The 934,966-nt window shown below is 41.2% G+C and overlaps 3 protein-coding genes, 2 non-coding genes and 5 pseudogenes across 11 annotated transcripts; 5 read left to right on the plus strand and 5 right to left on the minus strand.

The window, feature by feature from the left end:
- Positions 1–117,436: 117,436 nt before the first annotated feature.
- On the minus strand, positions 117,437–118,361 carry LOC101596472 (annotated as a pseudogene).
- A 14,167-nt stretch (positions 118,362–132,528) lies between these two features.
- Positions 132,529–739,212, plus strand: Elmo1 (engulfment and cell motility 1). Of its 3 annotated transcripts, XM_004668852.2 has the most exons (22): positions 132,548–132,713; positions 218,265–218,433; positions 246,504–246,544; positions 247,981–248,053; positions 281,018–281,068; positions 294,458–294,627; positions 307,621–307,656; positions 319,360–319,459; positions 328,961–329,112; positions 331,306–331,384; positions 336,468–336,518; positions 338,934–339,056; positions 340,962–341,093; positions 402,830–402,934; positions 436,004–436,112; positions 560,712–560,848; positions 687,321–687,484; positions 696,773–696,885; positions 706,491–706,598; positions 715,056–715,138; positions 731,656–731,733; positions 737,849–739,212. In XM_004668852.2, the coding sequence occupies exons 2-22, from the start codon at positions 218,356–218,358 to the stop codon at positions 738,047–738,049; spliced, it is 2,184 nt and encodes a 727-aa protein (XP_004668909.1). In that variant the 5' UTR covers positions 132,548–132,713; positions 218,265–218,355; the 3' UTR covers positions 738,050–739,212. The 3 variants fall into 3 exon arrangements, with proteins under 3 accessions (XP_044991640.1, XP_004668909.1, XP_044991641.1); XM_045135705.1 differs by lacking the exon at positions 715,056–715,138 and having other exon boundaries at positions 132,529–132,713; positions 737,849–737,985; XM_045135706.1 differs by lacking the exons at positions 132,548–132,713; positions 218,265–218,433; positions 246,504–246,544; ... (11 more) ...; positions 436,004–436,112; positions 560,712–560,848 and adding an exon at positions 587,496–588,081.
- Positions 163,952–164,055, minus strand: LOC123455407. Its single transcript, XR_006633895.1, has one exon. It is a non-coding gene; the product is annotated as a U6 spliceosomal RNA (small nuclear RNA).
- LOC123455435 lies at positions 512,822–512,891 on the plus strand. Its single transcript, XR_006633909.1, has one exon. It is a non-coding gene; the product is annotated as a small nucleolar RNA SNORD38 (small nucleolar RNA).
- Positions 538,897–545,791, minus strand: LOC105944799 (annotated as a pseudogene).
- On the plus strand, positions 729,017–730,280 carry LOC101596766 (annotated as a pseudogene).
- A 30,363-nt stretch (positions 739,213–769,575) lies between the features above and the next one.
- LOC101611823 lies at positions 769,576–770,340 on the plus strand (annotated as a pseudogene).
- A 1,488-nt stretch (positions 770,341–771,828) lies between these two features.
- Anln (anillin actin binding protein) lies at positions 771,829–836,431 on the minus strand. 3 transcript variants are annotated; one of them, XM_045135987.1, is made up of 24 exons: positions 836,230–836,431; positions 830,880–831,033; positions 828,877–829,140; positions 823,590–823,975; positions 821,109–821,325; positions 818,265–818,446; positions 815,329–815,436; positions 813,742–813,868; positions 809,470–809,708; positions 806,658–806,806; positions 806,072–806,219; positions 803,889–804,024; positions 801,747–801,929; positions 799,108–799,234; positions 796,244–796,292; positions 796,099–796,152; positions 795,057–795,095; positions 794,624–794,645; positions 791,923–792,035; positions 789,644–789,697; positions 784,501–784,587; positions 780,237–780,344; positions 775,939–776,111; positions 771,829–773,058 (listed from the first exon to the last, which is right to left on the minus strand). In XM_045135987.1, exons 1-24 carry the CDS (start codon positions 836,245–836,247, stop codon positions 772,935–772,937), a joined length of 3,261 nt encoding a protein of 1,086 aa, XP_044991922.1. In that variant the 5' UTR covers positions 836,248–836,431; the 3' UTR covers positions 771,829–772,934. The 3 variants fall into 3 exon arrangements, with proteins under 3 accessions (XP_044991922.1, XP_044991924.1, XP_044991923.1); XM_045135989.1 differs by lacking the exon at positions 815,329–815,436; XM_045135988.1 differs by lacking the exon at positions 789,644–789,697.
- A 385-nt stretch (positions 836,432–836,816) lies between these two features.
- Kiaa0895 (KIAA0895 ortholog) lies at positions 836,817–890,035 on the plus strand. Of its 3 annotated transcripts, XM_045136217.1 has the most exons (8): positions 836,817–836,889; positions 839,327–839,396; positions 869,513–870,207; positions 878,864–879,007; positions 879,770–879,902; positions 881,482–881,787; positions 885,287–885,384; positions 889,398–890,035. In XM_045136217.1, the coding sequence occupies exons 3-8, from the start codon at positions 869,788–869,790 to the stop codon at positions 889,557–889,559; spliced, it is 1,263 nt and encodes a 420-aa protein (XP_044992152.1). In that variant the 5' UTR covers positions 836,817–836,889; positions 839,327–839,396; positions 869,513–869,787; the 3' UTR covers positions 889,560–890,035. The 3 variants fall into 3 exon arrangements, with proteins under 3 accessions (XP_044992152.1, XP_004668888.1, XP_044992149.1); XM_004668831.2 differs by lacking the exons at positions 836,817–836,889; positions 839,327–839,396 and adding an exon at positions 859,854–860,048; XM_045136214.1 differs by lacking the exons at positions 836,817–836,889; positions 839,327–839,396 and adding an exon at positions 859,854–860,048 and having other exon boundaries at positions 869,912–870,207.
- Positions 846,415–849,962, minus strand: LOC123455358 (annotated as a pseudogene).
- Positions 890,036–934,966: the final 44,931 nt, after the last annotated feature.

A 934,966-nucleotide genomic window follows, 5' to 3' on the forward strand; every position in this document is an offset into this window, starting at 1 on the left:
CACAAACATGCAGGTCAGGAGAAGGGAAGCCTGCTGTGTCACACACTGTATTAACACAAACATGCAGGTCAGGAGAAGGGAAAGCCTGTTGTGTCACACACTGAACTAACACAAACATGCAGGTCAGGAGAAGGGAAGCCTGCTGTGTCACACACTGAACTAACACAAACATGCAGGTCAGGAGAAGGGAAAGCCTGGTGTGTCACACACTGAACTAACACAAACATGCAGGTCAGGAGAAGGGAAGCCTGCTGTGTCACACACTGAACTAACACAAACATGCAGGTCAGGAGAAGGGAAGCCTGGCTGTGTCACACACTGAACTAACACAAACATGCAGGTCAGGAGAAGGGAAGCCTGGTGTGTCACACACTGAACTAACACAAACATGCAGGTCAGGAGAAGGGAAGCCTGGTGTGACACACACTGAACTAACACAAACATGCAGGTCAGGAGAAGGGAAGCCTGGTGTGTCACACACTGAACTAACACAAACATGCAGGTCAGGAGAAGGGAAGCCTGGCTGTGTCACACACTGAACTAACACAAACATGCAGGTCAGGAGAAGGGAAGCCTGGTGTGTCACACACTGAACTAACACAAACATGCAGGTCAGGAGAAGGGAAGCCTGCTGTGTCACACACTGAACTAACACAAACATGCAGGTCAGGAGAAGGGAAGCCTGGTGTGTCACACACTGAACTAACACAAACATGCAGGTCAGGAGAAGGGAAGCCTGGTGTGTCACACACTGAACTAACACAAACATGCAGGTCAGGAGAAGGGAAAGCCTGCTGTGTCACACACTGAACTAACACAAACATGCAGGTCAGGAGAAGGGAAGCCTGGTGTGTCACACACTGAACTAACACAAACATGCAGGTCAGGAGAAGGGAAGCCTGCTGTGTCACACACTGAATTAACACAAACATGCAGGTCAGGAGAAGGGAAGCCTGGTGTGTCACACACTGAACTAACACAAACATGCAGGTCAGGAGAAGGGAAGCCTGGTGTGTCACACACTGAACTAACACAAACATGCAGGTCAGGAGAAGGGAAGCCTGCTGTGTCACACACTGTATTAACACAAACATGCAGGTCAGGAGAGGGAAAGCCTGTTGTGTCACACACTGAACTAACACAAACATGCAGGTCAGGAGAAGGGAAGCCTGCTGTGTCACACACTGAACTAACACAAACATGCAGGTCAGGAGAAGGGAAAGCCTGGTGTGTCACACACTGAACTAACACAAACATGCAGGTCAGGAGAAGGGAAAGCCTGGTGTGTCACACACTGAACTAACACAAACATGCAGGTCAGGAGAAGGGAAGCCTGGTGTGTCACACACTGAACTAACACAAACATGCAGGTCAGGAGAAGGGAAGCCTGGTGTGTCACACACTGAATTAACACAAACATGCAGGTCAGGAGAAGGGAAGCCTGCTGTGTCACACACTGAACTAACACAAACATGCAGGTCAGGAGAAGGGAAGCCTGGTGTGACACACACTGAACTAACACAAACATGCAGGTCAGGAGAAGGGAAGCCTGGTGTGTCACACACTGAATTAACACAAACATGCAGGCCAGGAGAAGGGAAAGCCTGGTGTGTCACACACTGAACTAACACAAACATGCAGGTCAGGAGAAGGGAAGCCTCCTGTGTCACACACTGAACTAACACAAACATGCAGGTCAGGAGAAGGGAAGCCTGGTGTGTCACACACTGAACTAACACAAACATGCAGGTCAGGAGAAGGGAAGCCTGCTGTGTCACACACTGAACTAACACAAACATGCAGGTCAGGAGAAGGGAAGCCTGGTGTGTCACACACTGAACTAACACAAACATGCAGGTCAGGAGAAGGGAAGCCTGCTGTGTCACACACTGAACTAACACAAACATGCAGGTCAGGAGAAGGGAAGCCTGGTGTGTCACACACTGAACTAACACAAACATGCAGGTCAGGAGAAGGGAAGCCTGCTGTGTCACACACTGAACTAACACAAACATGCAGGTCAGGAGAAGGGAAGCCTGCTGTGTCACACACTGTATTAACACAAACATGCAGGTCAGGAGAAGGGAAGCCTGGTGTGTCACACACTGAACTAACACAAACATGCAGGTCAGGAGAAGGGAAGCCTGGTGTGTCACACACTGAACTAACACAAACATGCAGGTCAGGAGAAGGGAAAGCCTGGTGTGTCACACACTGAACTAACACAAACATGCAGGTCAGGAGAAGGGAAGCCTGCTGTGTCACACACTGAACTAACACAAACATGCAGGTCAGGAGAAGGGAAGCCTGCTGTGTCACACACTGAACTAACACAAACATGCAGGTCAGGAGAAGGGAAGCGTGGTGTGTCACACACTGAACTAACACAAACATGCAGGTCAGGAGAAGGGAAGCCTGCTGTGTCACACACTGAACTAACACAAACATGCAGGTCAGGAGAAGGGAAAGCCTGGTGTGTCACACACTGAACTAACACAAACATGCAGGTCAGGAGAAGGGAAGCCTGCTGTGTCACACACTGAACTAACACAAACAAGCAGGTCAGGAGAAGGGAAGCCTGGTGTGTCACACACTGAATTAACACAAACATGCAGGTCAGGAGAAGGGAAGCCTGCTGTGACACACACTGAACTAACACAAACCTGCAGGTCAGGAGAAGGGAAGCCTGCTGTGTCACACACTGTACTAACACAAACATGCAGGTCAGGAGAAGGGAAGCCTGGTGTGTCACACACTGAACTAACACAAACATGCAGGTCAGGAGAAGGGAAGCCTGGTGTGTCACACACTGAACTAACACAAACCTGCAGGTCAGGAGAAGGGAAGCCTGATGTGTCACACACTGAACTAACACAAACATGCAGGTCAGGAGAAGCGAAGCCTGCTGTGTCACACACTGAACTAACACAAACATGCAGTTCAGGAGAAGGGAAGCCTGGTGTGTAACACACTGAACAAACACAAACGTGCAGGTCAGGAGAAGGGAAGCCTGCTGTGTCACACACTGAACTAACACAAACCTGCAGGTCAGGAGAAGGGAAGCCTGCTGTGTCACACACTGAACTAACACAAACATGCAGGTCAGGAGAAGGGAAGCCTGGTGTGTCACACACTGTATTAACACAAACATGCAGGTCAGGAGAAGGGAAGCCTGGTGTGTCACACACTGAACTAACACAAACCTGCAGGTCAGGAGAAGGGAAGCCTGCTGTGTCACACACTGAACTAACACAAACATGCAGGTCAGGAGAAGGGAAGCCTGGTGTGTCACAAACTGAACTAACACAAACATGCAGGTCAGGAGAAGGGAAGCCTGGTGTGTCACACACTGAAGTAACACAAACATGCAGGTCAGGAGAAGGGAAGCCTGGTGTGTCACACACTGAAGTAACACAAACATGCAGGTCAGGAGAAGGGAAAGCCTGGTGTGTCACACACTGTATTAACACAAACATGCAGGTCAGGAGAAGGGAAGCCTGCTGTGTCACACACTGTATTAACACAAACATGCAGGTCAGGAGAAGGGAAAGCCTGTTGTGTCACACACTGAACTAACACAAACATGCAGGTCAGGTGAAGAGAAGCCTGCTGTGTTACACACTGAACTAACACAAACATGCAGGTCAGGAGAAGGGAAGCCTGGTGTGTCACACACTGAACTAACACAAACATGCAGGTCAGGAGAAGGGAAGCCTGGTGTGTCACACACTGAATTAACACAAACATGCAGGTCAGGAGAAGGGAAGCCTGCTGTGTCACACACTGAACTAACACAAACATGCAGGTCAGGAGAAGGGAAAGCCTGGTGTGTCACACACTGAACTAACACAAACATGCAGGTCAGGAGAAGGGAGGCCTGGTGTGTCACACACTGTATTAACACAAACATGTAGGTCAGGAGAAGGGAAGCCTGGTGTGTCACACACTGAATTAACACAAACATGCAGTTCAGGAGAAGGGAAGCCTGCTGTGTCACACACTGAACTAACACAAACATGCAGGTCAGGAGAAGGGAAGCCTGCTGTGTCACACACTGAACTAACACAAACATGCAGGTCAGGAGAAGGGAAGCCTGGTGTGTCACACACTGAATTAACACAAACATGCAGGCCAGGAGAAGGGAAAGCCTGGTGTGTCACACACTGAACTAACACAAACATGCAGGTCAGGAGAAGGGAAGCCTGGTGTGTCACACACTGAACTAACACAAACATGCAGGTCAGGAGAAGGGAAGCCTGCTGTGTCACACACTGAACTAACACAAACATGCAGGTCAGGAGAAGGGAAGCCTGGTGTGTCACACACTGAACTAACACAAACATGCAGGTCAGGAGAAGGGAAGCCTGCTGTGTCACACACTGAACTAACACAAACATGCAGGTCAGGAGAAGGGAAGCCTGGTGTGTCACACACTGTATTAACACAAACATGCAGGTCAGGAGAAGGGAAGCCTGGTGTGTCACACACTGAACTAACAGAAACATGCAGGTCAGGAGAAGGGAAGCCTGCTGTGTCACACACTGAACTAACACAAACATGCAGGTCAGGAGAAGGGAAAGCCTGGTGTGTCACACACTGAACTAACACAAACATGCAGGTCAGGAGAAGGGAAGCCTGCTGTGTCACACACTGAACTAACACAAACATGCAGGTCAGGAGAAGGGAAGCCTGCTGTGTCACACACTGAACTAACGACAAACATGCAGGTCAGGAGAAGGGAAGCCTGGTGTGTCACACACTGAACTAACACAAACATGCAGGTCAGGAGAAGGGAAGCCTGCTGTGTCACACACTGAACTAACACAAACATGCAGGTCAGGAGAAGGGAAAGCCTGGTGTGTCACACACTGAACTAACACAAACATGCAGGTCAGGAGAAGGGAAGCCTGCTGTGTCACACACTGAACTAACACAAACATGCAGGTCAGGAGAAGGGAAGCCTGGTGTGTCACACACTGTATTAACACAAACATGCAGGTCAGGAGAAGGGAAGCCTGGTGTGTCACACACTGTATTAACACAAACATGCAGGTCAGGAGAAGGGAAGCCTGCTGTGTCACACACTGAACTAACACAAACATGCAGGTCAGGAGAAGGGAAGCCTGGTGTGTCACACACTGAACTAACACAAACAGGCAGGTCAGGAGAAGGGAAAGCCTGTTGTGTCACACACTGAACTAACACAAACATGCAGGTCAGGAGAAGGGAAGCCTGGTGTGTCACACACTGAACTAACACAAACATGCAGGTCAGGAGAAGGGAAAGCCTGGTGTGTCACACACTGAACTAACACAAACATGCAGGTCAGGAGAAGGGAAGCCTGCTGTGTCACACACTGAACTAACACAAACATGCAGGTCAGGAGAAGGGAAGCCTGCTGTGTCACACACTGAACTAACACAAACATGCAGGTCAGGAGAAGGGAAGCCTGGTGGGTCACACACTGAACTAACACAAACATGCAGGTCAGGAGAAGGGAAGCCTGCTGTGTCACACACTGAACTAACACAAACATGCAGGTCAGGAGAAGGGAAAGCCTGGTGTGTCACACACTGAACTAACACAAACATGCAGGTCAGGAGAAGGGAAGCCTGATGTGTCACACACTGAACTAACACAAACATGCAGGTCAGGAGAAGGGAAGCCTGGTGTGTCACACACTGTATTAACACAAACATGCAGGTCAGGAGAAGGGAAGCCTGGTGTGTCACACACTGTACTAACACAAACATGCAGGTCAGGAGAAGGGAAGCCTGGTGTGTCACACACTGTATTAACACAAACATGCAGGTCAGGAGAAGGGAAGCCTGCTGTGTCACACACTGAACTAACACAAACATGCAGGTCAGGAGAAGGGAAAGCCTGGTGTGTCACACACTGAACTAACACAAACATGCAGGTCAGGAGAAGGGAAGCCTGCTGTGTGCACACACTGAACTAACACAAACATGCAGGTCAGGAGAAGGGAAGCCTGGTGTGTCACACACTGAACTAACACAAACATGCAGGTCAGGAGAAGGGAAGCCTGCTGTGTCACACACTGAACTAACACAAACATGCAGGTCAGGAGAAGGGAAGCCTGGTGTGTCACACACTGAACTAACACAAACATGCAGGTCAGGAGAAGGGAAGCCTGCTGTGTCACACACTGAACTAACACAAACATGCAGGTCAGGAGAAGGGAAGCCTAGTGTGTCACACACTGAATTAACACAAACATGCAGGTCAGGAGAAGGGAAGCCTGCTGTGTCACACACTGAACTAACACAAACCTGCAGGTCAGGAGAAGGGAAGCCTGCTGTGTCACACACTGAACTAACACAAACATGCAGGTCATGAGAAGGGAAGCCTGGTGTGTCACACACTGAACTAACACAAACATGCAGGTCAGGAGAAGGGAAGCCTGCTGTGTCACACACTGAACTAACACAAACATGCAGGTCAGGAGAAGGGAAGCCTGCTGTGTCACACACTGAACTAACACAAACATGCAGGTCAGGAGAAGGGAAGCCTGGTGTGTCACACACTGTATTAACACAAACATGCAGGTCAGGAGAAGGGAAGCCTGGTGTGTCACACACTGAACTAACACAAACCTGCAGGTCAGGAGAAGGGAAGCCTGCTGCGTCACACACTGAACTAACACAAACATGCAGGTCAGGAGAAGGGAAGCCTGGTGTGTCACACACTGAACTAACACAAACATGCAGGTCAGGAGAAGGGAAAGCCTGCTGTGTCACACACTGTATTAACACAAACATGCAGGTCAGGAGAAGGGAAGCCTGGTGTGTCACACACTGAAGTAACACAAACATGCAGGTCAGGAGAAGGGAAAGCCTGGTGTGTCACACACTGTATTAACACAAACATGCAGGTCAGGAGAAGGGAAGCCTGCTGTGTCACACACTGTATTAACACAAACATGCAGGTCAGGAGAAGGGAAAGCCTGTTGTGTCACACACTGAACTAACACAAACATGCAGGTCAGGAGAAGGGAAGCCTGCTGTGTCACACACTTAACTAACACAAACATGCAGGTCAGGAGAAAGGAAAGCCTGGTGTGTCACACACTGAATTAACACAAACATGCAGTTCAGGAGAAGGGAAGCCTGGTGTGTCACACACTGAACTAACACAAACATGCAGGTCAGGAGAAGGGAAGCCTGGTGTGACACACACTGAACTAACACAAACATGCAGGTCAGGAGAAGGGAAGCCTGGTGTGTCACACACTGAATTAACACAAACATGCAGGCCAGGAGAAGGGAAAGCCTGGTGTGTCACACACTGAACTAACACAAACATGCAGGTCAGGAGAAGGGAAGCCTGCTGTGTCACACACTGAACTAACACAAACATGCAGGTCAGGAGAAGGGAAGCCTGGTGTGTCACACACTGAACTAACACAAACATGCAGGTCAGGAGAAGGGAAGCCTGGTGTGTCACACACTGAACTAACACAAACATGCAGGTCAGGAGAAGGGAAGCCTGGTGTGTCACACACTGAACTAACACAAACATGCAGGTCAGGAGAAGGGAAGCCTGCTGTGTCACACACTGAACTAACACAAACATGCAGGTCAGGAGAAGGGAAGCCTGGTGTGTCACACACTGAACTAACACAAACATGCAGGTCAGGAGAAGGGAAGCCTGCTGTGTCACACACTGAACTAACACAAACATGCAGGTCAGGAGAAGGGAAGCCTGCTGTGTCACACACTGAACTAACACAAACATGCAGGTCAGGAGAAGGGAAGCCTGGTGTGTCACACACTGAACTAACACAAACATGCAGGTCAGGAGAAGGGAAGCCTGGTGTGTCACACACTGAACTAACACAAACATGCAGGTCAGGAGAAGGGAAAGCCTGGTGTGTCACACACTGAACTAACACAAACATGCAGGTCAGGAGAAGGGAAGCCTGCTGTGTCACACACTGAACTAACACAAACATGCAGGTCAGGAGAAGGGAAGCCTGCTGTGTCACACACTGAACTAACACAAACATGCAGGTCAGGAGAAGGGAAGCCTGGTGTGTCACACACTGAACTAACACAAACATGCAGGTCAGGAGAAGGGAAGCCTGCTGTGTCACACACTGAACTAACACAAACATGCAGGTCAGGAGAAGGGAAAGCCTGGTGTGTCACACACTGAACTAACACAAACATGCAGGTCAGGAGAAGGGAAGCCTGCTGTGTCACACACTGAACTAACACAAACATGCAGGTCAGGAGAAGGGAAGCCTGGTGTGTCACACACTGTATTAACACAAACATGCAGGTCAGGAGAAGGGAAGCCTGGTGTGTCACACACTGTATTAACACAAACATGCAGGTCAGGAGAAGGGAAGCCTGGTGTGTCACACACTGTATTAACACAAACCTGCAGGTCAGGAGAAGGGAAGCCTGCTGTGTCACACACTGAACTAACACAAACATGCAGGTCAGGAGAAGGGAAAGCCTGGTGTGTCACACACTGAACTAACACAAACATGCAGGTCAGGAGAAGGGAAGCCTGCTGTGTGACACACTGAACTAACACAAACATGCAGGTCAGGAGAAGGGAAGCCTGGTGTGTCACACACTGAACTAACACAAACATGCAGGTCAGGAGAAGGGAAGCCTGCTGTGTCACACACTGAACTAACACAAACATGCAGGTCAGGAGAAGGGAAGCCTGGTGTGTCACACACTGAACTAACACAAACATGCAGGTCAGGAGAAGGGAAGCCTGCTGTGTCACACACTGAACTAACACAAACATGCAGGTCAGGAGAAGGGAAGCCTAGTGTGTCACACACTGAATTAACACAAACATGCAGGTCAGGAGAAGGGAAGCCTGCTGTGTCACACACTGAACTAACACAAACCTGCAGGTCAGGAGAAGGGAAGCCTGCTGTGTCACACACTGAACTAACACAAACATGCAGGTCAGGAGAAGGGAAGCCTGGTGTGTCACACACTGAACTAACACAAACATGCAGGTCAGGAGAAGGGAAGCCTGCTGTGTCACACACTGAACTAACACAAACATGCAGGTCAGGAGAAGGGAAAGCCTGGTGTGTCACACACTGAACTAACACAAACATGCAGGTCAGGAGAAGGGAAGCCTGGTGTGTCACACACTGAACTAACACAAACATGCAGGTCAGGAGAAGGGAAGCCTGCTGTGTCACACACTGAACTAACACAAACATGCAGGTCAGGAGAAGGGAAGCCTGGCTGTGTCACACACTGAATTAACACAAACATGCAGGTCAGGAGAAGGGAAGCCTGCTGTGTCACACACTGAACTAACACAAACATGCAGGTCAGGAGAAGGGAAGCCTGCTGTGTCACACACTGAACTAACACAAACATGCAGGTCAGGAGAAGGGAAGCCTGGTGTGTCACACACTGAACTAACACAAACATGCAGGTCAGGAGAAGGGAAGCCTGCTGTGTCACACACTGAACTAACACAAACATGCAGGTCAGGAGAAGGGAAGCCTGGTGTGTCACACACTGAACTAACACAAACATGCAGGTCAGGAGAAGGGAAGCCTGCTGTGTCACACACTGAACTAACACAAACATGCAGGTCAGGAGAAGGGAAGCCTGGTGTGTCACACACTGAACTAACACAAACATGCAGGTCAGGAGAAGGGAAGCCTGCTGTGTCACACACTGAACTAACACAAACATGCAGGTCAGGAGAAGGGAAGCCTGGTGTGTCACACACTGAACTAACACAAACATGCAGGTCAGGAGAAGGGAAGCCTGCTGTGTCACACACTGAACTAACACAAACATGCAGGTCAGGAGAAGGGAAGCCTGGTGTGTCACACACTGAACTAACACAAACATGCAGGTCAGGAGAAGGGAAAGCCTGGTGTGTCACACACTGAACTAACACAAACATGCAGGTCAGGAGAAGGGAAGCCTGGTGTGTCACACACTGAACTAACACAAACATGCAGGTCAGGAGAAGGGAAGCCTGGTGTGTCACACACTGAACTAACACAAACATGCAGGTCAGGAGAAGGGAAGCCTGCTGTGTCACACACTGAACTAACACAAACATGCAGGTCAGGAGAAGGGAAGCCTGCTGTGTCACACACTGAACTAACACAAACATGCAGGTCAGGAGAAGGGAAGCCTGGTGTGTCACACACTGAACTTAACACAAACATGCAGGTCAGGAGAAGGGAAGCCTGGTGTGTCACACACTGAACTAACACAAACATGCAGGTCAGGAGAAGGGAAGCCTGCTGTGTCACACACTGAACTAACACAAACCTGCAGGTCAGGAGAAGGGAAGCCTGGTGTGTCACACACTGAACTAACACAAACATGCAGGTCAGGAGAAGGGAAGCCTGCTGTGTCACACACTGTATTAACACAAACATGCAGGTCAGGAGAAGGGAAGCCTGGTGTGTCACACACTGAACTAACACAAACATGCAGGTCAGGAGAAGGGAAAGCCTGGTGTGTCACACACTGAACTAACACAAACATGCAGGTCAGGAGAAGGGAAGCCTGGTGTGTCACACACTGAACTAACACAAACATGCAGGTCAGGAGAAGGGAAGCCTGCTGTGTCACACACTGAACTAACACAAACATGCAGGTCAGGAGAAGGGAAGCCTGGTGTGTCACACACTGAACTAACACAAACATGCAGGTCAGGAGAAGGGAAAGCCTGCTGTGTCACACACTGAACTAACACAAACATGCAGGTCAGGAGAAGGGAAGCCTGGTGTGTCACACACTGAACTAACACAAACATGCAGGTCAGGAGAAGGGAAGCCTGGTGTGTCACACACTGAACTAACACAAACATGCAGGTCAGGAGAAGGGAAGCCTGCTGTGTCACACACTGAATTAACACAAACATGCAGGTCAGGAGAAGGGAAAGCCTGTTGTGTCACACACTGAACTAACACAAACATGCAGGTCAGGAGAAGGGAAGCCTGCTGTGTCACACACTGAACTAACACAAACATGCAGGTCAGGAGAAGGGAAGCCTGGTGTGTCACACACTGAATTAACACAAACATGCAGGTCAGGAGAAGGGAAGCCTGTGTGTCACACACTGAACTTAACACAAACATGCAGGTCAGGAGAAGGGAAGCCTGCTGTGTCACACACTGAACTAACACAAACCTGCAGGTCAGGAGAAGGGAAGCCTGCTGTGTCACACACTGAACTAACACAAACATGCAGGTCAGGAGAAGGGAAGCCTGGTGTGTCACACACTGAACTAACACAAACATGCAGGTCAGGAGAAGGGAAGCCTGCTGTGTCACACACTGAACTAACACAAACCTGCAGGTCAGGAGAAGGGAAGCCTGCTGTGTCACACACTGAACTAACACAAACATGCAGGTCAGGAGAAGGGAAGCCTGCTGTGTCACACACTGAACTAACACAAACATGCAGGTCAGGAGAAGGGAAGCCTGGTGTGTCACACACTGAACTAACACAAACGTGCAGGTCAGGAGAAGGGAAGCCTGGTGTGTCACACACTGAACTAACACAAACCTGCAGGTCAGGAGAAGGGAAGCCTGCTGTGTCACACACTGAACTAACACAAACATGCAGGTCAGGAGAAGGGAAGCCTGCTGTGTCACACACTGTATTAACACAAACATGCAGGTCAGGAGAAGGAAAGCCTGGTGTGTCACACACTGAACTAACACAAACCTGCAGGTCAGGAGAAGGGAAGCCTGCTGTGTCACACACTGAACTAACACAAACATGCAGGTCAGGAGAAGGGAAGCCTGGTGTGTCACACACTGAACTAACACAAACATGCAGGTCAGGAGAAGGGAAGCCTGCTGTGTCACACACTGTATTAACACAAACATGCAGGTCAGGAGAAGGGAAAGCCTGGTGTGTCACACACTGAACTAACACAAACATGCAGGTCAGGAGAAGGGAAGCCTGCTGTGTCACACACTGAACTAACACAAACATGCAGGTCAGGAGAAGGAAAGCCTGGTGTGTCACACACTGAATTAACACAAACATGCAGGTCAGGAGAAGGGAAGCCTGGTGTGTCACACACTGAACTAACACAAACATGCAGGTCAGGAGAAGGGAAGCCTGGTGTGTCACACACTGAACTAACACAAACATGCAGGTCAGGAGAAGGGAAGCCTGCTGTGTCACACACTGAACTAACACAAACATGCAGGTCAGGAGAAGGGAAGCCTGGTGTGTCACACACTGAACTAACACAAACATGCAGGTCAGGAGAAGGGAAGCCTGGTGTGTCACACACTGAACTAACACAAACATGCAGGTCAGGAGAAGGGAAGCCTGCTGTGTCACACACTGAACTAACACAAACATGCAGGTCAGGAGAAGGGAAGCCTGCTGTGTCACACACTGAACTAACACAAACATGCAGGTCAGGAGAAGGGAAGCCTGGTGTGTCACACACTGAACTAACACAAACCTGCAGGTCAGGAGAAGGGAAGCCTGCTGTGTCACACACTGAACTAACACAAACATGCAGGTCAGGAGAAGGGAAGCCTGGTGTGTCACACACTGAACTAACACAAACATGCAGGTCAGGAGAAGGGAAGCCTGCTGTGTCACACACTGAACTAACACAAACATGCAGGTCAGGAGAAGGGAAAGCCTGGTGTGTCACACACTGAACTAACACAAACATGCAGGTCAGGAGAAGGGAAGCCTGCTGTGTCACACACTGAACTAACACAAACATGCAGGTCAGGAGAAGGGAAAGCCTGGTGTGTCACACACTGAACTAACACAAACATGCAGGTCAGGAGAAGGGAAGCCTGGTGTGTCACACACTGAACTAACACAAACATGCAGGTCAGGAGAAGGGAAGCCTGGTGTGTCACACACTGAACTAACACAAACATGCAGGTCAGGAGAAGGGAAGCCTGCTGTGTCACACACTGAACTAACACAAACATGCAGGTCAGGAGAAGGGAAGCCTGGTGTGTCACACACTGAACTAACACAAACATGCAGGTCAGGAGAAGGGAAAGCCTGGTGTGTCACACACTGAACTAACACAAACATGCAGGTCAGGAGAAGGGAAGCCTGGTGTGTCACACACTGAATTAACACAAACATGTAGGTCAGGAGAAGGGAAGCCTGGTGTGTCACACACTGAATTAACACAAACATGCAGATCAGGAGAAGGGAAGCCTGCTGTGTCACACACTGAACTAACACAAACATGCAGGTCAGGAGAAGGGAAGCCTGGTGTGTCACACACTGAACTAACACAAACATGCAGGTCAGGAGAAGGGAAGCCTGGTGTGTCACACACTGTATTAACACAAACATGCAGGTCAGGAGAAGGGAAGCCTGGTGTGTCACACACTGAACTAACACAAACCTGCAGGTCAGGAGAAGGGAAGCCTGCTGTGTCACACACTGAACTAACACAAACATGCAGGTCAGGAGAAGGGATGCCTGGTGTGTCACACACTGAACTAACACAAACATGCAGGTCAGGAGAAGGGAAAGCCTGCTGTGTCACACACTGTATTAACACAAACATGCAGGTCAGGAGAAGGGAAGCCTGGTGTGTCACACACTGAAGTAACACAAACATGCAGTTCAGGAGAAGGGAAAGCCTGGTGTGTCACACACTGTATTAACACAAACATGCAGGTCAGGAGAAGGGAAGCCTGCTGTGTCACACACTGTATTAACACAAACATCCAGGTCAGGAGAAGGGAAAGCCTGTTGTGTCACACACTGAACTAACACAAACATGCAGGTCAGGAGAAGGGAAGCCTGCTGTGTCACACACTGAACTAACACAAACATGCAGGTCAGGAGAAAGGAAAGCCTGGTGTGTCACACACTGAATTAACACAAACATGCAGTTCAGGAGAAGGGAAGCCTGGTGTGTCACACACTGAACTAACACAAACATGCAGGTCAGGAGAAGGGAAGCCTGGTGTGTCACACACTGAATTAACACAAACATGCAGGTCAGGAGAAGGGAAGCCTGCTGTGTCACACACTGAATTAACACAAACATGTAGGTCAGGAGAAGGGAAGCCTGGTGTGTCACACACTGAATTAACACAAACATGCAGATCAGGAGAAGGGAAGCCTGCTGTGTCACACACTGAACTAACACAAACATGCAGGTCAGGAGAAGGGAAGCCTGGTGTGACACACACTGAACTAACCCAAACATGCAGGTCAGGAGAAGGGAAGCCTGGTGTGTCACACACTGAATTAACACAAACATGCAGGCCAGGAGAAGGGAAAGCCTGGTGTGTCACACACTGAACTAACACAAACATGCAGGTCAGGAGAAGGGAAGCCTGCTGTGTCACACACTGAACTAATACAAACATGCAGGTCAGGAGAAGGGAAGCCTGGTGTGTCACACACTGAACTAACACAAACATGCAGGTCAGGAGAAGGGAAGCCTGCTGTGTCACACACTGAATTAACACAAACATGCAGGTCAGGAGAAGGGAAGCCTGCTGTGTCACACACTGAACTAACACAAACATGCAGGTCAGGAGAAGGGAAGCCTGGTGTGTCACACACTGAACTAACACAAACATGCAGGTCAGGAGAAGGGAAGCCTGCTGTGTCACACACTGAACTAACACAATCATGCAGGTCAGGAGAAGGGAAGCCTGGTGTGTCACACACTGAACTAACACAAACATGCACGTCAGGAGAAGGGAAGCCTGCTGTGTCACACACTGAACTAACACAAACAGTACTTGCTATGGAAAATGGAGAGCTAGGAGTTTTTGTTTGTTTGTTTTTACTAGTTTATAAACATTATGCTTGTCAAGGGAGAGAGAAAGAAAGTACTCTCACAGTGGTGTGGCAAATGGAGGGTGAGGGGTGCTTTGAATAGGGTTTGTTCTCCACCAACTCATGCAGAAGTTAAATCTCCAAAGTCATATGTCAAGTGCACTGAGAGGATGGAAACTTAACCTGATCATAAGGGTGACTTGGAAAGTGACTTAATTAGATGGGACCATTAGTGGGGAGAACCCATGATGGAACACTGCAACTTTCTAAAGAGGAGAAAGACCACACAGAGACAAGCATTTTACCTATTTTCCCAGATGTAAGGCAGCTCGGGAGCCATTGTTGCAGTTTGTGCCATGGTGTTTGTACTTTTAGCCTTTAAAACCAGGAGCCAAAATACTTTTCTTACAAAGCAGCCTGCCTTGGAAGGCAAATGGTTTGGGGCTGAGGTCATGGTACAAAGTACAGGCTATAGATATTTTTTGTCACATGAACCAGATAGTAGGAGCCAGAAGTTAGCTCAGTGATTAAAGCCACTTGTTCCACAAGTATGCTGACTAGCGTCAGGATCCCCAGCACCCAGGGGAAGCCAAAGGCAATGTGGTGCAGAAGGCAGAGCCAGCAGAACTCTGAAGCTCAAGCACCAGCTAGTCTGGCCTTTAAAGCTGCAAAGAATACCTTGTCTCAAACGAGGTGGAAGGAGAGGACCAGCACCCCAAGGTTTTCCTTTCACCTCCATATGTACTGTGGTGAACATATGTGTACCACAGCACACACACCATGAAATTAAAAGTTTTTTTTAAAGTCAAAAGAAAAAAAAACAGAAAATTTTTATTTTGGGCTCTGTGGAGCCAGATAGTTTTTATTGCAACTAATTAACTTGGCCATTGAAGGATGAAAGTAGTCAGAGACAATGCATAAATGAATGGGTGTATCTGTGTTCCATTAAAATTTTATTTACAAAAACAAAATATGCCTCATTAATACACAATTGGAAGAGTCCTTTTTAGTATTAAAAATGGTAATTGGCAATTATATATTAGAAAGTATAAAAACTTTATAATTTGTATTTTCACAGATGACCAAACCTACTACTGACCCCAGGATTTGTTTAGTGATACCTCCTCCATCCAGGTAGCAAGAAATCCAAAAAACATTTTTTAAATGACTCTCACCATTCCAGAAATCATCTATTGCCATGACTTACTATGGAAAGTGTGGGACCTCGTGAACCCCTCCACATATATGTGAAATATTGACAAGCTCACTCATGAGCAGGAAAACATCTGCTGTGAGTTCATGAATGTAGCATATATGACATATCCAGAAGGCAGTATTTTGCAGCACCACTATCCATCCTCCTTCTCTGATGTTCTTTCCACCCCTTCTGTGAGGTTTCCAGAGCCTTGGAGTGTGTCTTATAGATGTCATGGTTAGGGCCGAACACCTTCTATTCTAATACTTGTCCTTTTTACCATCTATGCATCTCTGTCTTCACCTTCTGTGTTCAAGGCTGAAAGTACTGATCTATGGAGCAAAGACATTTAGAAGGAAGTTTGACAATCTGTCTAACTAGGATAACCATAGTTATGGTCCCCACATCAGGGCCTAAATCCCTACCCACAGGCTTTTGGCCAGCTTTACTGCACCAGGCACGATTTCCCTTCTGTGGAGCAGGCCTCAAATAGAATCAGACAGCAGTTGGTTACTCCTATAACTTTTTTAAAATTCTTATTTACTTATTTGCAAACAGAGAGATAGAAAGAGAGAAAGAGAATGGGCACACCTTGGCCTCAAGTTGCTGCAAACAAACACCAGATGCATGCACCTCTTTGTGCAACTGGCTTTATGTGGATCTTGGGGAATAGAACTTGGGTGGTTAGGCTTTGAAGGCAAGTGCCTTAACCATTGAGCAATTTTTCCAGCCCTCCTTGAAGAACTTTTATACCAATTGTAGTTCCCTTCTTACTGTTGGGACAAACACCCAACCAGAAGTATCTTATGGGATTAAAAGGATTTATTTTGGCTTACAGTCCCAAATTGCCTCCAACTGGGGAGCAAGCATTCATTGAATTTATTGGGGGAGCAAGCATTCATTGAATTAGGAGAAACCTAATTCAAACCATTATGCCACTGTTGAACCAGTGGGCACAACTTTCTTGCAGATCAAAGTACATAGGGTCCACAGCTGTGTATGACTCTTGATGCCCCAGCAGGTTGCATAGCATCTTCTGGCATGAAGAAAGCTAACTGGTAGAGATGAAGTTTCCAGCTCAGCTCCAGACTGATTTCTTTATGTTCTGCACTGAAGCATGTGTTGTCTTCAGCAATAGGGACTTGCCACCTAGTTTTGGTGGTCAACAAACAGCAGTGACATTTGCCAATATTAGTTGAAGAGATCTCTGTAGCCTTGTTAACAAACAACTGATTGTGCAATAGCTTATCCTGGTGTTTGGAATTTTCTATTAATACCCTATGTCCTCTAGGAGCAGTTTTATCCACCCATGTAGGAGAACATCATTTCAACACTTTAAAAAAAAATCATATTTGACTTTGGTCAAGTGGTCGGTTTCCATACAGCTTCTACACAGATCCTTAATTTTGGCTTATCTTCCAACCACCTCATTTCTCCTTATCTTTCCACCTATATCTTTGCTTAAACAATTCCCTCTCACTATTACTCTCCTCTACTTTTGTGTTCCATATATTCTACTATCTTCCTGCATAACTTTTCTTCTCTGCCATCCTGTAGCCCCTTTCTAGCTTCCTGGCCTCTATAGACCACTACTCTAGAAATTCAAAGTCAGGATCCACATATGAAAGAGAACATGCTGTGATTGTGTTCATGAATCTGGGTTACCTCACTGAGTATGGTCTTTTCAAGTTCCATCCATTTTCCTGAAAATTTTATTTTCTTTGCAGTTGATTAAAAACTCCATTGTCTAGATGTACCACAGTTTCAGAATCCATTTATCACTTGATGCAAGTGTAGGCTGATTCCAGTTCCTAGCTTTTATAAATGGAGTAGCAATAAACTTGCCTGAGAAAGTATGTCAGAAGTAGAGTGGAGTCCTCAGTGCATATGCTCAAGAATGGTGCAGCTCAGTCATAAGATAACTCGATTTTTAGGTTTTTGAGAAACTTCCACACTAATTTACATAATGGCTAGACCAGCTTTCTTCCTAAGAGCTTCCTCAAGAATAAATGCATGTTCCTCCTTCCACACATGCTCACTAGCACTTGTTCACATTTATTTTTATGCTAGTCATTCTGACCAGAGTGAGATGGAATCTCAGGGTGGTATCAATTTGCATTGCCTTGATAACTAGAGAAGATGAATAATTTTTGCATCTTATTTAGTCATTTGTATTTCTTCCTTTGAAAACTCTCTGATCAGTTCCATAACCCACTTTCTGGTTGGGTTGTTATTCTCTGGTTGTTTCATATTTTGGGTTCTTTGTTTATTGTACTCAAAATTTCTCTGTCAGATGTATAGCCAGTAAAGATTTTTCTCCCTTTCTATAGGCTACCTCTTCACTTGTGCTGTACAAAAGCTTTTTAATTTCATGTGGTCTCATTTGTCCATTGGTACTCTATTTCCTGAGAGACCGGAGTCCTATTTAGAGAATCCCTGCCTATCCCTATATTTTCTGGTGTGGTTCCTAATTTTTCCCTTAGCAGTTTCACAGTTTCAGGTTTTACATTGAGTTCTTTGATCCATTTGGAGTTTATTTTTATGCAGTGTAATAAATAAGGATCTAACTTCCTGCTTCTGTATATGGATATCCAGTCTTCCCAGCACCATTTGCTGAAGAAATTGTCTCTTCTCCAATATATATATATTTTTGCTTGTCAAAATTTAGGTGGTTGTAGATGCAAGGATTGAAATTTTGATTCTTAAGTCTATCAGTCTGCATGTCAGTTTTGGTGCCAGTACCACACTGTTTTTATTATTACTCTATACTATAGCTTGAAAACTGGTAATACTTCCATCAGTATATTTTTACTCAGATTTCTTCAGTTATTTGAGTTCTTTTGTGTTCTGCATAAATTTTAGAATGACTTTTGTTGCATTTTGTGAAGAATGATGCTAGAATTTTGACTGGACATGCATTGAATTTTTAGATTGCTTTTGATAGGATGACCATCTCTCTCTCCCTCCCTCCCTCTCTCTCTCTCTCTCTCTCTCTCTCTCTCTCTCTCTCTCTCTCTCTTTTTCTCTTTTCCCTCTCTCTCCAAAAAATAATAAGAAAAATAACATTCTTAATTTGAAGGACTTTGCATAGTCAAACTGCTGTCAGCACAGTTTCAGGTAGGGTGGTTATTGAAGGGTTAATGAAGCCCTGAGGTTGCTTAAGTGTTAATCAAGTAAAGTTGCTGAGACCAGCCTGCCTTAAAGGTTTGGGAATGAAGGTTAAATCCCTTGGTAATAACATTTTCCCAGACTTTAGGCCCAAAAAAGAAACAAACACCTGTTCAGTGAAAAGCTACCATTCTATACAATTGCATATTCATATCCTGAAGACAATGCAGCTAAATCTTAAATGTTTTAATTGTACAGTCAGCAAGGGAAATGCTCTTGTTCCTATCATGCTTTCTCTGACCCACATCCTTGCTTACGTTTTTCTCACCCCTCATTTGTATAAAAATCTTCTTAGCTATAAATACACAACTACAGCCTCAAGCTGAAGAGGTCTTGCAATCACTTCACTGCATGACCTCAACAAAGCAGTCTATACCCATGCAGGTCTGGCTACATTTCTCATTCACATCACCCCAGTTAGTTCTAATCCTAACTCAGACATAACAGTTATCTCTGACAGTTTCTCTGTTTATTTTTGTCTGGTTCATTTATGTAGTAGAGAGAGTGGTGGTGTGTTGAAGTCACCCACTATAACTATCTTGGGGTTGATGCATGACTTTATGAATAGTAGTACTTTTTTCTAAAGTGGAATTTCCTGTACTTAGCACATATATATTCAGAATTATAAAGTCATTTTGGTGGAATGCCCCCTGATTAATGTGAAGTATCCTTCTTTATCTTTTCTGACTGGTTTTGGTTTGAAGTCTATTTTGTCAGAACTTCAACTTCTGCTTCTTACTTGGTTCCATTTGTTTGGAAGGCCTTTTTCCATCATTTCACCATGAGCTAGTGTCTTGGAGAATAAGGTGAGTTTCTTTAAGATATTGATGATTCTTGATTCTTGAGCATATTGATAGACCCAATTTTCTGATCCAACCAGATAACCTATGCCTTTTAATGGCAGAATTCAGACCATTAACATTTAGAATTATCATTTAAAAATATGAGTTAATTCCTGTCATGTTGATAATTTTGTAGTATTTGTTGTCTTCTTTTTTCTTCATTTGTTTGGTAACTTATCTAGCATCAAATTTTCACTCTAACTTCTTGTGTGTTTTTGTCTCTTTCTTCAGTGAGAATGTTCTTTCTAGTACCTAATGTAGAAATAGCTTAGTGGTCACTAGTTCCTTTAATTTTCTTTTATTGTGATTGTTTTTCTTTCTTCATCTACTATGAGAGATAATTTTGCTAGAAATAGTACTTTGGGTTGGCACTTGTGGTTCTGTAATACTTGAAATACATCATTCATCCTTTTCTAGCTTTTGGAGTTTATACTGAAAAACGGATTGTTATTATGATGGGTCTGTCTTTGTATGGGACTTACTTTTTCTCTCTTGCAGCTTTCAATATATCTTTTCATTGTCTTGCATGTTTCATGTTTTGCTTCAATATGACATGTCTTTTGTAGTCCTGCCTGTTTGGTGATTTGTATGCCTCTTTTTTCTAGATAGGCATTCCATTTCTTATTATTGGAAATTTTCTTCTATCATTTCATTGAAAATATTTTCTATTTCTTTGGCTCAAAGCTCTCTGTCTTCTTCCTTGCCCAGTTTTCATAGATTTTGTCTTTTCATGGTATCCCAAATGTCTTCCACATTTTTCTATATTGGACTTGTCATTGGTTTTGATGCTCTGATTAATTTCTTCTACCCTTTCCTTAAGTGCTTGTTCACACAATCTATTCTAGTTGCAAGGCTTTCCTAGGAGCTTTTTATTTGACTTGTTGCATTTTTAAATTCCTTTCATTTTTCTATCTCTTTTAATATTTTTGGCATCTTTTTCAAGTTCCATTTTCATATCTTAGTTTAACTTTTTTATTTCATGTAGCTATTTGGTTTCTCATAGAGTTCAGTCAGGCACTTGTTCATGCTAGCTTTGAATTCATTTAGGTAATGAGCTTTTTCAGTTATTTTGAGCTCTATGATTTCATTCAAGTGTTTACTCATGCCCTGTCCTTAAGTTCATTGTATATTTTTAAGATAATGATTGTGCTTTTAAATTCTTTGGACTTTCCTCCAAATAACTCTTTTGCATGAATTTTATTATGCAACTTGGCATTCTTGGTGGGAGTGTACTGTGTGTGAGTATGTGTGTATTTGTGTTTATGTGTGTTCATGTGGGTGTGTTCATGTGTGTGTGTTCTCTGCGTGTTTGTGTGTGTTCATGTGTGTGTGTGTTCATATGAGTATTTGTGTGTATGTTTGTATGTGTGTGTGTGTTCCATGCTTTGCGTTGGTATTTGCCCATTTGTAGACAATCTATTTTTCAGGAATGCTGAGGCTCACACAAAGCAGCAGTGATATGAGAAGGTGAGAATGAGCTTGGATAGAGTGGTGGGCTCATACTTGCAGTGCCCCTGTAGGCAGCAGGGGAAACATGCTGGTGATGGGACATGTGGTCAAAAGATGCAAAGTAGCATGAAATGGGATGGTGTGGATTCACCCATGATGAGGTGCATAGCATGCCTGGATGAGTGGGTGGGAAAAGGAAAAGGAGGGTGCCAGGAAGAAGCAGACTCACCTGCCAAGTCATAGTGCCCCTAAGCAGAATGTAGAGAAACATGGGCATGGACAGTACTGGGGGTAAACCAAGGAATGAGGAGCTTACCCACGTAGGAGTAGTGCAATTAAAGAGGTATGTATGTTGGTGGCAGAGGGTATGGAAGAAATAGGAACTCATCAACAGCTGCATGAGATGCATAGACAAACAGGAGGGACTTGTGGTCACAGGGGCAGGAAGGCACAGAGGGAAGCGGAACTCATCCACTGTGGTGTGGCACTGCTAGATGGGAGGAACACTTGGCATGTTCATAAGCATGGAAAGGCATAGAGGAATGATGAACTTACATACAACAGTATGGCACTGTACAGCAGGTAGGAGGGACTTCCAGCATGGGTACAGGTTGAGGAGATTGTGGAAAGGGCCTCACCAGTGCAGGAGCAGGTAGAAGAATGTGAATAGGAATAGGGATTTCACCTGAAGCAGTGTAAGGTGAGTATGCTTGAGGGAGACTCATGGGTCAGGAAACAGATCAGAGAAGATATGCAGGACAGGGACCTCACCACCAGCAGCATGACACTACTGGGTCATCAGGAGAGAGACTCATTGGACCAGGAGGGGAAGACACAGAGGAATAAGAAAGTCACCTGAAGTGGCATAACATTACTAGGCAGCCAGAAATAACAAACAGGTGGGCACAGGTTTTGCAAGGTGTGGACAAATGGAGAACCAACCCACAGTGACATGGCACTACTCAGAATATTTCTAAAACAACCTATATCTTCTAGGAATGTCATTATCACACAGGGCATTTTTGTTCAAACATTTTTAAATTATATATTAATTAGCTAGCAAAGAAGTAAGTTTCATTGCTTTTTCATACTTCTTCAGTTTGGGTTAACATCCTACCACCCCATCCTCTCTTCCAAATGCTTACCCCTACCTGCACTTGAATGTTTCCACACCAAGTACATTGCCTCTCTACTTTCATACCACATGTGTTCTACTATCCCCTTTCTCTTAAGCCCTCTCTCATCCATCCCTTTTTGAACTTCATAGCAATTTATAAGAAACTAAAACTTCAAGGGTGGATCTGCATATGAGAGAGAATATGATTATTTTTTAACCTCACTTAGTGTCTTTTCCAGCTCCAACTATTTTCCTATTAATTTCAAAAGTTACTTTTTCTTTAAAGATGAACAAAACTCCATTGTGTATATGTACTACATCTTCAATATCCATTCATAAGTTGATGACCATCTAGCCTGATTCTATTCCCTAGCTATTGTGAATAGAGCAGCAACAAACATGACTAAGCAAGTGTCTCTGTGGTAGAAGGTAGAGTCCATAGAGCCTAGGAGTGGTAACTGGTGCTATCTGGCACTTCTCTTTTCTCTTTTCCTTCTATTCATCATGCTTTCTTTTTCTTAACCTCCCTTCTACCTCCTCCTCCCCTCAATCATCCCACTACTACTCCCACTTAAAGCTTTCTTTGTTTTTGTTTGTTTGTTTGTTTGTTTGTTTGTTTGTTTGTTTTTTTGAGGTAGGGTCTCACTCTGGTCCAGGCTGACCTGGAATGAACTCTGTCATCTCAGGGTGGCCTTGAACTCATGGCGATCCTCCTACCTCTGCCTCCCAAGTGCTGGGATTAAAGGCGTGTGCCACCACACCCAGTTCCACTTAAAGCTTTCCTTTCTACCACCAATCTACTATACCTTTTTCCTTTAGCCTCCATACTGGCCCATTTCTGAATTCCTGGCCTTTACAGATTATTACTCCAACTTTGATACAACTCTAACAATTCAAATTAGGCTGGCTATATGAGACACACCATGTGACTTTATCTTTCTGGGCATGAATTATCTCATTTTGTATGTTTACCAGATCCATCAATTTTCCTGCACATTTTAAATTTTTATTTTTCTTCATAGCTGAAAAAAATGACCAATGTGTATATGTACTATATATTTATAAACCATTCATCAGTTGATGGGTATCTAGCTGATTTCACTTCTTAGCTATTATAAGTAGAGCAAAAGAAAACATGGATAGAGTATAGAGTCCTAAGGGCAGGAGAAGCATAACTTGGTCATATTGTACTTCTATTTTTAGCTTATTGAGAAAACTCCACACTGATTTCCCTAATGGCTATACCAGTTTTCACTTCTACCAACAGTGACTTAAAGCTTCCTCTTTCCCCACACATCCACAGGCTGTCTTAGTGATAGTCATTCTGGTCAGAGTGAGATAGCATCTCAAGCTGTTTCAAATTACATTTTCCTGATGGCTATGGATATTGAAACGTTTTGTTTAATATGTATTTACTATTTGAATTTCTTCATTTGGGAACTTTCTGTTTGATTACATAGCCTGGTTTTTGTTTGAGCTGTTTAATTTCTAGTTGTTTATGTTTTACTTGTTTGTTTATTCTAGATATTACTCTTCTGTCAGGTGTATGGTTGGAAAAGATTATTTTAAATTTTTTTTAGCTTTTATTTATTTACTTGAGAAAGAAACACACAGAGAGAATACGCTCACCAGGGCCACCAGCTGCTTCAAATAAACTCCAGATGCATGTGCCACCTGTGCATCTGTCTTATGTGGATCCTGGGGGAATCGAACCTGGGTGCTTCAGCTTTGCAGGCAAATGCCTTAACAACTAAGCCATCCCTCCAGATTTTTTTTCCCCATTCTGTAGGCTACCTTTGTGCTCAATTATAAGTTTTCATTGCTGCACATTTTTTTCCTTTTTAAATTTCATGAAGTCCTATTTGTTGATGTTATTTCATGGGCAACTGGAGTCATGTTCAGAAAGTCCTTACCTACATCTATATCTTGAAGCATTTCCTTTGCTTTTTCCTCTAGCACTTTCAGAGTCTCATGTTTTACATTGAGGCCTTTGATTCATTTGGAGTTGATTCTTATATGTGTAATGTCTTTATTATGTTGAGATACATTCATTCTATTCCAATTTCTTCAGAGCTTTAATCATGAAGTGTACTTTTGTCAAATGCTCTTTCTGAATCCATTGAAATGATTGTGTAATTTTTTTTTTCAGACCACTCATGTAGTATATTACATTTATCAGTTTGCATCTGTTGAGCCCTCCCTGAATCTCTGCGATAAATCCAAAGTGAATGTTCTTTTGGACATGTTTCTGTGTTTGCTTTGCAAGTATGTTGTTGAGAAGTTTTATATCTGTGTTCATCAAGGAGTTTGGTCTACTTTTTTTTTTCTTTTTTTTTTTTTTTGTTGCTGATGTGTCTTTATCTGGTTTTGGTAACATCTCAGTACTGGTTTCACAAAAGGAGTTTAGCAGTGTTCCTTTTTTCCCTATTTTATGCAGCTGTTTGAGAAATATTGGTGTTAGTTCTTTTTTTGACTTTTTTAAAAGTCTTTTAACATTCCCCCAGTTAACCCATCTGGGTCTGGGCTTTTTATACTTGGATGATTTTTTTAATAGCTCCTTTGATCTCACTGCTTATGTCTGCTTAAATGGTTTATCTAATTTTTATAGATCAAATATGACTAGAAATTTATCAATTTATTTTAGATTTTCCAATTTACTTGAATATGTTTTATAAATATGTCCTTTTGATTTTTTTTGAATTTCATTGGCATTGTTGTAATGACTTCCTTTTCATCTCTAACTTTGTTTATCTGGGTGTTTTCTGTTTCTTTTAGTTAACTTCTCTAAAGATTTATCACTTTTGTTTATTTTCAGAGCCAATTTATTGCTTCATGAATTCTTTGTATTTTTTCCAATTTCATTAACTGCTTCATGGATTTTTGTCATTTCTTTTGACCTACTGATTTTGGGATTGGTTTGTTCTTCCTTTTCCAAAGCCCTAAGATATAACACTCAGTTATTTATTTGAGATCTGTCTGATTTCTTAATATAGACATTTAGAGTTATAACCTTCCCTTAAGGTTGCCTTCATTGTATCTCACAGGCTTTAGTATATTGTGTTTTCATTATCATTTGATTCTAGGATTTTTAAAAAAATCCTGCCTAGATTCTTTCAATAACCCAATCATCATTCAACAGTATATAAGTTAATTTCCATGAGCTTGTTATTTCTACATTCTCTTGCTGTTAATTTGTATTTTGTTCCATTTTGGTCAGACAGAATAAGAGAAATTATTTCAATTTTCCAATATTTATTGAAATTTGCTTTGTGTCACAATATAGGATTGGTTTTTAGAGATTTCTTGATAAGCAGCTGAGAAGAACGAATAATCTGCATGTGTGGAAGGAATGTGCTGCAGGTGTCTATTTTGTCCATTTTATCTATGATGTCATCTAACCCGTTTGCTTCTCTGTTTATTTATTTAATTTTTTGCTAAGATGATGTGTAAATTTCTGAGAATAAGATATTGAAGTCTCCCACTATTGGTGTGCTATGGCTAATCTGTTACTTTACATCTGATAGCTGGCTGAATGAAATTGAGTGCTTCCATGTTTGGTAATATATGTTTAGAAATATATCTTCTTGCTAGATTGTTGTCTTAGTACACATTAACCTTTTTACCTCTTCTCAGTAATGTTGGTCTGAAATCCATCTTGTTACATATTAGAACAGTGACATCTGCTTGTTAGCTAGCCTTGTTTGCTTAAAATACACAAAGTAGTGTTTATATTTTATAGGGAGGTGATTTTTCTTGGAGGCAAAAACAAATCAAATGATATTGCCTTTTAATCCATCTGCTAGTCTGTGATTTTGACTGATGAATTAATAACATTTGTATTCAGAGCTATTATTGAAAATGTGCATTAATTCCTGTCATTCTTGTTTATATTGGGGTGATTGATGTTTTTCTAATCCTCTCATATAAACTATTAAGCATGGTTATTCTTTTCTGTGACCTCATATATGTGTTTTTTCTTCTCTTCTGCTCAAATAAGTTGTTCAAGTATTTTCTTGTAGACCTGGCTAATTTCCTTATCTTGTTCCTTTAACTTGCTAGGTTTAGTAGTCCAGGTTGATATTGGTCTTTCAGAATTTGAAATGTATCATTCAAAGATCTTGGGCCTTTTAACACTTCTGGTGAGAAATCTGGCATTATTCTTCCACACCTGCCCTTTTAAGTGACTTAGTGCTTCTCTCTTGCTGTTTTCAATATATTTCCTTTGGTCAAAATATTTAATAATTCAACTAATTAAAATATAACAAGTATGGTTCTTTTTTTGTCTTATTTGGTGTTCTAAATGTCTCCTCTATTATTACTAACATTTCTTTCCTGAATTTTATAAAATTTGATTTATTGTGTTTTCAATTTGCAGTATTTTGGATTGGTTTTCATTTATTAGCTCTTTACTCATATCTCGTGTCTACCTCTTTATTCAGTGAGCTGATTTTCTGTGTCTTTTTTTTTTGTTTCAAATTTCTTCAGGAGTTTTTTTCTTCTTGATTCCTTTGAACATACTTACAATCATTGTTTTGAAATCTCTGGCATTTTGTATAATATATTATCACTCTGGGCCATTATTGTAGGATTAATAAGTTTTTGGAGATTTATGTTGTCTTGATATTTTATTTTTCTTATATTACTATGTTGAGACTTGTAACTTTTGGGCTATTTAATTTCTTGAGTTTTCTGTTTGTCCCCTATATTCTCATGTAGTTCAGAAATTACATCCTCAGTCTGGGAACTCAAAATGCCTGCTGTGTTCTCTACATGACTCCCAGAGTAGATTACTAACAGCAGGAATGACCCTAGCAGGGGGATATGCCTGACATGCAAATGTCATAGTAGTAAATTAACCACACTGGTCCTTTAGACATCAGTCACTGCTGGTGCATAAGCCAGCAAATATGAGTGGCATATGCTAGGATTTAGTTTCTTAAACATGTGAAGTTTGCAGGGTGGATTAGGATGAGGCGTATTATTAATTTTAAAAAGATGGAGGTGGAAAAATATGTGGGAGGGAAAAATTTGGATACTGTTAACTTTCACAGATTTTAGAAGTGATCAAGGCAATGAAAGTTTTTGTAATGGAATGCAAAGGTGCTAAGATGAGAATGTGGAAAAGAGATTTTAATAAAAGGGAAATTATATGAGTTGTACATTGGGAAGAGAGATCATAAATAGTATACTGAGTGAAGAAAAATACAAAGCAATCCAAAAATTCAACTGAGCATTATGCCTCTACAAACAAAACTGTAATGAACTATATATTCAAAAGTTAAGATTAATAAAAGTAGCTCTAAAACATAAAGTAGAAAATGACAAAAGTTAACATTGTACAAAGCATCAAAACATCTAAGTGTGTTAAATGCATGTCAATTTTCTTAAAAGAAAGTTCTTATAGTAGTAAATCATTCTGTCTTGTTTTGAATTCCTTCCTATGATATTTTGCCCTAGCCATTTGCCCTAAAACAGGAGAGCAATTTGTACTACTAGTTAAGACCTTTAGAACCATATGTGAAGTATAGATAATCCAAGTATAAAGCAAATCAGTTACATTTTGGAGTGAATTTCTAGTTCACCTGTGCTGGTTTGAGAAGTCAGTTCCCTCCATGGCTTACTCTCAGCTTGGCTTGGTTCAGCTGGCTACTTGTGATATTGGGGAGGGCCAAGTAGGAACCCTTGTCTTCCAGCCAATTCTGTACTATGAGGGGAAGGGAAGTTGTGACATGTTGCCTGGTGGTGGTCCCACAAAGTTCAGCAGGTCCCCCTTTCCTATCCTTCAGGGTTTTCTGGTCTTGAAGAGCCAAGTATCTGTGAAAGAAACATTGGTCCCACAGTTTCCATTAGTCTCACCTTAAGGCCACATATGTTTCATGAGTCCATGTTTGTGAGATGTCAAGACTAGACAAACTCAGTGTATAGAGGGATACAGTCTCTGAGACTGATTGCTAACATAAGTGGGATTTTTTTTAATATCTTTTGTTCATTATTTATTTATTTGAAAGTGACAGAGAGTGAAAGAGGCAGAGAGAGAGAGAGAGAGAGAGAGAGAGAGAGAGAGAGAGGGAGAGAATGGGCAGGCCAGGGCTTCCAGCCACTGCAAACGAACTCCAGATGTGTGCATCCCCTTGTGCATCTGGCTAACGTGGGTCTTGGAGAAACAAGCCTTGAACCAGGGTCCTTAGGCTTCATAGGCAAGCACTCAACCACTAAGTCATCTCTCCAGCCAGGATTTTTTTAAGTGGTGAAATATCCTGGAAATACCGAGTAAAGAGTGAAGCTCAATATTGTAAATGTGCCAAAACCATTTATAAACTTTTGACATAGTAAACATAATGTTATGTGAATTGAAATTGTTCTTTTCTTTCTTTCTTTCTTTCTTTTTTTTTTTTTTTTTTTTTTGGCTTTTGTTTCTCGAGGTAGGGTCTTGCTTCATGCTGACCTGGAGTTCACTGTGTACAGGTTGGTCTCAAGTCACAGCAACTCTCCTACTTCTGTCTTCTGAGTGCTGGAATTAAAGGTATGCACCACCAGGGCTGGCAATTAATTGATTTTTTAATTGTTTTTAATATATTTCATTTATTTATTTATTTGAGAGAGAGAAAGAGGTGGAGAGAGAGTGAGAGTGAGAGAGAGAGAATGGGCACACCAAGGCCTCCAGCTACTGAAAACTAACTCCAGATGCATGCACTTCCTTGTGTATCTGGCTTACATGGGTACTGGGGAATCAAACCAGGGTACTTTAGCTTTGCAGGCAAATGCCTTAACCACTAAGCCATCTCTCCAGCCCAAAATAGTTCTTAATTCTTCAAAACCTTGGGTTTATTAAATGTTTCCTACCTACAACACCATACAACATAAGTAAATTAAAATTCATCAAAAAATTATTTGAGAGATAATTAAATATTCTGATTAGATTGGTGAATGGCCATATAACTCCATAGGCATGTAAATTCACTTGAAACTATTGAATGATACAAATAGTATCCCCACAAAACTGTAAAATCCAAAAGCACCATGGAGACTGTGAGGACGAGAATAGGGGCAAGATGCAAGGGAAGAGGCAAGAACTCAGCACACAGTTCATCCCAGTCAGCTCAGGGAAGGTGGCCCTGGGTCTGGGGATGGTTCAGGTGGACAGATGTAACCAGACTTAAGAGGTTTGTAGTAGAAAAATCTACAAAGGACAAGCATGGATATGAATAACAGTAGTCTATAAATGAACATGGAATAATTTAATGAGCTCTAATTATAGTTATATTATTTATATTATATTATTTATATTATATTATATTTATATTATATTATATTTATATTATATTATAGCTCTAATTATAGCTCTAATTTAATGAGGACAGCTGCCAGATAAGTCTAACTAAGTCTTGAGAATCTGTTCCTTTGACTAAAATACAAAGCTATTCAGTGAGTGTTTGGTTTAAAAAGCTACATCTTGAGCTGGAGAAATTATTCAATAGTCAAGGGTGCTGCACAGACCTACACTAGCATGAGGGCCTGAGGGTGCCTGTGACTTCCTGAGTTCAAATCGCCAGAAGCCATATACACAGCTGTGAGTGTAGTCATGCATGCCTGTAACCCCAGTCCCATAGCAGAGCAGAGACATGGGAATCACCAAGCTCACAAAAAATAGTCAAGTTCGGGGATCCCTGAGACTGGATAAAATAAGATTGAGCAAAAAAGAGATATGGGACACTCATCTTTTCATTCAGGTCACCACAGGCAAGCACACTATCACAAGTGAGCTCACGGGGCATCACAAAGACACATACATGTGCATATGCACCTGCTCGGGAAAACCAAATGTTTAAAAGATTACATATTTCTTAATTGTTCTCAGAAATTTTTATATAACTGTACTGTGAAGCAGGAGTCTTGCTATACCTTCTAAACTCTCTTCACCAAAGCAGAGTCCTTGCCAGCGGCTTTAGAGGAAGAGCAACAGCACATGTGCTTAGGATGTCTGGCAGCCAAAAGAAAACCATTTATGTCAGAGTAAATGCTTAAGACTACTGCATTAATAATGTAAGATGTTTAACAAATGAAGGCTGGTAGCCTAAATGTTTTAGTATTGCTTTTCAGTTTGTTTTCCTTTCATTATGATAGCTAGTAAGAAAGAAAAAAAGGATGTCATGTCTTTCTGTAAGTGTAAGTTCATTTAGACTAGAGGCTGCTGAATCATGTCTAAAGAATGTCATCTAATCACTTATTCATGGTATGTTTTACCTTTAGCCTATCTTTTTTTAAAAAAGTGTGTGTGTATTTCTAGGATGTGAGTATGAGAGAGAGAGAGCAAGCACGCATGCGTGCAAATGCATGTGGAAGCCAGCTGAAAATGTCAGATATTGTTCTAGTTTTTATTTGAGCAAGAGTCTCTCATTAGCTTGGAGCTCATCTGTTAGGCTTGACAGCTAGCTAGTAAGCCCCAGGGATATGCCTGTCTCTACCTCTCCAGTGCTGGGATTACAAGAGCCTGTTGCCACACCTAAAAATTTTACATAGACTCTAGGAATCACAAAGCAGCAGTTTGCAAGGCAGGTACTTTACCAATTGAGCCAACTCCCAGCCTTTAGCCTCTTAATTCATATTTCATGTGTCAATGTTAGTTCTATCAGTAACAGTCATTTTTGTAATTTATTTTCTAATTATTGCTTTCTTACAATGTACTAATCCTGATTCCTCTACCTGAGATTATCTCATTTGAAACTCATCTAATCAAAACTTATTTAAATATTTGGTTTAGTATGCTAAAGGGAAAGTGCATTGCTAAATTGCTAAAACTAAAAATATTATTTTTTTAAATGCTATTCTGGAAAATGAACTTGATATAGGTTACTGAAACTTTTCATTTCACTATGATTGCCCCTGAATTTGATATTCATTGAGGTGACAACCCATGTTCTATTTGATTATTATAAGGAAAATGTTATTTTATTTTGTTTAGTACTCATAATTCTGCTAAATTGTGTTAAATTCAATACTAATATCAAAACAAATGTATTTTTATATTTAACATGCATCTTTAGCAACATTAGAATGTAAGGCTTTTAGTGTGGTAAGCTTTGAAAAATGTGTTTAAATTTTTCTGAATATGAAAAGCAGGTTATCTTCAAGACAGATAACTTTTGCTCCAAAACAAAATGTAATGTAACTTACAAAAATATAATGCAGTAGTGTAAATTAAATTCTGGGTAAGGAAAAACCAGTACAAGGGTTGATTAATAAAGTTAGAGAAGCAAAAAAAAATTGGTCCTTATAACATATTTTTGCGGAAATTTTTAAAAAATAAAGTATATTGTCATGATTGCTAACACATACATACATTTAAGTAGAGTGTAGATATAACAAGGCTGTTATATTGACTGGAGGGAGGCTTTACCTGTTTGGAAAACAACACTTTGAGTTAAATCCCTCTATATATCTTTTCTTAATAAGCAAAGTAAGTTAGAAGTGAAAGAAAACATCAACAATCACTTTGTGGTTTTGTGTGGTCCTTAATCCATGAATTGATTTTCAGACATTTAGACCACCAAAAGGTGCATTTTCCTTCATTTGTAGTGTCAGTAATTGTTAAAACAACAGAATTAACTCCAAATATGTCATCACAAATTACTACCACAAATAAAAATGCATAGAAAGAGTTGAAAAAGTTTAAGAAATAGAGATAGAAAATGTTTATATCACTAAATATGTTATGAGTAAGGCATATGGAGATCTGCTTTTATTAGCTAATTAAAAATATAATTCTTAAAAAAGAAAATTTGGGTGTAACTACTCTACATAAGTGGACAATGCTGTTCCAAGGAGCCATAACTTGTTACATGAAAACCTCATTGTCAGCAATGGGATACCCTCCCAGTGAGTCCTTGGTCAAGGCAGTCCATGATTCCCCAAGACAATATGGGCTATTACAAATGCTCTTTATTGCCCAAGAGAACAAGATGTTATGACTATATTACCCTATTGCTGAGGACACCATGATGTCCAATCACAGAACACTGAGAAATCAAGCTGGAATAGACCAGGAAGCCTCCTTCCTGTTCACTAGTGGTCAGAGTTCTGGAAGAGGCTGGAAAGGCTGCTAGGGGAGAAAAGTGTCACCCAGTAGTGAACCCTGCAAGCTACACAGTTGGCCTGATTGGCAAGATGTGCTCACTGGTGAAGTAGTGGCGTGTCAGTTAAGGGGGCAGCCAACTGCTCACTAATTAGATATGAGGCCCACCAGATGAGATGGAATACAGTTTATGGTTTGAGATGTCATAGGTCCTAAAGCTACCACTGTTCTTTGGCTATATGAATATGTGTGCCCATAAAAATGCCCTCTAAAATGTTATGTTTGCACAGATAAATTAGAGATGTTCTCATTTTTTTCAGTTGGTAGTCACTACCAGAGAGACCCAAGAGTTACCAAGATGAGGAGAAAAAAAAAAATGGGAGTTGAATGCTAAGTATTAGAAGAGACATTATCTAGCACATTTGTCAGGCCTCAGGGAATGTTGAAGAGAAGGTCGCATAAAGAATATTAGTGCTGCTCTCACCATTAACTGGAGCAGCTTCTCTGTGGATGCTATGGATACTAAAGAGACCCAAAACTTATCAAAGTGCTAAAAAGAGGCTGTTGAGAGCTCAGCACTGGACATTGCAGAAGAGGGAGCAGAAAGAAGGTAAGAGCCACAAGGTGGGAGACATTCCTTGAGCACTATCCTCCAGACATAAACTGAGGGTTTATTAAATTTATTATTCACTAAACTAAAAAAAAAAATTCTTATGTCCTCACAGGTATCACTACAGCACAGTCCCCTCTTTGGCGTTGCAAGCAGAAAATGAAGGGGTCTTGTTCTCATCTTAATATCCTTCTTTGAAAAGTGTTCAGCTCTGGATGCAGTTCTATAATTACAATGGATCAGTATTTCCAGTGATTAAGTTTCAGTCAAGTAGGTATTACAAAACATAATAAACTCTACTATGAGATGTAAGTACACAATGAATGAAATTGCCAGATATTTGAGTAGATTGAAGCCACAATTTGTTGAGTACACTTCATAAACATCAAACATTGTATCTGGTGCTTTAAGTAATTTATTCTGCAAAATAGAATTATTTCCCCATTAAAAAGAAGAAAAGATCCCCAGGGCTGGAGAGATGACTTAGAGGTTAAGACACTTGCCTGATAAGCCTAAGAACTCTTGTTTGAATCTCCAGACGCAAGTGACACAAACGTGCAATGTCACACATGCGCACATGGCAGCACGTGAGTCTGGTGTTTGTTATAGCAGCTGAAAGGCCCTGGTGCAACCATTTTCTCTCTCTGTCTCTCTCTCTCTCTCTCTCTCTCTCTCTCTCTCTCTCTCTCTCTCTCTCACTCTTTCTCTCTCTTTTTCTCTCTCTCTCCGTCTGTGTCTGTCTGTCTCTCTCACACACAAAAAAGTCTCCAAAGATCAAGGTTTATTATTGTACTAGTCAAGTGGGGCAAATTGCAAACATAACCAAGGCTTGCTTTTCTCTCTGTATTGTGTTTTTAAAAAAAAATATTATATCATGTTCTACCTTAGGTTAAAATCATAGAGCAAAATTGTAAAGGATTTAAGTTTGTTTGCATTTTGATTGCAAATTATGTATTTTAAATCCATGATCTCATTCAAACTAAGAATTTTAGATATGAAACATTGAAAGTTCAAACATTAGTTTCATGACAGCAAAATCCTTGGAGTTCTTGGAGACTTTCCAAGTTCAATCTTTGTGAAATGGTCTTTATACTTAAAAATTCTAATAATCAATGAACATGAAAGAAAGAGCAACTTCTGCTTTGGAAACTTCTAGACAAAGCAACTGCTTGACAAAATGTATTGATCTGCACAGTCTCCTCACACAATGCAAGGTAGAGCCAAAATTACAGCTTCCAGCTCTGAGTCATGCTTACTTCTCTGGAATGTTCCTCACCCTACGAGAATTCAATCAGCCCTTGTTATGCCACTGCCCATCCAGCTTGCATGGCTTCATCTCTGGCAGCTCTTCTCATGGTCTCCAAGGAGACGGCTGCTTGGTTGAAACAGCGTTTCTCTTCTTGCATATGATGAGACCAGGATGGGTCTGTCAACAAAATGGCTTTTTCCAGCATTGAGCTTGATTTATTTGCTTGTGTTTTTATTAAGAACAAAATTTTAATGAAAGATACCTTTGGAGGCTAATATGACACTTACTAAAGCTAGGTCAGTTTTTCAGCTTGTAACTTAAATAAGTCTCCACAGATGTGGAAGCCTGATCACAATCTAGCATAAAAGAGTCATACACAAGTTTGTCCTGAAAATGCCTGTGATGTGCCAAAGGGAAATTTGAGTGCTTTGCATAATAGGATCTGGAGAAAATCCAGCTTCTAGATCCAAACACCTGCATATACAATAAGCAGTGAGAACACAAAGCCTGGCTGCTGGACCAGCCTCAGCAGTGGAGGGCCGTGAAGGTTGTGTGTGTCTATGTGTGTGTGTGTGTGTGTGTGTGTACATGCATGAGTATGAGAAATGTGGGCTGCTATGGTAAAGAAGCCAGTACCAATTGGGGTTCTGAGCTCAAAAAGGACACTGCACTGCACATGGAACAGCCAAGTACTTTTCTAGAGCCCTTGTTCCCATGTAGTTTAGTAAAAATATCACATACTGGCCCAGGTAGACTTATTATTTGCCTTTCTTATCAATAAACTGATGATGAGGTTGAATAACAATGACTGCAATGAATTTAAAGTCTCTCTGAAATATTTAATTTTCATTTGCTTGTGTGCCTGCTGCATGTTGGTATATATGTATGTCTTCATGTGTGTGGATGCATGTATTATGTGTGCATTTAGAGGTCAGAAGTCAACATTAGGTGTCTCCCCAATCAATTTCATCTGTTTTTTTTTAAAATAGGGGCTGTCACTGAGCCTGGAGATCACTTATATGGCTATATTAGCTAGCCATAAAGCATCAGGGATCCTGTCTACCTCCCTAGTGTTGGGATTATAGGTGCATGAAATCACACCCAGCTTTTTTGTGGGTGCTAGGGAACCAAACTGTGGGTTCCTGGGTCCTCGGGCCAGCCGTAGTCCCCCTAGGAGTCTAGGCAACCGTGGAGATCAAGGTTGTATGCGCATGACAAGAGAAAGAAGCACTCTTGGGAGACAGTTTTGGAGAACAGCTTAGTTTATTGTAAGGGAAATGGGTTTATAAGCAGTTGAGGGTGGGAAGAGGGTCCTAAGGGGATTGGATGTACAAGGTTGCTTGCTGATGCCTAATTAGCATATGGAGACATACATTCCAGCATGTAGGCAATGGTATATGGTACAGGGGGGTGGACTGTGCAAAGGTTGCTGGCTGATACCATATAAAGAATTTCCTAGACATCTGGCCAAAGGCCACAGGGTTATGAGCAAAGCCCAAGTCTTATCTGAATGTCCAGGTATTCCGTGCTTGGAGAGGGAGTGGCCTTACTTCCTGTTGATCTTGGGGGTCCCAGATTTTGTCCAGAGGTCCAGGCTCACTGCAACTCCCAAGAATGGGGGGAGGGAGCTCCCCTGCTGGTCTGGTTCCTGAGATATGACCTGGGGTTCAGGCTGCTGTGACCTTTCCATAGGCTGGGGCCCTCGTGATAGACAGCTTAGATTTGTTTTAACCCAAGGCCCTGCCTATATCTGACACCAAACTAAACTCTCTGTGCTATCACAGCAAGTACTTTACCATCTGAGTCATCTCTCCAGCCCCTATAGGAAAGATTTAAAAATATATACATGTACATGTATGCACATAAAACATACGTCCAGGCAGAAATTGGCCTCAATACCATGACCTCGTGGTGCCTAGCAATTAACTTCACAAGACCCCCATAATAGAAGAAAAAGACAATGGCATCAAAATAACAGGGAGAAAGAGGAGATATGATGGAGAGTGGAGTTGTGAAGGGGAAAGTGGGAGACAAATTATCATGGTTTATTGTCTGTAAGTATAGAAGTTATCAGTAATCATATTATACATTTTTTTAAAAAGTAGAAAGAAAGGTGCTTCAAGAAAGAGAGTAAAGGATATCTGATCAAACAGGTATGGGCTTATCCAGAGCAAAAGTCATTGAGGGAAAGAATAAGACTTAGCTGAGTGTGTGTAAAAGTTTCTCAGAGAAGGGTGGCACTTTCATGTCTTTTATAATACATATATATGATATACATATGAATGATATATATCATATACATATATATTATATTTCCCTCTGTTCAAAGTATGTAATTTGTAACAAGATTAAGTGTTAAAGAATTGCCAGGTGTGGTGGTACATGCCTTTAATCCCAGCACTTGTGAGACAAAGTTAGGAGGATCATTGTGAATTTGAGGCCAGTCTGAGACTACATAATGAATTCCAGGCCAGCTTGCCTAGAGTGAAACCCTACCTTGAAAAACAACTAAAAAATTGTTAAAGAATGTCTCTTAATAAAGTTAATGGTGGGTACTGTTCCAGATCTAGGAATGAGAGGGAATCTAAGGTTGAAGGTATTATCTTGGTAGCCATTTGGTCTCTATCAATGATGTTTGGAGTCTGAAGTCCTCTGTCTTTTCTCAGTAGTGAAGCAGATCAGATCTTTCAGGGACAGAACCTGTAACCCACTTCCCATGTCATAATAATCTTCCCTATCTTTCTATCCTACTTCAGTCTAGATGCAGTTCTTATTACATTCTAGCAAATAATCTGGATATATTTTACCTAAGTCCTGAGGATTTGAGTTATAGACCATATAAAATATTCTGTATTCATGTAAAGTACAAAATGATATTGATGCATTCATTCAAGTGCCAATAAATCCTGGTCTTCTAGGATTTTTTTTTTTCTCTGCTTCTTATACTTATCTTTGTGTAGCTATGACTCCCTTTTACTTTTTTTGTATTTAAAGCACATTTTGATAGGTTAAAGAAATCAACATCTCTTGTCTGCTGTTATGGAATCAATGACTTGTCAACTCTATGCACCCTGAATCTCACAACAGTAAGCACACAGAGTGAGGGCTTCAGAAGTTTGTCTTCTCACCTTGTGACTCACAGACACAAAAGTAAGAACTAGAGCTGAGTGAACAGTACTGTCTTGCATGTGCATGGCTTTCTGAAAAGTTGGCCTTTTTCTCCTGTAATCACATTTTCTGATCACAATGGCAATGCCTCCTCCTATGTGTACTTCATAGCAGCTCTGTGTCTTCACCTTTGTGTTACTGTCAGACTGCATTTTCCAAAGATCACTTTGCTTGTTATTTGCCTCTTAAAACACCTGAGATGTAATCACTGGACCAAGGGCCCCTGTTGCATGGGCTGTCTTTTCATCTCCAATGTTCTTTTTAAATGTTTTCTCCAATTCTCTTGAATATCTGTCCATAACTCAGCCCACCCCCCCATACACTAGAAGAATAGGGTAGAAAATAAGGTCAAAATTAGCATATGAACAAACCCAGTTGACAGACAAGAAGACTGGACATGTAACAATAGATACAGCAGTTCAGAAAAAGCCATGCTGTTCAAAAGCCCTGTAACAGTCACAATCTATAGTACACAGACACCATTTGAACTTCTAGCTTTGCTCTAAGCTCCAACCACTTCCTCCCATGGCGGTACTTCCTTGCTTAACAAATTTTCTCTTATTTTACTAATACCTCTGTGTTCTTTTCCAATTTATTGTTCAAGGATACAAGAGCATGGGGAGGGAAGGATATCTGCCATCAAACTAAGTCTGCACAATTCCATCCTCTTAGGTAAGGACTGACCTGCCTCAGACTTTAGCCAGCTACTGAGGAATGCTGGCTGTTGATATACCTTCCTTCAGAATATTAAATGTTTGTTTTTTTTTTTTTCTTAAACCACATGTGTGTTTACTTGATAAACATCTGTCTTTCTGTCCTAGCACCATAAGTTATACTGCTCAAGACCAGATAGGCCAGTGTATCCACGTTACTTTGAGTACTATGCCTGGAACATATTAGATACAAGTACATTTGTTGAATAAACAAAATTTCTGTGATGACCACCCCTTCCATTAAGAGAATCATTTGCATAAGGACTTCTAAGTCTGGACTCTGCCTTTGTGCTGCTGAACATAAACCAGTGAGGGGTATTCACCAGAACCATGAGTTACACAGCCAAGGTCTTGGGAAAAGTCTAGCTTATTTAACTATGGTCAACCCTTTTCTTTGAAAACATCTTTGACATATTATGCACAGTGCTGAAACACATATATTACCCAGGAAAATATAAGTCTATCTTTGTTGCATTCAGAACAATGATCTATGACTTTTATACTTTGGATAACTCCAGGACTTGGGACTATGGCTGGCCTCTTCCTGAGCCAGCCTCTAGCCCAGACCAATCTCCTTCACTCAGGCTAGCCTGAGCCAGAAGGTAAAGCCCACTACAGTAAAGTTATAAAAACCCTTACCAAGGATGAGCTCTCCCCCTGGCTGCTTCACCATTGTGGTGGTTTGATTCAGGTGTCCCCATAAACTTAAGAGTTCTGAATACTAGGTTCCCAGCTGATAGAGATTTGGGGATGAACATCTCCTGGAGGCAGTGTATTGTTGGGGGTGGCCTTGTGGGTGTTATACCCAGTTTCTTCTTTTCAGTGTTTGGCACACTCTCCTGTTCCTGTTGTCCACCTTATGTGGGCCAGGGGGTGATGTTCACCCTCTGCTCATGTTGTCATTTTCCCTGCCATTGCTTCCCTCAAGTCTGTAAGCCAAAACAAACCCTTTTTTCCCAAAAGTTGCTCTTGGTTGGGTGATTTCTGCCAGCAGTGTAAACCTAACTGTAACAACCATCACTCCTGAACCTCCTGGTTCTGATGAGTGTCCCTCCTCTTGGTTCCCTGACCTCTAACTTCCACATGGGCCCTCTACTCCCTCCTAGTCTTGCATGGCACGAGCTCTCTGCACTTTCTTCACTTAATCTAATAAAGTCTCTAAATATTACCCTCTGGTCTATGGATTTTAATTCTTTAAATTCATAAGAATCTGGGGTACCCTACATTTGTTGGTGCATTGACATATTGGTGTATTGATAAGGAACCCAAAATTTCCCATCTCAGTAGGTTATTTTGCTATCCTCTTCTCTCTGGTCACAAGGACAGGGGCTCAGAGGACACTTGCAAGAGATCACCCAGCGTATGGCAATATGCTAATAGAACTTATGTGATGACTATGTGAGCAACAACAGGTGCACAGAAAGGAAGAGTGACAATCTCTGTAGCTGCTCTCTGATTCTTGAAGCATTTTATTGTGTCACTTTCAGCAAGGAAAAAACTGTCATATCTACTTATTCCTTATTCCCTGTCAGTCTAGGACACATAGCAAGTATTTAATTAACCGTTCATTAATACTTGTCATATTATTGTTGATATGAAAGGAGAAACATACGACATATGGAAAATCATGGGCTTAAATTGAAAAAAAAAAACTTATTGCTATACTAGAAAATGGTAAAAATGCGAAGCAATTGAAGCTTGTTTTTAACTAATTATGCAAAACTGTAATGCATAAAGACAAAGGGCCACTTGTGTTTTGGACCTTTGAAAACTTCCCCTAGGGAGTCTCTGGCTTCTGCAAGAGAAAGATGACCCTAGTTTTTTTTGTCATTGTTCACAATGGAAAATTTCACATAAGTATAAAAACTTCAAGAACAGCACAATGAACTCTGTGCTTCCGTAATTTTAAAATGAGGTATATCTTGTTTCATTTATAGCTCCTACATTTCTCTTCCTAAAATTAAATTATTTTCAAGAAACTTACATAGTTATGATGCAGGATTTGGGGGTTCAGATAAGGGTTACAAACCCCAACTTTTGTGTCATGTTTAGTAAAGAAGTGCCAAAATGTACTCTGAGAAGAGAATTATTTAATTTAGTTAGGGAGAAATCATGAATTGTGAGGATTATTGTAGGGGGATTAATATCCAGATAGGAGGCTAGCTAAACAACCCAAGCCAAAGAGGCTAACAAAGATGGCTCCTGCAAAGGCTAACAACACAGGTTAAATTCCCCACTACCCATATAAAGATAGATGCACAAAGTAGCACATGCACCTGGAGTTTGTTTGCAATGACTGGAGGCCCTAGTGTACCCATACTCACTGTCTCTCTTCTCTCTTTCTCTCTGTTTCTCTCTGTTTCTCTCTCTGTCTGTCTCTCTCTCTTTGCAATTAAGTAAACAAAACTATTAAAAAAAAAAACACCCAACCTAGAAGGGAAGTCTCCTTGCCTGGCTTGTGGAAAGAATCTCCATTACAGAGAACTTTCCAGGAAAAATAGTCTATAACACACACACACACACACACACACGCACGCACGCACGCACACACACACACACACACACACGTGCGCACGCACACGCACACACTGAAGAGCAAAGCAGAAGAGCACCAGCCCTTCTGTTTTTTTTTTGTTGTTGTTCATTTTTTATTTATTTAGTTGAGAGTGACAGAGAGAGAAAGAGGCAGATAGACAGACAGAATGGGCATGCCAGGGCTTCCAGCCGCTGCAAACGAACTCCAGAAGCATGTGCCCCCTTGTGCATCTGACTAACGTGGATCCTGGGGAATTGAGCCTCAAACTGGGGTCCTTAGGCTTCATAGGCAAGTGCTTAACCACTAAAACATCTCTCCAGCCCCAGCCCTTCTTAACACAGTAGTAAATTGAGAAATTGGTGGTGAAGGACTCAGGGCTTAAGGAAAGGTAACAGAGGGGGAAAGCACCAAAGTAGGGCCCAGGACATTCAGACTATGGAAAAATGAGCGGTCAAGAGAGTTACCACGCCATGGCACACCCAGAGTTTAGAGAAAAATCATACGGGCAACAAAGTAAAAAGGCACCTGGAAAAAAAAATAATGCATGTAAGAATCAAGCAGAAAATACCCAGGCAAGTAATAAGAGCCCTCCTGTCCCCTCCCTCAGCCAGGCTGGGAGAGAAAGGGACACTGACACACTGGTTTCAGGTGAAAATCACAGCTCAAGATGGGAGAAAGATGAACTAAGTGAGGTTATGCATGTGAGAAGCCATTTATAATTTGGATAGGTTTGTGTCTTCAGACTTGGGTATGTAAATAAGAACTGACTGGTTTGTGGTTTCAGGGCCTGATCCAGAAGCTAGCCAATCGAGACATGCTAGACTGGGGAAGCAATGCTACAGCCATCATGGATGAGACTGGATCAGCTCCAAGTTCTAGTTCTACCAAGGAAGGTTCTCCCTTTGGGCTTTTGCTCCTAAGTAGACTGTATTAAGAAAAGCTATCTTACTACAGTTTTTCCTTCAGTAGCACTTTATCCATAAATGTATCAGACATGAAAGAGAAGGACACTGTTTTGTTTATTTTTATTTATTTTTTTGAGAGTAACAGACAGAGAGAAAGAGGCAGATGGATAGAGAATAGGCACACCAGGGCCTCCAGCCACTGCAAACAAACTCCAGACACATGTGCCCCCTTGGCTTATGTGAGTCCTGGGGAATCAGGCCTCAAACCAGGATCCTTAGGCTTCAGAGGCAAGTGCTTAGCCATTAACCCATCTCTCCAGCCCCAATAAGGACTCTATTTTTGTAAAAACTTTTTATACATGCGCAAACACACATACATTTTTTTCATACATGTTTATAATGTATTTGGGTCATAATTCCAATATCTTCTTCTGTACCTCCTAGCCGACCCCTGCCCACTGAACCCCTTCTTCCAGGTAGCCCCTCTCTCCTATGTCTTCTACTGATGCCTTTTGTTTTCCTTCCTCCAACATCCATGACATACTGTTGATGGGCCCAATACTGTGCAGATCTTTTACCTGTAAGTATAGTGGACAGTTGCTTTGAAGTCATTAATACAATGACCTTTTCATGTTTATAAGACAGCATTCCAAAACACTTCTCCTCATCCTCTGGCTCCTACATTCTTTCTGCCCTCCTTTTCCTCAGTATTCTCTGAGCCTTGGAGAGGGTGACATAGATTGACACTGAGCCCTCAGTCACTTATTCTCAACATTTTAATGACTTTTGAGTGTCCCCAATAGTAACCCCTGATGGCAAAAGAAAGCTTTTCAGGCAAAAAGTGAAAGGAACACTAATCTATGAGAATAAATGTAAATACTTATGTTTATTTGATGGTTACAACATATCCATTCAGCCAAACAATAGTAGTACCTTCTGTCCTAAGGCCTATGACCTTCACAGTCATGGGCTTTTGACTAGGTTTTCAGTCACAGAAATGAATTCTCTCCCATGGAGCATGGCTCAAATCCAATCAGAGCAGCTGGTTACTGCCATAATCATCTACCAGTAGGTACATCTTCCCTATATACTCAGTTGCATTGCAGGCTTCACTGCTAGTGAAGACTATTAATGACTTTTACCCATCCAGAAGCCTGCATAGCACTCTCCAGCACTATGACAGCAGTCAGCAGAGAGAGGTTTCAAACTTCATCTAATTTGAATGCTCAGTGACCTACAGCCAAAGTCTGTGGTGTCTTCAGCAATAGCATCTTATCACCTAGGTCTGGTGGGCAACCAGGAGCATTGGCAATAAGCTGTACTCTTTAGGGAGCCAAGCGGGACTAACTCCCTCATCAACAACTCTCAGGGGAGTGTCCCCATACCTGGCACTGGGCTTTTCCTATCACAATTTATGGCTTCTGGGAACAGTATTATCCACTCATGCAAGACACTTTGCTAAAACTCTGTTTTAAATTATATTTTCTAATTAGCTAATAAGGAAATATCAAGTCAAATAATAGCCAATTTTTTAATGTTGGCAGGAACATTAAGTTGAGGAAACACTTCCAGATAGAGACACAGGTATATAATTTCTGATAAGACTCACTCAAGAACTAAGATTCATTTTTTATTTTTTTAATTTTTACAGCTGGCTTATTTGAATCAAAATTCAAATTCCACATTATATAGGAGTTGGTATATCTTTTATGTATTTTTTAGTCTATGTTCCCATATATACCCCTTGATATTTTTATTTGTAATTTATTTTGTGATGAAGGTAGGTCACTTGTTCTGCAGTCTTCAATTTACTAGATTTCCTCCTATTATTAGAAACATTCTAGTTTCAAGAAGTACCTATTTTCTGAGTGAAACCTTGCCTATATCTTGAAGTGTTTCCCCTAACTTAATCTTCCTGCCAACATTAGATAATAAGCTATTGTTTGATTTGCTCTCCTGTCCCTGGTGTTTCCTGAACAGTTATAGGATGGGATTTGAGTTTGGTATTTGACAAGAATGTTTCATATCTGGTATTTTATGCTTGCTTTTAATACATTAAGAAAAACATACTATTTGTCCTTATCTTTCTGTAGATTTACCCTGACCAGGCCATTGTCAGCCTAAGCTAACTTTTTCAGTAGTCTTTTGCCAAAGAATTTAATAGCCATTGAAATCTATTGCATAGAGTTCTTTGATAGAAAACCTTTAATAAAAAATTTAGTCCAAGCATGGTGGTGCACGCCTTTAATCTCAGCCCTCGGAAGGCAGAGGTAGGTGGATTGCTGTGGGTTTGAGACCATCCTGAGACTAAATAGTGAATTCCAGGTCAACTTGGGATAGACAGTGAGACCCTGCAAACCACCCTTCCCCTCAAAAAATATTTATTTATTTATTTGAGAGAGTAAGAAAGTGTCTAGGTACACCAGAGCCTCTTTCTGCTGCAGACACATGCACACTTTAGGCAACTGGCTTTAATTCAGTACTAGAGAATTGAACCCAGGTAGGCAGGTTTTGCAAGCAAGCACCTTTAACTACTGAGCCATTGCCCCAGCCCTAGAAAACATTTTTAATCAACTGAATATTAAGATATATGTGTGTATGTGTATACATTTGGCATCTTACAGTTTGCATATAAATTGCAGATTAAATGTTTTTCTTTTGTTAATAGTTTGTTTCTAAGAAACAATTCCCAGCAATCATTCTAACAAATGTTTCCTCAGCATCACCCAATAGTGTTTGAGTTCTGTCTATTGTTGTTATTGACACTCATAGAACTGCAAACTTGTGGATTCAAACATATTTGATAATTCCACGTCATTGGTATTAATAACCTTATAAACAGTTCAGTTATCTCACTTTCTAAGAAAAGTGGGATCCAATTCAGGTTTGTTCTTGAATCCTTCCTATGACACATGTTCAGTGAGTTTCTGGCTTTCTAGATTAAAGTTTCACTTACTTTATTTATTGCCTAACACATCCATGGAACTGGAAGTTTCTCTAAGGAGTCCCAACTCATTTTACAGGAATTGGAATTTAAGGATCATAGATTCCATACTTTTGATAATCATTTGCTTTGAACTAGTAATTTTGCTACGGTTTGTCAGAAGACAAACAGAAAAACAACTTTCAAAAATATTTTATTTATTTGAGAGAGATAGAGGCAAAGAGAGAATGAAAGAGAAAGTTCACACCAGAGTCTCTGCCACTGCAAACAAACTCTAGACACATACACCACTTCGTGCATCTGGATTTATGTGAGTACTGGGGAATTGAACCCTGGTCCTTCAGGCTTTGCAAGCAAGTACTTTTAACCACTGAGCCATCTCTTCAGCCCAGAAAAACTTTTTAAGGAGAAAATATATCTGGTATTTATAGAGTTCACATTGATATTTAAATTTAAAATTTTCATGAAACTTCTTTGACTTCATATTTGTATCTCTTCCTCTTACAGTAAAAATACTGAATTGAATCCTTGCAGAATAAACATAATTAAGATAATTTTGGTACTCTAACACATACAGGTATGTAAGTGCACACATGCAGAGGTATACACATTATTGGATCAGAATTTCAATCACAATATTTATTTTTTACCATTCTGACCACTAAAAACAGTTTTAAATTACTCTGTTGTGATTGTTGTTCAGAGTATATGTTCCATAAGTTCTATTCTATAAATACTTGTTTACAATCATTTGAAAATGTTTTCTCTCTTTGATAAAATCAACTCAATCCATTTAGGTTCATTCATGACCTCATGACATTTTGCCTCATCTTTTACATGCAATCTTGTCATATAGCTCATGTAAATCATTCAACCAGAAGTTTTCAACCAGAAGTTACTAGACAGCAATGTCTTAATCTTCTACAGTAAGAGGATGGTGGAAGTTAATGATGTTCCTCAGCAGCACCACAAGTAGGAAATCGGGTTTCCATTCAAAGTTAATATCCTTACTCTTATCAGAAGATCATGCAGAATGCTTATCTCCAAGAACACAGGTGTTGTAGGGAAGCCACAAACATCAGACACCAAGAGGATAGTGAGTGGGTTGCACCATCACAAGCCATTCTGGAAGCCAGCACGGAACAGGTAAGGACTGTGAGAGAGAAAGCAAGGCCAGAAGGAGCTTTTCCTGCATGGCATGAGGAACAGTATTGAAACAGAGAAGGACTTGTCTCTTCATGGACACTGGGCAACGGTTAAGTACTGTTGAAACACTTGAGAGTCTGTTGAGGTCCTAGTGTTAATTATACATTCTTACATGTATATTGCAAGAACTCCATCTAATGTTCAGGTTCCTATAAATAAGCAAAGATATTGGGGATGAGACCATTTAAGTCAAATTACCTAATTACCAGCTATTGGAATGTCCCTTGATGCCCTGGCTGCTGTGAACAAAAGGGCAGTCTAACAGCCCACTTGACTATCTTTACTGTTTGTGAACCCCACGGATGCCTACACAAAGATTGAAAGGATCCTGAAGGCATGCCCCAACCAGGCTGCCTGAAACAGTTTGTTGCATACTTTTTGCTATCACAGCCCTCAGTGAACTCTAGATGACTGCAACCATGACCAGAGGGGCAATACTTCCTCTAGGGTCTAACAGAGGGTTGTTGAGACTGGGAGTAAGATGTGAAAGTGCATGGATCCAAAACACATGTACTGCAACTGGTGCTAAGAAACAAGGTGTGGTGATTTGATTCAGGTGTCCGCCATAAGCTTAGTTGTTCTGAATGCTAGGTTCCCAGCTGATGGAGATTTGGGAATTAATGCCTCCTGGAGGGAGTGTATCATTGGGGGCCAGCTTATGGATGTTATAGCCAGTTTCCCCTTGCCAGTGCTTGGCACACCCTCCTGTTGCTGTGGTCCACCTTATGTTGGCCAGGGGGTGATGTCTACCCTCTGCTCATGCCATCGTTTTCCCTTGCCATGGAGGAGCTTCCCCTCAAGCCTGTAAGCCAAAATAAATCTCTTTTTTCCCAGAAGCTGATCTTGGTTGGGTGATTTCTACCAGCAATGCAAACCAGACTGCAACACAAGGCAAGGCTGTGATTGGTCCAAACAAATGACGATGATTGGTCCAAAATAAATGTTGTAATTGATATAAACAAACAATGCAGATTGGCCCAAACATCTGAATCAGGATAAACAGGCTCTTCAGGCTCAGTAAGTCAACATAGTGGCACAAAGAAAGAAGCTCCGGAGACAGCAAAGCCCCGCAGTGGGGAGGAAATAGAACAGCTGTGGCAGCGACAGCTGAACAGTCTTCAAGCCGGACTGCCAACAACAGGGGAGCTGGCGGTGTGACAAGGGGAAAGTAGCCTGTCTTACACCTGTGCCCAGCTCCACAAGAGCTCCAGCTTGGGGCGGGGCTCCCAAGCATAACACTGGCAGAGACAAGTACCCCAAACACTCCTGGTGGCAGCTGTGCTGTAGAAAGTATTGACAGCTGGCAGTTCCAAAGTGGCCATGGCAGAAAGAAGAAGGGAAGTAGAACTAAAAAGAGAGTCAACGAACGGTAGAGGTCTGAGAACATAAAAGCCTTTAAGAGATAGAGGAGAAAAAATTTTAGGTATAGCCTCCAAAAGACTTCCAGACAAACAGCCAGGTCTTCCAGCTTAAGAGACTTAGACCACAAGCTGAGAGCTATAATGCTCACTACTGCCAAGAGATGAAGGGGCCTGATCTCTGAGGCCTGCAGAGAGACTGTAACACTTAGGGTTAGGGGGTCCCAAAACTCCAGGCTTGCAAAAGAACTGAGACACTAGAGGGCACCACCTACTACTATTTCCACCCCTCACTGCTGCTGCTCTCTACTGACAATCCCCACAGAAAACTGCTAGAACCCAGAGCTTGGAAAGCCTTTCCTGCTGTGATATATATCCAGGGAAAGGAGAAGGATCCTATTCAGCTAGCTGATTGATGACAATACCAGCAGATAGAGACAAATAAAATTGGCCTGGCTGGAGAGATGGGCCAGTGGTCAAGAGCACTTCCTGTGCAAGCATGACAATGAGGAGGTCAGAAAGTCCATGAGAGCTTCACCCCCAGAACCCACTTAAGCAGCTGAGCATAGCCATGCACATCTGTAACCCTGGACCTGGGGATCAGAGACAGGAGAATCACTGAGGATCAGAGAAAAAATGGATGAGCTTCAGGATCAGAAAGAAACTCAGGCTAAGTTAGAGTAGGAAGAAGAGTGGCATGGGAGGACATTCGAAATTCCCCTCTGTCCCCCACAGCTGAATGTACCCCAACACAGGCCAGTGTATGAGGTGCCACATGGGCACATAAATGCATGCACCATACATCACACATATGGCACTGCACTACACACATATGCCACAATATACACATAAGCAAAAAGAAGAAGAGGAGGAGGAAAAAGAGGAGGAGGAAGAAGAAAAATGAAATTGGACTTCCACAACTAGGCCATTAGGCATGAGTTACCAGTGGGCAGGGTGTACACATTTTTAAAAAATAATTATTTATTTTTAACAGATTATGCCCTTTTATTCCCTCTCCCCTGTTGCCCATTTCCCTGGAGCCCTCTTCTGTAAGATTATGGGATTTACTGTGGAGTCACAAGGCTTCAGTGAGTCTCAATGGGATAGTGTGGGGAGAGTGCTTCTGGGTATTCAGACCCACCATGTGGCTCTTACAATCTTTCCACCTCCTGTTATGCAATGATTCCTGAGCCATGGCAGGCCTGTTGACAGCTGATTCAGTTTTGACTTCTTTGTGGCCTCTGGATTTCTGCTTGATAGGTTGTGCTTGATCATTGTGTCTGTCACCATCACCCTGGAGCTGGTTGTCAGGTTAGCAGTAAGAGCAGTGTTCATGGCACCACTTCCACTGCAAATTCTCCTGGGCCTTGATAGATGTAGAAGAGGTGCCAGGTCTCATGGTGGGCAGTTGGTTATCTTCTATCTTAGCAATGTATCTTGATTTGCCTCCATTTTCTCTGCTATCTCAGCAAGATATGAGCTCTCTTTCTCTACCAGAATTTAGTACACTCTCCTTGTTCTCTGTGTTTAATGTTTTGATTATTATGTGACATCGGATGTTCCTTCTCTGGTCCTGTCTATTTGGTGTCCTGTGTACCTCCTGTATGTGGATTGGTCTCTTTTATAAGGTTGAGACAATTTTCATTAATTTTTAAAAATATTTTTGTTCATTTTTTATTTATTTATTTGAGAGCGACAGACACAGGGAGAAAGACAGAAAGAGGGAGAGAGAGAATGGGCATGCCAGGGCTTCCAGCCTCTGCAAACGAACTCCAGATGCGTGCGCCCCCTTGTGCATCTGGCTAATGTGGGACCTGGGGAACCGAGCCTCAAATCGAAGTCCTTAGGCTTCACAGGCAAGCGCTTAACTGCTAGGCCATCTCTCCAGCCCAATTTTCAATAATTTTAAGACATTTTCTATGCCTTTATTTCTTCCTCTTCCTGTATACATATATCCAAATATTTGGTGTTTATAAAGTGTCACAAAGTTCCCTCATGTTCTGTTTGCACACTTCTTTGAACTTGGAAATTTTTTTGGAGTCCTAGTTTGACTCTTCTATTTTATCCTTAAGTTCTGAATTTTGTCCTACTTGTTGTCTATTCTGTTGGTGAGGCTTTCTTTTTTAAGTTATTTTTATTTTTTGGTTTATTTTTATTTATTTATTTGAGAGTAACAGACAGAGAAAGTGGCAGAGATAGAGGAGAGAGAATGGGCGCGCCAGGGCCTCCAGCCACTGCAAACGAACTCCAGTTGCATGCGCCCCCTGGTGCATCTGGCTAACCTGGGTCCTGGGGAATCGAGCCTCGAAATGGGGTCCTTAGGCTTCACAGGCAAGGCTTAACTGCTAAGCCATCTCTCCAGCCCGTGAGGCTTTCTTTTAACAGGGTTATTGCCTTTCTGTTTCCTGTTATGTTTTCCTTCAGAATTTCCATCTCTTGCTTCAATTTCATTTTCATTTATTGATTTAAGCCTTTTATTGTCGCTTGGAATTTATTCCTGCATTTGGATATGTCCTTGTTGAGCTTGTTCCATTGGCTCATGGTCTCATTTACTTGTTAGTTCTCCTCAAATTCCTTTAGCCTTCTGTTGATCACTTTGACTTTCTTCAATTTCATTAAGCCACATATGGAGTACTGTTTCCTGATTTTCTTTGGTTTCCTTTAACCATTTATTGAGATGTTCTTGTTGAGTGTCTTACATTTTCTTCATCCATCCTTTAAGTTCTTTTTGTTGCCTTTCTTCTAGTTCATTGAGCCAATCTTTGATGTGTATTTTGAACTCTTTTTTCCAATTTTTTTTTTTCCTGTTTCCTTCAGCCATTTTTGGAGTTCCTGTTTGATTACTTTTTATCTCACTTCTTTCCATTCAACAAGCCATTTGTTCATGGTTTCATTAACTTCATTTAAAATGCTTGTTGAGATTTCATTCTATGTCTTGGGTTTCCTCTAAGCTATCATTGGAGGCTTCCATTCTGACAGTAGGTAAAATTGGTGGGGACCCCATTCCTGGGTGTTGTTTATTATTTTCTTTGAGCTGGGGTCTGCCCAGCCTGAGTTCAGTTATCTCACTGAGGATGTAGCAAAAGCAGCTCTTTTATTGATCATGGTGGATGTGGTATTAAAGAATAGCCACTGGGGGCTGGAGAGATGGCTTAGGGGTTAAGCGCTTGCCTGTGAAGCCTAAGGACCCCGGTTCAAGGCTCAATTCCCCAGAACCCACTTCAGCCAGATGCACACGGGGGCGCATGCATCTGGAATTCGTCTGCAGCAGCTGGAAGCCCTGGCACACTCATTCTCTCTCTCTCTCTGCTTCTTTCTCTGTCTGTAACTCTCAAATAAATAAATAAATAAAAATAAACCAAAAAATAAAAATAAAAAAAAAGAATAGCCACTGGATTGGGATGGGTGCACTTGACCCTGAACAGGATCTACTTTGAGTGTCTTCTCTGGGCAACTCAAATGCTGCAAACCCAGGTGATTGTAATATAAGTTGCCATATGAGTGCTCGTGCCCAATGCAGAAGTCATCAACCCCACCAGGTATGTCTCTCTTTGGCTAAATTAAAGAATGAAAGGACACACAATGGGAACCCCACTGCTGCTCTTGTTTCCTAGACCTCAGCTCATCTGTGGTGACTGTGTTCCAATCAGATCAAGTATGATTCAGAAAAGCCTTGGGATTTCAGGTTATTCATGCACTTGGGTAGGCATATTGGAGAAGCTAGAAAATGTGGAAATATGAGGGGTTCTGAATTAATTGGCACACAGAGAATTCCATTCTCCTGAAAAGTCCATATGGCAATAGAATTACAGTGCGGTACTTAAAAGTGTCTCACTATTCCAATAGCACTTGCACATATTCAGAAATAAAATTATTAAGCAGTTTATGTACTTTTCATTATTCATAGTGCAAATATTTTGCTTCAAAATCACACACTTCCAGATGAGAACTTCTCCACAAAATATACTCAACCTGTCAAAAGTAAAAGCAAAGAAACAATATTAAAATCCATAATATAAAATCACCAACTAATATATAGAGGCAGAAACATCAGAATAATATCAGATCTGTCATAAGCAACCTTAAAAGCCAGGAAAACATGAGGTGATATACTTCAAACTTTCAAAGTAAATAATATTCAACTAAGACTGCCTTTAGACCCACCAAACTTATCTATTAAAGTAGATAGAGAAATAATATTTTAAGATAAGTACAAATTAAGGCAATTCTTGACAACTAAGCCAGCACTTTAGAAATTTCTTGAAGGAATGCTATATACTAGGAAGAAAAAAGACAATTTCATATATAATAATAGAGGGAAGGAGTCATTCTGGCCATCTACCCTGTGGGTGAAGATAACCACCATTGTGACTGGGAGCATCATATGAATTTTAGCATCTGGATTCCCATTATGAATCCTCTTCTCTTTACCCTGCAGGTACCAACACCCACCATTGGTTTTGGACCCTGTGCCTAAGGTCCAGCACTCAGACTTGCTATATGAATACTCTTCCATTCAGTGACTAGGCACTGATAATTAAACCTTAGGTCTATGGCTTGCAGTGAGTGCCACTATCCAGAGACTCTTTTACAAACTATTTGCACAGGCACCAAATATCTCTGATTAGGGTTGGGACCATGGCATGAGGTTCACCATTCAGAGACTCTTTAGGAATCACTTTCTCTTCACTATATGAGCATCAATAATCCACCATCAATGCTTGGATTCCCACTAGCATTCTTATCCTTTTACTACACAGGTGCCAATGATCTACCATTGGGGTTGGAACTGGCAAGTAAATTCCAGCACACAGTTTTTCTCCTTAGCCATCTTCCTCCCTTACCTTCAGGGGCCCAAAACTTGACCATTTGGGCTGGGATCTAACTGTGAGTTTGAGCATATCTGCAAATGAAGAGACCACATCACCTACCCCAGGCATCAATACCTCCAAGATTGACCACCAAACAGAGCAAAGACAAGTGAAAACAAAGAAACATATAGCACAATTCCATGTATTCACTTAACACAGGTGTGCCAGAAAACATAAACAACATGCTATTTCTAGATGAGTAAGTCGTACACAAAATGGGTAACATGAAATGTGTTAATGTGTCTTCCCCAAGAAATAACAATCCCATAGTAAAGAACCTCCATGAGAGCTGCTTAGAGAAAATTTAATACAAGAAGTTCAAAATAATCATTAAATATTTATAAAGAGCTCAAGACATGGATATTCACATGAATAAAATCCAGAATAAATTCAAAGATGACACATAACTATTTAAATTAATTCCAAGATAATACAAACAGTTGGATGTAATGAGAACATAAAACTCAGATACAAAAATGGAACTCAGTGAAACTGAGTTAATAATATATAGATATAATATCTATAGATAAATGATAGAAATACAGAAAAACTGATCAAAGCAAATAAGGCTGGAAATGTAAAACTTCACAAAATCAAACAAAAAGTTCCTTGGAAATCTATGCCAGGAGAACAGATCAAGGAGAAGACAGAATGCGGGGCCTTGATGACAAAGAAAAGAAACTGGGTCAACCAGTCAAAACCAATGACACATTTTTTTTTAAACGCATTTATAAACAGAATATGAGAAATATGTAGGAAGCCTGGAAAAGACTCAGTGATAAAATAATGGCCCAGAAGAAGAAGGACTTCAGATTAATGGCATATTTGGAATAAATATTAGAAGAAAAATGTTTAAATCTAGCAAAAGATACAATAGGCATATAGAACACCAAACAGACATGACCAGGAAAGAAACCTCCATATTACTCAAAACACTAACAGAACAAAGTAAAAGTACTAAAAGCTACAAGAAAGAATCATGTCACATCTAAAGGTAGGTCCATCAAAATAACAGCCAACATTTCAATGGAACCCATTAACAGCCAGGAAACATTGTATGATGCATTTCAAGTACTGAAAGATCACAAAAACCAACCAAAACTACTATAAAAAAGTAGGATCACCCTTCATAAAAGAAGGAAAAAGAAAAAACTTTCCATGACAAAAATAAGCTACAGGAGTTTATGACCACTAAGCCAGTTCTACAGAGGATACCAGTTACCTCTACAGAGGATACCAATTAGATTACCTTGCATTGAAGACAAGGCCAAACACATTCAAGAGGCTATAAGAGAGAAATATGATAATCAATTCTAGAACTGTTGCTCAGAAAATGAAGAAGAAGAAAATCCATTTTATTTCTTTTTCTTATTGTTAAACTTCTAGACCTATGGTATTATTTCATTCCAATGTTTCTCTACTTGGGTTTTTTTTTTTTTCCCAGATAACCTGACTATTGATAATAATAGGGTATTGAAGCTATTTATTATTATTTACAGATCATTAATTTTGATGAATAATCTCTGACTGTCAACTTGACAGGATTTAAAATAGTTATGGAAATAAATCTCTCGTCATGTCTGAAAAGTAATTGAATCAACACCACAAATTCATTAAAATGACAAGAATTGCTCATAATTTTCAATCATAATAATTCTTACATCACTTACTTTCTCATTGATGGGACAAAATACCTGACTAGAAGTAGGTTGAAGAAGGGAAGAGTTTAGTTTTGGCTTACAGGTTTGTGGGGATGTGCATTATGCAGGGAAAGCCTGGCCTGAGCAGAAAACCAGCAACCAGTAGTCGCACTAGCAAGGAAGAAGCAGAAGAAGAAGCAATGAATGCAAAGTGCTCAGCAAGCTTCCAGGTTTTACATAGAACAGGAACCCAGTCCATTGGATGATTACACCCGCACTTAAACTAATGTGGGTCCTCCTACCTCAACTAATCTAATCTAATCTAGAAAAATCTCTCACAGACATTATAAGGGATTTGTTTCCATGGTGATTTTAATCCCTGTCAAATTGACAACCAGAGATTAACCGTTACAACTCTGAATATTAATGGTCTGTAAATAATAGTAAATAACTTCAATATTCCACTATAACCTAGAGTCAGGTTATATGGAAAAGAAAACAAGCAGGGAAACATTGAAACATTGGACTTAAATAACACCATAGGGCTAGAAGTTTTAGCAATAAGATAAGAAGAGATAAAAGGAATCCAAATTGGAAAAGAAGAAATTAAACTATATTTGTAGATAGTATCATTCTGTAGATAAGAGACATTAAAGACTCCACAAGAGAACTTTTAGCAAAGTGGCAATATATTATAAAAATTAGCAGATTTCTTGTAAACCAATGACAAACATACTGACAAAGGAATCAGTGAAGCAGCCCCATTCACAATAGCCACAAGAAGTTACATATTGAAGCCGGGCGTGGTGGCGCATGCCTTTAATCCCAGCACTCGGGAGGCAGAAGTAGGAGGATCACAGTGAGTTCGAGGCCACCCTGAGACTACATAGTGAATTCCAGGTCAGCCTGAACTAGAGTGAACCCCTACCTCAGAAAATAAACAAAAAGAAGAAAGAGGAGGAAGAGGAGGAGGAGGAGGAGGAGGAGGAGAGGGAGGAGGAGAAGGAGGAGGAGCAGGAGCAGGAGCAGGAGCAGGAGCAGGAGCAGGAGCAGGAGCAGGAGCAGAAGCAGAAGCAGAAGCAGAAGCAGAAGCAGAAGCAGAAGCAGAAGCAGAAGCAGAAGCAGAAGAAGAAGAGGGAGAAGAAGGAGAAGAAGGAGAAGAAGAAGAAGAAGAAGAAGGAGAAGAAGAAGAAGAGGAAGAAGTTACATCTTTTGGAATATCCCAAACTAAGGAAGTGAAAGATCTCTACAAAGAAATCTTTAAAGCACTGAAGAAAGCCACTGAAAAAGATACCCAAAGATGGAAATTTCCCAAGCTCAGATACTATAAGAATTAGTATTGTGAAAATGACCATCCTATCAAAATCAATCTGCAGATTCAATGCAATATCAATCGAGTCCACTACCATTCTTCATAGAAATAGAAAAAAATCTAAAATTTATATGAAAGTACAAAACAATCTCAGTCAAAACTATTCTCAGCAATATGCTACAAGTATCACCACACCTGATTTCAAATTACACTATAGAGCCATTATAATTAAACAACATGGTACTGGAAAAAGAAAGATCAATGGAATAAAGTAGATGATCCAGGTATATATTCATATAAAAATAACCACCTTATTATTGACAAAGAAGCCAAAATCACACATTAGAAAAAAGATCATTTTCACTGTGGTGCTTAGAAAACTAGATATCATGTAGAAGGGATCTAGACCTTTATCATTACCATGCAAAAAAAAAAAAAGAAGAAGAAGAAGAAGAAGAAGAACTTTAAATTGATAAAGCACATTCAGAAATGAAAACCTGAGCAGGGGGTGGTGCTTTGAATCCCTGCACTTGGGAGACAGAGGCAGGAGGATCCCCATGAGTTCAAGGCTACCCTGAAACTACAGAGTGAATTTCAGGTCAGCCTGGGCTAGAGTGAGACCGTACCTCAAAAACCAAAACCGTGTTGTCAACAAATGGGATCTCATGAAATTAGAAGATTTTTAAAAAAGAAAAATTGGGCTGGAGGGATGGCTTAGCAGTTAAGGTACTTGCCTGCAAAGCCAAAGGACCCAGGTTCAATTCCTCAGAACCCAGGGAAGTCAGATGCACAAGGTGGTAGCACATATATATATCTGGAGTTCATTTGCAGTGGCTAGAGGCCCTGGTGTACCTATTCTCTCTCCCTCTCTCTCTCTCTCAAATAAATAAGTAAAAATATTTTTTAAATGAGAAAAACAGAAACTGTTCATCCAGGAAAGAAGTAGCCCACAGAATGCCCCCCCCCAAGAAAAAAAAAGCCAGCTCTACAGCTGACAGAGGATTAATATCTAGAATGAACAAGGAACTCAAAAAATTAACAATATGAAATAATACAACCAAGCCATGCAATCACAAAATGGCCCATGAAACTGAACAGAAAGCATGCAAATAAAGAAATACAAATCACCAATAAATATTTTTTAATATTTATTTTTGTTTAATTATTTATTTTACAGAGAAACAGAGAGAGAGAGAGAAAATGGGCACTCCAGGGCCTCCAGGCAATGCAAACAAACTCCAGATGTGGGTGCCCCCTTGTGCATCTGGCTAACGTGGGTCCTGGGGAATCTAACCTGGGTCCTTTGCCCTTGCAGGCAAATGCCTTAAACACTAAGTCATCCTTCCAGTCAACCAGTAAATGTTTTTAAAATGCTTAAAATCCTTTTCCATCTAGGAAATGCACATTAAAACTATTTTGAGGGCTGGAGAGATGGCTCTGCAATTAAGGTGCTTGCTTACAAAGTCTGAGTCCAAGGTATGATTCCTTAGTATCTACATAAAGCCAGATACATGTACAAACTGGCACATGTATCTAGAGGTTTTTGTTTTCTTTTTTTCTTTGCAGTGGCAGAAGTTCCTGTCATGCCCATTATCTCTCTCTTGGTCTCTCTCCATTCTTGCAAATAAATAAATATTTTTTTAAAAAATATTTTGAGGTTTCATCTTACTCCAGTTAGAAAGGTTATTGTGACAACAAATGCTGGGGAGGGAGTAGGGACAGACTATTATTCATTACTGGTAGGATTGTGTACTGTACAGTCACTCCCTGTGAAGATTTCTTAAAAAGCTGAAAATAGCTCTAACTATGACCTAGCAGTACTGTTCCTGGGTATACACCTTAAGTGCTTTAAACTTTACTATAGATAAACTTGTTCATCAATGTGTATTGCTGCTCTGTTCACAATAGTTAGGAAATGCAAACAGCCTAGATGACCATCAACTGAAGAATGGATAATGAAGATGGGGGACACATACTCAGGGGAATATTAAACAGCTGTAAGAAAAATGAAATTTATAGAAAAATAGATCCAGGCTCAGAAAGTCAAACACCTCATAATACCTCTCATATGTAGATCCTAACTTCAAATATTTAGCTTTGCATGTAAGCTTAAATAAAACACAATAGAGGTCAAGAAACAAAGAAGTTACAAGGTGATGAGGGAAGAGAGATTAATGGAAAGGGCTAATAGAAATGTGAGTAAAGGAGTTTTTAGAACACTGCAGGTAGAAAGACATAAGCAGGGTGGTCAGGGGAAGGGAATGGAGGGGGGGAGAAAGAGGGTGGAGGATTAATCAAAACTAAGGACACTATAAAAAAAAGCTGTAAGATAACCCATTTATTTGTTTGCTAATTAATATAATAAAGATTTAAATGAAAGGGAAAGAGAGTTTGGGAAAAACTTGTGGAAGTGAACAATGCCACTCTCTGAAACCACAGGTTAATGCAGGAGAGCTCCATTATCAAAGGTGAGATACTTCCCAGTGAGTAGCTGATCAAGGAGACCCCTGGGGTTCCCAAAATAATACAGGCTATTGCCAAAGCTCCAGGTTGCCCACTGGAACTAGATGGCAAGACCCTATTGCTAAAGATAGCACATGCAAGATGTTTGCCCAATGGTGGATTCTCCATACTTGTGAAACAACTGACTAGCCAGACAAGATGTATCTACTGGTTTAATAGTGGCATAACTGTTATAACGTTTACCAAGTAATCTTTCCATTGGATCTGAGGTGCACGTCATCTGTTGGAATCTATGCCTAATATTAAGAACCTAGTTAAAACCCTATGGCTGAAAAAGTCAGAGACCCTAGTGGGGAGAGCTACTACTGGTATTTTCTAAATGAATAATATGTTCATCAAATCCCCCTAAATATTTATATTATGTTTATATACATGAATCAGTGCTATTCTGTCCACTTGCAGTTGATGATGACTAATAAAGAGACTCAAAACTTCACAAAAGATGGAGAATAAGGGGCTGTTGCATGCTCTGCACTAAACGAAACATATCTATCATGCCCTCCAAGGTCAGAGAACTTTGCAGAAGAGGAAGTGGAGAGATGATAAGAGCCAAAGGTTGGGAAGGAGTACTTTAGGACACTATCCTCCACACTTGAAACAACGATCACATTCATGACCTCATGTTGGCTATCAGCTATAAACTCCACAGGATCTGCACAATATTGATCCCATTATCATTTCAACATTGATAACTGGTGAGGTCAAAAACAAGCATCAAAATAGAAGAGGGACTAGTTGAAAAGAATAAGAGGTTCCATGGAATGAGGGTGTACCAACAGGGACAAAAGAAGCTAATGGGAAGGGTTTATGACCAAATGTGTAAAATTTCCCAGTAAAGGGGAAGAAAAAACAAGTATAAGAACCAAATAGAATACATTCTATTAAAACAACATATGAACACAGGACAGTGTGGAAGGAATCACAAAGGCCAACACAGAGCAAACCAGTAAACATCTAGTACTACCAGAAAAGGGATAAGAGCTCCCATTCAACAAGCAATAGAAAAACCAACATAAAAATCATAAATAATAGCTTTCTTAATTATAACCTTGAATGCAATAACCAATTGAAAGTCAGAATAATCAGCTGTGTTAAAATAATAATCAACAGTAATAATAATAATGCCCAACTATGTACTAGCTCCAAGAAACACACATAGCTAAGAAAGAAACCTATACATTGAAATCCAAAGGTTAGAAATCAAGCTTAAAAGCAAATAGAAGGTGCAAATGAGCTGGAATACCAATTCTTGTATTTGATAAACCAAAGATAGAAGAGATAAAGAGAGGCCACTACATATTGATAAAAGGAACAATTCATCAAAAGGACATAATTATAGCAAAGATCATCATTGACAATTTTGAAACTTAAATTCCAACAAGTTAGAAAACTTATAAGAAATGAATAAATTAATAAATATATGACCTATGAAAATTAATGCCAAAAGATATATATAACCTAAAGCCTGGTAACAATCAAAGAGAATGAAACAGTAATTTAAGTTCTCCTCACAAAAATACTCCAAGGAATTGACAGATAGACATGGGAAGACCATTAACAAACTCATTCTATGAAGCCAGTATAAGCCTGACACCAAAATTGAAAAAAGCATAACAACAAAGAAGGAAAACTACAGACCAATCTTCCTGATGAAGATAGACACCAAAGTCCTTAACTAAACATTCACAAAATGAATTCAGATCACATTAAAAAGATCATATATCACAGCCAAGTTGGTTTAATCTCAGGAATGCAATGGTAGTTTAATAGATGCAAATAAATAAATGTAATATGTCATATTAATAGACCTAAAGACATAATTCACATGATCATCTTAACAGATAAAGAAGTGGTTTTGACAAATTTAAGCATGCCCTCATGATACATGTCCTGAATAAATGGAATATATGGGCCATACCTTAACACAATAAAGTCTATCTGAGACAAACCTATAATGCACATAATACTAAATAAGGAAAAATTGAGACCATTTCCTTGAAAATATGAAATGAGACAAGAGTTCCTACTCTCTCAAATCTTATCTAGTATTGTTTTTGAATTTTTATCTCAAGCAATAACACAGGATATATATATATACACACATATATAAGGATAAAAATTGGAAAGGAAGAAGCTAAACTTTTCCTCTTTTCTGATAATATAATTCTATACTAAAAAGTCCATATTGACTATTTTTTAAAGCTTTTGGATTTGATAAATATTTTTAGGTTAGTTGTAGGATATGGAATGTGGTGGTTTGATTAAGGTGTCTCCCATAAAATTAGGTGTTCTGAATGCTAGCTTACCAGCTGATGGAAACTTGGGAATTAATGCCTTCTGGAGGCAGTGTATTGTTGGGGGTAGCTTATGGGTGTTATAGCCAGTGTCCCCTTGCCAGTGTTTGGCACACCTTCTCGTTGATGTTGTCCACCTAATGTTAGCCAGGAGGTGATGTCCAACCTCTTCTCATGCTATTGTTTTCCCCTGCTATCTCTGTAAGCCAAAATAAAACTGTTTTCTTTCCCACAAGCTGGTCTTGGTCAGGTGATTTCTGCCAGTAATTGAACCTGACTACAACAGGAAAGTTGGTATCAAGTGGGGTTTCTGCTCGACACCTGCCTGTGTGGCTTTGGCCTTTTGGAGATGATTTTCAAGAGGAATGTGGAAGGATTTGAAGCTTTGGTCTAAGAAATACCTTGTAGCACTGTAAGCGGTTTGATGGACAATTCTGGTCAGAGTTGCAAGACCTTAATGCAGTAAGAACTACAGACTGTAAGATTTGGCTTGTGAGCATGAGAAAGAACTTGGCCTGTACTAGGCTAGAAGCAGTTTGTGCAAGAAGCTTGTTATGCCCATGTCCTGAGAAATTGTGCAGGGTTGCATTACATAGAAATGGACTGGTGTGAGAATAGGGTTATGGCACAGAAATGGAATCTTCAGGCTATAAATGCTGCCTGTTCAGATGCAATTGTATGAGAGATTACAACCATTGAGATTGGGCAGCTGACTTGCATTGGGGCAACAGGAAGAATGTAGACTCTTTTGAAGGGGCCTGAGTGCTCAAGGAGTGTCCTGTTCTTCAAAGTCTGCTTTATGCCCCCTAGATTAACAAATTGGCACCCCACCTGGTATTATGGAGTATAAGAAATGCAGGAAACAGGGTCATTGAATTTGCAACACAGTCTTGTGGTTTGGAAACGGCCATGGGCAATGTGTAGCAGGTTTACTGGATGGCATGCATGGAGACCAGATGGAGCTGTATAGATGAACCATGGGTTGCAGTGGAGACCCAGTGGATATGACAGGATCATGAGATGGCTACTAACGAGTGATGCTGGCCCCTGATAAAGTTCTCCAAGACCGTGAGTTGCTTAGCTGGAGGGGCGGAATTGTAACTCCAGAGTCTTGTTGCTGGTCAGAATTACCAGACTTGGAGACTTTTCACTGACTAGAGTTGTTGGACTTGGAACTACAGAGTTTGATGCTTGCCCTGGTTAAGTTTTGTATTGGTTGAATATTTCTTTGCTAGTGCCATCTTTTGCAGTATGAGTGTTTATTCTGTGCCATTATGAGTTTTGGGGGGATTTAGGGTATTATGACTCAGTTAAAGGATCTTGGATTATGGGGATGTTTGAACATTACTAGGATTGGAAAAAAATATGGGAGGACTGAATGCATTGTATTTTACATCATATATGGTTATCAGTTTATGGGGGCCAGAGGCACAATGTGATCGTTTGATTTTAGGTGTTCTGGTTCATTTTTTATTCATTTATTTGAGAGCAACAGACATAGAGAGAAAGACACATAGAGGGAAAGAGAGAGAATGGGCGCGCCAGGGCTTCCAGCCACTGCAAACGAACTCCAGACGCGTGCGCCCCCTTGTGCATCTGGCTAACGTGGGACCTGGGGAACCGAGCCTCGAACCGGGGTCCTTAGGCTTCACAGGCAAGCGCTTAACCGCTAAGCCATCTCTCCAGCCCAACTTAGGTGTTCTGAATGCTTAGGTTTCTAACTGATGGAGATTGGGGAATTAATGCCTCCTGGGGGCAGTGTATTATTGGAGGAGGCTTATAGGTATTATATGCAGTGTCCCCTTGCCAGTGTCTGGAACACTTTCTTGCTGATATTATCCACCTGATATTGGCCAGGAGGTGATGTCAAACCTCTGCTCATGTCATCATTATCCCCTGCCATCATGGAGCTTCCCCTTGAGTCTGTAAGCCAAAATAAAACTTTTTTCCCCACAAGCTGCTCTTGGTCAAGTGATTTCTGCCAGCAATGCAAACCTGACTGTAACACAGTATTAAGAAATCAGTAACTTTTTAATATACTAGTTACAAAGTTGCTGAGAAATAAATCAAGAAAAAATATTTCATTCACAATACCTCAACTAAATCTAAGAACAAAGTTAACAAAAGAGAATAAACACTTCTATAAGATAATCTTCAAAGGCTGAGGAAATGGCTTAGCGGTTAAGGTATTTACCTGCAAAGCCTAAGGACACGGTTCAATTCCCCAGGACCCACATAAGCCAGATGCACAAGGGAGCGCATGCATCTGGAGTTCATTTGCAGTACCTAGAGGTTCTGGTGCACCCATTCTCTCTCCCTCTTTCTCTCTCTCAAATAAATAAATATTATATATATATAAGTATATATATATAAAAATTTATATATTATATATTTATTTATTATAATATATTCATATATTATATAATATTTTATATATTATAATATATTTATATATTATATATAATTTATTATATATATTTATATATGTGTATATATGTTATATATATATATATATATGAAAGAAAAACTTCGCAACTAAAAAAACAAATTAATGAAGGTACTAGATACTGAAAAGGCTTTCCATGTTCCTGGATTGGCAGAATTAACATTGTGAAAATGGTTGAACTTCCAAAAGTAATCTAAATATTCATTGCAATCCCCATCTAGAGAAAATAACAATAAAATACAAATCAAAATGCAAAAGACCACAGATAAATAAAATTCTAAACAGTAAAAACACAGCTGCAGATACCACCTTACCTGACCTGAATCTATGCCGTCCCTGAGCCATAGTGATGAAATATGGTGCAGGCATGAAGCAGACATGTAGATCAATGGGACTTAATAGCAGACCCAGAGGTAATGCCATACAACTATGGATACTTACTTTTTACAGTGATGTTGAAAAGGCGTACCAGAAAAGATAGCCTTTTGGATAGCTATTGTAGGTAAAACTGGATATCTACCTATAAAAGAACAAAATTACATCCATATCTCTCACTTTATGCAAAATCAATTCATCTGAAACAAAGACAACATATTTAAAACTGGAACATGGAAGCTGCTGTTGAAAATCATTTTAAGATGTAGGCTTAGGTCAGAAAAATCTAAATAGAACCCGCAATAGTACAGTACCTAGCCCTGAAGATTGACAAATGTGATTACATGAAATTTAAAAGTTTGTGCACAGCACATGAAACTATCAATAGAATGAACAGAAAGCTTATAAAATGAGAGAAAATATTCCCAGCTATCTTTCAGACAAGGTGGTTACTATAAAGAATACACTAAGAACTGAAAAACTTCAACATTGAAAATATAAAACTACTAATTTATAAATGGGCCAGTAAACTGAACAGGCAGTTCTCAAAGAAACAAATACAAATGGTCAATAAATATATTTCAAAGTGGCCAATATCTCTAGTCATCAGAGAAATACAAATTAAAATTATTTTCAGATTAGATTCTATTGCACCCCAGTAAGAATGGCTTCTATAAAGATAATAAATGACAAAAAAAATATTAGCAAAGATATGGAGAAAGAGGAACCTGTATTCATTATTGGCTGGAATATAAAGTAGTGCAGCTACAATGAACATTGGTGCAGAGGCTTCTTAATAAAGTAAAAACAGAAGTATCATATGACCCAGATATACCTCTCCTGGTCATATACCCAAAGGGTTCTGTATCTTGCCATAGAGATAATTGCATTGCCGTTTGGGTCCAGATTACTGTTTTCCACCCTTCGATGCCCTATCTGCCCTCCCCATCCATCCTATTTCAGTGGCTAGAGGCCCCGGTGTGCCCATTGAAAACAGAGAGAGAGAGAGTACCAAAAATAACTCATGATAATTTGACTCCGAACCTGTAACATTGCACCTTTCCACAATCCCAGAAGTTATAATCAGTCAATCAGCCTTTCAGGCTGTTTAGAGTAGATGCAGCTTCTTGCAGGAAACTAGAATTCACAGAGAGAAAGCAGAGCAGCTGCTGGCTACTTGCAGATTTGACCCTCGTATGGATTGAAATGTCAACAAGGCATGGACACAGCTCTGGTCCTTAGTCTTCACATCACTCCCTCTTCTGTGCCTACTAACAAAGGGAGGAAGGAGGGAACACAATGGCTTATTGTCTATAATTATGGAAGTTGTCAATAAAAATAAATTTAAATAAATAAATAACTCCCATGAAAAAGGAATGCGACCCTTATTTTATGTTCTTTTGGCCTTCCTGCCACCAGAGCAGACTTGTTATATTTGTTATATCCTCACTTCCTAAACTAGTTCCATTTCTTTGTTATTGTCACTTGAACAACACTAACATGAATGTGCAATTTCTCAATGGTAAGGTAAAGTCCTTTGGGCATATGCCAAGGAATGATATATCTGGGTTATATGGTAGATCTATTTTTAAGTTTTTGAGAAAAGTCCATGATGATTTCCATAATGGCTGTACCAGTTAAATACAAAAAAGACAAATATTACATGTTCTCAATTATATAAAGTTCCTAGCTTTTCATATCAATATATGTTAAATTTTGGGATCAAGACAGAGGCACCAAGACAAATGGGTTCTGGAGACTATGACTTTATTGTAATAGGTGAAGTGGAAAAGAGCAAGACAATGTTGGGGAAAGAAAGACACAGAGTGAGGTGAACAGAGAGAGGAGCAAAGGGAAGATGAAGGAGAGGGAGCAGAGAGAGGACAGGTGCCTGCACCACGGAAAAAGCAAGAGAGCCCAAGAGAGCAAGAGAGGGCCAGGGAGAGCATTTTATGAGAAAAAGAGGGAAATTGCCCTGTGTAAAAGCAGCCGTGGGTGATGTGCTGAGGTAGTGGCTGGGCAAAGTGGCATTGCCTCTTCTCAGCCAGAGGTATTCACAATTACTATGAAAGGAGGTGGTACCAAAATTCCATACCTGATTTGAGAATGGCTAAGTGGGAAGGAAAAGAGAGCCATCTGGGACTCTTATAGTATGATGTAATATAAATATTATATTAGATATATTCTGTAAGATGTAAAATATAGCATATATAACTTTCATGTGTGTGAGTACAGATGTTTTGAAACTAGAAAGAGGACCATGTTGAGGAAGGGGGAAAGGGTAATAGAATACACTTGAAATGTAAGCAGAAAAGAGGTTTCTAGAGGGTGTAAGGGTGCAGGAGACAGAGCCAAAGTGTGAGAACGATCAAGAAGAACAAATAAGTTTGATAATACCATAATGAAACCTATTACCTCATAACTATATACATTACATACATACATACATACACACATACATAATTAAACCAACGTGTTGCCTTTTCAGTGGGGAGTGAGCATCTTCCTGAAAAATAGAAATGTCTTGTAGGGGGCTGGAGGGATGGTTTAGCAGCTAAGTCACTTGCCTGCAAAGCCAGGCAAGTACCCAGGTTTGATTCCCCAGTACCCACATAAGCCAGATGCACGTGATACTACATGTGTCTGGAATTGTTTGCAGTGGCTAGAGGCCCTGGTGTACCCATTCATCCCCCCTCCACTCCCATCTGCCTGTTTCTCTCTTTCTTTCTCAAATAAATAAATAAAAATAAAATGTCTTGTAGGCAAGTGTAAATGGCACTCATTTTTTTTATGGAAACACTATTCAAAATAGAAGTCAGAATGCATGGTTACTGTGTAGCCATTTGGCAATATTTTCTGTACTCAACCAAAAGGTTATTAGAATTGCAAAAGGGTGAGGTTGCTAGCCAGTTGATTTGTAGGAGAAAACAGTTAACACAAATGGAACCCTTGTGTCACTGACTGGTTTCCTACCCTGCTTGCTTTCCAAAAACAGAAAGCAGTTAGATGTTTCGAGGACTCTGATATTATCTTATTTCCCACAGTTTGTGGCCACAGAGTCATTCTTCCTGATGCCAGATGGGCACTTGGGAGCCTTCTGCAGTTTCAGTTCCCGATATTCAACCTCTCAGATGCAGTCAGGACTTCACAAGAACCTGGTCTCTTAAGTGGTGATATCTATATTTAGAAAAGATATGTAGAAATCTTTGAAAATAACCATTGTGGTGTAATTATCAAGGAAAACTGAAGTATTGAAGGGTAGTTTTGTTGTTAAGTAGGCCAACATCAGGCTGACAGATAACTGGAGGATGAACCCCACCTCCTATTTCCCTGGTAACATTAGAAAGAGAATAGTCAGTTCCTTTCTGACTAAAGAAACAAAGTCCTCAGGTACTAGGTGAAGCCTGTCAATCATACCCCAAGCCAAGAGACCACCCCTCACCCACAGATATGCTAACATGACATTCCCTTTGCTTGAAGTCAGATTCAAGCCAAGTCACATACGATTCCTTTGGTGAATTTTAAAATTAGATCGTTGTTAGAAATTCTTCAGTGCCAGGGATGGGATACCTCCAGTGAGTTGTTGGCCAGGGAGGTCCCTGATGCCCCTAAAACATTATAGGCCATTGCCCAGGCCCTTGGCTTCCCACCAGGAATCGATGGTAAGACCCTATTGCTGAAGACTCCACATACTTGGGCCGAAAAGCCACTGAAAATTCCTGCTGGAACTGAGCTGATAACCTCCTCCATGTAGACCAGCTGACAGAAAGCTGGAAGAAGCCATCCTACATGCAGTTCAATGGGAGAAAGAGATACCACCAGTGAAGATACTCAACAGTGGACACTGCAAGCCTTATAATTGGCCAGCCAGGCCAAATGAGCCAACGGGTTCAATAGTGGCACATCTGTCATGGTGGAAACCAACTGCCCTCCAGTTGGACTAGAGGCCTGCTCCATGGGGGTGAATACATCCCTGATACTGAAAACTTAAAACAGGGTAGTCATGAGCCCTAGGTGTGTAACATCTGCTGATGTCTGGATAAGTGTATATACTATGCTTATCAAACTGCCCAGTAAGCACTTCTCTTAATATTTATACCCTTAAATTAATGCTACTCTCACTTTGGGTAAATAATCTTCTCTTTTCCGATGGCAGTGACCTTGGGATGACTTAGAAGGTATCATAGTACTGGAAAGAAGTGACTAGAGTACTGAGTAACATCTCAATCATACCTTCCAAGGCTCAGGGTCTAATGAGGAAAAGGTGGCAGAAAGAATGTAAGAGCTAACGGAAGGGTAGGACTCCTTACAACATGCTCCTCCAGACACAAAATGGCCTGCAAATCCATGACTTCACCATGCCTAACACTACCTACACATGACCATCATAAGCGGAGGAAAAGATCATGAGATCAAAATAAAAGAGAGACTGATTGAGATGGGGTGGGGATATGATGGAGAATGGAATTTCAAAGGGGAAAATTGGGGGGAGGAAGGGTATTACTATGGGATTTTTTAAATTTAATTTATTAGTTTTCTTTTCAGCAAATACAGGCAGTTTGGTACCATTGTTTAGGCTCCTCTGTGATCTACCCCCTCCCATTGGACCCTCCTTGTTGATGTAAATGGGTCGTGCATTGTGGAGTTAGTCCCCAGTTATTGGTATGATAAATGTCTCTAAAAATCATGACCCAACATGTGACTGACATTCTTTCCGCCCCCTCTTCCACAAAATTTCCCTGAGCCATGTTGGGTTCCTTTTTGGTCTGCTTCAGTGCTGAGGTGTTGGGGGCCTCTGAGGCTCTGGCTCTCTGATTTGGTAGGAGTCGATTTTTCTCTGCGTTGGTCTCCTTCCCCTTATACCTCAAAAGGGGCCCAACTGAAACTAAGGACAACTGGCGAAACAAGCAAGGGTGATGTTTTCCTGTGAACCGGATGCTATGGGATATTTTTTATCATCATGGAAAATGTTAACAAAATTGAGAAAAATAACATACAATAAAATAAAATTAGAACTCTGGATCTTCCTGACCAAAAAAAAAAAAAAAAAAGAAAGAAAGAAAGAGAAAAAAAAAGGGATACATCTATTATGATCTTAATAGTAAGTAGCAATTCCTTTAATCTAAAAATTTTGTGTATTTTTATCTCCTCTTCTTTACAGAAGATAAGCATTCAACAATCTATCTGTCTGGGTTTGCTTTCATTATATTCCAAGGTCTGAAATTCAACAAGATAGCACAACCTTGAAAACTGCTCTATGCCTTCACTTCAGCCTCATGTAGCTTTGACTGAATCAATATCCACATCCTAAATGATATTAGGATCTTATTCTTGATGGGAGAATGTTGTAGGTAGGAAGATATTAGGCTTAGTAATAATTCAAGAATGGACCTCATCTCCTATTTCCCTGGAAACATTAGAAGGTAAAGAGTGGCTCCCTCCTTTCCAAAGGAACAAAGATCTCTGGTCCTAGGTGAAGCCTATCAATCACTCATATAATCAAGAGATGACCCTGCTCCTATAGACATGCTAAGGAGATGGGAGGAACATTAATTCCCTTAAAGATATAATGTGCTATACCCCTAGAAAACTCTTCAGGGCAGTTCCTCACAGACCCTCACTGAACCTATCACTTTTCTGAGTTCTAACTCAAAAAATTTAACTTCTTATTTTTTCCATTTCTTCATCTTATTTCTATGTCAGCAGAAATCTTAAGCATGTTTTCCCTGACACATTGGAGGTTTTCCAGCCTTTCTCAATAAATTTCTTTGTCTTCTGCCCCATCATCTTGTATACATATTTTTATGACTACAAGACACCTCAACACTATGAAACTGCAGCAGTTAAGATTCTATGACCTGAAAGCTTGAGTGACAAAGATGTTTATAGTTATATATGATTCTAGACATTTGAAGAACTATCTATGCATTGCTTAATTATTTAATATTTTTAAATAAAATATTTTTCTCATTCTTTTTTGACAATTTTACATATGTATATGATATATTTTGATATTATTCCCCTCCTTGTTGCCCTCTTCTTTTTTCCCCTCTCCTTTTTAAACAAAATATTTCTATTAGTTATTTTCAAGAAGAGATAGAGAGAAATGGAAGCACCAGGGCCTCCTGCTACTGCAGCTGATCTGGGTGCATGTACCACTTGTGAATTTGGCTTTATGTGGGTACTTGGGAATTGAACCCAAGCCATCAGGCCTTAAAGGCAAGTTGCCCTTGACTGCAAAGCCATCTCCCCAGCCCCTCATTGCCCTCTATTATCTCCATCTTAATCCCACTAAAACCCTTCTTCCTAACTAATCCCCTTTCTACTTTCATATCTTTTGTTGTAACCCACTGAGTTAAATTAGGGTTTCTTACATAAGAATGGGTAGAAATTTATTTGGGGGAAGTAAAGAGCATGATTTCCCATTCCTAGCAATTATTAACTGCCAGTAGCTACTTTAGAGAGAGAGGTGGTCTTATGAGCACTCTCACACACACCCCCGCCCTGCCACCAATTCCATGATGAAACATTGATGTGCCTAGACTTGTGCAGGAAACCATACCTGTTGTGAGTTCATGGGTATAATGGTGATGTCATATTCAGAGAGCAGCATTCCTCCCCATCCTCCAGCTCTTACATTCTTTCTGTCTTTGCTTGGTTTAGATGTCCCATTTATGGCTGAGCACACAATAGTCACTTATTCTCAGAAATTTTGCCAACTAATGCATATTTTCATTAACCTCTGCCAAATAAGCTTCTGTGATAGAGTCTGAGAGCACTACTAATGTATGGATGCAAGCATAAATCTTGGAAAGCAGTTTGACAACCTGCTCATTTAGCACAGCAGAAGTAGGTTCCTACCAGGGTCTATGTCCCTATCCACAAGCTTTTGAGCATGTTTAAAGTACTGGGCATGAATTCTCTTCTGTGGATCAGGGCTCAAAACAAAACAGAAAGCAGTTATATCACTACTGTTATGTTACTACTGCAGCAGAAAGTCAGTATAGAGAATACAGACTCCACCACTGGGCAGGATTACTGATGACTTTTCTCTCCTAGAAGTTTGCATAGCATCTTCTAGCATTATTAAAGCTAACAAACAGGGAAGAAGCTTCCAGCACAATTCCAGCTTGTTTTCTTTATTTTATTTTATTTTTTGAGGTAGGGTTTCACTCTAGCCCAGGCTAACCTGGAATTCACTATGTAGTCTCAAACTGGCCTCAGACTCTCAGTATCCTTTTACCTCTATCTCCCAAGTGCTGGGATTGAAGGTATGCACCACCTCCCCTTGATTTCTTTATGCCTTTCAACTGCGGCATGTATGTCATCAGCAATAGGGATTTACCATATAGTTTTGGAGGGCAAGCAAGAGCACTTACTCACAGTGGCCTATTTGCTTTAGGGGCCTCTATAGCCTCCTGGGGTGGCTTGAGAATAAAATGTCCCCCATAGTTTTATATGTTAATGATAAAGCCTGATACTTAATCCTCAGCTAGTAGAGTCTTTGGGAAGTAGCGCTTCTTCACAGTAGAGGAAGTTAGCAAACTCACTCTTCCCTACTGCTACAGAGATGTGGCGCCCAGCTGTCTGTTCCTGTCATGCTTCCCCTGCCATGGTGAAATATCCCATTGAAATTGCAAGCCAAAAATAAACTCCTGCCTTTTTTTTTTTAACCTACTTCAGGTTAGGTGTTTTGTTCCAGGAACAAGGAGGTAACATTTCCATGAGTAAAAATTCACTGGGAGGTATCTCATCCCTGGCATTGGGATTTTCACTTCATTACCTATGGTTTCTGGAAGTTATTAGTACCTTCTTTCAAAATGTTAATTTATATTTTTCCAAATATTTTATTTATTTGCTATAGAGAAAAAAGAGGCAGATATAGAGAGAGAATGGGTAAGGCTTCTAGCCACTAGAAACAAACTCCAGACACATGCACCACCTTCTGCATCTGGCTTACCCCAGTACTGGGGAATTTAACCTGGGTTGTTAGGTATTGCTTCCAGACAAGTGCTTTAACTACCAAGCCATCTCCCCAGCCCTAATTTATATTTTTAATTAGCTTACAAAGTACTAGTTTTCCATATAGCTTTTCTATATGTCCATATGTTTGATTAAGCCACCTTTTCCCCACCCCATCCCAGATGAAACAGTTTGCTTCTCTATCTCCCCTCTACTTTCAAATCACACACTATCTCCTAACCACATCAAACCTCTTTTTCTTCTTATCCCCACATGGACCCTTTCTAGTTTCTGAACTTCTACAGACACTCACTCCAATTTAAACACACAAATCTAAAAATTTGAAGCTATGTGAGGAAGAACACCTAGCATTCATTTTACTGCAACTTTAATATTATTTTTAAACCTAAAGAAAGCTCCATTGTGCGCATGTACCACGTCTTCATAATATATTCATCAATTGATGAGCATCTAAGATGATTCCATTTCTAGATATAATAGATTAAACAGCAATATACATGGCTGAACATTTATCTCAGTTGTAGAATGTGGAGTTGTTAGGGTTTATGCCCAGAAGTGGTATATAATTTAAAAATAGTTCAAAAAGGGATGGTCCCTGACATGGTTTGTATTTGATTTAAAGCAAAGGAGATATTATCTGAAATATACATGCAAAAGTCTCAGAGCTCTCTTCCCATACTCGCTCCCACCCCCTTCCATCTGGCTACTAGGTCTGGGATTCTGGGACCAATCTCTGTCATGGTAATTGAGGATACCCCCCATTCCATAGTTGTCTACTGGGTCAGTTGTTTGCTTAGTTCTACAATAGTTTTGTAGTTTTATTAGATCCCATTGGTTGAGTGTTTGTCTTATTTTTTAGGCTACTGGAGTTTTATTCAGAAAGTTTCCCTATGCATATATTTTGGAGTGTTCTCCTTACTTTTTCCTCTAGTCATTTCACAGTTTCATGTCTTATATTCAGGTCTTTGATCCATTTGGGGTTGATTGTTTTGTAGGGTGATCGAAAAGGGTTTATATTCATTAACTGTTCAATTACCCAGCATCATCTGTTGAAAATGCTGTCTTTCATCTAGTGTGTTTTTGGTCTCTTTATCAAAAATTGGGTAACTATAGTTACTTGAACTTATACCTGGACCTTCTTTTCTATTCTATTCCATGGATCAATGTGCCTTTTTTGTGCCATTACCAAGGTTTTCTTAGTACTATAGCTTTGTAGTATAACTTGAAATCAGGTTTGGTGATACCATCCACAGTGTTCTTGTTGCTGAGGACATTTTTGCCTGACACCTTTTGTGCTTCCTTATGAATTTCAAGATTATTTTTCTATTTATGTGAAGAATGGTGCTAAAATTTTGTTTGGAATTGTTCTAAATCTATATATTACTTTTGGTAGCATTGGCATTTTATGATATTAATTCTTCTAATCTGTAAGTTTGAGAAATCTTTCTATTTTCTTATATCTTTATCAACAGGCAAGAGACATTTACCAATCCTTTGCCATAAACCCAAGAATATTCCAGCTGTGTCAACAGCAACGTGTAATTTGGAGGGCTGGATACAGTCCTGTCTGTAATGACTGATCTTATCTCCCTATACACTTGGCACTAAAGAAAGCATGCTTGATCTTACTCATTCAACGCCACATGGCCCCCTTTTTACATAGAGTATAGGGCCAAATGAGGGATGGATATCCTCCAATATCTTACTAGCCCCACAGAAGGTTGCAACTGTTTCATAGTAAATGGTTGGAGATAGGGCTGGATCTTGTCCACAATGGTTTCTAGGATTGCTTTGGTCCTACCTAAACAGACAACTCCTAAGAACTTGACAGTTATCTAGGCCTCTGCAGTTTAGACACATTTTCCACCCATCCTTTTGACTTTAGGGCATCTCTCAAGGTAGTCATAGCACCTTCTAAATCTTCAAGAGAATCAAGGGTTAACACAATATCATAAAAATATTGAAACAATGCAATTTGTCTGGCATTTTCCATTTGGCTAGTTCTTGGGATAAACCCATGGCAAATTGTCAGGCTCTACAACTTCATAGGCTCTCAGGATATGTAGATTCTCCTCCTGCAAGAGGGTCTGTGTAATCTGGTGATATCCCTCAGGAGCTTGGTGTTGCTTAGATATACTACTCAGCAGGGAACAGGTAATATTGCAGGATACAAGAGGGGTCCCCTGGCACCATTAACTTCATTATTCTTACCTTTACCTAGAACTCACTGGCTCTCATTTTGAAGTGGCAAGACCATCCAGGATGCCTGCTCCAGGATATATATTAGTCTACCAGGAAGATATATACTGCATCTGGCTAGTGTCTGCTCTCCTATGTCCAGTGTGACTATAGCTGCCTTTTCTTTAGTGGCCTAGCAATGTACCTAGCCAGTCCAAGGAACCAGTCAGGATTCCCAGTGTAACAATTTGAATTTGATTCCTGTGTCTACCAGGACTAACACCTGCCACTTATTGGGCATATTTTGGGAAAACAACATATTATTATTTCACTATGAGTCCTTCAGTCACCCATTGTTCTCTTTAATTAAGTATGTCCCCCAATCCAGTCCAAGAAAGTGAGGCCAGAGTAACCTGTAGTCATGCAATCCTGTAAATGGATCCACCTGGCCCATCCGGCAGTCTGGCTGCACTATTCATCTCCCCATTTGTGACTTTTGGTATTTCTGCTTCACAGACAGCTGTTTTTATAAACCCAACATTTTGCTAATGGCCTATATTTTCTTTGTTTATGCCATCCAATATAAGGTCTATTGACATTTGAGTATTCCCTTCTGAGGCACCCTCTCAGTGTCTCACTTATTTCCTGCAACTGGCTTCACTGTGCTCCCTTTTAAGTGATCTAGAGCCTCATTCATCACTTTATGAATAAAATGCACCAAGAGGGTGTCGGGATGGTCTCCAAAGTCCCAAAAGTGGTTTCTGGGGCTCAGGCCACCATTAAATGCCTTATAGATGTGGCACATGGCTTAGTATTTGGCCCTGGGGACTTTAAGTTAAACATAGCTTTCTGCATTCCAATTACTCATACTAACAGTTTCAAGAGTTCACTAAGCAACACAACATGAAGTACTCTCCTATTACCTTCCCTCCCTGTTCATTCCCCCACCCCTCTGTCCTTTCTTAAAACCTGTAACCACTGTCTTAGAGAGGGAGTGTGGATATGGACACCAGTTCTTCCATTTCTATGGCAGTCAGAGACAAGTTATTTACCCCTTTGTCCCGCTGGCAGACTAGCCAGGCTGGAACCAGCTCTCCCAATTGCTATTTACAATGCCTTTTAACATTATAATCCCTTCCTACCACCCTCTTTTGCAAACTCACTCAACTCCACTGAACCCCTTCTTCTTTCCAAGTATTCCCTCTTCTATCCTGGTGCTTTGTTCATTTGTTTGTTTGCCTCCTCCATGATTCATGACAACATGGTGATGAGTCCAATCTTATGTGGGTCGCATGCAGGTAACAACAGCTGCTATGAGGTCATGACTGTAATGGACACTTTGTGTCTGGAAGACAGTATTCCAAAGTACTCCTCCCCATCCTTTGGCTTTTACATTCTTTCCATTATGTCTTCTGTAATGGTCCTAAGTTTTGGAGGTTAGAGATATCTCATTTAGTGCTGAGTACTCAACTATCACTTCTTCTCAGGACGTTGATGAGTGTTGAGTCTCCCTAGTGGTCACCACCTTCTGTAAAGAGAAGCTTCTCTAACCAAAAGTAACAATAACACCAAGATGTGAGTATAAACATAAATATTTTGAGGGCAATTTGATGGGCACAATATGCCCATTTAACTAAACAACAGTAACAGCTTCTCCCCGAGGGTTTATGATAATCTAAGCCATAGGCCTTTTCTTAGTTCAGGGATGAAATAAATCATAACCTTGAAAATCAGGTCCCTTCTCCAGTCAACTCTTTCCAAGAGTTTGCATTTCTATGATAGTATTTCCTTAGGCATCTTCTCCATTGTTTGAATGTAAAGCAGTTGGGCAATCTTCCCTAAGATTGCTAGTGTGTTGACAATAGCAGATTCAGTAATCTAAAACCAGTTTCAGTGCCTGTAATTTTAACTTGTTTGAAGTTTTCCAACTTAAAATCTTAAATCACAGTCTAGCATCTCTAGCCAAGCACACCAGTCCATTACAAATTTAACCTTGATCAAACTCTCTGGGCCTGGGCAGCAGGACACAGCCATCCCTTATGCCACTAGCCAAGTTCCAGCAAAGTACTCTATAGTCTCTCTTTCCCTTTAGAAAGTTCATAAGCCAAGCCTCAAAGTTCAATACTGCCTGCACTTAGCATTCTCAAACTCTGATCAAAATAGTCCATAAAACTCTGTTTACCACTCCAGAAGGCATCTTCAGTTGCAAGCACCATGTCCATGCCCATTCCTCCAAAACAAAGGTTCCAAAAGATCAACATCCACATGGTCAGGTTCTACTCACCCCACTCCTGGTACCAACTTCTGTAGCAGACAGCTTCAGGTTCACTGAGATGAACTTCCAGACCAGGCAGTTATGGAGGAAGGGATATTTATTGAAGATTAAAGATCTAGAGGAAGTTCCATAATGGCAGAAGACATTGGCCTGCTTTCATAGGTCCAAGCAGAGAGAGAAGCACATGCCTAAAAGCCAAAAGCCACACAGCACAGCACACTTCAGGAACTCCAGCTGGCCACACTTTGCATATCTTGAGATTGAAATCTGAAACCCACCACCATACCTTAAGATCTACCCAGTGATACCACCTTCAGTCAAGTGGCTGGAGACACAAACTACAAACCAATAAAACACTGAGTATATTGGGGCCATCTATTCAAACTACCACAGCTGATTAACCACTTGTTGGAATATATCTGACCCGTGGCACTGAAATTTTCTTGTAACAATATATGGTTTCTGGCCACAGCATTATCCACCTCCATGGGATACTTTTGCCTAAATTCTTGTGTGTGTGTGTGTGTGTGTGTATCTATATCTATATCTATCTATATCTATCTCTATCTCTATCTCTATCTCTATCTCTATCTCTATCTCTATCTCTATCTCTATCTATCTATCTATATATATATATATATATATATATATCCTATACAATTCACTAAATGTAAGCCCTAACTTCCATATCCAGGGAGGGCAGCTCAGGAGGCACAGGGAATTTAAATCATTTTCTGGGAGCCATGGGTAAATTTCACATGGTTTATTCAGGGCAAGGTCCTCTACAACATACTTTATTCTGAGAAAAGCCTACAACACAAGAGCTAAGTGGGTATTTATACCAGTCATGATAAAGGTGGCAAGATGTTAATGGCCTTATATAATTTGTTGATAGTATGCACTCTGCTGATTCATTTCAGACCATTTGTCCTGCTGAGGCCATCTTGGCTAATGCCCTTGTTTACACTTCTATAAACAAACACATCTGCCACAGTTTGTACCTTTATGTCTCTCCTGTGTTTCAATATTTATTCTTTTAAATAATCTGGGCAACAAAAATAATATTTATAATTTCTTTAGGTTAATCAAAATAACTGAGTAATATACATTAAAGGCTAGTCTTTTTAATTAGATTGGTTGGTACAGATTTCTTTTTCAGGTATAATATAGAAGTACCAAATGTAATATATTTGTTTTATATATGGTAAAATCTTCCTTCAATTATGTTTTTACAATAAAAAGTATTGTGGATGATGTAATATGTCTTTCCTAAGCTTTCTTTCTTTCTCTTCTTTTCTTTCTTTCTTTCTTTCTTTTTTTTTTTTTTCAAGTAAAGGTCTTGTTCTAGCCTAGGCTGATCTGGCCTTTACTATGCTGGCTTCAAACTCACAGTCCTCCTGCCTCTGCCTCCCAACTGCTGGGATTAAAGGTATGTGTCACCATGCCTGACTAAATCTTTTTTTATATTTTCTTGTTTTTCTGGCTTTGGTTTTTCAAGGCAGGGTCTTGTGCTGGTCCAAGCTGACCTGGAATCACTATGTAGTCTCAGGTTGGACTTGAACTCAGTAATCCTCCTACCTCTGCTTCCTAAGTACTGGGATTAAAGGCATGCATGATCATATCTGACTCCTAAATTTTCATTAAAATTGTTTCTAATTACAGATTTTTAGGTTTTCATTTTAAAAAGAAACATAAATGATGTAATATATTTTCTTATGAAATTGTTATATTATAGGTTATCAATTTTCTAATTAAGATATATTTGAGAGTTAAACCAAAGAATATGGCATGATTATATTATTAAAGTTTATTTAATTTCTAAGATAAATATTTCAGGTTTTATTAAATATGGTTTCAGGCTTACTCATATTTATAAAAATTTCTTACAAACAGGAATTTGTGTTTTATCTTTTACTAAATAAGATACCACTTATGATGAAATTATATCCAAATGCTAAGTTTGCATGTTTTCTTACCATACCTAAGTCAAGTCTTCTTTTTTTTTTTTAATTATTTATTTATTTATTTGAGAGCAACAGACACAGAGAGAAAGACAGGTAGAGGGAGAGAGAGAGAATGGGCACGCCAGGGCTTCCAGCCTCTGCAAACGAACTCCAGACGCGTGCGCCCCCTTGTGCATCTGGCTAACCTGGGACCTAGGGAACCGAGCCTCGAACCGGGGTCCTTAGGCTTCAGAGGCAAGCGCTTAACCGCTAAGCCATCTCTCCAGCCCAAGTCTTCTTATTCACAAAAATAAACTTCAATTAACTTTTCCTCTCCAAAAGAAGAGTGCTTTCTTCTCTTTTCCAGATGACAACACTTCTTGTTTCCTCACCTATTCCTTATGTTAGTTACTATTTTCAACATAAGTTATAATATTCCTAAATAATATTTCATATGTAAACAGCATTTCAGATACAAAAAAATGGATATATGACCAGGTTCATAATGTCTAATAGATTAAAGTGATCCACAATTTTCTTACCTAATGGCTTCCTTATTTGTCTCTCTTCTGAAGAGCTGCCTTCCTGCCTATGCGGCCTTTTGTGACAAATCCTAGGAGTAAGACTCTAGCAATATGCAACCATGACAGTTGGCTGAGTGTAAAGTATGACATATGCTTGGCCCAAAGGGAAGCAAAAGCTGAGGCTCCTAGTAGCTCCAACTGTGCTATTTGAACTTTAGTAACTAACCCAAAAATTTTAGAGAGTTAAATATTACAGGTCCAAAGCCAAAATTATTTTGGACTATATTAGCTTTCTAAAATAGCTTATTTATGTCTTTACATTATTGCTTCACATTTTTTTCTGAGACAACTATTGTTCTGGAGTATATTTCTTCTGGATATACTCCTTATTTTTATTTGTTTGGTTTTGGTTTTTCGAGGTAGGGTCTCACTCTGGCCCAGGCTGACCTGGAATTCAGTATGTAGTCTCAGAGTGGCCTCAAACTCAAGGTGGTCCTCCTACCTCTGCCTCCCAAGTGCTGGGATTAAAGGCATGTGCCACCACGCCTGGCTAATATATTCTTTTTAAGCTACAACTATACATGACATCTCTTGTTCACTTCCACTCAGGTAAAAGACACTGTTGTATGCCAGTGCTCATGCACATTTACTGAGTTCTTTTTTTATTCTGCTCTCCAATGTCATAAGTTGCAGTCATGGACACATTTCCTACAATATTAATCAGTCTTTAATTTACCTATTTAATTTACACAATTTATTTCAGCAGATACAATTCCAAATGGTTTCATACATACCTGTTGTTATTTCCTCAATAACCATTTTTTATTCTTATATTCATAAGGCCCTCTCTATCCCTCTGCTAGCTTGATTCATCCAAACCACACCCAACATGCCAAGTAGACTTCCTCATCCTCCCGATGCTGCAGCACAGATATGGGCTCCTGACACAGACAGCTTGAAATAGGGAAGTCTCTATCTCAGCACAGCTTCCCATTTCAGCATGAAGCAAGTAAAGATATGATCATACCATCCATTCATCACCACAAGTCTTCCCCTTCCCCTCTGCCCTATCAAAAAAAATAGTCTCTTTGTTCTTTTTTTTTTTTTTTTTTTTTTTTTTTTTTTGAGGTATGGTCTTGCTCTAGCCAGGATAACCTGTAATCCACTATGTATTCACTATGGCCTCAAACTCACAGTGATCCCCCTACTTCTGCCTCCCAAGTGCTGGGATTAAAGGTGTGTGCCACCACACCTAGCTTCTGTAATTTATTTTTCTCATGTAAACAAAAAGGGTGTAATGTAAAAGTCCCAGAGCTTTCTGCTCATGACCTTCTCTCTGCTCTCCTGCCTTATGTACTTTGAGAAGGTCAGGGAGTCTGGAACTACTTCCTGCCATGCTGAGATTTTAAAGTGAGTTATCATGCCCCCCGCACGCACACACACTTTCTCTGTAGGCCCAGGCTAGGCCTGGGGTCTTGGAAACCTTATGTGGTAATTTTTATGTAAAATGTCCCCCAGTCTCATATACCTGTGATTAAGCTCCATACTTCATCCCCAACTGGTGGATATCTGGGAGGTGAAGCCTTATTGGAGGAGGTGTGTTACTTAGGATGGACCTTGAGGTTTATTGGCCCATCTTTCAAGTGTTAATGAGTCTTGCTGCTTTTTCCCAGATGTTGTAGCAAGATATGGTACCCAGCTCCTGTTCTTCCGTGATAAACTTCCACTCAAGGCTGTAAGCCAAAATAAACCCTTTCTTCCCATCAGCTATTTCTGGTTGGCTGTTTTGTCCCAGCAATGAGAATGTAACTACTATGGAAAATTGGTACTTGGAGTGGGACAAGTTTGAAAGGCATAAATGTAGTGAGAAGTGAGGACTGTGGAGGTTTGCCTTATGAGGTGTCAGAGGTGCAAGAAGGGACTTTCTTGGAACTGTGCTATAAGCCATTTGTATGAGATGTTGGCTGCTCTGCTCATGTCCTAAGAACCTAAGTAAAGTTGAGTTTTAAAATAATGGACTGGTGTTTGGGGGCAGAGAGAACATAAGCATGTTGAGATTCCAAACACTGAAATTGAAATTACTTCAGATGCAGCTGTTTGAGAGATAATTTCCATTGAGGCTTGGCAAGTTGCTTTGAATTGGGACAGTAGGAGGAGTTCTGACTCTTTTGAAACAAGGAGGGGCCCTGAAAGAAGAATACCAAAGGAGTTTTCTGCTTCTAAAAGCTGGCTTTATTTCCTCCTGGATGAACAAATTTGGTAACCCACTTCATCCTGGTTTTGGAAGTGTGACAAATGCACAGAGGGGTCCAACCTCAAATGTTTTGAATCCATGGTCCCCAGATCGAGGCGATTTTGGAAGAGGGGCCTTGCTAGAGGAGGTTTGTTGCTGGGGACAGGCTTTGAGATGCTATAGCTCAGATTTCCCTTGCCAGAGCTAGCTGACCCTTGCTGCTACTTCCCAGATGATGTGACAAGGTATGATGCCCAGCCTCTGCTCTGCCATGCTATGATAAGATTTTCTCCCAAGGCTCCAAGCCAGGTCAAGGACAGAGGCTGGAGGATTGCTGGGATCATTACAGACAGCAGCTCCAGGGTGAGGGAGAGACCTCATTTCAAGAAATATGTGGATGAGTAATAAGGGAAGACAACCAATGTTCTCAGACCTCCACATGATTGCACATGGGAAGTGTGCATACACACATGTGCATACGCTACTACACATGGCACATACTATATCATATATATGCTCTGCACACACACACACACAGATACAAATACAATTTTTAAAAAGAATATAGCATAATGTCAGCATCTGATTGGCTCTTGCAAAAGATCTCTGTCTATGTCACAGAATGGCTGATGCCATTATGGACTGTAAGAGAGTGATCACATGTAGGGACAGGAGATCACAGACATGGAAGGGGCCTGCTTTGCTCTCTCCTAACAAGCCACTCTCACCAAAACTACTTGGAGTTTCACAAGAACTGTACCTCTTTCCATTAATCCTTTTCTTCATCCAAAGCAGTGACCTATGCTCCTCCAATGACCTGCCTCCCATTAGGTCCTGTCTCTTAGAGGTCCCACTTCTTATTGAGTAGCAAGCCACCAGCACATAAAACCTGGGGGGACAAACTAGAGCTGTCATAAAAAGTGTCACAGTTCTCTCCTTATTCTCTTTCCCTTCTTTGTTGAATCACTTGCTCTGAGGGAAGGGCAGAAGCCATGATGTGAAGATATGCAAATAGCCTGTAGGAGATGTAGATTTAAGACTCCAGCCATTTAGGAGACAGAGGTAGGAGGATCACTGTGAATTCAAGGCTACCCTGAGACTATGTAGTGAATTCCAGGTCAATCTGAGCTAGAGAGAGACCCTACCTCGAAAAACCAAAATAATAAAAAAATTTAAATAAGTGAATAAAAATAAAAGTAAAGCAAAAAAAAAAAAAAAGACTCTAGCCAAGAGCCAATAGCACACTAATAGCCTTGTACAAAGGACAACCTTGAAATGTATCTCCCAGCCTGAGACTAGTCTTTAAATGACATTAGCCCTGGCCAACATCATTACTGACCCAAGCCAAAAACATCCAGAACCATGGTTTGAGTGGAAAAATGCTCCCTACAGACTCATGTGTTTGTATTTGAACTCTTGGTTCCTAGCCAGTGGTGCTGTGTGGGAAGGTTGTGGAAACCTTAGGAGGTGGAAGCTTTGCTGAAGGAAGTGGGTCACTAGGGCCAGGCATTGATGTTTTATGGCCTGGCCCTGCTTCCTGTTTATCTTCTGCTTCCTGCCATGCCTTTCTTGCCATGATGGACTCTATACTCTGGAGCTGTAAGCCAAAATAAATTCTTTCCTTCCCAAAGTTGCTTCTGGTCAGACAATGAGAAAGTAGCTGATACACCCAGTTAAGCCACTTGGGTTCTAGCACTCAAAAACTGTGCGAAATTATTGTTTGTAGCCACAAATTTCCGGGTCAGTTGCTGTGCAGAAATAGAAAATTAATGTAACATAGATCAATATACAGCACAAAGTTAAGCAAGTGTCACCTGATCATTCAGTGGAGTTTTGGGCCCATAATAAATGGAGGGTAAATTACTATCTTCCTTAAATGTGTACATTATGAGATGTAGAGGTAACGCTTGCTCTCATTTCTTTCAGACCCATGCTCACTTGCTGCTAATGAAATGGCCAGGGAAGGCCAGACCAAGAAAAAGCAGGCCAAGAGAAAGCAAGCAGGAGAGGAAAGAGTCTGAATGTGACTAGGCCTCTGGAGGTAAAAAGAGGAAAAGGCAGCTTGGAGAGGAAGCAGCCCCCTTCCCCTCCCACCCATGTAGAGAAGTAATCCTATGGGACAGAAGAGTAAATCTGTACAGAGGGAATGTAAAAGGGAAAACTTTCCATTCTGACCTAGAATTAAAAACTCTTTCCTGTTTCTTAAAATTTTCTCCTTGCAATGGCTCAGCCAAATTAAATATCCTACCCTCAGAGCATTCTCATTAGAATTCCTTGGACCTGGATGGGGTGATTAACACAGAAGTGCATTGAGCTCCTGTGCTCCTCCCTGGAGGCCAAAAGCTATTATTTCATAGCCTGGCAGGGCTTCCTTTCTCTGCTTTCTGATGATAAGAACTCCCTCATGTTTTATCATTTCTAACAGTAGCCCATCTTCTCCAGTTCATTTTCACTTAATACCATGCTCCACTCTAGAATAGTTACTCAAGTTAATAATCATGGAAGTGTTTCCAAATTAAGACCTTCCTAAACATGTTTCAACGGGCAGAGTATTTAGTAACATTAATTGCATGAACTCAGTGCCTTAAGTTTCTTCAATGGTTAAATTAAAACTGTCTCTTTTTATTGAGTTCTGCAAGTTATTTCCATTTTAATAGATACCAGATATGATGTTCTGGGTAATTTATCAATAAACCCTGAATGGATGTAGCTCAAATTAAAAACAAATGTTTCACCAGCAGTAACTCTTTGGCTATTGCCCATGTCGTATCCTTGTTTAAAAGGTTAACCTTCAAGGTGGCCCCAGAGGGATGGCAAGAAGATGAAGGAAGGTAACAGAGAGAGAAAAAGTGGGGAAGGGAGAAGGAAGCAGTGAGAATGCTAGAACAATGTAGAAGACTGGGGTGAGACCACAGGGATGATAAACTACTGCTGCTTCTTGACAGGAAACCCAGCCTGGCAGAGTGAGAGACAACTCTGCAGTACTGCTAAAACTGTTCCCTGGTCTAGCAAGGAAGCAGAGATACTGAGATGTGTAGCAATACTTTAGGGTAGCTATAATAGAAATGTAACAATGTGCAACTTAAACAACAAATATTGGTGGGAAGCCTCAGATTAAAGAGCCAGCAGGTCTAGTGTCCGGTGAGGTCGTGGTTTGTGTATGACGGCTTTCTCATGGTTTTCTTGCAATAAAAATAGGCAGTACTGTCGTGCCTCTCATTGTAAGACCATGGCTCACAAGGGCTCCATGTTCATAACTCAGCTGCTTTCCAAAGGCCATATTTATAAATAGCATCATGTTTGGGATTAAGGGGTCAGCATATGAATTTGAGTTGAAAAGGACAAAGATATTCAGTAATAAATAGCGCTAAATCTGTACTGTCTAAATTAACATAGACCTTATATATAGATGATAAAGATGAATAACAGATAGACAATAAACAGATAACAGGTAGACTGGTCCAGAAGTCAATAAGAGATAGATGATAGGCAATATATAGATTATAATAGATAGATAGTAGATTGTAGAGATTGAGTAAAGGAAAGGTGGAAGGAGGGCTAATCAAAATCGAAGAGGATGCAAATAAATCATATGGAATCCTCTGGTTTTGGACAATGGAACACTCAGGAGCCATAGATCATTGTTAGAAATTCTTCAGTGCCAGGGATGGGATACCTCCAGTGAGTTGTTGACCAGGGAGGTCCCTGATGCCCCCAAAACATTATAGGCCATTGCCCAGGCCCTTGGTTTCCCACCAGGAATCGATGGTAAGACCCTATTGCTGAAGACTCCACATACTTGGGCCGAAAAGCCACTGAAAAATCCTGTTGGAATTGAGCTGATAATCTCCTCCATGTAGACCAGCTGACAGAAAGCTGGAAGAAGCCATTCTACATGTAGTTCAATGGGAGAAAGAGATACCACAAGTGAAGATACTCAACAGTGGACACTGCAAGCCTTATAATTGGCCAGCCAGGCCAAATGAACCAACGGGTGCAATAGTGGCACATCTGTCATGGTGGAAACCAACTGCCCTCCAGTTGGACTAGAGGCCTGCTCCATGGGGCGCGGGGGGGGGAATATATCCCTGATACTGAAAACTTAAAACAGGGGTAGTCATGAGCCTTAGGTGTATAACATCTGCTGATGTCTGGATAAGTGTATATACTATGCTTATCAAACTGCCCAGTAAGCACTTCTCTTAATATTTATACCCTTATATTAATGCTACTCTCACTTTGGGTAAAAAATCTTCTCTTTTCAGATGGCAGTAACCTTGGGATGACTCAGAAGGTATCATAGTGCTGGAAAGAAGTGACTGGAGTACTGAGAAACATCTTGATCACACCTTCCAAGGCTCAGGGTCTAATGCGGAAAAGGTGGCGGAAAGAATGTAAGAGCTAACAGAAGGGTAGGATTCCTTACAACATGCTTCTCCAGACACAAAATGGCCTGCAAATCCATGACTTCACCATGCCTGACACTACCTACACATGACCATCATAAGCGGAGGAAAAGATCATGACCTCAAAATAAAAGAGAGACTGATTGAGATGGGGAGGAGATATGATGGAGAATGGAATTTCAAAAGGGGAAAGGGGGGGGGGGAGGGTATTATCATGGGATATTTTTTATAATCATGGAAAATGTTAATAAAAATTGAGAAAAAATAAATAGCACTAGATCTGTACTGTCTACATTAATATAGACCTTATATATAGATGATAAAGATCAATAACAGATAGACAATAAACAGATAACAGGTAGACTGGTCCAGAGATTAATAAGAGATGGATGATAGGCAATAAATAGATTATAATAGATGGATAGTAGATTATAGATAAATTATAACTATGTGCTAGATAGGTAGATCAACAGTTAATAGCTAAATGGTGGATAGATAAGAGATATAGATAGGAGATAGATTATAGATAGATAGATAGATGATAGATAGATAGATAGATAGATAGATAGATAGATAGATAGATAGATAGATATAGATATAGATGTAGATATAGATAGACAGATAGAGGAGGAGTTGGCTCACAGAATTATAAAAACTGAAAATTCTCAGGGTCTGTCTGTTATTTGCAAGCTGGGAGACCCAAGAAAGCTAGAGGTAGCATGCAGTTGGAAAATGAAGGTGGAGAATAAGAGAATTTGATGGCCCCTGAGTTCCAGGAATGGGAGATGCTATTACAGCTCAAATGGTCATATAGAAGGGGTGAAGTATCCCTCCCCCTACCTCCCAGCAATAATTCACTGCTGGGGTCTCATATCTTCTTCCCCTATCAATGGTGATATCGATGGTGATGTGCTGACAGGATCAGTCATACACTGGAAGCCACAGCTACTGCAAGGTCATGAGTGCAATAGCCATGTAATATACGGAAAATAGCAATTAACATCATTCATCCCCATCTTCTGCCTTATGTTATTGCTACCCTCTTTTCCTCAAGGTTCCCCTGAGCCTTTGGAGGGAATGCTTTCGATGTTTGAAGCTGACTGCACAATAGTCACTTATGCTCAAAAATTTTGCCAGATATGCATATTTTTATTAGCCACTGGCCATTATGTTAAAAATCTTCTGTGATTGAGGCTTCAAGCACAATGAATATATGGGAATAAATATATGTATTTAGGAGGCAATTTGACATGCTAACCATTTTTTTTAATAACCACAGTAGGAGGTTCTCCCTAGGGCCTGTGTCCCTAGCTATAAGCTTTTGGCCAGGTTTACAGTACCAAGCATGAAATCCTACCTTTGGAGTGGGCCTCAAACCAAATCACTAAACAATTGGTTACACACAGAAGATTTATGTAACTATTGTACCAGTGGGCATATCTTGCCTGGCACATTGGTTGTGAAATACACAGTTCACAGCTGCGTAGGACACTTGATGGCTTTTATTTCCCAGCAACCTGGATAGCACTGAAAGTTCAAAGAAAGTTAGCTGGAAGGGTAGAACCTTCCAGCTCAGTTCCAGCTTAGTTTCTCTATGTCCTATATCTGAAACATGTGTCACCTTCAGAAACAGGAACTTGCCATCTAGTTTGGTGGACATCCAACAGCAATAGAGATATCTAATACTGTTTTAGATACCTCTATAGCCTCCCTGACCAACAATCCAATGAGAGTCATAACATCCATTGCACTACAGTTTCATTGTTTTCCAGATGGTAGAAGTCTTATACTTCCTGGCTTAGGTTTTTTCCAAGGAATTTTTTGAGGCTGTTGTGAATAGGATTGCTTCCTCATGTCCCCTCCATTCCATTTGTCATCAGTATATAAGAGAGCTACTCATCTTTGTCTATAAATTTTGTTAACCTGCCACTTTGATGAAAGTGTTTACCAACTCGAGGAGTTTTCTGGTGGAGTCTTTAGGACCCCTTACATATAGAATCATATGACCTGCAAATAATTATACTTCAACTTTAGCCTTTCCAATTTGTATACTATTTAATCCCTTCTTTTCTCTTATTGCTCTAGCTAAATTTCTGAGTACTGGACTGGAGAGATTGCTTAGTGGTTAAAACACTTGCCAGTGATGCCTCAGGATGCAGATTCGATAACCCAGTACCCAATTAAGCCAGATGTACATGGTGGCACATGTGTCTAGTGTTCATTTGCAGTGGCTAGAGGCCCTGGTGTGCCTTTTCTCATTCTGTCTCTCTCCTTCATTCTCTCCTAAATAAATAAAAACACTTAAAGACAACTTCCAAGTACTATATTAAATAGGAGTAGAAAGTAGACATCTTCATCAGATTAGCTAAAGGTTTGTCAATCTTGTTTATTTTTCCTATAATTGCTGTATTCTAACTATTGAACCACTGGAGCTCCTTGTTTATTTTTCGAAAAACCGACTCCTTATTTTATTGATTCTTGGCCTCATTGGAAAAGCATTTTTATTTAATTAATTTCTCCCCTATTCATAACTATTTCTTTCTGAACCCGAACAGATTATGTTCTTTGGGAGGGAAAGAGTAAGGAGATAAAAGAAGATAGAAAGCTGAACAACACAGAAAAGACAAAAAACAGAGTTCAAACACCCCCCCACACACACACACACACAACACACACACACTCACACTCACATCCATACACCAAGGAAGCTATAGAGGAAAAGAGTAGAGTAGAGGTCAGGCCAGCCTAGTCAGAAGACAGTAGGTGCTGGAAACACACAGGAATCGTGAGATTAAGAGTTGGGTGGAGATATGGGATTTGAAAACTAACTGGCCTGACATTTGGCTGCTATCTGGACTCCCTCAGTTCTGGAATAGCAAATCCTCTGCTAGAAATTCCTCTTGTGCCTGAAACAGGCAAAATAGTTAAAATGGTAAATTCCATATCATTTTAAACTAGAAAATAAAATGCGAAGTCATTCTCACCATTTACAATAAAAACATTTTCTCCATACTCTCAGGTGGACAAATACATGTTTTTATTTTTCCCTTCCTTTCTGCCTTCCTCCCTTTCCTTTCTTTTCCTTTCCTTTTCTCTTTTGACTGAAGATAGGTAAACAATGCCCAAAAGAGGACAGAAGTAGTTCAGATTAGATTTTTTCCCCATCCTGAATTTCATGATCAATTTTTAATTTTCTCTAATTTGCTATCTTAATTTAATGATGTTGATCCTTAAAAGGGAAAGTGTTTCCAAGACAGTCACTTTAGAAGACAGAGAATAACTGATGGTCCCACAGCATGTTAGTTAAATTAGCACATAAAAGTCATTGCTCAGTGGAGTGGAGTTCCAGCTGCAATCGGCTTTCAGCTTTAATGTGGCCATACATCATTTACCAGATCATCTTGCAAAGTTCTCTGCAGATAAGTTTATTGCTATTCCCACACATGGACACTAAGAACTGTGCTTAGCCTCGGTGAAAAAAACCTGTGATGACAAGACAGTCAATATAATGGTACTCAGGTTGTCAGGTGCTCTTCCTCTCACCTGGGAAACACTGTCATGAAAAATGGCCAGAGCACTGCTGCCTGTTGAGGAAAGAATTTGTTTTCCTTCTATCTTCTCTTACTTTGATTTTCTAGAATGTATTGTCAACTTAGCCTTGATGTGCTAAGATTACTTAAAGAAAATTGCTTTGTGGCTCTAGAGAATATTGCTGTTTTATGATTTTAGAACACCAAGGGAAACAGTCAAGAAAGAAAGTATTGTTTTAATGACAGAGAATTTTCCTCTCTCAAAGGAACACAAAGCCTTCGCTGTCTTATTTAAGGTCAAAAATTGTTTGTTTGGTTTTTTTTTTGAGTTCTCTTTCCAAATAGCCTGGCAGTAGCCCTTGTGGCATATGCATCTCATGGAAGGTTCTGGGTCATGGTGATGAACATGATCTCTTTTCATTTGCCCCCTTGACTACCACTCAAGCTCCAGGTTAAATGGCTGTGGTGGCAGCTGCAGCAGACTGTGGTTCTTCTTTTGATTCCTAGATGCAGATAATCTTTCTCATTCATTCAGTGAACATGTGCACATCCAAATGTCCATTAATATTTTGTCTGCTTTGAAATGGGAAGTGTAAGCATGCTGATAAGCCATGTGAAATACTGATTTATGTAAAACCCCTGTCAGCTTCTAACATGCAATTTTACTACATTGAAAACATACTAAAATCGTGGGTTCACATTCCTGAGTGAACTGATAGCAATGTGTCCCCTGTGACAATATTGCAAAAAAATACATAAAAGAAGGCAGCAGATGGTTTTTCTTTCTCTGCCAGTGGAAGAATACCGCTCTGAGAGAAAGTATGTCTGAGTAATGAGGCTTGATAGAAATGATAGAGCAGCCATGACAATGCCCAGTGCAACAAGCTTAATTCATTTCATGTCTGTCTTTAGAATGCTCCCTTTTCAATACTAAGAACCCAGGTGAAGAGAGTTGAGGGAAGAGAGTTTGGTAGGTAGATGATAAAAAATTACAATCACTACATGGCCTTGATTTCAGTGTCTGAGAGCCTCACCTGGGCACATGAGGTCTTGTGCTATGTGAGCATTTGCTACAGCATAAAAACACCTGGGTCATCTATAAACCTCATGGTCCTGTACAGGCAATGCCCTTGCAATCAGCTTCAAGAGAGTCAGCTTTTGTGTCAGAGCCACTTAGGTCTCCTGTGCCCAGAGTTTCCGTGAAGAGAATATAAACAAACTGTATAGACTAAATAAACATCCCTGAGGCTCCAACATGAAAATCATGGCAGGAGTGGCATGCCACAGCCATTAAAGATGTAAACAGCTTTCCTTGGTGGAAAATCCCATAAAGAAAATGGTATTCAGCTGCCAGAGAATAGATCACAGAGCAAGAGTCTGTCTCTGGACCTCACATCTAAGCCGAAGCAAGTGGTGGAGGAATATAAGGGTTTATCCAGTATACACAGAGGAGAGTATGTCCACTTGGAGCTCCCTCGTGGAAGGCAGGCATGTTGCTCCTTGTCTGAAGCATGCTCCACTTGGCTTGCTGGCTCAATAGTGACCAAGATTTTGTTCCTTGGGACGGTCCTTCAGTGTCTGCTGAGGAGAGTAGGAAAGGATCAAAATCTGTATTGAGTATTCTGTGTGTGCCAGGCACTGTGTCTTTAAAGAGAGAGAGAATATTATGGATCAGGCACTGTCCCCAGATAACAGATACCAACATTTTGTTATACTTGTTTTAGACCTTTTTGAGTTTGAATGAATAACACAAACTCTCCCTGCTAAAAGTTAATCCTCCTCTGCTTCCCATCACCTTGAATTTTATATCATCTCTGTCACACCACTTTCCTATGTTACCTCACTCCTTCCAACAACTCTGTGAGGTGGATTTAATCCTCATGCTACATGGAAAGTATAAGTATGCTGATAAGCCATGTGAAATACTGATTTATGTAAATACTCCTGTCTTCTGCTAACATGCAATTTACTACATTGAAAACATACTAAAACCATGGGTTCACATTCCTGAGACCCAGGAAGTAGATGTTAGATGAATTCATAAGGCCAGTGGGTTGAGCTTGCTCTTATTTGAAGATTGTGCCCTTTTTATTTAATCCTACTTCCAAGGCAGCTCATCCCACCTTCTTGAATCATGGCTCATTAGCTTAGCTTTTTGAACCAGAGGACCTCTTCTGAACCTATTTTCTCATTCATATGAAGTCCAGTAGAAAGCTGTCTGGGGAAGGACGGTGTGGGAGAAATGCACTACTTATCTCGGGCATGTGGGCATCCCTTCTATCTTGAAAGCTCAGGTACAATTGCATCTGTTCTTCAGCATGTACTGGTGCATGAAGCTGCATCCCACCCTTAACTGGCCCTGTGCCAATAGGGAGCTCTCTGTAAAGTGGTTTTTCAAGCCTCCTTATAGATTCATACACTTTGTTTTGTAGCCATAACTCTCCAAAAGGGAAAAATTCAAAAGAATGTACATGGTGCATAACTTATATTTAATAGTGGCTGCAGTAAAAATTGAAAAGTTACTCTTATAAAGCAATTTGGGAACACTTTTGAACTATAAAACTGTATAACTACTCTATATTCATTTTACAAAGAGAAACACTGCTGTAATTTAGATGCATGTCCCCCAAAGGGCTCTGAGGGGCACTACTGAGAACTGTGATCTTTTGGGAAGTACTTTGATTATTAGGGATAGGTCCCCAAAGAAGATTGTGGTACCCCTTTCCCTCTTCTCTGATCTCTTAGTAATGAGCTGAGTAGTTTGTTTCACTTGTGAAATCCCTATTATGTGAAGTCCTTGCCAAAGACCCAAACAATACATAAACTCAATTTTAGACAGACTTTTAGAACTGTGAGCCAAAGTTAATAGCTTCAGGTATTTCAATACAGAAATAAGAAGCTAACTAATAAAAGACTGCTGTTCTGAGAATATATCCTAAGGAACTAAAACCAAATAACAGGATAGGTTGCATCCAAGTCTGATATTTACTATAGGCAAAACTAATAGCAGGGCTGGAGAGAGATACCTCTGTGATTAAGGCACTTACCAGAAAAGCCAAAGAACCAGGTTTGATTCCCCAGTACTGACATAAAGCCAGATGCACAAGGTGGAATTCTTCTAGAGTTCATTTACAGCAGCTGGAGTCCCTGGCATGCCCATTCTCTTTCTCTCTATCTGCCTCTCCCTCTCTCAAATAAATAAATTAAATTAAACATATTTTTAAAAAACAACTAGCAACAAACTAGCAGTCCAACAAAAGTATAAGTGTAAGCTGGGCATGGTGGCACACGCCTTTAATTCTAGCACTTGGGAGGCAGAGGTAAGAGGATCACCATGAGTTCGAGGCCAGCCTGAGACTACATAGTGAATTTCAGATTAGCATGGACAAGAGTGAAACCCTACCTCAAAAAAAAAAAACTGTAAGTGTGCTAAAGAAGGCCTCCTTGATTGAATTGTGTTTTGTTATTAAAATGTTGATTCTGAAAGACAGAAGATCTTTAAATCTTATTTTAATAATTAGCAATATTGAATAATTAGCTATATATATTTGACAAGCTAATTAGGTCTCATAAACTTCAAATTTTTGTTCATAAAATGAAAAATACTGAGTTGAAAGAAAAATAAAGCTGATACTCAAAGCAACTTATTCCAGTTATTATCACCTGGTATTGCTCAACAAATTATACCTAATCAAATAACTATGGATGGGAAAGATATTATACTTACTACAAAATATAACTATACAAAAATTATAATAATCCAAGTTATTTCATTGTGATATTTTTATTACAAAATAATAAGACTTTGAGGCAGAAGTAGGAGGATTGCCATGAGTTCAAGGCCACTCTGAGACTACATAGTAAATTCCAGGTCAGCCTGAGCTAGAGACTCTACCTCAAAAAACAAAAAGAAAAAAAGACTTTGACTTAAGAAAATGACGTTAAAATACCCACCCTTATAGTAAGTCTGCTGTAAAATTGTTAGTCAGAGTTTATAAAGTTTTCAAATAATGTGTAACTTTCAAGCTATTGCTTAGAAACAAAGGAAGCCTTTTCAATCCCAAAATAAAAGGTTCCAACATATCCTAGATTGAGAGATTGTTGTGATTGAAAGTCTTGGACTAGGATCCCAAAGATCCCTCTGATGATATCATGGGGCCAGTGACTACCTACTATGTTCTGCCACCCAAGGATCAAGGATCTGCTGGTCCTAGTTTCCCCATCTGTAAAGTGTAGATGATCATAGATCACTCATTTCTTAAAACAAATTGGATAATGTCTATGTAAATTGAAAAAAACATTTGGCTTATGAAGCTTTACTTATTTGGATTAAATCATTTTAAAACAGTATGATCTCCTTAATAGTAACTTGACATTTTATTCATTCAAACCAAGAGAAAATAGATAGTGGTTAATCTTGGAAACAACAACAACAACAAAATCATATGTATTTACTTCCAAGGAATGCTAAGCTGATAGTCAACTTTAGTAATTCGAGTGGATCCAGCCTGTGTCAAACACTGTTGTTTTAGACAAACCTGTGTTTAAAAAATGGAGTCAAGTAAGAGCCAGAAACCTGACTGAAATAAGATAGTAGGTACTAAAGGATGTCCTTGAACATGGAGACCTTGAAAAATATCATTGTTTTTAGAGAACATTTTGTGCTTAATATTTTGGCTTTTTTGCTTTGTAGCTCAAACCAGAAATGACAATTTCATCTATCCTAGGTTTCTGACATGTTTATGAACAGAAACTGGCTAACAATGGGCTCATTTCTGGCCAGGAACTCTTTCATTAGATATGACATTTATGTGTTAATTTAACGAACACTGCTGTGACCCTGAGTGTACACTAATGCAAGCACAGTCTTTGGTAAAGTCTTGATCACAACCTGACAGGGGGAAACTGAAGCAATCTAGCAACACAGCCGCTAACTGCAAAATTGTTATAACAAGGTCCAAACAAATGTAAACACCAGAATAAACTGCTCTGTGAACAGAGATTCTTTTATAACATGCTTCTAAAAATTAATCTTTTCATGTAGAAATTGTCAAGTAGCTAGCTATGTATATTTCAAAAGAGATAAACAGCTACGGGATTATGTGTTACAAATTTTCAAGGCAATTTGTTAAAAATCCCATCTGGCTAGCAGAACCTGATGTTGCCTCTGCGATTTTTCCACTAAAATACACATAAATTTTTTAATGCCACTCATAGTGCAAATTTTTTTAAGATGCTTGAATGCATGCCAAAATCTGGGGGAAATTCCTCTAACTCTAAAGTCACCAGTTGATGCAAATAGCAGGTGAGTGACTAATAGCTGCTTTTCTCTGAAGACAACAGAGTCCTCCATTATAAAACAGAAGCAGAGGTTCTGTATCTCTCCCAACTTTAACCTTCTGAATCAGATTCTCATACTTATGTCCCCTTAAGCCTTGAGCAGAGCTTTTTAAGACATTACAATATCATTAGCCTCTTCCCAGGGTACCTCTTTTTTCTCCATCTAGCTAGAAAGTATATATAACCTCCAGAGTAGATAAAGTGCCAAATGCAGAGAGGATCCACATTAGTAACATGATGACCATGGCATAGTAATTTTGAAGCTTGCTCCAAGTGTCAGACTCTCAAGCAGCAACATCTACCGTAATGGAAAGTCCATTAAAGCCCAAATAGTCTGCCATAAAAGCATATTAAACCTAGATCAGTAAATGGGCCCCTACATACAGTGTTAAATATCATGACATTTTAAAAATCTGAGTATGAGTAAAGTAGGAGTGTGTGGAAAAAATAACACAGACAGGAGAAAGTATCCAGAATACAAATTTCTGAGGTGATTTACTGAGGAAAACAAAAAATTCATTTTCAGCAATAAACTCAAATCCAGAATTATATTAAATGGGGAAAACTCAAAGCACTTCCATTAAAATTAGGAATGAGGGCTGGAGAAATGGCTTAGCGGTTAAGCACTTGCCTGTGAAGCCTAAGGACCCTGGTTTGATTCCCTTGACCCACGTTAGCCAGGTGCACAAGAGGGACCACGCATCTGGAGTTCATTTGCAGTGGCTGGAGGCCCTGACGTGCCCATTCTCTCTCTCTCTCTCTCTCCCTCTCTCTCTCTCTTTCTCTCTCTCTCTCTCTCCCTCCCTCTCTCCCTCTCTCTCTCTCTCTTCCTCTCTCTTTCTCTCTGTCACTCTCAAATAAATAAATAAATAATTTTAAAAAATTAGGAATGAGACAAAGGTGTCTACTTTCTCTCTCTCTCTCTCTCTCTCTCTCTCTCTATGTATGTATATATATATATATATATATATATATATATATATATATATATATATTCAATATAGCACTGAAAGTTCTAGCTAGAAAAGTAAGACTAGAGAAGCAAGTAAAAGGTATAAAAATGGCCAAATCTTTCTTAGTTTTTACTTATAGCTATAATCATCAGTTTTACAGAAAAGCTTTGTGAGCCCCTCAAGTTGTATAAGTCTTAAATATTTTTTTTTCATCCACTAAAAGGAGCATCAGGTTTTACCCTTGTTAAAAAAAATGTCTGAATGTGCTTGAGAGTTTTCCCATGCAAGCAGCACATCTGTGATGGGTGTGTGGGCATAGTAGCCCCTCTTCTTTGCAGAACTGAGTTCCAAGACCTCAAAAGAAAGATTAAGACTATGGCTAGCATCAAGCCTCACCTAAATTATTATTGTTATTATTATTATTATTATTAATTATATTTTTTTGGTTTTCTGAAGTAGAGTCCCACTCTAGCTCAAGCTGACCTGGAATTCACTATGTAGTCTAAGGGTGACCTTGAGCTCACTGCAGTCTTCCTACCTCTGCCTCCTGAGTGCTGGGATTAAAGGCATGCACCACTATGCCCAGCTGTACATTATTTATTTTTCCTATACATATATATTCATGATAAAATTTAATTTATAAATTAGATACATTAAGAGAGTAACAACTTCAACTAATATAGAAAAACTATATTACTGCAAAGTTATTTAAAACTCATGAGTTCTTTCTGGAATTTTCCATTCAGTATTTTCAGGCCATACTTAACCATGGGTTACTAAAACCTTGGAAAGGGCAACCTTGAATAAGGGAGGCCTAGTATCTATGATTCACAAGTGTAAGTGAGTATCTTCCATATGGCAGAGTGAATGAGGAAAGGGCTCTTTCTTCCATTGCTGCCTGAAAAGATTTTGCTGTTTTCAAAGGTGCTCTTAAGTTATTTTTATTTCTTAGTTATCTTGTTCAAGGTCACTAAATGGTAGAGATGCTAGCAGAAGAGAAATGATGCTTGACAAAGAAACAGTTCCTGGGACTGGGACTCTTTGTCTCCTTTCTCTGGGGCGGAGTGGAGGCCTTGGTGAACAAAAGCTGCAGTTTCCAAGAGCAACAACAGGCTTCTCTGTGACCTGCAGCACAGCTGGCCACACTGGGCCAGCAACCCCCAGCCCCTGGCCAAGACCCTGCTCAGCACACTCCCCAGCCACGTCCACATCCCACATCTCTCACACACAGAAATGGCTTGTTTTTCTTTGTGAGCTTAAAAAAGCATTATTTCTAATGAATTAAAACAAATGGCATTTATATTTTTAATTTAACAGATGGCTCTAGGGGACTTACAAACAAGTAAGTTCTTGGAGCCCTGTTCATTTTGAGACTGCTGTTACTGGAGTTACTAAGGACTCACCAGCCTGAAACCTCCATGCCTCATGCCTGGAATCAAGTAAATCTACAGTTAGCATTGCTCTCTCACTGACTGACAGGCAAAGTTCATATACAAATTTGCTTCTGGGTGGGGATTAAGTTTAGCCAGTATAAGGATAAATTAGGTCAAATTTTAAATGTGGGGCTAGAGAAATGACTCTGATATTAAAGGAGCTGACAGCCTAGGCTTGATTCCCTAGTACCTATATAAAGCCAGATATACAAAGTAGTCCATGTATCTGGAGTTACTTTGCAGTGGCAGCAGGCTCTGGCATGTCTATATGCTCTCTTTCTCAAAAAAAATAAAATATTAAAAAGATTCAAATGTGTTTCTATCCATGTTCTCTGTAGCTGACTCCTTATTCTTCTAAATGTCTTTGAAAACATATTTAAAATTTATTAGGAGAAAAAAGAATTATGAGGAGGAAACAAGAATTATGAGGATCCTTCTCAAATCTTTCTGAAGTTATTTCATCTTAATTGTAGAAAAAGTAAAGCACTCAGTACTGAAAAGGGATACAGAAAATTATATTTTAAAAAATACAAAATCTTACTGTTCATAAATAACAGCCCTAAGATGTTTATCATTCCATTGTGTCTTCCTATATTTATGTCTTAAATTCCTATCTGTGTTTATGCAATTGAAATTCTACACATAAAACTTCATGTTCTGCTTTTTTAGTAATGTCACTTCAGCATCTACTATGTCATTAAAGTCTTCTTAAAACAGAGTTTTAATAAATCATTGGTTGTACTGTAGTTTTATAGTCACTGACCATCATGTTTGTACACATGATGTTGCTAACTTTTTTGGAAGAGGTTCTAACACAACAGGTTTTTGATTAGGAGTGACTATGCTGCCTCTCTCCTTACTATAGCCTATCAATGAAGGTTCTTTCAGGAGTCTATGAGACTGTCAGAAGCAGCCCACAACTATTAATTTTCCTATGGTGATTTACTGCATGCCAGACACCATTTCCAATGCTTCATGTGTTTTCCTCATTTAACTTTATCCATAGCAGTACAAAGTAGGTATTATTTTTATATCACTTTTACAGATGAAAACTTGAGGCAGAGACAATTTTCTCCCCAGACCATACACCCAGGTTGTGGACTCAGAAATTATCTCTAGGGCCCAGAGGAAATTTGCCACACCTGAAATTACTATGTATATGCAATATTTAATGTTTTGCTAACTTGGTTAGTTTAGTTTAGTTTAGTTTAGTTTAGTTTAGTTTAGTTTAGTTTAGTTTAGTTTAGTTTAGTTAGTTTAGTTTAGCTTAGCTTAGCTTAGCTTAGCTTAGCTTAGTTTAGCTTAGCTTTGTTTTGTTTTGTTTTGTTTTGTTTTTGAGTCAGGGGATCACTATAGCCCAGGCTGACTTGGAACTCACTCTGTAGTCCCAGGCTGGCCTTGAACTTATGGTAATCTTCCTACCTCAGCCTCTCACATGCTGGGAGTAAGTGCTTGGCTTTCCCATAATTATTTTTAAGCTCATTATTTTAATAGCCACTTTCTATATTTTCCTGACACAGTTATTAACCAATACTGTGTAAATCTTCTCTTTTCATCATTTGTTATAAAATCTCTTCTATTAGATAAATTTGTTAAACATTAAAAACATTCTTCCTGGGATATAGAGATGGCTTAGCAATTAAAGCATTTGCCTACAAAGTCTAAGGATCCAGCTTCAATCCCCTAGTACCCATGTAAGCCAGATGCACAAGGTGGCACATATGTCTGGAGTTCATTTGCAATGGCTAGAGGCATGCTCATTCTCTCTATCTGCCTTTCTCTGTCTCTACTAAATAAATAAATAAATAAAATATGTAAAAAACATTACTCCTTGACACCTAACAGTGGCTAATTATTGTTACTATTTGACATTTATTTATATAACTTTGAACATATGAGATTTCTTTATTCCTATAGTCAAAATATATTGAAATTTCTCTTTGAGATTGATTTCCATGGTTTTCAGGCAGCCACTCCTTATGCAGAGATCAGATCAATAATAACTTCTGAAGCTACCTCTTTTCCTGTGTCCACCAGCCAATCTTCTTTACCCAGAATGTCAGGCTGTCCTCTGTGGACATCCTCTATGTGTCTAAAACTATTACAGTGAAAGTTAAAACAAGCGTTTTATGGTATGTGTGGAACTCCCCAAAATCACATTTTTTTTCTCTCCTTTCAGCTTCCAACAAAGACTGAAAACAAAGGAAGCACAATGGCTCAAGTCACTGTACATATTTTAGAACAGCAACAACTTAAAGGAAGAAGGATTTACTTTGGCTCACAGATTCACCATGCTCATCATGTAACCAGGGTAGTTCACATTAGGATAGCCTGGGAAGAGAGAAAGGGACATGCTGGAGCTCTGTGGGCTTCCTCTGTGTCCCTTTTTTATTCCATCTAGTACATGGAATGGTGTTGTCCACATTTAAGATAGGTCTTTCCATGCTGTTAATCCTTTTTGGAAATGCCCTCATAGACACTCTTCTCCTAGGTGATTCTAAATCTAGTCAAGGCAATAAAGTTTAACTATCACACATTGTTGTGTGGAGTTGTTCTTCTGGGCATAATATGATGTCATCTTGAAGTAGAGATTGTTTGGTCCTGAAGTCATGGTAACTTTGGAGCAGAAGAATACAGTGACAGACAGGTCTATGGCAGTAGTAATGCAGCCATTAATATTCCCTAGTAGATAGAAGAAAGGAGTCATGAGACTCTCACCTGTGATTCCAACTATTATTTCTTATTGTCTCCCCACCCCCCAGAATGCTGGTGATCTTAGAAGATGTTAAAGGATATAGTATTGAAAAGGTTAAGTGAAGGAGGAACTCCAGGATGCAGCTTCTGTGAGGTTTCTATCCATGATGTGATCGATTTGTGGTGATACAATTGCTTTGAGTCACCCATACTCCTTTAGATAACCCTCCACCCATGCTCTGTAGGTAATCCCAATAAACTCATTGACTCACTAAATTGGATTTGGTCTGTGATATATATCCTCTCTGGGGCAAGTAGACATGTGTTAACATCTCCCCAGGAAAAATTCATTCAGCACACTTAGATACATCTTGACAATGACTCCTGGATCCAAAAGATTCCATTTGGGTCCCAGAGTTCAGAGTGGTTGTCACCAAAGCAAGAGGCCTTCCTTCTGGCACTGAAACCACTTGGATTGAGTCTGAATAAGAAGCAGAAAGAGTCATTCATGAGACATTATATTTAACATCTAAACTTCTAAATAAAACATTTTCAACCAAGATATTTGCCTTTTTGTGCTAGATCACAGCACAGCAGTATGTTTACAGAGCTCAGCACCATCTGATTGTATGGCAACAAAAACTACAAATGCCACACTTAGGGCTCCTTTAATTCTGCCTTGCTGCTGCTGCTAGCTCTTTACATAAAAGCTTTGAGACAACCACTTTTTGTCAATATACTAATTTGCACCATAATAATTGGGAGTATAATGTTCAGTTTAAAAACAAATATAGCTACATTTTAAGGAAACAGTAGTACAAAGCTATTTCATCCACTCTAAAACCTAAGCTTGAAATCATTTATATAAAATTTTCAAAAATTTATTTATTTCTGAAGTTGGACTGATGTTGCAAAGGGTTGTTGCTATTCCTTAGAAAACCAGTCTTTAAGAGCTAGGAAAAGGAAAACTGTAATTATGAACAAGACACAGCAGCCATGGTAGCAGATAGATTCATTTTACAACAAATATGAATTTTCCAAATCCAATTTATATATATATCAATGGCTCTTCTTTTCTCTTCGAGTAAATTAATGTCCAGATAATAACATAGGCTGTTATGCTAACTTTAGTTACATGAACCCAGGTTATATTAACTAGGCTTTAGAACATCGCAGGTGGGGACTGTAGAGATGGCTTAGTGGTTAAAACCCTTGTTTGCAAAGCCAAAGGACTAGGTTCAATTCCCCAGGACCCACATAAGCCAGACACACAGGGAGGCACATGATATTTAAAAATAATTACTACAATGGAAGTCATAGTGATTTTATAGATATAATGAAGTCTCCCTTTCAACTGTTTTTCATACTACAAAGCTAGAAAATGCTTTCTTTAAATATTTGGATCAGTATTAAAAATACATCCAAGGAACTGTGGCTGTGCCTCTGTTAGCTCAGTGCTGGCCTATCATGCAAGAAGCCCTGAGTGTATCCCTAGCACTTCATCTACCAGGCATGATAGTCCTCACCTGTTACTTCAGCACTTGAGAAGTAAAGGCAGGAGAATCAGAAATTCAAGACATTCTTGGCTACATAGTAAGTTAGAGGCCACAAATCTGAGCTACATGAGGCCTTCTCAAAAATAAAATATATCCAAAAGGTGAATGGATAACAACTATTTCCAGAATACTCTGATCAAGGATCATTATTCATAATGATAGCCAACATGTATTGAACACTAACTACATGCCCAAGTGTTCCTAATCAATTGATATTTGTTAACAAGCTGCCATTGCTGTGCTCATATTAGAAAAAGAAAATTGAGTCTTAAAGCAGTTTCATGGTTTGCTCAGTCAGCATTCTGGTCAGATTGGGACATAAATTTGACTCATCTGAGTTAAAGACTGAATATCAGCTATTAATAAGTCACATTTCTCCATTCTGTCTAAGTCTTATTCAGTCAACATAGGATTCAACATACTCAGGGCCCTAGGTCCTACAGAAATATGTTAACAATATCTGTTAGGCAAGAATGTCTATTTTGGTCAATTAAGATTTGTTGACAGTCCTCATATTTGAAAGCCCCTCTTCCTGAGTAAGCCATCATCATCATCTTTTGCACAGAATTTTGACTGTGTATAAATGGAGTTCACTGTGGCCTAGAATGGCTCTTACTGGGACTCTTGCTTTTATGAATCATAGAGGAACCATGCCTCATGGTCATTTATAACCATTTCTAAAGCAACTTGCAGATTGGTATCCTAAGTCCTAAGCAGTGCAACTGGCCTTTTCATGTTTGTCTTCCCTTGCCAGAATTATGTGGCCAGTTTCCTGATTTCATTAATGTTTTGTATTATATATGCTGTCATTAGTAAAAGCTAAGTGATGGTAACATGGGACCTTTGTACTATTTTTGCAATTTCTCGTAAGCATATAATTATTTGAAAATAAAACATTTTTATGATTTTTTTGGTTTATTTATTTATTTGAGAGTGACAGACAGAGAAAGAGGCAGAGAGAGAATGGGCACGCCAGGGCTTCCAGCCACTGCAGACGAATTCCAGATGCGTGCGCCCCCTTGTGCATCTGGCTAATGTGGGTCCTGGGGAATCAAGCCTTGAACCAGGGTCCTTAGGCTTCACAGGCAAGTGCTTAACTGCTAAGCCATCTCTCCAGCCCAAATCAAACATTTTTAAATGCTCTCAAATGTCATCTTGTCAAGGAAAATGAACTTCTGATTGTTTTAATTTGATAACTTAGAAACAACCAAGTTTCTTCTTGGAAAAATTTGATGAAGCACTCATGTGAAACATGCGCTATTTGTTGACATACAAGGAGCAATAGGCTATGTCTATAACCTTTTGTCAGAAGTCTGATAACTTGCCTTCCTCCAAGAATCTGCCTCCAAGAGGACTAGGTTGCCTCTGAAAAATTCCCACATAAAATGACAATCACCGGAGAAAGAAATGAAGAATTCTGAGTGTCATCAGTGGTATTAAGTCTCCTGAACAAGAGGCACTCGTCTGGTGACAAGGTGTGCCCTGCAGCAGGTAAGAAGAAAGAGGCTGTGCCCCTTATCTGGCCATGGCTGTGGATACTTGTTGACAGGTTCTAACTAGGACAGACCACTGGTGTCCTGGGTTCTAGGAAGGGAGCATGCCATGGAGGGAAATGTTGAACAATGCCAGACCAGAGCAGAGCCCTATGGAGATGGAAGTAGAAGAATCTTGTCCTGAAAGACAAGTTACCCCAAGAAATATGTTCTCCTTAAAATGCCTCTGGCACTATAACCTAACTTGGAAGTAGGACGCTGATCTGAAAGGTACCTGAAATTTGAGGTACAAGGAAATGTCTTAAAGATTTGCTCTGAAGGCCCCTACATGAAATTCATTCTTTGCTTGTTTCTCTTGAGGAATAGAAAGAAGCTACAGCTGCTATGCTTCAGTAATGAGACTCAATCAGAATGCTTCTGCAATTCACTCTAGTGCAAACTGACTAGAAATGCTATTCAAAAAAAAAAAGAGGAAGAAAAAAAGAAAAAAGGAAAAGCTAGTCACTGCTAAGGGAAACCTGTACTATGAAAAGGGATGAAACTCCTATCACAAGTTCAGAGTGAGAAGATCTGCTGACAGAGTTTTCTGAATAAAAATAAAGGCACAGGGAACATGAGAAACTCACCAGCTATTTAGTAGATTGTCGCAGAAGTACCCATTTGTCTTCTGCTGTTGCCTCCACTAGAAATAGCAAAATAAGCTTAAGCTTTTTTGTCACCACTCTACAAAAGGGCCAAAAGACTTACCTTGTGCTTCAGAAGATGGCTATAACATGGGTAAGTGGCCCAGGATAAAATAAGGTGAACCATGTGCAAACCTGCTCTGTTGAGACAGAATGTCTACACCAGGCACAGGAACACGCACAAGCCAGCTCAGCAGCTTTTCAGCAAGCTGAAGGCAGAAGGTGATTGTTCTTGGAAAGAGGGACTGACATCCCTCCAAAAGGAGTACAGCCCCCAGTCCTGAGAGAAGGGACTCCAGCAATGGGGTGAGTAGCCAGTGGCCCTGCCAAGCAGCCATCTGGGACTGTATTGCCAGATGGCAGCCAGCCTGGATCTATTCAATTACTGTAAGTTCCTTGCCAAGAGATTTTCACCAATTCTACTATTTATCAAGACAATTGGACCTAGTTCAAAAACCACCTTTGCAAATTGATCTGAAAGGGGCTGACAGGTAGTGATGTCTGCTGACTGTAACATCTGAACTCAATATACATTTACCTCATTCCCTCATAGTTGTGGTCTTCTGAAAAAAAAAACCACATAATTCACTTCTTTTCTTCCAATATCTGTCCGTATAAACTCTGTAAACCAAAAGTTTGACTCTGGCTACTGGTAATGATCAAATGGCATGCTTCCTAAAACAAAATGCTTGCATCTCAGTGCTTTTCATAGATAATTCATAGCAATGTTGCATCAAAAGTACTCAGATTTTAATGTAAACCAACCAAAACTAGATAAACCTGTGATTTGGGCTATCCTTCTCCATTCAGTCCTTTTTATGAGCCTTCATCCATACAGTCACATGCCAACTCAAAACTGTAACTCAAATATAAAGAACCAACTTGGTGCTACCAGACTGGAAGGAAACCTATGATAGGGACAGCTCATTACCTATACACAGTTCAGTGTGACACTCGCTATTGGTCACTGGTCTCCATCTGTTGTCTTTACTGAAGGCTGACAGTGGTGTAAGCAACTTGCCCAGACTGTGTCAAAGTAGGAGGAATTCCAACCATGAGATCAACCAAGACAAAGCCTGTTGAAGGCCCTTTCCTGAAGAATAAATGAAATCTGTTAATTTATTATGTTTTTGTCAGAAGTATGTATATCTTGGGAAGCAATGACAAATTATCTTCACTTTTGCCCAAACACTTGAAATTTTTTTTAATGTTTATTTATTTAGTTATTTCTGGTTTTCAAGGTGGGGTGTCACTCTAGCTTAAGCTGACCTGGAATTCACTATGGATTCTCAGGGTGGTCTTGAACTCACGGCTATCCTCCTACTTCTGCCTCCTGAGTGCTGGGACTAAAGGTATATGCCACCACGCCCTGCTGCTTATTTATTTATTTATGAGAGAGAGACAGAGACAGCGACAGAGAGAGAACATGGACATGTCAAGACCTCTAGCCATAACAAACTTCAGATGCATGTGTGATTTTGTGCATCTGGCTTTATGTGGGTACTGGGAAATCAAACTCAAGTTGTCAGGCTTTGCAATCAAGTGTCTTTAACAACTAAACCATCGCCCAGCCCAATTTCAAATTTAATTTATATAATGATTTTTGTTTTTTTCAAATGTAATTAATGCTGTTCTCATGCATACTAAGGATGCACTGTAAATGCCAGCAATAAAGAAGACTTATTTTATGATTTATAAAAAGCTGCTAGACTATGATGACTATGCTATGTTTTGTAGGCCATACAAATCTTTTGAATGCACAAAGTTTAGGTTATTAGTTAGCCTCTGGATCATTCTACAAAAACTGCTTCTCCTCTCTCTTGGTATTTGCTTTGGTTCTTCTTTTGCAAACTGGGAGAAAAGATGCTCCTGATGTCTGGCCAGTTGCTGCCCATCAACCTTCACAGGGACAATTAATTTAATAAAGAGTTTCTATTTAGAAAGAAGCTGGAGGAAGACGACTGGAGCTTCCACCAGGCTGGCTGGAGTCACACATCTACAGAAACAGCTGTGAATGTAAGTGACAGCTTTCAAGATGGGTGATAAGATAAAGGTCAGTGAAGTTGCAATCTTGGGTGGGAACCCAGAGCCAGTCAGAAGTGTGTATTAAAATAGCCATCTTGCACTTGTCAAAGCTGTGAGAGAACTTTCTTCTTTTCGCTTCAGCTTGTTCTTTAGAGAGTGGCTGTACACCAGGTAGCATGATGATTTACCTGTTTTGTCATCTACCCAAATCAAGTGAAATAATGATTTTTAAATTTTGCATTATATGATAAATGATGTTCCAGTCAGACTTGGTTTAGACTTAATGTGGATATTATGGCTTTGTGTGTGGTTTTTTTTTTTTAAGTGACTATTTGTTTTCAAATTACCTTTCAAACCATGTGTATATTTATGAAACTAACAAACATTGTAGCTTGGAAAGTTCCTTTGGCAGATACAGGAGTGTTCAGCCACAAATGTTCTGGACTTGAAAGATAAACCACGTACAATTTGACATCCAGGAAAAATATTGTACAAGCAAAGTGACATTTTATAATAACAGAGTCATAAATACAGAAGGGGAAAATGCACTAAGGTGGAATACTGTCTCAAGTTCCAAAGATTCTTCAAGGAGGTTAATCTCAACTAGATTTTTCTGTCTTCATTGCACTGATAATTATGTCTATGGCTGAAACTCTCTTCAGCTTTGAGGACAGCACTATTTCTAATCATATTGTCGCAAATCTCCAACAGCCTGTCTAAGATCCAGATGATGCCTTATTGTCATGCACTTTAATTTGGAATCAAATCAAGAGATATTTTATAAATCATTCTAATGAATATAGTACACCAAAATACACCTCCAAAGTGATGTTGAATTAGCTTACAAATGGAACTGACCAAGACAAAATAATTCTATTCGCCTGCCTGCCCTCATCTTCCATCCACCCCACTCATCAACTTTTGAAGATCAACAAGACTCTATCCATCACTTTCCATAGGACGCAGTTGTAAAGAGTTTTAGAAACACTGTTGTTTAACACTAGGGAAAGAAAAACAGTTAAGATTTGGCTTTCCAAAGTAGCTTGGATCAGGAAGAAGGAAGGGCATGTTTTTCCAGTAGAGGAAGGCTGGAGTGTGCATCCTGTCCCTAGTGCCAAGAGATAGGTGGCTTTTTGTGTGTGTGTGTTTTCCCTGTCAGGTTCAAGTTGCATGCTCTTTGGGTTCACAATGGCTGCGTGGCTGGGAAATCCCCACTTCTGTTGTACAGAAATGTGTTTCCACAGAACAATGGCCAAAGTGCAATACAGTAGGCACAAAGCAAGGTACTGAGGAATTTATAGCCATCAAAACAATGGAGTAAAACTGAAGCAGTTATGTCCTAATTGCCTAATTGTCATTCATTTGACAGATATGTGATTTATATTAATGCTCTATGTGATATAGGATGTGAGGTGCTGGTGGGCAATCAGAAATGGTCAAAGCCTCTCATCTCTATACAGGCAGCTCTGTGAAGGTTTTTTTTAAAAAACTTCTGAGATTATGCCCTTGATCATCAAGTTTGGATCCACTGATCTGCAAAAGCAATTTTTCAAAAAAACATTTTATTGAGCAGCGTGTGCTGGCACATTCCTTCAATCCCAGACTCAGGAGGCAGAGGTAGAAGGATCACCATGAGTTCAAGGCTACCCTGACACTACATAGTGAATTCCAGGTCTGCCTGAGCTAGAGTAAGACCCTAGCTCAAAAGAAAACTTTTGTTGGATAATTCCATAAATATATAAATCACAATCCCCTCCCACAACCTTATTACTCCCCCTTCCCAAATATCCCCTACACTTAACCCCTTCTCCTTTTCAAGTAGTATCTCTTCTATCCTGAGTTCTTCATTTCTCCCTCTTATTACGTAGGTCATGTGTAGGTAGCATCAGCCACTGTGAGGTCATGAATATCAAGGTCACTTTGTGACTGGATGACAGTATTGTAAGCACTCTTCCCGTTTCTTTGGCTATTACATTCTTTTCACTACCTCTTCTGCCATGGACCCTGAGCCTTGGTAGGTGTGATAGAGATGTCTCACTTAGTGCTGAACATACCACTGTCACTTCTCAGCACTTTGGTGAGTTTCAAGGCACCCCAGTATTCCCCCTTCTGAAAAAAAAAATCTTCTCTAACCAGAAGTGAGAGCACCATTAATATATGGGAATAAATGTACATATGTAGAGGGAAGTTTGGTGGACATAATATATCCATTTAGTCAGACAATAGTAGTTTCCCCAAAAGGGTATAAGACCTCCCCAGCCATAGATTTTGATTAGGGTTTCTGGAATTCTCTCCTGTGAAGCCAGCCTCAAGTCCAATCAGAGAGAGGTTGGTTTTCCCCATTACAGGCATGTTATAATTGTACCAGTTGGTACATTTGGCATGGCTGGCTAGCCATAAAGTTTGCAGGGTCCACTACTAGTTAAGACCATTGATGACTTTACTCCCTCAACAGGCTGTACAGCACTTTACAGTATCATAACATCTAGTCAACAGGGAGGAGGCTTCCAGCTCAGCTCCAGCTTAATTTCTCAGTAACCTTCAGCCCAAGCATGTGGAGTCTTCAACAAAAGGACCTTACCATCTAGTCTTGGTGGGCAACCAAGACCCCTGGCAATGGCCTGTAATGTTTTGGGAACACGGGGGGCCTCCCTGACCAGCACCTTGCTAGAAGGTATCCCATCCTTGGAACTAAAACATTTCTAATAATAATCTATGGATTCTGTGCACAGTATTATCCACCTCCACGGGATACTAAACTCTCATGTGTGTGTTGACTAACCAAGAAGTATTATTCATAACCTCTTAAATTTTGATTAACCTTCTTCCCATCCCCTCCTTTCCTCCATCCCCTCTCTTTATCCTACTTAGAGCATTTTCCTCTCCAGCATTCCGCCCCTCTACTTGTATATCTATTATACCTCACTTCACCTCACCACAGGCCCTCCCCTCCCCTCTCTCTTTCATAGCCCTTTCTAGATTCCTTCCTTCTGCCACTGACTACTATTCCAACCCATATACAAATCTAAATATCTGAAGCTAGGATCCACAAATGAGAGAGAACATGTGGTATTTGAGTTCCTGAGCTTGTATTACCTGAAATGGTGATTTTTATGCCACTTAGTAGGTAGAGAGGGTATTGGAGAATGCAGTCAGAGCTGGTGTATGACTCCAGTAAATGTTACCTAGTAGGTCACAAAGGATACAGCCAGATGTGGTGTAAAACAGAGCTGGTAATATTTATAGTGGTGCTGCCTGGTATGTCACAAAGGAGGTAAGAAGCAGTCAGAGCTGGTGTACAGAGAACTGTTAATAATTGTAGTCAATGTTGACTGGGAGGTCACAAAGGATAAAGTAGGATGCAGTCAGATCTGGTGTATAGAGAACTGGTAATAACTCCAGTCTCCAAGCCTATAGGGCAGTATCTTTACATTGTGTTACTGGAAAAAAACTGAGAACTTTTCATTCAAGCACTATGTTACTGCTTAGAAGGTGTAAAACCAAGAATAAGCCACAAAATTCCTCAAAGGGTGATGACACCAATCACAATCATAAAGTGTACTGAAGGGGTCATAGGAATGCCTCTGACTAATGCCTGGGTCACATAAATGCCATTTTTTCCCATCCTCCCTGTCACTTGGTATATCCCTCTCCTTTTTTTCCATTTTTGCTTTGTAAACTTGCTCTCATTCTCTGCAATCCAGGCCCAGCCCACATTGTCCATGAAGACTTCTCAGCATGCTTCCACCCCTACCACCAAGGCTCAGTGGCCTCTCTGCTTGTACTTGCTTGTATTCAGGGCTGTACAAACCAATACAATTACATCTTGGGTAATCAAAGGTACCTGTTGTCTGCTGCCATAAAAGGCATCATCTAAAGAAAGCTTCCCTTCCGCATAATGTAAGGGAGACTGGTCAACACAGCATTGCCACTGCCTGTAGGCATTAGTATTCTGAAATAAACATCAGAATGGCAGTCTTCCTCCACACCCACTCACTTATTTTACTGGAAAAATGCAAAACCTGGATTTCTAGAGTGAAACGGATCTTTCTGTGTGCACAGAGCAAATGCAGTGCCTGTGCTCAGCATCCTGATAGGATCATTATGCATTCCACTTACTCTGTAGCTAAATCTAACATTTTTATACAAAAGCACAGTAGACTGGCTCAATGGTGTTTGTCTTTCCATGGTTTTTTTTTTAATCATACAGATTATCTCTGAAATGTGTCTGCAAAAATGACTTAGAAATTTCAAGTAAGTTTCTAACTTGAAAGGGGGATGATGATGAGTCAGTTTAGCGGTAGGAACATCTGTGCCAGCAGAGAGAGAAAGAGAGAGAGATTTTGGAGTAAGAAGATTTTATTTTTAAAATGGGAAACAAAGGCTAAGTTTTATAAGCAACACTGAACTGGCTTGCATAGTAAGAAAGGAATCAAATATGAATATTCATAAGTAACATGAAAGAAGAGTTCACTTGTGAGGAGAAAATGGGATGGAATTCTGAATATTGTTTGATCACAATGTTGTCTAGGAAGTATTATGTAAATCACATTATAGGTCTTAAAATCACAAAATTGACTAAACATATTGGATAAACTTTACCATTCTTCACATCAATAGCCAGTTTTTAATATTTCCACCTTTCGTTCGATTTGTCTTAAACAAATTTGACTATTCCATCTCTCAAAACCTACAAATAGGGCCTAGAGAAATGGCTGAGCAGATAAATATGAGGGTCTGATTTCAATCTCTAGTATCCATGTAAAATGCTAAGCCTTGCCACGCATGCTGATAGCCCCAGTCATGTAGGAGGCACAGATAGGAGAATCACTAGGGCTTACCGGTCAGCCACTCACCAAGAATGGCAGTTCTAGGTTCAGTGAGAGACTTTGTCTCAAGGAAATAATGTGGCAGAGCAATGGAGGAAGTCATATGATGTCATGTTCTGGCCTCTGTACACATATGCATGAGGCAGGAATATCTGCACACATATGTGCATACACCACAAACACACCAAAAAAAGAAAAAGAAGAAAGATAAAAAGAAAAAGAAAGATATGTCAAAAATAAGAACCTTATATTTACTCTAAATAGCCAAAAGCCTAAATTACAACTTCTTATAAGAAAACATAAAGGAGAATCTTTGTGATCTTGGAGTTAGAAGATTCTGACTAAATAACAACAAAAGCATAAGCAATAAAAGAAAGTGTAGACAATGAAATTCTATATAGCAGTAAGAAAAAAATGACACAAAGAAATTTGAGGAAAAATGGTTGAACCTGGAACAGATCATTCTCAGTGAACTTACCCAATCACAGAAGAAAAAAAAAATCGACACATAGTCTCACTCATCTATAACACCTAACCTAAATCTACCCAAGATACCTTACATACCCAGCAAGCACCTCATGGACTAGACACTAGGATGGATGGGGAGGGAGGGGAGGGCATCGAAGGGGTGGGAAACACTAATCTGGACCCCAAAAAAATGGTACCATAAAATTCTACTTCCTAAAAGGCAGACCAAATGGCTGAACCTTCACTAGACCCTTACAGGAAACAACTGAACCATAAGACACTGGAGAGGGTAGGATCAAGACTAACCTAAATCTTCTACATCTTCCTTCCCTCCCTCTCCCCCTCCCCCCTCTCTCTCCTCACTAACTCTTGTATATTAATTATGTTTTTCCTCATTTTCTTAGTGGGCACTGACCTGTAACCCCCACTACCAGCAGGGGCTATCATCCACAATGAGCTTTTGATCAGAGAAACCTACAAGGTTTCCTAAAACAATGACAGACTTCTGTCAAGAGTACTTGATGACCCACCAAAGGTCAGTGGTAAGACCCTATTGCTGAAGACTCCATCGCAGCTGACACATAAAAAGGAATGGCATGGCTGGAAGCCAGGAGAGAGTCAGTCCCCAGACAGTCAGCGTGTCTAGTGCCAGAAGGTGCTACATGGGCAACTGGGGGAAATGACCAATATCTGTCCATGCAACTCATGGTCTAACCTAATTAGCAACAAATAACCTTATGTGATGCCCACACAAGTGCAATAATGGCACACAGCCATGGTGGGGAACCAACTGCTCTTGATTTGGCTAACTGATCCCTTCAGTGGTAGGAGACCCATAGCTGGAGCTGGAAAACAAGTCAGAACCATATCCAAACATAAGCCCACTCTCCAATATCAAGCTACCATCATCAATCATGGGGTACAAGAGGGCCTACACCTATTAAACTCTCTATCAAAAAAGTGTTATCTCAATTTTCCGGGTGCTAACTTACTCTCCGTTGGAGAATCTGCTTCTCTTTTACAGATAAATGCAGATTCCAAGGAGAGAGCTGCCCCAACATACCTCAAAAGGGACCCGACTGGAACTAAGGAAAATTGGCGAAACAAGCAAGGGTGCTGTTTTCCTGATGAACCGGATACCAGCACAAAGGGAAAGGAGACCAACGCAGAGAAAAATCAACTCCTACCAAATCAGAGAGCCAGAGCCTCAGAGGCCCCCAACACCTCAGCACTGAAGCAGACCAAAAATGAACCCAACATGGCTCAGGGAAATTTTGGGGAAGAGGGGCCAGAAATAATGTCAGAGTCACATGTTGAGTCATGATATGCAGAGACATTTATCATACCAATAACTGGGGCTAACTCCACAATGCATGACCCATTTACATCAACAAGGAGGGTCCATTGGGAGGGGGTAGATCATGGATGAGCCTAAACAATGGTACCAAACTGCCTGTATTTGCTGAAAAGAAAACTAATAAATTAAATTTTTAAAAAAGTGTAGAGAGTTGGACTTCATCAAAAATTTTTTTAAATGCTTATGCTTCAAAGTATATTAAGAAAGTGAAACAGTATGGGATAGAGACAGTGTAAGTGGAAAAGCTGTGGAAACAGAGACAGGAGAATGACAGGAAGCTGATAGTGAGATCTTGTTCCATGTCTTACAGATTTTCTCTGGGCCCGTGAATCCCCACTTTTAGATCTTTGTCCATTCTAACAAAGAATTATAGGAATGAATTTTGCAAAGGCTAAATTATGAGGTTTGTTTGGGGAAAATTAGGATCCAGGAAAAGGCTAGGATGGGTATACACTCATATGGAAATGTAAAGGGGCACACATGTGGGAAGCAGGCATGAGGACGAAGAGGAATACATGCAAAACCATGTGGAAAGTGGAGCAAGTTGGTGTAGAGGCTTCTTCCTTCACATTAGAAAAAGAATAAGCCAAGAGATCAACTAGTAAAGGTCCCATAGCTGGGAGGAGAGTAACAAAACAAGAAGGAAGGGCCTGTGAGACAAGACTTGGAGTTTCAGGTATGTGAGATTGAAAAGAAGCAGGGGTGCTGTTGCAGAAGGAGGAGATTGGATCATAAACTGAAGTCCAATCCTGCCAAAGCAGGTGGGGTGACATCCCTTACATCCCTCTCTTTGGGCCTTCCCCAGTTGAATGCTTATTCAAAACCTACTTTACTTCTATTTCTTCCTCATATGAACACCCTGGAAAAGAAACCCTCCCTGTCACCCGCACCGCCACCCAGGAGAGCGGCAACACCAGCACAGAAAGTGTGCTGCAGAACAGGGCAGACACACGGGTGTGGGCCTTCCGGAGCCTCTGCGGTTTCAGGCACGGGAGATTCCACATGGAAAGGGCATCTAGACATCACATCAAAGTGACATTGGAAGGCACGGTTTCAGGTTAGGGAATTCAACAGAAATTGGATCCCTACAAAGAAATTGCTCCAGCTGGAAGGGCTTGTTAGATTGCTAAGACTAGCAGTCCTTAACCCTCCCCCCCCCCCATTTAAAGTGAGCTACAAAGAGCAACAGAGGGGGAAGGGAGAGTCCACACTCTCCCAACAAGGAAGAAATATTAACTGAGATTATTATAATATTTTCCATTTAAATTTATGTCTTATTTTTTTACATTTTTGTACCTAATTTTAAAAATGCATGCTATTTTTATTTATTTGAGAGACAGAGAGAGAGGCAGACACAGAGATAAAATGGGCATGCCAGGGCCTCCAGCTGCTGCAAACAGATGCATATGCCACCTTGTATATCTGGGCTACTTAGTGAATTCTTGGTCAGTCTGGTCTAGAGTGAGAGCAACCAAAAAATAAAAAATAAAAAAGTCAATGAACACATAGATGAGTCAACTTGACAGATTAGTGAAGTGGGGAAATCAATCTGGGGCATAGATAGAAAAGTAAATGACATAGTTAGAAATTTGGAGGAGAAATTTAAAAACTTGGGGGGTATTTTATCAAGGAAACTGAGAAGGAAGAAGATTGAAACAGACATGCTAGAAATGAATCAATCAGTCAAAAAAAAAAAAAAATACAATAGAAAGCAGGGTCAACAGACAAGACCAAGCAGAAGAATGAACTTTAGGAATGGAGTAGTGTTCGTGGTAAAGAAAATATATTCAAACATACATGAGGAAAAAAAATATTGAACATGACCAAAACTTCCAAAAAAAATATAGGACATATTCAAGAGATTAAATCTAAGAACTAATGGGAAAATCAAATTAACTGAGATAAATTCTGAAGGCTTTCTGGTATAATAAAATTGCATCAGAAAATTTTTCAAACATAGGAAAAGAAATGGACATCCAAACACAAGAAATATTTAGAGCTCCAAATAAACATAATCAGACAAGAAAACCTCCATGACATGTCATAGTCAAGATGTCAAAAAAAAGGAAGCAGTATTGAGAGTCGTAAGGGAAAACACCAATTTCATACAAAAGCAAAAACATCAAAGTAGGACTAAAGAGATGGCTGAGCAGTTTAGTACACTTCCTGAACAATCATAAGCCTGAAATTGGCTGAACTCCAGATCCCACATGAACAGCTAGGCATGAAAATGCACACCTAACCCCAATCTCGCAAAGGGGAGAAGAGACAGGGAATCACTTGGCCTGGGCTACCTTCCCTCCACCCCCCCCCACAAAGCTTCACTATCAGTAAGCTACTCAGGCAGGTATAAGTGGAGGGTAGGGAGATGGTTCAGCCATAAAAGATACTTGCTTGCAAAGTCTGCTGGCCTGGGTTCAGTTCCCCAGTACCCACATGAAGCCAGATGTACAAGGTGGCACATACATGGGGAGTTTGTTTGTAGTGGCAAGGGGCCCTAGTGCACCCATTCTCCCTCTCTATCTTTGTCTCTGTCTCTCTTTCTCTGTGTGTGTCTGTGTCTCCCTCTCTTTTTTTCACTCTCCCCTTGTAAAAAAATAATCTTTTTAAAAAGAAAACAGAGCAGGCAGAAGAACAATAGAAGCAGCAGGACAATTGACATTCAGATTCAGCCACCACGGGTGAGCAACCCTGTTTCAGGCACGCACAGGGGGTTTGCAAGGACACATGAACTTGCATACACCACACATACCAAACCATCCACACAGCATAGTACATATCAGAGTAGCATCACACAGCATAGTACATATCAGAGTAGCATCAGTTCTCTTGTCAGCAACACTGAAAGACTAAAAGCATGGAATAATGTATTTCCAGCCCTGGGAGGAAGAAAATAACTGCCAGCCAATAATGCTGCATCCAGCAAAGTTATGTTTTATAATTCATGAAGAAATAAGAATATTGCCAACAAGTTGAAGCAATGCACAGCAACTAAGATAGCACTGCAAAAATTCTTAAAGGCATACTGTACATAGAAGAAAAAGAAGAGTCTCACCCATAAGAGCACTGGAAGAAAACATTTTATAGGAGAAGTAAATGGCCAAAGGAGAGCTCAGAAGAATCCATCATGCCCAACACAATAAACAAGGAAACCACTAATATTATTAGCGGGGAAAAGAACTACCAGTCTCTCATCCAAGTAAAGCAACAACCAACAAAACCACAGGACATAACAAACTTCTGTCAAGATGAACCTTAGTTGCAAACATCCTCAATTTATAAAGGATTCAGATTGGATTTAAAAACAAAGTCCAAGAAACACACCTCATTAGCAAAGACACTCACACACTGAGAGTCAAAAAATGGAAACCATCTACTAAACAAATAGAACCTTAAAACAAGGGGCATAGTTGTTTTAAAATCTGATAGCTATCAAACCAAGACTACTCAGAAGAGATTAAAAAAAAAAAAAGGCCATTGAATACTAATAAAAGGAACTGGTACTGGGGAGATGGATCAGCAGTTAGAGTGACTGCTGACCAAATATTAGAACCTGGGTTCAGTCCCCAGAACCCATGTTTAAACCAGGCATGGACACACAAGCCTGTAACCCAAGTACTGAGGAGACCAGAAACAAGAGGATCACTGGGGCTGATCAGCCAGTATAACCAAAACATGGTGAGCTCAAGGTTTAGTGATAAACTTCTTACAGAAATAATGTAGAAGAGTTCTTTGGCCTCCACACTCAGGTACAAAGGACATGTGCAGTTGTACACATGTGTGCAAACACCAGACATACATACATACATACATACATATGCACACTTCATCTCATACACACAAACACCAAAAAAGTAGCCTTGCTTTGAAATCTACTTATCATATATTAAAGTAACTATGGCCCTTGTTTTAAGATTCCATTTGTTTAGTAGATGGGTTCTATCAAGTTGGGTTTCAGCTGTACATAATCCTAGACTTCTTTAGTTAGTTAGGGCAGCTGCAGAATATAATCTGTAATAGATGGGCCAACTGTCTGAGGTGTCCTTGATCCCTGGGTCCTGGTGGACTTGATGTTTGTCTGGGAAGTGGTGAGACCAAGGAAGATTGTCAGTAAGATGCCACTTGGAACTAGCAAAGGCTTATTCTGAAAGCCAGATTTATAGAAGCCCATTTCTTCTGCAAGCAGGTTAAATGCTGTTAATTTTTGCAACTCTATAATCAAATACATAAATCTAAATTTAACTCTGTAGGGCGGGTCACAATCTTCTGTTTTTCTTTATATGGCCAGAAAATCTTATTCTTATGGGCTTGTGCTAGAATTACAACTAAGACAAGGAAGAAATGAAACATGGATAAATGGGCTTTCGATATAGTATATCTGAACACAGAAGAATTAAGAAGATAGGCAGAAATATGAGCATATAAGATATATGGGTTTATAACTCATGGGCAGTATCTGGATCAAAGATTTAATTTGATACATATTTAAATTAAACTGGTAATTAAGGTTCTGTAAGAACAGATCTCCTTAAAGAAAAACAATAAAATCCAAGCCATCTTCTAAGACATCTCAACATTTGAAGGTCAGGTGGAGAAGGGACAAACCACAATGAACTCCAAGAAGAAGGGGCCAACAGGATGAAGGAGTGTGGTTGGAGGAAAACAAAAACTGAGTATTTCAGAAGGAGCCCATACCCATGGTGTACATGGTGCTGGGAGCAAATGAGGAAGCAGGCATCCTTCCCAGCCTTCAGGTTGTTAGCAGCTATGTCAAAGCAATTTCTGTGAGGTGGTGGGAAGAAGAGTTAGGCAGGATAATTGAACAGAGGGGAAACAGAGACAAGGAAGGAGAGATGAGGGCGTTGCATCTTTACAGAAATGTTTCTGTGAAACAGCCCAGACAACACATTCTGTCAATTTCCACCATGCATGTGAGGCATGTTTCTATTTGCTAATTTTTTAAGGTACTGTTTGCTGCATAAGCCAGGCTGACCTCAAATTCAAGATCCTCCTGCCCTAGCCTCTTTAGTCCTAGGCTTACAGACACTTGCCAGCTTAACTCACCAAGCTATGGTTTTGAACCTATGGTAATACATCCTTCTCAACACACTTATAAGAAGATTCAACTGAGCAAGTAAAAACACTTATAATAAATGAAGTGAATGGGGTAGGAAATCTTCTGTTCATTACTTTTTTTTGTTAATTTCTGTACTATGCTCCACAACTGAACTAATAATAGCTGACATTTTGTGAGCAATTAAAATTTGCCAGTAAAAATGTTTAATTTAATTTAGCATTTGAAACTGCCTTGGGAGGCAATATTCTGACTACCACACACTATAGACATGGAATTTCAAATGGGAAAGTGTGGGGGTGGGGAGGGAGGGAATTACCATGGGATATATTTTATAATCATGGAAAATGTTAATAAAAATTTAAAAAATAAAAATTTAAAAAAAAAAAGAAACTCAGGTCTTGGAAAGTTTCATATATTACACCAAACTGACAAACTGCCACTTGATAGAGGCAGGATGGGACCCAAATACTGACTTCAAAGTCTAAATCTCCATTTTTTGTGAAATAGGCACTAAATACAAAAAATAAGGTATTCATGACATAGAATAAAAGCTGGACTCTTACCAGCCCCACTTGAAATTTATCAATTTGCCAATTTTATAATAAAATAAATATATATATTTATATTCACCTTGAAATTATTTCCAAAAATATCTAGATGAAAGCAGTATATTTAGAATGGCTCCATCTTTACATTAATGTGTTAATCAGCCTTCTATTGCTATGACAAAATATCTAAGACATGGTTTCAATTTCAGTGCTTTCAGTTAAGCATCAATAGGTTCTGTTACTTGGGCTCCATGGTGAGGCAGAATATCATGGCAGAGACATGAAGAGAAAGTGAAAGAGAGAAATGATATGGTTCTAATATGCTCATTCAAATCATACACCTAATAATCTGACTTCTTTTCATTTTGTCCCTACCTCCTAGGTTCTATCTATCACCTTTCAATAATGCTACAGGTTGAGAACCAAGCCCTCAGCACATGAGCCTCTGAGAAACATCCCAGAAGCAAAAATTACATCATCTTCCTTACATGATGCTGTATAACAGTCATCACAGTTGTGGTTTCGAAAGTAAACTTTACTGAAAGTAAGCCTCACTAAAAAGTATGGATCTCTTCTCTTCCCTTCCTATATGGAATGCACTCTAGTAACAGAGGCTGTCTTATTTCAGGACAGTCCTTGTTCCAACATGATACTCAATAATTTTATGTTTACTATTAAATTACTGCAGGCTCAGAATTTTGTATACTATGATATATAGTAATGTAAGGGTTCTATTGTATGTGTGACTGTAAGAACTCTTTTTTCCAAATACCAGGAACTACCTGACAGTCATTGAATTAAAGTCCTCAGTAGTCCCCATAGGTCCAGTTAAGGGTGGGTTTTTTTGATAAAAGCCATACATTTTTTATTGTTAAGTCATAAAGAGGTATCAAAAGCAAAAATTACAGGGTAAGACTTAACACAACTACCTCGAGTGTCAAAGGAAATGAAAATGGAACTTGGCATTGGGCAGTATAGTATGAATTAATGAACATGGGTAGGACAAGGAAAGGGAGAAGAACAGTGAAAATGTGCTGAAGATTCTAGGGGAGTGAATCTGGTGTAATTTTGATCTTGGACAAACGCCTAGGTAAAGAAACAATCAGTAAGGTTTCTAAAGCCTGCTGGGTGCTTAAGAGTCATCCTCGCCATTGGTGCTGTCCCTGTCTTCCTCTCCTTCCTCAGCCTTTTTCATCATCTTTGGTCAATTCCAGCTGGTCCTCTCCCCGATCTTCATCACCATCATCGTCCAGCAGATCTCCCTCCTCAGCAGCCGTCGGCACCCGCCTCGACGCCATCTTCACGTTAGTCTCATCTTTCTTCACAGAGGTGCTAGTCTGCTCCTCTTCGGTCTCTTCATTCTTTACCTCTACTGCTTGTTTGCTCTGTTCCTTTTCTATTTTTTTCCAAGCTTTTCAGTAGAGAATCCACTTTTTGTTTTATCTGGGTAAGTTCCTTCTTAATGGCTTGAAGGTCATCTCCTTTTAACTTGCCAGACTTAGAAGATGATCCTCATTGTCCACTCTTAGAATTAAAGCCACTTTTGCCCCTTCGTGAAGTGTTTCCAGATACCCGCTGGCGTTTAGAAGGTACCACAGCACGAGCAATAGGAGGATGAGGAACACGTGCTGGTACATCCTGTCATAATAATCACGCTGAAAGTCATAATCCAAGTCAAAGGAGGAGCTGAGTAGAGGGGACGGAGAAGGGTGTTCTGGTACTGACCCATACATCTCTGCTGCAGGTCGTTTCACACCTGCTTTTCCTCAGTTCACTTTTGGCTCTGCTGCCAGATTAATATCTAAAACGTGGCCAGCAATCATTCTCCCATCCTCTCCTGCTACAGCAGCTCGGGTATTTCTCTCATTAACATACTGGACAAAGGCAAAGCCCTTATGAACAGAGCAGCCAACAATTTTGCCATACTTTGAGAAGATGGCCTCCACATCAGACTTCTTGACCACAAGAGTGTTGAGATTCCCAATGAATACACGGGAATTCATAGAGCGAGGAACTGTCTTGTTGGTAACATTGCTAGCCATTTTCTTTGAAGTTAAGGTTCCTCACAAAGCTGAGAAATGTAGCTGAAGATCAAAAAAATCTCACTCAAGCAAAGTTGACTAACAAATATTTCAAGTGATTTGTAACCAGCGTGAAGGAGACGAGATTCGACCCTGCATCTCCTACTTGGGAGTCCTACGTGAAGAGACGGGGCAGGCCAGAGACGCGCACACCACCGTCCTGACTTAGGGGTGGGTTTTTGTTGTAGCAGAATAGTTTGCTCATTAACTCCAGGGAGAAAACTTTGCTTTTAGCCCTAACATGCCACTTGATACCTGTGTGACTTTGGCAAGCCAAGCAACATCATTACCTCCCTGTTTTAATCTATATGACAGGGTTAATAAAATATTGCTACTTTGGTGTCTGTGGAATTGAACTCTAATAAAAGCCTTTACTCAGTTTTTGCCTCTGTGTATTTGGAGTTTCAGGCAAGGGATGTCAGTATCTAAAGTAGATTATTTTCTTAAATCTTAATTAAAAAGTAACATATCCACAACCCACTGCCTAAATACTGAAATATTTTCCCTATATAGTTAGTATCTTTGGACTAAACCAGAAATAATCTTTCCCAAATATTACAAAACTTTCCTATTTTCATGAATACCTGTGCATATTAAAGAGGATCTCCCCTCAGTCATGAAAGCCAGCTATCAATAGCATGTGTATGTTACTCATGTAAAACCTCAGTGTCAGGTACAAATATTTCTAAAATATCTTGAGGTTCATCTAAAACATTTTCCTCATGGAAACAAAGTTTTAGTTAAGATTTTTGCCTTCAGGATAAAAAGCTGAGAATTTTGCTAACTGTTTGCTTTCCTCAGTCAAATGCTAAATATTAGAGGTTTTAGGGGAACAAATTCACCTTCCTGGAAGCAACTATCAACTGGCTTGTCACAAAAACCATTTTATTAATTTCAGGTGATGTCTGTATCACTTTCTGATTGCTGGGGCAAAATCCCTGACAAAAATCAGTTTAAGGGAGGAAAGGTTTATTTTATTATATAGTCTGACGCTACAGTCTGTCCTGGCAGAGAAGGCATGGCAACAGGAGCTAGTCGCTGTCAGTCCACAGTGAAGAAGAGGGATGAATGCTGAGTGCTCAGGTAGATGTCTCCTTTCTATACTGGCCAGGAACTCAGCCCATGGAATGGGGTTGCCCACTGCTAGGGTGGGTCCTTCCACCTCAACTAACCTAATCTAGAGAAAACAAATCCCTAATAAGTGGGACCAGAGACTTATTTCCATAGTAAGCCTAAGTGTTGTCAAGGTGAAAACCAGAGATTAACCAACACAAGGTCTAATGATATTACTCCAAATTTCATCCAAATATATAGTTATACCATTTCTTCCTTTTTGTTTTGTTTTGTTTTTAAAAAGGTTTAATGACCACCTTTGGTCAAAAACTTTAAGATAGACAAACAACTATAAAATCATTGCATTGTCTTTCATTTTCTTTCTTTTTAAAAAAATATTTCATTATTTATTTATTGAAGAGACAGAATGAGGTAGAGAGGGAGAATAGGTGTACCAGGGCATTTAGCCACTGCAAACGAACTCCAGATGCATGTGCCACCTTGTGCATTTGGCTTACGTGGGTCCTTGGAAAACAAGCCTATGTCTTTTGGCTTTGTAAGCAAGTGCCTTAACCACTAAGCCATCTCCCCAGCCCTGTTTTTCATTTACTTTCTTTTTTTGTTGTTGTTAAATTTTTATTTATTTATTTGAGAGTGACAGACACAGAGAGAAAGACAGATAGAGGGAGAGAGAGAGAATGGGCACGCCAGGGCTTCCAGCCTCTGCAAACGAACTCCAGACGCATGCCCCCCTTGTGCATCTGGCTAACGTGGGACCTGGGGAACCGAGCCTCGAACCGGGGTCCTTAGGCTTCTCAGGCAAGCATTTAACCGCTAAGCCATCTCTCCAGCCCTCATTTTCTTTACACTTTTAGTTTCTTATATCTCTGCCCTATTTTACTTTGGAAATACAGAAGAGCTAAAATCATGTTCGGGGACAAATAACACAGGTTATTTATTGGCAAGGAATGGCAGAAATTAAACATTGATTTTAAAATCGATGTCAGGGTACAGTTGAGTTGAGAAGAATCTTTCAGCAAGTTGAAACGTAAATCACAAAAGAAAACATATATCAACACATCTATGTGGGTAGAATTATATATGAGATAGGATTGCCTCAGTGCCCACGTCTTTGGATAGACTAATCTGATAGATGAGCTTGCATATGCTGACCCCTTGACTTGTATGGCAAACAAGAAGGGAACTTACAAGATGTGGTTGTGATTCCTGAAGAGTATGTAAATAAAAGAAAGGGTGGGAGATTGAAATGGCTCAGAGCAACTGACTCCTGTGCTATGTGCCTGGAAAAAACAAGGATATGTGTTACAGAAATTACAAGTGGACTCTAGAGTCAGTAAATGCTATAGAGCCTAAAAGGAGAACTTCAACAAAGCAATTAAGTGAGCCACAGTTCACCCATCAATGTCCACCTTTGGCTCTATGTTGTTTTATTTGTGTTTTGAGTTGGGGTTTTCCAGTGAACTCAGAGCTCACTGATAATAAGCCCTGGGGATTTATGTCACTTCACTTTCCCAGCCCTAAAACTTCAGGTGTGCACTGTCATACCTGAATCAAAATGCAAGATTTTGTAAAAAGTCAACACTTTAATATGTTCATGTAAGAGTGTGATAGAGAAAGATTTTGTGCAGCATTCACTTACTCAGTTTCCTCCAATGGTAACGCTATAGTACAGTAACAAAGTCAAGATCATAACTATTGCAAGTGTAATGTCATACCAGGGTACTGACAGGGATAGCCATGGAGCTTCCTCATGGTGCTTTTAAGACACATTCTTCCTCTTCCTACTCTCTGACCCCTGGAAACCACTAATCTATTCTCCATTTCTACCCTTCTTACTTCAGGAACATTACTTAAGTAAAATTATATAGAATATGCGTACTTTTAGGTTAGGATGTTTTTTATTCAGCCCAATTCCCTAGAAATTCACCCTCATGTTGCCATAGAAACAGTTCACTCATTTATTGTTGAGTAGTATCTCATGGTGTAATGTACCACATTGGCTTAAGCAGGGGCCCACTGAAAAGTGAACCTTATTTTAAGTTCATATGTTCCATGTCTTTTTGAACAAATAGATATAGCCACAGAAAGATGGCCACATCAAGTAATAGGGCATATATTTAAAAAATGAAAACATATGTTCACATACAAGCCACATGATGGTTTGTATCATTGTAATTAGCAATACTTAAGCACTGGAAACAACCCAAATGTCCAGTCATAGATGAATGTGTTAACTGTGAGAATAAATTGTGATACATCCATTTAATGCAATTCTACCCCACAGTAGAAAGCAATAGTTGGGTCTCAAAAATTCAAACAGTGGAGAAAAACAGCAAGACACAAAAGATGTATGTTCTATAATTCTAATTACATGGATCTGAGAGAAGGTCAAATTAATCTGCAATGCCAAAGCGCACACAGTGATTACTTGGGCTGGGTGAGTAGACAGAGTGAAGGCAACAGGATTGACAACAAAGGGATGTAAGGTTTTCTATACATGGCTTAAGAGAATATTTTAAGCCCTAAATATGGAAACATTATATTACTTGTAATAAAAAGGTCTTACTTTCACAGAAATTAAGAAACTGGTGAAAATAAATTGGTTTATGGAGGAAGAAAAGGAGCAAAGTGAACCACAGAGGTTGGAGAAGCCAAGGTATAGACCAAGGAACCCTGACTGTGAGCAAAGGAAACCTGGAGGAAACAGGGGGAAAGCTTCACACTTCAGAGTTGGCATGCTGCCATCCATTCCCTACACTTGGCTTGTGAGCTTTATCCAGCTGTACATGCTGACCTTATTGAGGGCCTGTAGGAAAACATGCCTTAGTAAATGCAGAAGAAGGGTTGAGATAGTGGGAACAGGCTTTTATGGGAAAGTTCTCTATCTGATTCCTCTAGTTGGTAAAAAGTGAGATGGCTGCTCTGCTATGGTTTAAGTATCTATCCCAAGGGTTCTTTGGGGAGCCTCCTTCCTGCATGGCAGCATTGGGAAGTAGTGAAAACCATAGGAGTTGCAGTCTGACTCAAGGTAATTAGGTCATTTGAAGCATCACCCTTGAAAAAGATTAAGGTGGATGTTAAGACACCTGATCAATTTTCCAGAGAGAGCTGATCCTTTTAGATTTCTGTCTAGCTATGTGCTTGGGTTCTTTCACATGAACTGCAACTACAATGACAGCCTCTGTGATCTGGGTGAAGAGGGATGGGGAGCTGATCACTAGAGCTAGCACATGGTTTTCAATCTCTAAAAGAACTATGTAAACTTAATGTCTTTAGAAAGTACCCAGAGGGCTGGAGAGATGGCTTAGTGGTTAAGCACTTGCCTGTGAAGCCTAAGGACCCCGGTTCGAGGCTCGATTCCCCAGGACCCACGTTAGCCAGATGCACAAGGGGGCGCACGCGTCTGGAGTTCGTTTGCAGTGGCTGGAGGCCCTGGCACACCCATTCTCTCTCTCTCTCTGTGTTGCTCTCAAATAAATAAATAAAAATAAAAACGAAAAAAACAATTAAAAAAAGAAATAGAATAAACTGGGAAGAAAATGCAATATCATTAACAACTTCCCAGCAATCAGAGTTGTTGTATCCATAAACAAGAGCAGTTGTTATCATAGGTCAGGTTTGCCAGGAAAAAGATAGGAGGCTGAGACTAGTTCATAGGAGGCTCACCATGGAGTGTCCTTGCAAACTAACTTCCTCTCTTTCTTTCTTACTTGATTTATTTATTTATTTTGAGGTAGAGTTTCACTTTAGTCCAGACTGACCTGGAATTCACTATGTAGTCTCAGGGTGGCCTCGAATTCATGATGATCCTCCTAACCTCTGCCTCCCAAGTGCTGGGATTAAAGGCGTTCACCACCACATCTGGTTGCAAGCAATACTATAGAAGGAGGGAAGGAAGCAGAGATGGATAGAGGAAGGAGTTGAGCTATCATATAATCACCACAGAAGCCCCACTGACCTCTAGAAGCACTGCAGCTGAACTCAGGCATGAGCTTTCAACAGCCCATATTTTCAGCAGCATAGGGTGGGAATTGGGATGGTTGGACTACAGCAGCTGGATCTTGAGGCAGATGGCATCTGGGAGTTGTGCAGAGAATCAAATAGAAGTAACTATGAAAAAAATGCCTATTAGAAAATTTAAAATTAGAGTAATCAAATCTTATTTAAAGCCACAGGCACATATAAAGACTAAATTACTGATTTGAAATAGCCAAGGATTTCCCTCAGCTGGCAGTAAGAAAAATAGAAAGAGAATTGAGGGGGGGGGGGATGAAGTCTCATAAATGATAAGAACAAAATCATAGAAATTCCAAAGTGTAAGGATGCAGTCAAAAAAATAACTGAAGAACTGGGAAAGAGTAGTCAGAAGCAAAAGTTTAAAAATATTTTTGAGATGGAAGATAAGAAAAAACATGAAATTGATGAAGCAAAAAGGCATAAATTATTTAGAACCATGGCCTTAATCACTAAAAGAATTCAAAACAGAAATTACTGTCTTCATTGCTAAGAACTAAAACTTGGGATAAGTGTAAAGGAGTTTTAGTTTTTCTATTTTATACTTTTTATTTAGTAATAGGCACATATCATCTTTAAAGAATGATAAAATAGATTTTTTTACCTACCATGCAACTTATTAACAAGTGCCTAGCAATTAACATTTAAATTGGCTCCATTTATGGAGGGTATTTTATGTGCTAGGCACTGTTTGAAAGAATTATCACTATCCTACCATCTATGTCGTATAGGTTCATAAAAAGATACAATGGTTTGTCCAGGAATATGTAACTATAAGAATTAGACCCGGAGTTTTCACCTGTAAATTCCAGTGCATAAACTTTTTTTTTAATTTTTTTAATTCAATTTTTATTTATTCATTTGAGAGAGACAGAGAGAGAAATAGGCAGAGAGAGAAAGAGAGAGATTGAGAGAGAGAGAGAGAGAGAGGGAGCGAATGGGCACCCCAAGGCCTCCAGCCACTGCAAACAAACTCCAGATGCATGCGCCCCCTTGTGCATCTGGCTAATGTGGGTCCTGGGGAATCGAGCCTCGAACCAGGGTCCTCAGGCTTCACAGGCAAGCGCTTAACCGCTAAGCCATCTCTCCAGCTCAGTGCATAAACTTAAATATTCAGCAAAGCTTTCTCTGATGAGCCTGGAAGTCTAGTCCTCTTGTCAGTATTTACTATGAAATTGGAAGGACTCTCTTAGGTAACTGATTATGATGGTTTGAATGTAAAAATGCATGTGTTGAAACACTTGATGACCAGCTGGTGGCGCTGCTTGGGAAGGTTGTGGAACCGGTAGGAGGTGGAGCCTGACTGGAGGAAATGTGTCACTGTGGGCTGGCCTTGAGGTGTTACGGCAAGGCCCGCATATTATTGGTTTTCTCTGCTTTCTAACTCTGGTGAGATGTGACATTTCAAGCTTCTTTGCCATGATGAAACTTCTCCTTGAAACTGAAAGTTGAATCAAATCATCTTATTTCCATAAATTGCTATGGTCAGGTATTTTTTTCCTAGGAAATAGAAAGTACCTAATTCCTTGACCAATGGAATTTCTTTGACTTTTTGTTGATTTTTAGAAAATGGGTGGTAGACAATGGACATAGATGTGAAGAGGCTTGATGACTCTGCCAAAGAAAGCCACAAAGCGGAGAGCAGTTTTTAGCAGGTGAGTTGGAAGTCTATAGAGTTATATTTTGTTTAAAATTACAGGAGAACAGCGAACAAGGGAGGAGATGGAGCTAGAACAGAAAACAATTTTTATGAATTGGAATAAATGTTCTCAGCTAATACATAGCAACAAAATTATATAAGGAGAGAACTGACAGTTGAACTCTGGGTAATGGTATAGCAGAAATCAGTGGGAGTCATACAAGAATAATGTCAAGAGTTTAATTTTTGTGCCTCTCCTTGACCTGAGATAAATATAGGTGCAATTATGTTGGACTCTAGGCTACTTAAAGGCCAACATAGTTGTGTTTGGTTAAGCCAATGCTTGCTTCGGAATTTCTCCAAACAGGAGAAACATCAGCTCTATGTGACCTAGAGAGTCACATAGAGGCAATACTTGAATTTCTTTTATTTTCCCAGACCACAATGGAGTTGTAGACTGAGTGGATGGGATGTTTATGTTCTTCTTCTCAGATTATGTTCTGAGTCTTTCCTTCCCTCTTTCTCTTCCTTTATTCCTCTCTCCCTCCCTCCTGAATGGCAAGGAAATGTATTTCTGTTTTTTTAAGCCAATTTCTGTTTTGGCACTGTGTGCAAAATAAGAGATCATTCCTTTCACATGCATTTTGGTCTCCCCTTTATTCCATTGTCTGTTTAGTAGGTTAGCCTTAATAACAAAACTGACCATAATTTGTTCTTTACAATATCTCAGTGAAAAGCACAGCAAACAAAACAAAGCAGAACAAATACAAAACACTGTTCAATGACTTTCTAGTTTCCTTAATATGCCTAAATTCTATGAAATTACTCTCAAGGACTTCCAAGTTGTGGCTTTTGCCACTCTTCTTATTGATATGATTTTGATATTCTCACATTTCAGACACATTAACTCTTAAGGCTCCTCTTACAATGTAATTTCTATATACTTTCATACAAAGGGACTTGTTAGCTTCGAACCCTCCCATATGATTCACCTCCTTCCTTTCCCTGCTAGACACATCATTTCACTCACTCAGGCCTCAGCTCATGTGGAGCTGTAGGGGAGGCTTTATCTCCCACCTAACATTCAGATAAGGTAAGCATCCCTGTCTTGACGTGCACATATGCACTGTGGTATTACATACCTTAGCTGTTATACTAATTTTAAATCCATCCTAGGTAGAATGGAAGTGCTCGAACCATATACACCACTTTTCTCATGCCCCTATTTAAGCTTGCTTTAAGGTATTCTGCGAACCTTCAGTGAATTACCTGGTGATGGAATGTCCCTTCATTTCAGACCTTTCTGCTTGTCCTAGGGCTGAGCATACTGGCCCTGGATTGCAGATATCTTCATGCTGTCCAGACCACATTATTCCTGGTGTGGAGGCTTCCTGGAACTTAGACCATGCATTTTGTCCCCAACTGTTGAAGGAAAAGGCAGTCAATTCTCTAAACTATGTATGAAGAAATCTGATTGCAAGTTTGGAGCAGAATTGTGAAGCAAATTACCAAAATTTTTAAAATATTTAATTAATTTGTTTATTTGGAGAGTGGGGGGAGAGGCAGATAAAGAGGGAATTGGCATGTCAGGGCCTCTAGCCACTGCAAATGAACTCCAAATACATGGGTCACCTTTTGCATTGGGCTTAACATGGGTCCTGGGGAATCAAACCTGGGTCCTTCGGCTTTGCTGGCAAGCATCTTAACTGCTAAGCCATCTCCAGCCCAAATTACTAAGTATTTTTAAATGCATAAGGCCACCTTGGAGTCCAAAAAGTATTTTTATTTAATGATTTATAAATGAGGGCTGGAGAGATTGCTTAGTGGTTAAGGTGCTTGCCTATGAAGCCTAAGGACCCATATTTGGCTCTTCAGATCCCACATAAGCCAGACACACAAGGCGGCACACTCAAGGTTGCACGTGCACACAAGGTGACATACACATCTGGAGTTGGATCACAGTGGCTGGGGCTCCTGGTGTACCAATTCTCTCTTTTCTCTCTGTCCCTCTGTCTTGCTCTAGCTCTCATTCTCTTGCATAAAAAAGGCTACTCTGTTGGGCTTGCTTCAAAAACATTTTTATAAATGATTAATAAATGAATATTGTGAGCACTTATACAGAACATGAATTCTCATTGATTAAAAATACAACAGGTGGGCTGGAGAGATGGCTCAGCGGTTAAGCACTTGCCTGTGAAGCCCAAGGACCCCGGTTCGAGGCTCGGTTCCCCAGGTCCCACGTTAGCCAGATGCACAAGGGGGTGCACGCATCTGGAGTTCGTTTGCAGTGGATGGAAGCTCTGGCGCGCCCATCCTCTCTCTCTCCCCCTCTGTCTTTTTCTCTGTGTCTGTCGCTCTCAAATAAATAAATAAATAAATACAACAGGCCACTTTTACACTTAGGAGTTTCATGGAGGCATTTTGATAAGCTCTCACTCACCCCTTCTGTCTTGGAGTTCTGAACATAAAAGGAAGGATCCAGATTTGAGTAGCAGAGGACTGAGGTTTTTGAATCTGAGGGATTCCCTTAAACATGTGTGGTGGTTTGATTCAGTTGCCCCCATAAGTTTATGTGTTTTGAATGCTACATCCCAAGTTGGTGGCAATTTTGGAAGTGGAGCCTCCTGGAGGTGTGCCAATGTTTAGCACACTCTCCTGCTGCTGTTGTCCAACTGATGTTAGCCAGTAGGTGATGTCCACTCTCTGTTCATGCCATCATTTTTCCCTACCATTGTAGAGCTTCCCCTTGAGTCTGTAAGCCAAAATAAACCTTTTCCTCCCACAAGCTGCTCTTGGTCAGGTGTTTTCTGCCAGCAATGCAAAGCTAACTGCTCCAACATCCCTCTGCCCACTGGCAATACATAGCTCTGTTGTGAAGATACCATGCTTCATTGAGCTTTCTTCTTAGCCATCTGTCCCTACTCTGCTCTGTTTTCATTTACTTATCCTGGGACCAAGGGATGGTCTTATAGAGGAACTCCTGAGTCTACCTCCATGACCATTCAAGATGCCACTGAAGCTGACCTATCTGCAGAGTGCAAATGCTCCCAGATGGGCTTCTTGAGGGTACAATTGGAAGGTGGCACCTGCAGTCTGTTCTGTATGATCCAATAGTCTTTATGTCTGTAGAAGCATGGCCAGATGATTGGAGAAGAGGTACAAGCATGGGGATACTGGTGCTTTCCTTCTACTCTGGGCAGAAGCTGACATATGGAAGAGGAACTGAGGTGTTTCCTTTGTTGGACTCGGTTGATATAACTTGTCCATTAGCTAAGTATGTAGACATCACCAGGAGCAAAGACCTCATGTGAGAGTGCTTTTAGGCACTAGGCCCTGTTCTAAGAACCTCACATGAATTAACTCATCTAATCCTTGCTCAACAGTACCAGTTAAAAGTTGTTTCATCCCAGCCGGGCATGGTGGTGCACGCCTTTAATCCCAGCACTTGGGAGGCAGAGGTAGGAGGATTGCCATGATTTCAAGGCCACCCTGAGATGACAGAGCTAATTCCAGGTCAGCCTGGATCAGAGTGAGACTCTACCTCGAAAAACAAAACAAAAAAAAAGTTGTTTTATCCCATGAGCTGAGTGGGTTTCATAAGGAAACATAGCTACTAATCAGTAATGTTGGGATTTGTAACCAACAGCCACATTCAGAGTTGGAACCCTTTGTCTATGAAGACATCACACTTTCCACTTTACTAGCCACTATGAATTCCTCTAAGGTACCTAGCAACACCTCTAAAATGTCTTCAAATATGAAATAGGAAAATGAGGTTTGGACAGTACATGAATGCAAGGGTGATTAACAATTGGATGAACCATAAAACAAAATAGTGCTGTTCCTCACCAAGGTACAGGGGTAGCTTCAAGAGCCTCTAAATAGGTGTTATACAATACCCTAGTATTTTTTTTTAACCTGTTATGCAAATACAGCACAGGATACTTGAATGGAATCTAAAGAGACTTAGACAAAGGCCAACTCCATTGGAATATAATATAACCCAACAGTAGCATAAGGGGGTTTTCCAATGTTCTCCTTGCAGTAGAACAGGGGGGATTTCCAATGCTTTCCCTGCAGTAGAACAAGAAGGATTTCCAGTGCTCCCCTTGCAGTAGAATGTAGAGGATTTTCAGTGCTGTCTTTCCCGTAGACAAGGGGGATTTCCAGTGTTCTCCTTGCAGTTGAACAGGGAGGATTTCCAGTGCTCTCCTTGCAGTAGTACAAGGGAGGATTTCCAGTGCTCTCTTTGTAGGAGTACAATGGGGGATTCCCAGTGTTCTCCTTGCAGTAGAACAGTGGGGATTCCCAGTTCTGTATTTGCAGTAGAACAGGGAGGATTTCCAGTGCTGTCTTTGCAGTAGAACAAGGAGGATTTCCAGTGCTCTCCTTGCATTTGAACAGCAGAGATTTCCAGTGCTCTCCTTGCAGTAGTACAAGGAGGGATTTCCAGTGCTGTCTTTGCAGTAGAACAAGGAGGATTTCCAGTGCTCTCCTTGCAGATCAAGCAACAGTGGGACATACTTGAAGAGAAAGAAGAGCACAGGGTGTCTGGTGTTTGCTAAAGGTTAATTAGGTCACAGACTTGCAGCTCTTTCTTTTCAATGAAGAGAAGTCAGAGTAACTGAGACACTTTTGGGACTACTTTCAAAGGCCTGCATGATGGAAGGCTGTGATTTATTCCATATGCACTGCAGAAGGGCAGAGCTGCAGCTATGGGTTACACTGCAGTGGATTTACTTAATTACTGATAACTGGAGACAGTTGTGACATCTCACATAGACCAAGCAGTCACAATACCTGAACTGAACGTAGTTAGAAGTTGTAGAGCAAATTCAACATTAACACTACAATCATCTCTCAGTGCATCCCTGGTAAAGTTTCTACATACTGACTTATTAAATGACCTCCCTCTATTAAATACCATTACTATTTCATAGATGAGGAAATTCAGAAGTTCAGTTACTTCCTGTGGAATATCCTGGCTTTAAGTTACTAGTTTATAACTTGGGCCCAGGTATCCCTGCTTCTTGCACTACCTCCAGAGTTCTTCCTGTCCTAAGAGTTTAGATCAGGGCTGTCCACTGGGTACATGTGAGCCCTTAACGAGAGCCATGTGTGTGCTAGTTTTCTAACAGCCACACTAAACTGCTGAAAAAGAAAGTGGTCAATTTTAGTCACATGTATTTATATCCTTGCCTGATAGACACCAGTAGATTTATTATAGCATTATCATTTTTTTGAGATTTTGCAATTAGTATAAAAATAATGAAGCTGTTCAGTTTTCTGTTTTTCCATACTAAACCCATGTCCCTTGTTTGCTAATGGACTGTCAACACAGGGTTAAAATTTAAATCTCCTAGTGGGGGATTTTAACTCTAAAGATGGGCTTTGTTTCCACCTGAGATTCTGATGCTATTCTTTCCAGTCATCACCTTTCCCAGCAAGGAGGGAATACTTAGCAACTGCCAGTAGAGACTGCAACTTTTCCAGTGGAGACAAAGCAGAGATTGTTGGATTCCAAGAAGAGAGGTGTCTCTCCTGAACCTGCCACCATACTTTCCCAGGTACCTTCCAGCTAGGTTGGGAGTTCACTGCTTTGGCGTTCTTCTTTGAAAATGACTGGAACAATTTGCATGGTGCAGTAATTTATCCTAAGTACCAAATTCGGGGTAGAACATGTTGCTTTATGCAAAGCTATGCAACATTAGGGAATCCCTGGCTTCAGTGAAAGAAACCTTGTTTCAATTACAGTCAGTACATAGGTGGCAGAGGAAGATAAAATCTTCAGTTATTTTTGCCACAGTGCTCAAGGGCAGAGGCACAGTGTCAAAACAAACGCACCTGCCTCTTAGCATAGCTTGAAAACAGCCCACGGAAGTTTCCCCTTAAAATCCGAATCAGTTGCCCAAACTGAAAGCAAGTGAAAAGCAAGAGTTCCAGGCCCCCCGGAGGTGGCGCTGTGAGTGAGGGTGACAGAGTTGATTAGTGCCTGCAAAGCGCTGCGTGTGACCTCCTCCAGGGCTCCGCACACATTATTTATAGCGGCTCCGAGGCATGCCGGGGGTGTGACATTTCCCTCTTTTGGAATAGGGGTACTTGGAAAGTCGTCGGGCCGGGTCCCCTGCCCTTCGCAGCCAAGCGCCAGCCGGAGGCGAGCGCCCAACGCGGGCGCGGGCGAGCGGGGCGCAGGTGCCGGGGTCCGCGGCACCCAGAGGCGGCGCCGGGCTGGCCGCGGAGCTAGCGGCGGCTCCTCGCGGGATGCTCGCGGGTGCACGCCGCGTCTCCGGCCGGCAGGAGGAAGGAAGAGGAAGTGAGGGCCGCCCCGAGCGGAGAGTGCGCGTGCCGGCGCGAGTCGGGCTGCCGAGGATGGGCGCGCTGTAGGCAGAGCAGAGCAGAGCAGAGCAGAGCCAGCCGTCCCCACGGCCGCGGCCCGACCGCCCACCCGCAGCGCCCCGGCCCCCGACCACGCCGCCGCGGCCCCACCGCAGGTTTGTGAAGTTTCCCGCGCTGGACTCGCTGGCCTGGGTGGCCCGGAGGGAGCCGGGCTGGGGCTGAGGAGGGCTCGCGCCCCCGGGTCACGTTGTTTCGTGCCCGGGCCCGCGGCTGGCACGGGGGTGGCCGCGGTGAGTGGCAGTCGGGCGGGAGGGAGGGTTAGGGGCGGTGGAGGGCGCCGGCTTGGGATGGGGACCGGGACCCCGCGGAGACGGCTGGACGGGGTGGAGGGGGCGCCGGAGCACTGCGCCGCCAGCCGAGCATGCGGGGCCGCGAGCGCTGTCGGGACCTCGGAGTCACCCTGCTGGGGCTGGAGACCCGGAGCTCGGAACCCTTGGCGCAGCCGGCGATCCGGAGCCAAGCGAGCCCCTCGCCCCGCGAGCTCCCCTGGGGAGGGACGAGGACGGGCTCACGGGCTGCGGGGCTCCGAGGAGCGCTCGGGGATGCTCCGGCCGCCGAGATGCCAGGGGGCGCGCGTTCCTGAAGACCCGCCTCCGGGGGCACGCCGGGGTTCCCGCTGGGACCGGGACCGGCGGCCGGAGCGTCTGCGGAGCTCCTGACGTGGGAGCGGGGCCAGCCCCGCGCCCCTTCCGAGGAAGGCAGCAGGTCTGGGTCCACGTCGGGAGCCGGCCGCGCTCGCCTGGCCAGCTTTGAGGAAGAGGAAACACAGAAGTCAGGTGGCCGGGCCCGGGGGCGCGCGCGACACACTCTCTCTCTCTCTCTCTCTCTCTCTCTCTCTCTGTGTGTGTGTGTGTGTGTGTGTGTGTGTGTGTGTGTGTGTGTACGCGCGCGCGCGCGTGTCTGTGGGGAGCCACGTACATAGTTGACTCCCCTCCCACTGCCCCTTCCCTGCCCGGGGTCCTTTGAAGTTGGCAGCCAGGGCCAGGGTTGTTTGCCAGCGGACCTGAACTGACGTAAAGCTGCAGGGCTTGGTCCTTTGGCCAGGCAGGGACGGTTCTGCGGGCCTCTGGACAGCTCCGGAGACGCACTGAGTGTTTTTCCTGAGGCCAGCGCGCTTGGAACAATGTGTCTTCTGCCTCCAGCCAGTGCCAAAGGGGAAATTGGGAACAGTCTCTGAGTGCTTTTCTCCCTTGTACAACATTAAGGTAATGATCTACATTTACCTACCAAATCTTTCAGCACAGCTTGGGAACTAGATGGTCCACCCTACTACCACTCACTTTTCCACTGAACAGACCAGTAGCCCCGAGGTGTCCTAGAAGGCCTCCTCTGATCTTGGTTTTCACGAGTCTTCCCTCATTCCCTCCCAAGGTTATGTCAAGGATTACTGCCCTTACTCTCCCAGTTTAAAGAACTGAGAGTCCTGTTAGCTTGGAGGCCAAGTTCCCTGCAAGAAGTGGTTCCTGACTTAATCTTTTTTTTTTAATGACTGACTTTTTGATCATCCTTACTATGGTATATTTCCAAGTTTTGGGGGCTGTGATTAAATATTTATGTCTTTCTTGCTAGTTTCAGCTTAGTTTTTTTGTTGTTAAATGTGGTAAACTGGTGAAACTGAAGAAATGACCCTAAGTGTTGGTATCCTGGTAAGGAGGAGTCAGGAGGAAGGGAACTGGGGAAGAGGAAGCTGGGAAAACACCAAAAGAAGCCCTAGACAGGAGTCTGGAAACTGAGGGCAGAACAGTCACTGGACTTCAAGGCGGGTGGTCATGATGATGGACGGTGTGTCCTCCACAACACACAGTCTGTCCTTGTTAACTGCAGCCACTCTGCCTCACCTCATGTTTTTCTTGTTTTTCCCTAGGACCTTTACACACACTAATTCTTTTGCCCGAGGAGCTTTCCTTACATGTTCAGACGACTCACTCCCTTGTCCCCTCAGGTCTCTTCTTCCCAGTTGTCAGCTTTAAGGGCCTTCCCTGAGTACTCCATATGAACTAGCAGCCAAGCCTCCATCGTCCTCTGGTATTAGCCACTTTTTCCCCTGAGTACTTATTACCCTTAGTATCTTCCGTTATTGTCTTTCTCTTTTTACAATGGAATTTCCAGGAGACTGTTGACCTTCTCTTGTTTACATCTGGAGAATCTAGATTAAGTTGTAACTGTTGTGCTGAGGGAAGGAGAATTGCCCTTAATGGGAGAGGTCACTAGAGAATTCTACCAAGAAAATGCTGCAGCATCCCGTGGCCAAGTGAGAACAAGCGTTTTCTTCCTCCCTAGTTCCTTTTCCCTCCGTACACGCATTTCATAGCCTTTGTGTCTTGAGTAGACCCTCCCTTAGAATTCCAGGCTATGGAAAGAGACAACAATGTGATGGCTTAAGATGAGGTAGAAAACCAGTCATTTCATCAGAAGTCCACTTCTACTCCTGATTCAGGTAGAGCCCCTCTCCTTGGAGAGTCTTTTCACAGCTGTGTTACTTTAAATCAAAGAAATGGTCCCTGGAGAATGAACATTGCTGCAAGCAGTATGAAGACAGAGATGTACACTGTGTCCCTTTCTTCTCTTGAAGAGATGGACCTGAAGGTAGAAAGCTGCCAGTAGGAGTTGGGGAGGGAGGCAGAGGGAAAAACAGATGCAGGGACAAGGAGGAGAGATTGCCTGGGAGGCGGCAGAAGAGAACAAGGTGTAAAACGAGGAAGGGGTTTCGTTTTGCCAAAGCTGCTGGGCCCTAAATGTTTCTGAGACTTCAGTATTGAGGTGATCCCCGAACTTGAGTGTTCTCAAGTAATGTACCCGCTTTAGGTGTTGGTGTGAGTGAGTGAGTGTAAAGAGGTGTATTTGCTAAGGGAAAGCTTTGAAAATGGGGCCCAAAGGATGGGGCTGTGGTAGTAGCGAGAAGCTGCACTTACTGCATCATCTGCCTCAGTTGGGGCTTCAGAGGGAATCATTCCTATGATGTAATACTTCCTTTTATGATCAAAGATAGTGGGGTCCTTAAGGCCTATCACTGAAGCCTGCAACTGCTTGTGAATGCATACAGCAATCTGAGTAGATAGCTAGAAGACCGAGATTATTAAACCTCTGTATGTCACAGCATCACAAAGCCCGAAGTGACTAGTGTGAGAATTGTGCATATCCAGTTCTAGTCAACTGTGCTAGTGCCCCAGGAGAAGACCCTGATTATCCATGTAGCTAGTCCAGACCATCAGTCTAAACATGTAAGAGGAGAGGCCCAGGGCTCTGGTGGCTAAAACATAGGATCATGATTTTGAGGCCAGCCTGGGATAATAGTGTGTTCAAGACCAGCTAGAGAAACATGGCAAGAACCTGTTTCCAAAATAACAGAGCCAGGTTGTAACTCAGGGATAAAGTCCTGTTCTAGAATGTTCCAGGCCATGGGTTCCATCTTCAGCATCACATGGAATTTGCTCTGACTCTAATGTTGAGGGTGTAGTTCCACATGGCTTGATATTTTGGAAACTAGAGATTCTAGAGAGCTCCTAGGACTCTTTTCAACCAACTTGCCAGGAATCCTGGTGGAAAAGGCCCTGAGGGTCATGCTTTAAGACATATTTAACTGTATCTCTGTACATAAATAATGCTGGTTTAATTTCCTGAAAGAGAGATGTTGCTTCCAAATAAACTGAGGGCAAAGTCAGACTTTGACCTTCTAAAATGTTTTAAAAGCAGCTGTTTATAGATCTCAGCGTTGTGCTAGGCTCAGGTGCCACCACCTTGGAGGGACTGAACACCAGCATGGCAAGCTTTTTATTGTGGTGATACCCAGAGTCAGTAGGCCCATCTCCAGTAGCCTTCACTGCACTCACAAGAAAATCAATTGTATATTCTGTTTTTTTTTTTTTTTTTTTTTTTTTTTTTGCCAAGTGTTAGTTTGCTTTTGAGGTTGCAAATTCACCCTCTAGATCTTTCCAATTTACCTTTGGTTTCCCCCATATGTGTGATTTTAATGACTTTAGAAATTTGCAAAGACAGTTGCCCTCTGTTCTGGTGGTAGCCATGCTGCTGTGATATGTGATTCGATTATGCATTCCAACTGACCTGTGCTTGAGATGTAGTCCCAGAACAAAGCCTAAGGCCAGAAATTTCCATACTGTCCAAAATATAAAGATCACAAAGGCCAGCCCTGCAGACAGCATGTAACTCCCATGACATGGGTGGCCTGGAAAGCCTTTCCATATGCCAGCCAGCATGGTGGTTTTAGGTCCAGCAAATCTAGCATATATGCACCATGCACACACTCATTGCTCAGCTCCCTGGACCACTTAGGTTGTCTGAGTGTTAACAACAGCGACTTATCTGAAGCAGCCAGACAGAAGCCTGTGCTTCATTCAGCACAGAGTTTTCTAACCTTTTACAGAAGAAGGGCAGGCACAGTTTGAGTAAAGCTCTGTCAGTGGCCTAAATTGAGATGAGCACTTAAGGATGAGGTGGGTGAAGGAGTGCTAGCTCATCCAACAGAATTAGCCACAGCAACAACCTGGCCTCATGCTGAGTGGAGAAATTAGTCACCTGCATAAATAGAAGGAGATGCGCCTCAGTGTTCTGGGGCCCCACAGACACTGGTTTCTAGAATGTGAGCAAGATTATTATTGAAACCTCAATTTGGGCTATTTTAGTTCAAATAATTAATGTAGGGAACCCAATTTCCTCATTAAAAAAAGTCTTGGCAATTTTACTAGATGTTCCATTCCAGAAAATGCTGTGTATTGGCTGTGTGGTGTTTTCCAATAATGGACAGTGGGTTGAGGGAAGGATGCTAAAGCTGGCCGTATGAAGCATTGCCCAAGTGGGGCTGATGTCATGGGATATCTGTGACTCTTCCTCCATGGTCAGTACCTTTCCCTTTTCTCCTGGGCTGCTATTTTGGAAGTGCTGGGGAGAGATCAGTTTAGTATTGCTATCCTAGTGTATAGATGTGGCTGGGAGCAATGCATTGTCACAGATGTATTCAGAGAGTGGATCTGAGCCTTAAATACAAGGTTTCTGGTTCTTTTTCTGCTGCTGTTTCTATATACCATGATGCTATGTTGGTTAGGTGCTTTTCTTCTTGGTTCTCCTGGACTTGTCAGCCTTTGAAGCCAGGATCTGCATGTCAAGCTCTACTGCAGCAGCAGCCAAGAAGGTCTTTACTCTTGTATGTTGTTAGAAATGCCCTTGATTTAGCAGAATGTGGTGGCTCACACGTGTAATACCAGTACTTCAGAGGCTGAGGCAGGAGGATTATGAGGTCAGCCAGGGCAATGCAGATAGACTCATCTCAAAAGGAAGCAAAGGGAAATTCTCTTTTTGACTGGGAGCGGGATGGCTTAGTGGTAGAGAATGTGCCTGGCATTCTGAGTACATCAATTTGATCTCCAGTACCATAAAAACAGCAAAAGAAATGTCCTTTGTTCACATGAACACGTCCTGAGTTGCCATGACATCCATGGATATCTCTGCTGCCTGACGTGCAGTAGATTACTCTTTGGATAACTCATTCTCAAGTTGACCTTAGCTTTGAATTTGGATACTTCTGTGGGGGCCATCAGCCAAGCTCATGATGTTGAATCATGAATGCAGTATCTCATCAAAATGAGAAAGATCTTTGCCAAGGAAAATGAACATATTCTTTAGCCAACACTATTTCTCTTCATGGATGAGTTATGGTGAAGGAGAAGCATAGAACCAAATGGAAGGGAGCCAATTGGAAGGGGAGTGAGTGTCCATCACAGCGCATTTGCCACTTGTCATAGATGTGCTGCTTCTGTGCTACTTCCCACCAAGGACAGGAGCCCAGAGCCCATTACACAGAATGGCTTCTCCCTTGAGGGATGCAGAGGCTGCCCTGCCCGTCCTTTTCTGTCTGCAGACTGTTGGTTATCCCTCTGTTGCCCCTTTGTTTGGGGTGATCATAGCCCCAGTGCTGTTGGTATGTCAGGCTGCTGTGCTGTGGAGACGGTCCCATGCATTGTACGGTATCTTCTAGCTTCCTTGCTCTGGTCACTAGATGCCACTCAGCTATAACAACCAAAAATTGTCTGCACCCTTTGCAGTTTGTTGGCTTAACCCTCCTCCCCTCCTCTTCCCTGGCTAGCTGAAATCCTCTGTGTTGTTTTCTTGAAGAACCTAAAATAACTGTGAGTTACCTCTCATCTGACTTCTGACAGCAGTTGTAGTTGCTCCAGTTTTCTATATAGTCATTCCTTGGAGTCTAAGGTGGTGTACTCAGAGAGAGGGGCTCACCCCTTATGTTCATTTATGCCCTTAGCTCCCTTCACTGAGACACTAGTTGTCTTCCTGATGCAGATGGTTTCAAGTGTGACTTTACACTACTTGCTGTTCTTGGTACCCTTGGCAGAAGAAAACTAGTGCTTTCCTGTCCCAGTTTCTTGACAAAGCTGCATATTTGACTACTGGTTATGCATACTGGATCCCTTACATAGTATTCAGAGAGTAAATGAGCAGAGGATGGTTATAGGCTCAACTTGGCTCCATAAGAAACCAAGTGCTTGGTCTCCTCCTGTGCTTGCCAAAGCACCCTGGCTGTCGGATAGTCCTGAACACTGATGTGCCAGGGTACCACTGTCACCAGACCTTGGAGCTGGTCAGGAATAAATCTTCCAGGAACTGGTTTACCTGAAGTCCTTTCCCACTTTGCTCATCAGGCTTCTGTCCTGATCTTGCTGCCTTATTTTCTGACGTATTCTGTGCCAGTGTGTTTCCTGTCTCTAGCTGTGGTCATCTGGAGAAGCATCAAGTGGCTTAAATCACATGGAACCTATTGCTGGGTTGTATATTAGCTGGGTTTCCTCCAAGACAGTAGCCTTCCGTAAGTCACAACCCTGCAGCAACCCTCCACCCTTCCTTCCGCCCTTTGTTCCTTTTATTTTCAGTTTGAGATTGTATTCGGAGTGTGTGTTGTGCTCTGGGGTTCAGTGGCTTAGTGCTGCCGAATGAGCTATACTTTCCAGGCTGCTACACACAATTACCCTTGATTTTGAAGTGTAATGCATTCCAAAATATGTTTTCTCTGTTTTTGGGCTCTTTAACCCAATGCATAACCACAGCTGGCTTTGTCCTTAGTCTTCACGAGGCGTGTGGTTTGGGAAGTAGAGCCAGTGGAGAGCTCTGGTCAGACTGCACATTTTTGGCTGAGTCAAGAGTGAATTCCAATGATCCTCAGTAAGGCTGGTCTTAGTTTGACTTTTGCCCAACTCTAACCTACCCAACCCTACCATGTCTTAGTCTTTCATAATGACCTTGCACCTCAGTTATTCCACCTGTGAACCACTCCGTGGAACTGACCATTCCTTAAAGGGTTTGGTTTGGGGAATGGGAATCTGTGCTTTTCTGTACTAAATAGTGTGTGTCGTGTGTGTGTGTGTGTGTGTGTGTGTGTGTGTGTGTGTAAAAGGCACATACATACACACACACACACACACACACACACACACACAGAGCTGTTTTAATAATTAAAGGTCTTTAGAAGCAAAGAAACAACTGCATTAGCTACTAACTCCTATCTCTGGCACTGTCACATCCATAGCAAGTCAACATAAATCACATGAAGTCAAAATTTAAAAAAATAATTAATATTTCCATCGTCTCTAGATTGAGGCCTCCAACAGCTAGTGACTTTGACTTTTTGGACCTGTCACTGTCCATTCTTTAAAAAAAATTATTTAGCTATTTGCAAGCATAAGGAGATAGACTGAGAGAGAATGGGCATGCCAGGTCCTCCAGCCACTGTAAATGAACTCCAGATGTATGTGCCACTTTGTGCATTTGATTTTACATGGGTCCTGGAGAATCTAACACAGGTCATTAGGCTTTGTAGGTAAGCACCTTCACCACTGGGCCATCTCTTCAGTCCCTCACTGTCCATTCTTAAATTCTTGATATTTAAATATTTAATTATTTGTGAGCAGAGAGAGAAGAGATAGAATGGGTGCACCAGGGCCTCCAGCTGCTGCAAATTCCAGATAAATGTGCCTCTTTAAGCATCTTGCTTTATGCGGCTATTGGGGAATTGGACCCAGACCATTAGGCTTTACAAATAAGTGCCTTAGCTGCTGAACCATCTCTCCAGATTTTTAAGGAACATTAGAGAAGAATGATAAATTTATTAAATGTGATATGCTGTTAAAAATGTAGGGGTAGCCAGAAGTGGTGGCATATGCTTTTAATCCCACCACCCAGGAGGCAGAGGTAGGAGGATCGCTGTGAATTCAAGGCCACTGTGAGACCACATAGTGAATTACAGGTCAGCATGGCTAGAGTGAGACTCTACCTAGAAAAACAAAACAACAACAACAACAACAAAAAAGTAGAGGTGCTACAGGTCAGCCTGAGCTAGAGCAAATCCCTAACTTGAAACGACTAAAACACAAATATAAGGGTGAGTGTAGCTGAATTAAGTGCATGTGTGGTCAGCATGCAAGGGGCCCTGTCTTCTGTCCCTATCCTCAGTAAAAGTAGAGGTTTTTATGCTTGACATACATATGGAGATGTTCACATTGAATTGTTGCTTACAACACTTAACATAATAGTTTGTCCACTTCCTGTATTCCTCCACCCTTTCAATCAGTAATGCAACAGCCTTGTGGCTTGTGCTGTCTTCTGTACCCTGGGAAGCCTTGATGGGAATGAATGAGTGAGAAAAACAATTACATGTACTAAAGCTGCATCTAAGAGTCTCATGTTCTGCCCACTGAGCTAGCCATGCTTAGAGTGTTTGCCAGTCACAAAGGAAATGATTTTGGGGGGAAAGGATTTAGAAAGCTGGTTTGGAAGACTCCTGGAGTCTTCTCTGCAGGGAGCTGGGTATTTGGGTGGAATGGGAAGAAAGGCCTGACACACTGATGATCCCTTTTTCATGAGACCAGGCATTCTACAGGGCAGACAATAGGTGGGAGGAGCTAAAGCAGGCTGGGAGTTGTAGGCTTCTGCAGAGAAAGTAAATCCGGCAGTATGCTTGCTCTGCTGGGCTGCCGCACCTGCTGCCCTCCCATCTGAGACCCACAACAGAGCTGGGGGGAGGGGTCGGGTAGATGAGATGGCCTGCTCTCCTACTTTTTTTTTTTTTTTTTTGCATCTACCCTCTGAAAACAAATGGAGAATTTGATGATTGGCTATATTAGGGAGAATGGAAAAGGAATGTTCTTTGGTGTTTAAAGCTAAAGAAATACATAATTGTTAACTGAGGGTTCAGGTCTCTTTGTGAGTATCCCAGCTGGTGACCTGGAAGTAAGTTCATTTTCTTGCTCAGCCTTAGCCTCAGCTTTCACATCTGTTTGATGGAGTTCCTATAAATCCCTACCTCTGTTATTGACATGGTAACTATAATGAATCTAAAGCAGAGTAGCCCAAATGCACTTGGGTCTGCCACAGTTATTGATATTATTATTAACTTACAGTTTCTACCCAAGGTTTTATTTATTCTATTTTTCTAAAATTGGAACTTTAATATATGAACCTATGACAGTTTGGTCATATTTCCATCTGGGTATATTCTTATGTTCCCAAACCCCTGTTCCACTGAGGGCTCTCCTCAGTGGGATTATCAGTAGTCACTGCGGGGTCATGAAAGCACCAGTTGGTCTCTGTGGAGGGACAATGCCCAAGAATACTCCTTTTCATCCTATGTCTCTTAGATTCTTTTTGCCCTCCTCTTCCACAGTGTTGTCTAAACCTTGGCAGGTGTTTTAGAAGTCTTCTTTAGTTGAGCTCTCAGCAACCTCTGATTTTCTGCTTTACTGAGTTTTGAGTCTTCTAAGTGTCTACTACCATCTGCCCTGAGGAGGTTCCCAGCCTAGCAGTGAGAGCAGAAGAGAAGCGGTAAATGAGTCATGTTACCAGTGTGGTGTGCCCAGATGAATGCCCTGTTAGAGAGTTAGCTAAATCACTCAGTCCTGGGACACTGAGGAACAATTGGCAGGTGTGTAGTTCAGGTGATGGAGTTTCATATGACCTGTTGTGTGTAAAGATAGCTCAGTGGTTCCAGTAATTCTTTTGAATCACTTGGAAGCTTTCAGTAAGTTAGAGACTGCTTCAATGTTCAATGGCATGTGGGTGCTGTTGTATTCATTTTTCTTCTTTAGTCTCAATTGGCTTATCAGACTACCAATACATAGAGTTTACTGTGGGAATAAAAGAGAAAATAAAAAAGAGCATGACTATGATCACTCAGTATAGCCCTGTTATCCCAGCGTAATAGATTGTACCAGCTTTTACTCAGAATGGGTCCACATTGGGCAGTGCATTTTATGGCCACTAATAAGCTGAAGTCACTCATTCTCAGTTTGATTCATTAGTTCTGGCCATTGCCAGTTTGTCTGGGTACCTTCTCTACTCTGTGCTTTCATAGCAAGGCAGGCTCCCCAGTTTCTTACTCAGTAGCTCAGATACTCATTAAATTGTGACTTAGTTATATTTTTTGTAAGAAGGCTGAAAAAAGAGAAACCTGAATTTAGACACTAAAATGTCAGGGATGGAAGCATAGGCTTGAGAAAGAAATGTATCAGATGGAAAGAACTCCTCCAGACTTTGCTTTCAAAGTGGGGTTGCTCGATTTCCACTTCCCATCCCATCATGACAGTCAACAATAGCCACTTATCCAAGTATAAACTGCAAATATTGTTTGGACCTCCTTTTATTTTTATTTTATCAAATAGGATATAGCTATGACTTACTCATCTGGTGGATGGCACTTTTGTAGCATTGCCTCTTTTCTGCATATTTGGCTTGGATACACAGCTTTAAATAGAATCCAATGTTAAATATATTTAAAGAGATACAAAAATTCATGTATTGAATATAGGTTTTTGATAAAGTACTAAATGATTATACTTACACTAAACATGTGTATACATATATATATATATATATGTATGTATGTGTGTGTGTATATATATATATGAATGAATGACAGGTTTAAAGACTGCAAGCATGCTAACTCCCTTGCACCCATTTTAGAGTAAGGAAATGTAGGTGTCAAAGAGATTGGCTGCCCAGCATCACAAACATACACAAGTGGACCCGGTTTTCTGCAGTACATCTATGACACACTTGTCAGCTGCTAACTCCCCCTCAATTAGTGACATCCCCTGCTCAGCCAAACAGGTTGCACTGGAATGTGTTGAGTCAGAGCATTTGCTGATGGCAGAGGGGCAACCATTGGCCCTATGACCTTTGCTCCTCAGGTCAGTGTGAAAGAACAGTCATGACAGTAAACCATTACCCCAGCTGTGGCCGGCTACCTGGAAGGTGGCAGCAAGAAGAGGGCAGTGATGATTCCTATGTGTGACCTGGGAGACATTCCACTGTAGCTAACATTATGTTGTGATTATTGCTGACTGAGTTTGAATCTTTTCAAACGTGCTGTTAATAATTTTAGCATATGAGAACGTGCAATGAAAAAGTCTAAGGTTTGGGACCTGGATCTGAGACTAAGACGTGTGAAGATGTATGAAATATAATAAGTTACCATGAAAGTTTTCAGATCTGTTTTTATTTCAGAGTACATATATCTTTCAGAAAATGAGTAGGTTACTCTAAGGTAATTTTTCATAGCTAGTTCAGAACAAAGTCCAGGGACATGTCACAATACCAGCTTTAAATATTGGATTTTCCCTCTTTCCAAATCCAGAAATTGATTTAGCAGGAGTGAAGACCACCAATTTGAGATGATAAATGTAAAAGAGCATTTAGGGTGGATGTAGGGAGAGGAAATCAATATGGCATTTCAATCCTTTGACTTCCAGAGGGGATACAGTATATACTTTAAACTCTTAATTGCTACTATGAGGCCAGATGTAGCTCTAATGTTTGATTTGTAAATGCTTTGAAATGCCTTTGTACACTCACAAATACTTACTAAGCACTTGCTCTGTACAATGTGGTAGTTAGCTAAAACATAACACTGGTGAACCTTCTTCCAGAGAAACAAAACCTAGAACTCTTGATAATTTCCTAGGCCAGGTGTATATTAGTGAGTGTAAGCATGTGCCTTCATCAGAGCCTCATACAATGCCATGTGTTATTTAAGGTGGGCTGAGGGCTAGGGAGGAAGGTTAACTGTTTGGAGGGTCTGAGGGGGAGAGGGGAGCAGTATTACTGTGGTCACGGTATCTGGGGGGAAGTGAAAGACTTTTACTGGGGACAGAGAAGAAGGAGCCTTGTTGATGACAATAGGAAGGATGTTTGGCTTTTACAGGAACTGAAACCCAGAGTGCCCAGCCTGGAGAACTATAGCTTGGCATTAAGTTGGGGAAGAGGCTCTGATGAGAGCCCTGAGTGTGGGCCTTTATGAAAGGCCAGTGGGAAATCACAGATACTTTTTCCTCAAGGAGTGAGTGACATGATCATGTTATGCTTTGGAAAAACCTTCCAGGCTTCAGTATGTAAATCTTAACATCATTTCAAATTGGTCACAATATGACTGCACCATTACCTCTTGTAGAATCTAACAGTTTATAAGAGATTCAAGTTAGCCACCATTATCTCCTTCAGAATTTTAAGCAGCAGTTTAAAGGAGTGAATTAGTTGTGGACATGGCAGCAACTTAGGAATGATAAAGGATCAGAGTTTTGAGATCTCAGAAGGCCTACGAATCATAGTGGCCCCAGGGAACTGTACCTAGGTGGCCCTGATGCAGGTACCTGGCACCACTTTGATGGGAATCTTCCTAGGCAGTGGTGGGGAATCAAGAACCTCAAGGCCAAACCTTAGCTACAAAAGGATGGGACCTTTATACTGCTTGGATCTCTTCTCCCATGATGGAGGGATTTGCTCCAAGTCTCTTGATGTGTTTTTTCAATCCTTTGAATTTCTTCTAATTTATTTTCTAGTCCTTTCATATGTGGCTGTTTCCTCAGTTTTGTGGCCCGCTCTTTCTGTGTAATTTTACTTACCAGTTTTTTGCTATTTAGTGAAAATCATTACCTGTTAGTCCTGGTGAGGTTGACAGGCAGGTGTGAGTAGAGAGGTGAGGCCCTTCTGTGGAGGTGGCCCGAGTTGCTCTTTGGGACAGGAGACTGAGCTCAGTGTACCTAGAGAGGCCAGTTCATACTGACTTCACTTGGGAATGCTTTGCAGAGACATAAAGGGCCAGGAACATGGAAGATTAGTTGGGGCCTCTCCTTTATACTCCCTGTCCCTGTGCTTGTCTCCAGATTGTGTTCACAAACCAGCTATGAGGAATGTGTTCCCCAGAACGTGGGTAACAGGGCCTGGGATTTCTGCTCGAGGACAATTGGGGCAAATGTCAGGCAGAAAGGCAGTAAGTAACACACAAGGCTCAGACATGTTGGAGGGCTATAGACAGATGAACTTGCTTTTTCTAAGTGAAACACCTAAACCCGTAGCTACCCTTGTCCTACACATTTCTCTTGGAGCCACTCTTCTGGGAACTTTCTGGGGTTTCCTCGTCCTGCCTCTGTGGACACAACATGCTCCCTGGGCTGGTGGTACCCCTCACTGCAGCCATCACTGTCACTGGTTTATGACTTTTTACTAGGGTAGTCTGGAGGACTTGCTAAGTGCCATGCTAAGCCCATAAGGGGTGCCCAGTGAGTGTATGTAGAAGGAAGCTCTGTTACCCACATAAACAAGCTCTGTGTCCTTTATATTTTGCCTTGGGGTCAGACTTGCAAATGGCTTTTTTCATTTTTTATGCCTGAGTCAGGGCCTCAGGAGCACTAAGTTCAGGAATACATGTCTTGTGACTCTCTAATCCTCAGTTTTGCTGAAGACCCTGCCTGGGGTCACTGTGAGAGAGTAGCTTCTGGCTGTAGGCCAGATTTGGCGTCAGATGTGGGGAGGCACATGGCACTGGTGATGGCACACTCTCACTCCATGGAGCCCTTGGTTTCTGCCTCAGTGTCATACCACTGGGCCTACGTGTACCTTAGCCATAGAAGCTTTTGAGAGGTAGAAGCCACCCTTCTGTCATTGCATTACTATTGCATTATAGGCACATCCATTAATCACCTGTCGCAGTAATGGGATGGGATATAAGCATAGAAGGCCATAGCTAGGAAGAATATGAAAGGCATTTCTTAGGTTAGACCCTAAGATTTCTGTACCCTTTACCTCTTATACATAAATGTTGAACTTGGAGAGTCTTGTTTCCTTCCTCTCCTCCTCTCCAGCACGCAGTTCTTGCGGGTGGCCAGGCATTTGTGACGCATACTTGGGGGCTGGGATCTTCACCACATGTGTGGTTGCCCATGCTTCATTTATTACATTCTGAGAGCTCTGCGGCCTTGATAATTTATGTTTCTAGACTATAATTGTGCATTATTTTTTTAGCAGCTATTAGGGGGTTCAGCTAGCAAGTGAAATGTGATAGTCTCTTGGCTCTTCATTGGTGGAATGACATCTAAAATTTAAGTGCTGAGCTGAGCTCATTTCTTTCTTTCTTTTTCTTTCTTTTTCTCCTTTTATTTTTTGAGGCAAGCCCAACAGTCTGGCATTGAAAAAAAAGAGTGCTCATGTGCAACCTTGTGTGCTTGCATCACTGTGTGTCTGGCTTACTTGAGAACTGGAGAGTTGAACATGAAGCCTTGAGGTCTTAGGCTTCACAGGCAAGAGCCTTAACTGCTAAGCCATCTCTCCATCCTTGAGCTCATTGCTTTAAAGGCAGATAGCCCATATACAGCACACTCCAAACATAAGTGTTCTGGATTTTCTCTATAAATAGAACAGATTTGGACCTTTGAAACATCATTCTCAGACTTGCTATAGCCCATTTCTCCCTCAAGCGAGACCTTGCTTTCTCTGTGTAGGCATGCTGCTGCTTGTTCCATCTGCTCCAATGATGTGCTTTGAAAATGCAGAGATAGCTGCAGGATAGTCAGGGAGCCATAGGGCTTGCAAGGAGATGGACCTGTGCTAAGACTGAAGATCACTTGACCATATAAGCCATCCCTCAGTCTAGGGCCATAGTGATATTTGGGGTATTCTGGGATTGTCATTCAAAGCCTCTATGCCAGAAAGGCCTGGTTAGTTCCTTTACTCTACTGTGAACTCACCCTAGGCAAACATGAGGCCCTGTAGAGGAAGGCTATAATTTTAGCAGTATAGATAGCAGCATTCATTTTCAAAGGAAAATGACTTCCCTCCACTCTGGGTCTGTAAACTGAGAATACGTTGAAAGGCCATAACTCTGCTCTTATGATTCAGTTTCAGTTTTTGTTCATGTGAACCGATACATCTCTGCTTATACAGATCAAGTGAGAACTGAAGGCTTTTGTGTTAGTCTGTTGTTTGGTAACTATAACAAAATGCCACAGCTGGGTACCTTTATAAAGAAGTGTATTTTGTCTCAGTTCTAGCATGCAGAGTTGAAGGTCTGCATCTGGCATGTCACATTGTAGCTCGGGACACCACATGGCAAGGAACAGAGAGTGCTTATGTGTCTCTTTTTGCTTTTCCCTTTTATAAAGCCACCTGTGTTCGATCATGGAGGCTTTATCCCATGACTCATCTAATTCTAATCACCTCCCAAGTTCTCCACTGCTAAACACCAAACTTAGTCTAAATGTCTGCTCTTTTAATATTTTGTAATAGGAGTTAAATTTTCCCACACGACTCTTTGGGAATACTCTCAAACTATGTCCAAACTGTAGAGGCTTCTTATCCATTTCCTTCATGTTCTATCATGATCTGGCCAGTTCCGGTAGGCCTGTACAAGTCAGACAGCTCTCACTGCTGGTCTGCTGCTCCTGTACCTCTGCCTGACACTGTGTCCTCAGGCCCTTGCCTGCTGTGAGGCTCCGTCAGAGCCTTCCTTGAGCAACACTTGGGGATACCAAGTGCACAGTTAAAATTACTTGACACTGGTTTGAGACTTACAACTTTAGGTTTAAAAACTATAATCTCAGCTGGGTGTGGTGGCATACACCTTTAATGCTAGCACTCAGGAGGCAGAGATAGGAGAAACGCTGTCAGTTCAAAGCCACCCTGAAACTACATAGTGAATTCCAGGTCAGCCTGGGCTAGAGTGAGACCCTACCTCAAAAAAACAAAACAAACAAATAAACAAAATTCCACCTATAATCTTCCAGGGTTAAAGGTACTTTTTGCAAAGCCTGACAGCCAAGATTCAATCCCCAGTATCTACGTAAAGCTAGAAACAGAAAGTGGAGCATGCATCTGGATTTCGTGTGTGCAGTGGTGGGAGGTACTGGTGTGCCCATACATATTCCTCCCACTCTCTCTCCTGAATAAATAATTAAAAAATATATAAGCTCTTACAACTGCTGTTTCCTCTTGTATCAATGGGAATTATGCCTCTGTGTGGTCAAGATAAATGAAAAAAATGTCATTGATGGACAGGGATATTCTTTGGTTTTGTCAGGGATACACTTGATGTAAAGACCATCATATACTTGAACTTGTCCCAACACTGTGTGACCCATACCATTATTGATATGAAGTCACCAGTAGGCTCACCAGCACACCATTCTGGATAGCTTCTGGTGCCTTCAGCTTTGCTGGCATCTGGAAACACAGGCTAGATTTTAACTTTGATAGAAAGAAAATGCCACTGTGACTTGAACTGTTTATGACTACCAAAAACATTTGCATTTTCTGTTTATGTCTAATGATTTAAATTTCAATACCGGAATGTGTTTCCTGGGTCTTATTCTTTTATGTTTAGAAAAAATGAGGCCTGCGTGGGATAGACCACTTTCATACCTCCCTAATGAGCTGAGGAGTGTTGTGTGTGAACCCCACTTTCATTCATTAGTTCCTTCTTTGAGCACTTGCTGGTGATCAGGGAAGGAGTGATTTTTGCCTTCTCAAGGCCTGAGGAGGAGTGATGGGCTCACCTGTAGTTATTGGATAATGTTCCCGGGAAGGCAGAAGCTCTGGGAGGGGGTACAGGGAGGGGCTGGCCAAAGGTGTGCTTGGTGGAAGATACTGCCTCTGATGGAGTTCTGTGGTGGTTTGGTGGTCTAGGCATGGAATTAGGGATCAGGAGGCCAGGGTCCTAGTCTCAGGGCTGCCACTGACTGTCACCTTTGTCTCCATTTCTGGCCTCAGTTTCTGTAGCTGTCAATGTTGAGGGAAGGGTTAGATACGATTGATGGAAAGCAAAGAAACCTGTAGATTGTCAGCTGCTTCAGAACTCACCTAGGAACTTGGAAAAGATTTGAAACTAGATCTCAGCACCAGAAATTCTGAATCTATGTTTATACAAAGTCTAGTCTGCCTCAGGTAATTTTGGGAAGCCCCCTTTGGAGATCTCTACATACCAGAAGCTTCCTCATCCTTTTGAATCTGCTCCCATTTTGGCCTCCTTCCTAAAGCCATTCTAGCCTCTGAGTGAACAGCCATCCATGTGTCTGCAGAATGGCAAAGCAGAGTGCATGTGCTCCAGGTCTTTACTACACTACTGGCCTAGGAGCATATGCATGTGTGCCCATTATCCTGTCTTAAAATTTTTTTATTTTTTTTAAAGTTATTTATTTAAAAGCAGAGAAAGAGGTAGAGAGAAGAGAGTCAGACAGAGAGAATGGGCACACCTGGGCCTCCTTCCACTGCAAACAAACTCTGGACCCATGCATCTTTTTGTGTATCTGGCTTTATGTGGGCACTGGGGAATCAAACCTGGGTTGTTAGGCTTTTCGGGAAAGCACCTTAACCACTGAGCAATCTCTCCAGCCTCCAGTTATCATTTTGTCTGCTTTGCATTGACTACTGCTTGGCACAGAGAATCTGCTCACTGGGGAACTTTTAAAGATGGCCGAATAGTGAAACTAACGACCAGCCCTTCCTTTGCCTCCTTGTCTGTTTTGTGTGACCCTGATGCGTTATTGTGCTAAAACACCTCATTCTGAGGGCTTCCTGAAGACTCAAAGCCATGATGTTCGTATGAGTTCTGCTCTGAAGGCCTTATGGTGCATGACATCATAAAGGTAAGAATGCATGCACAAGGAGAGACCACCTGGTATGATAGGAAACCAAAGTTGAACCATGAGGATTACATGAATCCCTTCAGATGTCAGGGAATCCAGTGATCTATGGCCTACTACAAGGTTTTAACACAACCTCTACTACTACATCTTTGTGAGATGTGTGTGTGTGTGTGTGTGCACATGTGTATGCCCCTTGCACATGTATGCAGAGGTCAGAAAAGGACATTAGGTAGGTAACCTCCTCTCCTTTATCACTCTTCTGCCTTATTTCCCTCAGGAAGATTCTCACTGAACCTAGAACTCACCATTTTTTAGTTAGACTGGATGACCAGCATGATCTTCCTATCTCTAGTTGCCTCAGCACTGGGCTTACATGCATATGGGGCCACAACCAAATTTTTAGCACAAGCACCTTAGTGGGACATATTTAAACCATAGTCCCCACCACAAACACTCTGCTAGGAAAGACTTAAATGTTTCAGACAGGCCATGTGACTCAGAGTATGTGGCAAGGTGTGGCTCAGTGATAGATTACTTATCTAGCATGTAATTCTCAGCTCTGCTAAATTAATGAACACAGTAAATGAATAAATTAAAACAAGAATATGTCTCAATACTTCAGTGTACTTAGGACTGTCCACTGAGATGCTTAATCAATGCTGACCTCTTCCTTAATATTCCTGTTACACAGATAACTGTGTTCAAGCTGTTGGCCAGAAGCCTCCAGAATGGCTGTGTGATCACTAAAGAAAGCTGGTGAGGGAAGAAGGCAGGTTAGGTACTGACATTTGAAGGTGTTTTGCAGATGCTTCCAAATTATTATTTGGCATTCCCTTCTGTATACCTCCTCATGTGCCCCATTGTATAAACCTACAATGTGTGTGCCCACACTCTTTTCTCTTGGCTATAGCCTCATTTAAGAAAGGCTGACTTCCTGTTGTCCTCTCGTGTGCAGAGTTCTGGGGTGGCACCATCCCACACTGTTTGCATGGTGGAGCTCTGCACACTGCCAAGACTACACCTTAAATTTCAACACATTCTCATGAGAGTAAGCCAGGGGAAAGGTGACACTTCCATCCCAGAGGTGTGTAAGCACTGCGTGTCTTGTGTTTGCTTCTGCTGGAGGATTCTGGATAGAATATTAATTAAATAGCAAAAAGCTCATCTTCTGAGCAGCCATTAATTTGTGTTGCTCTCCTTTTATCTGCTGAATCTTTCAATTTTTGAAATAAAGTGTGAAATGTATTATCTCTAGGTCTTTCTAATGTGCCTTTTATTTTGTTGTTTTGATATTTATGCTATATGCCAACCTGAAAAAAATAGCAGTGTTACAAAAAGGGATGCCACCATGAGGTCCTGATTATTTCAGGTGACAGACACTTATTTGCCATTTCTGCCCAGCCCCTGTAGGGAATAGAATGTTCTACTTAGTGAAGGCTGCTAAGCAGAAACATAACTGGTTTAATTAGTTTGGGTTCTGCAAGCTCCTCTTGAGCTATTATTGGATTTATGCAATTTTAATATTTGGGGACAAGCTGTACCACTTTCCAGGTGCCAAAAGTGATCACTTAAATTTTTTTCATTAGATGTTATTTCGGCTTAGAAAATATTTTGTATTTTATAGACTGCTGTGTGCCTTTGACCCAGTTCTGTTTTCATCAGTATGTATGTTCTTAGCAGATGAGGATGTTACCTTATGAATTCCTTTCCAATTAAACCACTTTCCCTCATCCATACACACATATGATGTTCATTCTTCATGTTGGTGAGTGCCTTTGGAGTACCAGTACCTATGGAGAACTCTTACTTTGTTCTTTTCTTGATCAGCAAAGACTTGGTGGTCTGTTTGAACTTGGTGGTCTTTCCATAGCTTCCAAACTGCTTAGCCTCCAGCTATAGTCTTTTATTGTTCTATGTAGCAGATTTGTGTGCCCAAGGTGTAAATGGCCACACAAGGGGCTATAAGCCTTCAAGCAATGAGGGAGTTTGCCACTCACAGAAGAAAAGCTTTGTCAGCCCTATCTTCTCTCACTATTACTTTCTGCAACTTGTAAATGAGTACATGACAACTATTAAAAGGCCGTTAGAAACAATTGCAGCTAAAAGCAAAGATAAGTGTATTATACCACTTACACATTTTTACTCAAGAAAGAGCTAAATGTTTGGAGTCCATAAAATAAATGCTTATAAAATACTATACTAGGTCCATTTAATGTATGACTAGCTTAAAATGTTCTTATAATCCTCCCCCCCCACACACACACACAATTTTGTGGCTTTGGTTTTGTAGGCATATGATGTAGGGTAACATTCTGCTGGGATAAGTGGTGGCTCATTTTCAGTGCTGGTGGCCATCCCTCAGGTTGAGGTGATTAGAGGTCATTCACCTGGCAGCCACGTCTGGACAGCACAAGTGTTTGCTGGAGGAAGTCACTGGCTTCATTCTTGGCCAGGTACCATTATGCCTGTTCCATACTTTTTGTGAAGTTTAGAACTTGACAAAGTCTTAGTCTAAAAGGCATTAAAAAATGCCCCTCTTCTCTCTGCTGGGTTAGCCCACTACAGAGATGTTGTTTAATTCTGGGCACATCATTTTCTAGGTAAGTATACATGTTAATTTGCTAGACATAAAAAGAATTGAAATAAATGAGTTTGGGAGACAGTTTGGACTGACTTTCTTTGATAAGCAGTTACTCTGTTAGACTTCTTTCTGTCCTGTGAAATAGCCAACTTAAAGGAGTAAAGGTTTACTTTGGTTCATGGTTTGTGAGGTGTTGGTCCTGGTGGCTTGGTTGCATTGCCTGTGTGCCTAGATGAAGTAGTACTTCATAGCTGGAGGATAAGGTAGAGCAAAGCTGGTGACCTCATGGCAGCCAGAATGCAAAAACAAGAGAGACAGGCAGGGCTTGGGGTCTAATATGTAGTCCACAGGCACGCCTCCAGTGACTTACCTTTCTTCCTCTAGGCCCCTCCTAATGGTCCCACCCTTCCCAGCAGTGTCATGGGCTGGTGACATGGACCCTTGAGGGACATTGAAGATCCACACTGTAGATCTGCTGTTTGCTTTCTCTGATGCAGAGATGTTAAATGACCTGAAGGTAGTTCCAGACCCTGGAGGTGGAAATGTTCTACTGCCTGAGGAGACACACATGTTCTTAAAGGCTAATTTATGCTTTAGCAGAAGAGGAGATACAGACCATTTTTATTGACAGGATCTTGGGTGGAGTTCCCAAATTAATATTTTCTCAAATGTGGAAAAAGTGAGTTAGACCCTAACGCTGTCTTTTAAGAAATATTTAAAGAATTCTTTTGTTCATTTTAATGTATATTTGCAAAAGTGTAGTTAGTGTATCAACCATGATTTTGTTGACTTTCTTCCTTCAGATAAAACTAAGCTGAAATGATTTTAAGAGAAATATCAAGTATAATGGTGCTGGAAAATTGTACTTAACTCAAGTTTGGCAATCACTGATGTCATCCAAAGCCAGGGTTTTGTTTATGGAGGAGGTAGGGAATAACTTGCTGAGGTCTTCTCCTGCAGTGACCAACATGAAAGGGCAGCTAACCTCCATTGTTTACTGTGACGGAAGTAGGGTGATTCACTTAGGTTATGCCATTTTGTTTTCACTACAATCATTAAATCAACTATTACTCCAATTTTACATATACAAAAACCTAAAGTTTCAAGATGATGGGTTATTTTCCAGTAATAGAGTCTGGAAGAAGCAGAACTGAGTGGCAAGGTGATCCACACCATCTTCACTCAGTGAGAATAGCTAACATCAAAGGAAACCTGGAAAAATAGCTCCTTTGTTGGGCGATTAGAAAGGCCTTAGGAGCAAATATTTATCAACAGCTTACAAAATGTACCAAACTGCTCAGGCACAGAAGACTCCAGACCTGTTCTGTAGACTCTTGTCAATGAAGGAGTTTTACCCTATGGGAGTGGGACACACTGCACAAGACATCTCTAGGGAAATTCTCTGCCAAAGAGTGGAACACCTGTGGTCCAAATTCTGTTTTCTCTGTAGTTCTGATGTTTTTAAACCTTGTTTAACTGTGGCTTTCCTTCTTCTCCCATTAAACTAGCACATTTACAGAATGAGTATTCTATGGAGTGCTCATTTAAGACTTGGCCTGATCCTTTGAACTCAGTGTACTCATGAAAATTCTAAGACCCATGTCAAGTCAAAGCTAGTTGTTGACAGAATTTTGTGTCATTCATTCACTCATCCAACAGATCCATATCCAGGACCACCCAATATGTTAGACATTCTAGGAGCTGCAGGGAGTATTTTAGGTAATAACCTACTGCATTGGATTGGATGTTTGTGTTCACTACTCCCCACACTTTCCAAAGTTTATATGTTGATATCCTAGCCCCTGATGATACAGTGTTAGAAGATGGGCTCTAGGAGGTACTTAGGTCCTGTGGGTATAGCCTTCTTGACACTGATGCCTTTGTAAAAGGGAACCCAGGGAGCCCTGTCATCATCTTTCTGGAGTCTGCAGTCTATAACCTGGAGGAGGTCCTACACTAGAAGTTGAACATGCTAGCATCCTGATTTCAGACTTCAGGTGTCCATAACTGAAATAAGTATCTGTTGTTTAAGCTGATCAGGCCATGGCAGTTGATGAGAGCAGCTTGAACTGACTTATGAAACGAATCCACAAAGATTGGAAATTCTCACTTCTTCCAGTATTCTCAAGATCAAGGGGAATGTCTTATTCATCTTTCATCTCTTTATTCCCAGCTTTTAGCATGAGGCGGAAACAACACAGCTTCAATAAATATTTGTTGAATAAGTGAACAAGCTGTTGATGATTTGGAATCTTTCCCATCCTGTAACTAAAGCCATTTTTAAAAATAATATTAGTTTTAGAGTGCATTATTCTTTAGGAAGTTGAAAACAAAATGTTCCATGAGGTCCCCTGAGTGAAGCTCAGTTCTAAAGAGTGCTGACCTTACCTGTTCATTAGAGGACAAGTTGTTTGTGAAACAAGTTATCTCTGTAGGCACCTCAGCATTTCTAAATGTGTCTTTGGCTAGCCTTTTTAAATCACAACTTTTTTGAATATTTAGGCTTCTGACCCTGTTACTGAAGTATTCAAGGCCCTTCCCAAGTTGCTAGTGTCTCTTTTTCAGATATAGATGAGACACAGAACCATGAGGGTAGTCAGTCTTACATGAGTTAAATTAAAGCATACTAGACAATCTGTCTAGCTGATGACTTTCTATTAGCAATTTGTGACACTCTGAATTTCTTCCTATGCCAAGGACTAATGGAAGGCTGTTAGATCCCTGTGCATTATGTGATTCAAGCATAAGAAAGATGGCTACTGATGCTACAGTGAGAGCTCTCTGAGAACCCACTGCACTAGTGGTTGTGATCTGCCAAGATGGTCAGTGCCAGCAGAAAAGGTTAATACATATGTTTCTGTCAGGAATTTGTGGCTGAAGGAAACCATTCTGTTATAAAGGAAATGATGTTCTCAGACTCTTGACAGTTTGCCCTCAGTGGGTCTTGAACTCCATCCATCAGGGGAACCCATGCTCCAGAGTATCAGCTACCCACCAACTCCATGGATCACTACTGAGAACTGTAGAGCCAAAAGTCCCTGCCCAACACTCAGGGCAAACAGATCAGAGAGAAGCACTTATCATTTAAAATAAGAGAAATGGAAATGATTCTGATGCCCACTGTCAAATTAATTTGTAGTATTCTTGTGAAAACTCAGGCTTCCCTCCAAAGGGCATGTTCCTGAGAAGAAATGATTTCGTTCTGCATAGCTTTAAAGATCATAGTGTGTTTCAGGTTTTGAGAATGAGGCAGCCTTTCTTGGCTCTGGGCAGGCATAGTGTGGTGGGTTAGAGCACCAGACACTCAGTAGTCACTACAACTCCCCAAGCCAGTGTCTCTTTGTCTTCTGGCTGCATGGAATGATGAATGAGGACAAAAGGACAGCATGCAAAGAAGTTTATTAGAAAGAGATGGGACAAAACACCCCATGGTGTAAGCAGAGCTCAAAAAGAGTCACCAGATTGCACTTGGGACTACAATGGCTTATGTAGGTTTAGAAGGAGTCCACGTGATGGAAATCAAATTGGTTCAGACATGATACATCTACTTAAACATATCTAGGACTCTCTAATTGGTGAAAAGGTAAGGTGAGATTGCACAGGCTCAAGGGGAACTCACCAAATTTCTAAGGAAGTCGATAGAAATCGGGAAGTGGGGAAAATAATGGGTAGCCCTCCAAAATTCTAAGGAAGTTGAAGGATGAGGAAGTGGGAAGAATAGTGGACAGAGGCAGGTGGTCAGCCTGTGTCCTGATGAGTCAGCAGCTACCATCTTGGAGCAATTTTCTTAGAATTTCAGGCCCTGGAGTGGAATTTCTTATTCTTACATTCAGGGCAGATTGATGTCTTCCTCTCCTTGAGGGCCTGTGACCCTGACTAAACTGCCAGATACCTGGCTGGTAAACTTGATCAGTAGCAACATCAGACATTCATATTTGAGGAAAAATGGCAAAGAAATGCCTATAGGAAATGATTGTGTGTGTATGTATGTATGCATGTATATATATATACATATATATACATATCACAACTTTATATATAGACATATATATATATATATGTATATATATATATATATATATATATGGGTATGAATGAAAGCTATGAGTTTTATTTGGCTTCAGGATGGAAGACTTTTAGAGACTTTTAGTTAAGAGATGCAGGACTAGTCAGATTTATAGTTTACTGTAGGTTGTAAGGGAAGTACCTGATGAATGTGGCATTTTATACTGAAAGAACACAGTGTAAATTTTTCCTTATCTAGTCATAGAAAATAGTAAGTAACCTGGAGGACACTGGTGTAAGGCAGGCAGCCTGAGACGTGGAGCCTGGAGAGTCAATGTCCTTTCTTCTCACTTTAGTGACAATTCAGATGACAATTTAATTGAGTTATTGAATATCATTTCCCTCTGTGAAAACTTGAGTAATAAGGCAGACCTATAGACCTTGCCATATAGTAACAGGCCTGGCATATAGGAGGATCTATCAAGTAGCTTTTTTTTTTTGGTTTTTCAAGGTAGGGTCTCACTCTGGTCCAGGCTGACTTGGAATTAACTCTGTAGTCTCAGGGTGGCCTTGAACTCACGGCGATCCTCCTACCTCTGCCTCCTGAGTGCTGGGATTAAAGGCATGTGCCACGATGCCCGGCTTCAAGTAGCTTTTACTATGAATTATAAGTGGAAAAGTATCTAAATGATCTTCCTAGCCCCTGAAAGGAGCTCCACAATGCCTTTTGGAAATGCCGTTGGACTCTGTGACCTCCTTACTATGACATAATTCCTGTGTAGTTTTTAATTCTCAAAAACAGCTTTGAAGTGCATCATTACTAAAACACATTTCAGCATCATTTTACTCATCCTAAAACCCTGTTCTAAGTGGAGAGGCACATGTTTCTAGCTTCTTCTTAAAGTTTATATGCTTGCTTCAATGTTTTAAAATCTGACAGAACATTGAATGCCATGGAAGCCTCTTGCTTCATGGACTAGACAGAATCCTATAAAGTATTGTTAATTCCTGCCAACAGCCATATACTCCCAAAGAGCCAGAAAGCCACATGAGCTTCTCTACTAATGCCACTCATATGTTGTGACTTGTTCCAGGTCCCTTAGGCCAAAGCAAAGCACAGATTTTGGAGGAGGAAAACCTAATGAATGAAGCCAATAACATCCAGCCTTTTGGCCACAGAGATGTAAGTTCTTTGTCTAAACTCAGAAACTAAACTCAGGGCTCAATAAGACTTTGATGAATAATGCAGGCTTGTTTTCTCATTGCATTTATTTTGCTGGATATTAAGCATGTAGCCAGTAATCAGTAAGTTGTGTTTTCTTGCTTTGTGACTCAAGTTGGGGTGTGGATGAGTCTGTGGTGTTGACATAGAGGAAAGCTAATTTTCTCCTGCTGGGATTGGCTGTAATCTTGTTAGCCAGATGGTCTAAGCATTAGCACTCAGCAGCCTGGTGAGGCCATAAGTGTCTTATTTGCAATTGGATTGTGAACTTCATGCTTCAAAGGTGGATATTTTTATGAAGACAGAGGTAATACATGTTTGCATTTGGGGGGTAGGAATAGGGACAAATGAGCTGCTTGGTCCCACTCAGGTTAGTTCAGACTGCCATCACTTTTTGCCTCCAGCAATCCCCACTTCATTTGGAAACTCTGGGAATAGTGTGGTGGCTTGTATGTGAAATACTCACCATAGGCTCATGTGTTTGAACACTTGATCCATAGCTGGCAGTGCTGCTCAGGAAGGTTGTGGAATCTTTAGGAGGGGGAATCTTGCTGGAGGAAGAGGGTGACTGGTGTGTGCCTTAAGGTGCCACAGACTGGTTCCATGTCCTGTTCATGCTCTCTGTATCCTGCCTGACTCTGGTGAGATGTAACACCAGCTTCCTGCACCAGCCTGCCATGTCTTCCCACCATGATGAAACTTCCCTTCAAATTAACCCCTTTTCCTTCTATAAGCTGTCTTTGGTTGCTTGTTTGTTCACAATTACAGGAAAGTAACTGATACAGATAGAAAGCAGTGTTAGCCAATGAGAAGTGGTTAACCCTTCAGAACAGCCCCCTCCTGCTGAAGATGATAATACAATAGCTATTCTCAGCTTTGCCTGTTGGGAAAACATTCAGCATAACCCAGTGCCATTCCCACTTCAGGCTTTTCATTTCCTGCCTGAGTCTTTGAAGCTCCTTCTATTTGTTTCACAGTCAAATCTCAGTGAAGCCACAGTTGAATTGAGGGACCCCCCTGCCTCAAAACAGCCTCAGTTCTGAAGTCTTAATTGTATTCGAAACTCTCCAGGCTCAATGGTTTAAGCTTTGGTAGCTGGGGGGCTATCCTCACAGGGAACAGTGTATAGTATCTGGGGTTAGAATATGAAGTGTGACCTAAATGAACTATAATGTTTTGATAAGGTTGTTGGATATCAAACAAAATAGGTTTCTTAGGTGAGTAATCAATTTTGAAACCTGATGGCTGGTCACTGCAAAACATGTGTGCCCTGGGGAGATCAGAAAATATGTGATAGGCAAGGTAGAAAAAGTCAAGCTGGATGCATTAAGAAATAGGAGAAAAGCTATTTGAGAGAGAACTTGGCATATATTTGGTATTTGTATCTGTTTTTCTCTAGAAATAGGTTGATGTGTTGGCAGCAGCTTCTGGCTGCTGTCAGAGACGAACATCTGTGCTTCTTTGCAGAAACTCAGGGTTCTTAACTGGTAGAGATTGTGTAATGTTCCTGCTCATTATGCTTCTTCAGTACAGAGCTGAGTCTGCTGTACAAAGTGGATGTCTGTAAGGAAGTCAGGGTTCTGGGGAGTCCTTCATACACATTTTCATCAATGAAATATAAGGCTATCTTCCCAGTAGATCTAGCTAGGCACACTTTTTTTGCCTGGTTGAAAATAAGAGCTAAAGATGTCCAATTATCAAGGTAATAGGGATACAGATATGCAAAGAGAGCCATCAAGATAAACAGGACAGGAGTGACAAGTTCTTGGAAACCTTTGCTTTCTTTAGTCACTTAATTAATGCTAAATTCTGTTACACATGTTAAAAGGAAAAACCTCTTAAAGTAATTAAGTTCAACAGAATTATTTCAGGGCAATTAGAAACAAAGCACAGCAGAACAATTAGTGAATCAGTTAGCCCTCAGATGCAAGTCAAATTAAGAGAACTCAGGCCAATGACCAGGCTGCATTTAGGGACAGAAAGCAGAAATTAGATGTAGAAAAGATCCAATTGGCCATAGCATAATTGGTTTAGTTATAGCTCAACATTTTACATTATTCAAATCAGCTGGTCTTATGAAGTCATCCGAAGCTCAGGTGCAGGAACTGGCCACAACAGCCATTTACACAAGGACATGGATTCCTAGGTTAGTTTAGTTGGCATGTGTGACAACATATTGGTTTGATCTGTTGGGTCCAGTCCAGGGCCCTTGTCCTAGTTAATGAGCCTCCCAAACATCTTCTTCAGTATAACAGGCCCAGACTGCAAGTGACTTCTTGTGTTAAGAGTGTTGTTCTTCATCACTTCTGGCCACTGGAATTGCCCTGGGTGGCAGCATCCAAGCAGCGTGAAGATCACCTGCTCTTTGTGTTCCTTTCTCCAGGGTACAATCCCATCCTAGTTTTGGCAGGCTGGGAAGCGAAGTTCAACTGGGTGCTTATGAACAATGCTACTGATTATTCAATATATAACATTGTCTCCACCCACCCCAGTGCTCCTCCTAAACAGTGGTGGATGCTGGTTTGTGGTGCTCACCTTAATAACACCAGCTAGGCATGGATGTGGATGCTTAGTTGTAGTGAAGATGGACAGACCTGTTTATGGCAGTGTTTTAGCTATGTGGTAGATGCATCTATGATTCTTGATGCCCAAATAGAAAATGTGTTAGTCCTGACTCACAGCCTAATAAAACTGCCCACATGGAGCACTTGGTCCAGGCAAGCATGTGCCAGGACAGCAACTCTCACACTGTTCTTCTTTCAGAATGATAATTGCTCTAGCTTTTCTGGGAAGCAATTTGAATGCATCCCAAGGACTTATGACTGTGTGCCTGGTCTCTGTGTTCTCACCTCAGATTCTGGATGCCTTTGAGAGGTGGAGGTATGGGCTTGTGACAGATCATCAAAAGATATGAACCCAGCCACAGTTTCTTCCACATTCTTTAACTTCTCGGAGCTAAAATCTCCCAGATATGAAATAGACATAAGCCAGGCATGGTGTCTCACGCCTTTAATCTCAGCACTCAGGGGGCAAAGGTAGAAGGATCACTGTGAATTCAGGGCCAGCCTGGGAGTACATGTGAATTCCAGGTCAACCTGGGCTAGAAAAGCAAGACCCTACCTTGAAAAATAAATAAATTTAAAGAAAAAATAGATAATGAACAGTGCACATGTGTCAGGAGTACTTGGGATAAAGCAGAGAAAGCAACTAGAACTTCCTAAGTGTTTAGTATGTTAGCATTCACTTTAGACAAAGAACTGTGTGAAGATATTGAGTTTGCATTAGGCATATGGAGGAAAATGAAAACAATCCAACTGCCCAGTGATAGATAGGTGGTGAATTATGTCTCTCTGAAATAGGTATTGCAACAAAAAAAATTAAAAAGAATGATAAAATGTTTTGAGAAGAGGGAAATGTACATAAGTGAAAATAGCTCAATATGAAATAAGAGGGTCTCTATTTCATAAGAAATGAGTAAGTTAGGAAACACTGAAATAAGTTATATGAAAGTGCCCCCACTTGATATCTCTGGATGTGGATAGGGATCCAAGCTGTAGTCTCATCTTAAAAGTTTTCTACATGTACCAAGTTATATGTAATTATTTCATACTTACAAATACCCAGAAAGAACAACAAAGAAAAAAGCCTTATATTTAAATTTTTAAATATTTTTATTTATTTATTTATTTGACATAGAAAGAGGGAGAGAGGGAGAGAAAGAGAGAGAATGGGTGTGCCAGGGCCTCCAGCCACTGCAAACAAACTACAGATGTGTGTGTCCCTTGTGCATCTGGCTAACATGGGCCCTAGGCAATTGAACCTGGGTTCTTTGACCTTGCAGGCAAACGCCTTAAATGCTAAGCCATCCCTCCAGCCAAAAAAGCCTTGTATATTTAATAAAAAACAGTGTTCAGGATTATGGATACACAGAGATCACTCAGTCACTTTGGGTGTTTTTCTACCCAGGTTGAATGGTGTTTAATCTTGGTCTAAATAACAGGATCCTTAGCCTCGAACTGGGCCCTTGGCTTTTCTCTGTTCTATTCCCTGTCTTACTAATAATCCTTTACTACCAAAACTGAAGTTGGCTTCCCACCCTAGCCTGCACCTCCTTATAATATACATGACGTCTTCTCTGATTCTGCCTCCCTTTACCTAGGGATGCTATATGTTTCTGGACCTGCCATCTCTACCCTTGGCCCTGGCTGCTACTTATTCCAAGTCAGCACGTGTTGGCTTGGTTATATGAGTTGACTAGCACACAGAAGAGACTAAAACTCACCAGATAAGAGCACCACTGGGGCATCATATGCTCTTGAAGCTGCTGAAGCACTTTCTCCTTATGAGAGGGCTGGCTTCAGGGGCCTGGATAGATCCAGTTACAAATTCTAGAATCTCCCTTAGACCTTATCTCATTACAGTGAACCAGGTCACCAGATATCACACTTTTAAAAGATCTGTTTTTTTAAGTTGCTCACTGCATAGAATATAAGTGGAGCTCAGGTTGCTGTTAGAGGAGCAGGTATAGTTATCATTACTTTCTGCTGAGAGTGCAAATATTCCTCAAGACAAAAATCTACTGCTACAGACAGTTCACATATGCTGATCATTCTACCAGCAATGTCAAGTACAGAAAAGGAATGGGGAATGAATGTTTTATTCTCCCTTACCAGACAGGTTAAGTTAAATGGATATTTAGATAGGGAAAAAGTATAGCTGGTGAGAAGCCAGGCACTGGACATTTATTTTCTGGAGCTGTCTTAATAAAGCATCAAACAGGGTGGCTTAGCCCAACAGAAACTGGCAATTTACTCTAGAAGGTAGGAGTCCATGGATAGGATGTCAGCGGACCACTACTCCTGAAGCCTCTGTGATAGAATCCTCCCCTATTGCCTCTAACTTCTGGGAGCCCCAGTTGTTTGCTGGCTTGTGCAGAGCCCTGCTAGTCTTCACCTTCATTCTCATAGGGCTGTCTACTCCTGTGTGGCTCTCTGTATTTGCATGGCCCTGACTCTTTGTATAAGAACACCTGTCATAGTTGGATAGACCCCACCCTACTGACCATACTTTACCTTATGTTTGCAAAAACTATGCTTACAAGTAAGGTCCTATTCACTGGTAGTGAGTATAGGACTTTTAACAGATATTTTTGGGGACCACAGCTTAACTCATGACAGCCAACTATGATCCAGTCTTCCTAGCCTGACTTCAAGCGTAGTGACATGCACCTTTAATCCCAGCAGGGAGGCTGAGGCAGGAGGGTTGTGAGTTCAAGGACAGCTGGAGCTACATGGACTCTGTTTTTGAGAGAGAAAGAGTAGGGAGAAAGGTACCATAAGTACAGGAAGTATAGACTGCAGCTGGCATAACACAGAATATTCTTACTGTAAACTGTATGGATATTTTTTAATAATAGAGGGAGTGTACCCAAAAGGATTAGAAAGCATAATAAATTCACAAGTCAGTAAGGTGACTTATCACTATAGAGTGTTATGTGCATAAGGAAATGAGTGTTTATGACCCTGCAGCCCAGGAAATGAGTCTTCAACAGCATCTCTACAAAAGTTTTAGTCATACATGTGATGCCATTTTCTCTCTGAGTGACAGGAGCTGTTGAGCTCTATTATAATCTTCCTCCTTTTTTGTTATGTGTGTATGATGTGTGTGTGTGTTCATGTGAGTGCTCACACATACCATCGTGTGTATGTGGTGGTCAGAGGACAGCTTTCAGTGCCTCACCTTCCACCTCTGTGGCAGAGTATCACATTGTCCACTACTGCTTCCAGAGGATTCTCTAGTCTCTGCCTGCCTTCTCATCCATACATTTGGGTAGGTTTACAAATGCTTGCCAGCAGGAGATTTTTACATGGGTGTGGGGCTTCTGAATTGGGTATGTAGGCTAGTATGGCAAGTACTTTATTCACAGAGCCATTTCCCCAGACCCCTCTAGAGTAATCTTAATATAGGTCTGCCATTGACTTAAATGTTACCATGTGACTCATGACTGACTCATGAAGTAATGGGTTGTATCAGAGAAAACCATGAGCCACCCTTCTTAGTATGAGCAAAGCCTGTGCCTGTGGCCTTTCACACCATCATGTGCTACTGCTGGTATGAGAAGCGTGTTTTGAGAAGGTCAGAACATACTTTCATGTAGGTGTCTTTGATAATTACAGAAGTAATACAAAGTTTTTATGAACCATATAAAAAACTGCTCATTTATTATAGGAATATCAGATATCCCAACATACGCATCTGAAGATGTCTCCCAAAAGACATTTCTCCCATCCAAGTATTACACAGGCCTACCCTGCTTAACTTAAGTGAGAGTGGGCACATTTAGGGTGGTATGGCCATAGACCCAGAAGACATTTCCAAAGACTATGGACATGCAAAGAGACCTTGAAATGCAGTAGAGAAATTGATTCAACAGACTATATTATCTCTCACATATGACACCGAAAAGAACAAAAGCTGGCAAAATTAATTTTTATTGAATGATATTTATTTCTCCATAATAATCAATGGTACCCACTAAAAATAGAGCATAGAGCTTTCTGCCGTAATTTCTTTGTTGCTCATTTATGTGGATGTAGGGATGTGTGTGTGCTTGTGTGTGTGTGAGTGTGTGTGTGCATGTATACATGCACATGCACATGTAGGGGCCAGAAATTGTGGTTATTACTCTCTACTTTCTTTCTTTATTTTTAAAATATGGAATACTTCACAAATTCGCATGTCATCGTTGGGCAAGGGCCTTGCCAATCTGTGTATCATTCCAGTTTTAGTATATGTGCTGCCAAAGTGAGCACTCCACCTTATTTTTTGAAATAGGGTCTCCCAGTGAACTTGTAGTTCACACATCAGAGTAGGCTAGCTAGCCAGCAAACCTCAGGGATTCTTCAGTCTCTTCAATCCTAGGAATAAAGGTGCACACTGCCATGACAGCTTTTCTGTATGAGTACTGGGTAGTGAACTCAGGTCCTCATGCTTACATAGCAAGCTCTGTACTGACTTAGCCATTTCCTAAGCTCCTGTTTTTAATATACCTGTGGTATTTCCATTTAAAGTCCTAGCAAAATAGAATTCATTGTTGTGTTACTCCATGATTATTTCTTAAAACAGTTTTCTCAAAGCTAGCAAAATGTCTTGCTACTTTTTCCCACCTCCTGTGGCAGCTTCTCCAGGTTTTTAAAAAAAATGTTAAGTAGGAGTAAAACTGTGCAGCTCTTCCCAACAGAGGTAGCTGGGACTAAGCACCAGGAGACCTGAAAGACCTCCTTTCTTTTCTGCCTTCAGCACCTGACCCTAGGACCCCTGCACGGAGGGCAACAGAAAGTTCCAAGGTAGCAGACTAGGCTTATAAATTCATCCTTTTTTGTACATTCACCTAAAAGCTCTTTTCACTCATATCTGCTTTGTTTTATTGATTCTCTTGACATGTGACACTCTGATTTTTATTCTACCAAAATATATCAGGGTACCTTCTCTTAGGGCTGAATGAGTAGGATCAATGTGGGTGGGGATTGTGTTTTTTTTCTTGTATTACTTTTTTACTTGTCTGAATGAAGAAAATGATTATAAACTTGAAATATTGTTGATTCACTATTCTCAGATATATATGTGCATTATATATATATACACACATTATATATGTATTATATATGTATATGTATGTATATATATGTGTGTGTATATGTATGTATGTATATATGTGTATATGTATGTATGTATATATGTGTGTGTATACACACACACACACACACACACACACACACACACATATATATATATATATATATACACACACACACACACATACACACACACACACACACACACACATTTACTTTAACATTTACTGAAGCTCCACCTGAAGGCCTGTTATATTAGGGAAACAGTGACAGTAGGGCAGAGAGGTTTCTGGAACTCAGGTCACTAGAGCACTGTCCCTCCTCTTAAGTAGCTCACAATGTGGGAGTGAGTTGGTGGAGTTGGGAAACAGGCATACAAACAAGCAGGTACATTTCCAATAGGCATTTATTAAACTTTTGTCCTGAGAACTAGGTCAGATCTTAAGGTTTTTCTGAACTTGATTCTTTGAAGAAGTTCATACTCTAATGGAGAAGAAATTACACTTCTCTAATTTAGTAACAACACAAGGGCTGTGGTGGTTTGATTTTGGTGTCCTCCATAAACTTCTAGGTTCCTAGCTGATGGAGATCTGGGAATTAAAGCCTTCCCTAGGCAGTGTATTGTTGGGGCGGGATTATGGGTATTATAGCCAGTGTCCCCTTGCCAGGGTCTGACACATTCTCTTGTTGCTATTGTCCACCTTATGTTGGCCAGGGTGTGATGTCCACCCTCTGCTCATGCCATCATTTTCCCGTGCCATCATAGAGCTTCTCCTCAAGTCTGTAAGCCAAAATAACCCCCCTTTTTTTCCCAAAAGCTGCTTGCTCTTGGTCGGGTGATTTCTGCCAACAATGTGACCCTGACTGCAACAAGAGCTCACTGCGTGTTGTCTCTGATCTGTGCGGTGGTAGGAAACTGCTTTGCTTGAAAGTAGAGTGGTGGACACATACCTCACGCATTTGCCCAAACCCTTGAACAGAACATGAGGAAGAGGAAACACTGATTCAATCTATGACTAGTTAATAATAAAGACCAGCGGGTTCATCCACTGTAAGTAATGTGCCACAGAAAAGTTCAAAAGGTTAATAGGAGGGAAAGTCATGTCAAGGGACATGGGAAATCTGTGTTTAATTTGCCTGTAAACTTAAAACTTCTCTGAAAATGAAAAGGTGTTAACTTAAAAGTATTTATTAATTTGAAAACATTGCATTCTACTGTTCCTAATGCAGCTGCTTTGGTTGGCAAGGAACATTAACAGTCCATGAATACAGCTGTGTCCTGTCTGCTCCCTCATATCCCCTGTACTGAAAAAATAGCTCCCATGCCACTGTGGTAAAGTAAGGTAATACCTGTAAAACTGTTCTGAAAATGAAAAGAAGCCACAGATACTTAGATGCAGGCTGTCTCCACCGGAGATCCAGAGTGATGATGAACCTCCAGGGAGAATCTAGGCAGCTCAGCTCCTGCTTATGCACCATTCTCCACTTGTAGTGAGCAAGAGATGCCTCTGCATCCATAAAAGACCCTGCCTCTGACCCAGCATAGTCCACAGATCCTGCTGGGTGCTCGAGAAGTAGAAGGTGGAAAAACAATAGCAAATCAGTACTTGAACAATCATATTCACTAGAGGATAATTTGTAACAGCCAAGAGGGAGACTCGACCTAAATTTTCATTAATAAATGAAAGATTAAAGAAAACCATGGGCTATGTACCCAGTAGGATATTATTTAAACTTAAAAAGAAGGAAATCTTGTCATGTGCTACATCATGAACCTGGAGGATATTTTAAATAAGCCACAAAAATAAAAAAAAAAATATTGAGAAATTAAACATACTGGAATTTGATGGTATTCCCATCCTATTACCCTCTTTTGTCCCCTCCTTTACCCTACCCCTATTCCATTGATAGCCTCCTCTTTCCCAGTAGTCTTTCTGTTTTGATGTCTCATGCCTTTTGCCTCCCCTGTCCTCTATGTCAAAATAATGATGGACACAGAACTGTGCAGGTCTTGTGGGGATAACGTCAGCCACCATGATTTCAAAATGTACCAGTCAGTTTATATCCCGAGAGAGGACAGTCCTCCTAACATTGTGGCTCTTAAGGTCTCTCCAACCTCTCTTTTGCAGTGTTCCCTCCAAGGATTTGACAGAGGTGCCTTGTTTAGTGTTCAGCTCTCAATAGTCTCTTATCTTTAGCTTTGATGAATTTTGAGCTCCTCAATGTCTGTGCCCATCTTCATAGAGAAGCTTTTCTGGCTAGCAGTGGAAAACAAAACACTCATATTCTTTCCACCTCCTGTTCAATGTTTCCTGAACCCTGGAGGGTATGTGTGGTAGAGATAACTCAGGCACGCTAAGCACTGCACTTTCTCTTCTCATCCACTTGATGAGTCTTGGGTCTACTTAGTATTCACTGCCATCTGTAAAAGGAAGCTTCTGTAGCCATAATTGAGACCAGCTTTAATCAGTGGGCATAAGCATATATATTTAGAAGGCAATTTTTTGGGCTCATGGTATCCATTTAGTCAAGGAACAATTGTTATGTCCTTCTAACCCATAATTTTACTTTGTGCATATTTTAAACACAATAAAACATTTTAAATAAAGTATCAGTAGTGAGCATTTTATTATCATTATTATTAAACTACTACTGTTACAAATCTGTCTAGGACCCTGAGAGCCTGAGTAAAAGCTTTTATCAGAAAAGGCTTCGCAGCTCAGCAAAACTGCAGCAGAAAACAGCTCCAAAAGACATTTGCCCAAGCTGGGCATGGTGGCAAATGCCTTTAATCCCAGCACTCGGAGACTGAGGTAGGAGGATTGCTGTGAGTTTGAGGACACCCTGAGACTACATAGTGAATACTAGGTCATCCTGATCTAGAGTGAGATCCTGCCTCAACAAAACAACCCCCCCTCCCAGGAAAACATCAGCCCAACATGGTTTTTGCATAAAAATAACCATTGGAGAAAATAGTTACTTCAAACCTACTAGAAGCCAGAAATTCAGAGGCGCACTTTGGGTTGTGGCCTTGCACTCATGATAAGAGAGTGTACTTAACCATCTCCTCTGAGTGCTGTCATGAGTGAGGAGTGAGTCTGTGCTGGTTACATGCCATCTTATCAGCTCCCCTTAGTGATGTCATATGGCAAGTGTCCTGGTTATTAGTGTGTGAAAGCAGTCCTAAAATAAGGGCATCAAACCATAATAGTAGATCTTCTATATGTCACCTATGTATCTATCATCTGTCTACCTTTATCATCATCATCAACATCTATCATCTATCACCTATCATTATTTAAGGACAGGGTCTCATAGTCTACACTGGCCTCAAACTTCCTATGTAGTCAGGAATGACCTTGAACTCCAGAACCTCCACCTCCCAACTGCTAGTGATGTCTGGAAGTAATGGTTTTATTTTGTTCATGCATCTATAATTTCAACAGGATTAGATTAGGTTAGGTTAGGTTAGGTTGTACTCATGTGGAGATGGCCAGTGAAACTGAGTGGGGCCTTGCTGGAGGACCCACTTTCAAGGTGGTCCTTCCATGCTGGGAGTTACTGCTAACTGACTGCTGGGAGCCCCGTCACCTTAAAAATTCCCTGCATTTTGCCTTTCCTTCCTCTGTACCCTACTGATGGTTTTACTGCCTCTATAGTTGTGCTTTTTAAAAAATGCCATATAGTTGGAATCAAACTCCCTGTAGCTCTTTTAGATTGCTTCCTTTCTTAGAAATAGTAGGATTGGTCCATGTTTTTCCCCATAGCTTGATAGCTCATGTCTTTCTATGGCATAGCATTATTGCACTGTGTGAATGTACCAGTTTATCCATTCATTTACTGAAAGACATCTTGAGTGTTTCTGAGTTTTGGCAGTGTGCTGTCAACACTTGCATACAGGTTTCTTTGTGAACATAAGTTTTGAACTCATTTAGGTAGATACTAAGGTGTGTGTTTTAAGAATATATTCAGTTTGGGGCTGGAGAGATGGAATAGCAGTTATGCGTTTGTCTGTGAAGCTTAAGGACCCCGGTTCAAGGCTCGATTCCCTAGGACCCATGTTAGCCAGATGCACAAGGAGGCACATGCGTCTGGAGTTCATTTGCAGTGGCTGGAGGCCCTGGCGCACCCATATTCTCTCTCTCTCTCTCCTTCTCTCTCTCCCTCCCTCCCTCCCTCTTTTTCTCTCTGTCTGTCACTCGCAAATAAATAAATAAGAATAAACAAAATGTATATATATAAAAGAATATGTTCAGTTTTATAAAAATATGTCACTTTTTTTTCACAAGTCACTTTTCCATTTTTTATTCTCATCAGCAATGAATGAGGGTTGCTGTTGCATTATACCCTCACCAGTATTTGTGTTGTCAGTGTTTTCAGTTTTAGCTATACTAATAGGGTAGAATATCACTATTATTGTAATTTACAGTTCCCTAATCACATATGATGTTGACCATTTTTCATAAGACACATTTAATTTTTTTTTTTACTATTTTTAAAAAATGAAGTAATTATATATGTACCATATATATATATATATATATATATATATATATATATATATGTATACATATATGTATATGGAGAAGTAGGGGAGATCCTTAACCCATATCCACAAAATGGTGACATTTTACATAAGTAGAACATGGTCACAACCAGGACATTGACATTTTCACAATACAATGAATCTGATTATGGGCTTCATCCCTTTTTAAAAAAAAAAATTTACTTACTTATTTGCAAGCAGAGAGCAATAGAGAGAAGAGACAGATAACGAGAAAATGGGCATGCCAGGGCCTCTAGCCATTGCAAATAAACTCCAGACATACATGCTCTTTGTACATATGGCTTATGTGGGTCCTGGGGAATTGAACCTGGGTCCTTTGGCTTCACAGGCAAATGTCTTAACCACTAAGCCATTTTTCTAGCCCTTTATCCATTGTTACATTCAGTCATTCTCCATTCTAGTGTGTTCATAATTTTATGAACTTTTATTGCATGTAGACAGATGTTCTTTTTGTGACTACCACAGTTAAGATTCCCAACTATTATGTCCCCACAAAGTAACTCCCTGGAGTATCCCCAGTATAGTCCATGCTCCCTGCTTGGTGTCCACCCCATCCCTGGTGTCTGTAATCACTGGCATATGTTTTGAAACAGCTATCTCCAACTGATCCTGTTTCACCAAGTATTCCTCTAAGGGCAACTAATTGATTGATTGGTCGTTCCGTGTTTTGGCTTTTGGCATTTGTGGTCCTTGTGTCACATTGGCTATAGTGAGCACTCACATCTCTAAAACAGGACCAATCTTCTTAGATATTTGTTAAAAGAAATTTTAGTATTTGTGTATTTTCTACAGAGCTGATGTATAGTCATTACTGTTAATGCAACAGATAAATGAGGCTGAGATTAGTATATAATAGAAAACTTCACACTAGGTTCATTAGCAAACTCCTTTAAGGAATGCCTGACTTTAGTTCATTTAAAACATGATTCAATTTAGCAAAACATAATGTATAAATAATTTTTCACAAAGCCTACAAATTTGGGTTCTTTAAACAGCAAATGATAATGCTACTAAAAGCCAGAAAAATGGTACTTTATAAATGAGATGAGAGCTGTTAGGGATGTGAAGTGCCATTGTGAGTTCTATAGTGGTAAACATTGTTTTAAAAATTGTGTTGTAGACAAGAGAGATGTTCAATATGTCAGGAACACTTTTATCAGTCAGACCTCAGAGGGAATAAAAGTGCACATCAGAAACCAGCATGACTTATTTTGAATGGGTTTGGGAGTTGGACCACTCAGTCACCTGTATTTTAGCTAGTGCCTCTGTATCAGGTGAGTACCTGCTCTGAAGGTTAAGTTGATACCAGGAAATTATTTGGACAAATAATTAAATTCTAAAAACAACTTTATTCTAGAGTTCTTTATACAGGGTTGCTCACTCTCAGTGCTACTTACACTTTAGATTCAGGTAATTCTTTTTCAGGGGGTATATTAGTTTTCTGTCACTGTGAAAAAAGACCTGAGAAAAATCAACTTAAGAAAAGATGAATTTTGCAGGGTGTAGTTGTGCATATCTGTAATCCCAGCACTCAAATAGCAGAGGTAGTATCGCTTGAAGCCAGCCTGAGAAACATAGTGAATTCTAGGTCAGCCTAGGCTAGAGTGAGACCCTACCTTGAAAAACCAAAAATAAATAAATAAAAGAAAACTAAATTTTCTCTCTTGGTTGGCTGGCAGTGTTGCTTTTCAGTCTGTGGCAGTGCAATGCATGAAGGCATGGAAGGCACAATCAAGCAAGGAGCCTCGCCTCCTGGTATCAGGGAAGCAGATAGTAGCCTGCACTGGCTGCCTTCCTACTCTTTCCATTTTGTTCTATCCATGGCCCCAGACTAGAGGATGTTAAGACCATAGTTTGGGATGAGTTTTCCCTTTAGGGTTGTCCTACATGCCAGTTGTCTCTGGTAACACTCTCATAGACATACTCAGAAATGTGTTTTGTTAATCTCCTAGGTGTCACATTTAAGAGAAATCATCAGGGTGAAGAGTTTGATTAGCAGTTAAGGCATTTTCCTGCAAAGCCCAAGGACCTAGGTGCAATTCCCCAGGATACATGTAACCTAGATGCTCAAGGTAGCTCATGTATCTGGAGTTTGTTTGCAGTGGTTAGAGGCCCTGGTGTGCCCATTCATTTGCTCTAGGTGCATTTTTCACTCTTTATCTCTAAAAGAAATAAATAAAATATTCAAAAAAGATTAATCATCACAGTGGAGAAATGTGTGCATTATAGGATGGCTATCAGCATCTGTGGCCCATATGTGTAGCTTCCTCTAGTGCTCTATGGATATTATCAGATGTCCCCAGGGTTAGGAAGAAGCATCTTTAGGAGTCACTCATTTTGTGCGTACATGTGTGCATGCATACACACACACACACACACACACACACACACACACGCATGCATATGCAAAGCATATAATTTTTTAAAAAATTTATTATTCATTTGAAAGAGAGAGAGAGAGAGGAAGAATCAGAGAGAGGGAGAGAGAGAATTGTTGCACCAGAGTTTATTAACAAATAAACTCCAGATGTATGCACCATCTTATACATTTGGCCTACGTGGGTCCTGGCGAATTGAACCATAGTCCTTTGGCTTTACAGGGAAATGCCTTAACCACTAAGCCATCTCTACAGCCCCTATAATTTATTTTTAATTCATAATAATGATTTGGTCCTTATTGTTCCTCATCCATTCATTATTGTTGAGAGTCAGTCATGCTTATAAATATAGTTTTTGTTTTTCCTTTTGCACATATTAGATGCTAGTTTGGATTTGTAATGTCCCCAAGGGGCCATATAGTGGAGGCTTGGTCTCCAGCCTATGTATTGTTGGGAAATGTTGGGAACTTTAGGAGGTGGAGGCAGATGGAAAGAAGTCCATCTGGCTGGAAGTGTGCTCTTGAAGAAGATATTGGGACTCTGGCTCCTTCTTTTCTTCTGTCTTTGGCTTTCCAGCTAACAGGAAGTGTGAAACTTCCTCTATCACATGCTCCTACCATGAGGTACTACCTTACTGTAATGGAGCCAACCAATTGTGGCAACACAAACCAGTCCTCTTTATAAGTTGACATGTCTCTGATATTTGTTATCATAGCTGAAACCTGACTAACACATTAACCATCTTAAGACTATATTAAATTTAATCTATCTATTACTAGATGTATATTATATTATTTTTATATTTACTATAAAAAGCATTCTTCAGTAAAACTTTATTTTTGAGAATATAATCCCAAGCATGTATGTGATTATCCTGGACACTGAAAAAATTATGCAATCTACCTGACTTTATTTACTTGACTTTATTATAAATTACAATATTGCCTTCCATAGAGACTATTAATTCATAGTTCTCTTCAGCAGTGTGTGTGATCTTGTGTACTCCATGTAATTATTGATGGTTCATCCTTTCAGACTCCTGGATTTGCCCATTTGAAGGGTGAGCATGGTATTTTACTACTGTTTGATTCATGTTTTCTCATTACTGGTGAGTCATCACATTTTCAAACTGGAAGGACTCAAGAGCTTGTATTCAGCCAAATATATACATATATACATACATATATATATACATATATATATATATATATGTATGTGTGTGTGTGTGTGTGTGTGTGTGTGTGTGTGTGTGTGTGTGTATGTATGTATGTATGTATGTATTGGTTTTTCGAGGTATGGTCTCACTCTAGCTCAGGCTGACCTGTAATTCACTCTGTACAGGGTGGCCTCAAACTCACAGTGATCCTCCTACCTCTGCCACTCAAGTGCTGGGATTAAAGACATGCGCCACCACTCCCAGCTTCAGCTGTATCAGGCCAAAAGAAACTAATTATATACATATATAATTATTTACTTATATATATATTTGTAACTTATATTCTACTTTTACTTTTTTTATCCAACAATATTAGTTTTCCTCTCACAGTTGCATGTCCCTCACTGGTTGCTCACATTGAATTCCATATGTCATCAAATGGAAACCTTTAGCATGCACAGCAAAGGTAGAAAGTCACAAGTAGGAAAGGAAGATGAAGGAGTCTGCCAACACAGATTTCTCCTATTTCACCATTGTTTATTACAGCTGACATAGACGGCGCTTACGTACTTGCATGAGTAGTAGAAAGAACCCTAATACAGTGAGTGAATGCCAGCTGGACATGCTGTGGGCCACGTGGTGTCCTCTCTCTACAACCTGTGCTTCTACTCTGGTACTTGCCTGCAGCTACAGCTGACTACTGAAAGAGAAGGGAGGACTGACATTTTTCTTTTTGAGATGCCCCTGTTGTTCCTGAGGCTAGCCCACTTTTAAAATTTTTTATGTATTTATTTGTTTGATTTTTTTGTTTTTCTTTTTGAGTTAGGGTCTCATTCTAGCCCAGGTTGATCTGAAACTCATTCTGTAGCCCAGACTGAGCTCAAAGTCACAGCAACCCTACATTAGCCCTCTTGAGGCTAGCCTTCCAGACACTAGTTATTGGGGCCTTCTTGGGTGGAGCAGAACTGTGCTGTCACCCAAGATTAGCAGGATACTTGGTTTCCTTTGAAAAGCTCCTGGAATATTGGTTGGCAGAGATCGGCAGGGTGGGATGCAGCCACTGTGCATCTAAACTGTCCAGAAACCCTGAGCCCAGCTAGTTTTCTTACTTGATTTCAGTGCCCCGGGCACACATGCATGTCTGATTGCTTTGTGGTGGTCTGAGATGTGAAAATAAGGAAGGTAGCTCTAATCATTTTGTTACTGTCTATCTGAGCAAACTAGAATGAATTTTACTTGAAAGACCTTTATTTTTAAGTTTCTGTGTGATTTGGAAGAGTAACTGAGTAAGCAAGCCTTTCCCAGAATTAAACATTGTGGACTTATTTTGTGCTAAGTTATAATCGTGATGTGTGTTAATATTTTATCAAGCTGAAAAATGTTTCTTGCCAAAAGACTTTTCTTACAGACTTACAGCTTGCCATGTGCAGGGTGGATGTAGAGTTCATTTGTGCATGTGTTTTTTCAAGACATGGGTTGTTCAAGACATCTGTGAGTGACCTGTGCTAGGCAGCATGCTATCAGAGAGAAGCCCTGATCACCAGATCTGCAACCTGATGCTGTAGTCACTACAGAGGAGAGTCGTACCCTGTGTTCTGGGACAGAGGGAAGGAACTGAGTCAGGAGGATTGGAAAATTTTCCAAAGTGAAGGACTTTGCAACCCAAATAATGTGAGTGGCAGTGATGGATAGAGATAGGGGCAGAGTGAAGATGAGGCCCATGGAGGTAGAGAGGCTGTGATGGAGGGATCCATCTGTACAAAGGTCAGGAGAAAGGCTGACTTTGGGGAGAAACTGTTACTCATTTTGTTACTCTTTTATTTCAGAGGTATAAAAACACCAGTACCCTGCTTGAGACAGTTCACTCTGAGGGACTCTCATCATCACTCAGAACCATATCACAGTGGCCAAGCTGGTCAATTTGGTGATCCCTCCATGGTGACTCCACTCCAGGGATCATTTGCTCAGCAAATGCTACTCAGTGATGTCTGGTCAATACGCCATTTGCCTCTCATTCCAAAAATCTAAGCAACAATAGGAAGAGATGACAGCAAAGCACCAGCTCATTTTCTAAGGTTTTGGTAGCCATTAGTTATAGCTGCAGACTATTTAGAGCAAAGGTTTAAGGTTGCCTCTCACACTCCAAAAAAAAACTGTATAGAAAAGGACCCAAGAATCTTTGGGAACTGGGGTGTGGTACCTACTTTTCATACTGAGGTTGAAAATTGTGCTTCGTGTTCCAGAAGCTGCCTGTGTAGTCCTGAGCCTCACAGGTTGGGGTGGGGGCAGATGGGTGTGGCAAAGAACGTATTGGTCATCAGAGTCTCAATAAAAATGCATCCAAAGGGACTGGGGATTCATTAAACACTGGACTGTTACTTCCAGAAATATGCAGGGTACCTGAAGGCACTCCCCTTGGGATACTCTCCTAGCTAAAGATGTCACTGTCAGATTCATCCCTGGGGATGTGCTTGTAAGCTGAGCTAGTAGCCAGTTGGGGTGAGGTCATGAGGAGGGAAGATATGGAAGCATGGGAGTTCTCTGCACTGGAGGCCCTTCACTAAGAAGGCCAGAGATAGGTCAGGGGGTAAGGATGAATGAATGTGGAAAGTGCTGGCCCACACCTTACTCTCTAATTTGCATTACTTTTGAGACCAATTTCAAAAGAAAACAATTGTAATTTTAGGGAAATTAACCCCATTTCCTTTTCCTTTCCTAAGCCAAGAAACAGGAAGAGATAGGTAGAGCTGATCCTCATCAACCTCCCTTCTTACTAGACCTCACTTCTTCACGTTTCCAGCACCTTTCAGGAACACTGGGCAGGAGGCTAAACCATGGCATATGGATCTTCTGGGGATATTTTAGACTGTCTAAATACATGGGATTTTCTCACCCACAACCAGGTCTCACACATGTATCCAGTGAAGTAATGCAGGAGGTTTCTGTGGCTTTTTGAAGAAGTATCTTCTCACTTTTGTCCCTAGGCCTGTATTATAGGGTCTTGTAACAAAGATAAACAAATGGTGGGTAGCAGAATCAATTTGCATGGCCCAGAGCTATCACTAGGAATGACCTGATGATATGGAAAAGGCTTTGCATCACATGCGTGGGTTTGAAGTTGGACAAGGGGACAGTCGTGGGGAACTGTGATTGGATCTGGGGTATGAGCTAACAGTAATGAACTAAGGATTTAACAAGTCTTCTTGTCATTCTGAAACTTCCTAAACTTTCCTCTGAGTATGCTGGGGGAGGGGGGTGTGCTCCTTCAGGTGACCTGTTTCACAGAATGTCAGAAAATCTTTTCTAGGGTTTATAACCTATTTCAGGAGGGAAGGCATGAAGGGAAGGTAAGAATGAACGTCTACTCTTTTGTCAAATGTTAAAATGCCAAACTTTGGGGCAGTGTGTTCTGAACTTCATCACCCCAAGTTTTTGATGTGTGGTTAGGAGTCCCTCCAGGGAACATACACAAGGGTAGGTGTGTTAGGGGTGTCACGTAAATTGATGTTCCATTCAAAGCTGAGACCCAGACTTCTAGATGCAGGGACCCAAGGTTCTTGATCCCCTTAGTTCTTGGCAAAATCCTTAGGAGTTTTCTCTTGAAAGTTTTGCCCGTTTGAAGCCCAGATTGGAAGACACTGGTTTTGTCTTCTTTCCTAAAGAAGGTCCTTCTTGGGCTTCAGTGGAGGTGATGTAGGGTGGGGAGGAAAAGAAGGGTTGTGGGAGGGGATCATGATCATGGTGTATGGTCTATACATATGGAAGGTGTCAAATAAAAGTTAAAAAAGGAAGGAGGTCTTTCTTGCTGTCTTTATTTATTTATTTTAATATTTTATTTGCTTATTTACAAAGAGAGTGGGGAATGAGAATGGGCATGCCAGGACTTAGTGCCACTGCAAACAAACTTCAGACAAATGCACCACTTCGTGTATCTGGCTCTATGTGGGTACTGGGGAATTAAACCAGGCTGTCAGGCTTTGCAAGCAAGCACCTTCAACTGCTGAGCCATGTGTCCAGCCCATCTTTCTATCTTTAAAGGGGTTTAAATTTTAGTTCTTCCCTGACAAGGAGATAGTCTGGAAGGGGAGATAGGAGATGGCCCAGAGCTCGTGTGCTAGCTCCTAAAGTTGCAGATCGGATCTTTCCTTTCTTTTCAAATGCTTTTCAATGTTCTTGAGTGACCAAAAGGAGTGAGTTATAATGCCATCTACCTTTTCCCAGCTCCCTTGTGTGTTTATGGGAGCTCTGTGGGCTTAAGATGAGCAGTTTATATTTGGTATTTAGTTTGTGCAAGAAAATGCCATTGCCTTAAAAAGCACATTTTAGTTATAAAGTGCCCTGTAATTGGTGCTATGAACTACATGACTTTATGAAATTTTATCATAGGTAAAAACATGAAAATAAAAATAAAAATAAAAATTGGATCTATGCTTCCAAAAGATGAATCTGCTGCTAGGTGAAGCTGAGGCTTTTCCTCTTTTTTTTTTTTCTTTCATTTTTCGGAACTAATTTCAATGGCTTCATGGTTTGCACAGCACATTGGGATTTATGAGCAGTGTGCTGATGCTCATTCCAACTTTCTGGTCTTATGAGGCTGTGAGCTGGCTTCCCAGGCTAGTTGGTATGCTATTTGAATAAAAGAAACTTTCTGAGTAACAGCCCAAGTACCTTACAACTGAGGCATCCCATGTTATCTGATTTTTTGTGTTCATCTTATTGACTGCATAACTCCCCCCAAACCAGTGACACACTAAACTTGTGCCATATCAAGTCACTAGGAAGTGGCAGGGCTGGAGCCCAAGTGTCCCCAGAAGACTGTGAAGTTGTCAGTAAGTCAGTAACTCTGCCTCTTAAAGTTAATTGGTATTCATCACATGAATACAAAGGAAAGGGAATTAGAAAATTTTGGAAGACATGTTTTGTGCTAAATAACTTACAGGCTTGCACCTATTTAATCCACATGAAACCCTAAGAGGAAAGGCCTTATGTTTGTATGTGTGTTTGGGGGGAGTATTTTATTATCCCCATATATATCACATAAAATTGAAGACTGAGAATTATAGAATCAATGGACCCTTTCAGGACGTGTCAAGAACTAAGCATGTTAGAGAAATGGTGATACAAGTGACTTTAAATGACAGAGCTTTTGGTCTGTGTGTAATTGTAAAAATTCTCATTCAAATCAAATCACCCTATTTGTTCCTGATAGAACTAGCAAAATGTCATGTGTTATCTTTGTCACCTCCTTTCTCACACATTTGTCCAGTGGCTCATGGGAGGTGCAGTCATCCCTTGCTACTCAGGGACCACTCAGACAGCAGAAGCCTTAGATGCTCTAGTATCTACTCTAAGATGGTGCCGAATTTGCAGATACCAATGTACATCCTCTGAGGAGCTCTGAATAATCCTGGGTGAATTATAACATCCCAAGCAATGCAAGTGTTATGTAAGTGGTTGTTATATCTGTTACTTAGGGAATGATGACAAGGGAAAATCTTAACATGTTCAGCACAGATGATATATTTTGCCCAATTATTTTATCTGTAGGTGGTTGAATCCATGGTGAAGGAGGCTCCTATGCTGTCCTACCTACCTGTCCTGGGATAGCAGTAAGCATGAGTAGAAGAGTAGCCTGTGCCTTTTCAGGGCCACTTTGTATAGTCTCTTCAATGTGAGTTGGGGCCTTGGTGGTTTTACAGGAGGAGTTCTTTGGCTGTAAGCCTAACAGAGGACTTAGAGTAACAGATGATAAAATTGCCTCCCCTCAATCCTGAGAGAGAATTCCCTAACCCCAAGAAAAGTGTTATTTCCTCTGGAGAGGGGATAACATGAAGGCTGGAGTCAGTACCTAGATTAATTTATGCTGGGCTAAGATAGTTCCTAGAAAGGGAAACATACTAAGCCAGAGATTGAAGATCTTTGTTCAGCCAAGAGGTAGGATGAGCTATCTTGACTGGAGATCCCCATGCCAGGCTTTCTGATAAGTGCTTGGCTTGTTGGGTTGGTGTACATGGTTAGAGTCCATGTCCCTGCATTTTTTGTCCCTCTAGTTTATGGTGATTATGGAGGTGGGTTTGCACTGCAGGAACAGAGAGTCTGTTCCTGTACCTTTCAGGGAAAGGGAGGACCTCATACCTAGGATGCAGACCTACTCGTCAAATCTAGAGGACCTAGCAGAAGTACAGTCATCATCCACATGGTAACATTTTGATCAATGACAGACTGGGTATAAAACTGTGACCTGCAAGGTGCTAATTTCCTATTGCCATCATAGGGTCTCAGCATGATGCATTACTCATGTGGCCACTGTGGTGCTGCTGTTAACAAACCTACCATCCTGACAGGTATAAAAGTAGCATGTACAATTATGCATAGTACAGGATACTTGGTAGTGATAAATATTGGCTAAAGTATTTACACTACGATGTTCCATTATCTTATGCTTCTACTTATAGAAAGTATTCATTATACAGAAGTATGTTGTATTGCATGGGCAGCATTATCTTCCATCTTATTTACTGAGACCATATGGAGAGGTAGGCTTATACCATCTAGGTTTGGGCATTTAATTCTATGATGCTAGTAAAGTGACCAAATCTTCAAGTGATATATTTTTCTCTGAATGCATTTGAATAGAAGTGGCGCTTGGCTCTATCAGTGTCTCAGTCCAGGCCACTTTCTGTCTACTGTCCAAGAGGGATGGGTGGGGTATTATGGTTGGGACCTTACATGTCCCATAGAAGCTCATGTGGTAAAGGCTTGCTTCCAGCTGATGGGGTTGATTGGCGGTGGTTGGAAACTTGAAGAAGTGAGGCCTAGTTGTAGGTGTGCCCTTGAAGAATATACTGGAATCCCCCCCTCTTCCCAGGTTTTCTTTCTCTTCACCTCCCAGCAGCGATGAGGCTGGGCGGGGGGCACTAAGTAGTAATCTCAGGCCTTTTGTTACAGTTACAGAAAGTTGGGTGATATAATGGATCTGCTGGCTGACACAATGTCATTGTGATGTGATATGGCAGCAGTGTGGAAGAACAAAGTGTCCCTCTGACCCCTCATGCTTCTGCAGAGGAAAAACAGCACCCCCCCCCCAGGTTTCCTCACATTAAAAGGTGCTTTTTTTTTCCTTTGAGTGTATGGGAACCATTTGTCTACACGGAAATACAATCATAGAAAGAAATAGAGCAGAAAGATCAGTGGATCAGTCCCTTTTAATTTCCTATCTCAGTTTCCTTTTCCTGTTTCTTGAGTGAAACACAGGAGAGTTTCAGAAAAAAAAGACATATAGTAACCATGATGTTTATATTGCAATGATGCATAGATTGAGTCTGCACTGGAAAGAGACTCAGTCTTGAAGACAGGACAGGAGAAATTCTGACACCCTTGCATCCTAGGAGACTGAGACAGAAACTCAAAATCCTTTTTATATACTAATGACCCTGAGGGTAGAAAAGGGCAACACATAGTGTCCCTAGTACGTTGACAGGTGCTGTGTGTGAGCTTGTACAAAACTGAAGGCATCTAAATTTTGTGACAGTCCTAATGAATAGATATTAAAGGTGAAGCCACTAGAGAGGGTCCCATACTGCCAGTCAACCTCACAGAGGAAAGTGAAAGTCATAGGTCCCTCAGCATACATCAGGTACCTAAAACATATGCTCTTCAAAGCAAGAGGTACTTTATGGGTGCTGAGGGTCCTGTGACTTTCACTTTCCCCTGTCTTTCTACTCTCTGTGTAGCTAAGAGCTAGAATAAACAAGGCAGGGTGTAATAAGATATGTGCTTCTTGGGTTACCTTCCTAAGCTCTATCTTCTCCAGTCTGGTTGTTCCTGAATAGAGCCCTGCTCTTTTGAGCTTTGCCAGGTGTTCCCCTTTCTTGGAATATGTGAGCTTGATATGAAACTGATCACTGCTTATAAGTAGCAGGAAGTTAGCAGCTGTATAAGGGAACCCTCCCTGTAAGGGGCAACTGTCTTAGCTCAGTCAAGGGGCCCACTTTGCACTCCCAGTATCATCTGAAAAGTGCTAATTTGTGGTGAGGTCACCAGTTCTGGATTCTAATTGCCTTGTGCTAGTGATGCATTGGCACAACTTGCTGCTGTGATGAACTACACATAGCTATCCCACTACTAAGAGTTTTAACCAAAATATTTGCAGAATGAGAATCAGATGAAAAGGCTTATTTAGCTTTTTGGGTGATAGGTATGTTAGGGTATATGTCCTGAGTTTCAAGAGATGGAAGTGGAAGGTGGGTGGGGGAAGGCTATGAGATTTTTGCAAGTTAGGTGACAATTGCAGGAAGGCTTACAATGATTTTTATTTTTTAAAGAAAGCATGTCTCCATAATAAAGTGAACAGGTATACACCCACAGTTTGGAGTAGAAGTGTTCAGTATTTCCTGTAGTTGAGGGAGAGCTCGATTCCCAATGGCAAAGGCTGAACGCTGGCATCTTGAAACTAGCATGTCTCTCTACCTGAGCCCACACTATCATATGTGCCTTTCTGTGATCCCCAAGGTTACAAACTGGGATGTTTCTTCTCATTTTGAAAGTTCATGGTTTTGAGACTCTTGAGTAATTGCGATGTTTATGCAGTGTTTTGTAGTGTGCACATTTCATGTGGCAATCACCCTGGTTCTGTTGGGGAAAATACACATGTGTCAATCAGCACAGTGGAGGAAAAAATGTCAATGTTTTAAAATAGACCTTTTAAAACATTACCAAGATGCTTGGTGCTTGAAAAGAAAATAATCTTCCTTTTGAACTTTGGAAGTCTTTTCTCCATGCATAAAAAGGCAGGGGTTTATGTGGTTGTTATGTGGGCTAGTTTTATTTTGGACTCTTTGGAACTCAGTGTGAAGGCTAAAATCCTGCTCTGTAGGAGCAGTAAAAGAGAATGGAATTGCTGGTTTGGGGTAGTGCTAAATTGACATTACAGAGTACAGATACCAGAGCACAGTCACACCCACAAGTTAGCCCTCTCTAATTTGCCACTATGGAAAGTAGTCCTTTGGGAAGCATTGCCATTTCTTTCCTTGAATAAAAGTGTTTTTCTTTTCTTTTTAACCTACGTTGCTAAAATAGAAAACCTGAAAATGTAAGCTGTGTGGTATTGAGGTGGCACGTGGTTCCTTGTGTGCAGGGGATTGTTTGAGGAAGCCCTACTTCAAAACTATGTAAATTGCATGCTGTTATTTTTAGAATGCATAGGATTCAAATATGTGCTGGATTATTGACTTCATGTGCTGCTCCAAGTACCCTTTCTGCAAACCTGTCAGCACTCAGAATGCTTGTGTTAGATAGGTAGAGGCAGCTGAGGGGCGGGGAGAGGTCGTGGGCCCAGTGACAGTATTCCTGGTGGGTGAGAGCAGTGATGGCCAAGATCACTTTCTCCACTTTTGTTTAGTTCTAAGTAACAGCATGCTACTGGCAAGGGTCAGGATGGCATCTGGTTTCCTCAACCACAGCATGCCCTACCCCACATTATAACACTGCATTCCTTTCTCCTGTCTCAACCATCAAAAGAACTGAAATGTGCTTTTTGTCACATGATGGCACATGGATTGCAGTTATACAAAAAAAAGTCATCTATTAAAATTATATATCAAAAGTCAGGATTTGTGCTGGGAGTATAGTTCAGTAGTAGTGTATTTAACATGCTGTAGGCCCTGGGTTCCATTCCAGCATCATAATAGCCCCCCCCCCCATGTAGATAACAACAAAATATCAAAATTGTTTATCACAGCACTAAGTTTTGCTGGGATTTGGTCATGATAAATTACCTTTGGAGTGTTGCTGTGCATGTCCAGGAGTAGCCACTGTTTCCATCTCCATTGCTTTCTGCCCCTGAGGGTGCTGGGCTTCTATGCTTGGGACACTTCAATGCATCTGTCCTCTTGATCACAACTCATTTCACACTTCTACTTTTTTAAAAAACTGTGCTGGAGATGGAACTCAGTGACCTTGTGCATGCTAGGCAATTAGTCTACCACTGAGCTATACTCCCAGGTCCACATTTTGGCTTCTAAGGTAGTTTTTCCCAGTGTATGTTGCAGTGTTGATGGATGTGATGTGTAATTAAAGGCTTCTGCAGTGACATCGATTTGGGAGGCAGTGGGCTCACCAGCTGAATCTGTTACTTGCCTGACGGGCTTTCCCAAACCCTACCATATGAAAGTACATCCTAATCTAGGACTAGGAGTAGAACAGACATCTCAGACATGTCCTTTCCCATAGGAGTGTGTCTCTAAGTATGTGCTAGGGAGCCAGACCTTACACATTGCCTCTACCTCCTGCTGTTGCCTCTATTTTTTCTTTTCTATTTTCCAGTGGGAGTGTGAGGCAGAAAGGTTTTTATTCCTGGTGACAACACAGAACAGAATACTAGGGCTCTACTGGCCCTCCCTCCCTCCTTCCTTCCTACTTTCCTTCCCTCTTCCTTCCCTTTCTCCCTCCCTCCCTTCCTTTCACTTTCCTTCTTTCACCTTTTCATTGATCCTCTCCATACATATATCCAATATGCTCTGATCATATGCCCTCCCACAACCACACTCCCCTATTTCCCCTCCATTTAACCCCTTCTTCTTTCTAGTGTCTCTTCTATTTGGATGTCTTTTTTTTTTTTTTTTGCCTTCACGTTATGCATGCCTTGTGCAACTAGTGATGGTCACTGTGAGGTCATAAGTGCAACTGCCACTTTGTGTCTGGACACAGTATCCCAAAATTTCTCCCCATCCTTTGGCCCTTACATTCTTTATGCCACCTCTTTCACAATGGTCCCTGATCCTTGGAGAGAATGATAGAGATGTCTCATTTAGTGCTCTCAACTGTCACTTCTTGATACTTCGATGAGTTTTGAGTGTCTCCAATAGTCATCACTATCTTAAAAGAGAAGCTTCTCTGTCCAAAAGGAATATATGTGGGCTTAAACATAAATATTTAGAGGACACTTTGATGGGTGTAATATATCCATTTACCTAAACAATAGTAGTAGCTTCCCACTTAGGCCTTATGACCATCTCAGCCATAGACTCTTGACTTGAGTTCTGGTAACAGGTATGAACTCTCTACCATGGAACAGGCCTCAGATCTAATAAGAGAGCAGTTGGTTACCCTTATCACAGACATGCAACTGTTGCACTAAGAGCCACATCTTGCCTAGCTGGCCAGTTGTGCTGCTTGCAAGATGCACTGCTAGTTAAGAATGCCGATGACTTTTCTCCCCCAACAGCCTACATAGCACTTTCCAGCACCATGACAACTAGCCAGTAGGGAGGGGGCTTCCAGGTCAGCTCCAGCTTGATTTCTTAGTGTCCTGCAGTCCAAGCGCATGACATCTTCAGTAGTAAGATCTTACGGTTTAATTCTAGACAGCAAATCTAAGTTCTAGTGAAAAACTAAAAGCCTTGGCATTGTACTTTATTGTTTTAGGACCTCCCTGAGCAACAACTTACTGGGAGGTACATAAGCTCTGGCACCAAGAATTTTCTGTACTTCTTCTTGTTTGAATTGTGTCCCACATATTAGAAACATAGGAGTCCTAACCCCTTGGAATCTCAGGAAGTAACTTTGATGGGAAAGACATGTTAGGAAGAAGCTGGGAAGGGGAGGAACCTGAAGGACTTGGCTCAACTGCATTTGAGACAGGCTTTACAAACTACATTTGAGAAGGGTCTGGCCAGACAAGTCAAGATCAGCTTTCCTTATCATCCAGGGGGCTCTTATATGGGCAGTGGAATCATTGGAATTGTTTGTTGCAGGGCGGTGCACCTTGACTGGAGGGCCTGGGCTACTTTAGGGAGCCCAAAACTCACACATTGTAAAATGGCAAATAGAGTTCAAAAATGGAGACATTTTAGTTCTAACAGCAGGATCATTACAGATGTATTTATTTAAGATATTGTTACACTGGAGCGGTGGCCATCAAATCCAAAATGGAACTGCTGTTTTTTTAAACATTTTATGCATTTGTTTTATTTATTGTTTTTTGGGAGGATAGAGAGAATGAGCATACCAGGGCCTCTACCCACTGCAAACAAGCTCCAGATGCATGTTCTGCCTTGTGCATCTGGCTTATATGGGTACTGGGGAATTGAACCTAGTTCCTTAGGCTTTGCAGGCAAGTGCCTTAATTGCTAAATGATCTCTCCAACCCCAATGACTAATGTTTTTAAGAGTGGAAAATAGAGGCTGGCAAGATAGCTCAGCATCTAAAGGCACTTGCTTGCAAAGCATGGTGACCCAGGTTCAGTTCTTCAGCATGCCAGGCAATCAATCAGTGCATGTGTCTCAAGTTTGAGGAGGCCCTCGTCCTCCTGTTTGTTCTCTCTCTCCCTCTCTCATAAGTAAATAATATTTTTTAAAGGAGAAATTGTGTTGGAGATTTAGTTCAGTAGTATAGCCTTAGCCTAGCAACTCCAAAGCCCTAGGTTTGGTCCGCATGTCTGAGGGAAAAGAAGGTGGGATGGGGGTAATGGAGAGACAGATGCATGCACGGGGTACACACCAGTGAAGAATGGAAATACAGAAAGGAGTCAGCACAGACCTGGGGCAGGTTCTTCTCGCCTCTTCAAAAGGAAATGGGCCCTGAAGACACTTTACCTGGACTTCAGCCCTGAGAGCTGGAAGCAGTAAACTTAGGTTGTTTAAACCCTGAATTTTAACTGTTTTATTAGAACAGCCCTTGAAAACTAATCCATTTCTGCTCTTGGCTTGAGTTCAGATTTAATTTCAGAAAGTGCCAAAAGTACATTCCTGTTTTAGAAGCTTCTTAATGATCTTTTCTGAGGATTTCTCAGGTGCCTGAATTTTCTTCCTGTGGAACTAGAACCCTGGTTTCTATCTCCAACCATGCTTCAGATGCATCCAGGGAACTTTAGAAGCACAAGCGGCCAGGCCTCCCCCCTGGGCAGTCAGTCAGTGCTAGAGTCCATGCACCTCAAGAGCAGCAGACACTAAGCTATATCTGTTTGGGGAGAAGAGTCCTAGTGGTGAGGGGACCAACCAAAGCTTAGCAAGCAGCAGAAGAGCTTCACTGAGGTTTCCCAGACAATGAGACTCAAGGGCCTGTATGCAAACCCTTCATCTGAACCTTGCTGGCTTGACTATCCCTACTGTGGCTTCTTTCACACATCAGGAGTCCAGGCCCTCAGTGATAAGCTCTGACTGGAGGGAAGAGACACTTCAGACACCAAAAGTGACCTCCCTCTGTAAGCACGAATGTCTGCCTCACACATGGTTTGCCCAGTTTCTAGCCCTGCCTTCTGATTCCTCTCCTTCTTCCTCCCTCCTTCCTTAGCATCCCTCTTCCCCAAATACCTGTTCACTACTGCAACAATAAGTAGGCTTCTGTCTCAGTCTGGTTTGTGTTGCTATAATGGAGACCTCAGACTGGGTGATTCTTAAAGAAACATATTTATGTCGCCAGACATGGTGTCTCAAATCTATAACCCCAGCACTTGGGAGGCTGAGGTAGGAGTTACCAGTTTTTCTTGAGTTCTTGTCTTGATAACCATGAATAATGAGTGCAAACATGGCAGGAGGGCAAGTTAAGTGAGGTTTTATCATAGGTAATAAAGGAAAGGAGAAAGGCTCCTAGGATGGGAAGAGTCCCATACAGGTAACCAACTGCATTGTGACTTGGATGGAGATTTCTTATACCTTTGGGTATGTAAATTAGGAATCAAGGCAGGGTGTATTGAGTTGGTAACTTTGAATGCATGTGGGGGTCCACTGATAGGCTGATAAGTTAGACAAAGGAATGCAAGTTCCCACTTGTGGGAAATTGACCCCTCAAAAGGTCCCAAGAAGGAGGAAGAACCAGGCAGTAAAGTAGAGCTGCCCCTAGTTGCCATCCTGGAGTTAGGTTTAGGTTGGGACTGGAGTTGTCTTCTATTTTCCACCAGGACCAAGTGATGTTTATGTTCGTTTAGGCCTTTGTCCCTGACCACGTACCCATGAAAGAAAGCTGCCTTATTCCTACTCTCTATCATGAGAACCACTGGAAGTTTGAGGCCAGCCTGAGCTACAGAGTGATTTCAAGTCTAGCCTGGACTAGAGTGAGATCCTCCCTCAAAAAACCAAAACAGAGCCAATCGTGGTGGTGGCTCACACCTTTAATCCCAGCACTCAAGAGGCAGAGGTAGGAGGATCACCATGAGTTCAAGGCCACCCTGAAACTACAGAGACAATTCCAGGTCAGCCTGGACCACAGTGACACCCTACCTTGAACACCCCCTCCCCCCAAAAAAACACCAAAAACAGGCTGGAAAATGGCTTAGTGGTTAAGGCACTTGCTTGCAAAGCCAAAGGACCCAAATTCAATTCCCCTGGACCCATGTGAGCCAGATACACAAGGTGGTGCCTGCATCTGGAGTTTGTTTGTAGCAACTGGAGGCTTTGGCATGCCCATTCTCTCTCTCTCTTTCTTCCCTCTCTCTCTCTCTCTCTCTCTCTCTCTCTCTCTCTCTTCTCCCTCTCTCAAATAAATAAATAAATAAATAAATAAATAATGAGCTGGACATTGCTTAGTGGTTAAGGCACCTGTCTGTGAAGCCTAAGGACCCATGTTTGACTCTCCAGATCCCACATAAGCCAGATGCACAAAGGTGAGGCAAGCACAAGGTTGCACATGCCCACTAGGTGGCACAAGTATATGGAGCTTGGTTACAATAGCTGAGGTTCTGGCACACCAATTTTCTCTCCCTCTCTCTCTCTCTCTCTCTCTCTCTCTCTCTCTCTCTCTCTCTCTTTCTAAAAATGAAAAAAAAAAAGAATAAAATTACTTTTCATAGTTCTAAAGACTGAGAAACTAAGATTAAGGGGCCAGTGTTTAGCCAAGGGTTTTCTACTGCATCAACCATAGTAAAAAGTGAAAGAGCAAGTGAACTTATAGGGGATAGAGAGATAGTTCAGTGGTGAAAAGTTTTTGCTTACTAAGCCTACTGGCTAGGGTTGAATCCCCCAGCACCTATGTAAAGCTGGATGTAAAGTGGTGTATGCATCTGTGGCACCTATGACAATGGCAGTTGGAACAGAGAGAATGCAAAACTCTCAAACTCATCTGAAGGTCCTCTGCAGTCTGGTAATTCTTTTGAAGCAGCAAGAGGCCCTGTGTCAAAGAAGGTGGAGCAGAGACACCTTGAAGTTGTCCTCTGACCATATTCATGTCATGGTATGTGCACCTATACACACACTCAAAAAAGTAAATAATATATCAAATATTTTGTTTATTTACTTATTTTGAGAGAGAGAGAGATAAAATGGGTGAGCCAGGGCCTCCAGCCACTACAAACAAAACTCCATATTCATGTGCCACTTTTTGTGCATCTGGCTTATGTAGGTACTGGGGAATAGAGCCTGGGTCTTTCCTTAGGCTTCACAGGCAAATGCTTTAACCTCTAAGCCATCTCTCCAGCTCCAAAGTAAATAAATAGATGATAGGTAGGTAGGTAGGTAGATAGATAGATAGATAGATAGATAGATAGATAGATAGATAGATGAAGATCATATGTCAGAGAGAGACAAAGACAGGAGACAGCCAGGCACACTTACAATAAGCTCACTCCTATGATTATAGCATTAGTCCATCCATGAAAGCAGAGCCCTCACATTCTAATCTTGTAAGATCCTGTCTTCCAACACTGTTGATTGGGGATTAAATTTCCAGCACATGAACTCTGAAGGGCATATTCAAACCACAACCACAATAGGTCCCAAAGCCAAGGAAACCTGACTTCTTGGCCTGCACTTTCTTTCTTTTCAGTAGGACACAGTAGCTTACAAAGGGTATGTTCCTTAAGGACCCAGTCCAGGCTGCTCCTGGAATCACCGTGGCACTCATCGCTTTGGGTTGTAAGATTTTCCTACATACATGAAGTCATTCTAAGAGGAGGGCAGGCAGCTCAAATAGAGCTTCAGAAAGACTGCCTTCAGCTGACTGTGGAGAGCTTGCAGAGGAGCCCAGATCTTTGGTTAAGAGGTTAAAAACATCTTGATGAACAATAATTACATCACAACTAGCTGCCTATTGCTTATCACTAGGGCTATGCAGGAAATGGGCATCTTTAAGACACTAGTAGTTTCCAGAGCTCTAGAGGCCCTTCTTATGCAGGACAGAATGTGCATCTCCACACTCTGTGTATGCATACATGCATGCGTTTTGCCATATGGAAAGCTGGACACTCATTCGGTTTTCCATTCAACAACTGTTAACTCAGTGTGTGGGCATGCCAGACCCTCTTCTTGGACCTTGAGCCACTCATGGGGAGCCAACTCATGCTTGCATAAGGCTTCTTTTCTAGCAGGCAATCTAGAAAAATAAAATTGGGGTGTGGCAAATTCCTGGAATCATTTCTGACAGGGAGCCCCATTCTAGACAGATACACCAATCCTCAGGGTTTAACATTTGAAGGAAATCTGAATAAAGTCTTGGATATGTTTCAGGCAGAGGGGCAGCTGTGGTTGGTCTGCTAGGGAACAGCTAGAGGAACTCAATGCACAGAGGTCCAAGGCTTGACTGTAGAGGCCAGTGGACTACATATAGGGTTAGGTGTGATGGGATGTATCTGAAGGTTTTCTGTAGAGCATCACCTCTTCTGGGCAGGAATACAGTCACATCAGCTAGAGACTCAAATATTGTCTAAGGGGTAGCTATAAAAGGTTTATGTATGTGCTGAAGGTAAAATATTAAATCAAAATTTCAAAATGTTTCCAAGGCAGTGTTTTATATGTTGAGAACAAGAAAACAATGCATGGGTGTGGCTGGCCTGGAGGTGCATGTCTTTAATCCCAGTACTGGGAAGGCAGAGGAAGGAGGGTTGCCATGAATTTCAGGCCACCCTGAGACTACAGAGTGAATTCCAGGCCAGCCTGGGCTAGAGCAAGACCCTACTTAAAAAAGAAAGAAAGAAAGAAAGAAAAAGCATAGGATGAATGCCTTCATGCCTTTGGCTGTTTGTCAGGTGTCTATTTTTAGACATGATATTTGCACCTAGTTACAAGTTCAGACACATTTTTGTGCATTTTTGCTCATATCTTTTTGCATATAGCCTCTTTGAATTTTATTACAGATTATAGAAGTTATTTGTCAAGGTCACATTTCTGAGGTACTTGCTCCAGTAGATCTAGTAGTGTTTTCTTGGGAAATAAAAAGGAAAATATCCGCTTTTCCTATAATCTAATGATTTTGCTCTTAATTATAGATTCTGTTTCCTTTTGACTTGTGCTTTCTGTTTGCATCTGTATCACCTCATTAATCTTGAATCCACGTAATTAAATGTGTATGATAACACCCTCATTATGTCATGTTTCCCCAGCCTGTGTTTCCAAATTGAGTGAGCTCTGTAATACTAAAGCAGTATTATTCAACCAGCATGCAGAGCAACTCACTCCATGCCATAGAAAAATGAAGAAGCAGCTATCTAAACCTATGCATTTTAAAATGTACTTGCATCTTTTTAGATGTTGTCCCCTGTAATCAATTATGTCTCATTTCCCATAGCACATGACATACAAAGGAAAAATGATACTCACTAGTAAAATTAGCCTCCAAATAAAATCTCTAAAATTATAATAAAAACACAGGCGGTAGTAACTAAGTAAATTTGCTTATTTGTAAGGTATCTTGAAGTTTCTTCTTAAATACTTTGTAACTTAAATGAAAAAAGCTCATGTACTCATTAGGCAGATTCATTCTACAGTAAGAGTTCCAAGTTAACATCTTTATTAATGAGACAAACCAATGACAAATACTTCCTGGCATGAGGCATGACATCACTTTTGTGATATTTCTGCCCAAAATAATAACTCAAAACTCATTGCAAGAAGAAGCTAGAGAAACTCAAATGGAGTCTCTACAAAAGAAACTTTTTGTATATTTTTTCCAATAGCCTTCAAAAATGTAAAGGCAATGGAAAGGGGAGCTTGGCATGGTGGGATATACCTATAATCCCAGCACTCAGGAAGCTAGGCCTATAATATAAGTTCCAGGCCAGCCAGGGCAACAGGGAGGGAGGCTGTCTCCAGAAACAGAAATTAAAAGACAGAAGCCACCAGAAAGGATGAATGATGATCTGTGTCAGGTTGAAAGAATAATAGAGGCTGAGTAGTACCATAAACAGTTCTTATTATTTGCTCCTGGGACAGGGAAGCAAATTATTTTTTTAAACAGGGCTCGCCAAGTAACCCAAAATGGTCTTGAATTAAAGATTCTCATGCCTCCGCCCCATGAGTGCTAGGATTCTAGGCATGCACCATCAAACTCAGTTAAACTTACTTGCTTTTATGAGAAAGGACATTATTTGGACAATTCGTAAAGTTTAAAGGGAGCCTGAAATAATACATACATATCAGTTTCAACTTCTTGACCATGACAGTTGTTGTACAGTGTTGTTACAGAATTTACATTTAGAAATACACAATGCTGAAAGTTCAAGACATCACCTAGCTGTGACTTTGGTATGAACTGCTACAGGGGAGAGAACAGCCTTCTGTGTTTTCCACCCTCTGAGGTTCTTTGTAGGGACAGTACAAATTAGACTACAAGTAGCAGACTGACAAGACTGAGTTTATTAACATCTTCTGCCTGTATATATGGAAAACCTTGGTGACTGGAATTTGGGCTCAGAGGGCATCATCCACGGAACCATAGGCCTATACAGAAGTGACAAAAGCTGAAGGTTCAGGCTTCCAAGGTTGGCTGGCTAGGGAAGGTAGAGATATGAGGGGTACTAATGGAATCCAAAGCACGATTTAGCAAGGTTTGCCGGGGCAGGCCCATGTGAACGCCATCTCATCTTGGGTGACAAGGTTGTTGACCTCTTCCTGGCACAGGAAGGCAGGGGACATTGTTATGAGGGGATTTTTATCTTCTGTCTTCAGGAAGGTAGTGGAAGTACAGAAAGCTGGTCTCATGTCTGCTTTTGAATAAATTGCCTTTAGCTCAAAATAATCTTTATGTTAGACACACATACTTTAGTATGGCATACTGTAGACCTCTTCATAATTCAGTAAAAAGTAATACAAGAAGAAAATGATACCAGAACAATGATCAAGTGTTACTGTTTTGGAAACTTGCAACTTCTGAAGTCTAAAATTATTTTGAATTATCAGCTGTAAATTGAATTTAGGAGAGAACATTTTATTTTCTTCAGTGTTTGAGAAGTGAAATTCTGAACTAGTGGTTTCTAAACATTAGGAATTGAGTTTTCTTTTTAAAAGAAAAGGCAGTGTTTCTAAAATTACTTTAAATTTATTGTATCAAATACTTAAAAATGTTTCAAACATTATCTTTTATCCATAGAGCAGCATGAGTCCTGATGTGCTTAGAGGCTCTATTGAAATAATGTGGACCATAGACAGCATGTGTTAAATGCACAGTTCACTTAATTATTAGAGAGACAGCTGTGTAAGTTAAAATATTTTATTCATAGCATTCGTAAACGTGAAGAGAGGTACCAACCATTATTATTGAACGTGTTTTAAAAGATGATACAAAAATGTAATAAGAAGAAATTCACTTCTTAGGGAACTTCCAACGATGTAAATAGACATTTCTAAAAGCTTTTGCCAAAGATGCTGTCCACATCATGGACCAGGAAGAGACATGAATAATTCAGTTCACCATGTTCTGGGTACACATTTATCTGGACATTGGTGGAACAGGCAAATATTAATGAGGTATGTGTCTCCAATGTGACTGACCATTCTACAAGCACCACCTACTGTACTTTTAACTGTTTGACTTTGTAAAACAGGAAGAGGTTGACCAAGTTCAAATGTCTGTGCTGTCTCTCTTTCATCAAAGACTTGAGGACACTGACAACAGAAGGCAGCCCTGGCTTCTCCTACCTGCCTCTCTGGCTACAGGTTAGGAATAAAACTTGTTTGCAAAAACAGCAGTAGAATGGGACAGAGTATAATTCAGAGTAAATTCAAGCCGGCTCGGGGTTCCTTAAGTCTGCAGCATGAAAGGGAGTAGAAGCCCCATGTTGTTTCAAATGCTTTTAGTTATTGGAACTGACAATTTTAATATGCAAAGAAAGTCTTAAAACTTTCAAGTCTGTGCTAGAATGTAGTGGAATTCTCAGTTAAAGCGGTTTCACAAATAAGGGGCTTCCTTATTTAAGGTTTCAGAGTTATGGTAGAATGGAACAATCCCTGGCAAATTCCACTTTGCTGACAGTGCATTCACTAGACAAGTCTTGTCAGGAACATTGGTTCTCTTTCTAAAACAGTGTATGTTGTTTGTTGATGCTGTCATTAAAAAAAAAAAAAAATCTGTTTGCCAAAGATCCAGGAGAAAGTACAGAGTTCAAGAAGCAAAACTTCGTGTGATAGACATAAGTCTGCACAAAGCCCATCAGTCAGTCTACGAACCTGGAAAACAGGGAGTACGTACTGTTTCTGCTCTGGTGGGTCTCAATGTCATCCTCAGTATTCCTGTGAGAACCTTAGTACTATGAACACCAGTTCTTGGAGGCAGGACATAATGGCAGATGTTTAGGTCTTGAGGGCTCCACCCTTATGAATACTTTAATGTGTATTATAAAAGGACTTCAGGGGCTGGAGAGATGGCTCAGAAGTTAAGGTGTTTGCTTGCAAAGCCTAACGACCTGGGTTCCCCAGTAGCCACACAAAGCCAGATACACAAAGTGGCACATGCATCTGGAGTTTGTTTGCAGCAGCTGGAAGCCCTGGCATGCCCATTCTCTGTTTCTCTTCTCTCTCGCTCGCTCTCTCCTTAAAAATAAATACAAATATTTTCTTTAAAACAGCGGGGCTTCAGTCACTTAGTGTCTCTCTCCCAAAGGTACCTTCAACCATGTTATATACAACCAACAAGATGGCCCCTCAACCAGGGAAGCTCCTCCTTCTTTGACTTCCCAGCCTCTACACCATGAGACAAATTTCCATTCATTATATGTTACTTAGTCTGGGGATGGGGTGATGGCTCAGCTGGTCAAAGGCTTGCCACAGAAGCACAAGGACCTGAGTCCAGAACCTCAGTACGTACTTTTAGATTCACAAGAGCCCAATGAATTTGTCTGTTGCAGTCTGAGCACAAAACAGACTAAAACACCCTTATGTGACAATTCTATCTAGTTGCTGTAACAAAAACCTGAAAACAAAATAATAAGGAAGGAAGGGTTCAGTTTACTTTACACCTTGAGGGTGCAGTCCATTATACAGGTGAAGGAAGGGATGGCAGCCAGAACACATAGCAGCTGGTCACAGTGTGGCTTCTGCTGTGGTGGAGAGCCGCGAATGTATGCCAATTTAACTGTGAAAAGCATAGTGTGGGGCTTTAGTGCACATGCCTGGAACGTACTCTTGTGTAGGAACACATTTTTCCACTGAGCTGTATCACTAGCCCCTTATTATTTTTACATTGAGATGGGCTCTTACCAAGTTGCCCAAGCTGGCCTTGTGATCCTTCTGCCTCAGATTCCTGAGTAGCTGGGATTACAGAGCTGTGCCACCAGGGCCAGCTGTCTTGAGCTTTTGATGCTCATATATTTAGTTTTTGGTGCCAAGGATTAGCCTTTTCCCAAACTGGAAAGTCTTTTGTTTGGAGTTCAGTAATAGCTGCAGTTCTCAGAGGTAGGTAGCCCCCTCACACACACGCTCATAGCTGTTTTGCTAGGATGTGTTTAGTTTATTATAGTCTTCATATCCCTTTGGTGAGCTGTCAGTTCTTATATACCCTGGCTTTCTATCCCTGTTAGAACCTATCAGAGGCAAAATAAGTTTAAAGGCAGCAGCAAGGAAGGGCTCCTTTTGTCTGGAAGCACAACACCCACAGTTTTTCGAGAGGTCCTACAAGAGACATTGTTAGAGGTGACTCCTATGTCACTAGGCAGGGGATATTGCCTTCCGTTCCCCTCTCCACAGCTACTTGTTTACTCCATGGGCTTAACAGTGTGGCTCAGTTTCCACAGACTCCTTCCTGTGTCAGTGTCTACTTCACATGTCTTTACTTGACAGCACCCAGATGGACACACCGCCTAGCCGCACTACTCTCTTGAACATTCTAAGACCCGCCACTTCCTGTGGATACAGGTGTGTTTAAGTCATAGATACTTAAGGGAGGCTTGAGTTCCAAGTCCACAGTTTTCTTGTAGCCCTTTGATCTTCAGTAAATACAAATTTAAAAAACAAACAAAAAGCTAAACTCTTGGGTACTAGGTCAGCCCTATGGACACCAGTATAATCTTAAACTGTATAGACTGATTTTGTTCAGCCCATCCCTTATGCTGCATAAATTGGTGATTTTGGGTTAGGAGCCATTTAATATTTGTTTTCTATTTCATAGAAATGGGAATGTTTTTCCTATTTCTTTATAGTTTCAGATTTTTAGCAGGAAAAAGGTAACCTGTTAAAATGTGAATATGGGGCTGGAGAGATGGCTTATCAATTAAGCACTTGCCTGTGAAGGAAGCCTAAGGACCCTGGTTCGAGGCTCGATTCCCTAGGACCCACGTTAGCCAGATGCATAAGGGGGTGCACACGTCTGGATTTCATTTGTAGTGGCTGGAGGCCCTGGTGTGCCCATTCTCTCTCTCTCTCCCTCCCTCTCTCTCTCTCTCTCTCTCTCTCTCTCTGCCTATTTCTCTGTCTGTTGCTCTCAAATAAATGAATAAATAAACAAAAAAATTAAAATGTGAATATGGTGCTGGAGAGATGGCTCAGTGGCTAAGGCACTTGCCTGCAAAGCCTAGGGACCCAGGCTTAATTCCCCAGTACTCACATAGAGGACCTGGTGTGCCCATTTTCTATCTGCTTCTTTCTCTCTCAAATAAATAAATAAATATTTTTTAAGTGAGCATGGCATAATTATTCTGTTCAACTGTAGATAAGGTTGATGGGTTTATACTGTATATTTCCAGAGAAAGAGGCAGATAGAGAGCATAGGTGTGCCAGGGCCTCCAGCCACTGCAAAAGAACTCCAGACACATGTGCCACCTTGTGCATCTGACTTACATGGATACTGTGGAATCAAACCTGGGTCTTCAGGCTTCACAGGCAATCACCTTTACTGCTAAGCCATCTGACCAGCCCAGGGATTATTATTATTTTTTAATGGGTAAAATTTGTTTACCTCACCAGTGGTAATGATTCAGCCATGAAGAAGTGTATTGAGCTCTTAATAAGACATGGAGAAATGAGAGCTGATACAAGAGGCCCAGATGATTACATACTGCAAGCAGAGCCTAGGCTATATCCCTTCTCTTTTCTGATCTGGAGTCCAGCCAGAACTCACTGGCATACTAGCCAGAATCTGTTCTGACTGGACACTGTGCTCTCCATGCTGATGCTCAAATATTTTCATATCTCAGGGCATAATAAACCAGAGTTCTTGAGAGAAGCAGAATGAAGCTGAATCCCATCCAGATTCTCTGTGGGAACTTTATGCATAGTGCTCACACCCCATATAGAATTCAAATGAAAAACAACCCTAAAATGAGTGGAAGGATGTCCAGCACAGTGTGTGTACCCTTCCCCATGATGATGGTTTCAGTATGTTTCTGGAAATATTGCATAAATTGTGTGTAATTTGCTTGGGCATTGGCTCCTGCTTTCTGGTGCCTGGTTCAGGAGCTGGGATTGGTAGTGTGCCTCCAGAGCAGCTGAAAAGAAGAAAACTGAGAATTATACTTTTATTCTAGTTACATTTAGAGTATCCATCAGTAGTTGTGTTAGCTTACTGCAAGAAAAGATTGTTTGCATAGCCATTAGGCAGTTTTGATAACATGCTGAGCCTCTTAAATGGAGAGCTGTGCTCAAATTAAAACAGCACCACCAACAAATAAACTTTGTACTTCTTTTAGTGGGGAACCCCCCCCCCCCAAATATTCAACAAAGTCTTTTGCCACACTTTTTTTTGTTTATTACACTGTCTCAATTACCCTTTGGATTATTAAAATGATTTGCCTTTGCTTTTGGTAAATAATTGCTTTGGGGAACACATCTCTACAGTACCACCTTGAATGAGCTCTCTGGTCTGGTATCCTGACCACTGGCAAGGCAGCCAGGAGATCGGGGGATGGGAGGACCATTTACATGGCTTCCCTGGAGGTGTCACTGCTCAGTGCATTGTTCCAGTCTTACGTGTACTCTGCCTCTCCCCTTCTAAACCTCAGGTAGAACGCTCATTCTGGTTTCATTTGCCATCATTAAAGCTTGTGTAAGTGGAGAAGATGCTGTGTCATGATATCTCTCCCATCTGCTTCATGCCAGATTGGAAAGGGATAATTATGAAAAAGCGTACCGAGGACAGGTGCCACTTGCCAGATCCCCTAATAAGTGAGGGATCTATCTGAAAGCACAGTGAAAAATTCCAATTAAATGTGTAAACCAACTGAAAGGATCAGTAGAAAGTAAAGTGAAATCATTTCCTACTGAATTATTAAGTTTTATTACTTTAAAATGTATTTCTACTATGTTTCTCTTGGCTCTGAGGAGGGGAAAATTGGTTGACACAGTTCAAAGTTATAGTAAGTGCTAATTATGAAATTGCTATATGTTTGCATGAGTTATATGGATTAAAAATAAATAAGAAGATTCATCTATGGAAAAAAATGTGGACCCATCTGACTTTATCATCTTAGAAAATAACAATGGTCATTAATGGAACATTCATTATGCTACAAGGACTCATTTGACTCTCTTAGAGTCATTTCATTCTTCAAGCAACCCTATAGTTCAGCATCATCATTGTACAGGTGAAGAAATTAGCAGTAAAGGATTCACCCAGAATCACTTGGTTAGTGATAGAATAGGATTCCACCTAAGCCTTCTAAACTGAGAGCTTAAGGCCTTCAGTCTATACTTATTTTTTAACATGTAGGGTCGGTAACAGATTATTACAGAGAGTTGTTGAGCTGTCTCATTTCTTTTTAAAAAAATTAACTGAAATGAACATAATCAGTGTTCATCGCATACTCTGGAAAAGGTCATGAGAATGACTAAATGGGATTACTAGTCATATTTGTATCAATCTAAGTCATTTCAGGATTTCATCTTTGACAGGTACTTTTTATTAGTTTTAGTTACACGGTCTTGGAAAAAATATATTTCTGGGCTTACATGTCACTATTATTCTGAATTCTCTACAAACCTTCCCCAACCATGTCACCTTTCTGTAGCTGTTCAGTGATGTTGTGGCAAACCAAGAAATAACTCCTCAAAATAGCGATAACTAAACTTAGAAGATGAGGGAGAAGAAGGAATTTTCAAGGAAAGACAGAAACATGCCAGTGATGAGGAGAACCAGATACTGCAGCTATGCTGTGCTGTGTCGTCCAGAGTTCTCTCCTCATACCTTCTTTTTTTTTTTTTGTCAGGAAAGATAAGACTTGTCATCAGAACATTACAGATTCTTCTGCTTTGCTCAGAGTTTCCTAAAGAATATTCATATTATTATAGGAGCCTTTATTCTATGTGATCATCCTAAGTGTGGTATTTTATACAAGTAAAACTTCCATGTAAGTAGAAACCAAAGCTAAGCAGTGAATATTGCCCTGTGATGGAATATGAAGGGACATTAAGTATACCCAGAGGCAAGTGGGGATTTGAACATAATGTGTATCATTTACGAATACTCATGTTCTGGCCACCCAGCCTAAGAAATAGAACATTACCAGTAACTGTGGAGCCTGGCGACCATTTTCCTTCTTTATTGTAGTGAACATTACTCTGAATACTATAATTTGTTTTTCTTTAAGGTTATACTTTGAAACTTTGTAAACTTCTAATGACTCTGAAGTGTTAGTTTGTGGAGTACTTTAGAGTGGGTTTATGTGAATAGAGAATGGTTCATTTCTTCTTGAGTTTCTTACTGTTAGTAAGGTGATGGCTACTTCTGTCATCTATTAGAGTACGTGAATGAGGATGCTTCTATGGTGTCTATTTAGGAGTGGAGATACTGTCTTTGACATTGGGAAGACTATGCAATAACCTTGTATTTTACCAACCAATGCCAACATTTTCCCAAAGTTACCGTGCATCAGGAGAACATGAGAAGTCCTTTTGTTCCACACATTTACCAACACCTTGAGTGGTCAGATTGCGTTCATTTTCTGGTCTCTTGAATGGGTTTCTTTGCACTTCCCTGATTACTAATGAGGTTAAATGTATTTTCATAGGTTTATTGTCCTTTATATTTTCTTTTTTATGTAATACCTGTATATGCCTTTTAGGCTATACTTCCATATTATTTCATGAAAGTTCTCTGATCAGCGGATTAAGGACTTTTTGTAGATATTAAGAATATTTCTTGGGCTGTAGAGATGGACTGGTGGTTAAGGCACTTGACTGAGAAGTGTAAGGACCCAGGTCCAACTCTCCAGAACCCATATAAGCCAGACACACAAGGTAACACATGCACACAAGATCACACATATGCACAAGGTGGTGCAAACATTTGGAGTTTGAATGCAATGGCTAGAGACCCTGGCATGCCAATTCTTTTTCTCTCTGTCACATAAAATAAGTAATAAAATTAAATAATAATATGTCTTGTTGCCATATATCATACTTATTTTGACTTTTCTTATGAAATTTCTTTGAAATTTTCATATAAAGATTCTTAATGTTCTTTTGACAAATTCTTAATTGTTTAATAAAATGATTGATATCTCCCTTTTTAAAAAAAATTTTGCTCTAGTTGTACTTGGATTAAGCAATATGGGGCTGGAGAGATGGTCCAACAGGTAAAGGCTCTTGTTTACAAAACTTGTCAGCTGGCATTGGTCCCCAGCACCCACCTAAAGCCAGGCGCTCAAAGTGGTGCATTCATCTACAGTTTGTTTGCAGTGGAAAGAGGTGCTATTGTGCACATTTTTTTTTCTCTTGCTCAAATAAATAAACAAAAATATTTAAAAAGATATACTTACTCTGTAGCACATACCTATAATCCCAACACTTAGAGGCCTCTGAGGGAGGAGGATTGTGAGTTCAAAGCTAGCCTAGACTACATATTGAGTTTGAAACCACCATAAGATATATAATGAGACTCTGGAAAGAGACATAAAAAATGGAACCTTACTTTAGGGTAACTATGGTAACTAGGAAATTCTTGTATATAAGACTTTTTTTCTCTAAAGTGTGTGATCTCTAACATTGTTCCATTAAATTGTGAAGTAGGGGTTGAGTTTCATTTTCCCCTACATTGTCCCAGTGCCATTTGTTAGTTAATTCATTGTCCTCCATGTAACACTGAAATGTCATCTTAGTCTGCATCAAGGATTCATGGGTAGATGTCTTTCTACAGATGCTAAATGAGTTACATGTCATTTCTGACATCCCTACCATATAAGCTCGTTTTATGTATAAACTTTGTATTTCTTATTTTGGTGATCCTTAATATTTTTTAATAACATCAATTTTACACAAAAACGACTTTACAAAATTTTGTTTCATATGCAGTCATTCTTCAATATCTATAGGGGTTGGCTTCCAGGACCTCCAAGGGCACCAGAATATGTAAGTTTTCATGTCTGCTGTGTAAAGTGGCCTGTAGTGTAAATATAATAGTATTTGCAAATTACTTGCGTACATCCTCCCAAATCTTTCAAATTATCTGTAGATTACTTGCAATACTTAATGCCATGTAAATGATACATGTATCATTGTGCTAGATTGTTTAAGGAATAGTGACAAGAAAGAGAAGTATACACATGTTTAAGACAAACACAAGCATCACTACATAGTGCATGAAAAATGTATGTCCAACTATACAATAGCAGGTGGTGGGGTGAGGATCCACAAAATAGTATGATGCTCAGCAGAATTTTCCTATACATCACTTCACTTACATAGATCTAGCATTGCGATCAGTGTGTGGTAAATTCAAGTATGCCTTTTAGAGCCTGCAGTTGGTAGAATTTGCAAATGTGGAATCCACAGATATGGCAACTGACTATAATTCTTATTTTGGTTATGCATTCTATATTTAAGATACAAAGGGCCACTATATTCCCAAGTATCTTCTTTTCAAGGCATAAATTGTATATGTAAGACAAACAATCTTTTCTCTAATGCTTTATTACTACTGTGTAGAAATATAAATTACCATGTATTTATTTTTATTCAGAAACTGTGGCAATATGGCTCATTAACACTAATATGGTTTCTGGTAGAAAAATATCACAGTGATGACAACTGTGACCCTCCCATCCTTACAATATTTCTTTTTCTTGTCTTAGTATGTAGACCAAAGCCTCCAGTCCAGTATTTAATAGGTAGTGCTGTTTGACTTCCTTGCCTTGTTCTCAATTTTAAGGAGAAAAGCTGATGTTTCACATTTTAAGATTTGTGATTTCTCTAAGCTGTTTTAGACATCCTTTAAGAAGAGAAATACCTCTTTTTTCTTTATTTTATGAAAATGCCTTAAAAAGGCATGATTGCCTTCTATATTGGATTCTGATATCCTGTTTGTCCATGACAATGAGTCCTATAACTTAAGTTTGCTGTTTTTCACTATATGCTTGAGAACTTTTTTCAGACTCCAAGAAATAAGCAGTGTTCCCTAAATCTGGTTTGTTTATTCTGATTTGAATATAAGAAGTCTTTCAGAGGCTCATAAGTTTTAATACTTGGTTCCCACCTGGTGGCATTATTGTGGAACCTTTAGAAGGTGGAGTTTTGCTGGAGGAAGTGGGTCATTGTGGGAGGGCCTTGAGGTTTAACAGCCTAACCCCATTTCTTCTTTGCCCTCTGCTTCCTGATTGTGAACACAGTATGTCCCACTGTGTCCCAGCACCTGCCACCATACCTTCCCCACCATGAAACCTCCCTTGGAAACTGGAAGACAAAAATAAACCCTTCCTTAAGTTGCTTAAGTGGTTGTTCATTCACAGCAATGAGAAAGTAACTAATACATTTATTAACTTACTAAATATTTATTGAAAACATACTATGGACTAGAAAGAAAATATTTCAGAAGACAACATCTCTGCTGTCATACAACTGATGTTGTAGAGCAGAATCAGTCCAGTAAACCAGTATAGACAGGTAGGCATGTCACAAAGAAGTGATAAGTTCTGAGTGACAGCTGACCAGTAAAATGGAGAAGCTGATGACCAGCAACGTACATGCTTTGGAGTGTGTTCTTTAAGAACATGACATCATGGATGAGTCCTGCCTACAGTGAGGAATGCAGTTATAGGAAATAGTAGAACCTGTAGATGGAAAAGCAGAAGGAGCATACTGCTGGATAGGAAAAAAAAAAAAAAAAAAAGCAGAAGCCAAGAAATGTTGAGCTTGTGGAAACCTTTCATGAGAAAGACCACTTTCCTATCTTCCCAATGTAATAGAGTTATGTGTGAAGTGTTTTAGCAGCATGTAGCTAGCATCACTTCTGTCCTGTTTCCTTATTCCACTACTGTCTCAGACTGTCAACACTTACTGACTAGTAGAAGTAGGCCCTTGTTCGTATTTGTGAAATGAATAAGAAACCTTTGCCTCCCTTGGAGGAGTTTGAAGAATTCTTTCCCTCGCCTGGGTCTTTGCATCATGTTGGGAGATGATGCCGACAGGGGAAATATGAAGGAATGGACCTTGATGACTTTTCTGCCAATCACCTCTATGACAGAGGCTCTTAGTGCTGGTGGACATTTGTCAGTGTGAATTCCTATCTTCAATTAGAAACATAAATCACAGCCACATGGAAATGATTCATATGTTATCTCATCACTTTACCTTGTTTGTGTTACTGTTCTAAACATGTGAGATTCTGAGGATGGAATGAATCATTCTTCCAGCCAGGTCATAGCCTACATCTCAGTGCCTTATGTGTAACATGAGATTATTGAATGATTATTAAAGCTACCTTCTATTTTATTGCTGGTATAAAGCACCTGACCAAACGCAGCTGATGGGTGGAGAGTTTTAACTTACTTTATTTTGGCTTACAGTTTTGAGGGGAAGTCCAGATGGCAGAGAAGAGCAGAACATGAGCAGAGGCTGGACATTATCTCTGCCACAGTAAGTGGAAAATAACAGCAGGAGAGTGATCCAAGTTCTGGCAAGGGGAAGCTAGGTCTAACACCTTTATGCTCTCCCCCAAAGACACCTCCACCAGCAGGCCTCCACCTCCTACATTACCATCAGCTGGGGACAAAGCATTCAGAACACTTGAGTTTATGGGGGCCATCTGATTCAAACCACCACAACAATATCTATGATGGACCACACAGAGAGCAGGTGTGTGATGAGACACTATAGATGTAAATGTGGTTGTTCTCTAAGTGGGTAGCAAGGGATACTACAGATCCCTCCCCATTCTAAGAGTAATAGCTGAGATTCTCATAACAAAATATGAGTCAATGAGAAAAGCAGCAAATTTATTCTCAAAGTGTTATCTGACATAAAAAAAAAAAAGCCTTTAGAAAACCCAGAGGCCTCACCACAAGTCTGTATTCTTAGATTTGATGAAGAATAGCAAGCCCCGAGGAAATATGCTGGACAAGATTGTGACTTCATGACAGTAGGTGGGGGGGAATCCAGAAAGCCATGCCTGTTCAGATTCTTCTTAGTCTGTGTAAGCCTTCCTCCGTACTCCCCCAGGTAATGGCATGCCCCCTTCTAGAATAAGCATGTTGTGACTTACTATTTGACAAGGTAGGTGAGACAGTTTCATTTTGGCCAGCCCTGGCACAAAAACATAGGGGAAATGTAGGTAATATTTCTAGATATTATGGCTGGATTTGTGGGGTTGGGATTCTGTGGTCTGCCTTGGGAGAGAAAGTGATGCAAAAGGAAAAGAGAAGGGGAAGGTGAGGAAGATATTGCCTGTGAAACCTATCCTTCAGTTTATAGTGTTCATTATGTTATCCATCAGGTCTAAGTCTGATATAATGCAGAGCTGACTAATGCTCATGTTGTATGCAACATAGTCCAGCTCTGAAGAGAAATGTTCTTGGCAGCTTGCTGCTCTGTCTTATGCTGAAGGCAGCAGTAGAGGTTCTCCTGCTCAACGTTTCGTCCGTGAGTTCTTTGGATATGACATGGTTTCTGCTGAGAATTTGGAAACAACTTCAGGGTTATTTTTCCCACTTGGGAACCTCCTTGATAGGTTACTGTAAGTAGAATCTCAGCTTGGTGATTCACCTTTCAGATAGTTTAGTATCAATGTCGTGAATGTAACATTTAGCAAGTTATGCAATGACTGTTAGCCATTTTGTACACATGCAGAGCTGAAAATCACTGCAAACACTTGGTATTACGACAGCCCTGGGGAAGGCCAGTCCCTGAGGTGATACTTCACTGTTTGTGTCTCTGCCTGAGGAAAGACAAACTGTGAGCTGATTGCTCAGTGACAGAGAAGGGAGCTACTACTGCTGAGGACAGGGCTTCTCCGCAGTCCATGTTAACTTAATGGCTAGTGCTTCACCTTCACCTCTGCTTTTCATCAGAAGCAACATTTCTCCTGGGCTTGAGCTCTGGTGATTGCACAGATCGAAATTCTAATCAGCAGCTGGGACAGCTGAGATGAGGGTATGTTTGAGAAACAGGCTCTGACACATTTAGGTTGGGAGTTAGCCTTTCTTCCTTCCTTCCAGTCTGACTAATTGGAGAGCTTCCTGGGGACCACTCTTGAGCAGGTGGCTAGCCGGCTAGCCCTGAGAGTTCTTCAGTTCCTAGGTTGGCTCTGATCTCAGCTACACTTTAGCAGCATCCCTTAGAGCAAGTTTACCATTTTTAGTGTCTCTTTAAAAGACTATTTGCTCAAGTTTCTCAGCTTTTAATTATTGTAAGAATTTAGGACCAAATTATCTAAGAATTTGAAATATGAAATGGAAATGTAGCCTACCACTAGAAGTTATTTCCGTGACAGTGGCTGTTTGGGTTGGAGCAGCAGGGATACTATGGTTGTGTTCCCATTGTGCACAGGTTGGAGCTTTTGTTGATAAAATGAACAGTCCTACCATTGCTTCCTTTCAGGGATAATGGACATTCACAATGGTATAAAAGCATTTTAACATTATGGACAGATAATCTTTATTCAGTCCCAAGTGGCTTGATACACTGAAGTTTATAAGAATATTTCAAGTCTTGCAACAACATGACTTTTGACATGAACCACCTTCAAAACGGAGTCGCCTTTTGAGTCATTTCTCCATGAATGGTGACAGAAAAGCAGCTATCCCGAATTGCTGGGCACTCCTGCAGCAGTATGTGAGAACAGAAGTGGACATCTTGTTCTCTTTCCTTCAGCTCGAGCTTGCTGCATTTGAAGATAGTGAAATGATAAGAAGAAATTGTGGGAGGTCGAGGGTGGGGAGATGGCTCAGTGGTTTAAGGTGCTTGCTTTTGCAAAGTCTTGACAACCCTGGCTTGATTCCTCAGTACTCCCATAAAGCCAGAGATGCACAATGTGATGATGCAAGCCTCTGGAGTTTGTTTGCAGTGGCAGCAGGCCCTTGCATGCCCATTTTCCATCTCTTCCCCCTCTCTTTCTCTCTCAAATAAATAAGTAAATAAATATTTTAAAACAATTGCATTGTGTACAGGTATGTCTCAACATTTTAGCTTGTTATGTGAACTGAGAAATCTTGTAATCATATATTTAATATTAGATTTGGCACAATACATATTAGGCATGTAACCATGTCACACCCAACTTGCCTATAAAACAAAAGATGACTTATCAAGAAATAAGAACACCTTTATTTAGTCAAAATTTTATATAATACAGGATATTTGAAATATGTGGCCCCAGAGACCCAAAGAGAACTATCTTTATGTTTACATTTGAGGAAGAATTGACAGCTATATAGAGGTAAACCTGGACAGATAGGACTGTTCTAATGGAAATAGACTGAGGGCAAACCCAGCAAGGCCTGTCTACTCAGATTTGGCTTAGGCTTTTGGAGGCATCCTGCCTTCCTGGGCATGTGGCAGAACCCTTCTGGAATGAGGGCACTTAACGTTAGAGAAAAGGGTGAGAGTGGCCTTTGTAAATTTTGCAGCTTCATTTGAGGCCAGATAGGTAAAGGGCGTCTGGTTTTCAGAACTTGTTTCAGGGGCAGTGACAGGACTAGAGATAGGAGAGTGGGAGAAGCAGAGAAAGACTTCTGAAGTTGCCTCCAGTCTCCTTCAGTTTATGCCAAAGCATTGTTATTTGGGTTTTTTTTCTAAACCCAGCAATCTATAACTGAATGGATGTGGTTCTGTTGTAATAAAACCTTGATTTCAGCAATAGGTAATGAACTGGATCCTGTAGACTAAAGTGTGCCACCAGCCGACTTAACTTTTATCATAAACTTAAAAACATATTTTGTTTATATTTATTTATTAATTTGAAGAAGAGAGGGAAATAATGGGCACACCAGGGCTTCCAACCACTACAAACGAACTCCAGACACTTGTGCCCCCTTGTGCATCTGGCTAACATGGTACTGGGGAATCAAACCTGGGTCCTTTGGCTTTGCAGGCAAGTACCTTAATCACAAAGCCATCCCTCCAGCCCTATCATAAACGTTTAATGTTATATGCAGCTAGAGTTCACTATTTTTAAATTGCTGGATCATTATCCATTATTGGATGGTATCCTGGACTTACTTATGCATTTGTCACTTGGTGAAGATTTGAGATGTTGCTAGGTTTGGCATTCATATAGAACTATCAGGGTCATGCATACAGAAGTCAGTGTGGATACATATTATCACTTTGCTTAGGTAAATCCTGAGGAATAGAATTCCTGTATCATATCATAAATGTAGATTTAATTTTAGGAAGTGAACAAACTTTGTTAAAGGAGTCCTACTTTTGCCAATAATATATGAGAACTATAGTCATTCTGAGCTCTTGACATTGTGGCCTGTGTATGATTCATGATTATGTATTAATATTTAAATATTAATGGTATAAATGATAAATGAAAACATGTCTGAATATTGTCTAGTGTTATTGATTTTTTAATGCTACTTTATTTATTTTTAATGCTATTTTAAAGGGCTGCTTATTCTATCTTATGGTTTTACCATACATTATTAAGCCAGTTTCCTTTCCTAAAATATATTGTCATTTATAAAATGTTCCTTGGGAAGAAGACAGTACAGTCACCATCTTTGTGTGCAGCATTGAATTTGGTGTGATGAATTGCTCTTGACTCTATGCAAGAACTTTAAAGCAGGACTGGAGGAATGGCTTAGTGGTTAAGGTGTTTGCCTGCAAAGCCAAAGGACCCAGGTTCTGTTTCCCAGGACCCACATTAGCCAGATGCACAAGGGGGCACACATATCTAGAGTTGATTTACACTGACTGGAGGCCCTGGCATGCTCTCTTTCTCTCTCTAGCTCTCTCTCTCTCTCTCTCTCTTTCCCTCTCTTTCTCTGTCAAATAAATAAAAAAAATATTTTTTTTAGTACCAAACTGCCTGTTTGCTGAAAAGAAAACTAATAAATTAAATTTAAAAAAATTAACATATGAAATGAAAAAAAAGAACTTAAAAGAACAGATGCCTACTAGCTTATGAGCAGATATTGACTGAAATCCTTTTGAATACTTGATTTTCAAAATGCAAAATTTAATTGTATTTTTTACAAAAGATATGTATGTATGTATTATGTATGTATATGTGTGTGTGAGAGAGAGGGAGAAAGAGTGAGGACACATGGGCATGCTAGGGCCTGTTAACACTGCAAATGAACTCCAAACCCATGTGCCTATTACTTTGTGCATCTGGTTTCATGTGGGTACTGGGGAATCAAAACTGCACTGTCTGGCTTTGTGAGCAAGCACTTTTAACTGGTGAACCATCTCCTCAGTCTCTTAATCCCATTTTTATAGATGTCCACCTTAAATCTTTCTAATAATGTCAGTAAATAGCCACAGGCATATCCTGAATGCTTTTCTGAAGTTATTTGGTTCTGTTCTGCCCAGTTTTGTGCTTAACTAATAATTTTTGCTTAGAAAATTTTTAAGTAGGTGTATGAAATGTCAACCATATCTGTCTGTCTTTTCTTTCAATCTCAGTCTGATTTCATCAACTTTCTCTTTAAACCTTGTAGCTTCTCAGTGCACTGTCTTGTACCTAAGTGAATTGATTTGCTATTTAGGGTCTTTGACATAATAAGCTCATTAAATGGTAATACCAAAATATGATTGTTTCAATCTTAAGGACTTGTTTTAAGACTGTGCTTTGTAGAGCTCAAAATCAGTTAAGACTATTCCTTATTAGTAGATATAAAATTATGTTACCCGCTTCTAAAAGAATCTCTGTTCTTTCTCTATAAGGTGAGAGAGTCTATTCAACATAAGCAGAAGTTCATCCATTCATAAAACAAATAGGTACAAAGACAGAGGTTGTGAAAAGATCCCTGTTCACCAAACTGGAAATCCTGATCTGAGCTTTGGGATGTTTTCCTACAGAGTTATCTCTCAGTGGTGGTATTAAGTTACAAATTCTATCATAGCATCTAGAATTGATTCTTTGTTAAACACAAGAATCCCACACAATATTGATTCCTGTTCATAAAGTCAGAAGCACCTTGAGGACATGGCAGTGGGTATTGTGTAAATTTAAGGACAGAAGAATGGCAGTGTCAGTAATGGAAGTATTTTTGGCACCCCAGCCTTTTCTTCCTTGAGAGACATGTTGGCTGTAAAAACCTGGGCTTGTTTTATCATGGTCTGGGCCAACGGTGGCTGGCTCTGTTCTAAGTGCTGGTTTATGTGGGACCTGGAGAGTCAAACATGAGTACTTAGGCTTCAGAGGCATGCGCCTTAACCTCTAGGCCATCTCTCCAACTATCCCTTGTTCTTTAAATTCTTCTTAAGAATGGTTCTATGGGACTGCTACTTTCTGGATATTTGTGTAAAAAATCCTTAGATTATGTCCATATGTCCATACCAATAGCATATGCCCTGGCAGGTTTAATCTTAAAACAAATTATGCCTCAGCATGTGGGTATTTGTGTGTGTATATAGCGGGGGGTTCAGATAAAAACTAGAAGCTATAGATTTGTGGTGTAAATATCAGGGGGTTGCCAGTTTCCTAAGGTGAGACGAGAGAAAAAATCCACAGGATCTGTTCTTCTGGTGGGTGTGGAGTTGTCAGGTGTCACTAATAACCACAGAGATAAAATACAACTGTTCCTCAGAGAATTGATCCCAAGACTCCTATAGACACCAAGCTCTGTGAATCCTGACATCCCTTGTATAAGATAGCATAGCATTTACATATGACCTGTGCATCTCCTGGATGTCATCGCTAGATTACTTACAATATACATATTATATAAGTAGTCATTATATGTTTCATTTTTTAATCTTTTCAATCTACAATTAGTTTAACCATGAATGTTGAACCCATAGAGATAGGATGGGCTATAGCTAAAACCCTCACTGTGGAAGAAGTTAATGTTTTCTGTCTGATCTTTTCTGAGAAACATTTTAAGGTTCTTCTGTTTCATACCAGGCCCAGGTGGGTCGTACCTCCCCTCTGTCTGCTTGCTGGATGGTCTGTTCCTAGACAGAAGAGAATGGGGTCACTGTGCAAAGTTGGAAGGACATAGGTGGGGGATCTCCATAGTAGTGGAGCAGGTCCCTTCTGTAGAAGCTGCTCTCCTTTAGATGCTCAACTGCCTGTACTTAAAACGAGCCCACTCCTCCTTGGGAAGGAAGGATCTAGAACAAATTAAGTCCAGGCCACTTCTCTCTTAGAGTCTCAGATGTGGTCCTGGGCTCTGAGAGTAAATGGGCCTCTAATGTTCCATGGGAGTAACCCCTTAGACAACTCTCTGCCAACTCCTTTGCAAGGCAGGTTGGTCATCCCAGGATTTTACTCTTGATGTTCACCCTCCAATTCCCTCAATACAGCTATTTCCTAGAATCTTCTCCACATCTCTTAAAACTCAGGGTTGTGTGTATACATCACTGAGGGACAAGTCTGAAGGGATGGAGAGAAAGTCATTGGCATTACAGTAGCTGCAAAGGAAAATAAATACCCACAAACCACAATTAGATAGGTAATCGGTGCATTAGTTTGCAAGATAATGCACTTTCCAGTAGAAATGCTGCTTCCCAAAGGCACAGAATGAGAAGAAAGGGCCCAGAAGCCCAGCGCTCAGGCCCCATCCTATTTTTGACTCAATTTCTCCTGGAGAAAAAGGAATCTGGAATAGGTCTGCCTTACCTCTGAACTTCTCACTCATTTTCAAACTCTGGCAAGACAACTGAATATCTACTGCTTGAAGCAATGCTGGAAGGTTTTCTGTGCAAGAAATTCTGGATTAAAAATGCATTATTGGCTTTGGTATTCCTTTACATTTAAAAAATATTTGCATTTGTTTTAAGTAAATAATAGTTCATTCATTCATTTGTACATTCATTCATTCATTGCTTCAGAAAGTATTGAGCTTCTCTCAGCCATGCCACCTGGGGCATTCTAGAACTGCAGAGATGAATAACTGGTATGATGTGATAGGGTAGAGGTGGAGACAAACTCTCGAATCTGGTGGGTTGTTATAAGCACCAAGAAGAAGTTTCTGGCAGTTGCTTCTAGCTTCAGAGGCTGTGAAGTCAGGGAAATCTGTCAGGAGCTAGTGCTCAACACTGGCTTGGAAATCTAGGTGGAATGTTGTGAAGCAGACGGAGAAAGGGATAATCAGAGAAAGATTCTGATTAAAATAGGCACAGGAGACTGCAACCTTTTGACAAGGAAACAGGCAGTAAACTTGATCTCCTATTCTCTTATCTTCTCCCACTTAGCCCAGGGCATACCTCAATAGTAAGTTCCCTGCCAGGCTAGAGGTTTGCCCATGTTAAGCTAAGATCAGCTGCTGCAGATCTTAAGGGAATCCAGTGTGGGATTCTTCTGGTGGTCACCTGGAAGCAGGCTGTGAAAGGTTTATGTCCACAGGTCTCACACATTAAAAACAAGAGGTGAGCTGCTCAGACTCAAATGAAATACAAATGAAAGGATTCTGTGTCTTCTGTCATTTTATTTGCACCAAAGAAAGCACCATTGACTGAACTTTTATTGTTACATTGTGTGTCAGACAGTTACCCAGACGCTTTGAGCTCCTTTCCTGGAGGCAGTCTCTTTATGTTGGTGATGAGAATTCAATATGGGACTAAGGAAAAGGGCTCCTCTGCCATATTCCACTGCACTTCTGGCCAAAACTATTCAGCAGTTCTTGTTTCCTGAGGAGCTGAGGAAGCAAATAGTCTCAAGTCATTATTTCCCAAAGTATAGCTTATGAGAAGCCACTACTTTGAGATATTTTGTGAAAAGTTAAAGAATCTGGAAAGATTTTTGAATTTCACACACACTGTACATGTATTATTTTCAAAGTTCCAGAGAAGTTCTGCTGAAATTAACATTTTTATTCACTGGGAATTTTAATACATGAGCATACTATAATTTGATCATATTCCTCTCTTACTACTCTCTTGTCCTTCCTTTCCCACCCCATGCCACTAAACCCCCTCATCCAGGAGCATTTCTTTTGTTCTGGTATCTCCTTCTTTTTGTTCTCCTTGATTCTCTATGTCAAAATTTTGATTGGTTCAGTGTTCTACAGGTATTATTGAGGTAATAACATCCACTGTGAGATCATGAATGTACCAGTCAGTTCACATCTGGAGTCCAGTGCCTCAAAGTATTCCTTCCCACCCTTTGATTCTTGCATTCCTTCTACCCCCTCTTCTACAGTGTTGCTTGAGTCTTGAAGTGCATAGTAGAGATGTCTCATTTAGCACTGAACTCTCATCAGCCTCTTATTTTCAGCACTTTGATAACTGTTTAGTCTTTTCAGTGTCTACCACCATCTCCATAGAGAAGCACCTCTGGCCAACAGTGGAGACAGCACTAATATTCTTCTTATCTCTTCCCGTGAAGTATTCCCTGTGCCCTGATAGGTATGATAGACACTGGACTGTCTCTTCTTCTCACCTTCATGAATCTTGGGTTTCCCTGGGGTTCACTGCTATTTGCATCCTTATTTGCAGGTAATATGATTATACATTAAAGAGACCAAAAGCCTCTACCAGAAAACTCCTGGAGCTAATAAACACTTTCAGGAAAGTGGCAGGATACAAAATTAACATGCACAAATCAGTAGCCTTTTTATATAGCAATGACAGACATACTGAAGAAAGAAAACAGGAAAACAGAACCATTCACCACATAAGTGAAATTTTAAGAATATTCCTGACCAAGGGAGTATAAAATTTCTATAGTAAAAACTTTAAAACCCTGAAGAAAGAAATTAAGGAAGACACCAGAAGATGGAAAGACTTCCCATGCTTGTGGATTAGAAGAATATAATGAAAATGGCTACCAAAGTCATATACAGATTCGGTGTAGCTCCAGTTGAAATTTTAGTATTGTTATTCACATAAATAAGAAAGCCTACATTAAAATTTATATGGAAGCACAAAAGGCTGTGGGCAGCCAAAAATATTCTCAGCAAAAAGAATACTGCTGGATATATTACCATACCTAATTTCAAATTAAACTGCAGAGCCATAGCAATAAAAACAGCATGATACATGCACAAAACCAGATGCATAGGCCAATGGAATAGAGCAGAGAACCCAGATACCAGCCACATGATTTTTGGTCAAAAGGCCCAAAACACACACTGGAGGAAAAAGCATCTTTAGCAAATGGCACTAGGAAAACTGAAGAGCTACATGTAGAAGAATAAAACCAGATCCTTAACTCTTACCAGGTATAATAATCAACTGCATATGGATCAAAGACCTCAAAGTCTGAAACCCCAAAACAAGTAGAGGAAAAAGTAAGGAGAACACTGAGATAAAGGTACAAGGAAAGACTTTCTGGAGAGAACTACAGTAGCCTAGGGAATAAGACAAGCAATCAGTAGTTGGGATCTCATGAAACTAAAAAGCTATTGCACAGCTAAACAAACTGCCAACCAAGGAGACAACCTACTTGCCAGGTCTGCATCTTTTAGAGGTTTAATCACCAGAATATATTTACAGGGCTGGAGAGATGGCTTACTGGTTAAGGTACTTGCCTGCAAAGCCTAAGGACTGTGGTTCGATTCTCCAGTACAAATGTAAACCAGATGCACAAGGGTAACACATGTGTCTGGAGTTCATTTGCAGTGGCTAGAGCCCCTGGTGCACCCATTCTTTATCTTTCTCTTTCTCTCTCAAATAAATAAATAAGTAAATACAATATTTTAAAGTAGAATATATGTATAAGAATTCAAAAAAGCCAAGCAATTAAAAATTCAAACAAAAAAATTAAAAAGGCCATAGAATTGAACTTTTTTTTTCCAAAGAATGCTACAGTAACTGCAAGCATGGGCTGTGACTCAGACTTGTATGCTTGTATGTGTATGTGAGACAGGCAAACTACAGAATGTCTATATCTCAGTTTCCTCATCTAGAGATACATACTTGGGAATACTGTTTCACTCAGCATTTCCAAGAGATTTGCCTTTTTTTTTTTTTTAATGTTTGTTGGTTTGTTTTAAAGGTAGCCTAGGCTGACCTGGAATTCACTTTGTAGTCTCAAGGTGGCCTTGAGCTTACAGAAATCCTACCTCTGCCACCCAAATGCTGGGATTAAAAGTGTGTGCCACCACACCTGGCCAAGACTTTACTTTTTATTTTTGGTTTTGCATTGCATTTGGTAAAATCTCAGGAAGTGATGTTGTCTGAGAAATGTTGAAGTGAAACTAATTCCTAAAATCCATGCATGACTTCTATTAGCAGTCTCACCATGGAAAAATAGCTCCTAAACCCTCAGGACTAGCCAATATGGTAGCCAATTAATATTGTAGCAGAGGCCAGTAAGTTAAAAAGGAGATATAAAGGGAAGAGAAAGGAAGGGAGGAGGGTACTTAATAAGTTGGTATTGTGTATATGTAAGTACAGTGATTGAGATGAGAAGGTAATATGATGAAGACTGGAATTTCAAAGGGGAAAGTGTGGGGGGGAGGTATTACCATGGGATATTTTTTTATAATTATGGAAAATGTTAATAAAAATTGTGAAAATAAAAAATAAATAAAATTTACTTTATTTTTATTTATTTATTTGAGAAAGACAGGGAGAGAGGGAGAGAATGTGCATGCCAGGGCATCCAGCTACTGCAGACAAACTCCATACACATGTCTCCTTGTGCATCTGTCTTACGTGGGTCCTGGGGAAATGAACCTAGGTCCTTTGGCTTTGTAGGCAAGTACCTTAACCACTAAGCTATCTCTCCAGCTCAATTAATTATGTTGTTGTTATTATTATTTTAGTAACTAAGTTTATCACTTCCAATTTTGTGGATTTAAAAATAAAGTTTCAATTTCACTTAAAATAGCTGTACTGTTTTTCCTCGATTGTAAGAATGTATGAACAGGGCTGGGCATGGAGCTTAGTTTGTTCAGTGCTTGCCTCACGTGCAGGAAGCCCTGGATTTCATCCCAAGCACCACTTAACAATAGGTGTGGTGGAGCTGGGCGTAGTGGCGCACACCTTTAATACCAGCACTCAGGAGGCAGAGGTAGGAGGATCATGGTGTGTTTGAGGCCACCCTGAGACTACATAGTGAATACCAGGTCAGCCTGGACTAGAGTGAAACCCTACCTCGAACAACAACAACAAAAAGGTGTGGTGGCATATCCTGTAATCCCAGAAGTTGGGAGGTGAGGCAGGAGGGTCAGAAGATCAAGTTGAACAACATGGTACATTTAAGCCAGCCTGAGGTACATGAGACCGTGTCTCAAAAAAATGGCATGAACATTATTTTATATACTTTCTCACCAGTCAGAAAACACTTTTTATTGCCACCATAATGGACAGAAAGGAATCCTATCTTATTTTTAATTTTCATTCCTCTTACTGCCCCTATTATTTACATGTTAGTCATATAATTAATCATGTTGGTATTGCCTTGGCCACTTTCTTTAGGTTGTACATGGTTCTACTAAATTTATGATAGGTTTTATTGAGGATATTTAAGCCAGACTGGGTACCACTTCTTGCATATCTTCCTGGATAACATGCTACTTGCGTTGAAGTTGTTCCACTGCTTTCTGGAATGCAAAAGTTTTAAAGTTTCCTTATATGAAATCATTAGACTTTTCCTTAAGCTTTCTATCAGAGACAACTTAGTGATCAGTCTGTAGGGCTTAAATGACAGGAATTATTTTCCTATAGTTCTTGAGAACAGAAGTCTAAAATCAAGATGTCATTCAAGTTAGTTTCTTCTGAAATCTCTCGTACAGGCATGTAGGCAGCCATTCCTCAGTGTCCTTAGTCTTTGTCCTCTATGTCTATCTGTCTATCTACATTCTCATCAGAACACCAGTTATGCTGAATTAAGACTCATCCAGAAATCTCATTTTTACTTCATCCCCTCTTTGAAAGACTTATGTCCACACACAGCTACATTCTGAAGTCCTGGGTATTTAGACCTCAGACATATAAGAGTATGTAGAGGAATCATGATTCCATAGCAGGCATCTCCCTAGATAGGCTTCTGGCTCCCTAAGAGTGTGTGAATATTTAGAGGAAATTATTTAAACTCAGTAAAACTTAGTGATTTTTCATTAATTTACTGCAAAGACTAACTCCTGTCACTGTCAAGTTGTGAAGGGTAAATGGAGACATATGACCAGCCTAGTATCACCTCTCAACTCTGCCCACTATCCTTTCTGGTAATTGCCTTGTATCTTTCATGGTGACAGTTCAGGATGCTGTAAAAGCAAAGGCTTTCCTGTGCAAGTTTCCATCACATTGCAAGCTAATGATGCCTGAGAGCATGCTTTCCCTCCTATCAAGTGAATGGCCTAAGATGTTGCTTATCACCACACATATATTTTGTCAGCAGCATTTACATAAAGTAGAAGGATGACCTTGAACATTTGACTGAGTTCTCTCCTTCCTATACTTTTTTTGAACACTCATATATTCTGCAATGAGTTCCCTCATCTTTGAAGCTTAGAACTTTCCTCTTAATCTTCTGCTTTCCTCAGAATGAACCTAACCTCCTTGACAGAGACAAGGTCCATGACACCTGCATCATGCATAAAGAAAAGACATTGCATAAGAAGAAGTTGAAAAGCACCTACATTCTGAAGAACACTGTGAGATCTTAAGTAACAGTCTGGGGAGGCAGGCCTTCATAATGGAACAAACTATTCGCCTCATGGAGTCCAGAAAGGAAATGGGAGAAGCATGGAGAAAGGGAGGGTGAAAGGGAAGGACAGAGAGGTATAATCTTCAAAGGCATGCACTCAAGTGACCTACCTCTCTCACCTAGACCCCACCTCTTACTTTCCAAGATAGTAGCTGGAGACCACATACCTAGCACATAAGCCTATGGAGGTTGAGGTGCACATCTTTGTCTTACTGAGGTATGTTTACTTCTAGTTATGGCAAGAGGTGAAGAGCCTTCCAACCCTCCCACAGTGCATAGGGCAGAGGTATAGGATAAGTGTTAATTGTGTCAAGTGTTGGAAACCAAAGCTCAGGCACTGTTACCTAAACTTTATTAGGAGTGGCAGCCATTTCTAATCCTTTCAGTTTGAACTGTGGACAGGATTTTCTTTCTGCAATTATGCCTCCAATTCCCCTGCTATTGTTGCCACAGGAAGAGCCCCTGAGGTCTAGCTGGGCCTAGTTAAGTGAAGTCCAAGTGAAGCCCTTGTATTCCTCTTCTCAATGGTTACCTTGTTTGTTCTGCCCTCCTACTCACCAGGATAGGCTCCGGAAGAGCCATGGTATTCTGTTCTCACCTGTTCAACAGGTTGTCCCTGAACAGTCTTCCAGAAATAAATGCCAGTTAAAGAGATAAGGAAACAAGGAGGCCTTTTGAGTCCTAGAAGGTGAGATGACCCTTTTCATGTAATTTTAGAGTGTTTTATGGAGAGTTGTGAGGGCTGTTCACAATGCATTTTTATTTCTGTTATCTGCTGACCCCCCAGTACTGTGTATTCATTGTTTTGAGTAGAGCTACCTGACAGTCAGCAGTCTGTGTGCACCTTTAGAGCTTCTGTTACCATTTTCATTCTAGGGTGTATAATGGTATGTGGATCCGGAATCGAAGTGGTGCAGCTTGGATAGAACGTGAAAATTCACAGGAATTCACATAGGGAATGGACTACAGTTCAATCTGGGTTCAGTTTTGTGTCCCCCCCACCTTTTCCCGTACCCCAAGCTCTACCCTCCCTGTTATCTAAGCCTCAATGTGCTATTCAGTTATGTTGGCAACTTGAGCTGATCCAGGTTAGGAACTGAAGGTGAGTAAGATCATGTGACGATTGTCTTTCTGTGATTGCATGAGTTCACTTAGAATGATCTGTTCCAAGTTCGACCATTTTTCTACAAATTTCAATGTGACATTTTTTTTCCTGCTGAGTAGAATTTCATAGTGTAGATATAACACATTTTGGTTACTCATTCATTCAATGATGGGTGTCTGGGTTGATTCCAGGTTTTAGCTATTGTGAATTGAGCAGCTATCTTTTATATAAAGGAAGGTGAAATATCATGATATATTTTTGCATTTATTTTCCATATTTGAAGCCATCTGAAGGAGTCCAGAAAGAATTAATGACTTTGAATATCTGTAGGGTTGGGAAATGGGAAATGTGATTATTGGGTGGATGTGGCATTGCAGAAGACAGCTTCTTCTGGACACATTTGATCATGTTACTGTTTCACCTAATTAAGTATTAAGTTAATAAAGAAGTGGAGAGGCAGTATAGGAAAGGCATTACTTTTGTGTGAGAATTCAAGGCTCTTCTGAATGCTTACCTAGCCACGTGTGTGCATTTTCCTTCCGTTGGAAGATGTATTGTGTGATCTAACCTTGGGGGAGGAGCTGTGAACATGTGTATGAACCCTTGGGGCATTTCTCCTTCCCCATGATATCCTGGTTGCTATAGCAAGGAGATCTATTTGTGACACACAGAAAAATGCTTTAAATAAAAGCTGCTTCCTGACTGTGACTTCCTGGGCTATGTGTCCTTCCGGAGACTGCAATGCCAGAGAGCAATCTCTGCTTATTCAGACTCTGGGCACCATCTGAGCTAGATCTTGGGTCATGGGACAGCTGTTTTGCCACTAAGAATGTGCTCAAGCCCAGCCCCTAGGGCAGCATCCCCTAGAGGCTTTGGCAAAGGTATTGGCACTGCCCTTCATCATTCTTTGGGGGCCTGTGATGCAGTTGGCCATGCTCCTGTGTGTTCAGCCCCTGGGCCCCAAGGGGAGACTTTTCTTCTACCACCGGTAAAAACAGGAAGTGATGAAGCAAAATTCTTCCTGCATCTGCACTGAGCCACTTCTCTTTCTCTTTGTCATTCCTCGTTAGGTACAGAAACGTGTGGCTACCCTCGCCCTAAGATCCCCGATTCCACTGGCTTTGGAGAATCCACTGGTTTTGGACTTTCTTGGGTCTTACAATGCCACCTCCTGCTGACATCGTCAAAGTGGCCATAGAGTGGCCGGGTGCCTACCCCAAACTCATGGAAATTGACCAGGTTAGTAAGGCTGGCAGCATTTGTGTGTTCATTTTCTTGCTTTTTGTGCTAGAATGTTTATCGACAGCAATGGCCCCGCTTGCTATCTTCTGTGTGGCAGCAGTGTCTGCAGTAACTGCTGCAGTGTACCTTACCAGACGTAGTGGCAATGATAGGACTTTACATTGCTGCAGCAGTCATGTCTGAGGCTGTGAGGTAAACAAAAGGGACAAGCGGATTGGGCTCTGAGCAGTTGACACAGAGGGGCTGTCCCAGCCTGCCTCATTGTGACTCATGCATAAGGAGCAGATTGTTTTAACAGAGCCATGCATAACTTAATTTTCAAACTCATTTTTGTCTTTGCTTTTAGCAGAAGCACCAACAAGTATTTTGTCATAGTGACAGTTTTATAACCAAATTACTGTAGAGAGGCTCATTTTTGGGATTCAAGCTAATCATAATTTAGTATTAGTTTAAAATTAACTATACGTTGAACATATTGTGTGGTATATAGTACATACTCAGTAAATGTACTCTGAATGAAAAATATCAAGGAGCTTTAAAATAATGACTTCTCCATTGAGGACATCCCTCAGCTTGGTGACGGACAGCTGGATGATATGCCTCTCACTGTTTGCTAACAGGTTGTTTTACAAAGGTTGTTTTATCCTTACCTGATGAAGTCATTCTAGAGCAAGTGGTTGGAGGAAAGAAAGTCTGAGACAGCATATACTTAGCATTTCAGAAAGCATATAGTACAGGATTGTAGGTGGCTTTCACATTTTCCAATTGGAATTCCATGGCAAATCCAATTTTTATATCCTTGATAGCGCCTTAAAATTATTATTCATTAATTTTTTCTGGTCAGATCTTATGATTAGTTGAGGACCACCAAGAGTTACATGGCATTGTGTAAATTTAAAAGATTCATCAAAACAAATTCTCTAGGTTGAATCAGCTTAAATTTGAATATAAGAAAGGTTATACTGTGGGGACTGTTAGCAAAAATGGCCATCAGACCAGCACCTCACTGTCACTTTAGCTAACCTCTGAGGTGACTACAGAAGTAACTTGGCAAATAGAGGAAAGTAGAAAAGCCTGGTATTGCATACATACGTGCTGGGCAGCTGGCACTTTGCTGTTGTCATGTGTGCCTGGCAGAGGGTGCTGCTTGCTGTGGTGGGGACCAGACATGGCCACAGTGCATGGAAGCTGCTCTCACACACTGGGCCAGAGCTCGGTGGCAGCATGGGCCCTAGTCTTTGTGCTCCGGCGCTTTGGTCTTATCAGCTAGTGGGGCTGAGGACCAAGGGCATGGGTGTTAGAAATGCACCTTCTCAGGTTCACCTAGATCATTTGATCTTCATAGCAACAAAATCTCTAGTCTTAACAAAAGTTGATTTTAGTACCTGGTGCCCTAGCCTCCCAGGTTCTACTACCACCTAAGGCACCTGTCCAAATGTTCTTGGTAGCTCATCCAAGAGTCTCTCTCTCCCTTTATGTGTATGGCACATACACATGGCACTTTATGCTCATGTTTGCTAATTGTGGCTTCTGGGCATTTTAAAATATTTTTATTGATAATTTTCATATATGTATATAATATTAGTTGATCATAAGACCCTCCCATTACCTTCTTTTGTCCTCTCTCCCCTACCCCCTCTTCTGAACCTTTTTTTCTTTCCAATCATTCTCTCTTGGATTTTGATGTCTTTTTTATTTTTTTGCCTTCTTCCATCATTCATACCAAAATGTTGATAAGCTCAGTGGTGTATAAGTCTTGAGACAACTGCTGTAGGGACATGAAATAATGACAACTTCATGTACAGAAGATAGTGAGTGACCCAAAGTACTCCTTCCTATTCTCTGACTCTTTCATTCTTTCTGCCTCTCTCTGCTATAATGTTCCATGAGCCTTAGAGGGCATTAAAGAGATGTTTCATTTAGTGCTGAGCACTCAATTGTCATTTATTCTCCACAGTATGATGAGTTTGAGTCTCCCCAATAGTTCCCACCATCTGTAAAAGAAGCTTCTCAGTGCAAAGGGGAGAATTTATATATGAGTAAAAACATAACATAATTAATTTGAGAGAAATTGCAATTGATAGGCACAACATCTTAATTTACTCACAACAGCAAGAGTTTCCTCACTAGGGTTGATGACTTTCCCAGCCATACACTTTTGACAAGATTTTCAGTACCTAGCATGAATTCCTTCCTATGGGGTATACCTCAGATCCCCTCTAAGAGTAGTTGTAAGTTGTAAGTTACCCCCATGTAAACCAAGCCACTATTGCACATCCTGCCTTACTGGTTGGTTGTGTAGCACATAGAGTGGATCCACCCCTAACTAAGACTGTTGATGACTCTTCTTCCCCAGCAGCCTGCGTAGCACTTCCCAGCACTATGACAGCTAGCCAGCAGGAAGGAGGTTTTCAGCTCAGTTATAGCTTGATTACTCAGTGTCCTGTGACCAATGCATATGGTGTTTTCAGCAATAGGATCTTCCCCATATGTTTATTTTTAAAAATATTTTATTGACAAGTTCCATAAATGTAGACAATGTACTATGATCATAATACCTTCTCACCACCCTCCCCCTTCCCTTCCCAAATCCTCCCTCCACTGAACTTTTTCTTTCCAACTAGTCTCTCTTCTATTGTGATATCATTATTTTTTCCCTTCTGTTATGCAGGTCTTGTGTAGGTAGTGTCAGCCATTGTGAAGTCATGAATATCAAGGCTACTTTGTGGCTGGAAGACACTATTTTAAGCATTCCTTTCCTTCCTTTGGCTCTTACATTCTTTCTGCCACCTATTCTACAATGGTCCCTGAGCTTTGGAAAGTGTGATAGAGATGTCAGACTTATTACTGAATAATCCACTGTCACTTCTCAGCACTTTGGTAAGTTTTGAGTCACCCCAGTACTTACCACTACCTGAAAAGAGAAGCTTTTCTAACCAAAAGTGAGAGTAGCATTAATATATGTAATTGAACAAAAGTATCTACATGGCAGTTTGATGGATATATGCATTTAGAAAAAAAAAAGTAGTATTTCCCCACTAGGTCTTATGACATCCTAGCCATAGGCTTTTGATTAAATTTTCAGTACCAGACAGGAATTTCCTTCTGTGGAACAGGCTTCAAGTCTAATTTGAGAGCATTTTTTTTTTCCCTATGACAGACATGCCACTATTGCACATTTGGCCTGGCTAGTTAGCCATAAAGCTTGTGGGGTCTCCTTCCTGGTGGTTAAGACCATTGGTGACTTTTCTCCCCCAACATGCTGCATAGCTCTTTCCAACATCCTGACAGCTAGTCAACAGGGAGAAGTCTTTAAGTTCAGCGCCAGCTTAATTTCTCAGTGACCTGCAGCCTAAAATATAAAGCTTTTAGCAGTAGGATCTTACTACCTAGTTCTGGTGGGCAATCAAGAGCCTTGACAGTAGTTTGTAATGTTTTGGGAGCATCAGAGATCTCTCTGGCCAACAACTTGCTGCAAAGTATCCTATCCCTGGCACTAAAATTTTTCTAGTAACAACCTAGGGCTTCTGAGCACAGCATTATCCACCTCCATAGTATACTTCTGCTCAAACTCTCTCTCTCTCTCTCTTTTAAAAACATATATATTACTAGTTAATGAAGTATTATTATTACTCATAACATGTTATATTATTAATATTATTCATAACATCTTAAACATTGCTTAACCCTCTTCCTACACACTCCACCCATCCTGTCCCCACTTAGACCATTTTATCCCCAATATTCTTCTTTCTACTTACATATCTACTGTACCCACTCTTATCTTCTCTATCTTCCTTATGGCCACTTTTTATCTTCCTGACCTCCATTAATGACTCTTACTTCAAGTGATGTACAAATCTAAACATTTGAAGCTAGGATCTCATATGAGAGAGAACATGTGGTGTTTGACTTTGTATTACTGACTCTTACTCTCTCCAACTTACATACAAATCAGAAATCAACTTGAGATCTGCATATATGAGAAAATATACAATATTTGCCTTGCTGACCCTGGGTTACCTCACTTAGTGTAGAATACTCTTCCAGATTCATTTTTTCCTGGCATTTGGATGGGTACTGGGGATCCAAATTCTAGTCCTCATACCTACATGGCAAGCAGTTTTATTGAACCTTACCAGTACACCTGAGTGTCCATGATTTTTAATGAAAATAATCTTAATTTATTAACATGTATTGAGTTTTATCAATTCCAATGATGTTCATACATCCCCATAGTCCAAGATCTTTTAACTGAGCCATAATACCAAAAACTAACCTCAACACCCCCCCCCCATAATGGCACAGAATTCCCACTGGAGAAGATGGCATTGGCTATAGCAATGAAACACTCAGCCAATACAAGATTTCAACCAACCAGGGCAAATATCAAACTCTGTACTTCCAAGTCCACCAACTATAGCCAGTGACAAATCTCCAAGTCTGATAATTCTAACCAGCAACATGTCTCTGGCATTCCAATTCCGCCCCTCCAGCTAGGCTACACACAGTCCTGGAAAACTTCATCCAGGAAAGCAGCTTTCCTTAGCAGCCTGGCATCTCCATTGGGTCTCTACTGCAGTCCACAGTTCATCCTCATGGCTCCGTTGGGTCTCCATGCAGTCATCCAGCAAGCCTGCTTCACACTGACCATGGCCATTTCTAAAACAAAGACCATGTTGCACATTCAACGACCCTTTTTCCTGCATTTCTTATACTGCACAATACCAGGTAGGGAGCCAATTTGTTAGTCCAGGGGGAATAAAGCAGACTTTGAAGAACAAGACACTCCTTGAGCACTCAGGCCCTTCAGAAGGGTCTACATTTTCCTGTTGCCCCAGTGCAGGTCATTTAGCCCAGTCTCAAAGGTTGTAATCTCTCAATTGCAGCTGAATGGGAAACAGTTAACCCAAAGATTTTTTTTTTTTTTTCTGTGCCATATCCCTCTGCTCACTCCAGTTCATTTTTATACAAAGCAGCAAATTCTCAGGACATGAGCATAAGAGCAAGCTTCTCACACAAACTGCTAGCCCAGTCTAAGAAAAGCTCTTTCTCATCCTCATAAGCCAAACCTCACAGTCCATAGTTTTTACTGCATTCAGGTCTTGCAGCTCAGACCAGAATAGTCAGTCAAGCTTTACTTATAGCACTGCAAGGCATCTCTTAGGCCAAGGTTTCAAATCCTTCCACATTCCTCTTGAAAATCAGCTCCACAAGGCCAAAGACACATAGTCAGATGTCTAGCAGCAAATGACACTACTCCTCACTTGGTACCACTTTACTGTTGCAGTCCGGTTCACATAGCTGGTAGAAATCACCCAATCAAGAGCAGCTTTTAGGGGAAAAGAGGTTTATTTTGGCTTACAGGCTTAAGGGTGAAGCTCCACGATGGCAGGGAAAACAATGACATGAGCAGAGGGTGGACTTCACCCTCTGGCCAACATAAGGTGGACAATAGCAACAGGAGAGTATGCCAAACACTTGCATGGGGAAACTGTCTATAATGTCCATAAGCCCACCCCCAACAGTACACTGCCTCCTAGAGGTGTTAATTCCCAAATCTCCATCAGCTGGGGATCTAGCATTCAGAACACATAAGTTTATGGGGGACACCTGAATCAAACCACCACAAGGGGTAAGAAGAACTTCATAAATGAGCTTTGTCTGAACTATTTGCGGGAGTACCCTACTCTATCCTTAAAAGCTTGGTATGTTTTTTTTTTTTTAATTTTGTTCATTTTTCATTTATTTCAGAGTGACAGAGAGAGAAAAAGGCAGATAGAGAGAGAGAGAGAGAATGGGCCTGCCAGGGCCTCCAGCCACTGCAAACGAACTCCAGATGCATGCGCCCCCTTGTGCATCTGGCTAACGTGGGTCCTGGGGAATCGAGCCTCGAACCGGGGTCCTTAGGCTTCACAGGCAAGCGCTTAACCACTAAGCCATCTCTCCAGCCATGTTTTTAAATAAAAAATTATTCTTGTAACAACCACATTGCACTTATACAAACTAGAAAGCTAAACATTGGATTAACACTATCATTAAATTTATAGTTCATTCTCTATCAGTTGTCCCTAAAAGGTTACTTATAGCTGTTTTCTCTATAGTCTAATATCCCATCCAGGATTACATACTGTTTGTTATCATGTCTCTTTGGTCTCCCTTGACTAAAATAAGTCTTCAGTCTGTCATATTTTGTGACACTGTTGTAGAGTATAGGACACTATATCATGGAAAGTATTTCAGCCTGAGGTTCCCTGATCCAACCTACCCATTAGATTTGAATAGGAGAAATTATGCCCTGTACTTCTCAGTAGTGCTGCTTCATGATCCTGCCTTGCTTCATTCTTGATGGTGATACTGGATTTGCAGATGAGAATATAGAAACTCAGAGAAGTTGCATTATTTGCCAGGGACAGACCAGGATATAGCCCCAGGCCTTCTTTCTTCTGGGCTCATGTTTTAAACAGTTGGCTAAGGTGCAGTCTTCCTCATATGTACACAAAGCATGAGGAAGCCAGACTATTGTTGCCTTGCAGTTGCTGAATTTGGAGCAAGATTTATGGCAGTACTGCTGTCTGTTGTTGTTTGAATATGAAATGAATGTCCCTCAGAGACTCATGGCATACCCATTCATTCTATTTCCAAATTAATGAGTAACTATTTTAAAAAGAATTTGAATATGAAGAAATAGTTCAATCGTTGGCTTCTTGGGTTTTCTCTCTGTGTCTCTCTCTTTTGCCTCACTCAGTAAGAATTATATCATTTTCCTCTTGCCCATTGAATGCTGGCAGACATGTTTGAAGGCTCTGTATTGCCCTTTAGCCTTGGTGACTGCTACTCCATTTACAGGTATCTTCAAAGTTTGGGTTAATCATTGCTGCTCATTTTCTGGACTGAAACAGCTTTCTTCTTGACACATTGTGTTGTCATTTCCTGAGCTTAAAACAGCGATCCTTGACCTTCAGTATCAGTAAGAGTCCCTCAGGACAGTTACACAGAATGCATAGTCCCAGCCCTAGCTATGGAGATTTCCATTCTGTCAGCCAAGGCTGGTGTTTAATAAGGAAAGCACTGGGCAGTGCTGATACAGGAGTCCTATAGTTCGAGAGGGTTACTGGATTGGGAGTGAATTTTTCTCTGATTCGCCTGCAGTGCCTAGTGCCCACCCCTGACCTGACAGACCATACTCATTAGTGAATCAATGGGGGAAGAGCTTCCTCGGTGCAGGTTACCTTATCATGAGCACATTCTGTTTAGACATCCTCTGACAGAGCTCACTGTATCTGAAGGAATATCTGCCCACAGTGGACTTGGTTGGCTTCTGTATTTCTACTCAGTGGGAAATGCCGTAGAGCTGCGTATGAATGTTTTTAGCCCCCTATGAATCCACTAGAGCTCTCTCTATCCTTGACTCTGCTCAGGCATTCTTCTGTTTTCTGGTTTTAGCTTCAGGGTCCATGTAAGGCCAAGGAGAATGGTTGGACACATTGAAGTTACCAGGTTTCTGCTTAGCTTTTAATTCCCAAGCAGTGTGTTTCTCAGAGTAGAACTTAAGCACTTTGGCCGTAGGCACTGCTAAGTAGCAGGGCACTGGGCCTGTTTCCAATGCCAGGAGCACCAGGATACTTAATCTTCAGCTTAGTTTCTTCAGCTGCTGCAGCAAAGTACTTTAGGTGGAATAATCCATAAATATTGGTCACATTTCTGGAGGTTGCAGGTCTAAGCCACCAGTGGATCCATGGTTTTGCAGGGGCCCAATGCTATTAACCAGTGGTACCTTCCATTAGCTCTTCTATGGAAGCAGGATGGGCAGGCTTACTGGACCTATTTCCAAGACCCCCCTCGACTTTACCTAGATGCCTGCCAAAGACTCTGCATTGCATCATGTGGATTTGAGAACACGGATACTCAGCAGTCCCAGAACCTTGATTTCTGGACTGCCTCAGTTAGCCTCTTGGAACTTCAGTTTTCTTGTCTCATAAAGTTAGAATAATTTTCCACTTTTATTGTTCTTATGAAGATTGAAGAAAATGTATGAAGAGTATGACATCTTACTTGGCCCAGAGTCATTCCTCAGTCAGCCAGCCATCATTGCTGACAGTTTACACAAATTTACATTATATTAGAAAAGTATATTAGAAAAGCATTCCAGCTTTCCCTCTACCAGGCTGTCCCTCCTAAACAGGTCTAGAATGGCACCCTGCTCTTGTTCTGCCTTTCTCTGTAAGTGTTCAGGAAGGAGAGAACTAAAGGACAAGTGGGAGACATCATGCGACAGTAGAGCTCTAACTATATGTATGTATGTATGTATGCATACATACATACATACTCAGACTTCAGAACAGTGACTGGGTCTTGAGTATTTTCTTCATCTTGCATACACCCACCAGCATTTCTGGACAGCTGCTCCTCTATTCCCAGTACATAACTCTCAAGGCTTCAACAACTCGGCCTATTCCCTACCCACTCACACCTTCCTTTCCCTGGACCCTGAACAAGAAAACCACTCTCTTCTGTCGCCAAATAGCTTCATGGCCTGTACATGTACATGTACATGACAACACTGACACCCTAAGTGTTGTCTCTTTATCAGCCTGTCTTCTTTTTTTAGGAGAGACAATAAAAGAAGGAAAGGATGCTCCTCCTTTCTTTCCAGGGCTTTCAGCCTATTCCACCCCTATCTCTTGTATCTTTTCATATATCCTTCTGTTATTTTTGTTTAAAGTGTTTATTTATTAGTAACGGGGGGGGGGGAGGGAGGGAGGAGAATGGGATGGGTATACCAGAGCCTCTTGCTACTGCAAACAAACTCTAAGACTCATGCATCTGGCTTTACATAGGTTCTAGGAAACTACTGGACCAAATGTTTTCAAGCCTTTAACTGCTGAGCCATCTTCCCAGCCCCCTTTCATTCTTATCTGGTGTTTTGTCCTATGTGTCTCCCCTTTATTGATTCTTTTCTCCTTCTCTTTCTCCAATAGTAAGGCCCTGTGATTCCTACCTTAAAACCCTCCCATGACCTAGAGCACTTTTCCTAGTAGCTAATTTATTTTTTTCTGATGCATGCTGATTTCAGTGTCTACTTAATCTCTGGCTGAACATTACTTTCCCTTTCTGTAGAGCTGGCTTTCCTGAAGTGGTACCTTCTGATTTGCTCAATCATGTGCTCTTCCCTCAGCCTTCTTTTCTCTTCCTGTTGGTTGTACTGTGCTGAGCCTGACCACATCTTCTTGACCTCCATCCTTAAATATCAAACCTGAGAGACTCCTCATTTGTTCAGTTGGTATAAGTTTCCTTCCTGGTCCTACTTTTTTCTCCTCTTCTCCAACCCTACCCCAATCTCATTGCCTAGACTAATGGCCTGTGTGTTCATGATAGACACTTGTGGTCTCAGTGCCCATGATCTCTTATGACATTAAAGATCACCTCCATCTGTGTGATACCTGTTCTCATAGCCAGCATACTCTACTAGCTGCCACCAGTTTCACTTCTCTGCTTGATTCCCACACATAGGCTTTACCTGCCTTTAGAAGACAGTTGAAAAGTTGATGAAATTGTCTACCTGTCATTTCAAAGAAAAAGGGTATCATCGGTTTTGGCAGCATTTTCAAGTTGTTTCATGTAGAAAAAGGATCCTATTATGTGCCATCTGCTGCACAAAGAGGTGGAGCTCAGGGCTAGGGAATAGCTAGTCAGAGAGGCTTCACAAAGTGTTCACTACCTTCACTAAGGGTGTGTCAGAGAAACACTTGGAGCTGTTACCCACTTGATTTTGGCCCAGAAAGGGGATGGTAGGAGGAACATGGAACATGATTTTCAGCATTAACTCCGTGGATAATTCTTTTTTTAAGATTTTATTTTTATTTATTAGAGACAGAAAAGAGAGAGAGAGAGAAATAGGCATACCAGGGACTCTAGCCATTGCAAACGAACTCTAGACACATGTGTCACTTTGTGCATCTGGCTTATGTGGGACCTGGAGAGTAGAACCTGAGTCCTTAGGCTTCATAAGCAAGTGCCTAAACCGCTAAGCCATCTGGGTTTGGGGACTAGGGTGCACGGGGGGGGGGGGGGTGTGAGATTTTAGGCCTTCATACATTTCTGAAAGAATAGTTTTTATTGCCCTATTTAGGATGGTTCGGATAGAGATTTTGTTTGGTGTATGATACTTTTCAAAACAGGCCATAGATGAATATGGAACTTTCTAGTGGTCCTGAGATTCAAATCACATTCCTGAACAAAACACTCCTAATTGACATCTAAGGCATCTGCACACACTGCCTGCAGTTCTGAAGTCCTTGGCTCACAAAAGCTGTTCCTTTGAACGTTTGCCCCGGTACATTTGCAGGCTTTCTCATCTGTCCTACGGCAAAATTCCTCCACAATGAAAACAGTAAAGTGGTGCCAGCTTTTATCAAAAGCACCTGGGACAATTCATGAGGGAAGGCATGGGAAGGGTCTTCAGACCACCAGCTGAGATCGCAGGTGCCTCCTGTGCCAGCTGTGTACACTAAGCCACAAGTCTTGTGGCCTTTGGGGGAGATAGAGTACATGGAGAGCAAGTGATCAAGGAGCAACCAGCAACATCAAGGTGGTTTCTTTGGTGTCTCCATGCTGTGTAAGTAAGCCCTTGCCCTGAGGCTATGGGAGGAGCATTCACAGTGATGGGGATGATCCCTCTATAGTGAACCCCTCTGAAGTTCTACTTTGAGGCCTTAGACTCTGCAAAAAAGCCATCACCTTGAGGCTGAGGGAGGGAGGAGTATCCTTGGGAGTAATCCTGACATAGTGAGCCCCACTAAAGTGCTGCTCTGGGGTCTCCATACTCCTGGACAGGGACACAGAGCTTCTGGAAGTAGCTACAGGGAAGTTGTCATTCAGGGCAGGATGAGACTTCTTGGTGTTGTAACTGTTCTGAGGTCCCCATGCTCTGTAAGTAAGCTTCACTCTGTGGTTGTGGAGGAGCATCAGGGCAGTAATCTTAACACAGGAAGCCCCATCAAAGTGGCTATCTTGGTGGCTCTGCATTCCTATAAATAACCCTTCTTCATGCTCTGTAAGTAACCCTAGCAAACTCATTGGTTCACTGTATTGGTATTGGTGCAAACTTTCTTTGGTATGCCCTCTGAGCCCTATTTGGGGTGAAGATGTGTTTTCTTGTGTCCCTAGGGGGCAAAGTTTTCCACAATATCATATTGAAGTTGTCTTCTACCAGCTTGCTGCCCTGAATCCTTCCTACCTTAGCTACCTCCTACACCCTGTCTCTGCTGCTTGCAGAGTTGCCTTACACACCATCCTTTTCCAATTGTGCTACAATGTAGTCATTTCTCCAGGCTTCTGTTTTCTTGAACCATTTTACTTGCCTGTTGTTTTGGTTTGCAGTTAATATATTCTGTATGTAATAAAATGTACATTTATCTTATGTGTACATATTCCTTGAAATAGATTATAAGTTTCTGGTTGTCAGCCTGTGGTTTGGGATACTTGAAGCCTGGGGCTTTTCACTTTGATCTCTATTTCTGTGCATATCACAGTAAAGGTAAGAATATAAGGTTGAAAGCAAGTCATGATGGCACATACCTTTAGTCCCAGCATTCAGTCATCTGAGGTAAAAGATTTTTCCTAAGTTCAAGGACAGCCTGCGGCTAGAGAGTGAGTTCCAGGTCAACCTGGGCTAGAATGAGACCATGCTTTTCAAAAACAGCCACAACAGAAAAATGATGCTGTAATCCTTCATTTGTCATTCTTCAAAGGAAAATAAAACTGTGAAAGCACCTCCTTTCCATATATTTGTTTATCTTCCCAAAAGAAACACATGTGTTTTTAGGTAAACATGTCCAAAATTGTCTGTTTTTTCTTAATTATTTCATATTTTAAGATATAATTCAATAGGCATAATTTTGATTTACAGCAGCAGTCCCTTTAACAGCAAATTGAGTAAAGTGCTTTCATGTTTTGTACTTGAGATTGTGGGGATTTGCTTATTGTGCCCATGATGAGTGACAAGAATAGTAGTCATGGCTGTCATCTGACAAGCACACACTGTGCAAGATAACGTAAGTGTCCTGCAAGTAGTATTTTGTCATCTTCCTATAGCTCTAGGAGGTCAACTTTAGATTTCCTATTTTGTAATTATTCACAGGCTGAGTTTACTATGAGTACTCATCCTGGAAGGCTAGGGTTACTTACAGAGCATGAGGAAGGGTTATTTATAGGAATGCAGAGCCACCAAGATAGCCACTTTGATGGGGCTTCCTGTGTTAAGATTACTGCCCAGATGCTCCTCCACAACCACAGAGTGAAGCTTACTTACAGAGCATGGGGACCTCAGAACATTGGATCCAGCAATGTTTGATGCCACAATGCAGGCAAATTATAGTAATTCTAGGTCATACTGTCTTTCTGTCCGTTGGTTCTGCTGTAGTCTCTCTATGTGTTACGTGTTCCCACTTAGTGGTTCCTCCTCATTTACAGGTTTTATGACCTAGCTACTAACAATGACACTTTAAGGGACATGTTATGTTAGGAAAGCAAAGTGTGCTTTTCCTTAAAAACTGGAGGCCATCTGGCCAGTGGACTGGGTGATTACAAAGGCCTTGTGAAGCCAGACAGCCCACCTTTCTAGGCTAGCATATTGAAGCTGGACTCCTGATCATGCAGGTGAGCAGAATTCTTATGATGTGGGTTTGGAGGAGGCGACTACAGTACCGTACTCCAAGTCAGACGCTGCACCTCCCCGCTGTGTGACCAGGAGCCAGTCTCCAGCGTTGTAAGGAAGAATTGGAAGTATTCAAAATTCAGTCAGTACATTGCTTAATAATAATAACCATTAATAAGCAACCTTGATTTTTCTGTTATATAAAATGAAACAAGTATTTCATGTTTAGGTGAAACAGAACTGATAGACAAACATTCCCTTGAATACACTAAAGCCAGCTCTTTAACCTAAAAAGCCATACTTCCTGAGACATGTAAATACTGACTGCTTGGGGAAAGATAGTTGATTCCCCAAATAAGAAGACTAAAAAAAAAGATGGGTCTTTTAAGATCACGCAGAATAAATAAAATCAGTAAGAATTTCTGGAAAATGTGTTTCTAACCTGGATTGCCCAAATTAGAAGGCATGGGATTTCCTTGCATTATTTTTTTGCTGTGTTGTTGAAATAGATCCTTAACTTTGACACTATTGGTGTTAGGAGCTTGATAATTCCTGCTTGTGGAGGCTATCCTGAGCCTTCTATCATTTTAACATCATGGTTTTATTCATTAGATGCTGGTAGCACCCTGTCCTCCCATGGTGACAACCAAAATGTCTAGACATTGCCAAATGTCACCTGGATGGTAGACTTTCCTTTTGTTGGAAATAAACTAGATCAAGAGTTTCCGAGTGTGGCTTTGCATCAGAACTGCTTGTGAACTATTGAAGACACAGAGAGTACAGGAACATGATTCAAGCCAGTAAGGCTTGTTTTTATCCATGCTCCTCTAGTGGGATGATGGTGCTGTTAGACCTGCAATTGGAAATCGATGTTGTGAGGTCTTAGGATATTTCTCACTTTACCTGCTAACAGCACCTTTGGCTCTCACAATAAGTATCAGTGACTCTCTTAAAGCCAGTGCCTTGATTTCTCTAGCAACCACAGGGTCCTAATAATTTCCAGATCCCCTTTAGGGAGTACAAACACAGTACCTTCAAGAGCTCACTCACGCCAGGTAAGAAAAATGTGCTTTTACTCTGAGGCTTTTCTTTTCTTCTTTCCTTACTTTCTTCTTCTTCACTATCCTGAGGTATAATGGTGGAGGACAAACTATCTCTCATTTTTTAAAACTTGGTTTTGGTAATGCAGCAGCTATTTCTTAAACTTCCTTTAAAGTTTAAAAAGACTAGGGTACTTCCTTTCCTGTTTTTAGCTATTGCTTCTTATGGAATAGTTTGTATAACCTCTTCCTATCTTAGAGTGTGGCATGCATTGGAAGAGAAAAATAGCAAGTACATTTCTGTTTTCAATTGAAAGCATAGTTTAATTGGGAAAGGATGAAGTCCAGAATCCATTCTCCTTGCATTTTTAAAGATGAACTACACCTTTAGTTTGTTTTCTAGGCGGGCAAATAAGGTGACATGACATTCAGGGAAGGTTGGCCACCTAAGGGCATAGATATGGGTCATCTATATTTCCTTGAGATTTTATGACTAACACCTTTGATTTCTAGAACCTTTTGTGTATGTTCTACCTGTTTGTTGTTTTCTTCTTAGGTCAGCTGGAAATTTGTGTCTTGGTATATAAACACATGTATATTTTAGCTTGAAAAAAGACTCAGTTTTCAGAAAAATGCAGCTTACACTAGATAAGTATAGCTTGTATATTATCCCTGGTGGGGGGTGGAGGTATAAACATAAGCTGTAATGTGCTCAGAACCTTGGGGAAGTGAGGACAACCCCAAAGAAATAAAACTCAGGCCATCTGATTTTATTTATTTATTTTTTTCTTGATATCCATTAGGACTTAGTGAGTCCTCTCAGTAGATGGCTTTACCTTCATAATGACACCCCCTCTCATCTTGCAGTACCTCAAATAAACCAGTGCTGGACAGCTCCTACATAACTGGGACCCACTCTGCTCACATTCTATGCAACTCCTGGCCTCTACCAAGAGGCTGAACTTAATTGCACAGTGAATACATAGAAGCCTCTGTTCCTTCTTCCCCTGTCACTCATCCCTAGGCTTGCATTGTTCAGTGGCTGCCCCTCTGCACTTGGGTTAAAATCCAAACTGTCTTGCTGTGGCTTCTGAGACCCTGCTATCACTAGCACTTACCTGCTTTGCCAGTTGTAGAACCACATGGTTTACTTATCTGGGTTCTCATCATGTGTGACTTGCTTCTCCCTTCACAAACGCAAATGTCTTCCTTCTTCAGAGTGTTTGCAAATATAACTTAACTGGGCATTATACTTCCTATTTCTTGCTTAACTCGCATTGAGTCTTCCACCTCAGAGGAAGTGTCACTTCCTCAGAGAGGGCTTTTTCTTACTTCTCAGACCACACAAGGAACCTTGCTACATGAACCTGTAATATTTAGAAGAACTCCACGTTCTAATCTTGTTACTCACTGTTCAATTTTCTGCACTTTTCCTGTGTTCCCTGTGCCCAGCATAGTGCCTGACACATGATAAATTCACAACTCATAAGCTATGTTATTTGAGTAATGAAGACAAGAGATATTAGCAACTCTATATCTACTGATGAAGACAATTTACTGTGATGACAAGAATAAATGGCCAACCCTTCCCTTATGCTCCTCATATGTTCTGAATATATTGGTCCTTTTTATGAGTTGAGTTTATGAGAACCTATGTGGGCCCTCCTGGAATTATTATAGGACAAGTGTGTAACAGTCTGTTTGGATTTATCAGCCTCTTTAAATATCTGGATATTATTCTTTCTTGACCTCATGATCCTATAGACAACTATGCATCTTCCGGTATGCCTTACACATGCACAGTTCCTATGCTTCAGACTCTGGTAATTGCTGCTTCTCCTGTCCCCAAGCCTGTGTAGTTTTTTGTTTTTTTTTTTTTTTTTTTGCTTGCATGTGTGTAATGTGGTGTGTGTGTGTGTGTGTGTGTGTGTGTGTGTGTGTGTGTGTGTGATGTATGCTCATGTGACACCCCATGCATTTGCCTGTAGTGGAATGCACTCACTTCCAGTGGCCAGAATTAAATGTTGAATGTCCCACTCCTTTACTTTTCTGCCTGTTGTTTGAGCTGGAATCTCTTACATATCTCGGCCTTTGCCCATTTTGGGGGAGCTCCAAAAATCTTTTGGTCTCTGTTTCCCTAGGGGACTGGAATTATAGGCACAGGGGGCCATGCCCAGCTGTTTAAGTGGGTTCTGGAAATTTGAACTTGGATGGGAAGCATACTTAATCACTGGGCAATCTCTCCAGCTCTTGTGTAGTTTTTCTTGTCTTTTGTTTGCCTTTTTGGTGAAAGAGGTCATTATCTACCTCCTTTGCTCAAGATGAGGAAGCTATGTGTCTCTAGATTCATATTTTCCTAAGAAATTTGTCCTATGATATTGCAGAAAATCTTTCCTTCACTGGGATGTCTCGCTGTCATGCCTGGCTATTGCCCTAAGTGGATAGTATGGAGAAATATAGTATAGGAGAACTTAAAAATAAATTAATCAAATATCTTCTTCAAAGAGGGAATCATGGACAGACATGAGGAACACAAAGTGGGTACATATAAACCAAAAATGACTAGACATGAGAAAGACCCAGTTTAGGAATGGAAAATTATGAATAGCACATGAAATATAAGAAAGAAGAATAGTTAGTTAAAACAATAAATCATGCAAAATAGATTTAGCTAAGGAGTGAATTGGCAAATTAGATGTTGAATATAAAGGATTCATTCAGAACATGGCCCAAAAGAAAGGAATGAAAATCTCAACAGCAAACTATGTTGACATGGGTACATTATGAAGTTCCAACCTGTGTCAGTTCTGCTAATCAACAAGAAAAGAATGAATAGAGGAGAGGTGATATTTAAAGAGACCCTGCCTCATATTTACCCTTTGAACTGAAGAAAACATGGATGGTGATAAACAACAGGACTCCCAGTTGGCAGTAGGCGCTTTCTCATGAGGAGCCCTGTGGACTTAGTGCTCCGTCCAAAAGGTGGGAAAGTGGAAAGTGTCATCTAAGCAGGAAACATGGTCTTTTCACTTTTAATCAGTCCCAGTTTCAGAATTTTTCTTAAGTAATAAACTGGAATGAGATTAGTTAAAACTGCTCTTGCAACAGCCCAGTCAGAAAATGACCATGACATGGCCTGGTGACAGAGGAAGTAGGCAGAAAGAAGAGATGTGTCTCAGAGTGACCTTAGTAGCACTGTGTTGACTGCCAGGTCTTCCCCCGCCCCCCCCCCCCGGCAGTCCATCTCCTGGGCTTGGCACTGTTCATGGGTCACCCCTTTCATATTTCCTTTGAGTTTTCATCATTTATTTTAGTGTTCTTGTGATCTATGGTGAATCACCGTTGTTTGAAAATAAACACTCAGTTATGCTACTTCCCTGTTTAAAAACCTTTGATGATCCAAACTTTAAAGTTTTTCTATGTAATGTAGGTGTTTTTGTTTCAAGTGTGGCTTTATACCTACTCTTACCCATATGATAGTATCAACTCCTCCATATAAGTCATAAGTGCATATTTAGATAGCGATATCCCTTGGTATTCATTGTACCTTCAGCCAGAAATGCCTATAGCATTCCACACAGTGCCTGCTTTTTCTTTCTTCTCTCTAACCACAGCCAGATCAGAGAAGGAAATTCAGGGTCACCTGGGATAGAATGGGCAGGACTCAGCACAACATGGACAGCTGATAGTCCTAGTAATCTGGAAATAAGACCAGTGCAAACTGAGAATTGAGAGTTTGAGGAAAGATATGAGTTTATGGATGAACATACACACAAGTTAAAGTGGCCTGAGACAAAAGAAGACACTGTAGCATGTGAGAAGTTGTCCTGAAGGTGGGAAGTTTGGATATAAACAGTGACGCTAGAGCTGAACACAGAGGGTTCTTCTTGGTAGCTGATGTGAAGCTTCAGTGTTAACATAGGATTTTTATCATTATTTTGTGAATAATACACTTGGAAGGGTCATCTACTTTACCCATGGTCATGCTAAATCATAGTTCAGTGAAAACACCATGAATACATGAATTGCAGTGTCCTTCCCTCGTATATTGGCTCTGGGCATCTTATTTGTGAAGACTAAGTTGGCATGAAGCTTCAGAACTAGTTAAAGGCATGGTCTGTGATGGCACAGGTCTGGGTTCAACTTCTGTGTCCCCTATGCATCATGGTTTTGAGCATGTTACCTGTAATTCCAGAATTCTTGTACAGTTTTCTTAATTTTAAAATAGGCTTAGTAAGTCCATAATAATAATGTGATAGTCTACAGGTATCAGCTACAATTGCTATAACTTTTTCTTACAAAGCTAGGCAGGTGGTAGTGGATACTACAAAGAAGAGGTCTCCTTGGAGCCAGGCGTGGTGGCGCACACCTTTAATCCCAGCACTCGGGAGGCAGAGGTAGAAGGATCGCCATGAGTTCAAGGCCACCCTGAGACTCCATAGTGAATTCCAGGTTAGCCTAAGCTGCAGTGAGACCCTTCCTCAGAAAAAAGTCTCTATGGATGTCATGTGGAAAGGTATGGGAGTTAGGGGTAAGTGTGACCAGTTCTTTCCTGCAGAGCCTCTTTCACTGTTCCTAAAGGCTGTGTTCTGCCTCAACGGCCATGGTCCCACTAACGGGGCATTTGTCTGAGACGTGGAAGCCTCTCTCTGTTGCCTGCTAGCAGGTGTCTCACACTCCTGCTGCCACATCCTGGGGGGCGAGTGCCTGCACTCAAGAACACTGGCAGGGACTGGCTGCGTAGAGGACAGAGTTGAGATGGGGAGGGGAAGCTGTATGAAAAAATTTAATACTTCCTTCACCACTAGCTCATTTTGGTATTCTTATTGCTATCGTACTTCAAGCTCAGTTTCTTTGCCTTTGTCAAGCCTTCCTAGTCCTGTGTCAAACTGAACCTGGACCCTACTTTGTCTCTGGAGTTTACCTGGCTTCCTCATATTTACTCACGTAGTCTGATAACTTCCTGTCTATCAGGGTACATGTTCATACTTAATCAGCCTGACATTTATTTTTATTTTTTGATTTTTTGAGGTAGGGTCTCACTCTAGCCCAGGCTGACCTAGAATTCACTATGGAGTCTCAGGGTGGCCTAGAACTCATGGCAATCCTCCTACCTCTGCCTCCCCAGTGCTGTGATTAAAGGCATGCGCCACCATGCCTGGCATCTGACTTTTTATTTTTAAACTGTGCACATAGCCTTAAATATCTGAACTTGATACAAAAAATAGATCATTGGACATGGAAGATGGTTAGCAGATCATAAGACATGAATCAATCTACAGTGTGAGCAGAAGAGAATGTTTGATGGCAAGGGCAGGATGGAATAAAATAGCCTGCCAGTGAGTTAGTGGAAAGAGTGGTCCTCAGGAAAGTTGAGAATGGAAAGGGAACAAAGAATTTTGTTGTTGCTGTTAAGAGATAGTGAAATTTAAGGGAAACGTTGTTCCTTTTATCCTTAGCAGTATTGATATGGGACATATCAGCATCAGGGCCAAGAAGAAGAATAGGGAAGTCACAGATGATACAAATAGCCCTTTACTGTGGCCTTGTTTATTCTGTACTTCTGTTTTCTCCTAAAATGACAGTTTCTCATCCACTTGAAGGAAAGACTGCTTTCACTGCAGATGTTAGACCAGCTAAGGTGGAAGGCATTTATTTGGCTTTAGCCCATGAATGCATCTGAATACTGATCACTACTGCCCTTGTTCAGCTTTGTAGCACAGTGATTATTGTAGCACAAAATTGTACTCTGTGATGGCAAAATCTCCTGCTTATTTGATCTCATGAGGCTTGAAATAAGCCTTTTTAGAGAATTATTTTTTAAAGGATGCTTTATTTTATTTAATTATTTATTAGAGAGAGACGGGGAGAGAGAAAGAGAGAGGAGATAATGGGGTGGGCAGGGCCCCTAGCCACTGCAGACTCCATATGCATGTTCTGCCATGTACATCTGGCTTACATGGGACCTGGGGCGTTGGACCCCTGGGTCCTTAGGCTTTACAGGCAAGCACTTTAACCACTAAGCCTTCTCTCTAGCCCAGTGAACTATTTTTGAAACAAATAACTTGTCAAGAAAAAGGTGGTGTGACCTGACATCTATCTTTCAGGTTTTTTTTTTAATTGATAGGATAATAAAGTTTTCCCACTTTGGGTTGGTTGCTCTGAACCCCTCTGTCATTTTTGGTAGTTGTTGAAATTTTGTGTTCGTGACTCACATTGAAATTGTTGCCAAAATAATTGCTTTTTAAGAACTAGCCAAATTTGCCTCATGAAAATGTGGTTTGTCATCATCTTTCAAGTTAGGTAAGTTTTAGGGAAAAAGAGAAGGTATAAACCTCTAAATGAACATAATCACATTCCTCCACACATTCAGTGTGTGACTGGGAAGCACAGCCCATAGAAGGGTCACTGAAGCAGAATAGAGCTAATAAAGTGAATGGTGTCAGTGACATACCATCATGGTCCCCTCTGGGAGTTTGGTGGGTTCTTGTGCATTAGTTTCTGCAGATCATATTGTTGTAGTTGTAGTCAGCATGCGTACTCTTTCCTAGTGATACCCTGACATTTGGAAGCTGGGTTTCTTTTCTTCTTGAGCCAACATTACTCATAAGTTCTACAGAATCTATTCAATGAATTTCCATCTATAAAAGCACTGTGCTATGCTGTGCTGCCGCAGAGTGCCAGGATAAAGCAGCTGTTAACTTCTTCTAAAGCACTACTGGAAGGGTCAGTTTATTTTTAAGAGTCTGGGACCAAAAACTTGCAGTCTTTGTGGAAAACAATTCTGCAGTTAAAGTACTGTGAGATGATGGCTGTAGAGTAGGGTGGACAGTGAGGGTGACCAGGGGTTGAATCGTCCTCCTGCTATATCCCAACTCAGCTGCTTGCTGGAGCCTTGGGAGAAGTCAGACCAGAAGCAAGGGAAAGAAGCTAACTCTAGAAAAGATGTTTCAGTAACTTCCCATGAGAGCCCACATCCATGCATCTGGGAGGCAGTAGAATATATCTGTGGCAACTGACTTTAAGCAAGTAAAACTTTATTGGTAAAATGCACAAAGATACATTTAAGAATAAGAACAGGGGCTGGAGAGATGGCTTAGTGGTTAAGGTGCTTGCTTACAAAGCCAGGACCCACATAAGCCAGATGCACAAGGGGGAGCATGCATTTGGAGTTTGTTTGGCACACCCATTCTCTCTCTCTCTCTCTCTGTCTCTTTCTCTCTCTCAAATAAATAAATAAAACATATTTTTTAAAAAAGAATTATGAACAAGATCCAATCCCAAGGGCTAGAATCACTTGAAAGAAGAAGGAGAAATTTGATATGCAGCCATTTAATTTCTTTAACCAGAGATTTTTAAAAATCATCTATTAAGTATTCAAACAGGAAGTGCACTTGGATCATCTTGCTGTGTGCCAGGTGCTATTCTAATCATGTATCACTGTCTCTATTTCCAAGATGCTACTATTGTGCAAAGGACTGCTTTTCCTCTAATTCTGAAAGGGAAAACAGAAGCACCGAGAAGAGAAATAATAAGCTTACCCTTCCAAAGTCAGGGACTGCAGAAGCCAGGATTCAGTGCCAGGAGGTCTCCCTATTCTAGTCTCTCAGGAGCTCACAGCTGAAAGAAGGTGGACAAAACTACCCAGTTGACAAAAGAAAGAGCCCTCATCCTGATGCTTTTCAGGTGTCTGCTCACTTCATATCATCTTATAACTATCATTTTCTGTGTCATTAGAAATATTTGAAGGGAATATTCTTCTGATGGAGTTAGGCCTTCCTTCTAGGAGATGCCTGTGATAGGGCAGCCATGGGCCTAAAGTGTGGATGTCAGTGTGGAGAGCTATTAGTCCACAGTGCATTGTCATGACAGGTGTTGGGCACATCTGTAAGCCTCAGCAGGCAGGGGTCGAGGAGGAAGCAGACTGCACAGCTCAGAGGTGGACAAGGGCCTGTGTACAATCCCCAAGCCAGGTGCCTCTGCAGATAGACCAGAACAGGTGGGGCAGCCATGCTGCTAGCTTATCACCAGCTGGACAGGGTGGAGTTCTAATGAGGGACAACAGCTGGGGGCCCTCCTGGGAACTAGCCTCGTGACTTGTTGGCCTGGCTACCTCCTAAATGAACTGCTGGAGACTTTCTGCAAAGGTCTCTCATACCTGAAAGGGCCATGTCCCTTGCGGGGACAGTGAGAAGATTTTGTAAGAGATAAAAGTGAAGCAAGGGTGAATCTCCTCAGGAGGGGGGAGGGCCACAGGACATGCTTGAAGTTGTGGATTTACAGAAGGGGTGTCCTCTCCTCAGAACTAACCCTCAGAAGGGTCAGCATGGGAAGTGTAGATTCTGGAAATAATGAAACAGAGAGAGGAGGGTGGGGGTAGGAAAGAGACTGAGGACAGGGAATGAACACTCATGGTAAGCAACAGAGAGAGATTCATGCCAGAAATGTAGATCAGAAATGAATTGCAAGGAAATGTGGCCTATTTCAGAAATCTTTGATTTTTTTAAATACATTTTTATTTATTTATTTGAGAGTGACAGACAGAGAGAAAGAGGCAGAGAGAGAGAAAGAGAGAGGGAGAGAGAATGGGCGCGCCAGGGCCTCCAGCCACTGCAAATGAACTCCAGAAGCATGCTCCCCCCTTGTGCATCTGGTTAATGTGGGTTCTGGGGAATCGAGCCTCGAACTGGGATCCTTAGGCTTCACAGGCAAGCCCTTAACCGCTAAGCCATCTCTCCAGCCCAGAAATCTTTGATTTTTATGGAAAGTAAACAAACATCTTTTTTCCCATAGAAAATTTGCTTTCTGGACCTATTGTCTGTTTTTTTTTGTTGTTGTTTTTTTTTTTGGTGGCTGTTTGTTTGTTTGGTTTTAAGATAGAATCTCACTCTAGTCCAGGCTGACCTGGAATTCACTCATTGCAGTCCCAGGCTGACCTTAAACTCACAGCTCTACCTCTGCCTCCTGAGTGCTAGGTGTGAGCCACTATGCCTAGTACCTATTGTCTTTTATAAATGAAACGAAATGATTCTCTTGGTGAGTAAGAGATAAGATTTTTTTTAAAAAAAAAAGAAGAAGAAATCTATTTAACGAAGGCAAAATCATGGGATATAGCTCAGTGGTAGAGAATTTGCCCAGTATGTACAAGGCCCTAGGTTCATCACCAGCACTCCAAAAACAGGTAAAGCCAACCCAAAACAAACACAACAAAAACATTTCCTCACCTCCCCCCAAAGACAAAGATGAAATCCTTGAGTACATCTGTTAGTACTTGGTATACTGCCCATCAGAGTCATATGGAAACATACCCTTAATTGAACAAATATCTGTGTGTTGCAAACATAAAATCTTTGTCAGATGTTGCTAGATGACTTCATTGTGGCTAAAGGGAAGGGGAAAGAATGTAAGCTTAGAGCCACTGTGTATGTAAAACTCTGGTGCTTGTCAAATCTTTCAGGTTCTCCTAAAAACCATGCCTAGTCTTCTACCTCAGGGAAGGTGCTTTTGACCTTTAAAACAAAAAGCTTAAGAATTTTAGTTACATATGGTTTTTATATGGTATGAAATCATACTCGGTTAAAATAATCTCTCAGCATTCTGAATCCAAATTATTTCCAGTAGAGTCAAAATTAATTTGTAGTTCTATTAGGGTTTGTGGCTTCAGAGGCACTTTACACCAAATGTTCTTTTCTCCTATGCCCTTTCTTCCAGTGAGTTAAAGGCAAATTATTCATTAAGTCTTAGATAGCTATCAGTGTCCAGGTTACCCTTTTCCCAGGTTTTGAAAAACTGAACAAATAGACAGGAACATCTTCTGGAACCTTCCAGGAAAGTGTTAACTAACAAGACCATAGGTAAGGTCAATGCTTGGCTTGGAACTGGCTAGTCAGTCAGTTCATGTTAGACTAAAGGGTTTCTGCAGGGAATTGTGAATGCAGTGACACTAGTCAGGTACTTTTCACCTTGGGGTCAGTCTTGCTTGTCTGAAAGCAATGGGCTTACCTGTTTGTTCCAGCTTGCTGATGGTGGTGACCGTTGGATCCATCTCTTATCATTTATAGAACTGCATTCTTCATTAGCTAGCTGGCCCAGTGCTTTGACAAGCCTGCATCCTGTATCTCCCAAGGGAATGATTCTGTGCACAGACAGCATAGTGGCACCTTCGAGTGTTTATCACCTGACGGCCAGCAGCTACTTAGAATCATGCCTCAGTGGAAACATGGTAGGATGTTGGAAGTATGCCCATTATCCTTTGCTCACCTTTAAAATACTTTGCTTCCTATATATGCCATTTTTGTTTTTTTAAATTGATTAATTAGTCATATTGCAGATTGATCCCAGGGTATTATATAAGCTAGGTAATCATTCTACAAACCTTTTTTGTTGTGTAAAGAAAAGTCAGTGGATATATGGATTTTCAGCTGAATGAAAATATAGTCTCTTTTAGATTCTATTAGCAACTACAAGGTTGTGGTGACTAGCATTGAGGTGTACAGAATAGAGAAAGTTAGATAAACTAAGATGGCTTGGTGTCAAGGGAAATGAAAAAAAAAAACCACTATGTAAAGTTCTCAGGAGTGAGTTATTTAATATGCTGTGTACCAAGTGGATAATTATGTCTCACTGGAGTGATTGGAGCCACATACTTAGACAAGCTGACATTAACATGGATAATAAATAATATGTATATACACACCAATGATATAAGTAAAAAGTATACAAACAGGACTTATTTTTAATAAAGAAAATCAAAAAGCATGGGTACTGTTGCAGTTAGGTTCACATTGTTGGCAGAAATCACCTGACCAAGACCAGCTTTTGAACAAAAAGGGTTTATTTTGGCTTAGAGACTCAAGGTGAAGCTCCATGATGGCAGGGAAAAATGATGACATGAGCAGAGGGTGGACATCACCTCCTGGCCAACATCAGGTGGACAACAGGAGAGTGTGCCAATCACTGGCAAGGGAAAACTGGCTATAACACCCATAAACCTGCTAACAACAATACACTTCCTCCAGGAGGCTTTAATTCCCAATTTCCATCAGCTGGGGAGCCTAGCACTCAGAACACCTAAGTTTATGGGGGATACCTGAATTAAACAACAGGTACATTTGTACAGAGTAGATTTTTTTGAGAAGGCCTATATGTCAAATGTTGGGATATACTTTATAGATAGTAATGGTCATTTAGAATCCATGGAGGATGATAGAAGAAAAGAGCCAAAGTTTGTCTAATTGTAATTGGAATGGGGATGGAGAGAGTAAGACTAGAGATATATAGACAATTTCAGTAATCTGGCAATGGGATCCCAAGTGGTTATGTGTGGTAGGAAGACATTGAAGGGAAAAGGAGGTTGTGATGGAAGTAATGATGAGGGCTGGAAATGCCTGTGTAGCAGCAAGGATTCAGGGTAGGGCATTATCTGTGTTCTTCTGGGCCTGTATCCCTAACTACCAGGATGGCTAACTTGATACCGATCTCTACCAATAGAGGGTAAGTTTGAGTTGATCTAATAGCTGAGCATGATTGGGGACCAGAATTAAGGGTACCAAACTAGAGTGGGGTACGAGAATAGTTGACTAATGGTGGAAGGTAGAATGAGAGAATTGAGAGAGAATGCTTGGACATCACGAGGAGTCTAACCTGACAACAAATCAGATTGAAGCAGATAAATGGAGGCTAGCAGTCCTGGCTCAGCAGTGGGACATGGGAGGAGAAGGGTGCCAAGGAGATATGGTTGGCTACATGGAGGGCTAGGCAGTTACAAAAACAATAGTTTCCCCTCATAAACTCAGTATGTTGCTTGAAGGAAAATTAACATAGTCTAAGTAATAGATTTTTAGGGGAGTCTTTGGACTCTTCTAAAACTGGAGACTTAAACTTATTGCAATCTATGAGACCCAAGAGAAATTGACTGATAAAAGCAGAGAAGACAAGAGCAGAAGTTTGGAATTAGGGATCTAGAGGTAAAAGGAGCTATGAGGTTGTTGAAGGGATTGGTTCTAAATACTGTGCTATATTACAAGAGCTTTGGAAAGGAACTTGCAAAAGGAAGGAGCAGAGACAATGTCAAATGAAGCTGACAGGAAAAGGCAGGTGTGAACTGACAAGGCAGGGTGGTCAGAGGCTGATGTTTGATTAGAGCAGATAGGAAAAGGGCAAGAAGTGGGCCATAGGCTCACCCCCATCCTTATATAACAGTTATTTTAATTGGCTGAGCTGCATTTGTGAATGCTCAGCTAACCATTCCTTTTCCTCTGTGGCTTGTTTTTCCTTTAATCATTCTCTGTTGAGTCACTATGATCTCTATTCTTTTTCATATATCCAACTTCAGAGTGATATTCCATATATTTCTGACTTTTTAAAATAGGTTCTGTATCCGTGAATCAGATGTGAATTAAAACCCAAGTCATTCTGAGACCTGGACTTATAGGTTTAATTTTGGGAGCAATGGCTTCTAAAGTCTTGTCCTGCCACAGAAGTACCTGCAAGCTGAGCTGTGTCTTCACTTTCCCCAAAGACAGAACTCAGTTCTGGATTTATGTCTCATCTGGTTCAAGAAGTATGATTAGGGTTAGGAGTGTGTCTGATAGGACCCAGTCACATCCTGATTTCCTGGACGAGTCTTCGGCCACTGCAAGTCCAAAATTATCTTATGGGAAAGGGGGGGGTTTGATTTGTTTGCTTGTTTTGGGGTTGTGAGATTGTCTGTGAATCCCAGGCTGGCTTTGAAGTTATGATTCTCTTGCCTTAACCTCCAGAAGATCAGGATTGTAGGCAAGTACCACTACCCTTGGCTCTATTAAAGTTTTGTTCCTTCTCATTTGGTTGTAAACACACAAATTTGCACAGTGAACATGTGCTGCTAGATATTGAACCCAGCATATCACTCCTCCCAAGCTCCAGATGCATGCGCCCCTTGTGCATCTGGCTAACGTGGGTTCTGGGGAATTGAGCCATGAACCCGGGTCCTCAGGCTTCACAGGCAAGTGCTTAACCGCTAAGCCACCTCTCCAGCCTGTATCCAAAATATTCAAAAAGTAAAAGTTTCAAAAGAAAAGTTTTTGATTCTCTTTCCCTACTTACAGGTGTAGGCAGAAACAGTCAGTTACTGTTTTAAACATATGGAATGTGGTGGTGGTGGTAGGTGTTTGGGGGACACTGCACAGTAGCTGAGCACTTTAAGGGACCACAGAAGCCCATCAAGTGGGCCAGTTTTGTTCAGAGTTCTCCCACAGAGTACAGAGAACAGCATCATGTCCAATGCTAAGGACAAGTTCTGTCAATGACCCCAGAGTATGGGAACAAGAAACTCAACCCTTTTAGGAATCTTTTGGTCTTTCAAATCGACTCATATTTATAGTCATTTAATTTTCATAACAGTTCTGAAGGGTGGGCGGGCCTTCCATTTGATAGATAAGCCCATTGAGGTGACAATGGGTCATACTACAGACTAGTTGACCTGAACTCACTAGTCTAAATCAGAATTTCTTCCTGGGTACCACACTGCTCTTTGGAGGGGCAAGAGTAGACGATGTTATATTTCAGTAACTTTTTATGGGTGTATTTGAAAATTTATAACCACATACTGTACATCTCTGATTTTCCTTCCTCTGATCCCCATTTATTCAGTTCTTATCTAGGATTTATTCTATTGGTTGACAGCAACTCCTACCCTCAGAGACAGACAGTACCTGCTCAAACTGAAAGTTTCAGCCTTTCTGGGTGGGCCAGCCTCTCCTCACTACACTCTTCTTTCTGTGCAGTGGGAGGGGGGATTGCAGGAGGAACACAGCTGCGTCAGCTGCCAGTTGAGACCAAGACACATGGTGTCACAGTTGTAGTTCCCTCCTGTGTGTGGCTTAAGCATCTGTAAGAGTGTCATTTATCAAGGCCTCAGTTGGGGGAAGAATCCTATGCACTCTGCAGGAATGATTTCACAACTCCTCAAATCCCATTTGCCATAGTTTCTCATTAAAAATGTCATGAATCTAGGCTTGTTTGCATAAAATTGAATGGCAGTTTGCCAGATTAAATGTGCAGCTTGAGTAGTTCTGGTTACCCCTAGACTTTTCAGACTTCTCGGGTATTTTCATCTTGATTTTAAGAAGGCAAAATGAAACATGATGCATACTTTGTTCAATTAATAATGCTAAGTATAAATAAAAAGACCATAAAGATAATACATCAGTAATAAATCTGATAGTGACACTAGTAGATTGTTTCCTTGAAAAAAGTAAGAGACATGCTGATAACTAAGATTAGTAAATGTAAGTTTTCCTTGCTAAGATTTTTTATTAGGTAGTTTCTTCTTTAATTTAAAATGATAAAATGAAACAAACACTATTTCCTTTTTTGTTATTTTGCAGAAAAAGCCACTGTCTGCAATAATAAAAGAAGTCTGTGATGGGTAAGTATCAGGAAGCAGCCAAAGTACTCTGGTTTATAAATTGACAGGCAGATAAAGTATGTTAGTTGAGTAGTAAGTATTCACAGAATTTGGCCGGAGATATGTCTTAGTGGTTAAGGTGTTTTGCCTGCAAAGCTTAAAGGCCCAAGTTCGATTCCTCATTACTCATGTAAACCAGATAAACAAGGTGCCATATGTGTCTGAAGTTTGTTTGCAGTGGCTGGAGGTCCTTCCGTGCCTATTCTGTCTCTCTCCTTCAAATAAATAAATTCATGCCAGTCGTGGTGACTTATTCCTTTAATCCTAGCACTCTGGGAGACAGAGGTAGGAGGATCACTGTGAGTTCTGAGGCCACCCTCAGACTACATAGTGAATTTCAGGTCAGCCTGAGCTAAAGTGAGGCTTTACCTCAAAAAACCAAAAATAAATAAATAAATTCATTAAAAATTTTAAAAGATTCCCAGTATTATAAATGCTAATCATAGGTCCTTTTCATAACTTACCACCCAACTGCCCAAAGTCAGTAACAGTTTCTTTGTACCCAAGCTACAGACCCTTTCCACAAAGATCTTACCATTCTTTGTCAGGGAACAGAAAGTATAAAATGACTGGTCTTGTTTATTTTGGAAACTTGAGTTCTTTTGTCTCACCAACCAGGGAGCAATCTAAAGGTTCCTGGGGTTAAGTAAACACACTACATTCAGAAAACAGTGAAAGGATCCCAGAGTTCCTGGAGATGTGGAACTTTGTCCTTTGGTGGTTTTCCACCTCTGGAAATTGCATGAGATTTTTTTTTTTTTTAAACCTGTAAAACTGAACTGTGAATTTATACTTAATTGGAGTGTTCCAATCTGTACTAAGTCCCTGATTAGGAACATAGAATTAGAGATAACTGAAGTGTGTTACTTACCAAAATTTTTAAAAAATATGTATTTATTTGCAAGAAGATACAGAATAGGCTCTCCATGGCCCCCAGCCACTGCAAATGATCTCTAGTTGCATATACCACATTGTGCATCTGGCTTAATAGGTACTTGGGAATCGGGCCCAGTTCTGCAGGCTTTGCAAGTAAGCACCTTTAACCAGTGACTCAGTTACCAAAAATTTTAATTCTGTTCATTTTCTTTTTTATCTCTTTGCTTCAATTCTTTGAAATAAAGATGAATGTTGCAATTTAAATTTACTCCCTCCCCCCCAAAAAAAGAGCTTTGAAGATATACAGTAGGCTTGGAAAAGACCTAGGCAATGCATATGTAAAATGAATGATCTCAAGGAAATGAAGGGTGGCTTAATTCTATTTTGATTTGGAAACTGCATTGTGATTCATGTTGACTTGGCCTAGTTCTAATCGTGAGGGTTTAACTCATTCAACCTATAAAATTAATAAAACAAACATGACCACTTCTGTGTTTGATTATTTATTCTTGTATTTTAAGGTGGTCTCTTGCCAACCATGAGTATTTTGCACTGCAGCATGCTGACAGTTCAAATTTCTACATCACGGAAAAGGTAGGTCAGCCCCGTTATTGAAAGTGGAGGCTCATTGTGCAGGAACATAAACTATGCCTGCTGTTTCTTGCGGCTAGAGCTGAGCATGCTGGTCTGACCAGCCATGAACATAATGTCTGTGAAGCAAATGACTACTGCTTTAGTATTAGCAAAATGATATTTACCCACAAAAGAGTGAAGACAAGCATGTCTATCTGTCCTGTAGCAAATTATGTATGCTTTTTTGACAGTGACTATGTTAATCATTTGTTTTATTGCTTGGTTAAAGACTTTATTTGATATTTACTTAATTTAGCTCTTTTTTCTCAGAATTTTTCCTCTGCAATCATTTTGTTTATGTTAACAGTACTTAAAACAATGATGAGAAACCTTTCAAATGTGGCATTCTGGAAGTACTGTGAACATTCTGTGGCTAATGGGAACCTACTTTCTTCTTGGGTGATCTTAACTATTTTTTATAACTTATCTATTAGTGTTTATTATTGTTATCATTAAAATATTTTGTTTGGATACATCATGTGTTGGTACCCTCTTTTCCCTTGTCCCTGCCCCCATTCTGTTGGGAATGCTCCTCATTGGTGTTGTGCTTTATGTTTTGTGGAAGTACTAGTCAGTTATTTTTGGGGGGTGGGGGAATGCCTCTGGGCATGATTTCCCAACCTGTGGCTCTTACAATCTTTCCACCCCCTCTTTGGCAAAATTCCCTGAACCATAGTGGGTGAGTTGTAAGTCTACTTCAGTGATGGGCTCTTAGGAGCCTCTGGCTCTTTGCTTTGGTAGAAGTTTTTAACTTTTTTTTTTGAGGGAGACTGTGAGGAGAGATTTTTGAAAATTACAAATGACCCTAAGAAAAGGAAAAATTAGTATTTAAGAGTTCTGTGGTAGGGGAAGGGAAAACGAGCATTTACCGAGTGACTGTTGTATGCCAAGTAGTGAGCTGGGAAATCATATCTGCTGGGTTTTCCTTCAAGACTAAACTCTGATATGAGAATATTGGCCTTGTAACACAGAAAAGAGAAACATCTTTGAAGTTGGGAATCTAGAATATTGTCACATACTTGACTTCTGACTTTAGATCTTGATGTTTCTAGGATTTTGTTTTGGGGAGAACACGCTGAAATGCAAAGGTGCCCATGCTGTTTTATTGGAAATGACTTGTAGGGTTCTCAGTGAAGGAGCTCAGAGCCGTGGGAACAGTGTCATTACAAGATGTCCCTGGCTGGAGCTGAGTCAGTGCAAGGTGCTCTGGGAGGAGGGAGAATCAAGTGAACTTAGGCTCCAATAATGAACTGACTTGAATGATCAGAGTAATTTAGTCTGAATCAACTGGAGGTGGGAAGTCTGAGCAATACAGTACCCTACTTGTACCTCAATTGCTGACCTCTACTGTGGAAGGACCATCCAGTTATCAAGAGGGTTGGGCCAGGGGTAGCCAGGAGCCTGGTGGTACCTCAGCAATTGTTTGTTCTCCCTAGATGGGCACAGAGACTCTCATGACTGGTCAGGTATTTCTCTTCACATTGATGGCTGCCAGGGAGAGTTAGTGAGTGTAGTAGGTTTCCTAGAAGGTCACCTTTAATTTTTATTTATTTTATGATGCATCTGTATGATCGGCATGGTATTCTTTGTGAGATAAAGATGATATAAGTTTTAAAAAAGTTAAATGTTTGGCTGGAGAGATGGCTCAGTGGTTAAGAACATTTCTTCTGCAAGCATGAGGCTCTGAGGAGGCCTGAGAGAACATTCATGTTCAATCTCCTGGACCCACATAAATAACTGTGTGGCCACATATGTCTTTAACCCCAGTCCTGTGGGGAGTGGAGACCTGATTATTGCCTGGGCTCTGGGAAAAAAAAAAAGCTCAGCAAGATCCAGGATCAAGTGAAACTGGGTGGGTGGAAGAGTGATGGAGGAAGACATCCAGTGTTCACCTCTGGCTACCCCAGGTGAATGCACCCCACTGCTGGCAAGCACATGTGGCACCACACACCCCACCATATTACAGATGCACATGCAAAAAAAATAAATATTGTGATTAAATTTATCACTGTGATTTCTTCTTTTTAAGTAACATTTATTTTTTTAGAGAGAGACAGAGAGAGGGAAAGGATGCAGAGACAGAGAGAGAGAGAAAGAGAATGGATACACCAGGGCCTTTAAGCCACTGTGAACCCCAGACGGGTGCTCCCTCTTGTGCACATGTGCGACATTGCACGCTTGTGTCACTTTTATGTGGGACCTAGAGATTTGAAGACATTCTGAGGCTTTGCAAGCAAGTGCCTTAACTGCTAAGCCATCTCTCCAGCCCCCTGTGGTTTCTTAATCATCCATAAACAATGGAATCAGTTCAGCTTGTTGCATTAAAATTGAGACTAAGGGGCTGGAGAAGTGGTTTAGTGGATTAGGCCCTTGCCTGAAAAGCCAAAGGTCCCAGGTTTGATTCTCCAGAACCCATGTAAGCCAGATGCACAAGGTGGCGCATGCATCTGGAGTTTGTTTGCAGTGGCCGGCGGCCCTTCTGTGCCCAATCTCTCTCTTTCTGCACTCATGATACAGAAATTTTGGGATGTCATTTAAGAGTAGCATAGCTTTTCTTGGCTCTTGGGCTATAACCCAGGAATGAGGGTGCCAGAAAATGATCACACAAAATTTCCATTGGGTCAGTGGTCTTCAGATTTTTGTGATAGGAATTCAAAGAATTGAAATCTACAGGCCAGCAGTTAAAGTTCAGAGAATTTTTAAATTATAGATAGAATTTAAGAGAAGGAAGAAAGGCAGGGTGCTGGCCTAAGGAAGTAAGAGAGAATTCCAGAAAATGGGGAAGCCCACCCCCAGGCCTTTGAGACTATGAACCCTCAGGATGGGCAGCTGGCATGAGACTCTGGGGAAGGGACTAATTGTTTACATACTAATTCTTTCCTCTACCAGGAAATGAAGGGGTAAGAACAGAATGGAGGCATTTATTCACCTCCTTTAGTGAGATAAGAAAAAAAAAAAAAAAAACAAAACACCAGATTGTCTCTTCTGACATTTCTGACCTGTAGCAAAGTGGAAAGATCTAGATTCTTCCCTACAGGCCCAAGGACAATTCCCATGTTTAGACAAAAAAAGCTACTTGCTTCGGGGGCACTGTCACCCCTAAACTGCTTCACTGACCAGATGTTGTAACAAAGTCTGATTAAGGAGTGTTATGTTTACACTGCCATTGTTTGGAATGATTTAAAAAATCAGAATCATAGGCTGGGGGTTTGGCTTAGCAGTTAAGGTGCTTGCTTGTGAAGCCTAAGGACCAAGGTTTGACTATCCAGAACCTAAGTAAGCCAAACACACAGGGTAATGCATGCCCACAAGGTCACACATGCACTAGGGTGGCACATGTATCTGGAGTTCGATTGCAGTAATTAGAGGCCCTGGTGTGCCAATTCTCTCTCACTCACTCTCTCTGTCTCTCTGTCTCTCACACACACACAAATAAAATTTAAAAAATAAAAATTAGAAACTTGATATAATATTGTTTCATCTTTTCCTAATGAAAATTCATATACATGGAAAATTAAGGCTATTGAGTGCAGGAGGCATGTGTCATTTTATGAGGCATTACAATCATTTCCTAAGAAATCTTGTTTTGCCTTGGAAATTCTTACTGTCAAACAGTAAGAGAAACAGACTGTCCACCTAAATCTGTCATCTGGTCATCAGTGGGCAGTCACAGAGATTAATTTTGTATTAATAGTTTAGGGAACAAGCGGACTCATCTTCCCAATCACATCCCTTTGTTTGTAAATAGAATGTCACTGCAGATGTCGGTGCACCTGTGTGTGTGTGTGTGCGCGCGCTCGCGTGCGCACGCATACACGCATGCACCCGTGTATGCATCTGAGGAACAGAGTTGTACATACGCAGGGTAAGAGATGTCAGTGAATCTTGACCCCTCAGAGTCAAACCCAGGCTGCTCTCAGTCACTATCTAAGTTTTTAAATATAATCTTAAAAATAGACCTTTCTCCATTCTTAAAACACAGAGTTAGATTCTCTTGGTTGTTTGTAGCCCAGTGAGTTGTTAGGTAATATTTGCATCACCATGGTAACCAGTGACTAATTTTTGAAGTGTGTGCATGCCATTAGTTACTGACTTCAACTTGTATATGAAATGGTCTCTCTCCTCTCTCTCTCACTTGCTTGCTCTCTCTCTTTCTGATGAAGATAAAAATTACAAAAGGATATAGCTCTGTCCCATCATGGGATCAGATGTAGTAACTGAGGGATATTGTGATTTTTCTTCCAAGATCCTCAGGAACCACCTATCCCTTACACACATACACTGCCTTTCTCATGTTACCCAAATCCGTTTTCCAAAATAATTTTCATTTGCTTTTTGGGCCATTATTTTAGGTGTGCCAGTGTAATGGGGACATGTCACAATGTCATGTTGAATAGTAGTCTATGCATGGCTTGCATAAGCCTTCAAGAAAGTTAAAATTTAGCTATTTACAAGTTCAAATTCTGCCTTAGAAATGCATTTCGGGGTGATGGGGGGTTAGTTGTGTGTTTCACAGAAATTTGTCTTTTGAATATGAACGGCAGTGAGATAGCCCCAACATTTCAGTCAGTGTCCTCATCACAGTCTGAGGGTTTAGACATTATCTTTATTTTAATAGGCAAGTGAGACCAAGAAAAGTTACAGGACTACTTACATTGGCCATACCACAGCCTGGGCCCTGGTGGCTCTGACTCCAGAATTCTCTGTCACCTGTGAGAAACACCCCCTTATTGCTGTCTGGGCCTCTTACATTTAGGATGCGCTTCCTGTGCTGATTTATGGACAGTAATCTTAATCCACATTGCCTCAGTACTTAAAGATGCGAGTCACAGGCAGAGAGCTCTTACTGGTTACCACTTCCATTGTGTGTCTCTGGGCTGAATTCCCCCCCCCCCCAGGAGATTATTGTATAGAGTTTAGTTCAGTTGTCATGCTGATGCTGATGTCATAGGTCATCAGAGAAAAACCAGTCTCCAAAAAGCACTGGGGCTCAGATAAGCAGGGAGGCCACCTGTGAGGGAGTGGGAAGTGATGAGAGAGAAGGCTTCCTGTACTGGTTTCCATCTCAGGTTTCTATTTTCTGTATTTACATCCTTGACAGAGAACCTGCTGAGGTCAATCAGTTCTACCCTTTGACTGAAATCCTCAAGTACTGAGTTTTGCGACTCTTCAGGCAGAGAACCTGTTCAAGGATATGCAGCTTGACTTGAGCAAACTCAATTGTAGGAACATTATAAACTTCCTGGCCCAACAGCATTCTCCTGTTGTAAGATTCGATTTGGGGTTGTTTTGACTCTTGTCACTGTTGCTTCATCAGCAAGCTAAACCCTTCAGCCAAGTCTGACCAGAACACACTCACACCTGAGACTGCCTTTGAACAGCAAGCATCATATCTGTGGTCTCCTCTGGAAATCATATGCCTTGCTGTTAATTTTTTTTTGGGGGGGTGGCCTGGTAATACTTCTGAGTAGTATGTCCACTCCCCTGCTTTCTTGACCATCATTATTGAGCTGTAATGTAAATACACTAAAATGTAACTGTCTAGTTTACTGTAAAGTGGTTCATTTTATAGAGTTTTTGGCAATCTTCATTTTTAAGCTAGTAAAGCTGTGATGTTTTACACAGGGTATTTCCATTTCAGCCTGACCTCTGTTATCAATGCTTTCTAAATGCCAGGATGGCTGCTTGTGTGCCTGTCCCTCTTTTGTTAAACACAGAGCTCTCCTAGACAGGGCACTTGCCTCAGACACAGCAAGCTCATGGCCAGAGCTGCAGGAAGAAATGACCATGATGAAAAGCCATGCATGAGGGCATGGATGGATTATCAGTGCATTCCACACACTATGCTAAACTCTGGGGATTGTTGGATAGTTCTTCCTTCTTGGTTTTCATAGACAAATATTCACCTTATATTACCTGATTACAATGGCAATAAGTGTAATAAACTCTGCCCTTACCAAAATCTCCAGGGTGTGACTTTTAGGCAAAGGTCTAAGGAAAACATGTATGTGGAAGTCCTTAAAATAGCCCAGGTGAGTAGCTGGGTATGGTGGACACATGTATGTAATCTCAGAATTTGGAAGGCTGAGGTAGAAGGTTTTCTGTGAATGTGAGGCCAGCATAGACTATGTGATGAGTTCCAAGCCAGTGCATGCTACAGAGTGAGACACTGCCTCATCTCAAAACAACAACAAACAATAATAAAAAGCCTAAAGTATTTATCTGCAAACAGCTGTAGGAAAAGCCAAGGGTAAGATGGGCCAGATGTGGCTAGACTATTGTACATAAGCCACAGTTCTTGAGGATTTTTTTTTTTTATTTGAGAGTGACAGACACAGAGAGAAGGACAGATAGAGGGAGAGAGAGAATGGGTGCGCCAGGGCTTCCAGCCTCTGCAAACGAACTCCAGACGCATGCGCTCCCTTTTGCATCTGGCTAACGTGGGACCTGGGGAACCGAGCCTCGAACTGGAATCCTTAGGCTTCACAGGCAAGCGCTTAACCGCTAAGCCATCTCTCCAGCCCTCTTGAGGATTTTTTAATGTCAGTGTTAAAGGTTTTGAGCTTGATTCTGAGAGCATCTAGAAGCCTTAAGATGGTTTTAGGCTGAGTCTGCCAACAAATGACTGGACTCTCACTACTCTGAATGATTGCAAGAGAAGCATAGTTAATCTATAAGAAAGCAACTTAACTGTAGAGAGGAAAGGAACTCAAGACTGACTTGAAATGCACATAGAGATTGAGAGCAAATGCTGGTGACACTTTGGAATTCAAGAGGAAAATAGGCCTAGATAACATCTTGAAGTGTCTGCCTTCAGGAAGTTTCCTGTTTGTTGTTACTTCCTTGACAGCTTGATAAGGGATAGAATAGCACTTTATACCTGAATTAATGCTTATTTTATTTACTTCTAAAATGATATCTTAATAAGTTAGTCTATTTTCATAGTCAGATAAATCTTTTGACTTACCTGGCTAACATCCAATGTTAAGTTCCTGCTTAGATCTGAAATCAGATGAAAATACTTCTAATTTCAATTATAAAATATTTCTAACTTATGGTATGAAAATAAATAGTAAAAAAAAAAAATTATACTGTATTCCTAGAGACTGGTAATATAGGGAGGAGGGATTTATTTGCCCAGTTTGGTATGTGCTGGGTGAGAAAGATAATTAGGGTACAAACCTGGACTCCAGAGAGCTTTAGTTTAGAGAGAGATTAGTTAATACCACCTGTTGGTTGAAAGGCCTCATGTTGGGAGAGATTATTAGGAATGTGATTTTCAAGTTACATGGATTTATAATCTCACCAATCTGACTCTTTTTCTTATTAAAATACTTCTGAGTACCGGGTACCAGCACAAAGGTGAAGGAGATCAACACAGAGAAAAATCAACTCCTACCAAATCAGATATCCAGAGACCCAGAGGCCCCCAACACCTCATCACTGAAGGAGACCAAAAATGAACCCAACATTTCTCAGGGAAATTTTGTGGAAGAGGGGGTGGAAAGAATGTCAGAGCCACATGTTGGGTCATGATATGCAAGACATTTATCCTGCCATAACTGTGGGCTAACTCCAGAATGCATGACCCATATATCTCAACAAGAAGGGGCCAGGGAGAGGGGGTAGGACATGGATGAGCATTGACTGTATTTGCTGAGTACAAAACTAATTAATAAAAAAATAATTAATTAATTAATTTTAAAAAATCAATACAAAATAAAATAAAATAAATAAAACAATACTTCTGAGTAGTATGTCCACTCCTTTGCTTTCTTGACCATCATTATTGAGCTGTAATGTAAATACACTAAAATGTAACTGTCTAGTTTACTGTAAAGTGGTTCATTTTATAGAGTTTTTGGCAATCTTTGTTTTTAAGCTAGTAAAGCTGTGATGTTTTACACAGGGTATTTCCATATTCATACCAGTGGGTCTTAGACTTAAAGGCAGATCGAGAGTCTTATACCCAACAGCCGAAGACTAGGACCCAAATATTATTAAGTGCAAGTGTGACCTACTCCCATGTCCTCAGGCCCCTGCTAGAACTGTTAGCAATGTCGGGGTCTTTCTCTCTTTTTTCTGGATGAGATGGAATACTATGTTGTGTATTATTCACTATGCTGGGGCTTCAGTGTGATTGCCTTTTACTTTTGCCCAGAGAAGATGGTAGTCCAACCTCCTTCCTTCTCCTGGGGATGAAGATATCTCAGTGGTATTCTTTTGTTCCCTAAGCATTAACCAGACAACCTTGGTTTCTCCAAATATAAATACTTGGTGTCCCTCAGGTCACTTAGCTCACATGGAACTCATTTCTGCCTGCTCCCCTCCTCTTCAGCCTATTGTGGTTCTGGGAGGTGGTGTCTGAGGACACAGACACCAAGACCTTCATCTTGCTTCAGTGGAGCTGGTTCTGACAAACACACACATCACAGAAGTAATGTCATTAATATACCTACACTTCAGAATATCCACCTCCCTCTCCTGTGCTATTCATTTTCTACTGCTTAACAAATAATACATACTGGGTAATCTACAATAGAGGCAAACATCTATTCCTTATAGTTATGGAGGGTACAAAGTCCAAAGGTAAGGGTCTCTCCTTGAGGGAGTCCTATGGCAGAAGAGAGAAGGGCAGGATGGCGATGCAGGAGAAGGCCGAATTGACATTTATACCAAGCCCCCTCTCCACTTCACTAACGTGACCATAACCACACATGCATTCCCCAGATTAGCCTTCCTGAACTAATCACCTTTCATTAGGTCGTACTTCCCACTGTTGCACTGCAAATTAAATTTCCAACCCATAGATTTTTAAAGATGCATCCACATCATAGCATATCCGTACCAGCCCAACATTATGAGTTACTAGGAAACTTGGCTTTTTGCTTTAATGCTGGCCCCAGAGTTTGGTATTTCTCCCTTTCTTAAACTTAGTACATAGATATTCCCTGTGTTCCACTCTCTTGTCCACCAACCCTGTCTCTCACAGTTCCTTAAACATGGAGTACAGTTGTTCCCTGTGTCTTCCTCCCCTTCTCCATGCCCTGTCTCACATGGTTCTGTAAACACAGTATTTTCATGTTCCCTCTATCCTACTCCTGTGTCCTGTCTCACATGGTTTCTTAAACATAATATGTAGGTATGCCCTGTGACTCATTCTTTTGTCCCTGTCCAGTCTCACTGTTCCATAAGCATATTATGTAGAGGTTCCCCCTATGTCTCACTCCTGTGTCCTCCCAGCCTGTCTCCCACAGTTCCTTAAACATGGTTTCTTAAACATAGTATGTAAATATTTATGGTTTTTTGCCATTTCTTTGTTAGATAAAATACAACTAGTCGAGTTTCCATGAAGGGAAGCATTGGCACTGGCTTGGAGGCTGTGCTTTCAGGCTCTTTCCATTCTACACACCCTCATTTCTTCTCAATAAATGATGAGGCACCATAGGGCAGTCACACTACTCATGTGACACATTTTCCAAAAACCAAGGCACTACTGGATGAGACTGTTGGAGTCAGAATTTTATGCATGTATGTTGGAAGTAAACCATGAGGGACATTCGTGAGGGCAGCCATTTTGGCATACAGGAAAAGTGCCCAGCGACATCTGTAATTTGTTTATAACATGTGAGTCATGAGCTAAGAATAGTCTGTCACCTCTTTCGGTTTCTCTACTCAGGAGCCCCAAAATTATCAGTAGTATTAGTTTTTATTTTAAGAGCATATTAGACTATTCCTTGTTCAGTAGTTGAAAATGAAAGCAGGGATTCAACCAAAGGGAGGATAGCCATATAGCATGTCTGGTTCTTGGTTCTGGGAGAATGGTTGTAGGGGAATGTAAGTACTTCTCTTGGGCTCCCTCTACTCTTCTTCAATTTATAAAGCATAGCTTATGAAAACTGAAATGAGGGGCTGGAGAGATTGCTTAGTGGTTAAGCACTTGCCTGTGAAGCCTAAGGACCCTGGTTTGAGGCTCAATTCCCCAGGACCCATGTAAGCCAGATGCACAAGGTGGCACATGCATCTCGAGTTTGTTTGCAGTGGCTGGAGGCCCCAGCACACCCATTTTCTCTCTCTCTCTCTCTCTCTCTCCTTCTTTCTCTATCTGTCTTTCCCAAATAAATAAAAATAAACAAAACTAAAATGAATCCCCCAACCTCCCCCCACATCTTTCATGTCATCCTAACTTAGTCCAGGTGCCATCAAGCCTGGTTCTTTTCTTCAGCCAGCCAGCCCCTTTGTTATTAATGTCACCCCACCCCTGCCCTGTTCCATGGCTCTTAGTGACTCATATTAAACTGGCAGTAGACTTTCTAAAATATCTAAAAACATTTTTGGGGTGGTTTTAGAGTTTCCTAATTAGAGTTTGAGAATTGGATGGAAACTATCATTTTAAATTTCTCAGTGATTTTCCTTTAGAGAAGACTTGGAAGTGTATATACTTATTTTGGGATGAAGAAAAATATCTAAGTTGAGTCACACAAATGAGGAGGGCAAGAGAGAATGATGATGCCACCAGCGTTCCTCAGATGGCACTGGTTTTTATGACATGTTATTTAATGTTTACCACTGACTGGTGGATATAGACTGTAACAGGGTAATTACATAGGCAAGAAACTTTCTGGTTTGTATTTGGTAAGATATGGAAGCTTCTAGAATTGCAAGCAAAGATAAATGCTAGAGGTCATGATAATTCCATGTTCTCCACTTCAGCTATTCAACAAATGAAAAGATTGACTCAGTTACTGAAACATTTAACTGTGTGATTTTCCAGGTTACAGTGAGGGACACATGAACTTCCTCCAAAGATGAAAACTCCCTTACCACAAATGATCCTAGAATATCCCTTATTTAGAATAAATGATTTATTTCTGATAACTTGGGTCAGCTTTAGGAATTTATCAACAGTTCACAGCAATACAGATGTCAAGGGTATTAAATATTAGAGATCCTCTGTACCTATAACATACCAATAAACTATCATTATGTAGATGGATAAACTATTAAACAATTTCAAAGCCAGTGTTAACAGTACACCTTTCTAACACATGTGGGCAACAAAGAAATACAAAACCTCATAAGCAGAGATCAGTTCCAAGTATGGCCCCATGACTCCAATCATAGTTCCAAAGCTAGAGTCTTAACTACACATCTTCTAAACATATTCCTCTTTCTGATTTGTTTGTTTGTGTGTATAAAGTATGGGTGTTGTGTGATGCGTGGTATATGCATATATTCATACAGATGCATGCACTGTGTGTATGCTTGTGGAGGCCAGGTGAGAACATAAGCTACCTTGCCTGTCACTCAACCACTTACTTTCTTGAGCCAAGGTGGGGTGGGGTCTCTCCCTCAACTTAAACCTGTTGTCCATTGGCAAGCCCCAGTGATTCTCTAGCCTCTGTTTCCCAACTAAGATTACAGACATGTGTGGCCATGCCCCACTTTTTATGTGGGTTCTGGGGAGCTGAATCTGGCAATCTCTGCTAGTGGGGCTGCCATACTCAATAAGCACTTAGCAGCTGAGCCATCTTCTCAGCTCCTGTTCATGTTTTTATACTTCAAAAATAAGATAGATTTTTGAATAACTATTAGGTTTTGCTTTTGAAGGTTTTCAGATGGAGATGTAGTATGTACCTTTGTTGTGTGTGCATGTGAAGTATTGGATGTGAAGTGGAAATTAAAATTTCATAAAACAATAGAAATCTTGTTGCTTAGAATAATTTTGTTTTTTGAGGTAGGGTTTCGCCATAGCCCAGGCTGACATGGAATTCTCTATGTAGTCTCAGGGTGGCCTCAAACTCATGGCGATCCTCCTACCTCTGCTTCCCACATGCTGGGATTAAAGGCATGCACCACCATGACTGGCACTTGGAATAAATTTTTAACTTTTTTTTATTTATTTAAGAGAGAGAGAGAGAGAAAGAAAGAGGCAAATAGAGAATGAGTGTACCAGGGCCCTTAGCCACTGCAAACAAACTCCAGACATGTGCACCACCTTGTGCATCTGGCTTAATCGAACCTGGGTTGTTAGGCTTCACGGGCAAACACTTTAACCACTAATCCATCTCTCTAGCCTTGGAATGAATATTTTGTTATTGGTGTTTTTAGCCTATTATTTTCTACCTTGGTTTATATTTGTAAAATACCTGCCCAAACCCATTAGAATGATTTCATGATCACTAATAGCCATCTTTCATATGTTGAAAGCAATTTCATTGCACTACACTCTTCAAGGTCAAAAGCAAAATTCAATGTCTCCACCCTTGTTAACTCCCTGTCTATAACTGTGCTTAACACTTATTTCATAGAACAGTGACTAGCCAGTAATCCAAGGTCATATGCAAGGGATTGGCATGAAGAAAGACCAAGAGGAAAAGGATGAAAGAATAGTAGAAAAGTAGGAAGGATGAGGAAAGGACAGAGGAAAGAGATCTTTTCTTCTCCATAAAAGTCAGGTTTCTGTAACTTTTATGGAGGTGACATATTTGGACACTAGGTTCTCTATCGTTTCCACCATCATCAGAGTTAAGATATAATTACTGTATTATCTCTCCCCCCCTAATTTCCATTGTTCTAGTTAGCCATTGCTACCTTTAACAAATGCTACATGGGCTGGAGAGATGGCTTAGTGGTTAAGCCACTTGCCTGCAAAGCCAAAGGATCCAGGCTTGATTCTGCAGTACTCACATAAAGCCAGATACACAAGATGGCACATGCATCTGGAGTTACTTTGCAGTGGCTAGAGGCCCTGGCATGCCCATTCTCTACCCCCCCCCCAACCTTATTCTCTCTCTCTTCCTCTGCCTCTCCCTCTCCCTCAAATAAATAAATAGTCAGTAGCCCAGTTCCACCAAAGTTCTCTGTAGTCTTTCCTTCCCCCCTGGGAAGTTCATGAGCAAAGCTTCCAAATGCAATTCTTTCTGCACTTAGCAGTTTTAAACTCTTGCCAGAGTAGTCCATAAAACTTGGCTTAGCACACTAGAAGGCATCTTCCATTGCAATTACCAAGTACATGCCATTCCTCCAAATCACAATTTCCAAAAGACCAAAATCCACATGTTCAGATTCATCACACAGAGAGAACCCAATCTCTGGTACCAATTCTGTCACAGTCAGCTTCACATTGCTGGGATGAACAGTGTGTGTGTGTGTGTGTGTGTGTGTGTGTGTGTGTGTGTGTGTGTGTATGAGGAATAGAGTTTATTAATGGAGCTTACAGATCCAGGGGAATTTCCATATTGGTGGCAGAAACTGGGCCCTTTCACAGGTCCATACAAAGAAAGATATGACCACCAGGACCAAAGCAAGCAAACTTCAGGCACCTCAGATAGATCTCAGACTGTTCTGCACACCTGATGTTGAAATACAGACTCACCTCCAGACACACCTTAGGGCAGCACCATAGGATCTGCCCCAGTGTCACCTCTTCCAACCAGGCCGCTGGAAACCCAAAAGCTCTAATAAAAACGGATCTATTGAGGGAAATATATTCCAACTACCACAATTATCTAATATAGTCAAATGTAATCTTTATTCACCTTGAACTTTCATGAAGGTTCATGATTCTATAAAAATCAACTTAATGTTCATTGTGCTCTTAACCCACAATTTCCATTTCATTGAGGAATGAATATAGAGAGAGACAGAGCATCTTCTGGTAATATTTTATCTTATTATTATTATTATTTTTCTCTTTCAATGTAAGGCTGGGGCAATAGCTCAAGTATTAAAGTGCTTGCTTCATAAACTTGAGGAACTGAATTCAATCCCTAGTACCCATGTAAAATGCTGGGCACAGTGGCACATGCCTATAAGCCCAGCACTGGGTACACAGAGACAGAAGGATCTTTAGAACTCCCCCACTTGATGGCTGGTGAGCTCCATGCCAGTGAGAGCCCCTGTCTCAATGAAGGTAGGTGGCCTTCAAGAAGATGCTGTCTGAGGTTGTTCTCTGCCTCCCCACTTGTGCATGGGTATCTGCACCCACATATACAAACAGACGCATGCATACAACTCCAGTGCATGTCTTCTTCTTCTTTTCTGCTCTTCAGTGTTTATTTTATTTTTCTTCACTCGCTTTTCCTTACACTAAATTTTCATTTCCTCTTTCCTGCTATCTGTGGCTGTCTCCTAGATTGTGTTACTAGCTGTCTTTAAAAGCTCCCCTTTAGGCTCGATTCCCCAGGACCCACGTTAGCCAGATGCACAAGGGGGCACACGCATCTGGAGTTCATTTGCAATGGCTGGAAGCCTTGATGCACCCATTCTCTCTCTCTCTCTCTCTCTCTCTCTCTCTCTCTCTCTCTCTCTCTCTGTCTGTCTGTGACTCTCAAATAAATAAATAAGAATAAGCAATTTTTTTGACAATTGCTCCCCTTTGTATCATCCCCACAGTTCTGCGCTGGAGCCCAGAGCCCCACAGTGCTGTGTGCTCTCCTGTGCTTCCAACATTCCAAGATGCTCAGGAGCCCTTACTCTCGCAACTTTAGACTTGCAAGTACTGACATGAGTTTCCTAGGTTTAGAGGCCAAAAAGCAATGATTTAATACAGCCCAAATAAAGCATTCTTTTTTCAAGATCTGTGTCTCTTAAGCAAATAGATACAAAATCTCACATATATTTTTGAAATGATACAAACAGATTAGGCATATGCCACATAAAATTTTAAAACTGCATGTTAGCAATAGTAAGAAAAAACACATTTTGGCATACATATTTCAATATTTGAGTCTAGGCATCTATTTGTATTTGTAGAGTATGTAAAATACTTTCTGCATGGTTTCAGTATTTGGATTTTAAAGTATACCAGGTATTTTTACACATCATTTAATATGTACAGCTTGTTTCATTGTATAATAAAGATTAAGTGGAGTGATGCTTGTATAATATCATACAATGTGTTTACACTGTGGTAATTCCACAGTAAGTCACATTGTCTATGTATGGCTAAACCTTTCATAATGACTGAAAAATATCCAACTCAGTTTTAAAAATAATTTGTTTGTATTTGGACATTTAAGCCATATTTTGCTTTTGCCCCCTGTCTGTTTTCTCTCTGTTGTTTGTTTTTTGGTTTTTTTTTTTTTTTTTTTTTGGTTTTGTTTTGTTTTTTACTAATAGTAGCAAAAGTGAACTTAACATATTAAGTTTTCTCTTTGGAATTCCTTAACTCTGTTCGTTGGCTGCTGGGAGACGTTGAATGATAACTCAGAGACTTTGCCATCCAGGATTATATGTAGCCTCTATGTAAGGGCAAGCTGCTAGATGCATAGTATTTTCATGAGTTATTTCATTTTAGCATTTAGGGCTTACAAAAGTCTTAGGACTGTGAAGATTTTAGGTCACACAGTGTCAAAATTAGAACTGATACCAAAACCCTAAGTATTTCAGACATGTTTCATGAGTAGCAGGAGGATTTTATTTATAGACTTATTAAGATGTTGCTTAGGACAATTTAAGCATGAGTAAAACAACCAACAAGCACTCAAGCAGATCACAGTAATATTAGTAACTTGGTGCAGCAAAGGCATCACTGTCAGTGAGTGTAGCAGAGGTTTCTTTGACCGTGAGCCTCAGCATGAAGCCCACCTCTCTTCATTACACACATATTTACACTTCTTATGCATGTGTCATTTTAAATTTTAAATCAAGCATTACTCCATCCATCCAATATATCCTGCTGTCCCCTGACCTTGGCTAGAGTGCATATATAGTAATAATTCCAGCTTGTTGACTTAGAAGCATTCCAAGAGACCAATAAAGATGCAAACCTAATTGCATGTTTTGCTGTAAGTTCTGCATACTTTTTTAAGGCTTGTAGTATTTATTACAAAGAATGAGAGTTAGGATTAGAAGTTAGTTACACATATTTGAAAGGGACTAATTCATATTTGTAAACTGAGTGTGGTGGTACACACATGTAATCTGAGCATTCAGGAGGCTGAAACAAAAGAATTAAGAGCCTTAGGCCAACTGGGACCACCCAGCAAGACTCTGTCTTCACCCCCTAACCTCCGAAATAGAAAGAGAGAGAAAAGATAAGAAAAATGTCATAGTCCATTATTTCTAAGGATCTAGAGGACTTCTGCAATTTCAAGGTCAATGCTTATGAATGGTTATCATAAACAGTTCTCAACCAAGAATGGTTTGTTGAATTCTCAACCCTGTATTACCACTCCCCAGTGTTACAGGTTCTGTGTAATGCTCTTGCTCTGAATGTGATCTGGCCTTATGAATACGAGAGGACATCACTACTCTGATTCTGTCTCAATGCATGGCAAAAGGAATTTTGCTAATATATCTCAAGTCCTTAATTGGTTGACTAAGGATTCATCAGAAGAGAGATGACAGATGCTATGTGACTTTCAAAGAGGGAGCTGCTGGAAGGAGACATTCTCTTGTTGGCCCTGAGGAGAAGTACACTTGTACACAGGGCTCAGCCTCAATTGTGAGCAGAGACTGGTCCTCATCACTACCTCCTTCATTCCCTGAATAGAGGTTCCCTCTTAGATGGGCTGGGCTTCCGACCCACAGAAACTGTGAGATAGACTTATGGTAATTTCTTCATAAGTACACTATGGGAATGAATACCAGGTTCTTCCACATTATAACATTAAAATAAACGTAAATTGAATGTGTAACACTGTGATATTATTACAATGATCATCTGTATTGCTAGTTATTGAATTTTCATATTAGTGAAAAAGTTTATTCCTGCTGATTGCCTTAATGAAATATACATTGGCATACCCTATCATAATATAGTGATACTAATATACTTCTTTTTCTATTTTAGGATCTGGGTCATTACCTGAATTTTCTTCCCCATTTAAGTAAAAAGGGGTCTATTATTTGAAAACCACCGATTAATGGGCATTTTTTAAAAAAAAGACTAAATTTTTGATGTTTTAAAAATGTGGCCATTGGGGTTGGGGATTTAGCTCAGTGGATGAGCGCTTGCCTAGCAAGCACAAGGCCCTGGGTTCGGGCCTCAGCACCAAAAAAAAGAAAAAGACAAAATCACAAAAAGACCAAATGGGCTGGAGAGATGGCTTAGCGGTTAAGCACTTGCCTGTGAAGCCTAAGGACCCCGGTTCAAGGCTCAATTCCCCAGGACCACGTTAGCCAGATGCATAAGGGGGCGCACATGTTGCGTTTGGAGTTCATTTGCAGTGGCTGGAGGCCCTGGCACGCCCATTTTCTCTCCGTCTGTGTGTCTCTCTCTCTCTCTCTCTCTCTCTCTCTCTTTCTCTCTCTCTCTCTCTCTCTCTCTCTCTCTCTCTCTCTCTCCCTCTGCTGCTTTTTCTCTCTGTTGCTCTCAAGATAAATAAATAAAAATAAACCAAGGGCTGGAGAGATGGCTTAGCGGTTAAGCGCTTGCCTGTGAAGCCTAAGGACCCCGGTTCGAGGCTTGGTTCCCCAGGTCCCACGTTATCCAGATGCACAAGGGGGCGCACGTGTCTGGAGTTCGTTTGCAGAGGCTGGAAGCCCTGGCGCGCCCATTCTCTCTCTCCCTCTATCTGTCTTTCTCTCTGTGTCTGTCGCTCTCAAATAAAAAAAAATTTAAAAAAAATAAATAAATAAACCAAAAAAATTTTTTTTAAATGTGGCTATTGACAGGGGTAAGAAGAGCAGTGTTGTGTGAGGCTAATTTATTGTGAGCACATTGTATGTACATATATATATATATATATATACACACACACACACACACACACACATGCATACACACACACACACACACACACACACACACACACACACATATATGTGTATGTGTGTGTGTATCTTTAATCATTCTGTTATTAAAAAGTAGTGCACAGAGTAAGACATCTACCCAGTAATGTAGATTCAGACAGGGTAGTTTTAAATGCATAGGGATTTCCTGAAAAGCCGAACTTATTTCAATGGTAATTTGAAACATTTTAGTAAGGTCAAGCATATTTAAAAAGTACAGAATAATATGTCTGACCTCTGTACTCCACCACCTTGATGTTAATAGATGCTAACATTCTGCCTGTTGCATCATACTGCTGTAATCATCTTTCCTGACTTCCTCTGTTCTTTCTTCCCAGAAGTAAATATTAGCCTAGAGTTGTGTTTTCTATATATGTATATGCTCACAAATTATGGAGCAAATGGTTTTGTAGTTTAAAATTTAAATCATTAGTTTTCTCCTACAGAGACCCTTCACAACTAATTTTTCACTGAATAATGTTTTAGATAGATTATGGTATTCTATTGATTTATTAACTTACAGATAATAGGTTGTTTCCTCAATTATGTAATGAGAAATAATATTGTTTTATGAATATGTTTATTTGTATTTTGTTTGGGACCATTTAAGTTTCTCTAGACTAGAATGTAGAAATGTTTGGGTCAAAAAACAGGTTTGCTGAGCTAAGCATAGTGGCACACGCCTTTAATCCCAGCACTCAGGAGGCAGAGGTAGAAGGATTGCTGAGAGTTTGAGGCCACCCTGAGACTACATGTTGAATCCAGGTCAGCCTGGGCTAGAGTGAGATCCTACCTTGAAAAATAAAATAAACAAAACAAAACAAAACAAAAAAAAAAACAGGTTTGCTGGCTTTAATATCCCACAAGGGGGTGAGAGCTCCAAGTCCCTCACTCCAACAGATGTAGGTTCTGGGACCTGCTGTTGTTAGCCAGCTGGATTGTGTGTTAGCCTCATACAATCTGTAAGACTTCTTGTGGCTTTAACGTGCATATTTCCAACTAATGAGGTTGAGAGTATCTGACTAGGTATATTTTCTTCTCAGATTTCCTTGCACAAAAGGCTCATACAATATTTTCCCAAATGTGGGGTAAGAATGCTTTGTTCTCATTGATAGGTACATATATTCTTTTTTTTTTTTTAAATTTATTTATTTGAGAGCGACAGACACAGAGAGAAAGACAGAGGGAGAGAGAGAGAATGGGCGCGCCAGGGCTTCCAGCCTCTGCAAACGAACTCCAGACGCGTGCGCCCCCTTGTGCATCTGGCTAACATGGGACCTGGGAAACCGAGCCTCGAACCGGGGTCCTTAGGCTTCACAGGCAAGCGCTTAACCGCTAAGCCATCTCTCCAGCCCACATATATTCTTTTTTTATATGTGCACACAGTCCATGGCCATTTTTTTAAATTTTCTATGGTGTATCAGACCTTTATAAAACCTATCTTAATAGGTTTGGCTTGATCACTTTTTTCCTGCTCACTTAGGCTTTCAGTACTTTGAAAGGACTCTCTCTTTCCCTATCCTTTATTTTCATGTGCTTTCTTTCAAAATCTTAAAGGTGTTAATTTTCATATATTTCATTAATGTACTGTGACTGTGTACATGCATATTAGGCTGGGGTTTACTTTCAGTCTTTTGGATGGAGACAATCATAAGTATGGCTTATTGAGAAATTTGTTGTCCATCTCCTCACCCTTGTTATTTAATTGTCGCCTAACCAGCATGTGAGGTGTTCATGAGTGACGAATCTGGATTAAAAACTGTTCCACCATGCCCAGATAGCTTTGTCTTTTTTTTCCTAAAAGCTGTTCCTTTTAGTTGGTTGGTGTGTCCCCAGTGTATGATACCTTACTTAGCAAGATCTTTTTATAGTAAAATACAAAATCTATTTTATACAGCTTTGATTGCTTTCAACTTAGTCATAAAACATCGATAGCTTGGAAATAAATAAATAAATATTAAAAGAAAGGAATGTTCATGGGGCTGGAGAGATAATTCAGTGGTTAAAGCACTTGTCTGCATAGTCTAATAATCAGGTTTAGATTCCCCAGTACAGATGCACAAAGACGCACATGCATCTGGAGTTTGTAGCAGACAGAATGGGTGCACCAGGGCCTCTAGCCACTGTAAACAAACTCTAGAAGCATGCACCACTTTGTGCAACTGGCTTTATGTGGGTACTGGAGAACTGAACTCGGGTCATTAAGCTTTGCAAGCAAGTGCCTTAATGCTAAGCCATCTCTCCAGCCCTATGAACATTCCTTAATTAAGCTATGTGGCTCGCTGCACAAAGCTGAAGTTGTGAAAACAGTTTGCTCCTTGATGCTCCCTTGGCTTGGCTTGGTGGGGGCAGTGCTGGTGGCAGGGTGGAACAAATCTCAGCTCCTGACCTCCTACAGTCTCAGTGTTCATGGTGCTGACGCATGGGGGAGGAGAGGTTGTAGTATGTTGCCTAGTGGTGTTCCCCAGGACTCAGTTGACAGTACTCTCTTGTTCAAGTTCTAATTGCACAGTTGGTATGTGTGGGCAGAAGTACTTCCCTGCAGTTTACATTGTCCTAGCCTCTAGGTCTGCTTGTGTGGGAGGAGAAGCCCTTCCAGGTGACAGGCCCTCCTGATTCTACTAAGGCAGTCTGATAAACTAATCAGTAGCAGTTTGCTTCTGCTTCTCTGCAGAGATCTCACCCAGCTTAATCATGTTTATAGATCTTGTCTACAAGGACAGGAGCATATTGTGTGCTGTTTTGCCTCTTTTCTTCTCCCCCCCCCCCAAGTTTCATTGGTGAGGCTCCTAACCTGCCATCTTACTTGGAAGCAAGTGACAGCTATTTGTTCTGTGGTGTGGGCTCTGTGCAAGTTCCCTTCTAGCTCCTGTGTCCACATCCTATTCTCTGGGACCGGCCTTTGGCCTCCTCTCATACTAAGACCCTTCTTCTTAGGGTGGGAACAGGTGTATTTCTGAGGATGGTTCTCAATAGTTACAGATACCTGGGGTTCTATGTAACTTTGCTTTGGGGTTAGGAAGCCCTACTGCTATGGTATAGGCTAACATTATAGTGGAACATGAGCAAATATATCTCATTTTTTTTCTTTTCAAAAAATGCTTATGATACCTGTGCCTGAGAGTAGATATGAAATAAATGTCCACTGGAAGACTGAAAGTTAAATAGGGAAGGGTTTGAGATTTACTTGGATTGTTGGAAGAAAAAGGGATTTTTATTTCTATCACTGAAGTTATAAGTGGCCTGTGAGGTTTACTTTATAGATATATTTTGGTCCTGCTATGATTAAAATATACATCAACTCATTCAAAAGCATATAATAAATGTATTTTAAGTACAAATGTCGAACAAACCTGGAAGGTGCCTACTCTTCTTAAGCATATGTTTGTGTAGGTGTGGAAACAGATCAGAAGTTTTTAGAAAATGAGCAAGGTATTCATTTTTATCTTGGCTTAGCATAAAATAGTCATGTGGATAGAGTGGGGTGGATGCTGCTATTTTGGTTCATTCTGAAAGCATGGCCAGAGAATGTAGAATCTAGAATGGGCAAAAAATAAGACTTAACTGTGTTCAAGCTTTACTCATCCAATGAATGAGGGTATACATGGGTGGAACAGGTTTCCAGAGCTAGAGACATAAGGCCCTTATGTCTCCAACCATGTGAGTCTTAAGGAATAAACTCACCCTAAGGCAGGAGGAGTTCTGTGGTCAGAATAAAAATTAGAAATACTTAGAGAATAAAAGGAGCTAGTCCATAGAATCACAGAGCAAACAGTGTAGTACAGAAGCCCTGGAGCATGAAAGAGCTCAGTGGAACAGGACACTGAGCTGGGTTGGAAAGAGACACCTGATATGAGTAGAGATGTCAGCCAGGGCCACATTGGACTGCATCTTTTAGACAATGGTAGGAATTGTAATTAAATAAAAAGTCACTGTGTGAGCCTCTTGCTTGTACAGGAAGAAAGTTACAACTATATAAAAATGTCAGCTTCATATTACTTCTGTCAGGAATGAAGCCATAAGCATTTTTGCTGTTGTTACCAGTAGAAACAGAATATTTACAACTATTATTACACCCATCTTAACATGTTCATGTTTATATCTGATAAGAAATTGTGGTATTCCTTAGACCTCAAGTGTATTTTGTTACCTGTGTGTTCCTATTGCCATAGACAAATTGTGGCCTACAGTACTTAGAATATTCTGGATCTTGACAGAAATGTTTGTTCACCTCTGCATTGATAAGGCAGCATATATACCACGAAGATGAAAATTTAAAAACATTTAGATAACTGTTTGGCTTTTTGCCTCTCTCTTCTAAGTCTTGTCTTCAGAACTTTGTGGTTTGCTAGAACTATAGGCTCTAACTTGCCATCACAATCTAGGTTTAAATATTTGTACATGCCCTTTGATTGGAGGTAGGTGTAAGGGAATGGTATCATCAGGGGTGGTCAATCACATCTCCATTCCAAAGGATACTAGGAGGTTGCTTGATGTGGCTCGCTCAGCTTGTGCAGGTACTGTGACCTTACCTAAATTAGGAAGGTCACTTTCTCTAAAACACTGCTTTTGCATGGGGCAGATCCCCACAGTATCAGACATTCCTCCTGCTTTCTTCATTTCCGTGTTACAAAGGATGGGATTTTCCACGAGGAACTTAGTGTTTTCACAGTGCGGCACACTACGTTCTTTGTTTTGAATTCATTCTTCAATACAATTTGCAACCTACTTTTGTCACTTCCCCACCATTTCACAGGTTTTCACACTGCAGAACACCACCATGCCACATGTTCTCATATTACTAACATCCTCTCACAGCAGCACTTTAATGTCTGGATACATGCCATTGGTCTGCTTTACCTGCCTCCTTTGACCTTTCCTTTGGACTAGAAAACATTTCCATGACTTGTTATGCCACTAATGTTCCAATCAAAAACCATGTCATTATCTAAACAGGGAAAATTCAATTTAAGTAACCGGAAGCTAGGAGAAGCTGGTTAATTGTAACAGGGGTAAAAGAGGATTTTGATGAGGCCAGGTGAAACTGTTTGAGAACAGTGGTGTAGCCCCTAGTATGAGGGTAGTCTGGTATGGTCCTTGTTTGAAGTTTATGTACAAACTATCAGGAGCACTGAGCCCCTCTGTATGGCTCTTCAAAGAAGGTATGGATACCACAATGGCACGTCTCCCTGCTTGGTGTACACAACTAATCATAGGAAAGAACCCTGACAAGGTAACTGTGCAATGTCTACTGCCAGAGGTTGGGCCAGCAGAGCTGCTTATAAGTGACTCCTCATAAGAGTTTTGCCTGTAGGGTATAGGACCTAAGGGCATCCACATGGAGTTATAATGCTGATGGATCTACAAAGGAGCCTTCTCCCTGTCCCGTGAGAAAATAGTGGTACATTTTTGATGAATGAATTTGGTAATGTCTAAAAGGGCCTTAAAGGCTGGGAGATGCTCAGTGAGCACAGGTGTAAGGACTTAACTTTAGATCCCTAGGACCACATAAAGCCTGATACAGTGAATGTCTGGAATCTCAGCATTCCTATAGCAAGATGGTAGTCAGAGACTGGAGAATCCTAGGAAACTCATGGACCAGCCAGCCTAGTACATGCCTGGAAAGAACAAGAGACACTTCCTGGGAGAGAGGGATACTTCTGTGCCCTCTACTGGTAAAACTTCACATTCTCCAAGCTGCCCACGGGGAAGGCCTGAAAACCCAGCTTCAGTGGCACAGAGCTAGCTAGTCTTGATACTTAGAGACAATAAGCCTTTAGACAGCAGAATACTCAAAGGGGCTTTAATTTTTTCCCCTGATGTAAACAGCGGTGTAGAGAACACTGTTTATCAATTATTGTACCTCTGATATTTCTGTAAGATAAAAATTTGAATGGAAGTTGAATTTGAACATTTTAAGGTCTTTTTTGGTATTGTTCTTTTTTCCCAAAATAGGGTCTCACTGTATCCAAGGCTGACCTGGAACTCATTTTGTAGGCTTAGACTGGCCTCAAACTCATGGTGACCCTCCTACCTCTACCTCCCAAGAACTAGGATTAAAGGCATGCATGACCACACTTGGCTTTTTAAGGCCCTTAAAATTATTCATTCATTTATTTATTTACTTGTAAGCAAAGAAAAACACAGAGAGAATGGGTATACCAGGCCTGTAGCCACTGCAAATAAATTTTAGATGCATGTGACACTGCGCATCTGGCTTTATGTGGGTATTGGAAAATCAAACCCACATTGTTAGGCTTTGCAGGCAAGCACCTTAACTGCAGAGCCATCTATGTAGCCCTAATGCCTTTTATTTTATTATTTTATTTATTTATTTATTTATTTATTTATTTATTTATTTATTTATTTATTTTGTGTGTGTATGCTATAGCATGTATGTGGAGGTCAGTGGACAATCTTGGATGCAGGTTCTTGCCTCCCACATTGTTTGAGGCAATCTCTTGTTGATTGCTCCATACACCAGGCTAGCTGGTTCATGAGCTTCCAGGGAGTCTCCTCCCAGCTTTTTATAGGTGTACTAGTATTCCAGTCTGCTTTATGTAAGTCCTGGGGATGTGAACACAACTCCCCAAGCTTATGCAGCAAGCACTTTGCCCACTGACCCATCTCCCTAGCCCTTTAAAGCCATGACAGCAATCACAATTCCATGTAGATGCCCTCATCTCCTACAGCCCATTTCCAAGGCTGGAACAGGCAGTCACTCAAGTCCTCTCCCGGGGCTCAGTTTCCTGCCCTCTTCTCTCTTCCTATTTGAATTCACTGCATTTGCCAGATTCATTTCTCAAAGATTCCTTCATCGTATCAGTAATCCTACTTAAGAGCCTTAAGTATTTCCTCTTTGTTTGTTGTATTGAAAATAAAATAGACCAGAACTGACCTTTGTCAATGGGCCTTTGCACCCCCTCCACTGATAAGGAAACTGAACCTTATTGACTTATCTGAGGTTACATGAGAGGGTATTTGGCCCAGGCTAGCCTGGGCTTCCTTCCTTTCAGTCCATGTACTTTCCAGCCCTGCTTGTCCAACATCCTCATCACATGATTGTTTTCCAGCAGAGCACCTGTCCTGAGAGATGTAGGATTCACACTTGACCCCCTCCCCAGATACTTGCACTGGCTCGTCCCACAGGAAGAAATGCTAACACTACACCCTTGTCGTCTGTGCTCAGATCAGAAATGGCTCACGTTTACTTCAGTGCCATGCATAATTACCTCCCCAAACTTTTGAATAAGTCAGAGTATACAACATTTCAGGGCACTGTAGGAACACAGACATAAACTGGTTTCTACCCTGAACTTAGTGGCCTGGGCACCAGGGACAAGCAGGTCTGTTCCCCTTCCTGCCATGTAAGAGCGACTAAAGAAGTAAGTCGCCGTCCTGCCTTTTTAGCAGCAGTGTACACTGAATAGTGCTTGTTCCTTTAAGACAGGCCTGTTCGTTGCCAGAAAAAAAAATTGTTCTTTTGTATCTCCTATGGGTCCTTGGTTGGAACGCCAGCAGGAACAGGGAGTCTCCTCATGCCCTTTCACTCAGGTTGACCCAATCCTTGGAGACTCCCAAACTCCTGGGAGCTTCCAGCTCCCCACCCCCATCCGCTCCTTCTGACCTAGAGCCTTCATGTGGAGCAGGCCTTTTAAGTTCTGTTTAAAGACCTTAAACAAGACCGTAGTCTATGTCTTACTGCCTATCTTGTTCTTTGTTATTTTTCCATCTTGAGACTGGGGAACAGGCTATCAGACTTCTGTACAAAGTAAAGTGATTAAAGAAAAAAGTGACAGCTAAGGTTTTAGTTCATTTAGGAGCATGACGGAACTGCAGAAAAGAATTCTAGCCACAAACCCTTACTCTAACAGGTAGAGATGAAATGCCATGGCTGAAGTGATGAGGATATCTTGTCTCATCCATGGCTGTGAGGAACGGGGACTTACAGCAGGTGGCCACTCTATCTCCTTCATCCTTGTTCCTTACCCTCACTTCTCTGTCTGTTATCCCCCGGAACACTGGGGATTCAGATTTTATTTTGAGGGTATTTTTTAACAGTTCTTCCTAAATGTCAGATCTGCAGTCCTATCTGCTGACATGGCACTGTAGCCTAGCAACCGGCATGTCACACACAGCCCTCCTTTGCTTCATTAGCCTAAAGATGGGAAGAGCAACTAAATGGACCCATGACAAACTAAAGCCATCAGAGTCCCTTCTCTGATGAGTAAACAATGACTGTGAAGAATAGTGTGCTTTTATAGCAACACATCTAAACTCAGGGGCTCCACACATCTGAGAGAAGGGCAGAAGCAAAGATGGAGAGACTGAGACTGGGTGAAAGCTCTGGTTCTCCCTGCCAGCTAAGGGCCAGGATCCTGGGATCCTTAGTGTCCCCTTTCTTAAATCTTCTATTGCCTTGGTGAAGCAACAGAAAGGGGAATATCATTTGCATTTTTGACAACATTTTTTTAATTTGTTTAAGTCAAAAGTTGACATGATAAGAAAAAATTTTCAGAGGGAAATATGACAATGACAGTTTTACACAGGATCTTATTTTACAATCCACACAGAGGCAGAGTGGATGAGCTAGTTCTAAAGAAACAAAGCCACCCTATGGAGATGCCTGTGAGAGTCAGGGACTGGTACAGTTTGCAGTGGGCAGAGTGACTAAACATGACATAGCCTTTAGCCGCCTTCACTGGGTCACTTGTCATTTCTCTCATATATTATGTGCAGGCAGGACAGTCTCTTCAGAAATGTTCCTTCTGCTTCTTTTCTCCTCATTTTTGAGATGCTAGCATTAGGTGTGTTTGCTGTAGGCTGTTACCTTGAAATTCAGAGTACCTATTCTAAATGTGCTGGGTAGTTTTATGATTATTTGTACTATTTTTTTGATTTTCAAAATACCACATTTTATTCAGAAATTATACAGATGTAGGCAAGGAAGAAAACTGGAAAGTAAGGAAGGGAAAATAAAGTGGGGAGAAGGGAGGTCATAGAGCCCAGGAGCCCAGTAACCAAACACGGATCTTAGAGAAAAAAGAAAGATAAAACAGGATTTAAAACTGTGTGCTTCCAAAAAACTTAAAAGTGAAGACAGTAGTAAAAGATTTAAAAGTGTCTCTTCACACCCCAGAATGGATGCCAGGGTAGGTAGAGAAATCTTATCCATGGGAGAACCCAATAATTTGGTTGTGTGCTAAAGAGAGGGGTTGGATGAAATAAGCAAGCACTAAATCTCGTGACTGAAGCAGCTGGCAGTGGGGCGAGCTGAGGTGGGCGCGGCTGCTGGATAGGTGTGGGCAAGGTGTTAAGTAGCACCCTTCCGAGGCCTTCAGTCCTGTCTGCCTGGTTCACGAAACCACCTACCTACCTAGTGTGGAGCCCTCCACATTCCCCTCTCATAAGAAGTAGTACTATTCCAAGGCCTTCAGTCCCATCTGCCTAGTTCAAGAAACCAAGTACCTACTGTGGAGCCCTCCACATCCCCCCCTCATGAGAAGACACTCTAACTGCTGTTAGAAGATGTACTTTTTACCTACTGTGGAGCCCTCCATATTCCCCTCTCATAAGAAGACACTCCAACTGCTGTTAGAGGTTGTATGCTTTTTGTGGGTAAAATTTAAATTAAATATGTTATTTTAACTGGTAAATAAAACCAGAAAATTATATCTGTTTATGAGGTATATAATGTTTTGATGCATGTATAAATTGTGTGTTATTTAAATCAGAGTGAAAAGTCCACTTTCTCGAGTATTTATTATTTATACATGATAAAAAAGTCCTCTTTTTTCTCTTAGTTTTGAGATACACAGTATTTAATCATTATTTGTTGTCACCCTCTGTGCAATAAGTCATAGGAACCCTACTTCACAACTGCAACTCAGGGCTCATTCCTCTTCCCCCTACTTCCCTCTTCTCCACCCTCTGGGAACCATCATTGTACTATCAGTTTCTCTGAGGCCAACTTTCCCATATTCTACATGTGAGTGAGATCATGCAGTACTTTACTTTCTATGCCTAACTTATTTTACTTAACACAGGAATTGATCTTCATTTTGTTGTCCCAAATGATAGATTTCTATTTTATATGACTGAATAGTATTACACTGTGGGTTCTTTTTTGTTTCAATTTCTGGGCTATTGTGAATAATGTTGTAATAAAAATCCAAGTAGGATGTGTCTTCCACATGTTGGATTCATTTTCTTTGCTTCTATATCAAGACATAGATTCCTGGGTCACATGGCAGTTACGCTTCAAAGTAGTTGGGGACTCTGTACTGGTTTCCATAATGTCTGTATCAATCTATATTCCCACCAACTGTATGCAAATGCTCCCCTAGTCCAATCTCACCAGAATTTTAGAATTTTTCATAGTAGCATTCTTATAGAAGTGAGCTGGTAAGTCTATGTGGTTCTGTGATAATGAGACAAACTGAACAATTTTTATATACCTCTTGGCCTTTCATGCGACTTCCTTTGTCTAATTTGGTTATTAGGATGATAGCAATTATGCTAGTGAGATTTTTAAGTTCTCTGTATATTCTGGACAGTAACTCCTTGTCATGTGTACAGTTTTCAAATAGCCTTTCTTTATTCTATTGTACTTTACTTAGGAAGGATTAGACTATGATGATTCTAAATTCATTGTGTATCAGCACTATTTGGGGCTATAGTAGAAACCCAGCATCTCAGGCCTTTTCGTAGTGTCTGTCCAGCTAAAGTCCTAGAAACTACACTGTAGTACATATCCATGGCAATTCCAAAGCAGAGGAGCTGAAGGGGTGAGACAGGTCAAGCTTTCTGGCCCTGGGTTAACAGATATACCTTTATTTATTTATTTTTCCAAATCCTTCTCTTCATTTACTGAGGAATATTCATTTATTTTTCCTTCTTTCTCCAGATACTATATGCCAGTTAATGATGTTTTTGTACAGTCTGCAAAAGATGGCCCTGCCTCAGTTGAATGCTGCTTACATTGGCCCTGTCAACATCTGTCTCCCAGTGTGTTACCCACCCGGCTTGTGCACAAGACCAAGCTGACAAGGCTGTTCTCACTTCAGGAAGGGGAACACCACCACACAAGCCTTGGCAGGGTCTCAGAGGCAGCTGTGTGCCTGTTAGGATTCAGTTAGAGATGCAGAGGCCATAGTAGCTATATGGTTAGATTCTGCTGCATGTATCTTTATTGCAAGGTGAATTTTAACTAGGCAAATCCAAAATGTGTAGGCTGGAACTTTAGGGCATTGAGTGAATCTGCTATCTCTAGGCTGAGTTAGAAGTTTGATTTAGGTACATCTTTAAATTCATGTGCAGTCATGACACTACCCTCTTAGAGTAGAAGTAACAACAGAGAATTTTGAATTGCAGTGTTCAAAATAGTTGATGTTTTCCAAATGAAAGTTTCTGGTATTTCAGAAAGTTTCTAAAAGAAGCAATAGCCTCCTGTAGAGTGACGCCATGCTGAGAGAAGAGAAGGAGCAAAGGCTGCACTGCAGAGAGGAGAGCTGAGTCTTCATGCAGGCTCCTCTCAAGTAAAGCAGCATACTACACATGTTACCAAACATGGCCATGAAAGTCTCCTTATTACTACACATAGAGATGGCCACCTTCGTGCCAAAATGGCTCCTCCAGCAAGTTAAAGCTGCAAGTCCCCCCCATTTGCTCTGGCCCTCCTCTTTTTCCCTAAGTAACTAACATAGACCTGCATGCCAGGAGCCATTTCTTTCCATTCTTTCATCCCAGGCCCTAAGCCCCCACAGGGGATTTCCCTCTGATTCCTGAGGATATCTTATCTTTTCATGCCTCACAGCTTTAGGCTGTGTGCTATTTCCTCCTCTCCCCAGGAAGTCCTGCTTGGGCTGGGAGGACATGTTTACCACCTGTCTGCACTAAAATCCTTCATCTCACATTCCATTCTCTTTCCCTTGTTCCACATCGCATCTCATACTGATACAGATATAGTTATGATATGCTATTCTCTCCTTAATGAATTTCTGGAAGCTGAGAATTAATCTGTTTAATTTTGGGTCTGTTCCAGTACATCATCTGTGACCTGGTGTGTCATAGATTTAGCTACCCCCAGGAATCTCATTGCAGCTAGGTGATCCTCGATAATGACTGAGTAGAATTTATGAAACCAAAGCAACAAAAATCTTTTCACTTTGTTAGTAAAGTCCACACTTCACAGCAGTCTGCCTTCCAGAACAAAAGGTGTCCTGGGGGCTGGAGAGATGGCTTAGTGGTTAAGCGCTTGCCTGTGAAGCCTAAGGACCCCGGTTCGAGGCTCAATTCCCCAGGACCTACGTTGGCCAGATGCACAAGTGGGCGCACGCGTCTGGAGTTCGTTTGCAGAGGCTGGAAGCCCTGGCGCGCCCATTCTCTCTCTCTCCCTCTATCTGTCTTTCTCTCTGTATCTGTCGCTCTCAAATAAATAAATAAATAAAATGAACAAAAAATATTTTTTTTAAAAAAAAAAGGTGTCCTGGGCACAGGAAGAGTGATATGGTGTGATCTTATTCATTTTCCCAGTAGAACACAATCTGGGGAGCAGTGTTGTGCAATGCTCTTCTCTCTGAGTTTGATCTACTCTCAGGACATGGCTATTTTCAGTGCATGTATCAATAGCTATTGATAGAGGAGACTGGGGCAGAGAGATGGCTGCCACTCTCTGGAAGAACAGCATACACCACTCCCATTCTTGTGCTAGCCCCAGACCAGGCTCAAGGAGCTCACTTTTTGTTCTTACTGAGCACAGTCTAGGCAAGGACTGTTCTCCCGAACACAGGGAAGAGAAAACAGGTTAGGGTGGTTGAGTAGTTTGCAGTGATCCTGCTCAGATCTATCAAGGCAGAATAGGGGTGTGAACCCATGGAAGTCCTGGGAATCTGCAGAGCGCATCCAAACACCATACTGACTTCTGTGCTCCTATGCACGTTGCTGTTGAGCTGCCCCTGTATGCAAGCAGAACCTGAGCTTTTGCTCCTCTCCAGTAGTTGTCAAGTCACCTGGATCAGGATCCCTCTGGCGGCCTCCGGTGTGATGATGAGCAAATAAATGACTTGTCCTCTCAGAAGCTTTGGCTTTTGGTCTTTCAAATGAGCATAGAGTTGTTTCAATGGCTTAATAAACATTCAAAATGAATATACAGAGCCCAGTGCTGCCATATTGCTTGATACTATTAGGAATTCTTAACTTCACCTTCCCATCAGCCATGAGATTAATTTTAAACCTTTCTGACCTCTGTGGCTGCCTGATCAGAAGATTCTGGAAGAATGCACTTTCCTCTTCTTCTTTGGAAGAAATCTCATCTTAAGTCTCCCTTCTCAAGTGTCCTTGTTCCTCCCTAAGAGGAAGTTCAGTCTCCATCTTCTGTCTCTGACGGCATACTGTGTAGTCAGCGTCCTCAGCACTCTGCTGATCGTTTGCTGTCTTCCTCTTCAGTTCTCATGAAATAAGACTTTTTTATAAAAAGACATTTTATTTATTTATTGGAGAGAGAGAATGAGGGAGAGAATGGGCACACCAGGGCCTCTAGCCACTACAAGATAACACCAGATGCATATGTCACCATGTGCATCTGGCTTACATGGCTTCTGGGGAATTGGACCTTGATCCTTAGGATGCACAGGCAAGAGCCTTAACTGCTAAGCCATCTCTCCAGCCCAAGACTTTCTGGGTTGAAAAGATATTTTAAAAATCAATTGGAAAAGCTTGCCATGTTGGTGCATGCTTTCAATCCCAGTACTTGGGAGGCAGAGGTAGGAAGATCACTGACAGTTAGAGGCCACCAGAGGCCACCCTGAGACTACATAGTGAATTCCAGGTCTAGAGCGAGACCCTAATTCAAATATATGTGTATGGATATGTGTGTGAATATATGTGTGTGTGTGTGTGAATTCACTTTCACACCTAGCTTGCTACCAGGTGATCATTTAGCCCCTATTTGCTCCATCAGTAATGAGGATCTGGCTCTGTTTGGGGTGGCCATGGATTTCCACGATAACCTAGATTGGGAGGACATGCCATCTTGAGACCTGGTTCATCAGGGATGGGCTCAGGCCTGCCTGTACTTGGGGTGAAGTATTCAGATATATTTTCCTTTGGGAAGGAGCACTGTCCTGAAGTCTGCCTATCAGATAGCTAGATCTTTAGAAAATTTATTAGGCAGTGCCTAATGAGAATTAGCTGAGTGATTGAATGTGTCTTTGACATCTTTTGGAGGAATTTCCCACCACTTCTATGTGCCTGCTGGCTTATTTCAAAGGATACAGGAGAGAGAGCATTCTGGCCTCATGACCTCCATGGGGCTGCAGCCTTGGTCAGTCCTGCTAGGCTATTACTTCCTGGAAACTAAACACAGTGATACTCCGGGCAAACAAACAAGCACTAGTGAGATCCCAGGACTAAAAGTGCTTGCCTCCCACCTAGCCCAAGTAGTTGTCTATTTATTTATGCTATTTGTTCCTAACACTGAAGGAGCCAGCCAGTGTTGAGAACCTAGGCTTCTTAAAAAACTGGTTAAAAAAAAAAAAAAAACTTCATAGACCAAAAAAGGAATCACTTAACTATGTTCAATTTGATGGTTTTAGTTTATTCCTTACATTGTACAACCATAACCATAATTAATTTTAGAACCACTTTCGACTTAGGAGTAAATGTTTCTATGAACATCAGTGCATAAGTTTTTCTGTGTTACATATGTTTTCAATTCTGTCAGGTAAAGTGTTGTTTTTTTTTGTCTTGCTGTTTGACAGCCCAATAATCCTATTATTTACTTTTTAATTTTATTTTATTTCATGCATTTATTCATACATGCCTGTGTATGTGTGTGTGTACAGGCACACCACGGTCTCTTCCCACTGCAGACGATGGATGCTGGGGAATTGAACCCAGGCCCTGAGGCTTTGCAGACAATCTCTGGGCCAACTCCCAAGCATTAATTCTTTAGTTTTGTATTCACTTTCTCTGTGTCGAATGTTGTCTTTAGCATGATATAGTTAACATAATTGGGATTCATGGTAAAATTCTTTGTAGAAATAATTATAAATTCAATTGAGAATAAAGTTAAGCATAAGAATGTTTATTATGGAGAATGGATGCTAGGTTGTATTTGCTTTCATTTTCCTCTTTATTGAACATCTACTTGACATCTTACCTAAGTTTTTCTTTGATCTTTTCCAGAATCGCAATGAAATAAAAAATGGCACTATCCTTCGATTAACTACATCTCCAGTAAGTTGATATTAAGAGACTCATTACCCTCCAGGTCTGTCGTTTGTGATTATGGGGCCCTGCTTATCTAGAATGTCATCCCTCTTGGATGCCCTCCCTGACAGATTCTGGTTCAGTAGGAACATCTTTGCCTCCTATTTCCCATGACAGAGGAAGAGGATTACTTTGTTCCAGGTTAATGTCAAATAAATGGATGGTGAAACCTTGAAATTTCAGTCTGGTAGTCAACTCAGCAACTCTCAGAAGACAGATAAGACAACAGGCTTCCTTGCTTGGTGTTGAACACCTATCTGACATCTACCTCGTATCATCTGAGCAGGTGCAGATAATAAAGCAAGCAAAATCAGAGACATCCTGGTACTCTTCTTAAAGCCTGTGTGTGTGTGTGTATGTGTGTGTTACTCCCCTTAAAACTATTGTATGCAACAGGGATGGTGGTGCACATCTTTAATCCCAGCTCTTGGAAGGCAGAAGTAGGAGGAGGATCACCATGAGTTCGAGGCCACCCTGAGACTACATAGTGAGACTACATAGTGAATTCCTGGTCAGCCTGGGCTATAGCAAGACCCTAGCTCAAAAAAATCAAAAACAAACAAACAAACAAAAATCCAACAACAACAACAAAAACTGTGGGGGGGACAGTATTCCTTATAATGTGTGTGTGTGTGTGAGTGTGTGTGTGTGTGTGTGTGTGTGTGTGTGTGTGTCTTTTACTTCCCTTAAAGCCAATAAGAGAGAGAGAGACAGAGGAAGAGAGAAAGAGACAGAAACAGAGGGAAGTTAATCATTTCTAGCCTTGGTCTGTTATTAGGATCCTTTCTAAGAGTACAAATAAAGACCATTGACTATCTGTGCTATTTCACTGACCACTGGTTCTACATAAAACAGCTGAAACTTGAATCAAAGCTGGTAAGCAAGATGCCACATTATGTTTAGATGATGACTGGAACCTTGATCTTTCTTACTTATAAGGCTCTGGCTAGGAACATTAGCATATTTAACCTATATTCCTTCCAAGTTCATTTTCTTGCTTTCCTAGAAAATAATATTTTCACAAAATACACCAAGTGTTACTATTTTCACACTGCATATGTGATGAAAAGTGTGTCTATCTATCATTTTCAGTCTCTATGGAAGCCATGTGGTAGGCTAAAAATAAATTGAAAATTAAGAAAAGCATCTGGCTAGAATTAAACTGTGGGTACTGTAACTACCACAAATTCTTCTTATTCAAAATTACATTAGGGAAGCTTAAAAACTCAAACATTTTACCCAATAACATCTTGAACCTAAACATTGGTGAGCTCAGTAGATTATCCTGCTGGAGGTGGTAGGCCACCTTCAATGCCCCTTTTCCAACTTGAGAAGCTGACATTTGGCGTATATTTTTGAATGGTTACACGATTAACTGAGAGAGTTTTGACTGGCTTTCCATTAGTGTTCCTTGATTCAGCCTGAATTCCTTCTTATTTGACTCTTAGAAGCTGTTGTTCCATATGGGTTTTTATTTACTATTTACCCAGAGCTCTCAGCTGCAAGCAGATGTGGACACCTTGTCTTTTATTTCATCTTAGTCAGGAAGGCTGGGCCTTTTATCTTGGCTTCCTCTAGATCAAAGAAGAAATTGGCTCACTTTGTTATTGACATAGGTTCACAAACAAAATTTCACCCTAGTCAACTTTTTTTAAGAGAAAGCTTGGGCATGTGAAAATGTGCCTGTTAGTGCCATGGTATAACTTGCCATTGGAGATGATACAAAGATGGATTCTCTCAACCCCAGCTATGTGAATGGAAATATGGGAAAGGTGATTTATAAGGCAGTTTAGAAGATGGGGGTGTGCCTCCACAAGACTGATTTTCAGCTCTTGCGGCAGTGGTCTCCACTCCTAGATCTCATGAGACTATAGAGATGTTGTGTCTATGCCTAGATATTGTAACTATCAGAATCAGGATGGGCCCAGGCACCTACACTTAAAGTAGTCACTTTGTGCTGTGGCTGCAACCACAGGTCTGGATTGGAACACTCTGTGGCAACATACTTGGGAACCTTTTTTCATTCATTGCTAATAGATTATTTTTGTTCTTTTGTCTTTAAATGAAAATAATTGGCTGGATATGGTGCCACACACTGACCAGAAATTGTTAAAGAGGTGAAAGCAAGAGAGTCACACATTTTAAGTCAGCCTGGAATATGCATTCAGGGGTTGGTAGGGGCTAGAGAATCTTCTCTATACAGATGTTAGAGAATCCTGGGGGACCCAAATCCCATCGAAGGAAAAGAACAGGAAATAGACTGCCTAGCATGAGATGAGTCATTTCTGTTACTTCTGCTAGGGCCAAGGGGATACTACAGAGGAAGTGACAGATTAAATAGGAGTGCTGTTCTCACTGTAGCCTGAGAACCTCCTCCAGGGAGATGGTGGTAAACACTGAGAAGACTCAAAACTCATCGAAGCAGAGAAGCAGAGGGTGCTGAGAGCTCAACACCCAAAGAGACTTATAACTCACCCTGCATGCCCAGGGAACATTATAGAAGAGAGGGCAGAAAAATTTAAATAGCCACATACTGGCTGGTACATTCATGACCCTAATGTGACTTCTGTTAACGCTACTGAGGAGGGCCCGCAGAGAAACTGAGGTTGTGGGGGAGACATAAGAGTACAAGCAGATGGAAATATGACCAATTTACAGTATGTCTATATATTAAAGTTCTTAATTTAAAAAGATTTCCCAGGCTGGAGAGATGGTTAGCAGTTAAGTGCTTGCCTGTGAAGCCTAAGGATCCCAGTTCAAGGCTCAATTTCCCAGGACCCAGGTTAGTCAGATGCCCAAGGAGGTGCACATGTCTGGAGTTTGTTTGCAGTGTTGCAGTGGCTGGAAGCCCTGGTGCGCCCATTCCCCCACCCCCTTCTCTCGCTCTCTGTCTCTCGCTCTCTCCCTCTTTCTGTCTGTCACTCTCAAATAAATAAATAAAAATAAACAAAAAATTTTGAAAAAGAATTCCCAAATAAAATAAAAAGTTGTAGAAAGAATAAAAATAAGGACAAAAATAAGTGATATACAAAAAGCTATACTAGGGTGAATTAAGTAAAAGTTGATTCTTTGAAAAATACAATCAAGCTAGGCATGGGGGCATGCACCTTTAATCCCAGTACTTGAAAGGCTGAGGTAGGAGGATTGCAGTTAGTTCAAGGCTACCCTGAGACTACATAGTGAATTCCCTGTCACCCTGGTCTAGGTAAAGTGCTATCCTACCTTGGAAAAAGTAAAAAAATAAATAGATAAAAATTAAATTAAATTATATACACTCTTGGTGACATTAATCATGAAGAACATAAATGACTAAAATGAGGGTGGGAGAGATGGCTGAGAGGGTAAAGGCGCTTTCCAACAAGGCTGGTGACCTGAGTTCAATTTCCAAGTACCCAAGTAAAGCCAGATACACAAAGTGGCACATGCACCTGTAGTTTGTTTACAGTGCAAGAAGCCCTGGCATGCCCATTTCCTCTCTCTCATTCATATTCTTTCTTTCACCTTAAAAATAAATAAATAACAATATTTTTTAATTACTAAAATAAGGCATAGTAAGTTCAGATTAAAAAGATCATATGAGAATACTATGAACAATTAATTATATTACTAATGAAATCTAGTTATTAAAAAATTAAATAAAATTAAAAACATATGGACCACACATGTGAATTCAGTTTTTACATATATAAAATATATTTACAAAAATATATGTAATATAATTTATGTACTTAAATTTATAAATACATATATGTATAATTATGTGCATATATATTTTAAATATGTTTACATGTGTATAAAATAAAAATTATCTTCATCAAGTCTGTTAGAATGTATTAGAGAGTTGTAAAGAACCCAGTTGCTTTTAAAGAAAGTTCATTCTACTACGTGCACACGTGTATGCACACTAGCACACATCCTCCAGTCTTAGACAAGGTATAGCTAGGCTGCATTTTACCAGCATTCTGCCAAAAGTGATATTTTGGGTTTTTTTTCCTCTATGATAGACAGTTCCTTCTAGATTGTTTCTAAAGAAGCAGAGCTAATAATGAAAGGTCTAAACAGCCTGCACTGCTTCTGGGAAACATCCTTGCACTTGGCTGACAGCTCTACTGCATGGTATGTCCTTAGTTAGCATCTCTAGTGACCATGGTAAGCACATGTCTCCCTTGTCTTATATCTTTACCTTTCTCTATATAATATATAGTCAGGGGGCTGGTGTACAGATAAATGATAGAGTGCTTCCTTAGTATGTGCAAGGCTCTGATCCCCTGGCAAAACACACACACATATCCATGGGAGAATGTCTGCATGTGTGGGAACTTCAGAGCAGCTAATCCTTGGAGAGTTTCTTTGGGACACCTGAGTCACACCTCTGCCTATTTGACATAATCACAACTTCAGAAATTGCATGTGAGGTCATGAGCTGCACAAAGCATGGCTTTGTGCTTTGGCTATTTTCCTAGTACAGAAGTTTGGTTTGCCAGGTCATTGTTTTCTCTTTCCTGATTTGTGTGTGTGTGTGTGTGTGTGTGTGTGTGTTTTGAAACTCAGGAAGAGTCTATCTGTGGAGCAGGAAGAGACTCTCTAAGTAGGACAGAACCCAGAAGTAACAAAGAAAGAGATTTATAAATCTGACTGTCCAAAAATAAAAAAAAATAAGTTTCCCAAACCTTTTCGTTTTCAAAAGGTTCCAGACACAATGTAAAGAATAACATATCAGAAAGAGAAATTAGCAGTTTGTATGATATAAGTCTGATTCCATAATTTTCAGGATTCTTTATGAATGGATAGAGGTTACTTCAAAACACAGGTATACAAACATGTAAACAAGAATATAGAGGACAAAAATTTATGTAGACACATACATATATATATATGAACATACATACATACATATACATATATATATATGCATATGTCACTTCATATAGTTATAAAAGAGGAAATGCAATCTCATTCTAAAAGAATTATTTCTGGGCTGGAGAGATGGCTTAGTGGTTAAGCACTTGCCTGTGAAGCCTAAGGACCCCAGTTCAAGGCTCAGTTCCCCAGGACCCACATTAGCCAGATGCACAAAGGGGCACACGCATCTGGAATTTGTTTGCAGTGGCTGGAAGCCCTGGCATGCCCATTCTCTGTCTGTCTCTATCTGCCTCTTTCTCTGGCTGAAGATCTTAAATAAATAAATAAACAAACAAAAAGAGTTATTTCTTAGCTAATCAGGTATGAAGAAAGGATGCAGTGCGCTCAGAGATATGAATTAGCACAGCAGGGGAACTTGATGGTTTCCGACCAAATATACAATATATTCACCTGTGTTCTAATTCTGCTTCTGAGAATTTATCTGATAAATACCTTCACAAAATCACTGGAGAAAACACATGCACCCATACACATATATGTGTGTGCACACTCACACATACAACCTCACCACATGTACATATAGTACGGCTGCATATATCATTGTTTTTAGTGAGCAAAAACTGGAACCCTGTTAGATGTCTATGTCAATAGTTTCAAATAGCAGCTGTACCCTAGAATACTGTCTATAAAAATTTGGTGTGAAACGTCATGGAGGCATAAGTACAAACAGATTGCAGAATCTGGTAAATATAGCAATTTCCATTATGTTTATTGAAATGTGTGTGTATGTATGTGTGCGTATCTATGTCTATGTCTATTTCTATCTATCTATCTATCTACCTATCTATCTATATCTATATCTATATCTATATCTATATCTATCTATCTATCTATATGCACACATACATATACACACATACCGAAAGAGAGATTAAGATATTTTTCCATGAATATCACAGAGAAGGTGAGCATTAGGCCAATATTACTGATTTTTATATTCTTTAATAGTATTAAATATTTCTTTGTATTACTTTTCATTAAATAAATATACAGATTTATAATATGAACTCACCATAGAATACAGGAAGAAAACCATAATATCCACTGTTAGGAATGCTTCAGTTTTCTAATCTACAAGATTGTCTTAAGAGCCCTTAAAGATCTAGGAATTGAGTTCCTATTCCCTGTGATTCCTCACTTTGGTCCCTGTAGACAGAGAAACCAAAACTGTTCACTGAGTATCCACAGTGCTTTCTATTGTGCTTTCTATTGTTTTGGGATCCATGTGAGAATTGTATAGGTCAGGAGGTCTGTCAAAATGATTTTAGGATGTAGTTTTTGTGGTAATAAGAAAAATTCTGTTATCTTGGTCAGTCTGTAGATTTGGGTTACCAGAGATTCTTAAAAATTAGAATTATTTTATTGTTAATCGATTATGATTTTTTTTTCATTTTATTCTGTACTGGTTTGAGAAACTAAAAAAGAGTCATAAAATGTCCACATTCTTTTTCTTTCAGTTCCCCTAGAGTTCTAACTTAGGAGAAGATAGCGAGACAGCCACTCAATAACAGATTGTAGTTGTCAAGGGGCAGATCAGGAGTTTCTTCAAGTCTAGGGGTATATACTAATGATTTGAGTATCATGATCTATGGGGATGCTGATGGCAATTGGGTGTTCTGAAGGGTGAGGTCCTAAGACTTAGTGTTCCTTGATGAAGGAATCCAGGGGCTCCTATGTTGATAAATAGTTTTCTAGTGTGCCTAACCCTGGCTAGAAGGTCTGTGAGGAGGTGAAGTACTATGCACACATGAGGATGTGTCTAATGGCAGTGAGGTCAATGTGTTATGCTGGGTATCCTGAAGAAAGAGAAGTACAAACCTCCACCTTGTGTATGTGATATTTGGAGCTATGGGGTACTAGGGAAGGTGGAGGGTTGTACTCAGCACAGAACCCTGGGGACCCTCTCAGGTTTGGAGGAAGTGGCAGAGAAGCCAAGCACAGATGTTTCCAGGGACAGGGTGTAGCACTACGTAGGTGGCTTGAGGGCTTGACGATGAAAGGAGCAGTGAGGGAAGCTTCCTCTGGATCTGCGTCACAAGTGCTGATGGCATTACGGGAATATTCTCCAGGTGAAGCTGGTATGGAGGCATCATTAGAGATGGAAAAGTGAAGGCCTCAACTTCAGAGCTACTTCTTCCCACGGCTATTGAGAATGGAAATAGTGAAATGAGTGTTTCTACTTCCGATTTTTATTTTAAGATGGATAGTGTCCCTTAACAGAATCTAGTGATCCAGTGGATGGAGGATTATCTTGGAAATAGAGAGGAACAGGACTCTAGAACTGGGGTGTTGGGAAGCAGGCTGATCTCTGACAGCAAGCAGAAACAACAGGGAAAACTGCCTATTCTGACTCTTTAGATGAAAATTCTCCTGGATGCCAATTTTGGTTTTCTCAATGCAAGATGAGAGAGAATCACCACAGCTGGAACAGAAGCTAGAGGAGATTTAAGGACAGAAAAAAGATGAGAAAACAAAAAGATGAGAAGGAACAGTTTTGCAGAGTTACAACAAACATTCTAGGTATGTATAGTTGAAGGACTGGGCAGTATTAAGTGTCCGTTTGAAAATATGCACTTAGTGAAAATTATTGAACTGATGGAGTGTTCAGTCACTTTTTAATTAGCATTATGGCCCCATAATCATTCTGGAAGTTTTGGGTGAATGATTTTCACTAGTACCTCCAGGAACAGAGATGGTAAATACTTGGTGCCCACATCCCAGGATCCCACTCTGCACTCCCTGCTGATTCCTCATGGGTTTCCCTGGAGTGGAGGCCCAGAATTCTTCTGAAAACATGAAGAGACAGCCATCCAACTTGTTTGGATGGCTTGAAATGAAACTTATTTTCTATTCTTGGAAATCAGAAAATAAAACTGATATAATCACTTATATAACTGCTAGCCTCATTTGTGCAGGTTGGCTGAAAAATCAAAACTATGGCCATCTTACTTTTTAATATTAGTTCTTTCCTCCAAAATATCAAAATAGAACAGAGTCATTATAGGAAAATAATACTAAGCTTGTTGTAGTCATGTTTCAATTTGTCTTCTTGGTCATTTGTGTACAAATAGATGAACATGCATTTATTGACTTACTCATTTAATGAAGTATTTTTTAACTCTTTATGAATGCTAGGCACCATTCCAGATGCTGGGAAATATATTAAGTAAGCTTAACATGTTTTCTCTCCTTCTGGGGCTGGCATATCAATGAATATCCATACCCTTGCATGTGTATATCCCTGCCTTCACAAACATGTATTTTGTATACTGACCATTACTCTCCATAGTCTATATGATGAGTCCATTTTATCTTACATTTTCTCAAAGTTTGACATATAATTCCACACAATGTTACTTCTAGTGTCACCCATAATTTCTTCACTATCTTACTGCTGAACAGTGACTTCTACTGTCTGGATATAAATGTAATTTGAGGTCCTCATCAGGTCAATACAGCAGACCTTTGCCTCAGAGAAGCACAGCACTACCTCGCAAACCTCTAGCTCAACCTGCTTCTGCACAGCCCTCTATCTTCACCTTCTTCCATCTTTGCCTTGTCCCCTCCCATTCTGTCCTTGCCTGTGTGTCTAGATTGCCAGGCTTATTTCACTGACAGACTTTTGCACTACCTGTTCCTTCTGCCTAGTGACTCTCCCTTACCCAGCATGCTGAGCATAGAGATCTGTCACATCTCTGAGTGGGTGTCACTGCTTTAGACAAGTTGTCCCTGAAAACCAGCCCCTCTAAAAAAGCCACCCATCTCTCTCCATCCTAGCCCTCCATTTTGGAGTTTGCTATAAAATTTATTAGTGGTTTGTTCAAATTTTCATTCCTAAAGCATTTGCCTCCCACTCCAAGGGGGCTGAGTCCCAGAAAGGCAAGAACCTTGGCTTTCTTGCTTACTTTTGCTGTCTCCAAGCATCCTGCATAAGCTTTCTAGAAGGATCTGTTGAATCAGCAAGGGAAGACTCTGAGGTATACCTTGCTTTCAAATCATAAACATTTATATGAGAAGAAGCTATGCTAAATTACATGAAAATTATTATTTCTGCAATAATTGATGTCCAAGATATAAATTTCCCTTCTAAAACACAAACATTTTTGGTAATAAAAGACTTTTATTTCCATTTATTTTGCATAATAAAAGTTTTGTATCCAGATTTAGAGATTAAAGAAAAAGAATATTTTTTAAAAAGGAAAGGAAAACAATATGTATTCCTGCCTATTTCAGTTGTAACAACAGATAGTGCATTAACAATGTCCTAGAGTGTTGACATAATATTATGATTGGAGGTCATATCTGGGACTCACATCTATGAAGCCCTTTACCTGGCCAGCTTTATTATGAGGATTCCTGGCCAGCTGAGAAACAATCTGCCCCACTGTGGGCTGCAGGGAACCTTGACTATGATCCCATCACAGTTCTTCAGTGGATCTTCTGATGGGGGAAATGAGGCCAAGAGAGGTGAAGAGAACTTCACAGCAGCCATGGAGCAGCCAGTGGCAGCTCTGAAAGTTTCTGCTGGTTCAGGGAGCTGTGAGGCATGACATACTAGCTAGCCTGGGTCCCCCAGTCCCCATTAGTCCTGTGTCCTTTCCATTGTCTTACCATGGCCTGACATGAAGGCCAAGACTTGCCTCCAAAAGCAAACTGGTAGGAAAGAGTGTGACACAGCCTTTAGACCTGCTAGGTGCCTTAGCTAGTGTTAGTATTAACATCACTGTTAGTTCTCATTAATAATGTCAACAGTGAGAGCATGTTTTGAGTTACTGTACTATATATGCAGAATTCATGTAGATAAAAGTATAGTTTTAAAGGGGCTCAAAATGATTCACCTGGGCTATTCATGATGGGTTAGTGTCATGTCCATGTGGAAAAAAAAAATATATATATATATATATACATAATCTCAAAACATCCAAATTTGAAATATCTATTGGAATTCTGTATATCCACTTGACAAATTTGGTAAATACTATATATTTAAACAAATTAAAAATGATTCATATTCAATTCTCTGCTGTCCTTTTTTTAAATGAGCATTTAGGATTTCAGTGACTTGCCAATTACATAGGGATCAGTGATTAAGTAAGGAGGGTTACCCTTCTCCTTTCTCTTTTCTGATTTAACTGTTAAATCTCAGACTGGAGAGAAAAGGTTAATGGTTAAGGCACTTGCCTGTGAAGCCTAAGGATCCAGGTTTGATTCCTCAGTACCCATATAAGCCATATGCACAAGGTGGTTAGTACATCTGGAGTTTGTTTGCAGTGGCTGGAGGCCCTGCCATACCTGTTATCTCTCTCCTTCTGTCTCTTTCTCTCTCTATCTCTCTCTCTCTCTTTCTCTCTTAATATATGTGTGTGTATATATATATATTTATATATATACACACACATATATATATACACATATATACATACATACAAATAGATAGATATAGATCCCTCTCTCAAATAAGTAAATAAAATAAAATTTAACTGTTAAATCTCTATTTCACATGAGTGTGTATGTGTGTGTGTGTGTGTGTGTAAGATGCACATGTATGTGGTTGTGAGCACATGTATATTGTGGTGTGCATGTGGAGGTCAGAGGACAATATCAGTTGTAGGTCTTTGTCTTCCACCCTTTTTAGAGCCAGGGTCTTTTGTTGTTTACTGCTGCATATGCCAGGTCTCCTGCCTCCATTTCCCATCTCACTGTAGGTACTTTGGGATTACAGACAGGTGCTACCATGTCTGACTTTTATGTTTTTGCTAGAGATGTGAACCCCAGTTCTCATGCTCAATCCACTGAGCAGTGTCCCAAGCCCAAGTGAATTGTGATGGAATGGGAGAAACTAGTACATCTGTGGCCATTTGATGGAACATGTACTCATTCTGGGTGGGTTCCAGAGCACTGTCTTTTTTTCTTTGTTGAACCCTCATTTCTTCACAGGATTGTCCTCTGCCTTAACTGGACAATATAGTCCTTCTATAGGCCACAAGGTCTTTAATTGCTTGTATCAATTTCTTTATAAGAGAATTACCTGGATTTTCGTGTCACATACCATATATTAGGCTGCTTTCCATTACTATAAGGACTATAATCACAAAGGATTTATTTCACTTACACTTCCAGGGATTCAAGAGCATGGCATCATTATCAGCTCAGTTCATGATAGAAGCTATGGCAGGGAGAGCCTGTAGGAGGAAGAGATGATATGATGAGATAGGAAGACAAGAAGACAGAGAATGACCAGAGTGGGGCCAGTGACAATCTCCCATTAAGCCCTAACCACTGCAGTTCTGGGTTAAATAGCTACAATAGATGAACTGTTGACAACCTCCATATGTACATGTATGTATATGTGTATGTATGTGTGTATGTGTATATGTATATGTATATGTATATGTATATGTATATGTATATGTATATAATGTACCCTGGTCTTAATCTCCTCCTAGTAACCTCCTTTGTCCCCCACTCTTGACCTCCCTCTTCTGAACACCTACTTCTTTCCAGCTAGTACCGCTTCTATTTTGATGTCATCAATGTGTTTTTTTTTTCCCCCCTCATATTATGCAGGTAGCAACAACTGCTGTGAGACCATTTTGTGTCTGGGAGACAATGTTCCAAAGCATTCCTTACCTCTCCTTTGCCTCTGTCTTTTTTTTCTGCCACCTCTGCAATGGTCCCTGAGCCTTGGAGGTGTGACAGAAATGTCCTACTTACTGCTGAACACTTATTCTTAGCACTTTAATGAGCTTTGAGTCTCTCCAGTAGTCACTTCCATCTAAAAAGAGAAAATTCTCTAGCTAAAGTTGAGAGCTACATTAGAATATGGGTATAAATATAAATATTTAGAGGTAAATTTAATGAGAATAATATACCTATTTAGCGAGACAACAAGTCTAAAGCTTCTGGCTAATTTTTCAGTATCAAGCATGGATTCCTTTCCATGGAGTGGGCTTCAGGTTCAATCAGAAAGCTGTTGCTTACCCCCATTTCAACTCATGCCACTATTGCACTAGTGGCACATCTTGTCTGGCTGGTTGTGTAGCTTGTAGGACCTACTGCTCGTTAAGAATATTGATGACTTTTCTCCCCAGCAGCCTGCGTAGAGCTTCCCAGCACTAAATGACAACTAGTCAACCACAAAGAGACTTCCAGCTGAGTTCTAGTTTGATTTTCTTAGTGTCTCACAACCAAAGCATGTGGTGTCTTCAGCAATAGGGTCTTACCATCTAGTTATGATGGACAGTCAAGAACCTTGATGGTAAACTGTATTGTTTGGGGTCCTCAGGAGAGCCTCCATAACCAACAACTCACTGGGAGGTATCCCATCCCTAACACAGGGAATTTTCTGTAACAACTCTGGCTTTTGGGCACAGCATCATTTATCCCTACAGAGTACTTCTGCCAAACTCTCTTAAAAAAATTGAATTAGCTAACACATAAGTAGATTTTGCATATGGCTTATTTATACCATCTTTAGTTTGGATTAAGCATCTTCCCACCATATCCTCTCCTTCATCTCCCCTCTTGACCCCACTTTACTTTTTCACCCCAGTATTCTGCCCCTATACTTACATACCTATTATCTCTTCCCCTTAAGCCTTCCCCTTCTCCCCCTATCCCTCATGACACCTTTCTAGCTTCTTGGCCTCTACTACTAACTCTTGCTCCAACTCACATATAAATTAAAAATTTTAGAAACTGAGAGAAAGAGAAGATTATTTTAATTTTTTCCTATTGCCTGACCAGTTGAAAATAGATCCAAAAACCTGTGACAGGAGACTAAGATATATAAATGGCTGGTGCTTCTCTTGTGGACCCCACCCCTCCTTGCCCTGTAGGCAGCAGCCAGGGGCAGAGGCTGTGTAAGGCAATCTCTCATTCCAGGTAGAGGTGTTAATTGGCTTCATAATTATTTTGTTTTAAGCTCACAACATGAACAGCCAATGAGTATGTACTACATGTTGCTGACATTGAAATGTACAAGCATCCATCCAGCTGAAAGATTTTCAGAAACCAGAACAATTTCTGAGAAGCTCTTGACTGGAGTTGTAGTCTGGGATTACTCAGGGTCTTGACTGAACATGCAATCATGATGTATAAACATGTGTGGTTGCTAAACTAAGAAAATAGCCCTTTGTCACTTGTAGATACTAATTTTAATGGAAAAGTAAATATTCTTTCTTCTTTCCTCCTCTCTGTCACACCCTCTTCAGCTGTAGGTTTAATATTCCTGTGCCCTTGCCTGTGTTTCTCTCTGAAATCTTCTTCTCAAGCCATTTCCATGTTGGATACCTCCCCTGAGACACACCTCTCTTATACCCGTGCAATCTGCTTCTAAGACCTGTGCATCCTCATCTCCCAGTGACACATAGTTTACATGCTGTCATGGTTTCCCTTTTGAACACTCTTCCCTCTGATTTTGCCCCCCATGAGGCTCAAAATGCTCAGCAGCTCCACGAGAGAATCCAGTCATCGAGCATGGATGCCAAGCTGGAAGCCCTGAAGGACTTGGCCAGCCTCTCCCGGGACGTCACCTTTGCTCAGGAGTTCATAAACCTGGATGGCATCTCTCTCCTCACCCAGATGGTGGAGAGCGGCACTGAGTAAGCATCTTCAGTCCTTATGTCCTCTGTTTTCTCCACTTCAGTGCTGTGAAACCTGCCATGTTCTTTATCTTGGCAGTTTCTAGCTTTAAAGACCACAGGCCAAGGCCGGGCGTGGTTGTGCACACCTTTAGCCCCGCACTTGGGAGGCAGAGGTAGGAGAATTGCTGTGAGTTCAAGACCACCCTGAGACTCCATAGTTAATTACAGGACAACCTGAGCTAGAGTGAAGCCCTACCTCAGGAAAAAAAGAAAAGAAAAGAAAAGAAAGAAGCCACTGGCCTGGTGAAGCTGGAGAAAGCTCATTTAAAAAAATTTTTTAAAGTGGTAGATTTAGCTGGGCGTGGTGGCGCACGCCTTTAATCCCAGCACTTGGGAGGCAGAGGTAGGAGGATGACCGAGAGTTCAAGGCCACCCTGAGAGTCCATAGTGAATTCCAGGTCAGCCTGGGCTAGAGTGAGACCCTACCTCAACCCCCGCCCCCCAAAAAAGTGGTAGATTTGTAATTTACTACCTACTTCCTCTACCCTCCAGCTTTTCTGAAATATGGTAAAGTCCATAAATATCTGAGATTATTAAGGAAAAAAATCATGACCTCTAAAGACCTAGCCAACCTAAAATTATATAGAATATTATTCTCTTCCCTTTTCTGACTCATGAAAAATTTAAAATGTCAAGGGCTGGGGAGATGGCTCAACAATTAAAGATACCTGCTTGCAAAGCCTCATAGCCCAGATTCAGTTCACTAGTACCCACATAAAGCCAGATGCACAAAGTGATGATGCATGAATCTGGATGTTGTCTTCAGTGTCAAGAGACCCTGGCATACCCCTATACACACATACTCTATGTCACCCTGTCTCTCCAATAAACAAATAAAATATATTTTAAAATATCAGAATATTAGTGTATTTTGAATTATTAATTCAAGTTAATATAACACTCCTAAAACAATTTGAAAGCAATACTTTAATGATTAAATGCATACTTTTATTTAAAGTTAAAGCAATGAAATATTTTATTTATTTATTTATTATTTGATGGAGAGAGAGGGAGAAAGAGAAAGGCAGATAGAGAGAATGGGCACATCAGGGATTCCACCCACTGCAAATAAACTTCAGACATATGCACCATCTTGTACATCTTGCTTACATGGAAACTGGGGAATCAAACCTGGGTCCTTAGGCTTCTCAGGCAAGTACCTTAATTGCTAAGTTATCTTTCCAGCCCTCAATTTTTTTTAAATGTGAGCCTTTTCTTCCAAGGACTGATAGACACAATTATATAGACAGAATTTAACTGAGTATATTTACAGCCAAAGCCTAAGGGGCAAGGTACTGGGCCCTTTAGCTAGTCACATCTCAAAGGGTCGCACAGAGGATGCTCCAGTGAACTATGCCTTGGAGACCTTGAGCTCCATCAGAGAGGATTGGCATTTCTGGAAGGGCTTTACTTTTTTGTTGAAGACTTTGGTTTGCTGGCGTGATTAGGGGCACTAAAGAGCAAGGTGGTCTTAGCGTGTGTAAAAGGGTAAGTTCCTTGACTACCAAATGCCAGATCAGAATGGACAAGGAGCTCTCTGTGCCCACAGGGTCTGATTATAGTAGTGTATTAGTCAGGGTTTTCTAGATATATTTATATATATATATATATATATTTTATATATATATAAAATCTCGTTGGCTAGCAAAGAAGTAGGTTTCCATATGGCTTATTCATAACTCCTTTAATTTTTATTCACCTTCCTCCCACCCTCTCCTCTCTTGATCCCACTTAGACCTTGTCTTTGTTTTTGAGTGATGACTAAAAATCTTCTCCCATTTTTCCTACAATACATCATCTTGAAGGGAAATGCAAACTCTGGGTGTTACCAGAACTTAAAATGCTTGCTGTAGTTGGAGGGGGAATCAACAGACAGCCATGAGGAAGATCAGTGAGAATGAGTTTAACATTTAAGGCATTACACAAGGAAAAGAAGGAAAGCTGCATCTAAGCTTCAGAGACCCAAGAGTACGGACACCTCTGTGACCTGAGAATAGTGAAGCTCCCTTCTTTCCAGCTTCTCATTACATCCATCCTATAGTATAACAAGGTTCTTGGGATCCAGGAAAGTCCATGAACCCCAAATGCTAGGTTTGTTTATAATTTTAATCAAAGAATTAAAAAGACTGAGAATGATAATTATTAAGTTATTATATTAATTGAGGGAAGTACAGAGCCAAGGAAAGGCACCCATGTGGCTAGAGGTCCTGCCATGTGGGAAGCTGGAGGGAATAAAGAATCCATGTGGACAGTAAGGACTAGGGAGTCCTGCTCGGCTCAACCTGGCTGGGCCTGGGCTGGCTTCGCCCACCGGAGGGCAAAACTCACCCACAGCTAGAAGCTCCCAAATGGTCAGAGAGTGTGCCCTCCACATGCAAAGGTATTTATAACCTTATAGTGTTGGGCTGTCATCCAGCTCAAGTGAACTAAAGGGACAGCTGGTGGGTTAGAGCTGGGCGCTGTCTCAGGAAGAGGCTAATTCTGACACCAAATTCAGGAGGCTGAACTTGACCAACTATAATGTTTAAATCCTATGAATGATCTCCCTTCCAGGACCAGTCCTGGTTGTTTGTGGGAAAAACAGGTCTAGAGAACTAGGCAAGAAATAAGAAGTCAGATCATCTCTGAATTCTAGCAAGTGCAGACTTTCCTGCCTCTTTTACTTTTAGGGGTCCAATCACTGTAACTGTACTCTCTCACATTAGAATGACTCCAGAGGCTTAAACAACAAACATTGCTTTTTCCTGTTGATCTGAAGTATGGAAGTTCAAGATGAAGGTGTCAAAGGGTCTTTCTCCTTAGCTTGCAGGTGGCTACCTTCTCCCTGGTCCTCACATGGTCTTATCTACATGCTGCCCATCCTGGTGTCTCTGTGTGCCCAAGTTTTATTGTCTTAAACAAATACCAGTTAGGTTGGGTGAGAGTCCATCCTAATAGACTCATTCTAATCTAGTAAGGCCCTGATGCCAAATACAACCCCATTCTGAAGTACTGGGTTTTACAGCTTCAGTATACAGATTTGGGGTTGTACACAGTTCATTCTATAACACTCCTCAAAGGGCCACTGCCATTTCTGTTTCATTATTTTTTTTTTACAGAGAACAGAATCATAGCATATATTTACATAGTTAATATGCCTAGTTTTCATCAGTCTCATGGCCTTTCTTTATGGCTCATCTCAACTTGCAGCTGTCCCTTTCAGCAAGTCTGATCTTACCTTCAAGTTGCCCCTGTACCATGAAAGAAGCCATCAAACAAATGTTCATTCTGTGAGCTGTGCTAGTCAAATACCCTTTATTTTTATTTGTTTTGTATGTGTGTGATCTGGGTCTGCATGCATGTGTGTGGAGGCCAGAAGGTATCATCTTCATTTACCTCTATTTAAGAAGGTGTCTTTCATTGGCCTCAGCTCATAGCTCATTAGTCTAGACTGACTAGCTAATGAACTCCAGAGGTCTACCTGCCTTTGTCTTCCTAACACTGGACTACAGATGAATACCACCTGGCATTGACATGGTACTGCTCAAATTTAGATCCTCATGCTTCTGAGGCAACTGCTTTACTGATGAGCTTCTCCCAGTACCAGCTGTTATTTGTAAAAAGAATATCTTGCACTTTAACATTTTAGCTATTCATAATCACCCATTGTAATTTTCTATCCATGTTCATTATATTTTGCCATTATGCCATATTTCTGGGAAGGGATAGTATCTCTGTAGATCTCTTTGGATGTGTCCTCACTGAAAAGTTTAAAGCCATGCTATATTTTGGAGTTAGAAGAAGAGAAGGAAAGAAGGATCTTAAGACCTATTTCTTCCCTTCTGCCACATCTTACCCTAAGAGAGAAGTTCATTTGATTGCAATCTACTTTTTAGTTCTTTTGCTGAGATTAAACAATTTTTTTTTCTTTTAAGGAAAAATGGTTCTCAAGTTTACAGCAAGATTTTAATTAATCACCAGGAAACTAGAAACTCTAGGGATAGCAAAGGCATTTAGTTATGACTCCTGAGCAGACTTCCAACTGGAGAAGGTAGAGACTTTTCAAGCCTGAAGAAAGTTTTAGGAAACACTGAAGAAACATGATTGGAACTTTCCTTCTTTCTTTTAGTAATAAAGATACTCAGAGTTCTGGCCTGCTTTCATTTCCCAAGGCTGGATTCTAAAAATCCTCTCCAGCTGGTGCCAGGAGAGGCCACCAGGCAAAACTGGCAACAAAGGAAAGAGTACAAAATACCTTTTGGGTAGAGCACAGTGTCTAAAACTTGAATTAATATTGTTATTCTTGTGGTATTTTGAAAACTCACTCCTAATTTCTGACTGAACAAGGTATAGAAGCAAAGAGAATTGTGGGTCCCAAACCAAGCAATGTGAGGGATGTGGGTATTAAGGGATGGTTGAAAAAAGAAAACACCATTGTGGTGGTTTGAATGTAAATGTATGTTCCCCATAGACTTGGGCATTTTTGTTTAAGCTTTCTACTTAGTCTTCAGCAGGTAGAATCCTGCTGGAGGAGGTGTCTCTCTTGGGTTGGACCTTGAATCCAGCCCTACTAGGTGTGTAGAGAGCCAGCTTCAGCTCTGGATGTTATTGTTTGCTGGTGTTAGCTTTTCTCTCTCTGTGCTGTGGGTGTTTACTAAAGTGAGCCAGCTTCTTCTGCCATGATGATACTTCCCCTGGACAGCGTAAGCCTGAAATAAACCCTTTCCTTCCATAAGGTACTCCTAGTCAGATGCTTGCCCCAGCAATGAGAAGGTAACTGCAACAACTATTCAGGGAATTCAGAAATAATGAATCCGATTTGATATGAGAGAAGAAGAAATATGTGCCTGCAACTGCAAGTCCACAGTAGTAAAAACTTCGCCCTCCCATGGGTGTTGACAGGAATGTGCTTTGTGCATTGTGTGCACAGACAGCAGGTGCTCTCCTCTGTTCCCCTTGTGTTTGCACAGCCAGCAGGGACTCTTCCCAGTCCCCCTCTCCATTCCAAGGTCATTTATCAGTGGGGACAGACAGTGTAGGGTTTTTCAAAGAGCAAAGGGCAGAATACTTACAGTTCCCTTCCCACTTGATACTGTAGCAGGAATATGATCCCACAGACATAGAAGTGTTCTGCAGCACTGCCCTGGACAGCAAATACAAGACTGAAGTAAAAGCCATGCGTTTCAAAGAAATCATTAACATTCATTCCTTAATGAAAAATATTTTATTATTAAAAATATGTAAATGAGCTGAAGGAAAAACCTGAAAATCTACCCTTCCATAAGAAACCACTCAATATCTTTATATGCAACCTTTTGTATATTATTTTAAATATAAACAAATGTACAATATTTATAAATGTAGCCTTAAAATCATTTTCTTTATAACCTACTTTTTAAAATACATAACCATATTCCCATGGAATTTAATATGAGTCCTTCCATTATTGTTTTTACTTTCACAGCATTTCATTTTAACAAATTCATTGAGGCACAGTTGATATATACATGATAAAATAATTTAAATGATAGACAATATAACTAATTACTCTCATATTTGTAAGACATTTCCATTATTTTCAAGTTTTTCCCCTGAACATTTTCTAATTACTTTATATTACAAACATGTTATATCAGAAACATAGATGAAAATTTATGCCTTTCACAATGTCGAAGTTTGTTGAATACAATAAATTCACAAGGTTTCCTTAGCAACAGTTTACCAGGTAGTCTTAATTCCCTTGATAGCCAAACAAAGCAAACAGAAATCATTTTATTCTCATCTTATTCAATAATATTTACTCTTAGATCACACAATAAATCTATATATGAAGGTCACAGAACAACTACAGAGTTAAAGAGGCCACAATGGAGCTCAAGGAGTTTCAAGCAGGTCCTAACTGAGAAGCAGAAAGAGGTACCCTAAGAGGAAGGCAAATAGAGTGTGGGGGGCGGGGTAGCTGGGAGGTCTAGATATCTAGCTAACTCTGATGGAGGTCTAATGGAAACATTGCTGCAGAGATGAGTTGCATGGTCAGAGTTGCCTCAAGCCTCAAGATCAAGTCATGTTGCAGAACTGAGGTACCAGACTTTGGAGGCTGTAGAGATGAAAGACAAGACTGGGTTCACCTAGATAAGTGATGGATGGATGGACAGATAGTTGGATGGATGGAAAGTGCAGTCAGACAAATGGGTAGACAGACAAGAAAGGTGGCTGGCAATTCAAGAAGGCTCTGTTAACAGTGGAGACTAAGCTGCACTAGAACCCCAAAACAGTCAGTTTTCTGCCTGCGGGTCCCTTGATACACATACACAGATGACAGATCAGTGAGGGCCATCTTCATTGCAGGGCTAGATATCTTCTTCAACATGGGGGTCCAAGTGAGAGTGTTACATCCTTTCCTCAGTCTGGTGCATTTCATAAGTTCTTGGGTTCATTTTTCCTGGTACGATTTTAATAATGCACCTGTGCTTATACAATCCCAATTTACTTTGATGAATTTATAGAACAATGCCCTTTCTACTTTTAGAAATAAATTTTTTATCAGTATGTACCTCATGGGTAATGCAAGACAGATGGTTTTCTTGACATGTCCACCAAGGTACAAAGTCATCCTATTTCTACGTTTGTGCTCAAAATGTAGTCTCTCAGGGCAAGGCACACCTTGAAAACCACTGGTGAAGGATATAGAGTAACTGAGGATGGGAAATGACCTGATTTCAACAGTTTCCTTATAGCAAATCTGTGACCCTTTGAATTACTTTGTTAGAGTAAAAATTCCTGATTCAGAGGATGTGTACATCTTAAGGAAGTCTTAAAATAAGAACGGATAGATATCTTGCTGAGATATCCTGATATATACTGTCTCACTGGTGTGGAATTATGTTCATTTTCCCTTCCCTGGTCAGTACTGGGGCAGTATGCCCTTATGCTTTCTGCATTCGTAGGGAAGACAGTAGTGAGGTATTTGAGTTCTCACTAAAACTAGGAGTTAGTAAGTACTGATGTACTTGTTTAGCTGAGCTCATTTCTCTAAAATTTGGCTTTATTATGAGCAGTAGATAGAGTTTCATAATCATTTTATGGTATGGAAAACCCATATGTAATATTGTCTTAAAACTAATTATTTATATACCTAGTCCCTCATTTCATCATACCATGTCACGCTAGTAAGGAAATATGACTGTTTTTGGGACATGTGCATTTATAGCACAGATGTCATTACAGGGCCAGATTTTCTTGCCTTATTTAAATTATTTTCTCTTGCTCAAACCAGAGCTGCATCTGTGGTCCTACTTGAATTGTCACCTGACCGGCAGTGCTGTAGTGTAAAGCTGCTTGGCATGCACTGGAGAATGTATGCGTAGATTTTACTTATTCAGCCAGGCATGCATTCATTGAGTGCTGAACAGTATTCTGACTCAAAGCTAGGTGTGTATCTGATGGAAGATAGAGGGGAGAGGAGATGAAAATATGTAGATATATATGACATTTTGTCTATTGGTGACTTCTTCTGAAATTTTGTTTTCACACAAAAGATGAAATAGTCTCAGACTGCCAGCTTCAACTTTTGAGAACTTGTTTCATATAAGCACTGGCTGTTCTGGGAGGTCCATGCTAGTTCAACTGGATCAGTCAGTCCACTGTCTAGTGGAGAAGCCCAGGTCACCAGCAGGCTTTGCCTTTCACCTCCCCCCCCCCACCCACATACACACAATGTGGCTGCCCAGGCAATCCTAGCTGTGAAGACTGGCCTTTCCCCGCTCCCTCTGTCAGGCTTCTTGCAGCATGCCCTAAGTATAGCAAAGACAGTCCTCAGTGGAACCCCACCCTAGGGCTCTGCAAGAAGTTGTATCACAAAGGCGTGAGTGGCCAATCTCTGTCTGAGGTGGCTCTGCCAGGGACTATTTAAACAGCATGTGCCCTTACTCACCTCCTCTTCCTCTATCTTTACCCATTGCACTGGGAATGGAAATAAAAAGGATCATACCACCAGCTTAAAGAAAAGCTTATCTTCTACTGGTGCAAAAAATGACCCTCCTTGGGCTGGGGCAAGCTGTCTGTGAAATCTTAGCATTAGCATGAACCAGTTCTCTTCTGTTCACATTTTTTAAAAAGGGAGGTATACTGGGCAAGCCAGAGAGAATTTCAGCTTGGACAGTGGGAGATAGCACTTTTCCCTTTGCCTTTTACATAGTCTGAAACAAAAGGGTGCCAAAGCTGAGCCACGAGAAGCAGTAGCTAGGCCTATTTGACCCATGCTGTCTGGACAGGGAGGACTCTTGAGCTAAATATTCATATATTGCTTAATATATTAATCATGGATGTGAGTGCATGCTTACACAGGCACACATTCATGTACACACACACATAAACAATTTTATTTTATACCTGAAAAGATGCAGTGATTGCACTGGGACCTTCCATTGTTCATCTAGAAACTCCACTCGAGTTTTTCATTCATCCTGGCTGCATTTAAAAAAATATTTTATTTATTTATTTATTTGAGAGTGACACAGATAGAGAGAGAAAGAGGCAGAGAGAGAGAGAGAGAGAATGGGCATATCAGGGCCTCCAGCCACTGTAAACTGAACTCCAGGTGCATATGCCACCTTGTACATCTGGCTTATGTGGATACTGGGGAATTGAGCCTCAAACCAGGGTCCTTAGATTTTCAGGCAATCACTCAGCAATCTCTCTAGCCCCTAGCTGCATTTTTTTAAAAAATTGTTTTACTGGCTATCAAACCCAGGGCCTATTTGTGCTAGGTAAGTGTTCTACCATTGAGCTATACCCAGGCATTTTTTTTCTTTGAGACAAAATCTAGGCATGTAGCCTAATTTTTTAATCTTCTTGTATCCATTTCCTAAGTGCTGAGATTACAGGTATGCATCACACTGGTCTAGTTGCATCTTTTAATATAAAGAATCTAACTTCAGGTGGCAGGCTCCTGCTAGTTTTCTTCAGTCTGGAAGAGTTCCATGGTTGTTCTCTCTTTTCTTTTTAATATTTTTTATTTATTTATTTGCCAGAGAGAAAAAGGAAGAGAGAGAGAGAATGGGTGCACCAGGGCTCCAGCCACTGCAAACGAATTCCAGACATGTGTGCCCCCTTGTGCATCTGATTTACAAGGGTCCTGGGAAATAGAACCTGGGTCCTTTGGCTTTGTAGACAAATGCCTTAACTGCTAAGCCATCCCTCCAGCCCTGTTCTTTCTTTTCTTGTTCTTGAGTGACTGACATGTTTCAGTATTGTAGGTAATCAGTTTGCTAAGTACCCTCAGATAAGGATTGTTAAAAGGCAATTTGTTAAAAGTAATTATTAGGTAATTAAAGGTCATTGCTAAAATGTAATTAAGATAAGTTTCAAGTAAAGGTAAAATGATGACTGTCATACAAATATACAAATTACTATGTGCTAAAAGAATTTATTTTATCTGTAGAACATGAGAGAATATGCTATAATATTTTCAGAGCTCAATTTATGTAGTACATAGGAATATGAGATGAATTGCAAATGGAGGCCAAGCTGGTTTTCCTCCAGCAGGGAGGAAGACAATTAAATTACCACCAGACTTAACAAGAATATATGTCCATCAGTTACCTGCAGCTTGCAAGGAAATTTAAAATAGTTCAAAGTCAGGAGGGCTAGGATTGATGATGCAGAAGAATGTGTCATCAAAGCTGTGTAGTGTCCCACTGAAACATATTTTCATCAAATGTTTTCTCATGATCAGACACACATTTTATGTCGTTAGCTGGGATATCACAGATGTCTCACTGTTTTAAGAATATGCATCTTATTGTTGTCATATTGTAATATGTCTCTTTATTATATTGGTCATGTTAAATTCAGATACTTGATTAAGAACATCTAGGTGTCATTATTGAGACAGTACTTCAAACTTTGTGATTCATTTATAAATAATTTATAGAGAGCTACTCTGAAACCCTGTAACATCTAGTTCTTCATCTCAACTTTACCCATCAGTTTTTTTTCTGAATTTCTTACAACTATGGTGATTTACAAGTGAGGATTTTTCTGATGCTATCATTTTTGTTTCATAATTCCTGATAATTATGGAAGGGCCTTATAAAGTTCTAGTCTACATGTTTATGCATTTATAAGTTGCTTTCCAGTGAGATATTGAGATAGTTCCTAGTCACTTTTGCATTATTTCCAAACTCACAGATGCCATGTTGGTATTTTAAACTGGCCAAGAGAAGTGATCAGTTACTTTCTCATTACTGGGATAAAATACCCAGCCAGAAGAAAATAATGGAAGGAAAAGAGGTTTAATGTGGCTTGCAGTTCCAGAAAGTAGAATCCATCATGGTGGGGAAAACATGGCATGAACATGAAGCTGACATCACATCATTATATCATCAAGGAGGAAGGAAAGAGAAAGAGGACAGCAAGCAAGGTCAGGCTGGAACTCAGGGCCCACCCCCCCCCCACAGACACACTTCCTCCAGGTAGGCTCAACCTTTTTAAAAGTTCCATAACCTTCAGAACAGTGTCACCAGCTGGGGTTTGACTATTTAAACACATGAGCCTATGTGGGGGCACTTTATATATCAATCACCACATTCTACCCCTGCCCTCCAGAGGGCCTGTGGCCATCACATGAGGCAAAATACATTCAGGCCAATTCGAAAAGTCTATTTATTTATTTATTTATTTATTTATTTATTTATTTATTTATTTATTTATTTATTTTTACCAGTCAAGAACTATTCAAAAGTACAGTCTCATCTGAGACTCAAGGCAGTTTCTTCAACGGTGAGGCCTGTAAAATCAAAATAAAAGTTACATACTGTCAAAATGCAATGGTACATAATAAACATCCCCATTCCAAAATGGAGGAATGGGGCACCTCAAGGAAAGCAGAACTAAAACCCAGCCAGGGAAGACATCAAGTTCTGTGCTCCAAGACCAGTATCTGTGATTCTTGATGATGTTTTACATTCAAATTACCATATGACCCTATGGAAGTTTGTAAATATGTTTCTCTGTTTGCTTGGTTGGTTGTTTATTTGTTCTCAGAGATTTCTTTCTTAAACTTCAAGGCTACATCACTCTCAATAGCCATGTGGACACTTGTTCCTCTTCTGTTGATGGGCTGTCATCTGTCACTACTATTGTTTAGAGTAATGCTCAGTTCCTCCCAGACTTGGCCTGTGGTTGTTTCTTCAAGCAAACTGTCTTGCATTAGTTTTAGAACATTTGTTCACTGTCAGGTTTGACATGGTGTTCCCTCCTATCTGGATCTGCTCTGCCCCAGCCCTGGCATTGGCCATTTTCCCTTCTGTCTGGATCTGCTCTGCCCCAGCCCTGGCATTGGCCATTTTCCCTTCTGTCTGGATCTGCTCTGCCCCAGCCCTGGCACTGGCCATTTTAAAGGAACCTTAGTTAGTTCTCTTTGATTGTACTTGGCTCTGACCATTTCCCTCGTTTCTGCCCTGGCTTGCCTTCTCTGCCTCTTGCATTCTGCCAGTGGAGTTTTGATACAGAAAGGAAAGAAAATAATAAGCGCTGTTTTAAGGGAGGCAGGCAAAGAGGGAAAGGGAAGAGGTCGAAGAAAACCTCCTTTATTTTGCCCTATCAGGTTTACCAGTGACTAAATTTCAGTCTTCATTTAGCTGTTTGAGGGATTTTTTTTTAAATATTTTTATTTGTTCGAGAGAGAGAGAGAATCAGAAATAGGCAGGTAGAGAGAGAGAAAGAGAGAGTGACAGAATGGGCAAACCAGGGCCTCTAGCCACTGCATACAAACTCCAGATGCATGTGCCCCTTGTGCATCTGGCTTATGTGGGTCCTGGGGAGTCAAACCTAGGTCCTTTGGCTCTGAAGGCAAATGCCTTAACCACTAAGCCATCTGTCCAGCCCCAAGCCATTTGAGTTTTTGAAGTGGTTTTATTTTATGTGCTTTAGAATGTCCACTATAGGTTCTTCTGAAGAATGATGTTCTTCACCAATCTCTTGAGTACCTGCTGTGTGCTTGGCATTCTGTCCTGGCCTTCAAATACCCAGAAGGGCAATGAGCTTAGAGTTGAAGCAACCCAGATCAGACATGTTGTTCCCATCATTTTACTTGAAAAGAGAAAATCAGAGGCCAACGGCCCCTACAGAATCCTTGAGTGAAAAGATTTCAGGGTAGGACATGACTAGTTGTAAGGAAAGAACCACAAAGCTGAGAAATTTGTCTGACTTAAGGGATGGATGGAAGACAGTTTGTACAGACTGATACCAGTTTTCTCTTTATCCCCTTATGTCTAAGTTTCGGGATTTTGCCTTGTTTTTAGCAAAGAGCCAGTCCTCATATCATATGTCACCTTTAATCCCAGTATTTGAGAAGCTGAGCTAGGAGGATTGCAAGTTCAAGGCCAGCATGGGTTGCATAATGTGATCTTGTCTCAAAACAAATGAGGAAGTATGAGAACTTTAAAATGGACATATATTTGAAAGCCCATTTGTCCCTTGTTGCAGCTGGGATTGCCCGTGACTGGCTCCATTCCTCATTCTCTGGCTTGATGTCCTTTAATGCCATGGATCCTTGTGGGCATTGCAGTGTCTTCTCCCAGGAGAAATACTGGTTCTCTCAAAATAAGAAGTAAAATCAGTGGTAACTTTACTGAAGACAGATAACTTATTTGTTTATAATACTTTTAGGCATGACTTTTCTCATATGTTCCCCCATTCCTATTATTGGAGTTCCCTTGCCCCATGGAACCTGTGTTCATTCTGATTCAGTGGAATTTCCTCATTGCCTTTACTCAGAAGCACATGCAATAGCTCTCATATGTGAAGTAATCCTTATCAATATCAATTTATTATTTTGAATGATGTTTTAAAATGGACAAAGTGTTTTTATTGACCTCTTTCTAATCTTATTTTCTTCAGGATGTGTTTATTGTATAAAAATCATTGATTTGAAACATGTTCCTAACATTGTTGTTTCTTAATTTGTAGACGATACCAAAAATTGCAGAAGATTATGAAGCCTTGGTAAGAATACCTAATATGTTATGGTTTATGTGATGGTTTCATTCTTCCTCTTTCCTGTGCATATCCTGTCTTCTGACTAATTTTGTAATGATACATCTAGGTATTTTGAATATTTTATTTCATGTTTTTATAAACTGTTTATCTGAATTTTTGTTTTCTACTTCTTTTTACATTGTGGTAGAAAGTGTATTTTGTGATTGTTACCACTAAATGGTCACGTCAGAATTGTTCTGTTCCTTGAGCAATGTTAAACATACTTTTATAGATTACTTTAAAAAACTTTCTTTTTGTAGCCTATGTGACATTCAGAGTTTAAAAACTTGAACCTTCTTCAGTGGCTCAGAAAGAAAAAGATAAACATTTATTTTAAATGCAGGGTTTATACATAGAGTTAATTATTTTGGGTCTGAAAAAAATGTTTGATAACTGATTACCTATATATTAAATCAGTTTCATGACAATTGTATCTTGAATTTCTTCAAGTTTTCCTCCATGAATTACTTCCTTATCCACTAACCATTAGAGTACAGATATGTGTAACCAACTCTGAAGTAGGCTAAACATTTCTGTGGTGCCCAGATGTCAAGTAGATAACTTCAGTTTGAGAAAGAAAACTGAAAAGCATCCCAAAGTGTGGGCCTTAGTTTCAAGCCTCCAGACAAATTCTTATCACCTCCATGTGGTGTGATACTGAGCTTTCATTGTTCTTCCCCCACTCCTCTCACATAGCAAGACTGTGAGTTACAGAAAGTCTTCTGTGTATTAAGTACACAGAAAGTGGAAAGTACTGCATTTCTTAGGTCAAGCCTCCTAAATGTTATTATCCCACACATTTTTAGTAGAATAGAAGTATTTGTGTAAAGACAATAGAAGCCATCTTATGCAAGTCTGTCCTATGTGTGATGTCCCCCGCATCACTTCTAACCCACACTTACTCCCCTACAGGGAGTAACACACATTAACATAATCTTTGGGGGAAAGAACTTAAAATCAGATGGCAGAGCTGAGATGAAAACTTCCCATCGACCTCATACAGTTTGCCAATGCGGAGGATCAAAGAAATAGGCACAATAATTTCTTTAAAATTTGCCAACCAGCAGTTTTAATCTTTTGCTGTGTGTGTGTGGGGGGGGTACAGAACAGTTTGATGGTTTCCATTTATCAATCATGCATACAAATCAATGATTATGAATCTGATTTTCCAAAAATGTGGTACAATCAGACTAATAGCTAAAAATTATAAAATTCTGAGCAGGGCATGGTGGCACAGGCCTTTAATCCCAGCACTTGGGAGGCAGAGGTAGGAGAATCACCATAAGTTTGAGGCCACCCTAAGACTACATAGTGAATTCCAGAGCAGCCTGAGCTAGGGTGAAATCCTACCTCAAAAAACAAAAACAAAAACAAACAAAACAAAATGTGTGTGTGTGTGTGTGTGTGTGTGTGTGTGTGTGTGTGTGTGTATAAAATTCTGGATAAAATGCGAAAACAAAACATCTAAAAGCAACTACTTGAGGGCACTAAAAACATGAAGTTTACCCTTGAGATGACAGTCGTTGAATCGGTTTTGTGTTTTCTTTTGCCCCAGATCCAGGAGGGTAGGAAGACTGCAGGAGCCCCAGCATTAATCAACTCCTAGTTTTCAGGTGGCAGCCAACTAGATAATTAAGGGAAATCCATGGAAGATGGGAAGTTGGCATTATGTAAGACCCGATATCGTCACATAACCTCTATAGGTCTCCATCCCTGATCACTGAAACGTCTAATGGGCATGTCTGGGGATACTGTAGAGGAACAAGGAAAAACAGTTATTCAAAATTTAAAGAATTGAGCATGGAGATGAGCTCTTAGTCACTGAAGGATTTACTTTGGTTAACTACCTACTAGAATAAAAATTAACATTTTGAAGGAACAAAATTGAATTATGAGCCGTGACTATGTCTCTAGTCTGTGATCAGTATACAAAAAGAAAAATACCATAAAATGCATAGATAAATATAAAATATTTAAAAAAGCAGAATAGGATGAACCATAGTTAAGAGAGGAAAAAATGTATTTTGTAGAAACTGATCATAAGATTACCCAGATAATAGCCCGGCATTGCGGCACCCACTTTTAACCCCACATTCAGGAGGCTGAGGTAGGAGGATCAGTATGAGTTACAGGTCAGCCTGATGTAGAGTGAGATACTACCTTGACAAACAAAAGATTACTCAGATAATAAACTTAGGTGGAAATTTTTAAAGAATTATTTTAAAAGTATTTATATATGTATGTGTGTGTGTGTGTGTGTGTGTGTGTGTGTGTTTCTGTGTAGAGATACATCAGTAATGTAAATTTATACTTAAGCTAGGAAAAATCTGAATTTATTTAGTAGAAAAAAAGAATAGAAAATGAACAACCAAGTAAATAGGCAGGAGGAAAATAGCAAAAATTTAAAGCCAAAAATTATTTCAAAATATTTTGGTGGAATAAAAGAAAACCACCCCAAATGTCAATACTAGGAATAAAGGAGCATATCACTGTATGTCCTACTGACTTCTTAAAATAATTTTTTTTTATTTGCAAGCAAAGAGGGGGTGAGGTGGCAGGCACACCAGGGCCTCTTGCTACTACCAACTCCAAGTGCATGTGCCAGTGTGTGTAACTGGCTCGACATGAGTACTAGGGAATTGATCCCAAGCCATCAGGCTTTACAAGCAAGTATCTTTAACCAATTCTACTGATTTTAAAAGCAAAATAAAGGAATGTTGTAAACAATTTTATACCAGTAAGTTGTAAATTTTACATAAAACGGACAAAGAAAGGTTTTTGGAAACAAAAGTTACCGAATTTTCAGTCAAGGAGATTCAAGGATCTGATATCCCTGAGAAATAACTTACTACTTAGCAAAAAAAAAAAAAAAAAAGGAAAGAAAGAAAAGAAAAGTAAAGAATATAATTAAAGAATATAATTATGTAGTACATTTTAGCTACAACAGTCAAAGACCGTGACCGCAGCTTTGAAGTGGAAGTCAAGGCTACACTCTGTGCCAGGCAGCCTGTAATCAGTGAGCCTGGGAACATTCTAGGGCCTCTGTCTGCTCACCATGGGACTTCTCCACAGACATTGTCTGTCCTGGCTTTCCTGTGAGTGGACTGTTAGGTTTACATCTGTCTCCTCTCCCCTCTCCTCCCTCAGACATCTAATCTTCCTCATGGCCTGTAAACTTGCTATGCCCAATCCTGCTTTCTGCTCTTTATCTTTCACAAACATTACCCTCTTTCCCAACACACCTCTTATTCTCCTAACACCATCTAGCTTTTAGAGGACTAAAGAAGACATATTAAAATTAACACTTGAAAAAGCAGAAAATATGAATGCCTATGGATATTAAAGTAACTGAAATCATTATCAGAAATCTTCCCATAATGTGAACTGATGCCAGTGGTGAATTCTATTATGTATTTGTAGAAGAAATACTAAATGTGCAATAAGGGAGGAAAGGTTAGTTTTAATAATTATATGTGGCCAGCATCACTGTGATACCAAAAACTGACAGGAAATAAAAATTAGTGGCCAATGTCTTATTGAACAGTGGTGCAGAAACACCCAGCAGATATTAACAAGTGTAGCCAAACACTGCACCAGTAATAAGACATGCTGACCATGTTGGTTAATCTTTATTTCAGCCTGATCTACCTAGGAGATTAGTATAGTACAGTCCTTGGTGCATCTTTGAGGAGATTTCCAGAGAGTTGTAACCAAGGGAAATAAAAAACCTCACCTTGAATGTGGGAGAATACTTCCCTAGACTGAACTCACAGATAGAATAAAAAGGGAATGAGGAGGTCAGCTAGTTCAGTCATTCATGTGCTCTTTCTTGCTTTCATGTCCTTCCTCCTGACTCTTTCCCTCCCTCCCACCCTCCCACTCTCTTTACCACCATTAGATAAACAGTCCTTGCCACACATTCCCACTGCCTCACCTCAAGCTCAAAGCAATGAATCCAGCTGACTATCAATCTTCCCTTCCATAAGTCTCTTTCCTTACATATTTGTCACAGCAGTGAAAACTCTAATAATTGACTAATAAGAATTTATTCCAGAAATGGCTCAACTTGAAAGTTAGTGTAATTGAACATTTAAGAAAATAAATACAGGAAAGACAGAAAATCATCTAATAGAGAAAAAGAACTTCATAAACTCAACATTCATTCATAATAAAAGTTCCCAACAGTCTTGGGCCAAGGGAGCCACTTAAACTGAAAAAGATCATCTACAAATAATAATAATAATCCTAAACTAATAACTGAGAGTCTGGCTTTTTCCCACCCTGATGATTAGCAAGCATGTTTTCCTTCTGTGCAGCAGAGCTATTTACTACAATGGTGAGTCAAGGAAGAAGTGTTGTAGAAATTTTTTGCAATGACTCTTACAATAACTCACAAATCAATTCAACTTTTAATTTCTTTTATAACACAGAAGTACAAGGCATAGCGTCAGAAAGGAAGACATGGAACTATTTCTAGTCACAAAAGACTGTACAAAATTCTAACAAAGCTACAAAGACACTTGTGGATAATTCAGCAAGGTCTCAAGATATAATATCATTCTATAAAAACCATCTATTTTTATATGTTGACATCAAACAAATATAAAATGATACTTTAAAGCTTCCATTTATAAAGTATCAAAAAATGATAAAATTCTTAGGAATAAGTCCAAATGGAAACATGTAGTGTGTATTCACAGAACACTTTTGCTAAAAGAAATTACAGACCTAAATAAAGGGGCAGACATTCCATTTCTTGGGTTGAGAGATAATCTTAAAGATTCCTGTGGTCTCTGAATGAATCTATAGAATCAATGCTATAGCAATCACTTAAAAATTATAAGACAAGCTGGGCGTGGTGGTGCACACCTTTAATCCCAGCACTGGGGAGGCAGAGGTAGGAGGATTGCTGTGAATTCGAGGCCACCCTGAAACTACATAGTGAATTCCAGGTCAGCCTAAGCTAGAGTGAGACCCTACATCAAAAAACCAAAAAAAAATTTTTAAAAATAAATAAAAATAAAAATTATAAGTCAAGGCTGGGCTTGGTGGCCCATGCCTTTAACCCCAGTACTTGGGAAGCAGAGGTAGGAGAATCACTGTAAGTTCAAAGCCAGCCTGGAACTACAGAGTGAGTTCTAGGTCAGCCTGGGTTACAGTGAAAACCTAGCCCCAAATAAAATTATAAGACACTCTTAACTTGAAACCTAGAATAGTCAAAGAGTCAACAACAATATTGGAAAATTTTATTAAGTGACTTCAAGATCTATTATAAGGTTAGTTATCAAGATAGTGTGATATTGATATAAAGAGGTAATATTGACAAACAAATCAATAGAATAGGGTCCAATTAAGTTTTCAAAAACAAAACAATGAGAATGCTTTCTGATATGCTGATTCTGAAAGGCAAGGGCAGTGTCTTAGCTGAATGATGGATGAATCCATACATTCCAATGTATATAGATTTTACCACTGATATAGAAAGTACATGGAAAAATCCACTGGGGATGGAAGCACTATAGCCAGTAATATTGACAGACAAGGAATTATTCAATACAATTTATCAATAGCTTTAAAATATTCCCTTTGGGCAGAGAGATGGCTTAGAAGTTAGGTGCATGCCTGCAAAGCCTAAGGACCCAGGTTCGGTTCTGTAGGTCCTATATAAGACAGATGTACATGGTGGTGCATGTGTCTGGAGGCCCTGGTGCATCCATTCTCTCTCTCAATCTGTGTGTGTGTGTGTGTGTCTGTTTGTCTGTCTCAAATAAATAAATAAATAAAAATCTTTTAAAAAAAGATAGTTGACATTTCTTTAAAAACATTGCCTTTAAGCTGGGCATGGTGGCACATGCCTTTAAACCCAGTACTCAGGAGGCTGAGGTAGGAGAATTGCCATGAGTTTAAGGCCATCCTGAGACTACAGAGTTAATTCCAGGTCAGCCCTGGCCAGAGTGAGACCCTACCTCGAAAAACCAATATATATGGAGAAAAGAAGAAAATAAAGTCAATAGCCTTTATTTTCATAAATTAAGGCTATATACTTTATTTTCATCTTTTTTCCACTTATGTATTGGGCATATCATCCCACAGAAACATTGGATAGCACTATGCTTTTTGTGAAATTAGCAATATAAGTTTACTCTCTTCTTTTTAGCTTGATTGGGTTTTTGCTGGAATGAAGTCATATGATCTCTCCTAAGTTGATGAGAAACATTTGAATTATTCCAGCACACATGGTGTTTTGGCTGTGAGAGTGTCTATCGACCAGCATGAAAAATTTGCAGAAGACTTACTTTGTGGCAGTCAATACTATAAAATTATTAACCTCACACTTTATAAAAAAAAATCAAAGGCACTCAAATGAATAAAAATGCCACAGAATGTGTTACATGATTGCTTTATTTTTGCAATTCTTTTAAGGCCTGATCCTCTGCTCAGCCTGGACTTCAGAGTATAAATGGGCTTCTGCCTTTGCTCTGTGAAGTCTGAATCTCTCCTTTGGGAGTGTAAACCAATACTGGTGTCAAGAGGCAATAAGAGCTGTCAATGTGGGCTGGAAATATCACTTAATGGATAAGGCACTCACCTGCAAAGCCTAAGGACCCAGGTTCAATTCCCCAGTACCCACATAAGCCAGATGCACAAGGTGACACATGTGTCTGGAGTTGCTTTGCAGTGGCTAGAGACCCTGGCAGTCTATTCTTTATGTCTCTTTCTCTCCCCCATTTCTCAAATACATAGATAAAATATTTTTAAAGAGTTGTTAATGCAACCTCATCTGAAAGAGGACATTTGATGTAAAGTAAATAAAAATTTAGCATGTCACCCTTTTCTTACAAGTAAAGATTTGAAGTTGAATCTCAAAAAATTCTTCTTTCAAGGAAACATTGTACCCTCCAGCACTAAGTCATAATGAAGTTCATGTTATGGTTTATAAATGCTCTATTATATAATATGTATATTAAATATATGTGTAGTATATATTTTACTATATAATATATACCCATAATATTGTTAACATTTAGTGCATTTTAGAATACTTGTCATTGTATAGTAGGTTACATTCTACAATTCTTTCTGTCATCTGTTATCTATCATCTATCACATTAGTAAATGGGCCAGAAGAACAACCTTTCCTGAAAGCACCTTACTTGGCCTGTGATGGGAGTCAGGCTTTCTCTCACCTGTCACACGTCAGTGCTGATGGATAACTCACAATATGCTACCTGCAGTCTCAGAGTTGGTGCTTTGCCTCCTCAGCTATATAGATTAAACCCTTCAGCCCAACCCAGCTAGGAGATTCAATGCCAAGAGACACTGTTTCCCCTCTCCATCCCCCCTTCCTAGGTCCCTGTAGTCTATCTGAGGAGCCTACAGACAGAGTTCTGGAGCATCTTAAGGGACATTGACTGTCTTCAGTTTGCATCCCCAAGGCCAGGGTAAGGGTTTCACTAGCAGGTAGGAGAGGAGCTGAGACATTTTGTCTTTCTGATCAATAAGGAGTGTGTATGGGTTATTTGTGGCTTTAAAAGTGCATCTTTAAGACTAATGCCAAGCCTAGGTTATGTGTGTTCCCAGCTCTGTCTGTAAGTGCTAAGGAGCTGAGCCCAGCAGTGACTGCTGCTGCATACCTGCGTCTATTTCTGAGATTACTGAAGCAGGCATTTTGGGGCTGAGGCCATCGGGGGTGGCATCCTTCCATGACAAACATGGCAGACTCATAGCATTTGCAATCTTTTCACATACCAGGTATAAGAAAATACCAATTATTAGCTTTTGTGTAATGATTCCTTCCAACTTAACAAACAAAATAGCCAATATTGCTTCCAAATAATGCATTAAGTGTAATAATGCTTTCACAGCAATACTGATACATACCCAGTCTATTAATAATATATGTAATGATGTTTTCACAATAACACTAATGTATTAATAAATCTTACTCAAAGAATTTTAATCTTACATTTGAATGCAGTTTTAACCTGTATTCCACCCTTCTTCCAATTTATTTTGCACTTTCAATAATTTTTTATTGTCTGGTTTGGAGTTCTTTTTGAAGCATGATCTTCTTGATGCCACCTAGGGGCACATATAAGGTTGGGACTCTGTGATTTTCCATTGGGCAGGAATGGTCTGGCTTGCTTCGCATTTTCCCCTGGTTTTAAAAACAGACAACCCCTTACACAATGAAAGAGAAGTATTTGAAAGTTGCTGACTCCAGTTGCGTCTGTGAATACTGCTCTTCTGGAGGGAAATCAGCTAGCCTGCACATGCTGCTGTTGTCACACAGTCCTAAGTGCTATTAGTCTGTTAGCTTCCTTCCTTTGTCCAGCAGTCCCTGTGCTAGGATCTCTGTCACCACCACCATTGTCACCCTCCTCACTGGCTTCTCATAAGTGAGGAAACTGAGGCATAGCATGGTGAAGTAACTTGCCACGTAGAGTGGGAGCTGAAATCTCTGCCCTGTGCTTCTGGAGACCATCAGTGCAACTATCTCTCTCTAGTGGGTTTCTGCTCTCTATTCTGTGAATTAAGATCCTTCCCTGAGACTCTTGTCCCTTCTTATAGTTCCTTTCATCAATCTAACTTCCCATATGAAACAAAACTTTACAGATAATGTTATAAAGCTAGACTGAAGAGTTCAGGAAGGCCAATACAGAAGCTGTTACAGTAAACTATTTCTTTGTTTTCTGTTGCATTCATTGAAAATGGGAGGCTTTGGCCTACCTTTATTGTAACTCTTTAAAAAAATATTTTATTTACTTATTTGAGAAAGTGAAAGAGGCAGAGAGAGAGAGAGAGATTGTGAGTAGGCATACCAGGGCCTCCAGCCACTGCAAACAAACTTCAGATGCATGCACCCCCTTGTGCATCTGGCTTACGTGGGTCCTGGAGAATCAACCTGGAGAAACGAACTGGGATCCTTTGGCTTTGTAGGCAAAACGCCTTAACCACTCAGCCATCTCCCCAGCCCTGTTGTAACTCTTTGTAATATAAAAACAATATGATGTGTAGCCTAGAGATGAAAAGACTGAATGACCAACTTTATTTTGTAAAAATTTAGTGTGGGTATTTATGACATATTTAATGTATTATAGAAATCCTGAATGGCATACATCTGTGTGTATTAGTAGCTTCAGTTAACATTTATGATGATAATTTAGATAATAAAGATGAATATTTAAAAGATTTGAAACAGATAGGTCTCTGTCAAAGTGCTACTTTGTAAGTACTAAACACAAGGACATTGTTTGATAAGCATCCCAGAGGAGTTGTTTTAGAAAAATCATGCTTGAACTTGTATATATTAGTCAGTTTCCCATCATGATAACAAATGCTGGAGCTAATCCACATGCAAAAAGAGAAGGTTTATTTGGGCTCACAGATTTAGAGGTTCCATCCTATGATCAGCTGACCCTGCAGTGCATCATGGAGGAATGGTCATTTGTCCCTGTTGCCTTGGGTGAGGTAGTGCGTCATGATGAGAGCATGTGGAGGTGGGGGGAATCCTCACCTTATGGCCAGAAAGAGGAAGAGACTAAGGCCTCACAATCCCTTTCAAGAGAGATCTAAGACCTCTCACTTAGCTCTCACCTCTTAAAGTTTCTACCATCTCCCAATAGCATCAAGCTGGGGACCTTTGAGTTATACTTGTCAAAACTTCCTGCTCTGTCTGCGAATTTCTAAAGCATGTATTAGACCCTGCACATAGTGGTCTGAGTCAGCAAGACCATTATTTGGAATCATTAGTTCCATAGACATTCCATAAAGCCCATTAACTAAAGATATACTCCTAGCCAGTGTAACAACAAATAAAAGAGATTTTTTACATACCCATTTGTATGAGCATATATGTACAAGCATCCATATAGAGTACTAGGATCCTTTCCTAGGCTAATATTCTTTTTTTCTTTAATTTTCTTTCTCTTATTGACAGCTTCCATATTACAAACAATAAACCATGACAATTTCCTACCCTCCCACACTTTTCCCTTCACAACTCTACACTCCATCATATCCCCTTCCTCTCTCCATTAGTCAGTCTTTTATTTTGATGTGTCATATTTTACTCCTACTATGAGGGTCTTGGAAAGATAGTACTAGGTACTGCAAAGTAGGTCATGGATATCAAGGTCAATGTGTGTCTGGTTGATTGCATTGTAACCAGTCCTACTCTACTTTGGCTCTTACATTCTTTCTGTCACCTCTTCTGCAATGGACCCTGAGCCTTGGAAGGTGTGATAGGGATTTTTCAGTGCTGAACATTCCTCCATCACATCTTCTCAGCACCATGGTGCCTGTTGGGTCATCCCAGTGGTCACCATCACCTGAAAAGAGAAGCTTATCTTTTAACCAAAAGTGAGAGTAGCATTAATATATGGGTATAAACATTAAGTACAGTGCTTACAGGGCATTTTGGTGACCATAATATATGCATTTAGCCAGATAAGAGCAGACATTACATGTTCATGACCTCCTCTGCCATAGGCTTTTGGTTAGGTTTTCAGTATCACACATGTATTCCCTCCCATAGAGCAGGTGTCCATCCGATTAGAGAGCAATTAGTTTCCCCCATAATAGACATGCCACTATTGCACCTGTTGTCATTTGGCCTGGATGGTCAAACTTGAGGCTTGCAGGGTCCACTGTTTTCATGACTGATGGCTTCTGTCTCCCATAAGGCTGTATGCAATGCAAGTTGTTCCAGTTTTCTGTCAGCTGGTCTACTGGGAGAAGGTTCTCAGCTCAGCCCCAGTTTGATTTCTCAGTGACCTTGCAGCCCAGGCATGTGGAGTCTTCAGCAATAGGGTCTTATTATCTATTCCTGCTGGGAAACCAAGAGCCTTGACAATAGCCTGTAATGTTTTGGGGGCATCAGGGACTTCCCTGTCCAATACCTCACTGGAAGGTATCCCATTCCTGGCACTGAAATTTTTCTAGTAACAGCCTATGGCCTCTGGGTGTGCCATTATTTAAAAAAGTAGGTTACCATTTGGCTTATTCACAATATCCTAAATATGTCTTACCCCTCCCTCCACACTCCTTTTACTAGTTCTCTTCCTCTGACCTTGCTTAGGCCATTCTACCCACAGTAATCTGTCCATCTACTTACATATATACAGTACCATCCCCTTAAGTTCACTCCTTCCTTCCCTCCCGTATAGCACTTTTCCAGTTTACTGGCTTCTGCTACTGATTTTACTCCAAATCACACACATTCTTAATAAAATTAATGAGCTCCTCCCTTATATGAAAGAAGTGCTTTGCCCTGTCTTAGTTACTCTAGCTGTCATTTGATGAGAAGTTACTCTTTAAGCTATCATTTACCTAATGATTATGCCCTTAACACTTTATTAAGTGTTCATTAAACAGCCTTAGGGTTAAATACCTATTACCCAGCTTGCCTGCAGATTAAACAGGCTCAGAGGGGTTAAGTGAATTGTCCAGTGTGACACACCTCCAGAGTATGGTCAGTGTGAGGCAACCTGTCTAATTCTATAAACTCTGACTTTGAGTGATTGCTCCTTCCTATAATTTATGTGTCTCTACTCAGCTGCTTGTCCCGGTGTTCTTTGAATATTCTGCTTATCTAAAGCTGTCTCACACTTGCATCTTTCCTGATGCTTGGTTTTGGGTCCATGACTCTGTACACCTTCTGTTTTTCAGCTTTGGAGATATGTTGTCCTTCACATTGACAGCTTTTGTGGAACTAATGGACCATGGCATCGTGTCGTGGGATACATTCTCTGTGGCTTTTATTAAGAAGGTAATGTGGACTGTGCTTCCATAAGGTTGACATTATTTCTTTCTTTCACAGATCCACTTTGGGGATATTTTATAATGCTAAGATGGTGTCGTCTGTACAGTATTATATATGTAGGGTAGAGGACCCTCAAATTCTATGTGAAAATGACATTTTGTCCCCACAGATATCATGAAAGAATCATATATAGGAGGCCAAAGTTACAGAGATATAAAAAAATGCCATGGTATTAATAACTACATAATCAGATAATTGATACCCTGTACATGATTGCAAATATTAAGATCTAATCAGAGCTCCTAGTGACCTTTTTCAAAGGTCTTTTCCCAGCCTGATGTCCAGGAACAGGAAAAGAAGCAAAGGATAGAGATTCCTCCATTCCTAGTTTCAACCAGGCATGAAGAGGCAGAACTGGGCCCATGCATCTTGGGCAGAGAGTCCTGTTTACTTGTCATCATGGCGCAATAAACACCTCAGGCATCAGCCAGCCCCAAGGGTTCCTCTTTAGAAAAGGAGAGGCCACTGTGGACTTGGGGTAAAGAGAGAAGGGAGAAAGGAGAAGGGTCTTACCTTTCTCTGCAATTGGCAAACCTACTGACGCAAGCTCGCAGTTCCAATTCTGTTTCCTTTTGTTTAAGAAAGAATGACTTATCCTAGCCAGGTGTGATGGTACACACCTTTAATCCCAGCACTAGGAGAGCAGTGATATGAGGATCAATGTGAGTTTAAGGCCAGCCTGGGACTACACATAGAGTTCTAGTCTGCCTGGGCTAAAGTGAGACCCTACCTCAAAAAAAGTAATAACAACAAAAAAGAATAACTTATCCTGGTCTACTAATATTATCATAACTTTACACCATAGGTGGCTGTTATTTAACAACTTTTCCTCCATTTGTATTTGTGAAAAAAGTTATTGGCATTTTATTCTCTCTACTATAGTGGTAAGAATAATGAGATGTTAAGGACTTCAAATATTTATATGTATAACATCTTGGGAGAGATTGCTAAAAAATTCAAGAATTTCAATGAATCTATGCAAAAGCTAGAGAATAAAAGTCAAGTCCAGTATGGGTCATTTGAATTTTTAACCATGTATTACCAAACAGTGGTAGATTTAAAGTAAAGTTGTGGGATGGGAAGGATTGTTCAGTGCTTAAAAGGTCTTGCTTGAAAAGCTTGCTGGCCAGGGTTCAGTTCCCCACCCACCCACATAACACCAGATGCAAAAAGTGGCACAAGTGTCTAGAATTCGTTTGCAATAGCAGGAGATCCTGGTATGCCCATATACCCCCCTCTCTCTCACCCCACAAATAAATATTTAAACATAAAAAATTTAAACATGAAGCAGAGTTGCCCAAAAAAGTATAAAATATTCTTTTATTTCATTCATTCAGCTTCCCTTGGTATGAATATTGTGCATGGTATCACAGTTGTCAGAACTACTATGTTAATATAGGTGTAATAATACCTTCATTTGATTTTTTAGCTTTTCCACTGACATCCTTCTCTGGTAGAGCACTGATCCAAGATCTCACTCTTATTTTTCTTGTGCTTTCCAACCTGAGATGGTTCTTCAGCTTTCCTTTGTCACTTGTGATTTTTCACATTTGTGTAAAGTATTGGTAATTTTGTAGAAAATTCCTGAAAATGGAAATGTCTGGTATTTCCCTCATGGTTAATTTAAGGAAGGTTATGCATTTGGGGCAAAAAGCCTACATAAGTAACGGTATGCTCTCTCAGTACACCACTTCTGAGCAAGGCACATTGGTATGTCTTCTTGATGATGATGATGTTATCACGTGTTTCTTGGTTTGGGATGGTATCTGTGTGAAGTTACTGCAACCTAATGAAATGGTTTGTACTTTGGTACATTCAAAGCCAAAATAAGCATAGGCAGGAAATAATTGTGGAGAAAGATGGATTATCTGCAGCAGGTAAGGTGATCATGGAGGTCATTTCCAAGCAATGCTCTCTCTGAACAAAGGTGTACATCCACATGCTCTGTACACATTCATATAGGAAAGCACTTTAGTGGTAGATGCATTCCTGAGATACTCAGTTTCAGCTTATAGTTCAGCTCAAGAAGGAAAGCTGACAGACATGTTTTGAATTATGCTTAGCTCAAAGTCATGGAGCACATGTTCAAAGGATTAGTATGGCACCTCGGGACCTGTCCAGTTTGCATCATAAAGATGGCAAACAAGAATGCATCTGGGCATGCTCAGTTTTCTCCAGAAATTTTAGCTGACAAAAATGGCAAGGATTTGTCAAAGGTGCATCAGTACAGAAGTTACCCATGTCAAGGCCTGTGTTTGGTTAAGGGCTGACTTTGCTGGTTTGGGAGTTGAAGTTCATCTTGATAAGGGGCAACTTTGAATTGAAAGGCAGAAGAGGGACCGAGGCTTTGGAACAAAGGTGTTGACCAGGGGCAACTTTGAATTGAAAGGCAGAAGAGGGACCGAAGCTTTGGAACCTGTATTTAGGGTGAAAGGAGCTCATTGGAAACTAAAGGCCTTCCTGACAAACATTTGAATATGTCCCTTTATAATTCCATAAAACCAAAGGAGATGGGCACAGGAACTAAAAGGAAATGTTCCAAAATGGGGCAAGGACAGGGGCTTGGAGACTGATGAGGTTGCAGTGAAGAAGAATACTGGGTCACACAGGCCACAGACCACGGCTGTCTCCTCTGGTGAAGAGGGGGCAGAGCCATCAGAAGCTCTGCCACCACAATTTCTCCTGTGTAACCCTAGGGCCTTCCCAGAAGACTTCAGTGATTTTGCTTCTCCCTTTCCCCTCCCATCTATCATGTGCCAGCCCTTTTCCCATCTCTGTGAAGTTTTGTTCCCTTGGTTATCTCTCTCAGTAGTCCCTGAGCCCAGGAAGGAGAAATGTGACTTTCTTCATGACTTCATCCTCAGGGCCTAGTAGATGGTAGAGCCCATATAATATACATGTCTATCAAATGTAGGAATGACATTTGCTTAGAAACATTTATTTTTAAAGAAAGACACTGAAGTTGAAAATGAGGGACTACAATGGTACTTTATTTAAATATATTTTAAGGGCTGGAGAGATGGCTTAGCAGTTAAGCGCTTGCCTGTGAAGCCTGAGGACCCCAGTTCGAGGCTCCATTCCCCAGGACCCATGTTAGCCAGATGCACAAGGAGGTGCACGTGTCTGGAGTTTGTTTGCAATGGCTGGAGGCCCTGGTGTGCCCATTCTCTCTGTCTCTCTCTCTCTGCCTCTTTCTCTGTCTGTTGCTCTCAAATAAATAAAAATAAACAAAAAAATTTTTTAAAAATAAATATATTTTAAGCATAATTTTGGTTGTAAGGTGTAAGGAACAACCAAACTGTGTTTCTTTAAATAATGTGAGTGGTGGCTAGAGAGAATGACATTAATTTCATTTTCTAAATGTTTGAGATGATTTTATTTTACCAAAATTAAATTTAAAAAATCACATTGAATCAAAGGAAGAAAAGGCTAACAAGTGCTAACATTGTAAATGTTTGCAAAGGTCAGCAAGTTAACATATTCTATGTCTTCATTTCCATTATACTGCTACCTGTAGTACTCCACATGAAATGGAAAACAGTCACCAGAAAAGGACTTAACTTGCGGAAGGCCGACTTGTTATTCATTACTGGGGCCAGATTCAGTACTCTGACAGGTCTGACTCAGCCACAGTCACTTAGGGTGCCTGACTCTGTGGTCTAAAGTTGGCTTCTTACTTATGCTAAATTCATACCACTTTCCAGAAATGCTTTTCTATGCCAGCCTCTGCCTCTCCTGTGACTTTATCCTTGTTACTGTGGCTGGAGATGCTAGTTCACAAACATTCCACAAACATGCTGAAACTTGACATCCCTTAACAACAGTTTGTAATGTGCTTGCTGAAAACTTTTCTACTTAAAGGGTAGGCATGTATAGAAAATAAAGGTAAGAAATAGAAATTTCTGCATTAGGAGTTGGTTTCCCCTAGCCAAGCATAACATCAGGGCTTGGTCTTAAAGGGAAGTTTCATATATGGACTCTTGTGATGTCAGCTCTGAGGACCTAGCTCACATTTCAGATAGATATTTTTTAGGGCCTAGCTAGGCATCCAGCCATTTTTCTTCAAAGATGAGCCCCCACCAGGGTCCTTACAAAGTCAACCATGCATTTTCACGTTGTCCATGGCTTTTTAAAGTCTGGATCGCACTCAAGAAATTTGAGACCTAACAAGTGTTTATGGTTTCAGTGGTTCATATTCTGTGACATCACTCAGCTTATCAAAAATTACCCAAATGTTGAGCCTGGGGAGATGGCTTTGCAGTTAAAGGACTTAGAAAGCCTACTGGTCCAGGTTCAGATTCCCCACACCCTCATAAAAACTGAATGCAAAGTGGCATGTATGTATGGCATTCATTTGTGGCAGAAGACCCTGGTACACACACATAAGTATTTGTTTAAAAAATTTATTTATTGATTAGAGAGGAGATATATTTATATGGAGAGAGAGAGAGAGAGAGACAGAGAGAATGGGAGTGCCAGGGCCTCTGGCCCCTACAAATGAAGTCCATATGCATGTGCCACCTTATGTATCTGGCTTATGTTGGGTACTGGGGAATCAAAGCTGGGTCCTTAGGCTTCACAGGCAAGTGTCTTAACCACTAAGCAACCTCTCCAGCCCCATGTAAGTATTTTTTTAAGTTGCCCAAATATTCCTCTGAATTAGTAAATAAATGACTTGAGGATTTCATAATTATCACAAACTTCTTCATTGCTTTCTTCTTTAGGATACAGCCCACCTTTCTGAGCCTGTGCCTTGCCCAGCTAAGCTGGCTCACCTGCCTTAGCTAAAAGTGCAGCCTTTCACATAGGAAGAGGCCAAGTGGCAAACTATTGAGGGGTAAAGGGCACTGAAATTTAACCGGATAGGATTATAACCTCCTATTGCTAACTCTGAAGTATAGTCTTCAAACTGGATACAGAGGATGTTCACACATTCACTAAGGAATTCGTCTCTAGTTTCCTGGAGGAAGATAGTCATTATGTTTGCTTAGATCAGTCTTCAGTGAAAGTACTGGCAATTTAAATATCTAGTTACAACCACTGACACATAAAGCGAAAGAAGTCAGTTTCACAGCATGACTGGTACCTCGGGACTGTATAAGGACCTGATGAACTAAGTATGCACTCTGTTATCAGGCTGCTTCTCACCTCACTGGTTTATAGAAAATGCTCACTAAATGGCAGGCTTGAAGGTTGCAGATTATTGGTGTCACATATCAAGGGAAAGGAGAGTTCATAGAAAAGAATTTAAAAGAATATGTTTATCAAAGTTTCATGTGAGAAGAATGGCAAATGGAAATGATGCATGGAGGTGGGTGATAACAATGATCACAGATTATTTGACCACCACAAATAGTCCAATGGTAATAGGGAAGAATTAGTGTTTTATTAAGATTTAAAAACTGATAAGAAAGTATACTTGATCTAGGAGAATATTTGATGAGTTTTCATTGAATATTTTGTAAACAAAAATATTGTCAAAGGATATTTATGTAAATTGAGGATAAATTTCATTCATTGAAAAACTTGGCATTGGAAGCCAGGTGTGGTGGCTCATGCCTGTAATCTCAGCACTCAGGAAGCCAGACCAAGAGGATCTCTGTGAGTTGTAGCAAGCCTGAGCTACATAGAGAGTTAAAGATAGCTTGGGTTACATAGAAAGAAAAAGGGGGAGAGAGAGAAAGAACATATGAGCACATAGAGGAAACTGAAGGTGGTATTTTGGGAACTCAGAAGTGAGATGGGCCAATGAGCCAGTGTTGTGTGTATACATGAATATGTGTCAAAGAGGCACATGTTAAATGTGTCCATAGGGACAAAAGATAGGGGACATGGAACATTAACTAGTGGTGATTATGGCTACTTGGAAAAACATGATGGCTGGAAAGGAGTAAGGAGACATATGATGGTTTTTCATGCCATGTAATTATTTTTGATCTAGGGTCTCACTTTAGCCCAGGCTGACCTACAGGTCACTATGTAGTCTCAGGCTAGCCTCGAACTCACAGCTTCTCAAGTGCTAGGATTAAAGACATGCACCACCATACCCAGCACATGTAATTTTAAGATGTTGGAATAGTCACAATGGAGGTAATATTTTGGATGACCAGAATAACCTAGTGTACTTCACAGTAAATATCTGTCTGTTCCTGTTAGAGTATAAGGTACATAAATTAAAAACTGTATGTCTTGCTTATTGTGTTGTTCTGGATTATGAGAATGTATAAGTCTGATGAAAACAAACCTAGTAATACAAGAGTAAATACTTAAGGAATATAAGAATTGATGCTCAGGGAGGAGGACTTTACTGAAAAGCAGCAGTCTCTCAGGTGGAATGTTGGGACAGCCAAGTTTAACCATCAGAAACAGACAGGTTCACTGGTAAGGAGCAAATTAATGGAAAGAAAGTAAGCAGTATTGCCAATTAACTTAATCTGTTTCCTAATACCAGTTTCAGGAATTATACTGGGATAATAAACTTCATGGAGGGGTGGTGAGGAAGTCATAGGATTTACACTCTGAGAGTACCCCAAATATAAAATTATGAGAAGCCAGGCATGGGGGCACATGCTTTTAACCCCAACACTCAGGAGGCAGAGGTAGGATGATCACCATGAGTTGGAGGCCACCCTGAGAGTACATAGTGAATTCCAAGCCAGCCTGGGCTAAGGTGAAACCCTACTTCAAAAAAAAAAAAAAAAACCAGAAAACAAACAAACAAAAACATGAGAGCAATTTGACTTTTGTCAAAGAACAATGTTTTCGAATAAAGAGAGGTAGTGTTCTCATAGGTCTCATAGATAAGAGTAGATGTGAGGATTAAGGCAAGCACTTGCTAGGGACAGTTAATACATTAGTGTGAAAGGAGCTGCAACAGTTCTTAGCACCTCTTAAAATTCTCATACTCTTCCCATATGGCTTGTACTATAAAGTGATAGCTCTCAGAATGTAGGTCATCATTTCATAACACTACTCTACCTTCACTGTGTGAGATCCAGGTGGACCTGGGCCAGCAGGGCATCAGTTACTCATGCCCTTCCGCCTCTCCCTCCTCTACCTGCCACACACACCACTTTCACCAGTGAGCCAGAATAGAGACCATGGCATGGTAAGTGGAAATGCCACAGGCACATTTGCATTTTATCAGGTACAGAGATTGAAGAAGCTGGGAAAAGGGCTCATTGAATAGTACAGAGGTGGAGGTGTGGAGCAGGATCCATGGGACAGGACAGAGGAAGGGGGTGGGAGACGAGTCCATGGGAACAAAGAAGAGGAGGTAGGTGGTAGAGGGGTCTGGAACAGGACTGAAGAGGGATGGGAGATGGGTCTATTGGACAGGGCAGCGGAGGGAGGTGGGAGAGGGGCCCATGGGACAGGACTGAGGAGGGAGTGTGAGAGGGGTTTATGGGACAGGAATGAAGAGGTGGATGGGAAAGGAGTCCATGGGACACAACAGAGGAGGGGAGTGGCAGAGGGAGGGATCCATAGGACAGGACAGAGGGAGAGATTGGTATTGACAGAGAAAACAGCAAGTGTTTAATCCTCTTTGAAGCCATCTAACTTTCAAGAAAGCCCTCATTATGTTGCTCTAGCAGTTGTGTTTTAGTGTGAGTTGTTGACAGCAGTAGCTTTAAGCAAGATCTCTGAGATAAAATCTTTATAGTACTCATGTGTTCACTCATATTTGAGAAATTGTATTTAGGTTTTTAGAGATTAATAATTCCTCAGAGGACTGGAGAGATGGCTTAGCAGTCAAGTGCTTGCCTGTGAAGCCTAAGGACTCTGGTTCAAGGCTCGATTCCCCAGGACCCACGTTAGCCAGATGCACAAGGGGGCACATGCGTCTGGAGTTTGTTTTCAGAGGCTGGAGGTCCTGGTGTGCCCATTATCTCTCTCTCTCTCTCTCTCTCTCTCTCTCTCTCTCTCTCTCTCTCTCTCTCTCTCTCTGCCTCTTTCATTCTCTGTTTGTTGCTTTCAAATAAATAAATAAAAATAAACCAAAAAAAAATCCTCAAGAGAATACATTTTAGAAAGTGAGCTATATAATTTTAACTTTTAGCACTGCTGTATCAGTTACCTTTTCATTGCTAAGACAAAATAGCTGACAAAAATCAGTGAAGGGAGGAGAAGTTCATTTCACTATACAGTAGCTCCAAGTTGCAGTTCATTACGGCAGGGAAGGCATGGTAGCAAGAGCTGCTCACGCTCAGCCCTACAGTGAGGAAGCAGAGTGACAAGTGCTGCTGCTCAGCCTACTTTCTTCTTCTTCTTCTTCTTTTTTTTTTTTTTTTTTTTTTTTTTAGTTTTTCCAGGTAGGGTCTTACACCAGCCCAGGCTGACCTGGAATGAATTCACTATGGAGTCTCAGGGTGGCCTCGAACTCACGGCCATCCTCCTACCTCTGCCTCCCAAGTGCTGGGATTAAAGGCGTGCGCCACCACGCCCGGCTCCTAACTTTCTTCTTTTTAAAAATAAATTTTTAAAAATTTATTTATTTGTACATGTGGGAGAGACCATTCCACGGTCTCTTGCCAATGCACACAAATGCCTGTCTTGCTTTATGTGGGTGGTTGGGGAATTGAACCCAGGCCAGAGCAAGTGCCTTTAACTGCTGAACCATCTCTCCAGCCCCTAGTTTCCCTTTTGTCTAGTGTAGGGTTCCAGACCCTGAAAAGGTGCCACCCACAGCAGAGGTGACTCTTCCCATCTCCACTCAATGAAGATAAATCCTTATAGACATGCGCAGAGATTAAGCTAACCTATTTAATCCCTCCTAGGGAATTCTAGATCCTGGCGAGTTGACAATCAAGACAAACCATCACAAATGCTAATTTAATTGAACTTTTTGTTTTTGTGCTACTTTGTGGAAAATAGGAAGAAAGTTCACTTTAACTGTAGGGAATTGGAAAAATCAAAGATAGAGCTTTTTTTTTTTTAAATTTTACAAATAGATGAGCAGGTGCTAACAATTTGCTAATGGACAAATTTGCCTTTTGAATTTTGTTGACAAGTGTTAAGCCCTGTACGAACTTAACAGGGACATAATAAGAACAAATGTTGTTGATCTTGTGATTGAATGCCCCATTAGAATGGGAGAGGAATGATCACTGGCCTATGTAACAGTTGCTCTCTCAAAGAAACCAGAATCCTTACGGGGTCTGTGCTGAATGTCTAAAAGCTGAACTCAAAAGAATTATCCTGTGAAATCCAGACAGAATAATTCTTTGAAGATGTCTCTTAAATAGATGTGATCATCAAACCATAAAATGAGAAATGTAGCTTTGAACTGCTACTGCAAACAATCTGATCACTCACTGCATCTTTTGCTGCTCTATTGTTAAGTGCCTGGTTCTCATCACTGAGCTTCCTGCTGACATTACCTGTTCCCTTACGACTTCTGTGTTCTGCTTACCATAGCAATTAATTGTGTCCCAATTGGATTTCCAGATAGCGAGTTTTGTGAATAAGTCAGCCATCGACACCTCAATCCTACAGCGCTCCTTGGCCATTTTGGAGTCAATGGTACTGAACAGCCACGACCTCTACCAGAAGGTGGCACAAGAGATCACCATTGGCCAGCTCATTCCCCATCTTCAAGGGTAAGCATGCCTGGGCACCATGGGATGGGGTGGGTCCAGGCTAATGGAAGACAGCCACTATGATAGCCTGGGAAACACTGTGTAATGGAGAATCTTGATTTGATGTCTAACTGAACCATATCCTGTCATCATGCTGAAATGGAACAATGATGCCCTACACAACACCCCTTGTGAGCCTGTCTGTTCTTGGCACTATTCTGTCCCAACTGGCTTGATTTTTAGGAAGCTCTCAATGTTGGTGAATTTTGGTAGATATTGATAGGGTTTTACTCTTCATAAAACAGTATGACACTAAATTTCTTTCTCTTAAGTCAGTTACAGAATCATTTAAAATTTTTTATTATTGACATCATAAGAATTTTTAGTGACAAATATCTTCCTTAATTAGAGTCAAGGCATTTATAATTACAGTGATCTTCCTTTGTTTTTTTTTAAACAAAACATATGCAATGTTATAGAAGCCTGAGCTATAGTGTAGAAGTTAGACAGCTGCTCTCGCAGCCTGTGATCTTTGGGGGCTTTTCCCCTCTCTGCTATAAGGTAACTAGAAAGTTGCCACTGACACAGAGGACTCTTTTCTACAGTGTGGCTTGATCTATGTAAATATTAGAGCTGGCCAGGTGTGGTGGTACACGCCTTTAATCCAAACACTTGGGAGGCAGAAGTAGAAGAATCACCGTGAGTTTGAGGCCACCCTGAGACTAGAGTGAATTGCAGGTCAGCCTGGGCTACAGTGAGACTCAACCTGGAACAAACAAACAAAAAAATATACATATATATGTACGCACTACAAGTGGAAACAAACATTGTGATTTAGCACACACAATAAGGGGAGTTTGTTGGAAGGCTATGGGGATACCTCATAGAATCCTAAAAGGATTTTTAGTGGATGTGTTTTGGAAAGCACTTTGGGGGCATTTGGTGACCAGACTACCAATGGCTCCCTCTTCTGGCCTTTCAGGTCCCATTTTCAAATTCTTAAAAGGAAATGTAACTGACCAGTTGTGCTTGTGATAGAGAAATGTGAATTTTGGGAATGCAAGGAAATATTAATCAGTTCTAAGTACTGAAAATGTTATCTGCTACATTTATCTTAAAACTAAAAACAGCTTTCATTATATGTTTACTGCATTTAGAGGTAGGAGAATAAATGATCAGAAATTAGAATTTAAGTCACAGAAGTTATTGATTGTGGCCTCAGTGAATATTAGCTCATTTTCCATAATGATGACGTGTGTGTCTGCATGTGCACGCACGTGTGCACAATTATGTACATATCTTGTCTTGAAGAGAGATCAGTTTCACAGCCCACTGAACATGAACTATATTAGTGGTACAGTCTGCATCTTTCTTCTTGATATCGAGGGCTCAGAAAGATTCATTCACAGGGCACTACACTGAAGAGTTGATCTTTGCCAAGCACTGTGCTAAGGATTTTATATGTAGCAACTTATTTTATCCTCTGCACAGCAGCCCCAGAAATATCTATATCTTTACCCTGTGCTGCAGATAAGGAAACTGCCTAGAGAAACCCAGAAACTTGTTCAAGGCCTTCAGGTAGCCTGGCATGTGGTGAACTGACCCTTGAATCCCATCCTGTGGAAGGTTGTGCTCAAAGCTCTGCTCCCTACCCAGTGTATTGAATTATCTTGAAGCATTGCTCATCCACTGCTCTTGGTCTCTGCCTTGGGACATTGTTTACTTATTCTTCTTGCTCTTACAAAGTTTCTGTTTGGAAATATATTTTTAAAATATGTAATAGTGCTATGAAAACAAAACTATTTCCTTTAAGTAATCCTGGGACTGTGGAGACATATGCACCTCCTCCCTATCTATCATGTATCAGACAAAAAAAAATCACACACACACACACACACACACACACACACACACACACACACACCACCCCATTCTCTGGGCCCATTCTTTAAAACTCATGTCAGAGAGGAGGTACACGGCCATGTCACTGCCTGCATTCTGGGTGGTTGCCATTGAGCGGCTGGCTGTAGTAACTGTACACCAACTGAGTGTTGGCCCAGTGATGGTGGAAATACCTTCTCTGTGCTGAGTGAACTTTCTAGGTTCTGCCTTTCTTTCCTATTGCAGGAGTGTTATGTTTATGTTCTGAGCCTTACTGTGGTCAGACTCAGATCTCACCTCTTCTAATTTTTTGTATTACTCTAAACCTTACAGGACAGATCAAGAAATCCAGACCTACACCATTGCTGTAATTAATGCACTTTTCCTGAAGGCTCCTGATGAGAGAAGACAGGTAAGTTGCAATTCTTTAGCTTTAGGACTACATCCAGGGCTGGAAACTTCTCCTTCAGACCTGCCCTTCCTTTTCCCTTTAGGGGTTCTGTCCACAGGGGGTGCTCCAGAGCAGCCCTACCTCAGAGGCTTGCTAGGGTGGGGTGCAGAGTTGGAGATGGATAAGCTCTGATCTGAGGAAGGATGATAAGCATGCCCGTTCATAAAATGCAGTAAATTACAGGGACACTGTAGAGGGGAACTTGGAAAAAGGGAAATTTGCAGTCTTAGGATCTGGCTCACTCTTCAAAGTCCATTCACGTGCTTTTTCTATCAACAATTTAAGAGCCTGGTGGTCTTTCCACCATTATGAACACTGATGGTGGCTCCACAACAATGCTAAGGATCTGTTTCAGAAAGGTTTAGAAAGCTGACTTGCTACTACATGTGGTACCTAGCATCCTTTTCTAGTTTTGTGTCCACGGTAGCCCTCAGTGAACTTATGTGATTCTAGTTTTTCATTTAGAACTGTGTGATCATTCTGGTCACTGCATTTGCACAGTCAGCGGTGCCATTTTATAGTCTCATGTGTGATTGGAATTTGATGGGAGTTAGTAAGAAGTGCCTGACATCCCTAACTTTACTGGGGGATCTAGTACCTGGGGTAGATTTTAAAGGATGACTTTGTTGGTCTTGTGTGGGGCTCCTTTTTAATACCTGTCCTGAGTTTGTGATGATCCCAGGCAGCCTAAGAAACTGCTTGGCAGCTTTCAGGGAGCCCCATCCTAGGCTGAGTCCAGGGCACCTCATCAAACCAAAACCCCTGAGTTAGTGTGGTTAGTCCTGGTTAGGACATTTGCATTCTAGTCTGAACTCTTTGGAGTTTCCTTTTTCTATCTAAATAAGAAAAGGTTACATCTGAGGAAATGGAAGTCCATGACTGCCCAAGGGCTGTGGTTTCGCCTGGATGTCTGGTTCTACATAAGGCAGATGCTCATACCTGCAGCCTTTGCATCTCATTTTACCGTTAGGTTGTTGAATTGGATTGTTGTGGCCATGAACAAATAGAGAATCTGTTGTCTATCTCTACTGATTTGGAAGATTGATAATGGAAAATAATATAACATTAGGTTTGAAGTCTATGAATCATTCTTTTAAATTATGCAACATAGCATGAGTAAGACAAAATTTAAAGTAAACTACCATAAAGAGTAGTCTAATAACCTCTAACCATTTCCTAGTATAATCCAACTAACAAGAATATGAATAATCCAGCAAAAATTTAAAGAGTATTGTATGACTCATTCAGTCTTTGAAACAAATTAGCCAAACGGTTTTTACTTGCTTATGGAAAAATCAAGGCTGACTATATAAATCATTAAATATAAGACTTGCTTATGAAAACAAAGTACTGTGATTTTTAAAGTAAAAATACTTGATGATATAGAGAGATGGCTCAGTGGTTAAAAGTGTTTGCTTGTGGATCCCAAAGGCCCAAGTTCAATTCCCCAGTACTCACTTAAAGCCAGATGCACAAAGTGGCACATGCATCTGGAGTCTGTGCAGTGGCAAGAGGCCCTGATATGTCTCTTCTTCATTCTCTCTTTCCCTCCCCCCTCCTTGAAAATAAATTAAAATAAAATGTTTGAGTTAGGATAAATAACACCAAAATAGATTGTAATTTTACAATGAAAAAAGTTGGTTTGCAGTCAGTGGAGGCCATAAGTGGGAAATAAAGGTAATTATAATATTACCTAGGTTGATATAGATTATATCAACAGCTGACAGTATATGCCTTTATGTGAACTCCACCTTAGATATAAAATAACATCTTAGCTGGGGTAAATTCAATGTTGACATTATTATTAGCATATGTGCTAAAATTTTAATTTCTTAATTTTACTGGAAAGGAAAATTTACCAAGCTAAAGCTCAGCCATCAATAACAGTGTTATCAAGAGCCTGCCACATTCAGGTGTGCTGACACCTTTGAGTGATGGCTACACCTTCTCCTCCTTCTAGACATAGGCATTCTCTCTTTCCTCACAGATGAAGGCAGATGTGCTTTGATTTTTTGGGGAAAGGGTTGCTGTTGTACTGGCAGAATGATTTTCCCTTATAGCTTCTTGGCATTATTGTGTTTGCTATATTATTATATATTTATTTGCCCTATAGCTTCTTGCCATTATTGGGTTTACTATGTTATTATATTTATTTGAGAGAAAAGAGAGAGAGTGAGTATGGGTATGCCAAGTAATTTGCTGCTATAAACAAGCTTCAGATACATGCCCCACACTGTGCATCTGGCTTTATGTGGGTTTTGGGGGACCCTGGCAAACATGCTTTGCAAGCAAGTGCTTTTAACCACTGAGCCATCTCTCCAGCCCCAGGTTACTATTTCAAATGGCAAGTATGTTGAAAGATGCCTTCCAAATGTCACTACAAATATTAGTTTTCATAAGCATTATGCAAATTTTTAAATATAAAACTAAGAAAAATCAGAGGAGATAGATGCTCAGGAAGGAAGCTTCACAGACTCCCTTATCACTTCCCCACAGACACCCCTGCGCTTAGTTACTCACCTCTCTGCTCCTTCATGATATAGCTTGCTTTCTTCTGCTCACATATTCCCCTTCTTGTGTCACTACTTTACCAAAGTCAGACATACCACATGATTTATTTTTATGTAAAAACTACTTTTAAAACTAGCATAAATAGACAGACCTCTTTGCGGACATCTTTCCACAACAGTATGGCTATGTATTTATCTCCATCTGGATGTGAATATAATTTTAATGCTATAAAATATTTCCTGTAGGTTCTCATGTTTATTGAAACAATTTCCTAGCATTGGACATACATTCATGATGTGGATAAGTATACTTGTTTCCCTCTGTCCAAGTTCCTGTTCATTAGGAGAATTGTATAAAATAATTTGATCTTTTTTCAAATATGTATTGTCTGCTGTGTGCTAGACACCATAACTAGGCTTGGAATATAGAAAGAGACATCCTCTGTATCTGTACCTCTGAGGAGCCCAATGAGATAAATATTGTAAGAAATTAAATAATACTCTAGTAGATGATAAAACTACCCTCTTCCTTTGCATTTTTAAATCTTTCCTTTTAAAAAGTATTTTTATTTGTTTGTGTCTGAGAGACAGAGAGGAGAGAGAGAAAAATGGGTAAACCAGGGTTTCTTGCCACTGCAAATGAATTACAGACACATGTACCACTTTGTGCACCTGGCTTTGTGTGGGTACTGGGGAATCAAACCTGGACCAATAGGCTTTGCAGGCGAGTGTCTTAAACCACTGAGCCATATTCCCAGACTGCTTTCAAATCTTGTAAACGTGGATGCTAAAATAAACACAGAGCATACGCTGTTTTCATTTTGCATGTGTGATGATTATTGAGTAGTATTTTCATTTTGTAAATAAGTTCATAAAGTTTGTTAAAAGTGATTAAAAGAACTACAGGATCCTTTGTCCCTGTCTGCTATCTGGTCCAAGAAGATGAAACCAAAACAGAGTCCGTGTGCCTTCTTGTTTCCATTAGAAAGAGAGAAAGCACTGCTTTCTCCACTGTAGAAGGTCAGGTCTTCTGAGCTTTCATCAGCTTCTGAAGGTCTTCTTGGCCCATGTTCTTGCCTTGTGTAGACAAGAGCACAGAAAAGGGCCTAGTCCCAGATTTGTACTGTAATACCCTCTAGCCCTTTCAAATCGATGGATAGTGTATAAACCCTTTTCAGTGCACAAGGTCGGCAGGAGGCATCATTAAATCTGCCAGCTTCTAACAGTGCTCTGAATTTCCATCCTTTCTTTCTACTGCTTGCCTTCCTTTCTGTGTGACGATGGCGCTGTTAGGTTGATGTAGAGAGCAATGTTGACATCCTTGATTGTCCTCTGACTGTAAGTCACCCATGTGCCCTTTGCCAGGCGAAATAAATGGGCCCTGATCTCCCATTCTGCTGTCTACCGTGCCTGTATGTCCCTTGTAGCTCCTCCCCTTTGTTCTTCCCTTGTAGCTCCTCCCCTTAGCTTTCCCAGCTCTCTGCAGATGCGCTTTAGCCTCAGTAGCATTTAGTCTATTTTCTTTTCTGCTTAATTAGAGTTGCATCACCAAAAATCCTCCCTAGGGGGAAACAAACCTAGTGTCTTCCTGAATATGAGCAGTATTTTTACTTTTTTGAAAGTATATAACAAGAGCATTTTTGACTTTAAATTTCCCTTTCACTTGCTTGTCAATATTTATAAAGTCTATTAATCACTGCACTTAATAAAATCACCCCCAGATCTTCTGTACCATTCAGAAATGCCAGAGCACACATCACAACTTACAGACAAGAGGCTGAGCAGAGTGTGAACTCCACAGGGCACCCTTGCACACATCACAACTTACAGACAAGAGGCTGAGCAGAGTGTGAACTCCACAGGGCATCCTTGCACACATCACAACTTACAGACAAGAGGCTGAGCAGAGTGTGAACTCCACAGGGCGTCCTTGCACACATCACAACTTACAGACAAGAGGCTGAGCAGAGTGTGAACTCCACAGGGCGTCCTTGCACACATCACAACTTACAGACAAGAGGCTGAGCAGAGTGTGAACTCCACAGGGCGTCCTTGCACAGCCACTTCCTAGTCATGCATGTGCTCCCTCTAGCTCCACACAGGTTAAGATGGACGGGCTTTTAGCAGACCTGGGTCTTTGCACCATTGCTGCTGACACTGGCATGCCTGTGTGGTGGCATTGGACCTATCTGCACAGTGTTTACTGGAAGAAAGATGGTCCTGAGCCTTTTTTTCATAGAAAAGCATACTTTACTTGGGATGTTTGCTTTTTATTCCTTCTTAGAAGGAAGAACTTGTCTAGGAGGGGAAATGAAGGTTACAAGTGCCTCATATCTCCTTCTTTGCCTTTGGTCCTGGCTTTTATAATCCAAATTGAATCTCCAAACAATAATTTAAATACTACTGTTTGTTGGTGTTTTCTTGGAAATACTGCTGATATACAGCTATGAAGCACACTCCAGGACAAAGTCATTCTCTGCCCTGTTGAGCCCGTCTCTCTAACGGAAACCTTTGGTGGTGTTCTTCTCTCACAGGAGATGGCAAATATTTTGGCTCAGAAGCAGCTGCGCTCCATCATTTTAACAGTGAGTACCTGAGGGCAGAAAATGCAGTGCTGGGAAGGGATCACCTGGTATTCCTGGGCTGGGCTGTGGTGATGGACAGCAAGTTTGTCTTGTGGCTGGAGGAGCAGGGACTGTGGTCTTGGAACCTGCTGTAGGAAGCCAGAGGCAGCAGCTACCCCTCCCCCACTCAGTGCAGTAGGCTTAATACATGCAACTCAGCCTTAGCATTATAAGGGGCTCAGGGGCTTTGTGGCATAAAAATAAAGTCCTCTTATATGAGCTCCTACTGTTGTTAATGAGGAAGCAAGGCAGAAACACATAAGGTCCCAAGAGAAGTCCTCAAAATATTGCCATCATTTCCTCTGCCCCTTTGAAAGAGGAAGGAAGCAGAGACATAGGAACCACTCATTCACTGCAATGCAAAAATGACCTTAAGCCTCAGTGGGAAAGAAGTGCTCAGTATCACCATTTGAATGTTCAGAAATGAACCAAACAGCAAGATTTCCTAAGGCCTTACCAGCTCCTTTACCAGTTATTGAAAGGAAGTAGGTCTGCTGTTACCAAACAACTGAAATTCTGATACTGTAATTCCAGAGAGTTTAAAAACCTTAAAGTTCACATTTATTCTCTTTCCCAAATAAATAAATTAGTAAATAAATAAAAATATTGTTTAATAAAGCTTAAAAATTTTCTGTACTAAATGCTCTACCCTGAGCTATACCTGTCCCCACTCAAAAAAAAAAAAAAAATGAAACTTTCTAAGGGCAAAGAAACTAAAAAGCACAGAACCCCAGGGTAATGGTTTGGACTGCAGTCTGTCATCAGGCTTAGTTTTTAGATTTCCTGTCTGTTGGGGAGGAAGAAAGACATGAGAATGATTTCCATTGGCTAATACAGTTATTCTACATCTTCTCATGTAAGAATGGTACCCCCTTCTGCTGTCCGGACTGAAATTGAAATGTGTCTTGATACAGCATCCTGACAGATTTTGTGTATCATGATGGTTTTAGGGAAAAAGGAGTTCACAGTAGACTGTTCTTTATATCACTTCTCAAAAGAAATAGAAGCTTCACTATAACAGTATAGTTCAATGAGGTTTGTTGGAGAGTGGGAAAAGGAAGGCTTAGAAATGATGAAGGCCTTGACTTCTGATTTTTACCTTGGTGAGACAGTTGAAGTTCACATGTCCAGGAAAATGGGTGTGAGAATTGACTGTAGCCACTCTGCCTCACAAATGACATTACAAGAACTTCTTTTATGATTCTTTGATGTTTAAAATGTTCAAAGATGATATTTGCTCACAATGTGGAGTACAGATACTTTTGGGATTATTAACAGAATAAGTGACTTAACAGAATAAAAGACTGCATGCTTTGGACAATAACCTTCTATTCCAATGAGTGAAAACTAGTCTTATCACTTCTCCTTTCCATTCTATTGCCTAGCTTCTCCCTCCCCAATAATTTTGCTTCAGAAACTTTGTGTTACATTATTTTTCTCCTCCTCTCCTTTCTTGCCCTCAATCTTCTCCCATCCCTCCTTCTCTAATTGACTATTTCTGCATGTGCTCATTGCCAGTGTGGGGAATGCAGGTGTATACCAGGTCAGGGGACACCCAGACAACACCCTCCAGTCCTGACTGCAAGATAATTTATTCCATTCTAAAGAGAGCTCTGACATTCAAGGAGCACTTAGAACTTAATTTCTAGAAATCTAACAACAAGTTAATGCAAAAGAATGTACTCATTCTGGTAGACTGGTTGGCATAGCTTGTTTGAAACCATGAACTTGAATGTTTCACCACAATGACCAGTTGTTTGGCATTTTCAAGGTATAATCAAGTTCTATCCAAAATACATATAATGAGTGTTGAATGGGCAGCTTCTGTTCCATTCCTGTCGAAACCTGGCTGTCCTGGGAGGAAAACTCATGAATCCTGCCTCCTGCACTGTGTCCAGGGTAGGGAAGAGCCATTTAACTTTTGTATGTTTAATCTACAACTTTAGCCCATTTGCAAATGGGATCATGTGGCCAAGGCTATCCTGGGTTGAGATAAGGCTGAAGTTGCTTGTAATACAGAGACACTGTTTTCCCTCTGCTACAGCAAGGACTGCTTAGGCTATACAGACAAACCCAGGGATGTCATACAGATACTGACTTCTGGTACATATTCCCTAGAATTGCTTTTCTTTTTGCTCTCCTTCCTGCACACCATAGGCCTTTTTGTGGATTGCCGAACCCTGTTTTGTCAAGGATAATATGCCCTGACTTTACTTCTGAAAAGTAGATCCATTCTTTTGTCCCCATTCTTTGTGCCTTTAAACGAAAAGTACTAATGTTCTGTTTGGCATAGTAACAAGGTTAAAACTTGTGGTTCACATTGCTTTCTTTACTAACTTTTTTTTTTCAAATGTCATTTGTGAACCATCTCCCTAGCATGTCATCCGAGCCCAGCGAGCCATTAACAATGAGATGGCACACCAGTTGTATGTCCTCCAAGTGCTCACCTTTAACCTCCTGGAAGACAGGATGATGACCAAGATGGATCCCCAGGACCAGGTGGGTGCTCCAGACAACAATGAAAGCACTGAGAAAAAGTGTCATCAAAAGTCTGTCATTGAGTGACCCTGAAACCAGAATTTTTAGATAGCAGTGTGTTCTTTCATTATCATCTCAGAACATGGGGCATGGCTTTAAAATTTAGGTGAAACCAGAATCAGAGAATAAGATAAATGGATTCTTCCATAAGGCTCCAAACACATGCATAGCCTTCTTTGTTGTATGAGAAAGCTCAATGGGCAAGGCATGGTGGCGCATGCCTTTAATCCCAGCACTTGGGAGGCAGATCACTGTTCAAGGCCAGCCTGGGACCACAGAGTGAATTCCAGGTCAGCCTGGGCTACAATGAGACCCAACCTCAAAAAACAAAATAACAACAAAGAAAGAAAGAGAGAGAGAAAGCAAGCAAGCAAGCTCGCTCATGGCTACAGACATTGGCACTTAGCCACATTATTTTCAAGTAGCCACAGTACCTTGGAGTCATGTTGCCAGATAACAGGGCCCAAGGATGGTTCTGGGTGGGAATTCTGTGGATGGAAAATAATTTCCATTCTCTAGTGACCAGGGCCAGGGTTAGGCTCTTACCCATCCCATACCCAGTAAGACCTGATTTCTTGGCTGATATTTTTGATGACTGGTCATTTGGTATAACTTCCTGCTGGGTCTCTGGCTGTTGTGCATGAAGTCTTTGGGGAAGTTTAACTGTGTGAGGGTAGAGTGAGAGGAAACATCTAGGAACCTTATTCCTGATATATACATTTTCACCTTACACAGCACTGCAGCTTTGGAAAGGAAAACCTTCATTATTGGCACATGAGGGTCTGATCTAATGCAGATGTGGGCTGCACGTGTGGGGTGGGCAGCTGCTGAAACTATTCCATCATGGTGTAAGACCATGAAAGTCAGAGTGATGGAGAGGCTTGGACAGCCAGTGACTGTGCCCACTGCTTTTGGAAGGACCGAGTATAGTCCTCATGGGAAGACAAGACTGTCCTCTTACCCCTTCTAAGGACCAAGAACCATGCATCTTAATATCAAGTATAGAGTCTTCTAGTTCAACAGAACCTGGCACTGTGATAAAATACACATAGCATAAAATTTACCATTTTTATCATTTAACCTTTACATTGTTGTGCAATGTCACCACATCCATCTCCACATCTTAAATTTTGTCAAACTGAATTCCTTTGTCCACTAGATAATAACTCTCCCTTTGCTCTCCTCCCCTCCAGCTCCTCTGACCACCATACTGCTTTCTGTCTCTGAGTTTTAGCATGGTAGGAAGTTACATGGAACAAAGATAGTATTTGTCACTTTGTGTCTGGCTTACTTTACTCAGCATATTTTTAAGGTTCTTTAATATAGTAGATAATATGTCAGAATTTTGTTCCTTTCTAAAGCTGAATAATCCACTGAATGACCATTCTTACATGTTTTTCAACTTACCCTTGGATGGACATTGGCATTGTTTCCACCATTTAGATCTTCCTTAATTTTTTTCCTGTGTTAATTGCCATGAAGTCACTCCTTTCTCGAGTACTGCCCAAGAATCTTGTGTACCTCTCTGTTTCAAACAGAACATTGTGGTCAGGTTCTGTAACAGAGCTTCCTCCAGTTGCAGCCCTTCCATCATATTTGGTGCTTTCATGAAGGACTGTCCTGGAACATTGACATTAGCACTCTCAATGACTTGGCTAAAGGATCGCTGGGGATTGATGGCAAGCCCCAGCAGTGGGGAGAGTGGCAGGAGGAATAAGGTCTGCAAAGCCCTAGCTGAGAACATTGGTTTCCTTTTATCTGTTTCTCTCTTCCTGAATAAGTGACTCATTTAGACCCTAGGGAAAGACTAGTCCATGGCACATCACACAATGAAAGCAACTTTCCCTCCCTTCCTAACTCTTTCAGGCTCAAAGAGACATCATATTTGAACTTCGAAGAATTGCTTTTGATGCAGAGTCTGAACCAAATAACAGCAGTGGCAGCATGGAGAAACGCAAGTCCATGTACACCCGGGATTATAAAAAACTTGGCTTTATTGTAAGTAAGCTGTCTCCAGTAAGCTCTCTCCTCCCAACTTCCCCGACTGACCTCAGCCACATCGAGCGTGTGGTCCTCATGTGCTTTACAGAATAGTTTCCACATTTCCAGATGTGTAGCTGGTTTAAACAGGATCATATGAAATCTCTTCTGGCTGCAGCGAAGTGGAATAATTTACACAAGTGTGACTAATACTGCGTTGTTTATTCAGTTATGATCAAGTGTAACCAAGCACAGTTAGCCTAGAATGCATCTAGCCTTCATCAGTCCTACTTCACAGGATGCTTGAAATTCTGTTTGAATTGAGTGGATAATGTCAGCTCTGAGTCGATCTTATTATTGGGTTAGTTATTAGAGTACTTATATGTATTCATTTCATGTCAAGAGAATGCTTGAAGCCTCTTGAAATTTAGTTATGATGAGATATATACAGTTGATATTTCTCTTGGTTTGTCTTGCTACAAATGCTAACAGGGTATTTCCTACATTTTTTTCCACTATGAAACTCAGAGCATAACTTGCCCTGCGTCTCATCTGTTGTTATTATGTTTGCATTACACTCTTACCCTCCTCACCACCAGTTTTGGAATGACTTTTAGTTAACCTCAAATTCTGCAGTTGTAAAATTGGGTTTCCATTTTAACTTGAATCATAAATGACATGAATAAAGTTTTAGATCCAGTGATTAGAAACTACTAGGCAGTATTTTCTAAATTCAAATACTCTTCCCTGGGGGGGAAGTATAAAGTAGACTTTTTATAGTGCCACTTTGCTTGTCTTAAATACAGTAGTTTCTAGTTCATCTACAGTGCATTAAAGTAACTAGTATTTAATCCTTTTTAATAGTATCTGTGAAATTTAAAAATCTAAGCTATTGAATTATATCGTTGGTATTTTTCCTAGTAAGAATATTTGTTGGACTGGGGAGATGGCTCAGAGGTTAAAGGTGCTTGCTTGCAAAGCCTGGCTTCCTGGGTTCAGTTTCCCAGTACCCACATAAAGCCAGATGCACCACATGGCACATGTATTTTTAGCTCATTTGTAATGGCAAGAGGTCCTGGTATGCCCATTCCCTTTCTCTCTTCCTCTCTTCCTATCTCCCTTTCTCTCAAATAACTTAATAAAAAATATTCTTTAAAACAGACCATTTGTAGGCAACATATTCTGCTTCACAGTTTGCTTTACAGAGACATTCTTGTAATATTTGTATTCTGCCATATCCCATTTTTGATCTTAACATTACACTTGATCTTTTAGTCGAATTGAATTAAGAGTTTGTACCGTGCTGTTTGTCAGTGACCAAGACCCTGGCCTCATCCACCCATGGGAGAGCCCTTTCCCAGAGATGCAGCCAGGAAAGGTGAACAGGATTCCTCTTGTGCCTCACTTCCACTTCCTTCTAAGTTTTCTTTCTGTGTGCTGAACAAGGCCTATTTATTTCAATCAGGAAGCTTTGCAGGATCAACTAGTTTCTCTTACACCCAAATTATCAAAATCACTAGAGAAAAGATCAAAGTGTATGAAGTTTTAAACTGCTCCCAAGTGATTCTGTTCCCTTGTTTTGACTCATAGCCTGGATCTAGCATACTTCTGCCTATACCTCTTTTGCATTACATATAACATGCCAATCCAGAGCTCTTTCTGCATCCTGCCTCCAGGATTCATTGTGGCTACATGAGGCCTTGGTGGATTTTAGTAGGGAAAATTGGATCCCAGAATGCACAGTATGGAGAGGCAGACAGAAGAAAACAGGAGGGAGTAGGAGGAGAACTGTGAGGAGACCTGGGATTCCTCCAGACCTTGGGTCTCTGTGAAGGTGAAAGGGTGGCAGGCCTGAAACAAGGTGGTATTCTTTTATAAAATCACAAGTGTACATTATGAGCCAGGATCTGAGAGATTCTCTTCAATGTAGCTCCATCTGTTCTCATGTTATTAATTCTGTCCCCACCTCAGTCTTAGGGAGTCTTTGTCTTCATTTTCTGAAGAACTCTGCTTCATGAGTGCTTAATAAAGAATGGTTTAGATTTTTTTCAATGAACATCAATTTGAAGTGATTCTAAGTCTTTAGTATTTATGGGGCTCCTTCCCTCAAGGACTTGCAAGTTATTTTAGAAAGAGAAAAAAGACCTTTAGTTGAGAATAATGGAATGAGAACATTGTTTCCCTTAGTTTTCCATAATTCACTTTCAGCTTTCAATTTTAAAACTTCCCCCACAGCTTCTCCCAGACCATGGTCTTGCATCAGAGAGTTGAGAAGCTGGAAAGGTTATTGAGTAATGGTCATGCTGAAAATGATCCAAACACTTTGACAAGCTGATGTTTTCACTTTTGTATACCCAGCCAGGCTGACATGAGCCTTAGTGCATGGAATCACTAGCTTATTCTGCCATCTAGTGACATTTACAGAAATACCATGAGCTGGCTGAGCACCCAAGTCCACCGAGCCACAATGGTATGAAGGAGCCTATGCCAAATTCTCTTTGTGCTTCCAACAGAAAAATCATTCAGACTCCTTACTGAACTTGAAAGAGCAATTTTAGGTTTGGATTATCTTTTGGATCTCTTGGTAGAAAAGTTCAATTTGTAAGAGGAATTGAATTTCTACTTTGCTTGTCCCAATGCTCAGAGAGCATTAAATGACTAGTCCTTGGAGTCCTGGGGGTGGGGGGTGTCTAGATTTTAACTTTAGCTTTCCTATTTCTGAGCCATGGGCCAGTGGGTCTGTCATTTAATATATGTGTGATCAATTTCCTCATCCTAGGCAACAGCACTTTTTTTTTTTTTTAATCTCAAGGTTATTGAAGATCCCTGCAATGCAGGCTGCTAGCAGCTAGCACAGAACTGTAACCAGGAGCACTGCCCTCCTTCCTTCTGGGAAGGACAGTTACGGAAATAACAGGCATGGTTTTGAGTTTTCCAGAGTAGAAGGGCCACTGCTCCCACGTAGCTTTGAGGTTTCCAATGCTCCACACCTTCTCAGCACAGCATCCCCAAAGAGGAGATCTTTCTGATAAAAACAATTCCAAAGGCTAGATCTAGGTCTGTGAGCTTAGTAATGACACAGAAAGGCACCTGCTTTTAAAATAGAGCTGCTTGATCTTGTAAGACTATTATTGCTATTCTTAGTTTCAAGGTAGACAGACCTCTTTAGGTTCCTTGTGAGAGGAGGGCACAGAGGAATCTGGAAGGCTACAATCTTGCCAGAATCTTAGTATGGAAGGTTGCCTATGTCCCTTGAGATGTGAGGCAGCCTCTGCATTTCAGAATGACTGGCTGTGTACAGACTATGCCTGGCTGATTATAATGACCAATGGCTGTGCAAAAAGGCTTTCAGATGTGAGGAAGGTTGTGTTCCTAGCCAGAGTCCTGTCTCATCTGTCTTTGACTTGAGTTTGAACTCATAATTTGTGAACTAAAAATTTGTTTTGCTCAGTTTTGTTTGGCACAAGTATTAGAAAGAAACTATAACTTATCTTCCAGCTTTCTTCTGAACCAAGGCAGATGCTAAAATTGAACAAAACTGGTTTTCTGTAGAGGTCTTCCTTCCCATTCCTTTTCTTTGAGGACAAACAGTGTTAAAAACATGCTTAAAATGTTTTCGAATCACATAATTTTCTTCAACCTAAAAATTTTCAAACATTTCCCTTAACTTATTCTGACACATCCTAAGAGAAAAAAAAATGAAAAAGTGGAAATAATAAATAAGTAGAAAAGGTAATAGGTAATGGGATATTTAACTTCTAAATTAAGATTCATGCTCAGAATTTTAAATATATTTTTATTTATTTGTATGTCCATGTGTATGGGCTTTGTGCGTGAGAGAGAGAGACTATAGGTACATCAAGGCTTCTTGAATCTGCAAACAAACTCTAGAAACATGCCACATTGTACATCTGGCTTTACGTGGGCACTGCAGAATCAAACCCAGGAAGTCAAGCTTTGCAATCAAGTACTTTTAACCTCTGAGCAATCTCCCCAGTCCTTCATATTCAAAAATTTAAGAAAATTTCTACCTTCTTAGGTAATGTAGAATAATTATGCACAGTTACACAAATATAAGTATATATAATCCCATATGCAATGCTTGGTATCATTTTAATATATTTTTTCCTGGATGCTCATGGAAGGGAAAAAGTGAACTGTATACTTATTTATTCCTTCTTCCCTCTCCATCCCAGTTCTCAGATTGCAAGAGAAAGGCCTTGATGTGCTGAATAGACTACAGACACAAATACATGTTTTAGAAAAGCTTCATGTGGGCATGAATTACAGCACAGTTGATTGTCAATTGAATGTAACAAATGAGTAATGTATATATTATTACATATAGTATTATATATGTAAAGTAGAATCACACTTAACTTAGGTAATGTAGTGTAAAGTAATTAACAAATCTGCTGTGATGTTCCTTTCTCATTGCTGGGACAAAAACCTGGCCAGAAGCAGCTTTTGCAGCAGAGGGCTTCTTTTGGCTTACAAACTCAATGGGAAGCTCCATAATGGCAGGTGAAATCATGGCATGAGCAAAGGCTGGACATCACCTTTGCCATAGCAGGTGTGAAATAACAGCAGAGAGTGAGGCAAACTCTGGCAAGGGGGCAGGCTATCATATCCCACCAACAACACACCTCCCAAGTTACCATCATCTGAAGACCAAGCATTCAGAATACATGATTTTATGGGGAGCATCTGATTCAAACCCCCACACTGCCCATAGGAGCCATGCAGTTGTGAACTTGGGGTTATGTGTGACATAAAACATCTGCTGCCACTAAGGAGCATGTGCTACATTTGGCTTCCCTGCAGAGTAATATGGCAAGAGTCTCTCACAAAAATGAGGATTGGGCTAGAAAATGGTTCAGTGGTTAAGGCATTTGCTTGCAAAGTCTCATGGGCCCAGATCTGATTCCCCAGTACTCCCATAAAGCCAAACACAAAAAGTGGCACATGCATCTAGAGTTGATTTGCAATGGCAATAGGTTCTGGTATGTCCATACTTTCTGTCTGCCTCTTTCTTTCTAACTCTCAAATAAGTAAATAAAATATTTACAAAATGAGAGTCCCAGAGGAGGCTCCCATCTGTAGTAGGTGGAGAAGAGAAAGCCTACCCTAAGTAGCACATGCGTGTGTAAAAATAAGTCAAGTTTCTGCAAATCACTCTGCTTGTAACTTAGTTACAGATGTAGCCCATAAACACATGTTTGTGGTCCACATTTTCTGAAATTGTGTAAATTTTAGCTATATAGAATTCTAGAAGCCCTTGGCTGCTCTGCAGGAAAATTCTCACCAGCACTAGGGAGCAAAGCGGCTCCAGCCAGTCCCTTCAATCCAAGGGCCTTTCAGGTAAAGGGCAAAGGGAACAAAGCCTTGTCTGGGGAAGGCTAAGAAGACAGTCTTTTGGTGAAATTCTCGCCACTGCAAACATGAGGACCTGTAATCCTCAGTACTTATATAAAGTGCCAGGCATGGTGGTATGTGCCTAAAATCCCAGTGCTGGGGTGGCAGTAACAAGAAACCCCTGGGGCTCCCTGGCCAGCTAGCTAGATTAGCCAAATTGGTGAGTGCCAGATCCAGTGAGATGCCCTGTCTCAAAGAGTAAGGTGGAGAGCAATTGGACTTCTAGTAGTGAATTAGTCCTGGATATCTTAAGTTGTCCGTCTTCTGCTTAACTTGAAGTAGCTATGTTTGGTTTCCAGGGAGACTGAATCTGATTGGTATTAACAAGTAGTTATTACTGGTTAGTTATGGATTATTATGGGATTATTATTATTACTGGATTACTGGATTAGTTATAATTCAGCCTGCAAGGTTTATTCATTCATCCTTCAAGTACTTATTGAGACCTGCTATTCTTCTAAATTAGGTGAGTGGTGATATTTGTGCATGGCTTTCTACTAAGACAGTCCTAGGGCTGGGAGACAGCTCTGCAAGCATGAGAGCATGAGACTGAGTATCACTATCCACATAATATGGCAGGTGTGGTGGCACACACCTGTAATTCCAAGAGCTGAGAAAGCAAAAGCAAGTGGATCCACAGAGCTTGCTGGTGCTGGCCAGCCCATCTAGCCTAATTAGTGAACTCCAGCCCAATGAGCAAACCTTTGCAAAGAGAGATGGATGGCAGGGGACTGGAGAGATTGCTCAGTGGTTAAGGTGCTTGCCTACAATACTTAACAACCTTGGTTTTATTCCCTGGTACCCATGTAAAGAAAGATGCACAAAGTGGTGCATGCATTTGGAGTTCATTTGCAGTGGCTAGGAGCCCTGGTATGCCCATTCTCTTTGTCTCTCTCCTATCTCCCCCCATGCTCACAAATAAATAAAAATGGTTAAAAAAAAGAGGTGGGTGGCATAACTGAGGATGACACCTAAATTGTCCTCTGGCCACCCCATATATGCACACACATACACACACACACACACACACACACCATGCAGTGTAAATGCTCAAGCAGACAATGGCCAAGTCCTTGGGGACCAGATCTTTCATTTTCTACCTATGAGGTGCTTCATTCTGAGCAGACACCTCCTTTTCCTATGGGAAATCCAGAAGACCCTGGCTCTAGTAATTTCTAGGCTCAGTCATGGAACCATTGCTTATTGGACACAGCCTTAGTGTCCTTAGTGAAGTCAGACCAGAAATCACCACTAGGTGGCACAAACCACTGCTCTGGATGGGATGCCAGGTGCTTGGCAGTCTGCTTCCCAGGGTGCAGGATTCACAGGTGTGGGGTTAAATCAGTGGCTTCAGAGTCACCCTAGAGGGCTCTGAAGCCTTCTCTGGGTCCCAGACATGTGATAGAAGCATTCTGAGGTGTCCAACTCTCCTCCTTTAGCAGAACTTGCTACTCTCAGCAGATGACCTTTTACCATTACTCTCATTTCTTGAGTCTCATTTCCAATTATTTTTTTCTTATGCTGCTATGAAAGTCTTGTAATTGTGGTAGAGTAAATCTAGTATGTTTTTTCTGTCTTAACATGAAAATGCATTGTAAATAAAAAAATCTAAATACTGCGAAGCAATAATAATGTATTTTGCAGTTTAAAAATATGCATCGTTAACAATACATACCAGTACTGCCATAGAGGAAGTAAGAGTTAGTTGGTCAAAGTGAACCAACATTGCTGGAAAGCAGAGCAAAGTGGTCTGTGAAAGCTTGGCTTGATGACTGGCAGCATTTCTTGGGTAGCTAGCACTTATTAGAATCACTTTTCAACATTGACCTTAAGTGGACACTTTTGGACTTCAGCAGTATCTTTCTTGGATGATTTCCATAGCATCACATAGAACCCAGCATAGCCTATCTTCACATATGTGCAATAGACCATAGTTACCTTAAAGTCATAGCTGCCAAGGTAAAGACAGAAGTAAGCTTGGGAACTCTCTTATGTACAACCCAAGGAGAAATGATGATCAATGTTGTTTCCAGTCAGTGAGCTGAGTTCAGTTCCTCTGTGGGCAGGGCTCCCAACCAGTATTTCACTGATGTTCAAGGTCATTGTGACATCATCTTATGCCTTAGTGATGTAGGAAGGGATGGAAATTCTTCCAACAGTGCTTGAAGTCTACTCTGCCCTGACCTACCTTTGTTGTTCATTTGCCACGGGCATAGGCACCTCAGACTGTCCCTGTCTAAGTTTTAGGTTTGGCCCCATTTCTCCGCTTGTTTCAGGCATGTTTTCTCTTTGTCATTTTTATCCATTTGGTGATTTTACATATGTGTTGTATTATTTCTTTCTTCCTGTCTCAGCAGGGGGAAAGAACAGAGCAGTGTGACTGTGGAGTATTAAAGGAAAGCTTGTAAAAAAGTGACCTGTGATTCATCACTATGACACATTTAAAAATTATATATATTATATATATATTTAAATATATATAATATAAAATAAATATAAATAATATATATGTATGTATATATGTGTATGTGTATATGTATATATATATATATATATATATATATATATATATATATATATTTGAGAGCAACAGAGAGAGTGAGACAGAGAGAATGGGCACTCCAGGACCTCCAGCCACTGCAAATGAACTTGAGACACATGCACCCCTTTCAGCATCTGCTTACATGGGTCCTGGAAAATCGAACCGGGGTCCTTTGGCTTTGCAGGCAAAGACCTTAACTGCTAAGCCATCTCTCCAGCCCCATGACACATTTGGAGTTTCACTCTTCTTGAATTTTTTTTTTTACTGCGATTAATTTTAAGTATAGACAAGGTTTCCTAGGAATGGTTTTGAAAATATGGTGAGAAGACAGGTTTACTCCATTGGTTTTCCCACCTGCTTTCTTGTGTGGACTCATTCATGGCCTAAGGACATTTCTTTCCTTTTGAATGGATCTGTTTTCTGGCCCCCTAGGGGGCACACTTCCCAGAGCCATGCAAATTGGAAACTACAGGATGATGGTGGTCTTATTAAGAGCGCCTCTGATATGATTGTAAAGGTAAAGTACATAAGCTTCAATAAATGTAATTTTAAAAGGCTCAAGAAAAAGTTTTGCAACTATAATCTTCATCTTTCCATTTTTAGCTTAAAATCCACAAGAATTTTTCCCCTTTAAAATATGGCTTCTGTAACCCCAGCACCCCAGCAAGAAAGGAGGCAGAAACTGGAGAATTTCCAGGAAGCCTTAAGATCCACTAGCCTGGCAAATAGATTAGCAATGAACCAAAGACCCCTGCCTCAAAACAATGTGACAGGCAAGGACTGACCCCAGAAAGTTTTCCTTTGACCTCCACACACTTGCTATGGAACATATACTCCTATACTCACACACAGAAGCACACATACACCAAAAAAATTAAATTTAAAAAACATGGATGTGGCAGAAAGAAACAACTTATCAGTGAGGTCCATTTTTCACCTCTTAGTGAAATGTGAAAACCTTCCCAGCAAAAGACATTCAGCAAATGCAAGGGTGATATATGAGATGAAGGCAGAAAATAGGAAGGACTAGTAGAGTACTTAGAAGAAGCCAGTTTTCCTTGAGACTGAAATGGCATAGCTCTGTGGCCTCACAGCCTCTGAAACCAGACTCCAGATTTTGCAACTCACCTCCATTCCTCTTTAGTTGGGTGACCTTGCACAGTGTGTTCAACCTTCTGGTGATTCATCAGCAGGTACAGGATAGTAGCCATTCCGACTTATGCTTGTACTGGAAGTTAATGAGTTAATAGTTATCAAAAAGTCTTAATATCAGCATTGCCATTTGGATCTGATGGTCAGAATGAATCAGGGGTCTGCATTGTTCTGTCTGGATAAGTGAAGAGTTCTACATGTGACCAAAACCAACTGAGTTAGAGTAGACGCAGAAGGCTGTAATGCTAGAGCTGATCCCTAAATCCTGAATTCTAGGGAAGTGTCCTAAGAGTGCTTAATAGGGCAGGACTTTGGGGCTGGAGAGATGGCTTAGTGGTTAAGCACTTGCCTGTGAAGCCTAAGGACCCTGGTTTGAGGCTCGATTCCCCAGGACCTACGTTAGCCAGATGCACAAGGGAGCGCACACATCTGGAGTTTGTTTGCAGTGGCTGGAGACCCTGGCTCGCCCATTCTCTCTCTCTTCCCCTTTCTCTCTGTGTCTGTTGCTCTCAAATAAGTAAAGAAATAATGAACAAAAATAAATTTAAAAAAAATAAGTCCAGACTTTTGTCATCTAACAAACACCTTTATGAAGAAAGCAGTTGTTTATTCCTCTTTATTTAATCTAGTGAGGAACCACTGTTAGAGGGTCTGGTCTTGAGAAAATGATGTCAAAGGGAAGAAAGGCTGAGAACCATAGCATACATTAAGTTGATTTTCCTGTCCACAATAGGAAGTACATAGAATTGAATAACTCTATCCATAAAATATTTTTATTTGTTTTAGAGGCAGGGTCTTGTTGTATAGCCCAGGCTAACTTCTAACTCCCAGTCCTCCTGCCTCACTTCCCAAGTGCTGGAATTCCAGGTGCACAGGCATTCAGCATGACGCTTAGCTTCCTGGTACTTTATTTTTGAGAGCACCTTGGCCTGAGGCTAGACAGCACTGGCACGAGTGTGTAGAATGAGAGTGGACTGGGCTGAGCACTCTGAGTTCTGGCTCCTGTGATGGGTCCTATGCCCTAGAAGCAGTTTGTTGTACTTGCCTGGTGGTAGTTTGAATATATGGCCCCCAATTTATTCGATGTTTTATTAGTTTGTATCTGCAGCCACCTAGCTGGGGATAGTATCACTAGGGGGAATCTTAGGGTCCAGCCCTAAAGTGTAGTGGTAGATTTGCAGTTCTGATCTGGAGATATGCAAAGTGCCTAGTTCCACCTGGAGTTCCTGAAGTGTGCTGTGGCTTTTTGTTTCTTTCTGTGCTTGCACCTGTGAAAGCAGACCAGCTGCTTCTGCCATTATAGAACTTCTCCTGGATCTGTAAGCTTCAATAAATACCCCTTCTTTCATAACTGTGCTTGGTTTGGAAGTTCATCTCAGCAAACCTGAAGCTGTCTGCTACACTGCTGGTGGTTTTTCCCTAGAGGGTCATATTAAAGCATGCCTGAGAGCAGTGTTGGGTGTTATTTGGGTACAGACAGGAGGCTGAAGGAATGGATAGATCAAAGGGTCATCCAGCCACCATAGATCCCACTGATCTTGCATTTAACCACCTTGAACCCCATAGCATGTTTTCGGGTTTTGTCCTTTTACCTGAGACTTTGCACAGTTACAATACTTGTTTTCTATTTTCCAAGCCAGAATGCCCTTCATAACTGAATTCCATGTGATGCAACTTCATGGGTTGTGGGGAGGGGCTTAACATCTAGACTTGGACATGTCTTTCATGTCTGTGAGGAAGCAATTTATACACCAGGAGCTGGCTGCATGATGTGGGATTCTAATTCTAGGGATGGCATTTTGTATGTGTAGGAAGACTGTCAAAACCTTTCCACTGAGAAGGGACAGAACCAATTTGAGAATAACATACTTATGTAAGAACTAGCCTCATGTAGGCCTCTTGGCACACTTTCTGTTCTTATTCATGCTGAAGAGGAAAGAGGTGCAGGAGGAATTTTCCATGCACTCCTGAAAACCTGCTGATGTTCAGATGTGTGCTCTGAGGCAGTGCTTGGGACAATATCTTAGAAGTGTGATATCCATGTGATTTCTTACTATTCTCACACCTTCTCTTTAAAAGTTTACCTAAGTGACTCACCAATGAGCATAGATCATGGGAGTTTCATCGAACTTATATCAGTAAGTAAAAAGCTTATAGATGACCCCCAGGAACAGGGGCATTTAGGGTACTTTTTTGCACTTCAGTCATATGGGTCCTCTGCACATCTCACTTCATGTCCATGAGACACAGGTGTGTAATCTAGTTTAGAGATGAGGAAAGCATGGTTTCACAGTTCTAGCTCACTCTGAGGCTTTCAGTTTCAGCAGGACAAGGACACAAGAAAACTGTTTTCATTCTGGAGTTGTTCAGCAAAGGGTGCATACTACCATGGAGGCAAAGTGGAGAAGTATGTGAAGGAGTTTATGTCTGTGTGCTTCCCAGGCATTCTAAAGATATACCTAGGGCATGCTCCACTTCCTGGAGTCCTTGAGAAAACCACTGGTAGCTTGTAAGACTGAGCATGACAATGCCACTGATGAGAACCAGACAGCAACACCTTGCTTCTCTTTCAGGGAACATGAACATACAGTTCTCAAACTGATGTGCACAGGAGCAAGGATACAGGTTTGTCTGGGATCAAAAGCAGGAGCGTGCTTACTGGTCACTGCAGATAATCTTCTCTCCAGCTTCCCAGGAAAGACCATCCCAAATACCCATGGCAGCAGGTGACACCACTTATGTCTGACTCCAGTATCCCTGCTGGTTGGCCTGTAAACTAGGCTGTTGCTCCGTGGGGCAGAAAAGATGTTCTGGGTGAAAGGACTTAGTCTCTGCAGGGTGCACTCCCAAAGGGAGGATGTTTCTTTCTTTGCTTGGCTTGCTTCTGCTGTTCTCAACATTTTCATTCATTCACATTTTATTCTCTCACTTTCTGAATTTTCTTTGTCCTCCTCCTCCTTCCTGTCAGTTTTGAGATGCTTTCTCTCTAGTATACTCATTCGCCATCCTGCACAGCCAGAGAGTGCAGTGAAGGAAGTTAGACATTGTGATTACTGAGGCTCAAAATGCCCATCACCCTTTATTCCATGGTAACCATGAAACTGGCCTTCCTGGGTTTTTTTTTTTTCCTACTGTTTATTTTGGCTCTTTTGACTGCTTGTTAGCCCTTTCCTATATTTATCTATGAAAGCATTTACTAAGATTGTTAGAGCCACAAGTTGGGACATTATGCACAGAGACATTGCCTCTTCCCCATAACTGATGGTTACCCCCACAATGCATGACCCACATCCCCAATGGAGAGGGTCCCTATAGCGGGGGGAGGACAGGGAGGAGGCTAACAATGGTACCAACATGACTGATTACAAACTGAATATGTACATAACTAATAAAGAAAAATAAATACATTTAAAAAGTTATGTTCTTAGCTCCAAGGAGAGGCTTTCCCATAGAGCAGAGCAGCTACTCTTTGTTACTCATGCACAGTAGAGAAAAGAAGAAGGGCTGGAGTGTGGTGGCCAATATAGTTGCTGGCCTAATGGGGTCACCACAGTCTATGAGGACAAGGAGAGCTGGGTTAGCCCTACCAGACAGGAAAGCTGGGATGTGGAGAGGACACACATCTCCATTATCTAAGAAGAACATTATAAATCCTGCATCTCACTGGAGGGTACCCGCCCCAAGCTGGCTGGGCATGGCTAAGAATTCACCCCAGTTCCCAAGGCAAGAAGAATGAGGCTTTGTATTCCAGCTGCCTGGACCATAAAAAGATGGCTTCTCCATTGGCCACCTATACAGTGTGCTGGGAGCTGCCCGGGCTTCTGGTCCTCCTCCTTCCCATCTTAGCACCTATCACCGTGCTTTGTTGCTACGTATTTACCAACCTGTGTTCCTCTGTGGCCATAGCAACTTGTCTACTTGGCATACCATTACATTCCTTGCAACAAGCATAGTTTCTAACATTGAACAAACATACGATGACTGAAAATTAAATGAATGAATGAAGGGATAAATTAATGGATCTCCATTCTAAAAAGATGTTTACATTTGAGTGTGTATATGATAACAAGTTTTCCTTCGGTTTGTGTTCCTTTGACTCTGAGTCCTGGAAGAACATGTGTTGGCCATTTGGATGATGTTTGATAATTTTGAGAGTAGGAAACAATTTAAAAATAGTATGGCTGGAGCTGAGAATTTCACTATGTTGTAAATATAAAGTTGATAGGAAGTTGGAAGACTGCAGGCAGTATTGGCCAAAATCAGAAATAGAAACAAAGTCAGTGTCAGAAAAAAGCAGAAGATGCTGGGTTTTGGTAATTGATGGAAAATAGCAGAACTAGTGTGGATAGGATGATCAGGTATCTCTTTGTGCATACAAGAAAGCTCTGGGAAGTAGATGGTTTATTCTGTTTTGGAAATAGGATTCTGTGGATTGAATTCCTCTCCCTAAACTCATTTCATGACGTCTAATCCCTAATGTGGTATTCAGAAGTACAGCTTTTATGGGATGATTAGTGCTTTTATGAAAGAGGCCATGGGGAGTGTGCTTGCCTTTCTACCACATAGGAACAGTGTTCAGAGAGCCATCTTTGAAGCTGACAGCCCTTGCCAGATACTGAATTTACTGGCACTTCTGTCTGAGACATGTCAATCTCCACACATATGAGAGAACTTTCTATTGCTTGTGTTGCTCAGTCTAGAGTGTTTTGTCATAGCAGCTCAAAAATACTAGGACATTTGAATGACCGGTGGGACTTTCACAGGAGCTATCAAGACAACCATTCAGGCCTGGGGAGATTTTTCAGTGGTTAAAGGTTCTTGCTTGCAAAATCGGACAACCTGGGTTCAGTTGCTCAGAACCCATATAAAAGCAAAAGCTCAAAGTAGCACATGTGTCTGGAGTTTGTTTGCAGTGGTCTGAGCCCTCCCATCATCATGCTCTCTCTCCTTTTCTCTCGCCTTAATGAATGAATAAAAATATTTTTAGAGCTGGAGAGATGGCTTAGTGGTTAAGCACTGTGAAGCCTAAGGACCCTGGTTCGAGGCTTGATTCCCCAGGACCTACATTAACCAGATGCACAAGGGGGCACACACATCTGGAGTTTGTATGCAGTGGCTGGAGGCCCTGACATGGCCATTCTCTCTCTCTCTCTCTGCCTCTTTCTCTCTCTGTCTGTTGCTGTAAAATAAATAAAAAATTAAAAGTATATTTTAAAATACATATTTTTAAAGACCATTCAAAGTACACATATTACATGCCATATCATGTTCTGTTAGACACACAATAATGTCACCAGTCTTATCTTATTTTAAAGAAAAATAAATGAGGAAACTGATAAAAAGAAAAAAAAGAATTGTCCACATCTTATATGTGCATGGGGCCTAGGGTTCCTTCCTATTTTTACCTCTCTGAGACCTAGCCTTGCTTTTGAGAACATCCCAGGTAATGCCAGGGCCAGAGCATACAAGTGAGACGTTCCAATGTGATGGTTTACAGAGGGAAAAATTGTTGAAAGAACCTGAATGAGACCTTTAGCCACAACTGAGAGCTTATTAGAAGGGAAGGAGTCAATGCCACCTACGTTGAGGGTTATGGGCACCCATGTGGAGTACAAAAGCCAGAGGAGGAAGTCCTCATGGAAGTGGGCCAACAGGGGAGTCCTGAAATAGAAATGAGCCAGGACTACAATGGCCAATACTGTGAGGAGAAGCAGGGATATGGGAAAGAACACAGAAGAAAGTAGAGAAGCAACTGAAAAATTTAGAGGGGAGCCAGTCAGAAGAGGCCTTGGTGGGCTTTGGGAGAGTAGATTTAGAAATATAGAAGAGACATGTATCAGTCCTACAGAGCATGTGATATGAATCAGTTGGCAATGTCAAGAGTTTTTATATGCCTAGCCATATTTCTCTTAAAGTGTATTTGTATTCTTCTTGTTATAGTTCAAGTGTACTTATATTATGAAAAGTTGAGGAAATACTGATAAGCAACAACAACAAATCACATATAAGCATTTAGCTTTTGCCTATATCACTTCTATCTCATCTTGTCTATACACACATGTCCTTCCATTCTTCTTGTATATGCATACACGTCCTTCCATCTCCTTCCTGTCTGTGCACACATGTCCTTGCATCTCCTTCCTGTCTGTGCACATATGACCTTCCTTCCATCTCCTTCCTGTCTGTTCACATATGACCTTCCATCTCCTTCCTGTCTGTGCACACACAACCTTCCATCTTCTTCCTGTCTGTGCACATATGACCTTCCTTCCATCTCCTTCCTGTCTGTTCACATATGACCTTCCATCTCCTTCCTGTCTGTACACACACGTCCTTCCATCTTCTACCTGTCTCTGTACACATATGACCTTCCTACCATCTCCTTCCTGCCTATGCACACATGTCCTTCCATCTCCTTCCTGTCTGTGCACATGTCCTTCCATCTTCTTCCTGTCTGTACACACACAACCTTCCATCTTCTTCCTGTCTGTGCACACAAGTCCTTCCATCTTCTTCCTGTCTGTACACACACAACCTTCCATCTTCTTCCTGTCTGTGCACATATGACCTTCCTTCCATCTCCTTCCTGTCTGTGCACACATGTCCTTCCATCTCCTTCCTGTCTGTGCACATGTCCTTCCATCTCCTTCCTGTCTGTGCACACATGTCCTTCCATCTTCTTCCTGTCTGTGCACATGTCCTTCCATCTCCTTCCTGTCTGTGCACATGTCCTTCCATCTCCTTCCTGTCTGTGCACACATGTCCTTCCATCTTCTTCCTGTCTGTGCACATGTCCTTCCATCTTCTTCCTGTCTGTGCACATGTCCTTCCATCTCCTTCCTGTCAGTGCACACATGTCCTTCCATCTCCTTCCTGTCTGTGCACACATGTCCTTCCATCTTCTTCCTGTCTGTGCACATGTCCTTCCATCTCCTTCCTGTCTGTGCACACATGTCCTTCCATCTTCTTCCTGCTGTGCACATATGTCCTTCCATCTCCTTCCTGTCTGTGCACACATGTCCTTCCATCTCCTTCCTGTCTGTGCACACATGTCCTTCCATCTCCTTCCTGTCTGTGCACATGTCCTTCCATCTCCTTCCTGTCTGTGCACATGTCCTTCCATCTCCTTCCTGTCTGTGCACACATGTCCTTCCATCTTCTTCCTGTCTGTGCACACATGTCCTTCCATCTCCTTCCTGTCTGTGCACACATGTCCTTCCATCTCCTTCCTGTCTGTGCACACATGTCCTTCCATCTCCTTCCTGTCTGTGCACACATATCCTTCCATCTCCTTCCTGTCTGTGCACACATGTCCTTCCATCTCCTTCCTGTCTGTGCACATGTCCTTCCATCTCCTTCCTGTCTGTGCACATGTCCTTCCATCTCCTTCCTGTCTGTGCACATGTCCTTCCATCTCCTTCCTGTCTGTGCACACATGTCCTTCCATCTTCTTCCTGTCTGTGCACATGTCCTTCCGTCTCCTTCCTGTCTGTGCACATGTGTTCTTCCATCTACTTCCTGTCTGTGCACACATGTCCTTCCATCTTCTTCCTGTCTGTGCACACATGTCCTTCCATCTCCTTCCTGTCTGTGCACATGTCCTTCCATCTCCTTCCTGTCTGTGCACATGTGTTCTTCCATCTACTTCCTGTCTGTGCACACATGTCCTTCCATCTTCTTCCTGTCTGTGCACATGTCCTTCCATCTCCTTCCTGTCTGTGCACATGTGTTCTTCCATCTACATCCTGTCTGTGCACACATGTCCTTCCATCTTCTTCCTGTCTGTGCACACATGTCCTTCCATCTCCTTCCTGTCTGTGCACATGTCCTTCCATCTCCTTCCTGTCTGTGCACATGTGTTCTTCCATCTACTTCCTGTCTGTGCACACATGTCCTTCCATCTTCTTCCTGCTGTGCACACATGTCCTTCCATCTCCATCCTGTCTATGCACATGTCCTTCCATCTCCTTCCTGTCTGTGCACATGTCCTTCCATATCCTTCCTGTCTGTGCACATATGACCTTCCTTCCATCTCATTCCTGTCTGTGCACACACAACCTTCCATCTTCTTCCTGTCTGTGCACACATGTCCTTCCGTCTTCTTCCTGTCTGTGCACATGTCCTTCCATCTCCTTCCTGTATGTGCACATGTCCTTCCATCTCCTTCCTGTCTGTGCACACATGTCCTTCCATCTTCTTCCTGCTGTGCACACATGTCCTTCCATCTTCTTCCTGTCTGTGCACATGTCCTTCCATCTCCTTCCTGTATGTGCACATGTCCTTCCATCTCCTTCCTGTCTGTGCACACATGTCCTTCCATCTTCTTCCTGCTGTGCACACATGTCCTTCCATCTTCTTCCTGTCTGTGCACATGTCCTTCCATCTCCTTCCTGTCTGTGCACATGTCCTTCCATCTCCTTCCTGTCTGTGCACATGTGTTCTTCCATCTACTTCCTGTCTGTGCACACATGTCCTTCCATCTTCTTCCTGTCTGTGCACACATGTCCTTCCATCTTCTTCCTGTCTGTGCACATGTCCTTCCGTCTCCTTCCTGTCTGTGCACATGTGTTCTTCCATCTACTTCCTGTCTGTGCACACATGTCCTTCCATCTTCTTCCTGTCTGTGCACACATGTCCTTCCATCTCCTTCCTGTCTGTGCACATGTCCTTCCATCTCCTTCCTGTCTGTGCACATGTGTTCTTCCATCTACTTCCTGTCTGTGCACACATGTCCTTCCATCTTCTTCCTGTCTGTGCACATGTCCTTCCATCTCCTTCCTGTCTGTGCACATGTGTTCTTCCATCTACTTCCTGTCTGTGCACACATGTCCTTCCATCTTCTTCCTGTCTGTGCACATGTCCTTCCATCTCCTTCCTGTCTGTGCACATGTGTTCTTCCATCTACTTCCTGTCTGTGCACACATGTCCTTCCATCTCCTTCCTGTCTGTGCACATGTCCTTCCATCTCCTTCCTGTCTGTGCTCATGTGTTCTTCCATCTACTTCCTGTCTGTGCACACATGTCCTTCCATCTTCTTCCTGCTGTGCACACATGTCCTTCCATCTCCATCCTGTCTATGCACATGTCCTTCCATCTCCTTCCTGTCTGTGCACATGTCCTTCCATCTCCTTCCTGTCTGTGCACATATGACCTTCCTTCCATCTCCTTCCTGTCTGTGCACACACAACCTTCCATCTTCTTCCTGTCTGTGCACACATGTCCTTCCATCTCCTTCCTGCCTGTTCACATATGACCTTCCATCTCCTTCCTGTCTGTGCACACATGTCCTTCCATCTCCTTCCTGCCTGTTCACATATGACCTTCCATCTCCTTCCTGTCTGTGCACACATGTCCTTCCATCTCCTTCCTGTCTGTGCACACATGTCCTTCCATCTCCTTCCTGTCTTGCACATATGTCCTTCCATCTTCTTCCTGTCTGTGCACATGTCCTTCCATCTCCTTCCTGTCTGTGCACACATGTCCTTCCATCTCCTTCCTGTCTGTGCACACATGTCCTTCCATCTCCTTCCTGTCTGTGCACATATGTCCTTCCATCTTCTTCCTGTCTGTTCACATATGACCTTCCATCTCCTTCCTGTCTGTGCACACATGTCCTTCCATCTCCTTCCTGCCTGTTCACATATGACCTTCCATCTCCTTCCTGTCTGTGCACACATGTCCTTCCATCTCCTTCCTGTCTGTGCACACATGTCCTTCCATCTCCTTCCTGTATGTGCACATATGTCCTTCCATCTTCTTCCTGTCTGTGCACATGTCCTTCCATCTCCTTCCTGTCTGTGCACATATGTCCTTCCATCTCCTTCCTGTCTGTGCACACATGTCCTTCCATCTCCTTCCTGTCTGTGCACACATGTCCTTCCATCTCCTTCCTGTCTGTGCACATGTCCTTCCATCTCCTTCCTGTCTGTGCACATGTCCTTCCATCTACTTCCTGTCTCTGCACATGTGTTCTTCCATCTTCTTCCTGTCTGTGCACATGTCTTTCCATCTCCTTCCTGTCTGTGCACATGTCCTTCCATCTCCTTCCTGTCTGTGCACATGTCCTTCCATCTCCTTCCTGTCTGTGCACATATGACCTTCCTTCCGTCTCCTTCCTGTCTGTGCACATGTCCTTCCATCTCCTTCCTGTCTGTGCACACATGAGCTTCCATCTTCTTCCTGTCTGTGCACATATGACCTTCCTTCCATCTCCTTCCTGTCTGTTCACATATGACCTTCCATCTCCTTCCTGTCTGTACACACACAACCTTCCATCTCCATCCTGTCTATGCACATGTCCTTCCATCTTCTTCCTGTCTGTGCACATGTCCTTCCATCTCCTTCCTGTCTGTGCACATATGACCTTCCTTCCATCTCCTTCCTGTCTGTGCACGTGTGTTCTTCCATCTACTTCCTGTCGTTTACATATATCCTTCCATTTCCCACCTATATACATATGTCCTTCGATTCTTTCTGTCAATGCACACATGTCCTTCCATCTCCTTCCTGCCTGTACACACATGTTCTACCATTTCCTTCCTGTCTGTGCACATATGTTCTTCCTTCTCCTTTCTGTTTGTGCACATGTCTCCTTTCATTTCCTTCCTATCTACACACATAACCTTCCATCTCCTTGTCTTTGTACATGTGTCCTTCCATCTACTTCCTGTGTATGCACACAGGTCCTTCAACCTCCTTCCTGTCTATGTACATGTGGCCCTACTTCTCCTTCCTGTCTGGACACATGTTCTACCATTTCCTTCCTGTCTGTGCACACATGTCCTTCTATCTCTTTCCTGTCTGTGTATGTCTCCATCTCTATGCACATGTGTCCTTCAATCTCCCTCCTTTTACACAAGTTCTTTTCATCTCTTTTCCTATGCACATATGTGAGAGAACTAGATTTAGCCCCAAGGTGAGTTCTGAGCAGAAGGTGAGATGCGCATTTACATGTGCTCATGTGCATGCATGTGTGCCTGCACAAGGCTGTGTGCCCATGCATGTACCTCTTGACTAGAACAAGATAACATAATAAAAAAATTTAAATTGGGTAGCCTACAACTTCGATTTGTTTGTAAGAGCTAGGAAACAAACCTGATATTCTTCCTATAAAAAGCCATTGCCGCAGTCCTACTTTTATTGTTTCCTAGTGATTCAACATGGAATATATGGTGCTGCCTTATTTTTAGTACTGAGTATGAGTAAGTGTGCTATGTAGAGCTGCTGGTACCAAGAGCTAACTCCTGGCTCTCTCTGTAGGGAGTTTCTCTAAGTTGATACTTCCGACTATATCACTCTGATATTCCTCATTAACCCATGTGGTCAACACCTCTCTATCTCCATCTTCCATTCCTGCTCTTATAATAGTCTTTTTGTGTTCACTCAGTTTATATGTTGAAAAGTTAGCTCTATCCTAAAAGAGATGTCTTTTTTTTTTTTTTTTTTTTTTAGTATTTTTATTTACTTGAGACAGAAAGAGAGAAGTAGGGGAGAACACACCATGGCCTCCTGCCACTGCAGACAAACTCCAAACACATGCACCACATTATGCATATGGCTTTACATGGGTATTGAGAAATCAAACCTTGGCTGGAAGGCTTTGCAAGCAAACATCTTTAACCACTGAACTATCTCCTCAGCCCCTAAAAGATATTTCTGTGAACACATCAACCTGGTTTAGTCACAGGTAGCCATAGCCTCTGTTGGATAAGTATCAAGGTTTAGGATTGGCAGTTCAGCCTCTGTATAATACAGGGGCTTGGAACTCCCTTAGCCCCTGAGCCTATCTTCCTCCCAAAGAAACCAGAAGAAAGGCTGTCACAGCACTCACAAATCGTAAGACAGTGCAAACGCCATATACAGGTCACTGTCAGATTGAATTCTTCAAGTCCTTCACAAAAATTCCCTCCTAGTGTCTAAGGACACATCTGCAGGGTTTTAATTTGAGTCTTTTTAGCATGTTTCTTTCCAAATTTTAACAATATTTACTTTTGTTACTCAGCCTAATTATATAGTTTGGGAGAGGAAATTATGAAAAAACCAAACAGATACATGAGAAAACAGAGCCTCTTCTTTTCCAGGCAACCAGTGATGCCCATCAACAGATCAGCAGCTAGACCTGTCCATTTTTTCTGTGACCTGTGATTTGTTGTCTTTTTTTTTTTTTTTTTTTTTTTTTGGCGGGGCGGAGTGAGCTAAGGTCTTGCTGTAGCCCAGGCTGACTTGGAATTCACTATATAGTCTCAGGGTGGCCTCTAACTTGCTGTTATCCTCCTAGCTTTGCCTCCCAAGTGCTGAGATTAAAAGCAAGTGCCACCATCCCGAAGTTGTCTTTCTTTTTTGTTTATTTTGTTTCTCTGCTTGCTTGCTTGCTTGTATTAGCAGTGTACCTCTGTGTAGCCCAGGCTAGCTTCTTGTCTCAGCCTCCTGAGTGCTGAGATAACAGCTACATACCACCATTCAGTCTCCTAAATGGAGTTCTTTATATACTTGAGCTTGACTAACCAAAATTATCATAAGTTATCAATAAACCTTGCTGTAAGTGCAATGGCTAGATCGTATTTCACTACGTTTTTGAACCATAAAGTTTTAAACATTCTCCTATATATGTAGAGGGTTTTCTTTTTTTAATTACAAGAGAGGATTCTAGGAGGCTGGGATCAGTTGATGGCTCAGTGGCTAAAGTGTTTACCTTGCAAGTATGAGGAACTGAGTTCTGTCCTCAGATTTGTTGTCAAAATTTAGGGCATGGTGGCACACACTGGGGAGGCCGAGCTATGCAGATCCCTGAGGCTCAGTGACAAGCCAGTCTAGTCTCATTGACAAGCTCTGGGCCAATGAGAGACCCTATCTCAAAAAAAAAAAAAAAGTGAATGCTGTTTCTGAGGAATGGCACCTGAGATTGTCCTCTGGTGTCCATACACACTCATACACATGTATTACCCCCAATACACACACACACACACACACACACACACACACACACACAACCTGCATTAGCAGAAAGGGATTCTGGGGATACAGAGATGGCACGGTGGTTAAAGACACTTGTTTATAAGGCTGCCTACTCAAGTTCAGTTCCCCATGAAAAGCTGGATGCAAAGTTGTGCCTGTGTCTGTAATCCCAGTATGCTTGTGGCAATGGGACGTGAAGCCAAGAGAATCTGCAGCTTGTGGGCCTGATCATCTGATGTCTGCAGTGACAGAAGACTGTGTCTCAAGGAGGGTGGGCAGAAGAGCACAGACTCATCAAGGTTGTCCTCTGACCTCTACACACATATACATATGGACACTCATGCAAATAAATCATGGAAAAGAAAATACCTTCTACATGATCAAATCATATGCTGAAAGCATACTCATTTTGTTCCACAGAAACCTTCCACCATGTATTTTATTTCAATTTTCAAGTGTAGCAGTAATTTATCAGACAATATTTTCTGAATTCTTCCCAGGAAATGTGTCTCTTCCTTCACTTGAGAGATTACCACTTAACTAGGAAACCATCTAATTTCATGTAGGAACTGAAAGTCAGCTTTGGTATACCACAGCTAATAATCACATAGCTCTCCAGGGCAGCTAGCTGGCCCTCCTCACACCTTCTAAGTCTTAGTCCTCATGGATCTCAGCATTCATTATCTCTTTCCTCAGAATCCCATGAGTTCCCACTGTGTCATTTTGAATAATGTCATGTGATATGGAGACTCGTCTGTTTTAGCTTTGGTGTCAGGTCTTCTTTGCATGAGTCTCATGAATTTCTGTAGGAATCCAAAAGCCAATATTTTTAATTTTTGAGGCAGAATCTCACTCTAGCCCAGGTTATCTGGAATTCACTCCCTATCTGTCCCATGCTGGCCTCAAACTCACAGGGATCATCTTACCTCAGCTTCCCAAATGCTGAGTTGCTGGCTTAGTAAGCAACATTTTAAAATAAATTTCTCTTCCTCTATACATGTTCATGTGAGAGTTTCTATCTCTCTTTTTATGATTGCATGTCTGGTTTTAAAAATGTATGCCACACCTCCACTATCTGCTTATGGGAATTCTTTTTTGTCCTATCACAATTTTGCATCTGTTTCATATAATGAAACATTCCAACATCTATGCATTGTCAGAATTCTTACATGACATAGAATTTTTTCCCAAATGCACATGTCATCAATTCAAAACTATTATCTATAGTAGTATTGTGAAAACATTTGTATTTTAGTTCCTATGAAGGGCATGCTCAGTTGTAATTGTTATGAACTTAATGGACATCTCAGAAACATAAGAGCTAGGCTAAACTGATGATGAACTTTGTATTTTTGTATGCTTTGGGAGACTTCAAATAGAAAGTCAATTTTATAATTGATTATTACAGCCACAGCTAAGAATTCTGTTCCCAGCTCCAGTAATATGCAGTTATACGTAAGTAATATTTGTAAGGATTTTGATGTGTGTGGTAATATTTTCCAAATGAACCATGGTAGCAATGTCATTCCCATCGTTGACCTTAGGAAGTGCTCACCAGACTAACTACTCAATAATTCTGAAGACTTAGTCTGTTTCACTAAGAGTGTCTTAATATGCCTTTCTCTATCTCTTACCATCAGACTATAGTCATCTCTTGCTCTCAAGTATTATTTATATGTTAACTTTTCCCACTAGCCTGTGAATTTGTTTTTGTAATAAAAGGAACAGTATACAAAGCACTTCTCTTCCTTGAATACATGATTCTAAGGTGTTACCTCATACCCAAGCATAGCAGAGTAATCCAGTTCCAAGAACCAGCTCCCCGGTATCATCTGGAGCCAGGTCAGAGCTCCATCATCTCCAGTCCCTCCTGAAACTTTTGATCAAAACTTTAACTAATATTTTTATAAAGTGGTGATGGTGATTTTATGTTCCTCCTTTCGTGGATGGTAGAAATCAGTGAGAGTATGCATACTTCACAACTTCTGAAGCACTCACAAATGACTATAATTACCCTTGGAAGCAAGATTTTGAGGACTATTTTGTTAAGCTCTGAGAATGAAGCTACTTGTCACAAGATGAAATAAAATATTAGACTGAGAATCACTGACTAACCAGAGTGGTTCACATCCTCCAATTTGGGTAATATAGAAACTCCCAGAAACAACATTCCAAAAATTCTCTTGACAAAACAGCCTTAAAAAAAAAAAAAAAGACTTCCTATTCCATATGGAGTCATGCTTGATATGATTTTTGCATAAAATTGGCTATTCCTTAAAGGAAATAGTCAACACATTGGAATCACAGATGCATGCACTGCTTTGCTTATGACTTTGTGAGTGATGGGGAACTGAAACTGGGCTAGCAGGTTTTGCAAGCAACCACTGAGCCATTCCCCCAGCCTCTACGCTGTCATTGTACAGAAGGATAAGTGTGTAGGATTCTTCCTACTCTACTGCTCTTTTACTACTGAAATAGTATCATACAGAATCGAGCCGGGCGTGGTGGCACACGCTTTTAATCCCAGCACTCGGGAGGCAGAGGTAGGAGGATTGCTGTGAGTTCAAGGCCACCCTGAGACTCCATAGTGAATTCCAGGTCAGCCTGGGCTAGAGTGAGACCCTACCTTGAAAAACCAAAAAAAAAAAAAAAAAACCAAACAAACAAAAAAAAAGAGCCGGGAAGTGGCGCAGAATAATTCATTTTTACCAGAATTATATTAATCACTGACATGATTTTTTTTACTGAATATGAATGGCAGGATGTTTACCATTTTTAGCAACCAGATTTAAAAACTATATTTTATTATTTATTTATTTATTAGAGAGCAACTCTAAAGTAGACTTAAAACACCCACCATGGCTCAGGGGAAAGAGGGGCAGAAAGATTGTAAGAGCCACAGAGTGGAAGGAAATGTCCAGACACTGCCCCACCCCTTACAATGACTGACTGAGGCTCTCACATCTCATAACCTGCAACTCTAGGGGAATACTATCAATGCCACTGAAGAGGGCCCTCAGTGGAATGTGGTTAGGGGCAGGGAAACAATGGTACTAACATATGATGTGTCCATACAACTTTCTACTTAGAGGCTTTCTTTCCCAATGCAGCCAAGCAGAGTGGGAAATGATCTTCCTATGCAGATCTAACTCCTTGAAATGCCACCAGGGGGCAGCATATTAGCATATTTTGTGCATGTGCTGACCTAAAAGCAGGGCTGTAGGATGCTAACCCATCTTATCTGTTCTACCATTAAACCGCAGTTTAGGCACTTGCTAGCAATGTGGCCTTGGGCAAGTAATGTTTTAAAAGCTTTTCCAATACATTTTAATACCAAAATTTACCTGAAAGTTTAACAAGACAATACAATTTATCTGAATATTATATTACACTTATCTATCTATCAATGCCAACAAGTATTAAGTGAAATGCCACCTTCAAACAAACCAAAAACATAATACATTTTTAATACTTTTATTTATTTATTTGCAAGAAGAAAGAAAGAGAGAATGAGAGAGATAGAGAACGGGCATTGCAGGCCTCATTGCCACTGCAAATGAACGCCAGATGCATGAACCACTTCATGCATCTGGCTTTATGTGGGTACTGGAGAATCAAACACAGGCCAATAGGCTTTGCAAGTAAGTGTTGGGCAAGTAATTTAACGTCTCTGAAGATTGCATATTCATCTGTTACATGAGGACTATAGCTAATTCTACTTTCTTCATTTAATAAGTATTTACAGAATTTTTCTTCTATGTGGAATGTGATCTTCTGCTCTAGATATAACAGTCTTTATGTGTAATCCTGATTCCTTTCAAACTAACTGACCTATTGTTTATGTAACTAGATGCATATCTGTCAGAAGCTGTGCTCATAGAGGATGCTTCCTAGATGCATCTGTGCATCTAGCGGCCTCTGGGAATGGTAGATTATTTAAGCTTTGTAGAGGAACACACAGAGAGGGCAGCTTGGTGAACCTCTTCTCTGACCCTGAGGAGTAAGGCAGGCATTCTTCTTCACAGCTGATCCTGGTCTGGCAAGAGAAAGCGAGGCAAGCAGCTTCTGAGCTGGGCCTCAAGGTGAAGAAATAACCTGTTTTAGGCAGGCTGTCCATGTCCCCTGGGCATGCCAGCGGCTTCCCAAGGAAGCTAATGTCTGTTCCTGGTGCCCATATGTGACTAGGCAACTGTGCTCCCTGAAACTATGGATTTTGAGACTATCATTTTTATTTTTATTGAGGTAACTTTGCATAATACAGCTATTTTAAATAATTCAGTGTGTTCACAATGTGCTGTAACAACCCTCTCATTCCAAGAATCACATTTTTAACTTTTTATTTTTGATGTAATTCTAGATTAGAGAACAGTTCAAGAATAGTACAAGGAAATCCTTTATAACCTTCAGCCAGATTTACTCTTTATATTACTCATTTATTTGTTTGTCTCTGTGTCTATCCACATAGATGTGTGTGGTGAGACATTGCACCCCTGTATGTTAAAGACCTTAGCTTATATGTGTTTCCTTATGAGATCACCGGAAAAATTCTAAGGCCCTGCAAGTTTAACATTAACACAGTTGTGGTTTTGTTTTTCTTTTTTCTCACATCTCAGCAATTGTTTCCTGTACCACAGTCATACTCACTTTTTATTGTGCCTTCCTTCCTCAGAGCAGTTCTGCTTTACTTCGTATTCCTTGACCTTGACATTCTTGCCACATGCAGGCCAATTGTTTTCTGCATTGTCTGTTTCAAGTTGAGGTTGTCAGGCTACATTCAAGTTCTTAGCATATTTCAGACTGTCCTCTCCCTATGAATACATGAGTCCTGAGTCTCAGATGCTGTAAACATTTTTCATTATGCTGCCTCAAAACAGTGAACATTTGTGTGCTACGTCTTAGTTTTACTATGTAGAGTAGCTGCTATCCTATGGGCTATGGTGATAACAGGTCGTGTTTCTGCAAGAACACACTGAAAATCTCAAGTATAACTTTGGCTTCTGGAATCCTGTAGGGGAAGTTTATGGGGCAGGCAGGATGGAAAGGCCTGGGTGTGGCACTGTGGGTAAACCATAGTTCTTGATGCTGTGTGGCCCATGGAGGCTCATTTATTTGTCGGATGCTGTGTAGATGGCAGTTTTCTATGGTTTTCTATGGCACAGTGACTCTGAGGCCATGGAATGGGCTCCTTTGCCTATCCTAAGCAGTTTGAATTTTATTTTATTTTTATTTATTTGAGAGAGAGAAAAAGAGAGGTGAAGAGAGAGAGAAAGAGAATGGAACTGCAGACACATGCACCCCCTTGTGCATCTGGCTTACATGGGTCCTGGAGAGGGTAACCAGTATTCTTTGGCTTAGCAGACAAATGCCTTAACCGCTAAGCCATCTCTCCAGCCCTATCCTAGGCAGTTTGGACCAGGGATCTTCCCAGCAGTTCGATTTCCCTCTGCCAGGCAGAGCCGTGTTACTGCCCTGAGAATAAAATGCAATCCCAGTCTTGATATGTGGCTCACTTCTTCTGATTGTTTGTTATTTTACAGCTAACAGCAGAAGCAGATCTAGTGAAGAAGCAACTTAGCTTTGTACCCTTTTCTCAAGCCTCTGCCTTCAGCTTCTCCTAAATATTTGCTTCTTTTCATACCGTCCTGATTTACCTGGTAACTCAGCCTTTACTAAAAGCATTTGAGCTGTTGTTGAAATGCAAAAGCTAAATGTAAGTGTACAGATTAAATTAAGATTATGTGGCTAAAACTGTCACCTCTCCAATCTGTTCCTAAAGAAAATTTCTGTGTTCTTTAAATTTTTAATTTGAAATTTTTAATTTGAGACTAACTGAAATGGTGCCATGATAGTATAAACAGCTACTGTACCTCCTGTTCCTTCCCTTTGCCCAGCATCTGGTCATGCTAACATCTTACATTACAAAGTCAGAGTGTACTGTAAACTTCAGGGAGTGTTGAAGAGTTTCACTGGCTTCCCACGAAGCTCCTTTACCTCTCCCAGGATTCTCTGTAGCATTCTTGTCAAACCTTGTACCCTTCAGCCCACAGGAGTGAGAGTAAAAGTGTGAGTAAAATCGAGTTAGCAATTTTGAGAATATTTTTCAATTTGAGTTTATTTTCTTATGGTTAAACTGGAGTTACTTTTTGTTGCCTGTGAGTGTTCACATGCATATGTGCGTGCGTAAGATGTGTGGTATGATGTATTATGTGTAGCACATGTGTGTAGATGCACATACTATGCACATCATGCAGCAGCGAGAGGAGAGCTTTAGGTATCCTTTGAGATGGGATCTCTCCTCAATTCTGAGCTGCCAGTTTTGGTTAGCTAGCCCCAGCAATTCTCTGGTTTGTCTGCACCACCTGCCCCCATATTGTAGTCACAGACCTACATGCCCGTTACATGGCTTCTGGGGAAAATGAACTGAAGTATCTCAGGGTATCCCAGGCCCTCATGCTTAAGTGGCAAGCACTTTTTACCTCTGAGTCCTCTCCCCAGCCCTGCAATTATTTTTTTAAAGAACACCAGAGATAGAGTGCCCTTCTCATCAGAACATAAGAAGAGAACATGATATTTTCCTTGATGTCTAAGAGTTTTCTTATTTCTCTCCTCTGCCCCATGGTGTATAGTTCAAATGTGGGTTTTTTATAAAGTGAAGTACTGTGAACTGGTTACTTAGTCATTCATGGTTCAAATTATCTGCACCAAATGGTGTGTCACCATCATGAAAGTCAAATCAGAACTTTGCTGCTTCTTCCCCAAATCATTTGGCAAACTCACTTCTAAGTGCAAAGCATGGACATATGACTTTGTGAAATATTTAGAGACTCTTAGACAAAGTCTTGAGAGTTTTTCTAGAGTTATTTTCAGAGACTCATTAACTGAGGAAATGAGGTGTCTGAGTGAGTATAAACAGAACACGTGTGAGATACAGCCAATATTAATAAGCAATATTATGAGAAGTTGGCTACACAAGGCTTTAGGGCTGAGAAGTTTCTTGATCTGCTGCCTACTGACTGGAGACACACAACAGCTACTGTGTTGGTAGAAGTCCCAAGCACTGGAGTGATCCCTGGTGCCGTGAGTCTAAAGGTCTGAAAAACAGAAGCACTGGGACCAAACACCCATGTCCACCCCAAATGTAGAGGGCTATCTGCTTCACACCAAGGATTCATGTTTAACCATTGTACCCAAGTTTAATCCTTGAGTCTAGTCAAGTTGATATCTAGGATTAACTTTTATACCTTGAATGTTTCCTCCTAACTAGGTTGAATTTTAATTGCTGTTAGACTCATAATAAGAGGAAGGCCTTGTAAAGGTTATTAGGCAATAAAGCTCCACTCATGGGTGGATCATAGCAGCTATTGAAAGGGTGGGCCAGTTGTCACACTAATGAAAAGGGTTATGAGGTCCATTTTTCTATTTCTGCCATGTGCTCTGTTGCCCTTCCACTGTGATATGATTTAGTAGGGAAGCTCTTTAGATGTGATCCCCTTAGTCTTAGACTTCCAATCCTCCAAAATAGTGAGCCAAATGAATTTTTATTACTTGTAACTTGCTGAGGCTGTGATGTAACTGAATGAGTGAGTGAACCCTCCAGCTTCTGACTTCTTACAGGAGCTACTCTGACTATGTTGGGATTTAGTTTGAGGCTTCTGTGAATCATGCAGGAAGCCAATTTCAATCCATAAGATAAGCTTCGCCTTCCAATGGAACAAACATTGATGTGGATTATGTCTTACTTCTTTCATTTATGAGCTGTCTTGGTCCTAGTATATAGACTGATAAGTGGTTAGTCCAGTAATACAGCTGGACTAGCCCACAGTTTGCTTAATCCATAACCAGCCAGCGGCTAAAACAGCCACTCATCAATGGGACATCCTAGAAGATATCACAGTAGCATCCTGTCGGCACAGTGACAGGATGAAATAAAATGCACAGTAAAGGGAGCCAAATTTACATATGGTTTGTTTTTCTAATTTTTAAAAGTTAGTTTATCTTTAGACGGTCACCTTTGTTTATTTCATAAGATTTGATTCTGCTTGTGATTCCTGGAACATATTCTAAATTATAGTGCTGTAACTTGAATATCACTAATTATCTGTGCTTCCAGTTAGAAAGGGAAAAGTTTAATTAGCTCTATAGTTTGAGAATGGTGGAAACAAGCACCATCTCCTCACTGCTTCTGCACCTCCTTGTGCTTCTGGTGTCTGTAATTCCTCATATTTTTGCTTGATATGTGATTTTGGCAACCATGGCCATAGACTGACATACCTGGAGCCACACAAGTGCAAAAGACTTCTTGAAAATAACATCTGTTTGCCTAGTCCACCGTCTTCTGCTAAACACTCTATGTTTGGAGTACTGGTTATAAAAGAATCTAATTGGCAACCTGTGACTCCTTGAGGCTCTTGATTTCAATTCCACTGAGAACGCTTTCACTTTTTACCTTGTTTGAAACACACCAGGTATGTCCATTTCTGGGCAGGTTTCCATTCCCCATGGAGTAACTTCCACGCTAGCCTAGAATTTACCACATAGGTTAGACTGATTGGCCAGTGAGGCCTAGGAATCCACCTGTCTCTGCCTCCCTAGTGATTGTATTACCAACAACCACCATGACATTGAGCATTGTTTATGTGTATTCCGGGGATGAAACTCAGGTCCTTGTTCTCACAGAGCAAGCACTTTCTTGACTGGGATATCTTTCCAGCCTCCTCTCTTCCTAAGATCCTACTTCCCTCTTGGTTTGGGGCATTCTTAGCTCCATTCCTTTTCCTCTGGAAAAACAGGTTTAAATTTGGCGTATACTAAGAAGATGTCATTTTTGAGTGAAGAAATTACAGGATTCATGGACTGAATTTGTGGCTTATAGAGTGGGGCTATGGGAGCTGCTGCATGAACATGATCTCAGCATGACAGTGAAGAGAGACGCAGGTGCATCTGATTACATTGCAGGACAACTGATGGCATTCCAGCCAGAATTTACCTCTTATTGACATGTAGCTAATTGTATGGCAGCCACTGTTTGTAAAGAATACTACCATACATTAGTGCCTGTAGTTTCTTACCCCAGGCATCCAGTCAGCATGAGGCCATCTGAATATCTAGCTTGGAGTGGCATCTAAACTCACTTGCTGCTGCTGGATTCCGAGAGCTCTGACATGCAGCCCCAGACAGCTGCTCAATAACAGATGGCTGATGGGTTCTGAAGCTTCAGTCTGATGTGCCTAGTCACCCAGGAGCAAACTGACCTCTTTAGGCACAACATCAGTGGTGGGTGTTTAGAAAATCATCAGAAAATATTTCAACTTATTTTTCAGCTAGAGCTTAAGGGGCTCCAGTTTGGATGATTACGTGACTAAATGCATTTCCCCAAGCCCTAGACACCATTAACAGAGAGTATACATGGGAACAGTTTTGCCTCCCTGGATCTGTGTCTCAGTGAAGCCAGACCTTTCCAGGTCGTCTACATTGTGCACTGGCTGCAGACAATCCCTGGGAGAGGTGTGAGGCAGGCACAGAGCTCATGAGATGGATAACGGATTTGCTGAGATGCACAGGCAGGTGGAAGTAGGCTGGGGAGGGGTAGGACAGAGGCTCACCATGCAGATTCAGGGTGCAGAGTGGAATAAAGTGCACGTTCTCCTCCAGTTCCTCGTACGGTATTATTTAGAACACAACCAGACCACTTGACTTTCACCAAAAGATGGACAGAGGTGGCTATGTGGGTTTGGTATCTCCTGCACTTGTAGATGCCACCACCACAGCAATTTTTCCTCCCAAAGTCCCATTTAGGCCTTGCTGGACAGGCTTTCAGAGAAGGGGAGGGGTTTAAGTGGAGCCTGCAGAGGAGGAGAGCCTTTAAGAAGAATACATTTCTTGTTTTGAATGTAACAAGCTGACGTCAAAGGTGGGTTCACCCTGCTCTTATGCCTTGAGCCTACCTGAAGCACTGCTGCTGGGCCTTATGGAGGGCAGAGAGGATAGGAGGCCTGGCCATCCTGAATGCCCTTCAGAACCTGCTTTGGTTCACCCAGAAACCTCGTCCAGACTCAGGAGCTAGTAGAGATTTTGAGGTATGCTTCTGTATTTAATTTGAAGTATAGCTTCTCTATTTAATTTGAGCTATGGCTTCCCCATTTAACTAGAAATAAATTCCCTGACAGTTGGTCCCATGTACAATCAAAGGCAGATTGGATAAAACACATTGAAATGCAAATCACAAGGAGTTTCCAATGATCTAATCCCTTGCTACCTCCCTTCAATGGGCACTGAGGTGTCTGGCCTATCTTTCTTCATTGGTTCTTCTTAGAATCACAGATGTTGATAGGGCCAGCAGCAGGTGTAGCATATACACGAAGAGATGGGCCACTCTCCTGGGCACCCTACAGTGAGACTGGAGAACCAGAGGGCTTATAGGTTACTGCTGTCCCTTAGTCTGACTTCATCTCTAAAGTTAAAAAAAAAGTTTGTTTTAAATACTGTGCTGCTGCAGATGACATAAGTCTTCCAGACATTTTACTAGGTAGGTTAAGTTACTATACAGGAAATAGCATCTCACATTTCACTGAAGAAGAAATAAAGTCCAATCTCCTGAAAATTATTTACTGTAACAGAAGGTTTCCACCTGTCCATTTCAACTGACTTTCCACATTGTTTTCAAGCTCCAAATTCCACACTGTCCCTTACTCCTCTCATAGTAGAAAGATAACCTGTTCCATGCCCACTGGGATGGGAAGCTGGAAAGCCAGGAGGCTCAGTGAGAACTACCAATGGAAACCTGTTGGCCGTCTCAAGCATGCAGTGCTTACATACACACCTAGAGCTTATTTGTTTAGCTCCGTCACCCAAAAGAGCCTAACACTTTCCTTTCTCAGTACACATGTACTTCCGTGCCCATGAGCTGTAATTGAGCAGCAGATTTAAGTTCCATATCATCAGTAATGTTTCCACCTAAGAAAAGTCGCTGAACCACTAGCTACAGGCTAAAGTCCTAACCAAAATTAGTAGTTCCCCCTGGGCCCAACTTAGCGCCTCTGTTTTTATAAATCTTGTGCCAAATTTTACCTTTTATTCATGTAAGTGATGAAGCTTATGAGAGGATGGAGAAAATAATATCAACTGGTTTGAGGTGTAGTGTTCTACATGAGAGTTCCTGGAGGGCATAGATGAGGAACATTAAAATGCTTCTTAGTCTTTCTCCTATTAAAATCAGTAACGGGGGCACTTCCATCATATTATAGGTACAGTACTTTCCTGAGACATCTTAAGTGGCATAGAAGAGGACTACTGTTTAAAATGAAAATTTTTGAAAATAAAAGCATGGAGGGCTGGATAGATGGCATAGTTGTTAAGCGCTTGCCTGTGAAGCCTAACGTTCAAGGCTTAATTCCCCAGAATCCACGTTAGCCAGATGCACAAGGAGGTGCACGCATCTGAAGTTCGTTTGCAGTGGCTGGAGGCCCTGGCGTGCCCATTCTCTCTCTTTTTCTCTCTGCCTCTTTCTCTCTCTCTCTCTGTCACTCTCAAATAGATAAATAAATAAATAACAAAAATTTTAAAAAAAATAAAAGCATGGACAATTTCTGTCCAACCACAACCTTTACAAAATTCAAACAAACAATGAGTTTCCAAGGAGAGGAGAAATGGAAATGAAGTTGACAAGAGAAGCCATCTAAAATTAATGTTCACCATACAGAATGACTTTTTCTTTTCTTCTGATGCTGTCCTTACTCTGGGACCTAGAACTCAGTTATGTTTGAGACTTTTCTTACAGGAGGTTTGTTGGAGACTGTGGTCTCCTCTGTCTTCTGTTACTGTCAGATGATTTATATTATCCATGTGATGGAAATGTGTTCTTCCAGGTAACATGATTTTTATGTTAACAATATGGTTATAATAGAATTGTCATACTAGTACCATAACCCATACTGAACAGATAGTGGTAACAAGTTCCAAAGGCACAACAAAGCAAATGTCCATTGTGTCTCTTTGTCCCCTTCTTCCATATTTTCTTTTCTCTTACAGAGGCAAATTGTTTCCAACTTCAATCTTGAAGTTTAGTCTTTGGTTTGGATTTAATTGTGTTTAGGAGAAGATGAGATATAACATATTCTTTAAGGGGCTGGAGAGATGGCTTAGCAGTTAAGGTGCTTGCAGGCGAAGCCTAAGCATAGATCCATGTTTGACTCTCCAGATTCCATGTAAGATGCACAAAGGTGAGACAAGCGCAAGGGGTCACATGCCCACTAGGTGGCGCAAGCATCTGAACTGTGATTTTAGTGGCTGAGGCACTGGCATGCCAACTCTCTCTCTTTCACTCTCACTCTCGGTCTCTCTAAAAAAATATTTTTAAATATTCTTTAAGCTAAATTGTTTTATAGGTCCCCACATCTGAAAATGTATTAGAAGAGAGTAAGACTTGGATTTAGGGATAGAGTAATGGATTATGTTTAGCTAATACATTGATGTTCTGGCTACTGTATCTACATTTATATCGTCATATGTCATTCTCCAAGATGGCAAATACACATTTTATGTTCAACTAGGAAAATAATAAAAAGCCTAACCCTTAAAACTATTACCCAATACCTACAATTATTTAGGTATTTAAAAATATTAGATTTACTGAACAAGCTCTACTGGACTTTTGATGGCACACTGATGTCTGTTTTAACACTCCTGTAGACACAAACAAATACAATGAAAATACAATAGATGGAACTTGTTTCTGAAACCTTTATCTCTGAAGTATTGCTCTTTGAAATAACTTGGCTCAGCCTCAGCTTGCCACAATCCTGCCTGATTCTTAGGTGATGCATTTTAGAATCTGAAAAAGGCTGGAACTTCCATCTGCCAACACCCTGTGCTTCATCTATATATGTCATTGGTTTTTCAGAGATATAGTCAGCCCACTTTTGAGAGCTGCTTAGCAAGGGATGTAGAGAAACAGGCCAGGATGATGCGGTTTTTACCATCCTAATGACCATGTGGAGCTTGGAATTAACACTGTGCTGTGTCTTGGGGTTATTATCTGGACCTCAATTTCCAATATGCTTATTTGATGTTGGGATTGTTAATATCACACATGGCCATTTGATGAAAATTACAATCTACCTTACAGCAATTGAAAGATGAAATTAATTGCAAAGTCCTTCCCAAAGTAACCATTAAAATTTGAAGAAAAGTCTATAGGATCAACAAAAGTAGTAATATTGGGCTGGAGGAATGGCTAAGCCATTAAGGCATTTGCCTGTGAAACCAAAGGACCCAGGTTCGATTCCCCAGGACCCATATTAACCAGATGTAGAAGGGGCGCATGTGTCTGGAATTTGTTTGCAGTGGCTGGATGCCTTGGTGCACCCATTCTCTCTCTCTCCTCCTCTTTATCTCTGTCAAATAAATAAATATTTTTAAGTGGTAATATTAATTCTGAGTCTTAGTAAGTAAAACAGAAATTCTAGAACTTTGGATGTTTAGATGATAATTATATCTATATTATAGACTTTTGTAATACTTCTAAACTAAACTCGTAAGTCAAAAGCTTTGAGATTTAAATTATTTTCAGTTTCTAGTGTAAGCCATCTTCTCTCAGCGCTCACAAATATCAACAATATATTTATTTTTCAAACGTTTATAGTGAGTCATTTTGAATATTTAAATGGAAGGTTAAGAATCCCTTCCCTAATGAATCAGCTGCTTGTTTTCCTAGAAAAAAATGATCTAAAGATACTCTCTAAATTAATAAAAGGAAAAGCAAAACCTATTTGCAATCCAACATGACTCAACTCAGCTAGTTTTTCCTTTCTTAGAAATATTTAGTGTTACAGCCATAACTTATGAATTTTTTTCAGAAATGTAAATAAAACAAAAATATTACTGATATATGACTGTCTTATTACATTTTCAAATAAGGTTGGGCCAGTATTATCTAATTCTCCCTAATAGTCTTGTGTTTGACTTTGTTTTTATGTGTTCACCAAATCTGACAGCCAAATGCGAAGGTCATTGTACAGACATTTGCCTGGTACAGTAGGCAAGCTAACCCTACACATTGTGACATCCCACTGACATTCTAGCTTCCTAACTAAGCTAGCAAACCTTGACAGAAACCCTTCTTGAAAATACTATAGCCGGGTGTGGTGGCGCACGCCTTTAATCCCAGCACTTGGGAGGCAGAGGTAGGAGGATTGCCGTGAGTTCGGGGCCACCCTGAGACTACATAGTTAATTCCAGGTCAGCCTGAGCCAGAGTGAGACCCTATCTCGAAAAAAACTAAAAAGCAACTAAAAAAAAAAAAAATACTATAGACACTTTCTCCTGCAAAAGCTTGCTTTTTTTAACCATCCTGCCAGGCTTTTCATTTTTGAGTTATATATCTTTACACATGCTTATTCTGTGTTTTCAAGAGTCTCATGTTTAGCTTTTAGAAAATGTTACTTTATCAAGACTTAAACACAGAGTTATGTCCATCATCATGATCCATATTTATATCGTAACAATGTGTGTCAAGACAGTGTTGACCATCTGTAGGAGTGGATGGCTGTTGGAGTGTTAGACTTTCTCCAGAGGTTCCATTATGATCAACCAGTGAGTCTCTATGTGTGGAGGAATGAGTTTTGGGAGACAGGCCTGGAACATAAAGGTATTATCTACAGAGTGCAAAACCACTTCAAGAAGGTAGCCTGTGAGTGTGAGAAGCAGCTATTTGCACTTGCTCCTTTCACTCCTGGAGCTGGTGGGCCTTCTGCTCTGTCAGAGTCATCACCTGTCCCTCAGGGAATATGAAACCATTCTTCTATTTCATAGGTTCCTGAAACCCTTGGTTGGGTTTTCAGAATGGTCTCTTAAAAGCATTCTGCTAGGAGATATTAAACTTAGTGAGAATCTATGCACACTGTGATGTTCACCTCCTTGTCCATCATCCTATTTCTATTCTTCCCTCCCAATTTCCTCTCTCCCTGCCTCCTGCCATTTACAAATGCTACCTTGCTTGAAATGGCATAGAAGATGGCATCTTGTCTAACTAAGATGGATATTTATTTGGTAACTTGGAGTTTTCTCATAGTACCTTGGTAAAATCCTTTTGCTTGGTGTAGTGGATGAAATCCTTAATAGTGAAGCACATAGAAACCAGGGAAGAGAAGTTTCCAGTGGGTTTTAATATTGTTGTAGTTCTGTTACTTTGTGTGCTTAGCCATTGCCCCAAGTTAGTCTGAGCAGGAAGTTGGGCATTGTGGTGCATGCTTTTACTCCCAACACTTGGGAGATTGAGGTAGGAGGATCACTGTATGTTCAAGGCCAGCCTAGGACTTCAGAGTGAGTTCCAGGTCAACCCGGGCTAGAGTGAGACACTGCCTACAAAACAACAACAAAAGAAAAAAAGGTGTGGGCAGGGCATCATTATGCTTGGGAACAGGGGTGGTTCAGGTTCAGAAGTGTTTCGATTTTGAATGTTTGCAAATATCTTATTGGTTGAGCACCCTTAATCTTAAATATAATATATAGTTCAAAAGCAGAAACTTTTTTGAGTGTCATTTGGGGCTCCAAAAAGTTCCTGATTTTGAAGCATTTCAGATTTTGGCTATTGAGATTATGACTGTTCACCTTGTAATTCCAGTGCTCCACACTGAGCTGATTTAGGTTGCTGATTTGATCTGAATCTACTGCACCCCAGTGCCACAGTGTCTGTGTAACTCAGTGCCTGGAAGTCAGGTAAAATGTGGCTCAGTCAAAATGAGAAATGTTATATCATCTTCTTTGCCAATAACCTTTCAAAGTAGAGCAAGTTACCATCCACATGGGACACTGGAAACTTCCATCTTTGATCACAGGGAGCAAAAGAAGGAAGAAGATCCCTCCTATCTTTGGGGATCTTTTATTTTTTAATTTGTTGCTGATTTATTTTTATTTTTTTATTTATAAGAGACAGAGAGAAGGACAGAGATAGAGTGTGTGTGTGTGAGAGAGAATGGGCATGCCAGGGCCTCTAGGCACTACAAACGAACTCCAGACCCAAGTGCCACCACGTGCATCTGGTTTAAGTGGAACCTGGAGAATCAAACCTGGGTTCTTAGGCTTCACAGGCAAGTGCCTTAACCAGTAAGCCACTTCTCCAGCCTGATCTTTGATTTTTAATCAGCTGTCTTCTTCCTTGTGGAAGAAGCGTGGGAATAGGATAATGCAAGAGTGTCAGGAAAGGGTCCCCATTAGTAAAACATTTGTGTAATCCAGAAGTGTCAAGTCAGAGCAATTCTTACAATCAGAACCTTGAGGTCAGTGAAAAAAGTTAAATAATTACATCAAAACAGAAAAGAGACAAGTTGGTAAGAAGTAGGGATTCAGTGGAGGGGAGACTTGGGAGGGAAAAAAAGAATGGTGTGAGGGGATTATGCTCATTGTATGTTGTCTATATTTATGAAAGTCATCAATAAAGAGCTGTTCTTTTTGTTTTTTATTTTTCTTTTTTAAAATATTTTTTATTAATTAGTTTTATACTCAGCGAATACAGTCAATTTGGTACCATTGTTAGGCTCATCCATGACCTACCCCCTCCCCCAGCCCCTCCTTATTGAGGTATCTGGATCCTCCTTGTTGAGGTATATGGGTCATGCATTCTGAAGTTATCCCCCAGTTATGGGTAGGATAAATGTCTCTGCATATCATGACCCAGCATCTGGCTCTGACATTCTTTCTGCCCCCTCTTCCGCAAAATTTCCCTGAGCATGTTGGGTTCATTTTTGGTCTGCTTCAGTGATGAGGTGTTGGGGGCCTCTGGATCTGTGGATCTCTGATTTGGTAGAAGTTGATTTTTTTCAGTGTTGATCTTCACCCTTGTGCTGGTACTCGGTTCACCAAGAAAACAGCACCCTTGCTTGTTTCGCCAATTGTTCTTAGTTTCAGCCGGGGCCCTTTTGAGGTATAATGGGGTGGCTCTTTCTCTAGGATCTACATCTATCTGAAAAAGAGAAGCAGATTCTCCAATGGAGAATGAGTTAGCACCAGAAAAATAAGATAACCCTTACTTTTTTATAGAGAATTTAATAGGTGTAGACCCTCTTGTAGCCCACAATTGGTGATAGCTTGATAATGGAGAGCAGGCTTATGTTTGGATATAGTTCTGACTTGTTTCCCAGCTCCAGCTATGGGTCTTGTACCACTGAGGGGATCAGTTAGCCAAATCAAGAGCAATTGGTTCCCCACCATGGCCATATGCCACTATTGCACTTGTGTGAGCATCACAACAGGTTGTTTGCTGCTAAGTAGATTAGACCATGAATTGCTTGGACAGATATTGGTCATTTTCCCCCAGTCGCCCATGTAGCACCTCCTGGCACTAGACGTGCTGTCTGGGGACTGACTCTCTTCCAGCTTCCAGCAAGCCAAACTGTGAACTAATTTCTAAAGCCTAAGAGGTCAGATGAGTTCAAATAAGGGCCAGGATTTGCACACTGGGAGCTGTGGCCGAGAGCAGTGGAGGGCAGTGAGGTTGGGAAGTACTCCCATTGACAGCTGATATATACTTCCTAGAGGCCTGTTTTTCTGTGCATTATGTTGCTTGACTGTATGCCAGGCCAGCAGAGAGGCAGGGAGGCAGTACCTCCTCAGTAGTCCAAGTAGAGAAGTGGGTGAAGGCGAAGTTTCTAGAAGTGAACTTTCCTTTCTTAGAGCAGCATTTCATGTAGGTGATTGCACTGGACAGAGTCATGTGAGCCCTGTAAGCAAGCACCAACAAGGGACTGTCATAGGCGCCCACACTCCTATGGGAGGGTCTTTGGGGGACCAGTAGTGCTTTCTTGTAAGATGTTCTTGCTAGTCCTCTCCACCTTGTCCCCCAGAGAGGGGACTCATGCTAAATTCACACATGAAGAATGAGTACTTGTGCTATTGGCTTTCTCTGGGTTTTATCTGACAGTGTGAGAAGCCCACAGAAGCTTTTTCACATCAGGTGCCAAAGAGAAAACACAATCATTGAGTATTCTGAGATAGTGCTAGGAAGGAAACTGTCCTCTAAGTGAGTGGGGGAATATAACTCTACCATAGATGGGTGAGAGTAATATAGCTCTTCCACAGATGGGTAGAAGGACTGTAACTCTTCCATGGACAGGTGTGTATGAGGGGAATAATTTTTCCCCAAATGGGTGGAGAGGTATCTTCTGTGGACAGGTTGTGGGGAGGTATTGTCCATAGAAAGGGGGGAATCTTCCACAAATGCGTGGGTGTATCTTTCATAGAAGTGGGGGTATCTTCACAGAGAAGAGCATCTTCCACAGATGGGAGTTATACATCTCTTCTGCAGAAAGGTGGGAGGGCATTTTCTGTGTATGCGGGCCAAATAACTCTTCCGTGGACAGGAAGAGTGGGTATATAAATGTGTTCAGAGAGATTTGACAAATATTTCACATGCATGCCCTGAGTCTGTTCAGACAAGTCATTTGTGGAGGATTGAAATATTCCTGTTAACGCTTCTTATCTGAAAGGAGCAGAGGCATCTAGTGGATGACAGAAAATATAACATGAAAACTGATTTCCAAAGGTCTTTTTTAGCATTTTCCTTCATCCATTGTGAAAGATGTATTTCAGCTTTCCTTTACATACTGGCCTATAGCAAAAGAAAAGCCTATAGAATCAGTATGATTCTATGCTTACAATCAAATGTAAGCATCTATTTGGATTCTTGGCAAAACCACTTTTGATTTTCTATTATTGTATTATTCATGGATATTTAAGGTACAAAGTCCTGGAGTAATTAAACGTACTTGAGTTTGCTGTAGTTATATTCTGATTTAAATAGGCTCTAAAGCAATCAGTATAGATTTTTGAAACTACAGTTTTCATTATGAATATTTTAACCATTGGAAAAAGATAATGCAAATGGTACTCACATGTGTTCCCACTACTCAAATAGAATAGCATTTTGCTATACTTTCTTCAACTGTGACTATCTTGTGATAATTAAGGAAACAATACAAGTTAGATATGGATGATGTCTAGCCTTTTCCAGTTCTCTTCTCGCACTCATGTCTACATTTTCCACAACACAGTTTCATATTTTGAAAAGTGAATGTGGTAATATTAAGAGAAATTTTCTTTCAAATTGCATTCTATAGTCATAGCATCAGTGTACAGCCTTAAGAATATTTTGATGTTATTTTTCTGTGAGGTATAATTTTTTATTATTAATTAGTTTTGTACTCAGCGAATACAGTCAATTTGGTACCATTGTTAGGCTCATCCATGTCCTACCCCCTCCCCCTGGCCCCTCCTTTTTGAGGTATATAGGTCATGCATTGTGGAGTTAGCCCTTAGTTATGGGTAGGATAAATGTCTGCATATCATGACCCAATATGTGGCTCTGACATTCTTTCCGCCCCCTCTTCCACAAAATTTCCCTGAGCCATGTTGGGTTCGTTTTTGGTCTGCTTCAGTGATAAGGTGTTGGGGGACTCTGGGACTCTAGATCTCCGATTTGATAGGAGTTGATTGTTCTCTAAGTTGATCTCCTTCACCCTTGTGCTGGTACTCGGTTCACCAAGAAAACAGCACCCTTGCTTGTTTTGCTAATTGTACTTAGTTTCAGCTGGGGCCCTTTTGAGGTATGATGGGGTGTCTCTCTCTTTGATGACCCACCAAAGTTTAGTGATAAGACCCTACTGCTAAAGACACCTTATGTGGTTGACACATAAAATTGAATGGCATGGCTGGAAGCTGGAAGAGAGTCAGTCCCCAGACAGTCAGCATGTCTAGTGCCAGAAGGTGCTACACGGGCAACTGGGGGAAAATGACCAATATCTGTCCAAGCAACTCATGGTCTAACCTACGTAGCAGCAAATAACCTGTCGTGATGCTTGCATAAGTCAATAGTGGCACACAGCCATGGTGGGGAACCAACTGCTCTTGATTTGGCTAACTGATCCCCTCAGTGGTACAAGACCCATAGCTGGATCTGGGAAACAAGTCAGAACCGTATCCAAACATAAGCCTGCTCTCCATTATCAAGCTACCACCAATCATGGGCTACAAGAGGGCCCTTACCTATTAAATTCTCTATAAAAAAAAAAAAGTAAGGGTTATCTCATTTGTCTGGTGCTAACTTACTCTCTGTTAGAGAATTTGCTTCTCTTTTTCAGATAGACATAGATCCTAAGGAGAGAGCCACCCCATCATACCTCAAGAGGTATAATTTTTGAAATGTCTCTTGAGAGAAGGTTGAATTCAGTAAAATAACAAACAAGGGCTGGGGAAATGGCTTAGCAGTTAAGGAGTTTGCCTGTGAAGCCTAAGGACCTGGGTTCAATTCCCCAGGAGCCACATAAGCCAGATGCATATGGTAGCACATGCATCTAGAATTTGTTTGCAGTGGCTGGAGGCCCTGGTGTGCCCATTCTCTCTTTCTCTCTGCTTCTTACTCCCTCCCTCTCTCTCTCTGTCTCTCTCTCATAAATAAAGATGTGAAGTGTTTTTTTTTTTTTAAAGAATGTTTATAAAAAAAACAACCAAAAGAAAGTTAGTTGAAATTGATGAAGTTAATTCTCCTTTCTCTTGCCTATTTCACCCTCCTCTGAGCCAGCAGCAGAGCCTTCCATACATGCTCCATGTGGTCCCTTATGACCAGGTCACATCACAAACTCTGCTGTCTTTACCTTCTTCAAAAAGAAAATAATCTCTCTCTTTGATGGCATGAGCTAAAACTGTCTCTTTGCTTCAGGCCCTACCTTCTTTCCGCTCATTCATTGCTATACCAACATGGAACCCAGCACGGCATCACTTGATACATTCTCTATACTAACTGCTTATTACTGTTGAGGCTTGAAAAACAGTTTTAGAACATTTTATGAAGAGTCTTTCTTAAGGTGTCATGAAAAGCTTGGCAGAGCCCAAACTGTCCTAGACCTTCTCTGCAAGCCCTCTTCCCCATGTCTCAGCTTCCATGGGAGCCCAGATTAGCCTCTGTGTATCCTTCAGACCTTCTCTAACCTACACTGCCCAGTTCCAGGCTCCTGAGGTCAGGCTCCATGCTGCTTAGGGCCCTGATCACATGAGGCTCACTAGGACAGACAAAGCTTTCAAACAGTTCTTAATTCTAATCCATTTGCTAAGGTTAGGGGCCACTTGGCATTCTCATGATATTTACCTAACATTTCTAGCATGTCTCATCTTTTTTTTTTTTTTTATTCAGGTTTATTGCTTCTCTTGTTGTTCATTGTCTAAGATCTGTATTCCCAGTCTGAGACAGGCACGTATGTGGCTCTGTTTGTAGATGCAACAGATTTTTATAGGCCAAACTGAAATTGCTGGCCTTAAGTAATAATATGGAAAAAGGCCTTTGTTATCTCCATGTTTGTTAGTTTTTTTGTTGTTGTTGTTTGGTTGTTTTAATATTCTTATTTATTTAATTACCAGCAGAGAGAAAGAGCTGGAGGGAAGGGAGATAATGGGCACACCAGGTTCGCTTGCCACTGCAAACAAACTCCAGATGCATGCACCACTTGGTGTATCTGGCTTCACATGGGTACTGGGGAATTGAACCCAGGCTGCCAGGCTTTGTAAGCAAACTTGTTTAACTGCTGAGCCATCTCCTTAGCCCCATTTTTGTTAGTTTTGTAGTACAGTGTCATAAGAACAACTTAAAAAGTTAATTTTAAAATTCATTTACTACTTATTTTTAAACAGTTTTCCTCTGTGCTCTGACCTTTCCTCCACAATTGCTTCCATTTCTCAAGAAATCCATTACCTCAGCACGTTTATATCCCAGGGGTGATTATAGGTATTTATAATTTTGTGTATGAGAAGTACATAGATGTGTGTTTGTATGTTTATGGGCACATGGTAGGTGTTTCCTCAATCACTCATCATCACCTCCTGATTCTGTGAGACAAGGTTTCTAGCTAAACATAGAGCTCACTGATGTGGTTAATCTAGCTAGCCAACAAGTCCTAAGTATTCTCCCCAAACAGTCTTCCTAGTGCTGGGAATACACCCCAGCATTTTACATGGAAACCGTGGGTCAAAACCCAGGTCCTTATGTTTGTACAGTAAATACTTTACACACTGAGCAATACCCAAGGTTGAACTATATAAAATTCTGTTTTTGAGGGTAAAAAAAATGGCTGGTTATTGGCAGTTCATTGATCATACTTGTGGAATCTTGAATATGCAGGTTAGAGGGGTTTGTAGCTGGAAAGGAAAGTTGCATTACAATCATGCTGTCCAGTTCTCAACATTGACAGGTAATCACTGAAGGCTGGGCTTGGATTACACAGTTGGAAAAGAAGTGATACCTCAAGAGGAGAGCCCTGATCCTACAATCCCCTGACAAATCATGAAGTGTAGTGGTATGAGCTGACAGGCTCCTGAAAAGGCTGGCTTAAAGGTCCAAAATAAAAGAGGCTAGTCCCTTAATGTTCCTCTGGGCTGTACTATAGCAAATCAGGCAGATTGAACAAATGCCCTTTTGTGGCCCAAGTCCATGAGGCTTCAGAAACTGATAATGAATTTGTCTTCTTGTAAGTGAGCTGTGGAACAACCCTGGTCAATTATAAGTAAAAATCAATGTACCTTCATTAGGAAAATATGGACACTACAAATCATTATTAATATTTTGGTGAATTTTCTTCCATTTTTAATGCATTTTAAAACTACATAATTATGAGAGTTCTGTCTTTATTTGTGTAATAAGAACATAAGGAATATTGTAAAAAATATACACATAGATAAAAACCTGTGCTACCATAGAAATTGTGCATGGAATGTAGTAAACATCCCTCTTCACTTGTAATAAATGTTGTATGAACATAGTTTTAAAAGGTTGTAAAATGCCCCATGGAATAGAGTTTCCATCATGTAGCTAACTATTTTTCCCCTTAAGGTGTTAGTTTGCAACATAGACTTGGGACTGTTGACATAACTCCCAGCATACTGGTTGTTTATGTGGGCAAGATACTTAACCTCTAAGTGCCAGAGTTTGTTAATATTTGCATGACCATAAGAATTATATTTGGCCTGCTATGGGAAAGGAGTCATGCTTTCTAAATTTAAAGGCCAAAGTGCTATCTTTTATGAGATTTACTGAAAGGAAAAAAGAAAACACTTACCAGGTCAACCTAGATCCCTACTACATCAAAGTTATGGGTTGCCATTTATATCTGAATACATGGAAAGCTCTGTGGTCTTTTGAATGCATAGCACTCCCCACATGCTCGTGTGTTTGAATAATTGATCCCCAGAGGAAAATGCTGTTTGGGAAGGCTATGGAACCTTTAGGAGGTGGATTCTTGCTGGAAGAGGTACACCACTGGGGATAGGCCTTGCGATGTGGCAGCCCGGTGGTGTTCTCCACCTCCCTGTCTCCTCCCTGCTGCTGTGATGCCAGCTGTTCTGTTCATGTCATACTCCCTCCACCATGATAGATTCCCCCCTGAATTGTAAGCCAAATTAACCCCCTTTCTGGTTGGGTAATTTGTCCCATCAATAAGAAAGTAAATGACACAAGGCCTTGTCTGAGGTTTACTTTCAGATAATAAAGAAAATGTGTCCAGGCACACTAAGGCTGGACACTGAATCACTGTGTTAGTGATTGGAGGGGAAAAGGGAAGGGTGAATTTCAGTGACAAGTGAAGGCTACTAAACACATTCCTTTCAACCTGACATTTGACGATTTTGTTCAGTTGAACACTCAGGAATCAGCAGTGCCATTACAACATTTCACGAACTAGGTAAAAGACTGAACATATCCAAAGATTCATGGTGTTTTGCAGGGGGAAAAATATTAGCATTTCTTGATTAACTGAAAATTTTAATTTTTGGTTAAGGAGTACTCCTTTTCTTACCAACCCATAGAGCTGCCAAGAGGACCAAATGCTTAGAATAAGGGTTGTCAGATACTATCAATAAAAGCCAAGAAGCAGTGATTTAGACTTTGTGAGTCACCTGGAAGCCTGTGTCACATCTTGCCTCTGCTGGTTCTGTCACATCATGAGAAAGCAGCCATGGCCACCATGAGTGTGATTGACTACAAAAAGCATCTGTGACAGACATTGGGATTTGAACTCATGTGATTTACAAACCACAGTTTATTCCCTTCTTGACTATAAAAAAATAATTCTGTTTGAAAATGTAAAACAAAAGTATTAGGAAGCTAAGCTATACAGAAAAAATAGTGGACCTGGTTTGGCACCTAAGCAGTAGATTTTGCCAATCCCAGGCTTGAAATAGTGCCACGCATCCGTTCAAGTTGTAAATGTGTTGTGTTGCCTCTAGGACTGAGTTCTTGGCTGTTGTCATCATCTAAGGCCTTTCTGTTCTATTAAACAAAGCCCAGAAGAACATTATGTTAGGGTGGATCTAAAAATGATGGCCTGTGCTCCCAGAAAAGACATTGATATAGGGGGAGGCTCTGATGATGGACTCCCAGGAAGGGTGTTGGTATAGGGGAGGCTCGGATGATGGACTCTCAGGAAGGACATTGGTAAAGGGGAGACTCTGATGATGGACTCCCAGGAAAGACATTGGTGTAGGGGAGGCTCTGATGATGGACTCTCAGGAATGACATTGGTAAAGGGGCGTCTCTGATGATGGACTTGCAGGAAGGATATTGATATAGGTGGACACTCTCTGATGATGGACTCCCAGGAAGGACATTGATATAGAGGAGGCTCTGATGATGGAATCCAAGGAAAGACATCGTCATAGGGGCAGGCTCTGATGACGGACTCCCAGGAAGGCCATTGATATAGGGTGAGGTTCTGACAGTGGATTCCCATGAAGGACATTGATAAAGGGGAGTCTCTGATGATGGACTCCCAGGAAGGATATTGACATAGGTGGAAGCTCTGATGATGGGCTCCCAGACAGGACATTGGTATAAGGGAGTCTCTGATGATGGATTCTCAGGAATAATATTGATAGGGGGAAGCTCTGATGATGGACTCCCAGGAAGGATATTGACATGTGGGAAGCTCTGATGATGGACTCCCAGGAAGGACATTGGTATAGGGGAGGCTCTGATGATGGACTCCCAGGAAAGACATTAATATAGGGGAGGCTCTGATGATGGACTCCCAGGAAGGACATTGGTATAGGAGAGGTTCTGATATTGGATTCCCAGGTAGGACATTTATATATGGGAGGCTCTGATGATGGATTCCCAGGAAAGACATTGGTATAGGGTAGGTTATGATGATGGACTCTCAGGAAGGACATTTATATATGGGCAGGCTCTGATGATGTGCTCTCAGTAAGGATATTGATATAGGGGGAGGCTCTGATGATGGATTCCCAGGAAGGACATTGATATAGGGGGAGGCTCTGATGATGGACTTCCAGGAATAACAATGATATAGGGGAGGCTCTGATGATGGACTTCCAGGAAGGATATTGGTATAGGGGAGGCTCTGATGATGGACTCCCAGGAAGGATATTGGTATAGGGGAGGCTCTGATGATGGACTCTCAGGAAGGACATTGGTATAGGAGAGGCTCTGATGATGGACTCCCAGGAATGGTATTGATATAGCGGAGGCTCTGATGATGGACTCCCAGGAAGAACATTGGTATAGGCGGAGGCTCTTATGATGGGCTCCCAGGAAGGACATTGGTATAGGAGAGGCTCTGATGATGGACTCCCTGGAAGGCCATTGTATAGAGGAAGCACTGATGATGGACTCCCTGGAAGGACACTGGGATACGAGGAGGCTGTGATGATAGATTCCCAAGAAGGGCATTGATATAGGGGAGACTCTGATGATGGACTCCCAGGAAGGACATTGGTATAGGAGAAGATCTGATGATAGACTCCCAGGAAGGATATTGGTATAGGGGGAGGCTCTGATGATGGACTCCCAGGAAGGACATTGATATAGGGGAGGCTCTGATGATGGACCCCTAGGAAGGATATTAGTATAGTGGGAGGTTCTGATGATGGACTCACTGGAAGGATATTGATATAGGGGAGGATCTGATGATGGATTCCAAGGAAAGACATTGGTATAGGGTAGGTTATGATGATGGACTCTCAGGAAGGACATTTATGTATGGGCAGGCTCTGATGATGTGCTCCCAGTAAGGAAATTGTTATAGGGGGAGGCTCCGATGATGGATTCCCAGGAAGGTCATTGATATAGGGGAGGCTCTGACGATGGACTCCCAGAAAGAACATTGATATAGTGGAGGCTCTGATGATGGACTCTCAGGAAGGACATTGGTATAAGGGAGTCTCTGATGATGGATTCTCAGGAAGGATATTGATATAGGGGGAGCTCTCTGATGATGGACACCCAGGAAGGACACTGATATGGGGAGGCTCTGATGATGGAATCCAAGGAAAGACATCGTTATAGGGGCAGGCTCTTATGATGGATTCCCAGGAAGGACATTGGTAAAGGGAAGGCTCTAATGACGGACTTCCAGGAAGGACATTGATAAAGGGGAAGCCCTGATGATGTACTCCCCGGAAGGATATTGATATAGGGGGAAGCTCTGATGATGGAATCTCAGGGCATTGGTATAGGGGAGTCTCTGATGATGGACTCCCCAGAAGGATATTGGTATAGGAGAGGCTCTGATGATGGATTCCCAGGAAGGACATTGGTATAGGAGAGGCTCTGATGATGGACTCCCATGAAGGACATTGGTATAGGAGGAGGCTCTGATGATGGACTCCCAGGAAGGACATTGGTATAGGAGGAGGCTCTGATGATGGATTCCCAGGAAGGACATTGGTATAGGGTGAGGCTCCAATGATGGACTCCAGGAAGGACATCAGTGTAGCAGGAGGCAGCATTTGGTCCTCTATAAAGTGTGTAGGTGTAGGGAGAGGCTTAAGATACTTGGCTCCCAGGTCCATCAGATCATCGAAGTTTTGCTTTATTTCCTCTTACCAGTTGCAGCCCTTCATCAGAGGCTGCTGGGACAGGTGGACAGTTGTCTGGCACCATGGAAGGGGGTTGCAATGAACAAATCAGGCCTACTCTGCAGCAGTGGTTGCATGTGAGGTGCATTCTTTGCTGAATGGTTTAGCCTGCACCCTTCCTAGGGATGTAGCTAGAGGACCACTATACATGATTTCCAACCACCTCTACTTCACTCCTTGTTTTCAAGTGATTTGGAAGAAAGGAGGAGTGGTACAGAAAGGAGATGGGAGGGAAGTGAAGAAGAGTCTGGCACCATATTTAGATTGTTAACTGTCCTGTTTATGCTCAGCTGAGTAGAAGAATAACAGCTGTCTTTATAAACCTTGAGCACTCCATTTCATTGTCAGAAGACTTTTTAAAAATAACCAGTGTCATTTTAAAGAAAATTTATTCCCAAGGCATTTTAATTCAGTTTTTATGGTAATTCTGTGTGTTGAGTATTGAATCAACATACAAAATAAACTTTGCCCCCATTTACCCTTTTATTCAGTGAATCTCAGCTTTGTTTCTTCATAATAATGAAGTGAGAATCAACACAGATTTTTCACAAATTGTATGTGTGATGAGTCACAGCCTTTTCTGATGTTTTACAAGTAATTTACGACATTATTTTTCACTTGGGGAAGTTTACCTTGAATGCAGAATTTGTGTCTCTGTGGGAGTTTAGAACATATGTATATGTGTGTTCATATACATGAATGTGGTTATGCACATATCATGGCACATATGTAGAGATCAGAAGGCAACCTCGGGTGTGTGTTCTCACCTTCTACCTTGTTTGAAACAGGGTTTGTCATTGTCAGCCACTACATTTTCCAGTTTAGTGGGTCTGTGAACTTCTAGAGATTCTTCTGTCTTCACTTCCCACAGCTTTAGGTGGGCTCTAAAAATCCCAAGTCAAGGACTCATACTTGCACAGCAAGTATTTTATCCACTGGGCCATCTTCCCAACCCTGAATGCAGAGTTTTGCTTTCCAGTGTACATTTGTGAAGTCTCCTGCATGTGAGTGTACTTTTGTGTGCCTGGGTGATTGCCTGGACATTTCAAAGCTACACTGAAAACACATTTCCGAAATAGAAGGTATTGTTTGGTTTTAAGTTCATCTTCAGATGAAATGCGTTATTTCTGTATGGCACAGTGATCCCTACAGGAATAAGCCTTAGAAGTCAGGCAATGAAAGACTAGGCCAGGAATCATGAAGACCTGATCAGGGTCTTCCACTCCAGCCTTCTGCTCTGTGCTCTCCTGCTTTGTCTCCAGCCTCTCCTTTAGTGTTTCAAAGGTTAGAAACTTTTCTGCTAATCTTGTGTTCTATAGTAGCACAAAATTGTCTCTGCACTTTTTCAGATGTCTAGGGACAATAGATAGTTTGAATCCCCCCACCCCTTACATACATACTTTTACTTTTACCTTGGATAAAATCTAAAGTTTTTTCATTATTTTCTGACATGCTTCTCTATTAACATTTCTGCTGCTTTTAGCATCCTTTTGGTGCATGATTTCCATTGTCAGGAGCTGAATCTGAGTGTGGCCTTTTTTAAAATGCCCTGTCCTCCTATGACCTGCCCCAGCTACTGGCATAGTGGAATCAATTCTGTCCTTCTTATTACCCTTCATGAAATCCAGTATGCCAGATCCTTCCGACTGCCTAATGATCTTGACCTCCTTGGACTTAGGGCCCACTCTGAACTTTTAGTTCTTAATAGTAGAGGTGGATATGAACTCTCTTGGGCTGCGGAACATTCCCAGGCAAGAGGTTACCTTCATGACACTAGGACTGTTGAAGATAGTCCAGGGTTCAGCTGAACTGAGGTTATCATTCAATAATTTATTTTGAAATCACCAAGCCAAAAGACACATAGCTGGGGTTGGAGGCCAGGAGGGGGCAGGAGGGTGAAAGGAAGTAGAGGGAGCATCAGAGGTCCTAGGGAGGCTAGGCAAAGAGAAAAGAAACCACAGCTCAGAGAAAGAGTCATTGTACTGTTGGCAGGCTTAGAATGTGTGGGCTGAGTCTTCAGCATCTTCCTCGAATTGTGTCTCATGAGGATCTTTGTGCTTCACAAAGAATTAATGATGAGGAATTTTATATTCACAAGCCAGATTTTCTTGTTCTGTAGAGGTGTGCTTAAATTTCTGAAAACCATTTTTATATTTCACTACCTAAATTCTCTATGCTAATGTGGCCTGTACTCCTAGTTTCTATAGACTTTCTAGTTCCTAAGTGAGGGGGGCAAAAAGCTGTGGAATAGAGGAAGTGACTGCCACTTAATAGCTCTGATCTGTGCAAGGTGTAGGTTCTGACCTTCATTCTTATCCTTATAAGAATTGCATTTACCTCTTTCCTCACCTTCATTCTTATCCTTATAAGAACTTCATCTACCTCTTTCCTCATACTTGCCTCTTTGGGGAGTTGGAGGATTGACTGAACTTCTGCCTTTATAGTAGCTGACATGATACCAACCTGTACTAATGCATTTCTCTACATTTGAACATTCTTGCCATCTCTTAAGTTAGATTTGATAGGTCACCATCTTTGTTTTCATCCTATTGTATGTTTTGTTTTTGAGGTAGAATCTTACTGTATAGTTCAGACTGGTCTCAAACTTAGCAATCTCCTGATTCAGCTTCCCACATACTAGAATTAAAGTTGTGAGTCTTTTTACCCAGAAAACCCTATTTTTATTGAATTTAATGGGGAGGGAGCAAGGCTAGACTGGGAAGATTTTCTGAGACTACTTGTCTTTCTTGAGGATGCCAGTCTATGCCAGAGATTATGAAGTCTTTTTTAAATTTTTTTTGTTCATTTTTTATTTATTTATTTGAGAGTGACCTACACAGAGAGAAAGACAGATAGAGGGAGACAGAGAGAATGGGCCAGCCAGGGCTTCCAGCCACTGCAAACGAACTCCAGACGCATGCGCACCCTTGTGCATCTGGCTAACGTGGGACCTGGGGAATCGAGCCTCGAACCAGGGTCCTTAGGCTTCACAGGCAAGCGCTTAACTGCTAAGCCATCTCTCCAGCCCATGAAGTCTTTTGTTTTCAAGAACCTCATTATACAGATGTCTTGGGCCACAAGTGGCACAATGGTGATCATACGTTAACTCAGAGAATGTCCTGCCAAACGCAGCTATTCCAATAAAATTTTCTGCCTAACACAATGCCTTATACATGGCATGGAAAACTCAGCTGCATGCACTGGACAGAGACCCCTAACCTCTTCTCCATTTAGTTTCTGTGGCTTTAGAACAATAATTCTCACAGTGTGTTCCCAACATCAGCTGAACATGGGGACTTGTTTGACTGACAGTTCTTGAGCTCTACCCAGACCTACTAGCACCCCAAACCCTCTAGAAGGCTCAGATGCTCATTCAAGTTTTGGAATCACTGATCTGGAAAATGGTTTTCAGAATCACCTGGTGAGCTTGAAGAATTCAGTCACTAATCTCCCAGTAGTACAGATTTGGAGTATCGCCTACACATTAAGACTTTTAAGGGTTCCCCAGTGAAAGTTCAGGTATATCCCAGGTGGAGAACTGAATCTATAGGGAGTTTGCTAAAATATCAGCATACTGCTACTGCGTGGGGAAGGTGGAAGAGGATAAAGTTGTGGTTTAGAGCTGTGTGGCCACTTTCATTCCCTTTGGAGAAACTGGTGTTAAACTGCCAGACTAAGCAGTGTCTTTGGATGGGGCATTTTGTGAACTAAGCGAATATTCAACAGTGTGAATTGTTTTAAATTTTGATTTTCATAGTGTATTTTTGAGCAGTTGTAGGCACTGTATAGCACAAATATTAATGTCTAAATCCTCAAAGGTTTTCCTTGTGACATGCCATCTGGCAGGCATTATAATAATTATAATCATTTCTTTATTATACTCACTAATGAAAGTCTGACATGGTATTGGTAATTGAAAAACACAAAACATTTTAAAAAATCATTCAGCTAGTACCAGCTCTGCTTCCCCACCCAGAATACACTCGAGTAGAAGATATTGATTGATATCAGCTTCTCACAAAAGTACCAATATATAATACTTTTGTTAGAAATTTGTGCAAAGAATAAGGGAGAGATTTCTAAATTACAGTTCTCTTTTCTGAATGAATGAGTTTGTTTTCTTGACAAAACACTGAACTCCAGGAAGATGAATATAAGGTTAATTTAATATTTAGCCAGTGAGCTGTACAGTGGGATATAATGTGTGCTGCATGGGATCCAGGATATTGGTCAATTCAGATTCCAGATCTTCTAATATTTCCTATGTTGTAAGAGATGAGCCATTGTATCATCCAGGGGTTCTCAAAATACAGTTCCCAACTAGCAGTAGCTGTATTGTCTGGGAAGTTGTGAGAGATACAAGTTCTTGACCCACCCCAGTGCTAACAAATGAGAGGTTTGCCTCAGCAGTTGTTGCTTCAGCCAGGCCCACATGAGATCCAGGTGCCTGCTTAGTGTGAGCAGTGCTCTTCTCCGCCAGAGGCACATCAGTATAAGGAATTGGCCTGGGTTACATTGATGGCCCAACCCTCTCCAAAAGCTTTGTATCCAGATCAGGTTAGAGATTTTCTGTCTTATAGGTCATAAACTTCCTTGCATGTGATTAAGATAATTCAGCCAAAATCTCACACATGGATAGAAGAGACTTTGACCCCAGGACCTAGATGTTGAGCTGCACATGGGATCCTCACTGTAAAATAACTTGTGATATCTCTAGCTGTTTGGTACCAAGTTCCCCAAATGCAAACTCTGGTGCTTTGGAGCAGGAAGCAGCCTTTTCCTCTCCCCTAGGATCTGAGAAATGCCCACCAGGATTCACTGAACAACACTTTAGAAGGAGTGAGTCACATTTCAGATGTATGGAGGTACACAGGATTTGCAGTAAAACAAGGGGGAATTTCAGGCTCTTATAGCTTCCATTTTAAGATAGGTGGAAAAAATAACATGAAACAAGAAAAGAAAATAAATTTTTGCTCAGAGCTCATAAATAAGGAAAGAGAAAAGTAGCCCTTGGCCTTGCTGAGATCTCAGAATGTCTTTGTCACCATGCAGAAAGCTTTCAAATATTTAGACCTGTTACTTTTCTCCTTTACATATTTTCAAAACTGCATGATTGTGAAATTATTTCACTATTGTTGCAGTCAGGTTCACATTGCTTGTAGAAATCACACAACCAAGAGCAGCTTGTGGGACAAAAAGAGGTTTATTTTGGCTTACAGTCTCAAGGGGGAAGCTCCATGATGGCAAGGGTAAACAATGGCATGAGCAGAGGGTGGATACCACCCCCTGGCCAATATAAGGAGGACAATAGCAACAGGAGAGTATGCCAAACACTGATATGGGGAAACTAGCTATCATACCCATAAGCTCACCCCCCCCTAACAATACACTGCCTCCAGAAGGTGTTAATTCTCAAATGTCTATCAGTTGAGAATCTAGCATTCAGAACACCTAAGTTTATGGGGGATACCTGAATCAAACCACCACATTCTGCCCCTGATCTTCATAAACTGAAAACTATACATGATATAAAATCCGACTTTAAAAGTCCCCATTTTTTTTATCAATCCCAATGATGTCCATGTATCCCCATAGTCCAAGATCTTTTAACTGAGCCATAATACCAAAAAATAACCTCAAAAAAACCCATAGTGGAACAGAATAAATATTCACACTGCAAAAGATGGCATTGGACATAGCAGAGAAATACTCAAGCAATACATGATTTAAATGGGGCAAACACCAAACTCTGTAGCTCTAAGTCCAACAACTCTAGTTGATGACAAGTCTCCAAGTCCGATAACTCTAACCAGCAACAAGTCTCTGGAGTTCTAATTCTGCCCCTTCAGCTAGGCTTTCACAGTACTAGAAAACGTCTCATCTGGGGCTTGCAGCTTTCCTTAGCAGCCATCTTATGGTCTCAGCATCTCCACTCAGTGCCCACTGCAATCCACAATTCATCCTCATATTCATGGCCCCATGGGGTCTCCATGCAGGCATCCAGCAAACCTGCTTCACACTGCCCATGGCCGTTTGCAAAACACAAGATCATGTTGCAAACTCAATGACCTTCTCTTTCCTGCATCTCTTATACTCCACAATACCAGGTAGGTTAATTTGTTAATCCAGGGGGGAATAAAGCAGATTTTGAAGAACAGGACACTCCTTGAGCACTCAGACCCCTTCAAAAGAGTTTGCATTCTTCCTGTTGCCCCAGTGCAGGCAGCTGGCCCAATCTCAAAGGTTGTAATCTCTCAATTGCAGCTGAACAGGCAGCAGTTAACCCAAAGATTTCATTTTTTTTTTCTGTGCCATATCCCTCTGCTCACTCCAGTTCATTTCTACACAAAGCAACCCTGCACAAGTTCTCAGGACATGGGCATAACAGCAAGCTTCTCAAACAAACTGCTAACCTAGCCCATGGAAAGATATTTCTCACCCTAATAAGTCAAACCTCACAGTCCATAGTTCTTACTGCATTCAGGTCTTTCAACTCTGATCAGAATAGTCCATCAAGCTGTACTTACCACACTCCAAGGCATCTCTTAGGACAAGGTTTCAAATCCTTCCACATTCCTCTGAAAATCAGCTCCAAAAGACCACAGCCACACAACCAGGTGCCTAGCAGCAGTGCCACTCCTCAGTACCACTTTATTGTTGCAGTCAGGTTCACATTGCTGGTAGAAATCACCCAACTAAGAGCAGCTTGTGGGAAAAAAGAGGTCTATTTTGGCTTACAGGCTCGAAGGGGAAGCTCCATGATGGCAGGCAAAAACAATGGCATAAGCACAGGTGGACTTCACCCCCTGGCCAACATAAGGTGGACAATAGCCACAGGAAAATGTGCCAAACACTGGCTTGGGGAAACTGGCTATAACATCCATAAGCCAGCGGCCAACAACACTGCCTCCAGAAGATGTTAATTCTCAAATCTCCATCAGTTGGGAACCTAGCATTCAAAACACCTAAGTTTATGGGGGACACCTGAATCAAACTACCACGACTATTAAAACAAGAAAAAGAACAAATGTGAAAACCATTATTTCAATAGAGGCTGAGAAGATGACATAAAGAATAAGAGCCAGAGAATGGGGAGGAGTGTTTTGGGACACTGTATGCTGGACATGAAGTGGCTTGACTAGTGGTACTGTCATTACCTGATGAAAATACATTATATTCATAATACATAATTCATAAATTGTTAATAGCAAAGTTTTAAAAAGAGACAAAGTAAAAGGAGGCATGGTAGTTCACATCTTTAATCCCAGCACTCAGGAGGCAGAGGTAGGAAGATTGCTGTGAAGTTAAGGCCACCTTGAGATTACATAGTGAATTCCAGGTCAGCCTGGGCTAGAGAGTAAGACCCTCCTTCGAAAGACAGAGAGAGAAAGAAAGAGAGAGAAAGTATAGTTTACTCCTATCTACGAAAATATGGATTCTTTTCATCTACAATAGAGGGCTATTTCGTTCTGTAGAGGAAATCACTAAAAACAAAAGTCAATTTCTCATTGGCTTTGTGAGGTAAGATCTGTATGTTAATGACAATGAAGACATAGGTCATCACACATGAGAGAAACTTCAGTGTACTGTAATGTCTGGAAGGGATGAAAAAATGATAACTCTTACTAAGAAGAATGGATCACAAGCCAGTCCTTGTGAAGGAATAATGCTGATTGACAGGAACAGACTGCATGCCTTTGTGAAATGTGTAGAAATGTCAGGTATTCAGCAACCTAACACCACAAAATCCAGCTTCAAAATCTGTGCTTTAGCCGGGTGTGGTGGCGCACGCCTTTAATCCCAGCACTGGGGAGGCAGAGGTAAGAGGATTGCCGAGAGTTCGAGGCCACCCTGAGAATACATAGTGACTTCCAGGTCAGCCTGAGCTAGAGTGAGACCCTACCTTAGAAAATCAAAAAACGGGCTAGAGAGATGACTTAGCGGTTAAGCGCTTGCCTGTGAAGCCTAAGGACCCCGGTTCGAGGCTCGGTTCCCCAGGTCCCACGTTAGCCAGATGCACAAGGGGGCGCACGCATCTGGAGTTTATTTGCAGAGGCTGCAAGCCCTGGCGCGCCCATTCTCTCTCTCTCCCTCTATCTGTCTTTCTCTCTGTGTCTGTCGCTCTCAAATAAATAAATTAAAAATTTTTTAAAAATGAAAAAGAAAATCAAAAAACAAAACAAAACAAAACCTGTGCTTTGAGTTGACCTTATTGCTCTAAAACTCTGGAAAAATTAATCAGGCTGTCAGTACCTCAGCTTCCTTCTCTTGAAGAGAAGACAATGATAGCATCCCTCTAGGAAGAGTTTGATGAGGATTAAGAGGTAGTACATGCAGGGCACTTCGCACAATGTTGACAGCCTGAGTAGGTATGATTAACTGTATGGTACTTTAAAAGAACTGTGACCATCAGTTACAGTCAGCATTCCATATCCATGTCATCCCCACCCATAGATTCAAGCAAACATGGATTGAAAATATTTGGGAAAAATTGCATCAGTACTGAACATGAACAGACCTTTGGCCTATCATTATTCTCTAATCAACAATAACAGTCTCCATAGCACTTATGTTGCATTAGGTACAACAGAGACAACTTAATGTGTATGGAGGCATGAGTTTGGATATGTGCAAATACTATGCTATTCTATTATATAGACTTTAATACTGAAGAATGCTAGGCAAGCATTCTGCCACTGACCTATATCCCCATCTCTCTTTATACGTACAAAACTTTTACTTAGAGTTTCTTTTAGGATGAAATATATATTGATGATTCCAAATACTTGGATTTTTTTCTTTTCCTACTAGTGGGATTTTTTATTATGAACCTACTTTGTGTGGCCACATCATGTGTTGGTACTATTTTTTTTTTCTCTTCTTGCTCCCCCATTCTGCTGGGGGATTCTTCTCAGTGGGGTTGCTGCTATTCCTCATGGGGTGGGAGCAGCAGTCAGTTATTCAGGGGAGGCTATGCCTCTGGGTATGACATCCCAACTAATGACTATAAATATCTTTCCATCCCCTCTCCTAACAAATTCCCTGAACCTTGCTGTGTATGTCTACTCCTGTGATGAGCTCTTAGGAGCCTCTGGATATCTGCTGTGTTATGTAGTATTGAGTGTCCTCAGCATCTGTCTCCTTTACCATGGTGCTGATTGTCAGGCTCACTGGTGGAAGCAAAACTCATGCTTGTCTCCCCAGTTCCTTTGTGGTTTCACTTGGGCGTTGGCTAAAATGTGAAGGGTGGTTTATCTCCTTGGGTCTTGCTACCTTCTGAAAAAGACAAACAGATTCTTCAGTGAAGAGTGAAGGCAGCATAGGTTAAATAGGATAAGCGTTATTAATTTAGGGAGATTTCGATGGATCTAGCCTCTCTTTCAACCAAAGACTAGTGGAAGATTGACATTGGAGAGAATACTCATTGTCTCCATAGAATTCCGACCTGGTTCCCAGTTCCAGATATGGGTTTTCTTCCATGGAGCAGTTCTCTTAGCCAATGAGAAAGCCATTGGTTACCAACCAATGCTGTGTGCCACTATTGCACTGGTGCATACTTCTCATCAGGGTGGTTGCTTGAGTAGCTTAGACCCCTGTTTGCTCACATCATTGTTGGCCACTTTCCCCCAGTAACTCATGAAGTGCTTTCCAGCTCTAGACAGGCTAGCTGGGGACTGGCTCTCTTCCAGATTCCACCCAGATTTCTCTATGTTCTGTGTCGGCAGCATATGGTGTCTTCAGCAATAGGGTCTTACCTTTTACTTCAGGCGGGTAATCAAGTGCTTTGACAGAAGACCATTTTGTTTTGGGGACCTCACATTTCTCTATGATAAAAAACTCAAAGTAGGTAGCACCAATTTCTGGTACTGTGAGTAGTAGGACATAGCCAAGCTTTTTCAAGGTGAGGCTTCATCCCACCCTGTCTAGAACTCTTCATAAACTCCCCCTATACTCCTTAGGGGGTTAAATCTAAAGTCTACTTTCAACAAGGAAGATTTATATGGTACCAGTTCATTTTAGGTTTAGTTTTGGATTTATTTCTACCACCTTACTCTTCCCCTAAACACTTCTGCTCCTATTGTCTGGGCCTGAAGTTTCCTATCAGGTATGCCAGCAACTCAGACTGACCCAAGTTATGAACCACAGATGAGTGAGAATATGCAGCGTTTGTCTTTCTGTGATTGCATGTGTTCTTTGAGTATGATCTGTTCCAAGAATTTCCATTTTTCTACAAATTTCATTGTATCACTTTTTCTTACTGCTGAGTAGAATTCTATTGTTTATATGTACCACAACTTCTTTATCAATTTGTCCAATGATGGGCACCTGGGTTGATACCAGTTCTTAGCTATTATGAATTGAGCAGCTATAAACATGCTTGAACAATTATCTCTGTAGTGAAGCATGGAGCATTTAGGGCAAATGCCAAGTAAGGAAATAACTGGGTCTATTGGTACTTCTATATTCATTTTTTTTCCAAAAATCTCCATATTGATTTCCATAGCATTGTATAAGTTTACATTCCCACCAACAGTGAATGAGGGTTCTTCTTTCCCCACAACCTTGCCAACATTTGTTGTTGATTTTTTAATGATTGCCATCCTGACTGGAATAAGGTGGAATCTCATAGTTGTTTTAATTTGAATTTCCTTGATGGTTAGGGATTTTGAACATTTTATTAAGTGTGTGTTAGCCATTTGTATTTCTTCCATTGAGAACTCCCTATTCAGTTCTCTACTCCATTTTTCAGAGAGGTATTTAATTTTTTTTTGTTTAGTTTTTTTGAGATTTTTGTAGATTCTAGATATTAGGCCTCTGTCAGTGGTATAGCTGGCAAAAATTTTCTCCCATTCTGTGGGTAATCTGTTGGTTCTGCTTATAGTATGTTTGTGCAAAATCTTTTAGCTTTATGTCATCTCATTATTTGAGTGATTGTTATATTTACAGATAATACTATGTGATTTTTATCATATACAACATAATGTTTCAAAGTATTTATACATTGTGAAATAAGTGATTCTAGCTAATTAAGATACCTATCATTTTTGTGCTAGAACAAGGTACCCATTTCCACAGCTCTTCTTCACCATAGTACTGGAAGTGCTAGCCAGAGCAATTATGCAAGAGAAAGGAATGCAAGCCATACAAACTAGAAAAGAAGATATCAAATCATCCCTGTTTGAAGATGACACCATCTTATGTAGAGAAAACCCAGATGACTTCACAAAAGAAAAACAACTATGAAACCTGTTAGTGAATTTATCATATTTGAAGGTTATATAGTCAGCAGGCAAAAGCCAATAGCATTTCTAGACAGCAACAATTGTCTCTGGCATTCTTTTCATGTTTTGAAAATGCAGAAAGAAAAAAGCATGACTTCTTCTAAGTCATTCACTATTTCTCTTCATGGTCAGAATTGTTTTTGGTGATTAATAAGAGAGAACGTTTGGCCCCCTGAATATGTGTCCTGGTAGTGCATAGTGGATGGTGTCAAGCATATGAAGAGGCATACCAGCCAGGCCTGAACCTCTGTTTGACATATTTATAACTATTAAGTCATCACTATATTGTATGTAGTGACTGTGAAACCAGACACCCTCCCTGAGAGAAACAGATGTCATGACCCTGTGCACATATGAATTGTGCCCAGTATCTGTGCTTTGGCCTACATAACCTTGACAGTTCACAAGCCCACCAACTAGTATGGCCATACCTAGTCTTGAAATGGAAATTTGGAAGTTCCTTACCAATATGCCAACATACCAATAAATTTAGAGTATTCTGAATTCTTGTCTTATGAATTTAAAGAATTAAAATCCATAAACCAGAGGGCAAGATTTAAAGAGACTATTAGATTAAGAGAAGAAAGCACAGAGAGCTCCTGCCATGTGGAGGGCAGGAGGAAGTAGAGAGCTCATGGGGGGGGGGGAGCATGTGGGAGTTGGTTTTCCCTTGTCTCAGCCCTGCTGGGCTGACCAGAACCTAGAACCTGGAAGTTAAGGAGCCAGCCAAGAGACTTTGTCCCCCTAGTAAGGGTCTATTTATAACTCATGGTCGTGGGCTTTACCTTTAGGCTCAGGTGAACCAGAGTGAGGGCTGACTGGTTTGGTTCAGAGGATGGCTCAAGAAGAGGCCAGGCATGATGCCAAAATCTGTGAGCTTCACCAATCACAATGTCAGGATCATAGTTAAATTTTAGAAAAGAGAAAATCCCTCCCAGGGAGAGGCTCAGGTTGTTCATAGAAAAATGGGTATAGGGAATTCCTTTAGGCAAGAGGTAAGAAGTCAGATCATTCTCTGATCTCTAGCAAAGTAGAGATTGTAAGGGCAGACTTAAGGACATTCCTGGCCTTACTTTTAGGGGCCTAGTCACCCTAAGTGCCTCAGCATCACATGCTAAAGTGAAGAAGTTAGAATATGATTGCTAATGACTTACTGGATTTAGCTTCTGAGATAAATGACAGAGCTGTGGCTTCATCCACAGTTCACCTCCAGTGTACCCTTGGTTTCATTTCTACGAAGCTACCAGAAAAATAAAACTTCTGTGCTATTTTTTTTTAAAATGCTATGTGTCTAAGAATAATTCTACATTTTGACTTTCAGCTAGCTCTCTTAACCTCAGGTATAAAAAAAGGCTAGTTCTGGAAGTCCTTCCCTCAACCTAGTAGATTCATGTTGAGACAGAAAATATCATCATTTAGAGCTCACCTTATGATGTTTCATTCTCTTGTGGTCTGTGACTTCTGCTGAAAAGTTAACCTTGCAAAACAATCTCTCCTTACAGAATCACGTTAACCCTGCCATGGACTTTACTCAAACTCCTCCTGGGATGCTGGCATTAGACAATATGCTCTACTTTGCTAAGCACCACCAGGATGCATACATCCGGGTAAGCATGCCAGTCTTTCTCGAAAGATTATTATGAGCTATGTGAATATAGAGTTTTTTGCTCTCACTAATAGGTAAACTGAAAAAAATAAATTAATTGAAATTGATCAAGAGAATCAAAATGAGGATGTTCATGTATATATTTTTCCCCACATGATGATGTTTCAAAAGATATACTTGGTTTTAGGAACATTATATATAGTTCAGTATTGAAATATGACAGAAACTCTTAAATAACAACAGAAATGAACCACTTGAAGAGAAACCTACATGACCTCAAATTTAATAGAAACACCTTTTCCTTTGTTTCTATACTTGAAAAGATGCCCTAAGTTCTTGCTGGTACATTGCTTTATTTCAATCTTGTGCTTGAGATTAATAAAATAAAAAATGGGAGAGGTTGGAGAACATATTCTTCTATTTCATAGCAGACTGAGCACATGCCAGTCACCAAGTTAGACACTTGGTGAAAGGCAGAAGGAAGTGGAGGACTGTATTGTTTTCTGTGGAATAGAAGGTGCCATCAGCTACCTGGGCAGTGCCATGTGGAGAAGACAAAGTGTGAGTGGCTAGAGCCTTGGGTGACAGTGATATAGAAAGCTTGTCCATTTGGTAGCATGTTTGCCCTGGATTCATGGTGACATCATTTACATGTCCTCAGGGCATAGCTGGGATAAGGGAGATCTAAGACTGAAGTCAGGGAGGGGAGAGATATGATTAAAAGGGTAAGAGGATTAACTAGTAGTTACAATGATGACTAGTTATACAGTTAGAAAGTATTTGATGAACAAATTGCCCAAAGCAGGAAGTGCAAGGCTAAGCTGACAGTCAACCCAGAGCAGGTCCTACATGTAGTCTGACAGTACCTGCTGGGTTCTCTGCAGCACTGGTTTCCAAGAGACCCAGCTTCCAGACCTGGTGCCCATACTACCAAGTGATGTAAACGTGGGCAGTGCCTTTTGTCTAAGCTAAAATTTCTTCAGTTCAGCAAGAGAGACATGAGGCTCTCAGCCATGCATGTGCTTTCCTAGAGGGTATTTGGGAACAAATTGCCATGTTTCCTTGGTTTTCACCATGTCTAGTAGCAACCTGCTAGCCAAAACTTAAGGTATGGGGCAATGTACAGTAAAAAAAAAAAAAAAAAAAAAAAAAACTATACTTCCCAGAAATGGACCCCTTGAATGAAGTCATGCCAAGATTCCATGTGCTCTGTCAGCCATATGCTATAAATGAATGTGATTTTCTATTAATGTGATTTAGAAACATTCATTATTCTGAATTATTATTTGTAATTTGAGTATATAAGATTTTATTGCTATGCTTCTAAAAGGTTTAAAATCAGGTGCTTGGTCAGAAATTCAATCCTCTCTAAGATAAGACTTTCTTTCCATAAAACATCTGTCTTGCCTACTATTGTATAGCCATTTCTAGATTCTAATATTTCATAGTAGACATATTAGTATTTGGGTGATACCGTGTGACATGTAGCCTTGGAGAATTAACTGTGAAAAGTAGAAGCTGGATAGAAATAAATTTACCATCCACTGATTGATGGTTATAGATAAATGTCTTTAAAATTAGAGCTTTTTGATGCCAAATATATTGTTAATTGCATAAGAAACATATGTCTTATGAAAAGTAAGTTAATGTTTTATGCTTGATCTTGTCAATACATTCTTAAAACTGTTTTAAATGAAATTAATACCATGGCAACCTGAAAGAACTTTATATCTAGTGGAGATTTAAAGAGAAACCTATGTGTAAAGAAAAGCATGGTTCTTTTTGTTCCCCTGAACTTTTCTGTCTTGGTTAAGATTTATACTCCTTAAATGTCTTTAATTTTTCTTGAGTCCCTTCTGTAATAGTTTCCAGGTTGCCTGTGACTTTGAGGCATTGACCACTAGATGGAAAGCCAAAGCTCTATTGCCATTAGTGGGTCATATGGAAAATCTAAGGCTTTCTGCATTGCAGTGTTTGGCAGCTGAGGAAGTTGGAGTAGAGGTGTTCTATAGTGCAAACAGGTCTCATACAGCTCGTTGAGTTTCATCTATGAGTTGGAGGGGACTCTTCTAAAACATAAGAAGGGATTTTGTTTTTTATTTATTTTATTTATTTTTTTACTAATTAGTTTTGTATCCAGCAAATACAGTAAGTTTGGTACCATTATTAGGCTCATCCGTGACTTACCCCCTCCCCTTGGCCCCTCCTTGTTGACATATATGGGTCATGCATTGTGGAGTTAGCTCTCAGTTATGGGTAGGATAAATGTCTCTGCACATCATGACCCAACATGTGGCTCTGACATTTTTTCCACCCCCTCTTCCACAAAATTTCCCTGAGCCATGTTGGGTTCATTTTTGGTCTGCTTCATTGATGAGGTGCTGGGGGCCTCTGGGTCTCTGGCTCTCTGATCTGGTTGGAGTTGATTTTTCTCTGTGTTGATCTCCTTCCCCCTTGTACTGGTACCTGGTTCACCAGGAAAACAGCACCCTTGCTTGTTTCGCCAATTGTTCTTAGTTTCAGTTGGGGCCCTTTTGAGGTATGATGGGGTGGCTCTCTCCTTAGGATCTGAAAAAGAGAAGCAGATTCTCCAAAGGAAAGTAAGTTAGCACCTGGACAAATGAGATAACCCTTACATTTTTTTAGAGAATTTAAGAGGTGTAGGCCCTCTTTTAGCCCACAATTGATGGTAGCTTGATAACGGAAAGTGGGCTTATGTTTGGATATGGCTCTGACTTGTTTCCCAGCTCCAGCTATGGGTCTCATACTACTGAGGGGATCAGTTAGCCAAATCAAGAGCAGTTGAATCCCCACCATGGCTGTGTGCCACTATTGCACTTGTGTGGGCATCACAACAGGTTATTTACTGCTAAGTAGGTTAGAATCTTGAACAGAAATTGGTCATTTTCCCCTAGTCGCCCATGTAGCACCTTCTGGCACAAGACTCACTCACTGTCTGGGGACTGACTCTCTTTCAGCTTCCAGCCATGCCATTCCATTTTACATGTCTACCACATACAGTGTCTTCAACAGTAGGGTCTTACCACTAACATTTGGTGGGTCATCAAGTACTCGGACAGAAATCTGCCTTTCATTTAGGAAACCTTGTAGGTTTCTCTGATCAAAAGCTCATTGTGGATGATAGCCACATGCTGGTACTGGGAGTTACAGGTCAGTGCCCAGTAAGAAAAGGAAGAAAAAGATAACTAATACAAAAGAATTAGAAGAGAGAGAGAGAGAGAGGGAGAGAGAGAGAAAGAAAGAAAGAAAGTGAGAAGGGGGAGGAGAGAGGGAGAGAGGGAAGCTGTAGAAGATTAAGGTTGGTCTTCATCATACCCTCTCCAGTGTCTTGTGGCTCAGGTGTTACCTCTAAGGGCCTGGTGAAGGTTCAGCCATTTGGTCTGCCTTTTAGGGAGTAGAATTTTATGGTACCATTGCTGTTTGGGTCTAGATTTGTGTTTCCCACCCCTCTATTGCCCTCTCCTCCCTCCCCACCTATCCTATTGTCTAGTCCATGAGATCCTTGCTGGGTATGTAAGGCATCTTGGGTAGATTCAGATTAGGTGCTGTAGATGAGTGAGACTATGTGGCATTTTTTTTTTTTTTCTGTGATTGGATAAGTTCACTGAGAATGATCTGTTCCAGGTTCAACCATTTTTCCTCAATTTTTTTTTGTGTCATTTTTTCTTACTGCTGTGTAGAATTCCATTGTGTAGATATACCACATCTTAGTTATCCATTCTTCTAGTGATGGACATCTGGGTTGATTCCAGCTCTAAGCTATTATGGGTAATCTATTGGCTTTGCTTATTGTATGCTTGTCTGTAAAGAAACTCTTCAGCTTCATGAGATCCCATTGGTTGAGTGACTGTTTAAGATTGAGGGCTACTGGGGTTTTGTTCAGGAAGTCTTTTTCCATTCCTATATCATGGAAGGTACTTCCTAAATTTTCTTCCAATAGTAGTCGAGCTTCTCTACTAGTACTGGGATTTTGTTTAAGTTTACATTTTGATAAAAGTTTATTCCTCTTTTGACAAGGTCAAGCTCTGGTATGAATGCAGCTATTCATTTATTATTTATACATCCCACTTGATGCATGTTCATTCTGTACCTGGATACACACTTGCCATTCACTTGCTTTGCCAGAAAGATTTATGACTGACTTTTTAAAGGAATATTCCCCCCCACACACACACCATATACACATTCCCTTTGCTCTAAAGCTCCACCATCCCCAGACTTCATCCTTTCTCAGTCACTGTGATGGTTTGAATAGAATAGATGTCCCCCAGTATATTCAGTTCTTTATTGTTTGTAGTTTGCATCTGCTGGCTACCTGGCTGGAGGCAATGTCACTGGGTGGATCTTAAGGTGCGGTGGTGGGTTTCTGATTTCAATCTAAAGATATGCAAAGTGTGCCTAGCAGGAGTTCCAGAAGTGTGCTGTGGCTTTTGACCTTTAGGCTTGTGCTTCTCTCTGTCTGCTTGGGCCTGTGAAGGCAGGCCAGCTTCTTCTGCTATTATGGAACTTCCCCTGGATCTGTAGGCTTCAATAAATCCCTTCTTCCATAACTGTGCCTGGTCTGAAAGTTCATCTCAGTGAACCTGAAGCTGTCTGCTACAGTCACTTTGTAGTCACATGTTGTCTTACCCTCTGTCCTTGTCTCTCCCTTGGTAGCGCTGGGGCCCCACACTTGCACCCGATGCTCTCCAAAGGTGGTTCCCTGCAGCCTGTAGTCTGTCCTGCTTCTCAGCTGAACTATTAATAAGCCTCCCTGATGGCTTCTTTGCCACCTGCCTGTCACTTATATATGATATCCAGAGCTCTGGCTGTGGATATTTGCCATTTTCATGTGTTTCATGAATAACTAAAGGTACCCAGCACTGAGCCAAGTGGTATTCCTCAGAGAGCATGTTGTTCATGGGTATTGGCACTGGGGAATACTGTCTAGGATGGACAGGAAAGGTACAGGTGGGGTGCTAGACAAATAGCAGGCAGTTTCTAAGCCACTTGGAACATACTACCTTAATAGGAATGAGGGTACTGAATCGAGGAAAAATCCCCAGCACAATATGGGGGGGGGGGTGTCAGATGGGGAAAGCTTCCTAGAGGATGTGCTGTTAGCCAGGCAGGAGAAAACATAAGCAGTGTGCCAAATGGTGGGAACAATGAGAGTGATGTGTGATGGTGTGTTCCTTATTCACACAACCAGCCAAGATAACACAGCTAAGCTAGGAGTGGTACAGAGGGTGCTGATCTAAGGCAAATGTGGGAAGGGCATCATGGGCATGTGAAGCCATAGTAAGGCACTTGATGGAATCGAGACACAGTAAAAAATTTCTGAAGCCTGTTTAGTAAAAATGATAAGAACTCATTTTAGAAAAATCTTTCATACTAAAATATCAGCATGAGAAATCTGGCTAGGGAGAAAGGGGAAGGAAAGTGGGTAGGCAGTAAGAGCCATACATGGTGTAAAAGGTGGGTTTGGAAAATTGTAGAGAAGTAATGGTAACCTGAACTAGGTAAGTAAGCACAGCAGCAGAGAGAAGCAGTTTAGTTAGAGGCAAAATCAACTAAGCTCTCCAAGAAAGAGGATGATTCCTAGCTTGATGGGATGGGTGAACAGTGGCGCTTTCTAGAGACAGAGAGTGGGACGGTGAGAATGGGTCTCTGGAGCATCCCAGGTCTTCTACACGGTGGTCTGTCTGCCTGAGTAAACCATGCAGAGGCAGAGATAGGGAACCAGAGCCAGAACTCCCCGGCTACTGCTTCCTCTGTTCATACCCCCCATGATCGAGTCATCCTCCATATGGCTGCATTTCATCACAGTGGTTTCCCTGCTAAGCCACTTTCTCCACAATCTCAATGTCTTTTGCCCTCACTGTATGCCTTATCTCTCTTCTATCCTACACTACTACCTAACCCTATTCCCCTACAAAATGTTGGCAGGCCATAAATATGCCAGACAGATCCCCAATTATAGGTCTTTGCCAGCATCCTTCCTTGTGCCTGGATATTTCTGGCCATCTGCCTGCTAAACAGCCTTTAAGGCAAAGCTCATCTCTTTGAAAAAATGTTCTGGTTTTCTCTCTGCATGATATTATAGACTGTGCACCTTGTACACACAATTTAAAGTCTGTGACCTTTTATGACTTTAAATGTATCTACTGTGTCTCCCATAATTGACCAAAATAAACTCTGTATAAGCAGGAACCATAATTCACTTATGCTTCCCGCCCCTGACCCAGTTTATAATACATGTGACTTGCAATTTTTTATTAATTGACAAGGAATGAATTTCTTTAGTTTATGTAAATGATATCTTTTCAATGATATTTTTCTCACATCTGAAAATCATGACCTTCATGCCTCATAACAGTATAAAGGTATTTTTACCACATTAATCTCTTAATGGGTGGGTTGGTTCCTTGTATAATGTTTTAACAAACCATGGGAACTGTGTGATAATGAAAGCAGTTGATATAATTGAATTATCCTACACTTGACAGACCCAGAACATGAGGAAGAATTGCAAATCTGAGCATCCCACTCTGTGTGGAGGAATATCTGGACGCATCACATGATTTCAGCCTTTGAGTCTTATTTACTCTGGGCATAATTGTTCCCCATTTCTCATGAGATATTATACTCCCCAGCTTTCCCACCAAGGGAGTGGCTAAGCACTCTCTATGAGGAGATAGGTAGAAGGCGCGTGCTCAGCCGACTGCCTCGATCCTGCTTTCAGCACGGCAGAGACAGCAGAGTAGGACAGTACTGAGTATGTTGTACATTTTTTGTTATAATCCACATTTTTAAAAAGTCACTATACTTACTCATTGTACATGTTATTAAGTTACATAAGAACATTTTCATGCACATATATCTTGTACATTGAGCATTTTTTCTCATCCCCGGAGTGGCATTTCCCAGTGTCTTGGAAGACAGAAGGCATGTGACTTCCTTATAAATGAAACTTAGAACCTATGTTCATGGTGTATTCAACTGTTGATTGAGCACTACTGAGAAACCCAAGTAAGTAGTTGGTCCTTAGCTCTGACACATCCTGGGAACCAAAACTCAGCCACAGAGTAGGAAGTAATAGCAGAAAGACCTCAGGCCTCCAAGAGCCAAGAAAAATGTGATACTTAACAGAAAGGGTAGCTATAGGTAGTCCTTCCTGATGCTAATATCTCCCTTTCCATTTGATTAGCAAAAGTGAGTGCCAAGTGTGGGTTAGGTAACATACAAGACATTCTACACAGGTTAGATCAATTTCCTAGAACATGTAGGAAATAAGCCCTGCTATCACCATCTTGTAGATTCAGGAACTGAGATATAAGACAAAGGCAGAGCTCCAGCAACAAGTGAAATCTGAGCTTGTCTCTCTGGATATTGTTATTGTTTAAATATGAGATGCTTCCTACAGATTTATGGATAGTATGTTTGGTTCTTAGTGGATGGTGCTGTTTGGGGAGACTGTAGAAATTTTGGATGTTGGGAACTGGCTGTGGGAAGTGAGTCACTGAAAATGAGACCTTGGGGAACTACTATCCCTGGCCATTTCCTGTCTCTCTGCTTCCCACATGCCATTTGGTAAACAACTCTCTTTCCTACACACTTCCACTACTACAGTTGTTCTGCCTAAGCACATGGGCCCTAGTGGCCATGGACTGAGCCCAATAAACAATCTTCCCTCCCTAGGGCCTGTCCTAGGCTTGGGGTTTGATAGATACAATTCTATCCTTGACATAGAAGGAAAGGGAGCAGCGTCAGCGTAGAGGACACAGGAAACCCACAGCAACACCACTCCAAGAAGTTCAGTTAAGATCTTCCTGAATCCAATCTGGTTGGAAAGCCATTTCTAAAAATGAGAGAAGCCACATTGTCCCTCTCTCTCTCTTTTAATAGATTTTTAATACAATACCCACAAATCTCCATTACATTTTTAAACACTGTCTTATTCCTACATATCACCATCAAATATTTGATTGATGCCACTCAATGTTATTTCAAGGAATGAATGAGCCCAGTGGAGGGATACATGCAGAGCTTTCCTCATTTCATAGGTGGTTTTCCGTTTCAGACTAGTGACATGTACTTCAAAAATGGAACCTATTCCCAGTCATTGGCCCCTTCTTGGCATTATAGCCAGATCAAAACGCACTGTGTATTAATCTCAGACCTTTAAAAAATCAGATAAGCATGTAATGTCCAACAATACAAGCCAAATTTATGGAAATAAGATGTTTATATTATTATTTGTTTCTTTGTCAGAGAATAAAAAAGCCACAGAAAACAAAAATAATCTGTTTTCTTAGTCACTAAAGAAAATCTAACCAAAGAACTAAGGAAGAAAACTCTTCTAATACAACCATTCATTAATGGATCCATTCAAGAAATATTATCAAATATTTACCAAGCAGAGACAGTATGTCCAATGGATATAGTGTTAAGAAAGAAAGCTGGGATTTGGCTCTTACATCACAGAAATATAAAAACAAGCAAGGCAAATAAGTAGCAATTTTCTTTTTGTTTGAGTTACCCCTTGTTTCCTTTGGGATTTTTAGATTGTGGCCTAGAGAGAGAGAGTAAACAACCTTGCCTGATACTTCTTTATAGTTTTTCACAATCTGAAGATATAAATATTTCATCATTTTATAATAAATTATGATAAGATTTAGCTCTACCAGACTCAATCAGGACTTCCTATTTCCCCTGTGACTTGATTTAAAAACTGGCAATAGTTTCCAGTGAAACTTGGCTCTCTTGGTCAGTATGGAATAGAGCAGACTCAATTGTTATCTCTGTTTTATTTCCTATGGTACTATATCATAAAAGGTTATCTTAATTAAACTATTACCCAACTAATTTATATGATCTTACCAACAGAGATGTTAACTAACAAAATTAATAAGATCTGGTACCTTCCAGGAACAAAATGAAAAGTTCAACCTGGAGATGGCTTGTTCTTTAGTTAACCTCTAATCTTTCCTTTATTGAGGTATAATTAATATAGATAAACATTCTGCATAATTAATATATACAACTTGAGGAAGTATCTTATAATTATTGCTTCATCATACATACTTTAGAGTTTATGATCTGGGGGCTGGAGAGATGGTTCAGCAGTTAAGGTAGTTGTCTACATTTTTATTCACTTGTAATTTCTTGAAATACTGTGTGACTGTAGTAGAACATAATTAATTTCCTGAGGAAAAAATACATAGAAATGTCTTTAGTGTAATATTAATTGTAATAGTTTCACACAATTGTGAGACAGTGCATAAATATATACATATACATATATATATTATATCAATTCAGAACAGCAACATTGATAATGTATGATTTTTTTTCCTTTTTTGCATATGTATGTGTGGTGAACATGCATGTATGCACATATGCTCGCATGCATGTGGGTGGGTGTGTGTGTATGTGCACATGGAGGCCAGAGATCATTATTGAGTGTCTTTTATGATCACTCTCTTCCTCTTTATTTCTTGAGGCCAGGTCTCTCACTGGAGCACAGAACTTACAGCCACTTGGGGAACCTGACTTTGCCTCTGGGACTCTGGTATAACAGGAGGCCACCATGCCCACCTGGCATTTGCTTATGTGTTGGCGCTCCAAACTAAGGTCCTTGTGCTGGCACAGCAAGTGCTTTATTCACTGAGCCATCTTTCTACCCCTTTGCTATAAATTCACAGCCTAAGTTCTGGGAGCTGTGACACTGTCAGACCTCCGTGCCTTCATTGTCATCCACCACCCTGCCCTGGAAGAATACAGGACCAGTGGCTCATGTGGAGGAGATGCTGAGTGTTCAAAGTAAATTAAGGAACTTTTCACTTTTCAAGGGGGAAATTGGCACTTTACCAAGTGGCATAATTACAGGACAGTGTGCAATGTATAATTAAACCTGACTATGAAGCAGATGATTGGAATAAAGCCTGGTAGAGTGTCATTTTGTTCCCATGGTGCTGACAGACCTCCCCTCCCCTTGTCCCTGAAGCTGCTTCAAGCACCAATTGCTTCTAATTTTTAAAAAAATAAAATAAAATAAAATTATATGTTGCCAGTTAAACACACAGTTTCATGTAAAGGAACCTTTTTGAGTGACATTTTGCTTCTAAGTGATGTGAAGCAAAGATTCAGCTTAGAATAACAAGAACCCTACTGCACTGCCTTATGGGGACTTTTTAAATGATTCTTTGTCTAACAATTTATTTAAATTGTTTGTTCTTTTATTTTTATTATTTCTGGTAACCAAAGTCCACAGTTTGGAGGTTTGTTTTGTGTACAGTTATTTTTCACATGTTTTAAAAATAGTGGCATTACTTTCACTGGTTGTGAATAGACAGGCTGTTATTGCCAAGCAGCGGGACCCCTTGAGGGCGTGAGTGTATGTGATCAGATTTACTAATTGAGCTGATAGGCACAAATTCTGGCTTTCAAAGCCAAAGATTTGAATAGATACTTCAGGCCTTAGGATGATATCATTGTTAAGCATGGATCTGGTTTTATTTCAAGCAACACATCCTACCAAGGAGGGAGGGCAGATTCCACACACATCAGCAACAACATCACCAGAGCACCTGCCTTCCTGTGGTCCTAGATTCTGTGTCTGAAATCTATGGCAAATCTGTCTCAGAATTGGCAGTCCTCGGACTTAGCCTTGCTTGGTACATGCCCAAGGTAGACCTCAGGTTCAGAACTTTTGACTAGGCTTGCGTCTTCTTGTAATTTAAACTTTAAAACAGGTGTTGCAGTCAGGTTCACATTGCTGGCAGAAATCACCTGACCAAGAGCAACTTGTGGGTAAAAAGGGTTTATTTTGGCTTACAGACTTGAGGGAAAGCTCCATCATGGAAGGGGAAAACAATAGCATAAGCAGAGGGTGGCCATCAACCTCTTGGCCAACATCAGGTGGACAATAGCAACAGAAGAGTGTGCCAAACACTGGCAAGGGGAAACTGGCTATAATACCCATAAGCCCACCCCCAACAATACACTGCCTCCAGGTCGCATTAATTTCTAATTGCCATCAGTTGAGAAGCATTCAAAACACCTATGTTTAAAGTCCTTAATCAAACCACTTCATTATGCCGCTGGCCCCCATAAACTGATAACCATCCATGACGTAAAATGCAATGCATTAATTCCAACTTTTAAAAAGTCCTCATAGTTTTTATCAGTCCTAATGCTGTTTAAACATTCTCATAGCCCAAGATCTTTTAACTGAGCCATAACACCAAAATATACACCCCCCCCAAAAAAAAAAAGCTGGACATAATGGCTCACACTTTTAATCCCAGAACTTGGGAGCAAAGGTAGGAGGATCCCCTTGAGTTTGAGGCTATCCTGAGTGAATTTCAGGTCAGGCCTGGGCTAGAGCAAGACCCTACCTTGCAAAACAAACAAACAAAAAAGCAGAAACAAAAAAATTATAATGGCACAGAATACACATTTACACTGCAAAAGATGGCATTGGGTATAGCAAAGAAATATTAAACCAATACAAGATTTAAAGCAACCAGGGCAAACACCAAACTCTAGTCATTGACAAATCTCCAAGTCCAATAATTCTAACCAGCAGCAAGTCTCTGGAGTTCCAATTCCACCCCTCCAGCTAGGCTACTCACAGTCCTAGAAAATTTCATCCAGGGCTGTCAGCTTTCCTCAGCAGCCATCTCATGGTCCTTGCATCTCCACTGTGTCTCCACTGCAACCCATAATCCATCCTTATGGCTGCATAAAGTCTCCATGCAGGCATCCAGCAAACCTGCTTCACATTGCCCATGGCCATTTCCAAAACACAAGACCATGTTGCAAATTCAATGACCCTCTCTTTCCTGCATTTCTTATACTCCATAATACCAGGTAAGGTGCCAGTTTGTTAATCCAGAGAGGAATAAGGCAGACTTTGAAGAACAGGACACTCCTTGAGCACTCAGACCCCTTCAAGGAGTGCATTTTTCCTGTTGCCCTAGTGCAGGTCAGCTGGCCCAATCTCAAAGGTTGTAATCTATCATATAATTGTAGCTGAATAGGCATAACAGCAAGCCTCTCATACAAACTGCTTCTATCCCAGTCCAGGCAAAGTTCTTTCTTACCCTCATAAGCCCAACCTCATAGTCCATAGTTCTTACTGCATTCAGGTCTGAGTTTGACCAGAACAATCCATCAAGCTGTACTTACAGCACTGCACAGTGTGTCTTACGCCAAAGTTTCAAATCCTTTCACGTTCCTCTTGCAAATCAGCTCCAAAAGGCCAAAGCCACACAGTCAGGTGTCCAGCAGCAAATGACACCACCCCTTGGTACCAACATTGCTGTTGTAGTCAGGTTTGCATTGCTGGCAGAAATCACCTGACCAGAAGCAACTTGTGGGAAAATAGGGTTTATTTTTGCTTACAGACTCAAGGACAAGCTTCATTATGGCAGGGGGAAGTGATGGCATGAGCAGAGGATGTACATCAACCTCCTGGCCAACATCATGTGGACAATAGCAACAGGAGAGTGTGCCAAACACTGGCAAGGGGAAACTGGCTATAATACTCATAAGATCACCCCCAATAATATACTGCCTTCAGAAGGTGTTAATTCCCAAATCTCTGCAGCTAGAAACCTAACATTCAGAACACCTAAGTTTATGGGGGACACCTGAATCAAACCACCACAACAGGGAGAAGATTGACATGTGACTTAGTGGTAGAGGGTGTGTTTAGTATGTTCAAGGCCATGGGTTGTATTGCAATAACAAAACAAACAAAGACAAATACAGTGGATCTTAAGTCAGTGAGGGATGCTTTGGTTGAGAAAATATGAAACCCCAATATATGGTGATCTGTCTGTGACTAACACATTGCAAACTGAGGTCCAATGTGATCCTTAAGGTTTCAGCCTACATAAGGCTCCCATGTGGATGCCACCTCACTGCCCTTAGTTGAAAGTAGCTGCAGTTTCTGCTCTTCAGATCAAGTTCATAATTTCTCTATCTTGGCCAAACTGGTTCACCAAAGACTAGTTCATGTTGTATATTTCTGTTTCTAACTAGGCTGGTAAAGTAACTATGTATGGGTTCCCTGCTTTGTGACAGGCCCTCCACCTTTCTACTTCTGGCTATAACTGATCAGTCTTCCTGTTCTGACTGTGTGTTTGTGGCCTTGACTGCAGAGCTCAGCAGCTGCCTCACAGATTATGCTCTCATTTCCTGTGCTGCTCCATGATGTGCTGGGGTGTTTAGAATGTCAGTTCACTTTTGCCCACTCTATCAGAGTAAAGGAATTCTTGGAATTCCTGGTCTTGCACTTGTCCAGAGGTAGAATGGGTGAGAGGCCCTTTTTCCTTTTTGTTTTCATTAATAGACGTTACATTTTGGAACAGTTTTGGGTTTATAGAAGAGTTAGCAGTGCTGGGCACAGAGATGTCAGAGGAAGGTCGGACTGACTGTGAGCTCCAGGTGCCTGTGCTATGTAGAGAGACTTTGCCCACCCACCCCTGCAATAGCAGATATAAAGTTCTCACTCCCCACCCCACTTCCCCATGCTGTTCCTTGTGGCTGCATCCTGGATTAGTTCCCTGTCTGTTTAGTCCTGAAAGGATCCTGTGGCTTTATTGCAGTCACTTGTTAGCTAGTAGGGATTTTTGGATTAAGGGATCTTGTCATCAATAAATAAAGACAGGTTTATCTCTTCCTTTCCAATCTATATACTGTTTATTTACTTCCTTAATTTGTTGCATTACCTAGAGCTATAAGGAAGATGCTTGAACAGTCTTGGTAAAGGACTATCTTGACCTTGATCCAGATCTTAGAGAGAAGGAGTTGAGAGCCTCACCTAGAAAGATGTTGTTAGCTGTTGTTTTCTTATAGAAGTTCCTACCACACAGATTTTCCTTTGTTCTTACTTTCCTTTCTTAGTTATTGTGAATGGGTGTTAGAGTTTTTTCAAATGCCTTTTCTCTGTCTGTTGATATTATTATATATCAAACCTGTTACTACAGAGGATTATATTAATTGATATTTCAATTCATTGAAGGATGCAATTTTTTATACATAGGTACACTGTTTTCAATTGTATAGTACTTTTAATACTTTTTTTTTTTTATTCAGGTAGGGTTTCACTCTAGCCCAGGCTGACCTGTAATTCACTATGTAGTCTCAGGATGGCCTCAAACTCACAGAAATCCTCCTACCTTAGCCTCCCTAATGCTGGGATTAAAAGCATGTGCCACCACGCCCTATTCAATTTAATAGTATTTTGTCCATAATTTTTGCACCTCTGTTCAAAAGAACTGTTGGTCTATAGTTCTCCTTTCTTCTGGTTTGGGTATCCTGGGATGCTTGCTACAGGAGAAGTTAGGAAGTGTTCCTTTGTCTTTTGTTCTCTGGAAGAGATTTTAGGAATCAGGACCATTTTGCTTCTTAAGTGTTTAATAAAATTCACAAAGGAAATGACCTGGACCTGATGTGTGATTATTTGGGGGAGGTTGTTAATTACTGATTCAGTTCCTTTCATGGAAATGGAAGCATCCAGATGGTCTCCTTTCTCTTGTCTGTTTGGTGCATTGTGCCATTCAAGGAATTCATCCATTTCATCCAAGTTACCAGCTTTGTGAACACAATTGTTCTAGGTCTCCATCTTTAAGCCTGCGAGTTCTACAACCTGGCTTGTTTTTCACTCTCAGTGTTGGTAGTTTGTTTTGTTTTTTCCCCCTTAGCTTTGCTAGTGTCATCATTTTTATTGATCTTTTCAAAATTCAGCTTTTGATTTCATTTCTGATATTTTTGGTTTTGATTTAATAGATTTCTACCTTGGCTCTTGTTACTTCTTTTCTCCTGCTTACTTTGGATTTAGTTTATTCTTCTTTTTCTAACTTCCTAAGATAAACTTTTAGAAGTGGCTTTCTTTGGCCTCACTAAACCTATTCGAGACTTTCTCCAGGATGCTTCCTGGTTCTGAAGATGGCTTTCCTAGGTGGAGTTTCCAATGACTCTAAAATCTCTGGTTCAAGATTACTCTTCATTCCACTAGGACTGTTAGCAACCAACCTTCCTCAGCAAGTTCTGTTGATTTTGTCTTCCAATATATGCACACCCATGCTATTACCCACCTATACCACAGCTCAGAGACTGAAAGTCCAAGACCAAGGTGCCAGTGCCACCCATATGACTTTCTCCTGAGATCTCTCTCCTTTGCTTGTAAATTCTGTCCTCTTGCTGCCTCTCACACAGTTGTCCCTTAGTGCCCACATCATATTGCATTAGTGGCCCACCTGATGACATCATTGCTTAATTGCTTCTTTAAGGCCTTGTTTTCAAATACAGTGATGTACTGAGACACTGTGGGTTAGGGCTTTGAGATATGAAGCTTGCAGGAGAGGGGCACAATTAAGTCCACAGTGTCCTTGCTGACCTTGAACATACCAGGTGCACTGCAGCCTCCAGGCAGTCCACGGCCATCTGTCCACTCATCTAATCTCCAATTAGCCACGAGCCTTGTTTTCCTCTTTCTTGCTCTCAGAGCAGATTCTGGACCAGCAAACAAAATTCCACTCCTTTGCTCTCTATCCACCTCAGCTCCCATGTTTTTCTCCAAGTTTGATGTGGTTTTGGTATTTTCATTATTTAGTGTTCCATTCATTTCCTGGCCATCCTCCCTGCATGGGAGCCCAAGAGAGTGTCACCCAGAGCCTAGAGCATTCGCAGGCATGAAAGGCATTCAGCCCATGTAGGTGAGTGGCAGGATCCTCCTTCTGGTGTGCTACCTGCCATTAAAACTAAGCCATGGAAATATGTTTTCATTTGAGCTGAACCCTCTAGGTTGTGGCTGCATTTCTGGCCTGTGTCCACCCTTAGAACAAGAACCACAGAAGCAGCATAGTGCTATGTTGCAAAATAGCTTGCCCAGATACCCTGATGCTCACACTTTGGTGACTCAATGCTGACCTTCATCTCTGAGTTGTACTCATGTGACCAAAGCCCAGCCAGCATTAGCAAACAACCCACCTACCAAATCAGAAGGCATTTTGCATTGGTATTATAAAATTTAGGTGACAGTGTTCCGAAACATCCCATTATATTAGTTAAAAATAGTTTTTCCCTAAGGAACTGTGCAGTACACCTGATGTGCCCAGGAGTGTTTGACATTGGCAGGCAATTTTATTTTTACATTGACCTTAATTTTGTCAAATTTCCCCTGCATTGGTAGAACTTGAGATCACAAAATTTAGTATAAATAATTAATAATAGACAGCATTTTCTGAGCTTTTGTAAACTGATTGAAACCATTTTAGTAACAGATATACAGCACAAGGAAGTTTGACTAGTTTATTAAATGTTGTTTGTTAGATCATAGACATGTTCCCTTTAACAGGACAGAATAGTAGCCATGCCCTCATGAAGTTCCTTCTAACCCTAGGTACTACAGCGAGAGAGACAAGCTGTCGGGCTTCGAAGGACAGCAGGACCAGATATTCTGATTTACAACTTTGTCTTTCCTGTGCCTTCTTGCAGCCTCTGGCACTAGAAACATAAGTCACATCCACCCTATAGAAAGGCTTCACCTCTAGTTAAAGACATCACCTTAAAAGTTTATAAAAATGGGCTGGAAGGATAGCTTAGCTGTTAAGGCACTTGCCTGCAAAGCCTAAGGACTTGGGTTTGACTTCCTACAGCATACATAAGCCACATGCACAAGGTGATGCATGCACAAGGTCTTGCATGTACACAAGGTGATGCTCACATCTGGAGTTTGATTGCAGTGGTTAGAAGCCCTAATACACCAATTTTCACTCTCCTTTCTCTCTCTTTTTCTCTCTTTCTCTCTCTCATTAGAAAGAAAATAAAATAAAAAGTTTGTGAAAGTAAGCAATCTCCTTTGTTCTGAGAGCTTCTGTCTTTGGCCATCTTGAGAATCTCCTGCCTGGTCTTTTAGTTCTTTGGTGCTCCTGCGTCACAGGGCCTTTGCACATGTAGTTTACCCTGACTGTCCTTTCTCCATTTGACTTCATCCCTTAAAATCCCATCTATCATTTCACAGCTTTTTTTTTAAAGTTTGCTTTCTTTCTATGCTACTCTCCTCAACACACCATAATTAGTTGAGAAATATATAATCATGTTTTATTATTTGATTATCATTTTTCTCAACCATAAAATTTTGAGCAGGGGCCATGTCTCTTTCCCTGGGCCCTCACTATCACTGGACTATTTAAATTGTTCACTAAATGAATGGTGAAAGACATGATGTGTTAAGCCTCTGACTACTTTTTCCATCTTCTGAAATCTTTTATGGCCAAAGGTAACATACACTAAAGGATCAAAGTGTTGTAGCAGAGAGATTGGGCTGGGATTAGAACCCCTGAGCCAGTGACTCTTAAGTCTCAAGTCCTTGACCACTTTTAACAAAAAATTGAGAAATAGAGATACTGATAAGGTAAATTATGAAGAATTTATTTAGTTATTATGAAGGGAGAATTGAAGCAAGAGAAAAAAATCAAGAGAACGTCCAAGCCAAGAGGCACTCCTTCCCTCCCAGCCAATTAAAAAATCTCTTCTGGAAGCTTGGATCAGGCCCTTATATAAATTAGATGTCCATTTAGAATGAACCTCATTGCCAGGTCCAAAATATATTATCAAGAATCTTGATTGATTGTTGGGACCAGGAGGAATGCTAACTAGGAAGAGTCTACCCATGGATGCTAAGCCAGCAAAAAGTTAAGGAGGAAGAATCAGCAAGCTGCTGTTTGTTATCACCTTGAGTAAGACTGCAACAGACTGGAGTTCTAGCCTCACCAGTGGCCTCCATGCTTCTTTGGGCCTGTGTATGTAGCTAACTACCTATAAGAAAGCTACCTGGCTCCTAATGCATATCAAAAGCTAAGGCTCATGTAGTAAGCATCTGCCTGTGATGAGCTAGGGAGACCATCAAGTACTAAAGTTTGTGTGGCATGGCATCAAGCATTATGTAAAGTCTTAGTTATGAAACATATGCACATGTATGCATAAATAAGGATAGATACAGGTTCCATATGAACTAATGACAAAGAAGGCCGAAAATTAGTTATTTGGCAGAAGAGTCAGTTCTGCTGATAGTTGGGCAGCCCAAGGCTCTGGGTACCAGGAACAAAAATAAACTAAAATTATGTGAAGAATTTATGCCAGACACCATGGTGAACATTTCACATAGATCTTGAATTTTCACAGCTACCCTTTAGGGTAGGTACCCTTACTGGATCTACCTTGCAGCCAAGAACAGTGAACTCACAGGGATGAAGTAATTTGGTCATTATTACAATTAAATGGAAATGTAAAATGTAATTAGAAACTTTGGACTTTGGTTCCAGACAGTGTTGGTGTTGATCTTTTAGTACTTTAACTATATGCTTGTAAATAAACAGTAAATAAATACTATTTCTAGTACCTAACATTTGCTAATTCCTGTGGTAAAAAAGTTCCAAGGCAGATTTTAAGCTGCTTGTAAAATTGCTGACAGTTAAAGCATTCGTCTATGTGGAGACTCCTCACAGTAAGCTCTTTCTGCCACGATAGTTTTCTTTTTCTATCTAGGAATTGCTTGTTCTCACGGCAGTAAGATGAATTGTAAAATGGTTTCCTGATCTTTTCAGTGTGTAGGTGGGGGAAAGGGCAGTTCACATTATTAAGCAGTTATGGAATGAGGGAGGGGCATTCCTACAGATTCTCTTTGGGCCAGATCAAGAGGATGTCAAGCTGACCTCAGAGCCCAGGAGGTCCACTGTTAGGAGGACAGAAGCCCTGACCAAAGTTTCTTGGCAGGAATAGAAGAGCCCCATGGGAAGGGAATGAATTAACTTGTCAAATTCTGAGTTCTGGATTCTCTGAAGTCATCAATTACTTACTTGGTATAGAAATTCTTACCCCAAATCCATAACTAACCTTCCATCCTCACCACCACCCCAGGCCATAGAAGGAGCCTGGTAGCAGGAGGAAGGGCCCTGGAATGCTGTAGCATTGGGGGTGACTGGCTACCTCATGGATGAGGATGTGGATACAGCAGCTGGCTGACTATGAAAAACATAGTGCCCACCAGCCACACACCCTGAGAACAATGGTAAAGGTGCTCAGATTTTCTGACCTTACCCTAAGTTCAGATGAACTGAACAGAAGAATGTGAGATGGCACATGCCGCTTAGACAGTGGCTCAGATGCTGCCATCCTTCCACTTAACCTTCCATCTCTAGAAACTAGAAATGCTCCTTACAAGTAACGTTGTGATGGACATAAAGTTACTATGAAAGAATGCTTGTCATTGAGCTCCAGGGCACTGCAAGTGAAGTGTGTTGCAGGAGCCAGGCCCAGGGGACAAAGATGTGAGAGGCAACAAACCAAACTGGGCTCAGCATACATAGCAGCCCAGCCAGACCACTGGGACATTTTGCCTTGGCAGGTTTTGACTCATTAGATTTGTGTCCTTTCACTCTCTCTCTCTCTTTAAAGGAAAGATCTGAAGTACAACAAAAAGCAAAATATTTTTGGTATATTAGTCTGTGAGATAATTACTCTTCCTAATATTTCAACACATGTGCTGTTTATTTTGTGGGCTTCTAGGGATCCAAGAGCAGCCAGCCTCTATGATGCCAGCATGTCCCTTATGGTAGAAGTAGAGAGCCAGCTTCATTTCAGGAGGAAGTTTTGATCTGGTCAGAAAAAAGTGAACATATCCATCACTTTGGCCTGGAGCACCCTCTTCCCTCCCCATCTCCAGAGGCTCTGGACCTTTGTAGAGACATTGAGAAAAATGTCCCCATTCATCCTGCTCTCTAGAAATATGTTTAGTCTGTGTATTTCTTTTTGCCTTTTTCCATCTGGAAGCTTCCTTGAGTTAACAGTGAAGCAGGCCAGTCTCCAGTCAGGAAAGGCAGGGTGGGAGTATAGGGTAGGTTTCCAATTAGAAGGGGAGCCCTAAAATACATGAAGGAGTAGGAGAGTCCACTGGGGCATCATCTCCTAAGAAATAAGTGGATTCTGCTCTGTGTGTTTCCTTATGGGGGTCAAGATATGAACAGCCCCTTTTCACTTGATGGTCCTCTAACATCACCCACCTGAGGTTCCCAGGACTTTATTTGTGGGTGACTGACCAATGGTGTTATGGAGACAGCAGGTAAGTGTGTGGCAGAGACATTTCTGTGGGAGTTGGCTTCCCATCATCCCCTGTGTTTTCCTGCAGCTTCTCACTCACAGCATTTATAGCAAATACTTGCCAAATGTTTTCCATAAACCCACAACTAGGGACATTTTTCACACATTCTTTCAGTATATAAATGTTTATTTCTTCACAACACACAAAGAAGGTTGAGTGCAGTTTCGCTAAAAGGGACTTTGATGTGTGGATTTTGGCCTGATGAAAATTCACTTCTGGCTTTGTTCTTCCACACAGCCACATTGTCTGTAGGTACACCCCAAGCATGTGAAGCTACCAGTGGTTTCCAGGTGTGATTTCCTCCAGGGTTTAGAGTCTGTGTGGATGTGTGTGTGTGTGTGTGTGTGTGTGTGTCTGTGTGTGTGTACACATGTGCCCAGACACTGGCTCTGAGCCAGACTTATGAAGAGTGAAGCTGGAGTCTAGAAGCCACAAGTAGAGGATGAGAAGATAATGGTGTCTCGTTATGATTAACATGCACGTGAACATAAATGACAAGTATGGAGTCTTCTGGAAAGGCCAGAGATGCTGCGACACAACCACCCTGGTAGTGGCTAGAGCCATGCTATATACTGTCCACTCTCTTTACAGTAACCACTTCATTAATAGGCACTGCTATAGGTACTACTGTGCTACAGGGTGAGAAATTCACAGGTGAGAAAACCATGGCAAGGTCAGCTAACATACCCATCCTTCACTCAATTTGAGGCAGAAAGTTAGAATTACTATAGGAAAAGAAATAGAAAGGATTCTAGAGACCTAGAGGCAGGAGTTATGTAAAATTTTATGGAGAAAGTGGCATTTGAGATGGAAAAAAGAACATGGGGTATAGGTTGGTACCAGAGAGATGGGGCGGGAGGGGGGGGAATCCAGGCCCACCTCTGTAGGAGAGCTACCTCACCACACAATCTCTCCTTTAGCAGGAATAACCAAGACTTAGTATTATTGTAAAGCATAAGATATAATGAGATGAATCCCATTTTAAAGGTAAATTTTCATAGAACACCGACCTACAACTCCATGGAGAATATCAGCAACACCACTGGGGAGGGGCCCTACAGAATGGAGGCAGAGGGGAGTGAAAAGATGGTACAAACACATGATGTATCCATACAAAATATATTCTTAATAAAACAAAAGGCATGATAATGAAAAAAAAAAAAAGATTTCCTTTCCACATGTCTTTAGTTTCAACTAAATGTAAATCAACACATGGCCTAACTTTTTTTAAACTGGGTATTAGACAAAAACCTTCCTATAGCAGCTAAGTTACATGTGCAAAACAGGGAATGGTTTTCATTTGTACATGTCTGAATTGTCTGTGCATCATTTATGCAGAAGAACTGATGTGAAATAGTCTTCACCTTCATGCACCCTTTGAGTCTCTGCACCCAAATCAGAGTGGACTTCTGAATATGGAAGCTAAGCTAGGAAGTGAGGTGGGTGCTGGCATAGAAAAATTAATTTCACTACTGTTGCTTCTATAGTATGTTTGTTCAGTAAAGCAAGATAAATCCAAATATGCTTCAGACAATATATACAGAAGGGAATTTTGCATTAAGCTGGCCATAGTTGTTAACACAGTGGTGACAATTTCTCAATATCGAACCAGGCTTGAGAAATGTCAAGCTTAATTTTTCATTCATCAATGACCATTAGACAAAGACAAACATTTTGGTGTCTTCGTGTTCTGGCGGAGGAGGCGAGGCATTTGTGTTCAGTCATATGCTGCTGAGCAAGTCCAAAGTATGTCCTGTGAGCTTGGGATTTGTTTTTGATAAGGTCTGCAATGTGGAGGGGCTCCTTTGTCTTCTCTTAGCACCCATTTCTCAGGTGTAATGAGCTGTCTGCATGTCCTCACTCATCCTGATTTGGAATGGTAAAAACATGCCTTAGGGGAGGCAAGTGACTCTTTCTTCTTCTTTGACACTGAACCTGGAGCCACCCTCCACTAAGCTCCCCTGCCTGCCCACTGCACCCCACATGTACACTTGCTGCAGAACTTGGTACTACCTTCTAACAGTGCAGACTTTGGAAGTGTCAGAATGAAGGCTGAGAAGTAGGTCTGTCACTTTGCCTCATCTCCTCTATCATTCATCATATCAACTGTAAACCTGTGAACATGCTGTTTTGTCCATGCATGTCTGTTTTTAATGTCATGCAAATTGTTCTGCAATAAAATACTTAAAATACTGTTGAAAGAATGATGTATCATAGGGACATGGGCAAGTATAGAGCTAGGATGCAGGTAGTAGACTAGAGAAGTAGTGCTCAGTTTTTCACAATATAGACCTTAGACTTGCAGTGTCAGCTTCATCTGGGAGTTTGTAGCAATGCCTGAGCAGAATTCTACCGTATACTTACCAAATCATAACTAGCATTTTTGTTTGTATGTTTGTTTGTTTATTTGTTTGTTTGTTTCAAGGCAGGGGTCTCGCTCTAGCCCAAGCTGATCTAGAATTCACTATGTAGTCTCAGGGTGGCCTTGAACCCAAACAGTCCTCCTATATCTGCCTCCCAAGTGCTGGGATTAAAAGCATATACCACTACATCCAGCAGAATTGGCATTTTTTAACAAGATACCCAGTGAACTATATATACTTTAAAGTTCTGTAGGTGAGGGAGAGTAAATATCTGAAATAATGAACAGTATAGCTGTCAATCTCTAAAATAGGGAAGTGGATGTGGACATGGTAAGGCTTTGCCCTTCATTCCCTTGAACATCCAGTTCCCAACCTTAGGCCCTCTGTAGGACTCATCTGACTGCCTCTGCAGTGAGTCTTCTGGTCAGTCCTAAAATGCACATAGGTGACTTGAGTTCTATGGCATGCTCTCCTAATCTGTGAAATCTCATTTCATTTCAGTGGCATATGAGGGCCAAGTGAGCTGAGCACTTAGCAATCTTTTGTTTTAAGCCTTTCTTTTAATAGAGATTGAATTCAAATAGCATAAAATTAGTCATTTTAAAATGAACGATTCAGAAACTCTTCACACATTCACAATTTTGTACAACCATTGCCTGTTGTATTACAAGACATTATCATCTCCCCCAAAGCCCCATCTTTATTAAACAGTTGTTCCTGTTTCCTTTTGCTTCCAGCCCCTGTCAACCACCAATCTACATTCTATCTCATAACTCATTAATGATATTCATTAAGAGTCACAGAAAAAACACTTATTGCTTTCCATATCTTTAAAACAGGAGATTTGCTAATGATATATAAAGTGGGAGACTCTATCTAAAACCTTTATTATTTAGTTTCTTGCTATTCATGCTAGGCAAGTGTTATACCATTGAGCCACTCCCCCAGCCCAATATAGATACCTTTAAATCAGTGATTCTCTGAGTATAGATTCAAACTAACAGTGGCCACATTACCTGAGAATTGTTAGGAATGGAAATTCTCAGGTCCACACCAGAATGACTGTAGCACAATTCTAGCAGGGGTCCCTAGCAAACTCAAGTTAAAGGACCACTATTAGTAATAAACAAACCTGAAGTGACACTTACAGGTGCCCACCACACCTGCACCAATCACTAGGCTCTGAAGCATGTGCAGTGGCCTGCAAGGAGCTATTTGAATGAGAGGATCTACTATCGGGCAGAGTTTCTGCTATCAGTGGCTTCCCAATAGTCAGCAGAGCCAATTTCGCAACCTTTCTCAGTGGTGCTGGGGTTGCTGCAGGTACAGACACAAGTTGTCTCTGTCATCAGTCATTTAATTCCCTTCCTTCACTGTACTGTCCACCTCAGTGTTCAAAGGTGGGGAGGTCTTTCAACAGAGAGCTCTGTGATTGGTCTGTGGGTTTTACACATCCAGCTTTTATGGCACTATTATCAAAGTGCAGGGTATGTTTCTTTTTGGTTGATTAATGATCAACTCAAGGTCTATTATGAACCTCCAGGCTTTAATTACTACACCATTACCCAGTCAATTCCTTGCCATTTTATATTTATGGCCTTTATTACACCTCAGTATGTGCAACTGCCTGATTTTATTCTAGACACATATTACCTCATTAACTGCATCTTATTCCATTTCTCTTGTTTGTCCAGATTGTTATTTATCTCGGTTCCCTGGGTGCATTTTCTGCTTCTGCTTTTTTTTACCAGTCTATCCATTTACCAATTTTCTTCTTCCTTTTCCTTGGATGCATTCACTGTTCTTTGACCCTTTGAAACAGACCTTAGAGTTTTTGCATACTCTGCACTCACCTACAATGAGATTACACTTGTTAGGAATTTTCATTCCTAATAAATTGCCAGTTTCTGCATACATACCCTGGTGGCCAGTTATATGTACACTCTTAATTCAATTGTATGGAATCTTCTGAAAGCCCAATTGAGCTCTTGATATTCTAGGTACTGTCACAAGCTTTCCACTCTGTACACACTGCCTTTCTCTAAATGAAGGCTGAAGGATGGTCAGGTTTTTTTTTTTTTTTAATTTATTTACTTACAAGTAGGAAGAAAGAGAATATGGGTGCACCAGGGCCTTTGCCTCTGCAAATGAGCTCCAAAAACATGTGCCATTTGGTGCATCTTGATTTACATGGGTAATAGGGAATTGAATCTGGGGCTGGCAGGCTTTGCAAGGAAGCACCTTTAATTGCCAAGTCATCTCCCCAAAAAGAAAGAGAAAGAGGGAGAGAGAGAAAGAGAATGGGCAAGCCAGGCCTCTAGTCACTGCAAATGAACTCCAGACACATGCACCACCTTGTGTCTCTGGCTTACATGGGACCTGGTAAAATGAACCTGGGTCCTTAGGCTTCTCAGGCAAGTGCCTTAACCACTAAACCATTTCACCAGCCAGAGCCCTATCTTTCTATATTTAAACTATGTAGCTAAATTTAATTTTTTATTTATTCTCTTAAATACCTTTCTAACACATCCTCAATCCCCTTCATTGTTTCAGAAAATTCAGGGTTTGGCTTTCTGACTTGCTTATTTTCTTGGGTTCTACCCTAGACCAACTATATCAAGCTGGGTACCAACCAGCAAGAAAGCAGCCTGTGTTCACCAGACCCTCCAGAACCTTCTGGTTGTAAACTACAGTTAAAGAATCACCTTTCTGCTGGGCATGGTGGCGCACGCCTTTAATCCCAGCACTTGGGAGGCAGAGGTGGGAGTATCGCCATGAGTTCAAGGCCACCCTGAGATTCCATAATGAATTCCAGGTCAGCCTGGGCTAGAGTAAGACTCTACCTCAAAAAAAAAAAAAAAAAAAAAAAAAAAAAAAGAATCACCTTTCTAAAAAGGTGCCATAAGAATTTCAAGAGACTTTCTTAAATCAGAAATAATATTTATTCCACTTGAATGTTTACCTCCTCCCTATAGAAAAATGAATAATCTGTACATCTGTTATGTTTTGTTTTCTGCTATATTTGTGCCAACTGCTTTGCCCTAGAGCTATAAGAATATTTCAGAAATGCCAGCAGTGGTCACCTAGAATACGAGTACATGTAGTTATGATATCAGTATTACCATCGCTCCCTTCCATCATATAGTCTGTGCTATTTGGGGCATGAAGGATATCTTACTCTCGTTTCTATTTTCATTTGATCTTTCCATTGCTTTGTGGTAAGCATTGTTACATGAAAAAACAGGTAGAAAAATGTGCAAAAGTCACCAAGAAGTAGGCTTTGTTAGATATCAACGTAAGAATTTTTTTCTGCCCAGAGCCATAGTGTTGTCCACTCATCTTTCCTGATTGAGGCCTTTCGTTTCCTGGTCAAAGCTTATCACTCTACTTTTTGCTTTTGCAGTAAGCATAAGTAACCAATAATGTGTGCTCTGGGGTTCCGCCACATAATTGCCTGGCTAGGCTTATTTATTTTTGTGCTGTGTGACCTTGGACAAATTGCACATCTCTTTGTCTCCCCACCTGGGAAGTGGGATGGTATAGCATTTCTGACATGTGAGTAAAATGAGGGAATCATAGAAAAGGCCAGGGAGATCAACATTTTCTGTAAAAATTGATGGCTACTGATCTTTTAGTTCTGCCATGCCTGCATCTGTAAAGATTTAATTTTTATTTATTTATTTGAGAGAGAAAGAGGCAGAGAGAGAGAGAGAATTGGTGTGCCAGGGCCTCTAGCCATTGCAAACAAACTCCAGACACATGAGCCACCTTGTGCATCTGGCTTATGTGGGTACTGGAAAATCAAACCTCGGTTCTTAGGCTTTACAGACGACTGCCTTAACCACTAAGCCATCTCTCCAGTCCCCTTTATATTTTATTTTGTGTTAGGTTAATGCACTCTTCCCTCACTTCACTCAGTCTTCAGATGTGGTGGGTCAGTAACCCATGGTTCTGATTTGCTATGGTTTGTTTCCTGGTGTGGCATACTTTCAATAGTTTTAAAGTTCTTTCTTTGCTTTTTAAAGTCAACACACTAGGACTCCCCACATAGTTTGCACTCCGTATCAGAATAAAGCAATGTTCACCGTCCCTCCTCTCTGAAGAGAACATAGTAGACCTCTCACATAATCCTCCATGGTCTGTGAGGAGAACCCTGTGTCTTCTCCCATCCTAGATGAAGTCATGGTGACATGAAGGAGGTTCAGTGGAAAAGCCTCTATAGATGACTAGGAGAGGAGACACTAACAGGCTCATTCAGGCCTGGCCACAGAACCAGAGGATAGATGGACTCATCCCCAATGAAGAAACTTCAACCAAAAATGGAAGAAAGTGGTTCAGACAGGACATTGAGTATTCAGCAACAGGGAGAAGATAAACACAGAGCACAAAAGTCAAGAAAATGGACAGGTCTTGGAAGGTGGTCATCAGGTACTGAGTGAGCACTTGGCAGTCAGGACCAAGCCACATGATTTCACAGTCTGACTACTGGAGCTGAGGTAGAAAGAACGGAGCATTCTGGGAACTCCACAGAGAGCTCAAGGTCTATGGAAGTAAGTCTTGGGAGTGGAGTGCCCCAGCCGTTTTGGTCTGAAACTTGTCATTAGAGGGTTAACAATACAAGGGGGAAGCTTAGAGTTTTGTCTCAGAAGGGCAGATTTCAAGGAGATAGAGGACATAGAAAGTTCTTTTGAGGGCTGGAGAGATAGCTAAGTGGTTAAGGTGCATGCCTGTGAAGCCTAAGGATCCAGGTTTGATTCTCCAGGTCCCACGAAGCCAGATGCACATGGTGGAACATGCATCTGGAGTTCATTTGCAGTGGCTAGAGGCCCTGGCGTGCCCATTCTCACTCTCTCTGTCTCTAATAAATAAATAAATAAAGTTCTCTTGAGTATACTCCACTAAGGTCTCTGCCTTTCCAGCAAGGTGTGTTTGAAGCCAATTAGTAAACTGCAAAGAAGCAAAAAGAGATTTTATATTAGAAAACTTGAAAAGAATTGAGATAGAGTTTTTCTGTCTGTGAAACTCAGTCTAGTCTTGAACTCACAATCCTCACAATCTCCATGCCTGTAGTTCTGGAATGCTAAGATTATAGGCATTTTGAAGCACTGTACAATAGCAGGTTAAAATTTAACAGTGAGGAGAAAATAAAGATAAAAAACATACATCAATGTTTCCAATTGAAGCTAATATTAGAATATTGAAATTGAAGGTAAGTGCTATCAGTGTGTTCCAAAAATAATCTGGGCAGATTTCTCAGTGGTTAGAGGTACTTAGTCCTCACTCCTGCAAACCAGAGCCTGGATCCCCAGCACCCATGTAAAGCTGGACCAAAGTGCCTATGGCAGTGGGAAGCAGAGTCAGGAGAACCCTAAAGCTCATAGGCAACTAATCTGACTCTCCCAGTGGCAAACGAGAGAGAACCTGTCTCAAGGTAGAAGGAGAGTACAACTCTCTAAGGTGGTCCTCTTACCTACACACATGCACACAAAGAAAGAGTACATGAGACACAAACCTTTGAGGCTGGATAGCTAGCTAAGTGGGAAAAGTGCCTGTCACATACGCATGAGGACCTGAGTTTGGACCCCCAGAACCCACTTAAAATGCTGGATGAGTGGGGGCTGGAGAGATGGCTTAGCAGTTAAGATGCTGGCCTGCAAAGCCTAAGGACTGGTCCAATTCCCCAGTACCCATGTAAGCATGATGCACAAGGTGGCACTTGTATCTGGAGTTTGTTTGCAGTGGCAGCCCTAGCATGCCCATTCTCTCTTTATCTGCCTCTTTTTCTCTCTCAAAATAAATAAATAAAATATTTTTTTAAAAAATCTTTAAGGGCTAGAAACATGACTTAGCAGTTAAGGCGCTTGCCTGCAAAGCCAAAAGACCCAGGTTCTATTCCCTAGGAATTACATAAGCCAGATGCACAAGGTGGTACCTGCTTCTGGAGTTGGTTTGCCATGGCTGAAGGCCATGGTGTGCCCATTCTCTCTCTCTCTCTTTCTCTCTCTCTCTCTCAAATAAATAAAATTAGAAAAAAAATCCTTTTAAAAAATGCTGGATGTGGTGGTGTATACCTTTAATCTCAGTCCTGGGGAGTTGGAGTCTTGGAATCCCTGGGTAGTCTAGCCAAATTGATGGGCTTTAGGTCAGCAAGAGCCTTTCTCAGAGAATAAGGTGGAAGGTGACTAAGGAGGATTCCAATGTCTACCTCCATACATATGCACATGCATGTGCACATACACCTGCATATAGAAACATATAAATGCACATACATGTGGAAGAAAAAATAAAAGCTATTACCCCACTTAAGGATTATCCCTCACTATAATATCTACTTAACAATATTCATAATCGTGGTCTTTCTGACATTATTCCTGAAAGAATGTTCACCTTAAAATTGAAAAAGGAACTTTAAATACTGTGTCTGCCTTGAGTACAGGAATCAGGAAGGAAGATTCATTTTTCTTCCGGCAAATAAATAAGAAAATATAGATGGTGCATTAAACAGTAAAGAGAAGGGCTTCTCCAAGCGATTTACATGCTGATTAGTTAAATTACTGTTTAATTTAGTGACTGCTAATAAACTGTGCCTTGGAAATGTTTCCCGAACATTTATTGGCTGCAGTAATTCTACCTACAGTGTATGCGGATCACATCTTCATTAAGTATTGATGCATTCATGAAATGTTAATCGAATGTTAATGTGAAGTACAAGGGAATGTGCTTGCTGGAGGCCGGCTGGGAACTACCTGCCTCTGTATTTGCTTTATGTCCTGTCTGCTTGCTGTTTGCTTCAGCTTGTTTCCCATCACCAGGAGGTTCACATTTGTTCCCTGACCTGCTGTCTCCAATACCAAACTATAAAAAGAGAAATGAGATTCACTGATGGACAGGAGTAAAGTTACTGCTCCTCATCCCTGCTTTGCCAAACTGGAATTCCTGCAGAGAACCATGAAGAATTCCCTTTAGAAGGAGTGATGCAGGCTGTTCATGTCGCACCCTGGCCAGACATCCAGGCTTTCAATGACTCAGGCAGTGGCCCTTCCCTGTTTAGCAAGAGGAGGGGTTTCTAGTTAGTTCTCTCAGAGCTGACTGGAACCAATCAACCCCACACATATGTTATCTAACAAGAGAGTAAGGGAGTATCTGTCCTAAATCCATGGGCAGAGGAGGCTACATTCATGTTATTGTTCAATGCATAATTATTCATGTGAGGCTATATTGTTATGGTTGAAAACTCTTACCAAATGGCATCGTTAATCTTCTTCGTGGATAATCACAGAAGATGTGAGAAGCGCCTGTGTACATCAACTGAAGAAGAGATTGAATTTCCAGTCCATCTATGTGATGAGATGATTGGCTAAGAATGTTATGCTAGAAGGAGCATTCCAAATGGAAACAGAAAGGGAGAGATAGAGGAAGAGAGAGGGAGGGGAGCCATTGTTATGGTGTTTGTGCAGAAAATTGAAACATTTTTGTCAAGGTCCTACTCTTCTGGTTTTAAACAACTTACCCTATACGAAGGGGGTCACCATCACTCCTGTTTTTCTAATGGTCCGTTCCTACAGAATGAATCAGAACTTACATTTTATTTTTCCCCTCCCTTCAAATTTCTTTTCTTAATCTCTTTCAGAACTGCCTTCCCCTCCTTGTTCTCTTTGTCCTCTATTGGTCACTCCTCTACATTGGGGCTTCCATGGCCCACTCTGCTGTGGCTTGGCCTTCTTAGGTCCTGGAACCTGAGCACTGACTGACCTGCAGGTTCCACACTGTAGATCAGGCAGTGTGGTGGGCTCCCTTAGACAGACCTACTAATTCAAAGACATTGACCTTGATCTCTCTACCTGGAGTGTTTCCATGCTCAGAAACCTAGGCTTAGAAAGCACTTGCTCATTTTATGATTTTCAATAATCAGAGAATTTTTTTTGATTACTTGGTCTCAGGACTGTCTCCTGGGACTTTCCTGACTCTTCATCATTTCAAGCAGCTACTTTCTTCATAGCATGTATGAAGAATTATAACTACATTGCATATTTATTTTTATTTTTGCTTGTGTGTTATACATACACCCCATGCTAATGCATGCAGATGCCAGAGGAGAATGTTAAATGTCTTCCTCCTTCCTCTGTTGTTCATCATGGGTTTCTTTGAGGCATTATCTCTCACTAACCCTGGGGCTGCACTTGCTGATCAGCAAGCCCCAGCAATTTCCTTATCACTGATCCCAACGAAACTAGGATTACAGGCATGTGGCCATGCCCGGCTATTTACATGAGTGCTGGAGAATAGAACTTACAGTGAATCAGACCCTCATGCTTGTGCAGCAAGCACACTAACCCACTGAGCCATCTCTCCAACCCATACATTTTATATTTTTATCTTTCTCATTTAAGTAGAATTACTGTTTGATGAACTCAGGACCTTGTTCCTTGCTTGATGAAATTCATTTATCCTCCTAGTAGATAATGGATGATCAATTAATACTGATTAAATGAATAAGACACCATACCTTCCACTGAAGAGGTCATGGGCCAGAGGGCATATTAGTTTGTTTTGTGTTATTATAATGAGATACCTGAAGTCAAGGGCTAACATATGGTGATGGCCTTCTTGTTGGCAGTATCCTGAGGTAGTGCAGGATGTCATACTACCTCACAGAGAAAAGAAGCACACACATATATATCTCCACTGCTCTATCATCTCTCATATACCTTCTATCACCTATCCTCTGCATCATCTATCATTGATCATCATCTATCAGCTAGCTCTGTCCTCTATCATCTGTCTTAAATCTTATATTAGCTGTCATCATTTAGCATCATTTATCATCTAGCTTCTATTTTCTATCACCTATCAGTCTATATATCTCATTATCTAGTTATCTCCTTCTTTCTTCCCTTTTTCTCTTTTCTTTCCCTCTCTCCTGCCCTCCTTACCTTATAAAATCACCAGTATTCAGTCATGGGGCTCTGTTCTAATGACCTGATCTAATTCCAGTGGCTTCCCGATGGCCTTACTTCTCAACACCATAGCCTTAATACCTCACAGTAGGCATTAACTTTCAACATATTTAGCCACAGGGAACTCAAACTATATCAAGTTATATTCAAGGGGAACCAGAGCATTATTTCAATGCACATCTCAGTACTGTAGATGCTCCTGGGAGGCAAGTATCTGAACTGGTGCTTCTGCTAAGGAGATGCCCAGACCACCCTTACAGGGGAGAGTTGTAGGAGTAAACTGGTTCCTTGGTGAGATAAATAGCCTCCTTAAGTATTATTGCTTTTGTTGACACATGACATTTCAATGTAGTTACTATACAGTTTTTCAACCTATGTGCAGAGTAGTTGCTTAGATTGGAGTGATGAGACCATTTTCAACTAGATGAAGGAAAGAGGAGACTGTTGTAAGTGAACAGAAGGATTTTTAGAAAAAGGATGAAGAGCACAAATGTGAGGACGAGAAGCTCTGCTATATGAGTGAGTGGGACAGGATCTCACACACTTCTTAACTCTTCAGTCTTTTCCATAGAATTGTTTTTCTGGCCAACATCTTGTAATATCTATGTAATTTCTAAGTTCATTGCACCACTAACAGGGGTAGACCCGAGTTTCCCTGTTACATCAGGTACCATTTTGTCACTGTTGTCTACTTATCACCTGATAGAAACAGCTGAAAGGGAGATGGGTTTGTTTTGGTTCATGATTGCAAAACATGGCAAGGTAAAGTAGTTCACGTCAAAGTAGACAAGAGAAGTAAAAGGTTACAGCAGACAGCCAATGTACACACCTCCAGTGGTCTGCTTCCTCCAACTAGGCCCCATCTCCCAGTAATTCCACTACCTGATGAATCCATTAAAGAACCAATTTACTGATCAGCTTGGAGCTGTCATGATATAATTATGTCCAGAAATGCCATGCCAGATATACCTAGAGTTGTGCTTTCCCAATCTTCCAAGTCCAATCCAACCAATTTGGCAATAAAAGTTAAACACACTTAGAAGCTCCAGGGAAGGACCTTTGTTGTTATCCACTTAGAAGTCCCAGGGAATGGCCATGATTGGTCCACCTCTGTTTCATGTGTTGCAAGCAGGCATGGTTTAGTGAGGTTTTGCAGACTACAGAAACCAAGACAGTAAATATAAAGTTATATGTGGAAGTTAAAATCATGGAAGGAGTTGCTGTTCCCAAGGAAGGGAAGCTGGGCCTGGAGAACAAAGAAATGGTTTTATCACTGAAATTATAAATCTTTATCAAACTGTTTTGAAAAAAAAATGCTTCACAGATGCCTCTGTGAAAATGGGAGCCAACAAAAATAAATATCTTCCTGAAGGTTGGAGTTGTGGGAGATTTGGAAAACATCAGAGTTTTAGGTACTACATAGCCAAAGTACTCTGTTTTGTTCTGGTCCCAGTTGTCTTCAGTTGAAGATCTGGAGTGAGCCTCCTTATTTCCTTATTAGAATAAAAGCAATAGGCTTGAAGTGTTTGGTCATGGAATTCCTCTTCTGACCTCTTCCTCCTTCTCTACTGCAGATTGTACTGGAGAACAGCAGCCGAGAAGATAAGCATGAATGTCCCTTTGGTCGCAGTAGCATAGAGCTGACCAAGATGCTGTGTGAGATCCTGAAAGTGGGCGAGCTGCGTAAGTACACTTGTGTCTCCTATGGGTATGAAGCTTACAGATACCCAGCTTCTGAGGTTGAGCTGCGCCTATGCAAAGAGTTGCCTCATGTTAAAACCTCACAGATATCACTGTGAGTCAGTTTTTCCCTGGCTTAGGTTTCTTGGTTACGTATTTCTGAGTATCTTCTCTAGATAGAAACAATATTCAAGCCTGCAGGAATAGAAAAACTCTGGCTGAATTTCCAATATTAAGAAGATAAGTACATATTACAACAGCCTTGCTGCTAGTTAGAAAAAGATCTATACAGTTTTTTCCTTAACTCCAGTTTATAACCTTGTAGATCATTTCCTTTTCTTTCTTCAAAGTGATTTTTCTCTATAAAGAAAAATTGAATACCTTAATGAAATTCTCTTGCTTCCAGTATTTCAGTTGTGTGGAATACTTGCTTTAAAGGAAGGAATTATTGCAGATAAAGGGTAGCTGAAAATGAAAAATTGGTCAGAGATAAAGCTTTGGTTCTTTTTCTTACTTATATTACAAAATTTATGGGAGAACATCCAGAAAAAGAGATGATAATTTTTTTTGCTTTTTTTTTTCTTATTGGCTTAATTTGTCTTTAATGTGAAGGAGGATATGATTTAACCTACTTCAATTATTATTGTCAGTGTTGAGTATCCTTAAAGTGCCTCAATTACTTCCTTCTATTGCCTATGGAGCTGATGCACATATAAATGTTTCCTCTTTTACTTAATGACATGAATACCAGAGAAGACTGCTTATATCAGGACAATGTTGACTGGGGGGGGAAGTATTTGGTTTTATTTTGAAAGGCACCTGCTTTAGAGCTTAAAATAATGGTCTAGGATGATAAGCAAAAGGAATCTCATGATCAAATTGAAAGGGGGGTTATAGTTTATTTACATGTAGAGCTATCTACAGGTGCTGCTAAGAAAAACTAGAAAATCTGGTGGTTAGTAAAGACAAAACTAAGACTTGGAGCTATGATACCACAGGAAGCTTCATCATCTTCCTGGGAAAATAAGCCAGTGTTGACATGGAATTACACAGAATGTCATTGCCAAGGAGCCCCATGGGACACATTGGTATTATGACAAAGAGCAACCTGCCCTCTTTCCTGTCCACCAAATGTTGAGATTTTTGGTTGTAGGGACCCTTGAGGTAAGTTGTTCATCCTTCCCTCATTAGACAAACTCATGTAGATTTCCGTCTCAAGGCTCCCTGCTTATTGTTTGTAAGTCCTAACTCAAACAAATCCTGTGACTCTTTCATGCTCATTTCAGTTCCATGGAGGAAATGGTTTAAAGTGACTGGCTAAAATGCATTTCAAAGACATCTGAATGTTTTCAGGACTAGAGAACATTTGTGCTCAGCTAAGCGAGAGTTTCTTTGTGTAAGCTATGGCCCTGCATTAACTCTGTCACCCCACCTTTTCCATCCTCCCAACAGCACACTTCTGGCAGTCTGATCTTGTATTGAAGGGAAGAGTAGGTACACTCAAGTCCAGTTTCCTGTTCCTGTCCTTTGCCCAGAAGAAATATTTTATTGTGCTAAAGCTAACCCAGAAAAATGACATGGTGTAGATAATGAAAAGGTACTAGGTTCTATTTCTACCACTTGGGACTCTAGTGTCCGTGGGTAGTTACTCACCACAGTCACTGGTCTCTTACAGCCCTACATGTTCCTCAGGACCAACCATCTGGAACTGGATTGGTAGTATTTGGGGTGATGATTTGAGTAGTACCTTCAGTTTGTAGCTAAAAATGAAGAAGTAGCAGTGTGAGGAACCTATGAGGAGTGGCTTGGAAACCATGCTCAAATTCTGGTGGGCAGGGCGAATACAGGTCTAATGTGGTCAGTGGAAGGGAAGGGGAACCAGGATGGCAGGACTCTGAACTCTCAGTCCTTCCCTGGTGATTGTGCTTGGGACTGGAGTCAGTGTGGAATAAGGGGCAGGGTCTGAATTTAGGCAGGGTGGAGTAGCTCTCTCAACCATATGAGCAGTTGGAACTCAGAAGGCCATACGGTATCCCATTTCTGTGGGCTCAGATAACAAGGTAGAGATGCAGGCAAATGACTCATGGACCTAGCCTACTGACACAGCTGAGCCTCTTGCACAGTAGGCTCCATAGCCCTCCTTCTTGTGAAGAAGAGTCTCCAACATTCCACAACAAATCACAGCACATGTGCTACAGCTGTCCATGTGTGGGGCAGGAATTGGGTGGCTGGAGCCTGCAATTATCTGAGTGGTGTCTATTTGTCTAAGAAGCACATTTACTTGTTTGTTCAGTAAAAAAATCTACTAAACATTTACAATGCACTGGACACCGCAAGTACAATTGAAACAGATAAGGCCCCAGCCCCTAAAAACTTGCAGAAGCTTCACAGAACTCAGAGAGGAAAAGAGCTGAGGTTGATACTTCTTCCTATGAATTGAAATGTACTATACTTTAAATGCCTGTCTATTCTGTAGTACAATTTCTCAATATTTTGATGGTTTCAAGTTTAACTTTTCCCCTTTGACCTCTTGCTTGCCATCTTCTGTAAAAAGCCATTATGGACATTTTTCAAGGCTGACAGAGAAGTTCACATTTCAGAAGTCTACATGCCCAAATGAATTGTTTTCCACTCATAAAAATTAAAAGGTTGCTATATTCTGATTGTATGTTAGACATCAAATGACGAGACACCCCATGGTAAGAGGAAAAATTACTTTTTTAATGGATTTCCTTTTGCCCACTGCCGTAGTAAATAAGTTACCAATGTGAAAAACAAATTTGATTGTCCCCATGTGCTGAAGGGGAGATCTGTCTTTCTTCTAAGGCACATCAGTGTCACAGACAAATCCATCTTCTTCAGGTTTATGTGCATCTATTTTTGTCATTCCTGGGTTCATGACTCAGTACTTCTCAGCTTTGTTTTAGTAATTGACCTTGAAAACCATGGTCAAGTTCTCTTCATAAGCAAATGCTGAAGCCAACAAAAAAGTACCAATTAAAAATCTATTGGGGGGGACAGACAACAAATATCTGAATGTCTAGAAATGGTTCCTCTCTTAAGTTGAGGCATCTTGAGAAAATCCACTTTTGAAATGCCAATTTTATTTTGGCTTCTAAAGCAAGCATGTTAAATGTTCAATTAAATTACTAATGCTAAATATTTTTGAACATCTTTAAGATTGCTTTTAAAGTTATATTATTGTTTTGCTTCTCAATTACTGACATGGCAAGAGGCAAATGTTATCTTTAATAGTATGGTCTAAAAATAATGTTGGTGTTCTCAGAGCACTTTAACAAGATTATTTAATTGAAGTCTGTAACATTCCCAGGAGTTAACCAAATCAATACTGCCTATGTTTATTAATGAAGGGAAGGCCTGCAGTGATTGCACATTGTGGAGTCATCGCATTGTTCTGAATGCCCAAAGAAGAATCAGGTAGGAAAGTAGAATAGGTCTTTGGCAATCTCACTGAACAATGTGGTACTTTGAATGTAAAAATGTCCCCTGTAGCCTCAAGTTTTTGTGATTAAGCCTCATATTCGATCTGAAACTGATGGAGCCAGCTAGAGTAATCTTGAGTAACTGGGAGCAAACCTTCAGTTTATTAGTCTAGCCTGACTTGTTGTTAGCTAGCTAACTCACTCAGACTACTCCTGATGATGTGGAGATGTGACAACGAGCTGCCTACTGTGTTTTCCCCACCATGGTGAACTTCCTCTCAAAACTGTAAGCTGAAATAAATCCTTTCCTCCCCTAAACTGCTCTGCTCAGGTGCTTGGTCCCAGAGGTAAGAAAGTAATTGTAGCAACCATCTTTGAGTCACAACTCAGCAACTGTTTGGATGCTTTATTTATGTTTCTGTATTGTGTTGAACTTCTTATTCTTCGTCTATGAAATACACATTGGGGGTTGGGGAGGTAGTTCTGCAGTTAAGGCACTTGCCTGCAAAGCCTAATGACCCAGGTTTGATTCCCTAGTACCTACATTAAGTTAAATGCACAACATAACACATGCACCTGGAGTTTGTTTGCATTGGTGGGAAACCCTGGTGCGCCCTTTCTCTGCTCCCTCCAGATCTTTCTCCCTGTCCCTGTCAAATAAATAAACAAATAAACAGAGAAAGGGGGGTTAGAGAGAGAGAATGGGCACACCAGGGCCTCCAGACACTGCAAATGAACTCTAGACACATGTGCCCCATTGTGTATCTGGCTAACGTGGATCCTGGGGACTCAAGCCTGGGTCCTTTGGCTTTGGAGACAAATGCCTTAACCACTAAGCAATCCTTCCTGCCCCAAACAAGTAAATATTTTTAACATGCAGTGTTGGTGTGGAAGCTTAAATGAGATAATGAATGTTGCTTCAGTTGGAATGTGGACAGTCTTCTAGATTTTTGTTTCTTCGCAAGTGATACAGAGTCTCACTTTCTGTGAGCAAACTGAAGGTTAAGTGGAGAGGGGATGGTGCTCCTGCTTATTGACAGCTAGCATCTGGACCTGGAACAGTGTCCTTGGTTTCTTCATTCTGCATATTGATGAAATTCAGTATAGTTAGCCATCCATATATCTGTGAGTTCTAAATCTACAGACTCAACCAACTGTGGATGGAAAATACTTGGAAAATAAATTCCATCTGTACTGAATACATACAAACTTTGTGTTATTATTAATCACTAAGTAATATAGTAAAAGCTATATATGTGTAGTATTTACTACAGTAAGTTATAAATCATCAAGAGATTAGTTAGTATATATAGGCAGCTATGCATAAGCTATATGCATTTACCACTTTATGTAAGAGGCTTGAGCTTTCTTGAATTTTGGTGCCCTCTGGGGGTTCAGGAACCTATCTCCCATGGACGCCAAGGAACAATTCTTTTGGACCTGCTTTTGCCATAAGGCTCTGCTGAGAGATTTGCTCATGTTGCGCTCAGTTTCAACTTTAAAAATCATAACAAATACTTGCACAACTGATTGTGGCCACATGCACCCATAGTCTCAGGAATATTTTAGGCAGCCCCAATTAGAATAAAATTGAAGAGGAAAGGGGAATAACTATTCAAATGATTATATGTTTGCTTGAAGTTGCTGAGGAGAAGTGAGCAAGACATGATGGCCTTACAGAGGAGAGGAGCCTGAACAGAGACAAACACACAGTTGTCTGGTACAGGATTTAAAGACATATCCAGCTCCTAACTGGTGAGAAAACTAGGGGTAGCTGTTGTTTCTGTTCATATGCCATTTGTCCTAAAAGAAGTAGTAAATTACTGAATGAAAACATGATTTCTGACGCAGAGACTACTGAATGTCGACCATGTACCACTATACCCCCTCCTACTTCATTAAGTAGCTATAGGGCTCCTCTGTGTCTCAGAATCGTACTAGTCACTATGGCATGGACTTAGAATGTATTCTCCATTCTCATGACGCCTGCATGCTAACTAAAGAACCCTTCATATGAATAAATGCTTACAAAATCCTTTGTCACCCAAAGCATTACACTGAAATAAGACTAATATATCTAGGAGGCACTGTTTGTTCTGTTCTGTTTCTGGAGTGAGCAGGACTTGAAATAGTCACTAGAGAGGCAGAGAAACTTGGACATATGGAAAACACAAAGGTGAAGAGAGAATAATGGTGGCATTCCATCAATAATACCTCCAGGTATTCATAGCTATGGGGATGGTGGAAACCATAGGAGGAAGGATCTGTGGACTCAGAGAACTCTAGTTCTATGCACTTACAAAGAGAACTTAAGGGAACAAAAAAAATTAAAGGAGATGCCAGACAAAGAAGCAAGTGTCACATCATAAACATTTGCCATCAGAGAACCTTGGACCTGACTTTTCAGCTGTGCAAACCAAGAGAAAGACTTTTAAAAATTCTTTTTAATTGACAACTTCCATAAATATAATATATGCCATGATCATAATACCCTCCCACAACCCTTACTTTGCCTCTTTCCAAATCTTCCCTCTACTGAATCCCTTCTTTCCAACTAGTCTCTCGTCTATTTTGATGTCATCATTTTTCCCTCCTATTATCTTCTGCAGGTCTTGTGTAGGTAGCAACAGCCACTGTGAGGTCATGAATATCAAGGCTTTTGTGTGTCTGAAAGACAACATTGTAAGCATTTCTCCCTTCATTGGCTCTTACATTCTTTCCACCACCCCTTCCACAATGGACCTGAACCATGGAGGGTGTGATGCAGATGTCTCATGTAGTACTGTCACTTTTTATTATTATTTTGAGTCACTGCCATCTGAAAAAGAGAAGTTCTCTAACCAGAAGTGAGAGTAGCAGTATTCTATGGGCATAAACAAGTATTTTGAGGGCATACTGGTGGGCATAACATATCAATTTAGCCAGACAGCAGTGGTAATTCCACCCCTAGGGCTTAAGACCTCACAAACCATGGAATTTTTTAAATTTTCATTTATTTATTTTTATTAATAGCATATACTTTGTATGGATACATCATGTGCTAGTACCATCATTTCCCTCCTCCCTGCCCCCAGTGCAATGATGTTGCTGGTATTCCCCATTGGGTTGTGGGTTATGTGTGGCGGGAGCAGCAGGCAGTTATTTGGGGGAGGCAATGCCACTGGGCATGACATCCCAACCTGTGGCTCTTACAATCTTTACACCACTCTTCTGAAAAATTCCCTGAGCTTTCATGGGTGTATTGTAAGTCTACTTCAGTGATGAGCTCTTAGGAGCCTCTGGATTTCTGCTTTAATATGGGTTGAGTATCCTCAGCATCTGTCTCCTTCACTGTGGTGCTGATTGTTGGGCTCACAATGGAAGCAGCACTTTTTGCTCATCTTCCCAATTCTTAAGGTGGTTTCAGCTGGGCCTTCACTAAAATGTAAGGGGTAGTTTATCTCCTTGGTTCTCCCTACCTTCAGAAAAAGTAAAACAGATTCTCCAACAGAGAGTGAAGTCAGCATAGGTTAAATAGTTTAAGTGTTACTAACTTCAGGAGATTCTGGTGGATGTAGCCCTTCTTTTAGCCAAAGACTACTAGGAGATTGACATTGGAGAGCATAATCTTTGTCTTCATAGGATTCAGATCTGGTTCCCAGTTCCAGATATGGATTCCACTGAGCAAGCTCTTAGCCAGTGAGAAAGCCATTGGTTACCCACCAAGGCTATGTGCCACCATTCCACTGGTGTATAATTCTTATCAGTCTGGTTACTTCTAAGTAACTTAGACCCCTGCTTGCTCACAACATTGCTGACCACTTTTCCCCAGTAGCTCATGTAGTGCTTTCCAAGACTAAATGGGCTAATCATCTGGGGACTTGCTCTCTTCTGGATTCCAACCAAATTTCTCTATGTTCTGAATTGGCAGCATATGGTGTCTTCAGCAATAGGATCTTACATTTTACCTCAGATTGGTAATCAAGTGCTTTGACAGAAGCCTGTCTTGTTTGGGGGACCAAATAGGTCTCTGATCAAAAACTCAATGTGGTGCTCGCTTCGGCAGCACATATACTAAAAACTCAATGTGGGTAGCACCAATTTCTAATAATAGGAGTTACAGGTCAGAGCCAAAAATTTTTAAGGTTAGGTAGGCTTTATCCCACCCTCTCCAGGACCCTTCTTTATAGACACTTCCCCCACCCTCCTGTTAAGGGTTATATCTTTTTGTCTATCCTCAAGGAGAAATGTTTCTATGGTACCAGTTCATTTTAGGTTTAGTTTTGTGTTTATTTCCCCAGCTTCCTCTTCCCCTCTCCTCAAGCCCTTCCATCCCTATTGTCTGGGCCTCAAGTTGCCTGTAAGGTATGCCAGAGACTCAAGTTGATCCAGGGTAGGAACCACAGATGAGTGAAAATACGCAGCATTTGTCTTTCAGTGATCGTGTGTGTTCCTTGAGTGTGATGTTTCAAGTGCATCCATCTTCCTACAAATTTCACTGTATCATTTTTTTTAACTGCTGAGTAGAATTCCATTGTGCATATGTACCACAACTTCATTACCCATTCATCCAATGATGAGTAGCTGGGTTGATATCAGTTCTTAGCTATTATGAATTGAACAGCTATAAACATGGTTGAGCAAAGATCTCTAAGTCAAGCATGGAGCACTTAGGGTAAATGCCAAGTAAGGGAATAACTGGACCTATTGGTAATTCTATATTCATCTTTTTTGGGAATCCATACTGATTTCCATAGTGGTTGTACAAGTTTGCATTCCCACCAACAGTGAATAAGGGTTCCTCTTTCCTCACATTCTCTCCAACATTTGTGGTTGATTTTTTAATGATTGTCATCCTGACTGGAATAAGGTAGACTCTCATAGTTGTTTTAATTTCCATTTTCCTTAAGGTTAGGGATGTAGAACATTTTCTTAAGTGTGTGTTAACCATTTATATTTCTTCCTCTGTGAACTCCCTATTTGGTTCTTTACCCCATTTTTTTCAGTGGGTTCTTTGATTTTTGTTTAGTATTTTTTTGCGTGTATTCTTTGTAAATTCTTGATATTGGGCCTCTGTCAGTGGCATAGCTGGTGAAAAATTTTCTCCCATTCTGTGGGTAATCTATTTGCTCTGCTTATGCTATGTTTGTCTGTACAAAAGCTTTTTAGCTTCATGATATACCATTGATTGATTGGTTAATTTTCTGGGCTACTGGGTTATTGTTCAGGAAGTCTTTTCCCACTCCTATGTCATGGAGAGTTCCTCCTGTATTTTCTCCCAGTAGTTGAAGAGGTTCAGGTCGTATATTGAGGTTTTTAATCCACTTGGAGTTGATTCTTGTGTATGCTGAGATGAGTGGGTCTAGCTTCATTTTTTAAAGTTTATTTTTATTTATTTATTTGAGAGATAGGGGGGAAAATGGATGTGCCAGGGCCTCCAGCCACTGCAAATGAACTCCAGATGCATGTGCATCTGGCTTACATGGGTCCTGGGGAATTGAACCAAGGTCCTTTGGCTTTGCAGGCAAACGCCTTAACTGCTCAGCCATCTCTCCAGCTCCTAGTTTCATTTTTCTACATGTGGTTATCCAATTTGTCCAGCACCATTTGTTGAATATGTTGTCTTTTCTTCAGTCTACATTATTGGCACCTTTGTCAAAGATCAAATAGCTATAGTTATTTGACCTAACGGCTGAGTTTTCAGTTCTGTTCCATTGGTCTGTATGTCTGTTTGTATGCTAGTACATGCTGCTTTTATTACTGTGGCTTTGTAGTATAGATTTAGATCTGGTATGATGATACCTACAGAGGTATTTCTTTTACTAAGGACATGTTTAGATATCCAAGGCCTGCTACCATTCCATATTAATTTTGAAATCCATTCCCCAATACCCATGTAAATCCATATACACAAAGTGATGCACGCATCTGGAGTTTGTTTCCAGTGGCAAGGGGTTCTTGTGCACCCATTTTCATTCTCTGTCTCACTTTTTCTCTCTGGTTGCAAGTAAATAAATGTAAAACTAAATTCAATGAAACAAGCAGGTTTTGCTATATTAGTATCTGATAAAATAGACTTTAAATCAAAAGTAATCATAAAGGACAAAGAAGGTCACTTTTTTGTCATCAAGGGAACAATTCAACATGAGCACATCACAATCATAAATCTATATGCACTAAGCACAAGTGTACCACAGTTTATACAACAAAACCTACTTTAAAACAAATCAAAAATTAACATCAAAAGCATCATAGTTGGGAACCTCAATACTTCACTATCATCAATCAGACTGTCCAAGCAGAAAATCAACAGCGAAATAATAGAGCTCAACAACATCATAGTCACAACATTGTAGCTGAAGAAATACTAAGAATTAGCTTTTGGCAATTAAACCTATTAAGGAAATTTTTTCTCCTAATACTAGCATTTCTTCTTACTCCTTAGAAAGCTAAAAATTCTCAGATCTTAATTCTGCCTAGACTTTTCAAATTCACCATAAACTTCCAAAGAAAAATAAAATAAATATTCTAAGGTTAAAATTTGTCTTGAGAAAGTTACATGCTTTTTTTTTTTTCGAGGTAGTGTCTCACTCTGGTCCAGGCTGACCTGGAATTAACTATGCAGTCTCAGGGTGGCCTCGAACTCATGGTGATCCTCCTACTTCTGCCTCCCAAGTGCTGGGATTAAAGGTATGCACCACCACACCCAGCTTGTTACATGCATTTTGACTCAAATAAAAATTTTCATAAATGTGTTTAGAATTTGTTTGCACTTGTCTGTATTTTCCAGAATTTCTACCATGACTGTATTTTGCAAGACACATTAAAAAATAATAAACCCTATTTCAGAATGACAAAAAATCATAGAACAGAGTATAAAATGAAATGATTTTTTATAATTGTAAATGTGATAGCAATATTTATAGTGTCATTACTACAATGTAGGAGAAAGTTATATAAGAGCCATGAAAGCTGATGTGAAGATGGTGAACCTTTGCCTTTCTCCATCTGGATACTAGGGACATCAGCCTCATGGGTTAACTGTGAAGTACTCTATTCTGCAGGGCATAGTCTTAACCTGGGCCAGCATATACTTGGAGACACTGACATGTATCCCAGCAAAGCCAGTAGTTCCTATGCATTCTGAGGCTGCCGTGTGAATTTGCACCTCTGAGGTAGTTTCTTCATGTTTGGAAAGGCAATATTGTAGAGGTTTCAGAAATTTTAGTAAACTGTTTTGAGATGAGGTGATGGCTCAGCAATTAAAGGTACTTGCATGCAAAACTGGTGGCCTGGGTTCCATTTCCCAATACCCATGTAAATCCATATACACAAAGTGATGCACGCATCTGAAGTTTGTTTCCAGTGGCAAGGGGTTCTTGTGCACCCATTTTCATTCTCTGTCTCACTTTTTCTCTCTGGTTGCAAGTAAATAAATGTAAAACTAAATTCAATGGTTCTTTTCATAGGTAATAAGTTCAGGGAGAAATTAATGTGGGCCATTTAAAAAAAGGGCTAGGGAAATGGCTAGGCAGATAACAGACCTGGAGAGGGCTTGAGACAGCCTGAGTTCAAGACAGTAACCATGTAAACAGCTGATCATGGCCACACATGCCTATAAACCCAGTCCTATGGGGAGCAGAGACGAGAGAACCACTGATGCTCACTGGCCAACCAGTCTGACTGATAAAACAGTAGCTCTGGTTTCAGTGAGAATCTCTGTGTCAGACACTTGGATGACCAAAAAGAGGACACCTGATGTTCTTCTCTTGCCTCCTCATGCATGTTTACAGGTTATATGCAGCTGTGCAGGCACATGCATAAACCACATCACACATACTATACACACACCTAAGAGACAGAAAGTATATCAAGCACATCTCAATTAAAAATGAATAAAAATAATTTATTTTTGTCCTTAAATTTTTAGGACTTACTCCATTTTATGTTAATTGTGAAAAGATACCCTAGTTGGAACCTGCCAGGATCAATTCCTGTTGCCTGTTAGAGTGACTGGGTTATACAGTAAGTGATAAGCCTGCTGAGTTTGCCCAGTTTATAGAGAAGAGGAAAGAACAAAGCCTCCCATTTTCTTCTCCTGCTGTCTCATAGAAACACTTCATCTTCAGGTTTTCTCTGACACTGGGTTTGAAGGACATCTCGATCCCTCCTGTAGCCCATGGTAGAGGGCATCGTGGTCTCAAGAAACCTAGAGCATTTTACCTTTGTCTCTCTTACCTTTTATTGTACTTTTTTTGCACATGAGTATGAGTGGTGTGATGCATGTGTGTGCATGAGCACACAGTGTATGCAAGTCTGTGTCCAAAAATGCACATGTATGTAGTATGTGTTATGTGTTGTGTGTGCACATGCATGTACTTCATGCTTGTGTACACTGCACACATGGAGGCCAGAAGACTTCATTGGGTTTCTTCCTATAACACTTGTCCATGTGTTTCCTTGAGACAAAGTTTTTCACTGGATCCAGAACTACAGCCCCAGTGATTCTACTCTCTCCACTCCACAGGACTAAGGATGCAGGTATACCCAAGTATTCTTGATTTTCTACACGGAGGCTAGAGAATCAAACCTATAGAAAATCAACCCTCTTAGACCCCAGTGCTTGTGCAGCATGTACTGAGCCATGTCCCCAGCCCTCTTTGTTTTCTGTACTTTCTAATGATTATTAATCCTTAATTTTCTATAATTCCTGGTCCCATTTCTCTTGAAAGGTTTTGTAGGAAAACCTTTAAGATAATTTAAAATATAATATGTCAAATAAATGGAAAAATAAGCAATGGTATTTCCACAGAGTATGTTGTAGAAGCCTTTGTATTTGCCTCTAGCAGACATTGAGTTTTTCTCAAGATTTCATTTATCTCAGAGAAGTAAGGGCAGACCAGTATAGCAGCTCACATGAATAAGGTCATGTAGATACCTAACACTAACTTTATCTTAATTTTTTTTTTTTAATTTGAGAGCGACAGACACAGAGAGAAAGACAGATAGAGGGAGAGAGAGAGAGTGGGTGCGCCAGGGCTTCCAGCCTCTGCAAACAAACTCCAGACGCATGCGCCCCCTTGTGCATCTGGCTAACATGGGACCTGGGGAACCGAGCCTCGAACCGGGGTCCTTAGGCTTCACAGGCAAGCGCTTAACCGCTAAGCCATCTCTCCAGCCCCCTAACACTAACTTTAGTTAATGCTCAGTTAGTGTTTGATTACATTTATTATCATGCATGAAAGATGAGGTACTAGGATCACCTTCATATCATTTTCTAAAAAGCTACTGTTGGGACAGTTTATTGCTCAGTACATAAAGTGCTTGCTGCATAAGCAGGGCTGATTTTGGATCTCCAGGGTCCACATAAAGGCCAGTGATATGGACTAGTATCCATAACCTCAACTCACCTATGGCAAGAAGGCAGGAACTCACATATGAATACACACAAACACACACACACGCAAGAAAATCAAACCAGCATTATAGTTAAAATAGTGGGACTAAAACAGCTGTTTCATTTTAAAAAAATGGAACTAAAGTAGGATACTGATATTTACATCTTTTATTTCACCTTGGTCAGAACACAACCATAGAAGCAGAGTTTGTTGACATTATCAAAGTGTTTTCATTTATAGACAATAAAGCTGTCTGTCTAAAACTCCTTGAAGATGGGCTGGAGATAGCTCAGCTATTAAGCACACTTCCTGTATAAGCATGAGTGCCTTTGGGGGCCTGAGGCTGCCTAAGTTCAAATCTTTAGATCCCACATAAAACAGCTGGGCATGGCCATGTGCACCTGTCACCCCAGTCCCACAGGTGAACAGAGATTCTTCGGAGCCCTGCAAGCTCTAGAATTAGTAAAGGAGAGTCAGGTTCAAGATAAGACCAGGGAACCAGACACTAAATGTTCCACTCTGGCCTCCACGGGAGAGTGTATGGGTGCCACAGGGCATATACACGTGCATACACACACCTGCTCCGCCCCACAGAAGCAAAAGTAAAACTTCCTGAAGCTAAAGAAAAGAGTGGATCTAACTTAGAAAATAGAGACTGGATAAACAAAACAGTAGTTTTCTATATGCCATTAATGATTAGTTCATTGCAAAGGAGAAGAAAGGTTATTTTAGCTGTGGCAATGAAAATAATCCTAGTGGAAATTGGTTTTAGGTAAAGAAAATTATAAGAGTTTACCAAAACAAAAGTTTCAAATAAACATATAAGCAAAATACTTTATTCCTGGTGGGAAAATATTAATATTGTGAACAATATAAATTATTCTAAACTAGTATGCTGGCTCATATCTCATCTTTAAGTACCAATGAGAATTAGGGTGGAAACATCAGAAAATGATTCTTGTGTTTATTTCAAAGAATAAAGAGGTCAGATTGACCATGAAAAATTGATAAATAATAGCAATGAAAACTACAAATAAAAATATATTCCCCTTTTTTAAACTCCCCCCCCCCCCGCGAAAGACCAAAGACATAAAAATATCATTCTTGTTCTGAGTTAGGCTGTCATAGCAGAATACCTGTCTAGGTAATTTACAAGGAATAGAATGAGTTTATTACAGTTCTGGTACCTAGTATCTGGAAAATTCAAGATAGAGTTACACATCTGGAGAGGTCTCCTTCCAGACATCCCTGATAGAACGTAAAAGGATTAGAGAGTTTAAAACAAAATGAGGGAGAGACAAGGAGCCAAATTCATCTTTTACCAGAAACCCATCTGTACACAGTTTATATTCTAAATGGTATTGGTCAGAAGTCACATCTTAAAGATGTGTAATTTTTGCACTGGAAATTACAGAATACATTCAAACCATATGATATAACTTTCATTCAGTTTCACACAATGTGGTTTGGTTTTGTTGGAGTTTTTGTCACGTTTTATTACCATTTGCTCGCTTGCTCGCTTGCTCGCTCTCTCTCTCTCTCTCTCTTTCTCTCTCTACACACACACACACACAAAATATGTTTCTTATGGCCAGAAAAAGAAATTTGTAAAAACACAATTAGAAAAAAAATCAAAGGAAAAGTACTTAAAGGGTCAGGGACATACCTCAATGCTAGTGCACCCGCCCTAGATTCAATCTGCATAATTGGGGAGGGGGTGTGAGAGAGAGAGAGAAAGAAAAAGAAAAGATGAAATTAAAATTGTGCTCACTCTGGCTTCTTTCTCTGAGACAAAAAAACGGAGTCCTGCCTGGAAAGGTGTCTTTGTGAAGGGCTTAGAACTTATGCTCAGCAGCCTGGGAGGCCTCACTGCTGCCAGAGGTCTCCAAAGCAGTTCAGGGGGTTGCTCAAAAGGCCCTTTCTCAGGTGAAATATTTATCACCTTCCCTTCTGGTTTGTTACACCACTCTGGTGTGACTTACCTAAAATCCCTATTTATATACCTGAGGGACTATGCATTTATGACATTTAGCTCCTTACAGAAGAGAAACCATCTTAAAATAAATAGAAAACATACTACTAATAGGATCACAGCCCATAAGAGTGGCTGTTTTCAAGAAGGGCATCATCATACCTCATCTATAAGATGGAGCTAGTATTATAGTTACTAGTCTCATCCCCCAAAGAAGAAAGTGCAATGACTTGATGTAGAGATTTACCTGGTGGGTGGGGTAGATTAGGAGATAGACACTGATCAGATTTCCCATCTTTGAGCCCTTTGATAATGATTCTAACCCAGTTCCAAAATGAAAGGATTTTTAGGTAGAATTCCTTTAACCCCTAACACTCTGGGATGGGAAGAATCTCAAGCCAGACAATAGCAGAAGCTCTTGGGACAAAGGAAATTACTTACTTCAGAAACCTTTTAGAGACAAGGCTTCCTCCAGGGTGGATGTGCCTCCACTTACTAGTGTCAGGTTGAGAGAAGGCACAGGATGTGTTGCAGTCTGGTCCTGCTGTCCCACCCAGGCTGCCAGCTTTTCTCCCTTGCAATACCTGGAGTCAAAAGGAACTGCAGAGGTCATAGCTTCTTTGTCTCCATGGAACTGACATCTCTTCTCTTAAAGTTACAGTGTATAGGGCTGGAGAGATGGCTTAGCAGTTAAGGTGCTTGCCTACAAAGCCTAAGGACTCAGATTCAATTCCCCAGTATCCATATAGCCAGATGTACAAGGAGATACATGCACCTGAAGTTCTTTTGCAGTGGCTAGAGGCCCTGGCATGCCCATTCTCTCTCTCTCTCTCTCTGCCCCCCCACACTCATAAATAAATAAATATAAAAGCTAGCAAACTTTAAAAAGAGTTACAGTGTGTAACCCTAAACCATGAGCTTCAGTTGAAAACCATTTTCTGACTTAAAGATAAATGGAAAGGATTTATTTTTTAAAAGTTTTTTGAAATGATTATAGAACATTTTTTAAATGAAGTAGTATTATGTACTAGTTTACATTACCTGACTGAATCTGATGTCTGCTTGACCTCCATCTAATTGACCTCACCACTTAACCTTTCTCCAAGACTCTGGTTCCTCATTTGTAAATACAGAAGTTTTAAGCCTCAGCAAAGGTACTATGTGCTTAGTACTGGCCACTGTTTTCCATTTTTCTTTAGTGTCTTATCTTTCTAACAAGTTAGTTTTCCACCCTAACTTCTTGTATTTCACATACAGTCTGCATTTAGTAAGTATTTGTTGTAGGAGTAGAGTTACTTTCTATTTATGTCAGGGTCAGATGCAAAAGTACTCTTCAGACATCAGTATTTTTGTGAACTTTGCATTTGACAGGAGACTCTCTTTTGCAGTCAGCCTCTTGTTGCTGGCAGAAAGCACTTGAGCAAAAGCAATTTATGGGAGGAAAGAGTTTATTTTGGCTTACAGACTCGAGGAGAAACACCATGATGGCAGGAAAAAAAATGTAGCATGAGAAGAGGCTGAACATCATCTCCTGGTCAACATCACACAGACAACAGCAACAGGAGAGTGTGCCAAACACTGGCAATAGGAAGTTGGCTATAACACCCATAAGCCCGCCCCAACAGTACACTGCCTCCAGGAAGCTCTAATTCCCAAATTGCCATCACCTGGGGACCTAGAATTCATAACACATAAGTTTATGGGGGACAACTAAACCAACCACCACATTCCACCCCTGACCCTCATAAACTGATAGTCATAATGAAGGATGCAATGAATTCAGTCCAACTTCAAAAGTCCCCATAGTTTTTACTTTATTTATTTATTTATTTATTTATTTATTTATTTATTTATGAGAGAGAAAGAGAGAGATACAGGGGGAGAGAGAGAGAGAGGGAGGGAGAGAGGGAGAGAATGGGCATGCCAAGGCCTCCAGCTTCTGCAAATGAACTCCAGGTGCATGTGCCACCTTGTACATCTAGCTTTTATGGGTCCTAGGGAATTGAATCTGGATCCTTTGGCTTTGCAGGCAAGTGCCTTAACCACTAAACCATATCTTTGGTCCAAGTTCCCATAGCTTTTATTAATCTCAGTGCTATTCAAACATCCCCATAGTCCAAGGTTTTTTTTTTTTTTAATTTTTTATTTATTTATTTCAGAGTGACAGACACAGAGAGAAAGACAGATAGAGGGGGAGAAAGAGAGAATGGGTGCGCCAGGGCTTGCAGCCTCTGCAAACAAACTCCAGACGTGTGCATCCCCTTGTGCATCTGGCTAACGTGGGACCTGGGGAACTGAGCCTCGAACCAGGGTCCTTAGGCTTCACAGGCAAGCGCTTAACCTCTAAGCCATCTCTCCAACCCAAGTCCAAGGTTTTTTAACTGAGCCATAATACCAAAATAAAATCATAATGGATTTACAGAATAAATATTTATAGTGCACAAGATGGCATTGGACATAGTAAAAGTAGATTGGAGCAATACAAGATTTAAGCAAACGGGGCAAACATCAAATTCTGTAACTCCAAGTCTGACAACTCTAACCAGTGACAAGTTTCCAAGTCCTATCATTCTAATCAGTGATGAGTCTCTGGAGTTCTAATTCTACTCATCTAGTTAGGCTACTCACAGTCTGGGAAAACTTCATTTAGTGTCAGCAGCTTTCCTTGGCATCCATCCCAGAGATGGATGGCCTCTCCTTTGGGTCTCCACTGAAATCCATGGTTCATCCTCATGGCTCCATCAGGCCTCCACACAGGTAATCCAACAAGCCTGCTTCACATCACCCATAGCCATTTCCAGAAGAATGAAACTGTGTGGCAAATTCAATGACCCTCTCTTCCCTGCATTTGTGGTACTCCACAGTACCAGGTGGGCTACCAATTTGTTAATCTAGGGGGTAATTAAGTCCAACTTTGAAGAGCAGGACACTCTTTCAGCATTCAGACCCTGTACTTAAAGAGATTGCATTCTTCTTGCTGTACCAATGAAGATCAGCTGGCCAAATTTCAATGTTTGTAATCTTTCAAATAATGGAAGCGGAGTGGGCAGCCGTTTTGGCCCAAAGATTTCGTTTCTTTCTGTTCCATATCCATCTGGTCACACTAGTCCATTTCTATGTAGTGCAGTCCTGCAAAAGCTCTCAGGACACAAGCAGGAAGAATGCAGCAAGCCTCATACAAGCTGCTTCTAGCAAGGTTCCTACAAAGTTCTTTCTAGCCTTCATAAGCTAAACCTCACAGTCCATAGGTCTTATTGCATTCAGGTCTTTCAACTCTGACAGGAATGGTCCATCAAGCCGTACTTACAGCACTGCAAGGAGTCTCTTGGTCCAAGGTTTGAAAAAGCCAAAGCCACAGAATCAGGTTTCTTTCAGTGACAACCCCACTTCTCAGTACAATTTTACTGTCATGATTAACTTCTCATTGGTGGGAGAAAGCACCCAACCAAAAGAAGCTTATGAGAGGAAAGGGTTTATTTTGGCTTACAGACTTGAGGGGAAGCTCAATGATGGCAGGAGAAAATGTGCCATGAGCAGAGGCTGGATATTATTTCCTGGGCAATAGCAGCAGGAGTGTGTGCCAAACACCAGCAAGGGAAAGTTGGCTATAACACCCATAAGCCCACCCACAGCAATACATTGCCTTCAGGATGCTCTAATTCCCAAATTGCCACCAGCTGGGAACCTAGCATTCAGAACACCTAAGTTTATGGGAGACATCTGAATCAAGCTACCACACTTTCTCAAACAACATCCCTATTCATTCTAATATAAGTGACAGTAAGTATTGCAAAAGGGCTCCCCCCTCACTCCTGCATTTCCCCCTGTTCCTCAGAGTAATTTGGGGGAGAAGGGTCACTGAGCCCAAATTTGAGTTGGAAGATACAAATATTACAATGTGTTCCCCAAAGAGAAAAAACTATGATATATTTTTAATGATGAATTTCAGAACATACAGCTCTGGGACTCCCCAGCTGTTTCCAGACAGCTCTGTGCTCTTTTCTGTCAGGGAAGCATGTCTGTTATTAGCCCAGATTAGTCTCTGATTGGGGCAGAGCTCCAGAGAGGGCTTGGGGAGGGCAGTGAACAAGGGCACTTTTCCAAAGATGCCTCAGCCTGCTGTTAACCAAGACTGGAAGAAGGGAGGATGCCCCCCTACACCACAGGGTGGCTGCAGGCTAGGAAGAATCATGGATCTAACCTTTTAGATGAGGTCAGAGAATTATTAGAATCCATTTTCTAATATTCCCAGCCATCAGTTCGTCCCCCTAGAGTGAACTTGCTCTCTGCTGCCCATGGAGGCTTACTCTTATAGGAGGAGGAGAGCACTGAATCTCAACATGCAATCAAGCCTAATGTGGCTTCCCTTGATTTGGCTTTCCAAGGGTTTTGGCTACAAGAAGAGATTATAGCTGTGGCCTGGGCATCTTTAGAAATATGAATCATATCTTTCCCACTGAAGAAGCTATTTTGAGCTTTATAATTGCATATTTCCATGTTGTTTTTCTCATAGAGTGAGTAAGAAAAAATGACTTGCATTTTTTGAAAATGGAAATCTGCTGGTTTATTTGTTCTTTTTTTAATTAATTTTTTTAAATTTTTATTTATTTATTTATTTGACAGCAACAGAGACAGAGAGAAAGACAGATAGAGGGAGAGAGAGAGAATGGGTGTGCCAGGGCTTCCAGCCTCTGCAAACGAACTCCAGACGTGTGCATCCCCTTGTGCATCTGGCTAACGTGGGACCTGGGGAACTGAACCTCGAACCGGGGTCCTTAGGCTTCACAGGCAAGCGCTTAACCGCTAAGCCATCTCTCCAGCCCATTAATTAATTTATTTTTAACAGTTTATACCCTTTTATTTCCTCTCCCATGTTCCCATTTCCCTTGGGCTCTCCTCTGTTATAAGATTTACTATGAGGTCATGAAGGCCTCAGTCAGTCCCAGTGGGATAGTGGGGAGGACCACTGTGCCTCTGGGTATTCCTACCCACTCTGTGGCTCTTACAGTCTTTCTTCCCCCTCTTCTACAATAATCCCTGAGCCATGACAGACCTGTTGGAAGTTAGATTTATTGTTGAGTTCTCTGTAGCCTCTGAATTGCTGCTTTGGTAGGTTTGCTTGATCACCATGTCTGCCACCATTATGCTGGATCTGGTTATCAGGTTAGCAGTAAGAGCAGAGTTCATGGTACCGCTTCCATGACAAATTCTCCTAGACCATGGCATACATGGAAGAGGTCACAAGTCTCATGGTGGGTAGTGGGTTATCTTCTTGTCTTATTGACAGATCCCAACTCTCTTCTGTTTCCTTTGCCATGTGTAAAATAAAGCAGACTCTCCAACCAAGAGTGAAAGCAGTGTGGGTTAAAGGGGGTATACAAAGATATTTGAGAGATTTTTGGCATATAAGCCCACTCTTTTTCTCCAGAGAGCAATGAGGGCTTCTCTCTGAAGTATGAGTTTCTTGATTATGGCAATCTGACTTTGTTTCCAGTACCAGGTATGAGTTCTCTCCCACTAAATGGATCTCATGTCCAATTAGAGAATAATTGGTTACCTGCAGAGGCTTTGTGCCACTATTGCACAAATGTGTACTTCTTGTCCAGCTGTTTTATTTTATAATATGCAGGATACCCTGCTTATTCATGATGTTGGTGACAGTTGTCTTCTAGCTGGTCCCATAGTGTTTTCCAATAATATGGGTGCTATCTAGGAGGGAGCTAGTTTCCCTTTCAATTCCAGCATGGTAATCCAATGTCCTGTGACCACAGCCTGTGGTGTCTTCAGCAACAGATCCAGCAGGTAATAAAGTGTTTTGACGATGGCTTACATTGCTTTGGGGACCACATGGGTCTCCTGGGCCAAATACTCACTGTGGAGGCAAGCAGATATCTTAATTTCTATGTCATCTCTCCATCCCTGTTTATCTCTTTTTGATTGTCTTCTAGTTCATTAAATCATCTATAGAATACTGTTTCTTGAGTGCCTCTGGTTTCCTTCAGCCATTTATTGAGATGTTCTTTTGGAGTCTTCCATTTTCTTCATCCATTCTTTGAGTTTGTCTTTTTGTTGTCTTTCTTCCAATTTCTTTGATTTGTATTTTGAAATTTGGCCAATTTTTTTTTCCATTTACTTCAGCCATCCTTGGATGTATGATTACTTTTTGTCCTGTTTCTTATCACTTAACAGGCTATATGTTTATGATTTCATTAAGTTCACTTAAAATGGTTATTGAGATTTCATTTTGCATTTCTATGTCTTGGGTTTCCACTAAGTTTTCATTGGAAGCTTCCATTGTGAGAGTAGGTAATCTCAATGGGGATCCCTTTCCTGGGTGCTGTTTGTTGTTTTGTGTTGGCTCTGCCCATCTTGAGTTCAGTTGTCTCACTGAGGATGTTGCAAAAGCAGCTCTTGTAATAGCCTGTTTTGGGTATCCTGGTCTAAATTGATCAAGGTAGGTGTGGGATTGAAGATTGTCCACTGAATTGGAGTGGGTGTACTTGAGCCTGAACAGGTGTGGTTCCTCTGGGCAATTCTGAATAAGACCTTGGAAGACCTTGCTTTCTTAGTGTCTCAACTGGGCACTTCCAGCTCAGCCTGGCTCACAGCGGCGTGTGGCTGGGCCCAGCTCCCAGCCTCTCTTGTACTAGTCATGCCATCCCAGGAAGCCACCCAGGGATTTCTTGGCTCTTTTGTCGTACATAACCTAATCTGGTAATTCCTGACCTTGGCTGCATGTCAGACTCACTTAGAGGAGCTCTGGGAAATTGCCGACCTGTAGATAAATCCAGGAACTGGCATATTTAATGCATTCTCCAGCTGATTCCTGGAGGCAGGACTGGCCCCTCCCAAGTTTAGACCTGCTTATCTATGGTAATTGTGTTATCTTTCTGAGGTAGTAATAGCTCTGGACTGGACATTAGAAAACCCAGATTCTATTCACAGCTCTCTATTATCTAGACAAGCTTCAACCTGGTCCTCATGATCTCTTGGGTTCCAACACTATGATTTGTGGAATAGAGCAGCTGTGAAATGGAAATGGAGATGCCTCTTGATGTAACGAGCAGAGTGATTGTAACCACTAAATTAATAGTACTTGAAAATAGCCATTATCGGTTCCAGTTAAGATGGTGGCTTAGGTACCAGGCCAAAGCAACTTACAGGGGAAAAAGACCAGAAAAACTCAGCAAAATACACACTTTTACTAAAAAGTGAGGTGTATAAGAAATCGAAATGGCAGTGGAGAAGTAGGAGAAATCCAGAGCATCCAGAGCCCGCACAGGCTGGCAAAAGTGGCCCTGGCAGGTCTGCCGACTACAGCGGTGGCGGCGCACCAGAAAACCACTAGGCTCGGCTCCAGCTGCAGGAAAAGCCACATGAGGGGAGCTTCCACTCACACCAGAGCTCTCCACAACTCAGGAAACGTGAAGGGAGAGCAGCAGAGAGAAACAGAGGAACAGATCACAGGGCAGAAGAACACATGGAACAGCGAGAGAACTAGAAAAGCTGCGGCTCCCTCCCCTCTCCCACCACCTGTACCCAGCTCTACCGAACAGAGCAGCGGTCCTGGGACCCAGCCACGCCAACTTGAGCCGACAGCAGGACCCAAGCAGGAGCAGAGTCCGGCAGCAACATCAGCAGCTCTGGCACCAGCAGCAGTGGCCCGAGCAGTGGCAGATCCAGTAGCAGCAGCAGCGGCAGATCCAGCAGCAGCAACTTCAGAGGCAGTAGTCGCAGATCCAGCAGCAGCAGTGGAGGAACCAGCAGTGGCAGCTGAAGCAGCAGCAGCAGTGGTGGACCCAGCAGAGGTGACAGACCCAGCAGCAGCTTTAGCAGCAGTGGTGACAGATCCAGCAGTGGCAGCTTCAGGAGTGGCAGTGGCGGTTCCAGCAGCAGGGGTGCTGATCTGCAGGACCACAGTTGCCAGGCTCAGTTTGCCCCACAGGAAAAGCCAGTGCCCAGCTCCAGAAATCAGAACAGCAGCCCAATGACCCAGCCAGCAACTTGACTGAGACCAAATCATCCAAAAAGGTAACTGGGATTGCAACAGGGAAGGTTCTTACTTGGTCACAAGCTGACTTGGCTCCCTCAAGAGACCAGAAATCTTAACCTCTTTGTTGATAGAGGATCTGGTTGTTATAACAACTACTCTTGCATAAATACTCGGTGCTGTTTTTGATTGAATGTGTACAGTGTTTAGTTAAATTTTAGAATCTACCTGTATTTTATTCCACTCAGCCTACTTGAATACTCCCATAGCAGGGAAACTCAACCCCTAGGAACACCTTTGTGGATACTCTGAGACTCTTAAGAGCCACACCTAAAACCTTAAGCTCTTACCCTGAAGATATGTAACATCAAATAAATATACAGCTACGAATACACAGCTAGCTAGAAAATCCAAGCATTAACTTAATCCAAGATGCAAAAATATATACATTATAACACAAGAAACACTAAAAAGCAAGACAATATAAATCCACATAAAAGTATTAATGCATCAGAAATTACCTCCAGTGAGAATGAGTTAGAGGAAATGCCTGAGAAAGATTTCAAAAGAATGATTGTAAATTTGTTCAAAGAAGTCAAAGAACAAACCAAAGGAATCAAAGAAGAAATCAAAGGAATCAAAGAGGAAATCAAAGAAGATGCAGGACACCAATTTAATGAAATAAAGAAGGCAATACAAGACCTACATAAGGAAATAGAAGTAATAAAAAAAAAAACAGTCAGAATTACTACCATTGAAGAACACAGTTAATGAAATAAAAAACTCTGTAGAAAATCTCACCAGTAGAATGGATGAAGGAGAGGACAGAATATTTAAGCTCAAAGACCAGGTGGCAGATCTAATACAGTCCAACAAAAAGAGAGACAAACTTATAGAAAAGTATGAATGGAAATTTCAAGATATTCGGGACACTATGAAAAGACCAAATATAAAATTTCAGGGCATAGTAGAAGGAGAAGAATTCCACACCAAAGGCATAGTAGGCGTCTTCAACAAAATCATAGAAGAAAACTTCCCCCAAATTGGAAAAGAGGTGCCAATGCAGATACAGGAAGCCTTTAGGACTGCAGCCAGACAAAACCTGGAAAGAACCTCTCCTCATCATATTATGGTCAAACTACCAAACACACAAACCAAGGAACAAATACTGAAAGCAGTTAGAGAGAAAAATCAAGTTACCTACAAAGGCAAGCACATCAGGATTACAGCAGATTATTCAACACAAACTTTAAAAGCCAGAAGGGCTTGGAGTGATGTTTTCCAAGTTCGGAAAGATAACAACTGTCAACCAAGGTTACTTTCTCCTGCAAAGCTATTCATTCAAATACATAGAGAAATAAGGAAACGCCATGACAAAAGAAGGTTAAAGGAGTATTTGAAGACAAAACCAGCTCTACAGAAAATACTTGATAGGATCCTCCATGCTGAAGAAAAGGAAAAGCACACATATAAGAAACCTGGAAAAAACAAGCAATACTCAAATACTACTTAACACAAGAAAGCAAAGGTAGAACCAGACCCACACACACAAAAAAAGGGGCAAACATAAATACACACCTTTCAATAATATCTCTGAATATCAACGGCCTCAATGTCCCAAACAAAAGACATAGGTTTGCAGACTGCGTTAAAAAGCAGGATCCTACAATTTGTTGTCTCCAAGAAACTCACCTTTCTACAAAGGATAGACATTATCTTAGGGTGAAAGGTTGGAAAATGGTGTTTTAAGCAAGTGGGCCTAGAAAACAAGCAGGAGTTGCTACCTAATATCTGACAAGGTAGACTTCAGACCAACGTTGGTCAAGAAAGATAAGGAAGATCACTTTATATTGATTAAGGGCACACTCCAACAGGAGGACATTACAATCCTAGACATATATGCACCTAACATGGGGGCTCCCAAATTCATCAAACAAACACTATTAGAACTAAGGTCACAGATAACACCAAACACAGTGGTGGTGGGTAACTTTAACACCCCAATCTCATCAACTGACAGGTCAACCTGGGGAAAAATAAACAGAGAGACATCTGGACTAAATGAGATCATAGAAGGAATGGACCTGACAGATATATACAGGACATTTCATCCAAAGGCTGCAGAATATACATTCTTTTCAGCAGCACATGGAAAATTCTCTAAAATAGACCATATATTAGAACACAAATCAAATCTTAACAAATTCAGGAAAATTGAAATAATTCCTTGCATTCTATCTGATGACAATGGAATTATCCTACAAATCAGTAGCAAGAAAGGCTATTGAACATACACAAAATGATGGAAACTAAATAATACACTACTAAATGATGAATGGGTCAATGAAGAAATCAAGAAGGAAATCAAAAAATTTATAGAGTCAAACAATAATGAGAACACAAAATACCAAAATCTCTGGGACGCATTTAAGTCAGATGTAAGAGTTAAATTTATAGTCTTAAGTGCCTATATTAAGAAATTAGAAAGGTTGCAAGTAAACGACCTAATGCTTCACCTTAAAGCCTTGGAAAAAGAAGAACAAGGTAAACCAAAAATCAGTAGATGGGAAGAAATAATAAAGATTATGGCAGAAATTAATGAAATAGAAACAAAAAAAAAATCCAAAGAATTAATGAAACAAAGAGTTGGTTCTTTGAAAGGATTAACAAGATTGATAAACCCCTAGCAAATCTGACCAAAAGAAAGAGAGAAATATTAATAAAATCAGAGACAAAAAAGGTAACACCACAACAGATTCCAGAGAAATTCAAAAAATCATAGGGACATACTATAAAAGCGTATACTCCACAAAGTATGAAAATCTGAAAGAAATGGATGATTTCCCTGATTTATATGACCTACCTAAATTAAATCAAAATGAGATTAATCATTTAAATAGACCTAGAACAAACATGGAGATCCAAACAGTTATCAATAATCTCCCAACTAAAAAAGCCCAGGCACAGATGGATTCACTGCTGAATTTTACCAGATCTTTAAGGAAGAGCTAACATCATTGCTTCTTAAGCTTTTCCATGAAATACAAAAAGGAGGAATTCTATCAAACTCCTTATATGAGGCCAGCATCACCCTGATACCAAAAACAAGCAAAGATAGAACAAAAAAAGAAAATCACACACCAATCTCCCTCATGAACATAGATGCAAAAATTCTCGACAAAATATTGGCAAACAGAATACAAGAATATATCAAAAAATCATTCAACCTGACCAAGTAGGCTTTATCCCAGAAATGCAGGGATGGTTCAATATATGCCAATCTATAAATGTAATACATTATATAAAGAACCCTAAAGACTCTACTAGCAAACTGTTAGAGCTGATCAAAACCTACAGCCATGTAGCAGGATACAAAATAAATGCACAGAAATCAGTAGCCTTCATATATGCTAACAACAAACACACAGAGGATGAAAACAGAGAATCACTCCCATTCACAATTGCATCAAAAAAAAAAAAAATTACCTTGGAATAAACCTAACCAAGGAAGTAAAGAATCTCTACAATGAGAACTTTAAAACACTCAAGTGAGAAATTGCAGAAGACACTAGAAAGTGGAGAAACATCCCTTGTTCCTGGATTGGAAGAATCAATATTGTGAAAATGGCAACCTTACCAAAAGCAATCTATACATTTAATGCAATCTCTATCAAAATTCCAAAGGAATTCTTCATGGAAATAGAAAAAACAATCTAAAAATTCATTTGGAATCACTAAAAACCTCAAATATCTAAAATAATACTGAGCAACAAAAATAAGGCTGGTGGTATCACCATACCTGATTTTAACCTATACTACAGAGCCATAGTAACAAAAACAGCATGGTACTGTCACAAAAACAGACATGTAGATCAGTGGAACAGAATAGTGGACCCAGATATAAGCCCAGGTAGCTATAGCCACCTGATATTTGATAAAAATGCCAAAAATACTCATTGGAGAAAAGACAGCTCTTCAGCAAATGGTGTTGGGAAAACTGGATATATATCTGCGGAAGGATGAAAATAGATTCTTTGCTCTCACCATGTACAAGAATTAAGTCCAAATGGATTAAAGACCGTCACATCAGACCTGAAACTCTGAAACTGCTAGAGGAAAAAGTAGGGGAAACCCTTCAACATATTGGTTTTGGCAAAGACTTTCTGGATACAACCCCAATTGCTCAGGCAATAAAACCACAGATTAATCACTGGGACCTCATGAAATTACAAAGATTTTGCACTGGAAAGGACACAGTGAAGAAAGCAAAGAGGCAACCTACAGAATGGGAAAAAAATCTTCGCCAGCTATATATCTGATAGAGGATTAATATCTAAGATATACAAAGAACTCAAAAAGTTAAATAATAAGGAATCAAACAAACCAATCAAAAATGGGCTATGGAGATAAATAGAGCATTCTCAAAGAAGAAATATGAATGGCATATAAGCATCTAAAAAATGTTCTACGTCACTAGTCATCAGGGAAATGCAGATTAAGACTACATTGAGATTCCATCTCACTCCTGTCAGATTGGCCACCATCATGAAAACAAATGATCATAAATGTTGGCGGGGATGTGGAAAACGAGGAACCCTTCTACACTGCTGGTGGGAATGCAATCTGGTCCAGCCATTGTGGAATTTAGTGTGGAGGTTCCTAAAACAGCTAAAGATTGCTCTACCATATGACCCAGCGATAGCACTCCTAGGCATATATCCTAAGGACTCATCTCATTTCGTTAGAAGTACGTGCTCAACCACGTTTATTGCTGCTCAATTTATAATAGCTGGGAAATGGAACCAGCCTAGATGTCCCTCAACTGATGAGTGGATAATGAAGATGTGGCACATTTATACAATGGAGTTCTACTCAGCGGTAAAGAAAAATGAAGTTATGAAATTTGCAGAAAAATGGATGGATCTGGAAAGGATTATACTAAGTGAGGTAACCCAGGCCCAGAAAGCCAAGCACCACATGTTTTCCCTCATATGTGGATCCTAGATACAGATGATTGGGCTTCTGCATGAGAAGTAGTAGCAGAGGCCAGTAAGTTAAAAAGGAGATATAAAGGGAAGAGAAAGGAAGGGAGGAAGGTACTTAATAGGTTGGTATTGTATATATGTAAGTACAATGATTGAGATGGGGTTGTAACATGATGAAGAATGGAATTTCAAAGGGGAAAGTGTGGGGGGAGGGAGGGTATTACTATGGGATTTTTTTTATAATCATGGAAAATGTTAATAAAAATTTTAAAAAACGAAAATAGCCATTATCTATTTTATGGAGAACTTCCTAAAAGAAGGAGGATTTATTTTTCTTTTTAATTTTTTTTTATTCACAACTTCCATGATTATAAAAAATATCCCATGGTAATATCCACCCTACCCCCCCCCAACTTTCCCCTTTGAAACTCCATTCTCCATCCTATCTCCTCCCTATCTCAGTCAGTCTCTCCTTTATTTTTGATGTCATCATCTTTTCCTCCTCTTATGATGGTCTTGTGTAGGTAGTGTCAGGCACTGTGAGGTCATGGATATCCAGGCCATTATGTATCTGGATGGAGCATATTGCCAGGAGTCCTACCCTTCCTTTGGCTCTTACATTCTTTCCACCACCTCTTCTGCAATAGACCCTGAGCCTTAGAAGGTGTGATAAAGATTTTGCACTACTGAGCACTCCTGTCACTTCTCAGCACCATGGTGCCTTCTGAGTCATCCCAAGGTCACTGCCTTCTGAAAAGAGAAGGTTCTCTACCAAGTGAGAGTAGCATTAATATAAGGGTATGAACATTAAGAGAAGTGCCTACTGGGCAGTTTGATAAGCATAATATATACATTTAGCCAGACTGCAGCAGACGTTATACTCCTTGGGCTTATGACTACCCCTGTTTTAAGTTTTCAGTATCAGGGATGTATTCCCTCCCATGGAGCAGGCCTCCAGTCCAATTAGAGGGCAGTTGGTTTTCACCATGACAGGCATGACAGTTTTGCACACGTTGGCTCATTTGGCCTGGCTGGCCAAATATAAGGTTTGCAGTGTCCAGTGTTGAGTATCTTCACTAGTGATTTCTCTTTCTGCCAATGACTGCTTGCACAATGGCTTCTTTCAGCTTTCCATCAGCTGGTCTACATGGAGGAGGTTATCAGCTCAGTTCCAGCATGATTTCTCAGTGGCCTTGCAGCCCAAGTATGTGGAGTCTTCAGCAATAGGGTTTTACCATCTATCCCTGGTGGGAAACCAAGGGCCTCAGCAATGGCCTATTATGTTTTGGGGACATCAGGGACCTCCCTGGCCAACAACTCACTGGAAGGTATCCCATTCTTGGCATTGAAAATTTTCTAGCAACAATCTATGGCTCCTGAGTGTTCCATTGTCCAAAAAAGTAGGTTTCCATATGATTTATTTATGTCCTCTTAGATTTTGATTAGCCCTCCTTCCACCTTTCCTTTACTCAGTCTCTTCACCAGACCTCGCTTTGGGCCTTTTCACCCCCATTAATCTATTCTTCTACTTACATGTATACAATACCATCCTATTAAGTCCCCCCCTTCTTAAGAAGAAGGATTTATTTAGGTTCACAATTTTAGAGGCTTCAGTCCATGGCTTCTTGGTGTCAGACTTTAAGGCAGAAGATATAATTGGTGAGAGTGTGAAGGAAAGAAGGTTCTTCATTTTGTGACCAAAGAATGGAAGAGGCTGTGACATGACACTCTTTCAAAAACCTAGTGGCCCACTGCCTCCAACAACATCTGCTCCACCTGGTTTCCGGAACCTCCTGAAACAACACCACCATCCAGAACCCAGCATTCAATGAAGAAGCCTGTGGGGGTTATTTCCTATTTAACCCACAACAGAGAGCTGTTTGGTAGTTTTCTTGGTCTTCATTTGCTTAACAACTGTTCTAGCATTGATTATTGTTCTTTTTACTGTAGCCTTTTGACTTTATCTTTCCATTCAATCTGAAGTAACCCTTCCAGTATTCTCTGTAGAGCTAATTTAATTAGTGTACATAACTTCCTTTAACCTGCTTTTAACATGAAAAGTTTCTTTCTCCTTCTATTGTAAGATATAATCTTACTGGTTATAGAAGTTTGGGTTGACAGCTGTGGTCTATCAATACCTTAAGTGTAGCTTTTTAAATCCTTCTGGTTTTTAACACTCCTGTTGAAAAATCAGATGATATTCTGATGGACTGCCTTTATATGTGACTTGATGTTTCCCATTTTACAGTTTTCATTAACCTTTCTTTGTTCTTTTTTGTTTCTTTGCTCTTTAGTGTTTTGACTACAATATGATGTGGGAGTTTCTTTGCTGGTCCTGCTGTTTGGTGTTCTGTAAGCACCTCATACCTGGATGAGCACTTCTTTCTCTAGACTTAGGAATTTTTCTTCTGTAATTTTATTGAAAATATTTTTTCTGATTTTTGCCTGAAATTCTTCTTTCTTCTATTCCTAAAAGCAAATGTCATCTTTTCATGGTGTTCCACATAGCTCTCATATGCAATTCATACATTTTTGAACTTATCATTAATTTTATCTATTTGCCCCAATTCTACTTTTTATTTGAGCTCTGATATTCTGTCATCTACATGGTTCATTTTATTGGTGAAGCTTTCCATAGAGCTTTTATTTGATTAATTTTACTTTTCATTTCCACCATCATTTAAGTTTGATTTTTCTTCAGTATTTTTGTTTATTCCATTTTTGTATCCTGGTCTGACTTCCTTGTTTCATTTAGCTGTTTGTGTTCTCTTGCATTTATTGATGTCCTCTTTGAATCTATTCAGTTGTTTGTGTTCTCTTAGATTTTGTTTAGGTGTTGATTTGTGTCCACTTTCAGTTTTTTTGTTTTTACATATTTATAATCATTCTTTTGAATTCTTTGTCTTGAATTTCTTCTAAGTAGCTCTCAAGGGTAACTATACTACAGGATAGGTAATTCTTAGAGAAAACAAACATATTGCCTTAGTTTTTCTGTATTAATTATTGTGTGTTCAGACTTGCCCATCTGGAGATAATGCATTGGTTAAGTTTTTCTTACATGCTTGTGTTAAATGAGAGCTTGCTTCTTGGTGTTCTTTTGTCTTAACTTGTCTTTGTTGTCTGCTTGATGTTGTTTGAAGTTCAGTTATTGAAACTGTTGGTGTTGATTTGTGCATGGGACAGGGGAGGTGACATCTGGTCAGTCTCTTTTCTTATAAGAAATGATATGTGCATTATGAGGGTGGTACACACAGGAGAAAGTGGCAAGCTCAATAGCAGGATGACATTGACAGAGTTGAGTAGGAGGGTAGTCTTGCCTAGACTCATGTGTAGGACTAACTGCAGCTGCCAGAAATAGAGGTGTAGTGAAGGGCATGCAGAGCTAGACGCTGTGCCTATTCACTTCTACAGCACTGGTGAGTGATGTGGGCAGCGGTGCCTAGACGTGCACATAGGACAGACGGCAGTTTCAAGTATGTGGTAGGGGAGTTTATTCAAACTTGCATATGTTAGAAAGATAGAATTATATTTTATAGATATGGCTATTTTGTGGATATGGATATAAATGTATTCTTTTTTATAAAATGGCAGATGGCCTATTGGACAGATACTTATATTTCTATGAGGAAGAGAGGGAAACAGAAAGGGAAGAAGGGATAGAAGGGAAAAAAGAAAGGAAATGAAAGGAAGCCAATAGATGAAGGCATTGGACAAGTGAACATGGCTCCATGTGGCCTAAGAATCCTTATAATGAAGAGACAATGCACAGTAAGTGCTTAGAAACTTTTATACTCATTTAACAGCACATAATCAGCATTTTAGTGATTAATTTTCATTATATGTTTTTAGGAAGTATTTTTTCTAATCAATAAATTGGAAACTTAAAAACAAACTGGTCACTCACCACAGTAACACTTTAAGAAAGTTATCTACATAGCAGAGCAGAAAATAAAATATGAAAGTAGAGGAATGTTACAGTCAAGTGGGGTTTTGTTTTCAGTGATTGGAGAAATTATAGTACATTTATATGCTCATGAGACAAACTGAGCAGTATAGGGTATAGCAGTCACCTTCTCATTTCTGGGACTAAACACCTGACCTGAAGCAGCTGATGAAAGGAAAGAGATAATTTCTGGCTTCCAGCTTTAAGGAGGCATTTTGTCATGGAGGGGAAAGCATGGCAGGAGCAGATTACCAGGTATCACATCTCTACTACAGCAAGGAGAAAGTAGGCTCCACCAACTGGGACTTAAGTGCAAGGCTTAATGATAAACAGATAGGCTATGGGGGGAATTTTATATTCAAAGCACCCCAAAGAGACATTGACAGTGGGGGGAGATCTTTGTCTCTTCAGACGCATCTTTGCATACATCTTTAGTGGTTTCTTTAGATAAATGTCTGCCAATGTAGCCTGAACCAGACTTTTAGCATTTTACCTTTCCAGAATAATATTCTCATTTGAAAACTCTTAAAGTATGAAGAAGCATAACTAATTATCATTCGTTATATTATCGCTAAGATAGACTCATATATTTCTTTCCAAATGTTTTGGCATTAAAATAGGGCTACTAGAGACTGGGGAGATAGCTTAGTTGGTTAAGTGCTTGCTGTACAATCATGAGGCCCAGAATTTGATCTCCAAGAACCCATGTCAGGGAAAAAAAGTGAATGGAAATATGGTGACCTGACATTGTAATCCCAGTCATGGAGAGGCAGAGAAAATCTATAAGGATAACTAGAGTCCGTCTACAGTTTAGCTTACTTGGTGAATTCCAGGCCAGTGAGAGACTGTGTCACATAAAAGGTGATCAGGTCCTGAGCAACAACACCTGAGGTTAGTCTCTGGCCTCTATGGCCATACTTGCAACTACAAACACATGAACATATGCATACTCAAGCAAAAATAAACAAATAAATATATAGAAAGATGGTTGTTGGTTATATTGTTCCTGAAGCTTCAGGAATGCAGATACATAACAGACTCCAAAAAATGCTTGCCTGGTTAATAATAAATTGTTGTCTAATGTCTAAAGAATATGGTCAAACTTTACTGGTTTTATGTTCTATTCTTTATACTAATATATTAGGTCTCTGTTCCCATGACAACAAAAATGTAATGGCATCATTATGTCAAGGCTGGGAGTACTATAATTAATTTTCAAGACTTTTTGCAGGATATGTAAATAGGTTTCCATTTTTAGTGAGAAATAGCAGTGTAATGGACATCTTTATAATTTAATCTGATGATTTACTAATAATTAATTTGTAGAAGAAAAAGTGTTAAATGACCTGCAATTTTAAGGCTTTTTAAAAAAAAAAAAACGCAGATGGATTCTACTCTGCTGAGAATATGTATGGAATTGGGTGTAGCTTTAACACTGTTTTTTTCAAACCTGGTAAAATTGGGGGTAGAGAAAAAGATCTAATTGAGATGGTTATCATTTTTGGTAAAATATTGAGAGACAGGTTGGTAACTAATAGATATAGACAGATTTACAGATATGGATATGATAGAGATATGTAAGTATTATGTATTTGTCTAGCCACAGTTATATCATGATGTTCATGGGCCCAGTAATGTTGCCTTTATGAGACCTTTCCACCCTAAAACAGTAGTAAATTATGTATTTTATAACTGTTGTTTTAAAGATGAATATAACCCAGGCTGGTTTCATTATTATTCTACTTATGTTGTTCTTATGATTTAAAAATTAAAATGAACATTAAAGTGTTTAAATGAATCTCTTAAAATGTTATAGCTTCCTGGGCTTAGGAGACCATGATTAGGTAGGGCCTTTTGGTATAAGAATAAACACTGCTTATAGCATGAAAAGTAAAAGCTGAAAATATCAAACTAAATCTATACATATTTGTGGTTCCTAAATGCATTCATTTCACTCTATTCCCAAAGGAAAGAGCCACATTTCTCATCTCTCCTGAGAGCAGTATGGGCTGTGATGAAGACCTAAACCCTGACATAAAGAAAGTTCTCTCCCACAACTTGCTACTGATCCCTAGTATGTCAGTCACCCAGTTGGTGGTCTCTGAAACATTCTGTCATCTTTGGTCAAAGCCTCATGTCCACAGCTTATCAGTGACCAAGTCTGTCAATGTGTTACCACAATATTTTCTCTCCTGATCTTTCTGCATTTCCACCATCATTTTTCTTGTTCTTTTCACCATTATATTGCTCCCACATGTGCTTCCTGTAACTCCAGCCCTGCCTCATCCTGCAGCTTTGTTTTCTTCTAAGATCTGGTGAAAAGCCCATATGAGCTCTTGCTTCCTCTCGGTGTGAATTCTAGCATATTTCTAGGACCATATACTTCAGAAACTTCCTCTTCACCCCAGACCCTTATCCACTCTGACTTTGTTCTACAATGTTCCTCCTTTCCTTGGCTTTCCTGAGCCGGACCCATGCCTTAGCTGCAATCATTGACAGCAGTTCTCCCCTGAGCTTGACTGGGTCCTCCCCATCTGAGACATATTTTATACTATGTGAAAATTACATGTTTGCTTATTTTTCTTTGCAGATTAGACTGCCTGGTATGTCATTTTCACCTTAATTCTAATGTAAGGTTGTCTGTTCACCTGGCATAGCTGTAAGGCTAAGAGGCTGCCTAAGGGGTAGTTAGTGGGCATCATTGAACTGTATTGAAGATACTTGTGTTACAAAGTTCAGTGTCTAGTGGGGCCACAATTTGGGCAGTTAATAGTTAATAGACCAGCACAAGCTGGTAAACCAGTCTAACCAGCAAACAGAGTTCCAAATCAATGAGTCTCTGTCTTAGGGAAATAAGAGTGATAGAGGACACTGGATATCTTCCTCTGTCCCTACACATGGGAATGAACATCTGTACAGACATGTGTAAATGCATACAACACTCACACCCCAAAAAGAAAAAAATAGTCAATAGAAATTTCCTGGCAGATGGGATGATAGGAAGCAGTGTCTGCCTGATGCATAGCCAGTGCTCATCACCCTCCCAAATGAAAAAGACTGGAAATCTGCCTGGCCACTAGCTTGGCCTCTGCTCTTTGATGAGACAAAGCAGTCTCAGAATGCTGTGTGCCAGTAGCAGTCAAACGAGGTCAGAAGCCAGAAGATAAGGCTGCAGCTAGATTCTTGCCAGCAGGAGTCCAGGTTTTTCTTTTTGTTTTATTTTTTACTTATTTGAAAGAGAGAGAAAGAGAATGGGCATGCCAGGGCCTCTAGCTACTATAAACAAACTCTAGACACATGTGCCACCTTGTGCATCTGGCTTACATGGGCCCTGGGGAATTGAACCTGGGTCTTTTGGCTTTGTAGGCAAGTGCCTTAACCTCTAAGCTATCCCTCCAGCCCCAGATTTTTCTCTTGATGAGAGACTGTGCTATCTGTGAAAAAGCTAGAATCATGGCTGGCTATGGGATGGGGTGTTCAGGCGATGAAGTAAATACAAAGATTAAAAAAATGTGGCTCTCTGGCTATTGGCCAACAATACCACACTGCTCACTGTGGCCATGAGATATGGGACCCTTTGCTAGACATTTATGTAGTTTACCATATCTTATGCCATGTGAATTTAGATTCAAGATAATAGTATATTTCCTATCACTTTTAAATATTCCCCTTGAGTCACAACCTTAAATCATGATTTCTGACTTTGAATAGCTGATGAGATGTACTTATAGGCATTTTATCTCAAGAAAGAAGAAAAAAATCTAGAAAGAGTCAGTCAAATTGCTCTCTTGAAGTAATTGCAAATAGTGACTCATGGGGGTTAACAAAATCACTTTAGTGACTTTTGAATAGTGTTTTCTAAAAATGAAATAAAATAAACTTGGAGTGCTTCACAAGTAGCAAAGGCAAGTGTTTCATTAAATGAGTCCTACATTGATCTGCATGTGTCCTGTGGAGCAGTACAGAATGTGTTTTGTACTGTAGGTCAGGGCTGGAAAGATTTAAATGTTCCCCAAAACCTACCCCATCATCAGGCAACTCACCTTGAAATTACTTACTCAGTAAAGCATTGTCTGCCACACCTTGGTGGATGTGTTAAGCTTTTCTGGATTCAGATGTGTTTGTTTTTCTCCATAGGGGTTGATCTTAGGGGATAAGTTGCCTGCCACATAGTGGTCTGAGTGAGGCTGGCTGGAGATACAACCATCTGCATGGTACCTGCTCACAGAATTTCTGGGTATCTGAGTGATAGCCCCAATTTCCCTGTCCTTTTCCTCTTGGAAGTGCTTCTTTCTAGGTAGAAAATGAGAAGTTTATGTGTCATTTCCTATGTGTATATCAGAGGCTGTCACAAGAGTTGTACTTAAATAAAGGGGGTGTAGTCCATCCTTTTAGCTGCCACAAGGGACTTTGGGCTCATCTTCCTGCAGCTAGACCTTGAAACCACTTTTGTGTTTCTCATTTATTTCAGTGTTTTATATGAAAGAGAATATTGTATTTCAAGTACTTCCAAATGAAAAGCCATCACCACCTTTTACATAAAATCCCTGTATCTTTAGCTACCCAGACAGAAATGGCCTTGGTTAAATGATAAATGTCCTTCCTCCTTTCTGAACTGCTTCACACACAGTCAAGGGAATAAGAATAAGTGGGGCATGAGAAAGCAATTTTAAGGCCCTGACTAATAAGAAAATCAGTGAATAGGCATTCATTCCCACTCCAGCCAAGTCTATGGAAATCCCCTGTTGCTGTTGGCCTTGGAAGATTCCCTGGCTGTCCTCTTACTTGCTTTTCTGACTTAATTCTCCAACTACTTAAACAAAAAAAAAAAAAAAGATCAAAACTAGGTTGCATTTTGCTTGTCTAGAGTCCCTTTGTAGCTCCCTAAGAAAGTCAGTCTTTCACATATCTGCCTCACCCTTCTTTCCTAGGGGTGCTTGATTCAATAATAATCAGCCTCTGTGGCCCAAGACCATGCTCACTCCTACCACAAAACCTTTCTAACTCTCCAGACTAATTTTATGTCAGTCCACTTCTGTTGAACAATTAACAAGGCTTAGATGTCCTAGTGAAGGAGACATCATATTTGTCCTGATCTTCTCGTGCCTGAGAACCAATGTTACAGAATTGTTGGACAAATATCTACTCACATTACCCTGCCCAATACCTTGTTTAAGGTGTGGAAGTCTACTGATTTGGAGATCATCTAAAAGTGGATCATGGAATTATTTTTATTCTCCTTTTGCCTGTATTCTAATATTATTTTAAACTGCTCACAAAACTTGAGTTCTATAGAAGCAAAAAAAAAGACTAGTAATCAAGGTAGTTTCCCATAGCAATTCTGATCATACTGCTGTTGATACAAGTTGTATGAGTTATATCTTTTTATAATAATAATAATTCATACTTTATTGTTTATTAGTTACATCATTCCATACAACTTTAATTAAACAGGCATTGAGAAAATATACTGGGAGTGTTCATCAGATGATGGCAATATTGATGAAAGTGTTCAAGTGTTTTACCTATGGTAACAAGAGATACTACCGCCACCATCACCCCAAGAAATTTATACATTTCATATAAAAGAGTAAAAATAGTTCATTGGTATTTAACTAGCGTTTTTCTTTGTAATTGAAAAACCATAAGCTTGACCAGTTTCATAATCTTCAGAGGAGAACAAACACATATTTTTCATTACAAAATGTTTCTTAAAAGAAAAAACATCAAATCAATATGCCAATAACATGCCATATACATAACCTTTGTTTTATATTATGATATATCAACTTATAAATATGTTTATATAGGAAAACAATACACATGTGTTATAGACATATATTTGCATATATTATATAATATTCCAAGTTAAAACTTGAGAATACTGTGTTTTTAATTTTTTAAATAAATGGTTGCATATTAATTGCCCTTGATTTTTCTCTCCCATTTCTCTGCCCTAAAACAGCAAAGTTACATGAAATTTAGAACATACAATATGTATAGAAATATATTTTAATGTTATAATATCAATGCATTTAGCATGAAGTTATAAAATATCAAATGCTTACCCAATGTTGAAAATTCAGAAACTGAGAAAATGAGAAAAATCTTTAAAGAAGAAGAGTATAACCATGTGAGATAACAGCACAGGAATAGTGATGGGTTTACTCTCAGCCTCTGCCTTATCTTTGAATCTTTGTATATCTGCCTGTATACACACGTCTGCATATGCATGCTTATGTGAAAATATGAAACTTTTATGTCTCTGTATTTCAGAACTATTACATAAGTAATTTCTTTTTTAAAAATGTTTTACTTGCCAGGTATGGTATGCACACATTTAATCCCAGCACTCGGGAAGCAGAGGTAGGAGGATTGCTATGAGTTCAAAGCCAGCCTGAGACTCCATAGTGAATTCCAGGACGGCCTGGGCTAGGGGAAGACCCTCCCTCAAAAATAAATGTTTTACTTATTTATTTGAAAGAGAAAGAATGAAGCAGATATATAGAGAGAATGGGCACACCAGGGTCTCTCACCCTGCAAAGGGACTCTAGACACATTTGCTACTTTGTACATTGGGCTTACAAGTGTCCTGGGGAATCGAACGTGGGTCCTTAACCGCTAAGCTATCTCTCCAGGCCTACATCAGTAATTACTATGTACATATTAAAATATATTTCAGAAGGATATGTTCCTTAATGACCAGAGAGCAGTCCAGGGCACAATTCAATCATAATTTATGTCTACCATATATGTTTTTATGTGTTGAGGTTATTTCTAAATTTTAATGATTACAAACACATTTGACATCCACCACCACAGTGAATTCTGAGAATTCATCTTTTATCCTTTACATAGACTGAATTCGTGCACATCTATTTTCTACTTAGTTGGGGGGGATCTCCTTAAGGGACTGGATACATATTACCCCAGTGCCCTTCAAAAGGCCCTTGCACGTGTCAGGAGGCATGACACAGCACCTGCTTGACCATGTTAAGTGTGGTCGTAGACATGACAACAGGAGCACAATGGAACACATGTCAGGAGGCATGACACAGCACCTGCTTCACCACGTTAAGTGTGGTCGTAGACATGACAACAGGAACACAATGGAACACGTGTCAGGAGGCATGACACAGCACCTGCTTCACCACGTTAAGTGTGGTCGTAGACATGACAACAGGAGCACAATGGAACACGTGTCAGGAGGCATGACACAGCACCTGCTTCACCACGTTAAGTGTGGTCGTAGACATGACAGCAGGAACACAATGGAACACGTGTCAGGAGGCATGACACAGCACCTGCTTCACCATGTTCAGTGTGGTCGTAGACATGACAGCAGGAACACAATGGAACACGTGTCAGGAGGCATGACGCAGCACCTGCTTCACCATGTTAAGTGTGGTCGTAGACATGACAACAGGAGCACAATGGAACACGTGTCAGGAGGCATGACGCAGCACCTGCTTCACCATGTTCAGTGTGGTCGTAGACATGACAGCAGGAACACAATGGAACACGTGTCAGGAGGCATGACGCAGCACCTGCTTCACCATGTTAAGTGTGGTCGTAGACATGACAGCAGGAACACAATGGAACACGTGTCAGGAGGCATGACGCAGCACCTGCTTCACCATGATAAGTGTGGTCGTAGACATGACAGCAGGAACACAATGGAACACGTGTCAGGAGGCATGACGCAGCACCTGCTTCACCATGTTAAGTGTGGTCATAGACATGACAGCAGGAGCTCAATGGAACACGTGTCAGGAGGCATGACGCAGCACCTGCTTCACCATGAAAGTGTGGTCGTAGACATGACAGCAGGAACACAATGGAACACGTGTCAGGAGGCATGACGCAGCACCTGCTTCACCATGTTAAGTGTGGTCATAGACATGACAACAGGAGCTCAATGGAACACGTGCCAGGAGGCATGACACAGCACCTGCTTCACCATGATAAGTGTGGTCATAGACATGACAACAGGAGCTCAATGGAACACGTGCCAGGAGGCATGACGCAGCACCTGCTTCACCATGTTAAGTGTGGTCATAGACATGACAACAGGAGCTCAATGGAACACGTGTCAGGAGGCATGACACAGCACCTGCTTCACCATGATAAGTGTGGTCATAGACATGACAGCAGGAACAAAATGGAACACGTGTCAGGAGGCATGACGCAGCACATGCTTCACCATGTTAAGTGTGGTCGTAGACATGACAACAGGAGCTCAATGGAACACGTGTCAGGAGGCATGACGCAGCACCTGCTTCACCATGATAAGTATGGTCATAGACATGACAGCAGGAACAAAATGGAACACGTGTCAGGAGGCATGACACAGCACCTGCTTCACCATATTCAGTGTGGTCGTAGACATGACAGCAGGAACACAATGGAACACGTGTCAGGAGGCATGACGCAGCACCTGCTTCACCATGTTAAGTGTGGTTGTAGACATGACAAAAGGAACAAAATGGAACACGTGTCAGGAGGCATGACACAGCACCTGCTTCACCATATTCAGTGTGGTCGTAGACATGACAGCAGGAACACAATGGAACATGTGTCAGGAGGCATGACACAGCACCTGCTTCACCATGTTAAGTGTGGTTGTAGACATGACAAAAGGAACACAATGGAACACGTGTCAGGAGACATGACGCAGCACCTGCTTCACCATGTTAAGTGTGGTAGTAGACATGACAACAGGAACACAATGGAACACGTGTCAGGAGGCATGACGCAGCACCTGCCTCACCATGTTAAGTGTGGTCGTAGACATGACAAAAGGAACACAATGGAACACGTGTCAGGAGGCATGACGCAGCACCTGCTTCACCATGTTAAGTGTGGTCGTAGACATGACAGCAGGAACACAATGGAACACATGTCAGGAGGCATGACACAGCACCTGCTTCACCATGTTAAGTGTGGTCATAGACATGACAGCAGGAGCACAATGGAACACGTGTCAGGAGGCATGACGCAGCACATGCTTCACCATGTTAAGTGTGGTCGTAGACATGACAACAGGAACACAATGGAACACGTGTCATGAGGCATGACGCAGCACCTGCTTCCTCATGTTCAGTGTGGTCGTAGACATGACAACAGGAACACAATGGAACACGTGTCAGGAGGCATGACGCAGCACCTGCTTCACCATGTTAAGGGTGGTCGTAGACATGACAGCAAGAACAAAATGGAACACGTGTCAGGAGGCATGACGCAGCACATGCTTCACCATGTTAAGTGTGGTCGTAGACATGACAACAGGAACACAATGGAACACGTGTCAGGAGGCATGACGCAGCACCTGCTTCACCATGTTAAGTGTAGTCGTAGACATGACAACAGGAGCACAATGGAACACGTGTCAGGAGGCATGACGCAGCACCTGCTTCACCATATTAAGTGTGGTCATAGACGTGACAACAGGAGCACAATGGAACACGTGTCAGGAGGCATGACACAGCACCTGCTTCACCATGTTAAGTGTGGTCGTAGACATGACAGCAGGAACACAATGGAACACGTGTCAGGAGGCATGACACAGCACCTGCCTCACCATGTTAAGTGTGGTCGTAGACATGACAACAGGAGCACAATGGAACACGTGTCAGGAGGCATGACACAGCACATGCTTCACCATGTTAAGTGTAGTCGTAGACGTGACAACAGGAGCACAATGGAACACGTGTCAGGAGGCATGACACAGCACCTGCTTCACCATGTTAAGTGTGGTCATAGACGTGACAACAGGAGCACAATGGAACACGTGTCAGGAGGCATGACACAGCACCTGCTTCACCATGTTAAGTGTGGTCGTAGACATGACAGCAGGAGCACAATGGAACACGTGTCAGGAGGCATGACGCAGCACCTGCTTCACCATGTTAAGTGTGGTTGTAGACATGACAGCAGGAACACAATGGAACACGTGTCAGGAGGAATGACACAGCACCTGCTTCACCATGTTCAGTGTGGTCGTAGACATGACAGCAGGAGCTCAATGGAACACGTGTCAGGAGGCATGACGCAGCACCTGCTTCACCATGTTAAGTGTGGTCGTAGACATGACAGCAGGAACACAATGGAACACGTGTCAGGAGGCATGACGCAGCACCTGCTTCACCATGTTAAGTGTGGTCGTAGACATGACAGCAGGAACACAATGGAACACGTGTCAGGAGGCATGACACAGCACCTGCCTCACCATGTTAAGTGTGGTCGTAGACATGACAGCAGGAACACAATGGAACACGTGTCAGGAGACATGACACAGCACCTGCTTCACCATGTTAAGTGTGGTCATAGACATGACAGCAGGAGCTCAATGGAACACGTGTCAGGAGGCATGACACAGCACCTGCTTCACCATGTTAAGTGTGGTCGTAGACATGACAGCAGGAACACAATGGAACATGGAACACGTGTCAGGAGGCATGACGCAGCACCTGCTTCACCATGTTAAGTGTGGTCGTAGACGTGACAACAGGAGCTCAATGGAACACATGTCAGGAGGCATGACGCAGCACCTGCTTCACCATGTTAAGTGTGGTCGTAGACATGACAGCAGGAACACAATGGAACACGTGTCAGGAGGCATGACGCAGCACCTGCTTCACCATGTTAAGTGTGGTCGTCGACGTGACAACAGGAACACAATGGAACACGTATCAGGAGGCATGACACAGCACCTGCTTCACCATGTTAAGTGTAGTCGTAGACATGACAGCAGGAACACAATGGAACACGTGTCAGGAGGCATGACACAGCACCTGCTTCACCATGTTAAGTGTGGTCGTAGACATGACAACAGGAACACAATGGAACACGTGTCAGGAGGCATGACACAGCACCTGCTTCCTCATGTTCAGTGTGGTCGTAGACATGACAACAGGAACACAATGGAACACGTGTCAGGAGGCATGACACAGCACCTGCCTCACCATGTTCAGTGTAGTCGTAGACATGACAGCAGGAACACAATGGAACACGTGTCAGGAGGCATGACACAGCACCTGCTTCACCATGTTAAGGGTGGTAGTAGAAATGACAACAGGAGCACAATGGAACACGTGTCAGGAGGCATGACACAGCACCTGCTTCACCATGTTAAGTGTGGTCGTAGACATGACAGCAGGAACACAATGGAACACGTGTCAGGAGGCATGACGCAGCACCTGCTTCACCATGTTAAGTGTGGTCGTAGACGTGACGGCAGGAATACAGTGGCAAAAACCCTTTTGTCCACCTCAAGTTTAAGTGTTATCTTATTCTTGGATATTTCATGAGAAACATTAACATCTTTGACATATATATTGTTCATTTATATGTTGTATAATGAAATGGTTCTGTTCCCATGACATTTCATAAATAAAAAAAAAACAGTGGCATTCCCTCACTCCAGGCTCTACTTAGTTAACAAGTAGCACACATGTTATTGGTACAGAAAATAGGAAGTGTGTGTCTTGAAAGTAACACAGTAGACAAGTGATACCTAATTTGAACATATACAGAGTGGCAATTTCACTGTCATCTTTCAGATTGTTCTGAAATGTTAAAATACGGAGGAGCTCTATTGACTGGAATGGTGAGGTAATAAGAAATTAAACTGTAGGTGATCAAATCCTCTTTTTAGACAACACTTGTACTGGATGCTATACATCCCAACGGAGAAGCTTCATCTGCTGATGGATGGCCTTCCTACTGCCCAGAGGTTGTACTTGGTGGAGAGCATTATTATTTGGCAAAGAGCAAGTGTTCCAGCTCAGATCTGTCTTCTTGTCAAACCATAAGAGCCATAATGGAATGTTCCCTGTTGACCTTGTCTAATTTTGATTACCTCACAAATACCCCATTTCAAAAGATCATCATCATATGCCTTTAGGTGTTAAGTTTCCATCACATGAACATTAGAGGAATCATTCAAACCAGAGAAGGGCCCTTTGATGCCCTATTGGAAGTAACCTATTATGCCCTTCAGCTCCCTTCCCACTATTCTTGATTGGTGAACCAAAAACTTATTATGTAGTTGGTTTGTATCTAACTTTTCAATGTCCTCATTTAAAACTTTTAGTAAAGGTATAGCTTGTGGTATTACAAAGTATTTTAAAGTACTAAGAAGATTAAAAATGGAGAATACCATCCCTCATTCTCAAGTTAGTTCTCTTGTGTTGCAATGCCTAATTGATGGGCCCTTCAGTGTCTTTTTAAGCTGCATATTCAATATTTCGTGAGCATGCACATATGCACTTGTGTGATGCTGTGAGCTCATTATTTTTAATGGCTGGATAATATTCTATATGAATGTCTGATCTAAGATGTTTGCAATGTGAGCACAAAGTTAGTTTGTTTTACCTCCAAAGAATTTTGCTTCTTATTTCCTGAGAGAGATTGAGGGATCTGGGAGATGATCTTTTGAGCCAATTCATTTTGGAATTTGCTTGCTTTTTAAGTTCCCCCAAAGAAAAGATGATGTTACCAGTCTTCTTCCTGAATTTACTTAAATTGTGGTGCCTTATTAACTCAGGGTGCTGGGGAGGGGCTACAAACTGCTGCTTCATCATGAAGTGTTCTCTCAAGAATTCTGTGTAGGAGCTGGAGGGATAGCTTAGTGGTTAAGGCGCTTGCCTGCAAAGCCAAAAGACCCAGGTTCAACTCCCCAGGACCCCTATTAGCCAGATGCACAAGGGGCTGCGCACATCTGAAGATCATTTGCAATGGCTGGAAGCCCTGGTATGCCCATTCTCTCACTCTCTCTGTCTCTCTTTCTGTCCCCTCTTTCTCTGCCAAATAAACAAATTAAAATTAAAGAATTTCCTATAGAAGATTAGAATCAAAGCATCAAATTTGACTTTGTTCTTGAATGGTTCACCCTAGACTCTGAACCACACTGAGGAATTGTCTTACTAATTATTTTTCTTGAATATATTAGACAAGTTTTATACTAAATGCATTTTTTTCTGAGATTGGTTATATGGTATAAGGTTGGTTTGTTGGGGGGACATGAGTTTTGTTTGTTCTCCTTACTATCCATGCATATGGAATTGCACAGCACACAGCCCTTCATGTCTGGCATTTTTCGTTCATTTTAGTAATATATTTGGAAGTCATTCTAGTTGTTATTACAATATTTGCCAGATGAGATTTAGTTTTCTTTTGTTCTTTCAACAATGTCTATTGACATATACTTTAGTACAATAAAATTTACCATTTTTAGGAGCACACTTTTTTACTTATGTGTTATGTGTGTATCTGAGTGTTTGCATGTGTGTGGGCATAGGTGCCTATGCAGGTATGTTCACGTGCATGTGGAATCCAGAGGTTATGCCCAGTGTCTTCCTCAGTCACTTTCCCCCTTTATTAATTGAGACAATCTCTCATTGAACCCTACCTCCCCCACCCTCTCAAAAAAATTTTAAAAAAAATTTTTTAAAAAGTAAAATAAAAAGCCCAGCTGAAAAACACAGGGAGTCTGAGAGGTGTGAGGGGCTGAATAAATTTGCTATGTTTGCTACTTGTTTTTAACTTGTAGGTGTGATCTAAGATTGACACTATAATGCAGTGGTCTGAGTATAACACAGAGAGCTTCTAGATTGTGGTAGAAATCAAGAGGAGGTGTGATTTTTTTTTTTTTTTAAGGATTGACCAAGTAGGCAGCTAAGTACTGCTTTAGATCTTGGTCCACGCTCTCTGCTATAAATGAAAAAGAACTAAGATAAAAAGAGTGTAGCTGGGGAGATAACTCATTAGTTAAAGCATTTGCTTGCAAAGACTGCCAGCCCGAGTTTGATTCCCCAGTATTCACATAAAGCCAGATGCACCAAGTGGTGCATGTGTCTGGAGTTTGCGGGGAAAAGAACAGTGAGTGCATCTTCATATGAGGTTTACTAGGCCAAGCACAGCCTCTCAAAGTTTGCTTACCACATGCCCACAAGATAGGAACACTCTTTGAAAACTGTAGGGTGATGTGATTGACAGCATGTGCTCTCTGCCTATAGATGACAGGTCAGAAGGTCCCAGGCTCCTTAGTGCACATTCCCTGATTGCTGTCTCCTCACTCATCCAGTCTGACAAGGCAAGGTAAAGAACAGAAAACTGCATTTATTTTAAGCTTGAAGTTTAGCCAGATGGGAGCCAGCTTAACTTTCACTGAAATGCATTTGATTATCCCCCCTGTCACCATGCCATGTTGTGTTTCCTCTTGACAACTGATAAAATTCACATTTTCAACCAAATCTAGGATTTAGATTATAAATATGCAGAGTGAGCATACAAATTAACTCCTCTTCTCAGTGTTAAAAGGGGCAAAATTAGAGTAACTTCACATAGGAAAAAAATCCAACTTGCACTAGTAAGAGGGAATAAAATAAAATATAATTAGATGCCAGTTTTTTTCAACTCATCTTTAACAGTCAGTAGGAGCATGCTAGCAAAGTTGATTACTTACTGAGATCCATTTCCTAATTAACTTTTAGTATAAAATTATAGACAGGCTCCATTTAAAATAATTCTTCCAATCATTCAACTAAATATGAAAGGAATTTAAAATTGGAGGAATGTTATGGAACATGAGGCCTTGGAAATTTTAGCTCCTTAGTAGTGACTCATTTGGGACACAATTTGAGAATTTCTCTTCTAAAAGGTTTCTTCATTTCATGTTTCAAAGGCTGGGTCTTTTCTTTGAGTTGCTTTGGATCTCAACTGTGAAGGAGCTTGGGTGATGACACCGAATCTGGGTGTGCACTGTGACTGGGAGCCGCAATTTTCTGATCCACTACTTCTTTTCCTACTCAGTAGATCAGTCTTACAACAGATTTGTAACATGCTGATAAAGCAAAGATAGATGTATGTATATGTATGTATATTCCTTCCCAGCATAGGTAACCCCACAGAAGAGGAGGGATGCTCAATGGTTAGACAGAGAGAGAGGGAGGCTTTTAGGCTTGGCAGTGAAGAGGAAAGCTGGCAGGGTAGACAGTGGAGAGGGAGGCTCACAGTAGATAGAGAAGCAGATTGATAGATTTTGCAGCTCTAGACGGTGCCACTGGGAGACTCCTGTGGGAGACAGCAGCAGCAGTAATGGTAGAGGAAAAAGGAATCTCTTATTAGCTAAGGTCACCTGAGAGGCGAGAGTGCAGTCCTGAGTCATGGGAGAGTGACTGGGCATTTAGGGACAACGGGCCCACCAATATTATTTTTTAATTTATTTTTATTAGATATGGACATACTTAGTATGTAAAGAACACATCACTTCTCTCATCCCTGCCTCTTTTCTGAAGAGGCACTACTCGTGGGGGATGCAGGTCAACCCCAGGGAGATTGTGGGTTCTGCATCATGGGGGCAGCAGTCAGTTATGGGGGAGAGACAATGTCTCTCTGCATAATGTCCCAACCTGTGGCTCTAGCAATCTTTCTACCCTCCTTTTTCAAACAGTTGCCTGAGCCATCTTGGGTGCATTTTAAGTCTTCTTCAGTGATGGGGTCTTAAGAGCCTCTCGATCTCTGCTTTGTAGGAGTTGAGTGTCCTCAGTGTCTGTCTCCTTCACCCTTGTGCTGATACCAGCTTCGCTGAGAAAGCAGCACTCGTGCTCATTTCCCCAGTTCCTCTGTGGTTTCAGCTGGGGCCAGGGTGGAGTGAGCTGGGCCATTTGTCTCCTCAGCTCCCACTCCTATCTGAAAAAGAGAAGCAGCATCTCCAAAGGAGAGTGAAGTCAGCCCCAGTTAAATGGGATAATCATTATTAATTTAGAGAGAATTTAAAGGGTGTAGACCCTCTTATAGCCCAAGGTTAGTGGGAGCTTGACATATAAAAGCAAAGTTGTTATCTGGATATGATTCTGACTTGATTCCCAGTTCCAGATAGGGTTTCCTTTCCACTGGGTGGATCCGTTAGCCAATCTAAGAGCAGTTGCTTACCCACCATGACTGTGTGCCACTGTTGTGCTTGTGTGAGCATCAAGTCAGGTTGTTTGCTTCTAAGTACCTTTGACTTAGAGTTGCCCAGACAGATTTTGGCTTTCTCCTGGAAGCTCATGTAACGCCTTCCAACACTAGATGGGCTAATTGTCTGGGGACTGGCTCTCCTCCGAATTCCAACCAGGTCTCTCCATGGTCCATGCCAACAGTGTATGGTGTCTTCAGCTGTAGGGTCTTACCATTAACCTCTGGTGGGTAATCAAGTGCTCTGACAGAGGTTTGTCTTGTTTGTTTTAGGAGACCTTGTAGGTCTCTCTGATCATTGTGGATGCTCATTGTGGGTGTTAACTACTTCCTAGTACAGGGAATTACAGCCAAGGAAAAGAAAAAATAAAAATAAAGAGACACAGAAAGGTTAGGCTTCCTCTAACCCTCTCTAAGGCCCTTTGATTCAGGTGCACCCCCTAAGGTCCTGTTGAGGGCTCAACCTTTTAGTCTAACTTCCAGGATATAAGACTCTATGGTACCAGTTCAATTTGGGTTCAGTTTATGTCCCACCATACCTTTCCCCTTCCCCCAAGCCCTATCCACCCTATTGTGAAAGCCTTGAGATGCCATTCAGCTATGCAATCAACTGGGCTGATCCAGGTTAGGAACCACAGATGAGTGAGACCATGTGACAATTGCCTTTCTGTGATTGTGTGACTTTACTTAATATAATCTGTTCCAAGTTCAACCTTTTTTCTACAAATTTCACTTTGTCATTTTTTTCTTATTGTTAAGTAGCATTCCATTGTGTAGATATACCATATCTTGGTTATCCATTCATCCAATGATGGGCACCTGGGTTGATTCCAATTCTTAGCTATTTTGAATTCAGGAGCTATAAACATGGTTGAGCAAATATCTCTGAACTGAGGTACAGAGCTTTTAGGGTAAATGCCCAGCAAGGGAATAACGGGATCTGTTGGTAACTCTATATTCATCTTTTTGAGGAGTCTCCATATTGATTGCCATAGTGGTTGTACCAGCTTACCTTCCCACCAACAGTGAATGAGTGTTCCTATTTCTCCACATTTTTGCCAACATTTGTTTTCATTTGATTTTTTAATGTTTGATATCCCTACTGGGATAAGATGGAATCTCATAGTTGTTTTAATTTGAATTTCTGTAATGGTTAGGGATGTAGATCTTTTTCTTAAGTGTGTGTTAGCCATTTGTGATTCATCCTCGATACCTCCCTATTCAGTTCTCTCTCCCACTTTTGGAGTGAGTTTTTGATTTTTTTTATTGTTTAGTTTTTGAGTTCTCTATAAATTCTAGATATCAGGCTTTTGTCGTGACATAGCTAGCAGATTTTCTCCCATTCAGTGGGTAATCTACTGGTTTTGCTTATGGTATATTTGTCTGTGCAAAAGCTTTTTAGCTTCATGAAATCCCATTGGCTGAGTGATTGTTTAACTTCCTGGACTACTGGAGTTTTGTTCAGGAAGTCTTTTCCCAATCCTGTATCATGGAGTGTGACTCCTATTTTTTTCTTCCAGTAGTTGAAGAATTTCAGGTCTTATGTTGAGGTCTTTAATACACTTGAACTTGATTTTAGTGTATGGGGAAATTAGTGTGTCTAATTTCATTTTCCTCCATATGGTTATCCAGTTTGTCCAACACCATTTGTTAAAGATACTGTCTTTTCTCCAGTCTACATTATTGGTACCTTTGTCAAAGATAAAGTAACTGCAGTTTCAGTTTTTATTCCAATACCATGCTATTTTTATTACTATGGCTTTATAATATAGTTTTAGATCAGGTATGGTGATATCTCCAGAGATGCTTCTTTTGCTGAGGATATGTTTAAATATCCAAGGTCTGCTGCCATCCTATATGAATTTTGAGATCATTTTTTTCAAACTCTATGAAAAACAGTGCTGGCATTTTTATTGATATTGTGTTAAATCTGTATATTGCTTTTTGGTAGAATTGTCATTTTCACAATATCAATTCTACTTATCCAGGAGCATGGGAGGTCTTTCCATCTTCTCAAGTCCTTCTCAATTTTTTTTTTTGAGTTTGTTTTTAATGTTTTCATTATATAGGTCTTTCACATCCTTGGTAAGTGTTATTCCAAGGTAATTTTTTGTTGCTATTAAGATGGGACTGCCTCACTGAGTTCTTTCTCTGTATTTACTGAAGGAACTAATCACCTTTAAAAGTTTTGAGATAGAGACTTTTGAGTAACTTATGTAGAGAATCATGTCATTTGCTAATAGGGCTAACCCGACTTCTTCTTTTCCAATTTGAATCCCTTTTATTTCTTTTTTCTGTCTTATAGCCTGCTCTAGTACTTCTAGTACTATGTTGAAGAGCAGTGGTGAAAGTGGGCATCCCTGTCTATTTCTTGATCTCAGTGTTAACTCCTTGAGTCTTTCCCCATTAAGTATTATTTGGGCTTTAGGTGCTTTATATATAGCCTTTCTTGTGGTGAGATATAAACCCTCCATGCCTATTCTTCCCAGTGTGTTTTGATCATGAGGTAGTGTTTTATTTTGTCAAAGGCCTTCTCTGCATCAATTGAGATGATCATGTGGTTCTTATGGTTAAGTTTATTTATGTCATGTATTAAGTTGACTGATTTCCGTATGTTGGACCATCCCTGCATCCCTGGGATGAAGCCTACTTGATCAAGGTAGATAATGCTTTTTATGTATTGTTGAATTCAGTTTGCAAGTATTTTGTGCAGGATCTTTGCTTTTAAGTTCATCAGGGATAGAGGCCTATAGTTTTCTTCTCTTTTTGCATCTCTGTCTGTTTTTGGTATCAGGGTAATGCTAGCTTCATGAAAGGAGTTAGGGAGGATACTCTGGTCTCCAATTATGCAAAACAGTTTGAGAAAAATTGGCTTCAGTGCTTCAGTGAAGGTTTGATAGAACTTGGCTTAGAAGCCATCTGCTCCTGGACTTTTCTTTTGGGGGAGGTTTCTTATTTCCTTTTCAATCTCCATGGTTGTGATAGGTTTGTTTAGGAGATTAATCTGCTCTGGGTTTAGTTTTGGTAGGTGGTATGTTTCTGGAATTCATCCATTTCTTCCAGATTATTCAATTTTGTGGAGTAGAAGTTTTGGAAGTATGCCCTGATGATTCTTCCAATTTCATTGATATCTTTTGTGATCTCTCCTTTTTCATTTCTGATTTTGTTAATTTGAGACTTCTCTCTTTTTTTGCTTGACCAAATTGGCCAGGGGTTTGTCAGTCCTGTTTATTTTTCAACGAACCAGCTTTTCAATTCATCAAATTTTTAAATTGTTTTCTTAGTTTCCAATTCATTAATTTCTGTTCAAATCTTGATGATTTCTTTCTGACTGGAATTCTTTGGGTTGGATTCTTCTTGTTTTTCCAGTGCTTTTAGGTGGACAGTGAAGTTATTAATTTGGGATCTCTCTGTCTTTGTAATGAAGGCAGTTAGAACTATGAATATTCTCAATAGGACTGCTTTCATTGTTGTGTCCCATAAGTTATGGTAGACTGTGTTTTCATTATCACTCTAGAAATTTTGCAATTTCTTTTTTGATTTCTTCCATGACCCATTCATCATTTAAAAGTGTGTTATTTAGTTTCCAGGAGCTAGTGGAATTCTTGATGTGTCTCTTATTAATTTCTAGCTTTAAAGCATTGTGATGTGACATGATGCAGGAAGTAACTCCAATTTTCCTGACTTTTTGGAGACATGCTTTATGGACTAATATATGGTCAATTTTGGAGAAGGTTCTGTGGGCTGCTAATAAAAATGTGTATTCTGTAGAATTGGGGTGGAATGCATGATAGATGTCTTTAAGTCTAGTTGGTCTATGATGTTGTTGAGCTCTATTATTTCCCTGTTGATTTTCTGCTTGGATTATCTGTCTATTGATGATAGTGGATTATTGAAGACTCCAATTATGTGGTGTTGGTGTTTATTTCTGTTTTCTTGTAAAGATTTTGTTTTATAAACTGTGGTATATCTGTGTTCGGTGCATATATATTTATGATTGTAATGTGCTCATGTTGGATTATTCACTTGATGAATAAGAAGTGGCCTTCTTTGTCCTTTTTGATTGCTTTTGGTTTGAAGACTATTTTATCAGATATTAATATAGCAAAACCTGCTTATTTTTTATTTCCATTTGCTTGGAATATCATTTTCCATCCTTTTACCCTAAGGAGGTATCTATCATTAGTGGTGAGGTAGGTTTCTTGAATACAGCTGATAGGAGGGTCCAGTTGTTTGATCCACCCTGATAACCTGTGTCTTTTGATGGGTGAGTTAAGACCATTAAAATTTAAGGTTATTACTGAGAGGTTTGAATTAATCCCTGCCATGATGAGGTGTTTTATGGGGTTTGGTGCTTTCTTGTGTTTTGTACTATGTTGAGCCTGGTCTATTTTTGGTTATTATGATATTTTTGTTGGCTCGTGAGATTGGTTGTTTGACTGTTCCATGTTGAGTATTGCCTCAAGTTTCTCTGTAGGTTTGGCTTTGTGTTCATATAATCATAGAGTTGACTTTTTTCATGGAAAGATTTCCTTTCACCATCTATTATGAGGAACATTTTTGCTTAAGTTGGAAGCCATAGTTTTGTAGACTTTGAAGTGTTCCATTCCAGGCCCTTCTAGCTTTCGGGGTTTCCATTGAGAAATCTCATAATTCTGATGGGGATTGCCTTTGTATGTTGTGAGTTGTTTCTCTGTTGCTGCTTTTAACACTCTGTCTTTGTTTTCATTGTTAAGAGTTTTAACTATGATATGCCTTGGAGGGTTTCGTCTTTGGTCCTATCTGTTGTTCTATGGGATTCTTGTATCTGGATTGGCCTCTCTTTTGAAAATTTAGAAAATTTTCTTCAATAATTTTGTTGAATATCTCCTCTATTCCTCTGGCCTGAATTTCTTCTCCTTCTGGTATACCCATGATCTGGATGTTTGGTTGTTTTAGGTTGTCCTACAGTTCCCTTGTATTCTGTCCACTAATTTTTTTTAATGTAGCAAAGTTTTTGGCATCCCGATCAATTTATTCTGTCTTGCCTTCCAGGTCAGAGGTTCTGTCTTCCACATGAGTAACTCTGTTGGTAAGGGGTTCTAGAGAAGTATTTATAATTTCTATTTAATTTTTGTTTTCTGTTATGTTATTTTGCATCATGTCCATCTCTTTTTTGAGAAACAGTTTCAGTTTGGGTTCTGATTTTCTTGATGTTTCCTGGAATTCATTTTTGTATTTGATCAAGTCTTCATTAAGCTTAATCAATCCATTGTTGAGATCTTCCATTTCTTGACTCACCTTTAATTCGTTCCTGTCTCTTCTGAGGGTTCTAGCCTTTCCTTCAATCAAATAAGCCCACTGTCAAAGCTGAACATGCTACAAGATGATGCTGTTAAATTTCATTGACATGATTGTTGCTTCTGTAATGGTTTGCTTCCAGTTCAGTGATTCTTTTGATCAGGTTCTCATTGGTTGTTGTGTTTTCATTTTGTGAATGAATTTCTGTTGAGTTCTCTATGATTTCATTGGAGGCTTCCATTGTAGGACTAAGCATCCTTAGTGAAAACCTCTCAGTTTTCTGACTTTCATTGGCTTTTATTTTTTTTATTCATTTTTTTAAGGATTTTATTTATGTATTGGCAACCAAGAGGGAGAGAGAGAGAATGGGTGCACCAGGGCCCGTAGCCACTGCAAACGAGATCCAGCTGCATGTACTACCATGTGCATCCAACTTACTTGGGACCTGGAGAATCGAACCCAGATCCTATGGCTTTGGACGCAACACCTTCACCTCTAAGCCATCTCTTGAGCCCCACATTGGCTTTTTTGTGTTGTTGTCTACCCATTTTAGGGAAACTAATTTGTTGAGGAGGAGCAAGTTTTTGTCCTCTGGCCTGTGCACTCTCTGACTCAGGTGAGTAGGGATTTTGGTATCCAGTGGCCAGTCAGGATACCAGAGCAAAAGGCCTGATTCTACAGCCCACACAGGGACTATTTCCCCCCACCCCCACCCAAGCAAGGCACAATGGGACCTACCAGGACCAGGGAACTGGAAGGAACCAGGGACCAGGATCTGTCCTACCCACCCCTCACTGTGCCTGCCTGCACACCCTCCTGCTCAGGGTATCTGGACCAGGGATGTAGCATGAACCAGGAAGCAGGGATCTGGCCTATTCACTTTGTACCTGCCCACACACCCTCTGGTGCAGGAAACCTGGACCAGGGAACTGGAAGGAGAAGGGTCTGGCCTACTCACTCCATGCCACTGTGCCCATCTGCACACCATCAAGTGCAGGGAACCTGGACTAGGGAGCTGAGAGGAGGAGCAGGAAAACAGGGGTCTAGCCTACTCACTCCGTACCAATGCCCTGCACACCATCCAGTGCAAGGAACCCCCACCAATCATTTTTAAATGAAGTCATTAACACTTTTATATCTTAGAGGTTGAACTGGTACTTCAGTTCAAACTACCTTAAAATCAGTTCACATCTATCTTCTAGAAGTTATAACTGAGGGACCATTTGATGATGACCCAGAGGTCAGACAGGATCATTGCTAAGTGAGGTTGGCATAGGGGTCAAGCTTCCTCAAAGAGATTTCCCTACAGACTCCTCCATATATCCACGCTGAGCAGACACCTCCCCCATCCCCTTTTTGTAAACCTGCCTGAGCACATTGGGTAATGAACCAACAGTGTGTAAGCCCACATCATCAGTTCTGCAAGTTTGAAAACTATGTATGCTATTGACTCCTGACTTACCTATATTATAAATGTTTTATCTTTTCATGAAAATGATCTTTTTTTTTTAAATTATTTATTTATCTATTTGAGAGCGACAGACACAGAGAGAAAGACAGATAGAGGGAGAGAGAGAGAATGGGCGCGCCAGGGCTTCCAGCCTCTGCAAACGAACTCCAGACACGTGCGCCCCCTTGTGCATCTGGCTAACGTGGGACCTGGGGAACCGAGCCTTGAACCGGGGTCCTTAGGCTTCACAGGCAAGCACTTAACCGCTAAGCCATCTCACCAGCCCTTTTTTTTTTTTTTTTTTTACTCGGGAATATGTTAAACTTTATCTTCCTTTTTACCTTGGACCTCATAGCTACACTGGCAACTGTAATAAGAAGGTGTGGATATGCTCTGGAAGTTAATGTTTGCAACAAATGTCTATATATTAGCTATGTTTATTTGTGTTATTAATTTATTACTAATGGTAGATAAAGTTCCAAGCTTGCAGTGATAACCTAAAGTAAGTTCAAGAATCATTCTCAAGAGATTCCTCTCAGTTGTTTTTCTCAAGATGGAGAGAATGAGATGATGTCACCTGGACTGCTTGAGGACTACTTAACTGCCTGCCCATTTCATGTCATTCAGGCTTGATTTAGAGCCTACCTGAGGTAGGAATAAAGCACGTGACTTTCCCATTAAGGCAAACTACAGTAGGGAATCTCATTCTGTTCCACTTTCGTACATCTGGCAGGAGGTGCCAAGACAATGTGTGGCCTATTTCTTTTTGGCCTTCCCTACTCTTAGCTGGGTGGGTGTTTTGTCTCTAATGTTTCAGTACAAAAGTTCTGGGAACCTCTTTAAGGCTGAATTTGGGATTCACCAAGCAGAACCTGAGCTGTTTTATTTATGAGTGAGAATAACCTGCATGGATTTCATATTTCACCTTGTCCTTCTGAGATTTGTGAATGAATCTAGTTCAAGGATGGCATAAAACAACACATTTATCAGCCATATAAGCTTCAGGTCCAAGAAACTTTAACCTTCACAGTGATGATAACAAGAAAATTTGGCCTTTGAATAAAATGTATGCATTTTCAAGCTCATTCAGACAAACAGTTTCTATTTCTAGTTAATTTTACAATTATGAAGTTAATATAGATAGCTTAAAGAAAAGCAAAAATAGTTTTGTTTTGTTTTTACAGTCTGAGCCATTACTGAAATTATTGTCCTTTTGACATTTTTTTCTTAAGCAAGACTTGTTTTTTTCTTCTGACCTTGAAACATACTATATACAAGAAGATAATTAGAAAATATTAAAAAGGAGATAAACATAATCCAATAATCATTGCTAATATACTTTACATTTCTGTCATCTTTAGTGAAAACATGCTTAGATACCTTGTCCATCATTACACCCAGCATCAATCAGATCTTCCAAAAAGAAGCAAGATGCCCATCACAGGCGGGTGGATCAGATGTGAATGTTGATTCCTTGGTACTCTCTTAGTTGGCCTGGCACCATTTGATGAGAGTGCTTCCCTCCAAAGCATCTGACTTCAGATCTGTGCTGGGCTGCTGCCTCCCTCAATAACCAGTGGCTGCAAGACCTTAAGAGAATCACCTTCAAAGGATTCCTGACTTTCCGGAAAACATACAGATCCTGATTTTTATGGAGTCTTCTTTATATCCTGGCAAAGTTTGCTCTATAAATGCAGCTTGTACAAAATTGTTTTTGTCCCTAAACTTTCCCAGAGAATTTACTTCCAAATCTTTTTGACTGGTATCTCTGTATAATGGGCCAAAAACCTTATATAAGAGCTGAGAGAAGTGACTCATGCCTATAATGCCAGTACTCAGGAGACTGAGGTAGGAGGATCACTGTGTGAGTTCAAGGCCAGCCTGCTTCAAGATAGGTCGATAAATGGTGTCATAGTGAACTTCACACTGCTGGGATGAACCTCCAAACCAGACACAGTTTATCGGAGGAATGGAATTTATTTCAGGCTTACAGATCCAGAGGAAGTTTCACAATGGTAAAGAAAAGAAAACCCACCACTAAAAGAAAGACCTAAACAAACAAACAAACAAACAAAGCTGTCAAACAGTAGGGAACCCAGACAGAATTTATTCTGCATATCTTAAGCTGGAATTCAGATCTGCCTCCAGTAATGCCTTAGGGCTGAACCACAGGATTTGCCCACAGTGACACTTCTCCAGTCAGGTGTCTGGAGATCCTATTGGGGATACCCATTCAAATTACCAGAGATGATAGATAGATAAATTATACATACATACATACATACATACATACATACATACATACATACATACCTTATAGCACTATTGCAATGTACCAGGTTTTCTTAATCAGTAATGCAATCCAGTCAAGTGCAAGTGCAGTTCCAGGTGTCAGAACAAATTACACATATGGTACCCTGTAAGTTCTATACCTTCTAAATTGAATATTCTCTGGTCTATAATCGTTATGAACTTTTGAGTCCAATTTTCTCAGGATCAGTAGCTCTTTGATGCAATAAACCCCACTAACCAGTCCCCACAATGGCTTTCTTGGATGATGAGTCCAGAGGGACTGGACACTTAGTGCTGAGAGTCACCTCAGTGATTACAGCCCAATACCTGTATTTGTTCTTGGAGAATCCCTTTGCACTGAGACTCAGTTCTATCTAGTTCTGACTATTGTCTTCAAACTGCCAGAGACTGGATTCAGGGGAGTTGTTCACACACACTTGTGTAATGGTCATACAGTGTTCCTGAGCTGTTTTTATTCTTCCATTTGGCTAGGATGCATGCTGTCACTTTCAGCATTCAGATGGGAGAACACAAAAGGAAAGCCTATGATAGAGAAAATAACTAGCCAATCCTTGCCTTGTGATTTGGGGCTGAGGTCATGAGATTGTTTGCTATTGTTTCAAGAGAATTTGGAGTGGGAAGCACAAAGGTTTAGGAAGCAGGCCCAAGGCAGAGCTTCTATAAGAGGCCTTAGAGAGAAAGGGGATGACCATGTGAGGGACTGTTGAAGGTGGAAACACAACAAGAGATCCAGAAGCATGGACAGTTAATGCAGTCAGGTTAGAGAGACACTGGAGACTTTAGCAAGAATAATCTCTGAGCTGGACATGGTGGCACACTCTTTAATCCCAGCACTCGGAAGGCAGAGGTAGGAGGATTGCCTAGAGTTTGAGTCCACCCTGAGACCACATAGGAAATTCCAGGTCAGCCTGAGCTAGAGTGAGACCCTACCTCGAAAAACCAAGAAGATAATAATAATAATAATAATGATCTCCCAAGAAAGATGAAGGTAGATACCACAAGATGGTAAAGGTACCTCTTTCCAAGATACTAGCCATGTAGAGACATGCAGAGAAGTCACCATATGGTTGGGTGAGGAAGGGAAAGTTGTTTTTTTTTTTTATTTTTATTTATAGTAGTGCTTGAGTTTTTAATTATCAAATTTTCAGTAAGTTTGGTAGCCAGTTGTGAAACATTTGTCAGCTTAACACTGAGCATAGGAGGAGGACCACAGAAACTGGCAAACACAGATCTACCCTGCTGTCACCTCCATGTGCTAGCAGTTCAACATTTGCCAGAGTACTACTGAGCACATCTGAAGATAAACAGACTGGATCCTCAAGACCTAGGAGACTCGTGGTAAAAGAGAGAAGAGATACCAATGGTCTGACCCTGAGGATAGGAAAGAAATGAATGCCAGGTACAGCTGTGGAAACTGGCTTCTGGTAGAAGGCAAAAAGAATAACAGAGGAAAGAGCCAAGATCCATGACAATGATAATTATCTAAGCTAACATTCTGGACGCTTCCCCTGGAGTATTTCTTACAGTAGCCATAACATGGAGGTAAGCACTGCTATTATATATTCATAAATGAGGAATTTTGAGTGTCATGTGAAACTTTCCTGAGGAGACATGAATGGACATCTATTCATATCAGATAGAGCTCAAATGATAGAACTAAGCACGACTGCACCAACATCCACTTTTGGTCAATCAGTTAGTTTACTGAGTTGCTTACAGGTTTAAAAAAAAAACAACACAAGTGACTCACAGGAAGCTGCATCATAGAAAATCCCACTCTATTCTGGATGGTGACCTCATGGAAGATTCATCATGGAGTCCCCCTTTTAGCTTCCTAATCTAGCTTCTCCCATGATCACTTGCATCTTGGGAGAGAGAGAAGGAGGGAACAGTAGCTAGAATCCCAGATGAGAGTCTATCTTCTGTCTACTAGGGAGTGTCAATAGCTCCATGATCTGATCCTAGTCCTGGCTATCACTGTATTATTCTGTGCCAAAGTTGCCTTGGCTACTGGGCCAAATCATTCTCTACTCCAGATGACATTATGTTATGCCTGGAGGAAAAAACAGCATACAACATTGAGGCATAGTGCAGTGAAGTGGTGTGCCCAAAACTGGCAAAATAGGCTTTGTGACCAGTGATCTAATGTTCCAGCCCTCATACCTGCATCTGTATCAAATCCCAGAGAATGCATAGATTCTGTGGCCTGAAGTTGTCCTGGGTTCCCTGCTGATATTTTCTGTTTTTTCTATGAAGAATGTAAAATCCCCTCATAGTGAGGGGGGCCAATGAGAAACAAAAAAAAAAAAAAAAGAAAAGAAAAAAAGCATATGAAATGATGTAGAGGCACTGTGGAAGCAAGCTGAGTAAAATCACATGAGAAGGTGTGCAAATCATGCCAAGCCTGCTGTGGCAGTTAGAACCCCAAAGGTATAGTGACAGCACTGAGGTCCAGGGTTGTGTTCCCACTGGCTTCTTAATGGCTATGTTGAGGTACGGGGAAAGCAACTCATAGATGAAGCAGAGAGGTAGAAAGGAGGCTGAAGAAATTTATGAATCTAAGGAATTCAGAAAGAGTATGACCAAAGTAATTGACCATAGAATCAGAAGATTTTGCATCAAAATCAGTAGAAAGGGGTTGGAAAGTAGCGGGCGAGCTGGTTGAACCTGGGCTTTTGATAAGGTTGGAGAACTACAGCACTTGGAATACTTGGCCTAGGAAAGGAGTAGGAGAGGAGGCTGTCTTTGAGGACATGGGTGCATTGCTATTATCAGCTGTAGCAACTGAATTTTCTCGTTCTCAGTTGTCATGTGTAGCTTACAAAAGGCGAGTGGAAGCAAGGGCAACTGGAGGAGAGGCCAAGGGTCATATAAATGGATTTGAAAGTAGTCCAGGGTAATGGCAGAAACTCCAAAGAAGATAAAAACTATGATAAGGTCTATAGGACATTTATTAATGACATGACATTTAACTTATTTATATATTACTGATAGTTTCAGTTCACTTGAGATACAAATTCAAACTTAGTGGATGTTCTTATACTATGTCCCTATGATTTTTTTTTAATTTCTCTGGTATCTGTTGTAATGGTGCATTTTTCATCTCTAATTTTATTAATTTGTGTCTCTTCTCTCTTTCTTTTGGTCAGATATGCTAATAGTTTATCAATCTTCTTTATCCATTCAAAGAACCAACTCTTTGTTTCATTGATTCTTTGGATTTTTTGTTTGTTTCTATTTCATTAATTTCTGCCCAAATCTTTATTATTTCTTTCTGTCTACTGATTTTTGGTTTGCCTTGTTCTTCTTTTTCCAAGGCTTTAAGGTTAAGTATTAAGTTGTATACTTCTGACCTTTCTAATTTCTTCATACAGGCAATTAAAGCTATAAATTTCCCTCTTAGGACTGCCTTCATTGTGTCCCAAAGGTTTTGGTATGTTGTATTCTCATTATCATTTGACTCTATGAATTTTTTTTGTTTGTTTGTTTGTTTTGTTTTTTTTTGTTTTTTTTTTTTTGAGGTAGGGTCTCACTCTAGCCCAGGCTGACCTGGAATTCACTACAGAGTCTCAGGGTGGCCTTGAACTCACGGCGATCCTCCTACCTCTGCCTCCCGAGTGCTGGGATTAAAGGCGTGCGCCACCACGCCCGGCTGACTCTATGAATTTTTTGATATCCTTCTTGATTTCTTCATTGACCCATTCATCATTTAGTAGTTATTGTTTAGTTTCTATGATTTTGTGTATGCTCTATAGCTTTTCTTGCTATTGATTTGTAGTTCCCATTATGATCAGATAGAGTGCAAGGAATTATTTCAATTTTCCTATATTTGTTAAGATTTGCTTTGTGCCTAATATGTGGCCTGTTTTAGAGAATGTTCCAGGTACTGCTGAAAAGAACATATATTCTGCAGCATTTGGATGAAATGTACTGTATATATCTGTTAGGTCCATTTGTTCTATGATCTAATTTAATCCAGATGCATCTCTGTGTTTTCTTTTATTTTCTGCCAGGATGACCTGTCAGTTGATGAGAGTAGGCTGTTGAAGTCACCCACTACAACTTTGTTTAGTGTTATCTGTGACCTTAGTTCTAATAGCATTTGTTTGACGAACTTGGGAGCCCCCATGTTAGGTGCATAGATGTGTAGAATTATAATGTCCTCCTGTTGGAGTGTGCCTTTAACCAATATAAAGTGACCTTCCTTATCTTTCCTAACTAATGTTGGACTGAAGTCTACTTTGTCAGATATTAGGATAGCAACCCCTGCTTGTTTTCTAGGCCTGTTTACTTGAAACACTGTTTTCTAACCTTTCACCCTAAGACAGTGTCTATCCTTTGCAGAACAATGAGTTTCTTGGAGGCAGCAAATTCAAGGATCCTGATTTTTATCTCAGTCTACAAACCTATGTCTTTTGTTTGGGGCATTGAGGCCATTGATATTAAGAGTTATTATTGAAAGGTGCGTATTTATTGTTACCATTTTTCTTCCTGTATAGTTCTTCTTGTTTTACCTTTGCTCTCTTGTATTAACTCATGTGTGAGTATGGTTTGTTTTTTCCAGGTTCCTTTTCTGTGTGCTTTTCTTTCTCTTCAGCATGGAGGATCCTGTCAAGTATTTTCATATTCCTTTAGCCTGCTTTTGTTGCAAAATGTCCTTATTTCTCCATCTAATTGAGTGGATAGCTTTGCAGGATAAAGTAGTCTTGGTTGACAGTTGCTTTCTTTCAGAACTTGGAATACATCATTCCAAGACCTGCTGGCTTTTAAAGTTTGTGTTGAGTAATCTTCTGTGATCCTGATGGACTTGCCTTTGTATGTGACTTGACTTTTCTCTCTAACTGCTTTCAATATATTTTCTTTGGTTTGTATGTTTGATAGTTCAATTATAATATGGCAAGGAGTTCTTTCCAGGTTTTGTTTGTTTGGTGTTTTAATGGCTCTGTAACTGCATTGGCATCTCTTTCCCAATTTGGGGGAAGTTTTCTTCTATGATTTTATGTTTTAAAAAAAAGCCTACTATGCCTTTGAAGTGAAATTCTTCTCCTACTATACCCTTAATTTTTTTTTTCCTGAGGTAGGGTTTCATTATAGCCTAGGCTGACCTGGAATTCACTATGTAGTCTCAGGGTGGCCTCAAATTCACAGTGATCCTCCTACCTCTGCCTCATGAGTGCTGGGATTAATGGCATGTGCCACCATGCCTGGCTACCCTGAATTCTTATGTTCGATCTTTTCATATTATCCCAAATATCTTGAAGTCCCTATTCATACTTTCCTATTAGCTTGTCTTTCTCTTTGTTGGACTGCATTAGATCTGGTCTTCTAGTTTAGATATTCTGTCCTCTCCTTCATCCATTCTACTGGTGAGATATTCTACAGAGTTTATTTCATTGACTGTGTTCTTCATTGCTAGTACTTCTGACTAGTTTTTCTTTATTATTTCTATTTTCTTATTTATGTCTTGTATTGAACTCCTTATTTCATTAAACTGGTTTCCTGTGTCTTCTTTGATTCCTTTGATTTCCTCTTTTATTTCTTTGAACATATTTATAATTATTCTTTTGAAACACTTCTCAGGCATTTCCTCTAAATAAGTCTCACTGGAAGTCATTTCTTATACATTAATACTTTTTGGTGGATTTATATTGTCTTGATTTTTTTCATGTTTCTTATATTATAATGTATTGACTATTGCATCTTGGATTGATTTAATGCTTGGATTTTCTAATTATCTGCAGTATTATTAGTTGTATCAATTAATCTGATGTTATATATCTTCAAGGTAGGAGCTTAAGGTGCTAGGTGTGGCTCTTAAGGCTCTCAGAGTAACCACAAAAGTGATCCTCAATGTTGGGTTTGCCTGCTATGAGAGTATTCAAGTAGGCTGAGTGGAAGAAAATACAGGTAGATTCTAAAATTTAACTAAACAATGTACACATTCAATGAAAAACAGCACAGAATATTTATGCAAGAGTAGGTATTATGACAACCAGATCCTGTAACAAAGTCACAGTCTCTAAGGATGTGTGTTGCCTCATACCCTTAATCCTGTCAACTGGGAGGCTAAGATTTCCAGTCTGTAGAGGGTTCCAAGACAGCTTGTGACCAAGTGAAACCCTTCCTTAACAAACGACAGAAGAGGAAGTAACGGCACTATATATCAGGAAGCAACAAATGACAAGCCCAAAATATAGCTTATTTAAGAATGGCAAATCCAACCATCCATCAGGTTTAACATATAATTTACCCTGACATGGAAGGTGCAATTAGCACTTCACATTCAAGCCTATATACCAGGCTTACTTGACAGGTGCTGACCTAGTGTAATCCCAGTTACCTTTTGGGATGGTTTTGGTCTCAATGATGCTGCTCTCCTGCTTGGGTCCTTCTTTGCTGTGCTGTGAGCTCAGATAGGCTGGCTGGGTCACTGCTCTGATTGCCTGTGCTGTGTGCTGTGTGCTGTGTAGGTGAGCTCCCTTCCCCAAGTCTCTGGCTTATTGGCTCTTGCACTGGCAGTGGGGGAGGGGAGTATGTGGATGGGGTTGAAGTTCTCCTGCTGGTCCTCCAAATTATCTCCATTGGTCCCTGACATCCTCCCTCATGATTCTTGAGTTTGCAAGGAGGCCAGTATCAGTGGAGAATGTCCTCACCTGGTTCCCCTGCAGCTCAGGCTGAACCTTATGGCTGTGGCCATGGGGACCTGGTGCCACCACTGCTGGAGCCACTTCTGCTGCTTCTGTGGCTCTAGACACTCTGGATCTCTCCTGCTTCTCTGCTGCAGGTGATAGTTTCTTATACACCTCACTTTTTACTGGAAGAATTTATTTTGCTGTGGGGGGGGTGGCTTTTTCTCCCCTAGGCTGCTTTTGCATGGTTCCTATGCTGCCATCTTAACTGGAAATACAAATTTATCACATTTATTAAAAAGGGAAAGAATCTACATATCTTAGAATGCTTTTAAGCTTTATTTAACAATAGATGTTAGTTCTTCTTTGTTTTGTTTTTGTTTTCTGAGGAAGTGTCTTACTCTAGCCCAGGCTTAGCTGGAATTCACGATGCAGTCTCAGGGTGGCCTTGAACTCATGGCAGTCCTAGTACCTCTGCCTCCCAAGTGCTGGTATAAAAGGCATGTGCCATCACGCTCAGCTCTAAATTTAGAATCTATTATCAGATTCAATTTTGAAGATTTAGATTCCTTGTTGAACCTGATGATGAGTCTGAGCATAATGCATGAATCCTGATTGGGTAATAAGCATGAAGGTTTAGTCATCTGCCAGAACTGCCTACTGAATAACATATAGTCTACAATCCTGCATGGGTGATACAGACATTGTCCAGGTTTACGCTTAATTTCAATAGCAGTTACATAAAGGAAAAAACTTTGACCTTCATATAGCTCCAAGTTTCTACCTATTCTATCTCCTCCCTTTCACTAAAATCCAAGTAAGTTGGCATGCATAGGTATTAGTAAGTTACACTATGAAAACTATAGCTCTTTGCTTTACTGGGTGGGTGAAATAAATTCATGTTCTTTGCCTTGTGTATAGAATATGTGTCTGTTTGTCCCTCTTTGATGCCTCTGGAAAGTGTGGACTACTTAATTACACAGTTTCTTGGAGGTTATGAGAGTCAAAGGAGGCATTTTTCTTCCTGAAAAATAGCCAGTGTTGTTTTGCTAATGCCAAGTGTTATTACCCCAGACCTCTCTAGGAGAGCTACTCAGTGAATGCAAAGCTTAGCCTAACTGTACTTTCTCTTGCTTAGGAGCCCTGTTGCTTTACACTCTAGGTGGGATTAATTTTCATAACTGAATTTAACAGTGCCAAGAGGCAAGCTGCAGTTGCTATGGGAACGGTAAATGAATTTTCAGGCTTTTGTACCTGGAATACATCAACAATGATGCCATTGTGACATAAGTATTTCTTCCTCTCCCCACTTTCATTTCCCTTTCCCTTTGTACATGGATTATTGTTGGGAATGGGAAACTAACTGGCATATCTCATGTGTGTGTCAGAGTACTCACCTGGGGAGTTATTTTTATGACACTTACATGTCTAACCCACACTTTCTACCTTTAGGGAAAGTTTTGATGGCTCTGAACTATCATAGAGCCCACGTGGAGAGTTAGAGAAAAATGTTCATCTTCATAATGTTTGTTGAATTTCACATGGCTTTGTGTATATGACAAGTGAACCAAGGAACCAAGCATCTAAAATGTGCTCGCTCACATTCTTTTTTGATTTTTCAAGGTAGGATCTCACTCTAGCCCAGGCTTACATGGATGTACTCTCAGGGTGGCCTCAAACTCAGGGTGATCCTCCTATCTCTGCCTTCCAAGGGCTAAGATTAAAGGCATGTGCCACCCCGCCCAGCTTCACTCACATTCTTTTTAATCAGTAGCAGCCATTTCTTCTGCAAAACTGGAAGGCTCTTAGGTTGGTTATCTAGGCACCCATAGAGTGTGGTTGTCAGGGAAGTACTTGCATTGCATCCCTAGGCCACATATTCTTCGGCTCAGCATTTGCATATTAATGGATAATTACAAAGCATGTAAATTATACATGGTGGTGAATATATTATCAAATCAAATCAAATGGCCTTTAGGGGTAATTACAGCATACTGCTAAGTCAACTAGGACTATGCAGGTTGAATTCTGAACACTTCCTATACAATGAAACATAACTCAGGCACAGCGGGTTTCCATCTAGAAACATGAGTTGCCTTTCAGTGTGACTCTCCATGTTGTTAAGTGAAGCACATTTGGGGTTATGCCAAGTCAAGATTCTTCATGAAAGATATTAAAACATATTTTAGGGTGGTAATTAATCTAAGTATCTATCTCCCAGGGGCAGTCCTTTGAGTATTGATGTATTCTACTATCTATGATTGAATAAGTTATGTTTTTCTTTTTTTTTTTTAAATAATCTGTTGCTGTAAAGTGCAGCAGCAAGTAGTACTGTCTGTTAAGGTGTATGGCCTTAGTCCACTTCTGCTATAGTAACAGAATCCCTAAGACTGAGTAATTAATTTATAAAGAACAGAAATTTATTTGGTTCATAGTTCTAGAAGTTTGGAAGTACAAGAACATAACACTGGCATCTGGCCAAGGCCTTTGTGCTTCCTGACACATGATAGATGGTAGATGGATAAGAGTAAGTCAATGAGAATCCACTTCTGCACTAAGCAACCAACTCTCACAGTAACTCAAAGATATCCTTAATCACCTACTTACCTCTCCAAATTCCCAACTTTCAACACTATTGCAGTAGGGATTAACTTTCCAACACTTGCATGGCGGGGGGGGTGTCACATTCAAACCACATTGGTAAATAATTAAATAACTCCAGTCTTTTATAGTCTGCTTGCTTACTTATGCTCTGGGAAGGCCATGGACGGACTCAACACCCTGTTCTTTACCAGCCAACTTCAATATGTATTCTTGAGAAGGAGGGAGGGAGGAAGGGAAGGAGGAAAGGAAGATGGTAGGAAAGCAGGAAATTGATACTTTTCTTCAACCCTGATCACTTTCTTCAACCCTTTGATTTTAACTTTTTTGTTTTTCTCTTTAGAATATTCACCCCTCCCCATAAAGTACATATCTAAAGTGTGGCTGTACCCAGTGCTTTGGAAAAAGGCTATCTTTATGTAAATAATTCCCTGGTATAGAATAGCAGGTGACAAACCTTTCTGGTCTTTATCACCGTGTGCACCTCTTTCTCTCTACACATTTATACAACAAACTACATTTTCTGTCCTGCTGCAGTTCCCTATAAAGTGCCCATCTTCCCCCAGTCATCTGTCTTGCTTTTCTGAATATCTGGTGTTACTTGGAAGGCAGCTAAATGTTGCAGACTTTATGGTAAAATAAATCTGATTAGGCAGGATTCCCTCTTTAAAAAACCACCATGTAAATGTTAATAAAGTTTGAGGAGTAAATAAATGATGGCATGGCCAAACACAGTCCTACACTTTAATATCCAAGTCGGGCTCAGACCTCCCTGGTCAGAATCCTGCAGGTCTGAGTCCCCCCCCCCCCTTGGCCCCCTTCTCCCTAGCTCACCACCATGTAGGGATAGTCAGGCTGTTTGAGACCTTAATCAATGTTTGAAACAATTATTTATTAATTTAATTATGTAAAAAATAAAATATGAAAATGATAGGCTATTAAGTTTTTTAAAGGTATTTTATTAGTTATGGACATACTTAGTATGTAAACAACACATGTTGGTATCATCCTTTCCCTTATCCCTGTCCCTGTTCCATTTTTAACTGAAGATTCTAAGCTTCAGTCACTTTTGCTATAATTTTTAGACACACTCAATAATCAAAGAAAAAGACAATCTTGCTGCTTTCTTGGCAGCAGACTTAGAATCAATGGCTGAACCTTTACTTTGCCACTTGCTTGCTATGACATCTGACAAGTTACTTAACTTCAGCCCTCCACTGGCCTCTAAAAATATGGATAATAATCATTAACCCACAGGAATGTTGTAAAAGTTAAAAACAATCACAAATATAAAGGTCCCTAACAGAGAATAGAATCCACAATAGATGCTGAAGGCATACCTTTCTCTGAAGGTATCTCCTTTTTTCATCTCCTCCGTGTACTGATATCAGATACCTCTAACAATGATGACTGTCATACCTGACATGCCAATAGGTGGCCAATGTAAAGGTAGTCTGAACCTGGCCTTGGACAAGTTGTTTATTTATAATTCCTTCCCTTTCTTGTTCCAAGCTCAAAGGTGCAACTTAAAGCCAGTGGGAACTAATGAGAAAATGAAACATATTGTTGGTTATATTACTCTGTGCCATGAGGTCTCTGATGGGAACACTTGAAGGAGGAAAAAGTGAGTAAAAAAGAAACTTGCCTAGATTTAAGCCATGCTGTCTGGAGTCTCCTGCACATGACTTCAAAGTCATGTTTCCTTAAGTAGGAGTTAAGGCTTCACCTCCTTGCTGTTATAAATAATTCCTCATGGGCTAGAGAGATGGCTTAGTGGTAAAGCACTTGCCTGTGAAGCCTAAGGACCCCAGTTCGTGGCTCGACTCCCCAGGACCCACGTTAGCCAGATGCACAAGGCAGCACACACATCTGGAGTACATTTGCAGTGGCTGGAAGCCCTGATGCACCCATTCTCTCCCTCTTTCTCTCTCTCTCTTTCTTGCTCTCAAATCAATAAATAAATTTTTAAAAAGTAAATAATTCCTCATGATTGGTGAATAGTGATTTTTTTTTTTTACTCTGTGAGATACTATTGATAGCAGGTCCTACTGAAAACCAGGGAAACATAGATATGGCTTCTGCCATAAAGAAAGAGGAAAATGTAACAGCCAATGAATTGGCCATAAAATAGCTTCTACTACCATACACTAGGAGTTTGACACACATATTAGTTTTTCACAAGAAGTTATCCATTTTATTATATTTATATTCCACATATAAAAGTAGATGCATTTCCCCATCTCTTAACATTCTTGCTTTGAAATCATTGAAACCCACCACTTCTGGCAGGAACTGCAGAAGACTGACTCCCTGGCACCCACCATCTAGGCTTTTCACCAGTGACCTCTTGCACACAGCAGTAATCTTAACAGTGCCTTTCATTTTCTCATTAGTTCCCACTGGCTCCAGATTACCCTCCAAGCTAGAAATGAGGAGGGGGAAGGACTGATGAATGGCTTGCCTCAGGGTATGTGTGGACCTACACTGCTAGTGTTTCAGTTATGACAGTCGTCTTTGTTGGAGGTGTCTGATACCTTACAAAAAGAGGGTCAGAACAAGGAAAGATGCATTCAGACAGTCAGGCATTGAGCACCTACTATGGATTAAGATTGGATTGTGTGACTGGATGGTGTTCAGGAACTTGTCTGTGAAAGCCCTCACTGACATGTTAGTTGTCTTAGATGAATTAGAATTGCCTCCCTTGGGTTCCTTAAGAGAATTTATCAATACAGAGAAACAAGAGGATTATTTTACCAGGTTCTCCGGAAAAGGCTGTGGCATCCAGCTCTTACCTGAGGCAATAGTCTCATAGAGAACTTACATAGCCTCCAGTAGGCCTGATGGGAGGTCCTAAGCCAGTGGAGTTCCACAGGACTGTGAAGACTGGAGTGCTGGTCTCTTCCAACAGTTCTGCTTGATCCTTTCTTAGACGTTTCCCATGAAAGTAAAAAGCCCAGAATAGCTTCCGGAAATCTCTGAGAAATCCTCTGTGGTATGGGTAAAATTAAATTGCTAAATCCAGACTCTCCCAGGTAATTCCCAGTCTGGCCACACTCTTGGTCCTGTTGTACTGCCAGGATCACGGAACTAAGATTCTCTGGAAGGAGCAGGGATCATGCTATGCTGGCAGAAGGTGAGTCCAAGTGGAACCTCTAGAAATCACTTATCCTCTTTGCATTCATGAAATTAGGTCCCGTTAGGTCCTGGGTCAGTCTGAGGAAAGCCTCTCTTTCTTCCCTGGTCCCTTCTGTCGGTATATTCCCCACTCCATGTCGCAGGACAACAGAGTTGTGCCCTATGGGAAGACAGAAAACAACTGGCACATGGCTCCTCACCACTGAGGCTTTTAAAATGAATTTTAAAGCTACAGTGAAAATGGAATAAGACAGATAAACCTCTCCCATGGGACTGCTGTTGCTTTGACTGGAGTGACATATCTCAGAGTAGACAGTTTAGCATTTATATGAACCCAGCCCCATGGACGCAAAGGAAGTGAGAAGGTGAAGATTTGACGTTTGTATTTGGGTCATTACTCAGATTCCAGACTCAAGACCTGCTTTCTTGGGACAGAATTCTCACATTTCGGCAGGCAGGAACAAATACATAGTCGTCTGTGCATTCATGTGCACATGTGGCTGTACAAACATGCATGCCCATAAATATTTCATCTGTTTTTATTTTTGTAGCACTACAGGACTTTTTTGGAATTGTCTCTTACCATCTTCCTTAGAGTTGCTCTTTCATTAATGGTGGTGGTAATGGTAGAAGAATTTCCATGTGTTGCTTCTTGATACAACAGTCAGCTGATAGAATGGTTGGTGACAAAATATAAAAGAAACTGTATTCTAGCTGCAAAACTCCCCAAGTGAAGATCATTCATTAGGGGAACCTCCCCAAAATATTCTCCTGTAAATGAAGCTTGGAACTATGAAGAGAAGTGTTCTCTCTGGTAGACTAACTAGATAGAGGCAAGCTCCTGGCAGCTCGTGTGCACATGCTGACACATGCATGCATGCACTACAGTCAAGTTCACTTCTTTCTCTTCTTCCTCATGCTGAGTTTGCTGTGCTGAGGTTGTCTTACTGAGCTGGGTAAAGACTCAACTCTTTGGGGGGCTCTGAAAAGAAGGATGATTAAGACCTTGTCAAGGCAAAGGTCATGACAGGATTTCTTTCTTTTTTTTTAAGAGAGACGAGAGAGAGAGAGAGAGAGAATTGGCATCCTAGGGCCTCAGCCACTGAAATCAAACTCCAGATGCTTGCACCATCTAGTGGACATGTGTGACCTTTCACTTGCCTCACATTTGTGTGTCTGGCTAACATGGGATCTGGAGAGTAGAACCTGAGTCCTTAGGCTTCGCAGGCAACTGTCTTAACCACTAAAGACATCTCTGCAGCACAAGATTTCTTTTGAAGAGAATTTCTTGACAACCACATCACTTGCAAGAACTTGATTGAAAGTTCCAATTGACTTTATCATCTCCTACCTGAAGTGTGGGTAGCAGGGCCTCTGACCTACACAGAACAAGTGGTTTCTTTGGGTGTCACTGAAGGACTCTTGTCTTCTAACTTTGCACTCTCTTCAGAAGTGCTATTATGTTAGCTTTGGCATGAAATACTGTTGAAACTTAATTTAAATATTTTAATTAATTTATTTATTTATTATTTGAGAGATAGGGGGAATAGGAAGACAGAGAGAGAGAATGGATGTGCAAGAGCCTTCACCCACTGCAAATGAATTCCATACCCACGCACCACTATGTGCATCTGGCTTACATGGGTCCTGGGGAATGGAATCTGGGTCATTCAGGTTTGCAGACAAGCACCTTAACCACTAAGTCATCTCTCTAGCCCAAAACTTAACTAAAAAAAAAAAATATCACTGTGTATCACAATACCTAAGAGTACAAATGTAAAGAGGTTGTGATAGCTCATGCCTTTAGTTACACAATCAGGAGACTGAGGAAGGAGAATCTCATGAGTTTGAGGCCAGTCTGGGCTATAGAATGAGTTCCAGGCAAGCCTGGAGGCTAGTGTGAGATTTTGCCTGGAAATAAATGTGTAGACCCACAGTCCATCAAAGAATGTATAAAATGCAAAAAGTCATGTAAAAACTCCACTGCTAATATGGTAATATAAATATGTAAATCCCCTCAGAATGATTATAATTGTCTTAGTACATGTTTATTTCAATCTATTTAATAGTTATTTATTAAGTATCATTTCATTTTCTCTGTATTTTATCCATAATAATGTTAAGACATATATATTTTTGAGTATTAACCATGTGCTGAACATTTTGCTAAGAATTTTTACATTTATTATCTCATTTAATACTTATTGCATCCTGTGAAATGGGTTGCTGTAGTTTGCATCTGAAATTTTGCCAAAAGTTCATCTATTAAAGGCTTGTTTCCAGCTTCTGCTGCTTCTGGGAGGGAGTAGAGCCTTCAAGAGGTAGTACTAGTAGGAAGGAATTAGGCCATTAGATGTGTGCCCTTGTGGGGAATATCGGAACCTCAGCCCCTTCCTCTCCTATTTGCCATGTCATCCCCTACCTCTTTAGAAACAGATTTAAAAAAAAACTCAGTCCACTCTTGGTTTTCTTTTTTGTTTTTATTTTTGTTTTTTGTAGTACATAGGGCCTTGTACATATTAGGCAAGCTCTCTACTACCAAGATATATCCCAAACATCCTGTTTGGTTTTCCATCAGGCACAGGCACTTCATTCTAATGGATCATGGTTTGGTTTAAGCCTGTTTAGAGGAGCTGTGTATACTGTGAGCAAAGTGGCTACAGTCAGAATTCTAAAAGATGGTATACCCAGAATTATTTATCTCATTGTGAATTAATGCATGAAAAGCTGACCCTGACTTGTTCCCCATTAAGAAAGTCACTTACAAAAAATAAAAACTGTGGCTTTTTAATAACTTCCTATCTTCCCTCCTGGGTACACTGCCCTTGGAAAGAACCAGGTAGAGATCTATAGTCAATAAAAATAGCTTGTGTTTATATATCAGTTTCTCCCCATAGTGTAAGATGCTTGCCACATATTTTACTAGAACTAAAATCTACTGAAATGTTGAGGAAACAAAGCTATGGTAAATTATAAATTTTTTTCTGGATGCTTTATATTTATCTTGCTCCTCCCAAAGCAACACTGTTTACCAAATACTTTGTGATTAATTGATTCCTAATTAAGGTTATTCTCAATTCTAATTTTAATCAATTATGCATGCCAAAGCATGGAAATGAGGGCCACTCTTTCAGAGGGCCATTCTTTCAGGTTTGAATAAGGTACCTGCTTTAGAAAGATTGCTAACTACAGAGATAGCTCAGCACTTAAGTGCACTTCCTACACAAACATGATTGCCTGAGCCTGTCTAAGTTTTTTTTTTTTTTTTTTTTTTTCGAGATAGGGTCTCACTCTAGCCCAGGCTGGCCTGGAACTCCCTATGTAGTCTCAGGGTGGCCTCGAACTCATGGCAATCCTCCTACTGCTGCCTCCTGAGTGCTGGGATTAAAGGCGTTCACCACCACACCTGGCTTGTCTAAATTTTAATCCTCTGAACCCAGATTAACAGAGGGCATGGACATGCACCTCTGTTTATAATCCTAGTCCTGTGAGGAACAGAGAATCCTAGGGAATTACAAACAGTTATCTCTGGAGTCGGTAGAAGAATTGCTCACAAGGAAAAATAAGTGTATGAGTGATAGAGGGAGATTAATGCTTCTCTCCAGCTGCTGCAGGTGAGTCCACAGGGTGCCACATCAGCACATAAAGCATTCATGCAGACACACACAGAGAAGGATTTCTGTGGCCCATTGTATGCTCATTCATCTCTAGAGTGCACATTTCACAAAAACTTGGGGATTGGTGCCACTCCCCTGTGTTCAGTGGTCTAGTTTTGGGTATTGCCATTCATTCTCATAAAGGAGACAATGCAATGTGGTCAACATGTACCTTCCCCAGGAAGCCTCTCACCCTCAGAATCTTAGAAGATAGAACCAATGAGAAATTCCATATGCAGGAGGTCTGGAATGAAACCTTGTTGACATTAACTTCCAAGCTAGTTGGGCAGATTGATTGCTGGAGACCACATTTCATTGGTTCCTGGGAGACTATCTAAGCAGTAAGCTGCAAGGGGCTAAGAATCTTAATGTTTACTTTTATTCTAATTTCATACACATATCTGAAATTTTTAAAGCTATATAACTATAGTCCCAGGAGGCCTTAGTTGTCTTCTACTATGGTATCAATTGCCAAAAGAAGAAAATTTGAGATTTGAAACTCCAAAATGGAATTCAGTTTACCCAAATTCACAATTCTACTAAATTGGAGAGATGAAATTTGTGCAAACCTTTGAAGCTTGTGTTCTTTACAGTGAATGTATTTTGCAGCTTCTTGATGGGATGTTTTTCTGTATGTATCCCAGCTTTTTGTTTGTTATAACCACCTCTGCATTCATACACTCTGGTCTCAGGAATCACTTGCTCATATTCATTTTAGTGCTCAATGTTTATGTTATGGGATGAGCTAAAACTGTATGGTGACATGCCTTACAGGGAGACATGGGTATCTTGGGTGGCTAAATGATAAGCTCCTGAGAAATCTGTTCCCTGGGTGATGGAAGATGCTCAGTTCTATGTTTATAAACAGTAGCATTCTTGTTAGGACAAGAAATGCAATACATATGCTAATTTGTGCATGAATGGCTGAAAATATGTTTGAATCAAAGAAGCTTTTCTATTTCACATTCACAGCCAATGGAAATTGAATATTCTTTTTGAGATAGGGTCTTGCTCTAGCCCAGGCTAACCTGGAATTCACTCTGTAGTCTCAGGGTGGCCTCAAACTCATGGCAATACTCCTACCTCTGCCCCCTGAGTGTTAGGATTAAAGATATGCACCACCATGCCCAGCTAGAAATTGAAATTTTTAAAGGTGAGTGAGGTGCCAGAAACTGAAGACTTCTTATACCGTGGTGCCTTCCTTTGAACCACTATAGGTATACATGCTGTTTCTAAATAGTTGAATGAAAAGATTGTCAATCTTGAAATCCTAATTCAAAATGTCACATATTATATATTGGACAAATCTCTCGTATTCATTGGTCATACTATAAATAAATACAAGTTCTTAACTTTATCCTAAATTAAGATTATGAAAAATTATATTATTTTCTTTCACACTATCTTTTAATATTTTCTTAAGGTATGAGCACATTCTATTGGTTATGACCAACCCCAAAGCAAAAATTTGATTACTGTAGTAAATGTCACTTTCCTTCTTACAGTGGAGTTCTCGGGCCCATGGCTAATCTCCCCCAACACATACACACATACACACTTATTCATTCCCTCCCTCCCTCCATCTCTCCCTCCCTCTCTCTCTCTGTCTGTCTCTCTCTCTCTCTCTCTCTCTCTCTCTCTCTCTCTCTCTCTCTCTCACACACACACACACACACACACACACACACACCCATGTACTTGCATACAACTTGTTGCAGTCAGGTTCTCATTCCTGGCAGAATTCACCTGATCAAGAGCAGCTTATGAGGAAAATTAGCTTACAGACTTGAGGGGAAGCTCCATGTTGCCAGGGTAAAACAATGGCATGAGTAGAGGGTGTATATCACTTCACTTCCTTGCCAACATCAGGTAGACAACAGCAACAGGACAGTGTGCCAAACACTGGTAAGGGGAAACTATCTATTATACCCACAAGCCTGCCCCCAACAATACACTGCCCCAGGAGGTATTAGTTCCCAAATCTCCATCAGCTGGGAAACTAGCATTCAGAACACCTAAGTTTATGATGGACACCTGAATTGAACCACCACACCACACTCCAGAGATATTTGAAAATAGAGGTTCTTTGTGGTAGGCAATTAATCACTAGAGGACTGATGGTGAAGGTTATGAATTCTGAAAATGATATCCCTGATAGAATTTTAAATGGGTTATTTTAAAAATGGCCTGGAGAGATGGCTTAACAGGTAAGGTGCTTGACTGCAAAGCCTAAGGACCCAGGTTCGATTCTCCAATACCCATGTAAACTAGAAGCACAAGGTGGAATATGCCTCTGAAGTTTGTTTGCAGTGTCTAGAGGTCTTGGTGTGTTCATGCTCTCTCTCTCTCCCTCCCTCCCTCCCTCCCCCCCCTCTCTCTCTCATAAGTAAATAAATATAAACACTGTAAAAAACTAATGTTGGGAATTTATAAGAGAAAGAAGCAATTATGTGAATTATATGGGTTCATTAAATGTAGTTTCTAAAAAAAAAATCAGTCTTTTGTCTTAGGAATATTGACATGATAAAATAAACATGATTCCTAAATATAGGGTCTCTAAGTTTGAATGGTTTAATAAGGCCAATAATAGACCAGGTAATAAAATTGGATTTTTTTCCTTATGCTTTTAGATTTTTCTCATCCTTTCAAAACAGTTATTAGTGGGTCAAAATATTAGTTTATTTGTGTGTGTTTGTAGTATGCATGATATTCTTTGGGTGGTGTGTGTGTGTGTGTGTGTGTGTGTGTGTGTGTGTGTGTTTATAGATGTATGTTCTCCATGTGTGCATGTGCAAAGGTCAGAAGAAAATGTCGGTGTCTTTCTTGTCAAACTTTCAATTTCTTTGAGACAGGCAGTCTCAAGTCTGGCTTTACTGAAACCAGAGCTTCTGTTTTGATCAGACTGGCAAACCAGTGAGCCCCAGCTATTTTCAAGACTTTTCTCCTCACACGACTGGGTTTACAGAAGTGCATGACCATACCCAGCTGTTTACATGGGTGCTACGTCATTGCAGCCAGGGTGAATAAGGTGTGCATGCTTGTGTGGCTTGTGCATGCTTGTACCTGTTGAGCCATCTCTGGAACCCCAAGATCTTAATTCATAAACATGGTTGTCATGAAACAAAATAGTTTGAAGTACAATGACTACCAGAAGGACACAGCAAAGATCTGCTCACCTTGGGTGGTGCAGAGTGGACAGTTCCAAAGAAGAGAAAAGCAATTCTGCAGGCTTTCAGTCCACAGATGGAAATCGCCTGTGAGCATTGCTGCGGATGAGCCCAGAAAATGGCCCTAAAATGAGACTGACCCTAAAATGAGTGGATCTTGGGAACCACAGAATTAAAGGGCAAAAAAGGAGTTACTGATAAGAAGAAAGTGCATGAATCATAAGGAAAGGAAGATCATAAAAATTCCACATTTAGTCACAATTACATAAAAACTTGCACAGAAGACAAACTATCTCAGATTCATAAATTATATAGCCAGATAGATTTCCATGATAAAATTTCTTGAGTAAAGGATTCATTCAAAGTACTTCTCTAGTTGTAATTTATAGAACTGTGCTATACCCAATTGTGCAGTTAGTAAATGTTTTCTATAATTATGTGAGTTTCATAGAAAATGAAAAAAAAAAAAGAAGTCCTTCAAAAATAAAGGGGGAAAACATTTATTCCTCAGGATTCATCCATTAAGATTCTGTGATGGAAAACTACTTCATATAAAGAACTTTAAGAGTGGAATAATTTATACTCATAAATTAAACAGACCAATCTTTTAACATCTGGTCAAACTCAAGATCAGATTTATTAGTTATAGAATATTTATCCAAATTGGAGGAGTCACTGAGTTATTTATTGAATAATTCTATTTAAAGTGTTTTCTGAAATATTCTCCAGAGGTAAGGTAGTCATTTGAAAAGCTCTATGATGATATTCCACCAATCACACTCAAGAGGCCAAGTAGAAAAGGTCCATTTTCTCTCAGTGATGAGAATTTTGTCCAGTTCTGCTACTGATTTGTAAGTGGTGATAAAGTATATCTGAGGAGACAGGGCTTTATGCCTGCACCCATGGTACCATACCCACATGGTGGGACCTCTGTGTGCTTTTGCTAAGGACCACATGGTCTCTTACAGCCTGCATTGCATCGAGACCTGGCCAGTGTGGCAGAGCAGATGGCTATGTGCTAGAGGGCAAGGAGCTGGAGTTCTATCTGAGGAAGATCAAAGCCCGGAAAGGCAAATAAAACCATCCTTAGTCCATGTAAAAAAAAAAAAAAGAAAAGAAAGAAAAGGTCCATTTTCCATTGATAGATCATCCTTTTAGCACTGTGGTCCTTCCAAAGCCATAGTGTGACCTGTCTCCACCTTGAAAGAAAATGGCATGTAACCTTGAATTCACAGAAGGGCTCAGATCAAGGCCTGTGAACTTTCCAAAGAAGCAAGGAAGGTGAACATAGCAAAGAAAGAATTCTAGGAAAATTCCACAGTTGAGGCAGGGTGATCTTTGGCTAAATTGTCTTCCCAGGTAGTAGAATCTCAGTAGGAAAAATAATATCAGCAACAAATGATTGGTTTTCTTTGACTGAAGCACAGATGAATTTGTGATTAAAACACTTCACCTAATCTCTGAATTTAGCTTTTATCTATTTAATAGGGACTTTTTCACTTGTATGTATTTGATGTATATAACATGGTGAATACTATAGGCAAGCCAAGTTAATATTTCAGTTTTCTTCTGTGTGTTTTGCATGTATATGTATATACCTAAAATCTAGTATCTAGTGAAGTTTCTGCTATGCAATCAAATATCATTACCTCATGCTTTTCTTTAGATTCTAGTCCTATATGAACAATTTCATCTTGAACATAGGAAGACACAGTAACTGTTAACTCTGTTTCAAGGTTATGATAAGCTCTTCTGAAAAGAATTTCTGGATCCTGGGGAGATGTCTCAGCAGTTAATGGTGCTTGCTTGCAAAGCCTGGTGCCCTGGGTTTGATTCCCCAGTACCCACATAAAGCCAGATGCACAAAGTGGCATATGCATCTGGAATTTATTTGCAGCAGCAAGAGGCCCTGGCACACTCATATGCACATTCTTTCTCTAAAAAAATCAAAATATTTTGACAATAGAAAAGAATTTCTATTCTGGAGAGCTGGCTTAGTGCTTAAGGCATTTGCCTGCAAGGCCTAAGGATCCGGGTTTGACTCTACAGGACCCACATAAGCCAGATGCACAAGAGGGTGCATGCATCTGGAGTTTATTTGCAGTGCTTGGAAGCCCTGGTGCACCCATTCTCCCCATTCTCTCCCTCTCTCTTTCTCTCTCTCTCTCTCTCCTTCTTTCCCTCTATCTCAAATAAATAAATAAAATATATTTAAAAATAAAATTAAAAATAAAGAATCTCTATTCCTGTCAGTATCAGAATACTGAAGCACCCACACATCACGTGACAGCAAAAGGCTTCCGACTTCACCCAGAGGGTGCATCCAGAGGGCAGGTGGCTTCGAGCCCTGTGATTGACTGTGACAGATCAGGCTGCGATCTAAACTCTTGTTTTATCCAGGCAAAAGGCTTCCAACTTCACCTGAAGGGTGCATCCAGAGGGCAGCTGGCTTCGAGCCCTGTGACAGATAAGGCTGTGATCTAAACTCTTGTTTTATCCAGTCATCTTAGAGAAAAGAATCAGACACACTTTATAATTTCCTTAATAAATCAGGACGCTTCTATGCTTTCAGCATGCCTATGCTTTCCCTTTGCAAGTGAAAGCTGAAGTACAAAAGAAGGGTGCTGGGCTCGTCATTTTATTTGGTTCAAAAGGACCACAAACAGAATCTTATCCAACACATATTTGATTTTTTTGAAAGGGCTTGACGAGGGCAGAAGAAAAGCCCTGCCAGGTCACTACCAAGCCTTCTAGAAAGAGAGAGTCTTGAGCATCCGAGCAAGAAACCAGCAGTACTTGGCTGCAGAAAGCAGCCCCATACCTTTTCCAGAGCCACTGTCCAAAGTGGGGCAGTAGGTGCCTAAAATTGCTTCTTAACAAAGACAAATGTGATGGCCTATCTTCCAAATTCTGGAATTCCCAGGATAAAGACAAGTTTTTAAAAAATTACACAATTACAAATTACTAAGTTATGAAACAAGAAGGGACTAGCAAACAAGAGCTTGCTTCCTCAGTGGGCGTGACACATCACTTCTACTAGGCTCAGTGAGAATATCGCTGTTCATTCCATTCTCCTCTCTATGAAAGACATGAAAAGGCTGCACATGTCAAAAATACACTCCTTTAGCAACTAACAGTCAACGGAACTTTATCCAAATTGGCTTCCATGGGATGCCCTTCATGGCCATAGAAGAATGGTTTCAAGTCCCTCTAGATATCCAATCCAAGCATGCCCACCTCTGTTCTATTGAGTGTCATGGTATTCATGTCTAGCCTTCAGACACCCTCCTATACTCTGTGTCATCTCTGGATTGCTTACAGCACCTAATACAGTGTAAATGTATGTGGATAGGTGTTACACTGTATTACTCTCTATTGCTCTATTACATAGCACAGCAACACCAGGCATCATGGCTTATACCTGTAATCCCAACACTCATAAGGTAGAGGCAGGAGAATTATAGCAAGTTATAAGTCAGTCTAGGCTACATAGTGAATTCCAGGCTAGCTTTACCTACAGATTGAAAAACTGCCCCCCTAAACAAAAGCAAAGGAAGCTTTCTTTTCATTTTTCATCTTCTCTCTTTATAAAAGAATGACTATCATTTACCCTAATGAATGGAAGTTGTTTCCTTCATCTGTATAAAGAATTTTTTGTTAGTATATCATAACAGGCTTGGGATGGATTTTAATGCATAAATCAATGGCTGGTGTATGATGATTGTTCCCCAGAGAGTACATTTGTCAATGTCTGGAGACATGTATGGTTGTTACAACTGGTAAGGAGTGACACGGGCATCCAGTGGGTAGAAGCCAGCGAGGCTGCTGAACATCTTTCATTGCACTGGGCAGTCCCCTGTCAACAAATATCCGTAATACTGAGGCTGAGTGATTCTAATCTGATGCACTAAAAAAATTGTCAGACCTCCCAGATGTGAAGATCTAGTTCTGCATAGCAAAACTAATCATATGTAATAAAGCAGAAGGTGCTTGAGATCAATGTCAAAGTAAATATTTCACATAGTGACACATTCTGATCAACGAAGGCAGAGGGTGCTTAATTTAAGATGTTTTAAGTCACAATTTTCCTTCCTAAAAAAATTATAATGCAAAATCTCTTCCTGCAGCCAATTCCCCAATATCCTTAGGTGAGTTCAGAAAAAAAGAATACTTGTTGACAACTAGATACTTTCCAGTTTATACACTGAAGTTCATGCATTGTTTTTAGGACAAAGCCCTTCAAAAAGAGTATTTATCTTTAGTTGAGGTGTAATTCTGACACACCTGTGATGGCAAGCCATGATTGTGCTCATGGCTCTTAACTAGCAGGCTAGGTGACTAAGTCAGGAAGTTTATGGCTCTTGTTCCTCCTATGAAAGATCTGATATTTTTATATATTAGTCCCACAGAGAACAAGTAACATGGCATAGCCCAAACTCTCCCTCAAATATTTGTTTGTTCTCTTGGGTATGTTCAAGTGTTCCTAAGCCCCATGGGGGCCAACTGTCATTCTTGGCCATTTTTGAACCTGAAGCCATTTCTGTAGTCAGTCTAGCTCTTATGACCATGTTTCAAAGCTCAAAGTAGTAACCCTCAGGTTACAGAGAGGAGAGGACAAAGTAGTAACCTTCAGGTGACAGAGGGGAAAGTACCAAGTAGTAGTCATCAGGTGACAGAGGAGATACGATGCAACAGGAAGAAAACACTGTTAAGCTTTTCCTGTATTTAACAAGCTATTTTTTATTTTTTTTTTATTATTTTTTTTTCCTTTTTTTTAAATTTTTATTAACATTTTCCATGATTATAAAATATATCCCATGGTAATTCCCTCCCTCCCCACCCCCACACTTTCCCACTTGAAATTCCATTCTCCATCATATTACCTCCCCATTACAATCATTGTAATTACATATATACAATATCAACCTATTAAGTATCCTCCCCTCTTCCTTTCTCTACCCTTTATGTCTCCTTTTTAACTTACTGGCCTCTGCTACTAAGTATTTTCATTCTCACGCAGAAGCCCAGTCATCTGTAGCTAGGATCCACATATGAGAGAGAACATGTGGTGCTTGGCTTTCTGGGTCTGGGTTACCTCACTTAGTATAATACTTTCCAGGTCCGTCCATTTTTCTGCAAATTTCATAACTTCATTTTCTTTACCGCTGAGTAGAACTCCATTGTATAAATTTGCCACATCTTCATTATCCACTCATCTGTTGATGGACATCTAGGCTGGTTCCATTTCCCAGCTATTATAAATTGAGCAGCAATAAACGTGGTTGAGCACGTACTTCTAAGGAAATGAGATGAGTCCTTTGGATATATGCCTAGGAGTGCTATAGCTGGGTCATATGGTAGATCAATCTCTAGCTGTTTTAGGAACCTCCACACTGATTTCCACAATGGCTGGACCAGATTGCATTCCCACCAGCAGTGCAGAAGGGTTCCTTTTTTTCCACATCCCCGCCAACATTTATGATCATTTGTTTTCATGTTATTTTTATTATTTTTATTATTTTTATTATTTTTATTTATTTAATTTATTTTTTTGTTTTACTAAATTGGCCTATAAAATAAAATGACCTGTCATTAGCTACTCTGGGAAGTCTGGGGTCTCATGCATCCTTCCCCCATCAGAGATGTATTGACAGTTTTAATCTGATATAGGATAACATAGCTGCTGTGAATACATGTAGCAGCTATGTCTTATCCAGATGTTTGCAGTCCTCCTCCCTATCCTCCTGCTCTTCTTACATTCTTTTTGCCCCCTCTTCTGTGAGGTTTCCTGAGCCTTGGAGGAAGTAGTTTATATGTCCTGTCGAGGCTGAATACTCAGTAGTCACTTAATCTTAGCAATTGTGTCAGCTATACATCTCTGCATTAACCACTGCCATTGTAGTAAAAAAAAAAAAAAAAAAAAACTCCCTGCAGCTGAGGCTTCAAGCAGTACTAATCTATGGGAACAAAAGCTGATACTTAGAAGGCAGTTTGACATGTTGTACATTTACCTCAGTCACAGTAGTCAGTTCCCCTCTAGTGCCTGTGTCCCTAACTGTAGGCTTTTGTCAGGTGTACAGTTCCAGGTATGAAATTCCTCCTATGGAATGGACCTCAAATCCAACCAGAAAATAGTTGGTTGCTTCATAATATATATATCTTTATTGCATCAGTGGGCATATCTTGCCTGGCAGGTCAGTTGTGGAGTACACAGGGTCCACTACTGTGTAGGACTGTTGATTGTTTTTCTCCCCCAGAAGCTCCTTCTGATATGAAGAAAGCTAGCCAGCAGGGAGCAAGCTTCCAGGTCATTTCCAACTTAGTTTCTCTATATCCTGCAACTGACATGTCTTCAGCCTAGGAGGGACTTACCATCTAGTTTTAGTGGGCAGCCAGGAGCAATGGCAATAGCTTTTCATGTTTTATGGGCTTCTGTTTCCTTCTTAACCAACAAGTCATTTTATCTCATCTTGGCACCAGAATTTATAATTAATAACCTCTGTTTTCTGGGAGCAGCGTTATCCACCCACATAGGGGACCTTCTTTCAAACTTTTTTAACCTTTAAATTAATTGTCAGATAACATCTTTTTTAAAAAAATATTTTTAATTTATTTATTGCAGGGTGCAGAAAGAGAATGGCCGTGCTCCAGGGCCTATAGCCACTGCAAACAAACTTCAGATGTATGTACCACCATGTACACCTCACTTACATGGGTGCTAGGGAATCGAACCTGGGTCCTTGGGTTTGTCAGGAAAGCACTTTAACCACTAAGCAATCTCTCCATCCCCAGCTAAAGTCATTTTTAAAAGTGTAATGTTTGATTGATCGTGAGTCACAAGTTTCTTTCATGAGAATTTATGGCTTGTAACCATAGAAGGAAGTTTCTCTTTCACCCACTGAACACAGTTTCTTCCAACATCTCCTGGTGTCGGCCATAAAATGGAAGAGAATCTTGAAAACCCCTTTATGCTTTGTACCACAATTGCTTGGTGTTCCCAGGTTAACTTAAAAAAAAATCAAAAGGTGAATTTATGTCTGTTGTTATTTGTTCCAGAAACTCCCTTGAGCTTTCAAAGATCTGCTTTTTGAGCTAACAAAATCTAATGTGAGGTTTGCATTGTTTGTTTTTCCTTGATCCCTCCATGAGTTTCAGAGCAGCAAGGTTTACTGCAGGCATTAGCTTTATTCTTTAATTGTCTCAAACTTTGATTTCTTTCTGTTTGTTTGTATTGTTTTCATCATTCCTCTTCCTCTGTTTGATTCATCAATGGATTGTGAAAAATCAAAAATAAAGCTTTAATTCTTGATCTCATGAGAGCAGCCACAGTGAAGTTCTTTACTTGCCCAACCCCAAACCCTGAGAATAGGTCTGCATTGGTCAGGGCTGTCTAGAGGAACAGAAGCTAGAGAATGATCTATATTATAAAGTGGATTCATCATATTGGCTTACAGGATACAGCTTGAGCAATCCAACAGTAACTCTGCAGACTGGAAAGCCTGAAAATTCAGTAGATGCTTAGTGCAGAAGGTTAGATGCCTCAGCAGTCCCAATCTGGCATTGAAGACCTGGAAGATTCCTGGAGAGCTACTCATTGATCAATCCACATTGGAAGGCAGATGAAGCTAAGTTCCAATGTCTGCAAAGGCTAGCAACAACAGGAGATTACACACACACACACACACACATATACACACACACATGAGCCAGCAAGTAACACGGGCAGCTGGGCAAAAGGCACATATAGGCTTGTCACCAAAAGGGCCACCCAGTCTGAGGAAAGTTCTTCCTCCCTCAGATGATCCTTCCTGGAAATGCACTCAAGCAAGAGGAGGGTTTCTTACTCGAGACCTGATATGATCAAGTTGACAACAGAAATTAACCATCACAAACTCCAAGGGGGACATTTCCAAACTATCATTCTCTAATAAGAAGGCCACTCAAAAAAAAAAAAAAGAATAAAATAAAATAAAAAAGGAGTACTTGATATTTATGCCCAAGTTATCTATGCCATCTCACTTCTAACAGATCTGATTTTTATACTTGTAGAAACTGTTTCTTCCATTGTGTTAAAATTAAGTATAGCTTCTGGGCAATTTTACAGTCTATGGTTTTAAAGAGATAAAGGATGATGTTACAGGTGATGGGAAAACAGTAGCTTTTGAGTGAACAAGGAAATTGGGTAGATATAAAATTGGTCACAATGACTAGAAGCTTCAGAGTGGTTTAGATGTGGAGAGGGTACACTTTGTACCAGGATCCATGTAAGACTGCTTCTTGGGAGACACCAGTAGGCTGGAGGGCCAGCAGGCTGGGGGACAGATCATGGATTTTTCAGGAAGCAGACAGCCCTGAATGGCAAGGAATGTTTACCTTCATCTCTCAGAGTCCATGAACAGGGTTGTTTCTTTTTTTAATGCCCAACTTTTATGGTTTTTTTTACTTTTTAAAAAACTATATATCCACATATATACACACACACACACACACACACACACACACATATCACAGCTTATTCTCTTATATCTCTTCATTTCTACTCCCATTATCCTGGGGGCCATCCTCAGTGACTTTGTAGTACTCACTGTGAGGTCATGAACCAACCTTGCATTTTCCTTTAAACTGTATGCTCTCTTGCCCCAAGTTTCACTTAAAAGTTTCTGGTGATACAAAGCTGCATTCTTTACTTGCCACCTCAAACTTATGATGTATTATTATTAAAAAGTAAGCTCTTTTGCTTTTCTAATCATACTAGTTCAAAATGCTTTTTCCCTGGTTCATTTTTTTTTTCTCAGCAGCAATTTCCCCTTTCTTCTCTTATACACTTTAGTATAAAAGTAAAAATAGCACTTATTTAAAATTAAGTGGGGAAAGATTTGTTTTTATATATTTGTGCAGTGCTTCATCCTACAGAAAAGAAAAAACAGTTAAATAAGTCTCTTCCCACATTCCTTCAAACCATCTAGGATTATGAAACAGTCTATATTTCCATGGTCAGGAGCATCTTGTAAGCAAGATAAGTGCAAGAACACATTTCAGTGTGGTATCTTCATAACAATTATGAAATTTAGAATTGTCCCTGCCTTTGAGCATTGTAGAAAATGGCATGTACAAAGCTGATCTCAGATGATGTGGTAGAGAGGGTCTTGGACCCAGGAGGGGTTTTTCCAGTCACATTTAAGATTACACTAAAATGCCCTGAGGACATTGGCAATACAAAATTCAGGAATGTTCCAGGGAACAACCAGGGGGAAGGTCATGTAGTGGAAATTGAATTTGTGGGAATTATGACAGAAGGTAGGACCATATGTCTGTTGAGTAGCAAGAAAAAAATGGTGGAGATGAATGGGGGAGTCAGGCGAGGGCCACCTCTCCTGGCCTTCAGAATGACATCCAAGAATCCAAGAAGATTTCATCCATATAGAAAACAAAATCATGAAAATGTGCAGCCACTTCAGTGTAATTCACTGAACAGCTATTCAATTACAGTGTGTTCCTAAATGGGATTGTATCACCACAACATTAACTTATATGTCCTTGACACTACAGTGCTTAATACTTTTATTTTTACTCTTCTTGTTTCAGCCATTATTTCACAGGATGTAAATTCATTTTAAACATATGCACTTATTTTAGACTCTTAGGTCTCTTTGGTAATGTTTTTCAAGTAGTTTCTCTACTCTACCCCTCCTCCCACTGTGGCTATGAAGTTCTGAGAGAAATGAGTCTTGAGCAAAACATTCAATTAGAGCTAATCACAAGTGAGTATAGAAAGCCAGTGGACAGTAAACAAGCATATAAAGAAGAAAATAGGGCCAGAGAGATGTCTTAGTGGTTAAAGCCCTTGCCTGCAAAGCCAAAGGACCCAGGTTAAATTCTCCAGGACCCACATAAGCCAAAGAGGGCACGTGCATATGGAGTTCATTAGTAGTAGCTAGAGACCCTGTTGCACCCATTCTCTCTGTGTCTGTCTCCTCACTATCTCTCTTTCTCTCTGCTTGAAAATACATTTTTTAAAAGTCAGAAAAATTCAAAAAGGAAGAATATAACAGGTACTGGAAAATACAATGTACAGAACTGACCCTAAGTATATAGGCAGACTCAATTCTTTTTTTATTAAATATTTTTTATTACTAACAACATATTTCATATGGATACATCATGTGTTGGTACCCTCTTTTCCCTCATCTCTGCCTCCATTCCACTGGGGACCCTCCTCATTGGGGTTGCAGGTATTCCCTATGAGGTTGTGGTTTATGTATTGTGGGAGTGGCAGTTATTTTGAGGTGGGAGAGAATGCCTCTGGGCATGATGTCTCAAGCTGTGGCTCTTACAGTCTTTCCGCCCCCTCTTTCACAAAATCCCCTGAGCCATGGTAGGTGAGTTTTAAGTCTATTTCAATGATGAGCTTGTAGAAGCCTCTGGATCTCTGCTTTAGTAGGTGTTGAGTGTACTCAGTGTCTGTCTCTTACACCTTGGAGCTGTCAGGTTTAGCAAGGAAGCAGCACCCATGCTGCAGCTTCTTCTCAGCACACACTGGGTCAGTCAGGCAGGTAAAGACCCCCGTGTCTGAAACAGACCTTGTAGATTTCAGGGTCCTGAACTCTGTCCATGATGAATAAGACCTTCATATTTCTCAGGATTATGATAAATGGTAACATTAGTTTTTTTGTTTTTTTAATATTTTTGTTTTATTTTTATTTATTTATTTGAGAGTGATAAAGAAAGAGGCAGATACAGAGAGAGGGAGAATGAGCGCACCAGGGCCTCCAACCACTGCAAATGAACTCCAGATGCGTGTGCCCTCTTGTGCATCTGGCTAACATGGGTCCTGGGGAATCAAGCCTTGAACTGGGGTCCTTAGGCTTCACAGGCAAGCGCTTAACCGCTAAGCTATCTCTCCAGCCCTAATGTCCCTGTTTTTACCTATAGGCACTCTAGGGACATCCAAGTTCAGTCCCACAGTGTGACCTGAGTATAGTTTTGTCTTTTTTTCCTTTCCTATACAGAATGATGCCATTGAATATTATATGTACTACTTTTTTCTCTCTCCAACTTCCCATTTCAATATGGATTTTGGAGTTATAATCCTAATGAGATAAGGCTATGGAGGTGTGCTTTTTCGAACTACCATGTAGGATGATGAGCTACATGTAATGCCTTTTTCACTGGTAGAGAAATTCACTAATAGTAAGTAACCTGATGTGAGACACACACACTGCTTCAAGTTTGTGATGGTTGCATTTGTCCCAGGGCCCATTGTAGACCATATCATATTTTAGAAGCAGTAGGGATTTGTTATTCATAAACTTCTGCGTAACTAACTCAGGTCCATGCCACTGGCAGTCAAGCACCCTGCTGTCTACATTTCCTTTCCTGTCTCAGTTAATGTTTTTATGACAATGATATTAAACTCCTCACACATGGATTCTGTTCTGTCCAGCATATGCTAGCAGACGTAATATGCAAAACCTGCACAGTATCACAGCTACTTATGACCCCCACAAAGTCACCTTCATAACCATTACTCCAGCAGGCAATGATGAAGAAACCAATTTTACACTATTTCTCCTTGCTTTATTGTTGCTCTTTGAGGATGATTTCATTTGTCAGTGGGTGTCTAAGCTTCTTAAAACTGTGCTGTCCTTTCCTTCAGCTACTAGTCACAGATATTTAAAGATAAATTAACTAGAAATAAGCACAATTTTAAAATTGAATCACTTAAGTCACACTTGGGACCATTGCCATGTGCTCAGTGCATATATATTTCTTTTTAAAATTTTTATTTACTTTTTGGAAAGCAGTGAGAGATAGAGATAAGAGAGACACACAGAGAGAGAATGGGCACACCAGAGCCTCTAGCTATTGCAAATGAACCCCAGACACATGTGTACCTTGTGCATTTGGCTTACGTGGGTCCTAGGGAATTTAACCTCTGTCCTTTGGCTTCACAGGCAAATACCTAAACCACTAAGCCATTTATCTCTCCAGCCCAGTTTTCATATATATTTCTATTATCATAAATTTCTTGTGCTGGAGAGATGGTTCAGAAGTTAAAGGCACTTGCTTGCAAAGCCTGACTACCCAAGTCAGATTCCCCAGTACTCACATAAAGTCAGATGCACAAAGTGACACATATATCTTGAGTTTGTTTGCAGTAGCAAGGGACCCTGGCATGTCTATTTCCTCCCTTCTCCCCGACTGCTTGCAAAAACAAACAAATATTTTTTTAAAAAATGAAGCCTCTGCAGGCAGCATTGTAATCTGTCCACATACAAAGAAAGCAAAATCTTTACATTTTTTAATTATTTTTCATTGGTGTGTACATTTTATGTTAAATCCACAGTATTGATCACGTGTGTAGAAGAGATAAATTTATGTCAATAAACAAGTAAAACCACAAAATTTATTTCCATAAATAAGCCATGTGGATTACAAGTATCAGCCATCAGTGGTTAGGAAGAATGAAGTGCAGGCTGGACTCTCAAAAGGGATTTTCCCATCAGGATAGCATGTGGGACTGATAGCATTTCAGTTTGTTCCTTCCTTGAAAGATGATGTGGAATGGCCTACATGTTCATGTAGTGACTACTGACATACAGTTAGGTTACTGAAAAAGGCCAATGTGCTTCTCAGCAGACCACTTCTCTTTTTTATTGGGTCAGTATTAAAACAAACTAGATTGGCTGTTCTCCAGTTTTGTCAGGACAGGAACAAAGACAGGGTGCTAAATTTTGCCCACCTAAATCTGTTGGATCCAGAACACATTGCTCATCATGAGCAGCCAGTTGGAGTAGCAGCAGCTCTCTGTCTCTTCCTCCTGTGACCCTGAGTCAGAACATTGAGCAAATTTCTGGAGGAAAGAGACAATATTGTTTTTTTGAGGGAAAGAATGCTAGTATCTTGAAGCACATTAAACCATTTTACCACAGCATGTCACAATCTTCCCCCTGGATGGTACAAATTCCATCCACCATGAGCCTGTTTGCATGCATGAAACTGCCACTGTGAATTAAATCCGACATGTATATGATATCAGTTATTCCTTTTACTAAATGAGTGGAAGTTTTTCCATTTTTTGAAGAAAACACATAAATCCATTTTCCCAGGTACTAAAGAATTGCCCCCCGCCCCAATACACACACATATCACCAAATGCATGCGTTGAAACCCAAACCTCCCAGGACAATGGCATTTGGAGATGGGGCTTTTGGTAGGTAATTAAATTTAGATAAAATCCTAAAGGTGGGGCCCTCACAGTGGGGTTAGTGCCTTTATAAAAAGGATGGCAGATAGTCTGTGCTCCCTGTAACTGTCCCTCTTTCCTATGTGAGGACCCAGCAAGAAGCACGGTATCTGTGAACTGGATAGACCATCAGTGGTAGAGCACTTGCCTTGCAGGAATGAGGCTCTAGGTTCAATTCTTAGCAACTCCCGCAAAAGGATGCGCTCTCTAAACCAGGAAGAGGGCTCTCACAGAACCCACACATGCTGGCACCATGAGGCTGATACAATAAGTTTGGTAACAAAATATTAAAAGGAAACATAGGAAGTTTATCATACTTTCTTCCATTTACAATCTCTACTACTAAGAATTCAAGGTGTAGATGATGCTTAGAATATTAATAAAGAAAAACATTGTATTACTTTCTCTTTGCTGTGGCCAAAGACATTTCCAGAAGCAACATAAGGAAAGAAGTGTTTATTTCACTTTACAGTTGGAGCTTATAGTCCATCATGACAAAGAGGGCATGGCAGCAGGAGCATGAAGCAGAGCTAGTCTCACCACATTTGAAATCAGGAAGCAGAGAGTAATGAATGCTAGTACTCAGCCATCTCTCTCTGATTTATCCAGTCTGGGATACCAGTCCATGGAATGGTGCCACCCACAGTTAAGGTGGGTCTTTCCACCTTAATTGACATAATCAAGATAATCCACCACAAGCATGTCCAGAGATTTGTTTCCTAGGTGATTCTAGGTCTTGTCAAGTTGACAATCAATATAAACCACAACAAGTAGCAACTCTCATGGTGAAAATTAAGGAATTAAGGGGTGTCAGAAAATTCATCCTAACCTATCATGAGCATCCTAATTACACTAGCATGGGTTTCATTCCTTACTTCCACAGGGCTTCAAAGAAAATGAAAGCAGTAACTCTGGGAAATGAGGATACCGCCTGGGTAGAGTGTCAGGAGACAGGAGCCTGCACTAGCAGAGCTGTGCCCTAATATAGTTGAAGGCAGGATGAACATGGGCTGAGTATAGAGTATAGTTTATATCCTTTGAACTGGGACCTATGTGGTCAAGAGAGAAGTCAAGAGGTTTGAGCAGGGAGGCATTAGGACCGAGGAATAGGAAGGGTAACAAGGAACAGGTAAGTTAGCTGCTCATGGGCTTTGGTTGATGCTTGTTTTGTTTGGCTCCCAATGATGCTGTACTAGTTCCCTGGAAGAGAAGCACCGGGCCATGAAAGCCAGCTGATGACTATGTCTGCTTGGACTATGTAATGGTAGCTGATGCAGGTGGGGTCACTCCAATCTGGTTTGAGCACATAATATGGGAATAGTGAACTAAGAATATGGTCCTTTCTAACCTGGTATCTGTTAAATCAGAGCCTTGCTCTCTACAGACATTTGTTGCATTCACTCAAATGGACTGCATTTTCTGTAATTTCCACAGGTACTTTACTTAATGTTAACAATTTAGATGACTCATTTTCCCACATTTGTCCTATCTTGAAGCCACATGTGTGTGTGTGTGCACACGTGTACACATGTGCATGTGCATCTCACAGTCAGTCCTTTAGACAGAATAGGGTAATGCCATGAAACAGAAAAGTCTGTTCCTGCATTTGGCACTGGTGAGGGATCTGGCTAATAAGAGATCTCTGGATTCTGCCCTAGCATTGTTCACCCCCAGCCCACTTTCCCTGACTCTTCCTGTCTGAATTCCCCACGAGAAAAGCATATGTCTTCTTTGGCCTTGTCACTAATCTTTTGCCAAGGGCAGAAATACTATATCTTCTGATTGCCCAGTTTATGGCACTGCCTGCAAAATCTTTGGCCACAGGAAAAGTGTTGCTTCTCTGTAGCAAGCAGCAATCTACCAGTCTCCTCTGCCATAGAGTTAGTGGACAGAATTGGCTCAGACCCAGTGGTAGAATGGTCAGTTGGGTGTTGGCTTCCTTGATCAAGAAGATGCAGGCATTAACATCAACATGGAATAAACAAAAGCTTTTAAGGTTAGTGAAAACATGAAGACATATGTGACACTCCCACATGATGTACAGGAACTGTGGGCATCAATTGTGTTCCTTTGAGAACTTTCCTCACTGCATTTCCTTTTAGAACATTAAAGAGCATATTCTACCCTTTCCATAGGAGAGCTGCCATTTCTTTTGTTGAGAATTTAATGTGTAGGTACAGAGATTTATACAAATTAATTTTCAGTACCTTGATTGATTATTTTATTTAAAGTCTATTAGTTATCCTAACCCATTAATGTTTACCACCACTGGCATCCTTCTTCCTTACCATTATATCCCAGCCTTCCCTTTCTGGTCCCCCATTGTAGTGGTTTGATTCAAGTGTCCTCCCATAAAGTTAGGTATTCTGAATGCTAGTCTCCCCAGCTGATGGCAATTGGAAATTAATGCCTCCTGGGGCAGTGTTTTATTGGGGCTGGGATTATGGGTAATATAGCCAATGTTTGGCAGACTCTCCTGTTGCTATTGTCTACCTTATGTTGGCTAGTGGATGATGTCCACCCTCTGCTCATGTCATCATTTTCCCCTGCCATCGTGGAGCTTCCTGTCAAGCCTGTAAGCCAAAATAAACCCTTTGCCCAAAAGCTGCTCTTGTTTGGGTGATTTATGCCAGCAATGCAAACCTGACTACAACAATAATGTTCATACTGAGAGTGGCATTGCTGCTAGACATCTGACTGCAACAGTAATGTTGGTACCAAGGAGTGGGAGTGGTGTCATTTGCTGCCAAATACCTGCCTGTGTGGCTTTGGGCTTTTGGAGCTGATTTTCAAGAGGAATGTGGAAGGATTTGAAACCTTGGCCTGAGAGACAGCTTCCAGTGTTGTAAGTACAGCTTGGTAGAATATTTTGGTCAGAATTGAAAGACCTGAATGCAGTAAAGATCTATGGGCTGTGAGGTTTGGCTTTTGAGGGTGTGAAAGAGCTTTGCTTGGACTGGACTAGAAGCAGTTTGTGTGAGAGGCTTGCTGTTATGGTTGTTTCCAGAGAATTTGTACAGGATTGCAGTGCATAGAAATGGACTGGTGTGTGCAGAGGGATATGGCACAGAAATGAAATCTTTGGGCTGAAACTGCTGCCTATTCAGCTGCAATTGTATGAGAGATTACCACCATTGAGTCTGGGCTAGCTGACCTGCATTGGGACAATAGAAAGAGTACAGTCTTTGGAAGGGGACTGAATGCTGAAGGAGTGCCCTTTTCTTCAAAGTCTACTTTATTTCCCTCTGAATTTACCAATTGGCACCCTACCTTGTATTATGGGGTATAAGAAATGCAGGAAAGAAATGGTCATTGAATTTGCAATACAGTCTTGTGTTTTGGGAATGGCCATGAGCAGTCTGAAGCAGGTTTGCTGGATGCCTGCATGGAGACCCAATGGAGCTAAGAGGATAAACTGTGGGTTGTAGTGGAGACCCGGTGGAGATGCCAGGACCATGAGATGGCTGCTAAGGAAAGCTGCTAACCCCAGTGAAGTTTTCAGGACTGTGAATAGCCTAGCTGAAGGGGCAGAATTAGAACTCCAGAAACGTGTTGCTGGTTAGGATTATCAGACTTAGAGACTTGTCACTGGGTAGAGTTGTTGGTCTTAGAGCTACAGAGTTTGATGTTTACCTTAGTTGTTTTAAATCTTGTATTGGTTGAATATTTCTTTGCTACACCTAATGACATCTTTTGCAGTGTGAATGTTTATTCTGTGCCATTAGGGAATGTGGGGAGATGTTTGGGTAGTATGGCTCAGTTAAAAGACATTGGACTATGAGAATGTTTGAACATGATTGGGATTCATAAAAATTATGGGGATTTTTAAAGTTGGATGAATGCATTGCATTTTAAATCATATATGGTTATCATTTTATGGGGGCAGGGGCAGAATGTAGTGGTTTGATTCAGGTGTCCCCCATAAACTTAGGTGTTCTTAATGCTAGTCTCCCCAGCTGATGGCAATTAGAAATTAATGCCACCTGGAGGCAGTGTATTGTTGGGGGCGGGTTTATAGGTATTATAATCAGTGTCCCTTTGCCAGTATTCATCACACTCTTCTGTTCCTGTTGTCCACCTGATGTTGGCCAGGAATTAATGTCCACCCTCTGCTCATGCCATCATTTTCCCTGCCATCCTGGAGTGTTCCCTCAACTCTGTAAGCCAAAATAAACCCTTTTTTGCCAAAAAGCTACTCTTGGTCAGGTGATTTCTGCCAGCAATACGAACCTGACTGCAACACCCATTTATATCGGACACTCCATTCTCCTCTGGTTTCTACAAACTCAGGCTACGAAGTGACCTTTGCTCTTTTGTAAACGTAAAATTCTTGGAATTCCGTTTTGCATGGCTCCTGCCATGGGAGTCCAAGCCTTGATGATGCCTCCTCTGTATCATTAGATCCATGACATCAGCTTCCTCCTCTCTTACATCTATTATTTTTGTTTATTTTTACTTATTTATTTGTTTGTTTATTTGAGAGAAACAGACAGAGAGAGAAAGAGGCAGAGAGAGAGAAAAAGAGAGAATGGGCATGCCAGGGCCTCCAGCCACTGCAAATGAACTCTAGACACATGCACCACCTTGTGCATCTGGCTTACATGGGTCCTGGGGGATCGAGCCTTAAACCAGAGTCCTTAGGCTTCACAGGCAAGCACTTATCTGCTAAGCCATCTCTCCAGCCCCTCTTACATCTATTTGTAAAACAAAATCTCACATTCAAAATGTGTGGCTCTTATTCATGGACTTTGTCCTCATTTTCCATCGTTCCCTAGAACTAAACTCAGATTATAATGATCCTGCCATTTGGACAGTATCAGACATCTTTGAAGGGACTGTTGATATGTTGTTAAGGCTACCAAAACAGAAAACACTGATTTAGTGTTACATATCATAAATTATTTTTTTCACAATCCTAGAAACTAGAAGACTATAATCAGGATGTCAGTGTGGCTGATTTCCTCCTAGAGCCTCTTCCCTGGGCTTGAAGATGCTATCTTCTCCCTGAGTTTCAGAAGACTTTCCGTGTACCTATGGTACAGCCTCCTTCTCACATTGAATAATAGCATTCTTTTTTCTTACTTACATCTTTTATAAGCCTTATCTCCAAAAACAATATTCTGAAGTACTTGGGGTTAGGACTTCAACCTATACAGGGACACACAACTCAATACATGTTATTATTACATTTTCTTTTTTGACTTGTAAAATGTACTTCTTATGATTATGCTGAAGATGGCATGTTTTTTTATAGCATTATCTTCCACATGACCATCAGAGCACATGTATGGCAGTGGTGAACTTAATGATAAAACGTATCTCTACAGAACAAAATATCTAAACATCTGTATTAAAACTTGAAACACCTTTCATTTTGCCTATATGTTAAAGAAAACATTTAAAAGTATCTCACTTTTTAAAAGCTTGGTTTTGAGTGGTTTTTATGTATCCATATTTTTCTACAATAGGTCATCTAGTGATTAGATTTGAGAAATTAATTGTTTTTTATAGAAAGCAAATTATTAATTCGAAGAGATCAGGAAGGGTTGATTTCAAAGGCCATAAAGTACTTTGGAGGAGGCAGGGGTTACATCTTGATTATAGTGGTAAGTTCATACCCTGTATTTGTCAAATCATGACAGTGTCAGTTTTATTACCTGTATACTCGTATTTCAATAAACATGACACTTAAGGCAAAAAAAAGTGACAATCCTGTATCTTTTAGGTGTTTGTCTCCCAAATTTTCATTCATGATGCTGATAGCAAAGCTTGGTTTTCATAGATCTCTTTTTTCCTAAAGCACTCAGAGTGCTATGAGCATGATCCAGCCCTATGAGTGCCTCTGAGGCACATAAATGGCAAGTATTTTTATCTTACTAGAGAAAAAGCAGAACTCACAGCCAACCAGTATGGGCTGACCCAGTACCTGCTCTGCAGTGCTTCCCTACCACCATTAGCCTACGCTGCACAGAGCCACATACCAAGGTGCATCCTTTGCAGGCAGACATCTTTGCATGCAGTTCAGAGCATGCAAGGTGACAGTGACAATGAATTCTGAGCCTGAATGTAAATGGAATTTGAGATGAACACATGCAGAACTATAGATGAATTAGATCTTAGCTATCCTTTGGTCCAATTCAAATGCCAATTCCTTTAGGAAACTAATATCCCCTCCCTGAGACTTTATGAGTCTTTTATCTGTTCTTTATAGTACCATTGTACCCATTACCCATGGGTTCACTTTCTACAGTTTTGGTCACTCATAATAAACAATGGCATAAAAGATTAAATAGAAAATTACAGAATAACCAGTTCTCAGGACAGGGGCATAAAAGCAAGTCTGTCACACAAATTGCTTCTGGCCCAGTCCAAGCAAAGCTCTTTCTCACCCTCATAAGCCAAACCTCACAGTCCATAGTTCTTACTGCATTCAGGTCTTTCAACTCTGACCAGAATAGTCCATCAAGCTATACTTACAGCACTGCAAGCTGTCTCTTAGGCCAAGGTTTCAAACTCTTTGGGCTTTATATTGCACCCTGTCCTTATTAAGGTGATGACACTTATTTAGCAGCATCCTGCTACATCATCCCTGGGATGTGATTTCCCTTTACCCAGTATCCTCATCATATATACTATCTTTCCATTAGTTATTTAGTAGTCGTTTCAGTTATCAGCCAGCTGTCATAGTATCACAATGCTTGTCTTCAGAGTAACCTTACTTACTTAATAATGGGCCCAAACTTCAAAAATAGTGATGCTGGAAATTAGGACATGCCAAAAAGAAGCCATAAAATGCTTCCTTTACCTGAAAAAGAAAAGTTATTTAAATTTTGTTTTTATGTATGTGTGTAGGTGGGGTCATATATGCCAGATCTCTTGCCAGTGCAAATGGAATGCCAGATACTTATACCATTTTGCATATAGTTTTATGTAGGTGGCTGGGGAATTGAGCCCAGACTGATAGGCTTTGCAAGCAAGTGCCTTTAACCACTGAGCAATCTCCCGGTTCCTAAGATAGCAAAGTTTTTGACTTTATCCTGAGCATGTATATACAGGAAGAGTATATGACTTATCTATAGTCTGGTGCTTTCCTTGTTGCTGGTTGGAATTATCAGACTTGGAGATTTGTCCCTGGCTAGAGTTGTTGGACTTGGAGCTACAGAGTTTGAAGTTTGCCCTATTAAAATCTTATATTGGTTGATTATTTCTTTGCTATTCCAGTGCCATCTTTTGCAGTATGAGTGTCTATTCATTGTCATTATGGTTTTGAGGGGATTTTTTACTATTATGGCTCAATTAAAAGACCTTGGATTATGGGGATGTTTGAATATCATTGGGATTGCTAAAAACTATGGAGACTTTTAAAGTTGGATGAATGCATCGCATTTTATTTCATATATAGTCATCAGTTTATGTGGGCCAGGGGCAGAATGTGGTGGTTTGATTCAGGTGCCCCCCATAAACATAGGTGTTTTCAATGCTAGGTTTATAGCTGATGGAAATTTGGGAATGAACACCTCCTAGAGGCAGTGTATTGTTGGAGGTGGACTTATGGGTATTATATAGCCAGTTTCCCTTTGCTAGTGTTTGGCACACTCTCCTATTGCTATTGTCTACTTTATGTTGCCAGAGGATAATGTCCACCCTCTGCTTATGCCATCGTGGAGCTTCCCTTTGAGTCTGTTAGCCAAAATAAACCCTTTTTCCCAAAATCTGTTCTTGGTAGGGTGATTTCTGCCAGCAGTGTGAACCTGACTACAACACTTGGATAAAAGTCGCTTTAAATAGGCTGCTTGTCAAAAAAACAAGTAATGCTAGTTCTCAAACTGCCCCCTGTGTTTCCCTTTCCCTTGCTCACTTAGATGTTTTTAACAGTGCCAATAAAGCCTGCAAAACATGGATAATGGAAGACAAGCTCTTTTTGTCACAAGCATGAACCATGAGTCATCTTTTCTGACTCACCTTGAGCATACAAAGGAAGCCAATCAGTGGGGTGCACTCTAATGGGATGTCTCTTCAGTGACTCATGTGGGCCTGGAATGAGGACCTTGAACTAAGCCAAACAAATTTATTTTTAAATAAAGGAGGGAACATTTCCTGGGACAGTATGATGGTGAGTCCTACACACTTGCTGGTTTATTTTAAGTCCAAATCCTGAAATGTGTGGGCATGGTCTCCACGGAGCCCTCTCTTGTGGTCATGTTTTGTTTTGTCACGTTTGAGAAGGTTGCTTAGTGATTAGCTGGCACATATGCCACTCCCTTTAGACTGTCATCTGTCTTGCACTTGTGCCACTCCCTCTAAACTGTCTTCTAGACTTGCACACCCAAGTATTAATTTTCCCATAGTATTGGACAAATAGATCTTGCTTTCTGAGGTCTTAGTAGCTATCAAATAATTGTGAAGGTTCTCAAGGACTCCACTCCTACTTACTTGTCCATGCCTTAGTATTCTTACCTGTACAATGGGGCAACAGCAGTTGTACCAATTCATGACAATGTCATGAAAAGAAAAGAAAATATTTTTAAGAAAACAGTTCCTTACACACAGCAATTTTGATGTCTGAAGTAAGTAGTGGTACCACTTTTCTGTCTTTGGTTGAGTTTGTTATCTACATTCTCAAAGAAGTAAGAAAGCAGACAGAAGAAGGGTAAGCAAGCAGTTTTATGGAAGAAAGAAAAGAACAGACGCTCTCTGCATTAGCAAACAGGGAATCCAAATACCTTGTCAAGATGGAAACCTTGTATATGGAGGGTTTTATATATAGGGAGGGGAACAATGAAAGTCCTTTGATTGGTCTAAAGAAGAGCCCACCAGTCTGGATAGGGCCCTCAACTAAGTCTGAAGTCTTTTTATCCTTCCCTTTCTCCTTTTGGATGTCACACAGTGTGGGTCAGCATTTTTGCCTGAAATAGTCTGTATCATTGGATTTTTCTGATGGGGGCCATTGGTGCCCCAGGGCCTTCTTATCAGGAGATTCCAATATGGGTCTTGGAAGTTTGTCATGACTGTAGGCTGACCCAACAGGATGTTTTCACAGGATGCTACCAGTGTTTGTGAAGGCATGTAGATTTTTTTTTTTCCATTTAGGCCTGTGAGTCTGACTAACTGACACAGAATGGAGGCATCCTTGCTCTTCGTTCCTACCAGTAGCTCACCTTTCTAGACATCTTTCCTACTTTGCTGAAGCAGATGTGCAAGTGTCATGTTATTCAGATTATGTCCTTTGCAGGGTGTCCAGCCAGCTGTGATTGGCTTGATATTTAATTTCTTATCTTTCTGTTTGCTTTTTTTTTTGTTTGTTTGTTTTATTTTTTGAGGTAGGGTCTTGCTTTAGCCCAGGCTGACCTGGAATTCACTATGTAGTTTCAGAGTGGCCTTGAACTCACACCTCTGCCTCCTGAGTGCTGAGAATAAAGGTGTGTGCCACCTTGCCCGGCTCAGCTTTCTTTTCTCGTTCATCCATTCCTTCCTTAAAATATTTGCATACATACATACATACATACATACTTGGGCTGGAGGAATGGCGTAGTGGTTAAGGCGCTTGCCTACAAAGCCAAAGGACCTCAGTTCAATTCCCCAGGACCCACATAAGCCAGAAGCACAAGGTGGCACATGCATCTAGAGTTCATTTGCAGTGGTTGGAGGCCCTGGCATACCCATTCTCTCTCTCTCTCTCTCTCTCTCTCTCTCTCTCTCTCTCTCTCTCAAATAAATAAATAAAAACAAATGTTTTATTTATTTATTTATTTACTTCAGAGAGAGAGGGGAGCAGAGAGAAAGAAAGAATAGGCACGTCAGGGTTTCTAGCCACTGTAATACGACTCCAGATGTATGTACCACCTTGTGCAGTTGGCTTTATGTGGGTACTGGGGAATTGAACCTGGCTCCTTTGGCTTTGCTGGCAAGTATCTTAACTGCTAATCCATCTCTCCAGCCCCATTACTTCTTTTTTTTCTTATTTTCTTTATTGGTCTAATATCAGTCAAGTGCCTGTATGAAACTTAACCTTTTCCTAAATCATTGCAGTGCCTGAGGAGGTGCCTCTCAGGTCTCAGTGCTCTGTCCACATGGCTGGTCTTTGTGTGCCCTCTTGAATACCCTCCCACATGATCTTGAGCAACAGAAAGTGAATGGTGCTTATGCTTTCTTATTTAAGGAACTGAAAGATCTGAGGCCAAGCTGTTAGAAATGTAACTCCTTTTCTGTTTGCTGATAGGAATCTCTTATCCTCACAAATCCAATATTGCTAAGAGCATGATTTCTAGTGGATTATTCCCTCATATCACCCACATCTCTCTTAACTCTGCCACCCAGGGTGAATGCACCATTACACTGTTAAGCAAGCCTTGAGGCCAGACATTCACCCTACAGGATGAGAAGGGCCTATGATGAGTCCTACATTCAGTGCTCCCATGCAGAACTTCTCCCTGGTAAATGATGCAAGAGATGGGTGCTAAGGAAAATCCCCTTGTTGGGGACAAGGTGGTAAATGATGTAAGTGATGGGTGCTCAGGAAATCCCCTTGATGGAGACCAGGAGGTAAATGATGCAGGTGATGTGTGCTAAGGAGCATCTCCTTGCTGGGGATGAGATGTTGATCTGCAAAGGAGAGTTGACTCTGAATTTTTTATATTTTAAATTTTTATGTATTTGTTTATTTGAGAGAGAGAAAGAGGAAAAATGGCACATCAGGGACTCTTCCTACTGCAGATAAACTCTGGATGCATGCATCACTTTGTGCATCTGGCTTTACATGGGTACTGGGGAATTGAACCCAGGCCACCAGACTTTGCAAGAAAATGCCTTTAACTTGAATTTGTGTAAGAAATTTGCTTCTTTCATAATGTTCTTCATTGTTCTCTTTTTATGGGGATCTATATAATGTTTTGAACAGCAAAGTAACAGCACTTGGAAGCATAGGGATGGGATAAATATATATCAGGAGTTGGCAAAGTACTGGCCAATCAAACCTACTATTTGTTTTGTTTTTCCAGTTCCCTCCCTCTCTCCCTCCCCCTTCCTTTCCCTCTCTCTCTCTCTCTCTCTCTCTCTCTCTCTCTCTGGAACTCACTATGTAGTCTCAGGGTGGCCTTGAACTCATAGCAATACACCTATCTCTGCCTCCCGAGTGCTGGGATTAAAGGCGTGCGCCACCACGCCCAGCTCCAGTTTCTCCCTTTTAGGTTCAGTTTCAGAAAGTTGGGGAGGCAGGAGATTAGGTTATTTTGAAAGGTGATCTATGTAATACTGTTAAGGTGTGTGTGATGTGAAACCTCCTTGAACAAGTGCTATCTAACCCCACTACAGGATGACTAGGATGTGGTTGCACATAAGCTGGACTATACTCTTTGTGTCCCATGTGCCAAACTGATGTAACAACAAACATATAGGGAGCAAGGTGTGGTGGCTCATGCCTTTAATCCTAGCATGCAGGAGGCTAAATTAGAGTGATGGTTATAAGTTCAAGGCTAGTCTGGATGCTAAGGAGTTTGTTCCAGGTCATCTTAGGCTAGAGTGAGACCCTGCCTTAAAAAATCAAATCAAAACAAAAAGAATCATAGAAAAGCTGTAGAGACAGCTCAGTGGTTGAGTACACCCTGCACAAGCATGAGGACCAGCAGGGGCCTGAAACTGCTGAGTTGAATTCCCAGAACCCATGGAAATCACTGAACACGTCCAAGAACATATATCACCCAAAGGTGCAGGACACGGAGCCTGGAGAACTGGAGAATCACTGGGGCTTCCAGAACCACCCAAGCTCTGGAGTCAGTGAAGAAATACCCTCTCAAGGGAACAAATGGGAGAGCAGTGGAGGACAACTGCCATTCGCCTCTGACCTCTGTATACACACAGGGTACCACATCTCCACACCCACATGCATATACCACCCACATACATACCAAGTTATACTTAATATGTACTAATGCTCATGTACCAAAAATAAACATAGAAGAAAAATGAGAAGCTGGAGACATGAGGAAGAAGGAGACCATGACAGAGGGTATGGCTGTGCATTACTGAAAAGAAAAGAAAAAAAAACAAGCCAAAAGTAACTAAGTTGTGGCCTTGTTTCCTGAGTGCTCATTTCTTATGGGGATCCTAGCAAACAGAGCAAATGAAAAGTCTGTGAAGAAAAGGAAGCAGGCAAAGCTTCAGAGGTAAAGCACCTACAAAATCAGCTGAGGAAGACAGTTCAGGCATTCCCTTGGGGGGTGGATCTAAGTATATAGACACAACCCAGGAATGTTGGCTTGAAAAAGAAGTAGAAAGTATGATTGACTTCAAGGTTTACTCATAGGACAGAGAAAACTTAGCAGTGGCGGCATGCCTGCTCTTGCTAACACATTTGCATTTTGCTTGGTCCATGCGCACCAGTGTTTTCTGTTATATCATCACTTCTCAGGGGAGGAACTTCTTAGTGATGAATACAGAAAGTACATGTGCTCTGAGCAAGCCTTGGCATGTCATCAGTCCTTGAATTCACATTCATCCTTGTCAGGAGCATTTTTTAAAATTTATTTATGAGAGACAGAGAGGGGGCCAGCAGATTGAGAGAGAGAGAATGGGAACGCCAGGGCCTCCAGCTGCTACAAATGAACCCTAGACACATGTGCCACCTTGTACATCTGGCTTTACGCAGGTACTTGGGAGTTGAACCAATGTCCTTGGGCTTTGCAGGTAAGTGACTTAACCACTAAGCCATCTCCCCAGCCCAGGAGCACTTATTTTTAACCTGTTTGATCAATTCCTTATGCTGGGCTAATGTTATGAGCTCTAAACCAATGGTTAATAATTGGAGTCATGTGACAGCCTTGACCAATGCAAACGGTTTTTGTTGGCTCTTCATTGATGTACATCCCAGTTTGTCCAGGCCAGTGAACCCTTGAATGCCCTTCTCACATGGTTGGATGGGCAGTTGGTTATAGCCATGCTAAAAGTGCTGTATGGCAGTCTCATTAATGAAATATTTCAAAACTTATTTTAAAAGCAGAAATGATTCAGATTTAATAGTTCCAAAATATATTGTTTCAAGTAGGTGTGATTACTTTGTATACCTTTACTCCATTTATTAAACAAAAAAAAAAAAAATCAAGCAATGTCAAGCTCTTAAATTTAGCTGAGCCAGATGGACAGAATGTGTTCTAAGTTAGAAGGAGGTAGCATGGCTCCACAGTGATGTCTCCTACATGACACATATGCTCAGTTTTAATGAAGGATTTCTTCCTGCAAATCTGACTGTGGCCTTCTGGATCCTCTGGTAGTGGCTGGTTTAGTCTCCTGATTCTAATGATCCACTGCTTTGTTGCCCAGGAGGTAGAATCAAGTTTGCCGTTCCCTCTCTCATAGGCCTCCTTTAGTAGGAGAGCTGCCCAAGCTGAAGATGGGGAAATCTGCTTCAAGGAGAAACCCTATTCCAGCATAAATTGTCCTTAATCCTACTGAAGAAACCCTTTTCACTTTGGTGATGGTTAGTCCTTGGATTATCATGGCCCAGAAGATATCCTAAGAAGCTTCCTTAGAGAGTTTATCCCCACCTGGCCCCTTGCCTTTTATTATGATTCTGATAGCTGTTCCATTTCCTCCAAGGCTATTTGTAACATCACTGACTTGGTCAGTGAAGGTCAGTTACATAAGGCTTACTGATCCAGGAATCCAACCTTTTCTTCTTTCAACTTCAACTTGTCCTTTAAGACCTGTAACTCCTCCATCTGCATCTTGGCAGTTTCATTAAAAGTCTTCAGCCTGGGGTGAAGAAATGGCTCAGTGGATAAAGGTGTTTGCTTGCAAAGCCTCACGGCTTGGGTTTGATTCCCCAGTACCCACATAAAGCCAGATGTACTAAGTGAGGCTTGTGTCTGGAGTTCACTTGCAGTGGCAAGAAGCCCTGGTGTGCTTCCTCTCCCTCCCCCTCCCCCTCTCTCTCTCTCTCTCTCTCTCCTTCACTCAAATAAGTATTAGATAAATAAATCTTTAGTTTACCGTGCAAAGTATCTATTGGTAGCATGGGGTCCATGTGTTCTGTAGTGGATTCTGGTTGTGATGCCAGAGTCTCACTGCCTGAGTTGAGACCTTTGCTCTCCAAAATTGCTAAACAGTCACCCTGAAACTTCCCCAGGAGCTCCACTTTCTGGGTTAGGTCTTTCAACTCTCCCTGAGTTTCAACCGGCTTCTGACACCACTGCTTACTGACAGCCTCTTACAGCCTGGATCTTCTCACTAAGCACACCCTCTGCCCTCTGCTTACTCAGTGGTTTATGGTCCTCTATGACATTCCTCCTCATAGCAGTCTGCACCTCTCACCTGCCCATTCTCTTTTTCAGTGAGGTGACTTTTGTATTTTTCTCTGAACCTCCTGGATATCTAAAAACATTGACATTTTTTTCCAGTATTTATTTATTTATTTATTTATTTATTTATTTGATGGGGGTGGGCAGATAAAGAGACAGACAGAATGGGCATGCCAGGGTCTCTAGCCACTGCAAACAAACTCCTGACACATGAGCCTATTTATGCATCTGGCTTTATGTGGGTACTGGGGAATCAAACCTGGGTCCTTAGGCTTTGTGCCCTAACCATCTCTCCAGCCCAACATCAATGTCTTTAGACTCTTAGAAGTCTAAGAGAAGCTTGAGTCTGTGTCTGTGGGCTGGCTGCCTGGTAACAGAAAGGGCCCACACTGTACACTGTCTTAACTATACCAGTCATCCTTATGGTACTGGTTTTGAGAGTGATAGAGCCTTTCTCAGCTCTGGTTGGGCTTAAGTTACTGGGTTGGAGTACCTGACACTAAATAGTCAGTAGAACTCCCCAAGCCAATAGCTCTTGAGCTTATTTGTCTGATGGCTAACGTGGGTCCTGGGGAATCAAACCTGTGACCTTTGGCTTTGCAGGCAAATGATTTAACCGCTAAGCCATTCCTCCAGCCTCATGTACCTCTTAATGTTCTCAGTATAACTTTCCTCATAAAGTCTAAGAAGAATGTGGCAAAGCTTCTTCCTGAATAAGATTGCCTTTGGCTGCATTAGACTATTTACCACATTAGCAGAACTTTTCTTTTCTTTTACTTCTTTTTTTTTTTTTTTTTTTTGGTAGGGTCTCACTGTAGCCCAGGCTGACCTGGAATTCACTATATACTGTCATGGATGCCTCAAACTCACAGTGATCCTCCTACCTCTACCTCCTGAATGCTGTGATTAATGGCATGTAGAACCACTCCCGTACTTTTACTTAATCTACTGCCCTTCCTGTATTTAGAGTTCTGGAGTAAACACTACCACAGGACATATATAATTCCTCATAAAAGTCATATATATTCATGACTACACAAATATATATGAGATTATTTTAGATGTGACAAAAACCACATAAAAGGAAACAAACAGTCCTTGTGTCAGGCTTGGGGTTTGAGGCAGAAGACCAAACATATTTTGGGCCTAAGCTTTTTATTTAACATCAAAGAAAATGGCAGGATCCAAAGTGAAAGAAGAGTAAGGAGAGGAAATTTGAAGGGTTTTCGGAGATGGGAGGGAAGGAACTTGCATAAGATTTGTGGGGCTTGAAAGGGGGATGGAGCCCCTGTGACTCAAGATGACTCAAACCTATTGAACTCCTTTGAGGAAGTGTGCCTTAGAATAATGTCACCTCCACCCAGGGCAACAGGTAGGAAGATAGGGTTTAGTCAATTTCCATAAAAATACATAGGGATTATCTAGTCCTGGGACCAGCTGTAGGGGGTCTGAGTGGGAAGGAGCGGCTGCTCTCAGGAAATCTTAAACCTTCGAATTTAAGAAGCCCAACACCTGCAATCTTACAGAAAGCCAGGAAAGCAGGTGGTATAATCCAATACAGTCTGAAGGCCTGAGAACATGCGTAGACACTGTCAATGCCAGTGCCAGCAATATGAGAATTTTAGGGTATCTTCTGAGAACGACAGAACCTTTCTCAGCTCTTAGTTTGACTATAACCCAGGAGTTTGTATGTTGCGTACCTCAACAGTCATGCAAAACTTCCACTGACTCAGTGGCCTCCGATTCTTGTCATGAATTCAAAGAATTGAAATCCACAGACCATAGGGTAAAAGTTACACATTTTATTAGATTATACATAGAATGGAAGAGAATAAAGGAAGGCGCAGCTCTTGCCCCAGGAGGCAAGAGGTTTCCAAACATGAGAAGACCACTTTGAGACTCAGGCTGAGGTTTTTTATGTGATCCTGCTGGTTAGGCAGCTGAGATGTTAATCCAATTTTGATGTCAGGTGACTGGGTTCAAGATTTCTGGAAAAGGGCAATCTTCCCAGAACACTTAATCCTCCAGAAGGAGCTATCTCAAAAGTGGGTGGAAACACTTTCTCAGGGGGCAGAGATAAGAAAAGGCCAGACCCTCCTGACATTTCTGACCAGTAGTAAAGTGGGATGGCCTAGATTCTCCCCATACAGGCTCTAAAACAACCTTTTTTTTTTTTTTTTAATTTTCGGGGCCCTGTCATCCCTAAACTGCCGCACTGGAACAGAAGTTGAGATGACTTGTCCAGAGAGCAAGCAGTGACATAGGAAAAGTACTAAATTCCTCCTGCTTCAAGTTTTATTTTGCTGGTCCCTCAATGGTCCACCCACACTGGGAAGAGCCATACACAGTGTATACCCAAGGGCAGTATCCAGGACCACTGGCCCCTCTAAACCCATTAAATATGACCTATAGTATTGACGGTCACACCATTCTCAAAAGTTATGTTAAAAGTTATAGCTTATGTTTCATTAATTTGACAAACTGACACTACAGATTTGATGCTCCTGCCCAGTGAGTGCTTCTTTCTCATCTTCTTTTCTCTTTGGGTCAAGGAAGTGCCATTTCTTATACCTATAAGTGGAGTGAGGTATTAAGGATCCAGGTTCTATTCCCTGCATCTCTTGATTATTTCAGTTAGAGGAGAAAGGAAAAGATTAAATGAATATCAGCAAGATGATTTTGTAATTATAAGCAAGCTCTCAGGGGTTACTTTGCTCTTATCAGAAATCTTGAATTTCTGCACTTTTTTGGTGAAATAGTTCAAAAGGTGCTTTATAACTCTCGTGAGGAACTTGAGCTACGAAATAAGAAGCAAACTCAGTAAGATTTCATCACAAGTAGAAACTTAAAGCAAAGATTTTTCAGGGAAAAAATTATGAGCATATTTATATCCTGCACATTTTATTTATAAATAACACTTTTGAGTACTTAATACATACCAGCACTGTACATAGGTATCTTTTCTCACTTCTATAGGTATGTTGTTGTTATTCTCATTGCAGGAGAAGCTCAGAGGCATTAAAGGACACAATTAAATTTCAGGAGGATCTAGCTGTAGTCCTTCTAAATCCAGAATGATTACCTGTAACTAAGGTTTTCACTTGGTTCACATTCATCCTTAATTCACATTAGAGTCCAAATTTATAAGAATCCTCAAATTACCTGAGTTTTAATTCCACAAGGAGACATAGCAAGAGCAAAGCAAAAGCAAGAGAAAAGATGGGAAGTTGTCACTTCTTCACAGTCCTGTTTAATACCCCTATGAGTAGAATAAACTTCATTCTATACTTCTTAATGGTCTCCAAACATCATTTGATCTGATGCCTCACTGTTCTTCAGTCTCAACTCTGTCCATGTCACCTTGCTCATGAGTCCCAGGAGACTTGGATCATAAGTGTCAGAGCCAGTATATAAACATCTGGCTCCCAGAGACAGGCTCTTAACTATTTTGCTGCTAGTAGGATGCAGGGTGGATGGATGGATGGATGGATGGATGGATGGATGGATGGATGGATGGATGGATGGATGGACGTACATTCAGGTGGATGAACATGTACCTGGCAGGGAAGGAGAGAGAGAAGGAGGAGGGGAAGGAGAAATGAGAGAAAGCAAAAAAGGAAGGAAGGAAGGAAAGAAAGAAAAGGGAGGAAAGAAGGAAGGAAGGAGAGAAGGAAGGAAAGAAAGAAAGAAGAATCTAAATGAAGAATGAGGTAAGAAGGGAAAGTGATAACTTGCAATCATTCTTAGCATTTCATTCATAATTAGTTCACAAGTACTATAGTATCATTGTCGTCAGTACTTTCAGTAAGATTGGGAAGCTCATCCACAGAAGAAAATATGACATCTGTCTGTCCAACAGATGAAGTCAACCTGAAGTTGAGATATTGGCAGGTACTGTCCATCCAAATTCAGAATGTTATCAGTTTTGAGATTAAAGGAGTCTCCCAAGCCAGTGGCTCTGAGTTCATTGTTTGCAACTTGCCATCTATGTTCTTTTGGGCATGTGTCCCTCACTTCATACAAAAGGCTAGCTTGCCTCTAATCTCTATCAAGAAGCTGACACCAGTTACATACTCGTATGTTGCCTGCATCAATAGGCTATTTGACTTTATCTAGCCAGTATACCTGGCTAATTAAAATGCCAGTGTCTGTTGCCAGAGGTGATAGGCAGGGCAAATGCTGCACTAATTCTGAAAAGCCCATGGAAAATATGCATATGAAAGAGTTTTGCCTGCAATATTATTGTCTCTTCTCATTAACCTGGAAACTTATATACACAAAAATATTCAAAACATAAGACCACAACACAGATCAATGAATTTTAAAGCCTCACAACATCTGCTATTTCCTATCAAAAATGAGACTTTGGGGCTGGAGAGATGCCTTAGCAGTTAAGGCACTTGCCTGCAAAGCTAAAGGACCTAGGTTTGATTCCCCAGGACCCATGTAAGCCAGATGCACAAGGTGGAGCATGCATCTGGAGTTCATTTGCAGTGGCCGGAGGCCCTGGCACACCCATTCTCTCTCTGTCTCTCTCCCTCTCTCTTTATCTCTCTCTGCTTCTTTATCTCAGTCTCAAATAAATAAATAAAATATTAAAAAAAAAAAGAATGAAAGCCAAGCATGGTGGTGCATGCCTTTAATCCCAGCACTTCGGAGGCAGAGGTAGGAGGATTGCCATGAGTTCAAGGCCACCCTGAGACTACATAGTGAATTTCAGGAGAGCCTAAACTAGAGTGAAACTCTACCTCGATTAGAAAAAAAAAAAGAGAGAGAGAGAGAGAGAGTTTTAAGCCAGGTGTGGTGGCACATGCTTTTAATCCCAGCACTCAGGAGGAAAACGTAGGAGAATTGCTGTGAGTTCAAGGCCACCATGAGAATACAGAGTGCTAGAGTGAGACTCTACCTCGAAAGATCAGAAACAGAGAGAGAGAGAAGGTTTTGCATATGTGATATGAAATTGGTGGGGAGGACTATTAGGAGTAGGAAGGTTTAAGTGCAGATGGGATGAGGGAATGACAGGGAAGGGTGAGGAGATCAACCAAAACCAAGGATCTGTGTGACAAAGCCATATAGAAACCTACTACTCTGTAAGCTAATTAAAAGCTGCAACTTTAAAAGAAGTTTAAACAGAGGTACTTTGCCACTTCTAGAAACATAGGTTACTTAAAAAATATCTCAGTGCCAGGACCAAGATAGTTTCCTAAGACTTGTTGTTAGGAAGACCCCTGAGGCCTCCAAGACAATACAGACTTGCTATTGCTCTTTGTTGCCCAACACTACTACATGGTAAGACCCTATTCCTTAAGATGTGGTTATAGCTCTGTGGACAGAGAAATTACTCCCCCTTCCCTGACAACCATTAATTGCCAGTAGCTCCTTAGGGGAGGGATGGGCCTCATGAACCCTGCCCCTATCCATGATGTAATATTGATGGAATCAACCTTGTGCCAGTCTCGTGCAAGTAAATTGCAGTGGCCATGAGCTCATGAGTGCACTGGCTATGTCATGTCCAGAAGATACTGTTCCACAGCACTTCTCCCCATTCTTCAGCTCCTACCTTCTTTCTGCTCCATGATCTTCCCTGAACATTGGAGATGGTGATATAGATATTCCATTTAAAGAGCACTCAATCTGGAGAGATGGCTTAGCAGTTTAAGGTGTTTGCCTACAAAGCCTAAGGACCCAGGTTTGATTCCCCAGAACCCATGTAGGCCAGATACACAATGTGGTGCATGCATCTGGAGTTCATTAGCAGTGCCTGGAGGTCCTAATATGCCCATTCTATCTTTCTCTCACACACACATACAAACACATTCTCTCTCTTTTTGTCTCTCTCTCAAATAAATAAATAAAATATAAAGATGGACACTCAACAGAAACATATATGTGTATTTCTTCTGTTAGCTTTATGCCTTTGTCTTATCACAGAGTAAAACTATTTTAGTTAAATAGAGCTAAACTACTTTTCAAAGTGGTTGATCACATATACTTCCTTCATCATTGTGAGGTAATTCCATGTGCTTCATAGCCTTGCCAATAAATAGTATTTTCAGCCATTCTGATAGATATTTGAAAGCTTCTCATTTTTGTGTAAAGTTGCATTCCCTCTGTGGTGGGTAATCTTGATTTCAACTGCTGGATTAAGAAGCGTCTAGAAGAAAGCCAGAAATGCAGGTACCATTTCTTCAGCTTCCTGGCTGTCATGATGAGTTACTCTGCTCTGCCATGCCTTCCTCGCCATGATGGACTGACACTTCTGAATTTGTAAGCCAAAATAAATACTTTTTCCATTTAAATTGGCATTTGGTCACAGAAATAAGAAAATTAATATACACAGATACATTGAAACTAAAACTGAGCACTTATTTATCACTTAGAGATTGTATCTCATGAAATACTTATATCTTGCCTACTTTTCTATTGAGTTATCCTTATTTTTTTATTGTCCTTATTGGTGTATAGGAATGCACATACATATGTGTATGTATGTATATGTGAATAGATGGATGGATGGATGAACAGTTGGAAGAATAGATAGATGGTGAAGGTGAAGATAGATAGATAGATAGATAGATAGATAGATAGATAGATAGATAAACAGACAGACAGACAGATAAATAGGCATGTCAGTTCTTCCTCAAATAATGTTGAAAGTTTTTTTCCAATTCTAGATTTGCCTTATTAATTTTTAATGTATAAACAACTACTTATATTTTAATATAATGCAATGAAACCTTTTATTTATAGTTTATTATTTTTATTTTTGTTTAAGAAACATTTGGGGCTGGAGAGATTGCTTAGTGGTTAAGACATTTGCCTGCAAAGTCAAAGGACCTCAATTTGATTCCCTAGGACCCAGATAAGTGAGATGCACAAGGGGGTGCATGTATCTAGAGTTTGTTTGCAGTGGCTAGAGGCCTTCCCATTCTGTCTCTTCCTCTCTGCCTCTTTCTCTCTCTCTCTCTCTCTCAAATAAATAAATAAAAATAAAGTAAGAAAAAGAAACATTTGCCCACCTTAGCATCATAAATATAATTCCTCATGCTATTTGAAAGCTCCATTACTTTGCTTCTCACATTGAGATCTGTGATCCACTCAGAATTCTTTTTTTTTTTTTTTCAGACAATATGAGATAGGGAGTCTTAATTCTTTTCTTCCAGATGCATGTGAAAAGGGCACAATATATAAGCTTTTGAAATCCTTCCCACTGTGGTACCATGTCTTCATTGTAAGTCCAGCAACTATGTATGGTACAGTTTACTGCTGGAGTCCCCATTCTTCTGCGACTTTTATTCATCCATGTGCTCATAGTACATTGTGATAATGGCTGCAGTGCTGTAGTTTTATTTGGTGGTTTTAAGTTCCTCATATTTGCCATTTGAGCTACGTACAATAATTACTCATTTTATCCCAGATAGTACATTAATCACTTTGCATGTATGTATAATTCTAAAAGCAACTGAATGAAATCAAAAGTACTTCTTAGCCAGGTGTGGTGGCACATGCCTTTAATTCCAGCACTCGGGAGGCAGAGGTAGGAGGATCACTGTGAGTTCAAGGCTACCCTGAGCCTACGTAGTGAATTCCAGGTCAATCTGGGCTAAGGTAAGACCCTACCTCAAAAAAAAAAAAGTATTTCTTTAACAAGAATTTCAAGGTCTGGAATTCAAGGTCACATTGCTGTTAGTGATACCAACATAGTGATAGCTCAGTATTACCAGGCTAACCTTACTATAAAACTTCTGATCTTTTGTTAATGTGGGCTTTGTACCTAGGATGTGGCCTCAGTCACTTTTGCTGAATTCACTCTCTTATTGTGCTAGATATCCTATTTTCAGCCTGAACACTAGCTAGTACCTCTGTCCCCTTTCTCAAAAAAAAAAAAAGCTTGTAGGGAAAATGAACAACAAAACATTGGATTAGTTACTGTGTGTCTATTCAGTATAGATTTTAAACTATTTTTAGGCCTGATAAAGGGTAGAAAAGGCTTCCAAGAGTTCCATTAAAATATGCTTGAGAGGGGCTGGAGAGATAGCTGAGTGATTGAGGCTGTTGCCTGCAGACCCAGATGCACAAGACGGTGCATGTGTCGAATTCATTTGCAGTGGCTGGAGGTCTGGCACACCCATTCTCTCTCTATCTGCCCCTCTCCCTCTCCCTCTCCCTCCCCCTCCCTCCCTTTCTCTCTCTCTCTCTCTCTCTCTCTCTCTCTCTCTCTCTCTCTCTCTCAAATAAATAAATAAATAAATAAATAAATAAATAAATAGATTTGAGAGGCTGTAAAATGCAGAGAAAGTTTAAGATGTCTGCTTATCCTGGAGTAGCATGGGGGAAAGCTTCTATTCCTGGCTGAACTTATGGAAAAGAGGGAACTTTGGGTTCTCTGACCTGATTCTCCTCTTCTCACCTCTCCTTCGCGCAAAAGGTTCTGAACTTTTAGCATCTTCCCCCTCAGCACTGCCTGCAAAAGTCAAACAGTTAAGGAATGCCAGGTCTAAAAATAGAAAACTCAACGTTTGCTGGAGGACAATGAGGTGAATTTTCTGCAAAGGTATAAAAATGCATTTGCATCTGAGAACTCATAAATAGATGCAGATTGCCTGGCATAGGACCACAGATGGTTGATTTAAGCCTCTGTACCATGGACAGCTGCTAAAACCCCATAGTCACTCTGGTGACTTTTGTGTGGTTAGTGCTTTTGTGTGTATGATTTGCCCTCTTTCCCCCAAATTCATAATTTTATAACAAAATGCCTTGTATGCTAGGCCTACTTGTCACTCTTTCAAAACGTACATTTCCAAATATCATCGTTAGTGAAATAGCTCAAAATGCCATGGTAAAAATACTATAACCTACCCAGTGCCTCCACGATCTGTGTCATTTGCAAATAAGTTCAAAGACTTAGAATAATAAGGGCCATAGAAAGCCCCTCAGCATTTTAAAAATTGTATGTATCTGATAAAATTGCCATGAAAGAGCAAAGAAATAAAAAGGTATGTGCTTGCCTGAGACATCTTGCTATTCTCTCTTTATGCAACTAATATTCTCATGTAATAGTCTACATGAGGACCCCCATATGTAGGTTGAAAAGGTATAAAAACAGCTAATGGTTTTCCTATGGGGAATAAATAGTAGTCAGCAAACATTAGCTAAGCCTATAAATAATGCCTTAACGCCCTAAATAAAACATGTAAATAAAATATGTAGCCATCCTATCACTAAAGGAATCAGTAGGAAGAAAAGCCCAGTGCAGACTCAGTCTCCAAAGTCCGTAACTTTGCACGGGCATTAAAGAGTCAAAAATATGTAATCTTGGGCCAGACATGGTGGCACAAGCCTTTAATTCCAGCATTTGGGAGGCAGAGGTAGGAGGATCACTGAATTTGAGGTCAGCCTGCCAATAAAGAATGAGTTCCAGGTCAGCCTAGGCTAGAGTGAGATCTTACCTGATCCCCCCTCCAAAATACATAATTGTGTGTGAACTGTGACCCCTACACACACACGCATATGGATGAGTGTGTATGAGCAAAAGGTTGAATTTGGGACTTGGCAGAAACCTTAGAAATTAACCATCCTGACCTATTTACAGAAAAAAACGTAAAGGTTCCAGAAGCTGAGATGACTTTCTCAAGGTCACAGGCAGCTCTGGAACCAATTCTTGCTACTCTTAATGCCAATTCACCATACCAGAGCAGCCAGTATTTTTGAGATCCTCATGATAATACCAGCATCACCTCACATTCCTCACATTATCCAGTGGAAACTAACCTTTGGCAGGTGCTAGGGTTTGGGTGTGTTTTGTACTCTCATGGGTTCCTGTACTGGAGGCTCAGCCGCAGAGTGGCAATGTAATCCATGATGGAACTCTTGAAAAATGGGGCCTCCTCAGGTCACTGGGCAGTATAGCTGCGGAAAGAATCATTGCCTGTTGCACAAAGTGAGGTCCCTCATGCAATCAGGTTGTTGTAGAAGCAAATCTCACCCCTTCTTTTTCCCTGGCTTCTTTTCTTGTGATGTGATCTTTCTCCCACTGTTGTTCCATGCGCCATGCTGTGTCCTGCTACCATGCAGCCAAAAGGCCTTCTGGGAGCAAACAGGTGCTGTTGCCAGGCTCTCGAACCTTCAAAACCACAAGCTGCTTGAACTTCTTTTCTATATAAATACCCAGCTCCAGCGTTTCCTTAGAGCAATAGAAAAAGAGTAACACTAAGACTATAAACAGAATGCTGCGCAAGTTACTATGGTCTTCATTTTCTTTTAAAAACCTGCATGTGCAGGTTATAGCTACTTAAAAAGCTGGCTTGCTTATTAATAGATGTCATCAAATTAATATAATTCTCCCTAACTTAGCCCTGAAAATAGCTTTAAATTTCAAACTAAAAAAAGTTGACTTTTTTATAGTGTAGGATCTCATTGTGTTAAAAATAGTGTGTTTAGAAATAATTTGCCTTTAAAATATCTTCCTACTTAAAAAATTTTAAAACTACTAAAAAATATTTTAATGCATGCATACTTGCCACAATGTTCATGTAGAAGTCTGAGGGCAACTTTGAGGTGCCTGTGCCCTATCTTTTTTGAGACAGGGTCTGTATCCTTTTTTTTTTTTTTTTCATTTTTGTAATGGAGAATTGAACCTGAGCCATCAGGCTTTGCAATCAAGTGCCTTTAACCATTGAGCAATGTCCCTACCCCCAGAAAGGGTTTTAAAGAAAAGTATTGATTGATTGATTGATTGATTGAGAGATGGAGAGAGACAGAAAAAGAGAGAGTATGGGTGCACCAAAACCTTCCTTCATTGAAAATGAACTGTAGATACATGCTACACTTTGCATTTGGCTTTACATGGGTACTGGGGAATTGAACCCAGCCTGGCAGGCTTTGCAAGCAAGTGCCTTTAACTGCTGAGCCATCTCCCCAAACCTCATTGTTTCTTATGTATCATGTAAAGGATGAAATTGTCCCTGATGTATTGGTTGCCCACCCTATACTGACAGGGAAATGTCTTACAGAAACACAGAATGAGATGTGTGTGGTAAAAATACCTGTAATTCCAGGAAGCTGAGTCAGGAAGATCACAAGCAACAGACCAGTTCAAGGAACATAAAGAAACACTGCCTTAAACAAAACAAATAACAGGAATATAGGATAATGGCAAGCATGCCCTTCATGGGCATGTTGAAAACACTGACTCCAGAGGTCAGATGCTGGATTCTATCCCTGACTATCACCACAGTGCTTCTTAGATTCATCCTTCCCCAAATTTCTCATCAGCAAAGTATAGCTCATGGTAGCACCCTGGTTGCTTTTGCACATGCAGACACTTCAAGTGCCATGTATACTGGATCACAAAGGCTATTTCCCAGATTCCTCTTTCCTTCCTCATCCTTAGAATCGTTGGGATCCACACAAAGATATATCGTTTCGACTGATAATGATAAAATAGTAAGGACTATTCACCATTGGCTAAGCATATACTGTGTAGTAGGTGCTTACAAAGTACTTTATACTGATAACTTAATGTGATACTTGTGAACATGTGATCAGCTATTTCACAGATGAGGAAACAAGTTCAAAGAGCTCAATCGTCTGAGGGTATACAGCACACTAGGGAACATCAGATTTGATACATGAATGCAAGTCTGTCTGACTCTAAACATGTATTCAGTATCTTATCATTCCAACTTCTTTTATGACCACCAATGATCTCACTGGTGGTTTCTTAAGCTATTATTTGCTTGCTTAACTTTTTTTCCATATCAATAATTGCATGTGCCTAAGAAACTTGAAAGAAAACAGTGATTTAAGCAAAATATTACAAAGAATTCAAAGGGGTAAGGTAATTTGAGTTTAGTATGGTGGCTCTATGGTGTCCCCAGGAGTTTCTTCTAGCTATCTAGTGCATAACCTTCATATTTAGGCTGCAAAAATGGCCATGTTCCAGACATGAAAGAATTAAAATGGGAAGGCAAAGGGGGATAAGCTAATCAAGTCTCCCTCTTCAAAAGGTTTTCCTGGAAACTACTGAGTAATTTTCACTTTTCAATCTTTGGTTAAATTTTTTTCATACAACTCTTAGGAGACTGAAGATTGTTTTATGGCTGTGCACATTGTTAACATAAACAAAATTGAGTGTCTATTTATGTGAGCTTCTTGAATGCATGAATCAGATGAATCCAACCAGCAGGAACTGCCTTGGTATGAGGCAGAACCTGAAAGTATCTTGAGGAAGACAAAAGTTCAGAGGAAGCTTAGAGTCAGGTTGTCTCCCAGGAGAGCTGTCAAGATGTAGATTGACCTAATTCTATGGAAAGGAGAGGAAAGAGGAAATGCTCAGAAAAGGAGTACATCCCTTATAATCTGAACCCAACACTATTTGGACAGTCATGGGAGAGAAGCAAAGGAATGCCAGTGCTGAAATGTGCTTTAAGCATTACAATTTAAGGTTGATTCCCTTATAAAATTTTATGGGGCTAGAGAGATGGCTAAGAAGTTAGAAGGTGCTTGCTTACAAAGCCTGACAGCCCAAATTCTATTTCCTAGAACCCACATAAAACCAGATGCACAAAATGGCACATGCATTTGGAGTTCATTTACAGTGGCAGAAGACCTTGGCCTACCCATATTCACTCTGTCTGCCTCTTTCTTTTGGTCTGTCTCTCTCAAATAAATAAATAAAAAAAAAAATTTAAAGATTTTACTCAGTAAATGTCTATGATGAGTGAAAAGGGATGTTGTTTTAGATTTGAGGGTGGAGGCACAGTGGAAATGAGAGTCAGAAATGAGGAACTATAATGCAACAGCAGCAAGGGGCTTTGGAGCCCACTACAGTCTTAATCCTGGCACCACAATTTAGGGTCCTTGTGACTTTAGACAAGTCACCTCATCTTTCTGAATGTCTTTTTTCTAATCTTTCAAGAAGTAAAAAAGGAAAATAAACTAATTACAATCCCCAGATGCTTGTTGGAATAAGTGACCATATTTTAGATGAAGCCACTCTCCATTGCCTGGCTTGTGGCCAGTTGAAAAGTTGCTGACATGGGTACTGCTATATGGCCATGAGTTGTCAACCAGCAGGTGCCAGCTATGCAGTTGCTAAAGCTCCACTGAACTGCAGATCATGTGTTGGAAGAGGAGTATAGGAAATCCAGAAGAGTAAGTGAGGAAGAATTAATTTTCAAAGCAGTAGCCACCAGAAAGCACCCTGTGTTTGATGTTGATGACGGCAGGAAGCTGCTGCGAGGTCAGCTAAGATGTGGGTTTCAAACACTTACTTAGGGTCACCTAAAAAAGCCCATGATGGAAGGCCTCATTTCTGCAGGTTTCACCTTCCTTATATATAGGATGGAGATACCCATAATGTCTGCTTCCCTGGGAATAGTGCTTATGTAGCCCTGGCACATAATGTGCATCTAGCAATGCAGCTTATTATTGTGAGCTAACTCCTCTGTCTTCACCCAAGCAAGATAGGGCTTCTGGAGGTTTTGTTGACATGTGTTTAGGTGCAAGTGTAGAGTATGTATGTGATAAGGTATGTGTGTGTGATATATACACGTGTGAATAAATATGCATGCCCCATTCACATGTGTATGGAGGCCAGAGGAAGACATTGGATGTATATCTGTTATTCCTTATCCATATTTTTCTTTTTTAAATTATTTACATATATATGTATATGTGTATATATATGTATATATATACACATATACATATACATATATACATATACATACATATATATATATATATATATATGTAATTTGTTTGTGTGAAGAGAGAGAGAAAGACGCATACACAAACACACAGAATGGATGCATGAGGGCCTCTGGCCACTGCAAACAAACTCACATGTGCCACCTTGTGCATCTGGCTTATGTGGGAACTGGGGAACTGAACTTGAGTCCTTATGTTTCACAGGCAATTACCTTAACCACTTAAGCTTAACCTTAACCACTAATCCATCTCTCCAGCCCCATATTTTTTTCTTGAGATGGGGTCTCTCCCTAAACTGAATCTGCCGTCCATCAACAAGCCCCAGCGATTGTCCAGTCTCTGCCTATTGCAGACTAGGGGTTATAGATGTGCATTACCACAGTCAGAACCACAGGGTTCTGAGGAGTCAAACTTGGTAGCCTTGCCTGAAATGCTCTCCATAATTGCTGGAGTCAGTCACTGAAGTTATAATAACACAGGTATGGCTTCTAGACACCTCAGCTTTTGAATAAGTATACCGTTCTACACTGCTAGGACACATACTCCAAAGGCTTTGCCGCATAGGACAAACTTAGTTTCAACCATATTGATGCAGGATTTGGAGGTTCAGGAGGGGTTCCCCAGAATTTATGAACCACAAGTTTTGAGTTATGTCCTACCTTCAAAAAAGAATTAATAAAGATGAACTCAAAAAAGTAAATTCTGAATTATTATATAAGAGGAAATCACAAATTGTGGGGTTTATTTAAGGGATATTTGGATTTAAGAGAAATTTGGGCATTTAAAGAGAGTAAAGTTTCACGCAAGTGGACTTACGAGAAACTGAGGCTTTTAAAGAAAGATTAGAGTAAAACCACAAATGTATGGAGGGTAAGAGAAATTAAGGCTTTTAAAGGATTAGAATAGAGCTACAGGCATGTGGAAAGCTCACTTGAGAAAAGTGAGGCTTTCAACAAAACATTAAAGTAGAGACACAAATGCGTGTAAAGTAGAATCTAGGGTAGAGAGACTTAGGAGGAACCCAAATGGCATCTGCCATGTATTTTTCCATGTAGAGAAGTGAAGAGGGCAAATGGTAAAACTCAAGGAAAAGTGAAAGCAAAGCTGAGACCAGAAGATTGAGAGGAGAAGGGTGTAATGAAAAGAGTTAAACTCATGGTTACCACGAGTTTAGAGAAATTACATAGGTAGCAAGCCTGAAATTAGTGAGAGCACCCATGTCGTAGATCTAGGGTACTACACAAGGGATAGATTCAAAGATCAGAGGAAAATCATGCATGTAATCCAACTGAGACATTAACCCAAACTATAAAGTAGAAATAAGCAGGAAAGTTCTCCCAGACCAAGAAACTGTATTATGCTTCCCCACCTCTGGGGGAAGCCAAGATCACAATGTCCCTGTGGCTCAAGAGAAGAGAGATAGGCAGAGCCAAGGCAAAACTCAGCTGAGCAGAGCGAGGCAGAGCTAAAACACTTGATATGTATATAGATTCTGAAGGTGAAACCCAGAGCAAGCCCACCTGGGCCAACCCATCTAGGTAGCATGCTAGACTGTGGTAAAGGGGGTGCTGTAGATCAGTCTCAATCAGACAATAGTTCCATTCCTCCCAAGAGAAAATTCTTGTACCAAGACAAGGTGGCATATGCCATGGCTTCTCCTGGTTCTCTCTGGGTCTCAATTTCTTTTTATTTATTTATTATTTTTTATTAACAACTTTCATGATTGTAAACAATATACCATACTAATGCCCTCCCTCCCCCCACTTTCCCCTTTGAAACTCCATTATCCATCATATCCCCTCCCTATCTCAATCAGTTTCTCTTTTGTTTTGATGTCATGATCTTTTCCTCCCATTATGATGGTCTTGTGTAGGTAGTGTAAGGCACTGTGAGGTCATGGATATCCAAGCCATTTTGTGCCTGGGAGAGCACGTTGTAAGGAGTCCTAACCTTCCTTTGGCTCTTACATTCTTTCTTCCACCTCTTCCGCATTAGACCCTAAGCCTTGGAAGGTGTGATATAGATATTGCAGTGCTGAGCACTCCTGTCACTTCTTTCCAGTACTATGATGCCATCTGAGTCATCTCAAGGTCACTGCCATCTGAAAAGAGAAGTTTCTCTACCAAGAGTGAGAGAAGCATTAATATATAGCTATGAACATTAAGAGAAGTGCTTACTGGGCAGTTTGATGAGCATAGTATATACATTTAGCCAGATAGCAGCAGACATTATACCCCTAGGGCTCATAACTACCCCATTTTAGGTTTTCAGTATCAGGAATGTATTCCCTCCCATGGAGCAGGCCTCTAGTCCAATTAGAGGGCAGTTGGTTTCCACCATGACAGACGTGCCACTATTACACCTGTTGGCTCATTTGGCCTGGCTGGCAAAATATAAGGCTTGCAGTGTCCACTGTTGAGTATCCTCACTGGCATTTTCTCTCTCTCCCATTGAACTGCATGCAGAATGGCTTCTTCCAGCTTTGTGTCAGCTGGTCTACATGAAGGAGGTTATCAGCTCAGTTGCAGCACGATTTCTCAGTGGCCTTGTAGCCCAAGTATGTGGAGTCTTCAGCAATAGGGTCTTATCATATATCCCTGGTAGGACACCAAGGGCTTCAGCAATAGCCTGTAATGTTTGGGGGCATCAGGGACCTCCCTGGCCAACAACTCACTGTAAGGTATCCCATCCCTGAACTGAAAATTGTCTAGTAACAATCTATGGCTCCTGAGTGTTCCATTGTCTAAAAAAGTAGGTTTCCATATGATTTCTTTATATCCTCTTAGATTTTGATTAGCTCCCCCTCCACCTTTCCTTTACTCATTCTCTCCCCCTGACCTCACTTGGGCTTTTTCACCCACATTAATCTATTCTTCTACTTACATATATACAATACCATCCTATTAAGTACTCCCCTCCCTTTCTTTCTCTTCCCTTTACATCTCTTTTCTAGCTTATTGGCCTTTGCTACTGAGTTTTCTTCCTACTTAAACAGAAGTCCAATCATCTGTAGCTAGGATCCACATATGAGCCTTCTTGCAAGTAAGATTGTGTATCTTCAGTGTCGGGAAGCTGTCTGGCAGCAAGACATTAGCATAACCATAGCAGCCTACCTGTAAGCAAGATTAGGTATCTTCAGCCATTTGGCTGGTCCTTTGTACTGAGAAATGATTGAAATGCAAAAACTCTGTAATGGGAAGGTTTTTTGATAAGGAACTTGTAAAGCTCATAAAATCTTTGTCCATGGAAAAACTGTTTGTAAAAAGATATAAAAAGGAATGCTGTGAAATAAACCATGTCTTCAGTCCTGGCTTGAGGCCTTGCTTCAGCCCTGGACTGGGGTCCATGCTTTCACTCTTTCTTCTGTCTTTCCTTAATCCTCACTCCCCATCAGGCTCGAACCCTTTCAGCCGGCAGGCTCTGGCACAGTACTATAGTAAATAAAAGTGGGGACAGTGGACACCCTTGTCTTGTTCCTAATTTTAGTGGAAAAGCTTCCAGTTTTTCCATATTTAGCAATATATTGGCTGTAGGCTTGTCACAAACAGCCTTTATTATGTTGAGATATGTTCCTTCTATTCCCAGTCTCTGTAGGACTTTTATCACGAAGGGATGTTGGATTTTTGTCAAATGCTTTCTCTGCATCTAATGAGATGATCATGTGATTTTTGTCCTTCAGTCCATTTATATAATGTATTACATTTATCGATTTGCATATGTTGAACCATCCCTGCATCTCTGGGATAAAGACTACTTGGTCAGGGTAAATGATCTTTCTGATATATTCTCGTATTCTGTTTGCCAATATTTTGTTGAGAATTTTTGCATCTATGTTCATGTGGGAGATTGGTCTGTAATTTTCTTTCTTTCTTTCTTTCTTTTTTGTTCTGTCTTTGCCTGGTTTTGGTATCAGGTTGATGCTGGCTTCATAGAAGGAGTTTGGTAGGATTCTTTCTTTTTCTATTTTATGGAAAAGTTTAAGAAGCAATGGTGTTAGCTCTTCCCTGAAGGTCTGGTAAAATTTACCAGTGAATCCATCTGGACCTGGACTTTTTTTAGTTGGGAGGTTTTTGATAACTGCTTGGATCTCCATACTTGTTATAGGTCTATTTAAGTGATTAATCTCATCTTGATTTAATTTAGGTAGGTCACATAAATCAAGGAAATCATCCATTTCTTTCAAATTTTCATACTTTGGAGAGTATATGTTTTTATAGTATGTCCCTATGGTTTTTCAATTTCTTTCTTTTAAATTTTTTTATTTATTTTTGAGAGAGAGAAGGGGTGCATGTAGGCCTTAGCTGTCACGAACGAACTCTAGATGTGTGTGCCCCCTTGTGCACATATGCAACATTATGCACTTGCGTCACTGTACATCTGGCTATGTGAACCTGGAGATTCAAGTATGAGTTCCTAGGCTTCACAGGCAAGTACCTTAACCCCTAAGCCATCTCTCCAGCCCTGCATCTCAATTTCTAACCAAAACTGCCTAAAAGGAACTCACTTTCTCCTATCCTCCTTCAATGTCACTTTTTTAAGTTTAATTCTTCAATATAACATAACCAGAAATATGATAACCTTTCAAATAGTTTGATTTAACCTTTTAAAAATAATCTTTAGTGTTTCTAAATTAAAACTCAGAAGCTCTAATTAGAAACACTTTTTAAATGAAAACTTAGGAAAGGCATACAACAAGCATGTATATTGCTTCTAACAGTTATGAATATAGCAAAGGGACTAGAGAGATGGCTTAGCAGTTAAGGTGCTTGCCTGTGAAGCCTAAGAGCCCAGGTTCAATTCTCCAGGTCCCACATAAGCCAGACACACAAAAGTGAGACAAACACAAGATCACACATGCCCTCTAGGTGGCACAAACATTTGGAGTTCAATTGTAGTGGTGGGTGTGCCAATTCTCTCTCTCTCTCTCTCTCTAAAAAAAAAAAAAAATGAATACAGGCAAAACATCAGCAGTTCTGTCTTAATAAATGCAAATTAATTAATTTTTAAATATTTAAGTGACTTTAAGAAGCACCTAAAACCTCTTAAAAATCTTGACCTTTTCATTTACTCTGTAAGGAATGGAAAATTGCAGGATTAAAACATGGCATTTTCTTCAACTTTAAAACATTTGTCTGCCATTGCAGTAAGCATGAACAAGCACTTTTCTTTTAAAGCCAAAATCACAGAGATTAATTTTTTTAAAAATAAAATTTTATTTACTTATTTGCAAACAAAGAGGGAGAGATTAGGAAAAAGAGAGATACAAGGGGCACACCAGAACTTCTTATCCTGCAAACAGACTCCAGATGCATGCACTACTTTGTGCATCTGGTTTTACATGGATACTGGAGAAATCAAACCTGTGCCAGGAGCCTTTACAAGCAAGTGCCTTTATCCATTAAGCCATCTCTGTAGCCTGAATTTTTTGACTATAAAATTTTAAATGAGTTATAGTAGTAGAGTTGATAGATGTGAGAAAGAAGTAGGTCATGAAGTTCTAAGAGTGGGGAGTGTATTAGTCAGTGTTCTCTAGAGGAACAGAACCGATCGAATGAATTGTATTAAAAGCAAATTTATTGGATTATTTTATGACAGTCCAACAATAGCAGATTACAGGCCTGAGAGTCAAGGAACCTGGTAGCTGCTCAGTCCACGAGACTGGATGCCTCAGCAGTCCTAATCCAGCACTGAAGGCCTGGAGGAGTCCTGGAGAGACTCTTCAGTCCCCACTGGAAAGCAACAAGCAGCACAGCCAGGTGGGAGGGAGAATGCTTTCCAGAGCTTCTTTTGATAAAGCCTCCCCTCCTAGAGGAGCTCTGGGGAAAGGGCTCACCCTGGGGGAAGGATTCCCCCTGTAGTTAATCCTATCTGGAAGCAACCTCAGAGACCCACTTATGAGAAATGTCTGTGGATTCCTAAACAGATCAAGTTGACACAAACTTAACCATCACAGGGAGGAAAGGTGAAAGAGGTGCTGCTTATGTGCTAAAATTTAAATTTCCATGGTTACTTTAATTTTTTAACTTTTTCATTGAGAATTTTAAAACATAAACATAAACCTTCTTTGACCCTACAACCCATATTCCACTGAGTCCCATGCTCTTTCAAAGTAGTTCTTCTGTGTTGCTATCTTATTATTTTGTCCTCCTTCATTCTCTATGATAAAATGTTTGAGGCAGTTCGTGTGACTGAGCCCCAAAAGTAAACAGCAGGAATGTTTTGGGGCCTGTTCTTGCAGACTCCACTTTGCTAGAAATCAGAGAAGAATCTGACTTTTCCTTATCTCTTGCCTAATCTGTTTCCATAAACTGCCTGAGTCCCACTCTGGGAGGAAGTCTCCCTTTCCTAAATGTAAGATTTAAATCTGATCCTGGAATTCTGATTGGTGAAGCTTGATGCTACACTTGGTGTCATGGCTGGGCTCTTCTTGAGTCAGCCCCTAGCCTAGACCAATCAGCCTTTTCTGAGGCTCACCTGGGCCTGAAGGTAAAAACCACTACAATAAGGTTATAAATAGATCCTTAGCTGATATATTTATAACAAGGACAAGCTCTTTTCTTGGCTTTGTATCTCTCCTGAACTTCCAGGTTACTGTCCTAGTAAACCTCCCACGTAGGCCCTCTATCCCCTCCTGCCTTCCTCATGGCAGGAACTCTCTGCACATTTTTTTCTTTCCTCTCCAAATCCCTTGTCATGTTTCTCTCAGGCCCATACTCAGCACATAGGCTGTGTAACCATTCCTCTTCCTGTTGCCATACATCCCTAAATAAATGTAATAATTTAATAATTATCATTCTCAGTCTTGTTTTATCCCAGTTTCTTGGTAAAACAGACACAAGCTCAGAGTTTGGAATTTAACCTTTCTTAACCCCCCCTTGGCTGACTTCATGGATTCATGTGAGGCCTGAACTTTGATGGCATCAGAGCCACTTCATTGCTTTGACATCCAGCTATCTGTGCCTGGGCATGTAAAGCAAATGGTTAATGGCATCAGATGGTGAATGATCTCAATGTTCCCTTCTCAGTGCCATAAGAGGGAAAGAGCCCCCTAGAGAAATAACCATGAATGCTATTTTCAAGGTTAGTAGTAATTGTGTATTCCAAAAAGCCCATCCTCTGCCAATTATTCTGTTAAGAAAGGAGGAGTTAAGGATGATAGAGGCACTTGCTAGAGAGAGCAGTTGGAATAGTCTGTCTGAAGCCACCATCAGCAGTCATGGTGCAAAGCCCTAGGGTCACATCCTGAGGTAGGTTAGTAGCTGACATTTTGTAATCACAATATGTGCCCCAGGGTAGGTCTTCTAAGTTATGTAGGGCTTGTCCTTTATTGCTTTTTAAAGATGACTTTTTTTCCTGTGGTCACTTAAGATGTGTCATTGTATCTACTTGTTGTGTCCTCTAATCCCTCTATTTTAAAATGTGCCCCCTTTTTTCCCATCTCTTTCCTCCAGCTAGTGAGACCTGCAATGATTTCCACCCGATGTTCTTCACCCATGACAGATCCTTTGAGGAGTTTTTCTGCATCTGTATCCAGCTCCTGAACAAGACATGGAAGGAAATGAGGGCAACTTCTGAAGACTTCAACAAGGTAAAGGTGGTCTGAGGAGAGACAGGAGGTGCCCATGTTGTCTGAGAGAGAGACATAAGCTCCTATCTTATCTGAGAGAAAGACAGGAGCTCCCTGTATTGTGTGGGAGAGAGACAGGAGCTCCCATCTTGTCTGAAGGAGAGATGGTAGCTTCCTGTGTTGTCAGAGGGGGAAACAGGAGCTCCCTTTGTTATTAGAGTACTGTCCTTAGGCCTCTGGGGTGGTGTGTGCTCTCTCACCTGTGCAGAGGAAGTGGTTGGCCAATGGGAGAATGAGGAAGGTGTGATTTGGGGGGGGGGGTTGCTTCAAGAATGGAAGCCATCACTAGGGATCTACCTGGAGTAGCTCAATTTCTTGCAAGGGTATGATTTGCCCATCGCCATGTAGGAGAATGTTGTGTGCAGAGAAAAATCTCAATCACCTTGGAGGAAGTAGAAGCAAAGTCTGTACTTTCGGAGATAACACCTTTATTTTGGTTACATGTCTGGACTACAGTAATGACTAGTTTTAGTGTTGGGGCAGGTATGTTTTAGTCTTTACTACTAGTAATGTGCATGCCATATATGGCTCTGAGTATGGCCATCCCCATCAGCCAAACCCACTCACTTGGCACAAAGGGCAATAATGATTGCTAAGAGTATGACTCTGGTCTCACCTTCACAGCAAAGTTGCTTTGTAATCTTTACATCCCTATCACCTCTTTAAATTTACATCTCATCCTTCTTTTCTTACAGTTCAGTTAGTTAGAGCATTTGTTCCTTTCCTTCTATTTAAAATACTAAGCACTGTCCTGGTGATGTGCCTCTAGCAAGCACTGGCCTGCAAGCTGCAGTCTAGAGCTGCAGTTGTTGTTCTGAGCAGTTGTAATGTAGCAGGCATGAGTCAAGAAGGAGAGCTGAGGAAAGGAGCCTGTTAATTCCCTTGTAACCATAGCTGAAGCTTTCTTAGTGCTCTTCACTTGATTATAAGAGATGACAATTTAGGTGCAAATCATCCCTGGAGAGAGGAGGCCTTTGTACACTTAGGCCAGAAGAAGAGATTTAAATCAATAATCCTTGAAAGTAGCTGTGGCCACTGTGTCCTGAACCAACCCAGTTATCGTATGCTAGAGGGATGTGGGGTGGGGGAGCCAAATGAGGAGATATCCGGTCCTCTGGGAGAAGGTGATCTCATTAGCCATGTGCTTTGGAGTTAGGTACAGAATAGATATCAGAGGAGGGTCACACATGGGAAAAACAAGGAATTTTCATTTTCCACATTGGTTTATTTATTTATTTATTTACTTATTGGTTTTCTGAGGTAGGGTCTCAGGCTAGCTCAGGCTGACCTGGAATTCACTATGTAGTCTCAGGATGGCCTTGAACTCTTGGCAATCCTACTACCTCTGCCTCCCGAGTGCTGGGATTAAAGGAATGCATCACCATGCCTGTCCTACATTTTGTTTTTATAACTTGTAACCAGAAGAGCATATCAGAATATGTATATATAGTGTATATATGAAAACGTGCAAATATACCTATATATATACATATATATATATGTATGTATATATACACACACATACATAAATATACATATACATATATATGTATATACACACACACACACACACACACACACACACACACATATATTTGACATCTCTTTTTATTTTTCTTTTTCTTTTTTGGTTTTTCAAGGTAGGGTCTCACTGTAGCCCAGGCTTACCTGGAATTCACTGTGTAGTCTCAGGGTGGCCTTGAACTCACGGTGATCCTCCTACCTCTGCCTACCGAGTGCTGGGATTAAAGGCGTGCGCCACCACACCCGGCTGACTTTCTATATTCATTTCCCATTGCTCTTGTAAAACATGATTGTAGACATAGCAACTTAGACAACTCAGATTTATTGTCTTACAGTTCCAAATGTCAGAAACTAAAAATGAGTCTTACTAGGCTAAAGTCAAGGCATCAAGCAGAGCTTTGTTTCTTCCTGAAGGCTCTAGGAGAGAACCTCTTTCCAGGTTCTAAAGGCCCCTAAATTCCTTTGTTTGCATCCTATTTCTCTATCTCCAGAGCTAGAAGCTATAGGTCCCATCCCATCCTTCTGATGACATATCTGCCTTATAAGGATCCTGTGATTGCACTGAACTTTGATAACCCAGAATAGTAATCTCATGCCTTCAGATCATCAAAGAAGGAACTTAATTCTACCTGCAGCCTAGATACCCTTTTGCCATGTGAGGTAGCATAGTCACAGGTCCTCAGGATTAGAACATGACCATCCTGGGGGTCATTTTTATGCCCATCACAGTCTACATTTGATTTGTATCTATGTTTGATTTTTATGGCTGCATGTAACCTTTTAATGAAATATAGATAGACTATCTTTTTTGTTTATTTCCTTGCTTACTTATTTGCTGGTGGACATGATCCCACTTACAGAGTTCTGCTGGTAGTTGCTGCAATACAGATATGCTCACATCCCTTTTCTATTATGGCTCTGTTCTGCCTGTAGTCAACTTTTGTGGTAGTGTGAATAGATGGCCCCAATATATTCAGTGTTTGTTACAGATTGTACTTTAGATCTGCAGCCAACTGGCTGGAGGAGGTGGATTTTAGGGTTCAGCACTAAGGTGTGGTGGTGGATTTGAAATTCCAATCTAAAAATATGCAAAGTGCCAGAGTTCCTCCTGAAGTTCCTGAAGTGTGCTGAGTGGTTTTGCTTTTGGCTTATGGCTTAGACCTGTGAAAGCAGAGCCAGCTTGTTCTGCCATAACGGAATTTCCCCTGGGATCTGTAAGCTTCAATAAATCCCTTCCTTTATAACTGTGCCTGGCTTGGAAGTTCATCTCAGTGACCTAAAGCTGTCTGCTACACTTTTTAATTTAAAAGAAAAGAAGATAAAGCGAAGAAGGGCCCTGTGTGAGAGTCACCACTGGAATTTGAAGACAGTCTTTCTGGTTTTGTTTTTTTTTTGTTGTTGTTGTTGCTTGGTTGGTTGGTTGTTATTTTTTGTTTGGTTGGTTTTTAACTGCTGTCTGCCTATCAGCCTCTGCCCCACTTTGCTTGATAACAAATGGAAGAAGAAAAAAGTGCTGAAATTGGAATCAGTTCACTTTTCCTCCTGTTATTAACTTGGTAGCAGAGGAGATTGAATTTAGGAACAAATGAGTATTTGGAGTTACAGGTAGGTTGATTTACGTTTTGTTTGTTTCTAACTCTTCAAATTCAGATTCAGATATGTACTAAAAGAGCCTAACATGAAACATCATTTCTTGCGAACATTACTGGACACTGTCTTGGCTTAGCCAATTTGTACCCAGCATGGGAGTTAGATTTACTTGTCAGCCCTGAGCCCTGGGGTTGTAAGAGGGCCCAGCTGCCTGACATCCTTGGCTTTTCACTGAAGAAGCAGTGCCCTCAATTCAAAACTGAAATGTCTCCATTGCATTATGCCGGATTCTACCAGAGGCAGCACCTACCACCCCGTGGGTTGGACATCAGATGTAGATACACCTAGGGCTTGGGCTAGTTAATGCCACTGCTCAGAATGCTTAGAAATGCAGCAGTCTTTCTGTTCTCCCAGGCTTAAGAAGATGCAGATGGGATGTTTTTTATTTATGTAAGAGAAGTACATTGGAGGGTGGCTAAAATATTTATGTTTTGAGGAGTACTTTAACTTTCTCAATGTAGCAGTATGCAAAATAATCCATTGACTTGGCCCATTGAGCTTGTATTCTATGTTTTTTGCCTTTATCACTAATATTTCAGAGCATGTATTATTCACTTTTATGGGTATTAGAAAAGAGCTAAAGTGTGGCCAGTTGCCTTCACACACAAGTGGTCCCATCACCATTTCATTGAAACCTTCCTTTCTGAGCAGTAGGATATAGGAAACAGATGGTGTTTTAGGCACAGGGATCTGACTTAAAGCTTGTATAGGTTACTCTTCCATGTTCAGTGTTCCAATGAGGGCTTATATGTTGGAGTTGGATATGTGTGTGTAACTTGACTTAAAGCTTGTGTGGGTGACTGTTCCATATTCAGTATTCTAACAAGGGTTTACATGTCAGAAATGGGTATGTGTGTAGCAGTGTCTTATGTCTTATCCTGACTTCACATTAGGATTGCATGGGTCTGTTATCCCATGCTCAGTTACATCTCAGACCTACTAAAGCATGGGTGGAGCAAAGCTAGTCAATGAATAGTTTCACGAGGGTAGAGTTGATCATTAACAGTTATTTGTGTGGATATAATTAATATCAGGGTTTTTTGACACACTCTCCTGTTGTCCACCTTATGAGGGCCAGGGGGTGATGTCCACCCTCTGCTCATGCTATCGTTTTCCCTGCCATCATGGAGCTTCCCCTCGAGTCTGTAAACCAAAGTAAACCCCTTTTTCTTCCACAAGTGATTTCTCTTGGTCAAGTGATTTCGACCAGCAATATGAACCTGACTGCAACAGTAAAGTACCGAGGAGTAGGATTATTGCCAGGCACCTTGACTGTGTGGCTTTGGCCTTTTGGAACGGATTTTCAAGAGGAATGTGGAAGGATTTGAAACCTTGGCCTAAGAGATGTCTTCCAGTGCAGTAAGTACAGCTTGATGGACTATTCTGGTCAGAGTTGAAAGACCTGAATGCAGTAAGAACTATGGACTGTGAGATTTGGTTTATGAGGGTGAGAAAGAGCTTTGAGTGGACTGGGCTAGCAGTTTGTGTGAAGCTTGCAGTTATGACTGTGTCCTGAGAATTTGTGCAGAAATGGGCTGGTGTGAGCAGAGGAATATGGCACAGAAAAAAAAAAAATTGAAATCTTTGGGCCTAAACTGCTGCCCATTCACCTGCAAATTGTTTAAGAGATTACAGCCTTTGAGATTGGGCCAGTTGACCTTCACTGGGACAACAGGAAGAATGTAGACTCTTTTGAAGGGGCTTGAGTGTTCAAGGAGTGTCCTGTTCTTCAAAGTCTGCTTTATTCCCCCCCCCTGGATTAAAAAATTGGCACCCTACCTGGTATTGTGGAGTATAAGAAATTCAGGAAAGGAGAGTCATTGAGTTTGCAACATGGCCTTGTGTTTTGGAGATGGTCATGGGCATTGTGAAGCAGGTTTGATGGATGCCTTCATGGAGACCCCATGGGGCCATGAGGATGAACCATGGATTGCAGTGGAGACCCAGTGGAGATGCCGGGACCACAAGATGGCTGCTAAGGAAAGCTGTCAGCCTGATGAACTTTTCTAGGACTGTGAGTAGCCTAGCTGGAGGGGCTGAATTGGAACTCCAGACACTTGTTGCTGGTTAGAATTATCAGACTTGGAGATTTGTCACTGGCTAGAGTTGTTAGACTTGAAGCTACAAAGTTGCCCTGTTTTAAATCTTATATTGGCTGAATGTTTCTTTGCAATGCCCAGTGCCATCTTTTGCAGTGTGAATGTTTCTTCTGTGCCATTATGGGGTTTGGGGTAGTATTTTATGGTATTATGGCTCAGTTAAAAGATCTTGGACTATGGGGATGTATGAACATCACTGGAATTGATAAAAAATTATGGGGACTTTTAAAGTTGGATGAATGCATTGCATTTTACATCATGTGTGGTTACCAGTTTATGGGGGCCAACAGCAGAATGTGGTGGTTTGAGTCAGGTGTCCCCCATAAACTTAGGTGTTCTGGATGCTAGGTTCTCCAGCTGATAGAGATTTGGGAATTAACGCCTCCTAGAGGGAGCATATTGTTGGGGGTGGGTTATGGGTGTTTAAAAAAATAATTAGTATCAGCTTCACGCATAGCATATATCACCACTGGTAAATATTGCCTACACTGATGTGAGATATAGTTCTAATTTTCATTCTGCTACTGAAGAGTTCTATGCTTGAAAATTATCAAAAATAAATAAATGAAGATTAGCATCTCATCTTCTCTCATGGTGGTGTGATATTAAATTGAAGCAATAATATAAAAATTCTTTGAACAAATAAAAGGTCTTGTGATTTTTTAATCCATCATCATGACAAATCTTGTCTGTGAAGCATGAGTAAATATTCTTTAAAAAACATCTTGGATACATTTTGTTAGAAAGAGAAAGGTGAACCTGTCTATGAAGCCCACATTGAATTCTGAGCTGAATTAATAACCTATTTAAGTGGCAAAAATAAGGTGTTAGCTAAAAATTTCGTGGATTTCAGCAGACTCATTTTTCAACTTTATTAAGTACTTTCATTTCCTAGTGGCACACCATAGGCAGCAGCCTACGTAACAGTTACAAGTCCCAGGAGTCTAGTGTCTTTAACAGTTGTTAAAAATTAAGTAAGGCCTCTTCATCGATTAACTACGGGCCTAGGTATACCTGAGTCTTCATAGAGTCCATCAACTATCTGTTTATGGCATTCGTGGCACTATCAAAATCAACACTATAAACCAAAACTTTGTCATGTATTCAACATGTCAAGAGAAAGTAATCATTTGAAACTGTCCTCATTGTAAACTAAAAAGCCTATTTTGAAATTTTATTCAGTAGCATAATAAGCAAGGCACACATGCTAGAGTTTAGAATCTTGGGCTCACAGATGAGAAACTATCTCTGCTTAAAATAGCAGACTGTGCTCTGGGAAAGCTCAGGCCCAACAAAGCTGCAGCTGCCCCTGGACAGGCTGTGAGCTTCTTCCAGTCAGTAGGAGAAAATTCCATTAGGAAGAATTAAAGAATGGGCCAAAAGGAAACATCTTGGAATTCATTGGAATTGGATCCAGAGAAAATAACCAACTAATCACCTGTTGTAGATTGTGGTATGGTATAGAAAGGGAATCATGTTTTAAATGTTCAAGATAGCAATCACATGAACTGAAAATGTAACATGTTTGCTCTTCAAACTGCTTTCAGCTTGCTGACTTTCTGTGCATTCTTTTCAGGAGACAAATATATATTCAAGAGTCCCCTTCCTAGGCCTGCTCAACTTCATAGTGGGGCAAATGGTGCTCTGTTGGTTTGCTGAGCTGGCCTAGGGAATGAAAGGTGGTCTGTAACTCACACCATGAATAAACATGAACCCCCTCATTTCCATGAGGCAGGTGACTGTAAAATATCTTGGCGCAAGTCATGAAAGGATGCTTTGTGTGCTAGTGCCCAGGGAAGCTGGGAGGACTCAGCCTTGTTTATCTTCATTAGAATTCCATCTATTGATACTGTTACTGATCTGAACTGGACCTGATATGGCTTGTAAAGTAGGTGTGAGTTTTAACTAAAATATTAATATTTAAGTACAAGAGAAATCTTTGAAAGGATCCTAATGTCATACAATGAGATTATACAATTTTTATCTGTGTAGGCCACTAACAAGTATTAATTCAAAAAGCTTCTCATCGTCACAACAGGTTTTTGAGTTTGCCACACAAGCAGCCAGCCTCTTGTTCAAGCATGTACATTAGATGAAGAGATTCTTTCTTCCTTTGGTATTTTCCATTGGATAGGTAGCAAGGGGTTTCTTGTATGTGTGCCTTTAAGTTGCTTATTTAAGGTAGCACTAACTTTTTTCCATGGACTTTGCCACATTTTATGAGACAGCAATCAAAGTATGTCCCCCTATAGTCCTTATCCATCACAACTATATCTCAAGATGGCAGGAAGATCAAGAGTGACTGATAACTTTTGTTTCTTTTAACAAACATATTTTTTTACATAGACCTTAGTGTATGTGTTGTATAAAAAGAAATGTGTTAATAACAGTTAGCACGGGGCAGCCTAAGTCAGGGAGACCATTGTGGTATATTTTCCAGTCTCTTGTATTTCCACCCCCTGAAAGCTTCTTTAGAGCTATTTCTCTCATTGTCACCTTTTATTGAAATTAAAACTACAGAAATATTGTATATTTATTTGTGTATATTTATTCTTTAATTTTTTATTTATTTGCAAGTAGAGAGGCTGAGAGAAAGAGAAGGTAGAAAATAAGAATGGGCACTCAGGGCCTCTTGCCACTACAAGTGAACTCCAGACACATTTGCACCACTTTGTGCATATGGCTTTAAGTGGGAATCAAACCTAGGATGACAGACTTTGCAAGAAAGCACCTTAACCACTAAGTCATCTCTCCAGCCATATATGTTTCCACTTTAAACATAAAAGGAAGGGGTTTTATTGCTCCTCCAGTACCAATGTTTGCCCCCTGTGAGTGCATCCCTCTCCCACCTTGAATAGCCAGACTAAGACAGTAGGAGGATCTGATGGTAGTGGCCTTGACCATTTACTCTAACTACCAAGTCTTTCTTCATTTTTATACTGGTAGTTGGAATAATAATAAATAATAGTATTTTCTAGTCACTATGAGGGTTAGGCCCTCAAAGATTTGCTTTTCAAATAAAAGGTGCATATCGCAACAGACAAAACCTAGGGTAGTATTTACATATGGTTGTATAATATAATTTGCTACTTTGAGTTCCCAAGGTAGATTACTCAAATACCTATAAATATATTGTTTTGCTCATGCCTGTTTATGGAGTTCCATCACAGCTTGTTCACAGAGAAGATTTGACCACAATAAATTCCTAAGTAATAAAGCTCTTTTTTAGGTTCCTGTTGCTGAGGCTCTCTCCTCCCCAGTCCACCCCAAACATACTGCAGATGACTCAGGGCTGGGCCCAGTGGTGACCAAAGAGCCCAGGTCCTCCTCCCTTTCACCTGGATTAGCTTGTGCAAGGGACTCAGCCCTGTGGGCTTTTGACTTCTCATTTGTGAGATGAGACTAGGAACATTACCCACATCTTGGATAATTTGCAGTCTCTTGCTATCAGGTGATAGGCTATTTGGCTCAGTTCTGCTGGGAGCCAGCACCAGGCAGTGGTGACATGAAGTTGGAAGAAGACTGCATGACACAAGGTTCTATGTGTCCTGAGCAAGAGGATGATCCTTGAGACAGCTCTAACAGCAAACATTTTCAGGAAAGGTGGACAAGCCACCCTATCAGAGTAAGTGACCAACTCCATGGAACAACCATGGCTGCAGTTACAGCAGCACAGAGAATCTGGAGACAGCCATGTGATGGTTGATTGCTGGTTGTCAGGTTGATGAATATCTTTGCCTTCTGTTAAGGATGTTCTAGATTAGATTAATTGAGGTGGGAAGACTAACTGTGGACAGTGTCCTCACTTTGGACTGCATATGACCAGCTGTATCAGCCACCTGCCACCATGCCTTCCTCATCTTAATGGACTGTAACCTAGAACAATAAAGTGCAATAATCCCCCCAGAAACTGATTTTCATCAAATATTTTATCCCAGCAATGAGAAGATAACTGATACAGACCGTTTCTAAGTACCCTGCACGTCCCCCTGCCTGCTGCTTCCACACTTACACAAGATAGTGTAGGAGCATTCAGGCCTCCAAGAATTCTGGTTTGCTGATCCTGTTCATGTAGTTGCTGTAAAATTGGTTAAATTGTTGAAATCTATTTAAAGATTAACAATGACTTTTAATGTGCTAGAGGCATTGGAAGCATGTTTTGCTTTCTGTGCATTCTCTACCACTGGAGCATTTGTAGATACAGCTTCACAAATCATTTTAGAGAAGCCTGAAGCACTAAATCTACATTCGGTATACTCCTCTGTGATCCAGCCCTGGCGTGGAGCTCTTCCTCCTTCTGAGAGAGCCACGCCATCATACATCAAAAGGGCCCCAGCTGAAACTAAGAAAAACTAGCGAAACAAGCAAGGGTGCTGTTTTCTTGGTGAACCGGGTACCAGCACAAGGGTGAAGGAGATCAACACAGAAAAATCAACTCCTACCAAATCAGAGAGCCAGAGACCCAGAGGCCCCCAACACCTCATCACTGAAGCAGACCAAAAATGAACCCAACAGGGCTCAGGGAAATTTTGTGGAAGAGGGGGCAGAAAGAATGTCAGAGCCATGTGTTAGGTCATGTTATGCAGACATATATCCTACCCATAACTGTGGGCTAACTCCTCAACGCATGACCCATATACTTCAAAAGGGAGGGGGCCAGAGGAGGGGTAGGTAATGGATGAGCCTAATAATGGAACCAAATTGACTGTATTTGCTGAGTACAAAACTAATTAATAAAAAAATTAGTGGGCTGGAGAGATGGCTTAGCGGTTAAGCGCTTGCCTGTGAAGCCTAAGGACCCCGTTTCGAGGCTCGGTTCCCCAGGTCCCACGTTAGCCACATGCACAAGGGGGCGCACGCGTCTGGAGTTCGTTTGCAGAGGCTGGAAGCCCTGGCACGCCCATTCTCTCTCTCTTCCTCTATCTGTCTTTCTGTGTCTGTTGCTCTCAAATAAATAAATAAATAAAAATACTTTTAAAAAAATTATTATTTTACTTACAAAAAATTTAAAAAGGAAAAAAAAATGAAATCTTTCTTCCAGTCTGCTTATCTTATTTGCTAAATTGAGACTTGACATTTAGGAGAAGGAGATAGTTGGTAGACTTCTGCTGGATAGCAATGCAGCACATCCATCCCTTGGTTCAATTACAGACTGCCCCTTAGCAGGAGGACAATCACCATTTCTAACTTAACTGCTTTAAAAGCTTTATTCAGCAATTTCTAGAACTTATTTCCCTTTTATTAACTATACTTTGGGGCTCTATATGATTGTTAAAAAGTTCCTGTGACCTGAATTCTAGGTCCACTGTGGATTATATGAAGGGTTGATAAGACACAGTAGCCATCTTATTAGTATATGTCTAATTAATGGAAGATTATCTGCACTTCAATCTAGGCATTTTAAATTAAAAGACAAATAGGACTCAGAGTTGCTTAGCTAGGAAGGATACCATGAGGTTTTGATTTGTCATAAAGTATAAATCCTCATTGACTTAAAAGAAAATATTTACCTTGTAATTGCAAAGGAAATTATGTTGAATGGGAAACCAAAAATGCACTTCCAGAAAGTCTCCTAAGGGAGACTGGAAGGAAGAACATGTTAATGCCTGCAGGTGCTCCCAACTGCCAGCCAAGGGGACTAGATATGATGGGTGGAGGACTTGGGGGAAAAAAAAATCCCAGAAAAGATGCATACAAGAGTCATAATGCGAGATGATGAGCAGAACACTTAAAGATGCAATAATATGAGCTGGGAGACATTAGAAAACCTAAATGACATCTCTAGGTAGCCCCTGCAAAAAGGCTACATCTAGGGGAATCAGGAATCTAATATGTGATTATCTGAATATGCATAGTCAAGTACCAGTGTACCTTGCTTAAATGCCTGTGCAGATCTTTTAATTTTTTTTTTTTTTGGTTATTTTTATTTGATAGCAACACACTCTCTGGCTCTCTGATTTGGTAGGAGTTGATTTTTCTGTGTTGATCTCCTTCACCCTTGGGCTGGTACCCAGTTCACCAGGAAAATAGCACCCTTGCTTGTTTCACCAGTTTTTCTTAATTTCAGCCGGGGCCCTTTTAAGGTATGATGGGGTGGTTCTCTCCTTAGGATCTATGTGTATCTGAAAAAGATAAGCAGATTCTCCAATGGAGAGTAAGTTAGCACCAGAAAAATGAGATAGCCCTTACTTTTTTATAGAGAATTTAATAGGTGTAGGCCCTTTCGTAGCCCACGATTGATGGTAGCTTGATATTGGAGAGTGGGCTAATGTTTGGATATGGTTCTGACTTGTTTTCCAGCTCCAGCTATGGGTCCCGTACCACCGAGGAGATCAGTTAGCTGAATCAAGAGCAGTTGGTTCCCCACCATGGCTGTGTGCCACTATTGCACTTGTGTGGGCATCACAACAGGCTATTTGCTGCTAACTAAGTTAGACCATGAGTTGCTTGGACAGATATTGGTCATTTTCCCCCAGTCGCCCATGTAGCACCTTCTGGCACTAGACACGCTGACTGTTTGAGGACTGACTCTCTTCCAGCCATGTGATTCCATTTTATGTGTCAACTGCATAGGTGTCTTCAGCAGTAGGGTCTTACCACTAACCTTTGGTGGGTCATCAAGTACTCAGACAGAAATCTATCTTTCTTTGAGGAAACCTTATAGGTCTTTCTGATCAAAAGCTCATTGTGGATGATAGCCACATGCTGGTACTGGGAGTTACAAGTCAGTGCCCACTAAGAAAAGGAAGAAAAAGATAACTAATATAAAGGAGTTAGAGAGAAGAGAGGGAAGTTGTAGAAGATTAAGGTCAGTCTTCATCATACCCTCTCCAGAGTGTTGTGGTTCAGGTGTTCCTTCTAAGGGCCTGGTGAAGGTTCAGCCATTTGGTCTGCCTTTTAGGAAGTAGAATTTTATGGTACCATTGCCGTTTGGGTCTAGATTTGTGTTTTCCACCCCCTCCGTTGCCTTGCCCTCCATCTCCACCCATCCTATTGTCTAGTCCACGAGATGCTTGCTGGGTATGTAAGGCATCTTGGGTAGATTCAGGTTAGGTGCTGTAGATGAGTGAGACTATGTGGCTTTTTTTTTTTTTCTGTGGTTGGGTAAGTTCACTGAGAATGATCTGTTCCAGGTTCAACCATTTTTCCTCAAATTTCATTGTGTCATTTTTTTCTTACTGCTGCATAGAATTCTGTTGTGTAGATATACCACATCTTAGTTATCCATTCTTCTAGTGATGGACATCTAGGTTGATTCCATCTCTTAGCTATTATGAATTGAGCGGCTACAAACATGGTTGAGCAAAACTCTCTGGACTGTGGTTTGAAGGTTTTAGGGTAGATGCCCAGTAAAGGATTAACTGGGTCTGTTGGTATCTCTATAGTTACATTTTTTAGGTATCCTCTTCTTCTTAAGTAGCACCTGCTCAATTACTTTGGGTTGATTATTGAATGAATGAAGGGCCAGAATTTTCTGATTTACTTATCATTTAAAGTGGTCTACCAGACCAAAAAGCTGAATTGATTTGCATCACTTTAAAATACTAATATATGTACTGTTGCTCAACTCCTAGAGAACAGAGGCACTAAGTACTTTGCAGTTCTACTGATTAAAGAGTTTTCTTAACTCTTTAATAGTACATGCCCATAGTCCCAGCACTCTGGAGGTAGAGGACGTAGAAACAAGAATTCAAAGCCAACCTTGGCTACATAGTGAGTTCACGGTCAGCCTAGGCTATGTGAGACACTGTAAAAACAAAATATTCTTGCCCTAAATGTTAATAAACCTTATTTGAAAACAGTTATAGATCTATCCACTGAAATATTATCTTTGGGTGCCAAAAAATAAAGAAATATCAAATTATTTTGCTGTCTGTTGCTTAATAAAAATTGCAGTGATGATCATTTTTCACCTGTATAGCTTTATGTAAGTTAATGGAAGGCTTCAGAGAAATTGAACCATTGCAAAAGAAACTGAATTTCTCTTTTCAAGAGCCCTGCCCCCCCCCATTTTCAGCTCTACTCATTTATTATAGACTCTCAGGCATGCTTAACCTATATACCCAGGAAATTCAGGGAATACTCTAGCTCTCCACTTGTTACATTTCCAGGCCAGTGGGGAAAAGAGTGTCAATAATGGCACTTATCCTTTCCCACAACAGCTGTCAAGAGACCTTCCAGTGCAGAGGACAAATACAGCTTCTGGCTGTCCATCCCTTTTGGGTGGCTGGTGCTGCCCAAGCATACCCAGGAAGTGCCCGTGTAGTATGGCAGCCAGAGCCAAGTACAGGATGCTCACCCCATGCCCTTCACAATGACCATCTCCTGATTTTACCCTTACCTCCACAGTCCTATTAAATGAGGAAAAAGGGTATTCCCCCAAGAGGATCATAATCAGGGAAACAGTATTTACCACAACTATCATATACCTGCAGTACTGGAAACAGTCAGTCCCTAGAACTGCTCTGGTCCCCATTTTCCTTATTTCTCTCTCACACCTCCTTTGGCGTGACTTGGCTACATTCAAAGTGGATGGCATATGGCTTTTTACTGCTTGAGCTGCCATGGAAGAAAATGTCATTGGCATAGAATGCCACATTTCCATTTTGTGAATCACAGAGCATGGAGTTCTGTCCGAAGGCTCCCAGGATGCACTGTGTCCTTAACACAAAAGTAGGAAAGGGTAGGAACTGTGCATCTCACAGAGATGTCTGTCCTACATAGGTTTATTTATCATGATGAAGTCTGTTTAAAATACACATACTGATGTCAATCTACTTTGCTTGTTTTATTGTAGTTAGGGCACTGAGCAAACAGGGTATTTGCTTCCAAGCCTCAGCTGAACAGACACTAGTCAGGAAGCATGGTAAGGTGTTTTTGTTTTGTTTTGTTTTGTTTTGTTTTGGTTTGGTTTGGTTTGGTTTGTTTTGGTTTTGGTTTTTCAAGGTAGGGTCTCACTCTAGCCCAGGCTGACTTGGAATTCAGTATGTAATCTCAGGGTGGCCTCAAACTCACAGCCATCCTAATTCTGCCTCCCAAGTGCTGGGATTAAAGGCGTACACCACCTCACCCAGCTGTTTTGTTTTTTTTTTCCAGATAGGACTTTATTTGTGCATGCACCAGAAAAACATTGTAAGCAATAATAACATGTGTTGGATGCAGCTTACCACAACTTTGTATTCATTAAATTTTCAAGTTACAGAGCACATGACTGACTGCTGCTCTCACAACTCATAACCCACATCCCACGGTTAACTACGAGTAATCCCACTGAGGAGGGCCCTCAGTAGAATGGGGGCAGGAAGGAAAAGAAATGATGATTTCAACACATGACGTGTCCGTACAAAGCTTCTACTTAATAAAATATTTATTTATATAAAAGAAAATAAGCAAAAATTTTAAATATCATACATGTGATATTTAAAATACCATATTTAAAATATCATAGTAATTTGATTATAAGCCCATCTTTCTAAATCAAGTCAATACATTATTGGATCTAAGAATTATTATGTCTCAATATGCTCTTCTTTTTAAGTAGCACCTGCTCAATTACTTTGGGTTGATTATTGAATGAATGAAGGGCCAGAAATATCTGATTTAATTATCACTTAAAGTGGTCTATCAGATCAAAAAGCTGAATTTAGGGCTGGAGAGATGGCGTAAAAGTTAAGCGCTTGCCTGGGAAGCCTAAGGACCCTGGTTCGAGGCTCGGTTCCCCAGGTCCCATGTTAGCCAGATGCACAAGGGGGCGCACACGTCTGGAGTTCGTTTGCAGAGGCTGGAAGCCCTGGCGCGCCCATTCTCTCTCTCTCCCTCTACCTGTCTTTCTCTCTGTGTCTGTCGCTCTCAAATAAATAAATAAATAAATAAAAATTTTTTTTAAAGCTGAATTTATTTACATCATTTTAATATATGTACTGTTGCTCAACTCCTAGAGAACAGAGGCATTAGGCATGTTGAAGTTCTACTGATTAAAGAGTTTTCTTAACTAGGCATGATAGTACATGCCAATAGTCCCAGCACTCTGGAGGTAGAGGAAGTAGAAACAAGAATCCAAAGCCAGCCTTGGCTACATAGTGAGTTCACGGTCAGCCTAGGCTATGTGAGACACTGTAAAAACAAAATATTCTTGCCCTAAATGTTAATAAACCTTATTTGAAAACAGTTATAGATCTATCCACTGAAATATTATCTTCAGATGCCAATAAATAAAGAAATATCAAATTATTTTGCTGTCTGTTGCTTAATAAAAATTGCAGTGATGATCATTTTTCACCTGTATAGCTTTATGTAAGTTAATGGAAGGCTTCAGAGAAATTGAACCATTGCAAAAGAAACTGAATTTCTCTTTTCAAGAGCCCTGCCCCCCCCCCCATTTTCAGCTCTACTCATTTATTATAGACTCTCAGGCATGCTTAACCTATATACCCAGGAAATTCAGGGAATACTCTAGCTCTCCACTGGCCACTTTTCCTGGCCAGTGGGGAAAAGAGTGTCAATAATGGCACTTATCATTTCCCCTGACAGCTGTCAGGAGACCTTCCAGTGCAGAGGACAAATACAGCTTCTGCAAAAACTCCTCTGAATGTTCATTTGGGGGATTTACTACCCAGCAAAAACCATCTTAATCTGCATGTGGGCATTTGCCTTTGTAAGAAACCAGGAGCTGGGATGCTCACACCACATTGTGGAGGAGGCTGGGAGACTCAGCATCCAGCTGAGTGAGAGGTTGACTTCCCACAACACCTGTTGCACTTACTGTGAAAAGGAATTAAAGAGCTGGCATTCATGGTAACACCTTGGAGGACCATGAAGATGACTCCTCAGCTACACTTAGCATCCAGAAACCTTGATTTCTCACTAAAATTTTGGAGAAATCTGTCGGGACAAAAACCCTTGCTGGGAAACCCACCAGAAAGCAATGGTCTCCATTATAAGGCCATTTACTACAGGTTAGGTACATAGAACTAGAGAGATCATAAGGAAAAACAGAAGGCATGCACAGAGATGTTCACCTCACTGTTATCTCTGAGTAAAAAATAGAAAGCTACCCACTGCTCAGCAGTAAGGATATGATAAATTAGTGTTTGAAAGCATTGTTTTGATGTTGGAATTTTCCATCATTCAGACTATTTGTAAATAATATCTAAATATCTAAAAATAGTTTTGATATTATGTTAAATGTAGGAAGCAGGTTATAAAATTATGTATCAACTAAGTAAAAAACATTAAAGCTTGAATTATTTTGATGAAGGTTTCTTCTACATAGCTTGATTATCTATAAATTTTGTCTTAAGATTACACATGTTGTCTACTGAGCAAAAATAACACTGTATCTCTTGAGGTATAGAACTGTCAATGAGCTCCAGAAGTGGTCTATAACCAGTGGTACTCATCTGAGGGAACTCCTTGATCTGGATGGCACATGTTAAAAATATAGGCAAAGGTTGTTGACTCTTCCTTGAAATAAAACCTGGGTCTGGGACAGCCATGCCAGCTCAGCCAATATCTGGCTTCTTAGCCAGAATTCGATTGGCACTAAAATCAGGAGTTAGCTTAGGCTTAGTTCAAAGAAGTATCACTAACTGGAAGGAAGCTCTGAGCAGATGTGACACTCTTGGGTAGAGGAGGCAGATTGCAGGCACGACTGGCCAGCACATGCTCTGTCTGTGGAGTGGATTTCCATGGTGGGGAATATGCAGGAGTGCTTTCTAAAACACCCTCCTCCCTCTCCAGCAGGAGAGGAAGGAGGAAGAGATGGGAGAACACAGCCATGAGTCGCCAAAATGTTTTCAGAGATCCTCATCTTCTGACCATCCGTGATGCTGGGGAAAATACAGAAGTATCCAGACAGCCTCCATCTTTTCAAGGTTCTAAGACATCTAGAGATGATATTTCTTGAGTTTTGTTAATAAATTCAGCTCTGAGCAGTTTCAAGCACTACAAGCAGCTCTAAAATGATTTAACTTTGCAGTGAAATGGCACATGCAATGGCAAAGCACAGTGTAATTAAGTAAACTAAAAGATGAGCTTGTGAGGAAAGCTTTGGCAGAAGATTCAGGTGAGCAGAACAAAGGAAGAAAACCAAGGAAATAAATAGGATAGAATTCAGGAAGAGAACGTTTAAGAAATAAGCTTTATTATTCATTTCTCAAATGTTAGATAGGTATTCTTGGGTTCCCACGACTTGAAATAAACACATGCCAACATATGTAAGTATACTGTAAGTGCTTCCTAAATATTAATTGCATGATTAGACACATTACTTCCAAACTGGGAACATTTTTGTGAAATTTATTCTTTCAGTGTATATAGAATTGAGATGCCTAGTAGGAAATAGATTCCCAAAGAGCATATGTAAGAGTATTTATTTATAATTCAATATATGTGATGTTTGAACTGTTTGATTCATAATTCTCATGCTTTTCATTCTGTTGATAGACCTGTAGGCCAGATATTTTGAAAACCATGTTTTTTGCCTTACGATGACTAGTAGGGTCGGAGGAACACTTTTCTGTACTAAGTGATCTGTTATTGCCCTCAGGACCAATTTTAATTTATGTTATCAGATTTACTTCTTGAAGTTCATAACTTAAGTGTGAAAACAAGTAGTGATCAATAAGATAAGATTATATTTTAGGGGGCTAGAGAGATGGCTTAACAGTTGAGTGCTTGCTTGTGAAGCCTAAGGACCCTGGTTCAAGGCTCGATTCTCCAGTACCCACGTAAGCCAGATGCACAAGGTGGCGCATGCATCTGGAGTTCATTTGCAGTGGCTGGAGGCCTTGGTGCGCCCATTCTCTCTGTCTGTCTGCCTGTTTCTCTCTCTCTCTGTTGCTCTCAAATAAATAAAAATAAACAAAAAAATTTAAGATTATATTTTATGTGAATTTACTTTCTGTACAAGCCAGGTAGTAGAAGAGACTGTTCTTTGTGAGCGTCAGGAGTCACCTGTAATTATGATGTGCCTGCTGGTTAAGGCTTATATGTCAATTTCTTTTAAGTCTGAATGGGCAGAAAACTGTTTAAAATGATCTCTTCTTAAAAGCTGTTGACACAGAAGGATTGAATGTAATATCAGCTCCTATCCCAGGGATCTGTGATGACAGGAGTGGTTCACTGTGACCAAACACACTCTTGAGTTCATTTTTCTAGAAAAGTGAGAGTTGTCATTGCAACTCTAGGTACATAGTTGGGATGTAACTGACTTTTGATAAAGTCTTTACTAAACATCATAGCAAGTTTAAATACAATTCATGGGCTGGAGAGATGCCTTAACAGTTAAGCACTTGCCTGTGAAGCCTAGGGACCCCGATTCAAGGCTCAGTTCCCCAGGACCCACATTAGACAGATGCACAAGGGGGTGCACACGTCTGGAGTTCGTTTGCAGTGGCTGGAGGCCCTGGCACTCCCATTCTCTCTTCCTGTCTTGATGTACCTCTTTCTCTCTCTGTCTGTCGCTCTCAAATAAATAAATAAAAATAACACAGTTCTCCATCGAATTTCATAGATGACTGCTTTGCTCCACGATGTCCTTTCCTTATTATCCCATAACTGGAATAGTAAGATATTACTAATAATGTAATCAGACCTCTGGAATCTATAGCAAGTACTTCTGCTCTGCCCAGCCCCTTCCACATCTCAGAACATGACCGGTGACCCAGGTTTCTTAATTCTTTGTCTACCTCCCTTATCCTTACTTACCTGGGTGAACCAAGTCAATGTATGCCTCTTTGATCTTGATTTCTCTCTTTCTCAGAAAACTCTTTATCCTTCTCTTATCCTTTGCATTCCCTGATCTGTTGCAGTGATGCACACCAAGATATATAAGCACCTGTGGCCTGTTAATGTGGCAGAATATCTGTCAATTTTAAGCCAAAAATCAGGAAAGTAGTAGTACCTGTTGTTGAGCCATTTGGTGAAACATAGAGAACTATAGATTTAAGCTCCTAAACTCATGATGAAATTAGTCTTCAGATTAGAATATAAAAAAACTAGGCTTTTTTTTTTCCTTCAAAATACGGAGTTTGCCATATGAAATCGATGTGTTTCAGAGTTGGGAGAGGTAGGGTTCCTCATGGGTCTAAAAATCAGTAAGGATGTGAAAGAGGACCCAAAACTTCCCATAATGGTGTGGGCTATTTCCCATGTGGCACCACTGAAAGAATATCCAGTAGCTTTTTGCCACTGCCAGTGCATATGCTTGGCAAAACTGAGCTGAGAATTTGGGCATTTTCACTTTTTCTTTTGGCATGAGTTTTCAGCAGCTCACAATTTTGGGAATGTGTTTCCCTTGCATATTTGGAAAACTTGAATTGGCAAGGTGATGAGCTTTCTGAATTTAGCCAGCCATCCTTTCCAAGACAATCAGAGTTTTATAGCTGCACCACACTGGACCTTCTTCTCCTGTTGCTTTGTTCCATTTGGTTAAGTCTTATCCTACCCCACAATTCCACACCAGAACACTTCAACCCTGAGAGTGCAAATCACAGTCCCACTAGAAGCTGGTGCTTTGAAGGAAGCAGAGAGAAATGTGTGGGCTACAGATCTGCTTATAGGATGAATTTCTATTTTGTGGAACTGGTTTTCTTTCACAGAGTTTGTAGACTCTGCTTATATTTTAGGCATTTTGTGGGAAATAGCAGTACAGCAGAGTCTGGAGAAGTAAGTACTATCCTGTTAGTGCCTCGTGTTTCATAGCTCAGTTGCAGATACTCTGAGAATTACCCCACCCTAGCCATAGTGTGTAGTGCTCCACAGACAGATTCCTAAGTCTTAGTCCTGAGAGCTCCTTACATGCTAGATGTTGACTGAAGACATGTTACTTAAATGTGACCCTTGCTATCTCCATGTGAAAGGAGGGGTTTTGTGGTATTAGCCTATGGTATGTATACATGTACATATGTTTTTAACCTCTGTATTCCCATATATATCTAGACCTGTCACAAAGAACTTAGGATCCTGGGACCTAAAGATATAGTAAGGGTAGCAGATTTTGTGTGTTCTTGAGATCATCTCTTCATAACAGAGAAGGAAAGACAGAGGCTGTCTGTATAAAAGGAATAATTATATGGATATTGTTGAAGTCTCCTGTTGAGGTAAGAGATATGTGAAAGGTGTTGTGGGAAGTTGGGAAGATGATGACTCAGCAGTTAAATGCACTTGTTCCACAAGCCTGCTGACCAGATTGAATCCCCAGAACCCACATAAATCTGGATACAAAGTGGTACACGTACCTATAATCTCATCATACTTAAGCAATGAGAGGCAGTCAGGAGAATTCCAAAGCTTGAAGATTAGCAAGACTGGACCTCCCAGTTGCAAAACAATAGGAGAGATCCTATCTCAAACAAGATGGAAGGAAAGGACCAGCACCTAGAGGTCCTCTGCCCTCTGCCTGTGTGCCATAGTATGCACAGAACCTCCTCCACACACACCCACACACATACACTAAAACAAAGTTATTCTGATTATGTTGAGTAGAGGTTTTACATATGTTTTGGTTTTCAAATCTACCATGGAAATAATCAACGATGATGTAAACTGACATGACTGGACAAGTACTTATCCCATGTCTCTGGAATGAAATAAAGCAGATAAACTGAGTCAGTAGTAACTGCCTCTTACCCATCAGGGCATCTCTACTGACCTCACAGCCTTATAAATATGGTCTAATCTATGCTGTCATGGGCTGGGTTCTGTATTGGAAGTGAAGCTAGTATGTATTTATGTGTTTTGTGTTTGTGTGTGACATGTGTGTGTAAGAGAGAGGTGGCTCTGGGAAAGGCGGGTTTGGAGGTGAACTTGCTATGATATAAACCATACTTGTTTGGAATTTCCTTGAAATTCAACTTGACCCTCAAGACTTGATAGAAAGAACCAAACAAAAAGTATCATCTACATGCATAACCATGGTCTGAAATGTTGAGTCATCACCATCACTTGTCACCTGCGACTAACTTGCACCTAGAGAAGTATACACTCAGACTCTGGAAGCCCAGCTGGGACCAAGAGTTAGAAAATAAAAAATCAGCTGTTACTATCGTCATTTCTTTGTAACCTCCTTATTCATTCTTTTGTATGCTTACTATAAAAGGTGCTCATTTTTGGTAAGACTGATGGGTTTTACCTGCAGGAATGTTTGGATAGCTACATTAGAAATCATTCTGTAGCAGCCATCATATGTTTTAATTCAAAAATTACATGGCACATCACCTAGCAGGGCTCTTTGGATTCTGAATTTAATGTAAAAGTGTTACAAAGGCATATGAATGGTGACAGATTTAATGGTATACATTTAATGAATCATGTTTATGAAAAGAACCCAAACTTTATTAGAAAAATCTGCTCTGAGGAAATGCAGGCAGATGGTGCCAGTACTGGCTACCCAGGGCAGAACAAAGACCACAGAGTTTAATGGGTGGTAGAGTAGAAAGAGATCTTATCAGACTTATGGAGATACCCAGGGCTAATTCTTGCTCTGAATTTCCTAAGCACTGTGTCTCCTAACTCTTTCTTTTCCTCTTGTTCCTTCCTTCTTTCCTTCCTTTCTTTCTTCTGTCCTGCCTTCTATCCTACCCTCCTTCTTTCCATCCTTACTTTTATTTCTCTTTCCATTTCCCTTCTTCCCTCCCTTTTTCCCATCCTTCCTTCCTTTTACATTTGTGTGTGTGTGTGTGTGTGTGTGTGTGTGTGTGTGTGTGTGCGTGTGGAGGCTAGAGGTCAATATCAGGTATCATCCTTAATCAGTCTCCACCTTACCTGTTTTTAACTTTCTATTGACAGCTTTCATAAATATAAACAATAAACCATAATCCTAATCTTCTCCCACTACCCTCTCTTTATGCCCTCCAACCCCCCTCCACTGAATCCTTTTTTCCAACTAGTCTCCCTTCTATTTTAATGTTGTGATTATTTTTCCTCTTATTATGCAGGTCTTTTATAGTTAGCATCAGCTACTGTGAGGTCATGAATATCAAGGCCACTTTGGGTCTGAAAGATAGTATTGCAGGCACTCCTCCCATTCCTTTGGCTCTTCCATTAATTTTGCCACCTCTTCCACAATAGTCCCTGAGCTTTGGAGCTTTGGTACATAAATGTGTCACTTATTGCTAAACATGCCACTGTCACTTCTCAGCTCTTTGGTAAGTTTTGAGTCACCCCAGTTGTTACCACCATCTGAAAAAGAGAAGCTTTTCTAACCAATAGTGAGAATAACATTAATATGTGGGCATAAACATAAGTACTTAGAGGGCAGTTTTGTAGACATATATCCATTTAACCAGACAACATTAGTAGTTTCCCCTCTAGGGATTATGACCTCCCCAGTCATAGGCTTTTCATTGGGTTTTCAGTACCAGACAGGAATTCCCTTCTGTGGAGTGGGTCTCAAGTCTAATCAGAGAGCACCTTGGTTTTCCCCATAATAGACATGCCTCCATTGTACTAGTTGGCATATTTGGCCTGGTTGGCCAGCTGTAAAGCTTCCAGGGTCCACTGATGGTTAAGAACATGGATGACTTTTCTCCCCCAAGAGGTTTCATAGGTTTTTTTCAGCATCATGACAGTCAATATGGAAGAAACTTCCAGTTCAACTGTAGCCAGCCTGCCTTTTAAAACAAGGTCTCTCACTGAACCAGGAGCTCATTAGTTAGGTGAAACTGGCTAACCAGAAATCTCTAGGGACCTTCTTGTCTCTATCTTCCCAGTGCTGGAGCTACAACACTTGACACTACACCCAGCTTTTTGTTTGTTTGTTTATTTGTTTGTTTTTATTTGAGAGAGAGAGACAGAGAGAGAGAATGGGTACACCAGGGCCTCCAGCCACTGCAAATGAACTCCAGATGCATGCACCCCCTTGTGTATCTGGCTAACATGGGCCCTAGGGAATCAAGTCTCAAACCTGGGTCCTTGGGCTTTACAGACAAGCGCTTAACCCGCTAAGCCATCTCTCAAGCCCTGGACCCAACTTTTACATGCTGAGGATTCAAACTCAGGTTCTCACACTTGCCCAGAAAGAACTTTACTGACTGGGCCATCTTTCCAGCCTAGTTTACTTTCTTTATGTGTAGATAGCACATAATAAACCTGGTGTCAAGAAGTTCAGTGTTCCACCTGTCACACAATCTGAACCTCTGAAAACAAGTCCATTAGACAGACACTTTCATGCAGAATCCTTCATGCCAGTGCTTGGGACTTCACAAGCAATACCTAACATACCAAGCAAACAGAATATAAGCCTCCTTAGTTTTGAGGTAGCCTCTAGCTCTATAAGACCCTGTGTACATTTTTCATTACATAGTCTAGAAATAGATGAATAACCAATAAGGCCAAGTTAGCAAAAAAAAGCACTAGCCTGTGATCTTAGTAACAAAACTATTGAACAAGATCCTGCAGAAAAGTCCTTGGAAGTTTCTTCAAAGACTCTATAGCTATTTCATAAGAAGTGAAACCTCTAGAGATGTTAATCAAAGTGATTGTTTAGATGAGCCAAAGAGCTTACTTTGTTAGCTTTTCAGTAGACAAAAGGGAATGGGACTGAAAAAATATGGATTAAAAGAAAGATCAGCTGTCTATTTTGCACTTTTGTGCTAAAAATGAGTTTTCTGGTGAAAAGTATCTTGAAGTAAAAGTTAGGACATTTCACATACATGATAATACTCATACACCTTTATTGTCATACATTTGATAATAAATTGTCTACCTGCTCTATTAACTGGTAGGTCTAAACATCTCTCTACCTCCCTAGTGAATGGAGTCTTCAGGAAGTTCCATGTTTCTTCATAAGCCTGCTCACAAGAATAGCTACTGATCCCCACACTGTACTAGAACTCCTTCCTTGCCTCTAACTCTGTATAGAGATATGGAGTAGGAATGTGAAGTCCTTCACAGCGGGTGGTCTTGTGATGTGACTAGGTCTTTGGATAGGGCACCTCCCCGTTCTGAAAATACTGCCCTTCTGCATCTTGCACTCTGGGGATGAATTTAGGGCTCATCTTTTCCTCCTTCATGCACAAATATCTTCACTATTTAAAAGGCCTCTGGAGTGCTTGGTAAACCTCTCAAGCTACCCCATGAGTTCTGGCTTGAAAGGAAATAGCAGAACTCAAGGAATATTCATTTTCATCAAATTGTTGCTATAGATCACACTCAAGAAACTGGAGCTAGAATCCCTTTGTTCAAATCCTAGCTCTGCCACTTAATGTAAATAAATCAGAATGTCTTGAAATGCGTTGTTCCAATTGGGTCAGTATTTATTAGCATGCCATTGAACTCACCTGATGGATTTGTGTAGTTGCCATGTGGGGGAGCAAGAAATCTTTCAGTGGAGTATGGAAATTGATCGTCAGTGATTCTCAGGTAAAACCAAACCTTCAGCTAGTATCTAGGACTCTGTTCATTTTGCCACAGACCATCCTCCCAGTAGTTCTCACTGTGACCCACATGTGTTCTTTCAAGATACCACACTCCCCACCTTGCTTAAGGCCTGTGTAGGTATAATTCTTGGCCTATTCTCTTCCTCTCACTTTGGATTCATTAACTTTGACTACTCCTTTAAGTGTTAGTTTAAATGCCACCTCCACCAAGACTTATTCTCTCTTACTAAGTTAAATCCACTGTCTGTTCATAGCCTGTACAACTCACAACTGTCCTCGAGTACTTGCTAGTCTGCTGCACTGGAGCCAGTGAGCTGTCAGGCAGCTGTGTCACTTGGTTGCATCAATTGCACAGATTACTGACACATAGACACTCATTAAATATCCAGTGAAAACATATTTTAAAATTTTGTTGCTGGAAGACATGTCTCTGCATAAAAACAGTGGGCATTTGGATTATGTCAAGATAAGAGGGCAGAGGTTGGCCAGCGTCCTATAGCAGAGAGTTAGTAGAACAGACTACTAGGTATGTTCTGAACAGATTATGGAGAAAACCTGAGCTGTCCACAGTCCTAGAGATATGAAAACAGCTGAGAAAGTTGGCAGTATTGGAGTTGAGTGCCTGAGAGACATTGAGTGAGAATTCCTTCCTAAGCTCCCAGTGACATTAAGAGGTGAGGAAGAAAGAATGTACAGGGTCACATTGTCAAAGGAGAAAATCCTGTATCAGGACCAGTGGAGCAGAGCTAAGCATTAAGAAATGAATGATATGAGATTTGGGCCAAGCGGCCCATAAAGAATAAAGGAGAGTCCAGTCTACTGCTATTTAGGTCTACTGCTATTTGGGATGGAGGAGTGTGGGAAAATGGATGTCACCTTGACTGCTAGGGCCAGAGACATGTAATGAGCTATCCCAACCCCTTAAAAAGCATGGCTTTTGCTTTTGACCAGCTGACAATCCCAGGCTTGCCCTCCTTGAAGATGTGATGATATTAAAATTGATGATAGCAGGGAAGATATAGTTTCTTCCTCTCCACCTTCTGCCCATATCATAGCTTTCTTTCATGCTCGTCAATCTATGTCAATGCATACAGAACCATAGGAGTCCACAGACATTGTATGAGAGAGATTGTGGTCTTTGCATCCCCTTCCTGAGACTGACCAGACCACGCACACCCCATCCTTTGCTCAGTGGCAGCCCCTGCTGCTGTGTAAGGTGACAGAACATGCAGACACATTAATTCTGGTCATGCACCCTGGGGAATTCAGAGCAAGCAGGGAGCAGTCAGATGGAATAAAAATGGATTGAGAAAATTCAGGGAGATACTAGTGTTTGGGTGTGCCTTGGTGAAATGTAGTAAAGAGCAGAGCCTAATGACTTTGTGCTTACAAAACCTTTCTCAAGCCTCTCATTTTAATCCCTTCAGTCTTCAAAGATTTGTTAGGAAGCACCACAATGCTTTCTGAGAAATGCCATTGCAAATTTCTATTTGTGGCTTGTCGGTGCTGTTAGGCAGCATTGAAAAGAAAAGATAGTCCCACTGATTTGTTAGGTTATAAATTCCTTTTGATTTGAATTAGGAACAGAGATTGTTTAGGTTCATTTAAATCCTGAGTATGAATCAGTATGGATCCTCCTGTGGGACCCCTCGTGGGCATTCCTGGGTATGTGAGCACCCCTGCCACACTACCATATTTTACAAAACAAGGCAGTAACATGTCGTATCTGTGCCAAAAAAATATATTTGAAGAGGAGGTAGAAGCAAGGAAACTTACAATCAAATAAAAAGTAAAGAGAGAGAAAGGATGAGATTGCAGTTGATTATGGGTCTGGCAGCAGATGTTCTACATGAATCCAACTCGCCGCAGCCAGTCTGTTTCCATAGCAACAGAATCAGTAATTATTGAGCCCAGGCACTCCCCTCCCAACCCTTCTCCCAACAAGGTGGAGGCTGATGAATATGAACTATCACCAACCCATCGCTAGCTTTTTCTCTTTCTCTTTCTTCTCCCTGTTTCTTTCTCATTTTTTTTTTGAAGTTCTTTATAAGAAAAAGTGGAAGTATTAAGGAGAACCAAGAAGGGGAATGATCTATTTCTTGACAAAGATTATAGGGCATCAAAATACAAGTGATTTTTTTTCTTGTGATACTATCATAGAAAAGCTCTTCCCAGAAAAGCCAGTGATCACTGAAGATGCTAAACAAATGGGCAGGAGTTTCCCTGAAATGGAAGCTCCCTTTGATTGGCTGATCTTTTCATGACTCCTGCCAATCGGAGCACCCCTGGGCTTCAGCTCCATAAACATAAGCAAAGCTACATGCTTATTCTTCTGGACTTGGAGTGTATACCGTTCAAAGGTGTGCAGTGGGTCTCTGTTCACATGGCTCAACTGGAAACCTATTCCATGAACCAGCTTACACGAGAGCTATCTGGTCTTCCAGAACATTGTTCTTCTGGGGTGCAACTCTAAGTCACTTTGTGGTGACAGCACCTTAGAAGCAGCATTTGTAGCTGAGGAAGATGGACTTGCAGGACCTTGGTGAGTACTCAGTCTTACACATCTGTGCACTGGTATGAGCAGGCTGAACTAGAATGTAGCTTTGTTCTATTGTCTGCCAAGAAAACCGAATTGGAAGAATCACAAGGGAGAATGAGCATGCAGGAGTTCCTGTGTGTGAGAGAGAGTCTGTCTTCAAAAGGCTGCATGCTTTGTTTGGGTCTGATCAGATTGTAGTTGACTGTACATTATGTTTGTATGCTAAAAGGCGGGGGATAATTTTCATAAAGAATGGGCTTCTGCTTTATTTCTCTGGTATTGATTCATTTCAAAAGAAAATGTTTTAAAAACCAAATGACTAAGAATCAACCCTGTGCATGGCTGGCGAGGTAGAAAAGGTGCAGGCGTGAAGCCCAGGGCTGCTTGATTGTAGAGCTGGTGTTTGCATTGTGAAGAGAGGAGTTATTATGACATTCTGTCGCTCTTTAGATGTCTGGCCAAAGAATGAAGCATCTCTTCTCCATGTACCGCTATCCTCTGCTCCAAAAATGTGCAACTGGGTTAGGTCATATCCTTTCCCTCTTTCATGAAAACAATTTCCAAATTGAAATACATTTTAATAACAAATTTCAAAGATGAGTTGATATGCAATAAGAAAGCATATTTTGAAGGGAATCTGTGTTGCATCTTTTCAGCCCTCTGAAACCTAGAGGGTTTGCAAAGTTACATTGGAGGATTGGCTGTTAGCCAGCGTAGGAATGCTCTATTGTTCTACTCTTTGGGGTTTAATTTTCTTATACTAGTGATAAAATTTTCAGTGCTACTCTGTAGACGCAACTAGAAAGCAGTACTGCAAACAAGGGTATCATGAGAAAGGGAAAACTCTTTGCCCTTGTGGACCCTCTTAGCTGCAAACTTAAAAATACATGTGGCAAGAGGGAGCTCAGGAATGGTATAGAATTCCAGAGGAGCTATGATCTTCCAAAGCATGAAGGGAAAGGTATTGCTTTTGGCTTGGGTACAGAGAGTGGGGGCTGAGGTTGAGTTTCCATCTCTGCCTAAGATGTGTTCTCTTGCCTCTGTCTTCTATTTGAGGCTTCATCACTGTTGCTTTTCATTTTAAAAAAATGTGATTTCCTGTCTTAAATGCAAGAAATTATCACCACATACATCACTGACAGACATCATGCTCGGGTTCAAGAAGGAAAAGAGAATAAAACATCATTATAAAGAAATGTATATCAAACATTTGTATAGGGGAGCTCTTACTGATCTGACCTTTGAAGAAAATGTCTTTTTGATAGAGGAGAGCACTGTGACTTTCTATGTGGCATTGAGATGAAATTTGCTGTGTCTTAAATAGGGATCTATGATAAACTAATGAAGAAACAAAAGAACTAGGAAGGTTTTGCCTGCCTGAGACTCATAGCAGAGGGCACTTGGGTATCTGGGAGAGACCTTCCACCCTGTGTCCATTAAACAGGTTGATGCTGTAAGAGGAGAGGGGGATTTCCTGTCTGTGAGTAATAGTGCACTGTGAACCTAGCCATTGGCCATTTTGGTATTCTTTCTAACCTCTAGACTCAAGAACCTCTACATGATCAGATACACTGACCACTTACTTAACCAGAGGCGCCTGTGTGTAAGTCAGCTTCACCCAATACATCTCACCCTGCTACCCACCCCAGTACACAATTGTGAAGGAGTCTATTTGCTAGTAGATGTGCATTCATTCCCTATAATGGCTCTCCATCCACCACTTTTCACTCCTTCTTTCCACCAATAGTGTCATATTACGTGAGGAAGGTGGTAGCACCTGTTGGCAAGAATGAGAGAGAAAATAACAGCCTTTTATGGAAGCAGTAGAAAAAAATCTGAAACTAAAAATAATTTGTGTGAGGATGAGGTTGGGGTATGTAGTTCAGTGGTAGAACACTTGTTTAACGTGTGTAAGACTTGAGGTTCAATCCCCAATACTGAAAATAACCTAAGATTGTGAAAGCTATGAACCTCCTCCCTGCCCATAAGAAAATAACTTTTGCATAATCCTTTAACACTTTGATTATAAGCCATTTCAGGAGAAAGGAAGATCCTAGTCCTAGGGTAATAGTGCAAAATTAATTAGACATATTGGTTGGTTTACTGGTAGCATACATGAGGCCCTGGTTGCAGTGCCCATGGTAGTTTTCTAATTCCCGAGCTTGGCAAGTTGTTGAAGAATCCAGTTATGAAACTTGAACTGTGCATACTCTTAGTGCTAGAAAGAGAACTGTGTCCTGGTCAATATTCTGCTCATTTGTAAAAGAGAAGGCTTCAAACTCTACAGTTTCTTTCTGGCATTTATAGAATGTGGCATATTAGAAACCCAAATGTAAAGATAAAATGAATTCCCTTACATTTTTAAGAGCATATCAAAGTTACTCAGTAAAAGCCAAAGAGAACATAATATATTTAATCCAAATCTGGAATAAAATATTGATAATTTGAATGAGAATCACCCAGTTTTCCAAGCAGTTGCAATAAAATTAGTCACAGCAGCCCTTGTTCTATGCCTTGAGTGTTCACTGCATTCCTGGCACAATTCAGTGTACATTAGAGGGTGAGTAACTGAATCTTTACATAAGTCCTAACAGGATTATTTTTATACCTATTTCATAGATGAGTAAATTGAATCACCAAAACATGATGGGACTTGCACAGTTTATCCATCTAGGAATTGTGTTGATTTACTGTCACATTCATAGATAGGAGGAGAGTGAGCTTATAGGGAAGGAGTGTTCATCAGCCTTCAGTCTGTCTGAGTCAAGCTATGGGTAGTTGAATTAAACACTCATCACAATAATTGAAATCAAATCAAAAAGGCATCTGGGAACAAGTGGATGAATCCTTAATAATGTCATTATGGAAGACAACTTACATTATGTAAGAATTATCTCCAAAGTACCCCATAGCCACCCGTTTATGTTATTGTATGGGTCATACCTTTATTCTGTGTTATGCGCTTGACTTGACCATTTATGTGTGGAATCAGCTTCTGCCGGGCACTTGGGAAGAAGTGGCAGGTCCTTGGTGCTACACGCCTGCCCATGGCTTCCCTGCTTCTTGAATGGCAAAGATTGTGAATACCTGGGCAGCTGGCCCAAGCTGTAAGAACAACCACAACTCCCATATTTTCTGAAGGCCTATGAGCAGGAGTGATTAGCCTGGCTTAGAAATCACTTCTATGTAGTAACCTCACACAACCAAAAACACATAGTGGATACTCTTAGAAACCATCTGATGAAATTGTTTTCAACTCATATTCCCCAATTTTAGGAAATACTGGACCATGAAGCCAAGTCTCTACTCCCAAGCCAGCCAGGCAGAGAATCTCCACTTTGGTTCACAATAAAGATGCATTCATAAGAAAATGAAAGGGACAAGATTAGCCTACTATGAGGAAAATCTATTTACATTGTCAATATTTCCCATTCAATGCATAAAGAAATTGAAGAGCAGCACACATGAGCAAGATCACATTGCTACATGAAATAGGGATCTGGAGATGCCTTAGCTGGTCTTTCAACTATTCTGCCCACTATTTTGCACACTGTGATCTGTGAGAAACAATATTCTACACACTTCAATCTGCACACTGAATGTGTATAAGACAATTTTTGCACACTCTAGTATGCACACTGTGTATTAATGTGTAAAACCACAGTAGTAGCTACAGAAAAACTACATGAACAGATCTCTTTCTGGACCAGGATTCTCCAGTGAAAGCATAATTCAAGTTATATATATATATATTGAGTAATTACCTCAAAACAAAAATAAGTCAGGTAGTTTTAGGAATATGTATTATTTAACTCATTACATTTTAAATGTTATCATTTCAACATGTAACTATAAAATTAATAGCAAAATATTTGAATTGACTTTTTCTTGGGAAGGCTTTGAAATCCTACATTTTTATAGTTAGAACCCAGCTCAATTTGGTTACTGCATTTTCACAGGAAATCTATATTTATACTTTATAAAATTTGTAGTGGCGAAGTAGACTTATGTGTAAGTTTTTCCATGCATGATTAACAAGCTTTCCAATAACTAAATTGAGTATCCATTTTTAAATTTAAATTAGCCCAAACCTAATAAAATTGGAAGTTCAGTTGCACAATCACACTAACCCACATCTCAGGACTTCCACAGTCCACAGACAGTGCAGGCTAGACTCTCAAGGGACCTTATAGACACTGGGCTACTTCTTTCTTTGAGTACATCATCCTGCCAAAGCACTTTTGTTCTCCTTTACTTCCAGGAAATACCTGGAAGACTCCTCCGGTAACAGAGAGGCAAAGGGAGCTAGTATTTGTAAGCATACATAACCTTTGCTCATGCACACTCAAGATGTAGCCACATCTCAAATTCTCCATTGTACTGTTTTACATAGGAAATTAAAAGTTGTGCCAGTTTATGTTGCATAAAGTCAACACCAAAAAAAAAAATTAAAGGTGTGCATCACCATGCCCAGTTGTCTTCTGGCTTTTTATAGAAGTCTGGGGATTGAGCTTGGGTACTCTAGTTTGAGTGGCAAGGACTTTACCCACAGAGCCATCTCCCCAACCTGCTATTGGCTTTATTGATTTGGTCTTAAAATTCAATACCAGATATCTTCCTTGTGTTACTTCTAAAAGAATGTTCTAATATAAAACTAACCTTTAAAGAGTCATTAACTGTCTAATAATAATAATCAGATGGAAAGCTTGCTGCTAAGACCCCTCAAAAGTATCCATTCTTGGCCTCCCAAAGATATCTCAAATGATCAGTTAATTCTGGTGAATGGAAGAATGAAGATCCTTCTAAACTCAGCACTCTCATGCATCCCTTTCCTAAGAAGACCTGCCAGAAATTACACAGAACACTGAGAAAAGATGAAAATTCCAGATAGTTGAATGGTATCTACAAAGTAAGGGATGCCTGTGTCCAAGATCCCCATTTCTTGCATCTTGGTCAGTGAAGATGCCTTGTGTGCTTAAACACCCAACAGATGCTGGTTGGAATAAACTGTGTGAGTCCTTCATGACTTCTTTATTATCCTAGTATGACTGATGTTTCTCTTCCATGAGTCAGCATGTTACATAGACCACATAGGTTAAACCATTGGTAGGGCTGAATCTAACTGTGAGATGAGTCACTTTGTGGATCCACTGATATCTGACCTAGCTGAGGACCAAAGCCCTTAATCATAAATGGATAGAAAGAAATGGTTTGGGACTTAAGTAAGAGCAGATACACTGGTAGATAGCTGTAAATTAACTAAAATTAGCATTATAACAAGTATTTTTGTATTGCCAAAGGATTTTGGAGTCTACTAATTTGCCATCTTATTTCAAGCAGCTGGACATGCTAGACATCCAGAATTTGAAAAGTATTTATGTGGATGACAGTGCAGTAAACTGCAATTGAAAGCTTAGGTTGTTTCTAGTTTAGAAACTAAGTTTTGCAAATTACTTTGCCTTTGAATTACTCAGAATCTTCTCATGGGTAAAGAAGAGTTTAGACCTGGTGATGTCCATGTCACATATGTAGCAAACTTGCAAACAGTCTGGACCTATGTCCCATGATCCTAACCCTCTTTTCCAGTGTACCCAGATAGAGTCTCAGAATCCTTCTTAACATTGAACCAAGTCAGTCACTGCTGAGGTCAGAACTGGCTTATAGCTTCATTCCTCTCCTATGTCCTTGCGTCAGCTCCATGCCTTGTGCAAAACTTTGACAACGAACACGCAGGGTATGATTATCAGCCTGCCCCCAGTTCGGGTGATAAGGCAGCTACATCTCTTTATTCACCCACTTGCTCAGCTCTTCCTCAGAGGTACTGCCATCTGACAGGGAGGGCTTCAGCCTGGCACTTTAGGAGCTCTCTCTTTTTTGCCTTTGAGCTGTAAGTGATGAGAGACCTGTCAAGGGGAGCCATGCACTGGCATCCTTCCCAGACCTGGAAGCATAATAAAATAAAGTCTCATTCCGACTCAGTTGGAATTCTTGCAGCTGAACATTGAAGATAGCATCTGGGTTGGTTGTAACATCTACTTGCCTGATTGGAAAGAAACTCACATCAGCTAATGGAACTTACGCCTTCCTATGGGCAGCCCACGTCTCAGAGCAGTTCTGTTCAAACTAGAGTCAGCCAGACCATGTCCCAGCAGGTACAGTGGAGCCCACTCTTCTCCAGTGGGCCAGCCATTTGAAATATTCATGCCAGGAGTCTTGCATGGGGAGAGAGTGGTAGTTGAAAGCAAGCTAAACCAGTGTTGCTCCTAGACCTAGACAACTTAGTAGTAAGAGCTACAGTTAGCTTTAGAGAATAATGGAGCCAATGTGTAAAAGCTCCATTCTTGATTCCATGAGCTTGACTTAACATCTCTGAAAAAGCTTTAAGGAACACCCTTGGGGTCACTTTCTGCTCTCTGAAATATCCTGAGAACTGAGTAGATGGGCTGCTTCATCTCTTTGACCTTAGTTTTCTCTCCTATAAAAATGAAACTAAGATACATTTCTCACCAGGCTGGTGAAGAATGGTAATTAAATAAAACCATTTTCTGTGAGGGATCTGTAAGCAGTAGTGTACTGGGTCAGAACTAAGTAATGTGATTATACTCACATGACTGTTTTGTTTTCCATTTAGTTTTCGTACCTCACAGAATGGCTACTTTTGCTGTGGAAGAGTTTCTCTTCTCTCAGACAACATTCTTCTGCATCCTCAGAGATGACCCCACCCCTGACAACCATGTAGAGAATATTTACTATACTCACTGACAAGATCCTGGAGTCAAGTATGAGTTTAGCCATCAGTTAAAATCAAGATTGCTCCATGTTACCTCTGTAATATTTAATATTTTCCCCTCATATATGAAATGTGGATAATACCATTATATCTGACAAATAAAAATGTTTAGAGAACTGGGTGTGGTGGCACATGCCTTTAATCTCAGCACTTGGGAGGCAGAGGTAGGAGAATCGCCATGAGTTCAAGGCCACCCTGAGACTACACAGTGAATTCCAGGTCAGCCTGAACTGGAGTGAGACCCTACCTTGAAAAATAAAAATAAAAATGTTTAGAGATTGATACATCCCATGTACTTTGTGGGTTATAATGTAAGATATCTCTATTTTTATTCCAAATATATTGTCTTCTAACAATTCAACTTCGTTTATTAAAGCAGAATCATTTGAAGCCTGTTTTTGGAATCAAGGTACCAGAAACTCAGGATGTAATGTTTTCTGCCCTGATTTTGGAAGCCAGTCAAAATAAAATACCTACTGTACTCCTAAGGAGATACATGCAGCATTCCAAGAGGCTGTGACCTACTATAAATGATTGGTGGCTTTTACGTTGTTAAGTCAAGATGCTCTTGGTTTCTGCAAAGGACCCATAAGTCCATCTGGCTAGCCAAATCTTGGCCATCTTACCCCTCTCCATGCTGCTGCTGCTTCTTGAAGACAGAAACAGGAACGTTTTTAGTTCTTCTCAATCCCCATCCATTACATACATCCTACCCCTGAGTTGTAGTCTGTCAAAAGGAGAGAAATGATGATTTCTTCCTTTGTTATATCTGCTCATCTCTTTATTATAAACCCAGAGTAAAAGATCTGAAAGAGGTCTTGGTTAAGGAAAGACACATGGATTTTCCCTAATGATGACTTGGGTCCACTTGTTTTGACTGTCTAATGCCAAGTAGCTGAACTCAGTGGATCCATGCACAGGGAATGGAGGACAGTAGAATTGCTACCTTATTACTGGGTAAGGAAACGAGGCTCACAGAAATAAACTGACTTGTTAACATGCCACTGTTAACAAGGGGCAAAATTCACATTTTCTTCTTCAGTTCACTAATTTATTCATCAGCCAATATTGCTTAATGCCAGCACATATTCCAGTACTATTCAAGATCTCAGGACTATAGTTTGTGAATATCTATGGATTAACCAACTTGGAGAGTTATATTTTTCAAGTAATCAACTTCACCATTGGAATTTTCCAGACTACAGAGACTACCATAAGAATGTTTCAACAAACTGAATTTATTTGTGTACTCACTGAGGCATTTGTGCCTTCAATTTGCATTCATTTCCACTCACTTTGAATAAAGAAATATACCCAGTTCAAAATAGGGCTCTTGAAAGAGTTATTTAAAAACAACTTGAAAGTAATTGATTGAATCAAGTTGATCAATATCTGTCCTTACCTTCTCCTGCCTTCCTTTTTGAATAACTAAGAGGAATTGAACTGTCAGAGTACTCTCATGGGGCATCTGCTATCATAGCTTCCCATAGCAACCTACAAGGTGAAGCTGGAGTGCACTCAAAGTCTTTCACTGTGCCAAAGTCTTGCGAGCTGTTAAAATTGTGAAAGGAGAAAGGATGTTTCCCTTTGGTGACCTAGATCTGCTGCATTCCATATCTCCTGGATAGAGGGATAAAGAAAGGATAATGGAAATGAAAGTTAGCCCAAAATTGGAGCAACACAGCTGTTAAGTAATCCCACAACCCATGTTGGCAGGTTGTCTCTCCCATAGCTTGTATCACTGTGCTTTATAAGCTGACTCTCCATTACATGTTTAAAGGCCAGACCACCATCCTAAACACATGCCCTGGTATTATGGGTAATTTACCCACCAAAGCATAGCTATTATTTTTAAATTACCACATGGGGTAGCCTTTCAGGCAACAAGTTTTTATGGAAGAGTACTGTATCAGTTACTTTCTCACTGCCAGAACAGAATATCTGACCAGAAGTAGCTTAAGGAACGAAAGGTTTCCTTCAGCTTGCTATTTTAAGGGGAAACATGGCAGGCCTGAGCTAATGCTGCATTGCTACATCCATTGTCACATCAGCAGGGAGGAAGTAGAGAGAATTCTAAGTCGGGATACGCTAGAACACCTAAGCTGGAGAAGTGACCCATTCTCCAGTAAGGCTCCATATCCTAAAGGTCCCACAGGGCCACCAGCTGGGGATTAAGTATTCAAACACATGAATCTGTGAGGGCATTTTACATTCAAACCACCATAAGTACATCTCCTTATACTCGAGGAATGAAGGGCTGGGATGGAGAAAACTCCTATTCTGTCTCTCCAGTGTGTTAAAAGCAATGTTAAAGGATATTCCATCCCCTTCTTCAGATAAGGAAACTAAACACTGACTTATTTAACTTCATCTAGTCAATAGCAAAGTAAAGTTCCAGTCCAAGTGTGTCTGACTCCCAAGTCTCTGTTTTGCTATTTTATGCTGCCAGTTCAATACCACTTGTGTGGTGATTTCTACCTAAAGAGGACTTGTTCTCCAAAAGGACATAAAGACTATGCAGAGAAAAGGTAGGCAAGAACAGTTACTTTAAAGTAGTCTCTATCCAGAATCATAGCTTCTGAGGCTGGGGAAATGACTCTGTGGTTAAAGGTGTTTGCTTGCAGAACCTCAGGTTTTACATGTACATTAATTAACACTGGAGATCTTGAGATGCATCGTGGTTTTTCTCAGCAGCCTTTGACAACCATCTTTCACCCTCTTAATGAAATAAAGGTCTTCTGTAGCCTCAAACAGGTCTTGAGAGCCAAAAAGACTTATGAGAAAGTTTTAAAATAAGGACTCATAAATGGTTTACCATATTAGTGAGATAATCATACCCACTAAGATCTTTCTTTTAAAGAATTATGGATTGATTGTTTATCTAAATATATGATATCTTCAGTATTGGGTTGTACTAATTGTACAGTTAAATTCAATCAGGGACAAATTTCATTATTGCTTTGTGTTCATAGGAAATGTATTTTTTCATTAGATTGTAGAATGTGTTTTTGTTTCAGAGACATATAATGATCAATAGTTGGCTTTTAAAACTACATTATGATAAAATTTTAATGGGTGGAATTGAACTAGGAGAAGAAAAAAAGGATGTCACTCTTTCTGAGACATTGTAAGATAGTGTCCTGTGGATCAGATCTGGTCTACTGCCTGTTCTTATGAGTTATTTTATTGAATACATCCATGCCCATTTATCTGTGTATTATCTGGCTGCTATCAGATGGTAATGGCAAAGCTGAGTAATTACAATGGAGACTGCATAGACAGCCAGTATTTAAAAGTGGACCTTTCACATAAGAAGTTTGCTTATCCTGTTCAAAGAGAAAAATGATATAAAATTTCCAGCTGATTAAGAAGAGTGTTTGTATGCTTTTTAAATGAGGAAGTGAGGATTTAATCCATATTGCATGTGTATGTAAGGTCACATTTAAAAGTCAATGTCATAATACACTGAAAATTACAGTCTTTGAAATTATTTCTGTTTCAATAAAAAATTTACCTTCTTGACTTAGAAATAGATGAATGGTACATAGCTTTTTAAAAATAGGAAAAGTAGGAAGTTGGGAGACCACTACCACTTACGGCATTCAAGACCATCCTACTGGGAAGTAGTTTGTTTCCCTCACTCTCACTGAAGCTACTTTCCTGCAAATTGGAGAAATATCTGACATAGACATGGGACTCTTACAGGCTCAGTCATACAGATCATAAAAATTCTTTAGTAGCTATCTCTTCCCTCAACCAGCCTTGGGTGATGAGCAGCAGTGGCCTTCCAGGAGATGGAGAGCTGGTCTTAAAGGATGTGCACTCCAGCTGGCAGGAGCCTATGCCATGTTTGTGCTGCACTGACTGTGGGGTATGAGATTTGAGTGAATGTTTAAAGCTACTTAGTAATGTTGATGCATGTTATAGATTAAATTCTCTCCCCTACAAGACATATATACTGGATTCCTAACCTTAGAATGTGACCTATTTTGGAGATTAAATTAACTTCTGGTCACTAAATGGACTCTTAATTCAGTATGACTGATGCTTTCACAAAAGAGAAAAATGTGCTTGTAGAAGCTGGCCTTCCTGGAAGGGTAATAATGTGAAAAGACAGAGGTAGAACACAGCCCCTTTCCCCACTCTGTCTCTCATAGCTACTACCTTATCTCAGGCTTCCTCCCACCAGGACCAGGAGACTGACTTCTGTTGTTCAAACCACCAGTCTGTAGTCTATAACCTATCTTAGTGAACTACCACAGGGCACTTGGAAATATAGGTTCTTCTGTTGTATGTTCCTAGCCCCAGTGATTTATTATAGCTATGTTTTGCAATGTCTGCACAGTATGTTCCATGAGTACACATTGGCCTTGAACCCCAGCCTCCATCTGTTCCCTAAGAATAGAGCTTAGCAGAACAATTGAGATTGAGAGGGTACTAAAGCCTGAATTCTTGGGTCTAAACCTGACTGGCTGTGTAACTTATCACCTGAATGATCTAATGTACAAAATCAAAACAATATCTACCTCCTTAGATTACTATGAAGACCAGGTGAGTTAATGAGTTTTAGGGGTGTTGGCCCTGGCCTGAAGTCTTACCACCCAAGAGACAGAGGCAGGAGACCACAAGTCAAGGCCCGCCTGAGCAACATAATTAAGTCAAAGGCCAGAGTGGACTACAGAACAAGACCCTGTCTCCAAAAAACACAACAACTGATAGGTAGGAGAGAGAGACAGAGAAAAAAGGAAAAACCCTTCATGCTTGGTTTAAGCTACATGATCAATAATGAAGCTTTCATTATTTGTACACCCCAAAAGTCCCCTCTGCTTCAGCCCACCCCAGACTAGCAAATGATGCAGCCAATATAACCTCCATGCTCCTCTGGAATTGTAGCCATTTGAGTTACAAAATCACTGTATATATTTTTGGGGTGGGGCTGGAGAGATTGCTCTGTGGTTAAAGACCCTTACTTGCAAAGCCTGAAGGCCCAGGTTATTTCCCTAGTATCTGCATAAAGCCAGATGCACAAAGGGGCACATGCATCTGGAGTTCATTTGCAGTGTCAAGAGGCTCAGACACACCCATTCTCTCAGTCTTTCCCCCCTCAAATGAATAAATAAATAAATATTTGAAAATGTTTTGAGGTACAGATATAGGCCTTTGTTCTCCTGTTCCATTCTGTCTTGCCCTTGTAAAGGCTAATATTTGAGGGAAGGTAGCACCCATCATTAATCCTTTATAAAAAGAGGTCCTAGCTGGGTGTGGTGGCACATGCCTTTAATTCCAGGCAGAGGTAGGAGGGTTGCTATGAGCTCAAGGCCAATCTGAGACTACATATTGAATTCCAGGTCAGCCTGGGCTAGAGTGGGACCCTACCTTGAAAAAAAAAAAAAAAGAGATCCACTCCTGCACCATTTGGCATCTCATCAATCACTCAAGATTATGGATTAACTCGTTGATCTTTTTCCTCTTGGAGCCAATTAGCCTTTGGACAAATACAGCAAGTCACAGAGGCCAAGCACATCTGACCAAACACACTTCACAGAGCAAATTTGGTGGATAAATAATGCTAGGCTCAGATCTCTTGGTGAGGCTGCTTTTCTGAACACTTATAGCCCCAGTAATAGATGGAACTATGTTTTTTGCAACTCTTCAAACCATTAGGAAAAATATAACCAGATCTGTCTACCCTTCCAGGCTCTTTCCCTCCCCCTCCACTTAAAAGTATTTCTTCTCTTATGTCCGCAAATAACTGGTCTAACTTAATGACTTAAGCATACTCTGGGGACCCTTATTTAACTAGACCTCTCTCAAAGGAAGACTTCCCTAGATTCTCAGATGAAATGTCACTTTTCTCAATTGAATGTAATTACCTCGACCTAACAAGACTTTCTCACACCTTCACAAAGCACCTTAAAAAATTCATGCCTCATCTTGGTACTAAGGTCTCTTAAGTACTTGTAGATAATTATATCTTCTTAGAGTCTGATAAACAATGTTTTTAGACCTTAAATTCTTTGCAAGAGAAAGCCTCTCCAGGTTGTGTTTTTCATATTCCACTCAAGTTGAAATGATTCATACCTGCAGCATCACCAGCTAGCTGCCAGGAGAGAGCATTGTCCCTGGTGGAGCCATCCACTAGGTATGAGCATCAAGAATGATGGGACCATGTTGGTGACAGCAGTACTGGGCACCAGAGATCAGGAGTGGCCAACTGCTGGCCTCCTTTGATGTCTCTTCACATGAGTGGCCTTACACTGGGCATCCAGGTCCTTCTAAATCGCATGTGCCCTCCCTGATTCCATACGTCATAGTTCTGGACGAGCAGAGACAATATCATTTTACTACCTTGTAAGTTTTTTTTTTTCCGAGGTGGGGTCTCACACTAGCTCAGGCTGACCTAGAATTCACTATGTAGTCTCAGGGTGGCCTTGAACTCATGGCCATCCTCCTACCTCTGCCTCCCCAGTGCTGGGCTTAAAGGTATGTGCCACCATGCCCAGCTTCTCTGTTTTTTAAGATATCTGACAGTGACAGTCACATTTGTTCTGAGCTGACCAAGGCACTTGGTATTTACTTGGGAAGATACTGATAAAGCAATGAGCATTGATGACAGTGTACCACAGTCATACTTTTGCTACTCTTCTAAAATAAAAGCTAACTAGTTCCCTATATTCTAATTCTCTAATGGAAAGAAGAAAAAAAGAAATAACCTGAGTTACTTAAGGTATGTAGCTTTTCAGTAGGATATTAGTGTCAGTCATCTTCTTGCCACTGTAATAAGCACCTGACATAACCAACTTATACAGAGGAAAGATTCATTTGATAGGATGTGGTGGTACACACCTTTAATCCCAGCACTCGAAGGCTAAACTAAGAGGATTGCTATGAGTTCAAGACCAGCCTAGAACTACATAGTGAATTCAGGTCAGCCTGGGATAGACCAAGACCCTACCTCAAAAAAAAAAAAAAAAAATTGGCTCACAGTTTTGGAGGCTGGTGTATTTGGTCATTCGGCCCTGTTGCTTTGGGGCTGTAGTCCAGCAGAACATCATGTCAGGGAGGACATGGCAGAGCAAAGCTGTTCACTCATGACAAGAAAGGAAAAGGAGAAGAAAAGGAAGAGGCCAGGATCACAGTAACCCTTTCAGGGACATGCTCCCATGACCTGAGCACCTCCCACTAGACCTCCGCCCTGACAAGTCCCACCACTGCCCAGAAGCAAAGTGAGAACCCAGCCTTCACAACATGGACTTGGGGCAGAGCCACACAAACTTCAAAGCATGACAATATTTTGTTCTGTACTTATTTTTACTAACAATATGTACGAATGTTTTAAGCAATTCTAAGTTAATCATAAAATGACTTCTTAAAATATGTAAATTTTTCTATAATATTAATAAGAACAAAACCCCTTCAAGTATTATTGACAATAGGGAAGGAACTGGAAGGGTTTGAGGAAAGATACCTTTATGACTTCATTAGAAAAATCAAATTAAAAGTTTGTTTGGAAAGTATTTAAAGTACCAGTTCACCCTTCGCTGCACATGATAGCTTCCTGTGGTGCCATTGAAAGACTGAGGGGCTCAGGCCATGGTCATCCTGGAGTTGTGAAACGGAAGTGTACGTGAAGCTGAGGCTGCCATACACACTCACATACTGTGTCTGCCACTGAGGTAGGTGTTAATAGAGCCTTTTTGGCAATGGCACTAGGTTTCAAGAATTTGAAATGTGCTCTGCTCTTTGTCCTTTCACTTTCAAATCAAGTAATTTATCTTATGACAACCAGCAATGAAAACTGTATACCCCCTGGTATTTTAACACATAGGAATGTAAGAAAACTAATGTTATTGGAGCATATTAATCATATTAATGTTGCTGTCAGGAAATAAAATAGAATGACTTTATCCAGAAAAAAAAAAAATGTGCAATAGAAATAAAATTGGGAGACTGTAAACCATAATGTTACCAAAAGTGAATTTTCACTTCCTCCTTATTTTTTACTTATTCCACGGTGTTATTCATTTTAATATAACATTTTATCAATAGACAATAAAATTACTAAAACAAAGAGGAGAACTTTTATGTAAAAATAATAGCCTTCTTAACAGGAAAAACACATACAAAAGTATTGTGCATATGCTATCAAGTTGCCACAAAACCTATTGTTCCTGAGTAGTTTGTTTAGCTTCCATTCTTTTGGGAGGTGGAGGAAGAAGATGTTCTTTGAAACATTTTATTTTTATAAAACCTCAGTTATTTGGTAACCACAATGTTTTCATTATGAATCTTTTATCATTACTCCTAAGAAGTAAGCCAGCTTCTCATTACCAGATATACAAATTTGCACCAGAAACTCACCTTGTTATTACCCACACAGAAACAATGATTTCCTTTCCTCCTCTTGTCTCTCTCACTCCATTCTGTGAGTTTGAGCATCTGGAAGCAGTAAATACCCCCACTTTCCTTGGTGGCCATTGAGGAAAATCTCCTGGAGTGGACTTAACCCAAAGCCTGGGCAAAGGACTGGAGCCAAACATGGGAAATTGGAGCACTTATTAATAGGACGTACAGCAGAAATTCAACTCAGGAGTATGGCCTAGAAATATATATCCCTATCCACTAGCAGAGCAGCTCATGAAATGTTCGAGTCACCAGCTACTGTCCTAGACTGGGCATTCTTACATGTTTTAGAAAGGAGAGATGCTATAAGACACTATTGTAAGCCTGGCAATAATTTCCCACAGTAAATATTGTAAAAGTACTAGCTTCAGCCTTACACTGTGGAGAATGCATAGAGCTACCTAAGAGCCAAGGCAGTGATGCACGTTTATTCATCCTACACTCTTCAAAAGTGCCTTTCCACCTTGAATTTTCTATCCAGTCACCAGCCAGCCAACCCCTTGGAAACAGCCTGCTCATTTAATCAACACGCTGCTTATCATGTTTTCCAGATGGCTAATGGGTCTTTTAAATAAAACTGGCCCTAATTCTAGCTGGTGTTTCTATTCTGGTCCCTTTTGTAATCTGTTTTATGGTCAGAGTTTCTCTTCCATTACTACCCTAGTTTTCAGTGATCTCATTTCACCATTCTTTGTTAAAAACTGTCAAATGGCACACTGATTTAACTCATTGATGTTAATCACACATTCAGAAAAGAGGAGATAGCCCATATTAATATTAGCACATTGCCCTAAGTATTCATCATTTACATGTAAAGTTGGAGATTCAGAAAGGAAAGTGCCTTCATGCTGTGAGTGGCAGCCTGGCAGTTTTGTCCGCTGCGGCTTCTGGAAGGAGTGTCCTTGTCATGTGAAATGGTTACATTTGGGGATCAGTATATATAGACCAAGTTTTTAGAAATCTCACTTAAAAACGTGTGCTCTTAAATATTGGTGCTACCCAGAGGATTCCAAATATAAATAACCTTTTATTTGACACATAGATTCAGATCTGTTCCCCATTCCACAAATGGTTTCCAAGGTACATGGTCAGATTATACTGGAGTGACATTAAAACTACTGTTGGCAGAATGCTATGATATTGCAGGAGAGAGGCTCTGAGTGAGTCTAAAAACCTCAAACCAGAAAGTCTCAAGTCCTTTCCCACACTTAGCAAAAAATCGAGAAATGCAGACACACATAGGTGGTTAGTTATGAAAGGTTTAATAAGAAAATAAGAATAGGACAGGAGAAAAGTTCCCAAGCCAAGAGGAGTTTGCCCTTCCAAGCTGGCTGGGAAGCAGAAATGGAATAGGAAAAAAATCTCAGGTGAAGGCTTGGATCAGGCTCATTTATATGAATTAGAGCATCCAATTAGGAGGAGCCTCATTGCCAAATTTCAAATGCATATGAAGGATCTTGGTTGGCTGCTTAGCCCAGAAAGACCACTGATTTAGGAAGTTCTGCCCAGGGGGAGCAAAACCCTGAAAATTTAAAGAGGAACAACGAAGAACTAGGAAGCTGCTACTTATTGCCATCTTGGCTGAGAATGAACCAGACTGGAGTTTTAGTCTCGACAGGGCAGAATGGTATCCATGTGTCTTTGGGCCAGGCCCTAGCTGACTACCTACAGAAAAAGCTATATGGCTTCTAACCTGCATCAATGGTAGTGCAACTTCTGCAACATTGAATGGTTGAGAGGAGGCAGGGTGAGATTAGATTGGAGGAGGGTTGTATTCTGAGAAGAGACAAGGTGATATAAGATTGGAGGGTTAGTGTTCTGAGAGGAGGCAGGGCCATGTCAGATTAGATGGAGGTTATATTCTGAGAGAGGTAAGGTGATTTAAGACTGGAGGGGAGTTGTACTCTAAGAGAGGCAAGGTGATGTAAGATTGGGAGTTGTAATCTGAGAGAGGCAAGGTGATGTAAGATTGAAGGAGTGTTGTATTCTAAGAGAGGCAAGATGATGTAATCTTGGAGGAGGGTTGTGTTCGGAGAGAGGCAAGGTGATGTAAGATTGTAGAGGGATGCATTCTGAGAGGAAGGCAGCCAGAGGTTCTGAGAATTAAGGGAGGAACAAGAGAAAAATATGGCTCTGTTACACAATGTACTTTCCTTTTTTCCTTTGTGTTGCCTGCCTGAGATGATTTGGCAGATCTTAAAAAGAAATAAGGTGTATTCATTTCTTCTTCCAAGTTTTGTTTTGAAGGCATTCTATACGGGAAATATATGAAATATTAATACAGACAGTATGTAGCAATCAAGATATCGAAACGTAAGCATTACATCCAGCAGGTATGCCCTGTGTGGGGAGATATGCATGCTTCCAATTAGAGCCATATTGAGCAGACAAATGTGCAGCTTCCCAGCAATGTTCCCTATATGCTGGGTAAAGCTGAGGAAATGACATTTGAATGGGTTCTGTTTCCATTTGTAACTTTCCACTGTCTTTATGGATTGAAACATATTTTTGAAATATTTTTTGGACTGGGCTTTTATTAGAAACTTGATGCCAATATTTAGTACTAACTAGAAACAGAATTCTTTTGCAGACTTATCATTTATGATAATCATTGATTTGTACATTTTATTTTAGTTGCCCAGCCTTTACTTACAACAGAGGAAAGCTCTGTGCAGGAAGTACAGGAAAGCCTGACTCTGAGGGAAGTTAACACCTTAGTGATTTCCTTGCTGAGATTGCTCCAAGTGCCTAACTTCCCTTCCCCAGTAGCCATCCTGAGGGAAAACAAATTTACTTCCCTATGACCTGGAAGGAAATGCCTTTAGCATGCATTAATTCTCTGATGGAACAAATACTTCCTCAGTGCCTATAATAAGCCAGCCCATTTCCCAGGCACTGGGGATAAGGCCCTGGGGGAGGCAGAAAGCAAAGGAGGGTGTCTCCTGTAGAAAATAAGGGGCAGAGAGGGGGAACCTGTGGAGTGTCCCATGTAGGAAGAATCAGCAGGAAAGGCCTATCACAGAAACCCACAAATGTTAAGGAAAAGTGGCTCCATGGGGAGCTTGGGAAAAAGTCAAAGAAAATTCCTAAAAGCCTTGAGACAAGAACATTCCAGTACCAGCCTGTTAGCTAGATCCCATACAAACACCAGGGCAGACAGAGGCCAGAATAAGCTGTATGTTTATGGAACATCTAAGAATGCCATGATGAAAATTCACTATTTCCTCATTATCCACTCACTCCTCTTTTTTAAAATCTGCTTTTAATTTTTCTTTGTTAAGCTACTTATGACTAAGCTCTTTACTTTCTTATTCTATCAACATGCAAAAAGGGTTGAGATCTCAGCTATGCAGCACTTACATTGAAGTTCATTCAAATAGTCAAAGCCATGTAGCAGAGAAGTGAATGTTTTTTTAAAACTACAGGGGGTTTTGGGTACTAGGATTGAGAACTTAAAAGTATAGTTCTGCATTTTGTCACTGCCCAGGTGAAAGGAAGAAAGGAAGAAGGGAGAGAAGAAAACTATGGCTTACATAATTAAAAGGGCAAGCACTCTGTTCCTAAGGAAAGAAATGTCTAGTACTAAATTCTAAATATAATGTATTCTATCAGGCCTTATATAAGAGTTATCAATAATTCTCTTAATGAATAGTCAATACCTAATATATGAAAACTAGGGAATATAAATCTAATCAGATGTTTATTCTGCCTTCCAGGAGCTTGGTTGGAATCTAATAGGGCTCATGACAAGCACGCACATATAACTACTATACGACAAAGGAGGAAAGGCCAATATAACATTACATTTGTTGTGTCAAGAGATGGGCTTTTAGGCTGGAGAGATGGCTCGGTGATTAAGGCACTTGTCTGCAAAGCCTAATGACCCGAGTTTGACGCCCCAGTACCCACATAAAGCAAGATGCGCAAAGAGGCACATGCATCTGGAGTTTGTTCACAGTGACTGGAGGCCCTGGCATGCCCATTCATTCTCATTCTCAGCCCCTCTCTCTCTCTCACGCGTGCACGCGTGCGTCCCCCTCTCTCTGGAAATAAATAAGATGGGCTTTCATGTAGCTTTCTGTCAGTCACAGGTGGAGCATGAAAGCATGGCTCTGAGTCATTTCAGGGTCATTTCATTTCAGGAGAAAGAGTTAAAGTAGCCAGTCGGGTTTACAGGTGTTCTGTAATCAAGACTGAAAACGCACTTTCCAGAGGCAGGCCACCCAGGCTGCTCCCTCCAGTGCCACTTGTGTCAGGTTCAGAAGCTGATTCTTGTTCAACTCAACATTGTCCAGAGCCTGGGGCAGGTGTTCTTACTGTTAATTGAAGACACTACACAACAGCTTGTGTAAATGACAAATCAACCTTATGAAAATAAAGTCATACTTTTTTCCTATTCAAATGTATGTTTGAGGGCTGGACAGGTGGCTCAACAGCTAAAGGTACTTACTGCTATCCCATGTTCCATTCTCCAGGACCCACATAAATCCAGATACAAAAAGTTGTGCATGTGTCTAAAGATTGTTAATAGCGGTAAGAGGCCCTGACATGCCCATAATGTCTCTCTTTCTCCTTTCTCTCTCTCTCAAATAAATTATATATGTTTGAAAGTGAATTAATTCTGAGAAGATATTAGAAAATACGGACCTCATGAACGAAAAAATGCATATTATCTATCCTCCCAAAGAAAACTGCAGCTGATCCCTTTCGTCTGTACACTCCTAAGACTCTCATGTATGTGGAGTATCATCGCCCCATTACAGCCATTCTGTGATCTGTTTCCTCAGTTGTTGTCACATGACCATGGGCACCTCAAGGTGCCCCTGCTAGCTTCTCCGCACTCTGCTGTTCTCACCCACCAGTGGGCATGGGCCAGCCTTAGAGTAAACACAAGGTTGCTCCCAGCTTTTTGCCCTGATGCAGCGGTAGGATGAGCACCGTTGTTACTGACCTGTTCTTCTCACCTTTCCAGTTTCCTGTAACATTTTCATAGTGCTACAATGGGTGGTATTTTGTGAGCTTACCTCTTATCGCACACATTCCCAAAGCTTTTATTTAAGAATCTTACTAACTGACCATCCTTTTGCATAATCGGGACTTCAGAGCACCTAATGAGTTAATGAATTTTATATTCTCATTTGATTTTCTTTTCTTCCAACCCAAGCCAAGCCCCCATTGATTCTTTTAAATCAATAGCCCAGGTCAGAGCACAGAAAGATCCCAGCTCCTTCTGTGTGCTCAACAGCTACCATATGCAGTACTCACCTCACTAAGTTGTGCCTCGTAAAAAACGTCCTCAGTGTCTGAGCCTGCCTTCTTCCTGCATTGCCTCTCTGGCCCTCATCATTAGCGGGGATTCACTGCAGAATTACCTAATTACTGTTCTCTCCAAGTTTGGCTCCCACTCAAATCCATCTTCCCTGACTAATTTTAATATCAATCTGATGATGTCATGCCCTGCCTCAGAGTTTCTAATGGCTCCAAATTGCTTTCTAGATAAACTTCACACGCATCAGCAGGACACATGGGCTTCATTTCTGGGTCAAGCCCCTGGGGCTCAAATCTCAAAATGGATTTTTAAGACCTTCTCTGTGGCTTTATTGCAAGCTGCTGGGCCCCTCACAAGCCTCAGAGTGGGCACTGAGGATGCCCTGGTGTGCCTGGAGCCCTTTCTAGGATGGAGGGAGCCAGCTACAGCTGGGAACTCTCTCAGCCAAGGCTTAAAATTACCCAGCACAGTGTGGTTATTTTAGGAAAATTTTCAAAAGCATTCCACCAAAGAGCAGCCTGTTCGCAAGTATAGATTAGAGGATCATTTCCATTTAGGAAACCTAATTTAATTAAGTGATGCAATTTTTGAGGTATGAAAGCTTTTCTTGTCGAATAAGGGATTTTGCCTCTGATGCAAAGCAGGTAATGGAAAGAAAACCAGCTCCTGGAGGCTCCTCCTTGCCCACCTCGCTGCCAGAAAGCTCAGAGCTGTGAGAGATGTTCTGCAGAGCCAAGGCATCAGAGCTGCTGTTTTGCTTAAATCTTATTAAAGCACTGGGATCACAAGTTTTCAATTAAGACATTTAAATTTCAGATTTTTTTTTCCAAAAGTACTGAAAAGCCAGTAATTTTTTATATTTCTTATAAGAAAGAAGGTTGAATTCCTGTCACCAATCTGTTAAGAAAACAAAAGGTTAAATAGTTGTATATTTCCTTAGAATTGATGGTAAAGTGTTCAAAAATGTATTTTGAGATATTGAAAAGGACTACATAAAAATACATTTTATTTGGGCTGGAGAGATGGCTTAGCAGTGAAGGTGCTTTCCTGTAAAGCCTAAGGACCCAGGTTCAGTACCCCAGTATCCATGTAAGGTAGGTGCACATGGTGGTGCATGTGTCTGAAGTTCATTTGCAGTGGCTAGACGCCCTGGCATACTCATTCTCTCCCTCCCCCTGTCTCTGTCATAAATAAATAAAATAAAAATGCATTTTATTTTATTTCTCTTGCACACTAATCTTTAAGTCATTTGATGAGTTAAAATTCTTTAATTTTTATGATATATATATGAACACTAACAGTGTTTATATCACTCCTAAAAATAGATGAAATTTAAAAACAATTCTTATTGTTTTGCTTCCTGCATATAGGAGACTGCTTCCACAAAGTCTCTAAGTGCCTTTTTTATGGTGTCCCAGCTTTAACGTACTTTAACATGCTTAGAAAAGTTCTCTTGTTTTAGTTTCTTAGTGTAGTGAGAATTAAAGTTACCTGGTGAAAGCTGAGGAGGAATAAAGGGGGTTTATGGACTGAAAAGCTGACACAGTCATGCATCCACTTGGAAAATACAGACTTCTGAATAAATTATGACATATCTTGCTAGGTTATAAATTTAAAATAAAACCAGTCTATACCACTGCAGTTTCCCTGAACATGTTAAGCTGCTCAGGTGAGTGGAGGCAGAGAACAGGTCAGGGGTTTGCTAGGCAGATGTGATAGTGGGAAGAGGACCGGCATTTGGAAGTAAAAATGAAGGCAGTGGTTGTATAGTATAATTAAATAGAAGTTAGGTAAAGAGTAAACAGTGGCATGAACCGGTAAGTGACAAGGAAGAAATAATAATATCAAAAGGCACTATGAGCAAGTAATTTTTGAAATGAAGATGCTAAAAAGAGTAACTTGGGGGCTGGAGAGATGGCTTAGCAGTTAAGCGCTTGCCTGTGAAGCCTAAGGACCCTGGTTCGAGGCTCGGTTCCCCAGGTCCCACTTTAGCCAGATGCACAGGGGGCACACGCGTCTGGAGTTCGTTTGCAGAGGCTGGAAGCCCTGGCACGCCCATTCTCTCTCTCTCCCTCTATCTGTCTTTCTCTCTGTGTCTGTCGCTCTCAAATAAATAAATAAAAAATTTTAAAATAAAAAATAAAAAAAATTTAAAAAAAGAGTAACTTGGAAAATGCAAGATGGAAAAATTATTGTAAACTTCAGACCTTTGTGATGGCTCTGTGTTGGCAATGACAAGTTCAGAATGCAAGGCTATAATAATAGCAAGAGTTGGTGAAGGAGACCGTAAAGGACAGATCATTGGATTGAGGAGGTTGTAGAATTGAGAATCTAGATATTGGAGGGTCAAATTGTTGAGGATATTATTATTACTAAGCACAAAGAGGAGGAAAAGGAAATATTCAGTGAACAGCCAGGAAGAAAATAAGGATCTAAGGAGAGATGGGTTAGTACAGGCTCAAGGGAGGGATTCTGATGAACTGAGAAGAAGGGTTGTGGAGCAGAAAAGAGTTCCCAATCTGGAAGCATAAATGAGGACCCAGAAGGACAACCACTAAGATAGGTAGTGCCAGCATGTGAGTAGTACCCAGCATGGGGGAGCAAAGACTGGAGAAGGCTGCACAAAGGTAGCAGTGGTCTAGAGACTCAGCCAGGCTTTTGTCAGGGAAAGACAGAGAAGTATATGCTTGGGTAGGATACAGGTGATTATGTAGGTGGCTGACCCTGAGTCCCAGGACTCAGGAAAGGTTTTCCACTAGTGGGGACTGTGAGGAGAAAAGCTTTCAGATTAGGGACTTTAGGTCTGTGAGAGTCTCTGGGTGTCATAGAGTGGACTGAGTAGAGTCCTGGCCTCCCACCTATGTGAGTGTCAAGGAGGAATGAGAGGTCAGAGGAGCTGGTTTTGGTGAGGCCTTAGAGTGGGATATTCTCTACTAAACAGTTATTGAGACTGACCTTTTGATGCTAGTGATGAGGGGGAAGGATTGGAGAAGGACAAATGGGAATTGTCATAGCATCTGGGCACCATGAGGATTCTGAGAGATTTGGCAGGGGCTACAGAGATTTCTAGAGGTTTCTGTCTCAATGCTGTCAAGGACAACCATCAGGTTTCCAGCATTAAACCCTTCAATTGCCTGTTACCTTCTCAAGATTAGAAAATTATCATCAGGGAATGAAGTTTTTGTCCAAATGTATTTTCAGAATTACTAGGTTGGTTGAATGTTTCAACACTGTTGTAAGGACACTTCTCATTTACATTAGGAAAGAGCTGGTACTATTCTCTCTATGGAAACAAGGCTGGCAGTCCTTAAATAGTTTGGATGTCTCTTGGGGAGATCACATTTGGGGAGAACTTACAAAATTACCATGGAATATAACTTGCAAGTGATACTTTTCTTTGTTTGACATTGAACATTTGGACTTGGAGAAAGACTATCAGCAGTACTTATACTTCAAGGGCTGACCTGGCTGGTACTTGTGGAGGATACTTGCTTCAGCTAATGATTCCCTGATATTTTTTCCTACATTATAGCCAAATTCACAGGTTACTTATTATTTATTACAAGTACAGTTTTCTTGCCTTTCTCATTTCCAAGTAGACATTGAAAAAACAGACTCACTGATAACTTTTCTGTAGGAAAAGGATGGTTTCGATAGCAGCCTTTCCACCAGCTACTAAAGGCTTTGGCATTATAGGCTGTCAAGACATAGCTTTGGTCATCTCATCTTAAAGTCTAATTCATTTCTGTGAATGCCTGGGTAATTTTTGGGGGGTGGGGATGCCTGTGAAATAAAATATGTTCAGCAAGATAACCTTTTTGCAGTCTCAGACATTTCAGAGGTGTCTTTTATAGTCATATAACACATTGATAGTCTGATGGCATTTGGGTCTAAAATTACATCTTGGATTTAGAAGAGAACATAGCTTTCTTTAGAAAAATCTCTGGCTTATTTACTTTCTTCAAAAAAGGCTGGCGAGTTCAGATGGGTCAGGTATGTTCAGGGTGTTACGGCCATAGACACAGATGGTAATTTCAAAATTTGAACACAAGTATAGGTTTTGTCCTGACCTGTTCCTGAATAAAAGTGTTTATAGCCTTCAGGATAAAAGGTTTTTATTTTTGTTTCTTTTTTCTTTTTTTCAAGGTAGGGTCTCACTCTAGCCCAGGCTGACCTGGAATTCACTATGGAGTCTCAGGAGGGCCTCAAACTCAAGGCAATCCTCCTACCTCTGCCTCCCGAGTGCTGGGATTAAAGGCGTGCGCCACCACGCCCAGCTAGAGAAGGTTTTTAGACAAAGAATAGATACTGAAGTAAATAAATTTGGATTGGTGCCTCTTGTCCATCTGGCACTGTGCTCATGGCCCACCTGAGGAGAGAGGCACGTTCCCTGTCTACCCTACAGAACTAACCAGACTTACACAGTAGATGTGGAAACAGCTCACTGGAGGAAGTTGGATGAGGAAAGAAAAGCTTGAAACTTAAAAAGAATGGCAGTATTAGATTGGAGTTTGACAGATAATTAAGAATGAGTCACTTATTTTGGATAGGAATAATATAGAGGACATGAAGGAAGGGATTCAAAGATGAGGCAGCAGCTCATCAAAGGTTTGGAGACAGGAATAAGATGGCCTTTGGAACCCCTGGGAAGCAGTACCTCCCCCCAAAAAATCAGAAGTCTTCTGGTGAAATGGGCCATTTATATGAAAAAGATTATTTATTTATTTAACTTATTATTACAGCACTATGGATGAAACCCAGGATCTGTGTATGCTAAGCAAACACTCTACTACTGGCATAACCTTTGTCCTAGAAAGACATTCATTGGGGTTCCTGGATCCCACTACCTTTGACAGGTGGAAGAAGAAAAAGATGTTTATATATTTCTAAAATCTTACGCAGAACATTGATTTTTGTTACATAATGTACTCTTGAGACATCCAGAAGTCTTATTATTGTAATGAACTAATGTGGAATTGGGCAGTTTGTCTACAATGAGTCTTAAGTAATTCACCTGGTGGGTGTTGTTTTGTTTTGTTTTTGTTTTTCGAGATAATGTCTCATTCTGGCCCAGGCTGACCTGGAATTCACCATGTAGTCTCAGGGTGGCCTAACCTCTGCCTCCCGAGTGTTGGGATTAAAGGCGTGCACCACCACGCCTGGCTTGGTGGGTGTTTTTTAAAGGAAGATTTTACTCTCACTCAATGATGTATCCTTCCAAGCACACTTACTTTGAAGTCCATTCTTGAAAATGGATTCTCCAGTCTTCAGTGAGTAGGGATGTTGGAGTAGAATGATGAAGGGGAAAAAAAAGAGGTAAGTTGGTATATGAAAAGCAGTTGACTAAGGGAAAAAGAGAGAGGGAGAAGGGTTTATTTCCTAGTCTGACCTGTTGGGAACTTTGACTAATGTTGCATTCCTTTCTTCCTGTAGGGAGATGATGAGTCATTCTGAGCCTCATTTGTGAGGTGTGAGAAAGCTCCAGTGGGTACCATAAAGCATCACAGATATGAGAACACACATAACTGTTGAATCTCTCATCTATTGGTATACATTTTAGACCTTTTTTTTTTATTATAGCCTGAGAGCCATAGGTCATAAAATGAACTTAAGAATGATTCTCAAACTTTGGGATTCAAAAACATACCTTAGCTGTTAAGTTTGTAAAACTGTCAAATCTTAGGAACCACCACCAGAAATTCAGACTCAGTAGGACTGGAATAGGGTTTAGGAATGTGCATTTTTAGCAAACATCCCATGAAATTCCACAATAGGCTGCATGTTTTAAAAAAGAAACTGCCCTAAGGCTGGAGAGATGGCTAAGTGGTTAAAAAGAAACTGGCCTATAAGTTCTGTAAAAGGTATATCTGTAAAATCAGGACAGGAATAGCCTAACCTATTCACAAACCCTTAGATGATCATCTTCTGACATATGCCATAGCTGATGTTGGCTCTGTTATCTTTCTCCAAATAAAAAGGAAGTATTGGGTTTAGTAGGCTGGATTACAGTTTCTAACTCCCTGCAATAATGTTGCAGGTTTGAAATCTCATGCTCCCGTTTGCTTTCTTCCATCCTGACAATCTGCCATTTGGCAGCAGGACCCCTGGGTAGGAATCACTCCACTGCTTTCCCAAGCATCCTCCTCCTGCCTCCAGGGTTAGCCATGTGATGCAGTAGAAGGTGCCTGAACCCTAATTCTCATACTTAGCAGTTCTGTGACCTCTGGCTACTGCCTTGTTTCCCCATCTCTGTTTCCTCAGCTGTAAATGAAGATGACAGTTTTAGCTCTCGGCCTGCCATGAAGATGAAACAGTGTGACAGGGAGCTTGGTGCTCTGTGAGAGCCACTGTGTGGGGTCTTCTATCTGCACTGTGATGAGCTCTGCCTGATGGGATCCTATGTGCTGAGGATGTATTGTTCTGAACAAGAAGAGTTTTAGAACGCTTTCCTATGAGTCAGAACAAGGGGACCAAGTTTGACGCAAGCAGTTGAAAGCAGAAAATAGCTTTCAGATTTTTGCTAAAAGTCAGTAGCTCCCCCTATGCTCAGGGGTATATGCCAAGATCCCAATGGGTGCTTGAAACCACTGATAGTACCAAGCCCCGGAAGCTGTTTACTCTGCTACATACATATCTGTGATAATATTCAATTTATAAATTAGGCACAGTGATAGGTGAACAATTTTAGCAAGGTATGGTGGCACATACCTTTAATTCCAACACTTGAGAGGCAGAGTGAGGAGGATGGCCGAGTGTTTGAGGCCAGCCTGAGACTACATAGTGAATTCCAGGTCAGCCTGGGCTAGAGTGAGACACTATCTCGATAAACTAAAAAAGAACAATTTTAACAGAATACAAAAGGTTTATTTCTGGAATCATCTAATATTTTTTGGACCATGTCAAGCATGGGTAACTGAAATCACAGAAAGCCAAACCATGGAGAAGGGAGGACTGGGACATTAGCTTAAGAAGAACAATGGCAAGTTTGAGTCACAACATTTAATTCCCCTGCTTTTAAAGTTCTCATTAAAATGACCAACGCACATGCACCCAGATCATATTCTGCCAGAGCTACTGCAGGGAAGAGTCAACTGAATTCCTCAAGCCATTCATTAAGCAAAACATACACAACTCTGAGATGACAATGACAATGGTTCCTTTTATACATGTGACAATTGGGAGCAGCCTTCATGTTCAGCAACAGAACAGTTGAATATATATAAAATTGCATCATCCTTAAAGATGGTGATAAATAAATGTCATTATTTACATAGAAAAATGTTCGTGTTGTTACTTTAAAAAAGTATTTTTAATGTACTGTATCTAAAACTATGCTTAGATAAATTCTTAGAAAGATGTGTGCCAAAAGTTTCTGTAAATGGTAGGATTAGAATCCATTTTTAAACATTGCTTATTTATTCTATCTTATTTAATTGCATCAAATTTAAGGTACTTCTATAACAAACAAGTATTTCTAACAGATTATAGTAGTTGTGACTTGTATTCTTTAGCTACAGGGCTAAAAACATTTTCCCAGGAAACTGGAGGTTTTATGTGTTATTCCCCCTTTGTGTCAATAGAGCCATATAATCCATCATTTGTGTTCTTGACCTCATTGTATTCAGGGTTAGATGTCCCACTTGTCCACTTGCCTGTATGTCCCCTAAGAAATACTTTCAAGGCATCAAAGACATCTGACTCCTATAAAAGCAGAAACTGCTCCATCCCTCCTATGCCCTCTGCAGATTTTGTTTTACCTCCCCAGTTATTCACAGGACAATAGAACTTCTCTTATGGATCTTGACCTTTCTTGTGATTCTGTGATGGAAAAGAATACAACTGAGGCTTTTTCTTTAAAAAAAAAAATGTGCTGAAATATTACTTATGGGTTAATTCAATCCCCACTTTCCCTTTTTTATTTTAATAACTGAATTTAGAGTTTTTCTTCTTCTATTTCTTTTTTTTTTAGCCTTGCTTGAAAGTATCATAGTCCCTTTTTCCAGGGAGCTTCAGAACGTTAGAGCAACGCCATGGATGCACTGCCTCCTTAATCAGACATTTGCTCTGCTTAGGGCATTAGTCACTCAAACCCACACAGCTGGGTGAGATTCATTAATGAATCTCTCACTGCACTCCTCTTCCCAACCCACTTGCTCTCAGTAGCAGTCATTAAAATGCCACCATACTTTGGTCTCTGGCTCCCTCACTCTCTGTCTCTCACCTCCCCTGTCCATGTGCTGTGTTTTCCCTCTGGGGTACAAGGAAAGATCACTAAGAGGTTATTAAGCAGAACATTTAATTAAAGGGACTCTGATAGTCTCTTTGACAGATTTCCTTTCAAGTCCTTGGGTCCTCTAGAAGCCTCATATCAGGATCTGTATTCCACACTGAGCCAAATGGCAGCCCCAGGAGTGAGGACAAGCCTCGGCATACCACCGAGCACATGTGTGCAGTGGGCTTGCCAGTGGTACAGCTGTGTTCATCAGTCACTGTCCCTCACCCAGGTAGGACGTCCTGCTGGTGATGAACCTTTCCCTACTCCTTGTACATCTGTGTTCATCAGTCCCTGTCCCTCACCCAGGTAGGGACGTCCTGCTGGTGACGAACCTTTCCCTAGTCCTTGTACAGCTGTGTTCATCAGTCCCTGTCCCTCACCCAGGTAGGGACGTCCTGCTGGTGACGAACCTTTCCCTAGTCCTTGTACAGCTGTGTTCATCAGTCCCTGTCCCTCACCCAGGTAGGGACGTCCTGCTGGTGACGAACCTTTCCCTAGTCCTTAGCCAACTTCTCTAACACACTTTCTAATTTCCACATAGACACAGTTGAACTCAGTGCAGTTCAGTGTTCTAACCTTTTCACGTTCACCTGGGCTTTCTTCATTATCTATTTGCTGAGTACTATAATGTGCCATGCTCCACACTCATCACTTTGGGACCTAATGCTAAAGCAAAGAGACATGGCCCTATGCTCATGGAATAGGCACTGGAGCAGGAAAACATACAAAAGCAGAACAAAAGAGCAGATATGTTCTCAAGTATAAGAAGTACCATGAGTCAACAAGAAAAGGGGCAGAGACAACATCTACTAGAGATAAGCAGACCTTATTTCAAGAATGTGGTCAGAGATGCCAGGTGTGGTGGCATGTGTCTTTAATTCCAGTACTCGGGAGGCAGAGATAGAAGGATCCCCATGAGTTCAAGGCCAGTCTGAGACTACATAGTGAATTCCAAGTCAACCTGAGTCCCTACCTCAAAAAAAACTTAAAAATTAAAATTTTTTTTTAAAAAGAATGTGTTCAGAGAATTGTGTGGTCCCTGCACCAGCCCATAAGCACTGCTTGGAGCTTGTTAAACATGCAAGCTCTCAGACTCTTCTTCCTTTGTCTCATACTCATCAGATAGTCTAGGGTGGAGCCAAGCAGTCTATATAATGATCCCTCCAGGAGATTCTGGGGCCCATGTCAGTTTGGAAGCCACTGATTTAGGCTGCAACTATTAATGGAAAGAAGATAGCCATGTAAGTGTGAGAGTCCATCCTAGGAAAAGCATGCCAAAGACTGAAAGAGGCTGGCTTGTCCAAGGAATTAAATACTGGGTTATATTAAGCAGAAACAACTCAAGGACTATCTAAAAGACCATGGATACATGGAGGGCAGTCATGTTCTTGTTGGAAAAGGATTGAGTCCATCACCAGCCCTGCTTGAGGGATATACACAGTATCTTTGTCTTAGAAAGGAGAAAAGAAGAAAGATAAATTGCCTAAAGCAGTAAAGTATAGACAGTCCAAGCATCCAGTGGGGATTCAACGAACAAACAGAAGCACAGGTCGGAGTGGTGGCCAGGAGCAAAGTGCAGAGGGAACTGCAGGAGGAAGTAGCTAGAATAGATTTTTATGTGTTATATATTTGAGAGAGAAAGAGAGAGTCTGTGAATATGGGTGCACCAGGGCCTTCTGCCAGTGCAAACTATCTCCTGATAGCTATGCCACTTTGTGCATCTGGCTGGGTACTGGGGAATTGAACCCAAGACATCAGGCTTTGCAAGCAAGTGCCTTTAACTGCTGAACCAGGTCTTCAGCCCCAAGAACTGAATTTTTTTTTTAATTCTTCACTTCCTGCAGAGAAGGTAGGCTGGCAGCAAAATGCTATCTGAGTTGCACAGTCCCTGAGTCTGCAGTAAACACCCTTTCTGCCTCTCCCTCCTGTCAGTAATGAGCATGCAAATTAATCTGGCCAGTCAGAAGTTGTCCTCTCCTATAACCTGTTCTGCTGTACTGGTGCTGCTGCTCCTTCTCCTGTCCTCCTTTTTTTTTTTTTTTTTTTTTTTTGAGGTAGGGTCTCACTCTGGTGTCCAAGCTGACCTGGAATTCACTATGTAACCTCAGGGTGGCCTCAAACTCATGGCAGTCCTCCTAACTCTGCCTCCCCATTGCTGGAATTAAAGGTGTGAACCACCACACCTGGCTGATGGAGAGGCCTTTGCCCTTGGTTTACGCTGTCTGTTTGGGATACCCACCAGGCTGTAGCTTCTAGATATAAACCCTGAAAAATCTCCTGGATAGATGGGGGATTGTAAAAGGGATATCAAGGAGCATGGGGTGGTCAACGGAGGTGGGACTCTGACCAGGGCAACATGAGCTAGATCCAAAAAGTTGATCCAGCTTAGCCACAGGGGTTTTGAGGGTTTGTTTTGGAGATGATGCTTATAATGTCTATGTAATTGGCATGAAAGTAGACCAGTACCTCTCAAATGAGAGAGGAGAATTTTCTGAGGTGGGAGATTTGGCACTGTCTGGAGACAGCTTTGTTGGTAACAGCTAGGTGGGGAGAGAGAGGTGTTGCCTTGTAGTGGGTAGAGGCAGGGATGTTGCTGGACATTTGCCAAGGCCCAACACAGCCCACGACAGAAAATTATCTGATCCACGATGAATCGTGCCAGGGTGGAGGAGTACTGGGCCAGACCATGTGAGGATCACAGATCAAGAAAGTGCCTGCACACCTTTAATCCCAGTAATCCTAGCACTTGGGAGCCAGAGGTAGGGGTTCAAGGCCACCCTGAGACTACATAGTGAATTCCAGGTCAGCCTTGACTAGAGCAAAGCACTACCTAAAAAAAAATAAAATAAAATAAAATAAAAAAAAAATATATATATATATATATATATATATATATATGAAAAAAAGAAGTAAAGGCAGGGAGGGAGAAAGGGAAGGGGAAAGAAGGAAGGAGGTAGGTAGGTATGATGTCTTCCATCAAGGCAGAGCATAGGGCTGGAGAGGTGGCTTAGCGGTTAAGCACTTGCCTGTGAAAAAGCCAAAGGACCCCGGCTCAAGGCTCATTTCTTCAGGACCCACATTAGCCAGATGCACAGATGCACAAGGGGGCACACATATCTGGAGTTCATTTGCAGTGGCTGGAGGCCCTAGCATGCCCATTCTTTCTCTCTCTCTCTCTCTCTCTGCCTCTTCCTCTCTGTCTGTCACTCTCAAATAAATAAATAAAAATTAAAAAAAATTAAAAAGACAGAGTATAGCCATGCAGAAGGATCCAGGGCACACTTTGACTGGACTAACATCATAGGAAGCACATGAGGAAGTGAGTGAAAACCCATATACAATTCCAGCTCTTTTGTAAGATCTCTCTGGAAAACAACAAATGTTCACAACCTTCCATTTGTGTGCAAGGTGCTAGGCAGGGTGAAAGGATGAAGCATAGGAAGATAACAGATGCCTTCCACTCTCAGCAAGCTTAGTTCAGGCATGGAATCCCTTTCATGCAAGGTAGGTTAAAGTAAATAAAGCTTTTAAAGAGTGTGTAAGGTGTCTTAGAGAAAACATGTCTTAGAGGTTCTCCAATTAGTAAGAATTTGTTTGAACCCTGTAGATGTTCATTTTCCACCTTGATGTATGGTGATGATTAAAAGTATGAGTTTAGGAACAGCAAGAACTGAGTTTGAATCTCCACTTTCTTCTTAGGAAAAAGATAATGATAGCATTACATAGAGAAAAAAATTAGATAATCTAAAATGGTCCAAACAGCCATGGTACTTAATAAATAATGTAAATTATTTTGGGGAGGAAGTTATTATTCTTAGGAAGTGTAATCACTATATGAATCCATTAAGTTGTACTTTTCAGTTCCTCTGTTTCTTCATCTGTAACAACTAGTAAGCTAGAGAAACTTTGAAGGGTCAAATGCTGATACTTGCAGAATGCCTGATACACAGCTGACTGACATTAACCAATGTTAAATCTTCTTGCACCACAGTTCATTTGAAAGAATCTGACTTCTTCATATTATTATGTGAACTCAGGTCCTGAATGTTGACTTAGGATCCTTCATCTTCATATCAGTACAGAGAAGCAAGGCCCCTTTCCATGACTATCTCACCAAACAATTTTAAGCATAAAGCATATGTCTTCTAGAGTGCTTATAACCTACTATAAGTACTCATAAAAATCAAGTACCTCCTGCACTAATTGTTGCTATCCACCACTTATATTTTTAGACTGCATTAATTAATTGTCTACTGTCTACTATGAACTGTCATAGACATTAGGATAGCCAGTCAAAAATATACATTATCTCATTTCCCTGTTTTGTTTTTTTTAATAGACAAGTGTTTTCTGTAATTTGCCCTCCACTTTCATGAACTTTGTCATATTACTTCCCAGAGGAGGGAAGATATGGGACTTGCCAGGAAGACATGGCACAGTGAGACTGTTTATAGGAGAAGCCAGAGGAGAGACTGGTATTTTCAGGTCCTGGTCCAAGTACGAATGAGTGAGGCCATTGAGCTGAGCTAGCTTGAGAAAGCTTTGTATAAAGTGTTGTGGAGTTCAAACTTTAACCCAAAGTTATGAAAATGCTTCTCTATAAGGACTAAAGAAAAATGTTAGTTTAGGAGAAACATGATCAGATTTGTACATGAGAAAGACAGCTGCTCAGATAGAAAAGTTCAGGGACATCAATAATGAGAGGCTAACTTAGAAGGCTACTGCCCAACTCAATCAGGAGATAAGAAGTGCCCCAAAATGAGAGTGGGTTACTTATAATGTGGATTTGTCCATTGATTGCATGTCCCAGAGGAGTTGAAGAATGAGAAATTGAAGGAATTAGTAGATTTTGGAACAGGCTAAGCCTAAAACTCCAAAATCCAAAGGCTTCAAATTCCAAAATTTTTTCAGTGCCAATGTAATGTCACAAGTGCAAAAATCCCACACCTCACTTCATGTAACTGGGCACAGTCATAATGCTGGTACAATAATATATATGTTTAAGTTGCCTCCACCCTGCAAGCATAAGGTGCATGTGAAACATAAATGGCTTATTTAAATTTTTTATTTGTAATCACAGAGAGAAAGAAAGACAGAAAATGGGCATGCAAAGCTTCTAGCCAATGCAAACGAGCTCCCTCCAGATGCATATGCCACTTTGTGCATCTGGCTTTACATGAATACTGGAGACTTGAACCTGGGTCCGTAGGCTTTGCAGGCAAGTGCCTTAACTGCTAAGCCATCTCTCTAGCACCATAAATGACTTTTGTGTTTAAGTGGATCTCATCTCTTAAATATCTCCTTATGTACACAAAATACTTCAAAAAATTTAAATGACTTGAATCTGGTACACTTATAAATTCAAACATTTCCAACAGTAGTTGCTTAATCTGAACTTCCAGTGAATGGAGGAGTAAGCGTAAACAGGATCCATCATGAAGAGAGAAAAGGAGGTCAAGGTATAGGCTGAGGAAAGCACAACGGGCACTTGAAAATGGAGATTCTGTCTTGCTCAAAGCTGGAGATTTTAGAAAGTAATAATGGGCTGGAGTACAAAGACGGAGACACAGGACTTAAATAAAAGTGTAAGTCATTTGAGGAGATTACATCGAGACAGAAGATCAAGAGGAGAAGGGAAGGAGGACCCAGGGCTGTGTGCTTGCAGAAGAACATGAACTCACAGAGGGCATCAGAGAGGTTAATGTAATGAAAAATGCTGAATCGTGAGGGCTCTAAGAGGTGACTTTTTATGGAGACCCTTCCATCCCCTCATCTTTACCATAGATACAGTCTTCCTGTGGGATGTATTGAGGAACACACAGAGGTTGTTGCAGAACTGGTTTTAGCCGGGGATTGCTTTGACGATTCAACCACAAGAAAGAGAGAAAATTCTACTTTTGTTTCTTGATACCCTTTGTCTTCCCAACATGGTGGGAGGGTGCTGTGGCTACTTGAATGACTGATATGCTTAGCCTGTCACCATTAATACCGCTCATTCTCTCACCTACTGGGAGGGCAGTGTGGTCCTCCTGGCTGCCCCTCACTTCCCTTCCTGGCAGTAGACATTTCCCTTATTGATGGGAAACAGCAGGCTAATGGCACAGATGAATTGTAAATTTTGACAACCCGGACAGGTAAATATTGGCTTTGCACAAATAAGTTTCTATAAATAACCCGTCTGCAGTAGGAGTGCCACAGATGGTGGCAGGGCTGCCCAAGTGCTGATTTCTCCCAGGGTGTTCCACGCAGAGCACAGCTGTCAGACCAACTCTGCTATGCAGATTGTCCATGTCCTGGGCTCCTTGGCAGGCAACAGCAAGGACAGGTGGAGATCAGTCATTCAGTAATGTGTCCCGTGCTTTGCATTCCACTGTTCCAGAGGGGTTTCTTGAAAATGTCACTTCTTCTAGTGTTACAGGCAAAGTAGGAATTTGTCAGAGCTGGGGATTTACTGGCCTCTTTTAATTCAAGTTGATCTTATTGAAAAGAAAACGAGGCAGAATGAGACATAGTCATTCTGGACGCTGTGCCATATGGGCCATAATGCTAAAAATGGGACTTTCAAGGGCTCTGGGAAGAAACTCAAGCTATTGTTAATGGGGACACTGTGGGCTTGACCTGAAAGGAAAGTGGCAGGCCTGGAGCCCTTCACACCAGAGTAGTTTCAGTGGGGGAATTTGCCCAGCAGCCATGGCAGGGAGCTGTGGGGAGTGTGGTTAGCCATGTTTGGAAAATGGAGAGATGTTCTTGTTTTTCACATGTTGAGTTAAAGAGTCCATAGCTAGAATGGAGCTAAGTGAAGGAGTGGCATCCTAAGCATTTCAGGAAGCCCACCAAGCTCAGTGCTAAATTACATACTCCTCTAGTGGGGTGAGGCTCTGGCTTGGGTTGTCTGCCTCCCTGTACCTCCCACAAAGCACTTAACCTTGCCATGTCCAAGTTTCACATTTAAAATAGCATAAGGGCTCTTTTCTTTCTTTTCCTATGATTTCACCTAAACATCAGTGTGTCTGCTGGCCGTGAAGCGGGGAGCACTTCTTTCAGCCTGGGTATTTTCCTACTTGCCTTCCACATGTGTCTTGCTTTGGGGTGCTTTCTCACTTTGCTACATGTATGATTTTTCTTTGATCTCTGAATCCTTCACTGTTTCTTAATCCTCACTGGTCTTTTATGTGAAAGGGATCTTTTGGTTCTTATGCTTTGCCCTAATGTGTGGGTGTATGTGCCTCCTCCAGAGCCCTTATTTTTTTACCCCTGAGATTTCTCTGTGATGGAAATTCGTTCCAGCTCCCCTCTCCCTTTCCAGCCAGGCAAGGAAGAGAATTCTCTTCTGACTTGAGTCTTTCCCTGGATATTATTTCCCACCAAATAAACCTCATAAATTATTTCTCCCTAAATTAACTTAATAATTCATAATTTAAAAAAATAAAAGTAAAGGGCTGGAGAGATGACTTAGCAGTTAAGCGCTTGCCTGTGAAGCCTAAGGACCCCAGTTTGAGGCTCGATTCCCCAGGACCCATGTTAGCCAGATGCACAAGGGGGCCCCCGCATCTGGAGTTCGTTTGCAGTGGCTGGAGGCCCTGGCGTGCCCATTCTCTCTCTGTCTCTTTCTCTCTGTCTGTCACTCTCAAATAAATAAATAAAAATAAAAGTAAAATAATATAGGGTAAGGGCTGGATTATAGCTCAATGGCAAAGAAGGTGCAAGGCCCTGCATTCAATCCTCAGCACAAATCTATAAGTAAATAAAGAGAGTGGCTGAAAAGATAAATGATATGTGTGACATGCTTACAACACCGTGGCAACTGTATCCTCCGTAAGTGCCTTTTGCCCAACTCTTCTTCTCTCTTCCTCCACCTTAGAATCTCAGCTCTCTTTGGGCTTTGTAAACAGCTTTTGAATTGTCATATTAACTGTGAGGACACCCACATGCTTGTTTTCATAGAGGACTATACAGGCTATCATTCATCATGCATTGCTTTCCTAACAGGGACTTGTGCCATCTCCACACAAAGCCAGGAAGAAAGCTCTTGAGGTCTCAGGAGAGCAGAAGGAGTGCTGTTGGGCAGAATAGTAGTGAAGGTCTTGTTTCTTTTATGCATTTGTGAAAATACATTCTTCAATTGCAAAAAAAAATTTAAAAATGAAGGCAACTTATTCTAAAAACTAAAGTATTGGGCTGGAGAGATGGCTTAGCAGTTAAGCGCTTGCCTGTGAAGCCTAAGGACCCCGGTTCGAGGCTCGGTTCCCCAGGTCCCACGTTAGCCAGATGCACAAGGGGGCACACGCGTCTGGAGTTCGTTTGCAGAGGCTGGAAGCCCTGGCGCGCCCATTCTCTCTCTCTCCCTCTATCTGTCTTTCTCTCTGTGTCTGTCGCTCTCAAATAAATAAATAAATAATTTTTTAAAAAACTAAAGTATTATTGCCTAAGATGTGATTAGACTATTAAAGTAAAGCTAATCCACTTCAGTTATTCAAGATGTTAAATACTGCAACTATTCTTTCAAACTTTCTTATGCAGTAATTGTACATTCAGTCCTATGTTAGGAGCTGGGGTGGAATTAGGGTAGGAACATGCTTGACCCCTGAACTCTGATCAAATTGGTAATATAATGAATGAAAATTGGTGATACAAGCAATTAAACTAAGATCTGTCTTGTGTGAATGAAGATCCAAAATACAAAAAGGGAAAGCACAGAAAAGGGGAAGACAGCGAGCCTCAAGTCAGATGGAATGTGGTGCCTCAGCTGAGCTAGAACTTACAAGAAGAGGTAGGAAAGAAAAGGCCAAGTTTGTTTAAATTTCAGATGTTACTTTGAAGTTTTGTGTGTGTGTGTGTATGTGTATGTGTCTGTGTGTCTGTGTCTGTGCCGGTGTGTCTGTGTGTCTGTGTCTTAGAGGTAGGGTCTTGCTCTAGCTTAGGCTGACCTGAAATTCACTATGTAGTCTTAGAGTAGCCTTAAACTCAGTGATCCTCCTACCTCTGCCTCCCAAGTGCTGGGATTAAAAGCATGCACCACCATGCCCTAGCTTACTTTGAAGTTTGGTAGGGTTTAAAAAAAAAAAAAGAATATATAAGAGGCTAGAGAAACAGTTAAGGGCTTGCCACACAAGCATGAGTGCCTAAGTTTGATCCTCAGAAGCCATGGAGAAAATAGCAAGCACAGCAGCATACACTTGTAATCCCAGAGCTAGGGAGTTGGACACAAGATCTCTGGGGCTCACTGGTCAACCAGTCTCAAGAAATGGTGATGATATTCCTTTGGAATAACACATGAGGTTGTCCTGTGGCCTACACACATACACACACACGTGCGTGCATGCACACACACACACATAATGAAAAGAATATACAAGAAGGTATTATTGAAAGTCCCAGAATGGCATAGCCAAATCAAATGATAATAAATTTACACAATGAGAAAATTGTTTTCATCCTTTCCTCATGCTAAAACAAAATATGTCACAGTAAATTGTAAACAATTTCTTTCTCATTGTTCTACAGGCTACAAAGTCTAAGATCAAGGCACCAGAAGATCTGGGGTCTGCTGAGGAGTTACTCTCAGCTGTTGAGATGGTGCCTCTTGTAGCCTCACTGGGCAGAAGGGATGGGAGGCCAATATATGCTACTTTCTTCACCCTCTCTTACAAGCACAACAATCCCCAATAATGATGGTGAAAAATAAGGCTTCCTGATTAACACTATCAAAATGGGTGTTGGATTAGGACATAATGAATTTTGAAGGGATGCATGTATTCAAACCATAGCAATAACTTTGGTGAAACATTTTCTTCTCGTTTGTGTGCTTATCCTCTTCTAACCACTTCACATGGTTGGGGTGACCTGCGGTACAGATGGAGAAACTGGAGCTCCAAGACCACGAGGGGATAGCATTTGCCAGGAGCACCTGTGAAGCACGCTTCCCGCTCCACAGGTGACTGCAGCATGAGTGACAGGCCCCGGGCTCTTAACCTCAAGTGGTTACCATGATGACTTACTGCCGGCAGGACGCTATGGAGACTTTTGTTCCTACCTCCTGTGTGCCAGCACTGTGCCAGTGCAGTGACTTGTTAACCCTCTTCAGTCCTTAAATGCATTACAAATGACAGCAGGTCAGTGCTGTGCTGGAATGGCCATCTTTTGTCCTTCTGCTCCTTAATGGCTTCTCTCTTCCTCCCTCAGTATACCTCACCATTCTTGGGGCCTTCTTGAACTATGCATTCCTTTCCTCAGGAAATGTTCATTGTAATTGTGGGGTATTTTTTAAGAACCATTACTTCTTTTTTAAAAAAATGTATTTGAGGGGCTGGAAAGATGGCTTCACAGTTAAGGCACATGCCTGTGAAGCCTAAGGACTCAGGTTTGATTCTTCAGGTCCCATGTGAGTCAGATGCACATGGTGGCACATGTGTCTGGAGTTCGTTTGCAGTGGCTAGACACCCTGACACACCCATTCTCATTCACTCTTTATCTCTCTCTCCCTCTGTCTGACTCTAACAAATAGATAAATAAAAATTTAAAAAATTACTTGAGAGAGAGAATGGGCTTGTCAGGTCCTCTTGCCATTGCAAATGAACTCCAAATGCATATATCACTTTGTGATCTGGCTTTACATGGATATTAGAGAATCAGACTTATTCAGCAGGCTTTGTGAACAAGTGCCTTTACCTACTAAGCCATCTTCACAGCCCCCAAAATCTCTTAAGTAGTACACAAAGCCATGTGTGAGCTCATATTATGATTCCTATGGGTTAAACTACAACAAACTCATCATCCAAGGGAATACTTCCCTTAGGTGGAGTAAATCTTGCCATTTTTACCTTTTTGTCCCATCTGCTGTGTAAAATCCACAGTTCTCATGAAGGAATCCACTGTCTATGCCAAAAAAAAGATGTGCTCAGGGTATTTCTATTGTAAAGTTCCTTAGGGAACAGCAGAACCAACCTGTCTCTTGGGATAAAGGGCTTCATTTGACCCTTTCTGTACTCCAAGGGCTGTTACTTCATGTTTCTATTTTAAGAGTTATTGACATGATCCAGTAAAACCATTTTGTTTCCTCCAGACACAGCCAAGGGGCCTTAGAAGTAGCATACACAAGCCAGGTGTGGTGGTTGTATGACTTTAATCCCAGCACTTGGAGGCTGAGGTGGGAGGATTGCTATAAATTTGAGCCCAGCCTGGGCTAGAGTGAGAACCTACCTCAAAAATTAAAAATAATAATAATAAGTAAAAAAAAAAATAGGGGGCTGGAGAGATGGCTTAACAGTTAAAAGCACTTGCTTGCAAAGCTTGCCAGCCTGGGATTCACTTCCCCAGTACCCATGTAAAGTCAGAAGCACCAAGTAGTGCATGCATCTGGAGTTCATGTACAGTGGCAGGAGACCTTGGTGTACCCTCAGTATCTCTTGTCTTTCTCTGAAATGGATAAATAAAAATATTTTTAACGTAGAAATAACATGTAGCTATACTTTCTATCTGTGGCAGAGAGAAGGGGAAGTCAGCTAGGTGACTTTTACAGTTCTTTGGTCAGTGCCCACTAGGCTGTGAACCACTGTTTCTTAACCATGCTTTGAGTTGTTGTACCCTTAAAAAGGAAAAGCAATAACAAAAAACTCTTTGTGACTGTTGTTAAGGTGATCAGAAAGTCCATTGGTTATGATGTGAATTGCACATTAATGTTCATCTTTACCCCCAAATTCTTGTTTGCTGGAACCACCCAGCACTAGCTAATGTGATGGGAACTTCTTAACACTATAAAGGGCCCAAGGCTGCTGGCATGGAGTCAATAGGAAAGCTTAGGGAAAAAAAAAAAAAAACACAATTCAAGTCTTCAGCAGTTTGGTTCACCTCTTTGAGCTCAGTGTGGCACCTGTGAACGGATAGAATAAGACTGGCCTTACAGAGTGTTACAAGTGCATAGGAATGTGTTCTGCAAGAGAAAATAGTGTCTTCTAAATTGAGAATGTGAGTTTAATCCCATGGTAGTGCAATCTTGACCACTAACCCAACAGTGGCCACAAGTCAGATGCCAAACACCTGTCCTCCTGGGTGTCCAGCTTACTAGAAAGGTTTTCCATTGGACATTCTATTCAAATTATGCTTGGGTAATGCTGTGCCAGTTATCAAGGCAACAAGTTCTAGGTAAATTGGAAAGTGAATATTTTAACATCTCTTAACCCACTAGAGGATAAAAAGGTTTTATAAGGCCAAATATGTTTATGATATGCTAATTAAAAGTTGAAGCGATTTAACTTATATATGATAGTATGCATAGTAAGTCTCCAGAAGACAATGTAAGAAATGGAGCTTCTCAAAAACTATACCTCATAAAATTCTTTCTTCTATCCCCCATGCCCTTTCATTTCCTCCTCCCTCTTCCCCCCAATAACCACCGAACCTGACTTTGAAAAACACTGAGTAAGGAATTCTGAAGTGGCTGTTCTCAGCACTTGACTATAAAGCATTGCATCATAGATATACCAAATACAGCGTGAGATAAGAACAAAACTTTATTTCTAGGTATGTCCTACAATAAGTGGAGGTAATCAGAGATCTAATCTTTTTTCCCCTACATTTTCTTTCTTTAGCTGAAATTTTAGTGATCAACTTATTTTTTTATAAAACTATTATGGAAAGCCATGGAATTTACCCAGAGAATATACTATATAATTTTACTGTAAAAGCTGACAGCTGTGGTACTTCCTTAATGAAGCCACCGTAGGACCCAACTGGAAGTCAAGATAGGGTTTAGGTCAGTGGTAAAATGCATACCTAGCTCATGCAAGGCCCTGTTCCAATACACACACACACACACACACACACACACACACACACACGCACACACACACACTCCTGTGCATTCATAACTTTTAGTCTCTGGTGTTTGGAACCAGACGTCCTCACAAACTCATGAGTTTCGAGTGCTTGGTCCCTGGCAGATGGCAGTTTGGGAAATGGAGACTTGCTAGAGAAGGCGTGCTCTGGGCAGACTGAGGAGTGTGATAGCCAGCTCCCACTGCTAGAGACTGTCTCACTCTGGCTGATGTTTTCCACCTACTGTGGCAGAGGTAATATCTAGCTTCTTCTAATGTCATTCTTTTCCCTGACATCATGAAGTTTCCCTTTGAGACTGTAAACCAAAATAAAAACTTTCCTCCCATCAACTGTTTTTGGTTTGGTTCTTTGCTTCAGCAATGTGAAAGCAACCACAACACGGTCATGGAAAAGCTAACCACATACATAGCTTATCTCTTCTGCTGATGAAGAAACTCATGCTATAGAGATTTACAAATGACTCTCTCAGAACTTACACATGCGGGACACTCAGATGTCTCACTTAGCAAATGAGCTTCACATATCCCTAAGTTAATTTATTTCCCATTATTATTGATAATATTAGTGAATGTTTATTAACCATCTAGGTACTAGGCAATTGAAATTAATTATTTTATTCACAAGAAAACTCTTTAATCTGTTCTCCCTCTTACCCCATGAACATAATGAGGCACAAAGAAGCCATAAAGGTTGGGGGAATAGCTTGATGTTTAAAGGTGCTTGCTTACAAAGCCTGTCAACTCAGATTCAATTCTCCATCTGAAGCCAGATTAAAACAAAGTGGTACACGAGCTGGGTAGTGTGGCCAGGTTGTCTAAGGAACTAAATTAAGAAGTGACACATGCATCTGGCATTCATTTGCAATGGCAGAATTCCTGGCATGCACATGTGTGCATGCTTGTGTATACATACATACATACATACACACACACACACACACACACACACACACACATAGATTATATACATACATACATACATACATACATACATACAGGATTAAACAGTACTCATATTGCCTCATATGGTAACCTACTATTCCAAGTTATGGTTATAACTCAACTAGCTTACACTCCAAGTTACAAATTTACCTTATGGGTATGAAAGAATATATAAGTGTTCACAGCCCAATAGGGTGGCCACAGGAACTTTGGGGCTCTCTATTCCCCATAAGTCCCACTGTATCAATAATCACTACCTGAAATAAAAGGCTTTTAGAGCCACAAGCCAGTACTTTTTCTTATATACACTGAGTGTGGGAGGCTCTCCGTGGCCCATTTGGACTGAGGTTCTTTCACCAAATCTACACATTATGACTGCAAGCCCTTGTTAAGGCTGGGTTAATTGCCAATTTAGGCAGTGTTCTCATCTCAGAAGTCCCTCTAGGGATAAGAGCCTTTGAGCTGAGAGATAGTTTTGTGTTTGCTTTGCACTTGCTCAGCTGCTGATGGGTTTAGGACTGTGCCGACAACATATGCTACTCTAGATTCTTCATATTTCGAAGTCATGATAATTTCCACACCCAAAAGCCAGTCTGTCCCCTCCTATGGGATCAGGAGGTCAAGCAAACCAGCACTTACTAGGCCCATGCCACCTCTAGAGGTCAGAATGAGCATTGTAAAGTCCTTCACACTCCTTGTGAGTCTTCTTCTGGGTTTGCTTCCACTGTGGACATAGGAAGAATGGATTTTGAGTTACTGCTGGAGGTCAGATGACACTACATACGTGTGCCATAGGCTGTCCACTTGCCCCCTCTGGCTCACAGTCCCATCAGTAGTAAAAGCAAAAGACCAGACTAGGACTTTTCCTTCTCTGAGTGTGAAGACTTCTCCTCAGGGAGAGGGTTTCTCTGTGGTTTGAATGCACGTGAAGACCAATGCCTCACAAGGCTTGTTGCACAGCTGCTTCTGGCATGCTTTTCTTTTAATTTTATTTTTGTAATTTACTTATTTCAGAGAGAGGAAGAATGAAAGAAAGAGACAGATGTAGAGAGAGAATGGGCATGCCAGGGCCTCTAGCTACTGCAAACAAAATCCTGATGCATGGGCCACCTTGTGTTTCTGGGTACTATAGAATTGAACATGGGTCCTTAGGCTTTGCAGGCAAGCACCTTAACCACTAAGCCATATCCCCAGCCCCTATTTTAATTTTTTTTTACATAGGTTACAATTATATCCCCTCTCCCCCAGTTCCCATTTCTCTTTGGGCTCTCGTCAGTGGAATTATTGGTGTTCACTGGGCCTCAGTCAGTCTTTGTGCAGAGGGGGCTGTGCCTCAGGATATTTCTACCCACCCTGTGGCTCTTAAAATCTTCCAGTTCCCTCTTCTGTAACAATCCCTGAGCCTTGGCAGGTCTGTTAGCAGTTTGGTTTAGTGTTGAGTTCTCTTACTCCCTGCCTCAACTCAGAATGTCCAGAAGATTCAACTTTGGGTATATCAATAAAATAAAACTAGAAGTACAAGTGGAAGTGGGGAATCACCCTGTAGAGTGTATTTATATAAGGTGAAAACATATAGATCCTGTGGGAAGAGCTAGCATGACGGTAATCAGCTTCCAGGGCTGGCGAGGTTAGTTCTTGAAGCAGATCTTGGACTTCTATCTCTGAAAAATACTCATGTTTTTTGCCTAAGTACCACATGGCCAGGAAATCAACAAAATCCCATGTAATATATGTCAAAATATATAATTATTGCCAGGCATGGTGGTATACTCCATTAATCACAGCACTCTGGAGGCAGACGAAGGATAATTGCTGTGAGGTTGAGTCTAGGCTGGGACTACAGAGTGAGTTCCAGATCATTCTGGGCTACAATAAGATCCTACCTCAAAAGAAATAAAGAAATACCTATACATATGTGTGTGTGTGTGTGTATGTGTGTGTGTGTGTGTGTATACTTATATATATATACAAAAAGATAATTTAGGTATCCTTTTCTACTTTAATTGGCTTTAAAATTATACAAGTAAATGTGTGTTCATTCCCCCCCCCCTTTTTGTATATATGTGACTCACCAGCTCCCTTCAACTATTGGAGTTCCAGTTTTATGCAGTAGGGTCTGTGCTTAGTTCTATATTTTTGTTGTTGTTGTTGTTGTTGTTTTCAAGGCAGGGTCTCACTCTAGCCCAGGCTGACATGGAATTCACTGTGGGGTCTCAGGATGGCCTCAAACTCACAGCAATCCACCTACCTCTGCCTCCCAAGTGCTGGGATTAAAGGCATGTGCCACCACACCTGGCTCCTTAATTCTATTTTTAAGAAAAGACTTAAAAATTCTAGTGTCTTTAAACAATGAGGCTGGAGTGCTTTAGAAAGGAAATCCTAGACTTTATCCAGCCTAATGACCTGGATTCAATTCCCCAGCACCCACCTAAAGCCAGATGCACAAAGTCGTGTATGCATCTGGAATTTGTTTACAGTGGCAAGAAACCCTGGTGTGTCCATTTTCTCTTTCTCTCTCTCTTGCAAATAAATAAGTAAAAATATTTACAAAAGAATTTTCCTACATTAACATACTATAATTTGGTCATAATCCCCTTACCATGACTATCTTTTGTTTTCCCCCTCCTCTATATACATTACATTAAACATCCCCTCTATTTCCAACTATTTCTTCTTCTATTCTGATGTGTGTTTCTTTTAGCCCATAGGAAGTTCTCTAGGGCTGTTCTACTAGAGTTTCACAAGAAGATGCTCAAAACAACACAACTGTATCATTGCAAGTTACAGAATTTGAAAACCTCACAAGGTGCCCACAAAGCCACATACCCTCCACATCTTGCAGGGGGCCCTTTCTTGGCCTCTTGGGAGCTCCTGATGGTTTGTTGGAAGTCTTTGGTGGCCCTTGACTTAAAACTACATAACTCTAAACTCAGCCCGTGTTACCACGTGGATTCTCCTTATGTGTCTTTAATTATGTCACCTTATAAATAAGCCAACAATATTGGATTAGAGGCTCACCATACTTCAGGAGACCTCATCTTAACTAAATACATCTGTAATGACCATATTCCCAGTATTGTCACATTGTAAGGTGTTAGGAATTTAGAATCTCTTTGTGGGAGAATGCTACTGAATGCATAAAAAGTGTTAAAGTTTTTGTCTTTTTCTTAATTTTTATTAACATTTTTCATGATTATAAGAAGTATCCCATGGTAGTACCCTCCCCCACTTTCCCCTTTGAAATTCCATTCTCCATCATATCCCCTCCCCATCTCAATCAGTCTCTCTTTTATTTTGATGTCATGGTCTTTTCCTCCTCTTATGATGGTCTTGTGTAGGTAGTGTCAGGCATTATGAGGACATGGATATCCAGTAAAGTGTTGTTTCTTTTTTTAATCTCAATACTTTTCCCTGTCCCAGGCACTTTCAATTCCTAAAATTTCCAGTGAATGAAACAAACACTTGTAATACAAGACATATCCCTATGTTTCAAAAGAACTTAAGTATACCCCCTAAGGTTAGGTAAGGAAGCCTAGAAAAAAAAAAAAACTCCACTGAAAAGATATAGTGTTTGTGGATGCTTATACTATACTCAGTCCTGGTCTAAACAAACATACCTTTCTATTTATTTTTAGCTTTCCTTCTCCCTCAAATCACGATAGATATACTTGTCATTTCTTATGTTTTCATTTGCGAGTAACAGTATATGCATTATTAGTTGTCTTTAACCAGGAATAAAAAGCATATTGGCTGATTAAAAATAATCTAGAGGGTTGGGAAGTTTGCACAGCAGTTAAAGGCACTTCCTTGCAAAGCCTACTAGTCTGGGTTCACTTCCCCAGTACCCATGTAAAGTCAGTTGCACAAAGCTGCGCATGAATCTGGAGTTCGTTTGTAATAGCAAGTGTCTGTAGCAGCATGAAACATGTGCAAACCACCCAATCCTTGACATAGAGTGAGTATCCAGAAGGAGCAAGAACATTTCTAGAAACAGCAGTAAACCCTATCTTATTGGCTCAGTTTGTGCACATTCCAGTTTCTGAACTAAATACTGCCAAAGGAACTACACCATAAGGTCTGTGTGGTGGAGTGGGGATTGTCTGGTTTTCTCTGGCTCTAGGACTACAAACATCCTCTGAGGAAGAAGGAAGACAGTCACCACCACTACCACCTCCAGCAATCCATAGGAAGATGGAATAACTGAGATTTAGGGAATCGGCCACTTCCCCAAAACAGGCAGCTTCTGAATGTTGGATTAGCATTCACATCCATAGGATTTTGATTGTTCTGTTATCAAAATTCTTCTGCCTCGCTTTTTACTGGAATTACCAGCTATCTCCTAGGAAGGGGTAAAATTACATAGTTGGAGTTTATTATAAACTTAGTCTCTCAAACCTTTGCCTATTCAGTTTCTAGAAAGAAAACAAAGAACCTGATCCTATGATTTGCCTCTGAGTGGAAAATGCTATTGAAGTATTGGAGAGTGGTAAGAGGGAGGTTGGGGGATATCCATGGTGAGAGGATCTCCCATAGGACCAGATACCCTCAGTATTCAGTAATTCAGTAGAATTACTGCAGCATTTGCTTCCCTCTTGGCTTTAATGTCTCTTGGTAAAGGTAGCAAACAGATTGAGTCACCAGGTAAGGTTGGCAACAAAGAAAGATTGCCCACCTTTACAATTAATTCTGTTGTTTCCATTTAACAACCTTGTAGGAAAATTTGCAGTGATGGCTCCCATAGTGGTACTGAGAGTACTCAGAAACCAAAACTAGAAATTCTCAGACTTGGAAGAAAGCCATCCATGTGAGGCAAAGGAAGAGCAAGCTTTCTGCCTCAGTCCTTAAGGACAGCCAGGATTTTGGCTCTGAACTGAATTGACCACCTTCCAACTGTCTCCTTTAGAATTTTTCTGACCCTTGGCTATGTGAAGCTTTTCCTAGTGTCACTAGAGGAGGAGTACAATATCCAAACATCTTTTTAAGAACATTTCCTTCAATGAATATTTAATTTTTTATCAAGAAGAGTTAAATAAAAATGGTTTTTCTGGGCCGGAGAGATGGCTTAGCTGTTAAGCACTTGCCTGTGAAGTCTATGGATTCCAGTTCGAGGCTCCATTCCCCAGTACCCATGTAAGCCAGATGCACAACGTGGTGCATACATCTGGAGTTTGTTTTCAGTGGCTGGAGGCCCTGATGTGCCCATTCTCATTCTCATTCTCTCTCTCTCTCTCTCTCTCTCTCTCTCTCTCTCTCTCTCCCCCTCTCTCTCCCTCTCTCTCCCTCTTCCTCTTCCTCTCTCTCTCTTTCTCTCTCTCCCACTCTGTCTGTTGCTGTCAAATAAATAAATAAATGTTTTAAAAAATGGTTTTTCCCATCACTAACTTTCAAGCCAATCATTTCTTTTTCTCATATCCTCCTACTCATTAAAAGCATGGTTACATTTCCATTTCAGTTATTCCAATTATTTGCATTCAAAGCAAAAACAATTCCAATGTTATTAACTTTTCTAATGACCAGAAGTTAAACAGATCTGAGCCTTACTTAGCCATAACTGCAGGTCCCTATTTGCCTTGGAAGGCCAGGCATGGTACCAGAAATGTGGAGGAAAGTGAAATCAAGAATGGCCTCTACATGCACAGTGTGCTTCCCAACCTTAGAGTTTGTAAAGCAAAGATGAAGGTTGTAAACCGATGTGTCTCATTATAGCACCCTAACAGAGGAATTTTTTTTTTTTTACGGACTTTAAGGTCATTGAGATTTTGTGGCTAGCAGCTGTCCTGAGGGATTGGCAAGAACTACACTACCCATCTTTACACACCCAAGTACCAACAGAAGACAGTGTAGCTCTAGAGCCCTTATAGATCTTCAATTAGAACATGACCTGGACTTTTTAGGATACAGTAATTCCCATCTGAGAAACCATGGACCACATGCACTAGCATCTGTAATAGTTAATGTTGATTGTAAGTTTGATAAAATCTAGAATCACCTAGGAGACAAACCTCTGGGAAGGAGTTTCTAGACTGGGCTAATCAAGGTGGGAAGACTCACCCCGAATGTGGACAGCACCATTCATAGCTGGGAAGTCATAGACTAAATAAAAATTAGGGATGATGTTATCCTATAATCCCAGCACTTGGGAGGTAGGAGCAGGAATTCAAGATCATGTTTGATAGCATAACAAGTTTGAGACCAGTCTGGGCTGCATGAGACTCTGTCTCAGACAGAAAGGGATAGGAAGGGGAAAAGAAGTCTAGCATTATGAAGAATCACAGCTAAGCGAGCCTGGAACAGTCATCCCTGGCCCACAGCTGAAGTCTTAGTCTTTCAAAGCAAGGATGAGCAGCACACCAACTATGTTGCATCCCCAGTGTGCCAGAGCTGTTTGAGACTGGAGTTCACTGAGTCAAAGGAAACCTCCATATCTTTGTCGTTGTTGAACTGGGCTGCTGCAGATAGGGAGAGAGAACTAATTCCTTTCTTTTCAGGGCCAATACAAAAAGAACCCCAAGCCTTGCACAGAGCAGTGGCCCTGGAAAGCTGTTCTCCATTCACTGTCTCTGCAGCCCCCAGAGCCACAACAAACAACAAAGGTGTGGAATCATCTTTGTGCCAGGCCTGGGCTTGAGCTTTTGGTGCTGAGTGGAATACCAAGGGTGTTACTAGCATGACACAGGCACTGAGAAGATACAGGATGCCCTCCTCTTAGAAACATCCAGGAGACAGTAAGGTGTACAAGATGCAGAAAAAAGAATGAAATGCAAAGGGCGGCCCTCTGTATCTTTTCTGTGCTTTCAGCCTGCTCTTTCTACAAGTAATGGAGCTTTGGTTCATGGTATTTTCTTACTGCTGTATCTGCCCACCATTTCTACAAGAGAAAGTGATAGTCAATCCTTTCTTGAATTAGACTTTGAATCACTAGGGTCTGCATTCATGATATTCTATACATGCATTTCAAGGTTCTCAAAGGATGTAAATATACTCCTCATCCTAACACACTTTTTTTCTGATCCATGAATCTGGAAGTGACAGAAGGGTGTTTAACACACAGCACTTATCCAGTAGTGAATTAATTTTCATTTGTATACCAGTAATCAGGGAGCAGCTTAAGGGAGAAAATAGGAAAACTAATAAAAATTCTCATTGATCATGAAGGTATTAACCTAGGGTCTATGTGAATCCCTCTCCTATGGGAGGCAGACAACATGTATTACTAACTGTATCCAGTAGGGCCTGGGTTGCCTCTTCACACAGCCTCAGCACACTTTATTAAGGATTGCCATGTAAAGGAAAGGTCATCTTACATCTAGCACATGTCTCTTACCACCTGTCTCATGAACATATGATACAGAGTTTAATTATTTTTGCATATATCCTTAAAGATATATATACATATAAAAGTTTCTACCACATAAAATTTTCATGCTTACTTTTTTATAGTTTTTAAAATATTTTATTTATTTATTTATTTGAGAGAGATAAAGAGGAAAAGGCAGAGAGAAAGGAAGAATGGGCACGCCAGGGCCTGCAACCACTACAAACGAACTCCAGATACATGTGCATCCTTGTGCATCTGCCTTATGTGGGTCCTGGGGAATTGAACCAGAGTCCTTAGGCTTCACAGGCAAATCTTTAACCACTATGCAATTCCCCCAGCCCTCATGCTTATTTTTATAAAATACACAAAGGGAGTTATTAAGAGATTGCTATGCTATGAGTTATGTAATAACACCTTTTTATGGGGCTAACCCTTTGACCCAAGGTCACATAGTTCATGCTCGAGATTTATGTTCAGATTCTTGTATGTAAGACCTACTACACATTTAGTGTCTGCCTGTGCACATATCATTATATCCTACAACACTCTACAGAGTCTCTGTTCAGTTGTGGTTGGGAAGATTATGAAATTGCGATCTCAAGGTAAACAAGTTTCATTTAAAGACATGAATTCTCATAATAGGACTTCTGTAGTGACATCCTGTGCATTTCAAGCAGCTTATACCCCTGGGGCATTGATCCCTGGAGATAAATCCCCAAACTTGGCCTAATAAATACTCTAAAAGAAGCACTTTTCTTTCCACATTTGCATTCATTTCTTTCACTGCAATGTTGCTTCATAGCATGACAGTGGCTGGTGTTTCCATCTGATTAAGTTCTGCACCATTTAAAACCACATTCTTCAACTGTCAGCTGGCACTAATGCATCAAGTGCAGCAGGATTCCAGACACTCATATCCATTCAAAGACTTCTGGAAGTAGAGACAGAGAGAAAGAAATTATCTAAATCGACTCATACTCTTGCCAACAGATAATTCTTCTCTACTGACTTCTCCATAAGCCCTCATCGTGCACAGTGTGTTTTCCACCCAGGAGAACAGGCATTGATTTTTTTTTTCACTTGTCTCAATGGCAAACAGTGAAATTACAAATCTGACATGGCTGGGGTGATAAACTTGTTCATTGAAGGAGGAAAATAAAGTAAAAAAAAGTTTTAAGTCAGTGAAGTGTTTCTACAAACATAGGACAAGCTGGGGAGATGGCTCAGCAATTAAAGTCACTTGTTTGCAAAGTCTGCTGACTCAAGTTCATTTCCCCAGTTCCCACATACAGCTAGACCCACAAAGTGGCACATGCTCTAGGAGTTTGTTTAGTGGCAAGAAGCTCTGGTATGCCTATTCTCCCACCCTCCCCCCCCTCCCCCCTCTGGTCTTCTCTCTTCTCTCTTGCTCCTCTAGCCTCACAAAAAATAATTTTTTGAAGCATAGTTTAAAATTATGTTCCTAGCTGGGCGTGGTGGCACTTGCGAGGCAGAGGTAGGAGGATCACTGTGAGTTCAAGGCCACCTTGAGACTACATAGTGAATTCCAGGTCCACCTGAGCTAGAGTGACACCTTGAACCCACCCCCCACCCAAGAAAAAAATGTTCCTGAGCATGCTTTGTGTGAAGGATGGATTTTGTCCTCTCTTTAGGGTATGTCAGTTACAGTTACTCTTCTAAGAAGTGTTGCCCCTGGAGCACAGGACTAAGTAACAGCACACCATGTGACTTGGGAGACTTCCTGCTAAATGCAGCTCAGCAAATTACAGACATAAGTAAGTTTAGTGACAGAAATGAACCTTCAAAGATTTGGAAATTTCAGCTTTAACTTGAGGGAAATGTATGAAGCCAAGATTTTTACTCTTTTCATCTTATAAAGGCACATCCTAAAATATTACGATATATGCATGTAGACTAAAATTCATTGAATCTGTAATTTAGAAGCAAATTATATCTTTGAATTTCTCTAACATTGGCTTGTTATTGATATTATTAATGCAACTGGTTTAGCCATCCCAAGAAAACACTTTAGAATTTCTAGACATATGGAGGGGCATGTCAGTTTCCTAATCCACAGCAGCTGGCTCATGGCCAGGGGATCCTGTACACCAAGGTAGTTGGTTCAGTTGTATCATCTGCAGAGTGAGTGCATGACTGCTGAACAACGGATGATAGATGCATTTCCCACTTCTCTTTGCCTTGGGTTGACCAGTTCTCCTCATAGCAGGAAAGCTACCTAGTGAGCAGTATAATCTGCAAACATGATTCAGACCTTGTGGGGATGCATTATTTCATTAGACTGTTTAGATCTTGTGGAACAGCAAACTATTCGTTTTCTCAATAGCTCCCAAAGGGTTTTACAAAGCTGAAACCTCCATATGTACACGTGAGGAACAATTCATTGGCCAGACATGCTCCAGCCGAGATCCAAAGGACTTGCTCAGTGCATTTGAAAACCAGTACAGGTAACATCACAAATCAGTACAGGTGACATCACAAATGTTAATATTTCACATTTCAGCATATGATGCCACATATTGCCATGTTGTTTTTATATAGCAACTCTAAGACATTTTCAAATCCTCTGCTGATTGAGATAGTCATTGTTCATCCATTCAACAAGTTATTTTCTCAGAGCTGACTATTCTGGGATGGACCATGCTGAACATGGAGAGAAGACCATTAAGAGTACTCAGTGATGCTGAGAGTCATGGTATATTTGTCCATTAAGCAGTAGTTATGAGGGCTGGAGAGATGGCTTAGCAATTAAGGTGCTTGCCTGCAAAGCCTAAGGACCTTTGTTTGATTCCCCAGGACCCACGTGAGCCAGGTGCACAAGGTGACACATGTGTCTGGTGTTTGTTTACAGTGGCTGGAGGCCTTGACATGCCCATTTTCTCTCTCTCATTCTCTCTGTCTCTCTCTGTCTCTCAAATAAATAAATAAAAATAAGACTTTTTAGGGCTAGAGAGATGGCTTAGCAGTTAAGCATTTGCCTGTGAAGCCTAAGGACCCCAGTTTGATGCTCAGATCCCCAGGACCCACGTTAGCCAAATGAACAAGGGGTCGCACACGTCTGGAGTTCATTTGCAGTGGCTGGAAGCCCTGGCACACCTATTCTCTCTCTTTCTCTCTTGCTGTCACTCTCAAATAAATAAGAATAAACAAAATATTTTTTTTAAATATTTTAAAAATAAAACTTTTTAAAAAATAAGTAGTTATGAGCTGGGCATGTTGGTGCATGCCTTTAATCCCAGAACTTGGAAGGCAGAGGTAGGAGGATTACTGTGAGTTTGAAGCCAGTCTGAGACTACATAGTGACTTCCAGTTCAGCCTGGGCTGGAGTGAAACCCTACCTCAAAAAAAAAAGGAAAAAAAAATAGTTATGCGACTGGAGATATAGATCAGCAATTAAAGGCACTTGATTGCATAGCCTATTGTGTAGGCTCAACTCCCCAGTACCCACAGAAGCTAGATACACAAAGTGGTGCATGTGTCTGGAATTCATTTACAGTAGCAAGAGGCCCTGGTGTGCCCATCTTCTCTCTTTCTATCTAAAAATAAGTAAATAAGTATAAATAGTAGTTATAGATTAGGGAGATGGCTCAGCAGTTAAGAACACATGTCACTTAAGCATGGGGGCCTCTCAGGCCAGAGACTGTCAACTTGGATTCCCCAGAACCCATTGACTCTAGACTTTAACTAGTACTAACTTAAGCAGAGATTCTTGTATATTCCATGAGGCATATGCTGACACTATTATTCACAGGAATAACACATCAGAGCTCTGTGGCCCAACACATTCAAGATATACTATTTAAGCAAAAAATCTTGAACTTACAGTGGTTGATAAATGTCCAGTGTGTCCTTTACACTGTAATCCTGCACTTATTAACCAATATCGGAAGAAGTTTCTCAATTGAGAATATCAGAGTGATTTAGGGCCTTGGAGCCAGACAGTCTGAGCTCAAACTCCTGCTCCAGCACTCAATGGCTATTTCACTATAGGCAAAATGCGTCCAGTTCCTCTTCTGTAAAGGAGGTATAATAATAGTACCTACCTCCTAGAGTTCTAAGATAATTAAATTAATTAAACCCTACAAAGCATTTAGAAACATGAATGATACCAGAGAAATGCTCTGCAATACTGGTGTTCCACTTGTTTATAATGTTTTCAATTGTAAGCTTAGGCATTTTTTTTAATTGTGCTAATCACCTACACACAGCGCATGTAAGATACAGTCTTATAGGATTATTGTGCATTTTTGTTTTAAACTAAGTTACAAGGATTTTCTCTAGCACATATGGGATTAAGACAAAATTAATTTTAAAAGAAGGAAGCATCCTACTAAATTGCAGGATTCCATTGGATTATAAATTATTGTCACTAATTTACATCACAAATACAGAAATACATAAATCAGAAAAGTCAAATAATAATTTTTTGCATTTTTTGTTTATTTTTATTCATTTATTTGAGAGCAACAGAGAGAGAAATTCAGGTCATAGTCCCAGGTCTGACATTTTTACATACAGAATTTGCTCTAGAGAAATGGGAATCGATTGAAGTCTGAGCCATAACCTTGTCACTGTGTGTGACCTTAAGTGAGTCAGTCACAACGGGCACAAATCTCATTCTTTATCTGTGAAACAAGGGAACAATGTGTATTGTTCCTGACCACAGTGAACTGTGTAGAGATGAAAATGGACTCTGGGTATGGAATTTGGAAATTTTCCCTTCTACTTCTGCATTGGGCAGCTGGGATCTTCCTTATGTAATATGTTCAGGAGAAGAAGAACAGGAAGGTAAAAATATTACCCTGCAGTTGTCAGCTGGTGCTAAGCTGGGCTCTGGGAACAGAAAAATGAAGATGAAGAGGACACAAAGGGAAATGGGAAGTAACAGAACATACATGAAGTGGAGACAGATTCCTCTGGCCCCCAGCATCCATCTGTTCTGAGTCGTTCAGGTTGCTGCTAGGGCTGCAAGGTGGGGCTGGAGGAGAGACACATCTGTCCCCATTGCTCAGTGGCCAATTTTCCAGAGGCTGTCATTACAGAAATGTCAGCTGCAGCCTAGCAGCCCTCAGTCATTTGTTGCAGGAGAATTATGAGTAAGTGACTTGTCTGAAGTAATCAGTATGGATTCAGAATTCTTAATGGCACTTGGGTCTTTTGCTTTCTTAAAAGAACTGCTAATTAGAAAATTCATTTCCCAACCCATATTTGAAATCAGAGTTGGAGGGGTCAGGGCAAAATGCAAAGCAGAGAAGCCAACACTGGGCTTTCAAGCCCTGCCCTGGGGGCCAGGAAAATTGAAATGAGTCAGGGACAGTCTTGGGACCAAATGCAAGGGATGGAATGATGGGCTAAGAGAGTCCGGTTGTAAGGAAGGAAAACTTAACTGAAAGTTTTTGAGCATTCCATGCTGAGAATAGCATCCTTTTATAAGTTGTGGTTTTTATCTTTTATTCAGCAGCATGGAAAGTGGGGACAAGCTGAGGGTGGATCTGGGGCTCCGAGCTATGTATAGACTGCAAGGCTTTGCTTTCCCAGACTCTGGAAACCTTCAAGCATTCAGAGTCACGAAGAAATGATCGCTCTGTTTGTTCCTTGAAGTATAAAAATGGTTTTATTTTTGGACATTACTGGGTTTTTTTGTTGCTTTTTTAATCGACTGACAGTTGTCTCCAGAGGCAGCCATGGAAAGGATCGTGCAGCCACAGGTGGGCACAAGCAGGAACTTCATCAGATGCCATGGGGCCTCATCACCCCTGTTATTTGGAGTAAGATAATCCTGAGGGGTGTCCTGTCCCATGTAACATGCATGTAGAACATACCCCTACCTCAGGTGGGATAACCACACAGTAACCAGTATTCCCTTAGGGGGGAGACAGAATTGTCTCAAGTTGAAACTACTGCTTTAACATCAAAGTCACTGACTTTCTGTCTTCAACACCAGTGCACAATGAAGGCAAGAAACAATCTTTCCTGCAGCCCTGCACAGATTTTCTTCAGTTGTCAGCTGTGCCCCCAGCCAGTATCCTGAGTCACCACCCACAGTAGCACTACACCCTTATCCATTCTCTGCTGGCCTCCATCAGGTGAAACATATTGCTCCTTCCTCCCACTGTAGTGCTTGCTGTTCTCAGCAGGCAGTGTTTGCACTATATTTACCAAGTGTATGCCCATTAAAGAAGTTTGCCAAACATGCAGCTGCAGCAGGAGCAGACACATCTCCACCCAGTGTTCCGTATGGTTGTGTGTGTGCCTTTCAAAGGTAGTACCAAGAGGATACTTTCATCCCAAGGTCACTGTGTGTCTGTAGGGTTCTTCCCAATGGTTGCACCCCCAGAAGGAGAGCAGAGACACACATTGCTGGCAACAGTACCTTGTGTCAAAGCCATGCAAAGTGGCTACTGTGTGTTGAGTGGACAAGCCTCCAACTTGTAAATGTGCAAGCCTCTCATACTTCCATGTAGTGCATCCAGCCATGAAACCCAAACCAGGACTGTTGGGCAACAGTGTATGATCTAAATGCTTAACAAAATCTAAATTTAGAATTTAGAAATGGAGCTGGATGTGGTGGCACATACCTTTAATCCTAGCACTCATCAGGCAGAGTTAGGAGGATCACTGTGAGGTCAAGGCCAGTTTGGGACTACAGAGGTCAGCCTGGGCTAGAGTGGGGCCTTGCCTTGAAATAAAATTTAAAAAATTAAAAAGAAAGAGAATTGAGAAATGGAATCTGGCTGGAACCAGTAGTACATAGTTCTGGTGGCTATGTAACCATAACTGCCATTTTATTCTCTTAGTGGCTTCTGCAAGAGGAGCCTAGACTCCTTGGCCTAGGTGGCAATACCCCCATGACCCACCTCCCAGGGTCTTTCTTCCTCACTGCTGAATATGCAGAGCTCCCTTCTGCTACTTAATGCCTTTGTCTAGAGTCCTCCTTCCTTCTCTTGTGCCTGGGAAATTGCTACTTACTCTTAGCCAAATTCAGTAACATTTTAATGTTATCTCTGTGCACAGTACTGATGGTGTTCATGTTTCTTCTCATGAAATAATGGAATGATATGTTGATTTTCTTTTCTCATTTCCAACACTGGGTACAAAGGAGACATTCTCTGCATGGTGTTAAGTGGACTGAGGCATGAACCAGAACCACACAGGTGATGTAGGAGTTGTCATTCTGGATATTTTCTCTATTCCCTCACCCAGCCTTGCCCTGGAGAAGGCCTGGCCAATCTTAAAGCCACATAAGTGGCTCTAGCTACTGCAGAGCCAGCCAACAGTGGACTCTGTCATGACTTTCTTCTTAATGAAGTTTCCCTGGTCATGGCATCTTGGAGTCATTTCCAAAAACTTCGGTTGAGTTGCCTGGTATCTTTTACTGTCTTGCATGAAGATATAGCAGTGACATAGTCGGTGTTCCTGCAAGATGTGGATCCAATTTCAGAAGGAATTTTACTCTTTGCTAACAACCTACTTGCTCTATATAGTTATGCTCCATCCTGGAATTTGAATCTCTTTCCATTTTTTCATTTATTCTTTAATTAACTGTCATATGAGGGATATAGAAAATTAAATAATACAGTTCCACAATCAAAGAGCTCACAGTCCAGTGAGCCTTACCTCATGTAAAATCCCTTCAATAAAGTATGTTCTCTTAGAGTCCTGGGCTGGGGACTAAGAAGCCATAGAAGACTGACAACTTGCGACAGAGGCAAGACTTTCCTGGGATAGGGCTCTTGGATGCCACTGCTATATCCATTTTGAGTTCAGTCCCTTGTCATTCATCTTTCTTGATGGTCCTGATAGTGAGTCACTCTCCCTGGCATTATTGTCTTTAAGAAAAGCAGAAGGTAAAATGAAGGTTCCACAAACACTTTCAAAAGAAGTATATCATTAGATTGAAGTTTTAGACTAACACCCACTTATTTGTTGAGACTGTTGTGGGCGATGAATGGGAGGTAGAGATTCTTAGACCTTGATTAGTGCTGTCCGCCAAGTACAGTATCTGCTACAGATGCTTTTGGACTGTCTGGAGGCCAGCTACCCTCTACCCTGCTCTCCCCAAGCAGTGTCAAATCATTGTTGTCATACTCAGATGGTACTCATCCTTTTCTGTCTCAGTTTTTCTCCTGCCTTTCCTTCTCTGTTTCATGTCAAGGTGGGCTTCTTAATTTTCAGAGGAAAAGATCCCTACATCCAAGAATAAAACTAATTATAATGACAAATTGACCAAAATGAGAAAAATGACAGTCTGTGGGCTGAAATTTTCCCAAAAGCCAAGAATAAATAAAATGCCTCTTTTAAATGCCTGGTGGAGGAGGCTGATAAAAGAAACTCAACTCTTATTGAATTTTTCAAATCTGTGATATCTGACTTTAAAATGAAAAAAATGTTAAAAGCTATAAAAATATTAAAGAAAATAATAATTAAATACCATGATCTTTTGTGAATTTGGAAATTGAAAATAGTAAGATAGCTAATGAAACTTTAGGTCTGCTTTGAAAAATATCATCCCTCAACCAGCCTCCTCATGTCTCCATGTTACATTGCTTCAGCTGGACAACCAGGCACCTGGCCCCAATTTATTGTTATTTAAACTTTTTAAACTGGTTTATTATAAACAGGTATCATACTTTGTTTACTGAAATTTGCTTCATTCCTAATATTAGCAGGAAGCAAATATTCAGAAGCCCAAATGTTTAGGGGGAAGCTACACAAGAAAGAAAGTTCTGGATCCTGGCAACCCTATAAACACAGAGGGCCTACTCCCATTGGCAGTGATGTGACTTCACCTTCCAGTCTTCAGTAAAGAATGCCCACAATGCAATTCTTTCTCAGATGCACAAATCTCAAAGATGAAAGGCTACCATAATTAGTTTTGGTGATACATCTTATCACAACTCCTTTCCACTGAAAAGCGGTTTTGGAACTTTTCTGTCTGTATATCAGTGAGTTCTGATGAATGTGTTTATAGTTACTGCATATTTGCAGTATACTATACTTAATTGCAACCATTCTTAATTCCTGACCAGGAGCAAGAAAGAACATCTCTTACAGGTTCCATGGTGGTCACAGTTTCAGAAAAAAAAAGGTAATAAAAATAGTTGTGCCGGGTGTGGTGGAACGCACCTATACTCCCAGCACTTGGGAGGCAGAGGTAGGAGGATCACTGTGAGTTCAAGGCCACCCTGAGACTACATAGTGAATTCCAGGTCAGCCTGGGCTAGAGTAAGACTCTACCTCAAAAAAAAAAATTAAAAAAGGTGCGGCAGAGCCAAGAAGGGGAGCTGAACATTTGAACCATACACCAATTTCCTCTCCGCTCTCTTCACCTCACTGTCGCCGCCCAGAACACCTTCCACCAGGGCCACCTCAGCAAGTTCCAACTTGAACAAAGGCATTCAAGCAATGTACTTGTCCCTGCCTCAGGGCAGGAAGGTCCAAGCCATGCATATCTGGATTGATGCTACTGGAGAAGGGCTGCGCTACAAGACCCTCACCCTGGACTGTGAGCCCAAGTGTGCAGAAGAGTTACCGCAATAATATTTTGATGGCTGTAGCACTTTTCACTCCGAAGGTTCCAACAGTGACATGTATCCCCGCCCAGTTGCCATGTTTCACGTCCCTTTCCACAAGGATCCCAAAAAGCTGGTTTTCTGTGAAGTTTTCAAGTATAATCAGAAGCCTGTAGAGACCAATTTAAGGCATACCTGTAAACAGATCGTGGACATGGTCAGCAACCAGCACCCCTGGTTTGGAATGGAGCAAGAATACATTCTCATGGGGATGGATGGGCACCCTTTTGGTTGGCCTTTTGAAGGCTTTCCTGGGCCCCAAGGCTCGTATTATTGTGGTGTGGGAGAAGACAAGGCCTATAGCAGAGATATCCTGGAGGCTCAATACTGGACCAGCTTGTACACTGGAGTCAAGATCACAGGAACAAATGTCGAGGTCATGCCTGTTTAGTGGGAATTCCAGATTGGACCCTGTGAAGAAATCCGCCTGGGAGATTATCTGTGAGTGGCCCAAGTGGCCCATGTCATCTGGCATCGTGTATGTGAAGACTTTGGCATGATAGCAACCTTTGATCCTAAGCTTATTCCTGGGAACTAGAATGGCACAGACTGTCATACCAACTTTAGCACCAAGGCCAAGGAGGAGAATGATCTGAAATACAGTGAGGAGGCTACTAGGAAACTGAGCAGGTGGCACCAGTACCACATTTGTGCCTACCATCCCAAGGGAAACTTGGACAATGCCCGGGGCCTGACTGGTTCCACAAAACCTTCAACATCAATGACTTTCCCGCTAGTTATTGCCAACTGCAGTGCTAGCATCCACATTCCCTGTACTCTCAGCCAGGAGAAGACGGGTTATTTTATTGCCCTTCTGCCAATTGTGACCCCTTTGCAGTGACAGAAACCATCATCTGTACATGCCTTCTCAAGGAGATTGGCGACAAGCCCTTCCAGTACTAAAATTAAGTGGAAGATGCTTTTAGTGATTGAGCCTTTCCCAGTTTTTCATCCCACTGCAACTGTTTCCTCTCCCAGTTGTCTTAATTGTCCCCATTGTAACTCTAAGGTGGAATATCCTCATGCCCAGTGAACCTAGCTCTCTTTGGTCAGGATAGAGCAGTCAAGTTCTTAGTCTCTATGTACCCAGCCCCCATTTTCTTCCTATCACTGGAACTTTCTAATGTGTTAGTGGGTTGGGACAGGGAAAGGTGACCACTGCTTCCTTCTCTAGAAGTGTCCCTGTCCAGTAGATGTAGCTTTGTGTGGTGTTTTAAGGAGGAGAACTTTTTCTAAAGTATAGCTGAAAGGGCAGGCCTGACTAGTTAGGATGGCATGTCTCCTCTTGGTAGAAAGTTCTTAATCTTAAGGCTAACCCAACTCTTACAAGTGGAAGTTAGGAGAAGAGGAAGAGCAGGGGTTAGTTATCGCCTTGTGTCTCTCTTACTTGGGGCCACACACCCTTTGCAAGCACAGCTCAAAGCAGCAACAATGGCTGTCTTACCTTAAGAGAAGAAGAGTTGTTTACTGCTTGGTTCTCCACTTATAACACAAAAAAATGTAAAAACAAAATAATTATATAAGGGTTGGTTTTTCTAAAGGAAAAAATCGTGGGCTGGAAAGATGGCTTAGTGGTTTAGGCACTTGCCTGCAAAGCCAAAGTACCCAGGTTCAATTCCCCAAGACCCACGTAAGCTAGATGCAAAAGGTGGTGCATGTGTCGGGAGTTTGCTTGCAGTGGCTAGAGGCCCTGTCATACCAATTCTCTCTCCCCCTCTCCCTCTCTCTGTCTCTCCCCCACTTCTTCCTCAAATAAATAAATAAAAATAAAAATATTTTTAAAAAATCATCCTAGTCACTGGGTGCTAAATTTATGGTAAATTATTTGGTTTAGAACTAAGGGTCCCCTTTATAACTAGGGGAAATAGCGATGGGGAACATAGTACTGGAAAAATCAGTTATTTGGGGCTGTTCCTCATTACTAATAAGGATTTCCCTACCTGTTTTTGCAGGTGGTGGGGAAGGCTCACTTTATTTGCCATCTCTGAGCCCCATGCCTAACTCTAGAAGACACACATGTACTTGTTTACACGTGGGTTTAGAAGTGTGAGTTGGCTGGTCAACGTGAACATTGTTACTGACAAGGGGCTGTTGGGGTTATTTTCTGTTGGAATTAGCATGTCACTAAAGCAGGCTTTTTGATATTTTTTTTAATTAAAGCAAAAAACAGTTTTCAATTTTAATCAAATTTGTAGGGTTTCTAAGTCTAGTTTTATAGAATTGCCGGTTTGTTCCAACTTTTCCACTTGCTTCTTGGAGGAGCGGGGGTAGGGCAGACCTGGAGTTAAAACACTTGTAATTTTGTATCTTAGTGACTTGTTCTCCCAGCAAAATGTTCCTATCAAAATTCCTAAAGAGTGAGCTTTCCCATCATAATAAATCCAACCTGCCCATTCCCTGTGTCCCCTGCTGCCCTCTGGTGGTCCGTATGCTGTGGTTTTTCTCTTGGCATGACCGCTTCTAATTGGCATGTACAGTGTGTTCAGAGTCACATAACTCCTCATTGTAAACAAACTGGAACTGCCCAGAGCAGCGCTTATAAATCACTCTAACATTAAAAAAAAAAAAAAAAGTTGCTATTGGGCTGGAGAGATGGCTTAGCAGTTAAGCGCTTGCCTGTGAAACCTAAGGACCCGGGTTTGAGGCTTGATTCCCCAGGTCCCACGTTAGCCAGATGCACAAGGGGGCGCACGCGTCTGGAGTTCGTTTGCAGCGGCTGGAGGCCCTGGCGCGCCCATTCTCTCTCTCTATCTGTCTCTTTCTCTGTGTGTGTCTGTCGCTCTCAAATAAATAAACAAAAAAAAATGTTTTAAGATTTATAAAAAAAATAGTTGCCATTGAGGGCTGGAGAGAGAGCTCAGCAGTTAAGGCACTTGTCTCCAAAGCCTAATGATCTGAGTCAATTTCCCAGTACCCACATAAACCCAGATGCACAAATTGGCACATGTGTCTGGAGTTCCTTTGCGGTGGCTGGAGGCCCTGGCATATCCATTCTCTGTCTCTTTTGCCAGGCATGGTGGCGCACACCTTTAATCCCAGCACTTGAGAGGCAGAGGCAGGAGGATTGCTGTGAGTTTGAAGCCAGCCTGAGATTGCACAGTGAATTCCAGATCAGCCTGGGCTTTAATGAGAACCTACCTTGAAAAACTAAGAAAAATAATAGTTGTCATTAAGCTAGGGATGGTGGCACACACCTTTAATCCCGGCATTTGGGAGGCTGAGGTAGGATGATTACTATGTGTTTGAGGCCACCCTGGAGCTACAGAGTTCCACGTCAGACTGGACTAGAGTGAGACCCTAACTCAAAAAATAAAATAAAATAAAATAGTTGCCATTATGCTTGCTTCTCTGTTTCTAGTACCAGTACATAAAAGCCAGCATACTGTGGCAGGTCATTTTCACATTTCTTTAGGATAGGGTCCTGTGATTACCTCCATTCTAGGGTTGATGCAGCTGAGGCTAGAAGAGGTTAAGTAACCTGCCAAAGCCACACAGCTAGAAAGTGGCAATGCCAACTTCTAAACACAGAAGGTCTGGTGCAGTGTGCCTGTTCTTAAGGAAATTTTCTTACTGCCTCTAGGCTGCTATAACAAAATAACATTAGAAGAGGTGATTTCTCACTGGTCTAAAGTCAAGGAACTGCGTGTTCAAAGTCTTTTCTGGACATGCCCCTTCTTTCTTCATCATCACATGACCAAGGAATTGGCCACTTTCTTGGGCCTCTTCCACAACAGCGATAATCCCACTCACTGTCCCTACTTCATATTATTGCACTAGGCACTAGATTTCAACATATGAATTTTTAGAGGACAGAAACATTCAAACCATAGCAAACCTTGATACTGATGACTTAAATGTGTTCATAGAGGCTTGTGAGGCACATAAAAAGAGAGTGACTTGTAAAAGAGTCAAAAGATGACATTCCAGAAGAGACAGTGTGTCAGACTGATAGCAAAAAATTCAATTAGCAATCGAGAAAAACACAGATAATTCTATTCTTACCATTTCAGAAAATAATTTAGTTGAATATGTTTTATGCCGGATATTTTTTCAAGGTAGGTTCTCACTCCAGCCCAAGATGACCTTGAATTCACTATGTAGTATCAGGGTGGCCTTAAACTCACAGTGATCCACCCACCTCTGCCTCCCAGTGATGGGATTAAAGGCTTGGGCCACCATGCCAAGCTTAGATTTTTTTTTTTTTAATTTATTTATTTGAGAGCGACAGACACAGAGAGAAAGACAGATAGAGGGAGAGAGAGAGAATGGGCACGCCAGGGCTTCCAGCCTCTGCAAACGAACTCCAGACGTGTGCGCCCCCTTGTGCATCTGGCTAACGTGGGACCTGGGGAACCGAGCCTCGAACCGGGGTCCTTAGGCTTCACAGGCAAGCGCTTAACCGCTAAGCCATCTCTCCAGCCCCCAAGCTTAGATTTTTTAAAATATAAAATCATAGTAGGGGCTGAAGAGATGGCCTAGAGGTTAAGGTGCTTGCCTGCAATGCCTAATGACCCAGGTTCGATTCTCCAGTACCCACATAAAGCCAGATGCACAAAATGGTGCGTACATCTGGAGTTCATTTAGAGTGGCTAGAGGCCTTGGAACACCCATATTCATTTTTTCTCTCTCCCTCTCTCTTACCTCCCTCCTTGCAAATAAATAAATAAAATATTTAGAAAAACATACTCACCTACTGAAATTCATTCAAACATGTGTGCATATATGTATAACTTTAATTATGTATATATGTAAATTAATATATCAAATGTAAGATTATAATTTAGAATGTAAAACAGAAACCATGTTATGATTAAATTTAAAGATCATATAGTTTTAGACATTGTAGTAGTTGTTTTTGATATCCACAGATGAGGGGAATGGGAAAACAGCAACCCTGTAGAGCTCTGTGAGGTCATCTTCTCTCTCAGAGGAGTGTCAAGTACTGGTTGCTGCACTGGTCCGCAGTCGAACATCCAATCAACCCAAATCTCATTCGGAGGTGAAGAGTGACTGGTTTCATTAACATAGTCATTCATTTGCATTGACTCTTTTATTCAACAAATAATTTCTAAGTAGGTCCCAGGCTCTCTAGGCTGTCCCTTGAATGGCTTGGCCAAGGAGCATATTAGCCAAGCAGAAGAGCCAGGAGACGGGTCTTACAGACTAAGCTTGTAATGAAGTCTAAGTCTGGTCCTTGGCTGTGAAGGCTCTTAGAACACAGTCCAACTAGAATGGTCAAGGGGAGAACCAAGTCTCAGAAAGTGTCAAGGACTGTTGATTTCAAAGGGTGGATATTTTGACACCTCATTGGGAGCTCACATGAGTGACACCCTATAGTTCTGGATAGCTCACAAGAGGTGAAACACTCGTTTGGACACTGGCTGGTGATTTGCTTGTAGAGGCGGGGTCTTTGGGGAAGGTGCTGAGACCATTAGCTGTGCTGTTTCGGTTGCATGCAAGTTGGAAGAAGGTTGCAGGAAGGGCTTACATTCTAATGGGAGCTCTGGATTTCAAAACTTCACCACATGAGCAGTGTCCATCACCAACTAGAGATATGAATTGGAGCTCTAAGAGCACTGGGTCTCTATCAACACTAGCTTTGCACCATGTTGTCCAGTCTCCTCTGTTTTAGGCATGAGGTATCCATCAACACTAGCTTTGCAGCAGTCTCGGGGCCACGCTGTCCAGTCCCATTCTGTTCTAGTTACAATGTGTACAATGTCCGACTCTCCCAGGAACCCAGCAAGGCTAATGTCATTATCCCATTTTTAAAATGAAGAATGGGCTCGAGAGATGACTTAGTGGTTAAGGTGCTTGCCTGCAAAGCCCAAGGACCTAAGTTCGATTCCCCAGTACCCAAGTAAGCCAGATGCACATGGTGGTGCATGTGTCTAGAGTTTGCAATGGCTAGAGGCCCTGACACAACTATTCTCTCTGTCTGTCTCTCTCTCTCAAATAAATAAATTAACTAAATAGTTTAGGAATGAGGAAGATGAAATCCCACCAGTACATGATAGAGCCAGCCTTCATACCCTAGGATATCTGACCCAACCTAGGCTAGAGCCAATCCAAGCTCCAATCACTGAGCAGAAAAATTGAGTAATGAACATATAAGGCCTGGCCTGCAGTCTCAGTGTCCATATCTGAGCAACACAGAGTTGGAGAGTGGTGTGGTACTGAGCATTATGGGAATGCAATAGAAGTGAGCAGTTGTCCTAGTTAACATCCATGGCCAATTCCATGGAGCACGCAATGACATCCAACAGAAAAGTTCCTTGCTTTGCCTTCTAGGGCTTCCAGCTAAAGGTGCACATTTGTTTGTTTGAATATTGAGCTAGAGCAGGAAAATTGCTATATTTTTGCAAGTTATCTTTACTTTGAAAGCAAATTCAATCACAAGGAAGTGCTTCCCGTCAGCCCAGGTGCTGGCTGACTGGATGAATGAAGCAGCTCCTTCGCCCTTGCAGATCAGCTCAGTAGCTGCAGGCAAATCAAAGGAAAACATGTTTCCCCATAACCCCTTAGAGCTTGTCTGCTTTGTTTTGTGGGAGGTAGCAATTTATAGACCTATCTACATTATTTTCTAAAACTCAAGTATTTTGGAAGAACAGATGGAGCACCATACTGTATACACTAGTCATATATTTTGAAATATATTTCTTTTTGAGCAATTCAAACTTAGCAAAAGTTTGAAAGTGGTAAAGGAAACAATCCAAAGAACATGAGTGGCTGATAACCTAATGAGCAGATCCTGAGGCACAACCATGGCCTAGAACCCCCAGGGAAAGGAATGGGGAGAAGGAACCTGGCTGTGTCTAACTTTTGTGAATCCTGTGAGTGATGCTGATCTGTACCCAGTTTGATAATGGATTTCCTGTACACATACCTGGATGTTCCTCCTAGCACCTCATTTTCTTGAGACTCATATGTTCACCTACAAAACAACTAGAAAAACAGAAAAAGAAACTCCATCTGTTTTACATTTTCTAAGAGTTGTAAGTGTTGAGCAGGTTTTATATTGCCAGGAAATAACTTACAGAATTCATGTAGTCTTCACAAGAAATTAGCAACACTTGAAGAACTAACTGGTCCCCAGATAAGGAGTTGAGCTATAAATATTCCTCAGCTCAGAGGTTTTCATCATAAGACCATGCAAGACCTTTCTTTTAATTTTGTGACTATTTCTCTTTACCTTGTTCCCCACACTCATGTCATCCCTTCATAGAGATCCACCTAAATACACATTGTGTATGTGTGTAACTTCACATAAATGATAAATCTCTATAATAAAAATAAACTGTTTAACAAGTAGGACAGCTGTTTCAGGTATATCCATGTTCATATGTAGACTTTCAACATTGGCCTAAAGTCCCACTGTCATTGTCTCTGAGTCCAGCCTCTTTATCTTTCCCCAGTTGATGGACATTCATGTCACCTCAGGCTGCCTGCTGCCACAAAGAATTCATGTGTGACCTGCGGGCACCTGTGTGGAGCTATTTCTGGGATGTGTATCAGGAATTGGATCCTAGGTTCTTATGATGTATGCACATTTAATTTCAGGTTGGCTTCCTGAATTGAAAAGTACATGAGATGTTCTATCTCCCTACCAGTACTTGGCATGAAACATATTTTAAATTTTGTTCATTCATATGGCTGGGGGTGCTAGTTCATTGTTTTAGTTTTTGTACCTTGGATTACTGGTTTGAGTATCTTTTCACATTTCTTATGCATTTAGATTTTTCTCTTCTTTGTGTCTTTTCTCCATTTTTCATTCTTTATTCTCTAAGAATGAATCCTTTCTCAGTTTTAGATGATAAAGTAATTAACTTCCAACTTATAATTTCATAACTTATCAATTATTTCCCTTTTTGAACAAATATACTATTTCAAGTAGGTAACCCTAACATTTTTGTATCTTATGGTTAGTGATTTTAGGATTTTTTAAATATTTTATTTTTGTTAATTTGACAGAGAGAGAGGATGGGCATGCCAGGGCCTCCAGCCACTGCAAACGAACTCCAGATGCGTGCATCCCCTTGTGCAGTTGGCTAACGTGGATCCTGGAGAATCAAACCTGGGTCCTTTGGCTTTGTAGACAAATGCCTTAATCACTAAGCCATCCCTCCAGCCCCTAAGATTATTTTTATGAAATAATTTTCTACCCAAAATAAGTTTTTGATTTGTTCTTTCTTTGTGGATGAGGAAATTATTCATTATTCCATATTATTGCTTAAAGTCACACATAATAATTAGCTGTTTGCAGATTAAATAACAATATCCACATTCTTTAAACAATCAAGTATTATGTGCACTAGAAACATTTGTTTTACTGACAGATCTCAAAATTCTCGTCCTATAGCCTCTCAGCTTTCACCAAATTTTCCTTTCTGTCCCTAAGTTCTTGTAGAGTCTCAAGTTGCATTACAGCCAAGCTGGCTGAGATTTATAGCTTTGGTTCTCATTAAGTTAATTACTGCTTGTACTCCAGTAGAGACATTTCACTCAAACAGCGCAAACACCCTTTCTCTGTGATATCAATCCTATCTAGGAAAACACAGGGCTAGTATATGAATGGTACATCTCCTTAGAGTGTGAAATCACACTGTTTCTCTAAAGAGCACTCAGTAATAATCAGCAGTATAAGAGGAAAGGCTGGGGGACCGAAGAACTTATGACAGTGAAGAGTGAAACCTCGCTGTATCCCTCAAGCTCGCCAGTTCCAACACCTGTGTATGCTTTCTACAGAGCAGCATGTGAATTAGCTCCAGAGAACAGTCTTGAAGCAGTTGCTGTTTGGAAGTTTTTGGTAACCATCTCTGGCTTGTATCAGTTGGTGCCTCCATCCCTTCCAGCCCTATAGTCCTCACCTGATTGGGGTTGACCACATCATTTCACACTCTTTATTGCTGAGGTCACTTACCAAGGTTGGCTTTGAACTCTCCTGCTTTGATTTCTTGAGTTGGCAACATGGGCCCATGCAAATTTATTCATTTATTTGTGTATTTATTTAATTTGCTTTTTTCAACGTAGGGTTTCACTCTAGCCCAGGCTGACTTGGAAGTCACTCTGTAGTCTCAGGGTAGCCTTGAACTCACAGTGATCCTCTTATCTCTGCCTCCAAAGTGCTAGGATTAAAGGTATGTGTCACCACACCCAGCTGGCCCATGCTATTTTTAAGTCTCAAGAAGGATAAAGACAGCAGTACAGCAATCTGCTTTCTGTGTCATTGTTTCTACTTAGCCTTCTCTTTTTATTCATTAACTATTGTTGGACTTCACATTGAAGAAGCTCTTCCCCGCACCTCCCTTGGTGAACATTGGTGGAACCCAGCAAGAGTTCAACTGCGGTCTCAGCTTTGGTTGTCTTCATTTTCACTCCTCAACTAGAATCCCTCAAGGTTTGAAATCATTTTCTCCTCTTCCTGTCTTAAGTTAATGAATAAATATATTAAATTACATTGCTGAAGTTTTATTTCACATAATCATATATTGTCTTTAGCAAAAGAGAAATATTAACAAAAAGTAGGTACTTTTAAAAATATATTTTAGCTGGGTGAGGTGACACACACCTTTAATCCCAGCACTCAGGAGGTAGAGATAGGAGGATTGTCGTGAGTTCGAGGCCACCCTGAGACTCCATAGTGAATTCTAGATCAGCCTGGGCTAAAGTGAGACCCTACCTCAAAAAACCAAAAAAAAACAAATATATATTTAATTATTTGAGAGAGAGAAAGAGGCAAAGAGAGAGGGAGAATGGGTGTGCTAGGGCCTCTAGCCACTGCAAACAAACCCCAGATGTATGCGCCCCCTTGCACATCTGGCTTACTGGAGAGTTGAACCAGGATCCTTTGGTTTGCGGGCAAACTCCTTAACCACTAAGCCATCTTTCCAGCCCCAAAATTAGGTGCTTTTAAGTTTAGCCTTTTTCTTTTCTTTTCTTTGTATTTATTTATTTTGATTTTTGGTTTTTCGAGATAGGGTCTCACTGTAGCCCAGGCTGACCTGGAATTTACTATGTAGTCTCAGGGTGGCCTTAAACTCACAGTGATCCTCCTACCTCTGCCTCCCGAGTGCTGGGATTAAAGGTGGTATGCACCACCACACCTGGCATAAGCTTAGCCTTTTTCTAGGAAGACCAGAAAGTTAAGAAAATGCTTTATTAAGTGAAAGCTGCCTGAATTTCACAGCTTGAACTGAGGGAATCTCTAATCTTTGAAATGATCCTGATCATTCTAAAACAACAAATAATCAAATGCAAATTAATATAGCACCCTTATATTTTATGAAATTGTATTTCTCCTTAATGACTCTGATAGGGATTTATCAATTGTATTTCACATAAGCAAACTCAAATGTAAACAGCCTTCAACTTTATAATAAAGCATTAGTTCTTAATGCAGAAGATTGAGCAGATTTAAGTGAGCCTAACACATGCAAGGGAACTGTTGTTCTCTAGAAAATCTGATCCATATGGAAACCTGCTGTGGTAAGATTGCATTGTTATTCAGCTGTTATTCAAAAGGTTTTACATTCTCCAGTGATAGGGATGCTATTCTTTATGAGTTATCTGTTGTTTGCCTTCCATTGGACTGCCTCAATTAAGTCCTTGGAAACTCTTGCAGGAGGAACACAGAAGTGCATGTTCAGAGAGTGTGACACAATGGTTCTACAAATTGCATCAAAACTTTGGCTCTCCCTCTTTCTCTCAAATAAATAAATAAAAAATGTTAAAAAATAATAAAAATTTTTAAAAGTGGGGCTGGAGAGATGGTTAAGCAGTTAAGGCACTCACCTGCAAAGCCTAAGGACCCAGGTTCAATTTCCCAGTACCCATGTAAGCCAGATGCACAATGTAGTATGTGCATCTGCAGTTTCATTGCAATGGCCAGAGGCCCTGGTATGTCCATTCTCTCTCCCTCCCTCCCTCCTTCTCTCTCCCTCCTCCTTTACTCTTCCCCTCCCTCAAATAAATAAAATATTTTTTAAACTTTGTTTGGAGGTGGGGAGATGGCTCAGTTATTAAAGGCTTATAAAACCTGCTGGCCCTCATTCAATTCCCTAGTACCCATGTAAAGTCAGATGCACAAAGTGGTGCATGCATCTGGAATTTGTTTGCAGCAGCAAAAGGGCCTGGTATACCCATGAATGCGTCTTCTCTCTATATATTTCATAGATAGATTATAGATATAGATGATAGATACAAAAGCTTGTTTGTAGAACCCCATTTACTAACCCTTGTATAAAATGGAGCATTGAGTTTTAAAACTCCAAACCAATTTTGAACTGCCAAGTCATATGCTAAAGACTGTCTAGGAGCCTCCTCTGCTGTTGTGTTACAGGAAACTCTCTCACTGCAGTCCCATGATCTGTTTTCAGCACAGTCAAGATGAGCCACGGGTTGCAGCGCCTGAACCGCAGCACACAGGCTCATTCTACCTCAGCTGTACCTTTGCTCCCTACCTCCGCATGACTCCATCCTTTGTCTGATTCACAAACTACTCCAAGACATTGCTCTAGGGTGGGGATTTAGAACACTTCCTCAAACTGGTTGTTATTTACTGATTTTAGATGGTTGTTCTTGTTCTAATTCATTGTAGGAGGTGGAGCTTCTATCACAAAGTCAGTAGCAGTAATCTGCTTGCCCTTGATCTTCCATCATTTCCTTTGCCTCAGTTATACCTTATCAGATCTCAACTCATGTCTTGTTAAGATAATAATATCAACATCCTACAGTTTCACATTTATATTTTGACTGTTTGCACAAGCTCTGTATGTTTCCCTGAAATAAACTTCACACATTCTATTCTCCCAAGTAGATATATCACTGATATTCCTTTCCTCATTTTCAACAACGGTTCTTTGAGTCAAAAGTCCAATGCAGGGCTGGAGAGATGGCTTAGCGGTTAAGCGCTTGCCTGTGAAGCCTAAGGACCCCGGTTCGAGGCTCGGTTCCCCAGGTCCCACGTTAGCCAGATGCACAAGGGGGCGCACGCATCTGGAGTTCGTTTGCAGAGGCTGGAAGCCCTGGCGCGCCCATTCTCTCTCTCTCCCTCTATCTGTCTTTCTCTCTGTGTCTGTCACTCTCAAATAAATAAATAAATAAATAATTTTAAAAAAAAAAAAAAGTCCAATGCATACAAAGTGGTATTAGTCCGCCATATAATGTTTATCAGGTATTTGCTACATGCTAGGAGTCCCTGAAGGGATCCAGGCTAAGGGAGACAGATATGAACATGAAAGTTACATCCTAGACCACTAGTAGAGGGGCAGACCTAGAATCCCACTGTGTGCGTGCTATACTGCCCCTCGTCTGATGGATAGAGTCATCTAGTCATTTCCCAGGGTTGCAGCCCACGTGAGCAATGTACTAGGCGCTTTGGAGATTAATCTTCAGGTACGTCAGAATCTGCTATACTTTCACAGCTTAACCAAGATATACAAAATAAGCTGTGTGGACTAAAGACATAATCAGGCCATAAATACAAAAGAAAAAAAAACAGAAAGACAATATGTATTCAGCACATACTATGTGCCAGGACTTATTTTTGGTTCTTTCACTTACATTCTCTAATTTAATCCTCCTAACTGGGTTCTCAGGTATATATCATCCAAGTTTCACAGAGAAGGCAATTAAGTTTTAGAAGTTATAACATTGATGAACATTTCTAAAAATCATGTCATTTCTATACTGTATCACTTAAATGCCTCAGAAAACAGGTTTGAAATAATCAAATGAGAAGAATGTGACCTGCTTTATTACTGTGTCCCACTTTCCTTCCAACTCCATTTAGCTCTGTCCTTCTCCCTACTGTGTAAGGATATACCCTGTGACACCCTCAGGGCTTATCCCTGAACAAGTCAGACCATTATGAAGATTCTGGTAATTTCAAAAATAAATCACTTTGAATATGGCCCTCTCCTGTCATTCTCCTGTGAGTCACACCCAGCAGACTTCATGCCACAGCAACTCTTCAGGACCATGCTTCCTGGGCCACTGTAATGGCTCTAAACATAAACACTGCCTACTAAGACATAAGCAGGGTAGATGCCTTTCCTAACTGAGGGCCTCTCTTGTCTGTTTGAACAAAGCTGGTGTTGCAGTCAGGTTAGCATTGCTGGCAGAAAAAATAAAAACAGCCAAGAGCAGCTTGGGGGAAAAAAGAGGGAGCTTATTTTGGCTTACAAACTCTTGGGTAAGCTCCATGATGGCATGAACAAAGAAAGGGTGGACATCACGTCTTCGCCAACATTGGGTGGACAATAGCAACAGGAGAGTGTGCCAAACACTGGCAAGGAGACACTGGCTATAATACCCATAAGCCCGCCCCCAACAATACACTGACTCCAGGAGCCTTTAATTTCCAAATTACGGTCAGCTGGGGACCTAGCATTCAGAACTCCCAAGTTCATGGGGGACACCTGAATCCAACCACCACGGCTGGCAACAAACCCATCCTTGTGGTTTTCTTCCTGGTGGACAGTCATTAAGCTCTGATGCAGCTATTTAGTATCACAGAAGTTGCTGGATATACTCACTATGTGACCCAAACTTCTCAGAACTTAACATTCTAAAAAATGCCAGCAAGCTTCAACACATTGGAAATTTACTATATTCTAAAACAGCTTAGATATCAGTATTTGTCACATGTTCTTCCTTGGTATAACATCTAAAGGAATTCTCATTTAGCTGACTCACCTTCTCTGGGAGGTATTTACCCAACAGTCATCACTCATGTTTGCTCATGATGTATTGGGGTGATGAGCCAAGCTGATGTATACTCAGCTGGGCCTGGAGCCTGCTTAGTTTGGCACTGATTAATGATGTGTGAGGAGCAAGCAGTTTGCACAGCCACCTTAGAAACTCACTTAGCCAAAGACAAATAGCTAAAAGTTGCCTGATAGCAACAAGTAAGTGGGCTGTTAAAAAAGAGGAGTCATTTTAGAGACATCAGAATGACTTTTGGTTATCTTCACTAGAAAAGGACAGATGGTGGATGGAATTTTGGAATCTGGTTCTGTGGTAGTCACCATAGGATCAGATCTCAGAAGGAATATTAATGGCCCTTAAGTTATGATGAGGTTGTGTCCTAATAAACCTATAGTAAGTTGAACACATCAGAAGTCAAAAATGCATTTAGCTGGGCATGAGGATACATGTCTATAGTCCTAGCTGTACAGGAAATGGAGCAGAAGAATTGCTTGAGTGCAGGAATTCAAGGACAGCCTGGGCAATGCAGTATGTTGTAGTATGTTACCTTTTCATTGCTGACAGAAAGCACGTGACCAAAAGCAGCTGATGAGAGGAAAGTTATTTATTTTGGCTAACAGTCTTGAGGGGATGCTCCATGATGGCAGGAGAAGGGATAGCATGAGTAGAGGCTGCACATCACCTCCTTGCCAACATCAGGTGGACAACAAGTACAAGAGAGTGTGTCAAACACTGACTGGCAAGCGCAACTGACCATAACACACATAAGCCCACCCCTAGCAACATGTCTTCTGGTAGGCTCCAATTCCCAAATTGCCACCAGCTGTGGTGCAAGCATTCAGAACACAGACTTTATGGGAGGCATCTAATTCAAGCACCACACAGTGAGACCTCTTTTTTTATTGACAATTTCCATAATTACAGACAGTAAACCATGCTAACTCCCTACCCCGCCCCACTTCCGCCCTCACAAATCCGCTCTCCAACATATCCTCTCCACCTCTCAATTAGTCTCTCTTTTATTTTGATGTCATCATCTTGCCCTCTTATTATGAGGGTCTTTTGTAGGTATAACTAGGCACTGTGAGGAGACCTCATTTTTTAAAAATACGTTTAGAGCATGCATCCAGTTCTATCCCCAGTCACAGAAAAATCCAGGCATGATAATAAATGTCTATAATCCTAGTGCTGGGGAGGTGGAGCTGGTCTAGCCTAACTGATGAGTAACAGACCAGTGAGAGACCCTGTCTCAAAAAAAGGTGGAAGCCAGGTGTGGTGGCATACACCTGTAGTCCCAGCACTCAGGAGGCAAAGGTAGATCAAGGCCAGCCTGAGACTACATAGTAAATTCCAGATCAGCCTGGGCTAGAGAGAGACCCTACCTCAAAAAATAAAAAACAAAAAAGAGGTGGACAGTGTATGAGGACCAACACCTGAGGTTGTCCTCTGGCGACCACACATTCACATGTGCAGCTACATATACATGTACATACACACATGCCACATATTAAAATGTGTTTACTACACAACCTACATGACTATCATATCTTAATAACACAGGGCCCTGTGCAGTATCTCAGGGTCACTGACTGGCAACTATGGCTCACTTGCCACTGCCCAATATCAATAAAGAGAGAGAATGAATCATTCCATACATTGTTAGCCCAGGAAAAGATCAAAACTCAAAAATACAGTTTCTACTAAATACATAATTCCTTTTTACCATCTTAATATAAAAAATCATAAGCTGGGCTGGAGAGATGGCTTAGCGGTTAAGCGCTTGCCTGTGAAGCCTAAGGACCCCGGTTCGAGGCTCGGTTCCCCAGGTCCCACGTTAGCCAGATGCACAAGGGGGCACACGCGTCTGGAGTTCGTTTGCAGAGGCTGGAGGCCCTGGCGCGCCCATTCTCTCTCTCTCCCTCTATCTGTCTTTCTCTCTGTGTCTGTCGCTCTTAAATAAATAAATAAATAAAAATTTAAAAAAATATTTAAAAAAAAATCATAAGCCCATTCATCATAAGCTGAAAACCATCTATATCCATAAAATTGCCTTGTATCTTGGTACTTTAGGTCTTATGATTATAAACTTACATCTGGTTCTACTTTTCATTCACTCCTTAAGACAAAATATGTAGGTATGATAAAAAATAATGCACAAAGTATAATCAAGTATTTTGAAACTACCTGAAAAGATCTTATACCAAAGAGGAAGAATTTGTGTCCTTACTTTTTCTGTACAAATAAGCCTTACACTGAAAAAAAGTTTTCTTATGGCTGATTTGTACTTACTTTGCCATATGCATTTTTTATTTTTATTTTTCCCCTTCTTATTTCATTCTCCCTTTGTACTATGCTTGTTTGACATCCATTCCTTTATTCAAATTTTCTCCTTTTCTTCTCTTGCTATTATTTAGGTGAGGCATAAGGAAAAGATATGATAGCCTTGAAATAGTAGAGAAAATAGTATCTGGGGAGTTGTCTCAGTGGTTAAAGGTGCTTGCTTTGAAAGCCTGATGGCCTAGTTTCAGTTCTTCAGTACCCATATAAAGTCAGATACACAAAGTGGCACATATGCCTGAAGTTCTTTTTCAATGTCAGGAGGCTCAGATATGCCCATTCTTATTCTCTCTGTCTGATATATGTATATACAGTTAAGGTGCTTGTCTGCAAAGCCAAAGGATCTTGGTTCAATTCCCCAGGACCCATGTAAGCCAGATGAACAAGGTGGTGCATGTATCTGGAGTTTGTTTACAGTGGTTGAAAACCATCATGCCCATTCTCTCTCTCTCTTTCTCTCTCTCTCTCTCTCTCTCTCTATCTATCTATCTATCTTTCTACCTCTCAAATAAAAAAATAAAAATCTTAAAATATTGTAGAGAAAATGTCTCATGTTTTAATGGCATGCCCAAATTAACCACAAAACTTTCTTTAACTTTTCCCTTCCAGAATAAACCTTTTATCTAGAACAATGATAATGTTTGTCCCTGACAGAAACATCTTTCTCTGTTTCACTGTAAGTTCCATGGGCAAGGCCTAGCCCAAGACTTGAGGGATATCTATGTCCTAAAGATAAAATAACACTTGTTTGGAGGAAATTTTCTTTTTAATTTTTTAAAATTTATTTATGAGTGAGAGAAAGACACAGATAGAGATGAGAGAATGGGTATACCAGGGCCTCTAGCCACTGAAAAAGAACTCCAGACACATGTGAGACCTTGTGCATCTGACTTATGTGGGTCCTGGGGAATTAAACCAGGGTCCTTAGGCTTTGCAGGCAGGCACCTTAACCACTGAACCATTCTCCAGCCCTGGAGGAAAATTTCTCACAAGCCCATCCACACCACTCAAATCAAAAGTTACAAGGTGGGGCAGACATGGTGATGCACACCTTCAATCCCAGCACTCAGAAGGAAGAGGTAGGAGGATTTGCTGTGAGTTCAAGGCCAGCCTAAGACTAAAGAGCGAGACCTTACCTCAAAAAAAAAAAGCAAAAAATAGGGCTGGAGAAATGGCTTAGCGGTTAAGCGCTTGCCTGTGAAGCCTAAGGTCCCCAGTTCGAGGCTCAATTCCCCAGGACCTATGTTAGCCAGATGCACAAGGGGGCGCACGTGTCTGGAGTTCGTTAGCTGTGGCTGGAAGCACTGGTGCACCCATTCTCTCTCTATCTCTATCTGCCTCTTTCTCTCTCTGTCACTCTCAAATAAATAAATAAATAAATAAAGCAAAAAATAAAAAGTTACAAGGAAACCCAAGCACATTTGGAAAGAACATAGAAATGAGCAAGAATATGCCAAGAGGCAGTATGAGCAGAAAATCGCAAAGCCAGGTGGCCATGGACTGGCTTCACTAGACCTCTTTGATGTTTGTTTATTGCTTCATCCTCCACCCAAAGACCTTTTATGTTCACTACTTCCTGGAAGATAGAATTCACATCACATCATCCCACATGGCTATTAGCTCCATTTGCACTCAACCTGTATGGCTCCTCTTGCCTCCTCTTAGATGAATAATGATGAACGACAGCCACCAAAACTACTTGACAGCATTCTCCTTTTAGTCCTTTCCCCACTCTGAAAAGTCTATCCTGCACTGTCCATTGTGTTGTGAATCTAAAACTTAGGGATAGGATATTCAGACATTCTCCAAGGGTACACAGATGGTAAGTGAGAGAGCCTGACTCAAGTGTTCACACTTTCCTTGGACCTTCCTCTGAAACCAAATTGACCTTGTGCAGCTGCCTTTCCATAACCACCCATTCCTCCTTTCTGACCTAAATCACCCCTTTCAGGACCCTCTGCTCAGGTATGTTTTCTAACTACTCCACTGGGCCAGGCTTCCTCCTTTGACTCATATAACACTTGGGGTCTCATTTGACAGTTGACAGAAGCACACAGATGGAAGTTGTGATTTTTCTGTCCTATTGTAAGTCACAAGAAACCCAAACTTCAGGTGCACATCCCTGCTTTACCACTTTCTAGAAAGTAGGTGATTTTGAGTAAGTAAATTCTTTTTGTAAAGTGTGTGTGTGTGTGTGTGTGTGTGTGTGTGTGTGTGTGTGTGTGTGTACACATGTGTATGGGCACTCCAGTATCTTTTGCCACTGCAGATGAACTCCATACATATGCACCACTTTTTGTCTGCCTTTACATGGGCACTGAATTGAACCCAGGCCAGCAGACTTCACAAGCAAACACCTTTAACCACTGAGCAATCTCCCCAGCCTCATAAACAAGTCACATAATTCTGTTCTGAAAATGCTATATCTTGACCTCTAACAGCTGACCCAGCCCAAAATTCCAGGATTCTAAACTTAGTAAATACATATCTGCACATTATAGAATTAATTAAGAGTTGCGTTCTATGCTAATTTGAGACCACAGCACCTCTCCTTTCCACTGTTTAGCTGAATATGTATGCAGAAGAGGGGGAAATTAGTGTTGAGAGACCAATTTGCTCTTTCATTTATTTGCTTGTTTAGCAGTTCTTTCATTTCTTTTATTTATTGCTGGCATTGAATATTCCTATTACTTCCCATAATCCTTCCTGAATGTTCTATAAGCCTCACTTCTGCCTTTAAAAAAAATTAATCTTGGCCAGGCATGCTGGCGCATGCCTTTGATCCTAGCACTCAGGAGGCAGAGGTAGGAGGATTGCCAAGAGTTCGAGGCCACCCAGAAAATGCAGAGTGAATTCCAGGTCAGCCTGGGCTAGAGTAAGACCCTACCTCCAAAAAAAAATTAATATTTTTTAACAGGATTTTAAATTATTTATTTATTTATTTTGCAAAGAGAGAGAGAGAATGGGCATGCCAGGGCCTCCAGCCACTGCAAATGAACTCCAGACATGTGCTACCTTATGCATCTGGCTAATATGGGTCCTAGGGTATCGAACCTGGGCCCTTAGGCTTTGCAGGCAAATACCCTAACCTCTAAACCATCCCTCCTGCTCAATCTTTTTTAATATCTCATTTTTATTTACTTATTTATGAGAGAGAGAAAGAGAAAGAGAATAGATACACCAGGGCCTCTAGCCACTGCAAATTAACTCCAGATGCATGCACCACCATGTACATATGGCTTAAGTGGGATTTGGGGAATAGAACCTGGATCCTTAGGCCTCACAGACAAGCACTCTAACCATGAAGCCATCTCTGTGGCCTTCACTTCTGCTTTTGGGAATCATAGTTACTGGTTTGGGTTAAGTTCTCAGGTATAAGGAGGTTTTTTTTTTTTTAATAACCAAAGAATAAAGTTCCTTTCATGGTGTAAATCTCAGACAAGGAAACCTAGACAAAAACCAAGAAGTACTTGATAACATTTTAACATCACAGGTGTTTCCTGTACAAAGTGAAAAGATACGATGACAGCCTCATAATTACTGACTTGCATAGGAAAATGAATAGCTACTGATTAAAAGGACCCTCCAGGTTCCGTTGAGGTCTTCTGCCCCACCTGCAGTGACACTCTCTTTGCTGCTGAAATCTTTAATAACTTTCAGCTCCTGCAGTTGTTCATATGTTCATTTCAGAAGGTGTGGTTCTGCATATCACAACAGATACTATTGTGCAAAGTAAGAATCATCTCTGTTCCCCCCCCAAATCTTTCTTTTCTTGGCGCGCGCGCATGTGCACGCACATGTGTGTGTGTGTTGCATGTGGTATATGCATGTGTATGTACTGATGTGGCACCCTGTGGGCTTGCCTGCAATGGCTAGAAGATAACCTGTTTTTCCTCATTATGGAGTCTCTTACTGAATCTAGCATTTGCCATTCACTGGACCCAGTGATTCTGAAGTCTCCACAGAACTAAGGCTACTGATATGGATGGTTATGCACAACTGTTTGTATAGGTTCTGGAGATTCAAACACAGGCTTCTCAAGTTTCTTCAGGCCCTCATACTTGTACAGAAAGCACACTTAACCACTGAACTATCTCTCCAGTCCCCCAAAATCTTTGAATCCTAATTTTTACTTGTCAGATATTCATGCTAATTCCCAGACAGTTTCATAGCAATAGTAAAATAAAATTATTATGTTGGGTGAATTTTATTTATAATAATCACCTTTCTCATTTGATTGGTACTTGAATACCTGCTACTCACTGGGAGATGTGTATTTACTAATCTTTTCACCTACTTCATGCAGTAGCATTTGTTAACTGTTAACTACAGGTTAAAGTGAAACACATCTTTTCATTCAACTCTAATACTATAAAATCAACAGCAGTGTGAAATTTCCATTGTAGCAGTTTAAAGCTCAGGCTTCCTAATTACAGGATTCAGTGCCTCTTCTGTCATTTACCCATGTAAGTTACCCAAATTTTTGTTTCTGGAACTGAAAAAAAATAAGGATAGTCTGTACTTGGTAGGTTTGCGATGAAGATATAATGACTTTAAAGATACCAAGCTCAGTGCATTGTGCCTCTACCAAATGCTAACAGTGCTATGAACCTGACAGGTAAGTGCTTCGCATTTGTGCATTATGACTGGCCCTTATGAGTTTGCCTAATATTCAGAGGGAGGATGGCATCAAACGTGTTCTCAGTTAAAAAGTATATTTTCTAATTCAAGAATGAGATGTATTTGTGAGGTCCAACACATCAGATATGTTTTTCAAATAAACTGAGAACTGCCATAGATTAACACTGACTTATTCTTAAAGCTTGCTTTAGTTGTCACTGCACATGATGCCTTTTTTTAAAACATTCATCCCTCACACTTTATCTTTTAAAAAATGCCAAAAACATGGCATTAATTCTCCTAAGTAATGCATTACTTAAAAACAGGGGCAACTTCAGAGAAAGGCATTGTTCAATGATTTTATCATTTTGGAACATTATATGACATGCTTACATGCTGCCCTAGAAGACATGGTTTTCTAGAGTCATTGTCATATGCAGCACAGGACTATGAAACCAAGCTCTCATATCAGTTATATTTTTGTAAATTTTTGTTGTTTTTGAGAAAGACTCTTGCTTCAAATTCATTGTGTAGCTGAGGCTGGCCTTGAACTCTTGATCTGCCTGCCTCAGCCTCCCAAGTAATGGAATTACAGGCATCTGCCACTACACTCAGGTGTTCAACTTGTTTTTTGAACACCATTGTTATACAAGTATTGATCACTTCTAAAACTCCTTAGTAAATTTTACTCAGTTTATAATTCTAAGAAAGTTTCTTAGAGATTGAGAATACACAGAAAATTTTTCTTAGAAATGCAAATGATTGAAAACTTTAGAAAAAAACTAAAGGATTTTTTGTGCCAACACCAGAACATCTGATGTCTTGTCACTGCTTTGTTCATTCAGTGGCATTTCTCAAGCTCCCCTAAGTGCTTGGCCAAAAGGCCCATGACTATTTCCTTACCACAAACATTACCCCATTTCCAGAGACAGTTGGATGGACTTCACTGACCAAGATGGTGGTGATGTTTAGTTATTGAACTTGAATAATCAACTTTCATGAGGACATAAAATTAACACAGCTTCAGATTCTAAAAATCCTCAGACTAATCCACAAGGAAATTTGGTTAGTGGATATTGGGACTTTATTTATTTATTTGGCAGAGAAAGAGGGAGAGAGAGAGAGAGAATGGGCATGCCAGGGCCTCCAGCCACAGCAAACAAACTCCAGATGTGTGCGCTCCCTTGTACATCTGGCTAACATAGGTCCTGGGGAATTGAACCAGGGTCCTTTGGCTTTGCAGGCAAATGCTTTAACCTCTAAGCCATTCCTACAGCCCTGACATTGGAACTTTTAAGAAAACTTGACCCAGGGCTGGAGATATGGTTTAGCAGTTAAGGCACTTGCCTGTAAAGCCTAAGGACGCAAGTTAGATTCCCCAGGACCCACATAAGCCAAATGCACAAGGTACGTATGCACCTGGAGTTCGTTTGTAGAGGGTAGAGGCCCTGGCATGGCCATTATCTCTATCTCTCTCTCAAATAAAAAAAAATAAAATATTTATTTTTTTAAAAAAAAACCTGATTGACAGTTATTGGTACACTAAGATTACCTAATGTTTACCAACATCAGAAATAGAGAATGGGTGCCATTTGTGAATGCCACAGTCAATTAATTGGCAATAATTTTTTACATGCCAAGTCCTGGTTCAACAGGAAAAAAAAAAAAAAAAACACTGTAATGAAGTAGTGATAACTGCCACTGGCATAATAAAGAAGAGTGTTTGTATGTATGTTATATAATCGAATCAATGCAGTTTCCGGCAGTGGACGCACAAGTAAAGCAAGGACCATATTCAAGAGAAAGCATGGCAGAAACAGTGGATTCTTGGAAACCACAGGGACATTTACCTTCACAGCTGTGAAAAGTATGACCAAAAAAACCCTCAGAAAGGACAAGACACTGAGCAGAAAAAAATGCAAGAGCTATTTCAGATCTCCCTGGGGCTTAGTAGATATATGGACCACCAATCCAGGCTTTGCAGAGTTAGTTTTGCCACTTGTTTTTAAAGGTATGATATCATTTGACCCAGGCTGGTCTTGAACTTGCTATGTAGCTGTATCATCACTATGAACAAAACCAGGAAACTTAGAAAGGAAAGGGTTTATTTTTGCCTTGAAGCTTTGAGGGGAAGTTTCATTCTGGTTGTAAGGCAAGGCAGATCAGATGCCAGAATCTAGTTTGCCACATTGTTCCAGCAGTCAGGACTCAGAAGATAAACAAGAAGTGGGACAGATTGGAGCTGGAAAGTTTGCTTAGTGGTTAAGCACTTGCTTGTGAAGCCTAAGGACCCCGCTTCAAGGCTCGATTCCCCAGTACCCATATAAGCCAGATGCACAAGGTGGCACATGCATCTGGAAGTTTGTTTGCAGTGGCTGGAGGCCCTGGTGTGCCCATTCTCTTTCTCTCTATCTGCCTTTCTCTCCCTCTCTCCCTCTCTCTCCCTCTCTCTCTCTCTCTCTCTCTCTCTCCCTCTCTCTCCCTCTCTCTCTCTCTCTCTCTCTCTCTCTCTCTCTCTCTCTCTCTCTCAAATAAATAAAATAAAATAAATAATTTTAAAAGAGAAATGGGACAGATCACAAAAATCTCAAAGCCCACCTCCAGTGACCACTTCCTCCAGCAAGGTTCTATCACCTAAAGGTTCCACAACCTTGCCAATCAGTGCCACCAGCTAGAGACCAGGTATTCAGACACATGAGCCTACAGAGGGTATATTACATTCAAACCACCACAGTAGTCAAGAATGACCTCAGACTCCTGATCCTCCTACCTCCTCCTCCTGAGTGCTTGGCCTATAGGTGTACACCACCTCACCTGATGTTTTATGTTGCAGAAGGTCAAATCCAGGGCTTCATGTATAATGGGCAAGTATTCCACCAACTGAGCTACATCCTCCGCCTCACTCCTGCCACCTTTGCTGTCAGAGCTTTGTGGTACTAATGTAAAGGTTCTCCTTTAAAGATGATACATTGTGATTCCTTTACTTTGGAAAGTGCTCTTTTCTGGGATACTGTAATAACTAGCCAGAGAAAAGAGAAGGCCTCGGGATTGATGAGATGCCCCCCTTTCAACCATCTTGGAGAAATAAAACAGGACATCAGTATAGCCATGTTGACCAGAGTTAATCTATCACTGCTTCTGCTATGAACTCTCTTGCTTCCTGCTTAAGACTATCATAGGAATTTGTTCCTGCATTCACAAAGACTTTCCAGAAGTCATTTTGTTCCAGACATGTAACTCTAGAAATACAGTCTGGTTGACCTTCAATCTACTGGTTGGAAGGGAATATTTTCTAAGCAGGAAGGACTTTTTCAATCTAGTAGTAATAAAAAGACAAATGAGATATAGTTTCTTACTTTGAAATGCTTTTCCTTTGAAAGGACCTACTAGGGAAACAAGTAGTGAATAAATATTACTATTGTCTCTAAGAAATACAATTGTTGAAACCACAGGGTAAGAATAGAAATATGCTTGTTGTGGGAAAAAAATGGGTGTGCTTACCTTACTTTTCTTTCTTTGGCCCAAAATCATATCAGCAGTCCATATTATAATAACACTTAGTGGAGTTCATTGTGACTTGTGTACACACACCTTCTCCCTGTGGGCTCAGCCTTCCAAGTACTAAGTTGAAGGCATGAGTCACCATGTGCAGCTTGAGTCTGATGTTTTATGAAAAGGTGAAAGAATTTGAAGGACATCCCTCAACCCTCCATAGCCATAGATTCTGCATCATGCCCCCCTGCCCCCAGCCATGGATCAAGAATACTCTGGGGGAAAATATTTCTCTGCTGAATCTGTGCTGGCTTCCTGCTGTCATTATACCCTAAACAACATATTATGGCAACTACTGCAGAATATTGATATAGTATTGAGTATAATCTAGAAATGATTTGAAGAAGAAAAGATGTGGGTAGTTTGTATGCAAACACTACAGTTTAATATTTTATTTATTTGCAAAGAGAGAGAGAGAGAGAGAATGGGCATGCCGGGGCCTCTAGCCACTACAAACAAACTCCAAATGTTATTCGTGAGGGCACCAGGAGGACCTTAGCCTGTGAAGAAAATGGGCGAGAGAGGGGAATGGACTCAGGCAAACCAATGCTTGTCGAGAGTCGTTTATTCAGCCAGAAGGCTCATCTTTTAAAGTCAGTTTTAGGTAGGGGAGGGGTAAGGGGAGTAGAGGGTGAGACAGTACAGAATCTTCTTGCACAAGACATGAATCATATGGAAGACATGAATCATATGGAAGGGGGTCAGGATGACCTAGGTGGTGGAAGGTTACAAACTCTTCTTGGCCTCAGGCCAGAGACATTATGGTTGTTCTGGGAAGTCATATCTCAGGGGCCTTGATACTGCAGGCGCAGAGCAGAATATTTGTTCTTTAGCCAGAATGCAGCGGGGGTGGAGGAGGGGGTAAGGGAAAGATGAAGCATTTCTTAAGGGTGGTCCCCAACAAATGTGCCACTTTGTGCATCTGGCTTTATGTGGATAAAGGGGAATCGAACCAGGTACACTAGGTTTTGCAAGCAAGTGCCTTAGTTGCTGAGCCATCTCTCCAGCCCTGCTAGGGTTTCACTCTAGCTCAGGCTGACTATATAGTCTCCGGGTGGCCTTAACTCACAGCGATCCTCCTACCTCTGCCTCCCAAGTGCTGGGATTAAAGGTGTGTGCCACCACGCCCGGCTACAATTTTTTAATAAGAGTTGAGCATCTTCCAATTTTAATACCCATGTGGGTCCTGGAACCCTTCAACATACCTAGGAATAATTGTATATGTCACTGAGTGTTGACCAGTGGGCCCTGATGTCCATCACAGCCCCCATATGGGATGACATCTAACAGGGCAAGTCCATGACAGCCCCCATATGAGATGATTTCTAACAGGGCAAGTTCATCACAGCCCCCATATGGGGTGCTGTCTCCTCATGGAGGGCTTGCTGAAACGGCCATGCAGCTTTCCTCTGGGCTTGGCAGCTTTGCCTGATGGCAGTCCGTGCTTTCCATACTCCAATCTCCCTGTGGTATGCTTAGAAAAAGTTTATTAACTATCCCTTCCACAGAAGCATATTGTCCCATTTCATTTTTCACTATTTAGCAGTGAGTATAAAACAGGCTAAGAGATCTAAACATGCAAGACTTCAGGTTTTACACTCAAAAATGAGATCAGAGATACTTCATCTATTTCTTAATGTTGACTAATCTTAGCATCATGGGAGGCTGACTTATCGAGCTCAACTATATTCTTCTCCCCTTCATTAATTCCACAAATATTTATAAAGTTCACAATGAGATAGAAAAAATGTACAGATGAATTTGGTGAAACCCCAGCCTTCAAAGGAACCACCATTTGCTCATTTGTCCAGACCTTTAAAATGAATGAAGAAGGTTGGGCATGGTGGTGCACGCCTTTAATCCCAGCACTCGGGAGGCAGAGGCAGGAGGATTACCATTCACCATGAGTTCAAGGCCACCCTGAGAGTACATAGTGAATTCCAGGTCATCCTGGGCTAGAATGAAACCTTACCTCGAAAAAAAAAAAAAGTAAAGAAAAAAGAGACAGTGATAGGAGCTCACACACATTGTAAGCAACTTATGATGCTTAAAGAGATATCTCTATATACTATTTGTTCATTCATAAAGCATGAGAAATTCTTTATGATTCCTGGAATCATAATGATGGACAGAAGAAAGAGAAGGAGAGAGGAAGGGAGTTAAGGAGGGAGAGAGAGGGAAGGAGGGAGGGAAGAAGAAGGGAAGGAAGGAAGGAAAGAAGGAGAGAAGAAGGGAAGGAGGGAGAGAAGAAAGGAGGGAGGGAGGGAGAGAGGGAAGAGTTGCGGGAAGATCCAATTACTTCTTCTATTAAATTCCCCTCCTAACTTTGGGGAGCTCTCAGCAGTCAGTTCCTCATTCCGCTACCCCTACCACCAGGCTTTAAGAGAATAGGAACCCTGGCTGCTCCTGTTCAAGAGACTTTCCAGTTGGGAGGGTTTGGGGGAATTTCAAAAAACTTTTTTTTTTTTTTTTCAAAAAACTTTTCAAAAGACTGCTTTTAGCCTTCATGCTGACAAAGTGTGGATGAGTTTTGTCAGCAAGTATTAGAAAGCCAAAAAGAAATGTGGTTACTAAAAATGTGCTTCTCTTTACCCTATCCCACTAGAGAAAAACTAAGAAATGTATATTTTCTCTCATTCTCTCTTGCTTTGACTGACTTGCTTGACCTGTTATTTATTTAAAGCTGTAAATTAAATGCCACCCACTAATGACTAATGTGATTTACTGGGCCTTCTCTTTGCCTGAGGCTAACTCTTTCAGATGCTGGTGAAAAAAGCTTCTTGTCAGACCAGAGCCTTCAATTAGCTAGCCAGCAAATTAAGGCTGATTGTTGTATTAATTTGACTCCCTGTTTCAATGGGAGGAAGGCAGTTTGTCACACAGATGTTTGCCTCCTGATCTCACTGGGCTCAAGGGCAGGCAGAAAGAGAAAGCAGTGACCCTCAACCTCTCCTCTTATGCCTCCTCCTGTGCACTGGCCTCCTGCAGATGTTGGAAACCAGGAGAAGGATCCAGCTTCCCTGTTCACAGTTGTTCATCATGCCTAATGCTGATTGATTTTGATGAATCATTGGTTAAATGGTTCGCTACTTTTACCAGCCATAAAAATGCCTTAAACCTTAAGTTAAAAGGGTTTCTTGGGAGGGAGCAGGGCAACTGTTAATGCCTCTCATCTTTGTCTTTGGAAGAGAGCATCTCCTGATTTGCATCTGCCTGGGACTACAGGGTCAAGTGTAAAATAATGACTTAGGGTGGGGGATGATACCAAGGTACTCCAAGATCTCTGTTTGGATGAAGCTCAAATTGGCAGGATGCTTAAAGCTGCTCAAGCATCACTTCAGGCTGACCTTCTGTTCCGGCTTCATCAAAAGCTGAAAACCAGAGTGAGGCAGTGATGGAGCTGAGCTCCCCCTCCCACAGCATCAATGCCTTCTGTTTAGCTCTAGGAACATTTGCCCTCCCTGGGCTCTCTTAGCCCTGCTTGGACACTACCAACCACATGCTTGCCCCCTTAGGCTTTGCACACATCTTCTGCCCTGCTCTAAGCAAATGTATGGACACTAACCCTGACTGCTGCTCAAGGAACTGTTGGCTACCCTTGCTAAAATGGGCCTGACTGAAATAGACAGATTCCTTCAGCACAGTGGCTGTGGCTACCTAAGAGAGGCAGCCCAGGAAGCATGGTCCGGCCCCCCTCCCCACCCCGTGGAGGGTGGCATCTGAGGAACTTGCCCTTATTTCATGTCCTCAGTGAAAGCACTGATGCTGCCCTGACTGTAGGAGAAATATGGACAACAGCTGCTAAGGACTACACTCTACAGACTCTGTAGGTCACAATGGGCAGGTAGGACTGAGGGCAGAAGCAGCCCCTCCCCTTTCCCTGGAATGACTATCTTCTGGCATTCTTAGAAGAACTGGTTTTGGAACCAATTCAGAATTAAACTCTCCAGGGCTGGGAGATTGAAGAGAGGAAGATGTCAGGGGGGTGTGCTAACTATAATTTAAAATATGAGACAAAGACATATGGAAACCCACCTCTTTGTTAGGTAATATAAAAACATAATAAAAAAAAAGAGTTGGGGTAGAAGTACCTTGCATGGGTAGATAATGCTGCTTCCAGAAGCTACAGCTTATTATTAGGAAATCCCAGTGCCTGGGTGAGTAAGGAGCCCCTGAGGCCCTCAAAATAATATAGGCTCTTTCTACAGCTGTTGGTTACCCACCCAGAACTAGATGGTAAGAACCTGTTGCTGAAGACACCACTTGTTTTGGTTGCAGAACACTAAGAAGTCAAACTGAAACTGAGCTGGAAGCCTCCTCCCTGTTGGCCAGCAGCCATAGTGTTGGACGGTGCTGTGCAGTCTGCTGGAGGAGGAAAGTCACTAATTATCTTAACTGTCAGCATGTCCTACAAGCTACACAGCAGGTAGCAGGCCAGTCAAGGTGTGACCACAAGTGCAATAGCAGTGTGACTGTTATGGGAGGATCCAGCTGTTCTCTGATTAGATTTGGGGCCTGCTTCACGGAGGTAATTCATGCCTGGTTCTAAAAGCCTAGTCAAAAGTGCATGGCTGGGAGGTAATAAAGCCCCAGGAGGGAAGTGACTACTGTTGTTTAGCTAAATGGATATGCTGTGCCTATCAAATTCTCTTCTGAATATTTATATTTTCTGCCCATCACATATGGTAGCAAAGTGTGTAATTCAACCTTGATCAAATTTAAATCACCAATTATGCATCATGACAAAATATCATTAGAGAGCATTCATTTCTTTGATCCTCCTTGCTGCTGATGTGATGATATGATCTTGGCTGCCTGCTCCTGCCATGCTTTCCCCACCATGATGGACTGTACCTTCTGAAATTATTCAAATGTCTGAAGAACACCAAGTAATCATCTGAGGTTACTTTTGAGACTCCCATCCAACTTCTGGGTGATACCAGAAATGGTTTAAATGGATACCTCAGGATAAACCCCTGCTACATCTCAGTCGTACAAAACTAGTAGTCTGCAGAAAGAATGTGGAAGAGTTTGGGACTTTGGCCTAATAAAGCTCTAGAATGATATAAGTAGAGATTAATGGGTCATTCTGGTGGGAGTATCTGCTAGAAGACCAGATAATGAGAGAAACACAACAGTGGTCACCTAAGATTACAGAGTGGAACAAGGACTCTTGGGAACTGGGCTAGACACATTCCATGGGATATTATGGCAAAGAATCTGTCTACATTCTGCCCATATCCTACGAACTTAAATAAGACTAAATTTAAAAGTAATGGACTAATGTGTTGGGTGGAAGAAATTTCAAGGCTGAAAAGCATTGAGTCTACAGTGACTGCTCTTATTCAGGTCTATGGTGAAAGAGTGGAAAGTGGGGCAGAAAGATAAAAAATGTAAAGTTTGGGGCTGCAAAGATGGCTCAGTAGTTAAGATGCTTGAGTACAAAGTCTAATGACCTGGGTTTGATTCCCTAGTACCCATGTAAAGCTAGATGCACAAGTAACCCATGTGTCTGGAGTATGTTTGCAGCAGCTAGGAACCCTGAGGCTCCCATATTTATTCATTTATTCATACATTCATCCTCTCTATCTCTCTTCTTATAAACAAACACATAAAAAATTTTTAAATGTGAAGTTTAGCAAGGAAAGAAATAAGTTTGAAATTTCCCACAGTGTGCTGATGCTAAAAAGTGGCTATAATTGTTAGAAAAAGATGAGTACCATTAAAAAGAATTCTACTGCTGGGCACTGGAATAAGAAAAATGCCCTGAGGGTAAGACCCCATCCATTGAAGGCTCTTCTAGCTTGTGAAAATGCAAATTCTTTTCAAAGGAGAAGGCCTGCAGGGAAAATGCTAAAGGAGTTCTTTTTCCCCTGAAAGGCAATCTCCTATAGAAATATTTCACTATAAGGTCAGTCTGGAAGGCATACTGAGGCCATTACAACTGTATTCCAGGAGGTCTACATTCCATCCAGGATAGCAGCAGACCTTGGCAGCAGTGTCCAGATGGTAATGGTACTACAGGAATGCAAGATTGTGGGTAGGGAGGGAACAAAGACATCTTGCTCATGGTTCCAGTGAGGCTAGGCACATGAAGTAGGGCTGTAGTCCCTACACAGGAGACCCCATCAGGCCATTGTGTGGAATGGTAAAGATAAAACCTAAGTTGTTGTGAAGTCCCCAGCATGTTGAAGATGCCAGGGCCATTAGATGTCTGCCAGGAAAAGCCATAGGCTCAGAGTGGATCTCACCCAGGAGACAGACTATGTGTGCTACCAGCAGCACGGCTGTAATGCCAGGGACACTCAAACCTTCTGGAGCTCAGACAGTTTCATCATGAGTCCCAGATACTAGACATAGAGCCACATGATTTGGTGTTTGCCCTGTTGGGTTTTGATCTTGCTTTGGTGTACACTTTCCTTGCTATGCTGCCATTCATCCCCTTTGGAATGAGAATGTTTATTATACCATTATGTGTTGAAAGTATGTAATTTGTATTTTGATTTTACATGGTGCCCCAAATAAGAAAAGACTTTGGGGTTGGAGAGATGGCTTAGTGGTTAAGCGCTTGCCTATGAAGCGTAAGGACTGGTTCGAGGCTCAATTCCCCAGGACCCAAGTTAGCCAGATGCAAAAGGTGGCGCACTCATCTGGAGTTTGCTTACAGTGGCTGGAGGCCCTGGTGCACCCATCCTCCCGCTCCCTCTTTCTCTGCTACTTTCTCTCTCTGTTTCAAATAAATAAATAAATTTAGAAAAGAAAAGACTTTGGACTTTTGAGTAGCATTGGAACTATAAAGACTATGGGGACTTTTGAAGTTGGACTAAATGCATTTTGCATAGTGAGATGTCCAGGAACCTGTGTATGCCATTGGTAGAATGTTGTGGTTTGGATGCAAAGTGTCTTCCATAGGTTTATATGTTTGAATATGTGTTCCCAAGCAGGAGGCACTGTTTGGGAAGGTGGTGGAACACTGAGGAGGTAGAGCCTTGCTGGAGGAAGTAGAACACTGGGTGAGGTTTTATAGCCCAGCCCAGCTTCCTGATTGTAGTGTAATGAGCCACCTTCCCAGTCCTGCAACCGTGCTGTTCCCACCATGGCGGTATGTATGCCTACATAAACGTACACCAAAATAAATCCTTATTTTAAAAAATAATGAGAACAATTTCAAAATTTGTTGAGCATTCCAAATGTACTATTTTGCCTGAGTGAAAAAAAATAAGCAAATCCAGTAAAAGGTCACCTGGAAATGCTCCTGTGCCAGTGTGCTGTGGCATAGAGCAAAGCGTATATAATTGACAATGATGTAAATATGGCCTAGTTCAAAGTGGCTAGCATGTGGTGCAATTCACCTATGTCCACACCACTGAACATACATTCTTCCTCTAAAAGCTATATTAAATGTTATCTTGAGAGAAATGCTTCCCACCTGCCACTGAAGTCCATCAGTCTCTCATATTCAACTTTCAATGATCTTGGACCATGCCCATATCTCATTAGACTGTTAGCTCATAGACAGCAGAGGCTGTACTTACGTTTCTTCAACATCTAGCTACAGTTTACACATAATACTTGCTATCTCAGGATTCATTGTGTGATATTGGACAGGTTGTCAATTCTTTCTCAGTTTTTTTACTTGTAGAGCACTACCCTGCTGCAGGAAAGAGGACTGAGTGAAATGATGAATGGCAGAGTTCCTGGCATATTTATTATATGGCAAAGATAACGTGTGTGCATCTTTGTCTCTTTCATTCATTCCTTCTCTTCTTTCTTTCTTTCTTTCTTTCTTTCTTCTTTCTTCTTTTTAGGCAGAATCTCACTGTAGCTAAAGTTGATCTGGAACTTACTTCATAACCTAGACTGTCCTCAAACTCCCAGTTTTCCTTCTACCTCAGCCTCCCAAATACTAGGATTAAAAGGTGTGTGCCACCATGTCCAGCTTTTATCTTATTTTTTAGTTCCCAAGAAACAACAAATATAGGAGCCTGAGTGGCAATATAACAGTGTTTCCAATCCTGAGATCAAATCCCACTTCAGCTGCATACCACCAATCCACTGTTTGATTCTGAGATAATTTATTAATGATCTAAAGCCTCAGTTTTGTCTTACATAAAATGGAGATGCTGGTAATATCTGCCTTAAGGTGAAGAACTTATCTGCCTTATGTTAAAGGGAACATATAACACATGTATAAAGTGTCCACCATTTCATCTTGCACACAGTCGACGCCTAATAAAGAATGGTGTTCATTGTTCTTATCTATAAAAGAGGATGAAAAGAGCAGTGCAAGATGATAAATCCAAGGAGAAAGGGGGGGAGGGTATTACCATGGGATACTTACTTTTTCTATTTTTTTATTTTTATTTAATTTTTATTAACATTTTCCATGATTATAAAAAAAATCCCATGGTAATACCCTCCCTCCTCCCCCCACCCACTTTCCCCTTTGACATTCCATTCTCCATCATATTACCTCCCCATCTCAATCATTGTACTTACATATATACAATACCAACCTACTAAGTACCCTCCTCCCTTCCTTTCTCTTACCTTTATATCTCCTTTTTAACTTACTGGCCTCTGCTACTAAGTATTTTCCTTCTCACGCAGAAGCCCAATCATCTGTAGCTAGGATCCACATATGAAGGAGAACATGTGGTGCTTCGCTTTCTGGGCCTGGGTTACCTCACCTAGTATAATCCTTTCCAGATCCATCCATTTTTCTGCAAATTTCGTAACTTCATTTTTCTTTACCACTGAGTAGAACTCCATTGTATAAACGTGCCACATCTTCATTATCCACTCATCAGTTGAGGGACATCTAGGCTGGTTCCATTTCCCAGCTATTATAAATTGAGCAGCAATAAACATGGTTGAGCACATACTTCTAATGAAATGAGATGAGTCCTTAGGATATATGCCTAGGAGTGCTATCACTGGGTCATATGGTAGATCAATCTTTAGCTCTTTTAGGAACCTCCACACTGATTTCCACAATGGCTGGACCAGATTGCATTCCCACCAGCAGTGTAGAAGGGTTCCTCGTTTTCCACATCCCCGCCAACATTTATGATCATTTGTTTTCATGATGGTGGCCAATCTGACAGGAGTGAGATGGAATCTCAATGTAGTCTTAATCTGCATTTCCCTGATGACTAGTGACGTAGAACATTTTTTTAGATGCTTATATGCCATTCATATTTCTTCCTTTGAGAATGCTCTATTTATCTCCAAAGCCCATTTTTTGATTGGCTTGTTTGATTCCTTATTATTTAACTTTTTGAGTTCTTCATATATTGTAGATATTAATCTTCAATCAGATATATAGCTGGCAAAGATTTTTTTCCCATTCTGTAGGTTGCCTCCTTGCTTTTTTCACTGTGTCCTTTGCAGTGCAAAATCTTTGTAATTTCATGAGGTCCCAGTGATTAATCTGTGGTTTTATTGCCTGAGCAATTGGGGTTGTATTCAGAAAGTCTTTGCCAAGACCAATATGTTGAAGGGTTTCCCCTACTTTTTCCTCTAACAGTTTCAGAGTTTCAGGTCTGATGTGACGGTCTTTAATCCATTTGGACTTAATTCTTGTACATGGTGAGAGCAAAGAATCTATTTTCATCCTTCTGCAGATATATATTCAGTTTTCCCAACACCATTTGCTGAAGAGGCTGTCTTTTCTCCAATGAGTATTTTTGACATTTTTATCAAATATCAGGTGGCTATAGCTACCTGGGCTTACATCTGGGTCTACTATTCTGTTCCACTGATCTACATGTCTGTTTTTGTGCCAGTACCACACTATTTTTGTTACTATGGCTCTGTAGTGTAGGTTAAAATTAGGTATGGTGATACCACCAGCCTTATTTTTGTTGCTCAGTATTATTTTATATATTCTAGGTTTTTTGTGATTCCAAATGAATTTTTGGATGTTTTTTTGTATTTCCATGAAGAATGCCTTTGGAATTTTGATAAGGATTGCATTAAATGTGTAGATTGCTTTTGGTAAGATTGCGTTTTCACAATATTGGTGCTTCCAATCCAGGAACAAGGGATGTTCCTCCACCTTCTAGTATCTTCTGCAATTTCTCACTTGAGTGTTTTAAAGTTCTCATTGTAGAAATTCTTTACTTCCTTGGTTAGGTTTATTCCAAGGTACTTTATTTATTTATTTATTTTTGATGCAATTGTGAATGGGAGTGATTCTCTGATTTCATCCTCTGTATGTTTGTTGTTAGCATATATGAAGGCTACTGATTTCTGTGTATTTATTTTGTATCCTGCTATATGGCTGTAGGTTTTGATCAGCTCTAACAGTTTGCTAGTAGAGTCGTTAGGATCCTTTATGTATAGAATCATGTCATCTGCAAATAATGATAACTTGATTTCTTCCTTTCCAATTTGTATCCCTTTTATGTGTGTCTCTTGCCTTATTGCTATGGCTAAGACTTCCAAAACTATGTTAAATAAAAGTGCAGAGAGTGGACACCCTTGTCTTGTTCCTGATTTTAGTGGAAAAGCTTCCAGTTTTTCCCCACTTAGTAATATGTTGGCTGTAGGCTTGTCAGAAATAGCTTTTACTATATTGAGATATGTTCCTTCTATTCCCAGTCTCTGTAGGACTTTTATCATGAAGGGATGTTGGATTTTGTCAAATGCTTTCTCTGAGTCTAATGAGATGATCATGTGATTTTTGTCCTTCAACCCATTTATATAATGTATTAAATTTATAGATTTGCATATATTGAACCATCCCTGCATCTCTGGGATAAAGCCTACTTGGTCAAGGTGAATGATCTTTCTGATAGACTCTTGTATTCTGTTTACCAATATTTTGTTGAGAAGTTTTGCATCTATGTTCATGAGGGAGATTTGTCTGTAATTTTCTTCTTTTGTTCTATCTTTGCCTGGTTTTGGTATCAGGGTGATGCTGGCCTCATAAAAGGAGTTTGGTAGAATTCCTTCTTTTTGTATTTCCTGGAAAAGCAAGAAACAATGGTGTTACTTCTTCCTTGAAGGTCTGGTAAAATCAGCAGTGAATCCATCTGTGCCTGGGCTTTTTTTAGTTGGGAGATTATTGATAACTGTTCGGATCTCCATGTTTGTTATAGGTCTATTTAAGTGATTAATCTCATTTTGTTTTAATTTAGGTAGGTCATATAAATCAAGGAAATCATCCATTTCTTTCAGATTTTCATACTTTGTGGAGTATATGCTTTTATAGTATGTCCCTATGATGTTTTGAATTTCTGTGGAATCTGTTGTGATGTTACCTTTTTCATCTCTGATTTTATTAATTTGTGTCTCTTCTCTCTTTCTTTTGGTCAGATTTGCTAAGGGTTTATCAATCTTGTTTATCCTTTCAAAGAACCAACTGTTTGTCTCAATTCTTCGGATTGTTTTTTTTTTTTTTTGTTTCTATTTCATTAATTTCTGCTCTAATCTTTGTTATTTCTTCCTGTCTACCGATTTTTGGTTTGCTTGTTCTTCTTTTTCCAAGGCTTTAAAGTGAAGCATTAGGTCATTTACTTGCGACCTTTCTAATTTCTTAATATAGGCACTTAAGACTATAAATTTACCTCTTAGAACTGCCTTCATTGTGTCCCAGAGATTTTAGTATGTTGTGTTCTCATTATCATTTGACTCTGTAAATTTTTTGATTTCCTTCTTGATTTCTTCATTGACCCATTCATCATTTAGTGGTGTATTGTTTAGTTTCCATGATTTTGTGTATGCTCTATAGCCTTTCTTGCTACTGATTTGTTGTTTAATTCCATCGTGGTCAGAGAGAATGCAAGGAATTTCAATTTTCCTGAATTTGTTAAGATTTGCTTTGTGTCCTAATATATGGTCTATTTTAGAGGATGTTCCATGTGCTGCTGAAAAGAATGTATATTTGGATGAAATGTCCTATATATATCTGTTAGATCCATTCCTTCTATGATCTCATTTAGTCCAGATGCCTTTCTGTTTATTTTTTCCTGGGATGATCTGTCAATTGATGAGAGTGGGATGTTAAAGTCACCCACCACCACTGTGTTTGGTGTTATCTGTGACCTTAGTTGTAATAGTGTTTGTTTGATGAATTTGGGATCCCCCATGTTAGGTGAATATATGTTTAGGATTGTAATGTCCTCCTATTGGAGTGTGCCCTTAATCAATATAAAGTGACCTTCCTTATCTTTCTTGACCAATGTTGGACTGAAGTCTACCTTGTCAGATATTAGGATAGCAACCCCTCCTTGTTTTCTAGGCCCATTTGCTTGAAACACCGTTTTCCAACCTTTCAACCTAAGATAATGTCTATCCTTTGTAGAAAGGTAAGTTTCTTGGAGACAACAAATTGTAGGATCCTGCTTTTTAACCCAGTCTACAAACCTATGTCTTTTGGTTGGGGCACTGAGGCCATTGATATTAAGAGATATTATTGAAGGTGTGTATTTATGTTTACCATTTTTATTTTGTGGTTCCGGTTCTACCTTTGCTTTCTTGTGTTAACTAGTATTTGAGTATTGCTTTTTTTCCAGGTTCCTTATATGTGTGCTTTTCCTTTTCTTCAGCATGGAGGATTCTATCAAGTATTTTCTGTAGAGCTGGTTTTGTCTTCAAATACTCCTTTAACCTGCTTTTGCCATGGAATGTCCTTATTTCTTCGTCTATTTGAATGGATAGCTTTGCAGGATAAAGTAACCTTGGTTGACAGTTGTTATCTTTCAGAACTTGGAATATATCACTCCAAGCTCTTCTGGCTTTTAAAGTTTGTGTTGAATAATCTGCTGTAATCCTGATGGGCTTGCCTTTGTATGTAACTTGATTTTTCTCTCTAACTGCTTTCAATATTTTTTCCTTGGTTTGTGTGTTTGGTAGTTTGATTATAATATGATGAGGAGAGGTTCTTTCCAGGTTTTGTCTGGCTGGGGTTCTAAAGGATTGCTTGGCACCTCTTTCCCAATTTGGGGGAAGTTTTCTTCTATGATTTTGTTGAAGATGCCTACTATGCCTTTGGAGTGGAATTCTTCTCCTTCTACTATGCCCTGAAGTCTTATATTTGATCTTTTCATAGTGTCCCAATATCTTAAAATTCCCACTTATACTTTTCTATAAGTTTGTCTTTCTCTTTGTTGGACTGTATTAGATCTGCCACCTGGTCTTCTAGCTTAGATATTCTGTCCTCTCCTTCGTCCATTCTACTGGTGAGATTTTCTATAGAGTTTTTTATTTCATTAACTGTGTTCTTCATTGCTAGTAATCTGACTGGTTTTTCTTTATTATTTCTGTTTCCTTATTTATGTCTTGTATTGCCTTCTTTATTTCATGAAATTGGTGTCCTGCGTCTTCTTTGATTCCTTTGATTTCCTCTTTGAGTTCCTCTTTGACTCCTTAGATTTGTCCTCTGACTTCTTTGAACATACTTACAATCATTCTTTTGAAATCTTTCTCAGGCATTTCCTCTAACTCGTTCTCACTAACGGTCATTTCTGATGCATTAATACTGTTGGGTGGATTTAGATTGTCTTGCTTTTTAGTGTTTCTTGTGTTATAATATATATATATTTGCATCTTGGATTAAGTTAATGCTTGGATTTTCTAGCTAGCTAGGTATTCTTAGCTGTATCAGTTGATTTGATGTTATATATCTTCAGGATAGGAGCTTAAGGTGTTAGGTGTGGCTCTTAAGGCTCTCAGAGTATCAACAAAGGTGTTCCTAGGGGTTGAGTTTCCCTGCTATGGGAGTATTCAAGTAGGCTGAGTGGAATAAAATACAGGTAGATTCTAAAATTTAACTAAACACTGTACACATTCAATCAAAAACAACACCGAATATTTATGCAAGAGTAGTTGTTATAACAACCAGATCCTCTAGCAACAAAGAGGTTAAGATTTCTGGTCTGTTGAGGGATCCAAGTCCGCTTGTAGCCAAGTGAGACCCTTCCCTGGTGCAATCAATCCCAGTTACCTTTTTGGATGATTTTGGTCTCAGTCAAGTTGCTGGCTGGGTCGTTGGGCTGCTGTTCTAATTTCTGGAGCTGGGCACTGGCTTTTCCTGCGGGGCAAACCGAGCCTGGCAACTGTGACCCTGCAGATCGGCACCCCTGCTGCTGGAACCACCACTGCTGCTAAAGCTGCCGCTGCTGGGTCTGTCACCTCTGCTGGGTCCACTGCTGCTGCTGCCACTGCTGCTGCTGCTTTAGCTGCCACTGCTGGATCTTTTCCTGCTGCTGCTGCTGGATCTGCAACTGCTGCCTCTGAAGCTGCTGCTGCTGGATCTGCCGCTGCTGCTGCTACTGGATCTGCCACTGCTGGGGCCGCTGCTGCTGGTGCCGGAGCCGCTGATGTTGCTGCGGGACCCTGCTCCTGCTTGGGTTCCTCTCTTCACTCAAGTTGGCATGGCTGGGTCCCGGGACCACTGCTCTGTTCGCTGGAGCTGGGCTCAGGCAGTGGGGGCGGGGAGGAAGCCACAGCTGCTCTGGTTCTCTTGCTGTTCCACGTGTTCTTCTATCTCATGTTCTGCTCATCCGTTGGTCACTGCCACTCTCCCTTCACGTTTTCTGAGTTGCGGAGAGCACCCGCAGCTGGCTTTTCCTGTGGCTGGAGCTGAGTTTAGCAGCTTTCCTGTGCGCTGCCACCGCCTCGGTTGGCGGACCTGCTGGGGCCGCTTTTGCTGGCCTCTGCGGGCTCTGGATCTCTTCTACTTCTCCACTGCTGTTTCGATTTCCTATACACCTCACTTTTTAGTAAAAGTGTGTATTTTGCTGAGTTTTTTCAGTCTTCTTCCCCCCTAAGCTGCTTTGGCGTGGTACCTAAGCCACCATCTTACCCATGGGATACTTTCTATAATCAAGGAAAATGTTAATAAAAATTGAGGAAAAAAAATATGATAAGTCCCTTGGAAGCCCCTGTGTGTTCTCTGGCCTTTTTCTGCTTTATATATTCTGATGAAAATGAATCTATGTTAACAGAGGCAATGGTTAATTGCCTCCTTGTGAGCTAGACCTGTCCTGAGGCAGCAAATTACCATATTATTTTTTTCTCAAGGTGTCCAGTGGGATATGTCTGTTCTAATTTAATAAACTCCTTTGTTTAGTACTGACTCAAGAGAAAAAAGAACATGCTCATTTCCAGATGCATGCTTCATATGAATACTCGGGCCCTAACAACAGGGGAAAGAGGCCTGGGAAGTACAGGTATCTGTACATTCATTGAACTGGAGCCAACCAAATTTCACAGTTATTTGTGTCTCAACAGTTTTCTTCTGGAAGAAATAATTAATATACAGGTTTTTAGCTGTTTTTTGGCCTTTGTTCATTTCTGATCCTTGTGTTTGAGTGATTTACAGTGTTGTTTCAGCAGCTATCACATAATATATAGAGCAAATGGAGCACTCTTCCCTACCCTCTATTCCAAATCAGTCCATTTCCTTCCTTGTGGTTCCACAGTGCAAGAGAAAAAGGGAAATGCTCATAATGGAAAATTACCTTTCACAAAAGCAATTACATTCAAGGATAGGGCTCAGGGTTATGCTGAGGGACCAGGGCAGCAAGGAGCCATTAATTTTGGAGCCTTTTCTGACCAGGAAAGGTCAGAAAATAATGGTCTTTCTTTCATTTGTAGGTAATGCAGGTGGTGAAGGAGCAGGTTATGAGAGCACTTACAACCAAGCCTAGCTCCCTGGATCAGTTCAAGAGCAAACTGCAAAACCTGAGCTACACCGAGATCCTGAAAATCCGCCAGTCTGAGAGGATGAACCAGGAAGATTTTCAGTCTCGCCCAATTTTGTAAGTTACTTTTTCCTTCCTGTCCACTGATGTAATAGGCAGACTGTGTAGTGCACTCATTAGGAAAGGCAACAAGAGACCTTCCAGAAAATAACCATGTAGGTAGAAGCATTTTTGATAGCTCCTTGAGGAAGAGCTATGCAGAGTGAGCTGAGCAGAATGGGACATGGTGGCAGGTGTAACTGGCCTAGTTATAGGGATTATGGATGAAATGCTCTAGACTTCTTCCACATTTGAATAAAAAAGCAGGGGACTGACAGATGTGGTGACACACACCATTAAGCTCAGCACTCGGGAGGCAGAGGTAGGAGGATCATTGTGAGTTTGAGGCCAGCCTTGGGACTACGTAGTTAATTCCAGGTCAGCCTGGGCTAGAGTGACCCACCTCTAAACCATGCCTGCCCCCCCCAAAAATCCAACCCAGTGTGTGGGTGGTTATTTTTTGGTTTTGCCTATGAAACTGTATTTGATATAACTGTTATTTCAGTGGCAAAACATTATGCCAGCCAGAGGGAGGCCTACCAGTCACTCAAGCAATAAAATCCCCAAAGTAAGGAGCATGAATGTCAGGGCTCAGCATGAGAGCTTTAGAGAAGAGGAACCATCTTTATATTATGTACATGACTATATACATACAGCTCCCACGGGGAAGAAAGCAGACCCTCTTTTACAGAGCTCTGCATTAAATGTCACTGGCAGCCATTTGAGAATTTCATATGTGTCCATCACTAGAATGTTCTGAGCCTGGAACGTGAGAACATGAGAGCACTTTTGTTTTCATCTGTTTGTCTTGCTATGTCTTTTGCTCAGAGCTCAGTGTGTGTGTGTGTTGTTATTTTTAACATAAATTATTTTTATTATTTTTAGTTGTGTATATGCATGTGTGTACATGCATGGTGAATGTGGGTTCACACATATATGCATATAGAGGTCACAGGACAACCTCAGTGTTTTTCCTCTCCTACCATTTTTTGAGATAGTCTCCTCCCTCCCTCCCTCTCCCTCTCTCTCTCTCCCTCTCTCTCTCTCTCTCTCTCTCTCCCACTTCCACTTAAGACTTTCTTGAGTCTCCTGGCTCTGCCTGCCATTGCCATAGGGATATTAGGATTACAGACACATGTGCCACTTGGCATACATGGGCACAGAGGAGGATTGAACTTGTTTAAGCAGTCTTGTGAGCAAGCACCTTTAACCACTGCGTCATCTCCCCAGGCTCTCAATTAGTTTTGTTACCCTTATATTTTATTGAAAAGTATGAAATGGGTTGGGGGGGACAAAGTGGAATGTCAAGAAGGAATGAGAGTTATTCCTGTTCTATCCTCAGCAGATTAGACACAACTTCTTAACTTCTGTCTGATGCCAACTTGTAACAGATCCTTAAGCTCATATTCAGCATGGACTCCCCTCTGTCTCTGATTGTCTCTTAGTGTCTTTCTGTCCCTTGCTCTCATATTCATATCTTGTAATGTATTGTTTATTATCATACAAAGAATTAGGTTTCACATGGTGTTTTCAAACAATGTTTTTGTTATATGTAATATTTTTAATGGATGACAATTTGTAAAGTGGCCTTAATGCTATTTCATTTCCTCATACCCCTGTAAAATAGGTAAATATTATTCCCAAAGTGGATATAGTCTAGGGAGAAGCCTGGCCTTGAACCCACTGATCCCTCAGCTAGTGCTTTATCTACCCCATCAGAGCTTCTCCCTGCCTGTGCAACACTGAAAGCAAGTCAAGAAAGTGGCAGGCCTAAAAAGCCTAAAAGACAGCAACCCTGTGGTGATGTCCACGGTTTGCTTTCAGGTCTTAAGAAGCACCTGTAGAAACTGTGAAGTGAATTTAAGCTTCAGGAGGTGTGAAGTTAGTCAGCTGTGGTCAAAAGATGCTTCTCCAGTACTTTGTCTCCTCATTGTAAACCTCAAGTCACACTTCAACACAGTACTGACCTTTATGAGAGGTATAGCTATTGTTTGTCTTGGCTCTCATCCAAGAGACAGAGCAGTCAAAACTACCAAGCACAAAGCCCTTAAGACAAATGAACTAGCTCCTGTGAGACGCAGTTTGTCATCTGCAAGAAGGAGCAGTGGTGTCATGACCTGTCAAAGGGCCACTCTTTACAAAATGCTGGATTTTCAAATGTGCAAACACAAGGACACTTTTAACAGTTCTTAAGACCTAAGGGTAGACTTGAGGAATCACTTCAGTGAAAGCAAAGGATTCTAAGTGAATCTCTTCAGTTAAATCCAAGTGATTAGAAATCACTATTTGATCATAGCTTGGTTCCAAACATGAGCATCAGCTGCACATTCAGGGTGAACACTGCAAGCTGTGGCCTGCCTTCATGTCTGTTCCTGCCAGACTCGGCCTGTCACATGCTCTTATCTTGACCTTTACTGTGTGAAGAAAAGTAACGCCAAGTAGGAAATCTCTTGTGTGGGGGTAGCTGTAGCACCACTCTTGTCCATGAAACTAGAAAGCAATAAGGCTGCCCTGGAATGTGTGGTGTGTATATGTAGCTACAAGGTGTTAGAAGCTGCAGTATTTTAGAAAGAAGGCCAGGGACCCGAGTGGTTGCTATCACAGCCTCTGAAACCAGAAGATTCTGTCTAGCAGAGTGATATGTCCTCCACAGATTGCTTGTCTCTTATGGTGGTTTGCTAGATAAAACTCACTGTGAAAGTGGATGAAGTCTGAGTGCCACTACCATGACTCCTACAATAAAGCCAATCACCTAAGAAAAAAGAATCAGTCATGCACATTTGTTTTCTTTCTTTCATTCAGCAAGCATGCATTAAGCAATTCTTCCATGATGGGCTCTACCCCAGATGCTGAGGACCTGGTACCTGGTACATGAAGGCAGGCCCAGAGCTGAAAATCACTTTTAGGGCTATCATCTCAAGCCTTTCACTTTGAAGAGAGGGACACCATTATGGCTGGGGCCTGACCACAAGTGTGGAAACCCACTAGTCATCAAGTGGCCTCTCTGACAACTCTACCTCCACACAGCCATGGTCCATACACAGCACAATGGAAACCTCAGTTCTGCAGAGATGATACCCCTTCACCTTGATAAAATGCTTATGTATCACAAGAAGAAATATGTAAAATCTATGATAGCAAATATTTGAGGAATACCTATTTATTTAGCATTTGTTTTACTTTTTAGTTCTTGATTAATGATTTCAAAGAGGAAATGTTTTTATTTCCTATATAGTATGACAACAGAGAAGATAAATCTATACACTTAATTAATCCAACTTAATAGATACAAAAGGCTTAGATAATCTGAAAATAAGCCATTTGACCCTTATTTGGAAGAAGGGAAGATACAATAACATACACTAGTAAAATAGGCCAGGGGACCAATCAGACCCAAGGCAGATTTCAGTGTAGCCATCTACAAATCCATCTTTTTAGGGAAGTATTATAACCTATTCTTAGTTTGCTTTTCTTCTCTTAAAAAAAAAAATCGCCTTCTGACCAACATAAGATAGCAACAAGAGAGTGTGCCAAACACTGGCAAGGGGACACTGGCTATAATACCCATAAGCCTGCCCCCAATAATACACTGACTCCAGGAGACATTAATTCCCAAACCTCCATCAGCTGGGAACCTAGCATTCAGAACACCTAAGTTTATGGGGGACACCTGAATCAAACCAACACACACCCATATATAAATATATAAATTATTTGTAAGGCTGGAGAGATGGCTTAGCAGTTAAGGTGCTTGCCTGTGAAACCTAAGGACCCACATTTGACTCCCCAGTTTTTGAAAATGCTTACTAGAATTCAGCCATGTTCTTTGTCTTATTGGCCATATAGCCTGTAAAGTCTAAATATTTTATTATATGACACTTTACATAAAACATTTGCCAAACCCTATTCTAGATGATCAACAAGGAACTCAGCAAGGCATGGCCCAAGATGAAGAGAGAGAAGCTGACAAGTTAGTGGTTTTGGGTCTTCAGTGTGCTTCACTGGCCTTATTGGGCCTGGGCTTAGGGTTGTTTCCATAGTAGGAGCTGGGCTTTGAATTGTTCTCCACACATCCTTACCCTCCCTACTCTAATCTTCCTCCTCATTCATTTAAAAAAGTCCTTTGGGGAAAGGGATATCTATCAAAACAAAACCAGTAGAAGGCCACTCTGAGACTACGTAGTGAATTCCACATCAGCCTGGACTAGAGTGAGACCCTAACATCAAAAAATATAGTTTTAGCAATCTGAAAGCCTGAGATGTGATCCTTAGAGAACTATGCAAGCTTCCTTGTTGTTGCAGATGTTCCAAGCTGCATTATTAGGGACTTTATAACTGTAACACTAAAATGACAAAAGCTTTGAGGCCATTTACTCAGCCAATAAGTAGTAATAATAGGATACAAGAATACCCAGTTAGGTGATCACATCCTCTTATGTAACCCTCTCCTTTTTTTTTATATCTCTACAAAGAACATTTGAGTCTATCTCCTGCCCCATGCTTACCCTCCCTGAGCAGTTCCCCATATATAATATAGTGTGGTGGTTTGAATGAGATGATTTGAATGTGAATATATATCCCCAATAGCCTCAGGGATTTTTGATTAAGGATAACCTTCCTCCTTAAGTTTCCAGCAGCCTTTTATAGGAGGTATCACTTATGGGGTGGGTATCTTGTAGTCCAGCCCTAAGGTATATTCAGAGCATTTTGAGCTCTGACTTTTGTGCTTGCAGGTTGTTTGATGGTGTCTCTCCTCTAGGATCTATGGAAATGAGCCAGATTCTTCCACCATTGATGGTGCTTCCCCTGGAATCTATAAGCCTGAAATAAACCCTTTCCTCCTACAAGTTGGTTCTGGTCAGGTGTTTGTCCCAGCAACAAAAATAAATGAAGCCAGGCATGGTGGCACATGCCTTTAATCCCAGTACTTGGGAAGCAGAGGTAGGAGGATCACCATAAGACTGAATTTCAGGTCAGCCTGAACTAGAGTAAGACCCTACCTTGGAAAAAAAAAAAATGTAAAATAGTAAAATTGGTGCCAGGAGTGGTAGTGTTACTGTACTATATCTGATCATGTGGGGTTTTGGTCTTTTAAAACTTATTTGTGGGAGGAATGTGGAAGGATTTGGTTCTTTTGACTGGAGAAGTCTTGCAGTTCTGTAAACAGAGTGTTATGGGCTATTCTGGTGAGTAAGAATTCTAAATGCAGAAATAATTGTGGACTGCCAAGGCTTGGCTTATGAGCTTTCAAAGGGGAAAGACAGAACTTTGTTGGAAATGAGTTACAAACATAAAGACTGGCTGTATTCTGCCCATGTGTAGAGAGTTTGCTCAAGGTTGACTATAAAAGTAATGGACTGGTGTATAGGCAGAAGGTATAGAACAGAAAACTATGAAAAATGTATGGTTTATCACAGGAAAAATTCAAGGAAATTTAAGGTTACTGGCACAGAGATTGGCTTTAGGTCACTGAATTGTTAAGCATATTACCAGAATCATGGGTGGGGCAAGGGCTCTGTATTGAAACAATTGAAAAGATGCCCTAAGAGTGAGCCATTGAAAGGAGGTAGATTGAAGGAAGAATTCTAAAGGAGGGTGCTGCTCTTCAAGGTCATAATTTATTCCCTGTTCAACTAACAAATTTGGTAGCCCACCTGCTATTATGGAGTATAACAAAAGCTGAAAAGAATCATTAGATGTGCAACATGGTTTTGATTTTTGGAAATGGCTTCTAGGCAAAGTGAAGCAGGGTTGAAATCCTTGTGGGAAGGCCCAGTTAGGCCATTGTATGAAGATGAACCTGCTCTACTTACTGCTGAGATGCAACAATGGGAAACATGGTTGAAATTCCTGTGAGGAGCCCAAATAAGGCAATTTTATGGAGCTATGAGGATGAACCATGGTTTGCAGTATAGACCTGAGGATGTTTGGGATGGACCAGGACTGTGGAATGACTGCCATGGAGAACTGCTGGCTCAGGATTCTAGTCTGCTCAGCCTAACTGGAGGGGTGAAATTGGAATCCAGAAACTCAAGTCACTACTTATGGATGTTGGGCTTGAACTGCAGATGTTTGATGTTTGCCTACTCTTATTATTTTTGCATAACAATCTCTCCTTGTTATGCTTTTGTGCAATGGAAATGTTTACTGTGTGCCATTAAATGTTGGAAGTATGTAACTTGTGCTTTGATCCTACTGGGTTCTCACCTATAAGACAGTCTTAAATTTCAGATGAGACTTGGGACGTTTGAACAATATCAAAGTTGGGCTGAATACAGTTCTCATTGGAAGATGATTATGAATCTGTGGGGGCTAGGGACAGAATGAGGTGGTTTGAATGTAATGGTTTGAATGAAGTAATGGTTTGAATGTGAATGTATGTCCCCCATAGCCTGAGGAAATTTTTTTTTAATTTTTAAAAATTTATTTATTAGAAACAGAGGGAGAGAGAGAATGGTTGTGTCTGGGCCTCTAGCCACTGCAAATGAACTCCAGATGCATACACCACTATGTGCATGTGGCTAATATGGGACCTGGAGAATCAAACCTAGGTTCTTAGGCTTTGCAGGCAAGTGCCTTAATCACTAAGCCATCTCTCCAGCCTAACTCAAGAATTTTTGATTAAAGTTAAGCTTCCTACTTAATCTTCAGCAGTTTGCTGGAGGAGGTGTCACTAGGGGTTGGATCTTGTAGTCCAGCACTAAGTTCTATTCATAGCAGTTTGAGCTCTGGCTATTTATGCTTGCTGGTTGTATTGTGGTGTTTCTCAGCTGTAATCTATGGAAGTAAGCCAGCTTTTGCCATTGATGGTGTTTCCTCTTGATTTTGTAAGCCTGAAACTATAGGGCTGGAGGGATATAGCTTAATGGTTAAGGTGCTTGCTTGCCTGCAAAGCCAAAGGACACAGGTTAGAGTCCCCAAGACTCACATAAGCCAGATGCACAAGGTGGCACATGCAACTGGAGTTTGTTTGCAATGGCTAAAGGCCCTGGTGCACCCATTTTTTTCTTTCTCCCTCTCTCTCTCTCTCTCCCTCCCTCTCCCTCTCCCTCTCCCTCCCTCCCTCCCTCCCTCCCTCCCTCTCTCTCTTTCTCTTTCTGTCTCTCTCTCTGTCTCTCCCTGTTGCAGTCAGGTTCACATTGCTTGAAGAAAACACTCAACCAAGAGCAGCTTATGGGGAAAAAGGGTTTATTTTGGCTTACAGACTTGAGGGGAAGCTCATTACGGCAGGAGAAAACTATGGGATGAGCAGAGGGTGGCCAACATTAGATGGACAATAGCAACAGGACAGTGTGCCAAACCCTGGCAAGAGGAAACTGGTGATAACACCCATAATCCTACCCTCAACAACACACTGACTCCAGGAGGCTTTAATTCCCAAATTTCCATTAGCTATGGACCTAGTATTCAGAACACCTAAGTTTAAGGGGAACATCTGAATCAAACCACTACACTGCCTATTTCTCTCTCTCTCTCTCTCAAATAAATCATATATATATATATATGTATATATATATATATATCTTGGTTTTTCTAAGTAGGGTCCCACTCTAGCTCAGGCTGACCTGGAATTCATTCTGTAGTCCCAGGGTGGCCTCAAACTCACAGAAACCTTCCTATCTCTGCCTCCTGAGTGCTGGGATTAAAGGCTTGCACCACCATGCCCAGCATCAAATAAATAAAATATTTTTAAAGTAATTATAACAGATGGGAATTATGATATTAATACTTGCCTTCAGATTTTTGTGTTTCTCTAGGGATGATACTATATGAAATAAAATTATGTAGTTTAAGGCCAGTCTTATAGTGTATAGCTTCTGTTGCAGTCAGCTTCATGTTGCTACAAAGAACCCAAACAAGCATAGCTTCTGGGAGGAATGCGCTTATTTTGGTTTACAGACACAAGGGGAAGCTCCATGATGGCAGGAGAAAACAAAGGCATGAGCAGAGGGTGCACCTCACCTCCTAGATAACACCAGGTGGACAACAATAGCAGGAGACTGTGCCAAGCACTGGCAAGAGGAAGCTGGCTATAACACCAATAAGCCCACCCCCAACAATGCACTGCTTCCTGAAGGCTTTATTTGCACAATTGTCACCAGCTAGAGACCTAAGCATCCAGAACACATAAATTTATGGGAGATCAAACCACCACACCTTCCAACCATGAGTGCCTCCCCCACTGAAGGTAAAGACTAGATAAGAGCAGCTCCCTGCAGCCCAGTGACGGAGCAAGTACAGAGGTCAGCCTGCAGCTGATGCATATGTGAGCCTGGGCTGTTTGTCATGTAGTCATTTGGAGTATTTGGGCTGAGAAAAAGAGAGATGCTCACCAAAGCAAATTCAGTACTGTCTCCATTCTTGCCCAGCATTGATAAGACTTATAGTCATACTACCTTCTTTGGGAGTCACTGCATTTTCCCAGAAGAGATTCTAGTCCCCAGATCCTAAGCAGGAAACGTAGACTTGGAGGAGCTACTAGTCCCAGGCACAGGTTAAACTGAAATGCTGTCTTCTGGCTTGAATCTGTGTTGTAGGCAGTTCCTTTAGCCTTGTGCTGTGGGCTACCTGTCCAGCTTCAACTGGCACAACCCTGTCTTTACTAGCCTCAAATGTCAGGGTACAAACAAATTTTCCTGCCTAAAAAGATTTGAAATCATCCTCTCCTGGCATCTTGCATTGTGTTTATCTAAAACTAAATTACATCTTACTAGCCTGAGACAAAATGAAAATAATTTTATTCCATCATTATCCCAATGTCTATGGTCTAGAATCTAAAGTAATGTTGTGGTTGTCATCTGTGAGAGATAGAATACAAAGCCAAAATTGGTTCTGGGATTGCTGAAGATACAATCAGTTAAGGAATAGCAACTACGTGGTTGTTCCTGTTTGGTCAGATCACAAAAGTAATCTAGGAGCTTGTTTGCTATGGGGGGAAAAATAAGGGCCTGTAAAATACCATCTTGGATGTTTGTATAAGTTTTACCTGTGCCTGAATAAATAAAAGAAGAAATTTCTTAGCATTCTTTGTATTGGAAAAACATAACTAGAGTGATTAAGTCCTTTTGTAGGCATTCTGTAGATGTCAGAAGACTCCTCATTCTTACTATAACAAGTAACCCTGACCTGGATTATAGAAACACCATTTAGAGAATCTATAAATGATTTTCTAAAGCACCAACTTGGGAGGTCCTAGTGTGTTCATGAAAGGACACAACTCACATTCCTCATCTCCATTTGCCCACAATATCATCTACCATGGGCATGTCAAGGTATACTGTAGAATATGTGTTTGTCTTCCAACAGAGAACTAAAGGAGAAAATCCAGCCAGAAATCTTAGAGCTGATCAAACAGCAGCGTCTGAACCGCCTCGTGGAAGGGACCTGCTTTAGGAAACTCAATGCCCGGAGGAGACAAGGTATTGTTTGGGTATATTCAACTCTCAGGCCAGGCCACTATGCATACTGGTAATCACAAAGACGTGGAGTTGACCTAAGGACAGCACTTTGAATTTCTTTTAAATATTTAAAAATAAAGTGCTGGGGAACTGGGGAAATGGCTTAGCAGTTATGGCATTTACCTGCGAAGCCTAAGGATCTGGATTCAATTCCCCAGGACCCACATAAGCCAGATGCACAAGGGGGCACATGTGTCTGGAGTTCGTATGCAGTGGCTAGAGTCCCATTTTCTCTTTCTTTCAAATAAAATAAAAATGAAGTGCTGGGGCTGGAGAAATGGCATAGCAATTGAGAGCTTAGCAGTTAGTACACTTGCCTACAAAGGCAACAGAGCCAGTTCAACTCCCCAGAACCCACATAAGCCAGATGCATAAGGAAGTGCATCTGTCTGGTGTTCATTTGCAGCAGCTTGAGGCCCTGATGTACCCATTCTCTCTCTCACTGCCTCTTTCTCTCTCCTTCTCTCAAATAAATAAAAGTTTAAAATGTAAAAAAAATGAAGTACTAGAGTAAAGAATACCAATCTAGGTAAGTCCTTGTTCCCAGCATAACTGTGGAGAAGCAAAGTCCAGAATCACTGATCTTCAGTCCAGATCCATAGAGCTGAAGAAATATTCTTCATCATTTGGTAATAGAAGATCACTAGTGGTAATGTTGATAACAGTTACTACCAATGCGCCAGGCTCTTCTTCTAATGTATTACCTATATACAGTCATGTTTAATGTCATTTCAGTCAACGGTAGTGGACACTAATGGCATTGTAGTCATCTTAGTTTATGGCTTAAGAATATTTTATGAGCCGAGTGTGGTGGCGTACCCCTTTAATCCCAGCACTCGGGAGGCAGAGGCAGGAGGATCACTGTGAGTTTGAGGCCACCCTGAGACTACAGAGTGAATTCCAGGTCAGGCTGGGCTAGAGTGAGACCCTACCTCAAAAAACAAAAACAAAAAAAAAGAATATTTTATGATATTCACATGATGAAATCTTCTAAGGACAAATTTCTCAGAACATAACCTACTCTTGAATTATGTATGGCTGTAATAATGTCTTTCATTCTAATAATAACCATATGGAGTAGCTACTATAACTATAACAGGGGTATGTAACAGGGGTAGTAAAGTTCGAGTAACCTGCACGGTTATAGGCGATCAAGGACTTGTTCTCCATAGTCCCACACTGTTCCTTTGAATGACTCCCTGTGCTATTAGGTGACCTGGCACCACTGTTTGGTTGGATCTTGGTGCTTTTAGCAAGGATGGTCCCTGTTCTTAAATCCCCCATATTAAATCTATTCTATGTCAGAATTATTTTATTTGGAGATATAACTAATAGTGGGGTTAGGGTGAAGTAGAACAAATTTTCATAATTTTCAAGACAAATTTCTGAATTGTGGGCATAATTTCTAACTTCAAAAAGTCAAAGCAAAATGGTGCTGATGTAAACTAGACCTACTAGGTAAGAGGCATTCCCAGCTATTTCTTTGTTCTCTTGCTCTCTTGACATGTTGCTGATTGCACAAGTGTTTATATCATACTATTATTATTCTTGAAACAGCTGGAAAACAAAACTGAAAAATAATATTTGGGAAGAGGTGAAGAAGTTGAGGAAGAGCCAGGAATAAGTGTGGACATTAGCAACTGTGTAAGAACAGATATTAGTTATGACCTAGGAAAGACTGGCAGGTAGGATTAAGACCCAGTGGATGTGCTGCTGAGATACAAAGGTGGCAATGATCATGTTGTGTATGTGCCCATTTCCCTGACCACTTACCTTAACTACTGTCTGTTGAGTGTTCAGTAATTTAAATATGTCAAAATTACTATTAAAATTACACTGAGGTACTTTCAAAAGCAGAACTTCCTAGAGAATGAAAGTATGGCATATTCAGAGAGGATGGGAGGATCCCTGACAGTGAATTGTAATGCTGTGCCTTGAGAAAGTATTGAGGCAGAATTATATAAGGCTGAGTTCCACCCTGGACTAAGAAAGGCTCACATTAAGACAAGCAGTGGAAAAAGGAACTCTTCTCCTTCATTCACTCCTGAAAGATGAGTTCACACCCACCTTTTTCTGTAGGCATCATGTTCAAGTGATGATGGTCCAAGAAGTTGTTATGCCATAGTGGTAAGAGCCCTGAATCAAACGGTGTTGGCTTACTCTAGTCCAGCTCTGTGAACATGAGCAGTTTTCAATCAGGTTACAATCCCTGTCTCCGTGGGTTATTGCAAGGAAGAAGGATCATCATGAATGTGGCTCTTATAAATCTACACAAAAAGTAGCTATGGTTATTCCAAAAGCTTATGTATGGAGAAACCACTGAGCTGAGAGTGAGGAAACTTGACTCCAGCCCTCTCAGCTCTGTAAGTATCTATACAAGTATCTTAAGGCAAGATATGTGACTTCTGAAGCCATAAGTCCCCACCTATAAATTGAGGAAGGGGCTAGTACTACGGTATATGCATGCTCAGCTAATATGTAGTCAGCTACATGTTCTGTCTCCTTATGATCACCATCCAAGACAGAATGCCCAGTCAAGATGCATGGCAACTGAGTACCTCCACATGCTTTTGCTGATGCCCGACTAAAATTCAAATACTTAACAATGATATTTAACATACCAAGATGTTAGACTTCCCTTGCTAGGCTAAAATGTGTAGATTCTACCAGAATAATCCTGTTCTGAGACACAACAATGTTTAGTGTTTGCCCTTTCCTGTAGATGAGCTGACTATCCCATGATCAAAAAACGCACTAGCATTTAGATGAGGAGTGAGCTGAGCTTTTAAGCCATCATGACCTTCTGTGTTTAACACATGATCCTCCAGTATGCACAGGAATGCCTTTTGGTGCTTGGGAGGAAGATTTCACATTGGTGCTTGGTGCTCAGCTAAGAAACAGAGCTGGTGCCTGGTACTTGGCTTAGACACAGAACTGGTGCCCCATGCTCAGCTTTGACACAGGGAATCCAAAGTAAGCTGTGAAAGTAGTACATGCCTTTAATCAGGAGGCAGAGGTAGGAGGATTGCCAAGAGTTCTAGGCAACCTTGAGACTATAGAGTGAATTCCAGGTCAGCCTGGGCTAGAGTGAGACCTTACCTCAAAAAAAAAAAAAAAAAGGAGAAAAGAAAACCTTCGCATCACTCCATCCAGACTTTGCATTTTACATTTGCAAAGGTCATGAGGACAGGACTGGCAGTTGATTTCCATCCTTCAAGAAATTGCACTTTCGAGGGAATTCCTTGGCTGGTGTGAACGCCTGCCTGTCAGAGGCTAGCAGGTAGAGTGGGTCCTCCCACGCAGTCCACAGCCACACTCCCGCCAAAGTTACCCAGTGGAAAGAGGACATCAGTGAATGGATTGAGTAATTAAGTTTATGGCAGGGGGGAATATGAACACTTCTAGTCCCATAGAACTGGGAAGAGGAAGAGAAAGCAGAGTCCTGTTTCCTCATCAGTACTTGTCCGCCACTCACTCTACTGGTTTTATCCAAACTTTGCTTCTTGAACATCTAATGTAAACAGAACAAATCTGGGCTTCTGGAAATTCTGGCCACATTAGAACTGGGAAATCTTGCCAAGTATACTAATCTAGGTTTAAGTTCCTGCCTCCTCACTCCAAATTTTGGTAGACTTGGGCAATCTACTGTCAATATGGGCTTTATGCCTCTTCTGTCACACAAGAATGATGCTACTTCCTACATCAGTTAGTTGAAGAGTTAAGTAACATTGTATATATTTAGCACTTAGTATTGTATTTGGTATACTATCATGCATTCACAATGATGTTTATAACTCATTTTAGCTTGTAGTTCCTCAGAAAATCATTTCTTTTGCATGTGTGTGGTATATGTTCATGTGTATATGTGTGTCTGTGTGTGAGGGTATGTATGTGCGTGTGTGTGTGTGCGTGTGTGCATATATATGTGAGTGAGCATCCATGTGGACATTGGAGGTGTCTGAAAACCCTGGGACCATGTGCTAGGTAAGGAAACATTGCCTCCAGGGAGCAGAATTCTGAATCAAAACACAAGTGTCGGATAGTGACGAGCGTTAGTGGAGTGAGAGGGCTTGGAAAGGCAGAATGATGTCCTGTTATCTAGAGCTATTACTTCCCTTCCCTGGACCAATAAAGAAACTGTGAATCTTGTCATTGGGAAGATGGAATTTCCCTTTAAAGATAGTGCTGGGGCCTCCTGACACTTGGAAATGTTGAACCTTAGGCACGGGGTGGCCCTTCTTTACTCACTAAGGATCCTACGCAGTTTAGGGCAACCTAATGGAAGTACTATAAGAAGGTAGTTTAAGAAAGGCCTCCCCTCCCCTGAAGAAAGATCCCAGGATTCTGTGGCAGCTGTCAATTGTAAACTCTGTACTCAAGACAAAGATGTCACCTGCTTCTAGAGCAGTGTGGATCAGAACACAATTCCCCATGCCTCACGAAACAACCAGAATGTCATGCCAGTGGTAGATGTCACTCAATGTGCTGGTCTCCCCTAAAAACCTAAAGGCGTGCTACCTCTAGCTAAGTTGATTAAATAAAATAAAAATAAAAACATTTAAAATTTGTTTTCTTGGGGCTAAAGACATTGCTCAGCAGTTAATGTGCTCACCTGCAAAACAAGGTTTGATTTCCCAGTACCCACATAAAGCCAGATGCACAAAGTTGCAAATGTATCTGGAGTTTGTTTGCAACAGCTAGAGGCCTTGGCATACTCATTCTCTCTTTCTCTCCCTCTCTCTCACTCTCTCTCTAAATAAATAAAGAAATAAAAATCTTGTTTTCTTAAAAAATTGTTTTCTTATTGCTAGAAAAAGCAGATACAGAGTATTTCCATCATTGCAGAAAGTTCCATTAGACAGTCCTGCAAGAATTCTACTTATCAGGGCTGGAGAGATGGCGTAGCGATTAAGCGATTAAGCGCTTGCCTGTAAAGCCTAAGGACCCCGATTCGAGGTTCGATTCCCCAGGACCCACGTTAGCCAGATGCACAAGGGGGCGCATGTGTCTGGAGTTCATTTGCAGTGGCTGGAAGCCCTGGCGCTGCCATTCTCTCTCTTTCTCTCCCCCCCTTTCCCTCTTTCTCTCTCTCTCTCTCTCTCTCTCTCTCTCTCTCTCTCTGTCACTCTCAAATAAATAAATAAAAGTAAACAAAAAAATTTTAAAAAAGAATTCTACTTATCAGTGATGATTAGCTGTAATAATCCTTGTGACAGTGAGAATAGCTTTAAACAAGCTTATGGACTTTGAAGACAAATTTTCTGTTTGCTTCTTTATAGGATGGTGGGAGGAGATAGAGGAAAGGAGGGAAGGAGGAAGGATAAGAACAAAAGAAAACATTAAAGTGCAAAATTGTCTCCATAATTTTTTGGCTGGGGATAAAGAGACAACTGTTAACATACTCTCATTTGTAATTGACTAGAAGACCTCCATATTAACTCTTACTCCCTCTTTAGATGCTAGTCAACAATCTTGGATAATGTTCTCACTGTTTGCTGCTAATTGCTTTTAGTGATGAAATCCACTCTTCTATTGCCCAAAGGGATTGAGGAATTAGTGACATCATGCTGGGTTTTTAAGGGAAAAGCACATTTTTCTCACCATAAAAGAAACTACAAATCAAGCTTCTGCTGATAGCAATGCTGCCTACGTCTCTGCCACCACATTAACATGCTATGCTGGTGAGAGCTTGCAGCTCCACTCTCCTTCATAGCACCCCTACCTTCTATATAGAAATATACAAATTTAGGATGCCTCTCAACCTCCCAAACCCAAGAGCTCCAGCTTCTACACCAAAGAAGATGCTATTTGAGCATGTTCTTGATTAGCTCTAGACAAGATGCTTAGTCTTTTATGTGCCCTCTTCTGTCAAAGACATTCTGTTAACTGAGAAGAGGCAAATATCGTGTATATTAGGGATTCATGGGCCACTGTTTTGCTGTTGACCATTGTAATGGTGGACAGGGTAAAGGGAGTTTGTATAGGATAAGAGAAGACTTAGCTAGAGGTAGAAAGAGGGTATCACATAAATCAAGGGAATTTAAGCTTCTAGAGGGAAAATGTTCCATCAGCTAGGTAATTATTGTGTCTCTCATGATTGTGACAAGTAAGCCACTGGCTTACAGCTTATGAGGTAAGATGGAGTGGAAGAGATCTTCCTATTTGTATATTTCCTGTATTGTAGCCAGAGTGCATGGGCTGTCTTTGCCCTGTACTCCCAACCTGGGAGACAAGTACTTCTGCCATCTTTCTTTCCACTGCCACTAAGAACTGAGGAGGTTCCTTTCCTTTCTTTCTTGCCTCTTTTTGTTTTTTGGAAGCAGAGTCTCACTGTAGCACAGGCTTGCCTCAAACTCACAGCAGTCCTCCTACTATAAAGGTCTAGGAAACGCTGAAGAAGAAAGACCCCAGACTCAAATACTATGTAAAAACAAAGAGAAAGAATCAGCCAGAATGCAGGGTCAACTGTTCATACAAAATGGCAACCCTGAGAGAAGCACTCAGGCCCCTTTTAAGCACAACTAGGGGAATTTTAGGAGGGTAAAGTCATCTTCTAATAAGCAGAAGTTATATTTGTACACCTTTGATTGGCTATGGCCTAGATTTTACTATCCTTGGACATGTTTAGACATGTTTTAGAGACTTTACAGGAACTGACTGAGCCCTGGAGCCTGCTATCTCAGGCAAGTCCATTTTTTGGTCATAGTCCAGAGGTATTGCAGGAATTGACTCAGGTGCCTGAGCATGCTGTCTTCCCCAGCCACATGTCAGGGTCGCTGTTGATTAATAGCCCTTTGTTCATGGTTTTTCCCAGAAGTCTTGCTGCCTCTCCAGGAAACGGAAGCTTAGGCCTACCTGTAAACTGGAGCAACTTTGATCCTCTCACTACTTCAACCTCCCAAGTGTTGGGATCATAGGCATGAGCCACCACATCCAGCAGGAGCACCTTTTCTTTGATTCTGAGTTTAGTTTCTCATGTCTGCCAGTCTTGTTAATGATTTCTTGCTACTCTCAGTGGAGTGCTGGGCACACTGCAGACTTACAGCAAATATTTGTGGTTAAATAAATTTATCCTGAAAGTGTAAGTAGCAAAATATTTTGAAGTCTCAGAAATGAATTCATTTTACAGATGAATATAAATTGCACAGATATTCTATACTTGTATAAAACTATGTACCTGTTCAGTTTCTTAATTCAACCCCTCAAACTATATTGAATATGAATAGCCTTTGTACCATGTGGACTTCTTGGCTTCAAGTAATACCACTAGCTCCTGGAGCCAGCCCCAGCTTAAGAATAAGGGACCTTATTGAATAGAAGAATAGCACTCATATTCGCATATTCTCTCTACTTTTTTTTCTCTCTCTCTTTGCAAATAAATGAAAATATCTTAATGAAAGAAAAGAAAAAATTATCATTTCTAGATATATTTCTAAACATTTTTCCACCCTTGCATTTTTTTCTCTAGAGTTCAGATTCCTTTAGATACAAGACTTGCCATATTCTTACTATACTTGGAAATTCTCAAACAATTCAGAAATTCTTGTTTAAACTAGGAAAACAAGAATCAGTGGGGCACTTTCCTTTTACAGGTCAACTTTGGGCATTTTATTTGCTCATTGTGTGGCTTTTACTGTATTTTTAAAGCCTTTTGTCTGTTAGCAGAATTGCAGTTAGAACATGATTTTTTTCATTTTTTTTATTTATTTATTTATTTTATTTTTTTTTTTTGGTTTTTCGAGGAAGGGTCTCACTCTAGTCCAGGCTGACCTAGAATTCACTCTGTAGTCTCAGGGTGGCCTTGAACTCATGGCGATTCTCCTACCTCTGCCTCCCAAGTGCTGGGATTAAAGGCATGCACCACCATGCCCGACAAAACATGATTTTTTAGTAGAAGCAATTTTAGAAAAACCCTTCCCTTAAAATGTAAAGGAAAGCATTTTAGAGTAGTTTTAAACCAATTTGAGACTGCAGTCGCAGTAATGAGGTGGGTTGGCCAAAACCATAGGCAGGGTGAGCTCGCTGCATAAGGCTGCAAAGAAACTGGTAGGTCCTGAATGCCATGCATCTGACATATTTGAACCGAATCCTCTTGGGTCTTCATTTATCAATTTAGCCAATATAAAACATACATCTTGTCAGCTCCCAGAGCTGCACAAGGGAATGGGAACATCACCATGATAGAAACAGTGGCTGACATCCAAAAGGCCCTGATTTGCACACACCATCAGTCCTGTCTCCCAACAGTACTTGTGCATGGTACTCCCACTAGGACAAGTTGCTTACCTAGGTGGTGATGTCCAAATGAAAAATGTGCCCCATCTGCTCATGTTTGAACATGTGGGTTCCCAGCAGGTGGCGCTGTTTGGCAAGGTTGCGGAATCTCTAGGCGGCACAGCCTTGCTGGAGGAAATGGGTCACTGTGGGTAGGTCTTGAGGTTTAACAGCCCAAATCCACTTCCTCTTTATTCTCCGTTTCCTGACTCTGGACACAATGTGATGAGCCAGCCTGCTACGCCTTCCCCACCATAATGGACTATTACTCCTCAAAGCCTAAACCAAAACAAACCCATTTCTTCCTTAAATTGCTTCTTAAGTGTGTGTTCATACCAATGAGGTAGTAACTAATGTACTAACAATTGTGGCAAATACAGGGGAGTATCAAGGTGGGTAAGACATAGGTGCCAGTAGAGCCAGTCCACATTGTTAGTGCTGCCACTCAGAGCATGAGAGAGGCTCTCCATCACCGTGATAGAAGGCTTCCTGGGGGAGGCAGCATCTGTACACCCACAGGAGAGTTTCCACCACAGCTCTGGGCCATCTACAAATCCACAGACCTGTGAAAGTATCTTTGGCTTGCCTCTCCTGCTTCAGTCTTACTCACTTTTTTTTTCAACCACATTTGGGGCCTGAAGGGTAAAATTGAGGGAATTAAGTATAAGAATCATTTTAAGGCACTAGCTTTCCGATCCAGAGAAGTAAATAAGGAATTAGAAGGAAGTTGTGAAATGTCTTCATTCTTTCCCTGAATTCTTAAATTACTCATGAATCCCACTCTGCGAGTGTCCCTAGCAGCCTGAGAATTCCCTCATTGATCGTGCACATGTTGACTTCAAGGCTGCATGTGCATATCAGCTAAAGTGTGGCCTTGTGCATGGCCGTCCTAAGAGTCTGAAAATCCCAGAGAGGAAAGTTGAAGCAGATTAAGGTCCAGGAAGGATTCCATCTCTCTCTACCCACTTTGCCAGGCTTACATAAAGAACAGTCCACTTGGTGGTTACAGACACTGGTAAGATACTTTCTGGAAGCCAACACCTTGAAAAACATTTTGCCATTGACCACAAAATATTTAGAGACTTCTCAAGTGGTTACCAAGCAGGACAGGTGATACCTAAGTGTCAAAATCAGAAGGGGGCTCACCTCCTAGAACACCAGTATTCATTCTTTCTCAAGACCTAAAATCCAGTGAATGATTTGCCCTTCCAGGCAGAGTTATCAGAAAACAAGCATGCCAATATTTTTTACAAACAGAATCACTAATCTTATAAACTTGTTTTTCTCCTCAGACAAGTTTTGGTATTGTCGGCTTTCCCCAAATCACAAAGTCCTACATTATGGAGACTTGGAGGAAAGCCCTCAAGGAGAAGTACCCCATGATTCTTTGCAGGACAAACGTAAGTAACTCCCAATCTTATGTATGGCACCAGCGTTTTGGTTGTTTTCTAATCACAATACATTACATAGCAAAAACTGTTTCCTGAATGAACACTCAGAACTTGGCCCAACTCGTAATTCTCAGGCTGGTCATTCTCATGAAGTGTAAGGCTTTGAAGGATTTGAGGTTTGGGACTGAACAGGGAGATTGTCAAAGCAATGCTCAGATAAAATTCCTTAGAGATGTAAGTAGGGGTTTTAGGGCCTATCTTGGACAGTGTTTATCCAGAACTATAAATAATAAAAACCTAATTTTTTCAATTTTATTTTTTATTTAATATTGAGAGAAATACAAGCAAAGAGAGAGAGAGAGAGAGAGAGAGAGAGAGAGAGAGAGAGAGAGGGAGCACACCAGGGCCTCATGCTACTGCAAACTCCAGAAACAGCATCACTTTGTGCATTTGGCTTTTCATGGGTAATAGGGAATTGAACTTGGGCTGACAGGCTTTGCAATGAAGTTATCTTTCTTTGATGAGCCATATTCCAGCCCTTCTTTTTTGTTGTTGTTGTTGTTTATTTGTTTTTTGTTTTTTTGAGTTAGGGTTTCATTCGAGCCCAAGCTGACCTGGAATTCACTATGTAGTCTCAGGACGGCCTTGAACTCATGGTGATCCTCCTCCCTCTGCCTCCCTAGTGCTGGGATTAAAGGCATGCCTTTATCCACGCCCCCAGCCCTTCTTTTTTAAAAAAATATTTTATTTATTTATTTGGGAGAGAGAAATAGGAAGATAGAGACACTGGGCACACCAGGGCCTCTAGCCATCGCAAACAAACTCCAGACACATGTACCACCTTGTGTATCTGGCTATTTGTAGGTACTGGGGAATCAAACCTGGGTCCTTTGGCTTTGCTAGCGAGTGCCTTAACCACTAGGCTTTCTCTCCAGTCCCCCTTTATAAATGTTCTGCCTGTCTTCTGATACATGCTTTTGAAGAGGATGTTTGGGATTTTCTTACACTAACACCAAACCAGATATCAAGTGTGAAGGTTTAGTGCTAAGTGTACAGATAAATCAAAGCACTAAAGTATGTCAGGATGATGAATTAATTTGGAAGAGAAATTAGATCCAAGGAATGCATTCTTGGAGGATACCTCCAGACAGAAAATCAATAAGAGGGCAAATGTCAGGACATTAGCCTTTAAAAGTCACACCTGAGAATGGAGAGATGGCTCAGTGGTTAAGTGTACTTCCTGCACAAGAATGAGGGCTTGAGACTTCCAGAGTTCCAATGCATAGGTCCTGTGTATACAGCTCGGCATGGTCACACATGGCACGCCTGTAACTCCAGTCCCAGAAATAGAGACCTAAGAATTGAAAATCGTTAGAACATCACAAGCTATGGAATCAGTAAAGAGAGTCCTGCTCAAAACAAGACCATGGAGCAGGACACAATGGCTACTTTAGGCTAGTTTCCCCCAGCCCAGGAATGTATGGACCACTACACCACACCAGACACACACATACACCACATTACACCTCTCTCTCTCTCTCTCTCTCTCTCTCTCTCTCTCTCTCTCTCTCTCTCTCTCTCTGTCATACACACACACACAAAAAAAAAAACAATAATAATAAAATTAAAAAGTCACATTGTCCTTACAGTGTTTAAGTAAGCACATCCCAGGTAGAGTGTCTGCTCTGCCATCTCACCTGTTCCCCTGTCGCCCCTAGGCCTATGCAAGTCAAATCTGGGCTGCCTGACTCTCAGCCCAGGACCACAGGGAGCAAAACTAAACCATAAGAGGGAAAGTTTCTGACACTGTCAGACTCCATGCTGACATCTTAGGAAGAGAACCTAGAACATTCTCTTTTCCTCAGCCTTAAAAATGGGACAATCTGGTCTGTGTAGTGTCATTTGCTTCCACAGGAGAAGTGATTCCTCAGCTCAAGTTGTTGGCACTCCATAGCAGGAAGAAGAAACCTGAAACCTACTCCTGCAGGCTATGCCTGGGCCTTCCTGCCATGAGGCCCTTGAGCTTCTGCCAGGCTATCAGAAGTTTTGTCACCTGACACCTTAGAAATTTGAACTAAATTGGCTACCCTCAAACCTCAAGAATCAGAAACTTGGACCTGGCTTTCAACAGACCCTCCCAAGTGACACTTATGCCCTCTCAGAACTGCTCATCTAGATGTTGTTTGATTCACCATCATGAGTCGCTAAAAGCAGCTTTCACCAAAAAGTCCACTTTTTAAAAGTAAATTGAGAGTATGTTGTCAACTTTTAATTTTAGCAAGAAGGGCTGGGCGTGGTGGTGCATGCCTTTAATCCCAGCATTCAGGAGGCAGAGGTAGAAGGATCACCATGAGTTGAAGGCCATCCTGAGACTACATAGTGAATTCTAGGTCAGCCTGGGCTATAAGAGAGATCCTACCTCAAAAAAGGTAATAGTTTTGGCAAGAAGGAATATTGAAATTTAATATCACAATTTTTTCATAGAAGAAAGGATCTGAGATCACAAAAAATAGATAAGAAAGATTAATCTTAGAATTTGGAATAAAGCACAAGCCTTTCTCCTGAATTAAGTTTGCTTTATGGAGAACACACACCAGTGTCCTCATTTTCTTCTACTTGTTGATAATTGTTAAGAACTCTCATGAGCTAGAAAGTGTCCAAGGCCATCTAGAGCCAGTGCTCTGCAGTGGCTCCATGAAAAGCCTTAAAGGTTACTGGTGCCCAATCAACTAGCAGCTGGGTAGGACATCTCCCCAGCCCTTCTCCACCTGACCAAATGACGGACAGAGTAGTCCAAGTGAAACAATCACCTCTTGATTTCTCCCCAGATGACCTTATAAATCTGCTTTCCCACTTACTGGATGTATACTTTGTCCCCATAACTATAGGAATAGAACTCACTTCTCAATCCCAAAACAGGCACATGATTTACAGGTTTGTCACATGTTACATGCAGCACACTCATTCTAACCAATTGCTTAGTAAATTGACAGATTTGCTCCTAGAAGTCCCTGTGTACACAGTTACTAGACTTGCCCACACCATGATGCCCCCTTCCTACTCTACTAAGATCTCTTGCCTCCAGGACTCCAGAGCTGACTGAGATCCAGATATATGGGTAACAGGGGAGCCACCTTGCCTGGACAGTTGCAGAAGACCAAGGCCAGAGCTGTGACTCTCCAGTCTCCACACAGGCTTTAATAGTAGCAATGAGCCAACATTTGTTCCGCAAGAACAGGAAAGGGGCTACTCCTGAAAATGCCACCAAAGATCTTGTCTATCCTCACCTTTTTCAGCCCTTGAAATCCAGAAATACAAAACTCTTAACAGATGTTCCACACTCGCATTGCAAGAAAGGCAGAGAATGCATCATTGTGAGGGTATGTGCATGTGGAGGGTATGTGCATGTGTGTTGTTGAGAATATGTCTGTATGTGCTGGAGAAGGGAGTATATTCATGTACTAAAGATAAATGAGCTGTGGTATACTGTAGCAGGCCTTGCCCTGGGAACCTAAGTTCGCAACTTCAAGCATGGGCCTGGTATGCATCCCATGTCAATTCTGCATCTATCTGTAGCAAAGCAGCCATTTTCTAGGGATCCTGAAAAATCAGAACAATCATCCACTAAGCACATTAGATTTTCCCTTTATTGATGGTAATAGCCATTACCTCACCTTGTATTTTTACCTTCTCCTCAGACCAAGGGGACATTGTCATTCACCCTCAATTTAATTGGGACTGAATAGAGAGATATTGATGAATCAATCATGTAACTGAATCCTCTTGAAACTGACTCTAATGAGACTTTATGGTCTCTCCCTAACTAAATTTCTCTTGGTATTCAACTTGTTTGCCAGGAAATAAGACCTTGAAAATTTCACATTTCCTTGTATCTCCTCCCATCCCATTTCCTTTCCAGGGCTTCCAGGCTGTCATTGCCTACTAAGTACCAGCCTCCCTTGGCTTTTCACCCATGCCCTGCTCCCATCAAGGCTGTTCTTTGAATGAATCTAGGCCAGTGTTCCACATCAAAGGGACAGGGCAAAGAGTACAGGCTGATGCCCTCCCCAAGGACTAAGCCTATTATGAGATGAGGAGAGCAGCTGACACAGCCAGGCAAAGTGGGTGATTTGGGTCATGGAAGCACAGTGAAGAATTCAGGTCCCTCCATCTACAGAGAGAATTAATTTTGATTATTGATGATGGGCATAATCACTGATGGCATTTTCTAAGAACATAAGATATATATGCCAGGCACTGGGCTTAGAGCTTACATAAGTTATCTTCTATATGAACTGAAGAGGTTTTCACCCATATTTTACAGACAAAGAAACCAACGTAGAGAAAGATAAGTATAGGTAGTTCAAGATCATCAGGTTAGTAAACAGTAAGGTAAAGATCTGCATGCAACCATCACTGCATGGCAGACTTTTTATTCTATTCTGTTGCATAGACTGAAGTTGATCTGTGCTGCAAGGCTGACCTGTCAGGTTAGAGGGGCCAGTTGTCCTCAGGTGTATGTCCCCCACTAGAGGAGAGAACCCCTACTGTGGTTATCTGTACATACTACTATCTTCACACAGCACATGCTCAGGGCATAAAGCTACTTCCTGGAGTCATTTTGCCTTGATTTGGTTGGTTCCCAGTAGTGAAAGTGGAAACTGTTTTCATCATAGTTATCACATTTCTGTTTTAGTGATTTTAAAATTTTAATTCAAAATTGAAGCTTCTTCCACTGATACCAGAGTTTCCTAAGTGATGGCCACATTTGGGGCTATGCTCACCATGATATGGAGCACCAGCACCTTCCATACCTAGAGAGGGAGTGGGGATGGCTCAGCAAGAGAGCATGGGCATTACACCCAAGCCTGTTGCTTACTTACTGTGCGACGCTGTGTAACACATTCTCTCTCGAAATCCGGGACTTCCCATCTGTAAAGCGGCAACGCTGAATTCAGACTCTTTCAATCCAACCTAAACTGAACAATTGTGAAAAATGTTGACATTTCCCAGGTCAGAGTGTACTTTCATCACTAGTGGCCCTCCTGGTCTCCTGTCTGTGCTCCACTTCTTTATCATGCTTGATCTTGTTCTCACATAAAAATACATGATCAAAATACTAGCTTGGCTTTGAAATCAAGTATACCCCACTGTCTTCTCAGAAGCATGAGTCTGACCCCTCTACCTATGCTCCCAACTAGAGAAAAGGTCATTTATAGTCCTTTCCATGTCTGATTTTCCAGTGCATCTAGAGACAAACTTTGCAAAAAACAGTCTTTCTTTCTTTTTTTTTTTTGGTTCATTTTTATTTATTTACTTGAGAGTGACAGAGAGAGAAAGAAGGAGAGACAGAGACAGAGACAGAGACAGAGACAGAGAGAGAGAATGGGCACACCAGGGCTTCCAACCACTGCAAATGAACTCCAGACGCGTGCGCCCCCTTGTGCATCTGGTTAACATGGGTCCTAGAGAATCAAGCCTCGAACCGGGGTCCTTCAGCTTCACAGGCAAGCGCTTAACCACTAAGCCATCTCTCCAACCCAAAAAACAGTCTTTCAAATTGCTCTGTATATTTAGAATTTTGTTTTCTTTTTAGTCCTAACCCTAAGAGTGATAGTGCACCTTATCTCTCTGCAGAGGAACAATGCATATTTACAAAGTAAAATGTGTATTGTGTCAAAATCTAAGCAAACGTTCCTCCCCCCCACCTTGAAATCTTCCCACTAGAGATTCTGTAAAGTGACCCCATGACAGTCTTTTTACTGTTTCCATCCTATCCCGTATGATAAGTTTTCAAAGCCAAAGGGCAACTTACTATTTGTACATTGTAGACACTATAGTTCTTTAATCATGGACAATATTATGACACTGGATTTGGTACTTTATGCTGGTGATTCAAACCCTGTGTAAGGCATTAGGAGGTTTTTGAATTATTTTGCTATTTAAATTTTAAAATTCCATTAGTGTTTCTGGTGAAAATTAAACCAACTTTCTCAAGTGTCCAACAACCCATGGTAGTAATAGACAGTCAGATCAATCAGTCCTTGGATGTGAAAACAGACTTGAGGAAACCTGGTGACAGTGTTCAAGGTCAGCTCAGGAGCCATGGTGCCCGTATAGAGGTAGACACCATCCAGAGGGAGCAGGCAGAGAGGCAGAAAAGGCATCTAGGGCAAAAGATTGTACCAGTCAGGAGCAGCTGCATGGCCATATTACAATGCAGGAGAAAATAACCCCAAAATCTCAGTGGCTTAGCACAACAAAAGCTTATTTGTCATTCATCCTACAAGTTGGGGAAGGACTATTACAGTCGCTCAGGGACGCAAGCTAATGTCTGCCTAGCTAGCCAGAGCTGTACCTTCTGGAAGAAATGTGGAAGAAAAAAATGGCAGGCTGAACTTTCAGCACCTCAGCCTAGAAAAGAAATATATCCCCTTACATCTCATTGGCCAAAGCTAGTCACAAGACCCCATCTACCTGCAAAAGTTGCTGGGAAGCATAGTCTTCCTTGTGGCCATAAAAAGACAAACCAGATACTGATGAACACAGGTAATATCTACCAAAGAGACCTGAATCAGGTGGAAGAGCAGATGTCATGGGGCAGTTGGCAGGGAAGACTACAGAGATTCTGGAAGAGCTCATCACAGCCCTCATAGGGCTAGAGTTAGCTCTAAGGCTTTCAACAGATTTGAACAAAATTCTTAGCATTTTAGGATTCCTGGAAAAATGTCAGTTTACAAGGGATTCCTGTTCTATTGTTTTAACATTCTGTAATCCTATAATTTTATTATTTACTAGCAATACAACAATAATTTCTTTAGTAAAAATGTCCCTGCCAGGTGTGGTAGTGTACACCTTCAATTCCAGCACTTGGGAGGCAGAGGTCGGAGTATCACTGTGAGTTCTGTGAATTTGGGGGCAGCCTGAGACTACATAATGAGTTCCAAGTCAGACTGGACTAGAATAAGACCCTACCTTGAAAACCAAAAACAAAAAAAAAGTCCTAGCTTATCTGTGAAATCTCTCATTACCTTTATTATTTTTATCTTTATGGAAGAATTTGATTACTTGCAAATCCTCTTTGGCAAAGCCAAGCCAGTCAGCATGTGTGTCTAGACTCAATCCTTTGTGGGACTGAAGAATTAAGGATTGTCAAAGAATGGAGAGTTTGGCATTTTAAAAATATATTTTATGTACTTATTTGAGAGAGAGAAAGAAGGGGAGAGAGAGAGAAAGGGAGAATGGGTGTTCCAGGGCCTCCAGCCTCTGCAAACAAACTCCAGATGTATGTGCCCCCTTGTGCATCTGGCTTACGTGGGTCCTAGAGAATCAAACCGGGATCCTTTGGTTTTGCAGGCAAACACCTTAACCACTAAGCCATCTCTCCAGACCCATTTTTTTTTTTAATTTATGTTCCAAATATTCCTATTCCCTCTCAATGGATCTTAAGAAAGTTTTAAATGTAGAAGCTTTTCCATATCTTCTTTCAGCTACTGAGAAAAACATCAGATACCATCATTTTATCTAATTGTATTATTTTCTAAATGCTTTATTGGAAAGGAAAGTTTCCTTTCCTTAATTGAGTTCAGTTACATTGCTTATAAAAAAGACAATGAAACTTAACTAATAGAAATTTTATGAGAAGTAATGTTTTGGTAGCAGGACAGACTTTGGAGCATGAGAGTTCAAAACTATTGAGAGTCAGGTAAATTTTTGAGATAGGTCTGCTTAGCCCATTTACCCAAAACTCAGAAAATGGGCTGGGGAAATTGCTCAGTCGTTTAAGACACTTGCTTGCAAAAGATGCCAGCCCAGGTTTGGTTCCCCAGTACCCATGTAAAGCCAGATGCACAAAATGGCCGTGCATCTGGAGTTAATTTGCAGTGCCAAGAGGCCCTGACATGTTCATTCATTCTGTCTCTCTCTCTCCCCTCACAAATAAATAACAATTTTTAAACACAGAAACAAAATAGATGCAGATGCTGGGGAAAGAGATACTGACACATTGAAAATATGTGGCATTGCAGCTGACATACAGAAGCCCTCAACACTGCTGCTAGCAGTGCTACCAGTGCAGTCACATTCAGTACTATACCTCTTATCACGGCCACTCAGCCCACTCAGCTCTAATGCTACCAGCACCGGCATACTCACTCTGTATCTGCTGCTGCATCTAACAGCATCACTTCCAACACTACTGTGCTGGATATTATTTTAGGCCACACTCTACCTATGAAAGTGCTTTATTCCAGGAATGCTGTTTGCCAGAACATATGTTTTAGTATTTAATCCTGAAAAAATGCTGCCGGCAGTCTTTTCCTCTTCTTGTCTTTTCTTTCCTTTCTTTTGTAGTGGTTTCTGGGAATGGCTGTCACAGTAGCAGACTCAGGGCCTCGTCTTGCTTCTTTATTGACAAATAAATCTTTCAATGGTGGTGTAATTTTTGTTATTTCTTATGAATTACAGTTCCGGTGGCAGATATCAAAGCTGTGGTGACGGGGAAGGACTGTCCTCATATGAAAGAGAAAGGTGCTCTTAAGCAAAACAAGGTATGATTTCTAGGTTCTTGCAGATGACTTGATCAGTACAATATAGTCATCCACTGTGTAACCCAGACCTCCTTTAGAGCAGTGTGTGTGTGTGTGTGTGTGTGTGTGTGTGTGTGTGTGTGTGTGTTATAGAGTTGCATAACTTATCTCCTTTTTTTCCTTTTTTGATCCTTTCACTTATTTTCCTGATACCTCTATTCTTTTTCTCCCTAACCACTATTCTAATGCTTACTGACTCTTCCATTGTCCCACTTCCTTTCTGTTTGCAATCCTAAAAATTACCATGGCTGTTTTCATCCTGTTGATCCTTCTCAGCTGATCCTTAATCTCCTAACCTCCTATTTATTTTCTCTATTCACCTCTATAGTAGCCTCACTGGAATCTCAGGGAAGCCTGGGATAGACAGAGACCAGCTGACTCAGAATGTTTTAGAAAATCTTCAGGACCTGATTCATTTAGCATCATGGAAAGTTGGCTGTGAAATTTCAAGCCCAGCTTAAAGAAGACCATTTTCTCAGGAGTATATATTGTTTCAACTTTCTTCACAATGCTGCACTCTCAACATCCTCTCCTAGTTCACCAACCCCTTCACAGCTCAGCACTTCCCATCATCCCCTCATAGTTCATCAGCATGGTGTTAACGCAACAGTCCACATACTGCTCTGAAGAGGTAGGAGGGGACACACTCTGAAAAAACAGAAGGATTTCCTTTTTTGTAGGTTGGGGCACCCATCAAGGAGCCAGTTCTTTGCTTATACCACTTGGCATCCTATGATATATGCCATTCATGAACAAAAGTATATAGATTTACCTGGATATAGTATTACACACTTGTCCTAGCAACAGTCTAAACAACATACCAAAATTTTCTTCTTTAGAAAATATTTTATATTAATTATATGCAAGGAGAGAGAGAATATACCAGGACCTCTTGCCACTGTGAACAAACTCCAGATGCATGCACTACTTTGTGCATCTGGCTTTACATGGATCGTGGGGAATTGAACATGGGCCATCAAGCTTTCCAAATAAACACATTTCACTTCTGAGACATATCCCCATCCCGTAATATCTTTGCTTCTTAAATTACATAAACATAATTCATCTCAAGCCCATGTTCATTTCTTTCTTGTGAAGCCCATCACAAAACTAGCATATAAGGTCTTCACTGGCAAGCCTAATGATACAAAGGCATGCCTGAGAGACCAGAGTCTGACTTACCTGTTATATAGTACATGTGGAGATGTTCTTGTGTAGAACACAGGAATTGTTTCATTCATCAGATCCCAAGATGCATTCCACTTCCATGTCTTTTTTCCCCACCCCACTGAATTTAATTAGGGTTACATGCATAAGGATAGTGGAGGGTTATTTACCAAAGCATGGTCAACCTACCAGTGGATATACCACTGAAGAAAATGTCTACCACTTCCCCAGAAACCATTAAAACTAATAACTCCTTGGGGAGGGATAGGCCCCTTCTCTGTTCGTGTTAATGAGTTCAATCTTGTGCGGGAAACTACAGCTTCTGTGAGTTAATGAGTGTAGTGACAATCGTGTCAAGAAGACAACATTCTGCAGTACTTTACCCGCTCTGCAGCTCTCCTATGCTTTTCATCCCTCTGCTGTATCGTTTTCTGATCTTTGTGAGGGGTATATTGTTTCCTCATCTTTGTAGGGGTGATATAGATGTTCTATTTAGGGCTGAGCTTACAATGTCACTTATTCTGAGTACTTGGGCCAGATATGCATCTCTGCATTAAACTCCTCCCACTGCATAAAGAAGCTGGTCAAGGCTGAGGACAGCATTAATCTGCCTAAATCTTGAAGTGGACTCCTTACTTCTTCCATTAACAGTTACAAAGTTCCAGGTCTGATGCTGAAATCTTTCATCCATTTGGAGTTGACTTTAGTGCAGGGTGAGAGATAATGATTTAGTTTCATTCTTCTCCATGTAGATGCCCAGTTTTCCTAGTACCACTTATTGAAAATGTTATCTCTTCTCAAGTGGATATTTTTTTGGCATCTTTGTCAAAAGTCAGATGACTGTAGTTATGTGGACTTATAACTGGATCTTCCATTCCATAGGTGTGTGCATCAGTTCCCCACCACCACCACCACCACACACACACACACGGGAGCATTCTACAGTATAGCAACAAGTCTCCAGCTTTCAGAGTATCACTTTTGTGGGGCTGACTTTGTTCAACACCAGCAGGGGTTACCATAGGCTGCCCATGGCAGGTGTTTCCTCCACAATCTCAGCACTACCTCTGCTTAGTTCCATTGAGGTCCCTGGTTCTCTAACACTTGTAGCTGCATAGGAAACCATGTGAAAAAATTAACTAAGGATGAAAATAAAACATTAACTTGAGACATGGAGAGTCAAGGGCAGCAGGGAAATGAAATAAACCAAGATCTACTAACCTGGAGGAGAATCCTCTAGAGCCCTAACTTATAGGAACACTTATGGCATTTTTTAATCAGGGACTTCCTATGTAGCCCAGGCTGATCTTTAACTCACAATCCTCCTATCTCAGTTTCCTGAGGGCTGGGAGTACAGGCCTGTGCCCACATACCTAGCTTGGTATGTTTGATGAATTGAAGCAGATAGAATATAGGCTACTGTGAGTGTAAATCTTCAGTCCTGGTGATTGCAATCTGGTGGGAGAGAGGCAACATGCTTCCATAGATCGTAGAATCTCACCAGGGCCTCACAATGAAGATTTGAGTTCCCTCATGTCTGTGTAGGAGCTATGAAATACTTTGAATTACGAAATATTCCAGAACCTCCAATAATAAAATTATATTTTATGGGATTTTACTCTATCTAGGGAAAAGGGACTCCTTGGATTCTAGTCCCTCTTAGGTAGGGGTTTGGAGGTGAATCAGACATTGTCAGTAGTGAGCTGGAAATGATTTAGAAATTCTGCAGCTGGGGACAGGAGGAATAAATCTGTACTACTAGAAAACCCTCCTTAAAAGGTAACAACTCCCAAGATACAGAACATAAAAGATTGAGACAACTGGAAGACTACAGAATGCTATGCCTTCTCCATTACTTACTAAGACTTCCAAGTAGTAACAGTGGGCTATACCTGAAAGGAACATTAAACATAGCCCAATTCCTTGTCATATTAACATACATTATAAACTATCGCTATAAAGGACTGTTTATTTCACTTCCTATTGCTTTATTTGTCACATTCCCAAAAAGAAATGGAGGTGTTCCAAAAAAGAAAGGAAATGTAATATACAGAAACAAAATCATCATCAAAACCATGTTCCCTGATAATGGGAAATTTTTAATAACTGTGATTTAAAGTCTTATAGGCTATAATGAAAAAAGTAGACACTATGCAAGAAATGTTAAAAAGAATTGGTTAAGGGCTGGGGAGACTGCTCAGTGGTTAAGATGCTTACCTATAAAACCTAACAACCCATGTTTGATTCCCCAGTACTGACCAAAAGCCTGATGCACACAGTGACACATGCATCTGGAGTTCATTTACAGCTACTTCTGGAGGCCCTGGTGTACCCATTCTGACTCTCTTGCTGTCTGCATCTTTCCTCCATGCCTTCCCCCTCTCTACTTTCAAATAAATAAATGAAAAACTTAAAATAACTGGCTGAACATGTCACACAAAAGCAGGGTTAGTGGGTAATAATTAGAGGAAAGGTTTAATTAGGGAATGGGGAGATGAGGAAGAGAATGGGGCTATAAGGTAATAGAAGGATGAACTGAAAACTAGGGATTTATGAACAAGCCATGTGAATACCTATCACTTAGTAGGGCATTTTAAATATAATACTTTAAAAGTGTTTAAGTGAAGGTCCCCTACATGGGTGGGTAAGACCACTCCCAACAGTCTTAATTAATAAGCTATAAGTTATTAACCAAAAGTCCAGTTCCAGGAATGAGACATTTGCCCATGAGTTGTTGGTCAGAAAGGGTACAGAGACCCCCTAAAATAATGTAGACTATTATCATTGCTCTTGGTTTCCCACCAACACTAAACGGTAAGTCTCTATTGATGAAGATACCACACACTTCAGCTTCAGGACATAGAGGAACTAAACTGAAACTGAGGTGAAAGCTTCCTCCATACCAGCTAGCTTTCTTCATGCTAGAAGCAGATGCCATGCAAGCTGCTGGGAAAGAACCATCAGCAATACCTATGGTCCCTGTGTACTCCACAGTGGCCTGCCCACTAGTGCAATAGCAGCATAAATGTTATGGGAACACACCAATCACCCTCAGTTTTTTTTTATTGACCTATCTAAAAGATAGCTACTCTCTGCTTAAGGGTGTAACACTAAATTGGGTTAGTGAAATTAATGGAAGTAAATTTACAAGGGACAGTAAAATAGCATACTCAATTTTAAAAAGGAACAGAGGGGCAACAAATAGAAAAGAGTTGCCAACATGGTCATATTAACCTAACTATATCATTGATCAATTTAAATATAAATTGCCTAAACACACCAATTTAAAGGTAGTGATTTTCAAACTGATTTGAAAAAATAAGAGGGTTGGAGAGATGGCTTAATAGTTAAAGGCACTTGATTGTAATACCTGCTGGCCTGAGTTTAGTTCTCCAGTACCCACAAATAGCCGGATGCCCAAAGTGCATGTATCTGGAGTTAATTTGCAGTGCCGAAAGGCCCTGACATGCCCATATTTACTTTCTCTTTCTCCCCTCTCTCTCTCACACACTGTCTCGCTCTTACTGTATGAGTGCTCTTGTGTATGAGTGACTATCAAATAAATAAATTTTTTAAAGACAAGAAGTACACTGTTGCTGTAAGACATTACAGGTTTAAAGGAATAGGATGGGGGAAGACACGCCATCTTAATACTAATTAAAATAAAGCTGGAGTATTTTCATTAACTTTAGACAAATCAGACTTCAGAATAGAGAAATAGGGATCAGTTCTCCAAGAACACATAACAGCCTTACACATGTATGAACTTAACAAGAAAACTTCAAAATACATGGGTTGTAAAACTGATCAAACTAAAGGGAGAAATAAATGAATCCAACACTGCAATATGTAAGTCATGAAACTTACTGAACTGAATAGAAACAAAGACAAATCCATTTTATATCAAGTCTTCACCATCCCACTCAATAATCAATGATGAGCAAGCCAGCAGAAAATCAAATAGGATATTGATGGTTTGATTAGCACCATCAATCTGTCCTGATCTAATTAACATTAGTTACTCACAATACAAACTCTTCTCTAGCTCAGGATATACCTAACATATGTGGCATATATACCAAATGTACCATATTAGGATCACAAAACATGTTTTATTTTGCTTTTCACAAGGACAGAAAGAAAATATTTTAAATTAAGAATAATCTACAAAGCATATCTCAGATCACAAGGGAATGAAAGTAGAAATCAACAGCATAAAGAGCTGGGTGGGGGGTACTCAAATATTTGAAAATTTAACAACAGGGCTGGAGAGATGGCTAAGAGTTAAGGTACTTGCCTGCGAATCCTAAGGATTCATGTTCTACTGTCCAGGTCCCATGTAAGCCAGATGACGCAAGCATGGAATGTCTCACATGTGCACAAGGTGATACACACATTTGAACTTCAATTGCAGTGGCTGAGACCCTGGAATGCCAGTTGTTTGTTTTTTTTCTCTCTCTCTCTCTTTCATAAAGGCATATGACACCACACCCAGAAAAAATTAGTAGCAGTCTAAATACCTGTGGTTTGAAGAAATCACAAGAGAAATTATGTGTTTCAAACTAAATAAAAATTTAAAAGCAACTCATTAAAATGTGTGGAATGTGGTAAAAGCAATGTTTATGAGGAATTTATCTGCCAGATGCATATATTCAAAAAGGAGAAAGATCTGAAATCATTGTTTCTACCTTAAAACTCTAGAGAAAGAAGAAAAATTTAAGCTTGGTGCAGCAAAAGAAAAGAAATTTGACAGAAATTAAAGACGAGTTAATGCAGCAGAAAGCAGCAAAATAAAGCCCAAATTAAAAAGATTGATAAAACTTATGTTTTAGCTTGACTGAGAGGGAGGGAAGGAGGGAGGGAGGGACATAAGTCACCAACATGGAAACAGGATAGAGATGATGATCTTATTAGAACATCCTTTATGTGTGTGAATTTGGCCTTATTGTATTAGACTCCTCTCATAAGGAAGACTTATGAAGCAAGTTAGAAACTGATGTTTTCCAAGGAATTTTTTACGATTGCCATGTTCCTCATAAAAGTGGAATGGATGGATATATATGGAAAGATGACGTGTGGTTGGTGGATGGGCCACACTGCTATAAGCAGATGAACAAGACTACAGTGGAAGCTGCTTCCTAGGATTTGCCGGCACAGATGTCCCAGCACCCCTGCCCCTTCCAGTCTGACTTCAGGAGGGATGAGCGCACTCAGTCAGCTCTAATTTGCATAGACATGCCTATCTTGTGATGTTGACCATGTTCACTTGGTCTTTAGACAGTGTCTGAAAGAAAGGAGAGTCTCATCAACTCTCCAAACCCACACCCCTTCTTCTAGAAGCCCTTTTCCCTACCTTTGGGACATCTGGGTAAGAAAAATTGCTCTGCAGATTCAAAGGAGAGTTAGCAGAGATGTGCCACAGGAAGTTCATGAGGGCCTGGTAGCCAACAATGAAGGTATGATGCTGGCTTTTCAAACAGTTTTTTGCAGCTAGAAGAAGCTCTGACAGTTTGTGCTACAATACCTCTTGGTGAACTTAATTGCTGAGCAAGCCCAACTGAGGTATTAGCATCTATAAAAGACTTTGTTCACAGAAAAATATTAGTAACTAATAGTCTCATCACCTCATTAGCTATGCCTGACACCATCCAAGGCTATAGGATAGAAATACGAAGGGAATTGGTCCTTTCCTGAAGGGGTCTGCTACAGATCTTTATATTTTTTTTTTTGTATGTTTAGTCAATCAGAACAAGAACCTCTGGCATCTGATGAACTTGGGTAATAGCATGGTGATCAGGGTAATATGGCCAAGCCTCCTGGAACTTAGAGTCTAACATGTTTAACAGGGGTCAGCACAACAGGTGAATTTCTATAAATAAGAAGTGCTGGGTTCTTCACAGTATAGAAATTTTCTGGCTAGGGGAAATGACTCCGTGGGTAAACTACTTGTAGTGAAAGCATGAGGGCCTGAGTTTGGATCTCCAGCACTCATGTAAGAGTCAGGTATATTGGTATGTATCTATAATCCAAGTGTTGGGTATTATGTAAAGACAAGAGAATCCCCAGGCCTTACTGGCTAGGAAATCTAGCAAATCAGTAAGCTCCAGGTGGAAGGTGATTGAGGAAGACACCATTCTGACCTCTTGCCTTCACATGCATATACACATACACATGCAAAAAAAAAAAAAAACTTTTCTGACACTTGAATTACCATAGGTATATAAAATTCAATTATAAGACTTGATTTTTAATGAATTAGGATTCCAAATTCAAGTTTTGGAATTTATTAAATAAGCTGAATTTTTGCTATTTGTTTTAAGGTTGGTATTCTCAATGTTTGTCTCACTGGATATGGGGTTCATAGTAAGGCAGCCATCATTCAATCACCAAAGGACAGACCCCAGACTCAGATAGGAGTACATTTGCAAGAGAAGTTATCATCTTCCTATTTCAGAGCCCAGCTTGTGCTTTGCCTGTGTGATTCTTGAAGTTGAAATAAGCACATTCTACCAGAAGTGTGTGTGTCTTAGCATCAGTGTGAAAGTTCTGGGTTAAGCCAAGCCTTTATGTAAGTTTATGGAGGTTGACTGCAGTCATCATTCATTCAGTACAGTGAGCATCGTCTTTGTTGCCTGGTGCTGGAAATCCAAAGATTCATGTAGTCTGACCTCTGGTCCTGGGGGTCCAACAGATTAAGATTTATGTATAAACATGCAATTATCATGCATCACTTGTGTCAAAAATAGACAGACACACATAGGGATAATCAGGGAAAGCTGAGAATAGCTCAGGAGGAAATGGCAGTTTAGCTGTGCTTTGAGAAAGCATTGGCCAGGTGGAGAGGTAGGGAGAAGAATTTCCAGATGGAGTGAGCTTCATGAGATGAGCCCATGGCCTTTGCCCATAAGAAAGCACATTCTGTGCCCGGGCAACATGAGTTCTCTGCATAAACATAGACATGGACAGGGAAAAGAAATGGGCTGGAGGGCTGGAGAGATGGCTTAGCAGTTAAGCGCTTGCCTGTGAAGCTTAAGGATTCTGGTTTGAGGCTTGATTCCCCAGGACCCACATTAGCTAGATGCACAAGGGGGCACACACGTCTGGAGTTCGTTTGCAGTGGCTGGAAGCCCTGGCGCACCCAATTCTTTCTTTCTCTCTCTCTCTCTCTCTCTCTCTCTCTCTCTCTCTCTCTCTCTCTCTGCCTCTTTCTCTGTCTGTAGCTCTCAAATAAATAAATAAAAATAAACAAAACATATTTTAAAAAAAGAAATGGGCTAGGAAACTATTGACCAATAATACTTTTAAAATAAACTGGAGCAGAAAGGTTTACCACCTGTATTATTCAGGGTTCTCTAGGGGAACAGAACTGATAGAATGAATTGTATTAAAAGGAAATTTATTGGATTAGTTTATGGCACTCCAACAATAGCAATTTTCAGGCTCAAGAATCAAGGAACCTAGTAGCTGCTCAGTCCATGAGACTGGATACCTCAGCAGTACCAATCCAGCACTGAAGGTCTGGAGGCTTCCTGGAGAGCCACTGGTCTTCAGTCTAAGCTGGTCTTAAGTCCACATTAGTTTTCAGACCACACTGGAAAACAGTAAGAAGCACCAGCAGCCAGGTGGGAGGAAAGAGTTTATTTTGGCTTTCAGACTAAGGGGAAGCTCCATGTTGGCAGGGGGAGATGATGGCATGAGCAGAATGTGGACATCACCTTCTGGCCAACATCAGGTGGTCAACAGCAACAGGAGAGTGTGCCAAACACTGCCAAGGGGAAGCTGGCTATAACACCCATAAGCCCACCACCACCTCCAGGAGTCTCCAATTCTCAAATTGCCACCAGCTGTGGACCTAGAATTGTGAATACAAGTTTATGGGGGACGCCTAAATCAAACCACCACATTCCACACCTGGCCCCCATAAATTGATAACCATTTATTATGTAAAATACAATGCATTCAGTCCAGCTTTAAAAAGTCCCAAGCTGGAGGAATTACTTAGTGGATAAGGCTCTTGCCTGCAAAGCCAAAGGACCCAGGTTCAATTTCCCAGGACCCATGTAAGCCAAATGAACAAAGTAGTGCATGCTTCTGGAGTTTGTTTGCAGTGGCTGAAGTCCCTGGAGTGCCCATTCATAGTCTCTCTCTCTCTCTCTCTCTCTCTCTCTCTCCCTCCCTCCCTCCCTCCCTCCCTCTCTCCCTCCCTCCCTCCCTCCCTCCCTTCCTCTTTAACTGTCTCAAGTAAAATTTTTTAAGGTTCCCATCATTTTTATCAATCCTAATGATGTTCAAACATCCCACCATAATCCAAGATCTGTTAACTGAGCCATAATAACCAAATAGACCCCATAATGGCACAAAATAAACATTCACACTGCAAAAGATGGCATTGGGTATAGCAAAGAAATACTGAGGCAATACAAGATTTAAAACAAACAGGATAAACATCAAATTCTGTAGCTCCAAGTCTGATTAACCAGTGACAAGTCTCTGGAGTTCCACTTCTGTCCCTCCATCTAGGCTATTCACAGTCCCAGAAAACTTCATCTGGTGCCTACAGTTGTCCTTGGTGGTCATCCCATAGTCCTAGCATCTCCACTGGGTCTCCACTGCAACCCATGGTCTGTCCTCATGGCTCCATAAGGTTCCATGCAGGTAATCCAACAAGCCTACTTCACATTGCCCATGGCCATTTCCAAAGAACAAAACCATGTTGCAAATCAAATGACCCTCTCCTGCATTTGTTATACTCCATAGTACCAGATGGGCTACCAATTTATTAATCTATCGGGGAATAAAGTAGACTTTGAAGAACAGCGAGCTCCTTCAGCATTCAAAAGAGTCTACATTCTTCTTGATGTTCCAATGCAGATCAGCTGACCCAATCTCAGTAGTTATAATCTCTGAGACAATTGCAGCGGAATGGGGAGCAGTTTAGACCCAAAGATTTCATTTCTTTCTGTGCCGTATCCCTCTGCTCACACCAGTCCACTTATATGCAGTGTAGCCCTATACACGTTCTCAGGACACAGGCAGCCAGGAGGCAGCAAGTCTCTTACACAAACTGCTTCAAGACCAGTCCTTACAAAGCTCCTTCTCACCCTCATAAGCCGGACCTCACAGTTCATAGTTCTTACAGCATTCAGATCTTTCAGCTATGACCAGAACAGTCTATCAAGCTGTACTTACACTCTGCAAGGTTATGCCAAGGTTTCAAATCTTTATACATTCCTCTCAAAAATCAGCTCCAAAAGGCCAAAAGCCCACAGTCAAATTTCTAGTAGCAGTGATCCTACTTCTCATTACCAATTTTAACTGTTGTAGTTAACTTTGCATTGCTGGCAGAAAACACCCAACCAAGAGCAGCTTGTGGGAGGAAAGGGTTTATTTTGGCTTAGACTCAAGGGGAAGCTTCATAATGGCAGAGGAAAATGATGGCATGAGCAGATGGTGGACATCACCTCCTGGCCAACATCAGGTGGTCAACAACAGCAGGAGATTTTTGCCAAACATTGCCAAGGTGAAGCTGGTTATACCACCCATAAGCCTGCCCTCAACAATATATCACCTCTAGGAGGCTCCAATTCCCAAATTGCCACCAGCTGGGGACCTAGCATTCCAAACACACAAGTTTATGGGGGATACCAGAATCAAACCACCACACCTGTTTAAAAAAAAATTCTAAAAATATTTTTATTTATTTATTTATTTGAGGGAGAAAGAGAGGCAGATAGAGAGAATGGGCTTTCCAGGTCCTCTAGCCACTGTAGACAACCTTCAGACACATGTGCCAGTTTGTGCATCTGGCTTATGTGGGTACTGGTGAATCAAACCTGGATCCTTAGGCTTTGCAGGCAAGTGCCTTAACCATTAAGCCACCTCTCCAGCCCAGCCTTCTGTTTCTGTTGCTGTTGTTATGTTTATTTTTCAAGGTAGGGTTTCACTCTAGCCCAGGCTGACCTAGATTCACTATGTAATCTCAGGGTGGCCTTGCTCATAGCAATCCTCCTACCTCTGCCACCCAAATGCTGGGGTTAAAGGTGTGTGTCACCATGCGCAGCTCAGCCCAGCCTTCTTGATGATGGCTGTGTCTTATACTGTGTGCTTCAAGAATGAGTGACAGAGTTTCTTTTTCCTTTTAAAATAGAAACTCAAGGGCTGAAGAGGTTGCTTAGTGGTTAAGGCACTTGCCTGCAAAGCCTAAGGACCCATGTTTGACTTTCCAGGTCCCACGTAATCCAGACATACAAGGTGACACAAGCATGCAAGGTTGCACATGCGCACAAGATGGCCCACATGTCTGGAGTTTGACTGCAGCAGCTGGAGGTCATGGCATGCCAATTTTCTCTCTCTCTCTCTCTATCTCTCTTGCTATCTTGCATTAAAATAAAAAGGCCAGTCTCTTGGGCTTGCCTTAAAAAAACAATCAATGGTGGCACATGTCTTTAGTCCCAGCACTCGGGAGGCTGAGTTAGGAAGATTGCCATGAGTTCAAGGCCAGCCTAGAACTACAGAGTAAGTTCCTGGTCAGCCTGGGCTAAAGTGACACCCTCTCTTATAAAAAATAAATTAATAAATAAATAGTAAAAATTATATTGATGTATGGTACCATTATAGTATAACTGTTGCCATTTTTATTATAACTTAAAGGACCTCAGAGAAATGGTTATGGAAACAGATGCCTAACTCAAAGGAAAAAATTTGTTTTCCTGAGTATTATCTTCACTCCACAGACCTAAATGGAAGGCTAAGAAAAAAAAAAGGATAAGAAATAAAGAGAGGGGGCTGGAGAGATTGCTTAGTGGTTAAGGTGCTTTCCTACAAAAACTAAGGGTTGATTCCCCAGTGCCCACATAAAGCCAGATGTACAGTAACACATGCATTTGGAGTTTGTTTGCAGTGGCTAGAGGTCCTGCATGCTCATTCTCAATCTCTCTCTCTCTCTCTCTCTCTCTCTCTCTCTCTCTCTCTCTCTCTCTCTCTCTCTTTCTCTCTCTCTGTGTGTGTGTGTGTGTGTGTGTGTGTGTGTGTGTGTGTGTGTGTCTGCTTGAAAATAAAGAAAGAAAGAAATAACTTTATAAAAAGAAATAGCCAGGCGTGGTGGCACATGCCTTTAATCTCATCTCTCAGGAAGCAGAGGTAGGAGGATTGCCATGAGTTTGAGGCCACCCTGAGACTCCATAGTGAATTCCAGGTCAGCCTGGGCTAGAGTGAGACTCTACCTCGGAAAAAAAAAAAAAAAAGGAAAGAAAGAAAGAAATAAAAAGAGAAAGCAAGCTCCCATTCCATGGCTTGGCCTTCTTTCTTTCCAAGGTTTCTATTTCTGGAAAAGTGAGGAGACCCTTTGAATGTGAAATACATGATGGTCTATCCTACAAGCTAACCTGCTACCTCTTAATAGGGGGACAGCTCAAGATGGGCCTGACAGAACTCCATGACAGAATAACTTGATGGTGGGCTATGTTGGGAGAGGATCCAGCTAGCACAGGGTCACAAGAATTTATTCAGGAAGAATTAATTCAGCTGAAGTCTAGAGGAATTGACCTCATCTTGCCTGCCACCTTCTTCCTGGGACAGCTCTGCTGTGGGTCACATTCCAAAGGCCAGACCTCTGACAGATATCAAGGTAGAGAATAATATGGAGAGATCTGGCTCCCTAAGAAAAAATGCTCTGTGGGCAATTTCTGAGAAGTGCTGGCCCCAGGTCATATGGGAGTAGGACAGTCATCAGTGGGCACAGACAAGGAAAGTACCAGAACATGTGCTCTAACAGTGTAGAGTGATGGCCTGGGAACATGTGACCCTTCCTTTCCAGATTGGGAGCCAGTGGGGTGTTGGGATATGCTGGTGACTTACACTACACAGAAATTCCACTCTGCTGACTGCTCAGATTGGCAGAGTGCTCATGGTACCCAGTACTGTTACAACATACACTTAGAAAAATGTCTCTTAGCATACACACTAGACTTGACACTAAGAGCCTCAGGCAAATTCATCTAGATGCAGTGAGATGAGTATCCTTCAGTCCTTCATCCTGTGGGCCTAAGTCACAGTCTATACTCAGCAGATGCTCACCCAGGAGTGAGGCTGAATTAGCTATCGTTTGAGCTTGCTTCTTCTTTCTATCCCACACAAAGTCTTAAAGAGAAAATTTGGTAGATGTATTTCCTGTGCTTACAGTAGGACAAAGATGAGGGGAGATATATCAAGACATCTATTCACCTAGAACCCTCACTACCTCTGGCATAGCTTCTACATTTTGGGAAGTCCATACCTTTATGAACTTCTGTCTTAACATTGCTAAATAAGGTTACTGGGGGCTGAAGGAATTGCTTAGTACTTAAGGCACTTGCCTGCAAAGCCAAAGGACCCAGGTTCAGTTACCCAGAACCCATGTAAGCCAGATCAACAAAGGGATGCATACATCTGCAGTTCATTTGCAGCAGCTAAAGGCCCTAGCACACCCATTCTCTCTCTCTCTCCCTCCCTCTCTCTCTCTCTCTCTCTCTCTCTCTCTCTCTAAATAAAGAAAAATAATTTTTTTTAAAGCTTATGCTTTCCATCTAATCTTGGAAGGGAAACACACAGCTTTTGTCATGAAATATTAGCCTCTCTAACCTTTCCCCAAAGGGCATTGAGAATATTTACTACATTGATTGTCATAAGAAGTAAATGGAGAGCCGAGAATGGGAGCTGAGCGCAGCGTCTGAGTCGTACACCGATCTCCTCTCCGCACTCTCTCCACCTTGCTCCCGCCGCCTGCCCACCTTCCTTCCCGCCGGCCTGCGGCCGCCCAGAACGCCTTCCACCATGGCCACCTCAGCAAGTTCCAACTTGAACAAAGGCATCAAGCAGATGTACATGGCCCTGCCTCAAGGCGAGAAAGTCCAAGCCATGTATGTCTGGATCCATGGTACCAGAGAAGGGCTGCGCTGCAAGACCCGCACCCTGGACTGTGAGCCCAAGTGTGTAGAAGAGTTGCCAGAATGGAATCTTGATGGCTCTAGCACTTTCCAGTCTGAAGGCTCCAACAGTGACATGTACCTCCTCCCAGTTGCCATGTTCCGTGACCCTTTCCGCAAGGATCCCAACAAGCTGGTGTTCTGTGAAGTTTTCAAGTATAATCGGAAGCCTGCTGAAACCAATTTAAGGCACACCTGTAAGCGGATCATGGACATGGTCAGCAACCAGCACCCCTGGTTTGGAATGGAGCAGGAATACACTCTCATGGGGACGGATGGGCACCACTTTGGTTGGCCTTCCAATGGCTTCCCTGTATTACTGTGGCATGGGAACTGACAAAGCCTATGGCAGAGACATCGTGGAGGCTCACTACCGGGCCTGCTTGTATGCTGGAGTCAAGATCATGGGAACAAATGCCGAGGTCATGCCTGCCCAGTGGGAATTCCAAATTGGACCCTGTGAAGGAATCCGCATGGGAGATCACCTGTGGGTGGCCCGCTTTATCTTACATCGTGTATGTGAAGACTTTGGCGTGATAGCAACCTTTGACCCTAAGCCCATTCCTGGGAACTGGAACAGCGCAGGCTGCCACACCGACTTCAGCACAAAGGCCATGCGGGAGGAGAATGGCCTGAAGTACATGGAGGAGGCCATTGAGAAACTCAGCAAGCGGCACCAGTACCACATCCGTGCCTACGATCCCAAGGGAGGCCTGGACAATGCCCGCTGCCTGACTGGCTTCCACGAGACCTCCAACATCAACGACTTTTCCGCCGGTGTTGCCAACCGCAGCGCCAGCATCCGCATTCCCCGGTCTGTTGGCCAGGAGAAGAGGGGTTATTTCGAAGACCGGCGCCCTTCTGCCAACTGCGACCCCTTTGCAGTGACAGAGGCCATCATCCGTACGTGTCTTCTCAACGAGACTGGCGACGAGCCCTTCCAGTACAAAAACTAAGGGGCCGATGCTTCCAGCAACTGAGCCCTTCCCAGCTCTTCATCCCACTGCAACTGTCCCTCTCCCTGGTGTCTTAATTATCCTCATTACTCAAAAGTGGGATTTCAACGTCTTTTTATTCCTCATGCCCAGTAAACCTTGCTTTCCTTGGTCAGGATAGAGGGGTCAAGTTCTTAATCTCCATGTACCCAGCCCCCATTTTCTTCTTTCTAATGTGTGGGCGGGTGCAGGGAAAGGTGGTGACTGCTTCCCTCTGGAGGTGAGCTTGTCTGGTAGATGTCACCTCCACATAAAGCAGTGTTTGAAGGAGGGGAGAACTTCCTCTAAAGGACAGCTGAAAGGGCAGGCCTGACTACTTAGGATGCCATGTCTCCTTCAATTCTTAAGATTAAACCAACTCTCACTAGTGGAGGTTAGGAGAAGAGCAAGAACTGGGGGTTAGTTTACCTCTTGTGTTGCTCTTGCTTGGAGCCACCCATACCCTTCACAAACAGCAGCTCAGCGACAACAGATGGCTGTCCTACCTTAAGAAAAGTTCTTTACTGCTTGGTCCTCCATTTATAACACAAATCAAAGTAGTACTTTTATATTTAAATGTAAAAACAAAAAAATTATATAAGGGTAGTGGATATGTGTGTTTTTCTAAAGAAAACAAACATCCTGGTCACTGGGTGCCAAATGCGAGGTAAATTATTTGGTTCAAGGGTCCCCTTTGTAAGTAAAGGAAGTAACAGTGGGGAGCATAGTACTAGAAAAATTGGTTATTTGGGACTGTTCCTCATTTTACCAGGATTTCCCTGCCCATTTTTTGCAGGCGATAGGTACATATTACTTGCAAGTCTCTGAGCCCCGTGTCTAACTCTAGAAGACACACACGCACTTGTCCACACGTGGGTTTAGAAGTATGAGTTGGCTGGTCAACTTTGTTACTGACAAGGGGGTGTTGGGGTTATTTTTTGGTGGGATTTTAGCATGTCACTAAAGCAGGCCTTTTGATATATTGAATTTTTTAAAGCAAAACAAGTTTTAGATTTTAATCAGATTTGTAGGGTTTCTAAGTCTAGTTTTACAGAATTGCCTGTTTGCTTCAACTGTCTTTCCACTTGCTTCCTGGCGGAGCTGGGGACAGACCTGGAGTTAGAACACTTGTAATTTTGTATTCTAGTGTCTTGTTCTCCCAGCAAAATGTTCTTGTTTGTTAAAATTCCTAGGGAGTAGTCTTTCCTATCATAATAAACACGCCCCGCCCCATCAAAAAAAAAAAAAAAAGAAGTAAATGGTTGATCTAGACCTCATTATTGTTCCCCTTTTCTGGACAGAAGCCCCCAACCATTTGTAAATTCAAAAAGGAATTGCCAGTTTTGTTTAATGTGTTTTCTCCAATCTCTTGTAGGAGGTGCTGGAACTTGCTTTCTCCATCTTGTATGACTCAAATTGCCAACTGAATTTCATTGCTCCTGACAAGCATGAGGTAAGGGTCTCAGTGGGATTAATTTATGAGGAAAAAACATTTTTGGAAAGGAATAAATTTCATTTTTATAAAAATCCTGCATGTGGAAATTATGAACAAAAGGGCATCATGTGATTTAGAATAGAAACCTCTTGGTAAGCTGCCAGTTTACAATGTAGGCCCAACTTCTTTGTAGCTGGATTGATAATTCATACATTCTAGTCAGCTTTCCATTACTATGACAAAATATATGAGATCAAAAAATATATGAGATCATTTGGAAGGAAGATATGTGTATGTGTGTGTGTGTGTGTGTGTGTGTTTGGTTTTTCAAGGTTGGGTTTCACTCTAACACAAGCTGACTTGGAACTCACTCTGTAGTCCTAGTCTGGCCTCAAACTCATGGTGATCCTCCTAAGAATGATAGATTTTGCTACCTAGTTTCAGAGGTTTCAGTCTGTGGTCAGCTGGCCCCTTTAGGCCAGTGGCAGACCATCGTGGCCCCATGGCAGCCAGAAGGCAGAGAGAGAAAAGCAGAGGCCAGCACCTCAATATTTCCTTCAGAGACAGACCCCCAACGACCTAACTTTCTTCTGCTAGGCCTCACCTCCCAGGGTGTCAAATATGTCCCAATAATACCACAGGCTGGTGTCTGTGCCTTTAACCCATGGGTTTTGGAGATATAGTCAAGGTCACACTATAGCAAATAGTAAAGAAAATCAATATGCACATGACTTACCCAGCAAGAGAATCATGGCTAACCCAGAGGAAGAAGTGGCCCTGCCTAGAGCTTTGGTTTACACTGAACATTTAGTTCTTGGTCTGGATGTCCTCAAGATAAACTGGTCACTGTTAGAACATCTAATGAAGTAGGTTCTCTACCTCATTTTTTAAGCTATTTTTTTGTATTTTATTTTTCTTTATTTATTTGACAGAGAGAAATAGGCAGGGAGAGAGAGAGAGAGAGAGAGAGAGAGAGAGAGAGAGAGAGAGAGAGAAAGGAAGGAAGGAAGGAAGGAAGGAAGGAAGGAAGGAAGGAAGGAAGGAAGGAAGGGTGTGCCAGGGCCTCCAGCTGCTGCAAACAAACTCCAGATGTGTGCCCCACCATGTGCATATGGCTTATGTGGGTCCTGGGGAATTGAACCTGGGTCCTTTGGCTTTGCAGGCAAGTGCCTTAACCACTAAGCAATTTCTCCAGCCCTCTTTAAGCTATTTTAAGAAGTTTTCAATTATCTCTGATATTGGAATTGTATTTCCAGGATGCTTTTATTCCTTTTGTTATATGTATAATTTGTTTGTTTTCATGAATCATCCTGTCATCTATATTTAAAATATTTTAAATAAATAAATCTAGAAAAATGTATTTGTAAAATAAAGTAGAATTTATAGTTAACTTTTTCTTTTGTAAACTACAGCCCAGCACCCAGCATCATGCTCAAAACTTTTATTTTTAGATGATACCATTCAAATGTTTGTTTTTCATGTAAGTGCAGAAACAGCTTTCAGAAAGAAAGGGAACATTTTAATACAAGATGACTTTTGTTCCTATTTTCCTATGGAGATTCAGCTTATTTAAAGGTATTTAATATCTGGATTTTACTTGTCTGATGATTTTGAATAAATTTGTACATCCTAAAGAAGGAGGGAAGATTAGACACAAATCCTATATTTGGAATTGTGCTTAAATATAATTCGGTATCACTTGACATTTCATTTGCAGAATGGTACGATTTTGTTTACATCTTTCTGAAAATAGAATCATATTCTCCTATTTTTGCTTTTAAATAAAACTGTGGTTATAAACAGGCTAACATATGCCAAATATACACAGAAGCATAGAAAGCTACATGAAATAGTAAAACTTAGGTTACTATTTAATCAGTGTCAGGCTATTTCCCCCATATGTGTACATTAATTCCAGATAAGGGTAAATGACCTGAGATTGCAGGATTTTTATTTATATCTATCACTTCTTACTGATGAATTGAGGGAGAAACATCATATGCTAATGATCACTTTTAATTTCTTCAAAATACTTGCATATCCAGGATTTTATTGTATTTCTATAATTACTTCACAAAATAGAAAGCTGTATTACAGATATTCTTACTTATTAAATAAAAGAGGACTTCCAAAACTGAATTTCTGGGCTGGGAGATTGCTCAGTGGCTAAAGGCTCTTGCTTGCAAAGCCTGCTGGTCTGAGTTCAGTTCCCAAGTACCCACATAAAGCCAGATGCACAAAGTGGCCCATGCATCTGGAGTTTGTTTGCAATGGCAAGAGACCCTGGTGCACCTATATACTATCTCTTTCTCTCTTTCCCTCTCCCCCCTCTTTCCCTCTCAAATAAATAGGTAAATAAAATTTGATTTCTAACAACAGAAAGGGTACTGATAATTATAACTAGGCTGGCTCACTCTGAGCCTGGCTCTAGTAAGCATAATGGATGGATGGGTGGGTGGGTGGGTGGATGGATGGATGGATGGTGGATGGATGGATGGATGGATGGATGGATGGATGGATAGATAGATAGATAGATAGATAGATAGACAGACAGACAGACAGACAGATAGATATGGGTAGATATCCTGATTTAATCCTTATATAACTCTAAAAGAAACAAACTAATATTATTTCCACTTTGTAAATGAGGAAAATGAGGCACTAAAGGTCAAGAGAGTTCCCAGGGTCACTCAAGAAATAAGTGACAAAGTGAGATTTGAGCCCTGGCAGTATTTCTTCTGAAAACCTTGCCATTAGTCCCTACCAGTGGACAAGACCTCCTTTCAGTCCTATACTTGACTTTAGCATTGATCAACCTTGCCAATCTAGCTTCAACCCCCATCCTAACTTCCCCCACCCTGTCTTTTTTTTTTTGTGAACCAATCTGCATGTGTTCATGCACATGTGTTCCTGCATGGTCCTATCAAATAATGTGTGTTTTGAAACATAACTGGTCCCTATCATACCTAAATTAATCATGTGGTAGTCTTAATATTAACACCATGTGCAGGTAGCCTCCAGATTTCTCTAATTGGCTAGTTTGTGTGTGTGTGTGTGTGTGTGTGTGTGTGTGTGTTTCTTTATTATTCCAATCAAAATCCAAATGTATATATTTTACACTGGTTGGCATGTTTCTTAGGTTTTTCTGAATCTCCAAGCTCTTGTTTTTCTCCTCTCACAGTCATAGGCATGTGACTTTTTTCTTCTAAGTTATTTATTGAAGAACCCATAGTCAGCATTCCTATCACATTATTAATAGTCTAGATTGTAACTGTATATTTACCTTGTCAGTAGTCTAGGTTACATATTTGATTATAACGGTACACATGCTTGCTGTTGCTACTGCAACACACTCCCTCAAGCTCAGTGTTAGTTTTCACAATACCAATGTATTCTCTTGGAGTTCTGGAAGGCACATAGTTTAAAGTAGGTCTCTCTGGGCTCACATCAAGGTGGCAGCAAGCTGCCCTCCTTCCCAGAGGCTCCAGGGGAGAACCATGTCCTTGCCTTTTTCCAAGGCCACCTGCATCCTTGGCCTCACTCAGCTTCATCAGTGGCAGCTTGAGCCCTCTCATATTGACCTCATCTTCCACAGTGAGCTCTCCTGCCTTTGACTCCTTTGACTCTGGTTCTCTCACACTTTACCAAGCCTGGAGATTATCGTGAGCTGGCCCCGGTGATCTTCAGTGACCTCTGTCTTTGCTGGCAGGCTGATGGCTGCCTTAATTCCCTGTGCTACATAACCTACCATCTTCCTAAGACTCTAGGAGTAACACATAGCTGTCTTTGAAAGGAAGATTGTTCTGTCCACTCTAAACTCAGCATCACTGAGTGTAACCCTCTCTCCCCAGGTTTCGTTTAAAGTGGTCAGAGAAACCCAATTCAGGCACAAGTTTTAAATAGTAGCAATAGTGTTTTTCTACTTTTTTTCTCTTGCTTTTGTGTTTTAAAAGTTAGGATCACCAGATAATCACTGCATAGAACCGTGGACCCACTAGAATTTGTAACATATTGACATCTTAATTCTTTCATTCCATTTTTCATTTGTTGGTGGGATACATGAAGAGAAACAGGTCTTAGCAACTATTGGTCATTATTTTTAGGCTTTTGGGAAGACAGAGATAAAAGTATTATCTTTAACATAAAATATTATTAATGCTTTTGAGTATCACAGGGGATTTGTTATTGGGCGATATAATTTTTAATGAAATAATGTCTGCCTATAGCCTCTCAAAATTTTCCTTTGTACTGGTATGTACCTGGAAACTGGCCAGCATTAGAAAAGCTGTGTTCACAGGGAATGCCAGGCCTGAGGGAAATTGCCAGAACTGCAAGGGCCTTCCAGAGCACAGTACTCAGTGTTTGTCCATACCTGGGTATTCATCAGAATTGTCTGAGAGGCTCTCTAAATAAAGTTTCCATGCCCCAGACCAACAAAATCAGTATCTCCAAGGTGGGCATTAGATACCTATTTCTATCAGGGTTATTTGTGAAGAAGCGCTTGAGCGGACATGATCAGAATCTGGCTTTTATGAGGATATACATGAAAATACTGATGCTTCCAGACATCTTTATAGCCCTTAGCTGGTTTGATGGGTCAAATGTCTCTGCTAAGGTCACAAAGCCAAGGCAGAATCATATCCTTCAGCTTAGCACAGCTGTCCTCACACACAGGTCTTGTGGTGAATTCATGGGGCATCTCTTTAGCTTGAAAATGATGTCACTGACATGCACTATGGCAGATTTCCATCACACTCTAGGGACTTAAGACTTACCTAATGCTTGCAGTGGTTTAACACTCTGTTGAAATCTGCTGTAATATTCAGGAACATAGCCTAGGCCACCACAAATCCAGTGTTTAAGCTAAGTAGGCCCTTAAATGTGACTTGATCCAATGATGTCAGAACAGAATGGAATGGAGAGCAAATGCTAGAAGGAAGAACAGTCCAGCAGAAAGCAAAGCAACGGGTGTCCTAGAGTCTTGTATAGAACCTGGGCTAACCCAACATGGGAGGAAGAACAACATACAGAGTAGGACAGAGTTATGATATGCTGGCAGCAGAGGCTCGCTCACTGAACATCAGTGGCTCTCTTCTAAAGTCAGGGCAGGACACCATCCTCTGAAGACACACAGACAAGAGCAATGTAGGTAAGATAGTGAAACAAAGTGTTTTCTCCCCCTGGGAAGGCAAAAGGCTGCAGGTAGTTTTATGAGGAAAGAACCAAACTCCTAGTAGTAAACTCTGGAGGATTTTCCAAAACAGATGATTTGCCCCCAAGGATCAGGCTACATAAACCTGATGGAGAGAAACCCTGGACTCTCGAGTCCTAGATAGAACCTAGTACCAGTCTCCTAATAGACAGCCAACCCATCTCCCTTTACAGTAATCAATAATGTTATGCATGTTGGCCATCATACATTAAGCAGCTGAAGGCTATTTTCTATATAGCCCTTTTGCTAGGAGAAACACAAAAGCCACCATTGGTTTCCAGGTGGAATGGAACCATCCTTTTGAATGCTAGAAATCAGATAGAACAGATAGGTAATTGCTATCAACAACTGTGAACTATGATTGGTGTCAAGAAACAAGCAAGTTTGGCCTGCTGATGAGTCCAGGTGTATCTGAATACATCCCACCACTATCTTAAATAGCAGGGATATGCTTGCATAATCAGGAGAGCCTAGATCCTCTGTGTTCCATAACAAAGCATTCTTGTAAGAATGTACCTCTCTACAGTCCCCAGCTATCCCACAGGGACTGACTGAGGCCTTCATGATCCCACAGTGAATACCATAACTCCACTGAGGAGGGCCTCCAGAATCATGGGAGCTGGGGCGAGGAGATAGAAGATAAAAACCTGTTATAATTAGTGTCAAAAAGAGAGAGCCTCTGAGGACAACTGCTTGAGTTCAAATCCCACCCATCTCTGTGCCCTGGTTCTCTGACTTAGAAAAAACAATTATCATCAGACATGTTGACTTTATGGAGAGACTTTGAGTATTAAATGATAGGATATGCAGTATACCCTGAAGAGAGCCTGGCACATGTTGCATGCTCACTAAGCCTTAGTTGTTTATGCTCTTCCTGTCACTGTCCTCAGTAATGCTTACTGCCACCTCCTTTCCTACTAGTATTGCATCTGGACAGATGGGCTGAATGCACTGCTTGGGAAGGATATGATGAGCGACCTGACACGTAATGACCTGGACACTCTGCTCAGCATGGAGATTAAGCTTCGCCTGCTGGACCTAGAAAACATCCAGATCCCTGATGCACCTCCACCGATCCCCAAGGAACCCAGCAACTATGACTTTGTCTATGACTGTAATTGAAATATCCAGGCCTGGAAACCCTCCTCCCAAACTGGAAGTTCTGGCTAACTGCAGAGGGATACACACACTTGCCCATACCTCGGGAGCATCTTTTGATAGAGGGAAGCTGTGGGTCATCCCTTCCTTTGGCCCCCACTCTTTTGGACCCTTTCCTGGCATCTTGCCACTCCCTGAATTCACTTCCAGACTCAGTTCTTTAGGTCACTTCCCATTGCTGCAGTTCATTGGGAGTGGGGCAGGACATGAGCAAAAGCCACCACAAGTAAGAAAGTCAAGCAACACTCTTCATTCTAACCCCTGGCAAGTATATCCTGGAGTAGGAAAGCCAGTAGCCTCAAGCTGCCCCCAAATTTGCCCACCAAACCATTTCTTCTGGGGTTGGGAAGAAATGCCCTGCTATGGATGAGAAGACCAAATGCCACAACCACCTGCCCTTTCTCTCGGGTCAGCAGACATCACCAGCTCCATGTGAGTTGAGATCACTTTCACAGCTCCTCTCTTCCTCTCCCCTCCCTTGGCCTGTCCTGGTCCTCTTTGGTCCCAAGTGCAGCAGCAGCAACCTCATCCTAGTCCTCACCAGCATCAGGTACCCCAGTGGCCCCCAGAGCCTATGCCTGCTCCGTGTCTGCACTGTGACCATGACCACAGCCAACTTCTCAGCCACGCTAGCTCATCTTGGGCTTCCTCTACACACCCCAGCCCAGACCTGCCTTCTTCATGCCCATGCTCTCTCAGCCTCTTAGCAGAAGCACAAATGGAATCAGTAGTCAAACTCCATCTCTAATAGACTAAACCTAAACGCCTCTATGGCGGCTGTTACTATCCATGGGTTCAGTGTCACCTTCTCCTGGGGGCTCCTGCTGCAACCCAGGTTCCACAGGATGGTCAAGCTGTCAGACATCCAAGTTTACATCGTTGTAATTATTACAGGTTCTACAATTTGCAAGGGTTTGAGTTTTTAATTTCTTTTATCTTTTTTTTTGCTTTGTTTTTGTACAAAAGAGTCTAACATTTTTTTGCCAAACAGATATATATTTAATGAAGAGATACACCAATATGTGTACTTTCCAGGTTTTTTTTAATTATCTTAATTCCAAACATCTTCTTGAGAATAACATGCCCTTATACATGCTGTGGAATAAACTTAGATGTGATGAATTGGGGACCTGCTGTTTTATTTAGTGACTTCAGTGCTTGTCCATAATCAGGGTCACCTATGAACTCATTAGAAACACAAAACCCACCCAGGCAATGGTAGTGCATGCCTTGAGTCTCACAGAGACTGAGGTAGGGGGATCTCAGTGAGTTTGAGATCAGCCTAAGATTCTACATAGTGAATTCCAGGTTAGCCTGGGCTACAGCAAGACCCTACCTCAAAAAAAAAAAAAAAAAACCAGCAAAACCTGAAAGCCCCCAGACCTTATGGACTTGGTGGCTTCTGTGCATTTAGTTTGGAAACTGTTGATCTAGAGAACTCCAAGCCATTCGAGGTTATCCTCAACTCTGAGCATCAGAGATGTCATTTCTATGAAGCTCATCACAACTCACTCAAGAAGCCAAACTCGCTGAATAAAAATATGATATGAGTAGAAAATACTCATTTCATATTTTTTCCTCTTGATCATACTTTCCTCCACTATTGTTTTTATCCTTACCAGTATAGAATGTACAGAATCAGTCCCATTAAAGATACCACAACACTGGGTAAACATATTTAATAGGGAAAAAGAATGCAAGCTCACACACATGAAATTAGTTGAAATCATAATGAATTAATAAGTTATGGGTTTGAACACAGCCATGGGGTTTCCTAGGTCACTTCTCCTGGAGGCATCATAGGGATCATAAACTCCAAGAGCTTAGAAGGGTGACAAAGGAACCAAGCACATAGAACTCAAGGCACTCTGAACTTATGGAATACAGATAACTATTCTTTATGGATGAACCATTACAGATTGGCCTGGGTGAAGATGACATGGTCCAGAGCACTCCAAAAGTTGCAGAATCTATAGTCATTCACAGGGGATCATTTTTTTTCATCAGAGTGCTTACACAGGTTGACAATTCCTTTGTCATTAAACTAGGATGTTATTATTGTGTATCTTTCCTGTCAGTAGCATCTGTAGAACTACCTGCATCATAATAAAATAAGTGTCATGTAAAAGAAAGCAAGCACAAGCTGGGGAGATGGCTCAGAAGTTAAAGGTTTAATTCCTCAGGGCCTATGTAGGGCCAGATGCATGAAGTGGTGCACGCATCAGGAGTTCATTTGCAATGGCAAGAGACCCTGACACACCCATTCTCTCTCTCTCTCTCTCTCTCTCTTTCCTTCTCTCTCACTTTCTCTCATATAAATAAAAATATTTTTACAAAGAAAGAAAACAGTGGTATGCCACTTATACATAGGAGTTTAAGAGTTCCATCCATCCCACAACCCTGGCTATGAGGAATTCACCCTTCCATCTTCCTGCTTTGGTCTAACAGTATACTAGAAAGTAGAATACTTTCAGGATGTTTTTTCTTTCCTTTCTTTTTTAACTTTTTCATGGACATATAATTGTACATGTTTGAGCTTCACTGTGATACTTGAGTTCAAATGTGGTGATAAAATCAGGCTAATTAGTCTATCTATTGCCTTCAACTTTTATCATTTTTTTAAGTAGGACTATCCCAGGCCAGCTTTAACTCACAGTGATCCTCCTACCACAGACTTCCAAGTGCTGAAGTACAAGTGTGACACCATGCCCATATTACCTTTTATTATTTCTTTATGTTAAATACACTAACTAATCTCTTCTAGCTATCTCAAGATATGCAGTATGTTGCTACTGACATTACCCACTTTCCTATGGCAGAAATCTAGAACATACCCTCCTATCTATCCAGCCTCTTCAGTGCCCCTCTCCTCTGCACTTTCCTGCCTCTGGTAACCATTCTATTCTGCTCTCAACATCTATGAAATCTTTTTTTTTTCAGACTTCACATGAGTGAAATCATGGGTTGTTTTGTGTTCCTGCCCCCTTATTTTATTTAACATAATATAACCCAATTCCATCCATGCTGTTGCAAATGACAGGATTTTATCATCCTGTGGCTGCATAGCATTCAATTATGCATACATACCACATTTCATTTCAAGTATATACTCTGTTACTAGAATTATTAGAGTGAGAGCCTTGTCTCTGACAGACCCGAGATATCAGGCTCAGCTATCTGTCCTCAATAAGCCAATTAAATGTGCCAAATTAATAGCAAAATACAGGCTGGAGAGATTGCTCATTGGTTAAGGGTGCTTGCTTGTAAAGCCTGACTGACTCCTGGGTTCAACTCCCCAGTACCCATGTTTACAGTTGCACAAAGTGGTACATGCATTTAGAATTTGTTTGCAGTGGAAGAGACCCAGGCACATCCACACTCTGTAACTTACTAATTAATTTTTTTCAAAAATAGTGAAATGCAAATAAAATAAGATCTATTCAATGTAGACACATTGGGAAGAGAGACAAAGAAATGTAATGACCCCACAAGTCCATCTTAAGGGTTCTGACAGGGTTTAAGTTTAAGTAGTGAGCCAGAGGTATGCATAGCGAAGCAGTCCTGGTCAAGGAATGGCCCAGCCCATCATTGTCTGGGTGCCAGCCTCTTCTGTAAGGTGGTCTGACAAGTTGCCAGCACATGAAATCCCTTTCTCGGGAGACAAATTTCCCCTCTGACTGGCACCAGGTTTTGACCTTTGCTTTCTTATAGATGAATTTCCTGGGAAGTTCCAGTTTCTTGGGGTTCATTGTTTCAATAGTCCAATGGTCAAAGGAATCTTCAGGATGTCTTCCTTTCTGCCAGGCCAAATATATGATAATGAACCTAAGATTGATTCCATACTCTGATATCTGTGAATGCTGCTACAATAAACATGAGTACAGGTTTTTATTTCCTTTGTGTATATACTGAGGGCATTAAAGATAAAATATCTCTCCACAGAATAATGAGATCCCAAGAACATGCCATCATTGCTTTCTCTATTCATTTTGTAGCAAGGTGGGAAAGGATTGCTGCCTATATTTGGCTATCATAACTTCTCTTCTGAGCTTCCCAAGGCATTTTTCCCATACAGTGATTTCCCACCACCTCAAATTGGGTATTTGCTGCCCATGGTTTTCTAAGCCCAAGCAAATCAGCCACAGCTTATGCAAACCAAAACAAGAAACCCCAGTTTCGGGCTGGAGAGATTGCTTAGTGGTTAAGTGCTTGCCTGTGAAGTCTAAGGACCCCAGTTCGAGGCTCGATTCCCCAGGACCCACGTCAGCCTGATGCATAAGGGAGCACACGCGACTGGAGTTCATTTGCAGTGGCTTAGAGGCCCTGGCGTGCCCATTCTCTATCTGTCTCTTTCTCTGTTGCTCTCAAATAAATAAATATAAATAAACAAAAAATATTTAAATAAAAAAGAAACCCAAGTTTGTTATAAAGTACAAATCCATTCTCCAATTTAGATTTACCTCAGATAAATTATTGACTGTGAATATGCTATTTTATTTCATATCATAATTTTATTCACATCTCAAGAGAAGAGTATTTGGCCTTCTCAAACCCCTGTGACTACTTTTAAGGGCAGGGAAAGCAAAAAGTTGCTACAGCCAACAATGTGTGAGGTTAAATGTTCCTGAATTTCCATGTAATGAATGAAATATTTGTTGATATGAAATACCTTTTATGCATTTTGTTTAGTTATTAAGACAATTTAAAATTAGCATAAACTTCTAACTTAAGGTCAAAATAAAGTCTCCAATAGTCAAGACATGCTTAAAGGTAGGCACCAGGAATGCAACAAGAACAAAATTGGTTCCAGGTGTGGTGGTGCACACCTTTAATCCCAGTGCTCAGGAACCAGAGGTAAGAGGAGTGCTGTGAATTCAATGCCACCCTGGGACTACATAGTGAATTCCAGGTCAGCCTGGGCTAGAATAACACCCTATCTTGAAAAAAAAGAAAAGAAAAACAACAACAAAATTGGTGAAAACAGTGAAATAACAAAACCAGGTAGTTTCACCCCCATGCAATGAGTGGAATTATATAAATCCAAGAAGTAGTAGAAGTGAGATCTTCACCAGCATTTCCAATTTTGAGTTCAAGGCCAACCTGGACTACAAAGTGAAACCCTGTCTCAAAAGTAAACTTGGACTGGAGAAATGGCTTAGCGGTTAATGCGCTTGCCTGTGAAGCCTAAGGACCAAGGTCCCATTCCCCAATACCCATATAAGCCTGATGCACAAGGGGGTACATATGTCTGGAGTTCATTTGTAGTGGCTGGATGCCCTGGCACACCCATTCTTTCTCTTGCTCTCTTTCTTTCTCTCTCTCTCTCTCTCTCTCTCTCTCAAAATAGATAATTAAATAAAATAAAAAGTAAACTAAATTGTTGATGTGGCTCAGTTGGTGTGGAGCTTGCTTAATATAGATGAAACACAGGGTTCAAACCACATAAACTGGGCATGGTGGTACACACCTATAATCTAAGTACTTTGGCAGTAGAGGCAGGCAGAAGCCTAGACTATATGAATCCCTGTCTCAAAAAAAAGTAAAATACATACATGCACACACACACACACACACACACACACACACACACACACACACACGTGGAGTAAGGGAAAGTGAATTGTAGAAAATCTAGGTAGACGTTGAAAGAGAGAAGACACTATGTAAGAGCAAAATGTGCAGAGCTGGGAAGCATGAGAACTCAGGTATCTGTAGACCATTTGAGGTGCCTGGTGGTAAGGGTACACAGTGATGATGCAGAGAGAGAAAGGCATCAAGCGAGAACACCTTGACAGAGCAGGCAAAGGCCCTCTTCTTGAAGACAAAAGCTATTGTAGATATTGTATATATGTAAGTACAATGATTGAGATGGGGAGGTAATATGATGGAGAATGGAATTTCAAAGAGGAAAGTGGAGGGAAGGGAGGAAATTTCCATGGGATATTTTTTTATAATCATGGAAAATGCTAATAAAAATTAAAAAATAAATAAATAAACTATTGTATTACAAAGATAGATGTCAACTTTGCCATTCAGAAATATCACAAAGCAGCCATGTCGGGGTGTGAGGGATGAAAATGGAAGAAAATTGGAAGCAGAGATATTAGCAAGTACATTATTGAATAGTCCCAACTGAGAACTTTTTGGGTCTAGACTTTGGGATCTGCAATGGGAAAGGAGAGAACTTTGAAGTACTAAAGAGGCAGGATGAGCCCTAATTAAGCAGGGGTGAAAGAGAAAGTGGGAGGCAGGGGATTCCTTAGCTTCTGGAATACAGGAACAACAGGGCTGGGTCCATATCTAAAATCAGGAAGAGAAGGGGAAAAGGATCTTTTAGGGAAGGATAATGAAATGAGATATTATGCACCCTAGACTTCTCCCAACAAGAAAATATGACTTGTGGACTCTTACTTCACTTATAAAATGGAAATCTCATTACTTGAGACAAATGGCTGGAAGCTATTCATGCTCAAAATGATAGACTCCTGCTTCTCCCTACCACATGAACTGGACATGGCAGTGCACATTTATAATCCCAGCACTTTGGAGGTAGAGGCAGGAGCATCCTCCCTTTCCCCATACACTCTCCTTGCCTTCATATCTCCCTTTCCACTGTTCTCTTTTGTGATCTGAGCACAGAATCTTTTTTAAGAATTCTTTATTTGCACACACACGTGTGTGTGTGTGTACTGGCACACGAGGGTCTATTGCTGCTGCAAACAAACACCAGATTCTTGTGCCACATTTTGCTTCTGGCTTATATGGGAAGTTGAACGCTAGGCTGACAGGATTAGCAAGCAAGCACTTTAACTGCCGAGCCACCTTCCCAGAGCTGCACATAGATCTTTAGCACAGCTCAACTAAATTACATATTTGAACAAATTTGGTCTGTTTTATAAGTAAGAGAAATGAGATGGAGAGGGGAAAAATGAAAACAAAATAAGACTCAGCATGCTTCGTTAATTAAAATTTAGGAGAATACAATAAAACCACAATTTAAAATGAATTAGGGAAAAATATTCATGGCATAAATCTCATATGAAAAAATAATATGACCTGAATCTTTTAATGTAATTTCATTTTTTCTTGGTAGTAACTATGTATGTAAAAACAACTACTTCAAACAAAGTGCTTACTTTTAATTCAGAAAATAGTAAAAGTACACTCACATGAACAAGGAACATAATTCTGTGATTTTACCAAAAAGCAAAAATCCATGATCTAAAGAGTGTTACTCCACTTGAGTGCTAAACCTAAAGTAGGATTCCCTGAAAGCCAGTATAAGTAGGAAGGCAAATAGGATTACATGGCTTTCACATTTAAAAAAATATATTATTAGTTATAGTCACACTCAGTATGTAAATAGCACATATTGGCACCATCCTTTACCTCATCCCTGCCTCTTCTCCAAAGGGGCCCTCCTCATTGGGGGTGCAGGTCATCCCCATGGAGATTGTGAGTCATACATTGGGGCGGGGGCAGCCATCAGTTATGGGGAAGAGGCAATGTCTCCATGCATAATGTCCCAACTTGTAGCTCTAAAAATCTTTCCACCCCCTCTTCCACAAAATTCTCTGAGCCTTGTTGGGTACATGGGCTCTTAGGAGTCTCTATATCTCTGGTTTGGTAGGCATTGAGTGTTCTTAGTGTCTAACTCCTTCACCCTTATGCTGATATCAGGTTCACTGAGAAAGCAGCACTCTTGCTCATTTTTCCAATTCCTTTATGGTTTCAGCTTGGGCCCTGGTGAAGTGCGATGGGTCATTTCTCTCCTCAGGTCCCACTTCCATCTGAAAAAGAGAAGCAGATTCTCCAATGGAGAGTAAAGTCAGCACAGGTTAAATGGGATAACCATTATTAGTTTAGAGAGAAGTTAATGGATTTAGACCCTCTTGTAGCCCAAGATTAGTGGAAGCTTGATATTGGGAAGCAAACTCATTATCTGGATATGATTCTGACTTGTTTCCCAGTTCCAGAAGTGGGTTCGCTTCCACTGAGAAGATCCATTAGCCAATCAAGAACAGCTGGTTCCCCACCATAGGTGTGTTGCCGCTATTGCACTGTGTGAGCATCACATCAGGTTGTTTGCTTCTGTGTAGCTCAGACCTCGAGTTGCTTAGGCAGATGTTGGCCACTTTCCACCAGAAGCTCATGTAGCACCTTCTATCACTAGAGGAGCTGTCTGGGAAATGGCTCTCTTCCAGATTCCAGTCATGTCTCTCCATGTTCCATACCAATAGGATATGGTATCTTCAGCACTAGGGTCTTACCATTAATTCTGGTGGGTAATCAAGTGCTCTGACAGAAGTCTGTCTTGTTTTGGGAAAAGTTGTCGGTCTCTCTGATCAACAGTTCATTGTGGGTGTTAACTGCTTCCTGGTACTAGGAGTTATAGGCCAGTGCCAAGAGAAAAGAAAGAAGAAAATATAAAGAAAAAAGAAAAGAAACAGGAGAAATTTAAAGTTAGGCTTCAATTCACCCTCTCTAGGACCCTTTGATTCAGGTGCTCCCCCTAAGGTCCTATTGAGGGTTCAACCTTTTAATCTGTCTTCCAGGATACAGGATTCTATGGTACCAGTTCCATTTGGGTTCAGTTTGTGTCCCCCACCTGTTCCCTCCCCTCAAGCCCCACCCTCCTTATTTCCCAGGCCTCGAGATGCCTGTTAGGTATGTCAGCTTCTCAGGCTGATCCAGGTTAGGAGACACAGATGAGTGAGACCACGTGATGATTGTCTTTCTGTGATTGTGTGAGGTTGCTGGGTATTTTTTAAATTTTTTATTTCCTCATAAGGAAGTATTCTTCCTTAGACAGAAAATTTTAGAGAACACATGCTAGTAAAATTCTCTCTCTCTCTCTCTCATCTCAAATAAGTAAATAAAAATACTTTTAGGGGGCTGGAGAGATGGCTTAGTGGTTAAGCGCTTGCCTGTGAAGCCTAAGGACCCCGGTTCAAGGCTCGGTTCCCCAGGTCCCACGTTAGCCAGATGCACAAGGGGGCGCACGCGTCTGGAATTCATTTGCAGAGGCTGGAAGCCCTGGCGCGCCCATTCTCTCTCTCTCCCTCCATCTGTCTTTCTCTCTGTGTCTGTCGCTCTCAAATAAATAAATTTAAAAAAAAATATTTTTAGGGCAGTTAAGCAGTTAAGGTGTTTACCTGCAAAGCCTAAGGACACAGGCTTGATTCCCTAGTACCCACATAAAGCCAGATGTACAAGAGGGCACATGCATTGGAGTTCAATTGCAGTGGCTGGAGGCCCTGGTACACCATTCTCTCTCTGCCTATCTGCCTCTCTCTCTCAAATTATAAATTAATTAATTAGTTAAACATTTAAAGAAATTTTAAGAGGGGACACTGGAGAGATGGCTTAGCAGTTAAAAGCACTTGTTTGCAAAGCCTGATGACCCCAACTCAATTCCTGAGTACCCACATAAAACCAGATGCACAAAGTGGCCCATGTGTCTGGAGTTCATTTGCAGTGGCAGGAGACCCTGGTATGTCCATACTCTCTACCACTCTCTCTCTCTCTCTCTCTCCCTCTCTCTGTATGTCTCAAATAAATAAAAATATTAAAATTATTTACCTCCTTCAGTAGATGCCTCTTGAAAGATAATGTTTGTTACAGTGTTTTACAGAGTAAAAGATGGATTCATCATCCCTTTGAGAGATAAAGCAAATAGTTTTCTCAGACAGGACCATGTGAGTCCTGGAGTGAGCTTAGGGGCAAAACCATAGCAGAAGGAGTAAAGTCTGGAAGCCCAGCCAGGTTTGGTGTCATATGCCTTTAATCCCAGTACTCAGGAAGCAGAGGTAGGAGGATCACTGTGAATTCAAGGCCAGCCTATGACTACATAGGCAGTAGCCCAGGCTGACCTGGAATTCACTATCTCAAAAGGGAAAAAAAAAATTTTAGAGTCAGGACTTTCATTGGAATCTCTTTACATGTTTTCATACATTACATACATTTTAAATTAATTATGAATAAATCTCATGTTTGTTTTACACCCCCTCCCCCCAGGTTATCCTATTATGTTCCCTTTCTCTCACTCCCATTCAACTGAGGGCCCTCCTCAGAGGAGTTATTGGTAGTCACCATGAGGTAATGAATCGATCAGTCAGTATCCTGACAACCAGCCCCAGGAAGATGGAAATAGACACTGAAGACACTCAAAACTCATCAAAGCAGAAATCCAGAAGTTGTAGAGAGCTCAACACTAAAGTAGACTTATACCTTATAAAAATTTTAAAGTCTTAAAGTTAAATCAGCTTTTGAGCTCATTTTTTAAAAGTATTTAAATTTTTAAAACATTGAGCCTTATACCAATGTAAAATCTTTTCTACTCAAACTCTTTCTTACTTAGACCTTTAACTGAGGAACTAGAGAGAGATCACTCAATGGCTAAAGCACCTGCTTGCAAAATTTCTGTAACTTCCAACAAAAAATAAGGATAAATTCTGGGTAATCAAGCCACCAACTTATGTTTTTGCAGCCCATATTCACATTTCTACCATGAACTTCCTTGTCCCTGACACAAGGGAAAGGTTCAGAAATAGTTGCTGATCAGTGGTTGTGATTGCTGTGATTGTATGTGGGGAACAAACATTACAATGGAAATTAACCTACTCCAACTCCCACCAGGTTTGTGACCATAGTAATCAGTTAAAGCCAACAACAAAAACTAGGTCTAATACTTTAGAAATAGTTTCACATTCCTCTTACCAGCTGAAAAATGTGTAGGTATTTAATCCATCTCTCTTAAGAGTCCTCTAATTTTTTTAAATACAGATTGTGCTTACATAAATATATACTATAGCATGGAAGTCAGCTACATATCGTGAATTAGTTATATAAATATATTTGCCTTATTCCTGACCAAAAAAGGAAAAGAAAAGAAAAGCTGGGCTTGGTGGCAAACACCTTGAAGGTAGAGGTAGGTGGATTGTCATGAGTTTGAAGCCACCCTAAGACTAGTAAATTCCAGGTCAGCCTGGGCTAGAAAGCAAGATCCTACCTCAAAAAAAAAAAAAAAAAATGTGGTATACAAGAGAGGATATCTCAGTGGTACAGTATTTACCTAGCCTATGCAAGTCCCTAAGGGGTACATTCACAACATCATAAATAACTTTTACAACACTATTTTTAAAATATTTATTTTGTTTTATTTGACAGAGAAAGAGAGAGAGAGAGAGAGAGAATGGGCATGCCAGGGCCTCCAGTCAATGCAAACAAACTCCAGACCTGTGTGCCCCCTTGTGCATCTGGCTAATGTGGGTCCTGGGGAATCAAACCTGGGTCCTTTGGCTTTGCAGGCAAACGCCTTAACCGCTAAGCAATCCCTCCAGCCCCATAAATAACTTTTAATAAAAAAATTAGAAACACCCTCTGGGTGTTCTTAGGAGAACTATGTTTAACTTTGGCTAAATTATAGTATTATTAATGTTTCAGTCAGGTTTGAATTGCTGGTAGAAATGACCCAACCAAGAGCAGCTTGTGGGGCGGGGGGAAAGAGGTTTATCTTGGCTTACAGGCTCAAGGGGGAAGCTCCATGATGGCAGGGAAAATGATGGCATGAGCAGAGGATGAACATCACCCCCTGGCCAGATAAGGTGGACCATAGCAACAGGAGAGTGCGTCCAACACTGGCAAGGGGAAACTGGCTATAATACCCATAAGCCCGCCCCTAACTATACACTCCCTCCAGGAGGCATTAATTCCAAAATCTCCATCAGCTGGGAACCTATCATTCAGAACATCTAAATTTATGGGGGACACCTGAATCAAATCACCACATTCTTCCCCTGGCCCCCATAAACTGACAACCATACATGATATAAAATGCAATTAATTCACCCAACTTTAAAAGTTCCCATAGTTTTTATCAATTCCAATGATGTTCATACATTCCCATAGTCCAAGATCTTTTAACTGAGCCATAAAACCAAACAATCCTCCCAAAAAACCATAATGGCACAGAATACACACTCACACTGCAAACAATGGCATTGGGCATAGCAAAGGAATATTCAACCAATACAAGATTTAAAACAGGCAAACATCAAACTCTGTAGCTCCAAGTCCAACAACTCTAGCCAGTGACAAGTCTCCAAGTCCAATAATTCTAACCAGAAAAAAGTCTCTGGAGTTCTAATTCCGCCCCTTCAGCTAGGCTCACAGTCCTGGTAAACTTCCTTTGGGGCCAGCAGCTTTCCTTAGCCGCCATCTCATGGTCCTAGCATCTCCACTGGTCACCACTGCAATCCATGGTTCATCCTCATGGCCCCATGGGGTCTCCATGCAGGCATCCACCAAACTTCACACTGCCCGTGGCCATTTCCAAAACACAAGACCATGTTGCAAACTCCATGATCCTCTCTTTCCTGCATTTTTTATACTCCACAATACCGGGTAGGGTGCCAATTTGTTAACCCAGAGGGGAATAAAGCAGACTTTGAAGAATAGGACACTCCTTGAGCACTCAGGACCCTTCAAAAGAGTCTACATCCTTCCTGTTGCCCCAGTGCAGGTCAGCTGGCCAATCTCAAAGGTTGTAATCTCTCAATTGCAACTGAATGGGCAGCAGTTCACACACACACACCCATTTCTGTTTTTGTGCCATATTCCTCTGCTCACATCAGTTCATTTCTATGCAAAGCAACCCCTGCACAACTTCTCAGGCCACAGCTATAACAGCAAGCTTCTCACATTAACTGCTAGCCCAGTCCAAGCAAAACTCTTTCTCACTCTCATATGCGAAACCTCACAGTCCATGGATCTTACTGCATTCAGGTCTTTCAACTCTGACCAGAATAGTCCATCAAGCTGTGCTTACAGCACTGCAAGGCATCTCTCAGGCCCAGGTTTCAAATCCTTCCGCATTCCTCTTGGAAATCAGCTCCAAAATGCCAAAGCCACACAGTCAGGTGTCTAGCAGCAAATGACAGCCCTACTCAGTTCCACTTTACTGTTGCAGTCAGGTTCAAATTGCTGGCAGAAATCACCCAAACAAAAGCAACTTCTGGGGAAAAAAAGAGGTGTATTTTAGCCTACAGGCTTGAGGGGGAAGCTCCATGATGGTAGGGAAAATGATGGCATGAGCAGAGGGTGGATATCACCCCCTGGCCAACATCAGATGAACAATATAGCAACAGGAGTGTGTGCCAAACACTGGCAAGGGAACACGGGCTTTAATACCCATAAGCCCGCCCCCAACAAGACACCACCTCCAGGAGGCTTTAATTTCCAATTGTCATCAGCTGGGGAACCTAGCATCCAGAACACCTAAGCTTAGGGAACTCCTGAATCAAACCACCACAATTAAGTAGCAAGAAAGGTCTTAAGGTGTTTATATTTAGTACTCAACATTTGGAAGTGCAACCAGTTTTTTTTTACAATTTGGGCATTTGACTTGCAATGATCTATGATGCGATGTGCTGTGTGTGACAGTTCACTGGGGGCCATGGGCTCAGCACTGTGCTCTATAGTGGCACTTTAGCTAGCTAACTGCTACTGTGCATGAATGACTACGTTATCACCTCACAGTTTCTGTGCTGGAGGAGCTGAACTGGGTGGCTGGGGCCAAGGGTCACCCATGAGGCTGCCCACAGTGCAGATGCTGGCTGAGCTTGGTCAGAGCCACCTCTATTTGGGCTCACTCACATGACCAGCAAGCTGCCTAGTGGTGGGAGGCCATCTCTCCGTAGATTTTTTCTGTGTTCTCAGGGCTGGGCAGCTGACTTCTTCCAGAGAAGGGTCCAAGATCACAAATGATGGAAGCTTAAACAGTTTTTGCTTCCAGCTGTTTAAGTGACATTTCCCCATATCTGCCACATACTTCTGGTTCCAAAATCAACCTTGTTCAATATGGGAAGAAACACGGGGCACGTATCCCAGGAAACGGAATATGGGCAGCCGCCTTGGCACCCTGGAGACTGGTGAGCAGACCACCTCATCAGTGCTGTCAAAATCAGAAATTCCAGGCTGGAGAGATGGCTTAGCAATTAAGTGCTTGCCTGTAAAGCCTAAGGATCCCAGTTGGAGGGATTCTCCCGTACCCACCTAAGCTAGATGTACAAAGTGGCGCATGCATCTGGAGTTTGTTTGCAGTCTGGAGGCCCTGATGTGCCCATTCTCTCCCTCTCTCTCTCTGTCTTTCTCTCAATCTTTCTCTCTGTGTCTGTCACTCTCAAATAAATAAAAATAAACAAACAATCTAAAAAAATAAAAAATTCCTGTGCCCCATATTCATTTTAACAATGAGGTGATTGCCGGGCGTGGTGGCGCACGCCTTTAATCCCAGCACTGGGGAGGCAGAGGTAGGAGGATCGCCATGAGTTCAAGGCCACCCTGAGACTACAGAGTTAATTCCAGGTCAGCCTGGACCAGAGTGAGACCCTACCTCGAAAAACCAAAAAAAAAACAAACAAAAAAAAAACAATGAGGTGATTGAAGTATGAGAACAATTGCTTTACTGTTCTTAAAGTGTCTTCTTATATGCTTTTTTGACTACGAGGCGCTGAAGTCATAGCAAAGGGTTGTTCTAAGGAGTTCAGTGGAGAATTGGGAGCAACAAACCAGTGCTACCTTCTCTAATAAGCATTCAATGAAAGAAAAAAAATGTGTGAGATAGGGTCTCACTCCAGCCCAGGCTGACTTGGCACTCATTTTGTAGCACCAGGCTGGCCTGAAACTCACAGTGATCCTCCTAGGTCTGCCTCCCGAGTGCTAGGATAAAGGCACCACCACCGCCAGGCAACACCTTTGGATACTATCCCGTGATGTGTGAATGTCTGTGGAGGTTAAGATAGAAGAGCAAGTTTATAAGAGCATAGACGATAAGTACCAATGCTGTTTCTTGCTACATTAAGATCCAAGCTAGAATTCCACAGAGTACCACTAAAGGTACCTGTTCTGACCAGCCAGGTTCCTCTTCAAAGGGCTGGCAACTAATCGAGGAGAGGCAAGGTGGCCCGTTTTCTCTCCCCCTACCTTTCCTCTCACTAAGCTTGCATACAGGGTAGAGCACACATTTTGGCAGAGAGCTTATTGGAGCAAGTGGATGAGGATGTCCTTGTTTTAACACCCAACTACCTTCATTGTCCTACTTTCAACATTTATCTACACAGCCCTGTGCCACTTATAGAGATGATTCTAGAGGATTTTGGTTGCTCAAGGCCAAACACTGATCAGTGTTCTAAGGATATTAGCCAGGGTCAGGCTCTGAGCACCAAGGGTAAGTAAGCAAAGATGAATGCAGGAGAGATGAAAAAGGAGGAAATTTGTACTCACATGTTTAATGGACCACCCAGATAGTGCTTTGAATTAGTTTGGGACACTTCTATTTCACTGGGTAAATAGTAAGCAGTCATTTTAAATTTATCTGCATAAAGTCAGTACTACTAAGTCAAAGAGGTACTAGATCAAAGAACATGAACAACTTTGGGAAACTTGCTTCATAACTGTTCATTCACTGGGCAGCTGTTAGCTTTTTTTTCCTGATGAATGGCCTATTACAGAAAGTGTGCTGTAACAGACATGTGTTTGTAGCCCTATTTAAAATAGTACGGTTTGGGCTGCAGAGATGTCTTAGTTGTTAAGGCATTTGCTTGCAAAGCCTAATGACCCAGGTTTAATTCCACAGTACCCACATAAAGCCAGATGCACAAAGTGGTGCATGTGTCTGGAGTTTGTTTGCAAAGGCTGGAGGCCCTGGTGCACCCATTCTCTCTGTCTCGTCTCTTTTGTCTCTTTCTCTCTCCCTGCTTGCAAATAAATAAATGAAAATGTTAAAAAATAAAATAACAGGGCATCAATACTCTTTAATACACACAAAACCTTACTTCTCCTAATCTCCTGATTTGGCACAATAGGGTTTTGTGTGTATGGTGTGTACACGTATAAGGACAGATGTATATGCAGTTGCATGTGCACATGTGTATGGAAGCCATAGACTGACATTGGGTGTCTTCCTCAGTCTTCTCCACATTTTTTGAGAAGGGGCCTCTCACTGAACCTAGAGCGAACCTATTTTGTGAGGCTAGTTAACAAGCAAAACCTAAGGATCCTCTTACCTCCACCTCCCCAGCTTTTATGTGGGTGCTGAGGATCTAAACTCAGGTCCTTGCCCACCAAGCACTTTATTCACTGATCCATCTCCCCAGCTGTGACAGTTAATATGTTTAAAAATGTTTGCTTACTGCTGGTCTGCAACACTGTCAATGGTAAAGCCAAGTTCAATAAATTGCTGCCCCAGAGGACTCAAACATGGTATATGTGTGATTTGTGTGACCCAGGAGCCTATGTCAACTATTAACTAAGGAATCCATATGTCTTGGGCTAGAGAGATGGCTTACTGGGGAAGGTGCTTACCTGCAAAGCCTGAGGACCCAGGTTAAATTCCGCAGGACCCATGTAAGCCAGATGTACAAAGTGGTGCATGCATCTGGTTCGTTTGCAGTCGCTGGAGGCCCTAGTGTGCCTTTTTTTTTTTCTGAGGTTTTACTTAAATCCCTCCCTAGGCTGGTTTGGTGTGGCTTCTATGCCACCATCTTACCCCAAAAGGTTTTTGTTGTTGTTGTTGTTTTGCTTTTTTTTTTTTTTTTGGAGGCAGGGTCTCGCTCTGTAGCCCAGGATGACCTGCAATTCACTATGTAGTCTCTGGTTGGCCTGAAACTCATAGTTATCCGCCTACCTCTACCTCCAGAGTGCTGGGATTAAAGGAATGTGCCACCACACCCAGCTAGACTTTGGACTTTTGGAAAGTGTTAGGGCTAGTAAAGGCTATAGGAACTTTAAAATTTGGACTGGTATGATAAGTGTGGTGACCCACATTCAGGAGGCTGAGGTAAGCATGCCATGAGTTTGAGGCCAGCCTAGAGCTATAGAATGAGTTCTAGGTTAGCGTGGGGTATAATGAGACTACCCCAATAAAAAGTAATAAAGTTGGACTAAATAAATTTTGCATAATAAGAAGGAATTAAATCTTTGGGGGCCAGAGGCAGAATATGGTGGCTTAAATGGGAAATGTTTCATATAGTCTAATGTGTTTGTGATTAAGCCTCACACTTAATGCCTAGATGGTGGAGTCTTTGGAAAGCAGAGCCTCACAGGAAGAGATAAGATGTGTCACATGGATGGGTCTTGGGATTTTGTAATCCAGCCCAAGTTTTCAGTTCTAGCTAACTCATTCTTACTACTTCCTTTTTGGTGATATTACAAGATGTGATGCCCAGATGTCTGCTTCCGCTATGCTTTTCTCATCATGATGAGGTTTCCCCTAGTCTTTTCTTCCATGCACTGCTAATGGTTTGGAGTTTTGTCCATCTAGTTCCAGGCAGGCCTCCAACTCACAGCAATCCTCCTACCTCTGCCTCCCAAGTGTAGCGATCAAAGGAATTCATCACCACACCTGGTTAATTTTTTTTTTTTTTTTTGAGGCAAGCCCAACAGACTGGTCTTTTCCTTTTCTTTTCTTTACTTTTTTAATGTGAGAGAGAAAGTGAGAGAGAATTGTCATGCCAGAGTGTCCAACCACTGCAATTGAACTCCAGACACATGTGCCCCCTTGTGCGCATGTGCGAACTTTTCTGCTTGCATCACCTTGTATGTCTGGCTGACGTGGGATCTGGAGAGCTGAACATGCATCCTTAGGCTTCACAAGCAAATGCCTTAACTGCTAAGCCATCTCTCTTATATTCCTAGAATTGGATAAAATGAAAACACAACATACCAACTTATTATGAAGACAATCTGTGGTGGTTTGATTCAGGTGTCCCCCATAAACTTAGATGTTCTGAATGCTAGGTTCCCAGCTGATGGATATTTGGGAATTAATGCCTCCTGGAGGGTGTGTATTGTTGGGGGTGGGCTTATGGGCTTTATAGCCAGTTTCCCCATGCCAGTGTTTGGCACACCCTCCTGTTGCTGTGGTCCACCTTCTGTTGGCCAGGGGATGATGTCCACCCTCTGCTCATGCCATCGTTTTCCCCTGCCATCATGGAGCTTCCCCTTGAGCCTGTAAGCCAAAATAAATCCCTTTTTCCCAGAAGCTGCTCTTGGTTGGGTGATTTCTAGCAGCAATGCGAACCGGACTACAACACAATCCTACAAGGTAAGTTTATAGCTCTAAGCCCTACATTACAAAAACAGAGGTACCAAATGAATAATTTAATAAGCCCTAAAGAAATAGCAACAAATCCAAAAGTGCTAGAAAAAAGAAATAATTAAGATCGGGGTATAAATCAATAAAAGAGAAACAAAAACAATCAATGAAACAAATAGTAGTATCTTTAAAAAGATAAATAAGATTGATAAACTTTTAGCCAAATGAACCAAAAGAAAAAGAAGACCTGAATCAATAAAATTAGTGATGAAAAAGGAGCCATTACAACATATGCCAATGAAATTCAGACTATCATAAGGACACACTTTAAAAACCTAGGAGTTTCTACCAAATTGAAATATCTTTAAAAAATGGAATAATTTCTAGATGCATATGGCCTGCCAAATTTAACCCAAGATGAGATAAATAATTTAAACATATCTATAACAAGCAATGATATTAAAGTAGCAATTTAAAACTCTTAGCCAAAAAAAAACCTGGATTCTCTGAAGAATTCTACCAAACCTTTAAGGAAGAACTAAACCCTAATATTTTTCAATTATTCTATAATATATATATATATAAATATAGATATAGATATATAGATATGTAGATGTGTATGTGTGTGTGTGTGTGTGTGTGTGTGTATAGAGAGAGAGAGAAAGGGAAAAATACTTCCATACTCTTTCTCTGAAGTCAGCCTCACTCTGACACCAAAACCAGATAAAAACACAACAAAAAAGAAAAATATACAAGATGTGGTGGTACACACCTTTCTTTGGGGTGGGGGTTCAAAACATTTTATTATTTTATTTTATTTTTTAACTTTTTATTGACAGCTTCCATAATGATAGAAAATAAACCATGATAATTCCCTCCCTACTCCCACTTCCCCCCTCTCAAATCCACCCTCCATAATATCCACACATACACACCCCAATTAGTCTCACTTATATTTTAATATCATTATCTTTTCCTCCTCTTATGGAGTTCTTGTGTAGGTAGTGTCAGTCACTGTGAGGTCATGAATATCCAGGCCATTGTGTGTCTGGAAGATTGCACTGTAGCCAATCCTACCCTTCCTTTGGCTTTTACATTCTTCCTGTTACCTCTTCTGCAATGGACCCTGGGCCTTGGAAGCTGTGATAGAGATGTCTTGGCTCTAAACAGACTACTGTCATGTATTATCAGCACTATGGTGACTTTTGAGTCATCCCAGTGGTCACTGCTATATGAAAAGAGTAGCTTCTATAACAAAAAGTGAGAATAGCATTAATATATAGGCATAAACATTTTTAAAAGTACTGACAGGCAGTTTGGTGGGCATAATATATGCATTTAGACAGACAACAGCATGTGTTACTCCCCTAGGTTCATAATCTGTCCAGACACAGGCTTTAGACTAGGTTTTCAGTCCCAGGAATGTATTCCATCCTGTGGGGTAGACCTGTAGTCCAATTAAGAATGGTTGGGGGCTGGAGAGATGGCTTAGCTGTTAAGCGCTTGCCTGTGAAGCCAAAGGACCACAGTTCGAGGATCGATTCCCCAGGTCCCACATTAGCCAGATGTACAAGGGGGCGCATGCGTCTGGAGTTCGTTTGCAGTGGCTGGAGGTCCTGGCGCGCCCATTCTCTATCTGTCTGCCTCTTTCTCTCTCTGTCTGTCTGTTGCTCTCAAATAAATAAATAAAGATAAAACAAAAAAAAATTTTTAAAAAGGATGGTTGGGAGCTGAGCGTGGTGGTGCACGCCTTTAATCCCAGCACTCAGGAGGCAGAGGTAGGAGGATCGCTATGAGTTCAAGACCACCCTGAGACTCCTTAGTGAATTCCAGGTCAGCCTGGGCTAGAGTGAGACCCTACCTCAAAAAAAATTTTTTTTAATTAAAAAAAATACACAAAAGAATGGTTGGAGTGCCAGGCATGGTGGCTCACACCTTTAATCCCAGCACTCAGGACGCAGAGGTAGGAGGATCACCATGAGTTTGAGGCCACCCTGAGACTACTTAGTGAGTTCCAGGTTAGCCTGGGCCAGAGTAAGACCCTACCTTGAAAAACCAAAAAAAAAAAAAAGAATGGGGGCTGAAGAGATGGCTTAGTGGTTAAGCACTTGCCTGTGAAGCCTAAGGACCCCGGTTCGAGGCTCGGTTCCCCAGGTCCCACGTTATCAAGATGCACAAGGGGGCACACACGTCTGGAGTTCGTTTGCACAGGCTGAAGGCCCTGGCACTCCCATTCTCTCTCTCTCCCTCTATCTGTCTTTCTCTCTGTGTCTGTCACTCTCAAATAAAAATAAAAAAAAATTAAAAAAAAAAGAATGGTTGTGGGGGCTAGAGAGATGGTTCAGTGGTTAAGTGCTTGCCTATGAAGCCTAAGGACCCCAGTTCAAGGCTCGATTCCCCAGGACCCACATTAGCCAGATGCACAAGTTGGTGCACATGTCTGGAGTTCATTTGCAGTGGCTGGAGGCCCTAATGCATCCATTCTCTCTCTCTCTCAGTTACCTGCAGCCCAAGTATATGGAGTCTTCAACAATAGGATCATGCCATCTAGTTCTAATGGGAAACCAAGAGCCTTGACAATGATCTGTAATGTTTTAGGGGAACCTGGGACAACTCCCTGGAAGGTATCCCATCCCTGACCCTAAAAACTTTCTAGTAACTATCTATGGCTTCTGGGTATGCAGTCATCCAAAGAAGTAGGTTTCTATATGACCTATTCATACCATCTTAAATGTTGATTAACCCTCCTTCCACCCTTCCTTAATGTATGCCTTTAATCCCAGCACTTGGGAAACAGAGGTAGGAGAATCACTGTGAGTTCAAGGCCAGCCTGCGACTATATAGTGAATTCCAGATTAGCCTGAGCTAGAGCAAGACCCCACCTCAAAAAACCAAACACTAAAAACAGAAAGAGAAAAGGAAGAAATTTTTTTTAAAAAATGAAGAAGAAGAAGAAGAGAAGCCAGGTGTGGTGGTGCACATCTTTCATCATAGCACTTGGGAGACAGAGGTAGGAGGATCACCATGAGTTCAAGGCCACCCTGAGACTACATAGTTAATTCCAGGTCAACCTGGGCCAGAGTGGACCCTACCACAAAAAAAGAAAAGAAAATTATAGATCAATCTCCCTGATGAAAATAAATGCAAAATTTCTCAATAAAAAACCGGGTGTGGTGGCATATGCCTTTAATCCCAGCACTAGGGAAGCAGAGGTGGGAGGATCGCCATGAGTTCAAAGCCACCCTGAGACTACATAATAAATTCCAGGTCAGCCTGAGTCAGAGTGAAACCCTACCTTGAAAAACCATATATATATTCTCAGGGAAGGGGACAGTAGAACACACAATATGAAAGTAGAAGATTAGAATACTCTGGACAAAAAGATTTAAGTGGGTATATCATTGGGAAGATGGAGGAGAGGAAAATGGAGAGTTAGCCAAAATTAAAGATGTATGAAAAGCCATGTGAAAACCTACTTCTTTGTGAACTAACAGTGGCAGGGATAAGATATCCTCCAGTGAGGTGTTTGCCAGTGTGGCAACCTTCTTGTTGCTGGGACCAAACACCTGACCAGAAGCAATTTATGGGAAGGAAGGGTTATTTCAGTTTATAATCTTTTTAAAAATTTTTTGTTTATTATTATTTATTTATTTGAGAGCGACAGAGAAAGAGGCAGAGAGAGAAAGAGAAAGAGGCAGAGAGAGAGAGAATGGGCATGCCAGGGCTTCCAGCCACTGCAAACAAACTCCAGATGTGTGCGCCCCCTTGTGCATCTGGCTAACATCGGTCCTGGGGAATCCAGCCTCGAACCGGGGTTCTTAGGCTTCACAGGCAAGTGCTCAAGTGCTAAGCCATCTCTCCAGCCCTCTGTTTATAATCTTAAAAAGTTTCATCGTGGTGAAGAAAGCATGGCAGAGCAAACAACTGTGTACCAGATCTTGTTACAGCATCAGGGGAAGGAAGCAGTCTACATGAGTTAGCGCTGAACACCTAATGGTCTGTACTAACAAACTTCAAGGTCTGCCCCCAATGACACAACTCCTGCAGCAAGACTTCACCTCCCAAAGGTTTCACAACTGTCCCAAATTGCCACCAGCTGGGGATCAAGTATTAAAAACACATGAGCTTGGCTGGAGAGATCACTTAGCAGTTAAGGAGCTTGCCTGAGAAGCCTAAAGACTCAGGTTCAATTCCCCAGGACCCACATAAGCCAGATGCCCAAGGTGGTGCATGCATCTGGAGTTCATTTGTAGTGGGTAGAGGCCCTGGCATAACCATTCTCTCTCTCTCTCTCTCTCTCTCTCTCTCTCTCTCTCTCTCTCTCTCTCTCTCTTTCTCTCTCTCAAATAAAAATAAATTTTTAAAAACCATATGAGCCTATTGGGGACATTTTATCCAAACCACCACAGTCAAGGAGTCCCCCAATACAACACAGTCTATTGCTGCTGTTCTTGGTTGTCCATCAGAGCTAGATTATAAAACTCTGTTGCTGAAGACACCACTGATTTTGCTTGCAGAAGTAATCAAGCCGAAAGCCTCCTTTCTGCTGGTTTCCTGGAAGGTGCTATGCAGCTACCAGGAGAGAAAATCACCAACACTAGTACCCAGCAATGTAACCTGAGAGCTATACAACTGATCATCAAGGAGTGCTGCGCTCACTGCTGCAATGGGGGCATGAGTAATGATTTTCTGATAGAGCCTGCTCCAAGGGAGGGAATTCATAGTCAAACCTATGGCTGGGGAAGTCATAGGGAGCCAAAGAAGGAAGCTACTACTATTGTCTAGCTAAGTGAGTATGTTGTGTGCCCATCAACTTGCCATATTAATATGTATGTTTATGCCCATAGATCTATGCCATTCTCATTTTTGGTTAGAGAAGCTTCTCTTGACAGATGGTTGTATCTATGGTTGCAACTACTGAGGAGAATTAAATTCATCAAGGTAAGCCGGGCGTGGTGGGGCACGCCTTTAATCCCAGCACCCGGGAGGCAGAGGCAGGAGGATCCCTGTGAGTTCAAGGCCAGCTTGAGACTCCATAGTGAATTCCAGGTCAGCCTGGGCTAGAGTGAGACCTTGCCTTGAAAAACCAAAAACAAACAAACAACAACAAAAAAAACCCTCATCAAGGTGCAGAGAATAAATGACTCCAGAGTGTTAAATGCTAAGTAGAACATCTATATCACCCTCTCAAAGGTTCAGGGAAGAATGTGGAAAAGGGGACAGAAAGAATGTAAAAGCCAGAGTATTGGAAGGAGTGCTGAGGAATGCTATCATTCAAGTTTGACATAGCTATTGAATGCATGACCTCACAGTTACCGTCATAACCTACACACCATTCCCTCAACCAACATTCCATCATGCGTGATGAAGGAGGACATGAGGCGTCCATCCCTCCCTGATGAGTTATGGGCTATTAATACTGGCTGAAGTAGTGGGAGACATTTTCTGCAGTAATGTAGCCACTAGTAGGACCCATGTGCTTAGTAAATAATTCCACACATGTGCCCATGCAGGCAACCCTGACTGAAATCAATGGGCCATATCCATACACAAAGAAAAAGAGGGAGCCGGGCATGGTGACACACGCCTTTAATCTCAGCACTTGAGAGGCAGAGGTAGGAGGATCACCATGAGTTCAAGGCCACCCTGAGACTACATAGTAAATTCCAAATCAGCCTGGGCTAGAGTGAAACCCTACCTCAAAAAAACAAAAAAGCAAACAAACAAAAAAGAAATAGACATCAAAATAGAAGAGGGACTAGCTCAGGAGAAAAAAGGTTTCAGTGGAAGGGAAATAAGGAGAAAGAAATGGGAAGATATTATGGTCAAAATACATTATATGCTTGTATAAAAATTGTCAATCCATAAAAAAGAAAAACAGACTTTCTTGTATGCATTTTTACGGTGACAGGAAAAATATTAAGATTAAAATTAAGACTGAGCCCTTTTGTCCAGCACAATCAATTAATTGAGAATATCAATTAAAGTAGGACAGCATTGCAAGAACCTGAACACATCTCAAATAGCCTCTAAATTCTTCAATTGTATTTTTACTTTTAAAATTTAGTTTTATATTTGAGAGAGTGTGTGTGAGTGCACCAGGGCCTCCTGCCACTATAAACAAACTCCAGATGCATGTACCACTTTGTGTATCTACCTTTACATGAGGACTGAGGAATCAAACCTAGGCCACCAGGGTTTACAGCAAGTGCTTTTAACCACTGAGAAATCTCTCCAGCCCTCATCAAATGTATTTATAAGGATAGTCCTTTCTTTGTGCCAAAGTCTACCATTATCCAGCCTCACATTTACATAAACAGCCAACATGTACAATCCTTGTCTTCAAGTAGAATCAAACTTCAAAGACACTTGTGAAGGAATAGAAAATCTGTATCCTTCAAAATTTCCATTATTTTCCCTATTTAATAAACTAATATGGCAGTGATTTATAGAATACTGTATATTTGTCAGAGGAGAAAATAAACTTTTTTCAGACTTTCAGTTTATATAATGTCTTACTATATCAATTACAATATGTTATTTACACTAACATTTATAGCTGGTATCATTAGATTTGGGAACAAACACTACTGACTTCTGACATTTGTGAATGGAGCAGAACTGCACACAGCAGTCTGCTGCCCTCCAGTGGCTGTCAGTAGTTTTTACGAAGGGAATATATAGTGATAATATAGTGAGTGGGTGGATAAGACTTAGAGTTTGTTTACAATGGTCTCAATCTTGCACAGGTTGCATGCCCATAACCACAACAGTGTGAGTTCACAAGTGCAAAAGCCCTATCATGTCCAGAAGACAATGTTCTACGGTGCTCCTCCCCATACTCTGGCTCTTACATACTTTCAGCCCCCTCTTCTGAACCCCTCCATCTTCCCAACTAGTTGCTCTTCTATCTTAATGTGTTGTCATGTCATTAAATCCAAATAAAGTTGTCCGTACAAGCCTGGGTGAGGGATTATTTACCAGAGCATGTGCAACCTATCAGTGGGTTCACAACTGCAGAAAATGCCTCTCAAACTCCTAAGGGAAGGAAAGGGACTTCACGTCCTCTTCCATCATCCATGATGGGAGGTTGGCGGCTCCAGTTTTGTGGAGGTCTTTTACAGGGAGCAGCAGTCACTGGGAATGCATGGATGCAATGCCATGTCGTCCAGAAGACAGGTGTTCCACAACCACTGTTCCCATCCTCTAGCTTTTGCAGCTTTAGAAGACAAGTGTTCCACATCATTTCTCCCCATCCTTTGTCTCTTACATTTTTTTCAGCCTCTTCTTCTGAAATATTCCCAAAGATAAGAGCAGCACTTATCTGTAGACATACATTTTTTTAGCAGGCATTTGATGGTCACAACAAATTCATTTAGCCAAATATCTGGAGTAGCTAACCCACTAGGACCTATAACCCCAGAGGCTTTTTATTTCCAGCAGTTACAGGTAGCCAAGAGGGAGGAGACTTCTAGCTCAGTTCCAGCTTGATTTTTCAGTTCTCCAAGAAGCAATTGGTGTCTTCAGGAACAAGGTGTTCTGATTTTATTGTACAGGGCAGCCAAGAGCACTGGCAAGAGCCTGTATCATTTGGCGGGACAGGGAAGCACTCAGGAGCCTCTCTGACCAATACCTGTGTGGTGGTTTGAATGTCAAACGCCTCCCATAGCCTCAAGTGTTTGTGATTAAATTTCCTACTTAGTCTTTAGCTGGTTTAGCATGCAGCAGATGGAGCTCTTCTGGAGGAGGTGTGTTACTGTGGGCAGACTGAGTCCAGCAATAAGGTGTGTTCTGAATCAACTCATACTTGCTGGTGTTAGCTGTTCTCTTTCTGCTGTGGATGTATGTATGGTGTGAATCAGGTTCCTTCACCAAGATGAAGCTTCTCCTGGAATCTGTAAGCCTGAAGTAAACCCTGTCCTCTCATAAGCTACTTCTGGTCAGGCGTTTGTCCCAGCAACAATATGGTAACTACAACCTCACTATTATCTACCCATGCAGAGTGCTTCTGTTCAAACATTTTTTAGTTAAATTTTTTAATTAGATAGCAAAAAAATAGTCTTCTTTTTTGTGAGTGAGCACGAAAGAGAGAGAGAGAGAGAGAAACTACTAACACTGTATCTGACTTTATGTAGGTAGTAGGAAATTGAATCTTGGGCTGGTAGACTTTGCGTGCAAATGCCTTTAACCTCAGAGCCATCTCACCAGGCCAGAGGTAGGTTTCCATATGACTTTTTCATGTCTTTTTTAATTAACCCTACTCTACAGCCCCTTCTTTCCTCCATCCCCACTTAAACCTTTGCACCTCCAGTATACTGCCCTTTATTATTATATTACATGTATTTTACTATCCCCTCCAATTGCACCTTCCTCCCTCATTACCCCCTCACATGGCCCTTTACTACTTTACTAGCTTCTACTGACTCACACCCCAACTTGCACGCACATCTAAAAATTCAACGGCAGGAACCACATATAAGAACATACAACATGTCTTTCTGTGCCTGAGTTAACCTCATTTAATATTTCTATTGTCCAGATCAAAAATTTACTTTTTGGGCTGGAGAGATGGCTTAGCTGTTAAGATGATTGCCTGAAAGGCCAAAGGACCTTGGTTCAATTCCCTAGGACCCACATAAGCCAGGTGCACAAGGTGGCACATGCATCTGGAGTTTGTTTGCCATGGCTGGAGGCCTTAGCCTGCCCATTCTTTCTCTTCCTCTCTCTCTCTCTCTCTCAAATAAGTAAATAAAATAAAAAATATTGTTAAAAGATTTCATTTTTATTTAAAGCAGGATAAAACAAATTGTTTGTGTGTACAAACCACATATATCCAATAAACTCATGTGTTTTTAATGTTTTTTTTTTAATGTTTTGAACCAAGTTCCACAGCTGATGGTAACTTGTGGGGTGAAGCCTTGCTGGAAGAGGTGTTTCTGGGAGGTGGGCTTGAAGGTACTAGAGTCAGCTCTGCCTTGCCAGAGCTTGGTTCACTTTCTTGGTTTTCCATCTGCTATGCAGAGATTATATCCATCTCTGCTCATGTCCTGCTTTCCCTGCCATCATGAAGACTCACTTTGAGAATCTAAGCCAAAATAACCCCTTTCTTCTTGTCAGCTGCTTTTGGTTGGGTGCTTTGTCCCAGCAAGGTTAATTACAACAAAAAATTGGTACCAGAAGTGGAGGTGTTGCTGTTAGAAATCTGACCATGTGTCTTTAAGCTTTTAGAACATATTTGTGGGAGGAATATGGAAGGATTTGAAACTGCAGACTAAGAGACACTTTGTAGTACTGTAAGTAGAGCTTGACAGTCCATTCTTTTGAGAGTTGAAATACCTAAACCAGAAAGAATTAGAAGCTTGGCATCTGAGAACTATGTAAGGACTGGACTGGAGGCAGATTGTGTGCTCTTCCCATGTCTTGAGAACTTGAGCTGAATTTAGAAGAAATGAACTGGTCAGATATTGCTGCCTACTTCAGCTGCAATTGTTTGAAATTACCACCATTGAGATTAGGCCAGTTATTCTGCATTGGAACAGCAGAAAGAATGCTGACTCTTGCATATAAGGTGCCTGAATGCTGATGTTTTCCTGTTCTTCAAAGTCAGCTTTATTATCCCATGGATTAACAATTTGGTAGCCTACCTGAAAATATGGAAGTATAACAAATGTAGAAAAGAAAGGGTCATTTCATTTAGAATGTGTTCTTTTATGGACAAGACCCCTGAGTAATGTGAGGCAGGGTTGTGGAGGCTCAATGAGGCTAAACCATGGGTTTCAGTGGAGACCCTAGGATTCTGGAAATGCCAGGACTGTGAGGCAGCTGCCAAGGAGAGTTGCTGGCTTGGGATAGAGTTTTTTCCATGATGTGGACAGATTAGCTGCAAAGGCAGAGTTGGAACACCAGACTTTGTTGCAAGTACTACAAACCAGACAGTGAGCTACAGGATTTGATATTTGTTGTGTTAGTTATTGCTCTTGTTCCATTTTTTTCCTTGCTATGCCCAATGCCATCATTTGCAGTGTGAACATTTACTCTGTGCTAGTGTATGTTTTGGCTTTACAGGCTCAGAGTTAAGAGAACTTGGACTTTGGATATTTGAGCAGGGTTGGGATTTAAAAAAAAAAAAATGAAGCCAAGCATGATGGTGCATGCCTTTAAATTCTAGCATTTGGTAAGTAGAGGTAGGAGGATCTCTGTCAGTTCAAAGCCAGCCTGGGACTAGAGTGAGCCCCAGGTCAGCCTAAGCTAGAGTCAGACCCTGCCTCAAAAATGAAAAAGAAAACTTTTAAAGTTGGGACTAAATGCATTTTTACATCTTGAGATGACTGTGAGCTTGTGTGTAACATGGTGGTTAGAATCAGATGACCCCATAAACTCGGGTGCTTTGAATGCTTGGTGCCCTGCTGGTAGCAATTTGGGAGGTATGTTCCTGGGGACAGGTATAGGGGTGTTATAACCAACTCTCCCTTGCCAGAGCTTGGCTCACTTTCTTGCTATTTTCCAATTGCTGTGAAAAAGTGATGTCCAGTCTGCTCATGACATGCTTTCCCCTGCTACCATGAAGCTTCTCAAGACTAAGCCAAAATAAATGCTTTTCCATCAGCTGCTTTTGGTCGGGTGTCTTATTCCAGGAAAGGTTAAGTACCACACATTCATTATACATTCATCAGTTGATGGGTGTGGTAGTTTGAGTGTTTTGTGCCTCAATGCATTCAGGTGTTTTATTAAAGCCTGCAACTTGATTTTCCAGGCACCTGGCTGGAAGGGGTGTCACTAGGGGTAGATGCAGAAGTTTTTGAGCTCTGGCTATGTGGTAGTGTATCTCTGCTTATATTTACAAATGGGAGTCAGCTTCTTCTGCCATTGATAGAACTTCCCCTTGGATCTATAAGCTGAAATAAACCCTTCCTTCTATAAACTGTTTCTGGTTTGGATGTTCATCTCTGGAACATGAAGCTAACAACAATGGGTATCTAGGCTGATTCCATTTTCTAGCTACTATGAATAGAGTAGCAAACAACATGGGTGAATAACTTATCTCTATAGTAGATTCCTTAGGGAATATGCTCAGGAGTGGTATAGCTGGGTCATATGGTAGTTCTATTTTGTTATTTTTGAGAATATTTTGAGAATCCTTCTGAATTCCATAAAGTCTATACTAGTTTGTGCTCCACTAACAGTGAATAAGGATTCCTCTTTTCCCTACACCCACACCAACCTTGGTTGTCATTTGTTTTCTTGATGAATAGTGATTATGACTAGATTATGGAATCTTAAGTTTTTTGGGGGGGAGGTTGGTTTCCAAGGTAAGGTCTCACTCCAGCTTAGGCTGACCTGGAGTTCACTATGTAGTCTCAGAGTGGCCTCAAACTCATAGCAATTGTCCTACCTATGCCTCCAAAGTGCTGGGATTAAAGGTGTGTGCCACAACTCCCAGCCTAAAAGTAGTTTTGATTTGCACTTCCCTGATAGCTAAGGATATTGAACATCTGTAAAAATATTTATTGGCCATTTGTATTTCTTCTTTTGAGAACTTTCTGTTCAGTCTCATCATCCATGGTGATTGGGTTGTTTGATTTCTTATTAGAGTCCTTTGTATATTCTACATATTACTGCTGTATGAGTTGTATAGCAGACAAAAACTTTTTTTTTCCAACTCTGTAGGCTACCTCTCTTCACTAGATTAATATTTTCCTTTGTTATACAACAATGAAATCAACAACTAGTATTTTCAAGTCTGATGGAGTATTGTTAACTTGATGTTCCACAATAATTTTTATCCAAAATTTCTTTTAAAATTTAATTTTATATAGTTTATTTAAATGAAAATGGAATGACCTATGATACTATTGTATTTCACCCTTTAACTTACAAGAAGTAGTATGTAGGGCTGGAGAGATGGCTTAGCGGTTAAGCGCTTGCCTGTGAAGCCTAAGGACCCTGGTTTGAGGATTGATTCCCCAGGACCCATGTTAGCCAGATGCACAAGGGGCTGCACGCATCTGGAGTTCGTTTGCAGTGGCTGGGGGCCCTGGCGTACCCATTCTCTCTCTCTGCCTCTTTCTCTCTCTGTCTGTCGCTATCAAATAAAAATAAACAAGAAGAAAAATCAAATAAAAAATTTGAAAAAGCAGGACTCTAATAAAAAAGTAGTATATAAAGAACACTTATGAAAAAAGTAATATAAGTTACAAAGTCTATGTAATTTTCAGTGCCCCCTAGAATACACACACACACACACACACACACAGTTATAAAACTTCTGTATGCCTTTTGAATTTTGTACTACCACATGTAATGTCTATTCAAAAGTAAATGCTAGGCTAGAGATAGATTAGTGGTTAAGGTGTTTGCCTACAAAGCCTAAGGACTCATGTTTGACTTTCCAGGTCCCATGTAAGCCAGATGCACAGTGATGCAAGTGTACAAGGTTGCACATGTGCATAAGGAGGCACACATGTCTGGAGTTTGATTGCAATGGCTGGAGGCCCTGGCACACCAATTCTCTCACTCTCTCTTGCTTTTGCACATAAAAAAAAAAAAAAAAATAAGGCAGTCTGTTGGGCTTGCCTCAAAAAAAGAAAAGAAATAAAAGTGTAAAAAAGTAAGTGAAAGCAACTTTCTCATCAGTCTCCAACCTGGTCTCTGCTACTATGGCTGGTAATAATCACTCACCCCTTCAGTCTCTGTAAAGCCCTTGGGAATCATATACCATCTCCACAAATGCACATCTCACCACCACATTCTGCTAACATTTCTTGGCAACTGGTCTTTCACATATTTGTTCATTTAACAGAAACTCAAAAACATTCACTAAAGCCAAGCACTGGGCTGGAAATGAAAAGATAAATGAGCTGCTATTGGCTCGATATCCTCAAGAAGCCCCACAGCCTGGATATGTAGAGTAGCCATACACCTTCTACCATTGTGGGATTTGAATGGGAATGTTTGTCCCCCATAGACACGGTTTTGATTAAAGTAAATCTTAAATCTCCAGCAGCCTGTTGGAAGAGTTACAACTGGAGTGGATCTTTTGGTCCAGTCCTAAGGTGTGGACAGAGCAGTTTGAGGTCTGGCTGCTGATGCTTGCTGCTGCTAGAAGCTGTTTCTCTCTGCTGTGGAGGCTAAAGTGAGCCAGCTTCAACTACCATGATGTGGTGCTTTCTGTGAAACCTGTAAGCCTAAAATAAACCTTTCCCTCACAGTAAGCGGCTTCTGCTCTGATGTTTGTACAGCAAAGAGAAAGTACCTGCGGGGCCAGGAGATGGACGGTGGGCGACAGCGGGGGACGCGCCGCCTGCACCTCCCTCCCTTGGTCCCAGCTCAGCAGCGTGGCTGGTGGCAGTGGCAACGTTGGTGCCAGAGCTGCAAGGGCTCGGGGTGCCCCACCATGGGCCTGGCCAGGCTGCAAGAGAATGTGTTCTGGGCGATCAAAGATCTATTCCTACATGAGCCTAAACAGTGCTCCGGAATGTGTACCCCCTTCAGGAAGAGAAGAACTCAGTTGTACAGCACGATGTCAAATGCCAAGGGAAACCATTAGCTGGGATCTACAGGAAACGAGAAAAGAAATGCTAGGAACGCCAAAAGAAACATCATGAAGTCTGAGGAACAGAAGATCAAAGATGCCAGGAGAGGTCCTGTGGCACCTTTTCCAAACCAAAAATCTGTAGCAGCAGAACCTCCAAAAACTCCACTCCCATCATTTGATTCTACCAATGCAATTGTCACCAAGCAAGCTCTGAAAAAGCCCAAGGGCAAGCAGGCCCCCAGGGGAAAAAAGCTCAAGGAAAAACGCGGCAGAATCACAAACTCAGATTTTTACCCAGTCCGAAGGAGCTGCGGAAAGAGCAAAGCTGAGCTAGCTGCAGCCTCAAGAACAGAGAATAGACAAACTGATCAAAAACGGGAAGAAGGCATGACGATTGACCTCATTGATGGCAAAGGCAGGGGCGTGATCGCCACTAAGCAGTTCTGTAGAGGCGACTTTGAGGTGGGATACCACGGGGACCTCATGGAGATCACTGACACCAAGAAGCGGGACCTCCTCTGCTACATGTACTATTTTCTGAGCAAAACATCGCAGCTGGAGAGGAGCTCCTATACGACTATGGCGACCGCAGCCAGGCCTCTATTGAAGCCTACTAGTGGCTGAAGCATTAGCCACGGTGCTTCCCTCCCCTTCTTCAAAGAACAAAGTGCTCTCCAAGGGTAATGATTTTTTTTTTTTTTTTACATACTTAATCTTGGCGAATTCAGATGTTTTTAAAAGGTTTTAAAAGGTTTCCAAGGTGGACTTGAACAGATGGCCTTATATTAACAAAACTTTTTATTCTAGTTATTTTTGTACCTTTTTGCACACAAGTGGAATGTTCATGTTTCCCATGCATGCAGTCAAAGACTCGGCACAGATTTTAGAGGAAAGAGTCAATCTTGAACTAGGAAGCTGGACAAGGCTTTGCCGAGTTGAAAGCCAGAACTTACCTGGCACCCTAATGTCCCATGACAGGCAGGTTCCACGGCACTGCTGTCCCCCACACATGGCCTGGACGGGATGTCTCCAAGCTCTTGTTCTCATCGTCTCAAGAGACGTGCAACAAAATGTATGAATATTTTTAAAAAGCAGTGAGTCAGTCCTCCCCTCTGCTTTCTTGAAAGCTTACCTACCTGGGGCCTGGAGGCACCAGCCAAGCACAAGCCTTATCTTCCACAGCTTGCTTTCTCAGGCACCTCGAAGCATCACGGTGGGCATCAGACTAGAGGTATGCCGGGAAAAGCACTTTTCCCTGAAACTGCATTCATTCTTTATAGAAATGTGAACACTGAATTTATTTTAAAAAATAAAAAGTAAAAATAAAAAAAAACAAAAAATTAAAGAAAAATGGAAAAAAATCCACAGAAAACAACTTACATGTATATAGTGAAGTGGCTGTGCTTTTCTTTTATTTTGGTATTCTTTTCATTTTTATCTTTTTGGTTTTTTTAGAGGAGATTTACAATGGTATTCTATTCTAATCAAAAGAAAAGTTTTGTAGTGGGACCAGAAATTACTAAAACTGATCCCCTCCCCTTTCACTCCCTCTTCTGCTGCCAAGACCTGTTTGTCACATTCCCCGGTGTCCTTAGCAACCTGCCAGCCTAGACACCGGGTGTGTGTGGCAGCCAGCAGGGCTCGGGCAGGAAACCGGGAGGAGGCTCACATGGGACAGCAGGAGCGGCGGCTTCCTTCTCCCTCGCTGGGGGAGGACCTGGTTCTCACTCTTCACCTCCAGTCCACGGATGGGGCTCGGGAGCCAGTACATGTGAATGGATCCAGGCATGAGAGCCTACCCTTGCCCTTGACCTGGCTTTGTGACAGTGCTACTTAAAAAAGTCTTCCCTGCAACCCCCCCCCCCCACCCCTGCTAGCCTGGTCAGAATTGGAGGAGGATCCGATAGGAGCATCTAACTGTGAGATTAAATGTCTTGGTTGTACCTATTTTGTGATTTAGCTTTGTATTTAAATAGCAAACAAACAAGAAAGGAAATAAACTTGAGAATTATTTGTCATCATAAAAATGAAACAAATGTTAAATATTTATTGCCAATAAGAAAAGAAAGTAACTGCAACAACCATATATAATTTTTATTTAGGTAAGAGGTCATAAAATATACTTTTATAATATATACAAAGACATTTGAATGAATAAGGGATATGACAGGTAACAGCATTTAGTGTTTATAAATGAAACCATCAGTAACTTTAACAATTCAGAAAAAAAATCCAAAGCCTATGTAAGACCATTCTTTACATTTTAAAGTGAAAAAGAAAAAAAAAAAACTATTAAGCTTTTAAAGATAATACACGGCTTCCTGGCTTTTTAAATGGTATCAGAATAAGTTTCTAAGTACTATCATACACGGTTGTGAAAGGAAAACAACAAAGATGAGAATTTTAGCAAGCAAAATATTAGTCCATAACAGCGTGGTAAAATTTTACTTCTTTTTATATAAAGGTCCATTGATTTACATTTGTTCTTCATAACAGGAGCAGAAGTAGTTAATATGCTAATACTTGCGGAGTCCATAAGCTTTGTGGCAAAAATAATTATTTAAACAAGGTTGAATACTATGAAAATGTGCAACACACTGCATATATAGTAGTTGAGTTCACATAAGCTGTGAGCCCTAGCTCTTCTATATGAAACATTTCAACTCCAGGTTAAGCTGGAATTTAATACAATGTTCACTATCTTTACATTTCTTGAGTAGGCAGCCTCAAGCTTTAAACTAATATAATTTTGTTGTTTGAAAAAGCTCTCATTTCTATTACAAAAAAATGTTTCTGCAATGTTCCTTATAAATGTTTTCATCTCAATACTCTAGTAACAAATCACATCATGATAAACAACCCTTTGAAAAGACAACTGATACCAGAGAAGGAATCATCAAAATGGAGTATATCTTGCAACCCCTGGATGATTTTGCTACTTCAACACCCACAGCTCCAAGAAGATAGCTCAGAATCTCTTAAGAAAAACAAACTCTCATAAAGTGACTCCCAATCATTTATGAATGACAGAAGAGAAGCCAGCGGAAGCTCTACATACAGGAGATATAAATACTGCACACGATGTAGTGAATATTTGCACAACCCCTTTCATCTTTAAAGCATAAAATGCAATCAGCAAATCTGATGCTCTTGCTGTTTTCTTAAGATGTTTATGACACAGCTCAACAAGCTTTTCTGTGGCATGGAAACTTCACAGTTTAAGGCTTTCCAATAGGTTTGTAGCAAGCATCAGGCTGCCAGAGGCGAATATCAATGAGAACCTGATTAAGTTTTTGCATCCAGAGATCACGCTCTTCTTTAGTGTCTGCAGAGAGCCAGTTCCTGCAAGAATAAACAGACCAGGTTTCTCTCTCATCACTTGCCTCCCTGTACTCCTGAGATTTTGTTTGTTTGTTTGTTTTGTTTTTCAAGGTAGGGTCTCACTATAGCTTAGGCTGACCTGGAAGTTACTATGTAGTCTCAGGGTGGCCTCGAACTCATGGCACTCCTCCTACCTCTGCCTCCCAAGTGCTGGGATTAAAGGTATATGCCACCATGTCTGGCCTTTTTTTTTTTTTTGTTTTACTTTTTATTGACAACCTACATACATATACACAGTATACCCTGATCATAATCCCTTCCCACCAACCACCCTCTTTCCTCACACTCCCATCCACTGAATACATTCTTCTTTCCATAATTAGTCCCTGTTCAATTTATTTATTTATTTATTTCTGAGGTAGTGTCTCACTCTTGTCCAGGCTGACCTGGAATTAACTATGTAGTCTCAGGGTAGCCTTGAACTCATGATGATCCTCCTATCTCTGTCCCCCAAGTGCTGGGATTAAAGGTGTGTGCTACCATGTTCGGCCCTAATTTTTAAAAATATTTTTATTTATTTTATTTATTTGAGAAAGAAAGAGGCAGGTAGAGAGAAAGAGACAGACAGAATGGACATGCCAGAGCCTCTAGCCCTGCAAATGAAGTCCAGATGCATGTGCCACCATGAGCATACTGGGGAATCGAACGTGGATCCTTAAACTTTGTCTAAGGACCCAGGTTCAACACAGAAACAAAGCGACAGACTCAGAAACACACTGGGTTGAGGATGCACTGTTCTCTACCTGCAAAGGAGTACACATGCAGGTTATGGTAACGTAAGAAAAGCACACATAAGGGAAGCAGAGTAGTTAGAGAGACACGTGGTCTAGCTACTTCTGGTATAGAAGAATGCCCAAAACATCTAGGAGAGATAATCATCAGAAGGAAAAAAAAAAAGCTGATATTAAAAAAAGCTGAAAATATATCAGTAAAGCATGTTAAGAGATTAAGTGGGGTACAGAAACCATTTTGTAGTGCACTTTGGTTGGTTCTCTTATTGACTATGGCATGGACAGGGAAGCTGTGGTGGTTGAACTAGGTGTCACCCATAAATTCGTGTGTTCAGAATGTTAGGTCCCCAGCTGGTAGTCATGTGGGAATTGGAGCCTCCTGGAGAAGGTGTGTTCTTGGGGGGGTGAGACTATGAGTAGTATAGCCAGCTTCCCTTACCAGTGTTTAGCACAATTTCCTGCAGCTATTGTCCATCTGATGTTGGTCAAGAAGTGATGTCCAGGGCTGGAGAGATGGCTTAGCGGTTAAGCGCTTGCCTGTGAAGCCTAAGGACCCCGGTTCGAGGCTCAGTTCCCCAGGTCCCACGTTAGCCAGATGCACAAGGGGGCGCACGCATCTGGAGTTCGTTTGCAGTGGCTGGAAGCCCTGGAGCGCCCATTCTCTCTCTCTCCCTCTACCTGTCTTTCTCTCTGTGTCTGTCACTCTCAAATAAATAAATTAATTTAAAAAAAAAAAGTGATGTCCAGCCCCTGAGCATGCCACGTTTTCGCCTACCATTATGGAGTTTCCCTGGAGTCTAAGCCAAAATAAACCCTTTCCTCCCACAAGTAGTTTTTGGTCAGGTGCTTTGTGCCAAAAGGTAAAGGTGAATGCAACAGTAACGCTAAAGCAAATGATTATAAATCCCGTTTATTAAACTGGGTGTGGTGAGGAACACCTGTAATCCAGATGAGGCAAGTGGATCACCACAAGTTTAAGGTCAGATTGTTCTACATAGTGAGTTCCAGGACAACCAGGACTACATAGGAGACCATGCTACAGATGGTTGGATGGATGGATGGATGGATGGTTGGATGGATGGATGGATGGATGGGTGGGTGGGTGGGTGGGTGGATGGATGGGTGGGTGGAAGGAGGTAAATCCTCTTTGTCCATCTTGTCCTGTCTGACACTACTGCTATACTGAAGGAAATGAATAGATGATTAAATGAATTAATTTGAAAGTACTCTTGACATCAAGAACCACCAAGGAATAAACTCTCCATGTCGATCCCCTCACCAAGTACTGAATGCTAGTCTAACAAATGAAGTACACCCCCAGCCCTTGGTTTCTGAGACAGAGTCTCACTATGTAGCCCAGGCTGGCCTCAAATTTGTGACCTTCAACCTCCCAAAGCACTGGGATTACAAGCACATATCCACACCCATTGGCTATCTTAAACAAACTGGCAACTTCTCGCAACATGGTTCTCTTTTGTCATCATGCCTCTTGCCTATAAGTATTCTAAAACTGTCATATTAGAAACTCATGGAAATGGCTCTACCACCCCCACATGGATAACATCTAGCAACTGCCTGATAAATAAAGACTCAAATTCCAGCTTTCATCCCTCATCACAATCCTGTATAATAGTCTTCAAGCTTACCTTGGACATCCAAACAAACTATGTGAACTTCTTAGCAATAAACCTATGCATGTTATACTTAAAATGACACTTCCAAGTTTATTCTATTGATAAGAAACCAGAAATCTACAAAGTAGAATGAGAGGGTTTTCCTAAGTGACCTTAGATAAGAATACATTTAATAGAAAAGAATGTGTAAAATCTTCTTGAATAACACTTGATTTCTCAGTTACACATGAAATGTTTAAATTTAACCAAAATGTTATTAGTTAGCTATCTTAAGAACAATGAGGACTAGGTTACGATACAGTCCAAATACTAAAAGTGTATTCACTTAGTCTTAATAGATTGTTCTCTTACTGCTATGTGTATGCTTTCTCACTGGGGATTGAGTCTTCTCAAAGCAAGGATCATCTTTGATATTTCCTATACTGGTAAGAACAGAGTGAGCAATTAGTTGGCAGAAATAATGAGCCAATACATACTTCGTAACACAGAGTGTGTCCCTGCACTGGCTGACAAGAGTCTCTCGGTCATCTTCTCTTTGGGGCCGAACAGTAATTAATTCAAAAGTGTTGCGTCTTGCACAAAATTCTCTGTTGGCTGGTTCTATTTGACGACTTGTACAGTTGGCAAGATTTATCCTTCCTATGGGATTCTTTAAAAATAAATTGCAAAAATATTAACAGAAAATAAGCAAGGCTATTTAAGTCAATGAGCATTTTAAGCAAGCACTTTTAACCACTCAGCAATCTCTCTAGACCTCAATAAGCATTTTAAGTAGAGTTTAAGCTATTACACATTAAAGTTCAAAAGCCATTAATTTAAGAGTTAAAACTTAGCAATCAGTCAGACATAGTGGCACACACCTTTAATCCCAGCACTCAGGTGACAGAGATAGGAGGATCACTGTGAGTTCAAGGCCAACCTGAGAATACATAGTAAATTCCAGACCAGCCTAAGCTAGAGAGAGAGCTGCTACCTCAAAAAGAAAAAAAGAAAGAAAGAAAACAACAATCCTATTAAACGAAAATGTTTTCAAGTATTTAAAAAATATATTTATTTGAGAGAGAAAGAGGCAGATAGAGAGAGAATGGGTGCATCAGGACCTCCAACCATTGCAAACGAACTCCAGATACATGTGCCACCTTGTGCATCTGGCTTACATGGATCCTAGGGAATCAAACCTGGGTTCTTTGGCTTTGCAGGCAAATGCCTTAATCACTTAGCAATCTCTCCAGCCCAAATAATTCTTTTTTTTTTTTTTCATATACTAGCAAACCCTACAGTTGACAACAACAACAACAAAAATCTCTTTAAAAAATATTTCTAGGGGCTGAGAAATAGCTTAGCAGTTAAGGTATTTGACTGTAAAGTCTAAGGACCCAGGTTCCACTCCACAGAACCCACATAAACCAGATGCACATGGTGGTACACGAATCTGGAGTTCGTTTGCAAGTGGCTAGAGGCTCTGGTGCACCCATTCTCTCTCTCAATAAATAAGGAAAAAGAATTTTTTTTAATAAATATTTTATTTATTTGTAAGCAAAGAGAAACGGAGAGGGAAAGAAAGATAAAATGGGCACACCAGGGCCTCTTGTCAATGCAAACAAACTCCTGATGCACATGCCACTTTGTGCATCTGGCTTTACATGGGTATCGGGGAACCAAACCCAAGAAAGACATCAGGCTTTGCAAACAAGCATCTTTAATCACTAAGACATCTCTGTAGCCCAACTTTTTTGTTGTGGTGGTGGTTATTCTTATTCCAAGGTAGGGTCTCACTCTAGCCCAGGCTGACCTGCAACTCATTCTGTAGGCTCAGGCTAGCCTCAAACTCACAGCAATCCTCCTACCTCTGCCTCCCAAGGGCTGGTATTAAAAGTGTGCACCACCACACCTGGCCTGTACATATTTTGCTTGTGAACCCTTCTATAATTTAAAATATAAACATAGTAACTCTATATCCATTTATACTATCCCCACAACAGTGCTGGAGGCTGCTGAACCCAGGGATTTGTACTTGGTGCATTTCCTAGACAAGTGTCCTACTACTTAGCTAGATCTGCAACCTCTTGTGAATCTTTTTAAAACAAAAAACAACACTGCCTGTGGTGATGGGAGAAGGCTTGCACATGTGTAGATCCGAGAACAACCTTAGGATCATTTCATTTAAAACCTTCTATTTATCGGGCTGGAGAGATGGCTTAGTGGTTAAGCGCTTGCCTGTGAAGCCTAAGGACCCCAGTTTGAGGCTCGATTCTCCAGGACCCACGTTAGCCAGATGCACAAGGGGGCGCATGCATCTGGAGTTCGTTTGCAATGGCTGGAGGCCCTGGCGCGCCATTCTCTCTCTCTCTCTCTCTCTCTCTCTCTGTTGCTCTCAAATAAATAAACAAAAAAAATTTTAAAAAAAACCTATTTATTCATGTCTTCACAAATGACATTTCTTCTTTTTTTAACACTAAAAAGTAACCTGTTGATCTGGAGATATGGCTTAGCAGTTAAGGCACTTGTCTGTGAAGCCTAAGGACCCAGGTTCAATTCCCCAGTACCTATGTAAGCCAGATGCACAAGGGGCACATGCACCTGGAGTTCATTTGCAGTGGCTGTAGGCTCCCTAGCATGCCCATATTCTCTCTCTCTTTCAGCAAATAAATAATTTTTTAAAGTAACCTGTTATGCATATATGCCACAACTTTTAGCTAATTCATCTTTTATTTTTGTCTTTGATTTGTTGTTTTATGTGGTTGTTTTTTTGTTTGTTGAGTCAGCATCCTACTCTATCTAGCCCAGGCTGATCTGGAACTCATGCTGTAGCCTAAACTGGCCTTGAATTGAGTTATCTTGTTATGTCAGCCTCTCATGCTGAGATTATAGGTGTGAGCCACCATGTGCCACAGCTCACTCATCTTTTGGTGGACCTTTAGGTTGTTTCCCCATCTTGACTGTTGAGTAATTTAGCAATTACATCTCTGATATACTAATCTTTATTCCAGAACAATCACACTAATCCCACTACTGGAACTGCTGGATTGTATGGTAATTCTACTTATAATTTTTGAGGCCCCTTCATTTTGTTTACAAAGCCATCAACAGCATATAAAGGGTTTTTTCCCCCTCTACATTTTCACCAGTAGTTGGTACCCTTCATCGTTTTGATAACAGCCGATCTAACACGTGTGACATGATAGTTCATCATGGCTTTGCTCTGTATTTCTCTGATGATTGGAGACAGAATATTTTTTCATGTCTGATGGTCACTGGTATGTCTTCTTTTCTATTCAAGTCATTTTCCCATATTTAAAATAGGTGGGCTGGAGAGATGGCTCCATCAGTGAGGTACTTGCCTGCAAAGCCTAATGACCTGGGTTTGATTCCCCAGTAAAAAACCAGATGCACAGAGCAGTGCATGGGTCTGGAGTTTGTCTGCAGTATCTAGAGGCCTTGGTGCACCCATTCTCTCCCTCCCTCTCTCTCTGTATTTGCAAATAAATGATAAAATATTTTTTTAAATAGGGCCTTTAATCCCAGAACTTGGGAGGTAGAAGTGGGAGAATCACTGTGAGGTCAATACCAGCCTGAGACCTCAGAATGAGTTCTAGGTCAGTATGGGCTAGAGGGAGACTATCTCAGTATTGGGGAAGAGGGGAGAGAAAAACAACAAAATATAGATAGTATTTATCTCAGTCATGGATAATTTTTCTTCTCAATCCTGCTTATTTCTATTTTTAAGTTTGGAATGGTAAATAATCAAACGTGGTAATAATGCTAAGTCCTTGCATAGTGAGTCTGGGGTGTGGCTCAGAGGTAGAGTTCTTGCCTTGCACAAGGCCCTGTGTTAATGCTAAGTTCTTGCATAGTGAGTCTGGGGTGCGGCTCAGAGGTAGAGTTCTTGCCTTGCACAAGGCCCTGTGTTAATGCTAAGCTCTCGCATAGTGAGTCTGGGGGTGCGGCTCAGAGGTAGAGTTTTTGCCTTGCACAAGGCCCTGTGTTAATACTAAGCTCTCGCATAGTGAGTCTGGGGGTGCGGCTCAGAGGTAGAGTTCTTGCCTTGCACAAGGCCCTCTGTTCAATCCCCAGTATCTCAAAAAGCCTAAAACAACAAACAAACAAAACAAGAAAAACACTATTAATATCTGCATAATGAGATAAAATTTATAACACAAAACTGTATTAAGTTTTGAACAAATTCAACCCCACTGTTTTCCTGTGGGTGGTTTTCCATTACTGGTTTATTAAAAATATACTTAAGTCAACTAGTTAATAAAGTATCAAAATGAATTTAACATACTGCCAAATGAAAATGTCAACAAATATATTATGAAACATTCTAAGAGAAGGGGGGATTATATACCCTAGAGAATTTTTTAAAATTTATTTGAGAGAGAGAGAAGTAGGCAAAGGGGTGGGGTGGGGGGAAAGGGCATGCCAGGGCCTTCAGCCACTGCAAACAAACTCCAGACTCATGCGCTACCTTGTGCATCTGGTTTATGGTCCTGGGGAATTGAACTTGGATCCTTTGCAAGAAAGTTCCTTAAACACTAAGCCCAGGGAATATTCAGAATGGTTGAATTATAAGGAATAGATACGTTATAAATTTTACACAGCTTTGTGTACTTGCATGCATGTGTGTGTCAGCAGCCAGAACACTGTAATGGCTCAAAAAGCACATGCAAAGTAGAATCTGGGAAGAGAGGACGGAGACAGTGGAATACTTGCACAAAGCATCACACCAATGTCCATCAGGGTTTTCACCATTGACCATCACTCTGTAAATTACCTTTCGCCTCTCATCATCTGGGTAAGTCCAGTAAGAGATACAGTTTCCAAACAGAACACACCACCTTCGATGCCAGGCACCAAAACCACTAACATCTTCAAATATGGTCTGGAAAAATCAATTGAAATGCTGGCTTTAGAAACTTGAGGAAAATTTCCCAACAATGAAGTCCTGGTTCTGAGTGTTAAGCTTCCATATATAGTCATATCTTATGTTATTTTATACATTTTTCACAGTCTTTTACCTTACTAATGAAAATTAGATTGCTTATATCAGAAATAATTTAAACATCACCTACAAGTATTTAAGAATATCTAGATAAATGTTCCTCAAATAAATTTACCTAGTTTAATATGCCTAAAAATATTGTGTACTCTCACGCCTTTCATCCCAGCACTTGGGAGGCAGAGGTAGGAGGATCACTGTGAGTTTGAGGCCACCCTGAGACTACATAGTGAATTCCAGGTCAGCCTGGACTAGAGTGAGACCCTACCTCGAAAACCCAAAAATAAATAAATAAAAAGTTAACTCCAGGGCTGCAAAAAAAAAAAAAAATATTGTGTACTCAATGCTCCTTAAAAAGCAGTGAAGAGCCGGGCATGGTGGTGCACACCTTTAAAAGCACTCAGGAGGCAGAGATAGGAGGATCACCATGAGTTCGAGGCCACCCTGAGACTACAAAGTGAAATCCAGGTCACCCTAACCTAGAATGAGACCTTACCTCAAAAAACAAACAAAAAAAAGCACAGGTGATAGAATATTATTTATTGTAACTAGACAGATGGCTCAGCAATTTAAGTGCTTGTCTGCAAAGCATTAGGACCCAAGCTCAATTCCCCAGTACCCACGTAACACCATATGTACAAAGTGGTGCACGCATCTGGAGTTTGTTTGCAGTGGCCAGAGATGCACCTATTCTCTCTCTTTTTCTATCTGCCTCTTTCTCTCAAGTAATTTAAATACTTTTTATTTGTTTGCAGAGAGAATGAGAAAATGGGCCTGCCAGGGCCTATTGTCACTACAAACAGACTCCAGATGTAGGCACTAGTTTGTGCATCTGGCTTTACTCAGGTACTAGGGAATCAAACCCAGGTCATTAAGCTTTGCAAGCAAGTACCCTTAACCACTTAGCTATCTCTCCAGCCCAGTGACAGAATATTAAGGTAACCCTATTTCATAGAGAAAGCTGGCATTTCATGTTGATTCAGGAGAACAGATTTTTCTAACAGAATGAGGAGTCAATCCCTGATGATGGTCCTTGATGACTGCTGTGACTCACACAAGAACTGTGAACCTGCCTGGCCAGGAAGCACACAGACAAGTCAGGTGTTTGGTCAGGTCAGACCTTAGGAATACAGAAGACATTCTACAGATGGGTGTAGTAATAATATAGGGGGCAGGTAGGTCTCCAGAACAGGTAACCAATAACATCTACATGCACATTCTTCCATTTAAACAGTACAAACAGAAGCTGGAGGGTTAGGGGGTTTAGTGATAGTCATAACTGAGCCCTAGTTTATGCTAAAGCTCTTACTTTTTATTTTTTTTAAAGTTATTTTAGGATCTTTTCTGTTAAATAACAAAACAAGGGGGGAAATGTAACAATACTGTACAGGGTAAGCAACATTTGTTCTGCAAAGGACCAGAGAGTAAGCATCTTAGGTTGTATTGCCTATAAGATCTCGGGTATGAATATTCACCTTTCCTGCTATAGTACAAAAAACAGCCAGACCCTAAGTAAACAGGTGCCCTATGTTTATAGAAGTGGACAAGAACAGCCAGGGAACTGACTATCCCCTGGAATAGACAATCCAAAGGTCTCTGTTGAACTACAGAATGCATTATAGCTATTATATCTTCAAATCAAACCTTCACTTTTTCTGACTGTTTGTGAGCTAATAAAAATCAGCCCTAATTTGGTTCTTGTTGTAACAGGTGTCATTCTAAGCACATTTTTTATATATTGAAAGGCAAACAGAAAGTCAATGAGTATGGGTGTTCCAGGGCCACCTGTCACTACAAATGGCCAAAAACCATGTCAAAGAGTCTTGCGTTCTTTCTTACTACATTTCTGTAATAAGGCAAATCTTCAGGATTTAAGAAAAGAGTAGATGTGAAGAGATCTAACAGCTAGGCAAGAGCATAGCTTAAAAATTAAATAAAGCAGGTAACATATGCAAATGAACCAGCTGCCACAGAGATTCTTGGTTGCTAAAGGTACAAAAAGCAAAATAATATGTACATTAAAAGGGCAATAGGTAAACCTGGCTTTCAGTCAGGAATTTGTAGTAAAAATACTTTTTTGAGAGTGTCTAGTGCTACCTGCTAGATACAAATATGAAAAAAAGCTAATCAGGAAGAAAAATGTGTGTTCACAGTATCCCTAAGATTTCAACTTTTAAAATGTGAATGAACTCTCTCGCAGGACAGGACTCTACAAGGATTCTATTCTCTCTGCTCTTCTGCTGCAGAACTGGTTTCAAAGAGCTGCTCCCAAGGCTGGAACAACTCAGACCCACATCTGCCTTAACCACTCCTCCTTCCATCTCTTTACATGGCAGCTGGGACACTGGGTCTCTATTTCCTCTGCCTGGACATTGCCTGTTCAGCTGCCTTGGTGTTCCTATGCTCAGTTGTGCTCACTTACTCCGGGGAATTATGATTACTGCTGTGCTAAGGACATCTTCATCGTTACCTCAATCAAAAGGACTGTCTTGGGGCCAGAATGCTGGCTTGGCAGCTAAAGGTGTTTGGTTGCAAAACATGACAGTCTAGGTTTGATACACCAAAACCCATATAAAGCCAGACACACAAAACAAGATGCACATGCATCTGCAGATCCTTTACAGAGGCAACAGATCCTGGGGCATACCCATCCTCCCTCTTTCTCTCTCTCTGTGTGTGTGTGTGTGTGTGTGTGTCTGCTTTTTTCTGTCTCAAATAAATTTAAAAAACAATTTTTAGAGGCTGTCTTGAGTTCCAAATCCAGGTATTTGAAACTTATCTCTAAAATTCAAAACACCTAACTCATTAAGGCTTCCCCTATGGATGGGGATTAACTGGAAAGAGGAATGAGAGAACTTTTCAAAGTGTAATAGCCTTTATCTTAATAGAAATCTGGGTCACAAAGATGTCTACACTTGGAAAAATTAGGACATGGGTACCTAAGCTTTAAGGAAAAGTGATTATATTATACTTTGAAATTGTCCCACAAAGAGAACAGAAATTGAACAATGGTTAAAGGTTGGCTAAATATTTCATAGGAGAAGAAGAGTGAAAAAAACATTACAGGGTAAAGATAAAACCTAGATGTTCTAACCTGACTATGTTGTTGTTCATTGTAAAATACTGATAGCTTACAATTTTTCACAAAAGAATATTGAGAGGAAAACACAGCACTCCTACCGAGTGTGAGAAGAAGCATTCCCAATCTCTCCAGGTCCCTTTTCTTACCAGCATCCCTGCCACCCAACGTGTGTAAGGCATGGATCTGAGCACTATTCTAATTTCTGCTTTCCCTCTCCTTACAGCCAAACCACAAGGGTGTGCCCTTCATCTCTCCCTGCTGGTCTCACATCTCTCGTCTGCTAATCAGTCTTTCAAAGGTGCCATTCTCCAGTCCATCTTCCACTCATCATTCCACATAATTTTCCCCAAATCCCACATTTGTTGTTTTCCTCTGCTCTGCGTAAAACCCTGTAACAGTAACCTATTAGCTCCAGAATATACTCAAAGTCTAAGTTCTTCACAATACTCAGCCCATTCTACCCATGCATAGTCTCCTCCAGTCTCAGTTACTGCCCCCAAATGCTAAACTCTAGTTATCCTGAAATACTTGACACTCTGAGAGTCAACACTATTTGGGTGAGGGTGAGAGAGGAAAGGAACTGCCAGGCAGCATTCCCCACCCTCTACCCCCGCTAACTTACTTATTAGCTTAGAAGTTACTACTTCCAGTAGCTTCCTTTAGTCCTCCATAATCAGTCAAGATGGATGCTCCATGAGCTTACACTCATGCACATTATGCTTTTTCCTGTTATGGTTCTGTGCTGCCTTTGTCTGTTCACTTCTCATTATGCAACTAAAAACTCCTCCCGAGTAGAGGAACTATTTATTTTGTGGCCTGATCTATTCCAATACCAGCACAGTGAGTGTCACAAGTCTTCACTGAGATAGTTTGTCATGTACTTACATAAGATATTCATTTCTATAGGACACCAAGTCTGTATCTTACAAAACATGAAGATCAGGTGGTGTTACTTACCAGAAAACCTTTCTCTTCAACATTTGAATTCACTTGACAGCTTATTTTCAAATAAATATGACCTTCCAAAGGAGATAAAAAAGGCACCTGTGAAGAAAGAGGGTAAACTATTTGCAAAATAGTCTTTCCCAATAAATCATGAACACAGAATACTATGCCTTGAAAATACATCAATTTTCTAAAACTGTAATATAAAAGGCTACTATTTCCTTAGTGATGAATGTTTTTAAAGAATAAAATCAGGGCTGGGGAAATAACTTAGCAGTTAAAATGTTTGCCTGTGAAGCCTAAGGATCCCGGCTGGATTCCCCAGGACGTATGTAAGCAGATGCACAAGATGGCACATGCGTTTGGATTTTGTTTGCCCTGGTGCGCCCATTCTCTCTCTCTGCCTCTTCCTCTCTCTTTAAAAATATAAATAAGTAAATAAATAAATAAGATATTTAAAAAAGAATAAAATCATTCAAGGTAGAATTTGACAAAAACAAAGTCCCAAATTCATATAATTGTGAGAGAGAAAACACAGATTTAACAATAGAATACATGTGCTTATTTATTTTTCATCAAGAGGAGAAAACACTCATACGAGTACGGAAAGGCAGACATGGTGGTGCACACTTGGGAGGCAGAGGTAGGAGGATTACCATGAGTTCAAGGCCACCCTGAGACTACATAGTGAATTCCAGGTCTGCCTGGGCTAGAGTGAGACCCTACTTCAAAAGAGTATGGGTAGACCAATGGCTTAAATTCCTACAATAGAAATGGAAAACCTGAGCTTCCGGTTAAGATGGCGGCATAGGAAACACGCCAAAGCAGCCTAGAGAAGAAAAAGCCAAAAAAAAAAAAAAAAAAACCAGAAAAATACACTCTTCTACTAAAAAGTGAGGTGTATAAGAAATTGTCACCTGCAGCAGAGAAGCAGGAGAGATCCAGAGTGTCTAGAGCCACAGAAGCAGCAGAAGTGGCTCCAGCAGTGGTGGCACCAGGTCCCCATGGCCACAGCCATAAGGCTCAACCTGAGCCGCAGGCAAAGCCAGGTGAGGGGACCCTCCACTCAAACTCAAGAAACATGAAAGGAGGACAGCAGGGAAGAACGGAGGAGCAGCTTGTGAGGAAGACTAGTGGAAGGACCAGCAGGAAAACATCAGCTACCATCCACAGCCTCCCCTCCCCCATCACCAGCCAGCACCAGAGACCTGGGGAAGGGAGCTCACCTACACAGCACCCACCAGGTGATCAGAGCACCGATCCAGCAACCCAGTGACCCAGCCAGCCTACTTGAACCCATAGCACAACCAAGAGGGACCCAAGCAGAAGCGAAGCATAATTGAGAACCAAAATCATTCCAAAAGGTAACTGGGATTACACCAGGGAAGAGTCTCACATGGTCACAAGCTGACCTGGAACAGACCAGAAATCTTAACCTCCTAGTTGACAGGATTAAGGGTGTGGGGCAACACATATCATAAGGGACTGTGATTTTGTTTAAGAATCTAGTAGTCATAATACCTACTTTTGTATAAATATTCTGTGCTATTTTCAACTGAATGTGTACAGTGCTTAGTTAAATTTTAGAAGCTGCCTGCATTTTGTTCCACCCAGCCTTCTTGAATACTCTCATAGCAGGCAAACCTAACATCTAGGGTCACTTTGATAGTTACACTGAGAGTCTTAAGAGCCATACCTAGCACCTTAAACTCCTACCCTGAAGATATCTAACATTAGATTGATTGATACTTCTAATAATACTGCAGCTAACTAGAAAAATCAAAAAAAAGAAAATCCAAGCATTAAATTAATTCAAGATGCAAAATATGTACATTATAAAAAGAAACACAAAAAAATCAGGACAATATAAATCCACCAAAAAGTATTAATGCATCAGAAATGACCTCCAATGAGACTGATTTAGAGGAGATGCCTTAGAAAGATTTCAAAAGAATGATTGTAAATATGTTCAAGGAAATCAAAGGAATGAAAGAGGAAAACAAAGAAATAAAAGAAGACACAGGAAACCAATTTAATAAAATGAGGTCAATATAAGACATAAATAAAGAAATGGAAACAATAAACAAAAACCAGTTAGAATTACTAGCAATTGGGATGAAATAAAAAACTCTGTAGAAAATCTCACCAGTACAAGGGACAAAGGAAAGGACAGAATATCTACACTAGAAGACCAGGTGGCAGATCTAATACAGTCCAACAAGGAGAAATACAAACTAATAAGTAAGTATGAATGGGAATTTCAAGATATTTGAAAAGATCAAATATAAGAATTCTGGGTATAGTAGAGGGAGAAGAATGTTACTCCAAAGACACAATAGGTGTTTTCAACAAAATCATAGAAAGAAACTTCCCCCAGATTGGGAAAGAGGTGCCAATGCAGATGCAGGAAGCCTTTAGAAACCCAGACAGACAAAACCAGGAAAGAACCTCTCCTCACCATATGATAAACAAACTACCAAACACACAAACCAAAGAAAAAATATTGAAAGCAGTTAGAGAGAAAAATCAAGTTACCTACAAAGGCAAGCCCATCAGGATTACAGCAGATTATTCAACACAAACTTTAAAAGCCAGAAGGGCTTGGAGTGATATATTCCAAGTTCTGAAAGATAACAACTGTCAACCAAGGTTACTTTTATCCTGCAAAGCTATCCATTCAGAGAGATGGAGAAATAAGGACATTCCACAACAAAAGCAGGCCAAAAGGAATTATTTGAAGATAAAACCAGCTCTAAAGAAAATACTTGAAAGGATCCTTCATGCTGAAGAGAAAGAAAAGCACACATATGAAGGAACCTGGAAAAAACAAACCATACTCAAATACTAGTTAATACAAGAAAGCAAAGGTAAAACTGAAAGAACAGCAAAACAAGCAATAACAAAAATAAATACACACCTTTCAATAATAACTCTTAACATCAACGGCCTCAATGCCCCAACCAAAAGATATAGGTTTGCAGATTGGGTTAAACAGCAGGATCCTTCAATTTGCTGCCTCCAAGAAACTCACCTTTCTACAAAGGATGGACACTATCTAAGGGTAAAAGGTTGGAAAATGGTGTTTCAAGCAAATGGGCCCAGAAAACAAGCAGGGGTTGCTATCCTAATATCTGACAAGGTAGATTTCAGTCCAACAATAGTAATGAAAGATAAAGAAGGTCAGTTTATGTTGATTAATGGCACACTCCAACAGGAGGACATTACAATCCTAAACATATATGCATCTAACATGAGGGTTCCCAAATTCATAAAACAAACACTATTAGAACTAAGGTCACAGATAACACTAAACACAGTGGTGGTGGGTGACTTTAACACCCCACTCTCATCAATTGACAGATCATCCCAGGAAAAAAAACCGAGAGGCATCTGGACTAAATGAGGTCATAGAAGGAATGGACCTAACAGATATATACAGGACATTTCATCCAAATGCTGCAGAATATACATTCTTTTCAGCAGCACATGAAACATTCTCTAAAATAGACCATATATTAGGACACAAAGCAAATCTTAACAAATTCAGGAAAATTGAAATAATTCCTTGCATTCTATCTGACCACAATAGAATTAAACTACAAATTAATAGCAAGAAAGGCTATAGAGCATACACAAAATCATGGAAACTAAACACTACCCTACTAAATGATGAATGGGTCAATGAAGAAATCAAGAAGGAAATCATAAATGTTGGTGGGGATGTGGAAAACAAGGAACCCTTCTACACTGCTGGTGGGAATGCAATCTGGTCCAGCCATTGTGGAAATCAGTGTGGAGGTTCCTAAAACAGCCAAAAACTGATCTACCATATGACCCAGCTATAGCACTCCTAGGCATATATCCTAAGGCCTCATCTCATTTCCTTAGAAGTACGTGCTCAACCATGTTTACTGCTGCTCAATTTATAATAGCTGGGAAATGGAACCAGCCTAGATGTCCCTCAACTGATGAGTGGATAATGAAGATGTGGCACGTTTATACATGGAGTTCTAATTTAAAACAAAATAAAACCTACTATCCAGTTTTGTTGTTGTTGTTGTTGTTGTTTTTGGTATTTCGAGTTAGGGTCTCATGCTAGCTCAGGCTGACCTGGAATTCACTATGTAGTCTAGAGTGGCCTCGAACTCACGGAGATCCTCCTACCTCTGCCTCCCACGTGCTAGAATTAAAGGCGTGTGCCACCACGCCCGGCTAGTTTTTTTCTTAATTAGTATTTCCATGTTTGCAGTTATCTTTATAATATTGACACACTTGATCTTCTAAAATACGTGCTTGCATTTAGTCTAACTTTAATGGTGAATGTGCTTCTGACTTCAAAACTAATACCAACGTGTCTTATATGAAGCCGCGAACTAATGTCAACCAAGGCCAGAATAGATTTTTCTATTTTAATTTACAGTATCACTAATAGCTGTTTCAGTAGATGGTAAGTCACAAAAAAGGAGCCACTTTAGTCTCAAACACAGTTACTAATTTGTTAATTCTAATTAGTACTCAGAACAAGAAAGAATCGTAAGTCAGATAAATATAGGATTTTAAAAAATTAATGCAGGCTGGGCAGTTGATAGAATGCTTGCCTAACATGCCCAAAATCCTGGATTTGATCCCAAGAAGCAAATAAGCCAGGAGTGCTGGCCATAACTGTGATCCCAGCACTCTGGGGGTAGAAGCAGGAGGATTAGTCTTTGAAGATCATCCTCAGCAAAGGCAAGGAGTTCAAAGCCAGCCTGGGATGCATAGAAGTAAGTTATTTGCCTTTAATCCCAGCACTCAGGAGTATAAAGTAGATGGGTGCACATGAGTTCAAGGTTAGCCTGGGGCTACAGAGTTCCAGGCCAGCCTGGGCCAGAGTGAGACACCACCTCAAAAAATAAATACATGAAAATAAAAGTACATAAAATAAAATGGAAGAGAGAATACCCCAATAATAAACATGCATGAAAAAAATTTAGAAATTTCTTAAGAAAGCTTTAAAGAAATATGAAATTTGATAAAAAGATGCCCATATCTAAAAGTTCAACTACATATTACATATATTCCTAATTATTCAAAATAACCAAAAGCACATGAGAGTAGTTAATTAGAATGATTTGTTTTTAAGCAAGTTAGTTTCAAGCAAAGAAAATATGGCAACCTTTTCCTGGAACAAATAGCTCAGTATCTCTTGCTCTCTTACATCATAATTTATCTAAAACAAACAAACAAAAAAGACAAAGAAAAAAAGGAAAAGTAAACATCCAGCATCAATCTGTTAAACTAGCTGAATTACTAAATAAAAACTTACATAAAACTTTAGATATTCATATTAACATGTTCAGATACACTTGGGTATTAAATCAGTGTTAAAATTTAAAATATAGTCACCTTTTGTCAATCAACTAAAAGAAAACATTGGTATATCTGAACCTAATACTCCTTCACAGGGAACATAAGATCCTTGGGAAATGAGGTGACAATGCTCAATGGTAAGGAGTAAATTACTAGCCTAGCATGCACAAGTCCCTGGGTTCAATCCCCAGAACCTCATCAAGCAAGTTATTAGCACAGAAAATATGAGAAACTAGGTGTTCTCACCTTTGTACAACTTTATATTTAAAATATATGTGTGTGTGTGTGTGTGTGTGTGTGTGTGTGTGTGTGTGAGAGAGAGAGAGAGAGAGAGAGAGAGAGAGAAAAAGGGACAGAGAGGCAGATAGAAAAAGAAAGAGAGAGAAATGGGTGCACCAGGGCCTCTAGCCACTGCAAATGAATTTCAGACACATGTACCACCTTGTACATCTGGCTTACGTGGGTACTGGGAAATTGAACCTGGGTCCTTGGGCTTTGCAAGTAAGCGCCTTAACCCACTAAGCCATCTCTCCAGTCCTCCCTCTCTCTCTCTCTCTCTCTCTCTCTCTCTCTATATATATATATATATATATATATATATATATATTTTTTTTTTTTTTTTTTTTTTTTTTTTTTTTTTTTTGGTTGTTTTCAAGTAGGGTCTCACTCTAGCTCAGGCTGACCTGGATTCACTATGTAGTCTCAGGGTGGCCTCAAACTCACAACAATCCTCCTACTTCTGCCTCCCGAGTGCTAGGATTAAAGGCGTGCACCACCATGCCCAGCTTAGTCCTCTATATTCTTATAACAGCCATCTATAGTAATAATCTGGGTGTAGCAACTCACACCTTTCATCCCAGAATGGGAGGCTGAGGTAGGAGAATTCCTGTAAATTCAAAGACAGCCTGGGCTACAGAGTGAGACCCTGTCTCGTGTTCTTACTCACACGTGGATGATTTAAAAACAAGTCAATCAGTGTAGAACAGTGATTAATAAAGATAGAGGAGAAGGGAAAGAGGGAATAGAGAGAGAGATCAGATACTTGAGTAGTAGACCTGGTGTGAGGGTATATGCCTATAATCCATATACTTGGGAAGTAGAGGCAAGAGGATCTGATGTTCAAGGACAGTCTCAGTTCAAACACAGCAGGTCTGAAAACCAGCCCAAGCTTCATGAGACTCACTAAAACAAAAAACAAACAATTCCCAGTCAGGTGGAAGGAATAAGGTCTAGGGTACCACTGCACAGTGGAGTAACCCCATAATATCCATATTGTCCATAATATCCCATATATGCCCATAATATCCTATTGTCTAATGAAGACATAGAAGACAGAAGCTTAAAGCCTAAAAACATCAAGGAGACACAAATTCTGCTTATTTTGATTTCATCAGTACACATTGTACACATTTTAAATACCACACCACACAAACTTTTGATAGGAATATGTTTGTAAAAGAAACATCACTGCATCCTATAGCAGGAGTTAACCTAAGTAGTATGACTCCAGTACTCTCACCCCTTAAAATGGTTTCATTAACAATTTAAGTTTGGCTATCTCACATTAAGGTAAAAAACCAGTCATTAGTGATACAATACAAACCTTAAGGTTGAAGCTTTAAATTTAGGAGGGAAGTATGGGAAAGAAATCTTAAAAAGAACTTTTCTAAGAGATAAAACTTAAATTAAATCCAGCTAGAAGTAGTGGTCCATGAAGTTCAAGGCCAAGCTGGACTACTCAGCAAATTTCAAGCCAGCCTCAGTGACAAAGTAAGACCCCCCCCAACTCCTAAATACTTAATATACTGCTCATTACAAAATATTGCTCAAATAGGCAAATTATTGTTTTTAAATTATAAACTTAACATAAATATAATAGTTTGAAGATCTAATTGGTATTAAAATATAAAAACACTTACTACCTAAAGTGCCACCCATGTATATTCATTAATAAGTGCAATTCTAAGAACAAATATTTTAAGCAAAAAAAATCTGCAAATATTAGAAAACATTATGGGATTTCCCATTGATCTACTTTTTCTAACATTAAAAAGGAAATGCAATGTATTTATGAAGTTATGTTACCTTGTCCAGAGCAAACTTAGTGTCTCCTACTGAAGACAGCGACAGTGTATAAGATCCAACAAGGGCAAAGTTACTGGTCCGCACAGCATGGAGACCTCCTGGACTGGCCATAACTATAAAGAAAGAGGGAATGCAGTTTAAATTGACTTTCTAAGTAACAGATCATGATTTCCCACTCCAACCCAGCAGAATGAGTGAAATCCAACTGCTGCTGCCAAAAAAAAAAAAAAAAAATGGTTCTGACTTTTATGTTTTTAAAAGCATTTTCTGGGCTAGAGAAGTAGCACAGCAGTTAAAGCACTTGCCTGCAAAGCCTAGTGACCCAGAACCCATGTAAAGCCAGATGCACAAAAAAGCACACACATCTGCAGTTTGTTTGCAGTGGCTAGAGGCCCTGGTGCACCCATATTCGTTCTCTCTCTTTCCCTTTGCTTGCAAATAAATAAGTAAATAAATTTGTAAAATATTTTTTAAAGAATCTATTGATTGACTGATGTGTGTGTGTGCACATGCACATGCAAACCAGGATTCCAGTTGCAGCAAACAAATGCCTTGCTTATATGGGCACTGAGAAATTAAAACGGGCCAGTAGGCTTTAAAATAAAGCACCTTTAACTGCTGAGCCATCTTCCCCAGCCACCTGATATTTTTCTTAAAAAAAAAAAATTACTGGAGCTGGAGTTCTTTTGCATTGGCTAGAGGTCCTAGTGTACCCATTCATTCTCTCTCTCTCTCAAATAAATAAATAATGGTTGTTAATTTTTTTCAAATTTATTTTTATTATTTGCGAGAGAGAGAGAGAGAGAATGGGCACACAAGGACCTCTAGCCACTGCAAACAAACTCCAGAAGCATGTGCCACCTTGAACATCTGGCTTATGTGGTTACTGGGGAATCAAACTTGGGTTCTTAGGCTTCACAGGCAAGCACTTTAACCACCATACCATCTCTCCAGCCCTGATTTTTGTCTTTTAAGAAAGCATCTCATTCTTTTTAGCCCAGGCTGGCCTTGAATTTTCAGTAATCCTCCTACGTCAAGGGCTAGGAATACAACTGTGAACCACCATGTCCAGCTTCCTCCAGTTTTAAATGTGGGGAAGATCAAACACCAAGCTTTTCCAATGAAATAAAACTATTTAGAAGGTTAACTATGAAGCTGGGAATGTAATTTAGTGGGTAGAGTGCTTGCCTAACATGCAGGAAGCCCTGAGTTCAATCCCCAGTACTATATAAACCAGGTGTGGTGATATATGCCTATAATGCCTGAACTTGGGAAATGGAAGCAAGAGGACCTTAGCTACATAACAAGTTAGGCTAGCAAGTTCAAGGCTACATAAGAAGCACATCTTTAGCAGGGCATGGTGGCGCATGCCTTTAATCCCAGCACTTAGGAAGGAGAAGGAGGAGGATCACTATGAATTCGAGGCAACCCTGAGATTACATAGTGAATTCCAGGTCAGCCTGGACTAAAGTGAAACCCTCCCTTGAAAAACCAAAAAAAAAAAAAAGAAGTACATCTTTAATTTAAGTGAGGTACAGATACGCCTTAACATTTGGGACAGTCTTGTTTTTAACAATACCAAACTAAAATGTGAACATGAAAAAGCAATTTTTCCATATGAAATATACAAAAGACTTTACGGCCAACAGTCCAAGTAAGGGGGCTGGGGAGATGACCCCACAGTTGAAGGCACTTGTATGCAGAGACCATCGCCCTGGATTCAATTAACCAACACCCACATAAGCTGGATGGAGCCAGCTAGTCTGATATTAATTTGCAGTCTGGCAGTTCATTTGCTAAAAATTCTGCCTCAAAGAAGGTTAGAGCAAAGACACCTAGACATTGTCCTCTGACCTCCACATGTGCACTCTGTGGCAAGCACAGCCATACACACGTAATAAGTAAATAAATAAATAACTAAATAATCCTGTGTGACATCAGTAGTAGCAAAGGTTACTACATAGCACAGGCCACTTTGTAAGTCTAGTATGCCATAGAGAAGAAACCAAGAGCCCAAAGGAAGCAAGTGAAAGAGACTGTCCTAAAAACCCTCTGGAAACTTAGGCCCAAAATCATTATGGAGGCCTTTGCTGTTTACTGACACCCTAGTTACAGTAAATAAGGAATTGCTTTACTGTTACAGGCTGAAAGATGTGATGATTAGGACTCAGTCAGAGATTGGTGATAACTCAGTCAGTAAAAGACTTGACATTTAAGTATAAGGACCTGAGTTCTGATTCCCAGCATCCATGTAAATACCAGGCAGGTGTAGTGGCCTCCCTATAATCTCAGCCCTAAGGAGGAAATAACAAGGGATCGCTACAGTAAGCTGGGTAGCTACACTAGACAAATAGATGAGCTCTGGCTTCAAGCTGCAGACCCTGTCTCAATACACAAGGTAGATAGAAATCAAGGAAGACACCCCACTGCACCCCTTAGCCTCCATATGCATGAACACATATGTGAATACACATGCACTCACAGCACACACATAACACAAGATCATTAGCAGCCTCTGCTGGAGCCTAACAAGGGTGCAATCAGACTTAAGGCTATTCTGGCCACTAATGTATGTTACTCAAAATGACCATATAAAAAAGTTATTCAAAGTAAATCAAGATGATGTGTATTACATAGACACATACTTGCTTATTCTTTTCTTTATTCTAAAGTCTGAAATAGTTCAAGAAGATCCACTTACCTGAAGAGTGAAGGCTGCTCTTCTAAATAAAAAAAAGTACAAATAAATGATTTCCTTTACCAAGTATATTTCAGAAAACATTTCTCCCTAGTCCCTATTAATTTTATATATTTCTTGTTTCTTTTTAGTGTTTTTTTTTTCCCCCTGAGGCCAGATCTCACTTTAGCCCAGGCTGACCTATAACTTACTCTGTAGACAAAGCTATACACCTGGCTATATTAATATACTTGTGTTTATTTTGAAAGTCTTGCTATATTGCCCAGGCTGGATTCAAACTCATAACCCTCCTCCCTCCGCCTCCCAAGTGCTGGGACCCATAGTATATTTAAGACTTCCACAGTATGAAGGGTTTAAAATTGATTAGCCAATTTACAGTTTATGTGAAAAATGTAGATTGTTCAAAAGAACTCAATTTCTTAACAATTCTACTTACTGATGTTATAGATGTAAGGAGTCTCTTTGGTGTAATAGCCTAGAAGAGAAGAGATTGTATTTTCTAGTAAATACTGTGATTGTTATATAGAAAATAATGCTTGAAAAGCCAGGCATGGTGGTGCACACCTTTAGTCCCAGTACTTGGGAGGAAGAGGTAGAAAGATCACTGTGATTTCAAGGCCACCCTGAGACTACATAGTGAATTCCAGGTCAGCCTGGGCTAAAGCAAGACCCTACCTTGAAAACCAAAAAAGAAAGAAAAGAATGCTTGAATACGAACAGATTATATATAAGTCCTTTATTAAGTCTTTTCTAGTACTGTTACAGTTAAAAACATTTTCTTCCATTTTTCTACTTTGTTTATCCAATAGGAAGTGGGAATAAAAAAAGAAACATTGAGTGAGACAAAGTATGAAGAGAGCTCAGGAGATAGAAAAGTGCTTCCCTTTAAGCATGAGGGCTTGAGTTCAATCTCCACACAAGAAAGTCGACATGGTGGCATATACTTGTAACCCCAGAACTGGGGAGATGGAGATGGTGAGCTGGACCCCCGAGGTTCACTGCTCAGCTGGTGAGCGACAGGCCAGTGAGGGCTCCTGTCTCAAGAAGGTGCATGGCATCTGAGGAACCGCATTTAATTTTGTCCTTTGGTCTCTATAAGCACTTGCACATATACCCATATATATGCACTCACATGTGCGTGCGCGCACACACAGACACACACACACACACACACACACACACACAAATACGTGCATTTTAAAAAAAGCGGAAAGAAAATAAAAACTATTACTGATGACTTAGGAATAGAACGAAAGAGCAAAGACTAGGAAGGTGGACACCATGCTCCATTCCTCACCCACAAAAGGACTGCATTCTTATAGCCAGGTATAGGTGACTTGGTAAGACAGTAATGCACAGGAAAGCACTGGAGAAAGTTTTCCTTTAGCAGTTATAAAAATTAGTTTTCAAGAAATGTACAGGAAAACTAGTATGAGATTTTCACTATGCCATTTTTGTTATGTCTTTATAACTCTCACCTTGGACTTGGATGGCTTTTTCTTACCAGGGCCTAAGGAATCTTTGTTTTGTACCTACAAGCAAACCCAAAATACATTTAGCTTAAAGTCTGGTATCACTAACAAAAATATACTGCTGATTATTTCAGAAGGTTGAATTGCTTACCAAGCTGTAAACTTCAATATTTATTTCAAAGTCACTGGACACATCTTGCCTGAAAAAATAAAGCATTAAATAAACTGTATGAAAAACCTGAAGTTACTCCTTTAAAAATAATGCACAGGGCTAGAGGGATGGCTTAGCGGTTAAGGTATTTGCCTACAAAGCCAAAGGACACAGGATGGATTCCCCAGGACCCACATTAGACAGATGCATAAGAGCACACGTCTGGAGTTTGTCAGTGGCTGGAGGCTCTGGTACACCCATTCTCTCTCTTTCCCCCCCTCTTTCTCTGTCAAATAAATAAATAAATAAAATAAAATATTTTAAAAAAATAATGCACTTACACTGTTATAGAATGCCACAAGTAAAAAAGAATTCCCTAACTTTTTAAATAAATACAATAAAAATTGGTAAGAGCACTATGTCAAAAATATACAAGTAATAAAAACTTAAGGTAAAAACCTAATAGTAACAGTAACAACTTTTTCGAATTAGATGTTGATTGTAGTTTCAAAATTTGTAACGCTAAATGACTATCTTTTCCCTAATAAAATATTAAGTGCATTATGTGATTTATTTATTTATTAGAGAAGTAGATAGAGAGAAAAAAGAGAGAGAGACAATGGGTGCGCCAGGGCCTCCAGCCAAAGCAAATGAGCTCCAGACACATGCATCATTTTATTTTATTTTTTTAATTTATTTTATTTATTACAGACAGAGAGTGTGTGAGAGTGAGAACGAGTGTGTCAGGGCCTCCAGCCGCTGCAAAGGAACTCCACATGCATGTGCCCCCTTGTGCAGCTGGCTTACGTGGGATCTGGAGAATCGAACCTGGGTCCTTAGGCTTCGCAGGCGAGCGCCTTAACGGCTAAGCCATCTCTCCAGCCGCATGCGTCATTTTATACATGTGACTTACATGGGTATTGATGAATTGAACCTGGGTCCTTAGACTTCCCAGGCAAGTGCCTTAACCACTAAGCCATCACTCCAGCCCTCATTATGCAATTTAAAACACATTTAAAAAGGAGGTACAAAAGACTTTTAATTATAGTGGTCACATAGGAAAAAAATGTGATATTCAATAGAAAAAAAATCAGAAATAAAAGAGTTAAGCTGAACAATTGAAAACTGAATATGTCCATATAAAAAATTAAACAAAGGGTTGGAGATGGCTCAGTGCTTAAGTCTCTTGTCTGCAAAGCCAAACAACCCAGATCCAGTTCTCCAGTACCCACATAAAGCTAGATGCACAAAGTGGTACATGTATCTATCTGTAGTTCGTTTGCAGTGACTGGAGGTCCTGAAACACCCATTCTCTCTGTCTCTCTTCTTTTTCTCTCTGCTTACACATAAAAATAAATATTTAGAACATAAGTTACCTGGGTATGGTGGCAAATGTTTTTAATCTCAGCAATCGGGAGGCAGAGGCAGGAGGATCACTGTGAGTTTGGGGCCACCCTGACACTATATAGTGAAAATTCCAGGTCAACCTGAGATACAGTGAAGCTCTACCTCAAAACAACAAAATATAGAAAGTCAGGTGTGGTGGTGCAGGCCTTTAATTCCAGCACTTGGGAGGCAGAGGTAGGAGGATCACTGTGAGTTCAAGGCCATCCTGAGATTACATAGTGAATTCCAGGTCAGCCTTGGCTAGAGTGAGACCCTACCTAAATAAATAAATAAATAAATAAATAAATAAATATATATATATATATATATATATAGAGAGAGAGAGAGAGAGAGAGAGAGAGAGGGAGGGAGGGAGGGAGGGAGGGAGGGAGGGAGGGAGGGAGGGAGGGAGGGAGGGAGGACGCGCGCGTGCTAGAGAGATGGCTTAGCGGTTAAGTGCTTGCCTGTGAAGCCTAAGGACCTTAGTTCCCGATTCAATTCCCCAGCACCCACGTAAGCCAGATGCACAATGTTACATGCATCTGGAGTTCACTTGCAGTGGCTGGAGGCCCTGGTGCGCCCATTCTCTATCTCCCTCTTTCTCTCTCTGGGCATGATGCCACACACCTTTAATCCCAACACTTGGGAGGCAGAGGTAGGAGGATCACCGTGAGTTTGAGGCCAGCCTGAGACTACATAGTGAATTCCAGGTCAGCCTGGGCTAGACTGAGACCCTACCTCAAAAAACAAAACAAACAAACAAATCCACAAAGAAAATAGCCAGACAAAGTGGCACACGCCTTTAATCCAGCACAAGAGTGGTAGGAAGGTCACCATGAATTGAGTCCAGTCTGAGGCTACCGTGTGAGTTCAAAATCAATCTAGGCTACTAAAGTGAGACCCTACCTCAAAACAACAAAAATAAAACAAAATAGGCCTAGGAAGATGGCTGAGTGGTTAAAGGTACTTGCTTGCAAAGTCTGCTGGCTTGAGTTCAATTCCTAAGTACCTATATAAAGCCAGTTGCATAAAGTTGCAAATGTATCTGAGTTTCATTTGCAGTGGCAAAAGGCCCTAGTGCACCCATGTTCTTTCTCTCGAAATGAATAAACATAAAATATATTTTAAGATTATAAAAGGCTAGGGATGCAGCTCAATGACAGCACACATGCTTAGCAGGGACAAAGTCCTAGTTGCATCCTGAGCACTGCACAAATAAGCAGTTATAAATAACACCCAACTGCTTAGACTATATTAACTTACAAGGGCTGGGGAGATGGCTCAGTGGTCAAGAGTGCTTACTTGCAAAGACTGCCAGCCCAGATTCAATTCCCTAGTACCCATGTAAAGCCAGATATACTAATCATGTGCAATAGCAAGAGGTTTGGTGTGCACAATCTCATACTCTCTAACACATAAATGAAAATATTGAAGAAAATAAGAGAACACTATGTCTATGAAATGCATAATTTACTTACAGAGTAAAAGAAGTAGTGAATGTCAGAGCATCACCATTAAGAGAGTTTGAAGTACTTGCTAATGGTGTGGCTACCATATTTTCAGCACCGGCTTTGAGCATAATTAAGTAATAGTAATTTGATGCATCTGTAAGAAATAATTGTATTACATAATTAGTACTGGGAAACCCAGATTTAGCTAATCAGCATTCTTGAACAGCAAAACTCATTCTGTAACTGACATATACAATTTATATATAAAATTATTAAAACTGGGTTGAAGAGATGGCTTCAGTTAAAGTGTTTGCCTGTAGAGCCTAAGGACACAGGTTGGATTCCCCAGTACCCAGGTAAGCCAGATGCACAGGTGGCACATGTATTTGGAGTTCATTTGCAGTGGCTAGAGGCCCTGACATGTCCATTCTTTCTCTCTCAAAAATAAATAAATAAACAAACTTTTTTTTAATATTTAAAAATTTTTCTGAAATAGAAAACTAAATAAGACATAATCTGAGACAGGGTAGAGTGGCACACACTTTTAATCCCAGCACTCAGGAGGCAGAGGTAGGAGGATCACCATGAGTCCCAGGCCAGCCAGGAGTTACAGTGAGTTCCAGGTCAGCCTGGGCTAGAGTGAGACATCAAAAAAAAAAAAAAAATCTTTTTTAAAAAGACAGTATCTGGGCTAGGGAGATGACTCATCAGTTAAAGGTGCATGCCTACAAAGCCTGATGGCCCTTGTTTGACTCTTCAGTATCCACACAAAGCCAGATTCACAAAGTGAAACATGCACATGGTGTTCCTTTGCAATGGCAAGAGGCCCTGGTGATTCTCATTCTGTCCTCGCAAATAAATATAAAAAACAAACAAATAAATTATTAAACAAATAAATGTAAAATAAAGTAGCTCCTTCCTACAATAATGTTCAAAATCTATCAATCAATCAATCACTCTCTCTCTGTCTCACTCACTGAGATTGGGTTTAACTCTATAGCACAGACTGGCCCCAACTTTGAAGCAATCCTGTGCAGCAGTCTCACAAGTACTGAAACTATAGGCAAGCTCCCTACCTACTACATCTTTTTTGTTGCTATTATTTCAGTGTTGTGGATTGAACCCAGGTTATCATGCATGCAAAGCAAACATTCTACCACTGAACTACATCTCCAGTCCTTTTTGACTTTTTCAGATAAGGGCTCACTAATTTGCCCAGGCAGGTCTTGAACTTGTTCCTCCTTCAGCCTCCTGAGTAGCTGGGATTATAAACCTGTGCCACCAGGCCTGGATGAATGTCCAACCTTTATTTTTTTTTTCTTTTTGAGGCAGGGTCTCAATCTAGTTCCTAAACTAACTCTCTACCCTGGGATAGTCTCAAATTCATGGCCATCCCCCTACCCCAGCCTCCTGAGTGAGCCACCACAATGCTCAAACTTCCTATCTTTCCCCAAACTTCAAGCTCACAGCTTTTCTAGCCCTCAAAAAGAAAGTTCTAATCAAATAAAAAATTTTCAAGAACTTTTAAACAACTCAACTACACTTAATTAAACTTTAATTTTGTTTAGTTTTCTAGAACTACCTTGCTTTGCTTTGAGATTCTGATGGATTCTGCTGTCATATACCATTTTACCTACTTTACTTATTTTTTTTTTTTTTGGCAGAAAACACAGGGTTATTAAAAAAAAAATTAAATTTGTGTGTGTGAGGAGGTCAGAGGATAACTGTGAGGTACCTGTGCACCGTCTTTTTGGAGACAGGGTCTCTTGCAACTGCAAACTAAGTGGCAGACTACAAACAAAAGTCAGACTAGCTGGTCTGTGAGCTCCAGATTCTACTGGTTCTGCCTCACACTATCAAAGGCACACTGAGATCACAGATGCATGTGCCACTTTGCATCTGGTTTGTGGGTGTTAGGAAACTGAACCTGGGTCTGCAGACTTTGCAAATGAGTGCCTTTAACTGCTGAAGCCATTTCCCAAGTCCATAAATTACACAGTTTAATGGATTATTCAATCCAGAAGGGCAAACGGAATAAACCTTCATTGGAGAGTCTTTACTAAGTCCCACACTCACTACCACAACCAGCCGTTCAGAATTTACAGGAGGAACTTCTACAGTAAGGTGAATTTTAAGGAGAAAAGAGTAAGATATTTATTTTAATTGGCCCAACACATTTCTACAACAAAACTACTTAATGAAAGACAAATTTCTGTTAGGATAAAAAATCATCTTAGGAAAATTTTTCCACTCAAAATTATGTTTAGCCTTACTTTAACATAAAGAGAGCTATGGTCATTATTGCATAGATTGGTAGCCCTATATGAAAACTTCCCTTATCTTTTATGTATCTATTTATTTTATTTGCATGGGTGGGGGTGGGGAGAAGGGTTGCCAGGGCCTCTTGCCACTGCAAACAAACACCAGACATTTGTGCCACTTTTTGCATCCAGTTTAGGTGTGTGGCTTGGGAACTGAACTTGGGCTACCAGGCTTTGCAAAAGTGCCTTTAATACCTGAGCCATATTTCCAGGCCTATATACCTATTTTGGTATAATTAAAGACTTGTGCACGTTCCTCCTGCACCTTTCTTGCACACATGTAGTCCAGGGGAAGTTCCAGTCTAACATGAGATATAGACACAGTGCAGACAATGGTCAGCATACCTGGTTTCTGAGCATTCCCACACACAAAATCTGCCTTCAGGGGCAAGCGCATTTCTGACAAGGTCACAGATCCTTTAGAAGGAACAAATCCATTCTGGGATATGGCACCAATGTTCATCTTCCTCTGAGGACCTTCATTCTTTAGTTTGTTCAACTCCTCAATCAAAAGTGTTCTCTTCTCAGCTAAGCAAGAATATGCCAAGACATTCCAAACATTAAAATTGCAACCGTTATCCAGAGGCATTGCCTGCCCACCCCCAACACAACTCTCTCACAACTCATAACCCACAACTCCATAGGGCAATACCAGCAATCCCACTGAGGAGAGGCCTCAGTGTAGTGGGGGCAGGGAGAAGGGAATTGTTTTCAATGAGAGCTAATATATGGAAGTGCACTGACGTGGCAACTGTACATGAAAGCAAAGACCATATCAGTAATATTTTTTTATTTTTTTTTCTGTTTATTATTTATTTATTTGAGAGCGACAGAGAGAGGAAGAGGCAGATAGAGAGAGAGAATGGGTGTGTCAGGGCCTCTAGCCACTGCAAACCAAACTCCAGATGCATGTGCCATCTTGTGCATCTGGCTTACGTGGGTCCTGGGGAATCGAGCCTCGAACCAGGGTCCTTAGGCTTCACAGGCAAGTGCTTAACCGCTAAGCCATCTCTCCAGCCCCAATATCAGTAATGTTTTTGTACATGATAGGTATTTGGATAAAACATCATTGGCTTATTTATCAACTCATTAAAAGTTAATAAACTGGGCTGGAGAGATGGCTTAGCGGTTAAGTGCTTGCCTGTGAAGCCTAAGGACCCTGGTTCGAGGCTCAGTTCCCCAGATCCCACGTTAGCCAGATGCACAAGGGGGCGCACGCATCTGGAGTTCGTTTGCAGAGGCTGAAAGCCCTGGCGCACCCATTCTTTCTCTCTCCCTCTGTCTTTCTCTCTGTATCTGTCGCTCTCAAATAAATAAATAAATAAATAAAATTTTTTTTTAAAGTTAATAAACTTATTTCTTTGAGATGGGGTCCTTGTTATATAGCCTAGACTGGCCTTGAACTCACTTTTTTTTTTTAATTTGAAAATGACAGATAGAAAAAGAGGCACATAGAGAGAAAATGGGTGCACCAGGGCCTCCAGCCACTGCAAACCAAACTCCAGATGCATGCGCCACCTTGTGCATCTGTCTTATGTGGGTCCTGGGGAATCAAGCCTCAAACCAGGGTCCTTAGGCTTCACAGGCAAGCACTTAACCACTAAACCATCTCTCCAACCCTTGAACTCACTATTTAGCCAAGGATGACCTTAAACTTCTAATCCTTCTGCTTCCATCGCCCAGATACTGGGGATTATATATGTGTGTACCAACAAATAAGGTTTCATGTGGTCCTAAGGACGGAACACAGGGCTTTGTGCTTGCTAGGCAAGACTCTAGCAAATGACTGACACCCCCAAATCCCTACATCAATTTTTCTTGAAATTTTATGTGACAATTTCACATGTGCATTTAATGTATTTTATCATATTTACTACCCATTATTATCACCTTATTTTCCTCACACTCCCAATAAATCTATTTATTCCAGCTTCTCAATTAATCTTCTTCTTATTTTTTTTTAACACCCACTGAGTTAAATTAGGGTGGCTTGCATGAGCAAGGATCAGGTATTATTCACTGAAACTTGGACAATTTACCAGTGGCTACACCACTAAAGAACATGATTCCCTTTCCCTAGCAATCATTAAGTACAACAGCTCCTTTGAGAAGAGTGGGGTCTTACTATATCAATGTCTGATTAGTTTTCTTAAATAGTATCAACTTTTCACCCTAACATGCTGTTATCACCACAGACACACAAGCAAAATTAATTTGTAGAGGAGACAAAACTGTGTATATATGTGTATTTTCACTTAAGATGCAGTAATTCTTCAAATGTATGCCATCTGCCTTTAGTTTTCATGCAAACTGTATTTTAGGTGAAGAGTTTTCAATCTTTATAAGACACAAAAAAAGTTCATCTGAAAAAGACGATCAGAAAGTCCTTCCTGTAAAATTTGAGATGTCTGAATATACCAGAGAAAATGAATGAATATTCCATAGTTGCCAATTTTCTTAGGATTGTTTCAGGTATACCACACATACTTGCAATTAGAAGAAGTCTTTCTGCTTCAGCTTCTTCTAGGGATCCTTTCCCATGTTCTTCATCAACACAACAGTTCAGAGCCTGACTAGCTTGATATATCACTGTTTGCTGTAAATTTATCTCATTATTGAGGTCCTAGTGAAAGCACAGAAAAGAGGAAAAGTCCACATTTTAAATTTTTTCATTTCCAAACTTTAATCCTTTGCTACAGCCTTGGTTGTGAACACAAAACAATACTCTGCATTATGCACACCACCAGTGAATGCTATTGAAACACTTTGACACAGATTCAAGACCACTGTGTATAAGATGTACTTTTATTATAAATGCAGTTTCTGTTCCTACAGAAACAGTTTAAATACAAAAAAAAAGACTCAGTATTTTCCTACTACCATTGGGAGCATATATCAAATTAATGTATATCTGTATTGTATTGCGTTAGAATGTTTGAAGTTGAAAACAGCTGTTTGAGTTCTACCTTAAGTTCATGTAAAAAAAAAAAAATCATGTTGGGCTGGAGGGATGGTTCAGCAGTTAAGGTGTTTGTCTGCAAAGCCAAAGGACCCATGTTTGATTCCCCAGGACTCACGTTAGCCAGACGCACAAGGTGGCACATACATCTAGAGCTCATCGGCAATGGCTGGAGGTCCTGGAGTACCCATTCTCTCTGTCTGTCTGTCTCTCTCTGCTTCTCTCAAATAAATAAATAAAAATTAGAAAAAAAATCATGTAATCTTGGCTTGGGGTTAACAGAATTTCCAACAGTTTTTTTTTTTTTTCTTTTACGCTCATTTGCAAGTGTGTGTGGTGTGTGCAAATGTACCACTGGATGCAATTGCTTTCAGCAGGGTGCACTTGCGTGTGATAGCTAGAGCAGAATGTTAGGTTTCTGGCAATATTACAATTCTACACATTCTTATTTGAGCTAGAATTACTTGCTAATCCTAGAGTTAGCAAGTTCTTTTTTGGGGGGGGGAGGTTTGCAAGCTTAGGTGATTCCTGGGTCCCTGCTGCTCAAAGGACTAGGTTTACAGGCACACATGGCAACAGGCAGCTGTGGGCAGCAGTTACTAGGCCCTGGAGATTGACACTCAGGCAATTCAAGACCTCTCAGGCTCTCGTGCTTATGAAGGACGTGCAAGTGATTGCTGAGTCACCTCTAGTCCTCCAATGTCTGTCACGGTCCTAGCCCTGCTTCTGCCATTCTGCACTGTGCATTCATGCAAAGGGCGCTCTCAGCACCTGCAGCTATAAAGTCAAACTATCACACAGATGTGGAAATGGAAGCTGCTTCCTGCCCTACAGTGTCAAATACTCAACCAAGATTTAATGCCACATGTAAAAATAAGCAAGTACACCCACCTCATTAGGATAAAATCTGCGTTCATCTCTAATATGCAGTAAAAGTACACCTATACCAAAGAATTATTCTAAGATTTATTGTCAGTACACGATTTGCATACCAAAACAAAAATTTCTCAGGAAAAATGGAATCTTGAGTGAAAAACTATTTAAGATTTGTTCTAGGCTATAAACTAAAAACATTTAGCATGATATAAAAGTTAAGTTATGAATTCTGTTCCTTTGGAAAAAAATTTCCAAGGGCTAAGGACAGTTAAAGGAATTTGCTTGAAAAGATTCCAAATGCATACTTATTAAATTTATAATTGGAGCTGTGTATAACAAAGGAAAATATAAAAATTATATATATATATATATATATATATATATATGTACACATAATTTTTTAAAGTACTCCTAAACTGGGTGTGGTGGCTCACAACTGTAATCTCGTCACTTAGGCGGCTGAGACAAGAGGACTTCAGCCATGCATTTGAAGCCAGGCTGATGCTACAGTGAGACTGCACTAATTTGTCCCATCCCCTCCCCGTCCCCCAAAAAATGTATTCCTAAACCAGGCATAGTGAGGCTGAGGCAGGAAGACTGGTGCAAGTTTGAGACCAGCCTATATTACATATGCATTCCAGGTCAACCCTGGTTCTAGAGTGAGACCCAGACTCCAACAGATAATTTAATAAGCATAGAAAGCCTTGAAATAAGTTTCACATTTCATCAACTGATACACTCAGGGTACAGAGATTAACAAGGCTGAGACTTGTTCTCAAAGTTCACAATAGAGTACAAAAAATATCCCATACTCTCTTTCCACAGAAATGCATACCTGCATTTTCTTTTTTATATTTACTTGACAAGAAAAGGCATTCTTTTTTGCATCCAATTTTGAAGTAACATCTTCTTTCCGAACAATCACTTGCTTTACTGAAGGGCGTTCTGATTCTTTGAGTCTCTGAGACCTGTATGCGTCAATGCTTTAGAAAAAGTAAGGAAGAAATCCATTAACATTCTCAGCACTCTTTCACTGACTGTGTCAGCAGAATTTGTTAAGTGATATTAAAAACATCAGCACAGCCAGACTGAGCCTAATTCCAGGTCAGCCTGGACTAGAGTGAGACTCTACCTAGAAACCCCTCTCCCCCCAAAAAAAAACAAAACAAAAAAAACATCAGCACAATGGAAATGTCAGTTGGTAGAGAAGCTGATAAGTTACTCCAGGGCTGGGGATGTGGCTCAGTAGCAGAGTTCCTGCCTAGCACGTATGAAGCCCTAAGTTCAATACCCAATACCACAAAAACTTATTCCAAATGTTTATGCCACTTAGTTATGAGTCACATTTTAAGTTGGAACATTAGTTATGTAGGTCACTCTGAACCAAAATTGAGCACATGCCTTCCCCTAAACATCCTTACCTGTACAGAAGATCTCGATCCTGAGAACTAATACTATCACCAGACTCAGCTCGAGGGACACGAGTTCTCTGGAATTTTCCTGGTTTAGGACTTTCATCACTTATGCTAGCAGTGTCTTGCAGTTCCAGCTTACATGAGGAAGCAACACTCTGCAGAAAAATGTATCAGATATTAGATTTTTTTCAATTTTGTATGTATGTATATTATATATGTATGTATTATATACACAGACACACACAATTTTTTTAAGATTTAACTTTTATTTATTTATTAATTAGAGACAGAGAGAGGGAGGGAGAGGGAAAGAATGAAAATGGGCACACCAGGGCCTCTAGCCACTGCAAATGAACTCCAGACACATGCGCCCCCTTGTGCATCTGGCTAATGTGGGACCTGGAGAATCGAACCAGGGTCCTTAGGCTTTGCAGGCATGTGCCTTACCCATTAAGCCATTTCTCCAGCCCTTTTATTGTTTTTTTTTTGAGATAGGTTCTCACTCTATCCCAGGCTGTCCTTTAATTCATTATGTAGTCTCAAGGTGCCTCCAACTCTCAGTGATCCTCCTACCTTTGCTTCCTTAGCGCTGGGAATAAAGGCATGCACCACCACACCTGGCAAAATTTTACTTTTTAAAAGTATTTTTATTTATTTACTTGAGAGAGAAAGAGTGGCAGAGTGAGTAGGGTGCTCCAGGGACTCTAACCACTGAAAACCGACTCCAGATGCATGCTCTACACTGTGCATCTGGCGTACGTGGGTGCTGGGAGTCATACCTGGGCTGTCAGGCTTTGCGCGCAAGCACCTTTAACTACTGAGCCATTTCTCCAGCCCCTGTTTTTTTTTTTTTTTTTTTTGAAGCATATCTCACTCTAGTCCAGATTGACCTAGAACTCACTCTGTAGCTCAGGTTGGCTTTGAACACATAACGACCCTCCTATCTCAGCCTCTTCAAAAGGCTGCTGGAATGAAAAGCATATGCCACCAGGCTAGGCTATTGTTTTTATTTTGGAAGAAAGGGTCCAGTCTAGCCTCTAATTTGCAATTCTCCTGTCGCAGCATCCAAAAAGTTGGGATTATAGGCATGTGCCACCAAAGCCCAGCAATCATGTATTAGATATTACAGATAAGTTAACATTGGTCCTAAATGAGAATTTTTTCATTCTGAAAAAAAATAAATCTTCTCCATTATTAGGAAATAAATACCCAGTCTAAAAAAGAAAAAAAATTAAGTTCCTAAAAATTAATGACAAACAAGATTTCTAGTCAGGCAGTGTCTCACGCCTGTAACCCAAGCACTTGGGAGGGCAGAAGGTTCAAGGCTGGCATTAGCTAACATACAAATTTGAGACCAGCTTAAACTACATGAAACTCTCTCTCACAAAAACAAAAAAGGGCCGGAAAGATGGCTCAGTACAAGCTTGCAAACCTGAGTTCAGATGTACAAGACCCACATTAAGCAAGACGTGGTAGTATGAATATCTCTAATCCCAGCACTCCTACATTAAGATGAGAGGTGGGGACAGGAGAATCCCTGAAGATTTGTGGACCAGTTAACCTGGCATATGCAAAGGTGAACAAAAGGAGATCCTAGAGAGATGGTTCAGGGTTTAAAAGTACTTGTTTGCAAGGCCTGATAGCCTGGGTTCAATTCCCCAGTACCCACATAAAGCTAAATGCACACATGATGGCGAAATGTGTCTGAAGTTCATTTGCAAAGGCAGAAAGTTTTAGTGTGCTCATGTTCTCTCCCTTAAATAAATATTTTATAGGGATGTTTTTTGGGGGGGCGGGGGGACATGTCCAACATAGAAACTCACTCTAGCCAAGGCTGACCTGGAATTCACTATGTAGTCTCAAGGTGGCCTCAAACTCACGGCAATCCTCCTACCTCTGCCTCCCAAGTACTGGGACTGAGGGCATGTAAAACCATACTCAGCTATAAACAGTTTTTTTTAAAAATTTATACTTGCAGGCTGGAAAGATGGCAAAGCAGTTAAAGTTGCAAAGCCTGCTAGCCTGGGTTCAAGTCCCCAATACCCACATAAAGCCAGATGCACAAAGTAGCCCACATGCCTGTTGCTTGTTTGCAGTGGCAAAAGGCTCTGGCATGCCCACACTCTTTTTTATTTCCCCTCCCTTCCTCCCCTTCTCTCTCTTTGCAAATAATTTGTTTTTTTTTTTCTTATTATTTTATACTTTACTTATTTATTTGAAAGACAGAAAGATGCAGATAGAGAGAATGGACATGGCAGGGCCTCTAGCACTGCATATGGACTCCAGACACATGTGCTCCCTTGTGCATCTGGCTTATGGAGGTCCTGGGGAATTGATCCAAGGTCTTTAAGGTTTTGCAGGCAAACACCTTAACCAGTAAGCCATCTTTTAAAATTTTTAACTGAATCAATCTCCAGAGCTACAGTTAAATCAATTTAAGGTGATACCTAGTAACAGAGGTTAGGACACTGAGAATTTTGGTTATATTCCTGGTTCTAAATACTTACAAAATTTAAAATCACATCAACCTGATGACAAAGGTACCACTGTTAACTTTATTTAACAGATGATGGAACTGAGCCATAGAAAAACTAAAATAACAATGAGGACTTGAGCACAAATGTGTGGCCTATAAACCATGTTAATGTTAATGTCTATTGGAAACCACTAGAGTTTGACATTCTAAAAGAATGTGCATTAATTTACAAAACAAGCCCCCTCTAGATAGTGTCAAATGCTAATCTAGATAAAAGAGATGGGGTTATGCAATATTAATTAGGTGATGCGATGGACCTACTTACTTTTAGACTTTTCTTACCTCTGGACTCATCACACCAACAGTCTGAGATAACGGAGCCAGTAAAGACATGGAGGAAATATTCAATGCATCTTCTTGCTCTTCACTGTTTTCTGCTTCCACTTGGTCCATCTCCTCTGAACTCTTTTCCACATCCAGAGCACCATCCTCTAGGACATCACTGAAGATGTCATTAATGACTTTTGAGCTATTGATATCATCATCATCATCCACACTCATCTCAATTTCATGGACCACTTCTGAAAAATATTTTAAGGATACAGTGACTCAGTGACAGAGACACACTAACAGTCATGCTTGATACAAAGGGGGAAACTAAGAAAAGTTCTTCGTAACAACACCACCACCAACAAAAAAGCAACATAAAAACAAAAAATTTCCAATACATGGGCTGGAGAGATAGCTCAAGGATTAAAGGTGATTGCTTGGCAAAGCCTGATGGCTCCAGTTCAATACTCTAGTACCCACATAAAGCCAGTCACAGAGTGGTGCATATAGGAGGAGTTCAGTTGCAGTGGCAAGAGGGCCTGTCATGCCCATTTCTCTCGTTCTTCCCTCTCCCTTTCTGTTTGCAAGCAAATAAATAATATTTTAAAAATCTTCTAATACATATAAACAAAGATTGGGGGAAGGGGGACACTTCTCAAGGTAGGATCTCATTCTAACCCAGGCTGACCTGGAACTCACCATGTTGTTTCAGGCTGCCCTGGAACTCACTCAGGCAATCTTCCTTCCTCTATCTCCCAAGTGCTGAGACTAAAGGCATGCACCACCATGCCCAGCAAAGGTAAATTTTTAAAGTTCCAATTAATATAGGATATGTAGATTAAACCTGCCAGGCCAGCCTGAGACTACATAGTGAATTGCAGACCATCTTGGGCTATAGCAAGACCCTACCTTGAAAAAATAAAATAAAGATTAAATCTATCAAAAACTGATATAATACATTGGACTTGAGAAAGAATATTAAATGAGAGCTCAAAACTCAGGCTTTCCAAAAATATCCCTTCCAATAACTTTTTTAAATTATTTTTATTATGCCCGGAGTGGTGATGCACACCTTTAATCCCAGCACTTGGGAGGCAGAGGTAGGTGGGTCATCGTGAGTTCAAGGCCACCCTGAGACTACATAGTAAATTCCAGGTCAGCCTGAGCTAAAGTGAGACCCTACCTGGAAAAAAAAAAAAAGAAAAGAAAAAGAAAAGTTATTTTTATTTATTTTTGGTTTTTCAAGGTAGGGTCTTGCTCTATCCCAGGCTGACCTGTCATTCTCATAGTGATCCAACCAAAACCCAACCAGCCTGCTTCTCAACTTTTCAAGCTGATGTTACTTTCAAATTTTCATTATCTGAAAAACAAAATGTTATTTTTAGCCCAGCACACATCTTTAATATCAGCACTCAGGAGGCAGAGGTAAGTGAATCACCATGAGTTTGAAGCCACCCTGAGAATACAGTTAATTCCAGGTCAGACTGGGATAGAGAGTGAGACTCTACCTCAAAACCACCCCCCAAAAAATGTTATTTTTAAAGGGCTAGACATCACCTTTTTGTATTCAGTGAAACCTAAAAACTTTTTTTGAAAAAGACTTGCATTTTCATTATAAAACTAAAATTATGGTTTTTTAATTTTTTTTGTTTATTTTTATTTATTTGAGAGCGACAGAGAGAGAAAGAGAAAGAGAGAGAGAGAGAGAGAGAGAGAGAGAGAGAGAGAGAGAGAACGGGCGCGCCAGGGCCTCCAGCCACTGCAAACAAACTCCAGATGCATGTGCCCCCTTGTGCATATGGCTAACGTGGGTCCTGGGGAATCAAGCCTCGAACTGGGGTCCTTAGGCTTCACAGGCGAGTGCTTAAGCGCTAAGCCATTCCTCCAGCCCAGATTATGTTTTAAAATACTAAAATCTAGTAATATATAAAGAACCCCTCATAATTCCAGTCCTCCCTTAAAATTTCCTATCTCTCTTCCTCCCCACCAAGAGAAAAAGGAACACTAAATTTACCAAATAATTGTTTACCCACATTTCATCTTATGTAAGAATGTATACAACTTTGTGTTTTGTTCTACCAGAAGTTGATCATACAATTCATACCCAAAAGAGTTTGTTTTTGTTTTTGTTTGTTTTTTTGAGGTAGGGTTTCACTCTAGCCCAAACTGGCCTGGAATTAACTGTGTAGTCTCAGGGTGGCCTTGAAATCATGTCAATCCAACCCCCTCTGCTTCCCAAGTGCTGTGTATGTCACCTTGCCCGGCTTTTGTTTTTCACTTTTTTAAGTGTAAATAAAATCACTCAAAACCTCAGACTACAAGGAAACTACCATTTACAATAAAGACCAAATACAAAAAACTAACATAATCACTAATGTAAGGCTATAGAATCTCATTAATGGGCTGGAGAGATGGCTCAGCAGATAAGACGCTAGCCTGCAAAACCTAATGAACTGGGTTTGACTCCCCAGTACCCATGTAAAGGCAGATGCACAAAGTGGCACATGCATCTGAAGTTCATTTGCAGTGGTAAGTCCCAGGTTTGATGCCCCAGTACCTACACAAGCCAGATGCACAAGGTGGTTCATGTTCTGGGGTTCGTTTGCAGTGAATAATGGTCCTGGCACACCCATTCTCTCTATCTGCCTCTTTCTCTCTCTCGCACATAAGTTAATTAAATATTAAAAAAAAAAAAAAAAGTCAGGCATAGTGACACACGCCTTTAATCCCAGTACTTGGGAGGCAGAGATAGGAGGATCTCCATGAAAGGTCACCCTGAGACTACGGAGTGGATTCCAGGTCAGGTTATACTAGAGTGAGACCCTACCTCAAAAATAAAACCAAAAAATACAAAATTAAAAAAGACCAAGATCTGTCCAAGCAACTCATTGTCTCACCTAAATACCAACAAATAACCGGATGTGATGCCCACACAAGTGCAATAGTGGCACACAGCCATGGTGAGGAACCAACTGCTCTTGATTTGACTAACTAATCCACTCAGTGGTACTAGACCCATAGCTGGAGCTGGGAAGCAAGTCAGAACCATACCCAAACACAAGCCCACTCTACGATATCAAGCTACCATCATCAATCACGGGGTATAAGAGGGCCTAAGCCTATCAAACTGTCTATCAAAAAAGTAAGTGTTATCTCAATTTTCCAGGTGCTAACTTACTCTCCGTTGGAGAATCTGCTTCTCTTTTTCAGATAGATACAGATCCTAAGGAGAGAGCTGCCCCAACACACCTCAAAAGGGGCCCAACTGAAACTAAGGACAATTGGCAAAATAAGCAAGGGTGATGTTTTCCTGTGAACCGGATACCAGCACAAAGGGGAAGGAGACCAACGCAGAGAAAAATCAACTCCTACCAAATCAGAGAGCCAGAGCCTCAGAGGCCCCCAACACCTCAGCACTGAAGCAGACCAAAAATGAACCCAACATGGCTCAGGGAAATTTTGTGGAAGAGGGGGCGGAAACAATGTCAGAGTCACATGTTGGGTCATGATTTGCAGAGACATTTATCATACCAATAACTGGGGGCTAACTCCACAATGCACGACCCATTTACATCAACAAGGAGGGTCCAATGGGAGGGAGTAGATCACAGATGAGCCTAAACAATGGTACCAAACTGTATTTACTGAAAAGAAAACTAATAAATTAAATTTAAAAAAATAAAATAAAATAAAAAGAAATAAAGATCTCATTACTGACATTTATCAACACAGAATTTAAAGTCTCAGGAAAAGCAACTAGGCAAGAAAAAGAAATGTTATCCAAATCAGAAAGAAAGCAAAATTATCTATGTTCACAGATAACATAGCTCCTGCCCTAAAACCCTGAAAATTTTCCAAAGAAATAAATACATGTGACCTATTACCTAGTGGAACTAATCAATTTGGTAAACTTATAGACTATAAAACACACAACCAGGTGTGTGCTTCACACCTGTGAACCCCACACCAAGGAGTCTGAGTAAGGAGGACTGCCAAATATAGTAGCTCACACCTATAATCCCAGCACATAGGACACTGAGGCAAGAAGGTAAGGAGTTCTAGGCTACACTGAACTGCATAATGAGATCTGGTCTCAACTAAAACCACAAAAGAATTAAACAAGGAAGCTACACAGAAATCTGAGGAGGAAGCACAGAAATCAGAAATGAAAAGTGAGTGTATCTGCCTTTGGTAGCAGAGCAGTATTTTCCATTCTAATTCAATTTCCAAGTCTATGGTACTCTAAAAGGACAGGTTATATGATGTAGAAATGAAAACACTGACCTGCAGACTCTGTACTGAAAGTCTCTTTAGTTGTCCGGTGTTCTGTCACCTTTTCTGTTGGTGGAAGTGCTTGGGTATTTGAAACAATTTGATGCTTCTTTACTGGAGTGTTCTGACAGTGATCTTCCTGTCAATGAAGAGGTAAATTTTATTGGTCAGAATTACAGATTGTATCTACATGTTATTAAATGAAACAAGGCAGCCATACTACCTGTCTTTGTAATCCTGACCTAATTGGGATCAGGGCAAAACCTCTTCCTTTCAGCCCATGGAGACAGACAACAGCCATTGGGGCTGAGATTTGAACTGAGTTCAAACACATATTCCTTTCAGCAATTCTCCCTCAACCCACCACAGGAGTACTGATGATCTCTCATTAGGCCTAGGACTCAAGTGTAAGTTTTGAGCACAGCTGCCACTAAATAGAATCCACCTTACCTGCATCACCAAAACAAAAAACCTCATACCTTATTTTGTGTACAGTAGGCACGTAAATGAAATAGAACATAGTTTATGATTATAATTAGTGACTTTGTTGAAGTTTGATAAACAACTTTAAATAAATATTATATTAGATATTAGGATCACAGATAGCCTAACAGTATGGTATTCTGGGAGAACAAAACAATAAGAAAAGTAGATTTCTTAGAAACATTTTAGAGCCAGCAGAAGAATCTGACATTGAGTGACAAAAACACAGTTTTTTAAAATTTTTCTGTTCATTTTTATTTATTTGAGAGTGACAGACAGAGAGAGAAAGGCAGATAGAGAGAGAGAATGGGTGCACCAGGGCCTCCAGCCACTGCAAACGAACTCCAGACGCATGTGCCCCCTTGTGCATCTGGCTAATGTGGATCCTGGGGAATTGAGCCTCGAACCGGGGTCCTTAAACTTCACAGGCAAGCACTTAACCGCTAAGCCACTTCTCCAGCCCACAAAAACACAATTTAACTGCTTTTAGTGGAAAAGGAAAGACTATGAAGAATGAGTGAAATGAGAAACTATCACAGAAAGAGTTGTTCTGCACACTTAAGATGCTTATGACTGTAAAGATATATATATATATATATATATATATATTTATTTTTTTTTTTTTTTTTCTTTTTTTTTTTTTTTTGAGGTAGGGTCTGGCTTTAGCCCAAGCTGCCCTGGAATTCACTCCGGACTCTCAGGGTAGCCTTGAACTCACAGTAATCCTCCTACTTCTGCCTTCCAAGTGCTGAAATTAAAGGTGTGTGCCACCATGCCTAGCTTTGCAAAGAGCTATATTTAATTGGAACAGGAAAGCATTTAAAATATATTTTATAATGCTGGGAGTACTGCCTCACACTTCAGCATTGGCAGACAGAGGCAGGAGGATTGCTTCAAATTTAAGCCCAACTTGGGCTAGAATAAAGACTATATCTTAATATTCTAAATATAGATATATATAAATTAGTATTTTAAATAGAAATATATAAAGCTATATTAATATTTTAAATATATTTAACTTCTATAAGAATTTAAAATTATTTTATAATACAACTACAAATTAAAGCCCAACACTATTTTAGCAAGAAATTCACTTTTATTTCTGGCTTACATTACCTGCTTGGTTTCCTGCTGTCTACTTCTTGATTTCTCATCTTTTTCTATATTCCATAAATTGCCTTTGTCCAATCGGCCACGAAGACATGCTAGCTCCTTTTCACGTTCCTAAACCCATCAAATACAGAAGTATTTTACAAAGCACTAATAGAATGTTTAAGAATTATATCCAAACATTAAGATTTTTTGTTGTTGTTGTTTTGTTTTGTTTTTTTGAGGTAGGGTTTCAGTCTAGCCCAGGCTGACCTGGAATTCACTATGTAGTCTCAGAGTGTCCTTGAACTTACATCAGGCAATCCCCCTACTTCTGCCTCCCAAATTCTGGAATTAAAGGTATACACCACCACACACAGCTTAAGACTTTCTTAAATGCTAGATGTGGTGGCAAACACCTATAATCCTAGCCCTTGAGAAATGGAGCCAGAATGATCAGGATTTCATGGTCATTTTGTTTTCAATTTTTTTCTGATTCATAGTCATTTTTTAATATATAGCTAGTTCAAAACTAGCCTAAGATACATGAGGCCCTGTCCCAAAAAAAATAACAAGGAAAGAAAGAAAACCTTTTCTTGTCTTCAGTTAGAAAATGTAAAAATTGGGCTGGAGAGATGCCTCAGTGGTTAAGGTACTTGCCTGTAAAGCCTAAGGACCCAAGTGCTATTCCCCAGTGCCCATGTAAAGCCAGATGCATAAGATGACGTATGCATCTGGAGTTTGTCTGCAGTGGCTGGAGGCCCTAGGGCACCCATTCTTTCTTTCTCTCTGCCTGTTGTACTCTTAATAATAAAAAATTTTTTTAAAAAAGATTTTTTTTTTAATTAACACCAAAATAAAACAGGGAGTAGTTAGAAAGAAGGGATTCAGTGGAGGGGTAAAGAGCAGGGGATTGTGATCATGGAATATTATGTATGTGTAGGAATTTTATCAAAAAGTTAAAAATAAGGGCTGGAGAGATGGCTTAGTGGTTAAGCGCCTGCCTGTGAAGCCTAAGGACCCCGGTTCGAGGCTCGGTTCCCCAGGTCCCACGTTAGCCAGATGCACAAGGGGGCGCACGCGTCTGGAGTTCGTTTGCAGAGGCTGGAAGCCCTGGCGCGCCCATTCTCTCTCTCTCCCTCTATCTGTCTTTCTCTCTGTGTCTGTCGCTCATAAATAAAAAATGACCAAAAAAAATTTAAAAAAAAAGTTAAAAATAAAATAAAAATATTTTTTAAGATGCTGTTTAAGGCTTGGAAGATGGCTCAGTAGTAGTTAATGGTGCTTGTTTGCAAAGTCTGCTGGCCAGGGTTCAATTCCCCAGAACCTGCATAAACTAGATGCACAAAGTAGCACTTGGGTCTGGAGTTTATTTGCAACAGCAAGAGACCCTGACATGCCTATTCTAAATCCTCTCTCTCTCTCTCTCTCTCTCTCTCTCTCTCTCTCTCTTCTCAATCTCTCCCTCCCTCCCTCCCTATCTCTCTCTCTTAGATGTTATTTATAGAACCTGAAGCCCCAGTACTCAGGAGGCAGACATAGGAAGACTGCTGAGAGTTCATGGCCAGTATGAACTACATAATTGAGTTCCCAAGCACAGAATGAGGGCTTGTCTCACTCCCTCCTCTCATCCTCACTCCTTATCCCCATACCCACCCCCCAAAATATGATGCTATTTATCTCTGTCAAAAAGACTGGTATCAAGCTGGGCATGGTGGCACATGCCTTTAATCCCAGCACTTGGAAGGCACAAGCTCACCCTGAGAATACAGAGTGACTTTCAGGTCAGCATGCACTAAGAGTGAAACCCTACTTCGAAAATTAAAAAAAAATAAAAAAAGATTGGTATCAGGTTGGACAGATGGCTTGGTGGTTAAGGTGCTCACCTACAAAGCTTAAGGACCCAGGTTCAATTCCCCAGAACCCACATAAGCCAGATGCACAAGGTAGCACATGTGTCTGAAGTTTGTTTGCAGTGGCCAGAGGTCCTGACACCCATCTTCTCTCTATATCTGCCTCTCTCATAAATAAATAATAAAATATTTTAAACAAAGAAAAGAAAATATAAGCAGCTGACATGTGAAAAAAGAGGGCTGGAGAGATGGTTCAGCAGTTAAGGTGTTTGCCTGCAAAGCCTAACAACCCAGGTTCGATTCCCCAGTACCCACATAAAGCCAGATACACAAAGTGGCACATGTATCTGGAGTTCATTTGTAGTGGCTAGCGACCTTGGTATACCATTCTCTCTCTCTACTTGCAAATAAATAAGTAAACTATTAAAAAAAAAAAAGACTTGTATCAAAATTTGCATTTTGAGAGCTGAAGAGATGGTTCAATGGTTAAGGTAGTTGCCTACAAAACCTAACCACCTGGGTTCAATTCTCTAGTACCCATGCAAAGCCAGATGCACAAAGTGGCATATGCACCTGGAGTTCACTTGCAGCAGCTAAGGGCTATGGTGCACCCATTCTCACTCTTTCTGTCTCTGCTTGTAAATTAATTAATTAATTAATTTTACAATTTGGGAGCCGGGTGTGGTGGTACACACCTTTAATCCCAGCACTTGGTAGGCAGAAGTAGGGAGATCTCAATGAATATGAATGAGTTTGAGGCCAACCTGGGCCTACAGAGTGAGATTCAATCAGCCTGGGTTAGAGTGAGCTCCCACCTCAAAAAAACTAACAAACATTTAGAGTGAAACCCTACCTCGAAAAAAAAATTTTTTTTAATTACATTTTATCTGGGTGTGTTGGTACACACCTTTAATCCCAGCACTAAGGAGGCTGAGGTAGGAGGATCGCTGTGAGTTTGAGGCTACCCTGAGACTACATAGTAAATTCCAGGTCAGCCTGGGCTAAAGTGAAACCCTACCTCAAAAAAAACAAAAAACAAATTACATTTTGAGTTCTAGATTCCCGGCAGAAACAATGGAACAAATAATGTTAAATGCAAAACCACAGCACCTGCTTGAGCTGTTGGGTTACAGATGAACATGTGGTCTGCTTCAATAATCTCTCTTGGATGGCCTTTGTATTTGGAGTGATGACAGGGGTTCTGTGGGGTGTTCTGTGTGCTGGACTTTTTTTGTTGTGTTCTTGACAATGCTCCCCAAAGTGATCCAGCAAAGGCTTAATTCCTCCTCCTCCTACAGAAAACATACAGCTTTAAGAGTCTATTCAAAATAATCAGCAATTATAATTTCCACATGAAAAATTCTAAAAATCCATTTGTTACAAAATACTTTAATTCAGCCTAGTGTGGTGGTGCACGCCTTTAATCCCAGCACTTGGGAAGCAGAGGTAGGTGAGTTTAAGGCCACCCTGAGACTACATAGTGAGTTCCAGCTCAGCCTGGAGTGAGACCCTACCTCAAAACAAAGAAACAAGAAAAAACAACTTTAATTCCAGTGAGAGATTAAAAAACCACACACAAAAAATGAACAAGGAGCTGGAGAGCTGGCTTAGCGGTTGAGGCGCTGGCCTTCAAAGCCAAAGGATCTCGGTTCGATTCTCCTGTACCCACAAAAGCCAGATGCACAAGGTAGCACATGCATCTGGAGTTCATTTGCAGTGGCTGGAAGCCCTGGCAGGCCCATTCTCTCTCTCTTTCACTCACTCACTCTGCCTCTTTCCCTCTCTCAGATAAATAAAATAAGTTAAAAAATTAAAATACATAGAATAAAACTAAAATTTAAAAAATCGAACAGAGCAGAAAGATTGCTCAGTGGTTAAGGCACTTGTGTACAGTCTGACAGCCCTGGTTCATTCCCCAGTACCCACATAAAGCCACATGCACAAAGTGATGCATGCATCTGGAGTTCATCTGCAGTGGCTGGAGGCCCTAGCATGCCCATTCCCTCTGTCTGTTCTATCTCTCTCTGCTTGCAAGTAAATAAAAGGTATTTTTATGTTTATCTTAATATTTTATTTATTTGACAAAGAAAGGGAAAGAGAGAGAAAGAATGGGCGTGCCAGGGCCTCCAGTCACTGCAAACAAACTCTACAGTAGAGAGAGAAATGAGGCACAGGAGAACATGGAAATAAGCAAATGTGACTGTTCTCACACAATCTTACGGTGTTTGTTTGTTTGTTTGTTTGTTTGTTGAGGAAAGGTCTCACTCTGAACTCACTCTGTAGCTCCAAGCTGGCCCTGAAGTCATAGTGGTCCTCCTACCTTAGTCTCTGAAGTGCTGGGATTAAAGCTTAAACCACCACAACCCAGCTCTCATACAATTTTACTTAAAGAAAAAAGGAAGGAAGGAAGGAGGATGAGAAAAGGGGGGCACTTTGACCTGTGGTCACACTTTGAGACAGGTAGAGACCTGTTACTTAAAATTTTTATGTTATAAATCAAACTAGAATTCATTAAAACAAGAGGTGCTGGAGAGGTGGCTTAGCAGTTAAGTGCTTGCCTGTAAAGCCTCAGGACCCTGGTTTGAGGCTCGATTCCCCAGGACCCACGTAAGCCAGATGCACAAGGTAGCACATGTGTCTGGAGTTTCTTTGGCTGGAAGCCCTGGCGTGCCCATTCTCTTTCTCAACCCCTAACCCCCATTCTCTCCCTGTCTGTCACTCTCAAATAAATAAATACAAATAAACAAAGAAAAAAATTAAAAACATAAAGGCACATGCAACTTACTAATAATATGATCTTGATTATATCCAGTAATCAAGACTAATAAAAAGCTTCATTTGAGTTGCAAGTTTTAGAAAACTGTGAGTAACAAAAGGGTCCAGATTTCATGTAGGGATCTCGCTATTGTTTCTCTTTCCTCCACCACCCCCCCCCCCCAGTGATATTATGAAGGCTAGGTTAAATGCTGCACCACTGAGCTCCTCGCTTATCGCCTTCTTTCTAATCCTCATTTTAGTGCATCAGGAGTGACTATGGTTTTCTACTCACCTTACTCTCAACTCTGTTCACTTCTCCTCTATAAACTATAGTTTCTAAAAAGATTGTGTTTTCAAAAGCTTAAACCCAGGAGCTGAGGATACAGCTCAGTTGGCAGAATACTTAACTTACCTAACATGCGTGAAACCATAGGTTTAATGCCCAGCACTGTATACACTGGGAATGGGGGTACATGGCTATAACTCCAGTATCTGGAAGAAGGACGCAGGAGAATGGGGAAGCATAAAGCCAGTTTTGACTAGAGTGAGTTCGAGGGCCAGTCTAGGCTACTTGAGACCCAATCTCAAAAAAAGTAAAAAAAAAAAAAAAAAAAAGCCGGGTGTGGTGGCACACACCTTGAATCCTAGTACTTGGGAGGCAGGGGTAGGAGGGTCACCATGAGTTCAAGGCCACCCGAAGACTACATAGTAAATTCCAGGTCAGCCTGAGCTAGAGTGAGACCCTACCTCGAAAATCAAAAAAAAAAACTCTCATTTGAAAAATTCAGGCACTGCCCCAGGAAACTTAAAACTTTACCATTTGCTTTTCAACTTTCATTTTCTTGGGGCAAGCTGTCATGTAAGTCTGACATCAAAATTTCTATGTAGCCAAGGCTGACCTAGAAAACTTGATCCTTCTGTGTCCACATCTTGAGTGTTGAGATCATAGGCATGTACTGCCACACCCAGCTAAAAGCCCACCCCATTCACAAGTGGATATGTAAAATGCAGAACTAGATTTGCTTACACACACTTGTAATCCCAGCAGCGAGGAGGCTTAGGCAGGGGATCTCAAGCTCCACACCAGCCTGAGATACATAGCAAGACCTTTTTTCAAAAAACAAAACTGAAAGTAAATATAAAGCAAAATGCTAAGAATAAGTATCTTGCATATAGTCAACCCTTTAAATATATTACCTGGTGTTGTAGAGTTGTCTTTGGATTGGGACTGCAGAAAAATTTCTCTGTTTCCTTCTTTGGATTGAACTGTCTGAGATACAGGTGACTTCACAATTTGTGTTAATACCTCTGTTTTCAAAGGACTAACAGTTTTTTGAAGTAGCTCAGGAGTTTGTGCCTCACAATTTTTAGTATTGATGATGGATATAGATGTTACTAGAGAAGCAGTAGCTTTCTGAAATATGACAACACTTAAAGTTAATGGTAATATTTATAGTTTCTGCAGGTAGATATATATAAGAAAATAACTCAAATCTAGTAGCTAACCTTTAGGTAAGATTCGTTTTTATTAATTTTTTTGCCTGTAACATATCTTACTAACTTGAATGGTATGAAAACATCATGCTATTACTTAATTATGAGGGTTTAATCGACATAATATATTGATGAGGAAGTAAATATCAGGGATTACTCCCTATTTTGTGGGGAAAAAAAATCTAAATTGGGTGTGATGGTGCACACCTTTAATCCCAGCACTCGGGAGGCAGAGATAGGAGAATCACCATGAGTTCAAGACCACCCTAAGACTACATGGTGAATTCCAGATCAGCCTGAGCTAGCATAAGACCGTACCTCAAAAAAAAAAATGTCTGAATTAATGTACTAGTACCTTCCTTTTTTTCCAAGATTAATTTTTATTAGTTATTTATTTGCAAGAGGGTAGAGAGAGAGAAATGGGCATGCCAGGCCCTCTTGCTGCTGTAAATGAACTCCAGACACATATGACACTTTGTGCAACTTTTATGAAATTCTTAACTACATTATATCATTAACTTTTTATTTGCATTTTTAAGATACAGGTTTGATTATTCCATATTCAAAGTACTTGGTACCAGAAGTATTTCAGACTAGATTTTTGAGATTTTGGAATACTTACAATGGTGGGGAGTACCCTATTTTATAACCCTTATTAGATTGGGATGGTACCCAATATTAAATATAAAATTCAATTATGTTTCATATACATATTAGACAAAGCTAGACATTGCTTGCCCATCATGCATGAGAATGAAGATACAATCTTAGCACCATAACTAAAGTTCATGCCTGAAATAACTTCCTGGTCTGGAATTTTTCACTTGTCATGTCAGCACTCAGAAGGCTTCAGACTTTGGAGCATTTTGGATGAAAAATGCCTAGCCTGTAGCACTATGGGTTTGATGTATAATTATAATTACTAAGTACTTAGATGCAGCCATGCACTATGCTGAGGATTTTGTGCATATTACCTTATTTAATCCTCCCAACAGCCCTTTCCCCATTTTACAAATGGAAAAATGAGTTAAGTAACTTGTAAAAAGTCTAAGTATGTCCCAGGGCTAAGATCGAAGGCAGCTCAAATTTCAAAGCCTCTGTCTACACTAAAACACAGTGATCAGGAACGCAAAACTCTTTTCTCTCTTTTATTTTTATTATTTATTTATTTATTTTATTTTTTGAGGTAGCTCTAGTCAAGGCTGACCTGGAATTCACTATGTAGTCTTAGGGGTGGCCCTGAACTCACACAATCCTCCTACTTCGGCCTCCTGAGCGCTGGGATTAAAGGTGTCCATCACCACACTCGGCTCTATCTTTATTTTTGAGACTGTTTTTTAAAAACGATTGAGAAGCCAGGCATGGTGGCTCATGCCTTTAATCCCAGCACTTGGGAGGCAGAGGCAGGAGGATCACCATGACTTCAAGGCCACCCTGAGACTACATAGTGAATTCCAGGTCAGCCTGAGCTAGAGTGAGACTTCAAAAAAACAAAACAAAACAAAAAAACTATTGAGATAGCTAGGCATAGTAGCTCACACTTTTAATCTCAACACTTGGGAGGTCGAGGTAGGAGGATCACTGTGAGTTCGAGGCCACCCTGAGACTACATAGTGAATTCCAGGTCAGTCTGGGCTAGAGTGAGACCCTACCTCAGAAAACAAACAAACAAACAAACAAAAAATATTGAGATAATGGAACCATCAAGTAAAGGTTCCAAACATTTCAAAAGGTTACACCATAGAAGTATAGCCCCTAACACTCCTGGTTTGGCAATTTGACTTCCTGGAGGCAACAATATCTACCAATTTATCTTGTTATTTTTCAGGAAAGTATTCAATTTTATATTTATATAGGTCCATAAAATAATTTTAATGGAGAAATTAAGTTCAGTGCTGTTCTTGATGACCAAAAAGAGGCTCCTATTGAAGCCTATTATTATTATGTATTTTGGATTTTTACTAAATTAGCATAATTTCAGGTGTAAAATGTTACCTTATGAAAAGTTACCAATCTTTTGATTTTCACTTTTTGTGAAATAGCATTCTAAAAACACATATCAGCATAACATGCACATATATATACATGCATATATAAAATATACATATAAAATCCACATATATCTACATACACAACCACTCATGGCAAACAAAGTTTCTAAAACCCAAAATGATATTAACTCACCACAGAGCTGGACACTGAAACATTAGCCAAGGGAGCATCCACAGCACTTGAAGATGGGGCTTTATTCAAAGAGGCATCACCATCCCTTTGGGAACAGCATGTAGCTTCCTGCTTAACACTGCTGCTATTGATCCTAGCAGATGCTCCACTTACAGAGGAAAATTTGGATAAACAAGTGGTACCAGGCTGTTCTTGTACACTATTTTGCTTTGCAGATGAGTAACTGACATCATCTTCCCAGGAGCAAATAGTTGCAGCAAGATTGGCCAGACGGCCCTTTCTCCCAACTGGAGTAGCTGAGGCATCTGCACATGGTGGTTTTGGAGGTGAAGCAGCTTTTTCCATAGATGGCAATGATGAAAAATATGAGCTTTCCGGTGCATCATCTGAATGTTTTTCAGAAAATTCAAAACCATGTTTTAAGAATTATTCTTATACATAAAATTATGATTGCTTCCTACTAAAATTTCATTTTATTATTATTATTTTTTTTGCAAGCAGAGAGAGGGAGAAAAAGAGAAAGAGAAGACCCTTGAACTTCTGATCCTCCTGCGTCCACCTCCCCAATGCACCGCTTTGCCCAGTTTATATGGTGCTTGGGGATTGAACCCAGGGCTAATGCTAGGCAGGTATGCTGCCCACTGAACCATATCTCCAGCAACAATTTTTTCAAATCATAGAATATTTGATACAAATTAAAACACAACTGAGGCTGGATAGATTGCTTAGTGGTTAAGGAACTTGTCTGCAAACCCTAAGAACCCATGCTCTATTCCCCAGTACCTGCATAAGCCAGATGCACATAGTAGCACATGCATCTGGAATTCATTTGCAGTGGCTAGAGACCCAAGCATGCCCATTCTCTCTCTAATAAATAAATAAATAATAATATTTTGAAAAACACTATTAATATCTACTTAATTTTTTGGTAGATTATGAATGCTATACCATTGTTTCTATTGTATATTTAGAACTAATCATGATATAACAACTTAAAACAGTATATTCAATCAGATGTCAGAGATCACAGAAACTATGTCATTCAACCAGAAGCAGCTCAGAAAATCGTGGTGTAGGTCCAATTGCACAAATGGATTAAGCATCAGTTCTTTCAAGGACTATCTTCAGCTTCAGCAGAACTAAGAGACCTCGATGGACAATGAAAGAAATGCATGGGAAATCCCTTAAGCAAAAATTTATTGGCCAGGAATGATGGCACATGCCTATTATCCCAGCACTCAGGAGGCAGAGGTAGGTGGAGCACCTTGAGTTCACAGCCACCCTGAGACTACATAGTAAATTCCAGGTCAGCCAGGGCTAGAGTGAGACTCTACCTCAAAAAGAAAAAAAGGAGGGCTGGAGAGATGGCTTAGTGGTTAAGGTTAAGGCACATGCTGGCAAAGCCTAAGGACCCAGGTTCAATTTTCCAGGTCCCACATAAGCCAGATGAACATTGTGGTGCATGCGTCTGGAGTTCATTTGCAGTGGCTAGAGGCCCTGGCATGCCTATTTTCTCTCTCTTTCCCTCTTTCTCTATCAAATAAATAAAAAATAAAATAAAAAAAAGCTGGGCATAGTGGCCCATGACTTTAATCCCAGCACTCAAGAGGCAGAGGTAGGAGATTCACTGTGAGTTTGAGGCCACCATGAGACTACATAGTGAACCACAGGTCAGCCTGAGCTAGAGTGAAACCTTACCTCAAAAATAATTATTATTATTAATTCATTAAAAGGGGGGGGATAGAAACCTGCATTGTTCTCTATAGACACTTCCTAAAAAACAGAAATGGTGCATGTATCTGTTGAGAACATATTCTCTTAAATTGCACTTAACTTCACAACTTCACACTGACTAACAAAATGAGCAGGTACATTGTTGAGTGTCCAAAAAAAAGCAAGACAGCTAAAAGCACTATCATCCAACTGTTAAGGGCTAAATTTTAGCCTCTCATTTATAAAACAAAGACAAGAGTGGTATTTGTCTTCTAAGATAAAGTGGCACATGTATCTAGAGTTCATTTGCAGTGGCAGGAGGCCCTGGCATACATATATTTTGTCTTTCTCTCTTGAAACTAAACAAATAATTTTTTTAACTAAATACTTATGTCAGACATGGTGGCACATGTCTTTAATTCCAGCAGAAGGCAGAGAGAAGAGGATGGCTATGAGTTTGGGGCTAGCCTGGAACTACAGAATGAGTTACAGGCCAGCCTGGGCTACAGTGAGACCCTACCTGCAAAAAAAAAAAAAAAAAAAAAAAATCAAACAAAAATTAAATACTACTAAAACAAAAAATATATATACTAGCCAGGTATGGTGGTGTATATCTTTAATCCCAGAACTCAGGAGGCAGAAGTAAAAGGAATGCCATGAGTTTGAGACTACATAATGAATTCCAGGTCAGTCTGAGCTAGAGTGAGACCTTACCTTAAAACTAAATAAAGAAAAGTTAAAAGTACATATACATATTAAAATATGTGTAATGTCCTAGCATAGTACAGTCCCTACTCTTGAGATTATCTTCACTGCCAGAAAAAATAATCTTAGCCAGTTGAGGTGGCCTGTGATCTCAATACTTGAGAAACTAAAAATGAAGGATGGCAAGTGTGAAGGAGAAAGAAAGGGAAGAAAGAAGGAAATATTAAGCTCTTCTGCTGTTCAAGACTTGAAAAAAATCAATTAAAACTGCATAGTAGGGCTGGAGAGACAGCTTAGCAGTTAAGGTGCTTGCCAGCAAAGCCAAAGGACCCAAGTTCCATTTCCCAGGACCCACATAAACCAGATGTACAGGTGGCACATATATCTGGAGTTTGTTTACAGGGGCTGGAGGCCCTAGCATGCCCATTATCTCTCCCCCTCTTTCTTTGTCAAATAAATAAATAAATAAATAAATATAAATAAATATTTTTTTTAATTTTAAAAAAAGCTTTAAAAAATGCAGAGCCAGCCAGGCGTGGTGGTACATGCCTTTAACCCCAGCACTCGGGAAGCAGAGGTAGGAGGATTGCCATGAGTTCGAGGCCACCCTGAGACTACACAGTGAGTTCCAGGTCAGCCTGGGCTAGAGTGAGACTCTACCTCGAAAAACCAAAAAAAAAAAAAAAAAGCAGAGCCCAGCATGGTGGCAGATGCCTTTAATCCCAGCATTTGGGAGGCAGTGGTAAGAGGTTCACCATGAATTTGAGGCCACTCTGAGACTACATAGTGAATTCCAGGTCAGCCTAGGCCAGAGTGAGACACCTACTTTGAATAACTAAACCAAAAAAAAAAAAGTACAGTAATGTAAGAATGCTTGAAATATATGTAGTTTATCAATTTCAGATTGATTATCTCAATTCCTGCTATTCATCTGAATCAAAGAACTATATAATCTATACAAGAAACACATTCTAGAGTTCTACCACACTTCTTAGATTCTAATCCAAAACTTTTTTCTTTCTCCTTTCCAAATTTTCTTCTCACCCTGATTTCTGTTTGTTTTGTTTTAAATAAATAATATAGATTAGGTGCAGTGGCACATAACTGCAATAGAAGCACCCAGAAGACACAGACAAGATTACTGCAGGTACGAGTCCAGCCTGGTCTACACAAGTTCCAGGGTAGTCAAAGCTACATAGTCAGACCTTGTCTCAAAAGAAAAAAAGAAAAAAATATATACCTATGTATAATATATATGACTTTTATATGCTTATTCATCATATGTATATATAGATATACATACATCCTTTGGTGGGGGTATTTTTCAAGGTAGGGTCTTTTTTGGGAGTGTGTGTGGATGCACGTATATGTAGGTACACATGCATATGAAAACCAAAGGTCAATGTCAGGCATCTTCTCCAACACTCTCCACCTAACTCTTTGAGACAGTTTCTCACTGAACCCGGAGCTCGTAATTCAGGTAGAATAGCTGGCCAGTGAATCTCAGGGATTTCTTGTCTCTGCATCTCTAGGGTGGGTTCACACGTGAGCACCACACTTCCTGGAACTTTATGTCAGTGCTTAGAATCTCAACTCAAGCCCTCGGGTTCGTGCAGCACTTTACCCACTGAGCGACCTCTCCAGCCCCACGTATGAGTATGCTTCTAAGTAATTCCAAGAATGACTCCTAACAAGTCAGAAGATAAAACTGCTCATAAAAAAAATTTAAAAAAAACTGCTCATGACAAAAATAACCCCATCACCTAACTATTCATTTACTTGTGTGTTAAGTGAGGATCCAGTCCCTTCATATGTTTCTAGCATTGTAGCATAAGAATAAGTGTTCCCGGGCTGAAGAGATGGCTTAGCAGTTAAGGCACTGGCCTGCAAAGTCAAAGGACCCAAGTTCAATTCCCAAATACCCATATAAACCAGATGCACAAGGTGGTATGCACATTCTCTCCCTCTCTCCCCCCCCACTTTCTCTCTCTAATAAGCAAATAAATAAATAAAAATAAAACATTAAAAAAAGAACACGTCTATCTGCCTCTTTCTCTGTCACTCTCAAATAAATAAATAAAAATAAAACAAAAAAAATGTTTTTTAAAGGGCTGGAGAGATGGCTTAACAGTTAAATGTTTGCCTGTGAAGCCTAAGGACCCCAGTTTGAGGCTCGATTCGCAGGACCAACGTTAGCCAGATACACAAGGGGGCGCATGCGTTTGGAGTTCGTTTGCAGTGGCTGGAGGCCCTGGCGCACCCATTCTCTCTCTATCTGCCTCTTTCTCTCTCTGTCTGTCACTCTCAAATAAATAAAAATAAAACAAAAGAAAAGTTAAAACAAAAGAACACATGTTACAGGTGGTCAGTGTACGGGGGAAGCCCTCCACATTTATTTAGTAAGTGAATCCATGAAATAAATTTTCTTATAGAGCCGAGGGACAACACTACCAGTAATACCAAGAACAGCTTGTTCTTTAGCCTTTGTCACTTTAAACAAAAGTTAATTCAGTTATTAGGTCAGGCTTCTATGAACTAGTCCCAAAGCCTCATCAACTACTTCATAAGTACTTCTTTCAAATATACTACTGGTATACAAAACATTTGCAAACATAAGATACCTTGAATACAGATAATCACAAAGGCATTTACCTTTCAAATGTTAAGTGATACAATTTTAAATACAATAAATGGTATGTTTTGGGGGGATACAGGGTCTTGCTATGTATAAGCTACCCCAGCAGGCCTCAAACTCAAAATACTCCTGCCTCAACTTCTCAAGTTAGGATACCAGGCATATGCTATCACATCCAGCTCCAAAATGAACCTCATCAGACATTGTGGATCATACCACCCCCATCATTTGTACCTGCTGTGCCATTATCCCAATGTCGCCGTTGCTCTGCAAGTTTTTGCATGCGCGTTTTTACTGAGGAGGTGGCGGTTGCTTCCAGTCTTGAGTTCAGCCCCATAGCTGGCAGTAATTCTGGGGACTGTATATGAGGAGACACAGGTCTGGGAGATTTTGCAGTAGCTGACTCCGATGGTTGTTTGTTTTCCAAGTTGGAAACTTCTACTTCAGTTTTATCAGAACAACGTTTTTTTGATGGTGATGGTTTTGTACAAGATTTGTCTAGATTAAAAAAAATGAAAGTCACTCAAAACTCTTAACTTTTCATAGCATCAAGAACTTGAGGTAGGTCCTTAACAAATTAATAAAATACAAGTTTCTCTAATACTTTAGCTGTTTTTTGTCCAAAAAATATGTAAAAACTATAATTTCTTCCAGCAACTTAGGAATCTAAAATGTAAAACTTTTTATTTATTTACTTAGCATGCACGTGTATGGGTGTGCCAGGGCCTCTTACTGCTGCAAACCCTGGACTGTCTTGCTACTTTTTGAGTCTAGCTTATGCACATGGCATGGGAATTGCACCATGGATGGCAGGGTTTACAAGCAGTGCCTTTAGCCATTAGGCCAACTTCATAGCTCCATTATGATTTTTTTCTATGCATAAGTATTTTAAGATTGTGCTAAAAAAAGAGTACTATTTTCTACACTCCAGGAAGAGACTAAGGTGGCTAGATGATCTGATTCAGATGCTAAGGTTCAGAAACTAACAGCATAAGATTCCAAGAGAGACTGGCTTTGTATGTGTTTATATTTTGTTTTGAGACCAGGTCTCACCCTGTAGCCCAGACTGCCCTCTAACTCACAATTCTCCTGCCTCAGCCATCAAGTGTTGAGAACATACACATATGCTAACACACTGAGCTTTTGTTTGTGTGTTTTAATTAACAACCTACACAAACTTCAAGCTTTAATGTTATGGCACATGTCTGCAATCCTAACACTCAAGAGTGTGAGACAGGAGGGTTGTATGAGGTTAGCCTAGGTTGTAAATTAAGACCTTGTCTCAAACAAACAAACAAAAAAAATCAAAGGGCTGGAGGGATGGCTGGATGGATTAGTAGTTAAGGCATTTGTCTGCAAAGCCAAAGGACTCAGGTTCAATTCCCCAGGACCCACATTAGCCAGATGCACAAGGGGGCGCATGCGTGTGGAGTTCGTTTGCAGTGGCTGGAGGCCCTGGCATGCCCATTCTCTCTTCCCCTCCCTCTTTCTCTGTTAAATAAATAAATAAATAAATAAATATTTTTAAAAATCAAAGCTTCAAGCATTTGCAACACTTTACCTTTTGCTGCCCAATTCACACCACAGACACTGTATAAATTAGGGGTCATCTAGTTGGCAATGTCGAGGTGACATGTGCCACATTACTGCCAATACACTATCACTGCATGCCTGTATTATTCTGCAGATATGGAGATTTAAGGATAACTGACTGTGAGGAAAATAAAGTTCAATCAAGGGATCTGAAATACTTGTCAAGCTGGATGTGAGTGTGCATGCCTGTGATCCCAGCACTTGAGAAGTGGAGGCCAGAGATCACAAGTACAAGCCAGCCTAACTATACAGGGAGTTCGAGGTCAGTGTAGATTACATGAGACTCATTCATTGGAAAAGGGGAGGGGGACACATATTAAAAGAAACAGCTCTAGGTCTAATATAATAACCCTGAAATAAAACAGAAGGCCATTCTTGCCCCAAAGGCTTTGGTATTTGTCTCCTGACAAGTCTGATTCCTCTACATGCATAATGAAATGTTTGGGGTTTATTTCCTTCAAAAAGAAATGCAGAGTCAGGCATAATCCCATTATGCCAAGTCTGAGGAAGGAGAACTATGGTGAGTTTCAAAGCTAGTCTGGGCTAAAAAATGAGTTAAAGGTCAGGCTGAGTAAGAGACCCGCAAAAGTAAGAAAAAAAAAGTAATTGTATATTTTTTTTACTTTTCTCCCAAAGTGTTTTACCTTCACCCGCAGGTAGGGGCTGCTGGTTAATTGCTTCTGAAAGTGGCTCTCTGATTCGCTTAGCATTTGCCACAGACCTTGGTGCTGCCATGGGCCGTTCAGCCATTTTTCTCTGAAGATTTTCTCGTCTGGCACGAGTCCGTTCAAGCAGTTTCTATAATATATCAGTGTTAAAATACAAGATTAGCCAAATATTCCCAAAAATCTCAGCGGTCAACTAAACCTCAGGAGTCCTCTAAAATCAATAATTGCTATGTAGACTAACAAATACATTTCAAAAGTGAAATCCTATATTAATTAAATCAATATTCACCAAATGAGCACCTCAACAACCATAATTTCTACAACTCAATATAAATACTCATGAGCAAGAAAATGTATAAGGAGGGCTGGAGGGTTGCCTCAGGGGTCTGTGTACTACCTATGAAAGAAAGCATGAGGGTCTGACACTCCCAAGTTCAATCTCCAGAACTGCTAAAGCAGTAGTCCCATCTAAGAGCAGAGACAGGGGCTGGAGAGATGGCTTAGCGGTTAAGCACTTGCCTGTGAAGCCTAAGGACCCCGGTTCGAGGCTTGATTCCCCAGGACCCACGTTAGCCAGATGCACAAGGGGGCACACGCATCTGGAGTTCGTTTGCAGTGGCTGGAGGCCCTAGCGCACCCATTCTCCCTCTCCCTCTCTCTCTCTCTCTCTCTCTCTCTCTGTCTCTCTCTCTGTCTCTTTCTCTCTCTGTCGCTCTCAAATAAATAAACAAAAAAAAATTTAAAAAAAAAAGAGCAGAGACAGGAAATCTCGGAGCTCAAGCAAAACGACAAGCTCCAGGATCAGTAAGAGACTCCCGCTCAAACAAGAATGAGCAGTAGAGTGACAGAGCAGGACCTCCTACTACCTGTTCAAGACACTGCAGGAAAGTGCACCTATCACATGTGAGCACACAGGGCACATATGCACGCATACATCACACACACACACACACACACACCACATAAAAATCAGCTCCAATCAAAAGGCATAATCTATATCACGACCCTTGAATCTGGGTTGGCCTTGTGATTACTTTGACCAATATAATACAGCAGAAGTGACAGACTATAACTTTCAATGCCAGAACTCAGAGTTTGGGCTGGGAAGATGGCTTAGCAGTTAAAGGTGCTTGCTTGCAAAGTCGGAAAAGCCCAAGTTCACTTCCCCAGTACCCATGTCAAGTTAGACGCACAAAGTGGTACATGCATCTGAAGTTCATTTGTAATGGCAAGAGGTCCCAGTACATCCATTCTCTCTCCCCTTGCAAATACATAATTTTTTGTGGGGGAAGGGTTCGAGGTAGGGTCTCACTCTAGCCCAGGCTGACCTGGAATTCACTAACAAGAAAGTAGCCAATACAAACTTAAGAAAGTAACTGATGCGGAGGGTGTGGTGGTGCACACCTTTAATCCCAGCACTCGGGAGGCAGAGGTAGGAGGACTGCCGTAAATTCAAGGCCACCTTGAGACTAAACCTGAGACTACATAGTGAATTCCAGGTCAGCCTGAGCTAGAGCGAAACCCTGTCTTGGAAAACCAAAATAAAATAAATTTAAAAAAGAAAGTAACTGATGCAACTTCAAAACCAATATAGACATTAAGATTTGAAGTTTTGCCAAACATGGTGGCACACACTTAATCCCAGCATTTGGGAGGCTAAGGGAAGAGGACTGCTATGAGTTTGAGGCCAACCTGAGACTACATAGTGATTCCAGGTCAACCTGGGGCTATAGCAGAGTGATATATCACTGTGCAGCACAAAACTGCCTAGTCATAGTCTCTCTTCAACACACCAGCATTCTATTCTCAGAGCACTTACTTATGAGTCAGAAGAGCTTCAGTTACCATGAGCAATGAGTCACAATAAAAGAACGTGGTTTTGCCACTCAAATATACACAAGTGCTCATTGTTTATGCTCAATTCAAAAAACTCTTAAATGGGACTGGGGAGATAGCTCAGCAGTTAAAGGCATTTGCATGCAAAACCTGCTGCCCCAACTTTAATTTCCCAGTACCCATATAAACCATAGGCACAAAGTGGTACATGGGTCTGAAGTTTATTCACACACAGGAAGCCCTTGGACGCCCCTACACACACACACACACACACTCATTCTCTCTCTCTCCTTGCAAATAAATATTCAAAATTCCAAGATGTTACAAAAAATTAAAGCAAAAAAAAAATTAATAAGATAGCCAGACATGGTGGGACACGCCTTTAATCCCAGCACTTGGAAGGCAGAAGTAGGTGGAGTTTCATGAGTTCAAGGCCATCTTGAAATTGCATAGTGAATTCCAGGTCAACCTGGGCTAGAGAGTGAGACCCTACCTCAAAAAAAAAAAAAAAAAAAGCCAGGTGTGGTGGAGCATACCTTTAATCCCAGCACTTGGGATGCAGAGGTAGAAGGATTGCTGAGAGGAGAGTTCGAGGCCACCCTGAGACTGCATAGTGAATTCCAGGTCAGCCTGGGCTAGTATGAGACCCTACCTTGAAAAAAAACAAAAAAATAAAAATGTGCCAACCATATTAGCTTATACCTTTAATCCCAGCATTTGGGAGGCTGAGGTAGGAGGACTGTGAGTTTGAGGCCAGCCTGGGACTACAGAGTGAGCTCCAGGTCAGCCTGGGCTCTAGCTCTGCTGAGGGGTGGGAAGAAGAGGAAAAATAGTGGGGAGAGAGGTGGCTAATTAAGAGTGCTTTCCTAGCAAGCAAAATGGCCCTAGGCTCAAAACCCAAAACAAACAAACAAACAAAACAACTGTAAAATAATTTGCATTTAATTGCTATCTTCTATGCCAATTTAACAACCTCTCTGAATAGGAAAAACAAGACTCCATCCCTTCACAGTGCTCACATTATGCAAGGAAAACACACCCAGCACTTGGGAGGCAGAGGTTGGAGGATCAGAGTGAGTTTGAGGCTATCCTGAGACTACATAGTGAATTCCAGGTCAACCTAGACTAGAGTAAAACCCTACCTCAAAAAAAAAAAGGAAGCCTATTGCGTTAATAGCATAAAATATCCTTTTTAATTTCAACATGTGACAGATATTTGGTACATGACTAGCACTATAAAAATATATACTGGGGGCTGGAGAGATGGCTTAGTGGTTAAGTACTTGCCTGTGAAGCCTAAGGACCCCAGTTCAAGGCTCAATTCCCCAGGACCCACGTTAGCCAGATGCACGAGGGGGGCGCATGCGTCTGGAGTTCGTTTGCAGTGGCTAGAAGCCCTGGCGTGCCCACTCTCCTCTCTCTCTCTCTCTCTCTGTCTCTCTCTCTCTCTCCCTCTCTCTCTCTGTCACTCTCAAATAAATAAAAATAAACAAAAAAATATATATATATATACTGGGGCTGGAGAAATGGCTCAGTGGTTAAAGGCACTTGCTTGCAAAGCCTAACAGGCAAAGTATGATTCCCCAGTCCCATGTAAATAAAACCTGAGTGCTTACATCTGGAATGTATTTATAGGGGCAGGAAGCCCTGGTGCACCCATACTCTCTCATTCTGTCAAATAAATAAGTAACATATATATTATATATATTAATACATTGCATGTATTAATATACACAATAAAATATACACTGGCCTTCTCTATTAGAATTTTTTGTAAGATTTTATTTATTGGAGAAAGAGGCAGATAGAGAGAATGGACAAGTCCTCCAGTCTCTGCAAACAAACTCCAGATGCATGCACCACCTTGTGCATCTGGCTTACATGGGTCCTGGGGATATGAACCTGAGACCTTGAGCTTCACCAGCAAGCACCTTAACCGCTAAGCCATCTCTTCAGCCCAAAAATTTGTTGTCATTTGAAATGGGGTCTCACTCTAGCCAAGGCTGACCTGAACTCACTTGCTCACTTGGTAGTCCCAGGCTGATCTTGAACTCACAGCTAACCTCCTACCTCTGCCTCCTAAGAGCTGGAATTAAAGGTAGCTCTAGAATTTTTAAGATGAACAAATCAGTGCTATTTCCTCAAGATAACTAAATTGAAACAAAAATAACTGTCATAAACCGGGCATGGTGGCACATGCCCTTAATCCCAGCACTGAAGAGGCAGAGGTAGGAGGCTCGCTGAGTTGGAGGCCACCCGGAGACTACAAAGTTAATTCCAGGTCAGCCTGGACCAGAGTAATACTCAACCTCAAAAAAAAATTAAAAAATTTTAAAAAACTGTCATGTTTAAACTTTTCACTGCTGACAATTTAATTGTTAAAACTTTTCATTAATATCTTAGACTTATCTTGTTGGATTTTAAGTACATCCTGCCAAAATTTTATATTCAATCAAATACAGAAAACTTTTTTTATGCCAAATTTTGCAACAACTTTCATCATGAGCTTGAAGTTTGCACAATAGTTTAAAGAGGAAGTGTCCTGCGATACAAAATGGACAAACTAACAAGAGGAAACTCCTGAACATGTCAATCTAAATCCTTGGCTAAAACTAAAGAGAATGGACAGTATTAATAATGCAATCTATATCCTATTTCCAAGGAATAAAAGATGAGAAAGGTATTGTGGGAATGATGTGCCACATAAATACTGAAAGGTTTCTGTTTTTTCTTTTTTGAGGCAGGGTTTCTCTCACTGTGAGGCCCAGGCTAGCTTTGCACTCAGAGATCCTCGAGGCTACCTCAGTCTCCAAGGCGCAGAGATTCAAAGAGCGCGCCTGGCTCTGCCGCGCTTTTCTAAATCGTGGGCTCATAATTTCGGTGTGTACACACGGGGACAGCTGGCAGTTTCAAGTGTCAAGCCTGACCATGACACTTGGCAAGGGAGCAGAGCAATGAGGTTTGAGGAACTAGAGACTAAGCCACCTCCAGCACCTGCTGACAGGCGGTCGCTGTCACGGCGAAAATGCACAGCCCCTTCGCAGTCCGGTACGGAGCCACTAAGCAGCAGAGTCCAGCCTGCAGGAGCTCCAGCTTTCCCCGGCCGGCCCGTCCCATCAGGTCCCGAGCCTCTCAGCACCCGGACAGGCCGGCGCCCCGGGCGAGGGGCGTTCAAGTGCGCGGGACAGCCGCCGGGACGGGGTCGACGAAGGGCGTGGCGGCACTGGCAGGAACGCCAGACCCGGGGAGCGGCGGCCAGGACACCGGCCTTTCCAGCTGAGCCGAGTCTGCCCGGGCCGAGGAGCACCCGGGCGCAGACAAAACCCGGCCGAGCGGGGCAGGCGGCGGCGGCAGGCCCGGCGCGGCGCCCCCGCACGCAGCAGCCCCCGGCACGCACGCGGCGCGCGGCTCGCGCCCGCCGCCGGACCACAGGCTGCCCCGAGGGTGGGTCCATTGGGTCATGGTCGGCTGCGCCCGCAGGTTTCCTCACCTCGGTAAACGGGTCCATCGCCCAAGGCGTCGCGTGTGGACTTCGAGACGATGGAAGCGGTGGTTCAAATTCAGAAAAAGAAAGGAAGTGAGTGGGGGCTCAGGGAGAGACCCGGCGTCGGCGTAGGGCGCCTCTCGGCGACCAAGGATCCTCTACCTTAACCTCCCAATCAGACGGCCTCCGACAGCCGTTCAAATTTGAATTTCAGCGCCCGCACGACGGAGCATGCGCGCTGGCGCGGGGCGGAGGAGGACGGGGCCGCGCTTCCCCGCCCAGGCTGCTCAGTGAGCATGCGCACTGCGGCGGGGCGGGGAAGGTGGGGCGGGGCGGAGGAGGACGGGGCCGCGCTTCCCCGCCCAGACTGCTCAGTGAGCATGCGCACTGAGGCGGGGCGGGGAAGGTGGGGCGGGGCGGAGGAGGACGGGGCCGCGCTTCCCCGCCCAGGCTGCTCAGTGAGCATGCGCACTGCGGCGGGGCGGGGAAGGTGGGGCGGGGCGGAGGAGGACGGGGCCGCGCTTCCCCGCCCAGGCTGCTCAGTGAGCATGCGCACTGCGGCGAGGCGGGGCGTCGCGCCACCTGCTCCCGTGGCTCGCGGGCGGCCCTGTCGCCTCTCCCCAGCGAAGCCCAGCACCCGAGCTTGCACACTTGCACACCGCCGTGGTAAGCCGTTCACTCTCCACCCACAACTTCGGGGCTTTCCCGCCTACTTTTCTTCCCAAATAAAGGATCACGAACCCCGAAGTGGCAGTTCCGGGCCTTTGCCTTCTGCAGCTTTCCATGCCCCTAGCCTGCTACCTAAAGCGCCGCCCGCCCCTCAGCTGCAATTTTGACACTGCAGAGGCAGTTATGTGGATCCCTGCCATTGGGAAAATGTACTAACAGACGGTGAGGAGTTCATTTACACGTCGAGTTGAAATCTCATCCAACAGTGCCTGCTGTTAGGACTGGGAGGATTCCAGAGAAGCCATCTAGTTCAATCTTTGACATTTGATAGAAGGGACACCTGGAGACTATGTATTCCTGGAGAAATGAAACTCAGTCTCACCTCATCTGCTTTCCACCCCCAATCAAGCTGTCTCACGCCTATTCGTTAGTGTTCAAAAGTGTATGCTATGTAATCACTGCATAGATTTATTTCCTGTGCAGCAAGTCGGCTGGGGCTTATAAAGAGCGAATGCCCAGCAGTTAAATAAAACTATTGCTCCAAAGTAAGATGCTTCCAGATACTTAACAACGTTTCCATCTTAGCAGTTGGTGAGGTCACAGAAACTGTTGCATCAATATCTTTAATTTTAGTTTCTTTCTTCTTCTCCTGGGACTAGCTGTAGAGCTCAGACTGGTCCAGTGTGTGACATGTAGTCCTAGGCTTTCTTCAAACCCAGAGTACCCTAACCCCTAGTAAGGTAACAGAATTGTTTACCTTTATACAAAAGATCAGGAAAGGACCAAAATCTGCATGAGTGTCGTGCCCAGGCAGACTTCAAGGATTCCCTGCTATAAGATGTAATGTCTGTTGAGACAGAGACTGGGAAGATGGCTTAGCCTTGCTTGCAAATCTTGCCTGCCTGGATTCAATTCCCAAGCTGTGTATGTTAACCAGACACAGAAAGTGGCTCAAGTGTTGTGTTCATTTACAGTTGCACGAAGCCCAGGTGTGCACACAGAGAGAGAGAAAGAGAGAGAGAGAGAGACAGAGAAACACGTGCATGCGCACACACACGTGTAAATAAATAAAAATTTTAAAAAATCTATAGGTTGTAATGAACTGAAGTCTGGGCATAAAGTTAAATCTGAACCATACTGTAACCTTGGGCTTTAAGTACATCATTAACTAAGTGTGTGTGTGTGTGTGTGTGTGTGTGTGTGTGTTAACCTTTTGGGACACTATGGATTCCTTTGAAAACGTGGCTAGATCTTTTATGTAGGAATACAACTCAATCATAGAATATTTAGTGTAGAATCTCATGATGTTCATAGATACTTTATTAAGAAGCTCTGATTTTTTAAAAAAAAAAAAAGCTCTGATTTAGCCTTTTTTGTGTTTTATTGCACTTATTTGTGTAACAGAAATGATCTGCATTCCTCAGAGCTATTGGGAGGGACAGATGAAAAATGGGAAGAATGAGGTCCAAAAATATGTTGCAATAAGTAATAAGGCATTTTAGGAGTGTACTGCATGGAATTATTAATATTTAACTCAAAATATGCTACTTATGAACCACAGGGGAAAGATGCCTGAATTTTTTGAAAGTGAAAAACAGAAAAGGGGTGTGTATACTTGGGGTGTGGCTGTGTGTGGCAACATTAGTAATGAGTCATTGGAAATGTATGAAACGTATGTAGCCGTTGTGCCCTCTGGCTATCGCCTCTGTAAGCCTTAATTTCTTCAGATTCTAGCCAAGGCTAGTCAAGATTCAGATAAAGTATCTGGTCTGTCTTCCTAAAAACTGGAAACTATCTTTCTTCATAGTTCCCCTCTAATGATCTTACCCATGTGTAAAACACTTGCTCCACGCCAGAAACTAAGCTGCATATTCCAGCCCCACTGTCCCAGAGCACTGCAGTGTCTCCTAACAGGCTTCCTTCCAATCCTTGATGCCTGGCAATTCATTCTTAAGTTTATAACTTGAAATAACTTCTTTTGTGTAAAAATTGTTGTTGACTGTGATTGTACATTTGCAATACCAGCACTTAAAAGGTGGTGGAGGAAGGAGAATCAAGAGTTCAAGGCCAGCCTCTGCTACATAGCAAATGTAGGACTAGCCTGACTTACATGAGACCCTGTCTCGTAAATAAATAAATAAATAAAATAAAATAAAAAGCAAAGAACCCAGAGTCTGAAACAGAGATAAGGAGTCCTAGAAAATGAGACTGCCCTTTCAAGAATTTTTCCTTTCAAACAAAGGAAATAACTATGTCCTTTGCAGATGAAATTAATACGAAGCCAAGAGATGAAATGACATGCTAGTGTTGATTTTAGCAAAGACACCATACATACAGATATTTAGTTTTTAAAAATTTTCAAATTACATTCACACACATTTTCACTTAATTGAGAGAATAATACAATAACATAAATATTTGTATTTTTTTCCAGGGAGAGAAAAAGCCAAGATCTAACCATAAGGCAGTGGGAAGAAGGATTAAACGCAAGTTCACTACCTCAGGTTATCTGGCTGAAGGGCCATTTCTTTTACACTTTTATCATAATGAAGAAATAAGAACCATCAACAGTTATTATTGAGGGTTGGAGAGATGGCTTAGAAGTTAAGGTGCTTGCCTGCGAAGCCAAAGAACTCCTGCTCGACTCTCCAGGTCCCACATAAGCCAGACACACAGTGACTCAAGCATGCAAGGTTTCACATGCACACAAGGTGGTGCACTCATCTGGACTTCTATTTCAGTGGCTGAAGCCCTGGCATACCAATTCTCAATCCCCTCCCTCCCTCCCTCCATCTCTCTCTCTCTCTCTCTTTCTGTCTCTCTCTCTTGCTCTTGCTCCCTCACATTAAAAAGGGGGGGGGGGTGAAGAGATGGCTTAGCTGTTAAGCATTTGCCTGTGAAGCCTAAGGACCCTGGTTCGAGGCTCTATTCCCCAGGACCCACGTTAGCCAGATGCACACTGGGGCGCATGTGTCTGGAGTTCGTTTGCAGTGGCTGGAGATCCTGGTGGGGCCATTCTCTCTCCATCTGCCTCTTTCTCTCTCTGTCTGACGCTCTTGAATAAATAAATAGCCAGGCATGGTAGCACAGCCTTTAATCCCAGCACTTGGGAGGTAGAGGTAGGAGAATCACTCTGAGTTTGAGGCCACCCTGAGACTACATAGTGACTTCCAGGTCAGCTGGGCTAGAGTGAAACCCTACCTAAAAAAAAAAAAAAAAAAAAAAAACTAGTGACAAGAGTTTGATTTCCCAGTACCCATGTAGAGCCAGTGTTAATGTAGAATTGATGAGAATAAAGACCACCAACCACAAATTATGGCCAAATTGAAGCAAGCTTTTAATTATGCACAATAGTGCCGGTCTGGCAACTGCCTTCCTAAGGCAGGGGTGTACAAAGCAGTCCGGAGTCAGCTTTTCAGCTCCTTTTATAGGGCACAACCATAGAAATTACAGGGTAGGGGGTTTTTCAGAGGCAAGCAAGTGTGGTGACAGGAATAGACCAGCCACTACAGTTAAACTACTTCCCAGAATGTTATGAATACACAATCCTGGGAACAGTAACCAGGGAACAACTTGTGGCCCCAGCTCAGACATAAAAACTTAGAGAAACAGAAACTTAACTTAGTCATTTTATCAAAATGGCTCTTGCCATTAAAATGGAGTCAGGTTAGCTCTTCACCAGATGCACAAAGTGCCACATACATCTGAAGTTCATTTACAGTGGCTAGAGGCCCTGGTGGACACATTCTCTCTCTGCCTGCCTATCTCTCTCTCTACCTATCACTCTATCTCTGCTGGGTATGGCGGTGCATACCTTTAATCATGGCACTCTGGAGGCTGAGGTAGGAGGATTACTGTGAGTTTGAGGCCAGCCTGTGGATACACAATGAATTCCAGGTCAGCCTGAGCTGGAGTGAGACCCCCACCTTGAAAAATCAAAAAATAAAATTATTATCAAACCAGGCATGGTCACTTGGCTGAGGTAGGATGATCACTATGAGTTCATGGCCAGCCTGGGCTAGAGCGAGACCCTACCTTGAAGAAACAAAATAAATAAATAAATAAAGCTGGAACTGGAGGTGCATGGTACAAACTTGAGTCATTTAGTGAGATTGTGTCCCAAAATAAATGTTCAAATGGCTGAGGGGAAAGTGGGGTATGGGAAGGTATTACCATGGGATATTTTTTATAATCATTGAAGTTGTTAATAAAAATTTGGAAAAAAAATATTTAAAGCTAGGATCAGAATATGCAATTTGTCTTTCTTAGCCTAGGTTCCCTCACTTCACATATTTTCCAAGTCCATCCATTTTCCTGTAAATTTCATAATTTCATTTTTCTTTACAGCTGAACCAAACATATCTTCATTATTCTTTCATCTGTTTGTTGATGACATCTGGGCTGATTCCATTTCCTAGATATTGTGAAGAGATCACCAACAAACATAGCTAAGTAACTCTGTAGTAAAGAGCAAAGTCTCCAGGGTATATGCCCAAGAGAAGAAAAGCTGGATCAAATGGTAGATCTAATTTTGCTTGGGATTTTGTTGTTGTAGGATTTCACTCTAGCCCAAGTTGACATGGAACTCACTTTATAGTCCCAGGCTGACCTCAGACTGACAACAATCCTTCTGCCTTTACTTCCTAAGTGCTGGTAATAAAGGTGTGGTAGCTATTTTCACTTAAAAAAAATTTTTTGTTTGCTTGTTTTTAAATTTTTTAATCATTTTTATTTATTTATTTGAGAGTGACAGACAGAGAAAGAGGCAGACAGAAAGAAAAAGAGAGAATGGGTGTGCCAGGGCCTCCAGCCACTGCACAGGAACGCCAGACACGAGCGCCCCCTTGTGCAGCTGACTAACGTGGGTTCTGGGGAATCAAGCCTCAAACCAGGGTCCTTAGGCTTCACAGGCAAGCACTTAACTGATAATCCATCTCTCCAGCCCACTTTTTTTTTTTCCCTTTGGTTTTTCAAGGTAGGGTTTCACTCTGGCTCAGGCTGACCTAGAATTCACTATGTAGTCTCAGGGTGTCCCCGAACTCTCAGCGATCCTCCTACCTCTGCCTCCCTAGTGCTGGGATTAAAAGCATGCACCACCACACCCTACCTCCACTTTCTTTTTCTTTCTTGGAGGTAGAGTCTCGTTCTAGCTCAGGCTGGCCTGAGATTCACTATAAGTCTCAGGGTAGCCTCGAACTCACGGTTATCCTCCTACCTCTACCTCCCAAGTGAGTTAGTGCTGGGATTAAAGGCATACACCACCATGCCCAGCTATTTTTACAATTTAGAGGAACCTTCATACTGATTTCCATAGTGGCTGTACAAGTTTGCACTCCCATCATGGGTGTGGTGGTTTGAATTAAGTGTCCCCCATAAATTCATGTGTTCTGAATGCTTGATCCCCAGCTGATGGCAATTTAGGAGGTGGAGCCTTGCTGGAGGAGGTAAGATGCTGGGGTGGACTTTGATGGTTGATTAGCCTCAGTTTGCCAATGTTAGTTTGGCTCACTCTCTTGCTATTCACCATCTGCTGGTGGCAAAGAGGTGATGTCCAGCCTCTGCTCATGTCATCCTTTAAGTCTATGTACATGATTTATTTTATTTATTAATTTCTGTATGTTGAACCATCCCTATATCCCTGGAATGAAACCTACTTGATCAAGGTGGATAATATTATATATATATATATATATATATATATATAATATATATTACATATATAATATTATATATTATATATATTATATTATATATATTATATATATAGTACTATATATATTATATATTATATATATTATATATAGTATTATATATTATATATATATGTATATATATATATAATATATATGCTTTTTTTTTTTTTTTTTTTTGGTTTTTTGAGGTAGGGCCTCACTCTAGCCCAGGCTGACCTGGAATTCACTATGTAGTCTTAGGGTGGCCTCAAACTCACAGCGAACCTGATCCTCCCTAGTGCACCACCATACCCAGTTCTTTTTTTTTTTTTTTTCCTGAGGTAGGGTCTCACTCTAGACCAGGCTGAACTAGAATTCACTATGTGGCCTCAGGGTGTCCTCAAATGCACAGCAAGCCTCCTACCTCTGCCTCCCCAGTGCTGGGATTAAAGGTGTGTGCCATCATGCCCAGCTTCCGTTTGTTTGTTTGTTTGATTTTTAAATCTTTGAATGCCAAGTGTCTTCTTTATTTTATTATCATCATAGTTTCTATATCAAGAGTACATAGCAATGATAGAAGGTTTCTTCTTAAAAGTTAGTATTCACTATTAAAATATCTTTCCCCATTTTAATTTTACATTATTCTGCTAAGAAAAATAAATCAAAACTCAAGTTATCTGAAGTCTGGACATATTTCCATGATTATCTAGGGTATGTAAAAGTTGGTGGATTTATTCTTCCTGCTGTGTAAGCAGGTCTAGACCCTAGATGGGACTAGGTTATAATGGTTTTTGCAAAGTGTGCTACAAAAATGGATGGTTTGGACCCTACTACCGAAGACATCATATGCTGTTGCTACAGAACATGGAGCAACCCGGCTGGAATTTGGAGGAGAATCAGTCCCCAGACAGTTAGCTTGTCTAGTTCCAGAAGGTGCTACATGAGCAACTAGGAGAAAATGACCAACATCTATCCAAGGAACTCATTGTCTAAGCTACTCAGCAGTAAACAACCTGACATGATGCTCACAAAAGTAAAATAGTGGCGCACAGCCATGGTGGGAAACCAACTGCTCTTGATTTTGCTAATGGATCTGCTCAGTGGAATGAAACTCATAGCTGGAACTTGGGAACAAGTCAGAACCATATCCAAAATACGAGCCCACTCTCTAATATTGAGTTCCCACCAATCATGGACTACAAGTGGACCTACACCTATTAAATTATCTGGTGCTGACTTCACTTTTTGTTGGAGTATTTGCTTCTTTTTCAGGTGGACATAGAACCTGAGGAAAGAATCAGTCCATCACACCTCACCAGAGTCCCAGCTGAAACCATAGAGTAATTGGGGAATTAAGCAAGAGTGCTACTTTCTTGGTAAACCTGGTACCAGCACAAGGGTGAAGGAGATAGACACAGAGAACACTCAACTCCTACCAAACCAAATAGCCAGAAACACAGAGGCTCCCAAGATCTCATCACTGAAGTAGAACAAAAATGAACCCAACATGGCTCAAGGAAATTCACGGAAGAAGGGGTGGAAAGATTGTTAAAGCCACACATTGGGCCATTATGCACAGAGACATTGCCTCTTTCCCATAACTGATGGTTACCCCCACAATGCACAACCCACATTCCCCAAAGAGAAGGGTTCCTTTGGAGGGAGGAGGTCAGGAAGGAGACTAACGATGTTACCAACATGGCTGTATATACACTGTGTACATAACTAATAATTTTTTTAAATGGATGGCTCATTATCTCTCAGGCAAGGGAGGGATGATTTCTTCAAGAAAAACAAACACATAGTTTATAAAGAGTTTCAGGCCGTACTTTTTTTTCCCCAAAATGGTTGGAGGGGGTAAAATCTCAATGTGAGTTCCAAATTCCTGTGTCTGTGAAGGACCAGTAGTTGCCTTGTTGAGAAGGTGACTACTGAAGAGGAGGATGGTTGTGTTGACCGTTCATACCTGCCCCCAGGCAGGGAATGAAAATGGAAAGTTCATTTCCCAGTGGCTATGAAAGTGACTGGTACTGAATTCTCTAAGTGGGTTCTTCTAGAAACAAACAACTCAGACTCTTTCTTGCTTCAGGAAAGAAGTTATTTTTTTTTTCAAATTTTTATTAACAACTTCCATGATTATAAAGAATATCCCATGGTAATAACCTCCCTCCCCCAACTTTCCCCTTTGAAACTCCATTCTCCATCATATCCCCTCCCCTCTCAATCAGTCTATCTTTTATTTTGATGTCATGATCTTTTCCTCCTCTTATGATAGTCTCATGTAGGTAGTGTCAGGCACTGTGAGGTCATGGATATCCAGGCATTTTTGTGTCTGGAGGGAGCATGTTATAAGGAGCCCTGCTCTTCCTTTGGCTCTTACATTCTTTCTGCCACCACTTCCACAATGGACCCTGAGCCTTGGAAGGTGTGATAGAGATATTGCAGTGCTGAACACTCCAGTCACTTCTTTCCAGCACCATGATACCTTCTGAGTCATCCCAAGGCCACTGCCATCTGAAAAGAGAAGATTCTCTACCAAAAGTGAGAGTAGCATTAATATAAGGGTATGAACATTAAGAGAAGTGCTTATTGGGCAGTTTCATAAGCATAGTATATACATTTAGCCAGACAGCAGCAGACATTATAACCCTAGGGCTCATGACTACCACTGTCATAGGTTTTCAGTATCAGAGATGCATTCCCTCCCATAGAGTGGGTGGGCCTCCAGTCCAATTGGAGGGCAGTTGGTTTCCACCATGATAGACATGCTACTATTGTACCTGTTGGATCATTTAGCCTAGCTGGCCAAATATAAGGTTTGCAGTGTCTACTGTTGAGTATCTTCACTGGTGATTTCTCTCTCTCCCATTGAACTGTATGCAGAATGGCTTCTTCCAGCTTTCTATCAGCTGGTCTACATGGAGGAGGTTATCAGCTCAGTTCCAGCAGGATTTCTCAGTGGCTTTGCAGCCCAAGCATGTAGAGTCTTCAGGAAAAAGGTCATACCATCTATCCCTGGTGGAAACCAATGGCCTTGGCAATGGCCTATTATGTTTTGGGGGCATTAGGGACCTCCCTGGCCAACAGCTCACTGGGAGGTATCCCATCCCTGGCACTGAAAATTTTCTAGCAACAATCTATGGCTCCTGAGTGTTCCATGGTCCAAAATTGGAGGATTCCATATGATTTATTTATATCCTCTTAGATTTTGATTAGCCCACCCTCCACCTTTCCTTTACGAACCCTGCCCTCACTTTGAGCCTTTTAACCCCCATTAATCTATTCTTCTACTTACATATATACAATACCATCCTATTAAGTACCCCCTCCCTTCCTTTCTCTTCCCTTTATATCTCTTTTCTAGCTTACTGGCCTCTGCTACTGAGCTTTTTCCTTCTCACACAGAAGCCCAATCATCTGTAGCTAGGATCCACATATGAGAGAGAACATGCAACACTTGGCTTTCTGGGCCTGGGTTACCTCACTTAGTATAATCCTTTCCAGATCTATCCATTTTCCTGCAAACTTCATAACTTCATTTTTCTTTAAGAAGTTTTTTTTTTAATATTTTATTTATTTATTTGAGAGTGACAGAGACAGAGAGAAAGACAGATAGAGGGAGAGAGAGAGAGAATGGGCACGCCAGGGCTTCTAGCCTCTGCAAACGAACTCCAGACACATGCGCCCCCTTGTGCATCTGGCTAACGTGGGACCTGGGGAACCGAGCCTCAAACTGGGGTTCTTAGGCTTCAAAGGCAAGCGCTTAACCGCTAAGCCATCTCTCCAGCCCGAGAAGTTATTTTTTAAAAGCACTTGGGAAGGTCCTTCTCCACCCCTCAGGTGGGAAAGCTCAGAGAAGGGAGTCATCAGTACAGCCACCTTCAAGGCCATAACAGAATTCCTGAAGGTTGGAGATGCCAAAGAAGTGAACAAAAAAGGCTATCACCACCAGGACATGTAAAATCTGATGAGACTGGAACCATATGTCAAATTTTCCAGGAAAGAAAGATTCAGGAATGCAAGCAGCATCAAGGCTACCTCCAGTGATGTACATCACAGCCCTGAGGAAAGCCATCTGGCCCACAGTGGTGGCCTTGACAAAAGCTTTCAGCCATAGTAACTTTCATGGTAGGCACAACACCACCCAAGCCAGGAACACCCCTGCTCTTGCCTGACAGTGCTTAAGAGTGACAAGCCAAGCCAGGCATGGTGGTGCATGTCTTTAATCCCAGCACTCCAGAGGCAGAGGTAGGAGGATCACCATGAGTTTGAGGCCAGCCTGAGACTACAAAGTGAATTCCAGGTTATCCTGGGCTACAGTGAGACCCTACTGAAAAAAAAAAAAAAAGAGTGGCAAACTGGTCCCATTGTGCCACAATGATGGTAGAAATGCCCAAGATGTAAGTAGAAGAGCTGAGGCTGTGGGGAGCAGTAGAAGGAATAACAGAGCCAGGGGACAACGCTCCTCATAATGAGCAGAGCAACTTCTGAATTGTCCAATTTGGAAAAAGTTTGGGAGACTTTCTATGAATGGCAATAGTGTGGAAGAGACAGGAGAAGCTGAGGCAGAGCACTGCACCCTAAAAGAACATCCCCAAAACCACCTTCTCCTGCAGAGGAGCCATGAAGTATATATTTGGTCTGAGCATGCTAACATTCCCAAATGCAGGAACAGCACAAAACCAAGTAAATGGGTCTAGATATTGCCAGTTTCTGTGTGAATGTGAAAGATGCTCTTGAAGCAAGTCTGAAAAGAGAGCACAGGTGGTCTATGGCCATGTAGCAGGTATTCATTGTCTTTCAGCCACTCAGGCAGTACATATCAGATGACCCTCTGTGGTAGTTTGATTCAGGTATCCCCCATAAACTTAGGTGTTCTGAATGCTAGATTCCCAGCTGAAGGAGATTTGGGAATTAATGCTTCCAGGAGGGAGTGTACTGTTGGGGGCAGGCTCCATAATGGCAGGGGAAAACAATGGTATGAGCAGAGGGTAGACATAATCCCCTGGCCATCATAAGGTGGACAATAGCAACAGGAGAATGTGCCAAACACTGGCATGAGGAAACTGGCTATAATACCCATAAGCCTGCCCCCAACAATACACTGCCTCCAAGAAGCATTAATTGCCAAATCTCCATCAGCTGGGGTCCTCGCATTCAGAACACTTAAGTTTTTGGAGACACCTGAATCAAACCACCACATTCTGCCCCTGGTCCCCATAAGCTGTTAATCATCATGATGTTAAATGCAATGCATTCAGTCCATTTTTAAAAGTCCCCATAGTTTCTCTCCCTCTCTCTAATAAATAAGTAAATAAATAAATAAATAAAAGGGCTGGAGAGATTGCTTAGTGGTTAAGGCATATGCCTGTGAAGCCTAAAGACCCTGGTTTGATGCTCCAGGTCCCACATAAGCCAGATGCACATGGTGGCACATGCATCTGGAGTTCCTTTGCAGTGGCTAGAGGCCCTGAAGCACCCATTTTCTCTCTCTCTCTCTCTCCCTCCCCTCTCTGTCTCTAATAAATAAACAAATAAAATAAAAATATTTTTAAAAGTCCCCATAGTCTTTATCAATCTTAATGATATTCAAACATCCCCATAATCCAAGATCTTTTAGCTGAGCCATAATACCAAAAAATTCCCCCCAAACCCATAATGGGACAGGATAAACATTCATGCTGCAAAAGATAGCATTGGGCATAGCAAAGAAATATTCAATCAATACAAGATTTAAAACAACCGGGGCAAACATCAAACTCTGTAGCTTTAAATCCAATGACTCTAGTCAGTGACAAATCTCCAAGTCCGATAATTCTAATCAGCAACAAGTCTCTGGAGTTTTGCCCCTCCAACTAGGCTACTCACGGTCCTTGAAAATTTCATCTGGAGCTGGCAGCTTTCCTTAGCAGCTGTCTCATGGTCCCAGCATCTCCACTGGGTGTCCACTGCAATCCACAATTCATCCTCATGGCCCCATGGGGTCTCCATGCAGGCATCCAGCGAATCTGCTTCACACTGCCCATGGCCATTTCCAAAACACAAGACCGTGTTGCAATCTCAATGACCCTCTCTTTCGTGCATTTCTTATACTCCACAATTCCAGGTAGAGTGCCAATTTGTTAATCCAGGGGGGATTAAAGCAGACTTTGAAGAACAGGACACTTCTGAGCACTCAGTCCCCTTCAAAAGAGCCTACATTCTTCCTGTTGTCCCAGTGCAGGTCAGCTGGCCCAATCTCAAAGGTTATAATCTCTCAATTGCAGCTGAATGGGCAGCAGTTCACACAAAGATTTTTTTTTTTTTTCTGTGCCACATCCCTCTGCTCACACCAATTCATTTCTATGCAAATCAACCCTGTATAGCTTCTCAGAACACAGTCATAACAGCAAGCTTCTCACACAAACTGCTAGCCCAGACCAAGCAAAGTTCTTTCTCACCCTCATAAGCCAAATCTCACCATCCATAGTTCTTACTGCATCCAGGTCTTTCAACTCTGACCAGAATAGTCCATCATGCTATAGTTAACAGTACTGCAAGGTGTCTCTTAGGCCAAGGTTTCAAATCCTTCCACATTCCTCTTGAAAATCATTCCCAAAAGGACAAAGCCACACAGTCAGGGGTCTAGCAGCAATCCAACTCCTCAGTACCACTTTACTGTTGCAGTCAGATTCACATTGCTGGCAGAAGTCACCTGACCAAGAGCAATTTATGGGAAAAAAGAGGTCAGGTGGACAATAGCAACAGGAGAGTGTGCCAAACACTGGCAAGGGAAAACTGGCTATAACACCTGTTGCAGTCCGGTTCGCCTTGCTGGTAGAAATCACCCAACCAAGAGCAGCTTCTGGGAAAAAGAGATTTATTTTGGCTTACAGGCTCGAAGGGAAGGTCTACGATGGCAGGGGGAAATGATGGCATGAGCAGAGGGTGGACGTCACCCCCTGGCCAACATAAGGTGGACCACAGCAACAGGAGGGTGTGCCAAACACTGGCAAGGGGAAACTGGCTATAAAGCCCATAAGCCCGCCCCCAACAATACACTCCCTCCAGGAGGCATTAATTCCCAAATCTCCATCAGCTGGGAACCTAGCATTCAGAACACCTAAGTTTATGGGGGACACCTGAATCAAACCACCATAACACCCATAAACCCTCCCCCAACCAATATACCACCTCCAGGAGGCTTTAATTGCCAATTGCTATCAGAATTCAGAATACCTAAGGTATTCAGAATACCTAAGTTTATGGGGGACACCTGAATCAAACCACCACAACTCCTTTAGGAAGGAATTTCTGGAGATTTTCCCAGATATATCCAGCTATATTTTCTGTTGTGCTTACAAATGTCATGAAGTACTGCACATCAAGGTTCAGGTTTTTGTGATCTAGGAGCTCCATGATTGCCTTCTCTCCATGTACTGTCACCACAAGTTTATGATTATGCCCATGCCCAGTTGGATTATTGCACTTACAGAACAGTTTCAATTTCTCTTCACTACTAATAGATGGGCAGGCAGTCAGTGGCTCGCTCTAAAGGACAGGAGGCATGAAACCTGTACCCTGTGGCATTTGTTGCCCAGACCCCCAGATCCCTAGTACTCATCGTCTTCAGGCCCGGTTGGGAGATTTTTTAAAATATTTTATTTTTTATTTTACTTATTTGAGTGAGAGAGAGAGAGAGTATGAAGGGGCACACCAGGGCCTCCAGCTGCTGCAAACAAAATCTAGTCCAGGTTGAAAGATAATTTAATTACTGCTCCAATCTCTTTACTTGTTATAGACATATTTTTTTAAAGTTTTCTTATTACTTGTTATAGTCCTATTTTTTTTAAGTTTTCAAAATTTATTTTAGGGCTAGTGACATAACTTAGTGGTTAAGGTATTTGCCTGCAAATCCAGAGGGCCCAGGTTCAGTTCCTCAGAACCCACATAAGCCAGATGCATAAGGTGGCACATGTGTCTGGAATTCATTTGTAGCAGCTGGAGGACCTGGCACACTCACTCTCTCCCTTTCTCTCTCTCTCTCTCAAATAAGTAAAAATAAAAATATTTTTTAAAAATGTCTTTTACAGATGGAAAGATTGTAAGAGCCACAGGGTGAAACATCATGCTTAGGGACATTCCCCCCCCCCCAAATAACTGACTGCTGCTCTCACAATGCATAAACCGTAACCCCATAGGGAATACCTGCAACCCCACTGAGGAGTGTCCTCAATGGAATGGGGGCAGGGATGAGGGAAAAGAGGGTACCAACACATGATGTATCCATTTGAAATATATTGTTAATAATAATAATAATAATAAAACATGAAAAATAAAAATATTATTTTACAAAATTAATAAACAATACAATCCATTTTGTATGTATACTATTTGTACACATGAATAGATTTCCTGGTATGTGATCACAAATAAGCGATGAAATAATTGTCATACTTCAGTGAAGGCCCTCATGACTCCCTTTTGTACTGATACCTGTCCTACACTGAACACTTGGCAACCACACACCAATCCTTTGCTCTCCCAGTTTTGTCTTTTCTAGAATGTCATACAAATGGAATGTATGGAATCATGTATGTAACTTTTTAGACTGGGGTTCTTTTTTATTTGAGGCAAACTCAATTGCCTGGCCTGTTTTAAAAAATATTTTAATTTTTTTTTAGAGAGGTAGAGAGAGAATTGGTATGCCAGGGCCTCAGCTACTGAAGTAAAACTCCAGATGCTTGCATCACCTAGTCAGCATGTGCAACCTTACACTTGCCTCATCCTTGTACTTCTGGCTTACGTGGGATCTGGAGAGTTGAACATGGGTCCTTAGGCTTTGCAGGCAAGCACCTTTACTGCTAAGCCATCTCTCCAGCCTGACTGGCCCTTTTTTTTTTTTTATGTGAGAGAGGAGAAAGAATTGGCACAACAGGGCCTCCAATCACTGCAATCAAACCCACGTACCACCTTGTGTGCATGTGCAACCTTGTGTCACCTTGTGCATCTGACTTACACGGGATTTGAGGAGTTGAACACGAGTCCCTTAGGCTTCGCAGGCAAGTGCCTTAACTGATAAGCCATCTCTCCCGCGCACCTCCCCCTTTTTTTTCAAGGTAGGTTTTTACTCTAGGTCAGGCTGACTTGGAATTCACTACGTAGTCTCAAGGTGGCCTCAAACTCAAGGCAATTCTCCTGCCTCTGCCTCCCAAGTGCTCGTAGTGGCCTGGCTGGTTTTTTGTTTTTTTTTTCTCCTCAAGTTAGGGTCTTGCTTTAGCCCAGGCTGACCGGGAACTCACTACGTAGTCTCAGGGTGGCCTCGAACTCATGGCAATCCTCCTACTCCTGCCTCCCAAGTGCTCGTAGTGGCCTGGCTGGGTGTTTTTTTTTTTTTTTTTCTCCTCAAGTTAGGGTCTTGCTCTAGCCCAGGCTGACCGGGAATTCTCTATGTAGTCTCAGTGCTGCCTCGAACTCACGGTGACCCTCCCTACCTCTGCCTCCCAAGTGCTGGGATTAAAGGTGTTTGCCACCATGCCTGGCTTTGGACTAGGTTCTTTACCACAATGCATTTGAAGTTCAGCAATGTTGTGGCATATATTAGTAGTTCAGTATTTTTAAAAAAGATTTATTTTATTTATTTGAAAGAGAGAAAGAGGCAGAGGCAGAGAGAGAGAATGAATGAATGGGGGCTCCAGGGCCTCCAGCCACTGCAAACGATATCCAGACTCATGTGCCACCTTGTGCATCTGATTTATAAGGGTCCTGGGGAATCTAACCTAGGTCATTTGGCTTTGCAGGCAGGCACTTTAACCGCTAACCCATCTCTCGGTTCCTGGATGGGAGATTTTGTTTTGTTTTGTTTTGGTTTATTTTTTTGAGGTAGGGTCTCACTCTAGCCAAGGCTGACCTGGAGTTCACTCTTTATTCTCAGGGTGGTCTTGAACTCACAGCGATTCTCCTACCTCGCCCTCCCCAGTGCTGGGATTAAAGGCATGCACCACCACATCTAGCTCGGTTGAGAGATTTTAAATTACTGCTCCAATCTCATTCCTTGTTATAACTCTGTTTAAATTATTTATCTCCTGGGTTTAACTTTGGAAGATCATGTGTATCAAGATATCCATTTCTTCCAATTTTCTAGTTTAGTGGAATATTGGTTTTTGAAATATCTCCTTATGATTCTATCAATTTCATTGGTATTTATTTTGTTTTTAGGCAAGAACAACAGACTGGCCTCTTGTTAAAAAATATTTTTTATTTATTTATTTATTGAAGTGAGAGAGGGAGGCAGATAGAATGGGTGCAGCGGGGCTTCCAGCCATTGCAAACAATCTCCAGACACATGTGCCACCTTGTGCATCTGGCTTACATGATTACTGGGGAATCTAACCTGGGTCATTTGACCTCACAGGCACTCACCTTAACTCTTAAGCAATCTCTCCAGCACTCCCCCCCCCTTTTTTAATGCAAGAGAGAGAATTGATACACCAGGGCCTCCAGCCACTGAAATCCAGTTACAGATGTGTGTCACCTTGTGTGCACGCATGTGTGACCTTGCATGCTTGTGCCACTTTATGTGTCTGTCTTATATGGGACCTTGACAGTCAACATGGGTCTTTAGGCTTTGCAGGCAAGTGCTTTAACCGCTAAGCATTTTCTCCAGCCAGGTATCTATTTTAATATCTCATTTCCCATCTCTACATCTTGTTAATTAAGATTCTCTCTCTCTCTCTCTCTCTCTCTCTCTCTCTCTCTCTCTTTGGTTAAATTGGCTAGGGATTTATCTTGTTTATCTTTTCAAAGAGCCAACTCTTGCTGGGCATGGTGGTGCATACATTTTATCTCAGCACTTGGGAGGCAGAGGTAGGAGGATTGCTGTGAGTTCGAAGCCACCCTGAGACTACATAGTGAATTCCATGCCAGCCTTAACTAGAGTGAAACCCTACCTGGGAAAACCAAAAAGAAAACAGAAAAAAAAAAGCAACAACAACAACAACAAAAAACTCTTTGTTTCATCAGTTTTTATCTTTATTTATTCATTTATTTTTTTTAAGGCAGCATTATCAGGTTTTGCAAGTAAGCAGCTTTAACCAATGAGAAATCCCTATAATTTTTAAGTGTGATGAACACTGAAGTATTCCTTTAATGTATATTATTATCTAACTTGTATGTATATATAGAGAGATAGATATGTATATGTGTGCATACACACACACACACACACACACACACACACACACACACACATAATGTTGCAGTTTGAATGTGAAATGCAACCTATGAGGCTCACATATGTGAACACTTGGTCCCCAGCTGGTGGTGTTATTTGGGAAGGTTGTGGAACCTTTGTGAGGAGAAAGTGGGTCACTGAGGGTGGTCCTTTGTATTTTATAATCTGGCCCACTTCTTGTTCTGTTTCCTGACTATGAGTGCCATGTGACCAGACAGCCTCCTGCTTTTTTTTTTTTTTTTCTTAATGAGGTAGTGACTTGCTCTAGCCCAGGCTAACCTGGAATTCACTGTGTAGTATCAGGGTGGTTTTGAACTCACAGTGATCTTCCTACTTCTGCTTCCTGAGTGCTGGGATTAAAGGCACACACCACCACACCTAGCTCAGCCTCCTGATTTTGATGCCATGCCTTCCCCACCTTGATAGACTAAACCCCTTGGAACTGTAAGCCAAAATAAACCCTTCCTTCCTTCTTTTCTTAAGCAGCAAATAAGTAACTAACACGTATATTATATGTATATTTTCTAACCAAAGCAGATTCATTACCATAGTGAATAAGCATTCTAACCCAAAGCAGATTCTTTTTTGTTTGTTTGTTTGTTTTTGATTTTTTTGAGGTAGGGTCTCACTCTAGTGCAGGCTGACCTGGAACTCACTATGCAGTCTCAGGGTGGCCTTGAAATCACAGCAACCCACCTACCTCTGCCTCCCCAGTGCTGGGATTAAAGGCGTGCACCACCATACCCAGCTCCCAAAGCAGATTCTTTACCACAGTAAATCCTCTAACTCAAAGATTTGCTATTTATTTAAAGGCCCATTTAATATCATTATTTTAAAAATATTTATTTATTAGAGAGAGAAAGAAGCAGAGAGGAGGCGCGAGAGAGAGGGTGGGGGGGGCGCCAGGGCCTCTAGCCACTGCAAAGGAACTCGATACACATGTCCCATCTTGTCCATCTATCTTACATGGGTATTGGGGAGTGGAACCTGGATCCTTAGGCTTCATAGACAAGCGCCTTAACTGCTAAGCTATTTGGTCTGCTCCTTTTTTTTTTTTTTTTTTAGTTTTTTGATGTAGGGTCTCACTCTAGTTCAGAATGACCTGTAATTCACTATGTAGTCTCAGAGTGGGCTTGAACTCACAGCAGTCTTCCTATCTCTGCCTCCAGAGTGCTAGATTAAAGGCGCGCACCATCATGCCCAGCTAAGCCCCATGTTTTTAATAACTTCTTCCTTCCTTTCTTTCTTTCTTTCTTTCTTTTTTTTTTTTTTTTTTGAGGTAAGTTCTAGCTGTGGCCCAGGCCAACCTAAAATTCACCATGCAGTCTCAGAGTGGCCTCAAACTCACAGTAGTTCTCCTACCTCTGCCTCCCAAGTGCTGGGATTAAAGGTATGCACCACCATGCCTGGCCCATTCTTTTTTTTTGAGAGAGAAAGAGAGAGGGAGGGAGAAAGAGGCAGAGAGAGAGAGGGCTGGAGAGATGATTTAGCAGTTAAACACTTGCCTGTGAAGCCTAAGGACCCCAGTTCGAGGCTCGATTCCCCAGGACCCACATAAGCCAGACACACAATGTGGCGCATGCATCTGGAATTCGTTTGCAGTGGCTGGAGGCCGTGGTGTGCCCATATCTGCCTTTTTCTGTCTCTCTTTGTCTGTTGCTTTCAAATAAATAAATAAAAGTAAACAAAAAAATTATTTAAAAAGAGAGAGAGAGAGAGAGAGCATATGGGTCCGCTAGGGCCTTCAGCAGTTGCAAACAAACTCCAGATGCATGTGCCACTTTATAAATCTGGCTTATGTGGGTCCTGGGAAATCAAACCTGGGTCCTTTGGCTTTGCAGGCAAGTGCCTTTACTGCTAAATCATCTCTCCAGCCACTATTCTATTTTTAACACTGAAAATTCATCCACTTTCTCTGTCGAATATTCATTAATTCACAAACATTTATTGAGTGCCTGCTATTTACCAGGCACTACTCCTGACGCAAGGAACACAGCTGTCAACAAACAAAAATCACTTTGCCAGCTGGGGGTGTCACACACTTTAATCCCAGCTCTGGGGAGGCAGAGGTAGGATTATTGTGAGTTTGAGGCCAGTTTGGGACTACATAGTAAGTGCCAGGTCAGCCTTAACTAGAGTGAGGACCTATCTCAAAATAAATGAATGAATGAATAAACAAACAAACAAACAAATAAATAAATAAATGGCTCAATTTAGTTTTATTATGAAAATTAGTTCACAGAAAAATATAAAGCAAAGTTTGTACAGGTCTACATACATTTCAGCTTCCAATGCAGCCTGAATGGGAGGCCTGGAGGCAAAGTGCAGTGGGCAGTGTAAGAGGTGAGAAAAGGGATGGGAGCAATCTTTAATTGTCAAATAAGAGTATGTTCTTGCCTCCTACATTTGATCTTACTTAGCCAGAAGGCCAAGGCGTAATATGTGCCTGTCTTTGAAGTAACATAAATGCCTATTTGCCATTATAGATTAAAACAATATTGACAATTGATGAGTTTCATTTGCCAAGTCACCACAAGTATATGTACTGTCTGATGGTAGCCATTCAACTGTCTGCAGCTGAAAGATAACACTGGAAGAAGCACACCACTGTAAAACTGAAGCCATATGTGCATACACACTTTGAGAGCATACATTCATTTGTTTTTGTTTGACATTGTGACACTATTGTGATCTACCAGTCCACACTTGAGAACCACACAATCAAGTTACCAAACAAAAATTACCAAAATTCCCATATTTCTAAAAGATATTTATTTGCACATGTGTATGGTGAGGACAGGGGGAAGTTGCCATAGTATCTTGCTGCTGTAAATGAACACCAGATGCTTGAGCCACTTTTTTTACCTGCCTTTACATGGGTGCTGGGGAGTAGAACCTAGATCAGTAGGCTTTGCAAGCAAGTGCTTTTAACTGCTGAACCATCTCCCCAGCACTTCATCATGTTTAAATAAGTTTATGATTTGCAATAAGCCATAGTCATAGCTATCCTGGGCCTCATGCAACTCATGGGTTAGACACTTCTGCATAGTACCTATTTATTGATAGCTATTGATTACCAGATCTGCTTTCTTGGTATTACAGTGCTTATAGTCAGACCACCTTTATTCTACTTAAAAATGGTCAGAAAAGGCAACAATGATTAGCTAGACAGTTATATTACACTGCATTGTTAGTTTTTGTTGTAAGTTTTTTATGTATGTAACTACAGGAAAATAATACAATGTTATTCATGGTTTTAGACATCCACTGGGAGTCTTAGAAGTTGTCCCTTATGGATAAAAAGTAATGAAATAGGTAATAGGAGGAAAACATCATGACATCAAAATAAAAGACTGATTGAGAGGGGGAAGGGATATGATAGAGAATAGAGTTTCAAAGGGGAAAGTGGGGTGGGGGAGGGAGGGAATTACCATGGGATATTGTTTACAATCATGGAAGTTGTTAATAAAAAAAAGTAATGAACTAGGGCTGAAGAGATGCCTCAGTGGTTAATGTGTTTGTCTGTGAAGCTGAAGGGCCTAGGTTCAATTCCTCACTACCCACGTAAGCCAGATATACAAGGTGGCACATGTATCTGGACTTTGTTTGCAGTGGCTAGAGGTCCTGGCATGTCTGTACTCTGTATCTGCCTCTTCTTCTCTCTCTCAAATAAATAGACAAAGTATTTAATTAATTAATTATTATTATTATTTTCTTTTTGGTTTTTCGAGGTAGGATCTCACTCTAGTCCAGGCTAACCTGGAATTCACTATGTAATCTCAGGGTGGCCTCAAACTCATGGTGATCCTCCTACCTCTGCCTCCCAAGTGCTGTGTTTAAAGGCATGTGCCACAATGCCCAGCTTTAATTTTTTTTTAAGTAATGAAATAAACTGAAGAAAGTGACAGAACTGAGGACATAGCTTAGTGGTAAAGGTGGAGTGTTTGCCTAGCACTCTGCCTCATTTCCTAGCACCATGGAAAACAGCATTTGGCAATTACACAATCCCAAGTTAAAATTTATGTTAGGAGCTAGAAAGATAGCTCAGTGGATAAGTCGCTTGCCTACAAAGCCTAGACTCCGGTATGATTCCTCAGTACCCACATAAAGCCAGATGCACAAAGTGGTGCATGCATCTGGAGTTTATTTGTAGCAGCTGTAGGCCCTGGCATGCCTATTCTTTCGGTCTCTCTTCTCTCTCTGCTTACAAATAGATAATTTTTTTTTTCATTAAGGAGAGTATGCTGAAGTGTTGTCCATTGTTTTATTTTATTTTATTTTATTTTGGTTTTTGAGGTAAGGTCTTACTTAGTCTAGTCCAGGCTGAACTGGAACTCATAAACTCACATTGATCCTCCTACCTCTGCACCACCACACCAGGCTTGGTATATATATTTTAAGTCCCCACACTTAAAAAAAATGTATTTTATTTATTTCAGAGAGAGGCAGATAAAGAGAGAGAATGGGCATGCCAGTGCCTCTAGCCACTGCAAACAAACTCCAGATGCGTGTGTCACTTTATGCATCTGGCTTACGTGGGTCATGAAGAATCAAGCCTTGAACCTGGGTCCATAGGTTTCTCAGGCAAGTGCTTAACCACTAAGCCATCTCTCCAGCCCTTAATTGATTTTTGAAATAAGGTATCACATAATCCAAACTGACCTCATACTCACAATGTAATGAAGATGACTTTGAACTTCTGATCCTCCTGCCTCCACTTCCCAAATACTGGGATTATAGTAAACCACCACACTTGGCTATTATTTTAGTCTTTTTAAAAGATATTTATTTGCATGCAGAGAGACTAAGGGTTTGCGGGGGGGGGGGGGGGAATCTGAGGGGTGGAGAGCTGGGTGTGGTGGTGCATGCATTTAATTCTAGCACTCAGGAGGCAGAGGTAGGAGGATTGCCATGAGTTCAAGGCCAACCTGAGACTACATAGTGACTTCCAGGCCATCCAGTGCTAGAGTGAGACCCTACTTTGTTAAACCAAAAATAAAAAATAAAAGAGAGCCTGGCATGGTGGCACACACCTTTAATCCCAGCACTCAGGAAGCAGAGGTAAGAGGATTGCTGTGAGTTTGAGGCCACCCTGAGAAAGGACATAGTTAATTCCAGGTCGGCCTGGGCCAGAGCGAAACCCTATCTAGAAATAAATAAATAATTTAAAAAATAAAAGAGGGGGTGGGGAATGAATGAGATTGGTTGCACCCGGGTCTCTAACCACTGCAAATGAACTCCAGATGCATGCACCTGTTTGTGCATCTGGTTTTATGTGGGTATTGAGTAATAGAAGCAGGGTTGTTAGGCTTTGCAGGCAAGTGCCTTATCTGCTAATCTATCTAACCCTTTTTATTTTATTTATTTGGTTTTGGTTTTTCAAGGTAGGATATCGTTCTAGTCCAGGCTGACCTAGAATTTACTATGTAGTCTCAGGGTGGCCTTGAACTCACAGCCATCCTCCTACTTCTGCCTCCAAGTGCTGGAATTAATGGAGCGCGCCACCACGCCCAGCCATATTTTAGTGTTTTCGAGACCGAGTCGGTGGTCGAAGCTGGCCTTAAACTCCTTCCCTCTTGCCTCCTCCCAAATGCTGCCACCTTGCTTAGCTACCAAATACCTTATCAATCCAATCCAAAATTGTGTTAGCTAAAAAGTACAGGAAACTGGATTTGCATTTCTCAGCTAGAACTATTACGCCATTTCTATTTTATGCTGCCGTCACAAGAGTTATGCCCCTCGAACCGCGTGCAAGCATTTTTTCCGGATTGTCAATTTAAACGTGTGTATCCCTTCACCGCCCACCCCCACACGCCCCCTACCCGCCCAGCTGAGCTCCAACCTGGTGGAGCCCTGAAGACCAGCTTCCTGGACCCGCCTGTGCAGTGCACGCCGGGAATTGTAGTTTTCCTTACTCCCAGCGAGCCCGACTCCTGACCAGCGAGCGCCCCCAGCGGCGTCTGGGTACCACGCCGCACGCAGTGCGCTGAAGCCCGGTGCGTCTCCTAGCAACGCGGAGGGCCGTGACGTCACCTTGGCGGGTTCCAAGCGCCGCCGCTGCGCTCGCTCCTGCCAGCTGCTACAGGGCAGAGTGCGCTGCCCGCCGCCCTTGTCGCCGCCGCGCTTTCGCCTGTAGCGAGCTCCTGTTCCCTGTCCCTGTCTCCTTGAGCAGTCTCCTGGCAGTCCCTGCCACCGAGGCCCGGGCCGGGGTCGTAAGCCAGCCCTTGTCCCCGGCTGCGGCGGGACGATGCTGGAGTCCATTCGCGTGACAGGTGAGTGGGGCCGACGTGCCAGGTAGTTGTCCGCCCAAGGGGCTAGGCGAGCAGTGGCACACCCGGGATGCTCGGGGAAACCTGGGGCGGGGGACCACGCCGGTCCCTTTTGTCACTATCAGTAAACCCACCCAGTGGAATTTAGTGAAGTCATCGTGATAGAGCGATTAACATCCTACAGATATATTGTCGAAATAGCGTTACATCCTATTTCAAAGTATTTGAATGAGGTTCGTAACTACCTACTATAGTTTTATAGAATGTTCAGAAAAAAATCAGCTAAGAAAAACATGATTTCTGTGCTTTTCGCCTTGGAACTTTTATTTTAAAAATTATTTTTTTCATTTAGTTGAAAGACAGGCACAGAGAGAGAGAGAGAGAGACAGAGACAGAGACAGAGAGACAGAATGGGCGTACTATGATCTCCAGCTGCTGTTAACAAACTCCAGACACATGTGCCACGTTGTGCGTCTGGTTTACCTGAGTCCTGGGGAATGGAACCTAGGTCCTTTGGCTTTCCGGGCAAGTGCCTTAACTGCTAAGTATCTCTCCAGCCCTTAGACTTTTAAATTGATATCGTTAATAAGGATGGATGTTTAGACCCAAGATCTGAAAGTTTACTTGCTGTTTATTATTATTTATTTATTTATTGTTTTTTGGTTTTTGGTTTTTTTTTTTTTTGAGCTATGGTCTGACCTAGAATTCACTATGTAATCTCAGGATGGCCCCAAACTCATGGCATTCCTCCTACCTCTGCCTCCCAAGTGCTAGGATTAAAGGTGTGCACCACCATTCCCAGCTTGCCTTTTGTTATTTTTAATGTCTATGCTCATTTGCCATTAAAAATCTTACATATTAGAATAATTTCCTAGGCCATTTTCCCAGCATTTGGAAACATTTCTGCCAATGTTTCATGACCCAAACAATAGGATAAAAGGAAATAGCTAATCCCCAAATGAGAGTTAAAATAAGCCCAAACTTTCTAGCTTTGAGATATTGCACACGTAAATTTGTTATTTAGAGCCAAGGTCCGGTTATGTTGTTTAGGCTGTCTTTGACCCTTCTGCCTCAGTCTCCCAGGTGCTGAGCCTTAGACATGAAGCACCACACCCAGCTGAGGGTCTTTTTTTTTTAAGCCAGCATACAAATAATGGGTATCCTTATGGCATTTTTGAGCTTACATCATTGTACTTTGCAGCTAAGAATTGTAATTGAAAAACCCAATTCCTTTCAAGTGAAAATATTTAACAACTTTACCATTTGCTTTTCTGGTTATACTGAGCTGACTTTGTGCAGTCCTGGTACACTGTGATTTATATCATTGTCAACAGGAAACATGGTTATAGAAGCCAAGATCTTACCAGCACCTCACATAGGTAATAGGCTTTTTTTTTCTTGGTGTTGAGGCAGGGTCTCACTCTAGCTTAGGCTGACCTGTACTCCAGCTGTTATCACACTCATGGTGACACTCTTTTTCTTCAGGGTGCTCAGTGCTGGGATTATAGGTGTGAGCTAACACAGATTTTCTTTCTAAAATATGATTGTTTTTTGTTTTTCGAAAATATTTTTAGGGTTGGAGAGATGGCTTAGTGGTTAAGTGCTTGCCCGTGAAGCCTAAGGACCCCGAGGCTTGATTCCCTAGTACCCATGTAAGCCAGATGCACAAGGTGGTGCATGCATCTGGAGTTTGCAGTGGCTAGAAGCCCTGGTACACCCATTCTCTCTCTTTCTCTCTCTCTCTCCCCACTTCTTTCTTTCTGTCTATTGCTCTCAAATAAATAAAGAAAAATAAGCAAAAAAAAATATTTATCAGACACAGAGAAAGGGAGAATGAGAATGGGCACACCAGGGCCTTCAGCCACTGCAAACGAACTACAGATGCATGAACCACCTTGTGCATCTGTCTTTACCTGGGGACCAGGAAATCAAACCTAGGTCCTTTGGCTTTGCCAGCAAGCACCTTAACCACTAAGCAATCTCTTCAGCCCCCTATAATGTGATTTGGTGTAGATGTTACTCTTCCATCTAAGACATAATGTCACAAGTTACCTAGAAATTCCATTGCTGTGCTGGGGAGATGATTCAGTGGATCAACTGTTTTCTGTTCAGTGGCTAAAGGCATTTGCTTGGAAAGGTTGACAACCTGGGTTCTATTCCTCAGTACTCATGTAAAGCCAGATGCACAAAGTGGCACATTCATCTATAGTTCATTTACAGTGGCAGGAGGCCCTGGCATGCTCGTATTCCCTGTCACTCATATAAGCAAACAAGCAAAGAGATAAATATGTACAAACCATTTGAACTTCAGGTACAGTGAAAAACCATGTCTCAAGAAAATAAGGTTAAAAAAATAAGGTTAGGGCTGGACAGATGGTGTAGTGGTTAAGGCGAATGCCTGTGAAGCCTAAGGGACCCAGGTTCAATTCTCTAGGTCTCATGTAAGCCAGATGCACATGGTGATACATGCATCTGGAGTTCGTTTGTGGTGGCTTAGAGGCCCTAATGCACCCATTTTCTCTCTCTCTCTCTCTCTCTCTCTCTCTCGTAAGTAAGTAAGTAAATAAATAAATAAATAAATAAATAAATAAATAAATAAATAAAATAGGTGATAGAGGGAGGACACCCAACATCCCCCCAAGACCTCCCCACGTGTGTATGGGACACACACCTCATCTTCACAAATGTATGAATATACACCACTCAAATATACATACTCACAAAAAAGGAATTGTAATCACTCCATTATCTGTTTAAAGAGACATATTTTAAAATATTAAGGTCTAGGCCTGGGGATGTAGCTCAGAGGTAGAGCACTAGTCTAGCATGCACAAGGCCCGGGGTTTGATTCAGTACTCTTAAAAATAAAGTGTAATATAAATAGCAAAGTTTTTGTCTTAAATGTGCAGCTTAATGAATTTGTAGAAATGTAACATTGCCCAGAGCAAGATACAGAATTCTGGCATCCATTAGGGTCCATGGTACTGTCCTGGTTTATATCTCTTCCCTCAAAGGTAGTCACTATTCTGACTTCTAATATAATTTTTTTTTTTTTAAAGAAACGGACCAAACATTTGCGCCATTCCTTTTTTTTTTACTTTTTTATTTTTGGTTTATTTTTATTTATTTATTTGAGAGCGACAGACAGAGAAAGAGGCAGAGAGAGAGAGAGAGGATGGGCGCGCCAGGGCCTCCAAGCCACTGCAAACGAACTCCAGACGCGTGCGCCACCATGCCCAGCCATATTTATCATTTTAAGTAACTTTAAAATTCCTTATATTGCTAGTTATAGTTGCATGTGTGTGCGTGTGTGTGTGTGTGTGTGTGTGTGTATGTGTCCTAGGTTGGCCTCAAATTCATGGCAGTTCTCTTGCTTCAGCCTAAGTGCTGGAATTAGAGGTGTGAGTCACCATGTCCATCTTAGAGATAGAAATTTTATGTGTGTGTATTTATGCACACATGCAGGTATACATGCACTTTTTTAAGGTTTAGAGACTATTAGTTCAAGAGAAGAAACGATGAAATAGTATGAAGAGCTCCTCCATGAGAAGGCAAGAGGGGATAAAGCCCCTCCTGTCTACTACTGATTGCTATAATTTGAGCTTAAGTGAGGAAATATTTGATAAAATAAAAACAGTTTGGGTGGTTTTTTTCCGAGGCAGGGTCTCACTCTAGCCCAGACTGACCTGGAACTCACTCTGTAGTCCCAGACTGGCCTCAGAGTCACAGTGATCCTCTTGTCTCTGCCTCACAAGTGCTGGGATTAAAGGCTTGCACCATCACACCTGGCTATTTTTGGTGTTTTATGACAGGTTGGCCTCAAACTTGCTGTGTAGCTGAGGACAACCTAGAACTTCTGATTCTCCTGCCTTTGCTTCCCAAATGCTGAGATTATAGGCATGTACCATCATTCACTGTTTATGGAGTTCTGGGGGATTGAACCCAGGGCTTCTTGCATGCTAGGCAAGCACTCTACCAACTGAGCTACAACCTCACATGCTGGAGGCAGGCAGGGTCTCACTATTGCCCAGGCTAATCTGGAATTTACTCTTTAGCCCAAACTGGCCTTGAATTCACTGTGATTCTCCTACCTTTACCTTTTTTAAAAATATATATATATATTTTATTTATTTATTTATGAGAGGCAGAGAGAGAGAGAGAGAATGGGCACACCAGGGCTTCCGGTCACGGCAAATGAATTCCAAACACTTGTATCTGGCTTATGTGGGTCCTGGGGAATCGAACCAAGGTCCTTTGGCTTTGCAGGCAAGTGCCTTAACTGCTAAGCCATCTCTCCAGCCCTTTAAAGAATATTTTATTTTTTTATTTACCTTTACCTTCTAAGTGCAGGGATTAAAGGTGCGAATCACCAGGCCTGGCCCATTTCCTGTTTTTTGTTTTTTTTTTTTTTTTGGTTTTTTTTGTTTGTTTGTTTGTTTGTTTTCTTTCTTTCTTTCTTTGCAAGCAGAGAGAGATAGAAGAGAGACAGATAGAATGGGTACACCAGGGCCTCGAGCCACTGCAAATGAACTCCAGATGTATGTGCTACCTTGTGCACCTGGCTTTTACATGGGAACTGGAAACTGAACTCAGTTCATTAGGCCATTCTGCTTTGCAGGCAAGCACCTTAGCAATTGAGCAATCTCTCCAGGCTCTGTTTCCCCCCAGCCTTTTTCCTTTTTTTTTTGTAGGATCTTGCTTTAGTCCAGGCTGATCTGGAGTTCATAATGCAGTCTCAGAGTAACCTTGAACTCATAGTGATCCTCCTACCTCTACCTCTTAAGTGCTGGGATTAAAGGTATGCACCACCATGCCCAGCCCATATCCCTTTTCAAAAAAATTAGTATTACTATTTTTTTTTGAGATAGGGTCTCATGTGTCTTGGGCTGGCCTTGAACTCATAATATAGTGAGGGTGATCTTAAACTCCTGATCCTCCTGCCTGTACCTCATGATTGCTGGAACTACAGGCATATACCACTATATTATTAATAATAATAATTATTATTATTATCATTAATTTGTTTTGTTTTGTTCCAAGGTAGGGGTCTCACTCCAGGCTGTCCTGGACGTCACTATTTAGTCCCAGGCTGGCCTTGAACTTACTGCTGTCTTCCTGCCTCAGCCTTCCAAGTGCTGGAACTAAAAAGTGGTCCCCATGGCTGGCTCCCATTATTTTTATTTGCCCTATTCTTGTGTCTTCATTCTGAGGGGAATTATTCAGGAGAGGGCTCAAAGAGGGAACCAAAGAGATTCACACCCCTGCCTGCTTCAGCAGAACCGAGTTCAGCGTCTGATCCGCCTGTCCAATCAGCTTTCTTGCCCCTACTGAGGTGTGTTGGTCTCTTCCTGCGCCAGCCGCCCTCCTCCCCCACAAGCCCAGACCAATAATTATGTTCTCTGTCGCACTTAACTGAGCCTGAGAGTAAAGCCCACCACAGTAAGATTATAAACAGATACTTACCTGGTAGGCAGGTCTCTTTTTGGTTGTTCATCTCTCCTGTACTTTCATCCAGATCCCTGCTTTTTAATTTTTTTTTTTTTTTTTTTGAGAGAGAAAGAGAATGGGCATGCCAGGTCCTCTCAGCCACTGTGAACGCACTCCAGACATGTGTACCTGATTGTACACATGTGCAATATTGCATGCTTGTGTCACTTGTGTCTAGCTGTGTAGGACCTGGAGATTTGAACAAGCATTCTTAGGCTTTTCAGGCAAGTGCCTTAGCTGCTAAGCTATTTCTCCAGTCCCAGGTCCCTGCTTTGGGAAGCCCCCACATTCTCAGTACTCCAATATGAACTCTCTACCCGCTTCTGCCTTCCACATGGCAGGAACTCTCTGTACTGCCTTATCTCAACTCTAATAGTCTCTCTTATCCTTGGTTCTATGGATTTTTATTCTTTGAATTCATAAGACAAGGATCTGGGGATACCCCAAGTTTATTGGTGTATTGGCAAGGAACCCCAAGACTCCTGTTACAAATCAACCTCTTGGTTTATAGTACAAACTTAAAACCAAACCATCAAGTTTCATAAATACTAGTGAATCATATGAAATTTTCATTAAGGAAAGAAGGAAGAAAGAAATTGTTATTTTATAGGCCAGAATTTCCTGACTCGTATCTTTCCACTAGTCTTTGTTCTGTTTTGTTCTTTCTATAATTTTGGTTTTTGGTTTTAGGAGGTAGGGTCTCACTCTAGCCCAACCTGACCTGAAATTTATTATGTAGTCTCACAGTGATCCTCCTACCTCTGTCTCCCAAGTACTGGGATTAAAGACTTATGCCACCATACCCAGCCAGTCTTTGTTTTTAATGATTTACCATTCAGCCAAGGCCTCATAATCACTGTGAAACCTAACCAATTCACAGTTGTAAAGCAGTTAAGTTTAGTGAGCAGTGTCACTTCTCCCCCATTCTTTTAGATAAGGAACAGGAGCCCCTGATGGGTCTAATGATTAGGCTGATATTACAGACAGGTCATTCAGAGAGCTGAGCATAGATGCCAGGAGTCCTGGTGTGCTTTTCTGCTGTTCTAGATACATAGTAAATGTTCCTTGTATTGGCAAATTCCACATATGCACTAGTGTTAGTGTGGAACATTAATTAATACTACATTAACTCCAAGTATTGTTTAAGTATTGTTTATAGTATTGTTCACCTTTTACATTAGTATAGATATCCAGATTGTGGCAAATGATTTTCTTTGATCAAAGCATTATTGACTGTAAGTTCTTTTTATTTGTTCTATTTTGAGGTAGAGTCACGCTGTAGCTCAGGCTGACCTGAAACTCACAGATATTTTACCTCAGCCTCCAGAGTGATGGAATTATAGTAATGTGCCATAATGTATGGCTCCAAGGTTTTCTTTTTTTAATTCTTTAATTTTTTTTTTTTTTTTTTTTTTTTTTTGGTTTTTTGAAGTAGGGTCTCACTGTAGCTCAGGCTGACCTGGAGTTCACTGTGTAGTCTCAGGGTGGCCTTGAACTCATGGTGATGCTCCTACCTTTGCCTCCCAAGTGCTGCCATTAAAGGTGTGCACCACCATGCCTAGCTCAATATTTCTTTTTATTTATTTGAGAGATAGAGATGTTATATAGCTATAGATAGATGGATAGATGATTGATAGAAAAGAAAGAGAGAGAGAGAGAGAGAATGGGTGTACCAAGGCCTCTTGCCATTGCAAAGAAACTCCAGACCCATGTGCCACTTTGTACATCTGGCTTTACATGGGTATTATGGAATTGAACTTGGACTGGCAGGCTTTACAAGCAAGTGTCTTTGAACCACTGTGCAATCTCTCTAGCCCTTCAAATTATTTTTTTTTTTTTGTCTCACAAAGTTATTCAGAGAGAGGAAAAAAAGGAAAAAAAAGACAAGATGTCCATCCCTTGACTCCCTCTCTCCCTCCCTCCAGTTGCTCCTTAGCCCCCCAGGATTGAACCCCGGCTAAGGCCAGTAAGCAGACAGCCCCTCTTAGATAAGGTCAGCAACACTGAGAAGGGGCATCTCTTCAGTGGAGGTATTGCAGAAAGTTGCCAGTCTCAGAGCCCTCTTGCCACCATGTTTACAGCCACACCCGTGCTGCTGAAATGACCATCCACACCAGTTCTCTGAATGAAGTTTTCCCTGTTAGTGGGAAGGTCATAATTGATGACTAACAAAACCTGTTAGCCAGGTGTGGTGGTGCATGCTTTTAATCCCAGCACTTGGGAGGCTGAGGTAATTGGATTGCCATGAGTTCGAGGCCACCCTGAGAACTACATAGTGAATTCCAGGTCAGCCTAGGCTAGAGTGAAACCTAGCTTGAAAAGAAAAAAAAAAAAAAAAAAAAGAGGAAAGAAAAGAAACCTGTCAAGAAAAGACAAATAACAAATAAAGCTTGTAAATTAGTAAGGATAAACTATCCAAACTAAGTGTGTATGTAGGCAGCCAAAGGAGATACATATCCCATGCTCTTCAAGGACATTAGGCATGCCAGGTTAGTGTTTTTCTTTTTTCTTTCTTTATTTCTTTGTTTTTTCTTTTCTTTTCTTTTTTTTTTTTTTTTTTTTTTTTTTGAGGTAGGGCCTCACTCTAGCCCAGGCTGACCTGGAATTCACTGTGGAGTCTCAGGGTGGCCTCGAACTCATGGCGATCCTCCTACCTCTGCCTCCTGAGTGCTGGGATTAAAGGCGTGTGGCACCACTCCAGCATTTTTTAAAAAAAATTAAATCATTGTGTTCTTGTCTGTGTGTTCTGTGTGTGAATAAATGCATGTATGCCACAGTGTGTGGAGATCAGAGAAAAAACTCAGGTTTCTGTCAACACCTTCCACTTAGTTTGAGTTCGAGGCCACCCTGAGACTACATAGTGAATTCCAGATCAGCCTGAGCCAGAGTGAGACCCTACCTCGAAAAACCAAAAAAAAAAAAAAGACTTAATTAAAAAGAAAAACACTAAGCAAGGCATAGTGGCGCACGTCTTTAATCCCAGCACTCAGGTGGCAGAGGTAGGAGGATAGCCATGAGTTCGAGGCCACCATGAGACTCCACAGTGAATTCCAGGTCAGCCTGGGCTAGAGTGAGACCCTACTTCAAAAAAAAAAAGAAGAAAAAAGTGGTTTTTGAGGTGGGAAAGCACTGTTCTTTATGTTGTGTTATTCCTTATGTACTGTTTTGTTTTGAAACAGAGTGTTGTTACATACCTCTGGCTGGCCTGGCCTTGAGCTTCAGACAGTGCTGCCTGTTTACAAAGTTCTGGGATTACAGTCCTCAGTCAGCACACTCAGTTCTTTCTTTTGCTGATGGTTATCTTCATCATAGTTCTAAATTCCAAGATTGTATTAACTTTGCAAGTGCTTTGGATATCACTTTCATATCACTGTTATATAGTGTCTCCTTTCTGTGAGCTTCACATTCCAGTGGTGTGAAGTGTTGAGATTATTTATATGTACTGTCTCACATCTGTATTGGACTTTGACCAGAGTTATGGCTTGAAGCTGATATTTTTTATTTATTTGAGAAAGAGACACACACACACGCACACACACACACAGAGAGAGAGAGAGAGAGAGAGAGAGAGAGAGAGAAGGAGGGAGGGAGGGAAGGAGAGAGAGCATGGGCACACCCATTGCAAATGAACTCCACATGCATACACCACTTTATCTATCTGGCTTACATGGGTCCTTGAGAATTGAACCTGGGTCCTTTGGCTTCTCATACAAACACCTTAACAGCTAAGCCATCTATCTCTTCAGCCTAAAGTTGCAAATTTTGATAGATAATTTTACATATGTATACTACAGAGAACTGACAGTGTGTTACATGACCATAGTAATATATCCTTTTTATATTTAAAGTATCTTTTCTAAAGGTTGCTATAAAATTATAACATTTACAGAACCTTCAGAATTCTTTTCCTATAATACACAGTTTGCTTTATGTGGTGTCTTTGTTATTTCTTCTGTTTTGATTTTTGTTTATGAACACAGAAAAGCTTCACTGGCCTGAACAAGAACTTGCTAAAACATCTGTTCTGAACGCAGAAGAGGCTCTGACCATTGACAGCAAGAGAAGCTTCCTGAGTTTGCCCTCTGGAGTTCTGAGGGACGTTTTCACAACTGGAACTAGTAGTTACAATGTCCTACTACAGAGCAAGGAGGAGAGAAAGCACCAGTCACAAAAGCAGTTCTCCTCTACCTATTCCAAGAGATGTAGAAAACCCAGCAAATCTCCTAGCTCCTTTTGTAGCAAAGACCCTCCACGGATGATGGCCCTGGTACCTGTGACAAGTGGGGGAGCTTGGTTCTGCCTAGAGCGGCAGCCGACTGTTGTTGTCACTAGTTCAGTGTCCAGTCCTTTAAAGTTCACGCATGATATCTCTGTTACAGGGAATGGCATCATACTGCCACCTAAACCCAAAAGCAAGGTCAAGCGGTGCCATTTCAACCCCCTTCCAAAGCCAAAGAGTCAGCCTCAGCTGTCTAGAAGCTTTGAAAAAGCAGATGACTTTTCTGGAAAGAAATTTTGTATATTGACTGCTATAAAGCCAACCAACCTGGAGAAAGAAAAAGTGAGGTTCTTCAAGTCTGACTATACTTACAATCCTCAATTTGAGTATGCAAATCCTACTCTGCCCAGCGTGTTAGCCAAGCACAGCAATGCCTCTGACCGATTTCTTAAACAGGTAAAATGCCATTTCTTTAATAGTCTTTCATCTTCATATAGCTTAAACAATTACCTACCATTTTATAAGCACATTACAAACACATTTAAAAATCTTTTATTCTGTAATTTTCTACCATCTAGGAGATGTAGATGTATGATAAGAAGCCTCTAAGTAGGTAGTATTGTCTATGAGAACTACTTTTTTTTTTTTTTGGTTCTTTGAGGTAGGGTCACATGAATTCACTATGTAGTCTCAGGGTGGCCTTGAACTCACAGCAATCCTTCTACCTCTGCCTCCAAAATGCTGGGATTAAAGGCATGCACCACCATGCCTGGTTTATTCCACCCGCTCCCTCCCCCCCCGCCCAGGTAAGGTCTCACTCTAGTCCAGGCTGACCTGGAACTCACTCCTGAGCTAGATTAAAGGCATATGCCATCACATCCTGCTTGAGAACTACTTTTCACTGATGAAATCTGCAAAGAATATACTGCATATCTACTTTGAGAAGTTTCAGATTTTATACTTTCACTTGGGAGCTACAAACTTTGTGGCCCATTAGCTATCCCACAGATGAATGTTGGGTAGCCCACACTAGTTTTGTTCGCTAGTCAATTTCTTTTTCCTTGGGATACTGGAGATTGAACCAGAGCCTTCTGCATGCTAGATAGTCACTCTGCTGTACTACATCAATAGTCATTGACATGATTTCTTGTTTGTTTTGTTTTTCAAGGGTCTTACTATAACCCAGGCTGACCTGAAATTCACTATGTAGTCTCAAGGTAGCCTTGAGCTCATGGCAATCCTCCTACCTCAGCCTCCTGAGTGCTGAGATTAAGGGGGTGTGCCACAATGCCTGGCCTTCATTAACAGAATTTTTTGAGGCAAGCCTAACAGACTGCCCCCCCTTTTTATGTGAGGGAGCAAGGGAGAGAGAGAGAATTGGCACACCAGGGTCTCCAGCCACTGCAATCGAACTCCAGACATGTGTGCCTCCTTGTGTGTATGTATGACTTTGCACGTTTGCATCAGTTTGTGCATCTGACTTACGCAGGACCTGGAGAGTAGAATATGAATCCTTAGGTTTTGCAGGCAAGAGCCTTAATCACTAAGCCATCTCTCTAGCCCGTTGACATGTTTTTCCCCAATTTTTGTTTATTTTTATTTATTTGAGAGTGGCAGAGAGAGAAAGAGGAGGGGGAGAGAGAGAGAGAGAATGGGCATACTAGGGCCTCCAGCCACTGTAAACAAACTACAGATGCATGTGCCACCTTCTGCATCTGGCTTATGTGAGTACTGGGGAATGGAGTCTTGAACCAGTGTCCTTAGGCTTCACAGGCAAGCACTTAACTGCTAAGCCATCTCTCCAGCCCTTGATACGGTTTAAAAAAATATTTTTAAAATAATTATTTGCAAGAAAAGAGAGAGAGAGAGAGAAAATGAAATGATTATGCCAGGTTTCCTTGCCACTATAAACAAACTTCAGATGCATGTACCACTATGTGCTTTTGGCTTTACATGGGTAAACCCAGCCCAGCAGGTGTTGCAAGCAAGCACCTTTAGCCTTGTTCTTTTTTTTTTTTTTTTTCTTTTTGGCAAGCCTAACAGACTGACTGGTGTCCTTTTTTCTTAATGCAAGAGAGGTGAGAGAAAGAATAGGCTCACCAGAGCCTCTAGCCACCGTAATTGAACTACAGACACATGGAGCCCCCTTGTGCACATGTGTGACCTTGTGCACTTGCATCAGTGTGTGCCTGGCTTACATGGGACCTAGAAAGTCAAACATGAGTCTTTAGGCTTCACAGGCAAGCACCTTAACCCCTAAGCCATCTCTCCAGGCCCCCTTTCTTTGAGACAGGGTTTCATGTAACCCAGGCTGGTGTCAAACTCGCTGTGTAGTGGAGACAGACCTTGAACTTCTGATCCTCCTGCCTCTATCTCTCAAGTACTGAGATTATAGGAGTGTGACACCCAGCTTAACTTCTGATTTTCTTGCCTCCAACTCCCACGTGTTGAAATTACAGGTATGTGCTATCATATCCAGTTTATGCATTGTTGAGAATCAAATCTAGGCTCCTGCTAGACAGTCACTCTACTAACTGAGCTATATCATCACAGCCCTGGTTTGTTTTAATTTCATATCTATTTTGATAGTTGTTCTTGTGATTTGTTAATTTTTTTTAATTTTTTTAAAATTTATTTATTTGAGAGCAACAGACACAGAGAGAAAGACAGATAGAGGGAGAGAGAGAGAATGGGCGCGCCAGGGCTTCCAGCCTCTGCAAATGAACTCAAGACGCGTGCGCCCCCTTGTGCATCTGGCTAACGTGGGACCTGGGGAACCGAGCCTCGAACCGGGGTCCTTAGGCTTCACAGGCAAGCGCTTAACCGCTAAGCCATCTCTCCAGCCCTGATTTTTTTTTTTTTTTTTTTGAGGTAGGGTTTTACTCAAGCCCAGGTTGACCTGAAATTCACTATGTAGTTTCAGGGTGCCTTTGAACTCACAGTGATCCTCCCCATGGCTTTAAAGTCTTGGCTGTACTCCAGTCACAGCTGTAGGAGATTAAACATGCAATTGAATTGCTGAGATCTTCAAATAGCACCACAGTCCTACCTGTTTTATACTTTAAAGTCAAATTTGGGAAGTGTTCTCAGTAAATGCTAGAATAAAGTTTAAGCCACTTTAATAAAAGAAAATCGTATTATTGAAAAATATGCTTGAAATTCTATTTAGGATCTAAGTGACTTATAACATACTGTCATATATCTGTCCCCTGACCAGTCCTGAAGCTGATAGCCTTATGAGTTTCATAGTCTGTATTCTTACTGTTAGAGGTGGCTGGTCCTCTCAATGTACAGATGGGCAGAATGAGAAACTTGGTAGAGTGGTACTAAGACAGTTCTTAGGCTTTGACCATCTCCACTTGTCTCCTTTCTCAAGACAGGTTCTCACTCTGTAGCCCAGGTGTGCTTGGAACTCACTATATAGTCCAGGCTGACCTTGAACTCAGTGTAATCCTCCTGCCACAGCCTCCTAAACTGGGACTATACATGTGATTCACTGTGTCCAGCTATCATTTTTTAAAAATAATTTATTTATTTATTTAAGAGTGAAAGAGAGAGAAAGAGAGAGAGAAGGAGAGAGACAGAGAGAGAATGGGCACACCAGGGCCTCCAGCCACTGCAAACAAACTCCAGACGCATGTGCCCCCTTGTGCATCTGGCTAACGTGGGTCCTGGTGAGTTGAGCCTTGAACCAGGGTCCTTAGGCTTCACAGGCAAGTGCTTAACCACTAAGCCATCTCTCCAGCCCCAGCTATCATTTTTTAAAAGCACCATTCACATGCAAGGCAAGCTCTCAAACACTAAGCCACATGTTTTAAATGTTACATATTTATTTGTTTTTTTAGAGTCAGGGTCTCATGTAGCCCAGACCAGCCTCCACCTTCTTTATAGCAGAGAATAACCTTGAACCTCTGTTCCTTCTGCCTCCACTTCTCAGTGCTAGGAATAAGATATGTTCCACTACACTCACATTTTTTTTCCTTTGGTTTTTCAAGGTAGGGTCTCACTCTAGCCGAGGCTGACCTGTAATTCACTATGTAGTCTCAGGATGGCCTTAAACTCAAAGTAATCCTTCTACCTCAGCCTCCCAAGTGCTGGGAGAAAGGTATAGAATGAGCACACTGGGGCCTCCAGCTGCTGCAAACAAACTTCAGATGCACGTGCTACTTTGTATCTGGCTTGATGTGGGTACTGGGGAATTGAACTCAGGTTGTTAAGCTCTACAGGCAAATGCCTTAACTGCTGAGCCCTCTCCAGCCCTCATTTTTTTGTTTGCTTTATTGGGTGCTGAATATCAGATGAGATTGGGTGTATTCAGGGTGGCCTCGGTCATAGACTATGCTGAAATTCAAATCCAAGGCTTTATGAATACTAGGCAAGCATTCTTAGATATCTTTACTTTAGCCCTTTCTTCTTTGTGGTGGGTTTTTGTTGTTGTTGTTGTTGTTGTTTTGTTTTGTTTTGTTTTGTTTTTCAAGGTAGGGTCTCGCTGTAGCCCAGGCTGACCTGAAATTCACCCAGTAGTCTCTGGGTGGCCTTGAACTCATGGTGATCCTTCTACCTCTGCCTCCCAAGTGCTGGAATTAAAGGTATGCACCACCACACTAGGCTTATGGGGGTTTTTTTGGCAGGGGAGGGGGTTTCAAGGTGGGTCTCATGCTAGCCCAGTCTGACTTGGAATTTACCATGTAGTCTTAGGGTGGCCTTGGCCTCATGGCAATCCTTCTACCTCTGCCTCTTGAGTGCTGAGATTAAAGGTATGCATTACCACATTCAGCACTTTCCTTTTTTTCTTTTTTTAAACAGAAAATGGTTTAATTTGAAATAATATACCTGGACCAGAGATATGGCTCGACAATTAATGCACTTGCCTAAAAAACCTAATGACTTGGGTTCAATTCCCCAGTACCCACATAAAGCCAGATGCACAAAGTTGCACATGTGTCCAGAGTTCGTTTGTAGCAGCTAGATGCCTGGCATGCCATTCACTCTCTGTCTCTGCTTATAAATATTTTTAAAAAGAAATAAAATACCTTCATTAGTATGATGCCCTAACATAAAATTTCTCCAAGGTTACATTATTATGCTATCATAATTGAAATAATATTTTATCATTTTAGACCTCAAATTATTAAAACAATGAAATGGGAGAAAAGGCAAATCTTTAAATTACCTTTCTAGATCACACAAGTTTCTATAGCAATTCACAAACCTGTCACAGGTCCCCCAAAGTTACAGAGCTTTCTGGAAGGTTCTTTTTAGTTTTGGAGGTCCATAGATGTTTTGTCATGATTTTGGACTAGTGGGGTCATCTCTCAACATAGTAGAAACAAAAGACTTTCTTTCATATCAAAGTTGGAAACACCCTCTTCATATGTCCTTAGAAGAATAGGTATGTCCTCAGTGACTCATGGGAGCTTTTCTTGATTTGCCTTTGAAAACTGGGTTAACATGTACATTTTGAGGTTCTTATCTTAGTAGAGTCTCTCCTAGGGAACAGCTTGAATTTGCTGTCCATTGTTCACTGTGAAGTGGTCGGCAGTGTTGCCTGTGTACAAGTATCTTATTCTGGTAGCAACTACACTCTCATTTTCCTACTCTCCTTTATACCCAGACTACTGTTGTGACAATGTGGAGAACTAGGAGCCAGAAGAAATAGGCTACAAGTGACAGTTTCTCACTTTGTCTGGCTTTGCAATTTGTTGAAGGCAAGAAACTGTTAGGAGCAAAGTAACAGTACACTGCCAAGAGAGGCCATGGTCACCTGAGTGGATGAGTCCTTAGACACCGTGGTTAGTGCTGAGGCTTCTTTTTGAGGGGTTCACAAGAAAGAAGGATCAGTTGCTAGGGCAATAGGTTGGGTGGTGATCTGGTTTGATTGACAAGTTTGAGTTAATGGAACTTTTTCTCTACTGTACATATTCCTTCCATGATACATTTGATTTTACTGAATCGTGACAGTGTGTCATTTTACCTTTCTCAGGTTTACTTTATTTTGTTGTGTTTGATACATTTTCTTATGTTTTGTTGTTTTATTTTTCAAGGTTGAGTTTCACTCTAGTCCATGCTAAAATACACTATGTAGTCTCAGGGTGGCCTCGAACTCACAGCAATTCTCCTACCTCTGCCTCCGGAGTGCTAGGATTAAAGGTGTGTGACACCACGCCTGACTCAGTATGGTATTTTTTGTTTTAAAGCATGACAACATCAAAGTACTTCTATATTGTCTGTTCCAAATTTCTTTCAGCCAATAGTTTTGCATAACAGTGGCTGCCTTTAGTTGAAACTGTTTGGGTGTGTGTCTACTGCTGCAGACAATGTCCCATTGGTTTGTGTTACAGTCCCTCAAACGGAAGCCCAATGATGTGATCACAAAATTTTAAAAAGTACTTATTTATTTGAGACAGTGAGAGAAAGAGGCAGAGAGGGAGAATTGAAGAGCCAGGGCCTCAGCCTCTGTAATTGAATTCCAGACACTTGCGTAACCTAGTGGGCATGTGCAACCTCGTGCTTGCCTCACCTTTGTGCATGCCTCACCCTTGTGCATCTGGCTAATGTGGGACCTGGAGAGTTGAATATGGGTCCTTAGGCTTCATAGGCAAGCACCTTAACTGCTAATCCATCTCTCTAGTCCTTTAACTGATTTTTTTTTTTTGTTTTGGTTTTGGTTTTTTGAGTTAGGGTTTCGCTCTAGCCCAGGCTGACCTGGAATTCACTATGTAGTCTTAGGGTAGTCTTGAACTCACAGTGATCTTCCTACCTCTGCTTCCCAAGTGCTGGGATCAAAGGCATATGCCACCATACCTGGCTCCTGCTTTTCTTTTTCTAATTGACAATTTCCATAATTATAGACAATAACCATGATAATTCCCTCCCTCCCCCCACTTTCCCCTTTGCAACCCCACTCTCCATCATAGATTTTCCCCCTCTCAGTCTCTCTCTCTTTTATTTTATTTTGATGTCATCACCTTTTTCTCCTATTATGATGGTCTGGGTAGGTAGTGTCAGGCACTGTGAGGTCATGGATATCCATGCCATTTTGTGTCTGGAGGGGCATATTGTAAGGAGTCCTACCCTTCCTTTGGCTCTTACATTCTTTCTACCACCTCTTCTGCAGTGGACCCTGAGCTGTGAAAGGTGTAATAGAAATGTTTCAGGTTTCTTGACTTTGCAAGAAGGATGGTATGAATAGAAAATCCCTTCTCCTGGTTTCTATTCCTGCAGCTCTGCACAGGCCAGGTGGGTGTGCATAGTCCAGACCTACTGGTACCTCGGCAGGATTCTGGCCATTTTCCTTCTTTCTGGAAGATCTTATTCTCTCCTGCTTCTCTGCTGCGTTTGATAATAACTTACACACCTTCACTTTTCGTTAGAAGAGTGTATTTTGCTGTTTTTCTTCTTATTTCCTCTCTAAGACTACTTTGGTATGGCTATACTATGCCACCGTCTTGTGTGCTTCTTGTCGAACTTGTTGATTTAATAATCTGCAGGATCCCTTGCTTATTCATGCTATTGGTGACTGTTGGCCTCTGGTGACTCCCATAGGGTTCTTCGACACTATCCATCACTATGAAGGCTTGCTGGGAGGAAACCAATTTTCCTTTCAGTTCCAACATGATATTTCCATGTCCTGTGACTGCAGCCAATGAAATCTTCAACAACAGAATCTTACCTTCTAGCCCTTTTGATCTTCTTATCTCAGACTCCTTTGCACTAGGATTACAAACACCATCAGACCTGGCATTTTTATGTGAGTGCTAGGGATTGAACTCACGTCCTCATGCTTGTAAGATGCTTTACTGACTAAGCCATCTAAAACCAGATTTTTCATTTAGTCTTACATTTTGTATATATGTTGTTGGAAAAACATACCTCAACTTACTTACTCCTTCCTTGTGATTTTTTTTAAGATGAGTGAAAAGTACATTGTGACTGCTATGAATGAAGGATAAAAATGTTCTTATTAAGCCTGTGTGGTGGCACACACTTTTAATCCTAGCACTCAAGAAGCAGAGGTAGGAGGATCACTGTGAATTTCAGGTCCAGCTATTCAGTGTGTCTAATATGAAGTACTTGAGCCCCTGTCTTTTGTTAGAGAAGAAAGAACACAGGGAAGGAGGGTCTTTTAAATACAGTTACACAGATTTGTGAAGGTCAGTGGAAATTGTTTGTTTATTATTTGCAAACAGTGAGAAATAGAAGAGAGACCAACAGAAAGAATGGATGCAACAGAGCCTCCAGCCACTGCAAATAGACTCCAGATGCATGTGCCACTTTGTGCATATGGCTTTACATGGGTATTGGGGAATTGTTAGGCTCTGAAGGCAAGCACCTTTAACCACTGAGCTATCTCTCCAGCCTGGAAGTTGTTTAAACTTAGAAAAATACAAAGGTAGAATTGCAGCTTGTACTCCTCTGTCACTTCTCAGCACTATGGTGCTTTTTGAATCATCCCAGAGGTCACTTCCATCTGAAAAGAGAAGTTTCTCTAACCAAAAGTGAAAATAGCATTAATATATAGGTATGAACATTAACAGAGGTGCTTAACAGGCAGTTAGCCAGACACCAGCAGACGTTAGACCACTAGGGCTCATGACCTCTCTCGCCAAATTTTCAGTACCAGGCATGTGTTCCCTCCCATGGAGTGGGCCTCCAGTCCAATTAGTGAATGGTTAGTTTTCCCTATAACAGACATGTCACTATTGTACCCATTGGCTCATTTGGCCTGACTGGTCAAACGTAAGGTTTGCAGTATCCACTGACTTCTCTTTCCCATAGGACTGCAAGCAGTTTAGCTTTTTCTGTCAGCTGGCCTACAGGGAGGAGGCTTTAGGCTCAGCTCCAGCTTGATTTCTCAGTGACCTTACAGCCCAAGCATGTGGATACTTCAGCAGTAAGGTCTTACTACACATTCTTGGTGGGAAGACAAAACCTTGGCAACGGCCTATATATATTTTGGGGGCATTAGGGACCTCCCTGGCCAGCAACTCACTGGAAGGTATCCCATCCCTGGCACTGAGATTCTAGAACAAGTCTTGATGAATAATATCCTAGCTAACTATTCACCTGAAAGTAACATGATGTTATTTACTTTCATTATTTCTCTTTACAGTCCATCCATATTATGGAATTGACTTTGCAGAAATATGGAAGTTATGAAAAATTTGAACAAGCCACTGGTGGTAGCTTATTATCTAAAGCTAGAATCTGGAGTCATGTGAGAAAGTACATGATGAAGGAAGGCTGCCTGGGAGAGGTATGACTATATCAAAACATGTGAGGAAGGAAGGCTGCCTGGAGGAGGTATGAAGATGTGGAGTTGCCAGTGGTATTTTCACTTTGAGGCTGTACCACCTATACGATTATTTTCATATAGGCTTTGTTTTCCCAACCCTATATTACTCTTTAAATTAGTTTCTTTGTATATTTGTGCTCTTATTGTTATTCTTATAAGTACAGTTTATGGCATTATATGAATTTCTTAGTGAAAATTGCTCATGAAGAGATTTTTCTCTAGTGGTCTTTCATTATTAATCTTATTTGTTAACCTCAAAGCCTTATACTGGCAAGAACCCTATATATATATATATATAATTCTGAAACACTCTACCATTGAGCTATATTCTTAGCCTTCTATTTGAGACAGCATCTCACTAAGTTGCTCATACTCACTCTGTAGCCAAAGTAGACCTTAAACTTGTAGTCTTTTTCCTTAGCTTCCCTAGATTAATTTTGAGAGATACCAGAGGTACAGTTTTAAGTTCTCTGTGTCTTCCTCGACATAGCCATCTAATTTCTCTTCAATCCAATAAAGGTACTTGAGTTCTCAAAGGGTGAAAATTCAATGGTCCAAAGGTAACTGGATGTACATTTCATCAACTTGGCTTCTAGGAGAGTCACAGTAGTAGTATTACACAAAATAATATTGTTGTATGAATCATTGTTTTCTGTGAAAACTTTCTCCTGTCTTCCTTTATGTTTCATTTTATATACATGCATTTTTCCTCTTGCTTCTTAGATTGTTGTTCATCTCACTGAGGACCTACTTTCCCGGGCATCAATGACAGTAGTCAATGGGTGCCCGACTCTAACCATCAACATTTCCACTGCTCGTGAGCACTGGCTGGAGGGAATGCTGAGACATGAAATAGGTAGGGACTAACCCTTTTCCATTTATTCATTTGCAATACCAGGATTCCTTCCAAAGAAATATTCTTTTAGAATCCTTCCCTTCCTTTCTCCCTCACTCTCTTTCTTTCTTGTTTTCAGTGAGTGGGGGTAATTATGCTTATTAGCATTTCAGCTAAGATCCAGGGAAAGAAATGAACCTTTTGAGTTTGATCTCAGAAAAGTGGGCAGGCTCCACAGGGATCTGTAAGCAGCTGCCATGTTTGTTTGTTTGTTTGTTTTTTCTCTCAGTAATATTTAACAAAATGGCATGAGTTTATTTACTAAGCTTTACTTGGCCTATATCTCATTTCAAATTAGAATTTTCTTTGTAACACAGGGCCTCCTATAGCCCAAGCTGGCCTCAAACTAGCCTGTCTTGTTTTGATTTATAGGTACACTTCAATTTAGTTTTTTTTGTTTGTTTGTTTTGATTTTTTTTTTAATTTTATTTATTTATTTGAGAGCGACAGACACAGAGAGAAAGACAGGTAGAGGGAGAGAGAGAGAATGGGCGCGCCAGGGCTTCCAGCCTCTGCAAACGAACTCCAGACGCGTGCGCCCCCTTGTGCATCTGGCTAACGTGGGACCTGGGGAACCGAGCCTCGAACCGGGGTCCTTAGGCTTCACAGGCAAGCGCTTAACCGCTACACCATCTCTCCAGCCCTCAATTTAGTTTTAGAAATGTTTGCGGAAGGGGCTGGGGAGAAGGGCTCAGCAGCTAGAGAAATTTTTGTGGATTGTTTTCTTCTTCTTCTTCTTCTTTTTTTTTTTTTTTTTTTTTTTTTGAGGTAGGGTCTCACTCTAGCCCAGGCTGACCTGGACTTCACTATGTAGTCTCAGGGTAGCCTTGAACTCACGATGATCCTCCTATCTCTGCCTTCCAAGTGTTGGGATTAAAGGCATGTGCCACCACGCTTAGCTTTTTGTTTTTTTGAGGTAGGGTTTCACTCTAGTCCAGGCTAACCTGAAATTCACTATGTAGTCCCAGGGTGGCCTTGAATTTATGGCAATCCTTCTACCTGGGCCTCCTATGTACTTGGATTAAAGGCACATGTCACCATGCCTGGCTAGATTTACAGTTTTGTAGCTTTAAGCATGTGATGAACTGACTCTGTTACTGCTGATCCCATGATGGGTTTTCTTTTACTCCTGGGCCTGGGATGGCTGGCCCTGTTGCTGTTGGACCTGAAATGATCACCCTGTTGCTGTATAGCTTATGGCGAGGAGGCATTGCCAAGGTGGAGCATGTGGCCAATCTCTAGTGGATGTGGAAGAAGTCAGAGCAAGGAAAAGAAAAGGCCCCACTGTCCCCTTCAAGCATATCTCAAGTGACCTAAGGACATCTATGAAGCCTCACATCAGTTTGCAACTCTTTTTTTTTTTCCTTTTGGCCAGGCATGGTGGCATAAACCTTTAATACCAGCACTTGGGAAGCAGTGGACAGGGTTAACACTACAGGCTTTGGAAGAATATTCTAGATTCAAAGTAGCATTTTCTCTGGGGAAGAATTAAAACATGAATGTCATCTCCTATCACTCATGTGTCTTGTCTTCTCTGCAGGAACACATTATTTCCGTGGTATTAACAACCTTCAGCAGCCATGGAACAGTTGGATTGGTCGCAAAAAACATGAGCTAAAGCCAAACAACCCCACAGAGGAGGGACTGGCAAGCATCCATAGTGTCCTGTTCAGGAAAGACCCCTTCTTATGGAGGGCTGCCCTCCTCTACTACACTGTATACCAAGCCAGTCAAATGTCTTTTTGTGAACTCTTCAAAGATATTAGCAAATTTGTCAAGGACCCCAATACAAGATGGGATTACTGTGTTCGAGCCAAGAGGGGATGGACTGATACTTCCCAACCAGGTAGGTGTCCCTTGATGGCAGGTTTCTCTCCTACTGCCTAGTTACTAGTGATTCTGGTTCTAATTCCTGAATCTGAGAATTCACCCATCTATGAAACATTAAAACATTGTTTGAAACTTTTTCTTTCTTTTTTGATAGAGTCTTGCTTCCTTGGCTTTCTCAGCATTATTTTGCATAGCTCATGTTGAAACATTTCAGACCAATAGAACCAGAAAAGAGTAATAAAATGATGGTGTACATCTGCAATCCCAGCACTCAAGAGACTGAGGCAGAAGGCTCTTGATTTTGAGGCCCTGTCTCAAAAAAATAGTACCATAGGGCTGGAGGAATGGCTTAGCAGCTAAGGTGTTTGCCTGCAAAGCCAAAGGACCCCCAGGACCCATGTAAGCCAGATGCACAGGTGGCACATGCATCTGGAGTTTGTTTGCAGTGGCTGGAGGCCCTGGTATGCCCAATCTCTCTCTCTTTCTCTCTCAGTAAATAAGTAAAAAAGTTTTTAAAATATTTTAAAAAACACTACCATGAACACTCATATGCCTTTCTTTTAGATTAACCAAATAATAACTTTCTGCCATTTACACTTTCAGGGTTTCTGAAAACAGCTTTATTGAGATATTACTCAGTTCACCTGTCTAAAATGTAGAGTCCAGTATTTTTTTTAAATTTTTTGTTTATTTTTATTTATTTGAGAGCGACACAGAGAGAGAGAGAGAGAGAGAGAGAGAGAGTGGGCATGCCAAGGCCTCCAGCCACTGCAATTGAACTCCAGATTTATGCGCCACCTTGTGCATCTGACTTACATGGGTCTTGGGGAATCAAGCCTTGAATCATGGTTCTTAGGCTTCACAGGCAAGTGCTTAACCTCTAAGCCATCTCTCCAGCCTCCCCTTTTTAAAATTTTTTGTTGTTGTTGTTTAGAGTCCAGTAGTTTTTAGAGTACTACAGATCTGCGCAACATTACCATGTCTATTCATCCCCCCCCACAAGACACATATCTCTATTAGCATTCATTCTTCATTCCATCCTTTCTCCCCCACTCTGAAGAACATTTTTAGTGGTTTTTACTTTTAGTCTCTGTATATTTACATATTTTGGAAATTTAATATGAATAGAATTATACAACTTGTGGTCCTTTATTGGCTGGCTTCTTCCAGTTAGCAGGACTTTTCAGGAATCATCTATGCTGTATCATGCATCAATATTTCAGTTGTTTTGATCACTGAATTAGTAAGTATTATATCCCATTTTATTTACCCTTTTGGTAGTTGGTAGACATTTGACCTGTTTCCACTTTTAGGTATTATTACTACTACTCAGCAAGCATTCCTTCCTTCTTTCCTTTCTTCCTTCCTTTCTTTTAATATATTTTATTTATTTATTTATTTAAGAGAGAGAAAAAGAGGCAGAGAGAGAAGGAGAGAATGGGTGCACCAGGGCATCTAGTCACTGCAAACTCCAGTTTCATGCGCCCCCTTGTGCATCTGACTTACATGGGTTCTGGAGAATCAAACTGGGATCCTTTGGCTTTCCAGGAAAATGCCTTAACCGCTAAGCCATTTCTCCAGCTATCCCCCTTTGTTTGAGGTAGGGTCTTGCTCTAGCACAGGTTGACCTGGAATTCACTATGTAGTTTAGGGTGGCCTTGACATCATGGTGATCCTCCTACCTCTGTCTCCTGAGTGCTGGGATTAAAGGTGTGCGCCACCACACCCAGCCTCACTAAATATTTCTTTTTTAAAATATTTATTATTATTATTTTTATTTATTTGGGAGAGAGAGAGAAAAAAAAATGGGCTTGCCAGGGCCTCCAGCCACTGCAAACGAACTCCAGACTCATGTGCTGCCTTGTGCATCTGGCTTACATGGGTCCTGGGGAATCAAACCTAGGTCCTTGGCTTTTTAGGCAAGCGCCATAACCACTAAGCCATTTTCCTAGCTCCCTCACGAAATATTTCTGTACAAGCTCATGGGCAGCTCTCTACATTGCACTTGTATATAGATCTACAAGTTGTTGTTGCAGGAGGAAGGGTTCAGACAGGAGCTTTTTTTGTAGCTCAGGCTCGTCTTAAACTAGGAATTTAAAAAAATTATTTATTTATTTGCCTACAAAGAGAGAATTTGCACACAAGGGCTGCTACCTACAGCTACAGCAAATGAACTCCAGATGCATATTCTTTTTTGTGCATCTGGCTTTATGTGAGTACTAGGGAATTGAACAATGGTCATTAGGCTTTGCCAGCAAGTGCCTTACCACTGAGCCATCTATCTAGCCCATACTAGGGATTTTTAATGGGAAAAAAAGGAAACTATTTTCTGACTAAGCTCAGATCTCATAAGGTTTTCCTGCTTTTCAGAAGTTTTCTTCATGGTTTTTTTTCCTACTCCTAAACTTTAATATTCTTTGAAATCTATCTAGTTCTAAGGACTTAGTGGTTAAGGCACTTGCCTGTGAAGCCTAAGGACCCAGGTTTGATTCTTTAACACCTATGTAAACCAGATGTACATGGTGGCTCATGTGTCTGGAGTTCACTTATAGTAGGTGGAGTCAGTGATGTGTCCATTCTCTGTCTGCTTCTGTCTATCTCAAAATAAATAATAAATAAATAAATAAATAAAATAAATACTTTAAAATCTGGTTTTAACTCTTGTTTTCATGGAAAAATCACCTAAAATGTATTGATTTTTAATTATTTTTTGAGACAGGCTCAAGCTAACCTTGAACTTACTCTATAGCTAGGATTTGTCTTGACTTTGAAATACTCTTGTCTCCACCTCCTGAATGCTAGAATTACAGGAATTATGTAGTATTATTACCACATCTGTCTACTCTGGTGTTCTTGGTGGTTTTTTTAAACTTTGTATTGACATTCTCCATACATATGCACAATATAATATGCTTATAAATCCCCTCTTAACATCTTCCTTTCCCAAATAGTCCTTGTTTTATTCTTTTTTGGCTTTTTTTTCCTTTGGTTTTTTTTCAAGGTAAAGTTTCACTCTAGCTCAGATTGACCTGGAATTCACTATGTAGTCTCAGGGTAGCCTCAAACTCATGGTGATCCTCCTACCTCTCTACCTCCTGAGTGCTGGGATTAAAGGTGTGCACCACCATGTGTGGCTTTTTTTTTTTTTTTTTTTTTTTTGTGATGTAGGGTCTCACTCTAGCCCAGGCTGACCAGAATTCAATATGTACTCTCAGGGTGGATTTGAACTTTCGGCAGTCCTCCTACCACTGCTTCCCAAGTCTGGGATTAAAGGCATGTGCCACCATGCCTGGCAAAAAAAAAAAAAAAAAACAACCCACAAACTTTAAAGTAAATACTAGCTGGGTATGGTGGTGCATGCTTTCAATCCTAACACCTTCTTAGGAGGCTAAAGTAGGAGTATTTATATAAATTTGAGGCCAGCCTGGGCTATAGAGTGAGTTCCAAGTCAGTCTGGACTAGAGTGAGATACAAAAAAAAAAAAAAAAAAGTGAACACTACTGTGGTTTCTCCAGGGTGTTTCAATAAAGACCAGGTGTACTTGGATGGAATCCTTCAGATCCTTCGGCACAGAGAGTCTATAGACTTCTGTCTACTGACTGCCCTGGGGAAGGTGAGTAAAATCCTCCAATATGCAAGGTCAGCATTTCCTCTTGCTTCATTTCATGAATAAGTGAGCCTGAGTTCAAACTGGTTTTCCTTTAAAAATTTTTTTGTACTTTTTTCCCCTGTGGTAGGTTCTCACTCTAGCCCAGGCTGACCTGGAATTCACTATGTAGTCCCAGGGTGGCCTCTAACTCACAGTGATCCTTCTACCTCTGCCTCCTGACTGCTGGGATTAAAGGCATGTGCTACCACGCCCAGGTAAAATTTTTTATATATTATTTATTTATTTATTGGAGAAAGAAAGAGGCAGATACAGAGAGAGAATGTGTACACCAGGGTCTCCAGCCACTGCAAATGAATGCCAGCCATCTGTGCCATTTTGTGCAGCTGGCTTATGTGGGTTCTGGGGTATTGAACCTGGGTCCTTAGGCTTTGCAGGCAATCCCCTTATCCACCAACCCATCTCACCAGCCTTGATTTTCCTTATTTGTTGAGGTCTTACTGTAGCCCAGGCTGACCTAGAACTTACTCTGTAGCCCCAGACTGGCCTTGAACTTATGATGTAGCTGAGGATGACCTAATCCTTATCCTAAGGCTCCTGCTTCCGTCTCCTAAATTCTGGAACCACAGATAAGTACCAACATACCCAACTTTAAAAAGCATCTTTTTTCTGAAAAAAAATATTACAATAAGCTATAGTTATATCACTTCCCTTCACGCTAGAATCTCAGAACAAGGATGCCATTGACATGACCAGACAGTTTTTTAAAAATTCAGTATTTATTCAACATAACATTTAAAACACCACACTCATCTTTTCCATCGGAGCCCTTGGGTGACCAGGTACTTTGTCAGTGAGCAGTAATAGTTGAAAAGAACCTGTAGGTCACAATAGTGAGCTTTAATTATTCAGGAAACCTTGTTGCAAACAGATACACTGTGCCCCAGGCTTTGTCACTCACTCTATTCATAGAGCAGGCAGTCGATTCAGTGAAATTCCTGAGGACCCTAGGAGTCTAGGCATGATAAGTAAGAATTGGCCTCAACTTTAAACTCTCCAGCTGTGTCTTCTCCTAGCAAGAGTCAGCCTGTCCTGTGACACTTTAAAGCCAAGCTTTGACTTACACCAGGCTCTTGAGGTCTTAGGTGGTGTAGTCTTCCATTACAAGGCTGTTCGGTTGTCATTGATGAATGGACTGTTCAGTGCAGCCATTCTCACCAGTCCCTTCAGCTCAGCCTTCTGCAGAATTTGCCTTGGCTTCTACACCAGCACCAGCTGCTTTCCCTTGTTCTTGAACCTCACACTCTTCTACCACTTCTCCCTCACTGCTGTCAGCCTTTACAGGAGTGGAGAATTGGGACCTTGTTCTGAATTAGGTTGGACTTTAGGAAATGTTGTGGCTGGTTGATAAAGACCACTGAAACTTTTTTCCCCTATGAAAATTGATGATATTTTACTGATTACCTGTGTACATTCTATGCTACCACATTTTTTTTTCTTTTGAGGTAGTCTCACTCTAGCTCAGGCTGACCTGGAATTCACTATGTAGTCTCAGGGTGGCCTCGAACTCTCGGCTATCCTCCTACCTCTGCCTTGAGTGCTGGGATTAAAGGCATGCGCCACCACACCCAGCTTTTTTTTTTTTTTTTTTTTTTTTGAGGTAGGTTTTCACTCTAGCCCAGGCTGACCTAGAGTTCACTTATTGACCTCAAACTCACAGTGATCCTCCTACTTCTGCCTCCCAAGTACTGGGCTCAAAGGCATGAACCACCATGCCCAGCTATCTATACTAGCATTTCCTTCAAAGAACATTATACTCCTTGTATTCATAGTTTGGGTGTTTAACACAAGAGGCCCAAGTTTTGGTCTATCTCACCTTTCACATGCTGTTTGTACGAAGCTTACTCTCTAGTGTTTGAGACCATTCGTGGGTGATTATGTGCTTTACTTAAATATTATGTATCTGAGGGAAATGGGAAGTCTAAAGAGAGGGAGAGAAATGGAGGAATATGCAGATCTGCTGGGTGGAGCCAGCAGAGCACACCCCATCAAGTTCCCATCCAACATGAACAATTTGTGGCATGTCTGCTATAATTAGAAGGGTAACAAAGATCACAGCACACCTAAACACATGTAATGATAAGGAAAAGGTTTGAAAAGTTGTAAGAAATTACCAAAATATGGCACAGAGATATGTAATAAATGGCGTTTTAAAAATATTGTCATTAAAGTTGGTTGTGGTGGCACAAACCTTTAATCCCAGAACGCAGGAGGCTGAGGTAGGAGGATCCAGGTAGGTTTGAAGCCAGCCAGCTTGGGCAACAGTGAGTTCCACTTTAGCCAGGGATAGAGTGAGACCCTGTCTCAAAAAAAAAAAAAAAAAGAGCTGGGTGTGTTGGCACACGCCTTTAATCCCAGCACTTGGGAGGTAGAGGCAGGAGGACCCCTGTGTTCAAGGCCACCCTGAGACTATATAGTGAATTCCAGGTAAACCCGAGTTAGAGTGAGGCTCTACTTTGAAAAAACAAAGAAAAAACCCAAAAAATATCCATGTTTTTGAACTTAAAAATGAAAAGAAAAATTTGTACTCATGGCTTGTAGAATTTTTTTAAAGGAAATTTTTGATTTATTAGTTTTCAAACAGAGAATGATACAGAGAAGAGAGACAGAAAATATGGGTGCAACAGGGCCTCTAGCCATTGCAAACACACTCCAGAAGCATGCACCACTTTGTGCCTTGGGCTTCTGTGGGTATCCAGGAATTGAACCTGGCTTAGGCTTCACAGGCTAGTGCCTTAACTGCTAAGCCATCTCTCCAGCCCCAATTTGTAGAATTTTAATGTTTTACTACTAAACCTGTGGGAGCAAAATAGTTTTTTTTTTAATGTTTTTATTTATGATTTATTTGTAAGTAGAGGGAGAGAGAAAATGTGTTGAGAGAGAGAGAGAGAGAGGAGAGGACAGGAAAGAAGAGGAGAGGGAGAAAGTGAAAGAAAAACAGAACAAGAAAGAGAAAGAAAAAGGGCATGCGGGATCTCTAGTCCCAGCAAACAAATTCCAGCTGCAGGCGCCTTGTCCATCTGGCTTTGTGTATGTATTGGAGAACTGACCCTGGGCCATTAGGCTTTGCAAGCAAGCACTTTAACTGCTAAACCATGTCTCTAACCTCCCAAATTGCTTTTTTTTTGTAGAAAAATTCAAAATAAAAGCAAGAGACTATAGCAGAAATCATTATATTTTCCAAGTTAAATAAATAGAAACAAGACTCCAAAACATAATGGTACTACTTCTTCTAATTTGGTAATTCTAGATATTATCTTGATTTTTAAAATTGTATATTTATTTGCAAGCAGAGAGAGATAAAAGACAGAAAGAAAGAATGGGCATGTAAGAGTGTCCAGCCACTGCACACTGCAAATGGACTCCAGATGCTTGAGTCATTTTGTGCAACTAACTTTATGTCTGTACTGGAAATTTAACCTGGGCCATTAGGCTTAGCAGATAACTGTCTTACCTGCTAAACCATCTCTCTAGCCCTATCTTGATTTGTTTATTTAGATTAAGTCAGGAGATTTGTTTGAATTTTCAGTCCGTCCCCCATACATGTGAAGCTTAGCTATGTAACTTTTAGACAAACTGATGTAGGGGCAAGATAGAATGAAAAACCAAATATTGAGTTTTAGCTTTCTAATTTGGTCAGGCATAAAGAGGGAGGAAAAAAAATTTTTTTTTTTTTCAAGCTCAGGCTGACCTGGAACCCATTCTGTAGTCCCAGGCTGGTCTTGAACTCATAGTGACCCTCCTACCTCAGCCCCCTGAGTGCTTGGATTAAAGGCATGCATCACCACACCTGGCAGAAAAAAATTCATTTTTATTAGATGTAGGAAGGTAAGCCATTGATTTTTTTTTTAATTTTATAGCTATTAATCTAACAGTCCATATACTTCCATTTAAAGCCCAGGAAGAAATTCATTTTCTCCATGTACCTTGTTCTTATGTTTTAAGATTCTTCTTTTCAGGTTTCTTATGAAGATGTGGATCGCTTAAAAGAACTGGCAGTCACTGAAAACATAAGGGTCCCTCACTTCCTGCAGGATCATAGCCGGTACATGGGACACCTGGAGAAGATCATGGAAGTGAATGAGCTGACTGACGCGGAACTGAAGGGTCTCATTTCCTAAATGAGTGCTCCCAGAAACCAGGCAGTGGCGCCTCCATGAACACAACCAGTCAGGTGTGGTTAGCACCAGCAAATTTAAAAGAATGACTTGAGTTTTCTGAAGACTGTCTTCAGTTCAGCTGAATTTTTGGGTGAAGACACAACCTAAAAACTATTTCCCTAAAATGACTGCGGGTGGAAGTTACTCCTGTTTCCTATGAACCTCCACAGAGCAATGAAAATTTTGCAACTGACTGGAGACTTGAGGCTGCATTGTAAGCTGTGCCCAAGGAGGCCGGGTTACCAGCTATACTGGAAAAACTCCACAGTTCCATTTACCCTTATCAACAGTGTAATTGTCCTTCTTTGAACTACTAGTTTTGAGACATCCCAGAAAGCTACCTGTTTCTAAGATTTCATCTCTCTTATGTCAAGTCATCTTAAAGGGGCAGGGGAAAGCAGTTTGAAAAGTTTTCATTAAATGCTTTATTTTAATGCTATCATTTTATCTTTTCAGCTTATAGAACCTAAGTGAATGTGTCTTTTTCTGTGTGGTGTTGGGCTCAAGCCCAGGACCTCGCACATGCTAAGCATGCATACATTCTGCCACCAGTCTCTAAGAGCAGTCTCTTTCATGTCCAGTTCTCTATCAGTCAAATTCTGTTTTCATTTTTGGATACATATTTTAAATCTTTTAGCAAGGTTTTGAGATTTTCCCTATGTGTTTTATGTAAGTGTTAAGTATGTTTCTGAGTGATTTTTTTTTTTCTCAAAATAAAATAGTTGGGGAAGAAGCCAGGCGTGGTGGCGCACACCTTTAATCCCAGCACTCGGGAGGCAGAGGTAGGAGGCTCACTGTGAGTTTGAGGCCACCCTGAGACTACATAGTGAATTCCAGGTCAGCCTGGGCCAGAGTGAGACCCTACCTCGAAAAACCAAAAGCAAACAAACAAAAAAAAAACTGTGAAAGGAGGAGTCTGCTCAGCTTGTTTGGAACATGCAGTGAGAAGAGAACACACAGGTTGTCCTAGGTGAACCTTACCATTACCTGAAAGAGGAAATTACTGAGTATTTCCCTCTACTAAGTCAGCCCTCTGATGCTGGCTCTGTGTACTTATCAAAATCTCTGACCAATAACCATATAGTTTGTATTTAAAAAAAAAAAATGAGAGCCTGTTTTGCTATGTTCTTCCTGCTCCCAGCAAATCACTTGGCTGATATGGTCTGCATGGATTTTACATGTGGAATCAAATGATTCTGCATATACCTATTGTAATGACGAGAAACAATGTTGCTGTGAACACTCCATTCACTGTGATTTCTACCCAAACTTATATAAGGGTTTGTCTTTACCTCATCAGACTAACATATGGTGCTAATTCTAGTAGATATGCAAATCCTTGTACACATTTGTCTTAGGAAATGATTTTAGAAATTTTCTTGCAGGTTAGATTCATGTATCTGGAAGGCTTGCCTCAAATAATGTAAGCAAATACAAGATAAAATCTGACTGGTATATGGAGGTTCTTGGAAAGCTATGCATCTTTGACAGTAGTAGAGGAAGCCTTTTGCAGCATGGAAAACTTCCCCCCATTTGGGTCCATACTGATTGTCATGTGTCTGAACATTTGTTTGCCTGGTGGGGGCAGAGCGCACCAGGACTTAGGGGTCAGGACACCTTGAGCCTGTATCTCCTTGTAGCAGGGTCCTAACATTAGCTTCCTGTTATGTTTTTTCACTTCATCTTAAAACTTATAGGTGACATAGAGAGAAGATGCAGTGTTTGTGTCCTATAGTTTAAGTTCAAATATACTTGTAAATTGAATGTTTGCAGGGTAATAACACAGCTAATCTTACCGATGGTTTAAATATAAACCTTAGTTTAACATTGGTAGGATGATTGGCAGTTGACCTAGCTTTGGAGTTTAAAGAGGTTGGATATTCTGTCTATATGGTGGGTAAAAGGAATGACTGACTTTCCTGCCTTACTGCTGTGGAATAATGATGAAAACATTAATGCTCTGAAGAGGAAAATGACCAAAGATTAATTATCTTTAAGATGTTTTAATAGTTAGCAGCAAGTCACAAGTGTTTTCAGAATAGCAGAACTATTTAAAGAGCTTAAAGCTTTAAAAGTTAAGATCAATGATTAAATGAATATCTATTCTTCCTAAAATAAAGGTAAGATTTTTGTTCTCTATAATAAGTTTTAATAAATAAAAAATGACTGTAAGGTCTTAGTTGAAGATCATATGAATTTTAATTATACTAGTTATTTACTATAAACTGTTGATTCAAAATCCATCAATTTTGCCCACTATAATTCTAACATGTAGTTGGGTCAAATACAAATTTTGATAACCTTTTAGGCTTTAACATCAGGTGGATTCAAAGTAAAATTAAGCCAGTCATAGTGGTTGGCACCTTTAATCCCAGCACTTGGAGTGTGATATAGGAGGACTGTAGTGAGTTCAAAGCCAGCCTAAACCAGAGTGAGTTCCAGGTCAGCCTTGGCAAGAGTGAGACACTGCCTTTAAAAAAAAAAAAAGCCCACACAACATAAAATAAATGTTTGCAGACATAAAAAAAAATAGTTTTCATTTCTATGTATTTTCACTTTTGTAAAGGTGCTTAATATTTGTATATCTCCAGGAATTTATGTCTAGCTATAATAAAAGAAGTAGCACTGTTCCCCAAATGGAGTATATGATCTATGCATACATGCTTCTGTTCTTTGAAACTGGATGGTGTTTTTATTCTGGTTCTTCTCTTTCAAATGAAAAGACTACAGTAAGCCTTTTCTTCCAGTGTCTTTCCTTATCAAAAGATACTACATTCACCATAGCCTGTCCTTTCCCTGCTTAGTTCCTTTTACAGCTTATGGGGTTATGAAGAAAGGATAGGACAGTGTAGTAAATGTCGCATCACACCTCTGAACAGGATCTGTGCTGAGCATCAGAGCTCCTTGGAGGAAGTAGATGTGCTAGACCAGTGAAGAGGAGGCAGGTGTTAGGCCTGTCCCTATGAATGCAAGCAAGTGGTTGCTAGAGGCAGAGGGCTGTCTGCCCACATGTTTGAGTCAGAGAAGGATTGTGTACAAAATGATGATTGTTCACGCCATTCTCATGTGTGTGAGTGGGTGTGTGCAGCTCAGAGGACAACTTTTGGGTGTTGGTCTCTGTTTTCCACCTCACTTAGGGTGTGGAGTCTCTTATTGTTCACCACTGTTTGCTGGCTAGCTGCCCCTCAGGGTTCCAGGGAATTCTGTCAACACTGCTACCTCACAGTAGGTGTGCCAGGATTATAGAAGCTTGGCAAGACTTCTGGCTTTGACATGGGTCCTGGGGATCTGACTCATATAGTCAGGTTTGTATGGTGAGTGGTTTGTCCTGAGCCTTCTCCCTAGCCAGACTTTTCTTTATGCTTTTTGTTAAAAATATTTTTTACCAGACAGGCATGGTGGCGCACGCCTTTAATCCTAGCACTTGGGAGGCAGAGGTAGTAGGATAAAGAGTGTATAGAGGCTAGAGAGATGGCTCAGCAGTTAAGGCACTTGCCTGTACAGGCTAATGACCCGTGTTTGTTTTCCCAGTACCTACATAAAGCCAGATGCACAAAGTGGCAGATGCATCTGGAGTTCGCTTGCAGTGGCTGGAGGCCCTGGTGCACTCATTTTCTATCAATCTACCTCTCTCTCAAATAAATAAAATTTTTTTAAAAAAAGAGCATATGGAAGCTGGGTGTGGTGGCATATGCTTTTAGTCTTAGCACTTGGGAAGAGATAGTAGACTAAAAAAAAAAAAGAAAAGAAAAGAGCAAAAACAAAGGTTGGTTGGAAAGATGGCTAAGCAGTTAAAGGCACTTGCTTGTATATCCTGCAAGCCTGGCAAGCAGGGTTTGATTCTCTAGTACCCAAGTAAACCCAGATGCACAAAGTGGTACATGCATCTGGAGCTCCTTTGCAGTGGCAGGAGGCCCTGGTGTACCCATACTTACTTTCTGTCAGCTTCTATCAAATAAGTAACAAAAATGTTTTTTAAAAAGGGGGGACTTGGGAGATGCTCAGTGTCTAAAGGCACTTGCTTGCAAAGCCTGATGGCCCAGGGTTAGGGGCCACATAGAACCAAAAATACAAAGTGGTGCATGCAAGTAGAGTTCATTTACAGTGGCACAAGGCCCTGGCATGCATGTCCATATGCTTTTTTTTTGAGGTAGGGTCTCACTCTGGCTCAGGCTGACCTGGCATTCACTATGTAGTCTCAGGGTGGCCTCGAACTCATGGTGATCCTCCTACCTCTGTCTCCTAAGTGCTGGGATTAAAGGCATGTGCCACCACACATGGCCCTTTGTTCATTTTTTGAGACAGGGTGGCTAGCACAGGTTACTTGGAATTTACTTTGTAGCCAAGGCTGGCCTAAAACTCATGGGGATCCTTCTACCTTAGCCTCCCTAATGCTACCGCACCCTTTGTCATGTTCTTTAAACTCATGTTTGGAGCTTTCAGGGCTTGGTCTCAGTGGAAGAAGCAGACCAGCAAAGCAGCTCCTGGGTCGAGCATGGATGGGGCTGGGGATAGCTCAGTGGTGGAACTTGTCTTAATGGACAAAAGCCCATACATGGGGAAAAAAACAAAAATAATAATAACCAAGCTGGGCATGGTGGCTCACGCCTTTAATTCCAGCACTTGGGAGGCAGAAATAGAGGATCACCATGAGTTCAAGGCCACCCTGAGACTACATAGTAAGTTCCAGGTCAGCCTGACCTATAGTGAGACCCTACCTTGAGGGGCGGGGAGACATGAGCAGCCTGCATGCTCAAAGGCACAAATACCTTTCTCCTTAAGATTTTTCCTTCTGTGGAGATAGTCTCATTATGTGGTTGACACTGGCCTCAAATTTGTAATCCTTCATCCTCAGCCTCTGGAACACTGAGATTCCAGGTTTGTACCGCCATGCCCATCTGTTCCAGTCAGGTTTGCATTGCTGGCCAAAATCGCCTGACCAAGAGAAGCTTTTGGGGAAAAGGGGGATTTATTTTGGCTTACAGACTCAAGGGGAAGCTTCATGATGGCAGAAAATGATGGCATAAGCAGAGAGTGGACATCACCCCTTGGCTCCATAATAGCGGGGGGTGGGGAGGGTGTGCCATTTTGTTAATCCAGGGGGAATAAAGAGATTTCCTTCCCTTCTTGAATTCCTCATCCACTGTGGCTTTTGTAGTATCTTCCATTAAATCTTCAATTTCTGTCAGTCTAATCTCTGGTGCATCCTTTCCCAGTGGGCATATCACTGGCCTGTCTCTGCCATTTCCAGGATGACATTTTGATGGTCCATCTAGGACCTTTATCCTTGAGAAGTTCATCAGAGGTAACAACTGTCAGTTCTAGTTGGGGCTACTTACTGGTGTGACCTTAAAGCTGGCAGACTGCTGGTTCTCTCTGGGATTAGGACTAAGGAGTTCATTTTATTCCCGTGTAAAATTCTCTCTTCTCTTTTTTTTTTTTTGTTTGTTTTTCTAAGTAGTCTCAGTCTAGCCCAGGCTGACCTGGAATTCACTATGTAGTCTCAGGGTGGCCTCGAACTCACGGTGATCCTCCTACCTCTGCCTCCTGAGTGCTGAGATTAAAGGCATGCGCCACCACACCTGGCTCCATGTAAAATTCTTTTTAATTAATTAGAGAGAGAGAAGAAAAGAGGCAGGTAGAAAGAAAGAGAATGGGCACACTAGGGGATCCAGCCACTGCAAATGAACTCCAGATGTGTGTGCCATCATGTGCATCTGGCTTACCTGGGTCCTTTGGTTTTGCAGGAAAGTGCCTTAATTGCTAAGCCATTTCTCCATCCCCCATGTAAAATTCTTAATACTGGATGGAGAGATGTCTCAGCAGTTAAAGCACTTGCTTATAAAGCCTAATGGCTCAGATTAAATTCCCCATTACCCATGTAAAGCCAGATGCACAAAGTGGCCCATGCATCTGGAGTTCCTTTTGCAGTAGCAAAAGGTCTGGTGTGTCCATACACACACTCTCTCTCCCTCTATCTCTCTCTTTGTCTCTCAAATAAAATGAATAAATTAAAAGAAAATCATGGAGTGGATAATGAAGGCATGGTACATTTATACAATGGAGTTTTATTCAGCAGTAAAAAAAGATAAAATTATGAAATTTGTAGGGAAATGGATGGATTTGAAAAGGATTATACTTAGTGAATTAACTCAGGTCCAGAAAGCCAAGTGCTGTATGTTCTGTCTCATATGTGGATCCTTGCTACAAATGTTTGGACTTGTATGTGAGTTGGAATAAAACTCAGCAGCAGAAGCCATAAATCTAGAAAGGTGTTATAAAGGAGGCAGGGGAAAATAGCATGAGCAGAAGGTGAACATCACCCCCTGACCAACATCAGGTTAACAATATCAACAGGGGAGTGTGCCAAACAATGGCAAGGGGAAATTGGCTATAACACCCATAACCCCACCCCAACAATACACTGCCTCCAGAAAGCATTAATTCCCAATCTCCATCAGCTGCAAACCTAGCATTCAGAACACCTGAGTTTATGGGGGACATCTGAAGCAAACCACCACACTAATACTTGTTTCCATACGAAGGTGAGGACAACAGTTCATACAGTAAAATGCTCTCCTTCAAAGCATGAGGATCTGAGTTTTCTACCCAGAACTCCATAAAAATGCAGGGTATGGTAGTATGCAATTACAGTCCCATCTGAGGAAGCAGACAGGAGAATCCCTGGGACTTTCTGGTCAGTCTAGGCTACAGAGTAATTGGTGAGCTTCAAGCAAATGAAAGACTCTGTTTCAGGTGCTGGAGAGATGGCCTAGCACTTACGGCACTTGCCTGTGAAGCCAAAGGGACTAGGTTCAATCCCCCAGGACCTATGTAAGTAAGATGCACAAGTGGGCGCATGTGTCTGGAGATCATTTATGGTAGCTGAAGGCCCTGGCATGCCAATTCTCTCTCTTTATATGCCTGTTTTTTTTCTCTCTCTCAAATAAATAAAATAAAATATGAAAGACCCTGTTTCCAATAGAAAAGCAAACTGGACAGTGCCCAAGGAACCATACCCAAGCATGTCCTCTGGCCCCCATGTACATAATTCAAAAAAAAAAAAACCCACAAAAGATATGCATTGAGAAGAGACCAAGAGAGTCCAGGTGCCATCATACACCCATGACAGCCAGTCTTTGAACTTATAAAGCCTTATCAGACCAGATGTGAAATGTACCTGCAATCCCAGCACTGAAGAAGTGGAGGAGACAGGGAAGTCTTGAGTTTTAGTCCAGCCAGAGCTACATAGCAAGAGCTTGTCTCAAAAAAATAAAACAGTTCTGCTCCAACAGTCAGGGGAAATTTGATGATGGGAATGGAGAGCTTCCAGGTGTTACAGCCCAGCTTGACCCTTGCCATAGCTCACACTCTTATTGCTATTTTGCTATTTTCCACCTATGGTAGCAAGACTGTGATGTCCAACCTCTGATCATGCCATGCTTTCCGCCACCATTGGGTTCAATTCCTCAGTACCCATGTAAAGCCAGATGTGCTAAGTGGTGCATGAGGCTGAGGTTGCTGTGGGAAGAGGCCCTGGTGCATCTTTCTCCCTCCCTTCCTCCCTCCTCACATTTCTTTCTCTCTGTGTTTATAAATAAAATATTTTTTAAAAAGAACATCGGAGAAAAGACAGCCTCTTCAGCAAATGGTGCTGGGAAAACTGGATATGTATCTGTATAAGCATGAAAATAGATCCTTTATCTCTCTCTGTGAACAAGAATTAAGTCCAAATGGATCAAAGACCTTAATATCAGACCTGAAACTCTGAAACTGCTAGAGGAAAAAGTAGAGGGAACCCTTCAACATATTGGTCTTGGTAAGGACTTTTTGAATATATCCCCAATTACACAGCCAATAAAACCATAGATTAATCACTGGGACCTCATGAAATTACAAAGCTTTTGTTTGGCAAAAGACATTGTGAATAGAGCAAAGAAGGAACCTACAGAATGGGAGAACATCTTCGCCAGCTACACATCTGATAGAGGATTAATATCTAGTATATACAAAGAACTCAAAAAGTTAATAAGAAATCAAACAAATCAATTAAAAATGAGCTATGAAACTAAATAGAGAGTTCTCAAAAGAAGAAACACAGATGGCATATAAACATCTAAAGAAATGTTCTACATCCCTAGTCATCAGGGAAATGCAGATTAAAACTACATTGAAATTCCATCTCACTACTGTCAGATTGGCCACCATCATGAAAACAAATGACCATAAATGTTGGTGAGGATGCAGAAAAAGAGGAACATTTCTACACTGTTGGTGGGAATGCTATCTGGTCCAGCCATTGTGGAAATCACTATGGAGGTTCCCGAGATAGCTAAAAATATCTACCATATGACCCAGCTATACCACTCCTAAGCATATAACCTAAGGACTTGTCTCACTACCTTTGAGATACTTGCTCAACCATGTTTATTGCTGCTCTATTCACAGTAGCTAGGAAATGGAACCAGCTTAGATGTCCCTCAACTGATGAGTGGATAATGAAGATGTGGCACATTACACAATGGAATTCTACTTAGCAGTAAAGAAAAATGAAATTATCAGGCTGGAGAGATGGCTTAGCAGTTAAGTGCTTGCCTGTAAAGCCTAAGGACCACAGTTCAAGGCTCAATTCCCCAGGACCCATGTTAGCCAGATGCACAAGGGGCACACGTGTCTGGAGTTCATTTGCAGTGGCTGGAGGCCCTGGCACACCCATTCTCTCTCTCTCTCTCTGCCTCTTTCTCTGTCTGTTGCTCTCAAATAAGTAAATAAAAATTTTTAAAAAAATTTAAATGAAATTATATGGATTTGGAAAGGATTATACTAAGTGAGGTAACCCAGGCCCAGAAACACAAACATCACATGTTCTCTCTCATATGTGGATCCTAGCTACAAAAGACTGGAATTCTGGGCTGAAGAGATGGCTTAGTGGTTAAGCGCTTGCATGTGAAGCCTAAGGACCCCAGTTTGAGGCTCAGTTCCCCAGGTCCCACGTTAGCCAGATGCACAAGGGGGCGCACGCGTCTGGAGTTCGTTTGCAGAGGCTGGAAGCCCTGGCGCACCCATTCTCTCTCTCCCTCTATCTGTCTTTCTCTCTGTGTCTGTCGCTCTCAAATAAATAAATAAATAAAAATAAATAAAAAAAAGACTGGACTTCTGTGTGAGTAGGAAGAAAACTCAGTAGGATAGGCCAGTAAGCTAGAAAGGAGATATAAAGGGAAGAGAAAAGGGGGAGGTTGGAACTTAGTAGGATGGTATTGTATATATGTATGTAGAAGAACAGATTAATAGGGGTGAAAAGGCCTAAGTGAGGGGAAGAGATTGAGTAAAGGAAAGGTGGAGGGAGGGCTAATTAAAATCTAAGGGGATATAAATAAGTCATATGGAAACCTACTATTTTGGACAATGGTACACTCAGGAGCCATAGATTGTTACTAGAAAACTTTCAGTGCCAGGGTTGGGATACCTTCCAGTGTGTTGTTGGCCAGGGAGGTCCCTGATGCCCCAAAACATTACAGGCCATTGCCAAGGCCCTTGGTTTCCCACCAGGAATAGATGTAAGTCCCTACTGGTGAAGATTCCACATACATGGGTTGCAAGGTCACTGAGAAACCCTTATGGAGCTGAGCTGAGAACCACCTCCATGTAGACCAGCTGAGAGCTGGGAAAAGCCACATTGCATGCAGTTCAATGGGAGAGAGAGAAACAACCAGCGAAGATACCCAACAGTGGACACTGCAAGCCTTATATTTGGCCAGCCAGGTCAAATGAGCCAAGGGGTGCAATAGTAGCACATCTCTTATGGGGGAAACCAACCACCCTCTAATTTGGCTGGAGGCCCCCTCCAAGGGAGGGAATACATCCCTGATACTGAAAACCTACAATAGGGGTAGCCATGAGCCCTAGGGGTGCAACATCTGCTTGTATCTGGCTAAATGTATGTACTATGCTCACCAAACTGCCCAGTAAGCACTGCTGTTAATGTTTGTACCATATATTAATCCTGCTCTCACTTTTGGTTAGAGAACCTTCTCAAATGGCAGTGACCTTGGGATGACTCAGGAGGCACCATGGTGCTGAGAAGAAGTGACAGAAGTGTGCTCAGCATTGAAATATCTCACCTTCCATGGCTTAGGGTCCCTTGCAGAGGAGGTGGCAGAAAGAATGTAAGAGCCAAAGGAAGGATAGGACTCCTTACTACATGCTCCTCCGGACACAAAATGGCCTGGATATCCATGACCTCATAGTGCCTGACACTACCTACACAAGACCATCATATTAGGAGGAAAAGATAATAACACCAAAATAAAGGAGAGACTGGCTGAGAGGGGGAGGGGATATGATGGAGAGTGGAGTTTCGAAGGGGGAAGTGGGGGGATGGAGGGAATTACCATGGGATATTGTTTACAATTATGGAATTTGTCAAAAAAAATTTCATAATTCTTCTGGTTAAGCTGGTAGCATAGGAACCATGCCAAAGCAGCCTAGGGGAGAAAAAGCCAAAGAAAACACAGCAAAATACACACTTTTACTAAAAAGTGAGGTGTATGGGAAACAAAAATGGCAGCAGAGAAGTAGGAGAGTCCCTGAGCATCCAGAGCCCACACAGGCAGGCCGAAGCATCTCTGGCAGCAGCGCCCTGTCTCCAGCAGCAGAAGCGGCGGTGGAAGCTGAGGCTCCGGCTCTGGCAGCAACAGCAGCGGCTCTGGCACTGGCAACAGTGGCTCCAGCAGTGGCAGCAGCAGCTATAGCAGTGACAGTGGCGGTCCCAGCAGCAGCAGCAGCTTCAGCAGCAACAGTGGCAGCTTCAGGAGCAGAAGCAGCAGCTTCAGTGGCAGCAGCAGCAGTTCCAGCAGTGGGGGTGCCCATCTGCAGGGCCACAGGTGCCAGGCTTGGTTTGCCCCACAGGAAAAGCCAGTGCCCAGCTCCAGAAAACAGAACAGTGGTCCAGCGACCCAGCCAGACTACTTGACAGAGACCAAAATCATCCAAAAAGGTAACTGAGATTGCACCAGGGAAGGGTCTCACTTTGTCACAAGCTGACCTGGAACTGTCAACAGACCAGAAATCTTAACCTCTTTGTTGATAGAGGATCTGGTTGTTATAACAACTACTCTTGCGTAAATACTTGGTGCTGTTGTTGATTGAATGTGTACAGTGTTTAGTTAAATTTTAGAATCTACCTGTATTTGGTTCCACTCAGTCAACTTGAATACTCCCATAGCAGGCAAACTCAACCCCTAGGAACACATTTCTAGATACTATGAGAGTGTTAAGAGCTACACCTAACATCTTAATCTCCTACACTGAAGATATATAACATCAGATCAATTGATACAGCTAAGAACACCCAGCTAACTAGAAAATCCAAGCATTAACTTAATCCAAGATGCAAAAATAAATACATTATGACACAAAAAAACACCAAAAATCAAGACAATATAAATCCACCTAAAAGTATTAATGCATCAGAGATTACCTCCAGTGAAAACAAGTTGGATGAAATGCCGGAGAAAGATTTCAAAAGAATGATTGTAAATATGTTCAAAGAAGTCAAAGAAGAAATAAAAGAATCAAAGAGGAAATCAGAGGAATCAAAGAAGACACAGGACACTAATTTAATGAAATAAAGAAGGCAATACAAGACAAAAACAAGGAAACAGAAACAATAAGGAAAAACAAGTCAGAATTAATAGCAATAAAGAACACAGTTAATGAAATAAAAAACTCTGTAGAAAATCTCACCAGTAAAATGGATGCAGACGACAGAATATCTAAGCTGAAAGACCAGGTGGCAGATCTAATACAGTCCAACAAAGGGAAGGAAAAACTAACAGAAAAGTATGAATGGGAATTTCAAGATATTCAGGACAGTATGAAAAGATCAAACATAAGAATTCAGGGCATAGTAGAAGGAGAATCTCATCCCAAAGGTATAATAGGCATTCTCAACAAAATCAAGAAAACTTCCCCCAAATTGGGAAAGAGGTGCCAATGCAGATACAGGAAGCCATAGAACACTAGCCAGACAAAACCTGGAAAGAACCTCTCCTCACCATATGATAATCAAACTACCAAACACACAATCCAATGAATAAATATTGAAAGCAGTTAGAGAGAAAAATCAAGTTACCTACAAAGGCAAGCCCATCAGGATTACAGCAGATTACTCAACACAAAACTTAAAAGCCAGAAGGGCTTGGAGTGATATATTCCAAATTCTGAAAGATAACAACTATCAACCAAGGTTACTTTCTCCTGCAAAGCTATCCATTCAGAGAGATGGAGAAATAAGGACATTCCATGAAAAAAGCAGGCTAAAGGAGTATTTGAAGACAAAAACAACTCTACAGAAAATACTTGAAAGAATCCTCCATGTTGAAGACAAGGAAAAGCACACATATACGGAACCTGGAAAAAACAAGCAATACTCAAATACTAATTAACACAGGAGAGCAGAGGTAGAACCGGAACCACAAACAAAAAAAATGGAAAACATAAACACACACCTTTCAATAATATCACGTGATATCAACGGCCTCAATGCCCCAAACAAAAGACATAGGTTTGAAGACTGGGTTAAAAAGCAGGATCCTACAATTTCTTGTCTCCAAGTACGTAACACACGGTCCACTGTGAACACAGTGACAATCTGCTGTGGCCTTCCATGCTCCTCACAATCATGAGACGTTCCCATGTGATGTGGAAGAAAAAGAGCAGGCAGGGCTGTGCTTGATGGTGACATTGCAGAGGACACTGCACACCAGCGTCTCCAGTTTTCCAAACAGGTTCCTGTCTTTGGCACTGGAATGACATCTTTACTTGCCAGAAAATGACAGCAATGTCTTTGGGTCAAATGGAACTCACATACACAGTTCTCTCCAGGATATCCCTGTTGAAGGACAAACATTTAGGCCTGTTTGTCACCTTTGACCCATCTTGCATAGTTTTCATTGAATCTCTGATATTCAATGATCAGAGCAGTTGAGTATCATCAACACGGACGGGGAGCTTGAAGTCGGGGCACGCATCCTTACTGGCAGCAGAGGTGAGAGGATGAACGTGACAAGGCAGCCACCCTGTGGCTCCATCCTGAATCCCAGCTCACCCGGTACTAGAATTCAAGCCTCGCTGGAGCAAGCAAGGGCAAAGGACATCGGCCACGTGCACGGCGAGAAGCAAGAAATGGCTTAGATGTTAGAGCTTTTGGCTCTGAACTGAAAGACCCCGGTTCGGACCTCTGGGACGCAGGCAAGACCGAGACAGAAGGGGGCGCTCGTGTGCTCTAAATCACCTGCTGGGCCCTTTTCCCGAAAGTCCTTTTCTCTTGTCAATCTCTCTCTTTCTCTCTCATAGTTAAATAAGTCAAATACTTTCCCCCCTCCCCTTGTGTGGGAGGTGGGCGGGGCGCGATGAAAACGTGCTCAACACAGGTTTGTGAAGAGAGAGGGCCTCCTTGGCCGGCCCCTGTCCTGTGTACTTCACAATTTTATTCTGATAGAAGGTAAGCAAATCAATTCCTATTCAAGACAGGTCAAGAAGGAAGGATCTATCACGGGCGCTGTTTCCATAGCCTGCGGAAGCGCTGGTGGCGCACGCTTGTCATGCAGCCTCCGTGCCTTGCACCTTTTCCACAACCACCTTCCTCAAGGAGCTAAGGCACATGCACACGTTAGCCCTGAGGTGCTCTTTGTGCTGTGATTTCTGCCAGCAGTGTGAACCTACTGCAACAGTAACGTTGGTGCCAAGAGTGGTGTTGCTGCTCACACCTGACTGGCCTTTTTTTTTTTAATTTAATTTATTAGTTTTCTTTTCAGTAAATCTGACTGGCCTTTTGAAGCAGATTTTCAAGAGGAATGTGGAAGGATTTGAATCCTTGGCATAAGAGACACGTTGCCGTGCTATAAGTACAGCTTGATGGACTATTCTGGTCCGGGTTGAAAGACCTGAATGCAGTATGAACTATGGACTGTTAGATTTGATTTATGAGGGTGAGAAAGGGCTTTGCCTGGACTGGGCTTGAAGCAGTTTGTATGAGAGGCTTGCTGTTATGCCCATGTCCTGAGAAGTTGTGCAGGGTTGCTTTGCATATAAATGGACTGGTGTGAGCAGAGGGATATGGCACAGAAAAAAAGTGAAATCTTTGTGTTGAAATTTCTGCTGGTTTAGCTGCAATTATATTTGAGAATACAGCCTTTGAGATTGGACCAGCTGAATTACATTGGGTCAACAGTTAGAATGTAGACTCTTTTGAAGGGGCCTGAGTGCTCAAGCAGCATCCTGTTCTTCAAAGTCTGCTTTATTCCCCCATGGATTAACAAATTGGCACCCTGTCTGGTATTGTGGAGTGTAAGAAATGCAGGAAAGAGAGGGTCATTGAGTTTGCAACACGGTCTTGTGTTTTGGAAACAGCCATGGGCAGTGTGAGGCAGGTTTGCTGGTTGCCTGCATGGAGACCCCATGGAGCCATGTGGATGGACTGTGGGTTGCAGTGGAGAGCAAGTGGAGATGCCAGGACCACAAGATGGCTGCTAAGGAGAGATGCTGGCCCGATGAAGTTATCCAGGACTGTGAGTAGCCTAGGTGAAGGGCCAGAATTGGAATTCCAGAGACTTGTTTCTGGTTAGAGTTAATTGGACTTGGAGACTTTTCACTGACCAGAGTTGTTGGACTTGAAGCTACAGAGTTTGATGTTTGCCCTGGTTGTTTTAAATCTTGTATTGGTTGACTATTTCTTTGCTATGCCCAGTGCCATCTTTTGCAGTGTGAATGTTTATTCTGTGCCATTATGGGTTCTTTTGGTATTATGGCTCAGTTAAAAGACCTAGGATTGGGCTGGAGAGATGGCTTAGCGGTTAAGCGCTTGCCTGTGAAGCCTAAGGACCCCGGTTCGAGGCTCGGTTCCCCATGTCCCATGTTAGCCAGATGCACAAGGGGGCTCACGCGTCTGGAGTTCATTTGCAGAGGCTGGAAGCCCTGGCGCACCCATTCTCTCTCTCCCCCTCTATCTGTCTTTCTCTCTGTGTCTGTCGCTCTCAAATAAATAAATAAATAAATAAAAAATTTTTTAAAAAGACCTAGGATTATGAGGATGTTTGCACATCATTGGGATTGATAAAAATTATGAGGACTTTTAAAGTTCGATGAATGCATTGTATGTTATATCATGCATGGTTGTCAGTTTATGGGGGCCAGAAGTAGAATGTGGTGGTTTGATTCAGGTGTCTTCCATAAATTTAGCTGTTCTGAATGCTAGGTTCCCAGCTGATAGAGATTTGGGAACTAATGCCTCCTGGTTGCAGTGTATTGTTGAGGGCATGCTTATGGGTATTATTGCCAGTTTCCCCTTGCCAGTGTTTGGCACACTTTCCTGTTCTGGTTGCCCACCTGATGTTGGCCAGGGGGTGATGTCCACCCTCTGCTCATGCCATCATTTTCCCCTGCCATCGTGGAACTTCCCCTTGAGTTTGTAAGCCAAAATAAACCTTTTTTACCCTACCAAAAAAAAAAAAAGGGGGGCTGGGAGCTGGGCATGATGGTGCACACCTTTAATCCCAGCACTTGGGAGGCAGAGGTAAGAGGATCGCCATGAGTTCGAGGCCACCCTGAGATAACATAGTGAATTCTAGGTCAGCCTGGGCTAGAGTGAGACCCTACCTTGAAAAAGAAAATTGCTGGGGCTGAGGAGATGGCTCAGTCAGTAAAGTGTCTACCATTTAAGCATGAAGACCTGAATTCAGATTCCCAGCACCCACCTAAAAGCTGGGCATGGTGGTACATTCCTATAATACCAGTCATCCCTCAAGAGGGAGAGAAACAGCAGGCCCCTACGGCTGGCTGGCTAGTTAATCTAGCCAAATCAGTGCATCTAGGCTATGTTCAGTGAGAGTGGAAAGCAATTAAAGAAGGACAGTGTCTAGCTCTGACCTCCGTATGCACATGCATCCATGTGTCCACACATATGTACACCATATACACAATTTCCCAACAACTTGTAGATTTCACCAAATTGGAGCATTCTAACCATTATTTCTTCAATTCTCTTTCTCCCTCCTTCCTTTCCTTTTCTAGAATCCTAATAACCATATGTAGATTTCTTTTCTTTTCTTTTTTTTTTTTTTTTTTTTTTTTTTTGGTTTTTTGAGGTAGGGTCTTGTTCCAGCCCAGGCTGACCTGGATTCTTATTTAGCAATTTTGGATTGTATTATGGACATGATAAATGAATGATAGGTTATAGAAATTCTAAACTTGGTCATGTTCCTCTCAAGAATATGGACTTTTGGGCTGGAGATATGGCTTAGCAGTTAAGGCATTTGCCTGCAAAGCCAAAGAACCCAGGTTTGATTACCCAGGAGCCACATAAGCCAGATGCACAAGGCAGCACATGTGTCTGGAGTTCATATGCAATGGCTTGAGGCCCTGGAACACCCATTCTCTCTCTATCTCTCAAGTAAGTACAATTTTTCTTTTTTTTTTTAAAGAAAAGAATATGGACTTCTTAGTAGTAGACTGCTAACGTGGTTGGCCATCAAGCCCAAATTCTATCTCCTCTATGTTGGTCAGTAGCTGGAATGTGTGTTCAGTTTTTGAGCCTTAATATGGGCTTCTTAAGAGTCTGCCTTTAACTGCACTGTGCAGAGGTCAGTGAGAACTTCAAAACAGATGTGCAAAACCTGCCTCCTTCTCAGGCTCTCAAATCCCACCTGTGCTTGTTGCAGCTTCTGACTCTGGTAATTGGCCTGTAAGATTACACGTTACTGGTCCTTCCCTGTAGATTACAAAAGGAAGCCGGCACTGAGGCAGTCATAAAATAAACAAAACTCATCTGTTGTCTTTCCTTTCTTCCAAAGTTGAGCCCTATGTTTTCTGCCTGCTTTGGGTCACTTTTTTATGACTTTGGATGGTTGGGGTGTGTGTGTGTGTGTGTGTGTGTGTGTGTGTGTGTGTGTGTATACACACATGCATGAGCATGTGCTTGCCTCTGTGGGGGGCTCACCAGGATCTCATTCAAATGAAAGAAAGATGCTTGTTCCACTTTTTGCATCTGGCTTTACGTAGGTGCTGAGGAATCTAACTTGGGCCATCAGGCTTTGCAAGGAAACACCTTTAACCACTGAGCCATCTCCCCGGCCCATGTAAGACTTCATTTTGGAATGTTGCCCATGACACATGTTATGTCATCACTATCAGAAATGAAGCCGGGCTGGAGAGATGGCTTAGCGGTTAAGCGCTTGCCTGTGAAGCCTAAGGACCCCGGTTCGAGGCTCGGTTCCCCAGGTCCCACGTTAGCCAGATGCACAAGGGGGCACACGCGTCTGGAGTTCGTTTGCAGAGGCTGGAAGCCCTGGCGCGCCCATTCTCTCTCTCTCCCTCTATCTGTCTTTCATCTGTCTTTCTGTCTGTGTCTGTCGCTCTCAAATAAATAAATTAATTAATTTAAAAAAAAAGAAATGAAGCCTTATTTTTAAAAAATTTATATATGTGTGGGGTGTGGGGGGGGTGTGGGTGGGTGGGTATGGGTGTGTGGGTGGGTGGGTGGGTGTGTGGGTGGGTGGGTGGGTATGGGTGTGTGTGGGTGTGGGAGTGTGTATTTTTCAAGGTAGGCTTTCACTCTAGCTCAGGCTGACCTGGAATTCACTATGTAGCCTCAGGGTAGCCTCAAACTCTTGGCAATCCTCCTACTTCTAGGTATGTGTGTATGTATTTAATAAGCTCTGTAGTTCCTCATCAACACATGATTTTAGTTTTGTCTCTTACAGCTAAAGCTTTTTAAAGGAGGGCCCCATTCCCCCTTCCTACTGAGGTGCTCCCATCTAACTTTTCTGGCCCAAAGAAGCAGCCAGGCTACCTTTTCTTCAGCTCCTTCAGGAGCTAAGGTTATCTTCCTTGTCCCAATGTAACCTTCTATCCCTGTTGCTGAATAGAAATATTGTAGACTGGAGTATTTTTTAAGGTTGATGACATTTCTGGGAACATTTCCAGGTACTCCATTCAATTATTGATCAAGATTTTATAGAGAGCTTCTCTGGAGGAACAGTTTGTAAATGAAGGGGATTTGAGTTAACATCCAGTGGGTTAATCTGAAAGCAGAAAGGATGCACATCCCAGAGAAAACAGGGGTAAACCAAGAAGGCCACAGTCAACTCAATTCAAAAATCATTTGTGGGCTGGAGAGATGCTTAGCGGTTAAGCACTTGCCTGTGAAGCCTAAGGACTCCGGCTCGAGGCTCGGTTCCCCAGGTCCCACGGTAGCCAGATGCACAAGGGGGCGCACGCGTCTGGAGTTCGTTTGCAGAGGCTGGAAGCCCTGGCGCGCCCATTCTCTCTCTCCCCCTCTATCTGTCTTTCTCTCTGTGTCTGTCGCTCTCAAATAAATAAATAAATAAATCTTAAAAAAAAAAATCATTTGTGTGACAGCTGTGCTGCCTGGGGGACCACACTATAACCTTTTAAGAACAGCTGACTGGGGCCAGAGATTTGGTTCATTTATTATGGGCTTGCCCAACATGCATAAAGCCCTGGGTCAGTCTGCAACATCACATAAACTGGGCTTGGTGACAAACGCCTGCAATCCCGGCACTGGGGAGATGGAGCTAGGAGGATTAGGAGTTCGTGGCCAGTTGAAGGCCAGCCTGGGCTGGATGAGACCCTGTCTCAAAGTTGTTGTTGTTGTTGTGTGGGTGTGAGAGAGAGACAGACAGACAGAGAGAAAGAGAGAGGGGGGAGAGAGAAAAGAAGGAGAAGGAAAAGGGAATGAGGAAAGAAAGAAGGAAGGAAGGTAGGTGAGGAGGGAAGGAGGGAGGAAGGGGGAACAAGCTGCATTAACATATACAGATTCAGTGTCTCTAGTCCAAAAATCTGAAATGTGAAGCATTCCAAAATCCAACATTTCTCAAGTGCTGACATAGCACCACAGATGGGAATTTCTGTACCTGACCTCATGTGACAGGTCCCAGTTAAAACTGAGGAACACTAAAAATAGAGTATAAAATTATCTTCAGGCTACATACATAAGGTTTAGAATGCCACATGTGGCTGAATTTTCTATCTTTAAAGTAATATTTCTTTTCTTAGAGTTTCCAAAAAGAGGCACATTTGAAAACTAACAAAATAAAATCTTGGTAGTTATAGCAATCTGTAAGTCCTTTGTATCAATGGTTGCTCATTATGCCACTGTGATATCTCCTTCTCCCATGACCTGGACACTTGTGTGCTCCTAGGAATATTTGTGTCACACACTATTTACCACACTGCATCAGTACTGCCCACTTACCTGCCTAGCTCTTTCTTCTCCCACTTAGCTTTGTATCCTGCCCCTGACTGATGTCAGTCCCCAGAATAAAATACAGCGTTTGCCTGCTGAATGTGGGAATGGCACAACAAATGTACAGACATTGCCATGATGAACAGAACATATAATTTCAAGGGAGAAATTTTAGGAGCAACTATGGGTCTATATTACTTATAGACTATATTAACTGTGCATTAACTTTTTTAAAAATGTGCTTCCTATTTGTACCTTGACTTCCAACAGCTATTTTTGTAATAGACTGTAATAACTGTGGCATTTGCCATCATTTAACAGAACGGAAATGCAAATCTTGTCCCCAAAATGGAATCATGTTTGAGCTGTGGCTTCTCAGTAGAAAGGATCTTATTGACTTCTTTAGAAATATAAAAGAAATTTACTTAATCTAGATACCCTTTTGGTAATACTCCTGACATAATCAATAACACTGGTTTCCCTCTTACAATCTTGTCTCTTAATAGAAAAGCAAGATTAACTTGTGTGGAGCTGGAGAGTTGATTTAGTGGTTAAGGCATTTGCCTGCAAAGCCAAAGGATCCCGGTTCGACTCTCCAGGATCCATGTAAAACAGATGCACAAGGGGGCACATGCATCTGGAGTTTGTTTGCAGTGGCTGGAGACCCTGGTGCACCCATTCTTTCTCTCAAATAAATAAATAAATAAATTTAAGATTAACTTTTGTGAAAATATGTCCCTCACAGGCTCATGTGTGTGACTACTTAGCCCCAGGTTGGTGGCGTTGTTCTGTTTGGTGGGGCGCCTTGCTGAGGGAGGGTGTCGCTGGAGACAGGCTGTGAGCTGTGGCAGCCTGGCTCTCCTTGCTGTCCCCTCTTCCTCCATGCAGGTGTAATGACTTCACACTGGCCTCCAGACCCTGCTGTGTCCTCCTCGCTGTTATGGACCCCACCCTCTGGAACTGTAAGCCAAGGTAAACTCTACTTCCCTAAGCTGCTTCTGGTCAGATATTTTGTCCTAGCACTGAGAAAGCAACTGGTACACAATGTATGACTATAACTTTGGAGAGTTGTCAGTACTAAGAACCAGGGTGCCCAAGTTAATTGCATCCCACTCTACCTCACCAAGATGCTGTCATGGGTTATTTTTGGAAAAACATTCTAGCTCGGTTATAGTTTTGAATAGAAGTAAGGGAGGAAGAACATGTCTGAGTACCCTGTAATACTTTATCTCCTGTGTCTTTGTCAGGCAGAAACCACTATCAGTGTAAGATGCTGAGTTTGTACGAGTTCCGGTAAAGTAGGGACAGTACATAGGGCATGGGGATTTTTTTCCTTTCTGAACAGAACTTTGTCCCATCTCTCCACATTCCAAAAGGCTTTCCTCAAAGAGTAAGACTGTCCTTTGTCCCAGGAAACAAGCCAGCCACATCACAGTCAGAATACCATTATAGCCCCGCGTCATAAGCCAAATCAAAGTCAGAATGCCAGTAGAGCCCGCGTCATCAGCCAAATCACAGTCAGAATGCCAGTAGAGCCCATGTCACCAGCCACATCACAGTCAGAATACCAGGAGAGCCCGCGTCATCAGCCACATCGCAGTCAGAATGCCAGTAGAGCCCATGTCACCAGCCACATCACAGTCAGAGTACCAGTAGAGCCCGCGTCATCAGCCACATCACAGTCAGAATACCAGTAGAGCCCACGTCATCAGCCACATCGCAGTCAGAATACCAGTAGAGCCCCGCGTCATCAGCCACATCGCAGTCAGAATGCCAGTAGAGCCCAAGTCACCAGCCACATCACAGTCAGAATACCAGTAGAGCCCGCGTCATCAGCCACATCACAGTCAGAATGCCAGTAGAGCCCACATCATCAGCCACATCGCAGTCAGAATACCAGTAGAGCCCGCGTCATCAGCCACATCACAGTCAGAGTACCAGTAGAGCCCGCATCATCAGCCACATCGCAGTCAGAATACCAGTAGAGCCCGCGTCACCAGCCACATCGCAGTCAGAATACCAGTAGAGCCCGTGTCATCAGCCACATCGCAGTCAGAATACCAGTAGAGCCCCGTGTCATCAGCCACATCGCAGTCAGAATACCAGTAGAGCCCCGCGTCATCAGCCACATCGCAGTCAGAATACCAGTAGAGCCCGAGTCACCAGCCACATCGCAGTCAGAATACCAGTAGAGCCCGCGTCATCAGCCACATCACAGTCAGAATACCAGTAGAGCCCCGCGTCATCAGCACATCACAGTCAGAATACCAGTAGAGCCCGCGTCACAAGCCACATCGCAGTCAGAATACCAGTAGAGCCCCGCGTCATCAGCACATCACAGTCAGAATACCAGTAGAGCCCGCGTCACAAGCCACATCGCAGTCAGAATACCAGTAGAGCCCACGTCATCAGCCACATCACAGTCAGAATACCAGTAGAGCCCGCGTCATCAGCCACATCACAGTCAGAATACCAGTAGAGCCCGTGTCATCAGCCACATCACAGTCAGAATACCAGTAGAGCCCGCGTCATCAGCCACATCACAGTCAGAATACCAGTAGAGCCCCGTGTCATCAGCCACATCACAGTCAGAATACCAGTAGAGCCCGAGTCACCAGCCACATCGCAGTCAGAATACCAGTAGAGCCCGCGTCATCAGCCACATCACAGTCAGAATACCAGTAGAGCCCGCGTCATCAGCCACATCACAGTCAGAATACCAGTAGAGCCCGCGTCATCAGCCACATCACAGTCAGAATACCAGTAGAGCCCCGCGTCATCAGCCACATCACAGTCAGAATACCAGTAGAGCCCCGCGTCATCAGCCACATCACAGTCATAATACCAGTAGAGCCCCGTGTCATCAGCCACATCGCAGTCAGAATACCAGTAGAGCCCGAGTCACCAGCCACATCGCAGTCAGAATACCAGTAGAGCCCGCGTCATCAGCCACATCACAGTCAGAATACCAGTAGAGCCCCGCGTCATCAGCACATCACAGTCAGAATACCAGTAGAGCCCGTGTCACAAGCCACATCGCAGTCAGAATACCAGTAGAGCCCGCGTCATCAGCCACATCACAGTCAGAATACCAGTAGAGCCCGTGTCATCAGCCACATCACAGTCAGAATACCAGTAGAGCCCGCGTCATCAGCCACATCACAGTCATAATACCAGTAGAGCCCCGTGTCATCAGCCACATCACAGTCAGAATACCAGTAGAGCCCGCGTCATCAGCCACATCACAGTCAGAATACCAGTAGAGCCCGCGTCATCAGCCACATCACAGTCAGAATACCAGTAGAGCCCCGTGTCATCAGCCACATCGCAGTCAGAATACCAGTAGAGCCCGCGTCATCAGCCACATCGCAGTCAGAATACCAGTAGAGCCCCGCGTCATCAGCCACATCACAGTCAGAATGCCAGTAGAGCCCGCGTCATCAGCCACATCACAGTCAGAATACCAGTAGAGCCCCGTGTCATCAGCCACATCACAGTCAGAATACCAGTAGAGCCCGCGTCATCAGCCACATCACAGTCAGAATACCAGTAGAGCCCGTGTCATCAGCCACATCACAGTCAGAGTACCAGTAGAGCCCGCGTCATCAGCCACATCACAGTCAGAATACCAGTAGAGCCGCGTCATCAGCCACATCACAGTCAGAATGCCAGTAGAGCCCGCGTCATCAGCCACATCGCAGTCAGAATACCAGTAGAGCCCGCGTCACCAGCCACATCACAGTCAGAAGACCAGTAGAGCCCGCGTCATCAGCACATCACAGTCAGAATACCAGTAGTGCCCGCGTCATCAGCCACATCACAGTCAGAGTACCAGTAGAGCCCGTGTCATCAGCCACATCACAGTCAGAATACCAGTAGAGCCGCGTCATCAGCCACATCACAGTCAGAGTACCAGTAGAGCCCGCGTCACCAGCCACATCGCAGTCAGAATACCAGTAGAGCCCGCGTCATCAGCCACATTGCAGTCAGAATACCAGTAGAGCCCGCGTCATCAGCCACATCACAGTCAGAATACCAGTAGAGCCCGTGTCATCAGCCACATCACAGTCAGAATACCAGTAGAGCCCGCGTCATCAGCCACATCACAGTCAGAATACCAGTAGAGCCCCGTGTCATCAGCCACATCACAGTCAGAATACCAGTAGAGCCCGTGTCATCAGCCACATCACAGTCAGAATACCAGTAGAGCCCGCGTCATCAGCACATCACAGTCAGAATACCAGGAGAGCCCCGCGTCATCAGCCACATCACAGTCAGAATACCAGTAGAGCCCGCGTCATCAGCCACATCACAGTCAGAATACCAGTAGAGCCCGCGTCATCAGCCACATCACAGTCAGAATACCAGTAGAGCCCCGTGTCATCAGCCACATCACAGTCAGAATACCAGTAGAGCCCGCGTCATCAGCCACATCACAGTCAGAATACCAGTAGAGCCCGTGTCATCAGCCACATCACAGTCAGAGTACCAGTAGAGCCCGCGTCATCAGCCACATCACAGTCAGAATACCAGTAGAGCCCGCGTCATCAGCCACATCACAGTCAGAATGCCAGTAGAGCCCGCGTCATCAGCCACATCGCAGTCAGAATACCAGTAGAGCCCGCGTCACCAGCCACATCACAGTCAGAACACCAGTAGAGCCCGCGTCATCAGCCACATCACAGTCAGAATACCAGTAGTGCCCGCGTCATCAGCCACATCACAGTCAGAGTACCAGTAGAGCCCGTGTCATCAGCCACATCACAGTCAGAATACCAGTAGAGCCCGCGTCATCAGCCACATCACAGTCAGAGTACCAGTAGAGCCCGCGTCACCAGCCACATCGCAGTCAGAATACCAGTAGAGCCGCGTCATCAGCCACATTGCAGTCAGAATACCAGTAGAGCCCGCGTCATCAGCCACATCACAGTCAGAATACCAGTAGAGCCCGTGTCATCAGCCACATCACAGTCAGAATACCAGTAGAGCCCGCGTCATCAGCCACATCACAGTCAGAATACCAGTAGAGCCCCGTGTCATCAGCCACATCACAGTCAGAATACCAGTAGAGCCCGTGTCATCAGCCACATCACAGTCAGAATACCAGTAGAGCCCGCGTCATCAGCACATCACAGTCAGAATACCAGGAGAGCCCCGCGTCATCAGCCACATCACAGTCAGAATACCAGTAGAGCCGCGTCATCAGCCACATCACAGTCAGAATACCAGTAGAACCCCGCGTCATCAGCCACATCGCAGTCAGAATACCAGTAGAGCCTGCGTCACCAGCCACATCGCAGTCAGAATACCAGTAGAGCCCGCGTCATCAGCCACATCGCAGTCAGAATACCAGTAGAGCCCGCGTCATCAGCCACATCACAGTCAGAGTACCAGTAGAGCCCGCGTCATCAGCCACATCGCAGTCAGAATACCAGTAGAGCCCGCGTCACCAGCCACATCGCAGTCAGAATACCAGTACAGCCCTGCGTCACCAGCCACATCGCAGTCAGAATACCAGTAGAGCTCCGCGTCATCAGCCACATCACAGTCAGAATACCAGTAGAGCCCGCGTCATCAGCCACATCACAGTCAGAATACCAGTAGAGCCCCGTCATCAGCCACATCACAGTCAGAATACCAGTATAGCCTGCGTCATCAGGCACATCACAGTCAGAATACCAGTAGAGCCCGTGTCATCAGCCACATCACAGTCAGAGTACCAGTAGAGCCCGCGTCACCAGCCACATCGCAGTCAGAATACCAGTAGAGCCGCGTCATCAGCCACATCACAGTCAGAATACCAGTAGAGTCCGCGTCATCAGCCACATCACAGTCAGAATACCAGTAGAGCCCGCGTCATCAGCCACATCACAGTCAGAATACCAGTAGAGCCCGCGTCATCAGCCACATCACAGTCAGAATAACAGTAGAGCCCGCGTCATCAGCCACATCACAGTCAGAATACCAGTAGAGCCCGCGTCATCAGCCACATCACAGTCAGAATACCAGTAGAGCCCGCGTCACCAGCCACATCGCAGTCAGAATACCAGTAGAGCCCGCGTCATCAGCCACATCGCAGTCAGAATACCAGTAGAGCCCGAGTCATCAGCCACATCACAGTCAGAGTACCAGTAGTGCCCGCGTCATCAGCCACATCGCAGTCAGAGTACCAGTAGAGCCCCGTGTCATCAGCCACATCGCAGTCAGAGTACCAGTAGAGCCGCGTCATCAGCCACATCACAGTCAGAGTACCAGTAGAGCCCCGTGTCATCAGCCACATCACAGTCAGAATACCAGTCGAGCCCGTGTCATCAGCCACATCACAGTCAGAATACCAGTAGAGCCCGTGTCATCAGGCACATCACAGTCAGAATACCAGTAGAGCCCGCGTAATCAGCCACATCGCAGTCAGAATACCAGTAGAGCCGCGTCATCAGCCACATCACAGTCAGAATACCAGTAGTGCCCGCGTCATCAGCCACATCACAGTCAGAGTACCAGTAGAGCCCGTGTCACCAGCCACATCACAGTCAGAATACCAGTAGAGCCCGCGTCCTCAGCCACATCGCAGTCAGAATACCAGTAGAGCCCGCGTCATCAGCCACATCACAGTCAGAATACCAGTAGAGCCCACGTAATCAGCCACATCGCAGTCAGAATACCAGTAGAGCCCCGCGTCATCAGCCACATCACAGTCAGAATACCAGTAGAGCCCGCGTAATCAGCACATCACAGTCAGAATACCAGTAGAGCCGCGTCATCAGCCACATCACAGTCAGAATACCAGTAGAGCCCGCGTCATCAGCCACATCACAGTCAGAATACCAGTAGAGCCCGCGTAATCAGCCACATCGCAGTCAGAATACCAGTAGAGCCCCGCGTCATCAGCCACATCACAGTCAGAATACCAGTAGAGCCGCGTCATCAGCCACATCACAGTCAGAGTACCAGTAGAGCCCGTGTCATCAGCCACATCACAGTCAGAATACCAGTAGAGCCGCGTCATCAGCCACATCACAGTCAGAATACCAGTAGAGCCCGCGTCATCAGCCACATCGCAGTCAGAATACCAGTAGAGCCGCGTCATCAGCCACATCACAGTCAGAATACCAGTAGAGCCCGTGTCATCAGCCACATCACAGTCAGAATACCAGTAGAGCCCGCGTCATCAGCCACATCACAGTCAGAATACCAGTAGAGCCGCGTCATCAGCACATCACAGTCAGAATACCAGGAGAGCCCCGCGTCATCAGCCACATCACAGTCAGAATACCAGTAGAGCCGCGTCATCAGCCACATCACAGTCAGAATACCAGTAGAGCCCGTGTCATCAGCCACATCGCAGTCAGAATACCAGTAGAGCCGCGTCATCAGCCACATCACAGTCTGAGTACCAGTAGAGCCCCGCGTCATCAGCCACATCGCAGTCAGAATACCAGTAGAGCCCGCGTCACCAGCCACATCACAGTCAGAATACCAGTAGTGCCCGCGTCATCAGCCACATCACAGTCAGAGTACCAGTAGAGCCCCGCGTCATCAGCCACATCACAGTCAGAATACCAGTAGAGCCCCGTGTCATCAGCCACATCACAGTCAGAGTACCAGTAGAGCCCCGCGTTTCCAGCTGTGCGCTGGTCCTGGTGCTTAGTACTGCCGTAAAGGCCGTGCCCATGGTACACAACTACATCCCCTGCCCAACCAGCATGTCCCTTGAAGGCAATTTGGTGTCTAATTAGAAAGAGAGCCTCTTTGGAAAGGGAGGAGAAAAGAAGATAAGAATACTTTTTTTTTGTTTTTGGTTGTTTGTCCAGGTGGGTCTCACTCTAGCTCAGGCTGACCTGGAATTCACCATGTAGTCTCATGGTGGCCTCGAACTCACTGTGATGCCTCCCTAGTGCTGGGATTGAAGGTGTGCGCCACCATGCCCTGCAAGAATACTTTTAAAATCGCAGCTTTTATTTTTGCATGTACATATGTGTTTGTGCACATGTACATATACGTTCATATGCATGTAGGTCACAAACATACATGGAGGACAAAAGTTGACATCAAGTGTAGTTCTCTATCCCTCTCCACCTTAGTTTTTGAACCTCACTTGAACCAAGAACTCGCAAATTCAGCCCGGCTAGCTAACCAGCTTGCCCTGAAAGCAGCGTGCGCCTCCTCCTGTGCGGCTCCTCTGAACTCTGGTCCTCACACTTGCGCTGTCAGCACTTTCTCCACTGAGCCATTTCCCCAGCTCCTATTAACATACACTAATTACACATAAAAATGGGTTTGGAAGCCGGGCCTGGGGCGTGGTGGCGCACACCTTTAATCCCAGCACTCGGGAGGCAGAGGTAGGAGGATCGCTGTGAGTTTGAGGACACCCTGACAGTACATGGTGAATTCCAGGTCAGCCTGAGCTAGAGTGAGACTCTACCTCGAAAAACAACCAAATAAGGGGGGGTGGCTTGAGCCAGGTGTGGCATTATTTTATGTAAGCAGGTAATATTCAAATGAAACAAAATCAAGTAGAAAATGAGATTGTTTCTTAGGTACAATTCTTTCCAGTATTTATTTTGCTTTGCTTATTTGTATTTGCTTATTAGTTCAGTCTAGTCTTGAACTTGTGATCCTCCTCCCTCTACCTCCCAAATGTTTGGATTATAGGTGTGTATCATCATGCCCCACAGTTAGGGGCACAATTCTAGAAGGGAGGAGTAACAGCAGACTGCTAAATCCTGGTCAGGAGCATGCTTAATTTCTGGCAAAAAACACCGGGAAGCCAAATTCTGTTGCCAGCTCAAGGTGCATTCTGGTCCCGTTCTGCCACAGTGTGCCTTAGCACTAAGCCTGGGAAAAGATCTCCCTGGGTGTTTTGGGGGGGGTTTTCCCCCCTTTTTTGGCTTTTGGTTTTTCAAAGTAGGGTCTCACTGTAGCCCTAGCTGACCTGGAATTCACTAATATAGTCTCAGGCTGGTCTTGAACTCACAGCCATTCTCCTCCTGCTGCCTCCCAAGTGCTGGGATTAAGGGCACGCACCCCATGCCTGGCTTCTGGGCAACTGTTTTTGAGCCAAGAACCTCATCCAGGGGCATTCTTGGTTCCATTTCTTTCCTTTCATTTCTTTTTTACTTATTAACAATTTTTATATATGTATATATTGTATTTTGACCACATTCACCCCATTACATTCTGCTGCCTCCTTTCTCCTCCCCCTCCCTTTGAACCCCTTCTTTTTCTCAAATAGACCCACTGCTTCTTTGATGTCTAGTTGACTGTGAGCATGTGCGTGTGTGTGTGTGTGTGTGTGTGTGTGCATGTGTGTGTGTGTGTGTGTGTGTGTGTGTGCATGTGTGTGTGTGTGTGTGCCTCTGTGCCTACTGTGTGGTTCTTGTGCAGGTAGTAACAGTTGCTGTGAGAGCGTGGGTGCGATGACCAGGCAGTATTCCACAGCACTCTTTCTCATCTTCTAGTTCCTACCTTCTTTCCACTGCTTCTTCTGAAATGTTTCCTGAGCCTTAGAGGGTGTGATGCAGATTAGATGTCTGGCTTAGTGCTGAGCACTCAGTCAACAGTCACTGCTCAGTACTTTGACAAGTATGAGTCTCCCCAGTAGCCACAACCAAAGCTGATCAAAACTGAGGGCAGCATTAATCCTATTTTGTGTGTGTGTGTGCACGTTTATATGTGTATGTGGTTATGCATGCAAGTGTGTGTGCATGTGACAGAGGTTGATATGGGTGTCTTCCTCACTGGCTCTCTTACTTTTGAGGCAGGGTCTCTCAGTGAACAGAAGAACAGAAAACTCACTGACTCAGAGTAGCCAGCCAGCATGCCCCAGGGACCCTCTTATCTCTGACTCCTCGGCTGGGATTTTCAAGCACAACTCCTTTTACATGGATGCAGAGGATCCACATTCAGGTCCTCAGACTGAGCCGTGTCCCCAGCCCTGAACTGCACTGTTTCTGGTGGATGAGGCCTGACCTCAGGGCATTTTTATTATTGTCCTAGAGCAGAGCCTGACGGTTCTCTTCAACAGTGCTGATCTCGTTAACAGTTATAGCTGCATGCTCACAGCTCACTTTCTCTATAACTTAAGAAACAAACAACATTTCTCATAGTTTCCTGTTTTAACTTCTCATTATAAGCCTCAGTAAGTTCAGGGACCAATAACTATGCCACACCCTGCAAGTTATGCTACCCTGAAATTTCCTCCTACAAACAGTTTATTCCATGGCCCTTGAGCCAGACTCACGCAAGTTCCAGGACATGGGCAGAGTGCAGCCAGAGTTGTTTTTGCCAGAATTTAATGCTTCCCATGACTTCCTGGCAGAGTCCCTGAGTCTCTCTAACCCTTGTGCCTGCGGGCTTTACTGTCCGCTCTGCTCTTCTGAACTCCCATTGGTGTAACAGGAAAGTTGGGGTTCTGGGGTGCTTCCTGGAGCCCCAAGCCCTGGGTTCATATCTGCAAACTAACCAAAGAATTGGCAATTCCACAGTCAAGAGAATTGTTTTCAAAATACCACATTTTATTCAGATTTTACAAAGGAGTGTGGAAAGGGGAAGGCTGAGAGGTACGGGGAAACAAAGTGGAGAGAAGTACGCCATGGGCAGCCCAAAAGCCCATGTGGGCCACATGTCACTCAGAAGTTCATGTGACCAGATAGGGATCTGGGGTGAAAAAGCATGGAAAGAAAAGAGAAAAGAAAGTTCAAGGAGCTCCTGCCATGTGGGAAGCTGGAGGAGATAAAGAACCCATGCGGAGAGTAAGCCCAGCTTAAAGGTGATAAATTCTTTCAGCCAAGTGGCAGGATACAATGTCACCACACAAAAATCAGTAGCCTTCTTATATGCAAAAGACAAATATACAGAGAAATAAATTGGACGTTGTGGTGGTTTGATTCAGGTGTCCCCCATAAACTTAGGTGTTCTAAATGCTAGGCTCCCAGCTGATGGATATTTGGGAATTAATGCCTCCTGGAGGGAATGTATTGTTGGGGGCGGGCTTATGGGCTTCAAAGCCAGTTTCCCCTTGCCAGTGTTTGGCACACCCTTCTGTTACTGTGGTCCATCTTATGTTTGCCAGGGGGTGATGTCCACCCTCTGCTCATGCCATCGTTTTCCCCTGCCATCGTGAAGCTTCCCCTCAAGCCTGTGAGCCAAAATAAACCTTTTTCCCAGAAGCTACTCTTGGTTGGGTGATTTCTGCCAGCAATGCGAACCGGACTGCAACAGTAAAGTGGTACCAGAAGTGGGGTTGCTGATAGACACCTGACTGTGTGGCTTCAGCCTTTTGTAGCTGATTTTCAAGAGGAAAGTGGAAGGAGTTGAAACCTTGGCCTAAGAGATGCCTTGCAGTGCTGTAAGTACAGCTTAATGGACTATTCTGGTCTGAGCTCTAAGACCTGAATGCAGTAAGAACTATGGACTGTGAGGTTTGGCTTATGAAGGTGAGAAAGAGCTGTGCCTGGACTGGGCTAGCAGTTTGTGTGAGAAGCTTGCTCTTGTGCCCATGTCCTGAGAAGTTGTGCAGGGTTGCTTAGCGTAGAAATAAACTGGTGTGTGCAGAGGGATATGGTACAGAAAGGAAAATCTTTGGGTGAACTCCTGCCCATTCAGCTGCAACTGAGAGATAACAACCTTTGAGACTGGGCTAGCTGACCTGCGCTGGGGCAACAGAAAGAATGTCAGCTCTTTTAAAGGGGTCTGAGTGCTCAAGGAGTGTCCTGTTCTTCAAAGTCTGCTTTAATCCCCCCTGGATTAACAAATTGGCACCTACCTGATATTGTGGAGTATAAGAAATGCTGGAAAGAGGGTCATTGAGTTTGCAACACGGTCTTGTGTTTTGAAAATGGCCATGGGCAGTGTAAAGCAGGTTTGCTGGTTGCCTGCATAGAGACCCCACGGGGCCATGAGGATAAACCGTGGCTTACAGTGGAGACCCAGTGGAGATGCCGGGACCATGAGATAGCTGCCGAGGAGCTGCCGGCCCCGATGAAGTTTCCCAGGACTGTGAGTAGCCTAGCTGGAGGGGTGGAATTGGAATGCCAGAGACTTGTTGCTGGTTAGAATTATCAGACTTGAAGATTTGTCACTGGCTAGAGTTGCTGGACTTGAAGCTACAGAGTTTGATATTTGCCCTGGTTGTTTAAATCTTGTATTGGTTAAATGTTTCTTTGCTATGCCCAATGTCATCTTTTGCAGTGTGAATATTTATTCTGTGCCATTATGGTTTTTTTGAGGTTATTTTTTGGTACTATGGCTCAGTTAAAAGATCTTGGACTATGGGGATGTATGAACATCATTGAAATTGATAAAAACTATGGGGACTTTTAAAGTCAGACTAAATGCATTGTATTTTACATCATGTATGGATATCAGTTTATGGGGGCCAAGGGCGGAATGTGGTGGTTTGATTCAGTTGTCCCCCATAAACTTAGGTGTTCTAAATGCTAGGCTCCCAGCTGATGGATATTTGGGAATTAATGCCTCCTGGAGGGAATGTATTGTTGGGGACGGGCTTATGGGCTTCAAAGCCAGTTTCCCCTTGCCAGTGTTTGGCACACCCTTCTGTTACTGTGGTCCATCTTATGTTTTCCAGGGGTGATGTCCACCCTCTGCTCATGCCATCGTTTTCCCCTGCCATCGTGAAGCTTCCCCTCAAGCCTGTGAGCCAAAATAAACCTCTTTTTCCCAGAAGCTACTCTTGGTTGTGTGATTTCTACCAGCAATGCAAACCGGACTACAACAGACGTAGTGACGCACACCTTTAATCCCAGCACTCAAGGCAGAGGTAGAAGGATCGCTGTGAGTCCAAGGCCACCCTGAGACTACAGAGTGAATTCCAGGTCATCCTGAGCTAGAGTGAGACCTTATCTCGAAAAAGAAATAAAGAAAGAGAGAGAGAAAGAAAGAAAAATAAATCAGCAAGGCTGTCCTGTTTTTAACAGCCATGCACAAGAAACATCAAATACCTTGGAATAACACTAGCCAAGAATGTGAAAGGCTGGATAATGAAGACATAAAAGCACTCAAGAAAGAAATTGAGCAGGACTTGAGAAGATGGAATGACCTCAAATGCTTCTACATACGTAGAGTTAATTTTGTGAAAATGGCAATTCTACCAAAAGCAATATACAGATTCAATGAAACAGCAATAAAAATCCCAGTATCATTCTTCACAGAGATAGGAAAAATGATGTTCAAATTCCTATGGGATGGCAGCAGGCCCAGGATACCTAAAAGTATCCTTAGCAAAAGAAACACCTCTGGCAGTATCACCATACCCAATCTAAAGCTATACTACAAAGCCATAGTGACAAAAACAGCATGGTATTGGAATAAAAACAGAAACATAGACCAATGGAACAGAACGGAAGACCCAGCCCTTAGGTCAAGGAACTATAGCTCCTTCATCTTTGATAAGGGAGCCAACAGTGTAGACTGGAGAAAAGACAACATCTTCAACAAATGGTGCTGAACAAATTGGATACCACATATAGCACAATGAAACTAGACCCGCTCCTCTCACAAAATTCAACTCCACATGGATGAAAGACCTCAGTGTAAGACCTGAAACTCTCAAACAACTGGATGAAAAAGATCAGGGGAGAGGAAAGTTTCGCCCACTCTGGGGGAGGAAGGAACATGGCAGTGCGGACATGGTTTAAATGGTATGTTTCGACGACCGTGGCGGTGGCGCTACTTCTCACTTACAAGGTTCCCTCGGTCTCTGCTCAGAGAAAGAAGGAGTAATATGCACGGAGTCAATTAAAGGAGGTATTGTTTTGTTGACTGCTGACCATTTCCCTGCAACATACCTGGATTGTATGTACTCAAGCATCAACAATGGATTGCAAAAACAAACATACTGTACACCAAAAGAAGAGTTTGCCCAAACAAAGCCATACAAACATTTTGACATCAAAAGATGTGGTTGTGGACTAGAGAGATGGCTTAGTGGTTAAGCGCTTGCCTGTGAAGCCTAAGGACCCCGGTTCGAGGCTCATTTCCCCAGGACCCATGTTAGCCAGATGCACAAGGGGGCGCATGCATCTGGAGTTCGTTTGCAGTGGCTGGAAGCCCTGACATGCCCATTCCCTCTCTATCTGTCTCTTTCTCTCCCTCTCTCTCTATCACTTTCAAATAAATAAATAAAAAATGAACAAAAAATTTTTTTAAAAAAGATGTGGTTGGTAAGACTACATCTAAAGAAAAAGTTACTGAACACCTGGAAGAAACAAATGTAGTAAAAGGTCCTCAAGAAATAGTAGAATCTTCCAGCAAGAATATTCAACAGGCCAAAATTTCGATCTCTACTCAAGCTTTTTATTTGCCACAAGAGGAAGAATATCATTTATTTCAATTTGGTGAAGGTACACTAGACAACTTCTATGCACATATTGTGAAAAAGACTGGTGCCAATTTAGGATTTGCTCTTTTGCAAAACCAAGGCCTCTATGTGACAGTCTCTGGTAATCCAGATACTGTCAGAAAAGCTCACAAGGAAATTGTTGAATGGTGTCGTAAACAAGATTTGACTGTGACTCTGATACCGAAGGAAGAACGCCGTTCTTTTCTGGGCAAGACTGCACATAAAGCACAAGATTTGGAACAAGACGCTGCAAAGAATAACAAGAATAAGTGTTCACATAAGGAGCAAGCCTATATTGATAGTACTGACAAAAAACAAATAAAGAAAAAGAACTCAGATGGACACTTTGCTACATCTGCCAAAAACCATAAGGGTGTGATGCAGAGATTAGATATGGCAAAAGCATTTAGTTCCATGACTACTGGAGCATACAGTGATGTAAGTGATGATATTTTCCAGGAAACTGAGGTACACCTATTCCATTCTCAAATATCAATGAGATGAATATAGAGTTTATTGAAGGAAAGACTGAAGTAGATCCATCTGAGGATTGTATAAAAGAGATGCTTGATAAGCCCCAAACGCAAACTGAATCTGGAGATGTGGTGAGGAAATGGCCTCACAAGTTTTCCCCTAGTGTCAAGAAAAGTTTCTTGTACCAAATCTTAGCAGAATTTGAAGACTTAACAGAGGCCTCATCCTCAGGAGGTACACCAGATTTGGAGACACATGATGGTGAGCCCAGTAGTACAGGGGAGGTAGTTAATGAAGCTGATGGGAATACCAAAGATTCCATTATTTCCTCCATCTGTGCCCCTTCCTGGCTGCACAAGCATATTATTAGTAGTAAGCATAAATATATAGATAAGATAACTGAGAAGGTGCCAAAAGTTCATATAAAAAAAAAAAGATCAGGGGAACACTCCATAATATAGGAGGGTGAAGGACTTCCTGAACAACACCCTAGTAACCCAGGAAGCTAAACAATCACACAATCTGCAGGATCTCATGAAGCTAAAAGGTCTTTATATTAACAAACATACCACAGACAGAGCCAACGGACTACCCACAAAATGGGAGAAAACTTCACTAGCTATACCACTGACAGAGGCCTAGTATCTAGAATCTACAAAGAACTCAAAAATCTAAGCAATTAAAAAAATCAAACAATCCACTCAAAAAATGGGGGGGGGGGCAGAGAACTGAATAGGGAATTTCCAAAGGAAGAAACACAAATGGCTAATACTTATTTCAGAAAATGTTCAAAGGTAGGCATGGTGGGACATGCCTTTAATCCCAGCACTCAGGAGGCAGAGGGGGAGGATTGCTATGAGTTTGAGGCCACCCTGAGATTACAAAGTGAATTCCAGGTCAACCTGTGCTACAGGGAGACCCTACCTTGAAAAACGAAACAAAACAAACAAATATATATATTATTTTTATATATTGGAGAGAGGGGAGAGAGAGAGAGGAGATAAGGGCTGCTCCAGGGCCTCTAGCCACTGTGGAGGGCAGGAGGGGGTAGAGAGCCCATGTGTGAGTAAGGGTGGGTTCTCCCCTCATTTCAGGCCAGATAAGGAGAGACTTACCAGGACAAGAACCTGGAAGTTCAGGAGACATGAACAGCCAACAAAGAGAAGAGCTTGCCCACCTGGTAAGAATCTATAGATAATCTGTTGTGGTGGGCTTGACCCTCAGCCTCAGGTGAGCCTCACAAATTGCTGTGGACACAGGCGACTGGCTCAGGAAGAGGCCAGCCATAACATCAGCTTTGGGGTCTGAGCTAAACCAACTACAACGCCAGGACCAGATGTAAATTTCAGAAAAGGGTTACCCCTCCCAGGGAGGAGCTCAGGTCGTTTACAGAAAAACAGATCTTGGGCTGGAGAGATGATTTAGCAGTTAAGCACTTGCCTATGAAGCCTAAGGACCCAGGCTCAAGGCTCGATTCCCCAGTACCCATGTTAGCCAGATGCACAAGAGGGCGCACGTGTCTGGAGTTCATTTGCAATGGCTGGAGGCCCTGGCATGCCCATTCTCTCTCTCTCTCTCTCTCTCTCTCTCTCTCTCTCTCTCTCAATCTGCCTCTTTCTCTGTCTGTCACTTTCAAATAAACAAAAAAAAGAAAAACAGATCTAAGGAACATCTTTAGTTAAGAGATAGGAAAGGAGAGATCCTTCTGTCTGTACTAACATGGAGATTGCAACGGCAGACTTAGACATTTCTGTTCTTTACTTTTGGGGCTCAGTCACTCTAAACTATCTAACAAAGCTACCTGACTCCCTATCATAATGATTTCTGTGGTCTGCTTAGGTGGAGATGAAACTTGATTTTTTTTCTTTTTTAGTATGAAGAAGCTAGAATACAGAATTGTATGTGCAAGGCATCAGTTTATGAAAACTGACAAAATTAGAGTGTATCAAATACATTACATACTATTAGGATTAGAAAAATAAGCTGGGATGTTTAACCTTGGGAAAACCACCTAAGTGAACAGGAATCCAAGTTTTTTGACATCTATTTGTACATGTTTGTGCATTACAACAAGATGTTTTGATTAACGTACACATCAGTCAGACATACTGGGTTAGTCTGTGAGGTTGTTTGTGGATGAGATTCATTTTTGAATCAGAAGTAAAGCAGACTCCCTTCGTCAGGTGAGTGGCTCCCATCCAACCATCAGAGGCTCCGACTCGGATAAACAGTGCTTATCTCCATCAAGGAACAGGAAACCCCTCCTGGCCGAGCCACACTGAGGCTTCCGATGCTTCTGGACCTCTGTCTCCTATTCAGCACGTGCTCTGATTGGTTCTGAACCCAGTGGCTTAAGAGCTTGGATTTAAAGCTGGCAACCTCAATCCTTAGGAGGTAGAAGCCGGAGCACCAGGAACTTTCTGAGATCCTGCCCTCCCCCACAAAAAAACCATAAATGCTCTTGAGCTTATACCCTGACTGTCCTGCTTCTCAAACTTTATATATCTACATACACAAACTATACATCTATTCTCTGCGGTCTCCAATTTTGCCTGTGGATATTGAGACTTCTCAGTGTCTGTCACCACAAGGGACACACACTCCTGTTTCTCTGGAGAGCCCTGACTAACATGGAGGCTGACACCACTCTCTGGCAAAGCAAGGCCTTTCTGGAGCTCTGAGGATGCACTTGCTCTACATTACCCTTAGTACTTACTGTTGGCTTGGGGATGAGTAGAATTCCAGTTCTGCTTCAATTTTTATTGATTTGCTTATAATCACTGGGTTCTACTTACTGGAAATGGATGGGATACAGAGTTTTTTGCTCTCCCTCCATGACTCATGTTAAAAGTCTGGGGAAATGTTTTGGTCTAAACCACCTCATTAATCTCTTGCTACTTTAAAAACTCATTATTAGACCACCTTAATCCTTCTGTATTTTCCCCCTTTAGGATCTCCTCTCCCACCTCCTCCTTCTCCTTCCACCTTCTCCATGTGTATGACCCACAAAGGAGAAAATTTAATCACAAAGTCAGAAATAGAATAGGAGGAAGAGAGATACAGATCTATTTTTAAATATTTCAAAAGTATAGAGACATTTGGAATTTATAGTTCAAGTTCCATTTAACAAATTTTTGGCAAGCAAAAGCATGCTAGTACATTAAACATCCACTTGTAGTTAAATTTCTCCCTCAAAATTGGGAGCCAGAGGCTGGAGAAGTGTGGTTCCAGTGCCTAAGAACCCTTCTTTGGCAAGTATAAGTGCCCAAGAAACTGTTCCAGTTTGATCCCCAGAACCTACATAAGCATGACCAAACACTTCTGTAATATTGGTCATGTGTCAGGTGGGGAGCACAGATCTGAAAATCCTGATGCTTGTGGGGGATAAAACGGTGGGAAGGGCTGGGCATGGTGGCGCATGCTTTCAATCCCAGCTCTTGGGAGGCAGAGGTAGGAGGATTGCTGTGAGTTTGAGGCCACCCTGAGACTACATAGTGACTTCCAGGTCATCCTGAGCTATAGTGAGACCCCCTACCTCAGAAGACCGAAGCGGGGGAGGACAAAGGTGGGAAGACAGGCTGTATATTAGTGAGCGACTGTGGCTCAAGTACAAGCAGGTGAAGGAATGAAGGGTGACGCCTATGTTCCCCTTTGGCCACTGCATGTTGGCACACCCCATCACAGGCAAGTGCATGCCACCACAGCTGAACACACCTTGCCACAAGTGAGGACACAGGATGCCCATAGGCACATACATGTACGAACACCACACACACATTTGTTCACACACACAAAATGAAATTGGAAGCCTCATGCAAACATAGAAAGGAGTCAAATAAATAAATAGAAATAAAATTTTTTGTTTTTTTCGAGGTAGAGTCTCACTCTAGCCCAGGCTGACCCTGGAATTCACTATGTTGTCTCAGGGTGGTCTTGAAATCACAGTGATCCTCCTACCTCTGCCTCTCACGTGCTGGAATTAAAGGCATGCGCCCCCACACCAATCAATAAAAATACTTTTAGAAATAAAATTAAATTTAAGATACTACACAAATATCTCCAGCTATAGAAATTAGGGCTGGAGAGACAGCTTAGTGGTTAAGGCGCTGGCCTGTGAAGCCTAAGGACTCATGTTTGACTCTCCAGGTCCCACGTAAGTCAGATGCACAGTGATACAAGTGTGCAAGGTTGCACATGCACACAAGGGGGAGCACGTGTCTGGAGTTTGATTTCAGTGGCTGGAGGTCCTGACACACCAATTTTCGCACTCTCTTTCCCTCTCTATCATTCTTTTTTTATTTGCTTTTTCAAGGTAGGGTCTCACTCTGGCTCAGGCTGACCTGGAATTCATTATGTAGTCCCAGGGTGGCCTCAAACTCACAGCAATCCCCCTATCTCTGCCTCCCAAGCGCTGGAATTAAAGGTATGCACCAACAGGCCCCAGCTTCTCTCTCATTCTTGCATTTAAAAAAAAAAGCCAGGGGGCTGGAGAGATGGCTTAGCAGTTAAGCGCTTGCCTGTGAAGCCTAAGAACCCCGGTTCGAGGCTCGGTTCCCCAGGTCCCACGTTAGCCAGATGCACAAGGGAGCGCACGCGTCTGGAGTTCGTTTGCAGAGGCTGGAAGCCCTGGTGTGCCCATTCTCTCTCCCTCCCTCTATCTGTCTTTCTCTTTGTGTCTGATGCTCTCAAATAAATAAATAAATAAATAAATAATTTTTTTTCTTTTTTTTGAAGCTTTATTTTTTTTTAATTTTTTAAAAAGTTTTTATTAGCATTTTCCATGATTATTAAAAAAAATCCCATGGTAATTCCCTCCCTCCCCACCCCCACACTTTCCCCTTTGAAATTCCATTCTCCATCAAATTACCTCCCCATCACAATCATTGTACTTACATATATACAATATCAACCTATTAAGTACCCTCTTCCCTTCCTTTCTCTTCCCTTTATGTCTCCTTTTTAACTTACTGGCCTCTGCTACTAAGTATTTTCGTTCTCACGCAGAAGCCCAGCCATCTGTAGCTAGGATCCACATATGAGAGAGAACATGTGGTGCTTGGCTTTCTGGGCCTGGGTTACCTCACTTAGTATAATCCCTTCCAGGTCCATCCATTTTTCTGCAAATTTCATAACTTCATTTTTCTTTACTGCTGAGTAGAACTCCATTGTATAAATGTGCCACATCTTCATTATCCACTCATCAGTTGAGGGACATTTAGGCTGGTTCCATTTCCCAGCTATTAATATAAATTATAAATATTATAAATAAACATGGTTGAGCACGTATTTCTAAGGAGATGAGATGAGTCCTTTAGATATATGCCTAGGAGTGCTATAGCTGGGTCATATGGTAGATCAATCTTTAGCTGTTGTAGGAACCTCCACACTGATTTCCACAATGGCTGGACCAGAATGCATTCCCACCAGCAGTGTAGAAGGGTTCCTGTTTTTCCACATCCCCGCCAGCATTTATGATCATTTGTATGGTGGCCTGACAGGAGTGAGATGGTATCTCAATGTAGTTTTAATCTGCATTTCCCTGATGGCTAGTGACGTAGAACATTTTTTTAGATGCTTATATGCCATTCGTATTTCTTCCTTTGAGAATGCTCTATTTAACTCCATAGCCCATTTTTTGATTGGCTTGTTTGATTCCTTATTATTTAACTTTTTGAGTTCTTTGTATATCCTAGATATTAATCCTCTATCAGATATATAGCTGGCGAAGATTTTTTCCCATTCTGTAGGTTGCCTCTTTGCTTTTTTCACTGTGTCCTTTGCAGAGCAAAATCTTTGTAATTTCATGAGGTCCCAGTGATTAATCTGTGGTTTTATTGCCTGAGCAACTGGGGTTGTATTCAAAAAGTCTTTGCCAAGACCAACATGTTGAAGGGTTTCCCCTACTTTTTCCTCTAGCAGTTTCAGAGTTTCAGGTCTGATGTTAAGGTCTTTAATCCATTTTGACTTAATTCTTGTGCATAGCAAGAGAGAAGAATCTATTTTCATCCTTCTGCAGATATATATCCAGTTTTCCCAACACCATTTGCTGAAGAGGCTGTCTTTTCTCCAATGAGTATTTTTGGCATTTTTATTGAATATCAGGTGTCTATAGCTACTTGGGCTTACATCTGGATCCTCTATTCTGTTCCACTGATCTACATGTCTGTTTTTGTGCCAGTACCATGCTGTTTTTGTTACTATGGCTCTGTAGTATAGGTTAAAATCAGGTATGGTGATACCACCAGCCTTATTTTTGTTGCTCAGTAATATTTTAGATATTCGAGGTTTTTTGTGATTCCAAATGAATTTTTGGATTGTTTTTTCTATTTCCATGAAGAATGCTTTCAAATAAATAAATAAAAAAAAATTTTTTTAAAAAGCCAGGGCTGGAGAAATGGCTTAGCAGTTAAGGCACTTGCCTGCAAAGCCTAAGGACTCACGCTTAACTCCCCAGCACCCACATAAGCCAGATACACAAGGTGGCACATGTGTTTGCAGTTCATTTACAGTGGCCAAAGGCCCTGCTGCACCCATTCTTTCTCTCTCCAATAAAGAAATTAATAAAATAAAAAAGTATTTAAAAAAAAAAAGGCCAGTCTCCCAGGGAGGTCCCTGATGCTTCCAAAACATTACAAGCCCAGGAATAAATGGTAAGACCCTATTGCTGAAGACTCCACTTATTTGGGCTGAAAGGTCACTGAAAAACCCTGCTGGAGTTGAACTGAAAAACTCCTCCATGTAGACCAGCTGACAGAAAGCTGGAAAAAGCCATACTGCATGGAAAGAAATCAGCAGTGAAGATACCCAACAGTGGACACTGCAAGCCTTATATTTAGCCAGCCAGGCCAAATGAGCCAACGGGTGCAATAGTGGCATGTCTGTTATGGGAGAAACCAACCACCCTCTAATTTGACTGGAGGCCTGCTCCATGGGAGGGAATATATCCCTGATACTGAAAACCTACAACAGGGGTAATCATGAGCCCTAAGGAATGTAACATCTGCTTGGTGTTTGGCTAAACTGCCCAGTAAACACTTCTCTTAATGTTCATACCCATATATTAACACTACACTCACTTTTGGTTAGAGAACCTTCTCTTTTCAGATGGTAGTGACCTTGGGATGACTCAGAAGGCACCATGGTGCTGAGAAGAAGTGACAAAGGAGTATTCAGCACTGAAATATCTCAATCACACCTTCCATGGCTCAGGATCCATTACAGAAGAGGTGGTGGGGAGGATGTAAGATTCAAAGGAAGGGTAGGACTCCTAACAACGTGCTCCTCCAGACACAAAATGGCCTGCATATCCATGACCTCACAGTGCCTGACACTACCTACATAAGACCATCATAATAGGAAGAAAAGATCATGACATCAAAATGAAAGAGAGACTGATTGAGAGGGGGAGGGGACATGATGGAGAGTGGAGTTTCAAAGGGGAAAGTGGGAGGAGGGAGAGAATTACTATGGGATATTGTTTACAATTTTGGAAGCTATCAATAAAAATATATATATAAATTTAAAAAGGCCAGTCTGTTGTGCTTGCCTCAAAAAAGAAAGAAAGAGAGAAAAAAAGAAAGAAAGAAAAAAAGAAAGAAAGAAAGAAAGAAAGAAGATAGATAGATCAATCAGGGCAAATGAAGGTTGAGGATTCGATTTTTATTTACACAGTTTTTTCTACATAGAAAAATGTATCTGATACAATTTATCTAATTTAACCCTGAACAAAGTAACTGTTGTGATTAGACAATGAAGTCTTCTTTTTTTTTTTTTTTTTTTTTTGGTTTTTTGAGGTAGGGTCTCACTCTATCCCAGGCTGACCTGGAATTCACTATGGAGTCTCAGGGTGGCCTCGAACTCACGACAATCCTCCTACCTCTGCCTCCCGAGTGCTGGGATTAAAAGCATGTGCCACCACGCCCGGCTGAAGTCTTCCTCTTTAACACTTACCATATGACAGACACTGTTCTGAACACTCTACAGATACCATCTCATTTAATCTTAAAGCTGTGTAACAACCTAAGAAAGTAAAAATTGCTATTCTTCTCACTACCTCTCCATTTTCCTCCATCATGTTAGTAAAAGGACAGCAAAAGTCCAATGATGCCTTGGGCTTCACCCAACATGTTTGAACTGACTATGTTGGGGTGGGACTTGAGAATCAGCATTTTAGTAGTTCAAGAGCAAGCACTTAAATTCAGTAACCACTGTGTAGTCTTCTTTAGCCTTACAAAAACAGTATGAAAAGAAATGGTCCAGCCAGGCCTGGTGGCGCACGCCTCTAACCCCAGCACTTGGGAGGCAGGGATAAGAGGATCAGGGTGAGTTCTAGGTCACCCTGAGACTACATAGTGAGTTCCAGGTCAGCCTGAGCTAGAGTAAGACCTTATCCTGGAAAACCAAAATAAATAAATAAATAAATCAAGTGCCAGGCATGGTGGCACACACCTTTAATCCCAGCACTCAGGAGGCTAAGGTAGGAGGATTGCCATAAATCCAAGGCCACCCTGAGACTACATAGTGAATTCCAGGTCACCCTGAGCTAGAGTGAGACCCTACCTCTAAAAACCAAAAAAAAAAAAAAAGAAAGAAAGAAAGGAAGGAAGGAAGGAAGAAAATACACGGTCCACAGGGTGGACGTGAAGGAGGGCCATAAAGACTTATGTCATCAGCAGCTCCTTCTTTGTGTGTTCTCACTAAAACAGCGACATTGATGAGGTCGTCTAGTGTGACATTTGGATGGCATCATGCAGGTGATGCCCATCTTTAAATCCTATTCAAGCTTACCTAAATTCCATGTCAATAAATTTATCTAGATTGCTGGTGAGATGGCTTAGCCATTAAGGCGCTTGCCTGCAAAGCTAAGGGCTCAAGTTTGACTCCCCAGGACCCACGTTAGTCAGATGCATAAGGGGGTGCATGCATCTGAAGTTTGTCTGCAGTGGCTGGAGGCCCTGGCTCACCCACTCTCTCTCTTTCCTCTCTCTCCCTACCTATTTCTGTATCTCTCTCACTCAAATTAATAAATTAAAATAAAATATTTTTGAAAATTTAAATTTTTTTAAAGTTTATCTAGAAACTGAGGCAATGGTGCCACTAACTCAGAACATAAAACACATCACCGTTACTTGCATAGGCAGATTTTCACACACATACATATCCCTAAAAGTTTCTGAAGCAATTTTTAGGGATTTCTTTACAATTTAACTAAATTCAATCTACTTTTTTTTTTTTTTTTTTTGAGATAGAGTCTTACTCTGGCCCAGGCTGACCTGGAATTAACTATGTAGTCTCAGGATGGCCTTGAACTCACAGGAATCCTCCTACCTCTGCCTCCCAAGTGCTGGTGTGTACCACCACGCCCTGCCAAGACACTACTTTTTTTTTAAGGTTGAGTTTTATTACTTATGAAAGCACAGGCCAAGGGCTACCCTCCATACCCCTTTACTGGCCATTTAGCTCTAGGGCTCCTTTTATTTTTTAATAAGTAGAAAGTCATATCGATACATCATATGTTAGTACCATCATTTCCATCCTTCTGGCCTCCATTCTGCTGAGGGTCCTCAAGATACTTTCTTTAAAAAAATTGAGAGCTGGAAAAATGGCTTGGCACTTAAAGTGTTTGCCTGCAAAGCCTAAGGACCTGGGTTCAATTCCCGAAGACCCACTTAAGCCAGATGCACAAGGGGGCGCATGCATCTGGATTTTGTTTGCAGCGTCTCTGTTTCTTTCTCTGACCCCACCTCTCTCTCTCAAATAAACAAATGTTTTTTTTAAAAATTGTATGCATATGTGCTTTTTTTTTAATTTTAGAGAGAGAGGGAAAGAGAATTGGCACACCAGGGCCTCGGCCACTGAAATCAAACTCCAGACGCTTGTGCCACCTAATGGGCAGGTGCGACCTTGCAGGTGCCTGTTTTGTGCAGCTGGCTTAGGGGTCGAGCCTGGGTCCTTAGGCTTCACAGATAAACGCCTTAACCGGTAAGTGCCTTAACCACTAAACCCTCTCTCCAGCCCCCACCCCTTTTTTTTGTTTGTTTTGTTTTGTTTTTGTTTTTCGAGGTAGGGTCTCACTCTGGTCCAGGCTGACCTGGAATTAACTCTGTCATCTCAGGGTGGCCTTGAACTCATGGCAATCCTCCTACCTGTGCCTCCCAAGTGCTGGCATTAAAGGTGTGCACCACCATGCCTGGCTTCCTTTTTTATTTCCTGTATTTTTATTTTTTGTTTTTGTTTTTGTTTTTTGAGAGCGACAGACAGAAAGACAGATAGAGGGAGAGAGAGAGAATGGGCGCGCCAGGGCTTCCAGCCTCTGCAAACGAACTCCAGACGCGTGCGCCCCCTTGTGCATCTGGCTAACGTGGGACCTGGGGAACCGAGCCTCGAACCGGGGTTCTTAGGCTTCACAGGCAAGCGTTTAACCGCTAAACCATGTCTCCAGCCCTATTTTTATTATTTGTAAGCAGAGAGATACAGAGGGGGGAGAGGGAAGGGGAAAGGAGGGAATGAAGAAGTGTGCACCAGGGCGTGTGCACCAGGGCTTGTAGCCACTGCAAAGTATGCAAACGCTCCTTAGTGAATCTGACTTTATGTGGGCACTGGGGAATCGAACCCTGGTCATTAGGCTTTGCAGGCAAGCACCTTAACCATTAAACCAGCTCTCCAGCCCCAAATGTACTTTTAATTCATTCCTAGAATTATTTTCTGAGTACTTATGTCAGACACCATGAATGATCCAAGGATACACAAAATGCCTCCCTTCAGGTTAGCGAAGACACAACTAAAGGTGGGGGCCGCCAGATGCATGCGCCACCTTGTGCATGGCTACTGGGTAATTGAACCTGGATCCTTTACCTTATCGGTCGAGGCGCTTGCCTGCTAAAACTCTTAACCCATAATTAGCAAGGCCATCCATTCTTTTCCTCTGCACATACTGCTATGCCATACTTGCAAACACAACGATTTGCTTTCACATATGTCTGCCAATGGACTGGGCAGGCATTTCTTGAATGGCCAATGCCAGGAGTGTATTTGGTAGTCCAGTTGGGTTTCAGAGAGGTGAGAGTAAGTGCCAAGAAAAGAACCTGTGAGCCAGGCGTGGTGGCGCATGCCGTTAATCCCAGCACTCGGGAGGCAGAGGTAGGAGGATCGCCGTGAGTTCGAGGCCACCTTGAGACTACTTGGTGATTTCCAGGTCAGCCTGAACTAGAGTGAGACCCTGCCTCGAAAAAAAGAAAGACCTGTGGGTGCCAGCGGGCTTTGGCTAAAGGA

Source organism: Jaculus jaculus, chromosome 16 (assembly GCF_020740685.1).
Source record: "Jaculus jaculus isolate mJacJac1 chromosome 16, mJacJac1.mat.Y.cur, whole genome shotgun sequence".
In the NCBI taxonomy this organism is placed as follows: domain Eukaryota; kingdom Metazoa; phylum Chordata; class Mammalia; order Rodentia; family Dipodidae; genus Jaculus; species Jaculus jaculus.

What these genes read in the sequence shown, in the direction of transcription:
- Anln (XM_045135987.1), bottom strand. An exon ending in TTGGGATAATGGCACAGCAG is followed by an intron (nt 823,976 to 828,876) that starts GTACAAATGATG and finishes AAAAACATTCAG; the next exon opens with ATGATGCACCGGAAAGCTCA. An exon ending in AAGACTTCTTCTAATTGCAA is followed by an intron (nt 801,930 to 803,888) that starts GTATGTGTGGTA and finishes ATTCTTGCTTAG; the next exon opens with CTGAGAAGAGAACACTTTTG.
- Elmo1 (XM_004668852.2), top strand. Translation starts at nt 218,356, where the DNA reads ATGCCACCTCCTGCTGACATCGTCAAAGTGGCCATAGAGTGGCCGGGT. An exon ending in ATTTCTACATCACGGAAAAG is followed by an intron (nt 248,054 to 281,017) that starts GTAGGTCAGCCC and finishes GATCTTTTCCAG; the next exon opens with AATCGCAATGAAATAAAAAA. An exon ending in CTCATTCCCCATCTTCAAGG is followed by an intron (nt 329,113 to 331,305) that starts GTAAGCATGCCT and finishes TAAACCTTACAG; the next exon opens with GACAGATCAAGAAATCCAGA.
- Kiaa0895 (XM_004668831.2), top strand. Translation starts at nt 860,024, where the DNA reads ATGCTGGAGTCCATTCGCGTGACAG. An exon ending in GACTGATACTTCCCAACCAG is followed by an intron (nt 881,788 to 885,286) that starts GTAGGTGTCCCT and finishes TGGTTTCTCCAG; the next exon opens with GGTGTTTCAATAAAGACCAG. An exon ending in TACTGACTGCCCTGGGGAAG is followed by an intron (nt 885,385 to 889,397) that starts GTGAGTAAAATC and finishes TCTTCTTTTCAG; the next exon opens with GTTTCTTATGAAGATGTGGA.